Source organism: Heptranchias perlo, chromosome 24, assembly GCF_035084215.1.
Source record: "Heptranchias perlo isolate sHepPer1 chromosome 24, sHepPer1.hap1, whole genome shotgun sequence".
Taxonomy (NCBI): Eukaryota; Metazoa; Chordata; class Chondrichthyes; order Hexanchiformes; family Hexanchidae; genus Heptranchias; species Heptranchias perlo.
The window spans coordinates 41,641,344-42,616,518 of record NC_090348.1 but is presented as its reverse complement, the minus strand read 5'-3'; the positions used below and the strand labels follow the sequence as shown (position 1 = coordinate 42,616,518).

Here is a 975,175-nt window from a genome sequence, read left to right as displayed (position 1 = left end):
GCTTTGATCTGATCCGTTGGTTGTGGAATCGCTTAGCTCTGTCTATAGCATGTTGCTTCCGCTGTTTAGCATGCATGTAGTCCTGAGTAGTAGCTTCACCAGGTTGGCACCTCATTTTTAGGTACGCCTGGTGCTGCTCCTGGCATGCTCTTCTACACTCCTCATTGAACCAGGGTTGATCCCCTGGCTTGTTGGTAATGGTAGAGTGAGGAATATGGCGGGCCATGAGGTTACAGATTGTGCTGGAATACAATTCTGCTGCTGCTGATGGCCCACAGCGCCTCATGGATGCCCAGTTTTGAGCTGCTAGATCTGTTCTGAATCTATCCCATTTAGCACGGTGGTAGTGCCACACAACACGTTGGATGGTGTCCTCAGTGCGAAGACGGGATTTCATCTCCACGAGGACTGTGCGGTGGTCACTCCTACCAATACTGTCATGGACAGATGCATTTGCGACAGGTAGATTGGTGAGGACGAGGTCAAGTAAGTTTTTCCCTCGTGTTGGTTCGCTCACCACCTGCCGCAGGCCCAGTCTAGCAGCTATTTCCTTCAGGACTCGGCCAGCTCGGTCAGTAGTGGTGCTACCGAGCCACTCTTGGTGATGGACATTGAAGTCCCCCACCCAGAGTACATTTTGTGCCCTTGCTACCCTCAGCGCTTCCTCCAAGTGGTGTTCAACATGGAGGAGGACTGATTCATCAGCTGAGGGAGGACGGTAGGTGGTAATCAGCAGGAGGTTTCCTTGCCCATGTTTGACCTGATGCCATGAGATTTCATGGGGTCCAGAGTCAATGTTGAGGACTCCCAGGGCCACTCCCTCCTGACTGTATATCACTGTACCGCCACCTCTGGTGGGTCTGTCCTGCCGGTGGGACAGGACATACCCAGGGATGGTGATGGAAGAGTCTGGGACGTTGGCTGAAAGGTATGATTCTGTGAGTATGGCTATGTCAGGCTGTTGCTTGACTAGTCTGTGGGACAGCTCTCCCAATTTTGGCACAAGTCCCCAGATGTTAGTAAGGAGGACCTTGCAGGGTCGACTGGGCTTGGTGTTTTGCCGTTGTCGTGTCCGGTGCCTAGTGGTCCGATGCCGGGTGGTCCGTCCGGTTTTATTCTTATTATGACTTTTCGTAGCGAGATTTTACAACTGAGTGGCTTGCTAGGCCATTTCAGAGGGCAATTAAGAATCAACCACATTGCTGTGGGTCTGGAGTCACATATAGGCCAGACCGGGTAAGGGCGGCAGGCTTCCTTCCCTGAAGGACATTAGTGAACCAGATGGGTTTTTACGACAATCCGGTAGTTTCATGGCCATCATTACTGATACTAGTATTTTAATTCCAGATTTTTATTTTAATTAATTGAATTTTTTAATTAATTAATTGAATTTAAATTCGCCAGCTGCCGTGGCGGGATTTGAACTCATGACTCTGGATTTTAGTCCAGGCCTCTGGATTACTAGCCCAGTAACATAACCACTATGCTACCATAACCTACACCGCTTGACATTCAACGGCATTACCATCGCCGAGTTCCCCACCATCAACATCCTGGGGTCACCAGTGACCAGAAATTGATCTGGACCAGCTGCGTAAATGGCGTGGCGAGTAGAGCAGGTCAGAGGCTGGGTATTCTGCACTGAGTGGCTCACCTCCTGATTCCTCAAAGCCTCTCCACTACCTACAAGCCACAAGTCAGGAGTGTGATGGAATACTCTCCACTTGCCTGGATGGGTGCAGCTCCAACAACACTCAAGGAGCTCGACACCATCCAGGACAAAGCAATCTGCTTGTGCAGCAGCCCATCCATCAGCTTAACATCCACTCCCTGCACCAACGATGTACCATGGTTGCAGTCTGAAAAAGCTTCTTCGGCAGCACCTCTCAAACCTGCAACTCCACCACCTAGAAGGACAAGGGCAGCAGGTGCATGGGAACACCTCCAAAAGCTGCTGCTTTTGCCTCCAAGCTCCTCTCCAAGTCACACATCATCCTGACTTGGACATAACGTGCCATTCCTTTGTTGACACTGGGTCAAAATCCAGGAACTCCCTACCTAACAGCATGATGGGAGCACCTGCATCGCACAGACTGCAGCAGTTCAAGAAGAAGGCCCTCCATCTTCTCAAGGGCAACTAGGGTTGGGCAACACTCCCAACTTTGGCAACAGTCCCCAGATGCTAGTGAGGAGGACTTTGCAGGGCCAACTATTTATTTAGTGTAGGGCTACCATTTCGCCAAGCCCAAACTGAACATGGATAATGTAGAGACGGGCGGGAGGGGGGACCTGTGATTTGCTTTGCTGCTGTTGAAAATTCATTGACAACTTCCATAACAAATCCTTTCACATGATGCGAGTTTGCAAGGGAGACAACCTTACATCAGGAGAAACAGGTGGAGGTTTTTCGCCTCATGAGTGAAGAGGACAATTCATCCTGTGACACTGGTAAGTTTTATATTCTGCACTACATTGTGTGATTCAATGTGCAAAAATATCAACGACATGTAATGATGCAAATAGCAATAACATATTACTAACGATGTAAAACCACACAGATGGTTTTTACGAATGCGCTCTCCCAGCGTGGGGCCTCACCTGCAGGGAGCACGTATCAGGAATTCGCTTTCCCCACAAGTTTCCATTCTCTCTCAACACGCATTTGGAAAATTGACCCTAAAATGTTCATTTTGTGCATCCTCTGGAACAGCCAGAAAACCCATGTGTCAGCTTGGCTCAGTCTGTTGCACTCTCACCTCTGGGTCAAAAGGTTTGCAGTTTGAGCTCTACTGCAGCATTTGAGCACTTAATCTAAGAAGCAGTTTTGTGAAATACTATGGGAATGCTGTATTATCAGAGATGCTACCCTTTGTATGCTGCTGCTTTTGCCTACATAACAAAAGTCACTGCATTTCAAAGTGATTCACCTTATGTGAAGTGTTTTCACACATTATCCATGTCGAGTCCATGCAGGGTCCAACGTTAGAAACTCATAAGTCAGACTTTCTGCAGATATTCATCTACCTCCCAAAACACACTTAATAATTTGAAGAAAGCTTCATTGTCACCTGTGAGCAGCAGCAGCAGGATGAAGACAAAGCAGATGAAGAGGAGGGGTCAGATACAAGTAGCAGTGATGTGCCATCCATCATCTGAGAATCTTAACATGGCTGACAAAACGATAAAGCCCAGGGGACAACATTTCACTTGTAAAATCCTCCAGTGTACCACTTCACAGAAGTGTGGGATTGTCCTTCCTCATACCTCGAAAATATATGAAAGAGCACTTGGGTCATCTCAATCCCAACTCCACAGCTCAAGGTGGTAGGAGACAGGGAATGGCTCAGAGCACTGAAACCATTTTTTTGATACTCCATAGGCTGGCTTCAATAGGCTGCATGGTGACATTACTCCCTTGGATCACACAGTCCAAGTTGGCTTGGCACAGCTACTTGAGCAGGTTGGCTCTGTCGTCTATCATCTGCTGATTACACTAGTCAGCCACCTGCCACCCTCTGCACAGTTCGATGATGTTGCCAATGAAACCATCTTTAAGTCTTCTGGAGCCAGCATGACATTGTTGTTGAGGAAACCTCGAGTACCATAATGGCTGCTCTTCTCTCGAAAAATTCCATAGGAAATCATTGCGATGCAGACTCCTTCTAAAGTCCAACTTGTGATCGAGTTTTACATTTTTTTTTACCAGCGATAGTGATAATAAGAACCAACATTTTATTTTTGCCATGTAAAAATATATTTACTTAGCTTTTCTTAAACAAAGTCTTGTTAAATAAAAATGTTATTTTTCATTGTGTACGTCTCCAGGTCCTTTACCCTGAAACAAAATAAACCACATTGTGTAAGTCAAGCTGCGAGGTGGCTCTCTCACTGTCTGTAATGTTCTAGCCTGCTGTGTCTTTATCCTAATTTCCTTACTGATGAAGAAGGTGGCCTATCATTTAGCTGGTAACATTAAAATAATTGGGCATGCCGGCCGTGGACCTGGGCGACGGTGAAACCGCATTGGTGATAGGTGGCAAATGAAGATTGATTGGGCTAACCCATTGACCTGTGCCTCATTACCCAGCCAGCAGTTCACCGCTGCATCAAGAAGGTCACTAACCCTCTCTTCATGAGGACTGCACAATTCATTTCCATCCCAATGGAAGCAGAGAAGCAAAGGGTGGGAGCTGTCCAGTCTATGGCCTGGTTGGCATTCCACAGGCGAAAGCAGCAATTGATGGAACTTGTGCCACTCAAAGCCACCTATGAAAACCCTCTCTATTTTACGAACACCAAGGGCTTCCATCAATATGTAGCTAGCATGCAATGCTAATCACCTGATCCTACATGCTGCCCTAACATTTTCCTCACGTGACAACCCATCATTCCAGGCCTCAAGGCCATATATCAGCGTGGTTTATTGGTGACCAGGGCTAACCCTTCGACTAATGGCTGATGACTTCAGTGAGGCTTCCAGTGACAGATGGGGAAGAAACATAAGAACATAAGAAGAAATAGGAGCAGGAGTAGGCCGTACGGTCCCTCGAGCCTGTCCGGCCTTTCAATAAGATCACGGCTGATCTTTGACCTCAACTCCATTTTCCCGCCCGATCCCCATATTGCTTGATGAGTTCAAAAATCTATGTATCTCAGCCTTGAACGTATGCAACGACTGAGCATCCACAGCCCTCTGGGGTAGAGAATTCCAAAGATTCACAGCCCTCTGAATGAAGAAATTCCTCCTCAGCTCAGTCTTAAATGGCTGACCCCCTTATCCTGAGACCATGCCCCCTAGTTCTAGACTCTCCAGCCAGGGGAAAACATCCTCTCAGCATTTACCCTGTCAAGCCCCCTTAGAACCTTGTACCTTTCAAACAGATATAACGAGGTCCATGCAATCATAAGAAGTGGCATTGAGCAGACTATAGGCAGCCTGGCGTCTCGGCTTAGGTGTCTGGATCAATCCGGTATTGTCCAGCTGGGGGTCTCCAGGATTTTTGTAGCACATTGCGTGTTTCATAACGTGGCCAAGGAGAAAGGCTTGCTGCTTCCGGAACCTGAAGGCCAGGATGATGATGATTATGATCAGGGGGAGGAAGCACCAACAGCACGAGGAGGATGCGCAGGGACGGAGAGGAAGTGGAACAGGAGGGCCAGAGCCAGAGCCAGGAGACCACAGCGGATAGCCAAGTTCTTTCAAAAAATTACAGTTGAATCACCAAAATAAAGTCACTTCACACCAGCCCTCTCCTCTCCCTTTTTGTCCCACTCCCAGGCCCCCGTTCTCACTAGTGCTCAGTGCTTCACCCAGTGACAACCCTTCTGACTCACTAAGTAATTCCCCATCAATGGGAGACTCTGTGCTGGTGTTTCGCGCAGGTAAGATGCCATGATGGAGTTGGTGAGGAAGTGACAGGAATGGCAGATCTGGATGTGGCAGTGGCTGTTTCTCTGGAAGTGCCTGGATGGTCATCAGAGGGGAGACATACTGAATGACTTACCTTTGTCAGGCCCTTGAACCCTTTTTCAGTGCTGTGTGGCAGTTCTTGGGGTGGTGGACTGACTGCCTCTGCAACTTCCTGTACCATCGTCTTATGGGGCTTCCTGCCCTCAATGCCCATGATATTCTGCAGACCCTGGACTGTGTCTGCATTCCATATGATACAGGTTTACTCTCTATATTCCATGGACCCTCTTTGCCCCTGACTCCTGCCAGCATAAAATTATCTTTATTTACTTTGCTTCATTTTGCTACAGCCAGTCTGGAGGGAGGAGCTCTATGTTCTATTGGTCCAGGCTCGACTCAACTGACACTCAGAGGTGAAAGTACAGCGTTTGACCCACTGCATGGATGTAAGTGAGAAACATTCAGCAGCTGAAGCTTTTCCAAATCTATTAAAATCAAAGGTGCCGCACTAGCTACGCAACATTGAAAGGAGTGCAGATTGCAATTGATGCCTACTGGGGTCTAAATCATTGAAATCCATTGGACTTGACTTTGAATTCTGAAGGAGTTTTGCATGGTCATAAACAAGGATGAGACAATTGTGAGAATGCAATCTGGGACAACGAGCCTTTTGTGAATTTTAATACACACCAGAACATGCAAAGGAGCCAGGAAAAGCAATACTGGAATGTTGCAATGTGTGAAAGAGAAATGTTTGCCTTGGGCAAGAAAAAGGAGCTATCGTCTAATCAAAGATATTGTCTAATCAGTGCCCAAAGTCTGGGCTCAGCCATCCCCGGAGTGCGTTATCTCTCCCTTTATACCTTTTCAGTTAATTTATCCAGGATAGCTCCAAACAATCTCCCACCTCAGATGTGCCTATGCGAGAGGCTTCGTGCTGGAATCATCCTTTCAATGTGATTATAATGGGATTGTGCACAGTGCCAACAACTGGAAGATGAGGTGAATTAAGAGCAGGATAACATCCGAACTAAAGAGAGGGACTTTTTTTTCTTCCTCTCCAGCCGTGTGCCTTTCTTTCCTTTATTCATACAGACTGCGCTTCCTTTTAGTGTTCTATATGTCAATTTCAGACCAGGGTCATAAATTTAGATTCAATCACACAGCTCTCTTTGGCCTGGGGCTGAGGTTGCAGTGGGGCCTGGTCAGTGAATGTTTTTTTTTGTGTGTTAATCGTAACTTTAAAACAAAACTGGTTAGAACGCAGTGCAGGAGATTATACAACCAAGCAATGTTGAATATTTTCGATTTGACTGGATGCAAGGCCCAGAGAAAGGAATGGTGAGCTTTTCTCAATGACAAGTTGCAAATGGGCCAATTATTGTATGTAAGTCTTCCAACGTGTTGTGTGGCACTACCACCGTGCTAAATGGGATAGATTCAGAACAGATCTAGCAGCTCATAACTGGGCATCCATGAGGCGCTGTGGGCCATCAGCAGCAGCAGAATTGTATTCCAGCACAATCTGCAATCATCAATCCTCATGGCCCGGCATATTCCTCACTCCACCATTACCAACATGCCAGGGGATCAACCCTGGTTCAATGAGGAGTGTAGAAGCGCATGCCAGGAGCAGCACAGGCGTACCTAAAAATGAGGTGTCAACCTGGTGAAGCTACAACGCAGGACTACATGCATGCTAAACAGCAAAAGCAACATGTTATAGTCAGAGCGAAGCGATTCCACAACCAACGGATCAGATCCATCTCGGCCTCCTCCCGATATCCCCACCATCACGGAAGCCAGTCTTCCGCCAATTTGATTCACTCCACGTGATATTAAGAAAGCGCTGAGTGCACTGGATACAACAAAGGCTGTGGGCCCCGACAACATCCCGACTGTATTGCTGAAGATTTGTGCTCCAGAACTAGCCGTGCCTCCAGCCAAACTGTTCCAGTACAACTACAACACTAGCATTTACCTGACAATGTGGAAAATTGCCCAGGTATGTCCACAAAAAGCAGGACAAATCCAATCCGGCCAAATACCACCCCATCAGTCTAGTCTTAATCATCAGCAAAGAGATGGAAGGTGTCGTCGACAGGGGACAGGGCTATGAAGCGACACTTACTCTCCAATAACCTGCTCGCCGATGCTCAGTTTGGGTTCAGTCAGGACCACTTGGATCCAGACCTCATTACAGTCTTGGTCCAAACATGGACAAAAGAGCTGAATTCCAGAGGTGAGGTGAGAGTGACTGCCCTTGACATCAAGGTAGCATTTGACCAAATGTGGCACCAAGGAGCCCTAGTAAAATTGAAGTCAATGGGAATCAGGGGGAAAACTCTCCAGTGGCTGGAGTCATACCTAGAACAAACGAAGATGGTAGTGGTTGTTGGAGGCCAATCATCTCAGCCCCAGGACATTGCTGCAGGGGTTCCTCAGGGCAGTGTCCTAGGCCCAACCATCTTCAGCTGCTTCATCAATGAACTTCCCTCCATCATAAGGTCAGAAATGGGAATGCTCGCTGATGGTTGCACAGTGTTCAGTTCCATTCGCAACCCCTCAGATAATGTAGCAGTCCGTGCCCGCATGCAGCAAGACCTGGACGACATCCAGGCTTCGGCTGATAAGTGGCAAGCAACATTCGCGCCAGACAAGAGCCAGGCAATGACCATCTCCAACAAGAGAAAGTCTAACCACCTCCCCTTGACGTTCAATGGCATTACCATCACCGAAACCCCCACCATCAACATCCTGGGGGTCACCATTGCCCAAAAACTTAACTGAACCAGCCACATAAATACTGTGGCTACAAGAGCAGGTCAGAGGCTGGGTATTCTGTGGCGAGTGACTCACCTCCTGACTCCCCAAAGCCTTTCCACCATCTACAAGGCACAAGTCAGGAGTGTGATGGAATACTCTTCATTTGTCTGGATGAGTGCAGCTCCAACAACACTCAAGAAGCTCGCCACCATCCAGGACAAAGCAGCCCATTTGATTGGCACCCCATCCACTCCCTTCACCACCGGCGCACCGTGGCTGCAGTGTGTACCATCTACAGGATATATTGCAGCAACTCCCCAAGGCTTCTTCGACAGCACCTCCCAAACCCGCGACCTCTACCAACTAGAAGGACAAGGCAGCAGGCACATGAGAACAACAATACCTACACGTACCCCTCCAAGTCACACACCATCCCGACTTGGAAATATATCGCCGTTCCTTCATCGTTGCTGGGTCAAAATCCTGGAACTCCCTACCAAACAGCACTGTGGGAGAACCTTCACCACACGGACTGCAGTGGTTCAAGAAGGCAGCTCACCACCACCTTCTCAAGGGCAATTTGGGATGGACAATAAATGCTGGCCTTGCCAGCGACGCCCACATCCCATGAACGAATAATTTTTAAAAATCCCTTGATACCCTTACCCAACAAAAATCTGAGGTAAAGGTCAACATTCCATTAGCCTTTTTGATTACTTTCTGTACCTGTGCACTAGCTTTCAGTGATTTGTGTACGTGGCCACCCAAATCCCTTTGCTCCTCCACAGCTCCTAGTCTCTTACTATTAAGAAAATATTCCGATTTGTCTTTCTCGGATCCAAAGTGGATGACCTCACACTTCTCCACATTGAACTCCATCTGCCACAGTTTTGCCCACTCACTTAGTCCATCTATGTCCCTTTGTAATTTCCTGATCCCATTTACTGTGCCTCTTAATTTCTAATCTAATCTAGAATGTTGACATAGCTTCTGCCTCAACCAATAAACACCAAAGCTGTTAATATTGTAATTGTTGAGATCTAATCAAATGGCTTGAGGGGCTCAATGGCTCTGATCAGCCCATTGGGGAGTTTTGAGCATGCTCAGTTTGTGGAAAGTTCAGGAACAGCTGTATCCATAAACTGTCAATGCCATAAACACAGAGAATTCTGGAAATTCACAGGAGGTCAGCATCTGGAAGAAAATCAGGTAAACGTTTTGGGTGTAACCCTTCATCAGAATTTGTGCTGTCAGATATCTCTTGATAACTCATTGGATTTATGCTGTTAGTAGCTGAGCCATACTAACCAGGAAGATCCCAGGTTGGTTCCTTGTCCATAAGGTGCATGGTTTTAGCTAGTTAAACTTCAGCAGTACCCCAATGCACACTTGGAGATCCTTAAACCTTGCCCTTTGCACCTAAATTCCCTGGGTTTCGGTGTGTCCCTTTAGGGAGAGTGTGCATTCTCTCTGTAAACAGTTTTATGTTGATATCAGAATAGTCTGGTTTGGAAACTCTTAAACATGATGATGGGTATTCTCGTGGGTCAGACACCCAGATAGAGATACCCTGGGAAACAGAAAGATGATCAACCCAAAGTGCACTTGCAACATTTTCAGATTTCCAGCACTTTCAGTTCTCCTTTCTACCACTGCTGAAAACCATTGCCTGTCATGGAAAGTTTGCTCTGTGTCCTACACCATAAGCTCTTGTGCCCTGGTCTTCATCATTTTAACTCGTCCAAAAGAAGTGGCAGATGAAGTCAGCAATATTACGAACACCATTATCACATCACATTACTGCTATTTCTTCTGTTCGATATCTCATAAAATCCTCAGCGAAAACGGGTTACCACAGATATTGTCGCACTCCTTTGAACTGCCCAATTAATATAAACAGTCCCAATTACAATTGTCAGCTTTCAGCTTTTAAAATTGTGTACATTTGAGATTCAATTACTTCAAGTCATTCTCTATCAATTGATTTTTATCTATCTCTCTTATCTTGCTTTAGACATGCACATTATATCTATCTCGTCTCAGAAATACTTTATCAAGATCTCTTTATCTACGAAGGATTTCTGTTTCTCGCATCAAAAGGGATCCAATCAATTAATCTCTATATATCTATCTATTGAAACACTGAATGTCACACTTTTATTTCTTCAATTTGATTAATTGAGTTCCTAGCTTAATTCTGACTTAATTTCTGTGTGGAAATTCTTCAAGGATCATTTGACTCACTGCCTCAAGTCTTCTTCAACTCTTGATTGGTTTTCGCTAAATCCATTGGTTCAGACTGCCCCCGATGGCCTAGCCCTGGTGGATAGCAGCACTCATATTAAGTTATGCAAAGCAGGAGATCCAAAGTACGCCTTTGTGCTGAGTTAGATGATGTTAGTTGAGGCCGCAGTTGGGGTACTACAATCGGCTTCAGTATCTTGCACCTAGAGGGGGTAAGAGTCAGGAATATAGGAGCCTGATTGGTAAATGCTGGAAAATGGATTGTGAGTGTGGACAGGATCATGCTCAGCTATGATGGCTCTGGTGTCCTGGTCAACATTTATCCTTTGACCAACGTCACTAAAACAGATTATCTGATCATTAATCTCTGCATTTTTGGGACCTTGCTGTGTGCAGATTGGCTGCTGCGTTTCCCTACATTACAACAGTAACTACACTTCAAACAACAACAACTTACATTTATATAGCACCCTTAACATAACAAAATGTCCCAAGGCGCTTTACAGGAGCGTAACCAGAACCAAAGAAGGAGGTATTAGATGGGGTGACTAAAAGCTTGGTCAAAGAGGTAGGTTTTATGAAGGGTCTTAAAGGAGGAGAGAGGCGGTGAGGTATAGGGAGGGAATTCCAGAGCTTGGGGCCAAGACGGCTGAAGGCATGTCCGCCAATGGTGGGGCAAAGGAAGTGAGGGATGCGCAAGAGTCCAGAGTTGGGGCAACGCAGAGTTTTTGGAGGATTGTAGGGCTGGAAGAGGTTACACAGGTGGGGAGGGGAAAGGCCATGGAGGGATTTGAACAAAGAATGAGAATTTTAAATCAAAAGTACTTTATTGACTGTGAAGTGCTTTGCAATATCTGAAGGTTGGGAAAGACGGTGCATAATTACAAGTTTGTTTTTCTTTCTTTCTGCTGATACCCATGGTGTTGGTTTACACACCAAAGGCCACTTGGGTCCGATACTGGACAGTGGCTGGTACCAGGCTAGTACCAAGAGCTGCTGCCTCTGGAAGAAGAGGGGGAAAATTTGATTCAAAAAAACCATCCTAATTGCCTTCCGCTTTCCAACGGCGATTTTGTAGCACGAGGTGTTCATTTCTGCAGCCAAACCTTGACTTTGCCAGGGGCAGGGGGTGAGGGGGGGGGGGGGGGAATTGTTGTACTGGTGGTAATTCTTACACCAGCTGTGTGCCCCTCAGGAACTAGCAGAGTTGGTGTCTGTGTTAACACCAAGCTATATTCTGCAATTTGAGTTTAGCACAGCATTAGGCAGTTTCTGTTTGTGAGAGGAAAACACCAAGTCAGCCAATTGTTAGGGATTGAATCCAATCAGCCCAGGAGCTCATTGAGGATAGTCACAAAAAAAAAACCTTTGGGAAACAGTGCAGCTAGGACTGCAATTGGGACTGCAAAATTGAGTTGTTAAAAGTAACAGAACACTGTGGAACCAGTCTGTAATGACCACTAATGGGGGCCAACTTCAGCTGGTCTTCATAAAAAAGTCGTCACCGAACACAAGTTCAGGTTTAAATAGTATATTTATCATTGAGGTTTACATAAGGTCCTCGATATGGGCAAATACTCTTCAGATATCCCACTGCATTTATTCTCCCATCTGTATGGCACAGGTCAGTGCTGGCTGTGTGAAGATATGGAAGGAATGATGGATGCCCAAAGTGATCAGAAGGCAATAATCTCAGTACTGTGGAGATATACAATGAGAGACCAATATATACCCTGCTTCATGCCTCTTAAAGATGAAAAGAAGATTAAGGGGAGATTTAATAGAGATGTTCAAAATTATGAGGGATTTCGATAGAGCAAATAGGGATAAACATTTCCATTGGCAGAAAGTTCGGTAACCAGAGGATACAGATTTAAGAGAGTTGGCAAAAAAAGCCTGGGGGGAGATGAGGTGAAATTTTTTTACTCTGCGAGTTGTTATGATCTGGAATGCACTGCCTGAAGGAGTGATGGGAGCAGATTCAATAGTAGCTTTCAAAAGGGAATTGGATGTATACTCAAAAAGGAAAAATTTGCAGGACCATGTGGAAAGAGCAGGGTAGTTGGATTAATTGGATAGCTCGTTCAAAGAGCCGACACAGGCATGATGGGCCAAATGGCCTCCTCCTGTGCTCTATAATTCTATGATTTGGCGCCTTTTATGACCTCGGGATGTCCCAAAGCGCTTTCCACTTTATGTAGAAAGAAAGAAGAAATGTTTGCATTCATAGAGTCTCAAGGCATTCACACAGTGCACTACTGTTTTGGCGTGGCTTGTTATATGGTAAACCTCTATGTGAACAATAATTTCTCCCATTGTAAATACGTGGTCCATAGCCCTTCGATATATAAAGGCATCTGTCCACTGGACTGTACCAGTGGTCCATTGCTTAGACTATGCCAGGTTATTAGAAGTACACACTACTGTGCAACAATGAAAAGAAACCAATTTTACAGAGCGGGCATTGTCAAGTTGGGCCTGTGAAAAGGAGCAAGTATTTACTTACTCCAGTCTCAACTTCTCCTCAAAGAGTGTCCTTGAGCTTGTTTTCTTCCCACCCGATTCAGTTTTGCTCAGTTTTAGGTTATTATGAAGGGGGAGTAGAAATGCATTTAGTGCCACACACAAGTAGAATAACTGATTCTCTGCTCCCCACTCATAAGTGACAAATCTCTAATTAGCAAGAAGAGGGAAGAAAAGTCAGGGTACTTTAAAATCCTCTGCCATGATGGCATTTAATTGTATTCTGAATAATCCCAATTTTTTTGCCTCTATTACTACTACATCGCAGCTACCAGTATGATAACAGAATGAATCTGGTCAGCAATGTATTATTGTCTCAGTATAGTATCGCTTGTAGTTTAATCCTCTGTCAGCATTGCATCAAACACTTAATATGAACTTCAGCATAGAATTATACTGGCTCTGAAATAACTCTCTCAGTATAATATTACTCTGCCTACAATACAGTATTAGTATCACTCTGTTACTATAGTGCAGATTACTCTATAAAGTATTTCAATAGTTTACACCATGATATGGCAACATGATTCTCTCAGTATGGTAAAATATCACTCTTTCAACACAACTCTCCTGGTATACAACAGAGTCCCATTTTGGTACGCCACAGTACAATTCTCTGGGGATAATACAGTACTCCTCTGTGAATCATGCCTCTGTTACAATTCGGGCTTTTTCAAAATGTCTATGTCCTTGTGCAAGCTGCTTGATAACAGTTTCTCCTACAAACTGAAATATGTGCCGTCATGGCTGTACATTAATTTTCTCAGTATAGTACAGGACTTTTGTTTCAATATAACTCACTGAATACAGGGCAGAATTACTCTCTCACTATCATACATAAAACATGAGTATAATTCTCTTCATACAGAACATCACAGTATTATTCTTTCCAATTAATACAATATTGCTCTCATTATTGCTCTTCCAGTTTAACCTTCAGTGTAACAATGTTATTATTTCAGCCATATTCTCTCAGTATAATACAGTATCATTCCCAATAATGTACTGCAATATTCTCAGTGTAATGGATTATCTCAGTATTACAATGTATTCTCTTAGTATAGCAGGATATTATTCTCTCTCCAGTTCTCTCAGTATAGTAATAGTATTCCTCAGTGATATTTTACTAGCCTGAGTTGTACTATATAGAGAGAATAATATTGTATGGCACTGTGTAACTCATACAGTGCCACCAATGCCATGATATATTGAAAGTAATATTGTACTATATGATTGATACAGATATACTAATATCATGATATAGTGAAAGATTACTATTGTACTCTATGATACAGAGATTAATACTATGAAATATAGAAAGGGTAATGTACTATATCAAAGAGTAACACAGAGATAGTAATACTACATAATTTGAGAGCAATATTGTAAGCTATGAAGCATACACCAACACTAATACTGAGAGTAACATGGTACTGTTTGAGTTATATTGATACATTAAAATTATATTATGCAGATAGAATGGTGGATGCTGGATCAATTGACATTTTCAAGACTGAGATCGATAGATTTTTGTTGGGTAAGGTTTTCAAGGGATATGGTACAAAGGCAGGTAAATGGACTTGAGGTACAGATCAGCCATGATCGAATTGAATGGCGGAATAGGCTCGAGGGGCCGAATGACCAACCTGTTCCTATGTATTGTATGGTGATACTGTTGTACTGTTTAAATCATATAAAGACCAATGCTGCATTATACTGAGGGATTGTATAGACATTAGAACATGGAAACAGGCCGTTCAGCCCAACCAGTCTATATTGGTGTTTATCCTCCACGCGAGCAATAGTCTTAATCCCACGAACCTGCCCTTTTTCCATATCCCTTTATCCCCCTTTCCTTTAGCCACCTATCTAACCTATTCTTCAATATAGGCCTGATGGAGGGGGGTAACTTTCAATTTTGAAAGTCAGAAAACTACTGGTCTTGGATTGATGGAAAGAAAAATCGGGCCGGGTATATAAGGAAGGGCCGATCTAATACCACCAGATTTCCACCCCACTGAAGTTGAGAGTTACCCACTGGTCTCTGCTCCAATAATGCATTCCACAGCCTCACAACCCTGTGTACAAAAATGTTTCTCCTGTTTTCTGTCTAAATCTCTTATGTTTAATGTTATATCTATGTCCCCTCATTCTAGACCTCCCAGTCACTGGAAATAATCTGTTTTTATCTATGATTTCCATTTCCTTCATAATTGTGAACACCAAATCACCCTGTGAGCTCCTCTGTTCTAATGAAAACAGCCCCAACTTTCAAGTCTTTCATTGTATTTCTCATACCATGATGTGGAGATGCCGGTGATAGACTGGGGTGGACAAATGTAAGCAATCTTACAACACCAGGTTATAGTCCAACTGTTGGACTATAACCTGGTGGTGTAAGATTGCTGACATTTCTCATACCAGACAGCTTCCCAGTAAATCTGTGTTGTGCCCTCTCTATTGCCTCAACATCCTTCCTCTTGTGTGGGACCAAAACTGCACTCCAACTATGGTCTCATTGAGGTTTATACAGATTCATTATTACATCTCAACTTTTATATTCTATACCTCTTGCCATAAAACCCAGTATTCCATTAACTTGTTATTCATGGCCTTATCCACTTGAGATGCTGCTTTTAATTCTTATTAACCTGAACACCCTCCCCCCTCCCAAATCCCTCTGATCTTCCACCTTTCCCCATTCAAAATAGAATTACTGTATTACCTTTACTTTTTTAACCAAAATGTAGCATCTCACACTTACTGATATTGAATTCAATCTGCTGCTTTTTTTTGCCCATTTCACCATCTTATCAATGTTCCCCTTGCAGCTTCCTTTGATCCTCAGAATTATTTACTATGCCTGGTATTTTAGTATCAGCTGTAAATTTGGACACCACTCCCTCTAGCCCTATATCCAAGGCATTGATGTACACAGTGAACAGAAACAGTTCCAGGACACCCTGTGGGACACTATTACACATTTCCAACCACTCTGGGAAACTGCCCTTAGTTTCTACTCTGTTTCCTTGCTTCCAACCAGTTTTTAATCCATTTTGCTACCCAATCCGTTAACCTTCTCCAATAGTCTCCTGTGTGGTACAGGGCTTTGGTGAGGCTTCACCTGGAGTACTATGTACAGTTTTGGTCTCCTTATCTAGGAAGGATATATATACACCTACCTTAGAAAAGGTACAACAAAGCTTCACTAGTTTGATCCCTGGGATGAGAGGGTAGTCCTAGAAGGAGAGATTGAGTAGAATGGGCCTATACTCTCCGGAGTTTAGAAGAATAAGTGGTGATCGCATTGAAACAGGGGGCTTGACAGGGTAGATGCTGAGAGGTTCTTTCTCCTGGCTGGAGAGTCTAGAACTAGGGAGCATAGTCTCAGGATAAGGGGTAGGCCATTTAAGACTGAGCTGAGGAGGAATTTCTTCACTCAGAGGGTTGTGAATCTTTGGAATTCTCTACCCCAGAGGGCTCTGGATGCTCAGTCATTGAGTATATTCAAGACCAAGATAGATAGATTTTTGGACTCTAGGGGAATCAAGGGATATGGGGATTGGACGGGAAAGTGGAGTTGAGGTGGAAGATGAGCCATGATCTTATTGAATGGAGGCGCAGGCTGAGGGGTCTTATGGCCTACTCCTGCTCCTATTTCTTGTGTTATGTACCCTGTCAAAAGCTTTCTGAAAGTCCATGTACACTGCATTCACTGCATTTCCCCCATATGTGTCATCATCTCAAAAAACGATATGAGGATTACTATAGTACTGCATGAGAGTAATATTACCGGGTGAGAAAGTCATACAGATACACCAATCGTGCACTAGACTGAGGGAGCAATGATTTTGAGAATAATACTATACACAGAGAGAAATATTATGTGATACAAAGATACTAAATATCAATGGTACTAAGAAAGTTTCTACTGTACAATGTAATACTACATTGAGAATAATATTGAAAGAATAATGCTGGATTCTACAAAGCAAATTACAATGGAAGAACACTGTACTATACTGAGAAAGTTTTACTGCACATGTTTTTTTAAAATTCGTTCACAGCATGTGGGCGTCGCTGGCAAGGCCAGCATTTATTGCCCATCCCTAATTTCCCTTGAGAAGGTGATGGTGAGCCGCCTTCTTGAACCACTGCAGTCCATGTGACTTGGAGGGGAACATGCAGGTGGTGTTGTTCCCATGTGCCTGCTGCTCTTGTGCTTCTAGGTGGTTTGGGAGGTGCTGTCGAAGAAGCCTTGGCGAGTTGCTGCAGTGCATCTTGTAGATGGTACACACTGCAGCCACGGTGTGCCAGTGGTGAAGGGAGTGAATGTTTAGGGTGGTGGAAGGGGTGCCAATCAAGTGGGCTGCTTTGTCCTGGATGGTGTTGAGCTTCTTGAGAGTTGTTAGAGCTGCACTCATACAGGCAAGTGGAGAGTATTCCATCACACTCCTGACTTGTTCCTTGTAGATGATGGAAAGGCTTTGGGGAGTCAGGAAGTGAGTCACTCACCACAGAATACCCAGCCTCTGACCTGCTCTTGTAGCCACAGTATTTATGTGGCTGGTCCAGTTAAGTTTCTGGTCAATGGTGACCCCCAGGATGTTGATGGTGGTGGATTTGGTGATGGTAATGTCGTTGAATGTCAAGGGGAGGTGGTTAGACTCTCTCTTGTTAGATGATGGTCATTGCCTGGACGCGAATGTTCCAGGATTTTGACCTAGACGACGATGAAGGAACAGCAATATATTTCCACGTCGGGATGGTGTGTGACTTGGAGGGAGAACGTGCCTGCTGCGAATGTTATTTGCCACTTATCCAGCCCAAGCCTGGATGTTGTCCAGGTCTTGCTGCATGCCGGCACAGACTGTTTCGTCATCTGAGCGGTTGCAAATGGAACTGAACACTGTGCATTCATCCCCATTTCTGACCTTATGATGGAGGGAAGGTCATGTGATGAAGCAGCTGAATGATGGTTGGGCCTAGGACACTGCCTTGAGGAACTCCTGCAGCTGAGATGATTGGCCCCTGTTTAAGGTACACACTCCAGCCACCAGGAGAGTTTCCCTGCGATTACCATTTTACTCGGGCTCCTTGGTGCCACCTATCAGGTCAAATGCTGCCTTGACGTCATGACAGTTACTCTCACCTCTATTTGTCCATGTTTGGACCAAGGCTGTAATGGGGTCTGGAGCCGAGTAGTCCTGGCAGTGGACCCAAACTGAGCATCGAGTGATCAAGTGCCAGCTTGATAGCACTGTCGATGACACCTTCCATCACTTTGCTGAGGGGTAATTGGCCAGATTGGATTTGTCATGTTTTTTATGGACAGGACACAGCTGGGCAATTATTCCACATCTGTCAGATAGCTGGGAGTGTTGTAACTATACTGGAACAGCTTGGATCACCACTCGTCCTGGAGCACAAGTCTTCAGTCAGGATCCATGGCCTTTACTGTATCCAGTGCACTCTTTGATAGCAGGTGGAGTGAATCAAATTAGCTGAAGACTGGCTTCTGTGGTGCTATCAGGAGGAGGTTGAGATGGATCATCCATGCAGCACTTTCTGTGCTTCAACCTTGTCTTTCGCACCTCTGCCATCGATGCTGACAGAGCCATCTCCTCCCATTAGTTGTCCACCACCATTCACAACTGGAAGTGGCAGGGCTGCAGAGCTCATCACCTCCCACTAGAGGTACTAACCAAGCCATTCTTGGTGGCAGTATATTGAAGTCCCCCACCCATGCCCTTGCTACCACCATGGAGAAGGACTGAGTCATCAGCTGAGGGAGGTTTCCTTGTCCATGTATGACCTCCCAGGGCCGCTACTAGTGGTGGGTCTGTCTTGCTAGTGGGACAGGACATACCCAGGTGGAAATAGTAGCAAAGTCAACTAGCCTTTGTGATTAGTCTGATTTTATTTTAACATCATATAAGATTAGATTGGTCAGACAATCCAGTAGTTTTTTAAAACTAGTTCTCCCCCCCAGATTTATTTAATCGAATTATAAATTCCCCAGCTACTGTAGTGGGATTCGAACTCATGACTTTGTCTAGACCGCTGAATTACTGGTCCTGTAACGTAACCACTATGCTACCATATCCGTGTTGCGGTAAATACTCAGTATGTCATTAGATCCATTCTGTCAGCAGCAGTCTCTCGGAGAGTATAATAAACTAGTTTCATTCGGTATTACAGCAGAGATTAAAAAAAACTGTGAATGCTGGAAATCCGAACGAAAAACAGGAAATGCTGGAAGTGTATAAACTACTGTCAGCACTTGAAATTCAAAAGACAAATTAATATCTCAATGCCTTCTCTCTAGAAACACGTTCAATTATCTCCTGAACCCTTTTACACTCCACTTCAATTGCCTTCCCTGGCAACTTATTCCAAAGCTCTCTTCCCCTTTGGGTTAATAAATTCTATTTGACTTTCCTTCTTACTCCAAACTTTCTAATTCCTAACATGTATCCCGGGTATTTGAATTCTTGAATTTGGCTGAATCAATCTTGAAAACCTCAATTAAATTTACATCGGAAATATTTTTCAGCGTCAAACTGACTCCGCGTTACTGTCGACAAGGTACAGCCAATTCTCGCACGATATCTCCCTGCGTGTAAGTGTGTCACTCGGCCCAATATACCGAAATATGTCTGAGATCTGCATTGCACGAATCCTTATGGACCCCTGCTGGGGAGAGGGGGATTGAGTCTTGTTCTCTGTGATTTAAAGCTCTGTTATTATTTTTGCGACGTTACATCACTTGTAAAAGCGATTGTGTAAAATTAAAGGTTTCAGGTGGAAATATAATTTATAGATTTAAATTAAGCACGTTTTAATGCCGAAGAGTAGAGGTAAAATATCGCCCCAATCGTGCGTTTAACATTGGGGAAATGTGCCTGGACTGTTCTTTGCAATGGCCTTAGTTTCTTCCCGGTCTGGTGCGTTGCAGCGTATGGCGAAGCCCACGTGGGGAGAAACAGCCCGCTATCTTACAGCGGGCAGTCAAAGACGGGCCCCCCCTCTCTGCAAATGCACATCATTGGAGCTCTGTGCTGGAAGCACCATCTCTGCACGAAGAGACGGGCCGTTTTCGTTCCAGACACGTCTCGGAGAATCACAATCCCCCCCCACTTTCCCCAAGGAGCAACTCGGTGGCGTTTCTGCAGAGTTTGCAAGTGGCGTCTCACCTGTAGGTGTCGTTGCAATGCAGGGATTCAGGCAGCGAGCGAGTCTGCTCACCGCCTCCCGGAGATACACTCACTCACACACACACACATATACAGTGTATCCGTTTACACTGCGCCACCACCCCCGCTGCTTTATCTCAAATGCAATTGTTGCATCTATTTACGTGTGTGTATTTTTTTTTTAAAACGCATTTTCTCTTCGCAGGGAACCACTGTGTATTTTGTTAATGGAGGCGGCGTCTTAAAAGTTGAGGTACGTCAAGGAGCGGTGGAATGTTGAAACATGCACCAAAGTTGTTACAAATGTCCAGGAAGCTTCGGCCAAGGTAATGGTTTGGGTTAAATTGGGAGCTCGGCGGTCTGCAAGTGCTTGCTTTAAACCACAATGATCCCCATTTGTTTTCACTGAAAGCGGTGGCACGGCTGATGGTTGATGGAGAAGCAGAACCCGCAGTGTCAGAGCACAGCAATACATTGCTGGGACCCGGAGTCTCTGAACAACCCCCCACCCCCCAATAAAAAGGGGGATTGTGATCATTTTTTTTTCTAACGTTATTTTGATGTGACACCAATCACGACTATAATGTTCACTAATAATTGTAATACGTAATGTCCATGGTGTTTTATGCAAATAAGGAATTTGGTTAAAAGTTAAGATACTTGAAGGGGGAAAATTTACAGGGCTATGGGGAAAGGGCAGGGGAGTGGGACTAATTGGACAGCTCTTTCAAAGAGTCGGTACAGACACGATGTGCCGAATGGCCTCCTTCTGTGCTGTTTAAATTAGAGGTTAGAAATTAACTTTTTTTTAGAAAACTGGAGCTTAATGTTATACCTTGAAAATCTGATTACTCTTTAAAACTGTAATTTAAGAAAAAGAGGTGATTATATGAGGTAATGGTTTTTGTAGAGAACGTAATGAGGGAGTGGTCAAGAAAGTTTGTACCGAGGAAAAAAAATCAGCAATCTTAAACCCCGCAGTCTTTCCCCTAGTTTTGATATGCCCATTCAAAGATTATTATATAAAGTATTGCAGCAGCTCCATTGCAAGTAAACTTGATTTATAAATGCCGGCCACGGGATCGTGAATAATGGTAGATGTTATTTCTGATAACCACAGTTATATTTTTCTGCTGTGAAACAGAGCTGGAAATAGCACAATTAACACAAAAACTAGTGGTGACTGTACGTCACTGTAGTGTAATAGCGGCACCGAACAGTGTAAAAACAAGGCAGCCACTCGCTACCTTGCTGCGCCTTGGCGATGGTTAAATGCAAATAGGCTCTCACACTCACACACACACTTGGCTTTACGTATTCAAGACAAAGTTGGTGTCTGCATTTTTTTTAATCTTCGATGCACGAGTCTGATCCTGCGACAGCAGCCCAGAGGAAGAACTCGCTCTATATATTAAATCGCTGCTGGTATTTCGCCGATTGAAACGCAGGTTGCTGAAGAGCAGGACGAGGTGGCAAAGGTACCGGAGGAGGAACCGCTACCTACCAAGAAATGTTCATGAAGCCTTGACTACAGCTCCCACCCCCCCAAAAAAAACTGCACGGAGGTGCTTTAATGGCATTGCTGATCGGAGCACCGAATCATAGAGAGGGAGAGAGAGCGCAATAAGGAACAAGGAGCTGATGACATTCTACCTTCATTTATTTTCTTCAGTGGGTCTGCTTTAAGTAGATGAAGATCAAAAAAGGTTTCCCTATATGCTTTTTTTTGGAGGGGGGGGGGATATTTCTGAAGTGCTGCCCAGGATTCAGTTGCGATTCCTTCCCTGTCTTTGCAGTGTGTGTCAATGCGGCGTTGCACTGATGCAAACCAGGCGGCAACCGAGGTAAGTGAACCGTGCAAGCCGGTAATGGGAAGTTTAGCTGCACCAATAGTGTCAGTTTCAATCTCATTTGCAAGTAATGAAATACTAATACTAACAACCCACCCCCTTAAAAAAAAAACTGGCACTAAAATTTAACGCTGTTGGATTCACCAAGATCTTAGCAATCCAGACGGGTCGACTTCTTCTTCTGGCTAATTGCTTACTGGTAAGGTCTATTTTGCAAAAAAAAATCCTTGCTATTTCAGTGATAGTTGAGCTGAGGACAAGCATTCTGTGGTGTCAGGCGTTTGTTGCCAGTACCTTGCTGCAGGTGGCAATGTAGATTCGTTGTGTTTTCTCACTCATTCGCTTCTCGCCACAAACGCAACTCTCAGCTTCCCTCTCCGGGAGGCTGCTTCCTGTTTATTGACTGTCAATACTTCCAGGAATATTTTTCTGTCTCCACAGTTCAAAAAAAGCTGAAAGGTGCAGTGACGTGATGTGTCTGCATGTCTGTGTCTGCGATATGTGTGTGCCAGTGTGTGTCCTTGTGTTTTTGTAGGTGTGTGCCAGTGTGATGAGTGCCAGTGTGTCCTTGTGCTTTTGTACGTGTGTGTGCCAATGTGATGTGTGCTAGTGTGTGTCCTTGTGTATGTATGTCTGTGTCAGTGTGATATGTGTGTCCTTGTACGTATGTGCTTGTGTATGACTATGTATGTGTTTCTGAATATACCGTATACGAATAATGTGTCTGTGTATGCACGAGTATGTGCATCTGGACATATGTGTACCTGTTTTTATCTCGCAGTATTTCTTGCTGGCTGCGAGACGCGGGATTGCCCGTGTTGGTTACAGGTACGAGCAGCACACGGCTCCACTCCCGCAACGGAGAGAGACTCTCCCGCTGCGTCCTAAAGCCCGCCGAACTACCTTGTAAAGAAAACGTTATTTGAGGACTAAAATGGGGCGGGCGGGTGAAGCTTTTTTTTTCCAAAGAAAACTGAAAGGCGCGTTGAGAAAGTCTGGACAGTAATGACAGCATAAAATATAAAGCAGCGATCCTGCGTGTAAAAGGAACTACAGATTGTAGATGTTCACTTTTTCACACTCACTCACTAGCTCATCTACTCAACCTGTCTAGGGGTCTATCCAGTCTGCACACCCAGACCCGAATAAAGGGGTCATTTTTCTCTCTCCGTTCAGCTGTCATTCACTCCACCCGTAGCGAGCGAATCACTGCTGTATCGCTTGGTTATTGGTGTCCCACGGTACGCATTTCGTGAATGACCGGGCGTAATAGTACAGTCCAGATAGTGGGTCCGATACAGATTCAATTCATTAAAAGAGGCGCTACTTCCATCTAGCAGTTCTACCGGGATACGCTTTACCCAGTCGTCTTCACAATTATATTTATTATTGTTGCGATATGGAGACTGTAACCAAGGTGCAAGGCGGGTGAAACGGTGCGAAATCGAAAGCTGCGTTGAATTAAGTGAATAAGCCAGGTAAGTGACGTTTTACGGGGCCAGTGCAGTCCTGTTGGTGGGGAAAAGGTTGAACGATGAAGGAGGGGGAGCTTGCGGAAGTCTTAAGCACTGCAGAAGGAGCCTAGCGATTAATAACGTGATGAATAGTGGGTTCATTTAAAGATGAAGGGATAAAGTGAGTATTGCCCTGCCATTTACTCGCGCCCTGTGCCCGTGGGTATGTTTCATTTAGTGAAGACCATTGATCTCTGTGAGAGAGAGATGACCAGGCTTGTCCATGATAACCGCCGTCCAGTGCCGCTGGAGACCAGTACCTGAAATCATTCACAGGGAGTGGGCCTTAACAGACCCTCTTCACTCCTCACTAAACCACAGTCTGGACTAACTCGTGCAGTAACTCTACACTCTTCCGTCTCCTGGCGATAGAGGTTTGCCTTTTGTCGCGTCTCTCGGAAACCTCTCATACGATGAACTCATACTTTTGAAGTGTTATGGAGGTAACACGGAGCTCTGACTCATTCCTGGGAGAAGATGGTGTGTTCAGCACCTTCTCTATACACGTGGTCCCCCTGAGAACTTTCATCTATCCGCAGTAAAATAAACTAATTTCTGTATTTGCCCATACGTGACAGAGAGAGAAATATATGCCGAGTAACAAATCCTAATAATGAAATTAAAGGCTAATGTTCTATATTAACGTAATTAAGACGATTAATGGTAATGGGTGAAATATACTCCATTGCTATCTTAGTTTAATAGATCATTAACTTCGCATCTTAAAACTGGCTTTTAATGAACTTTTTAGATAACATGAAGACAGTTTTCACTTCAAATACCGCAGTAAACGCTCGGATTATTTGAGCCAGTCCCTGATTTTCAGTCGTCCTATTAGCTACGGGTTCTTGCATTAAATAGGATCTGGTTCGATATTTGGATTGAAACAGCCACTTCCCAAAGGGGGCTGGTATTCGCTGTAATCAGATTAACAATTTAAGTAAATCACTCCCGTAGCTAGGTCCTTGGTCACACTGTGTGATGTGAGATTTATTGAGAAGTGACTGACCACAGCTGCGGAGCCTTTATGAAAGGGAGAATCTCTCACACACACTTGGGAGGTGTTACAGTTTCTAAATACTGTGGTAGGAATTGTGTGGGGGAACAGGACTAATGTTTCAGTAATGACCGTAACTCTGACTACACTCCCAGACTGACTCTATATGGGGGGGGGGGGGGGGACACGGAACCACCGTCCCAACACGGAGTGGGCACCGTGCCTTTTCGAAAACTCGAGCCGCCGCCGCCGCCGCCTCCTCCTCCTCCTCCTCCAGTCCGGTGCGATTGGGAGTTGTAGGGAATTTGGCGGGTTGTGAAGGACGCACAATCCATTTTAGCATTTCTAATAAATAAATCGAATCCAACATTTTTGTTCCCAATTTATGTTGGATAGGAGATTGATTGAAGGGTTTTGTTGTAGATTTAAATATAAAGGGAGTCGAATGTAATTTAGTTACATCAGATGTTTGGTCAGATTAAAGGATTCCTCCCATGACTGGAAATTGAAGCCCAACATTGTATTTAATCGGCGCTAGGACCCAGGTGCGGTTTTTTTTCCCTAGCCCTGCGGCAGCACGAACCCATCTCCCAGTCGTCGTTTCCCCTCCTTCTCTGAAGATTGAACCTGTTACAGGGACTTTGCTGCAGGAGTGCTCCGCATCGGTAACGGCGAATGGCGGGGCTGACAATACTCTGGCTCTCCCCACCGGTGAGTTCAGTGCAAATACAGCGGGCGCTCGACAGATGGGTTATCGCCAATACTTTTATCAGATTTGGTGAGTTCCAGCTCCCGCTAGTCTTTCCCCTCCGTCGAGTGCAGCATCTGCAGGGTCCTAAAGCCCTGAGATTAATACGTGCTGGGAGGGCAAGGAAGTGGATGTAACTTTCGGTAGTGAAATGCAAAGAAAAGAAACGTGGCGAGCGTTAAAACATAAAATAACAGTTTTTGAACAAAGTTAAATTTACAAAAGTTGAGACTTTTCATTTAAGAAGTTGCTAATTTTGTAGTATAAATCTGCCCAGAACAAACGTGAAAGTTTGCAAAAAAAATATTCATCTGTAGAATTTGTTATTCAATATGACTAGTAACCACTTTTCAAGGATTTAATGATTAGTAATAAAACGACTTGGTTAGGAACAGTTAACTATACAACTGCCTAATTCGTAGTCAAACTCTGTGTAGAGTTAACATTGGGTAGATTGCAGACTGCGATTTAAACCGCTTCGGATGCAGAATGACTGGCTGGGATCCTGAGACAATCCCTTTTTAAAGGGTGTGTTAGGTGGGCGGAGTGGAGGGCGGCATTATTTAGGAGTGGGGTCATAATTAACATTTTTAAAAACTTGATATAAAAGCGCCAGCATATCGAGTATCAAGACTGTACATAACATAGTATGTTTAACCTACATAACGGCAGTGACTGCACTTAAAGTAACTCATCATGTGAAGCGCCTTGAAATGCTTTAAATGCATTTATTTCAATACGCGGTTACACATAACCGTATGGGGGAAAACTCATTGTGATTCTATATATTTACACTGTATAAATATTCTAAATAGTTATAATTTGTGATGTTTTAAACTAAACAAAGTTAATTCTCCAATAAGTTCGGTTAAAGGGGATTGCCATAGATTTTCTTGATTTGGTCTATTCTGGAATTTCACAGTAAGAGTGGGAAACGCAGCGATAAACTGGTCAGCTTTTAGGGGATCTCTTCCTAAGCCCATGGCCCGTGTTTCCGGCGTTCGAAAGCAGAATATTTGCATTTATACCATCCCGTTGAAAATCTCAAAGCGTTTTAAACAAATTACTTTTTAGAGTACAGTGAATTATTGCGTAGGCGACGAAAACACACATCTTTCATGAATAGGATGTATACAAAATATATTCACACATTACACAGCCCAGTGCGCGTGGCTTCTTGAGAGTACGGCTCGAAAAATGTGATTTCCAAATCCTCTTTTTAAGAATAACTGCACCGAATTCCTGTTATATCTGGCACCTCGCTCAGTTTCTAAATTAATAACGCCGCCGATCGCCGATTCCTCGAGATTTGGATTGATTTAGTTCCTCTTGGAAAGAAAAAAAAAGTACTTGGATTGATTTGGAGAGGGAGCGCTCAGTGACACGAGGGTGGAACAACAAACACCCACTTTGTTCAATTATCTAATGGGCAATTAAAACCCCTCCAACCCAATTAGATGGAAGTCTAGTTATAAGCTGTTTCCTGAGATCCATATAACAAAACACAAGTGAACCAATAAAAAGGGATGCAATGACCACACACAAATGAGCGGGCACATTTGGTGGGGATTTCAATATTTAATCTTGTACGAAAAGAATATGCTTCGCGCCGTACCAGACAGGGTACCTGCAACAGACTGCTGCTCGGGTTAGGTGAAGTAGGGGAGGAGAAGGCTCGTATGGAGCATAAACACCGGCATGGATCTGTTGGGCCGAATGGCCTGTTTCTGTGCTGTACATTCCATGTAAGGTAGCTATTCTGAGAAGTCTTCCACAACTCTGTACATTTGGATAGTATTGGATATTGAGTGTCATTGCTTCGCAAAGGGGGCTTGGCTGTAGCGGGGAGGGGGACTGGGGTTGTGTAGGAGGGGGGCACAGGACAGGTTGGTCACTGGAGGGGGCACATGACATGTTAGTCAATGGGGTTGTGTAGGAGGGGCGCGCGGGACAGGTTGGTTACTGGAGATGGGAGCACAGGACAGGTTGGTTATTGGAGATGGGAGCACAGGACAGGTTGGTTACTGGAGATGGGAGCACAGGACAGGTTGGTTACTGGAGATGGGAGCACAGGACAGGTTGGTTACTGGAGATGGGAGCACAGGACAGGTTGGTTACTGGAGATGGGAGCACAGGACAGGTTGGTTACTGGAGATGGGAGCACAGGACAGGTTGGTTACTGGAGATGGGAGCACAGGACAGGTTGGTTACTGGAGATGGGAGCACAGGACAGGTTGGTTACTGGAGATGGGAGCACAGGACAGGTTGGTTACTGGAGATGGGAGCACAGGACAGGTTGGTTACTGGAGATGGGGGCACAGGACAGGTTTAAAAAGAGTTTCACCGCCTGTATTATATTAATCATCAGTTTTTTAAAAAAAATACTGATGACCTTTGCAGCTCTGCCTTTCAGTAGGAGTTAAAGGAGCCTCTCCCCATTCTGTGCAGTTTGTCAAAGACTTGCGGAAATTCACTTCTGAAGAGGGTAGGAATATTGCTTGTGTTGTCCATCCAAATTGTAGCAATGAGTTCGGAACTCGTAAAGGTGTTTGTATTAACAATACAGTTAAATATCTAAATGTACTCAGTTTCAACACATTCGGATTGATGCCGTTAAAGTCCCAAATTTAACAGTACAGTTTAGATGCCGCATCTAAAGTTTTTAAAATTTTTCTCCCCCCGACCTACACAGGGCTCTCATGTACAAAGTAATACCAGTAAAAGAGGGAACATAAATTTGATCGAAATCGAAGCAAGTAGTAATGCAAAAAGAGTGAGACGGCGCAAAAGTGCCCGAAACCAACGGGCGCCTCCCCAAACCTTTTCAGCGGGATGTTTATAACCCGACAGGAAGGTCGTTCAATAGTTGAGTCTCAAAGTAGTCATGTTGTATCAACAGTCATTATGAGTTGATGCTTTTCGGCAAACATGGGGAGTTTTAGGACCCAGTGAAAGCCATTTTTGTCAAACTTTCGCATGTCGATTGGGGGAACTTGACATTGTGTGAGACCTTTCTCCTTTTGGACTTCAGATGTGTGGAGGCAGGAGTTGGCCCTCATTCCCTGACTGACTTATTGCCCTCCCTGGGCGGGACTCGGACTTGGCTCTGCTGATGTGTGTTACAGTGTGAAATTGACCGGACGAGCTAAAAATACCGCGCCCCGAAGTTGAAGTTTTTTTCTTTCATCCAAAGAATCAGTCTGGGTCCCAAAAATCTGCCGGAGAAGGGTCAAGTGACCTTTCGAAGTCCCCCTTTTCAGGAAAACGGCCCCAAAACTCGCGAGGATCTCGGAAATCTTCAATTTTAATTAAGTATTTCATTACAGAACTGACTGGAATCCCAGTCACTAAAATCTCAGTCACTCTGTATTGGACAGAATTACACTTTAAAAAAAATACAGATCAGGCATCCTGTCACACACATAGGCAAGGTTTTCATGAATATATAACAATCAAAGGAGAGTGTCAACTTCCCCTTTAAATCTTAAATAGTGACATTACTTTGTGGAAATTGGTGGCTCCAATTTGTGTTAATTCACAAAATGAAACTACCATGTTTGGGTTTGGCTTATCTGATTACAGTGTGGGGGGAAGCGACTCGCATCTTTGGCAAGGATTCAGCGGATGACTTTTCTCGGATCCTGCCAACAATTGGCCGGGCTTCGGGTCCGCTCTCCGTGCCTGACTGCCAGGGCTGATCCTGTGTACTGCGAATCATCCGCAGAGAGACCGGGGCTCGGATGAGCGGCGTGTTCTTGAAACCCGAAGCATCGGGAAAGGTTTCATTTTATTCCGAACGCTCGCGTTGCGACTGTCCCATGGACCATTTCCCCCGCCACCCCTGTTTGTTCCCGATTTAGCGCTCGGACCCGACCCGACCCACTGCAGGTCGAACGGTAACGCGCTAATGCTCTGAATGGTATTGGGAGGGTTTTGCCTCCCCGGGAGGACCGAGGTTGTTGGTTCCCTGTAAGTGTGAGCGAGGATACTTTGAGAGCCGTTCCTCTTAATCATGAAACAAGACTGGGATTGTGATAACTCTTGGCAAACTACAGCGGTGAGATTATACCCTAATCACCCCCTTTTATTATAAATTACATTAAGATGATTTAGGGCTACGCTTTCTATCCGGAAGGTTCGTGGTAGCTTTTATAAATATCCTGTCGATCTAGATGGCTCTTTCAAAAGAGCCAGCACAAGCAAGATGGGCCGAATGGCCGCCTTCTGTGCTATATGATTCTATGAAATAATCTCTAGTAATGTGTGACGTTGGTTTATTGAAGCATCATGTTGTATCCCTATCTGTATCCCTATCTGTAGCTGCAATATTTATGTTGGTTTATATATTTTTATCAGTTGAGGTATGACGGATTGTTGGGTAGATCCTTGACTGTAATCGTTGAACAGCAAACATGTGCATTCTTCCTTTTTTTTAAAAAAAAAAGTGAAAGGCTCTGTTCGGAGGCGGGCGGATAGTCTAATTAACATTTCGAAAAACCAACGAGCGCTGAGACGGGGCCAATATCCGCCCATAATGACTGTTTAAAAAGCAAATCAGAGCTCGATGTGGGTGGTGACCACAGCTCAACGTTCGAGCTCTTAAAGCTAACACTTCAGACCCGGGGCATTGGAGCGGGGATGAGGTAAAGGTGGGACAGAGAGCTTGTTACCTGCAGGTGTTGTACAGAAGGACACGGAGCTTCTGAAGGTTGGCATTAATCTGGACACATTGTAGACCTCGGCCGGTTGCTTTGCTATTTATTGATTGGGATATTCTAAATAGAATGAATTGAAAGTAAATTAGTACCTGAGATTTTTTTTTTAATGCAATGTCCTTTATAACCAGCATTGAATAATTATATAATTTACTCAAGACTTTAGTGCAATAGACATTGTTTTAAATGAAGGTTTGAAAAATATGAAAGTTCGCTAAACGAAGTAATGTTATAGTTTCATTTACCTTTCTTATATTAAGACGGATCGCCGTGTGATGAATTGCTGAAATGTCCATTCTTAACTCACTGATGGAGCTGCAACAAGGGTGCTGTCCGTTCCTTGGTCAGTTCCAGGTGGAAGTTAAGCTGCCAGCTCTCTCACTGCATCACCTGTAGGGTTGAGAACACAGCAGCAGTGAGAAACTTGGTTGAAAGGAGTGAGGTGTCAAAACATGGAAAGAGAGAGGGAGGCCCAATAGTAATAGGGAATGGAGACACATACTGGAGGGAGGGAAGGGAGACGATTGGTACCAAGGAGAGAGGCTGAGAAAGGAAGAGCTCAGACGGAACATGCCAAAATACTTTACCCCCCCCGTGAATTACATCACACAGTTACTGCTCTGTGGGCAGTGAGGAACACACAGTTGGTTCCTCCTTTTTAAACATTTCTGTCTTGTTCCCTTTCAGGGCCGCGATGCTGAGGATTGGACGTGTACACGTGGGTAGATTTTAGCCGGGTGCCTTTTTGCTTGACCTTTTCAATTGGGATTTTTTTTTAAAAAAAGGGAAGAGCCCGTCCCAAGAGAGAAACCCCAAACCGAACAATGGCAGCGGTCAGATGGAATCGGAGTTGCCTCATCTTCCACTTAGTTGTGATCTTCGCCTCTTCCTCCTCCTCCTCCTCCTCCTCCTCATCCCCCTCATCCTCCACTCGGCGGGTAGTCGTTAACCAGGAATACAACACTTTTAAAACCGACAATCCGGACTGGCTCTTCAACCACTTGGTGGTGGACCAGAGGACGGGCAGCGTGTACCTGGGGGCGGTCAACAGGATCTACAAGCTGTCCAGCGAGCTGCAGCATCTGGTCACCCACCAGACGGGTCCGGACGAAGACAACCCGGACTGTTACCCGCCCCGCATCGTCCAGCCGTGCAGCGAGCCGCTGCGGCTGACCGACAACGTCAACAAGATGCTGCTGATCGACCAGGGGGAGCGGCGGCTGATCGCCTGCGGGAGCCTGTACCAGGGCATCTGCAAGCTGCTGAGGCTGGACGACCTCTTCAAGCTGGGCGAGCCGTCCCACAAGAAGGAGCACTACCTGTCCGGGGTCAACGACAGCGGCTCGGTCTTTGGGGTCATCGTCTCCGACCAGGGCTCGGACGCCAAGCTCTTTGTGGCCACGGCGGTGGACGGCAAGCCCGAGTACTTCCCCACCATCTCCAGCCGCCTGCTGGCCAGCAACCCCGAGGCCGATGAGATGTTCTCCTATGTCTTCCACGACGAGTTCGTGGCCTCTCTCATCAAGATCCCATCCGACACCTTCACCGTCATCCCCGACTTCGACATCTACTACATCTACGGCTTCAGCAGCTCGGCTTTCGTCTACTTCCTCACCCTCCAACCCGAACTGGTCAACGCCGGACCCGGCTCCAGCCGCCAGCAGGTCTACACCTCCAAACTGGTCCGCTTGTGCCAAGCCGACACCACCTTCAACTCGTACGTGGAGATGCCCATTGGGTGCGTCAAGGACGGGGTGGAGTACCGCCTGCTCCAAGCCGCTCACCTGTCCAAAGCCGGTCCGGTCCTGGCCAGGTCCCTGGGCATCAGCCCCGACCAGGACTACGTGCTCTTCGCCGTCTTCTCCAAAGGTCAGAAGAGGCGCAACAAAGCGCCCGACGAGTCCGCCCTCTGCATGTTCGTGCTCAGCTCCATCAACGAGCGCATCAAGGACAGGCTGCAGTCCTGTTACAGGGGAGAGGGCTTCCTGGACCTGGCCTGGCTCAAAGTGAAGGACATCCCGTGTGTCCCCGCGGTAAGGGTCAGAGTGTGAAGTGTCTGTGTCCCAGACAGGTCTGTGTGGGTTGTGTTTAGAGAGAGTGTGGGTTGTGTTTAGAGGGTGTGTGTGTGTGTCCCAGACAGGGCTGTGTTTAGAGAGAGTGTGTGACCCAGACAGGTCTGTGTTTAGAGAGAGTGTGTGACCCAGACAGGTCTGTGTGGGCTGTGTTTAGAGAGAGAGTGTGTGTCCCAGACAGGTCTGTGTGGGTTGTGTTTAAAGAGAGTGTGTGTGTCCCAGACAGGTCTGTGTGGGTTGTGTTTAGAGAGAGTGTGGGTTGTGTTTAGAGGGTGTGTGTGTGTGTGTGTCCCAGATAGGGCTGTGCTTAGAGAGAGTGTGTGACCCAGACAGGTCTGTGTTTAGAGAGAGTGTGTGACCCAGACAGGTCTGTGTGGGCTGTGTTTAGAGAGAGAGTGTGTGTCCCAGACAGGTCTGTGTGGGTTGTGTTTAAAGAGAGTGTGTGTGTGTCCGTCCCAGACAGGTCTGTGTGGGTTGTGTTTAGTGTGTGTGTGTGTGTCCGTCCCAGACAGGTCTGTGTGGGCTGTGTTTAGAGGGTGTGTATTTCAAGTTCCATCTGGCAATTCTACATTAACATGTATGATCTATTTGAGGCAGGAAAACATGTACATTATATTAAGTGTGTTATATGCTAAAACTTGCACTGAGTAAATATACTCAATTGGAGGAGGGCCAATTTCAGTGGGATGAGAACAGACCAGGCCCGGGAAAATTGGAATTAAAGATTGGCAGGCAAAACTGTAATTGAACAATGGGTAGCCTTTAAGGAGGAGATGGTTCAGGTACAGTCTAGATACATTCCCACGAGGGAGAAAGGTAGGGCAACTAAAGCCAGAGCTCCCTGGATGATAAAAGAGATAGAGAGCAAGATGAAGCAGAAAAATGGGGGGTTTGACAGATGTCAGGTTGATAACACAAGAGAGAACCAGGCTGAATATAGAAAGTTCAAAGTGGAAGTGAAAAAGGAAACAAGAGGGGCAAAGAGAGTATGAGAATAGACTGGCGCCCAACATAAAAGGGAATCCAAAAGTCTTCCATATACATGTAAATGGGTAGTAAGAGGCGGGGTGGGGCTGATAAGGGACCAAAAAGATCTACTCATGGAGGCAGAGGGGATGGCTGTGGTACGAAATGAGTACTTTGCATCTGTCTTTACCAAGGAAGATGTAGTTGAGATACGGGATGGGCTAAAAATTGATAGAGGAGGTACTGGAAAGGCCAACTGTACTTAAAGTAAATAAGTTACCCGGTCTGGATGGGATGCATCCTAGGTTGCTGAGGGAAGTAAGGGTGGAAATTGCGGAGGTACTGGCCATAATCTTCCAAACATCCTTAGATATGGGGGTGGTGCAAGAGGGCTGGAGAATGGCGAATGTTACACCCTTGTTCAAAAAAGGCTGTAAGGATAAACCCAGCAACTTTAGGCCAGTCAGTTTAACCACAGTGGTGGGGAAACTTTTAGACACGATAATCCGGGACAGAACTAGCAGTCACTTGGATAAGTGTGGATTGATTAGGGAAAGCTAGCACGGATTTGTTAAAGGCAAATCGTGTTTAACTAACTTGATAGAGTTTTTTGATGAGGTAACAGAGAGGGAAGATGAGGGCAATGCAGTTGATGTGGTGTATATGGACTTTCAAAAGGCATTTGATAAAGTGCCGCATAATAGGCTTGACATCAAGATTGAAGCTCACAGAATAAAAGGGGCAGTGGCAGCATGGATACAGAATTGGCGAAGTAACAGGAAACAGAGAGTAGTGGTGAACAGTTGTTTTTCGGACTGGAGGGAGATTTACAGTGGTGTTCCCCAGGGCTCGGTATTAGGACCACTGCTTTCCTTGATATATATTCATCACTTGGACTTGGGTGTACAAGGCACAATTTCCAAATTTGCAGATGACACAAAACTTGGAAGTGTAGTGAACAGTGAGGAGGATAGTGATAGACTTCAAGAGGATATAGATGCTGGTGGCATGGGCGGACACGTGGCAGATGACATTTAATGCAGAAAAATGTGAACTGATACATTTCGGTAGGAAGAATGAGGAGAGGCAATATAAACTAGAGGGCACAATTCTAAAAGGGGTACAGGAACCGAGAGCTCTTCGGGTATATGTACACAAATCGTTGAAGGTGGCAGGGCAGGTTGGGAAAGCAGTTAAAAAAGCATACGGGATCCTGGGCTTTATAAATAGAGGCATAGAATACAAAAATCTGGAAGTCATGATGAACCTTTTATAAAATACTGGTTTGGCCACAACTAGAATATTATGTCCAGTGCTAGGCACCACACTTTAGGAAAGATATGAAGGCCTTAGAGAGAGTGCAGAAGAGATTTACCAGAATGATTCCAGCGATTAGGGACTTTAGTTACGTGGATAGGCTGGAGAAGCTGGGGTTGTTCTCCTTGGAACAGAGAAGGTTGAGAGGAGATTTGATAGAGGTATTCAAAATCATGAAGGGTCTAGACAGAGTAGATAGAGAGAAACTGTTCCCATTGGCAAAAGGGTCAAGAACCAGAGGACATAGATTTAAGGTGATTGGCAAAATAACCAAAGGTGATATGAGGAAAATCTTTTTTGCAGAGTGGTTAGGATCTGGAATGCACTGCCAGAGGGGGCAGTAGAGGCAGATTCAATCATGGCTTTCAAAAGGGAACTGGATAAGTACTTGAAAGGAAAGAATTTGGAGGGCTATGGGGATAGGGCGGCGAAGTGGGACTCGCTGGATTGCTCTTGTATAGAGCCAGCATGGACTCGATGGGTTAAATGGCCTCCTTCTGTGTTGTAACCTATGATCCTATGAGTGTGTGTGTGTGTTCATGGGCATGTGTATTTACTGAGTGAGTGGTGTGCGTGTCTCTCTCCTCCTTTTAAGACATTCTTTAAAACCTACTCCTTGAACAAGTCACCTGTCTGAATATCTCCTTCTTTGACTCAGTGTCAATTTTTTGTTTGATAACGCTCCTGTGAAGTGCCTTGGGATGTTTTACTACGTTAAAGGCGCTATACAAATGCAAGTTATATAAGGAGGCTTTGAGCATGTTTGTGCATAATCTATGGATTGAGTGTATATTTGTACACCAGTGGATTCCAAACATTATTGTGTGGGGAACCACCTGTAAATATTCACACTTTTCCACGGATCACTTGTCTTACGTTCCAAAAAGTTACCCAGAAACTATCACTTCAGAAAATGTATATGTTGTTCTGATCTGGAATCTGGAATGTGCTGCCTGAAAAGGTGGTGGAAGCAGATTCAGTAATAACTTTCAACAGGGAATTGGATAAATACGTGTAAGGGAAAAATTTGCAGGGCTATGGGGAAAGAGCAGGGGGAGTGGGACTAATTGGATAGCTCTTTCAAAGACCTGGCACGATGAATCAAATGGCATCGTTCTGTGCTCTATGATTCTCTGATAGTAAAAGAGTACACCAGTATACAACAACAGAAAAATGCACTGGTATATCAACAAATACAGAAATCTGATGACCTGATATAGCCCCTTGAACCCTATTGCAGATCAGGGACCCCAGATTGGTGTATACTAATGGTTACACAGAGTGCTAGTCACTGTGGGGTTGGGGAGTGTGGGGTAAATAACTGCAATTAAAACAGCTAGAAATACCCTTTTTTTTTAGGTTTTTAACAGGTGATTTGGATATGCTAAAATCAGTGATACCCAGTGTGTACATACTGGGATGTGGTAAATGTCAGAATAAACTGCACAGTGCTGTAAGGTTTCAGAGTGGGGAGAATAAGAGAGGAATAGATGAGGAGGGAGAGGAAGAAGAATCAGGTGTAGAAAGAGAAATATTCCAATAGTGGCAGCTGAATTCCATAACTCAACCTGATCAACCCTTATGTGTGGAGTGATGGTCTATAAATTGTACAACCACTGTAAGCTTCCACAACAGATGCTCTGAACCATTCCTACAAAGGCCATGGGGCTGATTGAAAAGCAGTGTGGTGGTGCAGCATCTGTCCCAATCGTCCTTGCCATGGAAAGCTAGGATACGGCCTTCCAGCAGTGACATGCCTTTTGTCGAGTTCTGGATGTCAGTAGTAGCATCGTGAGTGGTGCCGAGAGTGTGGTTTGGTACTTTCCCCGCCGAAAGAAAGAGGGGAAAAGCATTAGATTTCCAACGCCCCCCTCTTAGTGGGATGACCTAGATTCCAAACTTTCAGTGTGGCGAGCCACAGCCTTGTATTCATTGCCAAAACAAATTACAACTCCAACACAGTACAACTGTGTGTGGGTCCTGAAAGAATTGAAGTGCTGTATTCAAGGATGTTGTGGGAAGGGTATGAAATATAAAAATTTAAAAGATAAACTCTCAGCCTCCCTCCTGCCCACCTCATTCCCCAATCATGCACTCTGTGTGTAGTCTGGCACTCAGAATACAGGACTGAGTTGGCCTCTCCTGGTTGGAGTCAGGGCACTTAAGTTGTTCCAGCCTGGGCGCTCTCTTCAGATCACAAGGCAATGAGCCCCTGTTGAAAGTGAGACTGAGAGAGGACTGGGTCGGACTTAGCTGCGATGATCCCAGAGCTAACACTGCCAACACTCGTTCTCTGGGCATGTGCGTGAAAAATGGTCACTTGGATGAGACATTGTGTGGTTGTGGAACTGTACTCCCAGCATCAATCCCAGGGAAGGTGAGAAACTGAAGGCTCTTAAAACAAGAATATCATTGCTAACTAAGAAAGAACTTGCATTTGATTAACATCATTACTCAGGACACCCTCATGCAATGAATTACTTTTTGAAGTGTACTCAATGTTGTTACATTGGTTTAAAACAACCATTTTGCCCACCAACATCAATAGACGAATGACCAGTTAATATCTATTTGGTGGTGTTGGTTGAGGGAGGAATGTTGGCTCGGGCACCACGCAAACTCTCTGCTCCTCTTCAAATAGTCCTTTTCAGTCGGCGGATGGGGCAATGGTCTAACACCTGATTCAAAGGATGGCACCTCCAGTGTTTTACCTAGTAACTACAGCAGGCCGTTCTGCCCAACTGGTCTATGCCAGTGTTTATGCTCCACATGCACCTCAAAGGGGAGTGGAGTTAGTACTTCACTGAAGTGTTGGCCTAGATTATGCACTCACATCCTGAAATGGGGCTTGAACCCACAAACTTCTGACACTGAGGGCAGCTGAGTGTGAAAAGTGCAGAGTAAATTCTTCATTTGATGGGTAATACTCGTTTGCATTGGTACATGACCTCATTTCTGCAGCAACAAAATATGAAGCCTATCTTTTAATAGCCACTTGGCATTTCCTGATTCATTTTTCTAGTTTGAGTGAAGAAATCAGAAACCTTATTAATTTTATCGTATTTGAAACTTGAGAGGGATAAATAGAAAGTCTTCAGATTAAGTGTTTTTAAAAAATCTCTACTTGTGAAGCTGATGGTGACTCATTTGTGACTTTAGGGCTTATGAATTATGCACACAGCACCAGACATAAAAATTAAAGTGGAATGTTGGGCTTTCTGATGGCTCAAGGGGGTAAATGCACCAAATGGTGTAGTTTGGAGTCAATAGATCAGGAAGAGTATGGATGTCTTGTGCTGTGAGTGCACCTGCCTGGTTTATTTGATGACTATTTTCAGTTAACTCCACTCCCATTTTGTTGTTTAATGCTGCAACTACAGTGTTTCATTGTCTGCTCATACATATGTATTGGCTGCCACTGTAGGCTTGAGCACCTGTGCCTTTCTATCTGTCTCCGGTCTCGTTTGGCTCACCTGCCTCCCCCTTCTCGCCCTGATTCACTGCACCATGCCCTTGCCAATGTTCTACACTATGTGCCACTTAACTCCTATTGTGCCATCATCCCAGCTGTTCAGCTCACCTGGACTGGCCAATGGACTGCCTCTGCTGCAACCTAAGCATTCTCTGCCACATCCACTGTGGCCCATGCTGATGTCTCTGAGCTGCCTTGTACCTCTTTCCTGGAACCTACTCAGTCTGCTCATCAATTGCCTTGCTTCCATTTTTCATTCTTGCATTTTCATCAGATCCTGGATAGTCTCTCAACCCTACTGCTTCACTCAAGCCATCTCTGTGTCCAAGTCCATAGCTAGATGTTGGACTGTACGTGGCATGTGACTGCTGAGCTTGACTACCTCAACCACGGATTCCTCTTGCTTTCCATGGCAGCATCTTCCTAATACTACAGGGTTACCCTGGAGGACAAGGACAGCCCCAGATGCCTCTTTGTCAACACTAACTAACTTCTCCAACCTCCCTTCCTTGCACTCTACCTCTTCATTTGCAATTCTATATATGAGTAGCTCATGGAACGTTTTGTTTCCAAAATCAAGGCCATCCACTTGGGTGTCTCTGCTTCCTCCAGTCTCCCTGCTTGGCTTCCTACCTCCATCCTTCTCAAACATAATCTAATCCAGTACTTTGGAGCCTGAGTGCTCCCCATACTGAACATCCTTGACCAGCTCCCTTCACTTCAGTGGATCGACTTCAAGGTCCTTGTCCTTATTTTCAAGTCCTGCACAGTCTCGTCTAACCCTATTTGTGTAATCCTGTGCAGATATATTATCCTGTTCATTAAAACCCAATTCTTTGGTTGTGCCTTTGTTTCTCCATTCCTACTCAGTGTTGACTTCTTCCCCCTATGAAGCACTCTGAGACTTTCTTTTATGTAAGAATGGTACATAAATAATAAGTTGTCATAGCTGATAGTGGCTAGGGCACTAAATTAGCCTCAGTGTTTCTGAGATAGAGACAGAAAATATAAAGGAGTGTCCTGCTCCTGATCGTGAACTAATGACTTCTCCATGTCTGGTGGATGTCAGGTGAGGACTCGATTGGGGTCAAATTGTGATCCTTACATGATGGAATAGCTTCCAAAACTCACGGTCTGCTCGTTCTTTACGGCTGGGCACTAGGGAAGGGTAGAAGAAGGCTACTGGTGCCCATGGAACCATAACCAACAATGAACTTTAGGAAGGAAGGGGGGGGGAAATTGTCGGGGGAAAATGAAATTTCACAGGGCGTCATAGGACTTGATTGATTGGCAACCCATCCACCACCCTAAACATTCACTCCCTTCACCACCAGCGCACAGTGGCTGCAGTGTGTACCATCCACAGGATGCACTGCAGCAACTCACCAACGCTTCTTCGACAGCACCTCCCAAACCCGCGACCTCTACCACCTAGAAGGACGAGGGCAGCAGGCACGTGGGAACTACACCACCTGCACGTTCCCCTCCAAGTCATACACCATCCCGACTTGGAACTATATTGCCGTTCCTTCATCGTCGCTGGGTCAAAATCCTGGAACTCCCTACCTAACAGCACTGTGGGAGAAACTTCACCTCACCGACTGCAGCGGTTCAAGAAGACTGCTCACCACCACCTTCTCTAGGGCAATTAGGGATGGGCAATAAATGCTGGCCTTGCCAGTGACGCCCACATCCCATGAACGAATTTTAAAAAAGGACATCTATATATAATAGCAGCATCAGCATGAAGCGTTCTTATTTGAGATACAGCATTGGTCAGAAATGCAGAACAAAACTTCCACTGCTGCAACCCCAATCTCATAAGAGCTATTAACTAAATGTAATTTGTTATCAATTTCTCACCCTGGCCATCCTGTTGGCCTCAATTGTCCAATGGGTTACCGCACACATTGTGGGTTGAGCCTGCCCATATCTATTACTTAGGAGACTTCCAGGCAACAGAGAGAAGAAACTCTCATCCCAGTTGGAGTTGAAGCTGGATCCAGAAATGATCAGTGTGTTAACTCACTGTGCCAACCAGTCCTACGTCAGTGAGATCTGTCATTGTTCTTTCATTGGTGTAGGTTATGGAAGGTTTAGTTTGTTTTACTCGCACTTGTAGCTACCTTGTGAATCAAAGATTGATCTTTCATGGTCATTTGATTTTCCTTTTTTTCTCTTCCCTTCCCCTGGGATATTTTCTGCATTAAAGGTGCTATATAAATGCAAGTTGTTTTGTTTTCATAATTTGTGAGAAAAATAATAGAGCTTCTACCAGTTGCTAACCTTATGGTGTCCTTCACTGGTATTAGTGCTGCCCCATGTGCATTCAGCGCAGTCTAAAAAAAGGCAGTGCAGACATAAATGGAAGTGAAAGATTAATCACTCCATGAGCAACAGGTGTTGGACATTGTCTTACAATTGGGTGATGAGTAGCATATAGTTCGATTGTGCGACGAGGGACTGCTAAGTTCTAGAATCAAATCGGTGATCCTCAAACTCATTGGAAGCAAAATTTATGTGCTTTTCGTGCTGTGAAGCGAAGCCTGTTTTTGTTCCGGGCTTGATATCCTGTGCTTCCTCACCAGTCATGGGATCATGATGCTCTTCAGTTGAACTGCCAGATGGAGTACTTTGTAGTTGGAAAGTGCTGCATTTCAGAAGAGAAACCTGACCATTCCTCACCCACATAATGATGAGTATGGCAATGGAGAGGCTCACAACCCATATTGTCCCTCCTTTGGATAGCTGACGTTCTGGTGAACATGTCCATTCAGTTCTGCATTGTCTGCTATTCTTGAAGGAAAGAACTTGCATTTATATAGCTCCTTTCACCACCTCAGGCGTCCCAAAGTGCTTTACAGCCAATGAAGTACTTTTGAAGTGTAGTCGCTGACGTAATGTAGGAAATGCGGGAGCCAATTTGTACATATCAAGGTCCCACAAACAGCAATGACCAGATAATCTGTTTTAGTGATACTGTTTGAGGGATAAATATTGGGCAGATCTCCCATGCTCTTCTTTGAAATAATGCCATGGGATCTTATCCGTCTACTTGAGAGGGCAGATGGGGCCTCAGTTTAACGTCTCATCCGAAAGACGGCACCTCTGACAGTGCAGCACTCCCTCAGTACTGCACTGGAGTGTCAGCCTAGATTTTGTGCTGAAGTCTCTGGAGTGGGACTTGGACCCACAATCTTCTGACTCAGAGACGAGAGTGCTACCATTGAGCCACAGCCGAGGAACAATTAGAGCAGCGTTAATCTCTAAAGATGATGCCAGGTTTAAAATACTGAAAGATAGTCCCCTTCCCCCTTTAGTTATTTAACACTTCAATGTGATTAATTTCAAGAATGTAAAAGATCTGCCTGTTGCATGATGGTGGTGTCACACCTCAAACACACTGAAACTGATAAGACTAATAGGGTATTGATTAGTATTGTAAGTTAGAATTGAAGGCCCATCTCCTAAATACACAAGGTTTCAAATTGCAGTATGAGCCAATAATCTATTTATAACCCACACTGCTTCAGTTTTGGAACCATAGCTGCTTAGATGCTCCAAAAAAAATTATCTTTGGAAGGCTGACACTCCAGTGCGTACTGAGAGAGTGCTTTACTGTCAGAGATGCCGTCTTTCGGATGAGCTGCTAACCAAGGCTCCGTTTGCCTCCTCAGGTGGATGTAAAAGATCCTATAGCACTATTCGAAGAAGAGCAGGGGAGTTCTGTCCTGGCCAATATTTATCCTTCAACCAACATCATTTTAAAAAAAAAGATTATCTGCACAAATGCAACTAGCACAAGTTCTGGTTGGTGTCCATCTGCAGTGTAAGCTCCTTTGGGCTCTGGACTCTATACCCTGGAGTGCATTGTGTAGTTGTACACTGTGGGGAAAGCCAGAGCCTGTGTGTGCTTGGGGGAAAAAAAATAACCAAGTCAAAGTATGGATTCTGTTCCTGGTGCAGCCAAAACCATTTTGGCTTCTAGGTACCAAATGGTATCAGACTCGAGATATTATATACAGGGGTAGAATCCAATAGTTTTTCAAACACTCACAGGTAATGAGCATTCAGCTTACTGGGGCAAACAAACTATGCATCACCAATAATGTTAAATATTTTTTTTGGTTGAGTCTTGCCTGGCTAAGATTTCTTTTGCCAAAAATTAGATATCAGTGGAAGGAAAATCTCCCTATAAACCTGTTTTCTCCCGGGCACTGGTCTGCATGGAATGGGGTCAAACTAACATCCGTTCACGTGCTTAGACAATAACAACTTGCATTTATATAGTGCCTTTAACATAGTAAAACATCTCAAGGCACTTCACAGGAGCATTATGGAATAAAATTTGACACCGAGCATATAAGGAGATATTGGGACAGGTGACCAAAAGCTTATTCAAAGAGGTAAGTTTTAAGAAGCATCTTAAAGGAGGAGGGAGAAGTTTAGGGAGGGAATTGCATAGCTCAGTGCCAAAGCACCTGAAGCCATGGCCGCTAATGGAGGAGCGATGAAAATCGGAGATGTGCAAGAGCCCAGAAATGGAAGAGCGCAGAGATCTCGGAGGGTTGTAAGGGTGATGGGTGAACGGGACTTGGTGCAAGTTAGACCGAGGATAAATACACATTAATGCCCATGTTTATTGCTGAGAAACCATTAACGTTTTCATCTTGCTCGCAGCCTGTTCCGATTGACGACAATTTTTGTGGATTGGACATTAATGCCCCATTGGGTGGCTCCACGCTCATGCAAGGCATTCCTCTGTTCTCCGAAGACCGAGACCGGATGAGCTCAGTGATTTCATACGTGTACAACGACCACTCACTGGTGTTTGTGGGGACTAAAAGCGGCAAGCTGAAAAAGGTAGGAAGATTTGTTTTTTTCCCCAGGGTGGGATGTTGATGTGTGAGGTGGTGTTTGCAATGACCAATGTTTGGAGCTAAAAGCTTTTGTTAAAGTGCATTGAGTACTGAGTGTTGATGCACTTTCAGGCTGTATTCTACGGCATATGGGGACCAGCAATTGCGTTTGTAATTTACCAAAAATGTACTGGTGGCAGGCTGTGAGAGGGGATGTTGAAATGAAAACAAGTAATGTTGAGGCAGTGGTAAACTTAGCAGTTATACTCTTGTTTGTTTTTTAAAACCAAAAATTGATGAATCAACTTCTTGGAAAAGTCTGTCCTCCAACAAACAGACTAAAGGAAGCTGCTCGACAAATCTGAATGGTTAATTCCTTGGGTGGAAATGTTTTGTGTGTGCCAGCTCGGTTGGCACCACAGCTTGATAATTGGATGAGCTTAATGAAATGAATTGAACAGCAAGGTTTCTGGGCATGATCGTGTCTGAATGGCTGACAGTTGAGTTCACAAGCCTGTGGCAGGGACGTATTGAGCATGTAGAGTCCATGGTCAGCGGCTTCTGATGACTATGTCCCAAGGAGTGCTGTCACTCTGAGCGCTGGTTCTCTGGCCTGGCCCCACTCCACAGAAATGCCAACCAAGTCCGTAAGCACACGTTACAACGCAGTGTGTGTATGAACTCGAGCTGTGTACAGTGATATCCTTATAGATCTTAAGGCAACGTCGTAACTGATGCAGGGCACATGTGGTCTCTGGTGCGCGTGCCTGTATCTTACTTAGTGAGCACGTAACATGGTCTCCGAAGACCAAGTTAAGTTAAAGAACTGTTGATGCGCAGTGTGGGTGGGAGAGAGAGAACGTTCAGACTGTTTATAAGTAATCTGTGGAGGATCAGCAATGAAGACCACTGTGTTTGGAATTTGTAATCTTTTTTTGAGGTGCAGAGGTCCAGTTAGTGCGTGGCAGTGTTCCACATGCAGATAGCTGTACAGTACCAGTGAAAAGCATCGGAGAGAGAAGAGCCCTGGGTTGGAGAGCAGGAGATGTGATTTCTCACAATTATGAGGGATGGAAAAATCAGTGGCACAAAACCAGTAGTGAAACGAGACCCACTGGTAGCTGTCAGCATGGCCTGTAATTGGGTATGGTTTTAGATAGAACTACAGACAACCAACAGGACTGTGGGCAGTCTGCCTAAATCGGTGTTATGTATTTTTCACACACACCTATTTACTTTTTAAAGGAGGTCCTTCCCCTCTCCTGGATGTTTCTCTTTTTTTTTTCCTGGTCTCTCCCGGGCAGTCTATCCCTCGGTTGCCACTAATGTTGGCAACTAGGGGGTTGTGCAAGTCCTTTACCCCCAATCCAGCTGCCCCCCCCCCCCCAAGAGAGGCTGAGAGCTGGATCCGGGCAGGGCGGCCGGCTCAGCACCTGTGTGCCACACTTGGACGGTGTGCCAGAGCGAGTTCCGCCCTTGTGCCGCTCCACACAACTGCCTCCCAGCGAAGGAGCTCCAACTTCATGCCAATCCGCACGCTCTCTGCAGCCGTCTCCAAAGAGCTGATCATTTGTACCACTTCAGCGACCAGCTTTGGAGGTGACAATCCAATAGTAACCATTCAAAAAAAAAAGAAAATTAGGCTACTGTCTTTGCAGGGGAATTGATTTCAGGAAGTCAATCCGCCCTTTATCGAGTGAGCAATAATTTACAGAATAATTGTGGGGTTTTTCAACAATTTTAATCGAGATTGATTCATTGAAACTGCTGAAAATAATTGTTACCAAAATTATGTCATTTAACCATAATCCTGTATTATCTGAGCAGCATGTGTGAATGGGAATTAAAAACTACTCTTGTAAAACTGCTGATTCAGAAGGTTGGGGTAGGAATGTACATCCTGGATGCTACATCAGATTTTCAGTGTGCTTACCCACCACAGCACACCACACCACACCACAACCCCCCTCCCCAGGTTTGAGAGGACATCTGTCCTTGAAGCCACCGTTGCTGAAGAAGTCTGCTCAATCCCAGCATCGGGTTATTACATAGACTCCCAGTAAGCATAATTAACATGCAATTTTAATGTGCAGAATTGGATTAATCTTCAGGAGGCCTCAACCGTGGCTGCAAAGAGAGGATGTTGTCCTAAAATGTTCACATGCTCATTAATTAAAATACGATGGTGAATTAATCCCGCAGTTTTATTCCCCCTTTGGAAACTGAATGATATCTAGATTATGCTGCTAAAGTCAAGTAAACAATATTTAATTTTGAGATAATTATAATGACTCTTTTAAGTGTCAGGATTAATTGTGTTTTGAGATTTCAGTGACAGCTTCACTATTTTTTTGTGGTGATTAATGTCTGTTGGAGGTTTCCACTATTTGATTTACATATTAAATAGACGCTCATAAAACAAAAGTGAAAGCAGAACGTGTGATCCTAGGCTCCGAGATGGTCCATCTTGGCTGCAGTTGGAAAGAGTTTTCTCTCTTGAGATTTTTGGTCACAGAAGAGGATTGAACTATGTTAGAGGGATAGTTCTGTAGCATAAAGCAGAGCCACGTATCGATGGTGAGGTAAGGTTTAACATTAGGAAAAATATGCAGGAGAAACAAATCCTCTGCTCTGTCGAGTATCTCCATCCCTATGCCTTGTACTCCCAAGAGTGGTCTTCATGAATATTCTTCCTGGTGCCATATGGATCAACCTGTGGGCTGCACTGACACAAGCGAGTACACACAAGGCGAAAATTGCAGGGCTACGAGGAAAGAGCAGGGGAGTAGAAATAATTGGATAGCTCTGTCAAAAGAGCCGGCACAGACACGATGGGCCAAATGGTCTCCTTCTTCTTTGCTGTATGATCCTATTAAAAACATGCTCTCTATTACACAGACACTGTTCCCCCTCTGCTCACCCACCAACCCCAGACCCTAGGACTTTCAACACTGCTCAGCAGCAACAAGAGTAGCTTGTGCAGTGTTCTGACTCTGAACGCAGTGTTGTTTGAATTGTGCATCCCAGAGCTCTCAACAATTAGGAAACTCCTTCAGGCGCCACTAATCGGGGCTTGCGATTAGCATGATTTGTAATTTTTAAAAAATGCTTTGTGTAGAGTGGGGGGGAAAGCCTTCTTGAAAATGGTGCAACAGGGACGCAGCTCAGATTTGCATATGGTGTTGCAGTAAATAAGTCACCCGTGGTTACTCTGTTTACACGGTGCATATCACTCGCCCGACAGTGTATGTTGGTTGATTTGAAAACCAACAGAGTATTTGTACAGGTGCTTGCTGGATAGATTTGACTCTGCTTTCAAGCCTTGTAATAGCTCCTGCTATTCTCTACAGATAAGCTGAATGGAACAAAAAGAAATTCAAACACCTTTTTCAAATATATATTTTCAGGCCAACAATAAGTTTTAGAGCTGGTCTTTATGGAGTGGTGATTTGCCGCCCCCCTCCCAGTTTTCTCTCCTCCTCTCCTGAAGGCTTTTTAGGGCATTCTATCTGTGAGAAGAGGGGAGCATATCCCTTCTCTCTGTTTCAATGCCTATCTTCCACCACTATTTCTATGTTGCATCTGTGGCGCCAAGTGTTGGCTCTGAAATCAGTTACTGGTCTCAAGCTGGGACCTGTAACTTCCAGCTGGATATGGGTGGGTCCATGGATGCCCATGGTCCTCTGGTACCCTACTCAGCTGGTGATTCTTCATGTCTCGATCTAGTTAGTGAGGCTAGTCTGTAGCAGGCTGTTTGATCATGGGGACATTAGGGCTTGATTCTGTTGGCCAAGCTCGTTTTCCAGCAGGAGTCACTTAGATAGTGACCTTGGGTGGGAACGCTGTCTGGATTTTGTTTTTTCCCCCCGTCTCCCTAAACGAGGGGAACTGAGGGCCAGTGTAGCACCTCCTATCACTGCCCTGACTGATATCAGCTTACCGAGGACCTTTCACTCTTTATGCCCCAGTTCCAAACTAAACGCCAGTATTCTCATTGAACTGTGAATACTCTTAAAGACACTATTTTCAAAAAAATCTATACACAAAAAATATTCCATCGGCAGTGAAAGCATTTTTCATGTACTAGTGCTAGCCTGACCAATCTCCTTAAGGCCATTGTTCAAATGCTGTCTGTTCCTCCCAATTCTATAGTGTCACAGTCAGAGGCTAGGAAATGGTGAGTGGTTTGAAGAGATCTGAAGATGGGGCAGGGGAGCGAAAGTATGGGAGTTGTGTTAATGAATTGCAGTGGACTTGGTTACCCTTTAATGTTGCATTTAACCTTAAAAACTGGAAAAAGCACAGCAGGCCAGTCAGCATCTGAAAAGGATGAGATTTTACTTAACTTCTGATGAAGGAACCTACCAGAAATGGTTAGCTGCCTTTATCTTTCAGATGCTGATGGACCTCTTGTGTGCCTTTTTTTTCCCCCCAGAATTGGATATGACTTGTGATGTTCTGTAAGTTGGGAAAAGAGGGTCACTGCACCTTTAACATTACTGGGAGCTTCACCTTTAAGAGTGTACCTGGTGGTCTTTTGTCAAGGGAGGAGCCCCAGACATCACTCATTCCATGGGATGATGTCTCTAACCCTTAACCCGTTTGTCATTGTTGTGCTCTCTTGTTTCTTGTGTATGAACCTTGGTTGTGTTGGAGGGGGCGACGGTCAGTTTCTGTTTGTGCTTTCCATGATGAGATTGGGCTCGTTGCCCATAGAGAGCGGGGTGGGGGGAAATCATCCATAGTCCTGCTTTATATAGCTGCCCAGTGACCCTTGCTGAAAAATGGATATTGGAGATGTTGGATGAGGGTCAAATAGCCTGTTAGCACTTGAAGTCTGGGCTCCAACATAAACAATACACAATACTGGGAGCTGCACCTTTATAAGAGTGTACTTATCTGTTGATGAAGATTTATAAGTAAGAAGAATACAGTGATGGCTGCTCTGGTGAGGCTAATGCACTTGGCAGTCCCTTTTGGCTTAGAAAATCAATAAAACGACCAATTAACTTTGGGGAAAACAGGAAGTGCTGCTGATCGATGCTTGTTTTTGGGAATTGGAATTTTGTTTTGTCAATGCAAGCCGGTAATGCCCGTCCCTCAGAAGCTGATGGAATAGCCAGGGGGGCTCCTAGGGCAGGAAAGAGAGAGGAGATGAACTGTTCTTGTGATGTGTTTCACTGTAGTGCTTTTGAGAGGGGCGTGGGGCGGGGGTGGATGACAGATGGAATATTGATTCAGGAGAAAGCAATGTAAACAGTCGAGTTTCGGGCAAGTCACCGCAGTGCGTAATTGTTGTTCTTGCACTTCTTTTTAAAGTTACAGTATCATTTTCTGGGACCACAGCCAATCAAGAAATGGTGCAGCTGTTTTGTGTTGGTGTTGCCACGGTGATGATACTCTCTCATTTCCCTACCTCCCTAATTTTCCTTCATTGCTCTCCTGACTCCAGTGATTTATAATCTGTATATTATTAAAAAATCTTGCACGGGGCATCCACTTCCTGTCCACAAACATTAACTTCCTGTTATCATGATTTTTGGTCACACTTTTTATGTCAACAATTTCCCATTTTGTAAATTGCCATGTCAACATTCCCTGTTCAGTTTTTCTACGTCAACTGTCGCAGGCTGCAGTCACTAGGTGCTCGGGTGAGATCCAGAAATGTCTCTTCCCAATTCCCTCACCATCTTGTGTATGTTAAGGATACATCTATTCATCAACTGACCATGGAAAACACCGCAGACAATTTACTGAAACTGGGCACAGTACTCACTCAAGCATAAGAACATAAGAAATAGGAGGAGTAGGCCAAATGGCACCTCGAGCCTGCTCCACCATTCAATAAGATCATGGCTGATCTTCTACCTCAACTCCACTTTCCTGCCCTATCCCCATATCCCTTGATTCCCTTAGTGTCCAAAAATCTATCGATCTCAGTCTTGAATATACTCAACGACTGAGCATCCACAGCCCTCTGGGGTAGAGATTTCCAAAGATTCATAACCCTGAGTGAAGACATTTTTCCTCACCTTGCTCCTAAATGGCTGACCCCTTATCTTGAGACTATGATCCCTAATTCTAGACTCCCCAGCCGGGGAAACAGCCTCTACCCAGACAAGCCCTCTAAGAATCTTATATGTTTCAATGAGATCATCTCTCATTCTTCTAAACTCCAGAGAATGTAGGCCCATTCTACTCAATCTCTCCTCACAGGACAACCCTCTCATCCCAGGAATCAATCTAGTGAATCTTCTTTGCACCCCCTCTAAGGCAAGTATATCCTTCCTTGGGTAAGGAGACCAAAACTGTACTCAATACTCCATGTGTGGTCTCACCAGAGCCCTATATAATTGCAGCAAGACCTCCTTACTCTTATACTCCAACCCCCTTGCAAGAAAGGCCAACATGCCATTTGCCTTCCTAATTGCTTGCTGTACCTGCATGTTAACTTTCTGTGATTCATGTACAAGGACACCCAAATCCCTCTGACTACCAACATTTCTTAGTCTCTGACCTTTTAAAAAATATTCTGCTTTTCTATTCTTCCTACCAAAGTGGATAATTTTACATTTTCCCACATTATACTCCATCTGCCACCTTCTCGACCACTCACTTAACCTGTCTATATCCTTTTGCATCCTCCTCACAGCTTACTTTCCCACCAAGCTTTGTATTGTCAGCAAACTTGGATACATTATTCTTGGTCCCCTCATCTAAGACATACATACATACATTATACATACATACATACATTATACATATATACATACATACATACATTAAACAGCTGAGGCCCAAGTACTGATTCGTGCGGCACCCCACCAGTTACAACCTGCCACCTGAGAATGACCCGCAAGGAGGCTGTTCCGAGAAGCCACAAGACTGATCTCTAGCACAGGAGGACCAGGGCATGAGGAAAGACTGGAGATATTTGGGGTTCCAGTATTGGAAGAAGATGAATGAGGTGACCTTTTATAGGGGTACATAAGATAGTAAATCAGATAGAAAAAGTAGATCTGGAACACTGTGTTCAAATTAAACCATGACAGTAGGACCATAGGTGCAGGGACAAGCTGGTGAAAGGCAAATTTAGAACTGTGTCAGGAACTTTTTTACATCAACCATGATCACATATCCTTCTGCATAGGGCAGAGTTGGCAAAAATCTTGGAATTATTAAAAAATACAGTTGGATGCTCTGGTGGGGAACGATAGGGTCTTTTTAGCTTCATGAGATAGGATAAGTTGAATGCCTTTTCTCATCTGTGTCTATCTTGTATCTAGTAACGGCATCAGGTACCCGTAGGTCAGGTATAACATGGCCAAATGGAGAGTAAAGTTCCCTTTGCATTGCCATAACAATGTGCTTTAAACCTACCTTCAGAGACCTTTTCCATTGCACTAGTGTGACTTTTCCATTTCCCACACTGCCTGTTCTCTTGAGGCCCCTTTGCCAATTGGGGCTGAATTGCAGGCAATTTTATGCTTAACACTTGTGGCAGTGCAAACTGAGTTGAGACTGTCAAAACACGCAGGACCGTTGAACCCTGTAGAGAGAGGAGACTTTCATTCTGTTGGCTGGGTTCAAACCCAGGTCCTGGAGGTGAAAGGAAGATGTGCTTCACCTACTGTGCCTGATGCTGCAAAGAATCTGGCAAAGTGCTGCCACTGCCAGCACCAACACTAAGAATAGGAAGAGGTGTGAAGCAATAATATATTGACTTGAATGGTCACACATTTCTTCAGCACTGATGTGTCTGCATCTTATGATGGGCCAATCCACACTTAGACTCAGTGCGAAAGGTTTCTGTGTATCCACTTTACAAGGTTTCAGTCGTGAAAGGTGCTGTTAGATGTGTTGGATAAGACACTTTGGGAAAGTTTGTAATTGGACACGTACAATATGAGATCGGCAACATAATGAGTGTTAGGTTGCCATTGTTGTGCCATCATTCAGCTCTGCCCTGACAAATGTTGAGAGTCACAGGCATCCAAATAAGTTGGCTAAATATCATCGGCCTTCATTTACAAACCCACCGAAACAAAAGATAATAAATATTTAAAGATTGAAAACTAGGGACAACACAACACAACATCCCTCTTCTGCGCTCTCATGCTTACATTGGCCAGTAGAAGCTTGTGATTGGTGGGAAGTGCTGTAAAAACTCTTCAGGGTTAAAAAAAAATCTGCAGTCCAGCCAATCCATTTACTGTTGATGGCTGTTGTGTTCTTCTCTGAACACTTCCAGGTGCCAAGCTCTGTTAACTGAAATATGTTTAACAGGGGATTAAGATAACCATCCATCTGCTTGGCCACAAGTGTAGCTTTCTTTATCTGTCCCTGGGATCAGTGTATTGACTCTCTTACTCAGTGTCAAACACAGCCAAGCACAGATTCACTTTATGGTGGCTTGAAACTAACAATTTGGATTTTATTTTGTTAATCAAATTTTCAAGAGATTACATATAGATAAATATTTTGCAAAGCCATTGAGCATTTTTATTGTATAATGTTTGTGGGAGAGCATGTTGGGTTTCTTGCCGAGCAAAGGAGCAATGCATATTTAAGGGATCAAGGAATTAATTAGTTTAGTTATGGCCCATGGATTCAGCTAGGTCTGGGGGAGAGGGTTGTGCAAAGTGGCTACGCCTACATTGTGGGGGTTGGGGCCATTGTTCTTGCCTGAGTACAGGTGCTTCTCTATTGTTGTCTTATTATCCTTGTTGTGGTGGTTATGGGGGGGGGGGGTGGAGGTGTGGTCTTTTGTCAAGTATGCGGATAGGGAGGAGACCCGGACATCACTCATTCCGTGGGGAAATGTCCCTTACCTTAATCCGTTCATCATTGTTTTGCACTCTTATTTCTTGTGTCCAAACCTTAGTTGTGTTGGCGGGGCCGACAGGTAGAATGGTCAGTTTCAGTTGTGCTTTGCATGATGTGACTGGGCTCAGTGCCCATAGGGAGGGGAGGAAAAAAAAACATCCAAGGTCCTGTTTTATATTGGTGCCCAGTGACCCTTGCTGAAAAATGCATAGTGAGGATGGGGGTCAAGTAACCTGTTCACACTTGCAGTCTGGGCTCCCCACACAAAGAATGGGCGCTTGGGTGAGGTATCAGAGACTTTGAGGCATCTTTGGAACAGTGCACAGTGTGACTCACTGCCTTCAGGAGAGGAGAGAATAAATTTAGGGTTGGAGGAGGAAAGGAGTGATTATATATTTGCAGTTTTCAAAAGATCTCCTTGCATTTGGAAGAGATTATTTCAGTATTGTACTCTAGTTAATTGAATTACAAAATTACACGTAGCGTTAACAGACTGTGAATGTCATGACGATAGCATATTAATTTTCTAAATGCCTGTTATTGAACAGTTGTTCAATAACTTGATTGTGATTTGATTAAAGGACAATGGCAGTGGGAATGTGTTTGTTTTTGCTAATAATTATCTTGGTATAAAACAAACCAGAATAGAGTCTGAAACACCAATTGTATTTTCTTAGTTGAGTACTGACGGAAAGAGTTTGTTGATATGTGGGCGATGGGGGGTGTAGTGTGTGGAGCAGTGGATGCGGCTAGTGGTGCAGTTGGTAGGAGATGCCACTTGACAGTTGATCTCACTCACGATGACCACTCGTGTCAAAGCATTGAACTTCTTCCTGCACTGCAACCATGTTCATGGTGCTATGTGCCTGGCATTGACGTCGTCCCCTACTGCCTTCCACTGCCTCTTGAGCATATGTCTGGAGGATCTCTTGCCCCCCAGCGGATATAGGATGCCCCTCCTTCTGTCCACCTTTTGCACCAAGGCCTCTAGTGCATCAGCAGAGAACCTTGGTGCACGCTCTCTCGCAGGCCTGGTACAAACTCAGATCGGCAGATTGGTGAGGTCTGGCGTGCAGATTGGAGGATGTGGGGTTTAGTAGTGCGCAACCTTTATTCAATGTTTTAATATAACTCAACAGTTTGTAAACATAGACGCGACCTGCATCTTTGTTTTACATGTGCGATGTCTGATCTCTGTTCAGACTCCTTATCTTATATTTTGCACATAAGAGGTGCAGGCTGCCTTTGGAGGTGTGAGCAACTCGCGTGATATCTGGGTCCCAGATATCATGCAAATGTCCTACCCCTGGTGAGAAGTGCGAAGCTGGTGAGAACATCGGAGCATTACAATCAGGTAAGTGAGGAGGCAGCTCAAATCTCACGTGCTGCCTGCATTGGAACTGCTGGGTGCGCACTGCGATGCTCGCGCCCAGATTCGGGGGGATAACCAATTTACACCCCCCCCCCCCACCCAGCCCACATGTCTTTAGGAGAAAAGGTGGGAGGAGTCTGGAGAGGGTTAGGAACTCATCCCCCAAAAGGCTGTGGATGCTGGGTCAATTGAAATTTTCAAGACTAACATAGAAAATAGGAGCAGGAGGAGGCCATTCGGCCCTTCGAGCCTGCTCCGCCATTCAATATGATCATGGCTGATCCTCTATCTCAATACCATATTCCCGCTCTCTCCCCATACCCCTTGATGCCTTTTGTGTCCAGAAATCTATCTAGCTCCTTCTTAAGTATATTCAGTGACTTGGCCTCCACAGCCTTCTGTGGTAGAGAATTCCACAGGTTCACCACCCTCTGAGTGAAGAAATTTCTCCTCATCTCAGTTCTAAATGGCATACCCCGTATCCTGAGACTGTGACCCCCTCGTTCTGGACCCCCCATCCAGGGGAAACATCCTCCCTGCATCCAGTCTGTCTAGCCCTGTCAGAATTTTATATGTTAGATAGATAGATTTTTGTTAGGTAAGACCATCAAATGATACGGAGCAAAGGCGGGTAATGGAGTGGAGGTAGGAGTCAGCCTTGGCTCAATGGCAGCACTCTCGTCTTTTGAGAGAGAATGTTGTGGGTTCAAGTTCCACTCCAGAGACTTGCACAAAATCTAGGCTGATACTCCCAGTGCAGTTCTGAGGGAGTGCTGCAATCTTTCAGATGTTAAACCGACGCCCCATCTGCTCTGTCAGGTGGACACAAAAAGATCCCATGGCACTATTTCGAAGAAGAGCAGGGGAGTTCTCCCTGGTGTCTAGGCCAATATTTATCCCTCAACCAACATCACTAAAACAGATTATCTGGTTGTGTATCTCATTGCCGTTTGTGGGACCTTACTGTGTGCAAATTGGCTGTTGCATTTCCTACATTATAACAATAACTACACTTCAAAATTACTTCATTGGCTGTGAAACACTTTGGGACGTCCTGAGGTCGTAAAGGCGCTAATTAAATGCAAGTTCTTTCTTACAGATCAGCCATGATCTAAGAGTGTCAGAGAGTGGAACTTCTTTACCCAGAGAGTGGTTAGAATGTGGAACTCGCCATCACAAGGAGTAGTTGAGGCGAATAGCATCGATGCTTTTAAGGGGAAGCTAGATAAACGCATGAGGGAGAAAGGAATCGAAGAATATGCTGATCAGGTTAGATGAAGGAGGGAGGGAGGAGGCTCATGTGGAGCATAAACACTGGCGTGGACCAGTTGGGCTGAATGTGTTGTACATTTTATGTAATTGAATGGAGGAAGAGGCTTGAGGGGCTGAATGGCCTCCTCCTGTTCGTAATGTTGTTGGCTGCTAGTGTCACGTTGCCTTGGGTGACAATGGGGACACAATGGAAGGCTTTCATCCACTCAAAAATACATGACAATGGGGTATACCTGAAGAGATGGAGCAGAGCCCGAGAGATAGAGAACGGGACAGCAGAGACACGCAGAGTTTAACTTGTAATGATGCGACATTGTATTCCAAACTTCGTGACTGGAGGCCTGACTCAGAATTTTGATGGAAAGCTCTGCTAAAAATTGTTCTGGATGATTATCAGAATATTTCTAATTTAAGCAGTCTGACCACCAATTATAACCCAGAACAGAAAGTGGGAGACCAGCATGCTAACAAGGGTCTAATAAATGATTTATTTGCAGCAATTAAAGTATCTCAGGGAACACAAAATCTTTTTTCAAGACTTTGCAGCATAAATAAGCAAGGAGAAGCTTTTCTAGTTGTGCGGCTAACCTGACAGTCCAACTTTAGATCTAGAGAAATGTTGCATTCCCTAAAGGCCAGATTCATTCAGAGGCAGGATTTGGAGAGCATTGATATTGAGGGTTACATGCTGAGGGGGAAGTGCAGAAGCACAGATCAGTTTTGACTGTGTTCTCGACTCATCTCAACAAGCCTGTCAAGTCAACAGCAAGGATTGAGGATAGGCGATAGAAAAATATCAACACTTCAGCCCTGAAATGAGGGGAGACCTTGCACTAAGAGGAATAGGAAAGCTAAATCCTGAGAGCTTTTTTCCAAGACTCCAGGACAAGAGGGTGTTGGTACAGACTGATGCAAGGCAAGTTCAGGACTGAAGCCAGGCAAGTTAGTGGAGGCAAAAACTCTAGAATCATTCAAGAGAAAGTTAGATGCAGTAATGGCAGGGGAGGGGGCTCATAGGATGCGAAGCAAGGATGAGTTGAATGGTTCCCCTGAACTCTACTAATCTCGATGAGCAAGGATCCTTTGAGTAGACAATGGATTATGTTGATCAAAACTTGCTGCTGTCTGGTGACTATTGTTGGGACATGTCCATGTGTTTGGGTGTTGGGTGAAGATGGGGTCAGGCTCAGTCCTGACGTAGCCCACTGTCAAATAGCCAGATTTCCTGTTCCTGATTGGCGTCCAGTGACCCTGCTAGAAAATGTCTGTGGCCATCGGCTGAAGACTGCACCATGCCCGGCTGTCGCGTTGTCCAAGGGTGTGCGGCCTGCTTATCCCCTGTAGAAATTACAGCACAGAAGGAGGTCGTTTGGTCCGTTGTGCCCATGAAGCTCTTCTCCAGCCATCGACTTGAATCCTTTTTATATTCTTTCCTTTCAAATACTTATTCAATTCCCTTTCCAAATGGTATTTAGTCTCCGCTTCAACAGCCACTTCTCATCATGCGTCATGTCCTGACAACCCTCTGTGAGAGATTTCCTTCCAATTTCCACCCCCCCCCCACCCCTTTGATTTAGTGATAACAAGGAGGCATGCACGAGGTTATCAATTTGTCAACCAATGGAGACAATCTTTTATCTATTCATCTTCTCAAGAGATTCCACTTGACCTTCGTGCTCCACTAGAGATAATAAACCAGGGATGGCCATCAGAGTGAGGTACCGGAGGGTGACTACGGCCCTGTGGATTTACACAAAAGATTACTTTGAATCTGGCCGGTTACCAAAGGACACAGATTTAAGCTCATTTGCAAAAGAAAGACAGATGAGGGAAATGTCTTTTATGCAGCGAGTTGTTATGATCTGGAATGCACTGCCTGAAAGGGTGGTGGAAGCAGATTCAATAGTAACTTTCAAAAGTGAATTGGACAAATACTTGAAAAGGAAAAATGTGCAGGGCTATAGGGAAGGAGCAAGGAGAGTGGGACTAATTGTATAGCTTTTTCAAAGAGCCAACAGAGACACGATGGACCGAATGGCCGCCTCCTGTGCTGTAAGATTCTATGAATTTGTTTTAAAAGTAACAACATTAGAGTTGATTTTCTACTTTAGAAATGGAAATATTTTAAGGAAAGATGCAAAGGTTGGGGAGTGGCTAATGCAATGGATTAGTGCACTGGTTTTTCACCTGAATCGAACCCAGACTAATGGGATGAAACTGTTCTTGTCTTTTGGGCTGTTTTGTCTTGGGGCCCCACAAAATGCAACAAGTCACCAGTTTTGCTGAAGAAAGGTACGTGGATCGGTGATGGGAGAAATGGAAAAATCACACAGTGGGGGGGATGCTATTCTGAGGTCTAATCTATTAAATATTTTGTGGTGGGGGGCTGCAGATTAAGGGGAGTTTTCGCTACCTCTGGCTGTAACACACCTCGACCCGGGAGTGCTCAATGCTGACGCTACAAAAAGTGTTTGGGGGTGGGAATTTCCACTCCCTCCCCCATGTAAATTATCTGAATGAGCATAAAATTCATCCAACCCCTGTCCCCAAAAGAAAACGAAGACTGAGAGTGAAACTGTCTTTTTTTTAAATTGAGGGAAAGATTATAATTGTAGATTTCAGTGGATCTTCACATCTTGCGAGGGGGGAGGGGGTGCTCTCTGATGCTCCTCGGTGCTTACTGTTTAGGCAGGAATATCCGGCTTATGAAACTGAATGCGTGATGACATTATCCCTTTAAGACACAATATTTCTTTATTAATCAACTTCAAAGTGCAGAGTGCTGTATAACCCCCTGTCGACAGACTAGCTTCTGTTCCACTTGCAAATGTTTTCAATTTTTTTTTATATTGCAGAAGTGGTGGCCCAGGCTTTCATCTGAATTCACAGCTTTGGGAGTTAACTCTTTCTCTCCGGTGCATGGATTTCCTCCTTCCCTCTTTCTCCCCAGTGAACTGGTCACATTGCCGCTTGCTCCAGACCCTTTGCCACACCAGGCAGTTAGCAATGCCCTCCAAAGAGGGTCAAATGTTCCACTTCATCCCTTGACCCCCATCCTGGAGGCAATTCTGACTTCCTGCCTCGTGCAATGTTCGATGGAGAACAGAAATCGGGAATCTCCAGGGCAAACAGTAAAGTCATTCATTCGTGGCCAGTTATCAAACGCAGTTGTTTAGTTTATTGCAGTTATGGTTTGTCAAACTGAGTAATGCAAATCAGGTATGAAATCAGCCAGTCCGATTTGGGCAGGAAATGTGAGACCACTTCACGGAGGGAGTGTCACTTGACCTCTTTGCGACCTTCTAAAACCTCATACAGACTCTCCAATGTGAGCAGAGAATCAACTGGTCCTGTCGGCTCTTGGTTGCTGTTAGGTGTTAGCCTAACTGGCTCAGTTGGTAGCACTCTAGTCTCTGAATCAGTCCCATGCCAGAGACTTGAGCACTGAGGGAGTGCTGCATTGTCGGATGAGATGTTAAACCAGGGTCCCGTCTGCCCCTCTGTAAAAGATCCCATGGCACTATTTCCAAGAAGAGCAGGGGAGTTCTGGTCAAAATTTACAACCGACATCAATTTTTAAAAAAAAAATTGCTGTTTGTGGGATATTGCTAGTGAAAAGACCCCCAGCTGGCTCAGCCTTTCCTGGCTGGTGTAACCTCTCAGTTCTGGTATCATCCTCTTGAATCTTTTTTTGCACCTTCTCCAGTGCTTCTATATCCTTTTTATAACATGGAGTCCAGAACTGTGCACGGTATTCCAGGTGTGGTCTAACCAAGGTTGTATACAAGTTTAACATAACTTCTGTGCTTGTCAATTCTATCCCTTTGGAAATGAGCCCCAGTGCTTGGACTGCTTTTATTTTTTATGGCCGTATTAACCTGTGTCACTACTTTTTACTGATTTGTACATTGAGCCTTTCCTGATAAGTAGAACCTCTGAGTTCTGGTATCATCCTTGTAAAGATGGCAGCTATTGCTGGGATTTCATCCTTTGATGACATGCTTTGTGCCCTCTTGCTATGGGTCGTCTATCAGACCTCTTGTGATGTGCACACAGCTTTGTGGCGTGACTAAAATCAGAGGCCCCCCTCAGGATGCGATAGAAGCCCTGACACTGAATGGCTGACTTTGTTGCAACACATGACTTCAGTGATGCAATTAAAAAAAAATGTAACTGTAACAAAAACTTTTTTGTGATCTCGTGGGTCGAGGCTCCCCGGAGGCCGAAATACTTTGTTGGTGATATCACGGAGGGAGAGGGTTAGGTGGATGGGTGGGTGGGTGGGTGGGTGGAGAAATCCGGGCTTGATGGGGGGGCCAAAGGTCAAGGCGCATTTTTGGGAAGGGGTCGGAGTGATGTGATCCAGGCTGCTGGCATGTTGAAACCAAGGACAGCCGGTGCGGCCCACACAATAATTGGGGGGGGGCGGGGTCAGGAGCAGCAATGCTGTTCAAGGGGTCCAGCAAGGGGTTAATGATTATTCATTTCCTGAAGTGCTTGATCTCTTACTGACCTCCTTCCCCCTCCCAGCTCTCCTCGGGGCCTGTTGCATGCTTTTCATGCAGGACTACAAGGCGAAAAGGAAAGTGTTCTGCCTGAATATCAGGACTCTTGGTTCTCTGCTCCCTGCCTGCTAGTACATTTATAATAACTAGACAAGAGGGGTTTGGGGGGGCGGGGGAGCACTGGCGATAATCCTCCTTCTCCTAAAGCGGTTGGGTTTTAATTATTTCTCTTGATTTTTGTTCACAGCTGGGATTTCTCCCTTTTTAAAAAAAATTCTCTCTCTCTTCTCCCCCACCCTGGCTATTTCTCTCCTGAAAGTGCTGATTCATGTTGTGTTACTGGTTCCACAGTCGTCACCACCAGCCCCCCCCCTTCCCACTACCCCGATATCTTAACCAAGTGGCTCTTTTATATATAAAAAAATGTGAGGGGAGAAAGTGAGTCTTGATCAGCTGCATGTTCATGGTGAGGGGAGAGGGGAGCGAGCAGCCCAAATTTGTGGCCAAATTTGCTGATGATACAAAGATAGGTAGGAAAGCAAGTTGCGATGAGGACACAAAGTGTCTGCAAAGGGATATTGACGGGTTAAGCGAATGGGCAAAAATTTGGCAGATGGAATATAATGTGGGAAAATGTGAAGTCATCCACTTTGGGAGGAAAAATAATAAAGCAAAATATTATTTGAAATGAGAAATACTACAAAATGTTGCGGTACAGAGGGATCTGGGTGTCCTCATACATGAAATACAAAAAGTCAACATGCAGGTGGCGCAAGTAATCTGAAAGGCAAACAGAATATTGGCCTTTATTTCTAGGGAGATGGAGTATAAAAGCAGGGATGTCATGCTATACCTGTATAGGGTGCTAGTGAGATCACACCTAGAGTACTGCGTACAGTTCTAGTGCCCTTATTTAAGGAAGGACATACTTGCATTGGAGGCAGTTCAGAGAAGGTTCACTAGGTTGATTCCGGGTATGGCAGGGTTGTCTTATGAGGAAAGATTGAACAGGTTGGGTCGATACTCATTGGAGTTTAGAAGAATGAGAGGAGATCTTATTGAAACATCCAGGATTCTGAGGGGACTCGATGGGGTAGATGCTGAGAGGATGTTACCCCTCATGTGGGAATCCAAAACTAGGGGGCATAGTCTTAGAATAAGAGGTCGCCCGTTTAAGATGGAAATGAGGAGGAATTTCTTCTCCCAGAGGGTCGTGAATCTTTGGAATTCTTTATCCCAAAAAGCTGTGGAGGCGGAGTCATTGAATACATTCAAGGCTGAGTTAGACAAATTTTTGATCAGCAAGGGAGTCAAAGGATATGGGGAAAAGGCGGGAAAGTGGAGTTGAGGTAAAAATCAGATCAGCCATGATCTCATTGAATGGCGGAGCAGGCTCGAGGGGCCGAATGGCCTACTCCTGCTCCTATCTCTTATGGTCTTATGGAGCACCATGCCCCCCATTGTGTGTGTGTGTGTTCCCTTGCAAGATCAGGTGTAGCTATGATGCTTCCTATGGTCGAGTAGCCTTCTGCCTTTCAGGAACAGTGAACATTTGGGTGACATACTGTGGAGCTATCAGCAGCCAAGCAAGAAAAGAGGGGAAGAACTATGTGGGGTGTGTAGTTGGAACAAAACTGGAAGCTGGTGGTGGTGGAAAGGGGGGGAAGAAAGGAACAGAAATTAAGTATTTAAGATGGTGGATTGAATGGGATTCCCCCAAGGCAGAGAGGAGCTGAATCTATGAAGTACTTTGTGCAGTTGATGTAATGGAATTTTCATTACTAACAGAACCATCCTTTTCAAAATAAACTACAACAGGGAAATAAGAAACTTTACATTTCTGCAATACAGTAGGAATTCTCTTTTCCCTCCCGAGCCCCCCCAAAAATGTTTTTTTTAATAAAAACACTTAGCATATATTCCAACACATTTCTTTCCAAAAAGCTAGTTCATTGCCCCCAGCTTATTCCCTTTGTAATCCTCGCCAGGCGAAGCCTGTGACTGAAATGAATGCCTGAGTGACTGAACGCACATTAATGAGGTTTAATATTTGCTTGCTCCACATAAGAGGGGTCGAAGAGCAACAAGTATTAAAGAACAGTGCAGGTAGCACTTAAATGGCTAGTGGAAAGACATTACGATAGTGCACTGTAACTCTGCAAATCAACAGTCAGTCGAACAAAGCAATGAAGAGGCCGTTTGGTGGCTAAATAGCTACTTGATGTCAAATGCGGCCAGTGCACTTACATGATCCAATGCTAATTTTTGTTGTTGTTTAACAACCTAAGATCAGTATATTTGTATTTAAAGGCACATCGTAATCAACTGACTGATGATGATGATGATCTCTGCGCTCCTCAATTCTGACCTCTTGTCCATTCCCAATTTTAATCGCTCCACTATTGGCGGCCGTGCCTTCTGCTGCCTCGGCTCTAAGTGCTGGAATTCCCTCCCTAAACCTCTTTACCTCTCTCTTTCCCCCCCCTTTTTAAAATCTACCTCTTTCCCTGTCCTAATATCTCTTATGTGGCTTGGTGTCAAATTTTGTTTGATAAACGCTCAAGTCTATGGAGTGGGACTTGACCCTACGACCTTCTGACTCAGGAGAGAGTGTTACCAACTGAGCCACGCCTAACTCCTTGGATAGGAAAATCTGGTCCCTGCTCCCAGTCACTATCACTAGCCTTGACTTTTTTGTCCCTCCAATTCTCTCCTTTGTTTTCCCCCGTTGTCAGCAGCTCTGTCATGAGAAAGGGGATAGGCGAGAAAGAGGGCAACGTGACTGACCCTGGTCCTATCCTTACCTGACCTCCTGTTCTAGCAGAAGCCACTGGATGGTGATCAAGGTGGGGAACACTCTCATTCTTAACTCTGCTCCAACTCGAAAGTATGGTGCTCATCACCTCCTTTCTACAATCTATACAGGTCTTTTAAAAACCAAGCTCAGTGTCATGTAGCTACTACTTGATTTATGTCATCTTTTCTCTCACTTTTTTTCAACCACATTGATGACCTTCACAATAGACCTCTCCATCTACCCAGAGCTCAATTTATAAAATGCAAGAAGGCTAGCGAAGCTGGGCTTGCTCTCTTTCGAGCAGATAAGGTTAAAGGGGAGATTTAATAGAGATGTTCAAAATTATGAAGGATTTTCATGGAGCAAATAAGGAGAAACTGTTTCCATTCGCGGGAGGGTCAGTAACCAGAGGACACAGGTTTATGGTAATTGGCAAAAAGATCTGGAGGGGAGATGAGATTTTTTTTAGGCAGCAAGTTATGATGACCTGGAATGCACTGTTTGAAAGGCTGGTGGAAGCAGAGTCAATAGTAACTTTTTCAAAAGTGAATTTGATAAATACTTGGAAAGGAAAAATTTGCAGGGGAAGTGGGACTAATTGGGTAGCTCCTTCAAAGATTCGGCACAAGTAGGATGGACCGATTGGCCTCCTGCGTTGTATGATTCTAAATGATACAAAAACAGCGCTGCAACTTTTCTTGGTCCAGGCTGTGAACATGCAGGGTTGGATGCAAAGAGTCCTGCTTTGCTTTGTACTTCTTGTTTTTTTTTATATAAAAAATCGTCTTTCAGATTTGCTGGCATTTTATTATCGGCAGGGAGTTTCGAGTCCTGCCAAGGAGAGCTCTAATGTATTTTGATATTTCCTCTCAACTCCCTCGTGGGGGCAGTTGGCTCAGAAGAAAGTCACCATCTCACTGATGATTACTGCTCTGTCAGAAATTCTGTCTGCGACCGGATTTATCACAGCCGTCTGGGCATCTGACCATGTGCAGTGGCCACTACACCACATCTCGTGGCTGTTTTACATGTGCCTCACTGATGTAATTAAAAATCAGTGACAATTGGTATTAAATGGGGTGCATGCAGTGCTGGGATAGATGTCTTCAGACGTCTTGAATGGGAAAGGGGAGCCTGAGCTGCACTAGAACTTGGTAATGAATGGTGGGGTGGGGGTGAAGAAGAGGTATGGGCGGCCAAGGTTGTTGTATCTCCTGGTACAAGGTCAATTGGGTAGTGAAGTGATGGTGTTTGTGGTGGAACCAGATGATCACATGCCTCTGAATTGCAGTGAGATACCACATTTACTCTCTCCAAGAATGCAAACCCAGCCGGGGGGGTCATTTTAACCTAACTCGCCGGGTGGGAAGCCCACGGAATTGGATGGAACGATGGTTTTACATACCCCTTCCCACCCACCCAATATTACTCTCCGCTGATTTCAATGGAGAATAAAATCCCTTGGGGTGTCCAAATAGCATTGCACCTGTGAGTTTCCCAACTGGTGGGTTAGGTTAAAATTGCACCCCCCCCCTGGATCTAGCCGTGTAAGAGGGTGGGGGGAGGGGGTGTAGGGTAGTGGGGGGGGGGAAGGGGGTGTAGGGTAGTGGGGGGGGAGGGGGTGTAGGGTAGTGGGGGGGGAGGGGGTGTAGGGTAGTGGGGGGGGGAGGGATGTAGAGTAGTGGGGGGGGAGGGGGTGTAGGGTAGTGGGGGGGGAGGGGGTGTAGAGTAGGGAGGGGGTGGTGGGAGATCTGAGGAACACCGTGGTCTATATATTTTTAAAAAAATGTTGGAAGCAAACCTCCTGTTGTGCTGGCGCCGTCCGATCCCAGCCTTGAAGGGACCCCTGAGGTGAGTCCGGGAGCCGGCGCTCCCAGAGTGCAGCCACGCTCCCAGGCGGAGCTTCTCGGGGAAAATGGCGGGCCTGCGACCTCGATGGACGACAACCGACGGGCTGTCCACCTGCAGCTTCCCGAGGTGCCTCTGGTAAAGTACTGGTCCCAACTCGATCATGGGAATTGTCCGTTTTACATATAATTTTACTCTGTCTGTCAGTGATATGATTAGTGATGGATACGGATGAAGAAAGCCATTTGTCCAATCCAAACTCATCCATTCACAGTCCCCTCATCCGAGCATCCAGCTGTTCCTTTAAACCATTCCAGGTTATTTTTTTGCCTCCACCCGCCATACCTGAAATCCCACTTCAAGTGCCACCCACCCTTGGTATGAAAGGAGAACTTACTGACTTCAGTCCCAAGTTTGCATTTTGCTAGCCTTGAACCTGTGTCTCCTTGCCCTAATTTTAAGTTTGGCGTCTCCTGTGGTCAAAATTAAGCCATTTTTAAAAAAAAAATGTTTTTAAAAACTTTTCTTCCCCTGATTTTAATATAAAAAGTTGCTATAATTGATGCTGCGGAAGGTAATTGAGGTGGAAATTCCGATTGGTGAATGAATGCTCAATGTGCTCATAGTTTTGTCTGCACTATATAGTCTAGTGTAAAAATAGCACGCGCAGAACTGTGCATTAAGCCGTCGTGTGTAATCTTGGCTGATCAGAATTTCTATTCTTAACATCTGATTTTTATCTAGTAGTCAATATGGCAGCTGTGTGAGCTTTTCATGGGTTGCTTCCTCTCTGCTCTAGGAGCCGAAAATGCCTGATATTTTCTTAAAGGGACGACAATGCCCCTTCAGTTTAAATAGCGAGGGACTAATTTGGTTGAGTGTAAGAGTGACCCTACTTTTGACCCCCCCCCCCCCCCTGCTATGTGGTAGTATGTATCACTGCTCAAACATCCTATGCCAACACACCAAATCAGCTAATTAAAAAAAAATGAATGAACAGCTATAAAGGAAACTTTAAAAAAAATCAAGTGGTATTGCTCCGTTTATTGACTTCGAGCAGCAGCACACTCGGGTTGAGATGGGTAAAGTGTAAATTAAATCTGGATGCTTGCTATTGAATTTCAGTCTAGACCTATGCTACTCATCTGTGTGAGCCCGAACAGTAATGGCTAAATAGAATGAGGTAATAAAAGATCATAACGTTTGCATTTTAACCCCATGCCCTCGATGTATCTGAAATGATCTGTTCAGTATAAAAGGAAGATGACTTTAAGCTGAATTGTCCCTTTGTCTTTCGCAAGCTGTGGCCTGATGACTGTAGATATCATGTGCGCGTGTATGTCATTTATATATCGTATAATCCACATTGGCCCGCCCATTATTCGCTGCCCATTGTACAGAATTGCAGCAGTAACTCAGTTCCCTCCCGAGATGAGTTAACAGATTTGATGAAAGGATGAGTTACATTGGATCTTGATTGCAGTGCAAGGGAGAGGGTGCAGGACAGTGTATTTGGAGCTTAGCAGGAGCTAGACGACACAAAAAGCATACCAAAAATAGTAGGGAACCAAGGGGTAAATGAGTGATGAACTTAAAACAATTAATATCACTAGAGAAAAAGTACTGGACAAAATAATGGGACTAAAAGCTGACAAATCCCCTGGACCTGGTGGCCTACATCCTCGGGTTCTAAAAGAGCTGGCTGCAGAGATAGTGGATGCGTTGGTTATGATCTTCCAAAATTCTCTAGATTCTGGAACGGTCCCAGTGTACTGGAAGGTAGCAAATGTTATCCCGCTATTCAAGAAGGGAGGGAGAGAGAAAACAGGGAACTATAGGCCAGTTAGCCTGACATTGGTCATCTGGAAAATGCTCAAATCCATTATGAAGAAAATGGTAACAGGGCACTTAGAAAATCATAATATGATTTTAGGTAAAGTCAACATGGTTTTATGAAAGTTTTTTGAGGATGTAACTAGCAGGGTAGATCAAGGGGAACCAGTGGATGTAGTATATTTGGATTTTCAAAAGGCATTCGATAAGGTGCCACATAAAAGGTTGTTACACAAGATAAGGGCTCTTGGGGTTGGGGGTAATATATTAGCATGAATAGAGGATTGGCTAAAGGACAGAAAACAGAGTAGGGATAAACGGCTCATTCTCAGATTGGCAGGCTGTAACCAGTGGGGTGCCGCAAGGGTCGGTGCTTGGGCCTCAGCTATTTACAATCTATATTAATAACTTAGATGAAGGGACCGAGTGTCATGTATCCAAGTTCGCTGACAATACAAAGCTAGGTGGCAAAGCAAGCTGTGAGGAGGACACAAAGAGTCTGCAAGGGGATATTGACAGATTAAGTGAGTGGGCAAGAAGGTGGCAGATGGAGTATAATGTGGGGAAATGTGAAGTTATTCACTTTGGTAGGAAGAATAGAAAAGCAGAATATTGTTTAAATGGTGAGAAACTATTAAATGTTGGCGTGCAGAGAGACTTGGGTGTCCTCGTACAAGAAACACAAAGTTAATATGCAGGTATAGCAGGCAATTAGGAAAGCAAATGGCATGTTGGCCTTTATTGCAAGGGGGTTGGAGTACAAGAGTAAGGAAGTCTTACTACAGTTGTATAAGGCTTTAGTGAGACCTCACCTGGAGTACTACATACAATTTTTTTGTCTCCTTATCTAAGGAAGGATATATTTGCCTTGGAGGCGGTGCAACAAAGGTTCACTAGATTAATTCCTAGGATGAGAGGGTTGTCCTATGAAGAGAGGTTGAATAGAATGGGCCTATACTCACTGGAGTTTAGAAGAATGAGAGGTGATCTCATTGAAACATATAAGATTGAGGGCGCTTGACAGGGTAGATGCTGAGAAATTGTTTCCCCTAGCTAGAGAGTCTAGAACTAGAGGGCGTAGTCGCAGGATAAGGGGTCGGCCATTCAAGACTGAGATGAGGAGGAATTTCTTCACGCAGAGGGTTGTGAATCTTTGGAATTCTCTACCCCAGAGGGCTGTGGATGCTGAGTCATTGAATATATTCACAGCTGAGATACACAGATTTTTGGACTCCAGGGGAATCAAGGGATATGGGGATCGGGCAGGAAAGTGGAGTTGAGGTCAAAGATCAGCCATGATCTGATTGAATGGCAGAGCAGGCTCAAGTGGCAGTATGGTCTACTCCTGCTCCTATTTCTTATGTTCTAGACACGTATGGCATTTTAAAAACCTGTGGCTCAGCGATGAGGGAATGGAGAACGATTCAATGCTTGCAATGATAGTTGTACCAAAGGAAAAGTGTCCTTTTTCCTTGTGCTTTCAGACAGGCCTGGAACAGTCTGCTCCAGAAAGGCCTAATGTTAGCCACTGAGGGAATGTTGGTGCTGCACTACCACAACGTGCATTTATATAGCGCCTTTAACGTAGTGAATCGTCCCAAGGCGCTTCACACAAGATTGCCACACCAGTGATCTGCCTGCCAATTTTCTTATTGCTTCATCAACAGCCGAGGGCACTGATGCGTAATGGTAACTAGAAGGGCATGGGCAGTGGGGCTGGGGTGTGGTCCCGCTGTGCTATTGCTGCGGTAAAACATGGGGATTATCTCCGTTTTGTTGCAGTGTCCTTTTCAACCCTACTGTGCAGACCTATAATATGTAGGCTGCTTCTTTAACCAGAGGCATTGACAGAGAGTCTGACTAGCCCTGAGTTATTCCTGTTGAATTCAGCCCCTGTTCCACTAAATGCTGTTTTTCATGCTTGTTGCTTGCATCAAAGGCGAGACCCTTAATGCACTCGTCATTTAAGCCAGAGTGCACCCGATGTGAAAGGTCCATTATTTTGACAGCAGCCATTTCCACTCCCCTTCAACAAACAGGAGCGATGTTCTTCTGTGACAGTTCAAAATGGACACTGGCCAACCTTTTACACCCTCTCTGCCCTGCTCCCTCTTCCCACGAGACTGTTCTATTTCACTTAATGCCATGCTGAGTGCTGCTCAAACATGGTTTAAGTCACGATAGGCCTAGATCATCAAACCCTTTCAAAGTGATGGACTGTCCCCGCGCCTAAAGTTTTTGGCTGAGAAACCCCCTAGGTGAAATGTCAAGATTCATACTGCTGGATACCACCAAGGCTGAGAAGAGGAGATAAATCAAGAAGCAGGGTTGTAGGCAACACTGACCAATAATGGTTGCATTTAATGTCTATCCCGAGTTGCCCTGAGAAAATATTTGTTGGCCTTCTCCTTGAACCACTGGTAGCATAGTGGTTATGTTACTGGGCTAGTAATCCAGAGTCATGAGTTCAAATCCCGCCACGGCAGCTGGCGAATTTAAATTCAATTAATTAATTTTTTAAAAATTCAATTAATTAAATAAAAATCTGGAATTAAAATACTAGTATCCGTAATGATGGCCATGAAACTACCGGATTGTCGTAAAAACCCATCTGGTTCACTAATGTCCTTTAGGGAAGGAAGCCTGCTGCCCTTACCCGGTCTGGCCTATATGTGACTCCAGACCCACAGCAATGTGGTTGATTCTTAATTGCCCTCTGAAATGGCCTAGCAAGCCACTCAGTTGTAAAATCTCGCTACGAAAAGTCATAATAAGAATAAAACCGGACGGACCACCCGGCATCGGACCACTAGGCACCGGACACGACAACGGCAAAACACCAAGCCCAGTCGACCCTGCAAGGTCCTCCTTACTAACATCTGGGGACTTGTGCCAAAATTGGGAGAGCTGTCCCACAGACTAGTCAAGCAACAGCCTGACATAGCCATACTCACAGAATCATAACTTTCAGCCAACGTCCCAGACTCTTCCATCACCATCCCTGGGTATGTCCTGTCCCACCGGCAGGACAGACCCACCAGAGGTGGCGGTACAGTGATATACAGTCAGGAGGGAGTGGCCCTGGGAGTCCTCAACATTGACTCTGGACCCCATGAAATCTCATGGCATCAGGTCAAACATGGGCAAGGAAACCTCCTGCTGATTACCACCTACCGTCCTCCCTCAGCTGATGAATCAGTCCTCCTCCATGTTGAGCACCACTTGGAGGAAGCGCTGAGGGTAGCAAGGGCACAAAATGTACTCTGGGTGGGGGACTTCAATGTCCATCACCAAGAGTGGCTCGGTAGCACCACTACTGACCGAGCTGGCCGAGTCCTGAAGGACATAGCTGCTAGACTGGGCCTGCGGCAGGTGGTGAGCGAACCAACACGAGGGAAAAACTTACTTGACCTCGTCCTCACCAATCTACCTGTCGCAAATGCATCTGTCCATGACAGTATTGGTAGGAGTGACCACCGCACAGTCCTCGTGGAGATGAAGTCCCGTCTTCGCACTGAGGACACCATCCAACGTGTTGTGTGTCACTACCACCGTGCTAAATGGGATAGATTCAGAACAGATCTAGCAGCTCAAAACTGGGCATCCATGAGGCGCTGTGGGCCATCAGCAGCAGCAGAATTGTATTCCAGCACAATCTGTAACCTCATGGCCCGGCATATTCCTCACTCTACCATTACCAACAAGCCAGGGGATCAACCCTGGTTCAATGAGGAGTGTAGAAGAGCATGCCAGGAGCAGCACAGGCGTACCTAAAAATGAGGTGCCAACCTGGTGAAGCTACAACTCAGGACTACATGCATGCTAAACAGCGGAAGCAACATGCTATAGACAGAGCTAAGCGATTCCACAACCAACGGATCAGATCAAAGCTCTGCAGTCCTGCCACATCCAGTCGTGAATGGTGGTGGACAATTAAACAACTAACGGGAGGAGGAGGCTCTGCAAACATCCCCATTCTCAATGATGGCGGAGTCCAGCACGTGAGTGCAAAAGACAAGGCTGAAGCGTTTGCAACCATCTTCAGCCAGAAGTGCCGAGTGGATGATCCATCTCAGCCTCCTCCCGATATCCCCACCATCACGGAAGCCAGACTTCGGCCAATTCGATTCACTCCACGTGATATCAAGAAACGGCTGAGTGCACTGGATACAGCAAAGGCTATGGGCCCCGACAACATCCCGGCTGTAGTGCTGAAGACTTGTGCTCCAGAACTAGCTGTACCTCTAGCCAAGCTGTTCCAGTACAGCTACAACACTGGCATCTACCCGACAATGTGGAAAATTGCCCAGGTATGTCCTGTCCACAAAAAGCAGGACAAATCCAATCCGGCCAATTACCGCCCCATCAGTCTACTCTCAATCATCAGCAAAGTGATGGAAGGTGTCGTCGACAGTGCTATCAAGCGGCACTTACTCACCAATAACCTGCTCACCGATGCTCAGTTTGGGTTCCGCCAGGACCACTCGGCTCCAGACCTCATTACAGCCTTGGTCCAAACATGGACAAAAGAGCTGAATTCCAGAGGTGAGGTGAGTGTGACTGCCCTTGACATCAAGGCAGCATTTGACCGAGTGTGGCACCAAGGAGCCCCAGTAAAATTGAAGTCAATGGGAATCGGGGAAAACTCTCCAGTGGCTGGAGTCATACCTAGCACAAAGGAAGATGGTAGTGGTTGTTGGAGGCCAATCATCTCAGCCCAAGGGCATTGCTGCAGGAGTTCCTCAGGGCAGTGTCCTAGGCCCAACCATCTTCAGCTGCTTCATCAATGACCTTCCCTCCATCATAAGGTCAGAAATGGGGATGTTCGTTGATGACTGCACAGTGTTCAGTTCCATTCGCAACCCCTCAGATAATGAAGCAGTCCGAGCCTGCATGCAGCAAGACCTGGACAACATCCAGGCTTGGGCTCATAAGTGGCAAGTAACATTCGCGCCAGATAAGTGCCAGGCAATGACCATCTCCAACAAGACAGAGTCTAACCACCTCCCCTTGACATTCAATGGCATTACCATCGCCGAATCCCCCACCATCAACATCCTGGGGGTCACCATTGACCAGAAACTTAACTGGACCAGCCATATAAATACTGTGGCTACGAGAGCAGGTCAGAGGCTGGATATTCTGCGGCGAGTGACTCACCTCCTGACTCCCCAAAGCCTTTCCACCATCTACAAGGCACAAGTCAGGAGTGTGATGGAATACTCTCCACTTGCCTGGATGAGTGCAGCTTCAACAACACTCAAGAAGCTCGACACCATCCAAGATAAAGCAGCCCGCTTGATTGGCACCCCTTCCACCACCCTAAACATTCACTCCCTTCACCACCGGCGCACTGTGGCTGCAGTGTGTACCATCCACAGGGTGCACTGCAGCAACTCGCCAAGGCTTCTTCGACAGCACCTCCCAAACCCGCGACCTCTGCCACTTAGAAGGACAAGAGCAGCAGGCACATGGGAACAACACCACCTGCACGTTCCCCTCCAAGTCACACACCATCCCAACTTGGAAATATATCGCCGTTCCTTCATCGTCGCTGGGTCAAAATCCTGGAACTCCCTTCCTAACAGCACTGTGGGAGAACCGTCACCACACTGACTGCAGCGGTTCAAGAAGGCGGCTAACCACCACCTTCTCGAGGGCAATTAGGGATGGGCAATAAATGCCGGCCTCGCCAGCGACGCCCACATCCCGTGAACGAATAAAAAAAAAGTCCTTGTGTTGATGGTGCTCCGGCAGTGGTGGATACAGGAAAGTCTGATTTACCTACCCTTTATTGTCTAGGCTCCCAAATGTAGAATGGCCACTTGGCACTGATGGATAGTACAATCATTGTGAATACACCTGGATTTCAGGATACCTGGACTACCATAGTTTTTATAACCGATTCAGAAGCAGACTAGCCGAGGGATTAAAAAAATCCAGCAAATCCAATTCAGACTTGGGTTTTAGACTCCTATATTTGGATCTCCAAATCAGTGTCTTGGTGGGATAGTAATTGTTTGGAATCTGCAGCTATCTACTTTTTAAGTAGACTGTTGTAAGGGAGGAGTCGTCCATTGGGCCAACACTCATCCTCTTTGATTTCCTGGAACCTTCTAGCTTGAACTGGTGCAGCTGTGGTTTGCACATCCCAGAAGTTGCAGACCACTGACTGCTGTAAAGTTCCGTAATTCTGAGAAAACCCATCAGTCTTGCACTCAGCCCCTTAATCTCTCCGCCTCGCAACCCCTCTCTCCTCTTCTAAGACGCTCCTTAAAACCTACCTCTTTGACCAAGCTTTTGGTCACCTGCCCTAATCTCCTTATGTGGCTCGGTGTCAAATTTAGTTTGATAATTGCCCCTGTGAAGCGCCTTGTGACGTTTTTACTACGTTAAAGGCGCTTATATAAATGCAAGTTGTTGATATCTGCTATAATTGACTTGGGCGCTCTTGGTGCTGGCAGATTTGAAGTATCTCATTCTCTCTCCTCTGAAGTGAGAGATCTTTCGGGAAAGGTCAGGATTGGAGCATGACTAGCATAGATACATTTTAAGGGGAAGTTCGATGAACACATGAGGGAGAAAGGACTAGAAGGTCAGATGTGTATTGGGGGGAAGGAAGCTGTACAGATACATAGCACAGGTACACAAGCCTCAGTAAATCAGGCAAACTCCCATTCTCTCCAGAATGAATGCCTCTGTGAATAATTGCTTTGACTTTGCTTTCAAACTGTTCCGATTTCCCTCGACCCCATTTCCTCCTCCTCCTGGTCTACAAGTGCCAGCAGCCCAAGGGACCACTCTTCGTTTGTAAGCCCAGGCAGTATCAGCCAGCGATTCAACCTTGAGTAGCAAAACACCCAATTTACATCGAGTCTACAGCACAGAAACAGGCCATTTGGCCTAACTGTTCTATACCAGCGTTTATACTCTACATGAACCTTCTCCCCACCCCTCCTCATCTAACCCTATCAGCATAACCCTCTCTGAGTCAGATGAAAGAAAGGAAAGATGTGTATTTATATAGCGCCCTTCACGACGTCCAAAAGCACGTTACAGCCAATTATTCCTTTCTCCTTCATGTGTTAATCTAGCTTCCCTTAAAAGTGTCTATGCTGTTATAATGGTGAAGGATAGAGTACCGCAGCCTGATCTTCAGTTGTTTCCAAACCTTTATTCACAGAGATTCTCCTTATACGCGCACGCACGCACACACACCCCAGGAGTGTGATGGAATACTCTCCACTTGCCTGGATGAGTGCAGCTCCAACAACACTCAAGAAGCTCGACACCATCCAGGACAAAGCAGCCCGCTTGATTGGCACCCCATCCACCACCCTAAACATTCACTCCCTTCACCACCGGCGCATTGTGGCTGCAGTGTGCACCATCCACAGGATGCACTGCAGCAACTCGCCAAGGCTTCTTCGACAGCACCTCCCAAACCCGCGACCTCTACCACCTAGAAGGACAAGGGCAGCAGGCACATGGGAACAACACCATCCTGACTTGGAAATTTATCGCCGTTCCTTCATCGTCGCTGGGTCAAAATCCTGGAACTCCCTTACTAACAGCACTGAGAGAACCTTCACCACATGGATTGCAGCGGTTCAGGAAGGCAGCTCACCACCACCTTCTCGAGGGCAATTAGGGATGGGCAATAAATGCTGGCCTCGCCAGCGACGCCCACATCCCATGAACGAATTTTTTAAAAATCAGCTCTCTTATCAATGGAGACAAGAGAGTTCCCAATTGATGCATTACCTGAATACAATTAACACTAATTGATATAAATCACATGGATACAATTAACATATGCTATTTGCCTCAACTACTCCTTGTCGCGAGTTCCACCTTCAAACCATTCTTTGGGTGAAGAAGTTTCTCCTGAATTCCTTTATTGGATTTATTAGCGACTATCTTATATTTATGACCTCTAGTTTTGGACTCCCCACAATTGGAAACATTTTCTCTACGTCTACCATTTTTTTTGGAGGTTGGCGGGGGGTCTGATATCCACATGTATATATTTTAGTCGTGGGAAACCCGCTTAACATTTTTGCCCTTTGTAGCAGAGGAATGTAGAAGCCCAGTTTTGACACTCCAGGTTTTGACCAGCTAACTCAACAGAGACTGGGCATCGGCCGTGTCTACGGTTTTGGTCGGTGTGGCGCAGTACGACACCAAGTGGTCCACTTGTGCACTGAGCCATCACTGGTTGTTTTTCGGCATGACCTTTGACCTTACCACCAGCCTCTTCCGTCGTCGTAAGAAACCTAGAAGGTAATTACATGCCCTTCACAGCCTTCGACACAAGCGCATTAAAGGGATAAATCAGCTTAGTCTTTTGCATAACTCTTATTAAATGAGACAAAAGATTAGTTGTTCTAACAGTTGTCACTGCTTCTCGCACATGTCAGAAGCGAAAAGCTATCCACAAATTAAGCTGCTTGAGTTCCAGTGAAAATGTTATTACAGACAAAGTACCAGCCGATTGATGGGACGGAATTTAATTAAAGAACGTTGGAGGAATTTACCTGAGACGCACTTAGGGAGGCTGAAATGTTTGAACAGGCTATAGAGTAAAATCAATTTGTCACAGCATTGTGATTTTATTGATGGGTAGTTTCTCCTTTTTTCCCTCGGGGGTTCAGAGTGGTTTCAGTGTGTTTTTTTAAATAAGTTATCAGAAATTAGGAACTGAAACCCGAGGCTGTTTACATGACCGATTTACCTGGAGCAATGGATCTCGATTCCATTATCCAATGCCCTGATCCGTCCCCAGTGACATTATGAGATCGTTTAAACTTGTTCTGTACAAATTGTGTTGGAACAGTGTTTTGGCACTGCATGAGGAGCAGGTGGGAGGTGAGAGATCCAAAAATGGACAGATGTCGTTCATTCTCCTCTTCCTCACTGTGTTGCATTGCAACCTTGTTGCCTCCTACTTTTTTTTATTCTCCTCAGCATCTCAGAATTGTAGATCTCCTCAACTCCTTCAGTCTCTCCTTCCCTACCTCCCCCCGCCCCCCCCCCCCACCTCCCCCACCCCCTTTACTGTATCTGTATGCAGGTTGTTAAACCAAGAGCTTGGTGTCATCTATCCATTACTTCTCAATTTTAGCTCACCTTTTCGACGGTGATCCTGCACTGAGCCTTGGCCCTTCATCTAGATTTCCCGATGGGTTATTTGGTAACTGCACTGCGTAGTGTGATTGTGAGCCATACAGATCAAGAAGGTTCCTGCTTTGAGCCCTGGTACGTAGAATTAGCTGATCTCAGCCAGGGAAGTGGTCTACACTGTAATCATTGGGGGGATTTGGGCCATGGGGGAAAAAGTTCTGGACCTGATGATCAAAAGTTTTATTGGATTGTATGTCAGTAAGTGCTAAGGTAAATAGATTACCCAAGTTTAAAAGCAGATGCAGAGTGATGGAGGTTGCACAGACCTCGTATAAAACATTGGCGCGATCACTTGGAGTGCTATGTTCCATTTTAGTCGCTGTGCTTAGGAACATTTATAGAGGTGATGGAAGGGGTTAAACAAAAAGGCAACAAGGACTTTGTTGACCCTTCAGTTGATGAGATAGGAAAAGAAGTTGAAGTTTAACTTGTTCCCAATGTGGGGGTGAAATAATAAACTGGATTAGAGGTTCTACCCGAGCTATTTAAATCACTTCCGTGGATGACGTCAAAGTTCTTGCATGGAACCAGGTGAGATTTTTAAGGACACAGCACCAAACTGACCAGGCTACGTTACTCTTTTAGCTGTTGCATCGTTTTGTGTAGTAGAGTGCTTTTGAAGACCCTTTTACCATAGTGATACTGCTCCTTTTAAGATGCCAAGAAAATTGATTAAATCCATAATATGTGAAACTTTTTTTTGAAAATTTGAATCATCAGCTCGGGCATTGAGGCCACATTGATATCACAAGGTACTGTGCAGCCTTGGGAGTTGTGCTCAACACAATAAGCTCATCACGCAATGTGGGGCACATTACATCTGATGATCATACCACCCTGAAGCAAACGCTGCCGTTTAGAGAAAGAAAACTAAAACTATTAACTACTGTGTCTAAGGGATTAGGCACAGATTAACAATGCGTCAACATTCCTTTGGACAAAAGTCTAGTGCAGTTGGGTGAGAATTAATGTTTAATTGTAGAGATTGTCCTGATTGTTGCTTGAATGTTGTGGCAGGCAGCTGAATGTTGAACGCTAATGACTGAATCTGGGAGATGGCAAACGGTGTATATCTACTAACGTAGAGCTGAGTATTGAAGTGTAACACAGTTTAAAAGAAAAAGTGAGGGAGAAGCATTAGGGGATCGACCCAGCCGGAACTGGGAGAAGGGTTGGGAAGGGCACCCAGCCGGAATTGGGAGAAGGGTTCGGAGGGGCACCCAGCTGGAATTGGGGGGGGGGGGGAGGGGGAGAGGGATGTTTGGGGCTTTTGAAGGTGGGGAGAGATACATATTGAGGCTTTTGAAGTTGGGGAGAGGTGAAGTAATGTGGGCTCAGGGAGAGAAAGGGTTTAAGGAGAGTGCAGGGGCACAATGTAACTTCAAGGCAATAACCACCTCTCAGATATGTAGACTAACAGTTGTCTGCCGGTAATAGAATCTCATGGTTGTAAACAGCTTCTCTGGTTACTGATGTCCTTACAACCGCTTTATTGAGTTACTGCCTTCTAACATGATTGCCAGCCCCATCTATTATCCTTGATATCTATTAAATAACCTCATTTTGCTGCCACAATTACCTTATGCTGTGGACCTAGTGCCCAGTCAGAACTGGGATGGGACTACCCCAGACTTTGATTACAATCCAAATTACAGCTGTCCGAGAGAGAAGATGTTCATCCTTTCGATGTAATCAAGACTGGGTTTGAATTGAATGCAGGTCGCAAAGGTGAAAGGGTAATTGTGTTTCATCAATGTCTTGCTCCCCAAGTCGAATGTATTTATTTTAAGGGCCAGACTCCTTAGGGTTGATTTTCACTTTTGTCGGTGGTGGAAAACGGGCAGTAGTAAAATTGGGTGCCCACGGTGCCCACGATACACCCTGAAACTGGGCGGGGTGTGTAATGTGCTCCTGATCCGCTACCATCTGTTTTTCGCCACTGCTGAAAGTGATAATCTACCGCCTTATGTTTTGACGTTTGTTTACGTACAGGGCTCAGGAAAGTAATTCATTGTGTGAAGTACTTTCAGACATTTCAAAAGATGTGATTAAACACTAAATAAAGTCAAATCTTCGGCTTCCCCTGCTCCTTTCCCAACCAAAGGCAGCAATTGGACAACCTGTTCAGGCACCTTTGCTAAAAGAAGAAAAGAAAGAACTTGTATTTATATAGCGCCTTTCACGACCTCAGGATGTCCCAAAGCACTTTACAGCCAATGAAGCACTTTTTGAATTGTCGTCACTGTTGTAATGTAGGAAACGCGGCAGCCAATTTGCGCACAGCAAGCTCCCACAAACAGCAATGTGATAAATGACCGGATCATCTGTTTTAATGATGTTGGTTGAGGGATAAATATTGACCAGGACACCAGGGAGAACTCCCCTGCTCTTCTTCGAAATAGTGCCATGGAATCTTTTACGACCACCTGACGGGGCAGACAGGGCCTCTGTTTAAAGTCTCATCCGAGAAACAGCACCTCCGACAGTGCAGTGCTCCCTCAGTACTGGCACTAGGAGTGTTGGCCTGGATTATATGCTCAAATCACTGGAGTGGGACTTGAACCCACAACCTTCTGACTCGGAGGCGAGAGCGCTACCAACTGAGCTGAGGCCGACACCTTGCCACTGCCAATGATTGCCAGGTGATGGTTATGATAGCAGCCTCCACGCTGGCTCTCTTAATTTTTCCTCTCTGGTGCGAAGCCTGGCATCTACTTGGCACAATGGACGACGCGAGCTCTTGGATATATAAAAAAATATATAAGAAATACTCACATTACAGTTCGTAACAGATTTTAGGTTAACAATTGTATTTTTTTTATATTGCACGTCCAAGGTTCTAATTGAGAAACTGTTGCACAAAATGACTGAAGGGCTGCTGGTCATTAATCTGAATAGATGCTCTCTACCAGCCTGGACTGGAACAGTAATAATCAATTTTAAACGTAATCAAGTAAATATAAATTGATTTGTTCCACTGCTGTTTTGGGCATTAAAAAAAAAATCAAATCGGAGCCTTGAAACCGTGCTCCAGTATTACATTACGTTTATCAAAAAGACCCTGTGGGACTGTTATGCAAGGCTTCCTCCATTCATTGTTGTTTCCAAATCAACAAGTTAACCTACTTTTCAGAGAAGGATGGGTATAATTGCTGCAGGTTATTTCTTCGTGTTGAGATGTGCCGGTGAAACTAGTGGCAGCATCCTAGCCGGGACAGCTTCGGCGAGTGATTGAGGGGCATTTAAGTGCAGCCTGCGAAAGCTCCCCTGAACCGAGTAGCTGAGTCGTGAAGACCCTCAAGGTCCCCGAGGGTTTAGTTTCCCCAGTCTTTGCACAGTTACGACCGCTGGCTGCGATTGGCGTCAGGGACGGTGAAGACTCGGTCGGGGATCCAGTCCCTCACCCTCTTCCAGTGACCCCTGCGGCAAATGGCATTCGCTTGGGTATTGGGCGAGGGCGGGGATTAGGCTCGGCTGTGATTATATCCTGCCCAGTAAAAGAACTTGCATTTCTATAGCGCCTTCCACCACCTCAGGACGTCCCAAAATCACTTGACGGCCAATGGCGTACTTTTTTTGAGAAGTGCAGTCAAGCGTTATAACATAGAGAAACGCGGCAGCCCATTTACGCACAGCAAACTCCCACAAACAAACCTGTGTTAAATGACCAGATAATCTGTTTTTAGTGATGTTGGTTGAGGGATAAATGTTGGCCGGGAAGTGGAATAGCCTTGTCTCACTGCGTGAATAATGGCCACTTGGGTAAGGAGCTGGGAGAGCCTGTGGAACTGTACCTCAGGAATGTGATAGCGTCTGCAGGAGAAGGAGGGAAGTAAGAAAAATTTTTTTACAAATAATAATAATAGTCCCTGTGGAGAGGATGCTGGGGTTATGTAAATGAGATAGGAAGCTGCATTAATTTATATTAATTTCACTTTTTTTTTTCTTGCTACACAATTGGTGAACAAGGTAATTGGCATTTTTAAGGTAATTGGCAAAAGAGCCAGCGGTGAGATGAGGAGAGAATTTTTTACGCAGCGAGTTATGATGATCTGGAATGCACTGTCTGAAAGAGTGGTGAAAGCAGATTCAATAGTAACTTTCAAACTGGAATTGGATAAATACTTGAAAGGGGAAAAAAAATTGCAGGAGAATGGGACTAATTAGATAGCTCTTTCAAAGGGCCGGCACAGGCAAGATGGGCCAAATGGCCTCCTTTTGTGCTGTATGATTCTAAGAGGTTATGGTTTTATGTTCCTGTTGAAAGGGCGAGGTCATACTCTGTCAGTGACTCAGTTGAGAAATGCATTGCCTGGTGTATAAGTGAGCTGTGAAAACCAGTGAAGTTCCAGGTCGATTCCTTGTCTGTGCTGCCTTAGATAATCGCAGTCAGGGTGTTAGTCAGGGAGGTGTATGGGGCTAAAGTTGGTTTCCCCCGCTTAGCTGCAGGCTGTCTTCAGCCGCTCAGCACCCCCCACCCCGGTTAAAATGCGATCGGGGTCCTTTGGTCGTAATGGGACCCCGATTTGCATCAATTCACGAGGCCCCTGCCTGATTAAGGCGAGCGCCTAACCCGCCTGCAGAACCCTGCAGGGTAAAATGGGGGAATGGCGGGAAAGGGTCGAGTTCAGAGTGGGTCAGTAACCTCGTTTTCAACTGCTGCCACCTCCCCCCGGCTTCCGCCAGGCGGGTAAGGTTAAAATCCATCCCACAGTAAGAATTTTTTTTTAAATTGAAGTACGACCAGTTTCAGTTGTTTCAAGTAGTTTGTTTATTTTTCATGTTTTTTCACAGTTCCACTGCTTCACACTGTTCTCCAAAAGGGAAGAATTCACAGGCTGGTTAACAGTCTGACAGGCCGTGTTGTGAACACTCCTTCCATGACCATAACCATTGCTATATCAGCCCATAGTGTGGTTAGTACTATACGGCAGGAGGGTTTTCTGGGCTCCCACAACCCGTAAAATCTGCAACTCCTGAACGCAAGTATCCCGCTGGATATTAACCCAGAATTTAAAGCCGGAGCTCGTCAGGACTGTCTGGAGCAGGGGTTCGAACGCTGCACCTCTCTGACTCAGAGGCGGGAATGCTACCACCAAAAACAACAAGAAATAGCCCTTTAGACAGCGACAACAAAAACTTGCATTTATATAGCGCCTTTGATGTCGCAAAACGTTCCAAGTCGCTTCACTGAAGCGTAATCAGACAAAATTTGACACCGAGCCACATAAGGAGATATTGGGGCAGGTGACATAAGCTTGGTCAAAGAGGCCGGTTTTAAGGAGAGTCTTAAAGGAGGAGAGAGAGGTAGAGAGGCGGCAAGGTTTACGGAGGGAATTCCAGAGCTTGGGGCCAAGACAGCTGAAGGCTCGGCCGCCAATGATGGGGTGAAGGAAATGCACAGGAGGCCAAAATTGGAGGAACGCAGAGATCTCGGGCTGGAGGAGGTTACAGAGATAGGAAGTAAGCCACAGGCTGGCTTCTTTCCAATGAGTGACACTATCCGTTAGCTCTCCGTCGCAAACAGAACCTGAATATTAGATCACTAATTTAAAAAGAAGCAATGCTAAAATCTGGCCTTTTCGGCTGAGTTTCATGGTTTACATTTTAGAACGAAGGGAAGCGTTTTACTACTCTCCCCGCCCGCTGCTTGTATCGGAGTGAATATATATTCGTTCTCGGGATGTGGGCATCGCTGGCAAGACTGGCATTTATTGCCCATCCCTAGTTGCCCTTGAGAAGGTGGTGGTCAGCCGCCGCCTTGATCTGCTGCAGTCCGTGTGGTGAAGGTTCTCCCACAGTGCTGTTAGGTAGGGAGTTCCAGGATCTTGACCCAGCGACGACGAAGGAACGGCCGATATATGTCCAAGTTGGAATGGCACCAATTCCAAACCGATCCATTTATCCCCCTCTGTTGCTCACTATTCTCGGGATCTGACCGACACATCTTCCTTCCAACAGGCTACCTCGCTCGCAGCCTCTCAGCTGACCCCGAAGGACAGGGTATGTGAAGTGACATCTGAACCCAGGGGATGACTCGGTGCCAAGCTCCTGGTGCAGCAGGAATGGACCTCTTATCATCAGACACTAATCAAATAACGTTTCGGTGCTTGCTGAAGTTTGCGTCTTTTGATTCTTGCTGAGCTGATCTTGACTGATGTACGATAACCATGACTGCAGAGAGAGGCCATTGCTCTGTGTGTAATTCGACTGTGCCAGGAGCTGCCAATGTTAAATTAGCTGGTTATTAGAAATGTTAATTTTAAGCTAACTAAGACGCTGGCTTTGGCATGGCAATCTGCCAACACTTGGCGCAACGAGAGTGCCCTTTACATTTTTTGTAATGTTGTCTTTTAGGAACTTTTTCTCCTTGTGCTTTTTTTTTAAAAAGGAGAATCAAGAGCCTTAATTAGAAAAGCGTTTTGTTTTCCGTTAAAATTTATTAGCTGGCTGCATGGATTAGAGCAGCTGCTGTGTTTCCTAAGATGAAAAGTGACGATTCTAAACACAGGGATGGTTCGGATCCGTTGAACTTGCCTGTGTTGGATGCAGTTTTCAGGATTGTCGGAAGGACTGGAGAACATCTTTGTCAAATGGCAATTCATGTCTTCAATACTGTTGCACCCCTAAATATCTCTTATTTGCCCCAATTATCTCTTCTTTCCCCCAATTATATGTTTCTCTTCAGCACCCCCCCCCCCACCTTCTTCCTGAAGACAGTGATGCATGAAGGAACATGGTTACATGGAGGCTGTCAACCCTCCTGTACCTTGGCTAAGCAACTATTCTTCATGTGTGAAGTACCGGGAAAATGTTAACAGGCTATTTGACTGTGGAAGGCAACAAATACCAGCCCAAATCTATTCTTGCCTGACGTCCGTATGAGTATACACACATTTATTTTCTCTTTCCTTTCTCTTTTTCTCTTTTTTTTTCTTTCTCTGGTCAGGAACCCTCTCCCCCCTCTAAGCAGTTACATTCCACCCACTCCTGCTTGTCCAACATCATCAAACTCAGCAGGGAACAGGGATCGAATCTCGGACTCTTGTTGGTTTATGTAACTCCAATGCTGCATCCTGTAAGCCTTTCTCAGGAGAAGCCCTTAAGAAGCTGCTGTTATTGACCAGAAAGTCAAAATAGCATCACTGTCCACTCCGGTGTAGGGAGACTGGGTTACGGGCTGGGAAAACCCGCCGTGAGTTTCCTGATGCAGAAGAAAAAATGTCGTATAAAAGCGAATTGGAAACATTTGGGGTAAACAGTTTGAAACAACTCGAAGTGCGGCTTTCCTCAGGCTGTAACAGCAATTAAGTATTTGTTTTTCCAAATGATTTCAAAACAAGGGGAGTGTGAATTTTACAACTCTCTTTGAGTTTCACACGAAAATTATATTGCTGTGTTCCTTTTACTTGGAATTCTTAGAATTGTATTGAGAGGAATGGGACGTTTGCCATATCCCTTAGTCTTTTAGTCTTTGCGAGATTTAACTGTCCTGATCCTGTTGCTGTCCCCAGGGTTACTGTGTTCTTTTCACTCGAAGCCATCTGTGTAATTTATGTTCAAATCTTATTGATTAACAGTGATGAATCTTTAATGTGCTGCAATATGTACACAAACCCCCCTGGGTGCAATGGGAATTATATATAATAACAATTCAAAAAACAGCACGTCAGTACAGACAGACATCTCAGTGTTCCATATCATAGAATCCTTACAGCACATAAGGAGGCCATTCGACCCATTGTGCCTGTGCCGGCTCTTTGAAAGGGTTAGCCAATTAGTCCCACTCCCCTGCTCTTTCCCCATAGCCCTGCAATTTTTTCCCCTTCAATTATTTATTTAATTCTCCTTCGAAAGTTACTATTGAATCTGCTTCCACCACCCTTTCAGGCAGTGCATTCCTGATCATTACAACTCGCTGCCTAAAAAATTGTCTTCTCGTCTCACCTCTGGCTCTTTTGCCAATTACCTTAAATATACAGAGCAACCCCAAACTGAGGGGGGAGAAAAGGTGGTGTTTTAATGCTGTCTTTTTTCTGAGCTGCACAACTTGAAACTGATAATGTACAAAATTCCCTGATCAAACAACAATTCAACTCTGATTAGTCTAAACTCTCTGGTTGCTTAACAATTAGATTTTGTGGCCTTGAGACACTTTGAGGAAGAAAGTCAGCCTGTCCTGTAACTAACCCAGGTATTAATTTCAAGAATACAGAGCAATTACACCTTTTTGCCTTAAAGGGACCCACGAGGACACTTTAGCAGCAGAATAATGCTTTCTGCGTTACACGGTAAAATGCTTTTGTTCGTACAAAACAGCACTTGACTTACTGTAAGCAATCCTGAGTAATCTTTTTTTAAAACAGCATGAAAGTGGACATTTTTAGTCTTGCACAACATACTTCCTGTATCAAACTTTGGTCCAAATTTCATATTCTTAAAAGAGCAACAAATCAGCTCTCTTCACTATGATCCATGAAGTAAATGTACCAATAATAAGACAGGCACTAATAGAATAATTCATGCAAAAAAAAATAATTACAATCCATTTTATCCCTGCTAACTGAAATTTCTAATGCCAAATATAAATAGCATGATGAAATATAGTTGTAGAATTGTCTTTGAGGACTGTCATTAACTTTAGACACAGATCTTAGCCTCTTCAAAGGCTGTAAATGCCAATATGCTTTTTTTTCTTATTGGTCTCAAGCTAATACCTGCAGTGTAACTAATATTTGGGTACAGTTATATGGGCACCAACTGGCCTTTCTTAATTTGCAGTCTGTGTCGGCAGGCTATTCAACCATGGGAAATATCACAGCCCAGCCTGATCCTGTTTTACTTGATTGTCCGCAAATGCGGACTTTGCTGCAGGGAGTCACTAGATAGTGCTCACGAGCAGGAACTGGGACAACTTTGTTCCCTCCCCCTAGCCCAGAGACACTGTGACCAATGTCACTATCCCAGCTGAGATCAGCACAGACTGGTGGTTGAATCCTTGTGGTCTCACTGATGGCTGAATAGCATGCTGACACTGACAGAAGAGAGGATGTCTCCCTGGTCTGTAGGGCATGGTTCCCAACTGTGCAGTGCAGTTTCTATCTAAACCATCGGGTGAGCTCTAGCTTTATGGTTTCTCAGACCACAAGTACCTCCCCTCCCCTCGAGTCAGCAGCAGCAGCTCTTATGCCAAGTTTCCAGTTGCTCTAGTACTGAACCCTTTTCATGACCGATGTGCGGAATGGGGTGAAGGTTATCAGATTGCATTGTCCCTTTACATACACACAGTGGGTAGATGGAAAGAACAAACTTGCATTTATATAGCACCTTTCATGACCTCGGGATGTCGCAAAGCACTTTACAGCCAATGAAGTACTTCTTTGAAGTGTAGTCACTGTTGCAATATAAGCAACACAGCTGCCAACAAGGTCCCACAAACAGCAATGTGATAATGACCAGATGATCTGTTTTTTTTTTAGTGATGTTGGTTGAGGGATAAATATAGTCCAGGACACGGTGAGAAATCCCCTGCTCTTCGAAGTAGTGCTGTGGGATCTTTTACGTCCACCCGAGAGGACAGAAGGGCCTCGATTTAATGACTCATCTGAAAGACGACACCTCCGACAGTGCAGCACTCCGTCAGTACTGGCACTGGAGTGTCAGCCGAGATTTTGTGCTCAAGTCTTTGAAGCAGGACTTGAACCCATGACCTTCTGATTCCGAGGCAAGTGTGCTACCGACTGAGCTACGGCTGACACCTTAGTTACCAAGCCTGTCTGATATTTCAGTTGCTGATGGGAGGAGCTGGTGGCTACACGCCCACTTGGCCTATTCTAGTGGCAGTTCATCACCAGCCTTCTCAATCAATTTAATGGATTCTGCTAGTTAGGGCGCAAGTAATTGATGCTGTTCATTGCGTGCTCCCCTAAATACTGTCAGAGTGCAGCATTTAATTGACAATTTCACCTCATAATGTAAAGAAGCGGACACTGTGAATGTGCTTCTAATTTATTTATGAGTGAGCATCACAAACACTGATAGGCAGGCATGAGTTGGTGGCGTTTTCATAAGCTGCCATGTGTTGCCTGCTGTCTTTGTTTAGACCAGTTCACTGTTGCAGAAATGATCTGCCTGTTGTCCCTAATTAGAAGCGCATAAGGTGCTAAAACCATCCCCTTGCTTTCTAAATTTTCTTTCAGAGGAAGTGAACCATTTCTGTGAACTGAATGCACGGGTTAGGAACATCGGGCCAGGAATAGGCCATTCAGCCCCTTGAGCCTGTAGTTCATGTGATTACTGGAGATTAAATTGTCTTTTTTGGAGTAGTCAGTGCCCACATTGTGGGTTGATATAGTTTGGCAACATTCCCTCTCTGCGGGTTTGGCTGGTCTGGGGATATTAAAGGGCTGCCGAGGTAGAGAGGGGCCTTGCAGTTGTTGCCCTATTTGTGGGGCTTTAGGAGGGGAGATTTTTTTTATTATTCGTTCACGGGATGTGGGCGTCGCTGGCAAGGTCAGCGTTTATTGCCCATCCCTCAATGTCCTTGAAAAGATGGTGGTGAGCCGCCTTTTTGAACCGCTGCAGTCCGTGTGGTGAAGGTTCTCCCACAGTGCTGTTAGGTAGGGAGTTCCAGGATTTTGACCTAGCGACGATGAAGGAACGGCGATATATTTCCATGTCGGGATGGTGTGTGACTTGGAGGGGAACGTGCAGGTGGTGGTGTTCCCATGTGCCTGCTGCCCTTGTTTGGCGCGAATGTTACTTGCCACTTATCAGCCCAAGCCTGGATGTTGTCCAGGTCTTGCTGCATGCGGGTACGGACTGCTTCATTATCTGAGGGGTTGCGAATGGAAGTGAACACTGTGCAATCATCAGCGAACATTCCCATTTCTGACCTTATGATGGAGGGAAGGTCATTGATGAAGCAGCTGAAGATGGTTGGGCCCAGGACACTGCCCTGAGGAACTCCTGCAGCAATGTCCTGGGGCTGAGATGATTGGCCTCCAACAACCACTACCATCTTCCTTTGTGCTAGGTATGACTCCAGCCACTGGAGAGTTTTCCCTCTAATTCCCATTGACTTCAATTTTACTGGGGCTCCTTGGTGCCACACTCTATCAAATGCTGCTTTGATGTCAAGGGCAGTCACTCTTACCTCACCTCTGGAATTCCGCTCTTTTGTTCATGTTTGGACCAAGGCTGTAATAAAGTCTAGAGCAACCCAAACTGAGCATCGGTGAGCAGGTTATTGGTGAGTGAGTGCCGCTTGATAGCCCTGTCGACGACACCTTCCATCACTTTGATGATTGAGCGTAGACTGATGGGGCGGTAATTGGCCGGATTGGACTTGTCCTGCTTTTTTGGACAGGACATACCTGGGCAATTTTCCATATTGTCGGGTAGATGTCAGTGTTGTATCTGTATTGGAGCAGTTTGGCTAGAGGCGTGGCTCGTTCTGGAGCGCAAGTCTTCAGCACGACGGCCGGGATGTTGTTGGGGCCCATAGCCTTTGTTGTATCCAGTGCACTCAGCCGTTTCTTGCTAGCACGTGGAGTGAATGGAATTGGCTGAAGACTGGCTTCAGTGATGGTGGGGATATCGGGAGGAGGCTGAGATGGATCATCCACTCGGCACTTCTGGCTGAAGATGGTTGCAAACATTTCAGCCTTGTCTTTTGCACTCACTCTGCCATCATTGAGGATGGGGATATTCACAGAGCCTCCTCCCATTAGTTGTTTAATTGTCCACCACAATTCACGACTGGATGTGGCAGGACTGCAGAGCTATGATCTGATCCGTTGGTTGTGGAATCGCTTAGCTCTGTCTATAACATGTTGCTTCCACTGTTTAGCATGCATGTCGTCCTGTGCTGTAGCTTCACCAGGTTGGCACCTCATTTTTAGGTATGCCTGGTGCTGCTCCTGGCATGCTCTTCCACACTGCTTATTGAACCAGGGTTGATCCCCTGGCTTTTTGATAACCGTAGAGTGAGGAATATGCCGGGCCATGAGGTTACAGATTGTGCTGGAATACAATTTTGCTGCTGCTGATGGCCCACAGCGCCTCATGAGCTGGACTGAATCTATCCATTTAGCACAGTGGTAGTTGAATGGTGTCCTCAGTGTGAAGACAGGACTTCATCTCCGCAAGGACTGCGGTGGTCACTCCTACCAATACTGTCGTGGACAGATGCATCTGCGACAGGTAGATTGGTGAGGACGAGGTCAAGTAGGTTTTCCCCTCGTTGGTTCGCTTACCACCTGCCGCAGGCCCGGTCTGGCAGCTATGTCCTTCAGGACTCGGCCAGCTCGGTCAGTAGTGGTGCTACTGAGCCGCTCTTGGTGATGGACATTTAAATCCCCCACCCAGAGTACATTCTGTGCCCTTGCTACCCTTAGTGTTTCTTCCAAGTGGTGCTCAACATGGAGGAGGACTGATTCATCAGTAGGAGGTTTCCTTGCCCATGTTTGGCCTGATGCCATGAGATTTCATGGGGTCTGATTCCATATTGAGGACTCCCAGGGCCACTCCCTCCTGGCTGTATATCACTGTACTGCCACCTCTGGTGGGTCTGTCCTGCCGGTGGGACAGGACATACCCAGGGATGGTGATGGAAGAGTCGTGGTCCGATGCCGGGTGGTCCGTCTGGTTTTATTCTTATGACTTTTGTCACGAGATTGTACAAAAGAGTGGCATGCAAGGCCATTTCAGAATCAACCACATTGCTGTGGGTTATTGATGGTGGGTTTTTTTAATTCCAGATTTTATTTAATTAATTGAATTTAAATTCCCCAGCTGCCATGGTGGGATTTGAACTCATGACTCCAGATTATTAGTCCAGGCTTCTAGATTACTATTCCAGTAACATAACTACTATGATACCGTACCCGATGTTGCCAGCTGTGTTTTTTTTTCCAGAGTTGGCCCACTCTTGTTTTCTTGAGGGGAGGGGGTATCCATACTGGGGTTGTCTGGGTCAGGAAGGGCTCCAGGTTGCCTTCTGCTTCTCAAGTTTCTGATCAAACACGTGCACTACTCTTGTTTTACCCACTGGTTTGTTGCAGGGAGCGGCCAGGCGAGGGCGTGCATCTCCTTGTGACGCACAGCGGCGGTTGCACTGGCCTATGTATTGTTGGGCATGGTGCATTCGAGCGAGTTGGCTCTGCAGGTGGAAACCTAAGGGAATTGTAAGGCTTGCCTTGCCACTGCGACTTCCCAGACTGTTGGCCAAACTGGTTGAATGTTGGGCAATAGCCAAAATGTGTGTAGCAGTGTCCCTTACTGGCTGCAGCTCCTCCAACCGACATCCAATGGGGCAGGGTGGAAATTGTGAATTACCTGTGATAATGCCATTTTTGCTGGGAACACAAAGTGAGGAATCGGTCGTTTAGGTTGCCTAGGGCATGGTAGCCCAGTGGTTATGGTGCTGGACTAGCAACCTAGAAGTTGTGAATTCCAATCCTAAAGGTGAAAGAAAAAACTTGCCTTTATTTTGCACCTTTTGCGACCTCAGGACATCCCAGAGCACTACACAGCCAAGTGTAGTCACTGTTGTAATATAGGAAATGCAGCTGCCAAATTGCGCACAGCAAGGTCCCACAAACAGCAGTAAAATAAATGAGCAGGTGATCTGTGTTTTTTAGGTTGAGGGATAAGCATTGGCCAGGATACTGGGAGAGCTTCCCTGCTCCTCTTCAAATAGTGCTGCGGGATCTTTTACATCCGCCTGAGGGGGCAGATGGGGCCTCAATTTAATGTCACATCTGAAAGACGGTACCTCCGACAGTGCAGCGCTACTTCAGTATTGCACAGAAGTGTCAGCCTGGATTATGTACTTAAGTCTCTAGGAGGGGCTTGAACCCACAACCTTCTGACTCCAAGATGCAAGTGCTACCACTGAGCTATGGTTAACACTTCCCACCATGACAAGTCACAAAATTAAATTCAGTAAATCTGGTGATTTGTGGGCTGGCAGCAGAAAATGAAAGCTGCTGGAATGTCATAAAAACCCAACTGGATCGCTAAAGTCTTTCAGGGAAGGGAATCTCCTACCCTTACCCAGTCTGGTCTCTTTGTGGTTGTCGTCTCTCGCTATGTGGTTGATTCTTAATGCCCTTAGGATAACTAGGGATAAATACTGGCTTCCCAGTGTTGCCCACATCCCAGCAATAAATATTTTTTAAAAATTCCATGTCTATTTAACTTGTTCATGAGAGTGGTAGTGGAGCGAGCATTAATGCAACATCCTATCTCTCTGTCCGTCTGTACAGGCCAGCCGTGTAGTTTACGCATTACTGTTCTTTGTAGTGCTTCCTCCAGCGTTAAAAGGTGGTCAAGTCTGGCATTGCCTTTCTAACGCCAGTGTGGTCCCAGGTCATGTGTCGCTAGTTCAATGATCTTAGACGTGACATCACAGCGAACCAGTTGGTAGTGTGATATTGGGCCTCATGGGACACGACTTGGTCATTTTGGCCATATGGTTATTTACCATTGGTACAAGAGGTTATTAGAGGTCAACAGGACACAGTGTTGGATCTACTTCTTCACTCATGATCCAGGCTGATGGTTTTTTTTTGGTGGTCTAAAAATAAAATGAAGATAATTTAAAAAGCGTTAATTCTGAGCACTTGCATTTCAGAATCATTCCACTTCCAATCTACTTCCTGTTTTGCAAGGTGTCGCACAAAGATTTTTAGATTAGCACCTTTTGAAGATGTTATGATGAAAGCTCTTATCTTTTGAAAAGTGTGAAGGGCATTCATTACTCGGAGGAGTCCTCACCACTGCACGGTATCTATAGCAACCATCTCTTACTTCTGGTTTGTCATCACGCTCCAGTCATTTGACTTAACTCTTTCAGTGCCAAATTACCTCGGCCACACATTCTTTCTCTCTCTCCCTACACACACACATCTCTCTCTCTCTCTCTATATATATATATATATATATATACACACACACACACACACACACACACACACACACACACACACTGGTTCCTCACTCGTCTCTTTGGTTGGTATTGCTGGATCACCAAAATGGGAGGACGTGAAGTCTGGATGAAGGGAGTGTTCAGGGTTAACGGTATGGGGAAAGGAAGAAGGGGGGTCTGAGAAAGACTGTGGGTGGCGTGGGAGGAGAAGGGGTAGAGTTGGGATGAGTGAATGAAACTGAAAGGACAGGGGAAGGGAAATGCTGGGACTAGAATATTAGAGCATCTGTGATGCTTACTAGGGGAGATAACACTCACTGTCGTGAAGGGTGGGCCCCTGGGAGAGGTATCACTAGCCAACATTAAACCATACTGCAGCTAACGTCAGCACCTTGAGGTGAGAAAAGTAGAGGGAAACACATTTTTTAGATAAAGGTTTGCTTGAGATAGGGAGCTCGTTGTGTGGGTAGAGGCCATCTTGTCCAATACCAGAATGAGAGATATTAAAGGTGTAATATTCTCAGTCCCAGCATTTCCCTTCCCCTGTCTTCAAGGAGAAGTATTTTGCAAATTTGCTCTTTGTTTTGAGCATGCGACGAAGCACCATTTCTCCTCAACCAAAGATACCTCACACAACTGATGCTCTGATGTGCATCAGAATGGTTTTGGTCATGTGTGGTTAGTGTTTGCCAAACACTCTTTCATGAAGACCTGTGCCCCTTTTAAGAAAAGGCAGGTACATTTTTCTACATTGGTCTTGGGATGTGGGCAAGGCTGGCCCAGCTGCGTTTATTGCCCACCCCTGGTTGCCCTGAGACGGTGGTGGTGGGCCTTCTCCTTGAACCGCTGCAGTCCGTGTGGGGATGGTGATTCCACAAAGATATTAAGTAGAGAATTCTAGGATATTGATATAGTGACGATGAATCAATAGCGAGAGTTTATTCCTTTTTCTTTCTTTGTCCTTCCTTGGAGTTTGTCTTTTGGGGAGGCGAAGGAGGGGGGTGGGGGCAGATGGTTTGTGCAGCTTGCACCGTGTCTTGGTGGGATAGGCTTGATGGAGTAGTTGGACTTGTAGGAGCTTGGCCACTCCATGCACAGTACCCAGCCTCTGGCCTGCTCTTGTAGCCACGGTATTGACCTGGCCTATGAAATGTTTTATTCATTCCATTATTCTCTCTGTCACAGTTTACTGCTGGTTTTTAATTTATTTAGGGTGAAGATGTCAATGCAGGCTTCAAGGGGTTAATCAACTAATATCTTACTGCACAGGCTATCATTCTAATGAACAGGAGGGAGGGATAGGGTTGGCAAGACAAGTGAAGAGACAATCAAATGATGTGATAAGTCACAAGAGACAAGCTCCAGAACACATCTGAGCAGGGCTGTGAGGTTACCCACTCTCCCTCCCGTCCCCATTGTTTGAATGTAGTCCCTTGCAAATGAGCCACCGAACTTCCACAGGTTTGATGCAGTCTTCTGGGCAACACCTCCTCTAATAGGCAAGTTATACATTACCACAACAATAACTTGCATTTATCAAAGTGCCTTTAATGTCGTAAAATGTACCAAGGCACATCACAGGAACGATTTTCAAACAAAATTTGACACCGAGCCACATAATGAGATATTAGAACAGGTGACCAAAAGCTTGGGCAAAGAGGTAGGTTTTAAGAAGTGTCTTAAAGGGAGGAGTCAGAGGCGGAGAGGTTTAGGGAGGGAATTCCAGAGCTTAGGGCCCATGGAGCTGAAGGCACGGCCGCCAATGGTAGAGTGATTAAAATCGGGCAAGAATTAGAGGAGCGCAGCAATTTCGGAGGGCTGGAGGAGGTTACACGGTGGGTGGCGGGGGGGCAAGGCCATGGAGGGATTTAAACACAAGGATGAGAATTTTAAAATTGAGGCGTTCCTGGACCGGGAGCCAATGTAGGTCAGCGAGCACACAGGTACAATGGGTGAACGGGATTTGGTGCGAGTTAGGATATGGGCAGCAGAGTTTTGGATGCGCTCAAGTTTATGGAGGGTGGAAGATGGGAGGCCGGTCGCACACATTTTATTGCCACAAAGCAACCTTGGCTTTGCATTGAAGCAGAGCATGCACTTTGAGTCAGGTGGGGCGTTGGAATCGAACTTAGGGAAAGTGGTGTGAGGCCTGGAACTGGTTTTGCACTCCTCGTGCTGGAGATCTGTGCTTCTACTCTGTATTTTGCAGGAAGATTGTATGGTGAAACCAACAGTATCACTCTGATCTGCTGGCTGGGTGTTGCTCACATTATATAGGGGCCTCAAACCTGTGCCATCAGGTATCAGCTGTGGCTCAGTTGATAGTAATCTTGCCTCTGGGTCAGAAAGTTGTGAGTTCAAGTCCCACTTCAGATACTTGAGCGCAGAATCTAGGCTGACGCTCCCCAGTGCAGTAGCGAAGGAGTGCTGCACTGTCTGAGGTGCCGTCTTTCAGATGAAACGTTAATCTGTGGCCCCGTCTGCCCCCTCAGGTGGATATAAAAGATCCTACGGCACTATTTGAAGAGGAGCAGGGGAGTTCTCCCTTTGTCCTGTGTGTGGGATCTTGCTGTGTGCAAATTGGCTGCCGTGTTGCCTACATTACAACGGTGATGACACTTCAAAAGTACTCCATTGGCTGTAAAGCGCTTTGGTACGTCCTGAGGTCGAGAGAGGTGCTATATAAATGCAATTCTTTCATTTTAACATGAGTGCAGCACCACTATTAAAGGGCCATTAGCGTGAGTATTGGTCGTGGGGAGGGAGATTAGCTTCAAATGAGCCCACTTCAAAGGACAGCCTGCTCTGAGAATCGCCTCCGATTGGCGAGATCGGTCCTGGGGTGGGAGGTCGCCATGTTCAATCCCTAATCCGTGCTAAGTCAGCTGATCTGAAGCAGGACAACTGTTGGGGGCTGGTGCATTTGTTGACATCAGGAAAGGTCTGTGACCGGGTAGTTGAAGTCACGACCTTGGCTTGGCAACAGCCCTGCGGGTACAGTCCTGCACAGGCACTGTTGACTCCTCAATGTCGCCATTGCTCTGGAATCCGCCCTGTCGAATGAATGAGTCCGATCCAAGAGCTCCTGCTGACTCGGCATATTGTGGAACTGATACCACTGAAAGTAGCCCTGCTTGTGCCTCTGTGTCTGTCTCTCTCGGTGTCTGTCTCACTTTCTACCTATCACTTTATCTATCTCTATCTCGTGTGTAAAATATCTATATAGCTGTTTGTGTGTGTATATAGTGTTTGTTTATAATCTTTTTCACTATATTTTTATGCTAATTAGAAAGTGAATTTATTGAACACTCATTAGGGAAAGATTCCAGGATCTGAAGGGCTCCGATACTTCTTGGTATCATCTCCCTGACCCTGCGGGTGTCGCTCTCCTAATCATGTCATGTAACCTGCAGAGCTGATGCACACAGCTGGTATTTTAATAGCCTGTCACTTCAAATCGACTTGCACGCTAACCAAATGAGTTGCTGCTTGAACATGGCAATCAGCATTGTTTGAAGACACTAGCTTGAGCCCTGCCCGGATTGGTGTCTCTCTCAGGACTCGCGCCTCGAGAGCAGAAAGATGCACTCCGGGGCAAACCGTCCCCATTCCCCCGTCCTCGCTGAGTTGTTCTGTGCCCCAGGAGATTGACTTTAAAGATCCTCGTCTTCAGTTTCCTCCGTGGTCTCAGCTCACCTTACCTGGGTGATTCCGGGCCATATATCTGCACAGGCACCACCTCCTGCTCCAACCCCAGGTTTCTTCTTGTTCTTGGCTCTACATCAATGGTTGGTCCTTCAGCCACCAGGTCCTATCCCCCTGGAACTTCCTTCTTAGATCCCTCTGCCTTGCCATCTCACTCTAGGGTTGCCAACTCTGGTTGGACGTATTCCTGGAGGTTTCATCACATGACCTGCCAGCTCTATTGGTCGCCCGATACATCCATCATTGTGATGCACCACCTTCCCACGCCAATTACAAAACGAACAGACGTTTCATCACCCAATTGGATAATATTAACCGTCGGTCAAACAGCCCTTACCCTCATCCCTAGTATTTTAATAACTAATAAATGAAAAGTAAATGAAAAAAACATTGAATTTATTTAATGATCCCATGATTTTTCTTCAGGATTTCTCACAGCAGCGTCCTGGAGATTATTTTTTAATTGCTGGAAACTCCAGGGCAATCCTATACTCCCAGTTTCTAAAAACTGTACCTCTTCCTCCACCCCATTTTAATTTTTTTTCCCCCCCCTCTTTCTCTTTCCTTGACAGCCACTATTTTCCTTTGCTGTCTAAAGTGCTCTGAGATGTAGTTTTCTACTAGATGACCCTAGCAATGGAAGCTCTCGTACCTAAGGTTTCAGAAAGATGCCCACAGCCCCTCTCATAAAATTCCCCACCTCACATTATTTTTAAGAAATGATCTTGCCTGTCTCCTGGTTCACCGTCCCTCCGTCACCTCCTGATCAGACTCTTCAAATTGCTGCTGCGCCGACTGCGGCCTATGTTTTTAGGCTGAGCTGGGGCTGGGAAGCAGGTAGGTTGGGGGCAGGGTCTCAGGATTTGGGGCAGTGCTGGGAATATGGAGCCAGATCTGGGGGAATGAAGAGCTGGCCTCCCCCCACCCCTTGTACTATAGGTTTTAACACTGAATTCTGGGCTCCCTTTGGAATCTGAGATGATGTAAAGACTTTTTGAAACTCCTCAGAATCCTGACCATTTGGAGCTGGATGTGCATCTGAGCCCGGTATCTCGAGAATCCTATATTCTTTGATAATTGTGACACATTATTTCTGTTGCTGCAATGTTGGAGGAGAACACTGAGTTTAATTCTTTAATTAAACCTTTGGTTCTGGCTCTTGACATTAGTGTCTATTGATTGATTGAAATCGCTCTTCAGTCGTGAAGCCTTGCCCTCTGGGAAGCGCAGATCAGGAAACCATGAGCTCGGCCCCTGCTGATTTTCCGCCAGGACTGCGGTTGGGGCCTCCTGCAAGGTTCTCGCAGGCAGGCACGGTGATCCAGGGGGCGAAAGAACAGAATAAGAAATGGAAAGAAAGAAAGGGTTGCCTTTCCCAGCTCTGTCATCCGCCCTATTAATAAGCGGGCACGCACTCAACAAAAAAACCCTCAAAAAAATAATAGTAGAACAGGTTTTATTCACTCAGCCGAAATGTGCTCATCAACTATTCCCTTGAGTCAATTGACTGTTCAGTGTAACAAGCCCAAAGGCTCTGTGGTTCTCTTTTTAAAAATAGCAATGGCAGCCAATATTGGGTTCGGTGGACACCGTTGTGGTGCTTGGATTTTGAAAACAAATAATGCTCAGGCACAATTGGGTGGTCAGGTGTGGGAGGCCTACGGGCCCAAGCCTGCCGCACCCCCCCAACCCCACCCTCGCTGACGTGCTGGGGTACATGGCTGGGTGTGTTTTTAATCAACTAAAGCAACAAAAGGTCAAATTTCTATGCCTGGCCGAAGAGGGTTAAATTTATGAGGTCAGGTTACATAAACCTTAGCTGGTATTCCCTTGACTATCGGGGTTTGAGGGGTGATCTGATCGAGGTGTTGAAAATATTGAAAGGATTTGATAGGATGGACATAATTTCCTCTGGTTGGCGGGGTGGAGAGGGGGGAATCAAGAACAAGGGACAAAATAAGATTAGAGCTGGGCATTCAGGAGTGAAATCAGGAAACTATTTTGCACACAAAGGGTAGTAGAAATCTGGAACTCTTTCCCCCCCCCCACAAAAGGAGGTGGATGTTGGGACAATTGGAGCTTTCAAGACTGAGATTGATAGATTTTTATTAGGTAAGTGTATCGAGGGATATGGAGCGAAGGCAGGAAAATGGAGTTGAGGCGCAGATCAGCCATGACCTAAATTGAGGGTCTGAATGGCTTCCTCAATGTTCCTCATGCTCCTCGGGGCGTGACTTTGCGTTCTGTCATTCCCTGTTGCAGCATATTTGGGCATCCAGTATGGTCCACCATCTCCATTTTATACCTGTTTTTGCCTAAAAAAAAATGGTTGAATAGATGTTATAGAGTAACAGTGAAGTAGTAGTAATATCCCACGAAGAGTAAAGCATCAAGAGAGATATGAAATGATTTTAAAAAATAAGTCGACATGCATTTACAGGTGGTAGATTGAGCTTGACTAATCTGCTAGAGTTCTCTGAACATATCACCTAGTTGAGGGGAACTTGTTAGATTTAATATACCTACACTTTAGCAAAGCCTTTGATAGAGTGCCACATTGGAAATCACAATGTAGAAAGGCATGGAGAGGAGAACAGCTTTTGAAAGGGAAAACCGTCTGGTTGAGACGGGATATTAAAGGAACCAGTATCTACGTGGAAAGAGATGGGTACAGGAGGCGGCCATTCGGTTCCTAGATCCTTTTCCGCCATTCAGTTAAATCATGGCTGATCTGTATCTTAACTCCATCTACCCACCTTGGTTCCGTAACCGTTAATACCCTTGCCTAAATAAAAATCTTTCGATCTCAGTTTTGAAATTTTCAGTTGACCCTCCAACCTCAACAGATTTTTGGGGGAAGAGAGTTCCAGATTTCGACTACCCTTTGTGTGAAGTGGTGCTTTCTGACGTCACCCCTGAATGGCCTGGCTCTAATTTTAAGGTTATGCCTCCTTGTTCTGGACTCTCCCACCAGAGGAAATAGTTTCCCTCTATCTATCCTATCAAATCCTTTAATCATCTTAAACACCTCAATTAAATCACCCCTTAATCTTCTATACTCAGGGGAATACAAGCCCAGTCCACGCAATCTGTCCACATAATTTAATTCTTTTTGCCCCTGTATCATTCTGTTGAATCTCCGATGCACCTCCTCCAAGGCCAATATATCCTTCCTGAGATGCGGTGCCCAGAACTGAATGCAGTACTCCAGATGGGGTCTCGCCAGATGACTTGTGGCACAGGGATTGGCATGGGGCCCACTTTTGTTTTTGATGCGTGTTAATGATTTGGAAGAAGGGATGATGACAAAGCTCTTCGAGTTTGCCAATGATACCAAATTGGGAGGGGGGACAGAAGGAGTTGGGAACAAATGGGCCAGTAGCAGAACGATCCACTCTTCCTGATCACCACACGAGCAGTGATGGTGAAAATGCCCCACCTCCCCCCATGGTCTCCTGGAGCTGGCTTGATCACTTCAGGGAGTTGGGAAGAATTTTCTGAGTTTTTCCTGAATTGGCTACAGATGTTTTGCTCTGTTTTGCCCCCTCTGAAGTTAGGAAACATGATTGGGGAGGGTGGAACATGGGGGGTGGGGGTGAAACAGTCTCCTACAACAAAAACATCTTGCATTTATATAGCGCCGTTAAGGTAGAAAAATGTCCCAAGATGCTTTGGAGAGGTCCAAGGGAAAAAAAGACACTGAACCAAAAAGGGAGAGTTTAGGTCGCATGACCAAAAGCTTGGTCAAAGAGGTGGATTTTAAGGAGCACTTTAACAACAATAAGTTGCATTTATATAGTGCCTTTAACATAGGAAAATCTCTCTTTATCTATCTCTCGCTTGCTCTCTCTTTATCTATCTCTCGCTTGCTCTCTCTTTATCTATCTCTCGCTTGCTCTCTCTTTCCCTCTGTCGCTCTTTCCCTCTGTCGCTCTCTCTTTCTTTCTCTCTCCATCTCTCTCTTTCTTTCTCTCTCCATCTCTCTCCATCTCTCTCTCTCTCTCTCTCTCCATCTCTCTCTCTCTCCATCTCTCTCTCTCTCTCTTTCTTTTCCCCACATCTCTCTCTCTCTCTCGCTCTCTTCTCTCTCTCTCTCTCCTCTCTCTCTCTCTCTCTCTCTCTCTCCTCTCTCTCTTCCCTCTCTCTCTCTCCTCTCTCCCTTCCCACTCTCTCTCTTCTCTCTCTCTCTCTCTCTCTTCCCTCTCTCTCCTCTCTCTCTTCCCTCTCTCTCTCTCTTCCCCCATCTCTCTCTCTTCCCCCCATCTCTCTCTCTCTTCCCCCCATCTCTCTCTCTCTTCCCCCCATCTCACTCTCTCCCCCCATCTCACTCTCTCTTCCCCCCCATCTCTCTCTCCCCCACTCTCTCATCCCCCATCTCTCTCTTCCCCCATCACTCTCAACCCCCATCTCTCTCTCCCCCCTTCCCCCCCATCTCTCTCTCTCTCCTCCCTCTCTCTCACTCTCCTCCCATCTCTCATCACCCCCCATCAAACCCCCCCACTCTCTCTCTCTTCCCCCCATCTCTCCACTCACCCCCCCATCACACTCTCTTCCCCCCCATCTCACTCTCTTCCCCCCCCATCTCTCTCTCTCCCCCCCATCTCTCTCTCTCTTCCCCCCCATCTCTCTCTCACTTCCCCCCCATCACTCTCTCTCTTCCCCCCCCAACTCTCTCTCTCATCCCCCCCCATCTCTCTCTCTCATCCCCCCCCATCTCTCTCTCTCTTCCCCCCCCCATCTCTCTCTCTCTTCCCCCCCATCTCTCTCTCTTCCCCCCCCATCTCTCTCTCTCTCTAACCCCCCATCTCTCTCTCTCTCTTCCCCCCCATCTCTCTCTCTCACTTCCCCCCCATCTCTCTCTCTCTCTTCCCCCCATCTCTCTCTCTCTCTTCCCCCCATCTCTCTCTCTCTCTCTTCCCCCCCATCTCTCTCTCTCTCTCTCTTCCCCCCCATCCTCTCTCTCTTCCCCCCCATCTCTCTCTCTCTTCCCCCCATCTCTCTCTCTCTCTTCCCCCCCATCTCTCGCTCTCTCTTCCCCCCCATCTCTCGCTCTCTCTTCCCCCCCATCTCTCTCTCTCTTCCCCCCATCTCTCTCTCTCTTCCCCCCATCTCTCTCTCTCTCTCCCCCCCATCTCTCTCTCTCTTCCCCCCCATCTCTCTCTCTCTTCCCCCCCATCTCTCTCTCTTCCCCCCCCATCTCTCTCTCTCTTCCTCCCCCCCATCTCTCTCTCTCTTCCCCCCATCTCTCTCTCTCTTCCTCCCCCCAACTCTCTCTCTCTTCCTCCCCCCCATCTCTCTCTCTTCCCCCCCATCTCTCTCTCTCTTCCCCCCCATCTCTCTCTCTCTTCCCCCCCATCTCTCGCTCTCTTCCCCCCCATCTCTCTCTCTCTTCCCCCCCCATCTCTCTCTCTCTTCCCCCCCATCTCTCTCTCTTCTCCCCCCCATCTCTCTCTCTCTTCCCCCCATCTCTCTCTCTCTTCCCCCCCATCTCTCTCTCTCTCTTCCCCCCCATCTCTCTCTCTCTCTTCCCCCCCATCTCTCTCTCTCTCTTCCCCCCCATCTCTCTCTCTCTCTTCCCCCCCATCTCTCTCTCTCTCTTCCCCCCCATCTCTCGCTCTCTCTTCCCCCCATCTCTCGCTCTCTCTTCCCCCCATCTCTCGCTCTCTCTTCCCCCCCCATCTCTCTCTCTCTTCCCCCCATCTCTCTCTCTCTCCCCCCCATCTCTCTCTCTCTCCCCCCCATCTCTCTCTCTCTCCCCCCCATCTCTCTCTCTCCCCCCCCATCTCTCTCTCTCCCCCCCCATCTCTCTCTCTCCCCCCCCATCTCTCTCTCTCCCCCCCCATCTCTCTCTCTCCCCCCCCCATCTCTCTCTCTCCCCCCCCATCTCTCTCTCTCTCCCCCCCCATCTCTCTCTCTCTCTTCCCCCCCATCTCCTCTCTCTCTCTCTTCCCCCCCATCTCTCTCTCTCTCTTCCCCCCCATCTCTCTCTCTCTCTTCCCCCCCCATCTCTCTCTCTCTCTTCCCCCCCATCTCTCTCTCTCTCTTCCCCCCCATCTCTCTCTCTCTCTTCCCCCCCATCTCTCTCTCTCTCTCTCTTCCCCCCATCTCTCTCTCTCTCTTCCCCCCCATCTCTCTCTCTCTCTTCCCCCCCATCTCTCTCTCTCTCTTCCCCCCCATCTCTCTCTCTCTCTTCCCCCCCATCTCTCTCTCTCTCTTCCCCCCCATCTCTCTCTCTCTCTTCCCCCCCATCTCTCTCTCTCTCTTCCCCCCCATCTCTCTCTCTCTCTTCCCCCCCATCTCTCTCTCTCTCTTCCCCCCCATCTCTCTCTCTCTCTTCCCCCCCATCTCTCTCTCTCTCTTCCCCCCCATCTCTCTCTCTCTCTTCCCCCCCATCTCTCTCTCTCTCTTCCCCCCCATCTCTCTCTCTCTCTTCCCCCCATCTCTCTCTCTCTCTTCCCCCCCATCTCTCTCTCTCTCTTCCCCCCCCATCTCTCTCTCTCTTCCCCCCCCATCTCTCTCTCTCTTCCCCCCCCCCATCTCTCTCTCTCTTCCCCCCCCATCTCTCTCTCTCTTCCCCCCCCCCATCTCTCTCTCTCTTCCCCCCCATCTCTCTCTCTCTTCCCCCCCATCTCTCTCTCTCTTCCCCCCCCCCATCTCTCTCTCTCTTCCCCCCCATCTCTCTCTCTCTTCCCCCCCATCTCTCTCTCTCTTCCCCCCCATCTCTCTCTCTCTTCCCCCCCATCTCTCTCTTCCCCCCCATCTCTCTCTCTCTTCCCCCCCATCTCTCTCTCTCTTCCCCCCCATCTCTCTCTCCCCCCCATCTCTCTCTCCCCCCCATCTCTCTCTCCCCCCCCATCTCTCTCTCCCCCCCATCTCTCTCTCCCCCCCATCTCTCTCTCCCCCCCATCTCTCTCTCCCCCCCATCTCTCTCTCCCCCCCATCTCTCTCTCCCCCCCATCTCTCTCTCCCCCCCATCTCTCTCTCCCCCCCATCTCTCTCTCCCCCCCATCTCTCTCTCCCCCCCCATCTCTCTCTCCCCCCCATCTCTCTCTCTCTCCCCATCGGTCAATTTTTACAATGAATTATATAAAATGAGCTTATTTCAGCTCAGTAGAAAATGATCTTTTATTGAAGCAACCAACCTGAAACCTGGCCAGTAAATACAGCAGCCAATTAAGGGAAAATCTGACAGGCAAAGAAAACGAATGCGGGAGGAAGCCTCTGAGGCCTCCTCGCTGGTGACACATCGGCCACGTTGTACAACTGACCTCAAAACTGTCAGACCATGGAAAAGGCAGTGCCTGCTGAGACTGGAGATTGGCGGCCCCTTGGCTCGGCCTTGTTGCTGTGTGAGAAGCAGTGACTGGAGGCCGCATTATGTCTTTGCTTGGAGGGCAGGAAAGTAGGGCAGAAACACATTGGATCGTTCTCTCGCCATCTTCTCATTGGTGTGGACTATAGATTTGATCGAACTGCTGTTCAGTAAGCAACACTATGAAAGTATAGTATAAAGAAATCCCTCCTTGGCCGCACCCCACCCTATCTCTGTAACCTCCTCCAGCTCTACAACCCTCCCAGATCTCTCTGCTCGTCTAATTCTGGCCTCTTGCACATCCTAGATTTTTTTTTTTCGCTGCACCATTGGCGGCCGTGCCTTCAGCTGCTTAGGCCCTAAGCTCTGGAATTCACTCTGTAAACCTCTCCGCCTCTCTACCTCTCTCTCCTCCTCCTCCTTTAAGACACTCCTTGAAACCTTCCTCTTCGACCAAGCTTTTAGTCACCTGCCTTAATATCTCCTTATATTGCTCGGTATCAAATTTTGTTTGATAATCGTTCCTGTGATGCGCCTTGGGACGTTTTATTACGCTAAAGGCACTATATAAATGCAAGTTGTTGTATATTAAGCTAAGCTCTACCAACAAATAAGCTAGTAACAGTCCAGGCAGTTAATGTTTCTCAGGCCCGTTGTCTCCGGTCCCGTCTGTACCAACACTTTTATCTCCCAATTCCACAAGGAAGTCACACTCGTCCTTTACGTGACAGATAACATTGTGGCTATGGTAGTTAGTGGTTATGATGCTGGACTAGCCAACCCAGAGGTTGTTGGTTCAAATCCCAACATGGCAAGTCCTCTAAATTGACTTCTATAAATCTGGTAATTTGTGGGCAGGCACCAGGAGATGGACTGTGAAAGTGGCTAGATTGTAGTAAATGCCCTGCTGGAAGGGAAGAGAACTTGTCGACCTTACCCAGTTTGGCCCTTAATCGCCCTAGGCTGAGGGGGTGGAAATCGGCCTCGGCTTCTGCTCCTTATGACTATCCAGTGACCCTCCCCCCTTCAAGCGGCAAAGTGGGAGTGTGTGAATGTCAGGTGAGGATGAGAACGGCGATGCCCCCCCCTGGTCTGCCAGCCGGGATAAGAAGCATTACTTAGTTAAGTCCCTCCGTATCACATTCACAAATAAAAACCCATTAAGAATATTAATATTCTGCCTGCATGTGCTGGGAGCCATTCGCTGTTTGCAAGCTTGACAGCGAAGACTTGCTGAGTAGTTACTTAATATGAGTGTAATATGAAATGTGTAATTTGCAGCCTGTTAATGGTGATCTGCGACAGTCCAATGAACTGTGATTGATTAGGCAGTTTCCTCCGAGGGGAAGGAAAGGCCTCACATCGTTAGGTCTGACCTGCCCAAAGGAAGCAGCGCCAAATCGCTTTTAATAACTTCTACACACACACACACACACACACACACACACACACACACAAGCTTATTATGCACTTGTTATTTTTATTTGACAAATAGTTGATGAAGGGGTCTGTGCGCGGCACATTGGACCAAGGTTGCTACCTGATTCTACGGGGTGATGAGTGTTCGGTCGCAGTTTATAGAAGTTGGATGGGATTTCAAGGGCCATTGTCTTGCAAAACGCTTATCATTAGAAAGTACAGCCAATGAAGTATTTTTTTAGAGGTGTAGTTAATGTTGTAATGTAGGAAACGCAGCAACCAACTTACGCATAGCAAGGTCCCACAAACAGCAATGAGATAAATGACCAGATAATCTTTTTTTTTAGTGATGTTGGTTGAGGGATGAATGTTGGCCAGGACACCAGGGAGAACTTCCCTGCTCCTCTTTGGAATCTTTTACGTCCACCTGAGAGGGCAGACGGGGCAATCGGCTTAATGCCTCATCCGAAAGATGGCACCTCCGATAGTGCAGCTCTCCCTCAGTACTGGCACTGGGGAGTGTCGGCCTAAATTTTGTGCTCAAGTTTCTGGAGTGGGACTCGAACCCACAACCTTCTAACTCTGAGGCGACTGACTGAACCACGGCTAATGGCCGAGAGCCGCAGACCGCGCGTCGGAAACGGAACCTGTCTGTGAGCGGGTCAGGTGGAGAACTGGCAACTGGCCAGCACACGCAGGATACGAGTGTCGAGCCTTAATTGAGCCGTCATCCCAATGAGCGTTTTGTGTAAACAAGGCACCGCAGTGTTACTGTGCACCTCTGTTGCTCTTCTCCTTGGGATTGTTTGCAAGGAAATATGACGTTTTCAGGCGCCCTTGGGCTAAGCTAATTTAGCAACTGGTTTAATAGACAGTGGCAGAGCACCAGGGCACCATTGATGCGACTCGAGGACGATGGCAACTGTTGCTGCCTGCATATTGCGGTGAGGTAATAAGTGTTGATGGCAAGGCAGCACTGAGAGGGGTTGCCTGGCCTCCCATTGCAATGAACTGTCCTCTCCTTTGGGGACTGGAGGATGCGAGCGGAAAACCAGAGGTTCCGAGCATCAAGCCGTTTGCTTGTGAGAAAGTCAATTTGAGAAGGAGCTGGGGTATCAAGCTGGGGCTTGAAGCATAGCAAAGTGTCAGGAATTAATGTTTAATAGCTGTGAAGGTTGGAGTCAAATACAATTTAAACCTGCCAGCTCCTAGTGTGCCCCTGGAAAAGAGGGGAGGGAAGGGTGGGGGGAAATGTTAGGGTTGTCATATTTTAAAAGAAAGATTATTCGGGGGTTAAATCTCAATTCGAATCAAAGTCAACAAATATTGTTAAATAAATCAGTGATTCTTGTCATTTTCATCTTTTTATTGTTTGTTTTAAAGTTACAATTGAAATTATATTTTCTACCACCCCCTTTGTGTTTTTCCTGATTTTCCCTGGATAACATGTGTTGCAAGGTGAATTACAAAGCCAAAGCAATTATGAGCTACCCTTGGATATGGCCTCTTAGAACGGAGCCATCTAGTGTACAGGCTGAATATATATATGTGTGTGTGTGTGTGTGTGTGTGTGTGTGGCAAAAGCCGTGCTAGGTCCTATGATCAGTGACTGTGTGAGCAAAGGCTCTTATAAATAATGTGCTCATTTGGAATACAGCTTTAAACAATGTGGGTCTTCTCTGGTCTGTGGATGACTCTTAATTCTCATGCAGCCCAACTGCTCCCGAGCCAATCTCCTACACCCCCTGAGGAATGGTTGCAGGGCAAAGCTATATAAATGCAAGTTCATTTGTTTGTTCTTTCACTGGAACAAGCTGCTTGCCGGTTATCTCGGTCAGCAATGGTGTATGGATCAGGGAGACCCAATTTGAGATTGGAAATAGAAAGAAAGAATTATGTTTTATATAGTGCCATATCACATCTCTCCCATGTCCCAAAGCGCTTCATGTACAAGAATTGCAGTCACTGTTACGTAAGAAAATGCGGCAGCCATTTTGCACACAGCACGATCCCATAAACAGCAATGAGATCAATGACTAGTTAATCTGATTTTTTTGGGGGGAAGAAAATTAGCTTGGACACTAGGAAAACTCTCTCATCTTCAAATAGTACCGTGGAATGTCTAACTTCCACTGGTACAAGGAGTGATGTAGCACTCCACTAAGGTGACAGCCTAGGTTTTATGCAGAAGTCCTACAGTGTAGCTTGAACTCACGACCTTCAGAGTGAGAGATCAGTGTTGGCAACTAAGGCAAGCTGAGACATTCTGGAAGTAAACAAATAAAATTAATTTAATAAAACCCGGGACTGTTACTCATCCCGATTTAATTTGCAGATCTAGGTGAACTAATGGAATCTGTTCAAAAATGTGATTTCTGCAAATATTACAGTGGCCTTGGAGACGGTCGCCATGGATACCTCTCAAAACCGGGCCTATGGAGTTTTCATCTTCAGACACTTCAATCAGCCATGTTGTCCACGTGTGTGGCAGTGGCTTTGAAGTGTGAATCTTTCAAATTTATCTCAATGAGTCGATGAAGGGACCGTGAAATCTCTGGATCCAGTGGGAAAAAATTGAATTGTTTAAACTTACCAGAATTGAAGTGAGTATCTGAGAAGGAAGCAGAGTGTCTCGAGACCCTCCACTCCCTCCCCCCAAACCTCCATCTTGCACTCCCCCGATGCACACTGTTGGGAAAAAAATATATAAACAGGAGTTGGCGGGTTGAGTGGGACCCTGGCTGATCCTCTTTCCCCACCTACACTGAGTAGGAAGGAGGCGACTGCTGAGGCTAAATGTAGCACTCCTGGTACTGCCTTGTTTCAGATCACCCCATCTTCACAGACCGGGACTGAACTTCAAACCTTTCTTGATCCGCATGCCTCAGCTATTCATTGGATTGTCGACCAATGGAAGGAGGTGGGATGTGGAGGGGGGGGGTGGAACTTGTGGGTTATGATTTAGAAACTTTTAAGACAGGGCGATGGGGAGAATGGAGAGGGGCACATCAGCACCCGGAGCCCACAATAGATGCCAAGTGGACATGAGATAGACTTGCCAGCAGTTCAGGTCAGTCAGTGTGATCAGGCATCCCTACTGAGGGATGATGTTTTACTCTTCACTGGAGAAACTCCCTTCTGGAGAAGCTCCCCATGTCTCTACAGTTACAGTCGGCCCATCAACACCTTAAAGAGCAAACATGGATTAATGCTTTGAATGTAGAATGGACTTTGTATTTATCTCAACAGTCCAGCATTCTTTTTATGCCTCTCCGTCACTGCCTGAGGTAGAGTTGGTCGGATAGTAATCAGGCATTGAATTAAACTATGCGTTACATTATAATGCAGCCATTTTGAGCCTCCCTAATCCTTGCCCAGAATCATTTATTTATTTATATAACTCCCTCCACCCCCAGCCCACTTTCCTCAGCTCTGAGAGCTTTAGATAAATAGGGGCTTGTTGTGTAAGGCATCAACTGTTTGAAAAGCCCAAGCAAAGCATTGCAGCATAAAATCCTGCGGCATTTGACCTAAAGAAGCCCTAACTAACCCAGTGTGAAATCACGGCATAATAAAAACTGGATCTGAGTGTTTGCACACAGGGTCCCCTGACTGATCATTACGAGGTGATTCAGGCAGGAGTCTCAAATATCACCGGTGCTTGTCTTTCCCATTGACAAGTGCATCCACGACCCAGAGAGCCCTTATTAGAGGTGAGGGGCACTGTAAGGATCTGTTTGAGCTACTGGGATTTGTTTTTTTTTTGCAGTGTGTGTACACACAATGCTGCCTGCCACTTCAGCTCGTCACTTTATTAAATCTGACTCTGATCGGCTCAACAACTTCCTCTTCTCAGCGGACCTTTCAACCTTCAAGTAATGAATTTCCTGACCCACGAGAGTGATTTCTCTTTTGGATTTCACTCATCATGGAACATTCTGGGTGCTTTCTAACACACGTACTTTGTGTGTTTTTTCCCCCGCCCCCCCAATTTGTTTTCTACACACACACACACACACACACACACGGTTTCCCCAAGGGGAACCGAGTTACAGTGTTTGTTGAGGTGTTGGAATGCTTTGCAGTTCCTCGGACAGGGATCATGACCCTTGGAATGGGTATCCAGCACCACACTGCTCGAGAAACCTGACGTGCACCTCTTGATGTTCTTCTCCTTGGAGTCTGGCTTGCTGAAGTGACGTGAGGAACATTATTTGTTTTGATTTTAATTTTGCCCCTTGGGGCCCTGAGATGTGACCTACTGTCTGAGCAAGTGCGCTGGCAGTGTTAATAGTCAACGAGGCCTGGAGCACAGGATTCTGAAACGGTTGTGTTACTCTGCTGCACTGGGTTGAATGTGGAATATGGGACGAGTAACAGGTTGGGTGGGGAATGTGGTTAAGTATCTGAATATACAAAGTTATCTGTAAATAAACTGAAGAAAATATATTTTTTTCTTCCTGAATCTGGTCGTTCGGCAAATGAGCGAAAGCGTACTTGCAGAGCACTGCGTTGAGGTGTGCTGCATTGTCAAAGGTGCCACTCTTCAGATAAGGAAATTAAATTGAAGAGCAGACTAGCTAGCTGGCTGATCCGCTGCTTCAGGTGGATGTTGAAGATCCCGTGGTGCCATTTGAAGAAGGGAGTTTTAAGAACATAAGAAATAGGAGCAGGCGTAGGCCGTATGGCCCCTCGAGCCAGCTCCGCCATTCAGTGAGATCATGGCTGATCTTCGACCTTAACTCCACTTTCCCACCCAATCCCCATATCCCTCGATTCCTTAGTGTCCAAATATCCATCGATCTCAGTCTTGAATATACCCAACGACTGAGCAGCCACATTCCTCTGTGGTAGAGAATTCCAAAGATTCACAACCCCCTGAGTGAAGAAATTCCTCCTCATCTCAATCCTAAATCATCCCCCTTATCCTGAGACACTGCTCCCTAGTTCTAAACTCTCCAGCCAGGGGAAACAGCCTCTCCGCATCTACCCTGCCAAGCCCCTGTAAGAATTTTATATGTTTCAATGAGATGACCTCTCATTCTTCTAAACTCCAGAGAATTCTACTCGATCTCTCCTCATAAGACAACCTTCTCATCCCCGGAATCAATCTAGTGAACCTTCGTTGCACCCCCTCTAAGGTAAGGAGACCAAAACTGTGTACGCAGCACTACGGTTTTCCCAATGTCTCGGCCAACATTCCTCCCTCAACCAATGCCATCCAAAGCTGTTCGTTCATCGGTGCTGGGATCCTGCTGCCCCTTTGCCTACATAAAATTTTCACTAGCATTTCAAAGTATGTAATTGCGCATGAAGCGCATTTAAGATGTTTCTGGGAGTGGGGCTATGAGTGCAACATTTTTTTTGTTGTTGCCGTAACCTGTGTAGAGGTTTAAAAAAAAATGAGCAAGCTTCCCTTTTAACTGTGTGATGGAGGCTAGTGTAAGACTTCCTACCTGAGGAAAATCTGACGGTGTAGACTTGGCCACACCCTGAAGACAAGAGCTATAGCTCAATGAGCTGGGCTTTCAGGGACTGCTCTTGGGCCAAGAAGCTTTGGGTTGTAAAAATAATAACGCGCTTCATTTATTCTGGAAATGAACTGCTGGTCCTCCAGTATCTAGGAACGTAGGAACACGAGTCGGCCATTCAGTCCCCCGAGCCTATTCCACCATTCAGTTAGATCATTGTAAACAATTTTACAACACCAAGTTATAGTCCAGCAATTTTATTTTAAATTCACAAGCTTTCGGAGACTTCCTCCTTCCTCAGGTAAATGTACCTGAGGAAGGGGGAAGTCTCCGAAAGCTTGTGAATTTAAAATAAAATTGCTGGACTATAACTTGGTGTTGTAAAATTGTTTACAACAGTTAGATCATGGCTGATGTGTATCTTAACTCCATCTATCCGCCTTAATTCCCTTACCTAACAAAAATCTATCAATCTCAGTTTTGAAATTTTCAATTGACCCCCACCCTGAATATCTTTTTGGGGGAGAGAGTTCCAGATTTCCGCGACCCCTTGTCTGAAGAAGTGCTACCTAACATCACCCCTGAAAGGACTAGCTCTGATTTCTGTAAGTGAAAAGATGGGTTAAAGTTTGAGGTGTGAACTCATCATCCGAAGATACTAAAATATATCCAAAACCCGTCTGCACCCGAAGGATTAACCGGCCTTTTATCTTTGCAGATTCTGAGGGATCCCTGTCGCGTGTTTGCACACATTCCAGATGTTTTTCATATTTCGAGCATTTGAAATTTTTTTTTCTTTCAATCCTTCATTTATTTCATTTGATTTAAAATGTACCAGTAAACTAAAAAACGTGAGCCTAATCTCCACACGCGGTTCAGAAGCAAGGGTGGGCTGGAGGGTCTGTAGTGTAGACCACTGGTGTGAACATCTTGCTGCTGCCAATGTATTGCGGAATGTGACTCCTGGTCCTCGATGTTGGGGGAAAGCCTGGATGAGGAGACGGGAAGCTTCAGCTAACAATAGCTGTGGCACCACCTGGAAAACCCACGCACACAAAATCTTCTCATCTGTGTCTCCATCTTGTTTGCTCTCTCTCTGGATTCTACTATTTTTGTCTCATTTGTCTCTACCTGTTCCTTCTCCTTATCTCTTCCTTTCCTTATTTGTTGCTTCTCTCTTTTTTTTCTTTTTCTCTTTCTCTTTCTCGCTCTTTCTCTCTCTCTCTCTCTCTCCCTCTCTCTCTGCAGTACATTGTTCCTTTTTAAGGAAGGAGTGCGAGAGGATAAGAGAGAGCCAATTTGCCAGAGAGGGAAATAGAGCATTTAGTGCATTTTTGACGTGCGTTGAGCCCTTTGTGTAGCCTATGATAATGTGAGGAGTGACACCTAGTTAGCTTAGTTAGGTCTTCACCTCCTGCCTAAGTCATTGCCTGTAAAGAAGAGTGACTTGACAGCAAGGTCAGACTCCAGTGCTTCCCTGCTCTCGCGCTCCCTTACCTGCTTGTTTACCAGTTAGACAGGTCTTCTGAGCATTGGGCAGACACCCAGGGAGCAATCTCAATTTCCATATCCACCTTTAGCACGTGAGCAGGAGGAACTTTTCATCACAGATCCTGTGGAGAGGGAAATCACAGGCTGTACTGCAAATTTAAGAAACCAGGATGCAATTTATTTTTTGTTACTCATGCTAAACAGAGGCAATCTTTTTTTAAAAAATGCTCTGTCTTGCTTCCCTGTCGTGAATCTGTGGTGTGAATAGTGGTGGCGTTACATGGTAAAACTGTACAGACTGGTTTTACTTTTTACAAGCAAGAATTTTAGGAATTGACATTAGTTTATTATTTACTAAAAGCTCTTCGCTATTTCCCCTTCCTCTCTCATTTCCTCTGCCCCAGTATTGGCCACCTACAAGCACCATCCAAAATAAGAGCTCAGTGTCTTTTAAGATTTGTGCTCGCTAACCTGTATTGGCTCCCGGTCTGGGAACACCTTGATTTTTAAGATACTCATCCTTGTTTTCAAATCCCTCCATGGCCTTGCCCCCTTCCTATCTCTGTAACATCCTCCAGCCCTACAACACTCCGAGATCTCTGCACTCCTCCAATTCTGGCCTCTTGTGCATCCTCATTTTAATCACTCCATCATTTGTCGGCCGTGCCTTCAGCTGCCTAGGTCCTAAGCTTTAGAATTCCCTCCCTAAACCTCTCCACCTCTCTATCTCTCTCCTTTTTAAGACACCCCATAAAACCTACCTCTTTGACCAATCTTTTGGTCACTTGTCCTAATACCTCCTTATGTGGCTTGGTGTCAAATTTTGTTTGTTAAAGCTCCTGTGAAGTGCCTTGGCGTGTTTTACTATGTTAAAGGCGCTATGTAAATGCAGGTTGTTGTTGTGAAGCCATTGCGTGGGAATCTTCCAGCTCCGAGCTCTAGCTTTTTAATCAATGGAACGTTTAGAAATTCTCGGAAGTCCCATCTCGGGGACTGTGAGCCGCAGAAGGAAAGGGCAAGGCTTGATCTGGAGGGAGGGTAAAGAGCTTGGGGACTGGTGCTGGTGGTAATTCCTAGGGCACAGATCTGTCATGTTTTCTCCTCCGTACTGATGTGCTGCTGACGTGTGCAATCCCTCTGTGTGCGTGTGTGCTGATGTGAGATGTCATTTCCCACACCGCCTGCAATTGAGCCTCTGCTTAATTGCATTTCTCTTGTGCCTCCGAGGGGCAAGGGAAGGACACATCACTGGTGTTGCTTCATTAACTACTGCTTTGTGATTTACCTCGACTTCTCACCAACTCTTTTCGACCGCAGTGCTGTCCCGACACCAGGGTGTTCCTCGAACGAGATGTACAGTGATGGAAACACAGGTGGCTGGGGATAGCAACCAGCAACACTGAAGGATAAAAACCCACTCTTAAAACGGCAGCGTCTTCCAGTAAAGTGACTCTAGAATGGAGGAAAATGGAGCAATGTGCAGCGTCAGATCACAAGATAGGCACAGATGAGGAAGAGCATTTGACCCATCTGAGCTCATCCATAGAATCATAGAAAGGTTACAGCACGGAAGGAGGCCATTCGGCTCATCGAGTCCGTGCCCGCTCTATGCAAAAGCAATCCAGCTAGTCCCACTCCCCTGCAAATTCATTCCTTTCAAGTACCTTTTGAAGGCCACGATTGAATCTGCCTCCACCACCCCCTCGGGCAGTCCATTCCAGATTCTAACCACGCGCTGTGTTAAAAACGTTTTTCCTCATGTCACCGTTGGTTCTTTTGCCAATGCATCCAGAAAGATCTTAGTCTCCCCGCTCTCCCCACCCCTTCCCCATTACGTCCAACTGTTAAACTATTCTAGGGTTTTTGCCTCCATTGCTTTTCCTGATAATTTATTTCACGTGTCAATCGCTCCTTGTGTGAAGAAAAACTTCCTGACATCAGTCCTAACTTTGCCTTTTACTAGTTTGAACCTGTGATCCCTCGTCCACAGAAAGTTAACATGCAGGTACAGCAAGCAAATGGGAAGGCAAATGGCATGTTGGCCTTCATTGCAAAGGGGTTGGAGTATAAGAGTACGGAGGCCTTGCTGCAATTATATAGGGCTCCGGTGGGGCCATACCTGGAGAACTGTGTACGGTTTTGGTCTGCTTACCTAAAGAAGGATAAACTTGTCTTAGAGGGGGTGCAACGAAGGTTCACTGATTCCTGGGTTAGGGGGCTGTCCTGTGAGGAGAGACGGAGTAGAATGGGCCTATATTCTCTGGAGTTTAGAAGAATAAGAGATGATCTCAGTGAAATTTATAAAATTCTGAGAGGGCTTGACAGGTAGGTGCTGAGAGGCTGTTTCCCTTGGCTGGAGAGTCTAGAACTAGAGGTCATAATCTCAAGATAAGGGGTCGGCCATTTAGGACCGAGATGAGGAAAAATTTCTTCAATCAGAGGGTTGTGAATCTTTGGAATTCTCTACCCCAGAGGGCTGTGGATGCACAGTCGTTGAGTATATTCAAGACTGAGATCGATAGATTTTTGGACACTAAGGGAATCAAGGGATAGGGCAAGATTGGGCGGGAAACTGGAGTTAAGGTAGAAGATCAGCCATGATCTTATTGAATGGAGGTGCAGGCTCGAGGGGCCTTATGGCCTACTGCTGCTCCTATTTCTTATGTCCTCCTCTCTCAATCTGATTTGATATAGTGTTCTGCATTTATTTTTTCTTCACTGTTTGCTATCATAGAATCAAGTGGCAGAGAAGGTGGTCATTCGGCCCATCATACCTGTGCTGGCTCTTTGAAAGAACAATCCAATTAGTCCCACTCACCCTGCTCTTTCCCCAATAGCCCTACTAATTTTTCCCCTTCCAAGTATTTATTGAATTACCTTTTGAAAGTTATTATTGAATCTGCTTCCACCACCCTTTCAGGCAGTGCATTCCACACCTTATCAACTCACTGCGTAAAAATTTTTTGCCTCATGTCACCTCTGGTTCTTTTGCCGATTGCCTATCCTTTAATGCAATCATCTCTCAGTTACCTCCTCTCAAGGTTAAAAAGCCCTTTATGATGCTGCCTGCACTCTCAAAACATGAATAACTCGCTGAATGAGGGGTGGACTCGGACTGCTACGTGTGCCCAGTGTCTCCAAACAAACGGAACGTGAGGCGCAGCCAATAATATAATCGGATGTTGGCAGGTGTGTTTCGCTTTCTTCAGGTTCCAGTCTCCAACCAGTAGCGCAGTATAACTGCAGCCTCAAATTCAGCACATGGGGAAAAGCCATATAGCTTCCATCTCATGTCTGTTATTCCAATTGGGGAAATGCAAGGAATCAGTAAAGGATTACATAGAATTACACAGAATGTTCAGCACAGAAACAGGACATTTGTCCCTACTGGTCCATGCTGGTGTTTATGCTCCACACCAGCCTCCTCCCTCCCTACTTCATCTCACCCTATCGGTATAACCTTCCATTCCTTTCTCCCTCATGTGTTTATCGAGCTTCTCCTTAAATGCATCTATGAATGCGAGGAATGCAAGTATAAGCTGCTTTACCCACGCACTGTGTTTCTTATTGTTTATTGCACTAGTAACTTTAAAAAAAAATGTCTGCAATTGAAAACTGGGATCAAGCTGAGTCAAAAAGAGCAAAACCCTTAGTGAGCGCAACAGAATATTTTGTACTTGGGTGGTTTTCAGGCCAAGAAATTCCACTGTTGTCAATAGCAACCAACTAGTGTCAGTGGCACTTGGCTCCCTGGTAGAAACAGCTAGAGAGCTGCAATATCACGGTTTGCTATGATTAAAGGATCAACTGATGCCTGGGGAGGTCCCAGTACCTTGCTGCCCTTCTAAACATCTATGGGGACCATGTATCACCCCAATCCCAATTCCCAAGTAGTCCCCCATCATCCACCTTTGCTGCCCAGCCCCAGATGAAACCCTGGCTTGCCATGGGTGCATCTTGACCCTGCCAATGAGTAATGCCATTCAAATATGCAGAGCTATGTGGCATCTTCGCAGTGTCAGCCGTGGCTCAGTCGGCAACACACTTGCCTCTGAGTCAGAAGGTAGTGGGTTCAAGTTGCACTCCAGAGACTTGAGCACAAAATCTAGGTTGACACTCCCCATGCAGTACTAAGGGACTGCTGCATTGTCGGAGGTGCTGTCCTTTGGATGAGAGGTTAAACCGAGGCTCCGTCTGCCCCCTCAAGTGGATGCAAAAGATCCCATGGCACTATTTTGAAGAGGAGCAGGGGCGTTCTCCCCGGTGTCCTGGCCAATATTTATCCCTCAACCAACAGTACTAAATTGGCTGCTGTGTTTCCTACGTCACGACAGTGACTACAATTCAGAAGTACTTCATTAGTTGTAAAGCGGTTTGGGACGAGCCAAGGTCGTGAAAGGCGCTATATAAATGCAAGTTCTTCCTTTCTTGTGCGCCTACGAGCGACATGCAATTTGTAGTATAACATGACTTGAAGAGCATGTAATCTCCCTTTGGAAATGTTAGTTGAGATGGACAGGGATAATAGGGCAAGAAGGCATGCAAATAAAATCCACAAATAGAGTTAGGATAGATGCCAGTATTTCTGTTTGCAGAGATTCACCATCCTCTGGAACGAATCACCAAGCGTTGTGGTGGGCCTGGATTCACTGCAGCCCTTTAAAAGGCAGCTTGATGAGTTTCTCAGAGCAGAGGACATTTCTAGTTTTGGAGGGTGAATTGCTAGTTAGCTGGATTTATAAAGAGTATGGGCTACTGCAGTCTCCTGGAGCCTTGCTTTAGGAATCGGAGGAATTTCCAGAGTTTTTCCTGAATTGGCTACAGGTTTTTTCTCCCCCTTTTTTGGCCTCTTGGGAGATTGTGTGGTTAGTGGTGGGTGTATGTGGTTTCACCGTTGGGACAGGTCTGATACTCTTTTCTCCCCCTATAGTATGTTCATTTGTTTACTCAATTTAAAAAAAAAACTTTATAGTTAAATTAAAAATTCAAAACCCAGTTTGCTAAACAATGGATGTTGAGTTGAGTTCCTGTGTAGAGCTGTTCTTGCCTACAGTGGAACTCTGTGTACCCCAAACCCCCTCGTGGGATGACAATGACCTTTCCGGATAGGAGCTTGGCTTATTTCTCTTGCACGAGAGATGTTTGACACCATGAACGGGCACAAAGTGTTTAAAATTCCACGTGGGAATCAGCAAGGTGGCTATTGGGAATGTGAGTAAGAATAAGGGACTGTGGTGAGGATGTACTGAGGAGGGAGAGTTTGGAGGATTCTGTCTTTGGAGCTTGGGAAGATTGAGAGGAATTTCAGAAGAACATTGACCATCATAGTATTGACAAAACCGAGAAATACTGAAAAGGAAGATGGAGGGGACGGAGGCGGTGAGAGGCACCTTAGCGATAGATGACAAGTTTTTATCGCACCCTGTCCAGTTAAGTGAGAGAGATGCTGGAAGAGCCTCCCCCGATATGGGAGCAGGATTCAAGTCTTGGACAGACTTGGGCTTCATAAGAGAGGACATATTCTACAGTTTGCTTTTGAAGGAGCATTGGGTGGTTTAGTTGGTTGAGCAGTGGACTTGGAGCCAAAAAGCTGTTGCTTCAAAACCCTGATGGGATCCTTATGAGGTGGGTAAAATACACACCATTGATTAGGAGGAGGCAGGGGGCAGGGGGCTGAGCACAGTGTTCATCAAACCGTCAAGATATCTACGCTTGTGTGCATCCAGTACCTTGGCAGTGGAAATGGAATTGGCATCATACCTGGTAGATATTTCTATCTAACAAGAGACTGACTTTTGGGAGTATTCTCTCCCTTGTTGTTACAAGGTACCTTGTATCATTAAGGCAGCAGTGTCGGTTGTTAGCAGTTTATTTACTATTAACCTGCCTGGATATTGTGAAAACTTGATAAGTTTAGAAAGTTCAAGTGTTGGAACAATATTGGAAGCTGAAACTTCATATGTAAATGACCGCTAATGATCAATTACAGAGTGCGGGCACTGGCCCGTGATATCCTGTTCACATAATCCTGCCTATCTCAGCAGTTTTTGGTCCCTGCAGCTTTGATCAATCTTGTATTAAAGCAGAATTATCTCCTTTCTTACTCTATCACTTCTGGGTCAATTTCGTCAATTCACCAACTATTCAGTCATCTCTTTGTGCTGTTGTGGATTGTAAAATTATTGCTAAATACATTACTATATGAAAACTTAAAGCTACGTCGCTGACGGTTGCCCTGAAGCTACATTATTTTTTATCAACCCAATAAAAGCCCAAGTCGATTCAAGTCTTGAGTGCTGCTCCCATATCCTGGGATGCTCTTTTAGCACAGCTGTCTAACTCCTGGACAGGGTAGAATAATACGCTTATTGTTTGTTGGATCATCCTCTTCTCGAGTATAGCGACAAACCCCTCCCTTTTTCGCCTCTATCTCATTGCTGCTTTGAGCTTTCATCTCTTGCTCCTGCTAATCCAAAACAATGTCCTATACATTCTTCCTTCTTCTTCTAACCTCGCAGTTTTGAAATCAAAACTCAATGCACCATTTCCTATTCCAACTCATTCTTTCAGGCCCTCAGAAGTACACAGTTCCTCATCTCGCTCAGCCCTTCCTTCCCTTCCCCTCCACTCCCCTCCCTCCCTTCCTTTTTAAAACCCAAGTTTAGTATCGCCTGACATTGGAGATACAAAGCTCATTGAAAGATGACATGCAGGGGTGAACTTGCGAATTGGGTGCCTTACAGACGGAGAGTGCGTCAGAGTTTTAGAAAATACAAGGAGGTAAAGTACCTTGTACAGATTGCATAGTGTTATGGGTACATTGAAGTGATTGAAAGAAAGGGATCTTACTGAGCAGCTCAGGCGATATTACAGGCCTGGGCAGCAAAGCTTCTAGTAGTTTATAACTGTAACCTGAATCCCAAACTGAATTACTGCCTTGAAACCATCTGTAAATCCAGTACATTTTATCATTGGTACTCCATGCTGGCTTAAGCAGTTTTTCTTTTCCTGTCAATTTTCTTCAGTGCCTCCTTGGAACTGTACTCCAGCAAAAGGTGCTGGTTACCTTTCAGTACCTTCTTCAAGTGGCCATTTTTCAGGTGTGAGCTTTGATGGAGGAGTGTTGACTGACTATTGAACTGCAAGGGGCATCACGGAGGAGCCGTAACCTCTCCTCATCTAATGTCCACACAGCCACACTTACAACCATGGTTGCAATCGTAAGCTGGAATCCTGGTCAGTTTTCCTCTCCCTTATCCAGGGCCAGTGAGGTTGCCTTGGCTGCTTCTGCTAACTGAGCACACACAAGTGATCAGAATAGAATGATATGCTAAAAGGGTTAGATGAAGTCGGGAGGGAGGAGGCTCTTGTGGAGCATAAATGCCGGCATGGACCAGTTGGGCCAAGTGGCCCGTTTCTGTGCTGTAGACTCGATGTAACTCAATTTTCTTTTTAGCTGCTGGTTTTCACTGTGGACTTTGACAGTTCCTGATGGTCCCTGCAGTTGAAGTTTTGATGATTCCACACTGAAGGATTAAAGATTAATTCTGACTTAATTACTGCAGGTTTTTGAGGGACAATCTACAATTGATTACCAGAAAATAACGTGGCTGGTAGAGAACTCAGAAGAGCAGGGTGATGGGGTGGGGCCTGCCTGCTGCAATCCGCTCTCACTTGAGTTACTGGATGGAAGGGAGGTTTATTGTTGAGCTACTATTGAGAAATTCCTACCAGTAGATTCAGAGAGAAAAGAAAGAAAGATTTGCATTTATATTGCGCCTTTCATGACTTCAGGACATCCCAAGTTGCTTTACAGCCAATAACTTTTGAAGTGTAGTCGCTGTTATAACGTAGGAAACATGGCAGCCAATTTGTGCACATCAAGCTCCCACAGACAGCAATGTGATAATGACCAAATAATCTCTTTTTTTAAGTGATGTTAGTTGAGGGATGAATGTAGGCCAGGACACCGGGGTGAACGCCCCAGCTGTTCTTCGAAATAGTGCCATGGGATCCTTTACATCCACCTTGTGAGGGCCTTGGTTTAACATCTCATCCGAAAGATGAGAGGCTCTGGGAGTGGCTAGCCCACTCCTCCTCTATCAGGCAACAGGTGTGTGGAGACCAATTGAGCAAGAAGACAAAACTAAACTTTAGAAAAAGACCCTGTCGACCAGGAAGTGTCCCAGGTTTGAACTGTAGCCTGGCTGATGTCAGTTGTGAGTGCTGAAATTGGCATCTTTACCCCTCAATCGCGCAAGGAAAAATAAAATCTGCTACCGATAGTTACGCAAACTCTACCCAGTGGAAGTCACTGTGTGCAGATTTTACGGAGGGACAGGATCTGATTTATGCTGTGGTACCTCTTATTCTCCATTGGCTCACTCGCCCTAACTGTCCCAGCTCACGTGTGAATGGATGGCCATTTGGGTGGGGTATCAGAAACCTACCATAGAACCCTCCTGCCACCAAGAGTCAGCACTTCCGGGAGGAAACGAAAATTGGGAGGGTAAACACATTTAAAAGAAGAAAGTCACTTGACGCAGAAACATTACAAAATTCTTCTCTTTCAAATGCCTCCTGCAGTCTCCCTATAATCTCCGCACTTACTTCATTATCACCAATTCCAATCATCATGGCAACAATGATAATTTAACGTTGTAACATTATAGACCCAGTGCCTTCTCATTTAGCCGATGAGACACCAACCAATTATCTGAGATAAGCTGGCAAATGGAATCTGTGACGAGCTTAATTGTAATTTTCTTTACCTCGGATTTATACCTCATGTTTGCGTTAGCTAATTAGAAACTGGTGTCTAAGGAAAGCAATATTTTCATATGAAGATCCGCAGGCACATACATAAGAGTACACATGCACACAAAATTAAATTGTATTTTAATTGCAATTTCCCCTATATGAATTAGTGAAAAGAACTTTTTTTTCTTGCACAATGGCTGATTTTTATATATATATATATATCTAATATCTGTGGGCGGTGCTGGCAAGTCAGTTTTTATTTCCCATCTCTAGTTTCTCTGAGGGCATGGTGTGGGACCAGAGTCACGTGTAGGCCAGACTGGGTATCAGTGGCAGGTTCCCGTCCCTGAAGGAAGTTAACGAACTTGTTGGGTTTTTATGACAATCGGGCAGCTTTTTTCACAATCAATTTTCTGGTGCCAGCCCACAAATTGCCAGATTTATTGAGTTAAATTTTACAACTTCCCGCAGTGGGATTTGACCTCTGGGTTGCGAGTCCAGTCCCATAACCACTAGGCTACCTTAGTGTGGTGCAGAGACCGTCCCCTGGTATGAAAAGCTGGGAAGAGTGCCCAGGTCAGCAGGTTGTTGAAGGTGCTGCAATCATGTCCCATCATCAAGTTGCAGCAGGTTTAAAAGCAGCACCATCACCTTTGCGACCAGGGATCAAATGTAGCGCAGGTTGATACGATGATAGCCTCCTCCCTTTACTGGTCATGAGAGCATTAAATGAAACAAGGCTACAGCAGTCTCAACCCGGTTGTTAGGACCAGGTAACCCAAAATTGTCCATAATTCAGCACTTCACTGAGAGGGACAGAGACAGAAGAAGACCCATCTTTTCATGAGAAATAACTAGTAAAAAAAAAACCAAATCTTTAATATTTAACGTTTAAAAGAAGCCCCAAATGTTTCCTTGCATGTATTTCACGCAGAATGGTTCAAGAGACAGTTAAATGTATTTCGGCAGAGTCAGGTATCTTGAGGGATTATGGTGAGGAGATGGGCAAATGGAGTTGAAATCTATCAAAAAGGGACCATCTTGTTATACCTATTGGCCATTTCCTGCCGTTGTGCATTATTCTAACACCACTCAGGAGCACTGAGTTCTCCCAGCCAGAGAGGAAGAAGTTGCATATATTTTAGACTTTATATAGAATATACAGCACATAAATAGGCCATTCGGCCCAACTGGTCCATACAGTTGTTTATGCTGCACATGAGCCTTCTCCCGCCACTCTTCATCTCACCCTATCAGCCTATCCCTCTATTTTCTCCCTTGTGCTTATCTCGCTTCCCCTTAATTGCATCTATGCTATTCGCCTCAACTACTCCTTGTGGTAGCAAGTTCTACATTCTAGCCACTCTTTTGGTAAAGAAGTTTCTCCTGAACTCCCTATTGGATTTATTAGTGACTCTCTTATATTTATGGCCCCCAGTTCTAGTCTCCCCAACAAGTGGAAACATCTTCTCTACGTCGACCCTATCAAATCCTTCCATAATCTTAAAGACCTCTATCAGGTCACCCCCACAGCCTCTTTTCTAGAGCAAAGAACCCCAGCTTGTTCAATCTTTCCTGACGGCTATATCCTCTAATGTAAAAGCTCTTTATGTTTTAAAAACGAGAAGATCAACTTCCTTGGTTTCAGTCGCTTTTTTATTGAATTTGTGTGGATTGAGTAAAGTGCCTCTTTAAAACCATAAACGTCTCTTGAACATTTTGCTCAGCCTTTCTCAGAGGTTTCACCGCTTCAGTAGCAAGAAGCTCAGTCGGTGCCAGTCACTTGTTGTTTTGAGGGTAATTTATGGGGCTATTTTGGTTGTGTGGGGCCAGTATAAATATAGACTGTTTGTGTCAGTGTTTTGGCAGCTCTCGATTCCTTCCAGTTGTGAGGTGCAGTTATTGATTGCATTCACACTGCTCTAATGCGGCCTGGGGAATTGAGTGTGAAATCATGAGGGCGGGAGGGGAAGACTGATTGCTTCAGTCACGCTAAGGGATAAGGAGGGCTGGACGTGAGAATTCTGTGGAATATGTTCCAGGAGAAAGCTTTTGGTTCATCATAACTCAAGGTAACAGACTAATCCGTAAAAGCTGCAGTAGTTTAAACACTTCCTTTTCAAACAAAGAATATTTAAATGATGCAGAAATAAAGATCCACAAACACTGGAAATCTGAAAGGGAAAAGAAAATGCCTTAAATGCGCAACCCATTGATCGTCATCTGAAAGGTTAATGTATGCCTTCCTCCAATTCTGGCCTCTTGTGCATGCCATGATTTTTTTTTGCTGCACCGTTGGCGGCTGTGCCTTCGGATGCCTAGGCTCTAAGCTCTGGAATTCCCTCCATAAACATCTCTCCCTCTCTCTCCTTTTTAAGATGTTCATTAAAATCTACCTCTTTGACCAAGCTTTTGATCCCCGATCCTAATGTCCCCTTCTTTGGCTCGGTGTCAATTTTTTTCTGATTACGCTCCTGTGAAGCGCCTTGGGATGTTTTACTATGTTAAAGGTGCTATATAAATGCAAGTTGTTCTTGTTTAAAATGATGAGGGGATGGGACAGAATAGATAGAAACAGACTGTTTCGAATGATTGAGGGGTCTAGAATAAGGGAGACATAGATACATGGGGCCAGAAACTGCGCTGAGCGGTGAATACATGTCACCCGCCGTTGGTAAGTAACTCACCCACAAACTTTTCGTGTTCTTCTGGGCACCAATTTGCTTTAATTGAGAGCTGAAGAAGTGCAGCGGTTCGTTCCCGGGCTTCTCCGAGTGGTGAGAGTGGGAAAAAGATCTCTCTCTGTCCACCCCCCCCCCCCCCACCCCCCCCCCCGACTAATCAGCTTGAAGCAAGCCACGCTGTGAGAACCAGGAAGTGAGTCTCATTCACAAATCGTGCAAACGAAGAACCAAGAAGGGCCAGATAAGATTAGTAAATGTACCATAACATCAGATAGGGAAAGCGAAATAAAGGGAGGGTAAGATTAACAGTCTGAGATAAAAGAGACAAAGAAAAAGTTAAAAAAAATTAAAAATTATTTTAATTAATTTTTTTTTAGATGTGTAATAACTATTAAAATCAGGAGGAATGAGACTCCACATTTAAAAATTCTGACACCCGGCTCTCAGACTTTTTAAACAACTCTCTGACAGCTAAAAGGCTCCTTCTGGCTGAATCGTGGCTTCATTAATTATGTACAAGATTAACATGGCGGCAGGACAGGCTCCTAGCGTCAGTTCAGAGCAGCCCAACCTTTTTCAGTCTATTTTAGCGGCTACTTACCGCGTTTCAGCAGCAAGTTCACGTTCCTCCATTGATTTCGATAGAGAGCCAGCCAACGAGCTGTCGATCCGCGAAGCTTTGAGATCACTGGTGAATCAAGAAGAGCAAATTCTGGATTTTCGCTTTCGGCTGCACACGTGCGGTCGCTGGAACTTGCTCTTCGATTTGTTCGTTAATAATGGTGAGCGCTGTTCGGCTCGCTGCTATTTTACAAGCAATTTCCGGCGCATGATTAAACGTTAGAGATTTAGGACAGAGAGCACGAGCAGCATTTTTTTGAGGCTGTGGAATGCACTTAGCGATTGAAGCAGAGAACATGTCGGCTTTTAAGAATTGGTTGGAAAGGTGGTTGAAGTAAAAGGAAATAAAAGGGTAGGCACATGGGATTAGGGCTACTGCTCATGTGGAGGACAAACACCAACTGGACTAAGCAGCTTGTTCCCGTGTTGTAATGTCTGTGTAATTCTATGCATACGAGCCGTGACCCTGCAGTCTCTCCTTCCCCCTCCACAGCAAGGAAGAGTGGGCCTACTGAGTTAACAGTTGGGTTGATAAAGGAAATGACCCTTGTTGGTTGATGAAATCTAACCTAGCTGTGATCCAGCACTCAAGTCAACTCATTATTTTAATACTCCATGTCGATAAACATATCACAAAACAAGGAGCTTGCTGAGGTCCTGATGAGGTTGTATTGGAAGCCAACCTGGGGTGAAGGGTTAAGTTCAGGCTGATTTGACTGAAGGGCCATGAGATAAAAGTGTCTCGGGAAGAGAAAGACTGAGTCAGGTATTTGTATCTTTGTCCCCTTCTCTCCTTTCGCTGTAGATGTTGACTGCTTGCTGGAGTATAGTTACATGGCTGACATCACTCACCAGTATTTCAATGGCTAGAAAGACTTGCATTTATATGGCGCCTTTCACCACCTCAGGACATCCCAAAGTCCTTTACAGCCAATGAAGTACTTTTGAAGTGTAGTCGCTGTTGTAATGTAGGAAACGCGGCAGCCAATTTGCACACAGCAAGGTCCCACAAACAGCTATGCAATAATGACCAGATAATCTGTTTTTCTTGAGTGATGTCGATTGAGGGATAAATATTGGCCAGGGCACCAGGGAGAACTCCCCTGCTCTTCTTCAAAATAGTGATGTGGGCTTTTTTACGTCCACCTGAGAGGGCAGACGGGGCCTCAGTTTAATGCCTCATCCAAAAGACAGTGCTGCACTCCCTTCGAACAGCACTGGAGTGTCGGTTTAGATTTTGTGCTCTGGCGTGGGACTTGAACCCACAACTTTCTGATTTGGAGGGCAAGTGTGCTACCCACTGAGCCACGGCTGACACCTCTTCATGTGAGAGTCCACGCAGTGAGTGGGCATCACGCCCAATTGGGAAAGGTTTGAAGGCCATCGGTGCCTCTGGAACTGTACCCCAGCTATTGGAGAGGAAGAGAGTACTGGGGGAAGTGGGGTGTTAAGATAAAGATCTATTTGCGTCTACACGGATTTGCTTCTAACTGTTGATATCTAGAGTGTTGCGGACATTGAACATCTGGCTCTCTGTTTCTCTGCAGCATCTGGAAATGCTTTCTGACATTGACTGCAAAAAGTGGAGTGCGGCCATAAAGGGGGCTAAATCCTAGTCCTGATTTTCGAGCTTGTCGCGCTGCCTGAAAGTCTGTGCAGATGTCAGACCAGTGAAACCTTATTAACGACACGTGATAGTTCAGGTTCCTTTTGTCTAGGGTTACAAGCTTAGGTTCCTGTCTGGATGAGGTTCATTTGTCGTTTGCTCTGTGCTCTGGTGTCTAGTTTTATGTTTTCACCTTTTGGCTGGCCTTTAACCTTTTAGTATCAAGGAAAGTGGCATTGTTTAACGGCATGCGTGCTGTTCTCCGTGTGATCTGGACATTGTTGCCAAAGTCCCCAAGGAGGTTTCAAAAAGCTGAATTTAATTGTGCTGTTTAAAACCTTGACAATACTTTCCTCTTGCCCAAATCCATTTGATTCCAGTGGTCTCCTGTGTGTTTTTTTCCTTGAGGCTTGGTTCCATGCTTATGGGAAGCCCTTCGCTTTCTCATTCATCTGGCCATTTTTCCCCGTGAGCCCAGGTTGAGAGTATTGATGGGCTATTCCAACACAGGAAGCATCACAGACAAGCCTGTAGCTGCCCTCACCTGATGTTGACATACACTCGATTGCACGAGCACGTGCAAACACTTCTCAGGACTGAGAACTATGATATTATTTTCACTTCCCCAGCTTGGGGACACTGAGGTCAAATGTATTGCCCCTACACCTCCGTTCCCCCGCCCCCCCCACCATCCCAGCTGAGATCATTGAAACCGGCATAGAAAAATAAATTGAACCTTAAGTCCTGGTCTAAAGGGCTCAGTACCAAACCGCCCGGGGTACTTGCACCGAGGCATCAGGGAGGTTGCGTTGGGAGAGTACAGAACAAGGGGGCATAACCTTAAGCTTAGAGCTCAGCTGTTCTGGGGTGATATCAGGAAGTGCTTCTTCATACAAAGGGCCGTGGAAATCTTGAACTCTTCCCTCCCGAAAAGCTGTTGAAGCTTGAGGCCAATTGAAAATTTCAGGACTTCAGAGCTTGATAGATTTTTGTTAGGCAAGGATATTAAGGGTTACGGAACCAAGGCGGACAGATGGAGTTAAGATAAAGATCAGCCATGAATAATGGAATGGCGGAACAGGGTCGAGGGGCAGAATGGCCTTCTGTTCCTCTGTTCCCTCCTTCTGTATTTCAAAAATAAATATTTTTATTCCCTTTTTGTGCCCCTCACTTCCAGGCAGCATTGTCTGGTCAAGGACCCATCAGGTTCTCAACTATCCCCAATACCTTCCACGTAGTTTTATCACAAGCTGCTTGGAAGTGGATGAGAGTGGCCTGCACACAGGTGCTGAGGAGAAGCTCCATAACGTAGCTGTATACTGGTCTCTCAGAACACGCACCATGTCAGGAAATGTGGGACAACTTTTACCATCCCCTTTTTTTAAAAATGAAAAAATCCTTTTATAGCCTCTTGGGGCATTTTTCTTGTACTTACGCTAAGACTATCATCTGCACACCTGTGGTTAGCTGATAAGAGGAGTCTGAAGTTCATGTGGAGGTGGCCCAACCAGCTGCTTTTGTTCTCTCTCCCAACTGCTTGGCTCTGCTCCTCTCATTGTCTTGCTTGCTACGCTGCCTAAGATTTGCAACTCGAGTGAGTATTACATAGAATGTACAGCACAGAAACAGGCCATTCGGCCCAACTGGTCTATGCCGGAGTTCATGCTGCACATGAACCTCCTCTAACCCTACTTCATCTAACCCTATCAACATATCCTTCTATTCCTTTCTCCCTCTTGTGCTTATCTAGCTTCCTCTTAAACGCATCTATGCTATTCGTCTCAACTACTCCTTGTGGTAGCAAGTTCCACATTCTAACCACTCTTCTGGGTAAAGAAGTTTCTCCTGAATTCCCTATTGGATTTACTGGTGACTATCTTATATCTATGACCTGTGGTCTTGGTCTTTCCCACAGATAGAAACATTTTCTCCATGTCTACCCCATCAAACCCCTTCATAATTTTAAATATCTCTACTTGGTCACCTTTCAGCCTTCTCTTTCCTAGAGAAAGGAGCCCCAGCCTATTCAGTCTTTCCTGATGGGTATATCCTGATAAGTAAAAAGATCATCAGCCAAGGTCAGTACTGCAATCTTGGAATCAAATCACACTGCAGGAGAGGACAATATCCTTTGGTAGCCTAATACAAAGCATGTGCTTCAAATGTCATCTGACCTATTGCTAATTAGATTTACAGCCCTGTCACCCATTCCTGTAATCACCATAATGCTCAATAGATGAGCTCTGGAGAGAAAAGGGTTTCAAGGATTATAGTGAGTAGGTGGGTATTGAAAGAAGGACTTACACTTATACAGCATCGTGTCACATGTCTCGGCACCCTCTGAGAGTGCTTCACAGAGAATCAATTACTTTGAAGTGCAGTGACTATTGTTATGTATGTAAATGCAGCAGCCATTTTGCATACAGCAAGATCCGGCTGATACCAATTGATTTCTTTTTAGTGGTGTTGGCTGAAGCATGTTGGTCAGGAGAGCACCTGGCATTCTGAAATAGTGCAGTGGGATCTTTTAATATCCATCTAAACAGGCAGGCAGGGCCTAACTTTAAGACCTCGTGTAGGACAGTCCCTCGTTATTGCACTGAGGTGTCAACATCAGCAGCCTCCATTTATATAACATTGTTAATGTAGAAGAAGTCCCAAGGCACTTAATAGAAGCTTGAGAAACATGGATGCTGAGTCATGGAAGAAGAGATTGGAGAGACCAAAAGCTTGATGGAAGAAGTGGATTTTAAGAAGGTCTTAAAGGAGGAGAGGGAGATAAAGTGGGATCTAGGTAGCTGAAGGCACGTTGGCAGTGTTGGAGGGGTGGGGGGAATGTACGAGAGGCTGGAGTCAGAGGAATGGAGAGTTTGGGAGGGTTGTAGGGCTGTTGGAAGTTAGAGATGGAGAGAATTTGAAGACGAGGACAAGAATTGTAAATTTAAGGCTTTGTGGGGGGTGAGGGGTGTCAGGAGTCAATGTAGGTCTATGAGGACAGGCAAGAGGGATGTGGTGTACAATACAATGGAATACAAAATGGCAGCAGAGCTTTGGAGAAGAGAGGATGGAAGGCCGGTAAGGAGAGCTTTGGAATAATAAGGGTCTGGAGGTGACAAAAGCATGAATGAGGGTTTCAGTGGAAGATGGGCTGAGGTGAGGGCAGGAGGAGGGAGCAATGTTAACGAGCTCAGCCTAGATTATATATTTAAAGCCTCGAATGGTCCTTGAACAAATAACGTTTTGACTTGGAGGCAAGCGTCCCACCAATGGGACAAACCTTACACTAGGATACAGGGGACAGACTAGTTAGCCAAATGGCCTCTTCACAGTCCTTAAAAACTCTCATGTTCTAAATATACATTTTTGTTTTGGGAAACTCCCAAACAGTTTTCATTGCAGCCGGAGGTTATATTTCCCAATAATCTCGTGATTCTATGTAACAGAAAGGGAGGGACTGCACCCAGAGGAATTAGGGGGAAGCAATAAATAAACAAAGCTCTGTCGCTGATTTGAATTATCAAAAAAAATCCATTTTCCATACAGTAGCAAATTAGATTTAGATCATTGAGGCGGAAACCAAACACAGCAGGTTTATGTAAAGTGTTAATTAGAAATGGTTCCTGCTAATTACATTGGCAGTGCATTCCCCTTCATTGACTAATGTTTGCGATAAAGTGGTCCTGAGGATTTACCCGCTTTACACACACATTCGATTTTTATGTCTATTAATGATGGATGAAAGAGAATAGAGTTGATATTTTTGTGTCGGGTTAAATGTCATGTACAGATCGCTTATCTAAACCCTTGTGTTTAAGATCATTAAAGGAGTTGATAGGGTAGATAGCGAGAAACCGTTTCCTCTGGTGGGGGGAGCTCAGAACAAGGAGGCGTAACCTTAAAATTACAGCTAGGCTATTCAGGGCTGATGTCAGGAAGCACTTCTTCAAACAAAGGGTAGTGGAAATCTGGAACTCTTCCCCCTGCCAAAAACTCTTTGAGGCTGGGGGTCAATTGAAAATGTCAAAACTGAGATGAATAGATTTTTGCTTGGCAAGGGTATTAAGGGTTACGGAACCAAGGCGGGTAGATGGAGTTAAGATACAGATCAGCCATGATCTAATTGAATGGCGGAACAGACGTGAAGGGCTGAATGGCCTACTGCTGTTCCTACGAAGGTGTTATTGGTGCGTAAATCTGGGTGAGAGTTTATATTACCATGCCTTGTAAATCAAGTGGCACTGCTTCCTATGGAAGTTCTGAGGCCCATCTTGTGGTGTTCTTGTCACTCGCTCCTCTAGTGGCAGCATAGCACTATTGGATGAAGAGCAAGGAGTTCTTCCAATGTCCTGGCCAACCATTCCTCCCTCAACCAACACCACCAAAAGCAGATTAATTGGTCATTCACCTCACAGCTGCGTGCAAATTGGCAGTTGCATTCGTCTGCACACCATGAGTCAGTGTCTGGGAAGTGCTTTGGGACATATAAGAGGAAGCTAGATAAGCAAGGGGAGAAAGCTATAGGTGGATATGCTGATAGGGTTAGATGAAGAGGGGTGGGAAGAGGCTTGTGTGGAGCATAAATGTTGACCAGTTGAGCCGAATGGCTTGTTTCTGTGCTGTACATCCTATGTAATTACTGAGAGACATGATAAGGTGTTGCACAAATGGAGGTTTTACGTTTCCCATCGCTAGTCCAGGGGCTGAGATCGGGCCAGACTGGGAGTTGAACATCGGACCTTCCAATCTGTATGGTTTGGTGTTACATGTGCCACCTCAACCCACTGGGTCATTTGGAAAGTTCGCTCTAGACAGAGTTGATGAATGGAGAGAACACTGGGGAGGGTGCTGGTAGAAACTGCATGTGGCAGGGTGAGGTGGAGAAGAGATGTTCTCGGCTGTTTTTTCTATAATCGTCCGTGCCTTGGAGAAGCGTAAATAATTACCTATTTAAAATGACTGCCAGTGCTAAAATAACTGCCGATAGTAAAATCTGGGCTGATTATCTTGGACCTTAATCATCTCTACTCTGTCCAACTGCCAATTTGGCACAAATCCCTGCTTTTATTTTGTATTGCACTCCCTGGAGGTTTGCGTTAAAGCATTGATTGACAGCAAGAGGTGAATGAACTGTGTAACAAGAGTGTCACAAAATTGATACCAGGCCCTGAAACAATAACTGAATGGCGCAATTAGCTGGATGGGATGAATGGCCTTTTCTAGTTCCTGGATTCTTGTATTATTGATTTGAAATGTCTTTTGTTTGTCTATCCGTTTACTACAGTGTTAGATTTCTGGACCTGACTGGTTTAATATGGTGTTTCAGCATTGATAGCTAGTAACCCATTGGTCTGTAAAGTGCTTTGAGATGCCCTACGGATATGATAAAGTGCTGTATAAATGCAAGAGGCTTTCTTGAAAAGAAATCTTATTTGTCTCATTTTTTATTCCATGACTGAAAGTAAATGCAGCTTATGTTTGGCTGCTGCAGGGTGCTTTAAGAGAGGCTGAGGGTAACTTGCTGTCCAGTTGTTCCTTCTGAAACCCGGTGATTGCCATTCTCCGGGTATCTTGTGTGTATTCCCTCGAGCATAGAAGATTAAGGGGTGATCTAATTGAGATGTTTAAGATAATTAAAGGAATTGATAGGGTGGATAGAGAGAAACTATTTCCTCTGGTGGGGGAGTCCAGAACAAGGGAGCATAACCTTAAAATTAGAGTCAGTCCGTTCAGGGGTGATGTCAGGAAGCATTTCTTCACACAAAGGGGAGTGGAAATTTGGAACTCTCTCCCCCAAAAAGCTGTTGAGGCTGGGGGTCAAAAGACAATGTCAAAACTGGGATCGATAGATTTATAATAGGTAAGGGAATTAAGAGTTACAGAACCAAGACGGGTAAATGGAGTTAAGGTACAGATCAGCCATGATCTGATTGAATGGTAGAACAGGCTCGAGAGGCTGAATGGCCTGCTCCTGTTCCTATGTTCTTACCGCTGCAGTAAGTTGGCCTACCTGGGCTGTCAGTTGGAACGCAGTTTTGACACAGTTCAACAAAACATCCTTAGACAGTAAATGACTGGATTTGTACAACACCTGGCATTATAAGGTGTCAGTCTTGGCTTAGTTGGTAGCACTCTCACCTCTGGGTCAGGAGGTTGTGGGTTCGAGCCCCACTGCAGAGACTTGAGCACACAATCCAGGCTGACTCTCCAGTGCAGTACAGAGTGTGCTGTGCTGTCTTTCGGAATGAGACGTTAAACCAAGTCCCATCTGCCTTCTCAAGTGAATGTAAAGGATCCCATGGCACTATTCAAAGAAGAGTAAGGGAATTCTCCCGGTGTCCTGGCCAATATTTATCCCTCAGACATCACTAAAACATAGCATTTGGTCATTTATTTCATTGCTGTTTGTGGGACCTTGCTATGCACAAATTGGCTGCCGCATATCCTACATTACAACAGTGACTCTGTAGAAGGCGAACTAGGCGGACCGCGGTCTTTTTTTGTCCAGCAATTCCTATGTTGCTAAGTTGTTTACAGCTCCCTGCGGTAAGAGAGATTGTTATAAAAACAGAAAACGCTGGAAAACATTAAGCAGGTCAGGCAGCATCTGTGGAGAGAAAAGCAGAGTTAACATTCCAGGTCGATGGCCTTTCATCAGAACTGGAAGAAGTTAGAGATTTAATAGTTTTTAAGGAAGTACAGAGCCAGGGAAAGGGGGTGGGGGAGGAAAGAACAAAAGGGAAGGTCTGTGATCGGGTGGAGGGCAGGAGTGATTAAATGACAAAATGGATGATGGTGCGAGGCAAAAGGGGAGTGGTAATGGAACCCATCACTCCTGCGCTCCACCCTATCACAGAACTTCCCTCCTCCTCCCCCCGCCCCCCCCCTCCCCCCCCCAACTTCCTCTTATCCCCGGCTCTGTACTTGCTTAAATCTCAAACATCTTCCAGTTCTGATGAAAGGTCATCGGCCTGAAACGTTAACTCTGTTTCTCTCTCTCTCTACAGATGCTGCCTGACCTGCTGAGTGTTCCAGCATTTTCTGTTTTGATTTCAAATTACCAGCATCCGCAGTATTTTGCTTTTGGAAGAGTGATTGTTAGCCTGGCTCAGTTGGAGGATTCTCACCTGAGTCAGTGGGTTGTGTACTCGAGCCTGGGTTTGAGTGTATAATCCAGGCTGACTCTCTCGTTGAGGACTGAGAGAATGCTGTATTATAGTAGATGCTGCTCTTTGAGTGAAAAAGTTAAACTAAGGCCTTCTGTGCCTTTGCAAGAGGATGTTAGATATCCTATCCGGGCAGTAATCACCAGGCATTGTTCTGTGATTTTAAAATGCGAAGGATTCGAAAATGTCATTTCCATACTGTTCACCTGACGAAGGAGGAAGCCTCCGAAAGCTTGTGGAATTAAAAATAAATTTGTTGGACTATAACTTGGTGTTGTAAAATTGTTTACTATTTGAAGAAGGGTGGGAAGTTCTTTTCTGTTTCCAAGTCATCATTCATCTTGTAATCAAAATCACCAAAAATAGATTCAGCTTGTCATTCATGTCTTTTTTGGGATGTTGCTGTATGCAAAATGGCTGGTGTGTTTCTGAGAAACATGATAATATGCTGTATGAATGAAAGTCTTTTCTTTTAGTAATTACCAGGTTGATTTAGCGAGAACTTCCTCTTTGATAGAATTTCTTTCTAGGTACATCCTGTTGCTATAACACCAAGAGCACAGAAGAGGGGAAATCCCAAGCTCCTTTGGATGTCACCATTGAGAATAGTGCACGTCAATAGTGACACCGTGAGGCACAGGAGGGTTACCCCAAGTGTGTGGTAAGTTCCCAGAGGGATTGAATTGTAAAGGGACAGGATGCCACCCTGTGGGGCAGGGGGAAGGAGAACACTGACAACATCGAACATGGTGGGAGAGCGTGAATCACTGTGATTTTATATTTAGCAAATCCAAACAGCACAGTCTTCAAACAGAAGTGTCCCAATAAATACTGCCCTGTCTAAATAATTCAAAAAAATCCAATACAGTATTGTACTGAGTATAGCTCAGGAAGTCATTGATTTGCTGGAGAGATTTCTGGATTGCAAGACAGAAATTGCAGATGAAAATGTCTCTTAAAAATTCAAATGCGCAAAACTTAATGGATATAAACCTAATGGGTATAAACTTAATGCACAAAACCTAATGGGTATAAACTTATTTCAGCTTTGCAAATAGAGAATTGAATTAATATGATGCAGGGTGGGGGGGAAGGACTTGCAACATTTAATGTTGGCTTGTACTTTTTAAATAGTCACTGCATCATATAAAGAAAGGAGCCTATCACTTTAAATGGGATGGTGTCTATTTCATTTGAGTTTTGTTGTCTCTGTGTTTCTTTTTTTTTTGAATGATTCAGAGTTACCAGTAGAAGAATAAATTTGTACCATCCAGCTAATTGAGGTGGAAGTGGCAGGGTGAGGGAGTAGATGGGGTTTCTGTGAATCAGTGACTAGAGTACAGAAGGTTTCCCCGATGATCTTCGGTGTAGCTTGTCCTGTGATAGAGAATCCATCAACTCGTGCTGCTTTGATCGTTTTAGAATGGAGCCTCCAGATGTCTTCAGTATGTGGCCTGTTGAACTACAGAGCAACACACAAGTGTCTATAGATCTTAGTAACCCAGCTGCTAGAAGCCATAGCCCACCTTTGCAGCACTCCTCAGATGAGAGGGGCATGCAGGTTATCTGCTTCCGGCTATCGGCTGCTGAGAGATGAATGAGAGGAGGCTGTGGTAAGTCATCCATTGGCTTTCTCTCCCTCCCAGTTGGGTCCTCTGGTAAAACTTCCTTCACACAAACCTCTTGTACCATCTGGGCCTCAAAACGCACCACAGTTGTTTAAAAATCATTTAATATATTGACAAGCATTTTTGTGCTGTGGCCTGAACTGATCAAAAAGCATTTGATGAAGCTTCCCTGATGGCTAAATGCCACACACAACTGGACAGCCAAGATTTGACCTCTGCAATATGCAGAGTTAAGAAAGAGAGATGTGCATTTGTATAGTGCCTTTCACAACCTCAGGATGTCCCAAAGTGTTTTACAGCCAATAGAGTATTTTTGAAGTCTAGTCACTGTTGTAATGTAAGGAAATACAACAGTTATTTTGAGCATAGCCACCTCCCACAAACAGTAATGAAATAAATGACCAGATCATGTGATGGGATAAATATTGGCCAGGGCACTGGGGAAAACACATGCTGTTCTTCAAAAATGGGATTTATTTTACATCCACCTGAGAGGGCAGACGGTGTCTCGGTTTAACATCTGGTCTGAAAAACGGCACCTCCGACAGTGCAGCACTCCCTCAGTGCTGCAGTGGGAGTGTTGGCCTAGATTATGTGTTCAAGTTTTTGAACCCACAACCTTCTGACTCAGAGGCAAGAGTGCTGCCCACTGAGCCACAGTTAGCTGATTTTGCCTGGGAAAGCAGTAGTTTTGACTTCACTATTCCCAAGCCAGGAAGTGGAAACATTAGTCCAAGCTGGTCCCCCGTGCACTGACTCTTGCTGGAAAGTGCGTGTTTGTGTGGAGGTTGGGTGGGGAATGGTGAGCTTCGCTGTGATATTTCCCAATGTCTGGAACAGTACAGGAGGAATGACCTCTTGGGTGAGATACCGGAGGGTTCACCGTTAGCGAGATGATCTCAACCTGCTTTTTTAAAAAAAAAGGAGAATGCCACATATTCCAGGAAAGCAGGAGCCCAGATTCTTTGAGTTAATAGGTTTGTGATAAATCTGTAAAATATTTTATTACGCAGAGTTTAAACAGCACATAGCTCTTAAAGCAGAGGAAGCAGAAGGTTAATTATTTAAGTGGGTGCTGACTTAATTAAGTTGATAAACTTGGTCAATTGCCCTAATTTCTGACTCGCAGTAATGGTCACGCACACCATTAAACCACATTAGTTCCTCCTTTTCCTAATGCAAAAAGGTGTCCCCTCTCTTAATGCCCATGCAGCACTTTGAACCTGAACCGTCTTATTCCCTGCAATTGAAGTCTGTCCAATTGATTCAGTGTGTAATTCCTGCCCCTTCATGAATATTACTCTGTCAACTCTGCTGTACTTTAGAGGCAGACAGCAGTAATAACACTATGATTATGATTATTATTAACAGTTCTGCCAACTAAAAGCCTTATAATGAAAGAATTTCAGGCTTATTTTATCCGTACTGATTTATAGTAATTACTTTGCCTTGCTAATCCTACTTTTGTGTCATCCTTGAAAATGTGCCACATTGTGCATGTATGGGTAAATTAAGCTTGTAAATTCGGCAGGCATATTCAACTCTCTCTATTCACTAGTGACAAAATGTGGCACGATTGTATAATCACTGTGGTCTTAGCCCTTGTCTTTTCTCTGCAATTTTCTCTCTCCTGAGGGCATTGAATTTTCCTGGGGTGCAATTTTTAGTTGCTAGCAGCATTCCGGTTCCTCAGCCAGCCTTCATGTTAGAACGTTGGCCAGCTATTCAACCATGGAGGGCTTCAGAGCCAAACGCAACCATGTATTTTCTGGTGGGGGTGAGGCCACTGTATTATGGTCAGAAGTGGGAACCCTAGCTGATTAGCTCTCCCCACCCCCAACTGGGGCACAGAAGCCAATTATAACGCTCCTAGTGAGATCAGATTTCTTTCCAAAAATAACATTTTGGGCTACAGTAATTTGAGTAAGTGTAGCGTGCGAGGGAGGAACAAGTGACTTTGGACCTATCTCCTCCACTGGGGTTTTCTTCAAGTCATGTCTGGGTCTATTGTAGATTAATTGATAGAGATTGATATGATTAGTCAAACTGCTCCATTAGCATTGTATCTTGCGTCGACCAGGATGGTAAAAGGTGAACTAGATGGACTTTGGTCTTCATTCGTCAAGCAATTCCTATGTTTCTCAGCACAAGCCTTCATCATATGAGTCTGTCTTGTGATCCGAGGAAATGTAGGCCACATGGGAATGGCATCCATGTAATGCAGCTCGTCAGGGTTGAGTAACTTTTGAGTGTTAGGGTCTTTTGAGATTCTTCAATTGTTGCTCGGTTTGTATCCAACTCTTTATGGAGACGTCTTCCTTCCTGGAAGTGTAGTTGCGGGTTCTTCACCTTCCTCTGGAGATTGAAGGGTCACTGCTGCCTTCATTTAAAAACCCTATTCGGCACTCATTTTCCGCTTTGTTTGCAAATGCATGATGGAGTGTTGAAGCATGTCATTGTTGCACTTGTGCGTGGGATCGTCATGGCAATTTCTGAACAAATACAATCCAGAATCAAAGTGACGATGCCAGCACCCCTCAGTTGTCTGATGGCACTCCACCTGAAAGTCAGCCAATGTCAACCTTCCCACAGTCATGAAGCTGCCCTTTTAGTTAAACCCAACCATCGACCAATACCCATCCCCGCAGCCACTCTCAGTCCCAGACCTAAAAAGGCAAAAAAAATAAACATTTTAAATTAAAATGTAACTAATGTTTACCCATTTTTCATCGGTTAGCTCTTGCTGAGGTTCTCGGTTTCACTTGGTGGCAGCTTCCCTCAAATTGTCACCCTCATGACACTGAGTTTCTGCAGAATTCCAATGGAGTCACCTTTGGAGCTGTGCGGATTATACAGACTCAGCAACGCTCGTCTCTAGCCCGAGCCCTATTCCTCCTGTGTTTACAGTGAGTTTATCTCGAATCCCTGCTGATTTACGAAGGAGCATAGGGAAGAATGCACCTGTAGTCTACTGGTTTATTATTATCGAGTGTTTGTGCGTAATGAAGAGGGGAGGGAAGACTTTGAGGCAGGTTTTTCCTCTTGCTGTGCCTGAGGCTTAAAGGATCGGCTGGGTGGATCGCCGAGGGGGAAGATCAGGCGGCAGGATCACATGTCCATAATGTTCAATTTTTATATCCGTTAATGTAAATGTTTGGAAAATTGGATAGGCTCCATTACACACGAATTGCCCTCTCTGCCCGATTTTTCCTCAATGTGCAATAAGACGAAAATCTGCCCTCTTGCATCCTTCTGCAATTCATTCTTTCCCAGGAACTCAAAACTCTGGAATTCCTTACCTGTCTCCGTCTTTCCTGCCATCCGCCGGTTTTTAAGCCTGGTGTTACCTACTCTTGATTTACTTAGTCTTCTCTCCTCTTGTCCCCTTGGTGGTGCCAATCTCCACGGATCTGGGACCTTCACGCAGGTTTCTCAATTTCAACTGGCATCCATTCACCATGGGGACTGAGATTTTTGAGGCTTCGGCCTCAACCTTCATGTATTTGGGTGCCGCTGGAGCCAATATCCAAAGGAGCTATCGGAGTACATTGTGAAAGACGATATATAAATGCAAGTCTTTCTTTCTATTAATGATGAGATAATTTATTTCACAGGGTAACCTGTCAAGCCCCCAAAAACTGACTTTCAATCTTGAGTCAGTGGTATCACTCTTGCCCCTGAGTCAGAAGGTTATGGGTTCAAGTCCCACTCCAGGGACTTGAGCACAAAACCTAGGCTGATGCTCCAGTGCAGTACTGAGGGAGCACTGCACTAGAATCACAGGAAGGTTACAGCATAGAAGGAAGCCATTCAGCCCATCGAGTCCTTGTCTGTTCTATGCAAGAGCAATCCAGTTAGTCTCAATCCCCCGCCCTATCCCCGTAGCCCTGCAAATCTTTTCCTTTCAATAACTTATCCAGTTCCCTTTTGAAAGCCATGATTGAATGAATCTGCCTCTACCACCCCCTCAGGCAGTGCATTCCAGATCCTAACCACTCACTGTAAAAAAAAAGGTTTTTCCTCATGTCACCTTTGGCTCGTTTGCCAATCACCTTAAATCTATGTCCACTAGTTCTTGACCCTCCTGCCAATGGGAAGAGTTTCTCTCTATCTACTCTGTCCAGACCCTTCATGATTTTGAATACCTCCATCAAATCTTCTCTCAACTTTCTCTATTCCAAGGAAAACAACCCTAGCTTCTCTAGTCTATTCATGTAACTAAAGTCCTTCATCCCTGGAATCATTCTAGTAAATTTCTTCTGCACTCTCCAAGGCCTTCACGTCTTTCCTAATGTTCGGTGCCCAGCACTGGAGATAATACTCCAGTTGTGGCCGAATCAATGTTTTATAAAGGTTCATCGTGACTTCCTTGCTTTTGTACTCTGTGCCTCTATTTATAAAGCCCAGAAACCTGTATGCTTTTTTAAACCACTTTCTCAACCTGCCCTGCCACCTTCAATGATTTCTGCACATAAACCCCCAGATCTGTCTGTCCCTGTACCCCTTTTAGAATTGTGCCCTTTAGTTTATATTGCCCCTCCTCATTCTTCCTACCAAAATGTATCACTTTGCATTTTTCTGCATTAAATTTCATCTGCCATGTGTCCGCCCATGCCACCAGCCTGTCTATGACCTCTTGAAGTCTATCACTATCCTTCTCACTGTTCACTACACCTCCAAGTTTTGTGTCATCTGCAAATTTGGAAATTGTGCCCTGTACACCCAAGTCCACGTCATTAATATATATCAAGAAATGCAGTAGTCCCAGCCCCAACCCCTGGGGAACACCACTATGCACCTCCCTCCAGTCCGAGAAACAACCGTCAGAGGTGCTGTGTTTCGGTTGAGACGTTAAACCGAGGTTCCGTGTACCCTGTCAGGAGGACGTAAAAGATCCCATGGGACCAGTTCGAAGAAAATCAGGGGATTCTGCTGGTGTCTTGGCCAATATTTATCTCTCAACCCACCCCACTAAAACAGATTATCACTGCTGTTTGTGGGACCTTGCTGTGCGCAAATTGGTTCCCACATTTCCCACATTACAACAGTGCCTGCACTTCAAAAAAAAAGGTACGTCGTTGGCTGTAAAACGCTTTGGGACATGCTGAGGTCGTGAAAGGCACTATATAAATGCAAGTATTTATTTTTACAGGGTAGCCTGCCAAGCCCCCAAATCAAATTTGCAGTTGGGATATTTAGACAAACATAGAGGAGCAGTGTGAGGGATGACACTGATCCCTGAGATTAATCAGTTACGTAGGGTGGAGGAATTAAAATTTAGTTCTCCGCGTGTTAAGTTTGAGACTGTTGTGTGATCATCCATTTAAGCGCTGTCAGCTTAGGAACTGCACGAACATTATTGGGAAGTGAGCTGTACAGAGTCATACGAATAAATGGTGCTAATAAATCATCATAAACAACATGAACTTTTTGTTGTGATTATTGAATTATGCTGATTTCACACCCTCCTCCATCTCATAGTATGACATGGATGAAGGCCTCATTGATTTCACCTGAAATATGAGAGAGAGAGAGAGAGAGAGAACGAGTGCGAGTAAAGCCTGGAGATCAGCATTCCAGCCCTCCGCAAGCAGGGATTTTGATTGGACTTAAAGGAGGTTGAAAATGACTCCGGGTTCCCGCGCTCATTGCCATTCAATGACTCTTGCTGGAAAGCGCGTGCGTGCGCGCGCTTGAGCTTCATGGTTGAATAGTTAGCCAATACTCACTATCCGAGCTTCTGGGGATTACTTTTCTCCTCCCATTCTTCCTGACCAAAGAAAGAAAGACTTGCATTTATACAGTCCCTTTCAGGATGTCTCCAAGTGCTTTACAGCCAGTGAAGTACTTTTGAAGTGTAGTCACTGTTGTAATGCAGGAAACGCGGCAGCCAATTTGCGCACAGCAAGATCCCACAAACCGCAATGTGATAATGACCAAATATTCTGTTTTTTTAGTGATGGTGTTCGAGGGATAAATATTGGCCAGGACACCGGGGAGAACTCCCCTGCTGTTCTTCAAATAGTGCCATGGGATTTTTTACATCCACCCGAGAGGGCAGATGGGGCCTCAGTTTGACGCTTGTTCCCCAAGACGGCACCTCTGACAGTGCAGCACTCCCTCAGAACTGCACTGTAGTGTCAGCCTAGATTACATGCTTTCTGGACCTGGCTTTTGCTTGCGGTTCCCATAGCAACACAGCTAAGATTGGAACCACACCGTCTGAGGGAGAACTGAATCTCACCCCACTATACTTATCGTGTATGAGGACAGCACTTCGACTAATATTCTCGTGGATATCATTGTTTGACATTATCTAACCTTTTTACACAGCTTCATGAGGCCAGTTACTGAGTGGTGGGAGACCTGGGAGCAGGTTGCTGGACCATCATTTATTTTCCTTCCTTGATCTCTCCAGGCCACACAATTGTCCAAGGAAGAGGTGGCCTACTCTCTGGGCCAAAGCACACCATGGAGCTTGGGGTGATCTACAGTATAGAGATGGGGCAAAAATTTCAATTCAGAGCCTCCATGGGTCACCATTGACTAGAAACTGAACTGAACCGGCTGCATAAATGCAGTGTCTACTAGAGTAGGTCAGAGGCTGGGTATTCTGTGGCAGGTGGCTCACCTCCTGACTCCCCAAAGCCTCTCCACCACCTGCAAGGCACAAGTCAGGAGTGTGACTGAATACTCTTCACTTGCCTGGATGGGTGCAGCTCCAACAGCACTCAATGCTCAACACCATCCAGGACAAAGCAGCCCACTAGATTGGCATTCTATCCACCATCTTAAACATCCACTGTCTCCACCACCAGTGTACCATGGCTGCAGTCTGTACCATCCACAGGATGCACTGCAGCAACTCGACGAGGCTTCTTCTCCTAAACCCGCAACCTCCGCCACCTTCAAGGACAAGGACAAGGACAGCAGGTGCATGGGAACAACCATCACCTCCAAGTTCTCCGTCAAGCCGAACATCATCCTGACTTGGACATATATCACCGTTCCTTCATTGTCGCTGGGTCAAGTTTCTGGAACTCCCTACCTAACAGCACTGCAGGAGCATTTGCAGCACACGGACTGAAGCAGATCCAGAAGGAGGCCCACCACCACCTTCTCGAGGGCAACTTGGGATGGCCAGTAAATGTTGGCCTTGCCAGCGACGCGCGTATCCCAAGAATGAATAATAAAAGAAAAGCTGTGATTTGTCATTGACGAAATCCATTGCAACTACAAAATCCCCTGACCAAAAAAAAAGCATCACACACACAATATCTGAGAGATCGTTCCTGGATTCAGCAATCTTGGAAGCAGACAGTGCTGTTATATTTTGCAAACATGGTGCAGAGTGATGTGTCCCCATCCTTTAAATAATTTTTAATTCTCTTTCCCCCCCCGCCCCCCCCCCCCCCCAAAACGAAAATCCATTCAGGTGTCTTACTATTGATTTTGTTGTGTTCAGTCATGCAGGTGCTCTCTGGGCCTTTTGATATTCAATGAGCGAAGCTAATTATGTTCACCCAGATAGTTTAATCAGCGCATATTCAGGCACAACACACTGCATCCCATTGATCTGCTGAAATAGCAAAGCACACATTGAATTATAATTAAGAAAGCTTGCAAATAATATGCAGTGAAGCTTCCTCCAAAATGAAATTAAATTCAGTAGATGTTTGCATCTGCTTTCCTGTTGTATTCCTCCTGCAACTCAATTCTGCTTTCATATAATGTCTTCCTCCGCCCTGCACCTTTACTCTTGAAATCAAGACTCTTTGCACTGTCATCCTACTCAAATTCATTCTTTCTCAGAGCCACAAAACTGTGGACTTCCTCAGCTGCTTCATGCATCTCTTCCTCCTACAGTCTATCTCATTTTCTCTTCCACTCTTTTCAATTCCAGTCCATGCTTTTGCCCTGTTCTGTTCTTTCTAGTGGCTGTAAAACAAGTAAAGAGCTTGCACTACATGGTGCCTTTCATAAGCTCAGGACGTTCCGATGCACTTCACAGCCAATGGGTTGCTTTTGGAATGCAGTCACTGATGTTACGTAGGCAAATGTGGCAGCCAATGTGTGCACAGCAAGGTCCCGCAAACAGCAAATGAGATGAATGACCAGTTGATCTGTTTTTGGTGACCAAGGCTGGAGAGTCTAGAACTGGGGGTCATAACCTCAAGATAAGGGGTCAGCCATTTCGGACTGAGATGGGGAAAAATTTATTCACTGAGGGTTGTGAATCTTTGAAATGCTCTACCCTAGAGGGCTGTGGATGCTCAGTCGTTGAGTATATTCAAGACCGAGATCGCTAGATTTTTGGACACTAAGGGAAGCAAGAGATATGGAGATAGGGCAGGAAAGTGGAGTTGAGGTAGAAGATCAGCCATAATCTTACTGAATGGCGGACCAGGCTTGAGGGGCTATATGGCCTACTGCTGCCCCTACTTCTTATGTTGATTGAGGAAGAAATGTTGGCCAGGATGTTGGGGAGAACTTCCCTGCTCCTCTTCAAATAGCATTGTGGTTTTTTTTTACATACACTTGAGAGGGAAATGGGACCTTGATATAACATCTCATCCAAAACACAGCACCTCCCGACAGTCCAGCGCTCCTTCAGTATTGCATTGAGTTGTCCTTCTAGATTACGTGCTTAAATCTCTGGAGTGGGTCTTGAACTCACGACCTTCTGACTTGAGAGGTGAGAGTGCTACCCACTGAGCCACGGCTGAAACTATAAACTAGTTTCAAAACAAAAAGATTGTTCGTGGCTGGGACTCGACTGCAATTATGTTATATATAATATGTGGTGCACATTCCAGCGGTACTTAAAATAAGTTTTTTTAACAAAAAGTCGCACTGCTCCTTTAATCTTAACATTTATCTCGAAGGATATGTGAGGGTGGGTGAATTGGAGTATCCGTACACTCACTGCAGCTGCAAGGAAAATGACGCCTTCCAGCACTTGGCTTGGCTGCTACTATCGGGCATATTTTTAGCAGTGATCCAATTAAAACGCGGTGCAGTATACATATTTATTACTAGCTCTGTAAGCTTCCATTAATCATTCAGACATGTTAAATCATCGTTCCCGTTTTCTCTCTCTCTCTCTCTTGCTTTTCTCCTTCCTTTGTCTTCATCTGGCTCCTGCCTGACTGGGTGCAGACAGTTGTGGTAAAATATGTGACACTTTGTTTAATTGAAAAGTACTGTTTCAACCCAGGGGTCGCCAGTGTAATTAAACAGTAAATAACACTACCAGCGTCAAGGCCAAGGGTCAAGTTTCCGTCGGTTGTCTACTGCTCTGCTGGTTACGCAGTGACCCCTGCTGTGTCTGGGTCATTTGTGATCTGTTGATCCTTCAGTCTGTCACCACAGGAATGATATCAGAACTGAGAGGTTCGAACTATCAGGAAAGGCTGAACAGGCTGGGACTTTGCTCTAGAAAAGAGGAGCTGAGTGCTGATTTAATAAAGGTCTTTAAAATTATCAAGGGGTTTGATAGGGTAGATGTAGAGAAGATGTTTCCATTTGTGGGGGGAGTCCAAAACTAGGGGCCATAAATATAAGATAGTGACTAATAAATCCAATAAGGAATTCAAGAGAAACTTCGGAGAGTGGTTAGAATGTGGAACTTTCTACCACAAGGAGTAGATGAGGCGAATAGCACAGATGCGTTTAAGGGGAAGCTAGATATGTACATGAGGGAGAAAAGAATAGAAGGATATGCTGATAGGGTGGGAGGAGGCTCGTGTGGAGCATAAGCACTGGCATTGACCTGTTGGGCCGAATGGCCTGTTTCTGTGCTTTTAATTCTGTGTGTCGGGGATGGGGGGAGTGACTCCAAGCCTGTGTTGGATTGACCTGCTGTGTGACAAATGATTGGAATAATGGATACCTCTGAAAATGTCACGAACGCATGCCTTTTTTCACTGCCGTGGTAGGTTATTACTGCAGTAATAGCGCAGCTTTTTCATTGTTATTAATATTAAAAATAATACTTTTGCATCACAATGTCCTGACATGCACTTTTCAAAATGAGACATGAAAGAGAATGTCAGAGGCAGGCAAGGAAGAAAAAAGCTATACAGAGAATGAGAGAGACAGTGAGGGAGTAAGATGAAGATATATAGAGAGACAATGCGAAAGAGAGCGGTACAGTCAGAATGTAAAAGAGACATATAAAACTGGAGGATGCAGCGAGAAAAGGAGACACACATAGTGGTGGAGAACAAGAAAGCGAGAGATAGACAGATAGTGAACGTGTGTGTGGAGGGTGGGAAGAGCAAGAGAAATAAGTTTCATTAAGTTGAAAGTCGGTGGACCATCCCAGAGAGGGTCGACTGCCAGGCAACGCCAAGGCACTCAACAGGGAGGGGCAAAGCATGGAAGGCATAGTGACCCCTGACCCCTATCACACACCTCCCTGTTAACCAGAGACTTTGGTGGCACCAAGGGTCAAGGTCAATTGGTTGAGAAGGAGGAGGTACATGTTTTGACCAAATTACATATGTGAAAACGTTAGTGTAGTCCTGGCAACAGAAACCTTAATTAAAGTCCTTTTTAACTAAAGAATCAGTTGAGTATTTAATCATATTTCTCAGTCACTGGATCCATTTTGGAACAAGTCCAAAAATACCGTGTTTTTTTTTTACAAAATGGCTTTTGTGCCATTCAAGTGCATGCTGGGATAGCTGAGTCACATGGGGCTTCACCTGACGCATACCAGAAGTGACATTTAGCTGGGGGAGTGGGAATGAGGGTCAAATGTCAATCATGGTACAACTGCACCGACTTCTCCTTCAATTCTATTGATGCTGTCAATCAGTTTTTGTGCTGTAGGGGACTCGTAGGAACGTAGAAACAGGATTAGGCCATTCAGCCCCTTGAGCCTGTTCCGCCATTCAGTCAAGTCATGGTTGATGTGTGTCTCAAATCCATTTACTCGCCTTTAATCCATATCCCTTGATACCCTAACCCAACAAAAAAAATCTATCAATTGGCAAGGCTCTGTACTGGGAGTGGACTTGTCCAGAGTTTACAGGTGAATGGAGAAATGTCTATTTGTTTGGAGGTTGGGGAGAAGATTAATGCAATTGTGAAGTTACAAATGGCCTTTATTGCTCAACAAAGTGTTCTGGATCCTCAATAAAGAGATGCTGAGGAAAACCTTTGATCAAAACACTTGGAGCCCCAGGTTTTAATCCCAATTGGACTCTTGTGTAGGACACCTGACTGCCAATCCTAGTCTTTCATTAGTACTTGTATTGCAGTTTGCCTCATGTTTTCAGGTTGCTCAGGTCCCAAGGGAGGATACTTTCGATTAAGGCTCCTGGTTGGTTAGTGAAAGAAGGCCGCAGGTTTGATTTTCCACCCCCCCCCCCCCCAGTCTGTGGTGAGTTAGCTGACGTTAGCCAGAGCGGCCACAGTGACCTCAAGCTGGGGAGGGAGAAAAAAATCCACCAGGAGAGACTGGAGAAGCTGGAATTGTTTTCCTTTAGAGCAGAGATGGTAACAAGAGATTTGATCGAGGCGTTCAAAATCATCAATGGTTTTGAACGAGTAAATAAGGAGAAACTGTTTCTAGTGGCAGAAGGATTGGTAACCAGAGGACACAGATTTAAGGTGATTGGCAAAAGAGCCAGAGGCGACATGAGGAAACATTTTTTAAGCAGCGAGTTGTAATGATCTGGAATGCACTGCCTGAAAGGGTGGTGGAAGCAGATTCAATAGTAACTTCCAAAAGGGAATTAGATATGTACTTGAAGGGGAAAAAATTACAGGGAAAGAGCCAGGGAGTGGGACTAATTGGATAGCTCTTTCAAAGAGCTGGCACAGGCACAATGGGCTGAATGGTCTCCTTCTGTGCTGTAACATACTATGATTCCCCCTCTTGGTTGCCAACCAGTGCCCCCTTGGCTGGAAAATGTGTGTTTTCATTAGGTGAGGATAGGATGGATTTGCTTCGATTGACCCCATTGTCAGGTGATGTGGCATGCTGACAGATTCTAGCCTCGCAGATCAAGAATGCTCTCGTGGTCAGGGTGTTCTAAATATCACCGCTCTTCATAGAATCAGTGAATATTACCCCTTTTAACCCATTAAGTCTGTGCGATGTGTTTTTTCCCCGCATGCGCACTATTCTAATCCCACTCGCTCCCCACACCCTTTAATGTTCCTGTTTTCAAAGCAACCATCTAATTCCCTTTCAGAATAATTTATGGGCTCTGCTTCAATAACTGTCTGTTGGCGGAGAATCCTACACTCTAACCAATTTCTGCGACAAGACTTTTTTTTCAACTTCCACCTTTCATTCATTCTGTGATTTATCTGAAATCTGTTCCCTTCGGTTGACCTGTGGACAATCCCGACCCTATTTACCTGATTGTAGCCTTTGTACTTTTGAAGACCTTTAACAGGGTCTTGTTCTTCTCTGCTCTATCGGGGGCATAAAATGCCTTAACTTCTGACATCATAACTGTAACCCCTCGTTCTTGGTGACATTCCAGCGAATCTATGCTGCACTTTTACAGATTGCCAGCATTGCCCGAAGGGTATCCTGATAGAGTGAGATGAAGTAAGGTGGGAGGAGGCTTGTGTGGAGCATTAGCACCATCGTAGAGCTGTTGGGCCGAATGGCCTGTTTGTGTAAAATTCTATCCAATTTGCTAATCTGGTTTTTTTGCTTTTGATTCTGGGATTTTGAACAATGTTTTGAGTGTCACATCCTGCAGTTCCGTTCATTTTTCCACTGAATCCACAGACCTTGCCGAACTTCCTAAGAATGAACAAAGGTGCGAACTTGCATTTATATCGTGCCTTCCATGACCTCAGGACATCCCAAAGGGCTTCGCTGCCAATTAAGTACTTTTTGAACTATAGTCACTGCTGTAGGGAAACGCAGCAGCCATTTTGCGCACAGCAAGATCCCGCAAATAGCAATGAGATAAATGAACAATTGAACTGCTTCAGAGATATTGATTTGAGGGATAACTGCTGGCTAGGAAAGATCCCAACTTCCTAAGCTTCAGCCCATCAAATCATTCTGCTGCAAAACTGATTGAGGCCCTTTTAGGTTTTCACCTTAAGCGCAGTGTTCCTCAGGGCAGTGTCCTATGCCCAACCATCTTCAGCTGCTTCATCAATGACCTTCCCTCCATCATAAGGTCAGAAATGGGGATGTTCGCTGATGATTGCACAGTGTTCAGTACCATTCACAACCCCTCAGATAATGAAGCAGTCCGTGCCCGCATGCAGCAAGACCTGGACAACATCCAGGCTTGGGCTGATAAGTGGCAAGTAACGTTCGCGCCAGACAAGTGCCAGGCAATGACCATCTCCAACAAGAGAGAGCCTAACCACCTTCCCTTGACATTCAATGGCATTACCATCACCGAATCCCCCACCATCAACATCCTGGGGGTCACCATTGACCAGAAACTTAACTGGACCAGCCAAATAAATACTGTGGCTACAAGAGCAGGTCAGAGGCTGGGTATTCTGCGGTGATAGACTCATCTCCTGACTCCCCAAAGCCTTTCCACCATCTACAAGGCACAAGTCAGGAGTGTGATGGAATACTCTCCACTTGCCTGGATGAGTGCAGCTCCAACAACACTCAAGAAGCACGACACCATCCAGGAGAAAGCAGCCCACTTGATTGACACCCCATCCACCACCCTAAACATGCACTCCCTTCACCACCGGCCCACTGTGGCTGCAGTGTGTACCATCCACAGGATGCACTGCAGCAACTCCCAAACCCGCGACCTCTCCCACCTAGAAGGACAAGGGCAGCAGGCACATGGGAACAACACCACCTGCACGTTCCCCTCCAAGTCACACACCATCCCGACTTGGAAATATATCGTCGTTCCTTCATCGTCGCTGGGTCAAAATCCTGGAACTCCCTTCCGAACAGCACTGTGGGAGAACCTTCACCACATGGACTGCAGCGGTTCAAGAAGGCGGCTCACCACCACCTTTTCAAGGACAATTAGGGATGGGCAATAAATGCTGGGCTCGCCAGCAACGCCCACATACCATGAACGAATTTTTTTTTTAAAGTGCAGAAGCTAAATTTTGAATTGGGGACAGGTTTATGTTCTCTTCCCCCTCCTTCCAGTAATTGCTGGAAGCTCATTTACTAATGCCCCATAACAGCGGTCAAAGGTTGGGGGAGGAGATATGTTATATTTTGTGTTGTCAGGGTAATGCTTTAGTTGCCTGGTGTCACAGCTGATCTACCCCATTCCAGTACAAGCGCAACCGAAATGATTCATATCTCACTTACCAGAGGACCAAAACAAAATATGACATTTATACCGAGGCAGTAGGTCATGAAAGGACACTTGTGAGAGGAGCTAAATACAACAAATGGTTAGTCCCTCAACTTCCTAACGAAACTAGGGACCGTAAATATAATTCCAATAAGGAGACAGTTCTTTACCCAGAGAGTGGTTAGAATGTGGAACTTGCTACCAGAAGGAGTATTGAGGCGAATAGCTTAGATGCATTTAAGGGGAAGCTAGATAAGTACATAGGGGAGAAAGGAACAGATGGTTCTGCTGATGAGCTGAAATGAAGTAGGGTGGGAGGAGGCTTGTGTGGAGCATGAACACCGACGTGGACCAGTTGGTCCGAATGGCCTGTCTCTACTGTAAATTTTATATAATTCCCTAATATACCCTGCAACTTTCAGCGCATTTACTTCAGCCTATACTCGCTCTACAGACCTGCAATAAAGATTACCATGGGGCATCTTCTCGGGACCCGAGACTTGGGCTGACAATAAATGGATGTTTGCTTTTTTTCCCAATTTTCTCCCCATTTCTCCTGAAGGCACTGACCAGAGCCGAGGGATGGGGTTCTATGGGGCCCATTCACCCTGCGGTACTTTCCCCAAGTGGCCATTCTTCATGCGTGGCACTGAGTATCAGCAGGTTATTGTACCAAGGGGGGCATCACAGCCAAGCCTGATCCTGGTGTCCGCAAACATGATGTCCCACCAAGGAATTACGTAGTACCAGGGATGGAAAATATGGCTGATTTCATACCCCTCCGCCAACCACCTCCCCCCCCCAATATGCTTGGGGACACTAAAATTAATTGCTGCATTCTCACTGCCAGTTTGACTGAAATCAGCCAACTCAGCAGGAGCTACAGGAACATGTTGCCATTGTTCAATGTCTTCTAAAATTAGAAGACGAACCAAGGCGCTTCACCGTTGGGGTAGACGGATCAAGGAGGAGTTAGGAGACTTGCCAAAGGCGCGTCAACAAAGTACGGTTTTGAAGAGGTTTTTCAACGTTGGAAGGGAAGTATGAAGAGTTCCAGAGGGTAGGGCCCAAGAGGCTGAAAGCTCTAACCTCCAAGCGAGGAGAGCCAGGGGCAGGGGAATGCACGACAGCCCAGAATTGGAGGATCGTGATCTTAAAATTAGAGGCAGGCCATTGAGGTGGGAAATCAGGAAGTGCTTTTTCACACAAAGGGTAGTAGAAATTTGGAACTCTCCTCCCCGAAAAGGCTGGAGATGCTGGGGGTCAATTGGAGCTTTCAAGACTGAGATCGATAGATTTTTGTTACAAGAAGGATACAGAACCTTTAAGAGGCACAGAATGTACTTGAACTTTTCCCTCAATAAACGTGTGTGGAAATTGCTGGAAAAAATACATAGGACTGAGCCAGAAAATGTCCGATAAATTTGGCTCTGGTGGTGATTAATTGAGCAGGATTTTTTTATTAGTCTGTGTGGAAAAATTTCATAATCCATTAATACCTTTATTCTATAAATATTAAAAAAAAGTGAAGATTCTACAAAATCCAACCACAAACATGCACATGACCTCCTTTGTGCTGTTCCCTTGGGGTTTTGACCAGTTCATCATTAATCGTATTTAAAAGGATCATTTTGGTCATGATGGGAATTTCCTGGCTGAGGTCAGCAAACTGAATACATTTTTCATTGGCAGATTTGCTTTGATAACCTTAATTTATTTCCCTATTTTGTGACATTTTTATTATCTACATAAAAAAAAATATATAACATCTACAGACTGGAGAGTGTCCCAAGGTGGTGACGTATCCAATATGCATTGCAGTCAGTAGACCTTGCTGTCCAAGGGTCAGATTGGCTCCTCTCCCAGTCCCAGATGCAGTTTGTGGAGCTTCAGAGTTCATTTAATGATTGGGGCCGGGCCAGTACTGAGTTTTTACATCCCGCTCCGCTCCCAAGAGCTGATGTGTGCTCCCACCGGGGCCACTGACCCATCCCACCGCATGTGTTCCTTGAGAGCCTTGTGCACCTGTGAGACCGGATTATGGTGGGACTCTCAACAGGTGGAGAAAAGCCAGACAAGTCGAAGAAGGAAGAAACGTTTAAAAATGAAATGCAGAAGATTATGGAAACACTCAGCAGATTGGTTAGCATGTTAAAAGAGAAATGGTCAGCAGCTGGATCAGAACCTGTGAAGTATCTGTTACTCCGCAAATTGCTGGGGTTTCTTACAAATTAATAATAGCATACGATGTTAATACGCCATTCAGTGGCGCACTTTCCCAATAATTTCAGGCCCGTGACCCCTTCCACCTGAAATGTCATTTAGGCACTGACCTACATTTGCTTTTTCTCTCATTTATTTAACCAGTTATGAGGGGGAGCGTTTCCCTTTTTAAATGATAAGATGGGTATGGTAGCATAGTGGTAATGTTACTGGACTAGTAATCCAGAGGCCTGGAGTCATGGGTTTAAATCCCACCATAGTAGCTGGGGAATTTAAATTCAATTAATTCAATAAAATTTAGAATAAAAAAAACTCATCAGTAATGGTGGCCACGAATTGTCGTAAAAACCCATCTGGTTCACTAATACCCTTTAGGGAAGGAAACCTGCTGTCCTATATGTGACTCCAGACCCATGGCAATGTGGTTGATTCTTAATCGCCCTCTGAAATGGCCGAGCAAGCCACAGCTACAATCTCGCTACAGAAAGTCACAATAAGAATAAAACTGGACGGACAGCTAGGCACCGGACACGACAAAGGCAAACCCAGTCGACCCTGCAAAGTTATACTCATTAACATCTGGGGACTTGTGCCAAAAGTGGGAGAGCTGTCCTCCAGACTAGTCAAGCAACAGCCAGACATAGTCATACTCACAGAATCATACCTCTCGGCCAACACCCCAGACTCTTCCATCACCATCCTTGGGAATGTCCTGGCCCACTGGCAGGACAGACCAACCGGAGGTGGCAATGCAGTGCTATATAGTTAGGAGTGGCCCTGGGAGTCCTCAACATTGACTCTGGATCCCTTGAAATCTCATGGCATCAGGTCAAACATGGGCAAGGAAACCTCCTGCTGATTACCACCTACCGCTCTCCCTCAGCTGATTAATCAGTCCTCCTCCATGTTGAGCATCACTTGGAGGAAGCACTGAGAGTAGCAAGGGCACAGAATGTACTCTGGGTGGGAGACTCCAATGTCCATCACCAAGAGTGGCATTGTAGCACCACTACTGACTGAGTTGGCCAAGTTCGAAAGGACATAGCTGCCAGACTGGGCCTGTGGCAGGTGGTGAGCGAACCAAAGCGATGGAGAAACCTACTTGACCTCACCCTCACCTGTCTATGTCTACCTCCTACGATGACAGTATTGGTAGGAGTGACCACCGCACAGTACTTGTGGAGACGAAGTCCCGTCTTCGCACTGAGGACACCATTCAACGTGTTGTGGCACTACCACTGTGCTGGATTCAGTCCAGATCCAGCAGCTCAAAATTGGGCATCCATGAGGTGCTGTGGGCCATCAGCAGCAGCAGAATTGTATTCCACCACAATCTGTAACCTCATGGCCTGGCATATTCCTCACTCTACCATTACCAACAAGCCAGGGGAACAATCCTGGTTCAATGAGGAGTGTAGAAGAGCATGCTAGGAGCAGCACCAGGCATATCTAAAAATGAGATGCCAACCTGTTGAAGTTTACAATACAGGACTACATGCATGCTAAACAGTGGAAGCAACAGAGCTAAGCGATTCCATAACTAACGGATCAGATCAAAGCTCTGCAGTCATGAATGATGGTGGACAATTAAACAACTAACAGGAGGAGGAGGTTCCGTGAACATCCTCATCCTCAACGATGGCAGAGTCCAGCACGTGAGTGCAAAAGACAAGGCTGAAGCGTTTGCAACCATCTTCAGCCAGAAATGCCGAGTGGATGATCCATCTTGGCCTCCTCCCAATATCAAGAAACAGCTGAGCGCACTGAATACAGCAAAGGCTATGGGCCCCGACAATATCCCGGCTGTGGTGCTGAAGACTTGTGCTCCAGAACTAGCCGCGCCTCTAGCCAAACTGTTTCAGTGCAGCTATAATGCTGGCATCTACCCGACAATGTGGAAAATTGCCCAGGTATGTCCTGTCCACAAAAAGCAGGACAAATCCAATCCGGCCAATTACTGCCCCATCAGTCTACTGTCAATCATCAGCAAAGTGATGGAAGGTGTCATCGACAGTGCTATCAAGCAGCACTTACTCACCACTAACCTGCTCACCGATGCTCAGTTTGGTTTCCGCCAGGACCACTCGGCTCCAGACCTCATTACAGCCTTGGTCGAAAGAGCTGAATTCCAGAGATGAGGTGAGAGTGACCGCCCTTGACATCAAGGCAGCATTTGACCGAGTGTGGCACTAAGGAGCCCTAGTAAAATTGAAGTCAATGGGAAAGCTGTTCAGTGGCTGGAGTCATACCTAGTACAAAGAAAGATGGTCGTGTTTGTTGGCGGCCAATCATCTCAGCCCCAAGACATTGCTGCAGGAGTTCCTCAGCAGTGCCCTTGGCCCAACCATCTTCAGCTGCTTCATCAATAACCTTCCCTCCATCATTAGGTCAGAAATGGGGATGTTCGCTGATGATTGCACAGTGTTCAGTTCCATTCTCAACCCCTCAGATAATGAAGCAGTCTGCGCCTGCATGCAGCAAGATCTGGACAACATCCAGGCTTGGGCTGATAAGTGGCAAGTAACATTTGTGCCAGGCAATGACCATCTCCAACAAGAGAGAGTGTAACCACCTCCCCTTGACATTCAACGGCATTACCATCGCTGAATCCCCCACCATCAACATCCTGGGGGGGTCACCATTAACAAGAAACATAACTGGACCAGCCACATAAATACTGTGGCTACAAGAGCAGGTCAGAGGCTGAGTATTCTGCGGTGAATGACTCACCTCCTCCTGACTCCCTAAAACCTTTCCACCATCTACAAGGCACAAGTCAGGAGTGTGATGGAATACTCTCCACTTGCCTGGATGAGTGCAGCTCCAACAACACTCAAGAAGCTTGACACCATCGAGGACAACGCAGCCCACTTGATTGGCACCCCATCCACCACCCTAAACATTCACTCCCTTCACCACCGGCGCACTGTGGCTGCAGTGTGTACCATCCACAGGATGCACTGCAGCAACTCGCCAAGACTTCTTCGACACCTCCCAAAACCGGGACCTCTCCCACCTAGAATGATAAGGGCAGCAGGCACATGGGAACAACACCACCTGCCTGTTCCCCTCCAAGTCACACATCATCTTGACTTGGAAATATATCGCCGTTCCTTCATCGTCGCTGGGTCAAAATCCTGGAACTCCCTTCCTAACAGCACTGTGGGAGAACCTTCACCACAAGGACTGCAGTGGTTCAAGAAAGGGGTTCACCATCAACTTCTCAAGGGCAATTAGGGATGGGCAATAAATGTTGGCCTTGCCAATGATGCTCACAGCCCATGAACGAATTAAAAAATATGTTTTCCCACTCCTCAATTAACCCCCGCCCCCCGGAAATACTTTTTAATGGGGAGCCATGCTCATTGCAAACCTTGTTGCGTTCCCTTCTGTCTGAATGCATTGTGGAGAGAATGACACGTGCCTCTTCCAACCGAAAGGGCTACCAAATCTCTTTAACACCACCCACCACCCAGTCATCACCACCCTCCAACCAAGCACTGTCATCGGTCAGCACAACCAAAAGAAATGATATACGTATATAGCAGCTTACCCACAGCAAAATGGGGGAGAAATTCATCTGAGACAGCAGTGCAGAATGAGCGCTAGCGAATCGAAGACTATGGAAAAGGCAATTGGGTGGCGTATCGCTGATTCGCTGTTGCCCGTTTTGCCCAAGACGGATTGCATCCCCAATGTTCCGCAGGAGTAGTGGACACCAAGCAGGAGGTAGGAGAGAGAAGTATGGGGAGGTGGTCAAAGAAGTAAGTTCTCAAGTCCGACTTGAAGAAGGAAGAGAGGTAACACACTGAAAAGAAAAAAAAAGAAAGACTTGCATTTATATAACGCCTTTCACGACCTCAGGATGCCCTAAAGCGCTTTACAGCCAATGGAGTACTTTTGAAGTGTAGCCACTGTTGTAATGTAGGAAATGCAGCAGCCAATTTGCACATAGCAAGCTCCCACTAACAGCAATGAGATATTGACCATGTGATGTGATTTTTTTAGTGATGTTGGTTTTGTGGACAAATATTGGCCAGGGTGCTGGGAAGAACTTCCTTGCTTTTCTTTGAAATAGTGCTGTTGGAACTTTTACGTCCTCCTGAGAGGGCAGATGGAGCCCTCAGTTTAACGTCTTATCCGAAAGACGGTGCCTCAGTGCAACACTCCCTCAGTAAACTGAGGGAACTTCAGGGAGAGAGGTGCAGACTGTAGGGGTGTGGTGATAAGGGGGGAAGCACAGAATAGAGTGAGCAGAGGGTGCGTGCTGGGAGTGTAGGGCTGGAAAATGTCAGGCAACGGAGCAAGGCCCGTGGAGAGATTTGGAATGGATGTGCTGCAGGGCAGGGATCTATTGGAGGTTGACAACAAGGGGCGATGCGTGTGCTGGATTTGGTGTGGGGTAGGATTTCAGCTCGCAGAGTTCCGGATGAGCTTTTAGAAAGGCAGGTACCCCTTTTGCTTTAAAAACATAGATTTTCCAGAATTTAGTGACTCACCTGAAGTAAATTGTACTGAAATTAGAAGCGAACCATGGAGTAAACGCCTTGGGAGAAGAGTGTGAAGGAAGGGAGCGAGACTGAGACCAAGAATTACCACACTGAGCCAAAAAATATAATTCTCTTTAGAACCCATGGATTTTTTTTTTAGTAAACTTACTGAAACTATTGTGAACCCAGAAGAAATACAGAGAAACAGAATCAATAAGCATTCAAGTTTAGTCTAATAATAGAAAAGGGATTGATGGGACATTCTAGTAAAGTCATCTTGGCAGTTAATTTTGTTGCTGCAAACAAATACATCAATACTACTCCCTGCTGATCAGTAGACTGATCCACCGATACTGCGATGTATTTGTATGGACCTTAGGGGCAAGCTATCCCATTAACGAGGCCTGCGATGGTGAAGGCAGAGACTGGAAGCAGGCTGCTTTAAAATGCAGTGGGGACAGGAAGGCTGCTTAAATCGTGGCACATGGAGCACAACTTATTTCACTTCTGCACTGTATCACCTTTCAAATGGGCCTCTTGGAAAGAAAGAACGACAGACACATTTATATAGCGTCTTTCACGACCACAGGACGTGCCAAAGCGCTTTACAGCCAATGAAGTACTTTTTGAAGTGTGGTCACTGTTGTAATATAGGAAATGCAGCAGCCAATTTGCGCACAGCAAGATCCCACAAATAGCAATGTGAGATGACCAGATGATTTTTTTTTAGTGATTTTGGTTGAGGGATAAATATTGGCGAAGCCACCGGGGAGAACACCCCTGCTCTGCTTCAAAATAGTGCCGTGGGATCTTTGACGTCCACCTGAGACGGTTAATGTCTCGGTTTAGTATCTCGCCTGAAAGATGGCACCTCCAACAGTGCAGCACTCCCTCAATACTGCATTGGAGTGTCAGTCTGCATTTTGTGCTCAAATCTCTGGAGTAGGACTTGAACCAATGATCTTCTGACTCTGAGACGAGAGTGCTACCCACTGAGCCACATCGCTGGCAAATGAAGCTGTGCCTTTGTGATATGTTTGCACCTTAACTACAAGACAAAAAGACATGTTTCATATGTGTAAGCTTTATTTGATTTTTTTCCTATTTTAGTGTGACTATGTTCTGTACATCAAGGTAAGAATTTACTCAACTATCTGCAGGATTTTATAACCCAAGCTTGGGGTACATAACCATTATTTCTTCATTTATCTTCTCTTCAACCTTGGCTGTATCATTCAATCATACAGCACAGAAGGAGACCATTCGGCCCATTGTGCCTGTGCCGGCTCTTTGAAAAACCTCTGCAATTAGTCCCAAAGCTCATCAAATTTTCCCTTTTCAAGTATATATCTAATTTCCTTTTGAAAGTTACCCTTTCAGGCAGAGCATTCCATTTCATAACAACTCGATGTGTAAAAATCACCTCTCCTCTGGTTCTTCTGTCAATTACCTGAATCTGTGTCCTCTGGTTACTGACACTCCTGCCAGTGGAAACTGCTTCTTCTTATTTACTCTCACAAACCCTAGTGTCCTGCACCATGGGCCTCAATCCTTCACCTAGTTTCTGCGATTGCTCTTGAAGTGGGGGGAGCAATTTCTACCTCTCCCGCCTTCGCCCAACCAAGGTTGTGAACAATTGCCCATACACACGGATACATACTGTGGAGCAGCTGTGAGGGAAGCTGTGAATGAACTGGCTGTGTTGCTGTAAACCGAGAGTTCGTTTGAGATAACAGCCTGCAGCCATTGGAGAAACCGGGTAGCACGTAGTCCTTTCATCACCGAGAACTGAGTTCAAATCCAGCCCAAGCCGATAGAATGAAAGACCCTGTTTGCCTCCACGCTGTCAGGCTCCTCTATGAATTGGGCAAGTATCGATCAGGTTCCTAGTAGCTTGGGCACAGAACTTTGCCCAACTCGTGACTGCTTCATGTCCCCGGTTAAATCAGTGAATATCAAATCCTTTTTTTGCTTCTACAGTCTGGGAAGGCCTTGGATAAAATACGGAGTCGGAAAGGGGAGATGGGGTGGTGTTATCGTATAACCCGCTACCATTTTAAGATTGGTACCTGCTCAGAGTGATGCAGGGCTGGCATCAGACCCAAGTTATATTGTTGGCTCTGCATTGCCCGATGACCAGGGAAAATGGAGCTTTGCTCACCCGTGCCATCAAGTGCACACAGAGCTCCTGTCACTAGCATTGGAGTACTGTACCGGTTAAATTTTAATGATAACAAAGAGCTCGACTGTTGTTAACACTGAAGGTTCAAAGTGACAATACAATGGAATGCCTAGGAACTTGATACCATGCGAGTGAAGCCCAGGAAGTGTGAGACCACCTTTTGGATCTCTTACACTTCAGGCAACTTGCATCAAATTACAGAGAAAGTACAGCACAGAAACATGCCATTCAGCCCAACTGGCCCATGCTGGTGTTTATGCTCCACACGAGCCTTCTCCCTCCCTACTTCATCTAACTCTATCAGCATAACCTTCTATTCCTTTCTCCCTCATTTATCTAGCTTCTCCTTAAATGCATCTATGCTATTCGCTTCAACTACTCCTTGTGGTAGCGAATTCTAGGGAGGTTTCTCGTGAATTCCTAATTGGATTTATTAGTGACTATCTTATATTTATGGCCACTAGTTTTAGACTCTCCACAAGTGGAAACATCTTAACGTCTAATCTTAAAGACCTTTTATCAGGTTACCCTTCAGTCTTCTCTTTTCTCGAGAAAAGAGCTCCAGACTGTTCAGTTGACCTTTCCTAACAGTTATAACCTCTCAGTTCTGGTATCAGCTATGTAAAGGTTTTTTGCACCTTTTCCAGTGCCTCTATATCCTTTTCACACCTGAATTACAAGAGAGTTTGTGTGGAAGAGGATCAAAAACTGTGCAGTATGGCTGGCTTGGTGGAGAGGCTCTGCGTGATCTCCAGCAACTTCTTAACATCCTTGGGTGATTTCCTTCAGTTACGTGGAGAGACTGGAGAGGTTGGGATTGTTCTCCTTGGAGCAGAGAAGGTTAAGGGGAGATTTAATAGAGGTGTTCAAAATCATGAGGGTTTTTGATAGTGTACATATGAGAAACTTTCTCCACTGGCAGGAGGGTCGGTAACCAGAGGGGACAGATTTAAGATAATTGTCAAAAAAAACAGAGGCGAGATGAAGACAATTTTTTGACCCAGCGAGTTGTTATGGTCTGGAATGCACTGCCTGAAAGAGTGGTGAAAACAGATTCAGTAGTAACTTTCAAAAGGGAATTGGATAAATACTTGAAAAGGAAAATTTACAGGGCTATGGGGAAAGAGCAGGGGAGTGGGACCGATTGGATAGCTCTATCAAAGAACCGACACAGGCACGATGGGCCAAATGGCCTTTCTCTGTGCTGTATGATTCTATCTCGTTTTCCCCTCCACCTCCCCACCCCGTACCTTTGGCCCTTCGTCCAGAGTTAAAGTCCTTCGAAGCGCCTTCAATCCCTCGGAGAAAATTGTTACAGCCAAGTCGAGTCTCCCCACCCCCACCCCAGCGTCTGCTGTCTGAGTGAACTGGGGACCGTTTCACTTTACATGGAGGCTGGCATAAAAACAAAAATGGTAACTTGTGTCCAGGGCACAAAACACAAGTCGATTTTCATTCCGTCACAGGTTCCAGCCCTGCTGCTAGGGCTGCCAACCCTCCAGGATTGTCCTGACGTCTTCAGAAATTAAAGACTAATCTCCCGGACACCGCTGCGAGCATCAACCAGGAGAAAAATCATAGGGGCTTTAAAAGAAATTGTACCCAAAGCAAAATGCTGCGGATGCTGGAAATACTCAGCAGGTCAGGCAGCATCTGTGGAGAAAGAAGCAGAGTTAACGTTCCAGGTCGATGACCTTTCATCAGAACTGGAAGAAGTTGAAGATTTAACAGTTTTTAAGCAAGTACAGAGCCAGGGAAAGGGGTGGGGGTGGGGGGGAGGAAAGAACATAAGGGAAAGTCTCTGATCGGTGGAGGGCAGGAGTGATTAAATGACAAAAGAGATGACGGTGCAAGGCAAGGAGGGTGGTAATGGGACAAATAAAGAAACAAAAGATGGGTCTAGAGGATCTGTAAATGGCAACAGCAGAACCATAACCAGCATGCTGTCTGAGAAAATGGGAGCAGTGGTTATGATCTAAAGTTATTGAAATCAGTGTTGAGTCCGGAAGGATGTCAAGTGCCTAAACGAATTATGAGGTGCTGTTCCTCAAGCTTTCATTCAGCTTCATTGGAACAGTGTAGAAGGCCGAGGTCGGAGTGGGAGTGGGACGGAGAATTAAACTGGCAAGCGACCGGAAGATCAGGGTCACGCTTGCGGATTGAGTGAAAGTGTTTTAATTTTCTTTGAACACTTTGGCTTATTAGTTATGAAAATATTGGACACTGGGGAGAAAAAGACTATTTGACCGAGTGGGGCAGTCGGAGGCGGGAGGTCATGTGATGAAACCTCCAGGAATACGTCCAACCAGAAATGGCAACACTCCTACCTGCTACATGGGGATTGATGCATGGGACAAGAAGCCTGCAGAAGGAAGCAGCAGATATTTTGCTGAATTGGCTGCTTCCCCTTCATTTTCCATTTAATTTCCATGACGATTACTCATCACAGAGCAAGTGACTGGCTCCCACTCTCTCACTGCCTTCCAGCAATGAATGTTTGATTCATTCTGGTCAGAATTAATTTAAATCGGAGGCAAAATCCCATTTCAGCTCGCTCTTTCTTTCTGTCTTACACGTTTAATAGCAATACCGAGGATGTACAGAAGGGCAAATTTGGCGAGGCTTTGCACCTGATTTGCAGTGCTCCTGTTTATTAAAATGAATTTAATTTCATTTCATTTTGATCACGGGAGAATCGAAAGTGTTGAAAACCATCCCCAGCACCTGATTTCCTGATTCCCGCTCCTGTCAAGCAATGATCTGTACTGTTGAGCCTGCTGTTGTAAAATTGAACTTCTATTTCCATTGATTTTTGAAAAAGAAATTGATATCAAGAAGGCAGACTTGCATTTATATAGCGCCTTTTACAACCACTGGATGTCCCAAAGCGCTTTACAGTCAATTAAGTAATTTTGAAGTGTAGTCACTGTTATAATGTAGGAAATGCGCTAGCCAATTTGAGCACAGCAAGGTCCCATAATGACCAGGTAATCTGTTTTAGTGATATTGGTTGATGGATAAATATTGACCAGGACACCGGGGAGAACTCCCCTGCTCTTTTTCGACGAGAAATGAAAATTATGTGACAAGGCACGAAAAACAAGGGGGGAAAAATCACCCAGGCTTCCCATGTTTTCCAGTAAGTCTTGCTGCAGAGGGGATGTGGGATAAGAAGTGAACAATGTTGGGCTGTGTTGCACTCTCTTCTTCCCTATGCTTCCCCCCTCCCCACTACCCCCAGCCATCATTGAATAGCTTCTGACACGCGGTTCCAGGTTTGAAATGACAAATGGTCACTTGGACAAATGCTGTTGCCCGTGGAATTGTACCTGAGTAAGAGTCAACACTGTCAGGAGTGAGGTGGTATAAAAACCATTCTTCCTGTTCTCACTAAGACAGGTATAGTAATCGGTTTTCTTTTGTTTTCTGTGCTACTGTTGAATCCCGATAACCTCGTAATTTAGTTTGACAAGACATTTTCGAGATTTTATAAACTGCAGATAAAAATGATCAATTGGCAAATCTTTATAGTGCAGCCCATTTAATCATCTGTGCAATGCTTTCAGTCTGAGCGCAAACACCATAAAACACAACAGAAGCATATTTTGCAGAGCACTGATTAGACTTTGAAAATGTGCTGCTCAGTGAATGGCGTGAGATGGATTGCAGTCGATGTGCTGAGCGTTCAAAAGCCACATAATTGGGAAATATTTTCAGCTTTGGATTAGGGATCGAATATGATGGGAATCAAAGTGAAGGGGTCTGGTCTGCTGATTCCACACAGTGGAAGTCAAGGGTAAGTGACTCAGTCTGTTGGGGTTCTCTTATAACGGAAGCAAATAGGATGTGCTTTGGTCCATTGGGATTCCATGCAGTACGAGTGAATGGGAACTGATTTACAATTCTCGGTGATGGGAGCGAATGATAATGCTCTTGGTGCATTGGAATTCCTTGTAATGGGACTGAATGGGCAAGAGTTTGGTTCATTGCAATTCTATATGATGGGAACGAATGGGAAAAGGGTTTGGTCTATTGGAATTTTGTCCTTGAATCAGATACATAATTATAAGGAGTTGACTACAACAGTTTCCCCTTGTCTCTTAGAAGATTAATTTAGGATTGAGTGGATTTTAACCCATTTGAAGTGATTTTTTGTGCTTTCCGGATCACTCCTGTCATATAGAATTGCATATCAGTTCCCATTCACTCTCACCGTATGGAATCTCAACCTATATAAATCCAAGCACTGCTTTTCAAGATAGGAGCGGCAACTGTGTGGATGAGAGAGAAATGGCAAGAGGTAAAACATGAGAGTGTATAACAATGGATATATGAGGGTGCAACTGACTCATTCTTTTCAATTTGTTTTGTCATCCCTTTTCTCAAACTGCAAAAGCCATGCTGACAACTCTTGAGATGTGACAACCATCACACTGCCAGCATCAAACACGTTGCTTTTAGATGTAGTCTGGAGGTTATATCCATGAACTTGTGTTATGATGAAAGCCAAAAGCCAATTACTTTGAACATCTTGTGATGTGAGGTTGCCCATTTGAAGAGTGTTGCAGTTGGAACCTGACATGTTGGGGCCTAACTGCTTTCATGTCAATTATAAAGAAATCTTGGACAAAGACTACTTTTGATTTTTTGTTTAGGTGCAGGTCCTTGGGTGTATTTCTGTGACACCGTGCTGTTGAGTTATGAGGTTTTATTAATTATGTGATGAGGTTGAAGAGGAAAATGGACATATTTGGGGCATGAAATTCTTAATTTAAAAAATGGAGTTTTTTCTTCATGAGCAACGAATTATTAAGGGATCACGTGGCTCCAAAGAGGGCGATTTGTAAGACGGCGATTCTGTTGATGGGTCATTCGTTACATCCATGCAATCTCTCTTTTTGATGCAAGAAGAATTTCACCTTGTTGTTTTGGTCTTTTGTGAATGTTCTGGAACTGCTCTAATAAGGATGCTTCTTATCACTGTGCCAGAAAAAAGATCTAGCCATGGTGAGCGGCTGTATGAAGTGCTTTGGGGCATTCATGCAATTCGGCCATCACACTCCCATTGTGGTGTCACACTGACCACCTCAGTCTCACCACTAGGGTTGTCAACTCTGGCTGGATGTATTCCTGGAGGTTTCATCACATGACCTCCCACCTCCAACTGCCCCACCCAGTCAAATAGCCCTTTTTTTCCCATCTTCAATACTTTTGGAACCAAAAAATAGAAGTGTTCAAAGAAAATGAAAAAAAACACACAATTCTTTTTTTAATGACCTTCCCAGGTTTCTTGTAGCAGTGTCCAGGAGATTGATCTTTAATTCCTGGAGCCTCCAGGACAATCCTGGAGGGTTGGCAATCCTTGCACGCTGATGGGAACTGGGCAGAGCTTGGCGATTCAGTCCCAGCAAGCGCTTTGCGTCCCCGATGGTCCAGAAAGGCGAGTGACGTCCACTCTGACTGCATCACCATCACATCTGGATGCTTCCAGAAATTGAAATTCCTGCTGGCAAGCAACAAAGTGCAGCCAACGCATGCCGTTCAAAGTTAGTGTCTTACCCGGAATGATGGGGCAAAACAGCTTGCGTCACCCACTTTTTTTAATTGACACACTGTTGTTACGATGTGTTTTTAAAAAAAAAAACCTTCAGTGTCACCCTACAGTGTCACTCAGAGATTGATACCAGATGGTGGAAAAAGCTGGTTGTGGTGTGATGAGGGGAGTGGGGGCCGACTGTAATAAACATTATTTCTGGGACTGTGGCTTTTGGAGAATCAAATCTCCGGGTCTCCTAGTTTCTCGTCATTTATAACCGTACGTTCAGGATGCTTTCCTCCACACCCGGCCTGTGATTCATCACTAAGCAGAGACGGGACAATTCCAGCACCAGCTCTTTGCTCTTCAGCTAGCCCTCTCTCTCAATAACTATAAATTAATATTACATTACAACAGTGACTACACAGCAAAAAAAAAAGTACTTCATTGGCTGTAAAGTGCTTTGGGATGTCCTGAGGTCATGAAAGGCACTATATAAATGCAAGTCTTTTTTTTCTTTTTACGGGAGTTTCTGTACTTACTTTTTTGACATTTAATGAAAGCCCTTTCCTGGAGATAATCTCTGTGACATCATCATCATTTCTCAGTTGTAGAGTGAAATATTCTTAACTCTTTAGTGGGATGTGTAACACTGGCTACTGGAGTGGAACTGCTCATCTATGGGTGAATGCTGGGTTGGGAGTATGCACTATCCAGGCATTTGACTTGCGTCCTGTCACTGGAGATTGAGCGATGGCAAGAGACTTTCGATAAGGTAGGGAATATCCCAGCGTCTGTAGTGACGGTGAACACCCTCCATTAAAATGAGGCCCGGTGGTTTCATAGAGGAATTTCACTACTTCTATGGATGCTGGGATAGCCCTGCTATCACAGAGAGAAATAGAAATAAAGGGAGACTTGGAAGAAAAATAAGTTACAATTTAAGCAAAGAAATTGGTCTTCATTTTCCAGAAAGAAAATGGTTAATTTTGCAAGGTTATGCCCTGTGCCCCTCGGACGCCTGCAACACGCCCGATGCCATGTTGCCTTCGGACGATGTTCAGGGGACTTGGGCGGCTGCTGGCATTAGGTCCCTCATTAACATATTGAAGGATGCTAACGCCTGAAATTGGTTGGCGCTGAGCGGAGCAGGCTTGCTTGGAGCTGGGGGAAGCAAGAGTGCTCCTCCCATCTCCACAGCATTCCTGAGGACAGCTGCTGGTCCGCGATCGTCTTCCCCCCTCCCGTCCCAGGACCTACCTGACTGCTGCAGCCAGCCCAATTTCATCCACGTGGAATCGACGAACTGGCTCTGGTTGCCTCATTGGTGTCCACAGCTCACCGGCAATATACTAACGAGGCCCAATTTTGAGTGAGCCTTCGGCAAGTGCTCCCAGCCTGTTTCAGGGCCAAAAATAGGCCGAACTGAATTTCCACCCCATATTGTATGTGCCTCCACATTGTTCAGTGTTGGCTTAATGGGTGTGAACCATTGGTCGAGGGAGGTCCTGGGTTGGATCCAGGCCTGTGCTGAGGTAGCTGGTCTTTACTGGGGTGACAGTAGGTCTACTACAAGAAAAAAGAAAGACTTGCATTTATATAGCACCGTCCATGATCTCAGGACGTCACAAAATGCTTCACTGCCAATGTTTGAAATGTAGTCACGGTAGTAATGTAGAAAACACAGCAGCCAATTTGCTCACAGCTAGGTCCCACAAACAGTAATGTGATAATGACCTGATAATCTGCTTTAGTGATGTTAGTTGAGGGATAAATATTGGCCAGGACACCGGGGAGAACTCCCTTGCTCTTCTTGGAAATAGTTCCGTGGAATCTTTTATGTCCACCTGAAGGGCAGACGGGACCTTGGTTTAATGTCTCATTCGAAAGGTGGCACCTCTGACAGTGCAACACTCCCTCAGTACTACACTGGGAGTGTCAGCCTAGATTATGTGCTCAAGTCTCTGGAGTGCGACTTGAATCACAACCTTCTGACTCAGGAGGCAAGAGCCACCATCAGCCTCAAGGACCAGGGATTGGAAAAACTAGCCAGCGTGTCCAAGACTGTTGGCTAACTACCGTGGGAACAATGGACATTTGCATGAGTATCTGATCCAGCTCAACTGAATTGCCCCACTGCCTTGTTGGTCGAACAGGCTGCCGATGTTCACTGGCACAAGCATGAAGAACGCCACGCTCGGAACGAGATGCTGGCACCAGCAAACACCAGTGCCTTGAGGAGAGAATGTATCGGAAGAAATTGTGTAGTGAGCACTGACCAGGAGCGAAGACAGTTACAATAATGTGAGCAAAAAGAGAATCCTATTGCAGATACTGTCTCCTGGGATGTCTATCCTTTCACTGTAACCATAGCGGCAAATGAAGAAGCAGAAACAATGGCTGTTCTGGAATGTGGCATGCGACACTGTGAAAGAGTTGCAATGTAACTCGGAGGATAAGTGGGGGGGGGGGGGGGGAGTGGGGAGTTGGTATTGTTTCAGGGCAGCTGAAATTTCATCCCAGCATTTGTGGAAGCGATGTTGGACACAGGAAGATGCATCGGCATCTCCAATAACCAGAGCCCTGAGCTGCTTCAAATCAGGGCTACAATCTGCCGTCTGCCTTAATAGTAAAAGCAGTATAATTTCTGTGCACAGTAACTGAAGCCCTGAGGGGGGTTGTTCAGCTACTTTCGCAGGACACTTGTGACCAATTTACCGTGAAATTGTCTGCACTTATCAGCGGATGTAGACTGCTCAGGAATTTGCATTGAAATCTTATTTTATGTTGTCCTGTAGTAACTTGCATTACAGAGGGGAATCGCACAGTTTTATGTGTGTGTTAATAATTGAAACAGGAAAACCTTCCAGTTGTACAGTTTGCGAGTGTTGTCGGTCTTGTGCTGCAATCAGTCACACCTCCCCACACGTGCTGTGGATACAGAGCTGTGGCAGGAGAACGCAGCACAGGGCAATGTGCTCCAGGAAAACCAGCGGTATAACACAATATGACAAAACTGCCATCCGCTCGATGCCCAGCTCAGGCCTGCAGCGTCACATCTAAAGACTTTAGTAAGTGTGAAAGAAGAGCGGGGGAATTGTGGATGCTGGGACATTGCTCAGCTCCTGGCTTTGACACTCATTTCTTTACTGGACGTCCCGCAATGTTGGGCTGCCATTCCCCCCCCCCCCCCCCCATTTGATACAAGTGAAACCCAGTGAGATGCCAGCTGCGGCCCATTGCTGCGGACTCTGACAGACTGATGGATGGGAAGGCGGGGGCGACACTCTGTATTTACCCCTACTTATCCCTGCCCGTCCTGCCGTTCCCGCACTCGCTCATTAATTAAGTTTGCATCGGAGCTGCGGAGCTTTACAGCAGCTGCTGTTTGCTATCCAGCTTCCTCGGGGCTGCGTTTATTTTAAAAAAGAAAGAAGCAAGAACAGAATGAAGATAGCTCGGAAAGTGTCGAGTAGTCAGAGTAATTAGAGGCATCAGCCTTAATTGTGGCACTAAATTGAGTTTTAATTGGACTGCCCCCTTGGAATGCTGGTCCAATGTGTGCCCATCCTAATTGGCTGTACCCTGTTGGCTATTCCAGCCCCCCCCCCACCGTGAAAGATTTTTCTTTAATGATGCAGTTAAATCCCCAAGTCACAATTGCTGGTCTGTTGCAGAGGGGGCAAATGTCCTGCCTGTACAAGGTCACTCCTGTACATATAGGGTACGGTAGCATAGTGGTTATGTGACTGGACTAGTAATCCAGAGGCCTGGACTAATAATCCGGAGTCGTGAGTTCAAATCCCACCACCACAGCTGGGGAATTTAAATTCAATTAAATAAAACCTGCAATTAAAAAAAAAACACTCTCTGGTAACTATAATCTAGTAACTGGCATCTGGTTTACTAATGTCCTTGAGGGAAGGAAACCTGCCGTCCTTACCTGGTCTAGCCTATATGTGACCCCAGACAGACCCAGAGCAATGTGGTTGATTCTTAATCGCCCTCTGAAATGGCCTAACAAGCCCCTCAGTTGTACAATCTCGCGACAAAAAGTCATAATAAGAATAAAAACGGACGGGCCACCCAGCATCGGACCACTAGGCACCGGACACAACAAAGGCAAACCAAGCCCAGTCGACCCTGCAAAGTCCTCCTCACTAACAGCTGGGGACTTGTGCCAAAATGGGGAGAGCAGTCCCACAGACTAGTCAAGTAACAGCCTGACATAGCCATACTCACAGAATCATACCTGGTGATGTAAGAGTCTGGGATATCAGCTAAAATGACCAGAGGTGCCGGTACAGTGATATACAGTCAGGAGGGAGTGGCCTTGGGAGTCCTCAACATTGACTTCGGCCCCAAACATGGGGCAAGGAAAACCTCCTGCTGATTACCACCTCCCGTCCTCCCTCAGCTGATGAATCAGTCCTCCTCCATGTTGAGCACCACTTGGAGGAAGCACTGAGGGTAGCAAGGGCACAGAATGTACTCTAGGTGGGTGACTTCACTGTCCATCGCCAAGAGTGGCTCGGTAGTACCACTACTGACCGAGCTAGCCGAGTCCTGAAGGACATAGCTGCCAGACTGTGCTGCGGCAGGTGGTGAGTGAACCAACACAAGGGGAGAAACCTACTTGACATCGTCCTCACCAATCCACCTGTCGCAGATGCATTTGTCCATGACAGTATTGGTAGGAGTGACCTCTGCACAGTCCTCGTGGAGACAAAGTCCCATCTTCACACTGAGGACACCGTCCATCGCGTTGTGTGTCACTACCACCGTGCTAAATGGGATTGATTCAGTCCAGATCTGGCAGCTCAAAACTGGGCATCCATGAGGCGCTTTGGGCCATCAGCAGCAGCAGAATTGTATTCCAGCACAATCTGTAATCTCATGGCCCGGCATATTCCTCACTCTACCGTTACCAACAAGCCAGGGCATCAATCCTGGTTCAATGAGGAGTGTAGAAGAGCATGCCAGGAGCAGCACCAGGCATACCTAAAAATGAGGTGTCAACCTGGTGAAGCTACAACAAAGGACTACATGCATGCTAAACAGTGGAAGCAACATGCTATAGAGAGAGATAAGCGATTCCACAACCAACATACCAGATCAAAGCTCTGCAGTCCTGCCACGTCCAGCCGTGGTGTAGACAATTAAACAACTAACTGGAGGAGAAGGCTCTGTGAACATTCCCATCCTCAATGATGGCAGAGTCCAGCACGTGAGTGTAAAAGACAAGGCTGAAAGGTTTGCAACCATCTTCAGTCAGAAGTGCCAAGTAGATGATCCATCTTTGCCTCCTTCCGATATCCCCACCATCACAGAAGCCAGTCTTCAGCCAATTCGACTCACTCCATGTGATATCAAGAAACGGCTGTCGTGCTGAAGACTTGTGCTCCAGAACTAGCTGCGCCTCTAGCCAAGCTGTTCCGGTACAGCTACAACACTGGCATCTACCCGACAATGTGGAAAATTGCCCAGGTGTGTCCTGTCCACAAAAAGCAGAACAAATCCAATCCGGCCAATTACCGCCCCATTAGTCTACTCTCAATCATCAGCAAAGTGATGGAAGGTGTCATCGACAGTGCTATCAAGCGGCACTTACTCACCAATAACCTGCTCACCGATGCTCAGTTTGAGTTCTGCCAGGACCACTCGGCTCCAGAGCTCATTACAGCCTTGGTCCAAACATGGACAAAAGAGCTGAATTCCTGAGGTGAGAGTGACTGCCTTGACATCAAGGCAGCATTTGACCGAGTGTGGCACCAAGGAGCCCTAGTAAAATTGAAGTCAATGGGAATCAGGGGAAAAACTCTCCAGTGGCTAGAGTCGTACCTAGCACAAAGGAAGATGGTAGTGGTTGTTGGAGGCCAATCGTCTCAGCCCCAGGACATTGCTGCAGGAGTTCCTCAGGGCAGTGTCTGAGGCCCAACCATCTTCAGCTGCTTCATCAATGACCTTCCCTCCATCATAAGGTCAGAAATGGGGATGTTCGCTGATGATTGCACAGTGTTCAGTTTCATTCGCAACCCCTCAGATAATTAAGCAGTATGTGCCCGCATGCAACAAGACCTGGTCAACATCCAGCCTTGGGCTGATAAGTGGCAAGTAACATTCGCTCCAGACAAGTGCCAGGCAATGACCATCTCCAACAAGAGAGAGTTTAACCACCTCCCCTTGATATTCAATGGCATTACCATTGCCGAATCCCCCTCCATCAACATCCTGGGGGTCACCATTGATCAGAAACTTAACTGGACCAGCCACATAAATACTGTGGCTACGAGAGCAGGTCAGAGGCTGGATATTCTGCGGCGAGTGATTCACCTCCTGATCCCCAAAGCCTTTCCACCATCTACAAGGCACAAGTCAGGAGTGTGATGGAATACTCTCCACTTGCCTGGATGAGTGCAGCTCCAACAACACTCAAGAAGCTCAACACCATCGAGGACAAAGCAAACCCGCTTGATTGGCACCCCATCCACCACCCTAAACATTCACTCCCTTCACCACTGGCACACCATGGCTGCAGTGTGTACCATCCACAGGATGCACTGCCGCAACTCGCCAAGGCTTCTTCGACAGCACCTCCCAAACCCCTGACATCTACCACGTAGAAGGTCAAGGGCAGCAGGCACATGGGAATAACACCACCTGCACGTTCCCCTCCAAGTAACACACCATCCCGACTTGGAAATATATCGCCGTTCCTTCATCGTCACTGGGTCAAAATCCTGGAACTTCCTACCTAACAGCACAGTGGGAGAACCTTCACCACACGAACTGCAGCGGTTCAAGAAGGCAGCTCACCACCACCTTCTGAAGGGCAATTAGGGATGGCCTTGCCAGAGATGCCTTCATCCTATGAACGAATAACAAAAAAAAATACTCTGTTTGGGTCAGGTGCGGCACTCCCACTCTGGCTCAGGAGGATTAAGCCCCACTGCAGGACATGAGCAGATCTTTTGCTGTGTCTCTGACTCATTCTGTAACACTGTGCAACTGTCATGTTCTCCTGTTGAATTTTTTTTTTGCTGCTTCAGCGTCGAAATTTTTTTTCCATTCTAATTAATGCCAAAGGCTTCAATAAGTCAGCTGTGTTGATAAGGTGTCAGCTGTGGCTCAGTGGGTAGCACTCTCACCTCTGAGTCACAAGGTTATGGGTTCAGATCCCACTTGCAGAAACCTAGAGTGCCAAATCTAGGCAGACACTCCAGTGCAGTACTGAGGGAGTACTGCACTGTCGGAGGCGTTGTCTTTCAAACGAACCTTAAACCGTGACCCCGTCTGTCCTCTCAGGTGGACGTAAAAGATCCCATGGCACTATTTCAAAGAAGAGCAGGGGAGTTCTCCCTGTTGTCGTGGCAAATATTTATCCCTCAACCAACATCACTAAAGAACAGATTATATGGTCATTGCTGTGTGCAAATTGGCTGCCGTGTTTCCTACATTACAACAGTGACAACACTTCAAAAAGTACTGCAGTAGCTGTAAAGTGCTTTGTGATATCTTGAGGTCATGAAAGGCGCTACAGAAATGCAAGTTCTTTCCTTTTTCGTTCTATAAATGACTGACTGTCTCACTGTCCATTCCACTTCTGCAAACTGTGATAATGATTTTACCCAGAGGCTGGGTCGAGCAGGATGCCAACCCAAAAACGTTCTCTTTCGCACTCACCCACTAGCAGAGGAAATGTGTTCCTCGTCACTGCAGCCTCATCAAATATGTAGGGGACAGTATGTTCTGCCGTTTTGTTTTAAATGGACAGAAGGAGGATTCACAAAATAATCATTCAATAATTTTCTTGTAAAAGAAGCTTTAAAATTTTTCTCTTGTATGAAGGTCCCTCCACCTTGACTCTCCTTGCCTCCAGGTGCTGCCTCACTCATGCCATTAACAGTAGGGTTGCCAACTCTGGCTGGATGTATTCCTGGAGGCTTGATCACATGACCTCTTCCCGCCAACTGCCCCGCCCCCCCCCGCTTCCCTCATTGGTTGCCCAACACGCCCATACTCATGTTGCATCGCCTTCCTACGGCCAATTGGAAACGGTGAGGAACCTAATGTGTCCTTGAGCCGCTTCGCTGATTCCAGTGTGAACTGGGAGCTGATCTAGAGCCACCTTCGAGGAAATAGTCCCCCCTTGACTGCCTCTTCCCTTCAAGAAAATACTCCCAGTAAATCGATCTTGCAGAAGGATGCTGAACTTGGCAACCCCTCCACCCCCCCCCCCCCCACCCTTTACAGTGCCCCATAACGATCCTCTGAATGAAAGTGAAGCAACTTGCCTAGTCGAGGACAGAAATAACATTCCTTACACGATTCATTTTGAACGTATTGACATTTCAGCAGTGGAGATCGATAGCTGCATGGCTACTTTTCTTTCCTTCCAGGAGAAAAAGCCTTTGCTGTTCTGTAAACTTCCAGGAGTGACCTTTGCCCCCTAATGCAGAGGGACAAAGGTCATTTCTGTAAGTATACAGTGTGCGCTCACGGAAATGACCTTTGCCCTCCTTTAGACTTACAGTGCACTCTATTTTTCCCATTGTTCGCGGCTGGAACCCGGGTCAAAGAGCAGAGGTCGGTGGCACAAAACGTACAATGCAGTCCCCCAGAATATCGATCTGTTTTGGTTTTGGTTTAAGTGGACTCAGGTCTGTACTTTGCTGCCTGTCTGCCGGATCCTTGGTCTTGGGATATTACCTAATTCCGGCATCAAAATCCTGGAATTCCACCTTTAGATTAAGTGCCGATGGTATTCCTGAAATGTGAAATATGACCAACAAATTGCTGGCATTTAGAAACAGGATCTGTGCCATCGCCTAACAGTCCTCCACTCGATGTTATTTTTTCAGTCATTCTCGGGATGTGGGTGTTGCCGGCATTTATTGCCCATCCTTAGTTGCCCTGAATGCAACTCAGTGGCTTGCTAGGCCACTTCAGAGGGCAGTTTAAGAGTCAACCACTTTGTTGTGGGATTGAAGTCACATATAGGCCAGACTGGGTAAAGGTGGTATGTTCCCATCCCCAAGGGACAGAGTGAACTAGTTGTGTTTTTGCGACCGATTCATGGTCACATTTACTGATAGGTTTTTATTTCCATATTTTTTAAAAACTGAATACCAATTCTGAAACTGCCACAGTGGGATTTGATCCCTACTGACTGTTTAATGTAAGGAATCTTACAACACCAGGTTATAGTCCAACAATTTTATTTTAAAATCACAAGCTTTCGGAGATTATCCCCTTCGTCGGGATAATCTCCGAAAGCTTGTGATTTTAAAATAAAATTGTTGGACTATAACCTGGTGTTGTAAGATTCCTTACATTTGTCCACCCCAGTCCATCACCGGCACCCCCAAATCAGTGACTTTAATACCTGCCCCGCTGGCTCAATGGGTAAATGCACTGCCTGGTGCGGTATTGAGCTACACCAATCAACAAGATCCTAGGCTTGATTTTTAGGAACAAATATCAGCCAGGATTTCCCTGCTCCAGATTGCTATCCTGTGACCCCCTGCTGGGACGTGTGGGTGTGTGGATCCCCAGAGGGAGGAACGAAATTCCTTGGACACTGATAATTTTAGAGGAAAAGGCAGCGTGCATACATGATGGGAATTCCTACTTTGCACCCAGGCCGACCATTACATTAAAATTATCAGCGGGAATACTTCACCCACTGGGCAAGGATGGGAGTAAGATGTCAACACACACTGAGGTCTCATGTGAATGAGGGAGAATAGGGTGAAGAAAGAAAGATGCATTTATTTAGAGCCTTTCATGACCTCAGGATGTCCCAAAGCACTTTACATTCAATGAAGTACTTTTGAAGTGTGGTCACTGCTGCAATGTAGGAAGTGTGGCAGCCAATTTGTGCACAGCAATGTCCCACAAACAGTAATGAGATAATGACCAGTTCATCTGTGTTTAGGTGTTGGTTGAGGGCTAAATATTGGCCAGGACACCAGGGAGAACTCACCTGCGCTTCGAAATAGTGGTGCGGGATCTATTACGTCCACCTGAGAGGGCAGACGGAGCCTTGGTTTAATGTCTCATCCAAGAGTCGGCACCTCTGACAATGCAGCACTCCCTCAGCACTGCACTGGGGAGTGTAAGCCTAGATTCTATGCTCAAGTCTCTATAATGTGGAGATGCCGGTGATGGACTGGGGTTGACAAATGTAAAGAATCTTACAACACCAGGTTATCGCCCAACAATTTTATTTGAAAATCACAAGCTTTCGGAGGCTTCCTCCTTCCTCAGGTGAATGACGAAGCCTTCACATTCGTCACATTCACCTGACGAAGGAGGAAGCCTCTGAAAGCTTGTGATTTTCAAATAAAATTGTTGGACTATAACTTGGTGTTGTAAGATTCTTTGCACAAGTCTCTATAGTGGGACTTTAACCCACAACCCGCTGACTCATAGGTGATAGAGTGCTACCCACTGAGCCACAGCTGACAGGGTGAGAGATAACTCTGGCTGCCAGCAAGGGTTTACGTGTCCAGGGATGGAAAAAACTGCAAGAATTAAAAAAACAGGTTTCAGTGATTTTAATTGTGGTGGATAATGAGCAAAATTAATGAGGAAAGATTTGGTGCATTGAACTTTTAAATGCAGGCTTCCTGTTGAGTGTGATGGATTGTGCTGATATATCATGTCTGATGATGGCCCTGCTGGAACAGGCTTTTGCTTCAGGTGCTGAACAGTCACCTTCCCTCAGTTGTCACAAGAGCTCAGTGCAGGTGCAATCAATCTGGTGTTGCTGCATTTCAGGCAAAGTGCACATCTGTAATAAGTAGGCCTTGCACTCCTTGGTAGAGTGCAGGGAATGTGCAGTAATCAATCACCAGCTGTCAGTGATACCTGCTCATGGAACTGGGAAGGGGGAGGAGGAGGAGCTGGGGGGGTGGGGTGGGCGCGGGGGAAGAGGAGAAGGGATGCGTGCAGAGAGCATCCATGGACCTTGGGTCAGCTTCATCTGCCAGCGAGACATTTCTTTTTGAGCTTCACTGTTCGGATGGCACTTGGCCAGCGATGCCCATACCCTAAGAATGAATAAAATAACAAGTCACAGGATTCCCACTCCTGATCACTATCCAAATTCTTTCAACATGCCCCCCCCCCCCCCACTCCCCGGACCTAGTCAATGAAACTAATTATGGTTTTAGAAAAAACAAAAGTGCCTGTGCTTTTGACTATCAGTGGGGATAGAGTGTGCAGAACTGGTGTCACACAGACAGCAAAACAAAGACACGCATGTGCACACACTGTACAAACGTGCGCACATACATGCGCACATACACATGCATGAACATGCACACAGACACGTGCACACAGACACTGTACAGACATGTGCACACACAGTCACGCAGACAACACAGTCAGGCACGCAGATGTTTTGGGGTTGAAGGATATTGAGGGAAACAGCAATACTGACTGGAGGAAGCACCTGGTGCTGACACTTCATGAACACTGACCGCAGAGCAACAATCTGTTTCAGTGAGACCGGGACGAGGCACTCTCCTCTTGGCTGCTTCTACTGTTTTTTTTAATGAGAGTTTGAGACCGATGACCTAAATGCTGTTTATTTTTATGTTAAACTCTTTTTCGGTGTTGGGTGCTGTGAGTTTTGCTGGACCTGCACCCATGCCTGCTCAATTGTAAATATATCTTTTTGACCCAGCTCCTGTTTGTTGCTGATGATTTCCAATCTTGAACTTAAAATGAAAAGTTAAGATTTCAAATATACAACATTTTGGGTGTGCAGGTCTGAGAGTTTAATTTGAAGTGGATGCAGTTTTACTGTGTAAAGAATCAGGAAAACCTTACAGAGAACAACATTGTTATTTGTTATTTATGTTACAGTGTGGCAAAGCTCTGGAACACTTCAGCACTCCCAGGTCTGGTGTGGCACATGTTCCCTGGCCTGATGTAGCACACACTCCCAGGTCTGGTGTGGCACATGCTCCCAGGCCTGATGTAGCACACACTCCCAGGTCTGGTGTGGCATGGGTTATACATGGGGCAAAGCTCCCTCTACTCAACAATTTGCCTGAAGCCCCAACCTCGGGTGAGCAACCTTCATGAATCAGTAGGACACTTTCACTTCCCGCACCAACTTCCCTTGTAACCTATCAAAGTAGAATTCTTGAGTTCGTACTGACATGCGTTGAGTTATGGCTGGGCATACAGGACCCTGAGACTCTCATCCCATCGCTGCCCAATCCCTGCGGCTTATACATTAGGTTTCAGAAGGTGGGACCATTATACATTTCCCCAGAGAAGCTGGTTCCTGTGTTTCCCAGCGCAGCTCAATCAACAGGAGTTTAAACTGGATGAAAAAGCCCCAGTCATATTTCTGATAGGTAACAGGTGGGACGATTCACCTAATGGAGAGACACAACAACCTGGAGAAACCAATTAGCGAAACCCAAATGAGGACTTTTCATTAAATCTTTTAATATATTTGAAGACTGGCCTTAAATGTGTATGAAAGGGAGCTGGCCGCTAAAGCAAGCGGGGGATCGGGGTGCTGATTTAAATATAGTCAAAGGCCGGGCTTGTTCATGTTCCTCAGCCTCCTGTAATGCTGATTCGAAGTTCGAAGCAGGATCTGGTGCTCTTCGGCAGGCTCCAGCCCACACCATCGAGTGCTTGCCAGCCAACCAGATGTTCAGGAGCCTTTGGGGTTTACATGAATCGACGTCACGGCCCAGATGAATGCATCCAGGCAGGGTCCCAAGAGGTTATAGCTACAGATGTTTTGGGGTGCTACAGATGCTTTGGGGCGCTACAGATGCTTTGGGGCGTTCTCTTCCCCCCCCCCCCCCCCCCCCCGGAGCTCTGGTCCTCGTTACTGCTGATTGGTTTCTATGAACAGCGAGCAGCCTTTCACGTGAAATCAAACCATTTTCAGGTGGGAGTTGTTGTTAAATGGTGTTGATATTCGGGAATTATGATGTTTTCTGTTGCCACGGTTACTGATTGGCAGAGCATGCTTACAAATTGTTGTGTGAATAATGACACACAAGGCGGGGGGGGGGGGTTCACATTTGCATTCATTGCAACTCAAGACTTATCAGTCGGAATTTTAAAAATACATAAATACATGACAACAGAGGTTAAGACACTCGTGTTGTTTTCGTACTATTACCATATCTTTCTTTATTGCTGTGGTAAGCAAGTATTAAACAATTTGTTCAGGCCAGGCTGCTCCTTCTGCGATGTTCTTAACCTCAGTGCATAAATCCAGGCTGTGCTGGGGACTATTGTCTGTCTTCTTCTTTTATTTTGGACTTGCTTTCTAAGTGTGGCCTGTATGATCCAAGCAGATACACAGCAATGAGGAGCAAGGGCTCCAATACGCAGAATGTAGCCAGGCTGCTACATGTTGGCTCCTATGTTTTAACTGCAGGATTGGACTCGTATAGAATTTTACAGCACAGAAACAGGCCATTCAGCCCAACAGGTCTGTTCAGGTGTTTCTGCTCCACACGAGCCTCCTCCCACCCCCTCATTCATTCACGAGGTATGGTGCTGACTCTTTATTTTCAGTTGTTCCCCACCCAAGTCTCAAAGGTTCCATGGCCACCCTCCAATACCCCACCCAACTGATTATTCCTTACGCGGGAGTCCAGATGGTGAGTGTTGGCTATTAAACCATGGAGGGCATCACAACAGATCTCCATTCTCTCCATGCACAAGCCCTTTCCTGTAGCGGGTCATTGATTAGGGATGAGAACACTGGCTGATTATTTTTCACGTCTGTAGCCTATATGGGTATGGTAGCCTAGTGGCTATGGTGATGGACTAACAACCCAAGGTTGTGAATTCAAATCCAAGGGTGGTGTTGCAAAAAACTGAACTGAATAAATCTGGTCCTTTGCAGGATAGCACCAGAGAAACAACTATTGTAGATTGTTGTGACAACCCAACAGGTTCACTACTGTCCTTCAAGGAAGGAGCCTGTTAACCCTACATGAGACTCCAGTCCTATATTATGTGGTTGACACTTAATGTCCTCTGAAGTAGCCAAGCAAGCCACCCACTTGTAAAACAGTCGCTACAAAGTACTGATGAACCAGTACTCCCCCATGTTAAACATCACCTGCAGGAAGCTCTGAGGGAAGCAAGGGCACAGAATATACTATGAGTGGGGGGACTTCATTGTCCATCACCAAGAGTGGTACGGTCATGCCACAATTGGCTGAGTTGCCCCCAGTCCTGAAGGACGTAGTTACCAGACTGGGTCTGCATCAGGCGATGAGAGAACCAACATGAGGAAGTAACGTACTTGACCTTATCCTCACCAACCTCCCTGTCGCAGGCATGTCTGTCCATGATGGCATTGTCAGAAGTGACCACCGCATAGCTCTTGTGAGGACAGAGTCATGTCTCCACCTTGAGGACACCCTCCGTCTTGTAATGTGGTGCTGCCACCGTGCTAAAGGAGACAAACTAAGGACAGATCTAACATCCCAGAACTGGGCAGTGGGCCAGCAGCAGCAGTGTTGTGTACTACCCCAATCTGTAACCTCATGACCCAGCATATCCCTCACTCCTCCATTACCATCAAACCAGGAGATCAGCCCTGGTTCAATGTAGTGTGTACAAGGGCGTACCAGGAAAAAAACAGAGCACATCTTAGAATGAGGTACAAACCTAGTGAAGCCAATAGACAAGGGTTATCTTCATGCTTAACACATAATGAGTTAATTTTTTGAAGTACAGTGACTTGTTATGCAGGCAGCAATTCTACTTCAGCAGTTTCCCATAGACAGCTGTGAGATTGATGACAACTTAATCTATTTTTGGTGGTATTGGTTGAAAGAAAGAAAAAAGACTTGAATTTATAAAGCACCTTATCATGTCTCTCGGAAACATTTCAAAGTGCTTCACATTTAATGAATTACTTTGAAGCAAAATAACTGGTATGTGGGCAAACTCAGCAGCCATTTTGCACACTGTACGATTGCATAAATAGCCATGAGATGAATGGCTAGTTCATCTGTTTGGTTTTGAATGAGAGGGTAATTTTGGCCAAGACAAGGAGACAGTGTTGGCTAAGACACTGGGAGAACACCCTACGTTTTTTCAAATGGTGCCGTGGGATCTTCAATGCCAACCTGAACAGGCAGGTGGGGGGTTTGGTTTAGTGTTTCAGTGGAAGGGTGGCACCTCAGACAATACAGTTCTCCCTCAGTAGAATCATAAAATCATAGAAATTTACAGCACAAAAGGAGGCCATTCGGCCCATCATGTCTGCGCCGGCCGAAAAAGAGCTATCCAGCCTAATCCCACTTTCCAGCTCTTGGTCTGTAGCCTTGTAGGTTACAGCACTTCAAGTGCACATCCAAGCACTTTTTAAATGCGATGAGGGTTTCAGGTAGCGAGTTCCAGACCCCAACCACCCTCTGGATGAAAAAATTTCTCCAACTCTCCTCTAATCCTTCTACCAAAAATTTTAAATCTATGCCTCCTGGTTATTGACCTCTCTGCTAAGGGAAATAGATCCTTCCTATCCACTCTATTTAGGCCCCTAATAATTTTTTACATCTCAATTAAATCTCCCTTCAGCCTTCTCTGTTCCAAAGAAAACAACCCCAGCCTATTCAATCTTTCCTCATAGCTAAAATTCTGCAGTTCTGGCAACATCCTCGTCAATCTCCTTTGTACTGTCTCCAGTGCAATCATATCTTTCCTGTAATATGGTGACCCAAACTGTACGCAGTACTCTAGCTGTGACCTAACTAGTGTTTTATACAGTTCTAGCATAACCTCCCTGCTCTTATATTCTATGCCTCAGCTAATAAAGGAAAGTATCCCATATGCCACCTGAACCATTTATCTACCTGTCCTGCTACCTTCAGGGATCTGTTGTCATGCACTCCAAGGTCCCTTTGATCCTCTACACGTCTCAGTTTCCTACCTTTTATTGTTTATTCTCTTGTCTTGTTTGCCCTCCCCAAATGCATTACCTCACACTTCTCTGGATTGAAATCCATTTGCCACTTATCTGCCCACCTGCAGTCTACAGCTTTATTCCTCACTATCAACCACACGGCCAATTTTTGTATCATCTGCAAACTTCTTCATCATGCCCCCTACCACAAAAAGCAAGGGACCTAGCATTGAGCCCTGCGGAACCCCACTGGAAACAGCCTTCCAGACAAAAAAACACCCATTGACCATGACACTTTGCTTCCTGCCACTGAGCCAATTTTGGATCCAACTTGCCACTTTCCCTTGGATCCCATGGGCTTTTACTTTTCTGACCAGACTGCCATGTGGGACCTTGTCAAAAGCCTTGCTAAAATCCATGTAGACTACATCAAACATGTTACCCTCATTGACCTTCCTTGTTACCGCCTCAAAAAATTCACTCCAGTACTGAACTGGAGTATCCATCTGGTTTATGCGCTCAACTTCTATCTTAAGATAAACCTTCGTAAATCACTGGTTAGACCTCAGCTGGAGCATTGTGTCCAATTCTGGGCATCACACTTTAGGAAGGATGTCAAGGCCTTGGAGATGGTGCAGAGGAGAATTAGTAGAATGGTACCAGTGATGAGGGACTTCAGTTATGTGGAGAGACTGGAAAAGCTGGGATTGTTCTCCTTATGGCAGAGAAGGTTAAGGGGAGATTTAATACAGGTGTTCAAAATTATGAGGCCTTTTGATAGAGTAGATGGGGAGAAACTGTTTCCAGTGCCAGGAGGGTCGGTAAACGGAAGACACAGATTTAAGATAATTGGCAAAAAAGCCAGGGGTGAGAGGAGGAGAAATTACTTTTACGCAACGACTTGTTATGATCTGGAATGCACTGCCTGAAAGGGCGGTGGAAGCAGATTCAATAATAACGTTCAAAAGGGAAGTGGATAAATACTTGAAAAGGAGAGATCTGCAAGACTGTGGGGAAAGAGCAGGGGAGTGGGACTAATTGGGTAGCTCTTTTTTGGTTTCAATCACCAGCAGTTGGGATCGATGCAGAGAGGGGAATGTCGTGTTGCTGTGGGCTTCGATTCTGGTTCTTGAGTGGCCTTGGCATAGGCGTGTGTGATTTGAGACGTGCCTCCAGACTGTTAGAGAGGCCAAAGTGGAGAGCTGGAACTTTGGACTGTCTGGAGGGGTTTCCTGTTCAGACACGGCAGAAGGGAGCCTAGCCATTTCCCTTCCTTGGACTGCTGCCAATCAGCTTTTTTTGCATTTACAATGCTACCAGCTCACTGTTGCCAAGACTCAGGGGAGCTGACTGTTCATAGAAAAAGCTACCAGGCAGAATCTTGTGTATTAATGAGGCAGGGAGCCAAGGAAGATAGTTTAACTGCTGGTCTGTGCTGGGTGCCACACAGCAGAGGAATGCATCCATTTAACAAATGACTTGCCCCCCTCCCCCATATAAAAAGTGCTTAATAAGTAAACTTCAGATCTTCCTCTCGTCCATTGGGTGTAAAGGGGGACATTTCTGTCATTGTTGCAATTGCAAATATGCACTCGATCGATGAGTGCATCCACCCTTTAGATGGGCGTAGATAGCTTACATTCTTTATTAGTTTAAGGTGCCCACGTTAGAGCAAGATGGCAAGAAAGGGAGGATGCCCTGGGTGAAGAGGGAGGGACAGAGAGAGCAGGCTGGGATTGGGAGGAGGAGGAGGAGTTGTGATGTTGGAGCAAAGAGGAAAGGAGACCAGACAGATCAAACAAACTTGGGAAAACAAACTGGACAGCCTCATGTAGGAGGGGCAGGAAGAAGGAAACTGGGTAGGTTTGTAATGGGAGAAAGAGGGGTGGATATTGGTTAGAATGGAGCAAAGTAGGGTGGGCTGGAGACCGAGGAAGTTGTAATGGGCGGGGAGGAGATGGTCAGGGTCATCTGGAGAGAAGACACCAGGCAGTGTTGTAGGTGATAAAAGACGAGAGCAGGAGATAGATGGAAGGGACAAGAAACCAGTCCATAATATACTTGCGCAATTAAAAGAGAAGGTTAAAGAATAGCTCCATAATGTAAAGCTTCAGTGTTGGTGAACTGGGGAGAGAATTTTCCCAAGACATGATGCAATTTTTAAAAAAAAAAAGTTTCTTTTTAATAAAACTATTGCATTTTCAGCAAAAGTGTTGAACATGGAGGCTACCCGAAAACAATATTCTGGCAGTTGGTAAGTGCAATGCTGCAGGTTTTATCCTTCCTGAGCAGTGATCCTTATCGGGAGTAATCGGTGCCAGACTGCGAGACACCCGTGGGTGAAGCACGTGGCGACGGCACTCTCGAGGGGCAAGCACTTGGCAGGTTATAATGAGTGTGGGCGACAGTGAAGGAAACATGCTAAAAGACTTGCGTTTATATAGCGCCTTTCACGACCTCAGGATGTCGCAAAGCGCTTTGCAGCCTATGAAGTACTTTCGAAGTGTAGTCACTGTTGTAATGTAAGAAACGTGGCAGCCAATTTGCGCACAGCAAGATCCCACAAACAGCAATTTGATAATGATCGGATAATCTATTTTTAGGTGTTGGTTGAGGGATAAATATTGGCCAGAACACCGGGGAGAAACTCCTCTGCTGCTCTTCTATCGTGCCATAGGATCTTTTACATCCACCTGAGAGGGCGTTTAACGTTTTATCCAAATGACGGTACCTCAGACAGTGCAGCACTCCCTCAGCACTGGGAGTGTCAGCCTGGAGTATGTGCTCAAGTCTCTGGAGTGATAATGGCAGGGGCCACAGGCCTTGAAGTCATATAGCAGGCACACCATGATAACTGAGAGCCTGGGCGTGATCAAGTGTGTCCAGATCACTTGAGCACACCACTTGCAGGTATCCTAACCCCATTTTATAAAACACTGGTTCGGCCACAGCTGGAGTATTGTGTCCAGTTCTGGGCACCATACTTTAAGAAAGATGTGAAGGCCTTAGAGAGGGTGCAGAAGAGATTTACTAGAATAATTCCAGGGATGAGGGACTTTAGTTACGTGGATAAACTGGAGAAGCTGGGGTTGTTCTCCTTGGAACAGAGAAGGTTGAGAGGAGATTTGATCGAGGTATTCAAAATCATGAAGGGTCTAGACAGAGTAGATAGAGAAAACTGTTCCCATTGGTGGAAGGGTCAAGAACCAGAGGACATAGATTTAAGGTGACTGGCAATAGAACCAAAGATGACATGAGAAAAAACTTTTTTACACAGCGAGTGGTTAGGATCTGGAGTGTTCTGCCCGAGGGGGTGGTGGAGGCAGATTCAATCATGGCCTTCAAAAGGGAATTTCATAAGTACTTGAAAGGAAAAAATTTGCAGGGCTATGGGGATAGGGCGGGGGAGTGGGACTAGCTGGATTGCTCTTGCATAGAGCCGGCACGGACTCGATGGGCCGTTTAGCCTCCTTCCGTGCTGTAACCTGTCTGTGATTCTATCTCCTTTTCCCTTGTTGCCTCCGCTGTATTATTTTCTTTTCTATAATGAGTGGGATCGAATAAAAGCGCAAATCTGCCAACTTTATTCCCATCACCATCACGCCCTCTCCGAATGAATTAGACCTGCTTGTTTGCGTTCGTCTCTGCTCAGCATTGTCTGCCAATGCAGGACCACCTCGGGACAAATATTGTGCTTCAGGTCTTTTTTTTTTGGCCTGGTTTCACCCCATTGATGCCCACGTGACTTGACTTATCCTTTCTTCCCAGCTGGACTATTGAGAAGGCATCCCGTGAGTTATTGTCGGGCTTGAATCCTTCCTCACAAAGTGCTGTATTTTGCTCCTCTTTGTCTGGTTCCTTTGCTCATGTGTAGATGTCAGCACCAATTTAACGAGCAGGCAAAGAAGAGGGCTGCACAGAGCTTGGCTGTGTCTGAGTTGGCATTGATTTGAAATGATAAATAAGGCATTCAGCAACACAATCACATTCACTGTGCTGACCCAGAGCACTGCAAGTGAGACTAAAGATACCTTTTTGGAACCATTAAGATCAGGCATGGGCCTCACACAAAAAAAACATCTTGGGCATTGCTGTCTTCTGGTGGGGGTGGCACATTGTGTCCAGTCTTACCCGGTTAGATGTCCTAAAAGCAACTGGACATTTGGCTTGCATCATGGAGGGTTCTTGAGAACGATTGATTTAATGAGGCACTATTGAACAAACCAGCCACTGGCAGGACCTTGAACTGCTAAAATCTGCTCATTTGCTATTTTTACGTCGTGCAAAAATTAGTTCTTGAAAGTTGGAAAGGTACCAGTCATTAAACTCACTTTCCTCAATTACTTTGGAGCATTTTTTTTTACATTTAAAGGTCTTATATAAAGGTAAGTTGTTTTAAACCTTTCTGATTTTTAAAAAGTACTTTGTTTTCAATTAATAACAGAAAGACTTGCATTTATATAGCACCTTTAGTACCAGTAATCACTGTTGTTATGTAGGAAACACGGCAGCCAATTTGTACACAGCAAGATCCCTCAAACAGCAGTGTGATAATTTAGGTGCGTAAATGGGGTTTCCGCTGAAGTTACAGCAGTGGAATGGGAGAAGCCCCGACAAATTTCACCACTCTAAATTTTGTTGCATAAGAGTTTTAAGTTGTCAGTTTGGCTCAGTTGGTAGTACTCTTGCCTCTGAGTCAGAAGGTTGGGGGGGGTTCAAGACCCACTCCAGGCCCTGATCATAAAGTCCAAGCTGATACTTCAGTGTAGTACTGAGAGAGCTCTCTATTGTCTGATGCGCCATCGTTTGGATGAGAACATCAAGACAATAGATCCCATGACAGCGTCAAAAGAGGAGCGGTGTTCTCCTGGTGTCCCGGCCAACATTCATCCAGTGCCACAGAAACCGATTAACGGGCCGTTTATCGCTGTAGGAGATGGTGAAGTAAAAATAGAAAATGCTGGAAATACAGAGCAGGACTGTCAGCGGGTGTGAAGGGAAAAGATAGGGAGAGTCCCTTCATCAGAAGTGACAAACGACAGGAATTGCAGAGACAGTCAAGTGTGTGTGTAAAATTTATCTCTAATTATCAGCACTCCATACAGAAGTAGCGGGATCTCCGTTTTTAATCGGGGCACTGTCTGAAGTCTTTGGTGTGTGACACTTTTAGTTTATTATTGGCTGCCAAATTTAAATGACTGAATATATTTAAACTAAAAGCTATTAATGGACCATCCTTTGCTACAGATACTGCATACTGTTTCAGTAAAGTTCGAAGCTGCTCAGATCTGGGCAAAGTATTCAAGTGAAGGAACTGTTGTCTCTTTTCAGTTTAAAATGTTTGCTGAAATTACAGATGGGTGTCTGAGCAACATGTCCTGAATGTTGTAAACAATTTTACAACACCAAGTTATAGTCCAGCAATTTTATTTTAAATTCACAAGCTTTCGGAGACTTCCTCCTTCCTCAGGTAAATGTCCTGAATGTGTTCTTGTAGAGATGTGTGGAGTCGTTTCTTTAACATCAAAAAGTTCTCGTTCTCTTAAACAGGCAGCATCGACATTTATAACCCCTTTCTCTCCCTTTCCCATTTTATTTTCCCCTTTTCTATAGGAGTTGAAACTTGCTGGGGTATGGAGGGGGAGGGAATTTTATCCCACTCTGCCTGGCAGGAATGGGACATGACGTGGTTAAAATAGCTGTGCAAAGACCTAATGCCCCAATCCCGCTCAATTCCCAGCCGCTGCCATCTTAATTGGGCCCTTTTTTTTTCGGCAGCTGAGATGCTTGCCTGACTCGGGTGGGAGCCTCGTTGAAATAGGTTAATTGAGGTCCTGTGATGTCCATAGCACCCTGATGGCATTTTAACGGCTTACTGAGCAGAGTGCCCAAACCAGTAAAACTTAGTGGGGCCGGGGGGTGGAAAAGAGAAGGCTCTTTAAGGTAAACCAAAAACTTTCCCTGGTGGAGGTGGGGAGAAGGTGGGGAGGGAAGGAACTGAATGCCTTGTTACTGCTTTCAGGCCACTCCTTCCCCGATATTTCCCTGTCTTCATCAATGTGAAATGGATTGTTTATGAATTCATTAAAACTAAGGCACAGAGGTAGCTATCTGAGCTTCTTATTGCTTCTGTGTTGGTTACGCTGTCCTATTTTTTTTATTCGTTCATGGGATGTGGGCGTCGCTGGCAAGGCCAGCGTTTATTGCCCATCCCTAATTGCCCTGGAGAAGGTGGTGGTGAGCCGCCTTCTTGAACCGCTGCAGTCCGTATGGTGAAGGTTCTCCCACAGTGCTGTTAGGAAGGGAGTTACAGGATTTTGACCCAGCGACGATGAAGGAACGGCGATATATTTCCAAGTCGGGATGGTGTGTGACTTGGAGGGGGACGTGCAGGTGGTGTTGTTCCCATGCGCCTGCTGCCCTTGACCTTCTAGATGGTAGAGGTCGCGGGTTTGGGAGGCGCTGTCGAAAAAGCCTTGGCGAGTTGCTGCAGTGCATCCTGTGGATGGTGCCGTGGGACCTTGCTGTGCACAAATTGGCTGCTGCATTTCCTACATTGCAACAGTGACTACACTTCAAAAGTACTTCCTTAGCTGTACAACACTTTAAGAGATCCTGAGGTTGCGCTGGTAGTGAAGGGAGTGAATGTTTAGGGTGGTGGATGGGGTGCCAATCAAGCGGGCTGCTTTGTCCTGGATGGTGTCGAGCTTCTTGAGTGTTGTTGGAGCTGCACTCATCCAGGCAAGTGGAGAGTATTCCATCACACTCCTGACTTGTGCCTTGTAGATGGTGGAAAGGCTTTGGGGAGTCAGGAGGTGAGTCACTCGCTGCAGAATACCCAGCCTCTGACCTGCTCTTGTAGCCACAGTATTTATATGGCTGGTTCAGTTAAGTTTCTGGTCAATGGTGACTCCCAGGATGTTGATGGTGGGGGATTCGGTGATGGTAATGCCATTGACTGTCATTCACTCACACCCAAGATCCTCCTTGTACACTGCATTCCAAAGAGAGATTTTGTATTTTTATAGCGCTTTTCACAACCTCAGAACCTCTTAAAGCGTTGTACAGCTAAGGAAGTACTTTTGAAGTGTAGTCACTGTTGCAATGTAGGAAATGCGGCAGCCAATTTGTGCACAGCAAGGTCCCACAAACAGCAATGTGATAATGACCAGATCATCTGTATTAGCGATGTTGGTTGAGGGATAACTGTTGGCCAGGACACCGGGAAGATCTCCCCTCCTCTTTGAAATGGTGCTGTGGGATCTATTATGTCCACCTGAGAGGGCAGGTTTAACGTCTCATCCAAAAGACGGCACCTCCGGCAGCGCAGCACTCCCTCGGTACTGCAGTGGGAGTGTCAGCCTAGATTTTGTGCTCAAGTCTTTGGGATGGGACTTGAACTCACGACCTTCTGACTCAGAGGTGAGAGCGCTACCCACTGAGCCATGGCTGACACCAGCTCTGCCCTTTGGCTCCGCCAGGGTCCAGGTGGGAGCTGATATAATTCAGCCGATCAGATGCTTTTTAGATCCCTTTCATCTTCAAAGGGTTAAGCACTGCAGCAGAAGACCAATCTACTTGAGAACCTCATCACCGAGAAGAATTAAACCCCTTATCAGCATGGCAAGAAGCTACAGATAAGGAGTTTGTCAGTTTAACAAATACTACTTATTAAAAGTACGGTGTGAGGGAAAAAAATAATAATGTGGCCGGGTGGAAGCTATTCATTTCACTGCACTTCCAATCAAAAAGATGATATCATTCTGAAGGTGAATAATCGACCAGTTACGTTTGACTCAGCCTTTCATTCTCTAAAGCTTCTTAAAGAATTTGAAGATAAGGGACTGAATATCATGAGATTTTCCCCCCTTCCACCTCATCGTACAAAAAGATAGTTTGATTAGTGATGGACGCTTGTTTTACTCTGAATGTAGGGTTGCTAAACCTCCAGGATTGCCCTGGAGTCTCCAGGAATTGAAGATTAATCTCCAGGACACTGATGTGAGCAACTCAGGGAGAAAAATCATTGCGGCATTAAAAAGAATTGTTTTTTTTTTTCATTTTTTTTTAACACTTCTGTCCATTAGTTATAAAAATATTGGCAATGGGAAAAAAGGCTGTTTGACTTACAGTCGGGCATCATGCAGTCGAGTAACGAAGAGTCTTTTTGCTTTCCGGTTGGCCGCGGGAAGGCGGTGCGCGTGAGGGTGGACGTGTCGGGTGACCAATGGCGGGAGTGTGGGGGCAGGTCATGTGATGAAACCTCCAGGAATGTCTGCTAAATCAGGGGTGTCCAGCCTTTTAAGGTGTGTCCAGGATTTTTGCCTTTTTTGGCTGCATGGATGCATAATTGCGCAATCACGGGTATAATAAATCCCACATTCCTGTTAAAATTTGCAGAATTAGCCACCAATGAGGTAAAAGTGGTAAGAGAAATCCTTTCCACACCTTCGATCCCACAATAAGCAAAACAGCAAATTAAAAAAATATAAGCGCAAATGGGAACTGAGTTGCTTGGATTTCCAGAGCTGGATTGTCACGGTTTGGGTGGACTGCATTATGGCCCTAGGGTCACAGATTGGCCACCCCACCCTGAGCTAGATCAATTTATTTTTCTGCCCTTCGCTCTGCTGGAAGTGTTCAAAATTATGAGGGGTTTTGATAAAGTAAGTGGAGAAAACCATTTCCACTGGTTGGTGAGTTGATAACTAAATTGGAGGGTTTTACCAAAAGAACCAAAGGATGGTCAGCACTCCAGTCAACTGCTTTCGAAGGATCGAACCAATAGATTAAAAATGTTATTGTATGTTTTGGAACATCACATTATGGCATCCCAGCTATTCTAAAGGTGCTACTTTTTTTTTGTCAGACTGTGTAATTTGAAGTATAGACAAGAGATTACAACAATCACTTGGTTCTCTTGTGTGTTGCTGAGAGGAACACTTCAACGCAATGGAACTCTACATCCTCCCATGGGAGTGTGTTAAGGGAACCGTTCACAAAAAGTGTATGAACAACCTGAAGCCTCTCCACCTCTCTCCTCCTTTTAAGATGCTCATTTAAACCCACCTCTTCGACCAAGCTTTTGGTCACCCATCTCCTTCTGTGGCTCAGTGTCAGTATTTTCTGCTAACGTTCCCGTGAAGCGCCGTGGGATGTTTTGCTACGTTAAAGGCGCTATACAAATGCAAGTTATTGAAGACGAGGAGTAGGCTTTTCTAGATAGTTGATCTACAATCAGTCGCATGGCTTTCTCATCCAAATCCATATTATTACTAGGAAGGTTCTCTATTATTCAATTCAGTTTATTTAATATCTAAACTCTTTTTTTATTCGTTCATGGGATGTGGACGTTGCTGGCAAGGCCAGCATTTATTACCCATCCCTAATTGCCCTTGAGAAGGCGGTGGTGAGCCGCCTTCTTGAACCGCTGCAGTCCATGTGGTGAAGGTTCTCCCACAGTGCTGTTTGGAAGGGGGTTCCGGGATTTTGACCCAGCGACGATGAAGGAATGGCGATATATTTCCAATATTGTACATTGAAGACATTGACTTACTACAGGATTAGTGGCTGCCCTGCTTCTGTTAAGATGATGCTACAGTGACGTTGTCGTTGATGAATCACTGCAGTCCAGCCTTGCTTTACATCTGTAGTATCTCTGTGGTGATCTGCTTTCTGGGAGCAAAGGCCCCAATCTGTTTTCCCAATGACTACTGTTGGAGAACCCAGGCATGGATATTGGGTGAGCTCAGGACTGTCCCAAAGGTGTCGTAGCCTCCACTAAATTTGAGTAGAGCCTACTAATGGTCAGTGTCCAGGCTCACCCTTGACGAATAGTCTCACCACTGAGTTACAAAAAGGGCAGCCAAATCCCCATGGAATCCCAGGAAGAGTCATCTCCTCAAGGTATGACATGGAGAAATATTGTGCGTGTGTGTCTATGCCTGTGAGTGTGAACTGTGCACCCTTGGTGTTTGCTATCAGGACCTCCACCAGGGAGATGATCAAAGGTTGAGCGTTGTGAATGGCTTATTGAAGGAGCAGAGGACCAGAGTTGTCTTGAGTTGCAGCCCACGAACAGTACTGCAAACCAGTCAAAAAAAAGAGTAAAAGCGTGCATTAACCAGGTCACTCAGTTTTCCTGTCCAAGAGAACTGTTTGTTGGGTGATTAGTGATTTGTGGTCCCTGCATTTAGAATACAGTCATAGACAGCAATGAATTTGTCAAGAGAGTTTTATTTTCCCCTTGAAGTCCCTGGCTGATAACCTTCTGATAAACAGGCAATCCACACACAAAAAGAAGGCGATGCATGACCTCATTTTTCTGAACTGATTCCACTCTCCTCTGATTATTTTCTTTTAATTAACGACACTTGTGTGACTGGTTGAGATCGATAATAACCATCTTGCAATTCTGTTAAAGATTTTTTCCCCCCAATCATCCAAAACGTTTAAAAATAAAGCATCTTCACGTTAGCCGCAGGTCCTAATAGATTGTTGGTCAATTAATCAAATTATTATTTATATTAAGCCTATCGCTAGAATTCACAGCCCTTCACTCCCCCCACCCTCTCCTCTCATATTGACTCGAGATGGAGAATGGTTCCGTGGTAACCAGCCGTCCTCTGGTCGTCATTCACTTTGTGCGAGCCTTGAAAGCAAGTACTTCCTGGATATTCGACTGTGGAGTGAATCGCAGCCGAGGCCAATCCTGCTCTCAACCCGACACACACACACACACGCTCGTATCAGATTTAGGAGTTCTTACATTTACCGCCTGCAGTGAGATTTCTTGCCTGAGTGCCACAAATTTCCATTACAATCCCAGGAGGTAACCGAATGCTGGTTTCTGAGTGGGTTGGACTGATAACAAATCACTTGCTCTCACCAACAGCAAACAGCCATTAATTTTGTGTTAATTAATCCTGGGGGTGGTGGGGGTGGGCGGGGAATAAAGCTGTCTATTTAAGCTCAGGATTGAAGGTTATAAGGATAAGTATGATCAAAGGTTATCAAATAGTCCTGGGCCATGGCGAGTTATCTATGGAATACGGCTGGCCAGAGTCGTAAGTGTGGGTTATAAGGTTGGATTGATATCCGGCAAATTTGGCTGCCTTGTTCTTGAAAGTGAGGGAGGAAATCTCACAGAACGTTTCTTGGAGATTCACCTGTATGATCCTTCAGGACACTGACTGGATTCCTTCAGCACACTGACTGGATTCCTTCAGGATTACTGACTGGATTCCTTCAGGACACTGCATTGATTGGATCAGAGGCAATTTTAGGACCTGACATCAGGAAGTTCTTGGTCGCAGAAAGAGACAAAAGTACAGAATAATTTAAGGAACAGCTGGATGCTGTGACTGGGGTATCAATTGCCTCTGAATCAACACGCTCAGTCTCCTGCAGTATGAAGAAAACCAGACGTGACTCTCCCAAGAAGATGACATTCTGTGAATATCCTCCTTGACCTCCAACGGTACTGCGGCAAAATTATCATAAGACAAATTCAACAGCTGGAAGCCGTTCTGGATGGATGAGCTGGAATGGGCCAAACATCCTCCTTCTGTATCTATCTTGCGAGGGTACGTAGACCAAGTTATACATGTGTAAAGGGACTGAATGGCCTTTTCTTATTTCTCATGACCTGGCTAAGACGAGCACCTCAATCTCTGAGGAAGGGAGTTGGAATAAGTCTGGGTGTAAATATGGGCAGATGTCAAAGCCTCAGATTGGCTCAGAATGCAGTAGTGTGTCACCCTATTATTTGTTGATTTAATTTGATGGTGAAACTCCTGATAATATTTCCAAACCTCCCTCCTTTTTATTGATCGCTCCATGCTCGATGTTCTGCTCAGCCTGAAAGAATCGATGGTCGATCTTCTCCCAGGCCTCGGCCTCCGATGATGTAAAATTGTCCATTAGGACTTGCAGAGAAGTAGCTTGAGGCATTTCTCTCTCCAACTATCCCCTGGCTGGCCTCTGTACAAAGCCTCTTCTATGATTTAAACCAATAATTCAACGCATAGCAAATCATAGAATGAAAGAGAGAGCTTGCATTTATATAACGACCTGTCATGACCTCAGGACGTCCCAAAGTTCTTCACAGCCAATGAAGCACTTTTGAAGTGAAGTCACTGTTGTGATGTAGGCAAAACGCAACATCAAATTTACAACAACAACGAGTTAAATGACCAGATAGTCTGATTGTGGTGGCGGTGTTGATTGAAGGATCAGTGTTGACCAGGACACTGGTCGTCTTTGAAAAGTGCCAAGGGATCTTTTTACAATCACCCGAACACTCCCTCAGTATTGCACTGAAGTGTCAGCCCTAGATCATCTGCTCAAATCTATGAAATGGGGCTCGGACCTACAACCTTCTGACTCGAGGTGAGAGTGCTACTACTGAGCCAAGTCGATATGAGATTGAACCTACGTTGTACCACTCGGTAATGTCTGGGCTCCTAGACATTTCCCCCACCATGGTGCCTGCATTCTGCCGTATGATCTTCACACTGAGCAATGATAGAATTTTTGGTTGGGGGTGAAGGGAGATGTCAGGTGTGGCTCAGTAATAGCATTCTCGCCTCTGAGTCAGAAGGTTGTGGGGTGAAGTCCCACTCCAGAGACTTGAGGCTGAACCAGAGGCTCGCACTTTCACTGCAGTACTGAGGGAGTGCTGCAGTGTTGGAGGTGCCGTCTTTCAGATGAGACACTAAACTGAGGCCCCGTCTGACCCCTCAGATGGACGTAAATGATCCTATGGTACTATTTCGAAGAAGAGCAGGGGAGTTCTCCCCGGTGTCCTGGGTCAATATTTATCCCTCAACCAACATCGCTTTTCAAAAAAAAAAGATTATCTGGTCATTATCACATTGCTGTTTGTGGGACTTTGCTGTGTGCAAGTTGGTTGCTGTGTTTCTTACATTACAACAGTGACGACACTTCAAAATGTATATCATTTTCTGTGAAGCATTTTGGGACATCCTGCGATCATGAAAGGCGCTATATAAATGCAAGTCTTTATTTCCTTTTCTTCTTTCCTTTTTCTTTCTTTCTTTTTTTCCTTTCTTCCTTTCCTTTCCTTTCTTTCCTAAATGTGGTGATTTAGAAACTTGCAACATAACAAAATATTGACAGGGTTAAGGTTTATAAAAGGTTAAAAAATATATTTGACAGCTTCTCAAATCTTTTATGGTTACTCCACTCACATCATATTTAGTGAGGCCTGGAAACGACTTAGTAATATAACCTCCTCATCCATCTCCCTGGAGAGGAGATTGATAACTGTTGCAATATCTCACCTACACGGATAAAATCTGGCAGAGTATGAAACTATGGCGGAAGCAATTCAGTATTAAAAACGCTGCAATATTAACATGGGGAACTTCACATTAGTAAAACGCTGCAATATTAACATGGGGAACTTCACATTAGTAAAAGCTCTGGGTCATTAACAAACATTGAATGCCACACTGCGGGCAGACCTGAAGTAAGTGGCCTGTTGGAGCTGATGGCAGCAATGCGATCACTCCAGCCTCGCTACCCAGCTCCACTGGCTGGCATATACTTGTCAACTGTTAGGATCCAAAACCTGGACTGTAGGGATGGGCGGGCGGGGTGGAGGGTGGTGGGAGGAGGGGGAGGGGTTGAAAAGCAATCAGGTGTTTTTGTAATGGGTAATAGAAGGGTGAAAGAAAGCAATAGTCAGTTTATAGACTGCAGCAAGGGGGATCTTCAGCTATGATAGCGGTGGACATCACGTTGAAGACTAAGTGTTGTAAGGAGGGCCACCCTAAGGGTCCGTTTTTGACTTCTATCGCCTGGCGTTAACGGCTTCAGAATGGGGTTGGCAGCCTTACCATCTGGTTAACACCGACAGAAGCTGGCGACGTTTTGAAAGAGGCCGACCGCTGGGCGCCCGGAGAACTTGCCTAATTCAGGTGGTCGGCCCTTTTTAACATGCAATTCGGGGGGTTCCAGGACTCTGATTGCCCTTTTAGGTGGGAGTTGATCGGAGCCTGTGTCGTGCTCACTCCGACTACTTCCGATGGGGTCCCCAGGGCCTGATAATCTACATCCCAGAGTACTAAAGGAAGTGGCCCTGGAAATAGTGGATGCATTGATGGTCATCTTCCAAAATTCTATCGACTCTGGAACAGTTCCTACAGATTGGAGGGTGGCAAATGTAACCCCACTATTTAAAAAAGGAGGGAGAGAAAAAACAGGGAATTACAGACCAGTCAGCCTTATATCAGTAGTGGGGAAAATGCTGGAGTCTATTATAAAAGATGTGATAACAGAACACTTGGAAGGTATTAACGGGATTGGACAAAGTCAGCATGGGTTTATGAAAGGGAAATCATGCTTAACAAATCTACTGTGGTTTTTTGAGGAGGTAACTAGTAGAATAGATAGGGGAGAACCAGTGGATGTGGTGTACTTGGATTTTCAGAAGGTTTTTCATAAGGTCCCACACAAGAGGTTAGTGTGCAAAATTAAAGCATGTGGAATTGTGGGGAATATACTGGCATGGATTGAGAATTGGTTGACAGACAGGAAACAGAGAGTAGGAATAAACGGGTCTTTTTCTGGGTGGCAGGCAGTGACTAGTGGGGTACCACAGGGATCAGTGCTTGGGCCCCAGCTATTCACAATATATATCAATGATTTGGATGAGGGAACTAAATGTAACATTTCCAAGTTTGTGAACGACATCAAGCTGGGGTGGAATGTGTGCTGTGAGGAGGATGCAAAGAGGCTCCAATGTGATTTAGACAAATTGGGTGAGTGGGCAAGAACATGGCAGATGCAGTATAACATGGATAAATGTGAGGTTATCCACTTTGGTTGTAAAAACAGAAAGGCAGATTATTATCTGAATGGTGATAGATTAGGAAAAGGGGAGGTGCAATGAGACCTGGGTGTCCTTGTACACCAGTCGCTGAAAGCGAGCATTCAGGTGCAGCAAGCAGTTAGGAAGGCGAATGGTATGTTGGCGTTCATTGCAAGAGGATTTGAGTACAGGAACAGGGATGTCTTACTGCAGTTGGTGAGACCACATCTGGAGTATTGTGTGCAGTTTTGGTCTCCTTATCTGAGGAAGGATGTCCTTGCCATGGAGGGAGTGCAACAAAGGTTTACCAGACTGGTTCATGAGATGGCAGGACTGACATATGAGGAGAGATTGGGTCGACTAGGCCTATATTCACTAGAGTTTAGAAGAATGAGAGGTGATCTCATCGAAACATATAAAATTCTAACAGGACTAGACAGACTAGATGCAGGGAGGATGTTCCCGATGGATGGGGAATCCAGAACCAGGGGTCACAGTCTCAGGATACGGGGTATGCCATTTAGAACCGAGATGAGGAGAAATTTCTTCACTCAGAGGGTGGTGAACCTGTGGAATTCTCTACCACAGAAGGCAGTGGAGGCCAAGTCATTAGATGTGTTCAAGAAGGAGATAGATATATTTCTTAATGCTAAAAGGATCAAGGGATATGGCGAAAAAGCGGGAACAGGGTACTGAGTTAGACGATCAGCCATGATCATTTTGAATGGCGGAGCAGGCCAAAGGGCCGAATGGCCGACTCTTGCTCCTATTTTCTATGTTACTCAGAGGCCCGGCCAAAGGTAAGTTTGATGATATTTTTGTGGGGCCTGGAGGAGCAGGAAGTAGTCCTCTGGGTCCCACAAACATAATCTGGGCCACTGCTGTACCCGGGGGGCACCCCCATGATTGTGACTACCGCCCCCCCCCCCCAATTCCATAGTACAGTGTGTCAAAGCCTTACTGAGCGTGCCTATGGAGCAACTACTTGGGATTGAAGTGGCCTAAAGACCAGTGAGTAGACCTGCCCTAAAATAATCTGATGAAACTACCGAGTAGCAGACGAACACGCCAACCTTTATTGTGTGACCCCAGCCAGTTTACATTCCATGGATGGCATCGTCTCAGTTGCACAGGAGCCGATATGTCCCACGATGCCCTTGAGCGCTGTCTATTTTTATCCTTTTATAATCCAATTCCTAAGCAGATATGTATCCAGCTCTGTTTCAAAGGGGTATGTCAACACTCATTGACCTGCCTATTGCTGGGAGCCCAGGTCGGATACTGTGTGGATTTATTTTGTCCATTTCCATGGGGTCTTTTCCGTTCAATGCAGCAGAAAGTGCAGGACGATGAGTCACTGGTCACATCACGATCAGGTTACGAGGTAAAAGCTTATTGCCCAATAGAAGATCCCGCTCTCACCTCCAGCCCCAAATTCTCTCCCTCACAACCTTTCTTGTCTCGGCCTGTATTATCCTGATTATTGCTCCTCCGAACTTTGCTCTCTTGTTCCTCCTAAGCTCCAAATACGCTGCCACCGGACTGCCACTTCCTGATGTACCCCGTCCCCTCCCCATACCTTTTTCCAAGTCTCATGGTTTCCTGCGATGTGTGGCCCTTAGCCTTTCACCGAGACTTCTCAATTAAAGGGGAAAATAATAGTCCGGAGACACCTGAATAGTGAGGCTGCCCATCCCTTTAATACTCTGCGCCATCCTCAGGAAAAAAAAACACGCAGTAAAAGCATTATTTTCCTATTAGCAGAGGATGAAACCTCACTTGCTATTGATGGGGGTTTGTGTGTGTGTGTGTGTGTAAGTGTGTGTGAGTGAGGGTTAATGGAGTTCTTTCCTGCACCTTCCCCAGTAGGTGGAATTCAGGCCACTTGTGGAAAATCTGCAGGACTCTGAAAGGACTCCAGGGATTTCAGTCCCCGAATGAAATAATTCTCAGTGCGGCTGAGGGTTTTCTCACTGCTGCCCCGCTTTAACCTTTTCGGGGCAACGTTGATTGCTGCTCAGCTCATGCCATTAGACGCAGAGGTCAGCTAGATGTGGAAATCAAACTCTGGCAGCCAAGGTTCATGCCAACAGTAGTTTAAAATTATTTGAGGCTTTTAATTGACTCTGATTTTATTGCGCTTCCACGAGCCACTGTTTTTGACTTTTGCGATCGTTCTGCTTTCCAAGTCGTTCTTTATTTTTGACTCTGCTTCTCTATTAGTCTGGCCGCTAACTAGGGATGCCGACTCTGGTTGGACGTATTCTGCGAGGTTTCACCACATGACCCCCTGTCTTCAACCGCCCCGCCCCCACACTCCTGCCATTGGTCGCCCAACACGTCCATCCTCGCGGCGCACTGCCTTTCCACGGCCAATAGGAAAGCAAGAGACTTTTCTTCACCCAATTGGATGATTCTTGACTGTCAGTCAAACGACCTTTCTCCCCCCAAGACAGTTATATTTTTATAACTAGTAAACCAAAGTGTTCAAAGAATTTTTTTTTTAAAAACACAATTTTTTTTTAATGCCCCTATGGTTTTTCTCCAGGGGTTTGCTCGCGGTTGTGTCCTGGAGATTAGTCTTTAATTCCTGGAGACTCCAGGGCAATCCTGGAGGGTTGGCAACCCCAGCGCTAACTGATAATGGACTGAGGTTATCTGGAACTGAGGAACAATGTGCTACTGAAGCACCAGTGGGGTGTGCTGCCGGTGTGAAACTGGGTTTGGATGAAATTGAAGAGGAACACTCCTTCAGCAGGAAATGATCTAGAAGCTCAAAACTGGGCATCCATGAGGCGCTGTGGGCCATCAGCAGCAGCAGAATTGTATTCCAGCACAATCTGTAACCTCATGGCCCGGCGTATTCCTCACTCTACCATTACCAACAAGCCAGGGGATCAACCCTGGTTCAAAGAGGAGTGTAGAAGAGCATGCCAGGAGCAGCATTAGGCTTACCTAAAAATGAGGTGCTAACCTGGTGAAGCTACAACTCAGGACTACATGCATGCTAAACAGCAGAAGCAACATGCTACAGACAGAGCTAAGCGATTCCACAACCAACGGATCAGATCAAAGCTCTGCAGTCCTGTCACATCCAGTCGTGAATGGTGGTGGACAATTAAACAACTAACGGGAGGAGGAGGCTCTGCAAACATCCCCATCCTCAACGATGGCGGAGTCCAGCACGTGAGTGCAAAAGACAAGGCTGAAGCGTTGGCACTTCTGGCTGAAGATGGTTGCCGAGTGGATGATCCATCTCGGCCTCCTCCCGATATCCCCACCATCACGGAAGTCAGTCTTCAGCCAATTCGATTCACTCCACGTGATATCAAGAAACGGCTGAGTGCACTGGATACAACAAAGGCTATGGGCCCCGACAACATCCCGGCTGTAGTGCTGAAGACTTGTGCTCCAGAACTAGCTGTGCCTCTAGCCAAGCTGTTCCAGTACAGCTACAACACTGGCATCTACCCGACAATGTGGAAAATTGCCCAGGTATGTCCTGTCCACAAAAAGCAGGACAAATCCAATCCAGCCAATTACTGCTCCATCAGTCTACTCTCAATCATCAGCACTTACTCACCAATAACCTGCTCACCGATGTTCAGTTTGGGTTCCGCCAGGACCACTCGGCTCCAGACCTCATTACAGCCTTGGTCCAAACATGGACAAAAGAGCTGAATTCCAAAGGTGAGGTGAGAGTGACTGCCCTTGACATCAAGGAAGCATTTGACCGAGTGTGGCACCAAGGAGCCCGAGTAAAATTGAAGTCAATGGGAATCAGGGGGAAAACTCTCCAGTGGCTGGAGTCAGAGCACAAAGGAAGATGGTAGTGGTTGTTGGAGGCCAATCATCACAGCCCCAGGGCATTGCTGCAGGAGTTCCTCAGGGCAGTGTCCTGGGCCCAACCATCTTCAGCTGCTTCATCAATGACCTTCCCTCCATCATAAGGTCAGAAATGGGAATGTTCACTGATGATTGCACAGTGTACAGTTCCATTCGCAACCCCTCAAATAATGAAGCAGTCCGAGCCCGCATGCAGCAAGACCTGGACAACATCCAGGCTTGGGCTCGTAAGTGGCAAGTAATATTCGCGCCAGGCAATGACCATCTCCAACAAGATAGTCTAACCACCTCCCCTTGACATTCAACGGCATTACCATCGCCGAATCCCCCACCATCAACATCCCGGGCGTCACCATTGACCAGAAACTTAACTGGACCAGCCACATAAATACTGTGGCTACAAGAGCAGGTCAGAGGCTTGGTATTCTGCAGCGAGTAACTCACCTCCTGACTCCCTAAAGCCTTTCCACCAACTGCAAGGTACAAGTCAGGAGTGTGATGGAATACTCTCCACTTGCCTGGATGAGTGCAGCTCCAACAACACTCGAAGCTCGACACCATCCGGGGCAAAGCAGCCTGCTTGATTGGCACCCCATCCACCAACCTAAACGTTCACTCCCTTCACCACCGGCGCACAGTGGCTGCAGTGTGTACCATCCACAGGATGTACTGCAACAACTCGCCAAGGCTTCTTCCACAGCACCTCCCAAACCCGCGACCTCTACCACCTAGAAGGACAAGGGCAGCAGGCACATGGGAACAACACCACCTGCACGTTCCCCTCCAAGTCACACACCATCCCGACTTGGAAATATATCGCCGTTCCTTCATTGTTGCTGGGTCAAAATCCTGGAACTCCCTTCCTAACAGTACTGTGGGAGAACCTTCACCACACGGACTGCAGCAGTTCAAGAAGGCGGCTCACCACCACCTTCTCGAGGGCAATTAGGGATGGGCAATAAATGCCGGCCTTGCCAGTGACGCCCACATCCCATGAACGAATTTAAAAAAATTTTTTTAAATCTGTTTGACCCTCCGTTTCTCAGCCAATGAAATGCTAACCTCCAGTTCTTGGCCCCCTCTGCTGCACGCAAATGCAATTACATAATGCAGTCTTAAATATTACACAACACCCGACACTTTCCTTTACGTGATAGTTCTAACCAATCCGTAACCGTATTTACAAGCACTGCATCTGTGGATTCATTGATTCTAACTGTCATGTTTCGAGATCTTTTTGACCATTTTTTTTTCCACAAAGAATTTGGAGACAAAATTGTTTTAAATGATGGGCTTTTAAAACAAAGTGTATTCACACAACTTCAAAATTTTTGCTCATCCATTACTGGATGTTGGACAAGCAATGTGAGAAATGAGAGACAGTGGAGGGGTCGAGGGAGGTGGTGGCGAGGTAGAGCTGGGTGTCGTCAGTGTACATGTGGAACCTGACGTTGTGTTTTCGGATGATGTCACCGAGGGGCTGCACATAGATGAGAAATAGGAGGGGGAGAAGGATAGATCCTTGGGGGACTCCAGAGGTAATGGTGCGGGAGCGGGAAGAGAAGCCATTGCAGGTGATTCTTTGGCTACGACTGGATAGATAAGAATGGAACCAGGTGAGCACAGTCCCACCCAGCTGGACACCGGAGGAGAGGCTTTGGAGGAAGATGGTGTAGTCAACAATGTCAAAGGCTGCAGACAGGTTGAGAAGGATGAGGAGGGATAGTTTGCCATAGTCACGGTCACAAAGGGTGTCATTTGTGACTTTGATAAGGGCCGTTTCAGTACTGTGGCTGGGGTGGAAATCTGATTTGGAGGGATTCAAACATGGAGTTGCGGGAAAGATGGACATGGATTTGGGGAGGTGACAACACGTTCAAGGACTTTGGAGAGGAAAGGGAGTTTGGAGATGGGGTGGTAGTTTGCAAGGACAGAGGGGTCAAGGATGGGATTTTTGAGGAGGGTGGTGATACCCTAAAGAAAGAGAGAGAGAGAGACCGGTTAAGCCAACGACGGAACCCTTCTGAGCTGGCATAGCCTGACAGGAGGAGCCTAAACAAAGAAGGGGAGGGGAGGGGAGGGCGGAGAAGAATAACAGGTAGAACTTGTAACTGACAGTTTGAACCTAGCCAGAAGTGCAAATCCAAAGTTTCAACCCTTAGTCTGACCTGAAATAAGTTTCAAGCCGTAAGAGTGGAGAAAACTGTGGGTGGTCATCCCATAATCGCTTACTCACCTCGGAACATATGGGCAGGATGGGAGCTTCAGACAAGCTGAAATGTAAGACCAGTGAATCCATGTCGGTGAAACGTATGCAGCACTTCCAGTAACTTGATCATAGCAATCTTGGGAGATGCTTTGAGAGTTTCTGAGTGTGCGTTCACAATGTGCACAGTGATCTAGCAATGAATTGCTCTCAGGTTTGCTGCAGGTTTAAAGAACTGATTTACAATGACCTTTCCAAACCCAATCAAACTTCCTCCATTTAGGGTTGCCAACCCTCCAGGACGGTCCTGGAGTCTCCAGGTACTAATCTCCTGGACAGTGCCGTGAGTGAACCTGGAAGACAAATCGTAGGGGCAAACTGCTCAGCAGAGTGTGAAACAATCTGGTTGTGTGACTGTGCAATGCAGCTCTCTTCGAAAAGTTCAGGTGGAAGTGGAGATGAAAGGAAGACTCCCATTTATTTTGCGCCTTTCACGACCTCAGGACATCCCAAAGTGCTTTACGACCAATTGAGTACTTTTTGAAGTGTAACCACTGTTGTAATGTAGGAAACGCGGCAGCCAATTTGCACACAGCAAGGTCCCACAAACAGCAATGTAATAATGACCAGATCATCTGTTTTAGTGATGTTGGTTGATGGATAAATATTGGCCTGGACGCTGGGGAGAACTCCCCCGCTCTTCTTCGAAATTGTACCATGGGATTTTTTACGTCCACTTGAGAGAGCAGGTGGGGCCTCGATTTAACGTCTCATCCGAAAGACGGATGATGGGGTGGGGGGGAATACAAGGGGTCAAAAGCAAGCAGTTTGCACATAGGAATCTCCATTTTTGTCCCTGTTTAAAAGACGCGGTCCCACCATTAGAAATAAAATAGATTAGCATTTTTATCTAAATTAAATATTTCGTTTTAATTGAGAAATTTGTAAAGGTCCGTGAGGGGGTGAAGAGCGGACGTGGATTTTTTGTGTCTCAGCAGGTTTGAGCAATGGAGTAGAAAAACCATTCCTTCAATCGGAACAGCTGTGAGGCCGAGATTAAAAGCACTAAGCACTGATAAAGGCACAGCTTAAAGTAAGGATTTATTTCAATCATTTGCTCTGCTCCCCGACATTCATTTAAAAAGAAGTGAGCTCGTGTAATTTTCTTGCTGTTGGTTTTTTGTCTTCTTTAAATGAGACTGCGCTCTCCTGATTGTTGGATAATCTTGTCCGGGTTAACTCGGCGTGTACAACAGCTGGTCACAGGAAGGTTTACCGGGGCTGCAGTGAAATAGCGAGGAAGACTCCGCAACCTCGTCCCCTGAAAGAGCAGAGTTGCCAGGCGTCAGATTGTGGCGGCAGCTCTTCTCCAAATGAGCTTGAGCCAGGGTTGCCAACTCTGGTTGGACGTATTCCTGGAGGTTTCATCACGTGACCTCTCGCCTCCCGGTCAAACAGCCTCCCCCGCCACCCTCCCCCCCCATCTCCAGAATTTGTATAACTAATAAACAGAGAAAATGGTGGAAAAAATGACCATTTTATTTTAATGCTGCTATGATTTTTCTCCTGGGTGTCACTCGCTACAGTATCCAGGAGATTCATCTTTAATGCTTGGAGACTCCAGGACAATCCTAGAGAGTTGGCAACCCTACTTAAGCCATCAGCCCCAGCACCTCCGAGCCACATTGTTTCACCCCATAGGGAGTGACAGGTCGGTCGTGCCAGACAAACCTGATTGAATTTTTTGAAGAGGTGACTAAAGTAGTGGACAGGAGAATGTCAATGGATGTTATTTATATGGACTTCCAGAAGGCATTTGATAAGGTCCCACATAAGAGACTGTTAGCTAAGATAGAAGCCCATGGAATCGAGGGAAAAGTACGGACTTGGTTAGGAAGTTGGCTGAGTGAAAGGCGACAGAGGGTAGGGATAATGGGTAGTTACTCACATTGGCAGGATGTGATTAGTGGAGTCCCGCAGGGATCTGTCTTGAGGCCTCAATTATTCACAATATTTATTAACGACTTAGATGAAGGCATAGAAAGTCTCATATCTAAGTTTGCCGATGACACAAAGATTGGTGGCATTGTAAGCAGTGTAGATGAAAACATAAAATTACAAAGGGATATTGACAGATTAGGTGAATGGGCAAAACTGTGGCAAATGGAATTCAATGTAGACAAATGTGAGGTCATCCACTTTGGATCACAAAAGGATAGAACAGGGTACTTTCTAAATGGTAAAAAGTTAAAAACAGTGGATGTCCATAGGGACTTAGGGGTTCAGGTACATAGATCATTGAATGTCATGAACAGGTGCAGAAAATAATCAATAAGGTTAATGGAATGCTGGCCTTTCTATCTAGAGGACTAGAATACAAGGGGGCAGAAGTTATGCTGCAGCTATACAAAACCCTGGTTAGACCGCACCTGGAGTACTGTGAGCAGTTCTGGGCACCGCACCTTCGGAAGGACATATTGGCCTTGGAGGGAGTGCAGCGTAGGTTTACTAGAATGATACCCGGACTTTAAGGGTTAAGTTACAAGGAGCGATTGCACAAATTGGGGTTGTATTCTCTAGAGTTTAGAAGGTTAAGGGGTGATGTGATCGAAGTTTATAAGATATTAAGGGGAACAGATAGGGTGGATAGAGAGAAACTATTTCCGCTGATTGGGGATTCTAGGACTAGGGGGCACAGTCTAAAAATTAGAGCCAGACCTTTCACGAGTGACATTAGAAATCATTTCTACACACAAAGGGTTGTAGAAGTTTGGAACTCTCTTCCGCAAACGGCAATTAATACTAGCTCAATTGCTAATTTTAAATGTGAGATAGATAGCTTCTTGCCAACCAAAGGTATTAAGGGATATGGGCCAAAGGCAGGAAATGGAGTTCGATCACAGATCAGCCACGATCTTATCAAATGGCGGAGCGGGCTCAAGGGGCTGAATGGCCTACTCCTGTTCCTATGTCCCTAGGGAGGGGAGACTGGAAACGCCTGTAGTGTGTCTCCTGGCCAACTCGGAGCATCACTGGCAGAAGCAGGGTAGAGTCGCTGCTCCTACAAGGCCTGGAGAGATCAGGGAATGCAGATTTTAAAAAGTTTTTACCTGCTAATGTTGGAATTGTTCAGTAGGAGGTGCACTGGAGCGGCGCTGAGTGACTCTCCCGGGACTCGGGCATTGTCTCTGGATGCTATTTCCACATGATTCAGGGATTGCGAGTGTTGTGTATTTTTCCTGCCCCTTTGCAGTGTTTTATACTTGCCTGTGTTAACTTTCATCGGTTACAGTTCTGCCCAATTACACATTTTGTCCAACTCTTTCCACAATTGGTGAGCCGCCTCCTATAAATGGGTGCTCCCTGTCTCTCATTCACACAAACCGTGACCCTGACCTCAGCATCTATTGCACCCCAGCTGCCAGGTATTGGCACCGTGGTTGAACTCTCCTGCTCCGCTACACAAAGCTGCCTGTTTAATAGAGACAGGAAAACACCACCGAGAGGTCCCCTTTTTTTGTTTCGTTGTGTGTTTTTTTTTCTTCTCGCCGAGACTGGAAACAGTTTTATCATTTTGTGTTTCTAGAGAGACGGGAGTTTCAAAACAAACTGCTTCATCAATGAACACTTAATCAGAGAGAGCTTTCTTAATTAGTCTTTGTGTGTCTCCTTCTGTATGCACTGTGGTAGTCGTGAATGTGTCTATACTTGTTGCTGGACAAAAGCAGCATAATCCCCAGCTAATCTGAATGAGAAGTTATTTGAAATCATACAGTTGCCACTTTTTTTAAAATTGAGAAACGCAGGTGAAGGGTCATTGTGCAGGCCACCAGCAAGCTGGGGTGTTAAACGCCCTCAGATTGTAGGAGGACTAGAAATCCCGGAAGCATTTAGAAAACAATTGGATGCCATGTTTGAGGGTCTTTCTGGATGGATAAGCCAATTTGGGTTGAATGGCCCTCTGAATTGTACTTTTCTTGTGACAGTAATTGTGAGTGGGAGCCCTGGCTGATATATTCCCTCCCGAATGCGGATGCACTGCGGCCAACAGTAGCATCGTTTTGCTGTCCTGCTTGAGATCCATTAACTCAACACAGGTCGGGAATTCAATCCTGGGCCTTCTGTTCCTGAACGGCTCAGTACCATGCCCTCGTGGTACATCAGGGGAACTGGGCTATTGTTTGAACTGTCGTGTTGATGTGCCCTAATCCAAATCAAGAGGTGGAGAGACTCCTTTCTTGTAGCAATGCCTTGGTGTTTGGCAACAGAATGATGCTGAGTACCTCAGGATTTTACCAATTGTCATCCCTCTGTCATTTCCCCTGTTTTCAGACGAACACCAAATACACAACCTCTGATTCTTAATGAAGAAAGATAGCTTGCTTTTGACTCTGCAACAACAACATACATTTGTAGAGCGCCTTTAGTGCAATAAAACGTCCCAAGGCACTTCACCGCAGTGATTATCAAACAAAATTTGACACCGAGCAACATAAGTCGATGTTAGGACAGGTGACTAAAACTTGGTCAAAAGAAAAAATGATTGGTATTTTCTAGGTGACTGCAAACACTGGTCAGGTGCCACCATTTTAGAACACCTGAATGGCAGCCATTTTGAGAAACATGATCTAATTCGTCGTCTTCTCTTCCCTGCCTAACGGCACAAGAGACAACCCATTTCTTACACTGCTTTACATCAAGCAGATTGTGCTCTGGGTTGTTTCCGCAATGAAGCCTCCCCCCCCCCCCCCCCCTTTTTTTGTTTATACGGACATCTCGTTAGCTTGACTCACAGCTCCCTACCAAGGCGAGGTTCCGTGGGGGGAATCTCCACTCCATTCCACTCCCGTCTCACGTGAATACCTCACTGGAAGTCAATCCAGTATTCAGAGACTGGAACTCTCATCTCCACTGGGGACTGGGGCAACAACAAAAGAAAAATTAATTAATTAACATCTTATCGTATTTATTTAGGAATGCCTCGGGCTACAGAATATTTTAATAACGGCCCTCTTCCTGTTCACATGGCAATGCACGTGCCTTTACAAAAAAGGAAACATTCACTCTCATCCAGGCACATGTCTCGAATCAAAGTGAGAACATAAGAACATAAGAAATAGGAGCAGGAGTAGGCCACATGGCCCCTCGAGCCTGCTCCGCATTCAATAAGATCATGGCTGATCTTCGACCTCAACTCCACTTTCCTGCCCGATCCCCATATCCCTTGATTCCCCAAGAGTCCAGAAATCTGTCTATCTCAGTCTTTAATATATTCAACGACTCAGCATCCACAGCCCTCTAGGGTAGAGAATTCCAAAGATTCACATTCCTCTGAGTGAAGAAATTCTTCCTCGTTTCAGTCTTAAATGGCCGACCCCTTATCCTGAGACTGTACCCTCTCGTTCTAGACTCTCCAGCCATGGGAAATAACCTCTCAGCATTTACCTTGTCAAGCCCCCTCTTAATCTTACACGTTTCAATGAGATTACCTTTCATTCTTCTAAACTCCAGAGAGTACAGGCCCATTCTACTCAGCCTCACCTCATAGGACAACCCTCTCATCCCAGGAATTAATCTAATGAACCTTCGCTGCTCCGCCTCTAAGGCAAGTATGTCCTTCCTTAGATAAAAAAACCAAAACTGAGCACAGGACTCCAGGTAAGATCTCACCAAAATTCTGTACAATTTGAAAGCCCTGAGAAAAAGTGATGTCCTTTTTTAAGTTCAAAGAATCATAGAAAGGTTACAGCACGGATGGAGGCCATTCGGCCCATCGAGTCCGTGCCAGCTCTATGCAAGAGCAATCCAGCTGGTCCCACTCCGCCGCCCTTTCCCCGTAGCCCTGCAAACTTTTTCCTTTCAAGTACTTATCCAGTTCCCTTTCGAAGGCCATGATTGAATCTGCCTCCACCATCCCCTCAAGCAGTGCATTCCAGATCCTAACCACTCGCTGTGTAAAGAAGTTTTCCTCATGTCACCTTTGGTTCTTTTGCCAATCACCTTAAGTCTATGTCCTCTGGTCCTTGACCCTTCCGCCAATGGGAACAGTTTCTCTCTATTTACTCTGTCTAGACCCTTCGTGATTTTGAATATCTCTTATCAAATCTCCTCGCAACCGTCTCTGTTCCAAGGAAAACAAGCCCAGCTTTTCCAGTCTATCCACGTAACTGAAGTCCCTCATCCCTGGAATCATTCTAGTAAATCTCTTCTGCACCCTCTCGAAGGCCTTCACGTCTTTCCTGAAGTTCAGTGCCCAGAACTGGACGCAATACTCCACTTCTGGCCGAAACAGTGTTTTATAAACGTTCATCATGACTTCCATACTTTTGAACTCTATACCTCTATTTATAAAGCCCAGGATCCCCGTATGCTTTTTAAGCCACTTTCTCAACCTGCTCTGCCACCTTCAACGATTTGTGCACATATACCCCCCCGATCTCTCTGTTCCTGTACCCCTTTTAGAATTGTGCCCTCTAGTTTATATTGCTTCTCCTCGTTCTTCCTACCGAAATGTATCACTTCGCATTTTTCTGCGTTAAATTTCATCTGCCATGTGTCTGCCCATGCCACCAGCCTGTCTATATCCTCTTGGAGTCTATCACTATCCTCCTCACTGTTCACTACACTTCCAAGTTTTATGTCATCTGCAAATTTTGAAATTGTGCCCTGTACACCCAGGTCCAAGCCATTAATATATACCAAGAAAAGCAGTGGTCCCAGCACCAACTCCTGGGGAACACCGCTGTACACCTCCCTCCAGTCCGAAAAACAACCGTTCACCACTATTCTCTGTTTCCTTGACCTTGCCACCCGTTAAAATAAAAAAAAGCCCAGGAGAAACTTTGCATGCAGTCAAATAATTGGAACGCCGACCAATTTTATTTTCCCCCCTCTTTTCCCCCCCACCCCCATTCCCCCATCCCACCGCATAAAGGGCTTTTTAAATAGTTACAAAGATTTTAAATGTGTTCAGGAGATCTCCGTGGTATTCTGCAATCTATTTGTCTATCTCTCTGCGCCAAAGGTATGGGAGAGCTGAGAGTGCAGAAATTGCTAAAACCTCACCTTCTAACCCGCACAGTAAATATTGCCTGGGCTGGAAGAGGGAATAGAAAATATAATGAAAAACCATGCAGCATTACTGAATATAGAGCTTTTGTCACCTGCCTCCTGAAGAGTAATAGGTGGCCTGTGAACAACCTGCGGATTGGAATCGCTGAGAATAGACTACAAGTTGGAAAAATCTGATTAAGAAGATTGGGCCTGTATCGATTTTATTTATATTATAAAATTACAGTGTTTTGTTTTGGGCTGAGGGGCGGGGGGAAGGGGAGTGTTTGATTTTCAAGATTCATACACCTCAAAGCTTTGGAGCTTATGTTTTTATAAAAGACCAAACTGTTCCAAAAACAAAGAAAATAAAAATCCTTTCAATTATTCTTTTTGAAGACTGCAACTGATTTTCTTTATCGTGTGTGTTTGAGGAGGGAGTCGGGTTGCCTGGCGCTTTCATCACATGACTTCCAGCCTCTAACCGCCTCCGTCCCATGCGCTCCCACCACTGGTCCATCCTCTCGGGGTATTGCCTTCCCACGTCCAATTGGAAAGGGAACAGACTCTTTGTTACCCAATTGGATTAATTGTGACTGTTCGTCAAACAATTTTCTTCCCCCATCTCCTATATTTTTACAATAAATGAAAGCGTTCAAAGTTAATGGAAAAAAAACAATTTATTTTTAATGCCCCTATGATTTTTCTCCCGGGTTTGCTTGCAGCAGTGTCCTGGAGATTAAAATCGGGGACGCGCAAGAGGCCAGATAGTAGACAGTGTGGCAAAAGTAGATCCGTAAGATTACTTCACACTAAAACCGCGAGAGTAGGGCAAGACCTAATAGAGGTCTTCAGAATTATGAAGGAGTTTGATAGAGTAGATGTAGAGAAGGTGTTTCCACTTGTGGGGTGAGTCCCAAACTAGAGGCCATAAATATAAAATAGTCACCAATAAATCCGATAGGGAATTCAAGAGAAACTTCTTTACCCAAAGAGTGGTGAGAATGAGGAACTCGCTACCACAAGGAGTAGTTGAGACAAACAGCATCGATGCATTTAAGGGGAAGCTGGATAAGTACATGAGGGAGAAAGGAATAGAAGGATATGCTGACAGAGTTAGATGAAGAGGGGTGGGAGGAGACTCGTGGACCAGTTGGGCCGAATGGCCTGTAAATTCTATGTAAGAGGCCAAGCTCAAACTAGTGAAAGGCAAATTTAGTACTGATGTCAAGAAATTGATCACACAAGGAGTGGTCATCTCATGAAATGTGGTAGTGGACGAATCGCCTAAGGAAAAATGCTGCGATGGGGTCTGGAGGGTCTTTCTGGATGGATGACCCAAGTGGACCAGAATAGCCTTCCTCATTGTTATCTGTCTTGGGATCTATTGTAAATTTACTGATTGAGTGGACAGGTCATCAAATAATTCAGAATTTTGATGTTGGCATGGAGCTTCTTTATAGGATATCGAAGCATAAAAGGTTCATTTTGCTCAACAGTCAACACTGCACCATCATGCAAGCAGAGAAACTGACAGTCCCTCCAAAACATAAATTTACCACCAATTTTGCAATCAGTTATTGCTCGCGCTCTCTTTTTAAAATAAATGTCACATGTTTTGTTATTATGTATAAAAGGAGTCCAGCTCGAGTCACTTTGTGTGCGTGTGTATGATAGAGGAAGATCAATTTCACCTTGTAATACCCGCTGGTCTTTTTGTCAAGCATTTACAGTATTCATTACCTTACTCATTGTACTACCACTGCCACTTGTATTAAATTGTTATTTGCTGCTGGAATGTGGAGATTATTCAGCTCTTGGAGTATACAGCTGGAAATGGGCAGCGCTGGACGAACGGAGGGGTTCGCATGCTTGCTCAGGAGACTTGACTGAAACTGTTATGCGAGTCTGCAGCATTATGGGTTGCTAACGCACATCGTTTAGTGTTATGTGAGAATGGCACTCGAGTTCGATAACAACAACCACCTGCATTTATATAGCGCCTTTACTGTCGTAAAATGCCTCAAGGTGCTTCACAGGATAAATGTTATCAAACAAACATTCGACACCGAGCCACATGAGATGTTAGGATAGGTGACCAAGAGCTTGGTCAAAGAGGTAGGTTTTAAGGAGTGTCTTAAAGGAGAGAGAGGCGGTGAGGTTTAGGGAGGGAATTCCAAGAGCCTAGGGCCCAGGCATCCGAAGGCACGGCAGCCAATGGTGGAGCGATTAAAATCGGGGATGTGCAATAGGCCAGAATTGGAGGAGCGCAGAGATCGAGGAGGATTCACATTGTAGACACTTTGAATTAAGAATGAACTGGAGCTTAGGTGGAGTCTGACTCCAGTAGTGAATCTCGTTCTTTTCATCCTTCTTTGGATGGAAGAAGATGAAAAACATAAGAATGTGTGGACCAAGAAAAGGCCATTCAGCCCATCAATCCCACTCCACCCAGAGCCAATGTACAGATTGTTCTATCATGGACTTCCCCCACCACCACTACCACCTGTTCATCCTCTTTAAGGAACGTTAAGACGTGTCCCCTTCTTCCACTTAAAAAAAAATCAAGCAGTGCTGTTAATATCTCTTTAACCCTCAATGTCCCCATAACAGATAGCGATCCAGCTCCCTTTAAAGATGTCAAATAACCTTAAATCAACCCTCCTCAACATGCTGGGTTTTAACCATATCTTTTTATCTCTGGGACCTGAATTTGAATCTAATCTAGACTTACGAGATAAAAGTATTTTGCCGCCAGCAGTTGTCAAATCCAACAAGTATCTCTCTAGATCTTGGGCAGGAGCATACAGATATCAAACTCCATCCGTCTAAACTAATTAGAGTCATAGAGTTATACAGCACGGATAGAGGCCCTTCGGCCCATCGTGTCCGCGCCGGCCATCAGCCCTGTCTACTCTAATCCCATATTCCAGCATTTGGTCCGTAGCCTTGTATGCTATGGCATTTCAAGTGCTCATCCAAATGCTTTTTGAATGTTGTGAGGGTTCCTGCCTCCACAACCCTTTCAGGCAGTGAGTTCCAGACTCCAACCACCCTCTGGGTGAAAAAGTTCTTTCTCAAATCCCCTCTAAACCTCCCGCCTTTTACCTTGAATCTATGTCCCCTTGTTATAGAACCCTCAACGAAGGGAAAAAGCTCCTTAGTATCCATCCTATCTGTGCCCCTCATAATTTTGTACACCTCAATCATGTCCCCCCTCAGCCTCCTCTGCTCCAAGGAAAACAAACCCAATCTTCCCAGTCTCTCTTCATAGCTGAAGCGCTCCAGCCCTGGTAACATCCTGGTGAATCTCCTCTGCACCCTCTCCAAAGCGATCACATCCTTCCTGTAGTGTGGCGACCAGAACTGCACACAGTACTCCAGCTGTGGCCTAACCAGTGTTTTATACAGCTCCATCATAACCTCCTTGCTCTTATATTCTATGCCTCGGCTAATAAAGGCAAGTATCCCCATATGCCTTCTTTACCACCTTATCTACCTGTTCCGCCGCCTTCAGGGATCTGTGAACTTGCACACCAAGATCCCTCTGACCCTCTGTCTTGCCTAGGGTCCTCCCATTCATTGTGTATTCCCTTGCCTTGTTAGTCCCTCCAAAGTGCATCACCTCGCACTTTTCCGGGTTAAATTCCATTTGCCACTGTTCCGCCCATCTGACCAACCCATCTATATCGTCCTGCAGACTGAGGCTATCCTCCTCGCTATTTACCACCCTACCAATCTTTGTATCATCAGCGAACTTACTGATCATACCTTTTACATTCATATCCAAGTCGTTAATGTAGACCACAAACAGCAAGGGACCCAGCACCGATCCCTGTGGTACCCCACTGGCCACAGGCTTCCAGTCACAAAAACAACCTTCGACCATCACCCTCTGCCTTCTGCCACTAAGCCAGTTTTGTATCCAAAGTGCCAAGGCACCCTGGATTCCATGGGCTCGTACCTTCTTGACCAGTCTCCTGTGGGGGACTTTATCGAAGGCCTTACTGAAATCCATGTATACCACATCCACTGCGTTACCCTCATCCACACGCCTAGTCACCCCCTCAAAAAATTCAATCAAATTAGTCAGACATGATCTTCCCTTGACAAAGCCATGTTGACTATCCCTGATTAATCCTTGCTTCTCCAAGTGGAGACTAATTTTGTCCTTCAGAATTTTTTCCAATAATTTTCCTACCACTGATGTTAGGCTCACTGGCCTGTAGTTCCCCGGTTTTTCCCTACTCCCCTTCTTGAATAATGGTATTACATTAGCGGTTCTCCAGTCCTCTGGCACATCCCCTGTGGCCAGAGAGGTTCTGAATATATGTGTCAGAGCCCCCGCAATCTCCTCCTTTGCCTCACACAGTAGCCTGGGATACATTTCGTCCGGGCCTGGGGATTTATCCATTTTTAGGCCTGCTAAAACCGCCAATACCTCCTCCCGCTCGATGTTAATATGTTCGAGTATATCACAGCCCCCCTGCCGTATTTCTATGTCGACATCGTCCTTCTCCATAGTGAAAACAGATGCAAAAAATTCATTTAGAACCCCTCCTACATCTGCCGGCTCCACACACAGATTGCCATTTTTGTCCCTAATGGGCCCTATTTTTTCCCTAGTCATCCTCTTACCCTTAATATACTTATAGAACATCTTAGGATTTTCCTTTATTTTGCTCGCCAGTGTTATTTCATGGCCCCTCCTTGATCTCCTAATTTCTTTTTTAAGTATCCCCCTGCACTTTTTGTACTCCTCTAGGGTTTCCTCCGTCTTTAGCCTTTTGTATCTGCCAAAAGCCCTCCTTTTTTTCCTAATCCATTCTCGTATATCCCCTGACATCCAAGGTTCCCTGGAGTTCTTGGAACCACCCTTGACCTTTACGGGAACATGTTGCCATTGTATGGTCTCAATCTCCCTTCTGAAAGACTCCCATTGCTCCGATGCGGATTTTCCTACAAGCAGCTGATCCCAGTCCATTTTGGCCAGATCCTGCCTTATCCTATTAAAATTGGCCTTCCCCCAATTTAGAACCTTTATTTCCGGCCTCTCCCTGTCCTTTTCCATGACCACCTTAAATCTCACCGAATTATGGTCACTGTCACCAAAGTGCTCACCAACTAGCACTTCTTCCACTTGGCCGGCCACATTCCCTAGAATTAGGTCCAGTACCGCCCCCTCTCTTGTAGGACTTTCTACATGCTGGCTCAAAAAGCTCTCCTGGATGCACGTTAAGAATTTTGTACCCTCTAAGCCTTTTACACTCTGAGTATCCCAGTTAATATTGGGGAAGTTGAAATCCCCCACTATTATTACCCTATTATTTGCACAATTTTCTGAGATTTGCCTACATATCTGTTCCTCTATCTCCCCCTGACTGTTTGGGGGCCTATAGTACACTCCCATCAAAGTGCTTGCCCCCTTTTTGTTTTTAAGCTCCACCCATATGGCCTCATTAGAGGAACCTGCTAATATATCATCCCTCCTTATGGCAGTAATTGATTCTTTAATTAATATTGCGACCCCCCCTCCTCTTATACCTCCCCCTCTGTCTCGCCTGAAGATTCTGTACCCCGGAATATTGAGCTGCCAGTCTTGCCCCTCCCTCAACCATGTCTCTGTGACAGCAACAATATCATACTCCCATGTGTTTATCAACACCTTCAGTTCATCCACCTTATTCGCAAGACTCCTTGCATTAAAATAGATGCCATCCAGCCTTGCCCTCACATATTTGCCCTGTCTTCCAAGCTGACTTGTTTTTTTCTCTATATATGGCTGCACATCACCCCCTATTGTAGCTCCACTCTGTATCCCATCCCCCTGCCAAGTTAGTTTAAACCCCCCCCAACAGTGCTAGCAAACCTCCCCGCAAGGATATTTGTCCCGCTCTGGTTCAGGTGCAACCCGTCCGACTTGTACAAGTCCCACCTTCCCCGGAAGCAGGCCCAGTGATCCAGGAAACTGAAACCCTCCCTCCTGCACCAACTCTTTAGCCACGCATTCATCTGTTCTATCCTCCTATTTCTATACTCACTAGCCCGTGGCACTGGGAGTAATCCAGAGATTACAACCTTTGAGGTCCTGCTCTTTAATCTGCTACCTAGCTCCCTAAATTCTTGATGCAGGACCTCATCTCCCTTCCTACCTATGTCGTTGGTCCCAATGTGGACCACGACCTCTGCCTGCTCACCCTCCCCCTTGAGAATGCCCTGAAGCCGCTCAGTGACATCCATGACCCTGGCACCAGGGAGGCAACAAACCATCCTGGAGTCACGTTTACGGCCACAGAAACGCCTGTCTGTTCCCCTTACGATAGAATCCCCTACCACTATAGCTCTTCCACTCTTTTTCCTCCCAGCCTGTGCAGCAGAGCTACCCCTGGTGCCAGGAAGTTGGCTGCTGCTGCCTTCCCCTGATAAGTCATCCCCTTCAACAATATCCAAAGCGGTATATTTGTTTGAGAGGGGGACGGCCACAGGGGACCCCTGCACTGCCTGCCTGCTCTTCTTACTCTGCCTGGTGGTCACCCAATTACTTCCTGCCTGTACAACCTTTACCTGCGGTGTGACCATCTCACTAAACGTGCTATCCACGACGTTCTCAGCATCGCGAATGCTCCTTAATGAATCCATCCGCAGCTCCAGTGCCGCAATGCGGTTTGTCAGTAGCTGCAGCTGGATACATTTCCCGCACACATGGTCGTCAGGGACACCGGAAGGGTCCCTGATTTCCCACATAGAGCAGGAAGAGCATAACACGGGGCTGGGCTGTCCTGACATGACTTACCCTTTAACTAATTAATTCAAATTAAATGAATCCCACCAATTTCACTTCAATTAAAAAGGTATACTCAAGGGCCCTTGCTGAACAGCAGTCCCCCACTACACAACAGAGACCAGAGAATCCACAAACTCTAATCTTAGACAATTTCAGCAGGAAAATACTCACCAGGCAATCACTTACCTCTTCCTTGGTGACGTCCCACTTGGATTACTTTTTGCTTCTTATTTATCTTAGGTCCAGGAGTTGAGTCCCTGTGATGTCGCACAGTAGTTGTCTCTTGGTGCAGGTCTGCTGCTGCTTTTATTCCACAATCTCAGTCTTCTACTCTCAGGTCCACTACCGCTCTGCAGGAAAAGTTTGGAAAAGCAAGGCAAAGCAGCACCTCCTTCCCCCACTTCACCAAACTCCCACACTTACCGAACTCTCAGCACACTGTGTAATATTTGGGTGAGAGGTTGTGAGAATGAATGGTGAGAGAAATTGAACTATCGCCCTGGAGTAACGAGGTGGGTGCTGTCTTGAATTTGGGTTAAAGATACTTGTTTAGGTCAAAAAGGGGAGCTCTGAGCTCCATCTAACTGCAAGCCTCATTATAAGTTATGTGAGAGATAGGATTGTTGGCCATGTTGATACCGTGTACCAAAAAGGATAGTTCTGCTCTCCCCTTTCACCTTACTGTGTCTGGCTCGTTCAAGGGTCAGTCAGGTCTGAGACATCAATGACCTGGAGTGAACCAGTTCATCAGTGTACCACCATCTGCTGGGTCCATTTCATTAAAACATCAGAAATGTAGAAACTCAGTAAGAAATAAGAAGAACTTGCATTTATATAGCGCCTTTCACAACCTCAGGACGTCCCAAAGCACTTTACAGCCAACAAAGTACTTTTTGAAGTGTAGTTACTGTTGTAATGTAGGAAATGCAGTAGCCCAAGTTGTGCACAGCAAGGTTCCACAAACAGCAATGAAATAAATGACCAGATCATCCGTTTTAGGCGTTGGTTGAGGGATAAATGTTGGCCAGGACACCGGGGAGAACTCATCCGCGCTTCTTCGAATAGTGCTGTTGGATCTTTTACGTCCACCTGAGAGGGCAGTCGGGGCCTCTGCTTAAAGTCTCATCCGAAAGACGGCGCCTCCGACAGTGCAGCACTCCCTCAGTACCGCACTGGAGCGTCAGCCTGGATTTTGTGCTCATGTCTCTGGAGTGGGACCAATATCCAATTCTTGCGCAGTTTTCACCTGCAGTATCTTGTCACTGGGATGATTTTACGGGTCGGGGTCACTCTGAGCTATCCGGTTAGTATTCAGGGAGCGAAGTGGAACACGCCAGAAAGAAATGCTTAATGCTGCAATTACTGTTAGATTATGCCAAAGCGTAGGCAATGAATATTCAATTCTCATGCCCTTTACAGAGCTCTAACATTTGACGGGCCTGTTAGTAAGTTTTTTTTTGCATTCAAGGAAAATAAACACGCTTGATTCTTCTTGCATTTATTAGGCTGTGGCTGCCCTCTGTTTGGTGACTTTCCCAGGAGTTGCTAAGCTGTAAACAATTATAGCAGGGGAAGGGTTAACAGAGATTTGATTCTCTTTCTTTCTGGGGGGATTAAAATGATTCCACATCATAATTAACCTTAAGTGCCACATGACTTCAACAGTCATTCCAGAATCTTGCCCAGTACTATTCGTGAAATTGTTATTATATTTAGATAATACGTTTAATTATACACAGCGGTACAGAATGATAAGGTCACGCTCCCAAGGTTCTCTTGCATGTGTGTCATCCTGACAAGCATTGTGCAGTCAAATTTTTTTTAAAAATCATTAAATCTGCACTAATATTTCCTCCCTGAACATGTGCATAACTTCTCCACGCTTATTAAATACCATAGATATACACTGCCGCCTTTGATGATTTTCATCGTGGAATAGAGGTCTGTTACAACTTCATTGTTCCCATTATGGCACATGCGAGATCTGGGCAGGAGCCTGCCCGCCCTCTCTTTATTTAGGAGGGTTCAGCTAAACCAACAAAGAACGGGAGAATTAACAGCGGTGGGTATTTTAATTGAACCGCAATGTGGTCATTTTCCTTTCAACCAAATTAAAGGTTTCCATTATGCCTGCTATAATTTAAAGCCAATTTAATACACTCTAATAAGGTTGCACTACTATGGTGAGCTGTTTTATTCTTCTTTCCGTACAAATGCATTAAGCCGTGGTTCAGTTGGTCGCACTCTCGTCTGAGTCAGAAAGTCGTGGGTTGAAGTCGCGCTCCAGAGATTTGAGTGCAAAATCTAAGCTGATACTCCCAGTGCAGCACTCAGGGAGTGCTGCCCTGTCGGAGGTGCCGTCTTTCGGATGAGTCATTAAACTGAGGCCCCATCTGCGCACTCAGGTGATGTAAAAGATCCCATGGCACTATTTCAAAGAAGAGCAGAGGAGTTCTCTCTGGTGTCCTGGCCGATATTTATCTCTCAACCAACACCTAAAAATAGATTATTTGGTCATTATCACATTGCTGTTTGTGGGATCTTGCTGTGCGCAAATTGGCTGCCCATTTAAAAGTACTTCATTTGGCTGCAAAGTGCTTTGGGACAACCTGAGGTCGCGAAAGGCGGTATATAAATGCAAGTTTTTTCCTGTCCTTTGCTGTTGTAAGTCTATGACTAAGACGGTGGCCAAGTTGAAGAGTTCAGTCTGAGAAGCCAAGTACAAAAGGTCACTGCGTGGGTGCATTTCCTTTTGCTGTTGGGTCTGCAGGCACGGTAATTATATGGCTTCAGCGGAAGGAACTGTCCCACGGATGCATTCTAGCCAATTTTTAGTGGCATTAGGAGTAAGGTTGCCGAGTAAGGTTGCCAACTTTTATCAAGGTCACAATCAGACGTGACGGTGGTGGGGGCAGGGCAGGGTGGAGTTCTAAGCTTTGTCGATGACAAAAATCCATTCAGACACAGAAGGAAGCGGAAATAAAATGGACTTTTATTTTTTTAAAGACTTGGAAGTCGTCTTGGAAAAATATCGACTAGTTCAGTCCCAAAAGCAAATGGATGTCTACTCTGATTTAAAACCGTGCCGTCGGACAGTCATAACTGGAATCAGGGAACAACCGAGAAGTTTTGCTGTCTGAAAGTTGAGTCTCCACTTAAAAGTCAGACTCTGAGTCAGAAGGTCGTGGGTTCAAGTCGCACAGCAGTGACTTGAGCACAAAATCCAGGCTGCCGCTCGAGTGTGGTATTGAGGGAGTACTGCACTGTCGAAGCTGCCGTTTTTCAAATGAGACGCTAAACCAAGGTCGCGTCTGCCCTCTCAAGCGGACGTAAAAGATCCCATGGCACTATTCGAAGAAGAGCGGGGGTGTTCTCCCCGGTGTCCTGGCCAATGTTCATCCTTCAACCAACACCTAAAGACAGATTATCTGGTCATTTATCACATTGCTGTTTGTGGGACCTTGCTGTATGCAAATTGGCTGCCATGTTTTCCATATTACAACAGTGACTACACTTCAAAAGTACTTCATTGGCTGTAAAGCGCTTTGAGATGTCCTGAGGTCATGAAATGAGCTATATAAATGCAAGTTCGTTCTTTCTTTTCTTCTTCACCAGTTTTCTCTGTCCTCGTCCAGTCCTGAAGGTGCTGACTCATGAGATACAGTATGGGGGTCAGTACGTGGCCCAAGTGACATTAGGTGTTAAGGAACTGTTCAGTGACCGAACCTGTCCTATCCTCGCCCAACATGTCCGGAGGGTTGCTGTCATTGGGAATTGGAACCTTGGCTGATTTCCCCCACCCCCAACCCTCGGGCAGTGATGTTGACTTTAGCATCTCTATGGTTGGCCCAGCGAATTCAGCACAGACTGGAGGGGTTGATCCTGGCACCTTCCTGGCCCGTTTGGCTCTATTGCTTATTGATAAACTCAGTGAATCATCGAGAGAATTCTTATAAATCAACAGTAACCGTCTTGGATTACATCATGTAATTTTGAATTTGACTACACTCGATTCCTATCAGCATTACATGAAACCAAATGAACATATTGGGCCCAGTTGTTAATGTGTTAAATATTGCTTATTTACTGATTCAAAAGTACGTCATTTGATCCCTCGAATGTTTACTCTGGTTCAGCGGGAAGCTGTTCCTTGTCAAATTGATTGTCATACATTCCTAAACATCTGCTTCGGACTCTTTTCATGCAGCATGAATGATAAGTTTCACCAGGCCACCCTAATTTTCCTTTTTTTAAAACAAATCTCTGATGTTGTGAAAAGTTCCTCAGGCATCATGTGGGCCCCACTGTATGGACGTTTCATCTGTTCATCTATTCTAATAAAGGTTAGGGTACTGTGTGGTAAAGCTCACCAGCTGTTTTACCCTCCTGCATATTGAGGCAGGATGGCAATCTGCTTTCCCTTGCTCATAGAGTAGGGCCACATGGAGAGGGAGGCAATCGAAACCTAGAACAAAATATCGGCCGGGAGATTACTGTATCAGTGGACAAACGCCGAACGTGCTCGCTTGACATTCCCCTGTTCACTGATTTACTGGATGCTTAAATCTATAATTGAAAGAAAGAACTTGCATTTATAGAACAGAACCTCAGGATGTCCCAACGCGCTTTACAGCCAGTCGTGTACTTTTGAAGTGTAGTCGCTGCTCTAACCTCGGAAACGTGGCAGCCGATTTGCACACAGCAAGCTCCCACAATCAACAGTGAGATTTTGTTAAAAGATTATGCCGATGACGAACAAAGGCCACCCTCTGAACTTGGTATGAAAGGAAGGCAATAAGAATAGGTTCTTTTCAAAGTGATTTTCTATTCAATGCCAGAAAAAGTCTGTTTTAGGTGTTGGTTGAGGGATAAATGTTGATCAGGACACTGGGAGGACTCACCTGCTCTTCGAATAGTGCTGTAGGATCTTTTACGTCGACCTGAAGGGCAGACGGCCCGGCCTGGGTTTAACATCTCATCCGAAGGACAGCACCTCGGACAATATAGCACTCCCTTAGTACTGCACTGAAGTGCCAGCTCAGATTATGGTTACAGCACAGAAGGAGGCCATTCGGCCCGTCGAGCCCATGCTGGCTCTTTGCAAGAGCAATCCAGTTAGTCCCACTCCCCTGCCCTTTCCCTGTCACCCTACAGATTTGTTTCCCTTCAAGTACTTATCCAATTCCCTTTTGAAAGCCACGATTGAATCTGCTTCCACCACCCTTTCAGGCAGTGCATTCCAGATCATAATCACTCGCTGCATAAAAAAGCTTTTCCTCATGTTGCCTTTGGTGCTTTTGCCAATCACCTTAAATCTGTGTCCTCCGGTTCTCGACCCTTCAACCAATGGGAAGAGTTTGTCTCTATCTACTCTGTGTAGACCCCTCAGGATTTTATACACCTCTGTCAAATCTCCTCTCAACCTTCTCCGCTCTAAGGAGAACAACCCCAGCTTCTCAAGTCTCTGCAGTAGGAGTTGAACCCACGACCACCTGACTCGGAGCCGAGAGTGCTACCAACTGAGCCACGGTAATTGAGCTAATACCTCAGGTAAAATAGTGGGCAAATGAATCTCACGAGCCCATTAGGGCTTGTGGGCAGGTATCGCCAGCAGTCATTTCTAGATTCCCAGTTCCATTTATCCTCTGTAAACGTTTCCTGGCATTGAATGGGAAATCACTTTGAAAAGAACCTATTCTTATTGCTTTCCTTTCGTACCAAGTTCAGAGGTTTGCCTTTCATACATGCTTGTCATTGGTATAATTTTCTAAAAAAGATTCCACACAATTACCAAAGCATTCTGTGAGAAAGTATCCGTCCCTTTTTTTGGATTGAAAAATGCGGCAGCCAATGCCCAGAGAGATTGGAAAACAGCAGAGCTTCCAAATTAAGAATTGCGTGTGAGGCTGGAGTTGGCTCTCAGTGGTATAAATGTGGGCATTTGTCTCTGTCGCCCAGGATTTATTGTCCAGCTTAGCAGGGAAGAGTGGCCTTTGATGCTCAGACTGTTTGGTGCCCAGTTCCAATATCTCTGCGGATTCTGCAGCTTTCCCTTGAGGGGGATGCGCACACACAGCGAAGCAGCCTGCGATAACCAGCACTTTTTTTTATTATTCGTTCATGGGCGTTGCTGGCGAGGCCGGCATTTATTGCCCATCCCTAATTGCCCTTCAGAAGGTGGTGGTGAGCTGCCTTCTTGAACCGCTGCAGTCCATGTGGTAAAGGTTCTCCCACAGTGCTGTTAGGAAGGGAGTTCCAGGATTTGGACCCAGCGACGATGAAGGAACAGCGCTATATTTCCAAGTCGGGATGGTGTGTGACTTGGAGGGGAACATGCAGGTAGTGTTGTTCCCATGTGCCTGCTGCCCTTGTCCTTCTAGGTGGTAAAGGTCGTGGGTTTGGGCTCTGTATCTCAACTCTATTTACCTGCCTTGGTTCCCTAACCCTTAATACCCTTGCCTAACAAAAATCTATCTGTCACAGTTTTGAAATTTTGCAATTGACCCCCAGCATCAACAGCTTTTTGGGGGAAGAGAGATCCATATTTCCACCAAACTTTGTGTGAGGAAGTGGTTCCTGACATCACCCCTGAACAGCCTAACTCTAATTTTAAGGTTATACCCTCTTGTTTTGGACTCCCCTACGAGAGGAAATAGTTTCTCTCTCTTTCTATCCTATCAAATCCTTTAATGTGTGTTGATATTTATTACAGTGAAGTCTCCACAATAGATGGGACCACCCCCTTAGTGGACAATGTAAGCTGGCGGATGACCAAGAGATTGCCCAGATTTTGCTCCTGATTGTCTGGTACAGCAAACTCCTAGGCACGGGAAGGAGGACAAGTGCGATACAGATACCATGAGCTGAGCTTAATCTTTCTTGAGCTTTTAGGTCAATTTATATAGCAGAGATGAACTGCTAACAGGATGGCCTGTTCAATGATGTGTGACACCTCGTGCAAACGCCTATAGATATGCTTTTTTTAAATTTTGGGTTCTCTTCTTTCTTCCTTCCCTTTTCTTTTAGCTTTTTATGTCATTGGCTCATGCTGTGGGACAGTTTCGTAGCCTTCAGCGGTATTCTGGTATTTTATTTTATTCATTCTCAGGATGTGGACGTCGCTGGTAAGGCCGGCTTTTGTTGCCTTTCCCCTAGTTACCCTGGAGAAGGTGGTGGTGGGCCTTCTCCTTGAACCGCTGCAGCCCGTGTGGTGAAGGTGTTCCCATGATGTTGTTGGGTCGGGAGTTCCAGGATTTTGACCCAGCGACGCTGAAGGAAGGCCCAACATATGTCCCGAGTCGGGATGGTGTGTGACTTGCGGAGGGGATCTTGGAGGTGATGGTGTTCCCGTGCACTGGCTGCCCTTGCCCTTCTAGATGGTGGAGGTCGCGGGTTGGGGAGGTGCTGTCGAAGAAGCAGCCGGTGTGACTCAGACCATCCTCTGAGGATGATTCACTGTAGATGTGAATGTGAAAGTCACATGTCAGACAGGGCAAAGGGCATAAGTGGAAGGAAATACACAAAGGATAGAAGAGTCTTTCCCTTCAGCGGCTGCTGGTGCCCAGCCAGTAGCTGCTTGCTCCGTGCTTGTTGCTTGCAGTGGATCACATCCACCAAATGAACTTTGCGTTAGGAACTGAAACAGAAATAGAATAGCGCGAGCACTCTGTTGAATGCATCTCCTGATGTGCTTTGGCATCATCTGTAATGATGCCATCAGTGTTTGCCAACAACAGATTCATGCCACTTAATGCTTTGAGCCATATTTCCGCCCACAGAATCTCTGCAATCGTTTACTTGTAGTATAAATAAAATATTCTGGGATTAATGAGGTGTGTTTGTTGTTGTTTATTAAAAAAACGTTTGCTCTCCTTGTGGTGAAGCATGGTTCTGAATTAAAAGCATGCAGCCTGCTGGGGAAAGCCAGGATTGGGTTCGAACCTGTACGTTGCCTGAACATTTGAGAGACCAATCTGCAGTAATGCCGTGCCTTGCTCCCTGTGACTTATCAGCTCTGCTTCTAATCGGAATTAAAATTCGCTTTACAAAAAAAAATACCTCCAGCAAATTAACAGAAGGAATTTTTTTTTTGTTTTGTTGCAAGAACATTTTCGGGTTGGTAGGCTGTAACTAGTGGGGTGCCGCAAGGATCGGTGCTTGGGCTTCAGCTATTTACAAAATATATCAATGACTTAGATGAGGGGACTGAGTGTAATGTATCCAAGTTCGTTGACGATACAAAGCTAGGTGGGAAAGAGCTGTGAGGAGGACGTAAAGAGGCTGGAAAGGGATATAGACAGGTTCAGTGATTGGGCAAGAAGGTGGCAAATGGAATATAATGTGGGGAAATGTGAAATTATCCTCTTTGGTAGGAAGAATACAAAAGCAGAATATTTTTTAAAAAGGTGAGAGACTATAGGTACAGCAAGCAATTAGGAAGGTATGTTAGTCTTTATTGCAGGGGGTTGGAGTATAAGAATAAAGACGTCTTGCTGCAATTATATAGGGCCCTGGTGAGACCACACCTGGAGTACTGTGTACAGTTTTGGTCTCCTGACCTAAGGAAGGATATACTTACCTTAGAAGGGGGTGCAACAAAGATTCACTAGATTGATTCCTGGGATGAGAGGGTTGTCCTATGAGGAGAGATTGAGTAGAATGGCCCTATATTCTCTGGAGTTTATAAGAACGAGAGGTGATCTCGTTGAAATGTATAAAATTCTGAGAGGCTGTTTCCCTTGGCTGGAGAGTCTGGAACGAGGGATAATAATCTCAAGATAAGGGGTCTGCTATTTAGGACTGAGATGAGGTAAAATGCCTTCACTCAGAGGGTTGTGAATCTTTGGAATTCTCTACCCCCGAGGGTTGTGGATGCTCAGTCGTGAGTATATTCAAGATTGAGATAGACAGATTTTTGGACTCTAAGGGAATCAAGGGATATGGGGATCGGGCAGAAAAGTGGAGTTGAGGTTGAAGATCAGCCATGATCTTATTGAATGGCGGCCCAGGCTCGAGGGGCCGCATGGCCTACTCCTGCTCCTATTTCTTATGTTCTTATGTGCAGAAGGTTTTACCCGTTCAATGTTTGTGGCTGTGTTTAAATGAAATGAGGCTATAGATTGAAAATATAATAATTATGGGGGAATTGTATGATTGAGGTACGGTTTGTTGTGCCTGAACCAGGATTTTGTTTTTTTAAAACGCTTCTGTTCTCTCTTAATACCCTCATCCAACAAAAATCTCAATCTTAAAAATTTCAATTGACCCAGCACCCCTGTCTTTTATGGGAGCAAGTTCCAGATTTCCATGACCCTTTGTGTGAAAAAGTGCTTCCAGACATCACTCCTGAACGGCCCATATCGAGTTTGAGATTATGCCCACCTGTTCTGGACTCCCCCCTACAGGAGGAATCAGTTTCTCTTTATCTACCTTATCGAATCCCTTTATAATTTTAAACATCTTTATTAGATCAGCCCTCAACCTTCTACACTCAAGGGAATACAAGAATACAAGCCAAGTTTATGCAACCTGTCCTCACAATTTAACCCTTTATGCACCAGATTCAAGCAATTTATGTCATTCAGTTGTCTCTTTGGAACCAAAGGTTTGCTGAAAGTTTTTTTTGGTGAAGACACAGAGGTCGATCTTCGTCTTTACTGTCTGTGTGTGAAGCAGAGAGGAAAATCTTTTGGGGAGGATTACCTATCTCTAATAGAACCTTTCTGATTTTCCTTCCATTTAAATGATTGGAAGGGAAATTGGGCGAGTTCTGTAACAGGTGTACGGTCCTTCCCGCCCAGTTTTCCCCTCTGCCCTCTGCCTAGGCAATGGTTAACACTCGGGTAGCAAATCTCGGCTGAGGGAGTGCTGCACTGTCGGAGGTGCCGTCTTTCGGAAGAGATCATAAACCGAGGTTTTTGTCAGCTGTGGCTCAGTCGGTACCACTCTCACCCTCCGAGTCAGAGAGTTGTGGGTTCAAGTCCCTACTCCATAGACTTGAGCACAACAAATCCAGGCTGACACTCCCTGTGCAATACTGAGGGAGTGCTGCACTGTCGGAGGTGCCGTCTTTCTGAAGAGACGTTAAACCAAGATCCCGTCTGCCCTCACAGGTGGACGTGAAAGATCCCATTGCACTATTTCGAAAAAAAACAGGGGAGCTCGCCCCAGTGTCCTGGCCAATATTTATCCCTCAACCAACATCACTTTTTAAAAAAAAACAGATTATCTAGTCGTTATCACATTGCTGTTTGTGGGATCTTGCTGTGCGCAAATTGCTGTTGCATTTCCTACATTACAACAGTGACTGCACTTCAAAAAAAATACTTCATTGGCTGTAATGCGCTTTCGGATGTCCACAAATCGTGAAAGGTACTGTTTAAATGCAAGTCTTTTTGTAAAGATGAAAATCAGCCCCACTGTCCCTTAAATTCTTCAACTGGTGTTTTTTTTTTAAAAAACACTGATTTATACATCGAAAAGAATTGCAAGCAAATAGTTCAGAACAAGTCCAAACTCCAGCCGTAGATGGTGCCTCCAGCTAAAAGTAGTAGAAGGTTTCGCATTGCAGTGGGCTCTTGGTGGTCTGTGCAGCATTTAAAGTAGGGCCCAACAAGTCAATCTGTGTTATTTATCTCAATCAGACCTGGGGATGTCCACACTGCTCTGAAGTGTGGTCTGGTTCCGGTCTTTGTTAGCGCTGGCTGTTTTTTTTGCTGCTCATTGACAGAATATACATGTGGGTTTAAAGGTGCAAAAGATTAGGCTTTTCAACGATGACCAGAGCTGTTGAATGAGGCAGCAGTGTCCACAATGTTCAGTTCAACAAATGTTGAAACTGTTGTCGAGTGGGTGAGAGCAACAGTGTTACTTCGGAGAAGAATACGCCTGTGACTCTGTGTATCTGTATCTTCCCTCCTCCCCTGAAGGGGCTGGCTTATGTTGGGCTATGGCTGCCTCGGGTACCATACGCAAGTGGTCATTTGTCATGTCTGAGCCTAGAGAATAAGTGTTTGGCGTCGATCTGACCATGATGTATCTTAAATGAACTGAAGCCTGACCTCTCCTGGAGTGTGTGTACGTACATGCACGCACGCATATTCTGTTAGCTTGATTTGGATATCTTGAAAATCAAACAATAGTCAATTAAAAGTGAGGCAGGAGATTGAAAGTTAGAAGAAAGAACTTGCATATTTATATACAGCCTTTCGTGACCTCAGGACGCCCCAAAGCGCTTCACAGCCAATTAAGTATTTTTTGCAGTGTTGTAATTTAGGAAACTTGGCAGCCAATTTGCACACAGCAAGCTCCCACAAACGACCAGATAATCTATTTCAGTGACGTTGGTTGAGGGAGAAATATCAGCCAGGACACCTCCCCTGCTTTTCTTCGAAATACTGGCCATGGGATCTTTTACGTCCATCTGAGGGTGCAGATGGGGCCTCGGTTTAACGTCTCATCCGAAAAAGGCAGCACCTCTGGCAGTGTGGTACTTAGGCCGCTGGAGTGTCACCCTAGATTATTTGCTTAAATCTCTAGAGTGGGTCTTGAACCCACAACCTCTGACTCGGAGGCGTGAGTGCTGCCCACTGAGCCACGGCCATATTTAGCCATAAGATGAGTAACAGAACTAGCTAATGTAGCAGAGATGGCTGACGGTCCATTATTTGGCTTGCAGCATTTGCACCAGCACATAAAGGGTTTCTATGGACTTGGCTACCAGAAGAATGGTTTAGTGTTTAACCGTGTAGCCATGAAATTTTCTTTAGTCCATCCATTAATAGAGGGAAGCGGGAGAGCTCTTCACGAGTAGCCGTCAAAAGTTTCTCTTCGTTGGCAGTCAGATCGGTTACGAGTCTTATCTCTCTGCAAAGCCCACAGTGCAAGACACAAGTCGACATCCTGAGCCAGACTTGGATGTCAGCAAGGTGTAAATCGGGACCAGTGCTCCCGAAGAGCTTTAGCAATTAGAAGACTGAGCAATCATAATTCCATAAATGGAATTAGCCAGCAATGTGTGAGTGCATCTTTTCTCCCTGCTTCCTCATTCTCTCCTACAATAGAAAACTCTTTTAAAGCGATCGGCAAAAGAGCCAGAGGCGACATGCGGAAACGTTTTTTTACGCAGCGAGACGTAATGATCTGGAATGCGCTGCTTGAAAGGGGGGGGTGGAAGCAGGTTCAATAGTAACTTTTAAAAGGGAATTAGATAAATACTTGAAGGGAAAAAATTTGCACGTCTATGGGGAAAGAGCAGGGGAATGGGACTAACTGGATAGTTCTTTCAAAGGGCCGGCATGGGCACGATGGGCCAAATGGCCTCCTCCTGTGCTGTACCTACTACGATGCTATGATGATACGTGATTCTGGTGGACTTATTACAATTCTTATATTGCAGCTGACACGGCTCCATGTTTCATTTTTTTAGAAGATCTGAAGCCTGTGAATGGGAACGTGGGAATGTTAAGCTCATTATCCCTGTCTGCCTGCCAGGCATGTTGACACTTGCCTTCACGAATATTAGTGTTTGAATTTATTGTTGGAATATAAGGGGGCATTCTGAGCCCCACTTTTGTTTGTTAGTTTTCTCTTTGGTGGCGAAACCTCGCCTGGTTAATTCAGAGACACCAGAGAGGCAAAGCATCATTGTTACGTTGTATTTAGAAGGTTTAAAGCACTTTTATTTCCCAATTGGGGTCAGGCAAGCTCCTGGTTTTATATATTTTCCTCAAAGTTTCAATACATGGACTGCGATTTGTCTTTGGAAAGCTGTTCGATGTTATTAATCCATGGTGTTTGTCAATTTGTGCAACCCTCAGTCATTTATTCATCCATTCCGAGTCCCTCATTACAACACATCAGAATAACTACAAGGCGTTTCCTTAAGAATATTTATAGCAGCAGCAACGTCTTGTATTTATACAGTGCCTTTAACTTAGTCGAACGTCCCAAGGCCCTTCACAGGAGTATTATCAACCAAAAATTTGACACCGAGCCACATGAGATATTGGGACAGGTGACCAAAAGCTTGGTCAAAGGGGTACATTTTAAGGAGCGACTTAAAGGAGGTGAGAGAGTTGGAGCGGTTTCGGGAGGGAGTTCCAGAGCTTAGGGCCCAGGCAGCTGAAAGCATGGCAGCCAACGATGGAGCGATGAAAATCGGGGATGCACAAGAGGCCAGAACTGTTCTCCATAGGCCTCAGTGGACTGTTGACTAACACTTTTACTGCAATGCCCACACTCTGCCTTCCCAATTGTCCCATCAGAATTTTCATGAGATGTCACCACCTTACCCAACCAACTAACACCAATGTCACAACTCAAGAAAGATTAAATCATTTGTATCAGACTTGTCTTCATTCCCATGCTCGAGTGTATTTTTGTATTAATGACAACAACTTGCACTTATATAGTAGCTTTAAATAGAAAAACGTCCCAAAGCATTTCACAGAGGTGTATTCGAAAAAAATCGACGTTGAACCAAATGAGGTGCTAATAAGGAAGAAAGAACTTGCATTTATCTAGCGCCTTTCACAACCTCACCACGTCCCAAAGTGCTTCCCAGCTAACACGTTTCTTTTGATGGGTGTGTGACCAAAAGCTTGGTCAAAGTTTTTGATTTTAAGGAGGAGAGGGAGGTGCAGGGGCGGAGGAGTTGAGAGGGAATTTGAGTGTGGGTCCCAGGCAGCTGAAGACATGGCCGCCAATGGTGGGGTGAAGGGATAGAGGAAGCACAGGAGGTCAGAGTCAGAAGAACGGAGAGTTCAGGGGTTGTAGGGCTGTTGCACACCTGGAAGAGGGGTGGGGGTGTGTGTGTGTTTGGGGGGGGGGAGGTTAAAGATATCGTCTTACTGCTTTTTACAACAAAATTGTAAACGTGCCCTTAAATGGCTTTGCTGGGAACAGCAGTCAGAGGGATTCTGCCTGCCGTGTTTATAACGTTGCTCACACCCTAGTGGCCAGGGCAAATCTCCGCTCCCCCTCTGACTGATGCTGCATGACCCTCTCAGCAGCCAGTGCTGCTCCTTTAATACACATCAGCAACAGTGGAAAACTCCAATAGCAGGTTTGCTATCTGCCCCATCTATCAAGCTCCTGCTCCGTGGGCCTGCAGCCTGCAGGTATGCCTGTTACTCCGAGATCGGCCTTGCTGGGAAGCGATGAGTTCCCCACCACCCGTAGGACCCGAGTCGGCAGGTTGCCATCTTCATTCTCCTGCTTGCTTTTAAAATACATTGGTGCCAGCGCAATGACAGTGAGTCAGCAGAGCTGGGCATCATTCCCCAGGTCCCTGACATTCCATCTGTATGGATACAAGGACCTCTCAATCACAGCACAATAAATGGGTAACAAATGCAAGGAATTCAATAAAACAAGACAGCTGGTATTAGTTAAGGGTTGTGTTTTTTTTTTAATAACGTTTTTCATTAAATTGAATTCTGGCTGTTTAGCTCAATTAATCAGGTTTCTATCCCGTACACTGGAAGCAAAGGCAACTGTGTTGCCTGAGTAAAGAGGTTTGCAGGAGCTGCATTGTGAGACCATGAACGGAATAATACTTGGGTTGGCTGTTGCTATGGCTACTCGCAGAGCATGTAATTTTTTTTTTAATTAATTGATTGCCCGACTCTGTTGCATTCCCAATTCTCAACCACGGTTGAAGGGAGGGCAGGTGGAGGGGAGCAAGCATTGGAGGCCCAGTTGCTGTTCCCCACACCTCCTGGTGGCCAGCCTAAGAATAGCAGCAATTGCCGGGAGCAGGATGCCCATCTGCCTTATTGGCTGCAACCTTCTCCGCCTGTCCCTCCGCGATCTCTGCGCTCCTCTAATTCTGGCCTCTTGCACATCCCCGATTTTCATTGTTTCACCATTGTCGGCCCGGCCTCCAGCTGCCTAGACCCTGAACTCTGGAATTCCCTCCCTAAATTTCTCCGCCGCTCTCTCCTCCTTTAAAACGCTCCTTCACACCTATCTCTTTGTCCAAGCTTTTGCTCACCTGTCCGAATATCTCTTTATGTGGCTCGGTGTCAAATTTTTGTTTGTTAACACCCCCATGAAGTGTTTTACTAGGTTAAAGGTGCTATATAAATGTTAATTGTTACAGTCGCTGGCTAACTCAGTGAGAGCTTAGTGAGGGGAAGAGAAAAAAAATTGTTTAAAGAAAGATAGATATGTACTTTCACCAAAAGAAGACAGGTTATTAATTTGAGATGTAGTTTTTTGTGACTCGCTGGCAACTGTGGGTATAAGACCCAAAGGGTACAGAGAAAGAGGAGGGGGGGGAAGTGGGACTAATTGAATAGCTCTTTCAAAGGGCTGGCACAGGCACGATGGGCTGAAAGGCTTCCTTCCCTGCTGTATGGTTTTATGACTTCTGCTCCTGATCGCTCCCCAGTGGCTGGTGCTGGAAAGTGCGTGTCAAGTGAGTTTTTGATGCCCTCCGTGGTTGAATAGCCAGCCACCATTCACTGTCCAGACTCTCACATGACGAAGGCTCAGGAGGTGGCTCCTGTGGAAACAAACCACCATCAGTCCTTGTAGGAGAGGGGGAATAGAAAATGGAGGGTGGGATGAGGACCATATCGCTTACATGAGAAAAAAGACGACAACTCAAGAGATTTGCTATTTATAATAAGTTGTCAGGTGATGCATGTTTCAGCAGTCGCTCAATGGATGGAGTTACTGCCAACCAGTAGATAAGGAGAGGACAAAAGAGAGAGTAAAGCGAGCAGTGTATTGGATTGTGTTACAGTCCGTGTAAAGCAGAATTACACTGTTCGTCTTTCCGATGAGATGTTAAACCAAGGCCCTCGCTGGTGGATGATAAACAATCCCACGCCACTATTCGAAGAAGAGCAGAGGCGTTCTCCCCGGTGTCCTGGGCCTCTGTTTATCCCTCAACCAACATCACTTGAAAGAAAAACTGATGATCTGGTCTTTATCACATTGCTGTTTGTGGGACCTTGCTGTGCTCAAATTGGCTACCGCGATTCCTACATTACAAGTGACTACACCTCCAAAAAAAAAGTGCTTAATTGGCTGTAAGGCACTTTGGGACGTCCTGAGTTCCTGAAAGGCGCTTTATAAATGCAAGTCTTTTTAAAATTGCACTGTCACCAGTATTAGCTTGACTGGGAGTGACCGTTAGTTCTGGTCCTTACACAGGGAAACAACAAGGCTTGTTGTCTGATTCGTTCTCTGCTGTGCAGCGTCTGGTTATTATTTTTTAAGTGAGCTGGCAAACGAGGGTTCTCACATCATAATGCTGCCAATATTTCTGCTGGGGGGCGGGGCCGGGGGTGCGGAATTCACCGTCAGTGTCTGACACTTGGAGCGTATGAACTTAGTGCATCATCTCAAAGAGGGAGTCCTTCCATCAGGGTTGCTTCTAAACCAAAAAAAAATCAAACCCATTGCAAAGAATTCTCGATAACATTTTTCAAACACCTTCCATTCCATCCAGTCTGATTTTTGCTTTATCTCTTAATTCCAAAAATATTTTTGACCAGAGTTGGAGTGATGATTTCTCCCTCGCCTGCACGGACCTCAAAACTGTTTCACAGCCCAGTGGTGCGAGGGAGCTGAATCAATGTTCACACATGATGCTGAATCATTCTGCAGCTTATGACTCAGCCCGACTAAAAGTCGACTCAACGGGGACCCTTATTTCTGCCCTCGCATCAAGGCAGTAAACCCAGTAATGAGGGAGGTGGGGGGGAGGGTGGAAGAGTTTAATTAATATCAGGAGATGCATCAACATTCGTGATTCAGTGGCGAGTCTTGTGAGTTAGGCGGTGCATTGTGAAGCTTTCAGTTCACCGAAGAAATGTAGCGATTTTTTTTTTCTTCAAGCTTGTGGATTAATTATCTTTTCGTTCTCTGGGTGTGGGTGTCGCTGGCAAGGTTGATATTTAGGAACATTAGGAACAGGAGGAGGCCATTCAGCCCCTTGAGCCTGATTTGCCATTCAATTAGATCATAGCTGATCTGTACCTGAACCCCATTTACCCGCCTTGGCCCCATATCCCTTAATACCCCCGCCTGACAAAAATCGATCGATCTCAGTCTTGAAATTTTCAGTTGACCCCCAGCCTCAATGGCTTTTTGGGGGACAGATTTCCCCTACCCCTTTGTATGAAGTGGTGATTTCTTACATCACTCCTGAACGGTCTAGCTTTAATTCTGGACTCCCCCCACTGGAGGAAATAGTTTCTATCTACCCTATAAAATCCTTTAATCATCTTAAACACCTCAGTTAGATCACTCTTTAATCTTCTATACTAAAGGGAGTTCAAGCCTAGACTATGCAACCTGTCCTCATAATTTAACCCTTTTTATTGCCCCATCCCTAGTTGCCCTCGAGAAGGTGGTGGTGGTGGGCTTTCATCTTGAACCGCTGCAGTCTGTGTGGTGAAGGTACTCCTACAGTGCTGTTAGGTAGGAAGTTCCTGGATTTTGACCCAGCGACAAGGAACCAATTGTAAATACATCCAAAAGTTGTGGGACTTGCGACTGAATTGTGAGGGTTGGACGTGTTGGTGTATGTTTCTGAGATAAATTTACCTAACCCCCTTACCCGACGTCTAGTGATTCCATCATCAATAACTAAGCAAAAAAAAAATGTGTGCACTGAACAAACGAGTGGCAGAAAACAAACGTATGTTTGTACCGATCCTGATCATTTGTAACCTTTTCCAAAGTGGGGCCTTATATTAAGGGTCCCTGTTTAGTTAACTTTTAGTTAGCTCCAAGTTTGCTGGCTGTGAACTCTTGAATATTTGGGGGTCACCAAGACTTCGTGCGAGGGCAGTCAACATATTTCGTACTTGCAAGCGAGAAACTGGATGTTGTCCCTTTTTCTCCCCATCTCTCTCTCGAAGATCTTTCCTCGTGCCGGGAGGGATGGTCCTCTAGATGTCGGCTCACGTTGCCTTTCTTTAGGTGTGAGCAGGGATGTTCACCCTCCTTAATTGGGGAAACCTAGGTTGAAGGGGCCAAGTGCAGGACACCACCGAGGTTAAAGGGCACCCGAGAGAGGAGCAGGGAAATGAGCAAGTGGTGATTTGGCCTGTCTAAGCTTGGGTTTTTCGAAACGTGTAGACCGCAGGAGGAAGGGAGGACCAAGGGGAATGGATGAGGTCGACAGTTTTGAGCTCCTGGGAGTAGGAGATAAGTATGGTGAGTCTTCAGCATGATGAGGATTCAAGGGAGGAGGAAGAGTGTGTATTTGCGTTAGTCGAAATCTAGCCTGTTGATTGAATCATGTCTGAGAGGTGGTGGAAGGCGGGGGGATGTACGTGACACTGTTGCTGTAATAGGTAAAATGTACATAGAATATAACTGCATGAAATTGCTCCAAGAGCTAAGATATTCCTGTGGCTTTTACTTTCCATTTGACATTTATCCCGCCTGTGCAGACATATGCACTCTGTAAAGAGAGCTTTATGTATTATTCAGACAAGTGGTATTTATCAAAGTGCGCTGATTTTCTCTGGGCACGGCTGAGATTTATGAAGTCTGTACCACCAATCTTCTCCTTACACCACTTCACATTTACTCCATACACAGAGTCAGACCCTGCAGTCGGTCGCTCTCCCACCAGACACTGGTTGACTAAGATGATTTACAGGGAAGAAGGAGCGTTGACATTTCAGAGAATTAAACAGTCCAGAAATATCAAAATACTCTATCAAATGGCTTGGTTGCAGCAATCCTCTTGTTTTTCTTGTGCGTGCATGTGGGAGCTGAAGTTATTAAACATTTTGAAGGAGGGTCGGTAACCAAAGGACACAGATTTAAAATAATTGGCAAAAGAACCAGGGGGGAGATTAGAATTTATCGCAGCGAGTTATGATGATCAGGAATGCACTGCCTGAAAGGGTGGTGGAAGCAGATTCAATTGTAACTTTCAAAAGGGAATTGGATAAATACTTGAAAAGGAAAAACATTTACCGGCCTATGGGACTAATTGGATAGCTCTTTCAAAGACCTGGTACATGCTTGATGGGCCGAATGGCCTTCTGTGCAGTAAGATTCTATGATTCCAACTTACGGATTGGGTTCTGGATTTCTGCCAACAAATAGATAATAGATAGAAACTGACATGCTTATGAGATGGGGCTTCTGGATAAGTTTATGATACAAACATAGGGAACCGCTGGCGAAACAAAGCATACGCCTGTGAGTTAGGTGAACGGTTGATGGCATCGTACACCGTGCAGTCGCCTGAGAGTTTGTTTAAATTGAAAGCCAGGTGAGGCCCAGAGTGCAGGACACCACCGAGGTTGGGAAGAGTCGGACAGAAGCAGAGGCAAATGAAGGAGCTAGGTGACAGCAAAACTGTAGGTTGTGGGAGGAACGGGAACCCCGTAGAAGGAAAGAGATGCACAATTCTTAGGTCCTTATAAATACCGAGTTAGAGTAGGAGTCGGTGCAATGAATGTTGATGGAACGTAATGAGGAGACAGGAGGCAAGAATGTGTAGGCTCTTGTATTTGGATCTTCAGGTTAAAGTTCAGAGGAGCAAGGACCATAGCATCAATTAAGATTGCGATGGAGAGAAGCCAGGATTCGATAGGTTTCAAAGAAGAAACGGATCTTACATTTCTATAATGCTTTGCCACACCTCTCAAACATCCCAAAGCTTCATGCACAATGTGTTCCTTTGAAGTGCAGTTACTGTTGTGTGAGTAATATGGAAGCCATTTTGCGCACAGCAAACGGCCCAACAAACAGCAATGAGAGAAATAACCAGTTAATCTGATTTCTTTAGTGGTTTTTGAGGGAGGAATGTTGACTGGGACAAACAAAGTAATCTTGGGCAGGATGCTGACCATGTACACATGAACCCCATTTTTTGGGATGCTTCTTATCATGAATCGTAACTGCCGATGGAATCACACTGGCTTTAGTGGGTAAGAGCACTGCCTGATTTTGGCACTGACCCATACAGACCAGCAAGGTTCCAGGTTCAATCCTTGGTCTGTGCTGAATTAGCTGGGTCAGCAGTTGGGACAACTTCAGCTGGCCTCACCAACGTGAGCTGGGGAGAGGAAAAACCCATCAAGATCTTTGTGGAGGGAGAAAACTGGAAGAATTAAAGAACCATGGAGATCAGTTTGTCTCCCCGCACAGCGAAGCGTTCCCCAATGGATGCAGACCGACCAGCTGGCATTGTGTCTGGTTGGTGCAATTGAGTTATAATCACCATTAAACGTTGTTGCCGCTTTGGAGTGACAGGAAGTTGCCTCAGCCCCCAGGAAGTGCACCCGTTGCAGATTGACGCAAGTGGAGGGTTGGTTATCAAGTGGCCTGACTCAACATGCCAAGCACTCATCCTCAATTTCATGGCGAGTAGATTTAATGTCCCATTTACATTGGACACAATAGGGGTGATCTTCAACTTCGTCACCTGGGGAATAACTTGGTAGAGCAGATCACCCACTCTTTATAGAACCCGCTCGATTTTCATTCCATTGATGTCAATGAGGTAATAATTGGACGGGCTCTATATAGGGCGGTGATCTGCTCGTTTGGGTTACTGCCCAGGCAGTGAATTTCAAAATGACCTCTATAGTGTGTGAGCTTGCTGCCAATCTGAATTTGCCCTATTCACACGGGAAGGTGAATCTGAAACTAGTGATGATACTGAAACATTTGACATACAGGTAGGAAACGCAGAAAGACGCAGGTAGGAAACGCAGAAAGACGCAGGTAGGAAACGCAGAAAGACGCAGGTAGGAAACGCAGAAAGACGCAGGTAGGAAACGCAGAAAGACGCAGGTAGGAAACGCTGAAAGACGCAGGTAGGAAACGCAGAAAGACGCAGGTAGGAAAAGCAGAAAGACACAGGGTAGGAAACGCAGAAAGACACAGGGTAGGAAACGCAGAAAGACACAGGTAGGAAACGCAGAAAGACACAGGGTGGGAAACGCAGAAAGACACAGGGTGGGAAACGCAGAAAGACACAGGGTGGGAAATGCAGAAAGACACGGTGGGAAACGCAGAAAGACACAGGGTAGGAAACGCAGAAAGACACAGGGTAGGAAAAGCAGAGACACGTAGGAAACGCAGAAAGACGCAGGTAGGAAACGCTGAAAGACACAGGTAGGAAACGCAGAAAGACACAGGGTAGGAAACGCAGAAAGACACAGGTAGGAAATGCAGAAAGACACAGGTAGGAAACGCAGAAAGACACAGTTAGGAAACGCAGAAAGACACAGGTAGGAAATGCAGAAAGACACGGTGGGAAACGCAGAAAGACACAGCTAGGAAACGCAGAAAGACACATGGTAGGAAATGCAGAAAGACACAGGTAGGAAACGCAGAAAGACACGGTGGGAAACGCAGAAAGACGCAGGTAGGAAATGCAGAAAGACACAGGTAGGAAACGCAGAAAGACACAGGTAGGAAACGCAGAAAGACACAGGTAGGAAACGCAGAAAGACACAGGGTAGGAAACGCAGAAAGACACAGGTAGGAAACGCAGAAAGACACGGTGGGAAACGCAGAAAGACACAGGTAGGAAACGCAGAAAGACACAGGGTAGGAAACGCAGAAAGACACAGGTAGGAAATGCAGAAAGACACGGTGGGAAACGCAGAAAGACACAGTTAGGAAACGCAGAAAGACACGTAGGAAAGGCAGAAAGACACAGGTAGGAAACACAGAAACAGACACAGAAAGGGCAGCTCGGCCAGGTTACACATTCGTTTAACGACAGTGAGCTCATTGGTGACGCTACAATTTGGAGAGCGGGACCACTGAGGGAGAACAATAATCCAATAGTGGTTGGGGAGCTTTTGTGACTGACCGACTAACTGCATTTTCCAGTAAATCTAATCTTGTAATCGTTTTGATTCTGGTGTAAAAAAGGTCAGAGCTGTTTGAAGTGTCCGTCTGTTACCCTGCGTTTGTTGTCTGTATAATGTGCTGCCGGTGCCATCATTAGATGCCCTTGTTGTCTTGCGTCTAATTTATCTCCGTTCTATCTTGCTGTGTAATGCAATACTGTGATGTGCTTTGTTTTATTCTGTGTCCCGTACATTGTGCCAGAAACCGTGAATAGACTGTAAGAAAGAGGAAGCCAGAGGGACAAAATGTGGAATCAGATCCAAAGTATATATAAAATCCTGCCGTCAGATCTAAGCTCATGCTTCAACTGCCTTCTGTTTTCTATTATTAGTTTTGGAAAGTGTTTGTCAAATTGTGAAATCCATCTGTAATCTTTTTATTTCTTTGAAACTCACTCCTGTCCTAAACAACAATCTCCTTGGTTCATTGTGACCTCATTCTGATCATTGTTGGATGGGGGAGAGCAAGAAGAGAGATTTGGGAGGGGGTGAGAGAGAAGAGACTAGTGGATGAGAAGAAAAATTGATAGGGAAGAGCAAGGCTGACTGGGAGACAGAGAGATAAAGGGGAAAGAAACACTTGGGGGGTGGGGGGATTGGAGAGATGAGAGACTGTGGAGAAGTGAGAGAATTGTGCTGAGAGTAGCTGAGAGAAGAATAGAGATATGAGAAAGGGAGTGAAAAAAAGGTAATAAAGAGAGGAAGGGGAGAAGAAGGAAGAGACACAGAAAAAGGGCACAAGATGAGGAGAGAATGAATGGAACTCTATGGGAGGTGAATTAAAAGCCATTGTGCGTAAATAAAATCTAGGCTGGCTTATCTCATTGCTGCGTTCCTACACATTGGCCGAGTTTTTGACAGATGCGTCTCCTCCACTTTTAGGACCATATGTTGACACCAGTTAAGTATTACCAGAAACCACCTACCTAAATGTTATTGGTTGACATCTTGTCCTTGCAATGAACCAATTGGTCAGGTGCAAGTAGACTAGACAGTTTGGGCATTAAGTTTCTTGTTACCACCTGACCATGGTCGTGCTGACCATTTAAATAACCTTCATCGTGAGGTTTGCTTCCAAAGTATATTCCTGAAAATGGAAAAGGTGCATTTTGCAAAAGTTCAATCAGTCGTTGGGAACTCGACAGACAGAGAGAAGCCTCCTATGTTTAAAATTATTGGTGCCTCAGCGAGAATTGTTCGTGCACTGTAATTGTAGTAATAACTCGGTTCTGTAACAGCTTCAGAAGTGGCATCTAGAGGGTAAACTTTCCCAGTCCAAGCTGGCTGAAGTATCTCACCTGCCGCCAGAGCGTATTGGAAAACTACAGGCACACTGCCTGTGATTTTCCAATCGCTCCCCTGGCACTGGGTGAGGTATCTTGCTGCCGGCACTGGGTGAGGTATCTCGCCGTGAGGACAGGTTGAGGTATCTCGCTGCCAGCACTGGGTGAGGTATCTCACTGCGAGCACTGGGTGAGGCAGCTCACTGGCGGCGCTGGGTGAGGCAGCTCACTGGCGGCGCTGGGTGAGGCAGCTCACTGGCGGCGCTGGGTGAGGCAGCTCACTGGCGGCGCTGGGTGAGGCAGCTCACTGGCGGCGCTGGGTGAGGCAGCTCACTGGCGGCGCTGGGTGAGGCAGCTCACTGGCGGTGCTGGGTGAGGAATGTCACTGCCAGCCCAGACTCGGGAAAATTTAGGCTTAGTTTTCATCTTTGAATCTGTTCAGCAGCATGGTTAACATGAAAATAGTAGCTAACTCGATGCCTGTTCAAACTTGATTTGACCACACCGTGAATTGATGCCTCCTAAAGTTAAATAGACTCCCGACAGTTGCTTTGTTGGCTCCTGCATGAAGAAGTACTGGAGTGCTACTGGTACCCGTGAACCTTAACCCAGCTCCTTCAGGCAAGAGCTGGCCAAAGAAAACGACATAAATTGAAAACATTTGTGTGAATTTCTGCAAAATGAATCTCAGCAAAATTAATGATTGAAGACAGTCTGATGCGACCTGAATCTCTCCAAGATACCTTGAACTTGGCAGCTAACATCTTAATATGTTGTGCAAGGATTACCATAGCAATGAAAGTATGTTTCCTGCTGTTGCATTGAGATTCTCCGACCTCTGGAGGATGTGTGATTGTCCAAACTGAGAGTAATGGGAGCAGCCAGGGCTCTGCGGTCTATATTGTCCCCATGTGTGCAATTTCCCTGAGCCAAAACGTGGCATAAGCGTGATGGAAAATGGACTGGGGAGATAATGAGCAGACATCCAGCTGAAATTGGCTGATGTGAGCTTCTGTAAAAGTCTAGCGATGGCAACCATTTGTTCGATGGCCTTGAGAGTGGTGCCTGGTACAGGAAAAGAGGGATGATAAAAGGAGTAGTTGAGGCAAGAAGCATGATTGCATTTAAGGGGAAGCTGGATAAATACACGAGGGAGAAAGGAATAGAAGGTTATGATACGGTTAGATAAAGAGGGGTGGGAGGAGGCTCGTGTGGAGCATAAACGCCAGCATAGACCATTTGGGCTGAATGGCCAGTTTCTGTGCTGTAAATTCTTTGTAAAAGGACTGAAGAGGAGGAAGTATCTAAGAAGGGGCAAGAAGAAAATATATATCTGCAGTTTGTACTCCGCTCATGTTGGTGCTGTGGGAGATGTAAGCCAGCGAAACTCTGTACCACACTGCAGAGCTTACGCACAATTGGAAACAACACCAACCTGTAGCATCATTGAAGCGGATTGATCAGAACCATGACCAACAGCATATCAAAAATGGATTGGATAGAGTTCTGACCCACTGTGCACCATCACTAGAGGACAGAGGTTCCAAAGCACCGGGACACGTGGAGCGCAACACGGTCAGGCTGACCGCAAAGACGGGTGAAGGACCCACGCCAACGCAGCGGGACCTCTTTGTGAGGAAAGGTTCTGTTGGGAGCCTGCGGATTCATGCCAGCGGACATCTTCTGCCTGCAGGACTTCCCGAGGAGAGGTTATTTCGACGTGACCTTCAAGAACTGTCGAACGATGCCTGAAGGTGGTTCCAGGCCTTCAAGGAGAAGGGGAAGGAAGCGCTGTTGTCGCTCCTCAGCGCGGAACCGCTCTTCACGCGGGAAGGAACGGACGCGAACCGTCGACGTGTTCAACCCTCGTGTGCCCGCCGTGGATGTGCTGATGTTCCTCAAGTGATACGTGGATGGAGCGGAGCATCGACGTCGTGGACATGCACGGGATCTGGACCAATAAGAGGAACATCCAGGCGAAGCTGAGGGTGGACACCGATGGAAACATCATCCACCTACCATCAAGCTTCGCGATTGGGACGAGTTGAGAGTATGTGGTGTACCCGGGGCAGCCCAGACTGTGCCGATCCTGCGGCAAATCTGGCCACGAGGTGGCCTCCTGCAAGGCAGTGATCTGCAGGAAGGAGAGCCACCAGACACTGGACTGTCAGGAGGCCCAAGTGCTTGAAACTGTGCGGAGAGGCTGGTCTCCTGTACAAGACCTGCCCAAACCGCAAAGTATCTCCGACTGATCAATGTGCACCCCCTGACCCTCCGGAGCAAGTGGATGAAGGTCTCCCGATGCTGCTGGTGACCTCCAGACCGATTGTTCTCGCCGGAGACTTCAACTGCATCATCGATGCGGCTGGACGATCCAGCAGGGGCGGCGAAATACTGGACACCACGTCCAAACTCCTGATAGAGGCGGTGAAAGACGCAAAGCTTCAGCAACCCTGCAGACGGAACGCCGCAGAAATACACCTGGTCCAGGCCAGACAGGTCCATTCGTTCCAGGATAGACTTTCTTTTTGTGTCCTCAACGCTCAAGGTCAGATCCACCGACGTCCAGCCGGTGTTCTTCTCTGACCACTGCCTCCTACTGGCTGACTGTCAATCGCAGGAGGACCAAAGTGCGGGCAGGGGATATGGAAGCTGAACATGCGACTGTTGACTCCGGCTCGCTGACATCCTAGCAGGCCGGCATTCTGAGGATCAGCAAATCCTTTTATTCCGGGCTGCCCTCTATCACGGAGGCCTTAGAGGAGAGCGAGTGGGAAAGCATGGATCGGCCACTGACTTTGGATGAGCTGACAAAGGCCGTCCGGTCCTTTGAGAAGAGTAGAACTCCCGGAAGCGATGGCTTACCGGTCGAATTGTACTCTGCTCTGTGGGACTGGATAGGCCCAGACCAACCGGAAGTGTACGGGGGTCTGCTTCTGGCAGGCAGCATTGTCAGAGTCCATGAGGAAAGGCATCATCATCCTCATCTACAAGCGGAAGGGGGAGAGGGAAGAAATCAAAAATTAGCGATCCATTTCCTTGCTAAATGTCGACTACAAGATTCTGACTAAGGCCATCGTCAACAGGCTCAAGTCTGCTCTGGAGCTGGTGATCCGCCCAGATCAGACCTGTACTGTACCCGGCAGGAAGATCTCTGATAGTCTTGCGCTGCTCAGGGATACGACAGGACAGGTGGATGAACACTTGCTTCATTAGCCTGGACCAGGAGAAGGCCTTTGACAGAATATCCCACACGTACATGATGACATGCAAAACATTGGTAGTTATCAAAGCTTTTTTGGGTGCCTGAGAATGTGCATCTCCACATACTTGTTAGACATCAGGCTATCAGATGTTTGCCTTCTTTGTGGCCCAATTCTTTTGGAAATCACAGCAGAACGTGAGCTTTTGGGTACCAACTTTTGACATTTATTTTAGATCATAGAATAATTTTTACGCAGCGAGTTGTTATGATCTGGAATGCACTGCCTGAAAAGGACGATGGGAGCAGATTCAATAGTAACTTTCAAAAGGGAATTGAAAAGGGAAAAATTTGCAGGTCTGTGGGAAAAGAGCGGGGGAAGTGATACTAATTGGATAGCTCTTTCGAAGAGCCAGCACAGGCATGATGGTCCGAATGGCCTCCTCCTGTGCTGTAAGAGTCTATCATTCTATAAGTTCAAGTTTTAAAAGGGAACTTGTTAGCCACATCCTAGTTCTTCAATCCAAAGTAGTCTCTTTATTTACACAGACTAAGAGGCTTAAGGTGCACAATAAAGAACCAGAAACTCGCCAGACTCTCCATGCAAAGCCATGATGTAGAGAGAGTTCACTTTTTATTCAGTTGTGTAAAGTTCGCTTTGCTTGGTTGACAGTACAGAGTATTTGTCACTTATAAATCAACTATATTGAGGCACTTAGAAGTGAAAACACCACTAGAGTCAAGGTTATTTCTGGGCTGCAGGGAGTGGTGGTGAAGCTCTTTGATTACTTGAGCCGAATGTGGCTTGGTTATGCTTGGGTAGCCTTTGGGCCATTGGAAATGGCTTCCATTGGGGCGTGATGAGGTGGAAGGAGTTTGCGGGATGCAGAGGGGTTAGATGGATCGAGTTCTCAAGTAGAGGGGCCTCGTTGCTCGGCCACCGGCCAGCAACTAAATAAACGGTGAGCGACCAAATGAAAACGTCTCCACCCTTGATCCCATGCATAAAGAAAGGGACCTTCCCCACAACCAGCGACCTCAAGTGGATTGGTGGGGGAGAATGTAAGGAATTCTTTCATTCACCTGCATGCTTTATGAAGGATAAGCATGCAGGTGAATGAACGCTCTTGCAGAGAGTGTGTTTGAGAAAGAGACAGGGAGAGCTGTGGAGAATGCAAATGATACCCAAAGTGGTGCAAAGTATATCAAACAGTATTAACAGAGACCAGCTGCTATACTTTCAGGCTAGGAAATCTGAAACGCCTCCAACAAGCTCGAACTTTATTCTTCTAAATATACACCCTGACATCACTTGCACTGATATCACTGTGGTTATCACAGATCAATGTCGCTGCCATCTGACCCAAGTGGCCCCTTGCAAAATCAGACATGGGCATCAGCCTCTTAATAACTCCTGCAGCAACTGGATGGAATGATGCACAGAAACCCTGTGATCTCTTGCTTCACATTTTCAACCCTTTGTTTCAGCAGCTTCCCTTGTCTGCATTAACCTTTAAACTAATTCGAATCCGTCTGTGAAGCCATGGGGAGGATTGGAGTATCCTTTCCAGTTACATTCAGTTGGATGAGTTGTGCATAGGAATGCAGCAAAGGTTGCCAAATTATATAAATCCACTCTTTGGCAATCCTGTTTAATGTTAACTATTTCCCTGTCAGCATTGGCCGGCACCCCACAAAACTATCACTGAGAGAAATGTCTAGCATCTAATAATAAATCAGGGTGGTATCGTGAACATCTCATTTTATGTTCATGCCCAGGACTGGCGCCAAGATATGTCGGGAGTGCAGTCACGAGGCTCATTAAGTTGAGTGATCCGTCCCAACTGTGTTGAACGTCCAGTGTGACTGTTCTGTAACAGAAGGTTGATATACATGCGGTCGGACACCAACACTCCTCGCCAGCTTCGTATGTACAGTAACCGAGCAACACTGAGTAAATCAAACAAAGACAGGTAGAGAATTACATTCCACTTGTGGGGGAGACCAAAACTAAGGGCCATAAATATAAGATGGTCACTAATAAATCCAATATGGAATTCAGGAGAAACCTCTTTACCCAGAGAGTAGTTAGAATGTGGAACTTGCTACCACAGGGAGTAGTTGAGGTGAATAGTATAGATGCATTTAAGGGGAAGCTAGATGAATGCATGAGGGAGAAAGGAATAGAAGATTATGCTGATAGGGTCAGATGAAGTCGGGAGGGAGGAGGCTCGTGTGAAGCATAAACACCGGCATAGACCAGTTGGGCCGAATGGCCTGTTTCTGTGCTGTACATTCTGTGTAATTCCGTGCAAAAATATAGTTGGTACAGTTGCCTTTGATATTGGGGCGCAAGTTCAAATCTAGAGCAGACTGAAAGAATAAAAGTCTGTTCTCTCTTTTTGCTGGGTGTAAAAGTCCTTTTTACAAAAGAAAGAGCGAACTTGCATTTATATAGCACTTTTCATGACCTCTGGATGTCCCAATGTGCTTTACAGCCAGTTAAGTGCTTTTTGAAGTGTAGTCACAGTTTTAATGTAGGAAACGTGGCAGCCAATTTGCGCACAGCAAGGTCCCACAAACAACAATGAGATCTGTTTTCAGTGATGTTGGTTGAGGGATAAATATTGGCCAGGACACCGGGGGAGAACTCCCCTGCTCTTCTTCGAAATAGTGCCGTGGGATCCTTTACATCCACCCGAGAGGGGCAGACAGGGCCTCGGTTTAATGTCTCGTCCCTCAGCACTGGGGTGTCGGCCTAGATTTTCTGCTCAGGTCACTTGATTGGAGCTACTGACTCAGAGGCGGGAGTGCTACCAACTGAGCCACAGCTGTCACTTGTGTTTAGGCCCATTTTAACCCACGTCCCAGTGAGCTCACAACACCAAACTGTCAAAAATTGGGTAATAATGTCCTCTAAATTGGCAATCACTCTCGGACCAGGTTGGCTGGTGTGGGAAATGGAAATATCATACTGACTTCTTTACTACTTAACCCCTACCCCCATCTTGTAACACTCGGAGCACCTACAATATACACACTGAAGGCTTAGTGTACACAGAGCGGGTACAAGACTGACGTTTCTGGGACTGGCTGGTAGGTCAGGGACGAACAAATGATTACAATTTTGCCGCAAATTGCACAGCGAAAGTCATTTCTGCAGGGGAAACGTGTGAATTTCTCCATTCTGTCGAAATGTTTCTGATTTACCAGTGAACACGTGAAATCCTTTCCCAGGGAGCCAAGCACAATGAACATGATGTATTGTATGTGTATAGGTGTATGTATTATGTATATATACTATGTACATTGTGTATATATAGTGTGTGTATGATGTGTATGTGTAAAGTGGATTTCTTGAAAACAAATGCACCAATTGAGTAACTTCACCAATGCCAAGTGGTTCCATTATAACTGTAGAATATTATGCAAGGCCCATTTTATTACCTGCAGTCACGATGGCCGTGAGGACTATCTGCAACACACGACTGGAACGCCGCTAAACTTTTGACCCCGCGTCTGCCCGCTGTCTCTCCTCCAAAACCCTCCGGGGTGTCATGTTTCTCTGACCTGGTTGACTGGTTGTTGAAAGCGGTTGGCGGAGAGGAGGAGGGAGAGTGAGTTACACTGAAATGCCTGTGCTGTTGTTACAGAAATCAATAAGATTAAGGGGTATGATATTACACCTGAAGGGGGAAGACCAATGCAATGCAGAGCTTCCAATGTTCCTAATTGGCATGCCCGCCTCGACCAGCCCACACTCTTTAACATTTCAGACCCCCCCCCTTTGATTTTCCTTCGGCACAATTTTTAAAATATATAATGCATGCCACCCTCTCTTAACTCCCCAGTCAGGTTGTATCGGGCAGATTGTATTTCCCGTTTTACATGCACATTTTGTGTCGTTCCCAATATTCCGCCTGCTGTATGAACCGCTGGCTTTGACATCATGTCTCATTGGTATGATGTTTCTTGGTGGAGAAAGTTAGGAACATAAAACCAGCTCGATTGACTGAGTGTAGCAATAGGCTGGAGTCCTGGGACCCAGGCTCTGCTGTGGTAATCGGATCTGTCTGTAATACGCCTGTGCTCCCAAAAAACACAAAATTGATAAAATGCCCTTGTTTTATTGCTTAACCCTTTTGGATGAACAAAGAGAATTGACACAATTTCGCAAAAGAAAACTCTGAACGATTTACATAGGCCGTTTTCAATTAATCTAGTTTTTTTTAAAAAAAAGGCTGGTTACATAATCTATGCAAATGATTCTCTTTAAATATTGCAGACAATTTTTTTTATATCTTACAATGTCAGCCTATCGATATGCCGATAGGGTTAGATGTAGTAGGGTGGGAGGAGGCTCGTGTGGAGCATAAACAACGGCATAGACCAGTTTGGCCGAATGGTCTGTTGCAGTGGTATAATTTCTGTGTAATTCTATTGGGTTATGTTTCAGTCTCACCAACCATAGTGAGAAAAGAGAAGGCTGAGGGGTGACCAGATAGAGGTCTTTAAGATTATGAAAGGGCTTGATAGGGTAGATGTAGATACGATTTTTCCACTTGTGGGGAAGACCAAAACTACGGGCCATAAAAATGAAATAGTCACTAATAAATCCACTAGAGAATTCAGGAGAAACCTCTTTACCCAGAGAGTGGTTAGAATGTGGAACTCACTACCACATGGAGTAGTTGAGGCGAATAGCATAGATGCATTTAAGGGGAAGCTAGATAAGTAGATGAGGGAGAAAGAAATAGGACGATATGCTGATAGGGTTAAATGAAGTAGGGAGGGAGGAGGCTTGTGTGGAGCATAAACACCGGCATAGACCATTTGGGCCGAATGGCCTGTTTCTGTGCTATACATTCTATCTAATTCTGTGATAAAGGGGATGTTGGCAGAGCAGTTAATTTCTTCAAAGATAATTTTGTATGGCTTGACAGAAAGAAGTGAATGAGGCAACAATAAGCACAGGACACAGGGCCACTGCCCTATCTCATTAGATCTCGGGGTAGAGGTTTCACCAGCAAAAAGGAACCTTGCGATTGTCTCGAGGGAAATCTTGCTGCCAAGTGCACCTGTGCGTGTGGAGATTGGGCGAGTCCAGGATCGGCTCTGACGCCGCCCCCCAAAGCGGAATAACTTGGTACTCACTGTCCAGGTTTGTGCGTGAAGAATGACAACGTGGGCTGGGATAATGCACCGGCGGTCTGTCAGCTGGCGTGGAACAGGGACCCTGGCGGGAGTTGAGAGCAGAGAAGAGAAAATTGGGGATCTGAGGGGAGATTTTTTTTTTGAAAAACAATGCACTTGGAATTATGGAGGTGAATTACCTCCGAGCTTCTCTTTCCCTCCCCCCAGCTTGTCCCAACTTCGGCCGAAACCCCGTTTACGCTGAAGTTACAACGGAGTGGGACTAGGCCCAAGGAAACTCACCTTCCATGTTGGGGGATAGTAACCTGCAAATACTTAATACATTTGTCTGAGATTCCCTCTTCGTTATTTTGGCCTTAATCCATTTACTTCAAACAGTTCAACATCTCCACTAAAATAACGGAGGGGGAATTTTCAGACGAACCTATATGCGTTTATGCGTTGCTATCCTTGGTGTAATTCGAAGGCTCGTGCCTTTCAAACAGGCTGGGGATCTTTTCTCTAGATAAGAGAAGGCTGAGGGGTGACCTAATAGTGGTCTTTAAAATTACAAAGGGTTTTGATGGGGTAGATGTAGAGAAAATGTTTCCACGTGTGGGGGAGACCAAAACTAGGGGCCTTAAATTTAATAGTCATCAATAAACTCAATAAGGACTTCAGGAGAACTTCTTTACCCAGAGAGTGGTGAGAATGTGAAACTCGCTACCACAAGGAGTAGTTGAGGCGAATAGTGTAGATGCATTTAAAGGGAAGCTGGATAAGTACATGAGGGAGAAAGGAATAGAAGGATATGCTGATAGGATTAGATGAAGTAGGGTGGGAGGAGGTTCATGTGGAGCACAAACACTGGTACAGACCAGTTGGGCTGAATGGCCTGTTTCTGTGCTGTAAATTCTGTGTAAATAGAATGAAAACTTATCCTTAATTCCTACTCACAAAATGATGGAATAAATGATACAATATGGATTCTGACCAGCTCAGTTATGGTTATGATGTTCTAAATCCATCATTTAACTGTCACAGGAGGCAAATTTACCTCATCATATTGTAACACGTCATCATTGACTTGTACGTGGCCCCATGAAAGCTCATTTGGCCAACATTTTTCCATGAGGACTGTGCACCTTTAAGCCTCCCCACTCGCTGGCTGGTATTTCTTACTGACCTGTGGGAAGTGTGTGCTGAAAATGAAGAACTGTCGTGTTTTAATGATACATCTCTCTGGAATTTTTGACCAATTTTTAAAAATGTAGATCCTTATTTTTAAATAAAACACACAACCCTGGAAAGCTGAAATAGATTTAAAAAAGAACTAGTTGAAACTCACAATTTCAAAGAAAAATAATGTTGTGCTGGGTTGCTCAGTAATCAGTAACCCTCACTAGGTGTTACTTGTCAAAAAAAAAATCAGTGCACACCTGAAATGTTAAGCCATCTTTTCACCTATGGTGTGTTCTATCATTTTCTATTCCTTTGCTTTTTATCAATTTTTTTATGCCTTGAAAAAATTATGTTGTCACCATATATTGGACTCTCTGATACCTCCCACATACAATATGTACACTGTGCTGAGATATGCATTCTCTGATATTTCCCACATACAGTACGTACACTGGGCTGAGAAAATTCACTCTCTGATACCTCCCACATACAGTATGTACTCTGGGCCAAGATAATGGACTCTCTGAATCTATCTATGTGTCTCTCTGTCTTTGTGTCTCTTTGTCTCTCTCTCTTTACAACATTTCCTTTCCATATTAATGTATATCATCGATATAAGGGAGGAGGGTTAAGGCAATTCTACAGGTAATGCCTTTGCTAGCCATCATGCTTTACTTGAGTAATATTGGACAGATAGTCATTTTTCTGAAGGATAAACCTAGATTAGAGTTGCTGTGAAGACACACACCATGAAGTTTAGCTGATATTCACGTCCTAAGAGGTCACCTCTACAGAATGGCTTTGAGAGGGTCCCAGTGGCAGGATTTGTGGTATTTGAATCACGTTAACCTTTGAAAGCAGCAACCCTCCACTATGTTCCTTATCCTCTGGGTCCTGTGATACATGTCTGTGCGTCTGCCCTTCACACCGGAATTACCCTGGGAGGATTCTGGGATGCTGAGCTAATTAGACAAATCCCTGGTGTCGAAATCTGTTGCATCACATTATAAACCTTCAGTTTCTGTGAGAAGAGAGGAAAAAAAAGCACTTTAACCCTTTAATCGTTGGTGACTTTTATCATAAGTCTAAATTTTCAGCTTTGTGTGAGGTATGTGTTGTAGATTAGGTTGATCATGTTTTAATAAAGTTGGTTTTACCACATCTACTTTGAAATACAAATATGTTTTGGAGCTATTAAAAAATAATGTAATAAAGTTTATTTTACTTTAAACAAATATTGTTTTTCTATCAGAGGAGCCTTGTTTATGTTTTAATTCATATTGTCACTACATTTCCACTTCCAGTAGGTAATACAGTTTTGGTAATTTTACCGTCTCTCTGGATAAATTAGTTAATAGTTTTTAATTAAATGAAATTTTATTGAATTGTCGCTGACTGAGGCAGGTGTACACATACATACTCTCACGCTCAAGACAGGCAACAGACATTCAAACACATACACTCTCTCACACCCTCACAACACACACTCCCCTCTCTCACACACAATACATGGACACACGAGACAACATACGCAACGTCTGTCATCTTTTCTCATTTACTCCCCTTCTCCCTTTGTGTGTTCCTTGTGCACAGGTGAACTGATCAAGGGTCCCTTTGGGGCAGCGGTTGTGGGATGGGGGGCGGTGGGGTTAGGCTGGCCGATGGCCCAAATCACAAGGAGAGTCCTTCACCTAAGATCCCAGCCCTGACCTGGGAAACGATTCGTTCCGTGTGAGCAGTGATTAGCTGTCAATCAGGCTCGACTTGTCACCTGAACGTGGGCGATGCGAGCGAGCTGGGGCAGGACTGAGTGAGTCAGAAGATGACAGATTAATTGTTTGGAGGCATGCTGTACTAAAGAAGCTTTCAATTTGATAATGTTAAAGGGATGAGCTTTTGAAATCATTCATATATGATGAGCTTTCTTTGTTGATTTAGTCTGAGGGTTTACAGGGTCAAGACTTGGAACGTTGGCATGGGATTCAGAGCATTCGAGTCGAATTTCTGGTCAATAAAGTCAAAACAATTGAGAGTGCCTGAAGTTCAGACTGGACTTTGTCAAACAAGAAAAGGTTTTCATTGACGACGTGTGCTGCATGAAACAGTAAATGTGTCTGTTCTTCCTTTTCTTTCTGTCGTTTTCTCCTGCTTTAAGATCCTCGAAACAATTGAACTCTTTTATCTCCCTCAATCTTCCTTTCCTCCTGAAATCTACAAGTGTTTAAAACCTAAGCTTGTCACCTTTACCAGCAAGTCTTGATTTAACTCGCCTTCTCTGCTTTCCTGTGGTTAATGGCTCCTTGCTGGGGTACAGTTCCATACCTGCCCTGTGTCTCACCACAACTCATTAGGTAGCCATTCTTTGTGTGAGCCTAGACAGTGAGTGTCGGCAAGTTATTCGACCATGGGGGGCAACATCACAGTCAAGAGTGAGAACCTTGGCCTGTTATCTCCTTTGTAACTGAAGCCAGTGTTTTGCCCCCTCCACTGCCCTGACCAACTTGGCACAGATCAGGGATTGAATCTGGGATCCTTCCTGATCTCTCTGGTTCAGCTGCTCATTGAATTCCATCCCCGATTTTAATCGCTCCACCATTGGCAGCCGTGCCTTCAGCTGCCTCAGCACTAAGCTGTGGAATTCTTTCCCTAAACCTCTCTACCTCTCACTCCTCCTTTAAGATGCTACTTAAAACCAACCTCTTTGAACAAGCCTTTGGTCACCTGTCCTAATATCATCTTATGTGGCTCGGTTTGATAATCGCTCTTGTGAAGCGCTTTGGGATGTTTTTACTACGTTAAAGGCGCTATATAAATGCAAGTTGTTTTTGTTGCTGTTGTAAATGTATTTCATCCTTTTTCTCCTTAAAAGTTGAAATCAATCTCCTCACACCACCTCCTGACGCAGCTCAACCTTTCCCAAAGCTGTTGAGTTCAGAATCTTATATGTTTCGATGTGAACACCTCTCGTTCCTCTAAACTCCAGAGAGTATAGGCCCATTCTACTCAATCTCTCCTCATAGGACAACCCTTTCATCCCAGGAGCTAGTGAACCTTCGTTGCACTGTGATTGTGCTGAATTAGCTGATCTTAGTCAGGACAGGAGCTTGGGCAGGTACAGCACGGGTTAGATACAGAGTAAAGCTCCCTCTACACTGTCCCATCAAACACTCCCAGGGCAGGTACAGCACGGGTTAGATACAGAGTAAAGCTCCCTCTACACTGTCCCATCAAACACTCCCAGGGCAGGTACAGGGTTACATACAGAGTGAAGCTCCCTCTCCACTGTCCTGTCAAACACTCCCAGGGCAGGTACAGCACGGGTTAGATACAGAGTAAAGCTCCCTCTACACAGGTGGATAGGGTGGTGAAGAAGGCATTCGGCATGCTTGGTTTCATTGGTCAGAACATTGAATGCAGGAGTTGGGATGTCTTGTTGAAGTTGTACAGGGCATTGGTGAGGCCACACTTGGAGTACTGTGTACAGTTCTGGTCACCCTATTATAGAAAGGATATTATTAAACTAGAAAGAGTGCAGAAAAGATTTACTAGGATGCTACCGGGACTTGATGGTTTGACTTATAGGGAGAGGTTAGATAGACTGGGACTTTTTTCCCTGGAGAGTAGGAGGTTAAGGGGTGATCTTATAGAAGTCTATAAAATAATGAGGGGCATAGATAAGGTAGATAGTCAAAATCTTTTCCCAAAGGTAGGGGAGTCTATAACGAGGAGGCATAGATTTAAGGTGAGAGGGGAGAGATACAAAAGGGTCCAGAGGGGCAATTTTTTCACTCAAAGGGTGGTGAGTGTCTGGAACGAGCTGCCAGAGGCAGTAGTAGAGGAGGGTACAATTTTGTCTTTTAAAAAGCATTTGGACAGTTACATGGGTAAGATGGGTATAGAGGGATATGGGCCAAGTGCAGGCAATTGGGACGAGCTTAGTGGTATAAATTGGGCGACATGGACATGTTGGGCCGAAGGGCCTGTTTCCATGTTGTAACTTCTATGATTCTATGAGTTCCTTACCTTCCCTCGGTCTTTCCTTTCTTCTTACAATCTACAGATTTCTAAAACCCAAACTTGGTGTCACCTAATCAGTACTTATTGATTTACCTGGTCTTGACCCGTACTCCTGATGCGTCTGGAGTGTCCCTTCATCCAGGTTTCAAAACTTCCCATTTACAGTTGTTTAGAAATGTTTTCCCTGTTTCTACTTTTGTGTGTCGTCCTGAGTTGTGGATCTTGGAGGTTGATTTGATTGGCATCTCCATGGCTTGCGTGTGGCCAGCAGGCCGCAGGTGCTGAAGTTAGAACATCCATCTACTTGCTGTTCAATTAGCCTCCACTCAGTACAGCACCTCTCCAACTCAGACAGCTATCTGGGGGTGGGCAGGGGTGGGGGGGGAAACATGAATGTAACCCCCTTCCCCACTTAATCTCGTAGCCCAATTAATACCTCGTACAGATTAGCATCTCGTCCTCATTTTCGCACCCCTCCATGGCCTTGCCATCTTCTCCAGCCACACATCCCAACTCGCAGCTCCCACCTCTGACACTAACTACTCCTTGTTCCCCCAATCCCTCCATTCATGCTGACGGCCACTGTTCCAGCCACCTTGCCTCCCCAAACTCCCTCCTCAGATCTCTCTGCCTTGCAACTTCCTCCTCACTTCAACAACCTCCTCCACACCCCTCCTGGTTGACCCCATGCCTACAGTTGCTCCACCCTCCCCCCCCCCCCCCCCCCCCCCACCCCCACCCTCAAACCGAACACTTCCCTTTCCCTTACGCTCTCCTGGTCACCACCCACTGGTTTACCTCCTTTGAGATGTGTGTGAGGAATGCGGTAGACATTAATGTTGCCAATTCTCCGGGATTGCCCTGGAGTCTCCAGGAATTAAAGATTAATCTCCAGAAAACTGCTGTGAGCAAACCCGGGAGAAAAATCACAGGGGCATTAAAATTCTTTTTATTTTTTTCATATTCTTTGAACACTTTTGTTAAGTATAATGGGGGAAAATTGCTGTTTGACTGACCGTCAAGAATCATCCATTCGGGTAACGAGTCTATTTGGTTTCCGATTGGCCGTGGGAAGGCGGTGCACCGCGAGGGCGGACCTGTCGGGCAACCACTGGCGGGAGTGTGGGAGTGGGGTGGTTGGAGGCCAGAGGTCATGTGATGAAACCTCCAGGAACATGTCCAGCCAGAGTTGGCAACCCCTCGGTAAAGGTCTAAGTTGTTCTAACACCCAAAAGGTTGCTGGTAGCTTGGACGTGACGTTGGAAAGGTGTTGATCGTGTATCATTTCAGGCTTAACAGCACATTGAGAGAATGGCTGAAGTTCTTCAGAGAAAGGTCAAATAGTCTGGACAAACCCGATTAAACTGCGAAATGCCGGCACAATCGTATTGACGTAACGAGGGTCAATCTACCCAAACAGAATAAAGCCTCTCAGCTTCTTATCAGTCTCTGTGCTTCCACACAGTTAAACAGTATCAGGCGGTGCCAACGGGCTCCATATGATGGGTTGAGTGACGTTGAGATAAGTATCAGAAGACAACACGGGAAATGGACGCAAGGAAAAGAGAGACACACGGCGGGTTCTGGCAAGGTCAGTGCGGAGGGCCGCTCGCCTTGCGCATCAGAATGCCTTTCAACTATGTCTCATCGTTCAACCTGAACACACAAAAGCATTGCCTCAGTTCTGTTTGCTGGTCCTGAGGGGAGGAGGAGATGGTAGTGGGGGCATTGCTGCTAACAAAAACCCCGGCCAGTTTGATCAAACATTTTCAGTTTGCAGTCTCCTGCCTGCCGTGAATGGTTAATCCGCAGTCCTCTCCTGGTGGTCCAGTCTGAGCTGTGCTAGTAAATTAGGAGGCAAACTAACACTGGAGGCTTGCAGATCAGCGAGCTTATTCCCCCCCCCTGCCCCCCCTGCCCTTTGGAGAGGTTTTGACTCAAAAATCAACCTTGTAAACAACGCAAATCAATTTGCCCTTATTTCCTCCCCCTCCTCCCTGAACAGGAAAATAAATCATCTTAATGATTCTTTTGCTGTTTTATTGATCCGCATTAGGGGGGAAAAAAATCCCTTGTGAAACCCTGACATCAACAGACTGCCCTGGGCTGACTGTCACTTCAGCTCAATTAGGCTGCGAATTTAGTCAGACATAGACCAGGCATATCACTGGTCCAGGCTTACCAGCAGGACAGTTTTATAAGGAGGGGAGTGACAGACTGATGGCAATTGTTGCATTTATTCCAGGTGGAATTTTGTTTGTTTTGTGTTCTTCATGGCGAGGACTATCAGTACTGGAGAGAATGGAATGTTTTCCTGCTTTTGGCATCCAATTTATCACTTCGACCGCCTGGTGTTAACGGCCTCACCATGGGGGTCGGTCGTGTCTTACCGCCGGTGAAGAGGCCGGCGACATTTTGAAAGGGGCCTACCGCAAGCCTCCAGGAGTGCTCGCCTGTTTCAGGCGGTCGGCCTCTTTTAATATGCAAATTATGGGGCCCCAGGACCCCGATTGCCATTACAGCTCGGAGCCTCACTCCCACCAGTTCCGCAGGTGATGGGGCTCAAGAGGTCTGGCCACGCTAAGTTTGGAATTAGGTTTGTGGGGGCGGAAGCAGCAGGGATGTTTCTCCAGGCCACTGCTGTACTGAGACCCCCCCCCCATCATCACCTCTGATCTTGACCCCACCTGACACAACTTGCTGACGGTCAGGGCAGCCCATTATTGGGAGGCCTCAATCTGGTCAGCTGCACTGGGCATCCCGTTTGGCACCTCACAGCTCACGGCCCGTTGGTCAAAGAGGCTGGCTTCTCAAAATCGCTCCTGTCTGTTCGTCAGAGATGCGGGTAACCAGCCAGCCCCATTGTGACTTATGAAGCACTCCAGGTTCATGTGAGCACTGGATGGTTCCACTCGCTAACCCCTTATCCTAGAATAGCATTCACTACAGCGCCAGTGTTACATTTCCATTTCCTACACCAATTATGCGCCTCCCTGAGTGCACTTGGCAATTTACTGCCATTTAGTCCAGAATTCCGGAGAGTTTTATGTGCACTAGGAATTTGGTCGAGTAACTCAACAACAACTTGCATTTATACATAGTAAAACGTCCCAAGGCACTTCACAGGAGCGATTTTCAACCAAAATTTGACCAGAAGATATGAGGACAGGTGACCAAAAGCTTGGCCAAAGTGAGGTTTTAAGCAGTGTCTTCAATGAGGAGGGAGAGGTAGAGAGGCGGAGTGGTTTCGGGAGGGAATTCCAGAGCCAAGGGCCTAGACAGCTGAAAGCATGGCCGCCAATGGTGGACCGATTAAAATCGGGGATGTGGAAGAGGCCAGAATTGGAGGAGCGCACAAATCTCGGAGGGTTATAGGGCTGGAGGAGGTTACAGAGATAGGGAGGGGCGAGACCATGGAGGGATTTGAAAACAAGGATGAGAATTAATTTCAATTCAGACCCTTATAGCCTTCAGACAGAGGACTCTTCCATCCATCAGTCTGAGTTAGATTTGAACCTGGGTCCCAGAGGTGAAAGGACTGTGTGCCGCTTGGGGGGCAAATTGCAAACCAATTTAGATATTGGGGTTTAATTTCGTGGACAGTTCCTTTGCATGATACTTTAACCCATTTAAATGTGTTGAAATAGCACAGAAAGGAATTTTACCCAGCCCCTTAACCAATGTGCGGCCAGAGGACAGTAAACTTTAGGTAGAGTCATGTGTATTTTTAAGAGTGATAGACTTATTTTAACAAGAACACGCTGGGTGCTACTTACCAGAGCTACTTACCAATCTAGTCCAGAGGTTGACCTGGAAGTGTTTGGACTTGCCACTGGGTGCAGAGTGCATTTAACCTCGAGCACTGTCATCGTCTTAAACAGATTAATGACTAGGAAATCGTGGTTTTGCTCTACAAATTAATCTCAAAGCCTTGGAAGGCACCATATTCATATTTAATAAAAATATTTCCCTCGCCTATATCTGAAGATAAGGCATCCGACCGTTAATAAATACTGATTATGAATAATGTCAAGTAACTTATGGCTGCGTCCCTTGCTTTCCCTGCAGAAGATAAGTAGCTGTAGCTCCAGATCCTGAAAGGAGCATAAACATTGGAGACCCTTGCAAGCTTTGGGGGATTTGGCTTGCCTGCTGTATTACAGGTTATGCATACACAAACAATGCAATAGCCTAGGCAAATGGTGTGGTGTCAGTAATAAATGTATTATGAGCCTGAGGCTGCACATTAAGTAGCAGCACTCCAGAAACCATGGGATTTCTACAGGGGAAGAGAAAGAAATATTTTTTTAAAAGCACAGAAGTCAAATGTTTGGCCCTGTTCAGATCAACCCTGTGTTAATGGATTTTCAGATCCCCCACTTGTTCCATGCAACCTTCTCCCGCTGAACTTTTCCCTCTCATTCCTTCTAAGGTCCCTACTGTGTTAAAACAAGTTGCATTTATATAGCGCCTTTAAATGTAGTAAAACATCCCAAGATGCTTCACAGGACCGTGACCAGACAAAATTTGACACTGACCCCCATAAAGAGACCTTAGGACAGGTCACCAAAAGCTTAGTCAAAGAGGTGGGTTTTAAGGAGTGTCTTCAAGGAGGAGAGAGAGTAAGAGAGGTTTAGGGCGGCAATTCCAGAGCTTAGGGCCTGAATGGCTGAAGGCACGGCCGCCTATTGTGGAGCGATGAAAATCGGGGATGCACAAGTGGCCAGAATTGGAGGAGCACAGAGTTCTCATAGGGCTGGAGGAGGTTACAGAGGTCGGGAGAGGTGAGGCCATGAGGGATTTGAACACAAGGATGAGTATTTTAAATTTGAGACATTGCAGGCCTGGGGGCCAATGTAGGTCAGCGAGCACAGGGATGATGGGTGAACATAGAGACTCATAGCACCATATCCTGGGGCAGCACTATGGTAGGAAGTAGAAGAGGAGATAAAACGGCAGGAGGGGGTCTCGCTTGGGTTTTTAAAACTGTAGGAGAAAGACTAAGTCCTCATCTTTGAGAGTATAAATTGGTATAGGAGATAGAGGAATGAATCAAGATTTTGACACGAAGGGGAGGTAGGGGGGTGGGGGGAGCACATTGGACCCCCGATTTGGAAATTAGAAGGAAGAAGAGTGGAATGTTCAGAGGAGCACGGCGCATTGTAGTATCGATGAGATCGGGAAGGACAATAAGGATTGACAACGTGCTCAAAATTGGAGGCCAGAAGTGATGGAAATCGCTTCCCAGTAACCTACATTGACTATGAAATAAAACGTAGGTGAGCAGGGAGAGTCTATGGGTGTGGGAGGGGTTAGTAAACATGAGCTGAGATACAGTCTATAAAACTGTATAGTCTTAAGGCAAGCCTACTGTAAATGTTGCCCAATAGCACTCAACGCAATGAAAGAGAACTTGGCTCCTGAGCTGGGTTTTGTGTGTGATCGACCACAGGAATAACACATCTGCTTATCACAGGGAATATTTCACTGATCAAAAAAAATGGTCCAAAGAGAATAACTGGATGTGTGTAAATTTAATATTAGCATATTCTTTAAAGGGGAGGATGTGATTCATGCTTAGGTATAGGGATGAGTCAAAAGGTTTGGATTGACATCTTACTTTAAGGGCATTTAGACTAGAGTGTGCTTCATCTTCTTTGTTACTATTTTCCTGCAGTCTCTGGAAACAAATATGTGGGCACAGGCACACACACATGGAGACAGACGGAGACACAAACAGGCGCGCACACACACACACACACACACACACACACAGAGCCTGCTTTTGCCCTGGTGAATTTTATCTTATACTTTTACTTAGCATTTATAAAGTTGTAAGATCTAATGAGAAATAATGGAGGAAGGGCCCAGGCAGATGATGGACTCCCTGGGCTGGCTGACATTTAAAAGGTTTTTTGTGAAACCACATTGATGCAAACATTTATTCTTTACCCTTGCTTGTATCCAACTTGTTTCCATCATGTTTTGTGTCTAGACATCCTTCACTAATTACATTTGTTTTAGTGACGGACTCAGCCCTTGTTTCGTACCTCAAACCTGTATCTCTTCTCAGTAAGACGGCATGAGCTGACAGGATTCCTTTTTGCTCAGAAGAACAGGCTTTAGTGTAACCCTGGCTGACAAGGAGTGTCTTCCTGCTACACGTTTTTAATTCTAAAACTGAATGTACATTGTTAATACAACAAGTACGGTAATACAACACTGAATTATCCCTCTGCAATATTGATGTTCGCTTGGTAGATGGTTGCCAAAAGAAACAGCCGCTTGCTATAGAGCAGATTGGGTGTCACGACAACAAATGTTTTAGCTTATTGAGTTGAATGGTTCACAGTTCCCAAGATAATCAGGTTTTTTTTTTGACCATCAAATCATTATTGGTTTCCTGTACAATTAAGGTGACACCAGGTCAACAGAGCACGACCCTTTGCATTCAGTTGAGTTAAATACAGTGTAGAAGGTTACCTTTTGAGAGATGGACACAGGCACACCGAGACTTGATTCCCATCCTCTTCTTGAATGTTTAAATGTTTCATGCATTGGTGACCAGATTTGTTGGCAGTGATGGAAACTGTAGGCCTGAGTACTCCTGACACTGCCCCCAGGACCACTCGCAAACCATCTGTCCCTCACCTGTGCCCTGCGACAGATTTGCTGCACCATTGACCTCTGGATCTCCATTCATGGCCTATAGGCTGAGATGTTGACAAGAGTTGGGATTCGTTGGTGTGTCCTCTTGTTGCGGAGGCAAGGTTACCGTAACTTTGATAGAGCAAAGGAAAAGATTCTATTAAAACAGAAATATTCAATTGGATTATTGGCCATATGGGTTTTTTTTCCCCCTGGTCTGTACTTGGCAACTTCCCAAACTGGAATGATTGCCATCAGGAGCTCACTGTTGAATTACATGGATCTTACAGCACAGAAACAGGCCATTCGCCCCAACTGGTCTATGCCGGCATTTATGCTCCACATGAGCCTCCTCCCACCCTACCTCATCTCACCCTATCAGCATATCCTTCTGTTACTTTCTCTCTCATGTACTGATCTAGCTTCCCCTTAAACGCATTGTGTGTCAATGTTTGCCAGCATTTACAAGAGGTCTGTAGGTCAATATTTGCAGGGGGTTTGAACTGTACTGCTGTAGCATGTGTGCTTCCAAGTGTAATTCTTTTATTGTGCCCTCTTCCAGACAGTCCTCAGGCAGCTGAATATGCAGCAACGCTGAGCAAGTTTTTCTCCAGAGTCTGTCAGTTCCCAAGAGGCCGAGAATGGCAGGTCTCCAAAACCCATGAAAATTAGCAATATTAATTTACGATACCATTTAAAAAAATATATACACTTTTCTTTACATATGTTCAGTTATGTCTTTTTCAGACATGAAGGGTAGTTTGACCAGAGACTGGAATTTGCATGCACTTTGCAAACCATCAGTGCAGATTTATTTAATTGCACCCTCCATTAACCTTCATTATCTCTGATTTTATTTAATATACGAGTTATTTAAAGGCCACGGTGCAATAGATTTTGGTGACAACAATAGAGATTTAACAAGTAAATTGGGACAATTGATGCCCGCTCTTCACCCTCAGCACAGGGCAACACTTTGAGGGAATTCCCATCTCCGCAACACTAAATCTGTCCTTTTGCATACTGTACAGGGGACGTAATGTTTGGGAATAAAGACAGAACCCTGGGTTATCAAGGGTTATAGAAAGAAAGAACTTGCATTTATATAGCGCCTTTCAAAAACTCAGAATAATCCAAAGTGCTTTACAGCCAATGAAGTACCTTTAAAGTGTAGTCGGGAAACGTGGCAATCAATTTGCGCACAGCAAGGTCCTACAAACAGCAATGAAATAAGTGACCAGATAATCTGTTTTAGATGTTGGTTGAGGGATAAATATTGGCCAGGACACCGGGGGATCTCCTCTGTTTGCCCACCTGAGAGAGAAAGAGCAGAAGGGGCCTCTGTTTAATGTCACATCTGAAAGGCTACATCTGATATTCCAAAGTGGACTAAAATCAAGAATCCTAAAATCAGTTCAGACCTCTTGAATGCTCATGCTCCATTAAGAGGATTAAGAAAAGAGTGACCAGGGTAATCCCATGTATTACACATGCATTGATGGGCAATTTACTGGTTTTATAGTCCCTGCCTCCATGCCATTTCAGAGAGAGACCTGTGGGGAGTGGGGGAGGTTACTGAGGTAAGGAGGGGCAAGACCATGACGGGATTTAAACACGAGGGATGATCATTTTTAATATTAGATGTTGGGGGGACTGGGAGCCAATGTAGGTCAGAAAGGACAGGGGTGATGGGTGAGTGGATGTTGGACAGTCCCGTTTTGGATGAGCTGAAGTTTACAGAGCATGGAGGATGGGATGCCGGCCAGGAGATCATTAGGATAGTCCAGTCTGGAAGAAATAAAGGCATAAATGAGGGTTTCATTAGCAGATGGGCTGAGGCAGGAGCAGAGGTGGGCAAAGCTATGGAGGTGGAATTAGATGGTCTTTGTGATGGAGGGCATATGCTCAGCTTGGAGTCAAATCGGATGCCGAGGTTACAAACATTGTACTACCATATCCTAACTTGTGGGCATGAGTTGGAATTGCTGGTCGTCTACAAATGGTTCTGTCTTCAGTTCTCTGCCCCTGCGGAGGCGATATAAATTCATTTTTTATTTACTTGAGCTGGAGGACTGAGGCCCAGATTGCAGTAAACCAACACGCTTGGAAAGAATAGGAGAGAAGATAGGACAATTCCAGAAGTAGTGATTAGGTTGGGTTGGCAGAGAGAGAACCCTGAGGGAAGTAAGCAGTTGCACGGGAGATGGTGTGATGAGCCTTTATTTCAAAACAAATGTGCAGGGTTTTCTTGGTTACCCAGTGGCAGCTCTTATGTACATGGACTCTGGGCTTGGAGTCGGATGTATTTGAATTGATATGTGTGATAGCCATTGCACCAGCTGCAAACACGAAGCCCCAACAACTCACTTCTCATTCGCTTTAATGCCACATTGAGCCCTTCTGCTGCGGACTTGGAAGGTATCAGTATTCCATAATTTGTTCTGTTTTCTTGTTGCATAGATTCTATACTTTGCCAAGCATTTTTGGAACAATTTATAATCTCCAGCTTGACAATCCCCACAGAAGAAGCCGAGTACAGCGTTGCCTAATGATGCGTCACTAATGCTTTTTGTGCTCATGAGAAAGACCTTCTGAATTAGCCCTTCATGTTGAAGAGACAACACTGGTAACACATTGTAACAGGGTTTATAGCATTCATATGAGCTGGAGAGCGTAGAGATATTATTTTTTCATATTGCTGACAACCATATTAAATAATGACAGTGATGGGTGGGCATGGCAGTGCCCTGTGGTGATGTTCTACCATCTCTGACTTATTTTCAGCAGTAAGCACTTGCAAATCATGCATAGCAGAGGTTAGATGCAAGGTAAAGCTCCCTTAACTCTACCTTCAACAATGTGCCTTAGCTCCGACCTCATTAAGCACTGTCTACTGTTTCCAATTCCCACACCATCCATGTTTTAAGTTAGGCTGTCAGTTTCTGGTGCCAATTCATAACAAATAATTTGTCCAGGTTTTGTTTTCTAGACTTGTGCCTGTTGGGAACAATGCAAGGCTCAACACCATTTCATTTAGGGAACTTCTAGACTTAGCAGGGATAGCAAAAGTTTTATCCCATCGATCTGGGCTGGATGCAGATCCAGGCCCCAGAGATAAGTGGGCAGACTGCCCCTGCTGGCACCCACGATAAGGAGCAGATGCATTGCCATATTGACCCCTTTGACTCATATCATCCCGGCATATACTCCAGCCTCTGCCAAGCTAAATGGGTGAATAAGAGGCTCTGACTGCGTGAAAATGGATGGCAAACTTTTTCAAATTAATTTGATGAAGGGTAAGGACCAGAGAGTTGAAGAGGAATTTTGTGACAATGGCATAATGTACTTATGAGGGGGAATGATGGGATTTATGTTGTCTTGCTGTACAGTTGCAAACAAGTGAAAGGTTTACTTAAACACTTTTTTCATGATGGATCCCCTTTTTAAAAAGTAATAGTTTTAAAAAGGAAGCATAACTAAATTCGTGGCAATGATTTGTGGGTACTTGCCACTCCAAGTACCATTTCCTTTATAACCCCTCAAACTAATGCCATTTTGTTCAAGCTACCTCGAACCTTTAAGGGTTTCCAGCTGCATCTACCACTGTTTTCCTTGAGATCTGAGGATGTGATGCGCGGCTCAAAAGAAATTTAAACCTTCTCCCCAAATGGAATGGGCAAGGTGTTAGCCGTGGCTGAGTGGGAAGCACTCTCGCCTCTGAGCCAGAAGGTTGTGGGTTCAAGTCCCACTCCAGAGACTTGAGCACAAAATCTAGCCTGACACTCCAGTGCGATACTGAGGGAGGTGGTGTCGCCCTTCGGATGAGATATTAAACTGAGTCCCCGTCTCCCCTCTCTGGTAGATGTAAAAGATACCATGGCCTGTTTCGAAGAAGAGCAGGGCAGTTCTCCCTGGTGTCCTGGCCAATATTTATCCCTCAACCAACATCACTAAAAAAAACAGATTATCTGGCCATTATCACATTGCTGTCTGTGGGACCTTGCTATGCAGAAATTGGCTGCTGCGTTTCCTACATTGCAACAGTGACCACACTTCAAAAGTACTTAATTGGCCACAAAGCGCTTTGGGGTGTTCCGAGGTTGTCAAAGGTGCAATATAAATGCAATTCTTTCTGAGGGCAGGTGACCTATGAACCCTCACTGATTCATACTGACCAAATAACTCATCTTTTTCAGGACACTCTTGAATTGTTTCCAGCGCCTTGGGGATTACATTTGTAATTCTGCCCGTTTTTCTGTTTCTAAAAAAAACCTAATCTTTCCCATGTTCTGTCATCATGTGACTCATCAAAAACAAGCCAAATTTTGTCTGATAATGCTCTTGTGAAGCGCCTTGGGACGTTTTACTACGTTGAAGGTGCTATATAAATGCAAGTTGTTGTTCTTGACATACTAACCTGCTTGCACAAACCCTCCCTGCCATCACCCCATGATGAGTCATAATGAGGCCCATTTAAGACAGGAAAGAAAGAGCCCCAGCTCTGTTGGTGAAGGTTGTTCTATTTCTTGGTACAGCGAAATACATAGACTTGATTGAGGAACATCAAAAACAACTGACAGTAAATGTCTGCTGTTGGGATTATGTCAAAACCAGCCTCTTAGTCCTCTCCGACTGATGTGCTCACAGCATGTTGTTGAGTATGACACAGTCAATGCAAAATTTTAATGACAAAAACAACCTTAATTGCGTCTCAAAAGCTGAAGGCACGGTTTTATTTTTTTTTTCCCTTTAATACCACATTTGTAACTTAAAGGAATTACAAAATACCTACAGAAATCCATTCAGGAAAATGTCATGCTCAGTTTTGCATTGTGCAATATTTGTCTGCTTGTCATTATTTTCTTCCTGTTGGAAGGATTGGTGTACAGAATCTTATTTCAATCATTTGAAAAGGTCACTGACTGCTGAAGTAAGCTGAGTTTGCAGGCTGCTATGTTCCTGTGTGCCTAGTTTGAAGAGTTTTAAAGGTCTGTGAGCCAGAAATTTGCTGACGCAAGTAAAGTATTGTGCGTGCAGTGTCTTATAATTTGTACTGTCCCGACATTTTGCTCAGACAGCTGTTTGGAACATAATAGATTCCAGGGAATGATTAAAAACGAGTAATCTGTTTGTGGGGTTCTGACAACATCATAAACCGACAGATGAATTTGCAAACTTGAAATCAATCCAAGAAAAGTGTTTATTTCGTAACAGATACTATTCTCTTTTCATGTCTGCTTTTACTCAGCTTTGATACCGATTATATACGCCTTCTGCATTCTTGATGCACATTGTTATTTACACTGGCTAATGATTGTGACATTACTGTAAGCTCATTGAGGTACAGTTCCTGGTTGATAACTACATATTTGTATGGCCAGTGTATGTGTGCCCATATAATAGGTAGGGCTTATTTCTAAGTTCTCTTAGTACAGTCTAGGGGTTTAAATGTAATGTGTCACAACTAATCAGTTACTTGCTTTCTTTTTTGCACCTACTTTTATTTTGTAATACAGTATAATATCACAGTTTGTGATTTATTTTTTTGTGTTGAGAGATATATATATCTATGTGTGTGTGTGTGTATATGTGTATAAAGATCGGCAACCAGAGGACACAGATTTAAGAAAATTGGCAAAAAATCCAGGGCAGAGATGAGGAATTTTTTTTTCATATTACGAGATGTTATGATCTGTAGTGCGCTGCCTGAAAGGACGGTGGAAGCCGATTCAGTAGTAACTTTCAAAAGGGAATTGTATAAATACTTGAAAAGGAAAAATTTGTAGGACTTATGGGCAAAGAACAGGGGAGTGGGAATAAATGGATAGCTCTTTCAAAGAGCCTGCGCAGGCACGATGGGCTGAATGGCCTCCTTCTGTGCAGTATGGCATTCGGGTATCCTTCCTCTTGAACTGTTTGACCTACTCGAAAGTAGTGCCTCTGGGTCACTTCGTGGCAAGATCTTTCATGGGGTAACCAAAAGCAAGCAAGATAATAAGTCCACGTGCCTGGTTGAAGGGTGAAAGGCTAGTGGATAGGTTGTTCATTTATATTGTGTATACAAAAGGCACGAGGTGAGGGATGGAGCACTTTTGTACTTCTGGCACCCAATGTCAGCATCAAGTAATGTCAGGTCATCTGTAGGACAGCTCAGTTGCTGAGTGGAGCTCACTTTACTCCACCAGACACATTTCGAAGAAGAGTAGGGGAGTTCTCCCAGTGTCCTGGCCAACATTTATCCCTCAACCGACACCTAAAACAGATGATCTGGCCATTATCACATTACTGTTTGTGGGACCTTGTTTTGCGCAAATAGGCTGCCACGTTTCCTACACTACAACAGTGTCTACACTGCTAAAGTACTTCATTGGGCGCAAAGCACTTTGGGATGTTCTGAGGCTGTGAAAGGCTCTATATAAATGCAAGTCTTTCTTTCTTTCTTTCAAATCTCAGAGACAAAAGCACTGCATACTAACCTGATGCCCCACCCAGTCTCTCTGCTGATGTCCCACGAAACAATTAGATCTGCAGTAACTCGATCCTTGCTGACAAATATTACCCTGGGACTAGACATATTAGACTTTTGACTATCTTAATTGTGTTTAGTGGAAGGGAGCATTGAATATTTATTGCAATAGATCATCGGCCTTTGCGTTCTACAATGAGAGCTGTCTTTTATCTTCGGAGACAGAAAAGCAAATAGTGCATTGCACTAAAAATCAATCAAACTACATAATGCAACTAAAAGGTCTATGCTGGTAGAACCAGATCGTTGTAACATTCTGACATTGTGTATTAGCTCCTATACACTTCAACAGATGCCAATTATATCTAGTAATCTCAATGGTTTTATTGGTAACAGGGCCAGCGGTCAATTCACAATGGAACATGTACACTTAAAAATAGAGGGGGAAATAGAACACATTACAAATATTTTGTCACTCAGCACCTGGTTTGTGCAACGTGTTCCAGAATATACTTTAAATGACTGATAAAACATAACATTGTGCCATCACTTGTGCCCAGTGGGCGAGGCACCAAAAGGTGGCTTGGTGCTCCTTCACTGAAGGTGGCATGATTGGAGGTGAGCCACACCAGCTCACTAGTGCGTGCCGCCCGAGCCGTCAACTATTTGTGCTCAGGATTTGTGGACGACACTGGCAAGGCCCCATTTATTGTCCAACCCTAGCTTCCCTGATAACTAAGTGGTTTGCTATAAACCACTTTAACGGGCATTAAGAGTCAACCACGTAGTCTTTCCTTGGACCTTACTGATCCAGTTGCAATCCGGCAGCTTTTAAAAAATGTTTTTTTTTTTCTGATGCCAGCCCACAAATGACCAGATCTATTGAATTCCCACTTGGCAGGGTGGGATTTGAGCACACAACCTCTGGTTTGGTGGTCTAGCACCATAGCAACTGGGCTACCGTACTCAATAACAACGGGCCTGGGCAGGTTTATTGGCCAAAGCACGATGTGTTGCTCAGGGAGACCTAGGGAGTGAATATCCTTTGGGGTTTGTCCCGTTTCCTTGCCGTAACTTCAGCAGAAGCCCTGTTTACATGCCTGAATGGGGCTTGTCCCTAAGTTGGGGTGGTGGAGCGGAAGAATCCCGAAAGAAATTGGTTTTCCTTGAGAAAAAGGAAGGAAACAGAAGAAGTAAATATTAGGGACAAATATCCCCCACTGGAAATTTATATGCCCCAAAGTTGTATAATGCCGATGCAAGTTAGTTGATCGATCAAAATGAATAGTTAGAGAGATAGATAAATAGGTTTAGATATAGGTAATGACAGATAATTAGACACAGAGAGATGGAGAAAGATAAATAGGATATTAGATGGATAAATAGATTGCCAATCATCACCAATATCAACAAAAATATGAAGTGTATTATATAAAAGATTTCATTACACACCACTGATATTTAAAATGAATGAATTAAAGTTCAGAAATATACAACATTAATTAGTTTGGTTCAGTTGGTAGCACTTGCCTCTGAGTCAGAAGGTTGCTGGTTCAAGTCCCACTCCAGAGACCGGTGGCTGACAGTGCAGCACTGATGGGAGCACTGCATGGTTGTAAAGGCTATCTTTTGGACAAGATGTTAAACGGGATAGTGATCTGTCCCACTGGTTCAGATGGATGTTAAAGATTGCATGGCACTATTCCAAGAAGAGCATGGGGTTCTCCTGATATCTGGCCAGCAATCCCCCCCCCTCAACCATCACCAACAAAACCAGATTAACTGGCCATTTATCTCGGTGTTGCGCGTGATTTTGATGAGGACAAATCAGCTGCCGTGTAAGTCTACATGACAACAGTTACTGCTTTCCTACGTAATTCTGAGCACTGTGAATGGGCTTAATGTTAATTATAACACACAATGCTAATTAGGATGTCCTTCCAGTTGTGGATGTATTAAGTAAACTCAACTCTGTTTATGTGCAGTACCAGGTCAGTGGCTGTTGCATTGCAGAGGTATCAAACAGGCTATGTGTAAGTAAAAGCCAATTTAGAATAGACTAAAGGGGATCATGTATTAATGCCACCCTCCTTGCAAATCTTTCACACACCATGAAACTTTTTCTTGGTTGCTAAAGGGTTTACTGTTACTGAGATTCCCTCAGATTGTATGAATGAACCCTGCGCTTCACCAATAAGTCATGGTTCCTATGGTCAGGATTTACTATCTCCTCAGAACATTTTAACACGCAGCTTTTCACGGCATTCCACTAAGCTGCGTAAAATATACTGAGCTAAAAGGGAAGGATGTACGAAGTGTGACACATGCATTAACAGTGTCTGCTGCTTTTAGAGGATGAATTTCGTAAATTGAATTGACAAACTGAAGCAGCTAGCTTGGATACAGAGCCATCTAGAGCACAGGCTGAGTAATGACCTCTACGTTTGTGAACACAGGAACAGAAGGAGGCCATTCAGCTCCTCGAGCCTGCTCTGCCATTCAGTTAGATCGTGGCTGATCTGCACCTCAACTCCATTTACCCGCCTGAGCTCCATATCCCTTGATACCCTCACCTAACAAAAATCTATCGATCTCAGTCTTGCAAGCTCCAATTGTCCCTCAGCATCCACTGCCTTTTGAGGAAGAGAATTCCAGATTTCTGCTGCCCTTTGTGTGAAAAAGTGCTTCCTGATTTCGCTCCTGAGTGGCCGAATGCTAATTTTAAGATTATGTCCCATCGTTCTTGATTCCTCCATCAGAGGAAATAGCTTCTCTGAATCTACCCTATTGAATCCTTTTAACGTTTTAAACACCTCGATCAGATCACTCCTCAATCCTCCTATACTCAAGGGAATACAAGGCAAGTTTATGCAACCTGCCCTCATAATTTATGTATGTACAGCACCAATCATTGTGAGGGCTAAGGAGGAACGAATGCTCATGACATTAAATAAATCACAATGGCAGATTTGGGAAGTCGGGAAATCCGGCCGGTGGAAATGGTCTGGACTCACCAGTGCCTCAGTCAGATGTGGACCCTAGTGAGCAAGCAACAGCTAGTGTTGAGCTCACTGTTTCTTGGGAGGACCAGATGGAGGATGCCAATGAGCACACAGTAATACACAAGGCTGAAGAATATGCCATGGAAGTAGGACATCAATATTTCATCTTTTACTCCTGGGGTGAGGCTTATAGAATCCTGGAATCTTAGAGTGCAGAAGGAGGCCGTTCGGCCCATCGTGCCTGTGCCAGCTCTTTGAAAGAGCTATCCAATTAGTCCCATTCCCTTGCTCTTTCCCCATAGCCCTGCAAATTTTCTCCCCTTCAAGTATATATATCGAATTCCCTTTTGAAAGTTACTATTGAATCTGCTTTCATCGTCCTTTCATGCAATGCGTTCCAGATCGTAACAACTCGCTGAGTAAATTTTTTTCTCAAAAATGGGATATTTGGGGGAGCAGAGAAGAAGTGTGATTTAACAACCTGTGGAGGCACCAGGGGGGAGGGGGAGGGAGAGATTCAACAAATGCAACAACAACTTGCATTTATATAGTGCCTTTAACATGGAAGAAGTGTGTCAAGGAGCTTCACAGAGGCGTAAGGAGACTGGAAGAGATGTAGTAGGTGTACTGGCCAATAGGGAGCAGTGGGCTGACTGCGTACTGTCCATTAAGCATCAGTGGGGGGTAATGAGACAAGGGTTGAGACCCCCCCCCATGTGACAGATGACTCTCATCTGATGACCCAATTACCCTATTAGTTAGCATTTGAGATGGGCTACTTGATTCAAATATTCTATTTTGTGTCCATGTGTGTCTATGAAAAGATAAACAAATATATATATAATGTGAGTGTGTATGTATTTGTTATATGTATGTGTGTGTGTATATATATGTAGGAGTTAAGAGGTCTTGCTGCAATTATATAGGGCTCTGGTGAGACCACACCTGGAGTACTGTGTACAGTTTTGATCTCCTTACCCAAGGAAGGATATACTTGCCTTAAAGGTGGTGCAACGAAGATTCACGAGATTGATTTCTGGGATGAGAGGGTTGTCCTGTGAGAAGATTGAGTAAAATGGGCTTATATTCTTTGGATTCTAGAAGAATGAGAGGTGATTTCATTGAAACGTGTAAAATTCTGATAGGGCTTGACAGGTTAGATGCTGAGAGTCTGTTTCCCCTGGCTGGAGAGTCTCGAACTAGGGGATCTTAGTCTCAAGATAAGAGGTTGGCCATTTAGGACCGAAATGAGGAAAAATTTCTTCGCTCAGAGTGAATCTTTGGAATTCTCTATCCCAGTGGGCTGTGGATGCTCAGTCGTTGAGTATATTCAAGACTGAGATCGATAGATTTTTGGACACTAATGGAATCAAGGGATATGGGGATAGGGCGGGAAAGTGGAGTTGAGATAGAAGATCAGTCTTGATCTTATTGAGTGGCGGAGCAGGCTCGAGGGGCCACGTGGTCTACTCCTGCTCCTATTTCTTATGCTCTTAAAAAGTCCGGAGCTGTTGTAGTTAAGACTAGAATATCAATTACTGCCCTTGTAAGGATCACACTGAGATAAGGAAACCTCTTTAACGGTTCAAGAAAACATTTCAGGGTTCCTGCGCTCAAAGGGTTACAGCGTAAAATGCTAATTACTCGTTTAGGTAGAGATTGCAGGGCTGGAGCTTTCCAAGACACTTAGCAAGAGCATCTGTTTATTGCTGGGAGGGTTGTTTGTTGTGTTAGATTGAAATGAATACAGATAAAGAGGCAGAACTGTGATAATGTGCGCATCAACAGCTGGGCGAGATGTCCCCCGATAACCAACCTTTGCGAGCCATTGCCGTGATGTTTCAACACAAAACTCTGTTAATCAAAAAGGCTATTGGCTTCCGCTGGAGGGAATTATTGGTTATAATCCCCTCGGCTGACATTCTGCTGGTGTGATTTAATGAAACACTGCTCCGTCACCATGATTATAGGGACACTCCAGAATGAGCCCCTGCAATGAGCCTCCCATCCTTCTTTGCTGGACAAGTACCCCTCTGTGACTCATTTAAACAAAACAAAACTGTTCATAATTTTTTTTTTTAAAAACACAGTATGAGGAGTGCGAGAATTTTGGACAGTCTCCCAGCCCAGCCTGTTACAGCAGATGCTGTTCACCATCTGAGGGAAATGAAAGTGAGGCAAACAGAAATGAAACAGAGAGTGAGACATACAGACTCACACACTTGCACTCCTCACACATGCACACACTCCTCTCGCACTCCTCACACTCCGCATGCACGCACTCTCACTCTCACGCACACACGCACCCTCGCGCATGCACCCTCACACGCGCACACACGCCCCCGCCCTCTCACGCCCCCGCCCTCTCACGCCCCCGCCCTCTCACGCCCCCGCCCTCTCACGCCCCCGCCCTCTCACACACCCACACCCCCACCCTCTCTCACTCACGCCCCCACCCTCTCACACTCACGCCCCCACTCTCTCTCACTCACGCCCCCACCCTCTCTCACTCACGCCCCCACCCTCTCTCACTCACGCCCCCACTCTCTCACACTCACGCCCCCACCCTCTCTCACTCACGCCCCCACTCTCTCACACTCACGCCCCCACCCTCTCTCACTCACGCCCCCACCCTCTCTCACTCACGCCCCCACCCTCTCTCACTCACGCCCCCACCCTCTCTCACTCACGCCCCCACCCTCTCTCACTCACGCCCCCACCCTCTCACACTCACGCCCCCACCCTCTCTCACTCACGCCCCCACCCTCTCTCACTCACGCCCCCACCCTCTCTCACTCACGCCCCCACCCTCTCTCACTCACGCCCCCACCCTCTCTCACTCACGCCCCCACCCTCTCTCACTCACGCCCCCACCCTCTCTCACTCACGCCCCCACCCTCTCTCACTCACGCCCCCACCCTCTCTCACTCACGCCCCCACCCTCTCTCACTCACGCCCCCACCCTCTCTCACTCACGCCCCCACCCTCTCTCACTCACGCCCCCACCCTCTCTCACTCACGCCCCCACCCTCTCTCACTCACGCCCCCACCCTCTCACACTCACGCCCCCACCCTCTCGCACGCCCCCTCCCTCTCGCACGCCCCCACCCTCTCACACTCACGCCCCCACCCTCTCGCACGCCCCCTCCCTCTCGCAACCCCCCTCCCTCTCGTAACCCCCCCCCCCTCGCACCCCCCTCCCTCTCGCACGCCCCCACCCTCTCGCTCGCGCTCTCTCTCTCTCACACACACACACACACACACACACACACACACACACAAACCCCCCCCCCCACCCCCCAAAGAAATACAGCAGGTAGAGAGAAAGCAAAGAAACTGACCAAGAGGAAATTGGCAAAGATAGACAGAAAATAAAAGAGCGCAGCATGGCAAGGGGAGAAAGTAAAGATAAACAGCAACTGGTGAGTGAGCAAAGAAATTTAGCAAGAGGAGAAAGCAAAACAAACTCAGAAGAGGAATATGCTGATAGAAAACAATAAATTAAAAACCTTAGTATAAAATCAGAAGTGAGTAATCTTCCTGTGAGCAGAAGTGCAGAAACAAGGCTAGAATTTCCACCCCTTGACTATGTCTAGGTAGCAACAGGACGGATGTCTTTAGATAGTAAATCCTTCTAGTTGTTGTCCAGCTAATAATTATTCAATGAGCATATTTGGCCCTTGGACTTGTAATTAAAACTGAAATATCCTTTTTTTCCAGTCCTCTGTGTGTGACCAACAAAGATTTTTCTTAGATGCCTCTGGTGATTTGGAAAGGGGACTGTGTGTGCAGGATGCAGATTGCCGTGCACACGTCGGCAAAGGATGGTTATCGCAATGAAGTTACCAGCACCAACAGTACAGCCTTTGAGCCTCAGCCGCGGGAACCTGGCTTCAAATCCAGTTCTCCATCGAGATTCCTAGTTGGATGTTGCTGGCGGGGGGCATGAACACTTGATGTCGGGCCCTAAGCTCTGGAATTCCCTCCCTAAAGCTCCGGAATTCCCGCCCCAAACCTCTCCGCCTCTCTACATCCCTCTCCTCCTTTAAGTAACTCCTTAAAACCTACCTCTTTGGTCACCTGTCCTAATATCTCTTTACATGGCTCGTTGCCAAATTTTGTTTGTTAACGCTCCAGTGAAGCGCCTTGGGAAGTTTTACGACGTTAAAGGCGCTATATAAATGCAAGTTGTTATTGTTGAACCATAATGTTCCTTGATGAGGGAAGTCCTTTAGGATTCTAATTGAGTAATTTTTGCTGGTGAGTTGGCTGTGTTAGCCAGCTGGACCATCCCAACTGAAGGAGGATGGTGCAAGGCAGAATGAAGTTAATTTTCTGACAATATGCTGCTGGTTGAGAACCAACGCATGTCAGAAAATTACTCCCGAAGGGTTAACTTTTTTCTGTGGCGGGGTGGGGTGGCGGGAGAGTCGGAGGAAGTGGAGTAAAATACAGATTGAATTAAATCAACTTAGCTCGGCATAATGTTCAATGATATCTTACAGATTTCAACAGCCCTATGAGCGTCACAGAGGAAATAAGAATAATGGAGGTTAAAATGGAAATTGACTGCGAGGCATTTGATTTACGTTTTGATCTATAGTAAATAAAACCAGATCTGTCTTACAAGGATTTAACTTTGTTCTGTGAATAAACAGTACAATTAAGGTTCGGGGACAATGAAAGAGTAGAGAAGGTTTCATTTACACATTCTAAGATGTGCCTGGTTTGCTAATTAACACATAAATAGTCATGAATACTGATTCATAAACACTGTGTGTCTCCTGAAGTACATAATAGGCCCGTGGGGATTTCTTGTAGGGTAGGAACTATTTTGGCCCACGATTTCCTGAATTTCTGCCCAGTCTCTGTCCTTGTGCATGTGCCCTCCGTGTGTGTGTAGCCCTCCTTTTGATTCAGAACATGCTTCATATTGCTGGTTGCCCAGTGACACTCACAAAGAGTGAAGCATACATTCTGCACGGAGCCCCTTAACTTGGCCTGCAACGTTTTTGAAGGATTCAGAGGAAAGTTACAGGTGATGCTGCTTTGCCAAAGGTACATCAGCAAACCCAAAAGCACAAAGCAAAGAGGTCCATGATGAAGGACTACTACCAAGGTACGAAAAAAGCAGGTCCAGGCTAAACCATGGGGCAGTGGGTTGGGTAACGTCTAGTTTAGGTTTCAAAAACCTGTAACATGGAAGAGGAAAGGGAGGGAGTAAGATGCTCCACGGTATGGGAAAGAATTGGAAGGAACCGATGCAATCAGTCAGAATTACAACTCCTAAAAAGATGTGGGCAAGCGGAAGAGCATGTGGGACAGCCCATTTGAAGCTTTGCAGGAACAAGGGCTATCATAGTGTTGGTACGGATGAGAAAGTTTGCAATGGATGGAGAGGGGTTGGAGGCTAAAATCGATTGCAGTGTTCGGATCAAACAATCTCCTCTTACTGCTGCATTTAGGAATTGGAAGGAGTGTCTCTTTTTCACCTCTTTGTCACAGTCGCGTCCTGCTGACCTGTCAGTACTTTGCTGCAGGTGTGTTAAGTAACGTGAGGTCATAGAATCAGACAGCGCAGAAGGAGGCCATTCAGCCCATCGTGCCTGTGCCGGCTTTGTGAAAGAACTGTCCAATTAGTCCCACTCCCCTGCTCTTTCCCCATAGCCCTGCATTTTTTTCTTTTTCAAGTATTTGTCCAAGGAGCTCAAGAGTCATTTCCACTGATAAAACATGAATGGGCTCGGTTCCCGCCCCTTCATGGTCCATGGCTGGAATATCTATTGCAATGCGACTTTCTGCAACTCAATTTTAGAATGTTACACAGCATTGCATCTTGATAGGGGTTCCATAGTTTGATCGAACCATTCTGCACCTCTCCTGGTTTGGTGTCATTTTCCCTGTTCTCAGGATCAGTACATTATTAATAAGTAGCTTGGTGTTGCAAACATGATTGGGAACTTCTCCCCTACTGCAGTATAGCTGCCTATAAAAACTGCGATTAGTAACACTTCTCCCCATGCACCATGCAATTTGGTGCCAAGATTAGGAAGATCCCAAGTTTGACCCCTGGATATTAGTGGAGGCACTGCTACTGATGTCAGTGTGCCTGAGTTAGGGAGAAAGAAAGAAATTAGCCGGGATGACCGCTTCTGTAGCCTATTGATCTTTGCTGGAGAGTGCGTGTGTGTTGACGTCAAGTGAGGATGGGATGAGGATCAGCTGTGAGGCCCTCCACAGTCAAATATCCAGCTTGGTATTTACGGATCAGCTCTCTCATGTTTTCAGATGTGTCAATTGTTAGTTCAGGTGAAATGTTCTCCCAGCAAGAGTCAGTAGATAGCAGGAATCTGCTTCTAGTGTGCTCAGGTGGACATATAAGATCCCAAGATACTATTTGATGCCTCTTGTGCATCCTCAGATTCTTTCGCCTCTCCATTTGTGGCCGTGCCTTCAGCTGCCTAGGCCCTAAGGTCTGGAATTTCCTCCTTAAACTCCGCCTCTCTACCTCTCTCCTCCTTTAAGATGCTCCGTAAAACCTACCTCTTTGACCAAGCTTTTGGTCACCTGTTCTAATATCTCCATATATGGCTTGGTGTCAAAATTTGTTTGATAACGCTCCTGGGACGTTTTACTACGTTAAAGGCGCTATAGAAATGCAAGTTCTTGTTGGATTCCCTTAGAGCTTCTGCCTCTACGTTACAGTTACTTTGGCGCAGGCCCCATTTATCTGGCGGAGCAGGAGGACAGCCGAGGAAATTCGCCCCCTTTGTTGCCCGTGGTGCTGCGAGGAGAGCTAAGTTAATGAAATACAGAGCCTCTGGTACTCGATATTACTGCACAATGGGCTGTAAATGGACCATTAGGCTGGCTTCCCGGAGGCCGTTCCATTTAAAAGCAACTTGAGAACATTTCTAAGGAGCGTAGAACAGCTGCACATTGTATTATTATTTGCGTTGGATTCTTCGAGCAAGAACTGCCTGTATGGGCCCGTCTGTAGCTTTCATTACTGACTCAGCTGCGAACTGCCGCGCTGTGAGTTGTATAATTGTCTAATTCACTCGTGCCTTTGTCTTACTGATCAATACAGGGCATAAACTATCTTGGTCGCTAAGCACACTTCTTCAGTTGTAAGAGAAAGAGTTGCTGTTTGGTTTTTACGTTTGGCTTTTGGGGAATTATTTCAGTGGGAACATTTAACTCTGTGACGACCAGAGTTTCAGCCCCTGAATCAACATTTCGAACATTTTCACGATCACTTTTGAATTTTTGCCTTTCCCAGGAGATTACATGGCTGTGCTGATGGGATGGGGTGGGGGTGGAGGGGGGGGGGGGGCGGAGGGATGGAGGGAGGGAGTGTTTAGTCATGATGTTCCGGCCATCATGGTGCAGGGCAGACCTGATAGATCAGCTGGTCATTTCCTGCCTGTCCGTAGGAATGAGGCATGGGCTTGGCAGAGCACAGCATGCGAGTGTTCACATTTCCTCTGACGGTGAGTTCATGATCTCAGCTGTCACAGTCGTCGATACTTCCTGACAGGAGGAGAGGGGTGGTCTGGATCAAAGAGCGCCCCCTCCGGCCCCTCATGTGCCTCTTAGTATCTGAGTACAGGTTGGTGGTGGCGCAGCTTTGAAGGGCTCAGCTCACCCACCTTCTCACTTTGGAAATGGCGCGTGGCACAGGGAGATCAAATAAAGGTGACTGAAGGAAGGGAATAAGGGAGAAAATAATAAGTAGCAGCGGTTACCTGAAAATAATCTCAACGAGAGGTTCAGGTGATGCCACTATCCTCAACACTTCTTACAGCAGCACTCCGCTCCGCCGGATAAATGGGGTCCGCGACAAAGTGACCGTAACGTAGCAGTAGAAGCCCTAAGGGAATGCAACAACAACTGCCATTTATATAGCGCCTTTAACGTAGTAAAACGCCCCAAGGCACTTCACTGGAGTGATTATCAAACCAAATTTGACACCGAGCCACAGAGAGATATTAGGACAGCTTGGTCAAAGAAGCAGGTTTTAAGGAGCGCCTTAAAGGAGGAGAGAGAGGTTTAGGGAGGAAATGCAAAATGCATTTCTATCAAATCTCATTCATAAATTACCAGAATAATCGATGATTTGCATGGACAGCACAGAAAGATTGTCTCCAAATGGTTCAGTTGGTTAAGACACTGAATAGCTGAGATATACTGACCATGAAAGTCTTGAGTTTGATTCCTGGTCGGTGTGGAGTTAGCTGATCTCAGACATGGGAGCAGGAAAGGCTACTACAATCGGCGCGAGTGCCCCTGAGTTACACAAAGGAGAGTTGGATCGAGTGGAGGGTGGCCCCTGCTGCATGTGTGGACTTTGGATGGGGACAGGGTTGGGCTCAGCTGTGATGTGGTTCGCATCTAAATGACTGCCTTTGGGGTGTCATGTGAGCGCTGAGCAATCGTGGATCTATAACCTAGTGGGAAGTCAACACATTCATGGGATGTCTGTCGTGGCTCAGTGGGTAGCACTCTCGCCTCTGAATCAGAAAGCTGTGGGTTCAAGTCCTACTCCAGAGACTTGAGCACAAAACCTAGGCTGACACTCCCAGTGCAGTACTGGGGGAATGCTGCACAGCCAGAGGTGCTGTCTTTTGGATGAGACCTCAAACCAATGCAAGTTCTTTCTATTCAGGAAGAAAGGGAGAAAATTGGAAAATAAAAAGGCTGTCAAAAAATTCTCCCCAGGTCTGATTCAAATATATCCTCTAAATTTTATAAGGCAGATATTGAGATGTATGAGCCTCGCTGGAAACAAGCATGGGTCAGAGTTAGAGTTCCAACTCGAATCTGCACCCTTCACTCGTGGCGAGTGAAGGTCTGCGCCGGTGGCAAACCTCATGATTCCCACTTTAATCCGGTTGTTAATTGTGTACCGGGAACGATTTTGCAGTTCTAAATTTTTCTTGGGTTTCTGCTGCTGACGTTCATTGTTAGGAATTTGGTTTTTAATTTTTCTTTATTTTGTTCACATTGCATGAAAGATGAGACTTGTTTGTTCTGAAAAGGTCTTTGAGTGCCCAAGGGAGTTGGAGACACTCTGGTCTTTTCTGTATGTTGACTACTCATCTCCCCCTCCCTTCCCCCCCCCCCCCTCCCTCCCTTCCCCCTCCTGGCCTGAGGCAACTTTGCTGATGCTCATTGCATGTGTAGGTCAAGCAGGGAAGAGTAACTTAACATCTTCAAGCACTCCGGTTCTCAACTGTGGCCCGCTATATTCCTGTGTGATCCCCTTTTTTCTCTTGTATTGTCTTGTTCAATTTTGACCTCCCTGATGCCCTTTTATATTCCTTTGCTGTCGTCTATCTTCCAGTGTACCCTCTTGCAGCCCTTTCCTCTCCCTTCTACTTCCTGTGTTTTTTTTTCATTTGTACTCCCTTCGACCTCTTTGTGTGACTGGAGACTAAGCAAACCTGATATATAGGACTCGATTTTAGGGTCGGGTTTCCTGCGGGTTTCCAGCGGGGGGGGGCCCCGAAAATCCCGATATGCGGTCACGTGACCGGATCGCGCTGCGATCCCAACCACTTCCGGGTTCCCCGATGACGTGCGGGGCTGCGTGCGTGGCCCCCACTGGTGGGAATCCCGCAGGCAATTAAAGCCAGCGGGGTTCCACTTGAGAGTACTTACCTTGCTTGTTGAGGTCAGTTAATGAGCTGAATCAGCTGTCAAAAGAGGAATTGTGGGATTTCACCTGCATCGCAGAGTGTTTCACACACTGGGGGAAACAGTCTCTCGCCAACCAGGCGTGTTGCAGCCAGCAGCCTGTGGCAGGTGCCAAGGTGCACTCCACGGGGGAGAGCCCTCACCCACGCAGGAGGCCACCGCGTCACATAGGGCAACCCCTGCCCCCCACCACCCCCCGCCAAGCCAGAGGACAGACCGACACGAAACCGCAGCCCCAGTCCGAGGAACCACCCACCTACCCTGCACAACCCCTCAGACCAACACCTGCCAGATGGGTGGTGCGTGGACACCCTCAGAGGACGAACAGCATGACCAGCCCCAGCAGCCTCTCAGTCCACGCCGTCCGCCACAGAGACGTGGAGCCCCCCAACACGGTGTTGTTGCACGCCCACCTGCACAGCAGGAGGGAGGGCTACCGCAGAGAGAGACGCATCGCAGAGGGCACTACCCTCGCCACAGGGTCCACAGACCGAGGCGCAGCTCCCCGGACCTCTCCGAGCAGCAGTGCACACGGAGGCGCAGATTCGCTCGACATGTAGTCGTGGAGATCTGCAGGCTCTTTCATGCCGAGCTGCTCCTGGCTGGCCCCAGCACCAACTGCTTACCTGTCGCTGTCAAAGTCACCACTGCCCTCCACAACTTCTCCTCCGCATCCTTCCAGGGTGCAGCCGGCTACACCGCCGATGTCTCTCAGTCGTCTGCGCGGAGGAGCCCTGCAAATACACCTGCACCTACTCTGCAGTAACACGATGGGTGGCATCAGTGGTGGGTCCTCATAGTGATACCCAGGAGCGGTCATTATTGGACACAACAGACAGGATTCGCGGAGACATGGCAGTGGTGGTGCCAATATAATGTGTGCTGTTTGTTGCTCTGAAATTCAATATAGGTAACACCCATGGCAAACCCTCCGACACCCTTGTGCACCCCCTTCATGCTCACGAAACATTTGCCTTACACTGCCTACTGCACATATGTGATGCATGCCCTGTGGCTGCAGCACAGGTGGTGGCAGGTTGAGTGAGGCTGGCCATGAGGGAGATGCACGAGAGGGTGAGTATGGGATAGAGCCATGAGATTGTATGAGGATTGGGTTGCGTGTTAGTGGCAGGATGAGTACTGGCGAGGTGAGTAGGTGGAGGTAAGATGAGGATGGGGTTTGAGTGGGTATGAGGGGTGATGTGACAGAGTAGTGTTGGCGGTGCCGAAGGAGATGTGGGGTTGGGGCAGTGTTGTGGCAGATGGAGTGTAGGGGAAAGACTAGGTGTTCTCACTGTGGCTGACCTACTGAGGTCATTGCAGCGCCTCCTGCACTGTATGCAGGTGGGCCATATGTTGGTTGCGCAGGTGACCCCCTCTGCCACCTCGAGCCAGGCCTTCTTGGTGGCAGAGGCTGGCCGCTTCCTCCCGCCTGCCGGGTGGAAGATCTCTGTCTTCGCCCTCCTCCTCACCCCATCTGATGATACCTGGGGTGAGGCATCATTAAACTGGGAGCAGCCTTCCCCCTGGGCTGCTCCATGCTGTAATTTGTTCCATTGGTTGCAGCATCTGTCAGTGGAGGACTGCCCCTTTAAATAGAGCGCCTCCAGCTGACAGATCGTGCTGCGCATGCGCAGCCCGCCCGACGCGCAGACCAGCAGCGCGGACCTCGGAGGAGCAGGTAATTGATTCCTATTAGTGTGTTGCCTGCTACGATCGTGCGGGCAACCCACTAATTTCACCGAGCGTGTTGACCACGCTCCCGAAACCCAACCCGCCGGAAACCCGCAGGCCTGGTAAAATCGAGCCCTTAAAGTATCCCGAATAAAAGCAATAAAAACAGAGGCACCAATTATACCAGAACTGGGAAGATATCCTCTTCGGGAAAGGCTAAACAGGCTGGGGCTCTTTTCTCTTGAAAAGAGAAGGCTGTGAGGGGTGACCTGATAGAGGTCTTTAAGATAATGATAGGGTTAGATTAAGTACGGAGGGAGGAGACTCGTGTTGAGCATAAACACCAGCATAGACCAGTAGGGCCGAATGGCCAGTTTTTGTGCTGAAGTTTTGATGTAGCTCGATAGGGTAGATGTAGAGAAGATGTTTCCACTTGTTGGGGGAGTCCAAAACTAGAGGTCATCAATATAAAATAGTCGCTAATAAATCCAACAGGGAATTCAGGAGAAACTTCTTTACCCAAAGAGTGGTAAGAATGTGGAATGCGCAACCACAAGGAGTAGTTGAGGCAAATAGCATAGATGCATTTAAGAGGAAGATAGATAAGCACATGAGGGAGAAAGGAATAGAAGGGTATCCTGATAGGGTTAGATTAAGTACGGAGGGAGGAGACACGTGTTGAGCATAAACGCCAGCATAGACCAGTAGGGCCGAATGGCCAGTTTTTGTGCTGTAATTTCGATGTAGCTCGATGTAAATTCTATGGGGGAGTGGGTGACACAATAACATTGATAGAGATGTAGCTTAGACCAGGGACGACTAGAACCTGAACATTCCTGGTTGCAAAATACTTTGGAAGGGTAGAGTACGAAAGAAAAGCTGTGGGATTCCTCAAATATTTAATTACATCACTAAAATATGAGAATGATATAGAATGTGAGAATGATATAGGGGTTGATGCAGAGCCGAATGTATTTGGTTACAGTTAAGGAATGAGAATGGAATGGTTACCCTACTGGGAGTTTATTATAGACTACTGAACAGTGGAAAATTCATAAATGAAGAGATATGTAGAGAAAGGGCAGGGCTGTTTGGAAAAAGATAATATGGAGAATAAAGGGCTAAGTACTTCACCTCAATTTTTACCAAAAAAAGTGTTAGTGGGAATGAAAAGGGCAAAGGGAGAGTTTCGGAGATTTTTTTTAACGTGGGGGGTTGTTAGAATATAGAATGACTAACCAGAAACTGCTGCAGAAGCAGAATACTGTACATATAGCTTCTAAAGGGCAGTGGGACGTTTTACTACGTTAAAGGCACTATATAAATGCAAGTTGTTGTTGTTGTTGGATACATCTTTAAAGAAAAGTTTTTTTTTAAAAGTTTTTGGGAATGGGTAAGGGAATGGGACTAAGTGGCTAGCTCTGTCAGAGGGGCAGCACAGACATGATGTGCTAAGTGGCCTCTTTCTGTGCTGTAAAGTTCTGTGATTCTATGATTGCACCAATATTCGCAACAGCTGTGCATCAATTGTATATCAAATACACCCCATTTTTAAGGAGCTGTACCTCATTCATGTAACTGCTCTACCAATCACGAATATGAAGCAAACAAACAATGTCAAGTTTCCTTGCCACCAAAACAGAGTTTTATTACTACAGTAGCAGCAAGTTGACCCATTGGGAATTTATACAGTGTAAGTGAGTGGGAAGATTTTACTCCATTGGGACTTTTTATAATAGGTGTAAGTGGGAAGTGGTTTAGTCCATTGGGATTCCATCTAATGGGAGTGAGTGGGAAGGGAATTGGACCATTTAGATTCTATGTAATGGGAGTGAAAGGGAAACGGTTTAGCCCATTGGAATTCTATACAATGGGAATGGGATTGGTCCATTTGAACTTGATGTTTGGAGCTTTGAAAGAGTTTATCTTCTTTCAGTGATCTGTTTGTCTGGAGTCGATTCAATGTTCACAATGTGAACAAATCACCAAAATAATTCAGCAAATTTTCACAAGGGAAGTAAAGAACGAACTTGTATTTATATCGCATCTTTCACATCCTCAGGATGTCCCAAAGCGCTTCACAACCAATGAATTACTCTCGGAAGTGTCATCGTTGTTGTTTTGTAGGCAAACATAGCAGCCAATTTGTGCACAGCAAGATCCCACAATCAGCAATAAGAAAAAGGACCGCTGATCTATTTTTGGTAGTGTTGGTTAAGGGCCAAATGTGACCAGGGCACGATAGAAAAGAAGAAAAAAACCTAATTTCTCAGCGAGATATTGATAATTCACACATTTACAAACCACCAGTTACTCCTGGCTCCACAGTCTGGAGGCAATGGCATTAGAAAGATTGTAGTCACAGTGGGGTGTGCTCCAATAAATGAAAAACGTGCCAAGTGCTATTGGTAACTGATTGATTTTAATTCTCACCTCTCAGTAGGGAAACAGTCACAGACCTGGGGAAGAGTGGCACTGAACACAACCATTTCCTGCCTCACTAATTATCTGCGTTCAGCTTAACATGTTAGATTGTGAAACGTTTCATTTTCTTGTTAAGCACACAAACGTACCCTGTTGGTACATAACTGCCTTCATTAGCATTAACCATGTCCCCGCAAATGTGATCACCATAGTTTACATAACTCAAATAAATGGCTTGCATTTCGTATGGCAGTAATGGGAATATTACCTGGGATGAATGAGAGCTCCTGGGTTGTTATGATGCTTACGGCTTTTCGAACGTTAGGGGCAATTTTTCCTGACACTGCGCTGCCAGGAGGGCATCTTGTGTGCCAGTCAAAAAAGCGTGCACCGTGTTCGCCTGAATATCTGATGTGCGTTGCCAGGAGGCGAGGCTCTCAGCTGGAAAGAAGGAGCTTGCATTTATATAGTGCCTTTCATGACCTCAGAACATCCCACTTTACAGCCAATGAAGTATTTTTAAAGTGTAGTCACTTTTGTAATGTAAGAAATGCGGCAGCCAATTTGCACACAGCAAGGTCCCACAAATAGCAATCTGATAATGACTAGATAATCTATTTTTTAGTGATGTTGTTTGAGGGATAAATATTAGACAGGACACCGGGAGAACTTCCTGTGCTCTTTGAAATAGTGCCATGGGATCTTTTATGTCCGTCTGAGAGAGCAGACGAAGCCTCGGTTTAACGTCTCATCTGAAAGGCGGCACTTCCGGCAATGCAGTACTGCACTGGAGTGTCAGTCTAGATTTTGTGTTCAAGTCTCTGGAGTGGGACTTGAACTCACAACGTTCTGACTCAGAGGCAAGAGTGCTACCCACTGAGCCATAGCTGACACTGTATGAAGTATTAAATTGGATAATTGCTCTTACTTTCTAATCCGAAGGTTGGATCCATCATCACAAAATATTTTTCATGTACTTCTCCCACTACTTTCCCTCACCTGGGCCAATGCCAATCACCTCCTCTCTGTTTTAGAAGGTCCTAACTTGTGGTGGGCTACCGTTCCATTGTCACCAGCCATCCCCCGGTATTTATGAAAGAAATTACAAATGTTATCAATGAGACAGCGAAAGCATTAATATAACTGGTGTTGGACTAACCATGGATATAGGAGATTGGCTGTGAAACCATGATTATAGGTGATATCCTGTGATGTTTGACAGACCAAAGATGTGGTAATGGCCCTACAATGGAAGGAGGAGATTTTGTGTGGTATTGGACCTACCACGGAAGTAACTGGTGCAAACAGGAGATGGTCTGTAATACTGGATTGACGATGGATATAGGTGGTTGGGCTGCGATGTTGGACCTCCTATCAAAGTGGGAGATGGGTTGTGATGTCAGACCTCCCCTGGATCTAAGTGTTGGGCTGTGAAGTTGGATCCCATTCAATGCAGGAGATAGGCTGTAATATTAGATTGACATGGGCTGTGATATGACATCATAATGTCATCGAAGAATACTTCATGAATGGACTGATCTCAGCTGCACTGCTAGCCAGTTATAAAGTTCATGTAGTATTGAAAATATTATTTACATTTTGCATCTTCTCATGTGGTATTCCCCATTGTTATATGATGATCCAATATTCCTGCCAGTGATCCTGCTCTTCAGTTCCAGTAGGAGGCATGCCAGGTCAACCTTGGTGCCTCAAACTCTGATGTTCCCTCACCCCGTAAGGATGCATCTAGCTTCTGCTCAATGATCCCCTTTATGACATATCTGCGACAACATGTAACCACGTCCTACACCATGTGCGGTGCAGGTTGGTAAACAGCTGTTAACACTCACAGCTAGTTAAATGCTATCCACATTATAGGTGCGTCTCAATCAGGAGGCTATTGATTACTTAACTAAAAGTGTTTAAAAACCGATTAGGGGTTCAGTGACCCCATTGAGTGCATTGAACCCCACGGATCAAAAAGGTTCCAGGTTGGATCCATAGTCTGTGTTGAGTTGACTGATCTCAGTCAGGGATGCACTTTGTCTCAGCATCCTGGGAGGTTCATTGACCATTCAGCATTATCCAGTGATGTTTACTGGAAGTGCACCATCAAATAGCCTGCCCAACGCTCACCGTCTAAATTTGCACATAAATAATGACCAGTTGAGTGAGGGGACAGAGGGCGCCCAGCATCATGGAACTATATCCCACCAAGGCGTCTATCCCTTCTGGACAGGAAGGGAGAAAATTGGGGGACATTTTTAAAAAAAATAATAAACACAGTACTAAACACTGGAGACATACTACTATGACCACATAAATGACTAATAAGTACAAGCTTGAGGAAATGTAGTTGATGAATAATATAGACGTTTTTAAGAATTGAAAGCAGTTCAGTGAGTGATCTCTCTCTCTCTCTCTCTCTTTCCTTCCTAGATCCGTGTGGATGGGCCTTCCCATGGTGCCTTGCAGTATGAGACCATTCAGGTAGTGGAGAGTGGTGCTATTCTGCGAGACATGTCTTTGTCTGTGGATCATCAATACCTCTATGTCATGTCAGAAAAGCAGGTAAGAGCAGGCCCTTGTAATGTTTTACAGACCGGTTACATTCCTCAGTTGTGTCGTTAGAAAGATGGAACTACGGAAAGTTGTGGAGATTGAATTCTGGCAAGTGGTGTAGGACCATCTCCACAGACGCCGAAAGCTCAGCTCAGGGTCCAACAAGGCGCTAAGGTTGTGAATGACCTGGTAAAGTGGAGGGAGGGGGAAATGAAAGAGTGGAGGGCTTGAGCAGGGTGTGGTGAGGAGAGAGATTGCAGAAGTCGGAGGTGTAGAGGGCAAGGATTTTCAAGTCAAGCTGAGGGACAAGGAACCAATGGAGGTTGGGAAGGATGGATAGGTGATAGGTGAGTAGGATTGAGTGTGGGATAGAATGTGGGTGCTGCAGTTCTCAACAAGTTAGAGGTTGCAGTGGGTCGAGAGAGGTTGGAGACTGAAACGTATTCTCAAAATCCCTTGCTAGAGTGCAAATGATTTTTATTTCTGTTCTTTTACTGTGAGAAGCATTCTCATGGTTACTGTATATCATAAAGATATCCTCGCTCCCCATGTCCTGACGGTTTTGATGCAGAATCTCTGTGCAGTTGGAAGAGTAGCCTCTCCAGTCAGTGCCTCCAGACTGCAGACTCCTTAATCCTAGGGTACAGCAGCTAGATGCATTCGAAACTGTCACGCTTTGAACATTGCTGAGGCATCAACTGTAGTGTGGCCTTTTCTCTGACACATCAGCACTGACATCTCACACTCTGTAGTGCCGAAAGGAATTACTAGCTGGCTCCTTTCAGTGCCAGTGACAAGGGCAGTCACTAATCCTATCTGAATAGGCCTGGATTTCCGGGTCACTTTTAACAGTACTTTAACCAAGTCACCTTTTGATACAGTGCTTAGCTTTGATGACACACTGTGTAATGTCGGAGTGGTCTTGTCAGCCTGTGGCAGTTGTAAATATCAGGACATAAAACAGAATGAATCAGTGGAGCCTTACACTCATCGTGTTTCAGGGCTCTGGGAAAGTACAAGTATTTAATAAGGCTCATAAGATCTCACTGGACCAGTGCACCATAGTGACCCAATCCCTCAATCAGTACGTCGTTATCTCTGGTATAACTGAAAGGAAAATCTGTTGAGGGAGGCTAAGAACATGTCCAATTAATACTAAAGTCATTGTATTGGGGAGGGAGAGAGAACTGCACCAAATTCATTATAGAGGGCAGTGGAAGAGGACCGAAGCACATTGTAACGGGGGGTGGGGGGAGGTGAGGGGGTGATTGTATTCTACCCTGGGAAATTTGAAGGAATCCAGTAACTATGAATGATCTTATAGGTGGAGCTCCTACACATGGCAGCATATTAGAAATTTTTTAAAAAGGACAAAATTCAGTGTTGTTTACAAAGCATCTGAATTTAAAATAATTTGGTAAAACATTGGGCTAGATTTTCCACGTGTGGGCTATAAATAAGTGGGGAGTTGGGGGCGGCGAAATCTAGCAACGTGTCTTATTTCAGCTACTGTTGAGTGAATATACGATGTTTCTAGCCTCATCCTGTAAAGCTTAACGTTAGAAGGGAAAGAGCATATCGAAAAAGTTGAGCATTTCTGCTAAAGTCCATGATTTCTAGCTTGGCAGATGAATACTAGTTTTCCTCAGTCAGCTCGCAGGTCCACACGCCTCATGTGGTTTGACTTTTCTTGCGTGTGAACAGGATAGCAACAATCCATCAAACTCTGAATAAAATGCCTTGACATTTTATGATTTTGGTTTATTGTGTCTTCACAAACTGCACTGAACGCCATCTATCCAGGAGCTTGTTATCTTAAAGAATGCGCCAGAAAGCAAAAGTGTCTTGCATTGTCATTATGTTTCCCAATAATCAATCCAGTGACAACTGTTAAAGGAAAAACAACTAGATTTTATTATGATTGAAAAATGAATACACAGCAGCATTCCATAGTTTGCTGCTGGCTTACAAGCTCCATCTTGCAGACTGATTCACTTTGCTAGTCTGAATCTAACTAGTTGCTTAATTGAGGTGAGAGGTGCAGAGGTCCCATGGCACAGGAAGAATAGGAAATTCTCTCCATGGCCTGGCCAACATTCTTCCCTCGGCTGACACCACCAAAAAGCAGGTTATCCAGTCATCCATCTCGTTGCTGTTTGTGGGATGGTTCAGGTGCAAAATGGCCACCACGTTTGCCCACATCACAACAACCACCGCACTCCCAAGGACGATCAGTCGTATGAAGTGTTGAGACATGTTTCATTGTGAAAGGCACTACGTAAAAGCTGGTGTTTGTCGGTATAAGATACAGAGGGCGGAGGTGATCCGATGGGGGGCAATTTTCTGTGCGCTGGGAGGGTTTCCAACTCTGGTTGGACATATTCCTGGAGGTTTCATCACATGACCTCCCACCTCCAATCGTCCCACCCAGTCAATCAGCAGTTTTTTTCCCATCTTCAATATTTTTATAACTAATAAACAAAAAATGTTCAAAGAAAATGGAGAAAAAAAAAACACATCATTTTTTAATGCCCCTATCATTTTCGTCCCAGGTTTTGCTCGTAGCAGTGTCCAGGAGATTAATCTTTAATTCCTGGAGACTCCAGGACAATCCTGGATATCTGTAGATATCGGAAAAGAGTACCGGCAGGTACTTGGAAAATTACTCATGATTATCACTTAAAATGTACTTTTTTTGGGGGATAAACTTGATACAATCATTGTGCATTGACCAATGATTACTTCATGTTGCAGTCCTATCTCCGACGGAGGCAACGTCAAACCAGCGCAAAGGGAGGGCTGCAACAGGTCTTGGAAACTCTAGGCTGGGGAGGGAGGGAGGAAAAAACAATCAGCCAGGCTTTTTACTCCTGATCATTATCGGGTAAGCCTCGCTGGAAAGTGCAGGGGTGTGGATTCGAATGAGGACCACGTGGCCTGCCAATGATCACACATCAAAAAAAAAATGTCCAATTGGGCAAGATTGGGGGTGGGGCTGTTGGAGATTCTGGTTTCTTTGGAACCGTATCCCAGGAGAAGTATACTCCAATGTGAGTCAGCGCCTTCAGGGAAAAAGGGGAGAAAATTGGAAAAATAAGATCTTACGAGCAGTGAGCCTCGGACTGGAAGCTGATGTGAAGAGGGAGTGGATAAGAATGAGTTCCAGGTCCCCTTTCTCTGATCATAAATGTGTGAGCCACCCAGTTGAACGATAAACTGATTTCCCTTTACTCTTAAATATTCCTTTTTGAAATCACATATTAAAGATTGCCTATTATTCCGAGGCTTGGGAAAGGTTAAGAGGGGTCTCCGAATGCTGTAAAAAGCCGAAGGAAATGTTACAGCTTTGGGACTGCAGAAACTGCTGAGAAGCAGCGGGCACAGAATCATTGATGGCCATTGTAAACATGCTCGTATTTACAACCTTTCACTTTAAGGTTCCTAGTAACCATGGTGACACAAGTCAGTTACCTTCGAGAGGATTTGTTGGAAGAAGGTTAACAAAGATATTAGAGGTACAGAAAGAGCCCAAGTGATGAAGAGACAAAATAACTTCTGAATAACATTAAAACATTCTTGAAGTGGCAGAACAGTTAAGTGGCACAGAGACTGAAGATAAAGAGGCTAAAATATTAAATGTATATTTTCTATAAATATTCATCACATTAGCTACACCCAACATTCTCGAGATTATTGAGGTAAGGTAGTTGACAAGCCAAAAAGACTAGAGACTATCAAATCCCCATACTCGAGTTGCCATGTATCCTAGGGAGACCAGGGGGCAAATTTGTGGGGCACTGGCTATGGTCATTAATGAATCATTGGCCACTAGGGAGGTACCATAGGACTAATGTGGTGCAAAATGGGTGATGCCTCCGACTCAGGCAACTACAGGCCCAATTGGATGATACCAATAACAGATAAAACAACGGAATCTATTCTAAGGAATAACAACTTAATAAGAAATGGCAATTTTGAAGGGGAAGATCTGGCCTTTTCTCAGTTTCTTTGAGCAATACTACGGATAAAGTGAATGTTGATAATCCCAGTTTCAGTTTATCAGGATGTTCAGAAGGCTTTTTACAAGTTGCACATGAAAGACTTCTAATTAAATGAAGAGCCATAGGAATCTAAGGTAGAATGTAGAACTGTATCGGAAGTTGGTTACTAAACAGGGGACAGGAGGAACTTGTGAGAGGAGAAATGTTTGAATGGAGGGAGGTGCAAATTGGGACCCCACATGGACTCCTGTTATTTCTAATGCACATTAAGGGGCCGGAAAACAAAAACAAATGATAGGTTGCCAAAATGTGCTGATGACACCAAGGCAGGGAGAGCTGTAAGGGAAGAGGTATCAGAAAAAAAACACATTAACAGAATGGTCTAGATAAGCTATGTGGCTGGATAGAAAAATGACAGATGAAATTCAACACTGATAATTGTGAGGATTTACATATCAGTTAGATAAATAAGCATCAGAAGTTATCAACGAATGGGATTGGATTTGCAGAGGGAGACTTACAGAAGGGCCTGAAAGTTATGGTTGATTCGCCACTTATCACATTCAGACAATACTGTGATGCAATTAAAAAAAACAGATTGCTGCAATATATAAACTCGAAGAGGGGAGTACAAGTTTCTGGTGGGCCTTTCTCACCTTTTGTATTTTCTTATCTTCCTATGTGAGCTTGTTTCTTTCACTTTTTCCACCCCACGCTGAGGCACAATTCCAGGGACCACTGATCACTTTCACCCAAATGGTCCTTTTCCACTTGTGAGTGTGGACGCGCACTCACTTTCCAGCGAGGCCAGTGGGGAGTGATCAAAAGTAGGAACCCTGGCAGACTTTGTTTCCTCATACCCCAGCCTAGTGTCCCCATGGTTACCCTGCCTGAGACTGGCTAACGCAGCACAGACCAGGGATTGAATCTGGGCCTGAGACCTTCCTTGCTGTGTATATGGCTCAATGCCACACCATCTGTTTTATTTACTGAGCCATTGTGGCTCAATCGAATTTTATGTTCTCATTAAACAGAATTGTTCTGTGTGGTACAGGTTTATAGGTGGGATTTTTCTTGCTTGCAAGGAAGAAATCTTTTGATAGCACAGTAAGTTGTTCTATTCACAAGTCACATTTGGCAGCACAGTAAGTGAAGGCCAGCTTGATCGCCTTGGGAACTATGTTGAGAAGGTGAAGGTATTGCACTATTGTGAGGCTCGTTAGCTCTTGGTAGGCCGGTGCTCAGAGACACCGTTGTGTTGGAGCTTTCATTGCAGACCAGAGCGAGGAAGAAAAAAAACTCCCTGCTTGTACCATTGAGAGCAGCTGAACATGAAGGCCCACCTTTGTTTCGGGCCCGCCCATCCTCCTGCTGCTGAAGCCTAAATGAAGACGCTCTTTCAAAACCTGATTGAAAAGTGATAGTAAGTAGAGTATAAATAGCACTCTCTCTGTTTCTTCATCCTTTCCCGCCACACAGAGAGTCGCCTTGTCAGCGACGAGCTTGGAAACTAAGCCAGTATACTGCAGCCTGGAACATGGAGTAGCCAGGAGGTGACCACTTTGGTTTAAATAGGCATCCCGCTGTTTCTTTGGAACTGAACTATTGCTTAATTTAGCAGAAGTAAATAAGGAGCTGGTAAAAGAGTAGTTGATAAGAACATAAGAACATAAGAAATAGGAGCAGGAGTAGGCCAATCGGCCCCTCGAGCCTGCTCCGCCATTCAATAAGACCATGGCTGATCTGATCCTAACCTCAAATCTAAATTCATGTCCAATTTCCTGCCCGCTCCCCGTGACCCCTAATTCCATTTACTTCTAGGAAACTGTCTATTTCTGTTTTAAATTTATTTAATGATGTAGCTTCCACAGCTTCCTGGGGCAGCAAATTCCACAGACCTACTACCCTCTGAGTGAAGAAGTTTCTCCTCATCTCAGTTTTGAAAGAGCAGCCCCTTATTCTAAGATTATGCCCCCTCGTTCTAGTTTCACCGATCCTTGGGAACATCCTTACCGCATCCACCCGATCAAGCCCCTTCACAATCTTATATGTTTCAATAAGAACGCCTCTCATGCTTCTGAACTCCAATGAGTAGGGTCCCAATCTACTCAACCTCTCCTCATATGTCCGCCCCCTCATCCCCGGGATTAACCGAGTGAACCTTCTTTGTACTGCCTCGAGAGCAAGTATGTCTTTTCTTAAGTATGGAGACCAAAACTGTATGCAGTATTCCAGGTGCGGTCTCACCAATACCTTATATAACTGCAGCAATACCTCCCTGTTTTTATATTCTATCCCCCTAGCAATAAAAGCCAACATTCCGTTGGCCTTCTTGACCACCTGCTGCACCTGCATACTAACTTTTTGATTTTCTTGCACTAGGACCCCCAGATCCCTTTGTACTGCAGTACTTTCTAGTTTCTTGCTATTAAGATAATAACTTGCTCTCTGATTTTTCCTGCCAAAGTGCATAACCTCACATTTTCCAATATTGTATTGCAGTTGTTCTGTGTGCTCGCACGCATTGGAGCTTGGGGTGGTCAGGCCCTGCTCTGGCTTTTAAACGACTACCTGTTGAACATTGAGTGCCTCTCAGATCATCTGGTGCATTATAGCATCGAGGCCTCGGGCATCTCACTCACTGTTGCTGTGGGGTGTGGGGGGGGAGGGGGTGGTAAGACTGTTGTGCACATCACAAAAGCCCATGGATTAAACGAGACCTGATGTAGATTTTCGGCTTTCATGGCCTGGCCTGTAAACTGGCAGAGTTGATCAGCCGCCTATTGTCGAACCCCTATAACGTTCATTCCATTAAAATCAATTGAATCAGATTGATTTCAGTAATGGGTGGGGGATTCACTCGGCTAGATTACCACCCAGTCCGTGAAGATAAAAATCTACAACTTGATCTTTCATTAAAAATAAAATCAGCTAGAAGATGGATAAAGATGAGGAAGGCCGTTTGGCTTCATGTCAGGACTGGTGTCAGGAAGTTCTTTGCACAGGTGATGCTGGCAAGGCCCAATTTATTGCCTGTTCCCGGTTGCCCTCAGAAAATGTTGGGTTGCCGCCTTGAATTTTGTAGCACTTGTTTTAGAACTGAGAGGCTTGCTTGCCCACTTCAGAAGACGTTAAGAGTCAACCATGTGAACCAGAACCACATGTAGGCCAGACCGGATCAGGGTCTTAAGGTCCATTTCCTAGATGGTGTTAGTGAGCCTGTTGGGTTTTAAAGACGATCTAGCAACTTTCATGCTCATTTTTTTACTTTGGTGCCAGCCCGCAAATTACCAGATTTATTGAATTCAATTTTGCAAACTTACCATAATGAGGTTTGAACTTGCGGCTTCTCAGTTACTGATCCAGCAGAGCTACTATCAGTGCATGGAGTGGACTTCCAGGAAGGGTTATGGGGATGCAAATCTTGGAATCATTTAAGAATCAGTTGGATGCCAGTTGGATAATGGTGGGGACTGTAGGTTCTTTCTGAACAGATGAGCCTGAGGTGAGCTGAATGGCCCTTTCCTCATCACCTGAAAGGGTGGTGGAAGCAGATTCAACCATATCTTTCAAAAGGGAATTGGAAATATACTTGAAAAGGGAAAAAATTGCACGGCTATGGGGAAAGACCAAGGGAAGTGGGACTCATTGGATTGCTCCTTCAAAGAGCTGGCATCAGCACGATGGGCCGAATGGCCTCCTTCTGTGCTGTATGATTCTGCAGTAGTATCTCATCATGTGAAATCTCTGCAATCACCTGATGATCAAACCAGTTGACAGGCAGCTGCTCAGTTTTATAACATCACCAAACAGACTCCAGGCGCAGAGCACATAACATTACACGTGTTATAATATTGGATCTTGCTCAAGCAAATGTTAAGGAAATGGTAAGGTCAGACAGCAGGTCAGTGAGGGACTCCAGCGCTGCTAAATTAATAAGATTTCTCCACTCTGCCTCCTACGTACTATGGCTGCCCTTATCTACTGGGATTATGTGCTTCAGAGAGTCTTGGTTTTGCTCTTAAATCTGCCTTTTATCTAGAAAAAAAAGTGAGATCTATACAACAGGCAGGTTCCTGCGAAATTCAACCATGGAGCTTAACCTTTTACTTCAGTGTGCCCCAGAAATCTTGCATCTTTGTTGTTCAAACAGGACATCAGAAACAAAGAACTTTTGAGGAAAGTTCGGACTTGATTTGGTTTTAGTCAGTTGGGGTGGGGGGGAGGGGGAGGGGAAGTTTAGAGAGTAGGGGAATCAACGAGGGGCCAAAATCGCTCGTGGAAACGTTAAGAACCGTGCAATCAGCACGACGGATTTGACAGTAATTCTGATAACGTGCGGTAAATTTCAGACCGCAACATGGTCAGAAAGCGCTAAAAGACTATCATAACGTCTATCAAAGACTATCATAGGGCCTTATCATAATGTAACAATATTGGGGTGGGTATGCATCTAGAGGAAAGGAATAGGCCATGGCCTCTCCTGCCATGCATCCAAGCCTACTGTGGGGCTGTGCGTGCTGGACTGGGTTAATTGAAAATGAGTCTGTAGAGACCCATTTAGAAATGGTCAGTTCTTAAAAGCTTATGATTTAGGATTGTGTCATCCGGTCTATTGATTATTACAGTTGATTAGTCAGTTCATTGAATAACTGGAGTGCAAAATATAATTACAAGAAGGTTCAATAGACGAGCTGTATACTTTCGTCTGTAATATCATTAGGTGTGTGTGCTGCACTTACATTCCGTGTTAGCATTTAACAAGTCACGTCTGCGGACAGAGAATGATAAACACTGGAATAGTCCATTTACTCCAGAAGTGATCATCACAAAGGAATTGTGATGTCCTTTGTCACAACTGGAAAGAACTGTGCACGATTGGGCACTCTGTTCAGCTCATATAAATGGTTAACTTTAAAGACCTCCCCCCTCTCCCCCCACCCCCCCCCCACCCATGTTCTTGTTTTCTCCCCTCATCTCCTGACTCTCGAAGTGTTGGCTTGGTAGCACTCTGTCGTAGAGTCAGAATTGTGGATTAAGGCCTCACTAAGGGTTTGAGCATGTAATCTCAGTTGACACTTCAACACTTCACTGAGGGTGTGCTGCATTGTCGTCTTGATGAAACACTCAGCGTTAGCCCTGTTTGCCTCGTCTGCCCCCTCAGGTGGACATCAAAGCACGATTTGAAGAAGAGCAGGGGAGTTCTCCCCGTGAGGTAGCCAACATTCCCCCCTCAACTAATGCCACCAACAAGAGTTTATCTGGCCATTCATTCACTTGCTGTTTGTGGGATCTTGCTATGCCCAAATTGGCTGCTCGTTTGCCTGCGTAACACCAATGGCTACACTTCAAAGGTAATCCATTGGTTGTGAAGTGCTTTGAGAGGTCATGAGGACACAATAAGGCACCATATCATGCAAGTTCCTTTCTCATTGGCATGTGGTTCCACAGGCATTGGCAGCCTTCTGGCAGCTCAGTGACTGTTCTTCCCGTGTGACTGTTGGCAGGCTATTTGAGCAATAGAGAAGGCATCAGAACTGCACCTGGCCTATGTCCACACATGCCCATTTTCCAGCTGGGAGGGAGGAGGGAATCACATCATATTGAAGAACGGGAAAATGTGTCTGATTTTTTTCTTCTCCAGCCGGTGGTATTGAAACTGAACGTAGTGACCCAAGTGCTGCCTTGGCTAAAATAACCAAACTCATTGCAGAAAAGGGATCGCACCTGAGACCTCTCTGGCCTGTATGGGTCACTGTCACTCAGAAAGTAGAGGGAATCTTACAACACCAGGTTATAGTCCAACAATTTTATTTTAAAATCACAAGCTTTCGGAGATTATCTCCTTCGTCAGGTGAGTGAGTGAATGAGAGGTTCTCAAATCGCATATCTTATATTAGTATATTACATACTAAAAAGTATATTTACATACTAAACCTCTCCGAGAGTGTCTTTCTCCAAAACTGGAGGTCACAAATATAAAATAGTCGCTAATAAATCGAACAAGGAATTCAGGAGAAACTTCTTTACCCAAAGAGTGGTAAGAGTGTGGAATACACTACCACAAAGAGTAGTTGAGGCAAATAGCATAGATTCATTTGAGGGGAAGCTGGATAAGCACATGGAGGAGAAAGGAATAGAAGGATATCCTGATAGGGTTAGATGAAGTAGGGAGCGAGGAGGCTCATGTGGAGCATAAATGCCGGCAGAGACTAGTTGGGCCGAATGGCCTGTTTCTGTGCTGTAGTTTTGATGCAGCTTGATCATTGATTTTAAGGTTTTTTTTAAAGTTAGCTTTGAAACGAATGTTTTCAAAAGGTGTTTCCATGCACCGTGTGTATGCAACTCCATGATCTCAGTTGATGATTTTTGTTGCTGCCTCTAATTTTGCCATTTGAAGACCGGTTGACTGGATTGTGTGATGCACAGGGTGGGGTAGTTTAATCGTGACTTAACCATCAAGATCAGGAGCTCTGTCATCAATTTGTGGAAAAGTAGTCAATAAAACACAGGGCTAGATCATAGCTGCTTGTGATTACCCGGTGCTGAAAGATCAAGGAAAAACCAGTATCTGAATGGACAGATTTTGTTTGTGGAAAACTTTGGGTGGATTTTCTTCATTCTATGATGTCAGAATTATCACGATTTGGTGACATTAGGGGATAAATGTTACCATTTACTCTGCCTCTCCACCTCTCTCTCTCTCATCCATTAAGACCTTCCTTAAGCCTAGCACTTTGATCAAGCTTTTAAACTCCCCCTCTAATATCTCCTTGTTTGGTTTTGTGTCAATTTTTGCCTGATTATGCTCCTGTGAAGCGCCTTCGGACGTTTTCTGAGGTTTAAGGCGCTATATAAATGCAAGTTGTTGTTCTTCTTCTTCTTGCAGTTCCAATGCAGAGCCACAAGCGAGGAGAGGGCATGTTAGGAATTCAGATGCAACATCTTATAGGGTGGCAAATCGAGTGCACAGACCTTTGTGCCCAAGTTCCCAAAATGCTCCCCCATTGCTCGAAGTTCTGCATTGGAGCAGCGAATGTTGTGTCAGCTGTGGCTTAGTTGTTAGCACTCTTGCTTCAAAACGTTGTGGGTTCAAGTCCCACTTCAGGGATATGAGCACAGAATCTAGGCTGACACTCTCAGTGTGGTACTGAGGGAGTGCTGCACAGCCTGAGGTGCCATTATTTGGATGAGAGGTTAAACCGAGGCCCTGTCTGCCCTCTCAGGTGGACGTAAAATATTCCATGGCACTATTTTGAAGAAGAGCAGGGGAGTTCTCCCTGGTTTCCTGGCCAATATTTATCCCTCAACCAAAACCTGGAAACAGATGACCTGGTCATTATCACATTGTTGTTTGTGGGAACTTGCTGTGCCCAAATTGGCTGCTGTGTTTCCTACATCCCAACAGTGACTACATTTCAAAAGTACTTCATTAGCTATAAAGCGGTTTGGGACTTCCTGAGGTTGTGGAAGGCGCTATATAAATGCAAGTCTTTCTTTCAATAGTAAAATTTACTCCTAAGTATCAACAACATGAATGATTATTTCCCTACTTCATATTCTCAACCTTTCTTTTATTTTCTATTTTGTTGGTTCTACGATCATCATTGCTTCTCTCAACTTTCCTCCCTCCTTCCTCCAAACACACCATCCTATATGCCCTTCCTCTTATTCCCTCAGACTGTCAAAATCAAGACTCATTCCACCACCTCCTATTCTAACATCTACTTTCCCAAGACCTGAAAACTCTGGAGCTCCTTGCCTCCTTCAGTTTTCCCTCACCCCAACAATCTGCAGGCTTTTAAAACCCAAGCTTGGTTTCGCCTAGGATGCATTTGCTCATCTCATTGTCTACTCTTTTCAAACTTGGGGGTGGGGGGGTGGTGGGGTGGTGGGGTCGGCCTGCGGAATGAGTCTTGCACCTTCATTTAGATTTCCCAAAAAAGGTAAGAAATAAAAGCTAAATTCAATGTAGTGGACCAAGAAATCAGTATTATTGACTTTGTGTGTTGATTGAGTAGGGCTGTGCAATTGGAGAATGTAGAGGTTCTAACTTACACAGCTCTGTGACTACCAAGGCATTCAGCTCAAGAGAGTTTTTTTGTGTCACCAGTATTTTTATTAAAAGAAAAACAAATAAATTTGTTCATCCCTCGCAGGTGCGTTTTAGTTGTTGTCATTGATCCAATTTATAGGTCGCCCATGTGGTAATACAGAGTAATTCAAAACATGCTGACGGATACTTTGAGAAGAGCTGCACTGGCCATTGAAATTAACTGGGCAGTGAAGTTAAACCACCTGAGACATTTTAGAGCAACCCAAATTCTGTAACTCACTCTCCCACTCTTTATAACATGCTCCACCCTCTCCCATACTCTTTCACCCTCTCCTTTCTACTCTTATCATTTCCCACCCTCTCCCATTTCCCACCCTCCCATGTGCCTCTCCCTTCCTCTCTTAACCTCTTCCATCTTCTGTACTACGACCCATTCTCTCCCAGCCACTGCAATGCTCTCTGCCGCCCTCACTCTCCCATTACCCAAACTTACCTGCGCTTACCCATACTTCCCTGCTCCCTCACCCCCTCTTGACCATCACCGTCTCCCAACCTCTGTCCTATTTCTCACCATCTCCCACCCTCTCTCCCGCCCGGCCTTATCCTCTCCCACACTTCCTCGGACAAAACCCACACTGCTGAATGTTGTACGAGTAGAGTCTTTAGAATAAGCTCACAGTGACCACTTTTCAACAGCCCTTAAACCTTTACAGGGTTAACGGTGAGCTCCAATTTCTCTTGCATTACAATTTCAATCTATGTTGCATCAATAATATTGCAGCAGAAAAATGGGTTCACTGCTCCTGCAAAGAAACATTCATATTTTGAAAGGGCCGGGAGGCTTGATAGAGCATGTTCTTGAATTAGTTTTGATCTGTTTGTGTGCCTTCCAACATAACAGCAGAGTAGAGGCAAATCCAGTTAAGAGAGGGGATGAGTTCACGCGATGGATGTAATTGCATTTGCTTGATAGCCTCGGGCCCGAAGTAGACTGCACTCCCTGCCATGTATCTTGTTGAATTGGTGTAAAATTCAGTTAAAGTATCTGTCCAGGCTTGAAACAGGAGCATAAATTGTATAGAGCCTCCCTTGCGGATTCTGTTATCCATTTTGTGGTTGAAGGGAACAAAGTTAGTCATATTTCATGCGAATGCTTCTTTCTTTAGACGCTGATGCCCTGGGCCTGTATGTAGTAGGTGTCCTGTAGCAGCAGAGACTGTATCCCTTTTGCCTTGGTCTTCATAAGCCTCATGTACAACAAGAACTAGCATTTATATAATGTCTTTAACTTGGCCTCCTGTTGCGCATCCCCGATTTCCATCACATCAGCATTGGCGGCCGTGTCTACAGCTGCCTCGGCTGTAAGCTCGGGAATTCTCTCCCTAAACCTCCCTGCCTCTCTCTTCTCCTTTAAGCCGCTCCTTAAAACCCACCTCTTTGATCAAGCTTTTGATCACCTGTCCTAATATCTCCTTATGTGGCATAGTGTCACATTTTTGTCTGATAACGCTCCTGTGAAGCACCTTGGGACGTTTTACGACATTAAAGGAGCTATATAAATGCACGTAGTTGTTGTTGATAAACGTCCCATGGAGAAAATGAACACAGAGCGGGAGTGGAAGAATTAGGAGAGAAAAGCATGGTCAAAAAAGGTGGGTTTGCAGTAACCTGCTTAACTCACCTATGCCCTTTTCTATTGCGGACTTGATTGGCTCTGTGACCTGTTGGAGTCCATAATGCCCTAGAATCAGTCCATTAACAATGTGAGGCAGGCTTCACAACATTGGCAGTAACTGGAAAACAATTTTGTTTGAACGTAAAACTGTGCATGCTGATTGTTCAAAAGAATTTTTGTCTTGGGTTTGTTATAGGGATCAATAAACCTCTAAGTGGGAGCTTTGCACACCCTGGTGTGCACAGTATAATTGCACCCGTAGGCATTTATTTCAATTCACCAATCGCATTCATTATTTTCAATTCTTGCACCTTGAAACTTAAGTCAAACCATGTTCCTGTTATTTAGAGGAACACTTTGCTGTAATAAAAGAATAATAAATCCAAGATCCTGCAACTTTCAAAGGAGCAGTTGGCACTAATTGGTATTCTTGCTGCGAGAGCTCCCAGACTTGGAGTGTGTGTGAGATGGAAAGATCACGCAGGGCAGCAGAGGATGTTTCTCTGAAGCTCGTCATCAAGGCAACATCAAGGCGCATTGTGCCCAGCTCGTACCATCACTGAGCGAGAACACTTGACAATCTCACTCCTTGCAAAGTAGGGAAGGGTCCTTCGTTCAGTGTGATTCTTGACCTTGATGAAGTGCACACATGGAGATGAAAGTTGCACCAAATTCTCTGCTAATTTGGTTGAACCCCTTCAAATCCATTCGGAGGTTGGACAAGGAACTTTTGGGGTGAGTCATTTTTAATGTTTGGAAAGCTGTGAGGAATCATTCTGAATGGATAACTCTGCAAATTTCAAGAAGTATTTCAGCAAAGGAACAGTATTTTACTGCATTATGCCTGCATAGAATTTACAGCACAGAAACAGACCATTCTGCCCAACTGGTCTATGCCAGTGTTTTTATGCTCCACATGAGCCTCCTCCCACCCTATTTCATCTAACCCTTTCGTCTAGCTTTACTGTGTTTACATTCTTTGTAGATCAGTCATGTATATCATTTTGCCTTGTCCCTTGTATGCTGGGTTCCTCAGTGTTGAGTTGGTTCTGAGATGATGTGCATCGGATGGAGTTTGGAACCAAGTCAGTGCTTTGTGGCGGACTCTGTAATCCGATGCTTGAGCCACGCGGGCCTGCAGTGCTCCTTGGCACTTTTGGTTGTTGATCAACCAGCCTGATTTATTGATGTTGGTCGAGGTTTCTTTCTGCTTAGTCCACCACTTCCCTCAACCCTACTGTCATCTCTGTGCAGTCAGACTGCCTCGTTGATGGTAGGAGGAAAGACTAAAACAGGCTGGGGCATTTTTCTCTCGTAAAGCGAAGGCTATGGGATGACCTGATAGAGGTCTTCAAAATTATGAAGGGGTTTGATAGGGTAGACTTAGAGAAGATGTTTCCACTTGTGGGGGAGTCCAAAACTAGGGGTCATAAATTTACGATAATCACTAATAAATCCAATAAGGAATTCAAGAGAAACTTCCTTACTCAGAGAGTGGTTAGAATGTGGAACTTGCTACCACAAGGAGTAGCTGAGGCAAATAGCATAAACGCATTTAAGGGAAGCTAGATAAGTACATGAGGGAGAAAAGAAGAGAAGGATATGTTGATAGGGTTAGATGAAGGAGGGTTGGAAGAAGCTTATGTGGAGCATAAACACCGGCATAGACCTGTTGGGCCAAATGGCCTGTATCTGTGCTGTAATGTCTGTGTCATTCTATGTAAGTTGACGACGAGCGTGAATCTTTTCAACTTGAAAATTAGGAAGACCAAACTCACCAAAACCTCCTTTCCCTTGTCGCTGATAGCATCTTCCTCCCTTGCTACTTGCTCAGGCTGAACTGGATTGTGCACAATCTTGACATCTTATTTGACCCAGAGCTGAACTTCAAACCCTATAACCAACCTCTGAGGTATGACAGAGTAAAAATAATAGGCTTGAGTTGTAATCTAACACAGGCAGTTTGATTGATGGACCTACCTGTGGTTTCAAGTCTTAATCAACCAGTCTATGTCTGGGAGACTATAGTTACTTGGAAATATGTGCAGAAGCTGGATAATTAATATAAATTGGGGCTGAAAGATTTCACTCATCAAATAACTCAAAATATGTTTCAGATTTGATGAGACTAAAGAACAAATTCCTCACCAGCCTATATATCACTGTTAGATTTTGCCTCCATTTTTAAAAAAACTCTTTTCCCATACCAAATCTCTTTTGACTTGTTGTCATTGTCTATTTCTTTGCACCATGGCCAAATTTTATTCCTTTTTAGGAGCAATTTCCTTTGGTTCATGTTCCACTAATTGCTTTTAGCGAGTCCCGTTCTCCCATCACCCCTCTGCTCGCTGACCTACATTGACTCCTGGTCCGGCAAGGCCTCAGTTTTAAAATCCTCATCCTTGTTTTCAAATCCCCCCACGGCCTCGCTCCTCCCTCTCTCTCTAACCTCCTCCAGCCCTTCAACCCTCCGAGATCTGTGCGCTCCTCCAATTCTGGCATCTTGCGCATCCCTGATTTTAATCACTCCACCATTGGCGGCCGTGCCTTCAGCTGCCTAGGCCCTAAGCTCTGGCATTCTCTTCCTAAACCTCTCCGCCTCTCTACCTCTCCTCCTTTAAGACACTCCTTAAAACCTACCTCTTCAACTAAGCTTTTGGTCACCTGTCCTAAAACCTCTTTATTTGGCTCGGTGTCAAATTTTGTTTGATAACGCTCCTGTGAGGCGCCTTGGGATGTTTTACTACATTTCATGCGCTATATAAATGCAAGTTGTTGTTTTTGCCTCCACAGATCTGGGTAATATATTAACCGCTGGGAAATGTTCAAATGCAAGGGGACACAAATATAAAATTAAGAATAAGAAGAGAAGTCAGAAGGAACTTTTTTTTTAGCTGAAGGATAATAAACTTGTGTCAACTAAGTTGCTTGGGAAGCTCACTGAAACAGTATAAGTTGCAACTAGATTTGTTTCCACAGAGTCGAGAGATATGGTGAGAAGCCAGATAGGTGGGGTTAGTGTCGATCAAAATAAGGCTGGATCGTTGGCCAATTAACCAATTTCTCTTCCTAAAAATTGTTATGTTCTTAACTCTCTCCTTTCCGCAGTACTTTTGACTGTGGCCGTTTTTTTGAATTTCATGCACCCTGAGGAGATGCTCCATTTGGTGAAGATGAATTTGGAATGCGTGTCCAAATTGGCTCAATTCAGATTCACTACAATTTGTCCAGTGATGACTTTCTTTGTTTGTTTCAGGGTAAACTGGCCTTTGGGTGTCTTGAAAACTTACATAGGGTTTCAAAAGGTCACAAGGTGGGTTTGGATGAAGAAAGCCTTTCAGCTCATTTGATCTCATCCTTTCAGAATAATAGCTCTACAGTCTTCCTATTAAAGCATCTCTTTGGTGTTTTTTAGATGAATACAATGTCTTGGCCTCAAACACTCTTTGTTCTGGCTTCAACCACTTTTGTCCAAAACATGAAGCTTTTTTTTTATTTGTTCACGGGATGTGGGCATCGCTGACGAGGCCAGCATTTATTGCCCATCCCTAATTGCCCTTGAGAAGGTGGTGGTGAGCCGCCTTCTTGAACCGCTGCAGTCCGTGTGGTGACGGTTCTCCCACAGTGCTGTTAGGAAGGGAGTTCCAGGATTTTGACCCAGCGACAATGAAGGAACGGCGATATATTTCCAAGTCGGGATGGTGTGTGACTTGGAGGGGAACGTGCAGGTGGTGTTGTTCCCATGTGCCTGCTGCTCTTGTCCTTCTGGATGGTAGAGATTGCGGGTTTGGGAGGTGCTGTCGAAGAAGCCTTGGCGAGTTGCTGCAGTGCATCCTGTGGATGGTACACACTGCAGCCATAGTGCGCCGGTGGTGAAGGGAGTGAATGTTTAGGGTGGTGGATGGGGTGCCAATCAAGCGGGCTGCTCCATGAATCCCGATCCCTGCAAAGACAAAGGCCCCCGTTAGACTTAGATTCCAGTTCGGAATTCTGCTGACATTTGGCTTCCTCTGGAGGCCCACAAAACTAAATTTATATCAGAACATAGGAACAGGAGTAGGCCATTCTGCCCTTCGAGCCTGCCTCTGATTTTAAGGTTATGTCCCCTTGTCCTAGACTCCCCCACAAGCAGAAAAAGTTTCTCTCAATCTACCCTATCAATTCCTTTCAAAATCCTAAAAGCCTAATCAAATCACCCCTTAACCTTTTATATTCGAGGGAATACAAGGATAGTTTATGTAATCTCTTCTCATAATTTAACCCTTGGAGCCCTGGTAACATTCTGGTAAATCTGCGCTGCACTCCTTCCAAGGCCAGTATATCCTTTCTAAGATGCAGTGCCCAGAATTGTAACATTTCACTTCAGGCACTATAGGGGCAGCTTTGCTTGTCACTTGTTCACGAGTCTTGCCAGTAAAACAAACCTTCAAACAATGCAGATGTTTTTATTCTGTCGAGACAAGAGTCTCAGGAGCTTCCAGCTTTAATACATCAACGGTCTGTGCAGCACTTTGCTTTTATTGACACACAATGACAGGACTATCTGAGAGGAAGAGGGGAAAGTGACGGTGTGTTTTATTTCAACAAAGGATGGTTGTTTCCATTTTTCTCAAAATGGTGAAGTGCTTTCTGTGTTAAGAGACAGTGTGGACGGTTCTAATCTAAACTCACAAAACCGTTTCCTGATCACATGTTGACTTTGCAATGGGGTGACTAGACTGCAAACACAGCTATGAAACCTTGATAAGAAAACTGAGCTTTGTTTTAGCGGCTACTGCAGGGACTATAACACTTGTTAACCTCCCTAGATCAACAAGAGCAGAATTATGCTGGTCTGGGTGCAGGTAAAAAGCAGACTGATCTGAACCCTGCAGCTTCTTGTGTGGATGGAATGATTTCTCTTGGGCCGTAATGAGAAAATTAACTATCTTGTGATGTTTTGCGACCTTTAGTTCATTCATTCATTGCTGCTACAAGTGTCAGAGACGGCAGAGGGTCCCAGCAAACCTCACAGGACCTGATTTAAGAGTCGACATTTAGCAGATATCTATTTAAAGGAGCACTGGCATCCAAGTTTCTGCGAGACAAAATAGAAAGATCCAAGGCACACAAAAAGAAATGGGTTTTCATGGTGGCTGAGTGTGAGATCATTGCAATTCGCAGCGAAAAAATACGAAGAGTTTGATCTTCGCACTGAAGAAAATTGCAGTTTAAACTCTGAATTTAATGGTTTTGAGGTCATGGCAAAAATTGTCACCTTCGGTCATTCTGGAGCAACTGAATGTACACATCTTATTTACCCCGAGGTCGTCTATTCTCTCTACCGGCTGCCCTCGTGAGAGTGTTGGTCTATAATTGAGTAGATTGTATTCAGTCTGTGGATGCAGCTGGCTACACGTGGCAGAAGGAAATGTAAATGTTTATCGGTCAGAAAGTCATTTCTGCCATACCTTATTCACAGCTCTTTCTATTTAAGTTTAGGTTTCTTATTTTTATTAAATGCCCTGGCCAATATATATTCCTCAACCAACATCACTTCAAAAAAAACCAAAATGATCTGGTCAATTATCTCATTGCTGATTGTGCGATCTTGCTGTGCACAAATTGGCTGCCGCGTTTCCTACATTATAACAGTGACATCACTTCGCAAAAGTACTTTGTTGGCTGTAAAGTGTGTTGGGACGTCTTGAGGTTGTGAAAGGTGCTATATAAATGCAAGTTTTTCTTTCTTTATTGAGAGATAAAGGGTCAAAGCTCAAAGTACATGATCCCAAGGTTGAAAATAGTGAATGAGCCAAATCAAGAAATAGCGGTTCATTGGTGTCATGTTTGGGTTTTAAAAGCCTGAAGAATGTCTTTCCCCAATAAGCGGATTCTTCTTTTTTTATTATTTGTTCATGGGATGTGGGCGTCGCTGGCAAGGCCAGCATTTATTGCCCTTGAGAAGGTGGTGGTGAGCCGCCTTCTTGAACCGCTGCAGTGCGTGTGGTGAAGGTTCTCCCGCAGTGCTGTTAGGTAGAGAGTTCCAGGATTTTGACCCAGCGACAATGAAGGAACGGCGATATATTTCCAAGTCGGGATGGTGTGTGACTTGGAGGGGAACGTGCAGGTGGTGTTGTTCCCACGTGCCTGCTGCCCTTGTACTTCTAGGTGGTAGAGGTCACAGGTTTGGGAGGTGCTGTCAAAGAAGCCTTGGCAAGTTGCTGCAGTGCAGATGGTACAGACTGCAACCACGGCGCGCCGGTGATGAAGGGAGTGAATGTTTAGGGTGGTGGATGGGGTGCCAATCAAGCGGGCTGCTTTGTCCTGGATGGTGTTGAAGCTGCACTCATCCAGGCAAGTGGAGAGTATTCCATCACACTCCTGACTTGTAGATAATGGAAAGGCTTTAGGGAGTCAGGAGGTGAGTCACTTGCCACAAAATACCCAGCCTTTGACCTGCTCTTGTAGCCACAGTATTTATGCGTCTGGAGTCATATATAGGCCAGACCGGGAGGTTTGCTTCCCTAAAGGGAATTAGTGAACCAGATGGGTTTTTATGACAATCCGGTAATGTTATGGCCACCATTACTGATACTATTTTTTTCTATTCCAGATTTTATTTAATTAATTTAATTTAAATTCCCCAGCTGCCGTGGTGGGATTTGAACTCATGACATCAGCCCAGGCCTCCGGATTACTTGTCCTATAACATAACCACCATGCTACCGTACCCATCCCTTTTTTAATCAAAGGCCCTTCTGACCCCAGTCCCTCCATCTCCTCCTCCCCAATGCCTCAACAATCTTTAACCTTTGTCATTTTTTGTTTAATTATCCAATTTCCTTCCCTTACCACTCCTTTTCTGAAGGTGTTGACTCATGCTCAAATCCATATGGTTCCATGGTCACAAAGAGCCTCTTGGAAACTAAACTCAAGTGGCCATATTGTGAGTGAGTCCCGGTCAAGTTATTCAACCGTTAGATCTGGATCTTACCCTTGCTTATTGTCCAGACAGTGTCCAAGAATCTGATTCCAATTGTGAACTATAGTCAATTCCCACTATCCCGCACTCCCCCCCCGTGTTAGCCTGGAGATACAGTTGAGTTCAACACCAACAATAACAACTTGTATTTATATAGCGCCTTTAATGTAGTAAAACGTCCCAAGGCTTTTCACAGGAGGGTAATCAAACAAAATTTGACACCGAGCCACATAAGGAGACATTAGGAACGGTGACTAAAAGCTTCATTACAGAGGTAGTTTTAAGGAGCGTCTTAAAGGAGGGAGGGAATTCCAGAGCTTAGGGTTGAGGCAACTGAAGGCACGGCCGCCAATGGTGGAATAATGAAAATCGGGGATGCGCAAGAGGTGAGAATTGGAGCAGTGCAGAGATCTCGGAAGGTTGTGGGGCTGGAAGAGGTTGCAGAGATTGGGAGGGGTGAGGCCACGGAGGGATTTGAAAACAAGGATGAAAATTTTAAAATCGAGGCGTTGCCTATCCATGATCAGCACAGACCTGGATTGAGCGACCTTTGCGGAGTTAATCCATATCAGTAACTTCATCAGGTTTAGAGAATTCAGCACATTGAGTGGTTTGAGACAGGCGTTTGTATTTTTATCAGTGTCAGCTGTGGCTCAGTTGGTAGCACTCTCGCCTCTGAGTCAGAAGATTGTGGGTTTGAGTCCCACTCCAGAGACTTGAGCACAAAATCTAGGCTGAGGCTCCAGTGCAGTACTGAGGGAAAGCTGCATTGTTAGAGGTGGCGTCTTTTGGATGAGACATTAAACCGAGGCCCTGTCTGCCCTCTGAGGTGAACGTAAACGATCCTGTGGCACTATTTTGAAGAAGAGCAGGGGAGTTATCCCTGGTGGTCCTGGCCAATATTTATTCCTCAACCAGCATCACTAAAACAGATGATCTGTTCATTATCAAATTGCTGTTTGTGGGAGCTTGCTGTGCGCAAATTGGCTGCCGCGTTTCCTACATTACAACAGTTTAAAAATACTTCATTGGCTGTAAAGCGCTTTGGAACGTCCTGAGGTCGTGAAAAGCGCTGTATAAATGCAAGTCTTACTTTTATCAGTCCCGCAATGCAGCCTTAAAAAAAATGTACATGTAAAGTCCCTGGAGTAAGTGACAATCTGGTGTATCTGTTGCTTCGAGCGTTTGCCGCCTTTGTTCCAAATACCTCTCAAGGTTTGAAGTGAGAACTGGTGTGAAATAACTGGAGGCCAAAACAAACAACATCTGTATTTATTGTCATGTGGGGCCATATTGTAACTTGTCATGTGACAAGATTTGTTCTCCCTTTTGATAGATAATGTGTGATGTCCACAGCAATTGCATTTCGTATTTTGTTTTAAAACAGAGTGAAGCAGATTTCATGTAAGTTGTGGATTACAGTATCAGTCTGATCAAGGGATTAGACACAAAGGGCAAGGTAAACACGAAACCAAAACTACACCCAGCTCCTGGGAGCGCACTTTCGTCGGTAATAATAAGCTCTGTTTGAATTGGATATTTTGGGTTCATCTTTTTTTCTCCTTTTCTAATTTCTTCTCCTCCGGGTGTTGAGTCACAAAGACAGAGGCTTCCACAGGTGTCAGCAGCCCTTAGATACCCCAGCCGTATTATTCAGATCTGAGCCTCGATAATGGCTGTTTGAAGACTGTTTAACTATAGAGGCATCACAGCCAAGCCCTCACCCTGATGTGTGTGCGTGTATATAAACACGCACACGTGCATACTTACGTACGTACGCACGCACGCCCCTCCCTCTTTGGCCTGGTGAATTGACAGGCCGGTGTCAATGCTGCTGTCTTTAGTGGTGGAGTGAGTGTCTCATAGCAATTCTCATCTCTCTTCTTCCCTTTGTATGGTATCTCCTCCTCACTCAACACCTTACTGATGCAGACCAGGAAATCTCATTCTGGGGAATTGGAGGGTTGGGGGGAACGGAGAAGGGAGAAGAACTTAGATTTAGCCAATTTATTGTTGCAATGCTACACCAGTGTGACCACAGGACCATCTCCAGAAGCAACATTTAGGAAAAATCTGTGGATGGGCCTTGATGGTGCAGTGGGCTAGCACACTAGGGGGTAATCCCACAACCCCTTGTGTGCTAGCCCACTGCACCAAACACGGTTCCCCCACTGTGTCTGTAGAATTCACCTCTGAACCATGCGTTTGAATGCAGCCCAGACTGATGGGCTGAAAGCATCCCCTCTCTCTCTGCTGGGTTAGAAGGGCTCAAGATGAAATTTGTTTTTCCAAACTCAACCCAGTTCTTTGTTGGCAAAACCATGTACAAATGAGTGCTGTCTTGGCTATACCACTCGAGAGAGGCCATGAGATGATTGGTGGGAGAAACAGGAAAATGTACACTGGGATGGAAAGGGGCATTGTTCTGAGAATGAGGTTGAAGTATGTTTTAGAGAATAAAGGAACAGGAGCTTCGCTCTTAAGTCGATTCTCATGCCGATTCTATGACCTGGAAAGATTCACAAAGAAAAGAAAGACTTACATTTCTATAGAGCTTTTCATGATCTCAGAATGTCCTAAAGCACTTTACAGCCAATGAAGTACTTTTGAAGTGTAGTCAGTGTTGTAATGCACGAAACACGCAACCAACTTGCGCACAGCAAGGTCCCACAAACAGCAATGTGATAATGACCAGATAATTTGTTTTTTTAGCGATGTTGGTTGAGGGATAAACATTGGCCAGGACACTGGGGAAAACTGCCCTGCTGTTCTTCCAAATAGTGCCATGGGATCTTTTGCGTCCACGTGAGAGGGCAGACGGGGCCTCGGTATAACGTCTCTTCTGAAAGACTCAGAGGTAAGAGTGCTACCCAGAGAGCCACAGCTGACAATAAACCATCAGATGAGGTGCAGTCCAGCAAGGGTTAAACACAATGTTAGCCGTTAACCTTCAGCAGGTGAGGTCATTGTATGAAGAGTGAGTTATTTCTAAAACCTGTGTTGTCGGATGTGCAGACTGTGCGAAGATTAAACTGCCCCGATGTCCCAGTTTTTGCAGAATCTGTCCTGGGAATTTATCGTGTCAGGAATAATGAATCTCTCAGTTTCAATTTGTTCTCCTTATGCCGTCCAGAAAATACATATTTTCATCCCACTCCCATATTGAATCCATTGTATTTTTGTCCCCATCCTCCAGGTCCAGGTGCCACACACTGGGGCACACAGTATGCCCCCTTGGATATTCAAGTGCATAGGCCTGAGGGCCTGCATTGCGCCAAAGGAATTCAGCTCGGCCCAGTGACGGGTGGCGAATGCAAACGGGGCTGGAAGTCTGTCCACATGGTGCGTGGTAGGCTCTTTAGGCCTCTGAGTTCCATGCAAGTTAGGCAGCCGCCCTGTAGTGCGGCTGGGGAGCCTTGGCCGGTCTCCAGACCCGCAGCGCCAGTTGTGGAATGGGTGTTGATTGGGGGGGGGGGGGGAGGGGGGGTGTCATAGAAATTTCTGCCTCTGCCAGCCCTTGCTCCCCCTGCCTTGATACCAGAAAAGTGCCCGGCACACACTGGGCAGCCAGCAGCCCATCACTTGTTCAGCTGCACCCTCCCAGTTCTGTGAATTTAAGATGTGGCCAGTTTATCTAAAGGGAAATCTGACTTTGGGAGCAATTGTAGCCTGACATTGTCCTGCAAAGAATATAATGTGGGGGAGTCCAAAGCTAGGGGCCATAAATATAAGATAGTCACCAATAAATCCAATAAGGAATTCAGGAGAAACTTCTTTACCCAGAGAATGGTTAGAATGTGGAACTTGCTATCACATGGAATAGCATAGATGCATTTAAGGGGAAGCTGGATAAGCAAACGAGGGAGAAAGGAATAAAAGGATATGCTGAAAGGGTGAGATGAAGTAAGATGGGAGGAAGCTCATGTGGATCATAAATCTGTTGGGCCAAATGGCCTGTTTCTGTGCTGTAAATTCTATGAAATATCAGGATGCTGGTGAGACACTGGACTGTATCAGACATGGTGGCTCATGTGAGCTTACATTTTGGCAAGCTGGAAGGTGGAGATTAATTGAATGTGACAGCATCATCTGACATCTCCCCTGCATCTCAAGCTCCCTCTCCAACTCATGTCTGGTTTGACTAGGGTTGGTAATTGAGATTGAGGTCATTTAGTTGACCCACATTTGCTAGTCTGATTTTCACAAAATGATTTCCCTTCCCCCACACTCCACCTCAGTTAAGATTGAAACAAATTCACAAGCTCTGTGTCCCCCGTGTTTTAATGGGAGGCTGCCAGCGGGAAGAAGTTTTTGGAAAGTCACCTTTGTTGTGTGCGGGAGTGGAGCTGGAGAGAAAAAAAAAGGTCATCATGGTGATGTCATCCAGTGACAAGCTTTTTGACTCGTATCGCGTTGTTGAATTGTGAGTTTGTGAACAAACGAAGTGAAGGTTCGTCAAAACGCTTTTTCATGAAGACACGCGGTGGGTGGGGGGCATGGGGAGGGGGGGAATGTCATTTTGTGAAAACTAGACTATCGAATGGAGGTCAACAAAATGACCCCAATCTCAATTACCAACCCAAGTCAAACCAGACATGAGTTGGAGAGGGAGTCTGGGGGGAGATGTCGGATGATGTTGCCCCCCAAAAATCAGGCACCATTTCCTCAATATTGGTCTGGCAGGGTACAAAGCCCAGGAATAGAAATGAATGGCCCATCTTGTGTTATCAGCAAGGGAGAATTGATAAGGTGTTTTCTTAAAAAAAAATCAGTTTTAACAAAATGTTTAACATTTAGAGCATTGTGTGGTTGGCAACATTCTCAGCTGCCTGTTGCAGCATTGAAACCGCCTTCTGTTTACCTGGGAAGTAAATTATCTTTAAACTAATCATTTTTTTCTCCTGAAACTAAACTCTGTCAAATGCTGCATTTTTCGAGAAATAAAGAAAGGAAGAACTTGCATTTATATAGCACCTATCACCACCTCAGGACGTCCCAAAGCACTTGACAGCCAATTAAGTACTTTTGAAGTGTGGCCACTGTTGTAATGTAAGCAACACAGCAGCCAATTTGCGCATAGCAAGGACCCACAAACAGCAATATGATAATAACCAGATAATCTGTTTTGTAGTGATGTTGGTTGAGGGATAAATGTTGGCCAGGACACCCGGGGAGAATTCCCCTGCTCTTCTTCAAAATAGTGCCATTGGATCGTTTACATCCACCTGAGAGAGCAGACGGGGCCTCAGTTTAACGTCTCAGTACTGCACTGGGAGTGTCAGCCTAGGATTTGTGCCCAAGTCTCTGGAATTGGGCTTGAACCCACAGCCTTCTGTCTCAGAGGCGAGTGTGCTACCTCAGAGCCACAGCTGACAGCTAAACGTCCCCTCTTCTGGGTGATTGACAGCTTACAGCCTCTGTACAAAATTAATTTCCTTGAGAAACATAGGCGAAGAGGCCAGGCACCAACCCATGTGCCGGTGTTGTTGGAGAGTAGGATGTGAGTGCTCACAAAGCAGTTCCAAGAACAATGATACCACATATTGAATTCCTACATTTAATATCTTGTACAGATCCTATTGTACGGTCTTCTTTGTCTAATCTTACACCAATTCCATCGCCAAGTGAATGACATAAAAAACATGCCGGCTAGAGACCGAACTCACAATTAATTTTATTAAAAAAAAGTAATGAAAAGTGGAGCTGTTTCATAAGTAGATTAAATGAAAATCAGAAAAATACAGGATTATAACCTTTCTTCGTCAAGCAAGCACTTTCGATGGGCTTCCAATAATCCAAACAACTTAATTCCCTATGAATATATATCAGTGTCATTTAATCCAATTTGATGATGAATTTTAAGACAGTTAGATCCTTATCCTCCGACAGGCTCCAGCTGTAAAACAGTCAGTCTGGTTATCCGACACGAACGTGCTTTGAGGATGTTAAACGTGTGCTGAACTGGCTGATTTTGTATCGAAATCCTCTTTAAATTCTCCCTATCTCCCATTTGGATTATTTTAAAACAGCTTCACCTTTCTCCAGCAGATCTTGCACGAACCTTCTCTTTGAAGCTGACACCCTCATTTCTGTACAATCACAGGAATATTTTTAACAGATGCACATTCAGCTCATCATTGCTCTTGCCGGTGTGCACAAAAACAGAATAGATGAAGGATTTGTTCACCACCCAAAGCTTCTCAGGCCCGAAAGCAGCCCCTCAATCTGTTGGCTGTATCTCTTGGTTGAAGGGTCTGATGTTACCATGTCTCCCCCAGTCCTCGACACCGATCACGCACCCCCCTTCCCACATATGGACCCTTCTACACGACACAGCACCATACGCCATGTTCCCCACTCCACACCGTGTAAGCCCGTCGCCCTCTGCACCACACACTGTGTAGCTGAGTGAGAGCACAGGCAAACAATAATGCTTTGGGAGGATTCACTCTCTGATGTTTCCATTCCATTTCTCGGTGAGGATCCAGTGCTGGCTTTACTTGGTGCTCCACTTAGGCATAGCCACCCATAAAATGATAAGGATACCAGCCCCCGGTGCAAGTACATGCCCCACTCGTGCACACCCTGCCCCTGTGTCTTCATTCAAGGGTCGTTCGTGTTTATTGTCAATCTTGAACAGAACTATCTGACTTACTGTTTCTCGTACTTATTCATGCCAGGCCCCACCAACAAAAAAAATTCTTGTGTCTCGTGCTCCTCTCATTAAGGATACTGGGAGTGGGATGTCTGTAACACGGGATAATTTTAACCTGACACGCCAGTCTGGAAAATGATGGGATCGGGTGGAACGCTGGTTTTACACCCCGCCCAATTTTATTCTGCATTGAAGTTAACAAAGAGCAATATTGGGTGGTGTGTAAAACCAGTGCTCCACCCGATCCCAGCAGTTTTCCTAACCGGCGGGTTAGGTTAAAATGACCCCCTATATTATGTCCTGCTCTCTTTTTTCACTTCTGTTTTTTTCTCTCTCTCTCGTCCCCCTCCTCTTCTGCACCTTCCTGCTCCTGGTCGCTATCTAGCGACACTTGCTGGAAGTGCGCCTGAATGTCGGATGGGGACACGATGGGGCCGAGCTGTCATGTTCTCCTCCGTCGAATCAGCCGCTGGCATTTCACTGCCAAGGCTGTATGCTGGTCACCTGTGCAAGGCACTGGGGGAGACGGTGAGGGGAGAAGATCAGAAGGAGAGAAAGACACATTGCAAATCGTCTTTGACGTGGTTAGTGAATTAGGTCCGAGGTCAAGGTTATTAATGTGCTAATTTATTCATGAGGCTGATGATGAAGTCATTTCCATTCTGAGTTGAGTGAAAATGTCCAGGTGCCTCTGTTATATGTCGGATAGCCAGGGCTAATGTGCTATTAAATAGGTTCAGTTATGTGCTGAAATGAACAGGACACGTGAGATTCTTATGATAGTGGTTTATATGCACTTGATTTTACGCTGTTGTGGTACATTTATAGTGATGCCTTTCTGCTGACGAAGGTTGCCAACTCTCCAGGATTGTCCTGGAGACTCCAGGAATGAAAGATTAATCTCTTGGGCACTGCTACGAGCAATCCGGAAGAAAAATCATAGGGGCATTAACGAAAAGAGAGAACCAACACAATTGTAACCAAGGGCTTCGGATATCATGGGAAAAGAAGGATGGAGCTGCAGAATGTGAGCCCGAAAACATTGTTAGGAATTCAGGAAGTCTATATAATTTGATTATTATGACCCTATGAACTAGTGAAAGAAAACAATCTGCATTTACCCAGCACCTTGGTCACATCTGTGGGAAACATCCCGAAACCCTTTGCATGCAGTTAATGACTTCAAAGTGTTGTGACTGCTTTACGCAGGCAGATATGGCAGCCATTTTGCACACAGCAAGATCCCATAAACAGTGATCAGATGAGTGACGGGCTCGGCTGGTTTTTTTGTTTTTGCTGGTGTCGGTTGAGAAAGGGAACGTTGGCCACTCCCTTGCGCCTCTTTCAATACGGCCATGCGATCTTTACCATCTGCCCTGAACCTGGCCCTGGTGTGATAACCTACTCAAAGGACTGCACCTACCAATAAAGCAGAACTCCCTTAAGGGTGTTGTGGGAGATATATAGTTTATGGACATTCTGAAGAAAACTAGCAGAAATTGTGGTGTAAATCTCCCAGCATATTGACTTTCTTAATTATCTTGTGTTCACTGGACAGTATGTTGTTTTCTGCATGTCCGTGAGGCTCCGAAAGAGCTTGATTATAGGTGCACAATGACAGCCCCTGCCAGTTAAGGCAGGCAGCGTGCAGCAGATGAAGCTTTTTTTTCCCGTCGTATTAAGTGAGTGTCGCAGCAGCAGCCGATGTCCTTCCATCTTAGCTCCACATGAGCCTACTCCCACAATGGGCTGTGTGGGCCTCATCAATAAGCGTGCGTCATCGAAAGGGAAGGGGAGCCTTTGGAGAGTTCTATATTCCATTCAAGCTATTCCTCCAGTGACTATGGGAGGAAAATATGAGAAGAAATGTGTGATCTACCTTTCTAAAAATAAAGTAAAGTTTCTTGGCTGAAAGGAGACTGCCATTTTTCCCTGTTTTTGTTCGTGAGCCACTGCAGTGATGGCACTAGGATTGGGACTGCTTGTGGTTTCGAATGCCTCCATTCATTTTAATGGAGGGAGGAGGTTGGAACACTGGACCATGATATGGAAGCCTCAGACCACAGGAAGTCTTCAAGATTATGAAAGGGTTTGATAGGGTAGATGGAGAGAAGATGTTTCCACTTGTGGGGGAGACCAAAACTAGGGGCCATGAATATAAGACAGTCACTAATAAATCCAATAGGGAATTCAGGAGAAACTTCTTTGCCCAGAGAGTTGTTAGAATGTGGAACTCGCTACCACAAGGAGTAGTTGAAGTGAATAGTAGAGATGCATTTTAAGGGTAAGCTAGATAAACACATGTGGGAGAAAAGAATAGAAGGATACGTTGATGGGGTTAGATGAAGAAGGGTGGGAGGAGGCTCGTCTGGAGCATAAAAAACGGCATGAACCTTTTGGGCCGAATGGCCTGTTTCTGTGCTGTACATTCTTTGTAAGTTACGTTCCTGGCTTGGTATAACAAATACTTTGTGCTACCATGTTGTTCCTGATATCAGGCTGCTCTGGGTTGCCTCCTTGTCTGGCCCCAAGTTGTGGCCTCCATTTAAAATGAACAGGAGACGGAGGCAGCACCTCAGTGAGGTGAACGGAGTGATCCGGAAATGGGAGGGCTTCCTTTGGCAGAGGGACCATTAAGTGTTTTTTCGAAGGTTCCCCGTCTTTCTTTCCACACTGGCGCCAAGGGACCACTCTATGAATAGAAAATGCTCCCTCCAGACTTAGCTTCTTCAAGGAGCTTTTTCATTATAATTGTCAGAGAGAGATGAGAGAATCCTCCTCCCTCTTACCCCATTAGTAAATCAATGACAGTGAGCAAACTCCCTTGTGTCTAAGAGTGCAGATTGCTTTAGGAAACTGTTCATAATCCAAGAACATTCATTTGAGAAGGAAAGGGGAGGGACTTCCAGAAACCATTCATGATTATGTAAATGTCAAATGAACTACCATTGTTCCATTAGATCTCCGGGGATTGCAGTAGCTTTTTATATAATGTGTAAAACAAAAACGCCACTCAACTCCTCTTACAAACGTGAAGTATATCAAATATTAATTGGCTTAAATAAGATAAGTCCTGAACGTATTGCTAAGGTGGGACAATAGATATAGAGGTCACATATAAACTAGTGAAAAATAAACCTAGATCAGACACCAGAAAGAAAGAACTTGCATTTATATAGTGCCTTAGCATTGACCTTATGATGTCCCAAAGTATTTCATATCCAGTGATTAATTTTGAAACACAGTTATTGTTATTGGGTAGGAAAACGCAACAGCCAGTTTTCACAGTGAGTTCCCACTAATGACAAAATGAGATGAATGGCCAGTTAATTTCTTTTTTGTTATGGTGATGAAGTGGGAATACTAGCCATGACACCAGGTGAGCTCCCTGCCTGTCTTCGAATAGTGCGATGGGCTCAATTATGTCCACCTGGAGAGGTAGATGGTTTAACATTTCATCTGAAAGGCAGCATTTCTGACAATGCAGCACTCCCCTTAGTACTACATTCCTGGCTCGGGGACGTGCAGTGTACAGTTCCTGGCTCGGGGACGTGCAGTGTACAGTTCCTGGCTCGGGGACGTGCAGAGTACCATTCCTGGCTCAGGGACGTGCAGTGTACCATTCCTGGCTCAGGGACAAGCAGCGTACCATTCCTGGCTCAGGGACAAGCAGTGTACCATTCCTGGCTCAGGGACAAGCAGTGTACCATTCCTGGCTCAGGGACAAGCAGTGTACCATTCCTGGCTCAGGGACAAGCAGTGTACCATTCCTGCTCAGGGACGTGCAGTGTACCATTCCTGGCTCAGGGACAAGCAGCGTACCATTCCTGGCTCAGGGACAAGCAGTGTACCATTCCTGGCTCAGGGACAAGCAGTGTACCATTCCTGGCTCAGGGACAAGCAGTGTACCATTCCTGGCTCAGGGACAAGCAGTGTACCATTCCTGGCTCAGGGACAAGCAGTGTACCATTCCTGCTCAGGGACGTGCAGTGTACCATTCCTGGCTCAGGGACAAGCAGTGTACCATTCCTGCTCAGGGACGTGCAGTGTATCATTCCTGGCTCGGGGACGGGGAGTGTACCATTCCTGGCTCGGGGACAGGGAGTGTACCATTCCTGGCTCGGGGACAGGGAGTGTGCCATTCCTGGCTCGGGGACAGGGAGTGTACCGTTCCTGGCTCGGGGACAGGGAGTGTACCGTTCCTGGCTCAGGGACAGGGAGTGTGCCGTTCCTGGCTCGGGGACAGGGAGTGTACCGTTCCTGGCTCGGGGACAGGGAGTGTACCGTTCCTGGCTCGGGGACAGGGAGTGTACCATTCCTGGCTCGGGGACAGGGAGTGTACCATTCCTGGCTCGGGGACAGGGAGTGTACCGTTCCTGGCTCGGGGACAGGGAGTGTACCGTTCCTGGCTCGGGGACAGGGAGTGTACCGTTCCTGGCTCGGGGACAGGGAGTGTACCTTTCCTGGCTCGGGGACAGGGAGTGTACCGTTCCTGGCTCGGGGACAGGGAGTGTACCGTTCCTGGCTCGGGGACAGGGAGTGTACCGTTCCTGGCTCGGGGACAGGGAGTGTACCGTTCCTGGCACGGGGATAGGGAATGTACCATTCCTAGAGATGGGGCCAGTCTTTCATGCAAGAGTGCAGTTGAATTCCAGCCCTGCTGGCCGCCATTCAGCAGCTGGATGCCACTTAAGAGATGTCTCTTAATTATTCACTTATGGGATGTTTGGCAGTGAGGGGATTTGAGTTAATAATAAAAAACACACATAACCAATGGAACACATGTGCCCTTTAAGTGCCACTGTGACAACAAAACAGCAAAGAACCCATTGAAATACAAAATGAAATGTAGAAGACAGATTGTAGTCCCACCATGTCGGTCTCGATGACTGATTCCCTTTGAAAAATGAAATCCCACCCATCTCACCACATTGCCCTGACTAAAAAAGTGTTTGTATGTATATGTCCGCGTATATGTATATGCGTATATGTGTGTGCGTGTGTATGTGTGTCTATATATATATATATATATACATACGCACACACTTACCAGAAACAGCAGCCGCTCTTTTGCAATACATGATCATATTTGACACGTTCCACATGAAGTAATTATCCTATCTAATACTTTCTCTATTTCTGTCTGTGTTCTTTCAAAGAACCATTTCATCCCCCGTTGCCTGAGCTGTAATCTTCCTTGCTGTGCGTGTACAAACATCGCAACAAAACCAAAATAGTTTAACGATAATATAATTTCTTTATTAATCTGTGCCCTGAATTCAGAGAATTTATCTCCAGTACATAGGAAGTCCAGAAGGCAAGCCCTCATTGATATAACACATGCAGGAAGGCTCATCTGTTCTTGCAGCATTACACGACATACCCAATGCTACAGATAAGTGAAGAGCATTTCACGGCTACCAGATTATTCCCTTAGTAGGAATATGCAGTCTTATCTCTTTGAGGGAGTCTCCTGTGTGCATATTGTGCACAGAGTCCGCAGGCCACAATATTTTACGTGATAGGATCGAGGAAATCTTAAAGGGGAAAAAAAAATTCACGGTGAAAGAACATAGGAACATGAGTAGGCCATTCAGCCCCTCGAGCCTGTTCCGCCATTCAATTAGATCATGGTCGATCTGTATCTTAACACTTTATTACAGCTCAATTACACTTAAAAGCTTCTTGGGCTACCCACCTTTATCGTGAAAGGGGGAATACGAGGGATCCATCTCAGCAATGATGAATTTACAGCAAGCTGTTTGTCAAGCAAGCGCCTGTCAGCCTGCTGTCTGCCGAGGAAGGATTTACAGTAATAATTTTACAGTTCAGTGGTGTGAAATGGACGAAATAAAGTGGATTGTGGCACGTGCTGTTGTCCAGTATAAATCTGCCAAGTCGGCGCTGGATTATAATCTGACCTAAACCAGGCTGTGTTCTCTGTGACCAGCGAGAGATCTGCATTCATCATACACAGCAGTACAGGCCCTTTACACAGCATTAAGTAGAATTTTACATCGGAAGCTGGGGTCAGCGGGCCTTACCCGATTATCTGTCCATTAGTTACATCGAAACTACGGCACAGAAACAGTCCTTTCGGCCCAACAGGTCTATGCTGGTGTTTATGCTTCATACGAGCCTCCTCCCACCTTACCTCATCTCACCCTATCAACATATCCTTCTATTCCTTTCTCCCTCATGTACTTATCTAGCTTCCCCTTAAATGCATCTAAGCTAATCACCTCAACTACTCCATATGTACAGCTGTGGCTCAGTGGGTAGCACTCTCACCTCTGAATCAGAAGGTAGTGGGTTTATGTCCCACTCCAGAGACTTGAGCTCAAAATCTAGGCTGATACTCCAATGAGGGAGTGTGGCACTGTCGGAGGTGCCGTCGTTTCAGATGAGATGTTAAACCAAGGCCCTGTCTGCTCTCTCAGGTGGATGTAAAAGATCCCCCGGCACTATTTCGAAGAAGAGCAGGGGAGTCCTCCCAGTGTCTTGGCCAATATTTATCCATCAACCAACACCACAAAAACAAATTATCTGGTCGTTACCATATTGCTGTTTGTGAGACTTTGCTATGCGCAAATTGGCTGCTGTGTTTCCTAGATTACAACAGTGACTACACTTCAGAAGTACTTCATTGGCTGTAAAGTGCTTTGGGATGTCTTGAGGTTGTGAAAGGTGCTATATAAAATACCAGTCTTTACGTGGTAGCGAGTTCCACATTCTAACCACTCTCTGAGTAAAGAAGTTTCTCCTGAATCCCTTATCGGATTTATTAGTGATTATCTTATATTTTTAGGCCCCTAGTTTTGGATTCACCTAGAAGTGGAAATATCTTCTCTACGTCTACCCTATCGAACCCCTTCATAATTTTAAAGATCTCTGTTAGGTCACCTCCTAGCCTTCTCTTTTCTAGAGGAAAAAGCCCCAGCCTGTTCAGTCTTTCCTGATAGTTGTACCCTCTCAGTTCTGGTATCATTCTTGTAAATCTTTTTTGCATTTTCTCCAGTGCATCTATATCCTTTTTGGTAATACTGGGACCAGAACTGTGCACGGTACTCATAAGTCTGATCTTAGTGTGGCCTTTGCTGCCTGTGGAGCTGTCCGTACCTAAGGAACTCAGACATACGTATCGGTTGGTTGTATTGAGTAACGCTGTTTGGTTTATAATGGACAATGGTTTCTGCACTCCAGGTGGGCTCCTCTTAAAGGGCCCGGGTTTTCTTTGTAAAGCAGAAGTGCCTCGCAGTGATTGACTGTATTCAGGGACCTGTAGGTGCTGTCTTATGCTGGGATGCAATTCCCATTAGTCTTGGGATAGGGGGGACTTTTTAATATCAAATCTCATTGAGCAGCAACACTTACTGAGGCTTTGCCCCAGCAAAAATAAATTGGGTCTGTGTTTACCCCCACCCCCGACACACTGATGCTAGGGTCCTGGCAGCCTTGCCCAAGTGGCCAGATGTCATACGTGAGCCCAGGCAGTGAGTGTTGGCCAGCTATTCAACCAAGGGAGGCATTGCCACCAAGCACAATCCTGCCCCCTGCCCAACATCGGCAGACACGTCCTTTGCAGCACGAGCCACCGATTGGGAAAGGGAGCTCGGGCTACCCAGCGCCTCCTGCTGATAAGTGCGTAGGTGCCAACATTGGGTGAGGGCAGCATCGGGCCTCCGCTCTGACGTGCCCCAAGCCTACTGAGACCCGCCGTCCAAGCTGAGGTACCAGATGGGGATGAGCCAGCACCTTCAGGAGAGATGAGGAGGTTCAAAAAAACAAACAGCAAGGACATTTCTCATTCTTCAAAGGGTTAAAACTTTTTGAACGTTTTAGCGATTGAAGAGAAGGTGGGAGGAATAAAAAAAAAAGACGATTATATTGTCAAGAAATTAGACTTTAATATTGATATAAACTACAGCAGAAGTGACAATTCCATCCTGTCAGGCACATCTTCACAGACTTTTACTGTCATTAAAGGCGGTGATTTTTCCTCTTTGACAGCTCCATATAGAGGTCAGATGTCAGCACCATTCAGGTGGCTGTTACTGTCAGTAACGCAGGAGAGATGTAGGGTCACACCAGCTGAGTCCCTGACACTGCTCAGCACCGCTGAAGCTGAGATGCACAGTGTAATTAGCTGGAAAAAGAAGCCAACTTTATATCACTCACCTGAGCTTTCTGATTTCACCTTCCAAAGAGGTCCTCACAGAATATCTGTCGACAGTGTTGCTTCAGACAAGTGGCAGGAGCATATACACACACACACACACACACACACACGTATATTTATATATATTTTTATATATATTTATATTTTTATATATATATAGGAACCACAATCCCGGGTCTGATTTTTCTCTTGTGACTGTGTATTCACCAGAATGATAGCCCAGGATTTTTGTTAGATAAGGGTATTAGTGGTTACGGAGCCAAGGTGGGTCGATGGAGTTAAGATACAGTCATGATCTAATTGAATGGCAAAACAGGCTCGAGGGGCTGAATGGCCTCCTCCTATGTCACAACGTTGAAGCCAATGGAGAATTTTAAAATGTTATTTTAATAAAAGTTCATTGCATTTTTTGCCCTTCTTATCTTTCCTGTTCACTGGTTCAGTTGCACAGGTGCCAACCACCCATTTGGTACCTTGCCAAATTGGTCATTTTTGGCAGGTGAGTTCAGACAGTCAGTATTGACAAGCTATTCTACCCAGAGAGTGGTTTGAATGTGGAACTCGCTACCATAAGGAGTTGGTGAGATGAATAGCATAGATGCCTTTAACGAAAGCTTGATATGTACATGAGGGAGAAAGGAATGGAAGGAAATGCTAATAGGGTGGGAGGGGGCTCGTGGGGAGCATAAACACCAGGACAGACCAGTTGGGCCGAATGGCCTGTTGCTGTGCTGTAATGTCTATGTCATTCTATGTAAAAGAGGCATCATAGCCAAACTCAATCCTGTCAAAACCCCGCCCACTGATTGCTAAATAAGTTCTTTATGATTTCACTACAAATAATAAGCATAAGAGCCATCTTCCTCCTGACTAATTCCCCCCCCCCAATAAACACCTCATGATTGGACATATGCTTAGAAAAAGGATTAGGGATTCTAAGGATAAATGCAGACGAGGGATCTTTAAATGCTGTGTGAAACCTGGGATCCGAGGACCATGGAAACGTCTCGGCAAAGAAGGAAACTGGTCAAGGTTATGCAGTGTATGCTGGAAGGTTAGGTTGGGTCTAAGTGTCAGCTCTGGCTCAGTGGGTAGCACTCTCGCCTCTGACTCAGAAGGTTGAGGGTTCAAGTCCCACTCCAGAGACTTGCACACACAATCCAGACTGTCACTTGGATGGTGATGATGAGCAGCTTGGATAGTCCAATGGCACTCCAAATCCTGGGCCTGAGCACTGTGTGAGGGATCTCATGGTGGAGAAGTCCACACCTGCAGTTTAGCCAAACCTGTCTGGCCCGTGAAGTGTTGCTGTGGATTTTATAAAGAAGCTCAGGATGCACCTCATGGCACCTGTCTGATAATCCAGCTGGACAACGAAAATCCAGGTGTGTGTTCTTCTAATCGAGAGACTGAGCTAACGAGCGAAGCCCCATGGTGCAGGACACCACCAATGCCAAAAAGAGTAGGAGGGAACATGGTCTTTTCCAGTTCTGTGTCGGTCAATATGGCCCCAGACTTCAGAACAGTTTACTGACTGGATCCCTCAACTGATTTTTCTTGCCAAACCCCTGTTAAAATGACTTTTGTCTTAAGCCCTGGTGGCCTCCTTGGACAGTCCATTCCAAACGTTCACCACCCTCTTAAATCTCAAACCGAGGCCCTGTCTGCCTGCTGTGGAGGATGTAAAAGATCTCGTGGACTATTTGAAGAAAGACAGGAAGGTTCTCTCAGTCCCTGGGCCAACATTTATCCCTCAACACCACCAAAAACAGATTTTCTGGTCATTTCTCTCATTTGTTATTTGTGCGACCTTGCTGTGCATAATTTGACTGCCACGTTTCCCGATGTTACAACAATGACTACACTTCAAAAGTACTTCATTGGCTGTGAAGCACTTTAGGATGTCCTGAGGTCATGAAAGACGCTATATAAATACAAGTTCTCTCTTCCTTTTGACCCTAATCTACCAGCTCTTGATTGTTTGCAAACTCCTCCCTCCAACCTTGATATAGGCGCAAGTTTTTGACTAGTTTTGTCTATCGACATTCCTGCATTCAGCAGAGGAACATGAAGCAAGTAAAAATGTAATGATTAGATGAAGGGTTTACTCGGCTGTGGATTGTAGAAGGAAGGTAAGATGGAGAGAGGAAAGGGACACCACAGTATTGTGGTCAGAGGAAAGAATGTGGTATAGTAAGATTCAGGGCTTCACGAGTTTTGACTTCAGCCAGTGATACTGATGGCGATGAGTGGAGGTTTAACCCCAGGGGCCCCAGGTAATATTTCACCGAGACATGTTTCAATCCTCTCCATCATCCCCAGAGTTCTAAAGCAAATGCATAACCAATCCCAGGCTCGTCAAGAGAAGTGCCCTTAACGTCAGTGTCGTTGCTGAGGAATGGGTTGCGTTGGGTTGTAATGGATTTTTGATCGCTGCAATTATTGAAATATGCCACACAGATGTGTCAAAGCAGCTTGACAACACTTCAGGATAATAACTGCTCATTGTTGGATTGCCAGTTTTCCCGTCACCTTTATAGAGGATGGGCTTTTACTTAATTCTATTTTTAACTGAGGCCGTGTCCTCTCTCATGATCTAACGATGCCAGCTTGATTTTGAAGATGCGCGTCGCCAATAGCAACCCTCTCTGAACATTAAAAAAAAATCAAACTGTTACTAATAATTAGCATTAGTTTTAACTTTCTTCTGCGTATTTCCGTATTTTTAAAAATTATTCTCTTGTTGAGGTTTTATTGTTTGTAAATGTTACTCTTCATTGACCTGGCAGTTAGCCGTGGCTGAAAGGGTAGCACTCTCACCTCTGAATCATAAAGGTCACAGGTTCAGGGCCCACACCAGAGACTTGAGCGCATAATCCAGGCTGACACTTCAGTGCAGTACTGAGGGAGTGTTGCATTGTCTGAGGTACTGTCTTTTGGGTGAGATTTTCAACTGAGGCTCTGTCTGCCCTCCCAGGAGGATGTAAGAGATCTTGTGTCACTACTTAATGGAATTACATATACAATTATATTGAATTTACAGCACAGAAATAAGCCATTCGGCCCAGCTAGTCCATGCCGGTGTTTATGCTCCACATGAGCCTCCTCCCACCCTACTTCATTAACCCTATCAGTATATCCTTCTATTCCTTTCTCCCTCATGTACTTATCTAGCTTCCCCTTAAATGCATCGATGCTATTCGCCTCAACTACTCCATGTGGTAGCGGATTCCACATTCTAACTACTCTCTGGACAAAGAGTTTTCTCCTGAACTCCTTATTGGATTTAATAGTGACGATCTTATATTTATGACCCTTAGTTTCGTTAGGATGTTGAGGGACCAACCATTTGTTGTATTTCGAAGAACATCAGAGAGGTTATCTCAGTCTCTGGGCTAACATTTATCTTTGAAAACCACCAAAAACAGATGAACCTGTTATTTATCTCACTGCTGTTTGTGGGACCTTGCTGTGCGCAAATTGGCTGCAACATTTGCCTACATTACAACAGTGACTTCACTTTAAAAGTATTTCATTAGCTGTGAAGCGCTGTGCCTGAAGTCATGAAGTGTCGGCCTAGATGTTATGCTGAAGTCTCTGGAGAGGGACTTGAAGGAAGAGAAACAAAGGATATTACCAGCGCAGCCCGTGGAGGTGTGGAATCTGATTAACGTCTGAGACCTCTGCTGAATTCAGAACTTTCGATAGGCCTGATAATACCACAAATCTGGTGGAAGACTGCGGTGGGGGATGGGGGAAGGGAGGAGGGGGATTGTCCACTGAATAATAACACGATGAAAAGTTATTCCAGTATGAAAACTCCTCTGATGATTTTATTCCGGATTTCTAAGAAATATGTTTCCTTTCTGTTTTTTTAAAGCCCGTTAGTTTTTCCCTCCCTGTTTTTCTCCACTTCTGTCAATTCCAACGCCCGCTGCTCCGTCCTGTTTTGGTGGTATTGACTCTTTGGGTGAAGTTCCAAGGCGACTGGTAGTTCTCCAAGACCTCGTCCAAGTGATCATTCTTTGTGTGTGTGTCGGTGGGCTTTTTGATCGCAGGGAACATCACAGCCTGATCCTGTTCTCAATTGACTTCAACACGTGCACTTTTAAGAGGAAAGAAAAAAAGAACTTGCATTTATACAGCACCTCTCATGACCTCAGGATGTCCCAAAGCGCTTTACAGCCAATGAAGTACTTTTTGATGTGCAGTCACTGTTGTGATGTAGGCAAACACGGCCAAACTTACCACAAACAGCAGGGCCGCAACGCGCCCAGGATGCAATGGGGCCCTGGTAAAATCAGGCTCCGGTAAAACCAGGCGATGGATAGAGCAGTTTCTGGTGCCCGGAGGATTGTGGCTATTGTAGCCGCCATTATTACTGATAACCGCAAGGCGACCAATGGCGTGAGCGTGGAGGCGGGGCGGTTGGAGGCGAGAGGTCATATGACGAAACCGACTGGAACATATCCAACGAGATTTGGCAAACCCTACTATTAATGGGTCAGTACTAAAGGCAGTATTAAAGGCAGCCTCACCCTGAAACATAACGGAGCAATGCTCCTGTCAGAGGAATGGCTGTATTCAGTTGAAGGTATTGCTGGCTTGCAGGTGTTTTTGTGGTAATCGTTGCTGTAAAGTAACAAGCCTCGGTGTTTGCTGTGGAACAAGCTCTCCTGTGGGAAATCCAATGACTGGGATTTTTTTTTTCTCTCTCGGCTTGTGCACTTTTGTAAAATAAAAAGCTATTGAACGCTGAAAATGACAAGGGGGGGGGGGGGGGTGGGAGGGAGGGAGCTATCCCATCCTGCCTTTCTGGAACATTCTGTATACCCAATGCTGATTCTGCCATGATTTGGCTGACATCTTCAATAATGGATTGTGTCTGTGACTACAAGCACAGAGAGGCTGAATAAAACAATTGGTTTTCACTACATTGAGTATTGATCCCCGTTTTACTTATAAAGGATTTTTTTTTTGATGATTTATGTTCATTCTCCCTCCCTGGTTTGTGCAGACTGTGTATTAAAACTATTGAGGTTAAATTCGTGTCATAAGCAGTCCACTCCTCCCCCCCCACCCCCACCCCCACCCCGTTCACCTCCTCATAACGTCCCAATGTGCTACACAAAGTACTTTTCAAGTGCATTCACTGTCGTGCGTAGGTAAATGCAGCAGCGGATTTGCACGCAGCAAGGTCCCACAAACTGCAAATTAGATAAATAAGCAGTTAATCTATTTTTTTGGTGATGTTGGTTTAGAGTTGAGAGTAGGTGAACTCCCTCCTCTTCAATTAGTGCCATGGGATCCTTTACATCCACCTGAACAGGCAGACCGGGCCTCGGCTTAATGGCTCAACTGGAGTACGGCACCCTCGACAGTGCAGCACTCCCTCAGTACTGCACTGAAGTGTCGGCCTAGATTATGTGCTCTGGTGTCACGGAGTGGGGCTTCAACTGGATTTAGCTGGCTGCACGTTGTGCCTTTGATCCCTTTAAGAGCATATTTACAATAACGTATCAGGCACTAAATATTAAGCAAATAGTCTGATGTAACTAAGAGTAAACTTTACACGCCTCACAGAAGAATGATGGAGGTGTGTGTAGCTTGTGAGGGAGCTGGGAGACGGCAGTGATTATCACTGCGTGTGTGTCTCAAGCCGTGACAGCAATGGCAGATAAAAAAAAATGGGGGATTGGATGGCACATTTAACCTGTGCTTGAATTGCTTGATGCTAAGACTGGATGATAAAGTGGGAAAGTGTTCCATTCACCCCTCCCCTAGCTAAGGAAAAACAAAGCTCACTTAAAAAAAAATGATGGAAGTTGTAAGCATCATAGCAATATATAGAGTGCAGACATTGTAAAACCAAGCGAGGGCTGGAGGTTACATTGCCCTCTCACCAGTGGGATCAAGGAAAGTGATGGAGTACGGTTCTGTTGTGGCTGTAAGGAATTCATGTGAAGTCTCGCACAAATTCCTAGTGGTCCTACAGCCGAAAACAAATACTGGCTCTGTTTTGTCATACTCACTCACTCAGGGAGGTGTCAAGGATGGCAAGTATGAAAAATGGAGTAGAGGTTCAGGTGTGGGCTCCTCATTGGGGCAGGAGTACAAGGACCTTTACCTGCATCGAACCCGTGCTGTACCTGACTTGGGAATGCTTGACACTGGATGATGAAGTGGGAAAGGGTTCCATTTACCCCTCGCCTAGTTAAGGGGGGGAAAAAACGTACTTTAAAAAAAACGATGTAAGTTGTAAGTATCATAGCAATATATGGAGTGTAGACATTGTAAACCCCGGCGAGGGATGGAAATTAAGAGATCAGGTGGTCACAGTAAACACCGAAGGTGCAATAAACTTGGAATAATGACGAGAAGAAAGAAAAATCGTTAATGCTGGAAATGTGAAATAAAAACAGAAAATGCTAGAATTACAGAGTCCAAAAAGAAAAAAGATAAGTTCATGTTTCAGGTAGAGATCTTTCATTGGATCACTTTGCAGTTCTGAAGAAAAGTTACACCCGAAATATTAACGTGTTTTCTTAGCTGCGGATTTCCAGCATTTTCTGTCTTTATTTTAATCAAATTTGTGCTAAATGCTGTTTATCCAACATACTACAAATTACATATCACATATCACAAACCATATGTCACATGTCAAAAACCATGTATTTCAAATCTTATATCACAAATCTTATATCACAGATCATAAATCACATCACAAATTATATATCAAAGGTGGTAACCTCCGGATTACTCCCGGTGTCATGCGCCAGTGAGTATAGAAATAGGAGGATAGAGCAGGTGAATGCGTGGCTGGAGAGATGGTGCAGGAGGGAGGGCTTTAGATTCCTGGGGCATTGGGACTGGTTCTGGAGGAGGTGGGACCTGTACAAGCCGGCGGGTTGCATCTCAACAGCGCCAGGACCAATATTCTTGCAGGGAGGTTTGCTGGTGCTGTTGGGGAGGGTTTAAACGAGCTTGGCAGGGAATGGGAACCTGAATGTAGATTCAGATGGGACAGAATCAGAATTGGAGATAGAAGGCAGAAAATTAGTAAGTGACTTAGGAAGGCAGAGAAAACAAAGGTTAGAAAATAAACAGCAAGGGAGTTTGGCAGTGCTTAAAGGTATATACCTCAATGCAAGGAGTATCGTGAATAAGGCAGATGAGCTGAGGGCACAGATACGGTAACCGCTGTGTGGAGGCAGAAGATGTTGGTATGGTTCTTAATAAATACTTTGCGTCTGTCTTCACAAAAGAGAGGGATGATGCAGACGTGGTAGTTAAGGAGGAGTGTGAAATATTGGATGGGATAAACATAGTGAGAGAGGAAGTATTAAGGGGATTAGCATCCTTGAAAGTAGATAAATCAACAGGGCTGGATGAAATGTATCCCAGGCTGATAAAAGAAGCAAGGGAGGAAATAGCGGAGGCTTTAACCATAATTTTCCAATCCCCACTGGATATAGGGGTGGTGCCGGAGGATTGGAGGACTGCTAACGTTGTACCATTGTTTAAAAAGGGATCAAGGGATAGACCGAGTAATTGCAGGCCAGCCAATCTAACCTCGGTGGTGGGCAAATTATTGGAATCAATCCTGAGGGACAGGATAAACCATCACTTAGAAAGGGACAGAGTAATCAAGGACAGTCGGCATGGATTTGATGAGGGAAGGTCGTGTCTCACTAACTTGATCGAATTTTTTGAGGAGGTAACAAGGAGGGTCGATGAGGGTAGTGCCTTTGATGTAGTCTACACGGATTTTGGCAAGGTCCCACATGGCAGACTGGTCAAAAAAGCACAAGCCCATGGGATCCAAGGGAGAGTGGCAAGTTGGATCCAAAATTGGCTCAGTGGCAGGAAGCAAAGGGTAAAGGTCCACAGGTGTTTTTGTGACTGGAAGGCTGTTTCCGGTGGGGTTCCGCAGGGCTCAGTACTAGATCCCTTGTTTTTTGTGATATATATTAATGATTTGGTCTTAAATGTAGGGGGCATGATTAAGAAGTTTGCAGATGATACAAAAATTGGCCGTGTGGTTGATAGTGAGGAGGAAAGCTGTAGACTGCAGGAAGATATCAATGGACTGGTCAGGTGGGCAGAAAAGTGACACATCGAATTCAATCCGGAGAAGTGTAATGCATTTGGGGAGGGCAAACAAGGCAAGGGAATACACATTGAATGGGAGGATACTGAGGTGTGTAGAGGAAGTAAGGGACCTTGGAGTGCATGTCCGCAGATCCCTGAAGGTAGCAGGACAGGTATATAAGTTGGTTAAGAAGGCATATGGAATACTTTCCTTCATTAGCCGAGGCATAGAATATAAGAGCAGGGAGGTTATTCTGGAACTGTATAAAACACTGGTTAGGCTACAGCTTGAATACTGTGTACAGTTCTGGTCACCACATTACAGGAAGGATGTAATTGCTCTAGAGAGGGCGCAGAGCAGATTTAGGAGGATGTTGCCAGCACTGGAGAATTTTAACTATGAGGAAAGACTGGACAGGCTGGGGTTGTTCTCTTTGGAACAGAGGAGGCTGAGGGGTGATTTAATTGAGGTGTACAAATTTATGAGGGGCCGAGTTAGAGTTGATAGGAAGGACCTATATCCCTCAGTAGAGAGGTCAATAACCAGGGGGCATAGATTTAAAATGATCGGTAGAAGGATTAGAGGGGAGCTGAGGAGAATTTTTTTCACCCAGAGGATGGTGGGGGTGTGGAACTCACTGCCTGAAAGAGTGATAGAGGCAGAAACCCTCAACTCATCGAAAAAGTACCTGGATGTGTACCTGAAGTGCTGTGACCTACAAGGTTACGGACCAAGTGCTGGAAAGTAGGATTAGGCTGGATGGCTCATTTTCGGTCGGCGCGGACACGATGGGTCGAATCACCTCCTTCTGTGCCATAAATTTTCTATGGTTCCATGATCACAAATCACAAACCATACATCACATCACACATCACAAATCACATATCACAAATCACACATCAGAAATCAGTTTGATGTTCCGTATTATGGGCTTCAGCCCTCTGATTTCTCAGTTGACAAGAGCCTGACGGCACTGTACTAAATTCTACTTCCTTTCTTTGGTTCCAGCTGACCAGAGTGCCGGTGGAGGCGTGTGGACAGTACAAGACGTGCACTGAATGCCTGGGCTCCGGAGACCCTCACTGTGGCTGGTGTGTGCTCCATAACACGTGAGTACAGACTCAAATCCCCTTCACGCCTTCCATTGCGGCTGTGCAAACCAACTTGTTGTTTAGTGAACGGAAGGGACATGTGGAGCATTTTCAGACAGTGTTTGGTGACAAAGGAACGTTCTCCCTGCACTTGGTACGAAGCAGCCAGTGGCGCCGAAACAGCACAGTGTATCTGCCGAGGGAAGGCAGTGATTGATATTTAATTTATTTAGGTTAGTTTTGAAGATAATCATTTTGAACTTGGCTGCCTGGGTAGTGATGAGGCAGAGCAGATCGCCCGCCTGTTATAAATTGTGTCCGATTGGTTTGAATGGGATGAAAATTGGTCGAGTTCTACCAAGGCCAGGCAATCCGCTCCCCCACACTATCACCCAGACAGTCACATTCAAAATTTATTCCCATTTTCTTCTCTGAATCTCCTATCTCCACTCCCAGACTGCCTCAGAAGCTGGGACTGACTGAGACCAGTCCTCACCCAATGAGCATTTATTCTCACTTTGCAGCGTGGGGTGTGTATAGTGACCAAGAGCGGAAACACGGGCTAATTTCCACCCCCCTGTTCCTAGCCCGGGGGACAATAAAACCCATTGAGTGCGGATTTATGTCATGTGACTTTTAGTTGTTCTCAGAGGCAAAACAGAGGCTGTATTTGGAGAGAGTACGACCTTATTTCAGCAGTGTGAATGAAGTATTATCTCTCAGTTGCCACCATCAAATTGGCCCTTTATCGTTAACCTTCAGCCTCTGCTACAGACACAACTTAATTAAGCAGCAAGCCCTGTGCAAACGCAACAACTGTCCTGCCCTCCATCACATCCCAAATTTGCAGCCTCTGCCCAGCCAGAGGGGAGTTGTTTCCATGGTATTGAAAGCAAAATACTGCGGATGGTGGAAATCTGAAATAAAAACAGAAAATGCTGGAAAGCCTCAGCAAGTGAGGCAGCATCTGTGGAGAAAGAAACACAGTTAATTAAAGTTTTAGGTCGAAGACCTTTCGTCAGAACACAATTACTGACGAAAGAAACTCTCTTTCTTTCTCCACAGGTGCTGCCTCACTTGCTGAGCTTTTCCAGCATTTTCTGTTTTTGTTCAATGGTTTTGAAGACTGAAAGAGAGCAGACATGTGTCGCCCAAACGTTCTCTCTAGCATTACAGAGGCCTTGCTCCTTTATCTTTGTCGGTCTTGACTGAAAGTACAATCAGATCTGATTGGAATTCTTCGATCTAATTATGCCCTTATGTGAATCTTCAATTAATTTTGATTGAGGGGAGCCAAGAGGTTCTCTGATAACTAACCCCAGAGGTGGAGAGTAGATTTAGCAGTGAATTGTCACCCTTAAGAACATAAGAAATAGGAGCAGGAATAGGCCATACGGCCCCTCGAGCCTGCTCCGCCATTCAATAAGATCGTTAACCTTCAGCCTCTGCTACAGACACAACTTAATTAAGCAGCAAGCCCTGTGCAAACGCAACAACTGTCCTGCCCTCCATCACATCCCAAATTTGCAGCCTCTGCCCAGCCAGAGGGGAGTTGTTTCCATGGTATTGAAAGCAAAATACTGCGGATGGTGGAAATCTGAAATAAAAACAGAAAATGCTGGAAAGCCTCAGCAAGTGAGGCAGCATCTGTGGAGAAAGAAACACAGTTAATTAAAGTTTTAGATCGAAGACCTTTCGTCAGAACACAATTACTGACGAAAGAAACTCTCTTTCTTTCTCCACAGGTGCTGCCTCACTTGCTGAGCTTTTCCAGCATTTTCTGTTTTTGTTCAATGGTTTTGAAGACTGAAAGAGGGCAGACATGTGTCACCCAAACGTTCTCTCTAGCATTACAGAGGCCTTGCTCCTTTATCTTTGTCGGTCTTGACTGAAAGTACAATCAGATCTGATTGGAATTCTTCGATCTAATTATGCCCTTATGTGAATCTTCAATTAATTTTGATTGAGGGGAGCCAAGAGGTTCTCTGATAACTAACCCCAGAGGTGGAGAGTAGATTTAGCAGTGAATTGTCACCCTTAAGAACATAAGAAATAGGAGCAGGAGTAGGCCATACGGCCCCTCGAGCCTGCTCCGCCATTCAATAAGATCATGGCTGATCTTTGACTTCAACTCCACTTTCCCGCCCGATCCCCATATCCTTTGATTCCTCTCGTCTCCAAAAATCTATCGATCTCAGCCTTGAATATACTCAACGACTCAGCATCCACAGCCCTCTGGGGTAGAGAATTCCAAAGAATCACGACCCTCTGAGCGAAGAAATTCCTTCTCAGCTCAGTTCTAAATGGCTGACCCCCTTTTCCTTGTGGCTGCTCTCCCACCATCTCCTATAGAGCGGGAGATCAGGAGCACGTCACTTACTTGGCTATTCTGTCAGCCACACGATGAGTGGCACAGGAGGCCTAAAGGGACAACAACAACATAGAATAAATGTCTGCACATAAATTCATAGAATCATCCAGCGCAAAAGGAGGCACATCGTGCCTGTGCCAGCTCTTTGAAAAAGCTATCCAATTCGTCCCACTCCTTTGCTCTTTCCCCATAGCCCTGCAAATTTTCCCCCTTCAAATATTTATTCAATTGCCCCTTGAAAGAATTATTGAACTATAAAAGAATTCTGTAAACACAACTCCGAATGAGCCAATGGTAGTGATGCATGTGCAATTGTTCAGTGGCATGGCATTGTAGACCTTGTATTCCTGTTAGTCAAGTGGTCTGACTTCATACCACACTTTCTAAGTAGTTAATACTACACCAATTAATACCTTCTAGTAAAGGGCTGGATGACTATCTGGTTGGGACAGGACAGAGGGTCTAAATACAGAGAGGGATGATTGAATGTAGCGTGGAACGTGATGGCTCTTGAATTGCTAGGATCATGTCCAGGATGGACATTGTGGGATGTAAGATCAGATAGGTAACCTGGAGTTTTGCTTGATTTTACAAGAGTGGAGACAAGATGGAGTGGGGAAAACTGATCTTTTCTATGACTTGATTTGTGGAAAGAATGAGTTTGATGGACCGAATGGTCTTTTGTTTTCAATTTCTATACTTTCATATGTTCTTAAATCAAATCTAGGCTTGTTGAATCACGCAGAAACCATTGTCGTACCAGTGCCACTCCCTTGTCTTGTTGCTGCTGAGCCCAGCACTCTCTCACCCTTTTCAAACAGTGTTTAATTTCAGTCAGTGATAATTTCATTTGTTTTTGCCTGAATATAATAGTGTAAGTTCACTTTTCTTGATGATCTGATTACAGCCATGAATTTGAAGGGCTGCGTGTGTTGGAGTCTCGCCACACCCGCAAATGTTTTAGTTACCAATTAGCACCACTGTTGCTCTGTAGCACGATGCTCATTCAACAAGACTACACAATAGCTTGCTTAAAGTGCCAATCATGAACTACTCTTGATAATTTTACAAAGGGGAGAAGGCGGGGGTCGGGGGGGTGGGGGTGGTGGTGGTGAGGAGGACACCGAGAAAAAGGCTTGAAAGGTTGTGGGGGAGGAGTGAGGAATGAAAACATGGTCCAAGAGGGAGGCTTTTGAACAAAGGGAGAAATAGAAAGGTAGTTTAAGGGTGAAAAGTGCCGAAGGGCGGGGATGGAAGATTGGCCTTCACTGGTGGGGTGGATGGAATGGAGTAATCCAAAGCTGGAAGAGTGGTCAGGACATCCAGCTGGAGAAGATGGCTAGGATAGGGTTGGGGCGAGACCCTAGAGTGATCTGAAAAAAAAGACAAGGACTTTGAAATCGATGTGCTGGGGCGGAGGAGCATAGGAACAGGAGCAGGCCATTCATCCTCTCAAGCCTGTTCCGCCGTTCAGTTAGATCTTGGCTGATCTGTATCTTAACTCTATCTACCTGCCTTGGTTCTATACCCTTGCCTGACAAAAATTGGGAGGGAGCCATTGCAGCTTGGCAAGGAAAGGGGCAAATCATAATAATTCTCAAACTCAGTGTCAAGGAAAGAAATGTTGCTTTTTTGTCTTGCAAGAAAGAAACCAGACTGGCAGCAGAAGATTGTTTAACTAGTCAGAGAAAGGCAACAAGTCACAAAGAGCCAGGCTTGATCCAAGGCTACGGGTAGATTGTGGTGTTAGGTTCTTGGTGTTGGGCATCGTGCCAAGGCCTGAGGATGGATTTCATAAGGTGCCTGTCCCAGTTTTTGCAGCTGGAAATTTGACTCCAGCAGCAGAGCTGCAGAGAGCATCGATTGGATTGCGTACCGGGGAGCTCAGGCAGGCTGAGAGCTCGTGTTGCCATCTCGTCCCACGGTCCAGGCTGCTGTCTGTGCAGCGAGGTGGGCTCTTTAGGCCTGATGAATCATTTAGGTGGTGTAAACTGAAAACGTAGATCTCTGCTGCTCAGCCTCCAGGGGTCGGAGAAGCCTGGAGAGAAAACAGAGAGCCGGCTCTGAGTGATGTGTGGTGACCAGATCTGGGTTGGCTGCTTGCTCTCTCTGAGGTCAACCTGGAGGTCATCAGCTTCGATACTCTCAGCAAGTCAGAAATGGAACAAGAAAAAGAAAGATGTGGGATTTGAAAACTGCATTAAATGTTTTTCTGTGTTCATGTGTTGGGTACTTGACTGGATTTTACAGTCACTGTAAGAAATGACTCTGTAGGGTTTGCACTGTGGGAATTCCCCTCCCGGCCCTTTGATCGTAAGAGACCTCAATAAAAATGAGTTTTACTGATTATATAATTGAAAATTGATGTGGCAGTTTACAATTTTATGGATTTGTTCGAACATGATACCTGGGGAGTTAGAAAATCATTCTTGAGTTTATAGTTGTATGGATTCACATTTCTGTTGGGAGAGAAAGGGACAGAAAGTGTGTATGTGAAAGTGTCAGACAGATGAACCTTTCCTGAAACACCACAGCCATCTCCCATCGACCTTTTGTTCTTCTCGGGTATGCAGCAACTCTCAAAGTTATCACATCTATCTATCTAACTGTCTGTCTGTCTGTCTATCTAATATATAATGAAAATTCTGAGTCCATCACATTGTGGAACTCGCTACCACAAGGAGTAGATGAGGTGACTAGCAAAGATGCATTTAAGGAGAAGCTAGATAAACACGAGGGAGAAAAGAATAGAAGGATATCCTGATAGGGTTAAGTGAAGTAGGAAGGGAGGAGGCTCGTGTGGAGCATAAACACTGGCATGGACCTGTTGGGCCGAATGGCCTGTTTCTTTGCTGAACATTCTATGTAACATTCCAGACGTCACATCCCAGATGTCACATCCCAGATGTCACAACACAGTGTCACACTTTGTGACTAATGCAAAGCAACGAAAGGCAGTCATTTCCTGTTGCATCCAATCTAGAGAAACAGTTGACTTCAGGATGTGCCTATTCACAACAACAACTTGCATTTATGTAGCACCTTCAAGCTAGAAAAACGTTTCAATGCGTTTCACAGAAAGATAATCAGACAAAAATTGATGCCAGTTAGACCAGCATCCTTAAAGGATCAGAGATACCCATGGCTGCACCTGGGCTGTAGAACTATACACTGTGTGTTACATGGTATCAAGCCCCTGTCCTTATAAAACACGTCCTCTGATTTACCATGAGCGATGCCATGGGTGGTCTGCTCATGGCCGAGGTACGAAGGGAAAAACGACAGTGCTGGAAATCTGAACTAAGAACAGAAAATGGTGGAAGAACACAGCAGGTCAGTCTGAAGGAGAGAAAAATGGATAAACATTTCGGGTTTAAAACCTAAGCACCCACTTGTGGGAAAGATCGGGGGAGCAAGACTGAGACATTGTTTGCAATTGACCCCCATATGAGAAATGGGCCTCAGATCTTGAGCACTGATGATGCGTGAGCTGAACTATTAAGAGTGAGTTAACTCTCTGGATTGGAACAGTACAGACCAAGCCCAGTTACCTGGTCATTATCTAGCACATTAAGTTTCAGTGTCCCTCATTTTGGCAGCAGTGGTTAGCGGCCAGGAGAGGTGTTGGTCGAACTCCTGCTCCTACTCAGCAGGTAGGCAGCACAGCAGCACAAGTTCTGACGCCAAGTTCATCGTTTAGTGGTGACGTCTTTTAGCGATTGGTTTGTTGGCTCCCTCAACCCTGGGGCAAGGCACCTGCCGATGGAAGGAACAGGCAGGTAGTGAAGTTAAATACGGTCTTGACTACTGTTCCTTCAGACCTGGGGTGGTCATTTACAGGTGGGAAATATGAATAGAGGTTGGACAGAACTTGATACTGGTGTGGTCCCAAATAGCTCTAATGTCCCAAATCTGCTCCTTCTGGTTTCAGTTTTGACGTGTGGTTCATAGAACCTTGGTTAGACCACACTTAGAATTGGAGCCCATCTCTCCTAGTGTAGTCAGGGATCCAATGCAGAAGCGCATTGGCTACCCACGAGTGCAGCCATAATGTTAACTTCGCGTGGACCTGGGGTTAGTTCCCACTAGGCAGCCTCGGGAACTAAACTGAGCTGTATGTGAAGCTGACGTCGCCACCATTTTGCTATCGTCAGCAGGATTACTGTGTAGAAAGCTTCTTGTTTCATTAGTTGAACTCATGTGGGGAGATGATTCTGGTCAGCAGGACCCAAGGCTCCTTGTAAAAGTGTCTGACAGATCTAGAGATTCTCAGAAGGCACTTCAAACCGTTTTCATAGCGATGCCAATCCATTATATGAATCAGCGCCCATCTCTGAGGAATGAATCACTATTTATAATCAATCTCTTTTTTGATGGTGCTTCCTTAAAAACCACTGCAGCCATTCACATTGCCATCTATTCCTTTTATCTCTCAAAAGAGCCAACTGTTAAGGAAAAGGTTTCTTCATGTGGCTTTAACTTTTAATTGTTGAGGGGAGAAAGAGAGTGATTAAATGACAGAAATTTTATTCCGTGAAAAGGGCTCTGTGCACGACAGAGGAAGAACCGAGCCCTGACTGTTACATGGCTGCCTGCCCAGGTCTGGGAATAGCTGTCAAACCTGGGGGCAGAACATGATACAGGCAAGTCTCAGTCTAATTGATTTGTCTAAAAGTTTCCCTTACTTGGTTGAAGTTGTGAGAAGACCTGGATTTACCTCTGATATGGCAATCGCACCCCCCGCCACCAAACGTGACAATTAACTCTTACAACAGCTTGCATTTATATATCCCCCTTAACGTAGCAAAATGGCCCAAGGCGCTACTTTCACTGGCACAGTGGTGGTCCTTATTTTTTAATCGCTGATTGTCCCCATCCTCTACCTCCTCTGAAGACGTTGACTCATTCTAGGGTGCAGTTCCTCTGGAACATGGTCTCCAGCTCAAGTGGCCATTCTTCAGGCGCAAGTCCCGTCAGTGAGAGTCGGCGATCCATTTGTTCCATGGAGTGTAACACAGCCTGATAGTAGTTTTATTACAGGGACTTCTATTAATTGTCACAACAGAGGGAATCATGGCAGATAATCAAGAGTTTCCAAATTTTCTTCTCGCAAACCTGACACAGTAATAGTCTCAGGACAGGAATGAAGACAGGTACAATACGGATAATAAGGGACATTGGGTACTTTTGACGTCTCACCGAAGCCTCTGTGCCGTGAAAATTCTGACAGATAATCAGGAAGCCGGATAAGTGAAGTTCTGCTGTATATCCATAATACTTTGGGCCTTGCTCTATATGTCAGCAGTGCAGCCAACACTGAGGAAAATTCTGCAGTAAGATTAATTTTTCTTTTGGTTAGTCGAGTGTCTTGACAGAAACCCGCCATCAAATTTAAGAGTCTCCAAACCAAGCGACTAAGAAATCCACACGGGTAAGATTTGTGTTTGCCCGTTGTGGAGTGCACACACTCACCCTGTAGATACCCACCCCACTCACCTAAGTCTAAAGAGGTTATGCACAGACTTAAGGACCTCTAAGCACGGATAGATGTGTCTCTGGAATTTAACCAGTTAAAACTGCATAGTCTACCAGCAGAGCACTAGTAAACTCCTTGCTCTTTGTTTGGTTAGGACCACCCTACTTACTTGGGCCTTGATTTGTGGGTTCACAGAATCTTACAGCACAGAAGGAGGCCATTCAGCCAATCGTGCCTGTGCCAGCTCTTTGAAAGAGCAATCTGATTAGTCCCACTCCCCTGCTCTTTCCCCATAGCCCTGCAAATTTTTCCTTTTCTAGTATTTGGGAATGGACGTTACACAGGACGGCCAATCCATATGACGAGGAAGATCCGCTCCATGTTACGTCGGGGATCCGCTCCACGTTATGTCGGGGATCCGCTCCACGTTACTTCGGGGATCCGCTCCACGTTATGTCGGGGATCCGCTCCACGTTATGTTGGGGATCCGCTCCACGTTATGTCGGGGATCCGCTCCACGTTATGTCGGGGATCCGCTCCACGTTACGTCGGGGATCCGCTCCACGTTATGTCGGGGATCCGCTCCACATTACGTCGGGGATCCGCTCCACGTTACGGTGGGGATCCGCTCCACGTTATGTCGGGGATCCGCTCCACGTTACGTCGGGGATCCGCTCCACGTTACGGTGGGGATCCGCTCCACGTTATGTCGGGGATCCGCTCCACGTTATGTCGGGGATCCGCTCCACGTTATGTCGGGGATCCGCTCCACGTTACGGTGGGGATCCGCTCCACGTTATGTCGGGGATCTATTTCGTAGTACAATGAGGAACCAGCGCCCCCAGCACCGAATGCCAAGTAAAAGGGGGTCAAGGAACACACGGGTTTGCTCTCGCTAGACTGGAGGGAACTGGGAAATAGAATAAAAGCGGCCTTTATCGTGGTGCCATGGCTGTGTTACAGGAGATCTCGCATGTATAGTCAACTGAAATTTTAATCATCTGTGGCAATTAGTTTGATGGAAATTGGTGGTGGAAGGTTTGGAATGAAGTGTTTGTTGAGGCCTTTAGAGTGTATCAAATAAATAGCCATTTCCACATTCCCATCCCAGCGAAGCCTATTCTGTTAAGTGTTAAATAAGCGTCATTCTTACTTAAGTGTACAGTTCTACAGTCAATACACATACTTGTGCAGTTAATTGCCCCAATTCTCCTCATTGTTCATCTAACCCTATCAGTTTAAGAGTACATTATTCTCTAATTACCTGAGTCGAGCTGGTGTAATTGTCTGTAAGCTGTCCTAAATGAATTACTTTTTTTTGTGCTCTACAGTGTGCTTTATAAGGACTCTGATGAGCTGCATGTATCCCAGATAAATCCATAAATTGTGGAGAGATCATTTAGTTCCTTAATGAGTCCTGCTGCCCTCCTCTTGTATATGTTGACAGGAGTGGAAGGGGAGGAGATGGGGGGGAGGGGACCCTCTTTCAGGTCTGAGAGAATCTTGGTGAAGGGCGGTCCATTAGTGGGACAGCCAGATGTCAGAGAGTTTGAGCGAGAGGAGGCTTTCCTCTCTGCAGGACCACTGTTGTCAAGCAAACTTTTGCCTTCTGTGTGAGTTTAAAGCGGGGCACAAGTGTTGACTCTTATTCTTCCTTTTCCCCTTTCCCTCTTCATCCTCGGACCTCAAAACTGTAGAATGAACCCGTCTGATGGGGACATGGGACGATAAAAGAAAGAAAGAACTTACATTTATATAGCGCCTTTCACGGCCTCGGGATGTCCCAAAGCGCTTTACAGCCAATGAAATACTTTTTTTTGAAGTCACTGTTGTAATGTAGGAAACTTGACAGCCAATTTGCGCACAGCAAGATCCCACAAACAGCAACAAGATAATGATTAAATAATCTGTTCGTAGTGATGTTGGTTGAGGGACAAATATTGGGCAGGACACCAGGGAGAATTCCCCTGCTCCTCTTCGAAATAGTGCCGTGGGATCTTTTATGTCCACCTGAGAGGGCAGACGGGGCCTCGGTTAGACGGGTAAATGCACTGTAGAATGTGGCACAGGACTGAGGACCCCCTGTTTGATCTCTGCTCCGGGCTTGGATCGCTGATCTCGGTGGGAGCAGCAATTGGGGGTCAATAATTGGCTTCAGTATTGGCCAGGGTAGAGAGTGGAGGTGATCAGCCAGGGAGGAGGTAATCCCGCTTCCGATTACCATCCATTGACCCGCCCCCGCCCCCCCCCCCCCCCCCACCTCTTGTTGGAGAGTGCGTTTGTGTACGAATGACCGATGTGGATAGGGCCAGGTGAGAAACAGGATCTGGTTCTGCGTCTCTCCTCCTCTCCCCTCCCCTCCTCCCATCGCCGAACAGCACGCCAGCAATCACTGACTTTGAGACAGACCTGGCATGTGATGTTCTTAACTCTCTCTCTGCCTACTTTGTTCAGACGTGATGTGGAGATGCCGGTGATGGACTGGGGTTGACAAATGTAAGGAATCTTGCAACACCAGGTTATAGTCCAACTGTTTTATTTGAAAATCACAAGCTTTCGGAGGCTTCCTCCTTCGTCAGGTGAGCGAGTGTGCACATTCGCTCACCTGACGAAGGAGAAAGCCTCCGAAAGCTTGTGATTTTCAAATAAAACAGTTGGACTATAACCTGGTGTTGCAAGATTCCTTACATTGTTCAGAAACCTGGCTCCCCTCTTCCCTGATCTTCTTGTCTTTGTCTCTTCTTGCCCCTTGGCCTCGCTGAGTCAGATGAAAGAAAGAAAATTGTAAACAATTTTACAACACCAAGTTATAGTCCAACAATTTTTATTTGAAATCTACAAGCTTTCGGAGGCTTCCTCCTTCGTCAGGTAAATGTTCAGGAGCTCCTCGAAGCCTACGCATTTATACATATAGAACAATACATGGTGTTTACAGACTGCCCCTGCAACTGCCCGTTGCCAAGGCAATCACCGTGTTCAGACAGAGAGGTGTCACCTACAGAACCCCCGAATACACATTCAACAAAAAAACAAACAGGAAAAAAAAACAGAGAGGCAGAAACATCTGGAAGGCAGACATGCTGCAAGACATGCCAGATCATCGACACAGATACCACCATCACACGAGAGGACACCACCCACCAGGTGCATGGTTCATACTCCTGTGACTCGGCCAACGTTGTCTACCTCATACGTTGCAGGAAAGGATGCCCCGGAGCATGGTACATTGGCGAGACCATGCAGACACTGCGACAACGGATGAACGGACACCGCGCAACAATCGCCAAACAGGAGGGTTCCCTCCCAGTCGGGGAACACTTCAGCAGTCAGGGACATTCAGTCACCGATCTTCGGGTAAGCGTTCTCCAAGGCGGCCTTCAAGACACACGACAACGCAAAATCGTCGAGCAGAAATTGATAGCCAAGTTCCGCACCCATGAGGACGGCCTCAACCGGGATCTTGGGTTCATGTCACGCTACACGTTACCCCACCAGCGAACAAAAGCTATCTGTTTTTAATATAATGGGTCATTTGCTGGCTTTCTCTGCCTTCTCCGGATGTTTCTGCCTCTCTCTGTTTTTTTTCCTGTTTGTTTTTTTGTTGAATGTGTATTCGGGGGTTCTGCAGGTGACACCTCTCTGTCTGAACACGGTGATTGCCTTGGCAACGGGCAGTTGCAGGGGCAGTCTGTAAACACCATGTATTGTTCTATATGTATAAATGCGTAGGCTTCGAGGAGCTCCTGAACATTTACCTGACGAAGGAGGAAGCCTCCGAAAGCTTGTAGATTTCAAATAAAAATTGTTGGACTATAACTTGGTGTTGTAAAATTGTTTACAATTGTCAACCCCAGTCCATCACCGGCATCTCCACATCATGACTACCATCGAAAGAAAGAAAGGACGACTTGCACGTCTATAACGCCTCTCACGACGTCCCAAAGCGCTTTACAGCCCAATTAAGTACTTTTTGAAGTGTGGTTACTGTTGTAATTATAGGCACTCAGAGGAAGAATGGGCAAGATGCAGGGAGGTCCATGGTAACGCACCCCATCGTGAATCAGCAGCTTCAGGAGATGGAGTGGGGCCGGGGGGGTGGGGCGGGGGGGGGGTGGAATTAAGCTCGGAAAAAAAAGAAACGGCGACTCTTTTGGTTGTCGATAGTATCTCAATACTGAGATGCTGCTTAGCGTGAAAGAGAGGCGAGCGTGGCTGTGAATTTTGACACTGCTGTGAGCTTAGTGCCTGCAGGGTATTGGAAAGGGTCATGGTGTCTGTGAGCAGCCTTTCTCTGAGGGGATCGAACACAATCCCTTTTGTAAAGGCCTTTGAATCATTTCAAGTCCACACTCATTATTGATTAAAACGTAAAATAAAAAGCTTGCAAAGCTTCTCAGCCCAGTCATTATAAAACAATTCAGACTCAGTGCAGTGACTCACATAATGCATGTACAGTTATTCAATATTTGAATGTTACATTAATACCGTATTGATTTTTGGCATATTATTGAGACTACAGTATGCAGCTTTTTTTTTAAAAAAAGCTCCAGGACCAACCAGTTTCCCTTCCCAGACAGTGGTGATTCATGTCTGCCAACTTTTTTAGAAACCCGGTTCTCCTCTTCCCCGACCTTCTTGTCTGTTTCTGCTCTTGCCTCTTCGCCTCTCTGAGTCAGATGAAAGAAAGGAAGACGTGTTTCACGACGTCCAAAAGCACTTTACAGCCAATTTTTGAAGTGTAGTCACTGTTGTAATGTAGGAAATGCGGCAGCCAATTTACACATGGCAACGTCCCACAACATCAATGTGATAGAATCATAGAAAGGTTACAGCACGGAAGGAGGCCATTCGGCCCATCGAGTTCGCGCAGGCTCTTTGCAAGAGCAATCCAGCTGGTTCCACTCCCCCGCCCTATCCCCGTAGCCCTGCACATTTTTTCCTTTCAAGGACTGATCCAGTTCCCTTTTGAAGGCCTTGATTGAATCTGCCTCTACCACCCACTCAGGCAGTGCATTCCAGATCCTAACCACTCGCTGTATAAAAGAGTTTTTCCTCATGTCACCTTTGGTTCTTTTGCCAATCATCTTAAATCTATGTCCTCTGGTTCTTGACCCTTCCACCAATGGGAACAGTTTCTCTCTATCCACTCTGTCTCAACCCTTCATGATTTGAATACCTCTACCAAATCTCCCCGCAACTGTCTCTGTTCCAAGGAGAACAACCACAGCTTTACCAGTCTATCCATGTAACTAAAGCCCCTCATCCCTGGAATCATTCTAGTAAATCACTTCGACACCCTCTCACATCTTTCCTAAAGTGCGGTGCCCAGAACTGGACACAATACTCTAGTTGTGGCCGAACCAGTGTTTTATAAAGGTTCATCATGACTTCCATACTTTTGTACTCCATGCCTCTATTTACAAAGCCCAGGATCCCGTATGTTTTTTTAACCACTTTCTCAACCTGCCCTGGCACCTTCAACGATTTGTGCACATATACCCCCAGATCTGTTCCTATACCCCTTTTATAGTTGTGCCCTCTAGTTTATATTGCCTCTCCTCGTTCTTCCTACTGAAATATATCACACAGCATTTTTCTGCATTAAATTTCATCTGCCACGTGACTGTCCGTGCCACCAGCCTGTCTATATCCTCTTGAAGTCTATCACTATCCTCCTCACTGCTCATTACCCTTCCAAGTTTTGTGTCATCTACAAATTTTGAGATTGTACCCTGTACACCCAAGTCCAAGTCATGAATATATATCAAGAAAAGCACTGGTCCCAGCACCGACCCCTGGGGAACACCACTGTACACCTCCCTCCAGTCCAAAAAACAACCATTCACCACTACTCTCTGTTTCCTGTTACTGAGCCAATTCTGTATCCATGTTGCGACTGCCCCTTTTATTCCATGGGCCGCAATCTTGATGATAAGCCTACCGTGTGGCACTTTATCAAACGTCTTTTGAAAGTCCATATACACCACATCTATTGCAATGCCCTCATCTACCCTCTCTACCTCTTCAAAAAACTCTGTCAGGTTACTTAAACATGATTTGCCTTTAACAAATTTGTGCTGGTTTTCCCTAATCATTCCACACTCGTCCAAGTGACTGTTAATTCTGTCCTGGATTATTGTTTCTAAAAGTTTCCCCACAACTGAGGTTAAACTGACTGGCCTGAAGTTGCTGGATTCACCCTTACACCCTTTTTTGAACAAGGGTGTAACATTTGCAATTCTCCAGTCCTCTGGCACCACCCCCGTATCTACATATGTTTGGAAGATTGTGGCCAGCACCTCCGCAATTCCCTCAGCAACCTAGGATGCATCCCATCCGGACCGGGTGACTTATCTACCTTAAGTACAGCTAGCCTTTCTAGTATCAATTCTTTATCAATTTTTAGCCCATCCAGTATCTCAACTATATCTTCCTTGACTGAGGCTCTGGCAGCATCTTTTTCCTTGGTAAAGACAGATGCAAAGTACTCATTTAGTACCTCAGCCTCTGCCTCCATGAGTAGATCTCCTTTATGGTCCCTAATCAGCCCCACCCCTCCCCAACTGATAATGACCAAATAATCTTTTTTTGGTGATGGTGGTTGAGGGATAAATGTTGATGGGACACCAACGAGAACTCCCCTACTCTTCTTCGAAATGGGATCTTTTACATCCACCTGAGACGGCAGACGGGGCCTCGGTTTAACGTCTCATCCAAAAGACAGCATCTCCGTCAGTGCAGCACTCCCTCAATACTAGACTGGAGTGTCAGTCTAGATTTTATGCTCAAGTCCTGGCGTGGGATTTGAACCCATGACCTTCTGACTCACAGGCAAGAGCATTACCAACTGAGCCACGGCTGACACCTAGCACCAGAGTGAACAATTTTCCTGGAGCAGCCATATCAATTCCCTTCACCTCAAAGTCTCCAATTTTCGAGCAGAACAAGCCCAACAAAAGTCAAATTCCTTAATTCCTGGAATACTCTCCCCTCTGCCCTCTCAAAAGCAGTAAAGTCTATCCTATGATTAGTTGACCAATGCCATATTAGTTTTTTAAAAATTAATTCTTGGGATGTGGGCATCGCTGGCATTTATTCCTCTTTCCTAGTTGTCCTGAGAAGATGTTGATGGACCTTTCTTTTGAATGCTTTGCTAGGCCACTTCAAAAGGCAGTTAAGCGTCAACCACATTACATATAATCATATATAGGCCAGACGGGTAAGGAAACAGCAGGTTTCGTTTGCTAAAGGACATTGTATCAGTTGGGTTTGTACAACAACCTGACAGTTCCATGGTCACTTTTACCGATACCAGGTTTTTTAAACTAAATTCAAATTCTCAAACTGGCACATTGGGTTTTGAGCTCACTTTCCCTGGATTATTAATCTAGGCCTCTGGTTTACTAATTCAGGAACATAACCACTACACTGCCATAACCCCCTGAGGCCTGGTCCAGCATAACATTCTGTCCATTAAAACCAGAACTGAGAGAATATCCTTATCAGGAAAGGTTGAACAGGCTGTGGCTCTTTTATCTAGAAAAGAGAAGGCTGAGGGGTGACCTGATAGAGGTCTTTAAGATCATGAAAGGGTTTGATAGGGTAGATGTGGGGAAATGTTTCCATTTGTGGGAAGTCCAAAACTAGAGGTCATAAATATAAAATAGTCACTGATAAATCCAATAGGGAATTCAGGAGAAACTTCTTTACCCAAAGAGTGGTCAGAATGTAGAAATCGCTACCACAAGGAGTAGTTGAGGTGAATAGCGTCGATGCATTTAACCGGAAGCGAGATGAGCACGTGAGGGGGAAAGGAACAGAAGGGGGTATCCTGATAGGATTAGATGAGGTATGGAGGGAGGAGGCTCGTGTGGAGCATAAACAATGGCATGGAGAAGTTGGGCCGAATGGCCTGTTTTTGTGCTGTAGTTTCGATGCAAATCAATGTAACTAATGGACGGATAATTGGGGTGAGGTCCGCTGACCTCAGCTTCTGATTCCTGCTACGTGCTCCCATTGCACGAGGCTTTGCGTTGGGAGCACTCATTTATAAAATTTACCCCGAAACTTTTAACTGGAGCTGACAACAAAAGAGTTGTGTATTTGTTGTCAGCTCCAGTTCTTAAAGCGTCTTCAATGTGCTACATTGTTGTACAGTTCATGGTTCTTTTGACGGTTCTTTATTACAACAACAACTTGCATTTATATAGCGCCTTTAACGTAGGAAACATCCCAAGATGCTTCACAGGAGCGTTATCAAACAAAATTTGACATCGAGCCACATAAGGAGGAATTAGGACAGGTGACCAAAAGCTTGGTCAAAGAGGGAGGTTTTAAGGAGCGTCTTAAAGGAAGAGAGAGAGTTAGAGAGGTGGAGAGGTTAAGGGAGGGAATTCCAGAGTTTAGGGCTGAGGCAGTTGAAGGCTTATCCGCCAGCGGCGGAGCGATTAAAATCGGGGATGTGCAAGAGGCGATGAGCCAAAGAAGGAGATATTAGGAGGGGCTGACTAAAAGCTTGGCCAAAGAGGTAGGTTTTCAGAAGGAGAGGCAGAGAGGTTTCGGAAGGGAATTCCACAGCTTAGGGCCTAGATGGTTGAAGGCACAACTGCCAATGTTGGGGCGGAGGGAGTGGAAGATGTGTAAGAGACCAGAGTTGGAGTAACGCAGAGTTCTCATCGGGTGGTGGACTGGAGGTGGTTACAGAGATAGGGAAGGACAAGGCCTTGGAGGGATTAGAACACAAGGATGAGAATTTTAAAATCGAGGCATTGGTGGACCGGGTGCTAATGTAGGTCGGTGAGCACAGGGGTAATGGGTGAGTTGGACTTTATACAGGTTAGGATACGGGCTGCAGAGTTTTGGAACAACTTGCACCTAGTTAGCACCCTTAACATAGAAAAAAATGTCACAATGCTCTTTACGGGAGTGGATGCTGAGTCATTGTTAGGAGAAGGACTGAGGGGTAGAGTTAACTCTCCTTGACAAAAGTCATAGGAGTCTTTGTATGACTGGAATTCCAGTTAGGATTCTACTTCCATGGCTTTAGGGTACTGAAACTAGTTTCGATCCAAACGCTGATGGGGATGGGGACAATTTTCTATGAATAGAAGAGAGGTTCCAGCACAGGCACGGAGATGCCTTTTTAAAGGATAATTTCACAACAAAATTTGGTTTTCACTTCTGATGGATTTAATCAGTCGTTTCATGGTATTATTTCAGTGGGTGATTATTATAAGGAATTTCACATGAAAATGATGTGCTTCAAACCCATATTATAGTGACTAATGACACCCATCTGTATCCTGCTAAAGTGCTTACTGAATCACTTATTGTGTGTTGCCTTCAAGAATGATCTTGCAATGACAGCTTTCCTTTTGTGCATATGAGTCCTTAATGGGGTTTTTTTTGGTTCAAATATAACCAGTCTGTAATGTATCAAATGTCAATATTCTGGTCCTCCCACTGTCACCAGCCCATAGTCGGGGGGGGGGGGGGGGCGGGGGGGGGAGGGGAGGGAGGGGGTTCTCGGGTGGGGGGGGGTGGATACCTGAGGGAGAAGGGAAAGCCTTGCTCCTGGATCTCTGCTAATGCTCCTCAGGCTGACCATGAGGAACTACCAGACAGTGGCTTGGGAATGACCCTCCCGTCTTGGCACCACCAAACAGTGTCTCCTGCCGCATACGTCACTTGGGATAGAGGGGGGGTGGTTTGGTTTGGACAGGCGGGAAAGAGCTGACTGTCCCAACACTGACGTTCGGAGGTCAATAACCGCGGAGGAGCTCTGCCTTTTCCCACTCAATAGCCACGTAAGTGGGGCAGCTGCATTTACACAGGAGCAGGCGAGCATGGGGCAACCCTGATCGCCATGACAATGCAGCTGGCGAGGCCTCAGCATCTTCCACTATCAGCACCCGATCTGAACCTCAATTGCTCAGTGCTGAGGGAGGTTTTAACCGTTTAGCCGCTTGTGTCTTCCCGAACCCCAGAATTACAAGGCCCTGGTTTTCATTATCGTGGCTTCCACGCTGGCACTGACCTCGATGTTTCCAGTTGAGCTTTTTTTGAGGTGATGAGGCCCAAAGATGAAAATCAAGCCATGAAAATTGAATCCAAAGTAGACGGAAAATTGGTAGAACGGCGCATTTCGGGAGCCGATTCTCCAGGAAGGCCATGTTTCCCGTCCCTTGCCTGCAGACACGGGTGGTTGCCGCTGAACCGTTGGACGTCAATGGGCTTTTTGTTTTAAACCAGCTGAGCAAAGAATGGTACAAGAGAGAATCTTCATTTTAGGTTTTCCGTTGTGGTTTCTTCCCGGTTTCCTCTGGCCCCTCTGCTGGAGGTGCCTGCGGTGCTGCTGTGTGGATGCAGGCCGCCTTCTGATACAATGCCCGCATCGCCATTCCACACAGAAACATAGAAAATAGGAACAGGAGGAGGCCATTCGGCCCTTCGAGCCTGCTTCGTCATTCAGTATGATCATGACTGATCCTCTACCTCAATACCATATTCCCGCTCTCTCCCCATACCCCTTGATGCCTTTTGTGTCTATCTAGCTCCTTCTTAAATATATTCAGTGACTTGGCTTCCACAGCCTTCTGTGGTAAAGAATTCCACAGGTTCACCACCCTCTGAGTGAAGAAATTTCTCTTCATCTCAGTCCTAAATGTCCTACCCCGTATCCTGAGTCTGTGACCCCTCGTTCTGGACCCCCCCAGCCAGGGGAAACATCCTCCTTGCATCCAGTCTGTCTAGCCCTGTCAGAATTTTATATGTTTCAATGAGATCCCCTCTCATTCTTCTAAACGCGAGTGAATACCGGCCGAGTCGACCCAATCTCTCCTCATATGACAGTCCTGCCATCCCAGGAATCAGTCTAGTGAACCTTCGCTGCACTCTCCCTCTATGGCAAGTATATCCTTTCTTAGGTAAGGAGACCAAAACTGCACACAATACTCCAGGTGTGGTCTCACCAAGGCCCTGTATAACTGCAGTAAGACATCCCAGCTCCTGTACTCAAATCCTCTTGCAATGAAGGCCAACATTCCATTTGCCTTCCTAACAGTTTGCTGCACCTGCATGTTTGCTTTCAGTGACTGGTGTACAAGGACACCCAGGTCCCTTTGTACATTAACATTTCCCAGTCTATCACCATTTAAATAATACTCTGCCTTTCTGATTTCCCTTCCGAAGTGGATAACTTCACATTTATCCACGTTATACTGCATCTGCCATGTATTTGCCTACTCTCTCAACTTGTCTAAATCACCTTGAAGCCTCTTTGCATCTTCCTCACAACTCACGATCCCACCTTGTTTTGTGTCACCGGCAAACTTGGAAATATTACATTTGGTTCCCTCATCCAAATCATTGATATATATTGTGAATAGCTGGGGCCCAAGCACTGATCCCTGCGGTACCCCACTAGTCACTGCCTGCCACCCCAAAAAAGACCCGTTTATTCCTACTCTCTGGTTCTTGTCTGTTAACCAATTTTCTGGGAAGTTATTTGTGTCCTCTTCCGTGAAGACAGAACCAAGGTATTTGTTTAATTGCTCTGCCATTTCCATGTTCCCCATTATAAATTCTCCCGTTTCTGACTGTAAGTGACCTACATTTGTCTTCACTAATCTTTTTACTTTTTCCATACTTGTAGAAGCTTTTACAGTCCACTGTTATGTTCCTTGCAAGTTTACTCTCGTACTCTCTTTTTCCCCTCTTAATTAATCTCTTTGTTCTTTTTTGCTGAATTCTAAACTGCTCCCATTCCTCAGGCTTGCTACTTTTTCTGGCAACTTTATGGCAACTCATATGCGAGTATTGTCCAGCTACTTGACTGGGGGGGAGGGGGGATCACGGTGGCGTCCGATCATCCAGATTTACACAGGTAAAGAATCTTGCAAAGGGACTGTTTACAATTGGGAAAGGCTGCTCCCCCCCACCACCCCTCAATGAGTGAGTACACTGTGGGTCTGAGCCATTCAGATCACCAAGATCCCAGGTTCTAACACTGGCCTATGCTGAGTTAGGTGATCTCAAGCATGGCAGCAGTTGGGGTACCTCAGCACCCTAATTGCCCCCTGTCTAGGGAGGGGAAAAGCGGCCATATTCCAGCTTCTGATTCCGATCCGGTGAATCCTGCTGCACAATTCATGTATGGACATCAGCTGAGGACATGCTGGGAAATTACATAGAATGCACTGCACTGAAACAGGCCATTCAGCCCAACTGGTCTGGGCTGGTGTTTATGCTGCACACGAGCCTCCTCCGACCCTACTTCATTTAACCCTACAAGCATAACCTTCCTTCCATTCCTTCCTTCCATTCCTTTCTTCCTCATGTGTTTATCTAGCTTTACCTTAAATGCATCTATGCTATTTGCCCCAGCTACTCCTTGTGTTAGTGAGTTTCACATTCAGTCCAGTCTCTGGCTAAAGAAGTTCTCCCTGAACCCCTGTCGGATTTACTCGTGACGATCTTATATTTTGGCCCCTAGTTTTGGACACCCCCACAAGTGGAAACGTCTTCTCTGCGTCGACCCTATCAAGCCCTTTCGTAATCTTAAAGACCGCTATCAGCTCACCCCTCAGCTTTCTCTTTTCCTGAGAAAAGAGCCGCAGCCTCTGTACAAAGTGCGCATGCTCAGAATGTGCAGATGTGGTTGGTAGCTCCATTCAACTGTTATGGGGAAAAAAAATCCATTTGGAGCTTGAGTCCGTGAAGTGAAGAATTTAATAACGCTATTAAAAGACACGGAAGATGAATCAATGAGTAAATTTGATCAACTTACTGTGAAATACGCAATTTTTCTTGATATTTTTGTTCTGTTTAAAACCTTATATTGGACATGAGACATTTCTCTTACTGAGGGGAAGAAAATGATGAATGGAATTTTTTTCAAAGACTGTTTAGAGTGATTTGATTGATTCACCTCTTTTCTTTTATTGGTAAGTTCTACTGACTGGTCGTTCAGGATTTGTTGTTTTCATAAATCTTTAGCCGTCTCACACTGGCAGTTTTCGAGCCACTGCACTCACTTTTGACTCCTACATTCCTGAGTTCAATTCTGAGATGCTGCTGTTTCTCTTTGAGCCGATCAGCAGCCGATTGGGGAATGTGTGACAGGAAGGAAATGACACTTACAGGAAGTCCACACTATATCCATATACTGTTGATACAAAAATGTGTTTCAGGCAGCTTACATCTTGGCATGCACTGGATGTCGCACGCCGTTGCCATTGCAAAAACAGTCTTTCAGAAGAAAAAAAATTAGAGGCAAGAGAAAGTCAGTCATTTCCTGCTGGTTTTTCTGATCTCGATAACCTGCCTTCTCCCCAAGAACACAGGGTTTGGGGTTTTATGAGCTGTTCCTGATCTGAAGAAACTTCCCTCAGGAATTGGCCTCTTGTGACCTCAGGGTGCTTCTATTTGGATCGTATCCCTAAAGGGCAGTAGCTCTGAGGGAACAGGTTAGATTTACCACAGCTCCGCTGATACTCCACACTATCGGTGAGCAATGTCAGGAGAGGTCAACTCATAAACTTTTCCGTGCTCTTTTATCGAGTTCTGTGCTAGCGGTGGCTCTCGGTGAGACTATGTCGATGAAAATACAAATGATCCCTAGTTGATTGATTGCAGCAGGCCTGGTTAATAAAAGTGGATTTGTGTGTCTGACCAGCTTGCTTTGCCAGCCAAGACCTGTATCTTTAACGTAGCCTGTAAGTGACACACACACACGATTCCATTTGGGGATTAATGACAGCGATGCTGCTACTTACAAGTTTAATGAGAGATGATCTCTGAATGATTACTGGCAACTTTCCTGCTGGGTATTTACTCAGCTTTGTAATCTGTAGTGTATTTTTCTGTGTTTGATATGTCTCGGGCTGTTTACCCATCCCTCTGCCTCCGTCTCTTTCTCTCTCGCTCTCTCTCCTCACACTCACTAACTCTCTTTCGCCTCCCACTCTGGCGGCTAGATTTTCGTCTTTATTATTTGGGCGGATTGTAGACAGGAAAATCGGGTGGTGGGGATTGCGGTCCCACAACAAGCCCGCCCGATATTCCTTCCATTTCAAGGAAAATTGGGCCTTCCCAGTTATTGTCGTGTCCTCCTCCTGGCCTGATTTCCCTCTGCCCAGATTATCCTTTCTGCTCGGGTGGTAACAGTTAAAAATCGACCCCCCCCCCCCCCGTCTTTCCATCGCCATGTTCCCCCCCCCCCCCTCATTTTTTTCTCTTATTCTATCTCTTTATCTATCTGTGTTCCTTTCCCTCCAACTAACTCTGTTTCTCTGTGTCACTCTCCTCTTTGCTTTCATTCTTTTTGTGCCTGTCTGCCTATCTCACTCTGTCACTCTGATTACCTTTCTTTGCGTGCTTACCTTTTTTCTTTATCGCTCTCTTTCTCATATGTTCTCTTTCTGCCTATCCCTTGCCTTCTCAATATTTACTCTCCCTTGCTGTCTGCACTTAGTTCCTCTCCGTCTCTCTCTCTCCTGTCCCTCTCGCTCTCTCTTTTCTCTCATTCTTGCTGTCTTTTCTGTCTGTCTCGCTTTCTCTATTCTGTCCCTCTTGGTCTCTCTGTTCCGTCTTTCTCCCTCTCGCTTTTCTGTCTCTCTTGCTTTTTTCCCTCTCCCTTTTCTGTCCCTCTCCCTTTCTCTCCTGTACCACTCCCCCCTCTCTTTTCTCTCCCTCTCACTCTGAATTTTATGTCCCTTTCTCTCATTTCTGTCCCTCTCGCTCTCTTTCTCTGCTTCCCTTTTCCTCTAACAGCTCACTGACAGGAACATAATGAATTGAAGTCATATTATTTAGCGTACACTGATACAATGCCTATACTCCTCAGCCACGCTCTCTTGATAGAGACTTCTTTATAACTTTTAAGTATTGTATTTTCTCTCCAGTAAACACTGTCTCTGTGCTGCATCAGCCCTGGAGATCAGCTTCATCCCAGTGTGTTCGATTCCTTGCTCAATAACTAGCAATATATTTTGGCACTGGATAGCTTCCCAGCCTGCCTGCCACGACCCCCAGAACTATCTTCACAAGATCCCGACAGCAGCTCAGTGGAGCTCTGTGCCAAGCTTAATGCTTCCCATTAGCAGAAACTGGATCCTACTGCTCGGTGCTCACTTGCATTGTAATTCAAAACTGGTTGTATTTAAGAGAGAGTAAAAAAAATCTAATCTGCACAACTCAGACTTTTTGGGAAATACCCAAGTAACAAAATATATCACAAAATAAGCCTGTTCAATAACTTAATAGCACTGGAATAATTGAAAGCTTTGTGCGGTAATTCAGTTCAACCCAGTGTGAATTCTGATACTTTTATGATTCTCATGCCGTTCTTTCTCCCAGTATTCCCACCTTATTTTTTCCAGCTTTCTTCCCTCCTCTCCAGAAGACACTGACTCCTGCCCATGGTGCTGGCACCTCCTTGCTCAACAGCCGTCTGAGATGCCGGCTATTCATCCACGGGGGGCGTCACAGCCGAGCCTAATCCTGTTCCCTCCCAAGAGCTTGAATTTATTCATGGCCAAGGGGAACCTACTCCACAGATCCGTTCTCCAACACCCCTGATGGGGTCATTCTTCCCATGCGACTGTCCCTCAGCCCTGACTTCCACTACCTGAGGCAGCACAGAGAGATCCACCTCAGTAGGCCCATTCTCCCTGTGTTTGCCAGCAGCGACTGGTAAAATGGTGGCTGCTGCCCAGTGCTGGGTGCTGCAGGCTCAGTGTTTACTCTGGCAGCTGGTTGGGTTGAGCTCAGGGGCCATTTGGACAGGGCCCCGGGAGCCAGCAGTCAGTGCAGTGTTTTTTTTTCTCTCTGATCTCACCGATTCTCTGCGGCTGGAAAATTCAGATCTCGGCTTTTTTTCTGACCGACTGCGCAATGTAAATGCGGGCAGGTCCCCAGCAGCCCTCAGTGCACTGCAGTGACACGTTGAATTGAAGCATTCCTGCAACGCAAATACAATATAGGTGCCTGCATGGGTTGGAGGGCCTAGAGGATGCATTGTAAAAAGCCAGCATTGCTAGGAGTGTCCCATGTGTCTCCCAGTGGAAGGCCACATCATTGTCGGAGAAGTGCACACTATTCATACGGGGAAAGGTAGACTCCGAGCCACAAAAGGAGAAATTAGGACAGTTGGTCAAAGAGGTAGGTTTTAATGAGAGTCTTAAAGGAGAAGAGGGAGGCGGAGAGGTTTAGGGAGGGAATTGCTGAGCTTAGTACGGAGACAGCTGAAGGCAAGGCCACCAATGTTGAAGCGATGAAAATCGGGGATGCGCAAAAGGCCAGAATCAGAGGGTTGTGAGGCTGTAGGAGGTTACGGAGATAGGGAGGGGCGAGGCCGTGGAGGGATTCGAAAACAAGGATGAGAATTTTAAATTCGAGGCGTTGCCTGACCGGGGACCAATGTAGGTCAGCAAGCACAGGGGTGATGGATGAACAGGACTTGGTGCGGGTTCGGATACGGGCAGCGGAGTTTTGGGTGAGCTGAGGTTTCTGGAGGGTGCAAGCTGGGAGGCTGTCCAGGAGAGCATTGGAATAGTCGAGTCTGGTGGTAACAAAGGCATGGATGAGGGTTTCAGCAACAGATGAGCTGAAGCAGGGGCAGAGATGGGCGATGTTTCGGAGGTGGAAGCGGGCGGTCTTGTTGATGGAGCGGATATGGCCCTAACAGGCACCACATGGACAGGCACCAAGTTGATTGGGTCTTGACGTTGTTTAATTTGCTGTTGAGTCTCAATGCAAAGATGGTCAATCTGCTTGTGCAATACCCACCCTACTAAACAACAGTTCCGAGTGAGCAGACTGCTGGAGCTGAGCGCACTCTTTGTCTCGAGCACCGTGTGATGGAAATTCATTCTCTTTCTCTGTTCAGGTTCAGTTGTCCCACCAGCCCTGTGATGATAATGCACTGTGTACTTATTGTACAAGGAATACAGTTTCTACAAGGAACACATGAGTGATATTTATTTATTTGCAGTGTAGGGGTAGGTGGTTACAGTCAGGGGCCCAGTCCCATTGTTGCTTGAAATTGGGTACAGTGGTTCGTGGTTAAATTAATGGACTGGTAATCCAGAGGCCTGGAGTAATAATCCAGGGAACGTGAGTTCAAATCCCAGCAGGGCATTTTGAGAATTTGAATTTGGTTTTAAAATTATTGGCCAGGACACAAGGGAGAACTCCCCGGCTCTTCTTTGAAATAGTTCCACGGGATATTTTATGTCCGCCTGAGAGGGCAGACGAGGCCTTGGTTTAACGTCTCATCCGAAAGATGGCACCTCCGACAGGGCAGGAACGTGCTAAATGCCCTCCTAGGTCAACAGGTAAACGATTGGCCACTTGGGTTAGATACTGAAGGAGTTCTGGCACTTTGAACCTCCTCTCTCCCCACCTCCTCCCACTGCCTCAGCGTATCAGTACCTTTAGGCCAGGAGGGGAGAAAATTGGGGGGGGGGGGGGGGAGATATTTGTTTAAACTAACAGATGTCCTATGACATTGCTTATGATGAGCAGGAGGGTATACTGTGTGTTTTTTAAGTGTCAGCTTGGCTCGCTTCTGAGTCAGAAAGTTGTGGGTTCCAACCCTTTTCTACACAATTCAGGCTGATGTTCAGGGTGTGCTGCATTGCCGGAGGTGCCGTCTTTCGAATGAGATGTTAAACTGAAGTCCTATCTGCCTGTGCGGGTGGGCATAAAAAAGATCCCATGGCATTATTTCGAAGAAGAGCAGGGGAGTTCTCCTGGTGTCCTGACCAACATTTATCCCTCAACCAATATCACCAAAAACAGATTAACAGATTAATCTCATTGTTGTTTGTAGGACCTTGCTGTGAGTAAGTTGGCTCCTGCGTTTGTCTGCACAGCAACAGTTACTACACTTCAAAAGTAGTTCATTGGCTGTGAAGCACTTTGGAATGTGCTGAGGTCACGAAAGGCGCTATATAAATGCACGTTTTTTTTTCTGCTTTCAATGAGAAAGATATTGAACCGTGCGATGCACGACATATTATCTTGCTGCCGAGGTGGAGCTGTGTTTTAGTTGGCTTGTCCCTTTAAGGGGACAAAGTCTAATTGCTGCAAATGGGCATATCCTGGAGTCATTCAGAGTTTAATTGCTCTTGGGTGAGGAAATTGGCAGATGCTTATAAATCGCTGGCTGCACACCAGGAGAAATCTGAACGAAACGATTGATTGCCTCTTTTTATAGTTTTGGCAATTTTTATGTCCACGGTGTGACGGGCAAGGCGGAAGAATGTTTTACGTAGAGATAGATGAGCTTCACCCTACCATTGTGTTGTTGGCCTACTCAAGTGGTCTGTTTAAAATGATATAGATATATTGATAAGACGGGACCATCCAAATATAAATTACTGCCAGTTTGCAAAGCAGATTTTTTTCTGGCAAATAGGCAGCTACTGACTGCAGATGGAATGCAAAGATCCCTCTGCCCTGTGAATTCCTTTGAAACGTTTAGGCATCGGGCCATTTTAGCTCGTCTCTTCTCTTTTGCAACCTTGGTGGTGCCCTGCACAATGGGTCTTGGCCCTTCGCCTAGATTTCTCAATAATTACAAAAAAAAAACCTGACTGTTATTACCAGTTATTGAAAGCTGGCGATCTGGAACATCTCTCTGAGTGGCCTGAAAGGCATTCTGTGAACGTCAGGAGAGGCTGCACCACCTGACTGATGGTCACAGCAACAACTCGAGTTGTCTTCAATCTCTGGGGTAGGAAAAACGATGGCTTCCATCAGGAAGCCTGTTACAGGCCGAGGCATTATTTTGATTGATTTTTCCAAGTCCTGGCATGAAACAATTTTGTTTCACGAGGTTATAATTGTAAGGAGGAGGCCGAAATTAAAGCATGACAGACTTTCCGACATCACAACAGTAACTACACTTCAAAAAAAGTACTTCATTGAGTGTAAAGCGCTTTGGGACTTCCTGAGGTCGTAAAAGGCGCTATATAAATGCAAGTCTTTCTATCTGTTCGTTTAAAGAGGCTATTTGCTTTAGCCTGAGCCTAACTAAGGCTTTTCTCTTTGAACGGAAGAAGCTGCTGAAGCATTTGCTCAGCAGGTCCCAGCAGCAACATTCTCTTATTGAGCAACTTTATAAATTGAGATTCTTTTGAAAATAAAAACTTGGATTACCACGTGCTGCACTAAATCCATGATGGGATAGCCTGGCTGCTTGGAGGCCTTGTTTCAAAATGGCAGGTCTGCCAATATTATGGAGAGATTGGGTCAACAAAATGGATTATTTTTTGGCCAATAACTGGATACCAGATCAGTAAAGTTATTTCATTACATCATACAGGTTTATAGGAGTGTTTGGCAAACTTTCCTTTCCTCCAAGTCGGTTCATGTCAAAAGTCTACTGTATTTGCTCGTAGCAAGTGTCGTACGTGAAGTGATTTTGAGCAGTCCCAATCAAATTCCTAGTGTGCACGGGGTTAAAGCACAAAACCGCCCCTAATTCAGCACGAACTGGCAATCTCAGAGAGGCAACAGGATGGCGGGAGTGGGAAATGGAAAGTGTCACACTGGCCTGGTAGTGGATACACTTTTGAGGTTGGGGCTGGGTCACATTTTCGGGGCTGAGTATACATGAGTACTTTTTCAGCGCCTTTCGTGACCTCAGGATGTACCAAAGCGCTTCACAGCCAATGAACTACTTTTTGAAGTGTAGTCACTGTTGTAATGTAGGAAACGCAGCAGCCGATTTGCGCACAGCAAGGTCCCACCAACAGCCATGAGCTAATGACCAGATAATGTCTTAGTGATGTTGGTTGAGCGATAAATATTGGCCAGGACACTGGGAAGGACTCCCCATAGCCTTTCTTAGAAATAGTGCCATGGGATATTTAATGTCCACCTGAGAGGGCCAACGGAGCCTCAGTTTAATGTCTCATCCAAACAACAGCACCTCCAACAGTGCAGCGCTTCCTCAGTACTGCACTGGAGTGTCAGCCTTGATTTTGTGCTCTGGAGTGGGGCTTGAACCCACAACCATCTAACTCTGAGGCGAGAGTGCTACCCACTGAGCTGACACTATCTGATCTCAGCCTGGGTGGTGGGGAAGGATGCTGCAGTTGACCTCCTGGGCTGTGGTAAAAGGGGGAAAATAATCAGCCCCGCTCCCTGCATCTCATTGCAATCCAGTGACTGCAGCTTGAACATGCCCCTCTGTGCGTGGACCTTGGGTGAGAGCAGGATCTGCGATGCCCCCACGGTCAAATAACCTGATGGCAGCCCTTCTGCCCGTGAGGAAGTGAGGCACCAGTGGGTTGCTGGTGTCCACGGATCCATGTTTTCGACATGAGGCAAGACCTTCAGGACAGGAAGGAAGCAGGGAACAGGCTGACTGGTCCACAGTACCTGGTCGATGCCCCTTTAAATCAATCCCTTCGACATGGTTACCACGAGTGAAGGGATTATTAAACACGAAGTATCAGCTTCTGAACAGTTATTGTGGCATGAACTTCAACAAATCCCAACACAAGATCCTTTTTAAATCAGATTTGGTTGGAGATTAATTTGCACATCATTTCACTTCTCTATTTACAAATCATTACCATTTTAAATCTTAAAGCTTTAAACCTTGGTACATTTAATCATTGCTCGCAAAGTCGCTTATTAATTCAGATCTTTTTAATATCAAAACCTCTATCTCATCATCTGCATTATGTAATTCTCCAATTATGATTCATTCCTTCCTCCGAGTGACACAGTAACCTGAGGCACCGTCTGCCTGTTCTGTTGGATGGTAAGACTCAGAGAACTGATCGAAAAACAGGGAATTCTCCCCGGTGTCCTTGCCAACATTCCTCCCTCCCTCAATCAACACTACCAAAAAACAGCTTAACTGGCCATTCACCTCATTGCTGTGTGGTGAAAATGGCTGCATTTATTTGCCTGCGTAACAACAGTCACTGCACTTCAAAGTAATTATGCAAATTAATTTAAGTGAAGTACTTGAGATGTTTCTGAGAGACATGCTAAGTCTTAATGTGTGAATGACTGATTTTCTTCACTTTTTAAGACTGGAACAAGCTTTTTGGTTTCATTCCGGCCTCTGAGTCAGCAGGTGCAGGGTTCGAACCCCACTCCAGACAGTCCCGGGAGCTCCGACTCTGAATTCTGGGCAGCGGGATATTGCGTCTGATGGGTGTAGGTGGACCTCTCCCCTCATCGTATGGGTTGTGGGAGCCCATAAAACGCTCCCACCATACAGGACTAACCCCCTCACCCTCTTATCGGCTGGTATACAGATGGTCACGGCTATGGAAGGAGCGTTCAGAGCTCACAGTGTTAATCAGCCTGCGAATCCTTGCACTACTTCATGCTATTCTCCAAGGGAAGGGCGTGAAGATACAAGAACAACATCTGTTTAAGCATATGTGTATGTACATATATGAGAACAAAAATTAATCCTAACATTAATATTAATTCAGTAAATTTTATTGGTGTGGGCTGACTAATTTGATTGTAATGTTCACTTTCCCTAAACTCTGGACTGTTGATTACATTTGGTAATTCCTGATTCATACTTTACATTTCTATTTGTTAGGAATCAAAATTAATAAATCATGAATTTATTTTCATATTTATGAAATATGGACTTTAATTTTGAAGTTTAGTTAATTGTGTACTTGAGGGCTTAATCAAATCTTTGCAACAGATAGAACTTGTTTCGATACAGTTGCCTCTTTCTCAATCTCGGTATCTCTCTTGCTCTCTGTTTCTCCCCTTCCTTGTTTCCTCTGATTCTATGTCTCTCACTTCCTGCATTATTGCTCTTCTTCTCTCTCTTTCTATGTCTCTCTCTCATGCATTCTGTCTATACTTCTGTGTGTTGTGTGTGTGTGTGTGTGCGCCGCGCACGTGCGTGTATATATATATATATATATCTCGGTCTCTTTCGAGATCTCCAGGTTTCCTTGGTACGTCTCTTTCTGTGTCTCGTTCTCTCACTCGTTCTCTCAGTCTCTTTTTCTAAGTCTTTCTATGTCTCTGTTTTGTGAATTCCCTTTCTGTGTGTGATTCTCTTGGTCTCTCTTTCTCAGCCTCTTTGTCTCTCGCTACTTTGTGGTGTCTCTCTCTGTCTCTTTCATGATCTCTGTCTGTCTCCCTGTCCAGTCTGGAAATTACTTCTACCAAGATTACTGGTTGGGTGTTTGAGGCATTTGTGTGACGTTTCCCTGTCTGCTACTTTATCAGAGGTGTTAATCTGTTCAAAGCGAATTGGTTAACATTTGCGTTGAAATAATGGACAGAGCAATGTCATGTGACTCCATCAAACATAGAATCATAGAAAGGCTACAGCATGGAAGGAGGCCATTCGGCCCATCAAGTCCACGCTGGCTCTATGCACGAGCAATCCAACTAGTCCCACTCCCCCGCCCACTAATATTGGCCACAGTAAGTTCTGGCTTGATATCATTTTCTTTCTCTCTCCCTTTTTCCAGACTTCCTATAGATATTGGCTGGGAATTTCCCCGGAGCTGCTCCTGCTTTGCTGTTGTAACTTTGCCTCGAAGCGAGTAAATGAGGTTTACGCCGCACTTCCGTCGAAGTTACAACGGCGGGGAGCGGGAGCTGCTCCGAGGAAATTCCTGGCCCCTGTTTTTGTCCTTCGTTAACTGCCCCCCAATAAATTCCTGCTGTCTTCTGATAGAGATGCTGTGATTAAAATGAGGACGGATGCATGTGGCTAAGACACCCAGAGAGCGAAATCTTGGCCTTGAAAGTCACTGAATCAACATTAACGTCAGAACTTCCCAAACTCCAAGCTTTAAGTTGAAGATTTTTCTATCTGAGGATCTAATATATAAGTACTCAGCAGCGAATGCAGACTCAATATATCCAGACTTCAAAGAAGAGAACAGGTGCTCGGTGGGAGAGATTTGATCTAACAAAATGAGATTATGCAAGGAATGATTGAGCTGTGAGGTTTAGAGTTTTAATCCTCCGGATTTGTAAATAGGTCAGTAAATAAAGAAAGGATTTGCTCAATTGAATCTAATAAAATCTGATTTAGGAAACATTAGTTTTCATCAAGAGATTTAGAAATCTTCATCTTAAGAAATAAGTTGGAGTAAATATTTTTATGCCTGGCATCCAATGGTTGGTAGCCAGGATGCAATGAAACGATGGAAATCGTTGGCTCGGTGGGCGACAGTGCTGCCCCCTGTGCTACTGAGATATACAGGCCAGTAAGCCCCAGGTTCAATCACCAGTCTGTGCTACAATTGCCCTCGACATCCCTGGCCTGGGAAGGGGAAGATTCAGCCAGAGTTCCTACTCCAGGTTGCTATCAGGTGACTCCCACCCCACTGTTGGACTGCCAAGGGAGACAATGGGGGCTGATTGTATCAGCCAATTCAAGAGAGATTTGGAGAAGTACCTGGAGAACAATTTTTTTTTAAGAGAGGCACAAAAGGTATCGTGGGATATGATAGCTCTCGGACACTGGGTCCGAGATGGACCGTAGTGGTCTTTCCCGGTCCTGTGCGCTGCCACGTTCCTGTCAGTGTGGATATTTAGTGAGGTCAGAATTTGGGCTCGGAGGGAGACAGAGAGACCACGAGCGGCACAGGGACACTAGAAGGATACCAATGGGGAGACATGATGTGGAGATGCCGGTGATGGACTGGGGTTGACAATTGTAAACAATTTTACAACACCAAGTTATAGTCCAGCAATTTTATTTTAAATTCACAAGCTTTCGGAGGCTTCCTCCTTCCTCGTTCACCTGAGGAAGGAGGAAGCCTCCGAAAGCTTGTGAATTTAAAATAAAATTGCTGGACTATAACTTGGTGTTGTAAAATTGTTTACAATGGGGAGACACACAGAGAAACCACAAGACAAGACAAACATAGAGTGGGAGCGAGAGAATGGGGGAGACCACAGGGGAGAGTCGGGAGACCACAATGGTTATTGAAAGTTCACGCATGACGCAAGACCATGGAACCATATCCCAGCAAAGAGTCCATAGCCTCTGGAGTAGGTACACGAGCTGACATGACTGTGCTGTTACAGGGGTGAAGTGCAGCTGGCCACAAACCCTTAGGGCCTCTCCCCATTGGCTGTGACTAGCAATATGAACCGCCTGATCTGTTCTTGTTCCAGCAGCGCGGACCCTTTTATTGTGGGCTTCGTGAGCTGCCGTCGGATTCACTGGCTCTCCTTTGCCCCATTGAACACGCAGAGCCGGTTCAGTGTGAGCCCGCCCTCAGTAGCTGCTCGATGATGAAAGTTCTTCCAATTGAAGCAGAGGCCATTGAGTTATTAGGCCTCATCCACGCACAGGACGCGGGCCTCCGTGTTCCCAGTCGGGTGGGATCATAAGAGATTGGCAGCAGGGGTAACGGAATAAGCTGGGGGGGGAGGAGGTCAGCATTGGGAAGGCCCTCTTGAAACCTCGCCGAAAGATAAAAGTGCTTCTGGTCTGAGAAAGTGAGTGTACTTCAGGTTTGATTGTGCTGTGACAGGAAGCCATTACATTAATATTGATTTCACGCTAATCTAACCCATCAATAAATAACAGCTCTCATTCACTTCCATCACTGTCTATTCAACAGTTAATGTGCGCATACTGCTGAGAAGTAGTGGTGACTCGCCATTATTTGCCTGATTTCATCAATACTTGCTGTCCTTTTGCTTCATTGCGCCAAGTAGCTAGTGGGAGCGTATTGGACACCCGCTGTCTTAAAGGGCAGTTGTCGCCAAGCATTCGATTCATGTACATAATCCAGAAACAATCGAGTAATATACTCAACAACTGAGCATCCACAGTCCTCTGGGGTAGAGAATTCCAAAGATTCACAACCCTCTGATTGAAGAAATTTTTCCTCATCTCGGCTTTAAATGGCCGGCTCCTTATCTTGAGACTATGATCCTTAGTTCTAGACTTTCCAGATGGGGAAAACAGCCTCTCAGCATCTATCCTGTCAAGCCCTCTAAGAATTTTATACGTTTCAATGAGATCACCTCTCATTCTTCTAAACTCCAGAGAACATAGGCCCATTCTACACAATCTCTCCTCATAGGACAACCCTCTCATCCCTGGAATCAATCTAGTGAACCTTTGTTGCACCCCCTCAGCGGGGATTGCAGTTGAACAAGCGAACAATCACCGATTGAAGACGGGCATTGATGACGGATTCTGGGATTCTAGAACAATACAATCTCGGCCTGCAGATCCTGTCAGCAGGAGAGAGAAGAATGTGAGGAAAGGTTGCTTTGTTCCCTTGTGTCTGTGCTGCGGAGTGTTGGCCGAAGCACCGATACTTTAGGCAGTGACTTCTCTACAATTTGTTCAAGTAGTTGAATGTGCAATAAAACAGAAAGACAAATTGAGAGGCTATGGTGTTCAGCCTGAAGCGATGTACTGAGATGGGCATTGCTGGGGAAGGGTGGGAGATACTTTTTACACTGTACCAATTACATACCACGTTGGACGATTCCAGTGCTCTCCTGGCCGGCCTCCCATCTTCCACCCTCCATAAACTTCAGCTCATCCAAAACTCTGATGCCCGTACCCTAACTCGCGCCAAGTCCTGTTCACTCTTTACCCCTATGCTCACGGACATACATTGGCTCCCGGTCCGGGAACGCCTCAGTTTTAAAATTCTCATCCTTGTTTTCAAATGCCTCCGTGGCCTCGCCCCCTCCCTATCTCTGTAAGCTCCTCCGGCCCTGCAACTCTTCGAGATCTCTGCGCTCCTCTAATTCTGGCCTCTTGCGCATCCCCGATTTTAATCGCTCCACCATTGGCGGCCGTGCCTTCAGTTGCCTCGGCCCTAAGCTCTGGAATTCCCTCCCTAAACCTTTCTGCCCCTCTACCCCTCTCTCCTCCTTTAAGACGCTCCTTAAAACCTTCCTCTTTGACCAAGCTTTTGGTCACCTGTCCTAATATGTGGTTCGGTGTCAAATTTTGTCTGATAACGCTCCTGTGAAGCGCCTTGGGGTGTTTTACTATGTTAAAGGCGCTATATAAATGCAAGTTGTTGTTGTTGGACACAATGGTGCCTGTGCTGCTTGATTGGCCGGATGTGTTGTCTGTCAACAGAAACAGGCGAAGGCTGAATCGTGCGATGGATAAATTAGGAGAAATCTCCCTCAGGAGATTAAATAGGTGGGGTAGAGTCCATGATAGAATAAATTGTCTCACAGTAAAACAAGGCCGCTAAGGGAACTGTATCCTAGCAACAGCCAACACCTTCAAGAGAGATGGGGAGAAAACCAGAGAACAATAATAAAAGCTAAGCAGATGACAAGGCAGGATGGGTTTGCAAAGGAGTGGGATATATGCCGAGTGTATTATAGAATCAGGCACACACACTTCCTAAAATCAGTCCCCGCACGCTGGTTCTCCACAGCTGCACGGTCATCCCGAGAGCCAGGGAAAAAAAAGATTTCATTAACGACTCAGCTCAGTGTTCTTTCTCAGTGCGATACAGTAATCGGCTGTGGCTCAGTGGGTAACACTCTCGCCTCTGAGCCAGAAGGTTGTGGGTTCAAATCCCACTCCAGAGACTTGAGCACAAAATCTAGGCTGACACTTCAGTGCAGTACTTGAGAGAGTGCTCACAGGTGCCACTTCTCGGATGAGACATTAAACCGAGGCCCCGTCTGCCCTCAGGTGGATGTAAAAGATCCCATTGCACCATTTTGAAGACGAGCAAGGGAGTTCTCCTTGGTGTCCTGGCCAATATTTATCCCTCAACCAGCAGCACTAAGAAACAGATTATGTGGTCATTATCACATTGCTGTTTGTGGGATCTTGCAGTGTGCTTTGGGATGTCCTGAGGTCGTGAAAGGCGCTATATAAATGAAAGTTCTATCTATATCTTCAGGTCAGCCGACAGTGACAGCTACGTCAACAGCAAAATGGTGCGACACTGATAGCTATAGCAGCTTCTGCCACAAATGCTGCACCAATCCCAGTTTATTGCAACTATTATTTCTACAGTGGAAAATTCAGATCTTTCTCAAATCCTGTTCACTTTCCCAAATACATTTGCCACAATCCATGAAGTGGAGCCCCCCGGCAGTCAGTCTGCTGGTACTGGAGGTTACCTAGCAGTTATGGGTATGTGCACAGAAGACAGGTGATTGAACTGTTCAATGAAACCTAATGAAAACCTGCCCGACAGGCTGACACTGATGGATGGGCTCGTTGATGGACAGCTGACGATGGGCAGAGATCTGTACCTGCGCTCAGCCTGGGGTCCTGGAACCGCTCAGAGCTGAGGTTTAGTTTCTGAACGGCTACATTGACCCATCCCAACCCCGATTATTGAAAAATAATTTTTTTTGGAATCGCTTTTGGGAAGTGCCTCTGCTGATTTGTTCTGGGGCCCTGGTGCTGTTGAACCAGCCTGCTTACTTTACAAGGTGGGATTAAGAGTGATCAGCATGCCTGCAAGAGCAGGCCGAGAACAGAGAGGGGGGGATGCTCAGGAGGCATTTCCGCTGCCTCTTTCACCACAGAAATGAAAAATGCACTTTTGTGAAGATTTTAACACAGCTGCACGTGTGCACCAACAGTCATCAAGAATCATACATCACAGGAGGAGGCCATTCGGCCCATCGTGCCTATGCCAGCTCTCTGAAAGAGCGATCCGATTAGTCCCATTCCCCTGCTCTTTCCCCAATAGCCCTGCAATTTTTTTCCCCTTAAAGTATATATTCAATTTTCTTTTGAAACTTACTATTGAATCTGCTTCCACCATTCAGGCAGTGCATTCCAGATCATAATAACTCACTGAGTAAAAAAATACCTCTCCTCATCTTCCCAATGCTTTTTTTTGCCAATTATCTTAAATCTGTGTCCTCTGGTTACCGACCCTCCTGCCAGTGGAAGCAGCTTCTCTCTATCTACTCGATCAAAACCCTCATAATTTTAAACACCTCTATTAAATTTCCCTTTAACCTTCTCTGCTCTCAGGAGAACAATCCCAGCTTCTCTCCACATAACGGAATTACCTCCTCCCCTAGTACCATTCTGGTAAACCTCCATGTGCACATACAGTCATCCTGGAAATTTTTTAAGCTTTATTGTTTTTTCTCTCACTCTTCCTCCTTCTTCACTTTCTCTTTTTTTTCTGCCTCCCTCCCTTTCTGATTCTTTGCCTTTCACTTTTTCTTCATGTCTTTTTTTTCTTTCTCTTTTTTTAACTTTTTATCTTTTGCTCTCTCGACCAGGGGAGAAGTTGCTGATTTAATAACTCTTGTGCTGAGTGAGGCAATTTCATCCGCAGTACTCAATTCTAATTCTGCCACGCCAACATAAATTTATGGAAATTTATTGTAATGAGCATATTAATATTCGCTTATTAACGTGACCCTCCATTCAGCAGAGGTGGATGGAATCATATTTTTTGTGGCAAGGTAACTTGGGACAGTGTGGACATAAAGATCGAAAGCAAGATTCGGACCTTATATGTTTTAAAGGTGTACTGTCACTTGTAATTGTTGGCTTGCAAACTGGAACATAGGAACAGGAGGAGGCCATTCAGCCCTTCAAGCCTGCTCCACCGTTCAATTGGGTCATGGCCGATCTAAGCCTCAATTCCATTTATCCAGCTGAGCTCCATATCCCTTGATAATCTTTGCCTCACAAAAATCTTACTGATCTCCGTCTCGAAAGCTCCAATTGTCCCCCAGCATCCGCAGCCTTTTGGGGAGAGAGTTCCAGATTTCTGCTGCCCTTTGTGTGTAGAAGTGCTTCCTGATTCCTCTCCTAAATGGCCGAGCTCTAATTTTAAGATTATTTCCCCTTGTTCTTGATTTCCCCCATCAGAGGAAATAATTTCTCCATATCTACCCTATTGAATCCTTTGAACATCTTAAACACCTCGATCAGATCACCCCTCAATCTCTGATATTCAAGGGGATACAAGGCAAGTTTATGCAACCTGAATCTTCTCTATGAAAAGAAACACCACATGTGCACAGTTCTGGTCTCCATATTACAGAGAGGATAAAGAGGCATTGGAGAGGGTGCAAAAAAAGATTCACAAGGATGATACCAGAACTGAGAGGATGTCCTTATCATGAAAGGCTGAACAGGCTGGGGCTCTTTTCTCTGGAGAAGAGAAGGTTGAGGAGTGACCTGATGGAGGTCTTTAAGATACTGATAGGATAGACATAGAGAAAATGTTTCTACTTGTGGGGGAGTCCAAAACTAGAGGTCATAAATATAAAATAGTCACTAATAAATCCAATAGGGAATGGGCAATAAATGCTGGCCTCGCCAGTGACGCCCACATCCCGTGAACGAATAAATTAAAAAAAATTCAGGAGAAACTTCTTTACCCAAAAAATGGTAAGAATGTGGAACGCGCGACCACAAGGAGTAGTTGAGGCAAATAGCGTAGATACATTTAAGGGGAAACTAGATAAACACATGAGAGAGAAAGGAATAGAAGGGTATCCTGATAAGGTTAGATGAAGTAGGGAGGGAGGATGCTCGTGCAGAGCATAAACACCGACAGAGACCAGTTGGGCCGAATGACCTGTTTCCCTCCGACAGCTTTGAAGTAACGCGATGTCCTCAAGCATCATTGATAAAATGGTGGAGGTTGGCTCCCCTTGATGGGTCAGTTGATAAGTATGTTACTGAGTCATGTGGGCCAGGGAGGGCCCAGTTTCAATCCCTGATCTGTGCTGAGTTAGTCAAGCTACTGAAAAATTTACACCTGTTGAATTTCTGTTTGCCCCTAAGTTGGGGGAGTGGGGGGGGTGGTTGGTGGGTTGCAGGAGAGGGAGAAAAATCAGCCTGGATTCCCGTTCCTAACCTCTATCGGGTGACACCTGCAGGATACCGTGCCTGTGTGCAGACCTCGGGTGATGGTGGGATCGATGCCCCTCACAGTCGAATAGCAGCCACCACCCAGGCCTGTGCAAGAAGAATTGTCACTCAGCTGAGGTATAGGAGGCTGAGGTATCAGTGCCTGTGGAGCTGACTAAATCTCAGGGGAGGAAGAATCAGCCAAAAATAATCTCTCGGATCATGTGTAAGAGTTAAGCTGGCAGAAAGCCTTTCCCCAACCGGATGGCAGTGTTCCTTCAGCCTGCAACTCCTTCCGTTGCAATCAGACGCAACAGTACCCAATGAGGCTGATCTGATCGGCATTGCAGAGAATAAAAGGCTCGTACACAATATGAGGGCCCTGCGTTCAATCAAGATTAGGTTCCCTCATGCAGTGATAATGGGAAAGCAGTTTCACTTAAAAGGATTTGTTGTCTTCCTGATTGTATTGTAGAGATAGGCTAATGACAGTACAAATGTACTTTTTACTGTACTCGGGAGAGTTTCCAGCTTCCGAATCCTTTTCTTCAGGTGCCAACGCCTGTAGGATGGGTCCCTCTGGTCCTGAGCGCATGTGCCTCTGGAACAAAAGGAACATTTTGTGTTTTCCTTCCCTCCGCTGCCCCCTGCCAGATTTCTCCACTCTTCTTCTGAAGGCATTAACTCCGTGCTAATGTAACGTTTTATGAGCACAGACGCCCACCGCACCTCTCCCAATTTCAGGACATTGAGGCTGGCTGGAGCACCGGCGTAGCTGAGATCAGCGAAGTCAACAGGGTTTGGGGGTTGAACCTGGGATCTTTCTGACCTGCATGGATCAGCTACTTACGGGTTCGGGACATTTTGTTTCAAGGAGGGAAGAATTTCAGAACATAAGGATGTTGTTAGGCATTTTTTTTTTGGTGAGCTATTTTTATGTTTCAATCGTGTCCCCTTTTCTCCAGCCTTTGGACTCTCTCCGTCCCTGGGTGACATACTGGCCCCAACTAGTGTTCATCTATGACTAACCTCTTCTTTTAATTGAGAACTCGCTCACCTGACGAAGGAGAAAGCCTCCGAAAGCTTGTGATTTTCAAATAAAACAGTTGGACTATAACCTGGTGTTGTAAGATTCCTTACATTTGTCAATCCCAGTCCATCACCGGCATCTCCACATCGTAATTGAGAAGCCACATGAAGGGCACTCAAGCATGGATAAAATAAAAACAGAAAATGCTGGAAATACTGCTGGTCGATAGATTTTTGGACTCTGGGGGAATCAAGGGATATGGGGATTGGGCGGGAAAGTGGAGTTGAGGTCGAAGATCAGCCATGATCTGATTGAATGGCGGAGCAGGCTCGAGGGGCCTTATGGCCTACTCTTGCTCCAATTTCTTATGTTCTTATACTCAGCAAGTCAGGCAGCGTCTGTGGAGAAAGAAACACAGTGTTAACGTTTCAGGTTCAAGACCTTTCATCAGAACTGGAAGAAGTTAAAGAGTTAACAGTTTTAAAGCAAATACAGAGCCAGGGAAAGTGAGGGGGAGGTGGGGAGAGGGAGGGAGGAAAGAACAGAAGGGAAGGTCTGTGATAGGGTGGAGGGCAGAGTGATTAAATGACAAAAGGGATGATGGTGTAAAGCAAGGAGGGTGGTAATGGGACAAGTAAAGAAACAGAAGATAGGTTGAGAGGAGCTGTAAATGGCAGCAGCAGAACCATTACCAGCACCTGCAGCAAATACGTCCACCTGAGAGGGCAGACAGGGCCTCGGTTTAAAGTCTCATCCTAAAGATGGCACCTCCGACAGTGCAACACTCCCTCAGTACTGCACTGGGGAGTGTCAGCCTGGATTATGTGCTCAAAGTCTCCGGAGTGGGACTCGAACCCATGATCTTCTGACACAGGCAAGAGTGCAACCGACGGAGCCACGGCTGACACTGCAGCTTATGGCTCCCGTGGATGAATCCTGCTGCATGTAAATCCTTGCAGCTATTTAGATGGCAATGGATGGGTCATGCTCGAGTTCCCAAGGCCAGGCCAACAGCGAGAAGTAATTAAATGGCAATGTTGCTGAAACAGAAAGAAGCTGTGTTTATTTTTTGCACTTTCTGTGGCCTGTCAGTGTTGCCCCAAGGGTAGGAAACCCTACAGATTTGTCAAAGCCTGTAACAGCCCGGACTGTAAACACATCCCTGCACTCAGCGCGTATAGTCAGTATTAAGGTTACAACTGACATTAAGGGATGTACGTTAATGGTACACAACACAGTTGATCCAGGAATCCATTATTGAGTACGTTAAGAATGATGTTTGTCATAAAGCTGTGATTCAATTCATTTGCTAATCTCTTTCCAACCGTGGCGAATTTAACTTGCGAGCAAAAAAAAAAAATGGCATCTTACGTAATGAAATTTTTACAAGTGTGATACCAGATCTGAGAGGTTATAACTATCAGGAAAGACTGAACAGGCTGGGGTCTCTTTTCTCTGGAAAATAGAAGGCTGAGGGGTGACCTGATTGAGATCTTTACAGTTATGAAGGGGTTTGATTGGGTAGAAGATGTTTCCACTTGTGGCGGAGTCCAAAACTAGGGACCATAAATATGAGATAGTCACCAATAGACTCAATAAGGAATTCAGGAGAAACTTCTTTACTCAGAGAGTGGTGAGAATTTGGAAATTGCTACCACAAGGAGTCGGTGAGAAGAAAAGTATAGATGCATTGAAGGGGAAGCTAGATAAACACATGAGGGAGAAAGGAATAGAAGGATACGTTGATGGGGTGAGATGAAGAGGGCTAGACAAGCAAAGATCTTCCCTTAATTCATCATAACCAAGTCCAATGAGCCAATTTCCATAGGTCGACTTGACAGCACAGAATTGGGGTTTACTGTGTGGGGATTAGGACCATGAATCCGAGCTGATTCTTTCCCCCTCTATAACCCAGGGCACTGAGGCCAATTGTAGTTCCCCTAACTCGGGATGGACCTGGGCTCAGGCCCAAGGACCTGCTGGTTCCCGCGGCTCAGCTCCGTGTTCCCTTTATCCTCACCGTGGCCTCATTTTGTTCCAGGTGCACGAGGAAAGACAAGTGCAAGCGCTCCACCGAGGACCGAAGGTTTGCCTCCAACATCGAGCAGTGCGTCAGGCTCACCGTTCACCCGAGCAACATCTCCGTGTCCCAGTACAGTGTCCTGGTAAGTGCCCCCCACCACCCTCCGCCATTCAAGAGGGAGATGGTAAGCTGTTATTTCTTCAATATTCTTCATTCAAAAATATTTCTTAAAAGCATGGTGGGGTTGGGGGGCGGGGGTTGGGGTGTGTGAGGAGGAGTTTGCTGCTATTTTATCAACAGGAATTGGACATTATAGGAAGGATATTGAGGCTGTACAGAGGATACAAAGCAGATTCACTGAAACGTTGTCTGGTATGAGGAAATGCAAATACAAAGAAAATATGGAAAAATTAGGTCTTTTTTTATGTTTGAACAACATAGATTACGGGGCAATGTGATAGAAGTGTTTACAATTATGAAAGGATGGGAGAGGGTAGAAGGAAGCAGCCTGTTTCCAATAGTTGAGGAGTCAAGGATTAGGGGCCATGGATTAAATAGAGGTTTCGATCAGAGGGCAGGAAAAACTTGTTCACACAGAGAGTTGTGAGGCTGTGGAGTTCACCTCTGGTGTTAGTAGTGAGGCAGACACGCGATCAGATTAGATTGGTTGGATGGATGAAGGAAAAGGGGTTGAAGGGATGTGGGAACAGAGTGGGTAAATGTAATTGGAACTATTTGCCCGCGTGGAGGGTAAATGCTGACATGGGCTGGTTGGGCCGAACGGCCTGTTTCCGTGTTGTAACTTCTGTGGATTGTTTACTTTGTAGCGATGCAATGACATTTGCTGAAGTGAATCATATCATCAGGACACTAAAGTTCACCCTTGTGCAAGGTGTCACTTCACCACAGGAAAGCTCTGCCCTGACTTTCCAATCACAGTTACCCCTTGAACACGAGATTGTTTTTTTAGCCTCCCATTGTGAGATGAATGGGCAATCCCTCCAAAGCCCTGTGACCATGCCTATCTTACAGTATGTGCCAGGCTCCATGTTAAAGTCTTGCCTGGGTACAGTAGCGTGGTGGTTATGTTACTAGACTAATAATCCAGAGGAGGTCAGTTCAAATTCCACCATTGCAATTTGAGAATTTGAATTCAGTTTTTTAAAAACCTGGAAAATAAAAAGCTGGTCTCAGTAAAAGTGAGTGTGAAACTGTCGTAAAAAACCCAACTGGTTCACAGCTTCTTCAACAGCATCTCCCAAACCTGCAACCTCCACCACCTAGAAGGACAAGGGCAGCAGGTGCATGGGAACACCATTACCTCCAAGTTGTACCCACCCCGACTTGGTCATAAATCGGCCATTCCTTCATTGTCACTGGGTCAAAATCCTGGAATTCCCGACCTAACAGCACTGTGGGAGCACCTTCATTGCATGGAACTCTGCGACGGTTCAAGAAGAAGGCCCACCACCACCTTCTCAAGGGCAACTGAGAATAGACAATAAATGCCGGCTTTGCCAATGACGCCCATATCTCAAAGAATGATTAAAAAAAAAACTCCCTTATTCTTCAACTAGTAAGATGGGAACTTCTCCGTCCATCTGAACAGGCAGACATGACAGTGGTTAAATATCTCATCCACTCCCCTCAGTACCACACTGAAGAGTCAGCCTAAATAATCTGCTCAAGTCTGCACTGGGACTGGAACCCATAGCCTGACTTAGAAGCAATACCACTGACTAAGCCACGCTGGCACTGAAGGGAAGCTTGGGCATGAACTGCAAGTTGGGTGTAACTCTGGTCCCTTTGCTCACGGCTGAACATTCAGGAGATACAGCAACAGAATGGCAAAGCGCTGCTCAGTCCCTGCAATGTCCTGTTTTCTTCCCATGTCCTAATTGATCCAGCTTGGAAGGACGAGTGATCCCATCAGGATTTGAACCCAAGTCCTTCTGGCTCTGAATACATCGCTGAGAAAACCAGAAGTGAAAGTGTGTTCGCACTGCCCCTCCTCCTCCTCCTCCCTCCTCCTCCTGAGGAATTGGTGTCTCCGTGGGTTTACCAGAGCTGCCAGGACTGCCTGCTAATCTACGGAACCACCCAGTCCAGCGGAAGCAATGTGATCACTGTCGTATGGTAACGACTGGCCTGCTTTGAGCTTGTCTACTGCAGTACATCAAATTAGTCTTGTTGAAAGCACACCAATTATTCTTGTGTTTCAGTCGTAACACTCCATATGTTTAAATAGCTTTACAGTAACATTTGACACTCAGTCTCCATTCTTATGCTCTTATCCTGTTTTCCCATTTGAGAGAAAGCCTGCATTCCCATTATTTCCAATGGCACCCTTCAGGTTTGATTAGAAAAGATTTGTTCCAGGTGGTCGTGCGATTGTTGCGTCCTCTCTGTTTGAAGTGATGCAGACTTGGAAGAGGGGGTGAGGAGAACAGTGAAAGTGAGAGGCCCAATTGTGTGGCCGTGTAATTCACCGAAACTGATATCCAGCTCCGTGTAATTTGAGCAGGAAATGGAAAAAGGGACAGTGTATTATTTTAAAACATAGGTTATGAAATTATACCTTGCCAGCTTCCATTTGCTGATAAAAAATGACAGGTTTTGTATTCCAGCAGCAAATTATTTCCCAGCGCAGCCTGCCAACATCACTTGCTCTGAAATGTAATTTGGGGCCTAGGAAAAAAAAAAGTGTCTCCAATTTGCAGTGGAAATTGTAAGCGACAGGTTATTATTTTGTGGCCTTGAATTCCAGCCACAAATTCTTAATTTTTTTTTTTGTTTGTCAGGACAGATAGGTCAGGAAGAGAGAGAGAGAAAAGCTTTGTACCTGAGTGTGCCTCTTGAGAAAATTAGTCCTGAATTTTTGTGTGGGCCTTGATGGGAGGCTTTTACCCTTGAGAAGTAATGCACAAAGTCAGTTGCAAATGGGAAGGGGTTTCATGTGGGCTGGCCCATTGAAAGGAAACCTGAGAGAAGAGTGTCTCTGTGGATGTGTTGTGACAGCAGGAATGTTCTGGAAGGAACCTTTGAAAGTTCCTGGAAGAACAAATAGTATAATTACCGCCTTTCTCGTATGTTACAAGATGACACTGTACCTGCCCTGTGGAGAGCAATCATCAGATTTTTACGATAGAGGCTTTCAATATAATGGAGGCCCTGAGGATCCAGAAACAATATTCATCATGAATTAAACAACTGCCGCCACCTGGGTAATAGTTTTGAGGTGATAGTCGAGATGTAGATTGATTCGATCATCAGCACAATAATCTTATTGTGGCACTGACCACTTCTGCCATTGATTTTTTTTCAAAGAAAATGAGGAGTTGGAGGTCACGGTGGGTTAGACACTGGCCTTTCATGCCTGGGATCTGGGTTCGAGTCAGCCCAGATCGATGGGATGAAAGTCTCTATCTGCTGGCTGCTAAGTGCCTTCACGTAAATGAGTTTGGGCAGCCTCGGTCTAGTTCTGTTGGCGGCCGTGCTTTCCCTCCCTAAACCTCTCGGCCTCTCTACCCTCTCCCTCTCCTCCTTTAAGACGCTGCTTAAAACCTACCTCTTTGACCAAGCTTTTGGTCACCTGTCCGAATATTCCATGTGGCTCGGTGTCAAATTTTGTCTGATAGCGTTCCCGTGAAGTGCCTCGGGATGTTTCGCGACGTTAAAGGCGCGAACAGGGTGTTGTTGTTCCCACAGCACAAAACTGTTCCTAATTTGCCGGTAATTGGCCATTTTACTTGGAGGCTGCAACATGGCTGGTGTGGGAAATAGAAAAACTATCGCACAGTCGGAGATGTTCTTCTGAGGTTGGGACGCAGGCATATTGTTGAGCAGAGTAGAGTGAGCTTTGCTCTGCATCTGGTTGTGCCGAACCTGGACTGGGAAGGTGCTGAAATGGGAAGTGTTCCATTGCCCAGCACCAACGTCCCTCACCACTACAACAAAAAAAAAACTGGAACAGAGAATAATTTAAAGTGAGACTGTAACCATCCATGTCAAAGGGCAGGGATGTGGTGTCCATGGTGACCAGAATGGTGGCAGCCCTGCCAAAAACAGTTCCTGTGTCAGAACACTCTTCACGAGAGGTGAAGCCCTCACATTAAACCAGTGGCTCAGAACTGAGGGGTTTCCATGGTTACTCAGTATCCTGCTGCTGGCCATAACTGGAACGAGGAAATATTTAAGATCTTAAAGAGGGGGATAATTGGCAGCTCAATATCCCTCGATATAGAGTTTTCAGGCAGGATAGAGTGGGTGATAAAAAAGGAGGGGGGTAGCATTATTGGTTAAAGAATCAATTACAGTTGTGAGAAGGGATGATATGCTAAATGGATCATCGATCGAGGCCATATGGGTTGAGCTAAGAAATAAAAAAGGGGCAATCACACTACTAGGAGTGTACTATAGACCCCCGAATAGCGAAAGGGAGATAGAAGAACAAATATGTAGGCAAATTTCTGAGTGCAAAAATAAGAGGGCAATAATAGTAGGGGATTTCAACTACCCTAACATCAACTGGGATTCAAACAGTGTGAGGGGCACAGAGGGCACAAAATTCTTGATCAGTGTCCAGGAGACCTTTTTTAGCCAGCACGTGACAAGCCCAACAAGAGGGGATGCAATTCTAGATTTAGTCCTGGGAACGAAGATGGGCAAGTGGGTAAAGTGGTAGAGAATACAAAAGCAGGGATGTAATGATGGAACTGTATAAAACGCTGGTAAGGCCACAGCTGGAGTATTGTGCGCAGTTCTGGTCACCACATTACAGGAAGGACATAATTGCTCTGGAGAGAGTGCAGAGAAGATTTACAAGAATGTTGTCAGGGCTTGAAAATTGCAGCTACGAGGAGAGATTGGATAGGCTGGGGTTGTTTTCCTTGGAGCAGAGGAGACTGAGGGAAGACTTGATTGAGGTGTACAAATTAATAAGGGGCCTGGATAGAGTAGACAGGAAGTACCTGTTTCCCCTAGCGGAGAGTTGAAGAACGAGAGGACATAGATTTAAGCTGATTGGCGGAAGGATTAGAGGGGACATGAGGAAAAACTTTTTTACCCAGAGGGTGGTGGGTGTATGGAATTCACTGCCCGAATTGGTGGTAGAGGCAGGGACCCTCAACTCTTTTCAAAAGTACCTGGACCTGCACCTAAAGTGCTGTAAGCTACAGGGCTATGGATCAGGTGCTGGAAGGTGGGATTAGAATGGGCACCAGGTTGTTCTTCGAGCCGGCGTGGACACGATGGGCCGAATGGCCCCCCTTCTGTGCTGTATGTTTTCTATGGTTCGATGGTTCGATTTGCTTCTGTTCCTGAATCAACAGGATCCGACACTGAGATTCTCGTCGTTCCCCCCTCCCTCACTTCAGTGTTGTGATGTTTATTTTATGCTCGTCTATTTCTCTCACGCCAGCCGCACGACATATAGCTTAGCTCAGTGGGTAGCACTCTCACCTCTGAATCAGAAGTTTGTGGGTTCAAGTCCCACTTCAGAGACTGGAGCACATAATCTCGGCTGACAATTCAGTGTAGTACTGAGGGAGTGCCGCACTGCGGGAGGTGCTGTCTTTTGGATGATATGTTAAACCGAGGGCCCCGTCTGCCTTCTCAGGTGGGTGTAAAAGATCCCATGACGCTATTGGAAGAAGAGCAGTAGAGTTCTCCCAGTGTCATGGCCAATATTTGTCCTTCAATCAACACCCGAAACAAATGACCTGGTCAATTTTTTTCATTGCTGTTTGTGGGACCTTGCTGTGCGCAAATTGTCTGCCGCATTTCCTACATTACAACAGTGACCACACTTCAGAAGCATTTCATTGGCTGTAAAGCGCTTTGGGATGTCATGAGGCAAAAAGGCGCTACATAAATGCAAGTCTTTCCTTTTCACACACATTCAATTCCTTTTTAAAGAAATGATAGATGCATCTCACAGTGAGGAAATAGATACGCAGACTAGCAGGGTTCCAGGTCCGATTGCCGGCCTCTGCTGGAGTCCAGCTGGAGTGGGAACAGCGGTGTTACAATAAACCTCAGGGTTTTTTGAGTCAGCCAAGGTTTTCAGTTCTGATCCATTATCCAGTGACCCATGTTGGAAGTGTGCGGAGGTTGGACAGGATGAGGCTCAGCTGTGAGGCCCTCCTCATCCCCCCTCCCCCTCCCCCTCCCCCTCCCTCCCCCCTCCCCCTCCCCCTCCCTCCCCCCTCCCCCTCCCCCTCCCTCCCTTCCTCCCTCCCCCCTCCCTCCCCCCTCCCCCCCCCTCCCTCCCCTCAAGCTGAATATGATGCTGATATTCATTGCTTGGGCCTACCCATGAACTGTAGGCATCAGAAGGTGAGTAACACCAGTGGAACCCGACTGCAGGAGAGAAAGGGCGCAAAGTGGGGGGATGGGGGGCGTGGGGGGAAAAGTTACATGGAATGTACAGCACAGAAACAGGCCATTCGGCCCAACAGGTCCATGCCGGTGTTTATGCTTCCCACAAGCCTCCTCCCACCCTTCTTCATCTAACCCTATCAATCCCATCAGTTGTAAAAGTGGAGAAAAATAGGAAGAAAAGGCTTGTTTTTTGTAGAGTTATCTGATTATGATATAAGTCATATATTGCATTGTAAGTAAAGGTTAGGTGGGGGAATGCTGAGTGAGGGGAAATACAAATGAGGTGCAGTTGGAAACTACGAGAGGTATGCTTTGCACGTTGGTGTCCATTCTGACAGAAGAAGTCTTTTTGATGTTAGTTTTCTCACCCTTCCTTTCCCAGCTGGTGCTCGAAGCTCACAACGTACCTGAGCTCTCCGCAGGAGTCAACTGCTTGTTCGAGGACTTTGCGGAGATGGACGGCCGAGTGTCGGGGAACGTGATCCAGTGCTTTTCACCGGCAGAGAAGGAGGTGCCTCGAATTCTGACCGACAAAGGTAAGAGGCCAGACCTGGAGGGCGCAGTGTGTCCATCTGGACACAAGAGGGGGAACTGGGAGTTTCCTGCTGGAACAAAATCTCTTGCGGCATTCGTGTTACTTATAACAGCCAAAGGCTTTCCCAGCATGTGAACAGTGTTTATAAAGACAAACCTGACCGACTGAAAAGTTTCACCCTTGCCTCAGCTGTGACTCATTATGCTCGATACTCAACTCCTGAAAATTGGAAAAGGATGATCATAGAATCTTGAACTGTGGTTATGGAACAACATGGCATGACTCGCTCGATTAGACCAAGAACACTCTCCCAAATATCTAATTTCCTCTGTAGAATTTATTCTTCCTTTCTCCTTCTTCCACCTCCTGTCTGTTTCCTTCATCCCTCTCTTGCATCTCTCTCTCTCTCATTTTTCATAGAATCCTAGAATCAGACAGCAGAGAAGGAGGCCATTCGGCCCATCAAAGAGCTGTCCAATTAGTCCCACTCCCATTGCCATGCAAATTTTTCTGTATATTCTATATATATATATCTTGCATCTGTGCATATTTTCCCTTTTAAATTCCTATGTTCCAGCTGACATTAGAAGCTGCCGATGCAAACGTATCCTGTAATTACATCCCCCTCCAGTGCTACCAGTGACGAGAGAGCGTCATTACGACGTGACAAGTTTACATAGGGAATTCCCATTTTAAAAAAAACGTGAACATAGGAATTAATAGTGGGAGGGAGAAAATAAGGGCAGAATGCTCGACTTCACAACGGACTGAATTATGTGTGTGCGCACCTTGGACCTCTCACCCCACTTCACCTGACAACTACACTTGGTCTTGACTCTCCGTGTCCAAGGGAGGTCGACCGGTATGTTAAATTTGCTGCGTTCCATTGTGCACTCCTTGCTGAGGGACCGCCCTTCTGTGGCACACACAGTCACGCCTGCAGCTGCACACTTCTGCCACCAGATGGAGTTCACATCCTCCAGAAGCTGCCGATCCCATTCTTGCACCGACAAAGCATCATGAACGGACCCTGGGAAATCTGCTTTGTCCATGGGAGGGATCTCCGAGTATTGATTAAAAGAAACTAAACGGCATTTAGTTTTATTTTCGCGAGCTCGCTACCTTCCCAGAGACTGGACGATTCCCATGGCACATTCCTTTCAGTCACTTGACTCTTAAAAAGAGAAATGGCCGTTTCAGAAAAAAAATTAAAAAATAAAAACGGCAGCGACTTCTCACCCCACGTGCATTATGACCCACGATCTTTCACCTGGGCTTTCTCAGTTCATGTCTTTTTACACCAGGTTCCTGACTCCAATCTTGATGCAGGCCTTTCGTTCGAAGCCTCTAAACTCTCACTGAAGACCCATTATGAGTTGAAAGGTTTGTTTGGGAAAAAAAAAAGCTGTAAACTGATTTTTTTTTTACAAGAACCTCGCGCTTAAACGAACTGGACCCATTGAAACAAATGGGGAGAAAACTGGTACCTGAGGTGTATTGCTCTTCAGAAGGAACAGCGAGCTGTTGAGAGGAGTAGTCTGCATTAAACTTAATAGAAAAATCAATTGCGGCTGAAACTATGTGTATGACAGTTCAAGTAGATGTGGACGCGGCTGACTACTGCACTGATCAATAAGACGCAACCATTGCATTAGTTGTGCGTATCCCTCTGTATTCTCTCAGCTGGGAGGATGGTCGTGCCTGAACTGAGGCTGCCCGACTTGTTAAGCCTCATTTCTGGACCTTGGTATACCAAAGGCTGACAATTAACATGTTTGGCCCACATGCGACAGTGTCCTGGACTGTGTTTACAGGCAGCTGGTGGGCCCAGGAAAATTTCTGCCTCCTTGTCCTGACTGGGTTTGTTTGTTTTCTCATTTTATTTTTGGTTCAGTTTCTCCTTGCTCCATCTGCTCCCATCTTTGGTTGGCCGTTCTTTCAGCTGCCACATTTGTGTCCTTTGATCCACACTTGCTGGATCCCTCCGCCTTGCCTCCTCACTCCCCGGATCCCTCCGCCATGCCTCCTCACTCCCCGGATCCCTCCGCCATGCCTCCTCACTCCCCGGATCCCTCCGCCTTGCCTCCTCACTCCCCGGATCCCTCCGCCTTGCCTCCTCACTCCCCGGATCCCTCCGCCATGCCTCCTCACTCCCCGGATCCCTCCGCCATGCCTCCTCACTCCTTGGATCCCTCCGCCATGCCTCCTCACTCCTTGGATCCCTCCGCCTTGCCTCCTCACTCCCCGGATCCCTCCGCCGTGCCTCCTCACTCCCCGGATCCCTCCGCCGTGCCTCCTCACTCCTTGGATCCCTCCGCCATGCCTCCTCACTCCTTGGATCCCTCCGCCGTGCCTCCGCACGCGCTGGATCCCTCCGCCATGCATCCTCACTCCTTGGATCCCTCCGCCGTGCCTCTGTACGCACTGTATCCCTCCGCCGTGCCTCCGTACGCACTGGATCCCTCCGCCGTGCCTCCGTACGCACTGGATCCCTCCGCCGTGCCTCCGTACGCGCTGGATCCCTCCGCCGTGCCTCCGTACGCACTGGATCCCTCCGCCGTGCCTCCGTACGCGCTGGATCCCTCCGCCATGCCTCCGTACGCACTGTATCCCTCCGCCGTGCCTCCGTACGCACTGGATCCCTCCGCCGTGCCTCCGTACGCGCTGGATCCCTCCGCCATGCCTCCGTACGCACTGTACCCCTCCGCCGTGCCTGCGCACGCGCTGGATCCCTCCGCCGTGCCTCCGTACGCACTGGATCCCTCCGCCGTGCCTCCGTACGCGCTGGATCCCTCCGCCGTGCCTGCGCACGCGCTGGATCCCTCCGCCGTGCCTCCTCACTCCCTGAATCCCTCTAACATGCTCCTCCACCTTTGCTCCAGAGCTCTTAATAACCAGACTCAACAAGAATCTGTCGATCTCGGTCTTGAAAGCTCCAATTGACCTCCAGCATCCACAGCCTTTTGGGGGAGCAAGTTCCAGATTTCCACTACCCCTTGTGTGAAAAAGTGCTTCCTGATTTCACTCCTGAACGGCCTAGTTCTAATTTTAAGGGTATGCCCCCTTGTTCAAAACGCCCCCACGAGAGGAAATAGTTTCTTTCTATCTTCCTCACCCCCCAGGTGTCACCCTCCAAAGTGTCACCTTGTGTTACCGATGCCTGAACAAAGAGAGAGCCAGTTATTGAGCTGCAGTTGGAACGTACAAGTGATGAAACTGCACTCTAATTGAGATCAGCAGTTTATAACTGGAGACCATTTGGCTAGGAAGAGGGCCTTAAAGGGACAGGCCAAGTTAGCACCTAAACATTGAAACCATGCTACAGACCCTGGACGACCCTGAAGCAGCACCGATGGTGATCTGTTGCTATGGGCACAGCTATCCTGCTCAGTGGTTACGCTTCGAATTGCCGAAACCAAATTAATTCAAATTGATGCGGTTTCTCAATGCCATTTACTAATTCATCACCTTTAATGGGAAAAATAATATTAATTTTCAGACTTTTCCATCTGTCAATATTTTAATTACATTTTAAATTATGTGACCGGTTAGATTCACAAACTAGCTGATGTGCTCAGAAAGCAGGTCAGGATTACATACAAAATGTAGAGAGACTCAAATAAATATTAAAGTAATTAAACAGGAAAAAGTGTGTATCGGTGGATAGACACACTAAATGGGGAAATGTCTTAGTGTCAATAAAACTGTGTTCCTTCAGCAAATTTATGATTAAATTGAAAAAAGAAAGCTGACCAGGTTTTCACTGGAAAATCAATTTTGAGTGAGTTCTGGACAAATATGCTCCCTCCAAGCCAAGAATTTCCATGCACCATTCCGATTCATTCACATTCTTCCCAGGAGTCAGCCATGGCTCAGTGGGACTCTCGCCTCTGAGTCAGAAGATTGTGGGTTTAAGACCCATTCCAGAAATTTGAGCACAAAATCTAAGCTGACACTTCAGGGAGTGCTGCATTGTTGGAGGTGATGTCTTTTGGATGAGACGTTAAACCGAAGCCCAGTCTGCCCTCTCAGGTGGATGTAAAAGATCCCATGGCACTATTTGAAGAGCAGGGGAGTTCTCCCCAGTGTCCTGGCCAATATTTACCCCTCAACCATCATCACCAAATCTGATTACCTGGTTATTATCTCATTGTTGTTTGTGGGACCTGGTAGTGTGCAAATTGGCTGCCGTGTTTCATACATTACATCAATGGCTACATTTCAAAAGTACTTCATTGGCTGTAAAGCACTTTGGGATGTCCTGAGTTTGTGAAAGGCGCTATATAAATGCATATTCTTCCCTCCTTTTATTATCCAGACATCTTGATCTGAGGTGAAGATTCCTAAGCAAAGCAGATTATTTTCGTTGGAAGACAAATAAAGAATAATACTTATGTAGCGCCTATCACATCCAAACCACTGCACGTGCAATAAATTTGAAGTGCAATGACTGTTACGTTATGGCAAACACGGTCACCATTTTTCACACAGCAAGATCCCACAATCTGCAATGTGATGATTGACCAGCTAATTTGCTTTTGGTTTGGGGTGAAGGATGACTGTTGGCCAGGACACTGGGAGAACTCTTTGCTTTTCTTTAAGTGTCCTGTTGTCCCCTTGCCTCATGAGGAACCATGCAGGTGGGACATCTCATTTTAAAGGACAACACACCTCCCTCAATATCGCACTGTCGTGCCAGCCTGGATTGGGCTCAGATCTACAACCTTCTGGCTGAGAGCTGAGGGAGCTTACAGCCTTCTGAGTGAGTCAGTCTGTCACTTGAGAAACAGAAGTGAGGGGCACAGGTTGACCGATGCTGACTGGAACAAGGGGAGAACGTGAAGTGCATCAGGGAGCACTAGGTTAACACCAAGCCTGGGTTTGAAGAGCCTGTAGATTGTAAGAGAAGGGGAAGACTGGGGGAGGAGTTCTGCAATTTCCTGGGAGACAATGAATGAGAGTGATGCAGCGCACGATGCAATTGCCCGTGGCGAGGTACGTCACATCATGTGGTGCTGAGGCTTCCAGCTGAGGCATGTGGAAAGTTCATTTACTGACTTGTGCTGAATTGTCATTGTGTCCCTGAGCTCCAGGAGGAAAAAAAGGATTGCTGTCCATTGCTGGAAAGTGTGGGTGTTGGATGAGGATGAGGTTTGATGTTCTCTCCCAGGATCATAGGCACAGCAGTAAGCCATTCAGCCCCTAGAGCTGTTCCACCATTCAGTTAGATCATGACTGATCTGTATCTTAACTCCATCTACCTCCCTTGGTTCTGTATTCTTTAATACCCTTGCCTAACAAAAATCTATCATCCTGAGCTGTGAAATTTTCAATTGATCCCCAGCCTCAATGGCTTTTTGATGGGAGAGAGTTCCAGATTTCCACTTCCCTTCGTATGAAGAAGTGCCTTCCTGACACAACCCCCTGAACGGCCTAGCTCTAATTTTAAGATTAATTCCTATGGAATAATAGCCTGTTGGCTCTTGGGATGGACTCACACATGAAGAATGGTCAATTGAAGGAGTGAAGGAGGGCACTTTGTGCCTGTGGAACCACACCTCAGCTTGAGTCAGTTCCTTCAGGAGAAGAGATATTAAGAAAGAAGGCCGTTTATGTATTTGTTCCACATTATCACACTTGTGGCCTGAGGAATGCATTCTGCTGTTTGTCGTTGGCTTTTTTGTAACCCAGAAGTAATACTAATGATGTCACATGACAGTTTACCCAACCTCATAGTTGTCACCAGTAAATTCTTCTACGTCCTTTATTGTAGAACAAGAACATGCCATATGAATATAATTAACAGCTTGGGAGCAGCAGCAATACTGGAAAAATAAATTAAGTGCTGATGTCAAGAAGCCAGTAATCGTCTTTCCCTTAGGGGCTAAGGGTTAATTACCAGTCCCTGTGCTGCCTGTCAGCAACTTGGAGCAGAATCAACAGCTGACAGAAACCTGATCTTAGCGCAGTCCCGATAAAGCAGGACCCACTTACAGTAAACCCCGTCTTAGCACAGTCTCGATAAAGCAGGACCCACTGACAGTAAACCCCGTCTTAGCACTGCCCCGATAAAGCAGGACCCACTTACAGTAAACCCCGTCTTAGCACAGTCTCGATAAAGCAGGACCCACTGACAGTAAACCCCCTCTTAGCGCAGTCCTGATACAGCAAAACCCACTGAAAGTAAACCTAACCATGGCACAGCCCTGAGACAGCAAAACCCACATAGTAAACCTAACCTTAGCAGATCCCTGATATAGTAAAACCCACTTATAGTAAACTTGATCATAGTGGGGAGGTTGCTGCAGATTTTTTTAGATGCTCCTGGATGTTGCCTTATGGGGTTCTCTGCTGGTGTACGAGGGGACTATCACGAGCACAGACTATAAAATGTAAGTTGTTCACTCCTAATGGACTGCTGATTTCGGAATCTGTGACACATTAACTATGCAAATATTTTGATAACACTAAAGCAATTTGAATAAATATTTGCCGACATGGTAAGTAACCAACTAATTTTTTTTTAATATCGTAAAATGTCTTACTGCCATCAGCTGAGTGACATTTAATGACTGTCAATCAATCCTTAAAAGCACTTCATTTGTTGACATATCATTACATTCATTTTTTGACATGTTAGCACCACCTTCCTGCCCTCTCACCATATTTCTCAATCCCTTGCCTCTCTTGAAAGAAAGCAGTTGCATTTATATAGTGCCTTTCACAACCTCTGGACGTCCCACAGCACTTCGCAGCCAATGAAATGCTTTTGAAGTGTAGTCACTGTTGCAATGTGGGGAAACACGGCAGCCAATTGGTGCACAGCAAGCTCCCATAAACAGCAATCTGATAAATGACCAGATAGTCAAAGAACCACAGCATGGAAGGAGGCTATTCGGCCCATCGAGTCCATGCGGCTCGATGCAAAAGCAATCCAGCTTGTCCCACTCCCCCGTCCTTTCCCCAGAGCCCTGCAAATTTCACAACTTGTTTTAGTCTGTTTTCTGTCTGTTTGTTCTGTCTGTTTTCGTGATGCTGGTTGAGGGATAAATGTTGACCAGGACACATTACCTTTATGTTGTTGGATTCACGCTTCTGTTGACTTAATTCCACAAATCTATTACCATTTGGGTGAAAAAGCCTTGCCTAATCTTTTTATAAAATATTTCTCCTTTGCCCACCTCTCCTGAAGGCATTGACTCCTTGCCAGGATTGGGTGGTGATGACCATCTGCTGCCATGCCCAAGTGGCCATTACTCAGCCTTGTGAGTGGGTGTTGGCGAGCCATTCGACTGCGAGGGCATCACAACCAAGCTCGATCCTGTCCTCACCGCACATGACCAGAAGGGTTCTCTGGATAGTGAGTCATTGCCCAGTCATGGGGTGCAGTGTCCAATTGCAGAGCCCCGAATTCCACCCCGACTGAGATGGGCGAATTCAGCTTGGACTGGGGCTCAACTTTGGCTCTTTACTGACCTCCATAGCTCAGCTCCTCACTGCCCTGACTGCCTTCTTTACTCCGATCAACCCCCTTTTCCCGGTCTCCGAATCCTGCATCATGGCAAAAAAAACTTGCGCCAATCTGTGGTTTCAGTCCCCTCAATAATTGGATTGTGAAAGTATTAGATAAGGTAATTGTATTCATTTCGAAAGTGGAATTATGCAGATATAATTAAAGAGGTGTTACCGTTTATCTTGAAGAGGGAGAATGACTATTACAGCTCGTCAGCGCCACGCACAAAGCTATGCCATTCCTTTTATTACCTCTTTGCCTCCAAAAAAAAACACAAAAACGTTTTTTTGCCAAGCACTTTGCAACAAAGAGAGCTCCTTTAAGAGCCCAGTGTAATTAGTATTACACCACTGCTTTGATAGAAACATTTTATTCCTCCCCCGCCCCCACCCCCACCCCCACCCCCCACCTCAAAGAGAGCCAACATTGCCATCAGATACCCGTGATTAACCATGTGGCAATGGGCATGGTCGCTGACAAAAAAAAATACATTCCTATAGTGCTGTGTCGGAGAATGATAGTCAGAACTGTCTTAACCCTTAGACTACCAGCAGGTCTGGGAAATTTCTATCTCCTTGGGCTGGACAGATTTCAGTAAACACACAGTGATGCAAAACAAACACTAATATTACAGTAATAAAATTGCTTAAATGCCAGTAACTCCAAAAATAAATACCTAAAATACAATTTGAATAAAATATTAAAAATGTAAACTTGTTCAATTGCCCTTATCCTGTTGGCCCTTTTACTTCGTTCCATTCTGCCCTTTTTACTTTATTGTCCCTTCCCTACCCCTCCCCTAACCTAATCGCTCTTTGTTAAACCGAGAAATAAATTCAAGGCCTTCGATTCACCACCTATCTCCTCGCGGCCATTGTCCATCTTGGACCTGAGAGCAACTTTGAAAACAGTTTGTTCTGATTGGTTAAATACCAAGATCTAAAGTTTCTTATCTTAGCCAATCATAATCGAGAGCACTGATTATTGACGTCATATGACAAACACAACCGCAGAACCTCTGATGAATTACTTGGGAAGTGTGGTCGCTGTTGTAACGTAGGGAAGCACAGCAGCCAATTTGCGCACAGCAAGGGCCCACAAACTGCAATGAGCCAAACACCAGATTGTTGGTTGAGTGATACATCTCAGCCTGGACACGAGGGGAAACCCTCCCTGCTCTTCGAATGGTGCCATGGGATCTTTTACGGAAAACAGGGTCTTGGTTTAACATCTCTTTTGAAAGACGACACCTCACCGCTCCCCACCTGAACAAACAGATGGGGCCTCAGTTTAACATCCAACAGTGCAACCACTCTCTCAACACTGCATTGAAGTGTCAGCCGAGATGATGTATTCAAGGCCCCTGGAGTGGGGCTTCAACCTCCGCACTTCTGATTGAGAGGCAAGAGTGCAACCCACTGAGCCAAACTCATTTGTGGGGTCGAAGTGTTAAGGGACGGAGGTAATTATTTTCCGATTGCAGCAGATCCCCACAACCTACCACATAGTTTGCGGCTCCAGCATGAGCAGAAGACTGCACACCCACTCCCAACACTTCATTCTCCCCGATTTCCAAACTCATTGCCGTGCACAGGGCCTAGCTTACGGTACAGTCTATCTCGAGAAATTATCTCGTTGCCGTGCTGGCAGGAGGAGGCCCAGCTCTGGGTGTTGTTCAGCAGACCATTAAAATGAAGTATTTAACAAGCCTGTCAAAACAATCAGGAGCAGATGGTTAACAATGAGCAGCGCTAACAGGAAATATATTATGTAAAATTTAGATAGATTAATTGTCAGTCGTGATTTGTGTGGATTGATTTATCTCTTTTTCTGCTGCGGCTCCACTCAGTAGGAGCTACGGGATAAATGTTATGTGTTAGCACTCCAGGTGTGGAGCCTCCATCGACGGGAGGGCACTTTGGACAGCCGGGTGTGGAGATGCGCCCACCTGGTTCAGGCGCCTTCTCATTTTCTGTTTATTAATTTTAATAGCTGGACAATCGGGCGGGCCGTGAATGGGGCAAGCCGGACTCCTCGCCCTGTTGTCCAGTCTGCCACCCCCTCTCTTCCCCCACCCTCCCATTGAGCAGGGTTCCAATCAGAGAGTGCTGATTCGAAGCATTTACCCTGGGAAGGCGACTCACAGGGCGCGACACGGTGAATGCATCTGTCAATTTATAAGAGCAGGTTCCAATGGAAGTGGCCCTGTGATTGTGCCTCTTGTTCACACCCGCAGGCCGGATTTTTTGGCAACTGTGGAACCACGGCGACACCCAAGTCGTGTGGAATTTTTCCACTTTGCCGTTCTGGCCGGGACCTTCTCTGAAGTCTGAGGGAGAAACCTGTTGACCAGCAATGGGTGTGATCAAGGCGGCGGTGCTGATGCAAGTACTGGTAGCTCGTCACCTGAGCGTTGTTGGGAGTTTGCCGCAAGCGGCACCCAGCGTGGGGGCTTTCAATGCCTCCAACCGCTCTGGAGCCAAGCTGTCCATGGCCTCCGATAGCACTCTTGCTGTCAGCCCTACAAAGTAAATGGAGTGGAAAACCTTGAGATTGAAGTCCGGGTACCGTACGAGCCAGATGAGGTTAACCCTTTTCCCATCGGTTCCATTCAAAGCAATTCACTGTGGAAATACAATTGCACGGTTCATATCTCCTGTATAAAGCCAGCAAAAGGCACAATCAATGCAGTGAGGAACGATAATTACATAGTCGATGAGATAAAGGACAGTAATCGCATAATCAATGGGACAGGAGGAAAAACATAATACCAAGGTAGGACAAAGACAGTAAATGACTTAAGTCATCAATTAGGGAATAATTATCGATAGGTTAGGTGTAAGCATTGCTTTTGTAGAGTACGTAAGTACTATGGACTGAACAGCAGTTTAAGCTATCGTGCAGAACAGTAGTACAAACCGAGTCCAGCCGTGCAGTTCCTCCTCTGTTGGAACAAACCTGCTGATCTGCACGAAACCAATGAGACTGCAGCAAATATGGTTCTGTGAATGTGCCGTCGGGTTACTGTTTAATTAAAGTTAAAGTTGGGGGGGTGGGTCTTAGGATTTTGGATTCTGTGTCTCTGTGGAGCCCGGCAGGGACTGGCAACTGACATGGGTAGAGTGCATGCCCAGAGACTGCTCTCCCGAAACACGGCGATAAATCCTGTAAGATATAAAAGTACTTGGAAATGATAAGGAAAACAAACCGTAAGAATACTAAGACCCTATCCCTCAGCTTGCCCCATGTCCCTTGAATCTGTCTGTCACTCACCCCATCTCCTCTCACCTGATGTCCCCCTCTCTCCCCCCATGTCCCTCAATCACTTTGCTCCCATCCCCTTCACCGCTCCGCTGGCCTCTCTGTCACCCCATGGACCTCAGTCTCTTCTCTCTCCACATCCCTCACCCACTTTGCATATTCCTCATTTCACTCCCTCAATATCCCTCACCCCACACTCTTTTAATACCCCTCAGACTCTTCTCTCACCCCATATCCCTCACTTCACTCAACCCTCAAATCCCACACTTCTTTCCCCACATCGGTTGAATGTTGCATCTGAAAGACTGCACTTTTTAAAAATTTGTCAATGGGATGTGGGTGTTGCTGGCAAGGTCTAATTGCCCTTGAGAAGCTGGTGGTGAGCAGCCTTAATTCATGCGTGTGGTGAGTGCTGTTAGGAAGGGAGTTCCAGGATTTTGACCCAGCGACGATATACTTCCAAGTCGGGATGGTGTGCGACTTGGAGGGGAACGTGCAGGTGGTGTTGTTCCCATGTGCCTGTTGCTCTGGTCCTTCTCGGTGGCAGAGGTCGTGGGTTTGGGAGGTGCTGTCGAAGAAGCCTTGGCGAGTTGTTGCAGTGCGTCCTCTGGATGGTACTGTAGCCACGGTGTGCCAGTGGTGAATGCCACTTATCAGCCTAAGCTTGGATGTTGTCCAGGTCTTGCTGCATGCAGGCACGGACTGCTTCATTATCTGAGGGGTGCAGTACTCCCTGAGCATTGCACTTGAGTGTCAGGCTAGATTTTGTGTTTCAGTGTTTTGGAGTGGGGTTTGAACCTACAACTCTTCTGAGTGAGAGGCCAGAGTGCTACCCACTGAGCCACAGCTAATACCTTGTCACTGTTTTGGAAAAGTCTAATCCTCAGCTGTAAGCCTTCAGGCAGCTGTCTGTGAGGGGCAGTGCAACCAATTGCCTCTGTATTTTCCGACTTGCTCACAAGGTGTCAGCTGTGGCTCAGTCAGTAACACTCTTGTCTCTGACTTGTGAGTTCAAGTCCCACTCCAGGCTGAGGCATTCAGGAAACAGTAATCATCATATTACAAGGTTTGGAACAGCGATGGAAAAAAACATAGACAAAACTCAAGTGGAGGAGGGTTAATTTCTAAGAGTGTGATGAGAACAGATCTGGCCCAAGTAAAATTGGAATTAAAGAATGGCATCCAAAACTGTAATTGAGCAATGTGTGGGCTTCAAGCAGGTGATTCTGATACAGACAAGGTACATTCCTACAAGGGAGAAAGGTAAGGCAACTGAAAGCCAGAGCTTCATGGATGGCAACAGTAAGATGAAGCTGAAAGAAGAGGTGTCTGACAGAGATCAGAAGGACAAAAGCAGCAGGCACATGGGAACAACACCACCTGCACATTCCCCTCCAAGTCACACACCATCCCGACTTGGAAATATGTTGCTGGGTCAAAATCCTGGAACTCCCTTCTGAACAGCACTGTGGGAGAACTGTCACTGCAGTGGCTCACCTTTGAATTTAAAAAAAATCAATACAAGTGAGAGCCAGGCTGAAGATAGAAACTTCAGAGGGGCAAAGAGAGAGTATGAGAATTGACTGGGAGCCAAACAGAAGGGAATTGCCAAAGCCTTCTGTCGGTGTGTAAACAACAAATGTGCAGCAAGAAGAGGGATGGGGCTGATTGTGGACGAATAAAGGGAGATAGGTTGAGATAGTAAATGAGTACTTTGCACCTGTCCTTATCAAGGAAGAAGATGTTGCCAGAGTCTCAGTAAAAGGTTGTTTATCGTGATAGCGATCCTCTTCAAGAGGATATAGATGGGCGGACACGTGGCAGATAAAACTTAACGCAGGAAAAATGCATTTTGGTCGGAAGAATGAGGAGAGGCAATAAAAACGAAAAGGCACAATTCTAAAAGGGGTACAGGAATCCGAGAGATCTGGGGGGAAAATGTACACAAATTATTGAAGGTCGAACTTGAGAAAGTGGGGAAGAATGGAAAAGCATGACCAAACAAGCCCATTCCACTTTCAGAGATCAACCCCAGCAAACCATATCCTTCATTGCTCCAGTTGCCTCTCTCTCACCACAGACACCTCAGTCTTTTCTCTCTCCACATCCCTCCTTCCTCAATCACTTTGCTCCCCATCTCCTGACAATCTGTCACTCACCCCATATCCCTCAATTGTTCAGCTCAACCTTCCCCTACTCTCTATCTTTTCCCACCCCATATACCTCACTTCACTTACGCACCCACCTACCATATCGCTCACCCCTGATTGTCTGCACTCTCCCAAATCCCTCACATCTGTCCCCCTATCAGTTTGACGTTGCATCCGGAAGACTGCACTTTTTTTTATTCGTTCACAGGATGTGGGCGTCTCTGGCTTGGCCAGCATTTATTGTCCATCCCACATTTCCCTTGAGAAGATGGTGGTGGTGAGCTGCCTTCTTGAACCGCTGCAGTCCATGTGGTGAAGGTTCTCCCACAGTGCTGTGAGGAAGGGAGTTCCACGATTTTGACCCAGCGACGGTATTTTTCCAATCGGGATGGTGTGTGACCTGGAGAGGAACGTGCAGGTGGTGTTGTTCCCATTGCTCTTGTCCTTCTCAGTGGTAGAGGTCACAGGTTTGGGTGTTGCTGTAGTGCATCCTCTGGATGGTACACACTGCTGCCTCAGTGTGCCAGTGGCTGTTTTCTCCTGGATGATATCAAGCTTCTTGAGTGTTGTTATAGCTGCACACATCCCAGGCAAGTGGAGAGTATTCCATCACATGCCTGACTTGTGGACTCAGGAGGTGAGTCACTCACCCCAGAATACCCAGTCTTTGACCTGCTCTTGCAGCCACAGTACTTTTGTGGCTGGTCAAGTTAAGTTTCTGGTCAATGGTAACCCCCCCGAGGATGTTGATTGTGGGGCATTTGGCAATGCCATTGAACATCACGGTGGTCAGATTCTTTCCTGTTAGAGATGGTAATTCCTCGCACTTGTCTGGCATGAATCTTACTTGCCACTTATCAGCCTCAGCTTGGATGTTGTCGAGGTCTTGCTGCATGCGGGTACGGACTGCTTTGTTATCTGAAGGGTGTAGTACTTCCTCAGCACTGCGCTTGAGTCGATTTTGTGTTTTACTGTTCTGGAGTCAGGTTTGAACCCACAACTCTTCTGAGCGAGAGGCCAGAGTGCTACCCACTGAGCCACAGCAAACACCTTGTCACTGCTTTGGAAAAGTCTAATCCTTAGCTGTAAGCCTTCAGGCAGCCGTCTGTGAGGGGCAGTGCAACCAATTGCCTCTGTATTTTCCAACCTGCTCAGAAGGTGTCAGCTGTGGCTTAGTCAGTAGCACTCTTGTCTCTAAATCAGAACTTTGTGGGTTCAAATCCCACTCTGGACTGATGCATTCAGGCAACAGTAATCATCACATTATAAGGTTTGGAATTGCTCTGAAAAAAACTATGGACCATTCTCAAGTAAAAATACTCAAAGGGAGGGGGGTCAATTTCTCAGAGTGTGATGAAAACAGACTTGGCCCAAATCAGATTAGAATCAAAGAAAAGCATGCAAAACTGTAATTGAACAATGGATGGGCTTCAAGGAGGTGGTGGTTCAGGTTCTGATGCAGTCGAGGTACATTCCCACAAGGGAGAAAGGTCGGGCAGCTGAAAGAAAGGGGTATCCGACAGAGAGCAGCAAGCATGTGGGAACAACACCACCTGCATGTTCCCCTCCAAGTCACACACCATCCCGACTTGGAAATATATCGCCGTTGCTGGGTCAAAATCCTGGAACTCCCGAACAGCACTGTTGGAGAACTGTCACTGCAGCGCTTCAAGTAAGGTGGCTCTTGAGGGTAATTAGGGACAGGCCATAAATGCTGGCCTTGCCAGTGATGCTCACATCCCATAAAAAAAATAATACAAGTGAGAGCCAGGCTGAATATGGAATGTTCAGAGGGGCAAAGAGAGAGTATGAGAATTGACTGGTTGCCAAATATAAGGGAATCCCATCACCTTCTGTGTGTGTGAACAACAAATGTGCAGCACAAAGAGGGATGGGGCTGATTGTGGACTAAAAAGGAGATCCACTGAGGGAGTCTGAGACAGCAAATGAGTACTTTGCACCTGTCCTTATCAAGGAAGATGATGTTGCCGGAGTCTCAGGAAAAGGTTGTTTATCGGATCGCGATCCTCTTCAAGAGGATACAGATGGGCGGACACGTGGCAGATAAAATGTAATGCAGAAAAAATACAAAGTGATCCATTTTGGTCAGAAGAATGAGGAGAGGCAATATAAACTAAAGGGCACAATTCTAAGAGGGGGACAGGAATCAGGGAGTCCATGGACACAAATTGTTGAAGGTCAAACGTTGAGAAAGCGGAAGAATCGAAAAGCATGACCATTCCACTTTTGGAGACCAACCCAAGCAAATCCTATACTTCTGTCTCCACATCCCTACCTCTTCTGAGCTGTCACTCACCCCACGTTCCCTTCTTATCCCCATATCGGTTTGGCGTTGCATCTGAAAGACTGCACTTTTTTTCCTTCGTTCATGGAATGTGGGCATCTCTGGCTCAGCCAGCATGTTTTCGTCCATCTGCCAGGAAGGGAGTTCCAAGGATTTTAACCCAGCGACGATTTATTTCCACGTCAGTATGGTGTGTGACTTGGAGGGGAACATGCAGGTGGTGTTGTTCCCATTCCTCTTGTCCGTCTCGGTGGCAGAGGTGGGTGTTGCTGCTGCGCATCTTCTGGATGGTACACACTGCAGCCTCAGTGTGCCAGTGGTGTGTGGAGTGGGAAGCCAAACACTCAGGCTGCTTTGTCCTGGATGATGTCAAGCTTCTCTGAGTGTTGTTCAAGCTGCACTCATCCAGGCAAGTGTTCCATCACACTCCTGACTTGTTGATTGAGGAGGTGAGTCACTCGCCACAGTAATGCTCAGTCTCTGGCCTGCTCTTGTCGCCACAGTATTTATGCAGCTGGTCCAGTTAAGTTTCTTGTCAATGGTGACCACCCAGGATGTTGATTGTGGGGTATTCAGCGATGGTAATGCCATTGAACATCAAGGCAAGCTGGTCAGAGTCTTTCCTGTTGGAGATGGTAATTCCTCACGCTTGTCTGGCATGAATGTTACTTGCCACTTACCAGCCTAAGCTTGGATGTTGTCCAGGTCTTGCTTCAAGCAGGGGCAGACTGCTTTGTTATCTGTGGGGTGCAGTATTCCATCAGCACTGCACTTGAGAGTCAGGCTAGATTTTGTGTTTCATTGTTCTGGAGTGGGGTTTGAACCCACAACTGTTTTGTGTGAAAGGCCAGAGCGCTACCCACTGAGCCACAGCTGACACGTTATCACTGCTGTGGAAAAGTCTAATCCTCAGCTGGAAGCCTTCAGGCAGCCGTCTGTGAGGGGCAGTGCAACCAATTGCCTCTGTATTTTCCAACCTGCTCAGAAGGTGTCAGCTGTGGCTCAGTCAGTAGCACTCTTGTCTCTGAATCAGAACTTTGTGGGTTCAAGTCCCACTCTGGACTGATGCAGCTGAAGCTTGATGTTGTCCAGGTCTTGCTGCATGCAGGGTGCAGTACTCCCTGAGCACTGCACTTGAATGTTAGGCTTGATTTAGTGTTTCAGTGTTCTGGAGTGGGGTTTGAACCCACAACTCTTATGAGGAAGAGGTCAGAGTGCTACCCAATGAGCCACAGCTAACACCTTATCACTGCTTTGGAAAAGTCTAATCTTTAGCTGTAAGCCTTCAGGCAGCCGTCTGTGAGGGGCAGTGCAACCAATTGCCTCTGTATTTTCCTCCCTGCCGAGAAGGTGTCAGCTGTGGCTCAGTCAGTAGCACACTTGTCTCTGAGTCCCAAACCTGCAGGTTCAAGCCCCACTCCAGGCTGACGCATTTGTGAAACAGTAATCATCATGTGAGAAGGTTTGGAACAACGATGGAAAAAGACATCGACCACTCTCAAGTAAAAATACTCAAGTGGAGGAGGTTTGATTTCTAAAAGTGTGATGAGAACAGATCTGGCCCAAGTAAAATTGGAATCACAGAATGGTATGCAAAACTGCAATTGAACAATGGGTGGGCTTCAAGGAGGCAGTGGTTCTGATACAGGCAAGGTCCATTCCCACAAGGGACAAAAGTGAGGCAACTGAAAGTCAGAGCTTCATGGATGGCAACAGTAAGATGAAACTGAAAGAAGTGGGGTGTCTGACAGAAATGAGAAGGACAAAAGCAGCAGGCACATGGGAACAACACCACCTGCACAGTTCCCCTCCAAGTCATCACACCATCCTGACTTGGTGTGTCGTCGCTGGGTCAAAATCCTGGAACTCCCTTCCGAACAGTACTGTGGGAGAATGTTTCACCATCAGGTTGAGGGCAATTAAGGCTGGCCTGTGAAAGAAAAAATAAATTAATACAGGCTGAATAAAAAAGCCTCAGAGAGGCAAAGAGAGAGTCTGAAGAACTGACTGGCAAACAACAAATGTGCAGCAAGAAGAGGGGTGGGACTATAAAAGGAGATCTTCTCAGGGAGGCTGAGGTACTAAATGAGTACTTAGCATCAAGGAAGATGATGCTGCCAAACAATCCCATTCCACCATAAACCCGATACTTCTGTCCACATCCCTCCCTTGTTCTGCCTCAACCTATCCCCATATCGGTTTGGTGTTGGATCTGAAAAACTGCACTTTTTTTTATTCGTTTATGGGATGTGGGCGTCTCTGGCTCAGCCAGCATTTATTGTCCATCCCACATTGCCCTTGAGGAGGTGGTGATCTGCCGCAAGTTCTGCCAGGAAGGGAGTTCCAGCATTTTGACCCAGCGACGATTTATTTCCAAGTCAGGATGGTGAGTGACTTGGAGGGGAACATGCAGGTGGTGTTGTTCCCATTGCTCTTGTCCTTCTCAGTGGTCGAGGTCACAGGTTTGGGTGTTGCTGCAGTGCATCCTCTGGGTGGGACACACTGCAGCCATCGTGTGCCTGTGGTGAATTGGGGGGAAGCCAATCAAGCAGGCTGCTTTGTCTTGGATGATGTCAAGCTTGTTGAGTGTTGTTCGAGCAGCACTCATCCAGGCAAGTGGAGAGTCACTCACCCCAGAATACCCAGTCTTTGAACTGCTCTTGGAGCCACAGTATTTGTGTGGCTGGTCAATGGTGAACCCCCTTCGGGAGTTGATTGTGGGGAATTCAGCAATGGTAATGCCGTTGAACGTCAAGGCAAAGTGGTCAGATTCTTTTCTGTGGGAGATGGTAATTCCTCGCACTTGTCTGGTATGAATGTGACTTGCCACCTCTCAGCCGAAGTATGGATGGTGTGTCGATCATGCTGCATGCGGGCACAAACTTCTTCGTTATCTGAAGGGTGTCGTACTCCCTCAGCACTGCATTGGAGTGCTCGGCTAGATTTTATGTTTCAGTGTTCTGGAGTCGGGTTTGAACCCACAACTCTTCTGAGCGAGAGGCCAGAGTGCTACCCATTGAGCCACAGCTAACACCTTGTCACTGCTTTGGAAAAGTCTAATAGAATCATAGAATCATAGAAGTTACAACATGGAAACAGGCCCTTCGGCCCAACATGTCCATGTCGCCCAGCTTCAGCTTGAAGCCTTCAGGCAGCCGTCTGTGAGGGGCAGTGCAACCAATTGCCTCTGTATTTTCCTCCCTGCTGAGAAGGTGTCAGCTGTGGCTCAGTCAGCAGCACACTTGTCTCTGAGTCCAAAAGTTGCGAGTTCAAGCTCCACTCTCGGTTGACGTGTTCATGAAACAGTAATCATCATGTTATAAGGTTTGGAATAACTATGGAAAAAGACATCGACCATGCTCAAGTGGAGGAGGGTCAATTTCTAAGAGTGTGATGGGAACAGATCTGGCCCAAGTAAAATTGGAATCACAGAATGGTATGCAAAACTGTAATTGAACAATGGGTGGGCTTCAAGGAGGAGGTGGTTCTGATACAGTCAAGGTCCATTCCCACAAGGAACAAAAGTAAGGCAACTGAAAGTCAGAACTTCATGGATGGCAATGGTAAGATGAAACTGAAAGAAGGGGTGTCTGACAGAGATCAGAAGGACAAAAGCAGCAGGCACATGGGAACAACACCACCTGCATGTTCTCCTCCAAGTCATCACACCATCCCGACTTGGAAATCTATCATTGCTGGGTCAAATTCCTGGAGCTCCCTTCCTGACAGTACTGTGGGAGAACAGTTCACCACCAGGCCGAGGGCAATTCAGGCTGGCCTCAGCCAGCAATACCCACATCCTGTGAATGAAATTTTTAAAAAAAATTAATACACGTGAGAGCCAGGCTGAACATATAAGGTTCAGAGGGGCAAAGAGAGAGTATGAGAATTGACTGAGTAGCCAAATACTAAGGGAATCCATAGCCTTCTGTCGGTGTGGAAACAAGGAATGTCTTGCAAGAAGAGGGATGGGGCTGATTATGGGACTGCAAAGGGGATCCTACGCAGGGAGGCTCAAGTACCAAATGAGTACTTTTCATCTGTCTTTACCAAGGAAGATGCTGCTGCCAGAGCCTCGGTAAAGGTCGCTTATCGGATTAGTGATCCTCTTCAAGAGGATAGAGATGGGCGGACACATGGCAGATAAAATTTACCGCGGGAAAAATGCAAAGTGATCCATTTTGGTCGGAAGAATGTGGAGAGGCAATATAAACAAACTAAAGGGGTACAGGAATCAGAGAGATCTGGGGGGAAAATGTACACAAATTGTTGAAGGTCGAACTTGAGAAAGCAGGGAAGAATGCCCAAACAAGCCCATTCCACTTTCAGAGATCAACCCCAGCAAACCATATCCTTCATTGCTCCAGTCTCTTCACATCCCTCCCCCTCTCCTGACAATCTGTCACTCACTCCATACCCCCTTCATGTCCCTCAATTGTTCAGCTCAACCTTCCCCATCTCTCTATCTTTTCCCACCCCATATACCTCACCGACGCACCCACCTCCCATATCGCTCACCCCTGATCGTCTGCACTCTCCCAAATCCCTCACATCTGTCCCCCTATCAGTTGGCGTTGCATCCGTAAGACTGCACTTTTTTTTCTTTCGTTCAGGGGATGTGGGCGTCTCTGGCTTGGCCAGCATTGATTGTCCATCCCACATTTCCCTTGAGAAGATGGTGGGGGTGAGTTGCCTTCTTGAACCGCTGCAGTCCATGTGGTGAAGGTTCTCCCACAGTGCTGTTAGGAAGGGAGTTCCACGATTTTGACCCAGCGACGGTATTTTTCCAATCGGGATGGTGTGTGACCTGGAGAGGAACGGTGCAGGTGGTGTTGTTCCCATTGCTCTTGTCCTTCTCAGTGGTAGAGGTCACAGGTTTGGGTGTTGCTGCAGTGCATCCTCTGGATGGTACACACTGCTGCCTCAGTGTGCCAGTGGCTGTGTTCTCCTGGATGATATCAAGCTTCTTGAGTGTTGTTATAGCTGCACACATCCCAGGCAAGTGTAGAGTATTCCATCACATGCCTGACTTGTGGACTCAGGAGGTGAGTCACTCACCCCAGAATACCCAGTCTTTGACCTGCTCTTGCAGCCACAGTACTTTTGTGGCTGGTCAAGTTAAGTTTCTGGTCAATGGTAACCCCCCCGAGGATGTTGATTGTGGGGCATTTGGCAATGCCATTGAACATCACGGTGGTCAGATTCTTTCCTGTCGGAGATGGTAATTCCTCGCACTTGTCTGGCATGAATCTTACTTGCCACTTATCAGCCTCAGCTTGGATGTTGTCGAGGTCTTGCTGCATGCGGGTACGGACTGCTTTGTTTTCTGAAGGGTGTCGTCCTTCCTCAGCACTGCGCTTGAGTGCTCGATTCGATTTTGTGTTTTACTGTTCTGGAGTCAGGTTTGAACCCACAACTCTTCTGAGCGAGAGGCCAGAGTGCTACCCACTGAGCCACAGCTAACACCTTGTCAATGCTTTGGAAAAGTCTAATCCTTAGCTGTAAGCCTTCAGGCAGCCGTCTGTGAGGGGCAGTGCAACCAATTGCCTCTGTATTTTCCAACCTGCTCAGAAGGTGTCAGCTGTGGCTCAGTCAGTGGCACTCTTGTCTGGAAATCAGAACTTTGTGGGTTCAAGTCCCACTCTGGACTGATGCATTCAGGCAACAGTAATCATCACATTATAAGGTTTGGAATTGCTCTGAAAAAAACTACAGACGATTCTCAAGTAAAAATACTCAAAGGGAGGGGGGTCAATTTCGAAGATTGTGATGAAAACAGACTTGGCCCAAATCAGATTAGAATCAAAGAAAAGCATGCAAAACTGTAATTGAACAATGGATGGGCTTCAAGGAGGTGGTGGTTCAGGTTCTGATGCAGTCGAGGTACATTCCCACAAGGGAGAAAGGTCGGGCAGCTGAAAGAAAGGGGTATCCGACAGAGAGCAGCAAGCATGTGGGAACAACACCACCTGCATGTTCCCCTCCAAGTCACACACCATCCCGACTTGGAAATATATCGCCGTTGTTGGGTCAAAATCCTGGAACTCCCAAACAGCACTGTTGGAGAACTGTCACTGCAGCGCTTCAAATAAGGTGGCTCTCAAGGGTAATTAGGGACAGGCCATAAATGCTGGCCTCGCCAGTGATGCTCACATCCCATAAAAAAAATAATACAAGTGAGAGCCAGGCTGAATATGGAATGTTCAGAGGGGCAAAGAGAGAGTATGAGAATTGACTGGTTGCCAAATATAAGGGAATCCCATCACCTTCTGTGGGTGTGCAAACAACAAACGTGTAGCACGAAGAGGGATGGGGCTGATTGTGGACGAAAAAGGAGATCCACTGAGATAGTAAATGAGTACTTTGCACCTGTCCTTCTCAAGGAAGATGATGTTGCCGGAGTCTCAGTGAAAGGTTGTTTATCGGATCGCGATCCTCTTCAAGAGGATACAGATGGGCGGACACGTGGCAGATAAAATGTAATGCAGAAAAAATACAAAGTGATCCATTTTGGTCAGAAGAATGAGGAGAGGCAATATAAACTAAAGGGCACAATTCTAAAAGGGGTACAGGAATCAGGGAGCACATGTACACAAATTGTTGAAGGTCAAACGTTGAGAAAGCGGAAGAATAGAAAAGCATGACCATTCCACTTTCGGAGACCAACCCAAGCAAATCCGATACTTCTGTCTCCACATCCCTATCTCTCCTGAACTGTCACTCACCCCACGTTCCCTTCTTATCCCCATATCGGTTTGGCGTTGCATCTGAAAGACTGCACTTTTTTTCCTTCGTTCATGGAATGTGGGCATCTCTGGCTCAGCCAGCATGTTTTCGTCCATCTGCCAGGAAGGGAGTTCCAAGGATTTTAACCCAGCGACGATTTATTTCCACGTCAGCATGGTGTGTGACTTGGAGGGGAACATGCAGGTGGTGTTGTTCCCATTCCTCTTGTCCGTCTCGGTGGCAGATGCTGGTGCGCATCTTCTGAATGGCACACACTGCAGCCTCAGTGTGCCAGTGGTGCATGGGTGGGAAGCCAACCACTCAGGCTGCTTTGTCCTGGATGATGTCAAGCTTCTCTGAGTGTTGTTCGAGCTGCACTCATCCAGGCAAGTGTTCCATCACACTCCTGACTTGTTGATTGAGGAGGTGAGTCACTCGCCACAGTGATGCTCAGTCTCTGGCCTGCTCTTGTCACCACAGTATTTATGTTGCTGGTCCAGTTTAGTTTCTTGTCAATGGTGACCACCCAGGATGTTGATTGTGGGGTATTCAGCGATGGTAATGCCCTTGAACATCAAGGCAAGCTGGTCAGAGTCTTTCCTGTTGGAGATGGTAATTCCTCACACTTGTCTGGCATGAATGTGACTTGCCACTTACCAGCCTCAGCTTGGATGTTGTCCAGGTCTTGCTTCAAGCAGGGGCAGACTGTTTTGTTATCTGTGGGGTGCAGTATTCCATCAGCACTGCACTTGAGAGTCAGGCTAGATTTTGTGTTTCATTGTTCTGGAGTGGGGTTTGAACCCACAACTGTTTTGTGTGAAAGGCCAGAGCGCTACCCACTGAGCCACAGCTGACACCTTATCACTGCTTTGGAAAAGTCTAATCCTCAGCTGGAAGCCTTCAGGCAGCCGTCTGTGAGGGGCAGTGCAACCAATTGCCTCTGTATTTTCCAACCTGCTCAGAAGGTGTCAGCTTTGGCTCAGTCAGTAGCACTCTTGTCTCCAAATCAGAACTTTGTGGGTTCAAGTCCCACTCTGGACTGATGCATTCAGGAAACAGCAATCATCACATTATGAGGTTTAGAATTGCGATGAAAAAAACTATAGACCATTTTCAAGTAAAAATACTCAAAGGGGGGGGGGGTCAATTTGTAAGAGTGTGATGAAAACAGACTTGGCCCAAATAAGATTGGAATCAAAGAAAAGCATGCAAAACTGTAATTGAACAATGGATGGGCTTCAAGGAGGTGGTGGTTCAGGTTCTGATCCAGTCCAGGTACATTCCCACAAAGGAGAAAGGTCGGGCAGCTGAAAGAAGGGGTGTCTGACAGAGAGCAGCAAGCATGTGGGAACAACACCACCTGCACATTCCCCTCCAAGTCACACACCATCCCGACTTGGAAATATGTTGCTGGGTCAAAATCCTGGAACTCCCTTCTGAACAGCACTGTGGGAGAACTGTCACTGCAGCGCTTCAAGTCAGGTGGCTCTCGAGGGTAATTCGGGACAGGCCAGAAATGCCGGCCTCACCAGTGATGCTCACATCCCATAAAAAAAATAAAACAAGTGAGAGCCAGGCTGAACATGGAATGTTCAGAGGGGCAAAGAGAGAGTATGAGAATTGACTGGTTGCCAAATGTAAGGGAATCCCATCACCTTCTGTGGGTGTGCAAACAACAAACGTGCAGCACGAAGAGGGATGGGGCTGATTGTGGACGAAAAAGGAGATCCACTGAGATAGCAAATGAGTACTTTGCACCTGTCCTCATCAAGGAAGATGATGTTGCTGGAGTCTCAGTAAAAGGTTGATGATCTGATCGCGATCCTCTTCAAGAGGATATCGATGGGTGGACGTGTGGCAGATAAAATGTAATGCAGAAAAAATACAAAGTGATCCATTTTGGTCAGAAGAATGAGGAGAGGCAATATAAACTAAAGGGCACAATTCTTAAAGGGGTACAGGAATCAGGGAGTACATGTGCACAAATTGTTGAAGGTCAAACGTAAGAATAGAAAAGCATAACCATTCCACTTTCGGAGACCAACCCAAGCAAACCATATACCTCAGTCTCCACATCCCTATCCCTCCTGAACTGTCACTCACCCCACGTTCCCTCCTTATCCCCATATCGGTTTGGCGTTGCATCTGAAAGACTGCACTTTTTTTTCCCTTCGTTCATGGGAATCTCTGGCTCAGCCAGCATTTGTTGTCCATCCCACTTTGCCCTTGAGGAGGTGGTGATCTGCCTCAAGTTCTGCCAGGAAGAGGAGTTCCAGGATTTTAACCCAGTGACGATTTATTTCCACGTCAGTCTGGTGTGTGACTTGGAGGGGAACATGCAGGTGGTGTCGTTCCCATTGCTGTTGTCCGTCTCAGTCGTGGGTGTTGCTGCTGCGCATCCTCTCGATGGGACACACTGCAGCCTCAGTGTGCCAGTGGAGCATAGGTAGGAAGCCAAACACTCAGGCTGCTTTATCCTGGATGATGTCAAGCTTCTCTGAATGTTGTTCAAGCTGCACTCATCCAGTCAAGTGGAGAGTATTCCATCACACTCCTGACTTGTTGATTGAGGAGGTGAGTCACTCGCTGCAGAATGCTCAGTCTCTCGCCTGCTCTTCTCGCCACATTATTGATGCAGCTGGTCCAGTTAAGTTTCTTGTCAATGGTGACCGCCCAGGATGTTGATTGTGGGGCATTCAGCGATGGTAATGCCGTTGAACGTCAAGGCAAGCTGGTCAGAGTTTTTCCTGTTGGAGATGGTAATTCCTCACGCTTGTCTGGCATGAATGTTACTTGCCACTTACCAGCCCAAGCTTGGATGTTGTCGAGGTCTTGCTGTATGCAGGCACAGACTGCTTCATTATCTGAAGGGTGCAGTAGTCCTTCAGCATTGCACTTGAGCGCCAGGCTAGATTTTGTGTTTCAGTGTTCTGGAGTGGGGTTTGAACCCACAACTCTTCTGAGTGAAAGGCCAGAGTGCTAACCCCCTGAGCCACAGCTAACACCTTGTCACTGTTTTGGAAAAGTCCAATCCTGAGCTGGAAGCCTTCAGGCAGCCATCTGTGAGGGGCAGTGCAACCATTTGCCTCTGTATTTTCCCACCTGTTTGGATGGTGTTAGCTGTGGCTCAGTCAGTAGCATGTTTATCTATGAATCAGAAAGTTGTTGGTTCAAGTCCCCCTGTTGACTCATGCTTTCAGGAAACAGTAATCATCATATAATAAGGTTTGGAATAGCTATGGAAAAAGATACAGACAATTCTCAAGTGGAGGAGGGTCAATTTCTTAGGAGTGTGATGAGAACAAATCTCGTCCATGTAAAATTGGCATCACAGAATGGTATGCAAAACTGTAATTGAACCAATGAGGTGGGCTTCAAGGAGGAGGTGGTTCTGATGCAGTGAAGGTCCATTCCCACAAGCGACAAAGGGAAGGCAACTGAAAGTCAGAGCTTCAATGGATGGCAACAGTAAGATGAAACTGAAAGAAGGGGTGCCTGACAGGACAAAAGCAGCAGGCACATGGGATCACCACCACCTGCACATTCCCCTCCAAGTCATCACACCATCCCAACTTGGAAATCTATCATTGCTGGGTCAAAATCCTGTGTGCTCCCTTCCGAACAGTACGATGGGTGAAAGGTTCACCACCAGGTCATGGGCAATAAAGGCTGGCCTTGCCAGTGATGCCCACATCTTGTGAATGAAAAATTAATACAAGTGAGAGCCAGGCTGAATAAAAAAGGTTCAGAGGGGCAAAGAGAGAGAATGAGAACTGACTGGGAGCCAAATAAAATATAAGGGAATCCCATTGTGTTCTGCAGGTGTGCAAACAACAAATCTTTAGCAAGAAGAGGAATGGGACTGAAAAAGGGAGATCTGCACAAGGAGGCTGAGGGACTGAATGAGTTCTTTGCATCGAAAGGTTGTTTTTCGGACAGCTGATCCTCTTCAAAGAGGATATCGATGGGCGGACATGTGGCAGATAAAATTTAACGCAGAAAAATGCAAAGTGATCCATTTTGGTCGGAAGAATGAGGAGAGGCAATAGAAACTAAAGGGCACAATTCTAAAAGGGGTACAGGAATCAGAGCGATCTGGGGGTATATGTACACAAATTGTCGAAGGTCGAACAGGGCAGGTTGAGAAAGCAGTTCAGCATAGAAAAGCACGACCAAACAAGCCCATTCCACTTTTCTCTCTCCACACCCCCCATTCTCATTCCACATCTCACTTTCCCCTTATTCCTTAATCTCCCTCTCACCCCATATCTTCTCTCTCAATATCCCTCACTCACCCCACATTCTCTTCCTGTCCCTCAATTATTCTACCTCAACCTACCCCTCTCTCTATCTTTTCTCACCCCATATCCTTCACTGTCCTCACTCCCCAAATCCCTCACATCTTTCCCCATATCAGTTTGACATTGCATCCGAAAGACTGCACTTTTAAAAAAATTCATTCATGGGATGTGGGTGTCTCTGGCTCAGCCAGCAATTTATTGTCCATCCGAAAGTGGTGGTGAGCTGCCACGACTTCTCCCACAGCGCTGTTCAGAAGGGCAGTTTCAGGATTTTGACCCAGCAACAACATATTTCCCAGTCAGGATGGTGTGTGACTTGGAGGGGAACATGCAGGTGGTGTTGTTCCCATGTGCCCATTGCTCATGTCCTTCTCAGTCGTAGAGGTCACAAATTTGGGAGGTGCTATCAGAAGAAGCCTTGGCAAGTTGCTGCAGTGCATCCTGTGGATGGTATACACTGCAGCCACAGTGTGCTGGTGATCAGTCCATGCTTGGATGTGGTTCAGGTCTTTCTGCATGCAGGCACAGACTGCTTTGTTATCTGAGGGGTGCAGTGCTCCTTCAGCACTGCACTTGAGTGTCAGGTTAGATTTTGTGTTTCTAGTGTTCTGGAATGGGGTTTTAACCCACAACTTTTCTGAGTGAGAGGCCAGAGTGCTACCCACTGAGCCACAGCGAATACCTTGTTCCTGCTTCGGAAAAGTCTAATCCTTTGCTGTGAGCATTCAGGCAGCCGTCTGTGAGGGGCAGTGCAACCAATTGCCTCTGTATTTTCCGACTACTGCCAAGATGTCAGCTGTGGCTCAGTCAGTCGCACTCTTGTCTCCGACTCAAAAAGTTGTGGGTTCAAGTCCTGCTCTATGCTGACGCATTCAGGAAACAATCATCATCATATTATAAGGTTTGGAATAGCTATAGTAAAAGACATAAAGACCACTCTCAAGTAAAAATACTCAAATGGAGGAGGGCCAGTTTCAAAACATATGATGAGAATCGATCTGGCCCAAGTAAAATTGGAATCAAAAATAGGCAGGCACAACTGTATTTGAACAATGGGTGGCCTTCAAGGAGGAGTTGGTTCTGGTGCAGTCAAGGCACATTCCCACAAGAGAGAAAGGTCGGGCAACTGAAAGCCAGAGCTTCATGGATGACCAAAGAGATCAAGAGCCAGCACAGAGTTGATGTGCCAAATGGCTGCTTCTGTGTTGTAACCATTCCATGAAGCGAGCTGGGCTTCTGGTTCAAATATTTGACATTAAAACTTTGATCCCTTTGCTTCAGCATGGGGGCAGCCATTTTGTTTTTCAGACTTGTTTTAATTGCCTTGAATTCAAATAAATCTTATTACGAGTCATAAATGCCAACCTACAGCATTCCTATACATCTTGTCGCAAAGGAGGCAACGATTAATGATTGTTCAATTGGCAATTACATCTGCAATATTTACAGATCGTTTCATTAATTAATATTCATTAGTGAATTTTGATTGTTCCAACCAGCAGTTTGATTACAGAAATTTCAGCTGAGTACTGTGCAATTAATGATTCATGATTGCTACCCAAAGAATGAATGGGTATTGCTTTTTCCTTTGCAAGCCTTACATTATTTAAATGCATCTTACAAGCATCTGTCTGAGACCGGAATAAATACAGCATAAATGAGAAGTTGATTATAAAAGAAATTAGATTGTGAAATATTCATTAAAAGTAATTCCTTCACTGTTCGAAGGAGAAAGTGATACAGTCATGGGATTTTTAAATTAAACATTAGCATTGAAGGGATAATCCATTAAAGGTTCTCTAAAAGTCCTCTTCCATCCTGACAGTAAAGTGGATGTCCTCCTGCATTTGTCTCTGCTCCATCGCAGAAGATAGGACAGTACAGGACAAGAAGAGGCCATTCACATGATCGGTGGATGAGGTTGGTCTTTCAGCCTATCCATCCAGAAAGGACTGGGAGACCTCCCATCACAGCTCCTAACAGGTTCTTATCGCTTCCAAGGTTTTTTGCCTCCACTGTCCTACCTGGAAGTCCACTCCATCTGTTGATTACTCTTTGAAGAACTTCCTGACCTTGATCCTAAATTTGCCTTTCACTGGGTTGAACCTGCGTTCCCTTGTCATTTGTCACTTTTGCAGATGTTGGGGCAGCCAGGTGCAGTCTATTTTCTGGTGCATCTGAAGTCACCAAAGGGCGCTGGTGGATTTGTATGTGTTATCATCAGGAGAGTCAACACCATTATCCAGTGTTCCTGCTCCTGCTCTGTTGAGGTCTTTAAGATTCTGAAAGGCTTTGATCGGGTAGATGTCGAGAAAATTTTTCTATCTGTGGGGGAGACCAAAACTAGAGGTCATAAATATAAAATAGTCACTAAAAATGCAATAGGGAATTCAGGAGAAACTTATTAACTCAAAGAGTGGAGAAAATGTGGAACACGGTACCACAAGGAGTAGTTGAGGCAACTAGCATGGATGCATTTTAGGGGAAACAAGATAAGCACATGAAGGAGAAAGGAATAGAAGGATATGTTGACAGGGTTAAATGAAGAGGGTGGGAGGAGGCTCGTATGGAGCATAAACACATGGACCAGTTGGGCCGAATGGCCTGTTTATGTGCTGTGGACTCTATGTAATTTGAATACTCCTTGGGGCCTTAATGAGCCTTGTGTACACTTTATGCCCAAAGGGTATCTGGTAGAATATTATCAAGCTCAATATCTCACCCAATGTTTTCATTCCAACTCAGTGCCATTGAACAATTCAGCTGCACTTCTGAAGTCTAATCTGCCTGAATTAGATAATTATAAGTATATTTATTTACAACCAACCACTCACAAATGATTATGATTCTGAGGGATCTCCCATGAGTGAAATCAACCAGTCAGTGGAGCAATTTATTTTGTACATTGATAAATTCTTCCGTCCTTTCATGTAAAAAAAAAGTCAGTTTGCTGCTTGATTGCTCGAGTACCCTGAGAGCTTTTAGGACAAGAAATTATTTTCTATTGTATGTAAAACCTGGACAATTGATATGGTTTCTTCAGAAGTGAGAGCAGCTTGCATCTTGGTGCACTGTACACGAGGTTAAGATAAAAGCTCAAGGATTGTTCGTACACAGCCAGAATCGTTGCACAACCTTGTGAGCTAACTGTTGGGCTTCGCGCTTTTGGAGCGCTTACCATTAAACTGAATAAAGAACTTGCTTGTCTGAGGGATACCTCATGCTTTGTAAGAATTTCGTATAACTTAAGTGAATAGGGAATGACACAGACCAAACTTCCCTTTACCTGGAATGGTCTATAATCCGAGGCAAATGGTAGAAAGGAGTGTACCTCTTTCGTATTTTAATCAGAATCCTGTCAAATACTATAGGATCATCCCGGGTTTGTCTTGCAGTTGATAGTCTGTTCATTAACTCGTTCAAAGAAGAGTCCATGACTGAGGTAGTGAGTCCATGAATAAGGTACTCGTGGAGTATGGAAGGGACGGGCTTGAAGGGCCAAATGGTATTTTGCCGTTCCAAGCTTTCTGAAGGTATAAATGGAAATGATCAAATACTTCTTGGCGCATGATGGTTCCTTCATTGCCCGGGGTTCAGGGGGGACAATGATGTCTGAGGAGGACCAGGGTTGATTAACATAATTGTCAGTGGAGTTTTGCTTAATTACCATTCAGCATTGGGAGGTATTTATGCAGAATTTCCTCTGTGCGTTGAGTGGGCGATGTCCATGGAGGGTTGACATGGTCCATGAAGGGTGGGGGCTTGGTGTGTCCCAGTGGCCGTTTCTCATTCCCTGCTCACCTGTGTTCTTTGGTTCACTTCAATCAAGAGGAGATGTCTAATTGTTGATGTCCATCTGGTGGACTGTTCAAATTGCAGTGAAGAATGTTTTATATAAAACATATTAAATGATGAAAAAATATGGTGGGGGGAGATGGTGGTGTGGAGGAACTTAATCCTGAGTTAATAATCCAGAATCGACTATGTGATAAAATCAGAGTAATTGTCATGTCCTTTGCAGCTAAGTGCACTTAAGGGCTTTCATCATTTTAATATTAAGTGTCATGTTAATGGGGCTGTCAATCACAATCTTTTGCAAAGACACTTAGATCAGCTGCTGAGGTGTTGTAATGATCACAGGCTATTGTGTTAGCATCGGGCTGTGCAACTGTCAGTCCTTTCGAAGTAGGTGGGAGAGACACCTGAGACTGAGGCCCATTTTCAGATTGCTGGATAATTGCTCACAATCGCTTTTCCATTACCAGTTGAATTATTTCTTTTGTCACTGCCTTTTAGTCAGTTGGCTCTCAATTATCAAATCTGGTATAAAAAGAAAGAACTTGCATTTATGTCGTGCCTTTCACGACCTCAGGACGTCCCAAAGCGCTTTACAGCCAATGAAGTACTTTTTGAAGTGTCGTCACTGTTGTAATGTAGGAAATTGTAGATGGTAGGTGCCTCGAAGTGAACGAGGAGGCAGCGATCTGATTGAGGGGTACAGTGGCAGAATCACACGAGCAGCTTGCCAACATAATAAATAGAAGATCTGGGACAACATTTGGCATCGTAAGTTGGCCCATCTTCAATAATTGGTCCCCTCTTGCCAACTGACACTTCAAGAGATGAAGCAGTCAGAGAGCAGTTTGAATAGTCCACCATCACCCATCACCATCGTGCTCACTGACATGCACGAGCTCCACAGCTTCATTGAATTCTGAATCTTGTCCATGACCTCACCTACCCGAGCTCTGCAACCTCTTTCAGCCTTGCATTCAACAAGCAGTCCACTCTCTTCTAAGTCTGGACTTCGGTGTGTACTGCCCACCTTTTCTCTGCTCCATTACCAGTGGCCACAACTTCTCTGGGACGCCCTCCCTGAACCCCACCACTTTGCGACCTCTCTCCATACCTTCAAAAGCCTCCTCAACATCTACCTCTATGAGCGTGCCTTCGGACTCCTCTCTCAACCTTCTCTCAGTGCCAGCCCTGTGCCTGTTATCTTCTATTGTGAATGTTAAGTGCACTGACTGAGTATAAGTTGTGGTTGACCGAAAGGGTTTGCTTTAGTTTTCTTTTCCTCTGATATTCTCCCCTCCTGCAGAATTCTCTTCCTCCTTCAACATTCTCTTCCTCCTGCATTCTCACCGCCCCCCGCCCCCCCACCCCCACCATTAACAATCGCCCCATCTCTCCTGAAGGTACTGGGTATGATTCCACACTTCACAGTTGTTTTTTGTCACTTCAAAAGCCTCCTCAAAATCTCCCTCAGGTGGCTGCTCTTCATATGTGAGCCCGGATAGTGAATGTCAGAAGCATCTCAGCAAAGCCCAATCTTATCCTCATCTTTCAGCCAAACAATGACCTCCAGCAAGACTCACTTGATAGTGATGAGGAATGAGGACATTATTTTTTTTCCCCCTTCCATGTTACCACACAGGACAATTTTAACATCTTTTCCACTGATCTGGCCAAGGTGACATAACACAGGACAGATGAGGCACCAAACCTTGGACCTTCCTGGTTTGCATGGCTCAATTCTTCACAAGAGAAATTTTTTGGATGTGGAGGTTTCTCAACATCATCGAAGATAGAAGCAGTGCTTTGTTACATAAGACAAAGCGCTTTTTTTTAACCAATTTTAAAGCACAGAAGCTGCATCATTACTGGACCACGGGGTGGAATCTGTAGGATTTGGGCAGATAACTGGGAAATGTCCCTGCCTTGTATATAGTCTCAACAAAGTTTGAAAGTCATCATTCCTCAGGCCAATGAGCATTCCATGGGGGCCATAACTGAAGCTGCGTTGAGCAGCATCGCAACCATGAGTAATCAGTAGTGGTTGCCGTGCTGTTCGTCCTGGCTGCTCTTTCCAAAGTTCTGTGCGGAAGGGCACGATCGGAAGGCGGTGTTGCAGCTAATTCCTGGCAGCAGTGAGGTGTGACGGACATCTCCAAGTAACTGTGGGACGATGGCCAGATTCATAAATGGAGATTTGTTTTTAAAATGTAACAAAATCAATGGGCCGAATGAATTTTCATTCCATGTATAACTCATACTATGTTTTCAACTGAAAAATAATTATTTAAAGAATAATTTGTTTGTCATGGCTTCACCATTGGCGGCCGTGCCTTAAGTTGCCTCGGCCCTAAGTTCTAACAATTCCCTCCCTGAACCTCTCCGCCTCGCGATTTCTCTCTCCTCCTTTAAGACGTTCCTTAAAATATACCTCTTTGACCAAACGTTTTGGCCACCGGTCCTAATATTTCCTTATGTGGCTCAGTTTCAAAACTTGTCTGATAATCACTCCTGTGACATGCCTTGGGACGTTTTACGACGCCAAAAGGCGCCGTATAAATGCAAGTTGTTGTTGTTCATGACACAAGTCAGAACGGATCAAAACAACCTCCGTACACAACGAACATCGGTGTACCTCGCAATTCGTCTGCTCCATCTTGTGAAACTTATATCTTGCCGCCTCTGGTCAGTTTTCTCCGCATCTCTCCTGAAGACTCGGCCTTGTTGTGGGGCACAGTTCCACGTGTGCCAGCCTCCCTCCTGTGCCTCACCCTGGTGGCGACTGGGATCTTTTGAACCATGAGTGGACCAAGTCCAAATTGGTCCTTTCCCAAAGTCCATGCGAGTGCATTTTGCAGCAGGATTTGCTGAGTGGCGGTCAAGCTGATTTTCCCCCCGCTCCCTGTTCTCGGGGCACCAGGGTTGATTATAGCGCTCCTACTCATGCTGTGGTCAAGCTCAGCTCACTCAGGACAGTGTGGGGTCATTCAGAACCTGGGACAATGCTGCTCCGTGCGGCTCACAGCAAGGAGGGTGGGTGGCGGGGCGGGGGGGGCCGTGTGGTGAACCATGTTTTTAAAGGTAAAGCATAAAATCAGCACATTAAAATCAAAGGCAACTTCAAGTGAGGGAGAGCTAAAACTCGAAACAACTTGTACTTCATAAAGCTGCAATTGATTCCAAGTGAAAGAAGGACACACAACAAAGGGCGACAGTTTATTAAAAGCGAGACAAGAAAAAAAATAAAAATAAATGGAAGCTGCAGGATAACATTTGGCACCACGAGTTGGCCATATTTCAATAATTGCCCGCCTTCCCCCCCACTCAACTGACACTTTGATAGATGAGGCAGTCGGAGAGCTGGAGAGCTGTGGCTGGGTTCCGAGAAGCAGCAGGCTGTTCTCGATGAGTGGGATGGTGCTTGACTGCTGAGTCCCCGATCGTTGATCAGGGTCGGTGCGCCATCCCAGGAGCTGAGGACAACCTGTTCTTGCTGGATTGCAGCCAGGCTGCTGCTGTTCTCTGTACCTTGTACAAACTGCTTTCGCACGATTCCTATGGCGTCCACATTAAATGCGGTGAGACCTGGGTAGGGGAGTGGCCATCGTGACAGGGATTTGGAGTTGCAAGGTCTCAGCCAGTCCGACGGACAGGTGCCCATTGAAACCAATGCGGCTGTTCTTCAGAGGCACGGGAGCTGATTCCATATCCTCAGCATATCTGAAAGAAGCCTTCAAAATCAAGGGGCTCTCGATTGAGGTGTGTAGTGATTTTTCTTTTGAAGAGAGAGATAGCGTTTACACTGAATATACTTTGCCCCCCCCCCCACCCCGCCCCGCCCTTTCATTCTCCTTTCAGGCCAGGTTCACATCATCACATCAAGGTCATTTTCTTTTAATTTGTTCATTCTCAGGATGTGGGCATCTATTTATTTATTTCCCATCCCGAGTTACCCTGAGAAGGTGGTGATGGGCCGCCTTCTTGAACCGCAACGAGCGGTTTGATGCAACTGAATGACTTGCTGGGCACACTTCAGAGGGCAGTTCAGAGTGGGACTGGAGTCACATGTAGGTTGGATCGGGTCAGGGCGGCAGGTTTCCTTCCCAAAAGGATATTGGTGAACCAGTTGGGTTTTTACGACAATCCGGCAGCTTCACCATCACTTTTACTGGTATCAGATTTTCATGAGTAGGTTTTTTTAAAAACCTACTTCAATTTCTGAAACTGCCCTGGTGGGAATTAAACTCACTTCTCTGGATGACTCGTCCATTAACATAACCACTGCACCTGGATGAGGCGTGATTGCTGCTGCAGAGCTAAATTTGTATCTCTTCTCGACAGCTGATGTTTATCACCTGTTCACTCAAATCACAAATTGATTGCGTGCAAGTTTTGCAAAGTTTGCGAGCGTTGGCCGTGGAACTGACTGGGTTCTTTCGGCGATGCCCAAGGGTGCTGAGATGTTGGATTCAGCCGACGCCTGTGATTCCCGACAGCACAGCACAGCACAGGACAGGTGATTGAGAGTCAGTGAGTTGCAGTGATGGACATGGTGTGCAAGTGTCTTCTCAACCTGACTGGACGCCGGAAAACTGAAAAGTTTGACGAGTCGAGCCCATCTGTCCAACCACTGGCCTGTGCTCAGTTTGGAAAATGTTTGGTCGGCTTGGTGCAATGTTTGACCAGGAGTGGCCAGGTTTCCCTTTTTAACGAACAGGAGGAGAGCGCCGTTCCCTTTCTCTTAACTCGCGACCGACCGATGGACTTGTGGCAACTCAACGCTTGAGACTGCGATTTCGTTAATGGGTCGTGAGTTCAGGGAGAAAGCCTGGCATTCTCCCGTCTTTCCTTTTAAAAGGAATTTCACTCCCTTCAAAGTATCATCGGTACCTCTCCCTTTCCCGTCCCTGTTCCAAAATATGATTGTAAACAATTTTACAACACCAAGTTATAGTCCAGCAATTTTATTTTAAATACACAAGCTTTCGGAGGCTTCCTCCTTCGTCAGGTGAACGATGTGAAAATGAAATCCTCGAAATGAAATCGCATTTATAATTCACAGAACAATGCTTGGTGAGTACAGACAGTTTTTTCAACTGCCCGTTGCCAAGGCAATCAGTGTGCAGACAGACAGGTGTTACCTGCCAGGTCTCACAGAATATACTGTGAGACCTGGCAGGTAACACCTGTCTGTCTGCACACTGATTGCCTTGGCAACGGGCAGTTGAAAAAACTGTCTGTACTCACCAAGCATTGTTCTGTGAATTATAAATGCGATTTCATTTCGAGGATTTCATTTTCACATCGTTCACCTGACGAAGGAGGAAGCCTCCGAAAGCTTGTGAATTTAAAATAAAATTGCTGGACTATAACTTGGTGTTGTAAAATTGTTTACAATTGTCAACCCCAGTCCATCACCGGCATCTCCACACCAAAATATGATGAGTGCTCTCGCCAACGCTGGGCGAGACGGTTGGGAGACGTGATTGAAGTGGTTGCTTTTGCTCAGTGTTGGTTGGACCGAGGTGCTAAAGGATTGTGTTTTCTTCATGACAGGTGACCATCAGGTGGTCCAGCTTCACCTGAAGTCCAAGGAGACGGGCGTGACCTTTGCCAGCACAAACTTCGTCTTCTACAACTGCAGCGTCCACCATTCGTAAGTGTGCCTTAAATTTACTTCTCACGGTTGCACTTTCAGCAGCAAAATTGTTCACTGCATTGAGTCAGAGGTGCATCTTGCTTAGGGGCACATTTTATTTACCTTGTGGATTCTTTCTGACTGACCCATTGAAAATAAAAGAAAGAAATAACTTGCATTTATACAGTGCCTTTCATGACCTCAGGATGTCCCGAAGTGCTTTTGTGAAGTGTAGTCAGTGTTGTAATGTCGGAAATGCGGTCGCCAATTTACACACAGCAAGGTCCCACAAACAGCAATGTGATAATGACCAGATAATCTGTTTTGAGGTGTTGGTTGAGGGATAAATATTGGCCAGAACTCCCCTGCAATCCTTTAAAGAAGTGCCATGGGATCTTTTATGTCCACCTGAGTGGGCAGATGGGGCCTCTGTTTAACGTCTCATCCGAAAAACAGCACCTCCAACAGTGCAGCACTCCCTCAGTACTGGACTGGAGTGTCAGCCCAGATTTTGTTTTCAAATCTCGAGAGTGGGGCTTGAATTGATTTAGAGGTGAGAGTGATACCTGCTGACATGTAACTGAATGAATAGAACTTTTGAATGGAGGGTCAGTTCAGTTGCGAACTGTGAGCATTTGCCTTCAGGGCTTTTGCTTTCAGATTCATCAGGGTGAAAACATCACTTTGTCCCAGTGGAAAGATGTGGAGATGCCGGTGATGGACTGGGGTTGACAATTGTGAACAATTTTACAACACCAAGTTATAGTCCAACAATTTTTATTTGAAATCTACAAGCTTTCGAAGCCTCCGAAAGCCAGTGGAAAGAATGAGTGTGCAAAGTAAGAGATGAATCATTTGAAAACCTGGCGGGGGGGGGGAGGATTCTCCACTGAAGGGTGGATTTTCCTGCTGTTTCCTGCACGATTGTAGGTGATTTCATGGATGAAATTCCCCACCCCACCCCCATCACCCCAGTCTCAATCCCAAAACTGTCCCCTTGTCCCCATCCCAGCCGGTTGTCCCTCCCTCGCGCCGATAGCCAAGGAGCGAGCCTTTGGCTTAATGGTGGCAGTCCTGCCTCAGAGCCAGGAGGTGCAGGGTTTGAACCCCACTCCGGACAGGCCCAGGAACTCCGGCCCTGAATTCCGGGTTGACGTCCAGTGGGATATTTGGGTGTGGGGAGCCCCCTCTCCTCATCGAATGGGTTATGCGAGCCCATAAAATCTTCCTACCGTTCAGGACTAATCCCTGCCCTGTCTGCTGGTAGGGAGATGGTTATGGCCATGGAAGGAATGTTCACGTCGTGGCCTGTCAGACTGTTAATCAGCCTGTGAATCCTTCAAAACTATTCTCCAAGGGAAGAGCGAGAAGATGCGAAAAACAAATCGATGGTCTGGCTGAACCGAGAGAGTGTCACTCTCAGCCTCAATTGAGCTTAAGCTTAATTGGCAGGTGACATCTTGAGGTAGTTTGTCCACTGATGGAAGCTCAATGGGTGACTCGTTGCAAAAGAGGCCACAACTGAGATCAAGAATCAACACAGCAAAGGCAGCAAATGTTCATTTTTATTTTGGGTTCAATTCAATTTGGCTTAAAACTTGCCTTTATTTTCAGCACCCAAGTTTGATTTTTTAAAAAATCTTGAATTAAAAAAAATCACACCTGGAAGAAAAATAATAGAAAATATTTGAATCAAATATTTATTGCATGGAAATGAATTTTGCTTTCTCATCATTAAGAAAGTTGCAATAAATTATTAATTGTTTTATTACTGAGCCTGTACGACAGCAGTTTTTACATGATCAAGTTGGTCTGTAAAACGCTGAATAAAAGATGAAACAAATAGACTGCGATTAGTGGTGTCAATTCAGCAAAAGACGCAGAGACTGAAATTCCTTGGAGGTTCTGCCGAACTCCTCTCATTCCCCCTCTTTCTCCCCCCGCCACCTTCAAATGATGCAGGCAGGAGACTGATGGAATCCCTGTGGAATTTCCGCCTTTCATTGTGGTTCAAATGGGTTGGTCAGAAATGATCACTGTGTTTGAGTGGACAGACTCCAAACATGTCTGTGCAAGATTCCCCTGTTGGCCATTTTGACAGAGGTGTTAATCCACTTAGAAGTCACGGATTTGAGACCTTTGTTCAAAATGGCAGGCATAGGAATGCGGAATGAATGCATTAAGCTTCTGTCCCCAGCCCTCGAGCCCTCCAAGATCTCTGCGCTCCGATTCTGACCTCTTGCGCATCCCGACATGAATAGACTGGTGTTAAACGGGAAACAGTTACACACTCTAAACACTGCATTCGAAGCAATGGCACCCTGTTCACTCGGGTAACCTCGTTCCACTGTTGGCGGCCGTGTCTTCAGCTGCCTTGGCCCCAACCTCTGGAATTCCCTCCCTAAACCTCTGCACCTCTCTCTCTTCTCCTTGAAGACGCCCATTAAAACCTACTTCTTTGACGAAGCTTTTGGTCACCTGCCCTAATATCTCCTTACGTGGCTCGGTGTCAAATTTTATTTGATAATGCTCCGGTGAAGGGACTTGGGATGTTTTAATACTTTAAGGTGCTATAATCATGCTCGTTGGAGTTGTTGTCTGCTCAAATCATCTACTTTCGTTTCTGAACAAATATAATTTTTTTTCAAACAAAACCCCTCGAACATTTTCTCCTCTTGGTGAGTATTTTTCTGTGGGCACCAACCACTCTCCGCTGCCTTTCTGAAGTGGATATTCTTGATGTGAGAGTCTTGGTCGGCTGTTTGACAACTGGGGGTGTCACAGGAGCCCTGATTCTGTCTCTGTTGTACAGACACATTCAGCATTCCTATCGACATGATGCACTGCAGTAACTCAGCAAGACTTCTTCGACAGCACCTTCCAAACCTGTGACCTCCCCCACCGACAAGGACAAGGGCAGCAGGTGCATGGGAACACCATCACCTCCAAATTCCCCGACAAGTCACACACCATCCTGATGTGGACAAATATCGGCCATTCCTTTCATTGTCACTTGGTCAAAATCCTGCAACTCCCAACCGAACAGCACTGTGCGAGTACCTTCACCACACAGACTGCAGTGCTTCAAAAATAAGGCCCACTGCCACCTTCTCAAGGGCAACTGGAGACAGGCAATACATGCCCGCTTTACCAGCGACACCCATATCATGAGAATGAATTTTTAACAGGGCACACAGACATTTTCCACCAGTAGCCAATGGAGTGGAAACCTGGTGGATTGAGCCCCTGTCCCTCGCCCAGGAATCCTGAGACTAATTGTAATCCTCCCAACTGTTGCCCTGAGCTGAGAATAGCTCACTCAGTAAAAGTGACTATTTATCTGTGTGCAAGATGAAAATGACAGGCCCCAGACCAGTTTTATTTAATTCAAGATTGCTCTGTGATCCAGAGACGAGCAGGAATTCACTGGTATAATTTCATCTGCACAGAGGAAACAAGTGAATTATTTTGCACTCAGTGAATGTTATTGTGCTGTACCATTCCACTGACCCAGGTTTTCTGTGGAACGAATAAAGTGGCACGCCAAGAACTGTTCCCGTTGGGAATTCTGTTCCACTTATTCATTACTTTGTGGGAACTATTCTTAACATCAGTGTACTTGTTCATTTTGTATCTTCAGCTTTCTGCCCACAGCCCAAGTTATTAAAGCCGTAACATGGAGTGAATTGTTCAGCGACGAATTTGGATTTGTGTCCAAAGTGGCCTGTTCCTTTTAGGCCACATAGTTTAATTAGTCAGAGTTTAATTACCATTGACTGAGGGATCGCACGGGCCTTCGAAATTACTGCTTCCAGGTCAGAAGAGTCCAGTTTGAAATCATTAGCTTATTTTTGACACCTTAGTGTGACATCGCAAAATCTTTACGAAGATATGGTTGGGTTCCACTGACATTGGGGTAGCTCGAAGCGAGGGGCCATTAATAAATATAAGATAGTCACTAATAAATCCAACAGGGAATTGTTTACCCAGAGAATGTGGAACTCGCTGCCACATGGAGTACTTGTGGCGACTGGCACAGATGCATTGAAGGGGAAGCTAGAGAAACACGAGCAAGAAAGGAAGAGAAGGATATGTTCATGGGGTCTGAAGAAGGGTGGAAGGAGGCTCGTGTGGAGCATGAACACCAGCACAGATCAGTTTGGTTGAATGGCCTGTTTCTGCACTGTACATTCCATGTCATTCGATGCAATAGATAGAAACAGCCCGAATTCAAACACTCGTAGATTTTGTAATGTCTGAGGAAGCCTAATCTGATCGTGTATTTTGTCCAATCAGATGCCTGTCGTGTGTGAACAGTCCCTATCAGTGTCACTGGTGTAAATATCGACACATGTGTACACATGACCCACGCACCTGCTCGTTCCAGGAAGGTCGAGTCAATATTTCAGAGGTAAGAAGATTTTCTAATTTTTGTCTTCCCCCACCCCCCCAGCACAGCTGCCTGAACCAACTACGGTTTTCTCAGCCAAAAACCATGAGGATGCGAGATCGAGACCAGGGCACTTGACCCCCATTCAGTTTGTCCAGGAAAACTCTCTTTCCCTCCAAAAAGCTGTTTATGGCTGGGTCAATGGAAATTTTCAAGATTGAGATTGATAGATCTTTATTGGTAAGGGCTATGGAACCAAGGCTGGTAAGGAGAGTTGAGAGACAGATCCCCTCTGTCTTCCCACCCCCAGCCAAAAACATAAGAAATAGGAGCAGAAGAAGACCAAACGGCCCCTCGAGCCTGCTCCGACATTCAATTTGATCACGACTGATCTTTGACTTCAATTCTATTTGCCCGTCCAATTTGCAGAATCGTGTTGAAGCCTTGAGCTGCTTCTGCACTGCCTCCATGTTCGTGCTGCTGTGTGCCCGGCCTTGACTTTGTCCCCGACTGCCTCCCACTGCCTTTTGTGTTCATGTCGAGAGGGCATTTTGCGAGCCTTCCACCCCACCGTGGATGGAGGATGTCCCTCCTTCTGTCCACCTCTTGCACCAAGGCCTGGAGTGCATCAGCAGAGAACCTTGATGCACACTCTCTCGCATGCCTGGTACAAACTCAGATTGGTGGGATCTGATGTGCAGATTGGAGGATCTGGGATTTCGTTGTGTGCAACTTTTATTCACTGTTTTAGCATAACTCATCAATTTGTAAACATAGGGAGGGGACCTGCATCTGTGTTTTACATGATCTCTGTTCAGACTCCATGCAGACAGCACACTGTTATTTTCAGCTAATAACAGGTACCAGCTACCTTTAAGAGATTTAAAGAGACAGCCTGCCTTTGAGACTGGGGCTGCCGCTGCTGGTGGAAAGTGCAAATTGCACTGTATCCTCGTGGCGACGCCTGACACGAGACTCGTCCTGCCTGCGCAGGAAGCATCGGGCGCAGGTTAATCACAAATCGTGACTTTTTTTTCATTTAACTGTTTCATGAGTTATAAAAATAGTGGAGACAGGCTAAACAGGCTGTTTGAGTGAATTTGGGAACCCTGTTGTTAATGAGGCCTTTTTAACAAGAAATCGAGGGTGGGGGATCATCTTGTAACTCCCGGCCAATTGTAATGCTACCTGCAATGAATTTAAATGGTTTGAAGAATGGGAATGCTGTCAGATGCAGCTGGGAGAGGAGCTTTGCCTATAAATGTCAGCACACACTTGTGTGAACATGCATGCACCTGGGAAATGTCTGCAGGTACTGTAATCATACAATGATGCAGCTCAGAAGGAGGCCATGCGGCCCATCGTGCCTGTGCTGGCTCTTTGAAAGTGTCCCACTGCCCTGTGGTGCAAATTTTTCCCCTTCAAATATATTTCCTTCTTGAAGCTGCTTCCACCAACCTTCCAAATCATAACGACTTGACGCTGAAAAAAAATTTCCCCTCATCTTGCCTCTGTTTTTTTTGCTGATCACCTTAAATCTGTGTCCTCTGATCACCAACCCATCTGCCAGTGGAAAGTATCGTAACTGCTGGTCTCAGTCCAGGAGCAGCTGTCTAAACGTACCCATTTCCTCGTCCCTCCTTCTACGGACTGGGAAAACAAAGTAAGGAGTTGGGAATTTAGTTAGCGTGTCTGGGAATATTTGCCTTCGAACCGTTGGCATAAGGAAACGCTCGCTCACAGGAAACCTGGTCTTCCCGCGATAGGGTAATGACTGGAAGGAGACAGATTTCCAGGGTCTCACTTCAAAAGATGACAAGACGCTGTGTTTGGAAGTGTGGGGGGAAATGGCGTGTTTTTGTGGAAAGAAAATCCCTATTTTTTTTTTCTCTTGGCAATGACTGGGGTGTGATAAAAGGGCTTTGCTTGCAGAGTGTCATTGTGCAACAGCTAATGTGCTATCAACGACTTGATTCACTGGCGATTCTTGGAATTACACTCAGCAGTTTATTCACGATATTGGTTTCAAAGACTGGAAGAATTTGTCAACAGAATTCAGAAAGCCAATTGAGTAAGATACCGCAAGCAATTCCCCTCTGAAGTGGTACAGGCACTGGTCAGTTGTAAAAAGAATCACTCAGAAGGCCCAATGCTACCAGCTGATGGGCAATAAATCAAGCAGTGCCAACACCACAATGATATAAAATAATGCAATTGTCTGGTTTGCAATATTTGGTTTTCATTCTTGTGATAACCAAGGCCAGAGAATCAGCCAGTGGCTCCAAAAATGGTTGCAATTGACAAACACAAACTTTGTCGATGACAGCTCCTCTTCAATTAAGAAGCAGACTGCATATATTCAGTGACCAACAGTGATTACTGTCTTACCTCATTGTTCGTACTCAGAAAATCTTCGGTTTGAGGAGTGAATGGGACAGATATGAAAAGCCTTGAAATTGTGCATCTCCACCACCCCCCCATTTTCTTTCACAGACTCCATGTGACAGTTGGACTTGACTCCCTCCCGGAGCTGTGCTTTTCTCTCACACTCTGGTTACCCTTAGATCCGAAAGTCTGCTCGATAATAACCTTGTTGCTCTTGGCTCAGCCTCACATTAAAACAACACAGAACTGCAAGGAGAGCTCGCCACCTCGAGCTTCTGCAGCACAGACGCAAATGATATTTCAAGCGAAACACTTTGTGACAAATAAAAGTACGTCTGGTGTGTAAAGTCAGGAACCATTGCTTGTCCACAGCCTCTGTTTAGTGGGCTGACTACCATAGATTCCAGTGTTCAACCCTCACCCCAATATTTATAAATGTTTTTAGAAACTCTCCAATAACTTCGGTCAGAGTGCAGGAGTTCCAGTCATGGAGCTGAAAGGGTGGGGAACGAGCAGTGTTCCATTGTCAAGAGGAGCAGAGAAGGGATGATTGTTCTTCCTGAGCATTTAAACTGCGATTCAAAACCTTATAACAGGAGACCTCTGAGGGTCAAAGATAAATGGAAAGCGATGGATGCAAAGGTGTTTGGTTTATGATCACAGAAATGGTTGTCATTATCTAATTATTTCAAATGATACCAGTTTTGAAACAAAACAACAAAGCCATCCCAACCCCATCTGCACCTGCTGTGTTCGGAACAGGAATATGCTCCGTGGGCCAATTGAGGGCTTGACCATCTCCAAAGAGCAGTGATATAACAGATTGATCGAAACAATTTACATTTTTTAAAATGCGTAACAAAAAAAAGTTATGAACCAAATATTTCAGTGCGACAAAACTTTGTTCCAACGGTTAACCTGTAAATAAAAATCAGGTGAGAAATAATTTCCTCTGGTGGGAAGAGTCCCAGATCAAGGGGCCATAAACCTTAAAATTAAAGCTCGGCCGTTCAGGGGTGATGTCAGGAAGCACTTCACACAAAAGGGAATGGAAATCGGGAACACTCCACAAAAAGCTGTCAAGGCTGGGGGAGGGAGTGAATTGAAAACTGAGATTGATAACACCCTCGCCAAAAAAAAACAGATCTGGGAACAAGACGGATAAATGGAGTTAAAACCATGATCGAGTGAAATGGCGGAGCAGGGTTGAGGGGCTGAATGGTCTCCTCCAGTGATTTATGTTAGTGTCAGACTTTGCAATCGTACGGTGCGTGGGTCCAGTCTGCGCCACCTGGCGTGGAGCTCCATCACCAGATAGAAATGGATGAAGAATGCCATCTCAACCATCCCGCAAGACTTTACAGTTTTCCCTCACAGCTGTACCTGAAATGATGGCACAATTTTTTTTTTCCTCCAGTACCAATTGCAGGAGATGCAATCCAGGTCCTGTTCACACACCGAAATTAAGATAGGAGCAGGCCATTCGGCCCCTCGAGCCTGCTTCGCCATTCATTGAGATCATGGCTGATCTGACTTTGACCTCAACTCCACTTTCCCGCCCTTTCCACATATCCTTTGACTCCCTTGCTGATCAAAAATTTGTCAAACTCAGCCTTGAATGTATTCAATGACTCCGCCTCCACCGCTTTTTGGGGTAAAGAATTGCGACCCTCCGGGATAAGAAATTCCTCCTCATTTCCGTCTTAAACGGGCGACCCCTTATTCTGAGACAATGCCTCCTAGTTTTAGATTCCCCCATGAGGGGTAACATCCTCTCAGCATCGACCCCATCGAAGCCCCTCAGAATCTTGTGTGTTTCAATAAGATCTCCTCTCATTCTTCCAAACTCCAATGAGCATAGACTCAACCTGTTCAATATTACCTCAAAGACAACCCTTCCAGACCCGGAATCAACCTCGTGAACCTTCTCTGAACTGCCTGCAATGCAAGTATGTCCTTCCTTAAATAAGGGCACCAGAACTGTACGTAGCACTCCAGGTGTGGTGTCACCAGCACCCTGTACAGTTGTGTCATAACTTCCCTGATTTATACTCCATCAAAAAAGGCCAATATTCCATTCCTTCCAGATGACCTGCTGCACCTGGACGTTGACTTGTTGTGTTTTATGTACGAGGACACCCAGATCCCTCTGGACCATAGTATTTCTCCACGACCGCCCCGCAGTCCCCCACAACCAACCCACACGACCGCCCACGCACTCCACCACAAGCAACCAACCCAACCAACCAACCCACACGACCGCCCACGCGCTCCTCCGCAAGCAACCAATCCACACAACCGCCGACGCACTCCACCACAACCAACCAACCCACACAACCGCCAAAGCACACCACTGCAAGCAGCCAACCACCAACCATTGCCACTCAGTTGGCCGGCAGGCCAGCCAGCACACCAAGCACCACACCCACCGACTCAGTCCGCTGGTTTGCTAGCCAACCAACACAACTGGCCACGCACTCCACCATAACCAACCAACACATTCGCCCACGCGTTCCACCACAAGCAAACATCCCAACCAACCCACACAACTGTCAACGCGCTCCTCCGCAAGCAACCAACCCACAGAACCGACCACGCGCTCCAGCACAAGCAACCAACCAACACAACCACCCACGCACTCCACGGAAGGCAACCAACCACGCACTCCACCGCAGGCAACCAACCAACACAACCGCCCACGCACTCCACCGCAGGCAACCAACTACCACTCATTGCCAGTCGGCCGGCCGGCCAGCCAGTGCACCAACCACCACACCCACCTACTTAGTCCGCTGGCTGGCCAGCCAACCAAAACAACCGCCCACGCACTCCACCGCACACAACAAACCCACACAGCCGCCCACGCACTCCACGGCAAACAACCAACCCACACAAGTGCCCACACAGTCTGCCACAAGCAACCAACCCACACAACCGCCCACACGCTCCACCAACCCACACAACCGCCCACGCGCTCCACCAACCCACACAACCGCCCACGCGCTCCACCACACGCAACCAACACACACAACCGCCCACGCGCTCCACCACACGCAACCAACACACACAACCGCCCACGCACGCCGCCGCACGCAACCAACCCACACAACCGCCACACGCTCCACCAACCCACACAACCGCCCACGCGCTCCACCACACGCAACCAACACACACAACCGCCCACGCGCTCCACCACACGCAACCAACACACACAACCGCCCACGCACGCCGCCGCACGCAACCAACCCACACAACCGCCCACGCGCTCCACCACAAGCAGCCAACCCACACAACCGCCCACGCACTGCACCGCAGGCAACCAACCCACACAACCGCCCACGCGCTCCGCCGCACGCAACCAACCCACACAACCGCCCACGCGCTCCACCACAAGCAGCCAACCCACACAACCACCCATGCGCTGCACCGCAGGCAACCAACCAAAACAACTGCCCACGCACTCCACCGCAGGCAACCAACCATCACTCATTGCCAGTCGGCCGGCCAGCCAGCGCACCAACCACCACACCCACCCGCTCAGTCCACTGGCTGTCCAGCCAACCACCACAACCAACCAACAAACACAGCCAGCCCACACACTCCACCACAACCAACCAACACAACCGCCCACGCACTCCACCACAAGTAAACACTGCCAGCCCACACATTCTACCGCAACCAAACAACACAACCGGCCACGCACTCCTCCACAAGCAACCAACACAACCAACCAACCAACACAGCCAGCCCACACACTCCACCACAACCAACCAACACAACCAACCAACCAACACAGCCAGCCCACACACTCCTCCGCAACCAACCACCACAACTGCCCACGCACTCCTCCGCAACCAACCACCACAACTGCCCACGCACTCCAACACAAGCAACCACCGCACACAACCAACCCACACAACCAACACAACCGCCCACGCAACCAACCAACACAACCAACCCACACAACAGCCCACGCGCTCCACCGCAGGCAACCAACCAACACAACCGCCCACGCACTCCACCGCAGGCAACCAACCAACACAACCGCCCACGTGCTCCACCGCAGGCAACCAACCACCACTCATTGCCAGTTGGCCAGCCAGCCAGCCAGCGCACCAACCACCACACCCACCCTCTCAGTCCGCTGGCTGGCCAGCCAACCAAAACAACCGCCCACGCACACCACCACAAGCAAACAACCCATACAACCGCGCACGCAGCCAACCCACACAACCGCCCACACACTCCACGGCAAGCAACCAACCCACACAACCGCCCACACGCTCCATCAACCCACACAACCGCAAACAACCACCGCACACAACCAACCAACAAAACCGCCGCACGCAACCAACCAACACAACCGCCCACGCACTCCACCGCAGGCAACCAACCAACACAACCGCCCACGCACTCCACCGCAGGCAACCAACCACCACAACTGCCAACGCACTCCACCAAAGGCAACCAACCAACACAACCGCCCACGCACTCCACCGCAGGCAACCAACCACCACAACTGCCCACGCACTCCACCAAAGGCAACCAACCCACGCACTCCACCACAAGCAACCAACCCACACAACCGCCCACGCGCTCCACCGCACGCAGCCAGCCCACACAACCGCCCACGAAGTCCGCCGCACACAACCAACCAACACAACCGCCCACGCACTCCTCCGCAAGCAACCAACACAACCGCCCACGCACTCCTCCGCAGGCAACCAACACAACCGCCCACGCACTCCACCACAACCAACCAACACAACCGCCCACGCACTCCTCCGCAAGCAAACAACACAACCGCCCACGCACTCCACCGCAAGCAAACAACACAACCGCCCACGCACTCCACCACAAGCAAACACTGCCAGCCCACGCACTCCACCGCAAGCAACCAACACAACCGCCCACGCGCTCCACCGCACGCAACCAACCCACACAACCGCCCACGCACTCCACCACACACAACCAACCAACACAACCAACCCACGCACTCCACCACAAGCAACCAACCCACACAACCGCGCACGCAACCAACCCACACAACTGCCAACGCACTCCACCGCAAGCAACCACCGCACACAACCAACCCACACAACCAAACCACGCACTCCACCACAAGCAGCCAACCCACACAACCAACCAACACAACCGCCCACGCGCTCCACCGCACGCAGCCAGCCCACACAACCGCCCACGAAGTCCGCCGCACACAACCAACCAACACAACCGCCGCACGCAACCAACACACACAACCAACCAACACAACCGTCCACGCACTCCACCGCAGGCAACCAACCAACACAACCGCCAACGCACTCCACCGCAGGCAACCAATCAACACAACCGCCCACGCACACCACCGCAGGCAACCAACCAACACAACCGCCAACGCACTCCACCGCAGGCAACCAATCAACACAACCGCCCACGCACTCCACCGCAGGCAACCAACCAACACAACTGCCCACGGACTCCACCGCAGGCAACCAACCACCACTCATTGTCGGCCGGCCGGCCAGCCAGCGCACCAACCACCACACCCACCCTCTCAGTCCGCTGGTTGGCCAGCCAACCAAAACAACCGCCCACGCACTCCACCACAAGCAAACAACCCATACAACCGCGCACGCAACCAACCCACACAACCGTCCACGCACTCCACGGCAAGCAACCAACCCACACGACCGCCCACGCATTCCACCGCAGGCAACCAACCAACACATCCGGCCACGCACTCCACCGCAAGCAACCAACACAACCGCCCACGCACTCCTCCGCAAGCAACCAACACAACCGCCCACGCACTCCACCGCAAGCAACCAACACAACCGCCCACGCACTCCACCGCAAGCAACCAACACAACCGCCCACGCACTCCTCCGCAAGCAACCAACACAACCGCCCACGCACTCCACCGCAAGCAACCAACACAACCGCCCACGCACTCCTCCGCAAGCAACCAACACAACCGCCCACGCACTCCTCCGCAAGCAACCAAAACAACCGCCCACGCACTCCTCCGCAGGCAACCAACACAACCGCCCACACACTCCACCAGAACCAACCAACACAACCGCCCACGCACTCCACCACACACAACCAACCCACACAACCAACCCACGCACTCCACCACAACCAACCAACACAACCGCCCACGCGCTCCACCGCACGCAGCCAACCCACACAACCGCCCACGCGCTCCACCGCAGGCAACCAACCAACACAACCACCCACGCACTCCACCGCAGGCAACCAACCAACACAACCGCCCACGGACTCCACCGCAGGCAACCAACCACCACTCATTGTCGGCCGGCCGGCCAGCCAGCGCACCAACCACCACAGCCACCCTCTCAGTCCGCTGGCTGGCCAGCCAACCAAAACAACCGCCCACGCACTCCACCACAAGCAAACAACCCATACAACCGCGCACGCAACCAACCCACACAACCGTCCACGCACTCCTCCGCAAGCAACCAACACAACCGCCCACGCACTCCACCACAAGCAACCAACACAACCGCCCACGCACTCCTCCGCAAGCAACCAACACAACCGCCCACGCACTCCACCGCAAGCAAACAACACAACCGCCCACGCATCCCACCGCGAGCAACCAACCAACACAACCAACCCACACAACCGCCCACGCGCTCCACCAAAGGCAACCAACCAACACAACCGCCCACACACTCCACCACAAGCAACCAACCCACACAACCGCCCACGAAGTCCGCCGCACACAACCAACCAACACAACCGCCGCACGCAACCAACCCACACAACCGTCCACGCGCTCCACCGCAGGCAACCAACCAACACAACCGCCAACGCACTCCACCGCAGGCAACCAATCAACACAACCGCCCACGCACACCACCGCAGGCAACCAACCAACACAACCGCCCACGCACTCCACCACAGGCAACCAACCAACACAACCGCCCACGGACTCCACCGCAGGCAACCAACCACCACTCATTGTCAGCCGGCCGGCCAGCCAGCGCACCAACCACCACACCCACCCTCTCAGTCCGCTGGCTGGCCAGCCAACCAAAACAACCGCCCACGCACTCCACCACAAGCAAACAACCCATACAACCGCGCACGCAACCAACCCACACAACCGCCCACGCACTCCACGGCAAGCAACCAACCCACACGACCGCCCACGCATTCCACCGCAGGCAACCAACCAACACAGCCGTCCACGCACTCCTCCGCAATGCACCAACACATCCGCCCACGCACTCCACCACAAGCAACCAACACAACCGCCCACGCACTCCACGGCAAGCAACCAACCCACACGACCGCCCACGCATTCCACCGCAGGCAACCAACCAACACAGCCGTCCACGCACTCCTCCGCAATGCACCAACACATCCGCCCACGCACTCCACCGCAAGCAACCAACACAACCGCCTACGCACTCCACCACAAGCAACCAACACATCCGCCCACGCACTCCTCCACAATGCACCAACACAACCGCCCACGCACTCCACCGCAAGCAACCAACACAACCGCCCACGCACTCCACCACAAGCAACCAACACAACCGCCCACGCACTCCACCGCAAGCAACCAACACAACCGCCCACGCACTCCACGGCAAGCAACCAACCCACACGACCGCCCACGCATTCCACCGCAGGCAACCAACCAACACAGCCGTCCACGCACTCCTCCGCAATGCACCAACACATCCGCCCACGCACTCCACCACAAGCAACCAACACAACCGCCTACGCACTCCACCACAAGCAACCAACACATCCGCCCACGCACTCCTCCACAATGCACCAACACAACCGCCCACGCACTCCTCCGCAAGCAACCAACACAACCGCCCACGCACTCCACCACAAGCAACCAACACAACCGCCCACGCACTCCACCACAAGCAACCAACACAACCGCCCACGCACTCCACCGCAAGCAACCAACACAACCGCCCACGCACTCCACCACAAGCAACCAACACAACCGCCCACGCACTCCTCCGCAAGCAACCAACACAACCGCCCACGCACTCCACAGCAAGCAAACAACACAACCGCCCACGCACTCCACCGCAAGCAAACACAACCGCCCACGCACTCCACCGCAAGCAAACAACACAACCGCCCACGCACTCCACCGCAAGCAAACACAACCGCCCACGCACTCCTCCGCAAACAACCAACACAACCGCCCACGCACTCCTCCGCAAGCAAACAACACAACCGCCCACGCACTCCACCACAACCAACCAACACTGCCAGCCCACGCATCCCACCGCGAGCAGCCAACCAACACAACCAGCCCACACATTCTACCGCAACCAAACACAACCGCCCACGCACTCGTCCGCAAGCAAACAACACAACCGCCCACGCACTCCTCCGCAAGCAACCAACACATCCGCCCACGCACTCCACCACAACCAACCAACACAACCGCCCACGCACTCCACCAGAACCAACCAACACAACCGCCCACGCACTCCACCACAAGTAAACACTGCCAGCCCATGCATCCCACCGCAAGCAGCCAACCAACACAGCCAGCCCACACACTCCACCACGACCAACCAACACAACCAACCAACACATCCACCCACACACTCCACCACAACCAACCAACACAACCGCCCACGCACTCCTCCGCAACCAACCACCACAACTGCCCACGCACTCCAACACATGCAACCACCGCACACAACCAACCCACACAACCAACACAACCGCCCATGCAACCAACCAACACAACCAACCCACACAACAGCCCACGCGCTCCACCAAAGGCAACCAACCAACACAACCGCCCACGTGCTCCACCGCAGGCAACCAACCACTACTCATTGCCAGTTGGCCAGCCGGCCAGCCAGCGCACCAACCACCACACCCACCCTCTCAGTCCGCTGGCTGGCCAGCCAACCAAAACGACCGCCCACGCACACCACCACAAGCAAACAACCCATACAACCGCGCACACAGCCAACCCACACAACCGCCCACACACTCCACGGCAAGCAACCAACCCACACAACCGCCCACACGCTCCATCAACCCACACAACCGCAAACAACCACCGCACACAACCAACCAACACAACCGCCGCACGCAACCAACCAACACAACCGCCCACGCACTCCACCGCAGGCAACCAACCAACACAACCGCCCACGCATTCCACCGCAGGCAACCAACCACCACAACCGCCCACGCACTCCACCAAAGGCAACCAACCAACACAACCGCCCACGCACTCCACCGCAGGCAACCAACCAACACAACCGCCCACGCACTCCACCGCAGGCAACCAACCAACACAACCGCCCACGCACTCCACCGCAGGCAACCAACCAACACAACCGCCCACGCACTCCACCGCAGGCAACCAACCAACACAACCGCCCACGCACTCCACCGCAGGCAACCAACCAACACAACCGCCCACGCACTCCACCGCAGGCAACCAACCAACACAACCGCCCACGCACTCCTCCGCAAGCAACCAACACAACCGCCCACGCACTCCTCCGTAAGCAACCAACACAACCGCCCACACACGCCACCGCAGGCAACCAACCACCACTCATTGCCAGTCGGCCGGCAGGCCAGCCAGCGCACCAACCACCACACCCACCCTCTCAGTCCGCTGGCTGGCCAGCCAACCAAAACAACCGCCCACGCACACCACCACAAGCAAACAACCCATACAACCGCCAACGCAACCAACCCACACAACTGCCAACGCACTCCACCGTAAGCAACCACCACACGCAACCAACCCACACAACCGCCCACGCAACCAACCCTCACAACCAACCAACACAACTGCCCACGCACTCCACCGTAAGCAACCACCACACGCAACCAACCCACACAACCGCCCACGCAACCAACCCTCACAACCAACCAACACAACTGCCCACGCACTCCACCAAAGGCAACCAACCAACACAACCGCCCACGCACTCCACCGCAGGCAACCAACCAACACAACCGCCCACGCACTCCACCAAAGGCAACCAACCAACACAACCGCCCACGCACTCCACCAAAGGCAACCAACCAACACAACCGCCCACGCACTCCACCAAAGGCAACCAACCAACACAACCGCCCACGCACTCCTCCGCAAGCAACCAACACAACCGCCCACGCACTCCTCCGCAACCAACCCACACAACCGCCCACACACTCCACGGCAAGCAACCAACCCACACAACCGCGCAAGCAACCAACCCACACAACCAACCCACACAACCAACACAACCAACCCACACAACCGCCCACGCACTCCACCAAAGGCAACCAACCAACACAACCGCCCACGCACTCCACCGCAGGCAACCAACCAACACAACCGCCCACGCGCTCCACCGCAGGCAACCAACCACCACTCATTGCCAGTTGGCCAGCCGGCCAGCCAGCGCACCAACCACCACACCCACCCTCTCAGTCCGCTGGCTGGCCAGCCAACCAAAACAACCGCCCACGCACACCACCACAAGCAAACAACCCATACAACCGCGCACGCAGCCAACCCACACAACCGCCCACACACTCCACGGCAAGCAACCAACCCACACAACCGCCCACACGCTCCATCAACCCACACAACCGCAAACAACCACCGCACACAACCAACCAACAAAACCGCCGCACGCAACCAACCAACACAACCGCCCACACGCTCCACCAAAGGCAACCAACCAACACAACCACCCACGCACTCCACCGCAGGCAACCAACCAACACAACCGCCCACGCACTCCACCGCAGGCAACCAACCAACACAACCGCCCACGCACTCCACCGCAGGCAACCAACCACCACAACTGCCCACGCACTCCACCAAAGGCAACCAACCAACACAACCGCCCACGCACTCCACCGCAGGCAACCAACTGCCCACGCACTCCACCAAAGGCAACCAACCAACACAACCGCCCACGCACTCCACCGCAGGCAACCAACCACCACAACTGCCCACGCACTCCACCAAAGGCAACCAACCCACACAACCGCCCACGCACTCCGCCGCACACAACCAACCCACACAACCGCCCACGCACTCCACCACAAACAACCAACCCACACAACCGCCCAAGCACTCCACCACATGCAACCAACCCACACAACCGCCCACGCAACCAACCCTCACAACCAACCCACACAACCGCCCACGCAACCAACCCTCACAACCAACCCACACAACCGCCCACGCGCTCCACCAAAGGCAACCAACCAACACAACCGCCCACGCACTCCACCGCAAGCAACCAACCACCACAACTGCCCACGCACTCCACCGCAGGCAACCAACCACCACTCATTGCCAGTCGGCCGGCCGGCCAGCCAGCCAGCGCACCAACCACCACACCCACCCTCTCAGTCCGCTGGCTGGCCAGCCAACCAAAACAACCGCCCACGCACTCCACCACAAGCAAACAACCCATACAACCGCGCACGCAACCAACCCACACAACCGCCCACACACTCCACGGCAAGCAACCACCGCACACAACCAACCAACACAACCACCCATACAACCAACCAACACAACCAACCCACACAACCGCCCATGCAACCAACCAACACAACCAACCAACACAACCGCCCATGCAACCAACCCACACAACCGCCCACGCACTCCACCGCAGGCAACCAACCACCACAACTGCCCACGCACTCCACCGCAGGCAACCAACCACCACTCATTGCCAGTCGGCCGGCAGGCCAGCCAGCGCACCAACCACCACACCCACCCTCTCAGTCCGCTGGCTGGCCAGCCAACCAAAACAACCGCCCACGCACTCCACCACAAGCAAACAACCCATACAACCGCGCACGCAACCAACCCACACAACCGCCCACACACTCCACGGCAAGCAACCACCGCACACAACCAACCAACACAACCGCCCATGCAACCAACCAACACAACCAACCCACACAACGGCCCACGCACTCCGCCGCACACAACCAACCCACACAAACGCCCACGCACTCCACCGTATGCAACCAACCCACACAAACGCCCACGCACTCCGCCACAAGCAAGCAAGCCACACAACTGCCGCACGCAACCAACCAACACAACCAACCCACACAACCGCCCACGCACTCCACCACAAGCAACCAACCCACACAACCGCGCACGCAACCAACCCTCACAACCAACCCTCACAACCAACCCTCACAACCGCCTACGCGCTCCACCAAAGGCAACCAACCAACAGAACCGCCCACGCACTCCACCGCAGGCAACCAACCAACACAACCGCCCACGCACTCCACCGCAAGCAACCAACCACCACAACTGCCCACGCACTCCACCGCAGGCAACCAACCACCACTCATTGCCAGTCGGCCGGCCGGCCAGCCAGCGCACCAACCACCACACCCACCCTCTCAGTCTGCTGGCTGGCCAGCCAACCAAAACAACCGCCCACGCATTCCACCACAAGCAAACAACCCATACAACCGCGCACGCAGCCAACCTTCACAACCGCCAACGCACTCCACCGCAAGCAACCACCGCACACAACCAACCAACACAACCGCCCATGCAACCAACCAACACAACCAACCCACACAATTGCCCACACACTCCACGGCAAGCAACCAACCCACACAACCGCCCACACGCTCCAAAAAACCACACAACCGCCAACGCACTCCACCGCTAGCAACCACCGCACACAACCAACCAACACAACCGCCCATGCAACCAACCAACACAACCAACCCACACAACCGCCCATGCAACCAACCAACACAACCAACCCACACAACCGCCCATGCAACCAACCAACACAACCAACCAACACAACCGCCCATGCAACCAACCAACACAACCAACCCACAGAACCGCCCATGCAACCAACCAACACAACCAACCAACACAACCGCCCATGCAACCAACCCACACAACCGCCCACGCACTCCACCACAGGCAACCAACCACCACAACTACCCACGCACTCCACCGCAGGCAACCAACCACCACTCATTGCCAGTCGGCCGGCAGGCCAGCCAGCGCACCAACCACCACACCCACCCTCTCAGTCCGCTGGCTGGCCAGCCAACCAAAACAACCGCCCACGCACTCCACCACAAGCAAACAACCCATACAACCGCGCACGCAACCAACCCACACAACCGCCCACACACTCCACGGCAAGCAACCACCGCACACAACCAACCAACACAACCGCCCATGCAACCAACCAACACAACCAACCCACACAACCGCCCACGCACTCCACCACAAGCAACCAACCCACACAACCGCGCACGCAACCAACCCACGCAACCAACCCACACAACCGCCCACGTGCTCCATCAACCCACACAACCGCCAACGCACTCCACCGCAAGCAACCACCACACACAACCAACCCACACAACCAACACAACCGCCCATGCAACCAACCCTCACAACCAACCCACACACCGCCCACGCGCTCCACCAAAGGCAACCAACCAACACAACCGCCCACGCACTGCACCGCAGGCAACCAACCAACACAACCGACCACGCGCTCCACCGCAGGCAACCAACCACCACTCATTGCCAGTTGGCCGGCCGGCCAGCCAGCGCACCGACCACCACACCCACCCTCTCAGTCCGCTGGCTGGCCAGCCAACCAATACAACCGCCCACGCACACCACCACAAGCAAACAACCCGTACAACCGCGCACGCAGCCAACCCACACAACCGCCCACACACTCCACGGCAAGCAACCACCGCACACAACCGCCCGCACACAACCGCCCACACGCTCCATCAACCCACACAACCGCCAACGCACTCCACCGCAAACAACCACCGCACACAACCAACCAACACAACCGCCCAAGCAACCAACCAACACAACCAACCCACACAACCGCCCACGCACTCCGCCGCAGACAACCAACCCACACAAACGCCCACGCACTCCGCCGCACGCAACCAACCCACACAACCGCCCACGCGCTCCACCGCACACAACCAACCCACACAACCGCCCACGCACTCCGCCGCAGACAACCAACCCACACAAACGCCCACGCACTCCGCCGCAGACAACCAACCCACACAAACGCCCACGCACTCCACCACAAGCAACCAACCCACACAACCGCGCACGCAACCAACCCACACAACCGCCCACGCACTCCACCACAAGCAACCAACCCACACAACCGCGCACGCAACCAACCCACACAACCGCCCACGCACTCCACCACACACAACCAACCCACACAACCGCCCACGCGCTCCACCAACCTACACAACTGCCAACGCACTCCACCGTAAGCAACCACCACACACAACCAACCCACACAACCGCCCACGCAACCAACCCTCACAACCAACCCACACAACTGCCCACGCACTCCACCAAAGGCAACCAACCAACACAACCGCCCACGCACTCCACCAAAGGCAACCAACCAACACAACCGCCCACGCACTCCACCGCAGGCAACCAACCACCACAACTGCCCACGCACTCCACTGCAGGCAACCAACCAACACAACCGCCCACACACTCCACGGCAAGCAACCAACCCACACAACTGCCAACGCACTCCACCGTAAGCAACCAACCAACACAACCGCCCATGCAACCAACCCACACAACCGCCCACGCACTCCACCGCAGGCAACCAACCACCACAACCGCCAACGCACTCCACCGCAAACAACCACCGCACACAACCAACCAACACAACCGCCCAAGCAACCAACCAACACAACCAACCCACACAACCGCCCACGCACTCCGCCGCAGACAACCAACCCACACAAACGCCCACGCGCTCCACCACACGCAACCAACCCACACAACCGCCCACGCACTCCACCGCACGCAACCAACCCACACAACCGCGCACGCGCTCCACCGCACGCAACCAACCCACACAACCGCCCACGCGCTCCACCGCACGCAACCAACCCACACAACCGCCCACGCACTCCACCGCACACAACCAACCCACACAACCGCCAACGCAACCAACCCACACAACCGCCCACGCACTCCACCACACACAACCAACCCACACAACCGCCCACGCAACCAACCCACACAACCGCCCATGCAACCAACCCACACAACCGCCCACGCACTCCACCGCAGGCAACCAACCACCACTCATTGCCAGTCGGCCGGCAGGCCAGCCAGCGCACCAACCACCACACCCACCCTCTCAGTCCGCTGGCTGGCCAGCCAACCAAAACAACCGCCCACGCACTCCACCACAAGCAAACAACCCAGACAACCGCGCACGCAACCAACCCACACAACCGCCCACACACTCCACGGCAAGCAACCACCGCACACAACCAACCAACACCACCGCCCATGCAACCAACCAACACAACCAACCCACACAACCGCCCACGCACTCCACCACAAGCAACCAACCCACACAACCGCGCACGCAACCAACCCACACAACCGCCCACGCGCTCCATCAACCCACACAACTGCCAACGCACTCCACCGTAAGCAACCAACCAACACAACCGCCCATGCAACCAACCCACACAACCGCCCACGCACTCCACCGCAAGCAACCAACCACCACAACTGCCCACGCACTCCACGGCAAGCAACCAACCCACACAACCGCCCATGCGCTCCATCAGCCCACACAACCGCCCACACACTCCACGGCAAGCAACCACCGCACACAACCAACCAACACAACCGCCCATGCAACCAACCAACACAACCAACCCACACAACCGCCCACGCACTCCGCCGCACACAACCAACCCACACAACCGCCCACGCGCTCCACCGCACGCAACCAACCCACACAACCGCCCACGCACTCCACCACAAGCAACCAACCCACACAACCGCGCACGCAACCAACCCACACAACCGCCCATGCGCTCCATCAACCCACACAACCGCCCACGCACTCCACCGTAAGCAACCAACCCATACAACCGCGCACGCAACCAACCCACACAACCGCCCACGCGCTCCACCGCACGCAACCAACCCACACAACCGCGCACGCACTCCACCGCACACAACCAACCCACACAACCGCCAACGCAACCAACCCACACAACCGCCCACGCACTCCACCACACACAACCAACCCACACAACCGCCAACGCAACCAACCCACACAACCGCCCACGCACTCCACCACACACAACCAACCAATACAACCGCCCATGCAACCAACCCACACAACCAACCAACACAACCGCCCACGCACTCCACCAAAGGCAACCAACCAACACAACCGCCCACGCACTCCACTGCAGGCAACCAACCACCACAACTGCCCACGCACTCCACTGCAGGCAACCAACCAACACAACCGCCCACGCACTCCACCGCAGGCAACCAACCAACACAACCGCCCACGCACTCCACCGCAGGCAACCAACCAACACAACCGCCCACGCACTCCACCGCAGGCAACCAACCAACACAACCGCCCACGCACTCCACCGCAGGCAACCAACCAACACAACCGCCCACGCACTCCACCGCAACCAACCAACCACCACAACTGCCCACGCACTCCACCGCAGGCAACCAACCAACACAACCGCCCACGCACTCCACCGCAGGCAACCAACCAACACAACCGCCCACGCGCTCCACCGCAGGCAACCAACCACCACCCATTGCCAGTCGGCCGGCAGGCCAGCCAGCGCACCAACCACCACACCCACCCTCTCAGTCCGCTGGCTGGCCAGCCAACCAAAACAACCGCCCACGCACTCCACCACAAGCAAACAACCCATACAACCGCGCACGCAGCCAACCCACACAACCGCCCACACACTCCACGGCAAGCAACCGACCCACACAACCGCCCACACACTCCACGGCAAGCAACCACCGCACACAACCAACCAACACAACCGCCCATGCAACCAACCCACACAACCAACCCACACAACCGCCCACGCACTCCGCCGCAGACAACCAACCCACACAACCGCCCACACGCTCCACCACACGCAACCAACCCACACAACCGCCCACGCACTCTGCCACAAGCAAGCAAGCCACACAACCGCCGCACGCAACCAACCCACACAACCGCCCACGCACTCCACCGCACACAACCAACCCACACAACCGCCAACGCAACCAACCCACACAACCGCCCACGCACTCCACCACAAGCAACCAACCCACACAACCGCCCACGCAACCAACCCACACAACCGCCCATGCAACCAACCCACACAACCGCCCACGCACTCCACCGCAGGCAACCAACCACCACAACTGCCCACGCACTCCACCGCAGGCAACCAACCACCACTCATTGCCAGTCGGCCGGCAGGCCAGCCAGCGCACCAACCACCACACCCACCCTCTCAGTCCGCTGGCTGGCCAGCCAACCAAAACAACCGCCCACGCACTCCACCACAAGCAAACAACCCAGACAACCGCGCACGCAACCAACCCACACAACCGCCCACACACTCCACGGCAAGCAACCACCGCACACAACCAACCAACACCACCGCCCATGCAACCAACCAACACAACCAACCCACACAACCGCCCACGCACTCCACCACAAGCAACCAACCCACACAACCGCGCACGCAACCAACCCACACAACCGCCCATGCGCTCCATCAACCCACACAACTGCCAACGCACTCCACCGTAAGCAACCACCGCACACAACCAACCAACACAACCAACCCACACAACCGCCCACGCACTCCACCACAAGCAACCAACCAACACAACCGCCCATGCAACCAACCCACACAACCGCCCACGCACTCCACCGCAAGCAACCAACCCACACAACCGCCCATGCGCTCCATCAGCCCACACAACCGCCCACACACTCCACGGCAAGCAACCACCGCACACAACCAACCAACACAACCGCCCATGCAACCAACCAACACAACCAACCCACACAACCGCCCACGCACTCCGCCGCACACAACCAACCCACACAACCGCCCACGCACTCCACCACAAGCAACCAACCCACACAACCGCGCACGCAACCAACCCACACAACCGCCCACGCACTCCACCGTAAGCAACCACCGCACACAACCGCGCACGCAACCAACCCACACAACCGCCCACGCGCTCCACCGCACGCAACCAACCCACACAACCGCGCACGCACTCCACCGCACACAACCAACCCACACAACCGCCAACGCAACCAACCCACACAACCGCCCACGCACTCCACCACACACAACCAACCCACACAACCGCCAACGCAACCAACCCACACAACCGCCCACGCACTCCACCACACACAACCAACCAATACAACCGCCCATGCAACCAACCCACACAACCAACCAACACAACCGCCCACGCACTCCACTGCAGGCAACCAACCACCACAACTGCCCACGCACTCCACTGCAGGCAACCAACCAACACAACCGCCCACGCACTCCACCGCAGGCAACCAACCAACACAACCGCCCACGCACTCCACCGCAGGCAACCAACCAACACAACCGCCCACGCACTCCACCGCAGGCAACCAACCAACACAACCGCCCACGCACTCCACCGCAGGCAACCAACCAACACAACCGCCCACGCACTCCACCGCAAGCAACCAACCACCACAACTGCCCACGCACTCCACCGCAGGCAACCAACCAACACAACCGCCCACGCACTCCACCGCAGGCAACCAACCAACACAACCGCCCACGCGCTCCACCGCAGGCAACCAACCACCACTCACTGCCAGTCGGCCGGCAGGCCAGCCAGCGCACCAACCACCACACCCACCCTCTCAGTCCGCTGGCTGGCCAGCCAACCAAAACAACCGCCCACGCACTCCACCACAAGCAAACAACCCATACAACCGCGCACGCAGCCAACCCACACAACCGCCCACACACTCCACGGCAAGCAACCGACCCACACAACCGCCCACACACTCCACGGCAAGCAACCACCGCACACAACCAACCAACACAACCGCCCATGCAACCAACCCACACAACCAACCCACACAACCGCCCACGCACTCCGCCGCACACAACCAACCCATACAACCGCCAACGCAACCAACCCACACAACCGCCCACGCACTCCGCCGCACGCAACCAACCCACACAACCGCGCACGCAACCAACCCACACAGTCCGCCACACACAACCAACCCACACAACTGCCCACGTGCTCCACCGCAAGCAACCAACCCACACAACCGCCCACGCGCTCCACCAAAGGCAACCAACCAACACAACCGCCCACGCACTCCACCGCAGGCAACCAACCAACACAACCGCCCACGCACTCCACCGCAAGCAACCAACCACCACAACCGCCCACGCACTCCACCGCAGGCAACCAACCACCACAACCGCCCACGCACTCCACCGCAGGCAACCAACCACCACAACTGCCCACGCACTCCACCGCACACAACCAACCAACACAACCGCCCACGCAACCAACCAACACAACCAACCCACACAACCGCCCACGCACTCCTCCGCAAGCAACCAACACAACCGCCCACGCACTCCTCCGCAAGCAAACAACACAACCGCCCACGCACTCCTCCGCAAGCAAACAACACAACCGCCCACGCACTCCTCCTCAAGCAACCAACACAACCGCCCACGCACTCCTCCGCAAGCAAACAACACAACCGCCCACGCACTCCACCGCAAGCAACCAACACAACCGCCCACGCACTCCTCCGCAAGCAAACAAAACAACCGCCCACGCACTCCTCCGCAAGCAAACAAAACAACCGCCCACGCACTCCTCCGCAAGCAAACAAAACAACCGCCCACGCACTCCACCGCAAGTAAACAAAACAACCGCCCACGCACTCCACCGCAAGTAAACACTGCCAGCCCACGCATCCCACCGCAAACAACCAACACAACCGCCCACGCACTCCTCCGCAACCAACCTTCACAACCGCCCACGCACTCCACCGCAAGCAACCAACACAACCGCCCACGCACTCCACCGCAAGCAACCAACACAACCGCCCACGCACTCCACCACAAGTAAACACTGCCAGCCCACGCATCCCACCGCAAGCAGCCAACCAACACAACCAGCCCACGCACTCCTCCGCAAGCAAACAAAACAACCGCCCACGCACTCCTCCGCAAGCAACCACCACAACCGCCCACGCACTCCACCACAACCGCCCACGCACTCCACCACAACCGCCCACGCACTCCACCACAACCGCCCACGCACTCCACCACAACCGCCCACGCACTCCACCACAACCGCCCACGCACTCCACCACAAGTAAACACTGCCAGCCCACACATTCTACCGCAACCAAACAACACAACCGGCCACGCACTCCTCCTCAAGCAACCAACACAACCGCCCACGCACTCCACCGCAAGCAAACAGCACAACCGCCCACGCACTCCTCCGCAAGCAAACAGCACAACCGCCCACTCACTCCTCCGCAAGCAAACAGCACAACCGCCCACGCACTCCACCGCAAGCAAACAGCACAACCGCCCACGCACTCCTCCGCAAGCAACCAACACAACCGCCCACGCACTCCACCGCAAGTAAACAACACAACCGCCCACGCACTCCACCGCAAGCAACCAACACAACCGCCCACGCATCCCACCGCAAGCAGCCAACCAACACAACCAGCCCACGCACTCCACCAAAACAAACAAACACAACCAACCAACACAGCCAGCCCACACACTCCACCACAACCAACCAACACAACCAACCTTCACAACCGCCCACGCACTCCACCGCAAGCAAACAACACAACCGCCCACGCACTCCACCGCAAGCAAACAACACAACCGCCCACGCACTCCTCCGCAAGCAAACAACACAACCGCCCACGCACTCCTCCGCAAGCAAACAACACAACCGCCCACGCACTCCTCCGCAAGCAACCAACACAACCGCCCACGCACTCCTCCGCAAGCAACCAACACAACCGCCCACGCACTCCACCACAACCGCCCACGCACTCCACCACAACCGCCCACGCACTCCACCACAACCGCCCACGCACTCCACCACAACCGCCCACGCACTCCACCACAACCGCCCACGCACTCCACCACAAGTAAACACTGCCAGCCCACGCATCCCACCGCAAGCAGCCAACCAACACAACCGCCCACGCACTCCACCGCAAGCAACCAACACAACCGCCCACGCACTCCTCCGCAAGCAACCACCACAACCGCCCACGCACTCCTCCGCAAGCAACCAACACAACCGCCCACGCACTCCTCCGCAAGCAACCACCACAACCGCCCACGCACTCCACCACAACCGCCCACGCACTCCACCACAACCGCCCACGCACTCCACCACAACCGCCCACGCACTCCACCACAACCGCCCACGCACTCCAACACAACCGCCCACGCACTCCTCCGCAAGCAACCAACACAACCGCCCACGCACTCCACCACAACCGCCCACGCACTCCACCACAACCGCCCACGCACTCCACCACAACCGCCCACGCACTCCAACACAACCGCCCACGCACTCCAACACAACCGCCCACGCACTCCTCCGCAAACAACCAACACAACCGCCCACGCACTCCTCCGCAAACAACCAACACAACCGCCCACGCACTCCTCCGCAAGCAACCAACACAACCGCCCACGCACTCCTCCGCAAGCAACCAACACAACCGCCCACGCACTCCACCACAAACAACCAACACAACCGCCCACGCACTCCAACACAACCGCCCACGCACTCCAACACAACCGCCCACGCACTCCAACACAACCGCCCACGCACTCCTCCGCAAACAACCAACACAACCGCCCACGCACTCCTCCGCAAGCAACCAACACAACCGCCCACGCACTCCTCCGCAAGCAACCAACACAACCGCCCACGCACTCCTCCGCAAGCAACCAACACAACCGCCCACGCACTCCTCCGCAAGCAACCAACACAACCGCCCACGCACTCCTCCGCAAGCAACCACCACAACCGCCCACGCACTCCTCCGCAAGCAAACAACACAACCGCCCACGCACTCCACCGCAAGCAAACAACACAACCGCCCACGCACTCCTCCGCAAGCAACCATCACAACCGCCCACGCACTCCTCCGCAAGCAAACACAACCGCCCACGCACTCCACCGCAAGCAACCAACACAACCGCCCACGCACTCCTCCGCAAGCAACCAACACAACCGCCCACGCACTCCTCCGCAAGCAACCAACACAACCGCCCACGCACTCCACCGCAAGCAACCAACACAACCGCCCACGCACTCCACCGCAAGCAACCAACACAACCGCCCACGCACTCCTCCGCAAGCAACCAACACAACCGCCCACGCACTCCTCCGCAAGCAACCAACACAACCGCCCACGCACTCCTCCGCAAGCAACCAACACAACCGCCCACGCACTCCTCCGCAAGCAACCAACACAACCGCCCACGCACTCCTCCGCAAGCAACCAACACAACCGCCCACGCACTCCTCCGCAAGCAACCAACACAACCGCCCACGCACTCCACCGCAAGCAACCAACACAACCGCCCACGCACTCCACCGCAAGCAACCAACACAACCGCCCACGCACTCCTCCGCAAGTAAACAAAACAACCGCCCACGCACTCCACCACAAGTAAACACTGCCAGCCCACGCATCCCACCGCAAGCAGCCAACCAACACAACCAACCAACACAACCGCCCATGCAACCAACCAACACAACCAACCCACACAACCGCCCACACACTCCACGGCAAGCAACCAACCCACACAACCGCCCACGCACTCCTCCGCAAGCAAACAAAACAACCGCCCACGCACTCCACCACAAGTAAACACTGCCAGCCCACGCATCCCACCGCAAGCAGCCAACCAACACAACCAGCCCACACACTCCACCAAAACAAACAAACACAACCAACCAACACAGCCAGCCCACACACTCCACCACAACCAACCAACACAACCAACCAACACAACCGCCCACGCACTCCTCCGCAAGCAAACAACACAACCGCCCACGCACTCCACCGCAACCAACCAACACAACCGCCCACGCACTCCACCGCAACCAACCTTCACAACCGCCCACGCACTCCTCCGCAAGCAACCAACACAACCGCCCACGCACTCCTCCGCAAGCAACCAACACAACCGCCCACGCACTCCACCACAACCGCCCACGCACTCCACCACAACCGCCCACGCACTCCACCACAACCGCCCACGCACTCCACCACAACCGCCCACGCACTCCACCACAACCGCCCACGCACTCCACCACAACCGCCCACGCACTCCACCACAACCGCCCACGCACTCCACCACAACCGCCCACGCACTCCACCACAACCGCCCACGCACTCCACCACAACCGCCCACGCACTCCACCACAACCGCCCACGCACTCCACCACAACCGCCCACGCACTCCACCACAACCGGCCACGCACTCCACCACAACCGGCCACGCACTCCACCACAACCGGCCACGCACTCCACCACAACCGGCCACGCACTCCACCACAACCGGCCACGCACTCCACCACAACCGGCCACGCACTCCACCACAACCGGCCACGCACTCCACCACAACCGGCCACGCACTCCACCACAAGTAAACACTGCCAGCCCACACATTCTACCGCAACCAAACAACACAACCGGCCACGCACTCCTCCACAAGCAGCCAACCAACACAGCCAGCCCACACACTCCTCCGCAAGCAACCAACACAACCGGCCACGCACTCCACCACAACCAACCAACCAACACATCCACCCACGCACTCCTCCGCAAGCAACCAACACAACCGCCCACGCACTCCTCCGCAAGCAAACAAAACAACCGCCCACGCACTCCTCCGCAAGCAACCACCACAACCGCCCACGCACTCCACCACAAGTAAACACTGCCAGCGCACACATTCTCCCGCAAGCAACCAACACAACCGCCCACGCACTCCTCCGCAGCCAACCAACGCATCCAGCCCACGCATCCCACCGCAAGCAATCAACCAACACAGCCAGTCCACACACTCCACCACAACCAACCAACACAGCCAGTCCACACACTCCACCACAACCAACCAACAAACACATCCAGCCCACACACTCCACCACAACCAACCAACACAGCCAGTCCACACACTCCACCACAACCAACCAACCAACACAGCCAGTCCACACACTCCACCACAACCAACCAACACAGCCAGTCCACACACTCCACCATAACCAACCAATACAACCGCCCACGCACACCACCACAAGCAAACAACCCGTACAACCGCGCACGCAGCCAACCCACACAACCGCCCACACGCTCCATCAACCCACACAACCGCAAACAACCACCGCACACAACCAACCAACACAACCGCCCAAGCAACCAACCAACACAACCAACCCACACAAACGCCCACGCACTCCGCCGCACGCAACCAACCCACACAACCGCCCACGCGCTCTGCCACAAGCAAGCAAGCCACACAACCGCCGCACGCAACCAACCCACACAACCGCCCACGCACTCCACCACAAGCAACCAACCAACACAACCGCCCATGCAACCAACCCACACAACCGCCCACGCACTCCACCGCAGGCAACCAACCACCACTCATTGCCAGTCGGCCGGCAGGCCAGCCAGTGCACCAACCACCACACCCACCCTCTCAGTCCGCTGGCTGGCCAGCCAACCAAAACAACCGCCCACGCACTCCACCACAAGCAAACAACCCAGACAACCGCGCACGCAACCAACCCACACAACCGCCCACACACTCCACGGCAAGCAACCACCGCACACAACCAACCAACACAACCGCCCATGCAACCAACCAACACAACCAACCCACACAACCGCCCACGCACTCCACCGCACACAACCAACCCACACAACCGCCCACGCACTCCACCACAACCGCCCATGCAACCAACCCTCACAACCAACCCACACAATCGCCCACGCGCTCCACCAAAGGCAACCAACCAACACAACCGCCCACGCACTCCATCAACCCACACAACCGCAAACAACCACCGCACACAACCAACCAACACAACCGCCCAAGCAACCAACCAACACAACCAACCCACACAACCGCCCACGCACTCCACCGCAAACAACCACCGCACACAACCAACCAACACAACCGCCCAAGCAACCAACCAACACAACCAACCCACACAACCGCCCACGCACTCCGCCGCAGACAACCAACCCACACAAATGCCCACGCACTCCGCCGCACGCAACCAACCCACACAACCGCCCACGCGCTCCGCCACAAACAAGCAAGCCAGACAACCGCCCACGCACTCCACCGTACGCAACCAACCCACACAACCGCCCACGCGCTCTGCCACAAACAAGCAAACCACACAACCGCCGCACGTAACTAACCCACACAACCGCCCACGCACTCCGCCGCAGACAACCAACCCACACAACCGCGCACGCAACCAACCCACACAACCGCCCATGCGCTCCATCAACCCCCGCAACTGCCAACGCACGTAACTAACCCACACAACCGCCAACGCAACCAACCCACACAACCGCCCACGCACTCCACCACCAGCAACCAACCCACACAACCGCGCACGCAACCAACCCACACAACCGCCCATGCGCTCCATCAACCCCCGCAACTGCCAACGCACTCCACCGGAAGCAACCACCGCACACAACCAACCCACACAACCGCCCACGCACTCCACCACACACAACCAACCCACACAACCGCCCACGCAACCAACCCTCACAACCAACCCACACAACTGCCCACGCACTCCACCAAAGGCAACCAACCAACACAACCGCCCACGCACTCCACCGCAAGCAACCAACCAACACAACCGCCCACGCACTCCACCGCAGGCAACCAACCAACACAACCGCCCACGCACTCCACCGCAAGCAACCAACCACCACAACCGCCCACGCACTCCACCGCAGGCAACCAACCAACACAACCGCCCACGCACTCCACCGCAGGCAACCAACCAACACAACCGCCCACGCACTCCACCGCAAGCAACCAACCAACACAACCGCCCACACACTCCACGGCAAGCAACCAACCCACACAACCGCCCACGCACTCCACCGCAGGCAACCAACCAACACAACCGCCCACGCACTCCACCGCAAGCAACCAACCAACACAACCGCCCACGCACTCCACCGCAAGCAACCAACCACCACAACCGCCCACGCACTCCACCGCAGGCAACCAACCAACACAACCGCCCACGCACTCCACCGCAGGCAACCAACCAACACAACCGCCCACGCACTCCACCGCAAGCAACCAACCACCACAACCGCCCACGCACTCCACCGCAGGCAACCAACCAACACAACCGCCCACGCACTCCACCGCAGGCAACCAACGAACACAACCGCCCACGCACTCCACCGCAAGCAACCAACCAACACAACCGCCCACGCACTCCACCACAAGCAACCAACCAACACAACCGCCCATGCAACCAACCCACACAACCGCCCACGCACTCCACCACAAGCAACCAACCAACACAACCGCCCATGCAACCAACCCACACAACCGCCCACGCACTCCACCACAAGCAACCAACCAACACAACCGCCCATGCAACCAACCCACACAACCGCCCACGCACTCCACCGCAGGCAACCAACCACCACAACTGCCCACGCACTCCACCGCAGGCAACCAACCACCACTCATTGCCAGTCGGCCGGCAGGCCAGCCAGCGCACCAACCACCACACCCACCCTCTCAGTCCGCTGGCTGGCCAGCCAACCCACACAACCGCCCAAGCAACCAACCAACACAACCAACCCACACAACCGCCCACGCACTCCACCGCACGCAACCAACCCACACAACCGCCAACGCAACCAACCCACACAACCGCCCACGCACTCCACCACAAGCAACCAACCCACACAACCGCACACGCAACCAACCCACACAACCGCCCACGCACTCCACCACAAGCAAACAACCCATACAACCACCGCACACAACCAACCAACACAACCGCCCATGCAACCAACCAACACAACCAACCCACACAACCGCCCACGCACTCCACCGCACACAACCAACCCACACAACCGCCAACGCAACCAACCCACACAACCGCCCACGCACTCCACCACAAGCAACCAACCCACACAACCGCCAACGCAACCAACCCACACAACCGCCCATGCGCTCCATCAACCCACACAACCGCCCACGCACTCCACCGTAAGCAACCAACCCATACAACCGCCCACACACTCCACGGCAAGCAACCACCGCACACAACCAACCAACACAACCGCCCATGCAACCAACCAACACAACCAACCCTCACAACCGCCCACGCACTCCACCACAAGCAACCAACCCACACAACCGCCCACGCGCTCCACCGCACGCAACCAACCCACACAACCGCCAACGCAACCAACCCACACAACCGCCCACGCACTCCACCACAAGCAACCAACCCACACAACCGCGCACGCAACCAACCCACACAACCGCCCACGCACTCCACCACAAGCAACCAACCCACACAACCGCCAACGCAACCAACCCACACAACCGCCCACGCACTCCACCACACACAACCAACCCACACAACCGCCAACGCAACCAACCCACACAACCGCCCACGCACTCCACCACACACAACCAACCAATACAACCGCCCATGCAACCAACCCACACAACCAACCAACACAACCGCCCACGCACTCCACCAAAGGCAACCAACCAACACAACCGCCCACGCACTCCACTGCAGGCAACCAACCACCACAACTGCCCACGCACTCCACTGCAGGCAACCAACCAACACAACCGCCCACGCACTCCACCGCAGGCAACCAACCAACACAACCGCCCACGCACTCCACCGCAGGCAACCAACCAACACAACCGCCCACGCACTCCACCGCAGGCAACCAACCAACACAACCGCCCACGCACTCCACCGCAGGCAACCAACCAACACAACCGCCCACGCACTCCACCGCAAGCAACCAACCACCACAACTGCCCACGCACTCCACCGCAGGCAACCAACCAACACAACCGCCCACGCACTCCACCGCAGGCAACCAACCAACACAACCGCCCACGCACTCCACCGCAGGCAACCAACCACCACTCATTGCCAGTTGGCCAGCCGGCCAGCCAGCGCACCAACCACCACACCCAACCTCTCAGTCCGCTGGCTGGCCAGCCAACCAAAACAACCGCCCACGCACTCCACCACAAGCAAACAACCCATACAACCGCGCACGCAGCCAACCCACACAACCGCCCACACACTCCACGGCAAGCAACCACCGCACACAACCAACCAACACAACCGCCCATGCAACCAACCCACACAACCAACCCACACAACCGCCCACGCACTCCGCCGCACACAACCAACCCATACAACCGCCAACGCAACCAACCCACACAACCGCCCACGCACTCCGCCGCACACAACCAACCCACACAACCGCGCACGCAACCAACCCACACAGTCCGCCACACACAACCAACCCACACAACTGCCCACGTGCTCCACCGCAAGCAACCAACCCACACAACCGCCCACGCGCTCCACCAAAGGCAACCAACCAACACAACCGCCCACGCACTCCACCGCAGGCAACCAACCAACACAACCGCCCACGCACTCCACCGCAAGCAACCAACCACCACAACTGCCCACGCACTCCACCGCAGGCAACCAACCACCACAACTGCCCACGCACTCCACCGCAGGCAACCAACCACCACAACTGCCCACGCACTCCACCGCACACAACCAACCAACACAACCGCCCATGCAACCAACCAACACAACCAACCCACACAACCGCCCACACACTCCACGGCAAGCAACCAACCCACACAACCGCCCACGCACTCCTCCGCAAGCAAACAAAACAACCGCCCACGCACTCCACCACAAGTAAACACTGCCAGCCCACGCATCCCACCGCAAGCAGCCAACCAACACAACCAGCCCACACACTCCACCAAAACAAACAAACACAACCAACCAACACAGCCAGCCCACACACTCCACCACAACCAACCAACACAACCAACCAACACAACCGCCCACGCACTCCTCCGCAAGCAACCAACACAACCGCCCACGCACTCCACCGCAACCAACCAACACAACCGCCCACGCACTCCTCCGCAAGCAACCAACACAACCGCCCACGCACTCCACCACAACCGCCCACGCACTCCACCACCAGCAACCAACCCACACAACCGCGCACGCAACCAACCCACACAACCGCCCATGCGCTCCATCAACCCCCGCAACTGCCAACGCACTCCACCGTAAGCAACCACCGCACACAACCAACCCACACAACCGCCCACGCAACCAACCCTCACAACCAACCCACACAACTGCCCACACACTCCACCAAAGGCAACCAACCAACACAACCGCCCACGCACTCCACCGCAAGCAACCAACCAACACAACCGCCCACGCACTCCACCGCAGGCAACCAACCAACACAACCGCCCACGCACTCCACCGCAAGCAACCAACCACCACAACCGCCCACGCACTCCACCGCAGGCAACCAACCAACACAACCGCCCACGCACTCCACCGCAGGCAACCAACCATCGCAACCGCACACGCACTCCACCGCAAGCAACCAACCAACACAACCGCCCACACACTCCACGGCAAGCAACCAACCCACACAACCGCCCACGCACTCCACCGCAGGCAACCAACCAACACAACCGCCCACGCACTCCACCGCAAGCAACCAACCAACACAACCGCCCACGCACTCCACCGCAAGCAACCAACCACCACAACCGCCCACGCACTCCACCGCAGGCAACCAACCAACACAACCGCCCACGCACTCCACCGCAGGCAACCAACCAACACAACCGCCCACGCACTCCACCGCAAGCAACCAACCACCACAACCGCCCACGCACTCCACCGCAGGCAACCAACCAACACAACCGCCCACGCACTCCACCGCAGGCAACCAACCAACACAACCGCCCACGCACTCCACCGCAAGCAACCAACCAACACAACCGCCCACGCACTCCACCACAAGCAACCAACCAACACAACCGCCCATGCAACCAACCCACACAACCGCCCACGCACTCCACCACAAGCAACCAACCAACACAACCGCCCATGCAACCAACCCACACAACCGCCCACGCACTCCACCGCAGGCAACCAACCACCACAACTGCCCACGCACTCCACCGCAGGCAACCAACCACCACTCATTGCCAGTCGGCCGGCAGGCCAGCCAGCGCACCAACCACCACACCCACCCTCTCAGTCCGCTGGCTGGCCAGCCAACCCACACAACCGCCCAAGCAACCAACCAACACAACCAACCCACACAACCGCCCACGCACTCCACCGCACGCAACCAACCCACACAACCGCCAACGCAACCAACCCACACAACCGCCCACGCACTCCACCACAAGCAAACAACCCATACAACCGCGCACGCAACCAACCCACACAACCGCCCACACACTCCACGGCAAGCAACCACCGCACACAACCAACCAACACAACCGCCCATGCAACCAACCAACACAACCAACCCACACAACCGCCCACGCACTCCACCGCACACAACCAACCCACACAACCGCCCACGCACTCCACCACAAGCAACCAACCCACACAACCGCCAACGCAACCAACCCACACAACCGCCCATGCGCTCCATCAACCCACACAACCGCCCACGCACTCCACCGTAAGCAACCAACCCATACAACCGCCCACACACTCCACGGCAAGCAACCACCGCACACAACCAACCAACACAACCGCCCATGCAACCAACCAACACAACCAACCCACACAACCGCCCACGCACTCCACCACAAGCAACCAACCCACACAACCGCCCACGCGCTCCACCGCACGCAACCAACCCACACAACCGCCAACGCAACCAACCCACACAACCGCCCACGCACTCCACCACAAGCAACCAACCCACACAACCGCCCACGCACTCCACCACAAGCAACCAACCCACACAACCGCCAACGCAACCAACCCACACAACCGCCCACGCACTCCACCACACACAACCAACCAATACAACCGCCCATGCAACCAACCCACACAACCAACCAACACAACCGCCCACGCACTCCACCGCAGGCAACCAACCAACACAACCGCCCACGCACTCCACCGCAGGCAACCAACCAACACAACCGCCCACGCACTCCACTGCAGGCAACCAACCAACACAACCGCCCACGCACTCCACCGCAGGCAACCAACCAACACAACCGCCCACGCACTCCACCGCAGGCAACCAACCAACACAACCGCCCACGCACTCCACCGCAGGCAACCAACCAACACAACCGCCCACGCACTCCACCGCAGGCAACCAACCAACACAACCGCCCACGCACTCCACCGCAAGCAACCAACCACCACAACTGCCCACGCACTCCACCGCAGGCAACCAACCAACACAACCGCCCACGCACTCCACCGCAGGCAACCAACCAACACAACCGCCCACGCGCTCCACCGCAGGCAACCAACCACCACTCATTGCCAGTTGGCCAGCCGGCCAGCCAGCGCACCAACCACCACACCCAACCTCTCAGTCCGCTGGCTGGCCAGCCAACCAAAACAACCGCCCACGCACTCCACCACAAGCAAACAACCCATACAACCGCGCACGCAGCCAACCCACACAACCGCCCACACACTCCACGGCAAGCAACCACCGCACACAACCAACCAACACAACCGCCCATGCAACCAACCCACACAACCAACCCACACAACCGCCCACGCACTCCGCCGCACACAACCAACCCATACAACCGCCAACGCAACCAACCCACACAACCGCCCACGCACTCCGCCGCACACAACCAACCCACACAACCGCGCACGCAACCAACCCACACAGTCCGCCACACACAACCAACCCACACAACTGCCCACGTTCTCCACCGCAAGCAACCAACCCACACAACCGCCCACGCGCTCCACCAAAGGCAACCAACCAACACAACCGCCCACGCACTCCACCGCAGGCAACCAACCAACACAACCGCCCACGCACTCCACCGCAAGCAACCAACCACCACAACTGCCCACGCACTCCACCGCAGGCAACCAACCACCACAACTGCCCACGCACTCCACCGCAGGCAACCAACCACCACAACTGCCCACGCACTCCACCGCACACAACCAACCAACACAACCGCCCATGCAACCAACCAACACAACCAACCCACACAACCGCCCACACACTCCACGGCAAGCAACCAACCCACACAACCGCCCACGCACTCCTCCGCAAGCAAACAAAACAACCGCCCACGCACTCCACCACAAGTAAACACTGCCAGCCCACGCATCCCACCGCAAGCAGCCAACCAACACAACCAGCCCACACACTCCACCAAAACAAACAAACACAACCAACCAACACAGCCAGCCCACACACTCCACCACAACCAACCAACACAACCAACCAACACAACCGCCCACGCACTCCTCCGCAAGCAACCAACACAACCGCCCACGCACTCCACCGCAACCAACCAACACAACCGCCCACGCACTCCTCCGCAAGCAACCACCACAACCGCCCACGCACTCCTCCGCAAGCAACCACCACAACCGCCCACGCACTCCACCACAACCGCCCACGCACTCCACCACAACCGCCCACGCACTCCACCACAACCGCCCACGCACTCCACCACAACCGCCCACGCACTCCACCACAACCGCCCACGCACTCCACCACAACCGCCCACGCACTCCACCACAAGTAAACACTGCCAGCCCACGCATCCCACCGCAAGCAGCCAACCAACACAACCAGCCCACACACTCCACCAAAACAAACAAACACAACCAACCAACACAGCCAGCCCACACACTCCACCACAACCAACCAACACAACCAACCAACACAACCGCCCACGCACTCCTCCGCAAGCAAACAACACAACCGCCCACGCACTCCACCGCAACCAACCAACACAACCGCCCACGCACTCCTCCGCAACCAACCAACACAACCGCCCACGCACTCCTCCGCAAGCAACCAACACAACCGCCCACGCACTCCACCACAACCGCCCACGCACTCCACCACAACCAACCTCCACAACCGCCCACGCACTCCACCTCAAGCAACCACCACAACCGCCCACGCACTCCACCACAACCGCCCACGCACTCCACCACAACCAACCTCCACAACCGCCCACGCACTCCTCCTCAAGCAACCACCACAACCGCCCACGCACTCCACCACAACCGCCCACGCACTCCACCACAACCGCCCACGCACTCCACCACAACCGCCCACGCACTCCACCACAACCGCCCACGCACTCCACCACAACCGCCCACGCACTCCACCACAACCGCCCACGCACTCCACCACAACCGCCCACGCACTCCACCACAACCGCCCACGCACTCCACCACAACCGCCCACGCACTCCACCACAACCGCCCACGCACTCCACCACAACCGGCCACGCACTCCACCACAACCGGCCACGCACTCCACCACAACCGGCCACGCACTCCACCACAACCGGCCACGCACTCCACCACAACCGGCCACGCACTCCACCACAACCGGCCACGCACTCCACCACAACCGGCCACGCACTCCACCACAACCGGCCACGCACTCCACCACAACCGGCCACGCACTCCACCACAACCGGCCACGCACTCCACCACAACCGGCCACGCACTCCACCACAACCGGCCACGCACTCCACCACAACCGGCCACGCACTCCACCACAACCGGCCACGCACTCCACCACAACCGGCCACGCACTCCACCACAACCGGCCACGCACTCCACCACAACCGGCCACGCACTCCACCACAAGTAAACACTGCCAGCCCACACATTCTACCGCAACCAAACAACACAACCGGCCACGCACTCCTCCACAAGCAGCCAACCAACACAGCCAGCCCACACACTCCTCCGCAAGCAACCAACACAACCGGCCACGCACTCCACCACAACCAACCAACCAACACATCCACCCACGCACTTCTCCGCAAGCAACCAACACAACCGCCCACGCACTCCTCCGCAAGCAAACAAAACAACTGCCCACGCACTCCTCCGCAAGCAAACAACACAACCGCCCACGCACTCCACCACAACCAACCAACACAACCGCCCACGCATCCCACCGCAAGCAGCCAACCAACACAACCAGCCCACACATTCTCCCGCAACCAAACAACACAGCCGCCCACGCACTCCTCCGCAAGCAACCAACACAACCGCCCACGCACTCCACCACAAGTAAACACAACCAGCCCACACACTCCACCACAACCAACCAACATAGCCAGCCCACGCATCCCACCGCAAGCAATCAACCAACACAGCCAGTCCACACACTCCACCATAACCAACCAACAAACACATCCAGTCCACACACTCCACCACAACCAACCAACACAGCCAGTCCACACACTCCACCACAACCAACCAACAAACACATCCAGTCCACACACTCCACCACAACCAACCAACACAGCCAGTCCACACACTCCACCATAACCAACCAACCAACACAGCCAGTCCACACACTCCACCATAACCAACCAACCAACACAGCCAGTCCACACACTCCACCACAACCAACCAACACAGCCAGTCCACACACTCCACCATAACCAACCAACAAACACATCCAGTCCACACACTCCACCACAACCAACCAACACAGCCAGTCCACACACTCCACCATAACCAACCAACACAGCCAGTCCACACACTCCACCATAACCAACCAACACAACCAGTCCACACACTCCACCATAACCAACCAACACAGCCAGTCCACACACTCCACCACAACCAACCAACACAGCCAGTCCACACACTCCACCACAACCAACCAACACATCCAGTCCACACACTCCACCATAACCAACCAACACAACCAGTCCACACACTCCACCATAACCAACCAACAAACACATCCAGTCCACACACTCCACCACAACCAACAAACACATCCAGTCCACACACTCCACCATAACCAACCAACAAACACAACCAGTCCACACACTCCACCATAACCAACCAACAAACACATCCAGTCCACACACTCCACCATAACCAACCAACAAACACATCCAGTCCACACACTCCACCATAACCAACCAACAAACACAACCAGTCCACACACTCCACCATAACCAACCAACAAACACAACCAGTCCACACACTCCACCATAACCAACCAACAAACACATCCAGCCCACACACTCCACCACAACCAACCAACAAACACATCCAGTCCACACACTCCACCACAACCAACCAACACAGCCAGTCCACACACTCCACCATAACCAACCAACACAACCAGCCCACACACTCCACCACAACCAACCAACACAGCCAGTCCACACACTCCACCATAACCAACCAACACAGCCAGTCCACACACTCCACCATAACCAACCAACACAACCAGTCCACACACTCCACCATAACCAACCAACAAACACATCCAGCCCACACACTCCACCATAACCAACCAACAAACACATCCAGTCCACACACTCCACCACAACCAACCAACACAGCCAGTCCACACACTCCACCATAACCAACCAACAAACACAGCCAGTCCACACACTCCACCATAACCAACCAACACAGCCAGTCCACACACTCCACCATAACCAACCAACACAACCAGCCCACACACTCCACCACAACCAACCAACACAGCCAGTCCACACACTCCACCATAACCAACCAACACAGCCAGTCCACACACTCCACCATAACCAACCAACAAACACATCCAGCCCACACACTCCACCATAACCAACCAACAAACACAACCAGTCCACACACTCCACCATAACCAACCAACCAACACAGCCAGTCCACACACTCCACCACAACCAACCAACACAACCAGTCCACACACTCCACCATAACCAACCAACAAACACAGCCAGTCCACACACTCCACCATAACCAACCAACACAACCAGCCCACACACTCCACCATAACCAACCAACACAACCAGCCCACACACTCCACCACAACCAACCAACAAACACATCCAGTCCACACACTCCACCATAACCAACCAACCAACACAGCCAGTCCACACACTCCACCACAACCAACAAACACATCCAGTCCACACACTCCACCATAACCAACCAACACAGCCAGTCCACACACTCCACCACAACCAACCAACAAACACATCCAGTCCACACACTCCACCATAACCAACCAACACAACCAGCCCACACACTCCACCACAACCAACCAACCAACACAGCCAGTCCACACACTCCACCATAACCAACCAACACAACCAGCCCACACACTCCACCACAACCAACCAACAAACACATCCAGTCCACACACTCCACCACAACCAACCAACACAACCAGCCCACACACTCCACCATAACCAACCAACACAACCAGTCCACACACTCCACCATAACCAACCAACACAACCAGCCCACACACTCCACCACAACCAACCAACAAACACATCCAGTCCACACACTCCACCACAACCAACCAACACAACCAGCCCACACACTCCACCACAACCAACCAACACATCCAGTCCACACACTCCACCACAACCAACAAACACATCCAGCCCACACACTCCACCATAACCAACCAACACAACCAGCCCACACACTCCACCACAACCAACCAACACATCCAGCCCACACACTCCACCACAACCAACCAACACAACCAGCCCACACACTCCACCATAACCAACCAACACAACCAGCCCACACACTCCACCATAACCAACCAACACAACCAGCCCACACACTCCACCACAACCAACCAACACAACCAGCCCACACACTCCACCATAACCAACCAACAAACACAGCCAGTCCACACACTCCACCATAACCAACAAACACAGCCAGTCCACACACTCCACCATAACCAACCAACAAACACAGCCAGTCCACACACTGCACCACAACCAACAAACACAGCCAGTCCACACACTCCACCATAACCAACAAACACAGCCAGTCCACACACTCCACCATAACCAACCAACAAACACAGCCAGTCCACACACTGCACCACAACCAACCAACACAGCCAGTCCACACACTCCACCATAACCAACCAACACAGCCAGTCCACACACTCCACCAAAGCCAAGCCACACACAAAAAAAAGCCCACACACACCATCACTTGCACGTGCAGTGGCGGGTGCTCTGTACTGCAGCTGATCACCTTCTAATTTATAGATGTTGGGAGAACAGCAGTTGCACCTGTTCAATCAGCTTCCAGCTGACAGTAATTACCTCTAATCAGTTGCAAGTGATTGACAGTTAACTGTCACTGACTTGCAGTTTCTGTTAACTGTCACCAAACTTGCAATTTCTTTTTAAGTTTTCATGTTTTACATTCAATTTAAAACTAAATTTTAATTTCAATTCACTCACTACTTTGACAGAGTCCCCCTCTCACCAAACTCTGAAGTTCCCATTCGGTTCACAATTCACTCCATTTGCAATGCAGTCTGTGCTTCTGACTTCCAGAAGGCATTTGATAAGGTTCCACAGAAAAGACTGTGAGCTACAATTAAAACTCATGAAATTGAAGGCAATTTATTGAACTGGGCAGGAGACTGGTTATATGGTAGAAGACACAGAGTAGAGATAATGGGTTTGGACTCGAATTGAAAGGAAATGACCAGTGGTATCCCACAAGAATCTGTGCTGGATCCTCAAGTGTTGACTATATTTATTAATGACTTGGATAAGACAACATAGAGCCAAATATCCAAGTTTGCTGATGATACATAGATTGGTGGCACAGTAAGTAGTGTAGACAGGAGCATAAAATTACAAGGAGACATGGATAAATTAAGCGAGTGGGCAAGACTGGGGCAGATGGATTTCAATGCAAAGGGCCCAGACAGACAGCGGAGACTTTCATCTCATTCGTCTCGGCTGCATTCAAGTAGAGGTGAAAAACCAGTGTCTGTCCCATTGACCAGCCTCTCCCCTTGTGAGATCAACATTTTGTCGCTTTTTGACCAGACTGAGCTCCTGCAGTACTCTGGTCCAAAAGACCCAGTGGAGACACACTCATAAAAACATCACAACATCAGAAATCGGAGCAGGAGTAGGCCATTCGGCCCCTCGAGCCTGTTCTGCCATTCAATGAGATCATGGCTGATCTTTGTCCTCAACTCCACTTTCCCACCCGATCCCCTTGATTCCCTTCGAGTCCAAAAAGTTAATCGATCTCAGTCTGGCATATACTCAATGATTGATTATCTGCAGCCCTCTGGGGTCGAGAATTCCAAAGAGAATTTTGGCTCGGCCTCCTGAGGTAAATTTGCACAGGATGGACATGGCCTGTATCCTTTTAAATTAATATTTAGAAATGGTGGTGAGGAAGTGGGCATTGTTGACTTTTGATCCCTGTCAGGTACGAAGTGGGAATTGAAGCAATGAGCTGAGGGTTTCCCTGTGACGTGGTCGTAACTTACTCCATTTCTACAGAGCTCCTCGCGTAAAGAAAACACCTCAGAGCGATTAAACAGGTGGGAAAAAAGTGGATACTGAGCAGAGAGAGAAAAAAATAAGAGAAGGATTTGGGGGTTTGGGTGGGGCAGACAGAGATGGTTGAAGAACAGGTATTTTTTTTGCCCCAAAGCCTTTTGAAAGCAGGGCGAGAAGTGGTTAAAAGGAAGAGAATTCCTAAGGAGATGGGCCTCCAGTCATGGAGCTGAAAGGGTGGGGAACGAGCAGTGTTCCATTGTCAAGAAGAGCAGAGAAGGGATGGTTGTTCTTGCTGAGCATTTAAACTGCGATTCAAAACCTAACAACAGGAGACCTGTGAGGGTCAAAGATAAATGGAAAGCTATGGATGCAAAGGTGTTTTGTTTATTATTACAGTAATTTAATGAGACCTTCTGATGGTTGTCATTATCTCATTATTTCAAATGATACCAGTTTTGAAACAAAACAACAAAGCCACCCCAACCCCATCTGTACCTGCTGTGTTCGGAACAGGAACATGCTCCATGGGCCAATTGAGGGCTCAACCATGTCCAAAGAGCAGTGATATAATAGATTGATCGAAACAATATGTATTAAAATGCAAAAAAAAAATGTGTGAACCAAATATTTCAGTGCGACAAAACTTTGTTCCCATGGTGAACCCGGAAATAAAAATCATGTGATAAATAATTTCCTCTGGTAGGAAGAGTCCCAGAACAAGGGGCCATCGCCTTAAAATTAGAGCTTGGCCATTTTGGGGTGATGTCAGGAAGCACTTCTTCACACAAAGGGGAATGGAAATCTCGAACTCTCTCCCCACAAAAAGCTGACAAGGCTGGGGGTCAATTGAAAATTTCAAAACTAAGATTGATAGATTCTTGTTTGACAAGGGTATTAAGGTGTGAAGAGATATGGAACCAAGGCGGGTAAATGGAGTTAAGACGCAGATCAGCCATGATCTAATTGAATGGCGGAGCAGGGTTGAGGTGCTGAATGGTCTCTTCCTGTTCCTATATCCCTATAGGTGATCCAATTTATTGATAAAAGTAGTCGAAACTTTTTTTCCTGTTTCGGTTAGTGAAGAGTCAACAACTTGCGTTTATGTCGCGCCTTTAACCGTAGTAAAAACGTCCCAAGGTGCTTCACAGGAGCGTTATCAAACAAAATTTGACCCCAAGCCACATCAGGAGATATTCGGACAGGTGACCAAAAGTTTGGTCAAAGAGGTTGGTTTTAAGGAGTGTCTTTAAGGAGGAGAGAGAGGTACAGAGGCGGATGGGTTTCGAGAGGGAATTCCAGAAATTAGAGCTTAGGCAGTTGGAGGCACGGACGCCAATGATGGAGCGATGGAAATTGGGGATGTGCAAGAGGCCAGAAATGGAGGAGCGTCGAGATCTCGGACTGTTGTCGGGCTGGAGGAGGTTACAGAGATAGGGAGGGGTCCTGCGTCACCTCTGGCAGCTGATGCCATGATGTGTTCTTCTGTGGTCTTTGTCATTACATTTGAATATCACGGTTTGGAGAATATTTTTCCATGAAGGTACTATCCCTTTAAGCCCCCGAAAACAGAGTTCCTGTTAACATCGCCTCAACAGGTGTTTTTTTAATGTCGGTGAATGTACGTTGAATCATATTGGAACAGGGAGCAGCATATGTGTGTGCATGATGAAAGGGCATCCATTAGCAGAGGAAGAGAAGGAGGAACATTGGGAGGTGATTATTGATCATTCACTTAGAATGCCAGTCAGTGCGAAATTGTTGTCAGCAAAGCTAAATAAATACAAGGCTCCATCTCAAGAGCATCTGACTGCAAGTGGAAGGAAAGTATCCTGAGCTCATATGGATCATTGGTGAAACAACATTTAGAGTATCCCATGCCCCTCCCAAGTTGCACAGCATCCTTGACTTAAATCTATCACCGTTCCTTCGTTGTCACTGGGTCACTTGGAATTCCCTGCATCACCATGGGAGCACCATCACCACGAGGACCCAAGAGATTCAAGGTGAAGGCCCATCGTCACCATCATCTCAGTGTAACAAGGGATGGGCAATAAACATGGCCTTGCCAGCGGTGCCCACATCCCAAAAACAAATATATTTTAAAAATATAATAATTTGGGGTGGCTGACCTTCAAAGGAATGTGGATGCTTTGAAGTGGGGGTCGGGGGGGTGGTGGCGGAGGTGTTTAGAGGTCAAACACAAAGGTATGAAGAGAGACTGACAGAATGGAACTTGTTTTTCCTGGAGAAAGCAAGGATGAAGGAGGACCTGAGCCATGAATGAATGAATATGCTGGAATTTTGCTTAATTTTCTTTGAGGATCAGGGATTATTGATACAAAATTTTCCCTCAGGAGGTGAAATGTGTGGAGCACGGTCCATTATACAGTCGGTTGAACATGGTGCACACAAGGAGCGAGCTTGAGTAAATGTATGGCTTCATCTTGCTCCGTGCTTGGTCCAGTGTCCTCTCAGCTCAGAGTTAGCACTGTTGTGCTCTGAGTTGGGAGGCTGTAGTTTCAAGCCCCACTCCAGTGCAACAACACATAATCTTTCATGACACCTCCGTGCAGTGCTGAGGGAGGTCTGCACTGTTGGCGGTGCTATTTTTCAGATCAGAAATTAAATCGAGGCCCTGTCTGCGCTTTCTGTTGGACGCAGAAGATTGCATGGCACTATTTTGAAGAAGAGCGGAGAGGCTGACGATACTGGGGAGAACTCCCCCACTCTTCTTCGAAATAGTGCCATGGGCTCTTTTCCGTGCACCTGAGAGGGCCGACGGGGCCTCAGTTTGACGTCTCTTCTGAAAGACTGCTCCTCTGACAATGTGGCACTCCCTCAGTACTGCACTGAAGTGTCAGCCAAATTATGTGGTCAACAACAACCCCAACTTGCATTTATATCGTGCCTTAAACACGGTAAAACATCCCAAGGCGCTTCACAGGAGCATCAACAGACAAAAACGGACACTGAGCCAAAGAAGATATATGGGCAGGTGACCAAAAGCTTGGCCCAAGCAGTAGATTTTAAGGAACATCTTAAAGGAGGCCTCTGAAGTGGGACTTGAACACTCAGAGCCTTCTGACTTCGAGGTGAGAATGCCACCAGTGAGCCACAGCTGACACTTCAGATACTGGAAACCTGAAACAAAAATGGAAAATGCTGGAACTACGCAATGCTACGGAAATGCTGGTACTCCTCCTCTGTGAGGACCAGAGTTGAACAAATATTTCGGATTTGGACCTTTCATCAGAAATTGGCTTCAGACGACCCAAAACCATTCCACGCACGCCCCTGACAGACAACCAAGGAGGCTTCCTGTGGGTAGATTGAAAATCCAGATCCTGGAGTGAAAGGCTTGTGTGCTAATTGACTTCACCACCCAGTCCCCTCTCAATACCAGCTCATTGGTGTGAAATACCTCCTTCAGGGGGCTGTGAAAACAGCGGCTTTGCCTGCAGAATAATAATGGAATAATGTGCTTTATCTTGCTCTGTTGTAAAGTGTTTTATTGCCACAACATTTCCCGAGCTGCCTTTGTGCTCGTACAATCAGAGAGAAAATGAAACAAATTTTAATGAAAGGGAATCAAAGAACAGATGAGAAGAATGAGACCAGTTCCGATGGATTTGCAGATATGTTCAGGAGTTGCAACGTGTGTTAAATAGTTTGACCTTTGAGAGAAAATTGATCTGTATATAAAATATATGTAGAGATAAAAACGAACTTTGCAGATTTCCTTTTTCATCCTTCTTGCAAGAACTCTGCGAGGATCCAATGGAAGGAATAAAGTCTCATTAAATTTCAATTACTTAAAATGACAGCCATGTTAAGCTGATAAAACCAACATTGTGTACAGTTGTCAGTTTCTCATTCAGGCTCTTCAGACCTATCTGTAATGGTCTTTTCTCTCTGTTTTTAGCCTTTTCATATGCAAAGTAGGAAAGTGAAGAATTTAGTCAAGTTGATGAACTTCAAGTCGTGTCTTATCGTGTCAGTTTTTACAGGCAGAGCCAGAGGAAAAACTGCATTCATATATTTTATTTTTAATAAGGAAGACAGTGTTCTTTTATATCACAGCTCCTTTTTTTATTGTGTGTTGTGGTCTGTTCCTGTTAGCGACAGTGGGCGAAGCAGGCTGGCATTGTCCTACTAGGGACACGTCATATGCCCCCCTTTTAAATTCGATCTCACTGTGAAGGTATTCTTCAGGAACCGAAGATCTCGTAGCTCCTCCAACAAACAGATGACCGTAACTGGGAAGACTGGAATGGCCAATTTATGTAATGACCGGAAACCAAAGTCAAGAAAGAACTACAGAGGGCATTTTCACCATGGCAACAGGCCTACCACCTAATCGCTGGCTATGATGAGGTGTTGTTCTCAAAGTGATGTTGAGATTTGCTCCTTTTCTCTTCAGTTTTCTCCTCCTGCCTTTTTCTTCCCCCCCCCGCCCACTCACTCTGAGGGTATCTTTCCCGCCTGTGGCAGTGCAGTCGTGCACAGGCAGTTCCCGTTATTACTGTGATAGTGCTGCCACTGGCTGGAGGGTATAATTGTAGCGCTACGAGTTTGCACAGACCATTCCCATTATAAATGTGAACATTGGAATTTTCTCATGGCAAAAGTTGTCACTCGAATGCCGCAAGTGGCGGAAGAGTGTATTTACGGCATGACAAGTTTACGTGGGCAGTTTTCATTAAAAATGTGGACCTGGGAATTTATAATGGAAAAAATTGACAGGAAATATGTGCAGATTTGAGATTAAATTTAGACGAACAGCTGTTGCTTGTGGTGAGTTCGAAGAAATCCGACTTTAAAATGAAAAGATGCTCAACAAGGTGTAACAAGGAAATTGTTACAGAAAGAATATGTGACACAGGAAATGCGTAAAGCTTTTAATATATTACAAGTGGATTTCCCATTGCATTGGATACAATAAGTCAGAGGTTATGGTGTCTGTCTTACCTGCCTGTTGCTGTTCATCCCTCTATCCCTTTCCTGCTTGTCCCCTTGGCCTCCTCTGCTGCTCTCCTTCTGTTTCTCTCCTTTCCTTTTGGGTGGATGGTGTGGTGTGGCAGGGAAGGGGGCTGGTCACAACAGAAAGCTGCATTTGCTTTCTCCCTTTACAATTTTTGCTTCATCCCTCTCCTCCTCCCTCTCTGCATTCCAACTCTTCCCCTCCCCTTACCCCGTCCCACATCCTTTGTTTTTCTCTTCTTCCCTACCCTTCGCTTTCCCCCTTACTGTTCCATGCGTCTTCTCCAGACAGATTCTTCACTCACTCTCTCTTTACCTCTTTATCTTTCTGAACATTTCCGTCCACTTCCATGCCCAGCTTCCTCCTTTCCTCCCCCCCCCCCCCCCAATCCCAGCAACTTCCCCTTCCCCTCAACTCCCACATTGTCCTCTCACCATCCCACATCTTCTCGCACTTTCCTCCTGAAACCCCATCCCCACCACTATTATCAAAGGAAAATGGCACTGGGAGCCATTGGAAATTACGTATCGCCTCATCCCTGCTTCCTGATATCCGTCAACTTCTCTCTTAATTGGTGGTGTCCTGTAATCTGGGTCTTGGATCTGCTCAATGAGAACATTTATCGTGGCTGACGTTGTCACGTTGACGTTCTACTTGTCCTTTCTCTCCAGGACTGTCCACAGCTGCTCCCTGCTGAGAAGATTCTGGTGCCCGTTGGGGTGGTGAAACCCATCACCTTGAAATCGAAAAATCTTCCACAGCCACAATCAGGCCAGCGAGGCTACGAGTGCATCCTGAACATCCACGGAGTGGAGCAGCGAGTTCCGGCCCTACGATTCAACAGCTCCAGTGTCCAGTGTCAGAACACGTCAGTAAGTAGTACTCGTGGTGATGCTAATTGTAAGTGCCAGCCATGGCTCAGTGGCAGCACATTTACCTCTGGGTCAAAAAGTTCGAGTCCCACTCTCGAGACTTGAGCACAAAATCTAGGCTGACACTCCCAGTGTAGTACTGAGGGAATGCTGCACTGTCGGAGGTGCCATCTTTCGGATGAGACATCAAACCGAGGCCCTGTCTGCTCTCTCAGGTGGACGCATCTGCAAACTTCCCTCACCATTGGCAGTTAACCTTGAATTGATCGAATGATGGGCCTATTGACAATTAGCCTTTGTCTCTTAAAAGGGACAGGTCAAGTTTAGCATCGCTGTGTCCCGGACAGCAGAATAATGCACTGTGTGTTACGTGGTGTCATGCCCCTGTGGCGAAAAATCAGTTATATCCTACATACTATGAGCAATGCCAGGGGAGCTCTCCCAGTTAAATTTGTTTTTAAAGAAGAGTTTTGAGTTGCACTGAAACCTAATGTATAAGGATTGTGCACAAATCATCGAGACGAGAACATTTCTTTTCTTTTTCTGCTTAAAAGGTTTTTTAAAGCGATGGCAGAATTATTCTGAAAACAAAAGGGCCGTGTATTGTTTTGAAGCCCACTTGTTTTCTTTAGAATAGCAAAAGGGTTCAAATATCAAATGTAACAAAACATTTTTTTAAATTTCTAAATGGCCAGCTAATTACTGCAGTTACAGCTGGCTCTGACAAACAGTAATCCGAATACAACACAGTGCTGATTTAAATGCACAAGAGTGCTATTCAGGCAAGACACAGATGCAGCATTGTTCTATTGCAGTGTATCATTTTACAAACAAATATTTCTGTAGGTAACTCTTAAAGGTGCATTGTCTCTGAGGGAGAAGAGCAAGCTTTGTCAGAAAGAAATAGAAATATATGCATTGAAATAGCACCACATTAAAACATCACAAAGTGCTTCACACAGTGAGTTACTTTCTTGAAGTGCAGTGACTGTTGATGTGTAGGCAAAACTATCAGCCGTTCCGCACCGGCAACATCCCATAAACAACAATGAGACGAATGGACAGTTGGCCATGGGGGTAATGGTTGAGGGAGAAATGTTGGCCTGGACACGCGGAGAACTCCCCCGACTCTTCTTCAAATCATGCCGGGGGACCTTTTATGTCCACCTGAGCAGGCAAGTTGGGTATTGGTTTAACGTCTCATCCCAGGGATGGCATCTATGACAATGCAGCATTCCCTGCAGCGTCAGCCGAGATTACATGCTGTACTGTGGTTCCCAAAGCCTTCTGACTTGGCCCAACTGGACCAGCCTGAAACCTGGTAACAATGTCATACACGAGCAACGCAATTAAGTTTTTGTGTGAAGTTTGACAGAAAGTGCATCAGTGATAGACAGAGAGTGCTTTTTGAACAAGTGGAAACAAGGCTGCAAACATTTTCAAATGAATTGAACATCTCTTTGGAACAGTGTTGTCCAATACGTTAGCCACTTGCCACATATGGCCAATTGGGAATCTGGATGTGGAAATATTTGTGAATGAAACGTTTCTGCCTTAAACTTGTCCTTCAGAACCTTGGACATAGAGCAGGAGGGAAAATGGGTCGAGGCAAAAGCACATTCAAAGAGAAAAGTCTTTCGGAGGCTTTTGAAGGTAGGAAGGGGAAGTTACAAGGCAGCGACGCTGGATGGAGATGGAGAGTTTCGGAGGGTGGGGACGGGTGGCTGGAGGTATGGCCATCAATGACAGAGTGATGGGCTGGTGTGGGAGGAGAAGTGGGTCCCACAGGGGCACACAGCTCGAGGAGATTGTTAAGGTTGGGACTGATGAGGCGATGGAAGGATTTGAAGTTGAAGATGAGGATCTTGAAGTCGGTTTTCTGGGGCACGGGGCGCCAGTGGAGCTTCGGTGGTGGGGATACGGGCCTTAGTGTGGGCGAGGACAATCTGGATGATTTATATGAATGGAGGGCCGATGTGGGAAAACAAATCCAACCTTGAGGTAATAAATTTGGGTTGTGGCAAGAGGAGGAGAGATAGGCACAGAGGCCAATGATGCTTCAAATGTGATAGAAATGATGGTAAAATTCTGCACCAATCTTCTTCTCATGGTTTATCAGAAAGCATTGAAGAAAAAGAGATTGAATGGCCAAACAATCCCGCTCCTTCCACACATCATGTGGTCTATCCCACAATTTAATTTTGGGGTAAAATTCTCTTTGAAAATTTCAATCCCCAAAGGAAATAATGGAAGATTCCAAAGTGCCTCACATTCCCATCATTTAGGCCTGGTTTGCTGTCCTCCAGACAACATTAAGCCTGCCAGCACAGGGACTGTTATATCCCAAGGAGTACTCGATTATCTCAGTCTGTGCCCACCTCTGTAACCAACAATTTCATTCGCAACCAGCTATTTGTCCAGCTCCTTTTGTTACTCTCCTCTGAATCTCTCAGCAGGATTGGCGACTCATATTCGTTGGTAGCTGTCGTTTGTAGTATTGTTTTATTGGCCGGTTTTTGATGCGACATTAGTGATTCGAGTCACTCGCAGAACACCTTAATCTCCTTTAAGCTGCCTCTGTGTGAGGTTCTGGAGTGCTGGCTGGGCTTGCCTGCAGCACTCGTTCAGTACCACACGTGTGTCAGTTGTAGTGCTCGCAAACACATTGATCTCCATTGATTTGGAGAGGGACTGTTCACAGTCAAAGGCTGTGTAAGGAATCTGTCCATCAGCTTGCTGTGCTCTGAGCAAAGGTCACAACAGAACGTTAAAGTCAAAGGCTTTTTTTTTCTCCCCCATTCGTGAGGTGTTCTCCTCTTTCTTGTGCAGCCTTTCTGTTGCTGTTAGTTCAACCGTGACAGGAAGCAGTAGGTGATTATTTGATGACAGGGGGGTATCAACGCTGGGCATGATCCCATCGAACCTGATGTGCAGGGCCTCCAGCAGGAGTCAATGGATAGTGATCGGGAACTGCACCCCAGAGCTGCCTTTCCACCCCATCGCCCAAGCACGTGGTTGCTGACTCCTATTAGTACCCCAGGCTGGGGTCAGCTTCAGAATAGTCCTGGACTGAAGGTGACTGGCTCTGTTCTACGTCAGGTGGCGCATTTACCCAGTGAATCATGGTGGATGCCCAACTGGTGCCACACTCTGCCATGCCGGACCTGGAATGTGTTTTGGTGCGGGCAGCAGAAAGCCCAGCACTCACTTGTTTCATCTTGAGCATAAACACAGTTAGCACCACATGGAACTGGAGACTCAATAAATTCGTGCTCGTAGCACTCGGGAGAGGCCTGAAATTCATAGAATTATATGGTACAGAAGGAGGCCATTCGACCTATCGTGCCTGTGCCAGCTCTCTGAAAGAGTTAGCAATTGGTCCCATTCCCCTGCTCTTTTCCTGTAGCCCTGTAAATGTATCCTTTTCAAGTAGAGATCCAAATCCTTTTTGAAAGTTACCATAGAATCTGCCTCCACCTCCCTTTCAGGCAGCGCATTCCAAATCTTTACAACTCGCCAAGTGAAAAAATTTCTCCCCTTCTCCTCCCTGGCTTTTTTGCTAATTACCTTAAATCTGTTTCCTCTGGTCACCGATCCTCCTGTCAATGGAAACAGTTTCTCCCTACTATCTACTCTATCAAAACCTCTCATAATTTTGAATGCCTCTATTGAATCTCTCCTTAACCTTCTCTGGTCTATGGAGAACAACTCCAGCTTCTTCAGTCTCTCCACATAACTGCAACCGTTCATCCCTGGTACCATTCTCGTAAATCTCCTCTTCACCCTCTCGAAGGCCTTGAACTCCTTCCGAAAGTGTGTCGAATTAACTTGGTAATGAGGAACAAAGATGATGTTCTGAGCCACCTCAGTGGCGGACTGTTTACGTTTTGACACGTTGCTCTGTTGCTTGTAACTGTCTCGTTTCAGTACTCCTACGAGGGGACAGAGATTAACAATCTCCCCGTGGATCTCTCTGTTGTCTGGAATGGGGACTTCAGCATCGACAACCCGGCTCACAACAAAGGTGAGGTGGACGGCAATGTCCACGGTTTTACTCGTTCTGTGTTAAGCGCTGACGCTGGCTATTTATTCATGGTGGCGCATCGCGGTCAAGCCTGGTCCTCTTCCTCTCCTGAAGATAGAGGATTTCACAAGGTACCAGCCAGTCTCCTGCACGTCGCCCCCAAGCGACCATTATATTTCACGCGCGAGTCCCAGGGTTATCAACTCTGGTTGGACATATTCCTGGAGGTTTCATCACATGGCCTGCTGCCTCCAACCGCCTCACCCAGTCAAACAGCTCCAATATTTTTATAACGAATAACCAACTATAAACAAAAGCTTTCAAAGAAAATGGGGAAAAAAAACCATCATTTTTTTCTTAATGCCCATATGATTTTTTTCCCCAGAGGCTCCTGGACAATCCTGAAGGGTTGGCAACCCTGGTGAGTCCCCACGAGAAGTGCAGCAGGCTATTCAATTGTGGGAGGCATCACAGCCAATCTTGATCCGGCCTATTCCTAAAAGGGGGTGGAGTATGGGTTCCACAAGCGCCAGCTGGTGGTACCTCGGCAAACTGGTCAATCCCCGTGTGTGAGCCTCGGCACTGACTGGCAGCAGGCTATTCAACCATGGGGATCGTAACAACCAGTCCTCACTTTGCATTCGTTGATCTGGATTTTCCGACAGGAGATACTGGCTAGTGATTCGGAGCGAGAGCTGTATTTTTTTCCCCCTTCTCCTTCCCTTGCCCAGGGGGCATTCAGAGCAGTTGTATTATCTCCACTATCACCGACGTTCCTATCTCTTCCTACATTCTTGTCTCCACTATCATCCCAATTGACTCAGCACGGCCAATTGAACCTGGCACCTTCCTGTGGTCCGTGTGGCTCGGTACCAGACTGGGGCGTGCTGAGTTAATATTGCTGGGAATAGGGTATACTACGTGTGCATCGGCCGTGCTAATTCTGCACAGGGTATCACAAATGTACACAGTTTTGTACAGTGAGCTAATTCCTGCTGAATTAAGACTGTCCAGACTTATTCCATGCTGGGAGGGAGAGAAGATTTTTCTTATTTCATCGGTCTGGACTGGATTGGAATCCAGATTCCAGGTGGAGGGACAGGACAACCGATTACTCCCACTGCGCTACCCAGTCCCTCCCAAACTAGTCAACTTTCTTGCAGCTTCTCAGCAAAGCCTTCGAGATCAAAGACAGAAATACGTTTGAATTCCATTTGGAATGAGTTGTGATTCAGTCTCGTCTTATTTTTTTCTTCCCTCCTGAGTTCATTCTCTTTTTTTTTGTTTCTTTTCCTCCTCTCAAAGTTCACCTGTACAAGTGCGGGGTGATGCGGGAGAGCTGTGGCCTGTGCCTGAAGGCCGACCCTGACTTTGAGTGTGGCTGGTGCAGGGGAGACGGCCGGTGCACCCTCAGGCAGGATTGTCCCGCCTCGGAGGAACAGTGGCTGGAGCCATCGGGAACGAACAGGAAATGTACCAACCCTCGTATCACTGAGGTAATCACGTGTGTGAGGAGCGAGGGAGGGAGGGGGAAGGGTCAGGGAGAGAGTGGGATTGTCGAACACTGAATGTTTTCTGTGCCCATTTAATGAGCGATTTTACAAGCGTCAGAAGGAATCAAGGCAGGACATTAATCCCATAAAGAAAGCCGACAGCGCAGGCCCAGAGGATGGACACGTGTTGTAATGACTCATTGGGTTCACCCTCCACTTCTTTCAGACAAGACGTTGAACCGAGGTTGGTCTGCTGGTTCGAGTGGATGTAGAAGATCCCATGGCACTAATCAAAAACTCTGCTGCCCGTATCCTATTTCACACCAACTCCCGTTCACTTATCACCCCTGTGCTCGCTGACCGACATTGGATCCGAATCGGGGAACTCCTCGATTTTGAAATTCTCATCCTTGTTTTCAAATCCCTCCATGTCCTCACCCTTCCCTGTCTCCACAACCTCCTCCAGCCCTACAACCCTCTGAGATCTCTGCGTACCTCCAATTCTGGCCCCCTGCGCATCCCCGATTTTCATCGCTCCACCATTGGTGGCTGTGCCTTCAGCTGTCTCGGCCCGAAGCTCTGGAATTCCCTCCCAAACCCCTGCACCTCTCTATTCCTTTAAGACGCTCCTCAAAACCTATCTCTTTGACCAAGCTTTTGGTCACCTGTTCTAATATCTCTTTATGTGGCTCGGTGTCAAATTTTGTATGAATACGCTCCTGTGAAGCGCCTTGGGACGTTTTATTGCGTTAAGGGCGCTATATAAATGTAAGTTGTTATTTGGTTTGGATCATTTTTCTCAAACCCCTTCACAGTGGAAAAGAGAAGATTTTGAGGTGACAAAATTCAAGAGAGACCCAACCGAATTAATCTTTCTTTCTGACTTAGATTCCTGAAACCTTATTCTCTCCCACAACCTCAGAATCCTTCACCTGACTCAGCCTTTCCCTTCTATCTCCAATCTGCAGATCTTTAAAATTGAAGCGAGGTGTCACCTAACCACTCCTTCCTGACTTACCTCATTTCCTGTCCTGCTCTTTTCAACCTTGATGCCTTGACCTTTTCCTTTGGGTGTCATGCTTGGCCTTGAGAGGCAGCACTCTCACCTCTGAGTCAGAAGGTCATGGGTTTAAGCCCCACCCCAGACCTGAGCACATTATCTTGGCTAGTACTCCAGTGCAGCAGAGGGAGTGCTGTGCTGTCGGAGGTGCCGTCTTTCAGATGAGACATTTTACCGAGGGCCCCATCTGCCCCCTATCGGGTGGAAGGAAAAGATCCCACGGCACGATTTGAAGGAGAGTGGGGAGTTCTCCCCGGTGTCCTGGCCAATATTTATCCCTCATTCAACACCACGAAGACAAATGATCTCATTGCTGTTTGTGGGACCTTTCTGTGTGCAAATTGGAACCACATTTCTCTACATTACAACAGTGGCTACACTTCAAAGGTACTTGGTTGGCTGTGAAGCACTTTGGGACGTCCTGAGGTAATGAAAGGCGCCATCAAGATGCAAGTTCTTTTCTCTAATTTCTGCAATTGAAAAATGGAGGCTTTCTGCTATCCTGATCGGAGGACAATGCCCCGACAAATGGCACAACTCCTGATATTTCTGCCAGCCTTGTACATGGCTCTGTGCACAGGTAAACGAGGTGAAGCTGAAGGACATGCATTCTAAAATGGTTGCTGCATCAACAATGTCAGAACACAGGTTAACAGAAGCGGCTTGTTTATGCTGAGAATGTATATCCTCAAACCAACTCAAAGCAAAAAAAAAACTTGACAAATCTGTGCGATTTTGGTCTGTGAAATATTCTAATGTATTATTCATTGATGTTTTCTGAAAAGCTTTTTTCCCGGCCATTAGCGCTGAGGAATCCCTCCATGGTTTATCTATAATGCAACATCAAAATCCCTAATTGGCAGTGTTCCAGATGAACCAGACAAACTGATTCACTCGGAATAATCTGATACTATTGACTGTCCTGGGAATGTAACACTTATTCTGGGTACTGTGAGGAAAGCCAATTTGACTGCAGATAAAAATGGACAAGAGAGGTGCTGGGATAAGACGAGGCGAAGGATAGAGTACAAATCAAATGAGGCCTCATCCATTCTGAGTAAGATGCTGGCTGGATTCCACCTGGAGTTTGTTTGATTTTTTTTCTCAGGGTGTTGCTGGCAAGGCCATATTTATTGCCCAAGCAGAGTTCGCCTGACGACTGAGTGGCTCGCTAGGCTACCTCAGTTGGCTTTAAGAGTCAAGAACGTAGGATCAGCCGCCTGTTTTACTCCTCTCCCGTTGACTTCAATGGGAATTAAAATCGGGAGAGATGTGTTACTGGCGGCTGATATGATATCGCCCGTTTTACACTGTCGCCCAGAGTCAAAATTACCCCCACAGTGTGGGACTGGAGTCAGATCAGATAGAGGTGGCAGTTTCCCTTCTCTGCGGGAAATTAATGAACCAGTTGGGTGTTGATGACAATCCAGCTTTCGTGGCCCTTTTTTCTGGTACCAGCCCAAAAATTACCAGATTTATTGAATTTGGCTTTGCAACTTGCCATGGTGGGATTTGAATTCATGGTCTCTGGGATGCCAGTCCAGTACCATAACCACAACACTCATGTACCCCGACTGGTCGCACCAGTTACTTGCATTTCTGTATCCGTCCTCACCGACAGGACGGTGGGTAAGAGTAGATGCCAAGGAAGAGGGGTAAAATGGAAAACGGAAACAAAGCTCGAGTTGGGACCAAAAAAAACGGTCAAAGAGAAAGGATTTTGGAGGTTACAACGTGAAGGGATTTACAGATGGAGGTACCAGTGGGCAGAGGGCACAGTGACTGGAACAATGGGAGGATCATCTAATCGTGGGTAGGATCTTCGTGCCCTTCAGAAGGTACAGGTGATTTCATTTATCAGATCAACCTCTGCCGTGACTGGTGCAGGAGAACCGAAGGTTCCCTCACCAGGCTCATCAGTCGCGAGCAGATGCACTGGAGTATTTGAGAAACTTCTGATGCTGGAATTCATTATTGAAACACGGGACGACCGTTATCATGAGGTACCAGGAATCTTAATTTATGAGGAGAGGTTAATGAATTGGAGCTCATACACTTTGAAAATAATGAAATGTCAAGCTGACCTCGTCAAAGTTCACAGGATAAGAAGGGGAAGTGACAAAGTGGTGAAATCAAGGGATATGGGGATCGGGCGGCCAAGTGGAGTTCAGGTCGAAGATCAGCCATGATCTTATTAAATATATCTGGGAAACATATCGCCGTTCCTTCATCCTCGCTGGGGCAAAATTCTGGAACTCCCTACCTAACAGCACTGTGGGAGAACCTTCACCACATGGACTGCAGCGGTTCAAGAAGACGGCTCACCATCACCTTCTCAAGGGCAATTAGGGATGGGCAATAAATGCTGGCCTGGCCAGCGAAGCCCACATCCCATGAATGAATTAAAAAACATGGTGGAGTAGGCTCGAGGGGCCGTATGGCCTACTCCTGCTCCTATTTCTTATGTTCTTATGAAATTATAATGGGACACCTGCTCATGGTTGTGATTCTGAGGATTCCCAGAGTTTTGCTTGATTTCCTGAGGGAGTCAGTGAGGAAATTCCCTGTCGCAGGACATTGCATGGCCAGGGAGTGGGTCGGTGTTGGGGATGGTTGTGCCGTGTTTGGGTGGGGTGGTCTCGACAGGCCTGCGAGTCTTTTCACACCCCCCTTTTTTTATACACTTGTATCCAGGCAAATTATGTGCGAGGGTGAAGGGTCGAAATACCCTTTGCGTGGGGGTGGGTGGTGGAGGCGGGCGGGAGGCAGGGGGTTCTCCTGAGTTTGGGACCTTTACTTTCCTTCTGATCCATGTTGTCCCTTGGGGGGGGCGGGGTGCTTGAAGGTGATGCTCCTTGCGTGAAATGGGAACAGTTCCACTTTCCAATGCGACTGACTGGTTGACTGGCAAAAACTTGCTCCAGATGTGTTTTTTTTTTATTGGAAAGATGTAAGTTGTGGATGAGTTGCCCCTCTGACTGGGAATTTCCCCCTTGCAATCCCTCCCCTGCCTCTCCAGTGACACTGCCTGTGTTGAGTACCATTGTCAATGGAGATGGGAAGTGGGGTGTTGGGGTGGGTTGGGAAGTGGGGTGTTGGGGTGGGTGGGTCAGTGGAGAGGGGGTGAGCTGGGTGGCCCCGTTCAGCAATTCCAACAACCCAGTTTATTGACGACTTACCCTTCACACGCCAGGGTAAACAGGATGAGTATTTGGAATTCCTCTGCTGGATGATCAGAGTCCCACTCTCTGCAGAGAATGGGGTGAGGAGGGAGGGGGAGTCTTTCACAGTGACTGGAAGTTTCATGCAGCACCTGTGCGGCTTTGCGAACCCCGAGAGAGAGAGAGAGAGACAGACATCCGGCCGGACTCATTGGTATGCGCTTCACACTGAAGTCGAAGGTTCGTAAACTTGATAGTTTGAGACGTGCTTTGCACTGGCCCAGCTTAATCCCTGTTTAAAATTGCAGTCATGGACTCCACCAGTTACTTCCGCATGAATTAAGAAGAAAGAAAAAGAAATACAGGGATTATTGAATAATGGGGAGCTTTCATAGCGATAGACACACCTGTGGGACGGTGCAGTACAGCACGGGCTGGAACCACCCTGCGCTGGATTGTCGGAGGGGGATGGGGCATCTCTTTCGTCTCTCATATTCCCTCTAGTTTTTCTTTTGTACATTTTCTGTTATAATTTAATTCCTCACTGCTGGACATTTTTGCTGTGTTATCCATTCAGTCTTTTTTGTCTTTTTCAATTTGAAAAAATACTTTGTTTCCTCTTGGATAAGTATTCATTTTCAGTCTTCATCTGAGCTCCGTCCTTGCTTCCCCCCTCTCTCTGTTGCTTTTTCCCCCCCCTCTCTGTTGCTTTCCCCCCCCCCCTCTCTGTTGCTTTTCCCCCCCCCCTCTCTGTTGCTTTTTCCCCCCCCTCTCTGTTGCTTTTTCCCCCCCCTCTCTGTTGCTTTTCCCCCCCCCTCTCTGTTGCTTTTCCCCCCCCTCTCTGTTGCTTTCCCCCCCCTCTCTGTTGCTTTTTCCCCCCCTCTCTGTTGCTTTTTCCCCCCCTCTCTGTTGCTTTTCCCCCCCCTCTCTGTTGCTTTTCCCCCCCCTCTCTGTTGCTTTTCCCCCCCCTCTCTGTTGCTTTTCCCCCCCCTCTCTGTTGCTTTTCCCCCCCCTCTCTGTTGCTTTTCCCCCCCCTCTCTGTTGCTTTTCCCCCCCCTCTCTGTTGCTTTTCCCCCCCCTCTCTGTTGCTTTTTCCCCCCCTCTCTGTTGCTTTTTCCCCCCCCTCTCTGTTGCTTTTTCCCCCCCTCTCTGTTGCTTTTTCCCCCCCTCTCTGTTGCTTTTTCCCCCCCTCTCTGTTGCTTTTTCCCCCCCTCTCTGTTGCTTTTTCCCCCCCTCTCTGTTGCTTTTTCCCCCCCTCTCTGTTGCTTTTTCCCCCCCTCTCTGTTGCTTTTTCCCCCCCTCTCTGTTGCTTTTTCCCCCCCTCTCTGTTGCTTTTTCCCCCCCTCTCTGTTGCTTTTTCCCCCCCTCTCTGTTGCTTTTTCCCCCCCTCTCTGTTGCTTTTTCCCCCCCTCTCTGTTGCTTTTTCCCCCCCTCTCTGTTGCTTTTTCCCCCCCTCTCTGTTGCTTTTTCCCCCCCTCTCTGTTGCTTTTTCCCCCCCTCTCTGTTGCTTTTTCCCCCCCTCTCTGTTGCTTTTTCCCCCCCTCTCTGTTGCTTTTTCCCCCCCTCTCTGTTGCTTTTTCCCCCCCTCTCTGTTGCTTTTTCCCCCCATCTCTGTTGCTTTTTCCCCCCCCTCTCTGTTGCTTTTTCCCCCCCTCTCTGTTGCTTTTTCCCCCCCTCTCTGTTGCTTTTTCCCCCCCTCTCTGTTGCTTTTTCCCCCCCTCTCTGTTGCTTTTTCCCCCCCTCTCTGTTGCTTTTTCCCCCCCTCTCTGTTGCTTTTTCCCCCCCTCTCTGTTGCTTTTTCCCCCCCTCTCTGTTGCTTTTTCCCCCCCTCTCTGTTGCTTTTTCCCCCCCTCTCTGTTGCTTTTTCCCCCCCTCTCTGTTGCTTTTTCCCCCCCTCTCTGTTGCTTTTTCCCCCCCTCTCTGTTGCTTTTTCCCCCCCTCTCTGTTGCTTTTTCCCCCCCTCTCTGTTGCTTTTTCCCCCCCTCTCTGTTGCTTTTTCCCCCCTCTCTGTTGCTTTTTCCCCCCCTCTCTGTTGCTTTTTCCCCCCCTCTCTGTTGCTTTTTCCCCCCCTCTCTGTTGCTTTTTCCCCCCCCTCTCTGTTGCTTTTTCCCCCCCTCTCTGTTGCTTTTTCCCCCCCTCTCTGTTGCTTTTTCCCCCCCTCTCTGTTGCTTTTTCCCCCCTTCTCTGTTGCTTTTTCCCCCCCTCTCTGTTGCTTTTTCCCCCCCTCTCTGTTGCTTTTTCCCCCCCTCTCTGTTGCTTTTTCCCCCCCTCTCTGTTGCTTTTTCCCCCCCTCTCTGTTGCTTTTTCCCCCCCTCTCTGTTGCTTTTTCCCCCCCTCTCTGTTGCTTTTTCCCCCCCTCTCTGTTGCTTTTTCCCCCCCTCTCTGTTGCTTTTTCCCCCCCTCTCTGTTGCTTTTTCCCCCCCTCTCTGTTGCTTTTTCCCCCCCTCTCTGTTGCTTTTTCCCCCCCTCTCTGTTGCTTTTTCCCCCCCTCTCTGTTGCTTTTCCCCCCCCTCTCTGTTGCTTTTCCCCCCCCTCTCTGTTGCTTTTCCCCCCCCTCTCTGTTGCTTTTCCCCCCCCTCTCTGTTGCTTTTCCCCCCCCTCTCTGTTGCTTTTCCCCCCCCTCTCTGTTGCTTTTCCCCCCCCTCTCTGTTGCTTTTCCCCCCCCTCTCTGTTGCTTTCCCCCCCCCCTCTCTGTTGCTTTTCCCCCCCCCTCTCTGTTGCTTTCCCCCCCCCCTCTCTGTTGCTTTCCCCCCCCCCTCTCTGTTGCTTTCCCCCCCCCCTCTCTGTTGCTTTCCCCCCCCCCCTCTCTGTTGCTTTCCCCCCCCCTCTCTGTTGCTTTTCCCCCCCCTCTCTGTTGCTTTTCCCCCCCTTTAATCTCACAGTGTCTGATAGCTCTTTCATGGACTTCATGCCTGTTTATGATCAATGTACATTTAGGTTGAATTTATGATATATCGGAGTCCTATCAAGGCACCAGTCTCCTCTTGATTGATTGTTTATACGTACATGTCTTTTCTATTGACAGATAACACCAATACGAGGGCCCAGGGATGGTGGCACAAAGGTGACTATCTACGGGGAGAACCTGGGCCTGAATTTCAGGGAGATTGAAAACTTTGTGAGCGTTGCTGGAGTGGATTGTCTCCCACTGCCAGACGGATACATCCCAGCAGAGCAGTAAGTTATGTTTCAATGTTACTTTTCCGTTGGGCTGGTGGGTTGAATCTTTGGCTCTGTGGCGAGGCAGTAGCACTCGATCTGAAGTGCCGCGTTCAGTCTTTCCTGATAGTTGTTTCGTCTCAGTCCTGGTATCTTCTCCACATCTACCCCGTGGAACCCCTTTTTAATTTTAAAGAAGTTTAAAAAATGCAGAAAACCGACGATTTCCAGATGTTCTTTGGCAGCGTCGAAGCATCTGGTGACAGCCATCGGTCCACAGCAATGAATGCCACTGGGGGATTGAAAACCATCCCTTTGATCCCCCTGTTACTTTTGAGTTGCACTGGGGACCCGAGACCCTGGAGGGATGCTCCGGTGGGAGCTTGGCCTGTTTGGTCAGCCATGGTTCAGTGGGGAGCACTCTCTGAGACAGAAGGTCGTGGGTTCAGGTCTCACTCCAGGGTTTTGAGTACATAAACCAGGCTGACACTCCAGTGCAGCACTGAAGGAGTAAAAGATCCCATGGCAATATTCGAAGAAGAGCTGGGGAGTTCTCCCCGGTGTCCTGGCCAATATTTATCCCTCAACCAACATCACTGAAACAGATGATCTGGTCATTATCACATTGCTGTTTGTGAGAGCTTGTTGTGCTGCTTTTCCCACAAAACAGTGACGACACCTCAAAAGTACTTAATTGGCTGTAAAGCGCTTTGGGACAAACTGAGGTTGTGAAAGGAGCTGTGGAAATGCAAGTCTGTCTTTCTTTTTAATGCTGTTTCTCATTGAAGCTAAAGTGACCTTGCATTAAAGAACAGTTTTATTTTTGTTTGTTGTAGTTTTAAAGGATTGTACTCTCCGATAAGGACACCGACCCTCTTTATTCCCCATTGTCATCCCTCCCAAGCTCCCTCTTTCTGACATTGAGAGGGCAGGGTACATAACCTGGTCTGACGCTGCTGTGGGCTACCACTGGGGGAGTGTGAAGAAGTCCCTGGATTGACACTTCTCATCTGAGTCCCCTGTTTCCCTTAGCCTTGTGAGAGAATGTGCAGTCTCCACTCAGCACCAGGCAAGGCATTGGAAACTATGGTGCCAACTCTGCGAACACTGCCCCCCTGGTACATGGGCTGAGTAATTACCCATTGGTACATATTAGCCTAAAGCACCAGCAATATTTGGAGCTGGGAAAGCAGTGAGTGAGCCAGCAAATAAAAAATAAGGCAGTGAATAAAACATTATCGTTTTGAAACGTAGACCAAAAACTAAGCTGCTCTAATAATTGAAAGAACCGAACACTTAAAACAAATGGAGCAGAGGAATGCACCTCGGTTCTTGCTGCAGCACTTCAGCATCTAAAATGGTGGCACTCTACTGTACAGCCTAAGCCTGTACCACTTCAGGATAAACAAGTCTTTAAGAGAAAAGCTTAAAGGCTACATGTATCTGTAAGGTTATCAAAAGGCCAATTTGCAATCAGTTATTGCCCCACGAATGATATTTATGTTGTTCCCATTATCACTGTTGTGGGTTTTGAGTATTGTGATACATATTGATGTACTGGGACATTGGGCCAGGCCAGTATGGAACAAGCAGCCTTAATGAAGCCTCTGTTTCCTCGAAGGATCATGTGTGAGATGGGAGCAGCCCGGCACAACCAGTATGCTGGCTTTGTGAAGATCTGTGTAGGGGAATGCACGCAGGAGTTCACGGCAAAGTCAACACAGCTCTACAGCTTTGTGGTGAGTGAGTTTGCGGACTGGAGAGGGGTGTTGTCCGGTCGTACTTGTGTGCTGAATGCGTTCCGTGGTCTCAACAGGTCGCAGACACATGCACTCGGCAACTGCACCCTGTCGCCCACAGGACCGTGCGCTATGATTCTCTGCCTTCTGTTGGTATAACTCCATTCAGATTCCCAACAGCAGGGAGACAGAGAAAGAAGATGATGAACCGATATGTTTCTGTTCACCTCTTAGGTGTCAGCCGTGACTCATTCGGTGGCACTCTTGCCTCTGAGTCGGATGGTAATGGGTCCAAATCCCACTCCAGGGGTTTGAGCACAAAATCTGGGCTGACACTCCCAGTGCAGTACTGAGGGAGTGCTGCACTGTTGGAGGTGCCGTCTTTCGGAGAAGACGTTAAACTGAGGCTCCGTCTGCCCTCTCAAGTGGACATAAAAGATCCCATGGCATTATTTGTAAGAGCAGGGGAGTTCTCCCTGGTGTCCGAGGCCAATATTTATCTCTTAACCAACATTACCAAAACAGATTATCTGGTCATCATCACATGTATGCATGTGAGACCTTGCTGTGCGCAAATTGGCTGCTGCGTTTCCTGCATTGCAGCTCTTCAAAAGTACATCATTGGCCGGAAAGTGCTTTCGGACATCCTGAGGTCGTGAAAGAAACTGTGTAAATGAAAGTTCTTTTTTTCTCTTGATATCTCTCCCAGCAGGCTTTGCGTGAGACCTCAGCATTCATGAGGTGTCAGCAGTGATTTTTTTGAGGTATATTAGCCTTTAGTTTTTCTGTCTGTTGACTGCCCTTTGCTGGTCTCACCAGGCCGCGTATCCTGTGACCGAGAGCTGACAGGCAACTTACTCCCCAGCCTCTGAACCAGTTGCTGGGAGGCAGGTGAGAGTGGACCTTCCTGTTGAGTGCAGAATCCACGTGCCAGCTCTCCACAGCTGAACTGTTGTGGAAACCGATGCTTAACATGACGTTCTTTTCCGTGGGTTAATGACTGCATTAAAATCGAGCACGGAGGAATTTTCCAGAAGCACATTAACCATTGCGCTCAACAGCCACACCTGGCAGAACTGATCTTATGACCTTGTGTTAATTCATAACTCAGTCATTAACAAGGGGATTGTTAAACGTGAAAAGTTGTATCCTTTAATTTATCAGCTCCAATGGGACAATTTGCAGCTATAATAATTCTGTTACAGAGTGGTGTCAAAGTAACACCCCACCAGATAAGAAGATGCATGGAAGTGTTCCATGTAAACTGGATTTTACCAAAAAAGTTCAGTTCGTCATTGCTGATGAATATCAAAGATATATTTTCCTCAGTTAAAATGTGTGAAAATATAATTGCTAAAAATATTGCAAAGAAAACACTTGGAAATAAAATGTCAGAACTCAGACTGCGAATAATTTGAACATCAGAACAAAAATGAGTCAGGGCCTTTCGGCCTTCCCCGCTCAGAGTGACTGAAGCCTCTTCTCCCTTTCATCTCTCCCTTCTCTTGCCCATCGCTTTGGGATCTGAAGCGTTTCTTTATCTTCTCGTATCTCAGCTGATGAGTAATTTTCTGCACACGTTTGCAGATTGCGTCGTCTTGTACCTGTGTAATAACTATTTTTAAATTAATTTCAGCTCCCAACTCTAACAGACCTGGCACCGATCAAAGGCCCAGTGTCAGGGGGCACAACAGTCACCATCAGGGGCAGAAACCTGGATGCAGGAAGCAACGTCTCAGTTATGTTTGGACAACAGCCTTGCGTGTTTGACAGGTACGGGCTGCCTGAGAAGCAAAAAAAATGGTCAGTCAGCCGTAAAGATGTTCGTGTGGTATTTATTTTGGTAGTATTGATGCAGGCAAGTTTTGCTGAAGTTTTGGCCATTCTTGTTAACGGTGTGAGCTGGCTGTAGGTCTGGAGTACATTTTGTTTTGCCTCAGTGAGTGAGTGTGCACGCGAGCGTGAGTGTGTGCACGTGTATATACAGTATTGCATAATTGACTAAGCTTAGAACAAAAATGGCTCCTTGTGCGACACGCAATCTCAATCTGCGAGCGACTCAGATGGGACTAATTTATCTTGAGGTGGAGAATGATGGGAAAGAAAGCCTTTTCCTGCGGCGGTCGGGGATGGTAAGATGTACTGCAAAGAGTCGCGGGACTTTGGCTGGAGTTTAATTTGCTTCTTCGTTTCTCTGCCTGTCAGGAGGTTTGACGGGGGAATCATTTGCAACTCCAGCACTGCACCGCAAGGCGCAGGTAACGTCAGCGTGGTGGTGGGAGTGGACAAGGCAAGGATCGAGAGGGAACTGCAGTTCGAATACGTGGAGGATCCCACCGTTGTTAAGATTGAACCGGAATGGAGTATAGTCAGGTACACAGAGCCCCGCCAGCATGGCGGTCTCACAGCACGTGTCCACTGAGGGAAACCCTGCAAAGGCTGGAGATCTGAAACTAAAACAGAAAGTGCTGGTCAGTCAGCATCTGTAAAGAGAAATGGCGGGTTAATGTTTCGGGTATAATCCTTTGTCAGAATGGAAGACTGAAAGATAAGCAAGTATTATAATAAATAGTTGTCAGTCTCTCTCTCTCTGCCTGTCTGCTTCTGACTCACCTTCCTCTCCATCTTCCTTTCTCTCCAATCTCCTCCACACTTGGTCTCTGGCTCTTTTTCCCTTTCCCTTCCTGTCACTCACCCTATTTCTATTGTAGCCTCTCCCATTTCTCTTTCTTTCCTTTTCTTCAATCTCGCTTTGTGCCATTCTTTCAGTCTCCTCTCTTTCTCCACCCCCCCCCACCACACCACACACATCTCTCTCTGTCAAGATACTTCACATTATTGCCTTCTGGCACCTTTGCATGTATTCCTTAAATTAGTCGCACATTACCTTCTCATCCTGAAGTCCCATTCTAATTATCTTAAATGCCACTGTAGTCTCACTGAGTCTGTGACAGGACAGCTGCTTCTTCAGACTTGTAACACCAACCTGTCAACTGTTCCACTGTGATAGTTACTTTCTCTGAAGGTGCTGGATTGTCAAACGATGTGAAGGCCTTTGCTTGTTCCACTTGCCTCTCGCTCCAGAATTACCAGCGTCCCAGCGAATGGACGACAGACAATTTGCTGAATAGGTTTTTGCAACTTGAGGCCAAAACTGTCAAAAGAAAGTTCACCGCCATCAATGGGCCTGTGTGGTTTACCTCCATTTCTGTGAGCTTTGATACGGTGTTACAGGAGCTCCCTTCTCCCCAAGGTTATTATGTTAGAAGAGCGTCCTTCTCCCCTCGGTAGGTGAGATATTGTACCATCCTTGGTTTACGAAGGTTTGAAGACGTTCTGTTTTTGGGCCTCCAGTGGCTCAATGGTGAAGCACTGGTGTGGCACTGAGATGGATCGATCAGCAGGGTCCCATGTCCATTGCCCAGTCTCTGCTGCCTCAGCAGATCTGAGCTAGCGTCGCCTCAATGTCCTCAGGCTGGGAAGGGGAGAAAGGAAGCAAGGATCCCGCTCCGGATCACTGACTCTGATGGAAAGCATGCTCCTGTGTGGATGAGAGCCTGCTCAGTGATGCCCCCATCCCCCTTCCCATTGTCCCGTGTCAAAAATAAAGAATGGCAGCTGACATATAATTACATGGAATGTACAGCACAGAAACAGGCTATTCGGCCCAACAGGTCCATGTGGGCGTTGGTGCTCCACACGCGCCTCCTCTCTCCCTACTTCATCTAACCCGATCAGCATAACCTGCTATTCCTTTCTCTCTCTTGTGTTTATCTAGCTTCCCCTGAAATGCATCTGTGTTGGTCACCTCAACTCCTCCTTGTGTTAGCAAGTTCCACGTTGTAACCATTCTCTGGGTGAAGAAGTTTCTCCTGAATTCCCGATTGGATTTATTGCTGACTATATATTAGAGAAATGGCCCCAAGTTCTGGTCTTCCACACAGGTGGAAGCATCTTCTCTCCATCTACCCTATCAAACCCTTTCATAATCTTGAAGACCTCTGTCAGGTCACCCCTCAGTCTTTTTTCTAGAGAAAAGAACCCCAGCCAACTCAGTCTTTCTTTATAGGTATAACCTCTCAGTTCTTGCAAGTGCATCAAACATTATTCCAACAAAAACATATGGGTGTTCTGGCTGATCTCCCTCATTAGTCACCAAAACCCATTGCTCTTTTACCCTTCAAAAAATTAAAACTCTCATCAATAATCCTGATCAACATTGATGTCTTTAATTTGTTTCTGTCCAGAACGTAAGAATTCTTCACAGAAGAATAAGCCTTTAGACTCAACAAGTTCATTCCTTTTTGATTAATCTCAACTCCACTCACCTGCCTTCTCACCGTATCCCTCAATGCCTTTTTTTTTGCTCACTTCCTATTTTTTTAACTTTAGTCCCATCATATTTGTCAATGATGAACAATTTGTTTGTCCAGCCCAGACTGATGGGTGAACATTGCGTATCAAGAAGGGCCTGAAGTGAAAGGAGTTCAAGACATCCTCAAACTATGTCCTCGTCGACTCCAGTAATTCAGGACCAATGAGGACTAAGTCCAGTCGGGTAGAAAATGGCTTGTGTACATGGGGGTTAAGGCACTGTTGGGGAAGTATGGAGGGACATATAACTCGTCCGACCTGAGGAAGTGCTGGATGCTAACATGAAATATGAAGAGAAAAATGACCCATTCCCCAGCACTGACAAATGACCAGAAAATGGACAGTTAACGGCAATCCTTTGTCATAGTCGCGTGATGGCCCTGATGGTGAGACTCCCTCTTGAAGTGTGTTTAGCTGACATGGCAGATGTTCAGATGTTTCAGATCTGTGGGTCCTCCTTCAGCCGACATTCCATTTCTCTTCCTCAATTTGCATTATTGATCTGTTCCACAGGCCCTGAATCTCATCCCTGCATCGATTCTTGGCAGCAGGCAAATCCTGTTCCACGTTTTCAGCTGAATTACCTTCCCAGGCGTGTTTTTTGCTGGTATCCACCAGTTTGCATTCCTTGTCTCCATTCAATTCACGTTGAGCAGCTGGTTTCAGCTTGGGTTCTATTGCAGCTCCACCTTTTGTTTTTCCCTTAGCTTTCAACCTTTCACTTTTAAAAAAAAAAATGTCATTTAACAAGATTAAGGTTTGGTATCTGTTGTTGCTGTTGGGCTTCAGGAATTTCAGTGGCTCCTCAGCTTTACTCTGCTGTTGTGCTGTGTACTGGTCTGAATCCCATTTCACCGCTGGCTTCTGGCCTTAACTGTGACCTCCACCTTCGCCGCTGGTGTCCACTGAGACTGTATGCTCTGCAGGACCGTCTGTATTCGACTACCTGGCCTGCTCCTATCTGCTCCTCCACTGGGACTTTTCACCCGACGTTGGGCTATCTCTGGTCTGTCCCGACTGGTTCCCATCCTCATCTGGATGATGATCCTGTGCTAATGTATAGTTTCTGCTTCCCTTGGCTGCTGACTCTGTTCGACTTCACTTGTGCTTCAGATCTCCTCCATCATCTTTTGCTGGATCTGGATGGACTGAGCTCCTCAAACACCTGCAGCTGTTCACAATCTTGTCTGCTCCTCGCCACCCTGTTCCTTGGAACCCCCTCGCCTGCACTGATGCGATAGATTTACCCTTCACTCTTCCCTGGCTCACTGCTCTTGGCCTTGAGATTTCCCTTTTACTGCCCCTTACCTGGCCACTGTCTGAGATGTACCAGATAGTTGACAACCTCAGCATCATGTTCAACCAGAGCTGAGTTTCCAACCCCATATCTTCTTCATCAAAAAGCCTGCGTACTTCCAACTCCTCAACATCGCCCGTCTCCTCCCCTATCTGAATCCATCTGTCACTGAGACCCTCATTCATGCCTTTATCACCTCTCTACTCGATTCTAATGGTCTCCTGGCCGGCCTCCTATCCTCCACCCTCTCCAGGTGCCCATATCCAGGTCCTGTCCAACCATCATCCCTGTCCTTGCTCTCCTACCTTGGCTGCTGATTCACAATGCCTCAAACTTAAAATTCTCATCCTCATACTTAAATCCCTCCATAGCCTCATACCTCCCTACCTCTGCAGCATCCTCCAGCACTGCAACTCCCATGCCCCAAACTCTTCATCGCTCTCACGACTGGCCTCTTGTGTACTCCCCTCCCTTTTCCCCACTGTTTGGGGGCGATGCCTTCAGCCATCCAGAAACATAGAATGATAGAAAGGTCACAGCATGGAAGAAGGCCATTCAGCCCATCGAGTCCATGCCGACTCGATGCAAGAGCAATCCAGCTGATCCTACTCCCCCGCCCTATCCCCATTGCTCTGCAATTTTTTTTCTTTCAAGTACTTATCCAGTTCCCTTTTGAAGGCCACAATTGAATCTGCCTCCACCACCCTCTGCCAGGCCCCATGCTGTGGAATTCCCTCCCTTGAACCATTGCACCTCTCTCCCTGTCCTTTTTTTCCTTTTTAAGACCCTCTTTAAAACCCACTTCTTCAACTGAGCTTTTGATCACCCCTCCTAATATCTACTTCTTTAGCTTGGCATGTATTTTGTTCTTGGGCCGCTGTGAAGCTTTTTGGGACTTTTTTTAATGTTAAAAGCATGATATAAAACCAAATGGTTATGTAAGGGTGTAAATTTTGACCAGTGAAGTTCAAAAATAAATGGGTTAACACGTGTAAATACCAAACACGTAGAAATGGAATGGGAGCAAATTAAGCATTTTTTTGTGATCTTCGCTAAAGTAATTTCTATGTTCTGTGTCTGGGCAGGTGCTTTTCGCCAACGTTTCATAGACAGTTACAGCCCAAGCACCATGTTACTTGGTCGGGGTTGGGGGGACGTTCACTGTCAGGAATACTGCAACATGTTTAATACATTTGTTTGACAATTAAAGCCTAAGCCTAATGTAATGTTATTCTGTCACCTTCAAACGACAAAGAGGATCATGTGATCAAGTCAATAGCTGAAATAAATTGAAGAGGGATCTTTGTTCATTCCCTGCGCTCGCTATGAATGTACCTCGATATCTGGTTAAGAGAAAACACATTCTGAGACATAGAGAGCGAGGACTCAACTCTGAAAGTAGTCTGAGACGTGGAAGTCCGAAAAATGAGAGTTTAAAAAAAGACTTCTTAAAAAAGAACCGAAGGGGGCCATGAGTCTGATGACGAGACATTGGTCGGTACCTGGGGGACATAGTGAGCGCTGGGTTTCAGACATCCCATCCTGAGCTGTTGCAAAGAGGATCAGGCACTTCTCCACAGAAGAAAACAATCTATAGGACTTGTCGTGATGGGAGAGGCATGGGACGCACCGTGATGGGGGAAGCATGGGATTTAAGATAATCGGCAAAAGATCCTGAGGGGAGATGAGGACAACGTTTTTTAGGCAGCGAGTTACGATCTGGAATGCGCTGCCTGAAAGGGTGGTGGAAGCAGATTCAATCGTAACTTTTAAAAGAGAATTGGATATGTACTTAGGGAAAAATTTGCAGGGCTATGAGGAAAGAGCAGGGGAGCGGGAAGAATTGGAAAGCTCTTTCAAAGAGCCGGCACAGGCACGATGAGCCGCATGGCCTCCTTCTGTGCTCTGATTCTTGTGACCAACCTGGTGCTGATTGTACACCATTGCTTCTAGTGATGGGTCCAACAGCAGCAGAGACAAGAGGCCTGGGATCAGGCCACCGTCCTCCCTTCTGATCGAGGACAAAACGTGGGACTTAAAGCTAATAAATATATACTGGCTGGATTGCTCTTGCATAGAGCCGGCACGGACTCGACAGGCCATATGGCCTTCTTCCGTGATGTAACCTTTCTGTGATTCCCAAGGGCAACTAGTGTAATAAATTGGATGGCCAGGTGGTGAAGGACAGAGTACTGGAGCCTGGTCTTCAGTTGGTTCCAAGCCTTTATTCACAGAGATCAACATCACCCACTGTGCAACCCCAAGATAAACTCTCATATCAATGGATACAAGAGAGTCCCCAATTGATACGCACCACCTGAATACAATTAACATTAATTGCTGTACATCATATGGACACAATTAACAACCAGGGAAAGGCAATAAATGTCAACATATCCCAAGAATGAATTAAAACACATTTTTCTAAAATGACCTGTTTTGTGTGTTAACGGTAGATTTTAAGAAGTTTTTTTTCCTTTTTCTCAGTGGGAGCACACCTGTGATGGTATGGGGAACAAACCTGGACATCATCCAGAATCCTAAAATCCGGGCCAAGCACAGTGACGTGGAAACGATCAATGTACGTATTGGGATAATTGGGGGTGGGGATGGAGTGGTCTGATGTAAACATAAACAGGTATTTATCACACCTCCTCTGTGGAGTCATTAAACCTAATGTGTTATGTGCGGAGTAGCGATGCAACTCTGCGATCCTCTCTGAAGGACAGAGTCCCTGGGAACATGTGGGCAGTGAATATGAAGCCATCAGTGCAGGTGTAACATATATGGTTGTAATTGCATGAAGCACAGAGTCGATCATCATGTCTGGAATCGTTACTTGCTGCCTTGTCATCAATTGCAGGTGTCAACTGTGGCTCAGTGAGTCGCGCTCTCACCTCTGAGTCAGAAGGTCATGGTTCTGTCGTCCCACTCCAGAGACTTGAGCACAAAAATCTAGGCTGACACTCCCAGTGCAGTATTGAGGGAATACTGCCTTATCTGAGGTGCTGTCCTTCGGATGAGACTTTAAACCAACTCAGGTGGACGTAAAAGATTCCATGGCACTATTTTGAAGAAGAGAAGGGATGTTCTCCCCGGTGCCTGGTCAATATTTAGCCCTCAATCAACATCACTAAAAACAGATTATCTTGTTATTATCTCATTGCTGCTTGAGGGACCTTACTGTATGGAAATTGGCTGCCGTGTTTCCGACATTACAATTGTGAATACATTTCAAAGTACTTCATTGGTTGTAAAACACTTTAGGGTGTCCTGCGGTTGTGAAAGTCACTATACAAATGCAAGTCTTTCTTTTTAGTTGCTGAAATATGTTTTCCACGCGCTTTGTCAAATACATAACCAGTACCAGTTGGATAGTCAGATTTCGGGCTGTGTGTTTTATAAAAGGTTTTCGTGCAAGAACAAAGAATCGATGGCTAACAGTTTCTGAATGGAGCAAACTGATAGTGACTGGGGTTCAGTCAGCTGATTTCAGCTCGGGGCATCAGCGGAGGTTTTTGTTTAATTGGTCACGACAGTCAGCTTTTCCAAGGCCTTAATATGGCCAAGTCTAGAAAACGGTGTCCAGTTTTGGTCACCTTAGATGGCAGGGGATATCTGGGGAAGGCTCAAAGGAACTGCGGCATTTTGCATTTGAGCAGCGTGGACTTTGAGATGATATGATTGAGATTTTCAAACAGATGTTGGGACAAGATTCTGGTCAGGTGGACACGGTAGTGGAGCCAAAGAGGGATGGGTTAACGTCAGAATAAATACAAAAGCAAATTGGGGAATTTTAACTCTTCTGCTTGGAGGGGAGAGGCAGTTAAATGGAGCCAGGAGACTTTTCCACTGGCCTTCCCTGTCTGTGACCACTTCCAACCGCCATTGGGTGAGCCCGTGCTGGGAAGAAGGTACGTGTGAGCATCGTGGAATGGGTTGAGCTGTGATGCCAACGTCAGAGGAATCGCCTGCCAAGACTCACTGCCTAGGCTCACACATGAAGAATAACCCTTGGGCAAGGTATCGGGTTGTCCCAGAAACCGACACCATCACGAACAATCAGGAGAAAAAAACAAGAAAGAAAGCACTTGAATTTATACAGCACTTTCATGTCCTCAGGACGTCCCAAAGCGCTTTACAGCCAATGAAGTACTTTTGAAATGTAATCACTGTTGTCATGTAGGAAACGCAGCAGCCAATTTGCACACAGCAAGCTTCCACAATCTGTGTTCATGATGTTGGTTGAAAGATAAATATTGGCCAGGACCCTGGAGAATAAGCAAGGGCAGGTGAGAGGGACTAATTTGATCAGCTATTCCAAAGAGTCAGTACAGGCATGTGGACCAACTGGCCGCCTTCTCTGCTGGATCATTCGATGAAAACTGCTGGACTGTTGCCTGAGAGACCTACCAATTCCTGAGAGAATTTCAAGAGCGGGCAGCGTACAGAGGTAATTGGCTGAAACTAATGCTGCTAAGGTATCGAGCGGCTGAAGATGACCATCACACAATTTCCCAAATTGGTTGTAAACGGCCTCTAAGATTACAGAGCAATTTTAAATTTGGCAGAATTGAAAGGTACAGCTCTTGGCCCCTGATGGCTCTCTTCAGTGGAGTTCTCAGAAGCAGCAGGTAAATGGAAGCAGAGTCCTGTTATTGGCCCTGAATCAGAACCATGCATGGATCGATTATCATCAAGTACAGAACATTTTATCTGAGAAAATAGACATATTATAAAAAAAAATCAATTGGCTGTCTTTATTTACAGCAACCATTTTTGCAAATCATTCCTACTGAATTCTAATAAAAAAAAAAGCAGTCTCAAATTGGGTAATGTGGCCTTTTTTATATTTCATGTTATCTTCTGAGTTTATTGTGGCAATTTTTTTTGTGCTCGTCTGAATGAGGGATGTTGGTGCTGGAATGGAGCACTTTCTTGTCATCCCAATACCAGAGGCAAACATTTTCTAAGTCAGGTCGAGAGAGGTTGGCTCCAGTCCAGAGCTCCCTCCTGAGCCGCAACCCAAAGAGCTCCCCCAACTGCCCCAGTGTGGCACACTCTTCGCACTTGCTATCCTGTGGCCTTGCTGCTGCTGCTGCTGTTGAGATTGCTAATTGGTGCCAGATTCGGAGTGGTTTTTGTGCTGTGGTTTTATGCCCGCTGTGGGAACAGGATTGAGACTGCCGACCTCGTTTCACACGGGACCCCTCGCAGCCGGTAGTCAGAGGAACATCAGAAATAGGAGCAGGAGGAGGCCATTCGGCCCCTCAGGTCGGCTCCATCATTCAGTATCATGGCTGATCTTCTGCCTCAACTCCACTTTCCCGCGCTATGCCCACACCCTTGATTCCCTCGGTGTCCAAAAATCTATCGATCTCAGTCTTGAGTGTACTCAATGACTCAGCATCCACAGCCCTCTGCGGCAGAGAATTCCAAAGATTCACAGCCCTCTGAGTGAAGAAATTTTTCCTCATCTCAGTCCCATTGTTCTGGGCTGGATTTAAATGCACAATTTTTTTTTTATCCTTCATTTTCAATTCTCGGCCCCTCCTCCCCCACACTAAATACTTTCTCCAACTGGTGACACCTCTGTGTCAATTAAGGACACAGCGAGGTGGGATTTTCTCTGCTTTCCGCACGAGGTGGGAGAGGGTTTGGGGGGTGGGAGGAGAAAGCCTCGACCGCAACAGAGAATGGTGTGAGGTGAGATCTGTGTGATCACTGCACACGGGGTATTCGGTGGGCACCACTCTTGATCTTCCTCATTCCCTCCCCTCCTGCTGAAAGTGCGGACTCTATTGACCTGACATAAATTACTTTGAACGTACAGCGCAGAAACAGGCCATTCAGCCCAATTGGTCCATGCCGGTGTTTATGCTCCACCGAGCCTCCTCCCGCTCTTCCTCATCTAACCCCATCAGTACATCCTTCTATTCCTTTCTAATTGATGTGCTTATCTAGCTTTCCCTTAAATGCATCTATTCTATTCACCTCAACGACATGCGGTAGCGAGTTCCACATTCAAACCGCTTGCTGAGAAAAGAAATTCCCTACATTTTTATGAGTGATGATCTTATATTTATGGCCCCTGGTTCTGATCTCCTCCACAAGTGGAAATATCTTCTTCACGTCTACCCAATCAAAGACTTTCATAAACTTCAAGACCTCCATCAGGTCACCCCTCACTTTTCTCTTTTTTTTAAAGAGAAAAGAGCTCCAGCCTGTTCAATCTTTCCTGATACGTATAACCTCTCAGTTCTGGCATCATCCCAGTAAATCTTTTTTGCACCTTCTCCAGTGCCTCTGTATCCTTTTTATAATCTAGAGACTGGAACTTTTCACAGTTCTATACAAGTTTAACATAACAAGTTCACAGTTCTGTATAAGTTTAACATAACTTCCCTGCTTTTCAATTCTATCCCTCTAGAAATTAACCCCAGTGCTTTGTTTGCTTTTTTTTCATGGACTTATTAAAATTGCCTTCCATATCTGCCAGCAGCCCTCCAAGAACCTGGCCCAAATTGCTGTTCTTTATCCACACACCTGGAGAGTGAATATTGGCCGGCTGCTCGACCTTGGGTGGCCATCACAGCTGAGCTCGATCCAGCTGTTGCCCGGCTTCGAGACACACGCAGCTGCCTGGAGGAGTCACCGGAAAACGATTGGGAGCGGGAAACCTTCCCGTTTCCCCACCTTTCCCCTCCCCCGTCAACTGCAGGGGCTTTGAGGCCAACTGCGGCTAATCTCAATGAATTGGCTGGGACCAGATACCCACAGCACAGATCAAACCTTGGACCTTCCTTGTCGGTATAGCTCAGTTCCGCTCTGAGCCATGAGGGAACTGGAGGCTGGGTTAGTTTTGGTTGGAGACTGAGGTGTGATTGTGTCCTGTTGAAATCGGCACTATCCCTTGAAAATAAGGTAGCTGCCACTGCCCAACTCCCCTTGTTGTATTAAGTAGATTTCATTAGTTCTGTGTTTGCACTGATTGATGCAGTTTGATATCAGGCCTGACATCTAGTATCTGTGTCGAGTCTCTCCCAGACATTTATGGATTGGTCTGAGCTACATTGCAGATGCAGTGCCTGGGCGTGATTGTGTTTTCATATATTCCTGAGTGTAACATCCCACATTTTGCTGCACTGTTAACCTGTTCCAGTCGTCCCATTATAATCTCTGCTGGGAGAGAGCGTCTTTATTTTCGGGATAATTGCGTCGTTGGGCAATGAAACTGAAACATAACCGGAAGCAAATGGCCCAGGCACCACCTGGCTGCATTCGCATTGGAACCAATTCCTTGCTCATTTGTCCCAGATTGTAACTCACTTCTGTTCAATCATTATCAATAGATGGTGGAATCTATTTATAATCTAAAGTCCCATTTAGAAGCAGGAAACCTGGCAATGTCCTAATTCACTCACCGTAGAGGTGAATGAAACAGCACTCCTGTTACATTGAAATTACCGCCTCTTTCCAGTGAAGATTTGAGCACTAATTTCCTGTTGTTGAGCCCATTACGAGCAGCACAGTGCACCTCACAGCTCAATGGAAACTGTTGGAGCAAGTCACCAATCAACAACAACAATAACTTGCATTTATATAGCACCTTTGACGCAGTAAAACGTCCCAAGGCGCTTCACAGGAGCTTGATCAGACAAAATTTGACACTGAGCCACATGCGGAGATGCTCACACAGGTGACCAAAAGCTTGGACAAAGGGGTAGATTTTAAGTAGCGTCTCAAAGGAGGAGAGAGAGGCGAAGAGGTTTCGGGAGGGAATTCCAGAGCTGAGGGCCTCGGCAGCCAATGGTGGAGCGATTAAAATCAGGGATGCGCAAGAGGCGAGAATTGGAGGAGCGCGGAGATCTCGGAGGGTTGTTGGGCTGGAGGAGGTTACAGAGATCGGGAGGGGCGAGGCCATGGAGGGATTTGAAAACAAAGATGAGAATTCTAAAATCGAGGCGTTCCCGGACTGGGAGGCGATGTCGGCCAGCGAGACAGGGATGATGGGAGAATGGGACTTGGTGCCAGTTAGGATATGGGCAGCAGAGTTTTGGATGAGCTCATGTTCATGGAGGGTGGAAGATGGGAGGACAGCATTGGAATAGTCAAGTCCAGAGATAACAAAGGCATGGATGAGGGTTTCAACAGCAGATGAGCTGAGGCAGGGGTGAAGACGGGCAATGTTACTTCAATATCTGGCTGGGCATCAACTGACTACTTTTCTTGGTGTTCAAGTGATTTCTTTCAGACAACAGTCTCCGTACTTCAATTTATTCCCCCCTCTGCTGTCCTGATTGGCCATTCTTACCCTCTGACCCCCCCCCCCACCGACATTAAGTGAAAGCAGACTCCATGACCATGAATAACCATTATAGCTAAGTTCACCTCTGCCTTCGCTCAGTGTCCACAGTTACCAACAGGGGGCATTGGACAGAGACCAGGAGCAACAATCCGAGCTTTCCTGGCTGGCCTCTCACCTTGCACCCTCCGTAAACTTGAGCTCAATTAAAACTCTGCTGCCCGTCTCCTAACTCGCACCAAGTCCCATTCACCCATCACCCCTGTGCTTGCTGACCTACTTTGGCTCCCAGTCCAGCAACGCCTCGATTTTAAAATTCTCTTCCTTGCTTTCAAATCTCTCCATTGTCTCGCCCCTCCCCATCTCTGTAACCTCATACAACCCTCCGAGATCTCTGCATTCCTCCATTTCCGGCCTCTTGCGTATCCCAGATTCGCGGCACCATTGGCGGCTGTGCCTTCACCTGCCGAGTTCTGGAATTCCCTCCCGAGACCTCTCGACCTGTCTCTCCTCTTTTAAGACATTTCTTAAAAGCTACCTCTGTGACCAACCTGTCCTAATATCTCTTTATGTGGCTCGGTGTCAAATTTTGTTCGATAATCACTCCTGTGAAGCACCTTAGCAGGTTTTACTAGTTGAAAGGCACTATATAAATGCACGTTATTTTCTGTTCTATGGTCATTTATTAATGGTTGATAACTTTTCCATTCAGTGCCTTGTGGGGTGTATGATGCAAAGCATCAGAGGATGTATAACGACACACTTGCATAAAGTCACGTCCCGAACCAATTCCAGTCAAGCTTCACACTGTAGAAAGAAAGACTTGCATTTATCTAGTGCCTATCATGACCCAAAGCGCTTCACGGCCAATGAAGTACTTTTGAAGTGTAATGTCGGAAATGCGGCAGCCAATTTGCGTTCAGCAAAGTCCCACAAACAGCAATGTGATGGCGACCAGATAATCTTTTTTTTTAACGTGATGTTGGTTGAGGGATAAATATTGGCCAGGACTCCGGGGAGAACTCCCCTGCTCTTCTTCGAAATAGTGGCGTAGGATTTTTTACGTCCACCTGAGAGGGCAAGCAGGGCCGTGATTTAACATCTCATCTGAAAGACAGCACCTCCGACATTGAAGCAAACAGGAAGGACAAGAGAATCTCTCCACTTGCACTGTGCCTTCTAAAATGCAGTACATGACATCACTGCCTTAATGAGTCTCACAGGAGAATAACAAACGTATTTATAAATAACAAATCAAATATAATGAACTCTTTGGGGTCTATTGCCACAGAGTCCAATATTTTTGGATTTATGGCAGAGCCTCCCCAGGACTTTTAGAATATGTTACTGCAGTGAACGTCCCCTGGTCCACTCCATCTTGTACGTGGATTAATCATTGTTTTACATTGTAATCTGTCAGCAGTGATATGAATTTTAATTCTGAAAGGCGAAATGGCTTCGAAGCTGTTGTCCTTATTCACACAGTGGGAGACGTGGCAAAGATTCAGGTCCACAGTAAATCAACCAGCCCCATGTTGTCACAACGGCACATGGAGATTCCCACCAAATCAAGGACTCTTGTTGACCACCCATATTTAGCTTTGCAACCTATGGGAGGAGCTTTCTGTGTCATTTCTAAAATGGACATCTCAATAATGATCAGAATTATTAAGATGTACAATAAAGTTGTGATACATATTTTAGCAGAAGGTCAGGCAGCAGCTGAGGTGCATGGTGTCCAGCCTCTGGTACTCCCACTCCTGAATGTACGATAGGAGGTGGGGATCTCAAGTTACTTTCACTAAAAGGTGTGAATCTCGTGTCACTTTCACTAGAAGGTGTGAATCTTGTGTCACCTTCAGTCGGAGTACTGGATCACGTCACTTTCAGTTTGTTGTTGTGGTCCCTTTAAGCTGCTGCAGGCCTTTATATCCTGCAGGACCGCAATACTCCCCACTCCCCAGATGGGTGACCTCCCAATAATAAACACTCCCAATGCTTGGAGCCCTCCAAAATGATGGAAATCAGACTGACCTAGAAATTGTAATAGGATCACTACTCAGGACACTGGGGGGTAGAAATCCCACCACACTGCACTTCCAGTGGAAATCACACCCCTGTGGAAAATCCAGTCTATTGTATGTCATTTTACCAAAACAGTGTTGCACACCGCAGTAGGGTCGCTGAGAGTTACTGCCATCCAGGAAATTACGATCGACAGTGCAGTGTTGAGAGGGCGAAAGTTAAGAGGCAAGAAATAAGATGTCCTTATTGTTTTTTGCCAGGCATGCAAGGTACAGAATACGACCACTATGATCTGCCAGGCCCCCTCCCTGGCCATCAGTCAGAACCAACAGACGGATAACGTGGAGCGTCCCGATGAGTTTGGATTTATCCTGGACAACGTGCAGACATTACTGGTCTACAACAACACGAACTTCATCTATTACCCGAACCCTGTGTTTGAACCTCTGAGTACCTCGGGAGTTTTGGAACTGAAACCTGGGTCGCCCATTATACTGAAGGTAAGAGGGGCCCGAGTTAAAGGCTCAAGGCCTTAGTTCAGAACCCCAGCAGTGTTGAATAAAGAGGGACAGAAGATGAACATTATTTTCTGGGTTAAGTGACACCCAGCCTGGGTTTTGAAACCTTATAGATTGTAGGAGGAAGGAAAGACTGTGGGAGGTACCAAGGAAAGAATGAATTGGAGTTGACATGTTGAGTCTTAATTTCAGTGCAAGGAGGACGCAGAATGCTACACGATGGTGCACCCCCAGATTTTGAACTTCAGCCTCAGTTGTTTTATTCTTGTCCAACTCATTTCTTTCTTGTTTTATTTTCTGTTTCAAATCACAGGGCCGGAATCTCATCCCTCCTGCTGCCGCCGGTAACATGAAGCTGAATTACACTGTGCTGATCGGAGAGAAACCGTGCACCGTTACAGTGTCGGACACTCAGCTCCTGTGCGAGTCTCCAAATCTTACCGGACGGCACAGAGTACTGGTGAGTAGGGTTCATGCAGGCAAAGACTGAATTTTTTGGTTTGGCGGTATTCATGCGCCATACCTGGTGATCGGGTGGTGTCAGCATCTCTGGTCCGGTCTGGCCTATTCCAACTATCAGCACCGTTTCACTTTCAGTGTTCGCTAAAACCTCCAAAACCCGGGGTCATAAATATAAGATAGTCATCAATAAATCCAATCGGGAATTCAGGAGATACTTCTTTACCAGAGAGCGGTTAGAATGTGGAACTTGCTACCACATGGAGCAGTTGAGGCGATTAACGTAGAAGCATTTAAGGGGAAGCTGGATAAGTACATGAGGGAGAAAGGAATAGAAGGTTATGCTGATCGGGTTAGTTGAAGAGGGGTGGGAGGAGGCTCGTGTGGAGCATGAACACCAGCACAGACCAGTTGGGCTGAATGGCCTGTTTCTGTGCTGTAAATTCGATGTAATTCTGTGATTTTTTTCAATGTTGAAGGGTTTGGGGGAAGTAGTACACAATAAACTGAACTGTTGGCTGGAAGAGCTTCACTCCATCATTGTATAAAATGTAATAAAACCCTGCCGTGGCTAATAATGTTTCTTGAATTACGCCATTGTATAAATAATTAGCATTGAATGTATTTATCATATTATATCACTGTAAATGCTGCCTTTAATGTCCTGTAATTGATGGCATTTAACCCCAGGGCCCCAGTCAGTAAAAATAAATCTAACCACTTTGTCTCTGGCTGTTTATCTGACCATCAATCATTGCAATCATCATCCACCTATCTCTATACATTGTCAGAGTGGTGAACTGTTTGGATCTTTCTATCTATCTGGATCCAGCTGTCTAGGTCTATCTGTCTGGCTGTTTTCATATGTGTATATTTTAATTTACACAGAATTTACAGCACAAAAAATAGGCCATTCGGCCCACCTGGTCTGTGCCGGTGTTCATGCTCCGCAAGAGCCTCCTCCCACCCCCCTTCATCTAACCCTATCAGCATATCCTTCCATTCCTTTCTCCTTCATGTACTTATCCAGCTTCCCCTTCAATGCATCTATACCATTCATAGAATTACGTCGAAATTACAGCACAGAAATAGGCCACTCGGCCCAACTGGTCTGTGCCGGTGTTTATGCTCCACACGAGCCTCCTCCCACCCATTTCAATTTTGGTTTGGTGAAAGGACATCAACTCAATGTATTTAGCATTCATGGAAACGAAATAATGAATCTAAAAAAAAGCACTTAATTTACTCTGAATGCTCAGAGGTGCCTCCTCACACTACTACATCACTGTAGCTCCATTCAAGCCTCATTAGGGTGAACAGGATTAGATGAAGTAGGGTGGGAGGATTCTTGTGTGGAGCATAATTGGCGGCATGGACCAGTTGGGCCGAATGGCCTGTTTTTGTGCTGTACATTCTATGTAATCTCGTCCCATCAGCATATCCCTCTACTCCTTTCTCCCTCAATAGGATTTACAGCACAGAAACTGGCCATTTGGCCCAACTTGCCTGTGCTGGTGTTTATGCTCCACACGAGCCTCCTGCATCTCACCTCCAACGATTCGCCTCAACCTTATCTAGATTTCTGTTGTCGGTCTGTCCATCAAGTTTCTTTTTGTCTAATCTACTTGTCTGTCTATCTTTCTCTCCGTCTGCCTTTCGACCTCCATCTATTTACCTATCTCGTTATTACAGAATCCAACGACAATCATACACTTGCACACAGCTTTCGTTTCACCGCCCTCCCGCCCATCCATTGAGACAAGCCTATCCTCAGCCCACCTTTATGAGTGATAATGATCTGACTTTTTCTTTTTTCAGGCGCGGGTTGGAGGCCTGGAGTATTCCCCCGGCACCGTGCACATTTTCCCGGACAGCCCACTGAGTTTCCCTGCCATCATCAGCATCGGAGCGGCTGGGGGTCTCCTCATCATCTTCATTATTGTGGTACTGATCGCCTACAAGAGGAAGTCTCGGGAGAGTGACTTAACGCTGAAGAGATTGCAGATGCAGATGGATAACCTGGAGTCACGGGTAGCCCTGGAATGTAAAGAAGGTAAATTGAGCTGCTTCCTTAACCTTCAGTCAAAGCTTTTTGCAGTGTCCTTTCAGCACACAAGAACGCAATCAGCATGGCTGTTCGCTACTCTCCGTAGATGGTCCATCACACAGCTGGTTGTAAACTAATTAAAAACAAGACCCTTTCATGTTTTATTAGAGCCTCAGAATTCTTAGGATGAGGAACAAAGCCATTAAGCCCAAGAAAGCTCTTCCTATTTGACTCTCGAGCCTCTGAGTCAGAGGGTTGTGGGTTCAACTCCCACTCCCCAGAGACTTGAGCACGTTAATCGAGACTGGCACTCCCTGGTGCAGTACCCGAGTGAGTGCTGCACTGTCGGAGGTGCCGTCTTTTGGATGAGACGTTAAACCGAGGCCCCGTCTGCTCTCTCGTGTGGATGTAAAAGATCCCATGGCCACTATTTCGAAGACGAGCAAGGTGGGGGGGGGCTCTACCAGGTGTCGCAAGCAGGCCATTGCATCAAGAATTTCAGGTGTGTATAAGTGAGACTGTCTGTGGGGTTATGGGGATTAAAATAAACACAGATGGAGATGACAGAATCCTGTGAGGAGTATGATGGTTTGTGACAGGTTGTGACCTTGGAAACGCCATGCCCAAGATGGCAACTTAACCAAGAATGTATGATGCAGGTAGATAATAGGAATATTGATTGATTTTACCTTTGCGAAGGCAAGGAGAAACTCAGCAGAAACATTCCACATGAGATATAACGGGTGGGTAAAGCCCAAAATGGAGTGGATTGTACACGGACTGTGGGGAGGAATGAGCTTGATGGGCCAAACAGCTGTGTTTCATTTCATGCTTTCTTGTGTCCTTGGGAATCAAGGGGATGACGAAAGAAGCGCAGTATTAGTCTTGGTGCATTTTGACAAAACCTACTTATTGCAATGGAAGAAGAATCAGCTAAATCTGTCAATGAAGATGATAGAATCATAGAATGATCCAGCACGGAAGGAAGCCATTCGGCCCATCGTGCCTGTGCCGGCTCTTTGAAAGAGCTACCCAATTAGCCCCACTCACCTGCTCTTTCCCCATAGCCCTGCAAATTATTCCCCTTCAAATATTTATCCATTTCCCTTTTGAAAGTTACCATTGAATCTGCTTCCACCAACCTATGCGTTCCAGATCTTAACAACTCGTTGCGTAATTTTTTTTTTTACTCATCTCCCCTCTGGTTCATTTGTCAATTACCTGAAATCTGTGTCCCCTGATTGCCAACTCTCCTGCCAGTGGAAACAGTTTGTCAATATTTAGTCTCTCAAAACCCCTCGTAATTTAGAGAACAATTCCAGTTTCTCCACATAACTGATCTCCCTCATCCCTGGTACCATTCTGGTAAATCTCCTCTGTACCCTCTCCAAGGCCTTGACGTCCTTCCTAAAGTGTGGGCCTTACCATGTTTTATAAAGGTTTAGCATGATTTCTTTGCTTTCTGACTCAATGCCTCAATTTATAAAGCCATGGATCCTGTATGCTTTTTTGACAGCCTTCTCAACTTGTCCTGCCACCTTCAACGATTAAACCCCCAGGTCTCTCTGTTCTTGCACCCCCTCTAAAATTATACCAAATCGGGTAGAACAAGACACTGCGCTTCTTAATATTCATCACCTTTGGCACAGGTGTCAGTTTGTAAGATCCTGAGGGGTGAGACTAAAAAAACCCCAATAATTTCTATTTCCTTTGAGTGGACAAACAATCGTTATCCGATCAGCACGTATAATTGTTGTGTTCATTTTGCTAATGGCTGCGTAATTAATAGGGTCACCCTGTGACTTGCCGAGCCCTTTTGATTCTGCGATACTGTTCCTTGGCAGCCTTTGCAGAGCTTCAGACGGACATCAACGAGCTGACCAGCGATTTGGATGGTACGGGGATCCCCTTCCTCGATTACCGGACTTACACCATGCGAGTTCTCTTCCCGGGAATTGAAGACCACCCTGTTCTCCGAGAGCTGGAGGTAAGCGGACGCTGGAAGCAGGAACAAGCAGGCGGTTCGGGTCCGGCCTCCTTGAAAGGCCTGCAACACGGGTTCTGTCCCTCTTACCATTTATACATCTAACAGTGGCCTCCTTCTGTGCTGCGATTCCCACGATTCTAAAAGAGGAGGGTGAAGAGGGAGAATGGGAGTTGGGGAGATGCAGCGATGTAGGAGAGAGATGGGTGCAAAGAGAAATGGGAGAGAGAGAAAAGTAACTGGCAAAAGAACCAGAGGTGAGATGAGGAGTTTTTTTTTAATGCAGTGAGCAGTTATGATCTGGAATGCACTGCCTGAAAGGGTGGTGGAAGATGATTCAATAGTAACTTTCAAAAGGGAATTAGATAAATATTTGAAGGGAAAATATTTGCACGGCTATGGGGAAAGAGCAGGGTTGTGGGACGAATTGGATAGCTCTTTCCAATAGTCGGCAGAGGCAAAATGGGCCAAATGGCCTCCTGTGCTGTAAGATTCTTTGAAAAGTGAGAGAGAGCTGCAATAGAGGGATGAAGGAAACAGACAGGAGGTGGAAGAAAGAGAAAGGAAGAATAAATTCTGCAGAGGAAATTAGATATTTGGGAGAGAGTTTTTGGTCGAGTTGAGCGAGTCATATAACTGCCATAATAGCAAAACCACAGTTCAAATGGTTGATAAGCATCATCCTAACACAGAATTTAGATTACAGCCTTGAGCTGAATCCTGGTATGGATCAACTTCGTCACACTCAGTAAGGGTATCAAGGGTTACGGAACCAAGGCAGGTCGATGGAGTTAAGATACAGATCAGCCATGACCTAATGGAATGGCGGTGGAACATGCTCGAGGGGCTGAATGGCCTCGTCCTTTTGCTATGCTCCTACGTTCCTTCCTACGTCACGTTTAAAACAGACTGACACCCCTGGAAGGGCTGCGACAGGAGCACATCGGATGTTTGCACAGTAACATCGCCGACAGTAATTTCTAGCCTGTAGTTTTGGGGCCAGATGAGGTCATTCTTCTGACTGGGGTTCGTCCCGTGGAGATTGGACGGGTGACTGTGCTCCCTTGGGGAAGAGGCTCCACACTGGGAGCACAGTATCGCGGATTCACCCCTTCAAACTCGATCTCAACAGAGCTGCAGCCAGAGAGTTTACAACGAGGATTCTTTGTATCTTAGAATCATAGAATGATACAGCACAGAAGGAGGCCATTTGGCCCATCATGCCCGTGCCGGCTCTTTGAAAGAGCTACCCAATTAGTCCCACTCCTCTGCTTTTTCCCCATAGCCCTGCAAATTTTCCCCCTTCAAGTATTAATCCAATTTCCTTTTGAAAGTTATTATTCAGTCTGCTTTCACCAGCCTTCCAGATCATAACAACTCACTGTGCAAAAAATGTTTTCCTCATGTTGCCTCTGGTTCTTTCGCCAGTCACCTTAAATCTGTGTCCTCTGATTACCGACCCTTCTGCCACTGGAAACAGTTTCTCCTTATTTACTCTATCAAAACCCCTCATAATTTTGAACACCTCTATCAAATCTCCCTTTAACCTTCTCTGCCCTAAGGAGAACAACCTCAGTTTCTCCAGTCTTTCCGCGTCTTTCATCCCTGGTACCATTCTAGTAAATCTCCTCTGCACCCTCTCGAAGGCCTTGACATCCTTCCTGAAGATTGGTGCCCAGAATTCACCACAATACTCCAGCTGAGGCCGAACCAGTAATCTGTGATTGTTTTTAATGACCGTGCACTGTGATTAGTTTGTTGATGAGGAGTTAAAGCTGTGTTTAGTTATAATTTGGGTGTACAATGAGCTAATGGTGGGGTGGGGGGGGGGAGGGGAGGAGGAGGAGGATGGGGGAGATGAGGAGAATTTTTTTTTACTTGGTAAGTTGTTATGATCTGGAATGCACTGAAAAGGTGGTGGAGGCCGATTAATTAGTAACTTTCAAAAAAGGAATTGGATAAACACTTAAAAAGGAAACATTTGCAGGGCTCGGGGGAAAGAGCAGGGTAGTGGGACTAATTGATAGCTCTTTCAGAGAGCTGGCACAGGCATGATGGGCCGAATGGCCTTGTGTGTGTATGATTCTAATAGAAGGTACAGAAGGGACGATTTCATGCTCGCATGTAGCACACGTCAGGGAATATTCATTCCCTCCCTCTCCCCCAACCCCAGCAGCACAGGAACCAAAGTGTCCCTGAGAATATTTGATCATCTCAGTTAGTTTATCGCTGTACAACGTGAGTAATGCAAGGTGGGGAATGGGGGCAGGTGGGAGAAGGCGAGAGTGCGAGCTTGATATCACGCGTGTGGTGTGTCATTTTTTTTTAACCTCGGGTTGTTGTTGCTGACAATGGGTAGAAAGTTGGGGGAAATGATCCAGTCCTCAGTCCTTACCTTGACGTAAAAGCATTCAGACACTTACAGGGAAGAAAGATCATCTCCTTGTACCTGAATGTCACACGATACCATGGAGATGCAACCTTCACTGAACTTGTGCGAAATGAAAGTGTAAAAATAAACAGATGTCTCCAGGCAATTCCAACACCTTATTCATAATAAATGTGACACCTAACTGTTCAATCAAACAGCAGGTGACTTCAGACTGCCAAACTTCCGACTTTTATCACTTGTTGATTTCCCCTCAGGAACCCCGCCACAGGCCGATTTAAAAGAAAAAAGCAGTAGTTCGGTGGGCAAGGGTTGCCCTTCAAGGAACATAGGAGCAGGAGGAGGCCATTCAGCCCCTCGAGCCTGTTTTGCCGTCCAATTAGATCATAATTGATCTGTATCTCAACTCCATCTACCCGCCTTGCTCCCAAAACCTTAATCCCTTGCCTCACAAAAATCTATCAATCACGGTTTTGAAATTTTCAATTGACCCCCAGCCTCAACAGCTTTTTGTGGGGAGAGAGTTCCAGATTTCCACTCCCCTTTGTGTGAAGAAGTGCTTCCTGACATCACTTCTCAAGGACCTAGCTCTAATTTCAAGGTTATGCCCCTTTGTTCTAGACTCCCCCACAACAGAAAATTGTTTCTCCATCTCCACCCTATCAAATCCTTTAATCATCACAAACACTTCCATTAGATCACCCCTTAATCTTCTGCACTCAAGGCCATACAAATCTAGTCCATGCAACCAGTCCTCATAATTTAAATCTTTTAGCCCCGGTATCATTCTGGTGAATCTGCGCTGCATCCCCTCCAAGGCCAATATATCCTTTCTGAGGTTTGGTGCCCAGAACTGAACGCAGTACTCCAGATGTGATCGAACCAGAACTTTATACATCTGTAGCATAACTTCCACCTTTGTATTCCAGTCCACCTTGAGATAAAGGCCAACATTCCATTCGCCTTTATAATTATTTTTTGTACCTGTCCACTTGCTTTTAGTGATTTCTGTACTTGGACCCCTAAATCTCTCTGCTCCTCCACAGTTCCTCGCTTCTCACCATTTAGAAAGTGCTCTGATCTCTCTTTCTTTAGTCCAAAGTGGATGACCTTACGCTCCCCCACATCGAACTCCATCTGCCACAGTTTTGCCCACTCACTTAATCTATCAATGTCCCTTTGCAACTTTTTGCTCCCATCCACACTATTTACAGTGCCACCTAACTTTGGTATCATCATCAAACTTGGCCACATGGCTCGCTATTCCTTCGCATAAGTCATTAGACCATAGAACTTCCCCTGAGGGCTCAGTTGGTGAAACTCGCTGCCAGCTAAACCATGCAGGTCCTCGCTTCGATCCCTGGTGTGCGTTGAGCTCGCTGATCTCAGATGCAACAGCAATTGGAGCTCTGCAGTCGGTCTGAATCGGTCTGAACTCACCGCTGTATCAAGGGGAAGAGGGGCAGTAAAAAGGCTCTTTCGACGCTGTGGTTGTCCGAGGTTCTCTGAGTGATGGAGCTGTAAACGAGGCAGGTTGTACCACAGTCACAGTGTGTCAGGGAAGATTATAATGAATGTGGTTTTGCTCTGTGGGCAAGTTAATTATTGTTTAGGGTTGGCTGTACTGTACGACTGACATCCTGGGCGTTCTTGTGGCCTAGAAGTTCTCCTTCTGTTTGTCCGTGTAAATTGCCATTCTCTGGCTCTGATTGACGATTTATAATGTAATTAACTCGTATTAATTACACATTAACATCTGTTAACATGTGCACACCGGACCCTGGAATTTGTGAGAGGCCGCTTTAAATCTACTTTGTGCAAGTCAAGAGATGCCAACAACACCTTGCATTTATTTATATGGTGCCTTTCACCAAGCGTAACACCCGAAGGCGCTTCACAGGAGCGTAATCAGACACAAATTGACACCCAGGAGATATTAGTCCAGGTAACCAAAAGCTTGGTCAAAGAGGTAGGTTTTTAAGGATTGTCTTAAAGGAGGAGAGGGAGAGAGGCCCACCCCTTACGTGAGTCAAATGATGTTAGAGTGTGGCTTCTGGGAGTGAACCCAGGAGGCGAGGGACCCCTCCCAACATCAGGAGTTCACACTTGTCTGCCGAGGTCAGGATCTGGGTATAGGACTTACCTACAATAAAGAAAGGAAGATTTGCATTCAGATATCGCCTTTCACAACCTCAAGTCGTCCAAAAGTGCTTTACAGTCAGTTAGTACTTTTGAATTGTAGTCACTGTTGTAATGTAGGAAACCCGGCAGCCAATTTGCACACAGCAAGATCCCACAATCAGCAATGTGATAATGACTCGATCTTCTGTTTTAGTGATGTTGGTTGAGGGATTAAATATTGGCCAGGACACTGGGGAGAACTCCCCTGCTCATCTTTGAACAGTGCCATGGGATCTTTTACGTCCACTTGAGAGGGCAAACGAAACCTTGCTTTAACAGCTCATCCACAAGACGACTCCTCCGACATTGCAGTACTCCCTCAGTACTGCACCAGGAGCGTCAGCCTGGATTGTGTGTTCGAGTATCTGGAATAGGGACTTGAACCCACAACTTTCTGACTCAGGTGCGAGAGATACCAACTGAGCTAACGCTGGTGGGGAGGGGGATAAGGGGGAGCGTTGGAAAAGAAAATTGGAGGAGGGGGGGGAGTCTTGTGGCACTGCTGTCAGACAGTTGCAGGCTGGGTCAGCAGAGGCCTGGGGGTAGGGTAGCCACTGGCCCTCTCGGCTTTTGAACCAAGAAGGGAAAACTTGAGAGAAAATGAACTGCAGTGTGAAACACAATCACCCATCTTTCACTGGGTTCGGTCAAGAGGCTGTAAGCTGTGTACTGGGAAACAGAACCAATTTCCTCCTTTTGTCATCTGTTTATTTGGATTCTTCTAAGCAGCTGAGTTCATTGCCCAGCAATTGGCAGAACCACTTAACTTGACCATTATTCATAGCTTTGCAGATTGCCTGCACATCGCCCTTATTCTCCCTCCAGTCCTCCTCCCCTTTCTATCCCCAGCGTTATTTAAATGAAAGTCGTCTGATAAATTCCAGAGACTTGCGCGACCGGTCCCTTGCACTGACTTCATTTCGGGAGCACTGGTACGGAAAGTGCCCCAGAGAAACCCTTCTCTTAACCCTGTACTGTGTGGCAGGAGTGTCCCTGTGTCTGATTGCTGAATCCTGTCGGGATTTCAGTCGGGACACAAATCTTTCGGAGTTTCTACTGGCAGAAGTTTTGCTTGTTCTTTTCTTTCGGGGGACAGAAAAACATTTACATGTTTAATCAGATAATAATTGCGACTTGGTTTTACTGACCTCTTCTCGCACAGTTCCTTTCACAGTGTTCAAATCATTCGCATTTTAGTGAGCGCCCCTGGGAATATGCTGGTCATTTTGTACCAAGTGCTGCCATCAGAGACAGTGCTGTAATATAAACAAGACCTTGTTACTGCCTCAATGTGGTACTAAAGGTGAACAGCGGTTGTTGCTGGGGCTGGATGTCACTGACTGTCATTTTGTTCCCTTTGCAAGCAGGCAGGCCGACCAAGCTCTCCGTCTGTACGCGCCGAGCTCTCCGTCTGTACGCTCGGAGCTATCACTCTGTACGCTATCACTCTGTATCACTCTGAACTCAATCTCTGGGTTACTAATTTAGTGCCATAACCACTGGGCTACTGTACTCAACTGAAAGCCAAAACCTGAATATAAGGTTCAAGCTTCAGAAGTTTAGAAAGGGGGTGCCCATTCCTTCTAGGCCCTGGCTTCGACTGCATCCTAAATTACTATTTGCTTGTCAGTGCACTTCAAAAAGCATTGGAGCAATGGGATCAAAATTGAATGAAACACTTTGAGACAGTTAGACAGTAATGAGGCACAATATAAATGCAAGGGTGGGACTGTTCTCTCCAGCAGGGGAATCTAGAACAAGGGGTCACAATCATAAACGACCGTGCTGCGATTTCTGTTGCCGTCATTCATAAAATCGGCCACAGTCCACCTTCTCTTCACTTTTTTTTTGCTCTTGTTCAATATTTTGTCTTCCACCCAGCGAAAGCACCTATTTATGGTAAAGGTAAAAGCCATGTTTCCAGTTTTAACACAAAAAAAGTCTTCACATCGAGCAGAACAATGGCAAGCATGGCCCCTTTAAGATATAAAGGGGAACTCAACCTCTGTTAAAATCGTAGCCTGCTGCACTGTTGTCTCAGTGTGTGGTTGCTTCATGTTGTACTGAGCCATATGAGGAAGGTCTCTGGTTCAATTGCTGGTCTGTGCGAAGTGAGATGATCTCACCCAGGGCAGTGGTGGTGGGGCAATTGGCCATCGTGCTCCCTAAGATAGGAAGGGAGACAATGGTCTCGGGTTCCCACTCCTGATCACGATCCAACGCCTCCTGCGGGGAAGTGCTTGTGTGTGGATGTTGGGCTGTGCTCTGATCACTCCTCCTGTGCTTAAAGAGAGAAAAGAGAAGGTTGACAGATGACTGAAGAGAGGTCTTCAAAATTATGAAGAGGTTCGATAGGTTAGACGTGGAGAAGATGTTTCCACTTGTGGGGGAGACCAAAATGAGGGGCTGTAAATATAAGATGGACACTAATAAATCCAATAGGGAATTCAGGAGTAACTTCTTCACCCAGAGAGTGGTGAGAATGTGGAACTCGCGACCACGTGGAGGTGAATAGCATTGTAAAGGGAAGCTAGATAAGTACATGAGGGAGAAAGGAACAGAAGGTTATGCTGATAGTGTGAGATGAAGAGGCTCGTGTGGAGCATCAACACCAGCACAGACCGGTTGGGCTGAATGGCCTGTTTCTGTGCTGTACGTTCTATGCAATATCAGCCAACACTCATAACCTAGGCTGGATGTCACTGACTGTCATTTTGTTCCCGTTGCAAGCAGGCAGGCCGACCAAGCTCTCCGTCTGTACGCGCCGAGCTCTCCGTCTGTACGCTCGGGGCTATCACTCTGTACGCTATCACTCTGAACTCAATCTCTGGGTTACTAATTTAGTGCCATAACCACTGGGCTACTGTACTCAACTGAAAGCCAAAACCTGAATATAAGGTTCAAGCTTCAGAAGTTTAGAAAGGGGGTGCCCATTCCTTCGAGGCCCTGGCTTCGACTGTATCCTAAATTACTATTTGCTTGTCAGTGCACTTCAAAAGCATTGGAGCACCACTCATGCTGGAACGGAATTCCACAGGCTCTGTGATGCCTCACACCCTCGGAGCCAGAGAGTCACTGATCTCAGTGAAACCCTGCCCCCAACATCAGCCAGCAGCTGTAGCAGAGGAAAAGAGAACACTGGCAAGAATTGTGGAGGGAGAATCAGAGTTGGAACTGTTTAACTGTGTAAGTGTCAGCTGTGGCTCAGTGGGTGGCACTCTCGCCTCTGAGTCAGAAGGTTGTGGGTTCAAATCCCACTCCACAGACTTGAGCACAAAATCTCGGCTGACGCTCCAGTGCAGTACTGAGGGAGTGCTGCGTTGTTGGAGGTGCCGTCTTTCAGATGAGAAGACGTTAAACCCAGGATCCGTCTGCCCCCTCCAATCGACGTAAAAGATCGCACAGCATTATTTTGAAGAAGACCAGGGGAGTTCTCCCCGGTGCCCTGACCAATATTTATCCCTCAACCAACATAACTAAAAAACAATTATCTGATCATTATCACATTGCTGTTTGTGGGACCTTGTTGTGCGCAAATTGGCTGCCGCATTTCCTTCATTACAACAGTGACCACGCTTAAAAAAAATAAGTACCTCTTTCGCTGTGGGACTTTGGGACGTCTTGAGGTCCTGAAAGGCACAACAGAAATGCAAGACTTCCTTTATTTTGCAAGGCGATCTTTGGTCTGAAAGCACTCCTTGTGCAGTTTGGGCTGGTTATTTCCACTCCTTATGGTGGAGGAGGGGGCAATTAACGATAGGACCCCTTTTCTCATCCATAATTACCTCACCACACAGAGAGATTCCAATCAAATCATACCTTCAACCTTCCAACAGAACAAATTCTGCAATCATAAAATAATGGTGGAAACGCACAATCAGAGCAGTCAGGAAATGAAGACTGGTTTATGCGACATAAGGACACAAGAAATAGGAGCAGGAGTCGGCCATCCGGTCCCTCGAGCCTGCTCCGCCATTCAACAAGATCATGGCTGATCATCGACCTCAATGCCATATTCCTGCACTATCCCCATATCCCTTGACGCCTTCAATATCTAGAAATCTATTGATCTTTGTTTTGAATGTGCTCAGTGACTGAGCCTCCACAGCCCTCTGAGGTGGAGAATTCCAAAGATTCACCACCCTCTGAGTGAAGAAATTTCTCCTCATCTCAGTCCTAAATGGCCTACCCCTTTATTCTGAGACTGTGACCCCTGATTCCAGACTCCCCAGCCAGGGGAAACATCCTCCCTGCATCTATCCTGTTGAGCCCTGTAAGAATTTTGTATGTTTCAATGAGATCACCTCTCATTCTTCTAAACTCTAGAGAATACAGGCCTGGTCGACTCAATCTCCCCTCATACGACAATCCCGCTATCCCAGGAATCAGTCTGGTGAACCTTCGTTGCACTCCCTCTATGGCAAGTACACTTTTTCTGAGGTAAGGAGACCAAAATTGTACACAACACTTCAGGTGCAGTCTCACCAAGGCCCTATATAATTGCAGTAAGATATCTTTACTCCTATACTCAAATCCTCTTGTAATAAATGCCAACATACCATGTGTCTTCCTAATTGCTTGCTGCATCTGCATGTTAGTTTTCAGTGACTCGTGTACAAGGACACCCAGGTCCCTTTGAAGATCAACATTTCCCAATCTCTCACCATTTAAAAAAATACTCTGCATTTCTGTTTTTCCTGCCAAAGTGGATAGCTTCACATTTTTCCACACTATATTCCATCTGCCATGTTCTTGCTCACACACTTAGCCTGTCTATATCCTCTTGAAGCCTCTTTGCATCCTCCTCACAACTCACAACCCCACCTAGTTTCATGTCATCAGCAAACTTGGAAATATTGGGCCCGATGTTACCAGGGCTGCGGGTTCACGGCGGGGGGCGCGCCCGGCGAAATCACTCTGCCACCCGCGCGATTGTAGCCCAATTGGATCCACTTACCTTGTCCTCCAGGTTCCCCGCTGCTGATCTGCGCGTCGGGCGGGCTGCGCATGCGCAGTAAGGTCTGTCAGCTGGAGGAGCTCTATTTAAAGGGGCAGTCCTCCACTGACAGATGCTGCAACAAATAGAAAAAATTACAGCATGGAGCAGCCCAGGGGGAAGGCTGCTCCCAGTTTAATGATGCCTCACTCCAGGTATCAATACACTGGGTGAGGAGGAGGGGGAGGACAGAGATCTTCCCCCCGGCGGGTGGGAGGAAGCGGCCTGCCTCTGCCACCAGGAAGGCCTGGCTTGAAGTGGCAGAGGAGGTCACCTGCACCACCAACATATTGCCCACCTGCATACAATGCAGGAGGCGCTCCAATGACCTCGGTAGGTCAGCCACAGTGAGTACACTTACTCTTTCCCCTACACTCCGTCTGCCACATCACCGCCCCCACCCCACATCTCCTTCTGCACTGCCAACACTACTCTGTCACATCACCCCTCATACCCACTCATCCTCATCTTACCTGCACTTACTCACCTCGCCAGTACTCATCCCGCCACTACCACTCAACCCAATCCTCATACAATCTCATGGCTCTAACTCATACTCACCCTCTCGTGCATCTCTTTCACGGTCAGCCTCACTCAACCTGCCACTACCCGTGCTGCAGCCACAGGGCATGCATCACATATGTGCAGTAGGCAGCGTAAGGCAAACATGTCGTGAGCATGAAGGGGATGCACAAGGGTGTTTGAGGGTTTGTCATGGTTGTTACTTATATTTAATTTCCGAGCAACTCACATCACATATTATATTGGCACCACGACTGCCATGTCTTCGCGAATCTTGTCTGGTTTGTGCAATAATGCCCTTTCCTGCGGATCACTATGAAGACCCACAACTGATGACACCCATTTTGTCACTGCAGAGTGGGTGTAGGTGTATTTGCAGGGCTCTTTTGTGCAGACGGCTGAGAGACGTCAGCGATGTCCCCGGTTGCACCCTGGAAGGATGCGGAGGAGACGTTGTTGAGGGCAGTGGTGACTTTGACAGCGACCGGTAAGAAGATGGTGCTCGGGCCAGCCAGAAGCAGCTTGGCATGAAGGAGGCTGCAGATGTCCACGACTACATGTCGAGTGACTCTGAGCCTCCGTGTGCACTGCTGCTCAGAGAGGTCCAGGAAGCTGAGCCTCGGTCTGTGGACCCTGTGGCGAGGGTAGTGCCCTCTGCGACGCATCTCTCTCTGCGGTAGCCCTCCCTCCCGCTGTACAGGTGGATGCGTCACAGAGTTCTGTTGTGGAGCTCCACGTGTCAGAGGTGGACGGCGTGGATGGCTAGGCTGGTGAGGCTGGTGATGCTGTTCGCCCTCCGAGGAGGTCATGACTGCAGCTACGGCGGTCCCCGTCCGGAAAATGTACATCTGAGGGGGTCCGCAAGGTAGGTACATGTCTCTGGACCCCGGGGTAAGTGTGCAAGTTGGTGACTTTGATTGTCAGGAGGAGGGTGCTGGAGGCCAACCTTTGTCCAATGTGACGGAGTGGCCTCCTGCGATGGTGAAGGGTCTCCCCCACCTGTCGAATGCACCTTTGCAGCTGCCACAGGCTGCTGGCTGCAACACCTCCGTTTGAACTGGGAGTGTTTCCCCCAGTGTGGGAAACAGTCTCAGTTCACTGTAAAATCCCACCCCTCCTGATAAAACAGCTCAATCAGGTCTGTCAACGACCTGAACGAGCAGGATAAATAGCGTCAAGTGGCATCCCGCTGGCTTTAATTGCCTGCGGGATTCCCACCAGCGGGGGCTGCGCGCGCACGCCGGCGCGTCAGTGGGGAACCCAGAAGTGGGCGGGTTCGAGGCGGGTTCCGGTCCCGCTCCGGGATTTCCCGATTTTCGGGGGCCCCCCCCGCCAGGAACGCACCCGATAGCGGGTGCTAGAATCATGCCCATTGCATTTGGTCCCCTCATCCAAATCATTGATATTGATTGTGAATAGCTGGGGCCCAAGCACCGATCCCTGCGGGACCCAACAAGTCACAGTCTGCCAACCTGAAAAAGTTTATTCCTACTCTCTGTTTTTTGTCTGTTTATTAATTCTCAATCCATGCCAGTATATTATCCCCAATTCCATGTGTTCTAACTTTGTTCACCAACCTCCTGTGTGAGACCTTATCGAAAGCCTTCTGAAAATCCAAATACACCATATCCACTGGTTCCCCCTTATCTATTGGAAATATATCGCCGTTCCTTCATTGTCGCTGGGTCAAAATCCTGGAACTCCCTTCCTAACAGCACTGTGGGAGAACCGTCACCACACGGACTGCAGCGGTTCAAGAAGGCGGCTCACCACCACCTTCTCGAGGGCAATTAGGGATGGGCAATAAATGCCGGCCTTGCCAGCGACGCCCACATCCCATGAACGAATAAAAAAAAATCTATTCTACCAGTTACAGCCTCAAAGAACTCCAGTAGGTTTGTCAAACATGATTTCCCTTTCATAAATCCATGTTGACTCTGCCAAATCCTATTATTATTTTCTCAGTGTCCTGTTATTACATCCTTTATAATAGATTCTCGCATTTTCCCTGCTACTGATGTCAGGCTATCAGATCTGTAGTTCCCTGTTTTCTCTCCCTCCTTTTTTAAATAGTGGGGTTACATTTGCTACCCTCCAATCTGCAGGAACCATTCCAGAATCTATAGAATTTTGGAAGATGACAACCAATGCATCCACTATTTCTATAGCCACCTCTTTCAAAACCCTGGGATGCAGATCATCAGGTCCTTGGGATTTATCGACTTTCATTCCCATTAATTTCTCCAGTACTATTTTTTTTACTAACACTAATTTCTTTCAGTTCCTCATTCTCGCCAGACCCTTGGTTCTCTCGTAATTCTGGGAGGTTTTTTATGTCTTCTTCCATGAAGACAGACTCAAAATATTTGTTTAATTTCTCTGCCATTTCCTTATTCTCCATTATAAATGTTTCCGTCTCTGTCTCTAAGGGACCCACATTAGCCTTCATCAGTCTTTTCCTTTTTACGTACCAATAGAAGCTTTCACAGTCCGTTTTTATGTTTCTTGCCAGTTTACTCTCCTTGTATTTTCCCTTTCTTTATCAACTTCTTGGTCCTCCTTTGCTGAATTCTAAAATGCTCCCAATCCTCATTTTCTGTCACCTAATATACCTCTTCCTTTGATTTGATACGATCTTTAATTTCTCTTGTTAGCCACGGTTGGACCACTTTTCCTGTTGGGTTTTTGTGCCTTAAAGCAATAAATATTTGTTGAAAATTATGTGTTAAATCTTTAAATGCTAGCTATTGCCTGATTACCGTCATACCTTTTAATGTAGTTCCCCAATCAACCAAAGCCAACTTGCGCCTCATACCTTCGTAGTTTCCTTTGTTTAGATTTAAGACCCGAGTTTCGGATTGAACTACGGGATGATGTGCTGTAAGATGAACTAACGATGGGACATTGGGATATAGTCAGTCCTCAGAGATGCACTTGACAATCCGTTATCTGAGCCAGGCAGGTCTGCACTACACCAGGGAGCTGTTAATGGTTGAACATGGGAACAGTGACGGGCAGGAAAAGATCCACTGGTCCATTCAGCTGAACAGGCCGGGACTCTTTTCTCTAGAAAAGAGAAGGCTGAGGGATGACCTGAGGGTTCGTCTTTAAAGTAATGAAAAAGGTTTGATCGGACAGACGTAGAGAAAATATTTCCGCTTGTGGGGAAGACCAAAACTAGAGGTCATAAATATAAAATAGTCACTAATAAATCCAGTCGGGAATTCAGGAGAAATTTCTTTACCCAAAGAGTGGTAAGAATGTTTAACGTGCTACCAGAAGGAGTCGTTGAGGCAAATGGCATGGATGCATTTAAGAGGAAGCTGGATAAACACATGAGGGAGAAAGGAATAGAAGGATATCCTGATAGGGTTTGATGAAGGAGGGAGGGAGGAGGCTCGTGTGGAGCATAAATGCCGACTTGGACCGAATGGCCTGTTTCTGTGCTGTAGTTTCGATGTAACTCCACCCCAGCCAGAAACAGATCCAGCTCACGCTTGAAGGAACTCAGCAAATCAGAGTTCATCATACGAGCCAGCGGCCTTTTCCTGGGAAAGGAACCACCTCCAGACATCTAACCTGGTCCCGGCCTTACATAACTTGAGATTGTGACCCCTGGGCCTTCCTAACCTATTCAGTTGAAACAAACTGTCCACACAAATAAGTCTATTCCCTTCATTGTCTTATAAACCTTGATTTAATCATCCCTAAGTCTACGCTTCTCTAAAATGTAGAGCCCCAGCTCCTTGAGCTCATCTTGGTATCTCAGATGCTTCAAACTGGGGATTAATCTTGTGTCCCTCCTCCGCACCCTTTCCAAAGCCTCAATGCCACCCACCATGTGAGGAGACCAAAACTGGACACAGGCCAGTGAGCCTCCCATCGTTAGTGGGAACTGGAGGGGTTGAGCTTTCAGCAGAAGTGTCCACATCCGGAAGCAAGATGGTGCCTTGACATGCTCCCCATTTTCCAGCATTTTCCGTTTTTAATCTCATATTTCCGGCATTGCAACCACCGAGCCAAGACACACAGGGGAAAAACTATCAGTTGGGACAGATTTGAACGACAATCCATCGAGCGCTGTCACTTTAAATCCATTTTCATGCTTCGCCATTTCCTGTCTCTGAACCAAATCACAAGGCACCTGTGAAATTGCAGAATCAAATCAGATCTCAGACACTGTCCACTTGTGAATTGCTTTCCTAATTAACTGCAGTCAGGCGTGATTGGAAATAAAAGTTCCTGTGATATATTTTGCCTTGGGCTTTCTCCACAGGATTGTTACACCAAAGTAAAGTGTATGGTTCGTAATTATTTATAAACTGTTTCACTTTTATAAACATAATACTTAGTCTTATTTACCACAGAAAATTACTTTAAAATCACAAGCCGTCAGCTTGTTAATGAGGTTACAAGGGGGTGGAAATGTTTGAGATGCCAGGAGCTCAAAAGTGAATCAAGCTCAATTTAAATTCTGCAGCTCTAACCTGTATTGGTGCCCCAGGCATTCATAGGAAGCTCTTAATAAGGCATTATGTAGCTTATGTTAGTATTTCTCAACTTTTCCCTCACTGAATTCCCATTTGAGTAACGCAGCAAGTTCATAAAACTGGTACGAAGTAACTGCACAGTTAACACTCCGAAAATGTCTGACATTATTTAAAGGGACATTGGGTGGCACAGGGGATTAGACACTGGTCCTTCCTCTCCTCTTGAAGCCTAGGAGGCAGAACCGCACGACTGAGTCCAAGCATCTCAGAGGACTGCATTCCAAGGAGAACGTTGAGTTTTTCAGCCTTGAATGGAAGTGACGTTTTTTTTATTCGTTCATGGGATGTGGGCGTCGCTGGCAAGGCCGGCATTTATTGCCCATCCCTAATAGAGGTATCTATGATAGTAAATGGTATAGAAATCTGGAAAACCACTTCAAATTAAACCGCGATAATCAGACCGAGACTAGGAGGCAGAAGTTCAAACCAGCAAAAGGCAAGTTTAGGGCTGGTGTCAGGAAGTTCTTCCTCACAGAGAGCGATCAATATTTGGAATGGACTTTTGAACAAGTTAGTGGGGGAAAAAAAACTGAGCTCATTTAAGAAATGGCTGTGATGGGGGACCTTTCTTTGATGGATGAGGTCAGATACACCCAAAGGCCCTATTGATCTTGAGATGTGTTTGGCCATACTCAGTGTGGTTCCCAATGGATGTGGGCAGAGAGACCACAGGATGGTTCATTGTAAGAGGTTGTAGAGTGTCACAGTGCAGTCGGTTCGGGCTGAAGGTACATTGTTGGGGCAGGTCACAGAGAGCTTTAGTCTGACTTTAAACTCATATTGCACTTAGTTTAAAAATGCTTGGTGCTGTGCTAACATCCCTCACCAGGTGAGCACAAAAATACGCACAAAAAATACTCAAGGGGCAATATCATCTTTGTCAAATTCTAAAAAGTGTGCATGATGTTAGTGTTTTGCAACTTTCATCAGGCATTTGGAAAGAAATTGAAATGCTTTGAAGTGGACGCGAGCTTAGTTGCAGCTGGGATTGTTCTCAAGCAACCAGTGCAACTCAGTCTTCAGCCCAAGAAGTGCCTGCACAGAGATCATAACGATACATCGTCAGAAGTCCACGCGCAGGAATAGGCGAGAAGTCTGGAGAAACTGTGAGATACTCCACGTAAAGAAAAATGATTCTCTCCATGTATTGTGGCTTTTATCACTTTTTTTCTCATTATTATTGTGACTGTGGATGATTTTTTAAAAATGAAACGCAGTTATTTCAGGTCCTGGGCTTTTGTCAGCCTCTGGGAGGAACCAAGGTGAAGAAAACAACTTGTAAATGATTTCTCTCAGATTTTAACAATGGTTTACGTGTTGGTGCATGTGATACATTTTGCATTCGTTGCATTTACAACTGCATCTATCGCTCCAATGGTGCAGCTGTATGTATTGCTACAGCAATGCGAGGTGCACCAATACCAGGCTATTAAATTGATGGTGGTGGGGGAGAGGTTAGGGTGGACAAGGCGGAAGGGCTTGCCGACCATTGCTTGGGGGGGACGATTGTTGATTTTGATATCATTGCTCCCTGAAGGTTCCCGGATACAGGCAAGAGCGAGTGGAGAAGGGACTGACGCTGTTTGGGCAGCTCATCAACAACAAGGTCTTCTTATTGACCTTCATCCGGACGCTGGAGTCGCAGCGGAGCTTCTCCATGAGGGACCGAGGAAACGTCGCTTCACTCATCATGACCGTCCTTCAGACTAAGCTCGAGTACGCCACGGATGTCCTGAAGCAGCTACTTTCTGACCTTATTCACAAGAACTTGGAGAGCAAGAACCATCCCAAGCTTCTGCTGAGGAGGTAAGCATTCCCTGGACATTGCTCATAAGAACATAAAACATAGGAGCAGGAGTGGACCACATGGCCCCTCGAGCCTGCTCCGCCATTCAATCAGATCATGGCTTATCTTCGAACTCAACTCCGCTTTCCCCCTCGATCCCCATACTCCTTGATTCCCCTCGAGTCCAAAAATCTGTCCATCTCAGCCTTGAATATATTCAATGACTCAGCATCCACAGCCCTCTGGGGTAGAGAATTCCAGAGATTCACAACCCTCCACGTGACGAAATTCCTCCTCATCTTAGTCTTGAATGGCCGATCCCTTATCCTGTGTCTAAGCCCCCTAGATTGGATTACTGGCTCTATTTTAAGAAAGATCCCAGAAATACACTTGGAATATTCACACCCACAATGTTAAAACTGGATAGCCATGTGGTGAAGGAAAGAATACTGGAAACTGGTCTTCAGTTGCTTCCAAGCCTTTAGTCACAGAGTTTCCTCTTGCACAGCTCACACCCTGGCGAAGCTCTCCTGTAAAAAGGATCCAACAGAGTCCCCAGTCGATACCCACCACCTGAATACAATTAACCCATTTGATACAAATCATACAATTAACAGACAGATGGTCAGGACTGGTGAGAAAACAATATTTTTTATTAGGAATTACAAAGTTGTTCACTCGGGTGAAGGGTTCAAACACCAGGGGACACAAGGTAAAGAACGAAGGGCAAGAAGGGAAGTTGGACAGAATATTTTGACCCAACAAGCTGTATAAATGGGCTCAAGAGACAATTAGAGAGAGCAATGGTGGATTTGGTCTGGCTAAAAGGGGTGGACTTTGTCCTCTCAGGTCCGTAACAATTCTCAGTTGGTGTTGTACCTCTTTGAAAGGTGTTCTTTCTGAGTAGGAGCCTTGCTTCCTGTCAGTTATAACCATGGTCTCCATCAAAAAGCACCTCCTCTTCCTGTCATACAAGGCAGAATTGCACTAAAAAACAACTTGGCCGTGTATTGATGACAGCAACGAAAGGTTTGAGGTGAATTCTCCGATGGGAAAGCTTGGAAAAGTTACTTGAAATTAAACTATATATATCATTGTGATGAATGGAAGTCTGTTTGAGGTTTTACATTCTCAGAGGTAAATTGGGGCAACTGACTAACTTTTGTTGAGGACCATGATGCCAAGTAGTGACTTGCTTGATCTGATACACCAACAACAACTTGCATTTATATAGCACCTTTAACGTAGTAAAACATCCCCAGGAGCGTAAATCATACAATTGACACCGAGCCAAAGAAGGAGACATTGGGACAGGTGACCTCAAGCTTGGTCGAAGGGGTAGGTTTTAAGTAGAGTCTTAAAGGAGGAGAGATAAAGAGAGCTGGAGAGACGCAGAGGTTTGGGAAGGGAATTCCAGAGCTTAGGGCCTAAAGTGCTGAAGGCACAGCTGTCAGTGGTGCGGCAAAGGAAGTGGGGAGCAGTGAGCAGGGCTCCTTGTGCCTCAATTCCATTCGAGGAGCCAAGCCTTCTCCAGATTCACAACGACGGGAACCAGAGTTGTCGGCAGCGAGTGTAGCAATGAGCACCTTCCTTTCAAATTCTGCCGCACTGGTGTGTGTGCTTCTCAGGCGACGCGGACTTGCTGCTGCTCAAATGTTCCTAAGGTCAGAGTTCATAGTGTGTGTCCCCCCCCTCCATGCGCCTCTCACGAGCAATGCAGCAACACTGTAAATCAGTACTCGGTGCTTGGTTTCCAAAAGTTGAAAGCTTGCACGGATTGGCACAGGGGCAAGGGGACCTGCTTCCCGGATAACAGACGAAGAGGACATTGATCTGATGAAAAGTTTATTAATGGTGTTTCACTTGGAGTCATTGTGAGTAAATCACAGTTTGAAAGGCGAAAAGGGAGAGTGGTTTTAATGCTCGACTCTTTTTTTTGGAGATGTGAACTGTGCTTTAATTGATGATTGCGTGTGAAAGGCAAAGGTGCGCTGGAGGTCAGATTTGCATGTTCCATTGAAATGGAGGGTCCCCCCCCCGCCCCCAGTGAAGCAGAATCCCCTGATGTTACGACCAAACGTCGAACTCCCTGTTTCAGCCACAAGCTCCCGATCCCTCGCTCCCAGAATACCAGCGAGGCGGCCGACTTGACTGAGTGGCTATAATGGGACCAATCAAGCTGGAATTAAACTCCCCCTGAGAGCCAAACATATCAACCCATGTCGGTTGGGGCAAAAGGCCTTCTCAGAGAAACTGATCGAAAGAGGAGGGGCGAGGGGAAGGGATTCCTACTGTTCATTTTAGGAAAAATGTCAGCATGGATTTTCAGTGTCCTCCCCATGTTGACTTTTTTTTTTGCTAAAATTGTTGACAGGAAGATTTCCCCCCCCTTCAAGTAAACTGTCTCATACCAATCTGTTAAGTGAAGTTAAATCATTGGGTACACTTGCCACTTCAGCGGGAGTCACGAGCTGCACTATCACTGCATATCATTGAACCATCTGGCACAAACTGGGGAGCCTGCCGCCCCTGAAACCGAATTAGCTTCACAATCGTTTCCCTCACCATTTTTTCACAGAAGGCTTCTTGTTCTCGGTCCTGCTGTGGGCTGAATGAGGTGACCTGAGCCCTAATGGAAGCTCTACATTTGGCCTCTGGGGGCTAGAGAGAGGAAATTTAAGCCAGGGTTCCTGCTCCTGGCTGCTCGTACAGGCCCTCAGCATCAGCTGATCGACACGTACAGTAAACACTAATCAAAACAGACAGCTGAAACCCATCTAACATAACACATCTGCTGGTTAAACTGTGAACCCACAGCTCTGAGAAAGAACAAACTTGCGTTTATATAATGCCTTACCACACTGCTCCGAGGCATCCCAAAGCACTTTAGTGTGGTACTTTTTATTTACACTGCAGTCACAGTTGTTATGCAGGGGAGTGTGGCAGCCATTTTGTGCAGAGTACTGTCTCACAAACAGCAAAAGAGGCAAATGACCAGTTCATCTCTTTTGGTTGGTGGCATTGGCCAAGGAAGGAATGTTGTCAAGGACGCCGGGAGAACTTCCCGCTCTGAATAGTGTTGTGGGATCTTTAACACCCACTGAACCAGGCTTAGCTTAACATCTGATCCCAAGGACAACCAGAGAAGAAGGAAAGAGCTTGCATTTACATAAAGCCTTTTGTGTTCTCAGGAACTGGCGTTGTTCCAAAGAGCTTTGAGCCAAAAATTGAGGCCGGGGCAGGTATGTGAAGATGAAATTCTTCCTGTCAACAATTTTAGCAAAAAAAACAATCGACATGGTTCGGACACTGGAAGTCCTTGCTCTCTCACTGATAATTTTCCTAAAATGAACAGGAGCAATCTCACCCTCTCCCATCCCCTTGCCCCTCCTCTTTCCATCAGTTATGGTGAAAATGCGAATCATCCCAAACGACATCGATTTTGAGCTGATGTGTCTTGCTCTTGGGGGAGTTGAACAGCCAAAGAATTGCTTTTTTTGAAGTGTGCATAGTGTGAGCAAATGCAGCATCCATTTTGTGCACAGTAAGGTCCCAAAAACAGCAAGTGAGATAAATGATTAGTTCATGTTTTTGGTGGTGTTGGTTGAGGGATGAATTTGGCCAGGACACTGGGGAGAAAACTCCTGTGCTCTTCTTCGAATAGTTTCATGGGAGTTTTAACGCACAACTGAACAGGAAGGTGGGGCCTCGGTTTAACATCCCATCCGAAAGACGGCATCTCCGACAAAGCAGCACTCCCTCGCTGCTTTTTTTTTATTCGTTCATGGGATGTGGGCATTGCTGGCAACGCCAGCATTTATTGCTCATCCCTAATTGCCCTTGAGAAGGTGGTGGTGAGCCGCCGCCTTGAACCGCTGCAGTCCGTGTGCACTGGAGTGTCATGTGTTCAAGTCCTGGTGTGGGGATTGGACCTAGTACCATCTGAATCAGTGGCAAAAGAGATACTGAGCCAAGCTGATATGTATGAGCAGGATAAACTCTCCTGGTGATAGAGGGATCAGTACTAATTAAAAGCAACAACTCTAAGATGCTAATCATTTCAATGGCACGAGCACCTTCAGTTCTAATATCATACAGTTTGTGAGTGATGTGTTTATGATTCTTGTACAGCCATCATCTCTCATCCAGCTTAGGCTAAGTTCTGTCACCATCAAGGCCGTGTGATAGCCTGGTACTCCAAACCTGTCTCAGCTTTCTCTCGTGCGCTGTTTCCCTGACAGGGTCAATTCAGAACTTGCACTGTCTTCTGTTGTCACTGCCGCACCTGTTCTTTGCAGGTCAGGCAACTTAGTAATAGATGGGGGCAACGTTGGCAAGGACACATTTATCACCCTTTATCCCCAGTTGTCCTGAGAATCGGGTTGCTGATTCTCCAGGAATTAAAGATTAATCTTCAGGACACTGCTGTGAGCGAATCCAAGACAAAAATGATGGGGACATTAAAACAAATTGTGTGCAAATTTTTCATTTTCTTTGAAGGCTTTCATTTATTAGTTCTAAAAATATTGCAGACAGGATAAAAAGGGCTGTTTGACTGACAGTCAAACGTCATCCATTCGGATGATTAAAGCGCCTGTTTGCTTTCCAATTGGCTTGGGAAGGCAGGGCTCTGTGAGGATGGATATGTCGGGCGACCCATGGCGGGGGCGGTTGGAGGCAGGAGATCATGTGATGAAACCTCCATGAATACGTCCAACAAGAGTTGGCAACCCGGCCTGAGGAGGTGGCGATGGGCCTTCTCCTTGAACCATTGGGAGGGCCCTTCTCGCCACCATCCAGGCTGCACCCTGGTGCCTGTTGGTCAGTTCTGGCGACGAGACGTTCTGCCAAATGGCGTCGACCGTCAGGTTGGGGAACTGCCCAATCGGATCCACCCTCTCCTTTCCCTGCAGGACTCTCAGAACGTTCCATCTTGGCCACTTATCTGACGGCCTTGTGGTCGAAGGAGTTCCTCCTCAGGAACTTCTCCACCTGGGACAGGTGGTGGGGTACGGTCCAGCTGGACGGGACGTCCTGCGTCTGCTCGGCCAGGGTGGCCAGACCTGGCCTTCTCAGTGTGGTGGACGGGTAGAAACTCAGCACGCTGTGGCACTTGGTGTTTGCGTACCGGGGCTCTACTCACACCCTGAGGCAGCCACACACGAAAGGTGGCCATCTGGATCAGAGCAGCATTGGGGACGCTCTTCTGCCCCCCACCCCCCACCCCTTTGGGGGGCTTCTGGCGTCCCTGTGGACACGCTCTACCTTGGACCTCCAGACAAAGTGGAAGATAGCTCCGGTGACGGCGGGGAACGGGCCAGACCTTGGCCACGTAGAGCACTCCCGCGAGTACCTCACACCTTATCACCAGGTTCCTGCCGGTTATGGAGAGGGAGCGCCCCACCCACGTACCAAGCTTCTTTTTGGCCTTGGCACTTCACTCCTCCCAGTTCTTGGTGCAGCCCTGGGACCCCCCCCCCCCCCGGCCCCCCCACCGAACCAGATCCCCAGCACCTTCAGGTCGTCGGACCCGACGGTGAAGGGGACAAAGGATCAAAGAACGCACAGTCCAAAAGCCTGCCCTTGCTCACCATCTGATCTTGCAGCTGAAGAATGGGCTCTGGGAAGTGGTTGCTAAGTAACCTGTACCCCAGAAAACCCAGGCTGGGAGGAGGGAGGGGCGAGCGGATTTGAGAGGGGAGGAGCGGAAAAAACTGGAGAGAATTAAAGGGGAAGAGTTCTCGTATTTGATTTTTTAAAAAAACAATTAAAATTAAAATTTATCACTTAATCCTTTATGCATTTATTTAAACAAAGGCCTTTCTCAAGCCCTCCCCCCAGCCCCGACCTGCCAAGGGCTGGGAGATAATGAATAGTTAACAGCAATCAAATAAGCAAGATTTAATTAATATTGTAAGCCAGGCATTTTTGTGTGACTGCATTAAAATGCAATTCTCTCCATATTTTAATTGGAAGTCACACTTGCAATGGGATGACTTGCACCAACTGCTCGGGATTGTGACAGGATGTAATTGCACAGGTCAATCTTCAAGAAGATTAAAATTATATTGTCAGTACTTGAAGTAATTAGAAATGTTCGGTTGATGCAGTGCCAGTCGTACATTATGGAGATGATTTCACCATTGAGAGGGCTTCATAACCGGCAGTTGATGAGCTCAGGGTGGTGCACGGGGAACTGTGGGGCAAACGTTCAGAATTAAAGCTCCCGGCGTGGAGCCTGCCTTGACAGTAGGGCCGAGTGGACATTTGGCCATGGGGGGCTGCACACCCAAACTGCGGCCCTCACAATGTTCTTGCTGTTCGTTTTAATGACGGAACAATCAGGATGGTCAAGGGTCAGGTGGCCTGACCCCTCCATCTGATTGCTTAGCCTGCGTTGCTATGCGTGACCGATAGATGCACACAGACTGGGAACAGATATATCTGTAATCTAACTGTCTGTCTAAGTATCTAGCTATCTATTTTTATCACCATATCTCCCTATCTATCTTTACCTCCCTCTCTCCGTCCGTCTGTCTGTCGGTCTTGTCTTGATCTCTGTTTCTGTCTACCTCTCTGTCACTCTGTTTCTGTCTGCCTCTGTCTCTGTTTCAGTTTGCCTCTCTGTTTCTGTCTGTCTCTCTGTCTCTGCCTCTCTGTTTCTGTCTGTCTCTCTGTCTCTGCCTCTCTGTCTCTCTGTCTCTGCCTCTCTGTTTCTGTCTGTCTCTCTGTTTCTGTCTGGCTCTCTGTCTCTGCCTCTCTGTCTCTCTGTCTCTGCCTCTCTGTCTCTCTGTCTCTGCCTCTCTGTTTCTGTCTGTCTCTCTGTCTCTGCCTCTCTGTTTCTGTCTGTCTCTCTGTTTCTGTCTGGCTCTCCCTATCGTTCAATGTGTAGGGTTGAGAACAGCTGTCACATTTGAAACTGTTAAAAATATTTAAAGGGAGAGAACTAAATGCAGTCATTTCAGCCTCTGGTTAGTTAACTTTGCTGAGGGAAGTTTACGGATTGACTTGGAGCTGGAAATAAACAAGCACCTGACAATCTGCAAAGTTCCCTCATCCCACAGTAATTAACCTGTAATTAACACGAGGACATTGATAGCAAATAAAATTTATCACCTTAAAGAGACACATGGTAGGTTAAACACAGCTCCACCTTAGCTGCAGATTAATACATTGGGCATTACAATGTTTAACACTCCTGTCATTATTAACCTGTCTATTGTCTGACTTGCCGTGAGCAACACTACAAGAGATTTACGAGCAGCAATGAAACCAGGCGGTTTTGTAAACAGTGTGCTTCGTTCAATGTCACAAGGGCCTTCAGGGAGACTGGAAATTTCAGGCTCCTCCAATGGTTCAGTTGCTGAACGCACTTACCCAGTGTGGAACCAAGCCTTGTGGTCCCGACTGCCCCCTCCAGCTTTCGTCCCCAGTCCATACTGAGCCAGCCCAGCTCAGCTGGGACAGCAGTCGGAGAGAGTTCTATTTAGCCACAGCACCTCAGGGCGAGGGATGAAAGGGCGGGGGTTGGAACAAAAAAAATCAGCCCGATTTACCCTCCTGGCTCCTGACAAGGATGTGTTGGCCTTGGAGGGAGTGCAGCGTAGATTTACGAGAATGATACCTGGACTCCAAGGGTTAAATTACAAGGAGAGATTCCACAAATTAGGGTTGTATTCCCTGGAATTTAGAAGATGAAGGGGTGATTTGATCTAAGTTTTCAAGATATTAAGGGGAACCGATGGGGTAGATAGAGAGAAACTGGAAGGCTGCTCACCTGGGGCCAGGTACCAGTAACCAGGGAACCGCGACCAGCACGAGTGAGAGCAGGGAAGAAAATTGAAGCGCTCTGGAAATTTTTTTAAAAAAACAAGCACTTATCTGGACAATTAGGAGACAACTCTTGAACTATTCATGGAGCACCCTTCACTGATCTCCTTGAAGCCGATTAAATTATGAGGAGCAGGGGAAATGTCTCTTGCTGATAGTTTTAACACCTCTGTTGCCTGGAGGGCAGATGGGTGTTTTGCGCTCGTTTAGCCTTGTCACGAGCAGGTGCTCGGAGCCCATCAGAAACGCCCCTTCCATCTGATTATTCCCCTCGCCCACCCGCACAGGGTCTGCTTGGAGAGATTCAACAACCATCACAACAACTTGCATTTATATTGCGTCTTTAGCGTCCCAAAGCGTTTCACGGGAGTGTAATCAGACAAAAACCGGCCCCGAGCCAAAGAAGGAGATATTAGGACTGGTGACTAAAAGCTTCGTCAAAGAGGTAGGTTTAAAGGAGCTCTTCACGGAGGAGAGAGAGGTTTAGGGAGGGAATTCCAGAGCTTGGGGCTGAAGGCCGGGCTGCCAATGATGGAGTGAAGGGAATGGGAGATATACAGCCTATCTAATGTTCATCTATTGGTGTCTGGGCTAATGTTTATCCTTCAAACCAACACCTAAAAACAAATTATCTGTTCATTATCACATTGCTGTTTGTGGGAGCTTGCTGTGCGCAAATTGGCTGCTGTGTTTCCCTGCATTACAACAGTGACAACCCTCCAAAAACGTATTTCATTGGCTGTGAAGTGCTTGGGGATGTCCTGAGGTTATGAAAAGCGCTATAGAAATGCAAGTTTGTTCTTTTCTTTCTTCCTATTCTTCAAACCTACCTCTTTGACCAAGTTTTTGGTCGCCTGTCCTAATATTTCCTCGTGGTTCGGTGTCAAATTTTGTCTGATAACGCTCTTGCGAAGCGCCTTTGGGACATTTTACTTTGTAAAAGGCGCTATATAAATGCAAAATGTTGATGTCCATCTATCGTCACCAATCCCTTCGATGAATGCCTTGTTCGGCGAGACAGCTGGGTTTCAGCACTTAATGCGTCATCAATGTGGTGGATTCAACATCATTACATTTAATTCGATAAAAGTTGCCAAAATACATTTTTAATTTTCTTTCTCTCTCTCTCTTTTCATGTTAGGACTGAATCTGTGGCAGAAAAGATGCTTACCAACTGGTTTACGTTCCTCTTGTACAAATTCCTGAAGGTAAGGATATAAAATGCTCCCCCTCACCCCGGTAAGTTTTCTCTAACAGGTTTTTATCCCACTCAGCTTTACTCTGTGAGTTGCAGCCTGAATATTTCTCTGATAAAGCAAATGGAGTGGAATAGGGCACTATGGGGTCATAAATATAAGATAGCCACCAATAAATCCAAAAGGGAATTCAGGAGAAATTTGTTTACTCCCCAGGAAGCTGTGGAAGCTACATCATTAAATAAATTTGAAACAGAAATCGACAGTTTCCAAGAAGTAAAGGGAATTAGGGGTTACGGGGAGCGGGCAGGAAATTGGGCATGAATTTAGATTTGAGATTAGGATCAGATCAGCCATGATCTTATTGAATGGCGGAGCAGGCTCGAGGGGCCGATTGGCCTACTCCTGCTCCTATTTCTTATGTTCTTATGTACTCAAAGAGTGATTTTCAAATAAAATTGTTGGACTATAACTTGGTACTCAAAGAGTGGTTAGAATGTGGAACTTGCAACCACATGGAATAGGGAAAGCTAGATAAACACGTGAAGGAGAAAGGAATAGAAGGTTATGCTGATATGTTCAGATGAAGAGGGATGGGAGGAAGCTTGTGTGGAGCATAAACACCAGGGCACAGACCAGTTGGTCCAAATGGCTGTGCTGCAAATTCTATCTAATTCTATGCTGCTTAGTGATAAGCTAATTAACCAAGCAATTTTAAAAATAAATGGGGGTCTACGTTTCTTCAGATTACGGACTTCTTTTGGGGTTTTATATTCTAAGAATTTAAACCTTAAACATCCACTCCCTCCACCACCGGCGCACCGTGGCTGCAGTGTGTACTATCCACAAGATGCACTGCAGCAACTCGCCAAGGCTTCTTTGATAGCACCTCCCAAACCCGTGACCTCTACCACCAAGAAGGACAAGGGGAGCAGGTGCATGGGAACAGTATCACCTCCAATTTCCCCTGCAAGTCACACACACCATCCTGACTTGGACGTATATCGTCGCTGGGTCAAAATCCTGGAACTCCCTACCTAACAGCACCGTGGGAGTCCCTTCACCACACGGACTGCAGCGGTTCAGGAAGAAGGCCGACCGCCAACCTTCTCAAGGGCAACTCGGGATGGGCAATAAATGTCGGTTCTGCCAGCAGTGCCTGTATCCCCAGAATGAATATCAAAAAAAATGTAACCTCTACAGCATTGAGCTGCAGAGAAAGGGAGAGGCGCCAGGTTATACAAGGTTCTATGATCCCGAAGAAGTCACATTTATTTTGTTAAGTTTGTTGCTTTCTGAGTCTGTGGATGCCTCAGTTAATTAAATAGTGCCCAGTGTGGGACTGAGTGCACAGTCCATTGAAGTCCTACATTTGATTCGTGCTGAGTCAGCTGATCTCAGCCCAGTGAATGACATGAGAATTGGCCTCAGTGTCCATCCGAGGTTGAGGAAGGGGAAGAAGATCAGCCCAGGTTTGAACAACGGTGACCCACGCTGGAAAGTGCGTGTGGGCATCGGGTGAGGATAGGATCGGTCTCGGAGGTAATGCCTCCCACGGTCGACTGCCCCGCTGACATTCGTGGTCGAGGGCTCACGTATGAGTTGGGCAAGGTGCCAGAGGGCCGCAGCAGCCGTGGTACGTGAGACAGCACCTTCAGGAGAGGAAGGGAGATGCTGGGGTAAAATATTGGGAGTCGTGATCAATAAAGCCTCCATTAAAGGTGATGGGCCATCTCCAGATTAAGTGAGGTTGAACAATAATATAGACTGCAATAGTTTATGTATTTACCACTTAATTTGCTGCACTGTCGGAGGAGCCGTCTTTCAGATGAGACGTTAAACCGCGACCCCGTCTGCCCTCTCAGGTGGACATAAAAGATCTCATGGCACTATTTGAAGAAGAGCAGGGGAGTTCTCCCCGGTGTCCTGACCAAATATTTATCCCTCAACCAATATCACGTAAAAAAAACCAGATGATCTGGTCATTATCTCATTGCTGTTTGTGGGAGCTTGCTGTGCGCAAATTGGCTGTCATGTTTCCTTACATTACAACAGTGACCACACTTCAAAAAGTACTTCATTGGCTGTAAAGCGCTTTGGGGCCCCCTGAGGTTGTGCAAGGCGCGATAGAAATGTAAGTCTTTCTTTCTTTCTTCTTTACTTCCACTGTTAATATGTTGCTTCTGATCAAGCCTTCGATTCTCTAAGTGCCAGAATTGAAAGTGTGGCACGGGGAGAGCTCCACAACACTGTCCCTGCATGGAGGTGGTTAACTTGTTATCCTCAGTCAAGGGGTTACCTGAGGAGGTCAGTTTAAGGGACCGTTTCCCTTTTGTGAACTGATATTGGTGAGAAAAGGAACAGTCAAGCTTCTGGTTTCTTCACAGAACAAATGCAGACAGCCAGCCAGGGACGACTTTTAAATCTCTTTAATGGTGAATGTGGAACAATTAAGTTTGGAGAGGAGTTGCGTCATCTGTCCACAGCTCCGTTCTCTCCCAGCTGAACAGAACTCGTATTACGCTCACACAGACAGTGTCATCTTTCGTCCAGTTTCCTATCCTGAAACCGCTGTCTGCTTGCTGGGTTTTTATCAAATTTTGTCTGATAATCGCTCCTCTGAAGCGCCTTGGGATGTTTTACGACGTTAAAGGCGCTATATAAATGCAAGTTGTTGTTGTTGTTTGAGTTCCATGGGCCCCAGCTGCCCTCTACTTTTCACACCTGGGCCTCGGCGATAGGCGTCAGCAGGCTATTCAACTGTGGAGGGCATTGCATGCCCAGCCCCATCAGATTTGCACACCTGCACGCTTCTCCAGCGGGGGGGGGCCACTGGACTGCGATTAGGAGCAAGGAGCTTGCCTGTTTATTTCCCCCTTCCTAACGCAGTGGTACTGAGTCCCTTTGCAGCTCGTCCACTGTCACCTCATCTGTGAGCAGCCCATTCAGCACAAAGTGGGGGTCTGTATGGGTTATACAGTGCAATTACCAACAGGCAGTGCGAGAACTCTTCCTCCCAGTCTTGGACATTGTTTTTCCTATCTCTTTTTGGATTCCCATCTTCCATTGCCAAACTGCTATCTGAGATTTCTCAGCCAGCATTGGGTACGGAGGTGCAGTGGTTATGTCACTCCACCAGTAATCCAGAGCCCTGGACTAATAATCCAGGGAAAGTGAGTTCAAATCCCACCTTATCTGAGAATTTGAATTCAGCTTAAAGAAAAATCTGGAAATAAAAAGCTGGCATCAGTAAATGCAATCAGATTGTCGTTAAAAACCCAACTGGTTCACCAGTGTCCTGCAGGGAAGGAAAACTGATGTCCTGACCCCGGTTTGGCCTATATGTGACTCCAGTCCCACACCAACGCAGTTGACTCTTAACTTCCCTCTGGAGTGGCCGAGCGGGCCACTTAGTTGCGTCAACTAGGGATGGGTAATAAATGCCAGCCTTGCCAGCGACGCCCATATCCTGAGAACGAAAACAAAAGTTGTGCTCTAACTTGTCACCTCAATTTATGAAGCAGAGCACAACTGGTCTCAGCTGAGCTGGTGGTGGGGACGCGACAACTGGGTTCAACATGCCCGTGTTGGGTAAACGGAGTTAAAATCATCACTGGAGTGCCGTGCACTTCCCTTGCTGGAACCTCCTCGTCTGGTGAGGGTAGGCTCGGGCCCAGCTCTGATGCCCCCATCTGTTCGAAAAGCCTACGGGTGCAGGAGGCTGAAGAACAGCCATTCGGGTGAGGTACCCGAGGGCAAGAAAGCCTTGTGGATCTATCGTGTTCCCATCCCCCCAACCCCGACCTTGCGGACTTCAAGGGTTAAGTCACGAGGAGAGATTACACAAATTGGGGTTGTATTCTCTGGAGTTTCGAAGGTTAAGGGGTGATCTGATCGAAGTTTATAAGATATTAAGGGGAACAGATAGGGTGGATAGAGAGAAACTATTTCCGCTGGTTGGGGATTTTAGGAGGAGGGGGCTAAGTCTAAAAATTAGAGCCAGACCTTTCAGGAGCGAGATTAGAAAACATTTCCACACACAAAGGGTGGTAGAAGTTTGGAACTCTCTTCCGCAAACGGCAATTGATACTAGCTCAATTGCTAAATTTAAATCTGAGATAGATAGCTTTTTGGCAACCAAAGGTATTGAGGGATATGGGCCAAAGGCAGGTATATGGAGTTAGATCACAGATCAGCCATGATCTTATCAAATGGCGGAGCAGGTACGAGGGGCTGAATGGCCTACTCTTGTTCCGATGTTCCTTTGTTCCTAAGTCATCAAGCTTTCAAGTGAGGAGGGGAAACAAATTGCAGGGCTATGGGGAAAGAGTAAGGGAGCGGAACTAGTTGGATAGCTCTTTCAAAGTGCTGGCACAGGCATGATGGGCTGAATGGCCTCCTTCTGTGTCGTATGATTCCAATTGGTGAACGTGGGAGGAGGGGGGTCGCGGGGGATAGCATCGGTCCATGTCGAGAATGACGGTGCACTTTCACCTTTCTCTGAGAGCTCCCGTAGATGTTTGTCCTGAACGTGCACCTGAACTAATGCTGGCCTCTTTCATTTTTGTATTGATCAGGAATGTGCAGGGGAGCCTTTGTTCATGCTATTCTGTGCCATCAAGCAGCAAATGGAGAAGGGGCCGATTGACTCAATTACAGGCGAGGCACGCTATTCTCTCAGCGAGGACAAGCTCATCAGGCAGCAGATAGACTACAAGACACTGGTAAGTTCAGAAGCCAGCCAAGAACAGGAAACTTGATCGGATTGGAAGAGGGCGGGGGTCCGAGGATAATTGGACTAATTTGCGCACTTTATGAGAGCAGGATCTTCCCGTTGAGATGGGGTGGGTGCTAATAATGTCAGCCATGGTGATGAGCAGAAATAATGTGCTTCCACTGAGGAACTGTCACTGTGCCAAACAGCATGCGTGATTTACCCCAGAAGCTTGTGCTGGTAATCGAGGATTCCCTTTCTTTACAAGAAACATGAGGGAAAAAGACAGATGTGTTCAGTTATTTTTACTTTTCAACCCCCTCCCCTCCTATTGGTCAGAGTGGTACCTTCACTGTAATGGGTGTGTATTATTGGTCATTGAGTGGTACCTTCACTGTAATGGGTGTGTATTATTGGTCATTGAGTGGTACCTTCGGTGTAATGGATGTGTATTATTGGTCATTGAGTGGTACCTTCACTGTAATAGGTGTGTATTATTGGTCATTGAGTGGTACCTTCGGTGTAATGGGTGTGTAATATTGGTCATTGAGTGGTACCTTCACTGTAATGGTGTGTAATATTGGTCATTGAGTTGTACCTTCGGTGTAATGGGTGTGTAATATTGGTCATTGAGTGGTACCCTCACTGTAATGGGTGTGTAATATTGGTCATTGAGTGGTACCTTCGGTGTAATGGTGGCCGCAGGTGCACTTTCCAGCAGGAGGCCCTAGAAGACAACCTCGAATCATAGAAAATTTACGGCACAGAAGGAGGCCATTCGGCCCATCGTGTTCGCGCTGGCCGAAAATGAAGACACCCAGCCCGATCGCACTTTCCAGCACTTGGTCCTCAGCCTTGTAGGTGTCGGTTACGGCACTTCAGGTGCACATCCAGGTATTTTTTTAAATGAGTTGAGGGTTTCTGCCTCTTCCACCCATTCAGGCAGTGAGTTCCAGACCCCCACCACCCTCTGGGTGAAAACATTTCTCCTCAGCTCCCCTCTAATCCTTCTGCCAATCACCTTAAATCTATGCTCCCGAGTTATTGACCTCTCTGCAAAGGGAAATAGGTCCTTCCTATCCACTATCTAGGCCCCTCATAATTTTGTACACCTCAATTAAATCACCCCTCAGCCTCTTCTGTTCCAAAGAGAATAACCCCAGCCTGTCCAGTCTTTCCTCATAACTAAAATTATCCAGTCCTGGCAACATCCTCCTAAATCTCTTCTGTACCCTCTCCAATGCAGTCACATCGTTCCTGTAATGTGGTGACCAGAAATGTACGCAGTACTCAAGCTGTGGCCTAACCAGTGTTTTATACAGTTCTAGCATAACCTCCCTGCTCTTATATTCTGTGCCTCGGCTAATGAAGGAAAGTATTCCATATGCCTTCTTAACCACCTTATCCACCTGTCCTGCTACCTTCAGGGATCTATGGACATGCACTCCAAGGTCCCTTGCTTCCTCTACACCTTTCAGTTTCCTCCCATTTGTTGTGTATTCCCTTGCCTTGTTTGCCCTCCCCAAATGCATTACCTCACACTTCTCCGGATTGAAATCCATTTGCCACTTTTCTGCCCACCTGACCAGTCCATTGATATCTTCCTGCAGTCTACAGCTTTCCTCCTCACCATCAACCACACGGCCAATTTTTGAATCATCTGCAAACTTTTTAATCACGGCCCCTACATTTAAGTCCAAATCATTGATATATATCACAAAAAGCAAGGGACCGAGTCCTGAGCCCTGCAGAACCCGAGAGTTGGAGTTGTGGCCCAAGTTTCCCCCCCCCCGCTCACCGAGGACCAGTTATAGCCTCAGCCTGAGATCAGCTAACTCGGGCCAATCCAGGGGTCAACTCTAGAACCTTCCTGGTTCATTGAGGCCACTCAATAGAACCATTGGGGGCGACCGGAGAGTTTGTGTTTTTAACTCTTGACGGTCGATCACATCAGATGCTTCACGTTACCGAAGCCGAGGTGGACCAAACACACGATGAAACCGCAACTTGCTGGAAATCGGAAAATGGAAAATGCTGGCAACGCCAAGCTCCAGGAAAGGGCAACCCTTGGTCTATGAGACCCTTCCTTCCTTCGTCAGGTCCTCATTAAGGGTCTACACCAGGAATGCCAACCCGTCTTTTCCAACAATTTCCCTTTTTTCTTCCAAACTCGAGATGTTTGCTTTCCTGTCAGAATCCACTTACTGAGAGTGAGAGTCACGTCACTTTTGATCAGAACCCTTTTCTCTCTGCTTCGCTCGAAGAAAATGACCTTAGCTCTGTGTAATTAGATGGCTTTGCCACAGATTGAAGTGAATGAGCCAGTCAGTATCTTTTAAGCTTTTGAGAAGGCAAGCAAGAGAAACAAAATCAAGATTTTCTGAAGTTGCTACGTGTGTGTGTGTGGGAAGGAGAGGGCGGGTGGCACGGAGTGTCATGGGGGTAGGGGTGAAGGAGAGAGACAGCTCGTTCAATGCCTGCATCACACATGAACTCACAAAATGCTTCTAAATATAAACTAAGCAATCCTGCTGCAACAGGTGGCTAATATTGGTCAGTATGTGATTCCCTCACTATCATGGATATGTAATATTGGTCATTGAGTGGTACCCTCACTGTAATGGATGTTTAACATAGGTCAGAGTGGTACCCTCACTATAACTGATGCGTAATATAGGTCAGAGTGGTCCCCTCCTGTAATGGATGTGCAATATTGGTCAGAATGGTACCCTCACTGTAATGGATGTGTAATATAGGTCAGTAAGTGATTCCCTCACTGTAATGGATGTGTAATATTGGTCAGAGTGGTACCCTCACTGTAATGGATGTGTAATATAGGTCAGTGAGTGATTCCATCACTGTAATGGATGTGTAATATTGGTCAGAGTGGCACCCTCACTGTGATGGATGTGTAATATTGATCATATTGGTACCCTCCTGTAATGGATGTGTAATGTTGGTAATTGAGTGGCACCTTCATCATTGTAATGGATGTGAGATAGAATATAAATTATAATTGGAAAACTGAATGTGGCTGCTCATCAATCATTTCGGGCGTTTAGATAATGATATCACTGGAGATGCCCATTTAACATTTAGTTAACAAACAGGATATTTCTGAAAATCCAGATCACACTTCTGCATCTTTGACCAGTAGATACCGAGTGGGAAATTGTCAGCACTGTCATCTGCCATGACACACCCATTACAGGCTCGGGGATACTTCTGTCTCCCGTTCCTTGCTCAAGCGCACTGAAGACCAATTGTAAAATGAGCTGGGATCAGCTAACTCGGCCACAAACCCCAGGGATCAAAGCTCAGTCCCCCCTTAAACCGAGGCCCCGTCTGCCCTCTCAGGTGGAGATAAAAGATCCCAAGGCCACCATTTCAAAGAAGAGCAAGGAAGTTCTCCCTGCCGTCGGAACCAATATTTATCCCTCAACCAACATCACTAAAACAGATGATCTGGTCATTATCTCAACGCTATTGTGGGATCTTGCTGTGTGCAAATTGGCTGCATTATTTCCCACATTACAGCAGTGACTACACTTCAGAAAAGTACTTCTTTGGCTGTAAAGCACTTTGGGACGTCCTGAGGCCATAAAAGGCGCTCTGTAAATGAAAATCTTTCTTTCTGTACGGCTGTATTTGGTGGTTAATGCAGTTACCAATTGAACCACCAGTGGAGCTATAATGTTGTGCGACGTACTCAGTGATACTGAAATAGATGTTTCGGCAGGGACCATCGCGAGACAAGGGTCCTGTAAACAATCTGGTAAACAATTCCAGCTGCTGGAAAGGGTTTTGTGAATGGACTTTGGCTGAAGGCAGGACAGGATGTGATGTCCTCTCAAGTCCTCGCAAGTGCTCGACTGAGAAAGGCTCACACAGGAAGAATGGACGGACATTGTGCCAGGCCCCTGTCACTCTTTGAACCGCACCGCACATGTCGAACCAAGCCGACATGTTTTGGCTTCCATAGGAGAGGCAGGGAGAAAACTTGGGAGGGGTGGGGTGGTAGGGTTGCCAACTCTGGTTGGACTTATTCCTGGAGGTTTCATCGCATGACCTCCCACCTCCAACCAATCACTCAGTCGAAAGCCTTTCCCACCCCCCCCCCCCCCATCTCCAATATTTTTATTACTAATAAATGAAGGCGTTCACCGGGAATGGAAAAAAAACATTTGTTAATGCCCCTATGATTTTTCTCCGTGGTTGTTCACAGCAGCGTCCAGGAGATTTTCTGAAGACTCCAGCACTATCCTGGAGGGTTGGCAACAGCGGAGCGGGCGGGGGTGTGGGGGGTTTGCTGGTGGTAACGGGGAGAGAGGAGCGATGGTTGCCCTAAAATGGAATCAGCTTCATTCCCCTGGTGGAATGAGCTAAGAATCGTGAGGGTCACTGTGCCTTTAAGATCCTGAATGGCTTTGTCATGCACTAATAAGTAAGACAACTGTTGGAATTGTCTGGAATTACAGATGGAAGATTGTGATAACCTGATGTCAGAATTTACTGCTCCACTACACTGCAGTGTTTAGGGTGAGCGAACTCTTCAGTTTAACTTGTTCCTGCAAGGCCCGTAATGGAAAAATGCAACTCCTGCAATTTGTTCAACTCAAATAAACTCGTTTCTGGATGGGTTTGAATCATACTCACGCGGTGAAAGCTAATGGCAGAAGAAGCTCGAAATTGCAACCTCAAACCTGTTTCGCTTCAAAGAAATAATTTTTAAAAAAAGGAAGTGTTGGGAATACGAAGCAGGTCAGTCAGCATCTGAAAGAGAAAAGCCAGATTAAAGTTTCGGGTGTGGACCTTTGGAACTCCCACTCCTCCAAAACCCCCTCCCCACCCCCCCCCCCTACCTTCCCCGCCTCCACCCAGAAATATTAACCTGTCCGAGCATTTCAGATTTTGGCCGCTGCCAATTTGCTGCCTTTTCTGTTTCCATCTCCTTTAATGGCCATTCATCAAAACTCTGCTGCCTGTATCTAAATCACACCAAGTCCCGTTCACCCATCACCTCTGAGCTCGCTGACCTATATCGGCTCCCGATCCGTGGACGCCTCAGTTTTAAAATTCTCATCCTCATTTTCAATTCCCTCCATGGCCTCGCCCCTCCCTATCTCTGTAACTTCCTCCAGCCCAACAGTCCTCCCAGATCTCTGCGCTTCTCCAATTCTGGCCTCTTGTGCATCCCTGATTTTCATCGCTGCACCACTGGCAGCCCTGCCTTCAGCTGCCTCGACCCGATGCTCTGGAGTTCCCTCCCTAAACCTCTCCGCCTCTCTCTCTAAGACGCTCCTTAAAACCTACCTCTTTGACCAAGCTTTTTGACCTGCAGGGAAACACAGCAGCCAATTTGCGCACATCAAGGTTCCCACAAACACCAGTGAGATAAATGACCATACAATCTGTTTTAGTGATGTTGCTTGAGGGATAAATACTGGCCAGGACACTGGGGAGAACTGTCCTGCTCTTCTCTGAAATAATGCCATGGGATCCTTTTCGTGTTCCTTATCAGGCAAAGGGGGCACGAGGTTTAATATCTCATCCAAAAGACATCACCTCCAACAGTGCAGCACTCCCTCAGTACGGAAGTGGAGTCTCAACTTAGATTATGTGCCCAAGTTTCTGGAGTGGGGTTCAGACCTACAACCTTTGGACTCAGAGACGAGAGTGTTACCACTGAGGCAAGGCTGACACCAAGCTTCCATTTATATGGCACTCCTTGCATGTAGGACAAGGTCTCAGAACAATTTACAGTGAGGAGAAGGAAACAGTGGGCACCGAGCACGAACAAAGGACGAGGCACAGTGGAAGACCCCGGGCTTTTGAAAGCAGGGTATGAAGTGGCAAGGCGGAGGGACCGAGAGATGAGGAGGGGTCCAGCGTTAGAGGAACGAAGGGTTGTAAGGCATGAGATCATCACAAAAAGGAAGGCAGGGCAAGACTGGATAGATTTGAAAACCAGGATGACAGCCGAACTGTAAACCCATGTGATTCTGCCGATAGAAAGAAAGACTTGCATTTACATAGCGCCTTTGACCACCTCAGGACATCCTAAAGCACTTTACAACCAATAAAGTACTTTGAAAGTGTAGTCAATTTTGAAACGTAGGAAATGCAGCAGCCAGTTTGGGTACAGCAAGATCCCACAAACAGCAATGTGATAATGACCAGATCATCTGTTTTAGTGATGTTGGTTGAGGGATAAATAATGTTCCCGGACACCCGGCAGAACTCCTCTGCTCTTCTTCGCAAAAGTGCCTCGGGATCTTTTATGCCCACCTGAGAGGGGCCTCGGTTTAACGTCTCATCCGAAAGACGGCACCTCCGACAGTGCAGCACTCCCTCAACACTGCAGTGGGAGTGTCAGTCTAGATTTTTTGTGCTCAAGTCTCTGGAGTTGAACCCAAAACCTTCTGACTCAGAGGCAAGAGTGATTCCAACTGAGCCACGGCTGACGATGGGGTGAGAGAGCCGGGCTCAGCATTGTAAACAAGAGCCAAGTGTAAAAATGCCTCGTGAACAAGTGAGGAGTCAGCACTTTCAGGTCAGGAGAATAATTAGAAAGGAAAAAAAAACATAGTCCATGCAGTCAGTCATCTCCCGGGAACCTTGGTGCCACCTCGATGGTACCAGAGCTGGAAGTGAAGTCTGTTTTATTTTCTCGGCCTGCTCCATAGGGCTTTGTTTGTTCTTATTATCAGTCTGCTTCCTTTATGTTTTTTTTTTAAAAACTCTGTAAATTTGTCAGATGAAAGCAGCTAGCACACATGTACTAGCAGCAGGCCTGCAAGCTGCATCTGTTCCTCAATTTACAGCCATCAGATCATTTACAAAGGAACTGGAGCATTTGCACTTTGATTTCTGATGAGAAGCCAGCGCTGACCTGCTGGGAGTTGCATTTTATATTTCCTTAAATGCTTTGTGATGCAGATTCACTCGTGGCGGAGGGGAGGGGAGGGGTGGTGGGGGGGTGTTGGTGGTGAGGCCTAGATCTGTAATCCCTCAGATGCTGAAGGCTCGATTCGTGCAGTAACAATTTAATTAACACCTGAGTGGATAATGCATTCTAACGACTGCAACGTCGGCCCGTATTTTATCCTTCGAAACTTAATGGCTCTTTTTATGGCTGAGGCTCGGCGGTGATGGCTGAATGGCTGGTTGAAGTCGTTAGGTGGATTTGCTTGCGGCAAATCTTGAAGTGTCGTTACCACCAATCTGCACAATCGAGTGTAAAATGCTAATGATATTTGCATCTTTCATTGCTTTTTTTATGACCATGTACATGCATTAACAAATCGTGCTACTGGGATTTGTGTCTGGTTTCTTTTAATCTCCTCGCCTCTCCACCCAACCCCACCCCCTCCCAAGCCTTTTGGACTCCAAATCCCAGCTGGCAAATACCAATTTGCAAGAATTTTTCCCAAATTGGAATTGACCTGGGATTTCTGATTCATTCCAACGCTCACCCCTGATCAGTAAGAATCAGAACAGAAAATACTGGGAATAAAGGGAAAATATGCCAGCATCTTCAGGGAGGATGTCAAGGCCTTGGAGAGGGTGCAGAGGAGATTTACCGGAATGGTACCAGGGATGAGGGACTTCAGTTACGTGGAGAGACTGGAGAAGCTGGGATTGTTCTCCTCAGAACATGGAAGGTTCAGGGAAGATTTAATAGAGGTGTTCAAAAATCATGAGGGCTTTTGATGGAGTAGATAGGGAGAAACTGTTTCCAGAGGCTGGAGGGTCGGGAACCAGAGGACACAGATTCTAAATGATTGGCAAAAAAGCCAGGGGGGAGATGAGGAGAATTTTTTTTTTTACGCAGCGAGTTGTTCTGATCGGGAATGCACTGCCTGAAAGGGTAGTGGAAGCATATTCAATCGTAACTTTCAAAAGGGAATTGGATAAATACTTGAAGGGGAGAAAATTGCAGGGCTATGGGGAAAGTGCAGGGGAATGGGACCAATTGGGCAGCTCTTTAAAAGAGCTGGTACAGGCATGTTGGGACGAATGGCCTCCTTCTGTGCTGTATGGTTCTATGATTCGAAAAGACATAAGATTATGGGTTCACATTTTGGTTCAGGCCCTTCGTTAATTTATCTGTGTGATGGTCCCAAGTCAGGGCCTGCTTTTTCTTTAAAACCCTCCTTTTCCATCGTATTCCCTCCTCACAGAAAGGACCTTTTACCCTGAATTTTGTGCCTGTAATTCATGGCAAGACCTCGGGGCTTGTGCTTTCCAGTTTCCTTACCTGATACCTGTCACTGTTCTCTCTGGTCCACAAGCACTGTCTCTGTTGGCATGACATTGTTCAAAATTGAGACCAGTACTGACGATGGAGGAGCATGGGTTCCCAGAATGGATAAGTGACGCCCTGCTACTTCCTGATCACATGAGATGAGACGGGATGTATTGGCACTTCATGCTGGCATGGCCTTGGGCACAAGTTGGGACACTGAGAAACACTTCTCTGAAAATTGGCAGCATGAGCTGCTAAGTGGGACAGAGAGCTGGCAGCTCTCTCATCTGTCAGTGTCACACACCTCCTGCCAGCCCATTAAATGTGTTTGAGGGAGGGGGGGAGGTGCAGAGTTGAAAGCTGTGGAGGAATTTGTCACTGATGGAAATGACTGTGATATGGAAAATGAAGGAAAGTTTTTATTTAATAGCAACCATGACTGAGAGCTATCGATCTGCACAGTGCTTGTGGGTTAATTTCTTCCGCAAAAAAACAACCTCAATCTGTGCGGGTCACATCTATGACCGATTCAGTGAACAGACCAGGTTTACAAAGATTGTCATGCCAACACACATAAACTTTCTTTGTCTTAATTTCTCTCCGTGGCTCTTAGTTTCTCTATCTAACCATCTCTCCATCACTGTCTTCATCTCTCTCCTCCTCTCTCACCCTTTCCCTTTGATTTTGTCTCTCTCCATATATTTTAGTCCATCTCCTTACCATTTCTTTCTGCCCCTTTATCTCTCCCTTTTGCCTCGAAGGCCGCCTCTCTCTCTCTGTACCTGCTACTTCTCTTTTCTTAGCATTCATCCTTTTCTCACTCGACGTCCTTGTGTCACTCTACCTGTTGCCCGTTGTCTGTCCCTGTCACCCTTTCTGTTTTGGGATGTGCGTGATTCTGTGAGCATGTATGGTGGCACAATCGTGAGCTGCGTGAACCGAAGTCCAGTACATGCCCTCAGAGGGTGAGGCTCCCACCTGGAGCTTTCAGCTCAGAAAATGACGCTTCTGATCCCCACACCATTTTAATTCATGCTCGAATGCTTTGCCTGATTAGCATTCCCTCAGTCCAATGGTGACACCCATCCACCACCTAAAACATTCACTCCCTCCACCACCGGCGCACTGTGGCTGCAGTGTGTACCATCCACAGGATGCACTGCAGCAGCTCGCCAAGGCTTCTTCAACAGCACCTCCCAAACCTGCGACCTCCCCCAACCAGAAGGACAAGGGCAGCAGATTACATGGGAACAACACCACCTGCACGTTCCTCTGCAAGTCACACACCATCCCGACTTGGAAACATATCGCCGTTCCTTCACCGTCGCTGGGTCAAATTCCTGTCACTCCCTATCTAACAGCACTGTGGGAGAACCTTCACCACACGGACTGCAGTGGTTCAAGAAGAAGGCAGCTCACCACCACCTTCATAAGGGCAACTAGGGGATGGGCAATAAATGCCGGCCTCGCCATCAACGCTCATATTTCAAGAATTAGTTTTTCTTTAAGAACTCTGACCGTGTTTTACCCCTCTTGTGATATTTCCTGTAACACTTTAAAATGTTTTACGCCTCTTTAGGTTCTGAACTGCGTGAATCCAGACAATGAGAACAGTCCTGAAATCTCGATGAAGACTCTGAACTGCGACACCATCACCCAGGTCAAGGAGAAGATTTTAGATGCCATCTTCAAGAACTTACCTTGCTCCCAAAGACCGAAAGCAGCCGACATGGACTTGGGTAAGAAACACCATGCATCACCGGCACTGCCCACTGCGCAGAGTGGGACTTCGGTCTCTTGCACCGGCCATTGCTGTGACTTTGTCGAGTGAAGTTGTGAATTAGCGGTGGCTTTGTGCTCAGAACCAGACTCAACAGGAGCTGAATCAAGGTAACCCCAGACTCATTTAATGACATCCACTTGACCCTCACTCCACCCCCTTCCCCCCCCCCCCCCAAAAAAAAATTGACAGGTCCCAGAGCTGATTGCACACCCAATGCCAAGTTAGCACAGAGGCGGTCGTTAAAGTTGACATAGCTGTCTTACCTGGCCGGTCCTTCTTTACTGACTTTTCATATAGGTCCATGTTGGAATAATCACACCTTTGATGGAGCAGGTTTCATGGGTAATTGGCCCTTTCCAGCTCCAGACTTTCTCATTTTTTTAAAAAAACATTTGCTTTAATGTCAAAAACACAAATACTTCCCTCCAAATCCAATTGTTTCAAGTCTGGTTGAACAGGAAAATTATCCAGAGCGCACATCCGTCACACTCCAGACGTCACACATCAAGTGTCACACTTCATTGCCGATGTAAAGCAGTGTTACAAAGAAAAGACAGACGTCACACATCAAGCGTCAAACCTTGTGACTGATGCACAAAGCTCCCTAAACCTCTCCACCTGTCCCTCCTCCTTTAAGATGCTCCTTAAAATCTACCTCTTTGACCAAGCTTTGATCACCTGTCCTAATATCTCCTTACGTGGCCCGGTGTCAAATTTTGTCTGATAACGTTCCCGTGAAGTGCCTTGGGACGTTTTACGACGTTAAAGGTGCGATATAAATGCAAGTTGTTGTTGTTAATGTTGCAAAAGGAAAGAAAGACGAGCATTTCATCCTGCAGTCTGAAATTTACAGTTTCATTTGGTGATCTACAATTGACCTGATGTATTTACAAGCAGGCGTAGTTATCTTGATTCCCACGGGGAGCACTTGAGCAGTGGTCTTCAAGAGCCAGGTCTGGGGGTGAGCAGCCAAATATCAAAACCGTGCTCTTGACCTCAGACTACCCATGAGCAATGCCACCAGAGGTTCACATGTGTGTTTGTATGTAGCAATTCTCTTTGGTGTTGCCCATGGTGAATCAGAGGATTCACTGTTTGATAGCAATAGGGACTATTAACCAAGTGTGACGGGAAATGTGTTACAGGAAGTAAGTGTGACACTTATAGGGAGTGTGTGTTATACAGAAGACTTCTAATATATTAAAAAGAAATGTATAGTGCCTTTTACAACCTCAGGACATCCCAAAGCACTTTACAGCCAGTGAAGTACTTTTGAAATCCAGTTACTGTTGTAATGTAGGAGATGCGGCAGCCAATTTGCGCACAGCAAGGTCCCACAAACAACAATGTAATAATGACCAGATCATCTGTTTTTAGTGATGTTGGTTAAGGGATAAATATTGACCAGGACACTGGGGACAACTGTCCTGCTCTTAGAAATAGTGTCACGGGTTTTACATCCACCTGAGAGGGCAGGCGGGGCCACGTTTTAATGTCTCATCCGAAAGATGGCACCTCTGACAGTGCTGTACTCCCTCAATACTGCACTGGAGTGTCAGCCTCGAAGCCTGTGGAGTGGGACTTGAACCAACGACTTTCTGACATAGCGGAGAGAGTGTTACCCACTGAGCCATGTCTGACACCATATTAGAAATCTTCTTTTGGAAACCTAGTTATCAGAGAAACAGCCGGAAAAGATAAAACATGTAAAACAACAGGCAACAGCCCGGCTAATAAAAACACTGCAACCTTCCAGTAGCAAATAAAAGAAACACAAAAACATTTCGAGATGGAAAGTTCACGAACTTTGTAAGACACTCGACGCGTGCTTTCTGATTTTAAGAATCTTAACACAGGAGCTGCCTGAAGGGCTCAGCTGATAAATGCATTGCCTCGTGTGGGATGAGCCATACAGGCCAGCACGGTCCCACTTCGATCCTTGGTCTGCACTGAATTGGCCGATCTTGGTGGGGCGACAATTGCTCTCAGTGCCCCTGGGCTAGGAAGGAAAGAAATTCAGCCGGGGTTCCCCCTTCTGATAACAATCCAACAACCCCGACTGGAAAAGAAGTGGGTGTGCGTGTGTTGGCATTGGTTGGGAACGGATTGGGCTTAGCCTTTCCATAACGACAACAGCTTGCATTTATATTGCGCCTTTAACGTACTAAAATGTCTCATGCTTCACAGGAGCGATTATCAGACAATATTTGACACTGAACCACTTAAGGAGATATTAGGACAGGAGATCAAAAGCTTGGTCAAAGAGGTAGGTTTTAAGGAGTGACTTAAAGGAGGAGAGTTAGAGAGGCGGAGAGGTTTAGGGTGGGAATTCCAGAGCTTAGGGCCTGGGCAGCTGAAGCCACGGCCGCCAAAGGTAGAGCAATGAAAATCGATGATGCTCAAGAGGCAAGAATTGGAGGAGCGCAGAGATCGCGGAGCATTTTAGGGCTGGAGGATGCTACAGAGATAGGGAGGGGTGAGGCCATGGAGGGAACACAAGGATGAACACATAGTTTGCCGACAATTGTGGTCTGGGCTGACTCGTGAAGAATGGCCATTTGGGCGAGATACCGGGCGACCACGGAACCCTGGCACAGCAGGAGTTGGGACCCACTCGGCCGGAGGGTGGTGGGGGGTGGGGTGGTGGTTGTGATGAGAGGGTTGAAGATGGAATAAGGGGGAAAAATAAGTTAAAACCCACACCTAAAAGAAGTAACTGCTTCAGACTGTACTAACTGCTGGCTTCGACTAACCTGCGCACTGATGGAAAAAAATTACAGATCTTGGGATGACCTCTAAAGGAAAACACAATGGGGTCAACCTTCTCTTCAGAGTCAATGAAATCATTTATAGCCAGTTTCCGAGCTGAAGGAGATTTCTTCCTTATCTTTGAGGAGTTGCGACATCCTCCTCCATTGAATGAAGTGCTTGTTTTCTTTAGATAATGAAGCCCCATTGATCCGTGATGTGAGGCTGAATAGACTATGGGATTTCATTGACTTTCTCTCTCTCTCTCCCTTGTGTTTTTTTTCTCCCCGCCCTTTTTGCACCATCCCAATTGGTCCCGCAACCGCTAACTTTCTCCCGACAGAGTGGCGACAGGGCAGGATGGCCAGGGTGATCCTGCAGGACGAAGATGTCACCACGAAGATAGAGAACGACTGGAAGAGGCTGAACACGCTGGCGCATTATCAGGTGAGGCGGAGGAGACGGTTGCTCTTCTCGGTCAGCTGTCAATCACTCCTTTCGCGAGAGACAGACAAAGCCGAATTGGATCGCACCAGCTAGTTGCCTGCCTTGTGCGAATTGCAGATTGCTTCCTCTGATAGAAGCGTCCTTTCTTCATTAATGTGCAAATAATTTGGGAGATAAGCCATCAACTGCTAAATTAGGGATTTGACTTTGGATCACACTGGTGTTAAATTAAATGTCACAGTGTTGACTGCCAGTGTGGAGGTGGGAAGGGAAAACAGATTAGAAATTGATTGGATCGGAGATGAGATAATGAAGACAGGAGTTAATTCTTTCATTGGAAAGGGCAAGTTATCCTTGACAAATCCTGTCAAATCTCCGAGGTTGTTCGCACTCTGGCAGTACAGGGGGCTCCTGTATTGAAAATGATAGATTTTGGTTTTCTATCAGTTTTCTATTAATGCTTGCCTGCATATATATATATGTAATTCTCTGTATCGTAGCAGCCTGGGGTCTGCAAAAAAAGAACGAGGCTTAGTTTGATGGCCGTGCCCACAAGGCATTCTATCAGGATGTAATCAATTTAAATAAAGATAAGACACTCGACTCCAGGTGCAAAGGGTTGATATGAATAATGCTGACTTATTTCTGCTGGAAGTGAGTCTGCCGAATGAGCAATGGGACATGTTGGGCTGGCTGAATTCAATGTTTATTAAAAAAAACATCTCTTGAAACTTGACATTTTTATTTCATACTTTGTGCTGGAGGTGTGGGTGATGCAGTGGGTTATCATGCTGCTCCTTCATTCCTGAGATCTGGCTTTAAGCCAAGACTAGACCAGCGAGAGGAAAATCTCAACCCTGCTCTAAAACTTCCTGTGATTTGGCGCAAATAGGTAGTCAGAGTGCTCTTCTGAGGATGGGTCAAGGCTTGTTGATGCAACAGAGCAGAGAGAGCTTCGCTTTGCATCGGGCCTGTGCAGTGCTTAATATGAGAGTTCCTCATGATGTCAAAAGTGGAACCGTATCATTCTCCAACGGTGATGGCCTCACCTTAATGAGCACAAAAGATAATATAAAAATGTATGATCCAATTGTTGTGCAATATGCAAGGTCAAGGGAACATCACCTCCACGTTCCCCTCCAAGTCACGCACCAACTTGACTTAGGCATATGCTGCTGTACCTTCATCATCGTTGGGTCAAAATCCTGGAATCCCCTTCCTAACACCGTCGTGGGGGCAACATCAGCACAAGAACTGTAGTGGGTCAGGAGAAGGACCACCACCACCTTCTCAGGACAACCAGGAATAGGTAATAAATGCGGACTTACCTGTCCCAACCCTGAGAGCAAATTTAAAAAAAAATTAAAACGCCTCCTTCTTCAGGTCGTGGTTCTTGTTGTCCTGTGATCACTTTGGCAGAGATCCATTTTTCCAGGAAAACATTCACCCTGCGAGTCAGTCACCTACCTCGCCATGGGGAGTGCCCTGTTACAGCTATTAAATAACCTGTGGGAATCTGATTTAAAAAAGTAGTGAGGAGCATGATTCCAACTTGGGCCCTGTGACTAGAGAGAGAAGGAAGTGAAGGGAGGGCCTCACTGAGCTGTATAAAATATTAAATAGTAGTGATGTGGAAAACCCAGAATATTGCTTCCAAGTTTGTCATGTTAGAGGACAGATATTTAAATTAGCGAAAAGTAAATTTAAAGCAGATATTCGGGAGAACAGCTTCACTCAGTGATAAATGTTTGGGACAATGTGTGAGGCAGGTTGTCGAGACAAAGTGGAGCTCGGGATGCAGTTTGATACGAAGCTGGGAGTTGGGGTACAAGAGGGACGAGTTTTGATGGGCAGGGTCACCTTATCTTGCCCTTGACTGTTCCGTGTGTTCCTATGAATGAAAGTGCCAGATCTGAGCAGTTTGCTCCAGGCCTCCGGCATCCCGGCACGTTCTGAAACTCTATTTTACAGTGTTTGGAATTTGAACAAAGACCACATCTGAAGGGAAGATTGATTGTGACCAGCCTGCAAACCATCGGCATGTCGATGGAAGTAAATGCAGCGTTATTTTTTACAATTGTTTTGTGCTTATCAAGGTGACTGTTCTCTTATTTTGGGAAAGGAGTCCATGTGGTGTTATTGACGACACTTAAATCTGTCTGAGGCCAAAATTTTGATGGTGGGAGATGTGATGACGAGTATTGATAGTCAGGATTCAGCATGTAGTTACATAGAATTACATAGAATTTACAGGCCATTCAGCCCAACAGGTCCATGCCGGTGTTTATGCTCCACACGAGTCTCCACCCACCCCTCTTCATCTAACCCAATCAACATAACCTTCTATTCCTTTCTCCCTCACGTGTTTATCTAGCTTCCCTTTAAATGTGTCTATGCGAGTCGCCTCAACTACTCCATGTGGTAGTGAGTTCCACATTCTAACCACTCCCTGGGTTAAGAAGTTCCTGCTGAATTCCCAATTGGATTTATTAGTGACTATCTTATATTTACGGCTTCTCGTTATTGTATGATGATGTCCACTCATAAAGACTAAAAGTGATGACACAATCACTGCAAGTTTATCGAGCGATAATCAACATTTGCTCACTTGGAAGTGATAATATAGGTACATATTATCCTTGCAGGTTTCTTGTGACATTGCTCGTGGTTGAATTGGTGAATTTGCTGTTTCATGACAACAGGGGTTTTATCAATAAAGTGTGATGTGAAAAGTGTTGCAGGAAATAACTGACGCAGGCCGTGCACAACATATGCAAGTCTTTCAATATATTACCAGCAAATCTTCCATGGTCTTTGCTGACGGTTGTTCTTTTAGATGTTCTTTGTTGTAACAAAGCCAGAAAAGGCAGGAGGACCTGAGCTACCCGTGCCGTAGCACTCACCATTGGTTGGAGGACTGAATAGCAGGCATTCGTGTTTCCTATGAAAAGTAATCGAAGTGGAAATTACTGTTGCATCTAGGTGTTTCCAATGCCACAAAAGCATTACTAAATTATGGCAACAGAAAATAGGTTTGATATATATAGAGAGAGAGAGAGCAAGCGGGAGACGGATAAGATCCTATGGAGGGTGATGCGAGTGGATTATATGTACTAATCCAGCCAAAGCTATAAACTGTCAGAGTACTGTTTGAGTAGTTTATACATCATCTGAATCCCAATATTGGATCAGTACCTGTAATCCTCTCTGTAAATTACAGTCGCTGAGTTAGCCTCCTCAGAGAATTCCAGTAGATTCATGAGTGTGTCTCGTTGCTTCTGTGTCCATGCTGCATCAACATCAACATTAATAGCTTCCCGTTAAACGTTCTGCAGCATTTTCCCCCAACTATCCATGTTAGACTAAGGATGTTGTTATACCACGGGTGCTGGTCTCAGACTAGGACCTGTATAGAGGGATATGAGTGGGGAGCCCAGAATAACACTACCAGCTCCATATCAGTTCTTTGTCCAAGGAGAATTGGGCGCTCTCTGCACCTTGTATGGACCTCCGTTCACTACCGGCCAGAAGTCAGGAGAAAGATGATGGGGCAGTCAGCTCCTTACTAAGATTAAAAACATGAAATCTAACAAGTTCCCAGGTGTTTCTTGTGCTCTGTGTGAACTTTGTAACCCTGATTTTACTCCACGCTTCAGTTATACTGCATTGGATGTGGAGCTGAAGTGGTGTGAGGCTATCACACAACCCTTGACGAAATGCACTTTGGCTGTTTTTGTTAGTGATGGTAGGATGTGACCTTACCTGGTCCAGATTCCCTGTATATATTCAGTGCTTGGAGTTGCTATACAACATATGCTTTGATGATTCCAGAGTCAATTTGACCAGATCTGGAAATTTGTGAAGAAATTCACATCTCTGCTTTTGAAACTGAGAAGTCTCGGTGAAGGGTTAAAACTCACAGTGCAGGGCACCACCAAAGTGAAATAGAAGAAAATATGAGATAAATCAAGGACTCGTGTTTAGGTGATGCCAGGCTTGTTGGTGGGAGGGAAAGGGAAGGCAGGGAGATCAAGACTCCCACAGTTTTGAGGTCCTGGAAGAGAATGAGTTGGAGTAGCACACGGTGGACATGCACTATTTCTCTCCCCCTGTCCCCCCCAAATGGTGTTTCCCCCCCAAATGGTGTCTCCACCCAACTTATCCATTAACAACCTATCTGGTCTCCACCACTCTGTCTACTTCATGTGTTGACGAAACTATTTCTTTGGATTGCTGTGGTTTCTCCCAGCAGAGCGTGGCTTCCCAGTCTCACTGAAAAGCTGTCACCTTGTTGACATATCTGGTAATCTGACTGCACAGGTTTCTGGGAGAATCCAAACACCAGCTCTTGATAAAATGGGTGTTAGTTTTCCCGTTGTGACGCCTCCACTGGGGTCCCCAAGGGAATTGCGCTTCATTCAACTCTAACTTGGGTCTTCATCGGTGGTCTTGTGGCTATCGTTACTCATGATCATCTTCTCCTTGCTGATGGCACCACTCTCCTCATCTTGAAAGATGAGCGTTGACCAAATGCCAGTGAGTGAACCTGTCTCTGAAACTTCCTTTCATTATCACCTGGAATCCTGTCCCACGCAGGCAGAAGTCCAAATCCAGAACTGACCCACCCCTTGATGAAGTGGAGCTGCGAGAGCATGCATGAGGGAGTGGGAAATCTATTGCCTATTCCAGAATAATTTCCAGTCTTTCCAGTAAGCAACCGCCAGGGCCAATGATACATTTTGGTAGGAAGAATGAGGAGAGGCAATATAAACTAAATGGTGCAATTTTAAAGGGAGTGCAGGAACAGAGAGACCTGGAGGTGTATGTCCATAAATCTTTGAAGGTGGCAGGACAAATTGAGAAGGATGTTAAAAAAGCACATGGGATCTTTGGCTTTATTAACAGAGGCATAGAGGACAAAAGCAAGGAAGTTATGCTGGACCATTATAAAACACTGGTTAGGCCTCAGCTGGAGTATTGTGAAATATTCTGGGCACAACACTTCAGGAAGGATGTCAAGGCCTAAGAGGGTGCAGAAGAGAGTAACCAGAATGGTACCAGGGATGAGGGACTTTAGTTATGTGGACAGACTGGAAAAGCTGGGATTGTTCTCCTTAGAGAAGAGAAAGTTAAGAGGAGATTTGATAGAGTTGTTCAAAATCATGAAGGGTTTTGATAGAGTCGATAAAGAGAAACTGTTTCCAGTGGCAGAAGGGTCGGTGACCAGAGAACACAGATTTAAGGTGATTGGCAAAAGAACCAAAGGTGACATGAGGAAACATTTTTTTACGCAGCGCGTTGTAATGACCTGGAATGCACTGCCTGAAAGGGCGGTGGAAGCAGATTCAGTAGTAACTTTCAAAGGGGAATTGGATAAATACTTGAATGTGAAAAAATTTACAGAGCTATGGGGAAAGAGCAAGGGAGTGGGACTAATTGGATGGCTCCACCAAAGAGTCGGCACAGGCACGATGGGCCGAATGGCTGCCTTCTGTGCTATGAATTGTATGAGGCATCTGTCCTTGTTGTCTTTGGCTGTCTCCTGTTGTTATGCCAACTAATGTTAAGAAAGAACAAACTGCACAAAACCTTCCGAATCCTTGACTATAATCCTTCTTTGGATATCAATTGCTGTCTATTCAAACCGCCTGAATCCCTTAGTAATCTCTCCCACATATCTATTATTTTCTGTGTAATTTTAAAACAAAACAAAGCCTGGGAGTTGTTTAATGATTTTTCCCTTTTTTTTCCCAAAAAAAAATTCTCTGCAGGTGACAGATGGCTCTGTGGTTGCCCTGGTGCCCAAACAAACAACGGCATACAACGCTGTCAATAATTCAACCGTCTCTCGAACCTCAGCAAGCAAATACGGTGAGTGCTATTTCCCCCCCACACCCCCCCCCCTCTTGTTTCACAGGACTCTCCAAAAGCCACTCCCACTCCCACCATCCTCCTCGACACTTTCACACCATCCTCTAGTAGCAAGTGTGATGTGGAGATGCCGGTGATGGACTGGGGTGGACAAATGTAAGGAATCTTACAACACCAGGTTATAGTCCGACAGTTTTATTTGAAAATCACAAGCTCTCGGAGCTTACCTCCTTCGTCAGGTGAGTGAGGGGTTCTAAAAACGCGCAGCATATATTAGGTTGGGAGACGATCACAGCAATCAAAGGTGTCGTTGGTGTTCAGACAGGTGAGCCACAGAAAACATTACATCCCAGTATACTGAATACACAATGGGTCAGATTACAAAGACAGAGAGAGAAAGAGACCCGAAAGGCAGAGAGAGAGAGAATGTCCAGTTGTTTTAAAAACAGATAACTTTTTATTTTCTGCTGGTGGGGTTACGTGTGGCGTGACAGTTAGCAATATCATGAGGAAACTCGGTACTTTTTGGAGCTGGGACAGCAGATGTAGGCACGGGACGCTGATTAACATGTAGAATTCCATAGAATTTACAGCACAGAAACAGGCCATTCAGCCCAGCTGGTCCATGCTCCACACGAGCCTCCTCCCCCCTACTTCATCTCAGCCTATCAGCATAACCTTCTATTCCTTTCTCCCTCATGTACTTATCCAGCAGCCCCTGAAATGCATCTACACTTTCTCTCTGATTTTCACCCTCCTCTCCTGGAGATGGTGACTGAGGTCATCAGACTGTTGCTGTGGTACGGTTCCATGGCACAGATAGACTTCCAATACCTTTCCCAAGTAGACATGCCTGATATCTGGATCGAGTGACTGTCAGCAGGATATTTGACTATGAGAGCTTTACATCTGGGTCTCATGCTGCTCTGATTATATGTGCACACATGTGAATTCTGCAGCAGGAGCAACTAGGTAGTGATCAGGAGCAGGTGTCACTGGATAGTGATCAGATTGGAAGTCTTGAATCGTGATCAGGAGCCGGAGTCCAGGATAGTGATCAGGAGCCTTGGCCCCTTTGGGAATTTCGGGGTCTTTGCGTCAGCACAGCTCAGTAGTTCACTCGCCTGAGTCAGACAGTGGGGGATTCAAGCCCCTGTCCGGGACTTGAGCACAGAATTCAGATTGACACTTCAGTGTAGGACTGAGGGAGTGCTGCGCTGTCGGAGGGACTGCACTGTTGGACGTGCAGTTTTAGACTGAGGCCCCGTCTGCCTGTTCAGGTGGACATAGAAGAGTCTATGGGAAAATTTGAGGAAGAACATGGAGTTGTCGTGGTGTCTTGGCCAACACTTCTCCCTTATCCCCCAACACCAGTAAAAACAGATTAACTGGTCATTTGTCTAATTTGCTGATTGTGGGACCTTGCTGTGCGCAAAGCAACTGATGTGACTCCACTTCAAAAATAATCCATTGGACATGAAGTGCTTTGGGATCTTCTGAGGACACAGTTCGGCACGACATAACTGCAAGTTCTTCTCTATTATTTATGCTGAATCTTATTGTCATTGAGTCAGTGGATGTCAGTTAGAGCAAAGATTTGGATGCAGAGTAAAACTCTCTCAACTCGATCTCATTGAAGTGCCTTAACCCCAGTCTCTGAAGTGCAGCCCCTACTGCACCAATATGGTATTTCAGAACCTGCCATGCCAGGAGCTGCGGGTGCAAACCTGTGCCAACCGCTCCTCGGCACAGTGCGTTACATACTTACTCAATGGTCCGTGTTTACATAGTTTTTAACCCACGCCCGTCACAGTGAGGTGACCTGTACCTTTTTGCTCTGCTTGTTAAAGCTGTGGGTAGTTTCTCTCGCCTCTTGAGTCAGAAGGTAATGGGTTCAAGTCCCACACCAGAGACTTGAGCACGAAATGTAGGCTGACACTCCAGTGCAGTGCTGAGGGAGTGCTGCACTGTTGGAGGTGTCGTCTTTTGGATGAGACGTTAAACCGAGGCCCCAGTCTGCCCTCTTGGGTGGTCCCTCATGGCACTATTTCAAAGAAGAGCAGGGGAATTCTCCCGGGTGTCCTGGCCAATATTTATCCCTCAACCAACATCACTAAAAACAGATGATCTGGTCATTGTCATATTGCTGTTTGTGGGACCTTGCTGTGCGCAAATTGGCTGCTGCGTTTCCGACATCACAACAGTGACCATGCTTCAAAAGTGCTTCTTCATTGGCTGTAGAGCGCTTTGGGCCATCGTGAGGTTGTGAAAGATGCTATATAAATGCAAGTTCTTTCTTCTTACAGAAACCATGATCCGTTACACAGGTAGTCCTGACAGCCTGCGTTCCCGCACTCCCATGATCACTCCTGACCTGGAGACCGGAGTCAAGGTCTGGCACCTGGTCAAGAACCATGAACACGGAGACCAAAAGGAGGGCGACCGGGGCAGCAAAATGGTGTCCGAGATCTACCTGACCCGACTACTTGCTACTAAGGTAACATTAACGACCGGAAAATCGACGTGAATCAGAGGTGCTGACCCGACTCTTTGATCCAAGCTCCCGCCCAGGGAGGCTCCTTGCCGTGAGTCTTGACTCGCAAAATGTACCCTTCTATTCTAGTTGGGCAACTCTTGCTAGAAAGCCACATCTTGGGTATCTGGAGGGGGTACTGAAACGGAGACATAGGGCTGACTTTACAAAATCAAGCTCCCGGCAGGGATGCCTCACCCACTGGCAGCAAGTATTGAGAATCCGTGGGCGTGCTCCCCATGATTTTCTGTCCGTTAAAGCCTGCTCCAGCACAAAATCTAGGCTGTCACTTTAGTGCAGTACTGAAGGAGTGCTGCACTGTCGGAGGTGCCGTCTTTTGGATGAGACATTAAACCGATGCCCCATCTGCCCACTCAGGTGGACGTAAATGATCCTGTGGCACTATTTGAAGAAGAGCTGGGGAGTTCTCCCCGGTGTCCTGGGCCAATATTTATCCCTCAACCAACATCACGAAAACAGATTATCTGTTCCGATACCTTATTGCTGTTTGTGGGACCTTGCTGTGTGCAAATTTCCTGCCGCGTTTCCTGCCTTACAACAGTGACCACACTTCAAAAGTACTTAATTGGCTGTAAAGCGCTTTGGGGATTTCTCGAGGTCATGATAGGCGCTATATAAATGCAAGATTTTCTTTCTACCTGTGATTCCTGATCTGCCAGTGAGCAAAACTCCCCGCTGGGTGCAAAGTTTCACAAAATCGACCCGAATGTCCTTTTATATCCTCTTGTAAACCACCTCCCCACAGACCAGTGGATACAGGTTCCCAGCAAAAGCACTTGGTGCTGAATTGATTAATTCCCTCAACAAAAGAGCTGGATAAACTCCTGGTTGGGATTGAGATTGGGATTGTTGGTTATTGGGATAGATGCAGATTGAGATGATTGAGTTTTCCATTGGACACAATAGTGCCTCTACTGATGGGATCAGGTGGGAATGCTGAAAATGGAGACCAGGATGGGACAGTGGAGATGTTCGGGTGGAGGAGGGTTGAGTTTTTCCTGTAGGGGTCGGTATTTATGCAGAACTTCCTGTGAGATTAAAGGACAGATCTGCATTTCCACAGTGTCTATTTCAGAAACGTCTCAATGCTCTTCACATTGCTTTGAAATGCAGTCACTGTTGTTTTGCAGACAAGCACCGGTGTGAAATATTTCCAGTCCCACACCAATCATTCTTATGGCAATTCCAAGAGATATTCCCAATTTTTGAGGGCAGTCCTACGTTGTGGGCCCAATAGGAACCAATTTATCACCGACCAAACTCATTGCACACCCAACTCTTAGAGACAACAGAGACACATCCATCCCATCAACGTGGACTGCAGAAGGACCCAGGTTGCCAAGGTGACAGAGCAGTGTGCTAACCCACTGCATGACCCACTACCTTCAATAATAGCTTTATTAGACATGACTGTGAAGCCACCATCACGGGATTGAGCACAAGTGTTGGCAGATGCCAGTGCTTCCTGGTCTGACTCTTACAAAATAGCTTACTGTCTGAGTATGATAGTTCAAGTAACACGGCCATTAATGTTATCATCTCTCTAGCCAGCAAGAAAAAGGAGAGAATCTGTCTATATTATTTAAACGTTAGCGTCTCTCTGTTGTCCATCTTCTCTTCATGTTCATCCCTTTTCCCGAAAGCTCATTGGTCCGTGCTTAGCAATCAATCAAATGTAGGATTCAGAAGTCGTTCAATGTGACATTGGCCAACACCTGGCCTCCTGTCTGATGTTCACCTCCTGCCATGTTATGCCCTGTCTCTGCCCCCAGCCACCCAGCTCCCTCCAACATCCTACCTCTGCTCCCAGCCATCAGGCTCCCTCCATTTCAGCTCGACCTCTGGTCCTGGCTTCCCCCCCCATCTCAGCCATGGCTCTCTCCATTTCATTCCCAACCCCAAGTGCTGGTCTCGCTGATTTCGCTGCTCCTTCCCAGCTGGCGGTGTCCCAGGCTCTGGAGCTCATCACTCGCTCCATTCCCCCCTTGATATCAGCACCAGATTCCTCCCAGTCCTTTCCTGCTTTGGCTCTAGTTGCTCCTGGGGGGAGGTAAGGTTTGACCAAGATGGTCTGCTCCCTCCCTCCCAGAACTGCCTGCTTCCTATTCTTCTCGATCTCAGCCCTGCCTGTTCCCTCCTTCCACACATCCCGCAAGTATCTACTCCATTCCAGACCTCAGCCTTATCTCCTCTCCCCATACCTTCGTCCTGTGCATGCCATCCATCCTTTCCACATAACCCCAGGCCTTCCCTCTCCATCCTGGCCTCGGACCTGTCTGTTTCCACCAAGAGACCTATTCAGAGAAAAAGAAAGAAAGAAGGAGAAAGAGGTAGACAAAAAAATGGAAAAGAAGCATGAAGACGGAGGAAAACAACGAGTTAGAGTGGGAGAGAAAAGGTAACAGGCAATTAAATCCAGGCTTTTAAAATTGTGAAGTTTTTTGATAGGGTGAAAAATGCAAGACTATTTGCTCTAGTTGGGGAGTCAATGTCGAGGAGTCATCAATTTAATTTGTCACGGAGAGAGTGAGGAGAGAGGTGAGGTGACATTTCTCCACAAAATGAGTCATTGGAGCTTTGAATGCTTTGCTGCAGAGAGTGTTTGAGGCAGAGACCATTGCATCTTTTGAAGGAAAATTGAATAAATATTTGAAGCAAATATCTGGGGAGAGAGCAGGGCAGTGGGATTAGTTTTTGGATTGCTCCAGCAAAGAGACACAGTGGACTGAATTGTCTCCTCCTACGCTCTAAACCTCAACACTCAACAAAAAAACCCCCAAAAAATAATACATTTTGTGGAGTGTTTGTAGGAAAAGAAACAAATGATCTTTTTGTTTTGTCCGTGAGTAATTCCACAGAAATCAACGAGCAAATCCTAAAATTGATCATTTTCCTGTAACCTCTTTCCAGTAAAAAGGGAACCAGGGAATAAATCTGTAAATAGGCATCTTCCAAATAAATCAAAAATTCTTATCGTGCCACATTTAAATGATGCTCTTAACAGCCTTATTTTAAACGTGTGCTGCCCAGGACCTCTGATAAGCAATTCCAATCTGTGCACAAAAGATTTGCCCTTCTTTTTTTTTCATTGTGCGGGAGAAAGTGGAGTTGGATGAACATTCATCTTATCAAGGAGAGAGCAAGATGTGTTAAATGCCATACGTTAAATGAAGCGTCACAATTCGAACTCGGGATTGGATGGGGTGGGGTGGGGTGGGGGGGAAATCATCTCCTCCCTTGTTTGCAGGAGACCTGCCCAATTGATTTTAGTAGCGCTCAATCTATTTTACTGACAAGGTCGTGAAGAAGTGGAAGGCTCCTTCTGCTCACTGTTTTGCGGTAAAAATCCGCAAGCACATCACGAACGGCGCACAGGGGGGAATTTTCCCCTTCCGATGGGAATCTCTGCAGGAATGTGCTGCAGTGTGCTGGAGACTCAACAGGCAAGGCACCGTGGGATGCTGGGAGACAGTTACGCTCCTGTGGTTGGCCGGGTGCTGGGCCTCTGGTCACGGCTGTGCCATTGTGAGGAGACGGGGAGACAAGTGCCAGGCGCTCTGCCATGTGGAGGGAGGACCACCCCGCACGGTTGCCGTGCACCGCCTGGTTGACCCGACAGAGGCTGGGGAGCGGGCTCCCTGTTGGCTCTCTTGAGGACAATGGATGGTGGAGAGACACCCGAGAAAGCAGAAAGGTAGAAAATATCCTTTAATACCATTTTCTTCTGAAATTCCGCCCCCCACTTCCTCCCCAAGGCATTGAATCCTGCTGGACGACAGTACCACAGGCACAGGTCAACCCAATACTACCTCCAAATTCCCATTCATTATGTGTTTGAGCCCAGATAGTGAGTGTCAACAGGCTATTCTTTGATGGGAGGATCACAACTGATATCTGCACACACTCACACTCTCACACACAGGCTCTCACACTCACAAAGACACACTCTCACACCCACTCTCTCAGACACACACACACTCTCACAGACACACACTTTCACAGACACACACTCACACTCTAACACACACTCACTCACTCTGACTCACACACACACTCTCAGGTATACATATCCCCACACTCTCTCACACTCACGCTGTCACACTCAAGCGCTCTCACTCACAGACATACAAACTCTCACAGACACGTACACACACACACACACACACTCAAACACAGTCTCAGACACATACACTCATACACACAAAGAAAGAAATTGGTTGAAGAAGAGTTAGTGTATGCAGAATAGACTATATTAGAAAAAGAGGCAAAGTTAAAATAATAGAAGTCGAGAGAGAATAAATAGAGAGAGAGATGGAGAGAAACAGATGGAGAGAGACAAACACAGTGACAGAGAGAGTGACATATTCAAAGAGAGAGAGACAAACACCAAGAGAAGGAGAAGCAGAGAGAAACAGAAAGGGGAAGAAAGAGATGGTCAGATATATAGAAAATAAGAGATAGACAGAGAACAGCAAGAAAGAAACACAGCCTGTATAGGTGACCATAAAAGTTCATCACCTGAGCCTCAGATGCCAGAGGGAGTGGAATCACTTCTGAAGGTGAAACCCCACCTCTTCTCGTGGTTATTGGCCCCTTCGGCAGTCGCCCCATTCACCGTAATGTACTGCTGCCCAAGCGAGTTTTGCAGTCAGCGGCAGTGCGGTGAGATAAATGTGGCGTCAAGCCGCTTTCTGCTGCTGTTCCTGTTTGACGCTTGAATTGCTAAAAGTTTATGATTAAACGGACTGTGGTGCTGAGATTTACAAATTGGCTCTTTTTCGTTGAGACTGTCTGGAAATTCCAGATGCCAGTGGGAACAATTGGTTGCTGAGCCAGCTCTGCGTTAAATCAGGGTTCATAAATTCATATTGGGCGCCAACAGGCCCGTTTGGTACCGGGAGGATTTCTAAGTTTAACAACTGTCAGCTAATCCCGAGCACAACACCCACCTCAGTGTTTGCATCCTCCGCTCGGGGTCAGTGAGCAGGCATCCAATCACGTGATTCCATTAATAGATTTGAAGTGCCCTCCCTGATTATGGTCATTATGTCGATGATTGGGGCATTAATTTAATTGGCCATATAAAGCCATTAACTTTGACCTGCCATGTAAATCCTCTTCATCTGTTTTTGTGCCCACTGTGCCTCATTCGACTCCCATTACAAGGCAGTTTTGCGAACGCTGATTTGAAAATACAATGTCGCTATTCAGGATTCTATTACAATAGAATGGGAGTGCGGGATTAGGTGCTGGCCCCGGGTAATTGTTTCTTCTTGACATTTATGTCAGTTTGGTTCAGTTGACAGCACTTGCGCCTCTGTAAGTCACACGTTTGTGGGTTTGGACGAACAACAAACAACAACTTGCATTTATCGAGCGCCTTTAACTTAGTAAAACGTCCCAAGGTGTTTCACAGGAGTGTAATCAGACAAAAAATTAATACCGAGCCAAAGAAGGATAAGTGACCAAACGCTTGGTCAAAGAAGCAGGTTTTAAGGAGCGTCTTAAAGGAGGAGAGAGAGAAGCGGAAAGGTTTCGGGAGGGAATTCCAGAGCTAAGGGCCTGGACGGCTGAAGGCACAGCCGCAACAGGTGGGGCGAAGAAAGTGTGGGATGCACGTGTGTCCAAAGTTGGGGGAACACGGAGTTCTCGGAGAGTTGTCGGGCTGAAGGAGGGTACAGAGATCAGGATGAGCGAGACCGTGAAGGGATTTGAAGACGGGGATGAGAATTTTAAAATTGTAGATCAGGGATGATGGGTGAGTGGGATTTGGGAACCAAACTCATCTTAACTGCAGTTTTTACAGGGCCTTGGTGAGACCACACCTGGAGTATTGTGTGCAGTTTTGGTCTCCTTACCTAACAAAGGATATACTTGCCATGGAAGGGAGTGCAGCGAAGGTTCACCAGACTGATTCCTGGGATGGTAGGACTGTCGTATGAGGAGAGATTGGGTCGACTTGGCCGGTATTCACTCAAGTTTAGAAGAATGAGAGAGGATCTCACTGAAACACATCAAATTCTGACAGTGCTAGACAGACTGGATGCAGGGAGGATGTTTCCCCTGGCTGGGGGGTCCAGAACGAGGGGGTCACAGTCTCAGAATACGGGGTAGGACATTTAGGACTGAGTTGAGGAGAAATTTCTTCACTCAGAGGGTGGTGAACCTGTGGAATTCTCTACCACAGAAGGCCGTGGAGGCCAAGTCACTGAATATATTTAAGAAGGCACTGGATAGATTTCTAGACACAAAGGGCATCAAGGGGTGTGGGGAGAGAGCGGGAATATGGTATTGAGATAGAAGATCAGCCATGATCATATTGAATGGCGGAGCAGGCTCGAAGGGCCAAACGGCCTACTCCTGCTTCTATTTTCACTCAAGTGCGATACTGAGCGAGTGCTGCATTGGGCCAAATCGAGCTGGCGTGCGCTGTTTGTTAGACTTTTTCCTGCACTCCTCAGCTCGAAAATGTTGTGCGGCGTAACTTGCTGGAAGTGCAAGGCGATAACGGCACGGCGAGGGAAACGGGGTATCTGGGACCTCCGTGACCGGCGGGACCAACAGTCTGTCTCCTTAACCACTGAGATTTCAGGGTTGAGAAAGAAACAGAGGAACGTCAAAGAAGGAACTCGAGTCAAATCAGGTGCAGAAAGAGAAATGAAGAGAGGGAAAGAAAGATTGGATTAAAAGAGGAAAAAAAAGAGACAGAAAGGAAAAGTGAGAAAATTTAAAAATTGAAATTTTTAAAAATCTCGAAGAAGAATTTACGACATGCAGGAATGAGACTGAACCCTTTAAATTGTTTAAGAATGGAGTTTGACATAATTCCGCCTCTGTAAATCGGTGGCCCTGATGTTATCCCTTTGTGACACAAACACTGCTATTGTTTTGAAACAGCAAATCCGCAGACTCACCGTGAGCAATGCCACGGGTGAGCTGCCCAGTATATTTAAATATAATGTCCTTCAAGGAAGGGAACCCGCCACTTCCACCCAACCTGACCCACAAGTGACTCCTGTCCACACTACCTGATGGCCTCTGGAGTGGGCAAGCAGGCCATTGCTCAGTTGTGCAAGCGATTGTTTTAACAGTTTGGGATGGGCAGTAAGTGTTGCCTTTGCCAGCATTGCCCACATCCCCTGAACAAATGTACATTTAAAAACTTTTAAGTAGAGCCACTTAAAACAGGAGTCAAATGGGTCGTCAATCTTCCAAGTTCTGGAGTAAGAGTAAACTTTACGAACCGATTCTCACTGTCTTTACGGAGGAGCTGGATTGGTAACCGTTGGGAAGGGGTTGTTGGGGATTATAGAGCGATCAATAGTGTCATCGTGGGTGAAGCACAAGGAGGAGGCCATTCGGCCCATCGTGCCTGCTTGATTTCCTTTTCGGGGAGGAAAGGGAGGCAAGTTACTGCCCCTCAGAGTCAAATCAGGTGCAGAAAGAGAAATGAAGAGAGGGAAAGAAAGATTGGATTAAAAGAGAAAAAAAAAGAGACAGAAAGGAAAAGAGAGAATAAAATTTAAAATCAACTAGTGGGGAGAGGGGCTGGGTGCCGGTGATAGGTTAATTAAACATGGATTCTGGAGGGAATGGACCTCGTCGGCCAAATGGTCTTTCCTCACTCCAAACTTTCTTGTGTTCTTAAAGAAAATGGAATATGTTTGATGGAGAAAAAGGATGTATTTTATTCTCAGGCTCCTGATAACATCTGTAAACAGCTTAAACAATAATCCCTTTGTACCGTTGATTTAAGTTGTTCGTAGCCCCTTGACAGTACAGAAAACTCCCTCCATCGTCTGCTCCTTACAAACAGCACACCAAACCCGGAGTATATTTTTCCCCAGATTCAGTCTCACGGGATAGGCTCCCAGGCCAGTCCTTGCAGAAATCAATGGAGCCACTCTTAACCAGGCCGTCAGTGATGTCACCAGAGCAAGCAGGAGGGAAAGGCACCCAACATGGCAGATCTTGGTCGCGGTGGAAAATTCAAAGTTTCCTCTCAACCAGAAAGGAGCATATTTCTTACCCGTACTATGTATTCTAAAATCGGTACACTGGGGGAAGTGTGGTATTCACAACAAAACGTACCCTTCCCAGCATTTCCACCTTAAGTGCAGAAATCCTTACGCTAGGAGAGATCTTTGCCTGACAAGCATATAATTTACCTTGATTAGCCTTCTGCCCCAATAAATAAAAATGACTTCTTGTTTATGTAGGTAACTTATACTTTGGGCCCATCAGTGTCAGCTACAAGTGGCAATTTTTTTTTAACACAAAATTGATTCCTCTTGACATGTTTAATGTTCTGAGATTCGTAAGCAAGCGTCACCTCATTTTCGTAACTGGCATAACATTTTTCTTCCAAAATAAATCTGAGGCAAACCAATGCTTGGGGCCGATCGAGCAGATGAAGCCTGTCAGAGTTTCATTAATATTGTTGCCACCCTCAGCAGCTGCTTGGTACAGAGAGTGCTTTTTTTTCCCCCTCCCTGCCCGCACCCCCCCAACCCTGCCCTCCCCTCTCTGTTGTTTGTCAAGATAAGCTGTCACCAGTCCCAGACATGCTAGAAATATTATGATTGTCAGCTAACAGGATTCTTCCACGGTGTCTGAGCAGAATGAGAATGTGCTGCCTTTCAGCAGCCACGCCATTCATCTTTATCAGTACACCAGGCACTCGCCTCGACTTGCTGCATTAACCCCGTAGTGAACTCGCGCGTTGTTAACCGGTAGTTTCACTTCCTGAGCTCCAGGGGGCCTCCTCAGAAAGGATGTCTTTTTTTTTCTCTCTTCCAAAGAATTAATATTTAATTAATTGAACCAATTTGAGGGCGAAATCTTCCACTCTTCAAAGGTACGGGAATGACACACTTTTATATTTCAGGCAACCAGCGTCAGAGTCAACCGCTCCTCTGTCAGTTTCCACGTGGGCTAGAAGCAGAATCGAGCTCCCTCTCGAAAGAAATAAAAAAGAAACAATTTGCATTTGTATAGCGCCTTTCACAGCCTCAGGACATCCCAAAGCGCTTTACAGCCAGTGAAGTACTTTTGAAGTGCTGTCACTGTTGGAATGTAGGAAACGCGGCAGCCAATTTGTGCACAGCAAGATCCCACAAACAGCACTGAGATAATGACCAGAAAATCTGTTTGTAGTCATGTTAGTTGAGGGATAAATATTGGCCAGGACACCGGGGAGAACTCCCCAGCTCTTCTTGGAATGGTGCTGTGGGATCTTTTACATCCACCCGAGAGGGCAGACGGGACTTCGGTTTCAGGTCTCATCTGAAAGACGGCCCCTCTGACAGTGCAGCACTCCCTCAGCACTGAACTGGGAGTGTCAGCCGAGATTATGCGCTCAAGTCCCTGGAGTGGGACATCTTCGCAGCAGATGATACATCTGGAGATTGAGGGGCTGGGGATGTAAGCACTGCAGCGTTAGGGAGTCTCCACAGGTCGCCCTTGGGTGGGGGGGGGACGGAACCTCCATCCCTTACAAGACTTTGCAGAATTCACGACGTAAGGCCGGTGCTATGTGCATCTGGGACCTGGCTTACTTTGCCAACAACCTGGCAGGATGGGCTGGAAGGGCTGTGGATGTTTAGGCTGAAATGGTTTTAAAACATTAAGGATTTAAAATACAGAGCGTTTGGCACAGACTTGTGTGTCAGTGCTCCAATCGTGGAATCTTACAGCACAGAAGGAGGCCATTCTGCCCGTCATGCCTGTGCCGGCTCTTTGAAAGAGCTGTCCAATTTAGTCCCACACCCTTGCTTTTTCCCCATCGCCTTGCATGTTAGTCCTCTTCAATTACATGTCCCGTTGCCCTTTGAAAGTTACTATAGAATCTGCTTCCGCCACCCTTTCAGGCAGTGCGTTCCAGATCTGAACAACCCTCAGTGTGAAAAAATGTCTCCTCATTTCCCCTATAGTTCGTTTGGCAATTATTTTAAATCTATGACCTCTGGTTACTGACCCATTTGCCAGCGGAAACAGTTTCTCCCTACTTGCTTTGTCAAAACACCTCATAATTTTGAACATCTCCATTCGGTCTCCCCTGAACCTCCTCTGCTCCAAGGAGTAACAATCCCAGCTTCTCCAATATCTTCCCCATAACGGAAGTGATCTTAAAGAACTGTTTTCCAGACAAGCACCGCGTGGAACCTGGTGGATTTTCAGCATCGTCAGCGGTGGCTTCAGCTGCTAATGACTCCACGGTATTGTTCATTGCTGCCACTCAGTGTCCTTCTCTTTTGTCTCCTCACAGGGAACTCTGCAGAAGTTCGTGGACGACCTCTTTGAGACAATCTTCAGCACGGCTCACCGAGGGAGCGCGCTGCCCCTTGCCATCAAGTACATGTTCGATTTTCTGGACGAGCAGGCAGACAAGCACCAGATCCACGACCCTCACGTCAGACACACCTGGAAGAGCAACTGGTGAGTACTGAGGGAGAGGCAGCTGACGACTGGAGCCTGCCACCCTGTGTGTAAACGGAATGAGTTCACGTTACCTGGAGCGATCGAAAACCTGGTGGTGCTGAGTCGGTTTTCAATGCTAAGAACCCTACTTGGGTCAATTGTTGTCTGATAATCATAAGAAACATAAGAAATGGGAGCAGGAGTAGGCCATACGGCTTCTCGAGGCTGCTCTGCCATTGAATCGGATCATGGCTGATCTTCAACCTCAACTCCACTTTCCCGCCCGATCCCTATATCCTTTGATTCCCTGAGAGTCCAAAAATCTATCCATCTCAGTCTTGAATACACTCAACGACTGAGCATCCACAGCATTCTGGGGCAGAGAATTCCAAATATTCATGACCCTCTGAGTGAAGAAATTCCTCCTCATCTCAGTCCTAAAAGGCCGAACCCTTATCCTAAGACTATGCCCTCTCGTTCTAGACTCTCCAGCCAGGGGAACCAACCTCTCAGCATCTCCCCTGTCAAGCCCTCTCAGAATCTTATATGTTTCAATGAGATCACCTCTCATTCTGCTAAACTCCAGAGAGTATAGGCCTATTCTATTCAATCTCTCCTCATGGGACAACCCTCTCATCCCAGGAATCAATCTAGTGAACCTTTGTTGCACCGCTTCCAAGGCAAATATATCCTTCCTTCGGTAAGGTGAACAAAACTGGACACAGTACTCCAGCTGTGGTCTCACCAGAGCCCTGTTCAATTGCAGCAAGACTTCTTTACTCTTGTACTCCAATCCCCTTGCAATAAAGGCTAACATACCATTTGCCTTCCTAATTGCTTGCTCTACCTGCCTGTTAACTTTCTGTGTCTCGCGAACAAGGATACTTAAATCTCTCTGAACACCAACATTTAATCGTTTCTCACCATTTAAAAAATATTCTGTTTTTCCAGTTTTCCTACCAAAGTGAATAACCTGACATTTCCCCACATTATACTCCATCTGCCACCTTCTTGCCCACTCACTTAACCTGTCCATATCCCTTTGCATCCTCCTCACAGCTTATATTCCTACCGAGCTTTCTAATTGCTCCTGTGAAATGCCCTGGGACGTGTTACTCAGTTAAAGGCGCGACATCAATGCAAGTTGTTGCTGTTGTTGATATCACCAAGGAGACCAAGGCCTGTACTGCAGGGCACCACCAAGTATGAAAAGAATAGGCGGGAAGATGAAGTTAATCAAGAAATGGTGGTTAGTTCATGCCAAACTCGAGTTTTAAAAGCCTGTCGATTATAGCAGGAAGGGAACACGAGGATAGATAAGGTGGTCGACAGTTCTGAGGTTCTGGGGAAGAATGAGTTCGAGTAGGCCTGGCACTCGAGTGATTGAAGCGTTTTAACGATAAAAAAAAAACGAAATCTCAAAACAATATCTCAGTTCATTTTTATTTTTTAAGCCCCCTCAAATGCATGGTGTGAAAAACAGCGACAAATAACTCATCCAAGTCCGGCCAGCCTGCAGCTTCTTCCTTGTCGCTTCATGCCCTCATTGATTAAAATGCAGGAAGATTAAGTACTCATTTAAAAGTAATAAAAAATAAAGCAGATGCTTACTTTCTACAAGGCATAATGTCCTTAATTGTGTGGAAGTTGCTTCATTCATCACACAACAGAGAGGGCAAAAACACACCCAATTGCAAGCTGCTCTTGCTATGACACCAGGAGAATTTGATGAGAGTGTTGATGTTTTTGAGATTCAGGATTATCTATTTTTCCCCCCTTTTTTTTAATCAGCAATTCCCCTCCCCGCCCCCCCCCAGGATATTCTCCCCCTTCTCCTCAAGGTGTTGAGGTAGGTACCTTGCTGGGGTCGGGTTTCCCCGGTGTCATCAGAGCTCTGGTACCTTGACCCATGTTGTGGTTCTTTTGCCCATGTTGTAGTTCTTTGTGCTTAAACCAAGATGTTGAGCATCAGTGGGCCATTTGACCATGAGGTGAATCGTAGTCGAGCCTGAGCCCTGTCTTCAGGACTCCCCCCAGTCCTCATTAAAAGGACATGAGGAATAAGAAGTGATAGTAATGAAGAACAGGCTTTTTTTTCCACTGAAGGGAGAAGGCTGAGGGGCAAGTTTGGTAGACGGGGCCTCGGTTTGACATCTCACTCCCTCATTACTGCACTGGTGTGTCAGCCTGGATTTTGTCTTTGGAGTGAGGCTTGAACCCACAACCACTGAGCCATGGCTGACACTATACCAGGGGAGTTGGCCCGTTCAGTGCTGTGATATTTTCAAAGCCGTTCATTGAGTATATTTTCTTTTTAAAGGAGCTATCCCTAAATCTGTACTTCACTCAAACCAAACCCTCTCATTTCATCGGCCCTTTTTTTTTTCACTTGAGTCGACATGTTACTTTGTCTGAGAATGGATCCGGGATTGAACTTTGCCCTTCACCCTCCCAGAGTGCCCCATTTTGCTCTTGTAATGGCGGTGAAGGACCTCTCTTCACCATCCACCAAAAAGGTGGATTCAATATCCGGGTTGTTCAGTGCCGTTATTGAAATCGGCTGATCTCCAAGAAGCTGGTGAAGTGATGAGAGCCTCTGCACAGGACGAACATTGGACCTTTTGTGCTTAAAACATCGCATAGATTTTTGACAGTGGGGCGGAGAGGATGTGTAACTGGGGTTCTCTCACCCTTCTCTCCTCTCGAGTGGGTTGGACAGATTGAGTCCATGAGAGGGCAGATTGGTCCATGGAAGGAGTGGGTTGGACAGATTGAGTCCATGAGAGGGCAGATTGGCCCATGGAAGGAGTGGGTTGATGAACACACTCTGCAACTTGAGAGAAGAAAGTAAGAAATTGGTACATTGAGAGGGAGGATAAGGAGAAGGATACAGACAGCATTTTTAAGAAGCTGAAAGTGTTTGAAAGCAGCTGATTGAGAGCAGAGTGTGAGGATGTTTAATTAACGATCTCACCACAGGCTGAAGTTCACAAATAATTGATAAGAGCAGAGATTCATCTCTGAACTAATTTGATCTGACCACGCTCCAATCATTTCATCTGTTCAAGTGTACCTGCTGTTTATTACAGAGCTACAGTGCAATCAGGTCCAGATTAGCAGTGTGGTCGGTGTTCAAGTTGTAATGTGCCATTGCCTGAGCTCTCCGAGCCTCGGATCTGGAGTTGCTGACTTGTCATGTGACATCTGAAATCAAAGGACGTTGTCAGTTGAAAATATTAAACACCAGAGCTCGGAAATCTATCCGATAAAATTAGAAAAAATTAAATATATTTTATGAAATGTAGGCAGCAGGCAGTGTTCGAAATGTTCTAATATCAACATAAGCTTCTTCATCAGCTGGAGCTGGTTGCTCGGAAGGCCAAGTGAGGCCAAGACATTGGACTCAGTGAAGGAACAGGGTGATACTATAATGGGAAGAGGGTGGAACCAGTATTCTGGAAGGATGAGATCAAATGGCTGAAGGGGTTTCTTCACCCAAACTACCTTGTGACTTCTGTTGTTAATCTGAACTAGAGATTGCCGACTCCAGTTGGACGTATTCCTGGACGTTTCATCACATGAACCTCTGCCTCCAACTGCCCCGCCCCTACACTCCCGCCATTGGTCGCCTGACATGTCCATCCTCACGGTGCACCACCTTCCTACACCAATCGGAAAGTGACGAGATTCTTCATTACCTCATTGGATGATTCTCGTCAGTCAAACAGCCTTTTTTCCACCCATGTCCGATATTTTTATAACTAACAAACAAGAGTGTTCAAAGAAAATTTTTAAAAATCACTTTTTTTAATGCCCCTACGATTTTTATCCTGGCGGTTGCTCGTAGCAGTGTCCTGGAGATTAATCTTTAATTCCTGGAGACTCCAGGGCAATCCTGCAGGGGGTTGGCAACCTTTAGCTTACGTGATTTGAGAATCTGCTGCACTTAAACCTTGCCTTTTGGTTTTCTTTACAGTTTACCCCTGAGGTTTTGGGTGAACGTGATCAAGAACCCTCAGTTTGTCTTTGATATCCACAAGAGCAGCATCACGGACGCCTGCCTCTCGGTGGTGGCCCAGACCTTCATGGATTCCTGTTCAACCTCGGAGCACAGACTGGGCAAAGACTCCCCGTCCAACAAGCTGCTTTACGCCAAGGACATCCCCAACTACAAAAGCTGGGTGGAAAGGTTGGTGCCGGGCACTGGGTCGAGGGGTTGCCAACTCTGTTCGGGCATATTCCTGGAGATGTCATCACTTGACCTCCTGCCTCCAACCTGCCCTGCCCCCACACTCTCGCCATTGGTCGCCCGACATGCCCATCCTCGCGGTGCACCACCTGCCTACACCAATCGGAAAGCAAATAGACTCTTCATCACCCGACTGGATGATTCTTCACTGTCACACGAAAACACAATTCCTTTTCAATGCCCCGAGGATTTTTTTTCTCCCGCGCTTGCTGGCAGCAGTGTCCTGGAGATTATAGTCTTTAATTGCTGGAGACTCCAGGGGCAATCCTGGAGGGTTGGCAACCCTAACTGAGTCATCGGCGAACGGGTGGGCCAGTGGGGAGGGACTGATGGCTGGAACGTAGCAATTTCTCTGCTCCTGCCAACAGACCAGCGAGCGAGGTTCAATTAAATTGAACTGTCAGGGCACTCCAGTCACTGCTGCTCGACGTCTGAAGTCTGGCACAAGTGCCTTAGTTGTCCGCCTGCCTGTCAGGCCGGTCTGGAGTGTCTGAAGGATGAGAGAGATGAGCAGATAGCTTTTGTCTGATTCAACACTCCAGACTCTCCCACTGTCAATATCAGTACTGGAATGTTGATTTTTTTAAAAAAAAAACATGAGATGGGGAGGAGGGAGAGAGAGCGTCAACAATCTCCCTTGGGAATAATTCCTTTATTATTTTGCATTTTATGTCAATAATAGCACTTTGGAGGCCCCACAAGCAGTAAATTGTAATGGACAATTACATTTCTCTATTTCAAGTAAATTAAAGTCAATTGCGATGTTATTTAAAGTGGCACTTCTACAAGAGACGATCCTTGACATCACATAGATTTATACAGAGTGCACAGCACAGAAACAGGCCATTCGGCCCAACTGGTCCATGTCGGTGTTTATGCTTCACACAAGCCTTCTCCCATCCATCTTCATCTCACCCCATCAGCATATCCATCTATTTCTTTCTCCCTTGTGTGTTTATCTAGCTTCCCCTCAAAGGCATCTATGCTACTCGCCTCAACTACACCTTGTGCGAGCGAGTTCCACATTCTAACCACTCTCTGGTTTTAAAAAAAAGTTTCTCCTGAATTCCCTATTGGATTTATTAGTGACTATCTCATATTTAGCTTTGGTCTCCCCCACAAGTTGAAATATCTTCTCTACGATTACCCTCTTAGCATTCCTCTCGTTCATTATCAAATCTGTTTCTGCAGGGTTACAGTTCGAGGGGCAGCAAGCCATTTTGGCTTTTTACATCCCTGTAAAATAAAGGAGATGGACATCGGAGGGGGTGGCACGTTTTCAGTACAGACATGTCTGTTGCTTGATCTATAGGATATGAGGAGAAAACTGAGCACAAACCTCCCGAGGGGTCAAAGTCCTCTTTCAGCAAGAAACAGGAAAGATTCTTGGTTTTTCTCCCTAATTAGCGAGCTGCGAACAAAATCGTGGGAACGTGTGAATTCTGAGGTTGCATTTCTGGTCGTATTGAATCATAGAAACTGCAGCACAGAAGACCACCGCTTGGCCTGTGCTCATTGGCACGTTGTTAATTACTGAGATAAGTGAGGATTTTCCTGTTTTAAAGGCCCCTGCGATTTTTCTCCTGGGTTGCTGGTAGCAGCGTCCTGTTCTTTGAACACTTTTGTTTACTAGTTATAAAAATATTGGACATGGGAGAAAAAAGCTGTTTGACTGACAGTCAAGAATCATCCAGTTGGGTAATGAGTCTATTCACTTTCTGATTGGCGTGGGGCGGTGATGCTCCGCGAGGAATTAACCCCCCCGCCCCCCCCACACACACACACACACACACACACACACACACAGTTTATTCTCCGGCTTTTGGTATTGATTTTCTATCTTGTCAATTGTCCACAGTGAAACTTGATACATAAAATCATTAAACCGAGGCCCAGTCTGCCCTCTGAGGTGGACGTAAAAGATGCCACAGCACTATTTCCGAGAAGAGCAGGGGCCCTGGCCGATATTCATTCCTCAACCAACATCACTAAAAAACAGATTATTTGATTGCTATCCAATTGCCGTTTGTGGGATCTTGCTGTGCGCAAATTGGCTGCCACGTTTCCCTGCATTACAACAGTGACGACACTTGAAAAGTACTTCATTGGCTGTAAAGTGCTTCAGGACACCTTGAGGTTGAGAACTGGGAATGACGGCCGAGATTTTGTGCTCAAGTCGGTGGAGTGGGGACTTGACCCCACAACCTTCTGACTCAGAGGTGAGAGTGCTACCAACTGAGTCACGGCTGGCCCCCTATAAGAGTGTTTATAGGAGTGCAGCTGCTGCGGGACGTGAGGGTTTCTCTCCCATAGGCTCTCCGGTATAAACCCTTCCGCAGTTGGAGGGAACTGACTGCGTCGATAACCTTGGCGTTGCCGGGAGGGCTACGAGCGGGCCAGAAAGAAGGAGCCAATTTCAGTGCACTCACGCTGAGTTCCCACCCTCCACAACGGAGCCCTGCGCGACGGGCACCTTCCTGAGAAACATAACATGGTGGAGAGTGACGTACAGAGAGAGCGCTCGCCCCAAACAGAAAGGAAACAATCAAGCAATATGAAAGCCCCTTAAATGTAGCATAAAGTGAACGACGAACACATGCTCGTCCCAGGAGACAGACTCCTCATACTGGTGTACAGCAACGTGTTAAAAGCCCTGTACCAGTAGAATGGATTCATATGCGCTACAGCTGACAATGATTGATGCTCCTGTTCCACTTCATGTTCTTTGATTAATTCCAATGCATAGTTGGAAGGGAAAAACAGGTGCCAAGCATGAGAGCGTATTCGAGAATTTCCCACAATGTGAATCCAACAAGAAAGCAAAAGAAAAATAGGAATTGTATTGCGCTGACCTTAACCCTTAGAATCATAGAAAGGTTCCAGCACGGAAGGAGGCCATTCGGCCCATCGAGTCCACGCCAGCTCTGTGCACGTGCAATCCAGCCAGTCCCACGGCCCCGCCCTAACCCAGTAGCCCTGCACATTTCTTCGTTTCAAGTACTTACCAGTTCCCTTTTGAAGGCCATGATTGAATCTGCCTCCACCACTCCCTCGGGCAGTGCATCCCTCACCATACCAAAGGTGAGTTTACTCACCCAGAGGCAGATTAATTGGCTTTAATGTTTTTAAGAAGTTTCTGTGTGGGAGATATTCTGTAAATATTGACACACTTGGGAATCCGCTATAATACAAGCACACACCTGGGGATTATCTGCAAATATTGGCACACTCCCGGGCACCACCTGCAAATATTAGCACACTCTCAGGGAATTTCTGCAAATATTTGACACGTTCCTCGGGATTATCTGCAAATATTGGCAAACTCCTGGGGATTATCTGCAAATATTGGCACACTCCAGGGCATTACCTGCAAATATTGGCACACTCCTGGCCCTCAATGACTCAGCCTCCAAAGTTGTGGAGGCCGAGTCATTGAATACATTCAAGGCTGAGTTAGACAAATTTTTGATCAGCAAGGGAGTTAAAGGATATGGGGTAAAGGCGGGAAAGTGGAGTTGAGGTAAAAATCAGATCAGCCATGACCTTGTTGAATGGCGGAGCAGGCTCAAAGGGTCGAATGGCCTACTCCTGCTCCTATCTCTATCGTCTTATCTGCAAATATTGGCACACTTGCAGGGATTATCTGCAAATATTGACACACTCCCACAATTATCTGCAAGTATTGACACACTCCTGGGGATTATCTGCAAGTATTGACACACTCCTGGGGATTATCTGCAAATATTGGCACACTCCCGGGCATTACCTGCAAATATCGGCACACTCCCACAGATTATCTGCAAATATTGACACACTCCTGGGGATTATCTGCAAGTATTGACACACTCCTGGGGATTATCTGCAAATATTGGCACACTCCCGGGCATTACCTGCAAATATCGGCACACTCCCACAGATTATCTGCAAATATTGACACACTCCTGGGGATTATCTACAAATATTGACACACTCCTGGGCATTACCTGCAAATATTTGACACGCTCCCAGGGATTATCTGCAAGTATTGACACACTCCTGGGGATTATCTACAAATATTGACACACTCCTGGGGATTATCTACAAATATTTGCACACCCCTCGGGATTACCTGCAAATATTGGACACTCCTGGGGATTATCTGCAAATATTGGCACACTCCTCGGGATTATCTGCAAAGATTGACACACTCTCAGGGATTATCTACAAATATTGAAACCCTCTCATATAAGGAGACTCCTTCTTGCAGGGAACTTGCCTGGAGCGATGACATCAGTTGGCGAACATTGCAGTATAAATTTTCCACAGAATTGTGATTTACAAAAATATAATAAATATCTGCTTTCATGAGCTGGAACTTTGTGGAAAGTTGCAGAGATGATGTCATCCCACCCAAAATGCACTAAAAAAAAAGAAAGGCAATGTTGATGAAAAAAAAAGTCACTGCCATCTTGGAGCTCTCACTTTTTGCCTTCTGCCTTGATGAGGTGGGGGTCCCTGTCTGATTTTAACTGTCGGGTGTGGTTTGTGAAGAAGCAGAACGTGACCACCATGCCTGTTTTTCCTTCTTCTGCACAGGTACTATGCAGACATTGGAAAAATGCCGGCCATCAGTGACCAGGACATGAACGCCTACCTAGCGGAGCAGTCCCGAATGCACATGACTGAATTCAACGCGATGAGCGCCCTCAGTGAAATCTACTCGTACGTTGGCAAATACAGTGAAGAGGTAATTGACCGAATGACTGAGCGACCAGAGAGCCACGGAAATACCAAACACCATCGTTGTCTGTTTTGATCCGTTGGAACGTTAGGGCCTGCTTCGCCATTCAGTTAGATCTTGGCTGATCTGCACCTCAACTCCATTTTCCCGCCTTTGCTCCGTATCCCTTGGCAACCTTACTTCACAAAATTCTATCTGTCTTAAATCGAAAGCTCCAATTACATGTCCCAGCATCGACATACTTTCAGGGAAGAGAGTTCCAGATTTCTACTACCCTTTGTGTGAAAAAGTGCTTCCTGATTTCACTCCTGAATGGCCGAGCTCGAATTTTAAGATTATTCCCCCTTGTTTTTGTTTGCCCCACCAAAGGAAATAATTTCTCCGTATCTGCCCTATCAAATCCTTTTAACATTTTAAACACCTTCGTCAAATCACCCCTCAATCTCCTACACTGAAGGGAATACAAGCCAGGTTCATGCAACCTGTCCTCATAATTTAACCCTCTCAGCCCTGGTGTCATTCTGGTTCAGATTTCCGACAGCCCAAGAAAAAAACTAGGAGCTGGAGATTTGAATTCTGAGGACATGTACTGAATTGTCGAGTATAGGTCCTTTATTTCCAAATGGAAAAAACTTGGTGAAGGACCGGAACCCATCGTGCAAGACATCTCTTCTGCGGTCTTGTAGCCGCCTGGGTGGCCCTGGAGAAGGAGCACGCAGTGTCTGCTGGTACGCTTGAGGCCTCCTGTGACTGGTGGGCACCGCAGGGACTGGAGGGCATGCTGGACACCATGGGCGCTAAATTGGGCCGTGTAGCGCCCGTTGTTTCGGCACTGCATGGCCTCTCTGACATCCAAGATGGCGTCCTAGGTGCGCACGCACGTTTCCAGCATGGCGTGCACCGGACGCCATCTTGTTATAAGAGTTAGCGCAGGCGCAGATAACGAACACTGGAATCATGTAAAGTAGGGAGAAAATGGCTTCAATCAGTGTGCAACGCTGATTTAAAGTGATAGACACCATTTTGGGACGTAACGCTCAACTCAAATCACAGTCTTAACCCCAACCAGCTGAACGTGTCTAAGGAGGACCCCACCACCGGTGCTATTTAAAGGGACCATGCAGGATTTACAGGTTCGTGGCTGGATTATTGCTTCTGGCTGCTGAGACATTGGTAACTGTTTTTGGAGGTCTCTTAGACTTGAATAGTAGGACCAGGGGTCATAGCCTAACACTTAGACGTGCAGGAGTGAAGTTAGGAAATGCTTCCACACGCAAAGGATGGGAGACGTTTGGAACGCTCTTCTGCAGACGGCAGTTGATGCTAGTTCACTTTTGAATGTTAAATCTGGGATTTCTGGAAACCAAGGGTATTAAGGGATACGGGGCTAAGGCGGGTATATGGAGTTAGGTCAGAGGTCCACCATGATCTCAGTGAATGGTGGAACAGGCTCGAGGGGCTAAATGCCACTGCCACATGCTGCCTCCTGATATGCGCCATCTTCTCCTGCAAGAAAGCGCGACATTGGTCTGGGTGATGTGCCTGTCATGGTTGAATAGCTGCCAGTGTGTGTGGCCTGTGAGTTGTGGGTGGGCGGCTTGAAACAGTGGTAATGTGTAAGGGAGAGAGGAAGCATCTGGTTGGAAGATTTGAGTACTGATGGAAAGAGTTTATTGGTATGTGGGTGATGGGGGTGTGCAGTGCGTGGTGCAGTTGGTGGGAGACGCCATTTGACAGTTGACCTCACTCACCTTGACCACTCATGTCAAAGCATTGAACAACTTGTTGCACTGCAACCATGTTCATGATGCTGTGCACCTGGGATTGACTTTGTCCCCCGCTGCCTCCCACTTTCTTTTGGATATATATCTGGAGGGCCTCTTTTCCCCCCTCCCCCCTCTGCAGATATAGCGTGTCCCTCCTTCTGTCCACCTCTTGCACCAAGGTCTCTAGTGCATCAGCAGAGAACGTTGGTGCACACACACTTGCAGGCCTGGTACCAACTCAGATCGGCAGATTGGTGAGGTCTGGCATGCTGATTGGAGGATGTGGGATTTAGTAGTGTGCAGCCTTTATTCAAAGTTTTAATGTAACTCATCAGTGTGTAAACATAGCGATGGGACCTGCATCTGTGTTTTACTTGTGCGATGTCTGATCACTGTTCAGACTCCGTGCAGACAGTAGATTGTTATTTGCAGCAAATAACAGGTACCAGCTGCCTTTAAGAGATTTCCAAGAAACATCCTCCCTTTAAGAGGTTGATCTCCCCCTGGTGGTGGAAAGTGCAAATTGCATTGATTCCACGTGCAAGGCCTGGAATGGAATGCTGATTGCAGGCGAGTCCTCGAGCCGACCGAAACTTGCGTCCTGCCTGTGCAGGGATCATCGGACGCGGGGAATAGCATATTACGCTACCTACGCCCAAAAACGGCCCTTATCCAATTTTTCCACCCAGGTGTCATATTATTTAATTTTATAAGTTTCCTTTGTTTCATGGTTTTGTTCCTCATTAGTTGTGTCCCTCTTAGAAGAGGGCACTTTTATTGTTTGTTTTTGTTTGATGACACTGGAACAATGCAGTGTCTCCTCATGGGTTTTATCAGAAAAGGCATAGTGCAAAGCACCACCAATTTTCACGAAAGAGTAGAAGAGAAGGTGAGGCACATCAAGTAGTGGTTAATGGCCACCACACTTGGATCCTAAATGCCTGCAGATTGATGGAGAAACGAAAGAACAGGAAGGGGAGGAGTTTCCCAGTCTTCAGGTCCTGGGAAAGAAGGAGGAGATTATGAGGTGAGTCGAGGGGTGGGGTGGGGTGGGTTAGTTAAGTTTACTGAGGATGTGCAGTTGCTGATCCTGGCCTAGAGCTCACTTGATTTATCTAGGATTGCAACGGGATCTTGATAAATTGGGCCAGTGGGCCGTGAATGGCAGATGGAGTTTAATTTCGATAAATGTGAGGTGATGCATTTTGGTAGATCGAATCGGGCCAGGACCTACTCCGTTAATGGTAGGGCGTTGGGGAGAGTTATCGAACAAAGAGATCTAGGAGTACAGGTTCATAGCTCCTTGAAAGTGGAGTCACAGGTGGATAGGGTGGTGAAGAAGGCATTCAGCATGCTTGGTTTCATTGGTCAGAACATTGAATACAGGAGTTGGGATGTCTTGTTGAAGTTGTACAAGACATTAGTAAGGCCACACTTGGAATACTGTGTACAGTTCTGGTCACCCTATTATAGAAAGGATATTATTAAACTAGAAAGAGTGCAGAAAAGATTTACGAGGATGCTGCCGGGACTTGATGGTTTGACTTATAGGGAGAGGTTGGATAGACTGAGACTTTTTTCCCTGGAGAGTAGGAGGTTTAGGGGTGATCTTATAGAAGTCTATAAAATAATGAGGGGCATAGATAAGGTAGATAGTCAAAATCTTTTCCCAAAGGTAGGGGAGTCTATAACGAGGGGGCATAGATTTAAGGTGAGAGGGGAGAGACACAAAAGCGTCCAGAGGGGCAATTTTTTCACTCAAAGGGTGGTGAGTGTCTGGAACGAGCTGCCAGAGGCAGTAGTAGAGGAGGGTACAATTTTGTCTTTTAAAAAGCATTTGGACAGTTACATGGGTAAGATGGGTATAGAGGGATATGGGCCAAGTGCAGGCAATTGGGACTAGCTTAGTGGTATAAACTGGGCGACATGGACATGTTGGGCCGAAGGGCCTGTTTCCATGTTGTAAACTTCTATGATTCTATGATTGCCTTATGGAGTTGAGGAGGAACTAATCAGTGTTTCCTGAAATTAGCCACAAGGTTTTTAATTCTCCCTGTTTTTATTGCCTTGCGCAGGATTTCTAACAGTAACAGGTGCAGAGGGGAGCATCGATGGGCCTGATGGGTCCATCCTCCCCATTGGTTTCAAAATGCCTAATGCGGCGTAGTTGCAGGAAGGAGAAAGAGGGTTGCGGGAGTTTGGGAGAAGCAAGAGGGCAGCACTGACCATTGTGGTATCAACAAGAGGTTAGACTGGAAAGAGATGAAGCTGAAGGTTCGAGATGAGACAAGAATCTCCTCCGCTCCTTTACAGGGTGGTTAGTCCTCTACACCAGGAGGGTTTTACAGGCTCCCACATGCCATATGGTGAGGAGAGCCCATCCACATCCACCGGACGTGAATATCCCGATGGATTCCGACCCAGACATCAAGTGGCGATCAACTATTTGACCCTGGGAAACATCACAGCTGGGCTCAATCCTAACCTGTGAACTTTAAAGCAGGCCTCACTTGATCGCAGTTAGAACCGGTAACCCTGTATCACTTTTCTCCCCCCCCCTAACTCATGGGATCTCGGATCAGACCAGCTAACTCAGTACAGTATGCCTTCAACCTGGTACATTACTGTACCCACAAGAATGTAAGAATTTTATGTTTTGTGTAATATTGTTCAACTCAACATTAACATCCCCTTTTATTTTGCTCTCATCCACAGATAGTCAATACTCTAGAATGTGAAGACCAATCCAGGAGGCAGAGATTAGCTCACAAACTTGAACAAGTGGTTGCCCTCATGTCCATCGAGAGCTGAGTGGCACTCCCTCGGAACGCTGGGTAAAAGAAGCCAAGCTGTGCCTGACTAAAGATGGTCGCCTTTCAAGTGCAAGTTATGATTGGTTACAAGCAAAGTCACCTGATCATCTATCTCTCCATTATCTCTGTCTCTCCATCTTTTATTCTCTCTCGCTCTCTCTCTCTCACCCACAACGTTATTGGATACATCAAAAAGTCAGTGAAAGGTTAAAACTACACGAATCACCTCATGGTTTAAATCACCCGTGTAGAAAAAACATTGGCGAGGGACTAAGGCTGACAGTAGTTTTCTCAGCCATCGTCTCCAGAGGAACTTGACCGTCTTCCCTTGTCCAGGTGACAGGAACCAGGAAAGACAGAAGATCTTCACATTCTGTGGGACATTGCCAGTGATTTCCTTTGGGACAGAATGATATCGGACATGGCTTCAGCCAAGGATTTGCCTTGGGGTTTTTTGGGGAAGCCTGAGGCCTTGTCACAGAAATATCTTTTGATCAACATGAGATCGATGAGACAATAATGTGTTTCTCATTCAGTTGACTTCGTCGCCAGACGCTGCGGACCGAATGAGGGGGGAAAAAAAAGTGTGCATAAGTATTGCAATTTATCTGGCGAAGGACTGACTGTGTGAGAGGGGAAGAGAGCCTCACAAAATGGTGGAGGGCTGATCTCGACAATTGGGCTTGTGGGTACATTTATTCCAGAGCTATGTATATGAGCTATGGTGTTGGGAGAGGAACAATCAGACATACACGCACGCACGCACCCACACACATACACACACACACACACACTATAAAAGAAACAAAAAGGTACTTTAAATCCTAAGCCTTGTATTAGGAATCGTAAAAAAAAATAGTATAGGTGACCATGTGAATCCATTTCAAACAAATGGAAAGATTTGATTTTCACCAGAGTTTTGGGACATTTTGGAGCTCTGGGGGTACTGGAGGAAAATAAAAAAGACATTTGGTTTGGAAACAATGGATTATCCCAGCCAGCAAAGACCAAAGGATTTCAGCGCTGTTCGAAAATAAGTGCCACTGTGGAGAATTAACGTTTTATTTACAGATAGTCTACCTAATGTGCGAGGTTCCACGGCAGAAAACAAAAAAACACATATGACAAGCTGGCTTCAAACAAGCATTCCTCTTTATTTTGCACAGGAAGACACACACAGCTTGACGAACTGTGAATTTTATTTATAGAAGAACGAGATGGTGGGGGCAGTGGGGGTGGGGGGGGAGAAAAAAAGAATGAAATTGCTAAAACGAAGACATGATTTGCACGTGTTAGAAGTAGGAGGAGCCAGAAACTTGGGAGAGGGGGGAGGAGGGGGGAGAAGGGGGAAGGGGAAGGGCCAGAAACACAGGTCTAACCACAGCTCACGGTCGGTACTGAAACAATTTAAGCCGGAGCCTCATCGGACGTTGATATATTTTTTTTCTCCCCAAGGATGTACATCAGATGAACATGGATATCGTATTATTGTGAATTCTGAAGCTGCCCCCCCCCCCTACCCCCGACCCCCGGCCATTCATTCAGCTCCAAAAAAAATTTAAAGGGAAAAATAAAAAAAAGCTTTTTGCCTTGAACTGTGCCAGACTTGTGATGTGAATGTGAGTGGTTCACCCTAGCAGTGACCAGGGCGACCCAGCTAGTTTTCTTTCAAAATGTTTAATTTTTTTTTTAAAAAGCGCATGTAATATGATTTTGGCAAACAAAATCAATACCAAGCAAGCAATGCCATGATTGTGGATGTGTCCTTTTTATGAGTTTTTTTTCAAAAATTTTTCTCTTTGCTGGAGATTAGTGTGTCCGGCCTGAATGGACTGTCATGTGAACGTGTCTCTCCATTTAAATCAACGACAAAAAAAAAATATTGGTAATAACCCACCCTTAGAAACCAGTGTTAGACCGCGTCATGACGAAACGACATAGGTTTTTATCCTAATAACGAACTGTAATTAAATATACTACTTAAACAAAGAAATCAATGGACTTGATAAAGGCAAGTTTCAGTACTTTGTTATATCAATTGTATACCTGTGTATGTAAATATGATGCACTCCTATTTTGCAGTTCAGAACAAAAAATTTACTATTTGTAATATAGAATAAAGTTTATTAAAAAAAAAATTCTGACTTTCTAATGTTTAGCAGATGGCCCGTGACGTTGCTTGCATGTGGTCAGTTGAGTGTTACACAGTTTAACAAGGGTGTTATGTTATGTACTGCATGATATACTGTCAGGGACACTGATTTACAGTGACTCAGTCAGTCGAATTCTGTTCTGTCAAATCAAAGTGCGATGGGGAACATGTGATACAGGAAGCGTGCACTATATGGCAGACTTTCAATATCTGACCAGTTGATCTCCCTTTGGCGCCTCTCTTACCTCTTTTTGCTGTCTTCATGTTGCTGTTTCTGTCTCTGCTCCTCTGGTTGTGTCTCTTCCTCTTCAAATCCTGCTTTTATTCACTTAATTCTTCTTTTTGCTCCTCTCTCTTGTCTTTTCCTTATATCCTTTTGGCAGAGAGATGGGATGGGGAAAGAAGCCATCGAGAGCTGCAGGCTGCATTCAGGGTGGGGTTTGTAGAGTAAATGTGACCCTCGGGCTGACTGCTCATCGCCTCTACCAATCACACTCATGCTCTCTGAACCCTTCACTTCCATCATGTCCCCTTACCCTTCAATTTACCACAACACATTCCTGTTTCTACTGTACCCTAAATCTCATTGCTACCTCTACCTCTTCCACTTTGAACTACCCACTCAACCCCTTTATTCCCTCCTCCCCCTTGCTCTATGGTCACCTCACCCTTATCCCTCCGTTTACTTCCCCAAGGATAGGTGACAAGAGGCCGAAAGCAGCCTCACCCTCAACCAGTTTCCCTCCCCTCTTCCTGTCCAACCTTACCTTCCTATCTGTTTGCTTTCAAAATTCAACTTATTTTTTTTAAGAAATTAATTTAGGATGAGAAAAGAAATGGGAAATCTCCCTTTCTCTCTATTCTTGCCTTTCTCTGTCTGACAGCTGTTAGAAAAGGGACTCTGTCTCAAAGATCGAAGTTATTAGCATCAGCCTTTTCTAACTATCAACAAAACACTGGTGAGGGACTTAGTTGGCTTCAAAATTCAAGTGGTGCTTTGTTTTAAATTGAACTAACATCACATAAAGACAGACACACTCTCTCACCCCACTGTCTCAGACCTCAGTCTCTCTCTGACCCCAGTCTCTGACCCCAGTCTCTCTCTCTCTGACCCCAGTCTCTCTCTCTCTCTGACCCCAGTCTCTCTCTCTCTGACCACAGTTTCTCTGACCCTAGTTCTCCCTCTTTTTGACCCCAGTCTCTCTCTCTGATCCCAGACTCTCCCTCTTTCACTTTCTCAAATTTGTAGCATACAAAATATAGACTACAACAGGTAAATACCTCAGTAAAGCTTTTGAAATATGCCCTCTAGATTTGAGCAGACCTTGTTAGAAGCTAAATAAAAATATTTTTCCTCAGTATCGCTAACTGAAAGATACTACGAAATGAGATACATTGCACATGCTCAGACTGTACAATCCAAATTAAGCTCTGTGGATCAAATCCAAGCCCAGGAGTTTTGGAGAGGCTGAGGCCATCAAGTAAAACTTTTAGTGAAGGCATAAAAGATCACAAAAATGTGATACATTTAATGATGTTATCATGAAACATCTAATGTTTTGATTTTTTTAAAATTTTGGTTAGATCCTTACTTTGGATATTCGAAATTTCAGTGACTGAGGCAAAAAATGGCAAGGAAAAAAAATTTCAGAAAGGAGAGAATTTTGAGAACCTAATGGCCAAATTGCACAATCAGAATGACAAGTTTAGATGGGCGTTTTTCTTATAAACGTGGACACAGGAATTCATTATGGAAAAAGTTGACACAAAAAGTGTGACAATAAAAGACAGCAGGAGGTCAAGTTCATGCAGAGGTAAGATTTTTAGCACATAGATAGATGATGGATGGATGTGCTTTCCTCCCAGTTTAATCCGTTCCCCTCCTCCTGGAGGGACTGACTGATGCTGGCAGACAGTTCCACAGGTGCTGACAGTTTTTTGGTCCCTCACAGATTAGAAAAATCCCTCTCCCACCGAGATAGTGGTTCCGGAACAGACTGAGCAAAAAGCAATTAATTCTGAGCCCGTTGCTGCCGGGATGAAGAATCTGACAGACACAAAATGCTTCCTTCAGGACAATCAATGTTAAGTCACTGGGACAAAGGGAAAAGCGTGAATGCTGGAATTGTGAAATAAAGTTGATTCAGGGTCAATTGACATTTTAAAAAGGGAGCTCGATTGACATTTGTTAAGAAAGGGATAGAGGGCTATAGCAATACGAACAGCACTGCTTGATTTTTTTTCACCCGGGGAGGTGGGAAAAGGAGCTTTCGTCCCTGAAATGATGCTGTGGGATACCAGTGGATGCATTCATCTGAAATTCCTTTCTCTGGAGATGTTAACCCATCTATTTGAAATGGGTTAACTGTTCCATTAAAATAATGGAGGAGCATTCAGCATCATCTGCTGGTATCCCATGACATGATTCCAGGCCTTAGTGTTCCTTGAACTCGGAAACCAACAGATGGAAGAAAGCAACAGATGGCTGGGGGTTGGGGGGAATGAAAATCCATGCTGCAATAACCATACATGGAGTGGGCTTGATGGGCCGAATGGCCTTTTCTCGCTCCAGACTTTCTGATCTTGTTAAAATACTGGATATGAACAGCAGGTCAGCGTCTGAAAATGAGAGACAGAAAGGTTATTGTTTGGGGGTCGGGCTGCATATCTGAACTTGAACCTGTCCTTCTCCTTCAGATACTGATCGATCTGCTGTGCACTTCCAGCACCTTGCGTGTGCGTGTTTTTTTTCTCCAATTGAGCATCTCTTATCGGCTTCCTCACAGTGTTAACGTTATTCCTGGTCGCGCTGCAGCATTTTGTAGCTACTCGAATGCTTTTCATTGAGGCATGCATTCATTCCAGTGACAACTCTCACTGTAGCCACGTCAGTTACTATAGGGTAGGGGAGATATTCATTGATTTAAAATTGGCCTATCTTTCCTGTGCAGTGACAGGTCAGCTCCAAGTCGTTCCAAAGTGGCACTTAACTGGATATTTCCTTTCTCCCCGATCCATTTTCAGCCCATCCTTCCTGAGCGTGCTGTGATAAAGTTGCAAGGGTTCTGATCACCCTCCATTGGTCTTGTCCAAGGAGCAATGCTTGATGTGTTCGCCTTTTAGCCCAGAGTGTGCGCACTGGCAGACCATGAGAGGCATCGGAGCCGAGCACGATTATCCCTCAGCGATATTCCACGATTAACACCCAATCCCCACACTTTTCTCCCTTTTATCACAGAGTCATTAGGGAAAGGGAAAATCAGCCACACCAGCCCAATTTCAGACAAGCCTTGAGCCTCCCGGTCGGGCTGTTGGTTTTGCACCCGAAAATGGCTCATAACCAATTTTTACCCCAATATCTATGTTTTTCAGGAGAGTGAGGTGAATGAGAGGCGTGGATGCAAAGCGGGGTGTCAGTCCAAAAGGGGCAGGGAGACTTGTTCGGCCAAAGAGCCTTTGTCCGGTTCCTAAAAATTCATCTGCACTTGGTTACTATTTTCAAACGTTTGCCTTTGGTGTTTCTGTGGAATACAAGGGAATAGGACAGGGAAAAAAAACACCACTCACAAAACACAGGGGGTTCGAGGAAGGGAATGGGATCACAATACAGGAGTGTTGCAAGAACAAAGATGTGACTGTCTTTGAGATTTACAGGGCAGAGGCCAACAACAAAACCACTCACTTGGAGGTAATTTTGATTTTGCACAGTGGTGGAAAACGGGCGATAGTAAGTCGGCAGCCCGTTCGACATCTCTCCCGATATTTATTACAATTGAAGTCAGTGGGAGAGATGTCAAACGGGCTGCGGACTCGCTATCGCCCCGTTTTACACTATCTCACAAAGTCTAAATGACCCCCAGGGAGTGGTAAACTATCCCTCCTCCAAATACTCCTGTTTGATGGACGTGACAGTTATTGGACTATTAAAGCCTAGAAGTGACTGTTCTTGATATCGGTGGACAAACACTTAATGGCATTGCATTGTCCGAGCCGGGACTGGTGGTGTCACTAAAATAACGGACAGAGGAATGTCATACGGATGTGTTAAGTATTCATCTGGTAACATCATCGACAACAATTTCTTGCCTGAAATTATGGTTCGGGATCTGGATAAGTACTTGAAAGGAAAAAATTTGCAGGGCTCGGGTGATCGGGCGGGGGAATGGGACGAGCAGGATTGCTCTTGCATCGGACCAGCACGGACTCAAAGGGCCTCCTTCCGCGCTGTAACCTTTCTGTGATTCTGTGTTCCATTTCAAAACATGTTGCACAGATAGAATATGCCTCCATTTTATTTCCCTTAGATCCCCATGCTATTTAACAATCTGAATCAGGAAGGCAGACAAATGAACTGTGTCGTGCCCAAATACTGGTAATACTGCTTTAAGAACATTCTGGAATTGTTGCACTCTGCCCTGCTGCTATGTAGATAATCTACATGCTTTATTTGAAACACATACACTGCATGAAAGATTTCAGAGAGGCGGAATAGAATTGTGCAGATAAAAAGGACTGAACAATTGTTCTCAGACAAGCTGAAGTTCTTTGAGCCTCATTTCCTTACTATTAGATAAGGGTAGCAGCCCTGCACATAAAGGTTTCTGAAACTGGTTGAAAAACATTAAAGCACATTGAGAGTGAATAAAAGAAAAGACGGCAAGCCTTTTGAAAGTCAACATGCTAAGTTAAAACTCACAATCTGTACGTAGCTCCTTAAACTTCGATTTCTTGTTCCGCAACTTCAGTATGTTTTTACATGAATTTCATTAAACTTGGCACTTGCTCTCCTCTCATTAAACTGGGTTCCTTTTGAAAAACATGCAGGCTGGGAATCACCCTGACATCAAGGTGCAAATTCAGAAAAAAGTTAATCTGTCTCCTCTTTAATTTAAAAACCAATTCAGCTCGGTCCTGACTCGCCATTTTGCTCTTGATGGACTCTGAGTCCTTTTGAAAGTTGATGAGATTTGCTGGGATGTCCATGGACAGATTGATCGGAAAGCCACTGGTAACAGAAATCAGTCTCAATGCTGTGAAATAATTTTATTGTAATTACACAGAATTTACAGCACAGAAACATTCGGCCCAACTGGTCCATGCCAGTGTTTATGCTCCATACAAGCCTCCTCCCACCCGACTTCATCTAACCCGATCAAAATATCTTTCTATTCCTTTCTCCCTCATAAGCAATCTTACAACACCAGGTTCTCGTCCAAAAGTTTTATTTGAAAATCATAAGCTTTCGGAGCTTACCTCCTTCGTCAGGTGAACCTCACTCACCTGACGAAGGAGGTAAGCTCCGAAAGCTTGTGATTTTCAAATAAAACTGTTGGACTATAACCTGGTGTTGTAAGATTGCTTACATTTGTCCACCCCAGTCCATCACCAGCATCTCCACATCATTTCTCCCTCGTGTACATATCTAGCTTCCCCTTCAATGCATCGATGCTATTCGCCTCAACCATTCCATATGGTAGTGAGTTCCACATTCTCACATCTCTCTCAGTAAAGAAGTTTCTCATTAAAGGCGATTTTGTTTGGTAATTTTTACCTACATAATATGGATAATTTTATTTCGAAATATACGGGAGCACAATTCCCTGTTCCGGTGCCCAGCATGTGTAGGACACACGGTCCTTGTAAGGAAACCCATTCAATTTTCCGCACTGCCCAATTTTCCTCAATTCGCTTCCCCCCAGGCGCTCCAAGACTCCCAGATGTCGAATCAGGGTAATCTGCCCCGTGAAATCCCACCCCTTCAGACCCATCTGTATGATTGGCCTGAGCACCAGATTGGGAAAGAGGAAATAGGCCAGGGTTTCTGCTCCTGATTGCTACCCAGTGCCAGAAGTGTCAGTCGTGTAATGTTGTTTTCATGACTCAGATGATGTTGCATGTTGAGCGATATCTTCATGATGCTGATGTCACTATGGAGCATGGTTATAAACAGAGGGGAAAAGGTTCGCTCAACAAATTTAAGGGGGCAACGATTTCCCTTTGAAATGCATTCTGAGAAACGCAGAACTATATAAGCGTTACGTTACAATATTCATCACAGTTAATAATCGTTTTTCAGATGAGACGTTAAACCGAGGCCCCCTCTGCCCTAAAAGATCCCAGTGCACTAATCGAAGAGAAGGGGAGTTCTCCCTGGTGTCCTGGCCAATATTTATGGCTCTGTGCAGTGACACCGCTATTCCCGGCCAGAATGGAGATGATTGGATAATTCCCTCGTCAATCACGCCTGGAGACCGCACTACTGTAAGTGACTGGGATTGATTTTATGCACAAAATTTGTATTATATAACTCTCCCCCACTCACTGCATTTTGCTGGAGAAATCACCCTGCTTTTATTGGGGAAGTTGCTGTAGTTTTGACCATGAGTTCTGTTTGCTGTAGTTCATAGAGACTCTTTTTAAATAGACTCTGTCGACTGTTTGCTTTGGTGTGTTGTTTAAATAGATTCTGTTTGCTGAGTAAATAGACTTAGTTTGCTGGAAAATAGACTATTTGCTGTGAGTCCTGCCGTAAGACCCGCTATGCCTCCATCTCATTGGCTGACACAGTGGTGTCAATAAACACTGAATATTTATCCCTCAACTAATATCACTAAAACAGATTACCTGGTCATTATCACATTGCTGTTTGTGGGATCTTGCTGTGCGCAAATTGGCTGCTGGCGTTTCCAACATTACAACAGTGACTACACTTCAAAAGCACTTTATTGGCTCTAAAGTGCTTTGGGACGTCCTGAAGTCTTTCTTTTATGATTGTTAGAATAAAGTGTACAGATGTAATCAACATTCTGTTACAGTGCCAGGGCTTTGAATAAGGCCACAGGAGAGAGGAAGCAGCACCAGGCTGCAATAACATCATTCAGCTCCATAGCAACAGTGAGGCAAGGACTGCATTGGGCTCGGCTGTGATGCCCCCTATGATGGATACCCTGCCATGTCTCACCGTCAAAGGTCACACATCAATAATAGCCAATTGGTCAAAGTACCAGAGGGCAATCAAAGCTCATGGAACCATAATCCTGCCGTCAGTGGGAGGAAAGAGAGAAAATTTGGCTAAAAAAACCTTACAATTATTATTCCAGGCAATGATTACACTTAATGAAATAGATAAACACAGCAAACATGAACTATAGAGAAGACTGAAGCTAAACAAGCTGCAATGTATGTGCAGTAACCTCGGATATAACAATGCAAGTGATGTGGAACAAACCATCCCAGTTTCCTTGAACTTGAGTGGCTAGAAGCACCATGTAGTAAAGGCCTTGAAGATCCCCAGGCTTGATCCTTGGCCCGTGATGGGTCAACTGATCTTCGGTGGGGTGGCAATAAGGGCATTGCGGATATCCTCAGTGTCGCTGGGCTAGGAACAGGGAAAAGTCAGCCAGGATTTCCACTCCTGATCACCATCCAGTGACCCCCTGTTGGAAAGTGCACATTGACATTGGGTGAGGACAGTTATCGGCTGAGCTGTGATACTGCGCCCGCCCCAGTTCAAATAGTCTGCCAACGCTAGTCTCAGACAAGAAGAATGTCCCCTTGGGCTACGTCCCAGAGGGTGGTCAACACTTCTGGAATTGCAGTGAGGAGAAGAAGAGAACTATTGGAAAATATCTGAATCTCAGCTTGTGGTCAGGTCAGGATGGTTTCCCTTGTGATTGTCCTTCAGAGCCTCGAGGCCACATTCCTTCAGGTGGGCTTTGCCAAGGCCCACCAATTCCAGTGCCATCTCTTTGTAGCATGAATCCATATTAAGAATCCACACACACTGTACATTTTTCACAACGTCCAATTGACCAATCCATCACCAGAACATTGCGTTTCACTGAGACCGCGTCACAATCAATCTCGTTGTGATACTGTTATTTGCTCAGAGTCTAACACCAATCAACTTTGAATGATTGCAGCTTTGCTGGATTTATGAGTTGGTAAGTCGTATCATTATGGATAATTATTTTTCTGTGTCACACACCACATAGGCCAATGGTGTTTTCAGCTAAGGGGTGGCTGTGTACACAATGTAATTGGGATAATCTGTATTCTGTACACTACTTGGGAAGTGGCAGTGTGTTTCAAAGCAATCTGCAATAAAGTTTACATAACCTTTTTTTGCCAGACTGCAGTGATAAACAGGTACGAACAAAGTGTCTTCAGCGCAGCGTTAAACTATAGTTCTGTGCTGCTGTATTTAAATATCAGCTGCAGCAGACAAATGTAATCTTTTACACCCACCTGAGAGGGCAGACGGGGTCTCGCTTTCACGTCTCATCCAAAAGACAGCACCTTCAACAGTGCAGCACTCCCTCGGCACTGCTCTGGGAGTACCAGCCTAGTGCTTAAGTCTCTCGGAGTGGGATTATGAACCCACAACCTGCTGATTCAGAGCCAAGGGTGCTACCCACTGAGCCGCGGCTGAGGAAAATCACAGTTTAGCCCAGTCTGGTCCCTCGAACGGAAGCACGCTCCCCGTTAACAGGTACCCCAGCTGATTTTTTTGTTCCCCTTTCAGGAGCACTGAGACGAGCCTGACCCCGAACTGTAAGCTCGGCTTTCTCAGCAATGATCACAAAATGAACCGGGGCTTTCCTCTGTTTGTTTCTTGCAGCAAAATCATGAACATGAGTATTTACTGTATGTTCATGTTTTCGCTATAACGAGGAAGCAGAGGCAAGCTTCCCCTAAGGTGGTCGGTTTACCCATTAAGTGAACGGGGCAACTTTACCCTATTTCAAATAAAAATGAAGGTGGAATTTTCCAAGTCTGCCGGGAAGTGTAGGAAATTGTTTCATTTTTTTTATCTTGGGATGAGGGCAACACAGGCAGGACAGTATTTATTAGCCTGAGGGCATTAAGAGTCAACCAGAGTCACATGTAGGCCAGACCAGATAGGGTTGGCAGGTTCCCTCCCCTGAAGGGTATCAGTGAACCAGTTGGGTTTCGATAACAATTTGACAGTTTCCATGGTTATTTTTCTGGTACCAGCCCAGAAATGACCAGATTTATTGAATTCACTTTCACAACTTGTGATGGTGGGATTTGAACTCATGATCGCTGGAACAGTGACTCATAGGCCATCAAACACCCAACCCACATGGCCTGCAATTTTATATTCAATGAGAATCGCAGGCAGCAAGTTCGGACAATAGTCACCAGCAGGTGGCACGGTACCTCACTCCCAACACGGTCTTGGAACATGTGGGCTCAAGTGTGCGGCAACAATGAACTCTCCTCAGCTTGGACAGGATGAGGGAGGGGAAGATTTCCCCAGTCACAGCGACATCAGAAACACAGCGGGAATGATTCCTGGGAAAGAGCTCCACGACAGCATGTGTGGTTTTGCTTCAAATGACGACCTGTGGAAACCCTCCTGCCACATTCACTAACCCATGAGTCTATCAGTTACAGTTGTATGGCATTCCTTGTGTCCACTGTTTTAGCGTTGGTGTTACCCCGATTAAATAAACAGGTTAACCCCCGCGACAGAGGAATGTCATATTGACACATGAAACATTTGTCCACGAGCAAGCGCCAACAGTAATTACCAGGCTGTAGAGACTTGAGTTAATCTTCCCCAATGCCTGGTTCTCTGTGAGTGTCAAGTATTTTAATGTCCAGCGTTTAAAGTAATGAATTTATCATCAGTGAGTTACCTCAATCAGCCTCACGTGATGAATGTCGACGAGGCTGGTGTTGGGGGAGGGGCATTGGTGAAGTTGGCTGGCGACTTCAAACTTCTGTACGCATCATTTGTGTTACTGTCCTTTAATTTGCAAACAAATCAGTCGTTAAAATCAGTGTCAGAACCACACCCTCCCCCACTCCCACCACCCAACAGACAAACACAGCAGGAAGGCAGCAGACGATGGCTGCACCTTTGCCCAAAACCAGGACGAACATATCCTGATCTACACTTTCAGCTTTCCTCCCAAGGCGCCAGTCCACTCGAGCAACATTGGCTTTCATCTAAGCGAGGCACAATCTTGTTAAACGTCAGTTTATGATGTACAGGCAGAAGAGAGCTGCCACTTGGCCAGTCCATTACATGACGTGGGCACTTAGGATCTCCAAACTGAATGCGAGGAGATGTTTGGAGAGCAGAAGGTCAGTGCTCCAGCAGAGCTCTGAAGGCCGGCAAATCAATCACATTTAATTCGAGCACTTGAAGCTTCAAAGCAAACTCAACACTTGACCCGATGCTGCTTCAAAGATAGCATCAATCAAAATGTTGTGCTCCATCAGCCTTCGTTCTTTATTAGATTCCACCCCCCCCAACTTCTTCACCCCTGCCATTATTTTAAATGTACTTCCCTCTCCATCCTTTAACTTACCCTGTGTCATTCAACATTCTCTGTCCAATCGTCAAGCTGTATTCAGGTAACAAGCTTTTTCAGGGAAGATGAAACTTATTTCATTGCTGATTCCTCTCTCGCCTTTAGCCTACAACTTCATTCTCTTCTTTGCAAACATTCTTGTCTTTATTTTATTGAAGGTCCTTGCTTCTCTGAATTCTTCCCTTTCGTCCCTCGTAAACTCCAAATATGTTTTCCTACATGCTCTTCCTTCACCCTACATTCCTGTTATATTGAAACCAAGATTCATTGAGGCATCTCCTACTCTAGCTCATTCTTTCACAGGATCTCAAAAGTGTAGAAAATCTCACCTCTCTCCCTCTTCCCTCCCTCCTACAATCCACAGACTCTAGCTTGGGGGTCACTTAGCCAGTACTCCTTGATTCATCTCATCTTCTCGCCTCCTCCCTTCAACCTTGATGATGTCATGAGGAATGGCCTTTTCCCTTCATCCAGGTTCCTCAATAAGGCACATGTTGTAAAAGACTTTGCTTTTGCTGCTCTTGAACTGATCTCTCAGAAGTGTGTTCCAGTTATTCACTCTCCATCATCCCTCTGTACCTTCCTGCGGGAAAGCTTTGAGAACTCATGGACAAGAAGCCATTGTGCTCGCTGATCTACATTGGCTTCCAGTCTGGGAACACCTTGATTTTAAAAATCTCATCCTTGTTTTCAAATCCCTCCATGGCCTCGCCCCTCCCTATCTCTGGAACTTCCTCCAGCCCGACAACTCTCTGAGATCTCTGCGCTCCTCCAATTCTGGCCTCTTGCATATCCCCGATTTTAATCGCTCCACCATTGGCGGCCGTGCCTTCAGCTGCCTAGGCCCTCAGCTCTGAAATTCCCTCCCGAAACCTCTCCGCCTCTCTCTCCTCCTTTAAGGTGCTCCTTAAAACCTACTTCTTTGTCCAAGCTTTTGGTCACCTGTCCTAATATCTCCTTATGTGGCTTGGTGTCAAATTTTGTTTGTTAACCCTCCTGTGAAGCACCTTGGGACGTTTTACTCCATTAAAGGCACTATATAAATGCAAGTTGTTGCTGTTCATCCATCAAGCCTTCACATTATCAGCAACTTTTTCAACTCATGCTTGAGTGCATAATCTGGTCTGACATAACCCAACTGGTTCACGAATGTCTTTGAGTGAAGGAAACCTGCTGTCCTTACCCGGTCTGGCCTATATCTGACTCCAGTCCCACACCAACGTAGTTCACTCTGAACTGCCCTCTGAAGTGATCTCGCAGGCCACTCAGTTGTATCAAACTAAGGATGAACAATAAATGCCGGCCTTGGCAGTGACGCCCACATCCTGAGAATGTAAAAAACCCTCTAAATAATGCTTAACACTGACAAAACCACAGAGAATGAGCATTTTAAACAGAGCACATTACAGGAATTATCAGATTACATTTATTACTACTTGTAATTGTGTTATGGGGCCTCTTTAAGTCATGGAAATAAATCTCTATTCTCTATTTCTGCCGGTCTTTTGAAGTGAATGTAATATAACGCCTATTCAATAATGTCTTGTCCGAGACTATTTTATATCGACACAGGCACAGGTGCAATATTTTAGACTCAGTACATTTCTCATGCATCAAATTCTCAGCCCCACACATCAAGAAATAATCTCAAGTCACTAACGTTTGAAAATTCATTGGCTCGAACACACCCTGGCCTGGATCCCTCCTAATACAGGTTTCGGGGAACACCAGTTTCTGAACCCATCACAATGACTGTGAACCACAGATTCTCACTTTCTGTAACTCTCAGGTTTCCAGCCTCGATTGAACTCTGACCTGTCACGGTTCTGTCACACCCATGGCCTCACCTGCATACCTGAGCATTCACACAGCAATCATCTCTCTTCATCACTACTTTTCTCATCTCTTTCCCTCTATGTTAAGAATGCTCCGATGATAATTGCACCTCTGAATCTTTCTCTTGTTCTTCAAAGCTCTGAACACACCATTCTACGTGGTTTTTTTTTCATTCTCTCTGTCCTCATTGTGTTACAATCAGGGCTCACCATCTCCTCATCTAACTCACTGTCTCCCAGACCTCATGACAGTAGAAGTCTGCACCTCTTTGATGGCCCCTAAAATCTATAGACTTGATCCCACCAATCCACCACTGAACTCATCTCCTCATCAGCTTTTTTCAACTTTGGTGGTATCCTAAAATATTGGCCTGGGGCCAAGTTTCCCATTTAAAAAACATTATTTGTACATTCCCAGACTTTAAAAGTGACACTGATCGATTTCTCTCGAAAAGAGACGGCTGAACGGTGACCTAATGGAGGTCTTTAAAATTATGGAAGGGTCTGATAGGGTGGGCATGGAGAAGATGTTTCCAGTTAGGGGAGGAATACAAAACTAGAGGCCATAAAATAAATCCAATAGGGAATTCAGGAGAAAGTTCTTTACATACCCAGAGAGTGGTTAGAATGTGGAACTCGCTACCACAAGGAGTAGCTGAGGCGAACAGCATAGATGCATTTCAGGGGAAGCTTGATAAACACATGAGGGAAAAAGGAATTGAAGGATATTTTGATCGGGTTAGATGAAGAGGGGTGGTAGGAAGCTCCCGTGGAGCATAAACACCGGCACAGACCAGTGGGCCGAATGGCCTGTTTCTGTGCTGTACATTCTATGTAATTCTATGACTCAGAATGCACATCAGAGACCAATGGTCCACAATCTTTACCTCACCAGCAATGTCATTTATTGCAACTCATTCTCAATGGTTTTGAACTCACCATTTTATCAAAGAAAATAGCACCCAGGATGTATCCTGCACGTATGTTCCATCGCACTTTGCTGTTGGATGTTAACATTTCGTACAGATTAGTGGGTTGATGTCATGATGTGATTGGACACAGTCCTTCACCTCTGGGACCTGGATTTCAATCCAATCTAGACGCGTGGCGTGATGGCTGTTAAACGTGCAAAGTGAAATGAGCTCCAGCATTCACAATCTGGTTCCCAGTGGATTTTTAACCCCTAAGCAAGCCTCCCTTAAATTTGATGCTGAGTGGCAGTAATTCTGTAATCTTTTTAAGAGATTCCATATGGGCAGCCACTTTGCGAAATGAAAACACGACGAGGGTGCTGTGGGGGAGGGGATACCTCGTTGCAGTCAGGAATGAGGGATGTTGACCAATTAAGGGAGAGAGAGAAAAACTGTCCGATGCCAATTAAGCCCGAAGACTCCAGTTTATTTTGATGGGTTGCTGCCTGTATTAAGATAATTCTGATCAGAAAACCGAGGCTGAGACATCTTGCCGCAGTGCAAAAATGTTCCTTTCACTAAAATGATTTATTCCTCACCTTGACCACCTCTGACACAATAAAAGCTTCTAATCCTGCGATACCTTTGCTTCAAACGGGCACAGGGTTTTTGCGCCCCCACTGTGCAAGGCCGTGGACTTAGTTTAATGTCATCAGCAGATGGATGGAAACACCATCGCCTGCAAGTTCCCCTCTAAGTCGCACGCCATCACAAATATATCATTGTTGCTGGGTCAATATCCTGGAACTCCCTGTCTAACAGCATGGTGGGAGTACCTTCACCATGTGGACTGCAGCGGTTCAAGAAGAACCTTCTCAGGGCAGCTAAGAATGGGCAATAGATGCCAGCGATGCCCACGGACTGAGAATGAATTTTCAAAAATATTATCAATGGCAAATTCCAAATTTCACCCACGCCTTCAAAGCACAAAGTGGAAACGAGCCAGTTCGTCACAAGGAGGAAAATTCCAAAGGCGAGGCATCAAAAGACTTGCATTTATATGGCACCTCATCACCTCTTATCCAAAGAACATCACACACAACAAATTACTTTGAAGTGCAGTGACTGTTGTCATGCAGGCAAATGCGGCAGCCATTTTGCACTCAGCAAAATTCCACATGCAGCAATGAGATGAGCATCCAGTTAACCTGCGGTGGTGTTGGTTGAGGGAGGAACGTTGGCCAGGACAATTCCCTGGGATCTTTAATGTCTACTCGCCCATCTGGACAGGCAGACTGAGCCTCAGTTTAACATCTTCTGATAATGTAGCATTCCCTCAGTACTGTGCTGGAGTGTCAGCCTGGATTATGTTCTCAAATGCTGGAGTGGGGTTTGAAACCATAATCTTCTAACTCAGAAGCGAGCGTGCTGCCATCTGAGACTGCTGTCACCTTTTGTTTGCCAGTTAAATATCATAAATATAAAATGGTCACTAATAAATCCAACAGGGAATTCAGGAGAGAATACTTTCCCCAGAAAATGGTTAGAATGTGGAACTCGCTAATCCAAGGGGTTGCTGAGACGAACAGCTTGAAGGGAGGCGAGAGAAACACCTGAGGGAGAACAGAATAGAAGGTTATGCTGATTGGGTGAGATGAAGTAGGGTGGGAGGAGGCTCGTGTGGAACATAAACACCAGCATCGACCAGTTGGGCCGAATGGCCTGTTTCTGTGCTATAAATTCTATGCAAAGCAGTGTGCGGCACCAAAATTCGTAAGATTTTGGAAAAATCACAAGATTCCAAGAAATCATGTCAATTGATATATCTTTCAATAATTGATGAATGAATGATGAAGAGTACAGGCTTGCCTTGAATCCTAACTGAGGCAAGATTACTTGACTGTGTGTGTGCCCCAGAGCTGCACTTTTGTGAAAATGAAAATGAAGGCAGTACATACGTGAGATGATGAAGATGTCTTTGGTGTGAGGACCAGCCAAGTGTGTTTTACTGCTGATGTCAGTGCAATGTGAGCGTCAGGCAGTCCTCGAGCTCAGAACCTTCTGGTTAGGATCAAGAATGCAACTACTTGAACTAATGATTGCTAATGAGAAGTAGATATGATTGATAGACCCACAGGAAAAGCACTTAACGCTGTGTTAATGAACTCTTTTTCAAAAAAAAAGTTGAGTAGACATCTTGCTGAGAGAGTTACACAGGTAACTAAAGACATAGGGAATCATATTTTTCACACTTGTTGCAATGCTGCTGGGACATCTCAACTTCAGCTAACTTTCCCAAGGTTGGACTATTTTTTTTTATTTGTTCACGGGATGTGGGCGTCGCTGGGGAGGCCGGCATTTATTGCTCATTCCTAATTGCCCTTGAGAAGGTGGTGGTGAGCCGCCTTCTTGAACCGCTGCACTCCGTGTGGTGAAGGTTCTCCCACAGTGCTGTTACGTAGGGAGTTCCAGGATTTTGACCCAGCGACGATGAAGGAACGGCGATATATTTCCAAGTCAGGATGGTGTGTAACTTGGAGGGGAACGTGCAGGTGGTGTTGTTCCCACGTGCCTGCTGCCCTTGTCCTTCTAGGTGGTGGAGGTCGCGGGTTTGAGAGGTGCTGTCGAAGAAGCCTTGGCCAGTTTCTGCGGTGCATCCTGTGGATACCAATCAAGCGGACTGCTTTGTCCTGGATGGTGTCGAGCTTCTTCAGTGTTGTTGGAGCTGTACTCATCCAGGCAAGTGGAGAGTATTCCATCACACTCCTGACTTGTGCCTTGTTGATGGTGGAAAGGCATTGGGGGGGGTCAGGAGGTGAGTCACTCGCCGCAGAATACCCAGCCTCTGACCTGCTCTTGTAGCCACAGTATTTATGTGGCTGGTCCTGTTCAGTTTTTGGTCAATGGTGATAATTTTTCAGGTAAGCTCAGGGTCCGATGCTGGTATCTCACCAGAGGGGGGTTGGGGAGGGGTTTAGATATTACACATCATATGGCTTCCCACCCCTTCCGTTGTGCGTAAATTAAAAGAGGTGCAGCCACTCAACAACAAGAACAACATGCACTTATACAGCACCTTTAACATAGAAAAACATCCCAAGGTGCTTCACTGAGGGTAGTCAGACAATAATGGACACTGAGCCACGGAAGGAGAAACGAGGTGGGGTAACCAAAGCTGAGTCAAAATGATACGTTTTAAGGAAGATGTTAAAGGGGGGAGCGAGATGGAGCAGCAGTGGGGTTTCGGGAGAGAATTCCAGAGTCTGGGGTCTTAATTGTTGAAGGCACGGCTGCCAATGGCGGGCGAAGGAGAGGGGATGCACAAGAGGCGAAAACAGGAGGAATGGAGAGTTCTGGGGAGCGTGTTATTGGACTGGAGGAGGTTACACAGATAAGGAGGGCCAGTACCTTGAAGGAATAAAAAACTTGGGTTCAGTGAGGTCAGGAGTGATGGGTGAGCGTGACAAGGTGTGGGATAGGAGAAAGCAACAGAGTTTTACATGAGCTGAAGTTTATAAGAACATAAGAAATTGGAGCAGGAGTAGGCCAATCGGCCCCTCGAGCCTGCTCCGCCATTCAATAAGATCATTGCTGATCTGATCCTAACCTCAAATTTAAATTCATGTCCAATTTCCCGCCCGCTCCCCGTGACCCCTGATTCCCATTACTGGCCCCATACCTTCGGATTGTGTCGCCAAGGCACCGCATCGAAATGAGGAAGAGGGAGGGCGCGGGGGTGGGGTCTAAGGAAAATAGACCCAAACTACAGAAGAGCTCAGAAATAACAAATCCTTGACTCCCTTGCAGGAGGTCATCCTGGACATCCTTGTCGAGAAGAACATTGAGGAGGAAAGGAAGGTGAAGCTGCAGGCTGGAACCATCCAGTTCGAAGATACTGCCTCACTTCACATCTATCCCCATACACCACACAGCGAGCTATAGATAAATACACAGCACAGTGAGCTATAGATAAATACACCACACAGCGAGCTATAGATAAATACACAGCACAGTGAGCTATCGATAAATACACAGCACAGTGAGCTATCGATAAATACACAGCACAGCGAGCTATAGATAAATACACAGCACAGTGAGCTATAGATAAATACACAGCACGGTGAGCTATAGATAAATACACAGCACAGTGAGCTATAGATAAATACACAGCACAGTGAGCTATCGATAAATACACAGCACAGTGAGCTATAGATAAATACACAGCACAGTGAGCTATCGATAAATACACAGCACAGTGAGCTATCGATAAATACACAGCACAGTGAGCTATAGATAAATACACAGCACAGTGAGCTATGGATAAATACACAGCACAGTGAGCTATAGATAAATACACAGCACAGTGAGCTATAGATAAATACACAGCACAGTGAGCTATGGATAAATACACAGCACAGTGAGCTATAGATAAATACACAGCACAGTGAGCTATGGATAAATACACAGCACAGTGAGCTATAGATAAATACACAGCACAGTGAGTTACAGATAAATACACAGCACAGTGAGCTATAGATAAATACACAGCACAGTGAGCTATGGATAAATACACAGCACAGTGAGCTATAGATAAATACACAGCACAGTGAGTTATAGATAAATACACAGCACAGTGAGTTATAGATAAATACACAGCACAGTGAGCTATAGATAAATACACAGCACAGTGAGCTATCGATAAATACACAGCACAGTGAGCTATAGATAGATACACAGCACAGTGAGTTATAGATAAATACACAGCACAGTGAGCTATAGATAAATACACAGCAGTGAGCTACAGATAAATACACAGCACAGTGAGTTATAGATAAATACACAGCACAGTGAGCTATAGATAAATACACAGCACAGTGAGCTATAGATAAATACACAGCACAGTGAGCTACAGATAAATACACAGCACAGTGAGTTATAGATAAATACACAGCACAGTGAGCAAAAGATAAATACACAGCACAGCGAGCTAAAGATAAATACACAGCACAGTGAGCTACAGATAAATACACAGCACAGTAATAGATAAATACACAGCACAGTGAGCTACAGATAAATACACAGCACAGTGAGTTATAGATAAATACACAGCACAGTGAGCTATAGATAAATACACAGCACAGTGAGCTATAGATAAATACACAGCACAGTGAGTTATAGATAAATACACAGCACAGTGAGTTATAGATAAATACACAGCACAGTGAGCTATGGATAAATACACAGCACAGTGAGCTATCGATAAATACACAGCACAGTGAGTTATAGATAAATACACAGCACAGTGAGTTATAGATAAATACACAACACAGTGAGTGACAGATAAATACATAGCACAGTGAGTTACAGATAAATACACAGCACAGTGAGTTACAGATAAATACACAGCACAGTGAGCTATAGATAAATACACAGCACAGTGAGCTATGGATAAATACACAGCACAGTGAGCTATAGATAAATACACAGCACAGTGAGCTATAGATAAATACACAGCACAGTGAGCTATAGATAAATACACAGCACAGTGAGCTATAGATAAATACACAGCACAGTGAGTTATAGATCGATACACAGCTGTTCTCAGCGCTCTGAAATCCCGCCTTTTATCGGACGCTCCCTCCGCTCGGCTCGGCTCCTCTCAGCTGTTCTCAGCGCTCTGAAATCCCGCCTTTTATCGGACGCTCCCTCCGCTCGGCTCGGCTCCTCTCAGCTGTAGTGGGTAAGTTGTTAGAGGGTATTCTGAGGGACAGAATCTACAGGCATTTGGAGAGGCAGGGACTAATTAGGAACAGTCAGCATGGTTTTGTGAGAGGAAAATCATGTCTCACGAATTTGATTGAGTTTTTTGAAGGGGTAACCAAGAAGATAGATGAGGGCTGTGCAGTAGACGTGGTCTACATGGACTTCAGCAAAGCATTTGACAAGGTACCGCATGGTAGGTTGTTACATAAGGTTAAATCTCATGGGATCCAAGGTGAGGTAGCCAATTGGATACAAAATTGGCTTGACGACAGAAGACAGAGGGTGGTTGTCGAGGGTTGTTTTTCAAACTGGATGCCTGTGTCCAGCGGTGTGCCTCAGGGATCGGTGCTGGGTCCGCTGTTATTTGTTATTTATATTAATGATTTGGATGAGAATTTAGGAGGCATGGTTAGTAAGTTTGCAGATGACACCAAGATTGGTGGCATTGTGGACAGTGAAGAAGGTTATCTAGGATTGCAACGGGATCTTGATAAATTGGGCCAGTGGGCCGATGAATGGCAGATGGAGTTTAATTTAGATAAATGTGAGGTGATGCATTTTGGTAGATCGAATCGGGCCAGGACCTACTCCGTTAATGGTAGGGCGTTGGGGAGAGTTATAGAACAAAGAGATCTAGGAGTACAGATTCATAGCTCCTTGAAAGTGGAGTCACAGGTGGATAGGGTGGTGAAGAAGGCATTCAGCATGCTTGGTTTCATTGGTCAGAACATTGAATGCAGGAGTTGGGATGTCTTGTTGAAGTTGTACAGGGCATTGGTGAGGCCACACTTGGAGTACTGTGTACAGTTCTGGTCACCCTATTATAGAAAGGATATTATTAAACTAGAAAGAGTGCAGAAAAGATTTACTAGGATGCTACCGGGACTTGATGGTTTGACTTACAGGGAGAGGTTAGACAGACTGGGACTTTATTCCCTGGAGAGTAGGAGGTTAAGGGGTGATCTTATAGAAGTCTATAAAATAATGAGGGGCATAGATAAGGTCGATAGTCAAAATCTTTTCCCAAAGGTCGGGGAGTCTATAACGAGGGGGCACAGATTTAAGGTGAGAGGGGAGAGATACAAAAGGATCCAGAGGGGCAATTTTTTCACTCAAAGGGTGGTGAGTGTCTGGAACGATCTGCCAGAGGCAGTAGTAGAGGCGGGTACAATTTTGTCTTTTAAAAAGCATTTGGACAGTTACATGGGGAAGATGGGTATCGAGGGATATGGGCCAAGTGCAGGCAATTGGGACTAGCTTAGTGGTATAAACTGGGCGACATGGACATGTTGGGCCGAAGGGCCTGTTTCCATGTTGTAACTTCTATGATTCTATGATTCTATAAATACACAGCACAGTGAGCTATAGATAAATACACAGCACAGTGAGTTATAGATAAATACACAGCACAGTGAGTTATAGATAAATACACAGCACAGTGAGCTACAGATAAATACACAGCACAGTGAATTTTAGATAAATACACAGCACAGTGAGCTCTGGATAAATACACAGCACAGTGAGTTACAGATAGATACACAGCACAGTGAGTTACAGATAGATACACAGCACAGTGAGCTCTGGATAAATACACAGCACAGTGAGTTACAGATAAATACACAGCACAGTGAGTTATAGATAAATACACAGCACAGTGAGTTATAGATAAATACACAGCACAGTGAGCTATAGATAAATACACAGCACAGTGAGTTATAGATCGATACACAGCTGTTCTCAGCGCTCTGAAATCCCGCCTTTTATCGGACGCTCCCTCCGCTCGGCTCGGCTCCTCTCAGCTGTTCTCAGCGCTCTGAAATCCCGCCTTTTATCGGACGCTCCCTCCGCTCGGCTCGGCTCCTCTCAGCTGTAGTGGGTAAGTTGTTAGAGGGTATTCTGAGGGACAGAATCTACAGGCATTTGGAGAGGCAGGGACTAATTAGGAACAGTCAGCATGGTTTTGTGAGAGGAAAATCATGTCTCACGAATTTGATTGAGTTTTTTGAAGGGGTAACCAAGAAGATAGATGAGGGCTGTGCAGTAGACGTGGTCTACATGGACTTCAGCAAAGCATTTGACAAGGTACCGCATGGTAGGTTGTTACATAAGGTTAAATCTCATGGGATCCAAGGTGAGGTAGCCAATTGGATACAAAATTGGCTTGACGACAGAAGACAGAGGGTGGTTGTCGAGGGTTGTTTTTCAAACTGGATGCCTGTGTCCAGCGGTGTGCCTCAGGGATCGGTGCTGGGTCCGCTGTTATTTGTTATTTATATTAATGATTTGGATGAGAATTTAGGAGGCATGGTTAGTAAGTTTGCAGATGACACCAAGATTGGTGGCATTGTGGACAGTGAAGAAGGTTATCTAGGATTGCAACGGGATCTTGATAAATTGGGCCAGTGGGCCGATGAATGGCAGATGGAGTTTAATTTAGATAAATGTGAGGTGATGCATTTTGGTAGATCGAATCGGGCCAGGACCTACTCCGTTAATGGTAGGGCGTTGGGGAGAGTTATAGAACAAAGAGATCTAGGAGTACAGATTCATAGCTCCTTGAAAGTGGAGTCACAGGTGGATAGGGTGGTGAAGAAGGCATTCAGCATGCTTGGTTTCATTGGTCAGAACATTGAATGCAGGAGTTGGGATGTCTTGTTGAAGTTGTACAGGGCATTGGTGAGGCCACACTTGGAGTACTGTGTACAGTTCTGGTCACCCTATTATAGAAAGGATATTATTAAACTAGAAAGAGTGCAGAAAAGATTTACTAGGATGCTACCGGGACTTGATGGTTTGACTTACAGGGAGAGGTTAGACAGACTGGGACTTTATTCCCTGGAGAGTAGGAGGTTAAGGGGTGATCTTATAGAAGTCTATAAAATAATGAGGGGCATAGATAAGGTCGATAGTCAAAATCTTTTCCCAAAGGTAGGGGAGTCTATAACGAGGGGGCACAGATTTAAGGTGAGAGGGGAGAGATACAAAAGGATCCAGAGGGGCAATTTTTTCACTCAAAGGGTGGTGAGTGTCTGGAACGATCTGCCAGAGGCAGTAGTAGAGGCGGGTACAATTTTGTCTTTTAAAAAGCATTTGGACAGTTACATGGGGAAGATGGGTATCGAGGGATATGGGCCAAGTGCAGGCAATTGGGACTAGCTTAGTGGTATAAACTGGGCGACATGGACATGTTGGGCCGAAGGGCCTGTTTCCATGTTGTAACTTCTATGATTCTATGATTCTATAAATACACAGCACAGTGAGCTATAGATAAATACACAGCACAGTGAGTTATAGATAAATACACAGCACAGTGAGTTATAGATAAATACACAGCACAGTGAGCTACAGATAAATACACAGCACAGTGAATTTTAGATAAATACACAGCACAGTGAGCTCTGGATAAATACACAGCACAGTGAGTTACAGATAGATACACAGCACAGTGAGTTACAGATAGATACACAGCACAGTGAGCTCTGGATAAATACACAGCACAGTGAGTTACAGATAAATACACAGCACAGTGAGTTATAGATAAATACACAGCACAGTGAGTTATAGATAAATACACAGCACAGTGAGCTATAGATAAATACACAGCACAGTGAGTTATAGATAAATACGCAGCACAGTGAGCTACAGATAAATACACAGCACAGTGAGTTATAGATAAATACACAGCACAGTGAGTTATAGATAAATACACAGCACAGTGAGCTATAGATAAATACACAGCACAGTGAGCTACAGATAAATACGCAGCACAGTGAGCTACAGATAAATACACAGCACAGTGAGCTATAGATCGATACACAGCACAGTGAGCTATAGATCGATACACAGCACAGTGAGCTATAGATAAATACACAGCACAGTGAGCTATGGATAAATACACAGCACAGTGAGTGACAGATAAATACGCAGCACAGTGAGTTACAGATAAATACATGGCACAATGATTTACAGATAGATACACAGCACAGTGAGTTATAGATAAATACATAGCACAATGAGTTACAGATAGATACACAACACAGTGAGTTGGAGACAGATGCACAGCACAGTGAGGAAGACCAGGAAGGCTTTGGGTCCAATCCCTCATCAGTGCTGAATCAGGTGACCTTAGCTGAGATGTTGTTGGGGCCACAACAATTGGCCTCATATCTCAGAAACGGAGAAGAATCAGCCAGGGCTCCAGCCCCTGATACCCATCCAATGACTTAGACTTAGGATGGGGGCAGGATCAGGCTTGGCTGTTTTGCTGTCCACGGTAAGAAGGTCTCCCTCAGGTGCGAAGAGTGACCAGTTGGGCAAGGCGTCAATGCCCAGGGAACTGTACCTCAGCGAGAATCACTGGTAATAGGAGGGAGCTGGGGGGGCGGTGGGTGGGGGGGCGGTGGGTGTTGGCGGTAATTGTATTTGGAGCCAACACTTAAGACCAGTGATTTGTAAGCACTCCGATCTGTTCAGACACAGCTGCCTCCAGGATACTTATGAAGAATTGCAGTACTCGGGCTGTAAATTGTGCTGCAGTAGAATATCGAGCTGTGCTAAATGACTTTCCCAAATAAAATTTAATCCCATGCTTATGGGGTTTTCCACAAATATTGACCAGTCGCACCTGGAGGGAAGTCAGAGGCAACTCGAGCAACATGGTCGGGAATATTTAATAAACCGTCCCCTCCCCCGAGGATTGTAATATTCCCAGTTAAAGCAAAGTCAAATAGAATACAAATTATTATTTGTATATCCCCCATCCCTACTTTATGAAGAGAATACATCAAAGTGCACCCAATAATAAAAACAAAACTGCACATTCTGCAAACCTGAAATAAAAGCAGACAAGGCTGGAAATAAAGAGCAGTTCCTTCAGCCACTGGCCCCGCGGGGAAGGTGTGTTAATGTTTGGGCTCAGACCCTTCCTCTGACAAAATAGGCTCATTCTCCAGTGCAGTACTGAGGGAATGCTGCACTGTCGGAGGTGCCGTCTTTCGGATGAGACATTAAACCGAGCCTGCCCCCTCAGGTGGATGTAAAAGATCCCATGGCACTGTTTCGAAGAAGAGCAGGGGAGTTCTCCACCGGTGTCCTGGCCAATATTTATCCCCCAACCAACATCACTGAAACACATTATCCGGTCATCAGCACGCTACTGTTTGTGGGATCTTGCTGTGCGCAAATTGGCTGCTGCGTTTCCCCACATTACAACAGTGACTACACTTCAGAAAGTATTTAATTGGCTGCAAAGCACTTCAGGACGTCCTGAGGTCGTAAAAGGTGCTGTCGAAATGCCAGTCTTTATTTCTTTAAAGGCTACACACCGGAACGATGAACTTGTCCTTGCTCTTTACAAATGCTGATGGATTTTCAGCAATTTTGCCTTTATTACAGTGAAATGTGCCGTTCGTTTAACTCCTGAGGGAGTCTTTTGGAACTCATTTGTGACTTTCTAACTCGCCTGTCACCATTCGCTCTCCTGGGATAAACCGAGTATATTTCCCACTCTGTGCAATTCGAAAAGAGTGAATAGTCCATTTTTCATATTCTGTTTTATTTCACTTGCTAGGCAGATTCTCGAATTATTTCCAGCTTTGCTTGCACTGTGACATAAAATATTCATGTTTGAGTGGCTGACTGCCGATCACGTGTCAGGCAAGAACTCCTCTTTTGCTGCAGTTACTTTGCTCTTAGCAATTCCTTGTTCTCAGCAGGGAAATACTCTTGGTAAAGAAACCGTGACCAGCAGCAAGAAAACTAAAAGACAACTTGGTGAACTGCAGCTGCGGCCGAAGCTGATGACACTTTGCTGCTGGGTTTCTGGGTCCGTGATCCTATTTCTTCTGGGCTCCCCATGGTCTGTCGAACTATCTACCGACCGACCATGTATCTGACCGTGTCTCTATCTGGCTGGCTGTCCATCTCACAATCTGTCCATCTGTCTCACCGTCCTTGTACGTCTCGCAATCTATCCGACTGGCTTGTTATCTTGCTCATCGCCTGATGTCTCATTGTCTATCTATCTCGGTGCTTGTTTAATCTCAGTCTGTCCACCTATCCAATTACTTCCCTACCTATCTATCCCTATCTGTCTTGCTGTTTATCGATCTATCCATCAATCAATCAAGTTTTCTCACGCAAGCCCAGACGGTGAGCGGCGACAGGCTATTCAACCACAAAAGGCATCACAGTCAAGACCCAACCTATCCTTGTTCAGTGCCCACACACGTGTACTTTCCAGCGGAGTTGGACAGTTATCATGGGCTTGATTTTTGGACGTCCGAGTGGGTGCGTTCGTGGCAGGGGGGGGGCTCTGAAAATTGGAGATTCCCGGGTCCGGTCCGGAGCCCGGCTCCAACCCGCCCACTTCCGGGTTCCCCAGTGACGCGCTTAGATGCGTGCGCAGCCCCCGCATGCGGGACTCCCGCCAGCAATTAAAGCCGGCGGGATCCCACTTAAGGCAATTATTTTGATACTTCAGGTCATTAGCAGACCTGATTTGAAGGATATTTTAGGAGGGATACGATTTTCATCTAAATTGAGACTGTTTCCCGTATTGGGGGAAACACTCCCAGTTGAAATGGACGTGTTGCAGCCACCAGCCTGTGGCAGCTGCAAAGGTCCATTTGACAGGTGTGGGGGGAGACCCTCACTCATTGCAGGAGGCCACTTTGTCACTTTGGACAAAGTTTGGCCTCCACCACCCTCCTCCGAACACTAAAATTCACCAACTTGCAACCTCAACCCCAGTGTGCAGACACATTTACCTATCTTGCGGACCCCCTCAAACGTACATCTTCCGGATGGGGGCCGCCATAGCTGCAGTCATGACCTCCTCGGAGGACGAGTAGCATCACCAGCCTCATCGGCCACGCCGTCCACCTCTGACACGTGGGGCTCCACAACACAGTGCTGTGACACATCTACCTGCACAGCAGGAGGGAGGGCAACACAGAGAGAGTCGCAGAAGGCACTACCCTCGCCACAGGGTCCACAGACCGAGGCTCAGCTTCCTGGACCTCTCTGAGCAGCAGTGCACACGGAGGCTGAGAGTCACTCGACATGTAGTCGTGGACATCTGCAGCCTCCTTGATGCCGAGCTGCTCCCGGCTGGCCCGAGCACCATCTTCTTACCTGTCGCTATCAAAGTCACCACTGCCCTCAACAACTTCCCCTCCGGAACCTTCCAGGGTGCCACCGGGGACATCGCTGGCGTCTCTCAGTCGTCCAAGCTCTGCGAATAGACATGCACCCACTCTGCAGTGACACAATGGGTGGCATCAGATGTGGGTCTTCATGGTGATCCGCAGGAATGGGCATTATTGCACAAGCCAGTCAAGAATGGCCAAGACGTGGCAGTAGTGGTGCCAATATAATATGTAATGTGAGTTGATCAGAAATCAAATATAAGTAAAAACCATGACAAACCCTCAAACACCCTTGTGCATCCCCTTCATGCTCACGACACGTTTGCCTTACGCTTCCAACTACACATACGTGATGCATGCCCTGTGGCTGCAGCACAGGTCGTGGCAGGTTGGGTGAGGCTGACTGTGAAAGAGATGCATCAGAGGGTGAGTATGAGATAGAGCCATGAGATTGTATGAGGATTGGGTTGAGTGGTAGTGGTGGGATGAGTACTGGGGAGGTGAGTTAGTGCAGGTAAGATGAGGATGAGCTTTGAGTGGGTGTGAGGAGTGACGTGATAGAGTAGTGTTGGCAGTGCAGAAGGAGATGTGGGGTGGGGGTAGTGATGTGGCAGATGGAGTGTAGGGGAATGAGTAAGTGTACTCACTTCGGCTGACCTACTTCGGTCATTGAAGCCCCTCCTGCACTGTGTGCAGGTGCGTGATATGTTGGTGGTGCTGGTGACCTCCTCTGCCACCTCGAGCCAGGCCTTCGTGGTGGCAGAGGCAGGCCACTTCCTCCCGTCCGCCGGGGAGAAGATCCCTGTCCTCCTCCAACTCACCCCATCCAGTAGGACCTGGAGTGAGGCATCATTAAACCTGGGAGCAGCCTTCCCCCTGGGCTGCTCCATGCTGTAATTTTGGCTCCTTTCTGCAGCATGAGTCAGTGGAGGACTGCCCCTTTAAATAGGGCTCCTCCAGCTGACAGCCTGTGATGCGGGTGCGCAGTCCGCCCGCTGCGCAGCTTTCCAGCGCGAAACCCGGAAGCCAAGGTAAGTGGCTTCAATTTACTTGCGATCGCGTGCAGAGCATCCCGAATTCACTGGGCATGTTACCCACGCGCCCAGTCGACCCCCCTCTGTCAACCCGCCTCCCTCCGAATATTGAGCCCATGAGTAGGAACTCCAGATTGTTTTTCTCCTTCCTTGCTGAGAAGCACTGAGGCTGACAGCAGCCCCCCTCCTCCCCCTCCAAACCCACCAAATCTGCTGCCTCAACTGACATTAGTTAACTTAGACCATGGGCCAAACTTGAGATGTTTCTGGTCCATATGACTCAACACAACAACTTGCATTTATAGAGCGCCATTACCTTGGTAAAATGTCCCAAGGCGCTTCATAGGTTTGTAATCACACAAAATTTGACACCGAACCACATAAGGAGATATTGGGACAGGTGACCAAAAGCTTGGTCACAGAGGTCGGTTTTAAGGAGCGACTTAAAAGAGGAGAGAGAGGGAGAGAGGCGGAGAGATTTTGGGAGGGAATTCCAGAGCTTAGGGCCGAGGCAGCTGAAGGCACGGCCGCCAGTGGTGGAGCGATTAAAATCAGGGATGCGCGAGAGGCAAGAATTAGATCTGGACTCAATACATCAATGAATGCATTGTGCCATTGTGGAGTTTTTATAGTGTTGGAGGTGTCAACTGTGTTGGAGGTCTGAGGTTTCTGTGTCACAGAGCAGGAGAAGGTGGCCTATTTGCACACAGTTCCAAACATGGCGAGTCACGGGTCTCAGTTGTGGTGTTGGGGAAGGTGGAGAGCAGAGGCTGGTTCCAAGTATTGAAGTCCAGAAGGCCTCCAAAAACAGTTACAAATGTCTCGGCAGCCAGAAGCAATAATCCAGCCAGGAACCTGTAAATCCTGCATGGTCCCTTTAAATAGCACCGGTCAGGGGTCCTCCAGGCACTCCAGGACACTTTCAGATGGTCGGGGTGAAGACAGTGCGTTGAGTTGAGCGTTAAGTCCCAAAATGGTGTCTATCACTTTAAATCAGCGTTGCACACTGATTGAGGCCATTTTCTCCCGACTTTACTTGATTCCGGCATTCGTTATCTGCGCCTGCGCTAATTCCTGTATCAAGATGGAGTCTGGCACACGTCACGCAGGAAACGTGCGTGCGCATCTAACACGCCATCTTGGATGTCGGAGAGGCTGTGTGGCGCCGAAACAACGAGCGCTACACGGCCCAATTTAGTGCCCATTGGGGGAAAAATTGGATTAGGGCCGTTTTTGGGCGTAGGCAGCGTGATGCGCTGTTACCCCACGCCCAATGGCCCCTGCGCAGGCAGGACACAAGTTGCAGCCCACCGGAGGACGAACCTGCAATCAGCGTTCCATTCCAGGCCTTGCACGTGGAATCAATGCAATCTGCACTTTCCACCACCAGGGGGAGCTCAATCTCTTAAAGGGAGGATGTTTCTCAGAAATCTCTTAAAGGTAGCTGGTACCTGTTATTTGCTGAAAATAACAATCTATTGTCTGTCCGGAGTCTGAACAGAGATCAGACATCGCACACGTAAAACACAGATGCAGGTCCAATCCCTATGCATACACACTGATGAGTTATGTTAAAACATTGAATAAAGATTGCTCACAACTGAAGCCCACATCCTCCAATCTGCACACCAGACCTCACCAATCTGCCGATCTGAGTTGGTACCAGGCCTGCGAGAGTGCGTGCACCACGGTTCTCTGCTGATGCACGAGAGACCTTGGTGCAAGAGGTGGACAGAAGGAGGGACATCCTATAACCATGGTGAGGGCCAAGAGGCCCTTCAGATATATATCCAGAAGGCAGTGGGAGGCAGCGGGGGACGAAGTCAATGCCAGGCGCACAGCATCATTATCGTGGATGCATTGCAGAAGGAAGTTTAATGCTTTGACATGAGTGGTCAAGGTGAGTGAGGTCAACTGACAAGTGGCGTCTCCCACCAACTGCACCACGCACTGCACCCCCCATCACCCACATACCAATAAACTCTTCCCATCAGTGCTCAACTCTTCCAATCAGCTGCTTCCTCTCTCCCTTACACATTACCACTGTCTCAAGCCACCCTCCCACAACTCACAGGCCACACACACTGGCAGCTATTCCGTCATGACAGGCACAACACCCAGACACAGGTGCCAGTTGCATTTAGCCCCTCGAGCCTGTTCCACCATTCAATGGGATCAAGGTGGACCTGTGACCTCACTCCATCTACCCTTCTTCGCCCCATATCCCTTAATACCCTTGGTTCACAGAAATCTATCAATCTCAGATTTAACATTCACAAGTGAGCCAGCATCAACTGCCGTCTGCTGAAAAGCATTCAAACATCTCCCACCCTTTGCGTGTAGAATCATTTCCTAACTTCACTCCTGCACGTCCTGGCTCTGAATGTCAGACTATGTCCCCGCGTCCCAGTATTGAAGTCAAGGAGACCTCCAAAAACTGGAACAAATGTCTCGGCAGCCAGAGGCAATAATCCAGCCACGAACCTGTAAATCCTGCATGGTCCCTTTAAATAGCGCCGGTGGGGGGTCCTCCAGGCACTCTCAGACACGTTCAGATGGTTGGGGTGAAGACAGTGCGTTGAGTTGAGCGTCAATTCCCAAAATGATGTCTGTCATTTTAAATCAGCGTTGCACACTGATTGAAGCCATTTTCTCCCTGCTTTACATTATTCTGGCGTTCGTTATCTGCGCCTGCGTTAACTCCAATATCAAGATGGCGTCTGGCGCCCGTAACGCAGGAAACATGCGTGCGCATCTAAGACGTCATCTTGGATGGCGGAGAGGCCGTGTCGTGCCGAAACAACGGGCGCTACACGGCCCAATTAAGCGTCCATTGGGGGAAAAAAATTGGATATGGGCCATTTTTGGGCGTAGGTAGTGTGATGTGCTGTTACCCCACGCCCAATGGCCCCTGCGCAGGCAGGACGCAAGTTTCAGCCCACTGGAGGACTTACCTGCAATCAGCGTTCCATTCCGGGCCTTGCACGTGGAATCAATGCAATTCACACTTTCCACCACCAGGGGGAGCTCAATCTCTTAAAGGGAGGATGTTTCTCAGAAATCTCTTAAAGGTAGCTGGTACCTGTTATTTGCTGAAAATAACAGTCCACTATCTGAACGGAGTCTGAACAGACATCAGACATCGCACACGTAAAACACAGATGCAGGTCCAATCCCTCTGTTTACCCACTGATGAATTATGTTAAAACATTGAATAAACTTTGCACACCACTAAATCCCAGATCCTCCAATCTGCACACCAGACCTCACCAATGTGCCGATCTGAGTTGGTACCAGGCCTGCGAGAGTGCATGCACCTAGGTTCTCTGCTGATGCACTAGGTGGACAGAAGGAGGGACATCCTATATCCTGGGGCGGGGGGCGGGGGGGCAAAAGGCACTCCAGACCTATATCCAGAAGGCAGTTGGAGGCAGCGGGGGACGAAGTCAATGCCAGGCGCACAGCATCATGAATATGGATGCAGTGCAGGAAGACGTTTAGTGCTTTGACATGAGTGGTCAAGGTGAGTGAGGTCAACTGTCAAGTGGCGTCTCCCACCAACTGCACCACGCACAACACCCCCATCACCCACATACCAATAAACTCTTTCCATCAGTACTCAACTCTTCCAATCAGATGTTTCCTCTCACCCTTACACATTACCACTGTCTCAAGCCACCCTCCCACAACTCACAGGCCACACACACTGGCAGCTATTCAACCAGGACAGGCACATCATCCAGTTACAGGTGACAGTGGCATTTAGCCCCTTGAGCCTGTTGCACCATTCAATGAGATCATGGTGGACCTGTGACCTAACTCCAAATATCCGTCTTAGCCCCATATCCCTTAATACCCTTGGTTCACAGAAATCTATCAATCTCAGTTTTAACATTCACAAGTGAGCGAACATCAACTGCCGTCTGCAGAAAAGCATTCAAACGTCTCCCACCCTTTGCGTGTAGAATCATTTCCTCACTTCACTCATGCACGTCCTGGCTCTAAATGTTAGACTATGTCCCCGCGTCCTAGTATTGAAGTCCAGGAGACCTCCAGAAACAGTTACAGATGTCTCGGCAGCCAGAAGCAATAATCCATCCAGTTACCTGTAAATCCTGCATGGTCCCTTTAAATAGCGCTGATGGGGGGTCCTCCAGGCACTCTAAGACACGTTCAGAAGATCGGGGTTTAGACTGTGCGTTCAGTTGAGCGTTAAGTCCCAAAATGGTGTCCATCCCAAAATGGTGTCGATCACTTTAAATCAGCATTGCTTACTGATTGAAGCCACTTTCTCCCTACTTTACATGATTCCGGCGTTCGTTATCTGCGCCTGCGTTAATTCCTATATCAAGACGGCGTCGGGCACACGTCATACTGGAAACGGGCGTTCGCATCTAAGACGCCAACTTGGATGTCGGTGAGGCCGTGTCACGCTGAAAGAACGGGCGCTACACGGCCCAATTTAGCCCGAAAAAATTGGATAAGGGCCGTTTTTGGGTGTAGGTAGTGTGATGTGCTGTTATCCCATGCCCAACGGCCCCTGCGCAGGCAGGACGCAAGTTGCAGCCCACTGGAGGACTCACCTGCAATCAGCGTTCCATTCCGGGCCTTGCATGTGGAATCAATGCAATTTGCACTTTTCGCCACCAGGGGGAGCTCAATTTCTTAAAGGGAGGATGTTTCTTCGAAATCTCTTAAAGGTAGCTGGTACTTGTTATTTGCTGAAAATAACAGTCTACTGTCTGTACGGAAAGTTAACAGTCATCGCACACGTAAAACACAGGTGCAGGTCCCATCCCTATGTTTCCACACTGATGAGTTATGGTAAAGCATTGAATAAAAGCTGTGCACTACTAAATCGCACATCCTCCAATCTGCACACCAGACCTCACCAATGTGCCGATCTGAGTTGGTACCAGGCCTGCGAGAGTGCGTGCACCACGGTTCTCTGCTGATGCACTGGAGACCTTGGTGCAAGAGGTGGACAGAAGGAGGGACATACAATATCCAGAGATGGTGGGGGGGGGGGGTGCAAAAGGCCCTCCAGACATATTTCCAGAAGGCAGCGGGAGGCAGCGGGGGACGACGTCAATGCCAGGCGCACAGCATCATGAACATGGATGCAGTGCAGGAAGAAGTTTAATGATTTGATAGGAGTGGTCAAGGTGAGTGAGGTCAACTGACAAGTGGCATCTCCAACCAACTGCACCACGCACTGCACCCCCCCATCACCCACAGACCAATAAACTCTTTCCAACAGGACTCAACTCTTCCAATCAGATGCTTCCTCTCTCCCTTACACATTACCACTGTCTCAAGCCACCCACCCACAACTCACAGGCCACACACACTGGCAGCTATTCCACCATGACAGGCACATCACCCAGACACAGGTGGCACACGAGCCTGTTCCACCATTCATTGAGATCATGGTCGACCTGTGACCTAACTCCATATACCCATCTTAGCCCCATATTCCTTTTTACCTTTGGCTGACAGAAATCTATCAATCTCAGTTTTAACATTCACAATTGAGCCAGCATCAACTGCCATTTGCAGAAAAGCATTCAAACGTCTCCCACCCTTTGCCTGTAGAAGCATTTCCGAACTTCACTCCTGCACATCCTGGCTGTAAATGTTAGACTGTGTCCCCGCGTCCGAGTATTGAAGTCTCGGAGACTTCCAGAAACAGTTATAAATGTCTCGGCAGCCAGAAGCAATAATCCAGCCAGTAACCTGTAAATCCTGCATGGTCCCTTTAAATAGACCCGCTGCGGGGTCCTCCAGGCACTCTGAGACACGTTCAGATGGTCGGGGTTAAGACAGTGCGTTGAGTTGAGCGTTAAGTCTCAAAATGGTGTCTATCACTTTAAATCAGCGTTACACACTGATTGAGACCATTTTCTCCTGACATTACATGAATTCTGGCGTTCGTTATCTGCGCCCGTGCTAATTCCTATATCAAGATGGCGTCTGGCGCACGTCACGCAGAAAATGTGCGTGCGCATCTAAGACGTGTCATGGATGACGGACAGGCCGTTTAGCGCCAAAACAACGGGCGCGAAATGGCCCAATTTAGCGCCCTTAGGGGGAAAAAATTGGATAAGGGCCGTTTTTGGGCGTAGGTAGCGTGATGCGTTGTTACCCCACGCCCAATGGCCCCTGTGCAGGCAGGACGCAAGTTACAGCCCAGTGAAGGATTCACCTGCAATCAGCGTTCCATTCCGGGCCTTGCACGTGGAATCAATGCAATTCGCACTTTCCGCCACCAGGGGGAGATCAATCTCTTAAAGGGAGGATGTTTCTTCGAAATCTCTTAAAGGTAGCTGGTACTTGTTATTTGCTGAAAATAACAGTCTACTGTCTGTACGGAAAGTGAACAGTCATCGCACACGTAAAAGACAGGTGCAGGTCCCATCCCTATGTTTCCACAATGATGAGTTATGGGAAAGCATTGAATAAAAGCTGTGCACTACTAAATCGCACATCCTCCAATCTGCACACCAGACCTCACCAATGTGCTGATCTGAGTTGGTACCAGGCCTGCGAGAGTGCATGCGCCACGGTTCTCTGCTGATGCACTCGAGACCTTGGGTGCAAGAGATGGACAGAAGGAGGGACATCCTATATCCAGGGACGGGGGGGTGGAAAAGGCCCTCCAGACATATATCCAGAAGGCAGTGGGAGGCAGCGGGGGACGAAGTCAATGCCAGGCGCACAGCATCATGAACATGGATGCATTGCAGGAAGAAGTTTAATAATTTGACATGAGTGGTCAAGGTGAGTGAGGTCAACTGTCAAGTGGCGTCTCCCACCAACTGCACCACGCACTGCACCCCCCCATCACCCACAGACCAATAAACTCTTTCCATCAGTACTCAAATCTTCCAATCAGATGTTTCCTCTCACCCTTACACATTACCACTGTCTCAAGCCACCCACCCACAACTCACAGGCCACACACACGGGCAGCTATTCCACCATGACAGGCACATCACCCAGACACAGGTGACAGTGGCATTTTGCCCCTCGAGCCTTTTCCACCATTCAATGAGATCATGGAGGACCTGTGACCTCACTCCATCTACCCTTCTTAGCCCCATATCCCTTAATACCCTTGGTTCACAGAAATCGATCAATCTCAGATTTAACATTCACAAGTGAGCTCGCATCAACTGCCGTCTGCAGAAAAACATTCAAACGTCTCCCACCCTTTGCGTGTAGAATCATTTCCTAACTTCATTCCTGCACGTGCTGGCTCTGAATGTCAGACGATGTCCCCGCGTCCCAGTATTGAAGTCAAGGAGACCTCCAAACATTGGAACAAATGTCTCGGCAGCCCGAGGCAATAATCCAGCCACGAACCTGTAAATCCTGCATGGTCCCTTTAAATAGCGCTGGTGAGGGGGGTCCTCCAGGCACTCAAAGATAACCTTCAGATGGTCGGGGTTAAGACTGTGTGTTGAGTTGAGCGTTCAGTCCCAAAATGGTGTCTTTGACTTTAAATCAGCGTTGCACACTGCTCGTTATCTGCGCCTGCGCTATTTCCTATATCAAGATGGCGTCGGGCACACGTCACGCAGGAAACGTGCGTGCGCATCTAAGATGCCATCTTGGATGTCGGAGAGGCCGTGTCGCGCCGAAACAACGAGCGCTACACGGCCCAATTTAGCGTCCATTGGGGGAAAAGATTGGATAAGGGCAGTTTTTGGGCGTAGGCAGCGTGATGTGCTGTTACCCCACGCCCAACGGCCCCTGCGCAGGCAGGACACAAGTTTCAGCCCACTGGAGGACGAACCTGCAATCAGCGTTCCATTCCGGGCCTTGCACGTGGAATCAATGCAATTCACACTTTCTACCACCAGGGGGAGCTCAATTTCTTAAAGGGAGGATGTTTCTCAGAAATCTCTTAAAGGTAGCTGGTACCGGTTATTTGCTGAAAATGACAAGCTGCTGTCTGCACGGAGTCAGAACAGAGATCAGACATCGCAGATGTAAAACACAGATGCAGGTCCATCCCTATGTTTACATACTGGTGAGTTATGTTGAAACATTGAATAAAAGTTGTGCACTACTAAATCCCACTTCCTCCAATCGGCACACCAGACCTCACCAATGTGCCGATCTGAGCTGGTACCAGGCCTGAGAGAGTGCGTGCACCAAGGTTCACTGCTGATGCACCAGAGACCTTGGTGCAAGAGGTGGACAGAAGGTGGGACATCCTATTACCACGGGGTTGGGGGTGGGGGCGTGAGGGGGCAAGGGGCCCTTCAGACATTTCTCCAGAAGGCAGCGGGAGGCAGCAGGGGACGAAGTCAATGCCAGGCGCACAGCATCATGAACATGGATGCAGTGCAGGTAGAAGATCAATGCTTTGACATGAGTGGTCAAGGTGAGTGAGGTCAACTGTCAAGTGGCGTCTCCCACCAACTGTACCACGCACCACACCCCCATCACCCACATACCAATAAACTCTTTCCATCAGTAATCAACTCTTCCAATCAGATGCTTCCCCACACCCTTACACATTACTTCCGTTTCAAGCTACCCACCCACAACTCATAGGCCACACACACTGGCAGCTATTCAACCATGACAGGCACATCACCCAGACACAGGTGGCAGTGGCATTTAGCCCCTCAAGCCAATTCCACCATTCAATGAGATCATGGTGGACCTGTGACCTAACTCCATATAACCGTCTTAGCCCCATCTCCCTTAATACCTTGGTTCACAGAAATCCATCATTCAAACATCTCCCACCCTTTGCGTGGAGAATCATTTCCTAACTTCACTCCTGCACGTCCTGGCTCTGAATGTCAGACTATGTCCCCGTGTCCTAGTATTGAAGTCAAGGACATCTCCAGAAACAGTTACAAATGTCTCGGCAGCCAGCAGCAATAATCCATCCAGTAACCTGTAAATCCTGCAAATCCTGCATTGTCCCTTTAAATAACACCGGTGGGGGGTCCTCCAGGCACTCTGAGACACGTACAGACAGTCGGGGTTAAGACTGTGCGTTGAGTTGAGCGTTAAGTCCCAAAATGGTGTCAATCACTTTAAATCAGTGTTGCACACTGATTGAAGCCATTTCCTCCCTTGACATGATTCCGGCGTTCGTTATCTGCACCTGCGCTAACTCCTATATCAAGGTGGCGTCTGGCACACGTCACGCAGGAAACGTGCGTGCGCATCTAAGACGCCATCTTGGATGTCGGAGAGGCCGTGCAGTGCCGAAACAACGGGCGCTACACGGCCCAATTTAGCACCCATTGGTGGAAAAAGTTGGATAAGGGCCCTTTTACGGTGTAGGTAGTGTGATGCGCTGTTACCCCACGCCCAATGGCCCCTGCGCAGGCAGGACGCAAATTTCAGCCCACTGGAGGACTCACCTGCAATCAGCGTTCCATTCTGGGCCTTGCAATTCACACTTTCCACCACCAGGGGGAGCTCAATCTCTTAAAGGGAGTATGTTTCTTTGAAATCTCTTAAAGGTAGCTGGTACTTGTTATTTGCTGAAAATAACAGTCTGCTGTCTGTTCAGAGTCTGAACAGACATCAGACATCGCACACGTAAAACACAGATGCAGATCCCATCCCTATGTTTACATACTGATGAGTTATGTTAAAACATTGAATAAAGGTTGCGCACTGCTCAATCCCACATCCTCCAATCTGCACACCAGACCTCACCAATGTGCCGATCTGAGTTGGTACCAGGCCTGCGAAAGTGCATGCACCACGGTTCTCTGCTGATGCACTGGAGACCTTGGTGCAAGAGGTGGACAGAAGGAGGGACATCCGATATCCGGGGGCCGGGGTTGGGGGGGGCAAGAGGCCCTCCAGATATATTTCCAGAAGGCAGCGAGGGATGAAGTCAATGCCGGGCGCACAGCATCATGAACATGGTTGCAGTGCAGGAAGACGTTCAATGCTTTGACATGAGTGGTCAAGGTGAGTGAGGTCAACTGTCAAGTGGCGTCTCCCACCAACTGCACCACGCACTGCACCCCCCATCACCCACATACCATTAAACTCTTTCCATCAGTACTCAACTCTTCCAATCAGATGCTTCCTCTCACCCTTACACATTGCCACACCCACAACTCACAGGCCACACACACTGGGAGCTATTCAACCATGACAGGCACATCACCCAGACACAGGTGCCAGTGGCATTTAGCCCCTCGAGCCTGTTCCACCATTCAATGAGATCAAGGTGGATCTGTGACCTAACTCCACATACCCGTCTTAGCCCCATATCCCTTAATACCCTTGGTTCACAGAAATCTATCAATCTCAGATTTAACATTCACAAGTGAGCTGGCATCAACTGCCGTCTGCAGAAAAGCATTCAAACGTCTCACACCCTTTGCATGCAGAATCATTTCCTAACTTCACTCCTGCACGTCCTGGCTCTGAATGTCAGACTATGACCCCTGGTCCTAGTATTGAAGTCAAGGAGACCTCCAAAAACAGTTACAAATGTCTCGGCAGCCAGAGGCAATAATCCAGCCACGAAGCTGTAAATCCTGCATGGTCCCTTTAAATAGCGCCGTTGGGGGCTCCCCCGGGCAATCTGGCAATCTAAGACATGTTCAGATGGTCAGGGTGAACACTGTGCGTTGAGTTGAACGTTAAGTCCCAAAATGGTGTCTATCACTTAAAATCAGCGTTGCACACTGATTGAAGCCATTTTCTCCCATCTTTGCATGATTCTGGTGTTCGTTATCTGCGCCTGCACTAATTCCTGTATCAAGGTGGTGTCTGGCGCACGTCACGCAGGAAACCTGCGTGCGCATCTAAGACGCCATCTTAGAAGTCTGAGAGGCCGTGTCGCGCCGAAACAACGGGCGCTACACGGCCCAATTTAGCGCCCATTGGAGGAAAAAATTGGAAAGGGGCCGTTTTTGGGCGTAGGTAGCGTGATGTGCGACTACCCCACGCCCAATGGCCCCTGTGCAGGCAGGACGCAAGTTTCAGCCCACTGGAGGACGAACCTGCAATCAGCGTTCCATTCCAGGCCTTGCACGTGGAATCAATGCAATTCACACTTTCCACCACCAGGGGGTGCTCAATCTCTTAAAGGGAGGATGTTTGTTCGAAAGCTCTTGAAGGTAGCTGGTACCGGTTGTTTGCTGAAAATAACAGTCTACTGTCTGTACGGAGTCTGAACAGAGATCAGACATCGCACACATAAAACACAGATGCAGGTCCATCCCTATGTTTACATACTGGTGAGTTATGGTATAACATTGAATAAAAGTTGTGCACTACTAAATCCCACATCCTCCAATCTGCACACCAGACCTCACCAATGTGCCGATCTGAGTTGGTACCAGGCCTGCGAGAGTGCATGCACCACGGTTCACAGCTGATGCACGAGAGACCTTGGTGCAAGAGGTGGACAGAAGGTGGGTCATCCTATTTCCACGGGGGTGGAGGAGGGCACGTGGGGGGACAAAGAGGCCCTTCAGACATACATCCAGAAGGCAGTGGGAGACAGCGGGGGATGAAGTCAATGCCAGGCGCACAGTATCATGAACATGGTTGCAGTGCAGGAAGAAGATCAATGCTTTGACATGAGTGGTCAAGGTGAGTGAGGTCAACTGTCAAGTGGCATCTCCCACCAACTGCACCACGCACTGCACCCCCCATCACCCACATACCAATAAACTCTTTCCATCAGTACTCAACTCTTCCAATCAGATGCTTCCTCTCACCCTTACACATTACCACTGTCTCAAGCCACCCACCCACAACTCACAGGCCACATACACTGGCAGCTATTCAACCATGACAGGCACATCACCAAGACACAGGTGCCAGTGGCATTTAGCCTCTCGAGCCTGTTCCACCATTGAATGAGATCATGGTGCACCTGTGACCTCACTCCATGTACCCGTCTTCGCCCCATATCCCTTAATACCCTTGATTCACTGAAATCCATCAATCTCAGATTTAACATTCACAAGTGAGCCAGCATCAACTGCCGTCTGCAGAAAAGCATTCAAACATCTCCCACCCTTTGCGTGTAGAATCATTTCCTAACTTCACTCATGCACGTGCTGGCTGTAAATGTAAGACTATGTCCGCGCATCCCAGTATTGAAGTCAAGGAGACCTCCAAAAACAGTTACAAATGTCTCGGCAGCCAGAAGCAATAATCCGGCCACTAACCTGTAAATCCTGCACAGTCCCTTTAAATAGCGCTGGTGGGGGGTCCTCCAGGCACTCTAAGACACGTTCAGATGGTCGGGGTGAACACTGTGCGTTGAGTTGAGCGTTAAGTCCCAAAATGGTGTCTATCACTTTAAATCAGCGTTGCACACTGATTGAAGCCATATTCTCCCTTCTTTGCATGATTCTGGCGTTCGTTATCTGCACCTGCGCTAATTCCTGTATCAAGATGGAGTCTGGCACACGTCACGCAGGAAACGTGCGTGCGCATCTAAGACGCCATCTTGGATGTCGGAGAGGCCGTGTTGTGCCGAAATAACGGGCGCTACACGGCCCAATTTAGCGCCCGTTGGGGGGAAAAGTTGGATAAGTGCCGTTTTTGGGCGTAGGTAGTGTGATGTGCTGTTACCCCACGCCCAATGTCCCCTGCGCAGGCAGGACGCAAGTTGCAGCCCACTGGAGGACTCACCTGCAATCAGCGTTCCATTCCGGGCCTTGCACGTGGAATCAATGCAATCCGCACTTTCCACCACCAGGGGGAGCTCAATCTCTTAAAGGGAGGATGTTGCTTCGAAATGTCTTCAAGGTCGCTGGTACTTGTTATTTGCTGAAAATAACAGTCTCCTGTCTGTTCGGAAACTGAACAGACATCAGACATCGCACACGTAAAACACAGATGCAGGTCCCATCCCTATGTTAACACACTGATCAGTTATGTTAAAACATTGAATTAAGGTTTCACACTCCTCAATCGCACATCCTCCAATCTGCACACCAGACCTCACCAATCTGCCGATCTGAGTTGGTACCAGGCCTGTGAGAGTACATGCACCAAGGTTCTCTGCTGATGCACTGGAGACCTTGGTGCAAGAGGTGGACAGAAGGAGGGACATCCGATATCCGCGGGGTGGCGGCGGTGGGGAGGGGAGCAAAAGGCCCTCCAGATATATATCCAGAAGGCAGTGGGAGGCAGCGGTGGACGAAGTCAATGCCAGGCGCACAGCATCATGAACATGGATGCAGTGCAAGATGACGTTCAATGCTTTGACATGAGTGGTCAAGGTGAGTGAGGTGAACTGTCAAGTGTGTCTCCTACCAACTGCACCACGCACTGCACCCCCATCACCCACATACCAATAAACTCTTTCCATCAGTACTCAACTCTTCCAATCAGATGTTTGCTCTCACCCTTACACATCACCACTGTCTCAAGCCACCCACGCACAACTCACCAGCCACACACACTGGCAGCTATTCAACCATGACAGGCACATCATCCAGATACAGGTGGCAGTGGCATTTTGCCCCTCGAACCTGTCCCACCATTCAATGAGATCATGGTGGACCTGTGACCTAACTTGATATACCCGCCTTAGCCCCATTTCCCTCAATACCCTTGGTTCACAGAAATCTATCAATCACAGTTTTAACATTGACAAGTGAGCTTGCACGAACTGCCGTCTGCAGAAAAGCATTCAAACGTCTCCCACCCTTTGCGTGGAGAATCATTTCCTAACTTCACTACTGCACGTCCCGGCTCCAAATGTTGGACTATGTCCCCACGTCCGAGTGTTGAAGTCCAGGAGACCTCCAAAAACAGTTGCAGAAGCAATAATCCAGAAGCAATAATCCTGCCACAATCCTGTAAATCCTGCATGGTCCCTTTAAATAGCGCTGATGGGGGGTCCTCCAGGCACTCTGAGACATGTTCAGATGGTCGGGGGTTAAGACTGTGCGTTGAGTTGAGCGTTAAGTCCCAAAATGGTGTCGATCACTTTAAATCAGCGTTGCACACTGATTGGAGCCATTTTCTCCCGACTTTACACGATTCCAGCGTTCGTTATCTGTGTCTGCGCTAATTCCTCTATCAAGATGGCGTCTGGCGCACGTCACGCAGGAAATGTGTGTGCGCATCCGAGACGCCATCTTGGATGTCGGAGACGCCGTGTTGCGCCGAAACAACGACCGCTATTACCAAACGCCCAATGTCCCCTGCGCAGGCAGGACGCAAGTTTCAGCCCACGGGAGCACTCACCTGCAATCAGCGTTCGATTCCGGGCCTTGCATGTGGAATCAATGCAATTTGCACTTTCCACCACCAGGGGGCGCTCAATCTCTTAAAGGGAGGATGTTTCTTTGAAATCTCTTCAAGGTCGCTGGTGCTTGTTATTTGCTGAAAATAACAGTCTACTGTCTGCACGGAAACTGAAGATGCCCCGGAGCATGGTACATTGGCGAGACGAATCAGACACTGCGACAACGGATGAACTGACACCGCGCGTCAATCGCCAGACAGGAGGGTTCCCTCCCAGTCGGGGAACATTTCAGCAGTCAAGGACATTCAGGCACCGATCTTCGGGTAAGCGTTCTCCAAGGCGGCCTTCGAGACGCACGACAATGCAAAATCGTCGAGCAGAAATTGATAGCCAAGTTCCGCACCCCTGAGGACGGCCTCAACCGGGATCTTGGGTTCATGTCACGCTGCACGTAACCCCACCAGTGAAAAAAAAGTTATCTGTTTTTAATACAACTGGTCATTCTCTCTCTTTCTCTTCCTTTCGGATGTTTCTCTCTCTCTCTCTCTGTCTTTGGGTTCTGACCGTTTGTATATTCAGTAGTCTTGTATGTAATGTCTCTCTGTCTGGACATGATTCAACTCCTTTGATTGCCTTGATAATGGGCAGTTGGAAAGATTATCTGTAATCACCAGGCATTGTTCTCTGACTATATATGCGGTACCTTTCATGGAATCCCACACTCACCTGACGAGGGAGAAAGCCTCCGAAAGCTTGTGATTTTCAAATAAAACTGTTGGACTATAACCGGGTGTTGTAAGATTCCTTACATTTGTCCACCCCAGTCCATCACTGGCATCTCCACATCATGGCTTTAAATCAGTGCTGCACACTGATTGAAGCCATTTTCTCCCTACTTTTCAGGATTCCAGCGTGCGTTATCTGCGCCTGCGCTAATTCTTATACCAAGATGGCGTCTGGTGCAAGTCAAGCTGGAAACGTGCGTGCGCATCCAAGACGCCATCTTGGATGTCGGAAAGGCCATGTCGCGCCAAAACAACGGGCGCTACCCGGCCCAATTTAACGCCCATTGTCTTTACACAAGGGAGTTGTGAATGTTTGGAATCATCAACCGGGTCAGGTAGTGGCACAAAAAAGTTCAGGGGAATTCAAGATGCAGCTGAATGGGTGAGTTGGAATACCAGAGCGACAAGCTCGATGGTCAAATGTCTTTTTACATCCTTAACTTTCTCTTATGTTCGTTCCTGCAGGAAAAGAGGGGAAAATCCAAAGGAACAACCCCAATGGGACACTGTTCCATAATTTATAAATCAGCCAAAGGGCGCAATTGGCATTGAACATAAAAACGGACAGGACTAGAAATCTTTTACGGTCCTGAAGTTCAGAAAATACCATGGTGTACTCAATCCCTCCTTCTCCCTCCTGTTGGATGTCCAATCATCGCTCTTCATCCTGCAAGGTGCTCTTGAGACATCTCTGAACATGGGACCTGCTGTCAGTGACTGCTGCTGTTATTCCACTCAATTACATCTTTCACCAAAGAGCTGTCCAGCTCCTTCTTGAATTTGATGACACTATCCACCTCCACTGTGTCCCTGGGCAGTCTCTCCCATCTGTTCACCACCCTCTGTGCAACTGAGTCTGTTCGCCTTCCCTCTTCTCTTGGATGGAGAGAAACTATTTCCATTGGTTGGGGATTCTCGGAATAGGGGGCACAGTCTTAAAATTAGAGCCAGACCTTTCAGGAGCGAGATTAGAAAACATTTCTACACACAAAGGGTTGTAGAAGTTTGGAACTCTCTTCCACAAACGGCAACTGATACCAGCTCAATTGCTAAATTTAAATCTGAGAGAGATAGCTTTTTGGCAGCCAAAGGTATCAAGGGATATGGGCCAAAGGCAGGTATATGGAGTTAGATCACAGATCAGCCATGATCTTATCAAATGGCGGAGCAGACACAAGGGGCTGAATGGCCTACTCCTGTTCCTGTGTTCTGAGCCCCTCAGTTACAGAGTTTGAGGTTATGGCAGAGGTCTGAGGACAGGCTGCCCACCCAACGTCTTTCCCGTTTCATGCTTCTTAAATGTTCTCCCCTTCATTTTCCTCCTTCTCCTCTCATTCCCACAATACGAATCCCCAGTGAGCAGAGCAGACAACGTTGACGGAAGGTACATTTTCACTTGGGAGTTAAGTGGCTGAGCTATTGAATTAATTTCTTTCTGCGTGGATGGAATTCAAACCCAGCTCACCGTCCATGCAATCGGTAGATTGGAGTCGAGGCCTCGACCTCTGCTCGAATACAGACCTACGACTTCAGGGATGGGCATCGGGGACAAATAAAAAATCATTCGGACGGAAAGAAATAAAATCTTCTGAAAGCCTGTCAAATTCAAGTCCTCTCATTATCCAGACAAGAAGAATGGAAGACTCCAATCATGAGGTTATATCAGGGTAATGGGCCTCGAAGGATCAAAGGTCAAGGGCAATTATGGTGTCAGCAGTAAAGTCAAGTGCTTTCCTCGATTCATTGCATCATAATTGTTTCTTGACCTTTGATCCTTGAAGGCCGTTCTTATTTCCTGTCAAAGGTCAATTACGGTGCTGACATTCTCCAGCTCTCCTCAAGACTGGGGATGCGGATGCTGTGCTGTCTGTTCTGAGCCACGAAACAACTGTAGCTGAGAAACCTCTGCCTGGACCTCCATCGCACCTTTGTGAACAGGATACGAAGAAGTGCGTGACTGCCTCCCAAGTACTACTCTCCCTCTCTCCCTCTGAGGAAGCCACCAGCAGCGCATGACACCTCCCCATGCCAGAGACCAGGAACTCTGAAGAATCCAAAGGTCAAAAGAGCACAAAAAGTTGTCGGATCAGGAACTGTCCACTCGGCTCAACAAGTCCAAGGTTTTTGATAGGTTAGCCTCACCGACCTACCTTGACATTGTATTCCTCAATCTCTTCTCTCTGTACATTGACCCATTTTACATTCCGTGACCTGCCCGGTGTTATTCCACAACCCTATTACCCTTTGTCTAAAAACTTGACTTCCCTTTTTGCTCTTAACTTGCTATTATTTTTAAGCTTGTGCCTCCTGGTGTTTGAATCCTTCACCAGAGTGTCCAGTTTGCCTGGATCAGATTGGTCAATCACCCTCACAATCTTGAAAACTTCAGGAAGGTTGAAGGCTCTTCGCTGGAGAAAAAATGCCCAACGACCTTTACCTTTTGTCACACCTTAAATTCCTGATGACCTCCTGCTGATCGCTTTTTGCACACCCTCAAGGGCATGGGCGAAGCACTCTGGAGAGTAACGCAACAGCATAGAAAGAAACACTTGCATTTATACAGCACCTTTGATGACCATCCAAAGCACTTTACAGCCAATTAAGTACTTTTGAAGTGTTGTCACTCTTGGAATGTCGGAAACACAGCAGCTAATTTGCACATCGCAAGGTCCCTTCAACAGCTTCCCGAGCAGATAATCTGTTTTTTTTAGTAATGTTGGACAGGACACCAGGCAGAACTCCTCAGCTCTTCTTTTGGGATCTTGGCATCTTTTACATCCACTTGAGAGGGGAGATGGGGCTTTGGTTTAACATCTCATCTGAAAGATGGCACCTCTGACACTACCCACTGAGCCACGACTAACACCATAGAATTGAAGGTCAGCTATATTTCTGCATACATTGCACGAAAAGGTTGGAATACAATAGGCTCATGACATAGTGGGAGAATTTTCACACTTTACAAACAGAACAAAAATCTCAGGAAATTTTATGCATGGGAGATATTGTTGGAAAGAACTTTCAATAATGCAGATCTTATCCAGAGTTGTATCCAATCAGGGAAAGGCCCGATGGTGGTGAATTATGATTGGTTAGTGGATGTTTGTAGTTGGGTCCCAAATCGCTGTTTATTAATAAATTGGGAGTCATTGTTGTTCAATAGTGGGCAAATAATTTCTGTGCATAGTCTCATTGCATTTGTCCCACCTCCATCTTGTGTTCAGCCAGTTGTGGAATACAGTGACGATCAGTTCCAATCCTCACTCAAGAGCCTTGTTATTTTAAAAGCCATTAATAATCAATGCCGTGTCAGTTATTTGCCTGTTAGGAAATTTATTTTCTAAGTTTAGTATTGTACTGACAAAAAAGTTTTTAAAAACCACAGTATTGTGTTATTGCTCACCATCTGATATTAGATGTGGGATTTTGAAACCCAGAGTTACTTGGAGAATAGGTGATAAATGAAAAAAAAAGACGTTAAGAACCAGAATGAGACAGATGGTGACCCAATTAGATGTGATTTAATGGCTTTTATACAAAGGAAATCTGCTCCCTAACCCTATCCATATCGAGCGCTTCCATTCAGGATAATAGAGTCTTTTATTTTATTTTCTCTCTCTCTCCTGAGTGTTCTTACTCATGCTGAGCTACAGATCCATGGGCACTGGCTGGTTTCTGGGACCTGGCCCTCCCGCCCATTCTGCACGTGTGAACCTTGACATGTGTGTTAACAGGCCGGGGCAACCCTGGGGCCAAGACTGCACAAACTCAACCTTGCCCTCACATGCACACGCACAAGCGCACGTCACTGGATGGCGTTCGGGAGCAGGAACCTAGGCTGATTTTATGCCACTCCCTCACCCATTGTGGCTGAGTGCAGAGTGCATCGATTGACACTCTGCCTGAGATCAACTAATTTAACATGGACTGAGGATTGAATCTGGTATTTTCCTGTTGCATATGGCTTTGTACCACACCAGTCGTTACAGATACATGTGAGAGAAGACATTCATTTATAAAAGGAAGACTTGCATTTATATAGCGCCTTTCAAGATCTCAGGACGTCCCAAAGTGCTTTACAGCCAGTGACGTACTTTTGAAGTGTCGTCACTGTTGTAATGCAGGTCATTTATAATCCCAGAAAATGTTTCTCCATAGACAATAAAAACAGTGAGAGGTTGAAGGTGGTTTGTGAGGATCACATTATGCGCCTTATTCGGATAGATCTTTGTCTTCACTCCCTGGATTTTAATCCGAGGGGTGATCTGGTAATCGCATGCCCTTTACAGAAGTCATCTGATTCTTATTCCATTGAAGACGAGAATCTACCCCGTCAAGTACAGTGGGCGAATTCACGATACCTGACAGCCCCAATACACTCGCACTGAGGTTCCCCATCGCAGCGGCCAGAGCAGCCTATTGGTTCCAGCCGATATTACTTTCAACTGAAATCACTGTCTCCACGGCTCCCCTGGTGCTTTCACACGAAATTCTAAGTTAGCACGTGCAATCCAGAAGTATTCCTCTGGAAAGTTTTGCTCTTCTGTTCCGTTGGGAAGTTGAAGGTTGCATTCAGAATTTGGCCTGATGGCAATACCCAACAACTGGGCTGTCTGGAAAAGTCTAATTGAAAGGGGCATACCGAGGGCCTAACAACAAAAAATTGCATTTCTATGGCGCCTTTAATGTCGGAAAACATCCCAAGGCGCTTCGCAAGAGCATTATCGAACAAAATTTGGTTCCCGAGCCACAGGAAGAGATGTTGGGGGTAATTTTAACCCCCCAAAGACGGGTGGGTTGGGGGCGGGTGGGATTGTAAAAATGTAAAACCCAACCTCAACTTGTCCACTTCCGGTTTTAACGGAGGTGGGTCGAGGGGCAGGCGACCAATTCACTGTCAGGAGGCGGGTCAGTCAGTAAAATCTTTTAAGGAAGCTGCTGCCTCCATTTTAATCGCTTTTTATTTCTAACTCCTGGGGCTGGGATTCCCGGGGCTTCTGCTTCACGTCACGTTAGAGGAGGCGAGAGGAGTCCGATCAACCAGCTTCATTGCACTGCTTGTGGGCCAAGAGGAGCAGGGGTGTTTCCTGCAGGCCCAACAAGCTTACCTGCTGCGATCCGACACATGGGATCGGCCGACCACCCGACCACCCCACCACCCGGAGTCCCACCAACCCCCACCAATATCCGAACCCCCCTGATCTATCCACAGCCCTCCCCCACTCCGTATCCGATCCCACCACCCCCGCCTCCCCGATGTCTCTGACCCCCTTGATCTATCCATGCCTTAAAGGGAGGGAGAGAGGCAGAAAGACGGAGAGGTTTAAGGAGGGAATTCCAGAGCTTCGGGCCAAGGCAGCTGAAGGCACGGCCGCCAATGGAGGAGCGATGAAAATCGGGGATGTGCAAAAGGCCAGAATTGGAGGAGCGCAGAGATCTCAGTGGGTTGCAGGGCTGGAGGAGGTTGCAGAGATAGGGAGGAGCGAGGCCATGGAGGGATTTGAAAACAAGGTAAGAAATTCTCTTTGGGACCCAAACTGGAACAGGTGGCAGACCAATGCAGCTCAATCAGATGGTTCAGTGTTCCACAGCCAGGAACCTATCCTCTTTATCAATCAGTCCTGCAGATGTGGACTGATGGCCCATTAATGGTGTTAAAGGTTTGTCATGGCCCAAGGAAAAGGATCATGTGAACTTCACCCCATATCCAACAGACCACGCGTCCATGAACCGCTGGTAATTCCAAAGTAATCCTGAAGATGAAATTTTATCTTCAACAACAACTTGCCTTCATACAATGCCTTTAATGCAGGCGTTTCACAGGAGTGTAATGAGGCAAAAAATTTAACACCGAGCCAAAGAAGGAGATACTAGGAGGGGGTGACTGAAAGCTTGGTCAAAGAGGTGAGTTTTAAGGAGGGTCTTAAAGGAGGAGAGAGGCGGAGAGGTTTAGGGTGGGAATTCCAGAGCTTCGGACCGAATCCTGATCTCGGTGACCAAGGGGAGCTTGGTGCAGGATTCGAGAAGTCTCTTTATTTTGTCCTTCACTTTAACATTTTTGCAGCGCAAAAGGCCCACATCAAGAAGACCATGACATGGTTTGCTATTGTCCATGACACGGTCCATTCACACCACGTTTAAATACATTGGGTGGGGGATGGGGGGAGGTGGAGGTGGAAATTTCCATGGGGATTTTCCCATTGGTCTTCCCTAACTTCGGCAGCAGAGCTGTGGAAACACCGTAAGAAGAGGTGGGGGGGGGGGGCTCGTTTTTCTGGGATTCTGAAGCTTTTCCGCCAAGGTTATGCTGGACGAATGGGAGAATCCCTGTGGAAATCCAGCGATTATGCTTTTGTGACACCGCAATGTAGGACGATAGAAAATATCTCCGCGGCTGGGAGCATAGGAGCAGGAGTAGGCCATTTGTGAGCAAGGAAAATCTGGAAGGTAAAACAGAACTAACAGACTCAGGTGTTACCCAGATCAATAGTTTATTACGAGTGCACACGGGAGAACAGTCTCAGTCACTCCAGCTGGAGACCTCGTTCTCAAAGGAAAAGTGACAATACAACTTAGTTTGTACAGTTTATTAGACAACACCCACTAATTACTAATGAGGGTGTATGCATGGAAATATTGATACATCATTGGTTTTTGGGTTAACCAATCAGCTACTAGGCCTGCCCTTTGAACTCGAGTTCCCCTTGTGAGAAGCTTATGGGCTGCAGAGGCTTCACTCTAACTTCGCACTCTTGAGCTATCTCTTACCCTTGTTATCACGATAGGGAGGTATCTTCAGCAGGAACATGGCCTGCTTGACGACAAAGCTCTATTGAATTATGCAGCCAAACTGACTCCTTTCCCAGACCATCAGCAGATGTTTCATCAATACGCCTTTGTGCTCTTCTCTCTTCACAGGAACAGACCCCTTCTAAACATTCCTTAAGTAAAGCTTGGAATGTCCTTGGTCAGCTAAACCTATCTGTGTCAGTTTGAAAAGGGCTAACATAGTCAAGTATTCCATGGTATTTTGTGTTTTGTTTCCTGCCCAACAAGACTGAATGGTATCTTTCCGACCGTTTTCTACCGGCGAATTGGGGCCCACCCCTTTTTTCCCTTAATCCAAATTTTATCCCTACAATACTCCCCCTATAGGCTCTTGGCTAAGCCCATCGGTATGCCCCACTCAGTGTTGCCCTCTTGCAAGCACCTCGACATCCCCTGGATATTTACATATGCAAGATGCTGTACCTCATCTGAACCAGGTTCCCTTCGTGGTGGCCACCAGTCCGGGTGGAAGAGAGGCAGAGCATCTGATAATCCTATCAAACTATGATTGTCTTCCCTTTTACATGCACCTTACCCCAGTGGGTGCTACTCCCGGTACCATTCAGATGTGTTCTTCGTTGAAATCACACTGGGGACATTCTCACCCAGGCTCTGTTTTATCCCAACACCATTCATCCCCCTCTGCCTGTTCTGTCATTCAGTTAGATCATGGCTGATCTGTATCTTAACTCCATCTACCTGCCTTGGTTCCAGAACCCTCAATACCCTTGTCGAACAAAAATCCATTAATCTCAATTTTGAAATTCTGGGGGAGAGAGTTCCCAGGTTTCCACTACCCTTTGTGTGAAGAAGTGCTTCCTGACATTACCCTTAAATGGCCTCGCTCTAATTTTCTGGTTATGTCCCCTCGTTCTGGACTCCGACACCAAAGGAAATAGTTTCTCTCTGTCTGGCCTATCAACTCCTTTCATCATCTTAAACGCCTCAATTAGATCGCCCCTTAATCTTCTACGCTCGAGGGAATAAAAGCCGAGTCTATGCAATCTGTCTTCATAATTTAACCCTTTTAGGCCAGGTATCATGCTGGTGAATCTGTGCTGCACTCATTCCAAGGTTCCCTGATCTTATCCTGTGTGAAAAAAAAAGACAAGAGGCTCATAACCAGACTTGCATCTCAACAGAAATGTTACTGACTAACGGCCTGCTTTATAAATAAATAAATTGAGTGATGTTGGGCCTAACAAGTCAGGAGTGCCACAGGCAAAATTGCCGCACAATTGACTTTTGGACTGAATGTCACAAGCGGTGTAAATCATCGCGGAGCCACAGCAAAGCGGAACAGCACCCTTGGCGCGAATATCTAAGGAGATGCAAAGATATCGCAGAGGACACATGTGGCAGCATTTTAAACGTCGCCTGAACTCGAGGACTCCCAGCTGTTCGACACTGTCAGGCCTGTGACCCCTGAACTCCCCTGAAGGCGGGTGTTTGCGCAGGTTGATAAATGCTGCCTTTGGTGACTTGCCCTTGTCTGGTTGTGTAACTAATTATCGCAACATACGTGCAAGCAGGGTTATCCATTAGCGGCAATTATTCTTCGCGGTAAGCAAACGACGGTAATGAAAATATGGCTCACGACAGGTCGCAGAAAAAAAAAATCAGACAAAAATTATATTGATTTTTCGTCTGCAATTCATGCTTTGAAATGAGTGCCCTGGAAGCATGCAACATCTTTTACCCCTGTCTGCCTTGTCATAATATTTATACTTGCCATAAAATGCAACATTTCAGCGAGGAAATGCGAGACCCTTTGCCACGCAATCATCCAGAGTTAGTGCAAACAGGGGCATTGCTTTGCAAACACTTGCTGTTTAATATAATCAATTTAGAGTAATAAAAGCTCCATCCTAAATGTCAAAAATCATAATGTAGCCCTGCTCATGACGCACTGGGTTATATATTTGCCTGATTGGTGAGGTCCGAGCATGAATCCTGAGTGCTGTCACACTGTCGGGTGATTCCATGGTGCGGAGGTCCCAGTGGGGCCGACTGCTCCCTGGCCTGAGCAGGTCGGGAAATCCTGGGCCCCGATTTCCCAAATTCCAGGCCCCGGGGGCGGGGGGCCGGATTGTGGAATGACCCTTTTAAATCCCCGACCGTCTATTTTTTTTTTTAGGCGGGCACTATTTCAAATGGGTTAACGACTGCCGAAAAGTGGGATTATAGCACAACCGCACTGAGTACCTGAAGCTCCCCAATTGGAAAGTGTAACCCAGATGTTCAAAGCGGGTCTCCGTGGGAGCAATTTTTAATCCCCATTTTCCCAAGGGTAAACAAGGGGGTCGGTGGGGGAGAACTTATGCTTCTTTGCTGCCGATGCCTGGCCCACCACCATTTTGCCTTGACATAAGAGGCCCAGGCTCCCATGCAGCCTCCTTATCCCACGCAAATCAGGGTCCTATGATGTCAATAGGACCCCGATGCAATTTTGAAGTAGGAGATGGAAGCCTGGAAATGTCTGTTACGTAAATTTACCAATCCCCCTCTTCCACTCGGGAAAATTGGAGCTACCCATGCTGTCCCCCGATCTCTGGCCCACTCTCCCTTTAAGCCCAGCCCCTGCTCAGACCATTGCATTGTCTCCCTCACCCATCCTCACAAGGCTGATGAACATTAAACCACAAGGTCCTTCCCACCCTCCATCCTGAGTTTCATGTCCCTCACAGCACCATCTCACCTCTGGTATTTGGACCAGGCAATGCTCAGTGCTACGTGTGGACTTTCATTCTGTGTCAGTTCTATTTCATTCCCACACCACTCTTCTCTCCTGTTTATACCTCTCTGACCTAACTACATTTGCGACCACTCAAGCCCTGCACTGTGAACACATTTGCCCAGTGCTGCAGGCGGAAGGCCTGGTCGAAGCCCCTCCAGAATCAGTGGACTTACCCATGAACGATGTTGTCGGATAATTCTCTGCCGTTTTAAAGGAGCCGTTCTGCCATTTATTTTAAACAGTTGGCACCTTCATTAACAACAACAACTTGCATTTACATCGCGTCTTTAACGTAGCAAAACGTCCCAAGGCGCTTCACAGGAGCATTATCAGACAAAATTTGACACCGAGCCACATAAGGAAATATTAGGACAAGTGACCAAAAGCTTGGCCATAAAGGTAGGTTTTAAGGAGCGTCTTAACAGAGGAGAGAGAGGTAGAGAGGCCGAGAGTTTTTGGGAGGGAATTCCAGAGCTTGGGGCCTGGGCAGCTGTCGGCACGACCGCCAGTGGTGGAGTGATAGAAATTGGGGACGCGCGAGAGACCAGAATCGGAGAAATGCAGAGATCTCAGAAGGTTGTAGGGCTGGAGGAGGTTCCAGAGATAGGGACGGGTGAGGCCATGGAGGGATTTGAAGACAAGGATGAGAATCTTAAAATCGGTGGAGAGAAGAATTTCAAACTAACCCATCAAAAGGGATGTCAACGTTAATCCTAATTCTCTGTAACAAGTCAATGAATTTTAAGATGAGGCTTGACAGTGAGACTCCCTCTTAAATCAGGAAAGGAATTAATCAATTTTAAAGGTTATCTCTCCCAGCACCAAGTCACTGGAATGTATTTGTGGGGAGAGGAGGGGGAGGTGCTGACTAAAGCTACAGGAATGTAAGATTAGATTTCACATTGTGCCATACCACTTGATATCAATAGTAATCTATTAAAATAAATCACTGAAATGATTCTTTTCCTCTGTTGAAAGAATCCACCAAAGTGTTATCAATTGCCTGAGTCCCAGCTGTTTGCCTGACAGGATAAATGTCCCCTTATATTTACTGGGCCATAACTCAATCACAATTTCATCACTTGTAAATGATCCAATCAGTCTCACTATTGGAGGTATTTTCCGTACCTCACACCTGATATCTCCTCTTTGCCTCAATCAATGATATTGATCCGGATACCACTTGTCATTTTAAACCTGTATTTCCCAGTTTTCTTCCCTCCTCTCCTGCGGGTTCTGACTCCGCTGCAGTGCAGTTCCACAGGTCCCCGCTACTCTCCAGTCCCTCACCCCCAAGTTGTCCTCCTTTCATGCACGCAGATCGTGAGTGTCGGGAGGTTATTTCGACGGGGCGGGGGGGGAAGAGCTTTGGGGGGGACAAATTGGATAAGGGTCCGTTCTGGGCGATGGTAGCGCGATGCGCTCACACCCCGCGCCCGACATACCCTGGGCAGACAAGACGCAAGTTTGGACCCGCGGGAGCACGTCCCTGCAATGGGTGTTCCTTTCCGGGCCTTGCACGTGGAATCGATGCAATTCGCACTTTCCACCACCAGGGGGAGCTCAATCTCTTAAAGGGAGGATGTTTCTTAAAAATCTCTTAAAGGTAGCTGGGACCTGTTATTTGCTGAAAATAACTGTCTACTGTCTGCATCGAGTCTGAACAGAGATCAGACATTGCAGACGTAAAACATAGATGCAGATCCCATCCCTATGTTTACACACTGATGAGTTACGTTAAAACATTGAATAAAGGTTGCGCACTACTAAATCCCACATCCTCCAATCTGCACGCCAGACCTCACCAATCTGCCGATCTGAGTTGATACCAGGCCTGCGAGAGTGCGTGCACCAAGGTTCTCTGCTGATGCAAGAGATGGACAGAAGCAGGGACATCCTATATCTGCAGGGGAGTGCGGGGTGGGGGGGAAGGGGCAGGCAAGAGGCCCTCCAGACATGTACTCAAAAGACAGTGGGAGGCAGTGGGGGATGAAGTCAATGCCAGGCGCACAGCATCATGAACATGGATGCAGTGCAGGAAGAAGTTCAATGCTTTGACATGGGTGGTCAAGGTGAGTGAGGTCAACTGTCAAGTGGCGTCTCCCACCAACTGCACCACGCACTGCACCCCCCATCACCCACATGCCAATAAAGTCTTTCCATCAGTGCTCAACTCTTCCAATCAGATGCTTCCTCTCACCCTTACACATTACCACTATTTCAGACCTGCTTAAGTATTTTTGAAGTTAGTGGTTGAATCATTCAGTGTGTCCGGGGGATATATTTTCAGTGTATTTTAGTAATTAATTTGATAAATTTTAGAAGATATTTTTCAGATATTTAGGAATTATATTTCAATGGTGATCTCCCAGGAAGATCTGTAATCCATCATTAATGCACGATTATTGATGGGATATGATGTGCACTTACTGTAACCCACGTGTCGTGCAGACCACTGCAGCTTTCACCATTCTGCGATCGGGTTTCTTCAGCTTGGCTGATGGTGTTGCATTGGGATTCCGGCCTAAGCGAGAATTCACAGGAGCACTCGTGTTTATAGAGGGAATCTTATCGATTGGATCCCTTTGTAAAATCAAACTGTTCCATCTGGCAGACAGCAAAGCGGTCGTGTTTAAAAAATAAAAAGGCAAATACTCTGAAAAAGGCAACCCTACCCAACTAAAGATGAACTGTAAGAAAGATAGATTCTTTGACACTAATATAAGCCGGGTTCAGGAGCAAAAACTTGATGCAAGGAGGAATTTCTTAACACGGGGGGGTGGCTAACAGCTGGAATGGAGGGTTGGGGCCCAGGCCTTGGAAACAGCTGTTTCAGAAAAGTTGGCATTCTGGTTGGGTGAGATCAAAAGCCCTTCTTCATCCAGGCCTGTCTTGTGACGATCTTTAAGGTGGGGGGGGCACAATTGCAGACGTCACCCAGTGTGCCTGACTGAGTACTTGATCGAAATATGACAGAAACATGGAAGAAGACGACGAAATTGGCCCAGCCCAGAGTCACTGGAGAGCAATCGTGCCCAGGGACAATGGTTGAATTTTTTACCCCATCCCGAACTCAGGGGCCCTGAGACTAATTGCAGCGCTGCGACCACGGTGGCATGGAACCTGGGGCCTTTCACAATGGGAAACAAATTTACCTGCAGAGCTATCAGAGAATCACAGCACAGCCCTGATCTTAATTGGAAACAGACAATTCCATACAAGACTTTACGGCTTCAGTAAGCTCTGGAAACTTAACAGCAGTTCTTTGAAAATTGGTCCCTCGGCTTCTTTTGTCGAAGTCTAATGCCAATATCAAAAAAATTGACTGTTCTTGCCCTCTTCCAATAAAATTTGGACAGTGCTGTACGCTAAATTTCAATCAATAAAGCCATATTTAGATGTAAATTAATTGTCACACGAATAATCTACTAAATATTTATGCACAGCAACATCTACTTTTCACAGTAACGCAAATTAAAGCAAAAATGTCCAATAATTATAGTATCTATAAATATTACATTTTACAGTATAGCAGTCAAATGTGTCCAGGTGTAGCTGTTCTGTTTTAATTAAATCGATCCATAAAGATATTTTTAGCAGGACTTGCGTGGGCTAAAATTCAAATCCCATAAATCTGGATTCAAAGTTGAGGTTTTGCAACTTGGACAGGGTGGCGCAATTGACCAGCACCACGGACCAGCACAATGGACCAGCACAATGGATGAGCACAATGGACGAGCTCAATGGACCAGCACAATGGACCAGCTCAGTGGACCAGCACAATGGACCAGCACAATGGACCAGCACAATGGACCAGCACAATGGACCAGCACAATGGACCAGCACAATGCACCAGCACAATGGACCAGCACAATGCACCAGCACAATGGACCAGCACAATGGACCAGCACAATGGACGAGCACAATGCACCAGCACAATGGACCAGCACAATGGACCAGCACAATGGACCAGCACAATGGACCAGCACAATGGACCAGCACAATGGACGAGCACAATGCACTAGCACAATGGACCAGCACAATGGACGAGCACAATGGACTAGCACAATGGACCAGCACAATGGACCAGCACAATGGACGAGCACAATGCACTAGCACAATGGATGAGCACAATGGACGAGCACAATGGACCAGCACAATGGACCAGCACAATGGACGAGCACAATGGACCAGCACAATGGACCAGCACAATGGACCAGCACAATGGACCAGCACAATGCACCAGCACAATGGACCAGCTCAATGGACCAGCACAATGCACCAGCACAATGGACCAGCACAATGGACCAGCACAATGGACCAGCACCACGGACCAGCACAATGGACCAGCACAATGGATGAGCACAATGGACCAGCACAATGGACCAGCACAATGGACGAGCACAATGGACCAGCACAATGGGCGAGCACAATGGACGAGCACAATGGACGAGCACAATAGACCAGCACAATGGACCAGCACAATGGACCAGCACAATGGATGAGCACAATGGACGAGCACAATGGACCAGCACAATGCACCAGCACAATGGGCGAGCACAATGGACGAGCACAATGGACGAGCACAATAGACCAGCACAATGGACCAGCACAATGGACCAGCACAATGGATGAGCACAATGGACGAGCACAATGGACCAGCACAATGGACCAGCGCAATGCACTAGCATAATGGACCAGCACAATGGACGAGCACAATGCACCAGCACAATGCACTGGCACAATGGATGAGCACATTAGACCAGCACAATGCACCAGCACAATGGACCAGCACAATGGACCAGCACAATGCACCAGCACAATGGACGAGCACAATGCACCAGCACAATGCACCAGCACAATGCACCAGCACAATGGACGAGCACAATGCACCAGCACAATGGACCAGCACAATGGACCAGCACAATGGACCAGCACAATGGACCAGCACAATGGACCAGCACAATGCACCATCACAATGGACGAGCACAATAGACCAGCACAATGCACCATCACAATGGACTAGCACAATGCACCAGCACAATGGACCAGCACAATGGACCAGCACAATGCACCATCACAATGGACCAGCACAATGCATCAGCAAAATGGACTTGCACAATACATCAGCACAATGGACTTGCACACTGCACCAGCACAATGGACTTGCACACTGCACCAGCACAATGGACTTGCACAATACATCAGCACAATGGACTTGCACACTGCACCAGCACAATGGACTTGCACACTGCACCAGCACAATGGACTTGCACACTGCACCAGCACAATGGACCAGCACAATGCATCAGCACAATGGACCAGCACAATGCATCAGCACAATGGACTAGCACACTGCCCTTTCACCGTCAAGATCAGGGTTGAAATCCAGCCCATATGGATGGGAATCAAAATCTACTCCCTCCGCCGGCTGTAAGGCTGGAACATGAAAAGGTGGAGAGACAGGATTAGAGCAGATCACTCCAGTTGAAGGGCTAGTACCGGCGTGATGGGCTCGATGGCCTCCTTCTGCCTCATAATTTCTATGAAATGAGTTTGGACAGACTCACCTTAATTCCTAGATCATGGGTCCACAGCACAAAACTGCCCAAAACTTGGCATTAATTGACAATCTTAATTGGAAGAGTTTTAAGGATAATTGGTGCGGGAAGTGGAATAATTGATCCAGGTCGTGCTTTCTTGACGTTGTGGGAGATATACATTGTTGGGACAGAGGAGAGCTGGCTGCACTATAGCAGGCTGAAAGTGCTTCATCTTGCCATCTTTTGCCTCACGAACCACAAAAACACACACAAAAGCATAAAGAAAGAAAGACTTGCATTTATATAGTGCCTTTCATCATCTCAGGGCGTCCCAAAAGCTTAACAGCCAAACAAGTACTTTTTGAAGAGTAGTCACTGTTTTTTAATGCAGGAAACAGGGCAGCGAATTTGCACACAGCAAGGTCCCACAGCAATGAGAAAAATGATCAGATAATCTGTTTCAGTGATGTTGGTTGCTTGATAAATATTGACCAGGACACCAGGAGAACGCCTCTGCTTTTCTTCAAAATAGTGCCATGCGATTGTTTACATCGTGAGAGGGTAGATGGGGCCGTGGTTTAACGCCTCATCTGAAAGACGGCACCTCCAACAGTGCAGCACTCCCTCAGTACTGCACTGGGGAGCATCAACCGAGATTGTGCGCACAAGTCTCTGGAGTGGGACTTTAACCAACAACCTTCTGACTCAGAGATGAGAGAGCGACCCATTGAGTCACGGCTGAGACCTCAATTCGAAGGCAATTGAGTGCGAAGCAGATAACTGACAGTGGATAAGTGTGGCCATATTTGCAGGGACAGTGCAACGCACTCGATTATTGGTGCAGTTTACAGCCACAATTCCTATACACTAAGTTATCCAACTCAGCTGTGTCACCGTGAAGCAGCTTATCAGCTGAGCCATCAAGAGGCGCTGAGTCGTTCTCTCGTTAGTTACCAGAAGGTAGGTTTGAACGAATAAAGCCTTTCATCCCATCTGATTAAATTCTTGCAGAATGCCAACTCTATCGTGTCCCCATTACATCCCACTGAGCTGTTTCTTAATTGAGTCCAGTAACTTGGTCTCAACCACCATTCTCAAAAGTAAGGTACATAATCAAACATTAAAATAAAGGCCACAGTTTGAAATATAAAATTGAAAGAAAATGAATTTAACATAGGCAGTACAAACTTGAGATACCGACAGGTCTGGAATTACCATCAAAGCAGGAACGCTGCAGCAGTGAATTGATTAGCAGCAAATCTATCTGTTGAATGCAGTACAAGAGCAAATCATGAAACTTAGTCAACTTAACCCAACCTGTGCCAATTACTTGTCCGAAATGACCCTCCACTGCTGGTGGTAAATGGGGTGGGACAATCTCTTCGGACAACCGAGAACCAGAGGCTTCCTGTAGACTACAATTCTAAAATAGTGTGAGCGTCTAACTGCTTCATGCACTCATCATGCAACACCAACAGGAGTGCTCTGTGGGGTGTAGGCAGGAAGTAATTATTAAGTAAATCCAAACTAAAAATTGGCGGGGATGGGGGGAGCAGTTGTCAGAGGTACCTTAATGTCAAAAGGACTCCCGTTGAGAAAATTGCCTCCAATAGGAAATTGCAGTGAGCTGCTGGAGGGACAGTATCCTGTATAAAAGTGCTATCTCCTGCTGAGCACAGCTCTTCATCACAGAGACATGGGATGCAACCAACTCCAATGTTAAAGAAAAAAGACTGGGATTTAATCTGGCGCCTTTCACGACCTCAGGACGTCCCAAAGCAATTTACAGTCAATTAAGTAATTTTGAAGTGTAGTCGCTGTTGTAATGTCGGAAACACAGCAGCCAATTTGCACACATCAAGGTCCCATCACAATAAGATAAATGATCAGATAATCTGTTTTACTGACGTTGGTTGAAGGCTACAAATTGACCAAGGCATCGAGGAGAACTCCCCTGCTCTTCTTCGAAATAGTGTCATGGGATTTTTTTTTATGTCCACCTGAGAGGGCAGATGGGGCCTCGGTTTGACACCTTATCCAAAAGACGGCTCCTCCGACAGTGCAGCACTCCCTCAATACTGCACTGGAGTGTCAGCCTAGATTTTGTGCTTGTGGTTTCACGAACTTACGACCTTCTGATTCAGAGGCGAGAGTGCTGCCACAGAGCCATGGCTGCGATTTTAAAAGTATAATTATATTTTATTGATGCCATCAGTTAGTGCTGCTAAATCTTCAGACGCATATGGCATTCAAAATATTGGGGGTCAATATTCTGAGTCCGTGTTGGTGGTGGGTAACATCCCCCTGGCACCGCATATTGGAAAACTGTGGGCGTACTGCCTCCTATCTTCCAATATGTGCTGGTAGTGGGATAGGAGGATCGCTTCCCACGCCACCAATATATGCTCAGAAAGTTGCCCCTGCTGATCGAAGTCAAATCTATGTAATATATTATAAATCTTACCCCGAACGCACTTCCGGTCAACTTTTCCCATTGTAAATTCCCATGTCCATACTTACAGTGGAAACCTCATGCTGTAATTACACTCTCCCCAGTAAAGACCAGTGAAGATATTTACAAGCAAGTGGTGGGGCTCCACTCATGGCTCAGCCGGTTTATCCAGTGATATAAACCGAGCTTGTGTTGAGTTCGGAGCAGTGGGGACACGACAATTGGTATCGGAGCCAATGGGTTAGCGGGAGGGCAATCAACCCAAGGTTCCCGTCCCTGAATGCTATCCAGGGACCGCTGCTGAAAGCACATATTGGTTAGCACAGGATTGGACTCACATGGGAGTCCCCTCCCCCCCGCCCCCCCCCCCCCCCCCGTCTCTCCCCGGCATGGTCGAATAGGCTCACAATAAAGAACAGTCATTTTGATGAGGTATTAGACGGCGACCAGCATCAGTGGAATTGCACCCCATCGGTGGGCTAATTCCGTCAGGAAAATAGATAAGAAGAAAAGGATAAGCAAGGAGCAGCTATCAATCAACACATATCTAATGGCTTGACAGTAACCAAGTGATGTTTTATATCGGATAGTGCAAGGCTGGAAAAGACTGCACTCCATCTGGCTGGTCCCAAAAACTAAAACCTCTCAACCACCCACTCCCTCGAATATCTATCCAATTCCACCTTTATTTTTTTCCACACTGCAATCTATTCCACACATCACCAACCTCTGTGTCAAGCAGTTCAGTCGAAACTGTCTTCCTGCTTCTAAATTTGAGCCTGTGCCCCCTGCTTCCGGAGTTACTGTCAATCTTGAACCTATTATCAGGGCTCAGTCTTGCTCATCCCTTAATGACCTTGAATATCTTTCCCTGGGCCTTCTCTTCTCCAGATTCAACAGTCCCAAGACCTGGGCCTGAAATCTGGACCAGCGAGAGCACTTTTGCACTCGCCCCGAACCCCCACTTGCCCGTTGTTTCTTGTTTTTGCTCGATCTCTGGAATCAGAAATAGGAATTTCTTCTTACCAAACTCAGAGAGAAATGGATAGTTCAATGCAAGGCCACGTGCGGGTTTTATTTTAAACCTGAACAATGTTGTTTGAAACTTGACAATGTATTCGATCCTCCGACCTGTTTTTTTGGTGCAAAGACATTCCCCGTCAACAGTTTCAGGAAATCTCGGATACACGACTGGACTAAATTAGAGACTGTGTAGAGGTGGCAACGAGAAAGTAGGCTGCAGGCATTTTATATGATGGAGAGCAGCAGAGGGGATAAGAAGGATGACTGAGAGGGGCCCATAATGAGGACAGATAGATTTGGAGGGACATGGCTTGGGGCACATGAGTCCTCAGACTCTTCCTGACAGGCTGAAAGGCACTGGAAAGTGACTAATTGCACGAGGGAAAATAGCTGTCAGACAGCAGTAGGTTGTCATTACACCGACTGGAACGGAACAGAGAAACGAGCTCAGAAGGAAATGAAAGAGCGACAACATTAACTCACAGAGTGATAAATGCTTGGAGAGTCCACCAAGCAAGGGAATGGAGCCAAAAATGTCGGGCTTATTCAACCACAATTAGATGATGGGACAGTTAATAAGCGAGAGCGATGGGCTCCAATGGGCCAAATAGCCTTTACTCATCCCTGACTTTCCATACTTCTTTTTTTATCCATGGAAGGTATGGGAAAAATAAGCGTCCTGTTTCGATGAAAGAGGAACTTATCAATGACTAATCCCAAACGTCATGGGGATGAGCTATGGGGAGCAACAAGATATAAGGGATGATTTTCCGACTTCAAGCTTCCGGCAGGGAGCTTTGCCCACTGGGATTGCATGTCGGAGGTTCAGGCACGCCCTAAGTGTGATTTTCGGACCAATTAAGTCGATCGTTGAAAGTTCATGCGCATGTGCACCCAAGTATCTAATTCGAGCGAGTTGAGGTCGCACAGTGTCAGAGAATGACTCCATGGAGTCGAGGAAGATGGGGCGCTAAATTGAGCCGTGTCGCGCCCGTTGTTTCGGCCTCTCCGACATCCAAGATGATGTCTTGGACGCGCACGCACGTTTCCTGCGTGACGTGTGCCAGACGCCATCTTGGTATAGGAGTTAGCGCAGGCCCAGATAACGAACGCCGGAATCATGTAAAGTAGGGAGAAAATGGCTTCAATCAGTGTGCAACGCTGACTTAAAGTGATAGACACCATTTTAGGACTCAACGCACAGTCTTAACCCCGACCATCTGAACGTGTCTCAGAGTGCTCGGAGGACCTCCCACCGGCACTATTTAAAGGGACCATGCAGAATTTACAGGTTCGTGGCTGGATTATTGCTTCTGGCTGCCGAGACATTTGTAACTGTTTTTGGAGGTCTCCTCGACTTCAATACTAGGACGCGGGGACATAGTCTGACATTTACAGCCAGGACGTGCAGGAGTGAAGTTAGGAAATGATTCTACACGCAAAGGGTGGGAGACGTTTGGAACACTCTTCTGCAGACAGCAGTTGATGCTCGCTCAATTGTGAATGTTAAATCTGAGTATAATGTAAACCAAAGGTATTAAGGGATATGGGGCTAAGACGGGTATCTGGAGTTCGGTCACAGGTCCTCCATGATCTCATTGAATGGTGGAACAGGCTCGAGGGGCTAAATGCCGCGGCCACTTGCTGCATCTTGATATACGCCACCTTCTCCTGCAAGAAAGCGGAACGTGTGCCTGGGTGATGTGCCTGTCATGGTTGAATAGCTGCCAATGTGTGTGGCCTGTGAGTTGTGGGTGGGCGGCTCGAAACAGTGGTAATGTGTAAGGGTGAGAGGAAGCATCTGATTGGAAGAGTTGAGTACTGATGGAAAGAGTTTATTGGTATGTGGGTGATGGGGGTGTGGTGCGTGGTGCAGTTGGTGGGAGACGCCACTTGACAGTTGACCTCACTCACCTTGACCACCCATGTCAAAGCATTGAATTCTTCCTTCATTGCATTCATGTTCATGATGCTGTTCGCCTGGCATTGACTTCATCCCCCGCTGCCTCCCACTGCCTTTTGAGTATATATGTGGAGGGCCTCTTGCCCCCCCCCCCCCCGCCTCCCCCTGCGGATATAGGATGTACCCCCTTCTGTCCACCTCTTGCACCCAAGGTCTCGAGTGCATCAGCAGAGAACCTTGGTGCATGCACTCTCGCAGACCTGGTATCAACTCAGATCGGCAGATTGGTGAGGTCTGATGTGCAGATTGGAGGATGTGGGATTTAGTAGTGTGCAACCTTTATTCAATGTTTTAACATAACTCATCATTGTGTAAACATAGGGATGGGATCTGCATCTGTGTTTTATGTATGCGATGTCTGATCTCTGTTCAGACTCCATGCAGACAGTAGACTGTTATTTTCAGCAAATAACAGGTACCAGCTACCTTTAAGAGATTTTTAAGAAACATCCTCCCTTTAAGAGATTGAGCTCCCTCTGGTGGTGGAAAGTGCAAATTGCATTGATTCCACGTGCAAGGCCCGGAAAGGAACGCGGATCGCAGGTCAAGTGCTCCCATGGGTCCAAACTTGCGTCCTGCCTGCGCAGGTTCTGTCAGGCGTGGGGTGGTGGCACATCGCGCTATCATCGCCCAGAACGGACCCTTATCCAACTTTTCCCCCAATGTCTTTGCAGGCAGACCCCATTGAGTTAAAAAAATAACAATGGGTATGAATAAAGTAAACCAAGAATGTTAAGGAAATTAAGACAAGACTTAAAGAGAAATTACCAGATATACGGAGGATCTTTATTCAAAATATTTGGAATAATCTGCCAGAGAGTTTAGTGCACGCAAAACATAAGGAACATTAAAAAATAACAGCTGGGCAATGACCATCTCCAACAAGAGAGAGTCCAACCACCTCCCCTTGACATTCAACGGCATTACCATCGCCGAATCCCCCACCATCAACATCCTGGGGGTCACCATTGACCAGAAACTTAACTGGACCAGCCATATAAATACTGTGGCTACAAGAGCAGGTCAGAGGCTGGGTATTCTGCGGCGAGTGACTCACCTCCTGACTCCCCAAAGCCTTTCCACCATCTACAAGGCACAAGTCAGGAGTGTGATGGAATTCCCTCCACTTGCCTGGATGAGTGCAGCTCCAACAACACTCAAGAAGCTCGACACCATCCAGGACAAAGCAGCCCGCTTGATTGGCACCCCATCCACCACCCTCAACATTCACTCCCTTCACCACCGGCGCACTGTGGCTGCAGTGTGTACCATCCACAGGATGCACTGCAGCAACTCGCCAAGGCTTCTTCGACAGCACCTCCCAAACCCGCGACCTCTACCACCTAGAAGGACAAGAGCAGCAGGTACATGGGAACAACACCACCTGCACGTTCCCCTCCAAGTCACACACCATCCCAACTTGGAAATATATCGCCGTTCCTTCATCGTCACTGGGTCAAAATCCTGGAACTCCCTTCCTAACAGGTGAGAGAACCTTCACCACACGGACTGCAGCGGTTCAAGAAGGCGGCTCACCACCACCTTCTCAAGGGCAATTAGGGATGGGCAATAAATGCCGGCCTCGCCAGTGACGCCCACATCCCATGAACGAATAAAAAAAAGTACTGGGAGAGTGAGGTGACTGGAGAGGTGAACCATTCTGGGCCTAATAACCTTCCTCTTCTCCTTTACTTTTTTCATGTTAATTTTTCAAAAATATTTGTGTGCTCTTCAAGATGTTTTGTGCAAGGGAATGGAACTCTTCCCATTTCTCTAACCCAGTGTCAGCATCAAGCACTCCGAGGTCAGATACACAGAATACAGTTCTGCCTGCTCTGAGTCAGCCCCAACCTCAGGAAACCAACGACCCTCCTCTCCCTCCACATTACATTTTTTCACTGAGGGAGTGCTGCATTGTCACAAATGCTGTCCTTTGGATGAGAAATCAGGGGGTGATTTTGACTTAATTTAAAACTAAAGAATCTATTTGTTACGTTCACTCAGGATCAGCTCACTGGGACAGATCTTGACTTTGTGCGATAGCGTGAAACGGGTGATAACCAATCAACAGCCTGTTTCACATCTCTCCCGATTTTTATTTCCATTGAAATCACAGGGAGAGATGGACAACGGGCTGTGGACTCGCTACCACCCGTCTTACAATATCGCTCCAAATCAAGATCGACCCCATCTATTTCGACTGGTTAAAGAATCCCCATTATTCGAAAAAGAGCAGGAAATTCACCCGGTGTCCTGGCCAACATTCCTGTCTCAACCAACACCGCCAAAAGCAGATTAACTGGTCGTTCATTTTATTGCTGTTTGTGGGACCTTGCTGTGTGAAAAGAATGGCTGACCCATGTAACAATAGTAACTCTGCTTCAAAGCAGTTCATTGCAGGTGAAGCTCCATGGGACTTTAAGAAATGTGACAAAGGGGCTATATAAGTGCAGGCTCTTTCTGCTGAAGTGAGGTGGATTGAAATCTGCCGAGAAGTGAAATTATGGGCTGCTTGATTGTTTTTTTCAGTGGAGGCAAAGCAAGGAACTTAAAAAGACAGGATGAACAGGCAATGGAGGTACAGGGGAGCAGAGGTGATGATAGAATAATCGCACACACACTCTGGGTGGAGTGGGCTTCATGGGGCAAATGAGCTTTGCTTATACCTGCCTTTGTTCTCATTCATATGCTCAAAAGGTGAAAATCTGCTCGCTTTCACTGACTGGAAGGACACTGCCCAAGTTCTGGAGTGGCTCTATTCTTTCGACATGGGACGGAGATTTGTGGAGCACGCCAGGAGCTGATCCTGAGAGCCGCTCAATCCCAGGAAAAGCTCGAAGCACGATCCAGCCTTGAGTTTGTTTTCCCGGGGGATGGGGATGGAGGGGTCAGGCAGCCCCAGGTCGGCTCCCCAAGCCATTTCCAAGTTCCGATCCTGATTGAACATAAATGGAGCCACTCCCGACAGTGCCTCCTCACCTCTTACCCTCACCAACAAGGCACAGGGGGAAAGCAGATCCAAAATGGCAGATCCCTTGTCAGGACAGGACATTTGACATTTTTTTTATAGAAGCAAATTTTTTTTTACATTTCTCAACAATTTTAATGCGGCACCGGTGTGGTTGACTCTTAATGCAGTGGCCGAGTGAGCCACTTAGTTGTAACACCACATTCTCAGGGCAACGAGGGATGGGCAATAAACATCAGCCTTGCCAGCGACGCCCACATCCCAAGAATGAATTTTAAAAATAATAGAGTGGACAAAAAAGTCCCTCCTTATATTTTATTTCAGCTTTAAGAGTCTTTTCACAGCAATCAAAGTGCACTTTCATCCCACCCTTCCTGAACTGGATTTGAAGCTGGGCCCCAGAGCTGAAACAACAGTGTTCTAATACACTGGTCCCTGGATGAGACCTTATTTAAGTCACAATCACTCTCCCCAAAGAGGCAATCTGTAAATCCAAAGTGGGCAATCAATAACATTATTGCCCATTCAAGACTTTGCTTCTCCGCACCCTCCCCCACCCCCCCGACCCCACCCTCGCCAATTGGATTGATACACCATGGGCACATTGTAAGGGAGATAATTTAAACTGAATATGTCGCAGAATTGAAATATTACAAGGATTTAAATGCTGCCTGATAATGTTTTCCCCTTGAGATACAGCCAAGTTCTGTGGTGTTTCTGCGGATAAATAACACAATTCAAAAAACAACATGTTTAATGAGGTGCATTAGGCCAAATAATTAAGTTTCGACGGCACAAGGTGTATAAATCACAAGAGCGTCATGCAATGCACTTGAATAATTTATACATTTCATCCCTGATTGTAAATATTAGCTGGAAATGGGACTTGGACGTGCTCTGGGTTTGTCAGCAATCAATCACTTACGGGAGTTGCTCTGAGCACCATTTAATGGAACATCGCTGGGGTAATAGCCCGAAACTGCTCTGCCATTTTTATCCACTTCAGCATGCAAATGAAGCTGTTAATATCTTCTGTGGAGAGAGAGGTGTGTGGTCCCCTGGAGGACGCGGGAGGCAGGAACTCCGCACAGCTCAGAAAGGACCAGGACGCTCGATGTGGTGCATTGGGGCAGCGCTCTCACTTGTCTGAGTTAAGAAGATTGTGGGTTCAAGTCCCACTCCAGCGACTTGAGCACACAACCTGGATTGATACTTCAGTGCGGTGCTGAGGAGGTTCTGTCTTTCGGATGAGATTTTAAACCGAGGCCCCGTCTGCCCTCTCAGGTGGATGTAAAAGATTCCATGGCACTATTTCGAAGAAGATCAGGGGAGTTCTCCCTTGTATCCTGTTCAATATTTATCACTCAGCCAACAGCTAAAAAACAGATTATCACATTGCTGTTTGTGGGACTTTGCTGTGCACAAATTGGCTGCCACGTTTCCGACATTATAACTACACTTCAAAAGCCCTTCATTGGATGTAAAGTTCTTTGGGACGCCCTGAGGTCGTTAAAGGCGCGATATAAATGCAAGTCTTTCTTTCTCTCCTCCTTATCGACACAGCAGGTCCCACTGCTTAGTTGTGAGCTGGGGGTGTGGGGATTCACTTCAGTGTTCGTGGGGCAAGGAATGTCAACGACTGGGTCTCTCTGAAGCCTCTGTTGGCAAAGGCAGTGATTGGTTCGCCAGGTGCAGAGTAAAACTCCCTCTCCTCATCCCCAACAATGTGCTTTGAGACTCAATCTCAGAAGGCTTCATGTAACTGCACCAGAGTGAACGTCCACCTCTGCATAGACCAGACTTGTATTCCCTCGAGTGTAGAAGATTATGGGGTTATCTAATTGAGATGATTAAAGGATTTGGCTGGGCAGATATGCTCTGGAATTCTCTTCCCAAACCCCTCCTCCTCCCTTCCCTCCTTAAAACCCATCCCTTTGACCTAGCTTTTGGTCACCCCTGCTAATAGCTGCTCATTTGGCTCGGTGGCCATTTTGGCCTGATTACGACTCTGTGAAGCTCCTTGGGATGTTTTCCTACTCGAAAGGTGCCAATAAATGCAAGTTGTTGTTGCTGTTGTTGCATAAACGGGAGTTGTTGTTGTTGTTGTGCAGATGCAAGTTGTTGTTGTTGTATAAGTGCAAGTTGTTGTGGCTGTCACTTGGGGGAGAAAAGCTCGGCCCGAGTGACGAATACCCCAAACAGATGGCACCACGTGTGCCGGTACTGCCAGCACTTTCAACAGCGATGTGTAGAATGGGGAAATGTCAGAGCTGTGTGTGCAAGTGTATCCACATATTTCCCCACACAGGCCTCTGTGAAACTGCAACTGAACAAAGCTGATAGATAAAAATAATTGTCCATGCTCTCATTACAATTAAATGGCAACAGTGAAACACAATTCTTTTGAACTTTAATTTCCTCGGAGTGCTATTTTCAGCATTTGATTAACATATTGGTGTTAACACTGCTGCCCATGCTAATTTAATGCAGTCATTAACCTGTTTATTTTAAACGGTTTATTGGCCACATTAGAATAGAGCGTGTAAACCAATGTGTCAAAAGTGGCACCAAGATGAAATTAAATCCCCTCCTGTGTCAGCATCAAGCACAGTCAGGTAGCATGGGTTAGATGCCAAATAATGTTCCCCCAATTCTGCCCCAACAGTGTGCCATCTTCAACAGGTCACCCTCAACTGCACCACTTGGACAACTTCAGCATCCTCTCTGCTAAAATGCTATTTCAGTGACAAACATCTGGCAGTCCTGTGCTCCAGTCTTACGCTTGCTCGGAACTGGATTGAGATTTCATTCATTACCCCTACAGCTACAGGAGAGAAGAGATCATCATCACAGCAGCCTGGACGAGGCTTGAAACAGAGTTTCAGACTGATTCAAACTGAGATGAAACATTGACAATTACTGAAGTAAGGGAACATCTATAAACGCTGATATTATATCATTGCATTTTCCTTCCTTTAAAACAAACATTTGCATTCATTTAAAACCAAATGGTTTCCTCACTCCATCATCACTTCTTGTTCCTAAGAATCCCTTCTTAACAAAGGAAGGAAAAAAGAAAGACTTGTATTTAGACAGCGCCTTTCACAATCTCAGGACATCCCAAAGCGCTTTACAGCCAATCAAGTACTTTTGAAGTGTAGTCATTGATGTAATGTTGGAAACGCGGCAGCCAATTTGTGCACAGCAAGATCCCACAAACAGCAATGTGATATTGACCAGATCATCTGTTTTAGTGATGTTGGTTGAGGGATAAATATTCTCCAGGACACCGGCGAGAACTCCTCTGCTCATTTTCAAAATAATGCCATGGGATCTTTGACGTCCACCTGAGAGGGCAGATGGGTTCTCAGTTTGATGCCTTACCTGAAAGACGGCACCTCCAACAGTGCAGCACTCCCTCAGTACTGCACTGGGAGTGTTAGCCTGGATTTCGTGCTCAAGTATCTGGAGCGGAACGTGAACCCACAACTTTGTGACTCAGAGGCCAGAGTGGTACCAACTGAGCAGAGTGCTCCCACAGTAGAACAGCTCCCTGGCCTATCACCCATCCCTCCACTGCCCCCCATTACAGCCCAACATCAGGAGCTCACGGGATGGAAAGTCCAGCTCTTTGAATCTTTTCGTCTTTTTTATCCAACAAAATCTCAATGAGATCCCGAGGCCCTGCACTGCTTTTTAAAAAAAAAAATTAAGAAACCAATTTTTTAAAAATTGAGAAACCAATTTTAAAGGACCAAGGCCCACACATGCACGACAACATCATGTTATAAAGAGTAGGTGAGAAGGTCAGGTAAATTGTGAAGTAGGGGTTAAATGATGTTCAATTCGGTTTGCAAAGGAAGAGAAGCCTGAGGGAGGGAAGGAGTTTCAGCTCCAGTTTAGAAAGAACAAGATCAAGTAGGAGACTCTGCAGTGAGGAGCTGATTTCAACACAATGAGGATACTGGGAGGAGGGAGAGAACACATGGGGCAGCACATTGGGAGGAACAAAAGGGGAAAGTTCAGTGGAGCAAAGACCATCATGGTAACAATTAAAAAAAGAGAAAGGCTCTGATCGAGGAAGGTGAGAAAAGGACTGCCGACCAAACAAGCTTTTTCCTGCATCCTGTTCAGGAATATGGGATGGAAAATAGGAACAGGAGTAGGCCATTCAATTTATCAATCACTGTATCTGCTGTGTTGAATCCTTGATCAGATCACCCCGCAATCTTCTAAACTCAAGGGAATGCAAACTAAATTTATGCACCCTGTCTTCAAAATTTCACCCTCGAAGGCCGAGAACCATTGTGGGGTTTGCAGAGCTTCGAGGGAGAACTCCACACTCTCATATTATCATCTTGTCCACAAGTGAAGAATGGGGGAGAAAAAGCTGTGTTTTTGACTCAGTTTCGATTGCCCTGTAATGATTACCAAAAATCTCATGGGGCTCGAATTTAGCAGGCCTGCGGGTTCCCAGCGGGTGGTCCTCCGGGAGCGTGGAAAACGCGGACGGCTAATCGTGTGCGTCCCCCACGCGATCGCGGGATAATTGGACCGATTAAGCCCTGCTTCCGGGTTCTGCGCTCCCCAGCTGCGTGCCGGCCGGCTGCGCATGCGCAGTACCGTCGACGCGATGTAGGAGCTCCAGTTAAAGGGGCAGTCTCCCAAAGCCCCTCCTGCTACAAGCAAGCGGTTTGAGACGATGGCTCAGCAAAGGGGAAAGGCTGCGCCCCGTTTTTCAGACCTGGCACTGCAGCTGATGCTGGAGGGCGTGAGGAGGAGGAGGGAAACACTCTTCCCAGAAGATGGACGCAAGTTCCCTGCCGCCGCAACCAGGAAGGCATGGGCAGAGGTGGCGGCGGAGGTGAGCAGCAGGGGCAACACCCCAAGGACTTGGGAGCAGTGCCGCAAGCGCTTCAATGACCTGACTAGGTCTGGCAAGGTGAGTACACCAACGCACCCTCCCACATCCCGTCCCCACCATCACGCCAAGCAGATCACAACCCCCTCCTGCACAGCCACCACTGCGCTCCATCAGCAATCCTCACAGCCACTCATTCACTATCCTCGCCGTGCACGCAAGTACCCACCGTCCCTGACCCCACCCGAACACTACCACACACCCCAATCCCCATGCAATGGGATGGGCACGTGGCCCACGCTTCCTCCCATCCATCCGCGCCACGCTCAACCCAACCACACCGATGCTCGATGCGTCTCATGATGCAATACGCACCCACTCACACATCTGTGTTTTGCCTTCACAGGAGAAGAGAAGCAAGAACAATAGGGAAAGGGCACGCACCGGAGGTGGGCCGCCGCAAGTGGTGGAGCTCACCGACGCAGAGGTGGAGGCGCTCGACCTCGCCCGCACGCGACATTGCCTGTCGGTGGCCGATGGCGAGTGTGTCGCTGCCGAAACGGCCGGTAAAGCTGACACTCAACCCCCTTGATCGCGAGTTACCGTATCATCACCTGCCATCAGGCGCACTGTCAAGTTGGTCCACATGCCTCAAAGTGCCCTCTGTTCTCTTGCAGGTCCGTCTTTGGGTGAAGCGATCGTGGAGGGCGATTCCTCAGAGGACATGGCGGTCTCTGAGGGTGCATCGTCACATCAGAGCCAACCATCCACCAGCGCAGAGACACGCACCTCGGTGGGTCCCCCTCGCCAACTAGTTGGGGTTGCACTTGGTGAGTCACCGCGCACGAGTGAGCATGAGCAGACCCTGGTGGCAGGGGCAGCCGCGGAGGGTCCGCGACGGAGGGAGCACTCATCTCCAGGCTCTGCTCAGCCGGACCCAGATGCTGAACCCAGGGGGCCACCAGTGAAAAGGAGAGTCGTCGAGGGCCACCAGCTAATTGCTGAGGTACTGGCAGAGGTGCCGCGCGCATTGTCCATAATAGCGCAGGCGATGGAGGAGTCCACCTCCTGCATGTGGGCATTGGTGGCGCAGGCACAGGAGGGTACCGGTGACACAGTGTCGCAGGTAGGTGCGGGACTGTCTGCGGTGGAGGACAGGCTGGCCTCCCTCGAGCGTCACGCACAGCTCCAGATCGAGTCCATGCAGGCCCTGACAACGTCTGTACGGATTCAGGGTGAGCAACATTCCGACGCCACCAACAGGCTGAGGGATACACTAGGGGTGGCCTTGCAAGGCCTCACACATGCCATCCAAACTGCCGTCCAGCAGGGTGGAAGGGGTGATGTGGGCCGAGGCCAAGAGAGGGATGATGGTGACCGGGGACATGGAAGCGGGGACGCCTCTCAAGGCGCCCCCACGTCCCACCCGTCGCCCACCTCTCAACCAGTACCTGCAATGGTGCCTCCTCTCCAGGTGGCCGAGTCTGCCCCTGCCCCGGTGCAGGAGGAGCAGTCTGTGGAGGTGCCGTCACGGGCACCGAAACCCAGGGGCCGTCCGCCAAAAGCATCCACCCGGTCAAGGCAAGAAGACGAGCAACCTGCCACTACCTCTGCTGGAGCCACAGGGGTAGCACCACGTAGGGGTTCCCGGAAAAGAATTGCAAAGGCCTTATAATCACAAAGGGAATACACCAGGGTGTTTATTATTTCGTACTTTTTTTCTTATATAATGTCACATTCGAGATATTAAATAGTCTATTCTCACCACTCCTGCCACCTCTCGTCCATTCTTCCGCGGCTTGTGCAATAGTTGCGTTCCGTGGAGGCCATCATGACGGCGAACACCTGCTGCCGCCCATTGGGCACACTGCTGTGGGTGCAGGATTACTGGCAGCACTCTTCAGTGGAGGGGGCTGGTATGGCCGCTCGCATGTGCAGGTGAGGAGATGCGAGCGCCTCGCAGTGTCTGACTCTAGGAGAACCGTTGACGTATGAGTGCCTCCCTGGCCCGGCGACCATCCCGGTGAGTCGCGGCTCGGCGCATGGGTCGTCCAACATCCTCTGGCGCGTCCTCCTCCTCCGCCGCCTCCTCCTCCTCCTCCTCCTCCTCCTCGCCCTCGCCTTCCTCAATGTGGGTGGCGGGTGTGGATGGGGCCTCCTCCAGCGGCACCCCTCTCTGTTGGGCCATGTTGTGCAGGGCACAGCAGACAACTATGATTCGTCCCACTCTGAATGGTGTGTATTGCAGCGCTCCCCCAGAACGATCAAGGCACCTGAAGCGCATCTTGAGAAGCCCTATGGTCTGCTCAATTGTAGACCTGGTAGCAGTGTGGCTGTCATTGTACCGACGCTCCGGCTCGGTGATGGGGTTCCTCAGCGGTGTCATGAGCCACGTGTGTAGGGGATACCCCTTGTCGCCGAGGAGCCAGCCGTTGCCGGCGTTGGGTGCCTGCAGGATGGGCGGGACGGCGGACTCCCTGAGGACGAAGGCATCGTGGCAGCTGCCGGGGTATCTGGCGCACACGTGTAGGAATCTCTGGCGGTGGTCACAGATGAGCTGGGCGTTCATGGAGTGATACCCCTTCCTGTTGATGAACAGCCCTGGCTCATGCGGAGGTGCCCGTATTGCGATGTGGGTGCAGTCGATTACACCCTGCACCCGTGGGAAGCCGGCCATGGCATGGAATCCAACCGCCCTCTCCATCTGGCTGCGCTCGTCCATGGCGAAGTTGATGTAGTGGGAGGCCCTGCGGAACAACCCATCGGTGACCTGCCTTATGCACTTGTGTGCAGAGGACTGACAGACCCCGGTGATGTCCCCGGTGGCACCCTGGAAGGAACCGGATGCGAAGAAGTTGAGGGCAGTGGTGACTTTGACGGCGACAGGTAGGAAGATGCTGCTTGGTCCATCAGGGAGCGGCTCGTCGTTAAGGAGGCTGCAGATGTCGGCGACTACCTGGCGATTGACTCTGAGCCTCCGTATGCACTGCTCCTCGGAGAGGTCCATGAAGCTGAGCCTCGCTCTGTACACCCTGTGCGGAGGGTAGTGCCTCCTGCGACGCATCTCTCTCTGCGGTTGCCCTCCCTCCTGCTGTGCAGGTGGGTGTGCCGCAGCACCGTGTTGGGGGGCCCCACCTCTCCGAGGCGGACGGCGTGGACTGCGAGGCTGCTGGGGCTGGTCATCCTGTTCGTCCTCCGACGATGTCAACGCACCACCCATCTGGCAGGTGTTGGTCTGAGGGGTTGTGCAGGGTAGGTGGGTGGGTCCTCGGACTGGGGCTGCGGTTTCGTGTCGGTCTGTCCTCTGGCTTGGCGGGGGGTGGTGGAGGGCAGGGGTTGCCCTATGTGACGCGGTGGCCTCCTGCATGGGTGAGGGCTCTCCCCCGTGGAGCGCACCTTGGCACCTGCCACAGGCTGCTGGCTGCAACACGCCTGGTTGGAAAGGTACTGTTTCCCCCAGTGTGGGAAACTCACTGCCTTGAACCTAAAATCCCACACTTCCTCTTTTGACAGCTGCTTCAGCTCATTAACTGACCACAACGAGCAAGTTAAGTACTCTCAAGTGGAACCCCGCTGGCTTTAATTGCCTGCGGGATTCCCACCAGCGGGGCTTGCGCGCGCAGCCCCGCACGTCAGCGCGGTACCCGGAAGTGGCCGGGATTTCGTCGCGATCCGGTCACGTGACCGGAGATCGGGATTTTCGGGGCCACCCCGCTGGGAACCCGCCGGAAACGCGATCGCAAAATCGAGCCCCATGGTGTTTGCTCACCATCTACTCATATGATGTGATTAACTTGGATCCCATGTACCACAGGCTGCAGTTGACTTAACATCTTAACGAAGTATATTTCTGATTAAAGCTGAGAATTCTAATGTTCCAAACCACATCCCATTCATTCCCAGTGTATACATTTCCTGATCGTTTTAAAATGGTTACAATAAATACAAAATCCAAGTATAAAATATTCCCCAATTAGCCATTTAATGCTCTTCACACGAAATACAGACAGTCCACTGTCAGCAATTTACCTTGAGGCAGCAATAGATTATCAAAGTCTAATCACTTTTCTGTAAAATGTGCATTTGCTGTGTTTTTTTTTCCAGATTCAATTGCTGTGCGGATGATTAACTGAGCTGAGGTAAACAAAGTTTTTGCTGAATTTCTGTTATTATCTCCATTTTCAAAGATGCCACGTTGAAGCAGAATTCAAGCAGAATTCATCTTGCAGAACCAATCAAGATTCAATCATACCAAGTTACTGCACTGTCGCATCTGCAAGCACCTTTTATTCTCCTTCTTGCATGGTGTTTTTCTTCCCACGTGTTGTCCTTCTCTGTTCTGTTGAATGGACGTGAAGACGCCATGGGTTGTAGCCGAGAAATTTGGCTGTTTCTCGGGCACTAAATGGCCTTCCACACCTCCAATATGGCAGGCAGGAAGCACACGCTCATTACAAGCTGGAAGTGCGCCACTCACCATATTGGTAAAGGCCAAAATATCAGCGTGCAGTGCCCACGCCGAAACAGGTGTTAGACCCTTTGCATTTGCAAATGAGGAGGCCCCTTTCGAAATATCCCCCCCTTTCCGATCGGCCCTCTTGGCGTCGCAGAGTCCCGATCCTCCATTCCGCTTTGGCAGCCAGCTGCTTGGGCTCGTCTGTTCGGGGTCCGCAGCTCGATGATAATGAGGGCCCGAGGCCCAAAAACAGGTGACCTTGGGCCTCGCCATTCAGGCACAGGGATCGTTCGAATTTCTCGGCCAAGATTTCAAATGGGCTCTTTATTCATAATAAAATCCCTTGTGGACCATTCACTGCTCCCCACACTCAACACCCAGCTCACCTCGCTCACCTGACGAAGGAGGAAGCCTCCGAAAGCTTGTGAATTTAAAATAAAATTGCTGGACTATAACTTGGTGTTGTAAAATTGTTTACAATTGTCAACACCCAGCGGCAGATGCTGTCCATGCATATCTATGTAAAATTGCTCAGCCTGTGCTCCAGATGGCTCTGCACTCGGAGTCCAAACCAAAGGCGGCTGCTTCAGCCCGCCATTTCACCTGGCTTCACCACTTGGGTGACCAACCCTCCAGGATTGCCCTGGAGTCTGCAGGAATTAAAGATTAATCTCCAGCAGACTGCTGTGAGCAACACCCAGGAGAAAAATCACATTAAAAAAAAATGGTGTTTTTTAATTTAATTTTCTTTGAACTCTTTTGTTTATCAGACATGGAAAGAAAAGCCGTTTGACTGACAGTCAAAGAATCAGGTAATGAAGAGTCTTTTCTCTTCCCGACTGGCCGCGGGAAGGCGGTGCACCCCGAGGATGGACGTGTCGGGCGACCGATGGCGGGAGGTCATGTGTTGAAACCTCCAGGAATATATTCACCCAGATTTGGCAACCCAAAGTGCAGCCTGAACTGAGGAAAACCCGGTGAGTGAAACTTTGGAAATTGGTGTCCCTGCTCAAAGCCGGAGGGAAGGATGTCAAGGCCGGGTGGGAGGGGGGCATGAATTGAGGGTGGGAGCCGGGGACCTAAGGTGATCAAGGTCTTACTCAGCTTGGCCTCTTCCGGCCACTCTGCTGCATCCCGCCAGGTTTCTCTGGCTGCTTTGACCACCACCCGCGTCGTGGTTAAAAAAACCATGTCGCAGCACCGATGTAATTGAGCTGCGACCTTTACATTTTAAATTAGGCCCTCGACTGCCTGCAGTCGGTGAAGATAAGATGTCGCCAGACGGGAATGGAGCGGCCATCGGCTAGTAAGTGGACTCGGCCTGATCTTAACCCCTCCCCCACGTTCCCCTCCAAGCCACACATCATCCCGACTTGGAAATATATCGGCCGTTCCTTCATCGTCGCTGGGTCAAAATCATGGAACTCCCTTCCTAACAGCACTGTGGGAGAACCTTCACCACACGGACTGCAGCGGTTCAAGAAGGCGGCTCACCACCACCATCTGAAGGGCAATTAGGGATGGGCAATAAATGCCGGCCTCGCCAGCGACACCCACATCCCATGAACGAATAAAAAAAAAATTCTCGCCGGGCGAGGGTTGGGGGGAGGGAATTGAAATCCACCCCCTTGTTAATGTATTTTTGCTGACTTTGCCACTTGCCTCGAAAACTCCCCTCCCTCCGATTTTATGGGACAGCCACTCCTAGCATAAATTGGGCCAGTATGTTTATTCCAGGGTCTTTCCAAATACTCCTCCCCAGTAATGTGCAGACAGCTGTCAGCCCAATTCCCCTGCCCGCCACCCCTCCCCACATCCCCCCCACCTCAGCTCTGAAACTTGACAAAGTTTAATTTCCGGCTGCCTAATTAGCAATCCTGACACTGGTCCAGTTTAAAATAAAACCTGCACGAAGTCAAAAGATTAAATACTCCAGAAGGGAAAATCTCTTTTCGAGCTGATTCATACAAGTTGCTTTGGACCATAATTCAAGGATTATGTCCTGTGTGACTTGAATGACTAATCCCTCGTCAGAAAGAATGTCATTGACCAGTGTCAAACAAAAAGTCTTTTCCTGACTTTTTACATACTTACTTCAGGCAATGTGAAACTTCTGTTTAATGGACAGGATTCTTTGTTTGCATTCCCTTGGCATGCATTCACTTGAGTATCGAAGAATGAGGGTTGGCCTGATCGAGGTGCTTAAAATGCTGAAAGAATTCAATCGGGTAGATACAGAGAAACTATTTCCTCTGATGGGGGAATGAAGGACGAGGGGTCACAATCTTAAAATCCAAGCCAGGCCATTGAGGAGGGAAATCAGGAAGCACTTTTTCAGACAATGGGTCATAGAAATCTGGACTTCTCTCCCCCTCAAGACTGTTGACACTGGGGGACAATTGGAGCTTTCAAGACTGAGATCTTAGATTTTAAGGGTAGAATAGTATTTTTGCAGTAGCAATATAGTTGCCTCTGTGACGCTGCACCTAAGTGTGAGGGAACTATGGGTGTCAGCCGTGACTCAATGTTAGCACTCACGGCTCTGAGTCAAGTCCCACTCCAGAGACTTGAGCATAAAACCTCGGCTGACGTTCCAGTGCAGTGCTGAGGGAACGCTGCACTGTGGGAGGTGCCGTCTTTCGGATGAGACGTTAAACTGAGGCGCTGTCTGCCCTCTCAGGCGGCTGTCAAAGATCCCATGGCACCCTTCTCGCTGCCCTGGTCAACTGCAACGGAGAAAATTTCTTCCTCACCAAGTGCGGCCCACCTTTAAGAACAGGAGCAGCAGCCCTTTAACAACTGCTCGCCCCGGGTATCCTGTCCATTGACACCTCCCCCCCCACCCCGCCCTGATGTCGTGCATCAGCCAATCTGTACAGAGAGCACTACTGTATTCGTCAGATGAACTGACCTTGTGAAATGACATGAGGTCAGTTTAATTTGCTAGCGGTAAATGCAGTGGTCCCGTCTCAGCTGTGAGTCTACAGCCCCTCAGGAAAATAAGACCGAACGCTGGAGAAAAAAAAATAACAGCACTATTACCTTTTAATATATTCACTGAGTGAGTTAGACATCACATTTATCCAGCACCCCATGCTATATTAATATCAATTAAATAAACGCTCATAACTTTTATAAGTAATTAATTAAAAGATACAGAGGGGAGACATTTCAGCTTTACAAATTATATGCGGAACCTGAACTCTGATCCTCTATTGCCTGTCTTACATAGAGCATTCAGAGTTCTGCACGCGAATTTGGTAAAGCAATTTATTTTTTTATTGTTAACTCCCAGGATTAAAGTACAGAGGCGGTGGCTTTAATGAGTTATTTCAGCACGATTAAATTTAATGCAGAGCTATCCTGATCACCAGCCTGCTGACACTGGCCAACTGCTTCACCACATTATCGTCATTTTTTTTTTGTCAAATGTTTATTGGTATCGTGAAATGAATTCATCTCTGCTCCCGACACTTCACTGTCCTTCTCTGGTTTCCTCCCCTCCCACCTTGAAAGTACTGACTCCCGCCAGGAAATGGCCTCCAATCCCTCAACCTCAACCTCACTGGCCGTTCTTCCAGTCTCGGCTGGCTGTGGGAATGATCTGGAGCGGAAATCAAACCAATAATAGAGACTGATCGCTCTGAAGCCCACAGAAGATGTCAACAAAGTGCAGAGCAACACTTGTTCTATTAGCCGAGGCAAAGTGTCCTCCTGCGTTCCCTGAAAGGAAGATGTGGCACTAGCAGCTTGGATTGCTTCAAGGTCAAATTGGGCCAGTATCCTGAAGAGAAACGCATGATAAGTGACAACTGCAGGAACAGCTGGAAGGCAAACTAGATGGGCCTATGGGCCGAGAAATTCCTGCATAATTCCCCCACCGTGCTGATATTTGGGGTGGGTGGGGTTGGAAAATTTGCCCGAGGGGTGCGCTCCGTCAGGTCTCGCCCTCCCGATTTCCCTGGCTCCCAATGTTGCTGGCTCAGTGGCAGGCAGAGCACCAAAATGCAAATCAGGGAAGGACATCCCCTGACGTATTTCCCACGATTGTATCCTTTGAATAGCACCTGCAAGGGTCAGCTGTTAGGCGCAGGCGTCCAGCATTCGAAGGAAGGCGTAAGGCTCAAGAACGTTCCTTTTTTTTTTGCAAGCCAGAGCCTGGGCAAGCACTCGCCCAGAGCAGTCACCAAAAAAAATGCCGTGAATTTTGGTGAGGTTTGCAAGCAACCCAGATGACGGCGATACCCTTACGATATGGCAGGCCTCTGAGGCCCCTGATTTGGTGTGGCTCCTTGGTGGAGGCCAGTGAAAGAGTAAAAATTTAAATGAGAAAACTTACCTTCTCCTGTTGTTGGCAGCCGACCTCGACAACACACCTGGCTCTCCGAGCAGCGGTGGTGCAGAGACAGGCCACAGCTCCAGCTCTTCACAGGTGCCCTTCTGCTGGGGCACCAATTGGGCAAACGTCGAGGAAGATGAAAAGAAAGAACTTGCATTTATATAGCGCCTTTTTGCAATCTCAGGATATCCCAAAGCACTTCACAACCAATGAAATGCTTTTGAAGAGTTGTCACTGTTGTAATGGAGGAAACACAACATCAAATTCCCACAAACCACATTGAGATAATGTGTTTTCGTGATGTTGGTTGAGGGATAAATATTGGCCCAAGGACACTGGGGAGAAGACCCCTGCTCTTCTTTGAAATAGTGCCATGGGATCCTTTCCATCCATCTGCTGGGGTGGACTGGGTTTAACATCTCATCTGAAAGACAGCACCGCTGACTGTGCAGCACTCCATCAGTGCTACAGTCAATGTCAGCCGAGATTTTGTGTTCAACTCTCTGGCGTGGAGACTTGAACCCATAACCTTCTGACTGAGAGCTGCGAATGCTCCCCACTGAGCCATGGCTGTCATGGGAGGCAGTGAACACTCGCTTGATGCTGGTGCACAAACATCTCTCAACTTGATGAACACAGAATTCACTGGGAAACAAAAGAGTTAAATTATGAGGCTGTAATTATCACTTGAACATTCTTCTCATTTATATTGGAAACAGCTTTTACTTCTCTCTGGTATCATTTTCTACCATATTGGAAATTCCCTAAATGGGAATTAAAGTGAAAAATGAGAGAAAGGAGGGAGAAACAAGCGTGAAAACTTGATATTTTAATAATGTGACACAGAGCTAGTTTACACTTCTGATTCCATGGCCCATTGGGACTCTATAAATCCAACTGTATAACGACATTATTCAAATATATTTGTACATTATAAAAGAAAACTGTACAATTTCAATGAGTTATACATTACAAATGCAAAGCAGCTCTGTGGGAAATGACTAAAACAGAATGCACAGCCGTGACCAAGGTGGTGATGGGGATTGAAGGGATTGGGGAAGAATCGACTCAATGGCTGATTCAATGCAGGAAATCAGCAACTGCTGAATGACACGTGTTGTATCGGAGAGCTTCACTCCCCACCCTCCACACACACATACATACACACACGTGCACACATGCATGCACACACAAATACATGTACACTCACACACGTTCACATACAGAAATACACATACATGCACATGCACGCATGTGCGCACACAAATACACATGTGCATATACATGCACAAACGTGCGCACACACACACAAATGCATACTCACGCACACAGGCACAAGTACACACATGCATAAATACGCACGAGCATGCACAGAGATACACGCACACGCACACAAATGCACATGTCGCCAACGTAGTTCAGCGAACACGGGTGATTGGAGAACGGGCAGCAGAGTTTTTGGATGAGCTCAAGTTTATGGAGGGTGGAAGATGGGAGGTTGGCCAGGAGAACATTTGAATCGTCAAGTCTGAAGGTAACAAAAGTATGAAGGTACATTTACATGATGGGGTGCAGTGGATGGAAGAGCATCTGAGCCACCCAACTTAATCCCACTTGCCCACATTTGGTCCGTAGCCCTGCAGGTCACGGCTCTTCAGGTGCACATCCGGATATTTTTTAAATGAGTTGAGGGTTTCTGCCTCGACCACCCTCTCAGGCAGTGAGTTCCCGACCCCCACCACCCTCTGGGTGAAAACATTTTTCCTCATTTCAGCTCTAATCCTTCTACCAATCACTTTAAATCTATGCCCCCTGGTTATTGACCCCTCCGCAAAGGGAAACAGGTCCTTCCTGTCCACTCCATCTAGGCCCTTCGTAATTTTGTACACCTCAATCAAATCACCCCTCAGCCTCCTCTGTTCCAAGGAAAACAACCCCAGCCTATCCAATCTGTCATAATAGTGAATCAGACCACAGGTGAACAAGGAACTCACGGCTCTAGTCTGCCAGGCCAAGTAGTCAACCTCAACACCAACGACAATAGGCACTCTACATTTCTACATCCCCTCTCACCCGGGGTAACATCTCGGAACTGGAGAAGGCTGGACGGGAAGATGGAAAGATTGAGGTGGGGATCGAAAATGAGATGGGAGAGGTGGATCCTTTTGAGTTTTGGTTTTTTTCTACAAGTGGTGGTCCTGACAAGCTGGCACGATTTACTTTGAGGAACATCTCGCAGGATCGATCCCTGATCCTGTGCTGGTTTGAGTCAAGTTGCTCGTGAAGATTCAACACTCGCCTCCCGCTGCAACGGTGGGAGAATTCAGTCAGGGGGCCCATCCCTGTGTACTGTCCGTTGATCACTGCTGTGTGCCTGGTGTGAGTGTCAAGTGCGGGCTCATTTGTGAGAGCCCTCTTGGTTGAATAGCCCTGTTGACACGGTTGAATCTTGCAGAAGAATGGCTGCCAGGGTAAGGCACTGGAGGAGGCCCAGTATCTGTTGAACCTTGTTCCAGCTCCAATTGGTGCATTAAGCAAGAAAAGGGTAGAAAATCGAAGGGCAAAAACAAAAAGGGTTATCTATTATATATATTGTCTTAAAAGTGTGTTTCCCATTCATGTAGCTGAGCTCATTTTGAAATCACTGGTTCTCTGTTCCTTGGAATTTCTTCATTCACATCACGGCCTTCAGAAATGATTAAAAACCCTGTAAAACCATTACAACTGGATAGGAAATGGATCAAACGTGTTCTAAACTGGGCATTGTCTCGTACTGAGGCTTGGGACTTTGGGAAATTGCAGAGATTTCCCTGCGCATTGTGCAAAAATCAGCAATCAAGCAAAATAAGTGATGTTAAACTTGTATTGAACTGTGGTCCAGACCACACTTGGAGGACTGTGCACAGTTCTGGTCTCCATGTTACAAAAAGGATACAGAGGCACCGGAGAAGGTGCAAAAAAGATTTACAAGGATGAAACCAGAACTGAGAGGTTATATCTATCAGGAAAGATTGAACAGGCTGAGGCTCTTTTCTCGAGAAAAGAGAAGGATGAGGGGTGACCTTATAGAGGTCTTTAAGATTATGAAAGAGTTTGATAGGGTAAATCGCTGACAATTGCACAGTGTTCAGTTCCATTTGCAACCCCTCAGATAATGAAGCAGTCCGTCCCACATGCAGCAAGACCTGGACAACATCCAGGCTTGGGCTGATAAGTGGAAAGTAACATTCGCGCCAGATAAGTGCCAGGCAATGACCATCTCCAACAAGAGAGAGTCTAACCACCTCCCGTTGACATTCAACGGCATTACCATCACCGAATCCCCCACCATCAACATCATGGGGGTCACCATTGACCAGAAACTTAACTGGACCAGCCACATAAATACTGTGGCTGCAAGAGCAGGTCAGAGGCTGGGTATTCTGCGGCGAGTGACTCACCTCCTGACCCCAATGCCTTTCCACCATCCGCAAGGCACAAGTCAGGAGTGTGATGGAATACTCTTCACTTGCCTGGATGAGTGCGGCTCCAACAACACTCAAGAAGCTCGACACCATCCAGGACAAAGCAGCCCGCTTTATTGGCATCCCATGCACCGCCCTAAACATTCACTCCCTTCACCACCAGTGCACAGTGGCTGCAGTGTGTACCATCCACAGGATGCACTGCAGCAACTTGCCAAAGCTTCTTCGACAACACCTCTCAAACCCGCGACCTCTACCACCTAGAAGGACAAGGGCAGCAGGCACATGGGAACACCACCACCTGCACGTTCCCCTGCAAGTCACACACCATCCCGACTTGGAAATATATCACCGTTCCCTCATTGTCGCTGGGTCAAAATCATGGAACTCCCTTCCTAACAGCACTGTGGGAGAACCTTCACCACACGGACTGCAGCGGTTCAAGAAGGCGGCTCACCACCACCTTCTCAAGGGCAATTAGGGATGGGCAATAAATGCTGGCCTTGCCAGCGACACCCACATCCCATGAACGAATAAAACAATGTGGAACTTGCGACCACAAGGAGTAGTTGAGGTGAACAGCACAGATGCATTTTAGGGGAAAGCTGGATAAACACATGAGAGAGAAAGGAATCGGAGGATATGCTGATAGGGTGAGATGAAGTCGGGTGGGAGGAGGCTCGTATGGAGCATAAACACCAGCATAGACGAGTTGGGCCGAATGGCCTGTTGTTGTGCTTCAAATTCTTTGTAATCTATGTAATTCTACATAATAGTCCCCGAGCTCCTCACAAGGCAATAACCCATTAGTATGGCCACGAACGGGGCAGAGCTCGTTAATGTCACGTCCACTGTGCGACTGCGACGGCTCAGGGCATCTAATGAGCTCCCTGTTAATGAAAGCGTTCCGTTTTTGAAAGAGCGGAGGCTTTATTCTCCTGTTAGTTTTAATAGAACCGACCCTTGGTTGATGAGATCAGCTTAGACTGCAAGCCGTCGGGTATAAACCTGATCCATTCTTCTCCAAACGACTGTGCTGCTGCTTAATTGGGTTTTGAGTAATCTCCCGCTGCTTCCGTGGAGTGGGAGCTGTGTGGAACTGTTTCACGACCTCGTTGTCATCTGATGCATAGGTTAAGCTCCGAGGCACTGACAGAAGTCATAATTACCACTGAGCAGCAGCACACAAGTACATTTCTTTACAGCTTTCATCACGTGTTTTCCAGAAGGTGGTGACTCATTCCAGTGCACAGTGCCACCGCTGCTGCCCGGCCACTCTGTGTATTTTAAAATTCATTCTCGGGGTGTGGGTGTCGCTGGCAAGGCCAGCATTTATTGCCCATCCCGAGATGCCTATTTGATAGAACTGAGTGGCTTGCCAGGCCACTTCAGAGGGCAGTTCAGAGTCAACCATGTTGGTGTGGGACTGGAGTCACATATCGGCCCAGACCAGGTAAGAACAGTAGGTTTCCTTCCCTGAAGGACATTAGTAAACCAGTTGGATTTTTCCAACAATCCGACAGCTCCGCGGTCACTTTTACTGATACCAGTTTTTTCTGGTTCCAGATTTTGTTTTTGAACTGAATTCAAATTCTCAAACTGCTGTGGTAGGATTATTAGTCCAGGCCTCTGGATTACTAGTCCAGTAACATAACCACTACACTACCGTACCCCTTTGTAAGCCGAGACAGTGGCCATCAGAGCCTATTAGTCTGGATGCAGAGGGCACATTATCACAACTAAACCTGATCCTGACCTAATCCGATGTCCACACGCAAGTACCTTCCGACTGGGGTCTCTGGACAGTGAAAAGGACCAGGAACTTGTTCTGATTCGATCAGATGACACACAAGAGTCTTGTTACAAAAATTAGGATGCATGCAATTAAAGGGAATGTAGGCACCAGCTGGCGACGGGACTGTGAGCAAGGAATCGGGGCGAAATAAATCAGATCAAGGAAAGTAAAATCGGCCGGGGTGGAGAACGGGCGGCCGATCCGATCTAATCCTGTCGGGTGTCAGCCGTGGCTCAGTGGGTAGCACGCTTGCCTCTCAGTCAGAAGGTTGTGGGTTCAAGTCCCAATCCAGAGACTTGAGCACAAAAATCTAGGCTGAAACATCAGTGCAGTACTGGGGGAGTGCTGTACTGTCGGAGGTGCCATCTTTTGGATGAGACGTGAAACCATGTGGACGTAAAAGATCCCACAGCAATATTCGATGAAGAGCAGGGGAGTTTTCCCGGTGTTCTGGCCAACATTTATCCCTCAACCAATATCAACAAAACAGATTATCTGGTTGACATCATAACGCTGTTTGTGGGATCTTGCTGTGTGCAAATTGGCTGCTGTGTTTCCTAAATTACAACAGTGACGACACTTCAAAAGTACTTCATTGGTTGGAAAGTGCTCTGGGACATTATGAGGTCATGAAAGGTGCTATATAAATGCAAGTCTTTCTTTCTTTTATCTCACAGGACGGCTTAGGTTAAAATTACCCCCAAGGTTTTTGGATTGCTGGGATTGATACAAATGATTTGGATACAGAAGCACAAGGGAACAGTATTGAGGTTTGCAGGTGACACTAAATTAGGTGGTGGGAGGGTGGCAAACTGTGAGGAAGAATGCAGGAGATTGTGGACAGGAGCAGACAGGTGGCAGAGGGAGTTCAATGCAGAGAAATGTAAAGTGGTACATTGTAGAAACAAAGTATATTCTAAATGGCACACTCTTCACAGAGCAGAGTATTAGGAGATCTAGGGATGCAGACACATAAATCTATAGAGCTGAGAATACAGGTAGAAAAGGCCGAAAAAGGCAAATGGGATGCTGGGTTTTGTACATACTGAAATTGAATATGAAAGGTGGCAGGACAAGTTGATACGGCTGTTTAAAAATGTATATGGCTTTATAAATTAGAGGCATAGAGTACAAAAGCAAAAAAGTTTTGGTCAACCTTTGTTAATTACTGGCTCGGCCGTAGGTGGCGTATTTTGTTCAATTCTGGGGGCACCACACTTTGGGAAGGATGTCAAGGCCTTAGAGAGGGTACAGAGGAGATTTACGAGAATGGTACCAGGGATGAGAGACTTCAGTTATCTGGAGAAGCTGGGATTGTTCTCCTTACAGCAAAGAAGGTTAAAGGGAGATTTAATAGAGGTGTTCAAATTTATGAAGGGTTTTGATAGAGCGGAGAGGGAGAAACTGTTTCCAGTGGCAAAAGTATTGATATTCAGAGGACACAGATTTAAGATAATTGTCAAAAGGACCAGGGGGGAGATGTGGAGAATTTTTTTCACGCAGTGTGGTGATCCGGAATACACTGCCTGAAAGGGTGGTGGAAGCAGATTCAATAGTAACTTTCAAAAGGGAATTGGATAAATACTTGAAAAGGAAACATTTGCAAGGCTATGGGGAAAGAGCAGCGGAGTGGGACGAATTGGATAACTCTTACAAAGTGCCGGCAAACGCACGATGGGCTGAATGGCCTCCTTCTGTGCTCGATGATTCCATGAAAGCAAGGAAGTGATGTTGAAACTTTAAAATTAGTTGTGGGATAGTTGGAATAATGTGTACCCATTATGGAAAGGGTTTTATTGCCATGGAAAGATTCACGAGAATGATATCAGGAGTGAAAGGTTCTAGTTGCAAAGAAAGAATTGGAAAATTGGGCCTTTTCTCACTGGAACAGAGAACCTGAAGGGGACCTCTCCGAAGTTTTCAAAATGATGAAAGATTTTTAGATAAGAAGTGAAACCAAGGCCCTGTCTGCCACTCAAGTGGACGTAAAAGAACCCATGGCATTGAGTAATTTGAGACATGACATGTGCTAAGTGCAGCCTCCACCACTGGGGATTTTCCTCGCCTCATGTCTGCGTCTATTGTGGACAAATTGATAGAGATTGATTGCCTAATTAGTCAACAACTCCATTATTGTTGTATCATGCGACTACCGGGCTGGCAGAAGACAAATTAGATGGATTTTGATCTTTGTTCATTTAGCAATTTCTATGTTCCTATTCGAAGAAGAGCAAGGGAGTTTTCCCATTGTCCTGGCCAACATTTATCCCTCAACCAACAGTGCTAAAAAGGAAACAAATTATCCGGTCATTTATCTCATTGCTGTTTGTGGCACCTTGCTGAGCACAAATTGGCTGCCGTGTTTTTCTACATCACAACAGTGACGACTCTTCAATATAAAAAGTACTTCATTGGCTGTGTAGTGCTGCGGGACGTTCCGAGGTCATGAAAGGTGCTGTTTAAATGGAAGTTCTTCTTTCTAAATGGTGAACAATTGTTTCTATCTGCTGCCTGGCAAATCAATCACAAGGAGACATATTCTGACGACGATCACTGGAAGAATGAAGGGAGAAGCTGAAAGTAATTTTTTCACAAAAAAGAGAAAGAGCAGGAAAGTGGAATTAGAGTAGACAGCTTCCGTTGAAAAACTAGCTGTTCGAAAGACGCATTGGGCCGAATGCTGCTCCTGTGCTGTCAATTCTATGGTTCTGTGATTGTTCTTCCCCCCTGCCCCAATCGGGTTGCCAACCCTCCAGGATTGCCCTGGAGTCTCCAGGAATTGAACATTAATCTGCAGCACACTGCTATGAGCAACTCAGGAGAAAAATCATCGAGGCATTAAAAAAAAATTGTCTTTTTCATTTTCTTTGAACACTTCTGTTTATTAGTTATAAAATATATTGGAGATGGGAATGAAAGGCTGTTTGGCTGACAGTCAAGTATCATCCAAAAGGGTAATGAAGAATCTTTTTGCTTTCCGATTGGCCGTGGGAAGGCGGTGCAACACGAGGATGGACGTGTCAGGCGACCAGGTCAAATGATGAAACCTCCAGAAATTCATTCAACCAGAGTTGGCAACCCGATCCCCCAAGGGTGGTGACACCACTGCTCAGGATGACGGCAGTTATCTCAGTGCAGACTGGGGAATGAACGTGGGATGAACGTACATCTAATGTATGGGTTAATGGCTTTCGTACTTGGCACTTCCTGGGCTCATTATTGCCAATCAGGATTAGTGCACATTGTTTTAGTGCTGTTTGCTTCCTGGAAATGATTGATTGACTGAAAGGAATGTGTTGCCTGCTACAGTAGCGTTCCTATTAAGGCTCATCCCTTCTCTCTAAAGACTCCCCTATCCTGTGGGATCCCCAATTACAAGACAGATGCAGGATAGATTTCACAGAACTGGCTGTTTTAATTTTATTTTCATGGGAAGCCAAGGTGAAGGGTCACGGCCCATAGTCCAGGCCAAAAAGAAGACAGAGAGGCCTGAAGAGAATGGGTCAGAGTAGGACTTGGAGCAAGGATTTCAACTCGGTGCGGATGCAGGGAGGATGAAGAGAAAACAGAAAGCAGCTTAGAAACAACCAGGGGAGGAGCACAGACCACAGCAGCATCGATAAAATAAAGGGAGAGAAGATAGGTCGTAATGAGGAGAGAGAGGCTGGAGGTTAGAGGTGAGGGCAACTCACCTGTTTGCAATAAGCTTTGTTCTTGTATCCTGCCCTGGAGTGTAAAGGAGGTGTCAGAAAAGCCTGTCCAGATACAGAGCAGCATTCAAGTCTTGAACATACTTGTACTCTGTGGAGAGTTCAGAGTGGTTACTGCAAGGGGAAAATTCAATCAGGGTCCGTTTTGGGCTGTGTTAGCGCAATACGCGACCACTCCACGCCTGATGGACCCTGTGAAGGCAGAACGCAAGTTTGGACCCATGGGAGCACTTACCTGCAATCGGCTTTCCTTTCCGGGCCTTGCACGTGGAATCAATGCAATTCGCACTTTCCATCACCAAAAGGAGCTCAATCCCTGAAAGGGAGGATGTTTCTTAGAAATCTCTTAAAGGTAGCTGGTCCTTGTTATTTGTTGAAAATAACAGTCGACTGTCTGCACGGGGTCTGAACAGAGATCAGACATCGCACACGTAAAACACAGATGCAGATCCCATCCCTATGTTTACACACTGATGAAGTATGTTAAAACATTGAATAAAGGTTGTGCACGACTAAATCGCACATCCTCCAATCTGCACGTCAGACCCCACCAATCTGCCGATCTGAGTTGGTACCAGGCCTGCGAGAGTGCATGCACCACGGTTCTCTGCTGATGCACTAGAGGCCTTGGGTGTAAGAGGAGGACAGAAGGAGGGACATCCGATATCTGCAGGGGAGGGGGGGGGGGGTGCAAGAGGCCCTCCAGGCATATACTCAAAAGGCAGTGGGAGGCAGCGGGGGACGAAGTCAATGCCAGGCGCACAGCATCATGAACATGGATGCAGTGCAGGGAGAAGTTCAATGCTTTGACATGAGTGGTCAAGGTGAGTGAGGTCAACTGTCAAGAGGCGTCTCCAACCAACTGCACCACGCACTGCACCCCCCATCTCCCACATACCAATAAAGTCTTTCCATCAGTACTCAAATCTTCCAATCAGATGCTTCCTCTCACCCTTAGACATTACCACTATTTTAAGCCGCCCACCCAAAACTCACAGGCCACACGCACTGGCAGCTATTCAACCTTGATAGGCACATCACCCAGACGGATGTTCCGCTTTCTTGCAGGAGAAGGTGGCGTATATCAAGAGGCAGCAAGTGGCCGTGGCATTTAGCCCCTCGAGCCTGTTCCACTATTCATTGATCATGGTGGACCTGTGACCTAACTCCATATACCCACCTTCGCCCCATATCCCTTAATACCCTTGGTTCACAGAAATCTATCAATCTCAGATTTAACATTCACAAGTGAGCTTGCATCAACTGCCATCTACAGAAGAGCGTTCCAAATTTCTCCCACCCTTTGCATGTAGAAGCATTTCCTAGTTTCGCTCCTGCACGTCCTGGCTCTAAATGTTAGGCTATGTCCCCGCATCCGAGTATTGAAGTCTCGGAGACCTCCAAAAACAGTTACAAATGTCTCGGCAGCCAGAGGAAATAATCCAGCCAGTAACCTGTAAATCCTGCATGGTCGCTTTAAATAGCGCTGGTGGGGGGGGTCCTCCAGGCACTCTAAGACACGTTCAGATGGTCAGGGTTAAGGCTGTGCGTTGAGTTGAGCGTCAAGTCCCAAAATGGTGTCGATTAATTTAAATCAATGTTGCACACTGATTGAAGCCATTTTCTCCCTACGTTATCTGCGCTTGCGCAAACTCCAATACCAAAATGGCGTCTGGTATCTTGGATGTCAGAGAGGCCGTGTAGCGCCGAAACAACGGTCGCCACACGGCCCAATTTAGCGCCCAACATTTCCAACAAACTTAAGAAAAAATGCACAAGATTTTTTCTTTTGAGAATCTCAAGAACCATTTTGTTGCAGCACACTGCAGGTGGGATGGTGACAGTCTACCTGGGTTGAGAATGGTGATGCAGGGAATGAGAGAGCAAGAAAAGTAAAGAGAAAGAATGAGAGAGAAACAAAGGGAGTCCGAGGAGTGAAGGAAAGATAAAAATTAAAATCAGTTACAGTTCTTTGTAAAAAGATTTGAACCGTAGATACCGGCAGTAAACATCACTCTTTCAACCTCAACAATCAAAGGGCCCCTTTCCTTCCCTGCCTTTAAATGCTAAGCATACAATTAAAGTCAATACATTTAAAACCAACAGCATGAAACATTAAAAAACACACTGTAAGGGAGGACATGGCACCACAGTGTATTGGAAATCCAACACACTGTGAAAGGAGTGGTCAGATGTAGGCTGATGCCCTCAAGTGTGCCAAACCATTGTGCCTGTGCCAATTTTTGAACGAGCTATAAATCAGGCATAAAGCCAATTCCCTTTTGAAAATTACTATTGAATCTGTTCCCACCAACCTTTCAGGCAGCGCATTCCAGATCATAACAACTCGCTGCGTAGAAAAAATTCTCCTGGTCTCCCCTCTTGTTCTTTTGCTAATTATCTTAAATCTGTGTCCTCTGATTATCAACCCTCCTGCCACTGGAACCAGTTTCTCCCGATCCACTCCATCAAAACCCCTCATAATAAGAATCAACCAGCAACGTGGTTGATTCTTAATTGCCCTCTGGAATGGCCCAGCAGGCTATTCAGTTGCACATTCCCGCAACAAAAAGACATAACAAGAATAAAACTGGACAGACCACCCGGCATCGACCCTGCAAAGTCCTTGTCACTAACATCTGGGGACTTGTGCTAAAATTGGGAGAGCTGTCCTACAAACGAGTCAAGCAACAGCCTGACTTGGCATACTCACAGAATCATACCTTTCAGCCAACGTCCTAGACTCCTCCATCACCATTCCAGTGATGTCCTGTCCCACTGGCAGGACAGACTCACCAGAGGTGGTGGCACAGTGGTATATAGTCAGGAGGGAGTGGCCCTGGGAGTCCTCAACATTGACTCCGTTCTCCATGAAATCTCATGGCATCGGATCAAACAGGGGCAAGGAAACCTCCTGCTGATTACCACCTCCCGTCCTCCCTCAGCTGATGACTCAGTCCTCCTCCATGTTGAGCACCACTTGGCGGAAGCACTGAAGGTAGCCAGGGCACAGAATGTACTCTGGATGGGAGACTTCAATGTCCATCACCAAGAGTGGCTCGGTAGCACCACGACTGACCGAGCTGGCCGAGTCCTGAAGGACATAGCTGTTAGACTGGGCCTATGGCAGGTGGTGAGAGAACCAACACGAGGGAAAAACCTATTTGACCTCGTCCTCACAAATCTACCTGTCCCAGATGCTTCTGTCCATGACCGTATGGAGTGACCACTGTACAGTCCTTGTGGAGACGAAGTCCCATCTTCACACTGAGGACACCATCCAACGTGTTGTGTGGCACTCCCACCATGCTAAATGGGATAGATTCAGAACAGATCTTGCAGCTCAAAACTGGGCATCCATGAGGCACCGTGCGCCATCAGCAGCAGCAGAATTGTATTCCAGCACAATCTGTAACCTCATGGCCCGGCATACCCTCACTCTACCATCACATTGGCATTACCATAGCATGCCAGGAGCAACACCAGGTGAACCTAAAAATGAGGTGCCAACCTGATGAAGCTACAACACAGGATGACATGCATGTTAAACAGCAGAAGCAGCATGCTATAGACAGAGCGAAGCAATCCCACAATCAACGGATCAGATCAAAGCTCTGCAGTCCTGCCACATCCAGTCGTGAATGGTGGTGGACAATTAAACAACTAACGGGAGGAGGTGGCTCCGTGAATATCCCCATCCTCAATGATGGCAGAGCCCAGCACGTGAGTGCAAAAGACAAGGCTGAAGCGTTTGCAACCATCTTCTGCCAGCGGATGATCCATCGCGGCCTCCTCCCGATATCACCACGATCACAGAAGCCAGTCTTCACCCAATTCGATTCACTCCACGTGATACTAAGAAACAGGTGAGTGTACTGGATACAACGAAGGCTATGGGCCCCAACAACATCCCAGCTGTAGTGCTGAAGACTTGAGCTCCAGAACGAGCCGTGCTTCTAGCCAAGCTGTTCCAGTGAAGCTGCAACACTGGCATCTACCGGACAAAGTGGAAAATTGCCCAAGTATGTCCTGTCCACAAAAAGCAGGACAAATACAATCCGGCCAATTACCGCCCCATCAGCCTACTCTCAATCATCAGCAAAGTGATGGAAGATGTCGTCAACAGTGCTATTGCACAGTGTTCAGCTCCATTCGCAACCCCTCAGATAATGAAGCAGTCTGTGCCCACATGCAGCAAGTCCTGGATAACATCATGGCAAGTCACGTTTGTGCCAGGCAATGACCATCTTCAACAAGAGAGAGTCTAACCACCTCCTATTGACATTCAACAGCACTATCATCACCGAATCCCCTACCATCAACATCCTGGGGGTCACCATTGACCAGCAACTTAACTGGACCAGCCACATAAATACTGTGGCTACAAGAGCAGGTCAGAGGCTGGGTATTCTGCGGTCAGTGGCTCACCTCCTGACCCCCCCCCCCCCCGCCCCCAATGCCTTTCCACCATCGACAAGGCACAAGTCAGGAGTGTGATGGAATACTCTCCACTTGCCTGGATAAGTGCAGCTCCAACAGCACTCAAGAAGCTCGACACCATCCAGATGCTTGATTGGCACCCCGCCCACCACCTTAAACATTCACTCCCTCCACCACCGGCGCACTGTGGCTGCAGCGTGTATCATCTACAAGGTGCACTGCAGAAACTAGCCAAGGCTTCCTCGACAGCACCTCCCAAACCCATGACCTCTACCACCTAGAAGGACAAGGACAGCAGGTGCCACCTGTACGTTTCCCTCCAAGTCACACACCATCCTGACTTGGAAATATATCGCCGTTCCTTCAGCGTCGCTGGATCAAAATCCTGGAACTCCCTCACAGCACCGTGGGAGAACCTTCACCACACGGACTGCAGTGGTTCAAGAAGGTGCCTCACCACCACCTTCTCAAGGGCAATTCGGGATGGGCCATAAATGCTAATCTTGCCAGTGAGGCCCACATCCCATGAAAGAATTTTAAAAAATTTGAACACCTCTATCAAATCTCTCCTTAACCTTCTCTGATCGAAGGAGAACAATCCCAGCTTCTCCAGTCTCTCCACATCACTGAAGTCCCTCATCCCCGGTAAATGTCCTCTGCACCGTCTCGAAGGCCTTGACATCCTTCCTAAAGTGTGGTGCCCAGAATTGAACACAATACCCCAGCTGAGGCCGAACCAGTGATTTATAAAGGTTTAGCATAACTTCTTTGGAGAAAATAAGTCAACAAAAGAGAAAGTCTCTGGGGGTAATTTTCAACTTGGCCTCCTGGTTGGTTACCCAATTCCCATTCCATTAATTTTGTTCAGCCATTGGGGAATCCTTAAATCTTAAACTAATGTCAGCCTCGATTTTTGTGCTCAAGTCTCTGGAGTGAGACTTGAACCCACAACCTTCTGACCGTTAAGATGAGAGTCCGACCCACTGAGCCAAGCTGACTCATTTGCCAGCATCGAAGCTGTTCTTGATATTTGAGCAACTTTGCTACTGCAATACCAACGCTTGTTTCGGACCGCTGAAAACAAACAAAATCAGTCAGCCAAGGGAGACCTGAACTGAGGGGCAATCTAAGGGTTAAAACGAAAAGATTCAAATTAAAGCAGCACAAGAATCAGACAGCAGAGAAATCAAAGGGAGACAAATGTAACAAGAGTCTCCCGGAACTGTTTGATTTTAAAAAGGTGTTGACATTCGCTGCCTTCATTACAGCTCGTACAAGGAAATGCAATTTATGTATCAGGCACAGACTGCGGAAATACACTGACTGCGCCGCAGAAATAGAAAGATAATGCGAAGAGGCGGCGCAGACTGTCTTATTCATTCAAGAACACCTTATATCATTGGGAGAAAGAAAGGCAAGCGGCACCTTTTGTTATTTTATTTACTGCACACGAGAAGACAGGGGTTGGCCAGGAATATTTAATTTTTTTTTCACGAAAATGTGGGAAAACAGCAAGCTATTGGAGGAGGGAATGAGCTGCAGGGTTTCAACGAGCCTTTTCCCCGGAGGAAGGTCAGGCGAGAGACAATCAGCTCCACTCGAGTTCTGCAGCAGCCGCATCAATAACGCCGCTGGTCATTACAATGCAACACAGTGGCCGTGTGAGCAAGCAGGAGGAACACGACTCACAAAGGCTGTGGTTGGGAATGAGTCCAGCTTGTCACATCCTCCCTCTCTTTGATGAATGATCACTCGAGTAACTGTGCAATGGTGAAGGTTCCTAATTTAGTCACCATCAAAACAGGGACATTCTCCCCTAATTGACAACACCATGGGCCCTCGTATTGAAAATTAATAATGCATTACCAATCTATTCATCAAACCCGGGGACGGTGCAACGCAGAGAAAGTTTAGGCATAGGGTCCAACAATGAATGACTGACCGGGAGCACTGCTTCCTGGCGTATAGCGAGCTACAGTACACAATGATACATGGGCCTTTATTCTTCGAGATGCATTTTTGTTAACTTTTCTCTCTCTCATTTTTAATATATCTAATTTCTTCCCCCCGTCCCCCACCTTCCCTTTCTCCATGGAAAGCACCACTTCTCTGATCGGCCAGGTGTCTGACACACACAGATACACACACACAAACCCATTCCCACTTCAAGAGTTCCCAAACTGAACTGTTGAGAAATCCACCCACAGGGGGGTGGATTTTAACCCGACTCAGCCCAAACCGGGCGGATGGTCAGTTAAAGGAAGAGCTTGCATTTATTGCACCTTTCACAGCCTCAGGGTGTCCCAAAGCTTTACAGTTAATGAAGTACTTTTGAAATGTGATCACTGGTGTAATGTTGGAAACACGCCGACCAATTTGCACACAGCAAGATCCCACAAACAGCAGTGAGATAATGATCAGATCATCTGTTTTAGTGATGTTGGTTGAGGGATAAATATCGGCCAGGACACCGGGGAGAACTCCCCTGCTCTTCTTTGAAATTATGTGGAGATGCCGGTGATGGACTGGGGTTGACAATTGTAAACAATTTTACAACACCAAGTTATAGTCCAGCAATTTTATTTTAAATTCACAAGCTTTCGGAGATTTTCTCCTTCCTCAGGCAAATGTTTCAAGAGCTCCTTGAAGCCTACGCATTTATACATATAGAACAATACATGGTGTTTACAGACTGCCCCTGCAACTGCCCGTTGCCAAGGCAATCACCGTGTTCAGACAGAGAGGTGTCACCTGCAGAACCCCCAAATACACATTCAACAAAAAAACAAACAGGGAAAAAAAACAGAGAAAAAAAACACAGAGAGAGGCAGAAACATCCGGAAGGCAGAGAGAGCCAGCAAATGACCCATTATATTAAAAACAGATAACATTTGTTCGATGGTGGGGTAACGTGTAGCGTGACATGAACCCAAGATCCCGGTTGAGGCCGTCCTCATGGGTGCGGAACTTGGCTATCAATTTCTGCTCGACGATTTTGCGTTGTCGTGTGTCTCGAAGGCCGCCTTGGAGTACGCTTACCCGAAGGTCGGTGGATGAATGTCCATGACTGCTGAAGTGTTCCCCGACTGGGAGGGAACCCTCCTGTTTGGCGATTGTTGCGCGGTGTCCGTTCATCCGTTGTCGCAGCGTCTGCATGGTCTCGCCAATGTACCATGCTCTGGGGCATCCTTTCCTGCAACGTATGAGGTAGACAACGTTGGCCGAGTCACAGGAGTATGAACCATGCACCTGGTGGGTGGTGTCCTCTCGTGTGATGGTGGTATCTGTGTCGATGATCTGGCATGTCTTGCAGAGGTTACCGTGGCAGGGTTGTGTGGCGTCGTGGACGCTGTTCTCTTGAAAGCTAGGTAGTTTGCTGCGAACGATGGTCTGTTTGAGGTTGGGTGGCTGTTTAAAGGCGAGTAGTGGAGGTGTGGGGATGGCCATAGCGAGGTGTTTGTCCTCATTGATGACATGTTGAAGGCTGCGGAGAACATGGCGTAGTTTCTCCGCTCCGGGGAAGTACTGGACGACAAAGGGTACTCTGTTGGTTGCGTCCCGTGTTAGTCTCCTGAGGAGGTCTATGCGATTTTTTGCTGTGGCCCGTCGGAACTGTCGATCGATGAGTCGAGCGTCATATCCCGTTCTTACTAGGGCGTCTTTCAGCGTCTGTAGGTGTCCATCGCGTTCCTCCTCGTCTGAGCAGACCCTGTGTATTCGCAGGGCCTGTCCATAGGGGATGGCCTCTTTGACGTGGTTAGGGTGGAAGCTGGAAAAGTGGAGCATCGTGAGGTTGTCCGTGGGCTTGCGGTAGAGTGAGGTGCTGAGGTGCCCGTCTTTGATGGAGATTCGTGTGTCCAAGAAAGAAACTGATTCTGAGGAGTAGTCCATGGTGAGCTTGATGGTGGGATGGAACTTGTTGATGTTATCGTGTAGTCTCTTTAGTGATTCCTTGCCGTGGGTCCATAGAAAGAAAATGTCGTCGATGTATCTGGTGTATAGTGTTGGTTGGAGGTCTTGTGCAGTGAAGAAGTCCTGCTCGAACTTGTGCATGAAAATGTTGGCGTATTGGGGTGCGAATTTGGTCCCCATGGCTGTTCCGTGTGTTTGGGTAAAGAACTGGTTATCGAAGGTGAAGACATTGTGATCCAGGATGAAGCGGATGAGTTGTAGGATGGCTTCCGGAGATTGGCTGTTGTTGGTGTTGAGTATTGATGCTGTCGCAGCGATGCCGTCATCGTGGGGGATACTGGTGTATAGTGCCGAGACGTCCATCGTGGTGAGAAGTGTTCCTGGTTCAACTGGTCCGTGGGTACTGAGTTTTTGTAGGAAGTCTGTAGTGTCACGACAGAAGCTGGGGGTTCCCTGTACGATGGGTTTCAGGATGCCCTCGATGTATCCAGAGAGGTTCTCACACAGGGTTCCGTTGCCTGATACGATGGGACGTCCGGGTGTGTTGGCTTTGTGTATCTTTGGGAGGCAGTAGAAGTCTCCCACGCGGGGATTACGTGGGATGAGAATGCGTAGGATGCTTTGAAGGTCTGGATCGAAGGTCTTGATCAGTTTGTTGAGCTGGTGGGTGTGTTCTTTGGTCGGATCTGCGGGTAACCGTCTGTAGTGTTCCTGGTTGTCCAGTTGTCGGTATGCTTCTTTGCAATAGTCTGTTCTGTTCTGTATGACTATGGCTCCTCCTTTGTCCGCTGGTTTGATGACGATGTTGCGGTTGGTCTTGAGAGCGTTGATGGCGTTGCGTTGTGCTCGGGTGACATTCTGGACTGTCTTCTGAGTGCGGCTGATGAATCTGGCATTGACGCATTTCCTGACAGCTTGAGCATACATGTCCAGCTGAGGGCAGCGACCCTCCGGAGGAGTCCAGTTTGACTCTTTCCTCTTCGGTTGCTGTACCGCGGATCCCTCTGTCTGCTGTTCCGGATCGTCGATTGTCTCATTGGGTTCGCTGCTGAAATCTTGGGGTTTGTGGTAGAATTCCCGGAGCCTCATTCTCCTGATGAATTCCTCTGTGTCCGCCGCGAGACTAGTGGGGTCCATTTTGGTAGTGGGGCAGAAATTGAGCCCTCGGCTGAGAACTTCGATTTCGTCTGGTTGAAGGGTGTGGTCGGATAAATTGACAATAGACTTCCCTGTGGTTGCAACCGTGGTACCAGGGGAAGCTTGGTCGTTGCTGGTGGTGATGCCGAGTTTCTCAAGCTTCCTGCTCTTGGTTTTCATGTAGGCAGCGTAGTTCCGTTGCCTCGTCTGTTTGGCGGTATAACGTAGCTGGTCTGCTGTGTCCTGAGTACAGGTTGAGAGTATGGACTCTATCTTGGTTTCGAGGTTGTGGCGTCTGCTGTAGAGTTGGTGTATGAGATGGTTGCGGAGTGTGCGAGAGGTACGGCGGCAGAGTCTCTCAGCGTAATCCGAGTTGTATGTGGACTTGAGTGGGTTCGTGATCTGGAGTCCTTTCGGGATCTTGTCTGCTTTCTTGCAGCTCTGTAAAAACTTGATGTCTGTGTCTAAATGCGCGATCTTCTTGGATATCCTTTCCACTGTGAGCCGGCAGTTTGTGGTGTCGATGGTAGTCATGATGTGGAGATGCCGGTGATGGACTGGGGTTGACAATTGTAAACAATTTTACAACACCAAGTTATAGTCCAGCAATTTTATTTTAAATTCACAAGCTTTCGGAGATTTTCTCCTTCCTCAGGCAAATGTTTCAAGAGCTCCTTGAAGCCTACGCATTTATACATATAGAACAATACATGGTGTTTACAGACTGCCCCTGCAACTGCCCGTTGCCAAGGCAATCACCGTGTTCAGACAGAGAGGTGTCACCTGCAGAACCCCCGAATACACATTCAACAAAAAAACAAACAGGGAAAAAAAACAGAGAAAAAAAACACAGAGAGAGGCAGAAACATCCGGAAGGCAGAGAGAGCCAGCAAATGACCCATTATATTAAAAACAGATAACATTTGTTCGATGGTGGGGTAACGTGTAGCGTGACATGAACCCAAGATCCCGGTTGAGGCCGTCCTCATGGGTGCGGAACTTGGCTATCAATTTCTGCTCGACGATTTTGCGTTGTCGTGTGTCTCGAAGGCCGCCTTGGAGTACGCTTACCCGAAGGTCGGTGGATGAATGAGTGCCATGGGATAGTACCATGGGATATTACCATTTGAAATAGTGCCATGGGATCTTTTACGTCCACCTGAGAGGGCAGACGGGGCCTTGGATTTACATCTCATTTGAAAGGCGGCACCTCTGACAGTGCAGCACTCCCTGGCACTCAGAGTGTCAGCCAAGATTATTTACTCCAGACTCTGAAATCGGACTTGAACTCACAACTTTCTGACTCTGAGGCAAGAGTGCGAGTCACTCAGACAAGGCTGGAATCGAGCAGGTTACTTACCCGCTCAGATCCCGACCATTTCTAATATTAACCTGCAGATTTTTGCAGGTGAATGAGGGGCCAGCCGAAAGCAGTCGGGAGCCTCATGAACGTATGCAAATCGGTGTCCAATTATGTCAATAGAGCCCTGATTCAGTTATAATCGAGGCATGAGCAGAGAATCTGAAGTGGCTTTCCCTCCCCCCCCCGCAGGCAGAAGCAGGTCTGCAGCTGGTCGGAAGACAGAGGATGCCTGAAACGTTTTACTCTGTTTCTCTCTCCACAGACGCTGCCTGAACTGTAGAATGTTTTCCAGCATTTTCTGTTTTTATTTCAGATTTCCAGCATCCGCAGTATTTTTGCATTTAGTCCGTCTTCTCTTTCAGATGTTGACTGAACCAGCTGTGCATTTCTACCATTCAGTATTTGCAATTTTTTCACATAAAACCCAGAACATGTGTCCTGTGCTCAAGTGAGGAAAAAAACATCAGAACTGGAGGACAGTGAGTGCAGCAGGGCTGAACTTTAGTGCCCAGCACTGCCAGAGTCCGAGGATAGAAGTTCCTTGTCTGTGCACTCCCCATTTGTTGAGCTCTCTGTCTCAGCAATAATAATTACAACATAATTACTTGCATTCGTACTGCCCCTTTAACGTCAAAACCTCTCGACGGGCTCTGCAGAAAGTACTACTTTTTTGGAAGATGGAGTGGCTGTTTGTGTGGGCAAACCCAGCAACCATTCTGCCCCGGTAATGCTTCTCCAACAGGTGCATGATGAGTCATCGGTAAATCTGCTTTTGGGCGGCATTCGTTGAGGGAGGAATGTTGGCTTGGCCTCATTGTGGGAGAGGTACTTAATAAAGACTAAAAACCTCACCACAGAGAAGGAGGGACAATTGGACAGGAATGAATGGACGTCCCCTGAGGGCAAGGAAGTAGCAAGTCCTCAATTCAATGGGGTTTTGTGCTGCCATTTCCAGTGCACAAGTTCCAATGTGCTCCTTGACTGAAGATGGCGACTTATCACCTTGTAAGTCTGGAAACCAGCAACTGAGCAGTGTGAGGATAGTGTTGATGATTTGGGGGCTGTATTAGTGAGCAGTGTGAGGATAGTATTGATGAATTGGGGGGCTGTATTAGTGAGCAGTGTGAGGATAGTGTTGATGATTTGGGGGGCTGTATTAGTGAGCAGTGTGAGGATAGTGTTGATGATTTGGGGGGCTGTATTAGTGAGCAGTGTGAGGATAGTGTTGATGATTTGGGGGGCTGTATTAGTGAGCAGTGTGAGGATAGTGTTGATGATTTGCGGGGCTGTATTAGTGAGCAGTGTGAGGATAGTGATGATGATTTGAGGATTGTATTCGTGAGCAGTGTGAGGATAGTGTTGATGATTTGGGGGCTGTATTCGTGAGCAGTGTGAGGATAGTGTTGATGATTTGGGGGGCTGTATTAGTGAGCAGTGTGAGGATAGTATTGATGATTTGGAGGCTATATTAGTGAGCAGTGTGAGGATAGTGATGATGATTTGATAGTTATATTAGTGAGCAGTGTGAGGATCGTGTTGATGATTTGATGGTTATATTAGTGAGCAGTGTGAGGCTAGTGTTGATGATTTGATGGTTATATTAGTGAGCAGTGTGAGGATAGTGTTGATGATTTGATGGTTATATTAGTGAGCAGTGTGAGGATAGTATTGATGATTTGATGGTTATATTAGTGAGCAGTGTGAGGATAGTGTTGATGATTTGATGGTTATATTAGTGAGCAGTGTGAGGATAGTGTTGATGATTTGGGGGGCTGTATTAGTGAGCAGTGTGAGGATAGTGTTGATGATTTGATGGTTATATTAGTGAGCAGTGTGAGGATAGTGATGATGATTTGATGGTTATATTAGTGAGCAGTGTGAGGCTAGTGTTGATGATTTGATGGTTATATTAGTGAGCAGTGTGAGGATAGTGTTGATGATTTGATGGTTATATTAGTGAGCAGTGTGAGGCTAGTGTTGATGATTTGATGGTTATATTTGTGAGCAGTGTGAGGATAGTGTTGATGATTTGATGGTTGTATTAGTGAGCAGTGTGAGGATAGTGTTGATGATTTGGGGGGCTGTATTCGTGAGCAGTGTGAGGATAGTGATGATGATTTGATAGTTATATTTGAGCAGTGTGAGGATCGTGTTGATGATTTGATGGTTATCTGAGTGAGCAGTGTGAGGATAGTGTTGATGATTTGATCGTTATATAAGTGAGCAGTGTGAGGCTAGTGTTGATGATTTGATGGTTATATTAGTGAGCAGTGTGAGGATAGTGTTGATGATTTGATGGTTATATTAGTGAGCAGTGTGAGGATAGTATTGATGATTTGATGGTTATATTAGTGAGCAGTGTGAGGATAGTGTTGATGATTTGATGGTTGTATTAGTGAGCAGTGTGAGGATAGTGTTGATGATTTGGGGGGCTGTATTAGTGAGCAGTGTGAGGATAGTGTTGATGATTTGATGGTTATATTAGTGAGCAGTGTGAGGATAGTGATGATGATTTGAGGATTGTATTAGTGAGCAGTGTGAGGATAGTGTTGATGATTTGGGGGCTGTATTAGTGAGCAGTGTGAGGATAGTGTTGATTTGGGGGCTGTATTAGTGAGCAGTGTGAGGATAGTGTTGATGATTTGGGGGGCTGTATTAGTGAGCAGTGTGAGGATAGTGTTGATGATTTGCGGGTTGTATTAGTGAGCAGTGTGAGGATAGTGATGATGATTTGAGGATTGTATTAGTGAGCAGTGTGAGGATAGTGTTGATTTGAGGGTTGAATTCGTGAGCAGTGTGAGGATAGTGTTGATGATTTACGGGTTGGATTAGTGAGCAGTGTGAGGATAGTGATGATGATTTGAGGATTGTATTAGTGAGCAGTGTGAGGATAGTGTTGATGATTTGAGGGTTGAATTAGTGAGCAGTGTGAGGATAGTGTTGATGATTTGCGGATTGTATTAGTGAGCAGTGTGAGGATAGTGTTGATGATTTGGGGGGCTGTATTAGTGAGCAGTGTGAGGATAGTGATGATGATTTGAGGATTGTATTAGTGAGCAGTGTGAGGATAGTGTTGATGATTTGAGGATTGTATTAGTGAGCAGTGTGAGGATAGTGATGATGATTTGAGGATTGTATTAGTGAGCAGTGTGAGGATAGTGTTGATGATTTGGGGGGCTGTATTAGTGAGCAGTGTGAGGATAGTGTTGATGATTTGCGGGTTGTATTAGTGAGCAGTGTGAGGATAGTGTTGATGATTTGGGGGGCTGTATTAGTGAGCAGTGTGAGGATAGTGTTGATGATTTGCGGGTTGTATTAGTGAGCAGTGTGAGGATAGTGATGATGATTTGAGGATTGTATTCGTGAGCAGTGTGATGATAGTGTTGATGATTTGAGGGTTGAATTAGTGAGCAGTGTCAGGATAGCGTTGATGATTTGCGGGTTGTATTAGTGAGCAGTGTGAGGATAGTGATGATGATTTGAGGATTGTATTAGTGAGCAGTGTGAGGATAGTGTTAATGATTTGAGGGTTGAATTACGGAGCAGTGTGAGGATAGTGTTGATGATTTGCGGGTTGTATTAGTGAGCAGTGTGAGGATAGTGATGATGATTTGAGGATTGTATTCGTGAGCAGTGTGAGGATAGTGTTGATGATTTGAGGATTTTATTCGTGAGCAGTGTGAGGATAGTGATGATGATTTGAGGGTTATATTAGTGAGCAGTGTGAGGATCGTGTTGATGATTTGCGGGTTGCATTAGTGAGCAGTGTGAGGATAATGCTGATGATTTGAGGGTTGTATTTGTAAGCAGTGTGAGGATCATGTTGATTTGAGGGTTGTATTAGTGAGCAGTGTGAGGATAGTGATGATGATTTGCGGGTTGTATTAGTGAGCAGTGTGAGGATAGTGATGATGATTTGAGGATTGTATTAGTGAGCAGTGTGAGGATAGTGCTGATGATTTGAGGGTTGTATTAGTGAGCAGTGTGAGGATCGTGATGATGATTTGAGGGTTGTATTAGTGAGCAGTGTGAGGATAGTGTTGATGATTTGCGGGTTGTATTAGTGAGCAGTGTGAGGATCGTGATGATGATTTGAGGGTTGTATTAGTGAGCAGTGTGAGGATAGTGTTGATGATTTGCGGGTTGTATTAGTGAGCAGTGTGAGGATAGTGTTGATGATTTGAGGGTTGTATTAGTGAGCAGTGTGAGGATAGTGCTGATGATTTGAGGGTTGTATTAGTGAGCAGTGTGAGGATAGTGTTGATGATTTGCGGGTTGTATTCGTGAGCAGTGTGAGGATAGTGATGATGATTTGAGGGTTGTATTAGTGAGCAGTGTGAGGATAGTGATGATGATTTGAGGGTTGTATTAGTGAGCAGTGTGAGGATAGTGATGATGATTTGCGGGTTGTATTAGTGAGCAGTGTGAGGATAGTGTTGATGATTTGAGGGTTGTATTAGTGAGCAGTGTGAGGATAGTGATGATGATTTGCGGGTTGTATTAGTGAGCAGTGTGAGGATAGTGTTGATGATTTGCGGGTTGTATTAGTGAGCAGTGTGTGGATAGTGATGATGATTTGCGGGTTGTATTAGTGAGCAGTGTGAGGATAGTGTTGATGATTTGCGGGTTGTATTAGTGAGCAGTGTGAGGATAGTGATGATGATTTGCGGGTTGTATTAGTGAGCAGTGTGAGGATAGTGATGATGATTTGCGGGTTGCATTAGTGAGCAGTGTGAGGATAATGCTGATGATTTGAGGGTTGTATTTGTAAGCAGTGTGAGGATCATGTTGATTTGAGGGTTGTATTAGTGAGCAGTGTGAGGATAGTGATGATGATTTGCGGGTTGTATTAGTGAGCAGTGTGAGGATAGTGATGATGATTTGAGGATTGTATTAGTGAGCAGTGTGAGGATAGTGCTGATGATTTGAGGGTTGTATTAGTGAGCAGTGTGAGGATCGTGATGATGATTTGAGGGTTGTATTAGTGAGCAGTGTGAGGATAGTGTTGATGATTTGCGGGTTGTATTAGTGAGCAGTGTGAGGATCGTGATGATGATTTGAGGGTTGTATTAGTGAGCAGTGTGAGGATAGTGTTGATGATTTGCGGGTTGTATTAGTGAGCAGTGTGAGGATAGTGTTGATGATTTGAGGGTTGTATTAGTGAGCAGTGTGAGGATAGTGCTGATGATTTGAGGGTTGTATTAGTGAGCAGTGTGAGGATAGTGTTGATGATTTGCGGGTTGTATTCGTGAGCAGTGTGAGGATAGTGATGATGATTTGAGGGTTGTATTAGTGAGCAGTGTGAGGATAGTGATGATGATTTGAGGGTTGTATTAGTGAGCAGTGTGAGGATAGTGATGATGATTTGCGGGTTGTATTAGTGAGCAGTGTGAGGATAGTGTTGATGATTTGAGGGTTGTATTAGTGAGCAGTGTGAGGATAGTGATGATGATTTGCGGGTTGTATTAGTGAGCAGTGTGAGGATAGTGTTGATGATTTGCGGGTTGTATTAGTGAGCAGTGTGTGGATAGTGATGATGATTTGCGGGTTGTATTAGTGAGCAGTGTGAGGATAGTGTTGATGATTTGCGGGTTGTATTAGTGAGCAGTGTGAGGATAGTGATGATGATTTGCGGGTTGTATTAGTGAGCAGTGTGAGGATAGTGATGATGATTTGAGGGTTGTATTAGTGAGCAGTGTGAGGATAGTGTTGATGATTTGAGGGTTGTATTAGTGAGCAGTGTGAGGATAGTGTTGGTGGAGATTTGAGGGTTGTATTGGGTTGGGAGTTTTCAGCTCGTTTGAAGGTCCCAGATGCTTTTAGAATATAATTTGCCCATCTGTCTTGCATTCTCTCAGTTCCTTCACGTGGTCCGATGGGCTTTTCAATCATTTTGGCAGACCATAGTTCATGACAAAGCCACGACCCACAAAAACAGCAACAAACCAAAATGGGGATCGAGGGGAGGCCTGATGGTTCCAGAGATATTAATAACACTGCCTTGCTTTATCATTCAGGGGAGGTGTGCATTAAGGTGGAGGAGGAGGTGGTGTGGCGGAGGTGTCCATCAAAAAACAATTACACATGGAGTCTGGATGGAACGAGCTCGATGGGCCAAATGGCCTTTCCTTGTTCTGGAATTTCATTTTACATTCTTTAAAAAATAATGAGTTGTATTTATATCTACCAGCCCCCAAAAACTTCATTCCTTTCAGGTAGAGCAGGGTGTGTGTCAAGCCTTCTCTGACAGCAGCCTGACGGTATAAGCTTCATCTGCACTCCCTGTTGCTCCTTGGAAAAGAGTTGAAAGCAACAATCCTTCACGGAAATTTCCCTTCACTTCAGGGTCGCTCCAGGTAGGATAATGGATCGGCCACATGTGCTCAATCCTCACCATTTAAACGGCTTCATGCTTCGCGTAAGCAAAGCTTGAACTGAGACGCAAGATTAGATTGCAGCCTTGAAGTCTCTCCCTGGTATCTGCTCCTCATTACATTCTGTTCACATTTTCGGTGAAGATGGGAGCGGCGAGGCTTGTTTTCCGTCAGTTATTTGTGTCGAGAGCTGCTGTCATTGCGGATAACAACAGCAAATGTGATTCCCCCTCCCCACCCCCCCCCCACCGATCTTAATTCATGATGGAGACATTCAGGAGAAATGCTGAAGCCTGATCAAGTGCTTACCTGTACAGGTGATTTACACTGTGTGAGGAAGAGTTGCTCTGGGCCCCATGTGTCGTGTCACCGAGGGAATTCTTCATCTTTCCAAAAATCAGGTGGGATCCTTGCAGAGAATGAAGGAAAATGCCCACTGCTGCCTCACCGCCCCGGGATCAGGATCATCACCAGCCGCTCCTTCCCTTCCCACTGCCCCACTTCCCTCAGGATTTCCCTTCTGCACCGCCCCCTCCCCCACTCCGCTTACCCGCCGCTTCCCCTGAGGAAAGTGGGGGCTGAAGGATCCCGAGGTCTCCCACTGGAGAAGGGGGAGCCCCACCCACCCCCTTTCCAAATCGGGCCTCAACACTTGCCCGCCGAAGGCTTCAGTCTCATGCGAGGCCGTCGGTCGGAGGTTTGCCGCCATCGAACGGGCGACGCTGCCCCTTTAAGGTCTCGCGCCACCGCTCGTGGCGCTGCTCCCGCGGCGGGAGTCCGGCTGAGAGGCCGCCGTGAAGGATCCCCGACCCCGGGGAAAAGGGTGGAGGTCGGGGCCGATCCGCTGGGTCGTGTGGAGGTCCCGCCCAACTGAAATTCTGCCTTTGGCGGAGAATCCTCCCCTCTCCCCCTAAATATGTTCAGGACAATGTCCTCCGATTGCAGATATACAATCAAGGAAATTGCGGCCATTGCCAATGCTGCTATCCATGGTAACCAAAGGGGGTTGTGTCTCCTTGGGTTCCCTCATGATTTTAAAGTTGTATTCACTGATTTCAAGATATATTTTTTTATTGTTGAGTCCAAGTGTCGATCAGTTAATCACTACAGTTTCATTCTATTTAAAAGACTTTTGTTAGTTTGGTTGAACCATATAGGATGCAACCTTAGATAAATCTGCTGGAGTTTCTCCTGATGTACCTTTGATGGCAGGGGTGAAACCTTTGTCAACACAGGAACAGGAGTAAGGCCATTCAGCACCTGGAGCCTGCGCCACCATTCAATTAGATCATGGCTGGTCTGGACCTCAACTCCATTTACCCACCTTAGCTCCATATCCCTTGATACCCTCACCCAACAAACATCTATCTATCTCAGTCTTGAAAGCTCCAATTGTCCCCCAGCATCCACAGTCTTCTGGGGAAGTGAATTCCAGGTTTGTACCAGCTTTTGTGTGAAAAAATGCTTCCTGATTTCACTCCTTAAAGGCCTAGCTCTAAGTTTGAAATTCTGGCCCCTCGTTCCTGATTTTCCCCCATCAGAGGAAATAGTCTCTCTGTATCTACCTTATCGAACCCTTTTAACATTTTCAACATCTCGATCAGATACACCCTCAATCTATACTCAAGGGAATACAACACAAGTTTATGCAATCAGTACTCAAAATTTAACCCCCTCAGCCTGGGTATCATTCCCGATAAAACCTTTCCTTTAAGAGACGAAATGTACTGGGTGGAGATCACAGGCCCAAAAGTCCTATCATTGCTAATGTGAGCAAAGTCAGAGTGTTACGAATAGGGATATTGGAAGAGCCGACAGGTCCACTTCCAGAAATGGGGCAAACAGCATATTCTGGGAATGCAACGATGGATGGTGGTCTCCTTTCTCCATTAACTGTCAGGATCTGCCTTGAAATTAATTTGGGAACTCTTAAGTCAGTCCCGAGCACAAAAGAATCACTTCTGAGTCAGAAGGTCATGGGTTCAAGTCCCACTCCAAAGACTTGAGCACATAATCGAGGCCGACACTCCCAGTGCAGTACTGAGGGAGCACTGCCCTGGCGGAGGCAGCGTCTTTCAGATGATACGTTAAACCGAGCCCCCACCTGCCCTCTCAGCTGGATGTAAAAGATCCCATTTGATGAAGAGTATGGGGAGTTCTCCCCAGTGTCCTGGACGATATTTATCCCACATCCGACATCACTGAAAAAAACATTATCTGCCCATTATCACATTGCTGTTTGTGGGAGCTTGCAGTGCACAAATAGGTTGCCGTGTTTCCTACATTACAACAGTGACTACACTTCAAAAGTACTTCATTGGCTGTAAAGCGCTTTGGGATGTCCTGAGATCGTGAAAGGTGCTACATAAATGCAAATCTTTTGTTCTTTTCTTTCTTTTATTTCTCTATATTATTAAACATCTTGTCTGTTCATACACTTCCTGTTGTCACAATTCTTGGTCTCACTTTTCCATCATCATTAAACATTGAAACTACCTATTTAAACATTTAGAATGGAAATCGTCGATGTAAACAGTTGCCTGTAATGATGTGATTGCAGGCTCTGGCCAGCAGGCGATGCTGTGGAATGAGTTTCTGAAGTCTCTCAACTCCTTTGCCATCTTGTAGGTTAAAAAAAAACTGACTGTGGGCAATGTTCGTCGAGGATAAGAATTTGCTGGTTTCAAATGAATCATAAAAAGACTCTACCAGGTAATCTTCTGCTTCGGTGCTCCCGGGGCAGAGCATCGCAGGTTGGGAGCACATATCAGAAGACAGGGTGCAAAGGGCAGTCAGTTTTCCGTCCCTTTTGGAGAAGCCTTTGTACCAAAGCTAATGTAAAATAGTTGGTGTGACATTAAACACACAGTGGCCCTGAAAGTCATCTGGGTTTGACTGATCCTCTGTCATAACTCCACCAGTCCTGAGGTGTGGAATGTGGAACTCACAACCACATGGAGCAGTTGAGGTGAATAGCATAGATGCATTTAAAGGAAAGCTGGATAAACACATGAGGTCGAAAAGAATTGAAGGATATGCTGTATATATCGGGTTATAGGGTTAGATAAAGAAGGGGTAGGAGGAGGCCCGTGTGGAGCATAAACACGATGTGGAGATGCCGGTGATGGACTGGGGTTGACAATTGTAAACAATTTTACAACACCAAGTTATAGTCCAGCAATTTTATTTGAAATTCACAAGCTTTCGGAGGCTTCCTCCTTCCTCAGGTGAATGTGGATATGAAATCCTCGAACCCTTTGCATTTATAAATCACAGAACAATGCTTGGTGATTACAGACAGTGTTTTCAACTGCCCGTTGCCAAGGCAATCAGTGTGCAGACAGACAGGTGTTACCTACAGATCCCCCGAATATACAAACCACCAAAAAAAAAGAGAAAAAAAATAAACACGGCATGGGCCAGTTGGGCCAAATGGCCTGTTCCTGTGCTGTAAACCCTTTGTAATTCTATGTACACGGGTAAGTGTATAACATTTGAGCATCTGTCCTGTCCCAACTGCCTCCCTTTAATACTGGGTGGAGGGGGGTGGGGGGAATGCTTTGTGCTTTTGTTGCACATTTCTGCACACTGGTATTTTGCAGGTGACTAACAGGGGAGGCTCTTTGTCCAATGCATGTTATATTTCTTTAAACAGTGCATCCTCCCTGAGCATGTTCGCAAGTTTAATGGGCGATAAACAGTGTTAAAGAGCACAAAGAAGATGGTATCAGGTATGTGACTAAGTGAGCTTGAATGTGCATTAGTCGTGTCTGTCCACAAATCATTGCCTGGAGTGTGTGTTTTCCCATTGGCTGAAGGCTGCATTAAAATGCCAAAAGGTTATCTGTAAATAGAAAGTCAATTGCTTTAGAGGAAAGAAAAGCAGAACTTAGCTTATGATGATGGGAGCCATCCGTAGCCAGACACGTATTTGATTTATCACCAGTGCAATAAATCATATTTTCTTAGGCAAAATATTTAGACACCTCAGCAGCCATTTTGCAATGTGCAGCTGTGCTCCATGACAACAAGGGTAGAATACAAGACATGTGGGGAGTCCCTGCTCTGGGCATGTTGAGAATCAGTTTATACATGTTCTTTTTTAACCGAGTTGCACAATAGCGATGCAAATTGCGTTAATTCCGTAAAAGTGAATCCAATATTTTTCGGATTGAAATGAAAGTCGGCTGTGCGAGGCCGCAGTGTACAGCAATGATTAGATTAACGTGGAATTAGTATCAGTGTGGGCACTGCCTGTTGCCAATGCTGCACATTCCCTGCTATGCTCAGTTGTGGTGCTGGTGTTGAGACGCTTTGCAATTATTTTCTTGTGAAAATGAGCTTAATGCGTTTGTATTGAGTTCCTTTGCCTGCTATCTGATCTCAGGCGTTAACCCATGAATTAAGACCCCCATTAAAATAATAATGGAACTTCATAACCACACATGATAAGTGCTTGTACACTAATAACTGCACAGGGTGATTTTAAGGCCAGGATGTTATGTTTGTTTCCTCAGACACAATGTGCAGTTAGATTTGCCTCCTGCTCGCACCATTAGCTCTCACTGCGAGTTTATACTGTGTTTGGAAGATTGCTTTTGTTCAGTGGAGGTTCAGAAAGTTTGAAATGTTAGTTTCAAAAGTATTTTCTTTTAACCTATTGGGGTAAGGAACATAACTACTTTAGGAACAATTGTAAACAATTTTACAACACCAAGTTATAGTCCAACAAATTTATTTTAAATTCCACAAGCTTTCGGAGGCTTCCTCCTTCCTCAGGTGAACGGTATGGGGTATTTTGCCTGAATCATTTTGCCTGAATCACCTGAGGAAGGAGGAAGCCTCCGAAAGCTTGTGGAATTTAAAATAAATTTGTTGGACTATAACTTGGTGTTGTGAAATTGTTTACAATTGTCAACCCCAGTCCATCACCGGCATCTCCACACTTTAGGAACAGGAAGAGGCCATTCAGCCCCTCGAGCCATTCAATTAGATCATGGCTGATCTGCATCTCAACTCCAATTACCCATCTTTGCTCCCGATCCTTTGATACCCATACTTAACAAAAATCTATCGATCTCAGTCGTGAAAACTCCAATTGTCTCCCAGCATCCACAGCTCTTTGGGGGAGAGAATTCCAGATGTCAGCTATCCTTTGGGTGAAGATGTATTGGGGACAGTGAATTCCCCAACATTGATCATTTTAACATAGCTTTGCCAAGTGCCAAATATTCTCCAATACGGTCACCTACACTCTCCCCCAGGTTGCGACCCTCTAAATCTGTTCAGCAAGATTTCCTCTGCTTGATGATTTTAGCAAAGCGGTAAATATGTTTTTCAACATACGTGCGTTTAAGTTGCTATTTATGATGTCCTGGGCATTTCTCTCTCTCTTTCCTCATGATTTGAAAGTCAGATTGACATAACTTTGAGATATTCCTTGATGGAGAGCCCAAGGATCAATCAATTAATCACTGCACCTTCTTTCTGGTTAAAAGTTATTTGGGGTATTTTGCCTGAATCATATCGAGATGCAACATGAGATAAATATTTCGAATCTTTCCCCCCATCTCTCTTAAAGACAATGACACATCCTAACTTTATGATCGGCAAGGGTATTGCGGGTTACCGAGCCAGGGCGGGGGAGATGGAGTTGAGATACAGATCAGCCATATTCTAATTGAATGGTGGAACAAGCTCGAGGGGCTGAATGGCCTCCTCCTGTTCCTATGAGTATGGCTCCACAGGTGCTGTCAGTCCTCCTGTACTTTCAGCATTTACCATTTGTTTCTGTGCGACCTAGACAGTGAGTACCAGCAGGCTATTTGACTGCTGAAGGCATCATAGGCCAGCGCAATCCTATCCTGATATATACATAGAAGCACTTTGCAGCAGGAATTGGAAAATAGAGATCGGGGTAAGAGTCTAATCGGTTATTCCTCACCTTTTTATTGGTCCAGGGACACTGAAATCAACTGTAACACCTCACAGTTAAGAGTCAGCGAACAGCCCACTCCAGAAATCAAACCTCGGACCTTTTTGGTCTATGGCTCAGTTCCCTGCGGGGCACACTGACCCATTGGGGAACTCTGCATGTCTTTGCATTCATTATTGCTCTGATTCTATAGCTTAATATGGATAACAGACATCCTGTAGGAGGTTCTAAATATTCATTCTCGTCCTGGCCTCTAATTGATTTTTGACACATTCTTTCGCGGCCTAGAAATCTCCTGCAAATTCTGCCCCTAGTTCTGTTTAGTTCACGTTGTTTGCTAGCATATCGCAGCCTATATTCGTTTTCCATTCATGCTTTGATGTGGGATTTTACAGTGAGGGGATTTGATGCCTGTTGGTCTCAGACTTCACTGCAGTCTTCTCATTGCCTGAAGTTTGCAAGCACTTTTTGAGAAGGACGAGACTGACAACAGCTCCCCCTATGGGAGGTGGCATCATACGTCAAGTGAAGCTCATAAAATGCACTGTCTGAGGTCTCAGAAAGCAGTTGGAACATTTTGCCCACTCTTCTGCAGAAAAAAGAAAATCCCACAAATCCTGCAGTGTGTTTGCCTAAAAATGTTTTCTCCTGGACTAAAATCAGCTGCTTTCATTGAAGGTAAGAGAATGAGAGTGAGCGATAGGGACAGAGATACAGAGAGAGAGATGGAGCAGAGAGAGAGGTATAGGATAGAGTGAGAGAGAGAGATAGGGCAGTGAGAGAGGGGACAGAGAGAAAGAGATCGGGACAGAGATACAGAGAGAGAGGGCAGTGAGAGAGGGGACAGAGAGAGATAGGGACAGAGTGAGAGAGTGAGAGGGACAGAGATACAGAGAGATAGGGCAGTGAGAGATAGGGACAGAGTGAGAGAGTGATAGGGACAGAGATACAGAGAGATAGGGCAGTGAGAGATAGGGACAGAGTGAGAGAGAGCGTTAGGGCAGTGAGAGAGAGAAGGACAGGGAGACGGAAAGAGAGAGACAGAGAAAGAGGCAGAAAGAGAGACAGACACTCGGAGAGAGACAGAGAGGGAGCGAGAGAAGGAGACTCAGAGAAACAGAGAGAGAAACAAGGGGAAAGAAAGTGATTAAGAGACAGAAACCCCGATTTTAACCTAACCCACCCGGCAGAAATGAGACGGGTTCAAGTCGGACGTTCGTTTTACGCCCGTTTTACACTGAAGTCAATGGAGAGTGAAACCAGGGGAGGTGTAAAACGTGTGTCTGACCTAAACCTGCCCTGCTCTCGCCGTGTGTACTGCGAGACGGAATTTTGTCCAAAATGTACTTTCAGCTTGGCAGAAAAAAAGTTTCTGACCAAGATCCAGACCATCACTGATCTGAATAATATAAAATACCACATTCTCCTACATAACTGTCACTACACTTGAAAAGTAATTCACTGTACGTGACACATTTCAGCCTTTTTGACAAGGTATTACATGAATGCATTTTTTTTACACTATTGCACACATATTGACATCTCCAGTCAAAGTAAAATACCCGCTCTTCACTGACACTGTCATCTCCACAGTGATGGTGCCAAGTCTGCTACACAGACAAACCGTGTAAGTGTCAAACAATCACTGTCAGGCTCTGGGATAAATGTATTTCATGGTGTGGCATACAGTTTGGGGAGAGAGGTGTGGGACAGCAGCCAGGGTTCCCACCCCATTAGCTATCCCGTCTCTCTTGCTGTAACACAAACTCATATGGACGATGGCTGGGGCCAGGATTGGATCTGGTTGTGATGCTCTCTGTGATGAAATTGCCTGCTGACATTTGCTGTTGAGGTTCACACAAGGAGAAATGGCCAGTTTGCTGAGGTGCCAGAGACCCTGCCAACGTCTGCGGTAACTGTAAGGAGTCGGGACTTCTGAGACAGGAGGAGAGAAAACGGGGGGGAGGGCAAACAAAAAAAAAGGCCTGGGAATGTGAATTTATGTGGCGGGAGCATGTTTTTAAAGCTGGAGTTGAGGTTACGCGGTCGGAAAAGCTGTTAATCTCACACCTTATCTCCAGCCAGGACTCTACTCTCTCTGTTAGGCAAAAAGCAGACGAAACACTGTGCTGTCCAACCCTGTCAGCCTGCATCGCCTAACGAGGCTTGGAGGCAGCAGAAAGCATAAAAAAAGGGGAATGGCAGATATTAGCACATTGCTGATTGAACATGAAGTGCTCCCAGCCCAGCTCAGACTTGTCCTGACTCTCCTGCGAATGTTTCAGACAGGCTGCATGAATACCATTTTCAAACAAATGATCTCACTTTATTTCCCCTCTTAGCAGGTTAACTCTCTGATTGCTGGCTTCATGTATCATGCTGAACTGTGTCGGGCTGCCTTGGCTCAGTTGGTTGCACCCTCACTTTTAAGTCTGTGGGTTCAAATCTCTCTCCAGGACTTGACCATATCAATCCAGGTTGACACTTAATTGTAATACTGAATGAGTGCGATTCTTGAGATCGGTTCTGCACTGAGGCCCTTATTTTCCTGCTCATTAAAGATTACACGGCACGACGTGATGAAGAGCAGAGAGGAGTCTGGACCAACATCACGGGAAACAAATGAACACATCGTGCATCCCATTGCTGTTTGTGGGATCTTGCTGCATGGCTGCTGCATTTGCCGATATCGTGAGTGTGCGTTCACTCTGAAACATGATAAGAGTCCTGAGAACTTCACAACTTTTTGAAGTGTGATCGTTGTTGTTTTATTTTTTTGGTCGGCAAACACGGAAACCGAATTGTACACAGCAATTATATCAGCTCTGGTCTCCTTATTACAGAAAGGATGTAGAGGCACTGGAGAATGTGCAAAAAAAGATTTATATGGATGATACCAGAACTAAAAGGTTATGCCTATCTGGAAAGACTGAACAGGCTGGGGCTCTTTTCTCCAGAAAAGTGAAGGTTGAGGGGTGACTTTGACGATCCGGATTCTTTCCCCTCAGTCTGGTTCAGTAAAAACTGAAGTCGAATACATTTTAAAGTTCATCACAACTTTAATAGCAGGGTTCTTAGTCTGCAGCATTGATTTGGACTCCTGATAGAGTCCCTCTATGCTGGCAGAGCAAGAACAAAAACATACAGAAATCCACACGTTTTTATACAATCAATAGGGGTTGGAACATACTTAACGAGGGTCAACACCAATCATAAGCCGGACATAGGTTGCCATGCGAGGTTACATTATTTCCGGCCAATCATAAATCGTCCATGTGCTGATCATGTTGCTGTTAGACATCAAAGGAGATACTTCCTCACCTTCCAACTTGGAATGTTCTTCCCTGTTCCTTCTGTTCCTTATCTCCCAACCTGGAATGTCTTTCAACTTTGGCTAAGCTCGTTACCTATATTGATCTGCCATAAACATGGAGACATTCAGACCAGTCCTTGAATCACATCAAAGACTCTACATTGATAAGACCATGCAAACCTGCTGACTACGCAAACATATGGCCCAGCAGGAGGCCAGGCCACCTGTACCAATCTCAGTTACTAACTAATTAACACTTTCGAACCATTTTGCATTCTGCTTCTTTGCCACGTAGGCATCTTAATATTTTACCGAAAACTGACCACGGAGGGATTCTCAACTTGATAGAGGTCTTTAAAATTATGAAGGGGTTTGAAAGGGTAGACGTGGAGAAGATGTTTCCAACTGTGGGGGAGACCAAAACTATAAATAAAAGATAGTCATTAATAAATCCGATCGGGAATTTAGGAGAAACTTCACCAAACAGTGGTTGGGATGTGGAACTGATAGGAACATAGGAACAGGAGTAGGCCATTTAGCCCTTCAAGTCTGTTCCACCGTTCAGTGAGATCATGGCTGATATGTGACCTAACTCCATATTCCCGCCTTAGCCCCATAACCCTTAATACCTTTGGTTAACAAAAATCGATCAATCTCAGATTTAAAATGAACAACTGAGCTAGCATCAACTGCCGTTTGCGGAAGAGAGTTCCAAACTTCTATCACCCTTTGCGTGTAGAAGTGTTTACTAACTTCACTTCTGAAAGTCCTGGCTCTAATTTTTAGGTTATGTCCCCTAGTCCCAGTGCCCGATTTTACGAGGGGTGCGGGTTCCCGGCGGATGGGCAAGCGCGCCCGGTGAAATTAGTGGGTTTCTCGCGCGATCGCAGCAGGCAAACCACTAATTGGATTCACTTACCTGCTCCTCCGGGTTCCCCGCTGCTGATCTGCGCGTCGGGCGGGCTGCACATGCGCAGTAAGATCTGTCAGCTAGAGGTGCTCTATTTAAAGGGGCAGTCCTCCACTGACAGATGCTGCAACAAACAGAAAAAATTACAGCATGGAGCAGCCCAGGGGGAAGGCTGCTCCCAGTTTAATGATGCCTCACTCCAGGTATCAATACATGGGGTGAGGAGGAGGGGGAGGACAGAGATCTTCCCCCCGGCGGGCGGGAGGAAGTGGCCCGCCTCCGCCACCAGGAAGGCCTGGCTCGAGGTGGCAGAGGGGGTCACCTGCGCCACCAACATATCGCCCACCTGCACACAGTGCAGGAGGCAGTCCAATGACCTCAGTAGGTCAGCCAAAGTGAGTACACGTAGTCTTTCCCCTACACTCCGTCTGCCACATCACTGCCCCCACCCCACATCTCCTTCGGCACTGCCAACACTACTCTGTCACATCACCCCTCATAACCACTCAAACCTCATCCTCATCTTACCTGCACCTACTCACCTCGCGAGTACTCATCCCGCCACTACCACTCAACCCAATCCTCATACAATCTCATGGCTCTGTCCCATACTCACCCTCTCGTGCATCTCTCTCATGGCCAGCCTCACTCAACCTGCCACCACCTGTGCTGCAGCCACAGGGCATGCATCACATATGTGCAGTAGGCAGCGTAAGGCAAACGTGTCGTGAGCATGAAGGGGATGCACAAGGGTGTTTGAGGGTTTGTCATGGTTGTTACTTCTATTGAATTTCAGAACAACTCACATCACACATTATATTGGCACCACTACTGCCATGTCTTCGCCAATCCTGTCCGGTTTGTGCAATAATGCCCGCTCCTGGGTATCACTATGAGGACGCACCACTGATGCCACCCATTGTGCCACTGCAGAGTGGGTGTTGGTGTATTTGCAGGGCTCTTCTGCGCAGACGACTAAGAGACATCGGCGATGTCCCCGGTTCCACCCTGGAAGGCTGTGGGGGAGAAGTTCGGGAGGGCAGTGGTGACTTTGACAGCGACAGGTAGGAAGATGGTGCACGGGCCAGCCAGGAGCAGCTCGGCATGAAAGAGGCTGCAGATGTCCACGGCTACATGTCGAGTGACTCTGAGCCTCCGTGTGCACTGCTGCTCAGAGAGGTCCAGGAGGCTGAGCCTCGGTCTGTGGACCCTGTGGCCAGGGTAGTGCCCTCTGCGACGCATCTCTCTCTGCGGTAGTCCTCCCTCCTGCTGTACAGGTAGATGTGTCACAGCACTCTGTTGTGGAGCTCCACGTGTCAGAGGCGGACGGCATGGATGGCGAGGCTGGTGAGGCTGGTGATGCTGTTCGCCCTCCGAGGATGTCAAGGCAGCCCCCATCTGGCAGCTGTAGGTCTGAGGGGTTGTGCACGGTAGAAAAGTGTGTCCTCGCACACGGGTTGCGGTTCCACGTCGGTGAATCTTCTTGCTTGGAGGAGGGTGGTGGAGGGCAAGCGTCGCCCTATGTTACGGAGTGTCCTCCTGCGTTGGTGAAGGCTCTCCCCCCCCACCCCCCACCCCCACCTGTGGAATGCACCTTGGCAGCTGCCACAGGCTGCTGGCTGCAACACGTCCATTTGGAGTGAGAGTGTTTCCCCCAGTATGGGAAACAGTCTCAGTTCAAGGTAAAATCCCACACTACCTAATAAAACAGCTCAATCAGGTCAGTTAATGACCTGAAATAGCTAAATAAATACTCTCAAGTGGAACCCCGCTGGCTTTAATTGCCTGCGGGATTCCCACCAGCGGGGGCTGCGCGCGCACGCCAGCGCGTCAGCGTGGAACCCGGAAGTGGGCGGGATCTGGACGGGGTCCTCCATTTCGCGATTTTAGAGGCCCCCCCGCCGAGAACGCACCCGAGAGCGGGTGCTAAAATTGGGCCCCTAGATTCCCCAACCAGCTGAAATAGTTTCTTTCTATTTACCGTTTCAGTTCCCTTTAATATCTTGAAAACTTTGATCAAATCATCCGTGAGTCTTCTAAATTCCAGGAAATACAACCCTTGTTTGTGTAATCGCTCCTCATAATTTAACCCTTGGAGTCCAGGTATCATTCGAGTAAATCTACGCTGCACTCCCTCCAAGGCCAATATACCCTTCCGAAGGTGCACTGATTATTTTCTGTACCTGTCCATGACATTTTAATGATCTACGTACATGGACCCCTAAGTCTCTTTGGACTTTCACTGTTTTGAGCTTTTCACCATTTAGAAGGTACCCTGATCTATCCTTTTTAAGTCCAAATTGGATGATCTCACCCTTGCCTACATTGAAATCGATTTGCCACAGTTTAGCCCATTCACTTAAAATCTATTAATATCTCTCTGTGACTTTATGCTTCCATCTACACAGCTTGCAACGCTGCCTATCTTTGTGTCATTGGCAATTTGGATATGTGGCTCTCTATCCTGTCATCTAAGTCATTAATAAATTCAGTGAATAGTTCAGGCCGCAGCACAGATCCCTGTGGGACACCACCAGTCACATCCTGCCAATTTGATCACTTGCCCATTATCCCGACACTCTTGTCTCCTGCCACTCAGACAATTTCCTAACCAGGTCAATAATTTACCCTCAATTCCATGAGCTTCAACTTTAGCTAACAATCTCTTCTGAGGGACTTTATCGAATGCCTTCTGGAAGTCCGTATAAACAATACCCATAGACATTCCCCTGTTCTCTACTTTAGTCACCTCTTCACTATGCTACCACATGGAGTAGTTGAGGCGAATAGCACAGATGCATTTAAGAGGAAGCTAGATAAGCTCATGAGGAAGAAAGGAATAGAAGGTTTTGCTAATCGGGTTAGATGAAGTAGGGTGAGAGGAGGTTTGTGTGGAGCATGAACACTGGCATGGACCAGTTGGGCCGAATGGCCTGTTTCTGTGCGGTAAATTCGATGTAATCTGTTTTTGATTGTTTTGGTTGAAGGATGAATGTGGGCCGTTTTTCCAAAAAAAGAAGTTCCACAGGTTCTTGGACATTCATCTGAACGACAGTTGCCTGGAACCTCGAGGGGATTCGCTGGTGGGAGGTCGCCGGAACCCTTGGAGAGACGACATAAATGACTGTTTGTGCCGTTTGTTCAAGGATTTACAAAGTGATCCCCCACAGAGGTTACAGTGAGAGATCGGGAGAGGCCCGCGGAAATTCCCCCTCATTGTCTCCAACAAACAGGTAGCTGTCTCCACTACGTGCAAGCCCTGCAGTCAGGTCTTGAACCCAGAATCATCTGACTCCGGAATGTGACACTGAGCCAAGTTGACACTGAAGATGAAAGTCTGTCTTTCAAAATACCTTTCTAATACCTAACGGCTTACCTGGCATTAGCAACGGAAACAGAGTGAACTTTGTTTTTCCTAATTATTGCTGAAGATTCTGATCAAAAAGCCCACAAATTATTACTTACAGGAACCTCATGTTCTGACCTTCAAACAAATCCCCATCATTTTTTTCAAAATCGAGCTTCTGTGACTTTTTCACAATTAACGTTATATTGTTCCCTTTGCCCTGCACCAATATGACTAATAACATAGCAACAAAGATAAAATAAATAGTTGCTTCAGCTTATGACTAAAGACTGTTTATAAGGATGGCTTACCGGGTAAATGAACCACTCTGATGTGGTGCTGAGTCACACAGGTTAGCTGAAGCCCAGCCCGCACTTTGTGTTGACTTAGCTGATCTCAGCTCGATGGCAGCTGGGGTGCTAAAATTGTCTGCAGTAGCCCAGGTCAAGGGAGGAGGAAAATCAGCCAGGGTTCCCGCTCTGGATTCTTACCCATTGATCCCCGGTGACCCCCTGAGCGTACGGATGGAAGAATTCAGGATCCGGCTTGGCCCTGATATCCTCCATGATTTAATGGCCTGCTGACACGTTCCATGTGGACTCACGTGAAAAATGGCCATTTGGGTGATGAGCTGTTGTACCCGAGCAAGAGTCAGTGCCTTCAGAAGAGAAGAGGAGAAAACTGGGGGGAGAAAAGAATTTGTACATATTTGATTGAACCCCTCTCCAATCGTGTATTTTCACCCTCTCTTACACATTCCCCCTATGCCGCTCACTACTCACTATTGGAGAGGACATATAAAGTACCCTCTCCCGGCTGCCATTTTAGGCATTGATTAAGCTTCAAAATCTAGATGCCATTGAAGTCCAAACCATTTTGGTTGTGAATGGGATTTAGGATTACAAGGGGAAGATAGATGGGGGATGCTGTTCGGAACCTGATGGTTCCCGAGTTGCTGGCTTAACGGAATTGTCACTCCAAGGAAGGCAAATGACCTCAAGGTTGTAAAGATTGTCTGAAGTTTTACTTTTCGGGAACAATGTTAAGGCTTTGCATAATCTCAGTATAGACTTTATGGGCTGAATGGCCTTTTCTCATTCTGTATCTTCTGATGTAACTGATTTTTAGGTCAAATTTTGGGTAGAAGTCCAGATATCAGTGGTCTGCTCCATGATCACCAGCATTAGGAAAGCTACTCTGTAGGGATATTGCTGACTGATTCCTGTACTCAGGATCCGTTGAGCCTCCAGTGGAAGGCTGTTGTGCATGGATGTCAGATGTGGACAGGATCTTGTGCGGTCCATGGTCAAATGGTAGTGGTGCATGAAGAATGGGCACTTGGGTAAGGTAGCAGGAGGTATCAGTAACAACAGTGCTCGTTGTTACCCTCATTCCTTACATCTGACATCCATGTACAACAACCTTCAGTCAGGGCTCAATGGATGGTGATCAGGAGCAGGAACCCAGGCTCGTCTTTATTTTCTGCTCCCTGGCTCAGGTTCACTCAGGTCGCTTGTAACGCCCCTGCATGTCATCCCAACTGAGACTGGTTGACATCAGCACAGGGGAAAGAATTCAATCCTGAAAAATGAAACAGAATTTGTGCCTTACTGGTCAGTGCCCTCCCTACTTGCCCAACCTCGTGAATCTTCAGCTCTTAGTTTTCTTAATTGATGCGTGCAGAAAGTCGTTTTACTGGGTGCCACTCAAGTCCCGAGAAACTATTGCATATCATCAACATTCTCATAAGAATTAAATTGCCTGGTTGCCGTTCAGATATGTGTACCATATAATGCTGTCAAAACATTTCATTTGCAAAAACAACTTCATAAAGGGTAATTTATTATACAAGCATTATAAAGCTGCATATTTAGAAATGTAATATTTATGCAAATAATTGATAAAACATCTCATTACACTTATTATTGGAAGACAGTGCAAGATACTGAAGCCCACATGAATAGACCACATTTACCATATAAAAGCAGGATAATGTCAGTTTTACTTCCTCGAGTAAGATCTGCCCTCTAATAATTGGTGTTTTAATTACTTCTGTTCAATTTAAACTCATGTAAATCTTACTGAGATGTGGTAAAAAGAAAAAGTTGCATTTATATCGTGCTTTTCACAACCTCAGGACGTCCCAAAGCGCTTTGCAGCCAATGAAGTACATTTTTTGCTGTGCAATCACTGTTGTAATGTAGGAAACACGGCAGCCAATTTGCTCACAACAAGGTCCCACAAACAGCAATGACAATGACCAGATAATCTGCTTTTATGTGTTGGTTGAGGGCTAAATATTGGCCAGGATACCGGGTCGAACTCCCCAGCTCTTCTTCAAAATCGTGCCATGGGACCTTTTACGTCCACATGAGATAGGAGACAGGGGCTTGGTTTTACATCTCATCCGAGAGATAGCATCTTTGACAATGCAGGACTCTCTCTATAGTGCACTGGAGTGTCAGCCGAAATTTTGTGTTAGTCTTTGAAGTGGGACTTAACCCTCAAGCTTCTGACTCAAGAGTGTTACCAACTGAGCCAAGGCTGCCACCAGGAGCAGAGCCGAGCAAAAGTCTCCACCAGTGACAACACACCACAGTCAGTAGAATGGAACCACACGATGACCCAGCAGCACAAAGCCAGACTCGGACAGCAGTGGGATCACCTGGCAGAAGAAACAAATCACTCTGGAGGGCTGACCTGGGATTACAAGTCACTGGGCTCCAAACAAGGGTTTCAGAGGATGTCAGAAACCAGAAGAGTAATGTTTTGAAAAGTCTGTCTGGTCAGCTGAAACCCAAGATTTGATTTCCACTCTCTATATCTTTTACGTTAGAAGATGTGGCTGCTTTTGGAATATTGTTGTGCACAGATGTGTGCAATTGTGCAAAGATACAGTGCCTCAGGCATGGGTCACAATACAACTTGAAAATGCCATACCTAAAATACTTGACTTCACATTCTGTGCTCAGACTGATCACCATCTAATGATGCACATTCATGATTTCCTTCACTCCACCATTGGCGGCCGTGCCCTCAGCTGCCTCGGCCCGAAGCTCTGGAATTCCCTCCCAAGCTTTTGGGTACCTGTCCTAACATCTCTTAATTTAGCTTGGTGTTAAATTTTGTCCGATAATGCTCCTGTAAAACGGCTTTGGGATGTTTTACTACGGTAAAGGCGCTATATAAATGCAAGTTGATGATGTCGATACCTACTGGGAACTGGAGCATTATATATACCAATATAGAGGAAAGAGGACTGCACAGAGTGTGTGCATCGGCAACACATTGTAGATCACAGAGTCCTTCAGGTTGAGGAAGGCAAAACAACATCTTATTCTCCTCTCCACTTACTTTTCCTTTTCTTCTGAAGGTGCTGATCCTCGCCAGAGTGACCATTCTTCAGGCGTGAACCCAGATAAGGAAGGAGGGAATGTCAGCATGCTATTTGGCTATGGAAGACATCACATCCGAGCTGAATCCTACTCTCACCGAACATCATAGAGGTGCAGTTCCCAAATATTGACGAATAAGCCCAACTTCTGGTTGAAATTAATTGACTTTCGGAAAACAGCTCTCATTGGGACTATTAGGGAGAGTGATTTTTATTATAATTTATATCCTGGTGGGGGAAGGCATGATGAAAGTGTGTTTGATCAGAGGCCATGTTACATCAGAGAGTATTAGGGCCATGTTGTAGAGAGAGTGTTTTTATATGGTTTCTGTATTAGTGAGGAGCAATAAAGAAAATGTGTTATCCTGGAGGTCAGTGCATCAAAGAAGGTTGCAGTTAGGGACTACTGTAATTGGAAATTAAGAAAGGACTCCAGTGCGTACTTTATTAAACGTGTGGCCTGGAGGAAGCTGGTTTGATAATTTTACATCGGACAAAAGAAAACAAATCAGCTCCAGACTTGATTGCTCTTTTATTGTAGTTGACGTGTAAATTCAACAAAAAAATACCATCGAGCTTTTGCCCTTTTCCGAACACATCACTAATTATGCTGCAGAATGGGTTCAATGTAATCTTTTTCCATTCCCTTTCCATCCTTATCTCGTAGCTGCCATCTGCTGCAAGGAACAGTGCACTGAATGTTTTTCATTTCCATCATGACTTGTTTTTTTCAATAATAGTTATCCTGTGCCCTCGGGCCTACCTCAGGCTGAGCACAAACACGCAAAGTCATGTATTATAGGGATTGTGGGCATGGCACCATCAGGCTGTACTGTGACCTATGCCTGAGGCACCGTATCTTTTGGACAATTGCATTTCTGCTGAGGTTGGATAATTGCTCCCGAATAATTGTAATTGTAAGATGAAGCTCAGTGCCGGAGGCCAGCTACGGAAGTTACAGAGTGAATGTAAACAAAGATTATCCAAATTGTCCATTTGTCCCTCTTTAAGATTCTGTTCATAATTTACACTTTGTGTTCCTGGTGGGAGGTGCTCAAAGTTCATTACTTTCAACGTGATCTCCTGGACTGGTTTCGATCGCCTGAGGAGGTCGGTGAGGGATTTTCCAGACTTTTTTCTCCCCCTCATTAATCCTGTTTTTTTTTTTGGCTCTTCCAGGAGGTTACACGGCTGTGGAGGGGGTGGGGGGTGGCGGAGGTGAGGGGTGGAACAAGTGTCCAGTCATGATGCTCCAGGCATCGTGAGTGCGGGGCAGGCTTGATGGACCGCCATTTCCGCATGATCGTATGGGGATAAATGATCTGGTTGCGTGAACAAGAATGGGACCAAGTTTAGTTGGGACTTACTTGGGCAGAAACCAAATTTGCCTTTCAAACCTCAAGTTCTTCAGAGGTTGTCTTTCATTTCCACATCATATCCTCCCTGGAAAACAACGCTGCCCGAAGAAGGAGGAAATGGAAACAGGAATGGGGACATTTAGAGGGATGTTTGAAGCATTTATTGAGAAGTGGGGAGCGAAAGCATCAGTGGTGATTGGATGAAGCCATGGAGGCATGAAATATCCACTGAAGGGAATTGATTGGGATATTGAGTCAATCTAACTCTGAAGCAAAAGGGCATTGGGCTCCTGCAGCATAAATAAAAAGTTAAATGATTAATATCTAACGGGTACTTTTATTTTTCAATTTGTTCTCGGGATGTGGGCGACGCTGGCAAGGCCATATTTATTGTCCATCCTTAGTTGCCCAGAGAAGTTGAAGGTGAACCTTCTCTTTGAACCGTTGCAGCCCTTATGGTGATGGTACTTCACCAATGGTGTGAGATTGGGAATTCCAGGATTTTGACCCAGCATCGATTAAGTAATGGCGATATATATTCTGAACAGGATGTTTTATGACTTGGAGGGGAACTTGAAGGTGATGATATTCCCATGGCATTTCTGTTCTTGTCCTTCTCAGTGCTAGAGGTCACAGGGCTGGGAGGTGCTGTCTAAGTAACCTTGGTGAGTTGCTGCAGTGCATCCTGCAGATAGTACACACTGCATCCACAGTGCGCTGGTGGTGTGGGGTGCACATTGAGTCTAGTGGCAGGGAGCACCGATCAAGCGGACTGCTCTGTCCTGGATGGTGTTGAGAATGCGTACGTGTGGAGAAGAAGGCATTACCTGAATGTGCTGCATTGGAGCTGGTATCAGATACGATGGGCATAATTTTAGCCCCCAAGTCCGGGTGGATTGGGAGCGGGGGGCAATGGAAATCACGGATTTCAGGAGCGGGAATTCCGGCTCCAACCCACTGACTTCCACGTTCGACCCAGACCCATCTGGGTGCGCTTGCTTCAGGAAACCACAAGTCCCGTTGGCAATTAAACCCGGCGGGTCGATATCCAAACCATCAATTAGGATACTTGAACTTGTTGAAGTGCTTAATTTTTCGTGTACTGAAGCAGGGAGAGGATTTTAACTCTGCCTCAATGTGTTTCCCGTGGCCCCTGAAACACTCCATGGAAACGGGGGCGAGTTGCAGCCAGCAGCCATTTGGACATTTAAATCATTGTTTGACGGATGGGGATAAAAGGTGAGCTTTTGTCGCGGGGCAAGCAGTACTCTCAGAGAAACCTTTGGCTGGGAGTTCTTTCGTTTAGAATCAGATTTCTTTGTTCACATGCAGAATTCTTGTGTTCACACATATTGACCTATTTTTTGGACCCCCTCAAACTGACAATATCAGGATGGAGGGGCGCAATGATTGTATTGAGCAGTGCATCTGAGGAGGAGGCACATGAGCATCTGCAGCAGGCACAGCGTGCAGTTCTGGGACTTGCAGCTCCACAAGACACAAGGACCTGCAGAAGAGCAGAGAGGGGAACAACGGAGAGGCCGAGGCCGCAGGAGGCACTGGCCACGTGAGAGGCTCTCCAGGCAGAGGCGGAGCTTCCTGGACCTCTCCGAGGACCAGTGCCTCCGAAGGCTCAGAGTGAGTCGCCAGGTGGTCGCAGACATCAGCTCAGTCCTTCATGCAGAAGGACTGTGCTGATCCTGGCTGGGCCTGGTGGCAACGCATTGCCCGTGGCAGTTAAAGTCACCACTGCCCTCAATTTCTTCACCTCCGGATCCGTCCAGGGTGCCACCGGTGACATCACTGGGGTCTCTCAGTCGTCAGCACACAAGTGGAAACGACAGGTTGTTTTGCAAAGTGTCTCACAACTTCAACTTCCCCATCGACGACATCAGCCAGACGGAGAGGGCAGTGGGTTTCCACTCTCGGACTGGCTTCCCATGGGACAGGCCACAATTGATTGCAAACACGTAGCAATCCGAGCACCTTCGCATGAGCCAGGACTGTTCATCAACAGAAAGGGATACGACTCTATCAATGCGCAGCTGGTTTGCGACCACTGGAAGAGGTTTCTGCAGGTGTGTGCCAGATTCCCTGGCAGCTGCCATGATTCTTTCATTCTGTGCGAATCCAACATCCCAGCCCTCTTCCACGCAAAAAAAAACAGACTTAAGGGCCGGCTCCTTGGAGACGAGGGATACCCCCTGCAATCGTGGCTCATGACACCTCTGAGAAACCCCACCAGCGAGGCACAGCAGCGGTGCAACAACAGTTACATCACCACCAGGTCTGTCATTGAACAACCCATCGGAATGCTCAAGATGCAGTTTCGGTGCCTGGATCCATCTGGGGGAGCCCTTCAGTACTCACCAGCGACAGTGGGTACAATTATAGTCGTGTGTTGCGTCCTGCACAACATCGTTCAACAGAGTGGGTTACTGGTGCATGAGGCCCCGTGCCCTCATGAAGCATTCGCATCTACCATCAACATCGAGGAGGAGGAAGAGGACGATGGGCAACCCATCGGCAGAGCAGCAGCTCACCTGGCTGCTCGTGATGCCAGGGAGTCACTCATATTTGATAGATTCTCATCAGGAGATGTGCAAAGTGAAGATAGTCAAGTACTCAGACCACCTGGGACGACCACCACCAACACCAGCTCACCTCTTCCCCCCCTTGCACTAAACAATCCCACAACCACACACACACCCACTGAACACGCCCAATGGGTGTCATCAAGTCTCACCGTTCACGATGAAGCACACGAAAGGACACTTTCACAAAAGGGACTCAAGAATGGGCAAGACGTGGCAGTGGTGGTGAGAATTATAAGATTTAATGCGCATTTAACAAAAACCAAAGATAAATGACACCCATGTGTATACCCTTTCTGATCAGGAAACCTTAGCCTTTCTCTTCCTACTACTTCTACGTGGTTCATCCCCTGTGGGTGCAGCAGAGGAAGTAGCAGGTTGCTCAGGTTCATACCCAGACTGCTTTGACGCTTTCAGCCTACGCCCTCTGGGTTTTGGTGCCTGAGGGCCCCGCCAAAGACTGCTCCACCTGCACCTGTGCAGGGGCAGACTCGGCCACCTGGAGAGGAGGCAGCATTGCGGGTACTGGTTAAGAGGGGAGCAATGGGTGAGACATGGGAGCACTTTGAGTGGCATCCCCACTTCCACGTCCCCTTACGCCATCGTCCCTCTTCTGCGCCAAGGCCACATCACTCCTACCTCTCTGCTGGACAACAGTTTGGAGGACATGTGTTAAGCCTCATAAGGCCAATGCTGGTGTATCTGCCTGCCTGTTTACCCCTGAGTTCGCACGGCCGTTGTCTGGGCCTGAATGAACTCATCTGTGAGCCATGCTTGAAGTTCAATGGAGACTGCCATTCTCTCCATCGCAGATATTCCCAAACTTACCTGTGTCCCAATTCCAGTAATGCTGGAGGTGGATTCCTCCATCCTCTCCGCTATTGTGGAGAGTGTGCCAGGCACGTTGTCCAGTACCTCGCAAAGGTGCTGCTGTCCCTCGATCATTCTCCCTTTCAAGGATGGCCCCCGGGGTTCACCATCTGTGTCCAGCTGAGCAGAGCCTGGAGAGGAGTGCGCCCACCAACACGGACTCTCCACAGCTGCCCCTGGATCAGGATTGGGGTGAGCAGTCGTGGTGGGTTCGCAAATGGGGAGGCGAGGAAGTGCACAGAAAATGAAGGTAAGTTTATGATGAGACTTAAGTGTGTGTGAGGAGTGATGTGATGGAGTAGGCTTTGCAGGGCAGAGTGTGTTGGGGGTGAGGTGGGGGTGGAGGTGATGTGCACCATGGAAAGCAGGTGAATCAGGAACTGTACTCACTTTTGCTGACCTGGTCAGGTCATTGAAGCGCTTCCTACACTGAACCCAACTGCGGGAGATGGTGCCGCTGCTGGTCACCTCCTCTGGCACCTCGAGCCAGGCCTTCGTAGGGTAGGCTCCGCCAGGTAGAGTGTGTCCCTCCTCCTCCTCCTCCTCCTCCTCCTCCTCACCCCGGCCAGCAGCACCTCAAGTGAGGAGTCAGTGAACCGTGGCGCCGGCTTAGTCTTTTGTTGCTCCATTTTAAGAGATCACTTCTGTCTCCCACAAAAGCCATTCAAGCAATGGCCCTTTAAATACTCCAACTGACGCCATTCGGGTGCGCAGTATGCCCGCTGCGCAACGTGGGGGCACCAAACCCGGAAGCCACATTAAAGGCCTTCAAATGAGTCGCGATAACATGGAGGGAGGGAGGAAATTTTTTTCGGGGTCTCTTCCGTGCCCATTGACACCCCACCGCCCCCGACCACGTTGCCATCCCGCCGCCATGATAAAATGTTACATAAGGAACAGCGCTGGAAGTTAAGGGGATTGCTTAGGGTTAATACGACATACTTCATCCCGATTGAACTGAAAGCTGCCGACACCCTTTCTCAAGTGAAAAAACCGAAGAGACAGTGAATTTTCAAATCTGCTCAAGAAGGTCTCAGCAGAATGGATCTCAACGCCTCGAAGGAAAACTCATGCTTTCCCACACCGCTGAAGACAAAAAGGACTTTGAACAAGCTGAAAAATTACCGAGTAAATGGTTGCTGAAGGGTAGTAAAAAAAACTGAATTACTGCGGCACACGAAACTATTGAACTTCATAATCAGAGTAAAACAAACAAATGAGCTTAGCATAATTCAAGTTGTTAAATAATGTAATTGGTCCGTAGTTAATTAGTTAGCCATTTCCCCAGCCTGACTTCATTAGAAATATAGCAATCCTTAAACCCTTGCTTATCCTGTTGGGATCATTTTGGCAATTTGTTCACTAAACCCGCCCTCCGCGCCAATCTCTGCACCACTGCAACCATCCAGATGGAAGATGACCCTCGAAAGCGACCTCGACCACCTGCACATCACCTGGGGTTGCCAACCCTCCAGGATTGCACCTGGAGTCTCCAGGAATTAAAGACAAATCGCCAGGACACTGCTGCCAGCAACCCTGGAGAAAAATCAGAGGGGCATTAAAAAAAATTTTGAACACTTTTGTTCATTAGTTATAAAAATATCGGAGATGGGGGGGAAAAAGGTTGACAGTGAAGAATCGTCCAATCGGGCAATGAAGAGTCTGTTCACTTTCCGATTGGCGCAGGAAGGTGATGTACCACGAGGATGGACATGTCGGCCGACCAATGGCGGGAGTGTCGGGGACGGGCCGGTTGGAAGCAGGAGGTCATGTGATGAAACCTCCAGGAATATGTCCAACCAGAGTTGGCAACCCTAACATCATCCCCTCATCCATATATACACATATACTATCTATTTTTAATACCAATATATCACCAGTGCTCTCACGTGTTATTCCATTTTATTTTTTGTCTGTCTGATTGCTTCAGGGCTTTCAGAAGTACAATGGTATGCCCATGTTGTTTTTTTTTCTCAATTTGAGAAGCCAAGGTGAAGGCCCAAGGTTCATGGTGGAGGGACACCAAGCTTGAAATGAGTAAGAAAGGTGAGTGAAATCAGGAAGTAACATTAGGTGACACCGAGCTTGGGTTTTGAAATGCTTGAAGACTGCAGGAAAGACTTACTGTGATAAGGGGATCCAAGGTTTTTCAGGCCTGGGAGAAGAATGCATGAATGAAGGAGGGGTGTTGAGTTCAACAGAGTGGGGATATCAGGGGGAAGAAGAACATGTGGAATAATGTTTTTGGACCTTGTAATCATGGTTACATATAAATTTTCCCCATGTCCCAGTTCATAGAATCTTACAAGATATTAGGAGGCCATTCGGCCCATCGTGCCTGTAGCTGGCTCTTTGAAAGAGCTATCCAATTAGTCCCACTCCTCTGCTCATTCCCCACAGCCCTGCAAATTTCTTCTTTTCCAGTACATTTCCAATTTCCTTTTGAAAGTCACGATTGAATCTGCTTCCACCATCCTTTCAGGCCAGATCATAACAACTCGCTGCGTTAAAAAAAAATGACCCTCATCTCCCCCCTGGTTCTTTTGCCACAGTGCTCAATTTCATGTTGCTGCTTGTCAACAGTTCTGATGTACGTGAGACTTAATAAAGTCCGACTGAAACACGTATACACCTGGGGTTGACGTTGATCTTAGCTGCACGCAAACAGTAGTTCTGTCCCTCTCTCGATTCTCGTTTCCTCTTCTGGATTCTCCCAGCTTCTCACTCTCTGTTTCTACACAAAGTATTCCTTCAGGTGGGAGGTATGCCAGAGTTACAATCAGCCATAACTATCATTATTTCTACAATGACTGCCGGTTCTTTTTCAATAGTTAGTCGGATTATTTTACTACATGAATACAGCACACCTGTGGTGGCTTGGCCATGTGTTATGATAAACAGAACCCTGATGATACGTTTGGCATAATCACACATTGTATATTAGAGGGCACAGACTCAAGCTCCGAGTCTTTCGGATGAGATGTTAAACTGAAGCCCCGTCTGCCCTCTCAGGTGGATGTAAAAGATCCCATGGCGCATTTCGAAGAAGAGGAGGGGAGCTCTCCCTGGTGTGCTGGCCAATATTTATCCCTCAACCAACATCACGAAAACAGATGATCCAGTCATTACTTCATTGCTGTTTGTGGGATCTTGCTGTGTGCAAATTTCCTGCCATGTTTCCTACATTACAACAGTGACTCGACTTCAAAAGTACTTAATTGGCTGTGAAACTTTTCAGGACGTCCTGAGGCCATGAAAGGCGCTATATAAATGCAAGTCAGTCCTTCCCTTCCCTTGTGGCTAGTGGAGAACCTGTTAAATTGACATACTGGAGGCTGACTTTAATGGGGATTGATGGAGGGACTGACGCGACCTGGTAGAAGATCATACAACATGGAGGATTGTTGCAGCATATCTCAACAGATGGGGGTGACAAGGAAGCTGGATGGCATTACTATAGTTTGAATTCAGCATCAAAGTCTACATCCTGAGCTTTGTGCCACTTTCTTGGCAGGTGGCATGAAACCGGTATCATTATCCCGCCAGCCCTCACAGTTCCCACAAGTTCACTGATGGCACTGAGCCTTTGTGACTATCCCATAACTCAAATTGCGCGGCACCGCTATTTATGTGTGGGTTAGACTGTAACAAGAGTTCCCTGCAGTCAAGGCAGCGTAAAGTAGAGAAAGGAGTCTCACAAAGCCTGTGCAGTATGAACAGGGTTTTACATAATAGTCTCTAGCTTGAAATTGAAAATTGAGAAGCTGGGAATTTTAGGATTCTATTATGTACAGAAATGCTGTCAATGGTTACAGGCAATGAGTATTTATTGCATTCGTAACCAAGGCTGCAAACTCTGTGGGTTCACTTTTATTCCGGTTGTTAATACTAACTTGCTGACAGCAACGAACAAGCCCCACTCCAGGATTTGAGCATACAGTTGCAGCTGATAGTACTAAAAAGAAAAATTTGCATTTATAGCCAATTAAGTACTTTTGAAGTGCAGTCACTGTTGTAATGTAGGAAACACGGCAGCTAATTTGTGCACAGCAACCTCCCACAAACAACAACATGATAATGACCGGATAATCTGTTTTTTCAGTGATGTTGGCTGAGGGATAAATATTGGCCAGGACACTGGGGAGAACTCCCCCACTCTTCTTTGAAATAGTGCCATGGGATATTTTGCATACACCTGAGAGGGCAGACAGGGCCTCAGTTTGACATCCCATTTGAAAGATGGCACCTCTGACAGTGCAGCATTCCTTCAGTACTGTACTGGAGTATCAGCCTTGTTTTTGTGTTCAAGTCTCTGGAAGAGGATTCTGAATCCACAACCTTCTAACTCCAAAGCAGGAAGTACGACCTGCCAAGCTGATTCTTAGATTGCAGCTGCTTTGAATGAATGCCTTTATGCTGTCCTTCACATTCTTCTCTCTCGTCTCTTCATTGTGTTGGAATCAGTACTTTATCTCCTTAACAAACTCATTCCTTCTTTGGACCGCAACGCAACGCACTGCATCCCCCCCAACTCCTTCAGTCTGGTCTTCCTCTCACCATCTGCAGGCTTTTAAAACCTGAGCTTGAGGTCAAATGGTGAAGGGTTTCAATAACAGCAAAAAGAGTAAAACAAAGCCATCCATCCTCTTGTTACTGAATGATCAGCAGAGTAGCAGCAACTCCCACCAATGGATTAATAAATTCCCATGTGTTTGAGTGATGAAGCAGTCTCTCGTGATCAACAATCAGGCTGTGTGTTTTTCGCTCTCTCTGTGACACCGTGTATTTATATACACTGCAAAATGATGAAATGATCAGGATGAAACAACACCACAAAACCAAATGCTGAATATTGATGAGATTCATATCTGTATCTAAAGCATTCCAGCCAAATGGATCCAACTTAATTATTTGATGAATAATTAATAAATCTGCAGAGCTGGTGAATACACTTTTTAATGCTGCAATATATTAGCAGTGCAGCAGAACTCTGCAATGTGAAATAGGAACGGGAAGGAGGACATAAAATTGCTTGCCGTCGAGCAGGATGACTGGCAGTGCCCAAGCCTGCCTGGATCAAGAGGCTCATGCAGGGTCGGTGATGGCAAAGCATGGAGCACAAGACTTATTCCACAAGTAAAGAGGGGATTAGTTCGGGAGCAGTGTGATGGTACCACAAGTGTCGTTTAAAACATGATAACAGAAAAAATATTCTTTATGTCTGTAAAAAAAGAAAGCCTTGCATTTATATAGTGCCTTTCACAATCTCAGGACGTCACAAAGTGCTTTGCAGCGAATGAAGTACTTTTGAAGTGTCGTCACAGTTGTAATGTAGGAAATGCGGCAGCCGATTTGCGCACAGCAAGGTCCCACAAATAGCAATGAGATTAGGACCAGATAATCTGCTTTTAGTGATGTTGATTGAGGGATAAATATTGACCAGGGCACTGGGGAGAACTCCCCTGCTGTTCTTTGAAATCGCACTGTAGGATCTTTTTCGTCCACCTTCAATGGGGCCTCGGTTGAACATCTCATCTGAAAAGATAGCACCCCCCCCCGCCCCCCACAGTGCAGCACTCCCTCCGAGTGTCAGCCTGGATTTTGGACTCAAGTCCCTGGAGTGGGGGCTTGAATCTATGACCTTTGAACTCAGAGGCAAGAGTGCGACCAACTGAGCTGCAGCTGACAATGAACTGGAATCAATTCATTTTTTAAGTTTCAGGAGTCATAAACATTGATGGCATTATAATATTTCCCACTATCTTCAAAATCCCATTAAAGCTTAAAATTATGAGCAGCTATATTCCCAAAAGCCACGTATTTTAACAGGGAGCATTAATAATATATATTTTTGGAAAGACAAAGTGTGCAGAACATTTATTGTCCCAATATGTAACATCAGTAAACCATTTCATTACAAGCCAATCTCCCCTGGCAGGGCCCATGGTAAATTGGATATAAGTTGGGTAGTGGAAGTCTGGAACTCTCTCCCCCAAAAAGCTGTTGAGACTGGGGGTCAATTGAAAATTTCAAAACTGAGATTGATTAGGTAAGGGTATTAAGGGTATGGAATCAAGGCGGGTGGATGGAGTTAAGATACAGATCAGCCATGATCTAATTGAAAGGCAGTACAGGCTCCATGGACTACTCCAGTTCCTATGTTCCTTCCTATGTTCCTCCCCTGCTTTATAACAATAGAAGTACTATATTATGTAAGACACAATGTAGTATTTCACTGCTGATATGCAGCAATGTTTAAATTGGACTGTCCCTTTAAGGCCACAGAGTCCACCTCATGACCTTGGTAATTTATTCCTTTACATTATTTCTCAGCTGTGAAACGAAACTTTCAGGTTCAAAACCATGGCTGAAGACTTTCACAAGAATCGGGTGCAGATAAAGGCCCAGTTAACTCATTCCTTCTTGAAAACTTACATTCCTCCGATCGCACCATCTGATAGGCTCTTGATTGATTCTGGAGTTTTTTTTCTCCATGACCCTTACCCATGGACCATTCCGGGTATTAATCACTCTGCTGGAAGAGGAATTTCTGTCATCAGTTCTGAACTTTTACCAGTTTGTATCTTTGACCCTTTGTTGTGCAGTTGTGATTTACCTTGTAACAGTGCTTTGGATTAACCTTTGCTGTTGCCTTACTATTTTATATCATTCTTGAAGCTTTCCTCTTATTTCTCCACTTTCAAGGATGAAGAGTGCGAGTTTTTCTCGCTTTTCCTTTCAATTCAGTCCTTTGATACCAGGGATGTGCCTCACTGTCCTCCTCTGTGCCACTTCCAGGATTTGGATATTTTAAATAGATGCCTGGAATTTCCAAGGGGGTTCTTCCAATCTCCCACCCTCACCTCGAGGGAAACCCCAGAGTTTCGCTGTCAACAGCAACAAGAAGTTACATTTATATAGCGCCTTTAACAAGGTAAAACAAGGCGCTTTGCAGGAGTGTAATCAGACAAAATCTGACACCCAGCCACAGCTTGAAACTTACAAGGAATTCACGAACTGATAAACGACCTCAGCTACAATGGGATTCCTATAGGGATTACTTGAATGACCTGATGGAGATAGGCCAAGTCAGGAGCTACTCATCGCAACCATGCTTCAGACTATGTACGAGCAATGCCACGGCAGATACGCTAATATTAATAAAAAATAGATTTGAAGACATAACAGGTCTAAAATTATTACTTCTACTCCATGCTTTTTATTACATCTTACCTACAGTAAATCAGGAAATTCTCATTGTCAAATAAACGTTGCTCTATTCATTTTTTTTGAAATTTATCTCAAATGTTCAGTGTATTTAACTTTAGCACCTTTACTGCAAATGTTTCTCAGCCAAATTTATTTTACCTGAAAGTGCTGGCAACCTCGGGCTGTGAAAATTATTTTTTCTGCTCATGTTTTGTGACTTGCAGTACATTCTCTCATCATTTATTTTAATTACTTTCCTAATTACACCGATAATTGGTAACGTCTCCCCATTTTCTGCTGCCTTCAATCACCCGTCTTCCATTTTGGAATTGGAACCTGCGTCAATGAAAGTCCATCTCTGATTGGACCAGTTTACAGCCAGTGCTTACTTTTTTTGTTCAGAGTATTGAAGTTTGATCTGATTGTGATTTGTCCAATCATGAGCGCATTTGTTTGCAGAGTTAATGGGCGACTTTTCATTGGAACAGAGGACATTTAACAGATGATTTGTTGGACGGGTTTAAAATTATGAAGGGATGGGTTAGAGTGGATAGAAACAGACTGTTTCCAGTTACTAAGGGGTTTAGAATGAGGAGACATGGAAATAAGATGAAATGTAAGAGATTCGGGACAGAGAGCAGGAGAAACCTTCTTTTCCACAGAAGGTTGTGAGGCTGTGGAATGCACCATCAGAGTTGAGTGATTGAAACAGAGATCATGTCAACATTTAAGAATAGGTTTTGACAGGTGGTTGAAGGAAAAGGGAATCAAGGGATATGGGATCAGGAGAGGCACATGGGATTAGACATCCTGCTTGGGTGGAGGATAAACACCAACGCAGACTGCTTGGGGCAGAATTGCCTGTTTCCGATGTTGCTGTTGCTCAAGCTAACTGGGTGTTGGAATGTATTAATAGAACCATTCAGTATAAATCAAAGGACACCATTCTGTTACTATACAGGTCGCTGGTTAGACTGCATTCTGGAGGACCATGCCCAGCTTTGGTCCCCCCACATGGTGGGTGATATAGTGGCCTTGAAAAAAGTTCAGAGGAGAGCGACGAGAATGATCCCAAGCTTAAATATCCTCAGCTACTCACACAGGCTGAAGTATCTTAGACTCTTTACTTCAAAGCAGCGAAGGCACAGAGGTGACCTGATAGAGATTTATAAAATAAATGTATGTGAATGTTGGCTGAGGACAGGAGAGGTCCCCTCTGATCCTATAGCTCACGCTCACCGATGAGGCATATGCATGAAGGAGAGTTAGAGGGTGACAGTCACCCATGAAACCATACCCCAGTATGAGTCAGCGTCTTGAGGAGCGGAGAGGAACAAATTGCATTGGGGTGGTGGGGGGACAATATCAGGTACGTCCCACTCGGGCGGTGGTAACGTTGGAGGATTGGGAGGGGTCGAAGTGCAGATTTGGTGTCACACTCAAAACGGCAAAGCGATTGCAATCAGGAATTTAAAATTTATTTGCAGTCAGTTTTGGTCATTGGTGGCCGTGCCTTCAGCTGCCGAGGCCCTAAGCTCTGGAATTTCCTCCCGAAACCTCTCCGCCTCTCCACCTCTCACTCTTCCTTTGACGCTCCTTAAAACCGACCTCTGTGACCAAGCTTTTGGTTACCTGTCCTAATATCTCCTTACGTGGCTCAATGTCAAATTTTGTTTGATATTCGTTCCTGTGAAGCGCCTTGGGCTCTGCCACTGGTCCAGCCTCACATCGACAGTACTATGTGTATCTGAGGCTCTTCACCAAGGACTGTAATCTGATCTCTGATAATGGCCACCATGTGTCAGAGTCCTGGGCAGGAACAGATTGACCTGTACAATCTCAACACAAACTGATTATTGAAAAAAAAGCAATTAAATGGTATCTTTGAAAAATACCCCACTTTGCCTCCTGGCAATATCGATTGCTCTCCATAAATATATAATCGCCGTTAACCCTTTGCACTCTTACTGAATAAACAGAAACTCGATTTGATTAGCAAAGCAAAATGCAGTCACGTGCATTTTATGGGCTAAAGGGACACTCTCTTCTTGAAGAAATGTGCTTGAAATTTTATTTACTGTTCTGTGCTGCCATTTGAGAAGGTAGAAAAGCAGGGTTTTGAAAGTGGGGTTTTGTTTTTCTTAAGGTGATGTTACCAATGTGGAAAGTAGTGATGTCACCTGTGACTTGGTTGGTAGCACTCTTGCATGTGAGTTGGAAGGTTGTAGGTTCAAGTCCCACTTCAGGAAATTAAACACAAAATCTAGGCTGACACACACCCAGTGTAGTATTGAGGGAGCGCTGCACTGTCAGTTGATGCCTTCTTTCACATGAGATGTTAAATCAAGGCCCTCTCAGGTGGATGTAAAAGATCCCACGCCACTATTTTGAAGAAGAGTAGGGGTGTCCTGGCCAACATTTATCCCTCAACCAACATCACCAAAACAGATTATCTGGTCATTTATCTCACTGCTGTTTCGGAGACCTTGCAGTGCACAAATTGGCTACCATGTTTCCTACATTACAACAGTCACTACACTTCAAAAGTACTTCATTAGCTGTAAAGCGCTTTGGGACATCCTGAGGCTGTGAAAGGCGCTATATAAATGCAGATTTTTTTTTAAAGACGTAGCAAAAAGTTGGCCACCATCTTCTCCTGTTGTAAAACACCTTTTTCTGGCTCCATTTTCCCCCTTCCTCACCAGAGAGCATCAACTCCTTGCATCAGTTGCCCTTCTCTCCACTTCACCTGAATGGCCTCGTGTCCCCTGTATGAGTGGAGAGACCAGGTGTCAGCAGGAATACCTGACCGTGCAGGTGCTGAACCGAGACCCACATCCACCACCCTAAACATTCACTCCCTTCACCACCGGCGCACAGTGGCTGCAGTGTGTATCATCCACAGGATGCACTGCAGCAACTCCCAAACCCATGACCTCTACCACCTAGAAGGACAAGAGCAGCAGGCACATGGGAACAACACCACCTGCACGTTCCCCTCCAAGTCACACACCAGCCCGACTTGGAAATATATCGCCGTTCCTTCATCGTCGCTGGGTCAAAACCCTGGAACTCCCTTCCTAACAGCACTGTGGGAGAACCTTCACCACACGGACTGCAGCGGTTGAAAAAGGTGGCTCACCACCACCTTCTCAAGGGCAATTCGGGATGGGCAATAAATGCCGGCCTCGCCAGCGATGCCCACATCCCATGAATGAAAAAAAAATCCAGGAGCTCAAATTATCAGCATTTTTACTGATCCCTCATTAAAACTGGCTTCTGCAATCCCTCTCTCTCACCCAGAAGACCATAAGAGATAGGAGCAAGAGTAGGCCACTCGGCCCCTCGAGCCTGCTCGCCATTTAATGAGATCATGGCTGATCTGATTTTTGCCTCAACTCCACTTACCCGTCCTTTCCCCATATCCTTTGACTCCCTTGCTGATCAAAAATTTGTCAAACTCAGCCTTGAATGTATTCACCCCTTTTATCATATCCTTTCATGTCACCCAAAGACAGCATTCTCAAGGACCTGGGTTTGAACGTATTAATAAAAATATCATCAAAGTACTTGATGACCAACAGCAGACGCTGGGAGTGCGGTCTGATTGCACTTCTGCTCTCTCTGCCACTCTGAACGCTTCATCTCAAGTTCTTTCTCACCGTCTTTCCTGAATTCTTTCTCTGTCACACTGTGGTTGTCTCCGACTCTGTTATTTTCCACCTGGCTATCCCCTTCGCTTTCCAAATGCGTCACTTAAACTCAGTGTCACTCGCTGTCCGACTCAGTTTTATTTTTTTGCTTTATTTCCTGAGGAGCCTTTTCCGTGAGTGTGAATCGGTCCAACGCTGCTTTCGGGCGGCCGCCTGAGAGAGGACCAATATAGGGCGGCCAGTCCACTGGCGGAGATTGTACAGGTTGCATCCAATTTATGCCCCAAAAAACGGGAGAAACGCGCTCCAATTTCTACCCCACAGTGTTGAAATCGTGAATGGAGTTTGCATTGTTTTATCAGCGAGGTATACATTCAGGGGGAACAGAGGCTGAGGGACAGAGATCTCTCTCTCGCTCTTTCTTTGTTCCATGCTTTTATTTTCATGTCGCTTTTACTTTATTTCTGTTTAACATATCCTCTTCGAGTTATTGTGCTCTTTCCAAAAATGAACTCCAAAACACTTTGCTTCTCTCTGTCTTGTGTGCCCCATGGGTCCCAACACCCATTCTGGAGATGAGAGTAAATTAACCTCAGTCAGCCTGAATACTGGAACAAAGAATGGGAGACACACAGAGAGAGACAGGGAGACACAGAGAGAGAGAGAGACAGGGAGACAGAGAGAGAGAGAGAGACAGGGAGACACAGAGAGAGAGAGACAGGGAGACACAGAGAGAGAGAGAGACAGGGAGACACAGAGAGAGAGAGACAGGGAGACACAGAGAGAGAGAGAGACAGACAGGGAGACAGAGAGCGAGAAACAGACAGGGACAGAGATAGAGAGACAAACAGACAGGGAGACAGAGAGACAGGGACAGAGAGAGACAGAGAAGGCGAGAGAGAGAGAGACAGTGACAGACAAGGAAACAGAGAGAGAGAAACAGAATGAGAGACAGGCAGACAGAGAAATAGAGAGAGAGGCAGAAAGAGAGGGGGAGAGAGGCAGAGATCGAGAACCAGAGAGGGAGACAGAGAGAGAGAGACAGAAAGAAAGAATTAGAGATCGAGAGAGAGCCAGAGAGGGAGACAGACAGACAGAGGGAGGGAGGGAGAGAGAGAGAGACAGACATAGAGAGAAAGAGAGAGGCAGAGAAAGGGAGGTGAAGACAGAATGGGGGAAAGTGGATTTTAAAAAAAATACCTGCAGGGGTTGAGTTGCCATATTATCACCAGATGGGAACAAAAAAATCATTAAGGCAAGTGCCCTTGGGCACCACAAATGTGAAGCAAACAATAAGAACCATGTACAATACAGCGACATTACACAAATAATAATTAAATCATAATGTGATTGTGGTGACGGAGCATGTCGAAGTAAAATTTATTTTGAAAAACCCTCTTCAAAATTGTTTCTGCAGCAAACTGAACGAAGATTGTTTCTGCAGCAACCAAATCCCACACCTCGAAAGATATGACTGCGTCGATTTTTGGCGCATTTAACACATCAAGCCAAGAACGCCTGCTGCCGGACAAATGATCTTGTCAGGAGCCCGATGATGTTCGGAGGCGGTGACTTGCTGTTGAAGCGGGACGGGTTAAATTAGCAACTGATGATTGTGATCCCTTCTCGCGAAAAGGATGGATTTTCCGATTGCCCAGACCTGACGTGGAGCCTTGCCCACCGGGAGCACATCGTGGGCAACCGACATCAAGAGAAGTTGAACTCTTGCAGCGCAGTTGAAAGCTGCCAGCACGTCCACGCTTTCCCTCCACTCGTCCTCATCCTTTTCTTAACCAGTCCTCTGTGTCAGCCATGGCTCACTTGGTATCACTCTTGCCTCTGATGATAGAAGATTGTGGGTTCATGTTCCCACTCTAAAAAGTTGAATATAAAATCTATGATTGACACTCCAAGGGAGTGCTGCACTGTCTGAGGTCTTGTCTTTTGGATGAAATGTTAAACCCAGGCCCTGTCTGCCCTCTCCGGTGGATGTATAAAATCCCATGACACTATTTTGAAGAAGAGCAGAGGAGCGGTCCCCGGTGTCCTGGTCAACATTCATCCCTCAACCAACGTCACCGAAAACAATTATTATCTGGTCATTTTCACATTGCTGTGTGTGGGACCTTCCTGTGCGCAAATTGGCTGCCACGTTTCCTACATTACAACTGCACTTCAAGAAGTGCTCCTTGGCTGGAAAGCGCTGAGGGAGGTCCTGAGGTCGTGAGAGGCGCAATGTAAATGCAAGTCTATCTTCAGGAATCACAAAGGGCACTGCACCGCACAGCCCACCACTTGGACCGGCTGTTAGTGAATTTTGAGGAGGGGTTTCCTGTGCAGACAGGAGTTCCTGTCGTATCTGGGAGCCTGGCTGCGCAGTATCTCTGCTCCAGGGCCGACCTTTGCACCTCTACGTCTCCAGGTCAGGATGGAATTCTGGCCCTCGCTGGACACAAGAACAAAGATCTCTTTTGAGGAGGCATTTAGAGGGGCCGGGGGGGGGGGGGGGTCTCCATGCGGAGCATAAACGCTGGCATCGACCAGTTGGGCCGAATGGCCTATTGCGATGTTGTGGACTCCATGTCATTCATTAAAACCACGAGAAAAAGCAAGAGCTGCACTTGGTGTGGAGTGCTCGGCAGAATCATGTCGCCAATCACAGAGTTACCGCATGCTGAGCACATCATCTCACTAATACATTCAGCATGCACCGCTGCTTCAGCCTGTACTTTGGTAAATGTGCTTTAACATATTACATCTCGATCTATCCATTCTATTCCCATTGCTTTTCATGTTTGCACTGGAAGGAGGTTATTAACATAATGCCCACTTGTCTGGAATTGGAATTAACCCTGACTCTCCCAGAACCTTTCGGGCTTAACCCATTACCATCGGTAAGAATATGGTTTAAAGCCACACATGGTCAATATCCGATCTCGCGTCGCCCACATAAAGCTCCAAAATATTGAGCAAGAAGGCGGTGTTAACAGGAGGGGGGTGAAGTCTTGACTCGGTGCATGTGAACAAAAGCAGTTTGTAAAAGACAAAGGCAATGCTGAAACTTCAGAACTAAACACCCAAAGGTCAAGAGGTGGCCAGTTTCGAGATGCTGTAACATCAGAAGGTGGTTTACACCAAAACAAGAAATGTGGTTGCTAAAGAAACTAAATACTAAAAACAACAGACATCGCAGGAGCCATGTGCAAGGCTGACGGAGAACAAACTGTTTATGCAGCAGAGATAAGGGATACGATGGCCACGCGAACAAAGTATAAACAATCATTGGTGGTTTCCGAGAGTCAGCTCAGTAGGATGGTTTACGACCATGAGCTAAGACCAGCAGTGCTTACGTACAGAACAATGAAGCTGAATAGTATAAAGATAAGGCATGCTCCCTCCCAAAAATTAGAGCTCGCAAGAGGGTACAGTAGGAAGTCCATTGCCAGAGGCAGTCCGCAAATATCAGGTCTGATCACCCTGGATTCGTGGACAGATCAGGTTGTATTGATTGCTTGTCATTAATGTAATCTGTAGACAGTTGTATCATAATACTGTTGAATGTAATGTTGAAGGCAGCTGTAGTGCAACTCTGTCGTAAGTCGATCTATTAAACTTACTGTTTTATAACCACTCGGGCTAGGATCAAGTGGAAGTTATTGTTGATGGATCAACAACCCATAGTTGCGACAGTAACGGGAAAATCTGCTAACACCATCTAAAGATGTTCACAGCAGACATGTCATATTCTTATTGTCAATGACACTCTTCAATATAGATGACTTGACCCCTGACAACATGTGAACATAAGAACCCATCACGACCTCCCCAGGGATGGGTCTTGCCAGCATCATCCAAATTCTGAAATAAAAGGAAAGCAATATATGAAAAGGAGGGAAGAAAAAATATCCTTAATGACGGTAAACAAGACTTGCATTGATACAGCACCGTTCATGACCACCAAACATCCCAAAGCGCTTTACCACCGACGAATTAATTTTTAAGTCCAGTCCCTGTTGTGATGCAGGGAAACGTGGCCAGCCAAATTGCACACAGCAAGGTCCCACAAACAGCAATTAAAGAAATGACCAGATAATCTGTTCTCAGCTGTTGGTTGAGGGGTAAATATTGGGCAGGACACCGGGGAGAACTCCCCTGCTCTTCTTCGAAATAGTGCCACAGGATCTTTTATGTCCACCCGAGGGGGCAGATGGGGCCTCAGTTTAATGCCTCATCTGAAAGACGGCACCTCCGACAGTGCAGCACTCCCTCAGTACAGCACTGGGAGTGTCAGCTGAGATTTTGTGCTCAAGCCTCTGAAGTGGGACTTCAACCCACAACCTTCTAACCGTGCAAATATTGGTGTACAAACTGTTAACTGGTGCATACAAAGTTACTTTGGCCTCTATTTTAATGTGGCGCCAACTCATTTAACACAAGCAGGTTAATGCCTCCCTTAAAATCGAGGCCTCCAGGTAATTTTTATAAACGCATTCCGAATTTGTATGCTAATATTTGCGCAGCATAACATCGAGGCAATGATTTTCTTGTGCTCCTTTGTTTTCGAAGGCACACAGTAAAAGACGTGAGGAAGTGACTCGAGATGAACGGCTGGATTCATTCAAATGTCAGATGTGTTTCAAATTCTCGGAATCGGATATCTGAATATTTACCAGGAGCACAATGTGTCACTGACATAAGTCTCCTGGATCACCAGGGACACAGGTGCCACAGATTGATAGACCTCCAGGGAAATGGAAAGCACGGATGGCGAACCATCTCTCGACCACGAGAAAAGAAAGGCAAAAGGCCACGAGGGAGCGGAGCAGAGCATAGTGGTTATGTTAGTAGACTAATAATCCAGAAGCCTGAACTTATAATCCAGAATCATGAGTTCAAATCCCACACGCAGCAACTAGGGAATTTAAATTCAATTAATTAAATAAAAAATCTAGAATATAAAATAATTCGTAATGGTGGCTAAGCCCAGTCAACCCCACAAAGTCCTCCTAACAACATCTGGGGACTTGTGCCAAAAGTGGCATGGCAGGAGGTCAAAGATGGGCAAGAAACCACCTGCTGATTACCACCGACTACCATCAGAATGTACGATAGGTTGGCCACTTCAATGTCCATCATCAAGAGTGGCTTGGCAGCATAACTGCCAGAGTGGGCCTGCGGTCAGGCGGTGAGAAGAACCAGGCATACCTTAAAAATGAGCTGCCAACCGGCTGAAGTTACAACACAGGACTTGAACAGCAGAAACAACATGCTAAGTGATTCTACAACCATCAGATCAAAGCTCTGCAGTCGTGAATCGGTGGTGGACAATCAAACAACTGATGGGAGGAACGAGGCTCTGTAAACATCTCCATCCTCAATGATGGCTGAGTGCAAAAGGGCAAGGCGTTTGCTTCAGCCTGACATCGAGGCAGCATTTGACCGAGTGTGGCACCCAGGAGCCCTAGTAAAATTGAAGTCAGGGGGAAAATTCTGCAGTGGCTGGATGTCATACCGAGCACAAAGGAAGATGGTAGTGATTGTTGAAGGCCAATCATCTCAGTCCCAGGACATTGCTGCAGGAGTTTCTTAGGTCAGTGTCCTAGGCCCAACCATCTTCAGCTGCTTCATCAATGACTTTTCCCCCATCATAAGGTCAGAAATGGGGATGTTCGCTGACAATTGTACAGTGTTCAGTTCCATTCTGCAACCCCTCAGATAATGAAGCAGTCCGAGCCCGCATGCAGCAAGATCTGGACAACATCCAGGCTTGGGCTGATAAGTGGCAAGTAACATTCGTGCCAGGCAATGACCATCTCCAACAAGAGAGAATCCAACCACCTCTCCATGACATTCAACGGCATTACCATTGCCAAATCCCCCACCATCGACATCCTGGAGGTCACCATTGACCAGAAACTGAACTGGACCAGCCATATAAATACTGTGGCTGCAAGAGCAGGTCAGAGGCTGGGTATTCTGTGGCGAGTGACTCACCTCCTGACTCCCCAAAGCCTTTCCACCATCTGACAAGGAACAAGTCAGGAGAGTGATGGAATACTCTCCACTTGCCTGGATGAGTGCAGCTCCAACAACACTCAAGAAGCTCGACACCATCCAGGACAAAGCAGCCTGCTTCATTGGCACTCCATCCACCGCCCTAAACATTCACTCCCTTCACCACAGTGTGTATAGTCTGCAGGATGGACTGCAGCAACTTGCCAAGGCTTCTTCGACAACATCGCCCAAACCCGCGACCTCTACCACCTGGAAGGACAAGGGCAGCAGGCGCATGGGAACAACACCACCTGCACGTTCCCCTCCAAGTCACACACCATCCCGACTTGGAGGTTTATCGCCGTTCCTTCATCGTCGCTGGGTCATAAATCCTGGAACTCCCTTCCTAACAGCACTGTGGGAGAAACTTCACCACACGGACTGCAGTGGTTCAAGAAGGCGGCTCACCACCGCCTTCTCGAGGGCAATTAGGGATGGGCAATAAATGCTGGCCTCGCCAGCGATGCCCACATCCCATGAACGAATAAAAAAAAAACATAGACACCATGGATGCATGGTCACTGCTTCACCATGGAAATTAAATTGGATAGAATTATGTAGAACGCACAGCACAGAAACAGGCCACTTTGGCCCAACTGGTCGACGCCGATGTTCATGTTCCACACGAGCCTCCTCCCTCCATACTTCATCTAACCCTATCAGCTCATCCTTCTATTCCTTTCTCCCTCTTGTGTTTATCCAGGTTCATCTTAAACGCATCCATGAGGTGGATGAGACGCACAGAATGAAAAAAAAAAAGAATCTTCTTTGAAGAAGATCCACCTCCTTGCCAGTTACTCCTTTCCAAGTGCCGTCGGGTGAAGTCCACAATATAAACCTTTTGAATATTTGAGTCGTGTGGGTTTGAAGTGAATTACTTGAAGGAACATGGCCATCCTGCAGGGTCGGCTGAGCAGTTGAGCGACTGCAGTAAAGGTTGTTTAACATCTATGTTTTGCATCCAACACATCTGTTACTATTGGACACGGTTATGTGTGTGTGGATCTGTGTGTGATTAATGCCAAAACGAGATCCCTCTTTGACAAGATCAGTGCACTCTTCATGCAGCAACCATGTCCCCACTTGTTGATGCTCAACATTCCAGCCAGGTGCTTGACAAATATATTACCTCCAGACATGGCTCCCTCTGTTGGATAAACATCCAATTACGTTATATGGCCTCAAATACCACAGATGCAAAGACAAATTATCAAGTCTTGATGAATGGAGCATTAAATAGACAGTGGGTTTACAGTCGAATTTATTTAATATTAATAGCCACGGGTAGAGCTTCAAAGAACTCCCTGGTCTTTGAAGAAAAACTGAGCAACAAGGGATCTGATTCCACTGTCACTGCTTCCCTCAGGCAAAGACTTGCCCATTTATGATCACCTTTGCCTTCCATTTGCAAGTCAAATTGCAACCCAGCTGTCTAATTTTCCATTAATTCCTTGAGCCTGAACCTTCTTTAAAAGTCTCAGATGCAAAAACTTTATCCATTCCGTCCTGGAAATCCAAGTGAGTTGCAGTCACTGCATAAAAGCTTCCCCACTAATTTAGTTACCTCCGCGAAGAGTCCCAGTAAATCTGTGAGGGAGGAGCTACAGCGCTGGCCACAGTCTTGATCCACTCATGGCGTTCCAGATTTCCAGAGGTCTCTGATGCTTTTAAAACAGAAATGGACAGTTTCCCAGAAGTAAAGGGAATTAGGGGTTACGGGGAGCGGGCAGGAAATTGGACATGAATTTAGATTTGAGGTGAGGATTAGATCAGCCATGATCTTATTGAATGGCGGAGCAGGCTCGAGGGGCCGATTGGCCTCCTCCTGCTCCTATTTCTGATGTTCTTATGTCTATCCAGGAGATAAAAACCTGAAGGAAGTTATCGTTAAATCTCCTGCATTTAATAAACTTCCGCAAATCATGGAACTTGCAAATCAATCATTGGCAACACTGGACTTATCATCTCTAAAATTAAAAAAAAACTTGCATTTCTGAAGCGCCTTTCGCAACCTCATGACGTCCCAAAACCTTCACTGCCAATTAAGTACTTTTGAAATGTAGCCACTTTTGTAATGTTGGAAACACGGCAGCCAAATTGCACACAGCAAGATCCCACAAACAGCAAAAAGATAAATTGTCAGGTCATCTGTTTTGCTGATGTTGGTTGAGGGATAAATATTGGCCAGGACACCGGGGAGAACTCCCCTTGCTCTTTTTCAAAATAGTGCCGTGGGATCTTTTACATCTACCTGAGAGGGCACAAAGGGCCTGAAAAATCTGAAAAATAGCACCTCTGACAGTGCAGCACTCCTTCAGCACGGTTATTCTCAAGTCTCCGGAGGGAGACTTCAACCCACACCCTTCTGACTCAGAGGCAAGAGTGCTACCTCTGAGCCACAGCGAAAACCATGCTGTCCTCCCCTTGTGTTTTTGATGCAACGGGGGGGAAAATTGGATAGGGCCTGTTTTTGGGCGGGAGTAGCACGATCCGCTGTTACCCCGCTCCCAATGGTCCCTGCGCAGGCCTCACTTGCAATCTGCGGTGGAAATCAGTGTTGACCGAGGATTCCATGCAATTTGCACTTTCCACCAGCAGAGGGAGCTCCAATCTCTTAAAGGCCGGCTGTTTGTTCGAAATCTCTTAAAGGGAGCTGGTACGTGTTATTTGCTGAATACAACAGCCTGCTGTCTGCACGGAGTCTGAACGAACATCAGACATCGCACACGTAAAGCACAGATGCGGGTCCCATCCCTATGTTTACATAGGGATGGGACCCGCATCTGTGCAGGGGCAGTCTGTAAACACCATTTATTATTGTTCAATATGTATAAATGCGTAGGCTTCAAGGAGATCTTGAAACATTTGCCTGAGGAAGGAGAAAATCTCCGAAAGCTTGTGAATTTAAAATAAAATTGCTGGACTATAACTTGGTGTTGTAAAATTGTTTACAATTGTCAACCCCAGTCCATCACCGGCATCTCCACATTATGTTTACATACTGATGAGTAATGTTGAAACATTGAATAAAGGTTGCGCAGCACTAAATCCCACATCCTCCAATCTGCACACCAGAACTCACCAATCTGCCGATCTGAGAGTCCATGCACCAAAGTTCTCTGCTGATGCACCAGAGGCCTTGGTGCAGGAGGTGGTCAGAAGGAGGGACATCCTATATCTCCGGGGGCGGGGGGGGGGGGGTGCGGGGGGGTGCGGTGAGAGCAAGAGGCCCTCCAGATATACACTTTTACTGCCTACTGATATGCGCTACCCTCTCCTGCAAGAAAGCGGGACTTATGCCTGAGTGATGTGCCTGTCATGGTTGAATAGCTGCCAGTGTGTGTGGCCTGTGAGTTGTGGGTGGGCAGCTTGCAACAGTGGTAATGTGTCAGGGTGAGAGGAAGCATCTGATTGGAAGAGTTGAGTACTGATGGAAAGAGTTTATTGGCCGGTGGGTGATGGGAGGTGTGGTGCGTGGAGGAGTGGCATTTTGCCCCTCGAGCCTGTTCTGCCATTCAATGAGATCATGGTGGACCTGTGACTGAACTCCATATACCCGCCTTAACCCCATATCCCTTAATACCCTTGGTTCACAGAAATCTATCAATCTCAGATTTAGAATTCACAATTGAGCTAGCATCAACTGCCATTTGCAGACGACTCCCACCCTTTGCATGTAAAAACGTTTCCGAACTTCACTCCTGCACGTCCTGGCTCTAAATGATAGGCTATGCCCCCTAGTCCTAGTATTCAAGTATAGAAGACCTCTAAAAACAGTTACAAATGTCTCGGCAGCCAGAAGCAATAATCCAGCCAGTAACCTGTAAATCCTGCATGGTCCCTTTAAATAGCGCCGGTGGTGAGTCTTCCAGGCACTCTAAGAAACGTTCAGATGGTCGGGGTTAAGACTGTGCGTCCCAAAATGGTGTTGAGCACTTTAAATCAGCGTTGCACACTGATTGAAGCCATTTTCTCCTTACTCTCCATGATTCCAGCATTCGTTATCTGTGCCTGCGCTAACTCCTATGCCAAGATGGCGTCGGGCGCACGTCACGCTGGAAACAATTTATCGCCCAACGAGTCTTAAAGGTGCTGGGGCCTGAAATGAATAAGTTTAAGTGATGTCCTTGTTTGCTAAATTCAGGGCAGATTGCTGAGGATTGGAAATGCACAGATAGAAGCATATCATTTAATCCTTCCCGTGCTGTGGATGAGTTTGCTCGTCAGGAAAGTGTACTCCTATTTTTTGTCATCAGGTTGATCAATGAACCAATTTGCTCAGCCAATACTCCAGAGCTTCCTTTCGGATCTTCATGGAACTGTTGGAGGCTGCTAACCACCTGGGGGAAAGCAAATGAATAACACGGTGCAGGTCAGTCATCCCAACCTGGAATGTCGTCCTTAGATTTCCGTCTTATGGCAATATGCAGTTAGAAAGTGTCTTCTTTTCAACAGTCCTTCAGGAATCTATCTTCAAGGTTTAAGATGGATGAAATGCCCCTTGTCTGTCTCGAGGGTGAAAAATTTCCTCTGAGAATGGCCAACTTGACGATCCATGGAAATTTTTTTATAACCCAGCAATGGGACTTCACTTGAGCTTGCTGATGTTCTTGCAAGGTAGATGTTTACTTTGATATTCTCACTCATCTTCTTGATGCATAATGGAGGAATAATCCATTAGTCTTTCGTCTCCCCCATTTGCAGGTGGATTTTGCAATCCAGAAGATCTATTTGGTTCAAGAAGTTGTTATTGGAAAATCTCTGCAAATAACTAAGAGTTCATATCTCCAGATCACCTGATCGCTTACTAACACATTGACAAGGTAGACTATAAATCATATCAAGGTACAGAATAAGGGGTGTTCGTAGGTATTGTATTTTACACATCTATCAGAGTATTAAACTTATTTTGCTTTTAAATTACTGGGTCGAGCTTCTGATTGGTGAAGTTCAGATATGAACACTGAATGTGCCCCGTACTGCGAGAACAGAGTTAAAATAGTTAAAAGTCAGAATGGCCTGCGGAGCTCTGAATCAGGGAAGGGTCATCTGTGGAGTGAGGGAACATTGAATCTGGAAGAGTCCTTGATGCATTTGGAAGAAAGTAATGCGCTCTGTTTATTATCTCCAGATAATCATGTTCAGGCAGACGCAGTTTGTTTGGTTTGGTGTCCATTCGAACTGGTGGCTCTGGATCTCTCCCCATTGTGGCACAGCAGCAATCTATCAGAGGGGCTTCGTGAAACAGAGTTCAAGGCATGGCATGAAAAAGGCATCACCAGAACAGTGCTAGCAAATGTCCAAACCATGCAAGAATTACAATATATCGATCTATATTTGTAATAAGTATTCATAAATTGTTATCTGCATAACAGGTAGAAACCCTACATTAAAATGATACAAACCATCCATCGTTCAGTTATTACAGACATATGCTACTGAAACCCTCATCCATGCCTTCATTACCTCCAGCTTCGACGATTCCAATGCCCTCCTGGCCGGCCTCCCACCATGCACCCTCTGTAAACTTGAGCTCATCCAAAACTTTGCTGCCCATATCCTAACTTGCACCAAGTCTTGTTCATCCATCACCCCTGTGCTCGCTGACCTACACTGGCTCCCGGCCCAGGAACACCTCGATTTTAAAATTCTCATCTTTGTTTTCAAATCCTTCCATGGCCTCGCCCCTCCCTATCTCTGTAATGTCCTCCATTCCTACAACCCTCCGAGATCTCTGCGCTCCTCCAATTCTTGCCTCTTGCGTATCCCCGATTTTCATCGCTCCACCGTTGGCGGGGGTGGCTTCAACTGCCTCGGCCCTACGATCTGGAATCCGCTCCCTGAACCTCTCCGGCTCACTCTCATCCTTTAAGACGCTCCTTAAAACCTACCTCCTCGAGCAAGCTTTGGTCACCTGCCCTAATATCTCCTATGTGGCTCGGTGTCAAATTTTGTTTGATAATCGCTCCTGTGAAGCGCCTTGGGACGTTTTACTACGTTAAAGGCGCTATATAAATGTAAGTTCTTGTTGTTGCACCTGTGAGAGTGTTTGACATACTTCTAAAATAAACCTTCAGTTCTCAAGGAGTTAAGCACCTTATGTTGTGAAAGTTAAATATTAGCAGTATTAATGTATCCTCAGATGTGCTGCCTGACTTCAGCAGCTCTCCCCACTAGACTGGCTCCTGGATGAGATTCTATTGACAGCCCTGATAGGATCTCCATGACCAAGATCTGACCTCTCTCATTGTCTCGGGACCCATTGGGAGCTGAGATTGGCAAGGATGTACTCTGCGCTTTTACACTTCAATGGCTGTGATCTGAAATCAGAATTAGTTCTGATAATTAACACTTAGCACAATTTCTCTATGCTCTTTTGGCAAGAGTCCATTACAATCCTGAAACAGGTGATAAAAAGGAAGACTGACAGTTCTTAACAAACCAGAATACATTAGTCTAATGAGCTTCGCATTACAAAAGCACACACACACGCACACACAAAAAAGCCAAAAGCCTCTTTAACAACTTCAAAAAGGATCTCGCCTGACAAGATGACACAAATGACTCTGTTGGAGAAAGAGATTTTTTTTTTAAGGTCTTCAATTTGGATTTGTATACATTCGATAGTGGTGCTGAACCTGGTGACGATTGTCATCAAAGGTGAAACTGCAGTGTAATGGTAACATCATTATCATGCCAACAGCATCTTATGTCTCGCAAGATTCTGCTTCCCATTTACAGCAGTCAACCTTCATAAGGTTCTTTGAGAAACCACGACCTCTGGTATAACGGAGGCTATTTACACGACCTTGTTACACATTATTGCTTTTTTTTTTGCTCTTCAAGCGCTGAATACATTTCAGGATCACTCAAGTGTGTTGGTAACTCCATGCGACAATCCCCCTGTGGCTCAGTTGGTAAACGTACCTCCTGGTCTATTAACTGGCTCCTGAAGAACAGGGAGGTCCCAGGTTCCTATTGCTGGCTGTGGTGAGTTAGCTGCACGGTAGTGTAATAGTTATTATACAGTACTTCACCAGCAATCCACAGGTCGTGAGTGCATCTTTCACATCATCAAGTGCTTCACATTTAATGAAGTACAGTCACTGTTGTAACATACGGAAACGTGGCAGCCAATTTGCACACAGCAAGGTCTCGCAAACTGCAATGAGATAAATGACCTGATACTTTAGCGATTCTGGTTGAGGGATAAATGTCAGCCGGGGACATCTCTCTTGCTCTTCTTCAAATAGTGGCAGAGAATCTATAACGTCCACCTGGGAGGGCAGAAGTGGCCTCGATTTAACATTTCATCTTCGAGACTGCCTCCTTTTACAATGCAGCACTCCCTCAGTACTGCACTGGAGAGTCAGCCTAGATTTTGTGCTCAAGTCTCTGGAGTGGGGCTTGAACCCACAACCTTCTGACTCAGAGGTGAGAGTGCTACCCACTGAGCCAAGGCTGACTGGTTCACCAATGTCCGACAGGGAAGGGAAGGAATGGAACATCCCCACCACCCCTCGCCACCCCGACCTGATCTGACATGTAACTCCATTTCCACTCTTACTCTTATTGCCCTTCATGCCAGCACCATCTCAGAGTGTCGCCCATGTCTTGAGAAGTGAGAACAAATTTTAAAAATCGCTGCAATTGGCCTTTGAACCCGAGGAAGGGAAAATTCAACCAGGTTTCCTGCTACTGATCACGACGTCGTGACCCCTGCTGAAAAGTATGTGGGCGGGGTGAGGCTCGCTCTGTGCAGGGCCCACGCTGAAATCGCTGCTAACGCACGACGGCCCCTGTGTGGGGTCGCCAACCCTCGAGGATTGGGCCTGGAGTTCCCAGGGATTAATGATTAATCTCCAGGACACTGCTGCGACCAAACCCAGGAGCAAAATCATCGGGGCATTAAAAAACAAATGGTATGTTGTTTCCATTTTCTTTGCGCGCTTTTGTTTATTAGTTGTGGAAATGTTGGAGATGGGAAAATTGGCTCTTTGACTGACAGTCAAGAATCACCTAATCCAGTCGCAAAGAGTCTGTTCACTTGACACATTTCAGGCTGCAGGACAAAATGCTCGTCTTTCTTTTGTAACATTGCTTCACATCAACAACAATTTCCATTTATATACCACCTTTAACGGAGTAAAATGTCCCAAGGTGCTTCACAGGGGCGTTATCAGACAAAATTTGACAGCGAGCCACATAAAAAAGATATTAGGACAGGTGACTGAAAGCTTGGTCAAAAAGGTAAGTTTTAAGGAGCATCTTAAAGGAGAAGAGAGAGGTGCAGAGAGGCAGAGAGGTTTAGGGAGGGTAATTCCAGAGCTGAGGGCCCAGGCAGCTGAAGGCACGGCCGCCAATGGTGGAGCGATTAAATTCGGGGATGCGCAAGAGGCCAGGATTGGAGGAGCGCAGAGATCTCGGAGGGAAACCTCCAGGAATACGTCCAAGCAGAGTTGGCAACCCTGCCCCTGTGATAAAATAACCCGCTGAAAATCACTCACTGGGTTCACCCGTGAAAAATGGGTATGGTGCTGAAAAGCAGCTGGTTCATCATTGCCTTCAAGATGAAAGAGAAAAACTCAGCGGGGATATAAATTGGAAGCCACAATTTATATTAATATTGAACCACGAGATGGAAAATGTCCTGATCCTGCAAAAAAAAAACATTTTAACTCCAACAGCAGGAATGTGATGACGTTTGACACCATGTCGTGTTTTTCCAAAAGGGAGAGGGGGTCGGGGGGAGGGGGGGGAAGTATTTAATCAGCAGGAAATTCTCGATGCATTTCCCCCTGACCATGCCGAAAGATTTTTTAACACCAACTTGCTGCTCAGCTGCCATGGCAACCCTTTGCTTCGCAGTGCTTTCCCCTGCGAACCAAAGAGAGTTGACATTGCTGGATAAGAATGCCAGCACGGGAGACGAACCGGACGAATTGACTGATCGAACGCGGACACATTTCCATCGACGGCTGGTGAACAGTGCGAGCGTTTTGCAGCTTCCTCGTTAATTCAGAGCTCCCCTCCCACACCAAGCATCTGTGTTTTGTGAGCCTCTCAAAAGGCAACTTTATAAAGAGGGCGAATGTCGACTGCATTTTAAGTCTGAGACTCCCGGCAGTTCCAGGGAAATTACAGTTGAGTGGTTTTTTTTGCAAGTTTGTGGCAGAGAGTCGCACTAATATTATGGAATCAGACAGCACAGGAGGAGGCCATTCGGCCCATTGTGCCTGCAGCCAGCTCTTTGAACGAGCTATCCAATTAGTCCCACACCCCCCTCTTCCCCATCGCCCTGCAACTTTTTCCTTTTCAAGTATTTATCCAATTCCCTTTTGAAAGTCACCATTGAATCTGCTTCCACCGCCCTTTCAGGCAGTGCATTCAAGATCACAACAACTCACGTGTAAAAAAAATTCTCCTCATCTTCCCCCTGGCTTTTTTGCCAATTATCTTAAATCTGAGTCCCCTGATTACCAACCCTCCTGCCAGTGGAAACAGCTTGATAGTAATAAAGCTGCACAAACCTCAGCAATATCTACATTACTGCAATGTTAACCCTATGCCAATAAAACCCACAGCTAAAATACAAATTTAAATAAAAACATAGAAAATTAAACATTTTACTCCTGCTCATCCTGTCATCCTTTTTTCTTATTCCCTCCATCCCTTTTATATTAGCTTATCATTTTCCTCTTTATCTAAATAGTACAATCTAACTAATCTATTCTAACCTTTCTCGGCATAGTTTTTATGTCTGAAATCATTTCCTTCCCTTTTTTCTTCCACCCTTCAGCTCCCACTGTCTATTTCAGAGGCCGCAGTAACTTTGGTGAAATTATTTTTTTTACATTATGTGAGGTTTTAATATGCCAAGTATCGAAGTATCACAAAGAAAAGTAAACAGTTTATAAACTTCTTAAACGCTTGGCTGTGTCCATGCAGCACACCCACTCTCTCCTCTACCCCCACACGGCTGTGTTGGGCTCTTGCTGTGCAGCTGTCTGATTCTGCTTCATGGAATTCCATCCAATCTGCAGCTCAGAAACAGGCCATGTGGCCCAACTGGTCAATGCCGGGGTTTGTGGTCCAGACAAGGATGCTCCCACTCGAATGACCTCATCCCACCCTGCCCCTCCTTCCCCCTCCATTCCCAAAAACAATCAAATTGTTCTTTGATTGGCTAAAGACTTGTGCTGGGGTTCTCCCAATCCCCTGCCATAACTTTGGAGAAAGTTTCGGAGACCGCCCCCCCGCCCCCCGACCCCCACCGCCTCTCTACCCCTTCAACATTTTACTCCCATGTTTTTTAGACGGTCGAATGATCTACCAGATTGCCCATGTCACAGATATTACATCATTGGACCTTTCCAAAGTGCCAAGACCCGAAAAGGCAAACAGGAAAACCCAGCAGAGGAAGAAGCATGAAGAAAGAAAGAAAGAACTTGCATTTATGTAGCGCCTTTCATGACCTCAGGACGACCCAAAGTGCTTTACAGCCAGTGAAGTACTTTTTGAAGTGTATTCACTGTTGTAATGCAGGAAACGCAGCAGCCAATTTGCGCACAGCAAGCTCCCACAAACAGCAATGAGATAACGACCAGATAATCTGTTTCGAATGATGTTGGTTGCGGGATAAATAGTGGCCTGGACACCGGGGAGAAGGTCTCTGCTCTTCTTTGAATTGTGCCATGGGATCTTTCATGTCCGCCTGAGAGGGCAGACAGAGTCTTCGGCTTAACGTCTCATCTGAAAGACGGCACCGCCGACAGTGCAAATCGAAACTGTTCCACCACAAACAGCAATGAGATAATGACTAGTTAATTTGTTATGGTACTGTTGGTTGAGGCATAAATATTGGTCAGGGCATCAAACAGTGCCAGAGCATCTTTTTTGTTCATTTGAATGATGTAAACAATGCCTTGGTTTGACGTCAAACGGTGTCACCTCTGACAATGCAATGCTTCCTCAGTGCAGCACTGAAATATCAGTTTAGATTATGTACTCAAATCATGAAGTGGGACTTCAACCTCGAGCCTTCTGACTCAAAGTTGAGAGTGCTACCTCTGACAATTAAACATGGCCTGGGGACCATTTTTTGGACACCCCAACTTTCAGGTATTCTTCTGTCCTCCTTCTTATCGTGTTTCCCCTCTTTCATTTTTGTTTGTACTTGGATGTGCGTTTTGTGTTTTCTCTTGCATTCTCTGGCTATGGAGCCTGCACTCTCCCAGAATTCATTGCATTAGAGACGGTCCTCAATTCAATCCATGGGCCCGATTGTTTTAAAAGAGGATTTTCACTGCCACTATGAATGCTGGGATAGCCTGACCTCCACAGCAATCTGTTGCGGAGAGAAATAATGGGTGTTCCCAGGACTGTCAACACACTTGGTAGATCACAATCCTCGGGCAGGAGGGTGCGAGATTTGCGTCAAATGGAGAAGAGTTGGTGGGCCTCGGGTTGCCAACCCTCCAGGATTGCCCTGGAGTCTCCAGGAATTAAAGATTAATCTCCAGGACACTGCTGTGAGCAACCCAGGAGAAAAATCATAGGGGCATTAAAAAAAATTATTCTTTGAACACTTTTTACCAGTTTCAAAAATATTGGACATGGGAAAAAAGGCTGTTTGACTGACAGTCATGCATCATCCAATCGGGTAATGAAGAGTCTATTCGCTTTCCGATTGGCAGAGGAAAGCAGTGCGCTGCGAGGATGGATATGTCGGGCAGCCAATGGCGGGAGTGTGGGGGGGGGGGGGGGGGCGGGGTGATTGGAGGCAGGAGGTCATGTGATGACACTCCAAGAATATGTCCAACCAGAGTTGGCGACCCGAGGTGGGACGGCGAGTTATGTACGAATGACTTCGTTCCTGGGCTTCATTGATGAAGTCACTGCTCAGTGATATGACGACTCACTGCAGGAGTTGTTGGTTCGGGTACAGAGCAGATACATCCCTACGAGGGGGGAAAGGAACGGTGTCCAAAGCTAGATTTCCGAGGATGACTAAAGATCTAGAGATTAAAATGAAACAGAAAAAGGAGGCTTATGACAAATGTAAGGTTCATAATACAGTAGAGAACCAGGCTGAATACAGGAAGTACAGAGGAGATCTAAAAAAGGGAATAAGAGGGGCAAAGAGATAGTATGAGAACAGATTAGTGGCTAACATTAAAGGGAACCCAAAAGTCTTTTATAAACATATAAATAGTAAAAGGGTAATCAAAGGAAGCGTGGGACCAATTAGGGACAAAAAAAAGATCTTCTTGTCGAGGTAGAGGGCACAGCTGAGGTACTAAATGAATACTTCATATCCGCCTTCACGAGAGAAGAGGATGCCGCCATTGTAGCAGTAAAGGAGGAGGTAGCAGCGATGTTGGATAGGTTAAAAATAGATAAAGAGGAGACACTTAAAAGATTGGTGGTTCTCAATGTAGAAAAGTCACCAGGTCCAGAAGGAATGCATCCTAGGTTACTGAGGGAAGTAACGGTGGAAATTGCGGACGCTCTGCCCACTATCTTCCAATCCTCCTTGGATATGGAGATGGTGCCGGAGGACTGGAGGATTGCTAATGTTACCCCCTGTCCAAAAAATGGGAGAGGGATAAACCCGGTAATTACAGGCCGATCAGCCTAACGTCGGTGGTGGGGAAACTTTTAGAGATAATAATCTGGGACAAAATAAATTGGCACTTGGAAAGTCAGCACAGATTTGTTAAAGGAAGATCCTGTTTGACTAACTTGATTGTGTTCTTTGATGAAGTAATGGAGAAGGTTGATGAGGGTAATGCGGTTGATTTTGTGTATATGGACTTTGAAAAGGCATTTGATAAAGAACCACAGAATAAATTTGTTGGAAAAATTGAAGCCCATGGGATTAAAGGGACAGCGGCAGCGTGGATACAAAATTGGCTCGGGGACAGAAAGCGGAGAGTTGTGATGAACGGTTGTTTTTCAGACTGGAGGGAAGTATACAATGGTGTTCCCCAAGTGTCAGTGTTAGGACCACTGCTCTTTTTGATATTTATTCATGACCTTGACTTGGGTATGCAGAGTATAATTTCAAAGTTTGCAGATGACACGAAACTCAGAAATGCAGTAAACGATGTGGAGGATAGTAACAACTTCAGGAGGACACAGACAGACTGGTGAAATGGGCAGACACATGGCAGATGAAATTTAATGTAGAGATGTGTGAAGCGATGCATTTCGGTAGGAAGAGTGAGGCAATATAAACTCAATGGTATAATTTTAAAGCAGGTGCAGGAACAGAGAGACTCGGGGGTGCACATACAGAACTCTTTGGAGGTGGCAGGACAAGTTGAGAAGGCTGTTAAAAAAGCAAATGGGATCCTGGGCTTTATTAATAGAGTACAAAAGCAGCAAAGTCATGCTAAACCTTTATAATACACTGGTTAGGCCTCAGCTGGAGTATTGTATTCAATTCTGGGCAACACACTTTAAGAAGGATGTCAAGGCCTTAGAGAGGGTGGAGAAGAGATTTACCAGAATGGTACCAGGGATGAGGGACTTCAGTTATGTGGAGAGACTGCAGAAGCTGGGGTTGTTGTCCTTAGAACAGAGAAGGTTAAGGGGAGATTTGATAGAGGTGTTCAAAATCATGAACGGTTTTGACAGAGTAAATAAGGAGAAACTGTTTCCAGTGGCAGAAGGGTCGCTAACCAGAGCACACAGATTTAAGGTGATCGGCAAAAGAGTCAGAGGCGACACGAGGAAACATTTTCTGTGCAGAGAGTTGCAATGATCTGGAATGCACTGCCTGAATGGGTGGTGGAAGCAGATTCAACAGTAACTTTCAAAAGGGAATTGGATATGTACTTGAAGGAGAAAAATTTACAGGGCTATGGGGAAAGAGCAGGGCACAGGGACTAAATGGATAGCTCTTTCAAAGAACCGGGACAGGCATGATGGGCTGAATGGCCTTTTTCTGTGCTGTACCTACTTTGATACTATGATAGTATGAATCAATGCAATGCTGTCAATGGGAATGCAGAACCTGCTGCACATAAGATAAAGAACTGAAGACCCATAAATTCCAATGCTCTCCTGGCCAGCCTCCCATCGTCCACCCTCTGTAAACTTGAGCTCATCCAAAACTCTGCTGCCTGTATTCTAACTTGCTCCATGCCCAATTCACCCATCACCCCGTGCTCGCTGACCGACATTGGATCCTGGTCTGGAACACCTCGATTTTAAAGTTCTCATCCAAGTTTTCAAATCCCTCCACGGCCTCATCCCTCCCTATCTCTGTAACCTCCTCCAGCCCTGCAACCCTCCGAGATCTCTGCACTCCTCTAATTCTTGCCTCTTCCGCATCCCCGATTTTAATCGCTCCACCATTGGCGGCCGTGCCTTCAGCTGCCTCGGCCCTAAGCTCTGGCATTCTCTCCCATAACCTCTCCGCCTCTGTACTTCTCGCTCCTCCTTTAACACATACCTTAAAACCTACCTCTTTGACTAAGCGTTTGGTCACGTGTCCTAATATCTCCTTATGTGGCTCGGTGACAAATTTTGTTTGAGGTGTCTAAGGACGTCTTACATAAGAACAAAAGAAATAGGAGCAGGAGTAGGCCATACGGCCCCTCGAGCCTGCTCCTCCATTCAATAAGATCGTGGCTGATCTTTGAACTCAACTCCACTTTCCCACCCTATCCTCATATCCCTTGATTCCCTCAGAGTCCAAAAATATACTCAACGACTGAGCATCCACAGCCCTCTGGGGTAGAGAATTCCAAATATTCACTACCCTCTGAGTGAAGAAATTCCTCCTCATCTCAGTCCTAAATGTCCGACCCCTTATCCTGAGACTATGCTCCCTAGTTCTGGACTCTCCAGCCAGGGAAAACATCCTCTCCGCATTTACCCTGTCAAGCCCTCTTAGAATCTTTTCTGTTTCAATGAGATCACCTCTCATTCTTCTAACCTCCAGAGAGTATAGACCCATTCTATTCAGTTTTACTCTGTTAAAGGCGCTATATAAATGCAAGATGCTATTGTTGTTACAAAGATTTTTCTCACGAAAGATATCAATTCCAGATTCCACGGTTACCTGCTGAGGCGTCTGTGATACAAGCGTTTCATGTAATAAGTCAATAAAGTGAAACGTTGAATGCATTATGCAAATGATGGAATGTGTGATAACAATTTTGTTGCCATTTGTGAGATCAAAAAAAAAATTATGACACATTTCACACATTGCAATGAAAACTGGCATTTCTCTGCACACTTCAGGCTCTCCATCCTTTTTAAAATGGTGCAGAAATCTGAGGAGATCACACATCAAGTAAAGCGGTGCAAGCTTCTCCTTTGAAATGCTGCTTCCTGGAGGTGGGCTCTCTCTCTCTCTATTGCACTGCAGTTAGTGTTGCAAAAAGATGTTGAATTAGCCGGTTAATTAGTGGCTAGTTTGGCTCAGTTGGTCGCAGTATTGCCACTGGATTCAAACCGCAGTATGGATTTAAGCATATAATCTAACCCGACACTTCACTTCACTGAAGTCCCGAGGGAGTACTGCATTGTCATCTTTCAGATGAGATTGGAACAGTGTTTGAGATGTTCAACCAAAGTCGAAGCCCATGGAATAAAGGGGGCAGTAGCAGCATGGATACGAAATTGGCTAAGTGACAGGAAACAGAGAGTAGCAGTGAACAATTGTTTTTTGGACTGGAGGGAGGTAAACAGTGGTGTGCCCCAGGGGTCGGTGCTAGGACCACTGCTTTTCTTGATATATATTAATGACTTGGAGTTGGGTGTACAAGGCACAATTTCAAAATTTGCAGATGACACAAAACTTGGAAGTGCAGTGAACAGTGAGGAGGATAGTGATCGACTTCAAGAGGACATAGACAGGCTGGCGGAATGGGCGGACACGTGGCAGATGAAAGTTAATGCAGAGAAGTGCAAAGTGATACATTTTGGTAGGAAGAATGAGGAGAGGCAATCGAAACTGAAGGGTACAATTTTAAAGGGGTACAGGAACAGAGAGATCTGGGGGTATATGTGCACAAATCTTTGAAGGTGGCAGGGCAGGTTGAGAAAGCAGTTAAAAAAGCATATGGGATCCTGGCTTTATAAATAGAGGCATAGAGTACAAAAGCAAGGAAGTTTTGATGAACCTTTATAAAACACTGGTTCAGCCACAACTGGAGTATTGTGTCCAATTCCGGGCACCACACTTTAGGAAGGATGTGAAGGCCTTAGAGAGGGTGCAGAAGAGATTTACTAGAATGGTTCCAGAGATGAAGGACTTCAGTTACATGGATCGACTGGAGAAGCTGGGGTTGTTCTCCTTAGAGCAGAGAAGGTTGAGAGGAGATTTGATGGAGGTGTTCAAAATCATGAAGGGTCTAGACAGAGTAGATAGAGAGAAACTGTTCCCATTGGCGGAAGGGTCCAGAACCAGAGGACATGGATTTAAGGTGATTGGCGAGAGAACCAAAGGCGACATGAGGAAAAACCTTTTTATGCAGCGACTGGTTATGATCTGGAATGCACTGGCTGAGGGGGTGGTGGAGGCAGATTCAGTCATGGCTTTCAAAAGGGAATTGGATAAGTACTTGAAGGGAAAAAATTTGGAGGGCCACGGAGAAAGAGCGGGGGAGTGGGACTAGCTGGGTTCCTCTTGCAGAGAGCCGGCACAGGCTCGACGGGCCAAATGGCCTCCTTTTGTGCTGTAAACATTCTATGATTCTATGAAGCTTTGTCTGCCTTTTCAGGTGGATGTAAAAGATTCCATGGCACGATTGGAAGAGGCACCAGAGGTCCAGTTTGTCTGATTTTACAAGGCACTCTCAAATTGGTTGAAATCCACTTTGATTGATGGCCTCACTTCTGGATGATGAATATTCAAGACTTACGTTGACTCACGCCAACATACGTACAATTTAAAGAAAACGGCTTGCCCATCACCGGCCTGCTCCCTGTTCCGTGTTCCACCGTAGGCGGCCACTCCTTCAAGGACCATGCCCTCCACACTCAAACTCGTTCCTCCAACACCTCCGCCCTCCATGACTTCAGAAGCTTCCTTAAGACCCTTTTCTTCAATTTGGTTTTTTGACCCGGCCTCATTGTCTCTGTCCCACTCCTGCTTGGAATCTACTGTTTGTCCACCACCCTGTAATGGGCATTGCACCCCTGCGACAAGGCAGAATGTTCCTCGAAATGATACACTTCTGTCCTGCCGTGCTGCCAGTTCCAAATCTTGTGAGTGAAGACAGGTCTAACCTGGCATTAATGCTCACTTTTCAAAGAGCCTCCAATGCCCATGATTGGCCTTTAATAAGGTCTTAATAAGCACTAAACTATTTTCCTGCCAATCTGTCCACTGAGGTTCATCAGTCTGTTTTTTTGAGTGTTAGGGATCAACCGAGAAATACTAATCGCAGCTCAATAGTCTCAGAGCACTTTCTCCTCAAACTCCACCACTTCCTGCATGTGTCCTCCTCTTCACTAAAATCAGCAGTCAGGAACTTTGAAACCCCCAGGTTCCGAATTCCACATCGAACAGTGGTTGGTTTAAGTAATGATGTGGAGATGCCGGTGATGGACTGGGGTTGACAATTGTAAACAATTTTACAACACCAAGTTATAGTCCAGCAATTTTATTTTAAATTCACAAGCTTTCGGAGGCTTCCCCCTTCGTCAGGTGAACGATGTGACGTTCACCTGATGAAGGGGGAAGCCTCCGAAAGCTTGTGAATTTAAAATAAAATTGCTGGACTATAACTTGGTGTTGTAAAATTGTTTACAATGGTTTAAGTAAAGCAGTTTTATTCTTGTCGTAGTATTTATGAGTCGGTGGTATTTTAGTTGCAGTTAATTGAACTTTGGAATGCTAAATTCCAGAAGCATATGTCAGTATTCTGTGGGGAGTTTCTCATGTTAACTCCACTGGATAGGTGAGCTCAGTTGAAAGCAGCTAAAACAATGAGTGAACTTTCAGCCGTAAAGAGCTGTTGCTGCCCTGGTCTTTGGCAGTGGATTCAGGCAAGATTTGGGCTGTGACTGGTTTCTGCCTGAATTCCCTGGTTTCTGGAGGACTCAGGATTACTGAGACGACAGTGATTGAAGACTCGGCAGTGATGAGAAGGAAGGTGGATGAGGAGTCAGGAGTGGAGAGGATCTTTTTACACAGAATTACATAGAATATAAAGCACAGAAAAAGGCATTCAGCACAAGTGGTCGGTGCCGGTGTTTATGCTCCACACGAGCCTCCTCCCATCCAATCCAACCCCATCTGCATTTCCTCCTAGTCCTTTCTCCCTCATGTACTTATCTAACTTCCCCTTGAATGCATCAATGCTATTCACCTCAACTATTCCTTGTGGTAGCAAGTTCCACATTCGAACCACTCTCTGGGTAAAGAAATTTCTCCTGAATTCTTTATTGGATTTATTGGTGACTATCAAATTTATGGTCCCTAGTTTTGGACTCCCCCACAAGTGGAAACATCTTCTCTTGGTCTAAATTACCAAACCCCTTCATAATTTTGAAGACCTCTAATAGATCATCCCTCAGCCTTCTCTTTTATAGAGAAAAGAGCCCCAGCCTGTTCACTTTCCTGATAGTTATAACCTCTCAGTTCTGGTATCATCCTTGCAAATCTTTTTTGCACCTTCTCCAGTGCCTCTGCATCTTTTTTTTGTAATATGGAGACCAGAACCTTCAGTTTCAAACAGCAGCCCTGTTTTAAATGCAGCCATCTGCTGCTGGCTGGTACACTTCAAAGGGGGAAAAAAAATCTGAAGTGCTGTCCAGAATTACAATGGTGTCGGGGTTTGGTGCTTCATAACAGTTCCGCATACTCCTTACCCTGTCTGTGCTCACATCCAGTGACTCTCCATTCCCCTGTGAATCAACTTTAAATCCTGGCCCGAACCTTCAAACCCACTATTGTACCGATGTGAACTTTGCCAGTCCGAGAAGAAAAAGAAAGAACTTGCATTTCTATAGCCCCTTCCACAACCTCAGGACGTTCCAAAGCACTTCACAGCCAATGAAGTACATTTGAAATGTAGTCACTGTTGTAATGTAGGAAACACCATGTCATCCAACCCTGGCCTTTATAAGTCCCTTCTTCTTCCACTCAACCATTCAGCTACTATCCTCTGCACTCTGGAATTCCCTGCCTGAATCTCTTCAACTCCCCGTCATTTTTTTTCCCTTCAGAAGCATCCTCAAAACCATATGGAGGTCAAAGGTGATCTGCCAACTGGCTGCATGACAATGACACAAAGCTCATAAAAGTTAATTACAAACAGAGAAAATGAGATTTGAATGAATAGGAAGACATTTCTCGGGAGCGGGGAATTTCCTGGTTGGTACTTTGTCGGGCTCACTACTGGGGGAAGACACAATGGTCCCTGGCAGTCCCATTGATAAGGAATTAATATTCCCACAGGGAAAAAGGGGAGGGGGTGGAGGAATGGAAGATGGGGAGTTGGCGTGATGGATGGATAGAGGGATAGAAGGATGAAAGGATGGAGTGATGAAGAGATGGGGAGGTGGAGGGATGGGTGGCGATAGGAATAGAAAGATGAAAGGATGGAGGGATGAAGGATTGGAGAGCTGGAGGGATGGATGGATAGAGGGATAGAAGGATGAAAGAATGGAGAGCTGGAGGGATGGATAGATAGAGGGATAGAAGGATGAAAGGATGGAGGGATGAAGGGATGGAAAGGTGGAGAGATAGACGGAGGGATGAAAGGGTAAAGGATGGAGGGATGGAAAGAGGGAGGGATGAAGGATGGAGAGATGTTCAACAGGATATTCCCTCATACAAACACTTAAGGTACGATATGTGGGCTTTGTATGTCTCTGGTTTGCATATAAGTGAATCCATGCATTAGTGCTAAGTATAGGTATTATTGTACTATTCATCTAATCTTTGACATTTATGGGTCCTCTGACACAAAGTATGATGATTCAGATGCTCTATAAAGATGGAGGAGGATGTTGTTTTTCACATTCAATTGTGATTCGTGTTTGGATCATCTTTTATTTCTAATTTCAGATTTTAATAAGATGTGAATGAGCTTTATGTTTCCTGAGAGACCCCCCCCTGCTCTTACAAAAACTGTGCACATTCTTCTCTGATTTTTTTTTAAATAGGAAGCAACCAGTTCTGTTGAAGAGAAAACTGAATGGCTGGATATGGATCTCAATTGATATGCGGCAGGAGACCCACAACAATTATTAATGGCCCTTCAATGCACTGGTGTTTTAAAAGGACCTGGTTTCCTTTTGTTGATGCTTGTTAGTGTTTATTTGAAAGTGTATTCATCATCATTGTTTTGGTACAGAATTCAAAGACTTTACGGCCTGTTACATAATGGCTTCACACGATTTGGAGGAGGGGGGGCACTTGGAATTCTTCTGCCCGCTGTGTATCAGTGAATTTGAGAAGAATCCCTCTTTTTGGTGTTTCTGGGGAAGTTAGAACTGTATTTCTTTAAGGCTTATATTCAAGGCTTCACAGGAAATACTGAGCAGAGGAAATGTTTGCCAGCACGCTGAAAATGTCACGACGCAGTTTTTGATGCAGCGCCTTGGTTACAGATTGATTGAATGCATTGGTATTTGCAGGAAGATGCTTTGACAGCGTAACAGTGAATATCAGTACAATAGGTTTACAGATTCCTGCTTCACACAAGCAAATTCTTTCATTTGTTATCCTTGGAAAGTCGATATTACTGTCAGATTTATTAGCTTAACCCCATATCCTATCCATCACCAACTCCACTTACTTTCACTTCATCATCTACCTTCACCCTCACCTCAACCCCTCCCCTGCTGAAACCCTTGTACATCCTTTGTCACCTTGACCACACCAAGACCCTCCTTGCTAGCTTCTCATCCTCCATCCCTACGTAACAGCCTCAGCTTCTCGGCCTCCAACCCTGACCACCTTTGTATCCCTCTTCCTCTGCTCCATCTTCAGCAGCAGAACCTTCAGCCATTTCGGGCCCACACTCTCTCCCAAACCCCCATCCACTTCCTCCTCAAAGCTTCTTCAAAACTTGTCTTTTGGACTTCAATTCCTGTCACTTCCCCTAAATTTTCTACTCTTTTACTCGTGAAAAAATTTGCAGGGCTACGGGGATAGGGCGGGGAAGTGGGACTAGCGAGATTGCTCTGACAGAAAGCCGGCACAGACTCGATGGGCCGAATGGCCTCCGTCTGTGCTGTAACCTTTCTATGATTCTGTGATCCTGTTCAACATCTGTTTTTGGCTCTGTAAAATGTCTTCAGATGTTTTACTACATTAAAAGTGTCTTATGAATGAAAGTTATATCGATAAAATATTAAAATTCTTCTGTACAGGATGCACTTCTGTATTTCTCCCTCAACAAACATCACTAAAACAGATTACCTGGTCACTATCTCATTGCTGTTTGTGGGACCTTGCTGTGCGCAATTTGGATGCCGCATTTCCGACATTACTTCAAAAGTACTTGATTGGCTGTAAAGCACTTTGGGACGTCCTGAGGTCATGAAATGCGCTTCCATCTTCCTATTCCAGTTTTAATGGACGTCGGACCAGGCAGGTCAGAGCTCCCTCAGTTTGATATCTTACCAGAGGGACGGCACCACTGACAATGCAGCACTCCCTCGGTACCGCACTGGAGCGTCAGCCTAGAATTTTTCTTCTATGCGTTCACGGGATGTGGGCATCGCTGGTAAGGCCGGCATTTAATGCCCATCCCTCGTTGCCTTGACCGAGTGGCAGTTGAGAGTCAACACTTTGGTGTAGGACTGGAGCCACATGTCGGCCAGATTAGGTCAGGACAGCAGGTGTCCTTCCGAAAAGGACATCAAGGAACCAGTTGGGTCCTTTTTACAACAAAACAACAGCTTCCTGGTCACTTTTACTGATACCAGATTTTTATTTAAACTGTACTCAAACTGCCATGGTGGGATTTGAGCTTGTGTTCTCCTGGATTATTAGTTCAGTAATATAACCACTACACTACTGTACCCTATAAAGATTGTATGCTCGACTCCTGGAGTGGGCTCAATCTTCTAACCCAGAGGCAAGAGCTCTGCCAACTGAGGCAAGCTGACACGATCTGACAGCTATCTGAGTAACTTCTATATCCTGAACAATCTCTTCAAAATCTCCCAGGAACACAATCACAGGCATCTCCTGTCACATTTCAACCTCTGGAGAAATGGAGAGAAAGCATATTTTAATGACATTTCTGGGCAGAGAGGAAGCCTGTTTACGATCCCTCACTTGGGATTCACTGACAAACGTTAAGAGGGATGGAGTTAATTAACGCGACTACTTTTGTATTTCACGTACAATTGAAAGTCTCAGAGTGGATTCGCTTCATCAGAAGTAAGAGGTCATGTGCTGTACTTTAGGGGAAAGTACTGCAAAGTTAAAGCAAACGCCCAAGAGTGGTGATTTTCAACAGTGAAAGAAGGAAAGAAATTGCACTTATATAGCGCCTTTCACAACCTCAGGACGTCCCAAAGTACTTCACAGCCAATGAAGTACTTTTTCGAAGTGCAGTCGCTGTTGTAATGTAGGAAACGCAGCAGCCAACTTGCACACAGCAAGCTCCCACAAACAGCAATGTGGTAATGACAGATAATCTGTATTCGTGATGTTGTTTGAGGGATAAATATAGGCCAGGACATTGGGGGAGAACTCCCCTTCTCTTCAAAATAATGCCATGGGATCTTTTACAACCACCTGAGAAGGTAGACCGGGCCTCATTTTAACACCTGATCGAAAGACGGCACCTCTGACAGTGCAGCACTCCACAAGGACTGTCAGTCCAGATTTTGCACTCAAGCCTCTGCAGAGTGGGACTTAAACCCATATCCTATTATGACTCAGAGGCGAGAGTGCTACCAATTGAGCCATGGCTGACACAAATGCGTCAGTGAACTCCATCCAGCCAGATTTAAGTTGGATTTGAAATCCTGCATCCCTGGATACCAAGGACCCTGGCCATTTTAACCACCCCAAAATTCCAGGCTTCACAGCCTGAAAAGTTCCAGAATTTCAGGATTTAGGACTGGAAAAAACATGACTTTCAGGGGTGGGTGTAGTGTAAATCCATGATGTCAGTTTTAATGAACCTGTGATGGGGATCAAGTGTTGAGGAACGAATCTTGAAAACAGGGAAGGAAAGTTGACCCAGACACTGAAATTTACAAGCTGTTCCAATTGCTCTCCAGGTGACCCCGGAGGGTCGATTTTCGACTTCACTGCCTTGGGCGGTTTATCTGGTGGGGCTGATTGCACAGATCCTGCCCGATTTTAAATTGGGTGAAAATGAGGCGGGTTCTGTAAAAGGACGTGCGAGATTAACACCCGGGCAGAGAAGGTGAAAATCGATCCCTTGAAGAATCTACGAGCTGCTACTATTAGCTGGATTTGCTTCTTCAGACCACCGACCCAGTGGGAGCCCTCGATCAGTGACCTGAGAAAGTCAGGGCAGGTTAGCAGCCAACTATTACAATCCTGTCCCCACACTAATGGGCAGTGCCACTGGAGATCAGCTGATATTCAAAAAAAAAAACAAACAGCGATGGAAAGCGAAACTCAAACATCCCATAATGCCCTGGCCGACGTGGGGTCCTGATGGTGAGATTCCTTCTTTCAGGAAAATTTCAAGCTCGGATTAATTTTACATGAGCAACATGTCAAACACCTGGACTATTTAATGGCTGGTGCTGATTAATTTTTATTGCTTCACCAACGCAGTAAATGCAAGTCTCAAAGTGGATGTGTTCCCCCCGACCTGACAGCTGCCGTCAGCAACTTTTCAGGAATGACGGCTTTATTAGCAGCCGCTGATGATCTCACGCTGCTTGTGGCCGTCTGAGGTGACATGGGGAGGGGTCGAGGACCCCTCTGTCTAAGGTTGCCAACCCTCCAGGATTGTCCTGGAGCCTCCAAGGACTACAGATTAATCTCCTGGGCGCAGCTACGAGCAAACACCCAGGGAGAAAGGAATCATTAAAAAAAAAGGTGTGTTTTTCTTTAATTTTTCTTTGACCGCTTGCGTTTGTTCGTTATTCAAATGTCGGAGATGGGAAAGATGCCTGTTTGACCGAGGGACACGAATCGTCCCATCGGGGAACAAAGAGTCTGTTCGCTTTCCAATTGGCGTGGGAAGGCATTGCTTCGGAGGATGGACGGGGGGAGGGGGGGGGGGGGGGGACATGTGATAAAACCTCCAGGTATAGGTCCAACCAGAGCTGGCGAACCTTACCCTCTGTCATCTGCTGATAAAAAAGCTGCTAATCTTTTCCTCCACCAGCAGACACAGGCCGCTGACAGTCGAAGGGAAGGCTCGCAGGGAGACTCACAAGGGGGCGATTTTCACCCCGCCTTTTTAAGCGGGAACGAGGCAGGAGCGGGCTGGAGATTGCGGTGAACTCGTTACCGCGCCCTCCCCGGTGATATCTGGCCGACCGTGATTTTGGAGCAGGCCGGGAAACGGGTGAGCAACAGCCCCGCCCGAAACAAGTGGGAGCCTGCTTAAATATGCAAGTATGCAAATCAGAGCCCTACGACATCTATAGTTCGAATTCAAATAGAACTACATAGAATTTACAGCAGAGAAACAGGCCATTCGGCCCAACTGGTCGATGCTGGCGATTATGCTCCACATGTGCCTTGGGTGGCTCTTTGGAACTGAGTGTTCAGTGACCTCACCAGTGGTCCTCAAAGGGACCACTGGAGGCTATTTCGGAAACATTTGTCCAGTGATTCCAATGACCCTCTCCCCGACCCTCCGTGCCCTGGGATTGCCTCCCCCGCCCTTTAATGCCCCACTTCCAGCTCGGATCTGCGGAGAATCTGCCTTATTTCCTGCCTGCCTTCCCCCACCCACCATAATCAGCGAGCTGCCTGTCTGCGCTGGCGGTCTGTGGACAGTATTCAAGTGAGGCCCGATCTGGAGCATGGTTTGGGCCTCTCGTTGGTGCCAGCGCACGGCCTGGTGCGATTGCTCTGCCCACCTCCTGCCCGAAATGAAAATGGGTTCCAAGCAACTGAAGGTTCAATGGTTTCAAACAACTACAACTAACTTTACCGTCCTTTCAAAAACATGATGTGCCACCCCTCCAGACAGTGAGCGTTGGCAGCCAAATTGACCATGGGGGCATCGCAACCTGTATTCTCCATTCTCCTGCATGCATGTTCCAGTCGGGCTGGATGGCAACCTTGGCGGGAATTCTGGATGATATTATTTGGTTTTATCTTGCCTGGCCGAGGGGGTGTTGAGGCCAATTGTTACACCCCAATTGGCTGTCTGAGTTCACCCAACTCAACACACGTCTGGGACCTCCCTGACCTGCCGTCGGCATGAGTTGTCATATCGATTCTAAATTTCTTCATGCAGAGTTGCTGGATCATCAGATACTTTGCCACAGGGAGAGGTTGAGACAGAGACAGAGGGATAAATTTTAACCCCCAACAACGGGTGGCATTCCGGCTCCAACATGCCTGCTTCTGGGTTTAACCCAGGCAGGTTTGTCTGCGTGTGGAGAGCAGACACCAGGAAGCACTGCCCCCATTTAAATCCGGCTGGCCGATACTTAAAAGGGCAATATACCTCACTGAGATATTTGAGGTACTTAATATTTGTGTATTGGAATAATGTAATGAATTTAACCGTACATGTTCTGGTTTCCCATCGCTTCCCATTCTCGTCAGGTGAAAGCAGGCGGGAAGGGCCAGATCCATGAGGTGAGCGCCTTTATTGCACTGCTTGTGGGCCCAGAGCAGCAGGGGTGCTTCAGCCAGGCCCAACAAATTCACCTGGCCAACAGGACCCCCGCGATTGGCCAACCCCCCCCCCCCCACCCCGATGGTGTACCCCCCCAACCATGGTGGACCCCCACCTACCTCTGATTCTCCACCCAACCCCCAGCGACCTCCGATCTCTTCCTCAGCCCCCCAATCTTCTTCTCAGCCCCCCGATCTCTTCCTCAGCCCCCCAATCTTCTTCTCAGCCCCCCCCGATCTCTTCCTCAGCCCCCCAATCTTCTTCTCAGCCCCCCCGATCTCTTCCTCAGCCCCCCAATCTTCTTCTCAGCCCCCCCGATCTCTTCCTCAGCCCCCAAATCTTCTTCTCATCCCCCCCGATATATTCCTCAGCCCCCCAATCTTCTTCTCAGCTCCCCGATCTCTTCCTCAGCCCCCCAATCTTCTCAGCCCCCCGATCTCTTCCTCAGCCCCCCAATCTTCTTCTCAGCCCACAACCCCCGATCTACTCCCCGGCCCCCCCAATTTTCTCCCCTGTTCTTCTTCCTCCCCCGATCTACTCCCCGGCCCCCCCAATTTTCTCCCCTGTTCCTCCTCCTGCCCCGATCTACTCCCCGGCCCCCCCAATTTTCTCCCCTGTTCTTCCTCCTCCCCCGATCTACTCCCCAGCCCCCCCAATTTTCTCCCCTGTTCCCCCTCCTCCCCCGATCTACTCCCCGGCCCCCCCAATTTTCTCCCCTGTTCTTCCTCCTCCCCCGATCTACTCCCCAGCCCCCCCAATTTTCTCCCCTGTTCCCCCTCCTCCCCCGATCTACTCCCCGGCTGCCCCCCCCCCCCACCCCCGGTCTTCTCCCCGGCCTATGATCCCTCCTTCCCTTCCTCTGATCCTCGGCTGCAGCAGGCCTTCCCTCCCGACAGCCAGCCTGTCAATCAGGTTGGCTGCCGGGCACGAAACCCAGAAGTAAAATTGAAGGGCCTCAATCGCGACCTGCCCACTTACCTTCCAGTTTCGTACCCGGAAATCTTCTCCCTCCCCGCTCCCTTCCAGGCTGGAAATTAAAATTTACCCCATAGTGTCTTTGAATGGATAAATATTTGAAGCAGAGCAAGATTTGGGGTGAAAGCAGGACGGGAGGGGGCATTAGTTTTTGGACTGTTCCAGTTAAGAGCCTGCACAGACACGATGGGCTGAATGGCCTCCTTCTGTGCTGTAAACTTCTTTGATTCCACTTGATATTGAACAGGAGCAGGGATTCTGGCTGAGCTTTACTCCCCACTCGGCTGGAGAATTGTAGTCCCCATCCTGACTGAGATAATCCATCTCAGCACAGACTTGATTTTGAACCTCAGTCTGCGTGGTTCATTTCTGCATGTTACCAATGAGTCAGTGGGGGTTTTCGAGGGGGGTCGGGCAGGGGGCGGGGAAGCAAAGAAAGGGTGGACCACTGAATGTTCCAACAGTGGTTTAGATAAAGCGTACGAGTAAATGATAATTATATCCCTTGGAAAGAAACAGATTGTAAGAGCAGCAACACACCTATCTGTTATTCCGGCTCAAATATCACACAAAAAAAAAGCTAATTATGTTGTCACGTAAACTTCCCACTAATCAGGAACACATCCCCCAGACCTTGGATAAACAGAACAAAGAGACCATCATTCAGATACAATGAGCCTGAAATCTAGTCGGACTCCCTGCAGCTCTGTGCTAATTCAGACTCTGAAACCCTGCCACCAATTCCTGCTCTGAAAGCACTTCACAGTCGACTGAGCTGCGAATAATGTTTGACACCTGGAAGGAGTGCGGTGCTCGCAAGGATGTTTTGATCTCGACACGAATGACAGGATTAATGTGCAGGGACAACGACTGAGGCACCAACGCGCACAGGAAGGGCAGAAGCTGAGGAAGGAGTGCGTAGCAGCATAATAACCACAAAAACCTGTGTTTATATAAGCGCCTTTAACACAGTAAAATTGTTCCAAGGCGCTTCACAGGAGCGATTATCAAACAAAATTTGACACCGAGCCACATTGGGAGGTATTTGGACAGGTGACCAGAAGCTTGGTCAAAGAGGTAAGTTTTCAGGAGCGTTTTAAAGGAGGAGAGAGAGGTAGAGAGGCGGTGGGCTTTCGGAAGGGAATTCCAGTGCTTAGGGCCTAGAAACAGGAGTCGGCCATTCAGCCCCTCGAACCTGCTCCGCCATTCAATTAGATCATGGTTGATCTGTACCTCAACCCCATTTACCCAGTTACCTTAGCTCCAGATCCCTTGATACCCTGAGTTAACAAAAAACCATCGATCTCAGTCTTGAAAGCTCCAATTGTCCCTCAGCATCCACAGCCTTTTGGGGGAGTGAATTCCAGATTTCTACTACCCTTTGTGTGAAAAAGCCCTAAATGACCAAGCTCTAATTTTTCAGATTATGTTTAATCAGTCTTGATTGCTGAAACCGCACCTCAGGAAGGATATAGAGGTAGATACAGAGAAAGTACTACCCTATCAAATCCTTTTAACATTTTAAACATCTCGATCAGATTACCCCTCTAGGGAATACAAGCCAAGTTTATCCAACCTGTCCTGATAATTTAACCCGTTCAACCCCGGTATCATTCTGGTGAATCTGCGCTGTATCCCCTCCAAGGTCAATATATCTTTCCTGAGGTGCGGTGCCCAAAGCTGAACGCAGTACTCCAGACGGGGTCTGGACAAGGCTCTGCAAAGCTGACGTTTAACTTCCTCCCTATTGTAATCTAGCCCTCTTGAGATGAAGTCCAGCCTCCTTGCGATAAAGCACACCAGCTAATTAATAGAGGGAAATATGGTTCCAAATAGGGTTCCTGCCTCTGGTTTTGAACCAGGCAGCCTGGTTCTTGACTGGTGTGCCTGGACATTTCTAAAATATAAACCAGGCACCAAAGGGGTAATTTTAAGAAATAACGCTTCCAATGCAGAGCTTCACCGACTGGGAGAGCATATCAAGGATTTGGGGTTGGGGTGAGGCCGCACCTGAATTCTAGCTACGCGCTCCAAAAGGGTGAGGGTCTACGCGGGGATCATGATTGCGTGAAATTACCTCTCAATGTGGTAACTGTACAGACAGAGAGAACAGGTGTCAATGTATTTGGATTTTTTTTATTCGTTCATGGGGATGTGCACGTTGCTGGTGAGGCCGGCATTTATTGCCTATCCCTAATTACCCTTGAGAAGGTGGTGGTGAGCCGCCTTCTTGAACCGCTGCAGTCCCTGTGGTGAAGGTCCTCCCACAGTGCTGTTAGGAAGGGAGTTCCAGGATTTTGACCCAGCGACGATGAAGGAACGACGAGATATTTCCAAGTCGGGATGGTGTGTGACTTGAAGGGGAATGTGCGGGTGGTGTTGTTCCCATGTGCCTGCTGCTCTTGTCCTTCCAGGTGGTAGAGGTCGCGGGTTTGGGAGGTGCTGTCGAAGAAGCCTTGGCGAGTTGCTGCAGTGCATCCTGTGGATGGTACACACTGCAGCCACAGTGCGTCGGTGGTGAAGGGAGTGAATGTTTAGGGTGGTGGATGGGGTGCCAATCAAGCGGGCTGCTTTGTCCTGGATGGTGTCAAGCTTCTTGAGTGTTGTTGAAGCTGCACTCATCCAGGCAAGTGGAGAGTATTCCATCACACTCCTGGATCCAACAGTGCATGGGGAGAACTCAATTCAGGTGAGTAAAGTTGAATCTCACCGACCTCTTCATCCAACGTTAGCCTAGAAGTAAATGTGACCAATCGGGAGAGCTGTCATCAGTCAAAGTTCCCGTATCTATGGGAATTCTTGTATTTTATCAGAACAAGTACCCATACACAGATATACAACAATAACTTGCATTTATATAGCGCCTTTAATGTCGTAAAACGACTCAAGGAGCGTCACAGGAGCGATTATCAAACATAATTTAACACCGGGCCACATAAGGAGATATTAGGGCAGGTGTCCTAAAGCATCATCAAAGAGGTAGGTTTTAAGGAGCATCTTCAAGGAGAGAGGTTTAGGGATGGAATTCCAGAGCTTTGGACCTAGGCAGCTGAAAATGTTGAAGAAAGTCAGCAAAGCTGGTAACCCACAAGACAATGAGAGAAATTAAGAGAGGGAACTTGTGTTGGTCTGTCCCTTTAAGAGCCCTTTAACAGCTTATGGTGATTTTAAAATTGGGATATCATAGGCCGCATGAAACAGAACTATCAGGCTATTTGTATCTTCCACGGTGCTGAAGCCAAGCATCACCAAACCAATACACTTCAATGTGTATGGACCATTACGGAAGTGACCCCAAAAGCTCAGTGGGTAAACGTGCCATGCACTAAGCCACACAGGTCAGATAGCCCCAGCTTCACTGCCTGGTTAGTGGCGACGGTAGTAAGGACACCACACTTGGGTACCAGAAACTCTGGGCAAGAGAACAGAAATATCAGCCAGGGGTCTCACTCCGGACAGCCATCCAGCAACTTCAATCGGAACATGTGCACGTGAGAAGATCGGAGGGAGGTCAGCATAGCACTTGGCGGTGACGTCCACCCATCCCCTCCCACCGTTGAATAACCTGCCACCATCCACAACAAAGGATGTCCCCACCTTGGGTGAGGCACCAGAGGGCAGGCGGGCATTGCCTCTGGACGTGCTCTCTTGCAGGAATCAGCTACTTCAGGAGACGAGGGAAGAGATATAGGAAGGGAAAAAAAATACAGATTAACTATAATTTTGAAGTGAACCGAAGGATCTGTTAACTTGGCCATAACCACTGCTCCTGCCAGCCTGTCCCAAATGTGTTGTCACTTGTGCTGTGGCATCTTTTACTACCCTTGGGCTGGAGCTTATTGTAAACAAGTTTTCCAGCCTAATTGAGATAGCCTGTAAAAATATCTCGATAAATAAATTCTCCACTGACCATAACATGATGCTAGTTGACTCTTCTTAGCTTCGTTTTGCTTCACAGTTGCCTTGCCTTTGGTAAAGACCTCAACCGTACAACGGACCCTTTTCACAGTTGTGTCAGTGCCGTTGACTGCTGACGTGCAAGCCTCTCACGGTCAATTTCTCACTGAGAGGGGCTGCCAACCCTCCAAGGTTGACCTGGAGTCTCCAGGAATTGAAGATTAATCTCCAGGACACTGCTGCGAGGAGCCCAGGAAGAAAAATCAGAGGAGCATTAAACAAAATGGTGGTATTTTTCATTTTCTTTGAACACTTTCATTTATTGGTGATAAAAATATTGGAGATGGGGGAGAGGGGAAAGGCTGTTTCACTAACCAGTCATGATTAATCCAATTGGGCGACAAAGACTCCGTTCCCTTGGTGTTGGAAGGCAGTGGCGCCTGGAGGATGAACCAATGGCGGTAGTGTGGGGGCGGGGTGGTTCAAGGTGGGAGGTCATGTGATGATACCTCCAGGAATTCTCCCAACCAGTGTTGGCAACACTACTCCCTGCAGATGAAGGTCAAAAATCTTCCACCATTCAGCAGCAGCGCAATTTCCATGGGTCTAATCGAGTAGATGTGGAGAAAATTGCTTCCACTTGTGGGGGAAAATATAAAATAGTCGCTGATAAATCCAATAGGGAATTCAGGAAAAACTTCTTTACCCAGAGAGTCGTTGGAACGTGCTACGACAAGGAGTAGTTGAGGCGAGTAGCATGGATACATTTAAGGGGAAACTAGATAAGCACATGAGGGAGAAAGGAATGGAAGGGTATCCTGATGAAGTAGGGAGGGAGGAGGATCGTGTGGAGCATAAACACCGGCATAGACCAGTTGGGCCAAATGGCCTGTTTCTGTGCTGTAGTTTCAAAGTAATTCGATGTAATGCGTGAACAAACCTGCCTGTGGTGGCTTTGCTAAGCACGCTGACACGGTTACATTGCAATGTTAAACCTGCATCACAAAGCAAGTACGTGAAACACACTGGACCAGCTCAGCAGCCGTTTCTGGCCCGCGTATCCGATATTTTTTTAACAATTAGAAACCATTTATATTCTTCTTTGCCTCATGCAGGAAACGCACAAGCCAAAAAATGGCTCTTCCGACAGTGCAGCACTCCCTCAGTACTGCACTGGAGTGTCGGCCTGCATTTTGCGCCCAAGTCTTTCCGATGAGACTTTAAACCCAAGGCCCCATCTCCCCACCCAGTGGGACGTAAAAGACCCCATCGAACTATTTCGAAGAACAGCAGGGAAGTTCCCTCGGTGTCCAGGCCAATATTTATCCCTCAGTCAACATCACTTAAAAAAAACAGGTGATCTGGTCATGCTGTTTGTGGTGTGTGCAAATTGGCTGCCACGTTTCCTACATTACAACAGCGACTACACTTCAAAAAATACTTCATTGGCTTTGAAGTGCTTTGGGTCGTCCTGAGGTTGTGAAAGGCACTCTATTAAGTGCAAGCTCTTCCTTTCTTCACAGTTTGACAGTTTTACAGTCAGTTCTTCACTGATTTGGATGAGATTTGTGGGCCTGTTTGCACAAATCTTTGGCCTGAAGATGATAATATTGTGAACTGCAGTCCTTGATTTCTACCAGTTTGCTCCCTCTGCCTCCAAACCATTGTCTCTCTGTGAACCCCCATTCCCTGCTCCCGTTGCTCTCACTCTGATATCACCGATTAGCCTTGCACTTGTATTTATTCTGCCCTGATTGCTATCCTATTTTGTTTCCCATTGGTTGTCCTCAACCATACGCTTCAAAAATAATTAAATAATTCAGCTGCAGGGATAACGTGCTCACTTTTTTACATTATTTTTCTTCAGTGAATAACCTGGCGTGTGTCTGGTGTCATGGCAACTCCATGTCGGGGAAAGTTTTTTTTCGAATCTGATTGGCCATTTTTGACTGACCATTCAGAAATAACATCACGGAGCTAGCTCTGGGAATTAATTGGTCCATGGTTACATGCTTCTGGGATTTGATTGGTTGAAGAGTCAATAAAGGTGAGTACTTTCCAGGATATGGTTGGTTGAAGGAACAGTGCTCTTTAGCTGTGCAATCGGATTGGTCAAAGGGCTCTACAACATTCGGACACCATCCACACATGCCCAGAACTTTTAATGTCGATGTTGGAAATCTTTCAATTGACAGACAAGCCAGTCCACCCTTGGATGAACCTCAGTAAGTTTTCCTGGCTCGTGGTGGCGATAAACTTTTGAAAGCACAGGGAGAGAAATGACCGATGGTCTCGGAAGGAGAGAAGCCAGGAAAATCTTCTTCACACTCAGTCAAGTTGGATGCAAATACTATACTTGAATTTAGAGTCAGTGAAAAATGTTGGATTGGCTGGAAATCATTTTTGAATTGATATACTTACGCCCGTGAACTTGGGTCCAGATTAATGGACGTGTATTGTTGGTGACTGCTGTGTTTTTTTTCCCCAACTTCCCATCTTTGAAAACCACCCAGGGATGAAACAGTCATGATGGGGTTGATTTTGCAATGGTGGTGGGTTGGCAGCAGGCGGGGGCGGGGGGGGGCGGCAAGGGTGAAGGTGCGCGTGGAAAACCCGCTTGAACAAAACTTACTGTTGCCAACGCGATCGCTTGTTGATTGGTGATGATTAACGTCCTCTCCGGGTTTTGCACCCGGCAGCTAGCCTGAGTGACAGGCTGGCTGCCGTCAGGAGCTGCAACCTGAGGGGTGGGGGAAAGAAGGAGAGAGAGCGAAACGTCATCTGCTGCTGGAATGGAAGAATTGGGGGGGGGGGGGTAGAGAGTGGAAGATCGGAGGGGGAGAGGAGAAGATCAGGGGGGGTAAAGTGGAAGATCGGAGGTGAAGAGGGGGACATCGGGGGGGAGAGGGGAAGATTGGGGGTGAAGAGGGGGACATCGGTGGGGAGAGGGGAAGATTGGGGTGAAGAGGGGGACATCGGGGGGGAGAGGGGAAGATTGGGGGTGAAGAGGGGGACATCGGTGGGGAGAGGGGAAGATTGGGGTGAAGAGGGGGACATCGGGGGGGAGAGGGGAAGATTGGGGTGAAGAGGGGGACATCGGGGGGAGAGGGGAAGAATGGGGGTGAAGAGGGGGACATCGGGGGGGAGAGGGGAAGATTGGGGTGAAGAGGGGGACATCGGGGGGAGAGGGGAAGAATGGGGGTGAAGAGGGGGACATCGGTGGGGAGAGGGGAAGATCGGGGGTGAAGAGGGGGACATCGGTGGGGAGAGGGGAAGATCGGGGTGAAGAGGGGGACATCGGTGGGGAGAGGGGAAGATCGGGGATGAAGAGGGGGACATCGGTGGGGAGAGGGGAAGATCGGGGGTGAAGAGGGGGACATCGGTGGGGAGAGGGGAAGATCGGGGTGAAGAGGGGGACATTGGGGGGAAGAGGGGAAGATCGGGGTGAAGAGGGGGACATTGGGGGGAAGAGGGGAAGATCGGGGGGGGGGTGTGGGGAAGATCTGGAGGACATCGGGAGGACATCAGGGGGATGAAGAGGAGGACATCGGGAGGGGGGTGAAGAGGGGGAGAATGGAGAGGGAGACACCAGACATCGGAGCAGGGTGAAAAAGTAGGTTCACTTTGTGTTTTAACTTCCTAACTATGGTGTTTTATGTAATTTATTTTGTTTTTTTTTCCCTGAACCAGGCGTGAATCAGAAGCGGTGGGCAAACCACCCGGTTAAGTTAAAAATCATTACAATTACTTCATCTGTCACAAGTAAAGTGCCGTAAGTACCTCAATGAGGTACATTTGGCTCTTCAACTGTTTTCAGGTCGCCCACGCGCACACAGGCAGGTCCCTGTGAAACTCGGAAGTAGGCGGGTTGGAGCCAGCTTCCGAACCCGAATAGGATTTCCGCGATTTTCGGAGACCCCTGCCTCCAACGCATCCGCAATTGCCCCCTAAAATTGAGCCCGAAGTTTTCTTCAATTGTTGCCTTTGCAGCAACCCAGGGAAGGAGGTGAAAAGCTATTGCATCAACCAATGGTTGGACGAGCCAAAGGGAGAGCTGTATTTTGAGGCTCGAGGGATTTCCTTATTGAAAGGCATCTATTTAACGGTCTAAGGTGAAACTTGGTCAATTCAAGCTGCAAGCGCATTTGGCCATTGTGTGCTGTTTAATATTCCAGCCGGGACGTGGCATTCAGCAAACCTATCATGCAATTCTGCTGCCCTTTCCGAACGTGGTATTGGTTTGAGAGAACTGAGAACATCGAGCAGCTGTTCACAGTAAAAATAAATTGGGTCTTTCTGGGAAAGAGGCAGAAAAAACCCCCCTCTGGAATTGAACAAGGGATTCATCTGGGACCCTGGAGAAAAATGCCACATTGTTTCAGAGCCTGATGTTGGTGGTTGTATTAAGGACTATTCATGAAACAAAATGGGCGTCTTTGAAACCAGAAGCTACTCTTTGGAATAACATCAGCTGCCTTACCTTGTGTTGCAAGAAAGCTGGATTCCTTTTGAGCACACGGGTTTTTTTTGAACTTACTGTAGACAACACAGGCAAAAATGTTATTTAAAATAGATCATTTTTGGACAGCTTTGTGCTCAATAAAGTGAGGAATGTCAATGTTGGGAATATCTGATAGAGATATTGAAACTTTTGAAGGGCTTTTGATAAGGTAAAGCGAGAAAAAACGTTTCCACCAGCCGGTGAGTCAGTAACTCGAGGGCACAAATTTGAGATCATCACCAAAGGAATGAAGAGAGAGGCCAGAAGAGTTATTTCTTTACACAGACGGTTGTTAAGGCATGAAATGCCCTCCCAGAAACAGTGGTGGAAGCAGAATCCATAACAGCTTTTAACAACAACTTGCACTTATATCGCGCCTTTAACGGTGAAAAACTTCTCAAAGCGCTTCGCAGAGCCACGATCAAAACTTTAAATACCAAGCCGGGGAAGGAGATATTATGATGGGTGACCAGAAGCTTCGTCAAATAGATGGGTTTGAAGGAGGGTCTTAATGGAATAGTGGCCAGTGGAGAGCAGAGGGGTTTGAGTTTAAACGGAAGTGGATAAATGTTTCAAAAAGAAAAATTGTAAAGGGTCTGCGGAAAGGGCTGGGGAATGGGACTAAGTGGATAGCTCATTCAGAGAGCCCATGCAGGCATGCTGGGCTGAATGGCCTCCTTCTGCACTGTAAAACTCTGTGATTTTCTGCAGCATTTTATGACTTTTTGTCAGTCGGTGTCATCAAAAAGCACTCCCAATTCTGGTACAGCCCAGGTTGGATGCAGCATAAAGCTTCATTTATCTATCCCATTAATCCCACCTTCAAAAGAAAAAAAACCTCACTGCACCAGTTTAACAATTCCATTTCCACAGCAGTCACCCTTGTAGTCTCTCTATTTGAAATTGCTGAATTACTGGGAGTTTAGTGCTCTGGGTTGAGGCTGCTCAGATTCATTTCACTTAGGACTCTTACAGCCAGCGAAGAGAAGATGCCTTCATCATCTCAGTTTGTGGTAAATTTTGTGAGGCAGTTTCACCGAAACTTTAAAGGAAACTTCACTCACCCGAGGCACAGCTGAAAAACAGATAGCGACAATTGGACAAGAAAGTGTTGCTGGAGAAATCATTTACCCTGTCTGAGGGTTGGAATGACAAGCATGCAAATTGGAACAAAGGGAGCTTCAATCACCCTTAACTGGGCCAGGACAGAAAGTGTTCCTCTTGAAAGGAAATACAGTAGCAGGAGATGCAAAGTTATAAACTGAATAAAGAAGCAGCATCAGACAATGAGAAAAAAAAATCTTCTTTGTTGGAAGACCCAGATGAAGAGATTTTCAAAAGAGATTTTTGTATCACTTTGGAAAACAAAGTCAGGGCGCAGATTGATAAAAGAACAATTGGAATAGTCCTTACCTCCCAGTGTGCACTTAATTGTTCAAGAAAGATGTCAAAAATAAGTCATACGTCACAAATTACAAACAAGTTTTACCTGCTTTAATCTTTTGTTCTGTTTTTCCCCTTTTCAAAAGTTCTGTGACTGGCAGTGCACAACATGCTTCTGACGTCTCTTTTCAATAATAATCCCCATGAAGGAACCTTGAAGAAGCACATTTACATCGTCGGAGGTTAAATTGCTCACTCCTGCCAACTTGCTCTTATGTCGTGGTTCTTGCACAGATGAAGATCTGAGAGCGTTTAAAATGGAGATAGAATAGAGAATGGTTCGTGAGGCAAAGCATTTCACCCGAAAGGTACCAACACTGTGGGATAAGTTACCTGAAAAGACCATTGAAGCAGACACTACAAATGGGTTCAAGAGACGACGAGTTGAGTTTCCAGACACAGAAGGGATTGAAGGATATTGTTAAAAAGCAGGTAAGTGGGGTTCAGATGAATTAAAATGGTCTTGTTGAACTTGTAACAAATAAAGAAGTTTCAGTATTTGTTTTATGTGAGGTCAAATAGGGTAAATCCAATTCAAAAATGGCCTGAGCCAGCCGTGTTTCTGGCAGCATCCTATTGTTCTGTGGCAACAACAAACAAGACACATAACTGGCTTGTGCAATCAGACCTAGTCAATGTTTTTAATGAGAAACATGTCCTAAATGAGTTTTCTTTGTTTATTTCAATGCCTTTGTTGAAAAACCAATTAAATCAAAGAACTGCTTCGTGGCTGGAACATCTAACTTGAAATGTTAACACGTACAGATTGACAGACTGTAGAATAAACTATTCTAATCTCTCTGAATGGGAAATGCATGGAGAAAGATATGCCATGCCATAAACCATCACTCTGATTGCTCAGTTCTAGTTTTGACAAGGGATCCAAACTCTTTAAATGTGAGGAATGAACTGACACAACTGAAAAATGAATTCCATCGTTAATAACTATGTGTTCAATAACTTTAGTTAAAAATAGTTCTTTGGGCGAATTTATGTGCTTATCAAGGTGGACAACACCAGTACGGGAGATTGGAACAATTTTTCCATTCAAACCATCAGCCCATACAGCGAACGGAGAGAGAAAATGTTCATACCATTAGTCTGGGCTGAATCTGGAACTGTGTGCCAGAGATGAAAGGACAGTGTGCCAGCCCAATATGCCACATTATCCTGTTTTGATTAAATATCATTTTGTCATTCTCTGTTATGCATATTTATTTATTATATTATGTGTTTCATTGGGTTCACTCACACAGGTTTCTCACATTCTTACAGTGACACATTTGTGCATAGAGGTGCCTTCATTTGCAGGGAGTTTATGTTCACAAGATGGATATAAGTGCGGTGCAGGGCCTCGCAAAAATTAACCTCTAAGGTAAGAATTGTGCAGGGCAAGTTGAGAAGGCTGTTAAAAAAGCATATGGGATTCTTGGCTTTATAAATAGAGGCATAAGAAGGGAAAGACCGGTTCGGCTTCAGCTGGAGCATTATGTTCAATTCTGGGAACCACACTTTAGGAAGGATCTCAAGGTCTTGGAGAGGATGCAGAGGAGATTTACCAGAATTATGCCAGGGATGAAGGACTTCAGTTATGTGGAGAGACTGGTGGGTTTATTCTTCTTAGAGCAGAGAAGGGGAAGGGGAGATTTAACGGAGGTGTGCAAAGGAACAGAGGAACAAAGTATCAAAGGGAAATAGAGATGCAGAATAAATTGTCAGAAAAGAATATTGAAACAGGCAGTTAAAAATGGGCAAATACAAGGGGAATTTCCATTATCCACCAGAATTCGTTCGCCACACGCTCCCACCCTGCTCCTACCGCCCTGGGAATGATTGATAATTGGGAGTTCCCAGATTTTGGTCTAACATGTATGGTATGGCAATACTATAGGCACAGGAATGCAAACAAGTACAATAGAAATGACATAAACTGAATTGAATCTTTGGGCTGGGAGGTTGATTTATGTGAGACAGGAGGAGAATAGTGTAAGTGGATTGTGCAAACAGGTGACTTCTCGCACAAGAAAATTCCGGAAGATAATCGAGAAGGTGGATAATGGGAGTGAGGATGATGGGAGTTCAATTGTAGGTGGGTTTTTAGAGTAACAAGGGGCTGAGGGAAATGATGAGAAGGCACATGGGGAGAGTTGAGATCTGCTGTGAAAGGATCAGACTTGGAGGGTGTTATTGCCTTTCCCTGCCCCTGAAAGCCTTTGGTTCTTTCGTTGATATTTTGATTATCCTAATAAACTAACAGATTTCTGCAAGATACTTGGTTATAATTTGCTCCAACGACCAAATAATTTCCCAAGCCCAGATAATCACTGACTTGAAAGAATTTTGGCAGGAGTTGCATGGATAATTATTGGTTTTGTAATCACATCGATGTAACCTAACTTCAATAGTCTATTGAGTTTCCATTCTGAGGCGCAGGCCTCAAACTGGAAACCGAGCAACATTACAAGGAGTTGGAGCTCAGAGCTCTCTCCAGACTGCACCAACTACACCTTATCATCAAACTCACAGGAATCCCCCACACTGCCACCAATTCCCCATCCTTCTCGCATAAGAAAATTCTGGAAGATATTTGAGAAGGTGTATAATGGGAGTGCGGATGATGGAGTCCACACCAGTGACTCGAGCACAAAATCTAGGCCGACACTCCAGTGCAATCCTGAGGGAGTGCTGCACTGTCAGAGGTGCCGTCTTTCAGATGAGGTGTTGAAACCAAAGCTCTGTCTGCCCTCTCAGGTGGACATAAAAGACACCATGGCACTATTTTGAAGAAGAACAGGGGAGTTCTCCCCATTGCTCTGATATTTATCCCTCAACCAACATGACTAAAACAACAGATTATCTGGTCATTATCACATTGCTGTTTGTGGGAGCTTGCAGTCCGCAAATTGGCTGCCGCGTTTCCCACATTGCAACAGTGACTACACTTCAAAGGTACTTCATTGGCTGAAAGAACGTCCTGTGGCGCTATAGAAAAGGCAAATCTTCCCTTCTTTTTGTTGCTTCTTTGCTGAAGGGAGACAATTAGCATCGTTTAATGTTGAATTGGGCTATCAGTCAAAGGAATCGCTGCAATTGCTGGCCATCGAAGTTCTCCATTTTACTCTCTCCACATAATACAGGTAGAATTATAATTTTATGTCGTGTCATTCTTCAAGATATAAGTTGACAGAAGAGATGTTGACGTAACACAAATTGCAAAGCAAATTCTGAAGTTGGAGGTCTGTTAATTTACACTCCAAATCTGCCTCAAGGTTTATTTATCTGCTTCATCCAGCCTGTATACTTCATGCCTGAAAACCATCTGAAACGCCAGTGTTTACTGAGAGAGTAAGGCTGCTATTTCTATGACAGATTTCTTTCCCCCTCGAATTTCTTCACCCTTTAGTTGCCGATATTTCCAACTTAAAGCTGAAGAATCTTTTTTGTGGCATCCACTCCGAACCAGCTCACTGGGGGCTGGATCTTGACTTTGTGCGATAATGTAAAGTGAATCGGCAGCTCTGATTCACATCTCTCCCCATTTTTATTTCTACTGACTTCAGTGGAAATAAAAATCGGGAAAGCTGGAAAATAGGCTGCCGATTCGCTGCCGCCTGTTTTACACAAAGTCAAACTTACCCCCACTGTTACTTTTTTGCACTCATGCAAAGCCCTGGTGGCTGCATCATCAAATGGATCATTAAAATCACAAACTGAAGCCTATTAGTGAGCCTTGTAAACGACACTCGTTCTTCTGTTATCTAATCAGCGCTGTTCTTCAGTTAGTTGTCTTTTTGCCTCTCTCTTTCTCTTTGGCAGTGCTCTGCTTAATGCTCATGATGTGGAGATGCCGGTGATGGACTGGGGTGCACAGATGTCAGGAGTCTTACAACACCAGGTTATGGTCCAACAGCTTTATTTGAAAATCACAAGCTTTCGGAGCTTTCCTCCTTCGTCAGGTGAGAGTCACCTGACGAAGGGGGAAAGCTCCGAAAGCTTGTGATTTCAAATAAAGCTGTTGGACTATAACCTGGTGTTGTAAGACTCCTGACATCTGCTTAATGCTGTTGACCAACTGAAGAGTCTCTGGGAAGGAAATTGGTCCCTGTCGGCCTGTTTTTTTGGGTGAAAGGTTAGCTTTGGCGGTTTTGGGGGGGGTGCGGTAAGGGGTGGAGGATTGATTTCCCAGCCCGATCTCTCCCGATCTCCCCCTGATGTGCGCCAGCTGCTAAATCGGAAGCCGGCAACTTCCAAGTGTCCAGTGCGCCGGCTTGAAATGAGCGTTAAGCACCTTGAATAGGCAAATCGGGGTCCTGACACCTGTTTTCGGTCCCCGCTCCCAAAGTCGGCATAAATCATGTGGCGCTCGCGTTGTACATGCTCCACTCACTTTTTGGGGTCGTTAAAGAGACCGTCGGAGGCCGGCGGCCGAAAGGTGGGTTAACTTTCTCCCCTCGCTCACGTTTATATGTGAAGCCAGGAGGAGCACTCCCAGATTTATATGTTAATATATATGTAAGGTTGCCACTGCGAGACAAGACAACAGGGTTGAGTTTCATGAATGATTTAAAACTAACTTTGTTTTTCGAAATCCCTTTGTGTCAGAATTAGTATCTCCTAGTTGCAGCAGATAGATGCCTGGTGCATGTTACTGCAAGGGTATTAAAGGTTACGGAATCAAGGCGGGTAGATGGAGTTAAGGTACAGATCAGCCATGATACAATTGAATGGCGGAACAGGCTTGAGCGGCTGAATGGCCGACTCCTGTTCGTGTGTTCCGAGCATGGCTAGAGTACGGGACTTTTATCGTTTTGGAGCTGTTTAAGGGCACTGGTGAGAAATCGAGTATTCTGTTACTGTATTCATTCCACTGATTGTTCCATTTTGTTTATGTGTTATTTCTGTCTCTTAACGCACTCTATTTAGTAGTTTCTAGCTGGAGCCATATGGTCCGTGAGTGTGTTGCTTTCTGCCAATTTAAAAATGCAAGGAGTTACTGGGACAACCCATACTGTTCACAGTGTGCATACCAACAGGACAAAGGGTTCATTACTCACCGTCAGTATGCTACATCCAAGATATTTTACACGTAAGGTCAAGTTTCTGATCATAGATTGTGTGAACTCACATGTGGAAGCTGATTTGTGTGGAGCGTGAGCAGAAAGTATCATGAGAGAACTTGAAATCGCACATTTATTTGCATAAATCCCTTTTGCTCTATTTCAATGCAGTAATGTAACCCATTAGCTAGTTAACAACTGCATTAAAATAGTACACAAAGGAGTTTTATGCAAACACTTGTGGTTCTTAAAGAGAAATTAAACCCACTCCTCCTCCCTATCTCATCTTGTCATCTCTCCGATTCTCCCAGCATCTCTCACAAGAACAGTATGTGAATAATGGATATCCACTGCCTGACACTCACATGAGGATAGCTACAATGGGGCTGATCATCTCTGAGCAGCACCTCCAGCACTATGAATGCCTGTGCCTCACATAGCTGACCTTGCCCAGTAATGCAAGGGCAGCTCATTAATATATTGAGAGGGTGCTCCCAGCACGCAGTGTGTGATGCGCTGAGAGAGCGTTTACATTGCAGAGGTAGGTGAGCAGGTGACAGCAGCTTTTAAAGAGCTGCCAGACACCCTTAAAGATGTTTTGGGAAATTTTTTGGGCTCTCATAATGGCCTTCACAAGACATGTCTGATGCACTGATCAAGCATTGTAGGCTGTGAGGCAGGAAGTCTATCAATGAGTGTTGGCGCTATGCAAAGGAATGGGTTACCCAGAAAGGCAGATGCTAACTTTTCTGATTTAGATTTTCCCCTGAAGTTCCCATTGGAAATGGGCACTGAGAGTCTGCTCGGTGTTCCAGCTACATTATGATGCTTGCTACTAATTTGAATCAACACTGGAGCCTTGTACCCATTGTACGAGCAAACCTTGAATACCGACAGCACTTGTGATCTACAATATTTGGCGTTGAACACCAGAAAATGACACAGCACAGAAGGAGGCCACTCAGCCCATCGTGCCTGTGCCGGTTCTTTGAAAGAGCTATCCATTTAGTCCCATTCCCCTGCCCTTTCCCCATAGCACCTGCAAATTTTTCCCCTTCAGGTATTTATCCAATTGCCCATTCAAAATTATTATTGAATCTGCTTCCACCACCCTTTCAGGCAGTGCATTCCAGATCAGAACAATTTGCAGCGTTAAAAAAAAAATCTCTTCATCTCCTCCTCTGGTTCTTTTGCCAACTCCCTTAAAACACATGGGGAGCTTAAGTCGGCTTCAGGACCCGATAATGCGAAATGTACGCTCCTGAGGTGCTGGAGGGCTTTGTGAGCAGCGAACCATATTACTGGCTCCCAAAGGAAGAATGATTTTATTGCAATACCTTCTCTCCTGGATCTTAGCAGATTGAAAGCAGAAGAGTGCCTTGTTGAATAACTGCAACTATTTCCCCTGATTTCACAGATGTTGCGGGAGCTTTACGTAAAGGTGGGGACACACAGGGGGAAGAGGGAGTCATACATCAGGGCACTGTCGCTATGGTGCTGTGGCAAAGACCCAACTCCTCCATCATCTTCCCAGGGCTTTAACAGAGTGCGCTGGTGCCAGGACCTAAGGAAGATAATTCTCAGCTGGTGCAGTACTTTTGATAATGATCTATCCTAATTCATTACACATGTAAAGTCATTGGTAGAAGGATTGGAGGGGAGCTGTGGAAATTTTTTTTCACCAAGAGGGTGGTGGGGGTCTGGATCTCACTACCTGAAAGGGTGGTAGAGGCAGAAACCCTCAACTCATTTAAAAAGTACTTGGATATGCACTTGAAGTGCCGTAGCCTACAAGGCTGCGGACCACGACTGGCACAGACACGATGGACTGAATGGCCTCCTTCTGTTCCGTAAATTTTTCCATGTTTCTATATCATTTTAGCTTAAAATAGTCATGCTATGTTGGAGAATTAGCAATTGTTGTGTATTTTGCATTACAAGTAGCTACAGAAATACATATATTTGCTTATAGCTCCTTATAAGCAATAATAATCTAAAATGTGATGCAATAAATCAAGCTAAGATTGCTATCTCAGGTATGGTACCAAGAATAACAACAACTGGCATTTATAAAGTGCTTTTAATGGAGTAAAACATCCCAAGGAGCTTTTCAGGAGCGTAAATTGAAACTGAGCCAAAGAAACAGACAAAAGCTTGGTCAAAGAGGAGGAGAGAGAGGCGGAGAGGCGAAGAGGTTTGGGGAGGGAATTTCAGAGCTTGGGGCCCAGTCGGCCGAAGGCACGGCCGCCAATGGCGAGGCAAAGGAAGCGGGGGACGCACAAGAGGCCAGAGTTGGAGGAACGCAGATTTCTCGGAGGGTTGTCGGGCTGGAAGAGGTTACAGAGATAGGAAGGGGTGAGGACATGGAGGGATTTGAACGTGACCGGTTCAGGATTATCGTTTCGAGTAACCATCGCATTCTGTGATAAACGTGGGAAGGTTGCTTGCCTCTGCAGTCTCTGAAGCACGATGATATCTTTGCTAGAATGAAGTGATCAGATCAAAAATATATACCCAGTTCTCCTCATCCACTTGATCTGTCATCTCTTCAAAGGTAGGCAGGTGAAATATGACCTCCCTCTGAGAAAATGACGCTGGCTCCCTCATTAGTCATGTTTCACTGCGTGTTTCATTGTGCTCTCCTTCAAAATGCCCTCTAATGTTTTACCTAGTATGGATGCCAGGTTAACTGCTCCGTGGTTCACAGGGTTTTCTTTATGCCCCCTTTCACAAATTGGTGTTACATTCGCCCTTCACCAGCTTTGGCCACGACTCCCGTTTTCCAGTGAATCCCCAAAGATGACCAACGGGATGTGACTGATGTCATTTGCCACTTCCTTGAGGACTGCAATGTGCAATCCCATCCTGCCTGGCTCTCGGCCTGTCTGTTACCCCCTGGTTTACCGCACCTAACATTCTTAATATTTCCTTGCGCCTCTCCTGGAAGTTGGAAGGGCAGCCCACAGTTTGCTGTGTGAGCACGAAGAAATTCTTCAGGGTGTCTGCCGTCCATTGGCCACTCGAGATCATGGGCCATGATTTTTACATGGTGGCGGGAAGGGAGCGGAGGGGCGGGGGTGGGGTGGGGAAGATAATCGGACTCGAAACCCAGAAGTAAAGTTGGCGGGTCGCAATCTGCGATCGTGACCTTAATGAGGGCAATATGTTTTACTTCCGGGTTTCAAGCCCGGCAACCATCCTGATTGACAGGCTGGCTGGTTGTTGGGTGGGAATGGGAGAGGAGGTAGGGAGTCATCGTGGGAGATATGGCCGGGGTGGGGGGGGGGGGGGGCGGGAGGATGGGCAGTGGCGATATCCGCGGGCTGGGAGCTGATCAGGTCAGCAGCAGATCGGAGGTATGGAGGGATCTCGGCCTTCGGGAGTGGGGTGGGGGGTGGGCGAGGTCGGCCATCTTGGTGGGGGGGGCACCTCCGTTGGTGGGGGACGGGGTGTCCACTGTGGTCGGGCGGGGGGAGACGGACGATCGAGCCAGGTGAGCATGTTGGGCTTGGATGAAGCACTCTTGCTCCTCCGGGCCCACAAGCAGTGCAATAAAGGCATGGATCTGGCCCTTCCAATGGGAAAGCTGAACAGGCAAGGTTAAATTCGTTTTACATTTCTAATACACAAAAAATTAACTGCCTCAACTATTGCAATGAGGTACATTGCCCCTTTAAGTATTGGCCCACTGGCTTCAAGTGGGGGCGGGATTTCCGGGTTTCAGTTGCGCGCGTATTCCAACGCGCCTGGGTTAAACCCGGAAATGGGTGCGTTGGAGCCAGGATGCGGTCCTGTTGAAGAATTCAACTATTTTTACTTCCCATCCGCCCCGAGTCCACCAATTCTTGGGGATTAAAATTACCCCCCGCCCCCCACCGTGTCACCCTTGAGATCCTTCAGGGGTCTTACTGGTTTGCTGGCCACCTGGTTTCTAGTCACAAAAACCTTTCACTTAATGCTATTTTAAATGTGCCTCCCTGCCTCTTGCTCTTTAGACACACATGCAAGTGGACTCGGTAGTTTATGGTTACGTATCTGGAAGACTGTACGAGCTTGCCGCCATTGCCTTGTGAAGGTTCCATGAGAATCCCTCTCAGGCCTGGAATGCTGCCTCTGTACAATGAGAGACCATCTCATAACACTGATTGTTCTCATTGTTGTTCTCCTGTCCATGTTTGATTCAACTTGCTGCCTTCAACCTTCCTCCTCTGCTGTCTTTGCAGTGCACAGCAATCAAATTTACTGCTTCATTATACCAGCCAATTAACTCTGCCGACCTGGTGTCCATGGTTTGGTGAACTTCGATGATGTTTGCTCTGAGAAGTTCACGAGCAGTCAAGGATAGCTCATCAGTTGCTCATTATGCAAGTTCGTTAACCAATCCATCAAATATTCTCGGTCAGTTTGCCCACAGACACTTGATGGTGCCAGGATAATTAAGGGGAAAAATAAATTAAAATACGGCCTGTATTTTGGGGAGTAAAAGTGTTTATCTGGTGTATTACCTGAGTTGAGATTCACTGCAGAACAGAATATAGACTTTCAATGGATTGTACATCAATGTCAGGGAAGGAGACACTAGTTCGGAGTCAGAGGAGATATAACAAACAGGAGAATTGATTAAGATGGCACCTATTTATCATGTAATAATGCATCATAATTAAAGCTGTCTAAATACACAATTTACTTTAAAGTCTGCTTTAATAAATTAAGAGATGTAAGTCAATGCCAATCAAGGTTATGAAGTGAGTATTAACTTAGTCCAAAGTGAGAAAATACTCAGAGCTTTGTGATGTAAAGGGCTATTATCATCTATGATATAGAAAGGGGCTACTATTATCCAACATCAATATAGGGGCTACAATTATTTGCCATATTTATAGAGGCTGCTTTATCTACCATCTATGCATAGGGACTGGTGCTGTTCACCTCAGAGCAGAGAAGGTTAAGTGGAGATTTGATAGAAGTGTTCAAAATCATGAAAGGTTGAGACAAAGTAAATAAAGAGAAACTGTTCCCATTGGCGGAAGGGTCGAAAACCAAAGGACACAGGTTGAGGGTCATTGGTAAAAGAACCAAAGGTGACACGAGAAAAAACTTTGTAACGCAGCGAGTAGTTATGATCTGGAATGCGCTGCTTGAAAGGGTGGTGGAAGCAGATTCAATCGTGGCTTTCAAAAAGGAATCAGATAAATAGTTTAAGGGAAAAATCTTTCAGGGCTCTGGGGAAAGAGCGGGGGAATATTACAAACTGGATTGCTCTTCCAAAGAGCCGGCATGGGCTCAATGGGCCGAATGGCCTCCTTCTGTGCTGTAACCATTCTATGATTCTATATGTATAGGGACAGCAATTATCCACAATATATCCAAGGTTTGCTATTCTCCATAATCTAAACAAAGCTTCCTATTCTTTACAATATGCAGAGTCGACTGTTCTCTGTAATATTCACTCGGTTCACTCGGTTAATCCCGGGGATGAGGGGGCGGACATATGAGGAGAGGTTGAGTAGATTGGGACTCTACTCATTGGAGTTCAGAAGAATGAGAGGCGATCTTATTGAAACATATAAGATTGTGAAGGGGCTTGATCGGGTGGATGCGGTAAGGATGTTCCCAAAGATGGGTGAAACTAGAACGAGGGGGCATAATCTTAGAATAAGGGGCTGCTCTTTCAAAACTGAGATGAGGAGAAACTTCTTCACTCAGAGGGTGGTAGGTCTGTGGAATTTGCTGCCCCAGGAAGCTGTGGAAGCTACATCATTAGATAAATTTAAAACAGAAATAGACAGTTTCCTAGAAGTAAAGGGAATTAGGGGTTATGGGGAGCGGGCAGGAAATTGGACATGAAGCTGAGTTCGGATCGGTCAATGCCCTGTGGGTGGCGGAGAGGGCCCAGGGGCTGTGTGGCCGGGTCCTGCTCCGACTTCTTGTGTTCTTTAGATTTGTGGTTGGGATCAGATCAGCCATGATCTTATTGAATGGCGGAGCAGGCTCGAGGGGCCGATTGGCCTACTCCTGCTCCAATTTCTTATGTTCTTATGTTCTTATGTTCTTATATATAACAGTTTGCTATTCTCTATAATACGCACATGGTCTCCTGTTGACTATAATATATGCAGGGTTTGCTATCCCACCTGATCATACACAATATCTGCTATTCTTTACAATACATATTAGACTGAGATATTTACTGCCTGTTCAGCTGGATGTTAAAGCTCGAAAGGGAAGAAGGTAGGGGTGGTATGGTGGAAGAAATGGGCTGAAGGGCCTTTTTCATTCAAACCGATCTTGTTGTATTTGTCCTAAAGTCTATTGAATTTGGATGAGGTTGACTTTGAATGAAGCCTCCCAATAGTTTGCAGGTGAAGGTTCACAAAGAACTGCTCACCTCCAGTCCGGTGCATATTTGCAGGGTCTGAAAAAACTTCACATTATGGCAAATCTGGTATTAGGTCAATAATTAAAGGCTTTGAATTAAAGAAGTGGGGAGTGGAAGACGGTGAGCACCTCTGGGACTGTAACCCTGCAGCCCAACACACACCACCACTATCGGGGTAAGGAGGGAGGGGAAAGGAAGTAAAGAGTTAGGGGTGGATTTTCCACTTGTCACTTGGGTGTAAAACTGGCGTAGCCGATTCCGAGCTTGGCTGGTGGTGAGAAGGGCCCTTCCCGTCGGATCCTTCATGCACTCCCGGACTCTCAGCGCCACCGCGCGCTGTCCCCGAGGAGGCTGCTGTGGAGATGAGACCGTCACCCATCTCCTTGTGGAATGTGCCTTTGCAAGGAAGGTCTGGAGAGAGATGCAGTGGTATCTGTCCAGGTTCGTCCCGAGCAGTTCCGTAACACAGGTTTCTGTGCTCTACGGGCTGCTCCCGGGGACGCACACCGAGATGGACATCAACTGCTGCTGGAGGACCATCAACTCGGTGAAAGACGCCCTTTGGTCTGCCCGAAACTTGCTCGTCTTCCAGTGCAAGGAGCTGACCTCGACCGAGTGTTGCAGACTGGCACATTCCAAGGTCCAGGACTACGTGCTCAGGGACGCACTGAGGATGGGTGCGGCCGCCGCAAAGGCTCTGTGGGGAAAGGCAACCGTTTGGAGCCTTCCCACCATTGTACACCGAGGGGCTGAAATCAGGGAAAACCCCCCCCCCAGGCAGAATGTAAAATTCAAATTGATGTAATGAAATGTAATGTACCTGTAATGAATCTGTAATGAGTCACCTGTACTGATTGTGATGCAATGAGGCATCCTGGAGTGTCATGAACTGTCATTCTGTCCAATGTGTTCATTGAACTGTCCTTGATGTAACCTGCAAATTGCATAATCTGCATTGTGTACGTTTGGAATGAGATATGACAAATGTATTGTATGTATTGTTGCAAATTTTATGAATAAAGTATATTTTTTGCTCTCTATAGAAACCACCTGATTTTCATTCCCATTTCAATACCCTTGCAGTGAGTCAAACACCGACCCCTCGGTGTCTGATTTTTGGAATCTTCCAGCTCTGAGCAGAAACAGTGGTTGGGTTTTGCTGGTTGCCGCGCTGTGTTACTTTCGCTGTTATGTTCTTTCCAAGTTGGTGATACCTCAACTTTGGCGCCACTGTCTTAACCTAGAAGAAGGGTTGAGAGCCACACTGGTCTTTAACTTTTCTGATCAGCACCTAGTGCCTGCACTTGTGCCAGTCAGCAAGAAGATTGCACTGCTGGTTAAAGGAGAAGAAAATCAGTCAGTGTTTTCAATCCTGATATCTGTACAGTGTCCTGCACTCTGTGTGTGTGTGTGTGTGTGTGTTTGCTTGCGTATGTACGTGTACGTGCATGTATGTGTGCTTAAGTGTGTGTGTATGCATGAGTATGTTTGTGCATACATGTGTGCTTGTGCATGTGTGTGTGTATGTGTGCTTGGCCATACGTGCATGCATGCAAGCATGTGGGCATTCATATGTGTATGCATGAATGCATGTGTGCTTGTGCGTACGTGTGTGCTCATGCATGTGTGCACTCATGTGTACGCATGAGTGTGCATGGACACTGTGCAAGGACGGGATCAAGCTCGGCTGAGATGCCCCCTCACACTCAGCGCACCATCCTTCACCGTCAAGGCTCACACATGAAGAATGGCCGCTTGGGTGATCCAACTGGAATGTGTTGTTCAACTAAGATCTTTGCAATTAAAGAGGAGGTGGTTTGCAGCAAAAATGTGAGGAGTTTCTCTGAACCCAATGAAGAATCAATTTATTCTGTGAAACTTCTCTTAGGCAAGGTGAGAGAGCTCAGAACATGCATAATGACAAAATAAGCATCAAATCGATCACAATAACTTTCAACATCTTCTGGGTGAAGGAGGTTAATGAAGCAAAATGTTCTGACTACAGGCTAGAAATTAGTTCTTCCAAATCCATTGTCTGTCACAAAGGGACAACAACAACAACAAAAAGCATTGAGTACAATACATAACTGCCTCATGGGGAAAATCAGGGACTGCATCACTTGTGATATCGGGACATCTAAATAAGAGTTCACAGAGTTGAAATCTAGCTTTACCACAGAAATTGTGACAGAAGAATGTCTGGAAGAGGATTCAGCAGGACATTGAATTGCCTCGAGTATTGTCCCAAGACATGAGTCTCTTGAGTCAGAAGGTTATGGGTTCACGTCCCACTCTAGAGACTTAAGCACAAAATCTGGGCTGACACTCCGCATTGGAGTGTCAGCCTGGAGGGAGGGAGCGCTGCACTGTTGGAGGCGCCGCCTTTTGGATGAAATGTTGAACCTCTCAGGTGGATGTAAAAAAATTCCATGGCACTATTTTGAAGAAGAGCAGAGGAGTTCTCCCTGGTGTCCTGGTCAATATTTATTCCTCAACCAGCATCACTAAAACAGATTTTCTGGTCATTATGACATTGCTGTTTGTGGAACCTTGCTGTGCGCATATTGGCTGCGGCGTTTCCTACATTACAACAGTGACGACACTTCACAAAGTACTTAATTGGCTGGAAAGCACTTTGGGACATCCTGAGGTCGTGAAAGGCGCAATATAAATGCAACATCTTTCGGTTTTCTTTGCTTATGGGAGCATTGAGAAAAGAGTTCAGTAGGATATTGAATGGCCTTCACTTTTCCCCCCGAAGACATGGGGACATTGAGAAAAGAGTTATGCTGATAGGGTTAGATAAAGAGGGGTGGGAGGAGGCTCGTGAGGAGCATAAACACTGGCACGGACCAATTGAGCCGAATGGCCTGTTTCTGCGCTGTACGTTCTATGTAGTTCAATCGGATATGTCTCCAGCCAGGCAGTCATATCAACCAGGCTGGCCATGTATGCCACAAGATCGTGCAATCGTGCTCTCTCCTCTGCCATTTCCCGTCACCGTCTGCCTGTTGTGATTCAGGTTTTTTCCACACACTGGCCCATCACCTCAACGTTGTCCTTCCATGTCGTATTTTCTTTCAACTGAGAACATTACTTGAAGATCACCACAATGTTCACCGCACCGAGCTCTGTTACTACATTCCTCATTATTTCAATGTTGGTCACTTTGCGCTCTGTGCTGATAACCAATATCCCCTTTTTTCAATACGCTCCCGAAACATCCTCAGTGTCTGTGCCTTAATTTAGTTCCACTCTAAGAATTGAAGCATCAGAACGACTGGTCATCTACTAGAACAACAAGTTGCATTTATATAGCGCCTTGAACGTAGTAAAACATCCAAAGATGCTTCACAGGAGCGTTTTCAGCCAAGAAGGGTCCTTTTCCAATCCATTGGGCCTGCAAAGCGGTGATAAACCAAGAATTGGAAAATGAGGGAAAATAACTGGTGGGGCCTCACATAGCCAGAAAATATCAGAAGATTGCAGCAAGTCGCCCATGATTTTCCGAGATGCCCTGGTTACATGCTTTTACATATTTACTGGTCAAGGAGAAAATGAATCAGCAGGCACTGGGTCTCCAGAGCCAGGATAACCACATCTCATGAGCAAGAGAGACCCTTCAGGTATCAGTGGAAGTATTGTTTTATGTAGAACCCAAATTTCAATTAATTTTTCAGAATGGAATAGAATTTATTTTTCAGGGGGAGAACAAAGTTTGTCATTAGATGTGGCCTGATAATTGTTTCAGACTAATTTGCATATCCAAATGAGGCCCGCACTTTCCTTTCATACCATTTATTCTCACTTCAGATGTGGAATAAAAAGATGCACTGCATATTGAAAGTTCCTTGGCTACTTTTTTTTTTGTGTGACATTGTAAGCAAATTAAGCATAAATCGTGTTGCAAAAGAATTAGCACATGCAAATTAGCCTAATTGTTATGTACAGTTCCAGTGCCGCCGAACGCTAAAGCTAATTACCAGGCTTGAAGAAAATGACTCTTCTCCCGTTAAACTTATTGGACTCCTTGTTCAATAATCAGTCAGCCAATGATAATTAGTTGCGTTACTGTGGCAACCGTTAATTAGATTTTTCCCATTTTGCCATTAGTTAACTTACTTTGAGGCAAAGAACGAAGATGCAAACAAACAGTGCGCCCAACTTCAAGGTTTTATCAATGATGAAGTTCAGGGTTATTAATTTGCTGAGGCATTGCCATAGCAACCATTAAGGGCCTAAGTGCTGGCAGGTGCCTCGTCAGTGCTGCTGAGCGGAAAGGTCGGTTGCTGAGAATCGGCTGAAGTTGAGCTCAAGGCCTTCACCGGACGAGTGGAAATAGCTGTCGAGACCCGTGTTGGGGGGGGGGGTTGCAGGCTCCCGACTCCCGACTCCCGACTCCCGACTCCCGACTCCCACCTCCCGACTCCCGACTCCCACCTCCCGACTCCCGACTCCCACATCCCAGCGCGGTGCAGCCTAGGACTTGCTCAGTCCGTCGGCTGGGAAAACCAAGTGAACTCCAGGCACTGGCCTTGGTCAATCCTGGGGAAAGTTCACTTTCGGGATGCAGCTGATTTTATGAGAGCTGCTGCCACCACAATGGGTCTCAGCACGTTGTGTGGCAGCAAATGGACATTGGTATTGTCACTCGGCTTATTTGATGTGGAGATGCCGGTGATGGACTGGGGTTGACAAATGTAAGGAATCTTACAACACCAGGTTATAGTCCAATTGTTTTATTTAAAAATCACAAGCTTTCGGAGGCTTTCTCCTTCGTCAGGTGAGCGAGTGTGGGATTCCATGGAAGGTGACCGCATTTATATTCAGAGAACAATACCTGGCTTATTTGATGCATTGATACCAAGAATGTGCATTTAAGCCAATAATCTTTCATGTTGTTGTGCTCTCCTGTTTGGTTTTCTTCAACCAGTCTCAACGGTAGATGCATTTGAGGGGAAGCTGGATAAACACATGAGGGAGAAAGGAAGGATATGCTGATATGGTTAGATAAAGCAAGGAGGGAGGCTCGTGTGGAGCATAAACAGTGGCATGAACCTGTTTGGCTGAATGGCCTGTTTCTCTCCTGTACAGTCTATGTAATTCGCTGCTGTTTTTCTACCCTCTCTTCTCTTCAGAAGTTATTTACTCCTTGCTCAGCCATGACACCATAAGCAGTGGTTACTGGCCGGCATCTTGCCCAACGAGCCATGATCCGTCTGTTTGTCTCGGCAGTGACTGCCGACGGGTTAATTGACCAATGGAAGGTAGCCATCACAGTACAATCAGGTCAGTAATCACTCGTACTTCATCCTCGTGCGACATTGACACGCGTAGAAGTTGCGAGACGGAAACAGGCCATTCGGCTCAATCAGTCGGTGTCACTTTGCATCCTCCTCACAACCCACGATCCCATCTAGTTTTGTGTCATAAGCAAACTTGGAAATATTATGTTGGGTTCCCTCATCCAAATCATTGGTATATGTGTGTGTGTGTGTGTGTGTGTGTATACGTCTGTGAATGGCTGAGGCCCAAGCACTGATCCCTGTGGTGCCCCACGAGTCACTGCCTGCCACCCTGAAAAAGCCCTCTTTATTCCTCCTCTGTTTCCTCTCTGTTAACCAATTTTGAATCCATGCCAGTCCATTACCACCAAACCCATGTGCTTTAATTTTGCACACTAACCTCTTATGTGGGACTTTATCGAAGGCCTTCTGAAAATCCAAATAAACCACATCCACTGGTTCTCCCTTTATCTATTCTCTCAGTTACATCCTCAAAAAAACTCCAGGTTTGTCAAACACTCTTTCCCTTTCCAAAAACCATATTGACTCCGCCTAATCAAATTCTGATTTTTCTAAGTGCCCTGTTAGCACTTCCTTAATAATGGAATCCAGCATTTTCCCGACAACTGGTGTCAGGCGAATTGGCCTGCAGTTCCCTGTTATCTCTCTCCCTCCTTTGTTGAATTACGGTGTGATAGTTGCGACTTTCTGATCCACTGGGACTGTTATAGAATCCAGTAAATTGTGGTTGCTCACAGCAGGATATGGTAGCACAGTGGTTATGTTACTGGACTAGTAAGCTAATGGCCTGAACTAATAATCTGGAGTAATAAGTTCAAATCTTGCCATGGTAACTGGGGAATTTAAATTGGATTAATTAAATAAAATCTGGAATAAGAAAAAACCCATATCAGTTATAGTGGCCATGAAACTACTGGATTGTTATAAAAATCTCTGAAATGGCCGAACCAGCCACTCAGTTGTGCAATTTCGCTACGTAAAAGTTGTAATAAGGATAAAACCGGACAGACCATGAGGCACCGGACACGACAAAGGCAAACTAAGCCCAGTTGACCCTGCAAAGTCCTCCTCGCTCACATCTGCAAACTTGTGCCAAAATGGAGAGAGCTGTCCCACAGACGAGTCAAGCACCAGCGGTGGCAGGGCATTGATATACTGTCAGGAGTGAGGGGCCCTGGGAGTCCTCAACATGGACTCTGGACCCCATGAAATCTCATGGTATCAGGTCAAACATGGGTGAGGAAAACCTCCTGCTGATTGCCACCTACCGCCCTCCCTCAGTTGATGAATCAGTCCTCCTCCATGTGAGGGAGCAAGGACTCGGAATCTCCTTGGGGTGGGGGGTCTTCAACACCCATCACCAGGAGTGGCTCAGTGGCAGCACTGCTGATGGAGCTGGCTGAGTCCTGAAGGACAAAGCTGCCATACTGGGCGTGCGGCAGGTGGTGAGCAAACCGAGACGAGTGGAAAAACCGACTTGTCCTCAACGATCGACCCCTCACAGACACATCTGTCCAGGACAGTATTGGTAGGAGTGACACCACACCGTGCTTGTCGAGACACCATCTGTCACGTGGCACTCCCACCATGCGAACTGGGATAGATTCAGAACAGGTCCAGCTGCTCAAAACTGGGCCTCCATGAGGTGCAGTGGTGTGTATTCCAGTGTAACCTGTGACATCATGGCCTGGCATGATTCCTCACTCTACCATGACCAACAAGCGAGGGGATCAAAACTGGTTCAACGAAGAGTGCACCAGGAGTGCCTAATAAATGAGGTGCCCACCTGGTGAAGTGATAACATAGGATGACATGCATGCTAAACAGCAGAAGCAACATGCCATGGACAGAGCTACGCGATTCCACAACCAATGGATCAGATCAAACCTCTGCAGTCCTGAAGCATCCAGTCGTGAATGGTGGTGGACAATTAAACATCGAATGGGAGGAGGCTCTGTGAACATCCCCATCCTCAATGATGATGCTCCCTGTGTGGCATGACTGTGAAAATCAAGTGAATGCAGTTACCCCTCCAGGCGCTGGCTTTCAGTCGAGTTCTGGGGAAAGTTTACTTTCGGGATGCAGCTGATTTTATGAGAGCTGCTGCCACAATGGGTCTCAGCACGTTGTGTGGAAGCAAATGGACATTGGTATTGTCACTCGGCTTATTTGATACATTGATACCAACAATGTGCATTTAAGCCAATAATCTTTCATGTTGTTGTGGTATTTTTGTGCTCTACTATTTGGTTTTCTTCAACCACTTTCAACCGTAGATGCATTTAAGGGGAAGCTTGATAAACACATGAGGGAGAAAGGAAGGATATGCTGATAGGGTTAGATGAAGCAGGGAGGTGGGAGGGAGGCTCGTGTGGAGCATAAACAGCGGCATGAACCTGTTGGGCTGAATGGCCTGTTTGTCTCCTGTACGTTCTATGTAATTCTCTGCCGTTTTTCTACCCTCTCTTCTCTCCAGAAGTTATTTACTCCTTGCTCAGCCATGACTCCAGAAGCAGTGGTCACTGGCCGGTATCTTGCCCGACTGGCCGTTATCCGTCTGTTGGCCTCGGCAGTGACTGCCGACAGGTTAATTGACCGATGGAAGGCAGCCATCACAGTATAAACAGGTCAATAATCACTCGTACTTCATCCTCGTGCAACATGGACACGCATAGAAGTTGCGAGATGGAAACTGGCCATTCGGCTCAATCAGTCGGTGTCAGCGTTTACCTTCTAATGTGACCAAATAACATTTGCCCGCTCTTAATCCTTCATCCACCGATCCAATCTAATCTCGTGCTATATGGGCCAAGGTGTTTTTTTCCAGAAACAACACATATTTGGATGGAGAAAGTCCATCATTGTATTGCTGGGTGTTTTTTTCACAGGCCAAGGGGATATGAAAATTTCAAAGCCTCACTGTGTTACTTTGTCAAAATCCTAGTGATAACACCGAACACGTATGGTAATAACATAAGAGCGTAGGAACATAAGAAATAGGAGCAGGCGTAGGCCATACGGCTCCTCGAGCCTGCTCCGCCATTCGTGAAGATCACGGCCGATCTTCTACCTCAATTCCACTTTCCCGCTCGATCCCCGTATCCCTGGATTCCCTGAGAGTCCAAAAATCTATCCACCTCAGCCCTGAATATACTCAACAACTGAGCATCCACAACCGTCTGGAGTCGACAATTCCAAAGATTCGCAACCTTCTGAGTGAAGAAATTCCTCCTCATCTCAGTCCAAAATCGCCCACCCTTGTCCTGAGACTATGCCCCCGCGTTCCAAACTCGCCAGCCAGGGGCAACAGCCTCTCCGCATCTCCCCTGTCAAGCTCTCTTAAGAATTTCACATGTTTCAATGAGATGACCTCTCCTTCTTCTAAACTCCAGAGAATGTAGGCCCATTCTACACAATCTCTCCTCATAGGACAACCCCCTCATCACAGGAATCAATCCAGTGAACCTTCGTTGCATCACCCCCAGGTCCCTTTGTACATCAACATTTCCCAATCTATCACCATTGAAATAAGATGTGAGGCTGCCCGGTCTGTCGTTCCCTGTTTTCTCTCTCCCTCCAACACAATGAGCCCTTATCTTGTGTAATAACCTTTGAGGTGGCACCTTATTGAATGCCTTTTGAAATGCAAACAAACTACATCCACCGGTTCCCCTTTATCGACCCTGCTGGTTACATCGTCACAAAACTCTAATAGATTTGTGAAAGATGATTTCCCTTTCATAAACCCATGTTGACTCTGCCTAATCATATTATGATTTTCTAAATGCCCTGTTACCACTTCCTTAAGAATGGATTCCAGCATTTTCCCGACGACTGATGTCAGGCTAACTGGCCTGTATTCTCTCTCCCTCCTTTCTTGAATTGCTGTCTTACATTTGCTGCCTTCCGATCCACCGGAACTGTTATAGAATCAGAGAAGTTTACAACATGGAAACAGGCCCTTCGGCCCAACATGTCCATGTCGCCCAGTTTATACCACTAAGCTAGTCCCAATTGCCTGCACTTGGCCCATATCCCTCTATACCCATCTTACCCATGTAACTGTCCAAATGCTTTTTAAAAGACAAAATTGTACCCGCCTCTACTACTGCCTCTGGCAGCTCGTTCCAGACACTCAGCTCCCTTTGAGTGAAAAAATTGCCCCTCTGGACCCTTTTGTATCTCTCCCCTCTCACCTTAAATCTATGTCCCCTCGTGATAGACTCCCCGACCTTTGGGAAAAGATTTTGACTATCTACCTTATCTATGCCCCTCATTATTTTATAGACTTCTATAAGATCACCCCTTAACCTCCTACTCTCCAGGGAAAAAAGTCTCAGTCCATCCAACCTCTCCCTATAAGTCAAACCATCAAGTCCCGGTAGCATCCTAGTAAATCTTTTCTGCACTCTTTCTAGTTTAATAATATCCTTTCTATAATAGGGTGACCAGAACTGTACACATTATTCCAAGTGTGGCCTCACCAATGCCCTGTACAACTTCAACAAGACATCCCAACTCCTGTATTCAATGTTCTGACCAATAGAATCTCGGAAATTGTGGTTGCTCACAGCAGGGTATGGCAGCACAGTGGTTCTGTTACTGGACTAGTAATCCAAGAGGTCTGGACTAATAATGCGCGGTTAGAGTTCAAATCCTGCTATCGGATCTGAGCAATTGAAATTCTATTTTTTTAAAAATAAAATCTGGAATCAAAAAAAATCTAGTATCAGTCATGGTGGCCATTTGCCTTCCCAATTGCTGCATGTTAACTTTCTGTACTTCATGGACAAGGACATCCAAATCTCTGAGTAAACATTTAACAGTTTCTCACCACTTAAAAAAATATTCTGTTTTTCTATTCTTCCTCCCAAAGTAAATAACCTCACATTTCCCCACATTGTACCCCATCTCCCACCACCTTGCCCACTCACATAACTTGTCTATATTCCACTGCAGACTCTTTGTGTCCTGCAGTTCCCTGTTTTCTCTCTCCCTCCTTTCTTGAATTACCATGTTCCATTTGCTACTTTCCGATCCACTGGGACTGTTATCGAATCTATGAAATTGTGGATGCTCACGGTAGCACAGTGGTTATATTATTGGATTAATAATCCGAGCAGTCTGGACTGATATTCTCAGAATCATGAGTTCAAATCCTGCCATAGCAACTGAGGAATTTAAATTCTAATTTTTTAAAAATAACATCTGGAATGAAAAAAAATCTGTTATCAGTAATGGTGGCCATTTGCCTTCCTAATTGTTGCATGTTAACTTTCTGCACTTCATGGACAAGGACACCCAAATCTCTCTGAATAAACATTTAATAGTTTCACACCACTTAAAAAATATTCTGTTTTTCTATTCTTCCTACCAAAGTAAATAACCTCACCTTTCCCCACATTATACTCCGTCTGCCACCTTCTTGCCCACTCACTTAACCTGCCCATATCCTATTGCAGACTCTTTGTGTCCTCCTCACAGCTTACTTTCACACCTATGTTTGTATCGTCAGCAAACTTGGATACGTTACATTCAGTCCCTTCCTCTAAGTCGTTAATATAGATTGTAAATTGCTGAGGCCCAAGCACGGATCCTTGCGGCAACACACTGGTTACAGCCTGCCAGCCTGAAAATGACCCGTTTATTCCTACTCTCTGTTTTCTGTCCGTTAAACAAAGCTCTATCCATACTAATATATAGAAACGTAGAAAATAGGAGCAGGAGTAGTCCATTCGGCCCTTCAAACCTGCTCCACCATTCAGTATGATCATGGCTGATCTTCTATCTCAATACCATATTCCCGCACTCTTCCCCCCCCCCCATGCCCCTTGATGCCTTTTGTGTCTCGGAATCTATCCAGCTCCTTCTTAAATCTATTCATTGACTTGGCTTCCAAGCCTTCTGTGGTGGAGAATTCCACGGGTTCACCACCCTCTGAGTGAAGAAATTTCTCCTCATCTCAGACCCAAATGTCCGACCCCGTATTCCGATACTGTGACCCCTCGTTCTGGACTCCCCAGCCAGGGGAAACATCCTCCCCGCATCCAGTCCGTCGAGCACTGTCAACATTTTTATCTGTTTCAATGAGATCCCCTCTCATACGACAGTCCTGCCATCCCAGGAATCAGTCTGGTGAACCTTCCCTGCACTCCCACTTTGGCAAATATATCCTTTCTTAGGTAAGGAGACCAAAACTGCACACAGTACTCCAGGTGTGGTCTCACCAAGGCCCTGTATAACTGCAATAATTTGCTCCTGTACTCAAATCCTCTTGCAATGAAGGTCAACATTTCATTTGCCTTCCTAACAGTTTGCTGCACCTGCATGTTTGCTTTCAGTGACTGGTGTACAAGGACACCCAGGTCCCTTTGTACATTAAACATTTCCCAATCTATCACCATTTAAATGATACTCTGCCTTTCTGTTTTTCCTTGCGAAGTGGATTGCTTCACATTTATCCACGTTATACTGCATCTGCCATGTATTTGCCCACTCACTCAACGTGTCTAAATCGTCTTGAAGCCTCTTTGCATCCTCCTCACAACTCACGATCCCACCTAGTTTTGTATCGTCAGCAAACTTGGAAATATTACATTTGGTTCCCTCATCCAAATCATTGATATATATAGTGAATAGCTGGGCCCAAGCACCGATCCCAGCGGTGCCCCACTCGTCACTGCCTGCCACCCCGAAAAAACCCTGTTTAAGCCTCCTCTCTGTTAACCAATTTTCAATCCATGCCAGTATATTACCACCAAACCCATGTGCTTTAATTTTGCACACTAACCTCTCATGTGGGACTTTATCAAAGGCCTTCTGAAAATCCAAATAAACCACATCCACTGGTTCTCCCTTATCTATTCTCCCAGTTACATCCTCAAAAAACTCCAGCAGATTTGTCAAACACGCTTTCCCTTTCATCAAACCATGTTGACTCTGCCTAATCAAATTCTGATTTTCCAAGTGCCCTGTTACCACTTCCTGAATAATGACAACTGATGTCAAGATAATTTGCCTGCAGTTCCCTGTTTCCTCTCTCCCTCCTTTCTTGAATGACGGTGTTACATTTGCTAATTTCCGATCCACTGGGACTATTATAGAATCCAGGAAATTGTGGTTGCTCACAGCAGGATACGGTAGCACAGTGGCACGTTACTGGACTAGTAATCTAATGGCCTCGACCAGTAATCTGGAGTCGTAAGTTCAAATCCTACCATGGTAACTGGGGAATTTACACTGAATTAATTAAATAAAATCTGGAATGAGATAAAACTAGTATCTCCAATGGTGGCCTTAAAACTACTGGATTGTCATTAAAACACATCTGGTTGATAAATGTCCCTTAAGGAAGGAAACCAGTTGTCCTCACCAGTTCTGGTTGATATGTGAGTGCAGACTCAGAGCAATGGCTCTCTGAAATGGCTGAACAAACCACTCAGTTGTGCAATCTCACTACATAAAATTTGTAATAAGAGTAAAACCGGACATACCATGAGGCACTGGACATGACGAAGGCAAACCAAGCCCAGTTGACCCTGCAAAGTTCTCCTCGTGAACATCTGGGGACTTGTGCCAAAATGGGGAGAGCTGTCCCACAGACAAGTCAAGCACCAGAGGTGGCAAGACAGTGATATACTGTCAGGAGTGAGTGGCTCTGGGAATCTTCAACATGGGACCCCATGAAATCTCACAGCATCAGGTCAAACATGGGTAAGGAAAACCTCCTGCTGATTGCCACCTACCGCCCTCCCTCAGTTGATGAATCAGTCCTCCTCCATGTTGGGGAGCAAGGACTCGGAATGTACTTGGGGTGGGGGTTTTCAACGCCCATCACCAAGAGTGGCTGAGTCCTGAAGGACATCGCTGCCAGACTGGGCGTGCGGCAGGTGGTGCGCAAACCGGAGACGAGTGGGAAAACCGACTTGTCCTCAACAATCTTCCCCTTGCAGATGCATCTGTCCAGGACAGTATTGGGAGGAGTGACACCACACCGTGCTTGTCGAGACAAATTCCTGTCCTTGCACTGAGGACACCATCCATCAGGTGGCACTCCCACCATGCTTACTCGGAGCGATGGCCTGGCATGATTCCTCACTCAACCATTACCAACAAGCCAGGGGATCAAAACTGGTACAATGAGGAGTGTAGCAGAGCGCACCAGGCGTACTTAATAAAGGAGGTACCCACCTCATGAAGCCACAACACAGGACGACGTGCATGCTCAACAGCAGAAGCTGTGGTCAGAGCCAAGCAATTTCGTAACCAATGGATCAGATCAAACCTCTGCTCGTCCTGAAGTATCCAGTCGTGAATGGTGGTGGACAATTTAACATCTGAATGGGAGGAGGCTCTGTGAACATCCCCATCCTCAATGATGATGCTCCCGCGCGGCATGGCTGGGAAAACCAAGTAAACGCAGTTACCCCTCCAGGCGCTGGCCTTCGTCGAGTCCTGGGGAAAGTTTACTTTCGGGATGCAGCTGATTTTATGAGAGCTGCTGCCACAATGGGTCTCAGCACGTTGTGTGGAAGCAAATGGACATTGGTATTGTCACTCGGCTTATTTGAAACATTGATACCAACAATGTGCATTTAAGCCAATAATCTTTCATGTTGTTGTGGTATTTTTGTGCTCTACTATTTGGTTTTCTTCAACCACTTTCAACCGTAGATGCATTTAAGGGGAAGCTCGATAAACACATGAGGGAGAAAGGAAGGATATACTGATAGGATTAGATGAAGCAGGGAGGGAAGAGGGAGGCTCGTGTGGAGCATAAACAGCGGCATGAAACTGTTGGGCTGAATGGCCTGTTTCTCTCCTGTACGTTCTATGCAATTCTCTGCCGTTTTTCTACCCTCTCTTCTCTCCAGAAGTGATTTACTCCTTGCTCAGCCATGAGTCCAGAAGCAGTGGTCACTGGCCGGTATCTTGCCCAACCGGCCGTTATCCGTCTGTTGGCCTCGGCAGTGACTGCCGATGGGTTAATTGACCGATGGAAGGTAGCCATCACAGTATAATCAGGTCAATAATCACTCGTACTTCATCCTCGTGCAACGTGGACACGCGTCGAAGTTGCAAGACGGAAACAGGCCATTCGGCTCAATCAGTCGGCGTCAGCGTTTACCTTCTAATGTGACCAAATAACATTTGCCCGCTCTTAATCCTTCATCCACCGATCCAATCTAATCTCGTGCTATATGGGCCAAGGTGTTTTTTTCCAGAAACAACACATATTTGGATGGAGAAAGTCCATCATTGTATTGCTGGGTGTTTTTTTCACAGGCCAAGGGGATATGAAAATTTCAAAGCCTCACTGTGTTACTTTGTCAAAATCCTAGTGATAACACCGAACACGTATGGTAATAACATAAGAGCGTAGGAACATAAGAAATAGGAGCAGGCGTAGGCCATACGGCTCCTCGAGCCTGCTCCGCCATTCGTGAAGATCACGGCCGATCTTCCACCTCAATTCCGCTTTCGCGCCCGATCCCCGTATCCCTGGATTCCCTGAGAGTTCAAAAATCTATCCACCTCAGCCCTGAATGTTTTTTTGTTGAATGTGTATTCGGAGGTTCTGCAGGTAACACCTCTCTGTCTGAACACGGTGATTGCCTTGGCAACGGGCAGTTGCAGGGGCAGTCTGTAAACACCATGTATTATTGTTCAATATGTATAAATGCGTAGGCTTCAAGGAGATCTTGAAACATTTGCCTGAGGAAGGAGAAAATCTCCGAAAGCTTGTGAATTTAAAATAAAATTGCTGGACTATAACTTGGTGTTGTAAAATTGTTTACAATTGTCAACCCCAGTCCATCACCGGCATCTCCACATCCTGAATATACTCAACAACTGAGCATCCACAACCGTCTGGAGTAGAGAATTCCAAAGATTCGCAACCTTCTGAGTGAAGAAATTCCTCCTCATCTCAGTCCAAAATCGCCCACCATTGTCCTGAGACTATGCCCCCTACTTCCAAACTCTCCAGCCAGGGGAAACAGCCTCTCCGCATCTCCCCTGTCAAGCTCTCTTAAGAATTTTATATGTTGCAATGAGATGACCTCTCCTTCTTCTAGACTCCGGAGAATGTAGGCCTATTCTACACAATCTCTCCTCATAGGACAACCCCCTCATCACAGGAATCAATCCAGTGAACCTCCGTTGCATCACCCCCAGGTCCCTTTGTACATCAACATTTCCCAATCTATCACCATTTAAATGATACTCTGCCTTTCTGTTTTTCCTTGCGAAGTGGATAGCTTCACATTTATCCACGTTATACTGCATCTGCCATGTATTTGCCCACTCACTCAACTTGTCTGAATCGCCTGGAAGCCTCTTTGCATCCTCCTCACAACTCACAATCCCACCTTGTTTTGTGTCGTTAGCAAACTTGGAAATATTACATTTGGTTCCCTCATCCAAATCTTTGATATATATAGTGAATAGCTGGGGCCCAAGCACTGATTCCTGCGGTACCCCACTAGTCACTGCCTGCCACCCCGAAAAAGCCCTGTTTAAGCCTCTCCTCTGCAGACCAATTATCAATCCATGCCAGTATATTACCACCAAACCCATGTGCTTCAATTTTGCAATTGTAAACAATTTTACAACACCAAGTTATAGTCCAACAATTTTATTTGAAATTCACAAGCTTTCGGAGGCTTCCTCCTTTCTCAGGTGAATGTTGTGGAAATGAAATCCTCGAACCCTTCGCATTTATAAATCACAGAACAATACCTGGTGATGACAGACAGTCTTTCCAACTGCCCGTTGCCAAGGCAATCACAGTGTGCAGACAGAGAGGTGTTACCTACAATGCCACCGAATATACAAACACCCAAAAAAAAAAGAGAGAGAGGCAGAAATATAGAAACGGAAGGAAGAGAAAGACAGCAAATGACCCGTTATATTAAAAACAGATAACATTTGTTCGCTGGTGGGGTTACGTGTAGCGTGACATGAACCCAAGATCCCGGTTGAGGCCGTCCTCATGGGTGCGGAACTTGGCTATCAATTTCTGCTCGACGATTTTGCGTTGTCGTGTGTCTCGAAGGCCGCCTTGGAGTATGCTTACCCGAAGGTCGGTGGCTGAATGTCCTTGACTGCTGAAGTGTTCCACGACTGGGAGGGACCCCTCCTGTGTGGTGATTGTTGCGCGGTATCCGTTCATCCGTTGTCGCAGCGTCTGCATGCACACTAACCTCTCGTGGGACTTTATCAAAGGCCTTCTGAAAATCCAAATAAACCGCATCCACTGGTTCTCCCTTATCTATTCTACCAGTTACATCCTCAAAAAACTCCAGTAGGTTTGTCAAACACGATTTCCCTTTCATAAAATCATTGCTGACTCCGCCTAATCAAAGTCTGATTTTCTAACTGCCCTGTTACCACTTCCTTAATAATGGAATCCGGCATTTTCCCGACAACTGCTGTCAGGCTCACTGGCCTGCAGTTCCCTGTTTTCTCTCTCCCTCCTTTCTTGAATTACCATGTTCCATTTGCTACTTTCCGATCCACTGGGACTGTTATAGAATCTCTGAAATTGTGGATGCTCACGGTAGCACCGTGGTTATGTTACTAGATTAATAATCCAAGTGGCCTGGACTGATCATCTCAGAGTCATGAGTTCAAATCCTGCCACAGCAACTGAGGAATTTAAATTCTAATTTTTAAAAAATAACATCTGGAATAAAAAAAAAATCTGTCATCAGTAATGGTGGCCATTTGCCTTTCTAATTGTTGCATGTTAACTTACTGCACTTCATGGACAAGGACACCCAAGTCTCTCTGAGTAAACATTTAATAGTTTCACACCACTTAAAAAATATTCTGTTTTTCTATTCTTCCTACCAAAGTAAATAACCTCACCTTTCCCCACATTATACTCCATCTGCCACCTTCTTGCCCACTCACTTAACCTGCCCATATCCTATTGCAGACTCTTTGTGTCCTCCTCACAGCTTACTTTCACACCTATGTTTGTATCGTTAGCAAACTTGGATACGTTACATTCAGTCCCTTCCTCTAAGTCGTTAATATAGATTGTAAATAGCTGAGGCCCAAGCACGGATCCTTGCGGCAACACACTGGTTACAGCCTGCCAGCCTGAAAATGACCCGTTTATTCCTACTCTCTGTTTTCTGTCCGTTAAACAAAGCTCTATCCATACTAATATATAGAAACGTCGAAAATAGGAGCAGGAGTAGGCCATTCGGCCCTTCAAACCTGCTCCACCATTCAGTATGATCATGGCTGATCTTCTATCTCAACACCATATTCCCTCACTCTTTTCCGCCACCCCCCCCCCCCCCCCTACCCCTTGATGCCTTTTGTGTCTACAAATCTATCCAGCTCCTTCTTAAATCTATTCATTGACTTGGCTTCCAAGCCTTCTGTGGGAGAGAATTCCACGGGTTCACCACCCTCTGAGTGAAGAAATTTCTCCTCATCTCAGACCGAAATGTCCGACCCCGTATTCCGATACTGTGACCCCTCGTTCTGGACTCCCCAGCCAGGGGAAACATCCTCCCCGCATCCAGTCCGTCGAGCACTGTCAACATTTTTATCTGTTTCAATGAGATCCCCTCTCATACGACAGTCCTGCCATCCCAGGAATCAGTCTGGTGAACCTTCCCTGCACTCCCACTTTGGAAAATATATCCTTTCTTAGGGAAGGAGACCAAAACTGCACACACTACTCCAGGTGTGGTCTCACCAAGGCCCTGTATAACTGCAGTAACTTGCTCCTGTACTCAAATCCTCTTGCAATGAAGGTCAACATATCATTTGCCTTCCTAACAGTTTGCTGCACCTGCATGTTTGCTTTCAGTGACTGGTGTACAAGGACACCCAGGTCCCTTTGTACATTAAACATTTCCCAATCTATCACCATTTAAATGATACTCTGCCTTTCTGTTTTTCCTTGCGAAGTGGATTGCTTCACATTTATCCACGTTATACTGCATCTGCCATGTATTTGCCCACTCACTCAACATGTCTAAATCGCCTTGAAGCCTCTTTGCATCTTCCTCACAACTCACGATCCCACCTAGTTTTGTATCGTCAGCAATCTTGGAAATATTACATTTGGTTCCCTCATCCAAATCATTGATATATATTGTGAATAGCTGGGCCCAAGCACCGATCCCAGCGGTGCCCCACTCGTCACTGCCTGCCACCCCGATAAAGCCCTGTTTAAGCCTCCTCTCTGTTAACCAATTTTGAATCCATGCCAGTATATTACCACCAAACCCATGTGCTTTAATTTTGCACACTAACCTCTCATGTGGGACTTTATCAAAGGCCTTCTGAAAATCCAAATAAACCACATCCACTGGTTCTCCCTTATCTATTCTCCCAGTTACATCCTCAAAAAACTCCAGCAGATTTGTCAAACACGCTTTCCCTTTCATCAAACCATGTTGACTCTGCCTCATCAAATTCTGATTTTCCAAGTGCCCAGTTACCACTTCCTGAATAATGACAACTGATGTCAAGCTAATTGGCCTGCAGTTCCCTGTTTCCTCTCTCCCTCCTTTCTTGAATTACGGTGTTACATTTGCTCCTTTCCGATCCACTGGGACTATTATAGAATCCAGGAAATTGTGGTTGCTCACAGCAGGATACGGTAGCACAGTGGTAAGTTACTGGACTCGTAATCTAATGGCCTCGACCAGTAATCTGGAGTCGTAAGTTCAAATCCTACCATGGGAACTGGGGAATTTACACTGAATTAATTAAATAAAATCTGGAATGAGATAAAACTAGCATCTCCAATAGTGGCCTTAAAACTACTGGATTGTCATTAAAACACATCTGGTTGATAAATGTCCCTTCAGGAAGGAAACCAGTTGTCCTCACCAGTTCTGGTTGATATGTGAGTGCAGACTCACAGCAATGGCTCTCTGAAATGGTTGAACAAACCACTCAGTTGTGCAATCTCACCACATAAAAGTTGTAATAAGAGGAAAACCGGACATACCATGAGGCACTGGACATGACAAAGGCAAACCAAGCCCAGTTGACCCTGCAAAGTTCTCCTCGTGAACATCTGGGGACTTGTGCCAAAATGGGGAGAGCTGTCCCACAGACAAGTCAAGCACCAGAGGTGGCAGGACAGTGATATACTGTCAGGAGCAAGTGGCTCTGGGAGTCTTCAACATGGGACCCCATGAAATCTCACAGCATCAGGTCAAACATGGGTCAGGAAAACCTCCTGCTGATTGCCACCAACTGCCCTCCCTCAGTTGATGAATCAGTCCTCCTCCATGTTAGGAAGCAAGGACTCGGAATGTACTCGGGGTGGGGGTTTTCAACGCCCATCACCAAGAGTGGCGGAGTCCTGAAGGACATAGCTGTTATACTGGGCGTGCGGCAGGTGGTGCGCAAACTGTAGACGAGTGGGAAAACCGACTTGTCCTCAACAATCTTCCCCTTGCAGATGCATCTGCCCTGGACAGTATTGGTTGGAGTGACACCACACCGTGCTTGTCGAGACAAATTCCTGTCCTTGCACTGAGGACACCATCCGTCGGGTGGCACTCCCACCATGCTAACTCGGAGCAATGGCCTGGCATGATTCCTCACTCTACCATTACCAACAAGCCAGGGGATCAAAACTGGTGCAATGAAGAGCGCACCAGGAGTACTTAATAAATGAGGTACCCACCTCATGAAGCCACAACACAGGACGACGTGCATGCTGAACAGCAGAAGCGATGGACAGAGCCAAGCAATTTCGCAACCAATGGATCAGATCAAACCTCTGCAGTCCTGAAGTATCCAGTCGTGAATGGTGGTGGACAATTTAACATCTTAATGGGAGGAGGCTCTGTGAATGTGCACATCCCCATCCTCAATGATGATGCTCCCGCGCGGCATGGCTGGGAAAACCAAGTGAACGCAGTTACCCCTCCAGGCGCTGGCCTTCGTCGAGTCCTGGGGAAAGTTTACTTTCGGGATGCAGCTGATTTTATGAGAGCTGCTGCCACAATGGGTCTCAGCACGTTGTGTGGAAGCAAATGGACATTGGTATTGTCACTCGGCTTATTTGATACATTGATACCAACAATGTGCATTTAAGCCAATAATCTTTCATGTTGTTGTGGTATTTTTGTGCTCTACTATTTGGTTTTCTTCAACCACTTTGAACCGTAGATTCATTTAAGGGGAAGCTGGATAAACACATGAGGGAGAAAGGAAGGATATGCTGATAGGGTTAGATGAAGCAGGGAGGGAGGAGGGAGGCTCGTGTGGAGCATAAACAGCGGCATGAACCTGTTGGGCTGAATGGCCTGTTTCTCTCCTGTACGTTCTATGTAATTCTCTGCCGTTTTTCTACCCTCTCTTCTCTCCAGAAGTTATTTACTCCTTGCTCAGCCATGACTCCAGAAGCAGTGGTCACTGGCCGGTATCTTGCCCGACTGGCCGTTATCCGTCTGTTCGCCTCGGCAGTGACTGCCGACGGGTTAATTGACCGATGGAAGGTAGCCATCACAGTATAATCAGGTCAATAATCACTCGTACTTCATCCTCGTGCAACATGGACGCGCATAGAAGTTGCGAGACGGAAACAGGCCATTCGGCTCAATCAGTCGGTGTCAGCGTTTACCTTCTAATGTGACCAAATAACATTTGCCCACTCTTAATCCTTCATCCACCGATCCAATCTAATCTCGTGCTATATGGGCCAAGGTGTTTTTTCGAGAAACAACACATATTTGGATGGAGAAAGTCCATCATTGCATTGCTGGGTGTTTTTTTCACAGACCAAGGGGATATGAAAATTTCAAAGCCTCACTGTGTTACTTTGTCAAAATCCTAGTGATAACACCGAACACGTATGGTAATAACATAAGAGCGTAGGAACATAAGAAATAGGAGCAGGCGTAGGCCATACGGCTCCTCGAGCCTGCTCCGCCATTCGTGAAGATCACGGCCGATCTTCTACCTCAATTCCGCTTTCGCGCCCGATCCCCGTATCCCTGGATTCCCTGAGAGTTCAAAAATCTATCCACCTCAGCCCTGAATATACTCAACAACGGAGCATCCACAACCGTCTGGAGTAGAGAATTCCAAAGATTCGCAACCTTCTGAGTGAAGAAATTCCTCCTCATCTCAGTCCAAAATCGCCCACCATTGTCCTGAGACTATGCCCCCTACTTCCAAACTCTCCAGCCAGGGGAAACAGCCTCTCCGCATCTACCCTGTCCAGCTCTCTTAAGAATTTTATATGTTGCAATGAGATGACCTGTCCTTCTTCTAAACTCCGGAGAATGTAGGCCCGTTCTACACAATCTCTCCTCATAGGACAACCCCCTCATCACAGGAATCAATCCAGTGAACCTCCGTTGCATCACCCCCAGGTCCCTTTGTACATCAACATTTCCCAATCCATCACCATTTAAATGATACTCTGCCTTTCTGTTTTTCCTTGCGAAGTGGATAGCTTCACATTTATCCACGTTATACTGCATCTGCCATGTATTTGCCCACTCACTCAACTTGTCTGAATCGCCTGGAAGCCTCTTTGCATCCTCCTCACAACTCACGATCCCACCTTGTTTTGTGTCATCAGCAATCTTTGAAATATTACATTTGGTTCCCTCATCCAAATCTTTGATATATATAGTGAAGAGCTGGGGCCCAAGCACTGATTCCTGCGGTACCCCACTAGTCACTGCCTGCCACCCCGAAAAAGCCCTGTTCAAGACTCTCCTCTGCAGACCAATTATCAATCCATGCCAGTATATTACCACCAAACCCATGTGCTTCAATTTTGCAATTGTAAACAATTTTACAACACCAAGTTATAGTCCAACAATTTTAATTGAAATTCACAAGCTTTCGGAGGCTTCCTCCTTTCTCAGGTGAATGTTGTGGAAATGAAATCCTCGAACCCTTCGCATTTATAAATAACAGAACAATACCTGGTGATTACAGACAGTCTTTCCAACTACCCGTTGCCAAGGCAATCACAGTGTGCAGACAGAGAGGTGTTACCTACAATGCCACCGAATATACAAACACCCAAAAAAAAAAGAGAGAGAGAGAGGCAGAAATATAGAAACGGAAGGAAGAGAATGACAGCAAATGACCCGTTATATTAAAAACAGATAACATTTGTTCGCTGGTGGGGTAACGTGTAGCGTGATATGAACACAAGATCCCGGTTGAGGCCGTCCTCATGGGTGCGGAACTTGGCTATCAATTTCTGCTCGACGATTTTGCGTTGTCGTGTGTCTCGAAGGCCGCCTTGGAGTATGCTTACCCGAAGGTCGGTGGCTGAATGTCCTTGACTGCTGAAGTGTTCCACGACTGGGAGGGAACCCTCCTGTGTGGTGATTGTTGCGCGGTGTCCGTTCATCCGTTGTCGCAGCGTCTGCATGCACACTAACCTCTCGTGGGACTTTATCAAAGGCCTTCTGAAAATCCAAATAAACCGCATCCACTGGTTCTCCCTTATCTATTCTACCAGTTACATCCTCAAAAAACTCCAATAGGTTTGTCAAACACGATTTCCCTTTCATAAAATCATTGTTGACTCTGCCTGATCAAATTCTGATTTTCGAACTGCCCTGTTACCACTTCCTTAAGAATGGAATCCGGCATTTTCCCGACAACTGCTGTCAGGCTCACTGGCCTGCAGTTCCCTGTTTTCTCTCTCCCTCCTTTCTTGAATTACCATGTTCCATTTGCTACTTTCCGATCCACTGGGACTGTTATAGAATTTAGGAAATTGTGGATGCTCACGGTAGCACAGTGGTTGTTACTGGATTAATAATCTAAGTGGCCTGGAGTGATAATCTCAGAGTCATGAGTTCAAATCCTGCCACAGCAACAGAGGAATTTAAATTCTAATTTTTTAAAAATAACATCTGGAATTTAAAAAAAATCTGTTATCAGTCATGGTGGCCATTTGCCTTCCTCATTGCTGCATTTTAACTTTCTGTATTTCATGGACAAGGACACCCTAATCTCTCAGAACAAAGATTTCATAGTTTCTCACCTTAAAAAATATTCTGTTTTTCTATTCTTCCTTCCAAAGGAAACAACCTCTCATTTCCCCACATTATACTCAATCTGCCACCTTGTTGCCCACTCACTTAACCTGCCGATATCCCATTGCAGACTCTTTGTGTCCTCCTCACAGCTTACTTTCACACCTTTGTTTGTATCGTCAGCAAACTTGGATACGTTACATTCAGTCCCTTCCTCTAAGTCGTTAATATAGATTGTAAATTGCTGAGGCCCAAGCACGGATCCTTGTGGCAACACACTGGTTACAGCCTGCCAGCCTGAAAATGACTTGTTTATTCCTACTCTCTGTTTTCTGTCCATTAAACAAAGCTCTATCCATACTAATATATAGAAACGTAGAAAATAGGAGCAGGAGTAGTCCATTTGGCCCTTCAAGCCTGCTCCACCATTCAGTATGATCATGGCTGATCTTCTATCTCAATACCATATTCCCGCACTCTTCCCCCCATACCCCTTGATGCCTTTTGTGTCGAGGAATCTATCCAGCTCCTTCTTAAATCTATTCATTGACTTGGCTTCCAAGCCTTCTGTGGTGGAGAATTCCATGGGTTCACCACCCTCTGAGTGAAGAAATTTCTCCTCATCTCAGACCCAAATGTCCGACCCCGTATTCCGATACTGTGACCCCATCGTTCTGGACTCCCCAGCCAGGGGAAACATCCTCCCTGCATCCAGTCCGTCTTGCACTGTCAACATTTTATCTGTTTCAATGAGATCCCCTCTCATACGACAGTCCTGCCATCCCAGGAATCAGTCTGGTGAACCTTCGCTGCACTCCCTCTTTGGCAAATATATCCTTTCTGAGGTAAGGAGACCAAAACTGCACACACTACTCCAGGTGTGGTCTCACCAAGGCCCTGTAGAACTGCAGTAACTTGATCCTGTACTCAAATCCTCTTGCAATGAAGGTCAACATATCATTTGCCTTCCTAACAGTTTGCTGCACCTGCATGTTTGCTTTCAGTGACTGGTGTACAAGGACACCCAGGTCCCTTTGTACATTAACATTTCCCAATCGCTCACCATTTAAATGATACACTGCCTTTCTGTTTTTCCTTGCGATGTGGATAACTTCACATTTATCCACATTATACTGCATCTGCCATGTATTTGCCCACTCACTCAACATGTCTAAATCGCCTTGAAGCCTCTTTGCATCCTCCTCACAACTCATGATCCCACCTTGTTTTGTGTCGTCAGCAAACTTGGAAATATTACATTTGGTTCCCTCATCCAAATCATTGATATATATAGTGAATAGCTGGGCCCAAGCACCGATCCCAGCGGTGCCCCACTAGTCACTGCCTGCCACCCCAAAAAAGCCCTATTTAAGCCGCCTCTCTGTTAACCAATTTTCAATCCATGCCAGTATATTACCACCAAACCCATGTGCTTTAATTTTGCACACTAACCTCTCATGTGGGACTTTATCAAAGGCCTTCTGAAAATCGAAATAAACCACATCCACTGGTTCTCCCTTATCTATTCTCCCAGTTACATCCACAAAAAACTCCAGCAGATTTGTCAAACACGCTTTCCCTTTCATAAAACCATGTTGACTCTGCCTAATCATGTTATGATTTTCTAAGTGCCCTGTTACCACTTCCTTAATTATGGATTCCAGCATTTTCCTGACAACTGATGTCAGGCAAACTGGCCTGCAGTTCCCTGTTTCCTCTCTCTCTTCTTTCTTGAATTTCGGTGTTACATTTGCTACTTTCCGATCAACTGGGACTGTTATAGAAGCTACGAAATTGTCATTGTTCACAGCGGGGTACGGTAGCGCAGTGGTTACATTACTGGACTAATAATCCAGTGGCCTGGGCTAATAATCTGGAGTCATAAGTTCAAATCCTGCCATGGTAATAGGTTAATTTAAATTGGATTAATTAATTAAAATCTGGAATTAAAAAAATAACCTGCATCAGTAATGGTGGCTATGTTACTACTAGATTGTCATAAAAACCCCTTTGATTCAGTAATGTTCCTTCAGGAAGGAAATTAGTTGCTTTTACCAGGTCTGGCTGAAATGTGAGTGCAGACCCTCAGAAATGGCTCTTTGAAATGCTCTTGCAAGCCATTCCGTTGTGCAACCTCGCTGCAAACAGTTCCAATGAGAATAAAACCAGACAAACCATGAGGCACTGCACACGACAAAGGCAAACCAAGCCCAGTTGACCGTGCAAATTCCTCCTCGCGAACATCTGGGGACTTGTGCCAAAATTGGGGGAGTTGTCCCTCAGACTGGTCAAGCACCAGAGGTGGCAGTGCAGTGATATACTGTCAGGAGCGAGCGGCCCTGGGAGTCCTTAACACACACTCACGACATCAGGTGAAACATGGGGAAGGAAAACCTCCTGCTGATTACCACCTTCCCTCAGCTGATGAATCAGTCCTCCTCCATGTTGAGTGCCACTTGGAGGAAGCACCTGAGGGTAGCAAGGGCCCAGAATGGGGTGGGGGATGTCATCTTCTGACACCAATGAGTGCCAACCCGGTGAAGCTGCATGTTTAACAGCAGAAGCAACATGCTGTGGACAGAGCTCAGCGATTCGAGAACCAATGATGGCAGAGTTCAAAAGACAATGCCTGAAGCGTTTGCAGCCAGAAGTGCCGCGTGGTTGATCCATCTCGGCCTCCTCCACTGTCACGTTGAAGCTTGTCTTCAGCCACTTCGATTCACGCCATTTGATGTCAAGAAAAGGCTGTGGGCCCCGACAACATCCTGGCTGTTGTGCTGAAGTCTTGTGGTCCAGAACTCGCTGCGCCTCTCCCCAAGTCTGTTCCTGTACAGCTACAACACTGGCATCTGCCCGACAATGTGGTAAATTGCCCAGGGATGTCCTGTCCACAAAAAGCAAGACGATCCAATCCGGCCAATTACCACCCCATCAGCCTGCTCTCAATCATCTTCAAATTGATGGAAGGTGTCTTCGACAGTGCCATACAAGCGGCACTTACTCACCAATGCTCAGTTTGGGTTCCAACTCGGACCACTCAACTCCACACCTCATTACAGTGTTGGTCCAAACATGGACCAGTAAGAGCTGAATTCAAGAGGTGAGGTGAGGGTGATTGCCCTTGACATCAAGGCAGCATTTGACCGAGAGTGGCACCAAGGAGCCCTGTTAAAATGGGAATCAGGGGGAGAACTCTCCAATGGCTGGGGTCGTACCTCGCACAAAGGAAGATGGTAGTTGTTGTTGGAGGCCAATCATTTCAGCCCCAGGAGTTTCTTCGGGTAGTGTCCTCGGCCCAACCATCTTCAGCTACTTAATCAAAGACATTCCCTCCATCATAAGGTCAGAAATGGGATGATTGCACAGTGTTCAGTTCCATTCCTCAGATGTTGGAAGCAGTCCGTGCTCGCGTGCAGCAAGACCTGGATAATATTCAGGCTTGGGCTGATAAGTGGCAAGTAACATTCGTGCCAGGCAATGACCACCTCCAACAAGAGAGAGTCCAACCACCTCCCCTTGACATTCAACAACATTGCCATTGCCGAATCCCCCACCATCAACATCCTGGTGGTCACCATTGACCAGAAACTTCACTGGACCAGCCATATAAATACTGTGGCTACAAAAGCAGATCAGAGGCTGGATATTCTGTGGTGAGTGACTCACCTCCTGACTACCCAAAGCCTTTCCACCATCTACAAGGCACAAGTCAGGAGTGTGATGGAATACTCTCCACTTGCCTGGATGAATGCAGCTCCAACAACACTCAAGAAGCTCGACATCATCCAGGACAAAGCAGCCCGCTTGATTGGCACCCCATCCACCACCCCAAACATTCACTCCCTTCACCATCGGCACACCGTGGCTGCAGTGTGTACCATCCACAGGATGCACTGCAGCAACTTGCCAAGGATTCTTCGACAGCGCCTTCCAAACCTGCGACCTCTACCACCGAGAAGGACGTATATCAGCCGTTCCTTCGTCGTCGCTGGGTCAAAATCCTGTAACTCCCTACTTAACAGCACTGTGGGAGAACCTTCACCACACGGACTGCAGCGGTTCAAGAAGGCGGCTCACCACCACCTTCTCAAGGGCAATTAGGGATGGGCAATAAATGCCGGCCTTGCCAGCGAAGCCCACATCCCATGAAGGAATAAAAAAAATGCATCCACTATCTCTGCAGCCATTTCTTTTCGAACCCGAGGATGTCGCCCATCATGTCCAGGGGATTTGTCGGCTTTTAGTCCCTTTAACTTCTCCAGTACATTTTCCTTACTAATATCAATTACTTTAAGTTCCTCACTCTCTTTACACCCTTGGTTCCACACTATTACAGGTTCTATTTCCATGAGGAACAGGGAGCTCTTCCAGTGGCCTGCCGAACATTTCTCTCTCTATCAACCTCACTAAGAGCAGATGAACCGATCAGTCCATCTTTTTGCTGTTTGTGTGATCTCCAAAAATGGCTGCTGCATTTGCCCATGTACCAACAGTCACTTATTCCAAAGTAATTCACGGTACGTAAAGAATTTTGAGACATTACAGAGAAACATGATAAGGCACTCTATAAACTGAAGTCTTTTATTTATTCCACTATTTTTATGGGGCACATGAAAGGGAAATGAGCAGGAAATCTGAATGACAACCCACTCTAACCCTAAAGCCACATCAAAGATTAACATTTGATTATCCTGCTCCTCATTTTGCCTGTGCAACAAGATTATCCCAATTTGCTTGTGCCTGCAAGGTCAAATTAGCATGCACAAGTGTTAAACCTTAACAGCTTTATAATTGTGCCCTCTAGCTTCCAAAAGGATATGATCTCCATTTTTTTTGTGTTATTAATGAAAGTATTTGCAATGTTGATGAAGACACCATTTTTCTCATCGTGTTGTTTTGTCCTATTGCACGGGCAAAGTAAAACTGAAAGGAGAGTTTGTGGCGGTCTATTGGCAGACAAGGTTCACGTCAGTTGCTTGCAGGTTTCGAGATCTTCAGACCCTGGCAAAAACTCTGTAGTCCTTCCAGGGTTATGTTTTAACTTGTCGTGTACAGCTCCTGCCACCTACTCCAAGCATAGATTAACAGATACAGCATCAGAAAAATCAGAATAAGGATAGGGCCACGAAGGGATGCACACGATGAACTCACAGGTCACGACAGCGAAATGGCAGCAATATTGAATAGTTCGTCTGCCTCTGTATTTATCACAGAGACTAACAAAGTGGGCAGAACATTAGAAGAAGAGATCGAAAAAGATATGAAAACATTTAAGAAAGAAAGGCGGGCTATAATTGATCAATTAATCAGACTTCGGGAAGATAAGATGCCTGGTCCGGATGGATTGCATTCGTGGATATCAAAAGAAGTTCGGGAGGAGGTAGCAGAAGCATTATTACAGATATATAAAAATTGACTCGAAAAGGGAATAGTGCCAATGGGGTGGCGGAAGCTAATGTTATTCTTATATTTAAAAAGGGAAATAGAACAAATGCAGGGAACTATAGACCAGTTAGCTTAACGTCAGTGGTATGAAAGATAATGGAATCTTTACTCAAAGATGTAATAGAAAGACATCTTCATTACATTTTTGTTCTCTAGAATAGTCAGCATGGATTTCAGAAGGGAAAGTCATGCTTGACCAACCTTGTTGAATTCTTTGAAGAAGTAACAGAAAGAGTAGACACGGGTAACATAGTAGATGTAATATATTTGGATTTTCAAAAGGCCTTCAATAAGGTACCGCATTGTGGACTCATGGCTGAGGTTAGAGCATGTGGAGTCAGGGGACAGGTCGTAGAATTGATCGCAAGTTGGCTCCAAAACAGAAAACAGAAAGTAAGGTTTAAGGGTAGCTCCTCAGACTAGCAAGAGGTGGGAAGTTGGGAAGTGGTGTTCCACAGGGATCGTTGCTGGGACAACTGTTGTTCACAATTTGCATTAACGATTTGGATTCGGGAATCGAAAGTACAATTTCAAAATTTGCGGACAACACCAAATTGGGGAGTACAACTAATATGAAGGAAGAATGCATCAAAATACAAGAGGACATGAATAAACTTGCAGAAAGGATGTGTAAATGGCAAATGAATTTCAATAAAAATAAGTATGAGGTGGTGCATTTTGGTTGGAAAAATAAGGAGGCCACAGACTGCTTGGATAATAAGAGTCTAAACTGCATAGAGAAGCAAAGGGATCTGGGGGTACAGATACTCAAATCACTAAAAGTAGCGACGTAGGTTAATAAGGCCATAAAAAAGGCAAATCAAGCACTCGGGTTCATTTCTAAAGGGATAGAATTGCAAAGCAATGAATTTGTTAAACTTGTATAGAACCTTGGTTCGACCACATTTGGAGTATTGTGCACAGTTCTGGTCTCCATATTATCAAAAGGATATACCGGCATTGGAGAGGATGCAAAAAAGATTCACAAGGATGATGCCAGAACTGAAAGGATATCCTTATCATGAAAGGCTGAACAGGCCGGGACTCTTTTCTCTAGAAAAGAGAAGGCTGAGAGGTGACCTGATAGAGGTCTTTAAGATAATGATAGGGTTTGATATGGTAGATGTGGAGAAAATGTTTCCACTTTAGGGGGAGTCCAAAACTGGAGGTCAGAGATATAAAATAGACGCTAATAAATCCAATCTGGAATTCAAGAGAAACGTCTTTACACAAAGAGTGGTAAGAATGTGAAATGCGCTACCATAAGGAGTAGTTGAGGCAAATAATATAGATGCATTTAAAGGTAAGCTGGATAAGCACATGAGGGACAAAGGAATAGAAGGGTATCCTGACAGGGTTGGATGAAGTAAAGAAGGAGGAGGCTCGTGTAAAATTTGCTTCCTGTACGATTGTAGGTTCGCTCTCTGTTTTCCTCTTCCTTTGGGTGAACATTGTTATGTTGAGTGACATCGAAACTACAGCACAGAAACAGGCCATTCAACCCAACTGGTCCATGCTGCTGTTTATGCTCCATACGAGCCTCCTCCCACCTTTCTTCATCTACGCCTTTCAACATATCCTTCAATTCCTTTCTCCCTCGTATACTCATCTAACTTCCCTTTAAATGCATCGATGCTGTTCGCCTTAACTACTTCATGTGGTTGTGAGTTCCACATTCTAACCACTCTCTGGGCATAGAGTTTCTCCTGAATTCCTTATTGGATTTATTAGTGACTATCTTATATTTATGGCACCTAGTTTTGGCATTCCCCCACAAGTGAAAACATCTTCTCTACATCTACAGTATTGAACCCTTTCATAATTTTAAAGACCTCTATCAGGTCACCCCTCAGCCCTCCCTTTTCCAGAGGATAGAGCCCCAGCCTTTTCAGTCTTTCCTGATAGTTATATCCTCTCAGTTCTCGTATCATCCTTGTGAATAATTTTTGCACCTTTTCCAGTGTTTCTATATCCTTTTTGAAATATAGAGACCAGAACTTTGCACAGTACTCTAAGTGTGGTCTAACCATTGCATTTATATAGCATCTTTAATGTGGGAAAACGTCTCAATACGCTTCACAGAAGCATAATCAGAAACAAAATGGAGATTTTTAGGGTGGGAATTCCAGAGTGTCGGGCCTCGACAGCTGAAGGCATGGCCGGCAATGGCCAGAGTCGGAGGAAGGTAGAGTTCTGGGAGGTGGGGGTTGCAGGGATTGAGGAAGTTGGAGAGTAAGGAAGTGGTGAGGCCCTGAAGGGATTTAAGTGCAAAGATGAAAAATTGGAGGCTTTGGAGAACCGTTAAGTTCACCAATCCTGATCTCTCAGCAGAGAGCCACACTCAAAGGGATCATGGGCTAAAGATGGGGCTACCACGCTATCATGCCGATTCTTTGACCTGTGTTCCTTTGTTGGTTTTCCATGTTTTTATTCCAATCACCATGAAATAGAAATCCGAGTGAATATTGACACCACTGTGTCAGCCAATAAGTTGAAGGCAGGGTGGGACGTGGAGCGAACAGAGTCTACTTATTCAGCAAACAGAATCTATTCAAACAGAGTCTCCACAAACTGCAGCAAACAGAACTCATGACTAGAACTGCAGCGACTTCTCCCGATAAAAGCAGGATTATTTCTCCAGCAAATTGCAGTGACTGGAGGATAGTTTCATAATACAAATTATGTGCATAAAATCAATCCCAGTCACTTACAGCAGTGCTGTCTGCAGCCGTGATTGATGGGGGAATTACCCAATCATTTCCTTTCTGGCTGGGAAATATATCACAAAATACAGCCAATAGAAATACCTTCACAGCTCGAGCTGGGCATTGAATTTATTTCTGAATCATAAGTCTTAATTGTAGCTAATCAAATTTTCCTGCAATCAGTTTATTCAAGGGATTGGCAATAATTGTGACAAATTGAGGGACATCTGAACTCCAAACTTGCTTAAACATGGGCCTGACAGTTGAAAGAAACTTTGATAATCGAAAGTTTACAAAAGAAATATAGAGCATGGAGATTCAAAAATAATTGAATTCTAAATTTAAAATTAGATTTCTTTAACGGTCTTAAACAAACATTGTGCGGCATCTGAAAGAATGAGATGCTCAGAATTGAACAGTTCGAAAAAGGATGATGTCCATAAAACTTAAGGAAGGACAGAAGGTTTTTTTAATCAAGAAATTCAAGTGCAAGGTCAAAGTCCTCAGTGCAGGACACCATTGAAGCTGAAACGAATGAGGAGAAAATGTCACAACACAGGGCGTAGTAATGAGGTGATGGCACAAGCTTGGGTTTGAAAACCTGAAGGAATGGAGGACGGTTGAGGCAAGGAGGTCCATGGTTTTAAGGGCTTTGGAGCAAAGCAGTTTGAGTTGGAGCCAATTGAACAAGTTCTTAATTGCAATATATGAGACGGCAGAGGGAAGGAAGAGTGTGAAATTATCAAAGCACTGGCCAATCTGGAACAAGACTCAATAATACAGTCTCCATTCTGGATGTTCCTTCCTCCAGTCAATCCACAAAGCAGCAATCCTGTTTGACTCTTGGAGAGGGAGGGGGGGGGGTGGGAGAAAAGAGCAGGGGATGGAAGCATTAATTGCGCTCGTCCCATTTTCCTTTGCCACAGGTTCACAGAGCCCATTCAAGAGCTCACGTAAAGGAAGCCTTCAGAAAAGCGGCAAATGAAGAAGAGACATTTCTTTAAAAATCCCCTCATTTCAATTCTCATCCGTCCCTCTGAGAATGAATGTCATGATGTTTGCTTCCGCTTGGAGAAGACCTGCAATGGACCGAAGAATCCTTTGACACGCAGAGACTTCACTTTGTAATGGTCTTGTAAACTCATGTAATGTCAGGTAATGGATTTAGCTAATGACATCATTACCAACAATGCAGAACATGCCAGTGCTGCACCATTTCTCTATCTGATAGCAGAGTTTGTTAACTCCCTGCAGACTGAATTCCCTTTCTTCCCAGCGCTAGAGTTATGCATGTGGGCAGGGTGCAGTAGACAAGTCAACAAAACAGGGGCACAAATAAACATAGGCCCTGAGATTATGCTGCAGGACAGTTACCTGTGAGTGTCCGAATGACATCTTTTCCCCAATTGTTTTAATCTGTTTATTTTGAACAAGTCAACAAATCCATTCTAATTTCACACAAATCCAATAAGTGTTTGCACACTGCTATCCCATGGCATAATTCCAGAGCATTAGATATTTACATGTCAGGTGTGTGGAGGACAGATAGATAGAACACAGCACAGGAATGGTTCTAATGGTTGAGTTTTGATTGCCCCTTTCTCGTATCTGACATTTTCATGTTCTTATAATCATTTCTATCTTTTAAAAAAAATTGAAAGCAGATTGCAAAGTCTGACTACGGCGGATCAATCAACATGACGAGTTAAGTGTCATAAAATCTGTTAATTTTACAGAAAATTGGTGAGAACCTCTTTCAGATCTCCTTTGTCAATATCGGTGTACCCATGTGTACTCACGAACACACACCTGCTCCACACTCGTGTACCACACAACAACAACTTGCATTTAACAGCGCCTTTAACACAGTAAAACATCCCAAGGCGCTTCACGGGATTGATTATCAAACAAAATTTGACACTGAGCCACATGGACAGGTGACCAAAAGCTTGGTTAGAGAGGTAGGTTTCAAGGAGCGTCTAACAGGAGGAGAGGGAGGTGGAGAGGCAGAGAGGTTTAGTGAGGGAATTCCAGAGCTGAGGGCCCAGGCAGCTGAAGGTACGGCCGCCAATGGTGGAGCGATTAAAATCGGGCATGTGCAATGGGCAAGAATTGGAGGAGCTCAGAGGGTTGTAGGGCTGGAGGAGGTTACAGAGCGAGGGAGAGGCGAGGCCATGGAGGGAATTGGAAACAAGGATGAGAATTTTAAAATCGAGGCCGACCCGGACCGGGAGCCAATGGAGGTCAGTGAGTACAGGGGTGATGGGAGAACGGGACTCACACTTCACGGTTTGGAAAACTATGACTCTCCTTTTCTTTCTTGGTCTCACAAGATTGCAATACAATTTCGGATGACAAAGGCCCTTCGTCCGATTTGATCTCATCCTCCCAGAATACCAATCCCACCATCTTCCCACTTTCGTTCAGCTGTTTCTTCAATAATTCCAATGTCCTTGCCTCAACCACCCTTCCTGGCAACTGCTGCAGCTGCCTGTCACCCTCCATGTAAAGAAATCATTGTCTCGAACTTGCCCGTTGACTGACAGAACAGAATGGCCATTTTACAGAGAGTCCATTTATCTCCCTCACTATTCACTCTGACAGTAGGTCAGAGGTCAGTCTCGAGAGACAGGAAGGCAAATGTTCAATGCTGAAATTAAACAAAAAGTTTACCACTGTGGCGGAAAAAAATATAAATAACCCTACACACTCCTCAAGAGTTAAACTGGCTACATTTCCGTCTCATGTTCAATGCTCGGTGGCAATCCTGGGACAGAAAGATGAATGTTTGTGCAGGGGTTGCGGGGGGATGGGGGGGAGGGGGGATTTACTAAATCACACGTGCAACCATCAATAAATAAAATCACATAAGTGACTGATAGTTGTGGAGGGTCGGGTGGGGGGACTGCCTTGTACTCTTGACTATCTGTAAGGTTCTGAAAGCTTTAAAATGGAAGTCAGAATCTGTCTGAAAGATAGTGGCTGTACTGTTTATGGAAAGAATATCAAGCCCTTCTGACACCACGCTCATTGTTTGCTGGTCTCATAGTGCAGGTCTTGGAGAAAAGATGATCTTCTGAAAAGAATTTTTTGAAACGTGAAGTGGAAAATAGACGGTAGAGAAGACAATGCTGACTTTCACTTTGCTTGTGGAAAGGTCATCAGCGGTCCCATTGCTGGTTCCTTTCCTCACTTTATAAATATCCTCGACACACATCAAAACTGTGTGCAAACACCGGGATATAAGTTATTGTCAGTCCAATAAACTATACATTTAGCAAGGAATAAAGGTATAGAAAGAATTACACAGAAGATACAGCACAAAAACAGACCACTCGGCCCAACAGGTCTATGCCGGTGTTTATGCTCCACACGAGCCTCCTCCCTCCCTACTTCATCCAACCCTATCAGCATATCCTCCTATTCCTTTCTCCCTCACGTGTTTATCTAGCTTCCCCTTAAATGCATCTATGCTATTCACCTCAACTACTCCTTGGAGCAAGCTCCACATTCTTACCACTCTCTGGGTGGCAAAGAAGTTTCTCCTGAATTCCCTATTTGATTTATTGGAATTAGGAAAGGCATAACTAACTAACTAACTGGAAAAACACCAGTCCACGTTGAGATTGGAGAAGGCTGCTGTCGGTGTCTCTCTATCTCTTGCTCACACACTCTCTCTCTCGCTCTCTCTCTCTCTCTGCCTGACAGTCTTCTCAAAGCCTGAAGGATGCCATTAATTCTCTCTCTTGCTCACCTCACAAAGCTGACAGAGTGCCACTGAATCTTCCTTTTTCTCTCTCTCTCGCATCATAAATCTATTATGCATTTTGTCCCTGAGATCCTTTACAGTGATGTCTCTGTATCTCTCTCTCTCTCTCTCTCTCTGTCTCCAGCTAAGCACATAAATCTTGCACCAGGATGTGATGATGTCAGAAGAACCCTCTTAAGTGGAGTCCACACTCAGTTTGAGCCCAATGCAACTTCCTTTTATTCTTAATCCTGACTTTGTCCTGTCCTCCAATGTGAAGTCAAACTAATTTATAATATTGCTTAATTTTCCAGAGTTTTATTCTCCTTGCTCATTAATTTTTAAAAAATGTATCCTTTGGGTATGGGCACCGTAAGCAAGGCCAACGTTTATTGCCTGCCCCTAGTTACCCTTGAGAAGGTGGTGGTGGGCCTTCTTCTTGAACCGCTGCAGTCCGTGTGGTGAAGGTTCTCCGACAGTGCTGGTAGGGAGGGAATTCCAGGATTTTGCCCAGCGACAATGAAGGAACAGCGATATATGTCCAAGTCAGGATGTTGTGTGACTTGGAGGCGAACTTGGAGGTGGTGGTGTTCCCATGCAGCTGCTGCCCTTGTCCTTCTTGGGGTCATGGGTTTAGGAGGTGCTGTAGAAGAAGTCTCAGCGAGTTGCTGCAGTGCATCCTGTGGATAGTACGCACTGTAGCCACGGTGCGCTGGCGGTGGAGGGAGTGGGTGTTTCAGGTGAGGATGGAGTGCCTCTTTGTCCTGGATGGTGTTGAGTTTCTTGAGTGTTGTTGCAACTGCACTCATCCAGGCAAGTGGAGAGTATTCCATCACACGACTAATTTGTGCCTTGAAGGTGGTGGAGAGGCTTTCAGGAGTCAGGAGGTGAACCACTCACCGCACAATACCCAGCCTCTGACCTACTCTTGTAGCCACGGCATTTATGTGGCTGGTCCAGTTGAGTTTCTGGTTAAAGGTGACCCCCAGCATGTTGATGGTGGGGGATTTGATGATGATAATGCCATTGAATGTCAAGGGGAGGTCGTTAGCCTCACTCTTGTTGGAGATGGCCATTGCCTGGCACTTATGTGGCACGAATGTTACTTGCCACTTACCAGCCCAAGCCTGGATGTGCTGGTTACTAATCTCAGTTCCAGATGCAATGATAGATAACACAGACTTGAATGTGCGTCTTTTGGAGCATCACAGAAATCAGAGCCGGGCAAAGGCAGTTCAAAATTTGATTCCAATTGTTGGATTCTTCAGCAGTTGGTTTTGCCGGCAGTCGTGAAGTGTTACTTGTCACAATTCCAGTCACAGCTTTTGTGTGGGTAAGGCTTCGGTCAACAACTTTATTCCAAATTTCCCTAAACTGGGCACATGAATTTCTAGTAAACTGCAATAGATATCAAACGTCTCAGTTCAGATTCAGAAGTAGATTCAGAACGAAGCCACGAGGATCAAGATCCCAGCATTGGTCCCCAGTCAGTGTTGAGTTAATTGATCTGGGCTGGGGTCGGGGGCGGTACAATTAGCCTCAAGGCTCCTTGGCTGATGAGGAGGAAGTTCAGCCAGGGTTCTCCCACCCAATTGCCCACCTGTGATTCCTGCTGCAAATTATCGATGCGTCACCATTGGATGAGAAGAGAAGGCAAAAAAACTGGCTGAAACGTTCCAACATAACCGATTCAAATAGCGAACAGAAAACTAAAGCCCCACTGTTCCTGCAATTTATAAATAACCAACTTAAGAAAGAGTTCTTCAATTTGGATATTGACATGTCGTGTCATTACTTACGCAGCAGGATGGTACATACAATATTCCCTTGTGCTCGCTGACCTACATTGGCTCCCGGTCTGGCAATGTCTTGCTTTAAAAATTCTCATCCTTGTTTTCAAATCCCTCCATGGTCTCACTCCTCCTTATGTTTGTCAACTCCTCCAGCCCAACAACCCTCCGAGATCTTTACACTCCTCCAATTCTGGCCTATTATGCATCCCTGATTTTAATCGCTCCATCATTGGCGGCCGTGCCTTCAGCTGCCTCGGCCCTAAGTTCTGGAATTCCCTCCCTGAACCCCTCTAATTCTCTCTCCACCTTTAAGATGCTCCTTTAAAAACTACCTCTTTGACCAAGCTTTTGGTCACCTCGTGCCTTCTTATATGGCTCGGTGTCAAATTTTGTTCACGAATGCTCCTGTGATGCACCTTGGGACATTTTACTATGTTAAAATGCAAGTTGTTGTTGTTACGTTCCTCCATGCCAGTCTTTGCATGAGTGTGCACGGGCTCTGATGCCATGTCATTGCATTCTGTGTCTAATGTTAGCCGAGAGCAGGCATCCCAAAGCCATCTCATAAAAAGAGATTACCTCTATAGAAAAGGTGAACAGGGGCAGGCCATTCAGCCCATTGAATCTGCACCACAATAGCAGCTCTCTTTACTCCCAATTCCCTGCCCTTACTCCATATCTCTCAATGCCCTTGCTTCCCAAGTAAATATCTATCTCCTTTTAAACACTTCAATTGATTCTACGTCAAATGCTCTGGGGCAGTACATTCCACCTTCTCGCAGTCCTTCGTGTGAAGAAATTGTTAACTGCTCTTGGCTGCAGGCTGTATAATACAAATCAGTAAAACACTTATGGTTGCCAGCCCTTGTTTAATTGAGTAGAAATGTCCATTTACTTGCAGCCGAAATCGAGATATTGACATCACAGAACATGGCAGCATTGTCAAGGAGATTGCCAGACAACACTAGTCAAGGATATCAGTGTCAGGGGTATTGGTTACAAAGGCACAATACTAATGTCAAAACACTTTCCGGGTGTGCCTTCATATTGGCTTCTACCTGACACAACCGGCAACTTTATACTTGAATTGGCGCGATTCCATTTTCAGAGGTCCAAGATAGTTTATTTGATCACATGCGCAAGGGAGTACAAAAGGCTGCAAAAGAAATTGGTGCTGTGTTGATTAACTTCTTCAAAAGAAGAACTGGAGAAATAACTGGTTAGAAATACAATTGAGACTTGCAGAGATCATCTTATACTCCATCGGACACGGCGGTTCCGGTGACTGAGGGAAGGTCACATCCACGGAAAGCAACCACCCAAGGTTGCATAGAATGTCCAGCCGAAAAAACAGGCCATTCGGCCCAACTGGTCAATGCCGGTTTTTATGTTGCACATGAGCCTCCTTCCACCCGACTTCATCGAACCCTATCAGCATAACTTTCTATTCCTTTCTCCCTCATGTGTTTATCTAGCTTCCCGTCTGATGCGTCGATGATATTCGCCTCAACTGCACCTTGTGGTATCGAGTTCCACATTCTTTCGACTCTCCAGGTAAAGAAGTTTCTCCTGAATTCCCGATTGGATATATTGGTAACTGTCTTGCATTTATAGCCCCTAGTTTTGGACTCCCCCACAAGTGGAAACATTTTCTCTATGTCTCCCCTATCAAATCCTTTCATAATCTTAAAGACCTCTATCAATTTGCCCTCAGCAGCCTTCTCTTTTCCAGAGAAAACAGCCCCAGCCTGTTCATTCTTTTCTGATAGGCATAACCTCTCAGTTCTGGTATCATCCTTGAATAGTGGAGATGTGGAGATGCTCTGCAAATTCACTTGATTACCAGTGTGGCCAGGGAGATATCTTGCAGGACATTCCCTCAGCAGATTAAATAGATGGGGTAGATTCTACCATCGTGGTCTATGGAAAGATGGGACATTCGATATTTCTAATTCCATACTTCCTTATTTTCTTTGGAGTACTGTAAAGTGAAAGGGGTAGAAATTGGTCCTCATTGCATCCATTTTACAGGGATAAAAGTTTTGCGCCTGAAGGACGCCTGAAAGACATCTGACTCAATATTGTGTTGGGCCTTTTTTGAGGCATCCCTGGCAGCTGCCTATAACAGGCATGAGAAAGAAAAGAAAGCCTTGCATTTATATAGCGCCTTTCACAACCTCAGGATGTCCCGAAGTCCTTTACAGCCAATGAAGTACTTTTGGAGTGTCGTCGCTGTTGTAATGTAGGAAATGCGGCAGCCAATTTGCACACAGCAAGGTCCCACAAACAGCAACATGATAATGACCAGATAATCTGCTTTTAGTGATGTTGGTTGAGGGATAAATATTGACCAGGACACCAGGGAGGACTCCCCTGCTCTTCTTCAAAATAGTGCCATGGGATCTTTTGGGTCCACTTGTGAGGGTTGGCGGGGCCTCAGTTTAATGTCTCATCCAAAACAGGCATTAGACTCCTGACATATGTAACTGAGCAGGCTTTAGGCCCCTGTATCTGATGGGATACCGATGAGTGGAGCAAGGGTCAGGCCTGCTTTGCTTGGGGTTCTTGAGTGGCCGCTCTGGCCTCAGCAGCGCCTGTCACCAAAAGGTAAAATGTTTTTTTAAACAATCTCTTGGAGCCAGGAGTGGTTCCCCAACTCCCCAGCATCTGGATCCTCCCCACTTCCCCCGTTTCTGCTCCGCCCCCCCCGAAACTTACCTTCAAGTTGATGTCTTTGAGGCAAGTGGCTTCTGGAGATGCAACAGGCATTGGCAGCTTGCCAAGCTAACTTTAATGAGGCCTAAGGCCTCATTTTGGGCCGGCCTTGAGCCTCCTGGTTGGGGCGTGCGCTCCCAGCACGAAAATGGGCATAAAGCAATTTCCACCCCAAAAAAGTCGTTAAGAGGTAACAACTACATGTAGTTCTGGAGAGCAAAATGGTTGAGGAAAATTGTGGGAGGTGGTAAGTGGGGTTAAGATCAGAGAGGAATGGGCTTCTTGGATCTGATGGCCTTTTCCTAAAAATGTTTATGATCTGATTACCCAGTTGACAAAATGATGGGTCTTTTGATCAAGCTGATGAACCACAAATCCACACTACATTGTGATAATGACCAGATAACCTGTTTTTAGTGACGATAGTCATTGTTTAGTCATCTTTTCAAAATAATGAAGACGGACAATTTGGTGAATGCAGAGGCTGTTTTTGACATTCTAAACATATCAATGAATTCACCACAAGTGGGGAAAGGACAATACCAGATACGGTTGGTATCAAGAGAGCATCCTCAATCAGTGCTCAGGCATAGTCAATCAAAATTGAAAAAATGCCCAGGAGCTAGTCAGAACCATAGGTCTCTTAACTTTTATGATTGAGTAACTCTGCAGTCCTGCCACATCCAGTCGTGAATGGTGGTGGACAATTAAACAACTAACGGGAGGAGGAGGCTCTGCAAACATCCCCATTCTCAATGATGGCGGAGTCCAGCACGTGAGTGCAAAAGACAAGGCTGAAGCGTTTGCAACCATCTTCAGCCAGAAGTGCCGAGTGGATAATCCATCTCAGCCTCCTCCCGATATCCCCACCATCACGGAAGCCAGTCTTCGGCCAATTCAATTCACTCCACGTGATATCAAGAAACGGCTGAGTGCACTGGATACAGCAAAGGCTATGGGCCCTGACAACATCCCAGCTGTAGTGCTGAAGACTTGTGCTCCAGAACTAGCTGCGCCTCTCGCCAAGCTGTTCCAGTACAGCTACAACACTGGCATCCACCCGACAATGTGGAAAATTGCCCAGGTATGTCCTGTCCACAAAAAGCAGGACAAATCCAATCCGGCCAATTACCGCGCCATCAGTCCACTCTCAATCATCAGCAAAGTGATGGAAGGTGTCGTCGACAGTGCTATCAAGCGGCACTTACTCACCAATAACCTGCTCACCGATGCTCAGTTTGGGTTCCGCCAGGACCACTCGGCTCCAGACCTCATTACAGCCTTGGTCCAAACATGGACAAAAGAGCTGAATTCCAGAGGTGAGGTGAGAGTGACTGCCCTTGACATCAAGGCAGCATTTGACCGAGTGTGGCACCAAGGAGCCCGAGTAAAATTGAAGTCAATGGGAATCAGGGGGAAAACTCTCCAGTGGCTGGAGTCATACCTAGCACAAAGGAAGATGGTAGTGGTTGTTGGAGGCCAATCATCTCAGCCCCAGGGCATTGCTGCAGGAGTTCCTCAGGGCAGTGTCCTGGGCCCAACCATCTTCAGCTGCTTCATCAATGACCTTCCCACCACCATAAGGTCAGAAATGGGGATGTTCGCTGATGACTGCACAGTGTTCAGTTCCATTCGCAACCCCTCAGATAATGAAGCAGTCCGAGCCTGCATGCAGCAAGACCTGGACAACATCCAGGCTTGGGCTGATAAGTGGCAAGTAACATTCGCGCCAGATAAGTGCCAGGCAATGACCATCTCCAACAAGAGAGAGTCTAACCACCTCCCCTTGACATTCAACGGCATTACCATCGCCGAATCCCCCACCATCAACATCCTGGGGATCACCATTGACCAGAAACTTAACTGGACCAGCCATATAAATACTGTGGCTGCAAGAGCAGGTCAGAGGCTGGGTATTCTGCGGCGAGTGACTCACCTCCTGACTCCCCAAAGCCTTTCCACCATCTACAAGGCACAAGTCAGGAGTGTGATGGAATACTCTCCACTTGCCTGGATGAGTGCAGCTCCAACAACACTCAAGAAGCTCGACACCATCCAAGATAAAGCAGCCCGCTTGATTGGCACCCCATCCACCACCCTAAACATTCACTCCCTTCACCACCGGCGCACTGTGGCTGCAGTGTGTACCATCCACAGGATGCACTGCAGCAACTCGCCAAGGCTTCTTCGACAGCACCTCCCAAACCCGCGACCTCTACCACCTAGAAGGACAAGGGCAGCAGGCGCATGGGAACAACACCACCTGCACGTTCCCCTCCAAGTCACACACCATCCCGACTTGGAAATATATCGCCGTTCCTTCATTGTCGCTGGGTCAAAATCCTGGAACTCCCTTCCTAACAGCACTGTGGGAGAACCGTCACCACACGGACTGCAGCGGTTCAAGAAGGCGGCTCACCACCACCTTCTCGAGGGCAATTAGGGATGGGCAATAAATGCCGGCCTTGCCAGCGACGCCCACATCCCGTGAACGAATCAAAAAAAAAACTCAACTTGTGCCATGAATCATTTCCTGGCCAAGGTCTCTTGTCAACAATGCTCTGTAGTGGGATGCTAGGAGGTATGTCAGAGTGCACAAGATTGACTTATCTTTCCTCCCTCCTTGTAAGCTAGCACCAGAGCTCCCTTTGACAGTCCTCTCACACCCTCCCCAACTGATTGAGATCAGGATCTCACTTGAAGGGTACAAACCCAAACCATACCATTCCACATCAACACATACAATCTCAGTCGTACACAATCCTGACAAAATCAGGAGCAATGTCTTTATAGGCATCAACTTTTAGCAAGACCCAGTTTTTCTCCTAGCGTTATGGCCCTTGCTACATTAAATATGAAATAGTTTATTACAGAACTTTCGACAGGCTTTCTGAATACAGGGGGGTTTGGAAATGTGCCTGGCAATGACATCATGTGTCACCACGAACAATTTGCATTAAAATATATTATTTTTGTCCTTGTTTTAACAAAAGCAAGCATAAAAACAAATGTTGCATTGCAAAAGTCTGCATTGCATTCAGTCCCTGAGAAAGCTTGTCATCTGGTAGACGACCCTTTAATTTCGATCCTCCAATTTTTCCCTGTCCATCACAACATTTCTTGTCTTTTCTGATTTTATCGACATCTTTCTGGTCATTACTCCTCCAAACTTTCCTCACTTGTTCATTCCAAGCTCCTAATATGCTGCCCCACATGTTCTTCCTCCTCCTTGCTGTGTTGAAATGAAGTCTCATTGCATCATCTAATTCACTCTTTCCAACACTTGAAAACCGTGGACCTCCTCACCTCCCTCAGACTTCCCCTTGTCCGACACAGGTTTTGAACACCTACGCTTGACTCCACATAAACAGTACTCCTTGATCGACCTGATCTTTCCTCCTCCTCTTTTGAAATGTGTTGGTTGTCTGCACTGATTGGATCCTTAGACTTTCACCTCGGTTTTTCACTTCGACTGAAACTTTCTCCCAGATTATTCCTGACTGTTCCGTGTTCCTCTCTCACCTGAACAATCCCCAGTAAGATGAGACTGGCCCTCTTTAAGTAACTTCCTAGTGCATTCTGTTCCGTGCAAGTGTCTGAATCAAACAACTTCTTTCTCTGCTCGGGAACTGTAGGACATATTAGACTTTAATGAAGAAAGCTCAAAAATTCAATCATGAGAACAGAAGTGGTTGTTGTATTGTCTTACGCTGTTGATACTGGGTGGCACATAAAGCGCAAAGGAAGTGGATTACTTCTTTGTGTTCTGGTTCCACCCTTTTCCCACGCAGCTTTCGTTCAGTATTTGGCACAGTGAGTACGAGTGTTATGAACCAGGTTCAGGACATGGTGAGGCCTGCAAACCCTCATCTATCCTCTTTTATCTCTATAACAAACTGGGCTAAGTGCCAGTTCAGAGTGAGAGCTGTGCATGCTTACTCCTGTTTTAATCGCTCTGCCTGGAAGATCACCATGGGACAGTAAGTCCTGTTTGTGGGTCCTATGTACGCTCTCTCTCTCTAAAAGACTGGAACAGCCCTATGCTAGTGAGGTCTGACTATGTGTCTCATTAATTCTCCTTGTCTCCCTGCCTCTATCTCTCTCTGTAACAAACTACAGAGCTTTAGGCCATCTATGAAGTCTTTTTCTGGAGGTAAGTTACTCTCCCTCGTTCTGAATCTTGTCTCTCCCTCTATAACAAGCTGAAGTGACCCCGGCCAGCACCAAGGTCCTTCCCTGTAGAATCTATCCTTGCTTTCTCTCTTTCTCTCTTGAATAAACTGAAGGCACTCTACTCGATGGTGATGTATGTCACTGTGGGTCTCACTTATTTTCTGCCACACATCCTGTCTGTATATATAATTTATAAAAGTCTCCTCATAGTCCAACAGTTGCTTTTCTTTCTCTTTTATCACCCTCACAGTGGCTCTGTGAACAGGAACTGACTCCCTTCAGCCTCATTGAGAAGCGGAAAGTTTAAGAATGGAGGCTATCTCCATAAATAGTCATGGTCATTTCTGCATATTATTTTAGATTTGGTGAGTACAATCTCTTCTGATGTACACAGAATTAGAGAATCATAGAATGATATAGCACAGAAGGAGGCCATTTGGCCCATTGTGCCTGTGCTGGCTCTTTGAAAAACCCTACATGGCCGAAATTTATGGCCAAAATGTATAATATCAACAGAATTCTACCAAAAAAATTAATGAGGGTCAGAATGGTCTTTGTTACAGGTTTAGGGTCTTGCCTCAGATAGTCTCTCACGTACGAAAGTGCAAGTCACTCCTGTGAGTGGTCTGAGCATCTTACATTTTGGGGAGTGCCCCTTATTGCCCAATATCTAACGATAAGTTAACGTAAACCAGGGGTGGTGTAATAGTGGGACCCTCTTGTGATCCCAATTGGATATTTGCGTCTTTCGCAAAATCAAAGTTTGCATTTTGTGTGTTTCTTTTTTAGTGGATTAAACAACCCTCCTCCCCGACGTGTCACCAATCGAAAAATGATATTGTTGGGATCAAAACGGGTCGTGGATGATTTTTAACCTCACCGCCCGGGTGCTGACCTGGTGGAGCAGGTCGCCCGCCCATTGTAGGACCCACCTGAACTTTGCTCCATTGAACAGGTGGACGATCTGCTCCACTATCTTGCCACCCAGGCAGTGAAGTTAAAGGTTAATCCCCTGTTATCTCCCTACTTTTCCTTGTAGCTGATGTATAATAGACAAATGTACAATAAAATGGGGATTGGGCAGGAAAGTGGCGTTGAGGGTGAAGATCAGCCATGATCTGATTGAATAGCGGAGCAGGCTCGAGGGGCCATGTGGCCTCCTCCTGCTCCTATTTCTTATGTTCTTCTGTTCTTCGACATCATTCCCTGTGACGTATTTAGGACTACAACCCTCCCGGATTTCTGCACTCCTTCAATTTTGGCCTCTTGCGCATCCCCGATTTCCTTCACTCCACCATTGGCGGCCGTGCCTCGGACTTAAGGTCTGGAATTCCCTCCCGAAACCTCTCCTCTCTCTCCTCCTTGAAGATGCTCCTTAAAACCTACCTCATTGACCAAGCTACTGGTCACCTGTCCTAATATCTCCTTATGTGGCTCGGTGTCAAATTTTGTCTGATAATCGCTCCTGTGAAGCGCCTAGGGATGTTTTACCACCTCAAAGGTGTTATATAAAGGCAAGTTGCTGTTGTCGGGAATCCAAATAAATCAAAGATTTCTTGTTTGGCTCTTTGAAAAATTCTACCAAAAAATTAATGAGGGTCAGAATGGTCTCTGTTACAGGTTTAGGGTCTTGCCTTAGATAGTCTCTCACGTACGTAAGTGCAAGTTATTTATTCCTCTTTCAGTTCTGCAGGCCCACCACCACCTTCTCAAGGGCAGCTAGGGATGGGCAGTAAATGTTGGTTTTGCCAGCAATGCCCATATCCCGAGAATGAATTAAAATATAAGACAAATAGCCCTGTTCATCCCAGAGATAAAGAAGAGCTCCCTGTGCTATCACCCTGCCATCCCAAACCAGACATCAAACGTATTGTGCATTGTAATTGGTTTCAAACATGGACCACTTCTTAAAAAGGAGCTGGATGGATAGCTGGTTGAGATCATGATTTCAGGCACACGTGCCGACGTAGCACTCTCCAAAATAATGTGGTTCCAATCCCGTCACTCCTACCGAAGCAGCCTCTTGTTGGCCCAGGAGCAACTCAAAGCTTTTTCAGCAAAAGCAAATGCCATAAGGAGGCAGGTCTTCGTCATTTGTCTCCTGTCTGGATCTTACGCTGTAACTGGCCTGGGAAAGGCAAGCTTGCAGAGGATCTTTCTGCATTATAATCAACTGGACACTGGAGCAAAACTGGATGGAAACTCCCTGGGGGAGATGCTCTCACTCTGCTTCACTTTGGAGTTGGCTTGGGGCCGTCACACCCGATTTACACTCTGGAAGTTTAGTGTTGATGCGAAGCCCAAGTTGCTTTGCGCTAACATTAAACTTGTAGCGTGACATAAGTCACTGGTCAACAATCTCCCCAATACTTGGTTAAAAACACCTTAATTTTAACCCCCCGCCACGGCAGGCGGGAGAGGGTCGGGTGGGGGGGGGGGGGGGGGATTAAAAATGATAAAACGGGTAACGTGACCCCAACACACCGCCTGCGCACCGGCCGCCATTTTCAGGCCGGTGGGTTTTTGTGCCGTGTGAATATCCAGCCATGAACAGGTGGGACACTTCATTAAATCAGGCTCCCACCATGCAATTTGGAGCCTGATTTTAAATTTAATAGTTGCCGTACAGGTTTCCCAGGGTCCGGAAAACCCAGCAGAGAAAGGGAGGCGGCCGCTGCTGCCTCAAGAAAGTCAGTGCCTTTTCCGGCACTCCTTGTAGGCCAGGAGGAGCAGGAGTGCTCTCCCAATGCCTCTTAAGGAAGCCTTCAGCCACCTCCCTGCCTTTCGCGGCCTCCCTCTCCCCACTGCCACGATCGCAGCCAACCTCCCCCCCCCACCCAAGCACCAATGTCCAATCTTCCCCTCTCCTGTAATGGCCTCTCTCTTTCTCCCTCCCCACCCCGCCCCAAAGCCCCGATCTCCGGCTATCCCCCCTCCCGATTGCCAGGGGCTATCCCCAAGGGTCCCCAGCTGTGGCACTTCCACCGCTGGTTTCCCTGCCCGGCAGCCAGCCAACCAGCCAGCCTCTCAATTTAACCGGCCGCTGGGCGGGAAGCGGAAGAAACGAATTAGAATGAGGTCCTGGCGTTAAATTCGGCAGGACCTCCGCCTCCCCGGCCTCGATGGGCTCCCTTTCCGCTCTCCCCCTCTCCATAAATGTCGGGGCCCTTGTCTGGTGGAGCCTCAGAAATCTGCATGGCTTACCAGCGGTAAATAATGTGTCAGGTTCAAGCCCAACAGACTGGCTCAATGCAGGGGAGGCGACGCTGTGCGGTCGATCATGTCCATGTTCAATCTTTTCAGATTAAATCAGTGTCAACAGATTTATGAGATGTAAAATCTGCATGGCTTTTATTAGAAGTGCAATAAATGATTGGTGTTTTCACATCTCCCAGTGGTTCCGAGGGTCATCCAGTCCCCGCTGATACTTTGATGTGTTCGCTGCAAGTACTGAAAGAAGGGCAAAGTATAAAGTATCAGAATATTCAGTGCTTAAGTCTTTTTTGAATGAAGGGGACTAGGTGATGGACCAAGGCTCTTAGTGCGGGAATGTACCAAGGTTGTAAAGAGTTAAGAGGATCAGTTAAATCAGGAGGTTCTGATGGGCAACCCCTGTAGGAGGAAGTCACTCAACTTTACAGGTTTACACGACCTGCATACCTGAGGGTTCCAATCCGATATCCTCTCCATCACCAAGACAGAAGTACCTACCTCTGTAATATCGCCTGTCTCTGCTCCTGGCGCAGGCCATCTGCTGCTGAAACTCTCACCTCCGTTCCAATAGTCTCCTGGGCGGTCCGCCATCCTCCACCCTCCATGAACTTCAGCTCGTCCAAAAACTCTGCTGTCCACATCCTATCCTCACCAGTTCCCACTCACCCATTACCCCTGTGCTCACTGACCTACATTGGCATCTGGTGCACCACCATCTCAAATTTACAATTCTCATCCTCATGTTTCGATCTCTCCATGGCCTCGCCCGCTTCTTACTCTGACTCATCTTCAATGTGCTGAAATCGCGACACATTGCACCTTCTCCTTCTCCAACGCATCGGTTTTCAAGGCCACTAAACTGCGGAAGTCCTCACTTCCCTTCGCCCTACGCCCGACAGGCTTGGGAAATCCAACCTTGGCGTCGCCCAGAAGGCTTTCCGATTTCTCTCCTCTCCTACTCTTTCAAACTCTGCTGGTGTTCTGAGTTACGACCTTTCGTTCAGGTTCCACAATAAAAATGGAACAGTTACTTTCCTCTCTGGCAATTCCAATCCATGAAGCCACAATCTCAGCCCAAGTCCTGCCTCCAGCCATTGAGTTCATTCAGGCGTTTGAGATCCAGGTCAAAAGGATGATGGCGGCTATCAAAATCCTCGCCATCCCTGATATGGTTGCAATAAAATAGCAACAGCAAGGAAAGAATTAAAAACTAGCTTTCCTTTTCAAGGTGATCTCTCATATATATATTTAAGAAGGAAAGGTTTTGTGAGGTCACTTAATTAAATGCTACAAGTCTAATTTGCTTCTCTCGTGGGAGGTGATATAATTAGCAGTTGTCCTAGAAAATGACAAGTGACATTTCCTGTTCGTCAAGCTGAAGATTTGACTCATTCGCCTCACAGGACATTGGAGGGTAAATTCTCGTTGGTTTTGCTCCCGGTGTGGAGTCTCAACCGACAGGACTGTGGATTGGAGGATTGGGTGCGTGCTGTACACTCAACTTTCCAGTCAATCAGTGTTAAGGAAAGACCAGAAAAAGGCACGAATCGAGCACACCAACCCCCATCCCGGATCCAGGCTCCTGTCAACTGAGACTCCAAGCCGGAAAAGAGTCTCCGACAATGTCCCCACCTGGGGCTGTATTTTCCTCGTCCGGCTGAGAGTGCTATTCCCTGCTTTCTGCTCAGACCTACTTTTTCAGCTAAAAAAACGGGAAAGTGTATCTCCAGGAAAGAGAGCGCTGATGAAATATGCGCAAAATGAATCTGATTTCTTCAAGGGGCTGAGGAATGGATTGAAACATTTCGGTAATACATTTCCATCAGAGGTGCTGAGGCCTGGATACAGGTAACCGAGTGGTTATCGCACTGGGTGAGCAGCCTCGATCGTGCTGTAGTTCAGCTCTCGAATTGGAAGAGTAAATTCTGGTAATTTGTGTGCTGGCAGCAAAGAAAACAATCATGAAAACTTCTGGATTGTCAGAAAATGGGTGGACCGTTTACCAACCCAGCTGAAAATTGTGTTAGATATCAGTGTGGTGACCAAGTGATCTCGAGATCTCTCCCCAAACCACTTTTCATAACTTCTTGCTTTCAAAAAAAGTCTCCTTAAAAACCCTTCTCTTTGACGATAACTATGATTGGGACGACCATTCCCTCCAAATTTTGTGTTACTTTCCTGCTCAGTGACTGCCTTTTTCTCTGAGGTGTTTCTTTTACACAAGGAACTCTACAGAAGTTGATAGGTTGTTGCCATCGGATTCTTGGAGTTTACGCGGCTGCTTGAGTGGTCGAAAGTGTCTCTTCCCACTTGATGTTCCTCCCTTTCTGTCGCGAGGCTAAAGCCTCTCCACAGCGACAGAGCTGGGGTCGTAAGATGGGCATTGCAATGCCGAACTGGTCAGTGCTGACCACTGCTATCTGATTCGACAGTTGGTTTGGAGTGGGCTGTCCAGAACTCAAGCCATGACCCTTCCTTCTACTCCACCCACAACTACGCCACTTGTCCGGTTCTGGGCTTGACAAATGGTGGGAAACCGACTTAATACAGTGGGGATAATTTTAACTGAATTCACCGGGCGGGAAACCCACGGGATTGGGTGGAACACTGGTTGTCCATCAACATGTTGACTTCAATGCAGAGTAAAATTGGGCGTGGTATAGAACCAACATTGCACCATCAGTTTCCCTGACAAATGGGTTAGGTTAAAAATTGTCCCCAGTTTTTGTGAAAAAAAAACCTTTAATGTCTTCTGATTCCACAGAGGAAGATTTGGCTTTCTTGCTAATCCTGGCCCCTTTATTACGTTCACTTCATGTGCCATTCAATGTCTGAGGCCCATTGGCTGGGCAGGCAACGAGTTCTCAGTCCATTACCGATGCCACCCTAAAAGAAGCCAGGATGCTTCTGAAAGTGACCTTATACCATTCTCCCTCAAACTCTCTTCCTCTCTCTCCGTAGGAAAGAACTTAGCCGAAGGTACATTGTCTGTCTGAGTGAGATTGCCAATTTAGTGCCCATTGGTGCCAGATTATGGGTAGCATTGTGCTGTGGACTCGTGCCCACTCGGAGCTGAATTGGCACTGCCATGGCATTGTTCACTTCGGTTCTTTGCAGCCAAGAGAGAGAAAGAATATTTTCATCCATCAGCTGGAGCTGAATTGAAGCCCAGGATCCCCAGGGATAAAAGAACAGTGCTCCAAGTCACCACACCACCTGCTCCCTCTTTCAGCAGTAACATTATCATATCATTACAGTTTGCAAACAGCAATGCCGGCAGCTGTAATTGTGGTTCAAGTCAGTGCCTTTCACTAACTTTCTGTTGTAGTCCAGAATTTCGAGCAGTGCCTTGGTTAGGTGCCACCCTCAGGACTGCTCCAACTCACTGCATCAGTGCACATGAGCCTGAGGATGACGATCAACGCACTATGAGCTCTTCGTTTCAAAGACTCGTTGCTGCAGTAGTGGCCAGGCACCTGGTTGGGAGGAGGGAAGGGGGAGTGGGGGGGCGGGGAGAACCCCATACTGTTCCTCTAAAACGAATACTTTTTTCCTTTCCAGATACTGCAATAGTCCTGCTTCACAACAGCATCCTTTTATACTTCTCACTGCATAGCAAGTGGAAAAGAGGGAACAGCGCTGAATCCCAGCTGTGACAATGTCCACCGGGCTGTTGGGGCAGTGAATGGAGGCATAAGGAGCAGACAGTTTGCGGAAGAGGACACAGATGAAGGTGTGGTAGGCAGCAAATGGCTTCCAGGCCATCGCCAGTATAAATGGTGCCAGTTGACTCATCTGGTCATGCTTTTGCATTTACGCCTGAAGGAAAGGTCTTACTAAAACCAACATCCACCCATCTTGGCACTAGTTGGGGGGGCGGGGGAGAGCATCATTCTTTGGGTGAAAAGTTAACCCAAGGTTCTTGTTACAGTTTGAGCTTCATCTTCACACTTTTTCTTCTGGACGATAGTTTCTAGAAGCAGACTGAGTCTCTTGTGAATCAAACTCTGCCCAATATGGGGCAGTATTGCCCTGGTCCAACGATTCTCCCTGAAATGTGGTAAGATGCTTACTGGAGGATTTATGGGATGCTCACTACATTCTCCAGTCACCCCACAAGGCAGAAAACACCACACTGTTAGTCCATGTTGACAGGCTAAAATTACCATCTAGATTTATTTATAGATAACATTATATATAGAAGCAGGAAAATTTGAAGATACCATATAGAATAATAATTAAATTTATATAAAAATAGGATGGACTATTTGAAAGACAAGCACCCATATTTACAACAACCTCTCCGAAACCTCTTCGAAACGTACAGCCCTAATTTTCCTCTTCATCCCTCGAGATGCATAAAATAGAGTTTTCAGGATCAAATGGAATTGGAGCTCAAATAATTTCTTTGTAGCAGGTTAATGTTTAAAATGTTAACAGTTTCAACACCTCAGCAAAGAGATAATTACTTGCAGCAGTCCAGCCTTCTGATCCAGAATGGGCTGCTCATCCTGACACTTGACGGCAACTGAAATAACATTTTTCACTTGCATTCTTTAACCATCATAATATTTGTTATCTTAATTGATTTCTGAGCAAAAGATATTTGTTTCTCTTTCAGAGATGGCCCATTTTCCATCTTCCACTTTGAAACTTAAGAGAGCGGCTCCGTATTAACCCCAGAGATTTTTAAATTCACGTAAAGAAGGATTTCCTGTTTTTGTCAGAGCTCTGTCTGCCTATTCCTTATGACAGAGAGCCCATGGCACCAATCATGAAGAGTAAAACTTCTGTGCCACAGATACACATGGCAGAGACCCTTCACCCCACTTACGGATATCCACATGGCCCCACACCATTATACTCAGGGCTTCAGGGTAAGCAAACTGTGTAACAACATTGGGCTACTATCATACAGGTCTTCAAAACACGGAGAGGCTGTAAGCAGGATGTCTTGATTTCGATGTGAACACAGGAACAGAGGGAACACACACTCTGTCTCTCTCTCTCACACACTTTCTCTCTCACACACACTGTGTCTCTCTCTCACACTGTCTCTTTCTCTCTCACACTCTGTCTCTCACACATACACTTTCTGTCACACACATTCTCAGATACACTTTTACTCTCGCACACATTTTCTCTCTCGCACACACACACTCTCTCTCACAGACACTTTTTCTCTCTCACACACACTGCCTTGCTCTGTCTCTCAAATACACCTTTTAGCTGACACATTTTCCTTCTGTATCACGTACTTTCTTGCACAGACTGTCTCTCTCCCACACTTTCTGTGTCTCACTCTTTCTCACAAACTTTCTCTCAGTCTCTCAAACTTTCTCTCTCTCAAACGTTTTCTCTCCATCTCTCACACTTTCTCACACATTTTCTGTGCCTGCCACATACACTCTCTCCATGCCAGTCCCTTTCTTTCTCTCTCTCACACACTTTCTCTCTCACACACACTCTCTCCCACACACACTTTCTCTCTCACACACACTCTCTCTCACACACACTTTCTCTCCCACACACACTCTCTCCCACACACACTTTCTCTCTCACACACACTTTCTCTCCCACACACACTCTCTCCCACACACACTTTCTCTCTCACACACACTTTCTCTCTCACACACACTTTCTCTCTCACACACACTTTCTCTCTCACACACACTCTCTCTCACACACACTTTCTCTCCCACACACACTCTCTCCCACACACACTTTCTCTCTCACACACACTTTCTCTCCCACACACACTCTCTCCCACACACACTTTCTCTCTCACACACACTTTCTCTCTCACACACACTCTCTCTCACACACACTTTCTCTCTCACACACACTCTCTCTCACACACACTTTCTCTCTCACGCACATCTTCTCTCTCACACACACTCTCTCACACACACACTCTCTCCCACACACACTTTCTCTCCCACACACACTCTCTCCCACACACACTTTCTCTCTCACACACACTTTCTCTCTCACACACACTTTCTCTCTCACACACTTTCTCTCTCACGCACATCTTCTCTCTCACACACACTTTCTCTCTCACACACACTTTCTCTCTCACACATGCACACTGTCTCTGAGTCAGCTCCCTTCCTGTTGTTGCATTTCTCAGGTCTCTCCTTGAATCAGGCCCCTTAATGATGTCTGTGGAACGTTACCTGAGGGATCGCAACAAAGCATCAAAGGAACAGTTAGTGCTGGGTGAAAAAGTTATTATCACCTTCATCTCTACCGCTGACTCATTGATCTAAGCAGCTAACAAAACACAACGAAAGTATATGATTAAACCACCAATCAGTCTGGGTGGAGATAGTTGCTAAAAGCTGGTGCAAAACAGCCTCAGGATTATGGGATAAAAGAGCAAGTTGCTTTTTTGTAATTACTTTTCACATGTGAAGCCATTCCCACATTTAGCTGCAGTCACATCGAAGGAATTTTAAACACAGGAAACCTGATGTTTGGCAAGATGTCCGAGACCTTGATTTAAAAGCAACAGTTCCAATTATGTTAACCTTTAAGAGTCCTTCGCAACTTTGGTGGCTCCCGCCTTTTATTTAATGGGCACGTGGCATCCTGCCAGCTGTCTGAGGTAGATGCTCACCGTCTGGCACAGTCTGGGAACAGCCCAGGCTATCTCCAGGAGCAACAAAGGCTAATACCTCATTTATTGCACCGTATAAAATTGCAGACGAGTAAAGAATAACAAAAATTGCAGGAAGTACGCAGCAGGTCCGTCAGCGACTGCCAGCAGACCAAAGCTTAATGTCTCTGATGGGGAATCTTCCTCAGGATTGAACCTGAAGGACATTTGGAGTGTGGGTGACTCCAGCAAGGCCACATTTATTGTCCATCCCTGGTTGCCCTGAATGGCTTGAGAGGGCATTCACTCGGAGGGTTGTGAATCTTTGGAATTCTCTGCCCCAGAGGGCTGTGGATGCTCAGTCGTTGACTTTATTCAAGGCTGAGATCGATGGATATTTGGACATTAAGGGAATCAAGGGATATGGGGATAGGGCGGGAAAGTGGAGTTCGGGTGGAAGGTTGGCCATGCTCTTAATGAATGGCGGAGCAGGCTCGAGGGGCCGTATGGCCTACTCCTGCTCCTATTTCTTATTTGGAGCCCACTACGTAGTGATGTACTCGTGTCATGTGTCGGCCGGACTGGGCCTGGGGTGGTAGGTTTGAGTGCATCTCTAGCATTTTCTGTGCATTTTCTGTTATTTTTTTACTTGACAAGTTTAAGCTGCACAGTCTAGAAAGAAAGAAATAAGTTATGTTTATCAAACACCTCATCAAATCCCTTCATAACCAATGGATTACTTTTGAAGTGCGGTCACTGTCATATGGACAAACTATAAATAACTCAATTCGATCTCCGTTTAACGTTGAAAAGGTGAAGGGAGATGAACCTCACTGAAGTATATTTAAAGCATTAAATGGTACATTACTTTCTGATAAGTCAAACCAGTAGAACGAGAGGACGAACATTTTAAACAGTGAAGGGTAAATTTAAAATGAATCTTAAAGAAAATGTTCTTTACTCAAAGGGTGGAAAACATTTGAAAGAATCTATCTGGCAAAAGAACCAGAGGGGCGATGAGGAGAATTGTTTTTACACAGCGGGTTGTTGTGATCTGGAATGCACTGCCTGAAAGGGTGGTGGAAGCAGATTCAATAGTAACTTTCAAAAGGGAATTAGATATATACTTGAAAAGGAAAGATTTGCAGGGCTATGGGGAAAGAGCAGAGTAGTGGGACGAATTTAAAGAAATATGGTTCCTCTTTACAATTTCAGTCATCGTAATTCAATTCGCAAATGACATGATATAAACCTCAATGTGGACTGGCTTTGCAGCGGCCTTTAAATGACCTCCAAAGTTACCGACTGTAACTCACTCTCACAGACAGAATATATCCACCCCCAGATTCTCCACCAACCCTTGCACTGTACATTACTTCCGATCCACCCATTTTACATTTAAATACAAAACCATGATTTAATCGCCTATCCCTCAAGCAAGACTTGAGATCAGAAGGATTTTTCCTTTGTTTCCCGTCGAGCCGTAGCTCTGTGGAATGTACCGCCTGCAAACTCTGAGCTTCGTCTCACGATGAATTAAAACTAGAAGACCACTGCTACTGAGACAGTATTTTATTTCTTTGACGCCCGTCGCCATTTAAATGGGAAACCAGAACGAAGAAAATGACTTGTCACATTTGCAAATTTGACCTTGCTCATAACTGTTCTGAATTTGCAGTCACATCGGCCGTTTCTGTGGCAACGAGGCCTTTCAAGATCTCTTTGGTGGAGAGATGGGCCGCTTTGTCTTGCCAGGAGCAGATGTCAGTGGAGGTTTTGATTTGCTCCACACTTTGGTGTATTTAGTGTCAGTTCTACTGAATCCCAGGTCAAGAAGGCCGCTGAGGTCGAGTAGTTGAGGTAGATTTTAGGCACTGGGGATATACAATTCACCATATTGGTGCTGTGAAACAGAAGGAGAAGGCCTTCTCAGAGCCCTGTGGGGAAGCATGCTGCCATGTGTGGATTGGGAGAGGTTGATGGTGATTGGGAGAGGAGGGAATGCGATGGGGAGAGAGGGGGGAATGTGATGGGGAGAGGGATAGGCGATGGGGAGAGAGGGGGGAATGTGATGGGGAGAGAGGGGGGAATGTGATGTGGAGAGAGGGGGGAAGGCGATGGGGAGAGAGGGGGGAAGGCGATGGGGAGAGAGGGGGGAAGGCGATGGGGAGAGAGGGGGGAATGTGATGTGGAGAGAGGGGGGAATGTGATGGGGAGAGAGGGGGGAATGTGATGGGGAGAGAGGGGGGGAAGGCGATGGGGAGAGAGGGGGGAATGCGATGGGGAGAGAGGGGGGAATGCGATGGGGAGAGAGGGGGGAATGTGATGGGGAGAGAGGGGGGAATGTGATGGGGAGAGAGGGGGGGAAGGCGATGGGGAGAGAGGGGGGAATGCGATGGGGAGAGAGGGGGGAATGTGATGGGGAGAGAGGGGGGAATGTGATGGGGAGAGAGGGGGGAAGGCGATGGGGAGAGAGGGGGGAATGTGATGGGGAGAGAGGGGGGAATGTGATGGGGAGAGAGGGGGGAATGCGATGGGGAGAGAGGGGGGAATGTGATGGGGAGAGAGGGGGGAATGCGATGGGGAGAGAGGGGGGAATGCGATGGGGAGAGAGGGGGGAAGGCGATGGGGAGAGAGGGGGGAAGGCGATGGGGAGAGAGGGGGGAAGGCGATGGGGAAAGAGGGGGGAAGGCGATGGGGAGAGAGGGAGGAAGGCGATGGGGAGAGCAGGGGAAGGCGATGGGGAGAGAGAGGGGAAGGCGATGGGGAGAGAGGGGGGGAGGCGATGGGGAGAGAGGGGGGAATGCGATGGGGAGAGGGGGGGAAGGCGATGTGGAGAGAGGGGGAAGGCCATGGGGAGAGAGGGAGGAAGGCGATGGGGAGGAGGGGGGAAGGAGAGGGGAGAAGGCGATGGGAAAAGATGGGGAGGCGATGGGGAGGGGGGGAAGGCGACGGGGAGAGACAGGGACGGCGATCGGGAGAGAGGGGGAGGCGATGGGGAGAGATGAGGGGAAGGCGATGGGGAGAGAAGAGGGGAAGGCGATGGGGAGAGAAGAGGGGAAGGCGATGGGGAGAGGGGGGAGGCGATGGGGAGAGGGGGGAGGCGATGGGGAGAGGGGGGAGGCGATGGGGGGGCGATGGAGGGGCGATGGGGAGAGAGGGGGGAAGGCGATGGGGAGAGATGGGGAAGGCGATGGGGAGAGATGGGGAAGGCGATGGGGAGAGATGGGGGATGGCGATGGGGAGAGACGGGGGGGGAGGCGATGGTGCGGGGGGAAGGCAACTGGGAGATAGGAGGAAGGCGATGGGGGGGGGGTTGCTGAGCTGAACCGGCATCATTCTCCAGGGATGCTGGGCGAAGCACTTCTCTGCATGTGGAGCTGAGAGGAGAAGAAGTATTTTTTAAAAGACAACAGTTTGGTGGCGGTCTCTAGTGGTCCCTTCTCAAAGCTCCCTCACTGGAGTTGCCCACAGCACTTCGCCAAAATGGCCATGACTTATCTCAGTCGGGTTGAAGGCTATTTGTGTAATTAGGTGTGTGTCCGGGAGACAGCAGTGAGTCCTTGGCTGGAATGTTGAGGACAACCAGGAACCTGGCGACGAAATCAAAACACAAACTCACTGATGTTGTGAGTCGAATATTTTCTCTTCAAACCCAGTCCCATACTCAACAATGTGTGAACCTTAATAGGTTATTCATCTGTCGATGATATCACAGATGAGCCCCATTCTATCCTTACCCAATTTCCATATCGAGACACATTTCCAGCAGGGATCACTGAACACTGATCAGGAAGGGGGGACCCTGGGTCATTTTCAGCCAGTTGTGGACTGAGCAGTGACTTCTCTCTTCCTCTTCACCTGACTGTCGCCATCAATCTCTCTCTTTCTCTCTCCTTCCCTCTCTTTCGGTAATCCGTCTTTCACTGTGTTTTAACCTCCTTCTCGATCTCTGCCCTTCACCATGAGGCATTACACCAGCAGGAGTTCGATGCCTGCTCTTCCCCATCAATCACACTCCACGAGCCCAGCATCCAAAGCTGGAGCCTTTGATTGCTCGGGTTGCCAACCCTCCGGGATTGCCCTGAAGCCTCCAGGAATTAAAAGCTAATCTCCAGGACACTGCTGCGAACAACACCCGGGAGAAAAATCACAGGGGCAATAAAAAAAAAGTGTTTTTAAAAAAAAATGTTCTTTGAAACACTTTTGTTTATTAGTTGTAAAAATATTGGACAGGGGAAAAAAACTGCTGTTTGACTGTCAGTGAAGAATCACCCAATCGGGTAACGAAGAGTCTTTTTGATTTCCGATTGGTGTTGGAAGGCGGTGCACTGCGAGGATGGACATTTCGGGTGACCAATGGCAGGGCAGTTGGAGGCAGATGGTCATGTGATGAAACTCAAAGAACAGGCTGCATATCATGTGACAACACAAGTCCCAGCCAGAATGGAGATGATTGGGTAATTCCCCCGTCAGTCACGCCTGGAGACACACTGCTGTTCGTGACTGGGATTGATTTTAATCACATAATTTATATGATGCAACTATCCTCCACTCACTGCATTTTTGCTAGAGAAATAATCCTGCTTTTATTGGGTATGTTGCTGTTGTTTCAGTGATGAGTTCTGTTTGTTGTAGTTCGGAGAGACTCCTTTTAAATAGACTCTGTTCGCTGTAAGTCCCGCCCCATCTTCAACTCATTGGCTGCCACAGTGATGTCACTTGACACTCTGTCTGGAAACTGTCCAATCAGAATTGGCAACTCTTTGTTGGTTGGCGAAGGATGTGTTTCAGGCCTGCTCAAGCCCGACAGTTCCAGCAGCTCAGTCTGTGTCCATGGGACGTTTTGGGCAGTGATGAGTTCCATTTGCTGCTTTGTTCTCTGTGGGGTGTTCATTCCTGGTATCGATGGCCCAATCCATTGGTGTCTCCTGGCCTGTCCAGTCACTCACGGCTGCCACTGAATCTTAGAACTTCATCAACAACAACAACTTGCATTCATATAGCGCCCATTCCCATTGACTTCAATTTTACCAGGGCTCCTTGGTGCTACACTCGGTCAAATGCTGCCTTGATGTCAAGGGCAGTCACTCTCACCTGACCTCTGGAATTCAGCTCTCTTGTCCATGTTTGGACCAAGGCTGTAATGAGGTCTGGAGCCGAGTGGTCCTGGCGGAACCCAAACTGAGCATCGGTGAGCAGGTTATTGGTGAGTAAGTGCCGCTTGATAGCACTGTCGACGACACCTTCCGTCACTTTGCTGATGGTTGAGAGTAAACTGATGGGGAGGTAATTGGCCGGATTGGATTTGTCTTGCTTTTTGTGGACAAGACATACCTGGGCAGTAATCCACATTGTTGGGTCGATGCCAGTGTTGTAGCTGTACTGGAACAGCTTGGCTAGAGGCGCAGCTAGTTCTGGAGCACAAGTCTCCTGCACTAAAGCCAGGATATTGTTGGGGCCCATAGCCTTTGCTGTATCCAGTGAACTCAGCCGTTTCTTGATATCACGGTGGAGTGAATCGCATTGGGTGAAGACTGGCTTCTGTGATGGTGGGGAGATTGGGAGGAGGCTGAGATGGATCATCCACTCGACACTTCTGACTGAAGATGGTTGCAAACGCTTCAGCCTTGTATTTTGCACTCAAGTGCTGGACTCCGCCATCATTGAGGATGGGGATGTTTTCAGAGCCTCCTCCTCCCGTTAGCTGTTTAATTGTCCACCACTATTTACGACTGGATGTGGCAGGACTGCAGAGCTTTGATCTGATCTGTTGGTTGTGTGATCGCTTAGCTCTCTCTGTCGCATGTTGCTTCTGCTGTTTAGCATGCATGTAGTCCTGAGTTGTAGCTTCACCAGGTTGACACATCATTTTTAGGTATGCCTGGTGCGGCTCCTGGCATGCTCTTCTACACTCCTCATTGAACCAGGGTTGATCCCCTGGCTTGTTGGTAATGGTAGAGTGAGGAATATGCCGGGCCATGAGGTTACAGATTGTGCTGGAATACAATTCTGCTGCTGCTGATGGCCCACAGCACCTCATGGATGCCCAGTTTTGAGCTGCTAGATCTGTTCTGAATCTATCCCATTTAGCACGGTGGTAGTGCCACACAACACATTGGATGGTGTCCTCAGTGTGAAGACAGGACTTCGTCTCCATAAGGACTGTGCGGTGGTCACTCCTACCAACACTGTCATGGACAGATGCAACTGCGACAGGTAGATTGGTGAGGACAAGGTCAAGTAGGTTTTTCCCTCGTGTTGGTTCGCTCACCACCTGCAGCAGGCCCAATCTGGCAGCTATGTCTTTCAGGACTCGGCCAGATGGGTCAGTAGTGGTGCTACCTGGTGATGGATATTGAAGTCCCCCACCCAGAGTACATTCTGTGCCCTTGCTACCCTCGGTGCTTCCTCCAAGCAGTGCTCAACATGGAGGAGGACTGATTCATCAGCTGAGGGAGGACGGTAGGTGGTAATCAGCAGAAGGTTTCCTTGCCCATATTTGACCTGATGCCATGAGATTTCATGGGGTCTGGTGTCAATGTTGAGGACTCCCAGGGCCACTCCCTCCTGACTGTATATCACTGTACCGCCACCTCTGGCTGGTCTGTCCTGCCGGTGGGACAGGACATACCCAGGGATGGTGATGGGTATGAATTAAAATCGGGGATGCGCAAGAGGCAAGAATCAGAGGAGCGCGGAGATCTCGGAGGGTTGTAGGGCTGGAGGAGGTTCCAGAGATAGGGAGGGGCAAGGCCATGGAGGGATTTGAAATTAAGGATGAGAATTTTAAAATTGAGGTGTCCCCGGACTGGTTGTTGAAGGGTGGCAGTTCAGTGTCTGGAGGTTAGCCTCTGCAGGCTTGAAGTTCAGTGTGTTTCTGTTGCTTAGTTTGCAGCAATTTGTAATCCTTGTTGTTTCATTTTTAAAAAAACATTCTACAAATAAACATGGAGGAAGGAAATGTACGTGCATGAATCTAAAAAATTGATGTTTAAAAAAAGTTGTCACCATCAGGGGAAGGTTGGACCTTTCTGTTCCTTTAGATACCCACTCCCCCAGCTGGGTGGCACTGCCTCTTTAACGGACACAAATGAGTTGCTTTCGTGCAGTTTAAGGACCGTGGTGCGGGGTTGAGACCTTGGAACAAAATCTGGCACTGGTTCAGTAGATTTTGGCAGATTGTTCTGCACAGGCCCTGGCAGCGAAGTTGGCGGGGGTGGGGGGCGAGATTCGGGGGGAGGAAAGACCAGGATCAGACCGACATTCTTCGGAGGGATGCCGACAGGGGAATGTGTATCTTGGAGACGCAGCCTGCGTGGCTCGCCTTACTCTGCTTATATCAGATTCTCATACTGTGTTTGTTAATGGCACTGATCGGCCACAAAAGACTTTCCTTCAAAATATGTCTGACCTGAGTTCAAACAAATCTGTTTTGCCTACAGTGACAACTTGACTTTTTCCTGCACCCATCACGCAAACATAATGAAGCCAGACTGTTCCTTCGGAGCCTCTCAAGTGAAGAGACGACAAAAACAAGGCCAACAAGGCCTTAAATTTGTGGCCTTGAAATTACGACCTGGGATGCTGCCTTATGAACCTGCAACGTGTTTGCCTGAAGTTCCTCTGTTCCCCGTTTTGGCAGAGGTAACCTAAGATTTTCAGGCAAACGCCTTAAGCATCAGTGCATTACTATCCTGCAGTGATATTTGAAGGCCTGATCCTTTTGCAGAGTTTTTTTTGGCCTCTCCTCCCATTTGCGGTGAGGTGCTGGGCTATGCAACCGTGGGTGGCATCACCGCCGAGCCTGATCCCAATCTCATCTGCCGACAGCACCCCTCCCGCCCACCCCCAACTTCCAGCAGGGCCGCACTGGACAGGGCTGAAGACTGAGAACCCAGGCTGATGTTTCCACTCCTTCACCTGACTCATGAAGCTTCAATTGCTGTGGAGTTGGAGAGTTTCTGAGTGAAACCACCTGAATCCACAGATCAAGGCTTGATCCTAGGACCTCCCTATTCCTTCGGACTTGGGTGATGTGCCACGCAGTGCATAAACCTCCGGGCGTTTACTTAAATTATCTGTTCCATTTTTGAATGTGTATTTTATCCGTCTCTCTTTAGTTCTCCCACAACTAATGAAGGAGGCAGATACAGAATCTGTTTCCAGACATCTGCCCTTGAGGAAGGGAGATCGCTATGGGGACGATGCTCACCTTCTGATATCACAGCTTAGGTGAAGGACTCAACAGGGTTCCAACTCCGAGTGCAAAAATGCTTCCTAATACTCTGCCAAGAACCAAAAGGGAAGACACAATGGAGGTAATTTTAACTTTGTGCGAAGGTGTAAAACAGGTGACAGTGAATTGGCAGCCCGTTTTACAACTCTCTCGATTTTAATTTCCATCGAAATAAGTGACCAGATCATTTGTTTCAGGTGCTGGTTGAGGGAGGAATATTGGCCAGGACACTGGGGAGAATTCCACTTCTCTTCTTCAAATAGTGGCCGCGGGATCTTCTCCATCCACCTGAGGGGGCAGACTGGGCCTTGGTTTAAGGTCTCAGCTGACTGGAGTATCAGCCTTGATTTTGTGCTCAACTCTCTGGAGTGGGGCTTGAACCCACGATCTTCTGAATCAGCGGTAATAATGCTAACCACTGAACCATGGCTGACACTCTTTATGCTGTTTCTTCAGGATTGCTGTGGATCGCCTGCCGAAGCCTATGTGGAAAACCCCAATGTTTTCACCCACCAAGTAATGGGAAAGGAACCATTTGACAATCAGTATTGAAGGACACGGCCAATGCTTCATTCCCTTGTCACTGTTTAAACGCTTATCCTGATGGGAGGTCACCCATGTTTGCTTACATAACAACAGTCACCATGTTTCCCCCAAAAAATTCATTGTGCAAAGTGCTTTTAGAAATGGCAACCATGTGTTGAGGTACCAATCATTTTCTGATCTGATTCTCTTTACCTTTATTCACTTGGTGAAGGCTGAAGGTTAAATGTGCACAAAAATCTCACCAGCTCTGGTAGTTTAATTGGTGATAACCCTCTGGGTGAAACTACAGAGTTACTTCCCTCGTCAGGGACAAAGGGAAATCTTCCCCATGCAGAATTCGTGATCATTGTGAGATTGGTAATTCGCAGGTTGGTGGAATTGGGAGAAGATAAATGACTCACAGGTAGATCCATGGCGTTTGTCGCTTACCGAGAGATCCTTCATGCCCCCAATTTTCCACCAGGCTGTCAGAATGTTATTCTGGCATGTCAATTACAGGGTGAAACTGACAAAAGCTACGGGGAAAAGTAAGACAAAAATAAATCAGCAATTGTTTGAGTGTCACAATTAATCAATTACACTGAGGGACAAGCTAATTCAAAAGGCATCGTCCTTTTGTGTTGCAGCATAAAGGATTGTGATATTTATAAAGGTGGCTGCGTTGTTAAGTGTTAAAAGTATTGCAAAGCTGCCTCAGTGCCTCTCAGGAATGCAGTGATAGCCAGGTCAGGACATTCAAAGGAAGTTGGCAATTCTCTGCGAAAATATAGGGTTATTATAATAGAACTATTTTCTGTGAAATGATCTAATATCTGGCGAATGTCCCAGCAACTTAGCTTGAATTGTGCTGAACAAACAGTTCATGGTATCTGGGTGAGAAGCTCTCTGCTTCTTCTCCCAACCCCTTACCCCCCTGGCAAAGGACCTGGCAGCTCTGTGCCACGGTCATTTAGTGGCACCATTCCCTGCCATCCTGGTGGAGATACCACCGGTACAGGCAGAGCTCGGTGGGCTTGTCAGCCTGAAGCCTTGGGTGACCAGGAGATGGAGAGCCTTGGAGCCAGGTTTAACCTTCAAACAAAGTCACATGGGGAAAGGAGGAGGAGTCGGTGAGGAGGCAGGCACAGAAATACAGCACATGCTCCTTACCATGCCATTCACAAGAGGGCAGCTCTGGTGGCTTAACTGGTGATAACCCTCTGGGTAAAACTACAGAGTTATTGGGACAAAGGGAAATCTTCCCCTGGCAGAATTAGTGATCATTATGCTATTGGTAATTCACGGATTGATGGAATTGGGAGAAGATAAAAGACTCACAGGTAGATTCATGACGTTTGTCTGATAGACATCTCTGTAACTTCCTCCAGCCCCTACAACCCTCCGAGATCTCTGCACTCCCCCAATTCTGGCCTCTTGTGCATCCCCGATTTTCAACGCTCCACTATTGGTGGCCGAGCCTTCAGCCGCCTCGGCCCTAAGCTCTGGAACTCCCTCCCTAAACCTCTCCACCTCGCTCCCTCTCTCCTCCTTTGAGACATTCCTAAAACTTACCTCTTTGACCAAGCTTTTGGTCACCTGTCCTAATATCTCCTTATGTGGCTCGGTGTCAAGTTTTGCCTGATAACACTCTTTGAAGTGCCTTGGGACGTTTTACTACGTTAAAGGCGCTATAGAAATGCAAGCTGTTGTTCTTAACGTATCCTGACCTCACATTCTATTTAATACACCACTTCCAACCTCAGAATGACATTTTTCTTTTTTAAAATCAGTTTTCTTCCCTCCATGCGAATCTGGAGACCTGGTCCCCCAGAAGGGTTTGTGAACAAATTCCCAATCTCTTCTCTTTCTGCTTCAGCCCTTCCTCGTGGCCCAACACACCTCCTGAACATGACGGCTTGCTGCAGCCTTAGCACTGACGGTGATCCGGCGATTACATGTTGCCCAAACGACATCCAAACGACCCTGTGCCTCTCGAATTTCTGTGGCCCCAACAGAGGACTGGGACATGAATGTCAGGCGGAATGAAGATGAAGGCCTTGACCGAGCCTCGTTCATACCCCTGCCAAGGACCAGCTCAGAGCGAGACATCTCGGTGACTGACCGCGTGAAGCACCAAGCTCACAAGAGCAGGAGCAGGAGTCGGTGGGTGATGGCAAAGAAGGCTGAGAAACAAGCTATCCAGAGGGCCGGGACTTGTCCGAGCACTGCTGAAGAGGGAAGACATGACTACCTTAGGGCTCGTAGTCGAGAAGGAGGATGTTTTCTAAGTAAGATCGGTTGCTGGAGATTGTGCCTGCCTGCCAAAGAGCTTTCACCACACATCAGATAGCACACAGGAGTCCTTTTCCCCACTGATGCGGGGTTCGAAGAGTTCTCCCGATGGCCTGGCCAACATTTATCCCTCAGCCAACACCTAAAACAGATTGTCTGGTCATTTATCGCGTTGCTGTTTGTGGGACCTTGCTGTGCGCAAATTGGCTGCCGTCTTTCCTACAATACAACAGTGACCACACTTCAAAAGTACTTAATTGGCTGTAAAGCACTTTGGGACGACCTGGGGTTGTGAAAGGCGTGATAGAAATGCAAGTTCTTAGTAATGCAAAACTCTGCAGTCCACTGTGGAGGGTATGGTCACTTCAGAGTCCTTTGCAGCCAGGATCCCAGTCTGTGGCACCAGCGACAGCATCTCTCAGTGATGCACAGATTGGTGCCACGCAGGCTCCAGGCTCAACTATCTCCTCCACTTTGAACAGGCTGATTGGGGCTTCAGCCAGCTAAATGTCTTCCTTGGTTCTGCTTTTCTGAAGCTCACTGCGCACATTGAACCAGAGCCCGGTCTCAAGGGGCATGGAGGATGTTGCTGTCTCTCAGGATAACACCACCGATGGAGCCTTGTGCCCCCTCCCCCAACCAATGTCTGCCCAGGTGCTAGAAAGCATAGTGGGTAAGATTACATAGAATTATATAGAATTTACAGCACAGAAACAGGCCATTCGGCCCAACTGGTTTATGCTCCACACAAGCCTCCTCTCACCCTAGTTCATCCAATCCTATCATAACCTTCTATTCCTTTCTCCCTCATGTGTTTATCCAGCTTGCCCTTAAATGCATCCATGCTATTCGCCTCAACTATTCCTTGTGGTAATGAGTTCCACATTCTAACCACTCTCTGGATAAAGACGTTTCTCCTGAATTCCCTATTAGATTTATTCGTGACTATTTTATATTTATGGCTTCAAGTTTTGGTCTCCCCCACAAGTGGAAGCATTTTCTCTACGTCTATCCTATCAAACCCCTTCATAATTTTAAAGACCTCTATTAGGTCACCCCTCAGCCTTCTCTTTTCTGGAGAAAAGAGCCCCAGCCTGTTCAGTTTTTCCTGATAGTTTTGGCCTCTCAGATCTGGTATCATCCTTGTAAATCTTCTTTGCACCTTCTCCAGTGCTTCTAAATCCTTTTTTGTAATATGGAGACCAGAATTGTGCGCAGTGCTCCGTGTGGTCTAACCAAGGTTTGATGCAAGTTTAATATAACTTCTCTGCTTTTCAATTCTATTCCTCTAAAAATGAAACCCCGGTGCTTTGTTTACATTTTGTATGGCCTTGTTGATGTGCATTTCTGCTTTTAGTGATTTGTGAATCTGTCCTCCTCGATCCCTTTGCTCCTTTACCCCATTTGGACTCTTATTTCCCAAGCAGCATGTGGCCTTCTGAATCCACCGACCAAAATGCACCACCTCACACTTGTCTTTATTGAAATTCATTTGCCCATTCTGCAAGTTTATTAACGTCTTTTTGTATTTTGTCACATTCTCCCTTTCTATTAACTGTACCTTCCAATTTGGTGTCATCCGCAAATTTTGAAATTGTACTTCTGATTTTCGAATCCAAATTGTTTGTCGCTGAGTTGGTGCAGCCTCGGTCATTGGTCACACCATTTCAGGAGCCCTTAACAGATAATCAGTGGGCTGGCACCACTGATTCTCCAGTGACCTGGGGGCCACCGCACAGAAGCACAGGGGGAGGGAGGAGAGGAGAATAAAAAAGGATGAGGAAGTGGAGAACGAAGAGAAGAACATATGGAAGAGGAGGGAGAGGACGCGAAAGAAGGAAGAGAAGAAGAAAGAGGACCAGGAAGTGGAGGAGGACAAAGAAGGTAGAAAAGAGAGGGGAGGATGAGAAGGAAGAGGAGGAGAAAGAAGAAGAATAAGAGGTGGAGGAGGAGAAAGAAAAGGCGGAGGTGGAGGCACTTCAATCTCACATTGATATTAACAAAGACCTGGTTGTTTAATGGCTGGTGGTTCACAAGTGGATACATTTTGAAGTGCACTGATATCTGTGGATGGTAGGCATGTGACTGTGTGTGTGTGTGTGTGTGTGTGTTTTTTTTTATTCGTTCACGGGATGTGGGCGTCGCTGGCAAGGCCGGCATTTATTGCCCATCCCTAATTGCCCTCGAGAAGGTGGTGGTGAGCCGCCTTCTTGAACCGCTGCAGTCCGTGTGGTGACGGTTCTCCCACAGTGCTGTTAGGAAGGGAGTTCCAGGATTTTGACCCAGCGACAATGAAGGAACGGCGATATATTTCCAAGTTGGGATGGTGTGTGACTTGGAGGGGAACGTGCAGGTGGTGTTGTTCCCATGCGCCTGCTGCCCTTGTCCTTCTAGGTGGTAGAGGTCGCGGGTTTGGGAGGTGCTGTCGAAGAAGCCTTGGCGAGTTGCTGCAGTGCATCCTGTGGATGGTGCACACTGCAGCCACAGTGCGCCGGTGGTGAAGGGAGTGGATGTTTAGGGTGGTGGATGGGGTGCCAATCAAGCGGGCTGCTTTATCTTGGATGGTGTCGAGCTTCTTGAGTGTTGTTGGAGCTGCACTCATCCAGGCAAGTGGAGAGTATTCCATCACACTCCTGACTTGTGCCTTGTAGATGGTGGAAAGGCTTTGGGGAGTCAGGAGGTGAGTCACTCGCCGTAGAATACCCAGCCTCTGACCTGCTCTCGTAGCCACAGTATTTATATGGCTGGTCCAGTTAAGTTTCTGGTCAATGGTGACCCCCAGGATGTTGATGGTGGGGGATTCGGCGATGGTAATGCCGTTGAATGTCAAGGGGAGGTGGTTAGACTCTCTCTTATTGGAGATGGTCATTGCCTGGCACTTATCTGGCGCGAATGTTACTTGCCACTTATCAGCCCAAGCCTGGATGTTGTCCAGGTGTTGCTGCATGCAGGCTCGGACTGCTTCGTTATCTGAGGGGTTGCGAATGGAACTGAACACTGTGCAGTCATCAGCGAACATCCCCATTTCTGACCTTATGATGGAGGGAAGGTCATTGATGAAGCAGCTGAAGATGGTTGGGCCTAGGACACTGACCTGAGGAACTCCTGCAGCAATGCCCTGGGGCTGAGATGATTGGCCTCCAACAACCACTACCATCTTCCTTTGTGCCAGGTATGACTCCAGCCACTGGAGAGTTTTCCCCCTGATTCCCATTGACTTCAATTTTACGAGGGCTCCTTGGTGCCACACTCGATCAAATGCTGCCTTGATGTCAAGGGCAGTCACTCTCACCTCACCTCTGGAATTCAGCTCTTTTGTCCATGTTTGGACCAAGGCTGTAATGAGGTCTGGAGCCGAGTGGTCCTGGCGGAACCCAAACTGAGCATCGGTGAGCAGGTTATTGATGAGTAAGTGCCGCTTGATAGCACTGTCGAGGACACCTTCCATCACTTTGCTGATGATTGAGAGTAGACTGATGGGGCGGTAATTGGCCGGATTGGATTTATCCTGCTTTTTGTGTACAGGACATACCTGGGCAATTTTCCACATTGTCGGGTGGATGCCAGTGTTGTAGCTGTACTGGAACAGCTTGGCTAGAGGCGCAGCTAGTTCTGGAGCACAAGTCTTCAGCACTACAGCCGGGATGTTGTCAGGGCCCATAGCCTTTGCTGTATCCAGTGCACTCAGCCGTTTCTTGATATCACGTGGAGTGAATCGAATTGGCCGAAGACTGGCTTCCGTGATGGTGGGGATATCGGGAGGAGGCTGAGATGGATCATCCACTCGGCACTTCTGGCTGAAGATGGTTGCAAACGCTTCAGCCTTGTCTTTTGCACTCACGTGCTGGACTCCGCCATCATTGAGAATGGGGATGTTTGCAGAGCCTCCTCCTCCCGTTAGTTGTTTAATTGTCCACCACCATTCACGACTGGATGTGGCAGGACTGCAGAGCTTTGATCTGATCCGTTGGTTGTGGAATCGCTTAGCTCTGTCTATAGCATGTTGCTTCCGCTGTTTAGCATGCGTGTAGTCCTGAGTTGTCGCTTCACCAGGTTGGCACCTCATTTTTAGGTACGCCTGGTGCTGCTCCTGGCATGCTCTTCTACACTCCTCATTGAACCAGGGTTGATCCCCTGGCTTGTTGGTAATGGTAGAGTGAGGAATATGCCGGGCCATGAGGTTACAGATTGTGCTGGAATACAATTCTGCTGCTGCTGATGGCCCACAGCGCCTCATGGATGCCCAGTTACGAGCTGCTAGATCTGTTCTGAATCTATCCCATTTAGCACGGTGGTAGTGACACACAACACGTTGGATGGTGTCCTCAGTGCGAAGACGGGATTTCATCTCCACGAGGACTGTGCGGTGGTCACTCCTACCAATACTGTCATGGACAGATGCATTTGCGACAGGTAGATTGGTGAGGACGAGGTCAAGTAGGTTTTTCCCTCGTGTTGGTTCGCTCACCACCTGCCGTAGGCCCAGTCTAGCAGCTATGTCCTTCAGGACTCGGCCAGCTCGGTCAGTAGTGGTGCTACCGAGCCACTCTTGGTGATGGACATTGAAGTCCCCCACCCAGAGTACATTTTGTGCCCTTGCTACCCTCAGTGCTTCCTCCAAGTGGTGTTCAACATGGAGGAGGACTGATTCATCAGCTGAGGGAGGACGGTAGGTGGTAATCAGCAGGAGGTTTCCTTGCCCATGTTTGACCTGATGCCATGAGATTTCATGGGGTCCAGAGTCAATGTTGAGGACTCCCAGGGCCACTCCCTCCTGACTGTATATCACTGTACCGCCACCTCTGGTGGGTCTGTCCTGCCGGTGGGACAGGACATACCCAGGGATGGTGATGGAAGAGTCTGGGACGTTGGCTGAAAGATATGATTCTGTGAGTATGGCTATGTCAGGCTGTTGCTTGACTAGTCTGTGGGACAGCTCTCCCAATTTTGGCACAAGTCCCCAGATGTTAGTAAGGAGGACCTTGCAGGGTCGACTGGGCTTGGTGTTTTGCCGTTGTCGTGTCCGGTGCCTCGTGGTCCGATGCCGGGTGGTCCGTCCGGTTTTATTCTTTTTCTGACTTTTCGTAGCGAGATTTTACAACTGAGTGGCTTGCTCGGCCATTTCAGAGGGCAATTAAGAATCAACCACATTGCTGTGGGTCTGGAGTCACATTTCGGCCAGACCGGGTAAGGGCGGCAGGCTTCCTTCCCTAAAGGACATGAGTGAACCAGATGGGTTTTTACGACAATCCGGTAGTTTCATGGCCATCATTACTGATACTAGTATTTTAATTCCAGATTTTATTTAATTAATTGAATTTAATTAATTAATTGAATTTAAATTCGCCAGCTGCCGTGGCGGGTGTGTGTGTGTGTATGTGTGTGTGTGTATGAGACTGTGTTTCTGTTTGAGACTGTGTGTGTGTTTTAAATAGATACATAAACACACATATAATTTCAGATCAAATCAATGATTTAAACTTACCTTCAATTTAACCTTCCAAATTAAGCTCTTTTTATAATTAAAAAATGAAATATTTAAGAGCAAATCGTAGTTTTTAAATGAAATATTTATTTTGCTTGAATTATTTTCGGATTACACACTCTGCTTCTCAGTTCCTATTCTGAATCATTTTATTTCTCTTTCTGTACTTAGCCAGTTTTCATATGATTAATTTAGTGACTGAGGATTTATAGAAACACGAAATAAATAAACTTACATACCGGTATTGAGGTTAATTCAACAAACGATAGTGTGCAGCTTTCTTTCGATTGCAAATTAAACTGCTGTTTAGTAAACTTTCAACAAATGTAATTTATGTGTGTGATAATCCCACTGTGAATTTGGAGAGATTGCGTGTTAACTTCACTGTGAGCTTCGAGACTGTTAATATCCACATGAGATTGGAGTTGCACCTGTTAATATCGGTGTAAGTTTGGAGGGTGTGTTCATATCAGTTTAATTCAAGAAAATAATATTTATAGATAGTATTAAAATTATATTATATAAAAAAAATCTTACATCTGTGTGCACCTTCTGTCGAAAAACCTTATTTTGTGTGACATTTTGTGTCAACTTTTGTCATTATAGATTCCAGTGTCCACATTTATAATGGGAACTGACTATGTAAACTTGTCACGCTGTATTTAGACCCTCCCACCTGCTATTTTGCTGGTGTTCATGTTCATGGTGCTGTTAAACTATAAATAATCGTATAAAATAAAACCATTATATGTATTTAAAAATTGATAGAATATATAACTTTAGTACAAGTCACATATTCAAAGAACTCATGGCCTGACAGTCACTAACTGGACACAAATTACAACATGTCCCTTCAAACGCTGCATTCTGAGAGCAGGAAAGAGTAGCACCAGACACAATGACAATTCGAATATGGAGCCCCACACATTGAGATGTGCTTAATCTTTTCTCTGAGAAAAAATACAGGTTCTTGAAGGTTTTGACTCCTTGCTGGGGTACAGTTCCACAGGCAACTGCTGCCCTCATAGCACCTCAACTCATTCAACTGTTCTGAGTGAAGCCCCGACAGCTATTCAGCAAAGGAGGCATCGCAGCCAAGCCCAATTCCCGTCCTTCCCAAACAATCTCAAAACATGCAGCTCCAACAGGAGTCACTAGCTAACGATCAGGGACGGAAAGCCTGGCTGATTTCCCCTTCCCTAATTCAAGACAGTGAGCTCAATCGTCGCACCCCAAGCTCTGCACAGACTTGGGGGTACAGACCTGGGATCTTCCTGGTCTGTTTGACTCAGCGGCACGTTGGCTAAACTCACGGGCCACTCAGGAGAGTCTGAAATGCTTCCTTTCGAAGAAACCTGTCAGTCTTGGTTACTTTGGCTTGTGTTCACGTATTTACAAATGTCTGTACTGAGAACAGTTGAAAACAACATCAAACCCCCTCAGGTAAATGATTCACTCAAATACTTTTGAAAGTCAGAAAAAAACACAAAATAATATCAAGTTTACTTGACAACTATGGCTCCCACATGCTTGTAAAGGACTCAACTTTGTAGCTGGAGTTTCTACTCATTACCCAAGAGTTGTTTACTGCCCCGTAAAGCCTTCGGCTCCAGTGTATATCATTTGACTTAGCTTCAGTCCTGGCCGAGAAGCTAATGGATTGTTATTGCTACTTCGTCTTCTGAATGTTGATCCCATCAAATGATAAGGAGCGTGCGAGCTAGTGGTCACAGGAGCTCATACTGGGAACACAGGACCAGGACGAGGCCATTCAGCCCCTCCAGCCTGCTCCGCCATTCAATTAGATCATTGCTGGTCTGCACCTCAACTCCATTTACCCACCTTAGCTCCGTATCCCTTAATACCCTCACCCAAAACACATCTATCGATCTGAGTCTTGAAAGCTCCAATTGTCCCCCAACATCCACAGCCTTTTGGGGGAGAGAATTCCAGATTTCTACTACCCTTTGTGTGAAAAAGTGCTTCCTGATTTCGCTCCTGAATGGCCGAGCTCTAATTTTAAGATTATGCCCTCTTGTTCTTGATTCCCCCACCAGAAGAAATAGCTTCTCCGTACCTGCCCTATCGAATCATTTTAACATCTTAAACACCTCAATCAGATCACCCCTCAATCTCTTTATACTCAAGGTAATACTTTAGAAGGTATTCTGCTTTTTTTCAAAGGGAATCTTGAAACATAAAGAAGCCTTATGTATCCTATGACAAAGTATGATGTGGAGATGCCGATGATGGACTGGGGTGGACAAATGTGAGGAGTCTTACAACACCAGGTTATAGTCCAACAGCTTCAAAGAAAGCTGTTGGACTATAACCTGGTGTTGTAAGACTCCTTACATATGACAAAGTATACAATGAGAGAAAGTCACAATAGTTATATGGGGGAGTTAATTCAGCAACTGGGACTCAAGAACATGTTGATTAGGAGTTATCAACAGAGTGATGGTCCTTCAGCTGAAGCAAGGTACAAAAGCAGATAGCATTGACTAATAAAGTAATAGAATAGAAACTGAATCTAAAGAACAGATAGTAGAAAAGATAGAAGCCAGGATAATGGGAAAGCATTTTTTGTTCGACTTGCATTTATGTAGCGCCTTTCACGACCTCAGGACGTCTCAGGGCGCTTTACAGCCAATTAAATGCAGTCACTGTTGTAATGTTGGAAACACGGCAGCCAATTTGCTCACAGCAAGGTCCCAGAGACAGCAATGTGATAATGACCAGATCATCTGCTTTTAATGTTGTTGATTGAGGGATAAATGTTAAGCCAGGACACCGGGGAGGACTCCCCTGCTCTTCTTCAAAATAGCACCAAATATAGTTCGATATCTCATCCAAAAGACAGCACCTCCGACAGTGCAGCACTCTCTCAATACTGTACTGGATTGTCAGCCTTCGTTTTGTGCTCAAGTGGGACTTGAGCTCACAATATTCTGACTTGGAGGCGAGAGCACCTCCAACTGAGCCACGGTTGACACACCTTAAAGTGTCAAAGATCAGTTAGTGAACATGTCGGGCCATTGCCGGATGACTTGGGGACAGATATAAATGATGACAATGGCACTGAACAGATATTTTGTATGTCATTAATTGCACGAAAGTTGGACCTGGCCCTTGCCAAGTAGATAGGACTAAAATCTCAGGATGGATTGTTGGCAGATCACAAGTGGAAAGATGCTCTTTTCATTAAAAGGAAGAAGCATCAGGACCAGGCTTAAATATTAATGGAGCTCTTTTAATTGGTCTTGGTGTCCCGATGGGAAAAAGTAAATATCAGCCAAGGTTCCCGCTCCCGATCACTATCCAGTGACTCCTGCTGGAAAGTGAATGCGTGGATGCTAGCTGAGGATAGGATTAGGCTTGACTGTTATGCCCCATGTATTGGAGAACCAACTGACTGACTGTGGGGCTCGCACACGAAGAATAGAGACTGAGGTAAGGTCCTGGAGGGTTTGCTGGTGTTCATCGAATCATAGCTCAACAGGAGTCACCGATGGGGGAGGTAGGGGAAAATGGACTCAAAATCCGAAGAGGGAAGATGAACAGACAACAATAACTTGCATTTATTTAATGCCTTTAACGTCGTATGACATCGCAAGGAGCATCAACAGGCAAAATTTGACTCCAAGTCACATAAGAAGATATTCGGACAGGTGATACAATCTTGGTCAAAGGGGTAAGTTTTAAAGAGCGACTTAAAGGAGGAGAGAGGCAGTGAGGCAGAGAGGTTTAGGGAGGGAATTTCAGAGCTTAGAGTCGAGGCAGACAGAGTGTTTATATTTTACTACTTAGAATCATAGAATCATAGAAGTTTACAACATGGAAACAGGCCCTTCGGCCCAACATGTCCATGTCATCCAGTTTACACCACTAAGCAAGTCCCAATTGCCTGCACTTGGCCCATATCCCTCCATACCCATCTTACCCATGTAACTGTCCAAATGCTTTTTAAAAGACAAAATTGTACCCGCCTCTTCTACTGCCTCTGGCAGCTCGTTCCACACACTCACCATCCTTTGATTGAAAAAATTGCCCCTCTGGACCCTTTTGTATCTCTCCCCTCTCACCTGAAATCTATGTCCCCTCTTCATGCAGTTGATAGTCAATGTGTCTGGGAGACAGTGGAAGCAAAGCCAAGAGGGAGCTAGATAGTTTATTAGCAAAACAAGAAAAGAACTTATGTTTACATAGTGCCTCATTACATCCTCAGGATACCCCAATTCAGAGCCAACGGAAATATAGCAGCCAATTTCCGAATGGCAAGGTTCCAAAAACAGAAAGTGAGCTTAGGCTGTTTTTGGTGCTGGTATTTGAGGGTGAATGTTGGCCAGGACATCAGGAGAACCCCCTGCTCTTCTTCAAATGGCACCACAGGACTTTTTTTTTTACATCCACCTTAACATGCAGACAATGCCTGGGTTTAGCATCTCACCAGACAGCACCTCTGACAGTGCAGCAGTCCCTCAGCACTGCATCAAAGTGCTCGCCAAGATTATGCACTCAAGTCCATGGTGAGGCTTGAACACCATGACTTTCTGACTCAGAGGCAAGAGTGCTCGCCACTGAGCCAAGCTGACAATAAAAAGTGATTGAGAGATATAAGAGTATATTATGGCATGGTATTTTTGAACATCTGGGACTAACCAGTTGTTACACAATAGTCTTTACTGATCCTGTACATTCCTATGATTTTTTGCCTTCAAGAAAGGAGAAATCATGTGCAAAAACTAGAGGAGAAATACTTTAGATTGATCACAATTTTTGTTAGTGTTGATTTGTAAAAGTGGGCCTGATATCAAGACTCCCTCTCGAAGTAAATGTTTCCATCGACGAAAGGCAGCAGAGTCCTGGAAATATAAATCTCTGTGAAATATAAATCTCTGTGTTTTTCTGTACACAAATGATCTATTGATTGGCCATTTACCTGCTAGCTGCTCATAATCCTTATTTGACTTCAAAATCCCAGGATCCATCCGAAATGAGTTTGACCGACAGGCTAATTACTGAATTACCCTGTCCATTTTAAGAATATATCATGTTGATAACTCTCCCACTTAAGGGCCGGGTCTCATTTACAATCCCATTACAGACATCCTGAAGAGGAGCTGCTTTCCCTTTGATGACGAGTCGTCCCGCCGAGTGGATAAGTAAGGGGACAATGACTGTCAGTTATCACCACTGCCAATAAGCAAACTATATTTCTCAGCGGTACTTATTGTTATTTAGAGACTCTGATGTGTTCCGGTCTTTTCTTTTTTTTTGATTTCACAGCACAGATGTGTGTTATTGATCCACTACCTTCAGGGACAAGCCTTGAAGTAAAGGCTGGCGGGAGTCCATCGTTGAGATCATTCTTCGATCGCACTGTTTAATGGGAAGTGGTTTTGTGTGTGTGTGTGTGTGTGTGTGCGTGTTCATGGAGGGGAAGCGGGGGAGAAGATAACTGGGTGGACGATTGGCAAAGTGCCCTGACGTTCAGTCGAGCATAGAGATTGACTTTATTACCTTGGGAGCAGAGATGGAAGTGGGGTCAAGGACAGAGTGTTTAATAGGTTAGTTGAAGGAGCTGGGCCCTTTTAACAAATGAGATAGAACAGCAATTTTTATGCCTGGATGCTGACTCCAATTCACAGTCAGTCAGTGAATTGTGGAATTAACTGCGTGCCCTCTTCACCCTGTGCCTCCTCGTCCTGGCATTGTTTCAGGCTGCATTAGGCCCCCCCGTCCAACCTCCCTCACTTTAGCTCTATAATAAAAGCCTTGAAAATTGCACTAAAAGCACATCATTCTGGCTTTGAAGCCTGACAATATTCCATCCAGTTTTACCTTGACTTTAGTTTAAAAACGACCACCCTCTTTAACCGGTGGGGTTGATGTGGCTATTTTACCACCTGCAGGGCTAGGATTTCACAACTGAAAAATATTCATAAGTAACGATTCCCTCTTGAGAAATCAGACTTAACATTCGACAGGCGGGTGCGGTCGGCTGGAATGCATTCAGAGACGCATTTAAGGGTTTATCAGAGGCTTCCACCATTGCCGCACTGTGCTGATAGGCTCTTACAACACCACTAAAACAGATTATCCGGTCATTATCTCATTGCTGTTTGTGGGAGCTTGCTGTGCGCAAACTGGCTGCCGTGTTTCCTGCATTGCAACAGTGACTGCACTTCAAAAGTACTTCATTGGCTGTGAAGCACTTTGGGATGTCCTGAGGTTGTGAAAGTCGCTATATAAATGCAAGTTTGTTCTTTCTTCTTTTTTAGTGCTGCACTGCTGCTGACTGATGACGAGTGATGTGCAGAGCTCAGTTCAGTTTGTTTACTGCAGTAAAGGTCTGTCATATAAGCTGCTGAAGAATCCGACATTAATCTCCGCAAATAGAGGAGAGCTTAACCCCTGACGCCGCCATGTGCTGGACTATTGTCCTCAGCCCATTCACCTAAGAGTCTCAATAAAACAAACGGGGCATCATCTCAGCACTCAGTGCGATTGTATAGAAATCTGTAAAGCTGCTTTTATATTGGGTTTAGTTGGGGGGAGTTAGTGGCCACCAGCTCTTAAGGCAAAGGGATCTGGCACAGCTCCAGGTGGACTGTGAAAGAAGACAGTATTACTCTCACAAGAAGAAATCGCTACGGTATGCTTGGTTTCCATGCTGTTGATGTTTTATTAATTCGAAGAAAGATTTCCAGTCCATACTTTGAAGTTTCTGAAATCTGAAGGCAGAGAATGCACTGAGAGCAGGTGCAATGAACACAATAGGCCAGTTATTTAACTGCCTGGATGGGAGAACTCCTCAACAATAAACCAGCTTCTGCCTTCCCACTGCTTTATGTACTGGATTCTCAAGGGTCGCAAGTTAACCGTAGATGAGAAAGGCCATTCGGCCCATCTTAGTTCATCCATCCGGAATGACTCTATTGCAGGATCGAATTGGTTCTTAAATGATTCCAGAGTTTTTGTCTCCACTACTCTATCCGGGATTCCGTTCCATGTGTTGATCACTCTGTGTGAAAAATATCTTCCCACATCAGTCTTAAACTTAATTTTTGCTCCTATACTTTTAATTTAATCGAAAATAATTTTCCAGATTCGCCTTTTTTATGCCATTTATTATCTCATATACCTCTATGAAATCACCTCTCGGGTACTTCCTTTCAAGTCTGAAGAGCCCAAGTTTCTCCGGTCTTTCTTCATAACTCAGACCTCGAACAGTGGGGGTCTGCCCTGTCGCTCTTCTCTGCATTGTCCCAGTGCTTGAATGTCTCCCTTGTGTTTCGATGACCAGAACTGTATTCTCGGTTCACTAATGTCCTTCAGGGAAGAAAATCTCCCATCCTTACCTGGTCTGGCCTATATGTGATTCCAGTTCCACACGCACGTGGTTGACTCGTAACTGCCCTCTAAGTGGCCGAGTGAGTCACTCAGTTGTACCAAAGCACTACAAAGAAACAGTGGTCCAAGGAGAAAGCCCACCGCAACCTTCTCAGGGCATCGAGGGGTGGACAATAAATGCTGGCTCTGCCCGCAATACCCACCTCCCGAGAATGAATAATTTAGAAAAAAGGTGCAGTCTGACCAGAGCACTCTACAGTTTGGTCATGATTTCCTCTGACTTGTCGGCTACTATTTTGGCTGGACACATTGGGCGTCGAGTCTGCAAAAACTTGGTTTTTTCAACATGTACGTGTGTCACCATTATTTCCCTCCAATGCGTAGCACTTTACACTGTATTACATTTCGTCTGCCACTAGTCTGCCTGCTTACATATTTTGTCCAGCTCATTCTGCAAGTCCTGACTATGAGTAATTTGAGACATGACTTGTGTAACATGGGAGAAACAGGTGACTTTGGACCTATGGTTTCCAAAGCTCTCCAGCACTGGGGTTTTCCTCACACCATATCTGGGTTTGTTGTAAACTAATTGATAGAGATTGATTGCTATAATTAGTCAGCAACTCCATTATTGTTGAATCATGTGACTACCAGGATGGTGGAAGGTGGATCTAGAATTCCAGATTTCTACCTCCCTTTGTGTGAAAGCGTGCTTTCTGACTTCACTCCGGAATGACCTCGTGTTAATTTTAAGATTATGTCCCTTCCTTCTTGATTTCCCACCAGAGGAAATAGTTTCTCCATATCTACCTCATTGAATATCTCGATCAGGTCATCCCTCCATCTTCTATACTCAAGGGGACACAGGTCAAGTTTATCCAACCTGTCCTCTTAATTTAACCCTCTAAGCCCCAGTATCATTCTGGTGAATCTGCGCTGCACCCCCTCCAAGGCCAAATTATCTTTCCTGAAGTGCGGTGCCCAAAACTGAACGCAGTACTCCAGATGGGGTCTGACCAAGGCTGTGTACAACTGAAGCATAAATTCCTCTCCTGGATCTTCAGTTGCTTTCGTTTGACTTGTTGGTAGAATAAAAGAAAATACTTGACAAATTTGCCAGTGTTAAATTAATTGATACTCAATAAATTATGCAAGTTGTCCAATGAGTAAGTTCTTCGGCAGGTTGGGCTTTTCGAATGCGCAATGTCTGCTAATACACAATGTTTATTTTAAACTATGAGCTGGTCCTCCAACATGTTGCCAATGGATTGTCTGGAGTCTGGAGCTTGATTGCAATATTCAGCTGTGAAAGTAGAGCTGTGCATAACCTGGCCTGTCCCTTTAAGACCGCTGGTCAGGCACTTCCAGTGGAGAAATGGTCTCATTCGGCCGATCCCGGAGTCATTTAAGGCTAATTGTTGAGGGGAGTTTCTGTTGATTGGCAGATGCTTGTAAATCCACAGCTCCTGCCCTTGAGAAGAAGCCAGGTTTTCAAGGTCAGAAAAGCTAGCAGGAAACGACTGGCTTTTTTTCCCCATTTGTTTTATATTTTTGACACTTTGAAGGGTGACATCTGAAGTATGATGAATATGTCCCATATGCAAGGTTTATACATAGAAAGAGCATATCAAGACGCCTTCAAAATTATGAGGGGTTTTGACAGAGTAAATAAGGAGAAACTGTTTCCACTGGCTGAAGGGTCGGTAACCAGAGGACTCAGATTTAAGGTAATTGGCAAAAGAGCCAGAGGTGAGATGAGGAGAATTTTTTTTTATGCAGCGAGTTCTGGAATGGGCTGCCTGAAGGGGTGGTGGAAGCAGATTCAATAGTAATTTCCAAAAGGGAATTGGATAAATACTTGAAGGGAAGAAAATTTTCTGGGATGTGGGGAAAGAGCAGGGGAGTGGGACTAATTGGCGAGCTCTATCAAAGAGACAGCAGAGGCACGATGGGCGGAGTGGCCTCCTTCCGTGCGGTATGATTCTAATATTCTATGGGGATATAAGACGTTTACAGATGCAACAAGGTGGTCGGGGAGGTCCAGTACTGCCTGTGCTGACATCCAGAGGTGGTGACAGACAGCCCACCATCAATGGGTCACTCTCCAAGGGGAGATGATGGGGTTTGTGAGGATGTGACGGAAAAAATAAAGGGGGTGGTGGGGCAGGGAAAGGTGCAGATCCATCCAGTTTGTCAGGTCACTTGTTGAGTCAGGTCAAAGGATTCCCCCGTTCCCGGGAGGAGGGGTGAAGATACCGGACCCCTGGGACTTGGCCTCAGCTGACTCCCGACCGGCCCACACACAAACTTTTTTTAAAAAAAAAATTTAAAATATTTTCTTTTCAGGGACTCTGAGATACAGTGACAGCACCAATTCCAGTCACTGTGCCACCAATCCTTCCATCACACTGACTGTCGCACATTAACATGGTGGATCCTGTTCTGACACACTCAGAATGATGGTGCAGCTCCTATCCTAATGTGCTCGGTTGTTCAAATCCGTTCTTTTAAAAAAAAATTGATTCGGGCAACTTCCGTCCTCTCCCCTCTCGAAGGTGTGGACTCCCTGCTCTGGGATTTTTTGCATGGGGCATTGCCTGCCTTATGGTATTTCTAACCAAGTACCAGTTAACCCGTTATTTACGCATCGGCCTTGACAGTGAAGCCGGGATTCTCTTGCCAGAGGCGGTTTTCTGGGAGTCTGCCGCCTCCTTCTCCGCCTTGAGAGGCGGAGGCAACATTGGGGCAGGCAGGAGGGAGATACGCCGTTGTTACAATCTGGAATGCGCTGCCTGAAAGGGCGGTGGAAGCAGATTCAATCGGAACTTTCAAAAGGGAATTGGATAAATACTTGAAAAGGAAAAATTTGCAGGGCCACGGGGAAAGAGTGGGGGAGTGGGACTAATTGGATCACTCTTTCGAAGAGCCGGCACGGACACGATGGGCCGAATGGCCTCCTTCTGTGCTGTATGATTCTGTGAAATGTTTGTGACTCGCAAAGTCGAGGAGCTGCCCAATAATAAGACGGAGAATGATTGGGAAACATAAAGAGAAGTGACTACATGAGATAAAGTCTGTCACCATGAATAATACATTCGAAAAATGAAGGAATATTGCCTCAGTGGTCGTTATCGAGCTGTTGTCATGGCAACTGCGCACCAGAAATCCCATAATGGAAGTCTCTCCCATAAAATAACAACTATATATAATCGCAATGGATAACACGAGAGAGTTGGGCCTGGTCCTATTATACATGGCGCAGCTGCACAGTCAAGAGATTGGCAGTCGCAGCCTCACCAACAGATGCCCACCATAGGTCCCCAGGCTGGCAATGGAACAACTGAACTTAGCAGGGAGTTCTGCCAACCCTCCGATTAACCTTACAGCTCCATGCCAAAGCTGTCGCACTCCCCATGAATTATTCATCAACGATACACACTTTGCTAGTTCATCACGGCTTAATTAAGGTTTCAGTAAGTTGGTGCCTTCAAAATGTAGTTGGGGCCTGACCTTTCTGCCACAGCCTGAGATGTGGCATATGTTGTACAAACACAATAGAGCAGCCGCTTTGAAGAATACGAATTCTCTTAAACAAGATAGCGCACGTATGAAACTGATTAACGTACCCAGGTGGTTTTTCAACACAATGTATATGTAAGCTCCTTCAAAAAAGGGATGCGATGCAGCAGCCGAGCGGTTACGGTACTGGTCTGGCAACATAGAGTTTGCACTATTTGTAAAGTTTAAAACCATTAATTTGCATATATCGCAAGTTCCTAATGCGAAGAGGCGACTGTAAAAGAAAGAAAGAACTTGCATTTCTATAGCGTCTTTCACAACCTCAGGACATCCCAATGCACTTTACAGACATGATGTGGAGATGCCGGTGATGGACTGGGGTGGACAAATGTAAGGAGACGCACAACACCCGGTTATCGTCCAACAGCTTTATTTGAAATCACAAGCTTTCGGAGCAGGTGACGAAGGAGCAAAGCTCCGAAAGCTTGTGATTTCAAATGAAGCTGTTGGACTGTAACCGGGTGTTGTGCGTCTCCTTACTTTACAGACAAGTACTTCTCTGGACATGCAGTCACTGTTGTAATGTGGGAAACACGGCAGCAAAATTTGCACACAGCAAGGTCCCACAAACAGCAATGTTTGATAATGATCAGATAATCTGTTTTTAGTGTTTAGATAATGACCAAATAATCTGTTTTTAGTGTTTAGATAATGACCAGATAATCTGTTTTTAGTGTTTAGATAATGACCAGATAATCTGTTTTTTAGTGATGTTGGTTGAAGGACACTGGGGAGAACTCCCCTGCTCTTCTTCAGATCGTGCCACAGGATCTTTTTGTGTGCACCTGAGAGGACTTCAGTTTAATATCTCATCTGAAAGATGGTACCTCCGTCAGTGCAGTGCTCCCTTAGTATTGCACTGGAGTGTTTGCCTAGATTTTTGTGTTCAAGTCTCTGGAGTGGAATTTAAACCCACAACCTCCTGACTCAGAAGTGAGAATGCTGTCAAGTGAGCCACAGCTGAGACGGCACTAAGAGCAAATGTTCAGGTTCATCATATTCACACATGACAAGCTAAAGAAGAAGAGCTATACAAAACCCTGGTTAGACCGCACCTGGAGTACTGTGAGCAGTTCTGAGCACTGCACCTTCGGAAGGACATATTGGCGTTGGAGGGAGTGCAGCGTAGGTTTACTAGAATGATACCCGGACTTCGAGGGTTAAGTTACGAGGAGAGATTACACAAATTGGGGTTGTATTCTCTCGAGTTTCGAAGGTTAAGGGGTGATCTGATCGAAGTTTATAAGATATTAAGGGGAACGGATAGGGTGGATAGAGAGAAACTATTTCCGCAGGTTGGGGATTTTAGGAGTCGGGGGCACAGTCTAAAAATTAGAGCCAGACCTTTCAGGAGTGAGATTAGAAAACATTTCTGTACACAAAGGGTAGTAGAAGTTTGGAACTCTCTTCCGCAAATGGCAATTGATACTCGCTCAATTGCTAAATTTAAATGTGAGATAGATAGCTTTTTGGCAACCAAAGGTATCAAGGGATATGGGCCAAAGGCAGGTATGTGGAGTTAGATCACAGATCAGCCATGATCTTATCAAATGGCGGAGCAGGCACGAGGGGCTGAATGGCCTACTCCTGTTCCTATGTTCCTATGTTCCTATAAGCATGTGTATAACTGAGTCACCAGGCCTCTGTAGGCCAGATTGCCAGGGTCGCAGATAGCCCACAGGCTTTAGTTTAGACACCCTGATCTCGGCTACCACTGAAGGAGAGCTGCATTGTTGGAGGCGCCATCCTTTGGATGAGATGTTAAAGCAGCCCATTCTGGTAATTAAGGTAGATATAAATGATCCCATGGCACTATTCGAACAAGAACAAGGAGTTGTGGTATCCTGATCAACATTCACCCCAATCAAAGTAGTTCAGCTCGTCACTCATCTCGTGGGCTGTTCATTGCACATTTTGACAGCTGTGTTTGTCTGTTCAACAGCTACTCGTTGTCTAAAGTGCTTTTGAGATGCCTTGGCATCAAAGGCAGGATATAAATGCTAGTATTAATTGTTACAATCACCAGCTCTGCATTCAATCACCTTGATGAGTGCACAAACACACAATTAGAAGAACAACACACTGGAACACACAGCGGCGATCGGTCTTCGAAAGCTTCACCTTCCCCAAGGGCACACGTTTTACCTCATGATGATGTGGTGTGTCGGGCGGAAAATCTTTCACTCCACACTTTGACCATCACAAACCCACGAGCGAGGTTGACGTCACTATTTACCATTCCCCAACGTCTCAGTGCGTCGCCTCCTTGAGCTGTGAGACAGGACGGCGAAGCGACTGGGATGTGAATGAAGTCTTCGGCCGAGGCGCGAATCAAGCGCTCGCGCATTGGCAACTCGTTTTTACACCCCGACTGATTTTCTTTTCCATTGACTTGCCTGCAGAAAACACCTTCCACAACCTCAGGACGTCCCAAAGCATTTCACCGCAGTGAAGTACTTTTGACGTGTCGCCACTGTTGTCAGGTGGAAAATGTCAATTTGCGCACAGCAAAGTCCCACAAACAGCAACGTGATAATGACCAGATAATCTGTTTTTAGTGATGTTGGTTGCGGGATAAATGTTGGCCAGGACACCGGGCAGAACTCCAGCGCTCTTCTTCGAAGTCGTACCGTGGGAATTTTTAGGTCCGCCTGAGAGGACAGATGGGGCCTCGGTTTAACGTCTCATTCAAAAGACGGCACCTCTGATAGTGCAGCACTCCCTCAGTACTGCACTGGAGTGTCGGCCTAGATTTTGTGCTCAAATCTCTGCAATGGAGCTTGAACCCACAACTTTCTGACTCAGAGGGGTTTTCAGGCTCTAAGGTTCCTCTCACCTCCAACACACAATAGAACCCGGTCCTTTCTTATCCGTCAGGTGTCGATTTGAAGTTCTGAACAGCGAACTTCATGCGCGGATGCACAATGCACTCATATTTTTTCCTGTTTGGTCGATTTTCACTGCTTTCAATTGGCATTAACGGGACGGTAAAGGTCTCAAAATGGGGTCAGCGTTGGTACCTCTCAGTTAACTCCTGGCTGCCACCCCAGGGCCCACACCCTCCGCGATCGTGACCCCCTCACCCACAACTTACCTTGATGGCGGCTGCCCCAGCCTGGCCTTGAGGCCTCGATCTGGCGAGCCAAATTCAAACGAGGCAATAAGTATGCACGTGTGATGTTTGCCTCTTTGGAATTTCTACCCTCTGACCTCTAATTGTAAAGAGAAATGGGAGAATCCTCAGTCTTCCTGATAATCAGCAAGCCGCCGCCAAAATCACTGAAATCGCACGTGTCAAGTTTGTGCGACTCCTTGGGTGGGTCACCGGTGAAAAACAGTCACGCTCCAGTTAAAAGGGAATTTCCACCCCTCCATCCACCACAATGTGCTATTTCCCTTGGGGTTCGATCGCGGGGTGAATGCGGAGTGAATCTGTAAGAGGATAAAAGTGGGAGATGGGTGGATGGGGAAGGAGTTACTGATTCCTGTCAATCACTGCACAACCCACAGATTGGAAGGCAGTGTTGACCTCAGTGCCTCTGAGCCAGAGGTGACAAGATGTATTAAACACCAAGAAGGACGGACCAAATATCCGACAACAGTAAAGTGCAGCCAGGGACTCGGGGACAGGAAAATAATTGGGATGGATGGAGCATATGGGAATACTGCAATTATATATGATGCCTATTCATCGTGGCTTCACACTGTAGCACTGCTGTGCAGGTCATGTTACACTCAAGCCCTTTTACATCTGTTCCTTTACCTCTTGTCAAGATGAATAAAAACAGTGAAGAAAATAAATGCTTAAAAAAGACTTATTACTGAAGTCAGGTGTGTGGTGCACAGGCCTCTGGTCATAGACGCTCCTGACAGAATTGTGAAATTGCCAAATGAAATGGAAAATGTAACAATGTCCAGGAATATTTGTGCAAGTTAAAGTATCAGGCAGTTAGGGAGATGGACCTCACACCCCAAGAATTGCCTCATAAAATGAGACAGGTCAAGGACAAGAAAAGACCTTTGCTCTCCCAACATGACTTCCATCTGCATTTTGAAACTCAGTCCCATGTGTGTGTGTGTGTGTGTGTGTGTCTGTGTGTGTGAGAAGGGTGTGTGTCTGTGTGTGCGTGACTTGTGTGTCTGTCTATGTCTGTGTGTGCGTGTTTGTGTCTTTGCGTGTGTATGTTTGTGTGTGTGTGTGCCTTTGCGTGTGCATGTTTGAGTGTGTGTGTGTATTATGTCCTTGGTCAACAGCTGTCTCAGGGTCTGCAGGAGGAAAGCAAACACAGAAAATCCTTATTAAACTGTTGGAAGCTTTGGGCAAGTATCCCCTTGAACAGTCAGTTTGCTGCCTTCCCCTCACTGCCAATGGAAGGCGACAGTGACTGACGAGACAGTGAGTCTCAGTGGGCGAGTTGTTGATAAGTAAGATTGGCCACAAGAGGGAACACTCAGTGATGGTGGAGTTCATCACCTCCAGGGTAGAATGTGGGTGGGACAGAGCAGTGAGGGAAACCTGATTTAGGCTGTTGGCAAATGACAGTGCTCTTATTGGAAGGGCACGAGAGGATTCACTAAAGCTGTCTGAAGAGAGCTCTATAATCAGTGATTTATTTGTATGTGGAATATTTCAACAGAAACCTTGCAAAGTGAACAAGGGGAAAATTTTGAAGATTTCTGCACAGACAGCAATCAAGAGGGAATCTGCTCCCTTGCATTTTCACAATTTATACAAAGCGCGATAGAAACAAAATGATAATTAGCTGGGAAGATTCTTCTGGTGTATCAGGGGACCGGAGGGATTTTGAACCCTGGTCTTGTGGTCTTGACAATTTCATTTGATTTTCAATTTAATTGTGCATTTGTAAAATTGAACAGTGCATAACAGTAATGCAATTTACATGCCCTGCCTGTCTCATCTACTGTAAAACATGAATGCAGTCGGAAAAATAAAAAGGCTTTAGGCTTTTGTACATAAAAATAAGAACATTCTGAACTGCACCCCCCCACCCCCACCGCCGACTCCAGATTTTGAACATTGCCTCTTTGGCAAAAGTTAGATCAGGGAGGTGAAAGGATTTTCTTTTGTGCCGTATATGCAGCAAAATCGTGAGTCTGTTCTTCATTTCACTGCATCCAGCACGCAGGGAAATCCTTCCACCCCTCTCGACGAGCTAGTGGGTCGTAAGATTTGCTGTTTCTGACTAAACCGTAAAATATACTGACAGGGAAACACGGGAAATCTTCCCACCAATAGCGCAGGTGCATGAAGTGAAAGCTCGACCAGTACATGAGGGAGAAAGGAATAGAAGGGTATGCTGATGGGGCGAGATGAAGTGAGGTGGGAGGAGGCTCGTGTGGAGCATAAACACCAGCATATACCTGTTGGGCCGAATGGCCTGTTTCTGTGCTGTAAAATCTATGTTATTCTATGTAATGTTTACGAAGTCGCTAGAGACCAGAGAGAATCGTCTCCCAAGGATTCTGAAACCAGAAGCCTGATTTTTCAGTGCTGAATTTAAGGAGCGAAAGTGAAGAAAAAATTGAGCACAGTGATGATCCCGTCTATTTCAATAAAGTACAGAACTGCACAGTTACTCAACATACCAGTGACATATAGTGACGGTGTTACACCTTAAATAAGTGCTGCTCTTGCATCTTTTATGATGTGTGGTATCACACATAGTTTATTCAGACATTTACCTGGAATTTCTGTCGTTTATGCCGTCCTAGGGAGTTTCTGCCAAACTTCCGATAAATTCATGGGAACACCATCACCTCCGGGTTCCCCTCCAAGTCACATACCATTCTGAGTTGGACACATATCGGCATTCCCTCATCGTCGTTGGGTCAAAATCCTGAAACTCCCGACCTAACAACACTGTGGGAGTACCTTCACTACATGGACTGCAGCGGTTCAAGAAGACGGCTCACCACCACCTTCTCAAGGGCAACTAGGGATAGACAATACCGAGAATGAATTAAAAAAAAGATCGAGGAATCCCCACAGAAATTCTACCCCAACGGATCACAAATTGGCTGAGGATAAGCAAAGGGTGGTATTAAATGAGAGAGCTTCACAATGGGGTCCAGTCATGTGGGGGTGCCCAGGGTTCAATTCTCGGTCCCCTTCTGTTCATTAACTGTCTGGTGTACGGGATAGACAGTACAGTAATATAATTAGCAGATGGTACCCAATTAATAGGGTAATTTATGGCCTTGGTGAGATCTCATTTGCAGTATTGAGTACAATTTTGGTCCTCTTACCTCAAGAAGGGCATTGTGGTTCTAGAGAAGGTGCAGAGAAGGTGAAGAAGGATGATCCCTGGCCGAAGGACACTGAGCAGTGAAGATAGCTCAATTTTTATTTCCATTGACCTTAAAAAAAAATCTGAAAAGGATGCAGTTTTGCAAATGATCATTCAGTTGCAAGTTGCAATTTTCCACATGGAATATTCTAAAATTAAAATTGTTTTTCTAATGTGTATACCGTTCTGACAATTCGAGGTGTTGCAGTGCATCACTTGTCTCTGGTAGATTGGCTGGCCTATTTGTCTGTATAACAACAGTCACTGTACTCCAAGATAACTCATTGAATGATGGCGGACAACCAGCCAACTAACGGGAGGAGGAAACGCCACAAACATCTCCAACCTCCGCATGAGTGCAACAGGCAAGGCTGAAGAGCTTGCAAGTGTCTTTGGCCAAAAGGTGCCTCCTCGGCCCCCTCCCGAGGTCCCCATAGATTCTACGATCCAGATAATTCGGCTCACTCCACGAGACATGAAGGAATGGCTGAGTGCACTGGACGCAGTCGAGGCTGTGGGGCCCTGACACCATCTCGGCTGTCGTGCTGAAGAACTCTTCACCAGGACTGGCCGCTCACCCTGGCCAAACTGTTCCAGTGCAGCTATCACACAGGCATCTACCCGATAACGCGGAGGATTGCCCAGGCATGTCCTATCCAAGAAAACAAACAGGATAAATCTAACCCGACAATTACCACCCTGTCAGCTGCTTCCCAAGCCTCAGTTAAATGATGGACGGAGTCAAGACATCTACGAATCACACTCACCTGACGAAGGAGAAAGCCTCCGAAAGCTTGTGATTTTCAAATAAAACAGTTGGACTATAACCTGGTGTTGGAAGATTCCTCACATCTACTAATAAAAACAGACAGCCTGATCAGATTAGAAAGGAATGCCGGTAAATTTAAATTGTAATTTGGCAGGTGAACCATGGAATCATACAGAGCAGAAGGAGGCTATTCAGCCCATCATGCCTGTGCCAGCTCTTTGAAAGAGCTATCCAATTAGTCCCACTCCCCTGCTTTTTGCCCAGAGCCCTGCAAATTTCTCTCCTTTTCAAGTATTTATCCAATTGCTTTTAGGAGGTTACTACTGAATCTGCTTCCACCACCCTTTCAGGCAGTGCATTCCAGATCAGAACAACTCACCACGTAAAAAGAATTCTCCTCACCTCCCCACTGGATTTTTTGCCAGTTATCTGAAAATGAAACTGGTGTGCAATACACTGAAGTGCACACCAGTCACGGGAGGCTTCAAAAGTGAACTGCTGGACACCTCGTGGTCATACCCCATGGTCAGCCTGGGGTGCACCATTGATCAAACGTGAGTCATTGTCCTCTCTTGTCAGGGCCGACAGAATGATATTGGGCCAAGTTCAGTGCCACCAGAGCAACTGAAAGTGTTCTCCCAGAATCAGGGTCCCGTTAATAAAAAAACAAATGGCCCGTTCAAATTAAAACCCGTGCCAGGTTCTTTCGATGGGAGTTTGGTTACTTGAATCCATGGAGGGGATTTTAACCCCCCCGCCCCCCCCCATCCAGGACGGGGCGGGAGAGACCCGGCAGGGGGAATTAAATTCTTAAAAATGGGAAACCCGACCCTAACCCGCCTCGAAAGCACCTATTTCCCGTTTAACCGAAGCGTGTTGGGGGGTCCGGGCGAATAACCCGCTCTTGAGATGGAGTCACTGGATACTGATCAGGTGTCACCGGATACTGATCCAGTTGAAGTGTTCCGTGACTGGTGTGCACCACAGGATATTGACTGTTTCATCTTTAAGAGAATTGGCAAACTCCCAGGGCTTGGGAAACCTGACAGCTGAAGGGAGGCGAGAACTGCCAGATCCAGCGACTAAGTGCTTTTTTGCCTGTGGGCCAGGACCTCCGCGTTCCCCGTACTTCTGACTCTCTCGGCCGCGACATGCGGCCCCCTGTTCCCCAGGAGATTACGAGATGGAATTTGGAAATGAGTAAGAGCTGCTGTTTTTTGCCTCCCCCAGGAGATGACATGCCTGCGGGGGCGGGTGTGAGAGAGGGAAGTCGGGGGAAGGAAGAAGTATTTAGCCATGAAGTTCCGGCCATCATAGTCTGGGGCAGGCTTGATGGACCAGCCCTTTTCCTGCCCATCAATTTCGTACGTTCGTATGGTGAATGTTGTTAGTTCAGAGCTGGATAAACCTAGTTGTGATTCATTTCTCATTTAAGGCTGGATATTATTGAAGCCAAAAACTAGTTCACAATAAGAACTGTAGACCACCAACTGAACTGCATTGTCATGACCAACAGTGCCAGCACAAGGGTTGCCAACTCTGGTTGGGCATATTCCAGGAGGTTTCATCACATGACCTCCCTCCTCCAACTGCCCCGCCCCCATGCTTCCACCATTGGTCGTCCAACACATCAATCTTCACGATGCCTCATCTTCCCCCGCCAATTGGAAAGCGAACAAACTCTTCCTTACCTGATTGGATGATTCTTGACCATTTGTCAAACGGCCATTTTACCCACCTCCAACATATTTTATAATTAATAATCAAAAGTGTTCAAAGAAGATGAAAACAAAATGAACATTTTTTCTGAATGCTAATGATTTTTCTCCTGGGTTACATGCAGAAGTGTCCTGGAGATGAACCTTTAGTTCCTGGAGACTCCAGGAAAATCCTGGAGACTCCAGGACAATCCTGGAGGGTTGGCAACCCCAGCCCACACTGATGGTCAATCTCTTCATCGATCCCTTTTAAATATAAAAATTCCCTTGATGTGAATGTATTGCGAATGTTGATACATGATAGGAAGCAGCTGGTTACTGGAATAAATCAGCTTGTAAGTCAGGGGCCATGAATCACTCGTGGCAGTCCAAATCACAAGTTACTAGGCCCAATGCCATTTATTGAAGCATTTCCCAGTAAATTACTGTTCCGTGTCGTACATGTCCTAAATCTATGGTGCTATTTACATAATGAATGCAAATCCAATTGGAAAAAAAGGCTGATATCAATGCCACATTAATTCTGTTGTGACAATTGTATGGAGGTGGAGAGAATTGTCAAAGGGCAGCACCTTCTGAAAAAAATTTCCCTTAAAAATGTTGGCATATTTTTGTGCTTATCAAAATGAGGGATGTCAGTGCTGGGGGATTGAATGATTTACTTTGCCGAACTCAGCCGGGCGGGAAACCCAAGGGATCGGGTGGAACACTGGTTTTGCACCCCGCCCGATACTGTTCTTCATTGACTTCAATGGAGAGTAACATCGGGCGGGGAGCAAAGCCAGAGTTGCACCCAATCCCGTCAGTTTCTCGACGGGCGGGTTAGATTAAAATTGCCCCTAGTGTCCGTATTAAGCAGGCCCAGGTCAAGTAGAGCCAGCCCAGATGCGAACAAAAATTCCCTCTATTCTTCCCCAGGAATCTGCATGAACCACCAGCCTCAGAACACCTCAGTCTGACATGTTTGTTCCCCATCTCCACTATACTCATGCCATTCTGAGTGAGATGGCCAGTTTAGTTCTAATTTTTGAAAATTAGGAGCAACTTTTGTGTTCTGGAATTGTGGCTGCTCGAAATTGGAATGAGATTTGCCTTAAACACGAAGGGGTAGATTTTGACTTTGTGCGATCGTGTAAAACAGGTGATAGCAAATTGGGAGCCTGTTTTACATAGAATCATCGAATGATACAGTATAGAAGGAAGCCATTCGGCCCATCGTGGCTGCGCTGGCACTGCCCCCCGATCTTTCCCCATCGCCCTGCAAATTTTTCCTTTTCAAGTATTTATCCAATTCCCCTTTGAAAGTTACTATTGAATCTGCTTCCACCGCTCTTCCAGGCAGGGCATTCCAGATCACAACAACTCGCTGCGTAAAAAAAAAATTCTCCTCATCTCCCCTCTGGTTCTTTTGCCGATTATCTTAAATCTGTGCCCTCCGGTTACCGACCCTCCTGCCAGTGGAAAAAGTTTCTCCTTATTGACTCGATCAAAACCCCTTCATAATTTCAAACACCTCTGTTTACACATGTGAACAAGGTTTCCGATGGTGGGGCGAGAGGAGCTCTGAGAAAATTCTGGGCCAATGTTTTAAATATATTTATTTATCTCACCGAGGGGAACTCTGTCAGTCAGCAGGCCTCCAAATCCTATTTCCCATTTTGAATACTCGGTATTAGAAACGAAATTTGCTGCAAATATTATAAGCTCACCAATGAACTGCAGCATCTTGCAGGATTAAACAGGACATGACAGAGGGGAGAAAAATGGAATGATATGTAGTTATTAACACAACCCAGTTAGAGTTTGAAGTATTTGATTAGACGGTGTCTCTCAGGTCTGAGGTTCATATTTCCACTGATAGATTTTCTTTTCCCCTCAGTCTTTCCTTTTTGATTTACTGAAGTCTCGTCAAACCAGCCAAAGGATTTGCTGGGATTACACTTTTTTTTTCCCAGGACAAGTCCTTTTGCTTAGAGGCAATGTTAATTATAACACACGGTCAATGCCCATTTTCAGAAAACAGCCCAGGGCCTTGAATATTTGTGAAGTATTTTTTTTCTCTCCTAATAAATATTTATATCTGAAGACGGGAATAGAAAAAACATTTATTATTTCGCGATCTCATTTATTTTCTGTGATGGGACTCAAGAGGCTATGTTTTCTTTCTCCTCCATTTGTTCTTTGCCATCTACTTGCTTAATTTCCTTCTGGAAGCTTCCGTATGTTCCAATCTAGTCATACAAGATCTTCCAACAGGATGTTTCATCCGTGAGAGAAGAAAATAAATTCATTTAATTTATGTTGTGGGACCCTGCGGCCAAGATTCAGAACCAAATTTCAAACCTCATCAATTGGACAATTTATTAAGTGTGAGTTAATGGGCCTCCGTTAATGGGACGCCTATTTAAATGGAGCCATATCCATGATCAGGCCATGTGGGTTGATGAGACAAAGGGCAGGATTTTAACCGCCAAGTCCAGGTGGGTTCGGGGCAGCGGGCGGGGGGCGAACAAAATCGCATTTTCGTGGAGCGGGAGGAAATCCCGGCTCCAACCCGCTGAAAAACGCATACGACCCAGACACACCTGAGTACGCGCACGGACCAGGAAGTCAGAAGTCCCGCCGATGATTAAATCCGGCGGGCCGATAATTAAAGGGGCAAATGTGGCTCATTGAGGTACTTAAGGTAGTTTATTTTTTGTATATTGGAGACTTAAAAAGATTTTAACCGTACCTGGGTGGCTTTCCCACGGCTTCCGATTCACGCCTGATGAGGTGGAAAGGGCCAGATCAATGAAAAATAGACTACATAAATTAAATAAAATTACATTTCCCATTGCAAAGAAAAAACCTTAAAACTGATGTCGCCTGCATCACCCCCTCCACCGATGGCCGATGTCTCTCCAATGTTCAATGTCTCCCCCCCGCCCCCCCCTCCGATGTCCGATGTCTCCCCCTCACCGATATTTGTACCCCCACCCCCCTCACCTGTCTCTCCCAACGGCCGATGAGGTTTCTCTCTGTCTTTCTCCCCCCGGATGCGTGGCTCCTCTCTGCCGGGCGCGAAACCTGGAAGAGGCATTGATTGGCCTCGTGTGATCGCGACCCGCCTCCTTCCCTTCCGGGTTTCGCACCCGCAAATCTTTCCCCCCCCACTCTCCTCCCGCCGGCAGAAGAGAACATTTTACACACGACAGGAATAAGAGGCCCCTTTAAGAAGATCCCACAGTAACATTTCAAGGGGCCGATGCTTCTGTGCTGGGGACAGTTACTTGTCGGACAACAATTTGCTGGAGCTGCCTTTGTTGAAGGCTGTTACTCAGTTATCCTCCAACTTGACCAGTGTGCTGCTTTGGGCTCCATTGTTCAGTGCAGTGCTGAACATTTTTCACAGCTTTTTTTTTTCTCCTCTATTCTCCTAAAAGTGCTGACTGACGCTGAGGTGCAGTTCCACAGGCACTGCCCGTAAGTGGCCATTGTTCATGTGTGAGCCCAGCTGGTGAGCAGGCTATGCCACCGTTTTGGGCATCCGCACTCATCTTGATCTGTCCCCGCCCATGTCCCTACACACATGGGGGTCGATCTTGACTTGAGCGATAGTGCAAAACGGGAGATATTGATTCAGCCGCCCGTTACACATCTCTCCCGATTTTTCTTTCTATTATACATCTGTCCCGATTTTTAATCTCTATTGACTGCAACGGGAACGAAAATGAGGAGAGGTGTATAACCGTGTCGCTGATCCAATATCACCCGTTTTACACGATTGGCCAAAGTCAAAATGACCCCCCATGGACTTTCTCAGAAGGAATAACTCAGTAAGCATCAGGAGCGGGGAAGTGACTGATTTTTGATGGTGCTCCAAATATCCCTGACCCAACTGAGATCAGATAACTCAGCACGGCTCAGAACCCAGAACCTTCGCAACCTGTCTTGCTCAGTTCCACGCCAAGCTTTGCATTTACCTACTGAGCCATCGGGTGGGCGGGGAAGGGGGAGTGGGGGAAGATGGGAGCTGGTCATCGTCCACTTTAAATCGCGACGGAAATCCTTCAGCGTTGCTTTGGGTCGACCCACTGTAACTTCACCGTAACTTGGCCGTAAACCGATTTTGACATGCGTAAACGGGGTTTCCACCGCAACTTGGCCATAAATGCAGAGTCGGAGCTGCTCCGAGGAAATTCCCAGCCCTGATCTTTGTGACTGAACCTCCCGGCATTCCAGGTGCAGAGCAGTGCAGGGAAGGGCCTGAAATCAGGTCAACCTGCCTGTAGCCGAATTGCAAAGAGAGACCCTAAAAGAGGGAGGAAAGTTGTCATAAAATAGAATAAAATCTAAGTAGAAAATAACCGTAGTGATTTAATTTTACTTAGTCGCTGTTTCCATCTTGCGTCTGAAATGAGAAGCAAAAAAATTGATTTCGCGAAATCAATTTCCAGTCTAGGAAGAGTCTAATTAAGATTACTACACGATATGTTATTATAGCATCCAATGGATGTAATTACTGTAATTCTGTTAGATAACAGTGCGGTGGGTCAGAGCATTTATATTGCAGCAAGAGCTAAGAGCAATATTTAATGGATGGAAATTTCAGCACCGCGCTGTTTATGTACTCATAATGTTGACTTTTGCTCTTTACCCCAAGGTTCCTCCCAATCACACAGCCAGAACTCAGCGGTATAGAACAAAGGTCAGCGTTGTCAGTGCACCAATCGTGTGTTCTCATAAACGGCTTCCATTGCTGACTTGAGTATTTTTTGTAAGGGAGAGCGCTGGAAAGAACCTTTTTGTGTCGGTACAATTCTTTAGCTTACTTCTTACCTACTTGGAAAAGCTGGGGACAGGGTAGCACTAATGAAACTGTGGTGGGAACTATTTGCGAGGCAAAGCACTCCCCCCAAGCTGCTGATTCATTGGGGTGACTGTTCCACAGATGGTTTCACACGAGCAGCACATTGAAGTTGGACCATAAACTCGGGGCGAGGTGCAAGAATGGGCATCTGACCTGAACCCGTCCCGCTCCCACTCCCACTGGGCAGGTTGGGTTAAAATCGAGGCCCCCCCGAATACCCGGTCTCCTTGAATAACGGTGCACGGACGGCTTGTAGCTCTGATTTTAACCTAACCCGTCCAGCAGTTTGCACCCCACCCGATTTTACGCTCTATTGAAGTTGGAGTAGAATCGGGCGGTGGCATAAAAACGAGCATCTGCCCCAATCCTGCCGGGCACGTGAGGTTAAAATGACGCCCCCCACCGTGTCAAATACCTTCTGCAGGTCACAGAAATCCCAGTCAGCTATGAAACCTAAGATCCTGAGCCGAGGGTATGAATTGTCATGAATTGTGTTATTGTTGAAAGCGCAGACATGAGTCCAGACTGATGTTCAATGATAAGATTATCTGTTGAAGTGGGATTTGGGGAAAAAAAATCAATTAAGGGAGGAATTAGAACGGGACAGTCGTCAGTGTGGTAATTTTTTGACAACCAGTTCTGGAGGGGGTTTTACACTTTGATAATCTTCCAATCATTCAGAACACTCCCTGGACTCGCAAGTAAGTTTTTAATGTGGCATTTCAGGGTCGCGAGCTCACAGGGGAGCCACTTAGCTGATGTCAGTTGTGGGCTGATGCTGGGATACTGATCTGTGCTGTCAGCAGTGATTATAAGTTAAAACCAACAAAGTCCCCGCTGTGTAATTAAATAAAAAAGCATTTTTTTTAAATTGAGCTGCCCGGGGACATTGGCTATGTTCGAATTGAGCTAACTGAGGAAAGTGCAGGTTTGAGGAGCACGGGCTTTATAGTTTCTTTTACCCAGTTTAACCGTGAAGTTTAGAGGCAGTTCTTTCTATTTTGGGAAAGAGCGGTGCAGTGTGTTCGGATTAGATCCTGAAAATTCTGGAACCCGGCCTCAAATCCAGCACAAACTGAGGCGACATTTTGTCTGCTGTTAAGGACCTCAAGTCAAATGATGATTCAGGGCTGTTTCAAACCAAGAGGCTCCTTAAATGCATTGATCCACAGCACAAAATTGCCCGGAAAACAACACAAGTTGGCACTAAAGGGTCGGTTTTACGAGATCACGCTCCCGGCAGGCACCATCATCTGATGTGTATCGGGAGCGCACTCCTCACGAATCTCTTGCCATTCATTTTGATTTCTAGATATTAAAGGCATCAAGGGATATGGGGATAGTGCAGGAAAATGGCGTTGAGGTGGAAGATCAGCCATGATCTTGTTGAATGGCGGAGCAGGCTTGAGGGGCCAAATGGCCTATTCCTGCTCCTATTTCTGATGTTCATTTCAAGCGGCACCCAACGGTGTGCAACCCTATTTGACCCTAAGTTGACCTGCAAACCCCACGTGCTGTCCATCCCCCTCCCCCCTCCCCCTCCCCCACTACTCCCACCTCCTTGCTTGCCACTGACGGAATTCTTATCCACTGGTGGAGGTGTCAGCTGTGACTCAGTGGGGCGCACTCTCACCTCTGAATCAGAAGGTTGGGGGTTCCAGCCCCACTCCAGAGACTTGAGAGCATAATCTAGGCTGACATTCCAGTGCAGTACTGAGGGAGTAATAATAATAAAAGTAGCATTGTGTTGTTCGCTGTGATATTGTCACAGTGAAAGTGAAGTGTGACTGTATTCCCTCCTTGGTCATAGAATCAGGACCTCTCACAAGTGATATGAAATTGACGAGCTTTGAAGTAAATACAAGATTGGAAAACATTTCGACACACAAAGGGTTGTAGAAGTTCGGAACTCTCTTCAGCAAACGGCAATTGATACTAGCTCAGTTGCTAAATTTAAATCTGAGATAGATAGCTTTTTGGCAACCAAAGGTATTAAGGGATATGGGCCAAAGGCAGGTATATGGTCAGCCATGATCTTATCAAATGGCGGAGCAGGCACGAGGGGCTGAATGGCCTACTCCTGTTCCTATGTTCCTGAAGCTATGCTGCATTCCCTCCAATTTTTGGGTTCTAAGGGAATCAAGGGATATGGGGATTGGGCAGGAAAGTGGAGTTAAGGTCAAAGATCAGCCATGATCATATTGAATGGTGGAGCAGGCTCGAGGGGCCGTATGGCCTACTCCTGTTCTTATGTTCTTTTGTACATTGGCTCTGAAACTCCTGGGCATGGAGAGGACACAACCAGCAGCTGTTGGGCTTTTCACCACATTTTGACTGGACCTTGATATTCCAGTAGGAGATGCCGTGAGTGTATCTTTTGTCTTCCCCCAACCCCCCCACATCAAGTGGTGTGGGGGTTCTGGATTCGCTAAGAAATTCTTCCCTTTATGCTTTTGAAAGGGTTCAACACTACTCATCTCCAGAGACTAGAACACAAAATCTAGGCTGACGCTCCAGTATAGTGCTGAGGGAGTGCTGCACTGTCAGAGGGTGCCGTCTTTCGGATGAAACGTTAAACCGAGGCCCCGTCTGCCCTCTCAGATGGACATAAAATATCCCATGGCACTATTTTGAGGAAGAGTAGGGGAGTTCTCCCCGGTGTCCTGGCCAATATTCAACCCTCAACCAACATCATCAAAGCAGATGATCTGGTCATTATCAAACTGCTGTTTGTGGGAGCTTGCTGTGCGCAAATTGGCTGCCGCGTTTCCTACATTGCAACAGTGACTACACTTCAAAAGCACTTCACTTGCTGTAAAGTGCGAGAGTGCTACCAACTAAGGCAAAGCTGCCTCAGCTACTTTGTCAGACACTTCACCGTGCGATTCACACTGGAGATGACATTTATTTCCTCAGTCCGTGTGACCGATGGCTGGCTGGAATCTGTCCCTTTTGTCCAGGGGAGCAATTTTGCCGGTCGCACAGTTTCGACCCGCAGGCAAGCCGGGAGCGTCAGCCACCTCCTGAGTAAAACCTCCCTCGGAGTTACCCTGTCTGGCTTCGCTGCTATAGCTGTGCAAATGTCAACCGCTCCTGTCACGGAGCCAAAGGTAAATAACACAGAAACGATCATTAGCCTTTCGAGCGCATCGGATTTCAGTTAACTCCTGAAGATCCTCCGCAGCAGCCTGCAATAATATTTACTGAATGATTGACAGTGACGGTTTTCGTGCGCTGTGATGCCAAGTGTGTATCGTGGCAGAAAGACTTGCGTTTAAATATTGTCTTATCAGGATCTCAGAATTCTCTCGAAATGCTGCGACGACAACTTGCGTTTTATACCCATTCTCAGGATGTGGGCGCCGCTGGCAAGGCCGGCATTTATTGCCCAACCCTTGCAGCCCCTTGAGAAGGTGGTGGTGGGCCGCCTTCTTCAACCGCTGCAGCTCATGTGGTGAAGGTTCTCCCCCAGTGCCGTTAGGATTCTTTATCGTGGTTTGACGCAACTGAATGTCTTGCTGGATAGTTCACAATCAATCACATTGGTGTGGGACTGGAGTCACATATAGGCCAGACCTGGTAAGGACATTCGTGAACCAGTCGAGTTTTTAACCACAATCTGACAGCTTCACTTCCCAGCTTTTTACTTCCAGATTTTTTAAACTGATGGTGAGATTTGAACTCATGTTCTACTGGATTATTAGCCCAGGTCTCTGAATTACTAATCCAGTAACATAAACTCTACGCTATCGCACTCGTTTGAATAAGTGTTCTTAACGTAGAATGACATACAATGAATTATTTTGTAATTAATTGTTGTTATGTAGGTTGACTAAACATTGGTATAACACCATTGAGAAAAGCAAAGATGACGACAAAGCAAGGACATTAATTCCCCATTTTTGCATTCATTTTCTCATTGCTCCTCTCTAAGACATTGACTTGCACTGAGGTCCTGGCTGCCCTCTGATTCATCGCCCAAGGAGCCATTTTCCAATGTTTGAACTTAGACATACACACAGACTATTTGACTGTGAGGGCAACGCCACTGAGCCAGACTCTGTCCTCAGCCACTGTCCACACACACACGTATGTGTGTGTATATGTGTGTGTATATGTATATATGTGGGTATGCGTGTGTATATGTGTGGGTATGCGTGTGTATATGCGTGTGTATATGTGTGGGTGTGTGTGTGTATGTATGTGTGTGTATATGTGTGGGTGTGTGTGTCCGTATAATGTGTGTGTATGTGTGTGATATGTATATATGTGGGTATGCGTGTGTATATGTGTGGGTGTGTGTGTGTGTATGTGTGTGTATATGTGTGGGTGTGTGTGTCCGTATAATGTGTGTGTATGTGTGTGATATGTATATATGTGGGTATGCGTGTGTATATATGTGGGTATGCGTGTGTATATGCGTGTGTATATGTGTGGGTGTGTGTGTGTATATGTGTGGGTGTGTGCGTCCGTATAATGTGTGTGTATGTGTGTGATATGTACAAGCTGCGTACACTGAGTGCTCCAGTTTCCTGCATCCTCTGAAACTCAGACTCCCAGTGCACACGTGCAGACTCTTCCCCCTGAGATCAGCTAACGGCACCGATTGGTGATCAAACCATCGGCCTTCCTGGTCTCTGTGGCTCAGCTGCAGAGTGAGTCGGGTGAACTGAGCAGGTGAAATAATTAAAGTTGCCGCGGGCCGGAGTCTCTTTTTTTAAGAATCTAGTTCAGTTGTTTTTCTTTCGTGGAATTCACTGTTTCTCTTAAAGTCCAAGGAGGATGATGCATGATCAAACCCAATGAGTGTTCCATGAGTTGAAATAGATACTGGCACCTTACCTGAATGACAGTATTAAAGATCCTGTCTGAGACACAGGCTGCCAGATCTAACTCTGTTCCTCTTCCCATCAAATCTCTGCAAGAGTATCCAGCGGAAAGGAAATAGTCCCATCTGCCCGTGTCTTTGTTGCGGCAGAACCCTGAAGATTAAGGTCACATAAGGAAAGGTTTAGGTCAATTTTGATTTCTAAATTCCATTTATTTCAATGAGCTGCATTATAAAATCCATTTTACATACATTTCAGATGAATAAAAAAAAAATCCACTTGTGTATATTTGTATTCTCATTCAATGCTGTTCCATTTATATTGTAATGGAGTGTAAGAAGTGGCGTGTTTTCCAGACACACATATTGATGGCAATTCTGATCGCATAACCCCCCAAAAAATCCAGATACAGTGCGGCCTCCATCATCCTCACTCCTGTTATCTGCTATCTCAATTGTTCCTCCCCCTCAATTTAGACAGGTTAAGGGTTTTGCAGCAGATGTTGAAACCTCATTTCTTTCACCTGTATTTCATCTTTTTCATTGTTGAATAAAACCACACAATGTACCTTTTTGTTATTTGCGCTGAGCTTGTTTTCATTCCTGTGCATTGGGTGTAGCCGTACGGTGTGTAAGTTGTCAGCTGTGGCTCAGTTGGCAGCTCTCTGACTCAAGAAGGTTGTGGGTCCAAGCCCCGACTCCCAGAGACTTGAATGCAACAATCCAGGCTGACACACCAGTGCAGTACTGAGGGAGTGCTTTGCTGTGGGAGGTGCCAGCTTTCAAACAAGATGTTAAACTGAGGCCCTGTTTGGCCTCTCAGGTTGACATAAAAAAATCCCATGACACTATTTTGAAGAGCAGGACATTTCTACCCTGGTGACCTGGCCAATATTTATCCCTCAACCAACACCACTAAAACAGATTATCTGGTCATTTATCTCAGTGATGTTTGTGGGACCTTGCTGTGCACAACTTGGCAACCGTGTTTCCTACATTACAACAGTGACTGCACTTCGAAAGTACTTTGTGGTTGTAAAGTGCTTTGGGACATCCTGAAGTCGTAAAAGGTGCCATATAAATACAAGTTCTTTCTTTTTTATTCCTTTTATTTGACCTGCAATTGAAGCAGAAAAATGTTGTTAATACACAGCAGGTCAGGCAAAGAGAACACACAAGGTTAATGCTTTTGAGTATTGACTGTTTGTCAGAACTGATTATGTTCCAGTTCTGATGAAGGGCCAACCATCGGCCCAGGATTTGCTGACGTGGGACATTTTGCGGTGAGCGCGATGAGTTGCGTTTATTTCCTCACCCTTCAGCTCTGATTATTGTTGTGCCGCAAATTGCTGGAGGTGTGAGATTGATAAGTGCTGGTGCAACGGGGCATCTGAGATCTTGGTGAACGACAGGACCAATAGCCTATCTTACTAACCAATGACTATATAGATTATATAGAATGTACATCACAGAAACAGGCCATTCGGCCCAACAGGTCCATGCTGGTATTTATGCTCCACACAAGCCTCCTCCCTCCCTACTTTATCTAACCCAATCAGCATATCCTTTTTTCCCTTTCTCCACTACGTGTTTATCGAGTAAATGCATCTGTGCTCATCCCCTTAACTACTCCATGTGGTATCGAGTTCCACATTCCATCCACTCTCTGGCTAAAGCAGTTTTCCTGAATTCCCTCTTGGATTTATTAGTGACTATCTTATATTTATGGCCCCTCGTTCTGGTCTCCCCCACAAGTGGAAACATCTCCTCTACATCTACCCGATCAAACCCCTTTATAATCTTAAAGACCTCTATCAGGTCACCACTCCGCCTTCTCTTTTCTGGAGAAAGAAAGAAACAGAGTGAGCGACGGAGAAGGAGGGTGAATTAGAGTCAAATTAGATACAGAAGGAGAAATAAAGAGAGGGAAAGAAAGATTGGGTTAAGAGAGAGAGAGAGAAAAAAAAGAGACAGAAGGAAAAAGTAAGAAAATTTTTTTTAATTTAATAAACCTCGAGGAACAACATACTGAGACTCCCTAATTTCAATTGTTCCCTTTCTGGGCCTCCGAGATTGAGTGGCCTGTCAGGACCATAAATCACGTCATACGCCGTGAATGAGCAGCCCTAACTTTCTGCGGCGAGTTTTTATTTCGTATTTGCGACGCAAATCCAGCAATTTCTTGAAACTCGCGGGGACGTTGAGGGCGAGCTCCCGCTTTCGCGAGGCTAACGGCAGAGCGGCGCAAATCGCCCAGCAACGTGTGACAATTCGCAACTCACAGTAAAGCTCTTCCTCACCACAAGTTGCTGGGTTTTTTTGGCACGAATAAAAGCGTGTGCATTTAACACGCCGTTATTGTGCCAGCAAATTCTGGGCCTTTTCTCTGGACAGATCCTGTTAGCCCTGCTGCGTATTTCCAGCATCTTCTGTTTTCATTTCAGCGTCTCCGCATTCAGGTTCTTTTTTTCTTTTTGTCCTCGTTAGTTAAATATTTACAACAATTCCAGGCCTTCTACCCTGTCCTGTTTATCCAGATAAAACTTCAGGGGCTTCCTGAATGTAATTGAGTGCAATGGAGCTTGAGTTTTATTTATAAAAGTTTACACAATGCAGTATTTCCTACTCCGGCCTGTATAAAGCCTTGGGGAGAGAAAAGGTTGAAGAGAAACAGATTGAGATGGCAGAAGTCTTGCTGCTGGGATCTCTGTGGATCTGAACTGACAGTTATATAATAAAGTCACTGTAGGGCAATTTTTTTTTTTTTTGTTGCTATTAACCCTTTGGGTTGTGAACCTGATGAGTTTGTGAGCCTCCTCAATTAAACCTGCAACATTACAATATATAGCCCTTGCCGTGTACGGTGATGAAGTGGTTATGTTATTGGATTCGTAATCCAGAGGCCTGGACTCATATCGCTGAAAATGCAAGTGCAAATCCCACCCTGACAGTTTCAGAATTTGAAAACCTGGAAATAAAAAGTTGTCATCAGTAAAAGTGACCATGAAGCTGTTGGATTGTTGTAAAAACCCATCTGGTTCACCAATGTCTTTCAGGGAAGGAAACCTGCTGCCCTCACCCGATCTGGGCCTGCACGTGACTCTCGTCCCACACCAACGTGGTTGACTCTTAACTGCCCTCTGAAGTGGCCTGGCAAGCCACTCGGTTATATCAAACCGCCACAAAGAAACAGCGGTTCAAGAAGAAAGCCCACCAGCACCTTCACAGGGCAACTTGAGATGATGCAATAAATGCCAGCGATGCGCGTGGCAAAAAAATTCGAAAAGTTTTGGGGCAATTGCATCGGAAATCTGGAAAAATTGGGGAACAACTGTGGAAGAAATCTCTGCAAGAAATAAACTTTCATTTTGAACACTGTGTTTCCAAGCAGCTCCTGAGGAGTTAAGTGGTTGATCTGATCGTTCAACCGCACCAAAGCAAGGTGGAAATATTTGATGGGTTTACCAGTCACCAACCAGCCTTCCATTACACTAATGGGACCAGTTCGAGTGGCAACGAGGCCCTGACGTAGAACCATGGAGGTTTACAGCACAGGAGACGGCCATTCGGTCCATCGTGTCTATACCAGGTCTCTGCTGGAACGATCCAAAAAGTAATCCCATCGCTCGGTTCCCTTCCTCGTTGCTCCATATCTTCCTCTGATTCAAACGTTTATCCACTTTTCTCTTGAAAGAAGCGCTGATCTCTGCCTCAAGTGATGGCAAAGCAATCGATGCCAATCAACTCTCTCCCTCAAGAAATGTCTGCCAACCCCTCTCCTCAAAGATACGTGCAAGCAAAATGGGCAGGTTCACAGTCGGAACTGAGGCTGACGTAGTGGGAACTGAGTGAGAAACTGCCACTTTAAAGGGCCTTGGCACTTATCATTGAAAATCACATCACCTGTGCTGAGTTCTGAAAATTGCAGGATTGCGGTGTTCATGAGAAATCATTTGCCTTACCCAGAACCTGTGTGAACAAAAACATAAGAATGTAATGATAAAATTCACACGGGAAGATTTTACTCTGTTGACTACTTGTCGTGAAATTGTAAACCTGAGCATATTGAAATCATTCCCCGTGGATCTGTTAAAATTAATATCAAGTATAATGGAGTCAACTCACTCAGTTCCAGTGGCCAGCTGTGTCTGATTAGCATCTGATGTCGCCAGAAGCCATTTGCCCGCCCCCCCCCACCACCTTCCCCACCACCTCAGAAAGGGTCTCCCTGGGCTGCACGCACTCCTGAAGGAGATGGGAGTTTTACACAAGCACAGAGCCTGAGGTTTAACATATTGATGAATGAACAATGAAAGAGCGAATTGGCCACAGCTGCGAATCCCTTGGTTTCAGGCTTCCAGTTGAAGGAGTCCTTTTGGAAGGTTGGGGTTGACTTGGTGAGGAAGGTCAAACACTGCAAAGGTCAGCTGGAGGTCATAGTAAAAATAACAATGAGAGGATTGGCCTTCAGGCGTTAATCGGACAGGATGTGTCTGTGTGTTGTAAGCGAGGAGGGGGTAGTGAGCAGCTGTTCCAGCTCAGTACAGGAAAGTGTATGCAAGTCCATTGGTGGCAGACTCCCTGATGTTATCGTGATAGATTCTGTTGTCATGGTGACAGACTCCCTGATCTTATGGTGTCGACTCCCTGATATTATGGTGCTAGATTCTGTTGTCACGGTGACAGATTCCCTGATGTCACAGTGACAGACTCCCTGATGTCACAGTGACAGACTCCCTGATGTCACAGTGATAGACTCTGTTGTCATGGTCACAGACTCCCTGATGTCACAACGATAGACTGTTGTCATGGTGACAGACTCCCAACGTCACAATGATGGTCTCCCCGATATCACGTTGTTCAATTCTGTTGCCACAGTGACAGACTCCCTGATATCACGGTGGGGATCCTTGAAATGGAAAAAAACCCATAGTTGGAGTCCTGACCAACAAAAGACAACACTCTATCCATAAATGGGCCAGGGGGAATTTTAATAAGAAAACACTTGGAGCTGTGTAAAGGCCTCGTTCTAATTGGCCTTAACAGCACATTGAAATCCAATGTGCAAAATCAGGACATGGTGTGGATTAGTGCTGGCCCTAATTCAAATGAAACTCGGCCCTGTGGGCACCATGTAGAAAATGGCTTATCACTGAGAGTTAATGGGCATTGTTACCAAGGCAACAGACCCAGGATCTTTGGAATAATGTGGCTGGTCTGCTTTCCTGTCCATTTCCCCCCCCAATTTTCTCTTGTCGCCTGAATCCACTGCCTCTTATTGGGTTGCTGCTCTGTGTGTGTCAACTGACCTCTGTTACCCCGCCTGAGTGACAGTCCTTGATGTGTTCGCCCAGCTAGTGAGTGTTGGATCGCTATTTTCTGTGGTCGTCGTCACAGTTCATCCGACATTCTTTTCTGTGCGTGCTTCAGCAGGGGTGAGAGGCGCAGTGATCAGGGGCCTGAACCGTCATTGGTATTTCACCTCCCCCTCCAACCCAGGCCTGGTGAGGTCAATTGTAGCTGCTCTGCTAAGACCAGCAAACTCACTCACTACAGATTGAACCTGGGCCGTCTATGGCTTAGCGCCACACCGGTGGTGGGTTTAAAAGAAAAAGGGTGCTTAATTGGGCTGTGTAGCGCCTCTTGTTTCGGCGCTACACGGCCTCTCAAACATCCAAGATGGCGTCTTGGCTGCGCACGCACCTTTCCAGCATGACGTGCGCCGGACGCCATTTTGGTGCAGGAGTTAGCGCTTGCGCAAATACCGAATTTAAAAAAAAATTTTTTTTTTATTCGTTCACGGGATGTGGGCGTCGCTGGCAAGGCCGGCATTTATTGCCCATCCCTAATTGCCCTTGAGAAGGTGGTGGTGAGCCGCCTTCTTGAGCGAGATTTTACAACTGAGTGGCTTGCTAGGCCATTTCAGAGGGCAATTAAGAATCAACCACATTGCTGTGGGTCTGGAGTCACATGTAGGCCAGACCGGGTAAGGGCGGCAGGCTTCCTTCCCGAAAGGACATTAGTGAACCAGATGGGTTTTTACGACAATCTGGTAGTTTCATGGCCATCATTACTGATACTAGTATTTTTAATTCCACATTTTTTATTTATTTAATTAATTGAATTTAAATTCGCCAGCTGCCGTGGCGGGATTTGAACTCATGACTCTGGATTTTAGTCCAGGCCTCTGGATTACTAAATGCCGGAAGCATGTAAAATAAGGAGAAAACGCTGTGTGCAACGTTGATTTAAAGTGATAGACACCCATTTTGGACCTTAACGCTCAACTCAACGCACAGTCTTAACCCCGACCATCTGAACGTGTCTTAGAGTGCCTGGAGGACCCCTTACACCAGCACTATTTAAAGGGACCATGCAGGATTTACAGGTTAGTTGCTGGATTATTGCTTCTGCCTGCTGGTGGAATAGGAAGTGTTTTTTGAAGCTCCCTATACTGACTGAGAGTTCCGAGAGTACATTTGAGAGTGGTTTGGCAGGTCCTGCCTTACGGTTCAGAAAGTTACAACCGTGGTTGAACAACATTCTTGACAACCATGGGCGGTCTGCTCGGGCTCCCGCTGGGCATTGAACACGACTGGGAGCATGCGGAGAGACCACGCAAGCTGCGAGGAGAGGGAGGTCGAGGAGGCACAGGGCGCTGAGCAGGAGGCCGTATCCAATGAGGGCCTTCCGGGACCAATTCTCTGACCTCAACATGACCGAAGAGGATTGCATCCGATGCCTGAGGTTCACCAAGGAGGCCGTGACCGAGATCTGTCAACTGGTGCGGCCACAACTGTAGCCTCAGAGCAGGGCGAGGACAGCATTGCCTATGGCTGTGAAGGTCACCGTGGCACTGAATTTCTATGGCTCAGGAGCATTTCAGGCCTCTGCTGGCGACATGTGCAACATCTCGCAGTATGCAGTGCACTGCTGCATAAGGGAGGTCACAGAAGCACTGTACCAGATGTTCATCACCTTCCCTCTTTACAGAGACAAGCAGAACGAGTGAGCAAAGGGGTTTGTTCACATTGCTGGTTTCCGCATGGTGCGGGGCGCCATTACCTGCACGCGCATTGCCCTGCGTGCCCCGCAAATCAACTCAGCCGCCTTCGTCAACCGAAAGGGCTTCCATTCCCTGAACGTGCAGCTGGTTTGCGACCACACGCATCGAATCATGGAGGTCGATGCCCACTACCCTGGGAGCAGTCACGACACCTTCGTCATGCGGCAGTCTAATGTGCCAGCTATCTTTCACCCGGCTTGGAAAGTCAAAGGCTGGCCTTCTGGGCGACAAGGGCAATACCCTCATGCCATGGCTCATGACTCCTGTCAGGAACAGCAGGCCGATATGAGAGCCATGCTGCCGCACGCAACATTGTGGAGCGCACCATAGGCCTCCTCAAACAACGCTTCCGCTGCCTGGACCAGTCTGGGGGAGCCCTGCAGTACTCCGCTGAGCGGGTGGGCAGGTTTGTGGTGGTATGATGCATGCTGCACAACCTCGCCATCATGAGGGATCAGCCTTTGCCAGCAATGATCAGAGAAGACCCTGAGCCAGAGGTGGAGGAGGAGCAGGCTGAGGAGGAAGAGAGGGAGGAGCCGGAAGAGGAAGTGGAGGAAGATGCAAGGGTGCAACAGGGACCACACACCTTGTCTGCAAGGGCTCTGTGTGCTCGCCTGATCCGTGCCCGCTATCAATAATATCAACTACATCCCCCAACTCACCAACAGTCCTGCACTCCCCACCTTTCCGCCCCCACAAGACAATCAAATCGCCCTCCATCTGAATGCACATTGGTGTCCCCCTCAGCTCATCGCACAAATAAAAATCACCACCAAATGCAAATTCAAAGTCTCGTTTATCAATGAATAAATGAAATTATGGAAACAGAAGAGAACTATTCATCCTTGTGCATTGCCTTAGTGCCTGTTGTTCGTGTGCCTTTACCTATCCTAGTGCTCCTATGAGGTGCTTCCCCAGTGGCTGGAGCATGGGTGGTGGGAGGGTGCTGGCCTTCAGTGGAGGAGAGTGCAGATGACCTTGGAGGACGACCTCGAGCAGCTCTGGGCCGGGAGGGCCCGGCTTCAGACTGCACCACCTCAGCATGGGCTGCAGCAGTCGATCCTGGCTGGCCGATAGGCGACAACAGGGGCACTGGCGGAGCGGCAGGGGTGGGAGCAGGAAGGCTGTCACCCTGAGGGAGGACAGCAGGTCCGACTATCATGGCGCCACTTCCACTCTGCCAGGGCGGCGCCTCAGCAATCCTGGTGATCAGCTGGAGAACGGATTGCTGGAGCGCTGTGACGCCCTGGAAGCCCCATTCAACAGTGGTCTCCAGAGCTACAATAGCAGCAGTCTGAGCTTCCATTGCAGCAGTCTGAACAGCAACTGTAGCTTTGGTGACATTGGTTTGTACTGCAATGGAAGCTGCAACATCAGCCATCAGATGAGGCATCATGGTGGGTTCCACAGGATCAAGTGAGGTGTGGCTTCAGTGTCCTCCTCCTCCTCCCCCACTTCCTCCTCCTCCTCCTCCTTCTCCTCTTCCTCCTCGGACGGTGATGCCACGTGTCCTTGGGTACCTGCAATGACAAAGGGAAACAGGTTGAGTTGTGGAGCGGGGAGTGGAGCAAGTAAGACGTGTGTGCCGACATCCTCTGCAGCATGTGAGTCAGAAAAGGTTATGGGAGGAGGGAGATGTGGGAAAGGAGAAGGAGCATTAGATATGCAGAGACCCCCGTCATCGGGACCTCCAGCGCGATATGTTGTGACGGCTGCAGCGACGGCCTGCCCAATGATCCGAAGCACTATCTCCTTTTGGGGGTTGAGGACATGTGAGCGTCCCCATCCACCCTCAGGTCTGTCTTGCTGCCGGCTGTTATGCGCCACCTTCTCCTGCAAGACAGAGAACAGTGTGTCAGTGAGCATCCTGCAATGTGTGTGGGTGATGTGCCTGTTGTGGTCGAATAGCTGTCAGTGTGTGTGACCTGTGAGTGGTGGTTCTGTGGCCTGCAAGCGTGATACTATGTGCGGGTAAGATGCTGCATGCTGAGTGCGGGTAAGATGCTGCATGCTGAGTGCAGCATTGCGTATGGACGGGCAGTGTTCGTTGGCGGGTGGGTGACAGGGGGCATGATGCGTAAAGCGGTGGTGCAGTTGGTTGGATGTGCCACTTGACACTTGCATTCGCTCACCTTGACCACTCGTGTCAAATCATTGAACTTCTTTCGGCACTGCACCCACGTGCTTAGTGCCATGCTCCTGGCGTTTTACTTCCTGGGCCACAACCTGCCAATGCCTGCGGAGCTGCAGTCCGGAGGGTCTCCTGCCGCCCAGCGGGTGCATGTTGGCCCACCTTTCGTCCATCCCTTCCACCAGGGCCTCCAGTGCATAATCTGAGAAGCGTGGGGCCCTCTCTCCCGCTGGTCCTGCCGACCTCGTGGCCATCTTTCCCTCCTCCGAGTGAACTGTGCGTGTCCCATTTAAAATGTGCACCTGCACCTTTAAGAGGTGCAGGCTGCTGATGACGTGCGCTGAGCACGTCCCATTTCCGACTTCCCCATTCTCTGTGCTGCTGAGAGGCTGCACGGAGATACCATGGTAAGTAGCAGGCAGCTCGAAATTCTCATACTGCTTGCGTAGGGGCCATCGAGCACGGGGCAATAGCGGATCACGTTACCCGCGCCTAAAAATGGGCCCTATCAAATTTTTTCCCCCCCCCCCCGAAGTCTTTTGTACAGCACCTTTATATAGCGCCTTTCACGACCTCAGGATGGCCCCAAGCGCTTTACAGCCTCTGAGTCGCAGCTGGCGCCTAAACCATTGGCTTGAGTAGCTCGACGGACTCTTTTATTGGTACTTTTTTGGCTTCAGGTTCATGAATATCCAAAACTTGGCAGCGCTGAAGCTTGAAAATCCCAAATGCGTCACGAGTTGTAATATCACATCAGGCTGTCCAAGTGTCTGAATATAGCTACGCCGAGATAAATCAACAACACAAAGTAATCCTGCTCATCCTTAACAAGATTGACAGCCTAAAGCTCCCACCAGCAAAACAATATCAGCAGAAATGATGGTGGGAAGAAATATAAAAGCTGATAGACCCTGTGCTACGATTGTCACACCAGCCCACACATCAGCAAAGGAGCAGCACCTACAAGCATCCATCAATCATCAGCAAACACACAGAAAAAGAAATGAAAGGCCTAGCTTTCAGAAGAATCTTCTTGTGAGGAATAAATACTGTGTCTGGGGACACGACAATCGACCACCACCAACCAAAAGATTCAAAGCTTGCTTTACAAGAATCCAGCAAAGATAAATAGTCTGAGGAAAAGAATCAACCGTATCCATGAGGAACAGGATCACAAGATGTGCTCAGATGAAGAATTCCCTTTGATCTCGTCCTCCTGGAATAACAACCTCATCATCTTCTTATCACAGAATCTAACTGTTTCTTAAACGAGTCAGCCTCAGAAACGCTGTTGATCAATCTCTGTGTGAAGAACTCGTCCCTGCCGTCTCTCCTGACTTGCTCTTTGCAACCTTGAACCTGTACCCTCTTGTCCTGTTTCCTTGGCAAATCTGAACGTGTTGTTCTGGGTATGCTTAATCCCGCCAAGTGCCTATTATGCATGAATAAGGACATCTCTGAATCATCTCTTTCCAAGGTTGAAGAGTCCTACTTCATCCAGTAGTTCCTCATAGCCCTTCGCTCTAGCATCAGGAATGAGCTTTATTGCTCTGTTCGGGAGGTCCTAAACTGACTCTCTGGCCTTTTAGTTTGCCACAGAAGGTCAAACGGCACCTGAGAGGGAAAAATAGTCAAGTATTTCAGCGGTGACCCGACATCAGCAGGTGAGGCTGAACAGGCCCCCTTTTGGAAGTCCTGTCTTGTCCTGTTCATGGGGCTTGTCCAGCCTCCCCTTGATAGTTCAGATGAAGGGTTACATCCAATCGGGTAAAATTTCTATGGGTGTTCCACGATCTCTCACTGTCATTTTGGCAGAAGATTGGCGGAAATCCTGAAGAAATGGCATATGCGGCTTTTGACGCTATTTCAATGGGTTTTGTGCCAATGTTACGGTGGAAATTCCAAGAAAATGTGTCTAACTTTCTGATCCAGGTGCCAGTAACCCACTGTTCATTTCCAGCATTTTCTGATTTTCATTTTTCTTTTTTTTGTCTTTTAATTTTCTTCCTTTCCTTCTTTGAATCTCAGTTCTTTTTGCTTCTCTCCTCTCTCGTCTTCCTCTTGATTTCTGCTGCACTTCTCACTGATATGTTTGTAACACTTTGTAACCTGTCGTTTGTTCCATCTCCTTGTCTCTCTCATTCTCCACAGCCCTCCATGTTGGAGGTGTGATTTCGAGTGGGCCAAACCTAACCCCCCTGGACGTCGGCCCTGCTCTACGACTCAAAGAAAGAAAGGCTTCCATTTATAAAGCACCTTTCACGACCTCAGGATGTCCCAAGGTGCTTCACAGCCAATGGAGTACTTTTGAAGTGTTGTCATTGTAGTAATAAGAAATAGGAGCAGGAGTAGGCCAATCGGCCCCTCGAGCCTGCTCCGCCATCCAACCAGATCATGGCTGATCTGATCCCAACCCCAAATCCAAAGAACACAAGAAGTAGGAGCAGGACCCGGCCACCCAGCCCCCGGGCCCGCTCCGCCACCCACAGGGCCCCGACCGATCCGAACCCAGCTCCACGTCCAATTTCCTGCCCGCTCCCCGCAACCCCCAGTTCCCTTCACCTCTAGGAAACCGCCCATCCCTGTTTCAAATTTATTTAATGTAGGAAACGCAGCAGCCAATTTGCACACAGCAAAGTCCCACGAACTGCAGTGTGAGATAAATGACCAGATCCTCTGTTTTCAGTGATATTGGTTGAGGGATAAATATCGGCCAGGAGAATTCCCCTGCTCTTCTTCGAAATAGTGCCGTGGGAGGGCAGACGGGGCCTTGGTTTGACATCTCATCTGAAAGGCTTGGAGCGTGTCGGGGGGTAAACGGCGACGATAAGGGGCAAAACATTCTCCGAACATCTCGGCGGCCGTTTTGAAACCAGGTCGGGCAAAGGCGAGGGCGAAGCCCCGGCAGGTTAGCAGCATCATCCATTTGTATTTCACAACTGGGCTCCCACTGAGGAACCTGTGAACAGCTACATTCATAATGTCGAGTAGAACCTGATGCACTATCCATAATCTGTGAGTGGGAATTCAATAAACCACAGCTCCCTTCAATTTAAAGAAAAATCAGCTACAATTACCAGCTTAATGTGAAAATGAGTTCTTTAAATCCTCTGGTTGAATAAATTTGAAGAGTTTCCTTTTGTGACAAATCCTAGCTATTGTTAAAGATTTTTGCTTGATAGACAGGATGATTAACCATGACTAAATTACATGCATCATTGTAATAATGAGACAGAGCCCAGCTCATTTGTACAGAGAGACAGTTGGATCTTTAAACAATGTTATTTGAACTTATTTTTTCTATTGTTGGCCAGAAATGAAGTTCTCCGAAAAGTGACATTACAACATCCCCGAGACAAGTTTTCTTATCTCCGACGATCTGCAGGCTGATAAAACCCAAGCTGGGCGTGTTATCTACCCAGTCCTACTTCATTTTATCACATCTTCTTTCCTAATTTTCCAACTTTGGTGCCATGCACTGTGAATTTAGGCCCTTGACCTTAGTTTCTCAATCTATCCAGCGTGTATCAAATTTGCTTCAGATATCACATGCTCCTTATTTATCCATCAAAGTGCCTGCTGTTTCTCAGTGGGTCACACTCTTGCCTGTGAGTCAGAAGGTTGTGGGTTCAAGTCCTCATTCCAGAGACTTCAGCACAAAAATCGAGCTCACCCTCCCAATGCAGTACTGAGGGAGTGCTGCACTGTGAGAGCTGCTGTCTTTCGGATGAGATATTTAAACTGAGGCCCTGTCTGTCCTCTTAGGTGTAGAAAAATGATCCCATGGCACAATTTCAATGAACAGCAGGGGAGTTCTCCTTGGTGTCCAATATTCATCCATCAACTGGTATCATTATGTTGGATTATCTGGTCATTACCATGTTGCTGTTTGTGGGCCCTTGCTGTATGTAAATTGGCTTTTTAAAAATTCGTTCATGGGATGTGGGTGTCGCTGGCGAGGCCGGCATTTATTGCCCATCCCTAATTGCCCTTGAGAAGGTGGTGGTGAGCCGCCTTCTTGAACCGCTGCAGTCCGTGTGGTGAAGGTTCTCCCACAGTGCTGTTAGGAAGGGAGTTCCAGGATTTTGACCCAGCGACGATGAAGGAACGGCGATATATTTCCAAGTCGGGATGGTGTATGACCTGGAGGGGAATGTGCAGGTAGTGTTGTTCCCATGTGCCTGGTGCTCTTGTTCTTCTAGGTGGTAGAGGTCGTGGGTTTGGGAGGTGCTGTCGAAGAAGCCTTGGCGAGTTGCTGTAGTGCATCCTGTGGATGGTACACACTGCAGCCACAGTGCGCGGTGGTGAAGGGAGTGAATGTTTAGGGCAGTAGATGGGGTGCCAATCAAGCGGGCTGCCTTGTCTTGGATGGTGTCGAGCTTCTTGAGTGTTGTTGGAGCTGCACTCATCCAGGCAAGTGGAGAGTATTCCATCACACTCCTGACTTGTGCCTTGTAGATGGTGGAAAGGCTTTGGGGAGTCAGGAGGTGAGTCACTCGCCGCAGAATACCGAGCCTCTGACCTGCTCTTGTAGCCACAGTATGGAAAAGGCTGGTCCAGTTAAGTTTCTGGTCAATGGTGACCCCCAGGATGTTGATGGTGGGGGATTTGGCGATGGTAATGCCGTTGAATGTCAAGGGGAGGTGGTTAGACTCTTTCTTGTTGGAGATGGTCATTGCCTGGCACTTATCTGGCGCGAATGTTACTTGCCACTTATCAGCCCAAGCCTGGATGTTGTCCAGGTCTTGCCGCATGCAGGCTCGGACTGCTTCATTATTTGAGGGGTTGCGAATGGAACTGAACACTGTGCAATCATCAGCGAACATCCCCATTTCTGACCTTATGATGGAGGGAAGGTCATTGATGAAGCAGCTGAAGATGGTTGGGCCGAGGTCACTGCCCTGAGGAACTCCTGCAGCAATGCCCTGGGGCTGAGATGATTGGCCTCCAACAACCACAACCATCTTCCTTTGTGCTAGGTATGACTCCAGCCACTGGAGAGTTTTCCCCCGATTCCCATTGACTTTAATTTTACTAAGGCTCCTTGGTGCCACTCTCGATCAAATGCTGCTTTGATGTCAAGGGCAGTCACTCTCACCTCACCTCTGGAATTCAGCTCTTTTGTCCATGTTTGGACCAACGCTGTAATGAGGTCTGGAGCCGAGTGGTCCTGGCGGAACCCAAACTGAGCATCAGTGAGCAGGTTATTGGTGAGTAAGTGCCGTTTGATAGCACTGTCGACGACACCTTCCATCACTTTGCTGATGATTGAGAGTAGACTGATGGGGCGGTAATTGGCCGGATTGGATTTGTCCTGCTTTTTGTGGACAGGACATACCTGGGCAATTTTCCACATTGTTGGGTCGATGCCAGTGTTGTGGCTGTACTGGAACAGCTTGGCTAGAGGCACAGCTGGTTCTGGAGCACAAGTCTTCAGCACAACAGCCGGGATGTTGTCGGGGCCCATAGCCTTTGCTGTATCCAGTGCACTCAGCCGTTTCTTGATATCACGTGGAGTGAATCGAATTGGGTGAAGACTGGCTTCTGCGATGGTGGGGATATCGGGAGGAGGCCGAGATGGATCATCCACTCGGCACTTCTGGCTGAAGATGGTTGCAAACGCTTCAGCCTTGTCTTTTGCACTCACGTGCTGGACTCCGCCATCATTGAGGATGGGGATGTTTGCAGAGCCTCCTCCTCCCGTTAGTTGTTTAATTGTCTACCACCATTCACGACTGGATGTGGCAGGACTGCAGAGCTTTGATCTGATCCGTTGGTTGTGGAATCGCTTAGCTCTGTCTATAGCATGTTGCTTCCGCTGTTTAGCATGCATGTAGTCCTGAGTTGTAGCTTCACCAGGTTGGCACCTCATTTTTAGGTACGCCTGGTGCTGCTCCTGGCATGCTCTTCTCCACTCCTCATTGAACCAGGGTTGATCCCCTGCTGCGTTTCTTACAATACAACAGTGACTACACTTCAAAAAGTACTTAATTGGCTGTAAAGTGCTTAGGGATGTTGTGGAAGGTGTTATATAAATGCCAGTCTTTCCTTCTTACCTTTATAGCGTGACTTCTCGGACGCTTGCTTTCAAGACCGAGAAACCACAGTTTTTCCAGTCTTCTTGTATCTTGTTGTTCTGAGGCGAGGAATCAGCCTCATGGCTCTTCTCTGCACCGCCTCCAGGGCTTGAATGTTATTCTTGAGTCTCATTGATCAGAACTCAGTTTGTCCCCCCTGAGTGACTGAATCACAATTTTGTAATGGCTGATTCCACCTGAATTTATCGTCCTTAAACAACTACACAGACACTGCAAATTAAACCCCAAATTAATTTTTATTTATCTGCCTCCCCTTGCATGTGATAGTTATCTTTTTAATAGCATCTAAACATCGTAACAGGCCAGCTTTGCAGCTGAGAGGGTCGCTATGCATCTCAAATTGTAACAGTTACACGTTGCGTAAAATTAAGACATCACTCCAAGGGAACCTATTTGGATTATGCTTGTAACCAAATGCAGCACCAGTCCGCACTGGCTGAGAGATATGCTGCCATCTCTGTACAGCTAAGCACTGTGATCTCACAACTGTGTCTGATTGCTTCTTCAGGTTGCTTCAGTTCATTAACTGAAAATGTTATCTTGTTACTGTTCTGCACTCAGCTGCTATTGTGGATCTTCCCTTTTCTCTGGTCTTTTCTTGGTCATTGGCTATCAACTTCCTGCTGTCAGTCCCAGGCTGTCTGCCTGATGCTTTCAGTCACTCATCCTTGCCTTGCAGCTCCTACACCCAGGCGCTCGGCCCGCTGCTCTCACACCCAGGCTCTCGGCCCGCTGCTCTCACACCCAGGCTCTCGGCCCGCTGCTCTCACACCCAGGCTCTCGGCCCGCTGCTCTCACACCCAGGCTCTCGGCCCGCTGCTCTCACACCCAGGCTCTCGGCCCGCTGCCCTCACACCCAGGCTCTCGGCCCGCTGCTCTCACACCCAGGCTCTCGGCCCGCTGCTCTCACACCCAGGCTCTCGGCCTGCTTCTCTCCATCCCTGACTCTCGGTTTTCTGTTCTGTTGCTCCCTCACAGCTTCCACTAAACTCTTCATTGCTAATATAATGGCTTGCCTCCTCTCTCTCAGTCCTCCTTTGGTGACCATGATATACTTCCTGGGTTAAAAAAAACAGATGGATGAATCTTTTTGATAAAACATATTAGATGTAAATCTGGGCAGGAATTGAACACGTTTAGAAGCACCATTGATATCTGAGATGGGCATTAATGAACTCTCAGCATATGGGGGTACTTTGATTGTTTGTTCTGACATACTCTGGATCAAGGTACAAGATCACTGTGGGCATCATCAACAGGAAAGTGTCAATCAATGCAAATGATTATTTCTCTCTCTCTATATTTATATATAGAAACAGCGAGAGAGAGAGAGAGACAGATGGGATGGGCGAGTCATCACTTTGCTCTTTCAACTCTGACACCAGGGTTTGAAATCCAGCCCAGTCCAGTGAATTGAAAGTCTCCTTCTCTCTGCCAACTGTAAGGGTTCAGTGTAAATCAGTTGTTGGCAGTCTTACCCTGCTTTCTAATGGGCATGAGTTCACAGCACAAAACTGTCCATAATGCAGCACAAATTAGCACCAAATGAGATGTCTCGCTCTCAGCTCCTGCCGGCAGCTGGTGTGGGACATGGAGACATGTCGGACTGTTGCTGGAGGAGATATTCGTCTTAAAGGGTCAGAGTTAAGTCTCAATGGGGTAGGAATTGCTCTTGTCACTACGTGTGGAGCAATATTTTCAAATACATTACCTCTGCTCTGTATTTTTACTGAAGCTTGAAACACAATTTCACAAAAGAAACACGTTTCACCAGAAACATTGGACAGGAAACTTTCTCACAAAACCCCTTTACAATGTCACTGTGCCCAGCGATGGGAGGAATTCTTGCCCCATTCTTGGGGAGACGGTTTTACTCTGCATGTAACTGTGCTACACGCCTGGCCAAGGAGTGCTTGGTGCTGATGTGGGTGCTAAAAGTGGCAAATGACATTCAACGGCATTACCATCGACGGATCCCCCAGCATCAACATCCCGGGGGTCGCCATTGACCAGAAACTGAACTGGGCCAGCCACCTGAATGCAGTGGCTACAAGAGCAGGTCAGAGGCTGGGTATTGTGCAGTGAGTGACTCACCTCCTGACTCCGCAAAGCCTCTCCACCACCTGCAAGGCACATGGAAACTCTCCACTTGCCTGGATGAGTACAGCTGCAACAACACTCAAGAAGCTCGACACCATCCAGGACAAAGCAGCCCGCTCGATCAACATCCCATCCCCCCACCTTAAACATTCGCTCCCTCCACCACCGGTGCAACATGGCTGCAGTGTGTACTATCTACAAGATGCACTGCAGCAACTCGCCAAGGTCTCTTCAACAGCACCTCCCAAACCCGTGACCTCCACCACCTTGAAGGACAAGGGCAGCAGGTGCATGGGAACAACCATCACCTCCAAATTCCCCATCCAAACCACACCCTATCCCGACTTGGATATATATCGCCATTCCTTCATTGTCGCCGGGTCAAAATACTGGAACAACAACAACAACAACAACTTGCATTTATATAGAGCCTTTAACATTGTAAAACGTCCCAAGGCACTTCACAGGAGCGATTATCAGACAAAATTTGACACTGAGCCACATAAGGAGATATTAGGACAGGTGACCAAATGCTTCGTCAAAGAGGTAGGTTTTTAGGGACATCTTAAAGGAGTATAGAGAGGCGGAGAGGTTCAGGGAGGGAATTCCAGATCTTGGGGCCAAGGCAGCTGAAGGCACGGCCACCAATGGTGGAGTGAATGAACTAAAGAAAGGGTCCATTCACTAACACTGATATCTCAATGAGTGCAAAAAGTAGCCAAAACTACTGTTACTGAATTACTGTTTGTAATTCTGAATGGCTGGGAGTGAATTATAAAGCTGTAGTTTTGATCAAAGTTTCAGGTGACAGGAAAGGTCCAACAAGTGTCAGTAAAATTTTTAAAATAGAATATTCCGGAAATGCACAACTGGCAGATCAACATGCGAAGGAACACAGCAGGCTGATGTTTCAGGTGAGACTCTTTATCAGAGTTGGGGCAAGAGAGGCCCCTTTCGCAAAACAGACAAGAAGAAGGGAAAACCTCCCTCGGAAAACCAAGAGAGGAGGAGAGAGAAAGAGAGGGAGGGAGAGAGAGAGAGAGGGAGGGGGAGAGAGAGAGAGAGAGGGAGGGAGAGAGAGAGAGAGAGAGAGAGGGAGGGGGAGAGAGAGAGAGAGAGGGAGGGGGAGAGCGAGAGCGAGAGAGAGGGAGGGGGAGAGAGAGAGAGAGGGAGGGGGAGAGAGAGAGAGAGAGAGGGGGAGAGCGAGAGAGAGAGAGAGGGAGGGGGAGAGAGAGAGAGAGGGAGGGGGAGAGAGAGAGAGAGAGAGGGGGAGAGCGAGAGAGAGAGAGAGGGAGGGGGAGAGAGAGAGAGAGAGGGAGGGGGAGAGAGAGAGAGAGAGAGAGGGAGGGGGAGAGAGAGAGAGAGAGAGAGGGAGGGGAAGAGAGAGAGAGGGAGGGGGAGAGAGAGAGAGAGAGGGAGGGGGAGAGAGAGAGAGAGAGAGAGAGGGAGGGGAAGAGAGAGAGAGGGAGGGGGAGGACAAACTCAAACCTGCTTTCACAAGGAGACAGTTGGCAGTCTGTCAGCAGATTTTAATTTGCTGGAAGTTGATGTGATGTGTCTGACCTGCAGCCAAGGTCACTTCAGACGGAGGGGGCTGGATGTGCAGGTACTTGAAAGACAAAAAAAACCCAGAGGGGTGTGTCGGGGACACGAGTCCAAAATGAAAAGGAAACCAGCAAAAGGGAGAGATGAGGAGAAATTGTTTTTTTTAACGCAGCGAGTTGTTGTGATCTGGAATGCCCTGCCTGAAAGGGCGGTGGAAGCAGATTCAGTGGCAACTTTCAAAAAGGAATTGGATCTCCCATTAAAAAGAAGTAAATTTGAAGGGCTACGGGGAAAGAGCAGGGGGGAGTGGGGCTAATTGGATAGCTCTTTCAGAGTGCCGGCACAGGCACGATGGGACGAATGGCCTCCTCCAGTGCTGTATGGTTCGATGAAAAGGTGACTGCTTGAGTGGAGACTGCAAGATGCTATTGAAATGCCACGATGATAAAACAATCTTATCATGGGACTCCCTCATAATCCTCAGCCCCATTCTGCTCCTTAACATTCAGATTAAGTGCCTGGACCTCTGGCACAGGAGACCAGTACTGACTCGTACAGTACATTGCTGACAAAAGAAAGATTATCCCTTAATTAGCCTCACTTGCACCTCATCATGTAAAATTGCTCAGGACAGAGTTAAATGATACTGCTGCGTCTCCTCATCGCTGCTGATGCTCGCTTAACCTTCAATGTGCCTCGAATGTGTTGAAAGCATCGGAGCCTCCTGTCCTTGTGGGTCCTGCTATTGAATCTCATGTCTTCGACGACACCGCTCATTATCTCGCAGATAAGACTTTGAACTCAGTCCTTCTGTCGATCAGCCTGTATCGTGCAGAGACTCAGGAGCTGTGCTAAATTCTCCAGCGTCTTCTGCCATCAGCTCTCCGTGAAGAATTTAGTTCATTTGTTGCTGTGTCTTTTCTTTTATTTTCCCCAATTTCCAATGGAATTGCGTTTCTTGTTGGCAACATAATGGCGGCCATTGCACAACCACAGAACGCTGCTGATCAGAGTGATAGAGCAGGGGTACTGCAGTCATGCCGTACACATAATATTTGTGTGTGAGAGGGTCAAGCTTATTTCTCCACAGACTGCCACATCACCTGATCTACGCTGACTCCCCATCCGGAAATGCCTCGATTTTAAAGTTCTCATCCTTGTTTTCAAATCCCTCCATGGCCTTGCCCCTCCCTATCTCTGTAACCTCCTCCAGCCCTACAATCCCCCTCCCCCTCCCGAGATCTCTGCGCTCCTCCGATTCCTGCTTCCTGCACATCCCTGATTTTAATCGCTTCACCATTGGCGGCCTGGTTATTTATTACATTGCTGTTTGTGGGACCTTGTTCTGCGCAAATTGGCTGCAGCGTTTCCTACATGACAATAGTGACTGCACTTCAAAGAAAGCACTTCATTGGCTGTAAAGCGCTTTGGGACATCCTGAGGTCGTGAAAGGCGCTATATAAATGCAAGTTCTTTCTTCTTTCACACAACGCACTGCCCAGTGTGGTACTGAGCCACATGATCCCCAGTCTGCAATGAAACCACTGGGGCAGCATTTACTTGGTCCCTAAAATAGGGAAAATAGCAAACCTTCTGTACAATAAATAAAGGAAGTTAATTTGGAAAGGAAAATTAGAGAGATGCTGAGGTCGTAAAACACATTTATATTTCACAATATCGAAAAGGTCATGCATGCCGGCACAGACACAATGAGCCGAATGGCCTCCTTCTGTGCTGTATGATTCTATGATCTGTGATTCTATGTATATATAAGCTATAAATTATGTCTACATTTTACAGCAAAATTAGTACAACATTGCAACATGCTGAAGGAATGAAATATATTTGGGAGACAAGAGCCTGAGGCTGAGTTTCATTTTAATATTCTTTCTACATTTCTATTTTTCAAATCCCTCAGTGTTGGCTGGGTAAAGAAGCAGAAAGAAAAATCTTGTAACATCAACAATTGTTCACAAGATGTGGGTGACGTTGGCAAGGCCGGCATTTGTTGCCTATCCCTCGTTACCCTGAGAAAGTGGCAGCAGTGGGCTTTCTCCTTGAACCACTGCAGTCCTTGTGGTGATTGTACTCCCACGATGGTGTTACATAGGGAATTCCTGGACATTGACGCAGCAATGAAGGAACGGCGATCTATGTCCAAATCAGAACGGCATGTGACTTGGAGAAAAACTTGGAGGTGATGGTGCTCCCACAACATGGCTGCTCTTGTCCTTCTCAGTGGCAGAAGTCGTCGAGAGGGAGTTGCTGCGGAAATAACCTTGGTGAGTTACTGCAGTGCTTCCTGTCGATTGTGCATACTGCAGGAACAGTGCGCTAGTGGTGGAGTGGGTGGATACCGAGCCCAATGGGAGGGACACTGATCAAGGGAACTGCTTTGACCTGAATTGTGTCGCACTTTTTGAGTGTTGTGCAGGCTGCACCCATCCAAGCCAGTATTCCACCACTCCCCTGACTTGAGCCTCGCAGATGGGCTTTGAGGGATCAGGAGGTGAGCCACTCATCACAGAGGACCCAGTCTCTGCCCTGCTGTTGTTGCCACAGAGTTAATATGGCTGGTCTAGTCCAGCTTTTGCTCAAGACCGACCTCCAAGATGTTTTTAATGGGGGACAAGGTGATGGTGATGTCTTTGAATGTCAAAGCAAGATGACTGGGCTTTCTATTGTTCAAAGTCTTCACTTGGTATTTATGTGACGTTTCTCTGAGGAACTCCTTTGTATCAGGTGTGACTCCAGCTTCTGGAGGGTTTTGACCCCCTTTGGAGGAGGTCACAGAGACAGGGAAGGGGCAAGCCATGAAGGGATTTAAATACAAGGTAACTTGCGTGGGGGAGGGGTAGGTCACGATTGCGGAGGGTGGAGGTACCGGGGTGACAGCGGCCCACAACAATAATTTGACACATGCCTTGGGCCGGCTTCTTCGGCTCCATCGCCCGTGGAACTGGTCGGAGTGAGCACGGTGCAGGCTCCGAAGAGTTCCGATCTAAAATGGTAATCGGGCTCCTACTTACGTCATAGGACCCCGATTGCCATATTAAAAGCAGCCTGTCGCCTGAAGCAGGCGGGCGCTTTGGCCACCTGGCAGTAGGCCCCTTTCAACAACAACAATAACTTGCATTTATAAAGCGCCATTAACGTAGTAAAACGTCCCATGGCGCTTTACAGGAGCATTATTGGACAAATTGACACGATGGGCCGAAGGGCCTCTATCCGTGCTGTATAACTCTAAAATTTGACACCGAGCCACATAAGGAGACATTGGGACAGATGACCAAAAGCTTGGTCAGAGGTAGTTTAGAAGGAGTGACTTAAAGGAGGAGAGTGAGGTCGAGAGGCAGAGAGGTTTCAGGAGGGAGTTCCAGAGCTTCGGGCCCAGGCAGCTGAAGGTACGGCCGCCAATGGTGGAACGAAGGAAATTGGGTATTCGCAAGAGGCCAGAATTGGAGGAGGGCAGAGATCTCAGAGGGCTGGAGGAGGTGACAGAGATAGGGAGGGGCGAGGCCATAGAAGGATTTGAACACAAGGATGAGAATTTTAAAATCAAGGCGTTGCCGGACTGGGAGTCAGTGTAGGTCAGCGAGCACAGAGGGTTGATGGGTGAACGGGACTTGGTGTAAGTTAGGATACGGGCAGTAGAATTTTCTAAACGGGTCCGACCACATAACTGGTGTTAACGGGGCAGGAAGGCAGTGAAAATTGACCCCCCCCTTCTTCATGTACACACAGTGCAGAGACGCAGGCCCCGTTGCTCATGAGAGTGAGAAGATCGATAGCAATAACACTGGTCAGAGACTTCAATGGCCCTGGTTTTAATCGGTTTCCAGAACTTTCGCCATTAGCACCTGGTTTAGTTGTCACGTAATTGTGGCAAAACTCGAATGTATCTCACTTTGCCAAATATAATCTAGCTTTGCTAATGAACGATGCTGAAGGGTATTATGAGAGAGAGTCCGATCCCAGTCTGAATAAATTGGCTGTTGAACTAATTAGCAGCATTGTACCAGTCATCAATTCTGCTATTTCCTGGATCATTGACAGTGCCGTTAGGCAACAGCAATTTAATGGTTTTCCTCAAAACTTATTTGAGGCAGACTGGTGATCCATTTAGCGGCAACATTTATTTTATTTATTTAAACAATACCTGGGTGACAAATACAGGCAAGGGGCTAATCATTACCGGGATCAATGAGAAGTAGGAAAATAATAGAAATCAGCCCATTGCTATCACGTATAATAAATGCTGCATATAGGCGACTGATGATATTCCCTATTATTTGTTTTGCAAGTGCTTCGCAGCAGAGGTTTTCAAACTGTCAGGTCATCTGATTTCTGTCCATCTGAGGCAAGGCATTCTGCAATCCACAAGCACGGTGCTTCAAAAATTCCCGATTTTCCTCTATTTTTGTTGCTTTCCGAGCACATTATTTCCCTTGCTGTACAATAACAAAACATATTTTTTCTGTAATGAAAACATTGTCTTCCTTTGGGGAGCTGACATCGTCCCTCACAAAAGTTAGGGCTGGTGGTGGTGGGGGGGGGGTCTCTGGGATTGTGTCAATGTTTACTTGGGGGGGTGGTTTCTGGGATTGTGCATTGTTTACTTGGGGGGGGGGGGTTTGTGGGATTGTGTCATTGTTTACTGGGGGGGTCTTTGGGATTGTGTCATTGTTTACTGGGGGGGGTCTCTGGGATTGTGTCATTGTTTACTGGGGGGGGTCTTTGGGATTGTGTCATTGTTTACTGGGGGGGTCTTTGGGATTGTGTCATTGTTTACTGGGGGGGTCTTTGGGATTGTGTCATTGTTTACTGGGGGGGTCTTTGGGATTCTGTCATTGTTTACTGGGGGGGGTCTTTGGGATTGTGTCATTGTTTACTGGGGGGGTCTTTGGGATTGTGTCATTGTTTACTGGGGGGGTCTTTGGGATTGTGTCATTGTTTACTGGGGGGGGGTCTTTGGGATTGTGTCATTGTTTACTGGGGGGGTCTTTGGGATTCTGTCATTGTTTACTGGGGGGGGTCTTTGGGATTGTGTCATTGTTTACTGGGGGGGGTCTTTGGGATTCTGTCATTGTTTACTGGGGGGGGGTCATTGGGATTGTGTCATTGTTTACTGGGGGGGTCTTTGGGATTGTGTCATTGTTTACTGGGGGGGGTCTTTGGGATTGTGTCATTGTTTACTGGGGGGGTCTCTGGGAATGTGTCAATGTTTACTCGGGTGGGGGTATCTGGGATTGTGTCGTTGTTTACAGTGGGGGGTCTCTGGGATTGTGCCAATATTTATGGTGGGGAGGTATCAATGGATTGTGTCAATGTTTACAGGGGGGTCTCTGGGATTGTGTCAATATTTATGGGGGGGTGGTATCTGGGATTATGCCAATGTTTGCAGGGGGTCTCTGGGATTATGTCAATGTTTTCATGTCTTACTCGGTGCTTCAACTTATACAGACTGGATGAGGAAGTGGGAGTGTCCATTTGTCTCCATTTGGGATGAACCACAGTGAGGAGGAAGCCCAGAAGCTTGCCTGTGTTGGAGTTTAATGGGCAGATGAGGGATTGCCATTCAGCCCATCTAACTTAGCCTTCTACAGAAATCTACAATTCCTCCCTTGCAGCCTGAAACAGCCTGTTGAATGAATCCATTGCAGTTGCCTCCACTACGCTCTCTGGAAGAGAATTCGAGCTCGTAATCATTCTTCCAGCCATGTTATGGGACAATCCAAGAAATGTGTGCTGGGTGAGAAATTCAGTTTAACTTTCCTTCATTTAAAGAGTTTTTGTTGAAAGTGCAGGAAAAAACAAGTTGACTTTTTTTTGAGGAGTTGGGTGGGGAGAGATGAGAGAGATTACTGCTATCCTTGACAAGGAAGCTTAAGAGTATTCATGAAGGAATTATAACTAAATAACTGCAAGCAGGGATAGTCATCGCCTCATTAACTAATGCTGAAAGATTTATTAAGTGTAAATGGAAAATTTGTTCCCTCTCTTGCATTGGAGACTTTTTTATTCTGCTGCGAGAAATTACTTCTTAGAAATGATTAACACAGAATTATCCAGAAGTCTTTGAAAAAAATCTGGACCAAATTTATAGAATCATAGAATCTTACAGCACAGAAGGAGGCCATTTGGCCCATCGTGCCTGTGTCAGCTCTTTGAAAGAGCTATCCAATTAGTCTCACTCCCTCTGCTCTTTCTCCATGGCTCTGCAATTTTCACCGCTTCAAGTATTTTTCTGACTCCCTTTTGAAAGTCACTATTGAATGTCTTTCCACCGCCCTTTCAGGCAGTACATTCCAGATCATAATTCACTGCGTAAAATAATTTCTCCTCATCTCACCTCTGGTTCTTTTGCCAATTACCTTAAATCTGTGTCCTCTGGTTACCAACCCTTCTGCCAGTGGAAACAGTTTCTCCTTATTTAAACGTTTGTTTGAAAACATATAACAGTCCCTCCAGAGTAGGTTTACTATAGATATTACATCTTCCACCCTCCATAAACTTGAGTTCATCCAAAACTCTGTAGCCCGTATCCTAACTCGCACCAAGTCCCGTTCTCCCATCACCCCTCTGCTCACTGATCCACATTGGCTCCCAGTCTGAGAACGCTTGGATTTTAAAATTCTCATCCTTGTTTTCAAATTCCTCCATGGCCTCACCCCTCCCTATCTCTGTAACCTCCTCCAGCCCTACAACCCTCCGAGATCTCTGCGCTCCTCCAATTCTTGCCTCTTGCGCATCCCTGATTTTAATCGCTCCACCATTGGCGGCCGCGCCTTTAGCTGCCGAGGCCCTTGGCTATGGAATTCCCTCCCTAAACCTCTCCACCTCTCTCTCCTCCTTTAAGACGCTACTTAAAACCTACTTCTTTGACCAAGCTTTTGGTTACCTATCCTGATATCTCCTTATGTGGCTCGGTGTCAAATTTTGTTTGACAATCGCTCCCGTGAAGCGCCTTGGGACGTTTTACTACGTTAAAGGCGCTATATAAATGCAAATTGTTCTTGTTGTAACTGGCATTGTGTACCTTCTAAATTCTCTTGCACGATAACATCAACAATGTACACCTATTTGGAATGGTACACACAGAATTCATATACTTTTATTTCTTATTAAGAAAAAGGAAAATGTAATAATACAAAGTGACAATGGAAAGTATACAGAATAGTTGTAGCTACAAGACCAATGGCTACTTTTAACAAATGGAAAGACACCAGGAGACAGGAACGTGGAAAACATATCACATCTCCTCATTCATGACACACGTAAACCGTTTCCATGTCCCATCTGCACTGACACCAAGGTTCCAGCCCTTTCATCCCTCCTGAGTGCAGTACTGTCGAAGGTGCCGTCTTTTGGATGAGACACTAAACCGTCTGCCCTCTCAGGTGGACATAAAAGATCCCATGGCACTATTTGGAAGAAGAACGGGGGAGTTGTACCCACTGCCCTGGCCAATATTTTTCCCTCAATCAGCATCACTCAAACAGATTATCTGGTCATCATCACATTGCTGTTTGTGGGAGCTTGCTGTGTGCAAATAGGCTGCCGTGGTTTCCAACATTACAACAGTGAATACACTTCAAAAGAACTTAATTGGCTGGAAAGCGTTTTGGGCCGTCCTGAGGTCGGGAAAGGCGCCATATAAATGCAAGTCTTTCTTTTGAATGAGAAATCTCTTTCTTTTTTAAATACTTCAGCCGAGCCAGTATTCAGTGCATTTGACAGCACAATAAGAATTCTTCCGCTGTTTGCAATAAGTGGGCAGTTGGCATCCATTCAGCCAAATGTTTGAAAGCAGATGGTTTGTAAGGTGTATGGAACTTAACAGCAACCCTTGAAAACAACTGCAGACCGAACAAGGACACCAACATGATCCATTGTTTCCTTACAGTGCACTGATGTTTTGCCAGTGTTTGCTATTTTTGTACGTGTTACTCAAGCAGGTAACAGTTGGCAATGCAAGGACAGTGGAAAACCATCTCTGATTCTTGGGCTGCATTGACTTACAATTGGTTCATGAGACATTAAGAGGGAGCTTAGAAGAAATATTTTCACACAAAGGGCTATGAGAATACGCAGGGGCATTGCCCAAAGGAACCAGAGACAACAACACCATTAAGAGAGAATCAGAACACATGCAGAAGAAAAATATTGAAGAGTACAGGAAGGGGCAAGGAAATTGGATTCGAGTAGTTAGTTCCGATGAGCATGTACGATGAGCTGGATTGTGTCCTTCTGTCGGAAACTTCAACAGTTCTGATTTTCTTTTAAAGGTTCAGCATTAAGTACCTTTTGTTCTGATTTTTAAAAAGAACTGTTGAATCTTGTATGTTCAAGCTCCCATAGTTTTAACGCTCAGTCGTATTCTAGCTGCCCTTTTTTGAATCCTCTATATTTCCATTTGTTCCCTTATTTTATTTGTATGAACATACATAAAATTTTAGTTGAAGGAAAGCCAAATGTACGAAAGTACAGAGCAGAAAAAAGCCCATCCAGCTAACTGAGGCCTGCTCCTTCCACTGGACCATATCGAACAACACGGTCACTGACTCCATCCAATGTATTGACGCTAACAACAGTTGAAACTGATGTCCATAGCCTCTGAACAGGTCTTTAACATAGTGAAATGTCCAAAGTCAATTCACAAGAGGGAGAAAAAAAAAATTGATCACCGATCAGCGATTGGGAGAGGAGTTATTGGAAGTGATTGACGGTGCGGTCAAACGGAAGGTTTGAGGAGGTGAGGCAAGGGGAAAGGGTATCGGACAGGGGAGCCTGAGAGCAAGGCCATGATGACTGAAGGCTCTGCCACTGGTGGTGGAGCGTGTTTGCGTGTATGCGGATTAATTAAGGTCATCGAAACTTCAGAATGTCAGTCTCACAAAAACAATCTACATTATTCACCTCTGACCTGTTGCATTCCTCCAATGGCATTTCCATGTTCCCAACAGGATGGAACCTCTGTGTAAAGTATCTGACCAGTATGTCGATGGTGATCCCTCATCGAGCACCCGAGGAGCTTTTCACCTCTTTTTAAGCCACTTTAATACTGCTATACCTCTCTACTTCAAATTTTTTGAGAGTGCATTAGCCTCTTGATCCTTCCCATATTTTTGCCTCTTGTTGCAGTTTTCCAGGTCCTGCACGTCCCAGAGGGGAAGCAAACCGCTGGCAGGCGCCTGCCAATGCTAACCTTGAGCTCGCTGCAAGGATGCACGCAACATAATTACCTCGCTTGCGAGAGAGGCACCTCCTTCTGCTCGCTCAGCGCTGTTCATTTCAGAACTTCAGCCACATCTGTGCCGTGTTGCTCCAAGGTCTCCGCTCCATCAGAACAAGTTGACTTTTTAACAACTTATGTTATGACCTCTATTGATGAGAAAAAGAATTCTGTTTTCCAAATTGCTTCATTCCTTTGAAAGCAGTGAGACAGATGTCAATCTCCTAATGTCCGTGACATGAGATACAATACCTATCAACAAGCATAAGGAGGCAAAATATTCATGAGCCAAAGCCAACACAATGCTCCTTGAATGCTACCCATTAAGTAACCCACCACCATAATACAACAAGTGGCTGAGATCAATTAAATGATAATGTGGAATGGGCCAATATGTGAGATTCTGCAAAGGGTCCTTTATTGTGGCAGCTTTCTTAACAGTTACTTAATATCTTGTGTGCTACTTTCTGACTTGCCTGTTCATGCTTTCCACTCGGCACTCATGGTCCAAATGTCACTGGCCTGTTTCCCAATACTTTTGCTTGGGATTCCAACCTATATTTAGCTTCGGCAGATCCAGATTTCCTCATTGTAGTCACTTTAGCCACAACCTTCGCAGATCTTACCTCAATCTTTTCAAATATTTATTGGGGGGGGATTTTAACCCTTTCCACCAGGCGGAAACCATGCGGGTGGGCAGTTAAAATGCCCCGGGTTAGTTACCCACCACAAAGCCTTCCAAATCCCGCCAACAGTGATTTTTACTCAGGTTGGGCAGCTAAGCCGACAGGGCCCTTCTTTAAAAATGCAGATTGGGGTCGGATGACCTCATCGGGCCCCGACTCCGATTTTAACTCAGGCCCGAGCGGGGAAGTCTCCAAGACCTTGCCGCCAGGCTGAAGGGAGCGGGGACCTGCCAGAAAGATGAAGAGGTCCCGAACAAGTAAGTTTTGCACTTGCCTCTGTGGGGCCAGAAGGAGCAGGAATGCTCTTCAGGGCCCTCCAATGGAAGTTACAGTCTCCCCTGCCCCGGACTCACCCCCCCCACCCCCTTCCCTACCCCACACCTACATCCATTTTGGAAGTCGGCCAAGGGCCATTTGATGTTTCTGGAAGCTGGCAGTCGCTTCCTGTTCCGTTCCGGGCAGGAAGTTAATGAGGCCCAGGAGTTGAAAGATCCTGGGTCTCAAGTTTTCTCGAGCGAGTGGGTTTTGCACAAACCCCTGCCCACCCCAAACTCGCCCGGAATTGAAATTGTTCTTTTTTTGAGCAGTATTAGAACCGCTATATCTTTCATTCCCAACCTAATATCAACTTTCATTGGCTCAATGAATCTATCAGGCCTATTGACCTATTGCAATAATATTCTGTATTTTGGGGCAGAGAGAGGCTGATGTCACAGCACCTTGACACTGCAGTGCACTTGGCCGTGGAGTGCTCGGAAACGAGTTCAAGGCCAAGATTCCCGACACAATGGTTTTTTTTTACCAATCTCAACTGGAGGGGCCAATTACCCTGAGCCGCTCTTACACACAATCGCAGGCTGCAGAGAGGCAGTGGAAAAGGCCAGCCAGCGTTTGCAGCCCATCACCCGCCTTCTGGGGTTGGTCCATGGCACTGGGATACAATGGAAGAGGAAGAAAGAAAAGTAGCTTATCGAGAGAAAAAAATACAGCTGTTTATACCACAAGACAGAAAAAGAAAACGCATGATTTAAATCAGCTCCAAGTCCCCACTATCCTAATGTTGCACTTACACAGTGCTGGGGGAGTGAAACCTTTCTCCATTGTGCATTCACTGACAGCTTGAAATGCTTGCAATCCTAGGATAGGAAGAGCTAATAGATGCAGGTCAGATTAACTACTTTTATATGTATTTTAGGCACAACGATTTTCTGAGTTTGTTCTTGGATTGTTACTCTCCTGACCCGCTCTCTTACATTGACAGTGAAATAATTTCGAATCAGTTGTTAAAATGCCTTTGCCAGAAATTACTAACTGCTGCCTAGTCAATCAGAATCTCAGATTTTACCCAACCACCATGGAGAGCGTATTGAAGCTGCTCAAACTAATTTCTCTTTAGACCCCTTATCAGCTGTCAGGAAGACAGCCTTAATCCCATCCGTCTCGGAGAGAATTTGAACTCGGCGATGATATCATTATTATTTTCGTGTGCAGTCTATGTTCAACTCACTCAGCTTTCGAATCGTAGCTGTGTTAATGGGGGAACTCCTTTTGTTCCTCTAAAATGAGGTGCGAAACAATATTTACAGATCAATTAACGATATTTGTTTTCCAAAACTAACCCACAGCCTTGACGAACAAACATTCTTAATTGTAATTCATTGGACACTCAGCACCAGGGGACAGTATAGAACCATAAAAGTTTACAAATGTAAGGAGTCGCACAACACCAGGTCCAACAGCTTTATTTGAAATCACAAGCTTTCGGAGCTTTGCTCCTTCGTCAGCCTTCGTCAGGCTCCTTCCTCACCACCCGACAAAGGAGCAAAGCTCCGAAAGCTTGTGATTTCAAATAAAGCTGTTGGACTGTAACCTGGTGTTGTAAGACTCCTTACATTTGTCAACCCCAGTCCATCACCGGCATCTCCACATCATAAAAGTTTACAGCAGCATAGGAGGCACTTTGGCCAAGTGTATCTGTGCTGGGTCTTTGCCAATCAAATCCCGCTGCTCTTCTCTCTCCCCACCACCCTGTGTTTTTCTATGCTTCTGATATTTATCCGTTTTTCCATTAAAAGATGCAATGGTCTGTGCCGCAATCATTTTCTGTTGCAAGTCGTTCCACGCCCCAACCCTCTGTGTGAAGAAGTTTCTCCTCACCCGTCTCCTCAGCCTCTTATTGACTGTTTTAAATTGATGACCCCCTCATCACTGACTCCCCAACCAGAGAAAATAATTTTGCCCTATTCACCCGATCGAAATGCTTGGACTGCCCGCCGGCTTCCAGGTAAGTGGTGGGAAGGGTCTCGTGGGAGGGAAGGGGTGGCGGAGCAAGGGGGGAGTCCAGGGCGGGGGAGGCCCTGCTTCTCTGGGCCCCACAACCTTGAAGGTGGGCAAAGCTGCTGCGGCTTCCCCCGCTCAGGCCCCGGTCAAAATGACAAACCGGGGTCCTGTTGACGTGATAGGACCCCGATTTACATAAACCTATGAGGTTCCTGCCTGCTTTAGGCAGCCGCCTCATCCCGCCTGCATCCCGGGTTAACATCGCAAAATGGATGACCATGGTCGGAATCTGAGCGGCTGAGCTCCTTTCTGACTGCCCACCCGCCTGGTTTCCGGGCAGGGGTACAGATGATCCCCTCATGCTCTCAGATTTGCTTCGTGTATCATAATCATTCATCAATAACCTTAATAATTAATGCCTTAACATCTCGAGGCCCAGCAGTGCGGGAAAAAGTTGACTCTTTATTGAAAAGGGCCGCTTGCAGGGTTGGGACCTGCTGGGGTTTTAGAGTGGGCTGTCCATAAATTTCCAACAGGCAAAGCAATGGGAACCAAAGATTTTTTTTTTAACGAAAAGGTCCATTTTTTCAGTTACTGCTGGGCCTCGTGGGGCACTAATTATTAAAATTTTTGATGAACTTTCATGATAGGCAAAGCAAATCAAAGACCAGGAGCATTGATCCCACCCCCCTATCCAGTTTTGGACTTGGCAAAAGGCAACAATCCTATTTACAGGCGAGCTTTCTGTGCCAATGTACCACCACCACCAAAAACAACTTGCATTTACATAGTGCCTTTAACGTAGAAAAACGTCCCCAAGACGCCTCATAGAAGCGTTACCAGACGTAAAATGCTCACCAAGCCAAAGGAGGAGATAGTAAGACAGGTGACTAAAAGCTTGGTCAGTGAGGTGGGTTTTAAGGAGCATCTTAAGGCAGGTGAGGGAGGTCGAGAGAGACGGAGAGGGTTAGGAAGGGAAATCCAGAATGTGAGGCCTCGACGGCCGAAGGCAAGGCCGCCAGTAATGGGGCGAAGGGAGGGTGAAGGAAGGTGCCAAAGTCATAGGAATATGGATTTCTCGTGGGGCTTGTATGGCCGGAGGAGGTCACACAGATAGAGCGGGGACAAGGAAAGGGATTTGGGAAATCTTACAAACTCAGTATCGGGGAAAAAGGGCTTTCTGGAATCAAGGGGTGAGTTGACTGAATGAAGCAACTGACTGCAAGCAGTACTGGGTCAATGGGAGAGAATATGGCAGTGGCTGGAACATTGAGTGGTGCACCCAGACTGCTGACATGCGCGTTCAGTTATATATCATGGAATTTGGGGAGTGTTTTCTGAGGGGGAAGAGGGATTAATGAGCAGCCACATAAGTAAATTTATACATTAATAATGGCACCATAATTACAGTTTAATATTAATAGGGTTTAGATGGTTGTTGCTATTAATTTACCAAAAGTAGATGTTTTCGAATCACTTTTAAGCACTGCAACCAAAGTCAGTCATGTGTCTATAGTTTAGAAATGCAAATGAGCACTTCATGAATGTTAATGTCGGCTCAAGCAATCTCCTTTTCTCCATGTTTTAATGAACATTTTGAATAAGGTGCAGCCAAATTGCACATCGATCCATGAGCTTAAACCCATCTCCTTCTCCCCCCATGTTATGCAGTTGGCCACTAATCTGAACGACGGATTTGTGTTCGATCAATTTTACTTTTCCGAATGCAAATTCCATTGCTCCTTTAACGTAGTAAAACATCCCAAGGCACGTCACGGGAGCGATTATCAAACAAAATTTGACACCGAGCCACATAAGGAGATATTAGGACAGGTGACCAAAAGCTTGGTCAAAGAGGTAGGTTTTAAGGAGAGTCTTAAAAGAGGAGAGGCGAAGAGGTTGAGGGAGCGAATTTCAGTGCTGAGGCACGGCCACAATGGTGGAGCGATTAAAATCAGGGATGCGCAAGAGGAATTGGAGGAGCGTAGAGTTCTCGGAGGGTTGTAGGGCTGGAGGAGGTTGCAGAGATAGGGAGGGGCGAGGCCATGAAGGGATTTGAAAACAAAGACGAGAATTTTAAAGTCGAGGCGTTCCTGGACCGGGAGCCAATGCAGATCAGCGAGCAGAGGGGTGATGGGAGAACAGGACTTGGTGCGAGTTAGGATACAGGCAGCAGAGATTTGGATGAGCTCAAGTTTATGGAGGGTGGAAAATGGGAGGCCGGGCAGGAGACCATTGGAATAGTCAAGTCTAGAGGTGACAAAGGCATGGACGAGGGTTTCAGCAGCAGATGAGCTGAGGCGGGGCGGAGACGGGTGATGCTATGGAGGTGGAAGTAGGTGGTTTTGGTGATGGAGTGGATATGTGGCTGGAAGCTCATCTCAGGGTCAAACAGTACGCCAAGATTACGAATGATCTTGTTCAACCTCAGACAGTGGCCAGGGAGAAGGACGGAGACAGTGGCTAGGGAATGGAGTTTGTGCCGGGGACCAAAGACAATGGCATGCCCATTATTTAGTTGAAGGAAATCTTTGTTCATCCAGTACTGGATGTCAGACAAGCAGTGTGAGAAATGAGAGACAGTGAGGGATCAAGGAAGGTGGTGGTGAGGTAGAGCTCTGTGACATTGGGCATGATTTTATCATGCCCGGCGGGAGGAGAGCGAGCGGGGAGATTTTCAGGTCCGAAACCTGGAAGGGAAGAAGGTGGCAATCACAACCTTAATGAGGCCGATCAATGCCTCTTCCGGGTTTTGCACCCAGCCAAGAGGAGCTACACATCTGAGGTGGGGGGGGGGGGGGGGAGAAAGAGAGAGAGAGAGACCTCATCAGCCATTGGGAGAGAGATCGTGGGGGGGAGTAGAGTGGGGAGGCACGAAGATTGGTGGGGGAATACGTCAGAAATCGGAGTGGGGGGTCAAGACGATATTGGAGATTGGGGTGGGGGAAGACATCGGAGGTCGAAGGGCGGGGGGTGTCCAGGTGACATCGGAGATCCGGGGGGTGGGGACCAGGCAGCATTGGTTTTAAGGTATATTTGTTAACTTTTTCTTACAATGGAAAATGTCATTTTATTTCATTTATTTGGTGTCTTTTTGCCTGATCTGGCCCATCCCACCTGCTTTCACCAGGCGTGAATCAGAATTGACGTGAAAGCTGCCCAGGCAAAGTTAAAATCATTTTAAGTGTCCAATACACAAACTATAAAGTACCTTAAGTACCTCAGTTAGGTACATTTGCTCCTTTAATTGTCAGCCCGCTGGATTTAAGTGGGGGCGGGACTTCCTGGTGACTGCTGTGCGCACGCACACAGATTTGCCTGAGTCTAATGCAAAAATGGGCGGGTTCTAGTCGGGATGTCTGCCAAAAACACCAATTCTGTCTCCCCCACCCCCTCCCCCCGCCCTCAAGCCACCCGATCTTAGGGGCTAAAATTGAACTCGTTGTGTTCTCGGATGATGTTGTCGAGGGGTAGCACGTAGATGAGAAAGAGGAGGGGGTCAAGGACAGATCCTTGGGGGAACTCCAGAGGTAACTGGGAGATAACAAATTAAGATGTTAGGCATAAGAAAGGAAGTTAGGTGCTTTAAAGGTAATGCATTTTTTGCTTTAAAGGTAATGCATTTATGTAATATTTTATCAGGAAGGACCATCAAAATGGATGCTGGGAATAGATTCGAGAGACTATTGAAGAGGTTAATTTTCTCTGTACATCAGAGATAGCCACACAAAGAATGAGTTAAGATACAGTCATTGTATACATTAGTGCTAATGGTGGGTGCTAACTTTTGTCCATGCTTCTACAATTACTTCCGGGAGTAATCAGGTGTAGTGCATGTTAAGGAGCAATTAAGGGGCTGTTGCATAAATTCTACGGTTTGGCTTTTAACGGAAAAGGCATTTCTGTTCAGAGCTGATGTTGCAGCAGTGCAAGGAACAGGGAGATGCGATAAAGTGAACTTGAAACAGACAAAACAAGTCCCACTCCAGAGACTTGAGCACAAAATCTAGGCTGACACTCCCAGTGCCAGTACTGAGAGAGAGCTGCATTGTCGGAGGTGCCGTCTTTTGAATGAGACGTTAAACCATGGCCCCGAGGTGGATGTAAAAGATCCAATTCGAAGAAGAGCAAGGGAATTCTCCCATGTCCTGGACAATATTTATCCCTCAACCAACACCTAAAACAAATTATCTGGTCATCAACACATTGCTGTTTGTGGGACCTTGCTGTGTGCAAATTGGCTGCCGTGTTTCCTACATTACAACAGTGACTGCACTTCAAAAAGTATTTCATTGGCTGTGAAGCGCTTTGGGACATTGTGAGGTGGTGAGAGGTGCTATATAAATGCAAGTCTTTCTTTTCTTGCTTTCTCAGTTTCTCGGGGTTTATGAAAACTGAATGAGGGATTCAGCAACGTGGCCATATTTGCATAACCAGTGATACTGGGTGAGAGGGAAAGATTTAACAAATCAACTGAGTTAATTCCTCATCTGTATAGTGCAGGGGGCATGGGAGGATGGATTTCTGACATCAATTGAGGGCATTGCAGCTTTAATAATAAGCATCCACCGTATTTGGAAACCTCGCCTATCAGCCATTTGGGAATCCCATAATGAAATGTTGTGATATAAACCCTTGGTGCTAAAAAATGATTCATCACCCGGTTTTTCACGTCGTTAAGGCTGTGTTGATTTGGTTAAATGCTCATCAAAATCATTATTAGCAGAATACAGCTTTATGAGCTCCATTCGACATGATCTGAAAGCTTGGGGAAAAATGCAGAGTGATTTTTTTTTCCCGCTATAATGAAGACAGTTTCAGTTGTCTATTCTGTTTTCGTGCGTGCACAGCCCCAGGGGAATAAAGCTGGAGTCCAGAAACCTGCAGCCCCATGTTGCAGCGACTTTTTAAAAAAAATTAAAAATCTTTATCACGCCACCAGGAAGCACTGATGCTTCACGCCAGGCAAACAAAAAAGGGGATAAAAAAAATGCATCAAGGCAGCTCGGAGAAGCACAGTGCCCATTATTTACCTGTTGTTTGAGACTTCGGAGGGCCAGATTGATTGCCTGCTACTCAAGCCAGCTTTTTATTGTGGAGACTCATGACTGAAAACCCGATTTCCCAAACATTTGTGTATCGGCCTGGATCTCGTAAGCTGTAACTGGGTTTGCGTAGAATTGTACAGCGTTACAAATCAAGTTCAGTCATTCAGAGAAGGTTAAGGGGAGATTTAATAGAGATGTTCAAAATTATGAAGGGGTTTTAATGGAGTAGATAGAAGGGAAAAGCTGTTTCCACTGACAGGAGGGTCGTTAATCAGAGGACCCAGATTTAAGATAATTGGCAATCGAACCAGGGGGGAGATGAGGAGAATTTTTTTTACACTGTGAGTTGTAATGATCTGGAATGCACTGCCTGAAAGGGCGGTGGGAGCAGATTCAGTCATAACTTTAAAAAGGTAATTGGATATATACTTAAAAAGGAAAAATTTATCGGGCTATGGGGAAAGAGCAGGGTGAGTGAGACTAATTGGATAGCTCTTTCAAAGAGCCAGCACAGGCACAATGGGCCGAATGGCCTCCTTCTGTGATTCTATGATTCCTGCCAGTGGCATTTGCGCCCATTTAAGCAAAACTTTAGTTACTTTGAGCCAAAAGGGTTAAAATGAACTTGCCATTGCAGTATTCTGCTGTTTTGGTCGTGTTTTTGTCACAGTCGCTATGGTAATTGTGTCCCTACCGTATAGTACTAGGTTTTTTTTTTCATTAAAGCAGGCTTTAAATTGCTCTATCCCTTACTAATGATCTACTCACCAATTTGAGATCAGCTCACACAATGAGCATCCACCGCAGCCGAGGATTTTTAAACGCCCCCAGACTACATGGGAGTTACCTAGCAGTAAAAAGACAATAGAATCACAGACGGTGTAAGCACTATCAGTCCACGGTTATTTTTGTTGCTCTGACCGCAGGCCCTACGAAAACGGGCACTGCAAGTTTAAAGGGAAAGAAAACCAAGGCTGATGTGAATCCATAGATTGCGTCTCTTTTGGAGCTAATTGCTGGCCCTTTTTGGCAAGTTTTTCAACAACAACTTGCATTTATATAGCGCCTTTAACGTAGTGAAAACGTCCCAAGGCGCTTCACAGCAGTGTAATCAGACATAATTTGACACCGAGCCACATAAGGAGATATTAGTTCAGGTGACCAAAAGCTTGGTCAAAGAGGTCGGTTTTAAGGAGCATCTTAAAGGAGGAGTGGTAGAGAGGTGGAGAGGATTAGGGAGGGAATTCCAGAGCTCAGGGCCACGGCAGCAGAAGGCAGGGCTGGCAATGGTGGGGCGAAGGAAATCGGGGACTCGCAAGATCCCCCCTGTATTTGCACCTATTATTTTTCATTTGTCTGCCTTGAACCCAGAGGGCGAACATTGGGCCTGCTCTCACGGCCGCAGACACGGCCCCTGTAACTGGGCACCAAGAGATGCAGGCCGCCCGATTTGTGACTCTCCCCCTTCAATTGTCTTTCCCCAGTACTGCATCACAAAGAGCTCATTGTACAAGGTTAACAGTAACCACGGTTCCATCACAAATGATAAAGTTGTTGAAACAGACTGCCAATCCCAGATGGTGAGGTGTGCCAGGTGCACGGGTCACATGCACACAACAGAGCAAAGATACCATCATAATTCAATGCCATCGGTGACTGATAACCAGCCTTGCAACCAAAGAAGCTTTACACCATAATTAATGTTCAGAACATTTTTGAAATTGGCTTGATATCCAAATCTGACCTGAATAATCTGTGTTAACGTTTTTGAAAACATTTTGTTGGATAAAAGCCTTGGTTAGGCCACATTTATAGGATGAGGGGTTTCTTTACTCAGTTTTGTCTCTGATCTGTGAAACTTTAGCTCAACTCGTCGCTCTCCTATGGGGTTGCTCAAGGGAAATCAGAGCATACAGGTGCTCTCTTACCTATCCCTGTCATCTTTGTATTGGTGCCTCTCTGTGTGCTCTATCTTGTCTTGTGGTTCTCGGTGTGTTTTAGGCTGGCTTTGCTGCTGTCTGCCTCTTTTTCTGTTCGCCTTCACTTATCTCTGTGTCATCTTCTACCTCATTCCCCTTCCCCCACTGCCCTTCATTGCCTCTATTGATTCTCCCCACCATCATTCCCATCCCCCTAATATCCTCTGTGTCCCTAACGGCTGCCCGTGCTCCTAACGTGTCCCTGTGCCCCCTCATCACCTTACGTCCACCTCTGCACCCCCCTCAATATTCCACTCACCCCCTAACAGTTTCCTTTGACCCCTTGATGACCGTAACACTCTCCTCCCCTCACTCCCAAACATGTCATCCTCCATTACCCCTCCTACTAGACCCCATTGCTTATTCCCCCAACATTATCCTCATCCCCTAATATCTTCCCCTGCTACCCAATATCTCCCTCTCCTTCCAACCCCTAACATCCTGATCATATCCCTTCTACTGCCCCCCACCCCAGCATCCCCCTTCGGCCATTTGCTCCCCCTAATATCTCTCTCACCATCACTTTCTAACATGCCCTTCAGTGTCTGAAATGTCCCTTACCCCGATTTACTTTCTTCCTCATCCCATTGCTTCTTCCCCTTGAACATCCTCCTCACCACCCCTGATATCCTCTTTGACCCCAACACCTGACATCTTCCCCCTGCCTGCCTAACATCTGCCTGTGCCACCTGCCATGCCTTTGCCCCTTTTCCCACCTAACATTGCTTCTTCCTCTTTAACATTAACCTCACCCCCTAATATCCCCTCTTTCCCCAATACCTTCTGCCTCCCCTATCTATCTAAATTCCACCTGTGCCCTGTGCCCCTTCAGCCACCTAATATTCCCCCCCAATATTCCCATCTACCATTTGCCCCTAAAGACCCCTCTCACTCTGTGACATCCTCCTCGTTCCCTCCTCACCACGTTCCCAGGCTCAGAAAACCAGGTGGAAACCAAAAACAGGGCCTCACAGGAGGGCCGAAGAGAGAGTTCTGTGGTGGGGGCAGAGCAAGGCAGAAAAGGGCCAGGAGCAGCCAACACCTCGAGAAGTGGGGAGAGCAGTAGACATGAGCGAGGCCACACGCAAAAACCACGGTACTCTGCTTAAAGGCAGGAGTGGGAGGAGGCAGATCAAAGTCCTGGGGGGAATTGCAATACTGGACAGAGGAGCCCCATTACTCTGGTAGTTCGACCGCATGTTTTAAAATTGATTTTCGGTGTCAAGTCTCAGGTTGGCAACTCTGGCTGGACATATTCCTGGAGGTTTCATCACATGACATCCTGCCTCCAACTGCCCCGCCCCCACACTCCTGCCATTAGCTCGCCCGACACGTCCATCCTCGTGGTAAACCACCTTCCAACACCAATCGGAAAGTGAATAGGTTCTTCATTACCCGATTGGATGAGTCTTCACTGTCAGTTCCCATGACCGATAATTTTATAACTAATAAACAAAAGGGTTCAAAGAAAATTCTTTTCGAACAATTTTTTTATTGCCCGTATGATTTTTTCTCCCTGGGTGTTGCTCGCAGCAGTGTCCAGGAGATTCGTCTTTAATTCCTGGAGACTCCAGGGCAATCCTGGAGGGTTGACAACCCTGACTCAAGTCTCAGTCGTTCAGAGGAGGAGAGGAAGAGATCCACACCAGCAGGGGAAATAGTGTGGCCGGGGCCTGAGCATGGAAAGAAACATTATTGAGTCGGGGGAGTCAAATTAATTAAATCTGGGGCTTCTTGCCTTTTGCAAAGCAGGGCCGAAAGGGCCACAAGACTTCTTGAGCCAGCAGAGGGAAAAGAGTTGAGCGATGGACTGGGGTAGCACCATAGCGCCATTAGTGGCAGGAGGCCTGCAACTGCATGCCAAATCAACACATTTTCAACTGTTTCTCATTGAAGGGAGCGTTACAGGACAGCGCGAAGATTAACACTGGAAATCCCATGATAGCGCTACCTTCTGGCATCACCAGGAATGTTTACAGTTAAGTGTAGCATTGAGTGATGGCACTGTAAATGGACACAGAGGATGGAGGTTCCCTCCATGCTTTAATACCGGCCCTCACTCATTGCAGGTAAATTGTGTCAAGACTACCGCGTCCACGATAAGTGGTGGGGACTGTATTCCAACAAGTGCCACAGGTGTGAATGGGTTACAAGACTTGTGTGAGGTTCAGTCTTTCTCTGCTGCTGAAAGTCAGAAAATCCTACATTGGAGAATTCCAAAAACAACTTTCTCCCCTCAGGCACCTCCCAAAGAACATTTTAAATGTTTTTTTGTAGATAATTATACAGCTATTTGTCAAGCTGACCAGATGTCCCAGTCTGACCAGAATGTATTAGTGTTGACTTGATCCAGATGTCCTAATAAACAGATGGCAGTTGCTTTCATTAAAATTTGTGCAACAGGCATCTCTCACAGAACGTAAACAAAATCTGCAGCTAGCTCTCATGTATCGAGGAACATAGAAACAGGAGGAGGCATTCAGCCCCTCGAACCTGTTCCGCCATTCAATTAGATCATGGCTGACCTGCATTTTAACTCCATCCACCCACCTTGGTCCTGGAACCTTTAATAACCTTGCCTATAAAAATCTATCAATCTCAATTTTGAAATTTTCAATTGACCCCCAGCCTCAACAGCATATTGGGGAAGAGAGTTCCAGATTTCCACTACCCTTTGTGTGAAGAAGTGTTTTCTGACGTCACCCCTGAATGGCCTAGCTCTAATTTTAAGGTTATGCCCCCATTGTTCTGGACTCTCCCACCAGAGAAAATAGTTTCTCTCTTTCCACCCTATCAAATCCTTTAATCATCTTAAACACCTCAATTAGATCACTCTTTAATCTTTTGTATCCAAGGGAATACAAGCCTAGTCTAAACAACTGGTCCTCATAATTTAACCCTTTTAACCCCAATATCATTCTGGTGAATCTGTGTTGCACCCCCTCCAAGGCCAATATATCCTTCATGAGGTGCAGTGCCCAGGACTGAATGCAGTACTCCAGATGGGGTCTAACCAGAGCTCTGTACAGCTGTAACACCATTTTGTATTCCAGCCTTCTTGAGACAAAGGTCAACATTCCATTAGCCTTTTAAATTATTTTTTGTACCTTCCCGTCTCATACATGATGAATCTGTACAAGGAATTGGGTAAGTCATGGTTGGAGTATTGTGCACAGTTTTAGGGACCTCATTATAACAGGGATAAAGGAGCCATTGAAAAGGTGCAACTTAAATTCATTGGGAGATGAGGAATGAGAAGATGCAGTTATAATGAGGGACGTGTAGAATTGAGGAGCAGAGAAAGGTTAAGGGGGATCTAACAAACGTTCAAAATTATATAAGGATTTGAGGGGGTAAATAGATAAGGGTTATTTCAACTGATTAATGAATTAGTAACATAGAGAAATAAATTTAGGATTAGTATTAATTAGTACTAGTGTTAAAGTATTCAGGTGAAATTCCCCTTGCCAGCCCAGCAACATTGAATACTGTAACATTTAAATCAAACCAATTTGGTTTGCTTTTCCTTGAAAGATGGGGTGGAATTTTTAGACCAACAGTTGGTAGAGCTTATTGCCGGCCGAAGATTTATTGGCCCAGAATTTCCTTGGAGCTGGCCCTGCTCCGCCCTCGTAACTTTGCTGGAAATGCTGCCTACGTGCGTTTCGTTTGCCCTGTATCGACTTACCTCCTCTCCTCTTCACCCAGCCTTGTGACACACCTTGCATTCTTTACTTTTCTATGGGAGTCAGGGGCTGAAATTTCTGACGCCTTTAAGTTCAGTGAAAAAAATGGACTTTTCATTCAATCCGTTCATGAACGCAGCTTACCCTGCCTCATTGACCTCATCCCCACATATAAGTGGCAAGTAACATTCACGCCAGACAAGTGGCAGGCAATGACCATTTCCAACAAGAGAGAGTCTAACCACCTCCCGTTGACATTCAACGGCATTACCATCGCCGAATCCCCCACCATCAACATCCTGGGGGTCACCATTGACCAGAAACTTAACTGGACCAGCCACATAAATACTGTGGCTACGAGAGCAGGTCAGAGGCTGGGTATTCTGCGGCGAGTGACTCACCTCCTGACTCCCTGAAGCCTTTCCACCATCTACAAGGCACAAGTCAGGAGTGTGATGGAATACTCTCCACTTGCCTGGATGAGAGCAGCTCCAACAACACTCGAAAAACTTGACACCATCGAGGACAAAGCAGCCCGCTTGATTGGCACCCCATCCACCACCCTAAACATTCACTCCCTTCACCACTGGCGCACTGTGGCTGCAGTGTGTACCATCCACAGGATGCGCTGCAGCAACTCGCCAAGGCTCTTTTGACAGCACCTCCCAAACCTGCACCTCTACCACCTAGAAGGACAAGAGCAGCAGGTACATGGGAACAACACCAAGTTCCCCTCCAAGTCACACACCATCCCAACTTGGAAATATATCGCCGTTCCTTCATTGTCGCTGGGTCAAAATCCTGGAACTCCCTTCCTAACAGCACTGTGGGAGAACCTTCACCACACGGACTGCAGCGGTTCAAGAAGGCGGCTCACCACCACCTTCTCAAGGGCAATTAGGGATGGGCAATAAATGCCGGCCTCGCCAGTAACGCCCACATCCCATGAACGAATAAAAAACTCACCCTTCACTCGTCTGGCTCTGATTTACTCCTCATTCATTGTGCTCTCTACTCCATCATATCTGGGTCTGTGCAGACTAATTCATAGAGATTGATTGCCATGATCAGATGGACTTTGGTCTCTTTTCGTCTAGCAATTCCTAGGTTCAGCAGCTGCTCCATCAGCCACTATACCCCTCTGCCCTCTCGTGCTCCCCACCCCCCGAGTCCTTCCACCTCTTGCTGAATTCATCCTCCTTTGCTTTCAAAAGCCTCCTAAAGTCTTTCTCTTTCCACCCACGTTTACTCTGCTGCTGAAATTTCAGCCTCCTGTCCTGTTGCTATACATTTAGCCTCATTTGCTCAAGAGTAGCTACATGACGCTTCCAAACCAGGCCTTTGGGGAAAAAGCAATGGGCATGGATTGCTCACCATCTGCTGGGGTACACGACAGGGGTTAATATGCACATCAAGTGAACATATCACTGCTAATTGCAAACACATTACAACGAGATAGCTGTGATACTCGCTCATTTAGTCTGTTAATGGCATCGACAAAATTCAGTGAAGGGCAATTGATAATCTGAACACATTTTCAAAATATCTTATAAGCAACATCTCACCCCCTGCCTATGGCAACTCCCTGATCCTTATTATTTTCAGTGACCAGTCACTCCCAGAGCCCATTTTCACTCCTCCCCTCCTCCAATTCTGTGCTGACAAGTGGTGTAAACATACAGAAAGATGCCCCCGCCCAGACAATGTGTGGCTATTCAGAGACTATAATTTGCATTTAAGCTCCATCATACACTATTAATGAGGTAATTTAAATATGTAAATCACCATGTAAATTGCAACCGTGCATGGTTCAGCTGCAATCATGGACATTAATGTAAGTTACTCTCATGGTGGAAGAGAGTCCCTTGTAGTAAGGGATCGTCCTCCAATCACTCATTTTTAGAAACGGGTTTGTTTTGCTTCAATTCAGACCTTCAGTTGAGGTCACTAGTTGGGTTCGGGTCCAATTTTTGGCAGAAGTCCATTGGTCCAAATCCCACCCAAATTCCGAGACTTCTCTCAAATTCAGACACATGGTCACGCCAAAAATATTATCCATCGCTCTCCCGACCCAGATGCTGCCGGACTTGCTGTGTTGTTCCAGCATTTCCTGTTTTTACTTCAGATTTCCAGCCTTTGCAGCTTTTTCTTTTTCCTCCTTCTCCGACGCCCACTTTATGGACACGGGTCGGACTGAGCCCATTTATGAAGGGGTTTTGATAGAGTAACTGTTTCCAGTGGCAGGAAGGTCGGTAACCAGAGGACACAGATTTAAAGTAATTGGCAAAAGAACCAGAGGGGCAGAAGAGGAGAAATTATTTCATGCAGCGATTTGTTGTGATCTGGAATGCACTGCCTGACAGGGTGGTAGAAGCAGATTCAGTGGTAACTTCCAATTGGATATTTACTTGAAAAGGAAACATTTGCAGGGCGATTGAAGAAAGAGCAGGGGGAGTGGAACTAATTGGATAGCTCTACCAAAGAGCTGGCACAGGCACGATGAGCCGAATGGCCTCCTTCTGTGCTGTAAGATTCTACAATTTCGTGCCCGCAACTGGGAGTGGATTGGACCAACACACGGATTCATAATCTGGGCAAAATACAGGTGAAAATACAAGGGCTCACAGACAAGCGGCAGGTATTCCTGTGCGGGGCGGGGGCAAGAGAGCAAATTTAACTCAACATTTTTGTTGGCAAAATTACCTCAATAAAGTAAATCAGTAAAGGTTTATATGAAGTCAATGTGATTGATTCCCAACAAAGTGATTTGGAGCCCACGGCTGTCAACCCCGCATCGTTCAGTCTAGATTTTTGTCCGTTTGCAGGTGCGTAGCTGATCAGGCCATTTGGCCCATCAATCCCATTCCGTCCAGACTTCATGTATGATTATTCTATCAAGGACTGCCCCGCTGCCACTTGTCAATCCCTTACTTTAGGGCATAGGAACATAGGAACAGGAGTAGGCCATTCAGTCCCTCATACCTGCTCCGCTATTTGATAAGATCATGGCTGATCTGTGATCTAACTCCATATACCTGCCTTTGGCCCATAATCCCTTAATGCCTTTGGTTGCCAAAAAGCTATCTAGCTCAGATTTAAATTTCGCAATTGAGCTGGCATCAATTGCCATTTGCGGAAGAGAGTTCCAAACTTCTACCACCCTTTGTGTGTAGAGATGTTTTCTAATCTCGCTCCTGAAAGGTCTGGCTCTAATTTTTAGACTGTGCCCCCTCCTCCTAAAATCCCCAACCAGCGGAAATAGTTTCTCTGTATCCTCATTCCTTTTTCTGTCTCCCATGAACAAAAGCAGTGCTATTGATATCTCTTTGACCCACAACCCTGCTGCTCAACAGATGTTGATCCAGCTCCTTTTTAAAAGTGTCAATTGACCTCAAATCAGCCAACTTCTCTGAGCATCTGCTGCACGTGTCCACGATCTTGGGGGAACAAAAGTATTTTTCTCGTCTTTAACCTTGTTGATGGCTTCTGAACTTTGAAATAAAAACAGAAATTGCCGGAGAAGCTCAGCAAGTCAGGCAGCATCTGTGGAGAGAGAAACAGAGTTCACGTTTCAGGTCGAAGGCTTTACTTCAGATCTGGAAGATGTTGGACTGCAGCTGCGGGTAATGGTTCTGCTGTTGCCATTTACAGCTCCTCAAGACGCATCTTTTGTTTCTTTACTTGTCCCCATTACCACCCTCCTAGCCTTGCACCATCATCCTTTTTTTGTCATTTAATCACTCCTGCCCTCCACCCTATCACAGACCTTCCCTTCCATTCTTTCCTCCTCTCCCCCGCCTCCCCCCCACCCCCCCCCCCCGCTTTCACTGGCTCTGTCCTTGCTTAAAAACTTTAACTCTTTAACATCTTCCCGTTCTGACGAAAGGTCTTCAAATGAATCTTTCTCCACAGATGCTGCCTCACATTCTGAGCTTTTCCAGCATTTTCTGTTTTTTATTTCAGATTTCCAGCATCCGTAGTATTTTGCTTCTGAACTTTGAACTTGTGTCTGCTGGTCCTGCAGGCATCTCTTTCAAGCAAAGGCATGTGACATTAAGGGGACAGATTTCCTCAGCTGTTCCATCCAACTCGCAATGTAACTCTGGTGAGAGTCCAATGGAACGGCTTGGAACAAAGGCGAGGACCCAGATATACCGGGTCCCAGCCTCGTTTCGGGAATTCCGCTCGGCTTGTGAAGAGTCAAAGGCTCTTACTACTTTTTGCAAGGCCAGCCATGTTAAAGGGTACGGAGCTGGGAGGGGGGAGGGGGCAGGGGACCAGCCACATTGTGAGTTCCCACTTCCTCAACCCATGAAGGAGCTGGCATAAGACTGGAGGTCAGTACATCATATCAGATCAAATAAGAAAGAATGATGGATTTATATAGCGCCTTTCATGACCTCAGGACATCCAAAAGTGCTTTATGACCGATGAAGTACTTTTGAAGTGTCGTCACTGTTTTAATGTAGGAAACGCTGCCTCCAATTTGCGCACAGCAAGGTCCCACAAACATCAACGTGATAATTATCAGATAATCTGTTTTGGTGATGTTGGATTGAGGGATTAAATATTGGCCAGGACACTGGGAAGAACTACCCTGCTCTTCCTCGAAATCATGCCATGGGATCTTTTACTTCTACCCGAGAGGGCAGACAGGGCCTCGGTTTCATGTCTTATCCACAAGACGGCACTTCCAACAGGGCAGCACTCCTTCAGTACTGCACTTGAGTGTCAGCCGAGATTATGTGCTCAAGTCTCTTGAACCTGCAACTTCCTCACTCAGAGGCAAGAGTGCTACCAACTGAGCCAAGACCGACACCTTGAAGTGTGCGGTGCGGGTGCCCACCAGCCCCATACAAGTGAGGTGCCCTCCCACTGACTCTGGCAGGCTCGGCGCTGGAAGGCATTGGCGGGTGAAATCCCAGCATAACTGCCGGGATCGCGGCACGTCGATTTTCGGCTCACTGCATTTCCATCACCAGAAGACCACACTGGGCCTTGATTCCCCGTGTGCAATGCCACGGGAGATCGGCTAATATTGACTGTGATCCTGGGGCCACATGAGGTAAACTGTACATTTTACTGTGCTAAACAAAGATGGACATTTGAAATAATAGGGGTTTAATTCCTTCTGTGCGCTGTTCATAAATAAAATTAACAGATTAACGTTTGCATTAAAATAGCAGAAAAATAAATTTATGTGAACACGTTAGCAGGCCCACTAAAAAATATGGTACAGCAGGAAGTAACCTCTGATATCGAGAAGCATGAAACCCGTTCACCCTTCAGGCTAACGGCTTAATCACCTCAACACAAGAGCCTGGAGCACAGATGGAGACGAGGATGCTCAAACATTCTGTGTACAATCGGCAGTCTTGTGGATTCTCCACAGCTTGCTTAACCTCCTGATGAAGTTGAGTGACAGGTGAAACTCCCAAGAAGAGAAACCACTGGAATTTTCTGTGCCCCCTGAAGGCACCATTCAACCACCTCTCCGGGAATTCTTCTCAATATCCCGCCGCTCCTGCTGGTAATTCTGGGTTCCGTGCTTCACTGAGTGCAATTATTTCTGAAACTGTCTGCATTGTGCAAGTGCTGCTCAGAGTTTCCTGGGGGTCTGAAAATCCCCCTGTCCATAATTCTTACCGAGTCCAAATGTGGGATTTCCTGTTTTGTTCTTAAAACCAATGTTTTCGGTATAATTGCTGTGGATTGCTTTTACTCGTGATGAAAAAAATGTGTACTTTTGCCCTTTCCTCGAGGTGACCTTTCCCATGAGGACACTGTTTGTGTCAACTTGTACACAATGGGTGTGAGCGGCATTAATCGTGCAATTTCACACTTCCCACAAATACTCGTTCCAAGGCATCAATAAATTCTTTTAAGAGGGAATTAAATCATTGCTTACAAGAAATATTAATGTAAGGAGTCGTACAACACCAGGTTATAGTCCAACAGCTTTATTTGAAATCACAAGCTTTCGGAGCTTTGCTCCTTCGTCAGGTGAGTGAAGGGTTCCATAAAGGCACAGCATATATAGTCAGAGAACAATGCCTGGTGATGTTGCATTGTTCTCTGACTATATATGCTGTGCCTTTATGGAACCCTTCACTCACCTGATGAAGGAGCAAAGCTCCGAATGCTTGTGATTTCAAATAAAGCTGTTGGACTATAACCTGGTGTTGTACGACTCCTTACATTTGTCCACCCCAGTCCATCACCGGCATCTCCACATCAAGAAATATTAAAGCATATGTGGAGTGAGGATTATCATAGAAGGCTCACATGGAGAAAAACAAGAAAGTATTTGCATTTCTATCGCGCGCCTTTCACGGCCTCCAGACGTCCCAAAGCCCTTGACAGCGAATGAAGTATTTTTCAAGTGTAGTCACTGTTGTAGGGAAAAGCGGCAGCCAATTTGCGCACAGCAAGGTCCCACAAACAGCAATGAGACAAGTGACTACATGACATGTATGGTGATGTCAGTTGAGGGATGAATGTTGGCCAGGACACCGGGAGAAATCCTTTGTTCTTTTTCATGCCATGAGATCTTTTACATCCATCCGAGAGGGTCTCGGTTTACTGCCTCAACCAAAAGGTGGCACCTATAGAAGTGCAGCACTCCCTCAGTAATGCACTGCAGTGTCAGCCTATATTATGTGTTTGCCTACATTACAACAGTGACGATACTTCAAAAGTACTTCATCGGCTGTGAAGCACTTTGGGACATCCTCAGGTCACGAAAGGCGTTATATAAATGCAAGCCTTTCTTTTGTTTTTCTCGATGGGAGCCTCCGAGGAAAATCCCACTCTCCTGAACGCTCCCCATATTCTTTAGTTAATTTCTGTTAAGTAACTATTCAATTCCCTCAATGCACTGCAGTGTCAGCGCAAGTCTCTGACCTGAGAGGTGAAAGTGCTACCCCTGAGACAAGGCTGATGATAGCACATATCGTAGGAGAGTGGTTATGGCATTGGATGAGAAACCCCAAAGTCAAGGGTTTAAATCCCATCATAACAAGTCATGAAGTTGAATTCAATAAATTTGGGAATTTGGGGGCTAGCACTGGAATAAAATGACCACGAAAGCTGGCAGATTGCCATAAAAACACAACTGGTTCACTAATGCCGCCTGTTGTTGTTCTGGTCACACTGGTGTCACCCCTAACTTGTCTGGCATACATGTGACTCTAGTCCACACAATATGGTTGACTCCTAATGCCCCCTGAAGTAGTCTAGCAATGCTACAAACTAGGGATGGCCAGTATCACCCAGATCTTGAGAACAAATGCCAACAGACTTAATTGGCTGAAAGAGGTCAGGACCGATGGGAGGAATTTTGACTCACAATTGCCCAGGGCTCTTTTTGAGCTCCTTGAGAACTTGCATGTGATTATTCTCAACAATCAAGTTTTCTGATCGGACTTGGTGCTTCCAGTTCATTCATTCCTGGGAATCAAATCATTACTTGACCGAACATAAGAAGCTCATCCAAATTCAAGAAGCATTTGGATGAGCACTTGAAATGCCATAGCATACAAGGCTACGGACCAAATGCTGGAATATGGGATTAGAGTAGACAGGGCTGATGGCCGGCGCGGACACGATGGGCCGAAGGGCCTCTATCCGTGCTGTATAACTCTATGACTCTATGACTCTATAACACAAGAAATAGGATCAGGAGTAGGCCATACAGTCTCTCAAGCCTGCTCCGCCATTCAATAAGATCATGGCTGATCTTCTACCTCAACTCCACATTCCCGCCCTATCCCCATATCCCTTGATTCCCATGGTGTCCAAAAATCTATTGATCTCAGTCTGGAATATACTCAACGACTCAGCATCCACAGCCCTCTGGGGTAGAGATTTCCAAAGATTCACAACCCTCTGAATGAAGAAATCTTTCCTCATCTCTGTCCTAAATGGCCGACCCCTTATCTTGAGACTATGACCCCTGGTTCTAGCCCCTCAGCATCTACCCTGTCAAGCCCTCTTAAGAATTTTTATACGTTTTAATGAGATCACTTCTCATTCTTCAAAATTCCAGAGATTATAGACCCATTCCACACAATCTCTCTTCATAGGACAACCCTCTCATCCCAGGAATCAATCTAGTGAACCTTTGTTGCACCCCCTCGAAGGCAAGTATATCCTTCCTTAGGTAAGGAGACCAAAACTGTACACAGTACTCCACATGTGCTCTTACCAGAGCCTTATATAATTGCAGCAAGACCTCCTTACACTTATCCTCCATCCCCCTTGCAATAAAGGCTAACATACCATTTGCCTTCCGAATTCCTTGCTGTATCTGCAAGTTAACTTTTTGTGATTCATGTACAGGGACACCAAAATCCCTCTGACTACCAACATTTCTTAGTCGCTCACCTTTTAAAAAATATTCTACTTGGTCAACCTTTGCTGATTTCTGAAACCCTCCCAATCTTCAGGCTGACTATTCTTTTAATCTAATACTCACCTTAACTTCTCTCGTTCGCCATGGTTGGATCACTTTTCCGGTGGAGTCTTTATTCTTTAAGGGAATGTATATTCGTTGAGAATTATGAATTCTTTTTCTAAATGTCCTTTCACCTTATTAAACCAAAATAGAATTCAATTTGTTCTTGCGATTAACCTGCGCCCGATCGTTCCAGTGCAGGCAGCACGTGAGATTTGTGCTGCCTGCTCACTGAACTGATTCCAGCGTGAGCCCCCAGGCCGAGCTGCGTTGTTCACTGACTTCTCACCAGCTGGGGGGCCCAATGTTGCGTGAGTGCCTTGAACCTCTTAAAGGCAGCCTGCACCTCTTATTTGCAAAAAATAAGATACGGGTCCACACCGAGTCTGAACAGAGATTGCATCGCACATGTAAAACACAGATGCGGGTCCCATCCCTATTTTTAGGAACTGTTGAGTTATGTTAATGCATTGAATAAGGTTGTGCACTACTAAATCCCACATCCTCCAATCTGCACGCCTGACCTCACCAATCTGCCGATCTGAGTTTGTACCAGGCCTGCGAGACAGCGTGCACCAAGGTTCTCTGATGATGCACTAGAGGCCTTGGTGCACGAGGTGGGCAGAAGGAGGGGCATCCTATATCCGCAGGGGGGGCAAGAGACATATGCTCAAGAGGCAGTGGGAGGCAGCGGGGGACGAGGTCAATACCAGATGCATAGCACCACGAATATGGATGCAGTGCAGGAAGAAGTTTAATGCTTTGACACGAGTGGTCAAGGTGAATGAGATCAATTGTTAAGTGGTGTCTCCGACCAACTGCACCACTTGCCGTATCCACCGCTCCACACACTGCACCCCCCATCACCCACCTACTAACAAACTCTTTCAATCAGTACTCAACTCTTCCAATCAGTTGCTTCCTCTCACCCTCACACATTACAAGCCGCACACTCACAACTCACAGGTCACACCCACTGGCAGCTATTCAACCACGACAGGCACATGACCCAAACATCCTGCAGGACACTCACCGAGACACGTCCCGCATGCTTGCAGGAGAAGGTGGCGCACAACAGGAGGCAGGAAGTGGCAGTGGCATTTAGCCCCTCAAGCCTATTCCGCCATTCATTGAGATCTTGGTTGGTCTGTGACCCAACTCCATGTATCCCCCCCTTAGCCCCAAATCCCTTACTATCCTTGGTTAACAAAAATCTATCAATCTCAGATTTAAAATTCACAGTTGAGCAAGCATCAACTGCGTTCTAAACTTCAACCACCCCTTGCGTGTAGAAGCATTTCCTAACTTCATTCCTGCACGGCCTGGCCCTACATTTTAGGATATGTCCCCTCGTCCTAGTATTCAAGTTTCGGAGACTTCCAAAAACAGGTACAAATGCATCAGCAGCCAGAAGCAATAATCCAGCAATAAGCTGTAAATCTTGCATGGTCCCTTTAAATAGCGGTAGTGGGGGGTCCTCCAGGCCGTCTACGGCATGTTCAGCATTGACTGGAGCATTGATTGCTAAAATGGTATCTATCCCTTTAAATCAGCGTTGCACACTGATCTTTCTTTACATGGTACCGGCATTCATTATCTGCGTGTGCACAAACACCTTTACCAAGATGGTGTCCGGCGTACGCCCGCATTCCGGATGCCATTTTGGGACCATAGGAGGCTGCATAGCGCCGAAAAAATGGGTGCGACATGGCCGAATTTATAGCCCGGTGTTTTAATATTGTTATATTGTGCTTTGTAACATGAACAAAGTTTGCTACGGTATGCTATTACTTGATTGTTGACTGAGGATTCAATTTAAGCATTTAATTGATGCTATTCTCAGGGCTAACAAAATATAAATGAGCAACAAAATTAAATCGCATGGGTGGGTGAGGGAAAATCTGAAGTTAAGCAGACCAGTTTCATCTCATGCACCATCACCAAGGACCACTGACCAGCAAATTGTACGATTCAAACTGTCGACAGAGTGAAGAAGATATGGGGAAAAATAAGCCAAGAGTTTGGTTTAGACTCGGTCTTTTAAAAGACAAGTAACATGGGCAGAGAGGATTATTCAGGAAATCGTGAGCAGCAGCCCCTGATTTTCCATCCATTTTGAATTAGAAGGCAGAGAATCAGAGGCTGCGGGCCTGTGATTTCCCCGACCGGCACTCCCTGCGATCGCCACTCCTCGCCAGGAGGGCCCGATTGGGAAATCATCTGAGTTGTCTTAAGTTCGGGTGATCGGTGTCATCCTTGGCTCAACTGGCAGCACTCTCACCCTTGAGTCAGAAGGTTGTGGTTCAAGTCCCACTCCAGAGACTTGAGCACATAATCTCGGCTGACGCTTCAGTGCAGGACTGAGAGAGTGCTGCACTGTCAGAGGTACCGGCCTTCGGATGAGATGCTAAACTAAGGCTCTGTCTGCTCTCTCAGGTGGATGTGATAGATCCCATCGCTATTTAAAGACAAACAGGGGAGTTGCGTCATGGTCAATATTTATCTCTCGACCAACATCACGAAAGCAGATTATCTGGTTATTATCACATTGCTGTTTGTGGGATCTTGCTGTGCACAAATTGGCTGCTGCATTTCCCCACATTACAACAGTGACTGCTCTGCAAAAAGTACTGAATTGGCTGTAAAGCACTTTGGTTGTGAAAGGTGTGATATAAATGAAAGTTCTTTCTTTTTTGTTGCTGACGAAACTACAATGGGTCTTGTCTCTGGGGGCTAGTGAGGAACTATGAAATTAGCCATCCAAATATATTCAGCAAATTTACAAAAAGGTGCAAAATATCGTTCTCATTAACAGGAAAGATATTAACACCAACTTGGTGATCTACTTATTCATTGTTTTACAGAGACTCACTTATTTTTTTGCTTCCGTTAATTGGACACTGAGACAGAATTTTCAGAGCAGAAGTGTGAGAATGTTTGTTTACTCCCAGATGAGATGCAAATTGTTTTTAATTATTTTAAAAGTAATTACGAATGTAATTGTAGCATGAACTTAATTATGGTCCTGAACACGACTCGACACATGAAGCATGTTTAATGTGAAGAACCTGCCTTCACAGTATTGATGCAAATCAATTCTTTTTATTCCATTTGAACGTATGATGAGTGATTATTTGTAACTATCACTCTGAAGGTAGTGACTCATGCTTGGAAATGGGTCCACAGTTACCGGTGGCCTTTGGATACTTCAAACAAGTGCCCATTCTTCACGTGCGTGCCTGGATAGTTGGCTGGTTATTTGACCACGTGGGGCCTCACAGTCGAGCCTGATCCTATCCTCGTCTGATGTCAACACCTGCGCCCTTTCAGCAGGACTCACTGAACGGCAACTCGGAATTCAAACCGTGGCCAATTTCCTCTCGGTAGCCCACTGTGGCACCCTCAATGTTACCTCAAAACAATCCAATTCAGCTTAGACCAGGGTAGAGAACCCACAATCTTCCTGATCTGTTTGGATCAGTACCACTCCATACAAAGCATTTAGAGATATAGAGATAGGTAGAGACATAGAGAGTTGGATATAGAAATAGATAGATATAGAGATAGACAGAGAAATAAATGAATTTTCCAAGTCTTAAGTAGCGAAGGGAAAATTTACATCCGTTTGACTTGCCTTATTCCTGCTGGCTAAACCATCAACAGCATCAATGAAGGTCAAGGGGATGTCCACCAGTCAGATCACCCATTCTTCTGGCTCTTTGTGTACTGCAAAAAAAGATGAGGAATATAACTATTTCTGCAAACAGGAAAAGGACATAAGGCCAACATGTAGCTTAACCTCACCCAGCCACCTTTTCACCTTATCTGTTAGTCTCTTTTTACCTGCTAATTGCCTCTTATATCTTCTATAAGGGGTCATTTCCTGCTCTCATGCTCCAGGTAGAGAACATCACCTGCCAAGAACACAGAGCGGAGATTCCAGCATGGATCACATCCAATTTCCCAACTATTATTTGGAATGGCGGGATAATATCTAGCAATGTGCGCCTGAATGTTCAACATGCTTTATTAGCGGTTGAGGCTCCCATTGGCAATGCCAAGCCAGGATTATTGTCCACTTCAATGGCTTTCCCCAGAAAGCATAAATATCAGGAGGAATATTAAAAAAGATATAATGGAATGGGCCAGCTGAACGAAATGTTAATATTTTCCATTACGTAGTTTTACAGAGAATTCACAGCTCAGAAACAGGCCATTCGGCCCAACTGATCTATGCTGGTGTTTATGCTCCATTCAAGCCTCCTCCCACCCTCTTTCATCAAACCCAATCAGGATACCCTTCTATTCCTTTCTCCCTCATGTACTCATCCAGCTTCCCCTTGAATGCATCGATGCTATTCACCTCAGCTACTCCCTGTGGTAGCAAGTTCCACATTCTGACCACTCTCTGGGGAAAGAAATCACATGGGGATATTGATACAAACAGCCCATTTCTTCCCAGGCACAAGTACTTTATTGTACTGCAAGCTTCAGGGTACGAGTCTCAAATCTCTGAGTCTCTGAGCCATGACATAAAGTATATTTCTCAGGTTGCTCAACTTAGTAAAGTAGAAGTGACATATTAGTGTCACATTTACCCCCTCAAACCGTGAAACAGGATCAATGCCAGTAATTAAAGTGCCCTGTTGTGAGCTATGAGCTGACATAGCCACTTGTATCATGGGTAATAGACCATAGAACATATGTGAATTATACATTCACTGAGTCTGCTGGTGAAGAGTCGGCTTCATTCGACCTGAAAGTCTTTGGAACTACAATCCCACGGAAGGAAAGGAGTGCGTCCGGAAAGACAGCTTCGATTTTTCTTACTCTAAACGATGCCTGTGAATATTGTGCTCACACCGAATTTTCTTTAATTACATATGACAACCCATTTTTCAGACCACCCTCCCTACCCCAAGATTCAGTGGGGGGGAGGGGGGAAGACTGAGCCAATCTGAACAAGGCCAGGGGCTGGACTGTCAGCAGGAAGTCGGGGGGGGGGGTAGGGTGGCGGGGTGTTGCAGCTTTAAGTTTGAGCACAGCGGAGGCACGTGGAGCAGCTTCAAGTCACCCCACAGTGTGTCAGTCGGCAGCTGTCCAGGGGAACAGTGTGCCTGATGCAGTCTCTTAATGTGAGCACCAATAAAGGGTGTTGGGAGGGAGCCTGAACTGTAACTCTCTGTCAGAGACAGCCCCACTCCCCCAAACAGGCAAATAAATGTCTGATCTTGTACGTGAGTATACGTGGCATATAGCACTGAAAACCAAATACTGCGCAGTAGGCACCCACATTTGTTATACTTCAAGAACAATTATATATGGAAAGTTTGTGTGACACATCATCTGTCACACTTTGGACGTCACACTTTGTCACAATATTTTGTTTCGCACTTGTTTTGCAAAAATGTATTAAAAAAAGATAGGAAATCTAGTCATTTTCTGTTGCTTTTTCTGACCCAAGGGAGAAGCGAGGGATTTACATGTGTCTGTTGACAGCAATTAGATTGTGTGGCCTGAAAAGGAACCAGCCCCGCCTTAGCAGCAGAATAATACATTGTCCGTTGCTTGATATAACGTGCCTGTTTTTCTAGAACAATCTATCTTTTGGCTCCCTGCGAGCATGTGCTATATGATACAAAGAGTGTCACTTTGCTGGTAAACTATTGTACCCCTCCTACGTGCCTACTAAGGCTCAAAGTGGAAATAGCAAGTGTGTTTTACAACTTCAAACGTTATTACGTGCTGATCAAGAAAAGAAAGAGCCTGCATTTATACAGCACCTTTCACAACCTCAGGACCTCCCAAAGCCCATTACAGCCAATGAAGTACTTTTTTGAAGTGTAGTCACTGTTGTGATGTAGGAAACGCGACTGACAATTTGCGCACAGCAAGATCCCACAAACAGCAATGTGGTAATGACGAGGTAATCTATGTTTTTTTTAGTGATGTTGGTTGAGGGATAAATATTGGCCAGGACGCTGAGGAGAGTTCCTCTGCTCATCTTCGAAATAATGCCATGGGATCTTTTACACCCACCTGAGAGGGCAGACGGAGCCTCGGTTTAACGTCTCATCCGAAAGATGACCAACTTTGCTGACTGACATCAGCAAGCAATTGAACAGTCTATATCCTACTGATGGCAGAGTGCCTTGGTTTCACACACTGTTAATCTTTTCCTCCTCACTAATTTTCTCCACACTTGAAGATACCAAATCATGATGGGGATCAATTCCACGAGTGTTGGGTGCCCTCTGGTATCTCACCCAAGGGAGACCTCCACCCAAAAAGCCATTCTTCATGTATGTGCCTGGATTCACCCATTGAAGGCATCACAGCTGAGCCAGATTCTCATCTACTTTTCAACAGGGGATACTGGATAGTAGTCAGGAACAGGAACTCTGGGGGGTGATTTTCCCCCTCCCTAGATGAAGAGAGTAGAGGTCAATTGTATTGCCTGATTGTATTGCTGAGACCAGGACCCAGAGAGATTCCTGATCTGTATGATTCAGCACCACACGAGGCTGTGCAGTTCCAACAGTGCCTGAGGACTATGTCACCAAGGGGCAGGACATGGGTGAGGAAGAGAAGGGCTTCGAGGATGGGTCCTTGGGGGACTCCGGAGGTTGACGTTGTGGAGGTGGGAAGAGAAGCCATCTCTGGAGCCGCACTTGCTCCATTTAGGTCGGAGTGAAACCACGTAAGGCAGAGCTGGAGAGTGGAGGAGAGACGAGGGTGTGGTCAACAGTGTCCAAAGCTGTGACGAGATGAAGGAAGACAAGGAGGGAGAGCACACCAGGGTCACAGTCACAGCAGATATCATTCTTGACTTCGGTCAAAGCCATCTCGGTGCCGTGACAATAATAAGTTTACACAACACTGGGGAGCCTGACTGGGGTATCAGATTACCAAGCCCACCACAGAGGGTCAACTTGGTTCAAATCTTCCAAGCGTGTCATCTTGGAACCATCGTGACCCAAGCAGACACTGCTTGCCTCTCCCCCACCCCAATGGATGAGACAACCAACCAATCACCTTCATTGATCGGGATCCTCTAGAAACATGGATTTGATCGGGTGACACCAGCTACAGGGGTTCCTATCTCACGGAATGTCTCTGTGCCACTTTGGTGTTGGTCGTGGTCATGATTTCTTGCCTATCTCTCTTGCCCCTCTCCCCAAGTCTTCACAAAGCATTGTTGAAAGAATTGCCCTCGGCTGATGTCACTTCAGCAGATCCATTCCACAGACTCCCTGAAACAGAAATTCTACTTTGTCTTTGTGTCGGCGACCCAAGCAAATATTGACACATTCCCAGAGACCCCCTGCAAATATTGACACATTCCCAGAGACCCCTGCAAATATTGACACATTCCCAGAGACCCCCTGCAAATATTGACACATTCCCAGAGACCCCTGCAAATATTGACACATTCCCAGAGACCCCCTGCAAATATTGACACATTCCCAGATACCCCCTGCAAATATTGACACATTCCCAGAGACCCCTGCAAATATTGACACATTCCCAGAGACCCCCTGCAAATATTGACACATTCCCAGAGACCCCTGCAAATATTGACACATTCCCAGAGACCCCCTGCAAATATTGACACATTCCCAGAGACCCCCTGCAAATATTGACACATTCCCAGAGACCCCCTGCAAATATTGACACATTCCCAGAGACCCCCTGCAAATATTGACACACTCCTGGGGATCTCCTGTAAATATTGACACACTCCTGGGGATCTCCTGCAAATATTGACACACTCCTGGGGATCTCCTGCAAATATTGACACACTCCTGGGGATCTCCTGTAAATATTGACACACTCCTGGGGATCTCCTGCAAACAAAGACGCACTCATGGGGATCTCCTGCAAACAAAGATGTACTCATGGGGATCTCCTGCAAACAAAGACGTACTCATGGGGATCTCCTGCAAACAAAGACGTACTCATGGGGATCTCCTGCAAACAAAGATGCACTCATGGGGATCTCCTGCAAACAAAGACGCACTCCTGGGGATCTCCTGCAAACCAGGACGCACTCCTGGGGATCTCCTGCAAACAAAGATGCACTCCTGGGGATCTCCTGCAAACAAAGACACATTCCTGGGGATCGCCTTGCAAACAAAGGCACACTCTGCGGATCTCCTGCAAACAAAGACACACTCCTGGAGAACCCCTGCAAATATTGACACACTTCCAGTGACCTCCTACAAATATTGCCACATTCCTGGGGATACCCTTCAAATATTGACATACTCATGGGGAACCCCTGCAAACAATTGACACGTTTATGGACAATCCCTTTGAATATTGACGTACTCCTGAGGACCTCCTGCAATTATTGACACAATCCCAGAGACACTTTACCCTAACGTTTGAAAAGCAGCAACAGCTGTCCAAAGGGAGGCGTGCTATTATTGGAGGAAACATTATTTAGTAGTGTAGAGTAACGGAAATAACACACGAGCAAGTCAACAAATTCAGGAACAAATGGAATTCAGAATTCCTGCTACACTGTCCATGCCTCAGATGGAGAGAAATCCGACGAGCACCCCTCACCACCCCCCCACCCCGACCTCTGGATCCCATGGACCTCAACATGGAGACCCCTGTCAATTAGGATATAGAAATAACAGAAAGAGCAAAAAAAAAACAACGGAGAGAGGATCTCTGTGGTCGGGAGCTGACAGTGACGGCACATATTTGTAGGATTTAATCAATATCTGGAATGAAAGAAGTGCTTCAGCTGTCAAAGAGCACTCAGAACAAATAAAGAAACAGGCTGTCGAAAAGCCAAAAACATTTACCCGACAGCACATGCAGCAACAGGCCTGCAGGGTTGTGTGTCGGGTCACGGATTTACAAAGCGAAAGGCAGCAAGATTTTAATAGATAGAAATGAAAGTTTGGGGGAAGAAGACTTGTATTTATCTTGCGTTATATCACTTCTCTCAAAAAATATCTCCACCCGCTCCACATAGAATGAGTTAGTTTGAAGTGTGGTGATTACATGAATGAGGATTCTGGCCACAGCACGATCGCACAACAGCAATTCGACGAGTGACCGGTAAATCTGCTTCTGAAGCTGTTGGTTGAGGGAAGAAAGTTGGTCAGAGCACTGGGATAACTCTTCTTTGAATACTGCCATGGGATCTTTAACGTCCACTTAAACCACTGGAACAGAGAGAGAGACAGAGCCTTGCCTCATCCCAAGGGTGGCACCTCTGACAACGCAACACTTCCCTCCCGACTAAGGTGTTAGACGCAGTTTAGTGGGTGGCACACTTGCGTCTGAAGTTAGAAGGTTTTGGGTTCAAGTCCCACTGCAGAGACTTGAGCACAAAATCTTTGCGAACACTTCCAGTGGTGCTGTCCTTTGGATGAGTTGTTAAACTGGGGCCCTGTCTGCCCTATCAGGTGGATGAAAAAGATCCCATGGCACTATTTTGAAGAAGAGCAGGGGAATTTTCCACAGTGTCCTGGCCAATATTTATTCCTCAACCAACATCACTAAAAACAGATTATCTGGTCATTTATTTCATTGCTGTTTGTGGGACCTTGCTGTGTTCAAATTGGCTGCCACGTTTCCAATATTACAACAGTAACGACACTTCAAATGTACTTCATTGGCTGTAAAGTGCTTCAGGACATCCTGAAGTCATGAAAAGTTCATATCTAAATGCAAGTTCCTTCTTTCTTACTGGATTACGTGCTCAAGTTCTATTTATCAATGGTTCCCAAAGCTATCAACCACTGGGGGTTTTCCTTGCCTCATGTCAGGGTCTGATGTTAACTAATGGATAGAGATTGATTGCATTGATTGGTCAACAACTCCATTATCGTTGAATCATGCATCTACCAGGATGGTGGAAGGCCAACTGGATGGACCTTGGTCTTTCGTCGTCAAGCAATTCCCATGTTTCTATGTTCTCATTGGAGCTTGAAGCCACAACCTTCTGACTCAGACAAGATTTCCACCCACTGAGTCACGCCATAGAAAAGGAGCAATCAGCAGGACTACAGTATATGTGACAGCCCACCCTCATGGAAGATGGAAATAAGGCAATGTCACGTGCAATGGTTTTCATATAGCACTTGTAAGATGGGTGGCTGTTCACAGGGATGCCGAGAGTCGCTATTTCATCAAGAACTCTACCCAGCCTGAAATACAAAGGAAAGAACAGACTTTCATTCATATTGAGCCTTCATACATCTCTCAGAAACATCTCACAGTGCTTCGTAGACAGTGAATCACCTACAACCAAGAACTGAGATAAAGCACATCAAAATGATGGAGGTTACCTTAAGAAAATGGATTGGTTACAGTACAGATGCGTTTTCAAGATAAAATGACATTGTGAAAGGAATTTCAGAGGCTGTTCATCATTCTGCGTGCGCATTAAAAGATATGAAACTTCTCACTATAAGTTCCATTATATAGGTTTACATATTGTGACAGGTTTTTAATATATTTTATAGGTTCATTATGTATAACTTCACAGTAAAACTTACTTAGGCGACAGATAGGCACATCCTTCAAGGAATGAGGGACAGGAAAAGTTTAACGGAGTGTTGTTTTAAGTTTTTTCCAGCAAAAGTGAACACATCCATCAACCTGTGAGTTTCCCCTGTTGACAAACTGTGTGAGAATACATGTACCTTAACCCCTGCACTATGTCCACTGGAGTACAGAGCCGACCATAATGGCCAGGATCCATTAACAGCATTAAGCAGTCATTCAAATGCGTTGAACACGGGGGCCCAGTGCAGCTGCTTAAGAAACAAAGAACTTGCATTTATATAGCGCCTTTCATGACCTCACAATGTCCCAAAACACTTCACAGCCAATTAAATACTTTTTGAAGTGCAGTCACTGTTGTAATGTAGGAAACGGGGCAGCCAATTTGTGCACAGCAAGGTCCCACTGACAGCAATGTGGTAATGAGCAGATCATCTGTTTTTTAGCTGTCAGCTGAGGGATAAATATTGACCAGAACACCAGAACACTTCCCTGTTCTTTTTTGAAATAGTGCCATGGGATCTTTTACGTCCACCTGAGAGGGCAGACGGGGCCTCGGTTTAACATCTCATCCAAAAGACAGCACTTCCAACAGTACACTGCTCCCTCAGATCTGCAGTGGGAGTGAGAGACTTTGGGCTCAAGTTCCTGGAGTGGGGCATGAATCGATAATCTACTAACTCAGACACAAGAACGCTGCCCTCTGAGCCACAGCTGACACCTCCTTACTCCACAATTCACCTGCAGCAAAGAGGTTTCAAGGCCGAGAAAGTTGCAGTCAGTTGACCAGACGCTGATCAGGAAGCACTGATCGAGGGATTGAGAGAAAGGAGGGAAGAATCTGGTACATCAGGCAGAGGAGGCAATAGCTGAAAGAGTAAATTATGTGCTCGCCTGGAAGGACGCCAATGCATCAATGTTGAGGGCTTTGAAGGCCAGGGCCAGTGTCACATGGATGACGGATTGTGTTTGGTGGTCTTTATTGAGGATATGACAAAAGTAGCACCGCAGCCCCTTCAGTTATTTCCAGGTAGCTCTGTCGGGGATGGGAAGCATACTGGCAGCAGCTGAGAGTGCGCCTTGTGTGGCACGTGACATCATGGGCAGTCCTTTCCTGCTCTTGCCCATCCTCCTCAGCCAAATCGCAGTGCAATACCAATTGCAGATGCGATACCCTAGGAGGTAGCTCAGCTAACAGCAAATCATCTCTCAGTACAGCCAAGCAGTCTGGACCCCCTGCAGCAGTCAAGAGGCTTAGGAATGCGTTGCACATGTGAAATGTGAGCCTTGAAATTGGGGCGAGTTCCAATTCATACCTATTTTGTCACCATAGTTACCTCAACAAGTCTAATGCACATCTTCAGTAATATCGTACCGATAAACCACTTCTTTCCAACAGTAGTTTGGTGTAATGTGATAACTGAGGGTAACTCCTGATATTACTGCTATCTAATCCTCGATTGGTTCTTTGTTAATGGCAGTCGCTTCCAGGCTAACGTACTTCTATAAGGGGTGATCCTGAACTCTGCCTCTGCCAGCGGGAGCAGCACTCGTACAAAGTGCAGTCCGGTCCAGTAGTGTAGTGGTTCTGGGACTGGATTGGTAACCTGGAGGTCATGGAGGGTGAAATTCCACATCAGCTGAGGGGGGCGTGAAACAGGCCGTCGTGGATCGCCAACCGATTTACCTTCTCATAAGTCAGAGGAAAGGAAATTCGGGTGGGGTGTACAGGGCCAATGTTACACCCCTCCGCTGAAATAGAATTTCACCCTCCATGAGTTCGGTTTTCCTCCATGGAAATTTGTGAAACTGATTTCAATCCATCTGGTCATTTGTGGGCTGGCACCATAAAGAAAATGACCACGGAAGTTGCCGGATTGTCGTAAGAACCCAACTGGTCCACGAATGCCCTTCAGGGAAGAGAACCTGCCACTAGTCTGGCCAACACATGACTCCAGTCCCACACTGCGTCCTGTGCCCCTGTGAAGCAGAGCCACTCAGTTGTGCAAGCGATGGCTGGAAGGTGGCCCACCATCACTTCTTTAAAGGCAACTCGGGAGGGGCAATAAATGCAGCCTAATCGATGGAAATATGCTCCCTGGGAGAGGCACTCACCACTGGCCGTGCCAGATCTCGGGCTGCCAACCCTCCTGGATTGTCCTGGAGTCTCTAGAAATTAAAGATTAATCTCCTGGACACTGCTGGAAGTAACCCAGGAGTAAAATCACGGGGGCACTAAAAAAATTATGTTTTTTTCATTTTCTTTGAACTCTCATTTATTAGTTAAAAAAAATTGGAGGAGGCAAAAAAGATGGTTGTTTGACTGACAGTCAAGAATAATCCAATCGGGTAATGAAGAGTCTGTTCGCTTTCCAATTAGCCGTGGGAAGGAGGTTGGACGTGTTGGGTGACCAATGGTGGAAGTGTGGGGGGCGGGGTGATTGGGGGCGGGAGGTCATGTGATGAAACCTCCAGGAATATGTCCAAGTTGAGTTGGCAACCCCCAGCTGGATCACGGAGTCAACCCTCAACTTGTTATGATGTCGCGATGTCTCAAAAGTGCTTTCGCAGCACAGTGACTGTTGTTTTGTTAGCGAACTTATGACAATCAGGTCAGCACAGTGACTAATTCTGTCTGTTCGCGAGAAGGCAGTGCGTTCGGCCCCATGGGATTCAATCAGGCCATTGCGTGGATGAAAGAACATGTTTAGTTCCTGTTCGCAAAGCCAGGTCGCAGCAGAATCAATGTGTTTCTTTAGTTCCTGTCACAAAAGCCGGGCCATTAAGAAGAGGACAACTACCTCGAGGGAAGAATTTGTTTCTATGGGTCAGGCTACCAAGTGGAGAGTACAAATTAAAGGGAACAATGTATTCTTCCAACACCAGTCAGACCTGGGGATAGGATTAATGGGGTGAGAGACAGCAATTGGGGTAACACCAGATAATTTACAAGAGTGATGAGATCCCAGAAGAGTAACTGGCAAAAAAACTGTTCTGAATTGGAAGAAAGATCAGGCTCAAATAAGATCAACAAAGGAAGAGATAGATTAAAGTACTCAGGAGCAACACTTGAAGATAGATGAGCTCAGCTTAAAATGGACTGAGAAGTAAAACATGAGGGGAAGCGATAAGAAGTCAGGAAGCATTACCTGAGCCGCCTGCACCACCTAAGGGAAACGATGATTGGGAGTCACTGCGAGTTATTGCTTATACTTCAGCCAGCTTCCTGCAAAGTGTGACCATCCTTCTGATAGAAAATATTCTGTGCCGACTTATAATATGAGCACAGGTTTCACCCTGGGCCCGAGATTGTTTGAGAGAGGATTCTAGGAGGTCGCGGTTGTTGTTAGATTTCTGCATTTTTCTGCACTTGTTGATGTACCGGCACATTATTTCTGCTGCTGTACATTACAAAAAGCTTTCTGCAATCGTAGCACTGTTTCCCTTTGGGTAGCTGACACTATCTTTCAGAAGCTAAGCAGGAGGAACACAGGAGTGAGTCAATAATTGCAAGGGGTCCCTGGGGATGTGTTAATATTTGCAAGGGGTCCCTGGGAGTGTGTAAATATTTGCAGAGGGTCTTCAGGAATGTGTCAATATTTACAGAGGGTCCCTGGGAGTGTGTCATTATTTGCAGAGGGTCCCTGGGAGTGTGTCATTATTTGCAGAGGGTCCCTGGGAGTGTGTCAATACTTGGAGAGGGTCCCTGGGAGTGTGTCATTATTTGCAGAGGGTCCCTGGGAGTGTGTCAATACTTGGAGAGGGTCCCTGGGAGTGTGTCAACATTTGGCGAGGTCTGTGGGAGTGTGTCGATGTTTGCAGAGGGTCCCTGGGAGTGTGTTGATGTTTGCCGGGGTTTCCTGGGAGTGTGTTAATATATGCAATGGGTCACTGGGAGTCGGTCGATATTTGCAGATGGTTCCTGGGGTTGGATCAGTACATGCAGGGGGTCCCCAGGTGTGTGAGTATTTGCTGTGCGCCAATGGGACGACATCAATATTTGCAGGAGTCCGAAGAGTGTGCCAGTATTTGCAGGGGGTGTCTGGCAATGTGTTAATGTTTTACAGGAGGTTTCCTCACACAGAAAAGTTCAAAAACTAAAATGAGCTAAGAGCAGGAAGATTGAACTAAAATAAGATACGTCAATAAATAGGGTCAAAACCTTGAAATCCACTTGAAAATAGAGCAATGGAACAATGCCAATAATATAACAACATTGCAATGGTGTGAGATATTGCGACAGGTAGGTATACAAAACATGAGTTTTAATCAGATTATACAGCAACGAGAGGGTTACAGATACAATGGAGCTCGAGATGTCAATCAACTGAACATGTGATCAGATACTTGAGTCAGCTGTGGCTCAGTGGTGGCACTTTCACCTGAGAATGACAACGAGGAGAAATGGGATGGAACTCAGAAGAGTGAAGGTGAGTGGAAAGATCAGAGGGTGGTGAATGTTTAGATTGGACTGTTCAGGGAGGAGATCGAGACTGGTCAGATCGGTAATTTTAAGAGGGTGTTGGACAGGCATTTTTGGTGACGGAATAAATAGAAGGTACTGTGTATTCTGCTTTTGAACTCTGGGGCTGCCCAGGTGGGCCTGTATATTGCTGCGTTTGAACTCCTCTCACTCGAAGCGCCATTAGTTTTGCATATATTCCAGTTTTTGCAGTGAAGATCATTTCAGGAACATAAATCCAGAGTTGTCTCTGTATATATAGACCGAAAATGCATTGCTGCCACAATCAGAAGCCACCAGTCTATCAGTCTTATTGCCTTTTTGGGGTGTTTTCTGGCTGGCTTCATTCCCAGAACAGCCTGCTGTAGAAGGTACTGGCTGCCATGTTTGCCATCAGAATAGTTAGTGCTTCCTTAGACATTTACTGCTGCACGAGCCATTCCAACATGGTTCTTGCAAAGCCATCTTAAAACAACCTTTCAAAACTATTTTTAAGTCAAAGGCAGTTGGTAATGCAATGGCAAGATATGATTTCAGTGCCAGTTTGGCTCAGTGGTATCACTCTCGCCTTTGAGTAAGTTGGTTTCATCACATGACTTCCTGCCTGCAACAGCCCGCCCAACTGAAACAGTCTTTTTTCCTCATCTCCAATATATTTTATAAATAATAAACAAAAGTGTTCAGAAAAACACATTTAAAAAAAAAAATGCCTTTCTGATTTTCCTCCTGGGTTTGCTCGGGGCAATGTCCAGGAGATTAATCTTAAATTTTTAGTATCTCCAGGGCAATCCTGGAGGGTTGGCAACCCTATCTGAGCCACTGGAATGAGAATGGTTTTCTATTCCTTGGTTCTGAGCACAGGCTTCGAACACATAAAACAAGGGATCATTATTAGATTGTTAGATTATTAGTCGTTGCATTTAGTAAATTATATCATTGAGCAATTCAGATTTCAACCACAGGCAATCATTCTGGTAGGGTGACATTGCCCCTTTAAGATAAGCCACTGGGTGACCGAGATAGAACAAGGACAAATGGGACTTCCAACAACTGCAGAGTTTCTTGGCTCCGACCCAAACATATGCTACAGTCAGACAAGAAAAATAAATTGCATATCGCTTGGTGGCATGATTCATACCCGAGATCCAACAGATTATAGAATAACGAAAACACCAAAATAAAACAATGCTGTGTGCAAGATCAATGCAAGCTGGAGATCAAAGCTCGCCTCTGCTGTAACAGAAACTAGCTGTCTGACTTCTGACCTACAGTAGCTGGAGAAGTTAAAGTCAATAAAGGGATAAGCTTTGCGAGCTTGCTAACCAAAACAGGATTCAGAACGTGGACTCAAACAGAGAAAAGACAAGAAGTAGAAATATAACAGCGGACAGACAGCAGCACTCCCTGGAGATTTCAAAGGAACTGCACTGCATTGTTAACCCTTAGACTGCTGGTAGATGCAGGGAAATAACCATCTCTTTGGGTCACATGTTTTTAGCTCATAGATGGTGACATTTAAATGGACTCTAGCAAAAATTAACATTGACATCAACAAACACATAACAAGCAGATCAAATCTAATGATTTTATATACTTTTCCCATTCATCCTGCTGTCCCTATTTTCCCTTATTCTCTATTCTTTCATATTCCCTCTTATATTTCTAATTTTATCTTTAATTAATTTTCTTCCATCTGGTCCATTTTCTCCAATCCATTCCCTGCCCTTAATAAAGGATAATCTTGCTTCATTTCTTTCTGCTTCCTTGGGGCATCCATTTTGGAGGTGTGAGTGATTTTAAAAACTGGGTTTCCATTGGCTAATAGGCTTCAAACGACCTTGTCTTGTCTTTAGCCAATCAACAGCTTGCACTTGGAACATTGACATGAGTGTGTCATCGAAACCAGGCCAATTTTTGATGAGAATGAACAGCAAATTTAAACTAAGCTTTTAAAAATAATTGTATCTCTATCTTCTCTATCTCTCTTTCTGATATGGTCCTCTTGTTTATTGCTACATCTCATTGCTGTTTCTAGTGGCCTCCTTGCACCTCCCAACTCTTGAGGCACGAAGGGAAGGAAAGCAGATGCAAAGATATTGAAGAACCACCAACTTGCAGCGGAAAGGTATGCTGGAATATGAAAAAATAAGTTATTAAGGAAAGAAGGGAGTTGCTGGGGTGTGGAGAGAGAAAGGTTTGAAGGAGACAGGCAGGTGGATTGGGTTCAGTTCCATCAAAGTGTTGAGCATCATGTTAGATTCATTCTGCTTTTCTGTAATCACCATTGTACACGTGCATAATAAATATATTAGAGTATGCAAACGTCAGTATATGTGATGTGGTAAATCACCTTTAGTATATGTGTTCTAGTAAACAACCATTAGTATGTGTGCTACAGCATGCAACCTTTTGTATTTGTGCCATAGTATAGTTATACTATGCATGGTTTTAATAGTTATAATGTGCATGCTTTATGTGCGATAGTATATGACCTATGGTATATGTGCTGTGGTACATGTGCATTAGTATGCATGCTATAGCATATGCTGTAGTGTATGTGCAAAGTATATGTGGGAAACACATGAGTCAGAACAAAAAGCTCTAGTTGGATAATATGATATAACAATTTGGTAAAATTGCAGCCACGAGCAGCGTAATAAGTAGCTGACATGTTGGTCTCGAAATTGGAGGCCACCGACTTTTGAGACCAATCCCTGAGCCTGAACGGTGATGGAGCCCTTTAACATTCTTTAAACGTATATTTTTCTCTTAAACAAGGAGTACCAATGACGTCATTGAGCCAATAGCCTTCGAAAGAGTCACAAGCCCTTTGATTCAGCCGATTTGACGTCAGTAGACTCACAATAATTAACCTACGGTGATTCAACAATCGGCTAACCTCAAGTGTTTGTGTTAATTCAGCTCTTTCACACAGTCAGGATCAGTAACTCCTCCAGTTCTGTTCTCTGATAACCTCATCAGTGTTCACTGTTTCAAGGAAAAAATATGCTTAGAATCAAAAAGATAGAAAAATAGCAAAAGAATTATTATTAATCGTAATGGTTTGATTTTAAGATGGGTCCCTGATGGTCACACTCACATTCTAAGTAAGACAATTTATGTGGCGATCCAGTAAGTATATTAAAAAAAAATGAATTTCAATATCTCCGATGCTGTTCCTGCAAGTCCTGATATCTAATACCTCTTGGCATGTAAAACCTTTTTACATTTTTCAGGGAGCTGTGTCACTGTATATTTTTTTGAGGCCTACTCTTGATCTCCATTAATAGTAATGTCACCTTCCGCCACAGAGTGCTGGTGGGAGATCCTAAATCTGTTTGGAACGATTCCACTTTACTTGTGAGGGAAATGATATTCCCAGAGATGACTTCTCATTGCTGCATCATTGAACATTCCTTGGATTTTCCTCCGCCTTGGTCATATTTCAGCCCCAGTGTTGGCTTCAGTTCTGGGTCTCAATATTCGGCTCATTCTTTTAAGTGATGAAGTCATCTTTCTTGCTGATATCAAGATTTTAAAATGGGTTATAGTCTGACTGTAAGGATACTTTGAAGGAGTTAAAAACCAAGAACAAATCATTCACTTTCTCCCTAAGTTTCATTAATTATAAGAACTTGCATTTATGGAAACACCTTAAAGGTAAAAAAGTGCTTCATGAATGGAAACTGACAAGGAAGCAATGTCGGGCCATGGAGGGAGAGATTAGGAGAGCTGACTGAAAGCTTGATTGAACAGGTGAGTTTTGAGAAGGGTTTTAAAGGTGCACAGAGGTGCACAAAAGGGTTTCGGGATGGAGTTCCAGAGAGTGAGGAAGAGTTGGCTGAAAGTTTTTCTTCATCACTATGGAATCCATGTCCTGACCTTCTGAGGTGCCGCTTTTGTCGTGCAAACGAAAGAGTTGATCCTCTCACCCGAGGTCTGTGGCAAAGCTCTGGTACGGAGTAAACTGCAGAAGAAAAGACTGATCTCACACGACCTCTTATCCATTCCAAGCTGGGACATTGAGCCATGATATCCATTCAATGATGGAGACAGTGCCAAATACTCCTTGGAAACTGAGCTCGAGGGTTGTGGATGGGGGAAGGGGGCTCAACATCGAAAGGATAAGTTGCAATGAATACCTTTTAGAGTGGACTTTGAGGGGACTACAATCTCTCCCCCTACTAGGTCAGATATGCAGCTTGGTTTTTTTCTGGTAATGTTGGAACGTACCCTTCTGGTGACCCCTGCAAATCACTTAGACAAGGCTGGAAGTGATTCGGTTTGAATGAATATGTGAGATGCATCAAGGATGTTAACGTCAGCACCTCACGATTCCTTTGGCTGATATAATACGAGCTGTAATTGAAGAACGTGAGAAATCTCGGATTGAGGAGGAGGCTTGTTTGTCCCATCAGGCTCACTCCTACCCCAGTCCGTGCATGACTACAGTACCACAATTATGGAATCGAGCACTTCTTAAAAAATAGATAGGTTTATATGAAGAAAGTGACCTATTTGACCTCACCCTATCAGAATACCAACTCCACCATCTTCCCATTACAACTTTAGGAAGTCATTTTACGAGTCCGTAGGCTGCGCATCCCTTAATTTCTGGCGTTTTGCTGGCAGGCTAGGCCTCCCACCCCCAGCACAGACCTGTACCATTACCCTTCAGCTGTGGCTCAGTGGTTAGCACTCTCGCCTCTGAGTCAGAAGGTTGTGGGTTCAGTCCCACTCCAGAGGCTTGAGCACAAAATCTAGGCTGACGCTCCAGTGCAGTACTGAGGGAGTGCTGCACTGTCAGAGGTGCAGTCTTTCAGATAGGATGTTAAACCGAGGCCCCGTCTGCCCTCGCAGGTGGATGTAAAAGATCCCACGGCACTATTTCGAAGAAGAGCAGGAGAATTCTGCCCAGTGTCCTGGCCAATATCTATCCCTCAAACAGCATCACCAAAAAACAGACTTTCTGGTAATTATCACATTGATGTTTGTGGGACCTTACTGTGCGCAAATTGGCTGCTGCGTTTCCTACATTACAAAAGTGACTACACTTCGAAAGTACTTCAATGGTTGCAAAGCTCTTTAGGACGTCCTGAGGTTGTGAAAGGTGCGATATAAATGTAAGCCTTTCTTTTAATACCCACTTTGGTTTAATGTCTTATCTGATCAATGCCACTTCCAGCAATGCAGCACTGTATTTTTTCCAGTAATATTCAACTAATGTTGATAATCTTAATGCCTTTTTCTTCCTCATGTAATATTTAGTGTATTTTTTTATTTTACAAATAATGTCTCCATATATATATATATATGTGGAATAATTTATTTTGCAACTGTTAGGTGTATGAATTTCATTTTCGCTTTCAGCTAATAGTTCCTGTCAGCGAACAGTTCCCATCAACGAACAGTTATATCAGCTGTGGCTCAGTGGTAGCACTCTGGCTTCTGAGTCAGAGGATTGTGGGCACAAAATCTCGGCCGACACTCCAGTGCCGCTGAGGGAGTGCTGCACTGTCGGAGGTGCTGTCTTTCGATGAGATGTTAAACCGAGGCTCCGTCTGCCCTCTCAGGTGGATGTAAAAGATTCCATAACACTATATCGAAGAAGAACAGGGGAGTTCTCCCCGGTGTCCTGGTCAATATTTATCCCTCAACCAAAACCTAAAAACAGATTAATTGGTCATTATCCCATTGCTGTTTGTGGGACCTTGCTGTGCGCAAATTGGCTGCCACGTTTCCGACATTACAACAGTGACTATGCTTCAAAAAAAAGTACTTCATTGGCTGTAAAGCGCTTTGGAGCGTCCTGTGGTCATGAAAGAAGCAAGAATAAATGCAAGTCTTTCTTTTCTTTTTTGCGTTGTCTGAATCATACCGTACCGAGAATGTTTATGCAATGAGAGGAGCAGTACAATCGTTGTTCCCGGGAGCAGAGAATCTCTATCCAAAAGTTCCGCAGCTCAGGAAGACCCTTAAAGAAGACAGAACCGGTGAGCTGTCTGTCACCATGCCAACCCACATACCACCTCAAGGTGTGCCATGGTGTCCCCCTGAAGCTGCACCAAGCGCAATACACCTTTGGAAGCCCCTGTTACTGTACTGCTGGGTGACGCTTTGAAAGAACTCCAATAACAGCATTTAATGCTTCATACGCTACGAGACGGAAGAAGGCATGACAGGGAGATCATCGGGCACAGACCCACCAGGATGTCACCAGCTGTGTCGGCAGCACCTGCCACATCAACCCAGCAATTGATGTTTGTGGGACCTTGCTGTGCATAAAATTGGCTGGTGCATTTCCCTGAATTACAGCAGTGGCTGCACTTCAAGGTACTTCATTAGCTGTAAAGTGCTTTCGGATGTCCTGAGGTCGTATAAGATGCTATATAAATGCAAGTTCTTTCCTTTCCTCTGCCTTTGCCACAGCACTGAAAGAGCCCTAATCAGAGTCACAAATGACATCCTCTGTGGCTGTAACCATGGCGCACTGTTCATCGTTGTCCCCCTCGACCACCCCACAGCTTTTCACATGATCAGTTGCACCATCCTCCTCCAATGCCTCTCCTCCATTGTCCAGCCCGGTGGGACTGCCCTCGTTTGGTTTCGCTCTTACCTACCCGATTGTAGTCCGAGTATCTCGAGCAATGGCTTCCTTTCTCACTCCCACACCGTTGCCTCCAGACTCTCCAAAGGACTGATCCTTGGCCCCATCCTCTTCCTCATCGACATGCTACGCCTTGGCGACATCATCCATAGACATGGGGCTCAATTGTCACACGAAACTCCGGGTGCGTTGGGGGCGGGAGGGCAGCGAAAATCGGTACATTCCGGAATGGGTAAGGAACCCGCTCCAACCCGCCGACTTCCATGTCTCACACAGCCCCATCTGTGTGCACGCGGGGTACTGGAATCTGGAAGTCCCGCCGGCAATTAAAGCCGCGGGACGATATTTAAAGAAGCAAATGTCGGTACTGAAGGTACTTTATTTGTTACATTTATAGGTAGTTAAAACGATTTTCAGTTTACCTGGGCGGCTTTCCCACGGTTTCCAATTCACGAGGGCCGGATCAGGCAAAAATAAACTAAACAAAATAACATTTCACAAAGTTTAAAAAATAAATAAACCGACCTTTCAAACGATCTCACCTGCACCCCGCTGCTCCGATGTCCAATGTCTCACCCCCCACCACCGATGTCCGATGTCCTCCCCATCTTTGTCCCCCCCGCTGATATTTGTTCCCCCTCCGATCTTTGTGCCCCCCCTCACTCTCAATCAGGCTGACAGGCGTGGGGAGAGGTATTATTTTATTATCCGGGTTTGCCGCGCGCCCATTGACTCCCCCCCACCCCCCCCGCCCCCTGCAGCCATCCCGCCACCATTTGAAAATCGAGCCCATGGGGCTTCCACGTGCACGCTGACAATGCCCAGCTCTTCCCCTCCACCATGTCTCACAATTCCTCCACTGAATGTCAGATTGCTGATGTTCTGTCTTGGATGAGCTACTATTCCCTCTGGATAAACATCAGGAAGACCGGTCAGCCTTGGCCTCCGCCACAAACCCCGCACCCTTGCCACCGATTCCTTCCCCCTCTCCAGTCACCGTCTCAGGTTGAACCAGACTGTTCGGAACCTCGGCTTCCTCTTAGACCCCGAGATGACTTTCCCTCTCCTCCTTTAAGACCTCCTTAAAAACCCACCTCTTTGAGAAAACTTTTGGTCACCCCTCCAAATATCTCCGTTTGACTTGATGTCAATTTTTTTTTTTGGACTGGTTACATCTCTGTGAAGTGCCTTGGGATGATTTCTCCGGTTGTGGTGCCATATTGTTGATGTTTCTTGTTGTTCTTGTTTGTTGGTGATTGATGATGATGATAATGGTGATGATAATGGTGATGTTGATGGTGATGATAATGATGCTCTGACCCAGTTAGTTTTTCTTTTATTGCTGCAAGCTCGTTTCTCAAATTTCACCAATTAACTCTAACTCAATTATCTGTCTGCACATTCATTGGCCGCTTTCCTGTAACTTTAATTCTTCTCAGAAAATTTCCACATCAGATGCATTTTTATCATAATTTTCCTGACTGGTACATGAACATCACTCCGAAAGGCCTTTAATTTCTCGTTCATTTCTGCGTAACAGATTTATGCTCCCTGTTAGGTTTACAAACCTTTCAGGCTTTGAAACTGCGAGCAGGGTCTGAAAAATTGAAACCATCTTGTGTGATATTAAGAAGAAACATGTCAGATGCGATTTCCCTCTCTGCTGTTTTAACAAAGTCACTCACCTGCTATAATAAACAGGTGACGCCTTTGATAAAATTCCCCAAAAAGATTTGTACGGCCACCTTAACTTGCTTGTTCCTAATTGCACACAACGGGGATTTCATAGAATCGTAGAATCACAGAAAGGATACAGCAAGGAAGGAGGCCAATCGGCCCATCGAGTCCATGCTGGCTCTGTGCAAGAGCAAGCTGGTCCCACTGCCCCGCCCTTTCCTCGTAGCCCGGCAATTTTTTTTCCTTTTAAGTACTTATCCAATTCCCTTTTGAAAGCTACGATTGAATCTGCCTCCACCACTCCCTCGGGCAGTGCATTCCAGATCATAACCACTCGCTGCGTAAAAAAGTTTTTCCTCATGTCATCTTTGGTGCTTTTGCCAATCACCTTAAATCTATGTTCTCTGGTTCTTGACCCTTCCGCCAATGGGAACAGTTTCTCTCTATCTGCTCTGTCTAGACCCTTCATGCTTTTGAAGTGTTTCTTTTTTCAAAATACAAATGCTTTCTACGTACAAGGCTGACAATATTGGCTAGAACTTATACTTATACTGAGTTTATACTTATCAGGAAAGACGGAACAGGCTCGGACTCTTTTCTGTAGAAAAGAAAAGGCTGAGGGGTGACCTAATAGAGATCTTTAAAATTATGAAGGAGTTTGATCGGGTGGATGTAGAGAAGATGTATCCACTTGTGGGGGTGACCCAAACTAGGGGCCATAAATATAAGATAGTCACTAATGGATCCAATAGAGAACTCAGGAGAAACTTCTTTACTCAGGCAGCGGTTAAAATGTGGAACTTGCTATCAAAATGAGTAGTTGAGGTGAACAGCATTGATGCCTTTAAGGGGAAGCTGGATAAACACAGGAGGGAGAAAGGAATAGAATGATATGCTGATAGGGTTAGATGAAGTAGGGTGGGAGGAGGCTCATGTGGAGCAGAAATGCCAGCATAGAGCAGTTGGGTTGAATGGCCTGTTCCTGTGCTGTACATTCTGTGTAATTCTGTGTAACTTCTGATCGGTGAAGTTGACGTACAATTGCTCAACGCACTCCAACTGTGTCCTTGCATGCGCTATTCTTACACTGGCGCTTGGTCCTGGCAATTCAAGAATGATCGTCCTGCACAGAGTATTTAATCATCTCTTCTGTAATTATCCCCTTAACCCGCACTTCTGTTCAAACCAGACGTTCGGCTCGACGTTTCTTTCCATTACAGATGTGAATCAAGATTGCAATCAGTGTTTTGCATGGAAATACATTGAAGTTGCAACATGGAAATAGGCCATTCAGCCCACCCAGTCCGTGTCAGTGTTTATCCTCTGTGAGCAAATCACATTTACACACCCTGCACCCCTTCGTCCCCTTTTCCTTCATACACTTGTCCAATCTAATCTTGGACGTTGATCTAGTTTTTGCCTCAACCACTGACCTTCGAAGTGTCTTCCACAGCCTCACAACTCATTTGTGTGAAGAAGTTTCTCCAGCCCTCCGTCCTCAACTTCTTACACTCAATCTATGGCCCCGAGCCCTTGACCCCTCAACTACTGGAAACAGTCTGCTTCTATCTACCCTCTCCCAGCCATCATAATTTTAAGCACTTCTATCAGGCCAACCCCCCTTCCGTTTTCCCATTGCAATCAAACACTCCTAATTAATAGCAGTATTTCAAGCTTTCAGTTGAAAGAAGACCTTGTCAGTCTCTGTACAGAAGAAACATGTTATAATCCCTGTGCTAGCTTCACATTGTCTTGGACAATTAGCAGCACAATTACAAAAAACAGTTGGCAGCAATTACAGAGAAAACTATCCCAGCATGGGAAAGAAGAAAAGGAAGTGGGGGGAGGATTCCTCTCTTTGATAGTGAGAGCAATCTGGGCTTTTGGTTTTCCGTGCAGGCAGTCTCCACACACATTGGAGTGTTCATCACAAACATCTTTAATGATGAAAAAATGCACTGAAGACTGTAACATTCAAATAAACAAGATGATAGTTCACTGTTTCCTCTTCAGCACAAGCAGGCTGAATGATCAGAGGAAAAGCTGGTAATTAAATTAACTCAAACAAGCTTAAAAAAAACCAAACGATTAAGAAGACAAAGAAACTGCAAGAATTTGATGTTGCTGTGGTTCAGATGGATGTTAATGGTCCCATGGTACTATCAAAGAAGACCATGGGAGCTCTTTAGTATTTTGTCCAACATTCCTCCCTCAAGTATCACCACCAAAAACAGACCAACTGGTCCTACATCCCATTGATTGCTGGATTTGCCATACAAAACAGTAGTGACTGCACTTCAAAAGTACTCCATCAGACGTGCCTTGTGTTCAAATCCCTCCATGGTCTCACCCCTCAGTGTCTCTGTAACCTCCTCCAGCCCTACAACTCTCCGAAATCTCTGCACTCCTCCAATTCTGGCCTCGTGTGCATCCCTAACTTTAATCCTTCTGCCTTTGGCGGCCGTGCCTTCAATTGCCTCGGCCCAAAGCTCTGGAATTCCCTCCCAAAACCTCTCCGCCTCTCCCTCCTCCTTTTAAGATGCTCCTTCAAACCTACCTCTTTGATCAAGCTTTTGGTCACTTGTCTTCATATCTCCTTATGTGGCTCGGTGTCAAATTTTGTCTGATTACATTCCTGTGAAGCGCCTTGGGACGTTTTTACTACGTTAAAGGCGCTATATAAATGCAAGTTGTTGTTGGTGAGTGTTTTAGGACATTTTGAGAGAAGTGGTCAGGTGCAGTAAAAAGTTCTTTCTTTCACAATGTACGAGCATTGTTATGAGTGATGAAGTGTTTATGATGTTATTACATTTCTGTTGAATTGTGCTGAACTTGCCATCTCTTCAAAAGCATACATGCTTTGAAATTCGTAACAATTTTCTCCACCAATTTCCTATCCTCTTCTCCTAAAGATGCTTAATCCTTTCTGCAGCAAGGTTCCACCAGCACTAGTTGCCACCTGGTACGCTGCCAACTGTCGTCGGAGCATAGGAACAGGAGGAGACCATTCTGCCCCTCGAGCTTGTTCCGCCATTCAATTCGATCATGGCTGATTTGTAAATCAACTCCATCTACCCGCCTTGGTTCCGTAACCCTCAATACCCTCACCCAACAAAAATCTATCAACCTCAGTTTTGAAATTTTCAATTGATCCCCAGTCTCAACAGCTTTTCGATGAGAGAGAGTTCCAGATTTCCATGACCCTTTGTGTGAAGAATTGCTTCCTGACATCACCTCTGAAAGGTCTAGCTCTAATTTGCCCCCTTGTCCTGGACTCCCTCACCAGAGGAAATAGTTTCTCTCTATCTATCCATCTGTCCATTATTCATGTGTGAGCTTTGGTGTCACGTGTTGGTTTCCTATTGATCTGTGGGCAAATCACAGCCGAACCTCATCTTTCCCTCAACAAGGGCACTGAGGCCAATTGTAGAGCCTGTTCTGTTGCCCCAGCTGAGAACTTCCTCCTCACACCGGGGATCAAATCAAGGACCTTCCTGGTCCGCGTGGCTCAGTTATTCACTGGATAAACTTGTGTCGCCACTGGGGGAGGCCATCATTGTCAGCTTTGATTGATGGGATTCAAAATTCAAGCGTTGTCACAGCTTTAAGAAAATCTCAGAAGATATTTAGCGTTCCATAAAATTGCCTCCTATATTGTATTGACCCCACCATCGCTTCATTATTCTAAAAATTGGATTATTCACCCCCAACCCACAGTCTTATATTCCCCCACTGACAATAAATTTAGCTCCCTCATGTTTTCATAAAATTGAACGATTGGTTCAGGTAAAGAAGGCCATCTATGGTCCATTGAATCTCAATATAGAATCATAGAATCATACAGCGCAGAAGGAGGCCAAATGGCCCATCATGTCTATGCCGGCTTTTTGAAACAGCTATCCAATTAGTCCCACTCGCCCCGCTCTTTCCCCATAGGTCTGCAAATTTTCCTCTTCAAGTATTTATCCAATCCCCTTTTGAAAGTTACTATTGAATCTGCTTCCACCGCCCTTTCAGGCAGCGCGTTCCAGATCATAAAACTCACCGCGTAGAAATGTTTTCCCTCATGTCGTCTCTCTTTTTTGCTAATTTCCTTGATATCTTCCCGAATATCAACCCTACCATCTCCCATTCACAGCATCTAGTTGTTTCTTAAATGAGTCCAAATTCTGACCCTTTACTCTTTCTGGCTTTTATTCCAACTGTTGACCACCATCCATGTAAAGAAATACTTCTGGTGCTCAACTCACTTTTCACAGCATTCAATCTGTGCTCTCTGGACTTCGAGCCTTGTTGTGTATGAAAGTATTGTCCCGGGTTTATTTTCTCTATCCTATTTAGTATCTTATGTACACTACGATAAAGTCCTTTCTGAAATGACCCTTTGAGAGTATGAGGAGCTAACCTAGTCATTCCTCGAACACCTCGATTCAATAAATGATACGATGACCAGAACTAGACCCCAATGTACCATGTGTGGTTTCACAGGCCCTTTCTAGGTGTGAGAAACATCTCTTTGGACTTATACTGCATGGCTCTACTCACTCGAATCATTTAAAACTTTTTCTTTGTTTTCGTCGTGTACATCGAGGTCTACGTTTTCATTATTACAGAAAATAAAAATTTATTAGGCAAGTGGAATGCAATCTGAGATAATATCAAATAAATACGATTGACTTGGGTGTAATGGGTGATAACATTGGAGACCTGAAGAATGAAAATCTGCTCCAGTGACCTATAGACCTTCCACTGAATTCTTCATGCGTGAAATAAATGGCGTTATAATAACCAATAGCAGGTCTTGACCTGTCAGTCATGATGTACTCAACCTGCGACATTTATATTGAGACGGCAAAGTAAACCACGGGCTGCTTTGAATTGTTTCATCCTACTGGCTATTTATTTGATCTTGCATTGAATAATTACATATTTCTTCCACCTTGGCTTCAAGAAGCGACTAAAGTTACGACTGGCGTTATGTGTAATCAGGGATATTAATGTGCTTTTTACCATTCTGAGAGTAATAATGTTTGAAGCTGTCCGACCGAGTTCACAAACCCTTGACTCCGTTCTGTACAACACAATCTTCCATTCTCCATGAAGCAATTTTATAAAATAAAAAAGCTTTCAATAAATGTTTGGAATTTGAAAATAAAACAGAGCAATAAGGTCGGAGCCTTTTTGCTCTTGGTATGAATTCTGAACAGGATTATTGCTATTGCAGTGGGACTCTCTCAGGTTCCCTGATCTGATCAGAGCCAGTTATATATATTTTTTTCATTTACGACAAAAGTTTGGGTACACTGAATTTATAACCCCAGGCAGCAGCTGCTGAAAAGGTGGCGGGATCATCGAACTGGAGGAAAGAAAGAAAGAAAGACTTGCATTTACATAACACCTTTCACTACCTCAGGACGTCCCAAAGCACTTTGCAGCCAATGAACTACTTTTGAAGTGTAGTTACTGTTGTAATGTAGGAAATGAGGCAGCCAATTTTGCACACAGCAAGGTCCCACCAACAGCCATGTGATAAACACAGAAACATAGAAAATAGGAGCAGGAGGAGGCCATTCGGCCCTTCGAGCCTGCACCGCCATTCAATATGATCATGCCTGATCCTCTATCTCAATACCATATTCCCACTCTCTCCCCATACCCCTTGATGCCCTCTGTGCCTAGAAATCTATCTATCTATCTCCTTCTTAAATATATTCAGTGACTTGGCCTCCACAGCCTTCTGTGGCAGAGAATTCTACAGGTTCACCACCCTGAGAGTGAAGAAATTTCTCCTCATCTCAGTAACTAAATGTCTTACCCCGTATCCTGAGACTGTGACCCCTCGTTCTAGACCCTCCAGCCAAGGGAAACATCCTCCCTGCATCCAGTCTGTCTAGCCCTGTCAGAATTTTATATGTTTCAATGAGATCCCCTCTCATTCTTCTAAACTCGAGTGAATACAGGCAGAGTCGACCCAATCCCTCCTCATGCAACATCCCTGCCATCCCAGGAATCAGTGGTGAACCTTCGCCACACTCCCTCTTTTTTTTATTCGTTCATGGGATGTGGGCGTCGCTGGCGAGGCTGGCATTTATTGCCGATCCCTAATAATGGCAAGTACATCCTTTCTTAGGTAAGGAGACCAAAATTGCACACAATACTCCAGGTGTGGTCTCACCAAGGCCATGTGTCACTGCAGTAAGACATCCTTGCTCCTGTGCTCAAATCCTCTTGCAGTGAAGGCCAATATACCATTTGCCTTCCTAACTGCCTGCTGCACCTGCATATTTGCTTTCAGTGACTGGTGTACAAGGACACCCAGGTCCCTCTGCACATCAACATTTCCCAATCTATCACCATTTAAATAATACTCTGCCTTTCTGATTTTCCTTCTGAAGTGGATAACTTCACATTTATCCACATTATACTGCATCTGCCATGTGTTTGCCCACTCACTCAACTTGTTTAAATCGCCTTGAAGCCTCTTTGCATCCTTCTCACAACTCATAATCCCACCTAGTTTTGTGTCATCAGCAAACTTGGAAATATTACATTTGGTTCCCTCATCCAAATCATTGATATATATTGTGAATAGCTGGGGCCCAAGCACTGATCCCTGCGGTACCCCACTAGTCACTGCCTGCCGCCCCGAAAAAGACCCATTTATTCCTACTCTCTGTTTCCTGTCTGTTAACCAATTTTCAATCCATGCCAGTATATTACCACCAATCCCATGTGCTTTAATTTTGCACACTAACCTCTTATGTGGGACTTTATCAAAGGCTTTCTGAAAATCCAAATAAACCACATCCACTGTTTCTCCCTTATCTATTCTACCAGTTACATCCTCAAAAAACTCCAGTAGGTTTGTCAAACACAATTTCCCTTTCATAAATCCATGTTGACTTTGTCTAATCCTGATGATATTTTCTAAGTGTCTGTTATCACATCCTTTCTAATTGATTCTAGCATTTTCCCTACGACTGATGTTAGGCTAACCGGTCTGTCGTTCCCTGTTTTCTCTCTCCCTCCTTTTTTAAATAGTAGGGTTACATTTGCCACCCTCCAATCTGCAGGAACTGTTCCATAATTTATAGAATTTTGGAAGATGACAACCAATGCATCCACTATTTCCATGGCTACCTCTTTTAGTACTCTGGGATGCAGATTATCAGGCCCTGGGGATTTATCAGCTTTCAGTCCCATTAATTTCTCCAGCACTATTTTTTACTAATACTAATTTCCTTTAATTCCTCCTCCTCACTAGTCCCTTGGTTCCCTAGCATTTCTGGGAAGTTATTTGTGTCCTCTTCTGTGAAGACAGAACCAAAGTATTTGTTTAATTGCTCTGCCATTTCCTTGTTCCCCATTATAAATTCTCCCGTTTCTGACTGTCAGGGACTTGCATTTGTCTTCACTAATCTTTTTCTTTTTACATACTTATAGAAGCTTTTACAGTCCACTTTTATGTTCCTTGCAAGTTTACTCTCATACTCTATTTTTCCCCTCTTAATCAATCTCTTGGTCCTGAATTCTAAACTGCTCCCAATCCTCAGGCTTGCTACTTTTTCTGGCAACTTTATTTGGCTCCTCTTTGGATCTAATACTATCCTTAATTTCTTTTGTTAGCTATGGTTGGGCCGTTTTTCCTATTGTGTTTTTGTGCCAGAAAGGAATGTATAACTGTTGCAATTCATGCATTCGTTCCTTAAATGTTAGCGATTGCCAATTCACCGTCATGCCTTTTAATGAAGCTCCCCAATCTGTCATAGCCAACTCACTCCTCATACCTTCGTAGTTTCCTTTGTTTAGCTTTAGAACCCTAGTTTCGGATTGGACTACTTCACTTTCCATCTTAATGAAGAATTCTATCATGTTAGAACAATGACCAGATAATCTGTTTTTTTAGTGATGTTGGTTGAGGGATAAATATTGGCCAGGACACTGGGGAGAACTCCCCTGCTCTTCTTCGAAATAGTGCCATGGGATCTTTTACTTCCACCTGAGAGGGCAGACAGGGCCTCAGTTTAACGTCTCATCTGAAAGCCGGCACCTCCGACAGTGCAGCACTCCCTCAGTACTGCACTGGGAGTGTCAGCCGAGATTTTGCGCTCAAGTCTCTGGAGTGGGGACTGGAAGCCACAGTCTCCTGACTCAGAGGTGAGAGTGCTACCCACTGAACCACGGCTGACATTATAGAAATGGAATGTCGGCAGAAAATGGGACTCCGCGGTGTCGCTGCACAAAGGGCAAGAACTCCCCTTCGGTGAAGCCCACCTGCGACCACCGAACGAGCCAGTGATGCCTTCATTTTAAGAAAAGAAAGAAAAGACTTGCATTTATATAGCAACTTTCACGACCTCAGGTCATCCCAAAGCTCTTTACAGCCAATGAAGTACTTATTGGAAATAGAGTCACAGTTGTAATGTAGGAAACACGATTTTGTACACAGCAAGGTCCCGCCAACAGTAATGTGACAAATGACCAGACAATCTGTTTTTAGTGATGTTAGAAGGTCATGGGTTCAAGCTCCACTCCAGAGACTTGAGCACATAATCTCGGCTGATGCTCCCAGTGCAGTACCGAGGGAGTGCAGCAGTGTGGGAGATGCCGTCTTTTGGATGAGACGATAAACCGAGGCCCCGTCTGCCCTCTCAGATGGACGTAAAAGATCCCATGGCATTATTCGAAGAAGAGCAGGAAGTTCTTCCAGGATCCTGGCCAATATTTATCCCTCAAGCAACATCACTAAAACAGATTATCTAGTCATTATCACATTGCTGTTTGTGGGACTTTGCTGTGCTCAAATTGGCTGCTGCATTTTCTACATTACAACAGTGACGACACTTCAAAAGCACTTCATTCGCTGCAAAGCGCTTTGGGATGCCCTGAGGTTGTAAAAGGCGCCATATAAAGTCTTTCTTTCTTTATATTGATATTGAGGCAAATCAGACACCATCCAGTCATTTTCCCAGTTTCACCTTGTTTTTACCAGCACTGAAAAGTCAGAATCACGAGCACCATGATATGTCAGACAGACAGTGGAATATCTCCTAATCACACATGATAAAGGTGTCTGAATAAATATTGGATGTTTTGCACATTTTGGTGTTTAGTGGTTGCGGAGCAGAAATTCAGGCTTACACTGGGGTCGCAGCCCATGATCTTTCATCCATTTTGGATGGAAAGGCATGAGCCCGGAAATCGGGCATGGAAATGATAAAAATTTCTCCCATTGTCTGAGACCAGGGTTGCCAACCCTCCAGGATTGCCCTGGAGTCTCCAGGAATTGAAGATTGTTCTCCAGGACACTGCTGCGAGCAACACCTGGGAGAAAAATCAAATGGTGTGGTTTTTAAAATTGTCGTTGAACACTTATTCGTTTATTAGTTATAAAAATATTGGAGGTGGGGAGAAAAAGCTATTTGAGTGAGAGTCAAAAATCATCTAATTGGGACGCGAAGAGTCTGTTTGCTTCCCAACTGGTGGAGGAAGACGGTGCAGCACGAGGATGGACATGTTTGTAGACCAATGGTGGGGGCGGGGCAGTTGGAGACGGGAGGTCATGTGATGAAACCTCCAGGAATACGTCCAACCAGAGTTGGCAACCGTATCTGAGACTGGTACTTTTTGTTTCGAGAAACGCAGAGCTGGGTGGACCTGCGTTCCAGTCTCGGGAATGGGAGTTCTGGGCACCACTGTCTCCTGTGTAGATTTGTCCCCAGTTCATGGGCTTAGTTGTTAGCCCTTCAAGCTCCTGTGTTATGCAGACATAGAATCATAGAATCTTACAGCACAGAAGGAGGACGTTCGGCCCATTGAAAGAGCTATCCAATTACTCCCACTCCCCTGCTCTTTCCCCATAGCCCTGCAAATTTTCCCCCCTTCAAGTATTTATCCAATTCCCTTTTGAAAGCCACTATTGAATCTACTTCCACCGCCCTTTCAGGCAGTGCATTCCAGACCAGAACAACTCGATGCGTACATTTTTTTTTCCTCATGTCGCCTCTGTTTCTCTTGCCAATTACTTTAAGTCTGTGTCCTCTGGTTACAGACCCTTCTGCTGCTGGAAACTGAAGTGATTCCCCATATTAAGGCATTTTCAGATTTCCCTTATTGTTGATCCAGTCCCTCTGTGCCCTGCTCTGCCCTGTTTGGAGCTGTCACTGGATGTTGATCACTGTCAGCTTAGGGTCTGCACCTGAAGTGTTAACTCATCTGTTCTCTTCCCACAGAAGCCGGCTCACTTGCAGCGGCTTTCCAGCAATTCTCTGTTTTTTGCTTCAGAAGAGAGACATGTCTGACTTAAGAACCTCATGATTATGCAATCGGCTGTCACTGTTTTCCAGATGGACAGCCATAACCTGCCGTTCAATCTCGACCAGAATTTAGCAAGTGATGTGGATTTCAAACCTTCCAGAGGAGGACAAAGCTTTATGTTCTTCAAGCATCCCTTCATGACATTGAGTTGAAAAGATGCCGGTTTAAACTTGGCGGGAACTTTGCAAAAGTGTCACCAGCATCAAATTTCTTTATCAACCTTCAAACTCCACTGAATTAACGATTTGAATATATTTGAACAAGATAGTCCAGTAATATTGCACATTATTTGCTAAGCATTCCGTGGATAATTTGCGTGCTGGTCGGGACGTTATTGGAGGAAGTATTGGTTAGGAAGGGGTTAAATGTGCCGTGTTATATTTACTTACGGAAGCTTAACACACTTGTATGAAATTCCTTTGTCTGCAATTTTAACAAAGTTGTTAACCCATTTCAAGCAAATGAGTTACTGTGTCTGCTAAAATAGCTGACAAATTAATTTCACACAAACACCTTAAGCTAATATTGCACATTGTGATTTTGCCTATTAGGTGTTGTTTGGAGCAAGTGTCAGCTTGGCTCATTGGTAACATGCTGACTTTTGAATCATAAGGTTGTGGGTTCAAGCACTATTGCAGGACTTGAGCATATAATGTTGGCTGATACCTTGGGACCACACTGAAGGAGTGCTGCTTTGTCAGAGGTGCTATATTTCAGGTGAGACATTCAACCGAGACCTACCTGCCTGGTCAAGTGGATATTAAAGATCCCATGGCATTTTTCTTCAAAGAAGACCTGGTGTCCTGGCCAACATTCCTCCCTTGTTTGTTGCGACTTTATGTGTGCAAATTGGTTGTGTGTTTGCCAACAAAGCAAACAGTTACTTCACTTTAAAAGCATTCATTGTGTGTGAAGATGGGATGTCGTGAATGTGTGAAAGGTACTACATTTACGCAACTTCTTTCCAACTGCTGCGTCGCCTTAATCCAGTTCCAGGCCAGCCGAGCAGGATCTTGCTGTAGTATCACATCTGGGAGCTGTTGATTCCAACATATGTGTGTGTACCATTGCATTGGTGTCAGATGTGGCTCAGTGGTAGTACTCTCACTTTCAGTATCAGAGGGTTGCAGGTTCAAGTCCCACTCCAGGGACTTGAGCACATAAGCCGGGCTGACACTCCAGTGCAGTGCTCCAGGAGTGCTGCACTGTTGGAGATGCCGTTTTTCAGATGAGATGTTAAACCGAGGCCTCGTCTGCCCTTTCAGGTGGATGTAAAAGATTCCAGATCTCCCCAGTGTCCTGGCCAATATTTATCCCTCATTATCACATTGCTGTTTGTGGGACCTTGCTGTGAGCAAATTGGCTACCACGTTTCCTCCATTACAACAGTGACTACACTTCAAAAAAGTACTTAATTGGCTGTAAAGTGCTTTGGGACATCCTGAGGTCGTGAAAGGCACAATATAAATGCAAGGTCTTTCCTTACTGGAGCTCAAATACTGGAAAGGGCAGACAGTCGCTAACATCCATAAAACAGAGAATCAATTCCAAATTCACAATGAGTCAATGTCGTCAAGTTGGAGAATTGTTGGCAACCAAGAACATTTGTTAAGTACTCTGAAAAAAACTGAGTGATTGTCAGCTTGTTACATTTGATTTGCAGTCCTGAAAGGATTAACATCAAGCAATAATTAATAAACAAATAATTTGAGTAGAAACCTTTTAATAGGATCACTCAGGTAGTGAGCAAAACATTCCTTTAATTCAATTGCTCCTATTCAACACTTCGAAACTTTGAAGTGCCCGTTTCGTTTGCATGAAGGTCAAATTATACCTTTTGATCAAAAGATCAAATTGGTTGTTTCCGTGATTTAATTGTCATCATCCTTTGATCCAAAAGAGTTGGTTTATTCCACAGTGAAGGTTTGTAGATTTGATGCAGGTGCGCAAAGTATTCATATCATGTTATATCTTCCCTGAAAATGTTGTTGTATTTGTGACATCTGTTTCATATTATTATTCAGACAAAGGATCATAGAATCATACAGCACAGAAGGAGGCCATTCGGCCCATCATACCTGTGCCTGCTTTTTGAAAGGGCTGTCCAATTAGTCCCACTCATCTGCTCTTTCCCCAATGCCCTGTAATTTTTTCCTTTTCATGCATATATCCAATTACCTTTTTAAAGTTACTATTGAATCTGCTTCCACCACCCTTTCAGGCAGGGAATTCCAGATCGTAACAACTCGCTGCGTAAAAAATATTCTCCTCATCTTCCCCCTGGTTCTTTTGCCAATTTCATCTTACCATCTGCTCTATCAAAACGCCTCAAAATTTTGAACACCTCTATTAAATTTCCCCTTGACGTTATCTGCTCCAGGGAGGACAATCCCAGCTTCTCCAGTCTCTCCACATACGTATGAAGAAGTGTTGAGTTAACCCGAGGCTCTCTTTATCAAGGAGCTAACAAAGGGTTGACTGTAGCACCCAAGAGTTAAAAACAAGGTTTTAAAAAAGGGGGAGAAATGAACAAAAACAGGACATTTGAAACAATATGGGAATTATTTTTGAATGAAACAAGAATGCTGAGAAAAGAATAAATCCAATAAGTTTTTTGCCTCACAAGATCTTCTATCAATTGTAGCCAATTGTAGCCAATTGGATACAACATTGGCTTGACGACAGAAGACAGAGGGTGGGTGTCGAGGGTTGTTTTTCAAATTGGAGGCCTGTGACCAGCGGTGTGCCTCAGGGATCGGTGCTGGGTCCGCTGTTATTTGTTATTTATATTAATGATTTGGATGAGAATTTAGGAGGCATGGTTAGTAAGTTTGCAGATGACACCAAGATTGGTGGCATCGTGGACAGTGAAGAAGGTTATCTAGGATTGCAACGGGATCTTGATAAATTGGGCCAGTGGGCCGATGAATGGCAGATGGAGTTTAATTTAGATAAATGTGAGGTGATGCATTTTGGGAGATCGAATCGGGCCAGGACCTACTCCGTTAATGGTAGGGCGTTGGGGAGAGTTATAGAACAAAGAGATCTAGGAGTACAGGTTCATAGCTCCTTGAAAGTGGAGTCACAGGTGGATAGGGTGGTGAAGAAGGCATTCAGCTTGCTTGGTTTCATTGGTCAGAACATTGAATACAGGAGTTGGGATGTCTTGTTGAAGTTGTACAAGACATTAGTAAGGCCACACTTGGAATACTGTGTACAGTTCTGGTAACCCTATTATAGAAAGGATATTATTAAACTAGAAAGAGTGCAGAAAAGATTTACTAGGATGCTACCGGGACTTGATGGTTGACTTATAGGGAGAGGTTAGAAAGCCTGAGACTTTTTTCCCTGGAGAGTAGGAGGTTGAGGGGTGATCTTATACAAGTCTATAAAATAATGAGGGGCATAGATAAGGTAGATAGTCAAAATCTTTTCCCAAAGGTAGGGGAGTCTATAACGAGGGGTCATAGATTTAAGGTGAGAGGGGAGAGATACAAAAGGGTCCAGAGGGGCAATTTTTTCACTCAAAGGGTGGTGAGTGTCTGGAACGAGCTGCCAGAGGCAGTAGTAGAGGCGGGTACAATTTTGTCTTTTGAAAAGCATTTGGACAGTTACATGGGTAAGATGGGTATAGAGGGATATGGGCCAAGTGCAGGCAATTGGGACTAGCTTAGTGGTATAAACTGGGCGACATGGACATGTTGGGCCGAAGGGCCTGTTTCCATGTTGTAAACTTCTATGATTCTATGATTCTATCTCTCAGGGGCCTGAGGCTTGAGTTTTGATCCTTCCCTGGAATTTGCTTTGCTTGGCTGGGCCTTCCCTTCTGATATTTTTTGGGCCTTCCTGCACTTGTGATTTTAATGCCTAACAAACATCAGGGCCACACATCAATCGGACTCCCACGGTGTGTTTCCCCACAGCTTTTGTGCTATCAATTCTTTTCGGATTGAAGAGTCTTTTTTACTGGAGTACTGGAATCAATGAATTTAACTTAATACTAATCAATTTCCTGTGATGTTGCTCATGGTTAGTCAATGGAAATGGTACGTCTTTTATGTGTAAAAAGCAAAATACTGCAGATGCTGGAAATCTGAAGGAAAAACATAAAATGCTGGAAACACTCAGCAAGTCAGGAAGGCACCTGTGGAGAGAGAAAAAGAGTTAACGTTTCAGGTTGATGCCCTTTCGTCAGGCCCGATGAAATGTTCATTCTGTTTCTCTCTCCACAGATGCTGTCTGACCTGCTGTGTGTTTCCAGCCTTTTCTGTCTTTTCGCTGTGTTTGTTGTTACAGCCTGAGAGAACTGACAATGCCATCTCTTGAGCAAGTGAGAATAACAGGCATTCTTGTAGTACCATTTCTTTCGATGTAACAGTGCCACCTTTAGGAGATGATGTGGAGATGCCGGTGATGGACTGGGGTTGACAATTGTAAACAATTTTACAACACCAAGTTATCGTCCAGCAATTTTATTTTAAATTCACAAGCTTTCGGAGGCTTCCTCCTTCCTCAGGTGAACGTTGTTGGAAATGAAATCCTCGAAATGAGATCGCATTTATAAATCACAGAACAATGCTTGGTGATGACAGACAGTTTTTTCAACTGCCCGTTGCCAAGGCAATCAGTGTGCAGACAGACAGGTGTTACCTGCAAGGTCTCCGAATATACAAATCACCAAAAAAAACCAAAAAAAAAAAGAGGTAGAAACATAGAAAAGACAGCAACTGACCCGTTATATTAAAAACAGATAACATTTGTTCGCTGGTGGGGTTACGTGCAGCGTGACATGAACCCAAGATCCCGGTTGAGGCCGTCATCATGGGTGCGGAACTTGGCTATCAATTTCTGCTCGACGATTTTGCGTTGTCGTGTGTCTCGAAGGCCGCCTTGGAGTACGCTTACCCGAAGGTCGAACCTTTAGGAGAAGCAAGAATAGCAGGTTTTACCATCGCTGATCTCAGGTTACCCATTGATTTCAATAGGCTGGGGTCCTTCCAGCATTTACCCATCAATTTCAATGCACCAAGTGTCACAATCATTGCAAACTCAGAACAACTCAAGTTGTGTGTGTGTTTCTTCCTGCAAGGACATGGCTGTTGTCTGGTCAGAGGACTCACTGGGATGTTTGTTCAAGTGTGCTGTCGTCATGCCAGCAAGAATTGACACTGGAGCATGAGACTGAGTTTTGAACTAAATGTCAAAGAGCAGGGAGTTGTCCTGGTCTTTCGGCCAATATCATTTCCTCAACCAACATTGGCAGAAATCGTTCATTTGCTGTTTGTGCGACTGTTCTGTATGCAAATGAGCTGCCATGTTTACCTGTGTAACAACAGTGACTGCATCGCAAAAGTAATTCAGCGCTTGGACAACTGGAAGAACCTGATAGGGCTCCACGAAATGCCAGTTCTTTCCTCCATTTCATTTTTCCTTCTTAACTTCACATTGGAAATATTCCCCTCTAATATATGTCAACCATTTCCACTGTGAGTACCACTCACTGCTTGAATCTGTGCACATAGATTCACTTTACATTCATAATTTTCGATTACAATTTTGAGAAATAAAGGATTTTCACATAATAGTAATAATAAAAAATTACAATCTTTGACTTAGGGCATGCTCCTTGTTTCAATGTACCGTTTTTCATTATGTATTCAGAAAATTTTGCAGCTATAGTTTGGATGAAAATGGATGCATTTTAAAAGCATCCAAAGGCCATTCAGTTCTTCTTGAAGGGATTAAAATATTGTAATCTATCGTAATTACTTTCCTTGTACATGTTTCCTGAATATATTGATTCCCCTCACTACGTATTACGACAAAATGGAAACTACATTTAATGTAAATCCCTTCTAGGAGTGCGTTGGTGCAAATTAAAGCACGTGTCGTATCTAATTAAAGTTCTAAATATTCTACCTCATTAGTATGCCCCCATGAAGCTGCACACTGCATCAACTACTACCACTGTTACCAGTAGAGGATCAGGAGCCATGGAAGAAAATACCTTTGGAGATTCGACATGGAGATTTTTTTTTAATGTTCACATACTAATTCAGCAGTAGTCAACTCAGAAGTCCTTCTCTGTTGGTGAGGCCAATAAAGACTGATTGCTACAATGACCTAGTCTATCTGTGCATGCGTGTGTGAAATTGTGTCTGTAAATGGTACTGCTAACCATACAGTCCCATCTCAACTCATTAAAATTGAGTAACCTGTTTTAGGCAAATCCAATTGAACAACAACCACAACAACTTGCATTTATATAATGCCTTCAATATAGTGAAACACCCCAAGGCGCTTCACAGGAGCGTTAGCAAACAAAATTTGACACCGAGCCATGTAAGAAGATATTAGGACAGGTGACCGAAAGCTTGGTCAAAGAGGTAGGTTTTAAGGAACGTCTTAAAGGGAGGAGAGAGAGGTTGAGAGTTTAGGGAGGGAATTCAAGGGCTTAGGGCTTAGGCAGCTGAAGGCACAACCGCCAAAGGTGGAGCGGTGAAAATCGGGGATGGGCAAGAGGCCAGAATTGGAGGGGTGCAGATATCTCGGAGGGTTGTTGGGTTCGAGGAGGTTACAGAGGTAGCGAGGGGTGAGGCCATGGAGGGAGTCGAAAACAAGGATGAGAATTTAAGTTAGAGTTTCAGAGAGTTTAACATTTTTTTTAACAACTTAACTAATGTGGTGTAAAGAAATGAGGACCTCGGGAAACATATAGGGTGACCCTGTGCGACAGCCAGGGTCTCCCACACAGGGGGCAACTTATCAGAAAAGCAGGGATGCACTGGCCATGGTTTTCTGCCCATTGATTTCAATGGCGGGGAAAGCATGCAGTGCACCAGTGATTTTCCGTTAAGTCTCCTGCTGCATGCAAGGCCCTGCCAGTGGCACGGGGTCTTGGAAAATTTCACCCATTATGTCCCATCTCTGGTGAAGACCTTAACTCAGAAGCAACAAAGTCATCAATGAGTTATCAGCTCAGCCCATCTGGGGGTATCAACCATATTCTATGGCTTCTCATGATGTATTCCTTTCCAGAGACTTGAGCACATAATCTCGGCTGACACTCCAGTGCAGTACTGGGGGAGTGATGCACTTTTGGAGGTGCAGTCTTTTGGATGAGATGCTAAACAGAGGCCTCGTCTGCCCTCTCAGGTGGATGTAAAAGATGCCACGGCACTATTTGAAGACGAGCAGGAGAGTTCTCTCCGGTGTCCTGGCCAATATTTATCGCTTAACCATCATCAGTCAAACAGATGAGCGAATCATTATCTCATTGCTCTTTGTGGGACCTTGCTGTGTGCAAATTGGCTGCTGTGTTTCCAACATTACAACAGTGAATACATTTCAAAATGTACCTCATTGGCTATAAAGCGCTTTGGGACGTCCTGAGAAAGGCGCTATATAAATGCAAGTCTTTTTTCTTTTCTTTCATATTCCATGGCTTGTCCTTATACATAGAAAATTGGCCTTGAAGCAATGGATTTTTTTTGAGCTTTCAGTTCTGGGAAACGATTGGGATGTTTGGAGCGTCCTCGTAGTAACACATTTTGATCCGTCAGGATTTTCTTCCCCTCTAGTATCTTGTGTACTAGAATGAAATTGTAAAGTTTGTCAGATTTCCCATTTGGCCCGGTTTCATCTGTTCTGCTCTATCACATGTGCGATCTGGTCCAAATCCTCAGTGGGCCAGCATGTTACAACTCTGCCTTTCCAACTTCTGTGATATGTGATTGATACCACCCCAGAAAATCTCTTACCGTTGCTCAGAACATAACTTTAACAAAGTGTCAACGCAGCCCCCAGAGGACAGGACTCCAAAAAGAAATGATCTTTACAATTGTTACTGGGACTTGGTTTAAAATTTAAAATTGTGTACAGTTTGATGACATTTAGTACATTACTTTCAGTTCCAAAAATACAAAAACAATCATGTACTCTATTAAATGCCTGTAAACACATCCTCAATGCACATACAATTATAGTGTCAGCTTGACTCATTTGTGGCTCTGATTCAACAGGTAGTGTGTTCAAGCTCCAGTCCTGATGTTTAGTGTCAGCCTTGGCGCAGTTGGTAGCATTCGTGCCACTCAGTTAGACGCTCGTGGGTTCAAGCCCCACTCCAGAGACTTGAGCCCAAAATATAGGCTGACACTTCAATGGAGTTGCTGTCTTTTGGATAAGACGTTAAACCAAAGCTCTGCCTGTCTTCCAAGATGGATGTAAAAGACCACACAGCACTATTTGAAGAAGAGCAGGGGAGTTCTCCTGGTGTCCTGGCCGACATTTATCCTTCAACCAACATCACTAAAACAAATCATCAGATCATTTAGTCCATTGTGGGATCTTGCCATGTTCAAATTGGCTGTTATGATTTCCTATATTACAACAGTGACTACATTTCAAAAGTACTTCATTGGCTGTGAAGCACTTTTGGACATCCTGAGGTCATGAAAGGCACTATATAAATATGTTATTCTTTCTTTCAGGACTGGAGAATTTTAGTTTTGAGGAAAGATTGGATAGGCTGGGGTTGTTTTCTTTGGAACAGAGGAGGCTGAGGGGAGATTTAATTGAGGTGTATAAAATTATGAAGGGCCTGAATAGAGTGGATAGGAAGGACCTATTTCCCTTAGCAGAGAGATCAATAATCAGGGGCATAGATTTAAAGTAATTGGTAGAAGGATTGGAGGGGAGTTGAGGAGAATTATTTTTCACCCAGAGGGTGGTGGGGGTCTGGAACTCACTGCCTGAAAGGGTAGTAGAGGCAGAAACCCTCATCACATTTAAAAAGTACCTGGATATGAACTTGAAGTGTCGTAACCTACAAGGCTACAGACCAAGAGCTGGAAGGTGGGATTCGGCTGGATAGTTCTTTCTCGGCCGGCACAGACATGATGGGCCGAATGGCCTCCTTCTGTGCTGTAAAATTCTATAATTCTATGATTGAAAGAGCCAAGCTGAGACGGATAGGACACAAACTGACAGAAAGCCTGTCGATTGCAGTTGGAAAGAAAGACTGAGGGAAGGAAAAATAGTTGCACAGTTTTGAGGTCCTGGAAAACAATGGCTTGGAGTAGGAGACGATGGGATGAGTGTTGAATTGTAATTCAGGGAGAGGAAGATGGTGTAAAAGGCATACTTGTAGCTTGGGAGGAACAAGAAAAGAGAGTTCAGAGGAGAATTGAGCATAGTAATGCTGGTAAAATAGAGAAAGACTAGAAAGGTCATGATGGAGAAAGAGAGGGCACGGAGAATAGAGGTGAGAGAAGGATCACCTGTAGGTTTTTTCCTGTATCCTCTCCCTTTGAAAAGTATATTTTCGATATAATTCTTGCTTTATCGGACTTTTCCTTCTGATTTCTGCTCTCCGATTTGGAATATGCTGTCTTTCCAATCGGATGACTCATCCATCATATGACACCTGTCATTCTTGGATTTGCCAGGAGTATTGTTGTTATAAATCATTGTCTTCAACCTTTTAAGTTCTTTGCCAGAATACAGCACCAGCTGTTTAAACTTGGTGGCCATTCATCACACTGACCCACCAGCTCCCTTTCACCAGCTTTGAGTTCAAAAACCTGGAGAGATATGAACCATTTCACGATCTGACTCGACCAAAAAGATTCTCGAATGACTGTTCAGTTGCAAACCTCTCTGTACTTTATTCAAAATTATACTGCTTTTCTGTGAACTCTTCTTCATCCACAGAACATTTAAAATGTTGACCTTTTCTTCTCTTGAAGCTCCTGGCTCCTGGTGGAGTGCAGATACTTGGGTTCTGCTCGCCCTCCAATACCTCACCCAAGCATCCAGTCTTCATGTATGAGCCTGGACAGTTGGTGTCGACCTGCTGATCAATTATCATCGTCAAATGCCCATTCTCGTCCTTGCCCAATGCCCACACACCACACTTTGCCGCAGGGGTCACTTGACAACCATCAGGAGCAGGTAACCGGGGGCAACAGGAAGGCGACGGAGCCCCAGAGGCAAAGGTCAAGAAAATGGGCCACATTCGTAAAGGTAACAGCGCCACTCTCTGAAAGAAAGAATAATAGCAGGCATTAGTGTGACAGATTGTCATGAAATGGGGGCATTCGAGCGTGACCCAGTGATTTCAATGGACTGGTGTCACCGCTGTAACAAAGTAAAGAAACTCAACGATTTTTAGTGTATTACTAGTTGATTTCCTGTGGCATTGTACAAATTAATTCGGAGAATATGAGAGCCAATTTTAATTCATTCTGCCCAGCGTAAGCAGAGTGGTGGCGGCCTGAAAATGGCGATGGGTCACTTATCACCTGGTTTACACTGGCGCTCCTTGGCTGGGGTCTGTCTCAGGCGGGAGGCCACTTGTAATATGAAAATCGGGGCCCTATGACGTACATAAGATACCGATTGGAATTTCGAGGGACATATGGATGCTGCGTTCATGTCGCATATTCCGCATATATGTACCAGGCGGTGAACGACCGAACCGCTTGGTCCTTAAAGGGGGCGCTGGAGGCCGCTCAGAAAACGGCCTTGGAAATGTGAAAGTTTTTCCTTTTTGGCGGGTCAGGAGTGCTCCACCTGGGCCCATAAAAATAACACCGTCGCACTGCCCGCCTGTGCTCGTCCCCTCCCGCACTCCCACCCCATGTGGGATCACCTCTCCTCCCCCCCAAGTCCGACCTGCTGGCTCAGAGCAGGAGGGCTCCGAGAGCAGGTGGAACCAGACCTCAGCAAGAAGTCATTGTGAGAATTGGGAGGGGGGGGGTAATAATATTTGGAGGCAATTTTACCCTAACCTGCCCCCCAGCGGAAGACCGCCGGAAAGTTCCACAATGGAGCGTGAGATCGGGCGGGGGTGTAAAACCGGCCGATCCGATCCTGTCAGTTTTTCACCGGGTGGGTTCGGCTAAAATTGTTTTTAAACCGCAGACATACCAAAATGTTTTCATGGGTGTTTCTTTTTCTTGTACACGCATGCTCGCAATCTTTTCTGTCTGCCAATTCTGCACAACACAGTGAAAGGGATCAAAGATCACGAATGATATGCATGATAACTGCAATAGGTCTTTAATACAAGCAAACCCTCCAGGGAGACAGCGTAGCACTAGCTAATGAAACCAGGACGGTCCCCAATATGAATGTAATATATTGTAAATTTTGTAATATATATTGCAAAATGAAGACAAAAAACAACATTAATATAGAAAGGGAAAATGGCTTTCTGCCAGAATTGATGAAAGTTTGTGATGCGTTATTGGTTTTTCGGGACGGTCTTCAGGGGAATCAATAATTCATCTGACTTGGTAAAGACCAAGTCTTGTAGCAAAGTGAATAAGTCATTGACAGTGGTCATGAGCTGGAATCTCCATACACAAACCACATGTCTGTTGAATTTTATTAATCTTTAGCCAGATGGTGGGTCGTGCCTCTAGAAGCCTCAGAGGGGACATGATGGGATGTTATTCCTTTTGCTCAGTGGAAGTTTTCCACTTTCCTGAGCAATGGGCCATTCTGACAAGATATGGGCACCATACAGTGTGACTGCTGAAAAGTATAGCAAGGCTATGCCCTGACCCGAGGGTGTGCCTTGTCCTCATTTGAGTGCTGCAACAAAAATATGTAGCTGGAGGTGACTGTAATGAGGATCGATGTCTCACACGTTTGACCCTGATGGCAGCATGGAATCACTTGGTCAACTTCTACTGGGTTCCAGTGAGCAGGTTAAAGATGTCCCATAGCCCGGTGCATCTTCCAGCAACCTTGATTCGGAAGTGAGAAGGAACTCTTCCTTTGAACTTCTGCCTACAAAAGTTGGAGTTCCATACAATAACCACAAGGCTGATCCCCACTCAGGTATAAGGAGAGACTGGAGGGGGTGAAATTGGACATGGGTGGGGGACACAAAACAGGCGGTATCGCATCAGTCGTCTGTTATGTACCCACCTCTCCCACACTGATGTCCAGTTCCACTGACTTTAATAGAACTTCTCTCAACCCATCAGATCCATTCTATTTTATCCAAACTACTAATGTCATTACTTCACTGAATTGTCCTCTTTTGTTCCTCCAAAGGTCATGCTACATGCTCTCTCAGTTATCACTGTGTTGAAGTTCAGACTCAGCATTCTGGGTTGGTGGGGGGGTTAAAATTCAACTTCAACGGGGCACAAAAAGGGCAAGGCTAGCAAATCTGCCACTCGTTATACCCCCCGCCTGATTTTCCTTTTGGGCGGGGTCTATGTTGGGCGGCCGCTCCACTATGGTCGGTGTTGCGTCCCTGCCGAAGTTGAATTTTACCCCCACCATCTCTACGCCAACTCATTCATTCCCAGTAACTGGAAACTCTGGAAATCGTGTCTCCCCTCGGTCTTTTTTGTTCCCACTCCAAACTACGGACTTCTGAAACCTCAGCTTGCTGGCGCCCAACCGCTAGTTATTGAATTGCCTCATATTCTTTCCGACTCCTTTCACCTTTCATCCTTCCGTCCTGCACTGTGGGTTTTGGCCGATATGACGAGAGTTCATAAATATGAAAATGGTCGATAATAAATCAAATCGGGAATTCAGGAGAAACTTCTTCACCCAAAGAGTGGTAAGAATGTGGAACTCGCTACCACAAAGAGTAGTTGAGGCGAATAGCATCGATGCATTTGAAGGGAAGCTAATAAACACGAAGGAGAAAGGAATATGCCGATTGGGTTAGATGGAGAGGGGTGGGAGGAGGCTCCTGTGGAGCATAAACGCTGGCATAGACCACTTGGACGAATGGCCTGTTTCTGTGCTGTAGTTTCGATGTAACTTGATGGCCCTTCACTTGGAGTCTCGCAGTGAAAAATATATCCTGTGATCTTTGATCATGATGTCAGGTATGGCCTGGATTAACACACACAGTGGCATGTATCCTGGGTTTGCAAGAGACTGTACTCGAAGGCACAGTTTGTAAAATGTTACATTTGGAGTGAAGTCCTGATTGGGATCAATGCGTCAGCTCCTGTCTCTGCAGTATGAATGTGTAGCGTTGGCGATGATTAGCTCCCACTCCAACCAGGGCCCCATTAACACACGGGCCAACAGTGCCCCCGCCCAAAGTCCCAGCTCCAGAAAGCAGCGCCTTCTCCGTTGCAGCAAGTTTGAATGGATTGGGGGTGCTCAGGGCCCCAAAAATTCTTAATTTGGCTCTGGCTCTACCACACAGTTCAGAGATGGCTTCCAGTGCACACTTGAAGGGGTGGAGGGGGGTTGAGAGGAACCAACTGGACAGGGTAAAGCTGCCCTATTTGTATATTTTGATCTGTAGCTTTGCACTGTGAGTGTACGACAGTTGCATCTGGCTGGAATTGATACACAAATCTATTGTCCAGGTACATTTGCTACACATGTCTAGTGCGAGCAGAAGGGAGGTTATGCTAGAACTGTATAAAGCATCGGTGAGGCCACAGCTTGAGTACTGCGTACAGTTCTGGTCACCACATTACAGGAAAGATGTGATTGCACTGGAAAGGGTACAGAGGAGATTTACGAGGATGTTACCAGGGCTGGAGAATTTTAGCTATGAGAAAAGATTGGATAGGCTGGGGTTGTTTTCTTTGGAACAAGGGAGGCTGAGGGGAGATTTAATTGAGGTGTATAAAATTCTGAGGGGCCGAGATAGAGTGGATAGGGAGGATCTGTTTCCCTTCGCAGAGGGGCCAGTGACCAAGGGGGCATAGGTTTAAAGTAATTGGTAGAAGGATGAGAGGGGAACTGAGGAGAAATTTTTTAACCCAGAGGGGGTCTGGAACTCACTGCCTGAAACGGTGGTGGAGGCAGAAACCCTCAACTCATTTAAAAAGTACTTGAATGAGCACTTGAAGTGCCGTGACCTACAGGGCTACGGACCAAGTGCTGGAAAGTGGGATAATGCTGGATAGCTTTTTTTCGGCCGGCACGGACACAACGGGCCAAATGGCCTCCTTCTGTGCCGTAACTTTCTATGATTCTATGAAAACTGTTGGCAAAAAGTGCAAAACCTTCAGATGCCAAACTTGGATGCCCTGATGTGAGTTCTCATGTCCAGGGAAGAGGACACATTGGCTCAGGAAGCTCACATTAAGCCTTTCCCGCAACAAACATCTCATGCTGTGTGAAGTGTCAGCTGTGGCTCAGTGGGTCGCTCACCTCTAAGTCAGAAGGTCGTGGGTTCTAAGCCCCACTCCAGAGACTTGAGCATAAAATCTCGGCTGATACTCCCACTGTCGCAGCGAGGGAGTGTATGGGTTGAAAAGGTATTTCTTTGGAAATGTCGCATGTTGAGCTGCCTATCTTGTTGAGAAAATAAATCACCTCTAAGCAGTGCGGCAACCAAAGACATGCACACAGGATATTCTTTTCAATGTATCTCTAGCCCCAGGGCCCTGAATCAATTCATATCAGAGTGCAGCACAGTATCTCCACCTAGGCCAAAGATTTCCCTCATGTAGCTGTACGAGGCGTGCTTTGAATTGTACTCAAGAATCACTTACTAAGCCCACTAAATTAATGCTTAACATCGTATATCTTCAGGGTCCTTTATGGATGTCAGTATTGTATTGGGAATTTTCCGAGGGTCTTACACAGAATGACAAAGACTTTACAGCACAGAAACAGGCCATTCGGCCCAACTGGTCCATGCCGGTGCTTATGCTCCACTCGAGCCTCCTCCCACCCTACTTCATCTTACCCTACCAGCATATCCTTCTGTTCCTTTCCCCCTCATGTATTTATCTAATTTCCCTTTAAATACATCCGTGTTATTCACCTCAAGTTCCACATTCTAACCACTCTTCTGTTACGATAACACGGTTCATCTTTTTTAGTTGATCTGTAATTTTTGAGTTAACGAGGAACCTGCATGAAGGGCTAAGTGCATGGGTTTCGCCAAAGTTAAAATGTAAACAATTTTACAACACCAAGTTATAGTCCAGCAATTTTATTTTAAATTCACAAGCTTTCGGAGGCTTCCTCCTTCCTCAGGTGAACGATGTGAAAATCACATTTCACATCGTTCACCTGAGGAAGGAGGAAGCCTCCGAAAGCTTGTGAATTTAAAATAAAATTGCTGGACTATAACTTGGTGTTGTAAAATTGTTTACAATTGTCAACCCCAGTCCATCACCGGCATCTCCACATCAAAGTTAAAACGAGCAGGGGAGAAGATGAGGTGGGTGAATGCTCGCAGGAAAGGTTGTACTGAAGAATCCATTTTATGTTAAAGATTCCATTTTGTGATCAGAATCTCCTGAAACAGGCAGTGTCTGGAAAAATGTCAACAATAAGCTTGGACAGCCAGCAAGGTTGGTACCATTGGCGTCATTGAGGATAGTTTTCTGATTCTTTGTGTAGTTCTGGCCTTCTGGTAGATAAATCAGTCTGTTTGAGAACTGTATGTTTATCTTTTCTATACACGTAAGGAGACAAGACATCTTATACTATGTATAAGGCCCACGATGGAACTTCCACCCTCTGAAACCACAGAGACAACTTAATCTGTGGAATGATGGGCTGGTGATAGTTGATGCAACCAAGGGTAAAGGTCATGGAAGAGGTATGAGGTCATGACCTGTAGCTGACTGTATAATTGCCTAACCAGTGTCACGGAAAGTTAGGAAGATCGAAGGTTGGCCACTCTGCCACTATGCTCAGCAACTGTAACGTCCCGCAGCCTTCGCATCGATGCATGTGTTGTCTTTGAGAATCATACAGGACAGAAGGAGGCCATTCAGCCCATCATGCCTGTGTCAGCTCTTTGAATGAGCTATCCAATTAGTCCCACTACCGCCACTCTTCCCCATAGCCCTGCAAATTCTCCCTTTTCAAGTATTTATCCAATTCCCCTTTGAAAGTTACTGTTGAATCTGCTTCCACCGCCCTTTCAGGCAGCGCATTCCAGATCATAATAACTTGCTGCGTAAAAAAAATTCTCCTCATCTCCCCTCTGGTTCTTTTGCCAATTATCTTAAATCTGTATCCTCTGGTTACCGATCCTCTTGCCAGTGGAAACAGTTTCTCCCTATTTACTCTATCAAAACCCCTCATGATTTTGAACACCTCTGTTAAATCTCCCCTTAACCTTCTCTGCTCCAAGGAGAACAATCCCAGCTTCTCTCGTCTCTCACACAACTGAAGATTTATCATTTCCTCTAATAGTTCAATAAGCAAAGGCTCTGCATCTAAAATTTTAAATATAAAGAAAATTAATTAATTCGCAACTAGGCAACCTGAAAGTAGCTTTCAATAAAATCGAGCAAAAGTCCCATCCATATACAGGGGAAAAAAGGCAATGTCAATATTCATTGTAGATTTTAAAATGACATTGTATTTACAGTACAGAAACAGGCCATTCGGCCCAACTGGTCTATGCCGGTGTTTGTGCTCCACACGCGCATCCTCCCACCCTACTTTATCTAACCCTATCAGCATATCCTTATATTCCTTTCTCCCTCATGTGTTTATCTAAGCTTCCCCTTAAATATATCTATGTTATTCGCTTCAACTACTCCTTGTGGGAGTGCGTTCCACATTCTAACCACTCCAGAAAGCATCATGGCCTTACCCCTCCCGATCTCTGTAACCTCTTCCAACCCTCGAAGAACTCTGCGATGCTCCAACTCTGGCCTCTTGTGCATCCTCCGCTTCCTTCACCCTACCGTTGGCGGTCACAATTGGGCAGTTTGGCATCTCCAGGTGCCCGGTTACGGGGACCTTGTCTGCAGCCTGAGAGCGGGCCATGTGCTCGCCATCTGGGTTCAAGGCAGACAAATGAAAAATAAGGGGTGCAAATACAGGGGGAGTCTTGTGCATCCCCGATTTCCTTCACCCCACCTCAGCCGTCTTGGCTCTAAGTTCTGGAATTCCCTCCCCTAAACCTCTCCAACTCACTCTCCTCCTTTAACACACTGCTTAAAACCTATCCCTTTGACCAAGCTTTTACTCAGCTGTCCGAATATCTCCTGGTTTGGCTCGGTGTCAATTTTTGTCTGATTACACGACTGTGAAGCACCTTGGGATGTTTTACTACGTTTAAAGCGTTAAGTAAAGGCAAGCTGTTGTTACGTACACACCAGATCAAAGATGACAAGTCACTCACACCTGGTAACATATGGCTGAGTGTCAACTTATAAACTGAATAAACAGTATATATATATACATATAAACAGCTCACTATATCGGAGGGGCATGTGTTTGAGGGCAGCACAGGTCGTATTGATGACACAAGATCTATAATTCATGTGCATCATCGCAGATGGGTTAAAAAGGAAAACTGTCGAATAAAATTGCATATATCTTCTGTACAATTGGTTTACATGCAGCATACAAGTAGTACACAGCTCTCATATAGTGACAGGTTGTACACCCTGATTAATGTGCAACCCTGGACGTGTAACAACTGGGGATATTCATCACCGAACTGATGGACACAAATCTGAAAGGCCAGAACGATAGCTGTTCGATTTCAAGGATCTTCAAGGAGCTTTGCTCTGGAAGATAGGTCCAAGAATGACCTTTCGGACTATATTCAGTGGACATTACTACACTCACAATTCAACCCTACATACTTATGTGCAACAAGCCTCCACTTCATGTCCCAAACAGCAAAAAGATTAAATCTCCTGCATTACATTTGCAACTCAGATAGCCTGAGAAAAAATTTTATTACAACTCGTGCATATGAAAATTTACCAGCTGCAGGCTACATTCCCCTGCTTTGCTAATGGCCCTTTCTTGACATGTATCTTTTTCTCTGTCCAATTGTGCATTTTTTTCCAATATCAAGAGCACAAACTCCATTAAGGAGAGAGTTCAAAGTAAAAAATAAATGAATAAAATCTACGCATTCCTTCCATCTGCATATCGTAACCTTTTCAAGTTGCCTTTTTATAAGAAAAATTTCAACAGTACCACTACGAATTGGGAAAATGAAAGAAAAGGACAAATGCCAGCGGTGTTACTTTTATTACTGCTTTCCACATCTCAGAGAGATGTGCGGAATTTGCCTCCTCACCTCCATCCAATCCTGAAAGGCTAACAAAGGACATCCGTGGACCCACTGAAAGGCCACTTGATAAATATTATATTCTGCCATGTGGCTGTTCTCAAGCAAATCCTGAGAGTTAGTCTCGTATCTGGGGGTAAATATCCGATAGATTCAGGTTTCCAACAGTTCTGTGGGCAAGTGCACCGCCAATCTGCTACCCAGCCAGTAGGTAACTTCCGACCTAACAGCATTGTGAGAGTGCCTTCACCACATGGGCTGCAGCAGTTCATGAAGAAGGCAGCTCACCACCACCTTCCAGCAATAAATGCCAGCCTTGCCAACGATGCCCATTTCCCAAGAATTAATTTTTTAAAAATTGTATAAATCACCACTTTTGTGAAAAGATGCTTAACACATACGGGTTAATACCTGTGCTCGAGTATCGGGGAGAGGAATTTCAGATGAATGCAATAAGCGTTTACCTGCTATGTTGTTACTTCATGGCCACAAATCTCACCCTCTCCTCGTTCAGATGGGTGTCAATTAACCCTTCAGGTTTGACCCACAAACCAGCTTTAAGGAAGAAAGGGCAAATAGTCCCTGCCGCACTCCAATGACACAGTTAGCTTCTTGCTTGCCACCATCAGAAGCTCTTTAAAATGGCAGGAAACTTTACAGCTCAGTTACTGGGGGGAAATTATGCTTTAATTAATTATAGACACGACAAAGTCCTAGATGTTAAAAAAAAAGTAACGCGCTCATTTTGTTGAAGTATCGACATATTGTGGCTCAACACTATTTAGCACATAGTGGAAAATCCAAACTCTCTCTCGTATAATTTTCAATTTGCAAGCCAAAAACGATGTGTGTGTTATAATAAGTGTGATAAAACGTGTGAAGTGCCAACACATTTTAAGAGCAGGAATTCCCTACGGCTATGGAAGAGCAGGGGGTTTTTATTTTGTTTCTCTCGTGACTGCTGGTGAGAGGCCCTTTCCTGTGGAAGGATTGTCCCCTTCAGCAATGTGCTGGTTGCCTGCGTCAACAGGACAGCTTCCGCCAGCGCTGAGTCCGCTGATCAGGGAAAGGTGAAAGTTACGCTGCAATTGGCCTCAACGTTGCTCGACTAGGGAGGGGAAAACTCACCCGGGATCTCTGCGACATAGAATTACATGGAATTTACGGCACAGAAAGAGGCCATTTGGCCTGTGTTTGTGCTTCACACTAGCCTCTTCCCACTATTGATTTCATCACATCCAATGAACAAACTGTTCTATTCCTTTCTCCCTCATGCGTTTATCTAGCTTCCCCTTAAATGCATCTATGCTGTTTGCCTCAACCACTCCATGTGGTAGAGAGTTCCACATCCTAACCACTCTCTGCGTAAAGAAGTTTCTCCTGAATTCCTTATTGGATTGATTAGTGACCATCTTATATTTATGACCTCTTGGTTTTGGACTCCCCAAAAGTGGAAACATCTTCTCCATGTCTACCGTGTCGAACCCCTTCATAATGTTAAAGACCTCCATCAGGTCACCCCTCAGCCTTCTCTTTTCTCGAGAAAAGAGCCCCAGCCTGTTCAGTCTTTCCTGATAGTTGCAACTTCTCAGTTCTGGTATCCTCCTTGTGAATCTTTTTTGCATTTTGTCCAGCGCTTCTGTATCCTTTTTGTAATGCGGAGACCAGAACTGTGCTCGGTACTCTAAGTGTGGCCAAGCCAAGGTTCGATACAAGTTTAACTTCTGATTGCTATCATGGCATGCTGGCATTCATGGTCCAGTGCCATAACTGCAACAAAATTCCACTGGCAAAAGTTTACGAGCTGCATCATTCGGAATTATTCTGCCACCTGGAGAGCCATCGCTAATGGAGGAGGGTTAAAACATGATGCAATTTTACAGCACCATTGACTGATGCTAATAGCGCAGTACTGCCATTAATTCTACATACCAGCAGTGAAATGGTTATGCAGTTTTATCTCTTTCGGTCCCACTGCTGAGAATAGATCAATTCCCAGTGGCTGTTCTCTGTGGACTTTTCATTGCAATGTTGAAGGAGTGGAAGGCATGAAGAGGTTTCATTCAGAATTGATGTACTTTGCTTCAGAGAAATATTCAAGATAAAACAATTGTGAGAGAACATCACCATAAAAACAAGTCAGTTGGTACTGCGGTTGTTGCTACTGCACTTTGCTCGAGGTTTTAATTAGACTGCCTATTGATAGAGAGAGAGAGAGGAAGCGAGAGAGATAGCTGGAGTGAGAGACAGAGAGAGAGAGAGCTTGAACCATTTGCAGCTGGCAGGTGTAGCAAGAATGCAAGGGTGTGCCGACATGTCTGATCATCTTATAGAAATTGTAATGATGGCCTTTCAAATATTTGACCTGTTGGATTTGGAAGGCAAGATTGTACAAGGCCACACTTGGAATACTGTGTACAGTTCTGGTCACCCTATTATAGAAAGGATATTATTAAACTAGAAAGAGTGCAGAAAAGATTTACTAGGATGCTACCGGGACTTGATGGTTTGACTTATAGGGAGAGGTTAGATAGACTGGGACTTTTTTCCCTGGAGAGTAGGAGGTTAAGGGGTGATCTTATAGAAGTCTATAAAATAATGAGGGGCATAGATAAGGTAGATAGTCAAAATCTTTTCCCAAAGGTAGGGGAGTCTATAACGAGGGGACATAGATTTAAGGTGAGAGGGGAGAGATACAAAAGGGTCCAGAGGGGCAATTTTTTCACTCAAAGGGTGGTGAGTGTCTGGAACGAGCTGCCAGAGGCAGTAGTAGAGGCGGGTACAATTTTGTCTTTTAAAAAGCATTTGGACAGTTACATGGGTAAGATGGGTAGAGAGGGATATGGGCCAAGTGCAGGCAATTGGGACGAGCTTAGTGGTATAAACTGGGCGACATGGACATGTTGGGCCGAAGGGCCTGTTTCCATGTTGTAAACTTCTATGATTCTATGACTCTATGAAAAAGATCATGGCTGATCTGATCCTAACCTCAAATCTAAATTCACGTCCAATTTCCTGCCCGCTCCCCGTAACCCCTAATTCCCTTTACTTCTAGGAAACTGTCTATTTCTGTTTTAAATTTATTTAATGATGTAGCTAATTTATTTAATGATGCAGCTAAGGCTGGTATGGAAGGCTGGTATTTTCCAGCGTACCTTTTGGTGGCGTAAGTATCTTTGTTCCAGCTGGGCAGAGGGGGAAGTTTATGAATGATTTTAGCGTTGGTGGGATCCTTTAATTTGGAACTGTCAAACCACCGGCGAACCAATGGGAGGAGGTTTGCGATTTCGGGGTTTTACTGCGCATTCACGGGCTCGACCAATCAATTCGCCAGCGGTCGGAGAGGACGCCATTCAGGGCCTGCGTCCCGAGGTGAGTAATTTCTGGGTCAATGTAGATAATATCCAAATCCAGTCCATGGAAAAAATGGTCAAATGTCCGAAAATGCAACTGGCTGATAGGGTTTTTTTTAAAACAATTTAATAATTTCAATCACCTTGTTTATTTGTTTAACTGTGTTCGTCTTCTTCCTGTTTTGAAATGGTCGATTTGGACCTAATTTTCTTTGTGATAAACCCGCAGAATGTAGCTTTTAATGAAAGGACACATCTGTATTGATCTTTTCTACGTGCAGCAGGCTCCATGTGCCCCGAAGGCCACAGGCCATCTCCATGTGATGGATGGGTGTGGTGTTGCTTGCCCCGATCTGCATGTTTCCCCTGGGTGAAGGGGCCGAAAGATGGGGACTGCCATTGTCCCTGGGACTCTGCACTCACGATTAGTAACAGACGGGCCTCGAAATTCGGCCACCTAGCGCCCGTTTATCAGGCACAAAGTGGTCTACTAAGTCCCTAATATGGCGAGCAGAAAGCGTGCCACGCTGGCGTCAGGAACGCACACCAGCAACATTCTAAGCGAAGAATAACGTATGTAGTTCAGGATCTTCTGCTTCTTTGCGGGTCCCGTTTCCGATTTTCAATCACCCCCAGTGCTTCACTGGCCTCGCTCAGTACAACGTGGCGCTAACTTGCAGGAAGGCCCCCATGAACTTTTGCAAAGGGAAGGAAAATATAACATGATGTTTTTCCGTTCATGAGCATTCGGCCAAGAGTTTTGAGTGGCCATTTGCAAATGGCAGTGCAGCAGTTGTTTCTGATCCTGACCTCCGCAGACACGCTCTTTGCCAGCAGGGACCCTTCCCTTTTTCCGGTAATTCTGAGGCCATTCACGTAACACCCCAATCACTGGCCTGGCTGTGATGGGCCAACTCAATGCACACCAGGGATCAAACCTGGCACCTTCCTGGTCTGAATGATTCAGTGCCACATCGCAATGCGATTCCCGCTGTGCCAGTTCCAGTGGAGCTCATCGACACTGGGCCGGAGTCTGACTTTCTGTGGGCTTTTGCACGGCAAGATCCAAAAAGTGCGGCGCCCTCTACAGGGCATCTGAGGCCTGTGTGAACAGGGCAAGCGGCTGTGTATCTCCTTAACCAATCAGATTGAAGAATCGTTCACAACAGCGCAGAGTCTGAACCAGGAAGTGTTAGTTGCAATCGCGAATTCGATGTTAAATCAGGTACAGGAAATGAAATAAAGAGAGGTTAAGAAATATTGAATTAATGGAGATAAAAGAGACAAAGAAAAAAGAAAATAAAACAAAAAGTATTAAATTTTTTTTTAATGTCCAACAACAATTAAAATCTGAAGGAATGAGACTCCACACTTGTAAAAGTTTATTTTCAGTGCCAGAGAGGTTGTTTGGCAGTAATTAAGACTTACCACGCCATTAAAAGGGTACTCAGACTTGAAGAGACTTGACTTCACTTTTTTTGGCGAGTTCCTTTCTTATCTGTGAGGTCAGTACAGGAACTTCACGCCATTCAATACATTTAAACGGGGAACCAGACGGCAAGATGCCATTTTCGCACAGCTTTCGGAGCAGCATCGCATCTCGGCCAGCAACTTCTGGATTTCCGTGTTTAACTACGTTATGTGCAGTCATCGCAAGTTACTGTCCGGTCTGCACATGAATAACGGTGAGCACTGTTCACCTCGCTGTTATTTTTGCAGCAAAATCTGGCCCAAAGTCTGTGAATCTCCTCGAAGCTCACACGGATTTTCTGACGCACGTCCGGCTAAATTACGACATTGGAGCGAGAGCAGCTGCGAGGAAATTCCCGTCCATAATTAACGAGTATTCCCCAAAAGTTATGTTTCATGGGGACAGTCTAATAAACAAGATGATTTCACTTCCACCGGTTGATCCTAATTAATGTTCTTCGACTATAAGTTGCTTTCAAGGCTGCGATAATGAATTAAAATGTTCCCTGCGAATCTGTTTGACAACACACATTGTAAGTAATCTTTAATAGACTTTAATCCTTCAACAAGGCAGAGTCTGATTCCATTGCCTGGCACTGAAGTAATTTGGCATTGGTAAAAACATATTCAGATTCAAGATTGTATCACCGTAAAGATCCACAGATGGATTTTGGAATAAAATTTAATTTGACAAGCCAGGAAAGAGAGGCAACAGTGAAGACAAGTCCAGGAAGGCTTCTGAAGAACAGGCAGAAAATCTGCTCAAAGCAATGAGGAGAGCAGTGTCAGGGAGTCAGAGGAAGAAAAAAAAAATCCACTGACAGACTTTTGAGATGGAATCAGATTATAACTCTCCCCTGAGATTTCATTTTTGTCTAATCTGCTGCACAATATTTGCAACAGAAGGAAAAACAATCGGCAGACTTCATTGACATTTCAGTCTGAAAGGTTGTGGAATTTAATAATAGCTGCACAGAGGCTGCTGTTCTGCTGCTGCATTGATACTCTGGAACAACTGTCTCTCTATCTCTTTCTTTCTTTTTCTCTCCCTTTCTTTCTCTCTCCCACCCTATCTATCTACACGAGTATTGTGCCTAACATCTGTCAGTCACACTGCAGATGCCGGGCTTAAAAGTATCAAAAATACATATATTTTTTGAAAAGAAAGTCAGTCATTTTATGCTGGTTCCTTCCGACCCGGAGTCAGAGATTTACAAGCATCTTGCAACCTCTCCTTACCAACAACTATCTCAGGATATGTCTAATTACAGGAATTAGTCTTTATTGCCTTGAAGGAACATGCCAGGATAAACAGAGCTGTACCTGAGTAGCAGAATAGTACACTGTGCTTTACATGGTGTAACGCCCTGTCATTTCAGGCCCATGCATGAAACAGCTTGGTTTGCCCTATGAAAACCCCATACCAGCACCCTTGCAATTTTTTCTCTGATTGAAGCTTGCTTTCTTGTCAGCTACATCTTGTTAATTTCGATGCCTTGAACCTGATTAAATGAATGTGCCTTTTCCACATGAACGCACAGAGTGCGGGGTCTGAGATTCCATTACTCACGCAGTCACGTACCATTGTGTGCTGCGGCTTCTCCGGCTTGAATTTTTTTTAACTTTGACCTCGTCCAAGTTACTGATTCAATCCTGAAGTCAAAGGTAAAGAAAGAAATATACTTTTTTTTAAAAATTGGTGCCGTCCACTGTTCTTTCAACTCTGAGATCAGGTTGAGGTCGAGCTGAGACCGATGCGACGAGGATTTTCCTCGGGGATTGTCCCGATCGGCCACCATAACTCTGGCCTCATTGTCGCGAGTTTCCGTCAAGCTACCACCAGAGTTACTGCAGCCAATGGGAAGAATTACATAGAATTTACAGCACAGAAAGAGGCCATTCGGCCCAAATGATCTGTGTCGGTGTTTGTGCTCCACACGAGCCTCCTCCCACCCCTCTTCATCTCACCCTATCAGCATATCCTTCTATTCCTTTCTCCCTCATGTGTTTATCCAGCTTCCCCTTAAATGCATCTATGCTGTTCACCGCAACTACTCCTTGTGGGAGCGAGTTCCACATTCTCACCACTCTCTGGGTAAAGAAGTTTCTCCTGAATTCCTTATTGAGTCTATTCGCATATTTATGGCCCCTAGTTTTGGACTCCGCCACAAGTGGAAACGTCTTCTCTACGTCTACCCTATCAAACCCTTTCATAATTTTAAAGACCTCTAATAAGTCACCACTTCGCTTTCTATTTTCTAGTGAAAAGAGCCCCAGCCTGTTCAATCCTTCCTGATAGTTATAACCTCTCAGTTCTGGTATCGTCCTTGTGAATCTTTTTTGGACCTTCTCCAGTTCCTCTTTCTCCTTTTTGTAATATGGATACCAGAACTGTGCACAGTACCCTAAGTGTGGTCCAACCAAGGATCTGTCCAAGTTTAACATAACTTCTCTGCTTTTCAATTTTATTCCTCTCGAAATGAATCCCCTGAGGAGATTGCCAGGCGATGGAGCGAAGATGTTCTCTCCCTGGTAGCTGTTGAAGGAAGTGAGTTGAACGGGTCTCAATCTGAGCAGACACACGCCCAGAGCGCAAAACTGGTCACAGTTTGGCGCAAATCACCATCAAATTGACAAGCTCATCCAGAAAGGCAGCAAGATGGCAGGGGGGAGAGATGTGAATGTCATGCTTGTCCAAAGCTTCTTTTTGAAGTTGGTGCTGACACCTTGTTGAGCTGAATAGCGTTGGCTTTGCACTGCTCCACCTGATCTTGCCCGAGGCTAACTCTGAGTACCAAAAATGGAAGATGTGTTTTGTGTTTTGCAGTACTGACAGTCCTCATTTTATTACCGGCCATACCCAAGGCAAACTTTTGAGACTGGCTGGTCTGTTGTCTGGAGACATCGTGCACAAATCCTCTTTCTCCTTCTGCTGCTCCTGATCATGGGGCTATTATATCGTCTGACAACAGTGAATACAGGAAAATTAGTTGGGGATGAGTGCAAGCCCTTTACAGAGCCTGGCTGACTTTCTGTCATGAATTTAAATGGATGGAAAATCAGGCCCCCTCCCTTATCACCCACACTCATCCCCACCAATTTTCCTGTATTTGCTGTGTCAACGATCCAATGGGCCAGGGCGCAGGGAGAGGAAAATCTGCCCTGTCAAATGATGGGAGGTTGTAGGCGCTTACCTTTCCACTGAGGATCTGACCAGTTCTGATGATACTTGGCACTCTGTCTCTTCCTTCCCCTCGTCTATGGTCTCTCTGTCTGTCTAACTCAGTGCGAGTTAAAAACACATGGGGGTGAACTTCTGAAGAGGTCCCCCCAATCATCCCCAATAACCTTGGTGAAAGAAATGCAAAAACCCGGGAATAATGGCGCAAACTTTCCGCCGAAGTTATGGCGGACGATCGGAGGAACCTCTGCGGAAATTCACCCCCAATAACTTTTACTTGCTTTGTTGAGTCTGCCACACGGCAATCATCAAATAGACAGACTGCAATAAACTAGGCATGTTCTCCGCCAACTAAAAGTCACAGATATTAAATAATCTGCCTTACAATTCCTTCCATACTTCCTGCATGGCTAGAGATATAAAATACAATGTTCTGAAGAAAATTAATATAAGTTGTAATATCTTTCCAGAGAAAAGGAATAACTTAAAGTCTTAGCAACAATCAGACTGTTCCATTCGGCTAGAAGGTGTTTTTTTTAATACAGAGAATCAATAACCCAAAACTTTTTAAAAAATTAAACTAAGTTGCAGCTTTCATTCCTCACTAAACATCTCTGCAATACAAGGACTTATATTCTTACCAAAGAGCTGTTTATATACCTGGTCTATCCGCAAAAATTTTCAGACAGAACTCCCCTCTTGACTTGGATGATCTTTCCAGGGTTGCCCTTTTTGAAGTTAACTTTATCTCTGCTGTTCTTGTGTTCTTTCTCGGATATACACGTATGAAACAATTCCAGCTCTCCAACCACTGAGGATGTATTAAAGAGTAAAGAAGTAATGCAAAAATTTCAAATGCAAAGAACCATTTGTAACATGAGCACAGGAGAATGTGACACCTTCTCAGAGCTGCAAACATTTCACAAAAGTGATAAAGAAAGGAAGGGAAGAGAGAACTTGCATTGAAATAGCGCCTTTTATGACCTCTGAATGGCCCAAAGCGCTTTACAGCCAATGAAATACTTTTTGAAGTGTAGTCACTGTTGTAATGTCGGAAAACCTGGCAGCCGATTTGCACACAGCAAGGTCCCACAAACAGCAACGTGAATCTGTTTTAGTGATATTGGTCGGGGGATAAATATTGGCCAGGT

General features: G+C 46.6%; 1 protein-coding gene across 6 annotated transcripts; it reads left to right on the top strand.

Moving 5' to 3' along the window:
- Positions 1 to 20,239: 20,239 nt before the first annotated feature.
- On the top strand, positions 20,240 to 572,358 carry plxna4 (plexin A4). Of its 6 annotated transcripts, none has more exons than XM_068005167.1 (32): positions 20,240 to 20,465; positions 30,651 to 31,996; positions 42,471 to 42,653; positions 279,434 to 279,565; positions 324,187 to 324,287; positions 365,000 to 365,123; positions 371,745 to 371,898; positions 407,505 to 407,604; positions 411,883 to 411,997; positions 458,618 to 458,818; positions 462,746 to 462,842; positions 464,148 to 464,338; positions 471,582 to 471,733; positions 473,337 to 473,454; positions 475,091 to 475,227; positions 475,660 to 475,827; positions 481,613 to 481,706; positions 489,716 to 489,955; positions 490,287 to 490,433; positions 492,251 to 492,485; positions 494,324 to 494,466; positions 510,639 to 510,907; positions 519,859 to 519,925; positions 524,491 to 524,637; positions 534,455 to 534,614; positions 537,750 to 537,853; positions 543,625 to 543,724; positions 546,031 to 546,221; positions 556,546 to 556,715; positions 560,674 to 560,886; positions 565,522 to 565,672; positions 570,148 to 572,358. In XM_068005167.1, exons 2-32 carry the CDS (start codon positions 30,788 to 30,790, stop codon positions 570,241 to 570,243), a joined length of 5,709 nt encoding a protein of 1,902 aa, XP_067861268.1. In that variant the 5' UTR covers positions 20,240 to 20,465; positions 30,651 to 30,787; the 3' UTR covers positions 570,244 to 572,358. The 6 variants fall into 6 exon arrangements, with proteins under 6 accessions (XP_067861268.1, XP_067861271.1, XP_067861272.1 ...); XM_068005168.1 differs by lacking the exon at positions 20,240 to 20,465 and adding an exon at positions 21,899 to 21,983; XM_068005169.1 differs by lacking the exon at positions 20,240 to 20,465 and adding an exon at positions 29,119 to 29,305.
- The last annotated feature ends 402,817 nt before the right edge of the window (positions 572,359 to 975,175 follow it).

Excerpts from the sequence above, each read along its gene's own strand:
- plxna4 (XM_068005167.1), top strand. The coding sequence starts at position 30,788 with ATGGCAGCGGTCAGATGGAATCGGAGTTGCCTCATCTTCCACTTAGTT. Across the intron at positions 407,605-411,882 it reads AACTGCAGCGTCCACCATTC|ATGCCTGTCGTGTGTGAACA; the intron begins GTAAGTGTGCCT and ends TTGTCCAATCAG. Across the intron at positions 510,908-519,858 it reads CCCAAGCTTCTGCTGAGGAG|GACTGAATCTGTGGCAGAAA; the intron begins GTAAGCATTCCC and ends TTTTCATGTTAG.